This window comes from Notechis scutatus, chromosome 6 (assembly GCF_049901735.1).
Source record: "Notechis scutatus isolate UNSWTSFEM ecotype Mainland chromosome 6, rNotScu1.2, whole genome shotgun sequence".
In the NCBI taxonomy this organism is placed as follows: domain Eukaryota; kingdom Metazoa; phylum Chordata; class Lepidosauria; order Squamata; family Elapidae; genus Notechis; species Notechis scutatus.
Window position 1 is genome coordinate 39578127 of NC_142014.1, and position 1153433 is coordinate 40731559.

Consider the following 1153433-nt stretch of genomic DNA (forward strand, 5'->3'; position numbering starts at 1 on the left):
TCTCCCCCTCTCATCTTTTTCTCCCTGTCTTTCTCTCATCTCTCTCATCTCTCTCACCTTCTTTCTCTCTTTCTCCCTCTTTCTCTCTCTTCTCTTTTTTCTCATCTCTCATCTATCTCTCATATCTCTTTATCTCTTTCTCCTTTTGTCCCTCCCTCCTCGCTCTCCCCTCTCATCTCTCTCTTAACTTTCTCTCTCTCTCTCATCTCTTTCTCCATCTCTGTCTCTCAACTTTCTCTCTCTCTCTCATCTCTTTCTCCATCTCTGTCTCTCATCTTTCTCTCTTTCTCATCTCTCTCTCATTTTCTCTCTCACCTCTCTCTCTCTCTCTCTCTCTCGTGTGTGTTCCCTCTTGAACCGTTCCCAAAAACAGGTGAGGGTTGTGTTTTTGTTGTTTTTGCTGACATTGTTCTTGCTTCTTCTTTGGGTGCTTTTTACCATATGATTTAAATCAAGAGTCATTTCAGGTTCCCAGATAAATGAAGCTCTTTACATAATGAACTAGACTGGTTGTCGGCAACCTGCAGCTCCAGAGCCGCATGCAGCTCTTTGGGCCCCCTGCTGTGGCTTCCTGTTGGCTGAACCCACCACTGGCGGCCTGCCCCTCACCCTCCCCTCCCAGTCATTCCTCGCCTGGCCTGAGAAGATAAGGACGACGGCGGCTGATGGAGACTCACTCCATATTCCAGAATGAGAGCAAAGCACCCCTCAACTTGTCTCTTCTTCTGGTCCTTGTTGGTGCTGCTCACACCTTGGTCGCTCAGGAAGACATGAGACTTTCCCTCTGCCCCAAGACACTGGTCTGGCCTGGCTGTGGCTGACGCTGCTGCTCTCATCACCTCCATGGCCTGCTCGCTTCTCTTACAGTGCCTTGCGCAGTACACTTATATTTAGCACGCTTCACAATGGAGATGGCATCCACTACTCCTCCTGGAGCCCATTATGACATGGAGCATTGGCTGCAGCTGGTCCGTTCCAGTGTCTTGGGGTGGAGAGAAAGTCGCATGTCTCCCTGAGCCGCCGAGGTGTGTGCAGCACCAGCAAGGGCCAGAGAAGAGGCAAGTAGAAGGGGCTTTGCTCCCACTCTGGAATATGGAGAGAGTCTCCATCTATCGCCGTCACCCATACCTTCTTAGGTGAGGAGTGACTGGAAGGGGAGGGCGAGGGGTGGAACCAGCCAGTGATGCATTCATCCAACAGGGGGCCCAAAGAGCCGCATGCAGCTCTGGAGCTGCAGGTTGCTGATACCTGATCTAGTTCATTACGTAACGTCCATTAATGAGGTGCATCTGTAACATTAAGCAGCAAGCATTCCATGAAGGAAATTTAAATCAAAGCATTTTTGTTAAAAGAAAATTGATAAATAAAAATAAGACTCTCACCTTATCTATTTTAAAACTTTCTTAAATCTTCTCTTTCTTAAAAAGTTTCTTGAATCTTTAAATCAGAGTTTGTCTTTTTGTTTATTTGTTTTTTTTTTAATTCTCTGCAAGGAATACTATGTTTGCTGCAAAGGAAATCTCTCTATATCTGTAAATTACTTACTTTCCAAAGTGATTAAAATAGGAAAATGGGAGGCTTAATAAGTCTATATATAAGACCACTGGCAGCTCAACTCCTGAAATGACTGCAAAACTCCTGTTTTTGCAGTTTATTACAAGGCACCACTGTCTGGAGTGCAAGTAGTTTATCTTATCATTTCCCTTTGATCCAGGAAGTTATGTCTGCCTGAATCTGCCTTTCAGCCGTCTTCTCCTTTGGAAACAACACGCTGCTAGAATTCCCAATTGAAAGCTCATTTTGGGGGAGGTTTAGAAATATATTTTGCACAAAATTAATGTTTATTTTTCTAAGTATATTATTTAGGTTTATTGTTGAGAATATAATAATGGGCAGGGAAAACACAGAATTCAGTATTTCAATTCACTATATTGTATTGTATTATCTCTACCAGGCAGCATTTTTTCTTTCTGTGATTTAATGCAATAATGTTTAGCTAAATGCTGCCTCATACATTAATTAAGCAATATAAAATCAGATGAGGCTGGATGATTTTACAGAAGCATTCCCCTGGAATTTGTTTTACTGATCCAATTATTAACATTTCAAAGCTCCTGATTTGCTTTTCGCTCCATAGGAATTTTCTCTGTATATTAATTATCTTGGTCACTGTGCACCTGCCTGTTCATCAGCTGGCGACAGTGGTGATGCTTCCTAAACTAGGAATGGAAAACATGTTTGCTGTTTCAAAAGGGTTTGTGAATCTGGCCTGCAGCATGTGCATTTGTGATGGCTCACTGAATCTGAGATTAGTATGAATATCATTTTCCAATGCATTGTGGCCATGTGTTTTTTCATCTTATAACTGAAGTGCAAATGACTGCTTTCCTCCCAGCCATTTAGATTGAAGTTTTTACAGTAAGATGTAATGAAAAGGCACTACTAACTCAGTGTTACACATTTTTGTGGGGAGGGGCTGATGATTTTTACTCATACAATCCTAAATAATTCAATAGAAATATATTGTATTGCTGATGGGAACTTGCCCCGTTTTTCTATTTTAACATATAGCTGCAAATGACAGTAGATCACCCCCAACCCCAGTGCCCTTGTATATATTTGTACTGAAGCTCCCAGATTGTTACTCAGAATGTGGCATAGGAATTGTGTCTGATTATAAACATCTGGTTGGAGAAAGGTGAAATTCAATGTAGCCTCAAACTTGGGGCCCTGTTTTTAGAGGGGAGGGAGGGAAGGAAGGAAGGAAGGAAGGAAGGAAGGAAGGAAGGAAGGAAGGAAGGAAAGAAGGAAAGAAGGAAAGAAGGAAAGAAGGAAAGAAGAAGGAAGGAATAATCTCAAAGTGCAGAAAAAAGTTTGCCTGTGTTTTACATACACTAAACCATAATGTGAATTTAACAACCCCTTTAAGGCAGGAGTGGGCAAATAATTTTCCCAAGGGCTGCAGGAGAAACTGGGATTATTGTGGAGGGCTGCCATTGTCCTGCCACCCATTGCACAGAAAACTTAATAATATTAAGACATAAAATGCCAACTCTGTAATACCTTAATAGTGGCTTCTATTATCTTTGCTGATAATTATCTAAGCCCTTTGTTGCTTTACTGATTAATATTTATTTTCCCAAATTGTCCATAAATAATGATTTATATTATATGGTAATATGTTAAGAAGCTGGACCCTGACCTACACATCAGCAATGGGCAATTGGGATCCCCAGCCACAGTATCCCCAACCCCACTTTTTTCATCCCTTAGTCTGTTTTATACTGACAGTGTTATCTTGATCTTCATAAAATAATGAAACCATGAATCTAACTAGTCAAATTGCATTGATCTAGGGATTGTAATACTTCAATACAAAGGGATTTTATCCTTTTGATCTTGCTTTATTTTCACATTATTGTGCTGCATGCATTCAGCTCATAAAACTGTATTATTTAGTGTTTTTGTTTTGTAAACAAGGAATCTGGGGCTTTGTTTTCATTCATTTTATACCAGTGACAGTAGGTTCAAGGGCAATTCTTTGTATTTCCAAAGGAATCTGAATGAAATAAAAACTGATGGGAGTGTTCCTTCTAAGTGCCTGTTTGTGCCAAATATTGTCATCACCGCTTGTTCTGAACTGCCTAGATTTCAAGAGCCAGGTTAACTATTCTAGCAAAGGTAAAGAAACAAATAGGCTGCATGAAAGAGAGCTGTGCATATTAATGACTCTGATACATTCAGGCAAGGGAAGAAAGACATAACTGATAGTTGATAGCAGAAAAAAGGTTACTTGCTAAGAATATTTGAAAATCAATTGAAAGATAGTTAATGGAAAGAAATTGCCTTTTTGAATAATTAAAAACAGAATGTCTCCACTTTCCAAAGAAAGGAATATATGGCATGTGAAAATGCAAAATGCTATACCAGAATATTTCAAAACTTCTTTTCAGTTTGCTTCTAAGGCATTTTATTTTTGAAGTCTAGAATCTCTCATCTTGTTAATCAGAGGCATTCACAGTAGTCAGTGTCTTGATCTTAGTTTTGTGGTTAATATAATATTGTTTTTCTACTTTAAGCAACTGAACAAAGTGTGAATACAAGGTACTAGCAAGATTGTATTGTTCTGTATTCTTCTGTAAGAATTGCAGGATTCCCTTTTATCAACAACAAAGAATGAATATAGTAGAGAGCTTCCAGATTGAGGAATCCTGCCCTTCCATTCAAAAGGCAGGTTATTTATATTCCCTTCTAACAAGTCAATCTGATAAAGGAAAAAAGGTGGAAGGGTGGAAAAACATGAGAAAATTACAAATGCAATATACTATTACTGCTATCTCATTAGCTTTGGATATTTTTAATTGAAGAAATGGTAGTGTACAATAAGTCTTTCAAAGACACTTCCTTGATCACCTTTCATTTTAAATAGAGAATGATTTTGCAGCCTTTCTTCAGGTGAATGAATATAGTGGCTGGGAATTGTGGAAGTTCTAGCCTCATCACATTTGGAGCACCCCAGATGAAGGTGAATATTAAGAAACTTTATAAACAGCCACTTTTGAATCAGATGGAAAGGGACAATTAATTATAAAATGGAAGCTACGAGATTAAGGTCTATTCTTGTCCTGATCTTTAGATTATAACCCCTCTGAAATAATTTTAAGACTATGAAGCCATGTAATGGCATTTAGAAACTGCTTCTTCACCGTTTTCTCTGTTGTTGATTTCTGAGAACTGAATTTCTGAGTTTACTGCATGTTTTGTGTTACTTTTTGACAGAATTATGGCTCCGGTACATACTTTTGAGTCCATGAAAAAATCGATGACAACAGCATGCATATCCCAGTGTTTCAGATACAAAGAGCAGACAGAATTGCAGAAACATCAGGTAAAAAGAAGGGAGGCAGCTTATGTTTATATATCAACAAAAGCTGGTCTCAGGATATAACTATAATATATAAATTCTGTGATGAAAACTTAGAGTCTTTATTTATCAACTGCAAACAATTTTATTCTCCACAAGAGTTCTCCTCATTTCTCCTAATTGCTGTGTATGTTCTTCCACAAGCTTGTGTAAACAACATATTACGAACTCTAGCTGACCAGATACCCATTTCAAATTATTTTAGGATATTTTAATAAAGCAAACTTCAGGAAAGAGCTTCCAAAATATTTTCAGCATGTCAATTGTCCCATTCGAGGCAAGAATATTTTAGACCATTGCTACACAACACTAAAAAATGCTTATTGGTCTTTACCACAAGCAGCTGTGGGATACTCTGATAATTGCATGATTCACCTTGTGCCTGCTTACAGACACTTAAAACCACGAAACCAACAATTAAATCAGTGAGGACTTGGACTGAGGAGGCAAAGCTGAAACTCCAGGCCTGCCTTGATTGCACTGATTGGAATATTTTCAAAGATACCTCTGCAGACTTAGATGAACTCACAAATACTGTAACATCATATGTCAGCTTCTGTGAAGACCTATGTGTATCGACAAGGAACCTGCGAATATATAGTAACAATAAACCTTGGTTCACAGCTAAACTTAAGCAGCTACATTGTTCCAAAGAGGAAGCCGATAGAAAAGGTGATAGAATGCTGTACAATCAGGCCAGAAACGTATTAACAAGGGAGATCAGAGCAGCAAAAAGAAGCTATTCTGAAAAGTTAAGGAATCAGTTCTCAACAAATGAACCAGCAACCATGTGGAAAACTCTTAAAAACATCACTGGCTTCAGCAAACCTCCTTCCCAGGCAGAAGGAAATCAACAACTAGCAGATGACCTGAATGTGTTTTACTGCAGGTTTCAAAAGAAACTACAGCCACCTATTTCCACAACCCACATCTCAAACACACCAACAACAGCCAAGCCTCCTACAACTGGCCCCAATCCATTGGGCTCACAACCTCTTGTGATCACAGAAAAAGAAGTGCAAGATCTATTACACAGACAGAAGCCAGGAAAAGTACCAGGGCCAGACAAGATAACTACTTCTTGCTTAAAAGTCTGTGCTGACCAATTGGCCCCCATCTTCACCCGAATCTTCAATAAATCACTGGAGATGTGCTATGTTCCGTCTTGCTTCAAACATTCTACTATCATCCCAGTGCCGAAGAAGCCCTCCATCAAGGAACTGAATGACTACAGACTAATTGCTCTAACATCTGTAGTTATGAAAACCTTTGAAAGGCTAATGCTGTCTCACCTGAAAACCATCATGGATCCACTGCTAGACCTGCCGCAATTTGCATTCCGAGCAAATAGATTGACAGATGATGATGTTAATATGACTCTGCACTACATCCTACATCTTGAATCTCCAAATACCTACGCAAGGGTCCTCTTTGTAGACTTTAGTTCAGCATTCAATAACATTATTCCAGACATTCTTCTAACAAACCTAAACCAGCTAGCGGTACCTGAACACACTTGTAAGTAGATCATAAGCTTCCTAATAGACAGGAAGCGGCAGGTGAAGTTATGCAGAATCACATCAGATACCTGTACAATAAGCACACACACACACCCCAAGGCTGTGTGCTTTCTCCACTTCTCTTCTTCCTATATACCAATGACTGCATCTCAAACAATCCATCTGTTAAACTATTGAACTTTGCAGATGATACAACAGTGATTGGTCTCATTTGAGACAATGATGAATCCACATACAAATGAGAGGTTGAACAACTAGCCTCATGATGCGACTGGAACAATCTGGAATAACACACTCAAAACCGTAGAAATGGTGGTAGACTTTAGGAGAAACCCTCCCATACTACCACTTCTTACAATACTAGAAACACAGTATCAACAGTAGAGACCTTCAAATTTCTAGATTCTATCATATCTCAAGACTTAAAATGGACACCTAACATCAAAAAAGTCATCAAAAAAGCACAACAAAGAATGTTTTCTCTGCACCAACTCAGAAAGCTCAAACTGCCCAAGGAGCTGCTGATACAGTTCTACAGAGGAATTATTGAGTCTCATCTGCACCTCTATAACTGTCTGGTTTGGTTCTGCAGCCCAACAAGACAGACACAGACTTCAGAGGATAATTAGATATGCAGAAAAAACAATTACTACCCACCTGCCTTTCATTGAGGATTTGTATACTGCACAAGTCAAAAAGAGAGCTGTGAAAATATTTATAGGCACCTCACATCCTGGACATAAATTATTTCAACTCCTACCCTCAAAACAACGCTATAGAGCACTGCACACTAGAACTAGACACAAAAAGTTTTTTCTCAAACACCATCACTCTGCTGAACAAATAATTCCCTCAATACTGTCAAAATTTACTAAGTCTGCATTATTACTATTAATCTTCTCATCGTTCCTATCACCCTTATGACTGTAACTTTATTGCTTGTACCCTTACAATTTATGCTGATTGTTTCCTAGTATGATTTGATTGCTTACTTCTACCCTATGCCTATCATTAAGTATTGTACCTTATGATTCTTGATGAATGTATCTTTTCTTTTTATGTACACTGAGATAATATGCACCAAAGACAAATTTTCCATGTGTCCAATCACACTTAGCCAATAAAGAATTATATTCTATTATCATAAGATCTCCCCCCTTGTGTTTATATGTGCACACACGCATGTAAGTGTCAAAACAGAACTGCCAATTTTGCCTAAGAAACTATATTCTTCTGGAATAGAAACATTGTCCACTATATAAAAGGATATTTTGCTTGTAGATGAGAATTATTGCAAGAGAGAATATAAGAATTAATACAACCATATATATAATACATATTTAAACTCTATTAATTTTTTAAAAAATGTAAACATTCTCTTGAATTGATTCTTGGCAATATGATGGAATTAGTTTTTTGTTGCTTTCTTTCTGGGTGTTGTTGGTTTTTAACTTCAAAATCTATCTTATATAACCCTGGAGTTTTCTGGTGTTGTTCTCTCCAATATCAATTGAATCTTGACTTTAGCTTTTTCCAAAATCAAAACAATCTGACTAGGTGATAGAAGATAGGAATTAATGTCTGGAAGGGCTGAGCATATTCAGATAGTGTTCAATCTATTTATCTACCAAGAGTCTCCAAACAGATCGGAATAACATGGTGTTGTGTTTCTTAAATAAGTCTGTTTCAGTCTTTCCAAAATGACCTCCTTTTATCAAATTCAATGATTATGCTAAACAGAAGCAGACTGTTTTTTTATTTATTTATTTTCATTACATTCCCTCCAGCAGTACTGCATTATCAAGAAATTGTACTTAAAGTTTTACAAGTAAAATTCAAACACAATGTACTATTATTGATTACAGCTTTTTATTCTATAATTGTACAAAACCACTGACCAGTGGTAGAACTTTAAATTTACAAATCTACTTCTAAACAAATTTTTAAACTCAGCTATATAATTACGCATGGAACACACAAATCTAGTCTGTTCAAAGGAATTAATTTCCTTCATCACACTGCATGCAGCATGATTTGCAAATAGAACAGTGCAATAATAACAATGATAATAATAATAATGGTATTTTACATGATGGGCAAAAATAGGAAACTTACAGAAATAGGAGTTTCCTACACACACACACACACACACACACACACATATATGTATATGTACATATATATGGTATTCAGCTTTGTTCGGGTATTTTCCCACGTCATTATAGTTGTGCTTTTAAAGTTGTAGCAATGTTTTGGCAGAATCCCATCTGCCATAATCAGGCTTCATGAATACCCACCAAAACTTAAGAAAACACACACACACACACATATATATATGTAAATGTTTTCACATTTTTTTGTTACATGTATTATATGCATTGGACTAAACACTGGTCCTTAATATACAATAGCTTATTTTCAGTTTAAAAATGTGTAGCAGTATAAAAATCGGAACAGAGTGTTAAAATAAAAAGAAGAGAATTAAAAATGAGAACAAGTTTATTCCAGAAACACGAACAAAAAAATGAAGATTTCAAGAAAAGTGGAAGGCTACTCATTTAAATAGCCAAGATTTACATCCATTATATAAGTGGATATTTATTCTAAACAAGGAAATACTAGAACAGGTCTTTTCCATTGAAACATTGTACATATTTTTATTTTCATCTTCAGTCATTTTGCTCAGAATCCACACGTTAAAACAATAAAATGAAGCTGGTTGTTAGTGGTTCAAATTTTATTATGGCTATTTTTTAGTAACAACAAACAACATTGCAGTTTCATTGTACAAGAATATGTACTCCAATATTGGGTCCTTCATAGTTATCAAAAGAAAAAAAATGATGTATTTTTCTGTAATTATACATCTTTTTATACTTTACCCAAATTAATATTGAAAGTAACTGATACCACAACATTTTTGAATAGATATGGTGCAACCTTGAAAATATACTTATATATACATACCTCATTGCTGTGCGAACTCCATCAAGGCACTGTTACAATACTCAAGTATCTGATCACCCACTCTTAAAAGGTGCCAAAAAATTGAGAACATCCATCAAGACAAGAAACAACAAAATGTTGAATAAAACAATTTTAACTCTTGTCCCATTTATTTAATATTGAGTTGGCAAGAAGATCTTCCTGAAGGCACAGGAGGGTAGTGAGCTGTAAAATCATTTGATATATTTTACAGATTGGTTGTCAAAAGCAACTTTTTCATGAAAAATGAGTATGTTGTACTCTTAAGTGATAACTAAAAGTTAAAAAGCAGCCAAACGTAGGATACAATAATTATATATTGCAAGTAGTCTACTTACTATTTTACACAACACATTTCATTGTAGTTATATTGATGATTACATGGCATATTGAAGGCTTATAGTGCATTTTTTTTAAAACAAACACACAAACAAGTCAACACACAATTCTGATTATTTTCTACTTTTAAGTACTAAACATTATGGGGAAACTACTGCCCTTAGATTTCTACAAACTGTCAGGTCACAGCTTCCTTATTACTATACACAGGAAAAAAATCTAAATGAAAGAATGTAGAATCGTATTCATAAAACTAAATATCATATAAACAATGTATTGACTGGGCTCATAACCAGACATATCATACAAAAATTAGTTAGGCAACAGATTCTTCAGTTCACACAAGGAACTTACTTGAAGATGCAACAAAAATGTTAAGCTTTTGAGCTGTGCTTGACACAGGAGTGCTTTAGACTCCGGTAATACAAACAATGTAACTGAAAATGCAACTGGTTTGGGAGTTTAGAAGGAATAGAAATGTTTAAAAGAAAGCATCTGAACAATAGTTCAGCAACAACTGAAGAAATATCAGCTGACATAAATGTGGTATTTATATTAGGAGACATTGTCAAAACAGTGAAAACCAAATAAATCCAACAGTTACGATCACTGAACATTTATGTACAGATAGGTAGTTGCTCCAAATGCATATAAATAAATATGTCAGAACATATGTATTTGCACTTTATTTGTGCTATTCTTTCATAAAACCATACATATAAGTGACTGCATTTCAATCAATTTATAAAGCATCTGAATTATGGCTGCATTCAACCAGTTTACTTCAATGGTAATACATTTCTCATTCTAAACTGTAGCACTTTTAAAACATAATAATTTAAGGCAGGCAGGAAACTGTAACTGTTGGTTACAGCTACCTTTTTCATGCTGATATTATCAGAAGATGTTGGGAAAGTAATTCCCAGGTGTTATAAAACTCCATTTTGAAGTATTCCAACATCTTTAAAACAGTTAGGTTTGGGATGGGAGTACTATAATCCTGAATTGACCAAATGTAAAGTATGTATCTCTAAATGAAAACTTCATATTTGTTATAAAATATATAAATCATGTAAGATATATGCTTCTTGCTACCCTGTAAATTGACTATAAGTCTTCAATAAATACTATATAAATATAAAAAAAACCAGAAAAGCAGGAGTAACGGTAGCTGTAATTTAATACATCTTTTTAAATTTAATGCAGCCCAATCCAGATTTGGTGAATTTGCTTACAGAGACTCAGTAAAACAGCTCAATATTTTAGCATAAAGAAAGTAAGGGTAAATGTGCTATATTCTGAGGCATTTGAAACCAAATATTTCTTAAACAAAAACTGAGTAGCAGATGAACCTTCCAGAGTCACTTATTCTTGGAACAAGAATGTTGCTACCCATTTTTTTTTTACAGTATCAATATTCAGATGCAGTTATGTTCAAATTGTGTAACCTGAAAGGACAAAACCAATGTTAACATACTTTTAAAATACAGATAGGATCTCAGAGGTCAATCATTAAGAATTTTATAATTAACTTAAAATAGCTTCCTTTTTTATTGCCTAAATAGTACACTTTCTATTCCTCTGCATCTCATTATTAGTATCCCTAAAGTTAAATAAACAGTAGCAGTCAATAAGAGTTTCAATTTGGGAAGAAAGGAATCAAAATACTGCTTTGGCACAAAAGTGGTTTACTTCTCTGGACAGCTGAAATGTTTCTTTCTCTCAAACTGACTAATACTATTAGCAAAGATCGACTATTACAACCTAAGGGAAAACCCCTCATTAACTATCCCTGAAAATTGATGCAGTTAATACAATGTTAATGATTAATAGCTCACATGTTCTTAATGACCATGAACAGGTGAGCAGTTTCATTTTTCTGCAATTATTGAATTTTCTGAATTAATATCCCTTGGCATTATTTTCATATTGAAGTAAGATTGATTAATCTTAGGAAGAAAAGTCTTAGGTCAAAATTTACTTCTTTTGCTAGCATGTCCAATAGGGATTGATTATAACAAAATAGGGTCCTCAAATTCCAAACTGGTATATTCTATATTGGTATTTATAATAGTTTATGACACCTTAGAACATGCAAGGCGGTTATCCAGCATTTGGAAGATGTGAAGAAGTACTGGCACATAAGCATTGTCCATGTCATCTGGCTAGGATGGAATAATACACTATTCCATATGAGCCCAATCTTTTGAGTCTGAATCTTCTGGGCCCTTGGATAATATTGCCTCATTTGAAGCCAAACCAAGCTTTAAAGATGGTCCCATGAAGACCGTAATAATTCCATTTCATAGATATTCTTCTGTCCAGATATTCTATTTGAATAAGTAATTGATTATAAGTTGCAGGAGAACCATCAGCAAAATGAAGACATAGTGCTTGAATTGAAAGAAGTTATTATCTGGCGTTGGCAAACTTGAAGTCATTCGTGTTCTTAATGCTGTAATATCCCTATTTTTAAAAAAAACAAATTTAGTTAAATCCAGAGATTACCAATTAAGCATCATAGACTCATAAAACATTTGAAAGAAATATATGGATCCCAAGTTTATCAACTTCTGAATTAAAATAGTACAAATCGTACAAATTATTCTAGCAAGGTATAAGACACGCTATATAATTGATATGGATATGTGTAAAGTAGGAAGAGGATGACAGGATAGTGGAAAATTGAAAGGAAGTTGTTGAAGCATTGCTCCTATACATTTCAAAAGGGTTGTGTAAAAAACAACAACTCCACACTGGACTGATTGCTTCTTTAGAAAGCTAGGCAGACCATTCCATCTTTTAATTGTAGCATTTACTACATTTTAAAAATATATTCATGCAATTCTTCTCTTCATATATTCAGCAATTTTTAAAACCACCTCTGAATTAATTTTTAACCCATGACTTATTTTTCTTCCAATTATTTATGTTTTACTATTGTACACATACTGTACAGTCACATATTTATTAAATATCACATGAATAGGTGATAGTGCATATCTTGACCTCAATTCCAAGTGACTTCAAAGGATTTCACATATAGGGGATCAAATTTTAACTATGTAATTCTATAAATATTAAATATATTAAAGGTAACATAAAAATAAATGTAGCCAATAAATTGCTATGGGCTTGCATTTCCTAAAAATCCACAAATTCATTAAATCCTTACCTATCAGCATCACAAGTATGAGGGTGTGATGAATGGGGATTCAATTCACTTATCAGAAAATCCAAATAAGCATTCTGGAAGGCTGCCTAGTCTGGATTCCAGAAATAACCCCCTATACTTCATATCACTTCAAGTATAGTCCATTCTGACTTTAGATCAGAAGCAAATTCAATTTTTTTTTTAAAAAAAATCTTTTCTCCCATTAGTTAACATGATAAATTTAAATATCTACACTGCTATCATTGTTTTTTCATTAGAGCATGATAAACATTTCAAGTACATTAAACCATTTTGAAGGGATGAAATATTCCAAATGTCAGAGAAGATACTGAATACTGATTCACAGTGTATTGAATAAAGACTTGACAAGCAAACCAATGGATTCTCCTGGGAAATGTGTATGTCAAAACAGCCAAGATAGCTTAGCAGCAGTGTGACAAAATCCCTGCTCCTTTCTACACGTCATAACATACAAATGAAGAAGAGCTTGAATCAAGACCCCCCACCCCAATTTTGTCTATTTTCATCCCTGATGTGGGCATTACTGCATACAGTATTTGATTGTTTAACAATCTTGTTATCTATTAATAGGATTATAGTGAAATTTAGATCATAGTGTATGTAGGTCACAGTACTACAAGATTATGGATAGTTCTTACAGGCTTCACAAACTATCTTACTGCTGTAATTATGTTTTATGTCTATTGTAAGTGTATTTAAAGAACCAAATTCATGCTGTTATTTATTATGGCAGTACAAAGCATTTGGATCTACTTCTGAAGCTAACAAAGCACCATCTTTGGCAGAAAAAGTACTCATTACAAGTTCAGCTTCAGGATATCATGTTTCCCACAAAGCTTCCGAATGTTTTATTAATCTGAAAGTTCAAAAGTTCAACTCTTAAATTTATATGGATATTAACTCTTACTAAAAAAAGGTATATGCATTTAGGAAAAATATGGATCTTTTTCTGTAGGTAGGCAAATGGTCATCTCATGTTCTGGCACTCCCATTTACTTAATAAATGGGAATCCCAGAACATCTCATTGTCTCATGAGAACCTACCATACAGCCATGAAGGACAGAATATGGCAAACAGACTGGTTCTAGGTCAGCAAAAGATTAAAACAAGCTGGCTATTCTCACTTTATTTATTCAGCTATATGTTGACTATATATTGGGGGAAGCTGCTGTTTATGAAGAAGATGACTATGGTTTTAAAATGTGAGGAAGAAAAATCAATAACCTGTGCTATGCTGATAACACTTCTGACAGCTGAAAATGCAAAAGATCTGCAAGATTTAATGATGAAAGTCAAGGAACATGATGAAAAAATGGGTTTAATGTTAAATAAAATTATAACGACAACAGGTACAGCAACCAGTCTTGTAAGTGACAGTAAAGATATTGAAGAATAGCTTCACTAGCAGTCAAGAAATATGATGTAGACTAACACTTGTAGAGTGGCAGTGAAGGACTTAGAAAAAGCTGGGATGTATCTTTGCCTATAAAGATCAGAATAATATAGACAATGATATTCTGTGATGCTTTATGGAAGCAACATTTGAATTTTGAAGAAACAGATAGTGTATTTTGAAATTTAATGTTGAAAAATAATTCTGTGAATTCCATGGTTAGCCAAATACCACAAACAAATGGATCATTAAACAAATAATCTATAATTTCTGAGGAACAAATGAGAAGGCTCAAAATATCATACTTTGGACACCTTATACAAAGGCCTATCTATCTTAAGAAGTCTATAATGCTAAGAAAAGTGGAAGAAAAGGGAAGACAATTAGCAGTAACATCAATGGACTCATTTAAGGCACGATCAAGTAAAAGGCAAGCTATGTTCCTTTGTGCTCTCTGAGCTTGATTGTTTTCTTGCAGATGTTTTATTACCCAACCAGGTAACATCATCAGTGTTCTCATCAATTTGGAAGAAAAACAAATTGATCTCAAAATATGACAGTGAAATCTACATAAAGGGGCCTTATTAGATGGTGAAAATACATTTGCATGAAATTAAACAAGAAGTAACCTGAAGTATTTGTGACATTATAGAGAATTAAGGGTAATAGAATAAAAGTGCTACAGAGTAAGGATCTTTAAGAAAAATAAAGATATGAACATATATCAACTGCATTTGAAGGTAAGTGTACCTACTACCTTATCCACCTATCTAAATCTTCTGTCCCTTTCATTTTGTTTTGCATTATACTGAATAATAAAGGGAAAATCTTGGAAAAGTCTTTGCTTTCACACCAAGATACTAATATTTATGTCCCTATATATTCTTTTATTAAAATGTTACCTTATTTTCTATTGATCTCTGATTTTCAGTAGTTTTGCATTTTGGAACTGAAAGGCATGATAGAAATATTTTAAGCAGTAACTTAAAAAAATATTATATTATGTGTACTTTAGTCAGCTCTTATAGTGATTAGGAGAATATAACTGCAGCATTATCTCTCAAGAGTTTCTTTAGTTATTTAGACATTTAAAGGTCAAGGTTTGCTCTAAATCCCCAGGTCTCAAAATCGGCATCTTTAGGTTTTTATGTACTTAGTTACATTTCCCCTTAATGCCCACAAGATTTCCTGCCCATCTGATTTTACTTTACTTAAATAAAAAGGAGGCAGCCATGCAGCAAAGCAATAGTGTCAAGCACAATCTCTGTTTTCAATATCTCTGGAGCCGATGTAGAATCCAGAGATGTATGCTTTCACTATAACAGGGTAGATGAGTGTAGCTTAGTGCTTTTTTTTGGATATGTGCCCAAAAGCTCCAACAGAAGTTATGCTGAGGTAATGAGAGAGCATTCTGGGAATTTAGAGAGTGCGGCATGGAGAAACATCAACAATCCTGTTATGGAATGTGATTTTAAAAAAAATACTGCAAACATACCTCCGAATATCTTCCTGTGTTAACTTTATAGATTCAATGGCACTTTGCAGTTCAGCAAGATCTACTGTTTTCTTTCGGATTCTTGTGTTATGTTTGAGTTGTGCTTCAGAAGTAATTCAAAATTAGTCAAACAGGTAAAATATATAAATCACATAGAAACCAGTATTTTAGTTTATCAGATATGAATTAAAACTCATTTTTTTTCTCATTTTAAAAATGATTTTACAAGCCAGGACAGAAAATATTAAATAAATTTAACATGGAAACCCAGTTTGGCGTAGTGATTAAAGGCACTGGGTTAGAAAACTGAGATTGAGAGTCTATTTCTGTCTTGGACATGAAGCTAGCTGGGTGATTTCAGCCAATCCATCTCTCTGAGCCCTAGGAAGGACGCAACAGCAAACCACCCCGAAAAATCTTATCATGAAACCTGCAGGGACTAAACCAGGAAATTGCCAGGAATCGACAATAATTTGAAGGCACCAAAACAAAAATAGTATCTTTAGTTTACAGATAATCAAATTTAGGCATGCTTGTACTTTATTCAGCATAGTTTTAGAAAGAAGGGCAAAGTAAACCAATGTAGCATTTACCTTCACTTCCTGATGAGTCTGGATTATCAGGCTCTGGTGAAGAGAAGCCACATTCTTCTTTTTTAGACTTAGCAGACCGTTTTATTTTTGCAACAGTAACCTGTAATACACATTTTTATCAGCTTTACTGCTCAGAAACAAAAAGACAATTATGGTTAGCAGTCTTCTGCTGGTGTGCAAGAAACGAGTGGTAGAAATCTTTGTTTACACTATCTTCTTGCAACCCACTTCACTTGCCATACTGGAGGACAATAGGTGACACTGAGAGGAGATAATTGAGATAATAAACATTCAACTTAAAGAATTTGATTATCTTCTGGCTCCAGAAAAGCAAATATGGACCCCACCCTATACAGCAAGGATGGGCAGGGCTTGCAAATCAGTTTTTAAAATTATTCCTTTATAAATGATTAACCCATCTTTCATAGTTATAATAAATCCTAAAGTAGTATTTTTTGTGGCCCTGTTTAATTTTTTACAACTGAAAATCAGCAACAGAACTTTCTATTTTTAGTTGGGAAAAGGAAACTTTTGGTGTGGAATTATGGTGGGCTGAAAAAGCAGAGAGAGATAGCAGCTGAGAACTCTGGCTAGAAGGCGGATTCTGGATGTCAGAATCCCCTGGATTCTCCCTGGATCAAAGGGAAATCCTAAAATAACCCGTGTAGACTCCAAACGGCTACTCTTTCTGTGTAAAAATGTGCAGATACAGAAAGTTTTTGCAATTGGCTCAGGATTTGACCTGCTTTCCATCCACAGTGACAACTGCAATATAGCCTGCATAGACAATAAGTTTTGTCTTCCTCATTTTTTAGACACATTGGGAACTAATTATTCTATAAACAGATATTTCCTCTGCAGCAAAGATAAATTTCTAAAGCTCACACTACTACTCCAGTGTTGATGCAAATGACAGAAGCCTAATAAAGTTGCAGGATATTCTATTATCTGCTCCAAATAGAAGATACCAGTAGGTAAAAATCTGGTTATCCTCCCATTAAAGGAACATCAATATCATACTTGTACTCAACCACTAAATATTTAAATATGTGCATACTGAAAGATATAGCTCAATTAGTAACATTAGACATAAATTCAATAAATAAAGAGGTTTCTTTAAATATGGATAGATGAGTCATTAAACCTCAACCTTTGAGGAAAGGTGAGTAACTAAAAAGAATATTTTTCCCAAATTAATTTGTATTCTGGGAGGTATTTTTATTCAAATAACTGGAAAATATTTTCATAACAATAGCTATCCATATTAAAAAAAAGAAATCAATATAAAACTGAATTATGAAAAACAAAGAATTTGTAAATAAACAATAAATTGTTGGTTTGTAAATTGTGAAGAGAAAAAGAAAAATGATACTGAAATTATAAGTGGGAGATAGTATATGTGACTGTTTTATTTTTTATCAATATCATTTAATTTGCATAAAGGATATGAACATCCTTCTCCAAAACACAGGAATTTTTAGAGATAATTTCATAAACAGGTAAATTTATACTTCACAGGCAGCACAGATAATTCCTAATGGATATTTAGCCAAACTATGTGAAAAAAGAAAAAGACAAGGCTGCCTATTGTTTCCTTTCTTGTTTATTTTAGCTCTTGAAATATAAAATAGAGACATAAGACAAGATGAGAAGATTGTGGTGGTAAAGATTACAGGGTGACATACAAATTTGTCAACTCTGCAATTGGCCAAACTGTGGCCATTTTCTTTTTGTAGCTTTTCTCTAGGGAGGTTTCTCTTCTCATTGCTTCAGGGCTGACACAGCCTGGAGCAAAGGGGCCAGGGAGGGGGGGTGTAGAGATAGCTGGGATGTTATCTTTCCCCTGGGAATCAAGGACATTGATACAGGTGTTTGAAAGGTGGAGACTGAGGTCACCAAGCAACTGGACTACATGTTGATTGGACCATGTGACTGGAGACTCTCGGGTGAAGTGACAAAGTTTTACTTTTAATTGGGTGTAAAACTGGCAGGAATTTAGAGTTGGTTTTCCACCAAGAATGTGCCAATATGATATGTCCCAATAAAATGTTCTTTGAGGAAATTGCCTGCCTTGGAGTTCTTATTGAATGGGATGTATTAATTGGAACCTTGACATTAAGAGCTTTTGCAGATGGTTTAGTGTTGGCTTGGGAAGCCCCTTTAAAGCGAACTAAATTATTAATGAATAATTTAAAGAATATGCTGCATTAGCAGGTTTTAAGATTAATAAACTGAAGATAGAGAAGTTATCAAAAACATGGAAATACAAGATCAAACAATTGATGAATAAAATATGTTTTAAGATTGAGAAGGTCAAATATTTGGGTAGTACTATAAGAAATATGAACTGTATCTTATAAAACTATATGTTATAATTGTTATAAAACAATTATATCTAGAATAGATTGATGTTAAATTTTTTTGTTAAGGTTGGCAAAAATAGAATGGTCATTGCTGGGGAGAATTTCTATGATTCTGATGAATGTTTTGCCAAGAACTTTACTTTTGTTTCAGACAATAGTTGTTTTGACAACTGATGCTGTGTTTAAGAAGAATATATCTAAGGGGAAAAACCACTAGTTAAATATAAAATATTACAAAATGCAAACAAAAGGGAGGACTGAGTATATCTGATTTGAAATTATACTTGGGTGTTAGTTGTTTAGCTTGGATGAAGAAGTGGGTGTTGCTGAGAAACAGAAGGTTACTGGAGTTAGGACACAATTTGAGATTTGGGTGGCATATATGTTTGTGTACAACAAAGATAAGATTAATGTAGATTTTAAAAGTCATTATTTTAGACATGACACTCTGAGAATATTGAATAAATATGAATCTAGGTTGTGTCCGAAAACAGCTTTGTGGCTCTCAGAACAAGAAACATTTTATAGAAGAGAAATATAAGTAAACACAAATGGTTATCTTATCGTGTTATAATAGAATTTTCTCAAGAAAATGTAAAATAAAATCAGGAGAAAATATAATAGTGGAAGAGTATACTTGTCAATGATTTTCCTATCTATACTTATCATCAAGGTTTAAAGTGGATTTTATGGTTTTAAGAATATAAGACAAGGGTGTCAAACTCGATCGCATCACATGATGTTATTGCGACATTTTTTACTTTTGCGGAGCAGGGGTTGGTGTAGCCTGTGTGTGACGCATCTGGCTTACGGGGTGCCAGTTTGACACCTGATATAAGGCAATGTTTGAAATTGTGTACAAATGTTGAATATGCAATTGCTGATATAAACTTTCATTAAAAATTGAGACAGAAGAAGAAAAAGTGAAAGAATGTATGATAGGGCTAAAAACTAGAAAAATAGATCAGTGGGAAAATATGTGTTTGAAAGGACTGAAATTTGCTTAATATTGTAATCTTGAAGAGAATACTCATAAAAGGATGTGCTATTGGAATATGCCATCAGAGAAAATTTCTAGTATGTATAAAAGCACTTCAAATTTATGTTGGAAATATGAAGATGAAAGGACATTTTATCATATTTGGTGAATGTATAAAAAAGCCAAGAAAATGTTGGCTACGATACATTCACAATGGTAATTTAGAAGATTCTAAAGATAAATGTACTATTGAAACAAGAGGTTTTTATTTTGAGACCAATAGATCAACAGGTGGGAAAAAGTCATGGAACTTTGCTTTTAGACATGGTAACTGCAGTGAAATTATATGTTCAAAAGTAGAAAAATTCAGGACCATCCACAACCAAATAATGGTTGATAAAGATGATGGAACATGCAGATAAATTTTTTAGAGAAAAGACAATATCTATATTTATTGCTGGTTATAGACATTTTGATGAAACAGAAAAAAAAGAACTTTTGATTTTTAATAATTATAAAACAGATATTAGGAAAAAGCATTTGTATAACCACAGATGAAGAGATGTGTATATGTGTGATTTGTAATCATAGTTATGTTTGCTGCAAAGGAAATCAGATACTTCTATTTCTTTTGGTACTTTTTGCCTTTTTCCTTTTTTTCCTCCTTTACTTTGTATTAGTTTTATCTTTTTAAAAAAACTTTCAATAAAATATTTATATCATATTTTTAGTTGGACCATAAGAAAGGCTGAGTGCCAAAGAATTGAGGCCTTCAAACTATGGTGCTAGAGAAGACTCCTACAAGTCCCTTGGATTGCAATGCAAGGTGATCAAACCAGTCAGTCCTACAGGAGATCAACCCTGACTGCTCTTTAGAAGGCCAGATCCTAAAGATGAAACTCAAATACTTTGGCCACCTAATGAGAAGGAAGAACTCACTGGAGAAGAACCTAATGCTGGGAAAGATTGAGGGCAAAAGAAGAAGGGGACGACAGAGAATGAGGTGGCTGGATGGAGTCACTGAAGCAGTATGTGCGGACTCCGGGGGATGATAGAGGACAGGAAGGCCTGGAGGAATGTTGTCCCTGGGGTTGCAATGGGTTGGACATGACTTCGCAACTAACAACAACATATCATATTTTTAGTTGGAAGACACACTAATAGTCTTGTGCAAGCTATAGAATAAATAGGATTGACAGATTCCCTTCCTCTACAATCTTGCATCAAAATCAGAAAAAAAAGGGGGGGGGACCCTGGTTTTAACCCACTCATGTGATATGGCCATACCCATTTCATTGGCATTCTCCCATTTTCTTTATATTGTCATACACTGTTCAGTATATGCTTTGTGTCCTCTCTTAGGGGAAACTGCAGACCTAAATCACCAAAATTAACAGTATCATAAAAGATGTGCTATTTAACTTTCGGGTTTTAAAAGCTAAATATGAAATAATTAAGTCCTACAAGATTTGGATAAATCTACAATGCGTTAGAATACAACTGGTGTCATATAGTTTCCTTAATCTGTTATATTTAAGGGGGAGCTCAGAATCTTATTTAAAGAGAAAGAAGCCATATAGGAAAAAATGGGCACAGCTAAAAAAATGGTTATATTTAAATATCAGGTTAAATTCTAATTAACAAATTATTACTTTGTCATTCCCAGTGCAATTGTCTGAAGTGCGGATAGCATAATATACATTTTACAAATATAAAGTGCAGAGCTCAGAAGAAAACAGCTGCAAGCAGACCAGAGGTTGAACTCCTCATAACAGTATATTTTAGTTGTCAGGGAAGCAAAGGCAGAAAGTGGCTATTTCAAGGGAATTTCCTGTCCCTAGAGAAATCTCAACTGAATAATAAAGTAATAAAAAATAAGGCCAAGAACATACCATTGGTGTACGATGTCTTACTTTGGTCTGAATAATGCCATCTTTTTCAAACTGTATCATGTCATTCAGTGGATCCCATGGTCTTGTACTATATGCAAAAATGTGTACATACTTTAGATAAAGCGAGAGGATTAACACATCACACCCATTACTTTCAGCAAAGCAGTACTTATCGTATTTTAAAAATGTATACCATTAGCATCTTATATAGATATCCAGCTGTTGCTACATGTTGTTGGTCAGCCTGTAATAAACCTTCCCACATCCATGACTTGTGAATGAGACAGTTAACCTTGTGTGCATTACTGAAGCATAAGCATGTATACATCTTTACAGAGATGCACCAAACTGGCTTCTATGTGTAGCTCAAGCACAAACTCACAGCTGGGGCAAAGATGTAGCTATGTTATTTGAGAAGCTCTGATGTCTTCTGGGGGTGTTCTTCTGCAGATAACAAGTTTGCTTGTAAGTTGGGCTGTAGGGATCAGGAGATTGTTGCTGCAGCAAGATTGGCATTTACCAACCTCCCTGCTGCAAAGAAATCTCCCCACTTGAACTATTTCAACCTGTGGCACAGGTTATGGTACTTGAGGACATCAATCTACCTTTCATGCATGTGGAATGGAGAGCAGTTCAAGAATTCATGGTCACCAGGTAAACATGGACCTGATTTGATTTATCTCTGGCCCAACTCAGTTGAGGTCACACATTAGATCTGGGCAATGATGACACAATCTGGAATTGAGGAATGTCACCATCAGTTATGGACAGATTACTCTGTGTTGTCCTTAGAGTTCTTTGTGACTGCACACACCAACAACTGACTCACAAACAATTGACTGTTTTCCCCCAAGATATAGCTTGGAGTTGTTTAGTTGACAGCTTGGAGGGTGTGGTGCTTTTTGAGTTTGTTTGCTTAGAGGCATTTTACTACTAATGCACTGATGAAGCAACCAAGTTGGGTAATGAAACATCAGCAAGCAAATATCCAAGCAAATTGGATCAGAGAGCACCAAGGACTCCAGAATTCAAACCTGAACTGTTTGTATTCTTTTCAGCTAGAACTGTGGAAATGGAAAAGTGCTACACCTACACCGGTAAAAATTTTTTGAAGGGGTAACAGCTACTTCTCTCTAAACCACAGACAAATTATACACTTGGTTTATACTATATTATGAAGGAGCATTATCTGCAGAAAAGGGAAAAAAGCTCTCCTCCTCCAAGACTTACTCTGCATATCTGTAATTCCATTCTCCTGTAAGTGGATCTGGCTCAAATAGTCTGCAGACCCACACTTCATTTAGCGCCTTCCTTTCCTTGGCAGCTTTCCGTTGTGCTTCTTCCAGAATATATTTTTCTTGAGTTGCTTCTGTTTGGTCTTTATTATTTATAGCTCGAGTCACATGCTGCCAAAGTCTAACCGGTAAGAATAACAGCAGTAAAAAGGTCAGATACTGGGGAGAAGAGCTTTGCTGAAAATTTTCTTTTGTTATATCATTAGAATAAATATCTAATACAATTATAATATCTCCATTAGCATTTTACTTTCCTGAATTTTTTTTCCAGTTAATACTCATCAATACAATCCTAGGGCAGATATACAAAGATATCAACCAAATTGTGCATCTAAATAAACATAAAAAGCCCCAAACTAAAAATAACAAATGAAGAATGCAGTGGCGGATTAAGGCTCACTGGTGCCCTAAGCACTGACAAATCTTGGTACCCCCCTCCTTTGTACATACTGTACAAATGAAGCCAAGCTTAGGCGACATAAAAGTTTTTGTGGTGTCCCCTTTGGGCCTGGAGCCCTAAGCACGTGCTTAGTCTGCTTAATGGTTAATACACCACTGGAAGAATGCTATAAAAATTAATTAAACTTAAAATAAGGATTCTTTCTCCAATGGATAAGCTAGGCTATGGTTTCCAAACTTATCCTTTCTGCTTTACTCCTCAATCCGATAAACAACTTCTTAGGAGGCTAGAGGGAATAGAATGAAACAACACCTTTGTTCAAACACATCTGCCACATCAGCCAGTTTTATGAGGGCACCTATAAAGTGCTCTCAACTTTCTAAATATATCCAGGAAATGTTTAAGAACCTCTGCATAATCAATCAGAAAAAAAGTTTCAGAATGAACTTACTTCTCTGATTCAAAGTCATCTTGTTCCTCAAACTTCACTGTGTATCTTCTTAATCTGCGCTGCCTGATCTCAGGTGTTGGATTCCAGAATGTCTCTGAAGCATCTGTCTTCTTATCCCTAATAATAACTTCACTGTCCTATAATGTTAACATATTAGATTACTTTAGGCAAAGCATTTTTCGAAGTCAGGAAAAACAAAGAGTTCCTTCAGAAAGTCACTTTTCACAATTAAAAGATTTGTACTAGTCAACTGAAAATCATACTTGATATTCTATTTCTTTATTTTAGCTCCAATCATTTGAATTAAAGTAATGAATTTATTGATTCTCAGCTAACATTTTGTGCTTTAATTACTTTTTTCCAGTGGAATTTGGTTTTACTTGCACGTGAATCTTAACACATTTCTTCAAATTTATTGGTCTACAGTGAAACATATTAATAACTGTATATTAAACATGTAGTTTAAGCTTGTAAAAATTATATTTCAATTAACTATGTTCTATCAAATACAGCAATACTTTGCCAGTCTTGGCTGATCTTAGAAAGCTAAACAGAATGAGATCTGATTAGTAATTGGATCGGAGATCACTAAGGAATATCAGGGTTGTATAAATTTTTTAAAAGCTAATGAAAAAACATTTTTATCTTATTGCAAAGACAACTGTATGAATTCAGATTGGAATTCTGGAATAATAATTCTGAACTGAAGCATTGTCTAAATTGAAATATTAAGAAAACCTATTCCTTACACTGGTGTAGTGTAAATTATGTAACATAATGTAATATAAATAAAAACCTATCAGTCAGCTACTGCCTAGCAATTAATACTAATAATAATCAGAATGCTTTATTATTTCAAGATGAGAGATTAGTGCTTCACTCCATGCTCTTGTTCTGTTCCCATATTAAAATGAGTCCCCCTCCCCTGAATCTTCCATGTTCTTCAGAACATTGCATCTGCTCACCCTCACATAGCATATTTCTAGATTTTCACTCTATTTTCCCATCTATTTTCCTTTCCAACTGAAATTTGGTTTAGCAAGAATCCAGGTATACAAAAAAAATGATTAATGTCAATATTTATTTATTTTGCTTTAGTCTTACAATAACAATCACTTTAGCTGGTTTGAAGAATAATATTATGTAGTTCAATTATGAATTACCAATGGCAATTCATGTCGTATCTATTCTCTCCTGGGTTCATATTGTAATATTTAATGTAAAGTGCCCAGTGTGCTGTGATGTACTATGAGGTGGTCTAAGTGCTATTGCTATTTATTGTGCGTCCAATGTAAACCATTGTACTCTTATCAGTATTATGTTTCTTTACTTGATATTATATTAGCCTTATTGCAAGGCAAGGACAAGAAAGCTAGAAAGAATTTCCATTTATTTATCCATATGGCAGACCTACAGTAAATGTGCAAATTTGGCTTTGGAAGTTTAGTGCTAGTCTGATCAGATTTCTGAAAAAAGTATAGCAAAATAAAGAAAAGGCTGGTGCATATGTCATAATCAATAACAATGTATATCAAATAATTTTGACATAAAAATACCGTATATATCAAAATACAGTGGTATCTCAGTACTAGTCAGTAATTGGTTCTGGGAGGCATACGAACCACATGACAAACGTGTCACCCTTTGTTTTGGCTGGAAAGTGTACCGAGTCACAAGGGAGCTGACAATGACAAGTTCTAGCTTGTGCATCGAGTACCAAAAAAACAAGTACTGGGACAAAATTTTCACATCAAAATGCATTGATTACCAAATCTGATGAATTTTAAAGCAGTCAAGTACCAAGGTACCATTGTGTACCCAACCTTTAGAAAATGAAACAAAGCCAAACTTATTTTACTTACCCAATGGCCTTCTAGAGTGGCTAGAACTTCTTTTCCCAGTTTAATTTTCCCCATTATTTGATTAACATTTTCATTGTTCCCCAAAAATGGCTATGAAAAAAAAAGTGAGATTTTTTTTAAAAAAGCTATGTAATATTCAAGTAACTTAAAATTAATAATTTACCAATGACCCTTTCATAAAAAGAACAAGGAAGCCATTTTAATTACTAGAAGTTCATAAACTACTGCATTGAAGCTCCATAATATTAAAATGGAAAGAACAACATTTTATTGAATTACTCCTCCCCTCACAGGTACTCCACAAGTTTGTGGAACAATCCAAAGAGGCCACGAAAGGAGGAATTGGTGAAAACATTTTTTCTGAAAATGGTCTGGCAGTTTTCTAGAAATCAGATCAGTGTTATTAGAATGTCCAGGGAACAACAACATTGTAAAAAAAATGAGAACAAATAACTTATTTCATTTGCCACATGGAGTTAGTGCAGATCATAATGAGCTGCTTAGCTGCAAGTACTATATAAAAATAACATGATTATATTAACTACTAGGGATATTTTTATTCATTTATTTTATATTGTTTTAATCAGCAAAATCTTAGGTTATTACTAAATACTTCAAAACGTGATAGTATTCATATTATATATTTTTAAGACAAAGCACAAAGAATTGAAAGAACTAAACTTCTGAACAGTAAGCATTTTTTAATTTTAAAACCTCTAATGCATCTGAAAAGATTCTACTAACCTTTAGCTTGTATTCAAGGACTGCACTGTATCCAGTTTTCTCACATGTGATGCTAACAGTTCCCCCGAGCTCCAAAGTCATTGTGCCGTATAGAATCCCTATAAGATTAGTTGTTGTTTTTTACTTTGTTGAACAGTGTTTTTATATTAGGTATTTCTTTTCTACAAATAAATGACTATGATATACCAAAGTCCCAAACCACTAATTACTATGGAAAAAGACATAATTAACTGCAAGTAATATTATTATAGAAAAATTTCCAACATAGCACCAATTCATCCCTTCTCTTTGAAAATACCTGAAATGGTAGTAAAATCAGGACATTCTACTAAAGAAATAAGGATGAAATAAGACATTCACAAAAAGTGCTATGTTTTGATAATTTCAAATAATGAATTTTTTCAGGTAAAGTCCATTAGTAAAACCTTCAAATAATAGAAGCCATACTTGAAGCATGAAATTCCTTTTCAGCAATAAAATTAAATACTGACTAAAAGGATTGTTCAAAAAAAAAACAATTCAAAATTAACACTTCTGCATTTAAAGGTAAGACAACAGAAAGGTAAAAGTATTTTCCAAATCACATAGCTAAACATAACTCTAATCTGTCTGAGGGAATAACCTGAGACAATGCAAAAATAGTTCACCAACTTTTGGATGTCATTGAGAAGAGAATTTATCTAAGGAAAAGGAAGGAAGCTTTTAGAACTGTATAAAGAAGGATGTAAGAATGAAATATGTGTTCATTTAAGAAAGAAAAAATGGTTTTCAAAATAAGCGATAGCAAACAAGTTTATTTATTTATTATTTAGTACATTTATATAGGGATGCCTATCTCATACAGAGGTGATTCTTTGGAACCTTTCTGATAGGACAGATCTGGTGGAACCAAAGCAATGTTCCCAGTTCTTAAAAAGCCACATGATCTAGAATTGGATGGGGAGGAATCTTTTTCAGGGATAAAGGGCATAAATTTTCTTAAAAAAGATTTTGCAAGGTACATAAGGGTATTGTAATATTTGTATTAGAAATAGAAAATTAGAATGGCTTAAGAGTTAATAAGAAATTAAAATGTTGAAATGTTTAATAATGATTGATTTTTAAAATGTAATAAAATATTGAAGGGAAAGGCAATGAGAATGCTATAAGATTTATTATTTAGATTTATTATTTAACTACGTATTTAGGAGGATACTATGTATTTAAACATTTCCGATTTATTACTCTGTTTTTATTGTTATTAAAAGTAAAAATTAATAGATAGAATGTACCAAGCAGAATCAGATTGGATATTAGGTGTCATTTTAAATGTTAATCTAATATTTAGGGAGAGGATAGAAAGGCATCATACTCTGATTAGAGATTTCAGGAGAAATTTTTTTTTTTTTTCATTATAAGGAATGAGATAGAGGGATAATAAAGGATGGGCAAAAGATACAAATATAATGATTTAAATTAAGATGGATTGAATAAGATAGAATTATGAAGAGTGAAATGTGTGGAGAAGTATATATAGAAGATACAGAATGGTAAACAAAATAGGTAATGATCTCTAAGATGAGCATGAATATAATTAAAGCCCATATAAAGAGAGGTACCGGGGCCAAGTTACTTTACTAAAAGATTTTTATATGTTTGTTTGTGTCTGTTTATGTTTTTGAGAAGTATTGGTGAAACCTTTTAGAAACACAGAAAGAGAATGACGATAATCAAGTCAGAAAGAAATAGAGGACAAGAGATGTTTTTATGCTCATTTAGAAATGGTTTAAAATAGAATTGTATTGTATAAGATAAGGTTTTATCTGACTTGTAAAATTTACAATGGAAAAAGGTTCAAATATGTAATGGTTGGTGATGATTTGTTTGTTTTTGAAATTAATAAAACTTGTTTAAAAAAAAAAACATAACTCTAATCTGTCTGAGGGAATAACCTGAGACAATGCAAAAATAGTTCACTCAACTTGTTGGATGTCATTGAGAAGAGAAGTTACGGAAAATAAATTTAGCTTTTAGAACTGTATAAAGAACATGTAGAAATGAAATATGTGTTCATTTGCCACTAAAAAAAGGTTTTCTAAGCACCACAAGTTTATTTATTTATTATTTAGTACATTTATATAGCTACCTATCTCATATATGTGATTCTTTGGAACCTTTCTGATACACAGGAGTGGAACCACAGCAATGTTCCCAGTTCTTAAAAATGCCCTGATCTAGAAGAATGCCTTGGTGAATGGTAACAAAGACCATTTGACTTAATTAGTCTCAATCCTGTAGCTTCTCTAAAACTAGTTTGAAATGGCTTCAGTTAATAAAATTTATTATAGGCCTACATGAAACTGAAATGCCATAATCCTGTTAATTATTTTGTCCAACTATGATAGGATCTGTTTTATCAGAATGTCCAAAAACGTTTGTAGCTTTTTGTCATAACGATGAAAGCAGTGTTCTGGTATTGCAGTGCAAACTCCATTTCTTTTGGATATGCATGGAACATTGTGACACATGTAGAAAATAGCTGGAACTTATGTCTTGATGGTGACCATCATACTTATCATCTTCTTTGCCCCCTCTGTGGATGCTTCTGGGCTTCCAATTGTATATGGCTCAAGGAAGATCTCCTTAAGTAGTGGTCTTATAAATCCCTCATTAAAGAGAAAGAAATGTTGCATCTGTGAATTTACCAAGGTAGCTCCCTGAATCTCCCTTGGGGTCAAAGGGACATCTGGTAGATCATATTCACCAAAGCATCCTCAGGAATTATCAACTCAAATCTATCCTTTTTAATCACATATGAGGACACTCAATTTCTAACTGAATCTAGAGTATCCAAGTCACCTCAAACCTGACAGATTTTACCAGCAAAGAACTAGTTGAAAGAACCACAGGGGTTTAATACTGTTGCTCTAATTCTGACTGCTCTAATTCTCACAGCTCTAATTACTAATAACTGCAGATGCAGTGAGAAAAAAATGCTTTTTCTGTGTATGTATTGACTCAGCGTGGTTCTATTCTGTACCTTATCAGAGTGAAGACAAGTCTTCTGCAAGGACACTCTAGCAATTTTCCTGCCTCTATAGCCCATACAGCATTTAGGGATAAATTAAGGTTGTGACAATTATTTGTAGAATGAACACTAAACTCCTAAAATTCTCTTCAGAATTTCATAATATTTATTAATTTTTAGCTTACAAATCACTGCCCAAGTTCTTTTGAATGAACTGGTCCTTTATTTCTAAGGAGCTAAAGGGTGATTATAAATCTGATCTTAACCAGATAGTGGTCAGTCTATACAAAGGAATTGGAATTCTCCCATTAACTATTCTGGCCAAAGCAAAATATCAAATCAAATGTGCGACCAACAACATATGCTGACTCTGAAATCAATTTGGATAGCCCAGATTTGCCATTGTCAAAGATTCTGCAAGACACTGAAATACTCACTAGATAAGTAGAATCCATCCATTACTCTTAACCCAAGATTATATACCCTCAGTATTGGCCAGATCTGTATTCAGAATTCAGGCAAATGCAATGTAGTCATCTCTATCCTTTTATTCCACAACTGAATACATGGTTGGGAAAAGCTGGGCCCATTTTGAGCCTAGAGTCTAATCCATCCAATCCAGGTCAGCTATCACATGCATTTCATGTATGGTTTCAATTTTATTGTTTGCTAATCCGGCACTGAAAAGGAAAGTTATTTCTTCTGCTTATTATACTAAACCACTTTGCAAGAACAGTTTGTCCTTTTAAAGTTAAGTGATATTTAACAAGTAGGAAATTGGTCCCAAGTATCATCAGAGGCCTGATTGATAAGCCAAATAGGTATTTAAAAACTCTTGATAGAAGTAAATACCTTTACAGTGTGCGTATGGCATGGTCATCACATAGTCTTCTCCTCTGTTTAGAAACATTAGTCGTCCTTCACCATCCAGAATGGCAGATAATGAATTTCCTAAAACACAAAAATGAAAGACTCAAAAAAACCTACATCCTAGAAAATGAAAAGATGTGCCAGACTAAAGAATTGTCATCTCACAGTTTATATCATCTATTTTAGTAGTGAAAAAAAATATCAATTGCATTCATCACAAATCCTTCACAAAAAAGTTATTTTTGTATTTCCTGAATATAATGAAAGCTTTTAAATATGATACTTACCATAAAACTTGGATTTGGCCAAAATATTAGCACTAAGGCAAAATCCATCTTTTCGATTGCTTACATAGAAGGCAGATATTGGAGGATGATGAGACACCTGTTAAAAGCAATAGTGTAAGTGACCTGCTGTGAAAATCAGTAGAAATAAGCAAAAGACATAAATTCAATTGTAATTCAACAAATACTCATCAACAAAACACATGTCCCAAAATATTGATGAAAGATACTTTGTTTAAAATACTTTCCTTGACTGTAGGTAGGTTAGTTGTGATTCTCACATACCTAATTGTGCTCTGCATTCCAGGCATTACTTAACTGTTTGTTATGGCCTTCAATTAAAACACCAACTAACATCTGTATTTATTCATGCACTTCAAAAAACAAGCCCTTTTAATCAATTTAAACTGAATGTTCAACATACAAAATGAAGTACAAATACAGAATCAAGTAAATACAAATCCTTAAACACTATGATGTCTAAACAGAAATATCTACACTTTCTGAAGGCAAATAAACTGATGCCTAAAAGTAGTTTTCAAATGAGTCTTATATCACAGCACATGAAGGCAGAATCCCTCTTAAATATGCTGTATACATATTGACTGCACATTAGCCCTGTTATATACCTAAGATGATAATAGTTTCCTGCTCTTCCTCTGTGAACTAAAAGCTTTTATAGGCTTCTTATTTTGGGGTATCTGTTGTGGTCTGCCGACGGCCTGCAGAGCTGGCAGCAGAGTCGGACAGCGGGGAGGAACATGAGCCAGTCCTGGAGTCTGGGGAGGGCTTGGATGAGGGATCTGCGTCCGACAGAGAGATGGGGCCAGGGCCATCTGAGAGTAATGTGCTGACTCTGGAGCCTCCAGAATCTGATATCAATGAGGCAGAGGAACAGGGGGAGCATGTTCCCAGTGCGTGCTTCCAGAGCTGCCAGAAGGCAAGAACAGTTAAGACAAAAGGGGCAACTCAGGAATAAGGCTTGGAGATAATTGGCCCCTCCCATAAGGCATAAAGGAGGAGCAAAGGGACATGAGCCTTTGCAGGAATTAACTTTGTTCGTTCTGGTCGGTTTAAAATCTGAAGCTCCATGCTGACTTTGTGCTCCGTTTGGCCTTGTACAGCTAATTGGCAATGTAGTCATTGGCAGCATTTCAAGGGAGATAAAGGTGGGTGCTTATCAGCCTTATCCCGAAAGACTGCGGCAGACTTCTGTTGGACTATTCATAAACTGTTTGGGACTCATTACGGGCTGTGAATGCATATAATTCACAGCTGTTTAAATAAAAAAGGATTTTGGGAACAGCGTGTGATTGTTACTGTCTCAGGAAGCCTTCGTCAGAATAGTATCTTTTTTCTTGTACACATATTTACACTATTCCTACTTCTGATTGGTTCCTTTTGTTTTTTTAGAACTTGTACAAATCTGATCCTGCACTTGGAAAAGGTGCTATCTGTGATGACTCGGGGCGTGGCACAAAGGCAACACAGTCAAATAAGTACTAAAGTTCCTTTAGTGCCTCCAACTTTGCCCCCAATGTCCAGGTTACCTTCGGCTGGAGAAAAAACTCTCCTAAGAACAGTCTTTCAGTGGAGGAAATTCAGTCCGAAAACAAAGTACATACAAACTGTAAATAAAAATCCACACAAACCAAGCTGCAGTAATTAACTTGACAGGGCAGGAGAAGGAATTGCAGACTTGAAAGCCCAGCAAAACGCACACACTTGGAAAAATGCCAGGAACCCAGATAAGCCTCGATAATACCAGATAATTCACAATTTGCTCCCAACAACTTGCTGTTCGCAGCTTCTCTTTTTAAACACTGTGTTCCCAGCTGCTGCTAATGAAGGGAATCAGGGCCCTTTCCTATCCCGTAAACCTTGCAACTCACGTTGCTCCCTTCTCCATTCCTCCCTGAGTGCCCTAGGATGAAAAGGGGGTGGGCCTGGGTTTTCCTCCGAATTTCCTCTCCCTTGCTCTACCTCTCTCCTGCTCTGCCCAGCCAGCCTTTGCCCTTCCCAAGTTTCTTCCACAACCAACGGAGCCACACTACAGTCCCAGTCAGCTGCTCAGCCTCCCCCTCCGAATCAGATTCCAACAGGACATGACACTATCACATTCCTCTGATTTTTACCACCCAGATCTGCATGGCTCCACTCATATAATATCCAGAAACCTTATATCTGCTTAAGTGGATCTTGGATAACATTTCTATTATTTTAGTTTTGACTGTTTCCTTGTTGCTTTTTGGTATTCATCATGACCTTAATGTTGTTGTTTTTGTTGTTGTTAGGAAACCTTTGATAGCATTGTCATTATTTCCTGCAATGTTCTGAAACAGTGTTTGTTGCTATCCTTTGTTATTGTTGTTGACACTTTCTGTCTGGCCTTGAGATTATGTTGTATCTTATTTGTACTAAGCCTTGCTCTCATTCTTCCCTTCTGTGGTTTGAGGTGCTTTCACGTACACACTAAATTAGCTATGCAGAAATCCACACAATCTCCAGTCACATGTCCTAATGCCAGCTAAATGCAAAAAAATCACACCAGAAACTCATAAAATAATATTTTGTCAAAACCAAAAGGTATGTTCTTGTTCATGTAAGTATTAACTAACTGAACATATTGTTCAACAAATTTGAAATGTTACATGCAATACTTATGTTTCAGTGGTCCTCCTGATTCTTCATAACTTGCCCTTGCCTAAGTAATCAAGAGGCTAATTTGGGTGTGGGCAGAATGCATCAAAAACAATAGGATCAACTTTTCAGCTATATTTCCATGTCAGATCACTTTGTGTTTCAAATGGCACCGTCAGCAGATGATATGGGAAAACCCCCAAGTGCATTCAGAGAGTGTTAAATCTATTCTAGTAGCCATCCGTGCATTTACACTGATCTTATGCCAGATAACATTCCAAAATCTTTTCTAGATTAGCTGAGATGCTGTAGCTCATTTTCAACTATATAAACACCATTAGCACACCAAAATCTGCTCATCTTCATTACCGTTTGCCCCTATGTGATTATAGTAAAACAACCTGTTGAAACAAAGACAGGAGGGGATGTGAGGTCATACTGGTGACTGCTGAAATAATCACAGTGATTGGCAGGCAACTTTCTGTTATTCTGTGTGTAAAACACCATAGCAGAATAATGAGCTTATGTGGGTAACTAATCCCATGATAAAACAGTACTGGTTCAGAATATTCTGAACAGAAACAAGTAAAATCAGCTTTCAATATGAAAATAACTGAAAGGAGACAGGATGATCACAATGCTGTTCAAATTACTGAAATGATTGTATTCCAGATGCAAAAAGAGCTAGTTTATGCATAACATCAAAATCATGAAACGTAAATTTCAAAATAAAACCCCATTGGAGCTGCTGTAACGACTGAAGCTGGTAAGATGGGAGTTAACAGTTTAGAGAGATCAGTTAAAAAAGAAATTTATCAGCTACTTAAAGCTACCAAGTATTATTTTATTTGGAAAGACAGGCAGATGAAGCCGAGATTTCAAACTCTGGAGCACATGTATATGAAGTCTGAATTCTTTGCCCTGTACGTTTAAGGTATCATTCCTGTCAAGGAAGAGGTAGACTCAATCAATCTATCAAACCATACCTGACAACCTTCTGCTAAGTCAAGCCAAAGTCTTTATAACAGATTTAAGTGTTTGGAGAGCTATGATTTATTGCTAAGATCAACAGGTGGGAGAAAAAAAATGGTAGAACTGCATCCTGGGATTTGTGAAATGGAGAGATATCCTTAGATACATCCAGGTGGAAAATTGTTTTGTCTTTCAACCAGATCATCCCTGTGTACCAAGTTCACTAACATCTGTGGGCTTTGGTGGCTATCCCAGAAAAGCCATCTTTATGGTCAGAAAATACAGAGAAAAAATAACCATGTGTTGTTCACTTAACAGCCATGGCAAAAAAAGTCATAAAATTAAATCATTATGGTATAGTTTCTGAGTTAATGTAATCAAATGTAAATGTTAAAAAATGCTGCTATAGTTTTTCATACATATTTCACATATTTTGATTACATTTTCACAGTACCTGTTCAGCTATATAAAAAGTCTTGCTATTTGTTTTTGGATGAATCCACAAGCAACGAAAAGTCTCACCAAGTATAGGATTGTAAGGTTTTTTAAGTCCCTGAAAGATAGACAATATTTGTAAATACATTCTAATTCCAAAAAAGTTTAATAAGCAAAACAAGCTTTAATAAGCAAAAACATTTTGAAGACTCTGTAACGAAATGCTTATAATTATTGTATTTACTTAATAGGAAATTGCCTCCTGAACCCATTAATTTTAAATTGAATGGGAGCATTTTACTCTACAAACATGAATAGAAGAAAAGCTGCTAAAAACCAAGGACTAGATAAAAAGTACCAAAGTATTACTTTTGGTTTTTTGTAGAATCCTGACAAGTACCACTTCACAACTTTTTTCATTCGATTGTAAGCATTCTCTTCAAGGGCAGCTCTAAAAAAAAAATTACAGACTTATAATCAAAATATATTAAATTTTATCCACATCAATGTAACAAACCATATAAGAGTTTCATATTCAAACACAGTAATAAGAAATGTATACAATATAGAAAAATAGCATTGGAAGGTACCTTGGAGGTCTTCTAGTCAAACCTTTTGCTCAAGCAGTAGACTGTATACCATTTCAGATAAATGGTGTCCAGTCTTGTTTTGAAAGCCTTCAGAGATGGAGCACCCTAGCTTCTGAAGGCAAGCTGTTCCATTGGTTGATTACTCTCATCATTAGAACATTTCTCCTTAGTTCTAGGTTTGCATTCTCCTTGGTTACTTTCCATCCATTATTTCTTATCTTGTCTTTTGGTGCTTTGGAAAATCGTTGAGCCCTGATCTTTGTAGGAACCCCTCAAATATTGTGACACTGCTATCATGTCTCCCCTAGTCCTTATCTTCATTAGAGTTTAGACATACTTAATTCCTGTAACCATTCCTCATATGTTTTAGCCTCTAGGCCCCTAATTGTTCTTGTTTAACCCTAATCAATGTTTAGTTTAAAGCGGCTGATTTAGTCAATATTTTTTTTCCTAAGTCTTCATTGGCAACTGTGGCTGGCATCTTGAGAGGCAAGGTGATCTGCTAAGCAGACCACAAGCAACTGAGTGGACGTTTGTCTTTATAAAGCTCCTGTCTAGACCATGGTCGCCAAACCACCAAACCCAGATGTAAATTCAGCTGAACCAGTTTACATTTGTGAAAAATCCCAGGATCACAAAAGGTGATAAATCATTTAATAATTGTAAAGGCTAGGAAGGCTGCTCTACTTTTTCACACCTTGTGGATATGAACCAATAGCAATTATGAAATCTATGCAACTAGAAAAGTATTTGAGAAGTGAAGGAAATATATTCTTAATCTCTCTAAAAAACGTTGGGGGAGAAGTTTCAAGAATTACTACAATCTATCAAAGATAGTTTAAAGCAGGAGTGTCAAACTGGATTTCTTTTGAGGGCCGGATCAGCATTGTAGTTCTCCCCCGCAGGCCAGCTGGAGAGGGGCAGATGGGACGGATGCCTCCTGCAGCGCCCTGCCAGCCTCCCGTGTGCCTCGTGCCCCATTTTGGCCAGCAAAGTGCTGCAGAAGACCATCCAGGATGAAAACGCCTATCCCCACCCCATTTTGACTGCCAGAGACACCACGGGTCGGTCCTTTGCTATTTTCAGGCTGGCCCATGGGCCAGATTTAAGCTGGATCCGGCCTTGAGTTTGACACCCCTGGTTTAAAGTACTGTTAAATATTTGAAAATCCAAACAGTAAAAGTAGCCAAAGAAACAAAAAAAACTGACTAATAAAATGTATAAATCCGATGGATACTGAAATAACTGTAATAACCCGATGTAGCTATGAATACTTTATAGAAAACACTTGAATAAGGGTGTATTTTTTGTACACAAATTATTCTTTTATTTGATTTTTACAATTCAAATCTACACTATATATTTATTTTACTTGTTATAATAATAAGAGCTTTGCAAGCTCAATTATGCTTTCTCTCCCTTTCACCTCATCTCAGTTAATCGGGGATGAGCCTATCTGAGTCCCTTTCAAATACTTTTTTTCCACCAGGACTTAAGGGTGATTTCCCAAATTCTCTATAGCCAATGCTGCAATGTAATCAGCTTGATTCAGAATTTTATTTCTGCAGTCGTATTCTTTGTTTTATTTTGCAATTTGAGATAGCTTAAAAATAGAATCTCAAGGAAATGACATCAAGTGTTGATTGAACTACATCGGAATCCATTTTATAAAAATTGTGAAGGTTGTGTTCCTACAGACAAGCCCAAAGATGAGTAAGTAGTTCCTAAATAACTGCCTTATAGAAACATTTGACAATCAATAACAAGCAACTTTTTGACTGTCACTTTTTTTCAGATTCAGGAACTAATATGTCCATTGGGTAGGAACCACAACATCCACAATTAAAATATTTCTAAAAACAGAATGCTGTACTACAAACATACAGTAAAATTAAAAAAAAGCAACTGATAAAAATAAAACTGGGTAAGAGAACACCAACTAATTTAAAAGTTGTATAACATTATTAAAGTATTCTAAACTGCTAACATAGAAGCAAAAATCTGCATCTCATCCTGAAACGCGAATGGGAAATGTATTTTCCTCTATGAGAGGGGAAAAAATAAGAGTATTATTTGTGATATTACTTTTCACAGAGTTAACCTTATGTGTGTATTGCAGAAGAGAGATTGGTCTTCACTTAGAAAAACAAGTCAAAGTAGATGGGTTGCCAATCATTCTAATTAAATATTAGAAGCAACCTTTTCTTTGAAAAATCAGACATATCAGTGAGATAGAAAAATGGCTGCCTAGGAATGATTCCCTCCACCCTTAGTCTCCTATGGAAATAATCAAATTCTTGCAAAACCCTAAGGTTCTAAGGAACACAACTTTAAAAACCCTGCTATTCACTTTCCCTAACTGTGCTGTTACAACTCTAAATATTTCCATGTTTTTCTACTAATTGTTGTACAGTTCTTTATTTTTACCTGCATAGCTAAAAGTGTTCTATGTGTATAAGCTCTTACATGTTTCCCTTTTTCATTTTTAAGTTTATTTTTCCCAAGTAATAGGCTGCCAGGAAAGGGATATACAGTATACACCAGAGTATAGGAATTCATCATTTGCAGTCAAGTTTTGAAATTAGGCCAGGAAGCATGTGGCTCTAAGTCCCATTTATGGTGTGAGGCATTATTTTATCTAAGAAACCCAAACTAAAAGAAATTCAGATTTGCCACTATTATAGTACTGAATTACATGATGCATCAAGATAGTTCTTATTGCACATGAATAAAAACAACTCACTCAGATAAGAAGTCTGCATGATAGTAGTAATCAGAGAGTTTGTCCAAGAAAGAGCGTGTTTCCAATATAAATGTAGGTAGTACCACTTTGGAGAGATCCATTCCAGGGCGTACTTGTTTCAACAATGTCCAGATCAAACTCTTGTTCTCTTCTGAAACTATCTCTGTTTGAGAAGCTTCTCCTGCCTTTAGCAAAATGCAAATAGAATGAAGAGCATATATTAAAATATATTAATGCATTTAAACAACATTTTTAGTTTGGTATATAACAGCCCAAACATTTGCCCATGCTACTCTGATACGGGATTCAAAGATTCTTCATGGCTTCAAAGCCATATTTTCCTAATGGTTTGTCTTACCCATCCATTTTCTAAACATGGGACTTCAGATGAAAAAGAAGAGACAATATGCAAATTCATGTGACTTTAATGTTGAAGAAACAAATGAAGTATGCCACCATACATCACACTGGCCCTATAGTCGATGGTAGTTCAATATGTAGCATTTGAAACAATGCATACTAAGAAAAAAAATGGGATGTAGCAGCCATATCATAACATGTATTATTTATTTCCTCCCTTTATTATTTTTACAAATAACTCATGGTGGTGAACACATTCAACACACCTTCCTCTTCCTATTTTCCTCATAACAACCACTCTGTAAAGTGGGTTGGGGTGACAATGTGTATAATTGGCCCAAAGACACCCAGCTAGCTTTCATGGCTAAGGTGGGACTTGAACTCATGGTCTCCCACTTCTTAATCTGGTGCTTTAATTATTAGACCAGTGGTCCCCAATCTTTTCGGCTCTGCAGACTGGAAGTGGTAGCAGTGGGGAGGAGGAGGGGAACAGTGGTGGTGTTTACCAGGTTCTGACCAGTTCTGGAGAACTGGTAGCAGAAATTTTGAGTAGTTCGGAGAACCAGCAAATACCACCTCTGACTGGCCCAGCCACCATCTATTCTCTGCCTCCCGAGCCAGCTGATTGACTGGGTCTTCTTTTGTTGCCTTGCACAGGAAAACGGAACTGGAAAGCAGGTTAGTGGGATGGGGGAGGGAATGGGGATTTTGCAGTATCCATTCCCTGCCACGCCCACAAAGCCAACCATGCCCACAAAGCCACGCCCACAGAACCGGTAGTAAAAAAATTGAATCCCACCACTGAAGGGGATGGTTTTGCATGCATGTGCACTGTTTGTACAAATGCAGCTTTGCTTGCACATGACTCTGCCACCACTTGTGTAGCCTGGTTCCTATCAGTCTGTGGACCAGGGTTTGGAGACCCCTGCACTAGATCAAATATTACAACTTCTTGAATTTGAGAAGTAGAGGATTTATCATTTTGCTTTATTACTGCCTCAGGAAATATTTCTGGTTTTACTTCAGTTGCGGCCTTAGAAATATATATAGAATTGATGGAGACCAATCTAAGACCGCAACTAAAGTAAAACCAGAAATATTTCCTGAGGCACAAATAAAGCAAAATGATAAATCTTTTATTTCTCAAATTCAAGATTGTCCTAGAAGTTGCAATATTTGGTCTTCAACCCGTCCACGAATATGAACATGCATCTCTGTGTGTGTGTGTGAGAGAGGGGGGGAAGAGAGATTTTTAAATCTCTATTTTTGAAACAGCCCAGTGGCCAGGCAAGGCGTGTGGGGCAAGTTTCCCCCCTCTCCGCCCTGCCCCCCGTGTTGTCCGCACTGCAAGCAATGTGAGAAATTGACAGGGACTGGCCCCATATGCGCTTAAATAGAGCCAAATTTTGGGAGTAGGGCTTAATTTTAATGTATGCGCACAAAATAGTGCTGGGCCTTTTGGGATGGGTCATGTTTTAGGAGAAACACAGTATCTTATTAATTTAATTTAATTTAATTTAATTCTATCAGTTTTACAAGAAGTTCTAAAATGGACTTACCACATAACAATAGTGGATAAAAAAATGAAATGGAAACAAAGCCATTTTACAATTCAAATATTGTGAAGTAAAAATATAACTTATTACCTCCCCTAGTTCTTCACTGTCTTCTTCTACGTAAATTGTTTCCTTTACATGATCAGGTTCAGGATCAATATATGAATCATCCTGTCTCTCTGATGTATCTGTGTCACTTTCTACCAAACCATCATTATCCGACTCATCATGATCATGGTCATTTTCTCTATCTGATTTATCAGAGTACATATCTGAATCTTTAAAATGATGTCTTTCAATTTCACTGTCATTTAACCTATTAAAAAGAGAAGCGTTAATATTTTATTTAGTAAAGAATAGTACACTTAGTTAATTTGTTACTTCACTGAATTTTTGTTTATTGAAAAATCATTTACTGAACTATTTGTTCAGTAAATATTACCAAAATGTCAATGAAATTAAATGTAAGCACTTTTCATTCAAATTAATTTTATTGGGAAAATTTAAGCACAATTAAATCGCTGGGACTTGTAATTCAATTTAATGTATTCAATTTAATGATAAGAATCTCTGAACTTAATTCATATTATTTTCCATTCTCATTTGTATCTTTATCGCTATTTTAAACAGCATCTTACAGCATTCAATTTAGTTGAACATATAAATATACTAAAGAATGAAAGAACTACTGCTTAAATGCAATCACGTATGATTTTCTTTTTTAGATATTCACCATACCTTATTTCACAGAGTAAATCTTTCCAGGATTTAGGAAAACAAGCTATACGCCCAGTTTTAGATGTTAAAACACATTTACATTTTATATGCAGAGTATACAGGTAATTACCTAGGGTTGTCCCTAGTTTAACAATTGGTGAACAAAATAATTTCTTCTTAAATACATTAATATTAGTGAACATACAAGTATTTATATATAAATAACAGGGTATTTAAAGAAACCACTGTGATAATTTCTCTTTGAACTGAATGACACAAGCAGATAAAATGACTGAAAGTACTTGCATTGTGACACAAAAGTTAACTTAACCAATCATCACTGCTATTGTCCAGATTGAAATAAAGACCTGAGAGTGCATGAATATAGGCCAAGTTTGTTTCCCTTTGACAACTTATTTGCAAAACAATAGTGAATTTTTATATACCCTGAGTCACATTTATTCACCTTAATTTCTGAAGTGTTTATCATATGGTAGTTTTAAGCCACCTTTCATTTTCATTCCAAGTTTACCAAAATAAAAAAAATAATTAAAAAGAAAAGAAACAATTAAGAAAAATAACTTTCATCTAAAAATCAATCTGAATGAACTTGAAACCTGCTTACCATAAGTCAGTACAGGGACAAATTCCTATAATCATTTATTGGAATTTACTTTACAATGCCTCCAGTTTTAACCATCACATTACCATGGAAAGATACCATAACATCAAAAGCTGCAGTCTTAGTTTAGATTATAGCCGTGCAACATTTTGATGGCCAAGGCTGTATACGATTCATTCATTCATTCTTATGTCATCTATTTGCTAGATTCCATGCAGTTATTATTATAGAACTAGAATCAGAATCTTAACTAAAAACCTACCATTATTTTTCATTGAATTGGGCTCTCTACATCAAAGGGTCTATAGAACAGCACCATTTTAATAAGGAGCAAGCTGCTGCAGCTACTACTGAGAATGTCATCCTCCGGGCCCCTGTCCCTTGATTCGTCAATTTCAGGACCTGTAGTTGTCCCTTTAAGGTGACAGTTGCCAAACAAATTTCAACTAAAGAAGATGGTCCTGAAGGTAGCAAGGGCCCAAACTATACAGGCTTTATATACTTTGAGATGGAACTGAAAACTTAGTGGCCATCAACACAATCCCTTAGCATAAATATTACTTTTAGTAAAGTAGTATTTATGCTAAGGGATTGTGTTGTGTTTACTAAACTGCTTAGCATCAGTGAACATTTAGGGAGCCACATTACATTTCAGGTGTAGCTTCCAAATTATCTTCAAAGAAACCCCCTTGTAGAGTTAATTGCAGTAATCTGTTGAATTACTGTCTACAAAACTTTCTTACCCAAGAGATCACAATGGCAGACCACTTTTGATGCCCACATTAGTACCCGCTATTCTTGCAAGAGCCTAGAGCCCAGCAGGATTTTCTGATTTATCACTGGTCTTTCAGAAAATCTATCAAGATCACAGATGGAGCATTAATAGCAATATCACTTAAACTTAAATACCCTTCACAGTGCTTTACAGCACTAAGTGGTTTAGAGTCAGCATATTGCCCCAAACAATCTGGGTCCTCATTTTACCAACTTTGGAAGGATGGAAGGTTGAGTCAACCTTGAGCCTGTGAGATCCGAACTGACAAATTACAGGCAGTCAACGAGGTAGCCTTCAGTACTGCATTCTGTGCCACTGTGGCTCTTTACTAATGGTGCTATGTGCCATTTTACCAAAAGCAATTCTGATTTGTTGGGATTCAGTCTGTTTGTTCTACCCCATCCAAGACTCTAGAAAACACACAAAAACTGAAGAGAATAAGGAAGCAAGCTGAATTCTGGAGTACTCCACACTGAAATATAAAATGTTTCTTTCTATTTCTCCTTCCCCACCACAAACCTCATAGATTCTTCAAAAATTATCAGTCTACGCTACTAAATGCAAGTAACCATGCTTTTATTTCCTCTGTATTCCAGAATATGACTAAGTGCCTAATGTAGATACTCACCTGACTGCAGGGAAACTCCTTAATTTAATCTTATGGCATCTGCCATACAGAGGTTTATAGAAGCTGAGTGTGAGTGATCTGACTATGACACAAGAATGATACTGTCTTCCACTTCAGATCATATATTAATTGCTTGGAGCCCAAAAACAGATCTAAGACACTGTCCTTCGGAGGTTTCAAATACATGTTGGCTTGGGGTAAGAGCATGTTTGTCAATTCTCAATCTATTCAGACTACATGCCCAAGGAGTGGAGATCCTTCAGCAGAGAATCTGCATCAGGCTGGAAGTAATGGGTGAGCTACCTCAGTAGCACACTAATAGAACCCAACATAAAATACTGCACCTTACTTCTGGCTACCTAGTGGACAATTTATTTGGCTATCATCGAATTTTCATACAATATCATCGCCAGACCTTTTCCTTGATCTTGGAGTTAAAACTACTTCAAATCCCCCAAGAGCCACATGGGCAGATTTCAGGAAGAAACCCTTCCATTCTCATTCAATCAGCTTTTAGTGCCTATTCTGCTTTCTCTTCCATCATGGAAGAAAAGGATATTATTAAATATATACTTAGCACAATTCAAGTGACAGTGTTAGAACTTCTTGGGAAGGATAAAGAAATTAGTATAGCATAAAAAGATGTAACTATACTACAGTATAAGTATAAAATTGTAGGTTATCAGCATAGGATAGAGAATGAAATATTGCTTAGTTTTATAGGAAATAGCAGTGGTATAAGTTAAATATCTACTTATACTGAACACCAGGAGATGGTTCATTACTGCTTTTGTTCTTATTTGAGACTCATCAGATATTATATGGTTGAGTTCTAAATAAGGCAAAACTGGTCACATATTGCCTCTTGGTGGTCAATATAAGTAAAAACATTCCACAGGATTTAAACTCACTAAAAATAATACCTCACCTTAAACTCCGGGGTGGGGAGTAGAAAAGTCATATAAATCTCACATGATTTAATATAATATCAATATTTCTCTACTATGGCAACTTAAGAAAAGGTGCACTTACCATATCATTCTAAAATATGGATTCTATACATTAAGTATAATAGATAAGGAAAGCACAATAGAAAATATTAGGACACAGAAACAGTTGAAATTTTACCCTTGGTGTAGGACTAAAATACTTTCTTGTGTGATTTTTATAACAAAACTCTACTTTGGAAATTGAAGACAAAAAAATAACACATAACCTCTACCCTTAAAAGATGATTCCTATGAACCAAGAAGGGCAAGCTATGGTTTAATAAACAAGCAAACATTATGGACTTACGGGAAACTTTCAGTGCTGTGAACGTTGTTTGCACGTAGCAGGCCATAGAATGACACATGTGTACTATCTGCTAAATTCAGTTCATGTTCTTTACCTTCTCTAATCATTGTACGTTTGAGCAAACTTGAACACTTTAAAGCTAGCTCCAATGCATCCATCCAACATCTACCTAAAGATAAATATGTTTTAGGGTATAATATTCAAAACAGGAAAAGCACAACAGGGGAATTTGCATTTCAAGTATTTGTCAGTTTTATGTATAACATGGGTCCCCAACCTGTAGGCCATGGCCCACTACAGGACGGTGGCCTATTTGCAACCAGGCTGCATGGGTTGGCATGCGCGCAGGCAGCCCCACTCACGCAAGCAGTGAGCACCAGTGTTCGCAGGCCCACTTGTGCGAGTGGTGGGTGCACAAGCCTACCGTTCACACAACTAAAGTTGTGTGTACACATATGCGTGCATGCCTGCTCCTCACACAAAACTATCCCCTCCCCCCTCCGCACCAGGCCGTCAACCCAGAAAGTTTGGGGAATGCTGATATATAATATTGAGCAAAGCTTTTTAATACTAGAAAATATTTTTTGTTTGCTCGAATTACATACAAATTCGAGTTTGACTGAATCAGTAATATAACTCATTCTTAACCCTGCCTGTTTTACAGAAATTAGAGCATAATCACATTAGATTTCAGAAGAACCAATTTCAACAAGCTTTAAGTAATAATACAGTAGGTAGGATCCCATAGAGATAAATCCTCAAGTCAAAGTTAGCACTGAAAAGCTGGGAATGTTTAAAAAATCAGCACAATTGCACAATATTCTAGAGAGGGGGAAGGGGTGTGCATTAGGAAATCATTGTTGATACGTAGAAATTTTTCCACTGCTAAAAATTAAAAGGAACATATGCAAAAATTGGTGCTTTTTCATTTTTTTGTTTGTTCTTTCAAATATAATTAAAATAAATTAAAATTAAGATTTTAGTTGAAGCAGAAAACAGATTTAATGTGTCAACAAAATAATGAATCAGGAAGGAAAAAGATGGATATAACACCAAAGGAATTTACCACAAATAATCAGTACTGCAGTAAGGCTAAAGAAAAGAAACAGAGAAACAACTTGCAGGATAAGCTAAAAGCAACAAAAAGTGGTTTTTCTGACTATGTCAGTAGTAAAATGAAGGAAAATGTGAAGGTGGGCTTACTTCTTGGAGAACATAGGACATTAACATGTGACAAAGAGAGGACAGAATAATTCCTACTTTGTTTTAAGTATTCTCCCTAAAGCGATCCTAAGCAGAATGTGCATCTAATGTCAATGGCCTCTCATCAAGTTGAAGAAGTGTTAAGTAACTCTATTCTATACCCTAATTAAAAATATTTATCAATTGTTAAAATGGTTAGAAAGTAGAATTAACAAGTTTGCAGACAGCAGAAACAAAGGATGACTGCAATCACTTTGGAAACATCATCAACATTCATAAAGACCTAAAAAGCTGAACATAGGCAAAAACTAGGAAATTGAATTTCAACAGAGACAAATGCATTATCCTAGAAAATATCAAAGTCGTGAGTATATAATTCATTGTGGGGTGGGAAGAAAGAATATATGCAGGGGTGTGATTCTACCAATTCTGACCGGTTCTATAGAACCCCTTGTTAACTTTCTAAGCAGTTCGGAGAACTGGTAGTTAGAAGCAATCTCCTTTTGTTTTTTCCCACCCTTATTATGTTCTTGCTGGTATGCCTAGACTTCCTGTCTCCGGAGCTTCTGGGGTTTGACTTTCTTAAAGGGGAAGGGTCGTTTTAAGATTTTTACACTGCTGTTGGGAGGAAATACTTCCCTGGACAATCAGCACTTTGAAGAAATAACTGAATAATGAAGCAGAGCTGTCAGAAAGAAGCTTTTAATGACAGGGAACCAAGATGAGTGACTTTCAGCAAGGCTTCTTGGCTAGCTAAAAAGATTGACATTCAAACGTGAGTTTACATACCCTTTCTGAGTTTTGGTCTAAAACTGGTTTTTAGTGAAGGTTTAATCCTGTGTTTATTGATGGGATAATTTTCCCTATTCAGCTTCAACAAGCAACTGTTGTGATTTAATTATTTGTATCGTGTTTGAATTTTTTCCTGCCTCATGGTTTCTTTTTCTATCTGGGGAGGGGGGCTTCCTTCACTGCTTTAGTGCTATCTGGCACTGTCCTTTTGGGGTATACTTCCAAGAGGCAGGATGCAAGCTTGGCACTGATTTTTTTTATTGCCTTTCTGGGGGGCATGATGTGACCTTTCCTTAAATCTGGATGATTTTCTTAGGATATCTTGTGAAGTGAGTGAGACCAGCTGGTCTCTTTAAGGATTGCTTTTCCTGGGTGTGCTTTTCCTGGAGAGCTTAAATGACCTGAAAAGGGGGGGGGCGGGGGGGGGGGGGGGGGGGGGGGGGGGGGGGGGGGGGGGGGGGGGGGGGGGGGGAGGGAGGAGGGGGGGGGGGGGGGGGGGGGGGGGGGGGGGGGGGGGGGGGGGGGGGGGGGGGGGGGGGGGGGGGGGGCCTCTGCCTCTGCTAAAGGGTTTCACTTTATGAGCAAGAGTTGGGTGCTGATAGTTATCATTGCATTTTAACTATTTTCATTCCTCAAAGTGCTCTGGCACCTGCCTGATTTGTAACTCTGGCTTGCAGGTATTTTTAATCTAATGATTGGTATTTAGGGCAGCTTTTAGCAAGCAAAGAAGATTTTTGTATTTTTCTACAGGTAATCTTTGACTTACAACAGTTCATTTAGTGACCATTCAAAGTTACAATGACACTGAAAAAAGTGATTTATGACCATTTGTCACACTTATGACCGTTGCAGCATCCCCACTGTCATGAGAGGCCAGGCAAGAAGAGGCGCCCCTTCTACATGAGTGATGTCAAATTGGCCATGACCACCAAGCCACACCCACCAACTAAACCATGCCCACAGAACTGGTTGTTAAAAAAATTGAATCTCATCCCTGAATATATGCCAATATATCTGAGTGTCTTGATAGATCATGAGTTGCTTATGAACCAACTCTGTAATACAGCTTAAAACAACGAAAAAGCAATCCTGGACTGTATTAACCAAAGTATAATGTCAAGATGGACAGAAAATAATAATTCTTTTCTATTATGATTGGTCAGAATCAACTTTGTTTCTAATTCTAGTTCCACAGTAAATCTAGATGCTAATAGCCTTTGAAGTAAAAAAAGTGATGAGGAATTGTTGGAGGTGTTGGGGTATGCTTAACCTATAGAAGAAAAGACCAGAGTGAGACATGATATTAGTCTTCAAGTATCTGAAGGGCTGTCAGGCAGAACTGGGCTAAAAGATGGGAAAAGAAACAATGGGTTTAAATGAGAAGAAAGCAGATTTTGGCTAGATATTAGAAAAAAATCCTAATAATAAGAACAGTTCAATACAGAGGCATACCTCAAAGAGATTACCCCTGCTGTTCCAGACCACCACAAGAATGCCAATATTGCAATAAACTGACTCATACAATTTTTTCTGGTTTTCCAGTGCATATAAAAGTTAGACTTACACTATGCTGAAGTCCATTAAGTGTGCTATAATATTATGTCTAAAAACTATACATACCTTAATTAAAAAGCTGCTCTATTGCTAAAAAGTGCTAATCATAATTTGAGCCTTCAGTGGGTCATAATCTTTTTGCTGGTGGGGGATCTTTATATGTATGTCAGGGTCCTCTTGCCCTCTGTAGATAATATAGATTATCTACAAAGGGCAAGCGGACCTTGCCATAGTGCGTGAATAATGCTAGGAGGAAGTAGTACCTGCAAAGCGCAATAAAGTGAAGAGCAATAAAATAAGATATACCTGTAAGATTGCGTCAGGAAAATAAAGCCATATATATCCAATTGCCCTAACAATGTTCCTATGTTAGGAAGAGTTATTGAGTTGTGCTTATGTGCTATCTAATTAACTTATATTGCAAAACATGGATATAAATACTGATTTGATAAGCTACCTTTATCATCCCTCAATTTGTTGGAATTAAGAAAATGCTTTACTTGCTTCTCCATTTGAAATAAAAAATATCACTTACGAAATCTTAAAACAATGTTCATAATATGTACATATTATTCAAACTTTAAAATTCAATTCTCAATGGCACTTGGCTCAAGTATCCTCAATTAAAAAATTGTTCATGGAAGACAAAATAAATGCTTACCATCTGATTCCGAAGCTGCTCGAATGATTAAGTAACTACTGGGTAATGGCTGAGTTATAGAGCCAACAGCTTCACCTTTAGGGCCCTTAAAATACAAAACAATATTAATTCGATTGTATTTTAGATCAACTTGCATTCATTCTATCCATAAATTATCTGCTTTTTTTTAAAAAAATGATTTTATCAGCAAGCAATAGCTAATGAAGATAAAACCTTTTACTAGGTCTTATAAGTGCCCTTTTCCTAGTTCACCAGATGGCAGTACAAGCCAACCTTGCATGTTATTCAATGCTAAACAAATTATATTCAGATTAAAAACTGCATAAATGAACTATTTGTGACTGCTGGCTAAACAGGGAAATCACAAAGTATGATAAACTGCAGTATTTATTCTATCTTGCTTTAAAAAAAACCCAGATATAGTCATCAAGACTTGAGATCAATTTGAGAGCATTTTGTCTTTACTTTCCCATTCACTGAACCCACAAAAGCAAATGTAAATATTTCAAAAATAACTTCATCCTTAACATAGTAGCTTTAAGAAACTCTACATGGCCCATTCAGTTTTGGATGAAAAATAAGCAAAATATATTAGCAACAATACTTTTAAATAAACAAGTTGATGGAAAGAACTGCAAGGACAACTCCATCCGAATGCTTATTTCCCCATAGAAATAAAGAAGCAGCTCAACCGTAACAGAATTAGCAAAAGTGAATTTGCATTTAGATACTTGCACCCAAATAAATATGGATGCATAGAAAGGAAGCCATAGGTGCAAAAAGCAATTCTACTATTTATTGTCCCATAAGTAGAAAGAGGCGATTTTGTTTTTAAAAATCAAATACAATGTAATATAAGCAACTTGTCTGATGGAAATTTAATAAAGCAATACTAAACAGTTTTAACAGTGGAAGTCTTGCACTGTTAAAATCTATGACTGTGCCATAATTTGAATAATAGGTTAATAGAAATAAACGCTAACAATTGTCTGCCTGCCATCCATAGTAAAAGGTCAGATCTTCCTTTTCAATTTTCAACTATTCAAAGCAACTGAACAGCTGAACTGTAGAGTTTTAGGCTGATCAGACAACTTTATAAAACAAATATTCTTTTGGACCAATCTATGACAACTGAAAGGCATTTTGAATTCATTAATGATGCAGAGTTTTAATGTGACATAATAAAATTCTGTTGACACCAACTCCATTAAGAATACAAGCTCACTTACCTTAACAGCCCAGATAGACTGTTCCAAAGGATGGAAAAGTTTGAAACAGAATCCATCCTTTTTTGAAGGCCGCTCAATGAGTTCACAAGCATTCAGAAGTACTGTTCCCACCCACTGGCCATTTTTAGGTGTTTTATAAATTAGCAATACTCCTGGTTTCAACACACACCAAAGTTTGGTCCAACTTTTCAATGTACCACGAATCTTCCCAGAAAAGAAAAGAAAAGAGGACAATATATATTTTATATATATTTATATATTATATATATTATATATATTTCTATATTTATATTATATATATTTATATATTATTTCTAGTATTTTTCAGTCTCTTACTCCCAGGCAAAACATGATTTTTACAAAATATATAACAAGTTCAGAATTATAAAATTATTTTAAATTCTAGTGAAGTAGCAATGCTCATAAAGCTACTCTCAGATAGTACATTATATTAAATACATACAGTAAGTGTAAGTACTTAGCTAACTCCAATGTCTGAAAAGAGGGGAAATTGATACCAATTCAGGCCAGGCAATCAATGGAAGAGTAAATGTGAATTCTGGTTTAACTTCAGGATAACAAGATGTCAGGCAAAAGGAGAACATGTCCTACTTTTTGTCCTCAGTTCCTACATCTAGTCTGGCTTTTTAAATATCTAACTGAGCAGCTTTTCTTTATGGAGCTGTGGCTCCCTAGTAAGTGCTATCTGCAAGTTAACAAACTCTCCCTGAACACATTTGCCTCATTACTGATTGGTGACTCACAGCTGTGAGGACACTAGGTTAACAGCAGCTGCTAGCACATTCCTATCAATGTGTATTCATCATTGGGTGCCTTTTTACTTACTTGTACTCCCTTCCTCTTCAATGAATGTAAATACAAACATTAAACAGTGTGTGCCTTTCTTTTCCCTCCCATTTACTTTGCTTTGCAATTGTCCATGTCTTCCTTTCCTTGTTCAGATATCTGGTAACTCTTGAACGATTACCCTGAGTAAATCTCTCTTTTATTCTAATTCTGAGTACTGATGTAGAAATAAAATGGTGCCCTGAGTGACCTGAACAAAGAGTAGGGTAGAAATGTAAATGCTTTTTTATTTTATCTATATAGACAATTATATTTTGAATAGTAACATCCCAGGTTATATATGTCATTGACCAATGTTACTTAATAGTTCTATGATAGGAAAAAAACCATTAATACGAAATAGCTTGGATTATCTGATCCCCATATTCCATTCACAATCTTCTCTTAATTATTCACATCATCTGTCAGGTTTGTCCCAACTTGAGCATTTCGAAAATAAAGACCCTTGACTCCATTTTTGAATTGAAAAGTTTACTTTTACCAAAATCAAGTGGTTACAGCATAAGTAAAGCTGGATCTGAATATTCCCACACAAATCCTGCAATTTTTCCTCTTCTCTGGCCTTTCCACTTGGTCAGTCAGTCAGTGTCCAATGATATTTGAATTAGATATTTTGGGAAGGACCTTGAGGTTTGGCGCCTTTTTGGTGAAGTTTCACATTCCCGATCTCACAGCTCCACCCTTGATCGGCCAATCTGTTCTGGACTGACACTTGTGGTGCCTGTCACTCTGTCATTCCCACCCACTCCTAACTCCCCAATCTCTATCTCCCCTCCATATTTTATGGCAGGATGCCAGCAAAACAGAGTATGCTGAAGATGGCATATCTGACAGCATCATTGATTTTTAGACAGTGACAATCGTAATATTTTACACCATCTCATGTAAACAAGAAAAAAAAAAGAAAATGTGCAATACGGAAACTATTTTAAAATTTCACTACATCAGTGATATTTCAGGTGCTTGTTATTAAGGGGGATATTTTTCTATTAATATCATATTTAACATAGGGAGTTTACGAACGCAATCGCTGTAGATTTGCTGTAACTATGGCAACCATGTTAAAGCAAACTAAGTCTCTCCCTGGGTTTCTATGTATTTGGTTTCTATGTATTGAATATTAAACCTCTGGGATACAATTAATATATTCCCTATTAGTAGTAAACAATAGCAGTTTACAATTTTAATTTTTTTGTTTTCTTATAGATTAAACATTCAGCAATTACAGCTTTTTATTTATCTCAGTTTCTCACCTTCAGCCAATCAGCCATAACAATGACTGATGGGTCTGTGATAGTGCTAAGTAATTCTTTTGTAGCTCTTTTCTTTTCTTCCCTGTAATTTTTCTTTTGAACCTGTAAAGAATAAATGAGAAATAAGGAAAGAAAGTAAATAAATGGAAAGAAGTTAGTGAATCCAATCAATTTGAAAATAAAAATAAATATCCAGCTGAAAATGGTTAAAATACAGGAAAAGGTCTAACAAAAGAACTTATTAGAAGTTCTTTTTCAGGCAATTTCATATGAAAGAATACATGGTTTTAATTTTCAGCCATATTTACAACTTATCACAAAGGTCCATTTACATGGACTCTTAAAGTATGGTTAATCTAAGGTTAGAAATCTACATGCTTTCAAATTGTTTACAGGCTTAGCTACATTACACATTTATCAGGAACCTATAAGCACATACAATTTAAGTATATTTGAATTTATCAGAATTTGTCTGCAGTACTTTCTGTAAGTTTAAGAATCACCCCTTAAATAGCCTCTACCACTAGTTTACTGCTGGTCCCACTTAACTGTGAGCTTATCCCTCTTATTTCCTCTTTTTAATCAAGGGATATATCTCTCTCTGAATTATGAAATCTAACCTCAAAGATTATTCTAGCAATTCAATTACAAAAGCAAGCAAAAATATTTATAAAAATCCTTCCAAACTTAAAAGTCAAAATTCAAAGGAAAACGATAGTCTTCAACTGTACTTATGTGATTGTTCTATATAAAGCAAGACACTTATAACAATTGTTTCTACAACTGTAGATAGAGGATGAATTATTTTGTAATCTAACACATCATAGTCTATTCATCTGTGGTGTTAATATTACCTATGAGTGAAAATGGGATGTTTTTCATAAATTTCGTCCCTTTAAAACTATAGGTTTTTATGGCTAAATTAGCAGCTGACCATAGATATTTTTTCCTTCTTAAGAGAGAATGAATGAGATCAACTTTGTGGCCCTTCTGAGGTGAAAAATTCATATCTGGTGTTACTTCAGACTGCAGATTTGACAAGTTTAATCTAATGAATAAAATTGGCACATATTCTATCTGCAGGCTTATAAATCTAGTTCATATACTGCCAGGTTTCTATCCCTTATCCCCCAAAATAGGATATTGAAGCATCCTCTCCAGAACACCTGTACATCTTAAAAGAGCCTTATGAACCCTTGTCCAGTTTTGTAATAATGATGAATTGGTCATAAACTACCAAAAAACTAAGGTTATGGCCTTTACTAAATGAAAGATTGTTCCTGCTGCAATGAAGCTTTTCCAGGCCAATTCACTAGCACAGCTTCTTTACGGAACCCTGCTCAGACCCAAGCTTCTTGTTTTACACCTTTACAAAGAGTTTAATCCAAATTTATTAGAGCAATTCTCCAGATGCCTCATTGTTTGTGCTTTAGATGTACTCCTACACCTGGAGAACAGAATTTATAAAATTTGAATCTGTAAAGTTTCTTTAAATATTTGGCTAAAACTTAATTTCTTTTCTTAAGGCCTTGCATCATTAATCCTCCAAGATAAATTCTCCTCTTCATGTATTAAGGCTGTTGAGTTCAACCTTGCTAAACTAGATTTTCTCCATTCTCAATTGGACTATAACTAGGCAAAACAAACCCTGAGACAAAGGATAGAGGATATAGTGGGGCAAGCAGACTAGGAGAAAGCTCCACTGTTTTTGACTCCAGATTATATTAGATATACTGCCACCCCTACCAGTTATCTTAGCTTGTTAGAGATAGTAAATCACTGGAAAGCCTTTTTGCTTGCATGATGTCAAGTACTCCCCTCAACTGTCCCGGAGGGCAAATATAAAGAATTCTGTCCCAGTGATTCTGGAGAGATGGAAACCTCTGGACATGTCCTTCTTCACTGCTCTTTTTATAGAGACTTTTGAACAAAATGTATTTTCCCTTTAACTAATAGGTATCCCTGGCTGTTCTGATACCTTTTATCTTCAGGAGTTGCTTAAAGACGAATGGATTGGAGTCACAATGCAGGTAGCTAGATTCTGCACAGTGGCACTGAAGATTCATCGGAACTTGATGAATCTATCATAACCATTTTATATAATTAATAATGCACTAAATCTTTTGATATGATCACCTTATTGTATCTTAATATCGAATAACTATAGGCTTTCACAATTTAAGGATTGATATTGCATTATAGTTTAGGCCGCACTCCTGTTTATGTACAACTAAGAGACAGGCTGCCAAATTATGATTTTAACATAGATTTTATTTGTTATTATTTTATTCTAACACATTTAATTAAATACTCTAAGTATTTTTAATTCTATTGGTCCTTGACTATAATAAATATTTGATATGATACAGCTTTCTATAATGAAAAAAATGATTAAGAATATATTGCACAACTTTTATATGTCATAATTATGTGAGAACCAGTTTGGTTTAATGGTTAACGCACCGGTATGGAAAGCAGGAAATCCTGCCTTAGCCATAAAAGCTAGCTGGGACAAGTCATTTTTTTTCAGCTCACCTCACCTCACAGGGTGGTGGTTGTTGTAGGGAAAATAGGAGGAGGAACGTGTGTTGGATAGATTTGCTGACTTGAGTTATAAATAATAAAGATGGGATACAAACAAATAAATAAATAATATTTTCTGAAGCATCATAGTACAGTTTCCAAATCTACCACTAATTGTGTTCTGGGGCAGGTGTAATATGAAGATTTGGGTATTCTAATACTGAAAATAACTCACCTTAAGGGACTCCTTCTTTGTGAGTTTGGTAGTGGGAGAGGAAGCAGGAATGTCCTTTTCTGATCCATTATATATCTTAGATTCTGACTAAAAATACAAATTATACAAGAAAACTATGAAAATGTTTCTTTCACCAGTAACATAAAATCTTTTATATCAAGCTTTGTATTTTTTAAATAAAAGAAGAGATAATCGTGATTTCAAAATCTCAATTCCAAAACTGCCATTTTCTGCTTCATTAATTTTATGCAAAAATGAGACACATTTCATTTAAGAAATCCATCATTATTTACTTCAGAGAAGCTAATTACAATTTATTAAAGAAAAACTAGTACTTCTGAACAGTCCTTAGCAGTTTGTACCAAATAACTTCTACATTTGTCTTTAAATAATTATGTATGAACATACCAATAAACCTTCTCTAAAGGCTAAAACCTAAACACAGAGGTAATTCAACTTGCTATTTAACAAAACTACTTGTGATATGCAGGTTTACTCAAGTTACTATAGGTTAACAGAATTAAAAAAATTAATTTTAAACCAATAGCTTTTGAAAAAAAAGTTCAATTCAATTGAATGAAGTAATTAAATGTAACAATCTAAATCATGTTTAAGATTAAGCTACTACTGAAAACTTCCATTAGTTGCTGCCTTCCCATTACCTTTAATTGATAGACGCAGATCAGAGATGGTATTCAGCAGGTTCTGACCAATTCTGGAGAACCAGTAGGAGAAATTTTGAGTAATTTGGAGAACCGGCAAATACCATCTCTGACTGGAGATTTTACAGTATTCTTCCCCTGCCACGCCCACCAAACCATGCCCACAGAACCTATCGTAAAAAATTTTTATTCCCATCACTGACGCAGATATTACTAAAAATGAGGGGAATAAGCAGGAAGTCAAGACATGTAGGAGCAAGAAGAAAGAAAGAAAGAAAGAAAGAAAGAAAGAAAGAAAGAAAGAAAGAAAGAAAGAAAGAAAGAAAGAAAGAAAGAAAGAAAGAAGGGAGGGAGGGAGGGAGGGAGGGAGGGAGGGAGGGAGGGAGGGAGGGAGGGAAGGAAGAAAGAAAGAAAATAGAAGTCATTTATCCTGCCTCACTATGATTCTAGAAAAATGTGTAGGAGTACATGTATTTTTCTAGTCATTACTATAAGAATCAGAAATAATACAGTAGTACCTTGATACTCAATTGCTTCAAAATTTGTCAAATTTGATACTCGACACATTTTGATGTGAAAATGTTGTCCTGATACTCATCTTAATTTGGTATTCGACATGCTGCAAAAGGCAGTGGGGGACAGCCACAGAGGGCGGACAGGAAGTTGGCCATGCTGGGAAGGTTGCTAACATAGGAAAAGGGACAGATAGGACATTCTTCCCAGCCAAAACAAAGCGTTATGTGGCACATCACATGATTTGTGTGTTACTTGTCATTTTTAATACTCAATGTGACTCCCGGAACCAATTAAGCATGAGTATTAAGAAGTTCCACTGTAGTACAAAATCTCCCTCCTCCCTGTCTTACTGCAAATAGCCTCTACACATTAAAAGAAATTTTAAAAGTCTAATATTATTCTCTGAATAGGAATATGCTATTTCTGAATTTAATAATTCTATTGACTTTTTCCTCTTAATTTTTCCCTGGTTAGACACAACATCCCTTCCACATTTCTTCATCATATTTTCCTCCAACCCTTTCTTTCTCCCTTTATCCAGTACTGTTATTCCTTCAATTTGTTCCATAAACATCTTATTTACTTCTTCTTTGCTCTTTCTACTGTGGAGAAACCTATATAACGGCATACATACTTGGTATGCCTTTGTGTTTGACAGAGAACAGTTTCTCTGTGTAAATGTAGACAGATGAAGGTAAATGAAGACAAATGATTTTACAAATGGAAAACCTTTTTAATCAATAAATTACTATATGATTTCAGTACAAGGCTGTGTACAAATAATTGAAAATAAATATAAATATTAATTTCTTTTGTATCCTATATCTGCCTTTTTTGACCACTGAGTGAAGACCAAGATAGATAATGTATAGACAAGTAAATGTGTGACATGCTGTAACTAAGCCCACTTTTTATTTCAGAAGAAATAAATACATCTAAATCGGTAGGGTAAAGATACATATAATAATTGTACTTACTTTACTTTTTGACATTGATTGTGAGGAATCATCTTTATTCTGTGAAGCATCATCTTTCCCTCTATCAAAACCTTAAAAAGAAATGAATGAGGGTAAAGATACATATAATAATTGTACTTACTTTACTTTTTGACATTGATTGTAAGGAATCATCTTTATTCTGTGAAGCATCATCTTTCCCTCTATCAAAACCTTAAAAAGAAATGAATGAGTTTACAAGTCTCTATAGAATAAAATTATAATTATCAAGTATACTTTCTTTAAAGACAAAACCATTAAATTCTGAATAAGCATATTAGAAACAACATTCAAATATCCTTGTGGTATTGTAACAATTTTAAACCTGTAAAATATTGTTTAGCAATCAATAAACATGATGTGAGTTAACACCTACCCAAAATGTATTGTTTTTATTTGTTAATATTGCACCTAGCAATGCAACCTACTTTTGTGACAATATAAAAAAAAAGAAAACAAACCTTGAAAGACTGGTGAGAGTTCACTGCAGCCTCCAAATGAAGCATTCCGGACAAGCTTTCGGCTATCAGTTCGTGGAGGAAGTGAAACCCCAGCACCTAGAGAAAACCTACGCCTCATAGGACCTTCTTCCTTTTTGAGTTAGATGCTTTATATAATTATTCTTGTCATTCAAAAGGCTGGTGGTAATGAGAATGTTGCAGAGAAAGCAGTTGCCATCATTAGCAACCCGCAAATAAGAGAGTCATGTGTGTATTTGAAAAATGAAGATAGCATTTAAGGATGTTGATAATAATGTCAAGTTGTTGCCATTTCTCTATAGGTAATATTTCCTATTTTAGTTAGTATGTTCTAATACAAGCTGTTTCTCTATACTATTTGGAAGTTACAGAGAATTGGCATAATCAAGTATCTCAACCTACCAAAATAATTCTTCTACTCCCTAATCATTCAAATATTTTAAAGCACACACAGCAAGCTATCATGGTTATGCTTCCAACACTGAAAGAAAGCAGAAAATTTCAGTTTCTAAATAAAATAAATTTCTCAATAAAAGAAAGTCTTGCATTTCTAGCACTTCATCTTAATAAAGCAAAACAAATAGCACCTGCCAGCAAAAATGTCTAAGAATACCAGATCCACAAAAAAACTTGCTGGAAAAATGTCCATTGCTTCTTAAAACAATATTATGCAAATATTAATAATGCACATTGAAATTTTAGAAAACAAGTGCTTTATTATTAAAACAATTATCATTTAATAATAGAAGTCCTTGCTAAACTAATTTCAAATAAAAAGACATGGCCTTTATATGAAGATTTCAGATTTGAATAATTAGCCTGAAGAAAATACAAAATCTTTCAGCTTTAGGGTCCCCCCGCCATTAAAAAGTGTAATATATTTTCAACATGCAGGTAATCACTAAACGTAAACTACATTATTTGTTTAATAAATACAAATCAACTATATTTTAACAGAAATATAAAGACAGCACTACAGGTGGTCTTCGACTTACAACAGTTCATTTAGTGACTATTCAAAGTTACAAGTTTAAAAAGTGACTTATGACCATGTTTCAGTTATGAACTTTGTAGCATCCCCATTATCATGTGATCAAAATTCAGATGGTTGGCAATTGGTACATATTTATGACTGTTGCTCTGTCTCAGGGTCATGTGAACTTTTTGTGACCTCCTGACAAGCAAAGTCATTAATAACCAGTTTACCAATTTATTAATTGCATTCATTCACTTAACAACTCTGGCAAGAAAGATCGTAAAATGGGGCAAAACTCACTTAACAATGTCTCATTTAACAACAGAAATGTTGGGCTCCGTTATGGTCGTAAATCAAAAACTACCTGTATATAGGTATAATTTCTCAATGGAAGTTTAAATATCTAATAATTTAATTGATTTAGATCATCTAAATTACTTATTTAAATGGCAAGGATGTATAGTAGAACATCTGGTCATGACCATAATTAATCCCATAACTTTGTCGATTTCTTTGTCTTCTAATGTTTCGTCTTCAGGAATTTCTGGATCAGGGGTCATGTTTGATTGCTGCCCGAGTGAGTATGTGTTTGTGACCAGATTCAAACATTTTGTGAATTTTTTGGTTGGAGCCAGATTTGGTCGTGATCAGAAGTGTTCGTGACCAGAGGTTCTATTGTATACAGTACTGAAGAATTAAAAAAAAGTAAGAATGCAGGCTGACTACAAACAACTGAATCTTTGCAAAACATGACATTTACAATGGATCAGCTGAATACACATCATCTATATATTACTAAAACTCTCCTATCTGTGTGAAACCTTTAACTGGCAAAATAGTGTATCATAGGGCAACAATTTTTGAATCAAGGTACCTCAAATGTGCTAACTTACAGAATGTGTTCAAAATCTGGGACCCATGACTCCCATGGAATTGAAATTTCGTAAATTTTATAAAACATTTTCTGATATAAAAATAATCAGAAAGCATTTTATGACATAATGCAAAATGTCATAAAACATTTCTTGGAGTCCCTCCTGATGTTATGCTATACAGTTTAACATGGACTATTTTCAAGGTGGATACATCCCTGAATATCTCTCTAAATTTTTATGAACTTTTGCAATGAAGGCCCTAAATTAGAAGTTCTGTTATTGTTGAAGACATTGAGGAACCTGGTAAGGAAATATCTCAAAAAACGATGTAACAGGTTGTCTGGAATTTTTAAAAGCTCTATCTTTCATAACCACTGTTTTTTTTCTGCCAGAGATTTTGGACAAAGGGCAACTATTCTTAATATTCTGAGATTAGATGGTTTAAAAGAATACACACACACACACACAAACACACACACACAGTATCTGTAGGCTCGAAATAAAAGTCAGCAAAATATCTAAAAACTTGTCCAAGATAAAACTGAGCTGGCAGAGTTTTTTTTCGAATCAGTTATTTCATAATTCAATCAAAAATCTTGCTTTTAGTTTTTTAAACTTCATTAACAACCATAATATATAATATTACTTCAGTAGTGAAGTTCACAATTAGCATTAAGACTTAGATTTCAATATCACTGCTTCCCTTTTATGCTAATATATCCCATTCATTTCCTGGCATCATGAAAATGTATCATAATTTCAAATTACAAGGGAAGGCCAAATTCAGCCTTCCCCCTTCCTTCCATAACTGTAATATAAAAAGGATACAGGACAGTGCAAAGAATTCCCCATTAAAACTTGCTTTTATTCCTGTTTACACTTCATTTCTCAAATTATTTATATAAACTAAATTGTGGACACAGCTTACAACACTATAAACACTAACTGGAGCTATGGTAAATCTCATTTCTTTTGCATGTAACTTTCATACCATGTTCTCAGGGATGGTCTGTAATGGGAAAAAATACTATCTGAGAAAGTTCACAAATTGCAGCTTTGCCATTATTATGACAACACGCATTTATAACACAAAGAGAGAACCTGTTTTCTAGAATAGGAACCTAAGAGTTGTGCTAGATGTTACAATGGAAACAATGGTTTCCCTAGTAACACTGAAGCAGGGTGGGTAAATAACTTCAGAAAAGAATCTGAGTAGTACTGGAGCAGTAACACTTAATATAATAGCAGTAACACTTAAAATCTTTATTCACGTAAACTACAACTTTTCTCATCCTAGTAATTTTCATTAGTATTTCTCCAGGCAATTTGAGAAACTGTAAATTCATCTAAAAGAAAATGGAATCTACCAGAACGTATGTAATGAACATAAGGAGCAATGGTGGTAGTGCTGGTTAAGTGCCTTGATTTCTTCTCAACTGACTATCCCAATCAAATGCCCTCCCCTCCATTTCATTCTGGTTCTTCTGGCAAACATACTTAAACACACTTTGATAGTATAATCAACAATTCAAAAGAAGATGTCCAACAAATAACAAAATCAGCTATCTACAAAAGGCATTGGTTGAAGGCACAGCACTAGAATAAATTACATATTACCAACCAATAAGTATAGAACTGTTACTTTTGTAAGCAATACTAGTATTTTCTACAATTATCAAACCAAATCTTTACTATGGTCAGAATCTCCATTACTATAATATTTCTTTGGCATGTTATATAATAGGACTCCATTGTATAATCCTCCTCACTTTATAGTCAAAAATTGTACAGCTTAGATGACTTCAGTGATGTGAGGACAACCAATTTTTCTGCAGGGGCTTTATGGCCACTTTTGGTAATTAGATAAGAGAAGGGAAATTATCTGAATTGAGCAGTTATTCTTTTGAAATATTTAATAGTGTAATGGATTAGTTTTTGATATGTAAATAAGGAATTATTATTTCTGGTAATGTTTAATAGTTTTTAATTTCCTTTTTGCAATGTTTAACTATTAAGAGAGGGATAAAGACAATTTAGACTAAACAGAAAGAGGGATTGTATTATGTTATTAAGTATTCTTGTTAATTATTACTGGAGGTTTGTGGATTAATAAGGAGAACTGAAGATTTAGAGATGAGTTTATAGAAAATAGAAAGGAACATGGAATGAAGAGATATTTGGGTGTATTTTAAAAGACAGTGATAAACTGTTAGGGAAATGGTACACCCCACTTCTTAGGCGGCTTAGAGAGACAACAATTTATTTCTGCCTTAGATTTTGAAAGAATGTAAAAATTGTTAAGATAATATATTTACATTTGAGAATGTTAAAAATACAAGAATAAAGCTTTTTTACTAGAAAAATTAAACTGTAATGAAGGAAGCAATGTATGATAGCAATGCCATGTTAAGATGCCAAACAAATTTGTATGAAGAAATATTCACTGAAGGGCATATAAAGCTTCTTCACTGTCAAAATCTCACTGCAATTTGAAGAGAAATGCAGTTTTAAAGTTAACTTTTCTCTCTATTCTTGGTAGCTTTTTTTAACCAGCAACCATGGCAACTTATAAAATCTATATATAACATTCAGAAGTTTGGTGTCGCCCCAAAAAAAATCTGGTCTAGGGTTTCTCTTTTTTTTAAATACTGTCATTGGAAAAGCGTAGGGAATGCTTTTCCAAAACACATTCAATTTTTTACAGATATGCAAACATCTCTGTGGAACATTCTACTCCTGGAGATTAGAACTGCCTTTGGCTTTCCAGAAGGTATTAAAACTGGCTTTTCCTACTGGCCTGTAAGGCGGGGGGGAGCTCACTGCTGGAGGCAGCTGATGGGTTAAGAAAACCTCATCACTATCCGTCCATCTGAAAGTTCTTCTAATTTAGGTTTTAATACAGATTTAATAATACTTTAATCTAGTTTTAATATTTTAGTTATTATTTGTTTGTTTTGTAACTTAAAAGCCGCCCAAAGTCACCTTGCAAGGGATATGGATAACATAGAATAAAATTTTAAGTAATAAATAAAAATTAACAACATAAATTTGCAGAAGTGTTCCTAAGAGGATATGCACACACATGCAGAAGACCTCTGAAGGCACTTGAAGCAGCCAAGCCTTCAGGAGGCTGTCTGGACAATTAAATGATTGTCTTCAGATGGTTTATCACAGGGGTGTCAAACTGAAGGCCCGCAGGCCGAAAAAGGTCAAATGAGGTCAGATCCAGCCCACTCGGCCATCCTTGAAACTGCAAGGGGCCAGCCCACGTCGCTTCGGCCTGGGGCATACCATCCCAGTGGCTGCACGCATATACAGGCCCAATTCTCTGCTGCCACATGCAAGGCAACAAAAGTAGTCTGTGAAACTACAGTACAAAAAATAGTTCAGACCTTCCAACTTCACTAGATTTTCATGAGAAGTTTGAAGGTCTAAACTATTTTTTTAACCAGAACCCCACAGACTACTTTTGTGGCCCTGCATGCCACCGCGGCGCACCAAGCTGGAAAGCAGGTTAGTGAAGGGATGTAGTTGCCCTGGGGGTGGGGTGGGGGTTTGGCATGGATGGCCTGGCTGAAGGGCCCTCAGGTAAGACTGTGCATGGCAGGTAGGGCAGCTGTACACCCCCTGCCTTGCTTTATCCTCCATCCCCAACGCCTTGCTTCATTCTTTGCTACTTCTTCTCCTTGCTTGCCGCCATAATGGAGCAAGAAGCAGAGCAACGCACTAGTGCAGCGGCCATAAAGTGAGGAGGTGGGGGTGGAAGATGAAGCAAGGCAGGAGCTGCTCCCAACATCCCGCACTGGTTTACCTGAGTGCCCCACAGCCAGGCCATCAACATGCTGACAACTGTCTCATCTTGCGGTGGCTCCAGCAGGCGTCCAGGACCCCACATGCATCACTCAGCCTCTTGTTCCATTGCGGTGGAGAGCAAGAAGCGGGCTAGTAGCCACATTGGGTCCTGGACAGGGTTTCTGGAGCTGCTGCCACGAGCGCAGGTAGTTGGCATAACATTGATGGTCTGGCTGCAGGGCCTTCAGGTAATCTGGTGCATGGGGCAGCTCCTCACCCTCTGCCTCACTTTGTCTTCAACTCCCCCACCACCTTACTTTGTGGCCACTGCCCAGTCGGCTGCGAACACCATGGCCATGTCCCTCCTCCCCCTGAAGGACAACCACAATGGTGATCCAGCCCTCAATGAAATTGAGTTTGACACCCCTAGTTTATCAGTTACAACAAAACCATAAATAAAATGCTTCTCCAAATTATTTGCAGAAACCTGTTAATCTTCATTTATGCCAAAGAGTTCCAAATGAACTTGAATGAATTAGATATGGCAAAGTTAGGAGGCAAAATTTCCATTTAGGAAACAAAACATTCAGTATTTTGCATATATTGAAACCAAGTTTATGACTTAATGAGACTAACTTCCTTCAGTATATAATAGACTAATTTGCCCTATAGTAGGCTAAAAGAAGGTTTAACACATTTATATTTTTAAATCAGTAAGTTTTATATAATATAAGCTTTAGATTGTGACGTGTTAAAATATGCTAAATTTATAAATGATTACCAATGTAGATTCAGACAACATGACAAGTCATACTTAATCACACATAAAAGCGAAGGCTTCTGAGATCTTTCTTGTGTGCATACTGGAACAGATGAGACAAGGCTGAGTTCAGTAACGTATGGTTTTTAATGACATTTAAATTCAACTCTTACAAATAATATTTTCCTACTTTTTTCTCATTTATTGAATTTCCTACTAACTTAGGAGTTATGTATCTTGTATCTCCTTAGAAGTAACAAATGGAATGTAATTTTGTAATAAGTTTTAAAGGTGCAACATATCTATTTCCTAGTTCAACCACTACATTTCCACCTCCCAATGAAATACATATATGAAGTACACGGAAGCCTGCTGATAACTATCAAACACAGCTTAATGAACTGATATATGAAAAAGGACTTACCCACGCATTCAGAAATTTCCCATCTCCTTTATTACACAATTAAACCAAGGTACCTTTAAACCACTTTTTTTTTCAAATTACAGAAATATCTGTGCTGATTTCTGGACAAGACACAAAACTAAGTTATGGTTTATGTAACATAAAACCAATTCTCTTGAACCTGTCACATGTACAGTAAGTGTTGTAGAGCATTTTATTTGATACTATATTCAACAAAATGGCTCTTACCATGGCCTTGGCCTGGACTGAAAGAAAGTTGCTGTAATTCTTTGGTTGGTGTAAGATACCCTTCTTTGCCGTGATGCTGGCTCATTTTTCCTGGAGTAGAAGTATGAGATTCATCACTGCTTGCTACTGCAGCTGTAAAATAAACATCAAAAAATGATGAGTTACAACATTTCACTGAATATAGTAGAAACTGTCTCCACCCTAAGGAGTTTACATGATAAAATGCAACACAGAAAAAGGAAGGAAATGAAAGCTAAAGTAAAAAAGCAATAATATGTGATTCCCTCAGCTACATATTATAAAACTGGTTTGTAATGAGGCATATTGAGTAAAAAGTTTCACTGTAAAATATCAGTTTTAAAGATCATAGTTTAAGTGGGATTTGATAATGCATAATTTACTTAGAAAGGGTGAATAAAGAAGCAGTAGACTGTTAAAATGGTGTTGGAGCTCCATCAGGAAATATATAAATAGAAGGAAGGGAGAACGTAGTTTTAGAGTGTTTTGAAAATAAGACATTGATTTATGTTTGACAATGGCAAAAAAGTTACACAGAAATAATATCCATTAATATCCATTCAGAAAGTTTAGAAAGTCGAATGGTTTTGAATATTAAAGTAGAAAAATGAGATAATTTTAAATTATTTGACTGAAAAATGTTCAACATAAGGGCTACATGCTTTGTTTCTGAATTCAGCTCCTCTCCTTTCTTTTTAAATCATTGTTACAAAGACCTGATTAACTGGACATTATATCTTTTGTCTAATACTTCTGGAGAGCGTGAAAGAAGAGTAACATGGGATAACATGATATAATTGCAATGTGATTTCTTTTCATGTTATAGTGGTAACTTTTCCATTATTTTCAGGTCCAATTTAAATAATTATAAAAACATAGCATTTTAATCTTGCTTCATATCATTATTTTCTGGTATTTTTAAAACTGAATTTCCAAAAACTGAATTTCTGAAAATTATCAAGTGATATGTATACAATGTATAGTCAGCATGCACACTCAAAAATCAACTCCCTCCTTTCTGACTACAAACTCCAAACATAAGTTTCCTTAAACAATGTAATTGAGATTCTAAACAAAAAGCTACAGATTCTATAGATTTATTAATCCAAAATCTAATTCCCAAACACATATTTATTTTTGATTTTTTTAGATGTTAATCCTCTTTTTCTCTCAATGTAATTGCCTGATAATTTTTCCTTCTTCTGATATTTTACAGTCACAGTGCCCTCTAGAGATATTGTTAAAAAATGTAAGTTTTCTAATTATTAGATTGGGCTCCACAGATGGAAAATCTCACAGCTCTTGAAGCTGTCATGCCTAATATAATCCAGGAGCCCTATTTATAACAATGACTAGCAAATTAAATAGTAGAGGGGAAAATGTATTTGCAGAAAAAACAACACTCTATCGGTTTACTTTGCATAGCCTTTCCCCTTTCTTTTCAGTCTCATTCTCTCACTGCAAAGTAGTGAAAGCCGAGTATGTATACTAATTTTGGGAGTCTATGAAACAAATTACTCCAGGGAAGTAATGATTAAAGAAAAAGACTAACCATACCATTTTATTCTTTATTCTTAAATTCCCCTAAAATTATCTTGACAAGTTGCTCTTTGTATTTCACATACCAGAAAAATGATAAGTCTTGAAATGTCAGCATTTGCACAAACCTAAAAGTGTGTATGATTTATAATATTTCTCTTTACAAATGGATAAAATGATAGATAAAGCTAAGAATAATGCACAATATTATGGAAGGTGAAGCTCTGGTGTGAATTATTAAATTTGCTAATAATTTGCTAATAATATGAAATGAAAGTATGGCCCTATGGAAAAAAATAGCTTTCACTGTTCCTGCAGAAACTACTTACTTGAAGTTCCTTGCCATTCTTTGATCTCACCATGATGCTGGAGCTACAGTGCAATTGAATACGGAGAATGGCAAACAAAAGTATCCAGGCCAAAAGGAAAAGAGGAGGAGGAACACAGCAGAAAAAAAAGAAAGAAAAGAAAAGAACAAGGAAAATAGCAGGTTAATTTAAAACTAAAAATATAACATGCATATCAAATTTGATTGTTTTTTTAAAAATACTTAGCTTCATAATTAGAGGAACTAATTTTTTTTTTAAGAAAGCATAGGCAAATATATTTAGCAAAGCTATTGTAATTATTAACTTGCTATTGTAACAGTAAGACTAATACTATCTGGAAATTCATATTTTTTCTAAAATTCTTTTAATTTATTCATCAGATAATATTCCTGCTCCAAGTTTTACCTGCCACAGGAAATTAGGAATGAAGTATGGCTATACTTATTTTTAGAAACTTGAAAGAAAATACTTCATCAAGAGATGAAGTTAAAAGTACATCCAATATATATTAAAAATGAATGAATGAAAACAAACACTTTAACTTCAGTTTAATAACAACCAACTTGCTATTTGTATTTATTTTTCTGTTGCACCAAATTCAGCAAGTGAAGATGGAAATATTATAGATTGAATAATTAAATTACAAGCAAGACAGAGAAAATGGAAGCAAAACACAAGCCATTAAACAGAAATCTTCCAAACCCTACAATCTTATGTATGGAGAAAGAGACACTTTTCAGTTAACACCAACCACAAAATACAAACCCCAAAATCTGAAAAGGAATTTCCTTGTGAATTTCCAATATGCACTATATGTTGAGTGGGTTGTCAAAGAAAGAGAAACTGATAGCTGAAGGAAAAGATAAGCAACCTTGTTAACTTTCAAATAACTTATTTTAAGCATTCCATAAGGAGGAAATAGGATTTGGCAACATGCTCCATAAATCAAAAGAAAATAATCTTCCTTGCAAACAGGGCTAGCTGGAGATTGGGTAAAATGAGGCAGCTTACCTTACAGTTAATGCTGATAATATGAAAATGTACATGCCACATAGTTCAATCTGCACTCCAAGCTATCCTATCCTTCAGGCGCCTTGGAGAATATTGTCAGTAGTGAATTAAGATTCTACTGCTAACACAGATAGTCCTTGAGTTACAAATGTAATGGAGCCTTCCCATTCCATTTGTAACCAGAGGATTCGTGGGAGTGAATCTTGTACTTTGAACGTGATCACTCCCTCTTTTCGCCCACATATTCTCTAACTGAATGTGAGGCTCATTAAGTGCACATGAGGTATCTTGGAGTGGAGACGCCATGTGGGGGGGACTAGTGATCAAACAAGTTATCTACTTCAGACCATCCAAGGTTTCTTCCAACCCACAGATACATCTCCTTCTCCTGGGGTCCCCACAATTGCTTCCACCCCCCCATCTTGCTGCGCGGGGTGACTTACTTTATGAAGAGCTGTCTCCTTTCCAGCCTGTTTCTTCACCTGCTTCCCGCTCTCTCATCAGCAAAGGGCTTGACGAGGCATTTTTCATCACTGAAGGCCTTGTCAAGTAGATCGCCAGCGAGAAAGAAGGCCTCCTTTCAGGGAAAGTCTGAAGGACTGAAGCCTTCCCTTCGTTTGCAAATGGCCAGGCGTCAATTTGCAAAGAATAGAGTCCTAAAGTGCAAGATCACACGAGATCAGTAACACAAGATCTCATGGTACTTATCTCACATGATATTGCAGTATATTAGGCCTCTATTCTCTGTGGAGAGAAGCCTGAAGCAATGAAACAGGCAAAGAAAGTGAGACAGGGAGGAGATCTTTGCAAGGTAAATGAGTCTCCACAGGCAAAGTGCCTGTGAAGACACAGCTGGGGGGGGGGGGGAAATAGGTGGGGCGAATATTGCAGAACCTCTGCAGTTGTTTGTAAGGACAAACAACTGCCATGGTGGTGCAATATTCATAATTTCGGGAATTGTTCATAAACGCTAGGAGACGCTAATCGTGTAACTTTGAATATTCGATACGGGAACGCTTGTAACCCGGGGATTACCTGTATATTCAATTTTAAATGAAATTGGGAGATTGAAAAAGAGTAAGGAGGACACAGAATTTAGAACAAACATGGATAGCTGGATGGATAGATGAAGTAAAGCCAAGATGCAAAAAAGTTATTGGAATACAGTGAACCAAAAGGCTAACGTGGTGAACTAAAGTTAGATTATAGGTAGTCTTCACTTAATGACCAGTCATTTTATGAATGGCCTCACTTAACAACTGCCATATTCATTGAACAAAAAGACTGTTTTGGGTTTTTCTCACATAGGGAAAAAATTAACTGGAGAGGAGGCTATATAGAAAATAGAAATGGCTGCCAAAAAAAAAAAAAAAAAAGCCTGAGCAGTTCTCTCTCCCTGACAGTCCTCTGCTGAAACTGACAACTTGCACGGACTACTAGGGCTGGGATGTGGGCGGGCAGCAAGAGGGACAAGGAGCAGAAATAGGAAACACAGCGAACTGTACTGAATTAATTTTTAACAGCTTTTGTTTCAATAATGTTAAAAACATGAATAATGTAGAGTTACTACATAACCTGAATTTTCTGTACAGAATGTTCAACTTCTGACTATGTTAGCCTTTTTTTTATTCTGTTCAATGATTTTCATTACTTGCAGATCCTTTTCATTTTCAGGTTTAGAGTATAGCAGTTTGTTGAAGTTCTTTCCTCCAGTTTTAAAACAATGCTCACCTTCCAGCTTCCCTAAATATACAGTCATGTGAAAAAGAAAGAATACTCTCTTTGAATTCTATGGTTTGTGTATCAGGACATAGTAAAAATCATCTGGTCCTTAACAGTTCTTAAAAGTAGGTAAATACAACCTCAGATGAACAATATATAACATATTACACCATGTCATCATTTATTGTACAAAAATAAAGCCAAAATGGAGAAATAATTTTTTCACAGGACTGTATATTCAGCATAAATAACTAAGTAAATAATAAATAATTTACAAAACTGCCTTCAAATATTTATTTTAGCCTAATAGGTATCTTAGTTACAGCTAATTTTATCAACTCTAGTGATTATTTGAGGTTCCATATAAGAAATACTCTATTTTATTAGTAAAAACCATCTCCATAAGAATATGTTACCTCCCATGTTGGTGTCTTGAATAACTTTTCAGCCATGATAAGACGTGATATATCTGTAAACCTTCTCATTTGAGATATGACTGTCATCATTTAAGGAAAAGTAAACAAAACTTTTCACTAAATTTTCTCCAACTTTAACTTCGTGATCCGATACCAAGTACAATGGATACTTTCCTATCCTATTATAAATCTCCCATAAAAATTATGACTATTGAAGATTCCCTTCGTATTTAATAGTAGATGACATCATTATTTATAAATATTATTTAAAAACATTATTTATAAATATTGAAGCTATAAAAAGATTGTTTGATTTATTCAACCGGATTCCAATTAAAATATGCTCAAATTCTAGATAATTTAAGATTTTTAAAAAGAAATTTTGCAAGTTTGCAATATAAGTACATAGTTTGAGATTTCTTGAGTTAAATCTCAAGTGTCACTATTAGTTAGAGACTTTTATCCTCACTGACAAAGCTATGATTTATCAGTTGTCATCCCATCCAAAAAATAAACCCCTGGAACTTCCTACAGTTCATATTCAGATTTAATTCTAGTCTAAACTACTGAAAACACATTCTACGCAACACAGTACTGGAAGACAGATCAAGAAATGCTAAGCTTAAGAGAGATAGGTAATTAGAGCATATAATAGTGATCCGATACCAAGTACAATGGATATCTTCTGATCCTTACTCTACCTCTATTTTGATGGAAACAGTTCCAAAAGGGTATCCTGGTGGGCAGCATTTGACAGTGAAATGTTACAATAAAGAGTAACCTTTTATCCATTGAGCATCCCTGAAATTTTCCCATAGCTTCTACTTTGGAATCAGATCAAAAGTAAATTTGAAATCCACGAAGGAGGCAATGGGTACCTTTGGTGGGTAAAATGTATTTTTCAACTGAATAGTGCAGGTCTAAGGCTGAATAGTTCCCTCTAAATCTCATCTGTTCTTCAACAAGAATATTTTCACTTTAGACCCAATCCAATAATTCAAATTAAGATATGTCGCATGATGTGTAGCTTGATTATATTAAGCAAATTACTAGGACTAAAATTAACAGGGTTATTGTACTCATATTATACAAATCTTACCCAAAAGAGGAATGTTTGTCATCAGCCCAATTTCACTAACATACCTTCATGTAGCTACTTTTTTCTGCTCTTATGGATAAAATTAAAGCACTGTGCATTCAAGACACTGTTTAACAGTTTAACGCTGTTTAGCAGTTTCTACTAATAACTTATATGTTACACACACACACACACGCACACACACACACACATTTCATGTTTCTAAACTGCCAATCTCCCTCAAGACAGAGTTCTGGGTAGTGTAAGCAGTGGTGGGATTCAAATAATTTAACTGTGCCCTAATGAATGGATGGGCATGCCTGGGTAGATATGTGACAGGGTGGGCATGGCCAACTTGGTTGGTCTCACCCTTAGGAAATTTTTCTTTAGTCCAATTCACAATAAAATAGCACTGTTCCAATATTTAGAATAGAATAACAGAGTTTGAAGGGACCTTGCAGGTCTTCTAGTCCAACCCCCTGCTTAGGCAGGAAACTCAACATCACTTCAGACAAATGGTTATCCAATCTCTTCTTAAAAACTTCCAGTGTTGGAGCATTTACAACTTCTGGAGGCAAGTTGTTCCACTGATTGTTCTGACTGTCAGGAAATTTGAGGGGCTCCAAAAATAATGAGGAAGTCAATCTATTTTCCAAAGCACCAAAAGGCACAACAAGAAATGGATGGAAACTAACCAAAGAGAGAAGCAACCTAGGACTAAGGAAAAATTTCCTAAGGGTGAGACCAATCAACCAATGGAATAGCTTGTCTTCAGAAGTTGTGGGTGCTCCATCACTAGAGGTCTTTAAAAAGAGTGAGGAAAGTACACCCCAAAAAGACAGTGCCAGGAACCACTAAAACAATGCAGAAAACTTAAAAACAGCCATTCCTCAGCCATTAGCCACTCATGCTAACTGAAAGCCTGGGCATGCTGCGAAAAGCCATTAACCCTTCCAACTCTATTATCCTATGTTCTCTATGTTCTAAATTGGATGCTTCACAGCAGAAGCAATATAGCCGGCTGGATCACACATGCATTAAATTTACAGCCTGTATTATCAAGCTGCATCATTGTCCCCTCCTGTATCTTTTCCCCCAGGAAGAAACAAGAAGTAGACAACACTGGAGCAGCTATAAAAGGTCTTGGGGAAATCCAGGGAGTATCAGCTGATCACAGAAGTGTTACTTAATACTCTTTATAATGGAAATGTTAATCCCATCCCTAGATGGTGATTGATGTTTTCCGGCCCTGTACCAGCTGCATTCCAGCTGCAACTGTTAAGTGGTTCTTGGCTGTCTTCCCAGAGCTATTAAGTGAATGGAGACAGACAGACAGATAGACAGACAGGTTCTCCCAACTACATAAGAAATTAACTAACAGTTCAGGCGAACCAGTGAAAACTGGCTGAATCCCACCTGTGGTATACAGTGTAATCAACATATAAAGTAGCATATAAATATTAGAATACTAAAATTAATTTAAGATTTTTTAAATTATAAAATTATAACATCATAAAATTTCAAAGAAATAAATTCCATGATGGCCATTTAACATTAGTTAATAAAGACAGAGGGAATGCTTGAATGGTCCTTTGTGGACCTCCCCCCGCAAGCTCACAGAGCCACTTTTTGACCCTGTTACGAAAGGCCAGGAAAGTGGGAGCCAGCATCTTCCTAGACCACACCAGTCAAAAATTTTTACTGACAAGGTCTGCAGCATATACTATTCCTACCTGATTGAATGTGACAGGCTGATGTGACAGGGCGAAGCCGATTCCATAAGCAGCCTGGCTCCATGCCATGTAGGGCTTTATAAGTGATGACCAACACCTTGAATTGGTCCTGGAAGCAAACTGGCACTCAGTGCAGTTTGCAGGGCAAGGGTGTTGTTACATGTACCCTTCTATGAGCATCCAATGTAATTCTCACGGCCTCATTCTGTATGCTGAAGGTTCTGGATACTTTTCAAGGGCAGCCCCATGCAGAGCTTGTTGAAACAATCCAATATATTTTGATATTAAAAATAACTGATTTTTTTTGTAAATCTACATATGCTTTGATATGTTTTAGCCTGAATAAGATTAGAGGGTTCTTTACCCTACTAGACAGTCTTGACTTCTGGAGACCAAATGAACAAATCCCTGTAGTTTTCTTTAGCAATGTTGTTTTAAGAGCTTTGCCACCACTTCCTATGCCCCAAAGAGAGAGTTCAGCCCAAAGTTCCTAAGGATTAGAAATCACAGTCTTCAGGTTTCCACATCAATATCTGTAATCACCATATCAAACTAGCTTTCTTAATACTTTATTCATTTTAAGGTTTTAAATAAACTTACTGAAGGATGAACAGTACGTTTAAAAAGGGGCATGAGACTGCTTATCTAAAAGTAGGTTAAAATTAATCATGAAAAGGAATATAGTTTTGTACACATGCATATATTTTAGGAAATTCCTTCTCTATGGATGTATTATTTGACAACTATTTTGTATAAAATTACTCACCGAAGCTCTATCAGAGTCCCCTTCAAATGAAGCAATTTCCATCCTGTGGCCACAGCTTTTTTCCCCATCAAAGTACTTTCATTCTTCAGTCTATCAAAAAAAAAAAAAAAAAAAAAGAGGAGGGAGGAATAATTATGAAGTATTTGATAGAAAAAATGGAACTTCTTTGAAGGATAATGGTGTAAGAGATACCTCCTAAAAAAATGCAGGAATATAACAAGATTTCCTTTAAAAAGGCAATGATAGGACAATGCGAATAACATTTATTTTCTAATTGGGAAGACAATTAACATGCTTTTGTTTTGGAACGTGTATAATTTTTCAATGCTAGAGCTTGCTGCTTCTGTTGAAGGGCCCAATTAGATTAGTAAAATGAATTGCCTGCATATCACCAAAGTTTGGTGTCAAAACTGCAAGCCATCAATGCAGGAGGCAGATGGTTGCCTTTCACCACTTCATTTTTTTTTCTTTTCTCTCTTCCCACATGCACATATACAACATCCAATTTCCTGCCTGCCTCTGAATTATAACAAACATGTTCTAAGGCATTAAGTAGAAAATGCTATTTTAAAGGGCAGATGAGGAAGTTAAAAGGGACTATTGCTTTTGGATGGTGAGTTCTAATCCTACCCTCAGAGAGAGAGCTTAAAATCCAAAGAGATTCTGATTTATTTGGCAGCATAAAATCAATCAGGGTGAGTCCCTCTTCTTACATGAATCTTTTTCCTGATTTATTACACTTTATCCTAAAAGAAGTAAAAATAAATAGGATGTGTTGACGTATTCCCCATTAGAAGAATGAGCGCACTCAGGGAAACGTAGTGAGAGTGGTGAGGAATAACACACAACCAGCATACAGATACACTGAATAGTAAAATGTAGGTTTTACTTCCTGTAAATGGGTAAACAAAGTCCAACAAACAGTCCAAATCATACACGGTTAAAGCAGGTAGTATTCAATACAATCAGTCCAGGGATATCCAAAAACAAAGTCCAGTATCATAAACAAAGTTCAGTAAATGGAGTTTGCTAACAGTTTGCAAGACTCACAGCAATTTCAGCAGAACTACGATCAGGCAAAAGGCGATAGGAAAAATGCAAGAAGATACAAACTAGGTTTCTTATGGCCTTCGGAGGAACCTCAGCCAATCACAATTACAGCACTCTCTTAAAGATACAACAGTATTAAATAACTATCCTGGTTTATATATTGCCAACCCAACTGTTAGGTGACTTATTCCTAACAGGATGATTTTAACAAAAGGTTAAAAGCCCAAGAACTACACATTCCTGGAAGCAATGTATCTCTTTTTATGTTGCAGATCCATTTCTGGGTATTTATGGGTATGTCCCCAATTGGTCATCTTATTTATTAAGGCAATATCCTGTGCAAATTTACTTAGGATTAAATCCACTGAGTTATAAAGGAATTAATACTGAAACATAGGATTCAACTGCCCAGCTGCAGTGCATATGTGCTTCAAATCCTATAGTAGTAAAATTTCCTCCAGAATAAACATATATCAAAACTGTATTTGCAAAGGAAGGAAGATGATGGTGCTTAAATGGCTTCTGCTAGGCAGTAATAGTGAGGAAAAAAAATCAAATTTAATTTTGCTACATTAAGCCATTATTTCTGATTATACTGCAGGTCATGTTTATGCATGCCATGTTATTATCATTTCTAAGTAAAGGAAGCTTTCTAAGTCAGGGGTCCCCAACCACTGGTCCGCGGACCGGTACCGAAAAAGGTTGGGGATCACTGTTCTAAGTGACATCAGTGATTCTGCTGCATAATTTTCAACTTCATAATATTAAAGGGTCATCCTCATCATATGCATATTTTAGCTTGTCTTTTGATTAGACCTAATACATATTTATGTCATGATAACATTTTATAGATATGGATAATCATTTACAAGATGGTAATTGCAGACAGTACAGCACAGGTGAAAAAAGGGAAACAAATTCTAGTGCTATAATTGGGGCATCCATTTCTGTAAAATTTAAATAATCTTAATATATAAATTTGTATAAATAAAGCAAGCAGAAGTTTCATTTTATTACCATACTAGGATTCTATTGCAAGTGTTTTATCTCCTAATTAGGGGTTCTGGAATTTTTTTGTTGCTGGCCTGAAAAGGTTTAAAAACCCTTGTTCTAAATCCAAAACAATGCCCTCATCTTCAGCAATTTAAAATGTGTGGACTTCATGCTGGTTGGAAAACTCTGGGAGTTGAGGTCTTAAAGTTGTTGAGGTTGGAAAATATTGTTCTGAAATATTAACAGTAAATGTAACAATTAAACAGAAGAAGGGAAGCAAGGACACACAGAAATCAGAAAACCTCCTGCAGTAATCCATCTACTTACATATACTTCTTTTCACACAATATTACAATTAAACTTGGTAAAATGTTTAGAACTACCAGTTTTCCCCATATAATTAATTATAAAAAGGAAAAGGAATAAATGAAACAAGTTTGTTTTTCCATAACAATTATTTCTCTCATGCTCTTCCCAACTCTTCTTATATTAATACTAGGAATGATTTCTGTGATATAAAGGAATAAAATAAATGCCTTCATAGCACATAATGCAACAACAAAAACTTGAGCAAAAAGTCATTCAGTAACACTTCCTTTGTTAACTTGCTATTTCAATTTTGAGCATCCTGTTTACTGACTTCAAAAGTTGACTGTGCTATCTGCAGTCATAGGAAACTGAAACATATGGCATTCTCTGTATGAAACTATGTAATACCAAACAGCATTTAATATACTTCACTATAAACATATTTTGCATGACTCATGTTGATCATATTTAGTACTACAGCATATTTTCACCCCAAACTTTTTAAAGCAATATCCAAAAGGAAATTATGTTACATAAACTGTTTCATATGGCACTCATGGTGAAAAGACAAATCTCAGAAGGAAATCACTGCACGGCACATAAACAAAAACCTGCTTCTGCCCATCTGAGTAGATTAAATTGAGTATAGATTAAAAACAGACTACAGTAATACATTTCTTAGGAGCAGATCAATAAGTATGCAACTATGCATCTTTTTTCATAGGTAGTTCCCTTCCCAACTAAAAGTAGATAACTACTACAGTTGCAGTTGAGATATCAGCCTCTTAATCCAATACAGCAATAATAAAAACAAATATTTTCTCGTCTTTTGAAAATCTGGCCACATAAATTTGCCCATATAAAAAAGCTAGGTGCTGTCTTTTGTTCAAGTAATTTCTGTAAGTTCTCTAACTATGTCAACTAACTCAGAGTTCACTTGGTGCTTATACTTCCTACCTGCTAACAAAACTAAATTATATTGTAAAGCGGCAGATCATTCAAAATGCACACTGTATCCCATTGGTGGGGGGACACAAACTAACAAATGATCAGTCATTAAGCTTGTTGAATAGACCACAGCTGTAAACGTTTAGTGATTTTGTTTAGATAAAAAATTGCTAATACTGTATATTCTTTGATTAAATGGGAAATAATCATGTATATATTCTCCTTTGTGTAATTACAAGAGTCTAGGCAAGGATTAACTTAGTCTCCTCGCAGATTGGACTGAGTCTGTCAAAGCTGCTTTAGCTCCGCCTTTGTTGCCGACTTTCCCCAGCTTTCAATTCAGTCTCTCAGCCAGGACTGATGTGTCATTTAGCCTCTCATAGTTTCGATTTCACAGTGTGTGTGTTTTCACATAATTGGAAGGAATAGGTCAGTGCTGCAGATTTTTTTGTTCCACTGCTGGAACTACCTGAGGAGAAGCAGCACACAGGGCTGCAGCTGCCCCAGCCGCTCTTAGCACAGCGCTGGGACTTCGACGTGCAGGCCACAGCCTCATGGTTAGCAGTGAACGCAAATTGGCAGGAGACATTGGCCCGCTCAACAGCTGGTCAGCCTTCACTCAGGCCTCTAGTGCCAGCGCTGGGGGAAGTGACCCAGTGCTGAGGAACAGGATCAAACGGCGCAGCCTCAGTCGACCTCGGAGGGCCTGGGCCTCATCAATCAGGGCTTGAACAGCTTCCTGGTCTCTCTTCCGACATGAAGTGCTTAGCACGAGCCCGCTGAAGGCCAGAAGGACAGGATTCCAATAGGGCGTGGTCGGAGAGCTAGCTAAAGGCTTAGCAGGGCCACAAGCAGGCCAGAAGACCAGGTAAGGAGAATCATCAGGGCACAAGTGTGCCTGGGGCTTGTGGGGCTGCAACTTCCACCTCACTCTCCCGCCCCTCTCCTTCTTGGCACGGGTCTCCCTGCCCTTCAAGTCAAAATGTCAGAGGCTCATACTTCCAGCAAAACCCTGAGGGAGGGCAGCTACAGCCCCACAAATTCCAAAGGAGCTCCAGGAGCAGAGCAGCTAAAAAGGCTCCAGCCCCCAAGAAGGCCTCCAAAACTGAGGAAAAGGATGCTATGAGACATCAGAACGCCTTGGAGAAGCAGCTGGAAAAAAATCAGAGAGCTGCAGGTGGGCAGAGTAGAAGATCACCTCCATCGGGTGACTCAGCCTTTGCCCTCCAGGCCAGTGGCCTACACCAGCCACTCAAAATGGCCGCCCACCATGTGCGCCGGTCCTAAAGAGGCTTCTCTGCCTTCCTCACTCCTTAGGCTATCTACTGGCCCTGAGCAATCGGAAACTTACTGAACTGCAATCAGCTGAGAGGTGGTGAAGCAAGGCTCTGAAAATCAGCTGTAGAGCGTCAAACAGAAAAAAACGCTGTGGGAACCGTGTGGGAAGCTCATGGAGCATTCCCCGAGCTCGCAGCTTCCCAGGAGGCGCTGCCGAAGCCTTGACGCCGCAGGCGAGTGGATCCCCGCTCTCCTCGTGGCACAGCTCAACCGGAGCCCCAGGAGCTGTGTCGCAGTATTCTTCCTGCTGCTCGCTGCCTGATCTATATATATATTGTGCTTTTAAACTCCTAATTCCTATCCAGAGACATGAGCTCTTCTTGACAAGAAAGCTGAGTCAAAAGCTTTTTTTATACAGTGGCAGACTCGGCTCTGACATCAGAGAGAGGAGTCATACCCATCCTGGACTCTCGTCGCAGCGTGGATGAGAACGTTGGTTTTACCTGATATGTTCATTCTCTTTGATGGTGAGAGAGTCCCAGCCCTGCCCTGGGTATGTCTGGTCTGGGGCGAGGGTTGGGGGGGGGACGACAGATGAGTTTTTGTTCTTGTTCCACTTACAAAGGACGTCCTGTCATGTGACTTCACCAAAAGCTGGAGAAAGCCAGCAACAGAGGCGGAGCTAAAGCAGCTTTGACAGACTCAATCAGTGAGACTAAGTTGCCTGGACTCTCTCACCACCAAAGAGAATGAACGTATCAGATAAGTCCAATGTTCTTTTTCTTGAAAAAATTCACTGTGTGGGAGAAAGGATTTATTTTATCTCTGTAGCATATCTAAAACAAATAATCCTAATTATGAAAGTAGGCATTACAAATGTTCCATACAATATTGTGTATGGGCAACTCTGCTCCATGTGAATTGAATAGTAACAGTCTTCAGTATGGAGCCTACTCTGCTTATGTAAACTCATTTCTTTATCATGAAGACCACTAATCCATACACATTTATAAAATAAACAAACAATAATAAATTTAAAATGCAAATAATAACTTTGATAAATTACAAAATCTATTAAAATCGATCTGCATATGCATAATTCCCAATTCAAATAGTAATTCTAGAAGCTTGACTACCTAATCAATATCCAGGGAACAGTTGAATATTTTACTATGCAATTTTGTAGAATTCTGTTGTATTCTACAACATCACAATTTAAGAGAAGTATCTCTTAAATAAATTCTATTAGTGGTCACTACATCACAAGTTAAGAGAATTATCTTGATAATTCATATGGACATAGATGTTTTACAAGAGAAAAAATGTCTTGTTATAATAAGACTGATATGTTACTATTATCAAGAAGTTGAGAGGTCAGAAAATATCTATAACTACCACAAACTAGTTGCTGATCAAATCATTTATTGACTAACAATACCTAATCAAAAAATAACAGTTCCAAGTCTATTTTTATGACTGTCAGCAGCACAGCAAATTGCACCAACTCCCAAGTAAATAGTCATAGTTTATGCAATCTCATTACCACAGGTTGCCATATTGCTTACATTAAAAACAAACAGTTCTCTAAAATCTGATGTATGACACATACTGAATGCTTGGAACAAATAAGCTTAATTTTAAGATTAGTACTGTATATTACGTATTTTCTGAATATGCAGATTTCTCTTTCTTAGAAATCTTGAGATTCTCTGAGAACTGACTTTCTATTAATTATGGAAAAAAGATGAAAACAAATCTTTGACACTACATTCTTCTCTTTTCTCTTCATTATGGATAATTACAAAAACATTCTTCAGTGTTCCTTCAAACTGAGGCTGAAATAGTACACATTTTCATTGGGAACAGATAGCCTGTCAGATGAAGGTTTATTGTAGAACAAAACATGTAGAATTATGACGTTATTAATATTACATATTCACAGAATGAGAAACAGAGATCCACAGTATCTTGAATATGTTGCTACAATGATAGGGTTACTTAACCACCTACCTAGTAGGTTATTGACAACAGTACATTGACTTGCATGATAATCTTTAAATTAGAAAACAGAATGAGCGTGTTTTGAGTAAGACAGGGCTTGAGTAAGACCTTATGCAACATTAACCAGAATTTAAGAAAAGCGACTGTCACTGTGTTCTTACTGTTTAGCACAAAACATAGTAGGTGGTTTTGATATATCTAAGTCTGATAACTTAGTTGTTTCTTTTATTAAACACATTATATGAAAGTCTTGGTTCAACAAAGCTATGATATATGGTAAAGATAAAATGGCATTAATAGATCCATCTGCTGACAAATGAAAATGAAGATATGTAAGAATAAATGCTACTGAGAATGAATGAGCAAAAAAATGGAAAAGAAAAAATAGATATTAGAAATGGTAGAAAATATTTGTAGCTTGGGTGGTAAATGGGCGTTGGTAAATTTATCTGTGAACGTCCTTTCTATCTATGCTGCGAGAGAGCCCAGGATGGGTGGACTCCTTCTTATGATGTCATTAAGCTGGGTCTGTACTTGTATATATAAAAAGCCAGCCCCGGGAGAATCCCCAGCTTTGGCGAAGATACTTGACAGACTGAAAAAGTGTCTCTGAAAGCAAACAATCCAATACATTAACATGCCTTACCATCTCCGGACGAACCAAGGGAGGGGCTGAGCTCTCTCGCAGCATAGATAGAAAGGGGATTCACAGGCAAATTTACCAACGCCCATTCTCCTCCATGCTGCAGCGAGAGCCCAGGATGGGACATACCAAAGCTTGCATGTCCACCGGTGGGTCCTCGTCCGGCCAATCACTCCGACGTTGGAACCACTCGCTGAAGAACCTGTCTGCCGAAGGCCGCCGTCGCCGAAGCAAAGAATCCAGATGGTAGTGTCTGATGAAGGGAGACGGGGATGTCCACGTGGCCTCTCTGCAAATCTCTTCCAAGGATGCCTGGGTAGCCCAAGCGGCTGAAGTGGTCGTACTTCTGGTAGAGTGCACTGTTAGACCACGGGGTACCGGAAGAGCCACCGCTTTGTAGGCTTGTGCGATGCATGTCCTGACCCACCTGCTAATAGTAGGGGAAGAAGCCTTGCTCCCCAAGTGAGAAGGTGAAAAGGAGACAAACATGGCTCCTCTCTTTCTAAAAGGGAAAGTGCGCTTGATGTAAATTCTAAGAGCCCTTCTGACATCTAGAGTATGCCACTTGCGCTCTAAGTCATGGTGTGGAAGGGGACAGAAGTCAGGTAACACAATGTCTTGGGACCGGTGGAACCAAGTGTTAACCTTTGGGATAAAGGAGGGGTCCAGACAGAGAACAACCCTATCATTGTGAAAGACGCAAAGATCCTGCCTGATAGAAAGGGTGGCCAGTTCTGACACCCTTCTGGCTGAAGTGATAGAAACGAGAAAAACTACCTTCAGAGTTAGGAATTGGAGAGACACTGTTCTAAGGGGTTCAAAGGCGGGCTTCGTAAGGGCATTAAGAACCAAGTGAAGGTCCCATGAAGGATACCTGTGCACCACAGGAGGGTGTAGTTTGGAAGCCCCTTTCAAAAATCTCCTGACCGAGGGGTGATGGGACAAGGAAGGAAGCGAATCCCATGAAAGAACTGAGGAGACAGCTGATACCTGGCGACGTAAGGTATTGGGGGCTAAACCTTTCTCCAAGCCATCCTGGAGGAATCTAAGAACCTCTGCCAACTGGCCCAAGGAAAGAGAGATACCCTCCTTGAGGCACCATTGGGAGAAAACCCTCCAGGTGGCATCATAGAGGTGCCTCGTAGAGGTTTGCGAGACGCCTGGATGGTGAGGATAACCTTCTCTGGGAGATTAGCCTCCCTTAGCTGCTGCCGCTCAAGCGCCACACGGTCAGCTTCAGCCACTGGGGCTCCGGATGGATTGGGGCCCCTTGGTGCAGGGAGATGGGCCGGGATCCTCCGATGGGAAGCCACAGACAGGTTGACCAGGTCCGTAAACCAGGGCCTCCTTGGCCAATAGGGTGCCAGGAGAATTAGCTCTGCTCGTTCCAGCAAGAGCTTCCATATGACTGCCGGAATGATGGGAAGAGGGGTAAAGGCATAGAGGAGACCCGCAGGGCATTTGCAACGAAGAGCATTGGTCCCCTCCGCTCCCTGGCAATGAAACCTGGTGAAGAATCTGTTGACTTGGGCATTATGAGGAGTGGAGAAGAGATCCACCTCCGGAGTTCCGAATCTAAGGGAAAGATCCCTGAATAGGGACAGAGGAATGGACCATTCTGCCTGGTCGACTAAACTGCTCAGCCAGTCGGCTTGGGAATTGTTGACTCCGGAAATGTGATCCACTGAGATCGACAGCAGGTGTTTCTCTGCCCATAACCCCAAACATTCTGCCTCCCTCATAAGTGCCTTGGATCTCGTTTCCCCCCGTCTGTTGACATGTGGTTTTGCGGCCATATTGTCCATCAACACGAGAACATGGGAGCTGGTCACTGAGGCTCTGAAATGCTTGAGAGCCAGAGAGATAGCTCTGAGCTCTAACCAATTTATGGGATGGGTGCTGTCTGATCTGGACCAAACCCCTTGAGCTATCTGACCCTCCATATGGGAGCCCCAACCCAGAAGGCTGGCATCTGTGGTGATTACTAGCCTGTCTGGTTCCTTGAATTGGAGCCCCTTCCAGAGGGACGGGGAGAACCACCAATTGAGGGACCACCGAGCCTGTTGAGAGAGCAGGACCTTGATTGACGAATCGCTGGTTCCTGCTCGTTGAAAGGAGAGCAGGAACCATTGGAGTGATCGGGAGTGAAGCTGTGCCCACGGGACGATGCCAATACAGGAGACCATCTTCCCCAGTAGTTTGGACAGCAGCGACAGTGGAACAGTCTGTTGTTGTTGAATCTGGCTGATGATCTCTGCAAGGCTTTTTCCACAATCTGGAGACAGGAAAACCTGGCACAAAGTCGTGTCGATGACTGCTCCCAAGTGTAACAGTTTGGTCGTGGGTGAGAGATGGCTCTTCTTGGTGTTGATGGAAAACCCGTGGCTTTGGAGGCAAGACAGGGTAATTTGTAAGTCCCGACGGGCCGAGTGGATGGAGGAGGACAGTATCAACATGTTGTCCAAGTAGCATTGGATCCTCACTGGAACAGAATGGAGTGAAGCCACCAATGCTGCTAGAAACTTTGTGAAGACCCTTGGAGCCGATGAGACCGAAGGGAAGGGCTTGATACTGGAAGTGGGCATTCTGGTAACAGAAACGGAGAAACTGGCAATGATGAGGCCAGATAGGGATGTGGCGGTAAGCCTCCGTGAGATCAATGGAAGAGAGGAGGTCGTCCTCCCGAACACTCTCTAAGAGAGAATGCAGTGTCTGCATTTTAAATCGCCTGTATTTGACAAATTGATTGAGAAATTTTAGGTCAAGGATGGCTCGCCACCCCCCCAAGGCTTTGGGAACAACAAAAAGATGAGAGTAAAATCCATGTCCCCATTGTAAGGTAGGAACTGGTTGAATAGCCCTTATGTTGAGTAGGTGTTGAATGGCCGAATTCATAACGGCTCTCTTTGAAGTGTCCCGTGAAATGGGACAAATCAAAAAAAATTCTGGGGTGACGATAGAAATTCCAATTGTAGCCCTGACCTAACAGTGTTGAGCACCCAGGCATCCATTGTTGACTCCTCCCATTTGGAGGCACAGAAGGCTAAGTGACCTCCGATGGGTGCGGAGAACAAGGTATTACTTAGAGCGACAGAAGGCATGACCCCCTCCCCCCGAAAGGGCCGTTTACCAGCAGAAGGTTGTTGTCTGCCAGGGGGTTCTTGACGTTGGTCTTGGCGCTGAGAATATACCCTCTGTGGCCAAGGAAACCGGGAGGTGGACTCCACCCGAAAGGCAGGTGGCTGATAAGGAGCTGGGCGATAGTCAGCTTTTTTCCCTGAGGAAGAAAGAATTTTACGTTTATCTCTGGTCTCAATGAGATACGGCTCTAGAGCCTAGCTGAAAAGCTTGTCTCCTGTGCAGGGAGCAGAGGCCAGCTTCCATTTGCAGCGTGACTCCGCCTGCCAATTTCGGAGCCACAGAAGCCTTGCCACCGAAGATGCTATGGCCCTTGATGCAAATTTGGAGGAATTGAGGGTGGCATCCGCAGTGAATTCCGCTGCTGCTATAATTTTGTTAAGGTCCTGATGAGACCTGATGTCAGAGGCAGGCAATCGATCCTGCAGTTGGTGCAGCCATCGTAGAGATGCCCTCAGGAAAAACGATGTAGCAGTCGAAGCCCGAACAGCCCACGCAGCTGCTTGGTGGTTGCGCTTGAGGGTCTGTTCGGAATGCTTGTCCTCTGGCTTAAGGACATCCTCTGGCTCGGTGTGAGTGCCAGAAGAGGAGAATGATGCCACAACCAGAGTGTCTACTGAGGGCACTGCAAGGGCGTTGGCTAGGGATGTGCTAACATTGTAAAACCGATTGTCCAAAGATGATGGACGAGGACCTGCCGAAGGGGAAGCACACTGCTCCTTGACCTTATCGAGAAACAAAAGGGGAGAAGGCAAAACCTCTGTGTGTACTACTGGCTTGGAGAAGAGCGAGTCTCCTTGCCCGGAGGGTTCCCTTGTGGTTCCTCAGGTGACAGCTTGGCAGTGACCAGGGCCTTGCTAAGTAGGGGTTTAAAGAGGGCTGGTTTAAAGACTAATCCAGAGGAGGGCTGGTCTGGACGAGAGTCTTCTTCCTCTGAAAGACTGCGATCACAGATTTCACCCTCTTCATGCTCTGTGTTCGGATAGTCCTCTTCCCCTTCATACTCCTCCCATTCTGCCTGTGAAGAATGGACCCTGAGGTCCTGAGGAAATCTCGTTGCGGAGGTAAGGAATCCATAAACTGAGAAGGGAGAATGGCCTGAACCCTTTCCAGAGGCTGAAGAATGTTGAAAGCCTTCAGCCAATCCCTGCCTAATGGCTAAGGAAACAACATCTTGGATCTCCCTGGGCCTGTTATCAAAGGAAGTGGAGGGCCAAAGGCCAGCTGCTGTGGGCATGAAGGTGGGTTCCAGCCTGAACTGGGAGGTCTGAACTCTGGAGGGAAGAGAGGGAGTATAGGGCCCAGAAGTTTGCTGGAAATATGGCCCAGACCTGCTAAAATCCTGAGGTTGTTCCTCAAATGCCTCAGGGGACCAGACCGGGGGTGTGTTTCTCTGGAAACCCTGATGTTTGGCTGAGAAACTTGTTGCAGTTGCCCTCTCATTTGTTGAATAGTCTTGTTAAATTGTTTCTCTAGAGCTGCATGTCTGCGTTTCTCTGCCTTCACTCAGCCTGAGTTGTCTTCTTAGGGGCTAGAGCCTTAGCTCCGATTTTTGCAGCCACTTCCCTCTGAGCAGTACGTTGTCTGCGTCTTTTCCTTTTAGTGGGTTGGAGGGCCTGTTCCACTGGGGGGGGGGACTCTGCATGAGCACTGTCCTGATCCATTTTAAATAAGCAAGGCTCAAGCGTTGAGAGAATGGCTCTCAAAAGTGCTTAAGAATGGCAGAGGCTGGAATTGGGTCTTTGGAGCCCTGAAAATGGCCACCAGGCCACTTAAAATGGCCTCTCACCTCGTGTCAGAAGAGACTGCACTGAAAGATGGCCGTTGCTCATTGATGGCTCCAAGAAGTGAATTTCGCTTCTTAGGCTATTGCAAGCCCCGAGCGATCAGATCAGCCAGAGAAGGAAGAGATGCCTCCCACGCGATCAGCTGGCTGGCTCTGTTATCAGTTTTGCCGATCAGTTTTACGATCGGACAAACTGCGGCTATGGGGAAGGTCTCAGGCGCTTCCCTGCTTGCCTAGCAGCACTTGGGAAAATGTTTATCCCAATGTTGCAGAAGAACGGGGCCCCGCTCTCCTGAAGTTGCAGCTGCCCAGATCCCCAGGAGCTGATTGAAGCAAGGGCAGCTTCTGTAGAAAATCACTGAATAAAGCTAACGCTTTCAGAGACACAGCTTGTGACTTAAAGAAGCTGAGTCAAAACTGGGGATTCTCCCGGGGCTGGCTTTTTATATATACAAGTACAGACCCAGCTTAATGACATCATAGGAAGGAGTCTACCCATCCTGGGCTCTCGCTGCAGCATGGAGGAGCATGTTGGTGGTTTGTTCTCCAAGCTTCTTGTTCAGTTTCTGAACATTTCGTCACCAGGCTAGGTAATATCATCAGTGGAACTTTGGCTTAAGTGTCACTTCAGTCCTGTTCTCCTTTTATATGTCTTATAAAACTGAATAAACAGGGAATGAACCATGTCCCCTCTTTGAAACTCTGTCATATTCTGATACTGAGGAAGCACACATTCTCTCTCACAGCCCTGTGAAGTAACATGCCCACTATAGATATGAATCGCTCCCACCCTCCAAATGTTCTACAAGTCTCTTGAGACCAGGTTTTGTTTCTAGGAATGTGTTATGGTGTTTAGGGATATCCTGTTGAATCTTCTGTGAATCTTATTGGTGATATTTTTGTCATATTTTTAAAACTATGTATTTTAAATATTGCCAGCTGCCCAGTTTTTGGAATTGGGTGGCTTCAACATCCAATAAATTAAATTATAGCAAATTACATTACATCAAATTGTGCAGAATATATACCTGAAAAAGAAAGCATCTTTTAATTATAAGCAAAAAAAAAGTATAGTATATGAAACTATACCATCTAAACTGTAGTGGGTGTGTACGAAAAAAGGAATTTTTAAGTTAATGATAATTACATGTTATACTCTCATGAATAATGATAAAAGAGCAAAGATGGAAAGAAAATTGCTCAGTATTCTGAATGAATGCAGTCAGGGATGGGAATACTATTTTTTAGCTTGCATGTAGATTGCAAGGAAGAGTGGGACAGAGATGATATAGAAAAAATGGTTGTGTGATTCACAAAACTAAGAACAAATGAGAATATCAATAGATTCAGATCTGTTTAGTAAAAGGTTTCTTTGAATATCTAGTTTAAATATAAATCTACACATATATATTGCAAAAGAAATGAATACAACAGCATGACTGATTTGACTGTTTTATGAAAGCTAGATAATTAATGAAGGTTATGAAGGGAGTACAAAATTATGAATATGGGCAGACCATTATTTGATATGTCTAGAGAGGATGTAGGAAGGAATACACATTAAAAATATTTGTGAAGGAACGAATGTCAGAAAAGTAAGTATGAATGAAAAATGTAATATTTCCCAGAATAAAAAAACATTGTTTCCCTAGAAAAGGGTGTAAAATTTGCATCATTACATGATGTATCGTGACTTTTTCCCCCTCCGCTAAACTGGGGGTGGGCATAGCCAGCATGTGACGCATCCGGCCCATGGGCTGCGAGTTTGACCCCTCTGCCCTCGAATGAATGGGAAAGTTGATTTAAAGAAAGATATGGAAACTTCTTGGAATAAAGTTAAATATTACAAAGTACCACACAAAAGTGTGGAGTCATATTAAAAAAAGGTGTTTAATGGCTCTATGAAGTGAAAAGAAGAGGTGGATGAAAAAAAAAGTATTATTTCTGCAAAAATCAGTATTAAAAATTTATATATAGAGAAAAACCAAAATAATAGTCATTAAAATATAGAAAGTGTTGTTTGAAAAGAGATTAAAAGGGCTATATAAGGTGCAAAGAAAATTAGAAGTAAGAATGAAAGTAATGACATGATTTCGGATGAAACTGAAATGAGAGAATGGCAGATGGACTACTTGATAGAAATTTGTATGGGAATGATGGTGACATTTTGAAGAATAACCACATTCCTAGTTCAGTATTTTTTCATGTATCTTTTATACTTGTGGCCTCAATGTTTTCAACATTCTCATAGCACTGATTTCATTTTTGAAAACTACATCTTTGCCAGAAAATAGAAAACTGTTACCATTGTTTTCTTATACAGGTAACCCACAACTTATAATCACTCATTTAGTGATCATTCAAAGTAAGAATAGCACTGAAAAAAGTTACTTACAACTTACGACCATAACAGCATCCCCACAGGCATATGATCAAAATTTGGGCATTTGGCAAGCAGCATGTTTTTTCAATCTGGCTTCCGACAAGCAAAGTCAGTGGAGAAAGCTGGATTTGCTAAATGACCACATGATTCATTTAACTGCAGTTATTTGCTTAATAATCATAGCAAAAAAGTTGTAAAATTGGGCATGACTCATTTAATAGCCGACTTGCTTAGCAACAGAAATTCTGGTCCCAACTGTGATCTTAAGTTGAGAACTCAAACAAATGGAAAGCTAACAAGAGTGAGTATGAAACTTACAGGGGAAATAGTTTGTTCACTGTATTTAGGAAGTTCTTTAGTTGATTTCCCCTTTCATAATTTTTCATTAGCAAACTTTGAGAAGTACAGTGCAACTTCATATTCTGGTAAATAAATCATAGTACGCGCCTCCCTCTTAGAATTGTTCTATTGAAGAACAACACAATAAGGATACTATGCTAAAATCATTAAGAAAATTAAATACAAATATAATGTCTTGTGCAATCATTAACACTACAGAAATAGAAAATATTGCATAGGTGCCCAAATCTACAGAAAATTATTACATTCTTTTGCAATTCATTTTAGTGGTGTAACTAATTTTCTTTGGAATTTTGTCTTTTTATCTTTCATTTTTGAAGTTATATTTAATCATAAAAATAATAACAATAGACCGATTGTAAGGACGCACTAGAAAATCAAAGAATAACTAACCCTGTATGGGAAACCCTATAAATCTCAGTGCAAATCCTTAAATTGAAAGTTTTAAAAAATATGGTATCCTAAGCCTTTGTGGCCACTAGGCAAGATTAATGTAACAAAGCATATGGATTCAATAAGAAAATAAAGTAATTTTATCTAAATATTGTACAGGTAATGGCATTTCTAGCATTATTCTATAAATAAAACAGATAATTTAATTCCATTAAAATATCTGTAAAACCTCCAGAAATCTTTGAAAAGACTAACTTGTATTTTTTTTTAAAGTGTTACCAAATACAATGCTTTACCATCATCTCAACCTGATATTCTTGAGAAATCTAATAGGAAAAACTGTTAAACTGTTGAAATCTCTTTATTGAAAGACATTTTGACATATCTCAGGAATGCAATTCACCAAAGGATGATGGGTACTTTTTCATTCTTTATACAACAAAGGATGAAAAAGTATGTAAATCCAATCAAATAATGGAAGGTTAAACCATATCCATATTATGATAGATGTATGGGCCTTTCTGTATAATGTTTTACAATTGGATAGTAAACAAAACAATGTTTCGAAGAACTCTTCAAATATTGCATAGAACCATGCAGTTTAAAACTACACAGGTGGAAGATGCTAATTCTGAAACAGCTATATGGTCTTTGAAGTTACAAAACATAACACAATGGAAGTAATATCCTTTGCTAAATTTATTTGTATTGTTATTCAATTATTCCAGTCTAAACCAAATTTTGAAACAAAAATTGAAATATCTAACATTTGAAATATATAAAAATGAAGCAATTCCAAATATGAGATTTCTTTATGACTTCAGCATGATCTTGTTTATAATCAATTTAACTAAATTTTCTGTTAACTTAAATTTAAAAAATCACCAGATTGCACTTATTCTCAGGGTAAGTGAAAGAGAATTAACAATAAATTGGTGAAACCCAATGCTAACATGGCAACCTCTAAAGACTGTCACTCCTATTTTTACTTTTTCTCATTCCTGTAAGACTCAATTTCATTTATCCTTTCATCTATTCCATTTATCTTTACATTTTTAAATCTTACTATCATTACATGCACATCTGAGGACTTAAAATAAGTCTTTAGCATTACTCTATTACAATTTTCTCTGGGGGGGAACTTAGGTTAGAAATTGTACCATTTGTAGTAACAACACCTAGAGCAGGGGTATCAAACTGACGTTAAGTTGTTGTCACGTGATATATTGTGACTTTTTTCCCCTTTGGGAATGGGTGTAGCCAGCACGTGACGCACCTGGCCTGCGGGCCGCAAGATTGACACCCCTGATCTAGAGGAACCCACATACATAATATTCAATCATCTTGGTAAAAAACAATTAAGTGCACGTGTATATTGCTCTTCTAGTAGTCCAATTGCTAGATTCATAATAAAGGTATTTTCTGTTACATTTTCAGACAATAACAACACAACCTAATAGCTAAATATGGACCTCTTGGAGGCCTCCTTCAACCCACTCTAGCCAGAGCAGCCAGTGGGAGAGGCAAGATTTAGGGTTTCCTTGTATTCCATACTATTAGACAGAATGTGAGCAGATTGCTACTTCAGAAAATGGATACGAGGCAGCATCTTGGCCAAGTCTTCAAGAATTTGACTGGGAGGGGAAGTGTGATTCCTTTCATAAGGACGGCAGAATGCCACCCTCACCCAAATAGCGGGAATAAAGATACACTCCTGATACAGCTTCTGCAAGCCCTCCACTGCTGTTTGGAGCTTGCAAAATTATCATTTCAAAGCTCACGCAACTCAGGAGCTATGCTCAGATAAGAGTCCCTCAGCACAACACTGCCTTCTTTCTTTTCTAATATTAAATTACCACTTCACCCTATAAATTCTCAAGGGGCTGGTTCCAGTTAGTAGAATGATCAGTTCCCACAAATGACGAATCTCTGAGAGGCTTAGACTCAGATCTTAAACTTGATAGTTTCCCCTCACCCAAACCTGCACACATCCTTGTTAATTATTACCGAAAAACACCAAAGCCATTGCTATTTCCCCCTTTCCCCCTAATAATGTATTTTATTAGTAATCTTTTAGTCTGAATTTCATTTAAAGCAATCAAAAAATGATCTGGATTTCCCTCCTCTTATTAAAAGATGACAAGTAAAATTAAAGACAAAATATTATTTTCTTTGTAAATTCTCAGTATCATTTTTATTTTTTGATGGAACTAGATATAATATTCAGGCTGTGTTGTTTTTCCTGAGGGGATAAATGCTGCCATGTTTTACATGTTTACATTCAAGTTTTTTATGGTTTCCAACTATCATAAGGAACATTGATTTGTGGCTAATGGAAAAAACAGTTAGACAAGTGGTCAAAGTGAAACTATGAAACTGTATATCTGTTTAACAATCAGTGTTCTTTTAAAAGTGTATTTAACCTATTTATCTTTATTTAATGTAGGACATATATAATAATGACATATATAATAATTAATATATATTTGTATATTAGTCCCATTCAAGTCAAAAATTGATTTCCCCCACAACTGAAAAACCAGTAGGCCAGGGATGGGGAACCTTTTATGGCTCACTCAGGAATTCTGGGAGTTGAAGTCCATAAGTGATAAAAGAGCCAAGTTTCCCTACCCCTGGTATAGTGTGATGTTCTTCATCTTTGATTCAGTAGACATTCTTATGAAAAAGCTTCATTGTTGTTATCTTCAAGCTAATGAACAATTTGAGTTTCAGATCTTTGATTATACCTTCAAATTTTCCTGTTCTTACAAATGCTATTAAAATGTGCTTTAAATTATGGCAAACATGGAAACTAGCAGCACAAAAACAAAAGGATTTGCTTCTGTGTACATTATTAGGCAATCTTGTTACATGTATTCATAACTATTTACAAATAGTGCAATGTATCTTGGCAGAATAAGCTATTTGTAGTGATGCAGAAGTGGGCACGGATTAATAAAAAGTAGCAGTACTGTGAGTCAAATTGTATCTGGCATTGGCAATAATAGGAACAGTGTCCTGCTTTTGTGCAATTGAGTTAGCACAATATACCTACCTGCCTAGTTCACTTACTCAAGGCTCTTGTAGCAAATTAATGTACAGACATTTCTGAACTATACAGTTTCGTTAAACTGAAATGTCCCAGTATTATGGCCTTAGAAGGCAGAAAGCTGCTGTCGCACCTTTAATAGGGAAACAATTCAACACTACGGTATCTATAGTTATCAAAACACCGGGGCGACAACGGGGACACCTTTGTTTTCACAAGCAAAAATTATTAAAAAGAAACCAATCAAAACGAAGGGGCAGGAGAGCTGGGGCATTAAAACTCACATCCCAAGCCATCACAACTTGAATCATTACCACCATCATAAATATTTTTCACGTTGATAGCTATCAGAGCCGCCAGAACCAAGAGACGCGCCCAAGGTCATGCAACACGGCACACACCGCCAGGAAGACTACTGCAAAAGCTCCGCTCAGGGACGCTTCTGCCTCGCCGCCCACGCCCATGCCTTCCCCGACGCAGCTCGGTGGGGCAGCATTTCGCCTTCGGAGTAGCAACACGAGATTGGTGCTACGCTTCCCTCCGTCCCGCCCCCTTACCTCTCTTTCTAGGGGTCCAGAGTCAAGGGGGAGGAGTGATCCACCGGTTCCGGACCCTCCGGCTCCGGAAAGGGGCAGGGCCACAGCGCCCAGATGCTTGAAAAAAGGGCAAGCTTTTGTAAGTCGAGAGGATCTCGTTCGCGCGTCTTTGGGATGCTCGCTCTTTGTCCTTTGCGAGTGGGAAACCACGCACGCGTCCCGTCCCGTCCCCCCGTCTGTCTGGCGCTCACGCAGCTCTTCTCCCCCGCTCGCTGCCGTTACTGCTAAGGACGTCGCGGCTTGATTCTCTCATCAACGGCCGCCACAACTCTCCCTCGGCTCCCGCTCGCGGACACCGCGAGTCAGCGCTAGAAAAGGGTGGGCTTTCGTATCCAACCACGTCCTTCTGGAAAGTCACGTGATTGGGCATCCTCAGCACGGGGCTGAGGTAACAACTGGGAGGCGCCGCCCTCCGCTTCTGCGGAGACCTGAGCGGGAGGCCTTCCTCGCGTCGCTTAGCTGTTGTGAGCTTAGTCTGTCGGGCGGTTTTGCAATTCTTCCGAAATCATCGGTTATTTCGTGTTTAGATGAACTTAGTGTTTCGGGAGAGGTTGACTTACAACAATAGTGCAGTGCCACCGCAATAAATAAATAAATATCCGAAATAGCAAATGTTCGACGATCTGGATCGCACTTTTAGACTCAAACTGTTTCACGGTGCTTTATAGCCCTCTCTAAGCAGTTTACAGAATCAGCCTATTGCCTCCAACAAAACGTTGCTGAGGTCTTTTTATCATACGGTAATAACGAAACTTGTCTCGGCGGGGAAGCGTGGCCTCTGAAATATTGATTAGACAAAGCACATTCAATTCATTTTATGTTACTTGAATGTAGAATACACTAAAAAGCAGTCACGTTTTACTTTGCTGGTGCACGTAAGGATCTCCCCCAAGACTTTGAAACTCATTTGGAACCTTAAATTATTATTACAGAAATCTTAAAAAAAGCAGAACATTAGTTGAAATAAAATTACCTCAGATTAGCTAATTGCTGGCAGAGGGGAAAGAGTAACTTAATGTGTGTTCTATGTACTTCTTGGAAATATTTGGTATTTATTCCTTTGTTGCATTCACTATAAATCTATTTTTTAAATTATGTTTTATGTAGCTGAATAGTTAAAAAGAGTTTTTAAATGGGTGTCTGGGATTGAGTTACCTTACAAGTTGAAAAATTAATGATTTGATAGTTTAGTTCTTTCAGTTCTAATGCTGTTAATTATAATTTTTAAATGGATTGCTGTTATTGGAACAGCCTATAATACTGATTAGCAGAACAATCTAAAATTAAAATACCCAAACTCTTTGTTTTGAAAAATGTGTGCAGATGCTTTCTGTTTAGTTCTTTATTCATGGTTTTGAAAGAAAAGAATTTGATAAAAAGGATGTAACTTAGTTTTGTTAAAAAAAAAATTGGAATATAAAGAAGCATTATTAAAAGTCCCATGGGATTTGTTTTTTAGTTTTATAATAATGGCAGAAGGAACACATATTTCTAATGACATAATGGAATTTTTGGAGATGTGAAATTTTGCATTTTGTATGTTACCTTAATGCAGGAGTGTCAAACTCAAGGCCTGGGGGCCGGATCCGGTTTGCAAGGTGCTTAGATCTGACCTGCGGGGGTCACCGTGGAAATAACGAAGGATCAGCCTGTGGTACCTGGGTCTGCAAAAATGGAGCTCACAAGGGCTGTGCGCGGCCCTCCCAAGCTCTGTTTTCGCTGGCAGAGGGTTTCAGGAAGTCATCACAGCTGAAAACAAAGCTTGGGAACCCGTTTTCACTGGCAGAGCACTCGGGCCACAAGTGAGGTCATGCTGGCCACGTCCATCCCAGCCCCCAAGATCAAACACAACCCTAATGCAACCCTCAATAAAATCAAGTTTGACACCCCTACCTTAATGCTTCTCCGTTTACATCTTTTAAGATAGCCTCAAGAGGCTATTGTACATGAATAAAAAGAGCATTTTTGTTAGGCTTTAAAAGAAAAATGTGCTGCATCTGAGAAACCAAGTATCTTCCAATTACTTCTCATGTTAACATAAAAGGAAAAAAAAGTTTAGGTTTGTAATATAGTAGTCTTTCCAATTAGCATTTTTGTTGCTATAGTACCTATTACTGCTAGTAATATTTTCAAATTTTCAAGATCAACAATCATATATTCAGAAACTATATTCTAATAGTGGTATGTCAAGATACTATTATAATAATGTTTATTGACTTTGCCCAACAAACCACAGTTCATGTTTAAATCTATTATAAGCTATTACCCTATTAGCAACCTGTTAGAGCAGGGCTGTCAAACTCACGTCATGGTGACTTCATGTGATGTATTAGGACTTTTTCCCCCTTTGCTAAATCAGGCATGGGCGTGGCCAGTGTGTGACACATGGCTCCTGGGCTGGGAGTCTGACAGCCCTGTGTTAGAGGCTGTTATAAGTGAGACATGAATTAACCTTAGCCAGAACTGTTCCATCTTAATAATTTCATTTGTATTCTTGCCTGATACAGCCATTGTTAGAATCGGCAGTTAGCTAATGTCTGCTTTAACGTTTGCCAGTAGAAACTAAAGTTGATCACAAACATCTAAACACATGTGTCAATCTAGCTGAAGATTGTGGTAATCTTGCTAAGAATCTTTGTAAGTGGCCCGTTATTAGAAAAAAGGAAGGTAAGGTATCATTTAGCTGTGATCAACATTGCTGGACAGAAGTCCAAAGGTAAAGCAGAGTTTAGCATGTCACGGTTAACTAATTAAATGCATCCCTTTATGGACAGTACATTTTACTATGTATGCTTAGGCAGTGGTGGGCTGCAACTGATTTTACTGGTTCTGTGAGTGTGCTTTGTGCATGCAGCATTCAAAACACAGCAATTTCAAGCTCAACTGCTTACTTTCTAGGGCAGCCCCAGTAAGTAGAACAGATGAGATGTGGAAATCAGCTGTGCCGTGTGAGTCAGCTGAGCTGGAAAGAAGGAAATATAGGACAGGATAGGGCGGGAGTGAGTGGGTGGGGCCAGCTGATGGTCAGAACTACCGCTTCACTAGGACCGGTCCAAACCGGCAGCAGCCTACCACTGTGCTTAGGTAAAAATAGGAACTAATGATACACAGGTGGAACCTCTGGTCACGAATGCTTCCATTTACAACCAATTCAGGTGAGCAAAGGTTTTTATGTGAAAGGGTGCTCAGATGGCGACCAAACACAGGTGCGGCGATTTGCTGTTCCATGCCAATTTCCCCTAATGCGCCCCGCCATATTTTTGGGGGTGCATGCTCTTCCGGGGATGTCAAAATCAGGTGACGACTGAATTCTCGGAATGGATTACGGTTGTCACCTGAGATTCCACTGTAGTGGTTTTCTTATAAAAGATGCTGATTTTCCTCATTTGGGTCTGTTTGATTTTTAACTTGGTCCTGAGAACTTGGTCCTCTTTGCTTCTGCACAGAGATAAAGTGTTAAATTCCACTTTCCATTTGCCTTGACTTCTTACACTAGGTGAAACAAACCCATGGGAGTATGACATGAGTCAACATTCTGGTTAGTACAAACAGTACAGTATATGAACTAATTAGTAATCTGGCAAAATAATGTATGGCTTAATTTGATGTGAAAATTTTGTATATTATGCATATACATTTCTCCAACATGAAACTTCTGGCTTTATTTTGCATTTTTGCTGATGCTGTGCTAGTTTTCTAATTATAAATAATATTTACAACCTAAATATTTAAACCACCTAATAATAGAATTGTGCCAATAGCAATGCATTACAAGCATAGATGTGAACTCACTGAGACAGGTACATACCGAACATCACAAAACAAAATACAAGTTGATGCAAGAACAAATGGAATCCATCAGCCTCCATGGTGGAACCAACAACAATTTTGCTCTTGCCCATCTCCAGGCATCTTACCCAAGCAAAGCGTTAATCTTGCTTGCTTTGCAATCATGATTTTGAAATGGAACACACAAAAGAGAGAAAAAAAACCTTCATATAATACAACATCTGCATAACACCCACATATGAAACTATTATTAAAAAGTATCATTGCTAGGGTGTAGTCATCCATAGGATTAAAGGCTACATTAAAATGTGTATATACATTAAGGTGTGGATGCAAACCACATCAACTCTCTTCTGGTCCTCTGGTAGCTCTCCGGTGCTCCAAAACCTTTGAAAGATACAATTCAGTGATTCCAAGATCACATCTTCCAGCTCTTTCAGAATTCTGGGATGTAATCCATCTGATTCTGGTGTTTGAACTTTAGAATGGATTGGTGTTGTCTTACCATTGTCTTGCCTATTTTAACTTTTTTGACTTTTGACTTTATTTTGGCTATTCTGACCCTAATTTCATCAACATTCCCTTGGCTTTCTAATACTAATTAGTATGTGAAGTCCTTACTTTGGGGAAGGGTGTTTTTTCACTCCTACATAATTCATTTTAAAGTTTTCATAGTAATAATTATTATCACTTTGGTGAAGGATATGTTTATTAGGCCTTGTGACATGCAACGTATAACAGAAGGCCATCATCTACAGAAACCAAGTTCTCAGAAATTAAATGTATCTCTTGACATCTTCATAAATATTCACTTGGATTATTTTTTTTCCATTTCTGTTCCTTTTTACAGAGAAGATGGATGAGAACATCACCTGTGCCCATGGGAGTTGAGCTTTCTTCCTGGAGCTTAATATTTCATGGTGGTAACAATTCTTTGCTCACATGTTAGTCAGAATGATTCAGTCAACTGTGATAGGCAATACATTTCATGAGCTGATGAGTACAGTTGGCACATATTTATTTTGGTTCCTGATAAGAATCATCATTTATTACAAGTTTATCTTTCTTTTTTGCTATTAGGTTTTCAAACAGTGTCTCTTTTCCTACTCTGTTTTCCCAAAAATATGACCTACCCTGAAAGTAAGCTTGATTTTTATATGTGCAACCGATATAAGCCCTACCCTCAAAATAAGCCCTAATTAAGATCCTGCCCATCCAGAGTTCACGGGTAAAAATTAAGCTAAGGTGGGGATGGGGGGGTGGAGCTACCCTACTACTTACCTTTGGATAGTTGTAGCCAGGCCTCGCACACCCTGACACCTGGTTTGCTGGCCCATTTCTTCTGCAGCCCACAAGACTGGCAAGTCTTTCCTGAAGGCCTCTGTAGCTGATAACAAACTATCGATCCGGAGCTCAGTTATTGGCTGCAGGGGCCTTCAGGAAAGACTTGCCAGCTACATGAGAAATTCCTGAAAGCCTCTGATAGTGAAAAGGAGGCTGAGGGCGACACACGTAAGTGTGACTAGTCAGTGGATGATATCCCCTGAAAATAAGACCTGGTGCCTTTTTATGGCAAAAAATATATAATACAGGGTCTTATTTTCAGGGAATCACATTAGTTCCTATAAGCATATCCGATTATTATTCTTAGTTATATATTTTTTATTCTGTAGTGTTACATAAATAGAGCTTCTGAAAGCTGAAAATAAAATAATTGTATTTATTAAGAACTTGAAAATGCTGGCAAAGAGAGTGAGAAAATTACCTCTGTTGAGAGACCAGCTGATTTAAGTCATTTAGTTTGGTTGCCAAAGCAAACTCTTAGCAGTTTATGAAATATTTTGGTATTGATAGTATCAGACTATAAATTATTTTGGGAGACTTGCAGACTAAAGAACAGGGTAAAATGTTTTTTTAAAAGAAGGATGCACACATCATCCTTGCTTGTAGAGCCTTGTTTATGCTACATGTTCATGAAATTATATTTAGTTTTTATAGCTGGTTATTAATTGAGAACCTTGATGAAAAGAAATATTGGTAGCAAAGAAGCAGTACACCTTCTCTTGCTGTTCAGGTGCTTATTCCAGCGCCTACAAATTTAAAGGCGGTTTATGAGAATATTTATAATGTTTTATGAGAATGTTTGCTTTTTTCATATTATGTGTCATATAAGGCATTTTTACAAAAAAAAAAAACCAAGACAAGATGAACATAATGATGACTATGTAACAGAGTTAAAATCTCTAGTGTGTTATTGTAAATTGGGATAATAATATGGCAATCAAGACAATATAGTGTTGCAATAAGTTCTGAAAGAATAGAAACGACTATTAAGGATCTAGTATTTAAAACTGAAACACATTAATGTTTGTAAAGTTCCTAAACACCTAAATCACACCAGTCTGTTGCACTGTTGAAGAGACTCATGTTTGGGATTGATTTATAATAAAAAAGGATGCCCAACTGCTAGAACAGAATATAGAAAGCAGAATTATTTTGCAAAAATGTATTGAATTAATGACAAAAAGTTAGACTAAAACATCATGTGCACTGCATGAAGAAGATTATTTGTAACTTTTTATTGGAATGATTAAAGTATACCAAATAATATTTTAAAATATACAAAACAGAAGAACTTGGCAATTGGATGTGCGTATATTAGAACTTTAAATTTGAATTTATAGTGGTAAATTGCTATTCTACATTTCTATAACTTTTTTGTTTGGAAAATTTGTTCAGTCAAACTGATTTTACAGCACAAGAAAACTCTGAAAGTCATTGCAATCATTAGTTCAAAAGGTTGCAACTTAGTGCACACAACTTTATTATGCAGTGTAGAAAGGATTATATAGACTGCAAAGAGAATATTAGAAAAGTCAAAACTGGATGCCTTTGATTTTTATTTGGGGGTTTGGGCATTTGGAAATAGTCCTATTTTGGATATCACCAGTACAATTATTAATGAGTAAATATTTGCAATCATCTGATATTTTGTGAAAGTCATAAGATGATCCAGGAAGCATTTATAAAACACTGAAATAAAAACAAGAAAAGCGAAGTTGTTATAACTGAAGAGATAGAACCAATGTATTTCTTAGACATAGGAAAATATGGAGACGGACCCAAATTATATAAAAAAAGCAAACTGTCAGATTTTATTTTATAGCAATGGCTGAAAAGATTTAAGAAAGATGAAAGACTATATGCTGGCTCTAATCGCATGCAGAAGGAAGAAATAACAACTTAGTGATGCAATTGTGAAAAGACACAGATCTAGTTTCCTTAAAAATATAGCCAATGTGACATAAGGGATAAAATGTTTTGGGAAATCAGTATGATGTGGGAATTTATAAAAAAAAGAATCTTGAAAAAAATACGTTATCAGATATATTGGGCTCAGTTGTATTACTTGTGAATAGTGTAAGGAATAGATAAAAAATAATCTGTAAATTTTAACCTTGTTTTCTAACTCTATTTTTAGGCTTTTAGTTATGATTTGTATTATTTTATAAAATAAGGCACCTATGTGTGTTTAAATGTGTAGCTCATTACTTCTAAAATAACTTGCAATTATTAGTAGAATCTACTTGTATATTGGGTTTTTCTTTTTGTTTTATGGATTGTGATAATAACAAATGTAACAGAAGGCAACCATAACATCATATAATAGTTTATGTATGAATCGGAAACTGATTTTATTCTTTTTATTATTTATTTATTTTATTTTATTTGGTTTGTCAATTGCTTACAAGATAATAGGTATAAGTAAAAACATAGTTATGAATACATGGATACATATAAGAAAAATAAAAGAAACAATACAACAGGGACAGCAGGCACGTTGATGTGCTTATGCACGCCCCCTACAGACCTCTTAGGAAAGGGGTGAGGTCAATAGTAGAAAGTCTAAGGTTAAAGTTTTTGGAGTTTGGGGAAGAAACCACAGAGTCAGGTAGAGTATTCCAGACATTGACCACTCTGTTGCTGAAGTCATATTTCCTGCAATCAAGTTTGATATGATTAACCTTGAGTTTGTATCTATTGTTTGCTCTTGTGTTGTCATGGTTGAAGCTGAAGTATTCATTGACAGGTAGGACATTGCAATGTATGATTTTATATACTATACTTAGATCGGACCGAAGGCAGCGTAGTTCTAGGTTTTCTAGGTCTAGAATTTCAAGTCTGGTGGCATAAGGTATTCTGCAACGAGTAGAGGAGTGGAGAACTCTTCTTGTGAAATATTTCTGGACTTTCTCAACTGTGTTAATATCAGATACGTAATGGGGGTTCCAGACTGATGAGCTGTATTCGAGTATTGGTCTTGCAAATGTTTTGTATGCTCTAGTTAGTAGTGTGATATTACCAGAGAAAAGCTACGTAGGACTAGGTTAACAACTCTTAATGCCTTTTTGGCTATGTAGTTACAGTGGGCTCTAGCACTTAGATCATTAGAGCTGAGTACTCCAAGATCCTTGACAGAGTTTGGATCATCAACAAGGTCTTGACTATTCAGCCTGTATTTTATTTTCTGATATTTTTTTGCCAATATGTAAGACAGGGCATTTATTTGTTGAGATTTGAAGTTGCCATTTGTTTGACCATTCTGATATATAGTTGAGGTCTTTTTGAAGGGTAGCAGTATTGTCTGTGGTGTTGAATAGCTTTACATCATCAGTGAAAAGAATGCAGTTGCTCTTAATATGATCACAGAGGCCATTTATGTAGAGTATGAAGAGAGTTGGTCCTAGAACACTGCCTTGGGGGACACCACTGTTGACAGGTACAGAATTTGATAGGACGTTCCCAGTTTTGACCATTTGTTGTCTGTTTGACAGGAATGCTTCTATCAAGTTATGCAGGTGTCCAGACATACCATAAGATTTTAGTTTTAGTAGTAGTTTATTATGTACCACTGAATCAAAGGCTATACAGAAGTCTATGTAGATTGTGTCTATTGCTTTGCCCTGATCAAGTTGTATAGTCCATATGTTTTTCCAGTGTAAGAGTTGCAGATTGCAGAATAGTTTTTTTCTGAAACCAAATCGTTTATTAGAGAGTAGGTTGTTTGTCTCTAAGTGGAGGATAATGGATTGGTTAATAATTGATTCCATGACTTTACAGGTGACGCAGCATAAAGAGATTGGTCTGTAATTTTCAACTAGGCTGGGGTCTCCCTTTTTGAAGATGGAGATGACTGTGGCTTGTGACCATAGTTTTGGCAAGGAGCTGGTCCTGAAAGATTTTTTGAAGATTATGCTTAGAGGTTCGGCTATGGCAGTGGATAGCTTTTTTAAGAAGTAGGCACATATTCCGTCCAGTCCAATAGATAGAGATGGTTTTAGATTGCGTAGTGCTTTTTCAACATTGTCTACTGTAAAATCGATATGTATTAGATCATTGTAGTTCTCTGTGGTTCGACTAGGAAATACTGGCCATGATCCATTGCTGTTTACAAATACTGAGCCAAAGAATATGTTAGAGAGGTTGGCTTTAATAGTGTCATCGTTGCAGTCTTTACCATTAGGTCTTTTCAGGAGTGGGATGGACCTTTAATCCTTTAGTTTGTTGTTTACAAAATTGTAGAAAGCGCGGGTGGAATTGGTGCGTAGGTTTTCCTCTTGTTTAATGTGATAATTGGTGCATTCAGTCTTTATCTGGTGGCATAAATTTTTGTATCGGCTTTTGAAGTTGGCAACATGACCAGATTTGTCTTTCTGCCAAAGTGATCTCTTTTTGGATTGAAGCTTCCTTATTGTTATGGGTAATCTGTTTTTTTCTGGTTTATGGAGTTGTTATTGGTACATATAGTTTGATAACTGTTTTGACTTCAAGTAACAATATGTTGTAATGGTCTTCAACAGTATTGCATCCAGTGAATAGAAATTGCCAATCAAGGGATGAGAGATCGTTGTCTATAAGATCATAGCTGCCTTTTTTGAAGTTATAATTGGAGATCACATCGTTGTGTTGATTTTTGTGTGGACGTATGTTGAGACAAAAGTCAATCATGCTGTGGTCACTGTTGGAAAAGGGTTCTTTAATTTGTATTCCGTAAATTGAATTCAAACTATTGCAGAAGATGAGATCGAGGCAGTTGTTAAGTCTAGTATTGTTAGTTACTAGTTGTTCCAGTCCCAGATTTGTTACAGCATTGTAGAAGGTTGCATGTATTGGTTCAGTTTTACATTTGTTTAGGGTCCAGTTAATGTGAGGTAGATTGAAGTCACCAAGAAAGATAAAACTGTATGGGCAGGATGTTGCCCATGTTAGTAGTGAATTTAGCTTGTTTACATGTTCGATGTCATAATCAGGGGCTCTGTAACTTAGTAAGAATTGAAATGTGATATTTAAGGACAGTTCACAGACTATGGTCTCAGGAAGAGCAAGCTCTTGGGTAACTTGGATGTTTTTTAGATGTAAGGACTTTTTATAGAAGATAGCAACACCACTATGGATTTCACGATCTGATCGGTAAACATGATAGTCTCTTACTGTGGTAATGGAGTCAGGGAGAGATGCATTGAGCCATGTTTCACAGACAAATATGATGTCGAATTTAGCCATATTTAGTAAGAGGAGAAATTCAGGTTTTATTCACAAGGCTTCTTGCATTGAGTAGCTTGCATTTAAGGCCAGTTGTAGTTGGAATTGAAGTAGTTAGGGGCGTGCGTGCCTAGTTTTGAGTGATGGTGGGTTGGATGAGGTAGGGTTGGATGTGGAGTTGTGGGTTGTGTGACTTACTTTTGATACAATCAGAGTGGTAGTCAATTTAGAGATCCTTCTCTCCATTGTCTAGATGTCTTTTGAGTTCCTTGCAGAGTTCACAGGAGTGGATTCTTTGCAGTATGGATAAGTCTGGTCTTGAGCAAAGTTTTTTTGTGGTTGGGATTGGTTTTTGCAATGGCGTTTATTGTATGAATGAATATGCGTTTGCTGGATTCATTTTTGCAAACAACTCTACAAAATTTTGGGGCCACCGAGCCATCATTGTATTTGGATTCAGGGCCATCTCTGGTTACTTCAATGATATCTTCAGGAGAGATGTTTGTTGTATTTGAGTTGCTTATAATATTACGAACTTTGGTGATGTCATCTGATTCGTTGGTGTCTTCAAGACCAAATAAGAAGGCATTTGGACGTTTCTGACCACGTTCTATGGTGTCTCTGGTGAGTAAAGAGATATCATTTGTGGAATTATTTGATGGGATAGTAATAATTTGTGGTTGTGGTTTGGTAATTATTTTTGGTTGTAGTTGTGATTGTAGTTGAGGTAGTAGTTTTTGTTCTTTGGTAGTGGAGGATTTGGAGTTTCTGGAGTTTCTGGCTGGCATGGTCAATGACAATAGTACACTAAACAATTACAATAGCTAATTAATGTAATAGGTAGACAGTTACTTAATGAATGTTGGTAATTAATAAATGTTAATTGATAAGTTAGAGAACAAATCAAAAGTAAGGTTACTTATTACTAAAAATCAATCAATCAACTTATTACTAAGAATCAATCAATCAATAGACTAGATAATCAATGATACAGTATCAAATCTTTATCAATTCAATGAATCAGTAAATTAGTGGTCATTTAACAATTAATTATTATACTATTATATGATAAATCAATTATTATAGACAAAGCATTATCTATAAATATTTGGTCTTGAGGTACTGAAATAGTGGAGGTAGTGTAGTATTGGAGGTTTGTGGTGTAAAGTTCCTTTGTTTTTCCTTAAAGCCACATTTTTTGGTTTTGGTTTTGTTTTCTTGTCTAGAAAGGGACACATCATAATTTTATGCAAGACTGTGAACCTGTGAGCTGGGTCAAACATAAATAAATTAATAAAAATCTGTGTTCTCATCTACATTTTTAACTGCAGGAAGGTTTATTTTTCACTATGGTTGAAATGTGCCAAATGCAGAAGATAATAAAAGTAGTTCTCTACTGAATACACATGTGTGCGTGCTAAGACCACTTGTTGCTTTTAGGCAGGCAGGGTTAGACTTCCTTTCTGTTCTACATGGAACTGCACTTAAAGACTATTCAGTAACTGTAACTGCTCCAGAATGCTATGGCCCACATACTTGCTGTCTTCAAGGATTGTGAGAACACAACAGATTCTGCAGGTCCTGTACTAGTTGCCATTTCGTTTCTGGATAGAATTAAGATTCTGATATTGACTTATAAAGCCCTTTGTGGATTGATACCAGGTAACTGCAGCAACACTTGCTCCAGTCAGAATCATTTATCCCTTAGAACTTGTAAGGAAAAACTGCTGATAATAGCATACTAATTTAAATGGTACTGCCCTTTGTATTCTTCATTTTTAAGAACATGACTTTGTTCTTAAAGAACATTAAAGAACACTGTTCTTTTAAAAAATGTTGCTTAAAAACATTAAATTCTTAAGTTGTTCTTATTCGTTTTAATCATACTGTGGATCTTTTAATTTTTGTATATTGTATACCCTGTAAGCTGCTGAGGTTACAATGGGAATTGAAGTATATATGTAATTTATTTGTATAGTTATTAAATAAACTTATACCCCATTTCAGTCTAATCAAAATCAAATGTTAAGAGGTTTTGAAAGAAGCCATGTCCTTTGTCAAATAATTTCCAGAAGGCCTGGCATCTACAATTCTTTATATAGCTATTTTCCATGTTCCCTTCCAACCCAGATAGGCTACTATAAGTTTCTATGGATATATTTTCAAAGAGCACAATAATCCAATTTCCTCCTCACAGTGTTGTGGCCAGAATAAATAAGTTTTTGTGAACACTGATTATATCTTTCCATTCCTTTCGTTTATTCAGAATTTTTTTCTGTCAATGGTTTGATGGAATAGCTCCAGGACAGAAAAAACTCATACCCTTTTATGTAGACATGATCCTAGAGAAACAGAAATTGAAGTAGAGCTGACAAATTCAGTAAGAAAATCTTAGTTTTTCTGCAATATGCATTTTGTGTAGCTGGAATTAATAGCAAACCCTTCTCCCTGTGATAAAAACAAGTAATCTCATCCTACTTTTCCTAGTTTCTTCTGTATTTAGTCCAGTGAGTTATGATTCTGCATTTTAAAAATAATAATTACTATATTCAGAATTAGACAAATTGTAGCTTATTACCTCCAATGTCCTGACTTCTTCCGTGAAATTATTTCACATGCTGTTCCTTATATTTTCAAAATGGACTCGAAGGTCCTTTCATATGAGTTTAAAAAAAACTTTTATTTCATTGTATTTTGTGAATGTGCTTAGCATCCTATTATTAGCTTACTCAATACATGTCCAATTTATAAGTTAAAGCTTTTTTTCTTTCTGTTTCTAGTTTTGCCTAGCTTTCTTAGTTTCACTGTCATAACTAAATCTGAGAGGGAATTCCATGTTCTGATTCTGATGGAAGCTAAACGAAAGTAGATAAATTTCCAACAAGAGTTAGTTCCCGTGGTGGATTTCAAAAAGTTTTCCTACCAGTTCAGTGTGAGCACGCGCTTTGCACACATGGAGCATTTGCAATAAACCTCCTGCTGTAAGCCCTATATGTATAACAGCGAATGTGCAGCAATCTGCTGCGATGCGCGAAGCAGCTGAGGTTGAAAACCAGGAAATAAAGGTCAGTATAGAGCCGGGATGGGTGGGAGGGCCCAGCAGTTGATTGTTGGAACAAACCAGTTTGTTCACAGATGATCTTTGGAACTACCGGTTCAGTTGAACCGGGCTGAACCGGTAGAATACCACCAATGGTTCCTTAATAAAAGATCATCATTATAATAGTGATAAGTTGAATCTCCTGACACACTCCAGCTTGTCCAACTGGGTATTTGACAGCTTTTGTACGAAGAATTTCAACCTTGGTTTTAGAAAAATAGAAATAAAATCATCTGAGACATTTCTGCCAATGCCCAGATATAAAATGAAAAAAAGGATGTGAACACCCCAAGAACACAATGGATAGCTATGCAACTGTAAAATGTTATATCTGAGGTTTCACGAGAGCTTCTGTCTTTTTACCAATGAAACCAAATCTCTAAATCTAAATAGAAGTTAATTGAAAAAAATACAGAAAAAAACAAAAAATATAGTTTAAAATTTAAAATAATTTTCAGCAAGCAACATTATTTTCTAGATTAAGATCTCAGGTTAAGAATAAGTTCACATATCAAGAAGATGGTTAAGAGGAATGAGCTGGGCTTTATGCTTGGATGCTGTTAGGCAGGCTCTTGCTTCTGATGCCAATGAAGGTCTCCCTTTATTACGTAGTATCCTCAAGTTTAAGTTAGGATTATTTCCATGGCAGACCAGTTGAGGCTGTGCCTCATTAAACAAATTACTCCAGACAAATTACTTTGCCCAACACTTTTTTTAATGATCCTCTAATTCAGGCAGGGGTGGGCTGCTACTGGTTCGGCCCGGTTCTATAGAACTAGTAGCTGCAAAGAGCAGCTGACACCGAACAAGTTCGGTGTTTGGCCCACCCGCCTGCCCAGACTCTAGGCTGTCCTTTATTCCCTGCTTTTCCCTCCTCAGCTGCTTTGTGTGGCACAACTGAGGTTGAAAAAGTAGGAAACGAGGATTTTCAAGTGCTGCACACATCAGCTGTCCAAGCGACACAGCTGATTTCTTGCAAACGCTGCACACATGCGTGTTATGATTGTCCGCAGTTCGGAGAACTGGCAAATTGCTCCACTGGCTGGCCCCGCCGCTCTCCACCCACTCACTCCTTACCTGGCATGCGAGCCATCCAACTTTCCTGGTTGCTATTTTTCCTTTTTTGCCCCCTGACCATCAGCTGTTCTGCTCTGCCGGGAGATTTAGATTAGCTAGAAAGCAAGAAATCCTTGGATTTCTTGCTTTCTAGCTAATCTAAAAGCAGAGCCAAACCTTCCTTAGGACTGAAGCTTTTCAGTGCAGACTCGGGTAGCTGATTGCAGATAGATCTCTAAGTGAATCTGTGATTCTGTGAGCAACTCAATCTGCCTGCCTGCTTTTCTGCTTTTGGGTAAAAGTTGCTGTGATGACCCAGAGTGTAACACAAATGTAACAAAATCCAAAACGTAAATAAATGTCCTTTAATGCCTCCAACTTGGCCCCACTAATACTCAGTTGGAGATAAAACGTATTCAAAAATAGTCTTCAAAAGAAAGCAATACAGTCCGAATTTAATGAGCAGAGGTGAAATAAAAAAACAAACAAACTACAATGACGAAATTTCCACAACGGAACAGTAGAAGTATTTACCAAATTCAAGGAGATAACAAGGCACAGTCTATTGGAAGGATGCCAACCAAGATAACTTCAGACCAAAATAAAACATGCTTTGCTTCTGGCAACCTGTGTTTTAACCATCTCTCTTATATACTCATCCCCCCAGCTGCAACCAATGAGGAGGATCATTGCTGCTTCCTTTCTCGCAAGCCAAGTTGTTGCCTTCTCCGTTCCTCCCTGCATGTCTTAGGATGCAGAGGGGATGGGCCTGGTTCGTCCTCTGCCTTTCCCCAGCCTCCTCCACAACTTCCGGAGCCACACCTCCACTCCCTGTCGGCGGTTCCTCCTCCCTCAGAGTCCAACTCTACCAAGGGCATGACAGTTGTTCTTTTTTAATAAAAAGCAATATTTACTAAATATTTATAATATTTACATACAAGCCATGCCCACCCAGTCACATGACCACCAAGCCACACCCACAAATTAGGACACACCCACAGAACTGGTTAAGAAATTTGAATCCTATCCCTGAATTCAGGGGTGTCAAACTCGCATCGTCATCACATGATGTATCACAACTTTTTTCCCTTTGCTAAACCAGAACGAGCATGGCCAGTACATGATGCCACTGCTCTAATTCAAGATTTCCCAAACTGTGAGGTTCTTTGGGAGAGATGCAGACATAAATTAAGGTTGTAAAAAAGCCTTTCACTTGTACATTGTTAAATAAATCCTTTTCCAAGCTTTTCCTTGTATTGTTTTCGTTGTTCATTTGTGCTCATTTGGATTTTTAGGGGAGTTGAATACATTAAGATTACACTAATGAATGTAGTGCGTTATGTAGCAGAGGAAATAGAAATTAGTGATCTTTTTCACAGTGTCCTATTCCCACTTTCTAGGAGGCAGAAACAGGAGCAACCTAATCAGTGGTTCTGACTGTAGAACTGGGATAGGCCTCTACATTGTCAACATACGTTGATATTGAATTTAAGGTCAGAACAAAGATAACTCAAAACTTTTGATTAAACTATGTAAATGGCAGTTCAGGGCAAAACATATGTATCACATCTAGCTGCTATTTAGGACATTTCCTGAATTGTTTTTCTCATATATATTCTCTCTTAGCTAGCAATATACATCTATTTTTTCTCAGAATAACAATCTCACATGAAAGCAGATATTGGTTTTTAAGATGCGCAGGACTCCTGGTTGGCCACTCCCTTGGAAACAAGATCTTTATTATGGACTTTATCATTCTAAAGTTTCTCTCTCTCTGTCTCTCTCGAAAACAACTGTGTATATTGTGCTAATTTCTTGACTATTCCAGAGGTGATATTCAGCAGGTTCTGACCACTTCTGGACAACTGGTAGAGGAAATTTTGAGTAGTTCGGAGAACCGGCAAATACCACCTCTGACTGGAGATTTTACAGTATCCTTCCACTGCAACACCCACCAAGCTATGCCCACAGAACCGGTAGTAAAAAAAATTGAATCCCACCACTGGACTATTCTCAATATATCGGATAATAGATGCAAAGGTGTTCTTGCAAATATTGAAGCATTTGCTTTTGTGACGTTAAAAATAATGTGAATGTCGCTATATCCACACTACTCATTAGTTACTGATGATTTTAAAATCATTTGTATGATTATCTTCCATTTTCAGTTTTAAAATTACTGAAATTTACAACTGCTTTGTAAACAATTAGAACATATTATTTTTGAAAGTGTCCTTGATATTCTGCAGATAGCTTTGTTTCAGAGGTTAAATCTATCAATATCGCATCTCTTGTTTATACAATTGGCATAGTCACTAGAGAGAAGTGAGGCAATTAGGAATAGCACAGGTTTTCATGTGTCCTTGGAAGTTTTACAGTACATTGCACACCTATATTGATCCAATGATTTGTCCAAGTTGAAGGAATTATTTGAATTTCAAAGATTCTTTAACTAATATCACTTTGTTAGGGCTCAAGTTATTAAGATGGGAGATATACTTATTTTTAAAGAACAGAAATCTTAGCTGTTACATAAAAGGAAGATGAGATCAACAAAGCCTTCAGGGAGGTATTTCATAATTCCTACTATGTGGTTGTTGAAACAAGCCGCTTTTTAGATCTTAATCTCCTCAAATCTGAAAAAAAACAACCAAACAAAAATATTGTGGCATTTTATTTGCTAATATAATTTTCTTTTGTACGTACAGATTTTACTAAAACTGGTTTTGGGAAAAATAATATTTTGGGTCAGGGTAGAGAAAGTAATATAAAGAGAGATGAAAGGAAGAAATAGTGGGGATGCAAATAATGCTAACTTCCTAGAAATAATGGCCATTCACAAAACTGTCACTTGGTATGAGACACAGACTGGGTTTAAAGGTTATCTATTTTTTTCTTACAATCTGTGTGTTGTGAATCAGTAAATTGTGATTTGTAACCCTAACCCAATGAGCTCAAAGGAGTTTGATTCCTAATTAAAGGCATGTAAGATTGTTCCCAAATGTATGGAAGAAGTAAAAATAAATGAATCAGATTTTGAAGTATTTGTAAACAATTTTTTAAATAAGTAAGTAGTAAAAAAATTCAAAACATGACAAAGAAAGCTGAATTTTAGTTTACAGAAATTCCGTTTCATTACAACATTCTGTAGCTTTATTTTGCATTCATCCCATTCATATGTTTTTAGCTCTTTAAATTTCTTGTCTTTTATGTCTATAATCAACTGACTGCTTGAAAATATGATTAATACTTTTATTAATCCTATTAATAAAGAGAAGAGAGAACCAGTGGTGGGCTGCTGGATGGTCAGCGAGGTTCGGGCGAACTCTTGCTGTGATCTCTAGCTGGGCCCACCCACTCAACCTTGTGCTATGCTTTCCCTAAATAACTAACTTTTCCTCTGCTCAGGCTGCCCAGGTGAGTTCCACGCCACCCTGCTGTACTCACCGGAGCTGCCTGAGTCAATCAGCGGTCTGTTTGAAGTTGTATTGCAGCCCCAAAGCAGCGCATGCGCGCCCACGACCAGTGAACCACTTGTCAAGAAAGGGCAGCCCACCTCTGGAGAGAACAATACCAATTCCATGATGTATATAGATACCATTATATAGCTATTTTTAATAACTGTATTATGAGGATAGTTTATCTGAACCCCACCAGGGACTGGTTGCTGAGATGCTGCCCAACTGTCTCTCACACAGCTATGCACTGAGGGATTTCCCCCCACCCCCAGCCTGGTTTCAAACTTATCTTTCTTTTGCCCCTCAAATATTCCCATTCCTATTTTAGGAACTATCTTGCTGCAGACAGCCATACAGAGCCTGGTTCTCCGTTAAAAGTACTGCTCTCCTTTTATTAATAAATAAAATTGATTTCCCACATCCTGTTTGGTTAGAAAGAATAACAAGATAGGGAAAGCACACAAGTTCAGACTCCTAAATTCTTTCCAATCCTTAATAATAGCATTACCATTGGTCATATAACAAAGAAGGAAGCAAGAGGGAGCATACAACAGAACAATAACATTCTGTGCTGCTGTTCAGGTGCCTCTCTCACACTGATGCAGGGGATTTTTTTTCTTTTTTGCTGCAGACAGCCATACAGAGCCTGGTTCTCCGTTAAAAGTACTGCTCTCCTTTTATTAATAAATAAAATTGATTTCCCACATCCTGTTTGGTTAGAAAGAATAACAAGATAGGGAAAGCACACAAGTTCAGACTCCTAAATTCTTTCCAATCCTTAATAATAGCATTACCATTGGTCATATAACAAAGAAGGAAGCAAGAGGGAGCATACAACAGAACAATAACATTCTGTGCTGCTGTTCAGGTGCCTCTCTCACACTGATGCAGGGGATTTTTTTTCTTTTTTGTAGCACCTAGATAAATGGACTGAATTCTAAGCCTTTTACATTTCTAATAATTAATTGGAGTGAAAACACAATATGTCATTTTTCCCCAAACCACTTGACATTTGGACAATTAGACAATCTGAGATAGTATAAGGACTCCTGCCTTGGGAATGGGGTTAGAGTAGAAGGCCTCCAAGGTCCCTTCCAACCCTATGATTCTATCAATATTATCTCCCTTTCCCATCACAGAACCAGGGAGATGGAATTTAGAATGGATTAGAGCAGGGCTGTCTAACTCCTGGCCCATGTGTCATATGTGTCACATGCTGACCACGCCCATGCTCAGTTTAGTGAAGGGGGAAAAAGCCCCTATGTCACGTGACGCCACCGTGATGACGTGAGTTTGACACCCCTGTATTAGAGGCATTTCAAGCTATTTCCCAACAGACTCTCCTATAGGGAGATTTTGTTCTAAAATACTCTTCTCTGTTGTTCCCCATCTGGCTCACTTTTTAACTTAATCTTTCTTTTGTTGGCTTCACACACTACAGAACACCAAATATGATCCCCTTCTGTATCAGAAATCATGAAGAAACAATCAGGATATACTAAGTTCTCTTTACATAATTTGTATGCAATTTTATATTGGGTTGGAAAAAGTAAAATAAACTGCAACTATAGGATTATTTCTAACTTCTAAAACCAGGAACTTAACCTTCCTTCCTTCCTTCCTTCCTTCCTCAGCATATGTAGAGTCAGTTAATATAACAGTATACCTATAATCTGTCAATACTTTCCTTCCATAGTTCTAGACATATTTATAATTCTGTCTCTAACATCTTTTCCAAGTCTAGGACTTTCTGAGCTGCCTTCAGGCTTCTCAATTCTCCCATCCCTTTTGACTATAAACTGGGAGGAGACATCCTCCATGACCCTGCTTTGATTAGCAGTGCCATTATTGAATCATCAAAGTTTAATATCGGCATTGGGGTAATACTGATTTATTACATATTATTGACCAGATTTTAAGAAATCTTTTGAAAATTTGTCATATATAATGGCTGATGAAAATTGAAAATTAACAAACTTGGAGCAGTGCTTTCCCTAGCCCTACAAAGATGTAAATCCAGCTCGTCACCCCACCAGTGATGCACAGAGAGCAAAACAATGTAAAACAGAATTGAAATGTGGAGTCCTAATTCTACATGCAAGAGGCTTTTGCGCCACACATTAAGCTTGCTTGCTTGTTTCTAACAAGTTGTGTGCATCCAGAAACATAGTTTGGCTTCGTTTATAATGCAAATTCTATGAATTTTGGCTTTCACAATTCGTACTGGGTTATGTGAACACAGCCAGAATATGAGTTTGGGTCGCTTTTGCATCTGAAGCATCCTAACGCACTTTTCGGCAATGCCCTTTCCCCATTCGGGATTGTACTCATCTCGAATCCGCCAGTATCTTGTTCCCGTCCTGCACACTGAGAAGAGTTGGGAAAAACGGCCTGATCTGATAAGATAGGGAAAGATAACCCGAATTTGGCCCGGATGATGATCTGCCTCTTTCCTTCTCCCCGAACTTCCTAGCACTCGATCATTGGGATCAAGATAAAAGCATTTATGTGCACAAATACATCGATCTCCGCAAAAGTGGCCTGGGAATTTTGTGACGGCTGCAGGGGGCTCCGATTTCAGTCGCTCATCCAATCTACGGCTCGCCTTCCTCCCCCCCCCCCACCACTTCCAGCCGGGCTGGCGCTGCCCACCCCAACCCCTCCCCTCCTCTCGCGCACAGAGAGAGAGAGCGAGAGAGAGAAAGAGAGAGTGTGTGTGAGAGAGAGAGAGGTCGTGAGGGAGCGCGTTACCCGGCATGCAGCAGGCAGTGCGTTCGCACCAAGATGGCGGCGCCTCTAAATGAGTACGAAAAAGAAGCAGGCTGCGTTCCTATTTTGCACTCGGAGGTGAGGCCCTGTGGGTTTTCGGCTGTTTTGCAGCCTCAGTTGAAATCCTTTTGATCCGGTCGAGCGAAGGACGGGGGAGGAGCAGACACTGGTAGCTGCCGCCGCCTTTCTTGACACTCCCTTCTCGGGCGCGGGCGGAGGATGGCCCTGAGGCACAGGAGGAATTGTCAGGGAGAGAGAGAGAGAAGCGGGCGGGATCCTTGCTGGGTTATGAGATGTAGGGAAATGGGTGTAGAAACCGTTGTCCCATGTAGACAGGTTGAGGAGAGAGATTTTGTTTCCAGTTGTTTCTCTTTTTATTCCACGTAAAGTGAAAGGAAGTTGGTTGAGGTGGCTATTCTAAGCTGGAGTTCCCCCGGAGTTACCTTTTTCTTTGGTGTCCGAAAGAGTTAAAAGCACCTCTATTTTCCCAAAGGTGGATATGGGACACTATTGATAGGGTTGTACCGTATCTGTTGTGTTTTTGGAGGTGTTCAGATTCTGAAACACTCTCATCTTAACAAGTAGTACTACAGATATATGCTCTGCATATGTTTGTTTAGTTTATTGCCTAGAAAAACAACTTTTCTGATCGTTCTAGCATGGAGTTACACAATTTACCACATCCTGGGGGTTTTACAAGTTTAATTTCTGTGTCTGAAAAATGCAAAAGTTCTTCTTTAAAAAACATTCTGTTTTCATAGGATTATTGATCTACTTTCTTCTATTGTTACACATACAGATGAGGCCTAGTGGTGTTATTTCTTGATCTATGTTACTTATGAGTATGGTTTAAAGTATATAGCAATAAATATTATTTGACGGATCTTTATCTAGAAATTAGACAAACTTACTTGTTTCTCCAAAACCAGTTACTGGGAAACAGTGACCCTTTTATCCCATATATTTTTTGTTTGAAAGATGATTTTACAATGAACACCTAATGCATGATATTTTACATTACTTGTATTTGGTACACCAGTTGCCTGCAGATATGCTTAAAATAATAAAAAACATCAGCAAATTATTTTTATTTTTCCTCCAGAAGATCATGTCATATTTAGTTAAAACATCTGCTCTTCATTGCATCATAGAAGTTAGCCCTCTTCCTTCCAATATTGAAATCTATGGCTTGTGCTAACAAAACACTGTAATAGTTTTAGCATGAGTATTTAGAAGAATCTTCACTATTACGTTAATCTGAAACGTGATTTTAGCTCTGAGATTCTTTAGGATTCCCGCAGTTGCTATTACAATATGGTAAATTCAAACTCACAGAGGAGCAATTAAGTACAAATATCCCAGCAAATATGGTAAATGTTTGGAAGACTTTTGTTGTTCTTTTTAACTTTTCCCCTTACTATGAAGAAGAACATGCTTCTGCCATTAAAATGGCAGTCTGTCAATGTGCCATATATCAAGAAAGACGGTAATTTAAATTTGGAAATCTTATTTTGCAACTTGCAATTCTCTATCTTGAGTAAGTCTTATGGAATTCAGTCACTTACTTCTGAGAATGCTTATACAAAATTGTATTGTCTGTCAGTGAAAATAGTGCAGTCCAATGGATAGTAGACACACTTTAATCATACTGTAATGAAACTGTACACAATAATTCCAGAATCATAATATGTTTAGAAAACTATAAGTTATATTTTATATTGTTAGAATATAGCAATTCTGTTCACTAATACACAGGAATAGTGGAATAGAAGAGATTGTCTTGAATACTTAGTTCAAGTATTGTGAAAATGTAAATATTTGGAATATGTTAGGAATATTATTTTTTCCACAAATCAGAAATTTTTATAACTGTGTGCTAGTGTCACGCAGATCCAGAAGGAGACAACTGACTTTAACATTGGAACATATTGTCCAGCACACATCTCTACATCACAGTTTCATAGTATCCTGCATTCTGTAAGCTTTAGTGACATCACGTGTAATTGCTTGTTACAATGAACCTTCAGGAGTCAATTTCCATATGCTAGAGACAGCTACACTTGTGAGTCTTAATTTACAAAGGGAAGAAAAATATTGTAATTCAATGGGCAGAAGGATTATAAATAGGCCACAACAAATGTTTGTATGACAATTTATGCTTGATTTGGAGTTCATGAATGCTGTGCTAGATAACATAAGTGGATAAATTACCACTTATGAACAATATTTTTAAACATTTTTATTAATTGCTTGGAAGTAGATAATTATCTCAATAAGTATTAATGATAGATGCTACATATCACAAATATATATATATACACAGACACTCCCACACATGCAGTGAGTACCAAATAAATTTTCCCCCTAAGGGATAATGTAGTGAGTCACAGGGCAGCCAACACTGAGAAATTCTAGCTTGTGAGTTGAGTACCGAACAAATGATGAGTACCAGGACAAAAATACTGCAACAAAATGTGTTGACTACCAAATTTGATGAGTTTCAAAGCAGTTGTTCCAACCTGTCCATACCAACCATACCACTGTATAGTGGTCTGTTTTCATTTTTATATAATTTATATAATGAATATTGATGCTTTTAATATTTAAAATAAGTGAATTCTGCAATATGAATTGTATGGACAGGTTGATTCTCCAGGCCAAATACAGTGTTTGGATTAAAGACTGTGGTTGTATAGCTTCACTTTATTGCTGTATAAAAATTGTATAATCATAATGGCAAATAAGAAAGATTAATAAGTGAGTTAAAAGTTATACTGAATAAGTTAGTTATTATTTTGATTGGCTTTCAGTGTCTAAAAACATAAAATGTGTTAATGTTCTGTGCTTTCAAAAATGTTTGCAGCTAGGCTTTAATAAATAATTTCAACAGCTGTTTATCCCAGTTTCTGCAGTTGTTTTTTTACAGTTGTTTCTCTTTAAAGGAAATAATGATCTCAAGTACAGGATAGTTCGATTTACAAATTATACATTTACTCCACTTACATTGAGCCATTTTACTGGATAGATATTCCTTGACCTCAATTGAGCCTGGAATTTGTGTTGTAAGTCATTGTGGCTGTTAAGCAAAATGCCCCCAGGACTGCTTCATTCATGACCACAGTCCCATTTCACTCATTGCAGTCCTTCAGTTACCGCAGGAGGGCGAAACCCTGAGAGGCCCAGCATCCATGGTATATGGAAACATACTGCAGGTCAGTAGGCCTCAGCTGGTTAGGCCTACCAGTGCATGACACAGTACTCCATGCAGGTTCATTTATTTTTTCTTACCATCTGCAGAAGCATACCTTGCCGAACTAGGTACCTATAGTGTGGAAAGTTAGCTAACAAAATGTTTCTGAAGGTAGAAAGATATTCCAAATAACACCGTAAAACTGGCACTTGCTTCATGATGTTTTTGAGGCTCTTTCTACCTCTGGGCAGAAGGGAATTGCAGCCTGGGCTGGAGAAAAGAAGCTCAGATCTTTGTGATCCCAGCTTTTCTCCAGCTCAGCACTGAAGTTTCCCTCTCATCTGTGTGTAGAATGGCTGCACATAGCTGGATTTGGAAACAAAATCAACCTCAAAGGCAGCCATACCGCTCTCTAAGATGATGGCTGAAAAAATTCTTGGTGAAACCCAAATTGGATTTTAATGTGGGGCACTTGCAGTACTGATTCCGAATGCCCCATGCTGCAATCGTCCCATGCTAAAATCTCTCTTGGCTTTCTCCATGGACTTTTCAGCCAGCATTTTTGAGAGCAACTGGGCTGCTTAATGGAGAAATTTCATCCTGTATTGGGTAAAATGAATCTGAAAGCAGCCCTTCTCAAAGAGGCTGGCTTAAAAAGGTCCTTTTCAAAATGTTCCAATGGACCTTTTTCAGTCAGCCCCCAGGAACCAGGCAACAGTAACTTGTGACCTTCTCTGCCAGTTTCTTCATTGACTTTCTGGAGAAACATAATCATGAGGCACTTGGCAACCTGTTATAAATGTGAACACGTTTCCTAGAGTCCAGATTTCAGTCAAGTGACTATAGGGGAGGAGTGGAAGGTTGCAGCTGCCATAATGTTGGGCACCAGTTGTACAATCCTTCGTTCAGCGTTGTAATTATTTTGAGGAGTCACTGAATGAATAAGTCTACCTATAACGGCTTTTGGAGAGGCTTATTCCAAAACTGTTTTTTGGGAGAAATATTAGTAACATATTCATTTTGTCATTCTTCCTTCTCTGCTTTTAGATGCCTGGAAATTTATATCTAAGAAAATGTTAAACATCTACCGTCAGCTAGGATTCCTAATAATTAAGCTTCCTTTGCCTTCAGCACTTGCTGAAGTAGAAGACCATAATTATATATTTTTTATTCATGGGGAAATTATTTAGATTTTTGGCAATATCTTTCCAATCTTGGGTTGATCCCAAAAAGCTAAGGAGTATAAAACCTAGTTTATAATTTGGATCAAAGCCAAGAACTGTAGGCCACTTTGCACAGTTAAAAAAAAACTTTCAGAAGTCAAGGACAGTTTGCTTTTTTATTGTTACCAAAAAACCCTACATGGAGATGAACTTGAAGTCATCAGGAATAGAACTTGATTCAGTGGAGATTACCTGACAGAAATTAAAATAATTTTAATTGGCATCTAATCTTAAACAGTGCAAAAGGAATGGTTTTCACAATTCATATTTTCTTTGACAAACAAGAGCCAGAGTTTTCTGATTGAGATATGAATGTTTCATGGAATACGAGAAAGTAACTAGGCAGCTAGGTTGGAGATTTAATTGGTAATTTAGATTGGTTCATTGTGGGATTTTTTTATTTTTTGTCTTGTAAAAAAGCCTAAATTGAACAATGTCTGAAGGCTTCACTGTATTGCATTTGAACATAGTTTTAGCTTTAAAAAGCTTGATGTCGGCAGGTACAGGTGGTTAGTTCTTGGGTTACCACAGCAATTGGGACTGGAATTTCAATTGCTAAATGATACAATCATAAAGTGTGATGTCATGTGGCTACATCAGTTAGTAATGGCAGTCCCTTTCCCAAGTGAGGATCTCAAGTCATTAAGTGAGGAGATCACATAACCATGACTTGCAGATTTCCATAAGCAAAGTCTCTGGGGTTGCCAAAAGGGAATCACAAGTCCTGGTCAGCTCTTTGGCAGGTGGGCAGAGATATGTTGCAGCACCATGAGAGTGTACCCAGGCAGGAGAGGGGGTGTTGTAAAGCTGTGCAAGCGCAATTCAGTGATGGAGGAGTGCTGCACAAGTATGGTCAGACATATGCTATGGGTACAGATGGGGAGATGCTATGGGCAGGCGGGCACGATGGTCTACAATATTGCTGGGATCTTGTGGTTTGTAATGGCTCCTTGGGAAAAAAAGCAGCAGGAGCAATTTAGATGGGTGACTTGTGACTTTCTCTGCTGGCTTCCGCATTGATTTTGTTTGGTAGAAGCTGGCAGAGAAGTTTGCAAATGGTGATATCCTGACTGCAAGGTGCTGCAACTGTCATAAGAGTGAGCCAGTTGACAAATCCCTGAATTATGATCAGTGACTGTGTGGGTGTTGCGATGGTCAGAACTTTGGGGACTAGTCATAAGTATCACATGTTCAGCGTCATCAGTACTTCAAATGTTGCTGAAAGAATGGTCATTAACTGAGGACTCTACATGTATTTGCCACATTTAGTATAATCTATTTTTTATTATATCCAATGCTCTATTGATGTTCGTGATAACTAGATTTTCCTGAGAAAACTATAACTTTGGTCTTAGAGCAGTTGATTGTAAATCTGCCTTCTTACAGAATTCCATTCAGGCCTGCAGACTTTTTCTGAGGTCCACCTATGTAGGTGAAATAATTGCTGCATCATCAGCATAAGCAATATTGCCAAATACCTGTCACAAAGTTCGGGAGGATAGAATTCCTTTTTGGTTAGGGCAACTATCATTGAATTCAAATAGATATTAAACCCAGGGGAGCTAGAATTTTTTGCACCTTGATAGATTGGAATGTCTGCAAGTAGGTGACCAGCTCTTTCATATCTAACTTGTATGACTGTATTTTCATAAAGAGGAGGAAACCTTCCACCTGTGGCCCAAGTAGGGGTGCTATGCTGTGTCATCAGTGGAGTTTAGCAAAAACAGATAGTCCTCAACTTATGAGAAGTCACTTAGCAGCTCTTCAAAATTTCAGCAGACAGCCCCCCCAAGCCACTTATGACCTGGTCCCAAAATTGTCATTTACCACTACAGCTGACTATAGGGATGCTCCACCTATCTGCCCCCCATCCTCCCCTCCCCATCTCCATGGGTTTATTTCCCATCCCACCAAGCCCCACACTCCTCACTCACTTACAAAGATTTCTAGAGCTCGGATTACAGAAACATTGAATTGTGGATGCTTGGAAAATGGTGGCTATTGGAAAATAGTCATTTTATTGAAAATTATAATTAAAAAGATAAAAAATAAGAATATAGTAAAGAAAAAGAAAATAAATATGTAAGCATATAAAGATATGATTTCCTCTTCATCAGAATCTTGTAACTTACTACCTTCCCTTAAAATGTAACAAATGAACTCTTTTTTCCCATATCTCTTTTCTTATCTATAAACATATTTTATATCTTAAAGCCTTGTCATTCAATCCTAATCAGCAAAAGATCAGCAGAGATTACTTATCTATTTAAACCTTGATCAAATAAACCAACTTTATTTTCTTCCTTTTACATTTAGGAATCTTGATCCTAGTCCCTTCTAATGCCATAGAACTTAATTTCTTTTCTTTCTTTTTTTGTCGCTTCTTACAAAATTCTTCAACAAGTCTCCTTTGTAAATCCAATATGAAATTTTCCAGGTTACCTTTTTGGTTTGTTATTTGTATGTCAGTTTAGCATCTTTTTTTTTGTATCATTCTGTAGCCTGTCATTTAAAATTTTATTTTCAGGCAGTCCCAATCTTTTTTAATAAAAGTTGCTGATCTTCCATAACGTATGTATTTTAAACATAATCTATAGAGGGAAACACTCTTAAAATTAACTTCTGGATTAATTGTTCAAAAATATCCTTCAATATGTCCAGTGTTAAAATATTTTGCTACATCTGTACTATGAAGTCAAATTTAAGTGGTGTTCTCCTTTATTTGTAACCTTCAATTCCTTCTGGTTGCCTTCTGGCATCCAGTGTTCACAGTCTCATCCTGCCATTGTTTTTAAAGAGAATTCAAAACAAAAGCATTTTACTATGTAAAGAATTCTTATAATCAATTCCAAAATCTTATTTCAGATCCATTTGGAATCTTAGTCTGCTTGCAACTTTCCAAAATCAAAGTTCTGATAATCCTTTGGCTTTTTATTCCAAACAATTATTTAAGTCTTTAAAATTTGTTTAAAACTTTTATTGCTAAATATTGAAGAAACACACCAGTTGTTTTCAGACTTGTCAATCCAAAGATTCCTAATAGCTGAAAAGCAGTTCATAAGCAATTTCCGCAAATGATTAAAAAAGAAAATATATGAACCTAGTGTCCTTTTGAAAGTGCCAGCCTTGGTTTGAGCAAAAAGATGAGTATTCCCTTGTCTGCCATAACTCTAAATCTGTCAGATACCACTGTCTTACATTTTTTTTCCATTCTCTATTAGGAATACACCTAGGATTGATGTCTTATTTGTTAAAAAAAGTAGCTATTCTCCAGCATGCCTTTGGGATAATCCACACATATGGGTTGAATCTGTCTTTCTGCCCAGAGACTGAGTCATCAACCTTTGCCATACCTCTTCCTGTCAGGGCAGGAAGCCCCCTAGCCCCTGTCATGATTCAGTCTTGGCCCTATAGAGACGTGGAAAAGGTAGGCTCCAAGAATTTCAGCAGAAAGCAGCAGTTTAAAGTGTAGATTCTCCCAAAGGTTTGCAAAAACTCCCACAAAGTATCCAAATCATGATAAACAGGCAGCAATTGGAACTTCTGCCTGCTCTGTTTTTTTTGCCAGACCCTGAATTGAAGGCCTAACAGCCCAGGCAGTCAAGGGGGAGCCCCCAATGACCCCCCAACCCCAGGGGAGGGGATGCTGAAGCATGTCGTTTTGATCCCAGGCTTAATCGGGTAGCTCCAGAGCAGCCGCTTTCACTTTTGCGACCTCCAGCTGATTTTTGGGGCCGGCAGTGGCCGTTTTGGCCATGCGGTGAGTTGTGCAGGCTATTCAGGAGACTGGTAGTCCACCACTGTCACAGCCCAGGGAAGGCTTCCAGACCTTAATTCCCTTTGGAGCAGTAGGATTGGAGGATCGAGAGAGCTCTCCTCCCAGCAATCTGGGCAATTGCAGCATGGAGCCCACGAGTGCTAAACGATCCAAGCAGAGTCCCAGGAAGGCCAGATCTGTAAGTAAAGAGGCTGCTAACAAGATTAAAGGCAAAGGCTCTTTATTCCAGAAAGCCCATAAGAGCAGAGGAAAGAAGGCAAAGAGCATTGGAAAAGCAGTTCTCCAGAGCTCAGAAGCAAGCTGACCAGAAGAGGTATTCCCCCTCCCCCCAGCCCAAGGCCTGTTAGTCCCTCCCCTCAGCAGCCATTAGCACAGAAGTTGCCTGCAGTTTCAGGGACTTGGTCACCAGAGGGAGATAGGGAGCAGGAATTTATCCCTCCTGCTGAGGAAATTCAAACTCAGAGATTTCCTTTTGATTTCATGCTTCCTCGTCCTGCAGAATTGCAGACCAGAGACAGGACTGGATCACCTGAGGCCTCCTTTACTCCAACTGCAGCGGGAATGCGCTCAGCAGAAAGTGTGGCTCCAGAATTATCAGAGGATCTTAAGGCCCTTATTGCTCAGGCCATTTCTCATGGGGTAGCCTCCTCCTTGAGGGGGAGGAGCCAGTCTTCCCCAAGATCTGATCCTCAGACATTGCAGCCAGTGCAATACTAAGCCTCCATGGGTTTTTCCAGGCACCAGAGGGAGGCTTTTCCAGCCCATTCCATCAGAAGCAGAGCATCTGGGAGGAAGGAGGAAATTCAGGGGGAGCAGGGGTTCTCATCAGATGAGGACCTATCACCACAGATAGATTGGGATTTTGAGATAGAAACAAACTAAATGGCCATTTCGTGGCACAGGAGGTCTTCCCTACCGTCGATCCAAATGACTGCTGGAACCTTCCTCCCATTGGTGGAGGTCTAGCCCTATTTGCAGAACAATGGGAGACCATCACATCCGATTCCTGGGTCCTGAAAACAGCGCGATTGGATTTTCTGTCCTTTCCTCCGAGGACTTTTACCCATTGCCCAATCTCCAAGAACTACGTAAGGAGAAAGCTCATGGACACGGCGGTCCAGCATTTGCTGGACATCCAGGCCATCAAGGTGGTACCAGAGGACCATTCTATTTGTAGTTCCCAAGTCTTTGGGGCGTGGAGAGCGATCCTGGATCTCAAAAAGCTAAATGCTCATTTAGAATACAAGAGATTCAAGATGCAATCTCTGCAGTCCATCTTGGAGAGCAAGGGGGGGGGGGCAATCTAACGTCCATCGATCTGACGGAGGCCTACCTCCACATCCCCATCTACCCCTCCCATCAGAGGTTTCTCAGGTTCTATTATGCAGGGGGCCATTATCAATACAAGGCCCTATCATTCGGACTGTCATCGGTCCCCAGGACTTCACAAAAGTGCTGGCAGCACTGGTCATGCACCTCAGAACAATTCTGGTGCATGTCCAGTGCTATCTGGATGACATCCTAATCCAGTCCAGCTTCAGCCAACAAGCCAAATCAGACCTGACTTACACAATCCAGGTTCTATAGGACCACGGATTTTCAATCAATTTCCAGAAAAGCCAGCTAATACCTTCCACCCACCTCCTTCAACTGGACGCGGTGATAAACACAAATTTATGTGAAGTATATTTATCCCAGGAGCGTCAGGACAGCATCAAGTCCTTGATCGCACAGGTCACAGCGGAGCAAGCGGCTCCCTTGGTGGTGCTTTCCCAGCTTCTGGGAAAATTAATCTTGTGCATAGCCATAGTACTATGGGCTCGATTGCACGCCAGGCCTCTCCAATGGCCTCTCCTACCATTTCAGAGGGCAGGCATCAGCACCTCCAACGTCAGGGTCTGACTCCAGTCGGATGTCCTCAGATCCCTCAGGTGGTGGGTTTCCCCAGCAATCACCAAGGGGTCCCTATTCAAAGAACCCAATCGCATCACAGTTTCTTCAGATGCGAGTCTGTTGGGATGGGGAGGGCCTATCTACAGTCCCAGCTCGCACAGGGTCAATGGTCCACAGCAGACCTTCAACACAGCATAAACTGGTTAGAATTGAGAGCCATTCACTTAACTCTCAAACACTTCCAAAGCACAGTAACCGGCCAACACATACTGATCCTAACAGGCAACGTGGCGGCCAAAGCACACATCAATCGCCAGGGAGGGACCCACTCCAGATCCCTCATATCGGAAACACAGCAACTGGGAACCTGGGCAGAGGCTCACCTACTGTCAATCAAGGCAGAACACATATCGGGGATAGCAAATGTCCAGGCAGATTATCTAAGCAGGACTAGGGTGGACAACTCTGAGTGTCGTCTCCATCCAGATCTGTTCCAGGACATAGCTCAGAGATTCGGGAAGCCAGTACTCAACCTCTTTGCCACTCCAATGAACACCCAACTTCCCCGATTCTACTCCAGATTCCTGTCGCCAGGCACAGAAGGGGTAAATGCCCTTCACAGCCACTGGCCCAAGGGTCTCCTTTATGCCTTCCCTCGTCTTCCCCTCATACCGGGGGTGATAAGGAAAGTACTTCTAGAACAGGCAGAAATCATTCTCATCGCTCCCCACTGGCTCAGACTGCTGTGGGGAGCTTGTCAATTTTTCACCCTCAGAGCAGGATATCTCTTGGCCAGGGGGTCTTGGAACACCTGGAGCCTCAGTGGCTCCAATTGACCGCCTGGCACTTGAGAGAAGGATCCTGAGGAGGGATAACTTTTCCAGAAATGTCATCAAAACAATACAAGCCTCCAGGAGGCCTTCTACAAACAGAATATATGATGCTACCTGGAAAGTGTTCCATCAATGATGCACCAAGAAGGGCACAGACACAACTGCGACCCCAGTGCCACAGATCCTGGACTTTCTACAAATAGGACTCAAAAAAGGGTTCTCTCCTACTACGCTACGCAGGCAGATAGCAGCCCTATCCACCGTATTGCATTATGGGAAGAGGAATTCCTTAGCTCATCATCCGCTTCTTCCTCAAAGGAGCTATCAATCTTAATCCTCCAACAGTCCACATATATCCTTCTTCGAACCTGTCTACAGTATTACAAGCCCTTACTCAGGACCCGTTTGAACCTCTTCAATCTGTAAGCCTGTGGTTCTTAACACACAAAGTCGCCTTCTTAATGGCCATCAAATTGGCCTGCTGCATATCAGAATTGGCAGCTCTTTCCATCAGGGAAGACCTCTGTACATTCCATGACAACAGGGTTGTCCTGCGCCTCAACCTTTTCTTCATCCAATGGTAAACTCTCGTTTCCACAGGGTTCAGGAAGTCGTTCTTCCAGACTTTTGCCCTGCTCCTTCACACGACAAAGAGCACAGATGGCACAAATTGGATGTTCAGAGGGCTCTTCGCAGGTACATCAAATGTACATCAACGTATCGTAAAACCGAGGCCCTGTTCGTCTCGTTTTAGCCATCTTCAATGGGCACTAAAGTCTCTTCTTCAACTATAGGCCACTGGATCAGGGCTTGTATAGCCAAGGCCTCCAAGGCCCAGGCTTTTCCAACACCCAGACGGGTAACAGCTCACTCAACCAGAAGCGCAGCTACTACAGCTGCCTGGGCGACGCAGTATTGGCTCTTTAAGCTGGGATTTTCTTGTTAAATTTTTGAATTTGAAAGTATTCAGAGTGAGTAACTAAAAAGTATTCCCACTGTAAATGAGGTACATCTGGGAAGTTTATAAATAATGAAAAGTACAAAGCATAGTACAGGTAGACTGGTTTATGTGCCTCGATCTATTTTAATAGGTGCGTAAAATTGCCTTGATTTACTGAAGAGTTATGCAAAAAACTTGGCAATTTGAAAAACTTTGGCACAGTTTAAAGAATAATCAACATGATGTAATAATGGTTAAATTTTTGAACTAGAAGCAAAGGAATTGAGACTCTAATTTGTTCTCAACCATGAAAGTTTACCAGATGACTGAGGTCAATCATTCCATCTTATCCAATCTACCTTAGAAGGAATATTGCTTTGAGGAAAAAAAATAAGAAGAGAGGAACCACTCTGTATGCATCTTGAACTCTTGAATGAAATGTATATATGTCTAATAATAAGCAAAAGAATTGTGTATCTTTTCATTTTTTATGATCATGTTTAAAGTAATTATTTTAATTGTACATCTATTTGTATAGTAGGTAGTATTGTAACTAGAGTTATTAATACAGACAGTATATATATGGATATAAATAAATCAGTGGTTACATCAAAATAAGCTACACTGAAACTAATGTGCAATTTTTGCTGAAATTATTGATGTAAGTGCTTCCTGACTTTGAGGGAAATCGTACAATAGCCATACGTAAACCACGGATTTTGAGGCAGTGTGCCTGAATATCATTTGGGGATTACTAGTGAAAGAGGATTGTTACTCTCATCCAGATTGTAATCTGTCTGGAAGAAGTGGATAATCAGTGCCCCACAAGCTATATGTAGACTCCCAGTTCTTAGTTTATGGCATCTGTGGCATCATGAGATTATATAATTTCAGCAGTTTGCTTGTTTTTAAAATAGAAGTCAGGATGGGACCAAGATGCCCTCAGAAAGAAAATGACTTCTATCTCAACTATTTAAATTACCCTCAAATCAGTCCAAAATCATGCATATGAAACTCCAGACTAATATGGTCACATTTATGATGTATAATTTCAGGCTATTTTAGGGAGAGGAAGGTCTTGAGGATGACAGTGGAAACAATTTATTTATTCCCACTTTTATTACTGTTTTAAAAACAGAAAAGAAAAATGGGCTGTCTCTGAAACCTTCTTTAGTCCTCTAGAACTCTGGAAACTGGAATTGCAAAAATTGCCCATACTTGATCTAGGGATATGACATATAGTGGAAAAGAGTTTATAGTGCTAAATGGATCAGCAGTCTGATTTAGTAGAACTGATACTTTTCTGTTTTAGACATTTTAATATATTTCAAATAGTTTACTTAAACTGCTTCTTTTCAGGAAATCAAGTCTCAAGGTCACTATAACCATGGATACAATGAAACTCTTGGGCGCAAAAGCCACATTGATGATTACAGCACATGGGATATTGTCAAAGCCACACAGTAAGTGTATTTTTTAGTCAGCATATAGGTATTGGTTTCATTTGGAAACCAACACTTAAGGTATTAATTTTGTATTGTTATATAATTATGAATGGATGTGATAGAAGTAAAGATTGTTTAGGATCGAGTCAAAAGGTCTTTTGACCTTTTTGATCCTAAACAATATTGGCTACAATACAAAATTAATACCTTAAATGTTGATTTCCACATGAAACAAATATGGAAATATAGTGTATGACGTTGGTGATTTAGTTAATTACTTTTCATCTAATGCTTTTCTCTAATGCTTTTGCTTATTTGTTTCTGATTCCTTTTTTATGCTTTGAATAATGATGCTTACTCTGAAAGGGAATAGCATAATGGGGAAGTTTCAGCCTCCAGCTGTTACTGTAGGCTACACAATGTCATACTGGTCTGCTGCTGGTCAATTTCAGTAGGCTTCAATTACAGCACTGCTTAGCACTTTAGAGGACTTTTAGGCAGTCACCCACCAAGCCTCTTCTAGCCTTCCCTGCCAAATCTGGCAGCAAGCCATGCTTCTGGTGAACTGTCCTAAGTCTTTTTGTTCTTGCTTCCATCAGGCCTCTTCATAACTGAAGCTTTGGTTTTCTTTCTAGCTTACAGCTTCCTGGCTTGTAGCACAATTCTGCTTTTCCTCAAAGATTTTCAGCTCTCTCCATTCTCTTCAGCTAGCTTGAACTGCAGGGAATTTGGGGGGTGGGGGGTGGGAGCTGAGTCTCCATTCTCTTTGAGCTCTGAATTCCATTTCTTTTATCTGCTACTAGCATAGGCAGGAGGGCCATTTAAAAAGAGCAGACAGGTGTTTTTCTCCCTGTGTTACACAACTTGTTCTTTCACAGGTGGTATAAACTGACATGTTGAGAGTGCACTTTTTAAATCAGGATCGCCAAACTCTCTCTCTTTTCATTCTGAGTGTATTAGAAATTCAGAAGATCTTATAAATAATGCATTGATGAAGGGTGGAGAAGGAATAGATGAAAGTAATGGTGATGAATAGTTATTATCTCCATGATTTACAGATAGTCTTCAAGCTATGACCCTAATGGATCTTTCCCATTAGGGTCGTAAGTCAAAATTTTGTAAAATGAATTGGACTCGTTTTTATAACATTTTTGAATTATGCTCATTAAGCGAATCAACTGGGTCTCTAAATGATCGAAGATTGAGCTTACTGTTTGCTTTGATTCATTAAATGACTCTGCCATCCTTAAGTGAACTGAGAGGCTAGGGAATTTGTCAGGTTCCCCAGCTGGAGCCTCCAGAGGGAATGCTACTGCCCGCCCATCAGCTGTTCTGAATTGCAGCCTCTCCAGGCAAGTACTCAGACTTAAATTGCAATGGGGGTAAATTTGTAGGGTTCCAAATTGAGCTTCGGGAAAGAACTGCCACCCATTAGCTGATCTACAAGCAATCTATAGTAATTCACCCTAATCCTCAAAGCAAAAGCAAATAAACATACCATTGACTGCAAAGTATCTTTCTGCAAGCAATCTTAAACTATGTGCAAATGAACAGTACAGTTGTTAGGTAGCCGTTTGTACCTCAAGGACTACCTGTAATTATCTAGTTGCATCACTACAAAAGATTAAAACCTACACACATTTTACAAAAACTAGTTATTGCTTTCTTGTCCTCAAGTAAATATTGTAATAACAGTGAACGGGTATAAATGGCAGCTTCATAAAATAAAATGGTTTTTGTGATAACTTTGATAACTAGCCTAAAAACATTTTCATTGTTGTAAAAATGCAAATATGGTAGTACCAGCACTTAGACTTATATACTGCTTCACGGTGCTTTACACTCCTCTCTAAGTGGTTTTACATAGTCAGCATATTGCTCCCAACAATCTAGGTACTCATTTTACTGACCTCAGAAGGATTGAAGACTGAGTCAGCCTTGAGCCAATGAGGATTGAATCCCTGGCAGTTGGCAGAATTGCCCTGCAATACAGCATTCTAACCCTAGGCCACCATGGCTCTTAATTCTTAAATCTAATTTTGGTTTACATAATGGAGAGTATATAAAGTTTTTACTGATAGTATTGATTATGTAGGGCAGAAACAATAAGATTTCACCTTGGAAGAAAAGGAAAGTATGTGCATTGCATTTAAATGTAGAAGTCATTTGGAAATAGAAAATAAGAGATGTCTCCCTTTTTCTGTATTCTGTCCAGTGTTGTTCAAATTCAAATATTAAGTTTGATTAATACAGAATAACTGACTAATTAGACTTTTCTTCAAGGTATGGAATATATGATCGTTGTTGTGAGTTAGTAGAAGCAGGCTATGATGTACGGCAACCTGATAAAGAAAATGTTACGCTTCTCCATTGGGCTGCAATCAACAACAGATTGGATTTAGTGAAGTAAGTGCTATTTTTCTGCCACAATCAGTTTTTAATATTCTTAATAGAATTTTAACTCCATATTTTTGTCATAGTTGGTTACGCATAAATACATTGTGTAGTTATATACTTTAAATAGTAATTAATTGATTGGCCAAAGGTTGTAAGAAAAGTTCATTCATTCATTCATTCAAATAGTGACTATTCTTTTTTACAGTGTTTGAACTATTTCCTCAATAAATAAATGATCATAGCAGTAGATTAAAATATCAATTTAGGGTTGTCTATAGCTTTTGATAGCTATTTTTCAAATACTTTTTCTGTAATGGTCAAAACTATGGATCGCCAACAGTTACATTTCTATCATTTTAGATTAACTAAAAAATATTGTAGCTGTTTCATTTCTCACTATATAAATGCTATAATTTCCATTTTCACTTTAGTCATTACTGAAACAGCAATATTGTGCCTTGAAAAAGCTTGTTTAGTTTGAAATATAAGGAAAGCTGTATTTAAAGAACAAATGAAGTTAATTTATGTTCATTAAAATTAATGCTTAGTATGGAAAACGAAGCCAAACTGATTAGAGAATTGTGCCTATGTCAGGTTAATGGATGCATTATTTTTATGAGATATTTGAATTATTTGGTACTGTCATCTTCAGGATTACAGTCATAAAGTTTAAATAATAATATTGTAGAACAAAATACAAATATAATATTTAATATATTAATACACATGTAGACACTATATTATATATAAATACTAACAGTTTTGGAATTAATATGTAATTCATAAAACTTTTGCTTATAAAAGTAACCACATTTAATTGTTTAAATATATTTAAAACCTCTCTAGTCCGGTGTACTTGGCATAACTACAAAATTTTGATTTACTGCTTTTAAATACTATCATTGATGTTCTTTTGTTAGCTGACACCACTTGCATTCTGCAGGGGATGGAATGGTGCATAAGGGATTGGAGTGAAGCCTGTCAGCTACTATAAATGCTTATATAGCAATGATCAAGACTATTTTTCAGCTTTTTAATAGTCAAGGTGTTCATAAAGAAGTAGGACTGCTATGCACGTTGCTTGGAGGAAGCTTTTTTGTTTTATGAACACGTATAGTGCTTTTCATTCTAAGATTGCTGTGTAATTTATACTATTAAAATGTAGCATAAAACAACTAAAATGTCACTTGTTTAGAAAAGAAGAGAAACAAATATTTTAAAAGCTTAAAAGCCACTGGCACTGAAAAGCTGGCAAATTAGGCAAATGAAACTCTTTCCTGGTCATTATCTCCTTTGATAGTAGGATATAATGCAGAGAAGAACATTGGAGATAAAGTCAGTTTATGTTGATTATATGTACATTATCTTTGAAATGTTTAATGCTTCTTGAGCAGTGATTCTACAAATTACTATTTGGCCTCTCTACAGTGGATATGGAGTTTATTTAAACTTATTGGCCACCCAACTTCAGTGAAGGTCTGCAGCTGAGTTGCTTATCTTAGTCTTTGCTTTTTAAAAAAAATATGATAAAAACTAATGGTAACAGCATGAATGAACACACATTTAAAATATTTTTATCAGTAAATTTCTGTATATAGTTATGTAAGTAACAGTTTTACTTTAAAAGTCAGTTTTCTGATTAGTCGTCATTTTTTTAGAACTGTGTTCATCTTAAATGTACTTTGATTCCCTTAATCTTTTACTATTTAAAAGGAGTATATCATTTACTGATTAATCCAAAAATATAATGAATATAAATTGTTGTATATGTTTATAAAAGCTCTTTTTGTATCCTGCATTTCTTTATGAAAGTGTTGTCACTTTCTCTTTTCACATTATTAGATTTATATTTATTCTTTGTCTACAGGTACTACATCTCAAAAGGTGCTATTGTTGACCAGCTAGGAGGTGACCTGAACTCCACACCACTCCATTGGGCAACAAGGTGGGGAAAATGTGATGTTTTCACATAATTTCATTATTAATTAATGTTTATAAAACAACTTTGCAACAGTGTACTGCAAATTAAATCCAGCAAGAAAGAGTTGCTGATTGACATTGAGTCTCTATATGATCTCTGTCAGACACTGAGGAAACAGATCTGCAACTTGGACTCACAGCTACTGCTTGCTGGACAAGTACAGGCTATAGATAGGTCAGCATTTGCGCCTGGTTCTTTTTTTTTTTTTTTGGTAAATCAACTGTGCTCCTATCTGTAGCAGAAAGACATACCTAGAATAACTCATATCATCACCACTCATTTGTAGTGTAATGTTTAGTGCAAGGGCTGCTTTTGAAGAATCACTTGAAGTTATAAGAACACTAAAAAAGTGACTTAAGACCAGATTTCGCACGATCATGGCAGCATCCCTATAGTCACGTGATCAAAATTCAGGCTCTTTGCAACTGGCATGTATTTATGATAGTTGCACTGTTCCAGGGTCCTGTGAACATCATTTGTAATCTTCCCTGCTAGCTTCCAACAAAGTCAAAGGTGGAAGCCAGATTTGTTTAATGACTGCATGAATCACCTAGTTCTAGTGATTCATTTAACTGTGGCAAAAAGGTCATAAAATGGGGCAAAACTCACTTAACGGCTGCCTTGATTAGCAACAGAAATTTTGGACTCTCTTGTTGTCATAAGTGTAGGACTCCCTGTATTTATTTCAGACGACACTGAAAAGGGTAAGTTACCCAAAGGGTAAATTACCCAAAGGGTAAGTAGCTGCCAATTGGGTTCTTCTGTTACTGCTGTTTTGGTTTTAGTTTGAGACATTGACATTTATGTATTATTTTGTGCATATTTACCATGGATTTTTAAAATTATGTATTGTATATTTAATAATTATTAGGAGTCAGCAAATCACAGTGGATTATCAGTCAACTCAATGAATCAAGAATTCATTATTTGCTGATTAGTGATTTTGAGAGGCCTTATCTGTACATTCACTAATACACTAATTTCCAAGAACCAATTTTTAAGAAAACATAGCTAAATATCTAGTATGTTTACTAAATGAAAGAACAAACTGCATGACTGATGAATGTAAAACCGGAAAAGGTTTTATATGCTCATGGAATATTTCCATGTTTCAATTGTTGTATCAAAACTCAGTACATAAATCAGATTTCCCTCAAATTCCCACCTAAATGTATTACAGTGTAATTCTTATCATCTAAAAATGTAATGGTTCATATGAAAATGTGCAGGTGCTCTTGTTTTATCAGGCTTTCGGTCTTATCTGTAGATCTGGAGAAATCTAGATTGACAGGGCTGAAGAAATTATGGACTTTTTATTATCCCACATATTAAGGACTTGGAATAGCATAAAAATATTCAGTCAAGTTGTTTAGATGACTAAATAAAGATAAAATTATCACTTTCAAGAAATATGAAGTAAGCAACATTTTTGAAATTGTTACTTAGGATGATTTTGAGAACAAATGATCTTGTAAATAGATAGACTTAAATAGATTTATATTTCTCCTCTAGGTGAAATAATTTACAAATAAAGGAAAAGCTACATTACAAAATTTAATGCTGTTTTTTATTGTTTTAGACAGGGTCATTTATCAATGGTTGTACAGCTTATGAAATATGGTGCAGATCCATCATTAATTGATGGAGAAGGATGTAGTTGTATTCATTTAGCAGCCCAGTTTGGACATACATCTATTGTTGCTTACCTAATAGCCAAGGGACAGGTATGTACATTTGTTTCATAACTTGTGACAATCACATATTCATATGTATTTTATAATTGGATTTCTGAGATTAACATATGTAATACTATGGATAACTTCCTGGGTATAACTCTTTGAAGTCAACAGAATTTACCACTGAATAATTGAATATGATACTAGTAAATTGTTTTATATTATTTAAATCAGGGGTGTCCAATCTTGGCAACTTTAAGACTTGTGGACTTCAACTCCCAGAATTCCTCAGCCAGCAAAGCTACCAAGTTTGGACCCCCCTGATCTAAATGGACTTAATTGCAAATAGGGAATTCAATTGCTTTAACTGCAGATAATACTTTGTAGCCTACGGTTATTCACCCTTACAACCCACCACAGGGATGCTGCAGCACCCACCCTCCTCTCTCCCCCATGCCATCTCACTGGAATCCTGCAAACTTAGCCTCCATCCCACACAGTCATCACGTCCCACACTTACCTACTGAAGCTTTCAAGATCTTAGATTGTGGAAGGCGGCAGACCATGTATCATTGGGCTGTGCAGCAATGATCCAAATGCGGCCACCTTTTTGTCCTCACTCACAAATGGACATGTTTCACCTAATGATAGCCGCAACATGCAACCCTAATGGGCAGGCTTCATTACACTTGTATCTTGAAATTATAAATTAAATTAAATTAAATTAACTATAAATTAATACAGGTAGTCCTCAACTTACAACAGTTCATATAGTCTATATATAACGATCACTATATAGTGATTGTTCAAAGTTAAAATGGCACTGAAAAATGTGACTTATGGCTATTTTTCACAGAACCATTGCAGCATCCACAATGGTCACGTGATCAAAATTTAGATGCTTGCCAACTGACTCATATTTATGTCAGTTGCAGTATCCCAGGGTCATGTGATTAACTTTTGTGACCTTATGACAACCAAAGTCAATAGGGAAACCAGATTTATTTTATTTTTTATTTTATTTGGTTTGTCAATTGCTTACAAGATAACAGGTATAAGTAAAAACATAGTTATGAATACATGGATACATATATGAAAAATAAACAATAGGACAGGGACGGTAGGCACGTTGGTGCGCTTATGCACGCCCCCTACAGACCTCTTAGGAAAGGGGTGAGGTCAATAGTAGACAGTAGGTTAAAGTTCTTGGGATTTGGGGAAGAAACCACAGAGTCAGGTAGAGTATTCCAGACATTGACCACTCTGTTGCTGAAGTCGTATTTCCTGCAATCAAGTTTGGTGCGATTAACCTTGAGTTTGTATCTATTGTTTGCTCTTGTATTGTTATGGTTGAAGCTGAAGTATTCATTGACAGGTAGGACATTGCAATGTATGATTTTATATACTATACTTATTTCGGACCGAAGGTGGCGTAGTTCTAGGTTTTCTAGGTCTAGAATTTCCAGTCTGGTGGCATAAGGTAACGAGTAGAGGAGTGGAGAACTCTTCTTGTGAAATATTTCTGGACTTTCTTAACTGTGTTAATATCAGGTACATAATGTGGTTTCCAGACTGATGAGCTGTATTCAAGTATTGGTCTGGCAAATGTTTTGTATGCTCTAGTTAGCAGTGTAATATTACCAGAGAAAAAGCTACGTTAACAACTCTTAATGCCTTTTTGGCTATGTAAGTTACAGTGGGCTCTAGCACTTAGATCATTAGAGCTGAGTACTCCAAGATCCTTGACAGAGTTTGGATCATCAACAAGGTCTTGACTATTCAGCCTGTATTTTATTTTCTGATTTTTTTTGCCAATATGTAAGACAGAGCATTTGTTTGTTGAGATTTGAAGTTGCCATTTGTTTGACCATTCTGATACATAGTCGAGGTCTTTTTGAAGGGTAGCAGTATTGTCTGTGGTGTTGAATAGCTTTACACAGCGAAGAGAACGCAGTTGCTCTTAATATGATCACAGAGGTCATTTATGTGGAATATAAAGAGAGTTGGTCCTAGAACACTGCCTTGGGGGACACCACTGTTGACAGGTACAGAATTTGATAGGACGTTCCCAATTTTGACCATTTGTTGTCTGACAGGAATGCTTCTATCCAGTTATGCAGGTGTCCAGAGATACCATAAGATTTTAGTTTTAGGAGTAGTTTATCATGTACCACTGAATCAAAGGCTTTACAGAGGTCTATGTAGATTGTGTCTATTGCTTTGCCCTGATCGAGTTGTGTAGTCCATATGTTTTTGCAGTGTAAGAGTTGCAGATTGCAGGATAGTCTTTTTCTGAAACCAAATTGTTTATTAGAGAGTAGGTTGTTTGTCTCTAAATGGAGGATAATGGATTGGTTAATAATTGATTCCATGACTTTACAGGTGACGCAGCATAAAGAGATTGATCTGTAATTTTCAACTAGGCTGGGCTCTCCCTTTTTGAAGATGGGGATGACCGCGGCTTGTGACCATAGTTTTGGCAAGGAGCTGGTCCTGAAAGATTTTTCAAAGATTATGCTTAGAGGTTCAGCTATGGCAGTGGATACCTTTTTAAAGAAGTAGGCACATATTCCGTCTGGGTCCAATAGATAGAGATGATTTTAGATTGCGTAGTGCTTTGTGTTTTTACAACATTGTCTTCTGTAAAATCGATATGTCATTGTTTTTGTTTTAAAGAGGAAGCGTTGCTATTTGATAGATTTGAATGGAGAAGATTTGAATAAGCTCACCAATCATCTACTTTGGAGTTTGGAAAGGATAAGATTTGGGCGGGGGTTTAGTGGAGGTTGTCCAATCAGCTGAGTGGGAATTTAAATTCAGGCTGACTAATCAACTGGTTTGTTTAAATGGAGCTGGGTGATATATATGGAGACTATCAATTCTCTGTGAGTCTCCTTTGTTTGTTAAGATTCACTTAACAACCGTGTTACTAACTTAGCAGCTGCAATGATTCACTTAGCAACTGTGGTAAGAGAAGTTATAAAATGGACCAAAATTCACTTAACAAATGTTTTGCTTAGTAACACAAATTTTGGGGTCATAAGTATAGGATTACCTGTAATTGCATTTACAGAAGTGATGACCTACAACAGTAGATGGTGCTCTAACACCTACAACAAACTGATCAAATGTATGCACACAAAATTTTAATATAGTCTGCAAAAATATAAAACCTTCAGTCAACACCTAAAATACATCATAATAGCATAGTATTATACTGTCTTAGTTTCCTAAGATGAGGTATACAGATGCTTTCCCTTGGTATTCTCTTTTTATATTGATTATTTTTGTTTTTATCAGGATGTTGATATGATGGATCAAAATGGAATGACACCTTTAATGTGGGCAGCTTATAGAACACACAGGTAATTTGCTCATTTTAGCTTAAATCAGTGGGTTGTTATTTTTAACATTCCAGTAGCATACATAGCATAAAATATATTAGAATTTTGTATTCTTAAATATGATTTGAAAGAAATGGTTCATACCTCAGAGGTGCATTGCACTCTTCTACTGTCCATTAAGATAGTTCAACAAAGCTAGCAAACTCAGGAAAAAAGAGCCACTTCACTTTCTAGAAAAATATTGCCAATAAAAAATTTGAAAGCCTGTCAAAGCATTATGCTCAACTTAACATAATTAAGGTGAAGTTTCTGTGAAATTTTTTTCTTATACCTGCCCATGCTACCTCTAGTCTCCATGAGCTGATATGTCTATTTTACATAATTCTTGTTTTTTTCTTCTGCTGTCCCTTGGTCTCTTTGATATTCTATCACATTTTTAGAGCAACAGGATCTTTTTTCAAGTTTCCATAGAAACCTGAAAAAGTAATTCTGCTTTAATGAATAGCTGAGAAATATATAAAATTCAAAATTATTTTGAAAATTATTTGTACAGTTCTATTGTTTATAATATATCTACTGCATGTCATCTGCATTATTATATTGATAATACTTGGCCTTATTCAGTTCCAAGGAAATAGTGAATAGCTTGGACATCACTGAACTCTAATGACTAAACAAAGAAAAGAACATGAAATTAAATCCAGACAACATGGCAGCTCTATTGATAAATATCAAAATAGACTGTGGGACTGAGGAAATGAAGAATTAATGTTGCTGAACAGCCCAGATTTGGCAGTATAATCAGATCAATGAAAAACTGTATTTCCCCTCTGTAAATTGTATACTCAGAACAGCTAGGAAAACTGACTGCTTGCTCCGGAATCATGTTTGGAAGGTTCTTCACAGATAAAATTCCTGACATTTGATCCAGATTCAACAGCTTTTGGACAGTCTAATGCAGGGGTCGCCAACCTTTTGGATCCCAGGGCCCACCAAATTCATACTTTTAAATCCCAAGGACCACTAATATGAATTTTTTAAAGTTGTATGTATATATGTATGTGTATATGTGTGTGTGTGTATGTGTGTGTGTGTGTGTGTGTGTATATGTATGTGTGTGTGTGTGTGTGTGTGTGTGTATGTATGTATATATATATATATATGGTTTCAGATTCAGCCTATTGCTGTGCCAGAATGGTTTTTCTTCATCCTGATTGTGGGAGTTGTCTGTGTTTATTGTCTGAGTTGCTGTGTTCTGCTTGATTGGTGTCTCTAATATCTTCAGCAGTTTTGGCTCATCTTGATTGCTGGCAGCATCATCAGGCTTCTGTATAGAAGACAGATATACAGAAGCCTGATGATGGCAGATGAGATTCTGCTGAAACTGCTACAACTTTAAAAGCACAACTACAATGACGTGGAAAATACCTGAACAAAGCTGAAGCCATCTATATGCTACAACTTGAAAAGCACAACTACAATGACTGTGGGAAAATACCTGAACAAAGTTGAATGCCATACATGTAAGTACCGCGAAAAACTTGTACCAAAACTTGAGAAAACAAATATATATATATAATATAAAAATTATACACACACTTATTTAATTTATTTATTTTATTTGTCAATCGCTTACAAGAAATAGGTATAAGTATAAACATGAGTAAGAATACAGGAAATAGGTACAAATAAATGGGCACAATAGGACAGGGATGAGAGGCACGATGGTGCATTTATGCATTATAACAAAAATGTAAATGATTAATGATAACATAAAACGTTCCGGGCTGGAAGCCTCCCTCCACCTGCACCTTCCAAAGAGACAGAAGAGCTTTTCAGATGCCAGGTGGAGAATTGAGAGAGCTCAGATCTGCAGCCGAGGAAAAGCTGGGCGGGGGAGCGTCTCCTGGAGTCAGGCAAGGAAAGGTCTCCCTGGGGGCACTTCACTCGCTTTAGCACTTTGCTGCCAAACCCAGCCACAGCCAGTGATTATTTGGGGGCGGGGAAGGGGGGAGAGAGAGAGAGAGCATCTCTAGCATTACCAGGGGAGGAAAGGAGGTGAAACAAAACTCACTCTTTCACCAAGACCTACAAAACACCAATCTATCGCATTCCAGTTGATTTTAAAAACCACCAAACGCTCCCACTTGCAGTTCCCACGCCTCCCGGCTCAGGTCCCTGAGATGCACACTCCCACACACCGTGCGCGGCGGCAACAACAGTCCTTCCCCCAGCACCCGCTGTCAGCTCTCCCCATTAGTTCTCTAGCTTTGAATTGCTCCCAGCTCTCTCTCTTTCTTCCCTCCCCCCCCCCCCCGCCCATGTGCAGGCAGGAAAGGAAAGGGAGACAGAGCCATGCTCTTTGCTTTTCCAGCCCTCACTGCTTCTCCCAACATCAAAGCCTTGGAAACATAGGCAAAGCCGCCACAGTGGTAGTGCCCTGAGTTGCTTGCTTCTCCACTATTGCCTCCTCCTCCTCCTCCTTCAGCACCTCCTTCTCTGGGTAGGGCGATTCTTAACTAACAGAGCATGCTAAGGCAACTCAGGACACTACCGCTGTGGCAGCTTTGCCTGTGTCTCCGAGGCTTCGATGTTGGGAGAGGCAGCGACGGCTGGCAGAGCTGAGCGCTGTGCACGGCTCCACGTGGCCATGGGGGAGGGAAGGAAAGAGACGCGGGAGCAATTCAAAGCTACAGAAATAATGGGGAGAGCTAACAGTGGGCACTGGGGGTGGGGACTGTTGCCGCCGCCGCCGTGTGTGGGACCTGGTTGGTGCATGTATCTCAGGGACCTAACTCCGGGGTCCCTCAAAGAGCTGGGAGGCGAGAGAACTGCGCGGCCCAGATTTATTGCTTTTGGGGGCCATGTCTTCTGCAACCCATCAAATTTTTTCCGCAGCCTGCTGGTCTAGTGCCATGACTAGAACAATATTTTGTAAGATTATTTGAGACTCTTTTGAATTAGTGAAGTCTGAGAAAAAGGATAAAACTCTCAATGACATGAGGTTTGCTTTCACTGAAATGGATCCTTGCCCAGCTTGGGTCTTTCAAGAAATTAGATGGGATGTGTGTAGCTTGATTCAAGATCAATTCCCTGTTTTGTGAAGGATGCTATATAGTTATTCTCAAAGTATTCAGTGTGGACGTCTGTTTAAGAATCCATATCTGATATAGTCTTCTTTGACAATTTCCACCTAGAGAAGATGGTAGGACTTCAGTTACAACAGATTATCAGATGTCCATGATATTTTTCAGTTTCTGAGGGTTGGATTCTGCTTCTTCATGCACGGGTGGTTCCAGTGAGTGGAGGTTGTTGTGGTTGTCTTAATAATAAATCACTCATTTGTATTTTAATTCAGAAATCAAGCTGATCAGGTCTGAAAGAATATATACTCTTTGTCCAATGATTTTTTATCTAAATGAATATAATAAGTCTTAGTTTATATAATATTTTTGTTAATTTTCCAGTGTGGATCCTACTCGGTTGCTGCTTACTTTTAATGTTTCTGTGAATTTGGGAGACAAATATCACAAGAATACAGCACTACACTGGGCAGTTCTAGCAGGAAATACTACAGTGATTAGTCTACTGTTAGAGGCTGGAGCTAATGTTGATGCCCAAAATATCAAGGTAAGTCTGTCTTCATGTAGTAGAAATTTCACATTTTGTTGGTTATTTTTTAATAAAAACACGATTCAATTCCAACACATACATTAAGTAAAAACTCTTTTCTACATTACAGATACTTTTGGCTCTTTCCCCATATCCAATGCCTGGTGTTCATTTGCTTTTCAGTTGTTCAACTCTTCATGGATATTCCCTCCATCCCTTTGTTGTTGTACTTGGTTTTTTTCTCTTTGAGTTACCTTGTCTCTTGTATTATATAAACTTAGCCCCATATCTTCTAGGACTGCTTTCATCTTCTGTCACTGTCTGCCTTATATTTAATACCATTGCTTTATATGTGGCATGATTTCCAATCTTATGAAATCAGTGCTAAAGAGTATATAAATGCTTCATTAAAATCTCCTCTGACAACATTTTCTACTGCCCATTCCTCCACTGAGTTATTTTTTGAAATATTCAGAGATCTCCAATATTTGGAATTTTGAGAGCATGTCCTGATATTGTCACAGAATTGCTACCATGATGGATATGGCCAGTCACAAAACTCTTTTTCCACAAGGCAAACTACTGTGGCTGGTTTGCTTTGCCCAAAGATCTCAGCTTAACATCTCAGTTTAATTTAGTTTTTTTTTTCTGGATAGGTGGGTACTCTTTCAAACCAAGCACTGAGCTACAAACGGCAATCATTTTATTCTCTTAAGAATATTTTTGGAAATACTGTAACTACAAACACACTGTATAGATCCATGAAAATAAAATATTCATATATTTATTAAAGAAAAAGCAAAGTGTCCTGTAACATCTTGAAAACTTTTTAATGTTGTTATTAGTGTAAACTTTTATGGGACAATATTCACTTTGTTAGATTGTTTTTCATCAGATCTTGTAACATCATTTGGATTAATCTTTAAGGTCCTGTGAGACACTAGTTTTGTTGTTAATTTTGTTAATTGCAAAAGCCCAATAAAGCCATGAATAGATTTATCTAAAAATAGCTTCCATAATCTGGAACATCTTTGCTTTCTCTTCATTAAATGGCAAGCAGCAGTTGGCCATGAACTATTTACATGTTTTGTTTTTTGAAAACTGCAAAGTAATGAATAGATGAAAAATCCTATAAAGAATTTTGTGGAACCTTAAAAACAAATACAGATACTATAACTTATATTTTCATCAATTGTTTTCGGTGAAGTGAATATAAGGCACAGAAGCTTTGGATTTAAAAAATTAATCTTTACAAAGCACAGTTTTTCTTGTGCTTTTGCTGCAGCAGGCTGATAAATCCAGGTATATAGTTACTTGTTTTATAATTCATGGGAGAAGGAGAAGATAACTCAGAAAGCCTGCAATGTCTGGACAATGGCAGTCCCAGAGAAAAAACCAGTTGATTTTTCTTCAATATGTATCTATAAAAAGAAAAGGGAATTAAAATATTATTCAGATTTGAGCTGAATACTCTCAAATAAGATATTATTTTAAAAAATAAAAAGATCTTTTTCAGAGTTTTCAGAAATATCCCTTCAAAGGCATATTGGATACTTGTTTTCTTTATAGCTGAATGCTAAATATTGTCTCCTAGTCAGTAAAATAAATTACATTTCTGTGTCTTGTTCTGGCTCAGGGTGAAAACCCAGAAACTCTTTGTGCTTTCTGTGGTTGAAATACTCAAACATGTTCCAAGCTCATATGCATTCCTTTTTCTTCTTCTTCTGTTTTTCCCCTATTTTCTTTAATTAATCCAGGGAAAGAGTAATGGAAGATGATTTATTACATCTTCTACATTGTAGTCTGGCATGATGGATGGTTTACTTTCAATCACCTGTGTTTGTGTTTTAATATTAGGAATGTTTAAAATGCTGATTTTGAGTAATGTAAGTGTATCATATATAAGGGTGTTAGGTGAAGAACTTAGATTCAGATATGTCCTCAGTCATGGAAGCTTACTGGATTCTTTGGCTCAGTCCCTGTCAGCCCAGCTTACCCCATAAGATATTATACATTGTCTTAGTGGACCTCCAAAGAATGTGGAATAAAATAAATATTTTTTAATTATGTATCTTATTACCCTCAGATCTTCATGCCAGTGTCAAAGCCTTATGCTGTTAAAAGAACCTGTTAAGTCACCACTCCAAAGAATCAAGATATTGATGGCCAACTTTAAAGCCCTCCTGAGGTTCTGGTGTAGCAAGTAGGAATTCATTTGGCATCGCTGAGAGTGTTTATTAGTGTTAGGAGGAAGGTTGATAATTGAAAATGACCCAGTATTCAATAACAATGGGCAAAGCATATAATTTAGGAAACATAATATTCTAGATAACTCCTAAACATTGTGTTTCTTCATATCTATTTGCTTATTTGAGAGATTAGTCTGTTGGTCTTCTGGAAATAAATCTTCTAGAATTGGAGGTAGGTTGTATTGCATATGTTCTGTCTATAAATGGACAGGTAGACTTCATTTGAAAGAAAAACATGGCAGTAGGTTTAGATCTGCTGGTATTTGAAATATATGACATTTTTATATTAACTTTTTTTAAAGTGCCTTTTTTCTTATCCAGCTCAATGAGAAATGTGGGCTTAATGTTTTTATTTTTTTTTAAAGGAGGAAATGGTTTAGAACAGTTTATCTAATATTGAGAGGGAAATGGATATAAAGGGTAGCTTTGAGTCCTATAAAATTAGTATAATTGTACCTTTCCAGGTTTTTTTTTACAGAATTGAAATAGCCCTCTTTGAAGCTCTGATCAAAGATCAATTAGAAATCCTACATGAGGCAGTAAGTGGGAAAGTACTGCTATGCTCAGGAGTGCTGCAGTAGGTACACTGGGGTGTACTAGATGAGTAGTAGATTCATCATCTTGGTCAATTTATCTACACTTATCTGATTCTGATACACCACCATTTGGTTCAGGTACTAAAGCAAGTCACTGAACACTTGCTCCTTCAGTGGAGTTACAGGATGATTGATAGCCATGTTCTTTGTCTAAGAAGACAAAGTCTTTTTTGTAAATTGGAAATAGGAATAGACTTTTTCTGTCATACTTTTTAATCGATTAATTGTGTGCCATCAAGGCATTTTCAACTAGAAAATTATCTGTCTCATCTCCACCGAGTCCATCCACCTTGCTGCTGGTTGTCTGTTCTCTTTCCTTCCACTTTTCCCAGCATTGAAGCTTTCCCCAGGAAGCTAGGTCTTCACATAATTTATCTGAAGTAGGATAATTTGAGCCTGGTCATTTGTATCTTGAGTGAGGGCTCTAAATTGATTTGTTTGCTGATAACATTTTGTTTATTTTTTGGGCTGTCTCCAGTATTCTCAGGACTCTTCTTCAGCAGCAGAGTTAAAAAGCATCAATATTCTTCATATCCTGCTTCTTCAAAGTCCAACTTTTACTTCCATTAAGGAATTTCACGGCTTGCATGATTCTGATCTTTGTAGGCAGAGTAACATCAAGAATATATTTTTCAAGGCACAAATGGCTGCTCCATCTAATGCTAGTCTGCAGTGTATTTTTTAAGTACTTGTTCCTTTATTGTTGAAAGTAAATCCTAAAAGACAAAAGCCACCCACCACTGATATTGTCATTAACTAATTCTTAGATACTAATTCTAAGATTAGTTATTTTACCTGTTGTGATTCGTTTAGTCTTCTTTATATTTCCTTTTTTTTTTTTTTTTACTTTGATCCTTAACGTTTATTACTAGAGCTTTCGGATCCTTTGTATTTTTCATTGCCAGAATAGTGCCATCAGTGTAATGCAGGTTATTGATATTACTCCTTTACCAACTTGGAGCCAATCTGTTTCACTATGTTCGGTTCATGCTGTGGCTTTCTGACCCGTATATAAGTTTCTCATGAGGACAATGAGGTGTTCTGGGATGCATATTTTTGTAATCATGTCCCACAGCTTGATGTGATGGTCATAGACAAAAGCATTTCTATAACCAACAGTGACTTCTTTTGGATATTCCTTGCTTTTCTCAATTATTCTACAGTACATGCATCAACTATAATTTCTCATACTCCAACCTTTTCTAAAGTCAGCTTGAACATCTGGCATCCCTTTTTCCATGTAAGGCTCTAATCTCCATTGGATGTTCCTAAGTATTATTTTGCTTTATCCAAATGATACATTAAGTAGAAGGTTCACATATAAATCAAAGGGCACATTTCTTGGTAAGCTATTAATAACAAATAAAGTAAATCTTGCAAATAGATATGCATATAGCTAATCAGGGTTCACATCTTACATCTCTTTTTCATAATAAAGATCTGAAAGCCACTTGCAAATCAGATCAAATCTTTATTATGGTCATAGACCAGCATGGAATGCCATTCGTTTGTTTGCAAAAGAATTGATTGTGTTGTTCATGATTATTGTACTGGATTAGTCAAATTTCAAGCCTTTTGATTTGACCTTGCATATTCTCGTAATTGCTGTATATCTATCTCCTGTTAAACAAGTCAGGACCGTTAAAACTGACACTGGCTTTGGTGGATTAATCCTGCCTGTTGAGCTAACTGATTTGTCGTCTGGTTGATTATCATCTATTATTATCACTTGATTCTGTTAAAAAAAAACAGTCTTACAAGTTTTCAAAGTTACATCAATGCTAAAAAATGGACTAATGACTGACCCTTGAAGTTCTGGCCATCACAGTGTCCCTGTGGTCATTGATTGTGATCCAGTTCACAACTTCTCAATTATGACATTAGGTGAGCAGTGTCACATGATTGCTAGCAAGGAAGGCTGGAAGTAATTCTGATAAGTCACTCCTGCTACTTTTTCCCTCCAAGGAGCCTCCTGTGGCATATGGGCCTCTTGCTGCCCACCCATGTTCTGTAGTGCCTGCACGTGGCATTCCTCCTCTACTTCTTGCCTGGACATTGCTTCCCATTTAACAGCCATTTGGGTCCTGGGATTACAATGGCATCCAGGATTGCCATCACTAAGTGATGTGGTCATGTGACATCACACTTTATGATGACATAGCTTATTGATGGCAATCCCAGTCCCAATTGCCATCATAACCTGGGATCTACCAGTATTGAAAAAGGTGCTGGTAACTTGCCTGATAGTGGGTAACTGTAACCATCACATTAATCCTCAGCTCACAGGATTACAACTCTTTTTGCTCATAGTTCTGAGAACAATCAAACATCTGGACTCAACAGTATATTACAGTATATCAGCTCTAGACTAATGTCTCAGATGTTAGATACTTAGAGTTATATCTTCATTGTAGATATTGGTGAAGAATGAGGTCTCAGAAAAAGTAATTAATTATCTACTGCAGCATAGAGGGCTTACAGATAGATCTATATCTATCCTCCAAATTCTAAACTCTCCTCCTGTCATTTCAATTTAACAGATATTTACTTAGTCTCTTGGTAGCTTTAAGTAGTTGATACACATTATATATCTTTCTGGGAATGATTAGCTCCTGTCCTGCCAACCTCAATCATTATGAAAGTCTGATACCCATATTATTCCAGTTAATGGAAAAGGGACTCTTGATTGGTCAAAATATGGATGTCACTGCTAAATATTATTTCTTTTAAAGCTATATGTTTGCTTTGTGATACTGTGACTTATGCGCACGGAGGGGGGGGGGCTTGGTAAAGTTACAGGTTTCCATTTCTAGGGGAAAAGCCATAGGGCAAAAGTTATTTGTCTCATACTGTACAAAGTGAAAGGAAAACAAGGACTGAAATCATTATGACAGATGCCTGTCTCTATGTGAGCATAAGGAGGTTGAGCGATAATGTTTATGATTATCGCTCAGCTTTCTTTCACTTTCTCAGATTCCCAGTTCTGAATAATTGATAATTCTATTATAATTGATAATGTTTTACACAACCCAATATTCTCACTATTTATTTTCCTGAGATCTAAACATACTGGCATAAAAGTAAGACATGGAGTTATAACTTCGTATTACAAAATCTTGAATCCATTCTTTCTTTTTCTCTTAAAAGTCATATGTTTGCATATAGGTAGCCAATTCAAAGAGAGAATGCATTGGGAGTTCAGATTCAATCTCTAAATTACTATTTATTTTATTTAAAACTTAAATGAGCTCTTGCTCTTGCGTCTATGTCTTTGCATGGCAGAGTTTTTCCACCTGAAAAACATAGTACTGTATCTTAGTCAGCTTCTGGTCAGAATGCTCATAATATACAAAATCTTTGCTCTTTCCACATAAGTGATTTTAATTTACTCTAAGAGACAGCTTGGTCTAGTGTTTAAAGCACCAGACCAGAAAGCAGGAATTCAAGTCCTGCCTTACTCATGAAAGCCAGTTGAATGAACTTAGGCCAGTCACTCTCTCTCAGTCAGCCCACCACATAAGGTGGTTATTGTGGGGAAAATAGGAGAAAGGTGTGTTGAATATATTCAGCACCTTGAGTTATTTGTAAAAATAATAAAGGCAGGATACAAATAAATAGATAGTTACTTTTAACTGGATAGGTGAGAAAAGAACCAATTATTTTAATCCTTCCGTAATGCATTTGTGATTCAGATTAAGAGTTCTGCCTGGAAACTGGGACTTGTTCTGTTTATTCTTCCTTTTTCCTTCTTAACCTGGCTCTGTTCACATGCTTTCAAATGCATGGTTCTGATATTAAAAATGAGGTGGAAAAGAAAAATTGCAATTCAGACTGTTGTACTTCAGTATATAAAAAAGAATACTAGTATTTCCCGCTGCTCTGGAAGTTCATAGGCTTCTGCTTCTTTCTCTTAACAAAAATAAAGTAGCAAGACATTGAACTGTCCTTTCTGTATTCTGTCCTTTCTAGTAGGCTAGTTAGGAATCATCCTAACATTTGTATAAAACTCCAGTGAACAAACTTTGGGGCTAAGTTGTTGCAGTGTTCTAGTTTGTCTTCGGGGACCAAAGCAATTAAGCAGCCTTAAACTATTATTAAATTTGCATGGTCTGAAATTGTATTTAGGTAAAACCACAATGAAAAGGTGAACCAGAGAGAGCTTTGTCCAACCTGGCATATCCAGATTACATAGGCATTAATTTCCTTGAAGCATGTGATGTTTCAAGGGAGAGGTAATATCTTGGGAGTTGGCGAAGTACTTTTTAAATGAATAGTGGAAATGAAAAGAAACTCCTCCTAAGAACCATAAAATACTGTGAGCAATTTTTATTTCTGTTGCAGTTTCTGATGATGATTTGTTGGCTAAGATTTTAATACTACTACCCAGGGCTTTTGTGTTCAAATCCTACCAATAGAAATTAACTACCTACTTCTCCATATATCTAGCTTCTATTGATGCTGGAGTGCATATGTGTAATCCTTGCAATTTTTACTTTGTTTCAAAGGATTTATGCCTTTTCAGGGTAAATTTCAGTTTCTGGTACCTGTTTCATTTTTTTTTAGGCGGGGGCCAAACGATAGAGGATTCAACCATTTTTCAAGCCTCCATGAATATTTGTTTAGGAGGGGAGTTACCTTCAGTAGAAGAGAGGAGGAGTGCAAAACTGGAGCTGAAGGTACCTTCAGTTGGTTGTCCTTTGCCTCCTCTGTTCCATAAGAACTTTTCTTTCTTTAGGTGTAAATGAGGTCTACTGTTTTGTCCCAAGTCTCTGAAAGAAAACTGTATTGCAGGTTTATTTTAATTTTTTAGGCATTGGAAGGATTTCTATATTTCATGATGAATTATATAAAGAGATTGCCACAATCTCAAAATGTTTTGTTATGTTCTGCAAAATTTATGAGACTTGCAGATTAAAGTGATCAGGACCCATTATTAATGTAGTGTATCTCAGAGGAAGGATGAAAATTATTCATTATTAATTTTATTTCTTATTAATTTTATTTCTTCTTCTCTATTATAGCAATGATTTTGAAAATGAAAACATTTCTTATAGTTTAAATTTCATACTAATATTAGCAGGTAGTCTTTAACTTACAACTGGTCATTTAGCGACTTTTCGAAGCTACAACAGATTCCCACAAAGCTACTTACAACATGTTATGATGGCTGCAACCCCCATCCTCTGCAGTCATGTGATTGTATTTTGGGTTCTTGACAACCGGCTCACCTTTACAGCAGTTTGCTGTTTTATAGTCAAATGGCCAGAATGTATAAGTCGTTTTTTAGGTTTCCAGTATTTACATCTAGTTTCTGGCAAAAGGCTCCTTGAGTAAAATTGATTTGCTTACTGTTTGCAGCATTTATTTAACCATTGCATTTGCTTAATGACTGCTGCGAAAAATGTAAAAATAATAATAATTCAGGTCCAATCATGTGATGCTTTGATTTACAACTTCAACGAACTACAACTATAATTCCAAGCTCAATTAGATTATAATACAGTCAGGAACTATCTATAAATAATGAAAAACTCCCAATTGCTCAGTTGTTGGATTAATCTTTACAAAATGCCCATAGAGACAGAAATATATGATCTTTATGCAATAAAATGCATAGAACTTGCTGACAGAATCTAGCAAATCAATTTTACTCAAGGCAAATATAAGCACTAGCACATTTTTAGTTAAAAATGTGAACATTTGGTGGGAGCAAATTGATGGGTAGAATTCTATTACATCACGTATAATGATGCTTAAAACATACTTTAATCTCCAATTGATTTACGGTCAATCTAAAGTATAGAGTAAATATCTACATGACATATTGATAATACATATAAACATATCTGTTAGCTAAATCCTGTTAGTTGATGAAATTGACTTTTTCTTGGCCTCTGCTGCTTGTTAATATGTGAAGGAGAGCCTCGTGTTCCAGACTAGTGAACTACATAATGTAATGAACTGATTTAATATTTGTAAAAATGTTAAATAATATTTTAAATGAAATTGTTACATATTTTCCACTTTTAATCTAAAATTATTTTAAATCTTTTATATTTTAATAGGGAGAATCGCCACTTGATTTAGCAAAGCAAAGAAAAAATGTTTGGATGATAAATCATCTACAAGAGGCAAGGCAAGCAAAAGGTTATGACAATCCATCTTTTCTCAGGAAGCTGAGGGCTGATAAGGTGAGAACTATATTTAAAAACAGATAAACTTTGATTTTGTTGACATGTAATTTCTTGAGATGATGTCAAGAAGTACTTGAAAACTTATGCTTTTGTATCTTTTAAATTGACTTTCTAAAAAATAGCTTTTCCTATTGGGGAGAAGTGACTGACCATAACTAGGACTCATATATTTCACTGAACATAGTTCTTGTTTGATCCTTTTAAATTAAAGTTACTGTGAAATGTTTGCGTAAAAATATATTTTTGCAGTGCTTCATTTAAAAAATAGAATAATTAATATTTACTACTTTTGTAGGAATTTCGTCAGAAGGTGATGCTAGGAACACCATTCCTAGTTATTTGGCTGGTTGGATTTATAGCAGATCTTGATATTGATTCTTGGCTAATCAAAGGACTAATGTACGGTGGTGTTTGGGCTATGGTTCAGTTTCTTTCCAAGTAGGTAACCTCAAAAGTTGATTTGCTTATTATGTAATATACTATCATATATATTAAGGTGCTTCTATTGAAGGGGATTAGTTTTATTTAGTTTCATTCTTTCTTTATACATAAATATTAAGGATAGATAATGAAACATGGAAAATATTGGGTATCTTATGTAAGGAAATGTGCTGTTCTTACATCCTAACTTCTTCATATTTGCTCATGTTAGATGCTACAAGTGGCATTCATAATGTAGCTTTCAATGGGAGTTTTTCCAGATTGATATCAATATATCAATCATTATTTCATCTTGTAGTGTGACAGTGAAGAAATTAATCAAAAGTGGTTCCTCTTTCACAATTTTGGTTTGATTGTCTGTTAGCCATAAATGTTGACTTGTCTTTATTAATGAATTAACACACTTTCCTTGTAGCAGTGAAAATATTTTTTGTAATATCTGAAGAACTTTGTTTTCCTGTCTAGTTCTCTCTTCTCAGTATTCTTTTTTCTCTTATTTCTCATTGATCATTTTAGAAAGGGGGAATGCATGGAATTTGTGTGTGTGTGTGTGCAAATTGACATAACATTTGTAAGCTTTACTGGACAAATGTTTAAAAATTCATCCAGATGGTTGCTAGTGTTATATTTGCTGGACAAATTAATTATAACACTGTTAATTCCCAGCATCAGTCATGGTAGATTCCAGTTTTGAAATTGGCTTAATTGATACATCATGTGAGGATTGTAGGCTGAACAGATGCAATTTCTGAATCAGTTAGTTGTGAACCCGACAAGCATTTATCAAATGATATATTATATATATTTTTCCCAGTGAAATGATCTATTTTAGCCTACATGATCTTTTAAACAGATTCAACTATTTTCAGTAAGCAACGATATATAACATGTATACTAAACAATTATGTGATGTTGTTTCTCTGTCTTACAGATCATTCTTTGATCACTCCATGCACAGTGCTCTGCCTCTTGGAATCTACCTAGCAACAAAATTTTGGATGTATGTGACGTGGTTTTTCTGGTTTTGGAATGATATCCTTTCTCTTGATCTCAGCAATTGTGCCAGAAAGACTATTTTAAGTGTGTAGAAGGGAATAGTGCAGATTTTCCTTGATAATATACAACAGAAATAAGTTTGGTTAAAAAACCTATAAAATCATTGGTTTAAATTATTCCAGGCACAACATTAAGCGAAGTTTACCTGGCAAAATGAAATTTATTCAAAGTGGTTCATGAAATTCTTGGAGTTCTCCTTTTAGTATCTTCCTTTTCCTAGATTCTATAAGCTTTCTCCCTTTTTCACTGATTATCAAATTTGGTAGAGGTTTTTTAGTAAACTTGAGTAAGAGCTGAAAACAGTAACCCAATTTTACACTGGAATTTTACCGAGGCTGAAGCCCTGGTGGTTCAAGCAAGCTACAATGTGTGATTAAGAAGAAATGATTGCCTGCCTTGCCTGATGGAGAACATGGTTGTGGAAGTGGCCCAGGTGAAAGAAGATTAGGACAGAACCAGGAGGAAGGTGGTAGACAATTCATCAGATGGTCATCCACTAGTAAATCTTTTAAAAAAATATTTGTATCCCTTGATCCCACTTGTCTGGACAATTTCTGTCCAGTTTCCCATCTTCCCTTCTTAGGGAAAGTGATTGAAAAGGTGGTTGCTTGGCAGCTTCAGAGGGTCCAGATTATCTAGACTAGGAATCCCTGATGCCCGGGCCATGGACAGGTATGGGTCCACAACCCAGTTGGAAACTGGGCTGTGCAAGTGGCAAGTGTGTGAAGCTTCATTGCGCATGCATGGGAGCTAGGTTGTGCATGGAAACCATCTTCCCTGCTGCACCACTGCTGCTGCTGGTTCATGAAGCCAAAAAGGTTGAGGACCACTGATCTAGACCTCTTCCAGTCAGGATTCAGGCCTGGTTATGAGACAGTTTCCTGTATCAGGAACACTCTTTGGTATCTAAAGTAGAAATAAATTTAATTAATTAAAAAACTTTGCTTTAAAGGACACTGTGATGTTTTAAAAATAAAAGTTATATTAATTTGAATATATATTTACATTCCTTAATAATTGTACATCTCAGTTTTCTCTTTATCCACCTTCCATTTCTTGCTAATAGTGTTGCACTTTTCTATAATTTTGGGAAGTCCTGGAAATCAGATCCAGGAATAATTAAAGCCACAGAAGAACAAAAGAAAAAGGTAACAAGTTTTGTATTTGTTAATAAATAGTGAAATGTAGTTTCTTGATTGAATAGTTCCTTTATTGATTGAGGGTTCTTTCTTGATTGAATATGACTTCTTAGTTTCCTTCCATCCCTTGCCTTGGAGATTATGGGCTGAGTTCCTTAACCTTTATCTTTTTGTCTCTAGATGCATTCCTCAGAGAAGCTTTTGTACTTTCGTCTCTTACCACATTATAAAAGACATAGTTTCCTGTATTTGGACTCAATTTACAATCCTTTTATATTTGAAGATAAACAGTAGTAACATTTCTGTGCTTAATATTAGGAAGAATTATTAGCAAAGGTCACTGAATTAACTCACCATTATAATGTTGGCAGAATTATTATTTAGAGGTTATTTTTCTGCAGAAAGTATTAAATGTATTTTACTTGAATACCTGTTCACTTTCTTGAATATTTTTATAATGCATTGCCATGATTAGTAGCAGTGATTGTAGGGTCCCTGTAGGTGATATGTGTTTGTTTTTGCTCCTGTCCAGTTTGTCACCTTTTATTTCCTTGTTCTTGTATCTTGTTACATTATTCTATTCATTTTAATGTTGGTTATATGTGAAATATCCAGAATTGTTGGGTAGAACACAAAAGTATAATAATAATAATAATAATAATAATAATAATAATAATAATAATAATAATAATAATAATAATAATATCAAAGCTAGCAGTAACTAGTAAAAAAATTAAAATAATATGTTAAAATGAATGGTAAATAACCATTTTTTAGAGTTTAAAACAAGAGTAATGTTGCTTATAATTATGAGACCATCACTAAAAAAATTGTGAGCTTATGAACCTTAACAATATTGTGTTAACTGAGATCTAAATTTTTAACAGATTTATAGAAGTACAGGCAGTCTTTCTAGTGACGGATACAAAACATATAGAACTGAATGATAACAATCCTTTAATTGGGCCCAATCTAACAACAAACACAGCTGATTAGAATGAGTGTTTATATGCTTTAATTGCTTGGCATCCAAGCAGCAGAAGCAGTGAAATTGCACAATTTGATTTACTTGTCTGATACTCAGATGGTCTATATGCTAATATGTCTGTTTATAAAAATGTACATAGTATGTTCTTAAAAGTTCTTAAAAGTTTTAATATGTTTTTTGTTTTATTTTTATACAGACAATAATGGAACTTGCAGAAACAGGAAGCTTGGATCTCAGTATATTCTGCAGTACCTGCTTGGTAGTATACTTTTTCCCTAATACATACAGACACAGCTTACTTGAATTTAAACAAAACATTTTAATGTTGAATGTTTTTTTAAAATGTATACTTTAGGAATGCAAGATAATATATTCACATAGAATATAAGTCATCTTTTGTTCATTCAGAATTAAGACATGTGAAAACCATAAAGAGCAGTATCAGTATTCTTGTTGATATGAAACTTAAAGTAGGCTATCAAGGTTCCTCACTGGAGTCTTCATACTGATAAAGCTGCAACATCTGAAAAATAGTTCAGGTGACTCTTGTTGGAAATTTGAATTAAAATATATGTAACATTTTGTAATGAACCATATTAAATTAGATAAATTCTGACAGATGGCTGTACCAGAGGTTCAAGATAAAAAAAATTATACAGAGCAGCGGTCGCCAACCGGTGGACTGCGGCCCACTGGTGGGCCGTGAGAAAATGTTGGTGGGCCACAGAGAAATCTCACCCGCAGAGCACCCCCCCAAAGCACTTCATCCAGGCTGCACAGAAACACAAGGCTGTGCCGTCCACATGGCCCGCAGGAACGCTCCCCGCCCACTCACTCCTTACCCAGCAAACTTGCCTGCTAAAATTGGTATTTTTCCGACTATCATCTGTTCTGCTGTGCTGGAGATTTAGATTAGCTAGGAAGCAGGAAATGGTTGGATTTCTTGCTTTCTAGCTAGTCTTTAGATCTTCGACTCTGCTTTAAGTACAGCCGAACCTCCCTTAGGACTGAAGGTTTGCTTGCAAGCAAATTCCATGCAGACTCACGACAAGCAAATTTGAGACTGAGCTAGCTCATGGCAGATAGATAGATCACTGAATGATTCTGTGAGCAACTCAATCTGCCTGCTTTGCCTGATTTTGGATAAAAATTGTCCTTTTTTATAAAAAATTCAATATTTACATACATGTGTGTTGTGAGTTAATTTTGTGAGTTTGCTTGCAAGCAAATTTTATGTGACAGACTGAGCTAGCCAATGGTAGATGGATAGATTTCTGAATGAATCTGTGATTCTGTGAGCAGAATCTGCCTGCTTTGCCTGATTTTGGGTAAAAGTTGCTCTTTTTTTATGAAAAATTCAATATTTATATAAATATTTATAATATTTACATACAAGCCATGCCAGCCAGTCACATGACCACCAAGACACAACCACAAATTAGGCCATGCCCACAGAACCAGTTAGTGGTCCCTGGGATCTAAAATTATGAGTTTGGTGGTCCCTGAGGTCCAAAGGCTGGCGACCCCTGATATAGAGAAATCCATATAAAACTACAGGGTTAGGGTTAGATTTATTTATTTAGCTTTGAATACCTTTCCTAGTCAGCAGGATTAGAACTCATATAAGCAACATTTTAAAAAGGGGTTGATTTTTAACACATCTTTTCTAGATTGCCAAGCTAGAATGGGCAGAATCATGCTTGGTAAAGTGATCTCAGATATTTCTGTGCCATTCCATATAGGGTTTTATAAATATTAACTAGCACTTTGAATAAGTTCTGGAGGATTGTGTAGCCAGCGCAACAGTCTAAGGATACATGTAATTCTCACATAGCAAGTTTCCCCCAGCTGATAATCTGCTTTCTCAGCACCAGTCCAAAACTAGTCCCATTGAATGCATTGCAGTAATACATTAAAGCAATAATCTGGGACTGAGATACTGTTGCAAGAACATCCCATTCACGGTTGGTCCCTCAGGCCACAGCTTCAATTTCTTATTTCGCAGGAGCTGTAGGTCCAGAAGGCCTCTGATCACAAAACAGCTCTTTTATGGAAACTGTCCCATCAGGAGCAAACACGTGGCTATTATTGCTGGATGTTTGATAACACTCAGTCATGGTTCACACTTTAATAACAGATAGGGGCTGTGGCCATGAGGATCTTTGTATCATTTCATTTCATGCTCAGTTTTGGCTTTTCGTAGATCAGAAGGATTTCTCACAGTCACTCATGCCTTTGCCACCAATTTATGGCATGTGCAATGTGTTGTACATGGGGCTTTCCGCTATATGATGTAACATGCAACAGATGGATAGTTAGAGGTACACCAAGGTTTGCCCATGCAGTAATACTACAATTAGAGCTACACTGGCTGCCAGCTAACTTCTGGGCACACTTAAAGGTGCCCTTTGCAACTGCCTGGCACAGAACCTTAGTATCTCTGAAACTGCCTTCTTCAAGTTGAATTGAGCTGCCCAATAAGATTTAGGAGAAAAGACTTGTTGAGGATTCTACCATTGAGAGATGCCATTTTAGGAATTCCCCGATTCAAGTCTTGATAGCTCGTATAGTTTGAAATAGCTCATCCTCAAATATATGAACCATTTTTTATTGGTCAGCCAAAGCAAAAACAAAACATGGCTCTTATGAAATGTATTTGGGAGCTACTCCGAATGGTGGCATGTTGGACTCAATGGTTATAATTGTATTTTTGTTTTAAATCTTATAGTATTGATAAAACCACTCAGTGTCCCTTGAAATGGAATAGCATTTTTCGGAGTATAGGACGCTCTGAAGTATAAGATGCACCTAGCTTTTGGGGAGGAAAACAAGAAAAAAAAATTGGCCTCTGCTTCCCAGCAATTTGCCTCCTTGCAGCAAACAGCAAACAGCCTGATCAGCTTCAGCACAGCCTGATTAGCACAAGCAGCTGATTGTCATTGGATCGGCCTCCTGGCGATCAGCTGTTTCAGGCTGCAGGGATTGCCATCGCCTATTGCCACCTCCATGCGCCCCATTTTCAGCTTCCAAATACCATTCCGGACGGCGGGGATTGGAACGGGCGGAAAATGGGGCGCGGAGATGCAGCTTTGCTGAAGCTGATCAGGCTGCTTGCTGCAAGGAGGCAAATTGCCGGGAGGCAGAGGCCGAAGGGACGCACAGACATTTCCACCCACTTTTGGGGGTGGAAAAAGTGTGACTTATAATCTGAAAAATACGGTAAATTGTAATAAATATTCTATTCAATTCAGTTACTGTTACTAGACTTTCCTATGTTATTTTTGTGGTTACCGTATATGCCGGCGTATAAGACGACCCGGCGTATAAGACGACCCCCCAACATTTCCACTCAAAATATAGTTTGTTATATACTCGCCCCCTCTTCCGCACGCCTTCCACTTTTGCACTTTTTTTTTTTTTGAGGCACTTTTGTGCACCGTGGAAACGAATCCCGTGAAGCCGAAAGGAGCAGCCAGCCTTCTTCCAGCTCCCAAGGAAACGAGGCTCGCACCGCCCGGGCTCCGCTGAGGTATCCGGCTGGGGCTGTCAGGAGTTGTTACCGCTGGCGCGGCTCGCGGCTCCAGTCCGCGTTGCCTCGGGAAGGGAAAGGCAAAAAGGAAGAGCGCGGCGGCGCTTTGCAATGGCAGCAGCGGCTCCTGGTTTTGCCTTTCCTTCCCGAGGCAACGTGGGACTGGAGCCGCGCGAGCCGCGCCAGCGGTAACAACTCCTGACAGCCCTAGCCGGATACCTCAGCGGAGCCCGGGCGGTGCGAGCCTCGCTTCCTTGGGAGCTGGGAGAAGGCTGGCTGCTCCTTTCGCTTCACGGGATTCGCTTCCACGGTCCGCAAAGTGCCTCAGCCGCGGCAGCCGCAGTGCTTCCCAATTACTATTTGCCGGCGTATAAGACGACCCGGCATATAAGACGACCCCCCCAATTGGAGGCATGTTTTTCAGGGCAAAAAAGTCGTCTTATACGCCGGCAAATACGGTAATTTATCATTTTTAGTCTACCTATTAAATTACTGGCCTCATTCTACTACCATATTGTCAATCTAACTATAGTACTTTTATGATTATGTATAATATATTTCAGATAATGGTTTGACTACATCATACACATTTTCTGTTTGCTTCTTTCATTTTTCCTTTAGATCAAGGGAACTTTCAGACTATTACAGGGGTTCATTGACATATAGATGTTCCCTTTCTGCAGCTTGTTTTCTTTCCTAAATGTTCAGTATGCATAGTCTAAATGTGAACCATGAACTACGAATATATTTCTATCAGCAATTACAGATGAAGCTTACAGCTTTATTATAGTTCAGTAAATCATATGCACTATGCTTTTTATGTGGAGTTTAGTTATGCAGCATATGGAGTTTTAAGATTAATCTGAACTGTGAACTAAAGCAAAACAAGCACAATCGTGATGTATCAAATTTAGATACTTTTTGTGTGGTTAAGAATGTAGGACTATTGCAGAAACTTCTACAATTTCTGCAAAATATACTTTTATTTATGAACTAAAAATGATATGGCACTGCAGGTGGCAAAATGTTAATCTTGATAGTTTTGAGGCACTTTATATAATTTTTAGTTTAAGAAAATAAAGCTTTGTATTTCCTACACTAATATTTTATTTCATTTGTATGTATGATATAACATTTGTTTTGATGAAATATGTGAATGCATAATATTGAAACTATCTCTTGTTGAATTTTTTTCCCCTTGTGACTTAACATTTATTATTCATGGATAATTAGTTGATCTCTAGGTAACAAGAAATTTCTTAAGACTTCATTATTAATTAGTAAAAATAAATTCATTACTAAAGTCTTAGCTTTTTATCGCAAGCCTATCACAACATCAGGCTTCTGTTTACAGTAGCCTGATGTTTATGTTTGTCTATTTCTTATCCTGATATCAGTTTCAAATTATCTATATTCTTTTAAAGCACTGAATTTATATAAAAAGAAAGCTCTGATTTAAATTAATATTCTCATTCTGTTTATCTCTCTCTGTCTCACACATAGCTACATAGTGAAATAGGTTTAAAATCTAAAGATCAAATCTACAATTCTTGGTAACCCTGCATATTTAAAAGTTCATATATATTTGTAAAGCTTTTGTCACATAGTATGCATATTAAAATTTGTCAAACAGATACGGAAGCCAGTGAGGTCCAAACATTGTGGTGTATGCAATCAATGTATAGCCAAGTTTGATCATCACTGTCCATGGGTGGGTAACTGTGTAGGTAAGTATTGTTTAGATATACTGGCCAGTGTGTTTATTTTATCAAATAAGCCTTTTATTTAAAAAAGCAACAACAACATTGTACTTCAGTTTTTATATACCCAGCAATGCATTTTTATTCTGGAGAAATAAGTGAGCATAGCCAATCTTTTACCTATGCATTTGGTATATATAAAAGTCCAGAATGTTCCATTTCAACCAGGGGTGGGATTCAAATTTTTTAACAACCTGTTCTGTGGGCGTGGCTTAGTTGATGGGCATGGCTTGGTGGTCATGTGACTGGGTGGACGTGGTTTGGTGGTCATGTTATTGGCTGGGTGTGGCCAACTCAATATCACTCACATCGAGGCACGCATCTCCTCGCCTGGCCTCTCATGACTGTGGGGATGCCGCAACAGTCATAAGTGTGAAAAATGGTCATAAGTCACTTTTTTCAGTGCCATTATAACTTTGAATGGTCATTCCACACAAGCAAAGTACCAACAAAGGAGGGGGGGGAAATTCCAGAGAAGTTCCTGAGACAGGAAGTCTAGTCCTGCCAAGAATGTAATAAGGATTAACGGAGAGGCAGCTTCTGTAAGCAACACCAGAATGTTTCCTTCCTACCTTCCTTACAGGATTAGGCCAGTAATTTCTTCTAACAACCGGTTCTCTGAACTTCTTAGAATGTTAACAACCGGTTCTAGTGAATAGGTGCGAACTGGTAGAATCTCACCCCTGATTTCAACTCCAAGTCATGCTAATCTGCCTGTAACAGGTATGATCCAATAATTTTCAAGACTGCTTTCTTTCTGGAATATATGTTTGTTTATTTAACAATATTTTTAAGTTGTCCCAATGTATACTCGCTCTGGATGGCATGTAACAATTCATAATATAATGAAAACATAATTAAAATAATGATATTCAAAATGACTAACAAGCTAAAAGCTCAGTCTCATCACCAGTTTAACAAGCTTTCTCGAAATCAAATCTTCGTGGGCACCTGTACTTTTGGCATTTTAAAAAAATCCATAAACTGGGGGCCATCACCAAAATCAATTGCCTAATCTGCACCTTAGGAAATCTATTAGGAGGAGGAACTTTAAGCAGACCCATCCTTGGTGTCTGACCTGGACAGAAAAGATGTTGAGACCTTGAAAGATCAGCACTTTCAATTAGGCTCTGAAGCCTATTGGCAATCAATCCAGTGTTTCTTTATGCTAACTGATGATAGTGTGATCAGCAATTTTCTGGCTGTATTTTCTACCAATTGCAGCTTTCAGGTTATCTTCAAAGGAAGCATATAACATATTAAAGCAGTCTATTGGATTGGCAACTAGGGCATAAGTAACTATCAGCAAGGTATTTTGGTCAAGAGAAGATCATAAGTGGTCATCAGCCAAAACTGGATAAAGGTCCCCATCTTCTGTTTTAGCAGAAGCCAGGAGTCTAGGAGGACCACCAAGTCCCATCCTTTTTTGGGGGGGAGGAGGTAATACCTGCTGTTGTGAATGTTTTTTTGTCCATCTTAGAATATTCACCTCAAGAAGACTGCTGCACCTCCCTACAGTAGCCTGATCTATGTTCTCCAGAACATTTTATCCCTGAAATGGAGCATTTTGCATATATCTAACACGTGGACCTTTTCAGACTTAATGTGAACAAACAAGAAAACGGATGTATATACTATTTTGCAGCTATTTCCATTATTGGAATAATATAGAAAAATATATAACAGTTATGGGAATAATGTACCTCAGACATTTTATACACGATTCCAAGGATATAATTTTTAGCTGTTGTAGAAAATCATTTATGCATGTAAAACATTCCACTTTTTAAGTTATTTCCATTTATGGGAGTCTTGGAAAACAATGTTATCATCTTCAGATTACCCAATAAAGTTTGGCAAGCATTTTTGTTTATAGTACACTAATTTCTTCAAAAAAGTAGTCATGTAATACATGACAGTTGGACAAGACTATAGATAATCCTCAGTTTACAGCCATTTGTTTAGCAACCATTCAAAGTTACAATGCACTGAAAAAAAGGGGTGTATGACCATTTTTCACACTACTGGCCATTGCAATATCCCTTTGGTCACTATCAAAATTAAGATGTTTGACAACTGGTTCCATATTTATGATAGTTGCAGTGTCCTGAGGTCACATGATCAGTTTTTGCAATCTTCTGACAAGCAGAGTCTATGGGAAAGCCAGATTCACTTTACAACTGTGTTACTAATGTAACAGCTGCAGTGATTCACTTAACGGTGTCAAAAAGGTCATAAAATGAGGCAAATTTTACTTAATAACTGTCTTGCTTAGCAACAGAAGTGTTGGGCTTAATTGTGGTTGTAAATCAAGGACTACCTGTACTTCAGGAATACTTAGAGGCCACAATTCTTGCTGTTTTAAATTCAGGGATGTTATAAAAGTAATACATAACACTACACTAGATTTTTCCTTTTCTAGACAGTAGTTATGATGATTTGCTGGATTAATGTTGCAAAATATTAAGAGGGGTAAATTTGAGCCATTAATAAATACAGCCATATCATATCATGTATATTAATGTAAGTAAAAGCTGATTGTAAAATCTTAAAAGAGTCAATTTTTTAATCTCAGAAATAGTTAACTTCCAGTTTTCATCTGATATGAAATTGAAATATAAATTTGGTGGAAACTTAAAGTGAAACATTTGAGAAAAACAACAAAATCCACTAATTACCTGCTAAATAATTAGAGTTAGATTTGGGGCAAAAAATATATAATCTGTAAAGAGTATGTTTAATAAGATTGGTAACTTAAAATATAAACTTAGGAATCAGCATCTGTCTCTCACAGTTAGGAAGGATCCATTTGTTCAGTTTTCCAGGAGAAAACCCTGAGGCTATACAAGACTGAGAAATATATGCAGGGTTTGTACTCTTTTTCAGCAGCTGAAACATCTTGAGTGAAGTTCTTGTGATGGATTATTTTCATAGATAAGTCAAAATGTAGAATACACTCCACAATTTTAAAGTTTGCATTCAAATAATTTACAGTATTTGTTTTTGTATTATGTTGTCATCTCAGGAGATAATTAAAAGCCATTGAGCAAAACATCTGATTTTATATTTCATGTTTATGCTCATTACTACTTTTTATTAATTTTAATACATCCATCTTCATTGGCTCCTTGAGAGACCTGTGACTTATTTGCAAAGTGTACCTGATGAGGTGCACTGTCCACAATTATGAAGACTCAGATTGTTGGGAGGCAATATGCTGACTCTGTAAACCACTTAGAGAGGGCTGTAAAGCACTGTGAAGTGGTATATAAGTCTGCTATTGCTATTTTAAATATTATAGAAAAAAATTAGGCCTGCACATTATCTTTGTTGTACTGTTAATGTAGTGCAAAATTTGAATGTTTTATTGCAATACTTTATTTTTTCCCCAGGAGCAGGCAATCATCGTTATTTCATGGGATATTTATTCTTTTTACTCTTCATGATTTGCTGGATGATTTATGGCTGTATCTCTTGTAAGTTTAGTTTGTATCACATATTTCTAATTACCTAGCTTTTTCAATGTATCTGTGCTCTGCATCAATGTTGTAAATTTTTCTTCATATTGATCTGCTTTATCTGATTTTTATCACTAAATACTTTAATTTTGAAACTATTTTCATTTCAGACTGGGGAATCCACTGTCACACAAGTTATACAACAGATGGTTTTTGGACGTACGTTACACAAATTGCCACTTGTTCACCTTGGATGTTCTGGATGTTTTTGAACAGTGTGTTTCACTTCATGTGGGTTGCTGTACTACTAATGTGTCAAATGTATCAGGTAGGAAAAAACTACTTAATAGGTATATAGTGGAATCTTCTGTGGAATATATGGAATGTAGAATATCTTACCATAGAAAATAAGTGCATGCATGAGGAAATGAGAGACAGACAGGCATACAGACAGGCATTCTTTCCTATCTATTCTTCTGTTTACCAAATTACCAAATTTTAAATGAGTTGATTTCAGAAGTTTGGATGAGTTGATTTCAGAAATTTGACATTATTTCTGTATGATGTGGTCAGTGTGGTAGATCAAATGATAAGGGGCAAATTATGATTTTAAATCTGTTCTCATGGATCTTTTATTATAAATTATCCTAAGTGCAAGAGACAAGAGATAAGAAGACTTAAAGAAGTACATACTGGATGCAGTTCTATTTCTGAAAGATAATACAATAATATCAGTAAAATTTTGCTCCCAAAATTTCTGAAAATGTGAACTGAAACAAGGATCCTAAAACACAGGTCTGGCATATGCTCTTGGAAGTATCTCTTTTAGTGAAAGTCATTAATTTGGTTAAGCCCTGTCGGAGTAATATTTTAGTAGTTGATTTCTGTGTGTGTGTGTGTGCGTGTGTGTGTATTTGTTAATATTGCTGATCCTTGAAATCTCAGCCGAATGTTTTTTTTTAAATCCTCGGGTTTTTGTTTGTACAATTTAGTTTTAAGTACTATTTTAATTTATTCAGAAAATGTACATGCCTTCGTGTTAACTGCCACTTTCATTTAGTGAAAAGCAAAATACAGCTAGATGAAGAGAACTTTTTTAATAAAAAGAGAATAATTTAATGCTAAATAAATGTTATCACAATCCCACAGTTATTAGGACTGTGCGATGTTTTGAGTTCCATCAAGAGTTCAATGTTTTGGGAAATGTATAAGTGTAGTAACTGCCTGTAAAAGAGTGCCTGCTCCTAAAAGGAGACGTGGTGGTTTTCTGAGTCACTAGTACAGTGGATTGGATTCTACTTCAGGTTTTGAAACTTCTTTGCCCAATCAAATGCAAAGTATTGTACTGCCCTATTAGTTATCTCTTCTACAAAGAAAAGTATTGACTCAGATGTTGGCTTGGTGTTTAACTTGGTTCAGAATAGCTATTAGGGTACCTATAATATAGTGAAAATATATTCCGTGTGTGAAAACCATATTCTTTTAACATACAATTAGAAAAGATAGCGTATTTTCCGTTATCTTATGTAACTGTATCTTTAAATGAATATTGATTCTGGGTTTCGTTGCTTGATATTTCTATAATTTCAGGGCTTCTAAATTGGCTATTTTTATCTTTTTTCTAGATTTCTTGTTTAGGTATTACTACAAATGAAAGAATGAATGCCAGACGATATAAGCACTTTAAAGTAACAACAACATCTATTGAAAGTCCATTTAAGTAAGTATATAAGTAAAATGTGTTTAAATGCATGTTTATTTAAATGTTTATATGATACTCAAGATGAAACAGTTTAGATATGACTGACTGTTAACTGGTCAGTTTGTGTAGATTTTTAAACTATCTTTTTAACTTTTCAGTCAAATATAATAAAATCAGTACTTCAGCAGATTTATGTGGTGAGGGTATGGAATTTTACCATGGAAGAAAAAATAGCTGAGTAATCAAAAAATAGCTCATGGATTAAACATCCATTTTTACTCGCTATTCTTCCATTCAAATTGACAGACACCCTGTGGCTTAATTTCAGCTTTTTAAAAATAAATCTGCTCAAATCATAATCTTAATAATAATAAATTTTGGGTCCAACCAGGGTTGTAATAGAGCAGTCTTTACTGAAAAGCTTCATTCACTATCACAGCAGGAGTGTCTACTGGATATGCCCATTCTTGAAGCAGCCTTGTAGCATAGTGTACATACAGAGTGCTTCATTTGTGAATGAAAGAAAGCACCTCATGTATACTGGTCCAGCATATAACACGAAACTGCCTTAAATGGCACACAACAGTTTTAAATTATTTCTTTATGACTCATGACAGCCCTATTTTTTAATATTCCCTTGAATTCTTCAAACTTTGTCTAGTTTCAATTCTCTGTACCTTCTGTTATCTCATTTATCTCTCCCAAACTCTTTAAAATTCAAATATTACATACAATAACAGTAACCAGATTCCATAAAAAATTAATAGTCTGAGGGATGATTCCAAAAATACATTAATCATCACCTATGAATCTACTCAACTTTTGAAGTGTTTCTTTCCAATAAAATTCCAGAAAAGATTTCATTACATTTGATATTTTTCCTTAATTCTCTTTTCATTCTCACTCCATTTTTACTGCTAACATCTGTTCTGGGCTTCTTTCTCAGAGCTACTCTCCTTTTTGTAATTTGGGTTCCATCATTAATGCTAAATGACATGTATTACTCCCTGGATATAGTATCAGTCCTTTTTGAAACCCAGAATAATGGATTAGTAGCATGTCTCTATTACAAGGCTGAGAAAAGGCAGATGTATATAAGACTCCAAATATGGTATTTGAATCTGGTATTCAATTAATAGCTTATAACTGTAGCAGTTCAGTAATAGTAAACATTGTCAGTACCAACAAGCACAATAATTACTGTGGAAATCATCCATGTTATTATTAGGGGTAACTTTGTATTTGTTAGTTGCAATATTAAGTACTATTGACCTTTTTTTGGTTTTTGGTTTTTTTCTTCTCTTTTTAGCCATGGATGTATAAGAAATGTTATAGACTTCTTTGAATTCAGATGCTGCGGTTTATTTCGTCCTGTTATTGTGGACTGGACACGGCAATATACAATAGAATATGATCAAACCTCTGGAACTGGCTACCAGTTGGTTTAACACCCACTTTCAATCCGTGAGCATATCAGATCTGAGTGGTGCCTGGAAGTTTGTTTCTTTTGAATCCACGTCACTTGAACAGTAGCATGTTATGAATAGAGCTAACAGTGAATCTAATGGTACCTTCTTTGCATCTGTTGGATTAACAGAAGTTTTAAAAAGGACAGAATAAACTGCCAATCCAGACAATGAGGAAGAAGAAGGGAATTTTAACTGTTCTTACTACAGGAATAACTCAGAAAGACATATTCACGCAATTATATTTTAGTTTCACAATGAAGCATGAATTGTTAAAAATACAAACAGAATAAAGTCATGCTGTGCTGAAGATTCAATATTTATTTCATAATTTGAACAATTTCATTTGAAGTTAAATTTTATGAAGCTAACAGATCTTGAGATCATTGTATTATATTTACTGCAATGGAATTTTGTATAATTTGCTGTAGTATTATGTGCATTGAAAAATGTACATTAAATACTGTAATGAATTATGTAGTTTTGTTGGGGTCTACCATAAATTGTGAAGTTGAGGATGTTCGTCACAAAACTCTTACCTAAGTGTAACAGTAATTATTATCAGTTGTTAGGGCTGATTTATTTCTGATACAATAAATTACTTATAATAAATCGTATATGAAGTTGTATATCCTGGGCAGAAAAAACAACATAGAGGAAATCAACTTTTCTGCCTAATACAAAACACCACTTAAGTGCATGATGATACTTTATAAAATTAAACTACAAAATAAAATATGATCTGCAAAAATTGAAGAAAAATGTAATATATGCTGTTAGTACAACTTTGTTTCATAAGTAATGTGAGACATTGTGCATGCTATATTCTACTGTCATTAGAGAATTGGTAAACAAAATGTTATATGGGAGCCAAAAAAAATCAAAGGTTAAATTCTTAGAAATTAGGATATCATTGTTATTATACTGGATGCAGTTCCAAGAAATATAGCTAGATTAAAATAATGTTTAAAAAGATAAAATAAATTTAAAACTAAATTTATTTCTTTGTAGCACATGTAAGTTAACAATATTACAGGTGTCATGAATTATATGGTATGTTGGTAAGTGATAAAATACAATAAGCTTAGTTTCAGATTATGAAATTTGAAAAGGCAAGGAGTGGTGTAAAATCACATTCCAAAAGCAATTTTTTGTTGTTGAATGTGATGCACTGATTTTCAGTTACAGCATTTTTATATATTCCTTGTGAATTTTTCACTGCTTTCTTAAATATTGTTTACAGAGAGACTTGAAATATGTTTAGGTTCTCTTTAAGTGCTGTAGCAGTATAGTGGTTCAAGAATCCTGTGAGGAGGATCTAGGGAAGGGATCTTTAATACAGAAATAGAGACCAGTGTAAAGAATGTGTATCTGTATATAAATAATTTATCAACTAGTTTTTGTAAGTGTGTGTATATGTACATGTGTGTATGTTAGTATATTTAAAAGCTGCTCATTTCATTTTATTCAACAAAAAATGTAGGATATTATCTAATGGGCTTGTTAGTAATGATCAATATTGCTATTAATAGGCACTATACCCTGCAACTTCACTGCATGTTTGCTTGGCAAAACTAGCATTTCCTGTAATATTGAGGTTACAGGTATTAAAGCAATCCAGTGGTATTCCCACCCCTTGCCTTAGAAAGAGGAGCAGTGAAACTGTAAATAGTTGATGTTCAGTATTTGCAAGTATGCTTCCCCCCCTTCAAGGTGTTTCTTTGATTGCCAGGTGTCCATAGTTTGCAAGTACCAGATATCAAAATTTACAGAAATGTAACTTTAGTATAATTTGGATACTTTAATATTGGGAAACTTCAACTAATCTATAATACACTATGGTTGAGGTTATGAAAATGAAATTATGTGCAGGGAGGTAGGCCTATGCTAGCTTGAAAGATACATTTTAGAAAAATACTAAGAATATACTATTATTGCCTCCTTTTAATTTTTAATGTTAAAGCTGAAAAGATTAGCCAGCACTTCGTTTCATATTTTAATACTGCAAACTTTAGCAGGTTTGAGAAGCCCTATTTATTTTATCCTTTAATAGTCATGTTTTCTCCTTTAATAATCATGGTTACAATCTTAATACCCTTGATTCTGCTTTGGGAAAAATATATTTTCACATAAACAATTGCTTTTGAAAGGCCTCAGAAGATCAATATATTTGTAGCTCTTCTGCTGTATCTAAAATATATATACAATATAGAGTCCTTGTCCAAATAATTGTGTCCTTTATACAATAAAAAGTATATTGCTTAAGTGAGGAAAAAGTATAAATTTTGTTTTTGTACTCTGCCTAATTGTCAGAGAAAAGGTAGTGGAAGATAAAGGTTCAATATTTGAGGCACCTAGAATAATTTTGTTGCCAGAAATTTGGACATGCATAGTCTGGAACCCAAAAGGCGAAAATAGATTTTTTTTTTCTGCTTGTTGAATGTATTGCAGCATACTACAGCACCCCAAGGCCTCTGTGAACCCAATTAAAAAGATTAGAAGTTTGACATTCATTGATATACGAAGGATTAACATATTGTCTGTGACCTAGAAAAAAAGATTTTATATATATCAGATGCAGGTTTTAAGTTTTTATAATGCACAACTTTCCCCCTGATTTTCCTTTCAACAATTAACATGCATTAAAAGTGCATCACTGTTTTAAATTGACTTTTGTTTTTCTAATTTATTTATAACTGTGCCAAGTATTCTTTTATTGTTATGACTGATGTATTACATTGTGAACAAAATATGTAAAAGATTTAATAAAATAGTTCTCCTTCCATAAAGTTGTTATTTTTGTAAGTTATTAATCAAAATAGTATTTGTCTCCTAGATGTTACTGCTTGTCTTAGCTTTTGCCCTTGCTTTGCTTATTACTCTGATTATTTTGCTCCAGTGGCCCAGCTTTGGAGATCTCTTTTTAGTTCAAGATGGAGTCTGACTGAACCCAAATTAGGAGGCACTTGTTTCTCCTCAGTTGGGTTTTTGTCAGCTTGACAAATGGCCAGAGCTCTTTGAATCTCTTGATTAAGTAAAAATAATATATCTGTTTTGTTAATGTTTTTAGCAAATAGGCAAGAAGGAGAATGGAAAATAATTCAAGTGCTGATGGGCAAGAAAATTATTTGTACAGACTATCTTGCATTTCTACCTTTAACGTCTCATTACCTCTCTGGTCTTCTTGAGATTGAAGAAAAAGCAGGAAGCATGTAATTGCAATTAATGTTATCCTATGCAGATCTATCAAAAGAGAGAAAACTCTCCACATCCTTGCTTTGTTAAACCCTCCTCACGAGTCAACCCCAACTCATGACATTAGCCACAGAGCAGTGATAAAAAGGCATATGTCTGCCTTCACATGGAAAGCAACTTTCCATGCTATTATTATGAATGTACTAAGGAAACTGCTGTAATTTGTTTGTTTGTTTTAAATTTATTTATGTATTAAATTTATTTGCCACCTATCTCATTTCAAATAACTCTGGTTGACTTACAGCATAATAAAAATTAAACAACCATTAAAATCATCAGATATAAAATTATGTAAAATGTAATATTTGATTGAGAAAAGGAGATAAGATCCCTCAATTTTTGAACACTTGAATACAAATCTGCCTTAACTATGAAATGCACCTTGTTTTACAGTTAGTCTTGAATGTTAAAAGAAAATGTTTTGAGGTACAATAGAATAACTGCCTTCCCTTGTAAATAGAGAAAAGGACAAGGTCTTTATTCATCTTATTTATTTCACCAAATGGATTATGATGTTTGCTAGCAGGACTATTTTGTCTGCCCTTGGTCATGCATGTTGTGGTACTTCGCATTCAATTGGAATTTGTGGGAACAAACACATTCACATAAGGAGAAGAAACAGCTGTTGAAGCTTGCACAATGTCAGCTGTCTGCAAATGATCTGCAATTATGCAAAACTGAATTATACACAGATTGATTCCTGCAGCATGTATTTCTTTTGTAGACAATTGCACACAGGTCAAGAGCTATCTAAATAGGTTACTTAAGTTACTACCTTAATACAGTAGTAACTTAAAGCATGTTTGTGTGAAATTGCTTCAACTGTGTGCAAATGTTTAGTTGAGCAGTGTATTTGCTAGAATCAGATCAAATTATACATTTAAGCATATTAATATGTTGAGTGAAATCCTAAAATAATGTAAAATTCCAAGTCATTAGAACATAATGTATTCATCTTCTTTTATTTTTCCCTACTACTTTTAAGTCAGGGGTGTCAATCTCGTGTTGTCACGGCATCATCCCATGATGTATTGTGACTTTTTTCCACTTCACTAAACCGGGTGTGGGTGTGGCCAGCATGTGACACATCCAGCTTGTAGGCCGTGAGTTTGACACCCCTGTTTTAAGTGTTTGCATGTTTTACACAATCCAAACAGTATAAATATTCAGCAAGTATCACCTTCCATATATCGAGGAATATGGATCCTTAGGTATATCCCTTGGAACATGCAAGCACCCCCCCCATGATTTTGATTAAAATCATCTTTCTTTTAGGATATAAATAATTACCATCAGGAGTTCCACTAAATGCATCAGTCATAGGTAGAACTTCAACATTCAGGGGGGACAATGTTGACTCTATAAACTGCTTAGAAGGGACTGTGAAGTGGAATATAAGTCTTAAGTGTTAGTGATATTGCTAGCCAGCCATAGAACTGCCATCTTTGGCTTCTAGCAGCAAATTTCTATTTTGTAGAGAAAGTCACCCTTTTATTTCAACCATGAGTGTGACCTTAGTTGTGACCATACTCATGTGTTGAGTTGGAGTATAAATGTGCACCACAAATTCCTGCGCTTAAATTATCTAATGGGCTGATGGTAGACTTCAGTGGTGCTAAACCAGATTACAAGGGCTATGCATAGATCCCCTATTCAAAGGAGAACATTTTGGAGTGTTCGAGAATATATACATGACATTGCTTCTTTCCTGGTTTCACAGGTTGTCCACGAAAGCTGACAATCTCTGGGAAATACTTACTTGGTTTAAGGTAATTTCCAATAAGTAAATACCTAGTTACAGTGTGTTATCTTAGCAAAACTAGTTTTTATATAAAAGTATGTCATTGGCTAGTGTCACATTCTCTCTGAAGTTTAGGGCTCAGCATTTGTCTCATCTAACTAGAGTCCAGAGGGCAAACTGGAGCAGTTATTGCTTTTACATTTTTTTCCCAGAGTGCTGAGAAGAACTTTTGCTAAAGCAACCAATCATTTTGTTTTTCCTGAAATGCTTCTGAGCAATCTGGCATTCTCAGAAAAACATAGAAATAGTTGGAATTTTAGCCACTATATAATTCTTGTCCACCATTGTTTTTGCCTTTGATGTAAAAACATATGCAAGTAGTCCTCGACTTCACAACAGTTCATCTAGTGACTGTTTAAAGTTACATCACTGAAAAAAGTGACTTATCATTTTTCACTCAACCATTGCAGCATCCCCATGGTCACATGATCAAATTTCTGACATATGACCGTTGCAATGGTCTCAGGATCATGTGACCTGACAAGCAAAGTCAATGGGGAAACCAAATTCACTTAACAACTGTATTACTAACTTAACAATTGCAATGATTCACTTAGCAACATAAATTTTGGGCTCAATTGTGGCCATAAGTTGAGGGCTATCTGTAATAGGTTTGAAATCTGAAGCTAAGATGGCATGCTACTCAGTATTTTTCATTCTGTTGGCAAAGTTCTGCATTTTCTCCCCAAATAATATTCATACAATTACCCAGTTGCTGTGGCGATGCTGTAAACAATGGTTAAATTCAATGTCTAGTCTTTCTTCCATGTGGAAGGCATTGTCCTACAGTATTCTCTATGCTTTCAAAACTATACTTAATGTTGATGTTTGCAGTTTCCCAACAAGACTGAACAATAGCCTCTTCGCTGAAAGTAGGTTTTCTTATGCATCAAGTTTGCAACAGGAACGTTTTGAGGTTTCTTCATATCCAAATTTTCTACACGAGCATTTTGCTGTGAGTGCTAAATCTTAAATTTTATTTTTGCATTGTGAAGACTGTCATATGTCAAAGTGTCCCAGTGACATTCCTCTTACCAATTCACAGAATCCCCAAAAATGACAGCATTCAACCCTTGTCATGCTAGACATGTAGAATTGTCACACAATTCTGTACAAGGAGAGTACAGAATTTTACCATTACAGAATGGGAATAATGTTGCTTGGGTTTGTATTTTTGTATTGGGTTGTATTCTCATCAACCTAAAGTAGTAGTGGATAAAGTATGTTTGAGTGAACTAGGGACATGAATTCAAGTAAGAGAAACATTTTACCCATTGAAATATAGTTTTAGCCCCAAAGTGAAACTCGCATTAAGTCTGGATGAAAAGAGGCAACAGGCCAGGCAAAAGTCAAATGTCCCTCAGTGGACCAAATTGAGAGACAAAAGACACAAGATTTTGGAACATTTAAATTAAGGTACAAACACAAAGTGCAGTAGCTAGTTTTCAAAATAAATATGAGCCTTCTTGTTGCTTATTGTGACTAAATTTCAACTGGTCATTTAATCATTCCAAAACCATGTATTTGTGAGACAAACCAATGGTAATATAGCTTAAAAGTCAATCTCGACATACATATAATTGTAGGATATTTCCCTTTGCGTAATGTATATTGCCCAGTTCTAATTATGTGTTTATTAATGTGGTGTAATGAAGAGGTAGGCATCTCAATCCAATGTTCCTGTGCTTGCATGCTGGCAATTACTTTTAATACAATTTAGACATGTAGGTCATGAATATGAGTTCATTAACTGTTATTACCATCAGTTAAACATCTGAATATTTTGCTCCTGGCCAAATTTGTTGTTCTCCACACTTGTTGTTCTAAGCCATTACAAATTAAGATATTACATTAAGACATTGAAAAATAATAGTGATCCTCTCAAAAAATAATTGTGAAGATCAGCCAGGCCGGTTTTGAGTAGGATGACACTCCCAGTTAGGGGAGAGAACTTAATCCATCAAAAACTAATGTCTGGGCATTCCATCTCAAAAACAGGCAGGCTAGATGTAGCCTCTATATTATCTGGGATGGAATGAGTCTGGCACATTCAACATTACCTTGGCATTACACTGGATCAAAATTAACCTTTAAAAGACATTGTTGCAATTTAAAGCAAAAGATCTCCACCCATAATAATCTCAGAAAGCTGATACCCACCCCATTTGGGGCCGGTAAATGCACTCTACACAGTCAGGGCGTTTAGTGATACATGCCACATTATTACTGGATGTCTGCATCCCACCCGGCTTGACAAACTATGTATCTTGGTGGGAATAGCAATGTCAGGTGTTAGGAGTGTGGCCCAAGATATGAAGTAAGGAAGTCAAGAAGGAGCTATTTAGATTGCATCAAGGAGATTGCATCTGTTACCTCAAACAGAATGATTTAAAAGATGGAAACTTCAAGATAAACAACTTCATAATTGGATAGAACCACTTGAGGAGTTGCCTGGAAGTTTAGAGGAGGAGTGGATGGTTTGAAAATGTTTAAATAGTGCATGGTTTGGCTAGAACTAAAGACCACATGGGAAAAATGGGAGGTTCTTCCAGAGAACAGGGATATTTACTGCAAATGTGGCATTATTCAAACAACCATCCATCTTTCACATTGTCCCCTGGAGCCAACATGCACACAGAATGACTTACTGGTCAGAAATATCTCTGCTGTCAATGTGGCCTGGCATTGGGCTAGCTAGAACTATATAAATTTATGTTATTAAAGTTTTTAATATTTTTAAGTTTAAGTTAATACTTTCCCCCTTTCTAGTTCCTGCATTTCCGACACAAGATGAGAAACACTGCAGAGGCTGTGTTTGCCGCTTGTGCCAAACATTGCAAGGACTCTATTGACAGGGCTGAAAAATTAATGAGATAGGAAATGTACACTGCTCAAAAAAAATAAAGGGAACACTTAAACAACACAATGTAACTCCAAGTCAATCACACTTCTGTGAAATCAAACTGTCCACTTAGGTAGCAACACTGATTGACATGCTGTTGTGCAAATGGAATAGACAATAGGTGGAAAGCAGAGGCAGTTAGCAAGACATCCCCAATAAAGGAGCGGTTCTGCAGGTGGTGACCACAGACCACTTCTCAGTTCCTATGCTTTCTGGCTGATGGTTTGGTCACTTTTGAATGCTGGCGGTGCTTTCACTCTAGTGGTAGCATGAGACGGAGTCTACAACCCACACAAGTGGCTCAGGTAGCGCAGCTCATCCAGGATGGCACATCAATGCGAGCTGTGGCAAGAAGGTTTGCTGTGTCTGTCAGTGTAGTGTCCAGAGCATGGAGGCGCTACCAGGAGACAGTACATCAGGAGACATGGAGGAGGCCGTAGGAGGGCAACAACCCAGCATCAGGACCGCTACCTACGCCTTTCTGCAAGGAGGGACAGGAGGAGCACTGCCAGAGCCTTGCAAAATGACCTCCAGCGGGCCACAAATGTGCATGTGGCTGCTCAAACGGTCAGAAACAGACTCCATGAGGGTGGTATGAGGGCCCAACGTCCACAGGTGGGGGTTGTGTTTACAGCCCAAAACCGTGCAGGACGTTTGGCATTTGCCAGAGAACACCAAGATTGGAAAATTCGCCACTGGCGCCCTGTGCTCTTCACAGATGAAAGCAGGTTCACACTGAGCACGTGACAGACATGACAGGGTCTGGAGACGCCGTGGAGAACGTTCTGCTGCCTGCAACATCCTCCAGCATGACTGGTTTGGCAGTGGGTCGGTAATGGTGTGGTGTGGCATTTCTTTAGGGGGGCCGCACAGCCCTCCATGTGCTCGCCAGAGGTAGCCTGACTACCATGAGGTACCGAGATGAGATCCTCAGACCCCTTGTGAGACCATATGCTGGTGCGGTTGGCCCTGGGTTCCTCCTAATGCAAGACAATGCTGGACCTCATGTGGCTGGAGTGTGTCAGCAGTTCCTGCAAGGCGAAGGCATTGATGCTATGGACTGGCCCGCCTATTCCCCAGACCTGAATCCAATTGAGCACATCTGGGACATCATGTCTCACTCCGTCCACCAACACCACGTTGCACCACAGACTGTCCAGGAGTTGGGGGATGCTTTAGTCCAGGTGTGGGAGGAGATCCCTCAGGAGACCATCTGCCACCTCATCAGGAGCATGCCCAGGCATTGGAGGCACATGGAGGCCACACACACTACTGAGCCTCATTTTGACTTGTTTTAAGGACATTACATCAGTTGGATCAGCCTGTAGTGTTTTTTTCCACTTTAATTTTAAGTGTAACTCCAAATCCAGACCTCCATGGGTTGCTAAATTTGATTTCCATTGATAATTTTTGTGTGATTTTGTTGTCAGCACATTCAACTATGTAATGAACAAAGTATTTAATAAGAATATTTCATTCAGATCTAGGATGTCTTATTTTTATGTTCCCTTTATTTTTTTGAGCAGTGTATAATCTAGTAAATTCAATATCCACTCCAAAAATATTCCTAATTAAATGTGCAAGGTTTCCTTAGTGTCACATTACCATACCATTTCCACATTCAGATTCTATTTCTGTGTTGGTCACAGGTTATGCTATACTAAGTGTGTTCCATCTGGGCAATAAAAATACAGATTTCACTTGGTGGTAGCAAAAAAATATAGACAAACTTGTAGCTTGTTGCTGCAATTGAGTAATCATTTAGATTTAGACTTGAGTGACCTAGATATTACTTTAGCTGAATTCAGAAACACCCTGAAAATGACCTATTCCTTGCACACATACATCCAGATTGCAAAGGAATCTTGACTCTGCTTCAATGTTTCCTACTAGATAGGTAATAAAAGTCCAGTTCTTTCTACCTGGTTATTAAGCATCGGCACCAGACTTGATGGCGTCTAATCACTCAATCAGTTAATATGTTAAAGAGTAGAAGTCTAGCTGAGGTTTACTAACATCAAGGGCAATTTTCTTTGTTGTTTTATACCATCAAGTCAAGATTAACTTGAGTCTTAATTTTTAAAAAAATTTAAAAAAAAAAAACTGATGAGAGGGAAATGTCTGCAAGTCGTTGACTTCAGGCAACTACCTGGACAAGTCTCTACAGTTTTCTTGGCAACATTTTCACATTTGCTTTGCCCTTATCCTTCTTCCTATGTTGTCTCCCAGTTTTTAGCTTAGTGCCTTTAACCATTACACCAAACTGATTTTTAAGAGGTTTAATCCTGTTATTTGTTGCTAATGTGACAGTTTATCCAATGTAAAGTATTAATTAGAATGAATTATAATTCAAGGGCTCTTTTTCATATTAAAAGTCTTTAAAGCTACATGCTCAATGCTTACAAGTAATTTCTATTTTATTTTCTACAACAGAAATTTTGTAATTGGAGGATGCTAGGGACATCACACCTTTTTTTCCTGAACTTCTGGAAGTTACCTGATGCAGCCCAGACATAGTTGTATTAGATTACTGTACTTTTACACCAATTTTCTATGATGCTATAAAATATCTGCATGATGTTTCAAATTTATTTTAAAAAGAAACAGTTGCAGTTATTTAAGCAATAGAATGTGAATGATGTTTTCCATCAGACATTTCAATGGAAATGAATGTCTAAATACAAAGCTTTATTGAAATTGATTGACAGGTTATTTAAAAATCTGCTTCAAGACTGGAATACATGCGGTACTCTATGGAAAAGCAGTCGCATAAGCCAAGAGCTGTTTCACAGTAAATGGTAGCATTTTAAGTTGTGCCTTGGAAAAAGGGATGCCAAATAGCTAATGTGTCACTGAGCGTGAACAAGAGCACCAGCACCTTGGCCATAGCCAAATCCTTTGGGGCCAAAGTTCTTTGCATAACAACCTGAAAAGACAAAGAGTAAACTATTAGTTCCATTCAATACAAACATGCTGTTTTTTAAAATATAATCAGATTCAGAGAATATTAGTTTATAATGTGCTTTTACACTTGCTGATGTGAACCAATCTCCCTACACGTGTATCTTGTGCAGATGTTACATAGAATATACATTATATAGAGATCCCTCACCATTCAATAAAGCTGTCTCATATGACAGTAACTGAAGCATATGTCACTTACATTTTCATCCCCTTAAACTAAATCAGTGTGATAAATGACATTAAACTAGTGGCAATCCCATCTCCTTTTTAGATTTAAAATTACATCTCTTACACCAGAACAATTCTGATATTTTACCTTACCTTTGCAATAGATTTCGCCGTCCTTCTCTGTCAGGGTTGTTGATTCAAGGCTTTTACCACACTTGGCACAGCGAAAACAATTTTTGTGCCAAGGCTAAAAAAAACAATAAACTATTTCAGACATCTTGTGTTTTATAATTTTCAGTAGATCAACATAGTTTTTTTCATGGAGAAAATCTATGTGGTCACTAAGAGGACTTGATACCAATTTGATGGCACATAATCAATCAATCTAATCTTCTAGGGATAATTATGTTTTTCATGTTAGATTACTTCTTTTTGATAGAAAGCATTTACCATAGATACAAATTCATTTGGGAAAATGAATTAGCTCCCATTCCCAGGCGGTGTTTGTTTTTTACAAAATTCATTTTAAAGCAAACAAAACCAATCCAATTCTAACAGGTCAAGGTCATCAACCAAGGAAGTCCAGAATAGTTTGCCAAGGCATTTGTAAATTATTGCATGTCACCTTACCTTTCCAGCTCCTATTACTTTCTCAGCTGCATACACAGAGTCACCACATCTGGAACATTTTTCTGCCCCTCCAAATTTCTGAGCAAATTTTGAAGTATTTGGATTTGTTGTCGGTCGATGAGAAGGTATGCTAGAATGAAATGAACTGCTGAAATGAGTCTCTTTCTGAATCAGCAAAGAACAGGCAGGCTAGACTGAGCTCTTATTAATAGTGTGCAAAATCAGGGTCTTCTATTTCTTCGTCTAAGAGCAACTATTGCTCTACCATGGTATATTGTTGAAGTCTAACTGCCTTTATTGACCCAAGGAGGGCCATAAGTCAACTTCAATTGTGACAAAAGAAAAAAGGAATCTTTAGATCTTGAGCAAAAATAGATGGCAAAGGATATAACACATTGATCTCTTGACACAGAGTAAGTCTTTCCTCAATAATGCTTTGGTTATTATTGTTAGTAAAGTTGTCTGTTGCCTCTGTGACCAGAAGAGGCAAGCCAATAACATACTGGTTTGACACAAGATGAAATCACTGCAGCCAAAGTTGTAAGCTGAAGAGGAGGAACATACAACCATATTCTTCCAGTGGGAAGCCATGATTTGTGTTACATTGAACTGATTGCTCAATCTAACATTCATGTTTAAGATGTTAACACAATTCAACCAGGGATTAGATAAAAGTTTACTTCTTCCTCAGAGTATTTCATCTGATCATAAAACACTTTAATCAATAGCAGGAATTGATCTTGCCAAAAAGATAACCTCACTTTTTTGAACTTTGCTCTCACAGGATGTGACAAACCATTACATACAAATAAAAAATAACTGGCAATTTTCTACAAATGCTGGTCCCCTGAACAACCTCAGATCATGACTGCTCAAATACAGAACCAGAGTGATCTGTGATCTTTTTATTCCACTTTTATTTAAGGTGGTCTTGATAGTTTGTATTTAACAGGTAATACATCTGTATCAAGCTAGACCTAAGGTAAAGAGATGGCTATTTTCTTTACATCCAGTTATTTGCTACAGTTCAAATTGCAGCCAGCTAGAGGTAAATAACTGCTGTACCTACTTATCATGCTTTATGCCAAGCCTTTCTCCTCTGTCCATATTGAGGGTGCCTGCTCCTTGCCCATAGCCATATCCTTTGGGGCCATATTTTTTCCCATAACAAGACTTGCAGTATATTTCTTCATCATGCATGGCCACAGTTGTGCTATCCAGGTTTTTCCGGCATACCACTAAGGAAGAAATTAGATATGTTTATTAACTAAAAGAAAGTTTCAGTAGCTATGTATACTGAGGGGTCTGGTTCTTTGAATAACAATATTAAATTCTGTTCTATTAACATGTTCTGTCCTCTTTGGCTTCTATGATTTGCATTTGCAGAAGGGAAGCTTGACCAAGTTTAATTTGTGAGGCTATGAAGGAAACATTTTTCTTTGTTTCAAACCTCATAGAACTATTTACATCAGTGCCAATAAGTTTAATCATGCAAGAGTTCTCAAGGATACATTATCTTTACAAAACATCTACAACTTTATGCCAAAAAAGGACTGTTTTCCTAGCTCTTTCATTAATACTTTTGTGTGAAACAGCTAAAATATAGAGCCAATTTAAATCCATGTCCATATTAGCTTATTACTTATTCCTTCTTTAGATGTATGTTGCTTGTTGAGTTGGCTCGGAAACATCTCTGTATTAATAAGCGAATTAAAACAGTTTTTATATAATCACTTACAGTTCTGCATTATACACATTTTATAAAAATTAAGAATAAAGTAGTTCAATTTAGACTTGCTGAAAAAAGTAATGCTTTGAGGAATTCTATAATATAGTAGTAGAACATAATAGTTGCTCAGTAAGTTAAGATTCCTCTACAACCAAGATTATAAAAGCTGAAACAATATCATCACAGCCAAACCAGATGTTAATACAAATGAAGAGCCATTCTAAATTTTCAAGCTAAGGACAATGGAAATAAATGGTGCTGAAGAATTAACTCTTTATGGCAGGGGTCCCCAACCACCGCCATCTTTTTTTCATGAAAAAGTGCTTCCGGTGAGCTTTTCCGGTAGAAAGCTCACCGGAAGCACGCTTTTCATCAAAAAAGATAGGCGCTAGCGCTTCGGTGAGCTTTTCCGGGTAGAAAGCCATTTCTACCCGAAAAGCTCATCGAAGCGCAGGCCGCCATCTTTTTTGATGAAAACGCGCTTCCGTGAGGTCACCGGAAGCACTTTTTCATGAAAAAGATGGCGGCGCCCAGCTGATGCCGGTGCCGGGTCGCGGGCACCCAGCTGATGCCGGTACCGGGCCGCGGCGTCAAAAAGGTTGGGGATCACTGCTTTATGGAATTTGATCTGTCTCCTTTCCTCAACTAGGTTGTTGTTGGCAAAATTTAGTGAAGACACATTTTCACTGTGATATTCTCTCTGGAAATCACTTTTTTTCACATCAAAGCTTAGCTATATCACTGCAGTAACTTTTAGAAATGGTTTTGTTTTCGATTTTGGCATCAGTTTTTGTTCAGGTACTTAAATTGGATTCTATGCTTCAGTTTAATTATTGTAGTTAATTGTGTACAGTATATCAATATGTTTCACAGTTCCCTAAGACACTATGTTTCCAATTTTGAAACTCATTGGATTTACCAATTATAAGTTTAACAATTAAACTCTATTCCACACTTACAGAAGCTAAATTGTTTATTTATTTATTGAATTTATATTGCCGCCTATTCACCCATGGCGAATTATATACTCCTTCATCAGTGAGTATATTCTGTATATTTTACAAACTTATTTCTTCTTCATGTTCAGTTTTATACAAGGTGAAGAAGATATAAAACTTTAAAACTATTTGTTATTCTTCTCATTCCTTGCCATTCACTGGATGGTTTTTACTGTAAGCATTATCTTTCATGGTAGCAGAAACTTGTTGAAGCTTCTATTTAAATGTACCTCATAAAAATTCCAAATTTAACTTTCAGTTTAATCAGATTTTTTTTCCTTTTCTTTTATAAAAGTTACAATTAGCATTTATCAAATGCTGATGAGGTGCCATGAACAGTACTGTTCATGACACCTCATCAGCCAGTTGTTTGAAATAATTAGAAGATACTAAAATAGGAATCAAGTTTAGTACAAAAATTCAGCATCTTAACAATTGCTAAGCTGTTTTTGAACTCTGTTTTTGAAGACAATCTAAACCTCTGTGACAAAGCCCAAGACTTGTCTCCATTAAACAAAATCCATGAAATTAGAAAATTGACTGTAAATCACATCATTAATTTATTTGATATAAGCATTGAGGGTATCAAACTAGTGAATAATTTCTCAAAATGATATTTAAAATGTAGATTTCTAGAATAACAATATGAGAACTGCATCTTGATGAAATAATTCTGTACATTTTGTCAACAGAATAAAGCTGAGTTAAGCTTTATATTTAAAGTTGTCTACATGGATCAAAGTGTCAATCTTGTGTGTCATTAGCAAGTATGGTAATATATTATAAATTATATTACTTATTAACTGTTATTTTAAACCTGCTAATGTTAGTCAGAGCTAAATGACTATCTGAAAGCATTCTTTTAACTGTACATTTGTTCTGCAAAGTTAAGAGTCTGCATGAATCACACAGGAGATATGGAATACAAACTTGTAAAATACAACCTTATATAATTTTACATTCTGACCTTTGTTCTTTGGAGCCCAAGGTGGCAAATGTACAGCTCAATGCTAAATTTAGGTGATTGCTATTTATAATCTTATGATTCATACTGCTCAAATACTGGTAATTCATTCAAAAAGAGTTTATAGATACTTACTACAAAGAAAGCAACATCTGTGGAAGCTTCTTCCATCACACTGGACTTCTTCCGCATGGTATACTATTCTGCCGCAGGCTCCACATTTGTTTCCACCTCCCCAGTTTGGCATTGTGAGTCTGCAAAATAAATGTTAACAATTAACAATAGAATAGGATAGAATTAGAAACAGAAATATAGAACTTGATTGTCACTTTAAATGTATACTATCAGCATACATTAAAATGAAATTTTGTCGCATTCAGCTCTGAAAATATAACCATTTTATATATATATACACACACACACACACACCCATACCCATATATAACACAGAGAAACATCACAGTCTAGTTTGAATGTATCTATGGCAAAAAATAAATAAATCTGTGAATTTATAAGACAAATGTCATAGGGAACAAAGCTGTTACAGCATCGAATAGTCCTGCTATAAATAATTCGAAATTTTCTTCCAGAGGGAAGCAACAGAAACAGATTGTGAAGTAAGTTTGTGGAGTCTCTAACAAAGCTTTGAGCACATAGATTAAAATGTGCTAAGGCCTTTTTTGCATAAACCCCCAAGCATTATAATCCATGCTGTAAAGTGGCTTAAAGAAGTGCTAACCATACTTCCAATCCTTATTCAGTCTCAGTAATAGAAAAAGTGGGTTCAGTTTACAAAAGAAGTTGGAGGGGGAGAGAAAGTGATAATCCTCCTCTGGTGCCAATTAGTTACTGGCTGATGAAGACCCACTTGATAGATTGGCAAAGATTAGTCCATGGGAGACAGAGGTTTTAGTTGCATTTGCCTGCACTGGTAAGCTTGTCAGAGGAAGAGTGGTAAATTTATCTACTATTCATTGGGAAGACTGGTAATTTTTTGTCCAATAATGAGTGCAAACATTAGGATGAAGGAACAGTGCGGAAGGAAGCTTCCACTATCCTCCACTCAATTGTTCTTTCAGCACAGAGGCTCACCAGTATTACAGGCATCTGTTTACTGTTCTTTCTGTTGCTTAAGTGAAGAAGAATAGAATAGTCTGAAAGTGAGGCTCAGTTTATGATGTACATTTCCTATAGAACTTATATATAGGATCTGCTAAGCAATGGTTGCTTAGATGTAAACATAATTGGAATATGGCTAGGATTAATAATTCATCACAAATAAAACATATTCACCCATTTGTTGCATTGCAGCACATGTATAATTTAGTAGTAGCATGCCAATAGTGCTATATTTTTGAGAATCTTAGATAACAGCATAGATTTTTGCATCATGTAATGATCAAAAGGAAGTGAAAAATGACAACGTGCTATATACTTCAAGTACTTGTCCTGTAATTTTTCATAAACTTTACCCTAAAAATGATATATTTATCCTCTAGTTTTGTTCTACAGTATTACTCTTCAAAATCTATTCAAAGTATCAGCCCAAGGCAGGCAAATGTGTTTCAAAACCTTAACATTAGAAGACTCCCACATTTTGTGGTATCTCTTAGATTAGAAGAAGCTTGTCATTCCAGTTTGTTTTGACAACAAAGTAACTAAGAATTATAAGTTTTCCTTCTGTTTGCAAATCTAACAATTCATTGTTATTATTACAAATAATTAAAATTGGTGTTCTTGTACATTTGCTGTTTTTATTAGGAATATTTGTTACTTTTTTTTAGCAAGATATCACAATCTCTGCAATTCTTCAGAGTCTAAGAATCTATTGTAAATTTAAAGCTTTAGAGATCCCTTAATCTGCAGCCATGTTTCTCAATCTTGGCCACTTGAAGAGGTGTAGACTTCAACTCTCAGAACTGGGAGTTGAAGTCCACACCTCTTCATGTGGTCAAGATTGAGAAACTCTGATCTACAGTATTCCCTGAATAGTTTTACAAACAATTCACATTTTCATTTCTGTGACACAGGCAAAGACGTGTTAGGAATCAGTGCTCCAGTCTGTCTTGGTGTGTTTCAGAAAACTGTTCTTCATGAAGCAATTTAGAAGTACTATGACTGCTCCTTATGTTTCACTGAAGACCTATCTACCTTTTAAAATTAATATAGTATGACAACTTGAGAAGTTTGACTTTAAATGCAGTTGGCCCTCAAATTTCATGTAATACATCTCACTGCCTGATTTATATACAAGCTTCACACTTACAGTAATGTGTAGTCTGTTTCCATTTTAGACTTGCCTTTGATTTAGCATCATAAACGACTTAAGTTAGACTTTTCTGACTTAATCAGAAAACTGTTACCTCCAAGGACCAAGAGCTTTCTATAAATAAACAATGTCCAAGATGTAAAAGGCAATCAAGATGAAAACCTTGGAATGAAAACAGAGAAAGGCTATGTTCACACAACACTCAGTACCCATGGTTAATGGAATTAATCAGATTTTCTCACACCATACTGAACCATAAACTAATCACACTGAGCCACAAACTGGTCAACACATTTTAGCTTACAATATTTTGTGAATCCAGGCAAGAAAAACATATATTGTACTTATAAACCACAAAACAATGCTTGGGGATTTATTCTGTCATTCTATAAAGAGAAAGGTTGATTATTTATATCTGAAACAATTTATCATTGAATATTTGTTATTGTTCAGACTTCAATATTTGCTGTTTTAGATCTAAGGCCTCTATGAAAGTACAAATAGTTCTTGATATACAACTACAATTGAGCCCAGAATTTATGTTGCTAAGTGAGGTTTGCCCCATTTTACAACTTTTCTCATTACGTTTATTAAGTGAATCACTCCAATTGTTAAATTAGTAACATGTTAAGTGAATATGGCTTCCCCACTGACTTTGTCAGAAGTTTACAAAAGGGGATCGCGTGACCTGGGACACTGCAACCATCACAAATATGAACCGGTTGTCAAGCATCCAAATGTAAATCACATGACCACAGAGATGCTGCAACGGTCATTGTGAAAATTGGTCATAAGTCACTTTATTCAGTGTCACTATAACTTCAGTCACTAAATGAACCATTGTAAGTCGAGGACTATCTGTACTATATTAAATATGGTCTTTAAATTTTATGACAATCTTCATTTTTAGTTTTTATAATTATGTTAAGTTTTAAAGTACACAACCTAATAATAATGTAACATGTACTTTGGCCTCAAGTCTCAAAGGCTGTTTTAGAAAAGAAACTCAGTGCAAAGCATTGAGTTAATTGTAATGAGCTATAAAAGTATATATATAGCTAATGTATTATAATTTCTCTTAATATGGATTTTTATGTTATTCCATCCATTTAAAAAATGACGAGTTTACTAGTTCTATCTCACTACAAACGTGCTCAGGCCATGTTTTTCCAAAGCTTGATAAAGTATTTCTACAATAGAATGCTTTCATCATGATTGTAAAACAAGATAAAATATAATATTTCCATACTATACAATTTTACCTTGAATATACTCATCACAGTAAAGGCAAATAGGATAAGTTGTAATAAAATATCTAAAATTAGCTTCTATTTCACAATCATTTCTATCTAGCACATCCATCCTAGAAAATTTTCTATGGTCCAATTTGGAGGCTGTAGAACAAGTTCTATGAATCAGATAAGATGGCCACATATTTTTGGGATCTACCCTAGGAAAGCAACAGCATTAGATTTTCCATTTTTCCTTGTTTTACCTTTATGACAAAACCTGTTCTGTGTGTTAAAGAGTAAGAATTCAATCTAAAAATAAATATTTTGATGGAAGAAATTATAAAACAGAATATAAATTGCCCATTTGAGACTATTCAAGATTTCCTGAGAAGTTTCTAAATATTCAAATTCAAACAAAACTATTTTGAAATGTAGAAGACAGCATCAGATTTATAAACCCATCCAACAATGGACAGCCATTTTCACTAAATATTTAAATTTTTTGTTACATTTATAATCCATTCTCATTCATTTTCAAAAGACAAGAATTTCCATTATTGCAACCTTTGAGGACAGGATAGCCAACATCAGCAAACCAACCACACAGACTGTCAATGAATGTGATTCAGCTACATTACATGCATCAATCCGTTTTTCTATTAAGACACTTACCATTCATACTTTTACTAAGGAATCGTTTAATTTTAAAAAATCTCACAAAAGAGAAATATGAGAGCCTCCTGCAGATTAATAATTGGGCTGCATTTTATCCTGTAATTAATTCAATTTTAAATTAATATTCAACCCTAGTGGATATCCATCATAAACCAAGAAATCTCAAACATTTCCTTACTAGCGCACCCACATGCACTAGGACAGGGGTCCCCAACCACCGGTCCATGGACCGGTACCGAAAAAAGGTTGGGGATCACTGCACTAGGAGAAGGTGATTTATTGAGCTTTTAACATTCCCAGTGATATAATCCAAAAACTAGATTATGTGAGCAGTGCATCTTTTAACAGTCAGTATTTTGCTGGCAGACATAAAACTTGATGAGTAACAGTTCGTGAAAGTGGATGCCTTTTAATAACGTGTGAATCTGAAAAGGTGTTACTAAACTGTCAATTTTTAGCTAGGGGGTACAATTTCACATATAACCAGCTTTCTCATAAGCGAGACAGTATACAGAGATTTCATAAGTGGGATCAAGCTAAATTAGAACATAGAACAGCTTAGAGGACTTTTAGTCCAACTCAGTGATCAACCAGAAGACCTTATACCATTCCGGACAAACCGTTGTCCAATCTCTTCTTGAAATTGTGTTGTTTTTTTTTAAATTCCATTAAGCTATATACTCACAGCCTTTTCACAAAATACAACTATCTTCAGGTCAGGACTCAAATAGATTCCTTCAAGTAATTACCACTTCTCAACTAAAAAGGATGCAATCTTCCCAATATGGTCAGAAGAGGAACCAGCACGATCTACAAATCAACCAAAACAAAAGTTCAGCATCCTCTAGAGCAGGGGTCTCCAACCTTGGCCACTTTAAGCCTGGTGGACTTCAGCTGACAGAATGCCCCAGCCAGAATTCTGGGAGTTGAAGTCCTCCAGGCTTAAAGTGGCCAAGGTTGGAGACCCCTGCTCTAGAGCAAGCCAGGCGCCGAGATCCTGCAAGCCTTTCTAGAAGGAAAGCTTGCAGCTAAACAAAAAGCGAAGACATCTGGGTTGAATGAGTTCCTTATTAGTGCAATTAATGAAGGGCGAGAGGCGGAAAGGAGAATGCAGGAGAACAAAACAAAGACAATTACCTACTAAAGGGCGGAGGCAGGCTTTAGAAGATCCATTCTAGACAAATCACGAAACCGCCAGAGACACTGATGTACAGAGGTTCTGCACCCACCCCATACTTGTTTATGAGGGAGCCAGTCTTCCGAGCTAAAGAAGCAACTCATTCCAGCAGACGCTTTACAAGGAAAAAAAAAAAAAACTCGCAAAACCTTCCATTTTGGAATAAGCACCTTTGGAAACGCCTAACGGCCTTTGCAAAGGAGATTCCGTCATTGCCAGCGGTCTGAGCCCAGGGAAGCCTCCCCGCAGCAGAACCCCTCGGATTGGCCAGGCGGCAACTAACTTCTGGAGCCTCCAAGCAGAGCTAAGGCATAAAAGCGAAGATGGTCGAGGCGGGTGAGGAAAGCCAATCGCGAGAAGAAAAAAAAAATCCCGGCATTGTTCCTCTTGCTTCTCTATGTAGCGCGCTATGTAGCGCACCTCACTTCGCCACTTACCTGCCGATAACAGAGCTGCAGCGAGACACCCCACCCTCGCCTCAGCCGCGGCTCTCGAAGAAACGAACCTGGAGCCTCCTCGGTGGCTGCTTATAGGCTTTCTCGAGGAGGTGGAGCCATCGGACGGCTTCTCCAACCGAGGCCGCACCTCCTCCTGACGTTCGACAGCTGCAGTAAAATAATCCTCTCGTGCTGGCTTTCGTGGTCTTCGTGGCTTTTGGTCGTCCTTTTTTGTTTGGCCGCGCGCGAGCTTCTGATGTCCCCTCTGGAAGGCCACCCCACTTGCATTTCCTCAGAAGAGTAGGCAGTCTTGGAATTTAATAATCTTAGGATTCCGAATGAAGTATGAAATCCCTGGCTAGCTAAATAGAAACATTTCTAGATGTTCTCACGGCGTCCCAATTAAGAATATGTGTAATAAAGGGTAATTTGAATATAGGCTTATGTTTAGCTTTGAACAGTGATGGAATATGGAGATTGCACTAATTATTAGAAAACAATTACAGGGAGGGAGATAGAAACTTCTTAGTTGTACTTCCGCTATCTCCATTGTGACTATCAGGTCCTGAACACAGATTGATCTTTGACTTAACCATTACAGCCTTTCTTTCATTTATTTTTTGTTGTATGTGTAGCCTGCCTTGGAGGTGTATATGATATCAACCATTATTTCATTTCCATAGTCCTAATTCAGATTAAAGAAGTAAAGATTGGCCCACCTATTGAACTTTATTATCAAAACGGCATTACTTGAAGTGCTATTATGCCTTCCTCTATCAACGATATATTCCCATTTAAAAAGTTTCTCATATCCTGGCTTGCTCCATGTCAGGACATGCAAAGCCAGTGTGGCATATTAACCAAGTTGCTACCCCTCACCCACAATGGGCATATCTCGATGTACATGAGAACCTATAAACTGCCATTTGGATTTGCAGAACTGACACCTGAAAACAAAGCTGCTCGTTGACTGTTCAACTAGGAACCGTTATATAATCTTGTGGTACAGAACAACCTGCATTGGTTCACTTTATACAATTTGTTAAGTGTGGCTCTTGGGCTTCATGGTTATGAGGGCTGGGATGGCCTCCCTGTATTTCCTTTGCCCCAAGTCAACTTTTCTAGTTAAATGGGAGTTCAGGGGGGCTCCCCCTTCTCCAATTCTTGGCCTTAAGCATTATAAAAGTTTATTTTTAGTTATAATTAAAGCACAGAACTTTTATCATGAAAATTGGCAACTATTAACAAGATTATTTTCTCCCCTTGAAAGCAATGCTTTATTATTTTGCAAGCCTTTTGCTAATTATATTTTAATCTAGGTTTGTGAAACATACAAAGTCTCTTTCCATACTGGATTAAAGATTTGCAACAAACAGAGAATTGGTTTTATATCCTTTCTTGACCATATATTCAGAAAACTACTTTCCTATATCAACGCTGCCTTCTTAATTGGACTAAAAGGCATTAATTCAGTTTGCAAGGGGAGTGCCAGCTGAACTTTTGAGGATCAGTGTTTGTATCAGCTGGGTAGTACTTCTGAACACAAGGCCCTCTTTGTTTTGTTTGTCATCTAGGCATAACTTCTGAATAATACTGTAATAGAAAACCATTATTTTGATTTGAAGGTAGGCATATTTTCATGAATCATTCAATTGCTTTCTATTTTTCTACTGTAAGTTTGAATTGTAAAGCCCCAAATATGCATATTTATATACACAATTGCATATTTTATAGTTAGGCTGTATAAAATTAATATTCAAAGCATTTAATATTGTATAATTCAAAGGGCCAAAATGAAGCTATTCATTAGTAATAGTCAGCCATGGTCAATACGAGCCAGTGAAAGGACTAGAGTCTTAAAACAAGAAGTTTTTAAAAATTAAATGTTGGATGAGATAATTAGTGAGTAGGACTTATGAATAAAGCTTAAGAAAGAGCATTGCTGTTTAATATAAGTCAGCATTCTTAAACATGGTGTTCTTAAACTGAATTATATTTCTTCCTTTCAAAATTCCTATTTGCCATACATTCCACAGATTGTGAATATTGAAAATCTTGCATTTGTGCTGGATACCAATTAGGGGAAGATTGATATAGACTTAGTTCACATATCTTACTGAATTATAATACTGTTTGTTTGATTTGGGCTTGGTCGCACAGTTTTAATTAACTTACTGTATATCTAATTGCTTAAAAATTGTGCTAAATTTCTGCTGTGGAAATGTATAATAATAAATTTGCAGAATTTTAAATTGGCATTGGCTCCAGATTGTCTTACAGTTTTGCTTAGATTAATATGGAACTCCTTACATGTATTTAGTTTCCTCCATGAACTATTATGTATGATAACAGTGTCTAATGAGTTTAAAGGGACTCTTAATATAACCTTAAAAGTGAGTGATTACATAATGTCTAGTCAGCAAAGTCTACAGTCTTATGATGAAAGTGATTGTTCAGTAGATAGGTGAACAGGTTTTTAAAAAAACTTCTATGTTCACCTATTTACTGAACAACCACTTTAAGCAATTATAAAAACCACAATCAGAAACATAAGATCTTTTTTAAAAAACATGTTTCTTTTACTCATAGTTATGACTATATGGAGGAGTTAAGCAGATGTCTATAAAGCAAAAAGAACAAAATATAGTTTCAATGTAGTCCTAAATGTAATTAGTGAAAATGTGCAATGCAACCACTGATTGCTGATGCCTGTTTTCCTGGTCATGAGTATGTGATGCTATATTTTCCCAAGGAAAGCTGACCTTTATCCCATCCCATAGTTACAGCACTTGCTGAGCAGTTTACAATGTAAGCATTCAGACCCATCAGGACTAAATGCCAGGCTGTGGGCATACTGCATTTTAACTATTGCAGTTAAATGATAATTGGGACCGGGAAGTTCCACATATATGAAGTGAAATTTTAGACACACACAGAGTGAAAGTATAGAAATACATTGACAGAATACTGGCAGAACAAAGCTTTCTTTTTAAAAAAAATCCTTTCTTAACTGCTCTATTACTTTTTAATGTCTTTTAGAACCTTACCATGAATTCTGTAACTGTACAATGCAGTTATAGAGTACTTGTATAACTAGAAGATTGCTAATTTGAAACCTGTGTATTTTTATATCACTATTTTAAAGTACCAAAGGCGTAGTGTGGAAAAGTCCAGATAAAAGTGTGGTACGTGAAAAAGAGCAGACAGCAAACCAAACCGTGCATTTTTTTCTGGACAATTCTAATGAAATATATTCACTTTAATCAGAAATATATATGGACAGCTGAATAAATAGCAATAGCACTTAGACTTATATCACTTCACAGTGCTTTACAGCCCTCTCTAAACAGTTTACAGAGTCAGCATATTGCCCTCAACAATCTGAGTCCTCATTTTATCCAACTCTGAAGAATGGAAGGCTGAGTCAATCTTGAGCCTGGTGAGATTCAAACTGCTGAACTGCTGGCAGTTGGCAATCAGCAGAAGTAGTCTGAAATACATGCATTCTAACCACTGCGCCACCGCAGTTAAAAGGGTGATTTGTGTCATTTCTTGTTTTGTTTTTGTCCAATGCTCTTGTTCTTGCCCCAGTGTTTTGAGCTTCTTATCTGAAAACAGCCATAAGGTGGTCACTCAAGTCCCAGTTTTATTATTTTCTATACATGCTTGTTAAGTGAATCTTACTTCCCCATTGACTTTGCTTGCCAGAAGGTCACAAAAAGTGATCGCATGACTCTGGGACATTGCAAGCATCATAAATACGAAATGAGTTGCTAAATGTCTGAATTTTGATCATGTGACCTTAGGAATGCTGCAATGTGAAAAATTGTCATAAGTCACCCTTTTCACTGCTTTAAATGGTCACCAAAAGAACTGTTGTAAGTAGGGGACTACCTGTATACTACAGGAGGGTAACTTCAGTTTCTTTTTTTGCAAAGACAGTACTCAGAAGAGTTTTTATTTCTATTCAGAATTCTGCCTGCTGCCTCGAATCATTTGAGGTTCCCCTTGAAATCTGGAGGACTCCCAGCCTGCTGGCATTCTGAAGAGCCATAATGAGAAGAAGAGACCACAGAATTATCAAAGCAATTATCATATTAAACAGCCTGAGAAAGAGAAATCAAAAAGTTTCAAAGAGACCCATTATACTGAACTCATTAAGAAAGGAGGGCTGGAAGAATCCTGTATGAGGTCTCAAAAGTTCGTACTCTAACCCATATTTTTTATCATTAAATCTCCTTCAGGAAGATTGCTTTTTTGTTTGTGATCAGCACTTAATGGGCTTGAAACTAATCAAATAATTACAATACAATACATTGTATGATTGTAGCTGCAACCAGACTCTAGCAGTTATACATACATATTTTCTATATTTATTTCTCTACAAAGATATGTGTTTTGTTAATTCCATAAAGTTAGTTTTTATTGATTGAATCGATACATTCCAACTTGGATACATTTTTATTAAAATTACCTCATCCCATTGTTGCACTTTGATTTTATTAGCAAGCTGTGGCTCAATTTTACAGGAAGTGGCAGAATTGTTATTTGGTGCCTCAGTTATTCTTACTTCCCAAAGGAGGAAATAAAATGTGTCAATATGGATTTTGCAAAAAACAACAACCCTCCATCAGGTGATTTGCACCAGATACCTTCACAGTACAATATTAACACATCACTGATGTTTTGTGAATACTTGCTAGTTGTGAAAATGGGAATATTTGACTTATGCAAACACATATATACTAGCTTTAGTCTTTAACATTACCTAGCATTCTATTTTTTTTAATTCTTCTGCTCAGAACTTTACTTTTCTTTGGGCCAAAATTAAAAACTGTTTTTCATTACTCAATGGATTCAGATATTATATGAAACTATAATACGGCTGCTGGTTTGTTGTTTAATGAGGCATGTGAATCTAGTCAATTGTGATTTGTTCCATAAAGTATATTTAAACAAACCCTGGCTTAACAATGATTTTTGAACAAGAAACGCATTGATTAATGCAATTTGTAAACCAAGATCCTTGTTTCTTCTCTAGTAACTGTTATTCAGTAGCATGCAGCGATTCCTCTAATTTATTTTTAAATATCCTTCTGATAATTGTATGCTTTCAACAAGTGAGTTGTTTCATGTTTGTCATTATTAGAACATAGAGTTTTGATCGTGTTTGAAATCCTATCTATGCTTTCATGAATTGTTCACCCACTGAATCAATGACATTTCTAAATTAACATGCATAGAGTTCTGTCATAACTGGTGCCCTTTAGATAATTGAATTTCAGCTCCAGGAATTCCAGCTAGCACTGTCTTTGGTCATACTGGGAGTACTGACCTATTTGGAAGGCTTCTAGTTGAGAAGGGCGGCATGGTGGCTCAGTGGTTAAGACACTGGACTTGTCAGTTGGAAAGGTGGCAGCCCAGGTTTGAGACTCAAGCTCCACATGACTAGGTGAGCTCCCATCCTCGTCCCAGCTCCTGCCAGCTTTGTAGTTAAAAAAAAAGTAGATAAATGCAAGTAGAAAACAGGTACCTTGGTGGGAAAGTAACAGCACTCCATACATGCTGACCACATGACTGCAGAAATGTCTTCGGACAACGCTGGCTCAATGGCGTTGAAATGGAGATGAGCATCGCCCCCTACAGACAGCAATGACTAGCAGAGAAAAAAACAGCAGGAGACTCTTAGTTCAGAAAGGCAATGCTTAATATTTAGCAAGAAGTAAAACCAAGATGTTGATTTCAATAGGACTTGTTGTCATGTGTACATGAGATCAGAGTATGTATAGATGATAGTGTAGACTAAGCACCTCCCTGAGTAGTTAAGAAATATGTAATATAAATAAATAAAGCAGAAACAAGTTGAGCTCTTAAAGGAGAAAATGCATGTTCATAAAAAGCCTGCTTTTGGTTTCTGTTGCCTTTCTCTTTACAATTTACATTCTTTTTCTCAATGATTTTATTTCCTGCTCTATCTCAAGTGACCTTTGTTTTGTTTGAAAATGCTGCCATCATTTTTGTCCTCACTGCTTTAGCCAAATGTATTCTCAAATGCATTGGAAAAGTGTTCACATCTATGTTTTTTGCTGAGATATTATACCTAAAGAATTTTGAACATAGCTTTTGTTTGGATAAGGAATTTCCCCATCTTGCCGGATAGCAAGAAAAAAAACCTTTATTGTCATAGGGATTCAGTTACAACTTGAATATTCTTGTTGAAGAATGTTGGTAATGAATTTAATAAGGAAATCTTACACATATCTACTTTGAAATATATCTACATAGCACACAGAGCCAAAAATGAAATCCTTAAGACTTAAGAAGCAGCGTGGTTTATAAACTATAGGGTTTTTTGCAACAAATCATGGTTCAAATGAACATAGTTTAGTATGACATGATCAAAGGTTAATTGATATCTAGTAGAATGTATAAATATCATTATATAGTGGTACTTGACTGCTTCAAAATTTGTCATATTTGATTCTCAATGCATTTTGGTGTGAAAATGTTGTCCCAGTACCTATCCTTTCTTTAGCACTCGACACACTCCTATTAGGAAGAGGGGGACGGCTCTGGGGAATGGACAGGAAGTCAGCCATGCTGGGAAGGTCTCTGCAAAAGGAGTGGGACAGCCATAGAGGACAGATAGAAAGTCAGCCATGCTGGGAAGATCATTGACATAGGAAAAGATAGAAAGTTCTTCCTGGCCATAACAAATGGTTACATGTAAGTCACATGGTTTGTTTGGGACTCATCCTTTTTAGTACCCATCACACTTACCAGAATGAATTAACGCAGAGTATTGAGGTACCACTGTATTGTGAAGGAGATATATGAACATTGGCTCACTGCATAGATAACTTATGAAAGCCTACTGCAGCTTATATTCCAAAAACAAGTCTCTATTTCATTTATTTCTCACAAAGCCAGTTCTTGCCTTTTTTCTTGACACTGCCTTTTTCTGATACAGTAAAAGATTGTTAATCAATCAAAATCTCCGTGTTGCATACATTCACTTTAGCAGCACATTATTGATAAAAATGTATGGCTTTGTTTAGTTACAAGGATTCAATACTCTGGACAAGCAAATGTATTATGGAAAATATTATTATGTAAATATTATATGACATTGAATTGTTATATATCAATATGACTATTATGTAGTTAAACCTATACAACATTTTATCGCAAGTAGTAATAAAATTAATCTGGGAAGACATACTTGATTATTGTTGGCAAAAATTGTATGTCCTTTTCAATACTGCTCAAAATATAGAGCAGTTTGGAAAAATAGATAGTTTCCCATATTTTTTGGCATCAGTCACAGCTTTTAAAAATCTCCTTTTCTTTTTCTATTTTGTTTAACTTTCTATGATTTTAGCTTTATTATGATATGTAATGGTTCTGGTTATTTTAAAAATAGCCCCTTGCACAGTCAAAAGCATATATTAAAGTGAAATGAAATCTCTTTGTTCTGGTCTAGATATATATCTAATTCAAAAATGTCCACAATTTTATTGCTCAGTAAAGGTATTTGGCTACACAGACTGTGAGTGAGCATCCCTTAAAAATACCGAATATCACATTTATTTGTATGGCCTTAATATACAAGATATTTAATTGGGTTCTTGGGGACTTTAGGTACAAGGTGTTCACAGATCATATATAATAATGTACCTGCTTTGTTGAGTTGTCAGTATTTAATGCTTGTAAAGGAGGGACTGTCAGTCTTGTGATCACTTCTCAGAATCAGGTTTTCATTTAAAGTATTTTCAGATATTTTAGCTGTTATTGCTTTGGCATGAAACTTCATATGTGTTGTTTTCTATTTCACATGCAGTACTTTCATAACTTCCAAGGAGCATTAACCCTGAGAAGTAGAGTAGACAAGAAACACAGCCAAAAGTATTAGCCCCATCTTTATTGTAAGGGGTTGTGGGTTTTTTTTTGCCTTTTGTTACATTGAACTGGATTCTTGGAGACTCCCTGGAAAAGTCTCTGAAGTTTGTTTGGCAAGGTTTTTTAGAAGTGATTTGCCATTGCTTACTTCCTAAGGGCTAAGAGAAACTCTCAAAGTCAATCAGCTGGCTTTGTGCTCAAGATAGAATTGGAATTCACAGTCTCCCAGTTTCTAGCCTGCTGCCTTAACCATGACACCAAACTGGTTGTGAGTATGTAAGTTTACATTAACAAGAGTATTAATTATTATCAATTATCAATATTATTAAGTTGCAATTAATTAATCTTAATCAGTGATGTAATAAATAACATTAATTATTAATTTTAAGGTTACATTAACAGAATCTCACAAGACTGAAAGTATTTCTCCTCTTCTTTCCTTTTACTTTCCAGAAAAATAAGGAGGGTCCCTTCTGAAATGCATCCCATACCCACCCTCCTTCAGTGATCTGAGACAGGGTTGCCCAGTCTATGGCTTTCCCTACTATCTCCCAAGGTTATTCTCACATACTATTATATGGAGAACATCCAGATAAGGACCTAGTAGTATGAGGAATATACTTCGGCCTTCTTAGCTGATAATCATTATGGAAAATAATCCATAATGCTAACTAAAAGCTATTTGGGGGGTGTCTTTGAACTTTGTCTTGCAAATACCAGATGAGTACCTATTATTATTATTATTATTATTATTATTATTATTATTATTATTATTATTATTATTATTATTATTATTATTATTATTCCCAACTATTAATCGTGGATATCCAAGCAAAAAACTGCTTATATAAAATCAAAGCAATATATAAAAGTTATAGAAAACTACATATTCAATTAATCATAGGTATCAGCAGCAGCTTTCTGCTTTTGTCCCCTTCCTAGTGAGAGGATTAATTAATAGTACTTTTCCAACATAAATATTCTGCCAATGTCCAGAAATATGGAAGTTATGTAAATTTCTGAAATGTCAGCAGGAGCATGCCATTTGTCTCTCCCTCTCTCCCTCTCCATCGCCCTTTCCTTTCCTTTCCTTTCCTTTCCTTTCCTTTCCTTTCCTTTCCTTTCCTTTCCTTTCCTTTCCTTTCCTTTCCTTCTTTCCTTTCCTTTCCTTTCCTTTCTTTTCCTGTCTTGGTAGGATTATATACAAAATCCTTCAAGCTTTTTTTGTAAATCAAATACGAAAAAAATTGTGCAGGTCAGTCTCTTGGTCTATCATTTGTATTTCTTATTTAAATTTTAAAACATCAACCAATTTCTTTTGTAGATCCAATGAAACATCCTTTTCCAAGTTAGTTTCCTTGCTTGTCAATTGTAAAACTACTTTCAGTACCAATTCTATGGCAAATATCATAGATTTTATTAAAAAGCAAATTATTTAACAGTTTCATACTCTCGTCTCAGATTTTTCTTTCTTTGAGTACATGCCATCAAGTTGTCAATTCTTAGGGACAACCTAGATTTTCTGCTTGATAGTGTGCTGCTAAGGGTTCTTCAGCCATTCCAACAGTGCCCGCATCACCACTGTAAGTGAATCCATCCACCTTGTGGGTGGTCATATTCTCATCTTTTCTGTTTTTCTCAGCATTAGAGCCTTCTCCAGAGACCTATGTCTTCACAAAATGTGTCCAAAGTAGGCTAATCTGAATTTGGTTATTTGTGCCTCAAGTGATTTCATTATTCAATGATCCATCTGTTTGTTTTCTTGGCTGTTCATAATCTTCCTCAAAACTGAAGTTCAAAAATGTCAGTATTCTTCCTATCCTACTTCCTACTATGGCTTGCCTGATTCTGATCTTTGTAGATATAGACACATCATGGCTTTTTAATATATTTTCTCAAGTCTTTGTGGCTGCTTTACTAACTGTGAGTCTGCAGTGTACTTCTTAACTGCTTGTTCCTCTAGTGTTGATTAGAGCTAGATAATTCTTACTAAAACTGCAGCAAACATGTTTTAACAATATTAATTCAGAGTTTATAATTAATGAAGTCATCCTTCCTCTGTGACTCACCTTTTAAACGGTGAATATATTTTTGAAAAAGAAGATCCAATTGCATGAGATTACATTGTTATTGTTACCATGATTATAATAACTAATTATGTCCTTTTGGATTAACATTAGTTTTTTTATGATTTTTCTCAAACTTACTGTTGAACTCTTCATTTTAAAAAACATCATATAGTTTGCACTGCATTCTAATTTAAATATTAGTAATATGTAAATGCATACGTTTGCAAAGCATTTTACAATTATGTTTGAAAACTGTATTTTGTGAAATTTACAGGACTAAGCTTCACAGATTCATCCATCTCTAGTTTTGCTAAAGAAGATAGACATGACGGCAAGTTTAACCAAATATCTATAGTTTATATTCTGTTATCCTTTGCTTTTTTAATAGTTATAGGGATAAAACATTTTAGCAGGATTGATTAAATGAGAACTATAAAGATCAGTTTTTGATTTCTATACAGTGTGTGTATGTATTTTATGCATATATGTATGAATAGAAGCTAAGAAATGAGATGGCAAAATTGTATGTATGTATGTATGTAATTTTGCCATCTCATTTCTTAATTTCTATTCTTAATTTCTACAAGCATGAACTCTTGTTTGAAATTAGATAATAGGGTTATTCTCTTTGCCATGAAGCATGAAGCTAAAATATGGCCATGATCAGATGCTGTGGCATGCAAACCATGCTGTTTTTATCGATGTTCCATCAGTTTATTCCAAAGCACAAAATGAAATGTAAACAAGTTCACAAGTTCCAGGGTCAATTATTTTGTAAATTGTTATTCAGGGCTTTTGAGAGGGGATTCAATTTGCATCCATAAATGGACACATAACAAATCAATTATCTAATATGCCATCATACAATCATGTGTTACATAATTGTATCCAATTACTACCGAAACTCATTCTGATTAGCAGCAATTGTTTATAAGTTATTACCATTCATTAACTTTGAAGCTTCAATGACAGCTAATCAAGAGTACTTCAGTACCAGAGTACAACCCTATTCTGGATTACATTGATGTCTTTTCCCCCCCACATACATTTATATTTCATGTAACTCAGATCACTGTGTATAAAAGAAATGGGGTTCCCACCCTTTACTCCGAAATGCTGAAAGTAAATTCATTATTATTTTGATTTGATAAAGCAAATACCCCTTTCTATTTTGCAATGAAGGATTGAATTGCTGGCTTTGAAAGGTGTGGGTAAAGGGATGAGCATGGATAAATTATTTTAAAATAACACCTCATCAAATTGTACAGTTTTCTATTGATGGGTCTGTACATATGCTCCTCTTGAATAATAGAAGGCACAACTGATACACTGTAGTAACATATAATCATAAATTGTGAAAATATTATAATTCTTTCGCTGAGACATTTCATGGGCCTACACTAATTTAGTACTCTCCAAATGTGTTGAAAGTTAACCACCAGAGTTTTTATACAATGTAATCACTGGCTATGTTAGCTACAAATTATAGATAATATAATAAAATGTATCATAGTCCATGGAGCTGGCAAAAGCTGCTCCAACTCTACTCAAATATGGGTTCTGTAAGAGCAGCTTTGGAGACAGAACAGGAAATAGCCTATCAGTGCTATTACCTGACTCTCTTGTTACATCCTCAAACCCCCAAAACTTTAACCTTAAACTGTCTACCATGGACCTCACTCCATTTCTAAGACGTCTATAAGAGGGCGTGCATAAGCACACCAGCCTGCCTACTGTCCCATCCTATTGTTCCCATTTAATCATACTCATTTATTAGGTATATACTTATACCTGTTTATACTTATATGTTTATATGTTATGTTCATACTTATACTTGTTTTCTTATACATGCTTGACAAACTAAACTAAATAAATAAATAAATTGTGTACAATGGACATTATTAGTGACCTTCAACAATATGATGATTTATATTTATAATTATATTCATGCATTATACTAAAAATTATTTTGTTATTGCTGGGTTTATATAATTCACTAAACCAAACACTTTACATATGTGAAGCATGCAAATATTTTCTTAGGCCACCACTATGGAACTTCTGGAACTCTTGATAATGGCCTGAAATAAATCACTTTGCTTCCTGATCATCACATCCCAAATGCTAGTAGTTCTGCAACTCTACATTTATTAGTCCAAGAATAGTTGTGTACATTTACTATACACTACAGACGTTTCCCAAGCTCTGACTGCAGCCCTTGTTTTTACTGCTATAGCCACAATAACAATACTGGATAGCAATTTAATGGATTGAGCAGAAAATTATGGTTGAGCATCATGGTTAACAGATGAGCTATTGGAATTAATTTACTTAGAAAAATAAATTGTGTTAGGTTTGTTGATATACTTCACAGGGTACAAACAATTTAATTTGTTTCAATTTGTCAAATTCTAAGGTGATGGCCCTTTCATTACACAGGGCAATCTTTTGTTAGTACTGTGGCTTAAACAGTAAATGCTGGCCTTTTAGCATTCATTGTGAGAACAGATTTTTCCATACATGGCAGATTTTCCATGTCACAGTTATATTCACAATGTCCAACTTTATTAACAGTAGTCTTGTTACCATAAATTCTGAGGGAGTAAATGATAATTGGCCACAAACTGTAAAATGGCCCTGATCCAAATACATTGATTCTGAGAAACATATTTTCCATAGACTAGCTGGTAAATTTTAGTCAGAAAACAATATGACTATTAACAGTAATGTCAAATGCTATCTATAGTAACTCATTTCACAGCTTCATTTGTACCAATTTTTATAACTGGATGCTTCATTTCATTCAATGGTACTTTTAAAGGTAAACATGCTCATGACAGGAAGTGAAATCAAAGTACAGAGTCTTAAGTACCATAACTAAAATTATGCTCACTTCCTTTGATGTTTATCTCATTTCAAAGATTGTGTTTATCATTACATAGACCAAAGGTCTTCAAACTTGACAAGTTTAAGACTTGTGGACTTCAACTCCCAGAACTCCTGAGCTAACATGAATGGAGGAGGAATTCTGGGAGTTGAAGTCCACAAATATTGAAGCTGTCAAGTTTGAAGACCCCTAACATAGACATTCACATAAGAAAAGGAATAAAGTAAGACAACATGCGTTTTTTAAAAACTGACACTTAAACCATTAATTTTGTAATGCACTCATTGGGTCATCATATAAGAGATATTTCTTTACCAGATTCCTTAATTCCTTCAATGGTGGCAGAGCTTCTTATGTACTTGGCAAATTCTTGAAAATTCAGAAAGATATTCAGAGATACATCAGCTTTGAAAGTACTATAGCTCATGTTGAACTGCACAGCACAATCAAAGCTCAGCAGTTGACCACAGCAAATGTTTTATCATCATCTTCATTTAACAAACCCATAATCCCTTGAAGAATGGAGTCTGGGCAACTGGAGCTAGTAGAGTGTTTTAATGGCCAGATGCCCTTCCTATTGCCAATGCGGAATTTTATTCAGCAGATATATTCTCAGTGTGCCCAGAGAGAGAAATATCTGCCTCTACCTAGGATCGAACTCACAGCCTCCTGATTGTGAGCCGAGAGCTTCACCTCTAGTCCACCACACCACTCACAGCAAATGTTTTATGACTTTTTATATTATGTCATAAAATGCTTTATGACAATTTTTTGTTAAAAATGATAAATTATATTTTTTCAAATTTCAATTCTACACATAGGTTGTGGATTTCGAATGAATTGTATACTACATCAACCCATTTGAGGTACTTGGTTGAAAAGGTTTTCCCTATGATGCACCATTTTGCCAGTTATAAATCCAAGAGCTTAGTAATATATAGATAGAGCACAAATTCTTATACATATACAAATCTCCACACTTACATTCCATTGAGTTCAATGGGACTTATCCCCAAGTGTGTCTGATTGGATGCAGTCATCAGATAGAATTCAATGCCACTTGTGTAGATATACTAATGAAACTATATGTTTCTTTTCTCTCCCTGCATCCCTTAACTGTTATTGTGGAAGATGTTTCAGCTGTGAGTTGGCAGGAAAAAACAAAACCAGACCTTTGTTTAGTATATCATAGAAGCACCAAAGCTGCACCTATTTGTCTGTAAATGGATACTGTATATTCTATAAATCTATCAGCATCATCTATTTATTTAATGAAGATAAACATGTTTTTTAAATGATGTGTTTTGAGTAGCTTTCCATGTAGACAAACATTTTAGGAAGTAAAAATGATGGGCTCTGGCAGCTACCATTTCACCACAGAAAGATCCCATTATCGCTATCTGGTAGGAAGGAAGGTTTAGAAATGACTGTAGGTAAGAACTGAGATAAATCAAACATAGTGGTAGGAAGAAGAAGAGTTGATATGCGGGCAACAAAATAGGATAGGAGGAGACCGAGACCAGCTTGGGCATGGGAAGAAGTAGCTAAGGGTTAGAGAAAGCAGGAGAATGGACCTAAGAGGGGATCTATGAACAACTCAAAGTGGAAGAGAATATAAGTATCTTGCCTGTGTGTCTGTAAGATACCAGGAGACTGAGAGGGTGAATGGGAGATCTGTTTCCAGAAGAAGAAAAAAGAACAATTAATATGAGTGGGTTGAATGCATCAGAAATAAGATGCAGTAAGTTTGGGATTTGATTCTGAATGGGAGCTAGAATTTTATTCAAATATTGTATGAACATTATACCAATTCTAGTTCTGTTACTATATGAACTGAAGAAATACATAGGAAGCATTATCTTCCTAATGGAGAAGTGGTAATTGGACAAATTACTTGAATTCTTCACAAAAAATAAGTAAAAAAATTAAATTTTGAAATACAAACTTTATTGTACTCTGTACCATGAAAATCTAAAGGAATTAGCTGATGTTAACTAAAATTTATTTGTCATTTTGCAAAGATTCTGTTTACTGTAATAGAACAGTAATCATGTGATAACTATTACAAATATGAATTGTTGCTTTTGAAACTCTGAATTTGACAATTATCCAACCTTTCTTGCCTTTGGCCTTTTCCGACCTTTAGTGGATTCTTTTAAAACAGAGATAACTGAGAAAGCCATAGGACAGCAGCGGATGTCAAAGAAAAAGATCAGTGGAAAGTCCTTCAGGATCATAAATTGAAACTCTGTTTGGAGAAATATCAATGACAGAGAGCTAGGAAAAATTCTGAACCAGATTCATTATAAAATGCTAGAGGACTTATATGTCCATCTTGATTAGCAGAGGCTAAACTGAATGCCAGGAAATAATTATTAAGGACTTCAGGTGGGAAGCTCTCTTAAGTTCTGGAGATTATACAAACTAGACTAGAAACCTAATATTATGTCATCTACTATTAGCTTGCTTTTGCTATGACTCTTTTGAAATAAAATTTAATATATTCATCTGAACATTCATTGCATCCCACCAAAGAGACATCACTCATGAAATTACTAGTTTCTTTTTTTGAGTGTCTTTTGATGGTTTTTAATAGATATACATAAACTATAAGTAGCAGATGAAATTTACTGATTTTCTGCAGTCGAAGATGTAAGTTATTCCACAGAATAAGCAAATTCTTTATTGTGGTTTCCATAATTTGGCCTGCATAAATTCTCATGTGGAATATTCAGGAGTTATATATTTTTGGTGAGAGCTCACTCCTCCCTGTCTACCATATTTGCTTAGGTGTGGTTCATATTAATCTCCTTAGTTTGTGTTGAGTAGCCTGTTTGTTGACAGAGAATGCTGCTTTCATCCACAAGTTTTCTTGACAAAGTACAGATAAACAAAAAGAGGATGAAAGAGATGAAAAAAGAAATGGTATAATTTCTATGGCCTTGAAGGCTCTATTCCACAAGTGCTAAAGTTGCAATAAGATGTTTCCACCCTTTTGTGGCTTGGAAAAGAGAATATGGCATAGGCCTGTAAGTATTTCTCGGTCTTTACTAAAGACCATTTATCATGACTAAGAGTGAATTCTTGGGATCAGACTTTGAAATGGTCAAGCTACAGCAATTAAAAACCTCTGATATTTCTATTATTCTAGAATAGTGATTTTTAAATTAGGGATAATTATCCAGAAGAGATAGTTTGACAGTATCCTGGGAGTAATGGAACAATTTGTAATTGCTTGTTTGTGAATCAAGGATCCAGTATGGGACTGTGGCTGTTAGAGGCTCATGTAGAATAACAGAATCTGATTTTTTGGTGGAGATGACATCTGAGACCAAGAAAAAGAGTAATTGTATCAAACAGTTTAAGAACCACTGGTCTAGATTATCTACCATGTCTCAGAAAAGCATTGTTCATCAGATGGGTTTTTATGCATATTGAAATTAATGTCCTCCTGTAGGAGATTTACTTGCTTGTTTATTTACTCCAAAGTGTAAAACCAGGGAAATCGCTGAACAAGCAATCAAAATCACCAAAACAATCAGCCCATTCCAATCAAGGTAATTGCAAGATTGCATTTTATTACACTAAGTGTAATTTCTATCCCATCTTGTGAATAAGCACTATGTATCAGACTCTTTGTCTGAGCAGCCCCTCAGGCTATGACTTGTGCTTTTTCTCAAAATTGCCTGAGTAAAATCTTCCATTCTCCAATTGACAACTAAGTAAACCAAGGCAATATCTTGAAAGGAGAGATTCTGGATCAGTAAATGATTACACATCTTCAGGTATGCAATGCCTCTGTAAAGGACACTTATTTTCTGGTTCTGTGTTATTAATCTCTTAAAAATAGAGAATAATTCTTTAGCAAAATCTGTTTTTAAGTTTCACTTGGGACAAAATCTTATTTCAACCCCTTTTTCTTCTAGAAATCCTCAACACTAATGAATATATCCTTGGATACCCTAGACGTCTAACTGATGAAAGTCTTATTTATGAAGAACTGGATGATTTAGAAAGGACCACCTATTGTTCTTTGTCACACCTGGCCAAATAAAGTATTCAATTCAATTCAAAATCTTTTGCCTAAAGGTTTAGGGCTGTTACCTCCATGTTTCCCAGATGAATAGTGGCTACCATAAAATTCTAGTAAAAGCTCTGAAACCATTCTATAAGAGTAAATTTGGCTGGGGAGCTGCCTGGTCCAATTTTTTAATGTTTATTCATCATCATTGTCTAGACCTGCATTCTCAGAAGACATATCTTCAAATAATTGTCTTCCATCGGATAAGGCACTGACTACTCAGCAATATGCAATGATTACAATGAAGAAGAAATTGAAGTTTTTCAAATAGCCATCTGTGAATTCATGTAATGTGGCCTGTATTTCTTTTCTGGTTTTGGATACATTAGTTATTGTGGTTAGAGATATTCTTGATTTTTTTCTGCATTATTATACAAAAAAACACCACACAAATCTCCTATATGAAACCAGCCTTCTTATGAAGTCCAATTAACAATGCTCCTAATGCTGTAATCGTTTACCTCACAAACTGCTAAAATTTCCAAGATATGCTGCTGAAATGAAAAACTTGGATGTTAATTACACACTTGGAATATAATAAAATATTCAGTAATGCTAGAATTTTTATGTTATAGGCAAGATTACATTTTATATATATGGAAAGTGATTTGAAGCTTATACTAAATGTTAAGCAGTCAAGATTATTACCTTTATGAACCATACTTAACAGCAAGTTCTTCAGAATTGTTTGTAGGTTTGCGAAGTGTACCCTGTTTTAACATATACACATATAAACAACCCTTTTCTCTAAAGTAATTTCCTTTGCCTGATCCTTTCCACAATATTCTTAATTTTCTAATTAGATTCCCCCACTCCATGCGTAATTAAAGACAAGCCAGATTAAGCTGATTAGCATAAATTAAAGCCATTTTACTAATTTGTGAGGCCATATCCCTATAAAGGATAACAGATACATTAAAAGGCTAATTAGGCCAAAATTGTTTGCTAATGAATCTTAGCATTAAATCCTCTTATGAAGGGACATTTTTGTATAATAAATGTGAAGGCGTAATTCATTAAAAAAGTGAGCTAGCTATAAATTCTCAAAATGTAAAGGTTGTACAATAATTTTTTTTCCTTGCATTTTTTTTCTCTGGGTATAGAAACATAAAATAGATAACAGATAATCAGAGTTGGAAGGGACCTTGTAGGTCATCTAGCCCAACCCCCTGCCCTACACCATTTCAGACAAATGGTAGTCTAATCTCTTCTTGAAGAAGAGAACACTTTTAAGTTGAAAAGTAAATATGATAAAAGAAAATGGGGAAATAGGTGTTGTTTAAACACTGAGAAGACAAAACTAATGTCAACCTGCATGCTCAATTAATTCTCAGTTAATGACAAAGAAAAGTAGTAGATAGTTTATTTTCTTAGGCTTAAGAGCAATTAAAGTATGCTGGAAAAGTAAAAAGCAGATTAATTCTAAGGAGGACAGCAGTGTACAGAGGGTATTGAAGAACAAAGTTCTTCAGTTCTATAATGTGAAAGAGCATAACGGTTAAAGCTATGTTTTTTTTTTCTATATTAATGAATGGTTGTGGGTACTGGGCACTGAGAAAGAGCTACAGAAAGAAGATAATTACTTTTGAATTGTAGCAAATAATCTGGACAGGTACTAAAAGTACCATAGAGTGCAAGAAGAACCAATCAATTGCTTTTGGATGGAATAAGGGTTTATTGCTTCCTTGAGGTAATGATCAGCAAACAACAGAAATTCACATATGTTGACATATAATGCAAGCATAAGATAAACAAACATACAAATAAAAAACAAAACCAAGAAATGGTATGCTTGGTAAGGTCTAGGGAAGAAAAACACTAGACAAATGAATGTAATAGTCTGTATAAGTAGAAAACACTAGAATGTCTTTGGAAGAACTAAGGATTATTACCTGTAATGGGCCAAGATGGCAACATTTGTCTACATGTTGATTCAATGGCACCTAAATGAACTAAAGTGATTCAGAGTTTCACCTCTATTCATTATGCAGCATTAAAATAAAACTCAACAACCCTTGCTTTTATTTCTTTCCCTGTTATATACAATCTAGGCACTGCTCACATCTAGCATGTGAGACCATATAAACGTGCTTATGTACTCTTAGTTGATGCATCATAAACTTAAAATCTAAATGTTTGTTGTAATTACAGGAATTTGTGTACTACCCATTATCTAACCTACATAGGCAATCTTCCTTAAGAATGGCTCTACTCAGAGTTGTCTAAATACCATAATATCATATTTTAAAGCAGCAAATCAAACATTCTAGGTACCTACTAGGAACAGCCTGGGACCATTTTATGTATAAAAAGGATCTCCCATAGGATGAAATTTAGACTACGACATATTTGAATATTTGTTTTAAGAATAATTCCACATATATTTAAATAAAAATATGCAGTAATGTATGTTGACACCCCTGCTCTAAAGGAATTCATATGATTGTACAAACTATTATGTAAGACTAAATATATAGAAGTCCCTTACAACTTAAAGAAATATTAGCCAGCTCATTTGACATGTATTTGACACAATTTCTCACATTTTAATACAATTCCTAATAGTAATAGCACTTAGACTTATATACCACTTTACACGGCTTAGGCCTCTCTAAGTAGTTTACAGAGTCAGCATATTGCCCCCAACAATTTGGGTCCTCATTTTACCCACCTTGGAAGGATGGAAGGTTGAGTCAACCTTGAGCTTGGTGAAATTTGACCTGCCAAATTGCAGTCAGCCAGCAGTCAGCAGAAGTAACCTGTAGTACTGCACTCACTGAAAGAGGTTTGTTCTAGTTTTGTCCCATTCAAATGTTCATAAAGCAGTATTATACATTACAGCTCACACACTGTGCTAAATCAAAGTAAGCAATTCACAGTGCTGCCCATGTAGAAAATGGTAAGCAGCACTGGAAATTGTAGCCCAGTAACATCTGGAATATCTTGAATTCACACAATGGCAGGGTTCAGAAAACATGTGAAGTAAAACCATCAAATCACACAGTTGCAATGTGTGACCCTAATCATTTTCCGTTGTTGCTTGCAGTTATTTCAGTGCTAAATCCAAAGTTACAATCTGTTTTTGCTCAGAAGGCAAAGGTTGCCTTGGATGCAGTTTGAATCCTGGTGCCCGGCAGCAGAATGATGAGAACAAACCATATACCATATAATGAATAAAATAATTATAATATATGCTATATTATCTATCTCTATAATTACAGGGCAAAGTTATTTATAAAATTAATTTAGTCTGGCTTTAGCTTTTATTTTATATTTATCATGAATCTGAAAATGTTTTGCAAAATATTCTGGAAAAAATCCTTTATCTTAGGCCTTTTTCATAGTTTATGTGTATGTTCAGGTGCATGTGACTCAGAAAAAGTAATTCAGTCTACTCTAAACGGAAGGATTACTTTGTTCCCAATGCAATTTTGGAAAACCCTAGGAATATACTCAGTACATTCTGAAAACAAACAAAATGTGAATCTAAAGTGATTTTAATGATATGAATGTACATTTCAATGTTAAAAACAAATAGCCTGTGAATTGACTGAATTACATGTCAAAACATACCTGAGAAAGGGTTCTGCTAAATTTTCTAAGATAAGGATTTTCAAATTCATTCCATTTTTATTTAGATTATGCGATATGAGTTCTGACTCTGTAAACCAGGCAGAGTAGGGTAACAAATCAGTCATCAATTATAGATAATTGCAAATTAATAAAATTGTAAGGCCATATATCCAATCTGACATTATTATTTGCATATAATCTTCATAGGTTGATGATAAATTTTTGTGTGAATTTATATTTTAAACATAATTACATAACTTCATAAAATGATAGATGTAAGAAGCAAGTTTTTCAATCACCTGAGACCCTGAAAATGTAGACGCTATTAATCATGTGTCGGTTGGAATTTAGATATAGAAAACTAATATATCTAGAAAAAACAAGGTATGTCAATGTAATTCCAGTGCCATTTTGATGCATTTTATTTCCTGTGTTTGATCTGTGAATAGATCTTTTGTTTCTTGTGGGCTTACTTGCAAATTATTTTTAATTACAGTGGGAAAACAAAATAGAACCTGCCAACTGGTTATGTCAAAAACTTGTTTTGAAGAACAAGTGTACTATTTAAAAAAGCTTGAAAATCCAAAGAAATGAGTGTCTGGTGCCTGTGTGATTTCATAGATCTAAAGGAACTGAACGACAAGCAAACATGTCCTAAATCCAAAAATTTGAATATGTTGTTGAAGCTACAGGGATACAAGAAGAAATTGAACCAACAAAAGTAGCTTTGTTAAAAGGGTTTCGGACAAAAAAAGTAGGTTTTCCAGTTTTCAAGCTGTAATAAACCTCATACATGATGGTAACAGATTTTTCACTACTTACAGTGTTTCTGATTGTGTGAAGCACAGGCAAAAAGCCTTTTAGTATTATATTCACCCATTCTATGTATTTGCTATATATGTGTGTGTGTATGAGATAAGGGGAAGAGTGAAGAGAATTACTGCAGTAAAAATAATCTAAGTTCTTCTGATCTTACAATGTATGTAAGAAAACTATGTGATTGGCCTTTTCTCTTTTTAAATTTGCACTATAGTCATTAATGTGTCTTAAGAAAGTGAAATTTGCAAAATTAGTGTCCTTTAAAAGGTTTTGCTGCGATTGCAAGCAAGTTGCTAATTCCTTCATCTCCTGGCCTTCAAACCTGCAGAAAACTGAAAGGAACAGCCGTTGAGAGCACACTCCCAGCTTTTCCTAACCCAGAGAAGCTTCACTCAGTTCTTGATCTTTGTCACAGTCATGTGCTCCACTTTTACAGAGCCATCTTTAGTCTGCCATGCCTGCCCTGAAAATTTGAGATAGCATAAATTGTTAATCAGAAATCCTTCTCCTTTCCTTTCTGGTCTCTACATAGTTTGAAAACGAACAGTCTGAAAACAACATGCTTGTAAATTTCAGAAACTGCAATAAGAGCAGACCAAAGAACTGTGGTATTTAGACTATTTGTTTAAAAATATAGTTTTCAGGATATATGTATTTCTCTGTTCTTATGACAAATTAGATATTACTACTGAAGTTTACAGTGCATTCAAACCATATGTTTCCTTCTTTCCTTTGCCTAGCAAATATATATTTTTAATGTTTAAAATGGCCTCTGTTAATAGAATAAACTTCCTTTCTAAGTTTTTCATATGTTTGTGTGAAGTTGTGACAAACTATAAAGAACATGCTTGATTTTCTTTTAACCCTCTCCATTTGCTTCCAGTTCAGTTAAGTGTTTACCTTGTAACAAATCCATGACACAACTAAGGCAAAGAATAATATGCCCCCCTCCCTCATTCTATGGTTACAAGCTGACCAGACTGACAATTACATCATACTTCAATACAGATGATGGGAGGGCAGCTTCCATCATACTTGAATCTATCTGTCCTTGGTTTTGGGAATGCTGAATTGGTTGCCTGGAATACTCAGGTCTGTCCTTGAAAAGTGGGAATGTGTAACCACTTTGTCATGGGCCAGGTGTGACCTTTAACAGCACATTTCTGACTTCCAGAGCACAAGTCCACACATCTTAAAGTTGCCAAAGTTGAGAGACACTGAAATAGAGAAAACTGGAGGTCCATACATGAATGATAAGGGTACATTGACCTGCTTTAAAAGAAGGCTCTATTCTTCTGCTAGATTATTTTATAAGGCTGCTTCTTTTATGCACTTAATACACACATCTATGGAGACAAGTTTCCTGTCTCTTGGAGATGTTTTGACACTTCAGACAATGAAACAGGGAGAAAAGGGTCCTTGGGATGTATTTTCCTAAGATCACACTGATTAGTTTGTATCTCCAGCCACAGAAAGGTCGCTGTATTTAACACTGGTAATTATTATGAACATCAGTGATTTATGAATGGTTATAACAGAAAAAGCTGGCCTGCAAGAGTATGGAGTATGCTTTAAGTGGAGGAAATGTTTGTGGCTGTCCATGTCAAGAGCTCCTGCTGACATCAGAGACTTGTATTTCTGCAGTAACATTCCTTTCTGTCTTCTGTTTGTTTTGGCTGACAAAAGCAGGAGTAACACCTTAGCTAAAACAACACTATGAAGACAGCAAAGAAGGGAGGGAGTGGGAAGTGCATTCAGACTGGCAGGATTGATGTCAGCCCTTCAAGAAGGACCAGATGAGAAAACCAAAGCCATGCACGCTAAAACTACTTTTATGATAAGGTTATAGTAACATAATCTTGCAAAATTGCATCCTATTCAACCTGGAAATAAGTCCTATTAATATTTGCTGAAAATTCATCAGTACTCTGTAATTTCCAGACTGAACAAAACAATTATGGGTCAGTGACCAAAGACAAGACATAAAGGGCACATATTTCTTTTTTTAGGCTAAGGACCTGTCCACACATCCTCTAAACTACAACTCAAGCATGTCTCAGTGACTGTTCTCTCACCACCTTCAATCCATAACTTAACACATTTATCTACCTATCTGATGTCAAAATAGTGTTTTCTATCTTTTCCTGATACAAGCCTTGCCACATGCTTGACATCTAATGCTTTGGTGGAGACAGTGTGGTCAGGAATTGGAATCCATCCAGCTCCTATTGGCTGCTTTGGGCTGTTGTGGACACCTTTTTTTTCCAATTCAGAAGTGCACTTTCATGAAATGATTAATGCTGCAGGTTTTGATTGTCATTCTCACAGTGGGGGTAGCAGAGATGACAAGCTATAAGGCTAGGATTGTGTGTGTGTGTGTGTGTGTGTGTGTGTGATGAGGAGTAGGGAGTCCACCTGACAGCTTTTGTGCCAGCTGCTCTGGGGAATGAGAGATTGAGGGAGATAGTGTGCAAGAGACACAACCCTGAATGACTGGGTGAGAAATAGAGGGGCAATAAGAGTGAGAAAGGCTGTCTAAAAGAGCTTATGGCTGTGGGAGAGACAGCAATGACCATGGGGAATCTGGGTGTATTAGTAATGGAGTTTCACAGTAAAGCAGGACAGGCAGACCAGCACTCCAACTGTCCATGTTCTGATAGATGACTAAACATGCAGACCTAGTCATCTGCCAAATCTTTCCTCTTCCATCAGTCCTATCCTCCATTAAGGAGTGACTGCCTTTTCCACCCACAGAGAATCAATTTATTCTTTCCTTATTCTACTTTAAAACTGTCAAGACAGCACTGTTTTCTGTCTGTCCCCAAATTTTCATTTCCTTGGGAGTCATGGGTCCCAGATTTTGGACATGTTCTGCAAGTCAGCCCATTTGACATATCTTGGTTCAAAAATAGATGTTCTCTGATGCACCATTTTGCCCAGTTTAAGTTTAAGAGTTTTTGTCGCATGAAGATGGTAATGCAAATGCCTTGTTGTAGAATCGGCAGAAAACCTACAATGAAGCCAAGGTTGACATAATCAGGAACATCCAACAAGCAGACTTTATTGCTTTCCTTATTTCAGTTAACCTACTGTTTGAGACAGGCCTAGCAGTCTGTCAAGAAAGCTAGAGCAGGTTATCTCTCTTTGGAAGCCAAACCCAAAATGGCCATGGAAGGTAGTTCTCAGGATCTTGAATAGAGGACATGCACTGTGTTAGGAATATAAGTCACCTAACAGGTATTTGGGTTAGAAATATATAAACCAGGATAAACATTTTAGTACTATATCTTTAAGGGAATGCAAGAGCATGCAATTGGGTGTGGTTTCTCAAACAGCCATAAGATGGAGCCAGAAACCTGGGTTGTTTAGTCTTAGTCTCAGAAGAGAGTGTGTCTGAGTGAGTATCTCTGTTTCCTTCTGTTGGAAAGTATTGCTGTTGCTCCATTTCTTCTAATTGACTGATATTACTGGATTTAATGTAAGTCTGATACTGAACTGTTTTTTTGACACTGGACTTTGATATTTGGATTATCCCTGGATTGAAAAACTGACTGATTTTACCTGTGAATGACTTTTGGATTGCTTATTTTGGACTTTGCTAAAACCTTTCTGGAAGTAAAAACCTACATTTACTGTACAGTGTATCTGTGTACTGTGTGTGTATTATTCAAACACTTCTCTCAAATACGTCTCCCTGTATGCGCTCATTCTCCTAATGGGGAATTACCTCAACACTCTGCAGCAGGCTATAGTTCAGCTAGAGCTAAGGAGATCTCCTGAATAACCATGTCAATCATCTGATCTCCAATGAAGTGGATTTTATCTCATTCATGACAAAAACTATGTTGAGAAATGTACTGTATTTCTCCTTGTCTGTGGTATAGAGATGAAACAAAAGCAACATCATGGGAAGATGACATTTAAAAAAAACAATCACCAGGGCACATTTTATACTCTGGTTTTGTAGATGAGCTTACAGTGGTTTAATCTCAGATGATTCCACCTTTTAGAGGAATAATGGTAGAATGGTACATTAATCATACTGAACATATAAAAGGGAAGCTTATGCCAGTGTTGAATGAAAGCAGAGACATGATTTCACTACAGAAACTTCAGACATAAAACCAACAGGATTTTTTTAAATATAAAATTGAGACAAAGCTAAAACTAACAATGTGATTCACAAGGAACTGTATCAAGCAGCAACTACCGGTATTAGCTTCTCAGTGCAAGTGTGTGATTTTCAAAATAACCACATATTGAGCTATAGCATTTATTTATTTTAAAAATGTTTTAGCTCATAATCCAGTAGTTTTTTTAAAAAATCTGGTAGCCTCCTAGGATAGTAATTTGAACCTATTTGGTGAATAATAAAGTTTAGAAAAAGTGCAATAGAGTCTGCAACAGGAAGTCTTGCAGTGGTTTGGGGATAGTCTTAAGGTATCTCAGGTATATGTGTCAGGAAATGAGGTGATCACCCGGAAAGAAATCTCAAAATGCAGACAGCAATTTGTCATGTATTTTTTAAAAAAAGCATGCAATTATAAATGTGTGGTTTGTCACAAACACTACTGCCATCATGTGGTGAGTCCAAGTACATCCTTTGTATGGGAAAAGTACAACAGAATGGGGAACCACATTCTTCAAAAATTTGTATTTGAGAATAAGACAAAAGAAACATTTTATTTTTGTTTCCAGTTTCTATAGGCATAACAACAAAAATTTAGTCTTGATAAACACTAGGAGATTTTGGCCTCATACTGAAAAGCCTTACCTTACAAAAGTTAACCAATTTAATTAGGACTTTAGGTCAGTGAAAAAATTTAAAGGAGTGAAACATATTAAGAACATCTCTCTCTCTCTCTCTGCTTTTTGTCTAAGTTTTTAAGGTATTTAAAGACCAGCTATAGTCTTTACATTTACCAGATTTCTGTTTATAATGCCTCAAAGAAAGACCATGTATTTAGCTTGAAATACTTGTGTTCAAGTTGTGCAGAATTATAGCAAGGAATCTATGCAATTATGTGATATGTATTTCATCTAATTACCAAAAGACAGTTATTACAATGAACCAGAATCAATTGTGGCCAAGAGGAGATTTATTTGATATTTTTTTATTCATATATATATGAATAAAAATACCCGTGGGAAAATACTTGAACAAAGCTGAATACCATACATGTAAGTACCCGCGAAAACTCTCTCTATACACACACACACACACACACACACACGGAAAAGGAATTAATTAAAAAACTAAAATATTTTTTGCTGACTGAGAAAATCAGTACAGAATACTAAGAAAATGAGAGGCGTGAATGTGTAGCAGACAATCTTTTAGTTGTGTTTAAGTTAGGATCTTGGAAAGATAAGGATACAGAAGGAAAAGGAAACCAAAATGAAAGTAAAACACCTGTAGGAAGAGATAGTATAAATCTCATATGTCAAAGTAGTACAGGGGTAGATTATTCTCCCAACAGAATGAGTGGGAAGTATTCCTAAAGAGATTCTCAGTCATCCAGGTCATGGTTGTCCCAAAAGTAGTTTTTCAAAAGGCAACTGGACTTTGTTTTTCTTTGAAGATGTTTTGCTTCTCATTCAAGAAGCTTCTTCAGTTCTTGAAGAAGTTTCTTGGATAACAAACATCTTCAAGGAAAAACGTCTAGTTGCCTTTTGAAAAACCACCCTTGGAGGAGGTAACATATCTTCCTCTTCTTTTCTCCTCCTCCCCTTCCTCCTTGTATCACCAAAATGTCATAACTGCCAACAAAAGGAGAAAGGATGCAGAAACTGCATAGAATAAAATAAAAATAATTATATTCCAAATTACCACAGAAATCTGAGTTGTACTAATGGGAAATATGTACAAAGGATGTTTGATGGAATTATGAAGTGAATAACAGTCTGGTAGGTATGGGAGTCTCCAATATGAAAGCCATATTTGTTTTTCTCAGACATGGAAGTAGAATCTTTTAAAGTGCTTCTAAAATGCCTTTGGTACAACCTATGGTGACTGAGCTTAAAATTTCAAATTGTTAATAACTTCAATTTCTGTTGTAATCAAAGGCCATCACTCTTTTTGGATGAACATTCTCCAAAATCAGGTTGCAAAATGTTTATGAATAAGCTACAGCAATTAGAAGCCAGCTGATTTTTCATGCTATCAATTGTTAGCTATTAATTCTCATAAAAGACTTGGAATGGATGCTTTTTATTTACTGTATTGTTTCTTATATTTATTATATTGTTTGTCTTTTTATCCAGTTTGGTAAACAAATTGTACACTGAAATTGGTTGTGTGGATAAGGATCAAAATTTTAAAGAAATATAAATGGTTGACAAGAAAATACTGAGAAAGCTATCACAGGCAAAAATCAATGACCTTGGAAAAGAATGAGGTTTAATAGAAGGCAATATAGGATATATGAATGTGGAGGCAAAGATGGTTTGCAAGGATAGAAAGGTATGGAGAATATTTTGGTGGAAATTAAATTTAGATGTATTTTTTAAAAATTCCATGTTGCAGTAAAACTGCTTACCTTAAAAGTGGATAGCTCAATAGATTTGTCAAGTGGTCTCAGTTGAAAATGATATCCTTCAATCAGATCTGAGTGAAGCCATGCTGACTCCAGATCTGATAGCCCTTCAAACTATTGGGGGGGGGGATGGACACATTTTAAAGGCTTTGTAGTAGCCAAGTGGTAGTCTTCCTACCTTAAACATTTACAATTGATTTCATGAATCCAGATTAATTAGAAACTCAGTTATTGTGAATGTTTAAGGACAGACAAAAATGTAGAATGTTTATCTTTGGATATTTTTTAACAAGAAGGAGCTGATTTGGATTAGAATAACAGATTTATCTTGATTTGTATTGTTTTCTGGATTTTATATTGCATTTCATTATTTCTCTCAGGTGGTTCAGGAATATGGGAACTCTCGGGATTAAATGTGTGCACTAGCTCTTTCAAACCAGTGTTTTTTTAATCAATCCCAATTCCCAAAATATTAAAAACACAACTTCTTAAATGTTTGGCTTTATTTTTATTATATTATAAAGATTAGTTCTATAACTGAAAGTATAAAAATATGCTCCCCCCAACAACAGTGTGTGTTCTTAATAGTCTTATACGCAGAGTGTAGCAAGGAACCTAAGACAGAAGTAATTTTTGTTCAGTGAAGGAAATCCATAAGCAGTTGTAAAGTTAATATCAAGATAATAAACTAGCAGTGCAATGTTATAAACATAAAGCAGCTTTACATTGTAAAACACACACGGCTTTTAAATACAGGAATAGCACCTTTTACATAAATTGAGAAATGTAAACGTGGTATGTAGATTCAAGTATATAAGTTATACATACCCTCCCTCCCAAACTCTTGCGTACCAGAACATGGTTTTAGAAGCCCTGAAATCCTGCAATTTAGTGGTGTACACATGTCCTTGTATCAGTCTTAAGCTATCTTGAAGCAATTTTGCCATAGCTTTATGGGAATAGTTATTGCAATCATAATCATCTCAGCATCCTATTAAGCAAGGGGCTCTTGGTCACCAAGCTCCATTCCTGCATTTCCGCTTAAAAGAAAAATCTTGCCAACCCTGGATAAAAGGAAGCCTCAGTGTACATTTCACCTTGCACTATTAACCTGGCTCTAGATTTGATTTGGCTTTCCTTCTCAGGATATTTATAGCCCTTAGGATCCTGCTTTTTGCTCATAATATGTGAAAATCCTCAATCGAACAGTTAGAAACCGCAAGACCAGCAGAGATTGTGTTGCTGGTATACTTAGGAGAGAGTTAAATAGTTCAAATGCGGAGGAATTTCCCATCTCTTCCTAGGAAATGATGCTCTTTACTCGTTCAAATGTTCATGGTAGCATTTCACAGGTGTTTAGGCCCCCAGATCATTCTATTCGCATACAAGAGTTTTGAATAAAGAAGCTGTGCCAGTGAAATTATTTCACTTTCAGTTTCCTTATTTAATGAGTTCAACATAGCCAACTTGTCCAAGAAGCAGGAAACCTGAAAGGATAGTCAATTATGAAACAAAATAAAACAATTGACTTTATATCTGAGAGCTTTAACCCACCCTTAAGTCTTTCTCGGTACTATAGGGGTACTGCATTTTTTGTCTGCTAACAACAAGTCTATTTTGAGTTGTCTCCTGCTGCAGTAACTGGGGGAAAAATCATTCCATTGGGCCATACTTGAATGCACACATATGTACCAGGATAAAGGCATATAAACCTGCAAATTCTGTAATGTAAAGTATTTTTAAAATTAACAATAAATCTTCCAAAGTGATTTTACTGTTGAGATTTAAGAAATGTAAATCTTATCAAATACCTTCCATGTAAGGTTCTTACTGATTTAATGTAACAGGAAGTTATTATATTCTCAATTTCAGCTCCACTAAAACTGTTCATCTTTAACCTCCTTTTGGTAACATATCCCATTATTCAAAATTAAACACACTAAAGCCATAATTCCTTCTAAAACTTAATGAAATGGTAGATCAGAAAATGTGTCTGACCTTAAGAAACATACATTATGAATTCAAAGTCATTCTAGGTTAAAAAAGGCCATTTACTTGATTATAAACTCAAAAGTAACATGATAATTTTTAAAATCCAGTATCTGTGCCATTTAAGGTATTTTAATCCATTAATTTTTTGAACACTATAGTAATTATTTTGTGAATATGAATTGCCCTCAAGTGTCAATTTCATAAACTTGTGGATTACAAGTTTATCCTTCTGTTAATTAAAAAAATGGTGCATTGATTAATTTAACTCATATTTAGGCTGCAGGTCTTCCATCTCCTACATATGTTCCTTCTGACCTCAATGGTCACTCATGCCATAAATACTGTGCTTAAAGTGTTTCTTAATGAACATTTAGGAGTATTAATTGTGGAATTCATACAACTATACAATACAGTGACATCAGTCAAAGATAATTCTTTCAGTTCCTTTGGCAGAATTGCAGTTAAGATGAGCTCTGTGTAATGCTGTAAAAGAAGTCCTGGCTCAAGAATTGCAGCTTCCTCATATATTTAAACTAGGGAAGAGCTACATTTTATTGTAAACATTTTAGAGGCTGATGATTCTTGAAACAACCTTTTGCCTCTACAATTTTAGGAAAAAAAAAGTTTTTGTGACAATTACTAACAACCTGAACATTTTGTGCAGGAAAAAAGCACAAGAGAAAATACGAAGTTCATTAATACAAAAGTAAGTTCACAGTTATTTTGGCCTTAAAGTAATCTATGTGAATACATTCGTTCATTACTGTAAATTAGGCTTTTTCTTAACAAGTGCAGGAAAAAGTATACATCTGTCAGTCACATTCAAGCACTCTGCAAAAGTCTGCTTTGCAGTTACAAATGTAACTTGATTAAATCGATCTCAGAAGACTGCGCTGTTCTTGCTGCCCTTCCAGCCAACCCCCCTTCAACACAGGATAAATAGAACCCTTGTACAGAATGTCCCCACTATTTAAGTGCTAGCCAGCCCCCCCTCCCCCAAGTTTTGGACTTTGGGTCACAGTTAAACTTGCTCATCTCTTTGATACATTTTTTTTCAGCTCTGGAATTAAAATGTTTGTGTCTGCATAATTAGAATTTTAATCAAAATTGATATTTACACAACTAGGGTATTCATGAGGGAGAAAGATAAGTAATGGGCAAATGCACAGTGGACAAATGTACCTATTACCAATATTTTCTCTTTTTAATGGAATAATTGGGTTTCTTTTTCGGTAATAAGCAGAGACTTTCTTAGCTACCCATATTGCAGTAATGGGCTGGATTAATCAGAGCTTTTGCTGGAGATTTCTAATCTTCTTTGAACAGAACTTGATGTTCTGCTCTGGTTGCCTTCATTTTTCCGCCATATAATAGTATCTTCTAGACTGCCAGGTGTCTTGAACAATGTTTCTTGAGTTGTTGGACGCATATTCTTAGGAGTTAGTGGAGTTGTAGAAGGCTATGTATAAAATGAGACAGTACGACTTAATAGAGATTTTATATATCATCTCATTCCCACTCAACAAAACTTTGAATATTGTAAGAAAAAATAGCCTTGTAAGAAATGCTCAGTCCCATACTAATGAATGCAATGCTGATTTGTTAGACTTGAAGCAATGGAAAAAAATTCCTACTAGAGAAATTTATTTGAGACCATACTCTGGTGGTAGAACATCTTCAAAGGCAACTATTTGAAGCTCTTGTATTAATGATATTAATAAAAACATTTCCATTGGACAATTGCAAAAGGCTACAGTGCTTGGATCCACCAATATCAATATATATTACATTCTTGGGAAGAACTATGTCCATATGAAGCCCAACACTAGCCAAAGAACTGGAAGCTATGATTTCAGTGTTGTAAATAGATAATGATAGATGGATAAAAATGCTAAATCCAATCTAAACATATAGCTGATTGTGCAATCAACCATGATAATAATGTAAGACTGTCTTCAGCATTGTGGATATATATGCACTGCAGAATGCATGGATTTAAAAATGAAATATTTCAAATCTACACAACTAAGTTCAACTTTTGGTCTTCATATAGCAATACACTTAGACTTTAGAGCTTTACGGCCCTCTCTAAGCAGTTTACAGAGTCAGCATATTGCCCCCTACAATCTGGGTCCTCATTTTACCCACCTCGGAAGGATGGAAGGCTGAGTCAACCTTGAGCCTGGTGAGATTTGAACTGCCAAATTGCAGGCAGCCAGCAGATGTAGCCTGCAGTACTGCACTCTAACCACTGTGTCACCATGGCTCATATATGAGTAATCACCTGAATGGAGGCTTTGTAATAAAAAAACTTCTGTTTACAAGATAACAAAATACTTAGCAAAATACTTAGGTGGCAGATATGTACCACAATTTTGGAAATAATAGTATCTAGCTTAAGTAGAATCAATAGTATTCTATTATATCTTCTTATGAACGTTTCCTACTTGCTTTATAATAATGATTCCCCTTCTCACCTGTGGTAGATTCAAAAGGGCGACTGGATGTCCCATGCAAATTGATGAGTCTGTTTTAACAGAGTTGCAAGCAGATCCAAGGAGAGGATTCAGATGTACAGCTGAATGAAACTGCTGGTGTGGTTCCAGTGTAGGCAACTGTGATGAATTTGGAGTTAGCACAGTAGGGGTCCCAATGAAAACAGGAGTTGTAGAAGTCAAGCCAGGCATACTAAAATTCATGCAAGTGACATTTGGGAAAGAGGCAGAAGATGAAGAATGAAGTTGGCTTGTTCCTGCTGAGGAATAGATAACAGGGAATGGTGCCAATGCAGTAGATGGAACCATCATACAAGGAACATTAACTGAAGGCAAGCGGCTTGAAGGTAGGCTGACTGGAGCAGAGGCTTGGTTGGTGGGAAACAGGAAATTTAAACCATTTAATCCTAAAATAAAAGAAAGAAAAAGATACCAAATACAGTAAAATCCTGTCTTGTCAAGGATAAAGACAAAATAGCAATGACCTGTAAATTTTCGCGTTCAAAACGTCGAGCTCAAAATATCATTTGAACTTCACTGAATATCACTGGATGTGTTTGAGCCTTCTCAGAAATAACAGAGCTTCAGGCATGGTTGTGTCAGAATTAGAACACTGCTGGAAGTGTTACACTGAAGTGTATCAAGACATTCAGTTATATATCTGCCATATTAAGTATCTATCCGGACTTTTATCATTTTTTTAAAGGATTGATGGCATTTTATTGAAAATCTCTCTAGGAATTCACGGCTGTTGTGAAAATATATTTTATCTAAATGCCAAGTTAACATGCATGTTTTCAGCTTAGCCCTTACCAGCTGTAGGCTGTACGTAGAGATACTGTGGTAAAAAAGACGGTTTGCTATTTTCCTGAGAGCTTTGTTCCTTTTCTTTCAAGTTTTCTTTTACATCTTTATTCCTATGTGATTCTTCAGGGTGCTGGGTTTCTGTTATGACAGTTTCCAGGATTTCAGAAGTCCCTGATTCGAACTGAAAGCCTTTCTGTTGGTCAAGGGAGCTGTAGTTATTGTCTGAAGAAGCAGCAGCTGGATGGCTGGTTTTCTAAATAAAAAATACACAAACAACCTCATCTTGGGATATACATTATTGTGTGAGACTGCCACAAATACTCCGGAACTAGTTGTGAAAGGTTAAACTGCTCCTTTAAGAGTCTTTCTCCTTAACTTTAAGGAAACTTTCACAGAGTGCTGGACCAGCAGGAGTTAATTCATAGAACATGCAGAAAGGACTAAGAGCCAGTATTCCCTTTCTAAATAAAAAAACAGCAAAGGCAGTCACCATAAAAAGACTATGTGATATACGAGGGAGATGGAATATACTGTTTCATAAATACAACAGCCATCCTTTCAGATGACTCTATGAAATAGTTTTCTACAGGTTCTGAGTTTCTCTCACCTTGGATACAACTAATGAAAGGGGACCATCACTTTGCTCCAGGCTTTGTCTTTTGGCTATAGGTGCCTCTTCAGATGGAGCTGCAGTTGGAGGTACCCGCTTGCACAAGTTAACTGGAGATTTGGCAGTTTCTAACGAACAGGGGGAAACGTGGCCTTCTGTGTCTTCGCTTCTTTTTTCTGGAAAATTTGCCTGTGAATGACTTTCATGAAGTTTGCCACACAGCATATAAAGGGATGGAGATGGCAAGTAAACAAAAGGTTGGCTGGGGAGTGCATTGGTTTCCCCAGTCTCAGTTTTGGAAGCTGATACAGCAGATGATAGTACATTTTGATTGTTTATTCCATTTGGTAAAGACCAATGTGATGCAGCTGAGTTGGTCTTTTTAGGAAAGCAAGGGAAGACATTAGCACAGTAATCTGTATCTTCTGGAACAGGAAAAACTGAGAAGGAAGAAATGATGCCCAGATTTCTTGCTGCTTCAATACTTCTATTAGAAAGATGAAGGAAAATAATTAGACCATCAAACTATTTCCATTCTAACATCACCTTTGTCAAACAGCTTTGGATGCAATCCAAACATCTAGAGGTTTAGATAAATGAGACTATTTCATTTAGTTTATGATGGGAAGAAGTTATGATGAACTGAAAGAGATTCAGATAAGTAACAGTTAAGCAACAGAATTAGGCTTGAAAAGGGCTTCTGGTAAATTGCAGGCACAATGTGAATTAATATACCTACTAGTAGAACAAATCAATTCTTTCACACAATGGTTAATTACCCTAATTAAAAATATCTCATTCATACATTACATTTTTATGTAATTGACGTGGTTTCTATATATCATATAGTTAGAAGTAAAATATTCTAGGAGTTCATTTCACTCTAAAGTCACTTTATGTTATGATATATGGCTACAGTTCTCCATTCAATGCTTCATCAAACATAGACATCTGCCCTCCACCAGTAAATAGATGTAGATCCCTTTCCACAGTAGATTATAAACAAATTTAATACAGAATGTTATTTTTTTATAAGACATCAGAATTGAATTTCTATGTACCTTTTATTATCTTCCAAATTCTGGCAGCAAACGGATGCAAGGTTTATCATTTTGGAACAGTAATCATCTAAGGAAAATCAGAAAATCAAATCAATTATCAATGTGTGATCATAATAGATTTTTTACATCTACCATCTATTATCTCAATTAATCTAATCTATGCCTTTTTTAGATAAACATTGGGAACATATAGAATCTCACAATCTCTTTGGTGAGCTCCGTCATTAAGGATGAAGAATACAACATTTTATATATATTTTCTAGACTTGTGTTTCTAATGTGGCATTCAAGAATGCCAATACATTCATAAACATTTCCGCTTTTGATCCATCTGACTTTTTATAATTTAGGAAACATATTTTAATTAGAGAAATTTCAGATTCCTGCATCCATTTTATTTTCATGAACGTCTCTGGGCCGAGTAGTTATATAAATATGTTTAGAAAATAGAAATAGTAGTTGACCACTCCATGCTTTATTTGGAAATATGTCCAGTAACCTGAAAAAAGGAGAAAGGTAAACAAAGATAGGATATAGAATTGCAAAGGGAGAGAGCTGGACTAAGGTGATATACATCAAGTTATGTTACTCAGGTCAGACATTTTGGAATCAACCAAGTATTTGATGAGATGCCCATAAAATGCCCTCCCAGCAAATTTCCATTTGTCCATAAGGACTCCAAAATCTGCAAATCATCATTTTACAATTTATGTCATTCTTATTATCATTCACTATCCTTTTGAAATTTCAAAATTCAATTTCTAGTTAATTTCTCCCCTTTTCACAATTATCACTCCATTTCTAGATCAGTATTCATTATTCATTGTTCAAATTTGTATGCTGCTATAATCTGCAAATATAGATATGTTGTTCCTTTATCTGTTCCTTCTCTTACAATTTCATTCATTCAAAATCATATGCTAAGACAATTTGAAATGTTCAGTTTAGGTTTACTAAATACCCTGTTTCTCCAACAATATGGCCTCCCCCAATAGGAAGTCCCAGCATGTTTTATAGGCATGAAATGAAATTAAGCCCCTCCTCCCAAATTAAGGCCTATATTAAAACATGCGAAATGGGGGGAATGGTGGGGGGCTTGCCGTTAGGAAGTACTTTTGTTGCACACCCGGATATAGTGCTGCCTGTGTTGACCCCGATACGAAGTGCCCCACCAACGCCGAGGTCAACATCCAAGCTGTCGCCGCCTGCCCGAAGATGCAAGGGGGAGAATTAAGTCACCCCGAAAAGACGGCCTAGCCATTTTTTCAGGGCTCAAAAAAAAAAAAAAGACCCAGCCTTATTATATGAGAAACACGGTATCTAGAGAAAAGTATCCATACATTTTACCTCTATTATTTAACTAGTACATGTGGTTCCTAGGACACTCCAACAGGGTTTGAGACAATCCAAGCAGATTACAAATTACAGCATGAAATGGGAGTTTCAATGGCTTTGTTCATCTCAAAATTTGTGAAAAATTCCACATCTCTATGGTTGTTATACTCCTGAAAATTCATACAATACTACATAATATGCTGTTTCTTGATGTGGTTCCTTTATGAACCTAGGAAGGAAATATAGACTATTGCCCTTGAAGTTGCCCTGTGCTTCATTGATACTTAGGCAGCTTACATTAGGACTGCAGAAACAATATATACTTCTTTTCCACCTCCAAGTTCAGCAGTAGGAGAGGATTGCTGATATTTGCCATGTCATGCTCACTACCAAAGGAATGGTCAATACATGGATCTTTCTGAAGCTATTGCCTTAGCATTCAAAATAAATGTTCCATCTCTATTGCTCAGTCTCATTGTATCTAACTTGAGTGGAGATTTTGCATCTTAAGATATGTAAAATACGCAGTTCTCTCTAAGGTCTGCACCTTGTGTGAAGAGGCAGTCATTATCCAAAGTTCTAGTCCTGCCTTAGATATAAAGCCAGTTGTGGGACTTTGGGTCAATTACTCTATCTCAGTCCTAGGCTAATTTGAAGGTCCAAATAAATAACATTATAACTAAGAATTAAAATCAATCAATGGCGGGGTTGGTTGTGCTCTTTGAACTTGAATGTTTGCTTTTAGACATTTCATTGTCCAGCTAGAGAACATCAGATGATTATGTTGCCCAGTTGGGTAATGGGATGTCTGCAAACGAACAACCAAGCTCAGATAGCACCAAGAATTCCAAAGTTCAATCCTGAGCTGCAAATATTGTTTATTAATTGGTAGCTTAATTTTAGTTTATAGACAGAAACTGTGTTACACAAAAATAAACACACATTTAGCTATTAATCAAAAGCTATTAGAAGAGCTAAAATGCTTGTCCCAACATTTACCTTGCCTCTCTTTGTGTGGGCTGCTTGGTTCAGAACTAACTTTCCTCTTAACCGTTTCAGAAGGCTGAGGAATACTGAAAGAAGCATGGCGTGACAATCGATCTTTTCTGTTAGAGCAAGCTTGATGTGGAACACGGGTTGGCCTTTTCACTTCAGTCAGAGTAGCACAGGTTCGAACTTCCATTTTTATATCACCTAAACAAATACACTCATGTTAAATTGGTTACTCAAAGGAAAACCTACTTTATTATTTACTAAACCATGAATCCTGTAGCAAAATATGTAGTTGCTTTTTCTGCTACATTTTCTACAAGGGAAAAAAATGAACTTTCCCCCCCTCTTCTAGCAGTCTTCTTACCATAATTCATAGCTCTGCTTCCTATTTATTTGCTGATCATATATAATAGTAAAATTACTCCTTGATTTGCTTCCGAATGTCATTGACATGCTAGCAACTTTTTTAATAGAACTATATTTACTGAACAGTGTGTTTACATCATCTCTCCATATCTGTTCTGTCATGTTTCATTTAGAGCTTTCCATATTAAGTATTTATATGTTCACAAATTATTCCCCCCTGATATAACCTTGGAGTATCACATGGACACTAAACCAGTCAGATTAGTAAGTAGATACTTGGCAAAACAAAATCATAGGCAGAACTGTTTTTCTATCACCTTATAATGCCTGTTGAATTTTTTACAGGTTTCTCTGGATATCATCAGTTTTGTTCATAAATCTAACAACTGATTAAGGCTCTCTGAGAAATGACTTGTTGGTAATGCAAAAATAGAAAAGTACCATTATTTCCAGTGAATTCCACAGGTCCAATCCATTTGAAGGCTGGCTTACGACCTCTTTCTTCTGTTACATGCACTTTCTTGATGAGCCCAAGACTTGTCAAGACATTCGCAATATCATATAGTCTTCTTACCTTTGCTGAAAGGAAAACAGCTTTAGTTCAAATGTAGTGAACTATATGTCCTCATTCGTTACATATAAATCTAACAAATTAGAAAAAAAAACACTGTTGCCGAAAAGCTAAAATTATGGGGAATTGGCACAAAGTAAAATGTCCTTCAAAATGAATAAATAAGTGGATAGAACTTCAAAAAAAATATCAATAACGTATATATCAAGGGTGTCAAACTGGAGGCCCACGGGCTGGATGGGTCAAATGCAGGGCATACTCACCCCAGCTTCGTGAAAATGTCATGATGTCTCATGGCAACATGATGCCTTGAGTTTGACACCCATGGTCTGTATTAAAGTTCATCCAACTGTCATCCAACTGGATGCTTTTGGACTTAACCTCCGTAGGTTTTAGTTTAGTTTTATTGACAACAAATTAGAAGCACAGCATTTTGTGAGAACATAAAGCTACTATTTCAAGTAATACTACTTTTAATTTTTTTAACATTGATTTTAATCAATCGACTATACACTATTTGAAAAATGTTAGTATCTTAGTATCTGACAAGAAATGCCATACTTATTTTGTGAGATCTCATTTCAGTAAATATTACAATTATTGCTGCATAACAAAGTTTGAAAGAGGTTTTCTGGTATTTGTACATTATACTTATTTCCAAGTTGAAATTGCTCCAAAAATATTTTAAAAAATTATATATGTTCTCTAGTTCTGCCAGTATAACCTTTTTTTGCTGACTCAGAACATTCATTTCCAAGTAGTGATTCTTACTTTTAAACTTGCTGTGATCAGCAGTATCCTGGCTTTCTTCTATCAATATTTTTGCTGCTATGTCAAGAGTGACTATCTTGGTCTTGGAGACAAGGAACAGCATGACAAATTTCTGGCTCATAATCCTCAATGACTTGTCCTTTCTGCTGTTTGCAGACGCTGTATTACAAACAAAACCCAAGTCTCAACATGTTGCAATATTAACAGCCAAGAAAATATTATGAAGACTTATGGAAGAAATAGTGAAAGAAACAAAATCGTAGTTGAAAAGCATGTTTTTAATGAACAGACAATAATTGCCTATAACAGATGGATAGCTGCACTTTAACTATCTCCAGGACAGATGAAAAGATTATAAAATGATATCTTGAACAAGTGAAATTGGAATGATTATTCATTAGGATAATGAATTAGCACCTTGTCATTTTCTTGCTAATTCCTCAACTCAAACATATATTTCTCTGTGAAAAATCTTCATTTCTTGAAGGAGGATCTGAAGGTGCCCATACTTGTTTAAAAACATGAGTTCGTGCAGGCATGATATTCCCTTCTGAAAAAAAAATCGGGCCGGCCAAGAGACCCCCACCGCGTGCCAAGAAATCGCCCGCCCGCCCGCCTGCCGCTCGCCAAGAAATCGCCCGCCTGCCCGCGCCAAGAAATCGCCCGCCCGCCCGCCCGCCCGCCGCTCGCCAAGAAATCGCCCGCCCGCCTCGCCCACCCCGCCCGCCGCTGCCAAGAAATCGCTCGCCCGCCCGCCGCTCGCCAAGAAATCGCCCGCCCGCCCGCCGATTCCCCAAAAATCGGAATTCCGATTTTAATCGGAAAAATATCATGTCTGGTTCTGCTTCAGATCTGAATTGCTGCACTTCCCTATTTTCCATCAATTGTACCAGAAGATAGAAGCATGGTATCAAGTTATGAAGCAATAGCCATATACTATATGGCAGGAGTGTCAAACTCAAGATGCCTAGATCTGGCCTATAGGGCCGGCCTGGAAATAGCAAAGGATCAGCCCATGGTGCCTCTGCTAGCAAAAACGGGGCATGGTGCCTCTGCTAGCAAAAACAGTGTAGCCCCTGTGCCCTGTTTTCACCTTGAACGGCCTCCTGCAGCACTGCCAGCCAAAATGTGGTGGTGGGGACCCTCCAGAGGCCTCCCCTGGCCTGCTATAGGTCAAATGGAGCCTCTGTGGCCCTTTGAGTCTCCATTTGGCCCTCCGCAGGCCTCCCCCGGCCTGTTACAGGTCGAAATGGGGCCTCCGTGGGCTTTACTGTACTTACTTTTCGAAGAGCTCCAGAAGAGGCTGACTAATGTGGTAGAGAAGCCAAAGTCTTTTACTCAGAAGCCTGTGAAGCTATAAGAACATGAGATGTAAGGAAAACAGCTTTCCCCATCTGAATAAAAGACCAGCTTCTCTGCCATGAAGACCTGCAGGCTTAGTTTAATCCCAGTCTGATAATCAGCCTCCTGCTTGCTGTTGACTGGCTAGTTCGAATGAGCAGCTTCAGGGATTGGGCCTTGGCAGCCAAACAAGGGGCTTGCAGTTTAGCCCAATGAGACAAAGGAAGCAAGCTTCTCGTTGATTGGCTGCTACTGCTACCTCAATCCCTGAAGCTGTACTGAAGCAGGAGGCCTTTTCTACTACCAGAGGGCTGATGACCCCAGGGCCCCAAGCCAAAGCCTTTTACTCAGAAGCTGGCGAAAATGTTTTCCTTAGATTTCATGTTCTTACAGCTTCACCATCATCTGAATAAAACACTTCGGCTTTTCTGTCAGTGGATCAGCCTCTTCTGGAGCTCTGGAAATCTTCCAAAAATAAGTAATCAATGGGAAATGGAGCAAGTAAATGGAATCTGGAATGCTGGCAAAGCAGGCCCTGTCTGTGGGGACCCATCGGGGCAGCATGGAGGACAGCAATTGTGAGGACCTCAGGGGAACATGAGGTACCTCAGTGGATTGGTAGAGGCCTTGGATGGCCTGCTCCAGCACTAGGCCCTGCATGTTCTTCCCCACTCTGAGATACCTCATGTGCATTTAATGACCTGCATATTCGATTAACAAATGCATTGGGTAAAGCAGGGAGTGATCACATTCATTTAATGTGATTCAAACAAACGAATCCTAGGGTTACAAATGTAAATGGCAGGCTCTATTACATTCGTAACTCCAGGATTACCTCTGTAATGAGAGTGAGTGAGGGTCTCAGAGAAGTCCTGCCTTAGCACTTGGCCACCATGACCAAGCCTTCTCCCTCCGAATTCAAACACAACCCTGATGTGGCCCTCAATGAAATCGAGTTTGACAGCCCTGCTGTACGGGTGCAATTTGAGGGCAAAACACAATAGTTGTTTGACATGTGATTGACTACTTGAATCTAAAGAAAATGATTAATTTGGATCTAATGATTTATGTAAAATGTAAAATAGAAAATTCTGCACATTCTTCTTATATACATTTTTAAATCATTGCTAGTTCTCTTCCTTAACTTACCAGATGGACAGTCCGTCTCTGAGAAGTCAAGCAATTGTCGATCTTGGAAATCTACAAAGCTTTCTTTTTTGTGTTCTCCAAATCTGCACTCAAAGTCAAGTTCTTTCTGCTGGAAAGAAGTCATGAGCTCTTCATATTTTTGAAGCTCTCCTATTTCTTGGAGTTTTCTCAGAGTCTGGCTCAAACTGTGGCGACCATGCCAACAATACTGATTCTTAGCTACTCGGCTAACAAGATCAAGAGATTCCAGGACATTCACTATATCATAAATCCGCCTGCGTTCAACTCCTAGATGTAGAAAACCAAAGCATAAGACAGAGAATGTAATCAAGGAATTGTAGCAATAAAATTTTTGAGAGAAAAGACAAATGAAGGAGTTTTACTTCCAAATGCAGGATCCAAATTTTTTCTCCTTAGCATTCAACACCTCTGTACATAAGGACTAACAGAAATGTTAAAATTTTCACAGGCGCCATTCCTTGATACTCCGCCTTCTTGATCCAAATCCCCGGCGGATGGTGGCTGCATCCTCCTTGATTTTTCAAATTTTTTCTGGAGATCGCCTATCCCTGGGCGGTTTCCTAGTTGGGGCCGTCCCCTTTGGAAGGAAAAGAATCCTTAGCATTCAACACCTCTGTACATAAGGACTAACAGAAATGTTAAAATTTTCATGAGATTGTAATTACAATAATTTATATAAGATAAAAATATGGTAATGTGATAGGAACTTTAGGAACTATTTGTGGCAGTATAATTTTTAAAAAGTACTGTTAAGTATTCTGCACTACTCAACAGAATGCGCAGAAGATGCATCAGAACATTTGTATATCATAAATTGTCCTCATACCACTAATACCAGTTGCAAGAGAGAGCTACAGTCAATTCTAGATTATGCCTTCATATCAAAGTGGCATTTTGATTTCTCCTGGCCAAGAACTTGTAAATTCAGAAGATCTGGCAGTGATGCTATTTATGTCAATAAAGGTTTGTATCATTGATAAGAAATGATAGGGTATCAAAAACTACAGAAGTTAATGTATTTGTGCACATTGTGAGGTAGCTATAAATATGAAGGTGCAAATGCATTATTCTTCCTTAATAATAACCATGCACAGGACTGCATTATAATCAAATGATGAAGATCCATTTTCATTTAAAGATACTCATTTGCAATTCTCTATTGAACAATTCTCTATTGTATGTAATGTGAACAATTGGTGACACACTGGCTCCATTTAAAATGTTATATTCTAATATGCTTGTATGAACAAGGAATTATTGATCCATGAGCAATATCCTAGAGCTCTTTCAGATTCCGTACCAGCTTCAGCTTATTAAAGGGCTGCCAATCCTGCTTAATGTTTCCAAGGGTAGGCACTAACAATATCTTAGAAGCAACTCATAATTTCTAAGTTCAGATATACATATAAATGTAAACATTGAAAAGAGTTTAACAATTACTGCGCAGAAAGAATAACAATCCAAAATCTAAGAGAAAAATAACAACCAGATTGTGCTAGAGCTCATATTAGGACTGCTTTCAGGAATCTGAATTCATTCCAGTGAAAAGAAATTTTCAAACTCTATTTTTTCTTCCAACAGCAAAACTGTCTAATGTTCCTTAGTGAAAAGAGCGTGAGCTCTGAGATTTATTATTATAAGAGGATTTAAAATGTCTCAGTCTTGTAAATGCTCATATATTATCATGGAAAAACAAATATATAGATATTTGTAATGTTCAAAAAGAATTATGCAAAATTGAATAATACTGTTAGAGATAAGAAGACTAGCACTATTACCTAGCAGTAATGAAACTTTAAATACTATTATTACAAGTAGCAGCAATAGTCACTCCTTGTTTATGACTCGAGTCTTTGAAAAGTTTAAGATGATTCAGCTTGAAATATATATTGAGACAGGTATTATTCTTGAAGTTCATACTGTGTCAATGAAACTAAGTACTCAATTGGGAACCAGTAGCATATTCAGTTTCTGAGACACCTGATAACACTATTTAAATCTTGTCAAATCTTTAAAAAGAAAACTATCCTATTTAGATTATACAAAATACAATAGGTTAAAAAAAAACCATGATAGTTATATGGAGTTATTACCATTTACTGTTATTTTATTTCTTTTTCCTGTTGTATTTTTTACTTTTTAAAAAAAGTACTCACTATATGGGGATTTTTTTTGGCATTGATGTATTGTATTCTAATTATTCTTGGGTTCCTGTTTTTTCCCTTTTTGTCATTATTTTATAAGTAACGATAATAATAATAAAAAACAATTCAACTGGGAACACATGGCTTTGAAGCTGTGGTATATAAACTTACTATGTATTCTCCATGCAAAGATTTACATTTGGGATAAAAGCATTCTTTTCTGTTTCACTATCCGTGAGTTGAAGATGGTTGAATTAATGTGAGTTTGGGGAACTATAAAAAGTGTCAGTTGAGAGATCTGTAGTTACTTTGCCTTAATAGCAGATCTGGGGGATATAAGTCTTCACTGAAAATAATTTACTGCTCTTAACATATTTTTTGAGGCTTCATTCCTCATTATATTTTTCGTTAAACTTCCTACAGAAGAGAAATAACTTTGCTATGCAAAACAACTATTTTAAGGCAATATGCTATACAAAATGAAACAAAGCAATATAAATATATGAGGTCAAAGTTACATCAATGGTCTAGTACAGTGGTAGCTAACCTTTTTGGGCTCCTGTGCCAAAAACTGCGAGCGCGCCAGCATGCCCATACTCATGTGCCAGCACCCAGAATGCAATGCACGCCCCCTGCACATGCGCACGCAATCCCCACCCCCACTGCACCTGATTTTTCGGCTGGTTTGAGGCCTTTTCCGGCCTCACAGGGGCTTGGAAAAAGCCTCTGCAAGGCTTCTCAGGCTGAATTATAGGCCCGTTTCATCACTTCCGGTATTACAGGAAGTGACAAAAAGTGACTTTTCAGGAGGCCAAAAAAGGCCTCAAACTGAAAAAAAATCAGCTGAGACACAGGCATGGGCAGTGAGGTAAATTTGCATGCAGCTCGCGTGCTAGCACAATTGGCAATTTGTGGAACTGATCATTTGGTGACAATCAAAATATTCTGCAGCACTATTGCAATGACTCCTTCCCAATCTTAGAATTATACATAATGAAATAATTTATTTCATGATTTTATTGATAAAGTATTCTGAAGGCTAAAGTTTGCATCAAGAAATAACAAGATATGAACTGAATTGGCTTCAAACATGAACCATATGAAATCCCTCCAAATAAATTTGGAAGTTCTATAACGGTTTATAAACAAATTAGGTGATTCACATTTTAAAGCAAACCACTCATTTCATATTTTTAAGGTATTAGGTGGGTTGAAATAGTTCAGTTTACTGCTTGTCTAAATTAACAATGCACTTATTAATTTTAAAGCATACTAAAATTCACACTATATAATGCATATTATTATGTGTTTATGTGGAAGGAAGATGACGTGGACTTAAGAGTGAATACATGCCTGTGAAACTAACACCATGAAACAAACTGATCTGATACAGACTCTTTCAGCTAATTCAACTGATTTTTTTCTACTGGAATGCGTTTTTGGATCAATTCCTGTGAAGGAATCACTTGGCAGCATTACAAAAGCAATTCAGCAGCACCTTCTGTGAAAGCTAAATAGAACACATGCAAATTACACAGTAGTACAATACATTTAAATAGGGCATATTTACAGCACTATGTCTGATGGACACACATTAAGGTCAATATTAAATTTATTAGAAACATTCATTTTTTTCAACCAACCTCATTTTGCCCGTATACATACCAAGGCTAGAAGCCACTTCATCCAAAGAAATTGTTGTTTTCTCTGCTGATAAAGGGTAACTAGGATAGCGAGCTAAAAATTTTTGGCACAGCAGTCCTAAGCTTTTCTGTTTTCTGCTGGGTCTTTGCTTTTCATATTCATCTGCAGTAGCGTCATCTGCAGTATCACACTAGAAAACAGAGAGAATGTTTCTTTATGGCCATCTGTTACATTATGCAAAAGCACTAATTACATATAGTTGTTCACTAATACACAGACAAACTATTAAATGTTTGAGAAATTCATTTCTGAAAGCTAGATAACTTGCATTGCTTTCTTGTTACAAACTGTATTAGTATTCAGAAAAATATAATTTAGAATTATTATAATTTAGAAACATATTACCATTCTTCAGATATGTTCTACTTATAGTTTGAAACTAAACCTTGCTCTGGAAAACCCAGGGAGAATACTTCAGCTCTCTGAGAAAGAACTGTCAACTATTCTGGTATTCATATATGTTTTCTTTCCTCTGTGGAAGCTTCTATGTTACACGTTTTCAGAATTGTCCTCACTAGAATGAGTGAAGAATATTTTTAATTCAACTGGTTACTTCTTTTGGAGCAACTGCTCAAATATTTCCAAGTAGGTCTAAAGTTTAGGGATCCACCCATTTTAATTTAGACCACTGGTTGCCAACCGGCGGTCCACGGCCCACTGGTGGTCCGCAGAGAAATGTTACTCCTAGAGCACCCCCCAAAGCAATTAATCCAGGCTGCGTGGGAACACAAGGCTGTGCTACCCTCATGGCCTGTGGAATCCTCCCCGCCCACTCACTCCTTACCTGGCAAACTTGCCTGCTAAGTTGCTATTTTTCCTCCCCGCTGACCATCAGCTGTTCTGCTGTGCCGGGAGATTTATATTAGCTAAAAAGCAGGAAATTGTTGCATTTCTTGCTTTCTAGCTAATCTTTAGCTCTGCTTTTAAGCAGAGCCAAACCTTCCTTAGGACTGAAGCTGTTATTATTCAGTGCAGGTAGCCAATGACAGATAGATAGATCTCTGAATAAATCTGTGATTCTGTGAGCAACTCAATCTGCCTGCCTGCTTTGCAGTAAAAGTTGCTCTTTTTTATAAAAAAACCCCAATATTTACATACATAGTGTGTTGTGAGTTAATTTTACGAGTTTGCTTGCAAGCAAATTTTATGTGATAGACTCAGGTAGCCGATTGTAGAATCATAGATCTCTAAGCGAATCTGTGATTCTGTGAACAACTCAATCTGCCTGCCTGCTTTGCCTGATTTTGGGTAAAAGTTGCTCTTTTTAAATAAAATATTAACACAAATATTTATAATATTTACATAGAAGCCATGCCCAACCAGTCACATGACAACCAAATCGCACCATGCCCACAGAACCAGTTGTTAAGAAATTTGAATCCCACCCCTGCCTCTGTGTTTGTGTGTGTGTGTGTGTGAGAGAGGGAGAAAGACAGAGAGGTTAGATCAGATCTCTCTCTCTCTCTCTCTCTCTCTCTCCCTCTCCCTCTCCAATGTTAGCAAGCCACCATCAGTCAAAATTCATATTAGAAGTTCCCGGGATTTAAAATTATGAGTTTGGTGGTCCCTGAAGTCCAAAAGTTTGGCGACAACATATACAGCATATTAACTTGTTTTTATTGACTGTTCCTGCTCATCTGCCTAGTCTCATATCCATATCCATCCATCCATATGTATACTACATTACCAAAATTATTAGTTAATCTATTGGTAGATATCATGAGACACTGATACAACATAAACAGGGATGTTATGGCAAGCTGAGATTTTAAAATGAGGAAATGTTTCCCATAATGTCACAATGCAGGCTCTACCTTTTACACACTTGCATGCAATATTATTGAAGTGCAAGTACTAAAACAGGGAGACCATGCTGGTCAGACAGTTCCTCATGGGAAACATAGTTAATGCATCATAGGAAATGTAGTTATATCATGTGGTCACATCTGTAATCCTGATTGGTCACTGAATTGACCTCTACTTGGGTTGGGGGAAGCCTTTGTTCATTCCTTGCCTGGACCCAGCAGCATGCTGGATCCCTTGCTGTATCATTATGGGATGAAGATAACCATATTTTCACACTATGAAGATGACTATACAAAGATTGGATATTAGATGAATCTCAACATAACTGTGAGTTATACCTTGAGGATGCCTATTACAATCCAATAAAGAAACTTTGTATGGAAGCCTTTGTAGAATTTATCTGTCTTTATCTTCAGCCAGAAAGTTAAAGACAGAACAGTGAAAATATGCGTTAATCTGAATTCCTATCCATAAGTAAAAATATGGATTAATCTGATATCCTAGGACAGTAAAAAGATGAGTCCGATTTCCTCTTAAATTAGTGAAAAAGAAGCTTGATTCTGACTTCCTCCTAAGCAAGAATGAAGTTGAATGAAATCCTTTCAAATCAGACTGCGACAAAGGATTTAAACCCTGAATCTTCTTTCTCTCTCTGAGCAAGAAAGTTAAAAATCCTGTTTGAATTACTGGGAGGGGCCAGAAATCCCCCCATTTGCAAGAGACAAATAAGTAGCATCACCTCTGTCTCTCTCTGCATCCTTTGTGTGCAACCTTTGAGACTGTTTTGCAAACAAGAGGCTGATTTGAGTAAGCTGTGTTATCTCCTGGCTCTTGAGTCACTAAAACAAAGAGTTGATTCCCCTCTGTTCATCTGGAAGAAGGAACTCGTGCCATAAAGGGGACCTTCTTTACTCGAATTTATGATGGTAGTTTCCAAGCAACAGAGTCATAAATACTTTAGATTGGCTTTGCAAAGGACTGAGGGGAAGGTATTAGCAATTGAAAGATGGAGATGAGCCATTCCCATGGAAACCAGTCATAAATTCCTTTACTACTCTGTCTGGAAACCAAGCCCCCCCCCCCCCCCAAAGAGGAATTCTGTCTCTGAAAAAGCTAAAAGAAAGTTGCCCTTCTATGTCCTAACATCTTTGTTCTAAACTGGAGACAAATCCTTAGATGAATTTAGCAAGAAGTCAGCCTAAAGTCTACACCAAGAAAATGTTGCACCAGCGTCTTCCAGAGGTTGCAACACACACCCTAGTGGCCAACCAGTGTTGCACCAGCGTCTTCCAGAGCTTGCAACCCACACCCTAGCAGCCAACCAGTGTACTGTACCAGAGTCTTCCAGACCTCGTAACACACTCTAGCGGCCAACCTGTGTACTGCACCAGCATCTTCCAGACCTCGCAACGCACTCTAGTGGCCAACCGGTGAATTTCAACGGAGTCTCCTAAATTCAGCAACCCACTTGCACCGCAGACCAAGGGCCAAGCAGTGAACTTCATCGGAGTCTTCTAAATTCAGCTACCCACTTGCAGCGCACCCTAATGGAAAAAAGGGGAATTGCACGGAAAATGGCTAAATTTTCCAAAATTCACCTTTTGCCAATTTAAAGCATGGCAGCATCTTCAGCCCTGACAGATTTCTCTGATGTGCCAGAAGACTCAAAACCCTCCCCACCCGGGGGTTGGGGGGGGTGCTTGTTGCTGCTGAGGATCTGCAACACTCCCAAACGCAAGATGTCTCTCAAGAAAATCCACACATTGCAGAATGAGCTAGATGACCTTCTCGCACGGTGGAGATACAGTGAAGGTAACCTCAAATCCATCCAGTCGAGGCTGGGTGACTCAAAGCTCCAAGAGCACATACATTGCTTCAAGGAGTTAAACAAGGAACACGAGGACTACGTTCAGAGACACAAAGACTCCCTCCAGGCCGCACTCCATGACGCGCTACAGATGGAAGAAATGTCGAGAAAGAAGGCCACATCTGACATAGCCCCTCGATCACACGTTGCCTCCTTCTACTATTATAAGAAAGCCTCCTCCCTTCAAGCCAACTAGATCTCAAGTAGGTTCCAGTGTCTCATGGCAATTCTCAGCCGCTAGCTCTTCCAATCCTTCCAGAGCATCCTCCCGTCGCAGTAACACATCTAAGGCCTCAAAAGCAGCAAGTTATGAATGAGCTGTAGAAGCTCAAATCAAAGCTGCAGTAGCAGAGGCAGATCTACGTGCAATGACGGAGGTGACACGGCAGAAGGAGGCAGTAGCAGCTCAAGCAGCAGAAATGGCCAGCCAACAGGCAGAAATGGCCAAAGCTCAGGCCCAATTGGAGTTGCTTGAATGACAAAGGGAGACGGCAGCAAAAACAGCACGGGCCACAGCATTGCAGAAGGTGGCCAATGACGCCTCACTCATCTTCAACCTTGGAGAGTTGGAAAAAGAGAGCCCAGATAAATGGGTCAAGGCTGTGTGGATGAGCAGTACTCACTACGACACGAGTAGGCGGAACCAGCATGGTTAGTTAGCAGTCTCCAAAAACCAGGGGATCAAAGGGATGAATCTCAACCACAGGATCTAAACATTGGTCAAAAAATTGACGTCGTAAGACCTAAGACTCGAGATTCCATTCCCCAAAACAGCAAACCTACCCCAATGTCTCACGACCTGCTAGGCAAGCAAATTAGCCCACCAGTAACAACAAAGATTTCTCAACAGGTAGGTATGCAAGCAGCCACAATTGGCACACTCAATCCAAAGGCAAAAGAGTTCCTGCCAGACCCTCAAGGCAACTCTAACACAGATGTATGGCAAGACAAATGTGGTACCCATACCCGGCAGCAAGAGAGACTACCTGCGTATGTGTTAAAGGATCACAACCTCCTCATGAAGTACTCTGAGGAGAACCATGAACCGTCTATGACACATACCTTCGAGCCAGAATGCCATGCCTACGAGGATGCTGCACCAAGGGATGATCTGCCATCACAGAGGAAACAGAGAACAGTCACCACAATGGGGAAAGCTGGACTTAGCAGCTAACGGTGTGTATAAATTTAACGACAAGCCAGGCAGAGAATACCTACTGTGGAAGCGTGTTCTCACAGGTACCATTCAACAAGAAAGCTACGTCCTGGCGAAGAACTTAAATTTCTGTTGGCATGGCTAGGACCACGGTCTGTTGAAATAGTGTAAGACATTTACTCATCCTTACTAAACGATCCAGGCACCGCACTGAAACAAACGTGGGATGAGCTTGATCAGAAGTATGGCGATTCCACATTGATGGAATACTCGCTCTTAGAACGACTTGGTGGGTCACCATTCTTACACAGCTGCGAACAGCCAAAACATGTTCTGACATACCAGGACTTGCTTGCCTTGACCAGTTCATAATGCAAGAAGCAATCATTACCAAACTACCGAAAGAGATACTGGAACAATGGATTGTTTTGTCTGATGCCTTCTTGGCCACGAACCAAAACAGAGAACCACCCTTTGCCCTTCTTGAAGAATTTGTTGCCCGCCAAACAAAGTCCTGCAACAGCCATCGAAACCTCTGCCTCAGAAACAGCTATCTCCCAACTGACAAAGAACACAACTGAAACTCTACACCTTTCAAGAGAATAGCACAAATCGCAAGAGAAAAGAACCTTGTGGATGTACATAAAACGGAGATCACCACAGACTTTCACCAAGAAGCTCCACACCAGACCGATCATCGACCTAGTGTTGCTGCGGAGAAAGGCTATATTTGAAGATTGAACCTCAAGCTTTGCATGCTTTGTATCTACCTCATTGCATTGTTTGATGCAATATTATTATTTACTGTTTATCTTAGTTGTTTACTTTAGTTGATAGTTAGTAGATAGTTAGTGGAATTTATAATTCCAGGCGGGGAGTGTGCTGGTCAGACAGTATATAGTTAATTGGGAATTGGGAGCTGTCCCCTTAAGTGAATGCCTCATGGGAAACATAGTTAATGCATCATGGGAAATGTAGTACATGTCATGTGGTCACATCTGTAATCCTGATTGGTCACTGAATTGACCTCTAGTTGGGTTGGGGGAAGCCTTTGTTCATTCCTTGCCTGGATCCAGCATGCTGCTGTATTATTATGGGATGAAGATAACCATATTTTCACACTATGAAGATGACTATACAAAGATTGGACATTAGATGAATCTCAACATAACTGTGAGTTATACCTTGAGGATGCCTATTACAATCCAATAAAGAAACTTTGTATGGAAGCCTTTGTAGAGTTTATCTGTCTTTATCTTCAGCCAGAAAGTTAGACAGAACAGAGACCGATTTTTGACGCCAGCCCACTAACAGTGCATATCTATGACAGTAAGTGGTGATTGCTAAAATATCATTATACTAAAAGTGAAGCTTTGGCATGCTAAGTTGATTCATTATGTCAATTATTACTGGGAATGTTTCAACCTGGTTCTAAATTGATGGAACGTTTTATGACCTTTCTTATTCTTAAACTTTACCAGATAGAATTTTTATTGGCCAAGTGTGATTGGACACACAAGGAATTTGTCTTCTATACAGCATTATATAGCATTCTATGCAAATTAAATAAGAAACAGTAGGCCCTGGTCATTGGTTTGCACGGGGGGACCTGCAGTGATACAAGGGAGAGAAATTAGAAATACAGGAAGTCCTTGATTTACAACCATTATTGGGATTGGAATTTTGGCCATAGATTGTTGCAGTTGTAAGCCAAGGCATCATATCACCAGAATTGAAGTTTTGACAGGTTTTTTATGGCAATCGTTAAATAAAGTATGTGGTTAAAAGTCCACATCCACATTCCTGAATAGGATTTTTCTGCTGGAAATTGGCAAAAAAACAAACTCCAGACACAAGACGATGAGACGGTGATTGTAAATATGAGCTGTTGCCAAAAACCAAAATGAGATCATATGACTGTGGGAGAGGGGTCACTTTACAATGACTGGAAGTGCTTTGCAATCATTTTAACTTCAAATAGATATTAAATGACTAGTCATAACTTGAGGATTATCACTATTCTCAGAGACAAAATTCCATGTTTTAGTATCATAAGAAAGTTATCAAATCTTCACCCAGGGCTCCTGCAAAGCATTTAAAGGCTTAAACTCCTCCCCTTTCATTTTCTTGAACATTTATTAATACATTTCTCACTGGTGGTGTGGAAGTGACAATTCTCAATAGATTTAACTACTTATAAATCATTACATTTAATAAAGCCTATACAATACAGGTTGATTGGTTAATGTCATTCCATTTTAAATAAATTCTAGAATAAGGACAAACTTTTCACTTGCCATTCATGAATGTAATATACAGCACATAATTTATTATACAGTGCTAGTAGAGCATCCACTATATTTTAATTTTTTAAAAATGGACTGATTCAGAACAGTTGGGTTTGCCTTTTTTATCAGGTACTTTTGAGTTATAGTTTACATTAGAATCTATCGCCATGGTGCCTGTGATATCATTTGAAGAGTCCCCGGAGTATTCCACCCATTTTAAAGAACTTAAAAACATTGATTACTTTAAATATGGTAAAATATGTATGAGAAAACCAAGTCTCATTAAGTCTATGCATTCAGAACTTGAGATCTGTCATTTGAACCTGAAAAGATTCCTGCCCATTGTTCTAGAAGCGCTTTAGGTCTTTCCTAGGCCCATCTATTATATTGTCAGGATTTTATTTAATCTAGGCTCACAAGATAGTTATAGGCCCAGGCTTTGAATCTTTAAGTTCAAAAAGTATTCAGATGGCAACAGGTTGCCATTGTCCTGTGGTTTCCTTAACTCCATTGCAATATTTCTGACCCTGTAGTGCTCCCATGAGCCCACGAAAAGATAAGATTCCTTTAAGCAGCTGTCTAGAGATACATCAAAAACATGCTAGATACCCCTGAAACACATTTTACTTTTTTCATATCTGAATACTGCTTGCTAATAATGTAAAATAAACTATACATAACTAAAGAGAATAGAATGCAAATGGTTACTGAGATTGTGGATGTTAAACAACAGCTGTTTACATGCCTAAACAGAATACTGTATAATTTTCCCTATGACAGGTGAGTTACCTGAGAGGAATCAGGGAGAGCATCACTGAATTCATTGTTCTCAATTGGTCTGAAGAGTTCTTTTTTCTTTTCCCTGTCCCGCATGTCAGGACTAGCAGCACTAATAAGCATCTTTAGGTTAGCTGTTGGAGTCCATGGATCTGCAAGAGGCCTATCTGTCAGCTTCACAGGTGTAATTGGGCTTCTCTCAGGGGTACAGGTTTTTTGCTTAGACAAATCGATGGGCTCATTTTTCATGGGAGTCTTTGGGGTCATTCTGGGTCGATCAAATATATTTTCCTGTTAGAAAGAAGGCAGCCAATTAACATATAAATATATACAATTCCTGGGTTGTACAATACTTCAGCTTCATACCAAGAATTACCTGCTCAGGAGTCAAGACTATCAATGGCTTCTAGCCAAGATGAACAGACATTGCTTTAGTATCAAGGATAGTGTACCTCTCAGAAAGGATGATACTGTGCTCCTGTTCTTCTCATAGATGTGTCAATGTCATCTGGATGACTTTCATGGGAACAAATGTGAAATAAGATAGTTCTAACCACATAAGGCTCTTCAAATAGCTTGCCTTGACTTTTATAGGAAGAAAGAGATTACAACTTGGGAAGGTGATAAGAAACTGACTCAAGAACACTTAAGTCACAAAGTTTGGAAATCAAGTTTGGATCAACTATTCTCAGAACAGTGCTTTTCTTTCCTCATATTGGGAAGGAAGGAAGCTTCAAAGAACCGAATTGGAGCAAACCACCATTTAGAATCTTAGATTTTCTACCTTCTTTAAAAAAACACTTCCTAGAGGAGTTGCAATGTGTAAGGGCACATCACATAATTTTCAGTCACAAGATGACCCACGACTTACAACCAATTACTTAGTGACTGTTTGAAGTTATAAGGGAATTTATAACCCAGATTTGAAGTTCCAATGGTTGAGCCCCTTCCACAGACACATGACTGAACTTTGGATATTTGGCAACATGGCCACATTTATGACAATTTGCAGCATCCCATGGGCACATGACCACATTTTGCAATGGTTTGTAAACAACACTTCCAGGTTTCAGCAAAACTGCCCCCATAGGGAACAGCTGCAGCCATTGCTTTATGACTGTCACAAAAAAGATAGTAAAAAACATGTTATATTATGGTTGTATGAATTATGACCGTATATGTTAAGGACTACCTGTGTATGAAGGCCTATATTTAATAAGCACGGGACTTATTCAAGCTTGGTCATAAACCAATTTACTGTAATTGAAGTGGTGGGAACCAGAATATTGACAATCAGAGAGCAATGATTAGTCTTTCTAAAATTAATGCCTTCATATTTGAATAAACAGTAAAGATTCAATGACTGTTTTTTCATAAGCACTGTTACAGGTAACAATTACAAAATATGTGTAGATACCAGCAAATTGTTTTGATAAACTCACTGATGTAGTAGAGACTCATCCTTGCTGTATATGGCAATCGTATCAAATCTTGCATTATTTAATGTTATAAAATTGTATATTCAGTTTGATCTTAAGGAGAGATGAGTAGAATAATCATTTGATTTGCCATATCTTCTGTCCCTCTTTTAAGAACTTGCTTTTTCATTAAAGGGTGCAAATCTCTGGGGAGACATGAATTAGAGGTTCCATTTTTCCTATCCACCTTTTGTGATTCAACTGTTAGCAAGACATCTTAGTTTAGGCTGAGCCTAAGTACTAAATCTTATTTATTAAAAACTCACATTAGTACAATTGGCAATTGCAATACAACGGCCTGCACTTAAGTATTATGTAATTGCTTAGAATGGTGGAACTTTACAAAGGTAAAATGTTGCTGAATTATTCTAAGACATCTAGCTTTGTTGAAGGGAACATTGCACAGCAGTCAACAAGCATTTAGACTTGTTTTGCCTGCTTAGTTGGTTAGAGATCTAGAGATTTATTGTAGATAAGGGAGTGTGCCAAAGGAGTCAAATCTGCTTATCTAATCTGAGTGAGTTGAACAGAAGCAGTTTGATAAAAAAAAGCAGATTATGTCTGCATTTTTATATATTTATATTTTTTTGTTTTTCCCCTCAGCTTTACAAATAACTTTCTGAGGTAATAGTTCCATCAGATGTTACATATTTTTAAGTACAACTTAAAAGGAGAGGCTTATCCTTCTTCTTGAAATTTAAAACTATTTGTAATTGATATTTTATCACAAACACACACACGCAGAATTTGCCTGTGTTAAATTGCATATCAAAAAATGTAGTTGTAAAATTAAAATAATTACTTTCTTTGGTGAAAAGCAACTTCAAGCACCAAAACGGAAAAAAACAGCTATGCATTCAGGTTTCAAAACACTACTAAATCAATAAATGCAGATTCCCATGCACAACCTTTCATCCTCATGAAAACATTGGTATTTCTAATTTGATCTGATTCAAAAAAGCTACTAATTAAAATTCTTGTTTATCAGGAGAGCACCAGGAAGCCTTCATCTGTGGTTCGTTACGTTTTACATATAAATTGGGATTTCAACTTAATTTTTTTCAGACAAGCCAGAATCAATTTTCAAGTCTTTTGTTACACAGTGCTCTTCCACACACAGTTGGTTCCAATATTTTCAAACAAGCAGCACAGCAACAAAATAATTATAAAAACAAGGAGGAATGTTGAGTAAGTTTATTGAACTTAACAATTGTATAACTCATAACACTGAACATATTACTGGGCACAATTTAGAATCTATTAGTGAAACATAATTCAGAAACAACAAATTAAAGATTGTATGATTAATGGTTGCAAAATTAAAAAACAGTTATAGAGATGAGGCAGTAGAAATTTCAATAGACAAATAGTACATTCATCTTAAATATTATATTTAGAAAGAACTGGTATGCTTCATTGCAATATATTACTCCAGTTATGTTTGCTAAGATGACTAGCTCCTTTTCTCTAAAATACCAATAGCAAGTAGACTTATATACCTCTTTACAGTGCTTTACAGCCCTCTCTAAGCGGTTTACATAGTTAGCATATTGCCCCCAACAATTTTGGGTCCTCATTTTACCCACCTCAGAAGAATGGAAGGCTGAGTTAACCTTGAGCTTGGTGAGATTTGAACTACAAGACTGTAGGCAGAAGTAACCTGCAGTATTGCACTCTAGAAACTGCGCCAAGGCTCATAATGGTAAATGGTAAAAATGCAATGAACAAAGCAGATCTTCCATATGTTGTAGGAATGTTGTAACACTCAACAATTTTAGAAATTATTTTATAGTAGAATAAAATAAATGTTGATAATTGTAATATCCACCTTTTATAAATTTCACCAAACACTTTCCTTTGAAATATGCCATGCTGACTATATATAATATATAATAACAGCTGCAAGAATTTTTTATTTTATTTATTGAGTTTATATTGCCACCTATTCGCCCATGGCAACTTGAGGTGGCTTACAGAATGTAAAACCATATTTAAAATAAAAAACAATAAAAATTAACAAAAGAATCAAATAAATTAATAAAGTACAATAGAACAAAATCTGGAAATAAATAAATAAATCACCCCCAACTCCCACTCCCTGCCCCGATGACAGCAGATCACATGAGCCATTTGATGGGCTCCATCCCACTCTGGATTCCCCAGGCCCGCTGGTAGAACCAGATCTTCGATGCCTTCCAGAAGAGTTTTAGAGAGGAGTGCATTCTAATCTCTGGGGGAATGATGTTCCAGAGAGGGAGCCATCATGGAGAAGGCCCTTCTTCTTGGTCCCATCAGGTGTATCTCCCTCAGGGATGGGACCCGCAGCATTCCATCTCCCCATTCTAATGGGTCAGGTAGATGTAACCGGCAAGAGACGTTTCCTCAGATAATCCGGTCCCAAGCCATTGAGGGCTTTAAAGATGACAACCAGCACATTGAATTGCACCTGGAAGCAAATCGGCAACCAATGCAACTGCCGCAGGAGAAGTGAAACATATGCACACCGAGATCTGCACAAAACTATGCAGCCGCTGCATTTTGCACCAAATGGAGCTTCCAGATGTTCAACGGCAGCCCCATGTAGGCTGTGTTGCAATAATCAAGATGTGAAGTGACACGGGCATGAGTGACTGTGAGTAGGGATCGTTGGTCCAGGAAAGGGCATAACTTCGAGCAGGAGTCATGAATCAAGGAAAACCCCTAGATTACGCACAGGGTCTGTTTGGGGTAGTGCCGCCCCATCCAAGACCAAAGGTGGCAATTCTCCCTGAGCCAATGAACCCCAAACCCAGAACCACCGGTCTTGCAAGGGTTTAGTTTCAACCCGTTGTTCCCCATCCAGCCCCTAACAGTCTCCAGGTACTGTGAGAGGGAGGACACAGCAACACTTAACTCATCACAGGCCGAGAGATACAGCTGAGTATCATCAGCATATTGGTGATATCTCAGTCCATGGTGACAGATCTCACCCAGAGGCTTCATATAAATGTTGAACAGGAGTGGAAAGAATACCGAGTCCTGCGGAACCCCGTAAAGCAGTGGGTGAGGGCTGGATCTCTCCCCTCCTATCAACACTGAGAGCGGCCGCAGAGGAAGAAAGTGAACCAGGGACAGCACAAGGCCTCCCACTCCCATTGCCTGAAGCCACCACAGGAGAATCCCATGGTCAATGGTATCAAAAGCTGCTGAAGGATCAAGTAGAGCAAGGATGGATGCACTACCCCCATCCCACTCTCGCCAGAGATTATCCAAAAGTGTGACCAATTCCATTTCTGTCCCAAATCCAGGCCTGAATCCTGACTGGTAGGGGCCGAGACAATCTGTTTTATCCAGAAACCTCTGGAGCTGCTGTGCGACCACCTTAACAGCCTTCCCCAAAAAGGGAAGATTGGAGACAGGTCGGAAATTATCCAACCGGGTAGAGTCCAGCGATGGCTTTTTAAGAGGGCGGACCACAGCATCTTTAAAGTGCTGGGACACTGTCCCCCCGTGAAGGGAAGCATTAATCACTGCCAGAGTCCACCCACCGGTCACTTCCTGGGAAGCTTTCACAAGCCAGGAGGGACAAGGGTCTAAAACACAGATGCTTGTGCGCATACTCCCTAGGATCCTGTCCACTTCCTCAGGAGCAACAGGGTCAAACCGTTCCCAGATAACAGGGCAAGAACCTACCTCAGGAGCTTCCACCAGACCAGCAACCACCCTGGTATCTAACTGGGAATGAAGTTGAGTGATTTTGTCTTCCAGAAAATCTGCAAATTCCTCAGCGCACCCCTTCAATCTCCTCCTTCCCCAGGAGGAGATGGCCCACCTTAAAGAGGGTCGCTGGGTGATTATCTGCAGACGCAATTAGTGTGCAGAAGTATTTACACTTCAGCACACAAATTGCCATGAGGTAAGCCTTAGTAGCAGTTCTTACCCGTGTTTGAGTTCATCTCCTATCTTCCGCCAGCGGCGCTCTAGACATCTCATACGTTTCATCCTTCTCAGTTCCTCTGTATACCATGGGGCACAGAGAGGTCTACGGGTGAGGAGAGGTCACAAAGGTGCAATCCTATCCAGAGCCTCAGTCACATTCCTGTTCCAAACAGTGACTATGAGTTTGGCTGGACTGCACAGTAGATCTGCAGTTATAACCCCCAGCTCCTTCTGGAACCCATCTGGGTCAATTAGTCGATGCGGTGGACTAATCTAATCACCTGCGTGTGTGTGTGTGTGCAGCTTTTGAGAAATTCATTGCCACCAGACTGTGATCCAACCATGACAAGGGGACATGGACAAGTCCACCAATTCCAGGTCATAGACACTGCTCCGACAAGAACACCAAATCAGCTGTGTGACCACTATTACTAGTCAGGCTCTGGATGATCAGGGACAGGCCCATGGAAGTCATGGTTTCCATGAAATCTTGGGCTACCTCCTCCCCGCTCCCCAGAGAAGGCAGGTTGAAATCCCCCAGAACTATAAGCCTGGGGAATTCCACTGCCAGCCCTGTGGTGAGGTCCAGAAGCCCAGCTAGGGAAGCTGCCATGCAGCAGGGAGGATGGTACAGCAGCAGCAATCCCACCTGATCCCTTGAGCCCAACCTAAGAAAAAGGGTCTCACAGCTGGGCACTTGTAGAACAGTGCCTCTGGAGGCTACTAGAGATTCTCTGATAACAACATCCACACCACTTCTCTGGCCCTGAGGTCTAGACTAGTGCCATGCTTGATTACCCACTGGGCACATTTCTACAAGGGGAACACTTCCCTCTGGGCTCAGCCAAGTCTCAGTTATACAAGCCAGATCAGCCTTCTCTTCGAGGATCAAATCAGCAATAAGGCTAGCTTTATTGCAGGCTGATCTCATATTTAAAAGCAGCAGTCTAAGACCAGGACCACCACAGATCTGCTGACCAGGAAAATGACATGAGTGCAAGGGGGCAGAACACAAGACCGGTACTAAACACCGAGGTCACGTTCCCCGTGCCTGCCCTCTCCCTTATCTCCCGTTATTCAGCACCACTGAAATAGGACACCCTCTTCTGCCTTTCCTGAGAACCATCCCCAACACTCTTCCTTAAAAAAAAGAGGGGGGGGGGGAGAAATCCTACTCCCACTAACAGACTGTCAGGGGCAATATATGCTTTTTATTGGAAAAGATATTTGAACCCCTATATGGAAGAATGGTTAATTGAACTGTGAGAATATACTTTGATGTCCAGAATAATTTCAGTCTAAAAACTGATGTACAATTCAATCTTATTGGAAACAATTTCTAGATTACAATTCTATACATGGATTTGTGCCACACCCCAACTTAATCTGACATGTAATCTATACATGATTTATATTATTTTCCAATTTATTGTTTATTATTTATAGCTTTTCCTCCTTATTCATTAAAAATGTAATAAAGAGACAGGTCTTAATTAGAAATTGGGTATGAAATATTTATATTTTAAAATATACATTAGCCGTTTTATATTTTAATTTTCTGGCTATTTGAGATTTGTTGGTTATTCACCCATATTCTATTGCTTACAGATAGTTTTCAACTTATAACCGCAACTGTAAGAAAATAATAGATAGAATGGGTGGGGTAGAATTAAGCACGTCATTAGCATAGAGTCATTATGTTGCTAGAAGTGGTCCAAGAACAACCCCTTTTGAATTCCACTGATCGTTATCTGGTGCCACTTTAATACTGAAATTTAGTTGGTAGATTCTTGTGTATAGGCTTCAGCAATAAATCTTTTAAACTGTACCTTAACATACAGTTTGTGGCTGACATAATTAGGACCAGAATTTCCATTGCTAAGCAAGGCAGTTAAGTGAGTCATGCTTGATTTTACAAAAAAAAAAATTTGGCAGTTAAGCCAATCACTGTAGTTGTTAAGTGAATCATGCAGTCATCAAACAAATCCACCTTCCTCTACTGACATTGCTTGACAGAAGTTGGCTGGGAAGGTTGTTAAGGGCAATCACATGACCACAGGATACTGCAACTGTTTTAAATATATGCTGTTTGCCAAGTGCCCAAATTTTGATCCCATAACTATGGGAATGTTGTGATGGTTGTAAGTGTGAGGATTTATTGTAAGACACTTTTTTCTGTGCTGCTATAAATTGAGGATTACTTCATATTGTTTTCCCTCACTTCCTTACTATATTTTCGATGTTCTTTTAAACATGTAGTTGTATCAGTACTCCTTCCGTTTTCTTTAAATAAAAAATTAATAACTCAAAATTATCTGTTCTGCTTTGTTTTCTTTCCTTAACTTTCTTTAACAATAACTTTTCTTTATGTTTCCCAGAAGTACCTCTGTAGATTCATTTAGTTAAAATTGCCTCCAAATATTGATCCACAAAGGTTCATTTTGCTCTTCTCAAATAATGGCACATTAGTGACTGCATTTTAATAACAACAATAATAAAAAATTAAACTTGTATATTGCCTGATTCCCAACAACTCTGGGAAGCTCGTTTACAATGAAAGAAATTACAATAAAACAAATAAAACATTTAAAAAGCAAAGTTCAAAGATAACCATAGGTTTGGGTGAAGAACCAGATCTTTACAGAATTTCTGAACAATAGCAGAGTGGGGTCCATCTGGATTGGAGTGGTGGTGGCCTCATTCCAGAGGTCAGTCAATATCCTGCCCAGCCAGGATTATTGAATAACCCACAATGGCCCAATTCACATGTTCCATGTTGTCAGGTTAATTATGTGATCTGCTATCAACATCTCGTAGCAACAAATTGGGCACAACAAATTTACATTACTTAACCCTTTGACTTGCTCCCAAAGTACTTTACTCAACTACTGTATGACTTCCAGACTTCAAATGGCCTTTGGAACCTTCTGAAAAGTTTTTTAAAAACATCCTCCCTGGTTGCAAAAGTTGTATCATTCCTGCACTAAATCATTAGTTATGTTTAGTTAACTTTAGTAAGCCCAAGCCAAACAAAGAATCTTAGCCTGGAGTAAATTATTTCCTAGCTCCTTAAGAGAGCAGAGATGGCAAACTGGTTAAAAAAACAGAGAGCTAATGCCAAGCTGAGATGCATTGTAAGAGAAATGTACCCAGCAGAAAAAGAGTTGCATGATACATGAGGTGGATTAGGACTACTCTTCTTTATTATATTATATTATATTATATTAGTAGAGCTAGTTAATAATTTAATGTAAGGATAATTATCCACCTAATATTGCTGTAAATTCCCTCCTCTAGCTTTGTTGTTTGGCTTTTTCATTTCTGACTGTATCAATCCCATTACAATTTGAAACTTTGGAGTATAAAGAAAGCAATTTAAAAAAGCCTTATCACTGCCAGCAGATTTTAAAGTCAAGAACTCCAGGTTTTGGAATCCAGCTCTGCCTACTTACCTTTTGTGCACTGTCCCCATCTTCGTTTATGTAATCTATCTTTCCATGTCTCGGGCTAATCAGGTCTTTTAGTGTTAAACAATTCAACTCCATCTGTAAATGTAAAAGTTGTTCAACCTCTTCAGCATCTTACATCACTCCCCCTCCCAATAAATTTCAGGTCCCGTATCCCACCTCCTCCCGCGAAATTATCTGAGCAAAATTTAGGAGAAGGCGCGCTCCCAAAAACGCGCAGAATTTATCACAATCCAGCAGCAAAAAGTTTTAACTTCAACAAGAAGACGCCTGAGAATGAGCAGCCCTGGCGAATCTGTCATTGACGTTCAGAGTTACCCAGCCGGGATCGGTTACTTTTGGCGCAAAGAACCTGGACGAGGAATCCCAGCTTTGAAAGGAGCGGGATTCCCAAGGACTCACCTCCCAGATCAAGGCGGGGACAACCCAGCTCGGCCCCACGCCCTGAAGCGGGAGAAGGACCCCTCTCCCGGCTTAACCCCGACCCCTGGGGCAGGAAAGGCAATTCCCCGCTCTGCGAGGAGATGGGGAAGTTGGGGGTCAAGGTAAGAGCCCCCATAAAAACAACTGCAGAACTTCTTTCTGCAGACCCCCCCCCGTCTCCTTCCCCCGGATTGTAAAGGCTTACGTTTCTCGACACTCTTTCTCAAAGGGACCCCTGGGCTTCGGGCTCGACGTCTCCAGGCTCGCTAAGGTCACCCCTGAAGGGCATCGGAGGTATTCCAAAGGGAAGAGGGACCCCGAATCCCACCTGCAGCTTCCACCTCTGTCAGCAACTCGCCTGTACCGGCCGCTTCGCTCCTGCCCTGGAGACTCCACTAGGCGCTAAAGCTTCTATTCTGGCGCCTTGGAACATATTTTTACAATCCGACCAATCAGGAGTTTACAGTGGGGGCGTCCCTCTAACCTTCCCGCCAATCAGCTTAAAGCTCTGTTGGGAGAATTGGCGCTAGACTCGGCGCGCTCCGTCTCAAGGTCCCGCGCCTTAGTCCTGGCAGCTTGGGCTGTTTCCCCGCCGTCGCTGCCGCCCTCGCCTCCTCCTCCTCCTCCTCCTCCTCCTCCACTGGGGTACCTGGGAAGCTCGAGGCATAATTTAACAGCAAGGAGGGAGGAAAGGGCCGACCAACTGCTTTGTTCGCCAGGAGCTCAAGTGTAGCGCTGAAGAATAGGGAGGGAGGGGGAAATAAAGCGCACAGATGGAATTAAGAAACTTGAAACTCCGGGACGCTGTGGAAGCTGGCGGCGACCCCCTGGCTTCCCCCTCTGCTGCAGTCTGCTATTTTGTCTTAACTTTTGCGCTTCCTAAAAATCGCTTTGGAAAGTTTAGAAAGCACGCCCGAACAAATAGCGCTTTGCTTGAGGCGCGCGTGTTCCCTGAATAACCCTAAATAAATTACTAATTTCTTTTACTGACAAGAGATTACTAAAAGAAGGCAAATTCATGCATATATTAGTTTCACGGAATGGTGCAGGAGAGCAATAGCGTTTAGATTTATAAACTGCCTCATAGTATATAAAAAAGTTTACAGCACTTTTTGGGTGGCTTGCAATGTCAGCATATTGCCCCAAACAATCTGGGTTCTCATGCTGACAGGGAAAAAGGAAAAATAACCTTGAAAATACACCTATGATTTCATTTCTTACTTTCATACTTATGGCGTAATATTTCCTTCACATGCTACCAATTCACATAGATTGGAAGTAAAAGGCCATGAGTTATAGACTAGCGATCAGGCTACTGTGTGGACAAGTTTCATTGGAAAATACTAGTGCTTTCTTGGCACCTGCATATTGTGTGTACTCTCAAATGACAGAAATCAACTGAACTGCAGATTAGTTGCCAGTAGTTTTCCAAATAGCCATTCAATGATTACCTGACAGATCTGGTTTAGAAAGGATATGGTGTAGGGTGGGACTCTCCAGTGGCCCCACTGAAGAATACAGTAATATGTTTGCTAATCATTATATAAGGCAGAAAACAAAGTCTTCAAATAAGTGTGAAGTAATTCCAAAAATTAATTATATGCATATTTTAGAAAATGTATGCTGCATGCAGTATCCTGATATTACCAAATTGTCAGATAAGGGCCTACTTCTATAGGTTCTATAGGTCATCATCTAAAGATGTTTGCTTTCCAACTGTATTGGTAAACCCAACCAGAAACTGTAGTGACTTAATACATCACAATGACAAAAGGTTGAAGACAATTACTCTGTATAATAAAAAAAAATTGAGTCTTAAGTTCAGTAACTGAAAGACATTATAAACCTAGACAATGCCAAGCAGATTAACTTTTAATGGCACTTCTACTCACTTATTTAGGCAACATTTATTTTTCTGCCCATGGTACATAATGGATACAGCACCCTCTTCCCAACTTTCTGTTTCTTAACTAATTTTCAGTCTCTTTTTTTTTTTTTAAAAAAAAATGCTCTTCATTGGGAATCACTCTGTAAAGTAAATCTCAATTAGTTAATTGGTTGAACTTAAATTTGTAATGGTAAAAACAAAATTTAAAAGTAAAACCTCATTTATGATCTGATTGATTATGTGCCATCACATCATTGTTGACTTTTAGCAACCATATGTATATATATATTCTTCATATCAGACCTCTAGTCTGGCCCTAACCTGGTCTTTCAGGTCTTCTAAAAGTGCATCCATCGTCAATGTAAATTGAGTTCATCTAGTTGCTGGTAATCATTTTCTCTTTTTTTCCACATTTTATTTTTCCCTATTTGCTTTTGCCTGTGCAGGTCTTGCTAATGTAGTTTTCCTTCAGTTACCAGTTTACATTATTTGTACAATAAATATAGATTATTTGGGGAGGGAAGAGGATGTCTGTTAAAATCAATTGTCTGCTAAATCCAAATTTACATAACTGATATCATTTGCATCATTCCTATAATGACATAATAGATGTTTTTATGCCATTTGCACCAATTTGATCGTGTATGCAATAGCATAATTGACATTTTGATATTTAATTATGCAGAAGATATAAATTGATGCAAATGACAAAAATCAATTGAAATCAAATTTACATTCTATTTACATCATGATATAATTGGTACGTTTACATCATTTGCATCAATTTTGTCACTTGTATAATGATGTAATTGACATGCAAAAGACTCAAAATTGATGCAAATGACATTAAAGATGCCAATTATATCATTACACAAAAAACAAAAATACAAATGCACAAATGATATCAATTATATAATAACATAATGATACAAGTAATGTTGATTGTCCAGTCAGAACTTGGAAACAACTAACTTATCTATTATTTTGTAGATATAATTGAAACTTCAAATCCATTGATTAAATATGGGCATTGTAGGGAAAACAAAAATTTAAATTATTTTAAAAAGGAAACTGAAAAAAGAAAAAATAGTAAAAGCAATATTAGGAAAATTGCATAATTTTAAATTCTCTTGGATTGAACCTGAACAATAATTGCATCACAGTATTTATAGAGACTGAAACAGAGACAGTTTCTAATTATTATCTTTATGTCACTTATTTTTCCCTTTAAAAAACTAGTCTAAGATCTAAGTTTGGCGCTGTATGACATAGGATACTATATATAAGCTTACATTCGATCAAACTTCTGAATATTCTGGATTTACATTTAAATTTGCCATTGCTGCATATTTTCCAAGTTTGATTTTCCAATCTTATATTGTTTGCAAAGTGTTTCTTTTCCAATATTGAGCTGAATTTATCCTTCTGCAAGATACATTTTAACATTTTAATAAAGTGTTATTTATTTACTTTAGAAATATTCCTAGTAGAAAAAAAACCCTGAAGTTTCATTTTATATAATAAAATGTTTCCTTTGTATCATAGCATTTTGAGCACTTTTATGATTATTAATGGAGTTATGTACCATTGTACCATTTCTAAAATATTTTGCACTAGATTTCTCTTAAATTACAGCAAGGAGTAAATTTACTGAATTTTGTTGTTTGTTAATGTTTCTTAACAATTTTACATTCAGTTCATAATTTTGATTTGTTCTCTCTGCCATGATTTAACAGTTCTCTCTCTCTAATTGTGTTTGTGTGTACTAGTAGGTAACCTTGGCCTCCTTTTTAAATATTGATTTTTTTTCTTCCAGATGATTTTTAATTGGAGTTTTTACATAAGCCAATTTCAGTGATTCTTAATTAATGAATAATGAATGAAAATGTTCAAATATCAGATCTTTTAAAACTTTAAATAAAAAAAAATTATGCTATATTTTGATTTTCCAATCATATTCTTTGCAAAGTGTTTCTTTTCCAATGTTGAGCCGAATTTGTCCTTGTGATGCATTAAAATACAAGATACATTTTAACATTTTAATAAAGTGTTATTTATTTACTTTAGAAATATTATTCTGGTATATTCTGATGGTATATGGTATATTTTGATGTTAGCTTATTCAACGTTGCATATTTAAACATTGTCAGTATATTTAACATATTCTATTCTATTTTTATTTTTAATGTAGTTTTTAGTGGTATGAAAAGGTTTTAATGATGGGAAAATTCAAAATGATTACAAATAGAAAGCAGCCTATGCTTGAAGAATAATGATTGCATTTCATCATTTGGAAGATGATGAAAAGGATAAACTTAATTGTGGAATGAATTAATGAATTATTCAGTGATCAAAAAGTAAGTTTATGACCAATCCTCTCATTTATCACTTTTGCAGGAAACAGCATAGTCATTTAAAGAACTTATTTTCATGTCTTCTTTACCATCTTGCAAAGATGCTTTATTATTTTTGAGGTGCAATCATCTTTCATGCAATGAGGTAGAGGCAGCTTTAATTTGATGGCTTGGGCGGTGCTATTTTGCATCTTCTGACAGCAGACATCCCATGGGGATAATTTAGGATGCCTTAGTGCGAACCTTGCAATGAGTCAGGGGCACCTATCTTCTCACTTGTCCTTGATGGCTGGTTTCCTGCTCCAGGAACTGGGGACGAATTTAGGCCAAACTATCTCTGCATTTCTTTAAAAAGGTGAAATTTATGGATTGAGGGAAGAGAGAAGGAGATGATGGACACACCACAGGGAAGTGAAGGCTAAGCAAAGTGGTTGCTGCTCCAGGCTGGCATGGGTAGAACTGGTACGATTGCTATCTTTTATAAAGTTCTTCCAAGTGACCAAAATCATTAGGAGAGACAGCCATTTGTTCAAAAGAACAGGAATAGCTCTTTGGTTAGCTTTTAGTCACAATGCTTGCTTTTCAATGAGGCATTGATACAAAATAAATGGGGCAAGAAGAAAAGCAGGACTGAAACCATCCATCCCCTCCCCCCCAATTGGGGAAAAGTGCTACAGTGAGGAAATGTGTCTTCTGCCTTTGTTTCTCTGGGCTGATCATTTATTTTTCTTTTTTCCATGTTTTCCTTAAAAATAGATTGAAAGAAGAGTTGGGACTGTGCACTGTTGAAAGCAGAATATTCATCTCTTGATCTTCTGTATCTTTTAAGGAAACATGCATCAATATATAAAGACAACAATATTCCCACATCAAATGTAATAAAAAAAAAATCAAGCCTTATACTTCAAATAAATAATCACTCTGAAAGGCCCTAAGTAGGAAATTCTCAGTTTCCCCAGTCTATCCCACCACATGCTCAGGAGATCAAATGGTAATTGTTTTTGCTGGCAGAAAGTAGGAAAAAGAATGCCAATGAAGTCACCAATTGCTGCCCTGAATTATAGTGTATGAAAAGCACTCACAATGTAAGGACACTCACAGTGTCCTGCCACGTTGCTGAGGTGCAGTAAGGCCCAGCCATGGGTGTTGTGCAATTTATGCCAATGTATTTTTCTGCTAGGGATAGGAAGAAAGCATGTGAGAGTAGTGGTTATGACAGTTAGCCAGTAATAGTCTCTCTAAGCCTAATGCTGATCGGGCATTCCTTCAATTCAAGCAGCATCTGGCCAGCTTTGAATTGCTCTGCTTCAAAACCAGCATGCTCTGCTTTGGTGCCAGCCCCAGTTCACAACCCTAGGGCACTTTGACCAATGGCCCCATCTCTCACCAATACAAAGACTTTCCTTTTTAGAGTGATTTGGAAAGAGAGGTGGTGTTGGTGCCCCCTAAGCATTGGCAACCTAGATCGATTCCTATTTGTCCTTCCCCTAAAGCCAGCCCTGTTCTGCTTTCAACAGATCAGGGCAGCAGGTTGTGTTCCTCTCCTCCATTGTAATCTGTAATACTTCCATTTCTTGTGAAGCAGCTGAATTAATCAGGTATTACAAAATTACCAACCCTAGCCAATCCATTTTTCCATTCTTGACACAGCAGATGGATTGAATGTTCACCCCCGCGATCTGAGTATTTCTGGCTAGTAACTTTGAGTAAACAATTGATTTCGTTGAGCAGTAATTAAACAACTGCGATGTGATAATAATTAACACAGCTGTGCTACTAAATAAAATATTACACTTTAAAGTTTTTTTGAGCAGCATGTGATTACACTGAATATAAATCTAACACTGAAAAAAAGAAAATTGTTACCATGACTAATGAAAAGCATAGAACGTAAGTTTGGGTTGGCAAAAACAAGTGGAGATACTTGTCAGCAAAGCATGTCAGCATACGTGTAATTATATATGTGTGTGTGTGTATGTGTATATATATATATATATATATATATATATATATATATATATATATATATATATATATATATATATAAAACATTTTATTCATTTAGCTAATTTACATTTATTTATCTAATTTATATTGCCATCCATCTAACAAGAAAGTGACTCTGGGCAGTGTACATCAAAATTAAAGCAATAAATAGCTAGAATGTCCTTCAGCCACTTCTGGATTGCACCAAATATCCCCTTAAATTTGACATGTTATTAATTTATCTGTCTGTCATGGATTTTATTACATATATGTGTGAATTTTTAAGTTACAGCTAGAGTTGTAAACTTTGATTGTCTATTATAATGTATCCATTGTATCAGGATATCAGTCTGTTTTTTTATACACGTAAGTTAACATTTTGCATGGCTTTCTAAGAAATACTTAAGGTTTGCAAAATTGTTTCAAAATGTATCCTAACAGATGTCCAAAATAAATATATATTTCTCTCCCCTCCCCCTGCCTCCCCTCCCCCTACTTCCCCCTACCTGTCCTTCAGAAGCTTAAGTCAATGTCCATAATACTGGTCTAATTTTCCTAGAGGTAGCCTAACTGTGGCTGCCTCAAGTCTAACCATTTAAAAAAAAGAAAATAAATTAACTAAAGCACGATGAAAAAGCTTTAGTCTAATATGTGCATTCTAAAAATAGCTTAACTAATGAACACATATAAAGGGTATTAAGCATAGATGCCAGTTTAGGGTTATTTTATACCATTTGTCCTTCATGGAAAAAAAAGTCCAAGTGTTACAGTTTTCTACTTTATTGTGATTTCCTATCTTTTTCCCACTTGTCTCTTTATAAAATAAAATAAAATATTTTGTAGCATTATATTGTAGACCCCCTGGATGGGGGACAATAGGCTTCGACTGAACCCTGGCAAGACCGAGTGGCTTTGGGTATATGGGGCCCCGAGATCTGGGACTTTGTCATCTTTGACTCTGGATGAGGTGGCACTACCCCAGATAGATTTGGTCCATAACTTTGGGTTGGCAGTTCTGGCAGTTCTAGCCTTTCCACAACTTTGGGTTGTGTGCCAATTGTGGCCCTTCCTAAATCAGGAATTCCTCCACTCAGTCGTCCAGGGCCTAGTCTTCTCATGGTTGGACTATTGTAATGCCCTCTACGTGCGGCTTTCCTTGAAGATCATTCAGAAGCTACAGCTGGTGCAGAGTGCGGCAGCACAGGCAGTTCTTTGGGTCTGAAGAATGCCTCCTGTAACATCATTGTTCCGCAAGCTGCATTGGCTGCCAAGTGTGCTATCAGATGAAGTTCAAGGTGCGGGTAATCACCCTTAAAGCCTTTCAAAGCATGGGTCCAGGCCAGAGGTGGTATTCAGCAGGTCCTGACCAGTTCTGGAGAATCGGTAGTGGAAATTTTGAGTAGTTTGGAGAACCGGCAAATCCCACCTCTGACTGGAGATTTTACCGTATCCTTCCCCTGCCACGCCCACCAAGCCACGCCCACAGAGCCGGTAGTAAAAAAATTTGAATCCCACCACTGGTCTAGGCTACTTGAGGGACCATCTTATCACAGTGGAGATGAGTATCAACTGATTCCCACCTCCCCCCATCCTGCCCCCAACCTTCCCATCTGTAATTGGATTTATATATATAATTGCTGCCCAGAATTACTCTGTGGTAAGATGGGAGGCCAATACATTTTATTAAACAAAACATTCATTCATTCATTCATTCATTCATTCATTCATTCATTCAGACTGCAATGGGCAGATGGAATGAAGGACATAAATGGTTTAAAGCAGGGGTGTCCAACCTTGGCAACTTTAAGACTTGTGGACTTCAACTCCCAGAATTCCTCAGCCAGCAATGCTGGCTGAGGAATTCTGGGAGTTGAAGTCCACAAGTCTTAAAGTTGCCAAGGTTGGACACCCCTGCTTTAAAGAGAATAGAATATCATAAATTAATCCCATAGTTGTTACTCAATCTTCCCTTTCCTAACTAACATTTTCTAAAATGTATTCTTTATCACTCATGATTTTTGTATAAAGGTTAATATGTAGGAAACTGCCATTTTCCAGTATTGCACCTGAGTGCTTAAATGTACAGTATGGTTATAGACTCAATTTTGGAATTAATGAAAACCTCACATATCATTGATGAAAGACAATCTGGGAAAGAGCAAGAATTTTACCTTCAGATTTGGTTCCAAGAATTTCCAACAATGTTGTTACTATGTCAGTGGATATTACAGTTAGATGGGGGAGGGATTGACACAAAAATATATTTCATTTCAAGTTTGAAAGAAAAGGTTACATTTTGGAAAGTTCTGCTAAATCAGTGGAAACTGAGTGACGTTTAGTAGAAGAAAACATGAACTGTTTTAGGTGTTCTATGTTTTATCAAAGAAAAATTTAAAATGACTTTTATGATTTTGGTTATGGGAAATCTTGGGAAGTCAGACCCAGTTTATTGAGTTATGGTAATTCAGAAAACTATTACGTTGCAAAAAAGAAACAAAATCTCATTCTTTCCTGCCATCTTGTGGCCACCCTAATTTTTTGCAGCCCAGATATGGTAGCTTTAGCCCTAGCCTTCTTTAAATCAAAGCAATAGTATAGAAACATATTAATGGAAAGAAATAGGAAGCTAGAGATTACTACTTGGCTAAGACTGTTTTGAAATCTCAGATTAATTTCCCTTTGCAATGCAGGAGACATCCTGGGAGAAAATACAAAATACCAGTCAATCCTTGAATTTGTTACTTTAAACATACTTTTAAAAACAACCCTATGATTAATCCCAATTTTGCAGAAAACCAGGAACATGAACCGTCTCTTTCCAGACTAGTATATATATATATTCACCTTCCCTGAAGATTTGCCATACTTTTTTGGAGTGGTCAATAAGAGCCTTGGTGGCAAATTCAGTACTAGTTAAAATGATCTGATTCTAGCTTCTCAGGAGAAGTTGGTTGCTCTTTGTATGTTGGACCCACAAACTATGGTTCGTGATTGTAAAACCACAGTTGAGAGAGGCCAAGGCACTCACTTTCAAGCATGCTGTTAATAGTCATGCTTTTGTTGTGTGCATCATCTTCAGCATTGTGTACTATTCACCTGTTCCAGGATCCAGAATCCTAGGATGTGCTGGGTCTTCACTCAGTCTTCATGCAGTCTTCTCACTCTCAGGTCATCTCACTTATGCATAGTGAGGGAGAGACAAGAACATGTACCACTTTACAAACTATAGCTGGTAAGAGAATCCAGGGAAATTAGAGATCACACCATCTTTTAGCAATGGCTGCATGAAGCAGATTTGCTTCAGCAGTTGACAACCTACTGGACCTAATGTTGATTTGCATCTGTCAAAAAAGATGTCATACAACAGAACTATTTTTGATACTTTGGATGGTATATCACATGTTCTTTACTCACGTTATTATCTGAAGGAATGCCTGCACCAAATATCTTGGCTTCTTTAGGGATTTCTGGTTGATGTTTTCAGGGAGAATTGTCTTCTCTAAGAAAGGGTTTTTTTATATGTCTGTAAAATTAGAACTTTGCCTTTGCAATCTCACCCCAAACTTTTTCTTAAACTGTTTCTAGTTTTGCAAGAATGAGTTCATTGTTTTTCAACCTTAGCAACTTTAAAATGTGTAGACCTCCATTCACATCTGCACGATGCCTGGGTGGTTCTGGGAGTTGAAGTCCACATGCCTTAAAGTTGCCAAGGTTTGAAAAACTCTGATTAGAGGGCCAAAGACTTCCACTTCTACCCTACAGGGAAATCTTGTTTGTCTATCCCAGCTTTTAATGTAAGAAGATGACATATATCAGCATCAGCATTATTTTCCAGTTTTTGTGAAAAAAATAAAATTTAAATTCTAGGTGTCACAGGAAGATGTTGATGGATTGTGTGTGTGTATATGTAGGTGTGTAGGAATGATAAACTGAGGCTACTCCTTGTGTGGAATACAAGTCCTAAATAGCTAGAAGTCAGATAACTAAGAATGAAGACTGAAAAAGCAATAAGCAGGGAGAGTTGCAGGGAAGAAAGAAGGCAATAGTTTAACGAACCTGCAACTGAAGTCATACTCAATGAAGATAACTCGACAATGCTGTATATACATATTTCTATAAGTTACAGAAGAGGCCATTCATTTCCCCAAACTATAGCTATCAAGCTCAGTTGTAAACTGTTGGAATAGAGAGAATTATTGAGACACAAAATGTTACACTTAATGGGAAACTTTGGTCATCTATTTGTTTGTGTTAATGATCTTCAAAGTACATATTATCTCCATATCTTCTGTTCAATAAATTTCTGCTAAATTGTGTATGATGGCATCCTGATCCTATTCCAGTCAATTGATGCTGCAAATACAGCACATTTGAATTATGGGTTTGTCTAAAAAGAACAAATGTTTTTGTTTTAAGGATACAAAATTGCTAATATAGAGGTCATTCAGATTCCTTGATTTTGACACTGGATGTACAATTATTACTCTATTTTCATAATCTTCCTAAACTAACATGCATACTCCACAACTGTTTTCCTAGCCAAATGCTTTTAAACTTCATGGAAGATGGCAAAAGCATATGGAAAGTCTGTCTTTTATTAATGCTATTAGGAGTCATTGCACTAGTGAAATATTTAAAGTAACAATAAAGAAAAAAACAGGTTCACTTACATTCCAGATAATTTGGAATATATTTTGATATTAATTATCACAACCTACAATTCATGCATTGGCATAGATGTTCTCAGCAGCAGCATCTGCAGGTACTTATTTTTTTGGTCAAAAATAGAAAACAGTGTAGTAACCTTGTTCCAGAAGCTCCACCCCACAATTGCAATTCTTTTCATGTAGAAAAGATGGAGGATTGCATGGTGATGGTGCTTCTTTTACTGTGCTGCAGAAGCTGCTGCCTCTGAATTTATGCCTATGCTCACACTTTGCATTAAAATGCGATTTGTTGATTATTTCACAATGACTGGGTACACATCCACTGGTAAACCATAAATTTACTTACAAGCCACAATGGTTGGGTTTGCTCAGTCAAAACCAGCTCACACCTTAGGTCTTAGAGTGATGTGTGAATGCAGCTTAACTAATTTGGTTTTTGTAGGGCCAGATTGTATGGCTAGATCAAATCTTGATATGACCAAGTGAAAAGGATATCATTTTAAATGATAACCTTTTCATTCAAAGCTGTTCAAATAGAACTTTGTGTTTTATAATACATTGTGGTAAGGTTTTAATTTAATAGGATAAGTATAGAATGACTATGAAAAAGTTAATAGCTGCAAAGCATCGGTGGCCTGTGAGTTTAATTAAATTCTTTATATCACTGTAATATTAAGAAAAAGAAACATTTAGTGAGTCTCATTCAGGGGTGTGATTCTACCGGTTCGGACCAGTTTGGGCGAACCGGATGTTAAAGTTACATCGCCGAACTGGTATCTCAACTGATCAGCTGGCCCCACCTGCCCTGACTCCCCTCCCGGGAGTCTCCATGCAGCCCATTTTCGATGGAGGTAAGTGCAGGGTCCGCTCAGAGGCTCTGGGAGGGGGAAAACGGGCCTTCCAGAGGTCCGGAAATGGGCCTGTTTCTGGCTTCTGGAGAGCCTCCATAGCCCAAGGGAGGCTGTTTTTGCCCTCCCAGAGGCCCGGGGAAGGCCTCCGGACCCTTGGGAGGGCAAAAAACAGCCCTCCTGGAAGTACCAGAAGTTCAGAAATGGTCCAGTTTCCGGCTTCTGGTGGGCCTGCAGAGCCCAGAAAAGGTTGTTTTCACCCTCCCAGAGGCCTGGGGGAAGCGGCCTCCCCCAGGCTCTGGAGGCCTACCGGAAGCCGGAAACAGGAAGTTCTGGTAGGCCACACCCACCATGGCCACACCCACCCAGCAACCAGGCAGCGAATCTAGGTGCTGGGATTTTTGAATCCCACCCCTGGTCTCATTATAATATTAAAAGTGTGATTGCATGTATTTTCTGTGTATATAAAAGGAGTCGTCATGCCCCTGGTGGAGACTAACTGAGGGAGAGGAGGAACAGCCGACAGGGAGTGGAAGTGTGGCTTCGGAGGTTGTTGAGGAGGCTGGGGAAGGGCAGAGGAGGACCCAGGCCCATCCCCTATCCATCCTAGGGTATATAGGGAGGAGAGGATAAGGGAGAGACATGGTCTCCTCTGGAGGAGAGGGCCTTGATCTTCATGGGCTGCAGGTGTGACAACTGAACAAGAGTTTGGACCTGCGTACTGGCAAACACTGGAAACAAATCGTGTAAATATCTCTAGTTTATAGTTCCTCTCTGAGTTTGGCGTCCTTCCCAGTGTGTGTTATCTGTGGACATCCTCCAGCCCTTATCTTGCCTGGTTTATGTTGCTTTTTTCCTTCTTCGTGTAACTGTCAGAGTTTTTTTGTCTTCTGTCAAAGATATTCAGAACCTGGAAGCAAACTGAAGGAATAAAAGGGGCTTCACCTGTTTTCTGTGACTGTGTTTGTTTTGTATCCCACCCTGGGTCATCACAGGAGTTGATAATGGTGTCTTTTCATTTGTCACCCAAGACACAGGTCTAGCCATGTTATAATGTAATAGATGTCAGAACATCTAGGTATATTATGTTTAATTGGCTGTCTTCTCATCCTTAACAAAACCATAAGCATCTGCTTTGACCAGCTGTGAAGCATTTCTTTTTGTAAGGCTATGATTGTAAAACCATTTCACACTGAAGGTTATTTGTAGTTAGGTTGGAAAATTAAGGGTTCATGTCTGGAATTCTGATCTAGGATTTAGCCTCTAGGGTGCTAAGGCTACCATTGGAATTGCAGATATAAACTGCATAATTATGCTGCAGTCTTGTTTTTTCTAGCCTGAGTGGATGAGCTGTAGAATGTGCAATGCAATATCCTAAGTTCCTTGGGGATTAGTTTAGAGTTTAAAATTAATCTTTTACAGCTGCTTTGCTAAAGCAGGTGAAAAGTGAAAATAATTATGAAGCTCTGTGACCTCCAATAATTGTGTGAAATCTTCAGAATATAAGCTGACAGAGGTCACTAACATAAGTTGCAGTTTTTGGGGGTGGGGGGGGGGAATTGCTTCTTGGGAAGAAAGCACTGTCTTCTCCTTTTGAAAAAGGAGGTAATGAATTTTGTAAGCTCTTTTCAACCTATGCCTTGAATGAATGGGTCATGAAAGAAAATCAGAATGTTAAATTCAATCGGGTCTGTAGGGGCACATTTGGAGGCATATTTCAAATTGGTATGGAACAACCTGAACTTGGCAGCGAACTTCAATATGAACACAGGAATTAGGGAAAATGAATATTTTAAAAGTTAAGTGAAACTATATAAACACCTATAGAAAACTATATAAACACTTATAGAAAATTAAGCAAGTGAAAGAATTAATACAGTATATGCAAAATTATGAATCATCACTCAAAGAGTTTTACATATCACTCCAATATGCATGGATCTAATTCGAAAGCAAACTGTGTATAAAAAATTAAATTGGCCACATCGTATAAGGAAAACCTATATAAAATGTTTTAAGGGGGCATCTTCCTCCAGTAAAATTGCCCAAAATGTATCAAAATATATCACCCAACTGCTGGAAATGTACCCAAAAATATGGATCATATTACCACACATGGTGGAAATGGAGAAAAACCCAGGAGTTTTGGCATAGAATTCAGAGGTGGCTTGAGATGGTAGGGCATAAAGTGGAATATAAACCGGAATTTTTCTTACTCAGAATCATAACAGAAAAATATAATAAAGAGGTTATTTATTTAATAATACACGTGATCACGGCAGCAAGGTTAGCCTTTGCTCAAAAGTGGAAAGATAAATTCCCGATGAAAGTGAAGTAATAAAAAAGATATGGACCTGCGCTGAGATGGATAAATTAACTTTGGAAATGAAAGATAAGGATGAGACAGAATATTATAAAGTATGGGATAAATTCTATCAACAGTGTGAAAAAAGGAAGGATCTAAAATCAAAAGTAGGGTTGGCAGAACGGATGATTAGAAATAGAAAATATTGTATAAATGTATAATATGTATAAATGTATATAAAACATGTACTCTGCCATAATATGTATGACAAACAGGATTGTCAGGACAATCAACCACATCCAATGTTTTTAATAATTTACTCAATAAAACTTTTGAAAAGAAAAAAAAAAGAAAAAACCTGTATATGAATATTAATTTAAATTAAGCCGGTAAGAATTGCAAGTATACAGCAATCTCTGAAGCATCTTTCTGATTTTATTAGAAAGATAAAAGCAGCTATGCAAGTTCCACCCTTTTACTTACATTAATTTCAATCCACCAGTGAAAGATAATCATTAATGAATGCTAAAGAGATTATAGTCAAAAATGATATTCCATCTTTGGTGGCACTGTGATAACTTTTCAAATTTTTGGAGGGATGATTTTATCAAAATGAGAGGATTGGAGAGGAACCAAATGTCTGATCTGGTTTGTCCATTTTTTTCAGGATGAAGTTTTATACAAAATAGGATCTTTAAGTGTTGCAGAGGCACAGCATTTTACTTCAAGCTAAAACAAAACAAAATAAATTGGCTGTGTGGCTGTTAGAGTGTCAGGGGGAAGTTTAGAGACCACAAAATGGATTTTGAATATGGCTTTCAAGTTATCCAGTGTGTATTATAGGAAGTGATTTTTCAAGTGATCGGGTTAGCAATGGACTAATGTTTTTCTCTCTTCCAGCATTTAATGTGTGACAATCCTCCTCTTTCCCATGTCACGTTGGCAACCCAAAGGACTGCTTCCTCCAAGTCACACAGTCTCTTCTTCCACTTCACTAGGCAAGAATCCATCTGCAGTGTTAATGAAGGTTCTGGGTACCTGCAAAGGTAGTGGGGTGTACACCTGTTGTTGCACTGGGCACCCACATTCCTTAAACTGGCACTGTATGCCTTGAGACAATCACCTCTTGGGCCAAAGTATAAATGTTGTGGCTCTTTGAGGATTACCCTGTTAGGATTTGTAAACCATGAGTCCCACATATTATTACCAAAAGAAATAAAAGCCGTGCAGCACCTCTGTTGGCTGAATTGCATGCTTATGCTGTCCAATTTCATTACCCATCTTGTATTGAACCAAATAAAGGGAAAAATGAGAAATCAATTAGTCCTGTTCAGAAAATCTACAGAATTGCCAAATACACATTCAGTAGTATAATAGATGTCCTTAATATATAACTCTGTGAATAAAATATGAGTCAATAATAAGTAAAATAAATGTCATTGCCTCCAATCAGCTTTTTGATTCTGAGCATTTGGTCTCCCACCCATCTCACAGTAACCCAAAGAGAGAAATTTGACTAAAGAGTCATATTAACTTCTTATTTTCCTGAATATTTTAAAGGAAAGCAGTTATCGTTTATAACAGAAAGTAACCTCATATATTTCAATTACTGCTTTTGAATTGTTTGATTGCGAATATATGAGACTTACAGAACAGGAAACAACTTCAATTAATCTTGCTTTCAAGATTGCAGATCAATAATTTTAACAATAACGAAAAGTAAAATCACTTCTATATAAGATACAAAGATGATCTTGCTAGAATTTGAATGGTAGTTTTCCACCTGAGATTTTTTTTTCAGTTGTACGAAATTACACATTATAAAACCTATAGTTCTAGACTTAATATTGAAAAGGCTTAGAGTCACCTTCATTATTTCCACATCATCCTGCTAAATAGATGCCTTACTAAGACTCACTCTCCTCCCATTTAATCTCCCAATACATTCCTCACCATGGCAATCACTCTTTGATGACCCATGCACACTGTAGCCTTTAGGGAAATATTAATGAATTTCCAATTACAAGTCTGGATCTGAAATAACCTTCCTACTAATTAAAGGGGTAAAAGTAGGAATCCCACAGACCACTTGAAGAGAAAATTTCTTACTTATGGCTATACTTCATTGGGCCTCATTGATGGAAATGTATTTCATAATATACTCTCCCTCAAAGAATTTTGTGGCTTGATTGGCATTAGCTCTTAGCAATAGCCCTTAGACTTATATACCACTTTACAGTGCTTTACAGCCCTCTCTAAGTGGTTTACAGAGTCAGCCTATTTCCCCCAACAATTTGGGTCCTCATTTTACCCAACTCAGAAGGATGGAAGACTGAATCAACCTTGAAGCCTGGTGAGATTTGAACTGCCAAATTGCAGGCAGCAGTCAGTCAGCAGAAATAGCCTGCAGTACTATACTCTAACCAGGGGTGCAATTCAACTGGTATAACAATTGGCTCCGCATGTGTGTTCCACATTTAAAAAAGATAATACTTACCTTCAACTGCAGCTGAAGAAAACAGCTGAGGTGTGGCAAACTGCTCTGTCACGCGAATCAGCTGTGCTCTAACAAAAAGACATAAAGCATAAGCTGCTTTGTGATAAAGGGCACCAAGGAGAAGCAATTGCCGGTGTTTCATTGGACAAATCTTTGATTCCTGCTTTGCTATAACACTTTGCAAGTAGACCCAGGGTTGCTTGTTATAATGGTTCTCCTATCTATGCCACTTTTAGATTTTCCTTAACATTTATATTAGAATGATAACTGTGTTAACTAACCTATCCTAAGAATGATAACTGTGTTAACTAACCTATCCTAAGAATATTCAGCATAATTGCAACAATTTTGGAATATTCAGATCATTTCAGAGGCAAAAATAATGTGTTCCCTAAGGATAATCTTAAAAAATAAGGAACACAGTGGTTACACTTGTATTTCAGGCAGATGTAATAAGGCTCAGACATGAGACTGATTCCCACAACCGCACTGGGTATTTTTTAAAAATAATAATAATTTATTGGTTGAATTTTTAAAACATTGGACATGGTATGATTGTCTTGAGATTCCTTTTCGTCATACATAATATAATAGATAATAGATATCTTGTATACATTTATACATTTGTACAGTTAATTCATATCCATTGTGTTATCCTTCATATTCAGTTGTATTTAATTACATAGTCTCACTTACCTGTTCTACAAATCCTGATCATTTTTTATTCTGTATCCTTCCTTTCTTTTCCCACCATTGGTAAAATTTATTCCATATCTTGTAATATTCTGTCTCATCCTTATTTTTCAGTTTCAGCATCAGTCTATCCATTTCAGCACATGTCAATATCTTCTTTATCACCACACCTTCATCAGGAATTTCTCTATTTTTCCATTTTTGAGCAAAAGTCATTCTTGCCGCTGTAACTTGCCGATGACTTATATCAGCGATGGCTAACCTTTTCAGCACCAAGTGCCCAAAACGCGTGTGTGCGCTGCACATACGCTCTGTCCGCTTGTGCATATGCATGCCCCCTGTGCCCCCACACCTGCATGTGTGCCCCTACACCCCCGCACTTCCACATGCATCCCTGTGCCCCCGCACATGCATGCATGCCCCCATGCATTCCCTGTGCATGTGTTTGTGACCCCCATATGACCCCGTGTACCCCACACATGCAAGTATGACCCCCCTGTGAGCCCCACCCCTCTGCATGCATGACAGATGTGAAGACCAGGTGGCCGGGGGGAGCCCTCCACGCACATGCATGGCAGAGCTGGGGCGACAGCTCGTGTGCCCAAAGAGAGGGCTCCGCATGCCAGAGGTTCGACATCACAGACTTCTATGTACTCAGCTGCTATGATTTGTAAACCATACATTATAGGCTGTATGTATAGTTTATAAATCCTGGTTACGAATTAATTTGTTATGAAACCACATCCAATTGATGTACACAATAATCATTAACTAAACATATTTGTGAACATAGTCGTAGTGGCTGTATGCATAGATTCAGGCAAAATTTGGTTCAGGAACATCCTTCTTCATAGCTGTCTTCTCCTAAGTCATTTTAATATACTTTTTAGATTATCTGAAAAAGGAGTATTAATAAAGCTAATGTTCTCTGCTTTCAACAAATCATTATGCTTATATGTCTTCTATCAAACCATTGATTTTATAATCCTTCAAATGTTGCTGAATGGCAGCTTCCAGCTTTCTTCAACACTGGCCATACTAGCTTAGTATGCTGTCAATTTGACAACATCTGGCTACTGGTTCTTATCCTAGAATTTAGAGGTTGACATTTACTTCACCATATATGTAAAGAATTTAAAGATCTCTGTATTAACTTCAGTTTGTGTGTACTGTCCAAATCTGAATGAGACAACTCACTGCGGCCACTTTGCCATGACCAACTTGCTGTGGGAGAACTCACCATGGCCACTTTGCTAGCAGACAATCCACGTACTCAATGCTATCCTCAATGCTATCCACCACTTTTTCTTCTATATTATTTCCATTTTTGTCAATAGAAATAATGTAAAAGGTATCCCTCATGGATTGTCCTGTGACGAATTCTCCTGTGGTGAGTTGGCCATGGCAAGATGGCTGCAGTGATATGGGCCACACTAAGTTGGCCACAGCAAGATGGCTTCTGTGAGTTGGTTGCACCAAGTTGTTTAGACCCTATCCAGAGGTAATAGCTGAGATTCTACATTAATAGAGAAACACTAGAAGTGAGCATTGGATCTCTTTCATGGTTCTCAATCTTGTGGACACAGCAGAGAAGAAGGCAAGGCTGATTCCTGCAATTGGAAACCAAGTTTTTTGCATATAGTTTCTGAACTATAGAATTTGAGTAGAAGCACTACAGAGCTAATTCCCTTCAAAATATTCAGCCTTCATAGTGGAAAAGGACTGAAAATAGGCATATCAGTAGCAAATACTATACATTAGCATGTACTGAAATTGGTATTGTTTTTCTGGCATCATTCTATGATACAATAGCAAATAAACTGTTGCAGCTAGATTGACTTGATGGAAGTCATCACAGTTTGTAAGAATAAAAAAGTATGGAGAGGTATGGTGAATGGTCTTGGTATAAAGTAGATTATTTCTTTATTTTATAATAGTTATTACCCAAGTGAATCCCATAGATTTCTGGGCAGTGTCAAAGAAAAGAAAAATAATATTACTATAAATAGTAAAAGAAAAGCGCAGGTAAAACCCAAAATAAGCACAGTCAGCTTCTTATTATGAAGAAGGCTTGCCAGTTCAGCCCCACCCATTATTTTCTTACTATTTCTTCCATTGTTTCTTTTCTTTTTTTGTATATTTGATTTTGAGTCAGCCTTGACCCTTACCAACTACACAGCAGTTCCCTTGACAAGATTTTCTGCCTTCTTTCTGGTGTGGCCAACTGGTTTCACATATAAGGCAGGACTAGAACTCACAGTGTTCTGGTTTTTAACACAGTGCCTTTAACTACTACATCAGGGGTGTCAAACTCATGTCACTTGATGTATCAGGACTCTCCCGCCGTTGCTAAACCGAGGGCGGGCGTGTTTGACACCCCTACATCAAAAAGGCTCTCTTCACTTTCTGTGTTTTCCACAACATTGCTTTTTGCAAAGGCAAATAATATGATGGGTATGAATGTATGTTTTCTTTAATTCATCATCTAACAGTAGTTGATCAAAGGAAAAAATGAATGTACTTCTCCCCTTAAACATGCTAGTCATTAATGTTTTTTTACAGGTAGAAATTATTTCTTTCTTAGGTAATTTTAAACACAAACATTCTGTAATCTGTTATTATCTTGCATACAGTGTATTTCAGAATAAACTGATTGCATGGCAAGACAGAGCAGATAAAAATAGTTCATGTAAAACATAAAAATAACTTCAAGGAGATTCAATAGCTAATTTGTATATGGAGTTCAGACCAATACTTGGCAGATACAAAAGTATGTTATTTTAAATGTTAAAATGGAGAATTGGATTGAGGTCCATTTAAATTCAGTTTTGCAACAGACAAAATCCATGATAGATTTGTTGTCTGATTCATACATTGCACTAAGTTGATTAAGCCATGGTTTTATCACATTTGGTTAGGTTAGCAAAACATGCTAACTTTTTTTCCCCAATTTACAATAGTCAGCTTCCGACAGCACACTAAGACAAAACCACACAATCTACTTGTTTTAGACAATTTTATGACCTGAAATACAGTCCCTGATGCCAAATTAATAATAATGTCCATAAAGCCAATTCTTTAAAAAAAAAACTTTAAATGAAATTTAGTTTTGAGGAGGAAAAAGGTTTTTTTTACATTAAATATGTCTTCACCACATTTCAGGTATGATAGTAATTATACCATGTTATTACAGCAGTTCGCTTAATGACCATTGAAAGTTACAATGACACTGAAAAAAATGACATGACAGTTACAACCTTTCCACTATTCCCATGATCATGTGATCAAAATTCAGATGCTTGGCAATTGGTTCTTATTTATGAACATTGCTGTGTCCCAAGATTATGTGCTCATCTTTTGCAACCTTCTGACAAAGTCAATGAGGAAGCCAGATTCACTTAACAAATCGGGTTACTAACTTATCAACTGTAGTTATTCATTTAACAACTGAGGTAAAAAAGGGCCAAAATTCAGTTAACAAATGTCTCACTTAACAACAGAAAATTTGGGCTCAATTGTGGTCATAAGTCGAGGACTCCTGTATTCTATTTAACAATATTTTTTTTTAAAAAAAAACCTGAATAGCACTTTGTATTGCTGTTTATTTTATTTATTTATTTATTTATTTATTTGATTTGTCAATTGTTTACAAGTTAATAAGTATAAGTGTATACATAGTTGTGAATACATGAGATGGGTACATATAAGAAAAATAAAAGAATAGAGAAACAATAGGACAGGGACGGTAGGCACGTTGGTGCGCTTATGCACGCCCCCTACAGACCTCTTAGGAAAGGGGTGAGGTCAATGGTAGACAGTCTAAGGTTAAAGTTTTTGGGGTTTGGGGAAGAGACTACAGAGTCGGGTAGAGTATTCCAGACATTGACTACTCTATTGCTGAAGTCGTATTTCCTGCAATCAAGTTTGGTGCGGTTTACTTTGAGTTTGTATCTATTGTGTGCTCTTGTGTTGTTATGATTGAAGCTGAAGTATTCATTGACAGGTAGGACATTGCAATGTATGATTTTATATACCATGCTTAAGTCAGACCGAAGACGGCGTAATTCAAGGTTTTCTAGTTCTAGAATTTCAAGTCTGGTGGCATAAGGTATTCTACAACGAGTAGAAGAGTGGAGAACTCTTCTTGTGAAATATTTCTGGACTTTCTCAATTGTGCTAATATCAGATACGTAATGAGGGTTCCAGACTGATGAACTGTATTCGAGTATTGGTCTAGCAAATGTTTTGTATGCTCTGGTTAGTAGTGTGATATTACCAGAGAAAAAGCTACGTAGGATTAGGTTAACAACTCTTAATGCCTTTTTGGCTATGTAGTTGCAGTGGGCTCTAGCACTCAGATCATTAGAGGTGAGTATTCCAAGGTCCTTTACAGAGCTTGGGTCATCAACAAGGTCTTGACTATTCAGCTTGTATTTTATTTTCTGATTTTTTTTGCCAATATGTAAGACAGAGCATTTATTTGTTGAGATTTGAAGTTGCCATTTGTTTGACCATTCGGATACATAGTCAAGATCTTTTTGTAGGGTAGCAGTATTGTCTGTAGTATTGAACAGCTTTACATCATCAGCGAAGAGAACGCAATTGCTCTTAATATGATCATAGAGGTCGTTTATGTAGAGTATGAAGAGAGTTGGTCCTAGAACACTGCCCTGAGGGACACCACTATTGACAGGTACTGGATTTGATAGGACTCTCCCGATTTTGACCATTTGTTGTCTGTTTGATAGGAATGCTTCTATCCAGTTATTCAGTTGTCCAGATATACCATAGGATTTTATTTTTTAGGAGTAGTTTGTCGTGTACCACTGAATCAAAGGCTTTACAGAAGTCTATGTAGATTGCGTCTATTGCTTTGCCCTGGTCGAGTTGTGTCGTCCATATGTTTTTGCAGTGTAAGAGTTGCAGATTACAGGATAGTTTTTTTCTGAAACCAAATTGTTTATTGGAGAGTAGGTTGTTTGTCTCTAAGTGGAGGATGATGGATTGGTTAATAATTGATTCCATGACTTTGCAGGTGACGCAGCATAAGGAGATTGGTCTGTAATTTTCAACTAGGCTTGGGTCTCCCTTTTTGAAGATGGGGATGACTGTGGCTTGTGACCATAGGTTAGGCAAGGAGCTGGTCCTGAAAGATTTTTCAAAAATTATGCTTAGAGGTTTGGCTATGGCAGTGGATAGCTTTCTTAAGAAGTAGGCACATATTCCATCTGGTCCAATAGATAGGGATGGTTTTAGATTGCGTAGTGATTTTTCAACATTGTCTTCTGTGAAATCGATATGTATTAGGTCATTGTTGTTATCTGTGGTACGGTTAGGAAATACTGGGCAAGATCCATTGCTGTTTACAAATACTGAGCCGAAGAATGTGTTAAAAATGTTGGCTTTAATGGTGTCGTCGTTGCAGTCTTTACCATCAGGTCCTATCAAGGGAGGGATGGACCTTGAGTCTTTTAGTTTGTTGTTTACAAAATTGTAAAAAGCACGGGTGGAATTGGTGCTTAGAAGGTTTTCTTCTTGTTTAATGTGATAATTGGTGCATTCGGTCTTTATCTGGTGGCATAAGTTTTTGTATCGGTTTTTGAAATTGGCAACGTGACCAGATTTGTTTTTCCGCCAGAGTGATCTCTTTTTGGATTGAAATTTCCTTATTGATATGGGTAATCTTCTTTTTTGTTTTGTTTTGGGAGTTGTTGTTGGAACATATAGTATGATGACTCTTTTGATTTCAAGTAAGAATATGTTGTAATGGTCTTCAACGGTATTGCATCCAGAGAATAGAGATTGCCAATCAAGGGATGAGAGGTCGTTGTCTATAAGATCATAGTTGCCTTTTTTGAAGTTATAATTGGGGATTACATCATTGAGGTGATTTTTGTGTGGACGTATGTTGAGACAAAAGTCAATCATATTGTGGTCACTGCTGGAAAAGGGTTCTTTAGTTTGTATTCTGTAAATTAAATTCAAACTATTGCAGAAGATGAGATCGAGGCAGTTGTTTAGTCTAGTATTGTTGGTTACTAGTTGTTCCAGTCCCAGATTTGTAATAGCATTGTAGAAGGTTGTGTGTATGATTTCAGTTGTACAATTATTTAGGGTCCAGTCGATATGAGGTAGATTGAAATCTCCAAGAAAGATAAAAGGGTATGGGCAGGATGTAGCCCATGTTAGTAATGTATTTAGCTTGTTTATATGTTCGATGTCATAATCAGGTGCTCTGTAACATAGTAAGAATCGAATTGTGATTTTTAAGGATAGTTCACAGATGATGGTTTCAGGAAGGGCAAGCTCCTGGGTAACTTGGATATTTTTTAGATGTAAGGATTTTTTATAGAATATAGCAACACCACCTCCTCGACGATTTTCACGATCTGATCGGTAAACATGATAGTCTCTTACTGTGGTAATGGAGTCGGGGAGAGATGCATTGAGCCATGTTTCACAGACAAATATAATGTCAAAGTTAGCCGTATTAAGGAGGATGAGAAATTCAGGTATTTTATTCACGAGGCTTCTTGTATTGAGTAGTTTGCATTTAAGTCCGGCAGTAGTTAGAATTGAGGTAGTTGGGGGCGCGCGTGCCTAGTCTTGGGTGATGGTGGATGGGTTGAGGTAGGGTTGTGGTTGAGGGTAAAAGTTGAGAATTGGGTTGCGTGGCTTACTTTTGATACAGTCAGCATGGTAGTCAATGTACAGGTCCTTCTCTCCATTGTCTAGACGGTTTTTGAGTTCGATGCGGAGTACACGGGAGCGGGCACGTTGCTGTATGGTTAGGTCAGGGCGGCAATGGAGGTTCTTGTGGTTGGTGTTGGTTTTGGCGAGTGAGTTTATAGTATAAATGAATTTACGTTTGCTTGATTCGTTTTTGCAAATGACCCTGCACAAGCGTGGGGCCACAGAGCCGTCTCTATTTTTGAGCTCTCGGTCGATGCGGGAAATGTCAAGTATTTCATCAGCGGAGATGGTTGATGTTTGATAATCTCTGATGATGTTTCGGACAGTTGTGATGTCATCATTGACATTGATGTCTTCTAGTCCAAATAAGATGGCGTTTGGACGTTTCTGTTCACGCTCAACAGCTTCTCTGATGAGGATTGGGATATCAATATTTGTCTGGGTTGTGTTTATTTGTGGATTGGGTTTTGGATTGGATTGTGGTTGATGGGTGGAGATGTGGTTTGTAGCTATTTGATGTTCAGGTTTTTGCGTTGTGTCTTTTTTTTCAAGGTTGGTTATTCTTTCTTTTACGGCGTCCAGGGATGCTACTATGGTGTTGAGGGATGTTTTAATGGTTTCGATGATTGGGGATGTTTCAATGGTTTCGATGGTATCATCTCTTTCAGACAGATCCAGTTTGGGTATGCATGATTTGCAGAAATATGGATACTCATTGGATGATTCTAGGTATTTAATCATTTGCTCAGGTAATCCCAAGCAGTCATGATGAGTGTATTTTTTACACAGAGAACATATGATGGAGTATTTATTATCCTTTAGATTTTTGTAGCATTTAAGGCATGTGCAGGAGTCTTGTGGTTCATTGGTGGGGATTATCTTCTCTTTAGGTTGTGGTTTGACGTAGGATTTACTTTTGGCATGGTAGGATTGGTAAAATAGTACGTTGATTGAATTAATTAAAGGAACAATTTTGGGTAATCTATATAGCCAATATTACATCAAACAATATCAAACAATCAATTGTAGTAATCTCTCAAGTCAGATAATATTCCTGAGCAACAATCAGCCTGATCAATTAATTACTCTAATCACTAATCAATTAATTACACTAATTATTAATCACACTGTTCATTTAAATTCACTAAATCAATGATTTTGCTATTCAATTAAATTACATGAATTTTGATATTTTAATCTAGTCAGTAATCACACTGTTTGCACTAAACACTCTAATCACACTAATCAATTAAAAACAATAAATTAATAAAACCATTAATAAAATATTTTATAGAAATTGATTATCTAATCGTTGATATAGGTGATGAGGTAGAAAAGTTGTAAGTTTTGAGGTAATGAGGTAGTATTAGGAGTCTGCAAGGAACTGGTTGATTGTTTTACTAGCACCTGATGAGAGGAATTTATCGCTTTTTGAATAGCAGATCGCTATTACTCTGTAAACAGGAAGTTGTAACACAGTGTTCTCACTCAGCAGTTGAGTGGAAAACTCTCAAAGTTGGGGAAAAAGCCACGTTTGGAGCGTTCTCGCTCAGGGAGCGATTCACCCGGCCGGCGCTCCTTGGGCTTTCCTCCTTCTCTCTCCGGAGCGAAGCGGTAGCAGTGGTAGCGGCAGCGGTGTCTCCTCTGAATTTTTCCCTCCCTCACTGCCCGTCGTCTCCCCAACCAACTTCGGGACAGATATAAGGAGATAACAAAACCTCATTAAAGCTAACTTAAGATAAAGGAGTAAGTGGGCACAGAAACTTTTCCACTACTTCCTCCTATGATGCTGTAACATTTACATGTCCAGTTCCATGAAACTTTGCTTCCTCCATTTCAAGTCACTTAACCAGAACTAGCAGGGGAAAAAAAAAAAGAGTTTGGCCTTTCTTGTGCAGTAATGAAATTTTAGATATCACAGTAATAATAGAATGAAGCCTTGGAAAAGTAGTTCCTACCCCACAGCTGTGATGCATATATGGCTCCTCTTGTTTCCTGCACCTGGGACTGAACCACTTTCCTATATTAGTACATACTGCCACCATCTGACAAATATTATTAGCTCAAAAGGTTAGTGGAAGTTGTAGATTAAGATAAACAGACTTTGATGGCTAAACATATTCAAGAAGATATGACCCACAAAGGTTACATTCACTGACTGCAACTGATCCAACTTAAATTCTTTGAATCATGTTTAAAGATTTAAATGGAATGTTTATCATAATTATAGATCCACCTTTGCACTACTACTAGAACTCCAAATATAATGGTGCTATAGATTTAAACATTGGTCAAGATGATCTCAGCCTTCAAAGTTTTCTGTAAATAGAACTTTCCTTGAGAGAATCCTCAAGTGGTCCCTATTAAGTTTTGAAACGAAGAGGTGTCTAGTAGTATTCTGGTATCTTTTGGAAAGCTGGGTTTCTGAAGAAAGCATTAGAGACAAGCAGATACAATTTATTTTTTTATTTCACATGTTTTTTAATTTTTGATTGGGAACCGCCCAGAGTTAATTGAAAGATGGGCAACTATATAAATGTTTTGAAAGAATAAATAAATAAATAAAATATTTCTTCACTAGTTCAGGAGTGAGTGGGTGAAATATATATCAAAAATATTGGGACAGATGGAATGAAAATCTGTGCTGGAATTTTGCTGCTTGCAGGAAATCCTGTAACACTCTGGGTTCCCCAGAAACTTGATGGGAACAGGAACCTGTTAATGCTGTAAATACTTATCCATCAGGTTGTTTATGAGTAGAAAGAAAACCCCCTTTGGATTACAAGACTTTCTTCTAGGGAAATTAAACCTCATTAACAAGGCTTTTAATATTGAGTTTAAATTAGCGTTTAGTTGGCCTCTTTTATCTGAGGCCAACAAGAAGCTGAAAGCAGCCCTCAGATTTTTTTAGCAAATGTGTCTTGGTTTTATTGGGTCAGAGAAAATAACCTTTTTTGAGTCATTTAAAACACTGACAGTCATTGATGGGAGAATGAAACCTCTGAAATATCTGTGTCTTACATATTGGCAAAAAAATCAGAAAATAAAATACAAGCTGAATAGTCAAGACCTTGTTGATGATCCAAACTCTGTCAAGGACCTTGGAGTACTTATCTCTAATGATCTAAGTGCTAGAACCCACTGTAACTACATAGCCAAAAAGGCATTAAGAGTTGTTAACCTAATCCTGCGTAGCTTTTTCTCCGATAATATCACACTATTAACTGGAGCATACAAAACATTTGCTAGACCAATACTTGAATACAGCTCATCAGTCTGGAACCCACATTATGTATCTGATATTAACACAGTTGAGAAAGTCCAGAAATATTTCACAAGAAGAGTTCTCCACTCCTCTACTCATTGCAGAATACCTTATGCCACCAGACTTGAAACTCTAGAAAACCTAGAACTACGCCGCCTTCAGTCCAATCTAAGTATAGAATATAAAAACATACATTGCAATGTCCTACCTGTCAATGAATACTTCAGCTTCAACCATAACAATAAAAGAGCACACAACAGATACTCAAGGTGAACCACACCAAACTTGATTGCAGGAAATACGACTTCAGCAACAGAGTGGTCAATATCTGGAATACTCTACCTGACTCTGTGGTTTCTTCCCCCAACCCCAAAAACTTTAACCTTAGACTGTCTACTATTGACCTCACCCCTTTCCTAAGAGGTCTGTAGGGGGCGTGCATAAGCGCACCAACATGCCTACCATCCCTGTCCTATTGTTTCTTTTTATTTTTCTTATATGTATCCATTTCATATACTCATAACTATGTTTATACTTATACCTATTATCTTGTAAGCGATTGACAAATCAAATAAATAAAATAAATAAATAAGTATGCCACTCTGCCTTCTGTTACCTCTTCCCCCCCTTTGGTGCAAGTCTTAATTTTGTCTAGCATAAAAAGCTTGGGAGGATTCTGAACTTTTTGGGAAGAACTGCATTGGAAGAAGAAAATTGCAGGCAAAAGAGACAGCAATTTGAAAGCTAGTACAGGTAGTCCTCAATTTATGACCATAACTGAACCTGGAGTTCTGGTTGTAGGTTGTGTTAGTCATCACCACCTAATTGACCCAATTTCACTATATATTTTTGTAGTGATTATTAAGCCAATCACCATGTTTGTTAATGGAACCCATTGCCTGCAATGGACATTTTTGCCGGAAACTGAAAGTAAAAGCCAGTTTCCACTATAAATTATAGTCATATGATCACAGGATTCTGCAAACAACTCTAAATGCAAGCTGGTTACCAAGTGGAATGATAGTGATGGCCATCAAGACTAATTTTGTACATATGTTTGTTTTTTGGTCATTACACTGTGGTTCTGTGAATGTTTTTTTTTATAATTTTATGTGACCAGGTCATATTGCATTTAAATGTAGCCTAATTCTCACTTTACTGCATTAATTAAAAACCATTGTCCCTTCAATGGAGATGAAAAGTACCCTTTTGACTAACAATGTTTCTGTTAAAAGCTATAAACAGAATACAGAGTCTCTTTAAATAATATTTTGGAAAAACCACAAGCACATAAATTTCAAAATCCTGAAATCTTTTTCAGGCCCACCCACTTACAAAATGTAAATAAAATACCATAACACATGTTCTCAACCAAGCTGCAATCCTACTAGGAAATGAGATAAGCTCTACAGTAGTCTAACCAAAATATCTGTAGATGGAATGATGCTAGCTCAAGGCAGTAAATATCACTTCTATAATGGCAAGGATTTGCTGCTTTATGGCAGAAGGGGGTGGTTTGGCTGCCCCTAGAGGAAATTCTTGACTCAAACTACCTGTTGCTTCCTGGAAACACAACCCCACATTTGCTGGCCTGATTGGGAAAAAAAAATCCTTCAACTTCAGAATTAGATTTGGGCAAGAAGCAGAGGAGTGTGGGAAATTATCCAGGGATTTTAATGTATTTATTTTAAAAATAATCTAACCCTCCTTTGTATAAACTCTTGTCAAATTGCTATTGGGATTTTTTTTTGAAAAGCAGGACAAATACTTGCACAACAACAAATGAATTATAGGATAACGTAATGGTATGCAGGAACAACTTTGGGAGACATGGGAAGATATGTTGTGTAGGGAAGAGTCAGATAAGAGGAAGCAGAGCTCACAGCTAGATAATGGTTGGAGAAAGGCATTCAAGCAGAACCCTCCCTAAGTTATTGGATTGTAAAGATGATGGCAGGAGAAATGTACTTTCAGACTTGCAAGATATTCTTCATGTAGCTTTACAATAAAGTAGAGTTTACCTATCTGGCTTATTTCCTGTCTGTCTACCTGGTAAAGAAGAAAAACTGAGTGAAAGTGCACAATGTATGAAATTTTATCTTTTGGTTTGTGGAGGGGAGAAAGTGTTTTATTATTAATTGAATTATATAGCCACCTCTCAATATATGACACTGGATGGCTTCAAACAACTACAAACAATATAAAACCAGGCAAACAATGTAACAATTTAAAATAATAAAAATTATATAAAACAAAATATTACAAAATTCATAGCCTAGGTGAACACATCCATCCACAGTAGTCAAGACAGCCACTGTATGGGCTCTAGTATACTCTCAGATCCCCACCCTTATTGGCAAAGCCACATTTTCAGGGCCTTGTGATATGCCAGCAGAGTTGTCACCATTTTGATCTCCAGGAGGATGATATTCCACAGGGCAGGAACCATGACAGAAAAGTTTTCCTCCTGGCCATGGAGCAGACGACTCTCCGGAGGGACCTGGAGTTTATTTAATTGTGGAATGCATTTAGTGAAAATTAAGAAGGCAGGACAAGACACTCTGCTGCTGGCCACAAAAGTATATTAAATGAACACTGGCTGGAATATCTCCATGTTCAGCTTTTGATCAAAGCAAGCAAGCTATGATTAACAGTTCTGTGCTAACTCCCAAAGAAATAAGCAAGATAATGCTTGCAATATCACGCGGTCTACAGATTTGTAAACACTCAAAATTGAGTGCATTTTAAAATGAATTAAGAAGGAAGAAAGGAAATCCCTTAATATTTATCTTTAAATCTCTGTAACCTGAGAGAGGATTTACACTTTCCATTCATAATAAAGATATATTTTTCTTATAAGGATTATTTAGGTACTTCATTGCTAAACAGTTTGTGCCACCAGTTGACCTGATAAAAGGTCTTCCTTGAAATTCAGATAGCAGTACTATGTTTATGCCTATTTATTCCTATCTGTTCCTATGCTTAAAAAAATTGATCAATCTTGTTAAGGCACAGTATTTTTCTACTTCAATTTCAACTTTTTTTTAAAAGCGATGCCTAACCATTAAAATTGGTTTGCATCTGAAATTCAGAACAGAGTGTTTATTTTTCATAATATGTTTAATAGGGGTCTAGCCTATATAAATTGCAATAGAAAAGTTTCATGTTAAGAAATTTTCAATAAGTTTCTGGTGTGTCATTCTGCCAGATAAATCTCTAGTCAATTTTGTTTTTCACTCACCCAAATATTCTTATTTTTAAACGATCATTATGGCTTATGTCCTGAGGGTGAAAAAAAAGGAAGAAAAACTATTTGGAAGCTTATAATTCAACTGTTCAGTACATAATTTTGCACTGCAGATGCAGTCAACAAACTACGTTGATTCCCAGTGTTCAAGACCAAAAAATTTATAATTCCACTGTGTGCTAAAGGAATACAGATGCTATGATAAATCCATTAACTGGATTATAAATAATTTCATGATGGTGCATATTTAGTCTGTGTACTTTCCATATTTGCATGAAAATAGTGTTATAATAAAAACAATTTTCAGATTTTTTTAAGGGTACGCAAGCTAGATAAGAATGGTGGATTGTTTACTGAAGTATTTCCTGATTAATTCCCATGCAGAATCTTTTGAAACTAAAACAATTTGAAGAGATCAGTTCAAAATCAGGTAAGACATCTTACTCCCTAGCTGTTTATATCAAGACAAATGTTTCTCTGGTTGATGAATGTCAAATGATTAGAGAGAAATGTTGCACCTGCCAGTGATCTAGGATAACTGGCAAGAAAGCACTACCAAAATATCACTGAATTACATAGACAATGTTTATTATGCAATCTAAAGATACTAACTCCAGCTCTTCCTTGTGCGTGTCTGTGTCTGTCTGTGTGTATATAAATAAATAAATACATTTGAAAGGAACTAAATATAAATCTTACATATTGTCCAACATTTAAATATCTTCTCCCAAATAATCTAAATCATCTCATTCCTAGTGGAAGCTGTTTCTGAGGTAAGGGACAAAAGATAATAAATCATCTTGCCTTTAACAGGAAGTTCAAGTATCAGCATGATTCTGACTGCTTTGAAGAAAGCAGAGAATTAATCTTCTGGTAGCTCTGTATGCAAAGCACCAGCAGAGAAGGATATGCTGAAAAGCTTTGTCTTGACAGACTGTAAATGTAGGGGGTCGTATAAAGATTTGGCATCTTTGTCTCAAGGGAGCTATAAGATGGTTCGAGTCTTTCTGGCATTTAGAGATGGCAACAGGCAGAAAACAATACAGATATGTAAACAGGCATAGGAAGAGCCAGCACTGAGGATTAACAAACAAGGGGAAAACAAATGAAAATATACAAACCTCATTCTTGTACATGTTTGGTTTCCTTTTCTCAGAATGAATACAAGGTTGCAGCAGTTATACATGTGACTACATATTAGGTCATTAACAGCATTTTATATCACTCATGAACAATGTATGATTTAATGATGTATATTAAAAGAAGCATGAAATATAAAAAATAAAAATTGCAATTTTAGGATTAACGTGAATACATTTTATCAATGGAAAACAAGCATAACATTCAAAGTAAGTTAAAATAAAATGAAAGCAAATGAAAGTAATAGTAACATCCAAAATCTAGCAACTCATATAACGTGCTTTTAAATCTGAAAAGTCAGAGAAATTACAATAGAACATCTTCATCTGGGGCTGAAGAAATATTTATACAGGATCCAGATTTTTGTTTCTGTACTGTGGACACTCCAATTGGCATGAAGTGTTATACAGCAATAACAAATAAAAACTCTACCTGAGTTTTTGTTGTGTATTGCAGTATAACACCTCATGCTGCATACTGAGTTCCAATATACAATGAAAACTCTATCTAAATTTTCAAGTCTTTTATGGATTGCCATTTGTTTCCTTATTTTATGCCTTTTTAAACTGCACTTTTAATTTAGCAATGCTAATAGAAATACATTAGTAAAACGCTGATATGGTGGATTATTTTAGTAATTGTTCGAACCTAGGACCAAACTCTCTTTACTATTTAATATGGTAATTTATGAAGATAATTCTAAGAGCTATTTTTCAGAATACTGTTAATTGAACTGACCTTTACAATAAAAACAGCATTCTGTTGTTACAAATAGGAATATTCAGTGTATCTAATTCTGAAGTTTGTTGATGCAAACACAGTAAATTGCAACCAAAGTTAAAGAATTGCATAATGCTTCTATTAAATCAATAAATTACCATGAAATTTGCCCATTATTTTCTGTCTTCTTATTCAAAATATTGCAGCTTTTCCTGTGTAGGCCATTTCTATCTTACATCCAGTTTTCAGTTCTAGCTTCCTATTTCTCTTTCTTTGTATGGATCCCTTAAAGCTATTAATAAGATTTAGGCTATATGAGCAGATTTATACATAATAATATTTTGGATATTAGCCAGTATATCAATCATAATTATCCTCCTAGAGTGCCTATAGTGGCTTCCTATAGGAAGTTGTCAAAGGCTACTGCTCATCCATCCATCCATCCATCCATCCATCCATCCATCCATCATCTTAGAAATACAGTATTAGTTATCATAGCTGAATATCAATTTTATTAATCAAGATACAACTCCCATGCAAGCTATGGAATAATGATGCTTAAATCCTGAAGCATGTAAACTCTCTAGAAAATGGAAAGCAATCCAAAACATGAAATAAAATCTAAGTGAACCACAGTGGATTTGAACATAGTATATTGGGCCCACATAAGTGTACTATAGTAGAATACAGGAATAACTCCATGGTCTAACTAGATTCTCAATAGGTATCATGGGAAAGAAAAAAAATAAGAAATTGGTAAATGTACATTATAAAGTGCTGACATAGGAGGGGCAGATAATCACTCATTCCTGTGATCTACCAAACAAGCACTTAGACAGCACTGTGGGTTGTTCCAGGTGCAAAGATCTTCCCATACAAAAGACCCTTTTTAAAGAATAGAATAGAATTCTTTGTTGGCCAAGTGTGATTGGACAGACAAGGGATTTTAATCAGGACAGCAGTTCCATCTTGACTTTGGGACTTTTCACAAAGTAGGAAGCGGTTGTAGGACTTCACATATGAAAAGTATCAGACTCAATATGCTAGTATTAAAAGTCTATAAATTATTCCTGTCTTGAAAATGTAATTGAGAAAGAATATCTAACATTTTTGGAAATTCAAAATATGTATTATACATTTTATGAGAAAAATAGTCAGTGAGGCTTGTGAAGAATTAATTTGTGATTGAAGGGGAAGAGTAAGGGAATAAGAAAGAGATAAAACAAATAGTAATTTTAACTGCAAATCCAAATGAACTTGATCAGGATTTTTACTTTGCAAGATGAGAAAGGAATGCACCACAGCAGCTCTTTAAGAGAACATTCTGTATAAATCAAGTAAAAGAGTTATCGCTAGTTCCTTTTCCTTTATTTCTGGTTCTTCTTCACAATATCCATGTGTCTGGCTATTAAAATAAAATCTGGATGAGCACAGCATTAATACAATATATTGAATATAGTTCCAAAGTAAGTAGTTTGATTTGCTGCAGTCTGACCCAGTTGTACAGAAGAATTGTCCGTAGAATCATAGGACTGGAAATAGAATGAACTGCAAGCTCATTCAGTGCAAGACCTTGACATCTGTAGCTGAATACCTCCAAGAGAGAAGTCTTACCTTACTATCTCTCTAAGTGATAGGCTCTGTGATCAAATTACTTTTACTGTTAAGAAGTTTTCTCTGTCAGTCAATATCCATCTTCCTGTGTCTTAAATCCATTATTCTGTGCTCTGAACTTTGAGCAGATATCTTAGAGAACAGATCTTGATCTTCTTTTGTAAAATAGCCTTTCAGGCACTGGAAGATGGTATCATGCCCTCAAATTTCTCTTGTCAGGGCTAAGCATTCCCTTTTCCTTAAATTAGTTGCTAGCATTCTGATCGCCTGTGTTTCTTCAAAACTAATGCAGTTTGTCTAAATAGTTCTTAAACATATTACCCAGAATTGGCCGTAATATCTAGGGTAGAGTTTGACCAAAACAAAATAAACTTATAATATTACTTTTCCTGGACAAAAGCTGAACATTTTCTCTTGGGCAACAGCTTCACGCTGCTGACTTACAGCCAATTAGCAATCAATTGTTATCCTGATATCTTTTTCATGAATGCTTTTGCCAAACCAGCATCACTCATTCTTTAGTTGTATGCATGATTTCTATTTCCTGAATGAAGAACTTTGCATTCCATTCATTACCTGCCTTCTTTTTGATAAAGAAACATTAATGAGCGTTCTTGACTGTTATTCTGATGTTATTCTGAACCAACTATCTGTCTACTTAATTGGCCCATGCTTTACTAGCCTTAAAGTTAGAATGTCATGCAGTTCTTTGTAGATACTTCGCTAAAATAATTATGTCTGTAGCATTCACACAATTTATCATGGAAGTTATCTAATGAAAACATGAGATAAAGAAGGCCTGGAAAGAACTATCCTTCACAAAACCTTGCTTAGTTTTTGCAATAACTCTATATTGCAAGGTGAGTACAGATTGATTGCTTTATGATTTGCATGGAAATTTTCCCATGTACTTTTATCAGATTGACTGATGGCCCTGGATATTCCTTATATCCCATTAGATAATATTTGTCCTTCTCCAGTTGTCCTGCACTTAACCTATGCCCTAGGATCTTTCAAAATAATGGAAAGAAATTTGACTGGATCATCTGCTAGTTCTTTTGGTACCTTAAGATGCAATTCATCTAACCCTAGTTTTAACTTATTCAAAATAAAGAAATATTCTCTGACTGATCTATTCGTTTTAAGCATCAGTCCTGTATTTTCATTTTGTTCTTGCAATTACTTGGTAGAATGGAAGTATTCTTCTGGGAAAAGACTGAGGCAAAGTACAAGTTTATTAATTCTTCCTTTTCTTTCTTATGTATTAGAATATTACAGTCTTCAGTGAGAAGCTAGAACTACTTTCCTTCCTTTTATTTTGAAAATTTCTGAAGAACCCTTTATATTGTTTTTATTAATTAGCACCAGATAAAGGATATTCAATTATCTTGTTCCTTCTTCCACCTTCTGAAAAAGTTTTATTTATCTTATTTTATTTGGTTTGTCAATTGCTTACAAGATAATAGGTATAAGTAAAAACATAGTTATGAATACATGGATACATATAAGGAAAATAAAAGAAACAATAGGACAGGGATGGTAGGCACGTTGGTGCGCTTATGCACGCTCCCTACAGACCTCTTAGGAAAGGGGTGAGGTCAATAGTAGAAAGTCTAAGGTTAAAGTTTTTTTGGGCTTGGGGAAGAAACCACAGAGTCAGGTAGAGTATTCCAGACATTGACCACTCTGTTGCTGAAGTCGTATTTCCTGCAATCAAGTTTGGTGCGATTAACCTTGAGTTTGTATCTATTGTTTGCTCTTGTATTGTTATATATTGTTTGCTCTTGTATTGTTGCTCTTGTCTTCAGCAGTATTGCATCCAGTGAATAGAAATTGCCAATCAAGGGATGAGCGATCGTTGTCTATAAGATCATAGTTGCCTTTTTTGAAGTTATAATTGGGGATCACATCGTTGTGTTGATTTTTGTGTGGACGTATGTTGAGACAAAAGTCAATCATGCTGTGGTCACTGTTAGAAAAGGGTTCTTTAATTTGTATTCCGTAAATTGAATTCAAACTATTGCAGAAGATGAGACTGAGGCAGTTGTTAAGTCTAGTATTGTTGGTTACTAGTTGTTCCAGTCCCAGGTTTGTTACAGCATTGTAGAAGGTTGCATGTATGGGTTCAGTTTTACATTCGTTTAGGGTCCAGTTAATTTGAGGTAGATTGAAGTCACCAAGAAAGATAAAAGTGCATGGGCAAGATGTTGCCCATGTTAGTAGTGAATTTAGCTTGTTTACATGTTCAATGTCATAATCAGGGGCTCTGTAACATAGTAAGAATTGAAATGTGATATTTAAGGACAGTTCACAGATGATGGTCTCAGGAAGAGCAAGCTCTTGGGTAACTTGGATATTTTTTAGATGTAAGGACTTTTTATAGAAGATAGCAACACCACCTCCTCTACGTATTTCACGATCTGATCAGTAAACATGATAGTCTCTTACTGTGGTAATGGAGTCAGGGAGAGATGCATTGATCCATGTTTCACAGACAAATATGATGTCAAATTTAGCCATATTTAGCAAGAGGAGAAATTTGGGTATTTTATTCACAAGGCTTCTTGCATTGAGTAGCTTGCATTTAAGGCCAGTTGTAGTTGTAAGTTGTAAGCAAACCAAGTAAAGATTTTGTAGAATGACCATGATTAGAAAAATTATTTTCCCAAGAGATATCAGAACTGTTTTCTTTTATGCCTCTCTGAAAGACCTTTATAGGTTAAGGCCAATTATTTGATGCTGGGTTACATCTCTTTACTAAAGTTGGCCTGAATCACTTCAAGAGAAGCAGCTGGTTTTCTCCCATTTTCAAGATACCGCAGGGCCAAAGTCTGGAAGCATTGTTTTTCAGTGATGGGGCCATCCTCTGGAATGTCCTTCTGTTGGAGGTTCATTTGTGTCATTATCTGCTTTCTGAAAAAAAAAAAACACCCAATACAGCTTTTCTGGAAAGTTTCTGGGATTTCACATCATATAGTATTTTGAAAATTTTTAAACTTTTAAATATAAAATTGATGCATTCCATTTTCTTACTGTATATTTGTAAGTCACCCATAGTCTTTTGGCAGGATTTAAATTGGATAAATAATTAAATATAAGCAAAGCATATTCTATGCTAAACTCCTTTATGTATAACCACTAGGTAGCAACCACAAGTGAAAAAATGTCAGCAGAATGATGCTTCAGAAACATAAAAATGGTCACTTCTGGGGCAGCAATGGTGGACTGAGTTCGGCTCGTTGAGTTGTGAGCTGACAACAGTGGCAGAAATAGGAGCCAGTGAATGAATTCCTTTCTAGATCGAGACAAAGAGTTGCCTGTACGTTTGCTCCACACTTATGGTACAAAATCCACACAGGATATTCCTGCAAAGAAATCATAAAACACTATTATTCGGTGGGTTTGAGAGGTCTTACCTAAGACACAATTCAGCACCTTGTAAAAAGACAGTGGGTTCACCTACTTTCCTCTCTTAAGGACTCTTGGAAGCTGCTTAACTGCTTTGGAATGAAGAACCTTCCAAAGGGCAAGTTTTATTACATCATCAGGAAAACCTCTTACAGCCCCCAAGGTAATCAGGCAGGAGACATAACTACATGATCTAATTCTACTTTATTGTAAGGTTACATTAATAGAATTTTGCAAGTTGGAAAGTAGAAACCTCCTGCTATCACTTTTAACCAGATAAATGGGGTTTTGAAAAATAGCAAAAGGTGGACTAGAATGTGGATTCTGGAAAGTTAATGCATTAGACGGATTCAAAATAATATTTCCTGTGGAATGTTTAATTTTTTATATGAAGATTTTGAAATTAATTTTTAAAAAGATCCTCCTGTGAGAAAGATTAATTGATTTGAAAATAAACACGATAAAAGGGGATTTGAAGGTTGACTAGATGGAACAAATGATTACTCTGAAGGAGAACAAACCCAGTAGAGCAATAATATTTGACTATAGAAGAAATCAAGGTTGCTTGGGAACAAGGTACTCAAAAGCTACTTACAAGAATGTTTGATACCATCGTAAATGATATAGAGCTGTGATGGCGAACCTTTTCCACGTTGCATGCCAAAAATGCATGCATGCGTGCATGCACGTGCTCATGTGCCCTCACCCATGATGCAATGCATGTGCAACTCCCCCTGCCCCCTGCACACGCACCATATGCCTCTGTGCATGCGTGCATGACCCCCCTGCACACGCACCATATGCCTCTGTGCATGCGTGCATGACCCCCCTGCACAGCACGCTTCTGTGCATGCACACACAACCCCCTGCATGCTGCATGCCTCTGTGCATGTGCATGCATCTCCCATGCATGTGTTTCCCCCCCCAAACGCACGGCAGATACCCGACAATCAGTTGGCTGGCAGGGGGCGCATGCGCATGTGCAGTGGGGCTCTTCTGGGTGACCTCTCACGTGCTGGCAGAAGTGGCTCTGCGTGCCGCTTCCGGCATGTGTGCCATAGGTTCGCTATCATGGATATAGAGGGACAACATATTTTTCTGAATAAAACAGAGACTGTTGTGAATATGGTTTTGGAGTCAAAAATGCTGGATTAAAGAAGAGATATGGAAAAAGGTAATATGTATCTGAAAATAATTTTAAAATGTCAGAGGATAAGAGTGATATAGAAAAAGATGCCAACATGAAACCAGCTTCATAATTAAAGGGGACATACAAACAATAAACCAGAAGAGGGAAAGCCCTTTTTATCTCAGATTTACAAAAGGAAACCAAGGAAACTGTTTATACTTGTTTGTAGGGAGGGGGAATCATCAACTTGGGGAAATAGTGAAAATGGGACTTGCTTGTGGAAGGAGGTATATATAATTTTGGAAGAATCATTTTTGATAAAGACTTGGACATTAGCTACCCTGTCACTATGTAAAAAGGAGGGCTATGCAGTGTCTTTAACATAATATAATTAGTTTTTATGCACAGTTTAAACATGAAGGGGCTCATTTTTGTAATTCAAAATGCAATTTCTACCTTTTTCAGGTCTGTCAATTTGTTTCTGCATATAGATAGGATGGATGAATAATTTGCTGCCAGACAAATTTAATGATGGCTTGACTTCTAGAAATAAGCCTCTGCTGTTTCCACTAGCATGCATCCAATAGTCTATAGAAATATTATGATGTATGGATGTATGGAAGTCAGTTCAGGGGAGAAAATGTCTAAGGTCAAACACTCATTTCCAGGGAAGGCAGATTTCTGGTGAGATTCTTGTAGTATAGCTGGTCAACAATAGAATATCTACCTCAACCTATTCACAAATGGTTCTGGTTGCTTGCATCTGAAAGAAGTGAAAATGGAGGGCAAAATGTTTAAAATCTTTTAAGGCAGTGCCTCAATTACTTTATTAGTATGAATTCCATATTTCAGTTGTCTAGGAGGATTTTTTGTTGGGTATAAATATTGTGGAAATATTAATCTTTTTGTTATCCATTCCAGATGAATGTTATTAGCCACAGAATTCCTATATATCTACTCTGACAGATTATATCTATCCACATAGTACATATAAATAGATATTACTGGTAATATATTGCCAAGGATGTTATGTACACAAATGTATTGATCAATAAAGATATGGAATATAAATAAATAAATTATTTATCATTGTACAGTGATTACTTTCACTCAAGTATAAATAATTACACTCAAGTTTTTACATTAGGTCAATTATTAATGCACTAACTATGTCAATTATCAGCTAAGATAGATTATTCATGCTTTCTCTAATTTAAATATCAGTTATTTTAAAATATGTTTAAATTATACACCATTTACCTCTTTTGAAATAATGATTATTTATTTATTTATGACATTTATATAGCTGCCCAAATCACTCATGGTGATTCTGGGTGACTAGAGGAATAACACTCTAAATAGAAAAGCCTATACATCCCTACCTCCTGGTGACAATTTTCAAACAAACCACTTGATTGTGCTCTATATCTTCATAGGATCCATGGCAAGACCATGACTTCAGCATCCTTCTGAAGAGTATCAAAGTTGGGGCCAGTCTTATGTCCATAGGGAAGGTTCTACAGGGAGTAAGCTACTATGGAAAATACCCTTCTTTGTGTCCCACTAGATAGACTTCCTTGATGAAGGGAACTTGTAACATATTCTGCCTCCATGATCTGGTGGATGGGGTGATGAAACAGTCCTCTGAGTAACCTAAACTTTGGATAACCATGTCAGGTTTTAAAGGCACCTTGAATTTGACCTGGAAGTGAATTGGTAACCAATGCAGTTCCTGCAAGTGAAATGACATAAAGTGCATTACAGTAGGTCACTTGGGGCATGGGTGACTGTCATCAGGCCTGTCTGACCAGGAAAGGGTGTAACTGATGCAAACCCCCAGTTGAGACATCCCTGGTCACGACCACCACAGGCTATTTGAATGAACTCCAAGATTAAGCATCAGGTCTGTCTCAGGTAGTGCAACCCCATTCAAGACCAAAGATTCTTTATGGGTCAGAAAACCTCAAATCCAAAGCCTTGCCAGGGTCCACTTTCAGGCAACTCTACCTAGCCCTTAATAGGAAATTAAATTAAATTATGGGGAAAAATTAAGACATCATATTCTTCAAGAATATCCACAGATACAGTGAGAAGACTTTGTCAACTTTTGATGCTACTGAAATATAAATAATGATCATCAGACATTGATCATTATTTATATTTCAGCAGCATTTGATTTATAATATAATTAACCTGAAGTGAATAATTTTCATAAATGAATCTTTGGAAAAATAGATACTCTCCATAACTGAAAACTAAACTCTAACTTAATTCTAATATTATTTAAGCTATCCAAAAAACATCTTAAAATGTTGATATGGAAGAAGAAAATTATCTTCTAAACCAAATACTCTAATTTTAGATTACTTATCTAAACATGGAAAATGTTTGTTAAAATTTGGCAATATTTCACTGTAAAGTAGCATCCAGAGAAATAAAATATCTTAGAATTATACTTATTTAAGAATTGCTATCAGAAATAATAATCTAAGCATTGACAGCAACGTTCAGAGATTACCATCTTGAAATAAATTCAATTTTGGTTGCAGAAATGTCAGATAACTAAACTTCGTTTCCTTGTAGCAAAATTCATCATATTTATATTTTTTCTTTTTTTCTATATATAGCAACTGAAATTTACAGCAAGTAGATAAATTTGATTTTAAAGGTAGGTTGATATTTATCAGAAGCATAATTCGAATTACTCTGAGAACAAGCAAGGTATCACAGACTATATTGTTATCTCATTGTGAAATGGACTATCTCTTCAGATATTTAACTCAACACATTATGTTTAACTTTGGCTCCTGCAAAGTTTGTCACCTAGACTTCCGTTTGTCTAAGAATAGAGACAGTATCATTCAGAGAGCTATGATAGAAGATAATTTTTTTGATATATCAGCAAAAGAACTGAAGTTGTTGCATGTAAGTACACATTTGTATAGATCTTAAATATGCAACTAGCATTTGTTTAGCTTCATATAATATTACAATCCATAATATTTCATTTTGGCTGAAAAAAATCTGCATAATCTGAATTGGCTGCAAACAAAACAACTCTGTTTAATGTGCCAATAAAGCAGAATATTTGTAGCTCTGAGATGAGGGGTCTTCTCTGGTGCTCTCTGTGTTTGGCTGTTTTCTTGTAGACATTTCATTACCAAAACTAGGTAACATAATCAGTTTGGGTAATGAAACATCTGCAAGAAAACAACCAAGTTCAGAGAGCACCAATGATAAGCTCTATCTAACATTTTATAGCCCAAATATGATTCTATTGGAACAGATATGATATGGCTATTAAAGTGTGGTGTATGAAGGTAGAAAAATTCTATTAATTTTTGTATCTCATAGTGCATAGCCAATGACTGCTGGCTGCCAAGCAATTTTAGGGCATCAGCCTATTTTATATTCTATTATAGCACTAAATTCACTTAATTATATTAGCTTCGTTTTAAGTTGCTCCCAGAAGTTTCTGCAGATCTCTCTTCTTCCATCAGAAAGACAAAAGCAGCATCACACTTCAAGCCCTTTTGCATGTGAGTACAAAGATAAGGTATTTATACAAAAAGAATGTGTCTTCTGTGAATGCAGCAACACTGCAATGCTTCTGTCACATTGCCCCCTCTTGCCACCCACTACAGAAGCTTAGAGACATCCCATGTTATTTGATCCCCCCTTGGTCAATTAACATTGCACTAACAGGATTCAAGCTCTCCTTTAGTCCTATATATTTTGTGTTGTCACATACACGTATGAAAGGAGGAGGTTCTGTGGAAGAGCTGTTTTTCACTGTTTGACAAAACGACCAGTGAAAACTTTGTTTGCAGGAAGGTGTCAGTAAGCATTGGAAATGATGATCACATGGCCGCAGCTGATTGCAGCAGTGCTGAAGCAGTTAGCATCACAGTGGTGCTGAAGTGGCTATCATGTCCCTAAATTTCATTCCCATGGCAATAGTGGATCCTAGCATTCTGTAAGTTATTTGAGATATCTTGGTTGAAAAATATTTGCCCTATGTTTCACCCAGTTGAAGCTTACAAACAGGCAAAGAGACATAAGAGTTTTAGTAATATTTATATGGCTACCCATCTCATGGAAAGTGACTCTGGGTGGCATGGAACAATCAATAAATGAATAAAATAAATAAAACAATAATTACCTAAAACATATCTATTATTAAAAGAGCAAAACAGGAAAAGAGAATAATAGAAGAAGGGGTGTTAATAATAATGGAGGCACCTCATGAATTAACTCATCCCCTGTAGTCTCCAAGCCTGCTGATATAACCAAATCTTGAAGGACCTTCAAAAACTCAGGAATGATGATTGACCTCTTCTCCAAGGGGAGAAGATTCCACAATGTATATATGTTCACACACACACACACACACACACACACAGAGAGAGAGAGAGAGAGAGAGAGAGAGAGAGAGAGAGAGATAACATATGTCTATGTTACTTCCACATATATATGTATGTTTACTTAGAAGGTAGAGAAAAATCCACTGTTTTACCTGTAAGAGCAGGGGTGTCAAATTCAATTTCATTGAGAGCAACATCAGGGCTGTGTTTGACCTCAGGGGGCCAGGGTGGGCACGGCCAGGGTAGGTGTGGCCAGCTCAACATCACCCATGTCGGGGTGGCCTGTGGTGACCTGAGCACGCTGCCAGCTAAAATGACCCCCTGCAGCTCTCTGTCAGTGAAAACGAAGCCCAGGGGAGCCATGTGTGACCCCCTCTGAGCTTTGTTTTTGCTGGCAGAGGGCTGCAGGAGGCTGTCACGGCCAAAAATGGAGCCTGGGAGGACTGCACGTGGCCCTCACGAGCTCCATTTTTGCTGATAGAGGAACTGCAGGCTGGTCCTTTGCTGTTTTCAAAGCGGCCCCACAGGCCAGATCAAACACCCAATGTGCCGGATCTGGCCCACGGGTCTTGAGTTTGGCACCCCAGCTTATCCAGGGTAGCAGAGTAAAGGTATTGGGGGGGGGGATGTGAAAAATACAAAAGCATAGCCTTTCTACTGCCACTGGTACCTTGATACCCACCTGCTTCTGCCACATCTGTGCAATTTTTCCTTTTTGTAGAAAAATGTGTTCATAATTGCTGACCAAAGTCATAAAAGAAAACTAGGAATTGAAGATGAAAAAAAATGCATTCCAAATATAACTGGCAATTAGGTGATGGGCAAAGTGAATGACAGCAGCATTGCTTTTCTATTTCTTGCTTGCTTTTCACTCCTAAAAAATAATGTCATTGTGGTTCCTATTTGAGAAGACTATTCTGTCAGAATCAATTATATCTGTGTGGTGGACCATGTCCCCATCTGAATAAAGAGGAAGTTAATTAAGAAGGTGTGATTACCAAAAAGAGAAAATTATGTTTAGTCAAACAACAATAAAAAGGCAATATATTTTGTCAAAAAAGATGCTTTGCTTATTCTTTTTGCCATATGCCAACATTATAAGTGTGCATCTGCTGAATATCTCATGAACGTGTTTCTATTTCTTCTGGGCAGGAGATTTAAAAGCTTGTACAAATGATATAGTGATGGTTCTGGGGAAATGTTCCAATTTCTTTGACAGTCAAACTTCATTTCCAGACACAGAAATATAGATAATAATCAGTGGCTTGGTGAACCTCTCCTGGCCTGAGGTTAAGTGGACCTGTTTCGAGGAAGTTGGAGAAAGAGATGTGGCTAATTACCACAACTGGTATCTAAGCAATTGTTTGTTAAGTCTGTTTTATGAGTAAAAATTGCACATCACATCAGGGTCCAGTTTAAGGTGGTGAAACCCTTGAGGGTTGAAGGCAACTTATAAGTCATGCTGGATGCTGAAATCACCCACAATTTTATTCTGTTGCAGCCTGTCTTGATAAAACTTGTGCCTTAGGCAATGTCATCAATGGTTCAATTCTTACTACTCCTGCCTGAAGCCAGATGTCATTTTACCAGTCAAAAAAATTAGACTGCTGTATATTAATGCTGATTGAAGTTTCATTTAGAAAAGGAAAGGACACAAAAAAGCCTTTATCCAGAATTATTGGTGGCAGAAGCATCCTCATCTTTATCTCTCAGCATTTTATAGAATGTAGATAATATTTTTGAATTAACTGACTTTAGTAATCTCACTTTGATTTTTATATCTTACCAGCTATGTATCTGTCAAGAGACTGAAGATGCAAAATAAGATTGACACCTGCTGTATAAACACTAATTTGGAACAAGTCTCACTGAACTTCACAAGAACTAGTTCTGAAAAGCCTCACATAGGATAATTGGTCAAATTCTCTGCATTTTGATCAGGTGGAAATGCTACTTGTGATTCTGCCTGAAACACCACGGAATTTTTTATTTATTTATTTATTTTGTCAATCGCTTACAAGATAATAGGTATAAGTATAAATATGAGTAAGAATACAGGAAATAGGTACGTATAAATGGGGACAATAGGACAGGGATGGTAGGCATGATTGTGCACTTTTGCATGCCCCTTACAGACCTCTCAGGAATGGGGTGAGGTCAATAGTGGATAGTTTAAGGTTAAAGGAGTGGGGGTTAAAGGATGTAACAACAGAGTCAGGTAGTGCATTCCAGACATTGACCACTCTGTTGCTGAGGTCGTACTTACTGCAATTAAGTTTGGAGCGGTTGTATCTGTTGTTTACTCTTGTATTGTTGTGGTTGAAGCTAAAGTAGTCATTGACTGGTAGCACATGGTAGCAGATAACTTTTTTGTACTACGCTTAAGTCCAACTGTAGGCTGCATAGTTCAAAGTTGTCCAAGCCCAAAATTTCAAGCCTGGTGATATAGGATATTTTGTTGCGAGCAGAGGAGTGTCATACTCTTCTTATGAAATGCTTCTGGACTCGCTCAATTGTATTAATGTCTGATATACAGTGTGGATTCCAGAAAGATGAGCTGTATTTGAGTATTGGTCTAGCAAAGGTTTTGTATGCCATAGTTAGTAATTCAATATTATTGGAGGAGAAGCTTCATAAGATTAGATTTACAACTCTTAATGCCTTTTGGGCAGTGCTGTTACAGTAAGCTCTGGCGCTTAGATCGTTTGATATGAGTATTCCAAGGTCCTTGACAGAGTGAGGGTCATCAACGAGGTCATATCCACCTAGTTTGTATTTGGTGTACATATTTTTTTTACCAATGTGTAGGACAGAGCATTTGTTGGTTGAGATTTGGAGTTACCAATTGTTTGACCATTCAGACCCATAATCAAGGTTGTTTTAAAGGACAGTAGCATTGTTGATGGTGTTGAATAGTTTTACGTCATCCACGAAGAGCACGCAGTTGCTTATAAGGTGATCGCAAAGGTCATTTATATAGAGTACAAAGAGTGTGGGTCCTAGAATGCTGCCTTGGGAGACATCGCTGTTAACTGGAGCAGGGTTTGATATAGTGCTCCCTATTTTGACTATTTGTTGCCTGTTTGACAGGAACGCAGTAATCCACTTATGAAGGGATCTGGAAATGCCAAAAGAATTTAGTTTTAACAGCAGTTTGTTGTGAACCACTGAATCACCGGCTTTGCATAAGTCTATATAAATTGTGTCTATTGCTTTACCCTGGTAAATAAAGAAACACTAATTTGAAACAAGTCTCACTGAACTTCACAAGAACTATTTCTGAAAAGCCTCATATAGGATAATTGGTCAAAGTCTCTGCATTTTGACCAGGTGGAAATGCTATTTGTGATCCTGCCTGAAACACCATGGAACTTTTGACTTAGGATCTGTTTTAGCGGTAGGAATGTTATAAAAGAAAACCTTAATTTTTTAAAACTTAATCTATGTACCAATCCAAGCAGAATGATTAATTGGATAAAATAATTAAGTAGGCAGTTTTAGAACAGGATGACTTTACCATGAAGCTTATTTGACAAAAATAAACCAATTATAGTCTGGATCAGCCTGATCCTGTTCTTCAGGTTATCATAACAGTACAATAATAATAATAAAATATCTGAGTCCCTGAAACACAGACTGTAATAGTGATGTAAATGATATTTTTCCTGTCCATCTTTGAGGAATGTATTTTCAGAGAGGGAATATTTTCACTGTAAAAATAGGACATAGATTTTCAGCCAAAAATATATTTTATAATGTGATTATTCTTTAAGTATACTTCTGACATCAGTGGCATATTATAAAGAACACACTTTAGTTTTATTTTATTTTATTTTTATTTATTTATTTATTTGATTTGCCAATTGTTTACAAGATAATAAGTATAAGCGTATACATAGTTGTGAATACATGAAATGGATACATATAAGAAAAATAAAAGAATAAGAGAAACAATAGGACCGGGACGGTAGGCACGTTGGTGCGCTTATGCACGCCCCTACAGACCTCTTAGGAAGGGGTGAGGTCAATAGTAGACAGTCTAAGGTTAAAGTTTTTGGGGTTTGGGAAGAGACTACAGAGTCGGGTAGAGTATTCCAGACGTTGACCACTCTGTTGCTGAAGTCGTATTTCCTGCAATCAAGTTTGGTGCGGTTTACTTTGAGTTTGTATCTATTGTGTGCTCTTGTGTTGTTATGGTTGAAGCTGAAGTATTCATTGACAGGTAGGACATTGCAATGTATGATTTTATATACCATGCTTAAGTCAGACCATAGATGGCGTAATTCAAGGTTTTCTAGTTCTAGAATTTCAAGTCTGGTGGCATAAGGTATTCTACAACGAGTAGAAGAGTGGAGAACTCTCCTTGTGAAATATTTCTGGACTTTCTCAATTGTGCTAATATCAGATACGTAATGAGGGTTCCAGACTGATGAACTGTATTCGAGTATTGGTCTAGCAAATGTTTTGTATGCTCTGGTTTAGTTCCAGATGGAAATATAGCTAAATTCTACAAGAGAGGAAAGCTTCCTGTATTTAAATACTTGAGACATGTACAGAATGCCTTTTGTAATGGTGAACATCTGCAATGAATATGCCAAACACCATTGTTTGGAGCTCTGAAAAAAGACCCAGAGATCCAGAGGCCTGGATAGCACTTGTCTCCAGCATAGCCTCTTATTTAGTACAGGTCCAAAGTGATGTAGAAATCCCACCTTGTCATTACAGTATCTGTCCCATACCTACTTTCTTTTTTAACATGTATTTATTTAGAGATCTTCCTTCCAATCTCTTTTTTTTTTTTAAAAAAAGGGGGGGGAGGGCAGAGAAAGAGATTGTTTAAAGTTAAGACAACTACTAAGGATTAAATTTAACTGCACCATCTCTTTTCAGAGTAATAACTTTGTATTAAAATCCTTTTCAAAATTCTGGGGAAAAAACCTAAAAAGAAGCTGGAAAGCAGGGAATGGAAATTCAAAGGGAATAAAGCACTTGGAATTTTAATTGCACTTTTGGTGATGAAAAAAGGACAAATTTGAATTAATTGTAGATAGACATTCCACAGCCAAACTTTATACCAAGAATCTATTTTGATTCTTGGATTCCTACTTTTCTTCTATAAATTCTGTTGCTTGTTATAAGAAAATTCAGTCTGATAAAACTTGACTTTCAACAATGGGAGGTCCAAACATCTTCGCGGGTAAATAACATGCTAGAAAAGTTAGTGGGGCTTCACATATTGCCTGTGTGCTTAAACCATCTTATATCTACTTGGAAGTAGATTGCCAAAACTTGGCTAGATTTATGAGCTGCTGTGTAAGTAATGGCAAGAATGTTAAATGAGAGGTTGCTAAGTTACAAATCAGGTAAAATAAAGGCATGTTACCAGATGTGTATAAATATTCTGCCTTAATTTCAACGAAAGGATGTAATGCAGCCTTAACTGAAGATGCTACCCCATAGTTTAATTTATAATATGGATTTATCCTTTGCTCCCTGCTGGGCTTTACCTCCAGCTATATTTCAGGGAGGCATTACTGCATTCAAATCTTATTACAACGTATCATGTATGAGAGAAATAATGTCTAATACTCAGCATGGTGTTTTTTTTAATGGTAATACGCTTATCGTACAAGCTCCTCCCAAGACAAGCTGTGCTGGCCTAGTGTATGAGCTCTTGGCAAATACACACAAATCTTAATATCCTGACAAGGAAAACGGCTTCCTTTTTACAAGTCTGTAGGACAGAGATGCCTTCATAGGCTCAGATAATGTAGACATTAATCCACTGGCTGTGGGAATGGGATTTGAACTGTGCAAATTCTAGTTCAAAGGAGAAAGCTTTCTTAGTCATGATGTCTTTGTTATTGGTGTTTAACTAATACATGATTTAATAAAAACTACATGGCTCTGATTGGCTTAACAAATGGATTTGGATTCCTTGAAAAATGCAGCTGGTACCATGCAAGGCTGATTGGGGAAAAAGGCTCAGCATATTCAGGACTGAAAATCAACCTGACTTGTAATATAGGCACCAGTCATCTGCCTTCCATTAGAACATAATCTCAAAGGAAAGCTAGCAGCACTTGCTTATATGGAAGGCTATCAGTCTCTACCATAGTTACTGACTTCTTGGTGATGGTATAAATGCTGAGAATTTTAATTATTCTTAATTGCCAATTTCTGCATCAGTCTATGAAATATCTTGACAATACACAGATCTCAAGCTCTATGAAATCATGAATAATTCTAATGCATTAACGTAATCTTTATGGTTAGTCAAATTCATGTTAGTGCCCACACAACTTGGAAATCCTTTTTTTAAGGCTAGAAATACAGGCAAAAGGAGGACTTAGGTACAGGTAGTCCTCAACCTATCACAATTGATCCCAAAATTTCTGTTGCTAAGCGAGACAGTTAAGTGTGTTTTGCCCCAATTTACAGCCTTTCTTGCCACAGTTGTTAAATGAATCCCTGCAGTTGTTAACTTAGTAACATAGTTGTTAAGTGAATCTGGCTTCCTCATTGACTTGATTTGTCAGGAGGTCCCAAAAGGGGATCATGTGATCTAAGGATACAGCAACCATCATAAATATGAGTCAGTTGCCAAATGTCTAAATTTTGATCATGTGACCAGAGGAATATAGCAGTCATAAGTGCAAAAAACAGTCATGTCACTTTTTTTCAGCACTGTGGTAACTTCAAACAGCTCAAACAGCTGTTTAAATGAACTGCTGTAAGTCAAGAACTACCTATATTTTATTCCACAGTCTTTTGTTTATACAATGCTGCTATTTATTATTCTATTTCTGTTTTATTTTAAAGTTCATCTGGGAGAAGCCCTCATTTAGGATAGTTTGGATACATCTTTCCATTCTAAGGACATCTCAGTTCTAAATTACACAAGATATACTTTATGGAAAATGTAAGGCAATAATCCATCTTCCCTCAACAGTGGAAAAATCTTTGAAGATGGGATGGCTTGCAGATTGAACCAGTTGTGGTATGGCAGGCTTAGAAGCCCAAAAATCCTACCCTATAATTTTATCATAATAAATGCAACAAAACTATGGACCAGCCACACTCCTTATTATCCAGGAAAAGACATACAATTAGTTCCATCTCACCTGAGGCTTTGTCCCCTTCTCCCCACATTGCTTACACATGGAAGAAGTACATGTGCATGGCAAAGCCAGGATTATCTAGGTATTTCATATCAAGCATAAACAGCTCATGATTGCATTGTGGTCACAGCCCCAGCCAAAGAAACCTTGTAATACTTCCCATGTCTCCTAAAGCAGAACAAATGCAGTTTGCTTATCCAAATCCAACTTGATCCAATGATCCCAAGCTGTTGTAGAGAAATCGTTGCTACATATGATTTTAGGATTCTAGGCAAAAATTGGTTAGAGTAGGGCTGTCAAACTTGTGGCCCAAGGGCTGGATGTGTCACATACTGACTATGCCCACGCCCGGTTTAGCGAAGGAGAAAAAAAGTCACGATATGTCACGTGACGCCACTGTGACAACACTAGTTTGACACCCCTGTGTTAGAGTGTCCTTAGACCAGCTGCTTGACTCAGCTGCTCGACTCAAATTGTATCCTGAATGACTTTAAACCTTGTTTTCAATCAGATCAATCAAAATCTTCTCTGGCTTTCGGCCAGAGAACACTATAATAAAAATGCATAAATCTATAATTATTAATAAAACTAGAAAGACAGAGTACAATAAAACTTCATAAAAATTAATATAGTAATGATCACACAGATAACAGCACCAATCACCAAAATTTGTACTAATCTTTACTCATAAGATAGGATGGATAGAAGAAACTGTGGTCAAAATCTGGCAACTTAGATATTTAGAATTTCAAGGGGCACTTGAATATCATGTCTATAATACAGTACAGGGCATTAACCACCATTAATTATATGTTAAAACAAATAGCTAATAATATACTGTATATACTCAGTATAAGCCTAGTTTTTCAGCCCATTTTTGTGCTGAAAAAATCCCCCGGCTTATACTCGAGTCAGATCCCCTCTGAAAAATATGGTGTGGAGTCGGCCTCCGGCGGCAGCGACTCCCAACAGTCCAAGCCGGGAAGGGAAAGGCAAAAAGCGCTTTGCCTTCCCTTCCTGAGGCGGCGGGACTGGGGCCACTCCGGTGGCAGCGACTCCAACAGCCCCAGCCGGGAAGGGAAAGGCAAAAGCGCTTTGCCTTTCCCTTCAGCCGAGTGCGGGACTGGGGCTGGCGTCGGCGGCAGCGACTCCCAACAGCCCCAGCCGGAAAGGAAAGGCAAAAAGCGTTTTGCCTTTCCCTTCCCAGAGGCGGCGGGACTGGGGCGCGCCCGGCGGTAGTGACTCCTGACTCAGGGGCCTCCGAGGGAGGGGAAGAGAGTGACTCCTGCCTCCCGCTGTCATCATCATCTTCTTCTTTTGGGTTAGTGAATCAATTAAACCTTTCATGATAGTGAGATCGTTTCCCAAATTAATTATTTTTATTTTTGAAATTTACCAGTAGCTGCTGCATTTCCCACCCTCGGCTTATACTCGAGTCAATAAGTTTTCCCAGTTTTTTGTGTAAAATTAGGTGCCTCGGCTTATATTCGGGTCGACTTGTACTCGAGTATATACGGTAATCAATAGACATGGTCTCATTTAGACACCTAATTTCTTCTAGAAGTCAGAATTCTAAATCATTTTGCAGTTCATAAATCAGTTATTATTTTAGAAAACTTTTTTGTTATGAAGTGTATGTAACTTTAAAAACCTCTTCAGAGATTTCATTTCCAAGAATATCTTCCAGCAGCTTTCACATATCTCTAGTGCCTCCTTACTGAATTATTTGCTGGAAGGAAAGGAAAATCCTCTGTAATTTTAATCCTTTTGCTCATGGTTAATAGAGCTATGACGGGCAAAAAAAAGGTTTTGAATTCTATCCCATGTATATACACACCTATTACATTTCCCCTTCAAATCAATTCTGTATATATAGCCTGGATGTCTAGCTGTAGGCTTAACTGCAGTTTTAGCCTTTTAGTTTAGTTGTAGTTACAAAATGGTCAGTCAGTTGGTGTTTATATGATTAATGATGAACAATCATCCTCTTAGCTATTACACAGCCTATTACACATTTTCTCCTTATACTCCACTACTGGAAATCACAGTTCTGTCTATTTTTTTGCATCTGAAAACTTTCAGATGCAAAAACTTTCTGTAAGCATTATTTCACCTGAATTTTTCATTTTTATTATAATCAAAACTCAGTGGTGCAACTATTACTGTGCAACTCCAGGGCCTCAGCTCAGCAACTCTACAACCTAGTGGGCTCCTATATGACTGCCCAGGCAATAGCAGCTAATAGGACAATAACAAATATGCCTAGCATTAGTTCCTGGATTGACACAAGCTTATTAACCATTTTATGGCAACCAATGTACATGTGCTTGCTTTGCTTTGAAGCGATACTGTTTCAGAAAGAAATGTGAAAGTGCACATTAATGTGGTTGGATTTCAGGGCAGGCACTAAAGGATACGTGCTGAATTCCATGTTCCCTGAATTGTTAACCAAAGAGTTAAGTGTTGAGGAAAACATCATACCATACAGTTATGTTTAGTGGCTTACAGCAAGATAGGCTGAGCTAACTGCTTGACTTTCCCCCAAAGAATAAGTATATTCTTAGAGGTAAAGAAGATGATTCAATTGAAAAGACTGTCGAATCTCATCTCCTCTCTTAATTGCTGCCTTTCACATTTTGAAGCGGTGCAGTAAAATATGCCATTAAGAAAGTAGATCCCATAGTGTTGTAATAAGTTTTTCTTTAAGTCTTTCTTTCTTTACACTATACTGTTATGTTACAATAAACATAGTTTATTAATATTTATTGTGGTATAGTCTACTGACTAATACAATGTAGGGACTTTTTCCACCAGCCAAACAATATAATTTGGGTTCTATATTATGATGCTATACATAGAATTGTAAAGAAGTGCATTTACTGAAATTAATGGAACATTTTTTCCAATTGTGCAACAAACTTTTAAAATTCTCCTTGAAGAATTAGGCCCTCAAGGAAAGCAGTTGGTATTCAAACAGAAATATATGGAAATCAATTAACCTACATTTGAATAATCAGTGGGAAGATGGGTTTGATAAGCAAGTCCTAGTTCAAATAATTGGTAAAAGATGGAAGTGTTCACAAGTAAATTCTTCTTGGATTCCAGTTTTTATCAATGTGTGTTTAATGTGAAACTCTGTTCATTTAAGCATTGATCATACATTACATTCATCATGAGGAAAAGGTTATTCAACGAGTGTCTTACCGTAGCAACTTTAAGCTATGTGAACTTTAACTCCCAGAATTCCCATTTGGCTCGGGAATTCTGGGACTTGAAGTTCACATGTGATGAAATTGCCAAAGTTCAATATCTCTAGGTCAGAGGTTTAAAACTCATGATGATACGTTGTTGTCATGTGACATACCACAACTTTCCTCCCCTTTGCTAAACTGGGGTAGGCCGTGAGTTTGAAACCCCTGCTCTAGGTAGTGCTTTGCCTCTAGGCCTACATATGTTTGCCATGAAATAGATTATATTTATTTATTTATTTATTTATTTATTTATTTATTTATTTATTTATTTGATTTGTCAATCGCGTACAAGATAATAGGTATAAATATCAACATGAATAGGACTACAGGAAATAGGTACAAATAAATGGGGACAATAGGACAGGGATGGTAGGCATGATTGTGCACTGATGCACGCCCCTTACAGATCTCTTAGGAATGGGGTGAGGTCAATACTGGATAGCTTAAGGGTAAAGGAGTGAGGGTTAGAGGATGTAACTACAGAGTCAGGTAGTGCATTCCAGGCATTGACCACTCTGTTGCTGAAGTCGTACTTACTGCAATCAAGTTGGGAGTGGTTTACATTGAGTTTGTATCTGTTGTGTGCTCTTGTATTGTTGCAGTTGAAGCTGAAGTAGTCATTGACTGGTATGACATTGTAGCAGATAATTTTATGTATTACAGTAGTTAAGTCCAGAGGTGGTATTCAGCAGGTTCTGACCAGTTTGGGAGAACCGACAGCAGAAATTTTGAGTAGTTTGGAGAACTGACTGCCCCCATTTATTCTCTGCTTCCTGAGTCCCAGATGATCGGCTGGGTCTATTTTTGTTGCCCTGCACAGGAGAATGGTGCTGGAAATCAGGTTAGTGGGGTGGGGAGGGAATGCAATATCCTTCCCCTGAAGTGGGGTGGGAATGGAGATGTTACAGTATCCTTCCCCTGCCATGCCCACCAAACCATGCCCACCAAGCCACACTACACTCACCACGGAACCAGTAGTAAATTTTTTTGAATCCCACTACTGCTTAAGTCCAACCATAGGCGGTGTAGTTCAAGGTTGTCCAAGCCCAAAATTTTAAGACTGATGATATAGGGCATTCTGTTGCGAGCAGAGGGGTGTAGTAGTTTTCTCGTGAAATACTTCTGGACTTGCTCAATTGTATTAATGTCCGATATACACTGTGGGTTCCAGAAAGATGAGCTGTATTTGAGTATTGGTCTAGCAATAGATACTTAGGCATAGATGGTACCCAATCTAATACTGTTTCAGGTATCTCTCAAAATTTTATCCAGCATGCCTATGATTTTATCCAGCCTATGATTGATTCAGCAACATTTGAGATAACAATATTCACTTGTTTGTCATATTAGAAGTCTATGTTCTCAGATTCCAGCCTGCACTTATTCTGTAAAATGAACATCTGTTGAATTGCTTATTTTCTCATTCCTATACTCTTACTATTATCCCTCTTTCCCCACTGGATTGTACATTGAGTCTTGTGTTATTTCCCTGCTATGAATTTTGTTTGCCACTACCATGCATCATAACCTCAACTGTGGTTTTGCAGATAGGACGTGGGATGACTATCTTCTCCGCAGGACTATGATTGACTCAGAAGAAGTCTCTGTGCTATTGATATATTCAATGTAGTCACCTCCTGTTTGCCTTAAGAGCTGCTTTCATACAAAAAAAGATACCGTGACTATAAAACTGTCAGTAAATGTGTATTTGGTCAACAGATTTATGTGGAAGCTTGTTTTATATTACAAATTATCTAAAAGATGAACAGATGACTAAAGAGGAATGCTTTTCTTTAGTAAATATGTTCACTTACCTAGTGTACTGACTGTAATCTCTTAACATGTGATCCTTAAGAATAATTTTCTTTTAAGAACTTTCCTATTGCTAATGACCCCGTTCTACCAATACATGACCTCATCAGCATAGGTGAATGGAGTAGAAAGGAAACATCTGATCTTCTGTAAATGAATTTGGTTATTAATGAAAATTTCATATTGATTCCTCACTTTGTTCCCTAGCTGAAGCTGCTTCTTCAATTTTGCTGTGCGTTTCAGGTAATCAATTAAAGTCTCTTTAGAATTCAGTGTTTACATATAAGTTACAAAGCCCAACTTCGTTAGCTGTAATGTGTAAATCACTGTATAGATTTCAAAAATGAACTAGATTGTAAATATATGCTCAGCATTATATGGATCTCACAAAGCTGGATGGGAAAGGGAAGCCACAGTTAGATCAATGATCAGCTTTTTTCATTATAAAGAGTGTGTATGTATGGGAAGTGATTTTAAATCCCCATGGAATTTTTTCAACAGTTTAGTAAAAACTAAAAATCTGTGTTAGCAGTCTTGGTCAACCTAGCCAGCATAGGTCTCAGTTCTGGGAATTGCATTCCTAACACATCTGCAGTGTTCTTGTTAGGAAGGCTGATCTAAAGCAACAACAAGATAGCAATCTTGCTGTTAGCATGGCCCTAACCAAAGCATTGTAACTTTCAATAGATTCCTGGTTTCATACAAAACTCACTGCTCCAGGATGAAAGCTATCATTGCTATCCTGATTAGTCTGAACTTCTCTTTTGTCTGTACATTGTAATGCATCAACTATTCCAGACCCAAACAGGGTGATGTAGCTGTCTTCTGAAGTTCATTGTTAAAATTAAAATCCTGAATTTTTACTGCTCACTACTATGAGGTGGGTTTGCACTGAGAAATAGAGTCATAATTCAGCCTCTGATAATCTGACAACTGGGCCCCATTTTCTTTCCTCTATATAAGAAGGCCATTAATCAGGTAATTGATAAGTCATAGAGGGTTTCATACATGTTCAAACAGTTGTGGAGATACAGATCACCAGAAGGATTTGTGGCTGTACTCAGTAAAAAAAATCAATTTGATATATTTCTTCCACCTTTAGGTAAGGATGTTTAATTTCCAGTAGGCATTTAACATGCCAAGTTAAAAGCTTTTTTTCTCACCCTCGGTTTTTAAGCTTATTTTTAAAGTGTATCTTGCTTTGTAATCTGAATGTTTATGATATTGGTCTACCGATTGCTAGGTATAATGGATTTTAATTCACATAATTTCTAGCATACTGATTAAAAATAATGCCAGAGTAAGTATCCAGTTATGCATACCTTTTTACCTGATGATGTTATGTCAGCTGTCTATAGTGGCCTTTGATTCCACAGACTTTAACTTTTGTAAATAGGAGTGTTTGCTTCTCCATCAACATGGCAATACATCTTAAATCAACAAGGAAGTAATATAGTAATTGTGCTACAACTAATCATATTAATTTATTTTAGCATGAACATTGAATACCAGTGTTATGGATGCACCTATGATTACTATGTTAATTTAGTTACAATTTCTTCAATTTCAGAATATCGTTTGAGCTGGACTTTTTGGTTAAACACCAGTTTGGAACCAAATACATCTGTATGCGTTTATTCTTGGAAAGGAAAGTTTTGAGTTATGTTTTCCCTTCACTTGTTTTTAGAAATATTATTCAGTAACAATAACACTTGGAATTTGGAGATGTAGCTTGAGGAGAACAGAGTAATTTGTGTGCAATATTCTGAGAAAATAATGGAAAATGAACCTTTGCCCATTGTTGTGTGAAGAGAATTCAGGAAACTGATTTTAATAGCTCATTGCAGTTGTGCCCAGTCCACAAACAATATCGCATGCTTTATGAGAATTTCCAACAAAACTCAGAAATGCTTGCTGATGTTTACATTCAAGGTTCATCCAAATCAATCAATCAAATTTTGCTGACAACCAAGTTTTAAGGTGCTTAGTAATGAAAGGAGAAAATAACCACTCTAGTATGCATATCTGCAATTGGAGATTCTATAGTACTTTCACTGTGATACTTCCCAGAATTAAGGACTCATTCTTAGAAGTCATTTTTAAAACTGTCATGTTGCATGGTGAAAGCATATTTTGGAGTTGACATAAGGGGATTTAAATGTTTTTATGATCATGGAGTGACAGGGATGTAACATTTAGTTTGAAGAAGTATAAATGCTGATTTCTCATATTTCTAATTGCCAACCAGTATGTTTTAACTATATTGAAGATGAACCATTCAGTATAGAAGAGACAGAAAAATTGGCAGCACTAATGCTAGTTACTGGTATTTGTTAATAGTTAATTGCTATTTGTAGCATGCCTTCATATCTGTCACAATAGATACGTGCTATACAGTCTGCAGTCTCAACAGCCCCCAAAGAATGAAAGTAATGTTCTTATTGAAAATAAGTTCTTATTTATTCATAGGTACATAATACTGGAAACTTAACGGAATTGTATTTGCCATTGAAAACTGCTTTGGTTGTCATCCATATTTTCTTCCCCTCCCCACTCATAGTGCCAGATGTAAATATATAGGGAACATACTTTGTGCTGACATAGTTTTGAGAAAGCATAAATTTCTGAATGATGTTACATTCATCTCACTTCTTGTCTTGATGAGATATTCCTGAGAATGTCATGTTTTTTTTAACCATATCGCACTTTCAAAAGTATAGTTTTCTTAAAAACATATCAACTGAGCATAAGTAAAAGCATCAAGAACCATAGGGTTTGGCTTCACAACAGCTACTCCATATCATAGCAGCCCAATCCTGCCAGGATTTCAGAAGATCATCAAAACCTGGACTTTCTAAGGGTTGATGTAAATTTTCGTTACTGTTGATGTTGCATTGTTAATCTGTTATGATAAGTGTGTATGTGCATGAGTGTGTATATGTATGTTAATTTTGACTGATTATTGAATAGTTAAAATCTGGTTGTTACAATACATTATGATATGTAATATTCCAGTCAAAAACAACTCTGATAGCTTACATTTCACACACACACAAACACACACACACACACATGATCAGAGTTATTTTTGATTGGAATGGTTTTTAAGATGCAGCAAATAAATACATAACAGAATATAACATTCATTGATGTTCTGTCAGAAGTCTAGTAAGAATCAACCAACCTGCAAAATACAGAAACCAGATTTAGTTTTTTGAACCTGTGCCTGATTCATCATCTTCTATTATTTGCTATTAGCTATAGATAATTTGCACCCTTGCCAAAGAAAGACTCTCTAGATGCATCACATCTTCACATAGCCCATTTGGCTACCAGAGAGCTTCAAGCCCTGCAAGAGAGAGGGAGGAAAGCTCCAACTGTGGCTTTTTCCCTCGGACTGCTGAGTGAGAATCCGACTTTTCCCAGGAGCTACCCAGCCCAGAGAACGATCACCTTTGGAGCCGGTGAGAGCCCAGAGAATGATCATCTTTGGAGTTGGTGAGATTCATCCCATCCTTACAGGGCGGTAAGCACCGGGAGCTGTGAGTCTGTCTCCAGAAGTTTGCAGCCAGGGTGTGAAGCAGACTGCCTCCTCCCTGCCGCCCCATTTCCCTCTTCCCTCTCTTCTCCCGCCAAATTGCTAATCCGGACTCCAGGAGTGATAGAAACAGAGATATATTGAAGCCGTAAAAATATAAACTGTTTGAATTTACCAGTGCAAGACGTGCCTCTTTCTCTTAAAAGCAACAAACTTTGAAAGTGTATTCAGTTAACTAGGAGGGGCCCAGAAATCTCATTCATCAAGGGAAAACAAAAACAAATAGTTTCTGTGAGCTGTTCAATCTGTCTCTGCTGAATCAAAGTCTGCTTGCAAAAAAAAAAAAAAAAAAGGAAAGAAGAATAGCTGGTTTTCCTCTGTTCTTAGAAGCGAAGCCCTTTCCTTCACTCGGTCAAAAACCCTTGGAACATTGTATTACAACTTCCTGTTTACAGAGTAATAGCGATCTGCTATTCAAAGAGCGATAAATCCCTCTCATCCAGCTGCTAGTAAAACAATTAACCCGTCCTTGCAGACTCTTAATACTACCTCATTACCTCAAAACTTACAACTTTTCTACCTCATCACCTATATCAACGATTAGATAATCAATTTCTACAAAATATTTTATTAATGGTTTAATTGATTTATTGTTTTTAATTGATTAGTGTGATTAGAGTGTTTAGTGCAAATAGTGTGATTACTGACTAGTTTAAAAGATCAAAATTCATGTAATTTAATTGAATAGCAAAATCATTGATTTAGTGAATTTAAATCAACAGTGTGATTAATGATTAGTGTAATTAATTGATTAGTGATTAGAGTAATTAATTGATCAGGCTGATTGTTGCTCAGGAATATTATCTGACTTGAGAGATTACTGCAATTGATTGTTTGATGTAATATTGGCTATATAGATTACCCAAAATTGTTCCTTTAATTAATTCAATCAACGTACTATTTTTAACAACCCTACCATGCCAAAAGAAAATCGTACGCCTATCCACAACCTAAAGAGAAGATAATCCCCACCAATGAACCACAAGACTCCTGCACATGCCTTAAATGCTACAAAAATCTAGAGGACAATGAAAACTCCATCAAATGTTCTCTGTGTAAAAATACACTCATCATGACTGCTTGGGATTACCTGAGCAAATGATTCAATACCTAGAATCATCCAATGAGTTTCCATATTTCTGCAAATCATGCAGACCCAAACTGGATCTGTCTATAAGAGTTGATACCATCGAAACCATTGAAACATCCCCTACCATCGAAACCATTAAAACATCCTCAACACCATAGTAGCATCCCTGGACGCCGTAAAAGAAAGAATATCCAACCTTGAAAAAAAAGACACAACGCAAAAACCTGAACATCCAATAGATACAAACCACATCTCTACCCAACAACCACAATCCAATCCAAAACCCAATCCACAAATAAACACAACCCAGACAAATATTGACATCCCAATCCTCATCAGAGAAGCCGTTGAGCGTGAACGGAAACGTCCAAACGCCATCTTATTTGGTCTAGAAGACATCAATGTCAATGATGACATCACAACTGTCCGAAACATCATCAGAGATTATCAAGCATCAACCATCTCCGCTGATGAAATACTTGACATTTCCCGCATCGACCGAGAGCTCAAAAATAGAGACGGCTCTGTGGCCCCACGCTTGTGCAGGGTCATTTGCAAAAATGAATCAAGCAAACGTAAATTCATTTATACTATAAACTCACTCGCCAAAACCAACACCAACCATAAGAACCTCCGTTGCCGCCTGACCTAACCATACAGCAACGTGCCCGCTCCCGTGTACTCCGCATCGAACTCAAAAACCGTCTAGACAATGGAGAGAAGGACCTGTACATTGACTACCATGCTGACTGTATCAAAAGTAAGCCACGCAACCCAATACTCAGCTTTTACCCTCAACCACAACCCTACCTCAACCGATCCACCATCACACAAGACTAGGCACGCACGCCCCAACTACCTCAATTCCAACTACTGCCGGCCTCAAATGCAAACTACTCAATGCAAGAAGCCTTGTGAATAAAATACCTGAATTTCTCATCCTCCTAAATATGGCTAACTTCGACATTATATTTGTCTGTGAAACATGGCTCAATGCATCTCTCCCTGACTCCATTACCACAGTAAGAGACTATCATGTTTACCGATCAGATCGTGAAAATCGTCGAGGAGGTGGTGTTGCTATATTCTATAAAAATCCTTACATCTAAAAATATCCAAGTTACCCAGGAGCTTGCCCTTCCTGAAACCATCATCTGTGAACTATCCTTAAATATCACAATTCGATTCTTACTATGTTACAGAGAACCTGATTATGACATCGAACATGTAAACAAGCTAAATACATTACTAACATGGGCTGCATCCTGCCCATACCCTTTATCCTTCTTGGTGATTTCAATCTACCTCATATTGACTGGACCCTAAATGACTGTACAACTGAAATCATACACACAACCTTCTATAATGCTATTACAAATCTGGGACTGGAACAACTAGTAACCAACAACACTAGACTAAACAACTGCCTCGATCTCATCTTCTGCAATAGTTTGAATTTAATTTACGGAATACAAACTAAAGAACCCTTTTCCAGTAGTGACCACAATATGATTGACTTTTGTCTTAACATACGTCCACACAAAAATCACCACAATGATGTAATCCCCAATTGTAACTTCAAAAAGGCAACTATGATCTTATAGACAACGATCTCTCATCCCTTGATTGGCAATCTCTATTCACTGGATGCAATACTGTTGAAGACCATTACAACATATTTTTACTTGAAGTCAAAAGAGTCATCAAACTATATGTTCCAACAACAACTCCCAAAACAAAACAAAAAGCAGATTACCCATATCAATAAGGAAATCCAAAAAGAGATCACTCTGGCGGAAAAACAAATCTGGTCACGTTGCCAATTTCAAAACCGATACAAAAATTTATGCCACCAGATAAAGACCGAATGCACCAATTATCACATTAAACAAGAGGAAAACCTTCTAAGCACCAATTCCACCCGTGCTTTTTACAATTTTGTAAACAACAAACTAAAAGACTCAAGGTCCATCCCTCCCTTGATAGGACCTGATGGTAAAGACTGCAACGACGACACCATTAAATCCAACATCTTTAACACATTCTTCGGCTCAGTATTTGTAAACAGCAATGGATCATGCCCAGTATTTCTAGCCGTACCACAGATAACAACAATGATCTAATACATATCGATTTCACAGAAGACAATGTTGAAAATCACTACGCAATCTAAAACCATCTCTATCTATTGGACCGGATGGAATATGTGCCTACTTCTTAAGAAAGCTATCCACTGCCATAGCCAAACCTCTAAGCATAATCTTTGAAAAATCTTTCAGAACCAGCTCCTTGCCTAACCTATGGTCACAAGCCACAGTCATCCCCATCTTCAAAAAGGGAGACCCAAGCCTAGTTGAAAATTACAGGCCAATCTCCTTATGCTGCGTCACCTGTAAAGTCATGGAATCAATTATTAACCAATCCATTATTCTCCACTTAGAGACAAACAACCTACTCTCCAATAAACAATTTGGTTTCAGAAACAAACTATCCTGTAATCTGCAACTCTTACACTGCAAAAACATATGGACGACACAACTCGACCAGGGCAAAGCAATAGACGCAATCTACATAGACTTCTGTAAAGCCTTTGATTCAGTGGTACACGACAAACTACTCCTAAAAATAAAATCCTATGGTATCTCTGGACAACTGAATAACTGGATAGAAGCATTCCTGTCAAACAGACAACAAATGGTCAAAATCGGGAGCGTCCTATCAAATCCAGTACCTGTCAATAGTGGTGTCCCAGGGCAGTGTTCTAGGACCAACTCTCTTCATACTCTACATAAATGACCTCTGCGATCATATTAAGAGCAATTGCGTTCTTTTCGCTGATGATGTAAAGCTGTTCAATACCACAGACAATACTGCTACCCTACAAAAAGATCTCGACTATGTATCTGAATGGTCAAACAAATGGCAACTTCAAATCTCAACAAATAAATGCTCTGTCTTACATATTGGCAAAAAAATCAGAAAATAAAATACAAGCTGAATAGTCAAGAACTTGTTGATGACCCAAGCTCTGTAAAGGACCTTGGAATACTCACCTCTAATGATCTAAGTGCTAGAGTCCACTGCAACTACATAGCCAAAAAGGCATTAAGAGTTGTTAACCTAATCCTACGTAGCTTTTTCTCTGGTAATATCACACTACTAACCAGAGCATACAAAACATTTGCTAGACCAATACTCGAATACAGTTCATCAGTCTGGAACCCCATTACGTATCTGATATTAGCACAATTGAGAAAGTCCAGAAATATTTCACAAGGAGAGTTCTCCACTCTTCTACTCTTGTAGAATACCTTATGCCACCAGACTTGAAATTCTAGAACTAGAAAACCTTGAATTACGCCTCTTCGGTCTGACTTAAGCATGGTATATAAAATCATACATTGCAATGTCCTACCTGTCAATGAATACTTCAGCTTCAACCATAACAACACAAGAGCACACAATAGATACAAACTCAAAGTAAACCGCACCAAACTTGATTGCAGGAAATACGACTTCAGCAACAGAGTGGTCAACGTCTGGAATACTCTACCCGACTCTGTAGTCTCTTCCCCAAACCACAAAAACTTTAACCTTAGACTGTCTACTATTGACCTCACCCCTTCCTAAGAGGTCTGTAGGGGGCGTGCATAAGCGCACCAACGTGCCTACCGTCCCTGTCCTATTGTTTCTCTTATTCTTTATTTTTCTTATATGTACCCATTTCATGTATTCACAACTATGTATACGCTTATACTTATTATCTTGTAAACAATTGGCAAATCAAATCAAATAAATAAATAAATAAATATCACAAGCTATCAGCACTCTATTGTTAAATTCTAGTATTCCATATTTATAATAGAAAGGACAAAGACCAGGAAAGGATATGATGATTCAACTGTGTATTGTTTAACTAAATAAACATCCCAAGACATTTGACTGCTTCAGTAAAGGATGAGACAGTTCCCATCCCATTTACAAATGCTAACCAGACCAGCAATGAGTTTTATCTCAACAGAAGAGATAAGACAGCATTCTCAACCTCTTCTGTACGCAACAGGTTACAAGAGGGTGAAGAACTCTGTTCTGCAGCAAAGGAAGGCTTGTTGCTTCTTCTTTCACATTGCGTATCAGCCAGCCTTGTAATGAAATTATGCCATTGTAATGAACAGCATTTTGTAAATGACTCTTATCCATAAACATTGAGATGGGACTCCTAAGAACAGCACTGAAATTAATAACTTTTGACAACTTAGATGAGAAACCATCCTTGTTGACTGCATTGTTTGCCAAGGAAATTTCAAGCAATAGCAATCTGTTGTTGTTGCTGCATTGTGTTATTTAATATGTGAATGACATGGTGATGTCTGAAGGGAGTGGGGGGGGCTACAGTGTTCTGTGATTGCTGTGCATTTGGAATAATTGGCTTAGTTCCTCAGTGTGAAACACACATAGAGTGAGACATGCCATTGGCTGCTTTAAGTAGCCCATGAATAAAGAGGCCAGATGATCATAACTATTACTTTCCCCTCATTGATTTCATTCAGATAACATTTTATCAGGCCTTAACTAAGGGCCAATTTGGCGCTGTAGTTATGGTGCTGGCAGAGAAACCAAGAGATTGAGTTCTAGTCCCTGCTTTAGGCATGAAAGCCAGTTGGTTGATTTTGGACTGGTCACTCTCAGCCCAATCCTAAGGGTGGTTGTGGGGAAAATAGGAAGGAGTATTCTGTACATTGCTGCCTTGAGTTACTTAAATAATAATAAAGACAGGATAAAAATCTAATAAATAAATCCTGCTTGATGGTTTAAAAAAACACACTATATTTTTAATATGAACAAGCTGGTTGTGTTCTGAGGAATGAAAGTAAGGAGCACAGATGTGAATTAAAAGTCTGTTGCAAAAGACAAAAGTGCTGGCAGAGGAAGCCAATTCACCGAGAACTGTGATTTTTATCTGCAGTTGCTGTTGCTTTGACTGATATCCCATCTCTGGGGGTTCTGGGAATGAGTCAGTGAGTAAGAAAGGTCTAGTAAGGTCAAATCATAATTACTGCAGCTTTGCATAGCAATGATTAATCATTTAGATTTGCAGAAGCAGCAAAATTTCTTCATTTTTTGTGTCCAGTCTGAGACACACACATCATAGTAAGCATGCCCAAAGAAGATTGCAACATAAATAATTCATTTTCAAAATTGCAATAATTATACAAAGTATTAATAATAATATATCTATGATGCTTCATTTCTGGGTTGTGAGGCAGAGTGAATAGTATGGCTGGGCAAATTAGATTTAAAGTTAGCCACAGAGGGAATGAATGAATAATAGTGACAGAACAAGGAAACAAAAACTAAGAGAAATAAATGAAGGGACAAGAGTGAGGCTAAGGATATAGAGACAGATAGAAAAAAGGACAACAGACTATGGGAAGTAGAAGATGATTTGGGGCTTCAGCCAGAAAGAGAAACTGGGATGGTAGTGATATAAATTGATGGTGGTCATGGTAGCAGATTGGGTTGATATCCATGACAGAGAAACAGCGGCAGCAGAATTTGTTGACAATGGTGGTGGAGGAAACATGGAGGCAGATATCAGAGGGAGAAAAGGATTTCTGAAATAGGGACAGACTGAAGAAGAAGCTGGAGGAGGGGGAAGAGGAATTCAGAGCAGTGATGGGAACAGAAAGAAACTTGAGCCAGAGAGAAAAGAAAAGGTGCCCCCCCCCAAAAAAAAGAGGGGAGAAGGAGTTGCCAGGACCAAAGGGGGTTGAAAGAACAACAACAAAAAAAGAAAGGGTATGAAAGGATTAAAGGAATCTAAAGCTATTGGAGAATTATTATGGGTAACTTACAGCTTAATATGTGCCCAGCACAACTCCCGGTTAGTCCCTGTTTCTGGATTAGAGCAAGTATATGTACCACTCAGTTCACTTATTTATTTACTAGTGGCCTATGTACATAGGAGTACCAAAATAGAGATGGAAAGTAAAATACCAGATTATTCTACCTCAACTGAGGGGACAATTTGATGAATGGGTTTGTTACAACCAACAAAAGGCACTAACAAATAAAACAAACAGGCAATGTTTATCAGAATTCATGGATAACATAATTGATTAGAACATCACATATGATAATTGTTCTCATAACTGGAGCATTTTTTGGATTATTATAGTTTATATTTAGATAGCTTCAAACTCAGGTTCTTTACACAATTTTGTACATTAAGTGCACAAAGTGGTTAGTACTAGGTTGGTTACATAGTGTGAGACTAACTTGAATGGTTACTTATGGTTCCGAGTCTTGTGTAAGTCTGCAGAAGTGGGTTAATTTGGTAAACCATATTTCAGTTAATCACAGATTAATGTGTTTTAGTATTATAGTCTAAGTACTTTAAATCCATAATCACTCCTGTAATAAACTAATCCATTAATGATGAGTGAATGGGTACCTGAGCCAAATCATATTTAATTGATTACATTTTCCCTTTACAATTCTTTTCTTAAAGCAATATAGCAAAAGAAAGTTACAAAGAACAAGTGCATTTAGAAACAAGACAATTTCATTGAAATCTTGAACATCCACATATTATCCTTTTCATACATAGAAAAATAAACTAGCACTGGAAATCATTAATAATTAGCATTAATAATGAATAAAAATTAATAATTCATACTTAGGAATTATACAGAAAAGAACATCTTCAGTTTCATTAAGTATTTTGGCTCTGTATTAAGCTTAGAGATAATTTAGAAATCACATTTTTGTGACTTGTAAACCCTTGTTTTTTGTGTGTAACCTACTGTCTTTATTTTAACTGAGTTTGTATAAAGACAGGTTTGTAATGAGAAATAAAAAGATAAAGGTGGTTAAAGTTACATTTGCCATAATAACCAACTCCAGACAGAAGATAATATAAATTGATTATTAATGAGCTAGCTTATTTTCTTTCCTGTCTACAAAATTGCACAAAGGATGGAAATTTGCTAGAAAAGTTCAGATCGTTTCAATTTATTTTCTGCCATCATTTATCCTGTGATTGTATCAAAGTAATCAATTGTTTTAACTTGAACACATGAAAATAGTGGATAAAAAAATTAAATACCTCATCTTCCACCTTTTGACTGTTTACATTAAAGAAAGCCTAGATATATTATTCTGAAACAGAAAAATAAAATCTAGCAACGTTGTTAGGTTTTCTCTGATATTTGCTGTATTATTGTTTGAGAAAAGGGCAAAAAAAAATATTGGGAAGTGATTTCATTTAAAATGCAATAATTCTACCAAGAGATTTGTCATGCAAATTTACTGATTTAATTTTATGAAGTAAATAAATATAATCCAGTTGTTTCAATTTATTTGGCAAAGTTATTGGCAATGTTATTCCCAAATACTTCAAATTTTAACCCCTATCTGGATCTTATAGTGAGTAGATATAATTTTGACTATCAGAATTAACAATATACGTAATTTATTTATTCAAATTTATCCTAAATCCAACTGCTTCTCCAAAAAATAAGAATTTGATTATCACAGAAATGGTATTGATTGAATCAATTCCACTGACATAAAAATCATCTGTATACAATAAGCCATGAAACTATCTTATTTCTATTTCTTAATATATGAGGACTTTCCAAACAATTTTTATAAAGAAACTCTGGTAGCCAATTTTTACATTTGCAATTATTAGTCTACAAATGCACAGGGATAGATACAGTGATTTCTGAAGTAAGTTATTACAAATAATGGGCAATTTGCCGATATTTGGACAACACTTTATGAATAAGATGTGCTTTACTTCTACTATTACTATAAGTAAAATCTGGCAGCTAAATTAGCACTTCAATCCATATAATGTGTTTATTATCTTAATGACACAATATTAATAGACCCTACCATGTTATCAACAATTTCAATTTGCAATAATTTCTTAAATTGACTTTATTTAGATTGACCATATATCTACCCACCAATTCCTTCTTCCATGCACAGCCAAAGCAAGGAAAAGTTAAAAACTCATTGTAATGCTTTCTGGCATTGATCTGCAACAAAAGAATGTGAAAAAGCTGAAGAAGCCAATTCGATATAGTTCTTAAAGTGGTGGCCCAGAACCCAGAAGACTCTGAGTCTGGCCTCCCTTAGGCATGAGAAGAGGTTTGTCTCCCCAATGCCCAGGTGCAAATGGCAGTTTGCTAGCTTGGATGCAGATAAAAGCCACAAGCTTGGAATTGTGTGTGTGTATGCGTGTGTTTAAACAATGTTCAGCCTGTCTTTCAAGGGAAGGAGGACGCTTGAAAGCAAAGTGAGGAAGCCTTTAGAGAAAGAGTCCAGGCTAGTGGGAACTCACCTCTAATGATCTAAGTGCTAGAGCCCACTGCAACTACATAGCCAAAAAGGCATTAAGAGTTGTTAACCTAATCCTACGTAGCTTTTTCTCTGGTAATATCACACTACTAACCAGAGCATACAAAACATTTGCTAGACCAATACTCGAATACAGTTCATCAGTCTGGAACCCACATTACGTATCTGATATTAGCACAATTGAGAAAGTCCAGAAATATTTCACAAGAAGAGTTCTCCACTCCTCTACTCATTGCAGAATACCTTATGCCACCAGACTTGAAATTCTAGAACTAGAAAACCTTGAATTACGCCGTCTTCGGTCTGACTTAAGCATGGTATATAAAATCATACATTGCAATGACTTACCTGTCAGTGAATACTTCAGCTTCAACCATAACAACACAAGAGCACACAATAGATACAAACTCAAGGTTAACCGCATCAAACTTGATTGCAGGAAATACGACTTCAGCAACAGAGTGGTCAATGTCTGGAATACTTACCTGACTCTGTGGTTTCTTCCCAAACCCCAAAAACTTTAACCTTAGACTGTCTACTATTGACCTCACCCCTTTCCTAAGAGGTCTGTAGGGGGCGTGCATAAGCGCACCAACGTGCCTACCGTCCCTGTCCTATTGTTTCTCTTATTCTTTTATTTTTCTTATATGTACCCATTTCATGTATTCATAACTATGTATACACTTATACTTATTATCTTGTAAACAATTGGCAAATCAAATAAATAAATAAATAAATAAATAAATAGTGGGAACTTTTGCCTCCCTTAAGCTGGGCCAGCTTTGGAAACCAGAGTAGAAGGCCCAGACTCACGGTGAGTTGTCCCCATGATGGGTTGTCCATATGGCTCTAGGCTACCTACAAGACTGCCTAAGGTAGGGGTGTCAAACTCATGTGGTCACAGTGGCATCACGTGACGTACTGGGACTTTCCCCCTTTTTGCTGAACTGGGCATGGGCGTGGTCACCACGTGATGCAAGTGGCCCGCAGGCCAGGAGTTTGACAGCCCTGGCCTAAAGCAGTGGTTCCCAACCTTTTTGGCTTGGCAGCCCACCTGGGGGGGAGGGCAATTGGGCCTTTCACTAGCAGTGGGCTGACATGCATGTGTGCATGCACACCATGTGAACCTCCTGAAATTTTGGAGGCTTCACCCTTTTAGCTTTCTATAAGGCTTTAAAGACCTGTTTTCCCCCCATACATTGGGAGAAGATTAGATGATGGTAGATTAGCAGGTTCTTTTTGTTTTTGATGTTTTAATTGGTTGCATTTTAAAATTTTTAAAATGATTTTATATATCTTTTAATTTTGGTTTGGGAGCTACTTAGAGTTGGTTGAAAGATGGGCAGCTATATAAATATTTTAAATAATAAATAAAATATTTAAATTATGTGGAAACTGTCCACAAGAGAAAAAAACATGAATATATTTTCAAATATTACAGCACCATAATAAGTAGAATAGAATTTGCAATCTATTGTGGGTAAATTCCAAATTCAATAATTGCAGCTAGAAAAATTGCAACAATCTCATACAATTGCTCCATCTCTAGAACGTTAAGTGAAAACACATGAAATTTCAACATTCTCATATTAGATCTCAGAGGTCTAATCAGGCTCTCCTATTTAATGGAACTGTCTTATCAGCCAAAGTAGACAATATAGGTAGTTCTCAACTTACGACCACAATTGAGCCCAAAATTTCTGTGGTTAAGTGAGACATTTGTTAAGTGAGTCTTGTTCCATTTTACGATCTTTCTTGCTACAGTTGTTAAGTGATTCACCGTGGTTGATAAGTTGTTAAATGAATCAGGCTTCCCCATTCACTTTGCTTGTCAAAAAGTTGCAAAAGGGATCATGTGATCCCGTGATACAGCAATGGTCATAAATATAAACCAGTTGCCAAGCATCTGAATTTTGATCACCTGATAATGGGGATGCTACAAAGGTTCTAACTGTGAAAAATGGTCATAAGTCACTTTGTTCAGTGCTACTGTAACTTTGAACAGTCACAAAATGAACTGTTGTAACTCAAGGACTACCCTGCCTACCCTACCTTACTACCCTGCCACTGTCAACTAAAAAGATACTCCTTTGGTCTTTTTAGCTGCCAGAAAAAGGGAGTGGGGGAAAACAAGGCATTCTTGAAATGCCTAGATAATCACCTTGGTAGCCCAAAGTTGTCGAAGCATAAGAAGGTTGTTGGAGAGCATGATGGATGACTCTTGGAGATGGATGTGTCCCATTGGAGAAGTCACATCCAGGGGGTGGGGGGAAGACCAGGGTCAAGGGGGAAATGTATGATGTAATTTAGTATTGGCTATACCCAGCCATGCGTCAACATGGCAACCTCTAATAAATCAATTTTCTTTTCTCTGAGATGTGGCTAGAGACTTTTGATTTGAATGAGGGTGGATTTGTTGGAGCCCTGACAGCCACTTTGTTTTGAATCAATTTATTTGAATAAAAATAAGTGTGGATTTCTTGCTTTTTAATCAGAATCATTATACATTTCTAAGGAAAACAGTGAGGCAAACATATGCAAATTCATCTATCTTGAGAAGGAGGTGGGCCATTTTTAAGAAGGCAGCATTGATTAATTTATACTGTGAAGAACTATTCCAACTTTTAGGAACTTACTCGTTTTGTTTGTACCTGGTCCAGTTTAATTATCTTAATAGTCAGTAAGTGTGATGTAGATAAATAATTAATTGATTAGTCCTATGACCATATCAAATAAAATAAAGTACATGATCTACCTCCAGCGTAAAATAGTTAAAAAATACAACAATAAATATATATCTGCCTTAAAAAAAATCATTCAGATGAATACATCCCTTTTACATGATATTCTAATTTGTCCAGTGTAACAGGTTCTTAGTTCAACTGCCTTAACAATACTGCTTACAATGTGTCCATTAGAACCCAGGAGGAAATAGGACAATCTGCAATTGCTCTTTCAGGTAGGGATAGCAATAGCACTTAGATTTATATACCACTTCATAGTGCTTTACAGCCCTCTCTAAGCAGTTTACAAAGTCAACATATTGTCCCCAACAATCTGGGTCCTCATTTTACCGACCTCGGGAAGATGAAAGGCTGAGTCAACCTTGAGCCTGGTGAGATTTGAACTGCCAACCAGCACTCAGCGGAAGTAGCCTGAAATACTGCATTCTATCTACTGCGCCACCATGGCTCAGGGATGTTAAGTATCTAAGCCTGTAATGTCTGCCTCAGATTCTTCTTTGAGGTCAGCTCAAAGGAAGATGAGTTCATTCCTGGCACATCTAGAACTGGGTTAATTGATGACTCTGAATGGCCGGCTGAAAGAGATTTACGGGAGTTTATAGGTGGGGACAGTTTGCATTCTGATGGCTGCAATCATATATTTACCCAGTTTAGAGTATGTCCTAATGAGTTCAATGAGGCATGCATAGGAGTACACTATCCAGTTTCCAATATCATTCTGTATTACATAATATTGAAATTCTTCTGCAAAGTTTCCCTAAATTGACAACACACTAAACCAAAACCAAATCTATCAAATGTTGGCTTAGTGCAATAGTAACCTAGTTACTAAAAAAAAAAAAAAAAGCAAGGCAGCCTTTGAAATAAACAGGAAAATATATAAGCAGACATGTATTTCCCCATGAACAGCTATTGTTATTCAGGATTACAGAATTACTAGCTTTCTCAGATATTACAGGTCATCAGATTTGACTGTTAGAACATTTTCATAATTCAGCTAATGATAATTAAGAAAAGATTGTGTAGAATGTGGCACTTTATATGTCATGGACTAAACAGCAGAATTAATCAAAATGGTGCAACGAACACCAGAATGTTGCAATATTTGAGTGATCTTCATCAGTATGTTAAATCTTATTGATTTTTGAACTAGTAAAAAAAAAAAAAGTGAAGTGGCAAACCAAAAGTTCCTGCAATCTGCTATTTAGATAAACAGAAATGGCATTTTTAGAAAGCCTCAAGAAATCTAAAATCACAAAATGAGATTTATTGAAAATCAAGACAATGACAACTGCAGAATGCACACTGGAAAAGAAGAAGAACAAATGCTTTTTATATATCCATTAGCTCTGCTCTTACCATATATTACCATTGGAAAAAACATCCTTCTGGGTTCAGTTCCAAGTGGGGAAGAAAGACACTGGAAACATGGTGACTCTTGGAAAGATGGTGGACAGAATCGCATGCCTTGGGTGAAGAAAGAAGGAAGGGCCAAGATGCTGAAAGTGCCTGGGTTTTATACTCTGTTGGGATTTGAATTTGAGCTTGTATTGTGATTGGTTGTCACACTCCCACGGGGCCATGCAGGGGAAACTCTGTACTGTCCTGAGTCCCAGGCTTGGTTGAACCTTGCTGGATGATGATGTAATGAAAGGGCTTTGTACAGGGGTGGGATTCAAATTTTTAACAACCGGTTCTGTGGGTGTGGCTTAGTTGGTGGGCATGGCTTGGTGGTCATCTTTAAGTGGTGCAAATGGATCTAAGGATTGCTTTTCCTGGGTGTGCTTTTCCTGGAGAGCTTAAATGACCTCTCTGCTAAAGGGTTTCACTTTATGAGCAAAAGTTGGCTGCTTAATAGTTATCACTGCATTTTAACGATTTTCATTCCTCAAGGTGCTCTGGCACCCTGCCTGATTTGTAACTCTGGCTTGCAGATATTTTTAATCTAATGATTGGTATTTAGGGCAGCTTTTTGCAAGCAAAGAAGATTTTTGTATTTTTCTACAGGTAATCCTTGACTTACAACAGTTCATTTAGTGATCATTCAAAGTTACAATGGCACTGAAAAAAGTGACATGACCATTTTTCACACTTATGACCATTGCAGCATTTTTCACACTTATTACCATTGCACTGTAATGAGAGGCCAGATGAGGAGAAGCACCCCTTAACATGAGTGATGTTGAGCAAGCCATACCCCCAACTACTGGGTGACTGGGTGGACACGGCTTGGTGGTCATGTTATTGGTTGGGCGTGGCCAACTCAACATCACTCATATCAAGGCACGCATCTCCTTGCCTGGCCTCTGGTGACTGTGGGGATGCTGCAACAGTCATAAGTGTGAAAAACAGTCATAAGTCACTTTTTTCAGTGCCATTGTAACTTTGAATGGTCACCCCACACAAGCAAAGTATAAGCAAAGGAGGAAAAAAAAAACCTCCAAAGACGTTCTTGAGGCAGGAAGTCTAGTCCTGCCAAGAATGTAATAAGGGTTAACGGAGAGGCAGTTTCTGTAAGCAACACCAGAATGTTTCCTTCCTGCCTTCCTTACAGGATTAGGCCAGTAATTTCTTCTAACAACTGGTTCTCTAAACTGCTTAGAATGTTAACAACCAGTTCTAGTGAATAGGTGTGAACTGGTAGAATCCCACCCCTGGCTTTGGGCAATTCCTATAGCTCTAGCTGGAGATCTTTGTTATCTAAAATAGGCTGGCCCAGGCCAGACTAATGGTCCATTAGCAAAGGTGGAGAGGCTGAGTTTCTGCCTCTTTGGTGAGTTTCTCTTTTTAGTGGAAATATTCTGCCTTTTTAATATTTCCTAGGATATTTCATTTTTCTAGGAGAGAGGTGGGTGATAACTTCCTACATTACTAAAGCTAAAGACTGGAGCAATGAAAATAGAAAGTAATTCTATTCAAAACATCAGTATTGCAATTTCTGAGTTAATATGTATTTATGCGAAAGGTTAAAATGTTCAATATATACCATACAAGAAAACGTTAAATATCTCCTTAATTTGGATGGAAATGATAAAAATAGCAACCAGGTCCATCCTAAGATGTTTTACAATCAGAAAGTGAGATTTCCCTACATCAGCTTCATATGAACAGCTGTCTTGTTAATCGGACTCTAATTATATTTTCCCATCTGATCATATTTTGTATAGGTAGCAAGGTATTAGAGGACCAATGTGCTATGTGTGCCATTCAGTCTTCAATTTATATAGCTCAGTCCTCTTGCTATAGTGTTTTTGTGACCTTCTTGACACTACAGCAGGTGAGCCAAAGGAGATTACCCATTCTCCATGGCAAACAATTCTAGTTGTTTTGAGTGCCCTGTACTATCTGCTAGTCAGTGGTGGGATTCAAATTTTTTTTACTACCGGTTCTGTAGGCGTGGCTTGATGGGCATGACAGGGGAAGGATACTGTAAAATCTCCAGTCAGACGTGGTATTTGCCGGTTCTCTGAACTACTCAAAATTTCCATTACCGGTTCTCCAACCTGCTGAATACCACCTCTGCTGCTAGTGCCAAGTAACAAAAAAGAGCCAGTCCGGCCTAGAATCGGACAGGCTATGAGTTCTAGTCCTGCCTTGTCCATGAATATCAGCTGGATGACTTTGGTTCAGTTGGTCTCGCTTAGCACTACCCACCTCACAGGGTTGTTGTGGGGAAAATAGGAGGAGGAAGGAATATTTAGTATGTTTGCTATCTGGAGTTACTCCCAAGGTAATAAAGGCAGGATTAAAACACACACACACACACACACACACACACACACTAAAACCCAGAGCTGTATCATCTATTTGCAATTCTTCCCCAGCTACTACCTTCTCTACTTCACAGAGAAGGCCAGTAGTGGCTACTTGCTAACCATCTTCCCCCTGTCAGGGCCAACCCACTCTGCCTAAAAATAACCAGAGAGCTATTTTTTGGCTTTCTCTAGAACTATGTTATTACTACTCAGAGCACTTCCACAATGCCACTGCTTTTATTCTTCATCTGTGTCAAGAATTGTGAAGGTGACATGTGATTGTTTTATTTCTTCTAACTAAAATGCCAAGAATACAGACTGAACAATCATTCTCCAAACCAAAACTGTTAAGGTTCCTGAGGCTGTAAACTTCTCCGCATTACACTGGTGTACACAATAAGCAAACAAAAGCATTCAGATAATGTGTAACTTTACATGCCTGTTTTTGTGCAGAAGACAGGATGAAACTGACAAAATTCCTGTCAAACGAACTATGAGCTAGCATTTTCCTATAAATATGGAAAGACGCTCAAAGGATGGGAGCGCATATTCCCTCTAATGGGGAGAATTTGATTTTCAGTAATTTCCACTACACTGCAGCTGTGTTGGACATGCATCAGCTCAATTTTCAACCCAGATAACATCTTAGGAGCACTGAAGTCTGGAACCACTTTCAAATTGATACAGAATCCTTATCTGAAAGCTCCCTCACAGGAAACGGAGGCATTGATAGTGTATTCCTATTCATACCTCATTGAACTCAGTGGGGCATTCTCTAAACTGGGTGAATATATGATTATAGCCATCATAATCAGAGAAAACAAGGCACGTCCTATGATCATACTGACTTGATTTTTTTATAAGCCTCATATCTATTGCAAAATCTTTTTTGCAAGGGAATTAGCAGTTAAGCTAATATGCTCAGGAGAAATAAGACTAAAAGAAATATTTGAAATTGGGAATCCATTGCTGACATCCTGAGGGGCAGCTTATTTTCTAAGGTAGCTAATTTGTGTTTATCTATTCTTGTCTCTTTCTAGAAAATGGACACCTCAATTTTCTAATAATTTATGAAAAATGTCTGAAAAAGGGAAGCATGTATAGTAAGTAGAACTTCCAATTAACATTTGCCTTTCAGCGGATATATTTTTAATAGTTTGGCTTATGATACCAAGCCAGAAATCAGGCTTTCTTTTGCCTTATAGTCAATTTCCCCCCTTTTAATATTTTTTGTTTATTTGCTCCAGTGCAGATTTATTAATATCTTACAATAGGGCTATGGCTATACAGTTTTTAAATGTTCATGAAGACAAAAAATGATATATTTAAGCTTCACAAAGTTCTCCTATTGGCTGGTGTGGGTGAATAGTTATAGGAGATTTTATTAGTATATAATAAAAATTTACAATCCCTGCTATAACTACTGCCAATATACTGCAGAGTAAGAGCAAGATCTTGTATTAAGTTTCTGAGGTTTTTGCTTTTTTTCTACATTTTTTAGCTGAGCAGCAAATATTGAAGGAGAAAAATCGTAAGACTATTATCCTAATTAATTTCATAGTTATAGGCAAATGAGGACACATGGAAGTTGCCATCCTACAATATAACAGTTGTGTTACATGATGCAGGTTATTATGTAATAGTGATACAAGTAAATACATAATGGTGGTGTCTGAGTAATGTAAACTTGCATGAATTATCATTTTGCCATCACTGTGGATACGGCTGATGATAATGGATGAATGTCATGGACTATAGCAATGCAAACGAGAGGAAATTCCCACCATAAAAATGTTTTACTGTTCCATAAATAATAGCTCAAGGAGAAGTAAAGTTTTAGAAGTTCTAATCAAATATGTAGCTACAGACAAAAATGGACAAAAATGTGGAGAGGACTATTAAATTCCTTCTGAAGAATTATATTGGTTAGCATTTAGAAATTTGAGCAAAAAGGATAGGAATACCTACAATAAATACATAAACTAATTAACCCAGTGTCTGGCCAGTCAGTTAAAAAGTCCTGGGAAACTGAAAACTATTTCATTCCACTTCAAACTTTTACCTTGCTAATGTATAATACAGTATAAATATGGTAGAAACCATGGTAGATAAAGCTCCCTCCCTCCCACAGAATTCCAAATAAACAAGATAGATTGAAATACAGCTTCCTTATTTGTTACAAAAAGGAAAAGTTAACTTGGCATCTTTCAATTTGATGCTCAGATTGTGGAAAGAAGATTTAACTGCTAGGAAGAAGAAAAGCCAGTTTTTACCCTTCGTTTTTTCACCGGTATGGAAAGGATCATTTCATTAGGGATTGGCTGAAGAGCTAGTTTGAAGTTTATGGCTTTGTTGCTGTTAGTGAATTGCCTGGACTCCTTGATGATGACAGAGCTTTAGAGTTATTATGACTGAATCCACCAGAGAACCACACATTTTCCACTTATCATAGTCACAAGAGACTCTAAAGGTTTTCTTACCTATGAATTAATGGGAATAACCATTCACTATGGCTAATATGATAAGAGATATGGCTGCACTGCATGCCTTTGTATGTGTGTCTTACAGCAATGCAACTATTTTAGACTTAAATGTTAACTGGATCTCTCTTATCTTTTAAAGCAACATTTTTTACAACTGAATCAACCTTGCAGAATCAAATTATAGATAACTGCATTAATAGAAAATTTAAAATTAAATTAAAAATAATTTAATAAGCTTGTGAACAGGAACTCCAATTGGCTTGCAGAGGTCCTGAATAAAATCTATACAGAGCCTTACCAGTTCCTCCCTAAAGTGCTTACTCATCTCACTTCTCATTCAATGTGCCCTTTTTGTTTTTTTAATATGCAATTGTTTTCTTTTCTGAGGGGAGGAGGAAAAATCATGGGCACGGAACAAATGTATTTGGAAGTTTTCTTATCTTTATCCTCGATATAAAATTCAGTTAGCTTATATAAAAATGGATTAGTAGTTCTGACAATAGTTTTGTCTTAACCTGCAGTTAGAAATTTAAGTTAACAAAAGATAAAGGCACAAAGATAAGGAATGACATAAAGTTTGGTGAAAATAATCTCAGCAGGACAATCATAACTGGTGACATAGTGATTTTGAACATATGCAGTTACAGATGTTAGCGCATGGCTGCAATCTTTGATGTATTTTTTAAATTTAAGCTATACTTTAAAGCTGTATTTTGTATCAAAGATATACTCATAGGTAATCCTAGATTTAGAATAAAATAAGAAAAGAGTGAAAAGTTCAAAAATATTTTAAATTCTTCTAAGTAGCTTTTATTTCCTATTCTATTATTCTTCCTAGGAGAAAGGAACAGTCGTCTGAATCTTACATTTTGAAGTCAACACTGAACCACTCATCTCAATAACTTCCTTTGTTTCCTATTTGGTGGAAATGGATTTCCTGCGGTTAACCAATGAGAAGTTTTAGTCCTTTGTCAAATATAGTCATCTTATATTACATTTATGAAATTCTCATAAGGTAACAAAAGAAGTTACACAAATGAAATGGAATAAAGTTAATCTGATAAAATGAAGAGTTGAGTAGTTCTGCTTTTTACTTGTTAGCATTTTCTCTTCTTCACTAAACAGCTGGTATAATAGTGCTTTATTATGTATATCTATGGAAGCCCCTTTTGTTGTGCTTAGTATCAATTAACAATATAAGCCCATTGTGAGATTTTTCTATTCTAATGTCATCTACATAATTCCACACTATTTCTGGGTGCTCTGATTGTATGATCTCTGTTCTTTCTACCTCTTCCATATATGACATCACTTCCCCCTTCTTGCTTACCCTGTGGGGGGACTCAATTGTTGTTACCCACCAGGCTCTCTTCCTTATTTATCCTCAAGAGGAGGATTCCTCATCTAAAAACAGGAAGTGGAAGATTAAAGTTAAGAAAAATCTGCATAAAAATCACAAACACCAGACAGGAAGGAAATCAGATAAAGTGGTGCTATGGAGAATGCAATACTTGAGTCAGATGAACTAGTTGATTATGCATAAATAATGCATGAAGGACTTGAAAATTCAGATGTGATATGCACAGCCCACCAGACAAAGAGATTTTGTAGGCTCAGGAATTCCAGTTGTTAAATAACTAACACCGGTGTCAATGAGGAAAATGCATAAATTTCACAATTTGACATGAGTTTATAGTTTGAGGGTTTATCACTCTCAAATACTGGAAGTAATTAATATATTTGGTAGGAATACTAGATCTGGACTACAAAAATCTAGTTAAGTCTGATTTACTGTAGCTATCTAATAACTTTCTGAATTTTTGCAAAGTTCTTTATTGTTCAGTTTCTACTTTTTCTTATCACTTTCTCATTTTCAGACTCAAGATTTAACTTGAAGAATGACTGATGTCTTTGACTTTGTCTTGGCGCTTATATACCTGGGGCAGATTTAAAATGATACAAATATTTACTACTAGCTATGGGCCATAAACAGGATACAAACACGCAATGCAGTCCTTGGACCCACATAATATGGATAGTGGAGCCACTGACTGTGGTACAGATATATGTTTTGAACTTTAGATCTCTGTCTCTGTCTTGTGCTTTCGTTTTTGAGACAATTATTTTTATTTTATTTTCACCAGTTTCTCTCTTCATAAAGGAAAGTTTTGTGACTGGGCATACATATTTTGACTGTGAGTTTTTGAACTGGCAGTCCTGTTCATCAGACCAGACACCTTTTGTGTCTAACCAGGATAAAGATTTGAAATTCTAAACATACCTGTGACTCCCAAAAGTTGCTTTATTCATTGCCTTGATTTCATTTTCATCTCACCTTTTCTCTAGGAAAAAAGTACATTGCTACTTCCTCTGTATTTCCTCCACCCCTATAGCTATCAACTTTGGGGATAAATTGAGCTTAGATTGACTCAAATAGAGTGGCCATGTTTCTAGCTTGGGCTAGATTTGAGCCACAGTCTTAAAAAGAAGTAGATGCTATTTATGCTTATTAGTTTATGAAAGGGATAACCACTCTGAATGATGGGAACCCACCTGTCACTACAAGCATATGAATGCACAGGGAAGCAAAAGGGTAAAGGATAATACAAATACTATATTACATTTATATGTTGCTTGACTGTTAGCAAGTCTTGAAGATTTACAAATTGCAATATTTTATATATTATTTTACTGAAAATAAAAAAAATATTGTTTTTGGAAATGTCACTACATCAAGTGCTAATAATTCCTGTCCGAAGCAGATAAGCTTCTCCTATCCTTTCTTTCCATGATAAGGGATAAATGTCTCAGTTGCATTTTTTTTAAAAATAAAGTTTTATTGAGTTTTAACAAAACAAATAAAACATCTTATTTGAGTACAGCATCGTTCTGGGTTATCACATTTCCATACAGACACAATTTCATATGCATATTCATCTTATGTATTCAACTTCATATCTTATTACTCTTTTTCCAACTTCTCACTATTTCTCCCTTTACTTCTCTTAATTTTCTTTTATGGTTATCTCATTTTCTTCTTATTCAATTGTATTTCTTTTGCCTAAATTTCTATATCTTTTTATTCATTGTACTTATACTTTCATCTGTCTTGTTTACAATTTCATTCTTAAGAAGCAAAATTCCCCCTATGATTGTCAATCGAAGTGCAACACCTTTAAATCTTATTGTTATTATCATATGAAATCTCATTAAACATTGAATTGATGCATTCTAAAATTATAACATTCAAATTTCTAATATCTATTTTATATCATGTAGAACTCATCATTCAGACTGAATGATGAATATAGAGTATTCAGCTTTGTTCGGATATTTTCCCACGTCATTATAGTTGTGCTTTTAAAGTTGTAGCAACGTTTCGGCAGAATCTCATCTGCCATAATCAGGCTTCTGTATTGTGTTCGTCAGACAAGATTCTGCTGAAACATTGCTACAACTTTAAAAGAACAACTACAATGACGTGGGAAAATACCCGAACAAAGCCGAATGCCATACATGTAAGTACCCGCGAAAACTTAAGAATATATATATATATATATATATATATATATATATATATATATATATATATATATACATACACACCGTATATACTCGAGTATAAGTCAACCCGAATATAAGCCGAGGCACCTAATTTTACACAAAAAACTGGGAAAACTTATTGACTCGAGTATAAGCCAAGGGTGGGAAATGCAGCAGCTACTGGTAAATTTCAAAAATAAAAATAATTAATTTGGGAAACGATCTCACTATCATGAAAGGTTTAATTGATTCACTAACCCAAAAGAAGAAGATGATGATGACAGCGGGAGGCAGGAGTCACTCTCTTCCCCTCCCTCGGAGGCCCCCTGAGTCAGGAGTCACTACCGCCGGTGCGGCCCCAGTCCCGCCGCCTCGGGAAGGGAAAGGCAAAGCGCTTTTTGCCTTTCCCTTCCCGGCTGGGGCTGTTGGGAGTCGCTGCCGCCGGAGGCCGCGACTCCACACCATTTTTTTTTTCAGAGGGGAATCTGACTCGAGTATAAGCCGAGGGGATTTTTTCAGCACAAAAATGGGTTGAAAAACTAGGCTTATACTCGAGTATATACAGTGTGTGTGTATATATATATATATATATATATATATATATATATATATATATATATATATATATATATATATATATATATATATTAGTAAACAAAATAGTTATTCAAAATCATTCTACTGGTATGAACCTTGTAAATCTTTCATGTTTCTTTTCAATATCTATCAATCTTTGAGAACAATTGAAATGTTTCCCTCCCTTCTTCATTATTACTTAACTGTTAATAAGCATACCATTGGATAGTCATACAGTTTTATCTTATAAATTATTTACTATTAATAAGCAAAATAATTATTCAAATTCATTCTAATAACTGGTATAAATTTCCCTATAAATCTTTTACATTTCTTTTCAATATTTTATTAATCTTTAGAAACAATTGCAATGCTTCCCTGTCTTCTTTATTATTGCATTAATTATAAATAAACATATCATTACATAACAATACAGTTTTATCTCATAGATTATTTACTTATTTCATTTCAAGCTCATTACAGTATTCTACTGTCACAACACTATCTTTTGTACCTTTGCAGAATCCTCACTTTTAACTTAATTTAACCATTGCCTCTGTGTTTTCTAGCTGAAAGCAAATACCTTTAATCTTAGTACATTTCCTCTTTTTCTTTATTTCCTGCTTTTGTCCCTCATAAGTTCTTTCCCTTTCTATCTTTCCCCCCTTTTTCTCATCCCTTTTTTTAATACCCTTCTCTCTCTAATTTTCCCTTCTGTAGTTTTCTTTTCTGCTTCTCCTTGCTGTTATACTTCTTTTTCAGACTATTTTTCTTTTTGGCTGTTCCCTTTGATCTCAAACTTTTAACTCCTTTCCCCCCTTTTCCCCTTATTACCACACTTTGCATTGTTCAATCATTGAAAATGGCTTCTTCTTTGTGCCGCCCTTCTTCTTGCTCTTGAAGCTTTTCCTTTTGCTTTTCATAGTTCAGGATCTCCATTTCAAAATATTCAAATATGAAGCCAAAGGATCTTCCTCCCCTTTCTGCATCTTCTTTCTGTTTTTTAAGACTCATCTTCAATTCCTCCAGGAGTGATGGCATTTTAAACACTTTTGAACAACCACCTGATTGACTTTAAGTAAAAACAGAAAAAGAAAGAAAAAAACCAATGCCAAAAACTTTTTTTTAATCACCAAATGATCCCAGACTGTTCCTTCTTGTTTTTTTCCTTTACTTTTCCTTTCTGTGGGTTACTGTATCTTTTAATAAGATTTCAGTTACAATGTATTCTTGGGAGTCTTTTCAAAGTTTCACTGTTAATCCTCTTTATTTTTCCAGGTGGCACTCCATTTTTCCATTATTCTAAGTCCCACCCTTTTGCCTCCACTCTTCTTCTTTTTAGGGCTTTAAAATGACCAAGAAAAAATCTTTATTCTCCTTTTGACACTTAGATTTCAGCTTAAGGTTGCCTATTAGTGTCAAAATAGATTAATATCAATTTCTTTCCATACCATTTGTAATTGTCAATATAAAGGTAAAAAAGGGGTTTTAATCTCCTTTTCTCTCTCCTTCGCCACTTAAAATCTTCTTTCAGAAGTATCCCTCTAGGTACTTTTAGATTCAGGGTACCTTGCTTAGATATTCTCTGTTGTTTAGCCTGGTCTGTCCTGCTTTCTTCTTTGACTTTCTCCTGCACAATCTTATCCAGTCGGGTTCTTCTTTGAGGTGACCATTTCTGACCACCGCTGCAACCGCCTTTGGGGAAGGGAGTTTAGACCAGCCAAGGAGGAGAGATGCGGCTCCCCTCCACTCGGCTAGCAATCTCCCCCCTTTTCACCACCTCTACAGGGTAGCTTCAGCTCCGAATCCAAAGGATCGGGGCACTCCAGCGGCGGACACAGATCGAAACCGTGCACGATCGCGGATTTCGGTCTGTCACTGAAGAGACCCAAACCGGAAGTCTTCTCAGTTGCATTTCTATCAATCTATTTAAAAATATTATTGAGGAAGTCACTGTGAGACAAATGAAGGTAAAATATGGTGGACAGGTGTATAGGAAGGGATGTACCTGGAAATAACATATTTTTATTCAGTGGTACATGTGTGTGTGTGTAAGTGTGTGTATGTGCGTATGTATGTGTGTATGTATGCGTACAAACACACACACACACACACACACACACACACAAGGTATATATATACCTTTTTAATGATTCTTGCATCAAGATATCTGCATATGAACAAGAAGATACAAAAATGGCTACATTGTAGCATGGGCCTTGTTCACAGAACACAATTAATTATATCAAGGATAATGGCATAATGATGGACAAAAATACTAGGTCATGCTAACAACATTCTAATCAAGGAACTACCAAGGAGAAAAACAACATCCCACCAACAATGGTAAGTGAAGCTACAGTATATAAACAGAGAGCAAGCCCCTCTCTCTTTTAATACTGACGAGCTTATCTACTCAGATAATGAAATGTCTGCAAGCAAGCAACCAAGCTCAGATAGTGTGACAATGGTAACTCAGTCAATATTATGGTAGGAGGACATTTTTATGACAAAATTGTATTTGTCTACTAGTGCAATTCTGTCCCACCCCTTCAACCAATTACCATATGCAAAGCTGAAAATCTGGTCAATCAGGATATAGGATTTGAATGTTGCCCACTCAGAAAACAGAGGGAAAATTTGATAAAATCAGGTGTACCACAGCACTCTCTGCAAGTGTCTGCACAAACACTGCTTAGCTATAGTGACCAAGTTAAGCCTATTTCCATCTGCCTAAAGGTGAAGGGACCAATGATACCTTGCCAGGATTCTCCTGGTTACAAGAATTGAAAAAAATCAGGCAGAATCAGAATAATTTCAGAAGGACTTTTATCTTCCCAAATAGCAATCTTTGACCTCATTAGACTTCCTTACAATTATGATTTTTGATGATCTATCATTTTATTATATTGCACTGATTAGATTTTATTCTGATTCTGCTTTTGGTGTCTCTGCCCCTTCCCCTCCCTCAGAGTGACAGATGGGTATGTCGGAGAAATGAAAAGTAAGTTGAATGCGAGAAGAATGGATTATTTAACTATCTAAGGTAAAAACAAAAAGAGATAAGATCAAGAATGAATAGCTAATGAATGGAATCCATTGAATCAAAAAATGAATAACTAGTATAAATAATACACATTACTGTAAAATATAGGAAAGAAGAGCACATGTATTCAGTGGAAAGGGAAAACTGAGACAGTTGGACCTGTATGAAGTAGAAGAGATTCTGATAGATAACAAGAGGAGGATGAGAAGTTTAATGAATGAAATGTATTATCTGAATCCAGTGTATCGATGTAAAGGAAACAAGCTTGTTCCAAGGATAGAAAAATATAGAGAAGTAGTTTTGGTGTAGCCTAATTTACATTTATTTTCTTTTTCCTTTTTTCTTAAAACCATTTTTTCTTACCACTGCTTACCATTTTCTTGTACTTTGCATACTGATACTTAACCTGAAATGGAGTAGTGCAATGGTATGTGTGCTCAATTCACACTTTGTTTTAAGCCTTTGCTGGCAGGTAACATATGAGTAATGAAATATGCAAACTCACCTTTAGTTTATAATTGCCTGAATAAAAATGCAAGTATAAATAACTCCTTACATCAAATAGAACAGTATTTTCTCCTGTAAGATAAGATTTTTAAAAATAAATATCACAAATGCCTAACATTCCTGGATTTTTAGAAAAATCAAGGGACCAAATACCAAACTGGTCTGCTTGTAAAAATCATCCTGGCATTGTACAAGTCATAGTAAAAATGCATCAACAGTGTTTCAGAAAAGCCAACTGAAAAGGTTATCAATAAGATTTATTTGCCTTAAATGCATATATATTTTGTACAGAGGAAGGAAGGAAGGAAGGAAGGAAGGAAGGAAGGAAGGAAGGAAGGAAGGAAGGAAGGAAGGGACTTCACATATCTGGATAGAAAATCAAATATCTAATATGGCTTTGTCTCTTATTTAATCACACACTTTAATCATCATTATTGTCATTATCATCTAACTACATATCCCTATCCCAGGTCCTTAGGAAGGATTCAATAGGGGGATAAAAATGCCAAATCCAGGCTAAACATCTAGCTGACTATGTGACCAATTAGAATAATGATAATAATAATGTGGACAAGTCTCATCAAAGGAGCCAGATAAAGAGCATCTTTCCAACAAAATAATATGGTAAGATATAAGTTATAGAAACAATTTACAGAAACTCATGCCAAATCAGTTGTCACCTGGGTCAACAAGATCTGTGCTAGGTCTTGGAGATCCTGGGCATCTGATGACAAATGGACCACAAGACTCAAGACTGCTGGCTGAACCAGGATCAGGAAAAACTGGAAGTAAAGTTGTTCAGCTGTCATACATATATAAAGACTGAAAACCAAGAAATAATAATGTATTAAGCTTGTATGCTGTCTGACTCTCAGTACTCAGAGTGGCTTATTATAATTAAACAAAAAATTACAGTAACATTAATAAAACATAAAAAATAAAGAAAAATGATGACAAGACTGGTGGTATGAGAGGTTTTACTCTCTCTTGACAAAGCCCTGAGTAAAGAGCCAGGTGTTTACAACTCTTTCAAGCAGCCAAGTTAGAGGGGGTGGTGGTTCACCTGGATCTTGGGGGAAGGGGAAAATCTCATCCCAGAGGGCAGGAACTGCTATAGAGAAAGTGGGCTTAGTGGGTCACAATAGATAACATTTTTTAATTGAAGGAATCCAGAACTCACAAATCCCGCAGGATCAAATTGGCTGGCCAAGTACTATGGGAGACAGGTAGCTTTCAAGTAATCAGGCCCTTTGTCATATAATAAAGTAAAAATAATCTTCGCTTAGATTCATGTGAAAATTTAACATCTGAATGTGCTGTATTCATAATGGGCCTCTTAACCCAATGCCAGATGCACTGACATGACTTTATAAAGTATTGAAGGATTATAATTTTCAATGTTACTGATGCATTTCATAGGTGCTTGCTTTATTCTGAGGAAAAAAAATACCCTATTGCAGATATTGCATATTTGGAATTGAATGCAAGCATTGGAATAGTCAAGATAATTATATGCCAAGTGGAAATCTTTATAAAGATATCAGACTCAACTCATAATTATGATGGTTCTAATCACAGTATAGGGACTCCAAACCACTATGGTTGCTAACTCACTTCCCTTTTGCTACAGTCATGTATTAGTAAAATACATGATACACTATTCAGCTGACATTTTCATATTTTTCTGTGATGCTCTGCTAGAATATTACATAGTTTCAGATGGTTGATTTTTTTTCTCAACAAATAAGTGGCTTTTTTCCAGATTGCATGCTGCAGAAGCAGACTGCTCAACTCCAAAATTAATCATCCTTGTCAATTATCAGTTGCCAGTTCAAATTCCTTCCTCCTTTTTTACTTAATACAAAAGTAAAAGGATGCAAAGCAGGTGTGTTTTTTCCATTCTGGGTCTTAAACTGTAGTTCCCATCCTCCCTAGCAAGATAATTTTCTACTGGTAATTATGGGAGGCAGAGTAGAATGAAGGCAAAAGTTGTTGGTCAGAATTTACAATCAAGACAAGATGTATTAGGAGACAATTAGGCAAAGTGGCTGAGTTAAGATCAGGGGTGTCAAACTCGCGTCGTCACGGCATTGTCACATGATGTATCACGACTTTTTCCCCCTTTGCTAACCTGGGCGTGGGCATGGCCAGCATGTGATGCATCTGGCCCACGGGCCATGAGTTTGACACCCCTGGTTAAGATGAATTGCAACCTCCTCCAACTCTCCTTGTAGAAAATTAGCAGGAATAACAGACTTTTGGATAGCATTTTCTTTGGTGCAGCATTTCCTTTGTTATATATTTGTGTTTTCAAGCTACATTAAAAAGATAGCTTCTTATCACATACTATATGTTTTTTTTTTTGCTAATTTTTGTTTGCTAGTTCTTAAAAATCTAGCACATTACTTCATTGTTTACAATTGTTTACAAAAATATATTAACAAAATATTTTTTGATTGGGAATCTTGAATGTATTATACATTTTGCTAGAGATTATTTATCTGTCATTGTAATTCAACAAATAAGTTGAGGATAATGTCAGTCAACCATTTCAACAAGCATCTGAGCTATATGAAGCAAACTAGTGAAGAACCCCAGGCAAACTGAGCCTATAGCGTCTGAGAAACAGGCACACTGATTTAGATCATGGATTTAAGAGTTTTGTCTTTGTTACCTCTTATTCTGTAAACAAAGAAGAACCAGTCAAGTGATTAATGAACTATGGTTTATGCAAGGGAATACAAAATCCCTAATAATTACACAGTCAGGGTTCCTTGTAAAGTCAGAACATGCACACAATTGACCTGCAAACCAATCCCTTCTTTCTCTAGAGTAAAGCCATTGAGACCTGTTATTTAATGTTTTGAGCATGGACAATACTTATTCACTTGAGGTTAAATAGTGAATTTGCTGGAGGACTTTTGTTATTCTACATTGCTGAATAGAAGGAATATAAACCCTTCCCAGGTTATATGATTAAATTTTTGAGGACAGAAGAAAGAATCTAATCTATACACTGATAACTTGCCTCAGAAGATCTAGGCAGATTGATTGCCATATTGATTACCAGGTGCTGGGCTTAAGGTGCCCTTGGTTTCTCATTAGCAAAAAAAGGAAGGCATTTTTCTTCTTTTAGTTTTGTTTTGGGTTGCGAGAAAGAAAGACAGAGAGTAGCAGGAAACACCATCTAAAGGCAATAGCTGCTGTAGCACTGTGTTGAATGGGAAAAAGAAAGGAAGGGAAAGGGGGAAAAATCCCAACAACTAGGCAAATACACATCAGCAGGAAAAAACAACAAGTGGAATGGCACTGACAATGGCAACTAACATTAATAGAATTAGAATATCTTTCCTGTGAAGAAAGATTCATAGATTTATGTAAAAGTAAAAACCATTTAATTCAGTGGTAGTTGCTTTTGAGAAATTATGCAAATAATACTATATAAATCTATCTAAACAGGTGGCAACCAAGTTTTAGCACATTAAATAGTTGTGTTGTTGACAGAATTGTAAGATATATAACAATTCTTTCCATGCAGTTTTAAATGTGTAGGAGCTCTGTCCTCAATTGCACCATAAAATTACAGAGCATTTTAATATCATGAAAGAGAAAGAAATGAATCTGTTTCAAATTCAGAGTAGCTCAGAATTGAACTGATACTCTCTGGAATTCCTGAGGTTGGTTGTTTGCTGGCAGATATTTCATTACCCGACTAGGTAACATAATTGGTGCAAATGGGGTTTTCTTCTGTTTATATACAATATCTTGCCCTGTCAGTGTTGGTGGGAATGTTGTTTTCTCCTTGATAGTTCTTTTATGAAGATATTGTTTACTGCTTGATTATATAGTATGTCTGGTTAATCGCTGCTTATCTGGGTGTGGACTTTTGAAGAACATATGTTCTGGTCTTTTTGCTTTTTTCTTAGCTTTTTATTGTATATTTTGAAAGGTATATAAATATGATTTATCTCTATGTGTCCATTGATGGCTGATTTGAATGCCAAACTTTGAGGAGTTCCCTAGGGTTTTGAATTTAGTTTGATCCAGGATGCTCACAGTTTCCCTGTTGAAATTAGGTTGTGAGGTTAAGAAGTTTCCTGAGTGCTTGTTGGCATTCATGGATGTGCTTTGTTAGCCTTCTAGCAATTTGTTCCAAATAGTGGTTATTACTGTCCTTACATGCATGTTGTAGATGACCCGTGTTTCTTCTTCTTGGACCATTAGGTGTTTTGGTTTGCTTAAGATGTTTTGGAGCGTGTTAATTGGTTTGTGTACAACAGTGATGCTGTAATACTGGTAGTTTGTTGATTATTATGAAAATAAAATGGAATGAACAATCAGGATTAATGTTGCCAAAGAAGTGAAGGTGGTAAACAATTTTGTTTTCTTGGATTGAAGAATAGATAGAAATGGACAGAGTTCTGTGAATTAGAAAGGCATCAATAAAGTTAGAAGACTTCATCAAAGGCAAAGCTATTTCTATGAAACAACAATCAGAATAGTTAAAGCAATGCTGTATCCAGTACTAACATTTCAACTGTGAAACCTGGACTTTGAAAAGGTTGAGATAAATTGTGGATTTTGGAATGGTTAATAAGAGCATTATAGACTACAGGAAGAGTCAATCAGTCCCAATGAAATAAAGATTGAAAATTCCCTCAAAGGGAAGTAAATAGAAACTTGTATACCCTTGGTATATGATATAGAAAACAACACTTTTTTTCAAATTGGAAAGAATAAGAAAGGGAAGATGATAGAAAATGTGGATAAAATCAAAATGTTAAGTATAATGTTTTTGGAATAACTATGAATTATTGACAGATAAAAGTTAAAATATTAGTTATGTGTCTTTATAGTCATAAAGTTATCTCTTATATATCTATCTCTATTATCTATCATCTAACTATCAATCATCTATCTATATATTTATCTATCTATCTATCTTTAGATAAAGGAGGAAATATTAGAGGGTGTTTGGCATCAATATGTATCAATACTATCAGATTTCTGACTGTCCAGGAATTCAAAAGGCAAATGATATTATAGAAGGTGCCTTCTAGAGGTTGCCCACATTACTGACAGAGTGACAGTTCTCTCAAAAGCATGGGGTATATAGTAAAAATTATGATAAATAAAAATGTTTGTTATTATAAATAATAAATATTAATGTCAGCTATGGAAGTCATATTTTATTAGCCTTGGAGCATATTTATAAGACTTGGAGCATCATCATTCTCACCTGACATATGTTCAGATAAGCCACTGTTGGGTAGTATTCCTACCATTATGTAATACTGGATTGGAAATGAATTTTGACAGGGAATTCATGGACTGCTATCCTGAAATTGTATTGCAGTAAAAACTGAGAGCAATTACATTGTCCAACATAGTTACTCAGGTATGGTAAAGTTCAAGCACAAGGATAATGTAATTTAGGCCTATAGACTTTATTCCTTACTTAGGGGTGGGAAGAAAGTATGTTAAGAGCCTTTGAGCCTCTTTCTAGTTTTTTCTAGAGACTTAATGATGTGCCATCTTCCTTGCATGATTAAAAGCAGCAAATATCTGTAATTTGTTCAATGAGATGAAGGGTTAGTGAGGAAGAGAAAAAAAGGAAGAGAAAGATCTCTATTTTGACTCAAACCAGGAACTATTTTTAAAGAAATGCTGAACACTAAGATGGTTTGTTCAAATGTGGATATGTACGTATATATGATGTATATATATGATGTATATAATGCGTATATATGATGAGGACGAGGAGGATGGAGAAAGATCTTGTGTCCTTGGTTTCTACATATTTTTTACCCAGAAAGGTATCTGTCAAAGCTGAGTTTAATAATAAATACAACCTTTTCATTTTGTTTATGGCAACTCTGACATCTCCCCTATGTGTTATATTCTCCTAGTAGTTTGCAGTAGAATACACAAGTTCTTCATTACTGAAGTTTTGTAAAGAGAGGTGTTGCCAGTTTCGTAAGCTAGCAAGCAGAGCACACAAGATTAGATGGCTGTTAAGATAGATATTAGTTTGCATAACTTTTGTCATTTTAAGGGGAGTTGACTAAGGATTCTTGAGGATTATCAAAATCCAGGAGCCAGTATTGATTAAAAAAACCCTATAGGCCATGGCTGTCAAACTCCTCACGAACATGTATCATATGTTGGCCATGCCACGTCCAGTTTAGCGAAGGGGAAAATAGTCCCAATATCTCACGTGACACTACCATGATGACGTGAGTTTGACACCCCGGCTATAGACCTTTGGTTTGGAAAAGGTGAGGTGACCAGTGATGATAACAGTCTATTGCTCTGGGTCAGCAATTGTCAAACATTTTGGTTTCAGGACTAATTTACATTCTTTAAAATGATAAACCAAAGTGGTATATCTGTTACATCTATCAGTATTTTAAAAAAAGACTTCTAAACATATTAAATATATTTATTTGACTTTGGTGACCCTCTGACAGACTCTCAGGGACCCCCAGGCTATATCTTGAAAGTTATTATTGCAGGTAAAATCCTGAAATGAATTTTGAAACAATGATCAATGCATGTTCAGTTTTAGTTTCCAAAGCAGGTCTTGCTTATTTACTTGAACCAAAATATAGAATTATTGAATCATAATATTGGAAAGAACCTTGGAAATTTTCAAGTTCAAATCCTTGCCCTGTGCAAGAATCCTTGCACCATTCTGGACAAATATCTACCAGTCTTTTCTGGTACATTTAAAATTTTAACTCAGCTCCTTGGAAATGAACCTCACTGAACTGAAGTGGATTTACTTCTAAGTAAATATGTACAGAAACCAACTGTGTGTAATCTTCATGCTTCCTTAGTAGCAAATCTGTACTGAATCCCACGTGAGCTATGTAGAATCAGGTTATAGAAGGATTTGCAAGGATCTGACTGTAAAAAAGGATCAAAAGGACCATTTAATATACAAAACTTAAGTTGGTAAAGGTAATTCTCAATTGTCAACTGCAATTAGGACTGGCAACTTTGTTGCTAAGCAGTGTAGTCATTAAGCACGACATCATGTGACTTGACCAGAATTGTCTGCTTGTTTCCCCACTGACTTTGTTCATCAAAATCCAGCAGTGAAGCTTTCAGCTGCCCATTGCATGACCATGGGACACTGCAATGGCTGTAACTGTGTACCAGTTGCCAAGCACTGAATCACAATTGGATGACTACAGGGATGCTTCAGTGGCCCAACTTTGAGGACTGGTTGCAAGTCTTTTTTAGCATCCTCATAACTTCAAATAATTGGTAAATGAATGGTTGGTAAGCAAAGACTACCTGTATTTGCATATCGTATTTTTATGCCTGCCAAGTGAGCTTAGTGTAATCATATATTGCATAATTTTAGAGCTTTGGAACTGATGGAATTGCAAATGAAAAACATAATAAATCACTACTACCATATTCACAGTCCAAAAGACATCCACAGTGAGCCTTGTGCAGGTGGTTACTAGTCTATACAAAATCTCAGATTCAGTATATACCACACCGGAACCATCACAGAGAAGTGAGAGTAATACTAAGCTCTTCCATTAGAAGAAAATGTTTATAGACCTGACCCTTATGCCTTTAAACTATTGTATCAAAGAATCCCACTTTCCAGGTAAAACCCTTCCAAAGAGAGTGGCTTGAAGACTCCAGTTCATAAGTATTTGGCATAGCAGGAATGATAGGGTTGAAGAGGGTTGACTTAGTCTTTTTTCCTGTAAGGATTCCTGTTTTGCATTTCCATGCTCTAAAGGTGGCAGACAATGCAGAAAGAAATAATCCCTTTATTCATGTATGCTGTACTACAAATGCATTTATGTAGAGGTTAAACTGAAATCAGTATAATTTTGTAGTAAATATGTTTTAAGAATCAGACTGAAAGCAAGGTGTTTTTTTAGATAATACACATTAAAAAAATACTTCGGCGTCATCAGGAAATCCATAGCACAACAAAAATATTACTAATTGGTTATATTATTTATCCCATTTCTGCATTTCCTCTTCTGCACTCAGATTGATTGTAGTGGAGACTAAGAAAGTTTTCATTTTCCCATTTGCTGTTTTCATTTCAGGTTTTGTTCGAAATGATGTTTTTCATAATTTAGGAAGGGATGGATTAATATATATGGAAAGTAATGCTAATCTTGCTTTTATGCTTTGTGATATATTCCTCTAGGATTTGAGCAGAAGGTCACATGTTGAACCACAATGATGTCATTTCAACTGAGTTGACTGTATCTTCTCCACTGGGACAGATTTATTATTTTGTAATTGTAAGGTTTTCTGTGTTTTGCCATTCGACTTACACAAGTGTATATCACTGATGACGCTTCTGCTCTTTTAAATATCCCAGAAAAGTACTAAAATTTTAAATTAAAATATTCTTATGTTGTATGATGCTATATACATGTAAATAAATCCATATTTTGCATGAAATATTTGCAGTTTTTATCTCATGGGAAAGACACACATTTTAAAATCTGCCTAATATTTTCCTATTCAGAAGTTTGTACAGTTGATTTACAAATGTCTCAGGAGAACCTGAGAACCGGAATGTGCTTTGCCATGTTTTGTTAGATAATTTTTCTTGTTAGGAAGAATAAACTTTAAATCAAAATTGCCTGCTTGTGTAGCATCTTTTTATTTTAAAATGTTTTAAAAGTACATTATTCATCTAGTACATTATCCATATCATTCATTTAATATTTTATATATAAAAAGAAAAGAATTACTCACTGAAGTGTTAATTCCATTACAAATTTTGGCTGGATAAACATTTGAGAGAATGGTAGAAGAAACAATAGTATTGCAAAAATAATGTTGTAGACTTCATTAGTTATCATTCATTCACTGGGCAGAAATGAAATAGAAGCTTAAATAAGTGATTTTTTAAAAAATCTGATGATTACAAATATTCAGTGACAGCTCAATGACATCGTATTTACAATGTTATAGAAATATGTATATCTACATTATTAGTGGAAAAATATTATGTCCATAAGGAAGGAAGCTATTTATTTTTGAACAAGGCTGCTCAGGATCATTTACCATAGATTAGTTTCCCCTAATGATTTTTAACTATCCTGTTGTCACAATCAGGATAATTAAGGAAGAGCTTTTCCAGTGTTACTTAGCAGTGTATAATGACAGCTTCCTCACTTCTACTGGTGATTACATATTTGATTTAGACTAAATCAAAATATAATGTATATGTATATAACAAGAGACTTGTGAAAAATCTTTCCCCTTTAGGGCCAAACTAGAGAAAATATTGTGTTCTTGCATTACCCATACAACATATTTTTCCTCCAAAATACTTTGCATCAAATTGATCGGCATTCCCTAAGGCAAGAGTTGCTGCAAAGGATTTTAGATTATTACTTTGTTTGGCAAAATTAGCTGGAGATTATGAGAACTATAGCCAAATATATCTGGAAGGCACCATATTGGGAAAATCTGAGTAAAAGTGATTCATATCATTCTTCTCCCTGCTATTGTTCTGGAGAAAATCAATCTTTTGAAACTGTTATTTTCATTGTAGGATAACTCACAACCAATGTATTTTGCATATAAATGTGCAGATAAAACATAAATGCTTTTAAGATCCTATGAAATTCCTGCATATTATATTAATTTATTTTGCAATTTTTATAACTAAATGAGATCAAAGGTTCTGGGTAGGTTATAATACCTTAAACATAACAGCAACAATACCCATAAATCATGTTGTAGAGAAAGCAACAGAAGGAATCAATTAGCAAAACATCAACCCTCCTCCAAAATGTCATTAATAAACTAGCTAGGCTTGAAGATCTTTTTTAAAAAAACATAAGTGAGGGAACTTTCTGCACCTCTGGTGGGAAAGCAATCCAAAATGTGGTGCCAATGCAAAGAAAGATACGTCATGATAAAGAAGGAAGGGAGAAAGGGAGGAAGGAAGGTGTCAGCTGTCCCTCTTCATTTTCACTAGCAACTGCCATAACTGGGGGAATTTGGGAGAGGAAGAGTGCTGGAGCTATGAAAGAATGCTGTGGGAAATTGAGGAGTATGAACACTAACAGAAACCGGAGGTGCCAGACTCAGCCATCTTTCTGCTTTCCAGGACACCAACCCTGGGAAAGGAATTTACAGTGGCTCCTGAGGCTCCAGATTCTCAAAAGATCCAAACAGAACCTGATTGGAATACTCTCACAAGGTAAGTAAGAGTAAGATGTAATGGTAAAGGAATAAGTAAATACATATACTGAAAAATGTGAGGAGTTGCAAAAGATGTCTTGTTGTTGATAACAATGTATAAAGTTTTATTTTGTGTTATTTTGTGTTTTTGGAATTTGGAAACTTAATAAAATTTATTTTTTAAAAAGGGAATACTCTCACAGGGGGGAGGATTTTGGACATTGGGGATTGCTCTCAATATATGATTTTCACATGGTTTTTCTTCAGAGCTTGCTTCGCTAGGCTACACTCAGCATCTCTAGTAAAAGTACCCTTTCTCCAAACGTGGTATTCAGCAGGTTCTGACCAGTTCTGTAGAACTGGTAGTGGAAATTTTGAGTGATTTGGAGAACCGGTAAATAGCACCTCTGACTGGAGATTTTACAGTATCTTTCCCCTCCCATGTCCACCAAGCCATGGTCACAAAACTGGTAGTAAAAATATTTGAATCCTACCACTGCTTTTCTCTAACAGCTATGGAGTCAAGGGTTGTTCTTTCCTAGGGAACAAACTGTGGCCAGTCTGACAGAAGGAAAGATGGGATTCCAGTATGACTTTATTGAACTGGGAGATTCAATTCTGGGAAAGTGACACTTAGGGTATATTGTTTTAGTTGGAAATAAAGCTACCAGTATTAGCTTTATTTCCAACTAAAACAATATACATTGTGTCACTTTCCCAGAATTGAATCTCCCAGTTCAATAAAGTCATACTGGAATCCTCCCTCCCTCCCTGCCTCCCTCCCTCTCATTTTAAGAAATCATATTTATCATGAAATTAGTAGAATCAGTAGAACAACTAGACAGAAGGACAGTTTTTTTCCCCTGAACACCATCACTCTGCTAAACAAATTATTCACTCAACACTGTCCAACTATTTACAAAGTCTGCATTACTATTACTATTAATCTTCTCATCACTCCTTATCGCCCATCCCCTCCCATTTGTGACTGTATGATTGTAACTTTGTCGCTTGTATCCTTACGATTTATATTGACTGTTTCATAGTATGATTTGATTGCTTATTGTACCTTGACTATCATTAAGTGTTGTACCTTATGATTTTTGACTCTTGATGAATGTATCTTTTCTTTTATGTTCACTGAGAGTATTTACACCAAGACAAATTCCTTGTGTGTCCAATCACACTTGGCCAAGAAAGAATTCTATTCTATTCTATTCTATTCTATTCTATTCTATTCTATTCTATTCTTATTCTTATTCTTATTCTGTTCTATTCTATTCTATTCTATCAGAACTGCAAATATCATTCATAAGACCTCTCTCACACATGCCTAGTTTGTGTATATATTAATTTAACTACAACTTCTTCTGAAACTGTCTTCATGATTTAAACAGTTTTTGTCAGATTATTTCTCAATTAATAGTTCATAAGAACACTTAATCGATCTGTTGGCAGTCTTAATTTTGATCTGTTGGCAATCTTATTACAACTCTGTAATTATCACAGGAGCTTTGTTTTGCAAAAACATAGCTATTTTGGTCTTCAGATGTCTTTTTTTCCATTCTGATGTTTAGAAAAAATGAATTTCATGTGAGCTTGGCAAAACAATAATTTATAATCAAACTCAATAACCAAGCCCACAACCATAAACATGCATACTAATTAAAAAAATTAACCACATGAAAGAAGTAAAGAGTATCAAGAGTTCATCATTTCCAATTTCTTTGTCTTCTTCAGATATGCATTGGCAATGCTGTTTTTGTGATGGTTGAAGTTGTAACACATCTGTAAGTAATAGTTTTGGGGAAAAGTTCCTTCCTACCATGAATGAAGCACAAATAAAAAAGGAACAGAAAAAAATAGACCTCCAGTCTTTAAGTCACCTTTCTCTAATCTGGTCCCCTTCTGGATGATAAATCCCATGGCTTCTGGCACTATGATGGGAGTTATCCAATATATCTGGAGAATACCTAGTTGGATACCTCTTCTGCACCAAGATACCTCAGCTCTGTTTTTGATCATTTCATTTTTTTCAACCACTTCATCAACTTCAGCTAACTGCTTCCGAAATATTTCTTCTAGCTTTAACAACTGCACAACACACTAAGGCATAAACTTTATATAATGAAGCAAACATGGCACAAATGGAACCATTCAACTCAGTTTCACACTACTTTATAAGCACTCAAAAGAGTTTTCACCTTGCATTTCTTTAACCCAGTGCTATAAACAACAATGTACAGCATCCCAGTTTAAAGGGATTCAAAACATTAGGGTTCATATGGTAAGCATGAAAACTTGGCTCAAAAATGGTGTTATTTAATTTTTAACTTTTTTCTTCACTCTGTGTTTTTCCACACATGTGCTTTTTACTACTCTAAAGAATTGACCTAGTGATCCCCATGCTAGCAACAGCTTCATCTGCTACAGTTCTACAAACAAGTATTCTGCATTGCTAATCTCAAATATGCAAATTCTGCATAATGCTATTTTTTCTCATTAAAAAAAGGCTTTGTGTGATTTCCTTATATATTTCCTTTCTCCTGGGACTGTTTTGATGCCATACTTTTTGGCCTTCAAACCTTAGCATTGTGTTTAAGGGGAAAAAACCCCTCACAGAGATTAACAGAAATACTTCCTCTTCTTTTCCTGTTTTACTGTACAGAACATGCAAAAGGCCAACCCTTTCGAGTTTTGATTAAAACAGTGGTTCTGTTTACATAATGTGTCAAACTATAGTTTAATAATAGTTTTATGTCTCAGCAGGCTGCATTTCCATCCCCTGAATGTTACTGTGTAACAATTCATAACAATGCGTTAGGGTTAGCTCATAGTGCCTGAAATGGAATATTAATTGCTAAACATAATATATTCCCAATCTATAGCCTTTTTGAACTGTTTCTTTTCTGAACTTCCCCAGTTGCTGTTACTACTGATTTTTTTTTTTTAAAGGTAAGAGGGGGACCCTGGTAGGCGCTTCCCCTTTAAATTCCAGTTATGTGACTAGGAAACAGCTCCTTTTATTGCAAAGCATTGGGCTGGGGCTGCTGGTGTGAGATTGTCCTTTTACTTCCTGGCTCTGGCAGCAAGGAGAAGATCTGATCGCCTGCTGAGTCCTCTGGGGGAGGAAGGCAGGCAGGCAGGCAGGGTGACTCCATCACTCAGAGCACAACCATCCATCCATCTATCTGAGTCTGGGCTTGTACTGACTCCTGATCACTGGCTCCTTGGATGAGTATCCTTCGTGGCCGTGGGAGAAAGATAAAGGTGGCTTGTTTCTAATCTTCCTGAAGAGGATTTCCATAGTAACCTGATGAAGTCGTGCAGTTTAGCTGAGGATTTTTCTTAACACTTCTAGGATGATATCTGATAGGTAAGGCTCCTGGCTAACCCTTGGACCTTTTGCATCTGAGTGTTTATAAATATGAATCTCTCTCTTTCTTTCTCTCTCAATTGCCACTGATGACTCAAAGTTCTGTTGTTAAAAAATAGGCTCATTTTCCATTTGTTTTACCTATATTAAATAAATGATGTAATTTCCTGGAGTCAAACTAGCTCTTAACCCTTTATTATTATCAACATTTTAATTGATGGCAGCAGCCAGATTGCTCTCTCCCCCTCTCTTTCTGTGTATGTGCAGTAAGGTATATTCGCGTACCTCTTTTTAAAAGCTTCTGTTCTTTCGTTATTGTCTTCCAAGAGAATGATGTTGGCGAGCATCATTTCATTGCGGTGGCAGTGGATGCTAAGCCTTGTGTTCTGTGGTGGCAGGAGTAGATTGTGGACTAGCGACTTTGGAGACTCCAGAGGCTTTGGCCAAGAGGCAGCATTCTTGGCCCAGGGCAGCCTTTGCAGGTTTGGATGGATAAGAGGTGGCCAGGGGCTGTCTGGCAGATGAAAGCATAGCGCTTCCTTACCTTCTTTGTTTGTCCCTTTCTAGATATATCTTCCCTCCGCCCCATTTTCCAGTTTTTCTTCTCTCTTCTCCCGCCCCCTGGTTTGTTTGCCGGTTTCTTCTTTCCCCTCTTTCTCCTTCTTTTTTTTTGGGGGGGGGGGGGGGGGAAGGGAAGGGTGGAAGAGAGAAGCCCTGGGAATGGAAAATGCGTGGTGTAGTTCGCCTTAAAACCCTGCGATTCTGGCAACCCCCCCCCCTCAGCAAACGCGAACATGCATCCCCAAGTCTTTTCTCTCGCTTCCCCTTGCCCCTGTTATAGCTGGCGTGTGGCTGACAATCGGCACGCTTTCTTTTTTCGCCACTTTATTGATCTTTTCTCAGGGTTGTGTAGGTGCAAATGCGCGTTATGCCTCCTCTCCCCCCTCCCGCGCCTTGACAGATGAGACAATGTTCTAACGATCAGCGTTTTCTCGGCGAGGCGGATGGCATCTAAATCTCCCCAAAGCGATCGTTTAAAAGGAATTAACGTTTCTTCTTGTAAGACAAGAGACTGGCAGCGTTAGGGGCGTGTGAGCTGGAGAAACCGGCGGCTAAGGGTGGCAGCGGTGGAGGAGCGGCCAAGCAAGAAGCTGACAGTTTGTGGGTTTGTGTGCATGTTTTTGGGGTGGGGAAAATTTCGCCTGGGTAAAGTGGGGGGGGGGGACTGGAACTGGGAGGGGGCGAAAGTAGAAGAAAGCAGCCTGTTGTTAATTGCCTAGGTTACAGTTCCTGCATCCCTTGCGTGAGCTCCTCCGAGTCCTAGCGCCTGCCAAGTTTCTAGGTGGTTACATCAGGTGACAGTAGAGCCTTCGATCCTACTTTGAGCGAGCGGTCTGATGCTGAGAAGAGCCGGGGGCGTGGTCGTGGGAGAATTTAAAGACTCCAAAGTCGCGGGGCAGCTTAAAACAATAAGCAAGCTTATGCTGACTGTCAGAAACGGGGCGGGTGTTCACATTCACAACAGCTGGTGCCCTCAGAGTCAACACGCACAGCTGGGTAATCCCTTTATTTGGGCTAAGCCAAAATGACACCCGAGAGGGGACAAGCTTTTGAATTCTCCATACTCTTCATCGGGCAAGGTGCTACCCAGCGCCAGGGAACGGGAAGAAGCCAGAGAAAAACTGAGCTAGGCCAAATATCACTTAGAGCCATGAGATCTGCAGTTCAAATACAGCCTCAAGATGGAGACTGTGGACTGAATGCATTTGTGCAGGGTAGGTGTAACTAGTGTCACGTTTCACTTTTGCTTCAGGAACAAAGAAAATTGTTGACTCCCTCCAGTTCTGCAGATTTCTAAGCCATTAGTTCCCAATCTGGTTCCCCACCACTAGCCAAACATAAAGATTCCTGGCCTGACAGAGAATAGAAAAAAGAAGAAGAAGAAATTATTAGCCTTTGAGATGCTGTAAAGTTCTTATTTGTGAGAGAGGCTGCTAGCACTTCAAAGGGCTTTCTAATAAAGATAAAAAGTGTTCTAGAATTGATTCTTTTTTTCTCTCAAGGATCTTGTACTAGTTTTAACAAAAGGTCAAGTTCTTTGCATTATTTTGTTCTATAGAATATGTCTGTCTTTTCAAGATTTTCAGTCAATTTCTTCCTGCCAGGCAATTGTTTATGTACAGAGGTCCTGCCAAGTAAAAGCTGTTCTCTCAGTACCAAGTAAATGTGTTTGACTCTTCTGTTTATTTGTAAATTATATGAGCCTGATCTGATTCCATGGGAGCACCTTTCTAGTCAAGACTCAGGAGCATGCTATGTTTCCTCCTGAATTATTCTTTTGCTCCCTCTGTAAGCTCTTTAATTCATGAAATGACTTGTAAAAGAACAATGATTAGAATTAAAATTAGTTAACAGTAGATGAATTGCCTTTAAATGAAAATGACTTTCAGTAAATCAGAACTTTTCCCCCCCTAGGTAAGTGTTCTTAAGGTTTCAGGCTTCAATATTTAGCTCATGTGTAAAATAATCACTCATAGCATGTGTAATTTTAAAGGTCCATTTTATGTTGAGCAACAAGTTTGATTGTTCTGCAAATAATGACTCTTAGGGCATTCATAAGCAAAAATATTTCCAGAGTTGGAACATAAACATACAGACCCATTTTGTGTATTTCTTTTTGCAGCAAGTGCTGATGAGCTTGGCAGAAGGAGGAAATAGCCTTGTAAAAGAATGAGGGATGGGCATAAACTGATGGCAGAGCAGAAAAGTTGAAAATGCCCAATTGTGATCCTACAAAGACTGACAAAAAAAAGGAAGAAATGTTAATATAAACAGGCCAAGATATTGATTCTAATCTAAACATATGTTAGGAAGGGAGCAGTAAGGGTTCTTAGAATTAAATAAATTTATTTGGTGAGAAATGAGCTTTTGTTAACATTCCTGTCTAAGGCTTTTCAATACACTTATTTGATACTTCATCTTATATATCTACTGAAGTATTGTTATTAATTATTTGAATTAATAAGTGTGTCTTAAGAAAATAGAATTGTTGCATAAACAGAAATGTAATGCCTGAAAATGGAAATTTTACAGTATCCTTCTCCTGCCATGCCCACTAAGCCATACCACACCCACCAAGGCATGCCCACAGAACCGGTAGTAAAATTTTTTGAATTCCACCACTGCATGGAATGTATATCCTCCATATCAGAAGCTAACTATTGTAGCAATAGCAATAGCACTTAGATTTATACCTCACCCAATAGTACTTTACAGCACTCTGAGCTGTTTATAGAGTAAGCATATTGCCCCAAACAATCTGGATCCTCATTTTACCGACCTGGGAAGGATGAGACGCTGAGTCAATCTGGAGTCCCATCATGAACAAACTCCAGACTGTAGACAAAGTTTGTCTGCAATACTGCATTTTAACCACTGCAGTGTCAGGGCTCATAATTAAACATTCTGTCGCTGGTTATGTTCTTCATATTTGAATACTTTGCCAAGGAGACTTCTTGAAAATCATTAAAACCTCATTCCCACCTCACTCCAGGGGAAGGTTACTGCAAAATCCCATTTCCTTCCCACCCCTCTAACCTGCTTTCCAGCTCTGTTCTCCTGTACAGGGCAACAAAACAAGACTCAGTCAATCAACTGGGACTCGGGAGGCAGAGAATAGATGGGGGCGTGGCCAGTTGCTGGTTCTCTGAATTACTTAAAATTTCTGCTACCGGTTCTCCAGAACTCATCAGAACCTGCTGAATACCACCTCTGATTCCATGATCATTTGAGAACAAGGCAAACGAAGAAGCTGACTTTCATTCAGTTATTTCTTTCAGTTATTTCTTTTAAACTGAAAACCTAGTCCAAAAAGAGTATTGCTTTTGAATAACTTCCTATAGGTAAAACTTTTTGTGCATTGTCATTACTGTGCATGTCATCATTGTCAATGATCTTTGTGTATCTTTCTTATCAGCTACTGCATTGTTGCAACAAGACAGTAACATCAATGAATTTATGTTTTTCTACTGAACTGGTGGCTGTTATATTCTAAAGAAAGTTAAGTTACATGACATCAAAATGGTAACATGCATCATGATGTTATCAAATAAATGACTCATTTATGTACTTGCATCATGACTAATGAAAGTACATAAGTATCATTATACTCAGGTTGTATGCTTATTACAATGACCCCTTGTTATCAAGTCAAATTTTATCATGGAGCACTGACTCAGACTTTTAAAAAGTATGTAATATGGATTACAATGTAATATGAATGATAAAATGACCTCTTACAATGACCACCACAAAGTGATTCAAACTGAATTTGCTTAGTCAACTCTTTATTATATATTATAAAATATTATTCATTTATTAATATTATGTTATCTTTATGTTGCTCTATTCTGAGGGATGACATAAAAGGGGTGTTTTTACAATATTTAATAATCAAACCATATCATTTCCCCAATTATAAAAGAAATATGTTTTTCAACAACAAATTACACATTACAATATGACCTCATAGAACCATTCTGTTTAGTACTTCCATTTAATCTATTCTTCAATCTAGAAGTTTACATTTGTTTTTATAATTTCTTTACAGCTGCGCATTATTGTCTTCTTTGTTATATTATCAACCAAATATAGCTATTATTTCTCATAGATCAATAAATTCCAAATATTATGTACATAGTTTGATATTAACTTTGTCTTTAAATCATTATTGTCTTCCCATAAAAATACAGATATAAAACAACATGAGGTAGCCAAGAATCTAGTCCAAAGCATGTATGCTAAAGATTTTTGATATTTATTGTTTTTCTAGCATTAATAAATTGAGTGATGGTGAGATGTGTTGTGATGTATGTTAAACATGAATAAGAAATGTATTATTAATGTCATCTTAGATCATAAGACATATGCCTGACATTCTTTAAAACATGACACTGCTGATATATTAAAATAAGATATTCCAACCTTTCATTTCAAAATGCTTGTAAATTATCAATATTTATTGATTTTCCTCTGCTGTTTATATAATTTTACTAGAGATATAGACTCTGTTGAAACCTGTAATATGCCTGATGATTCTAAAGCAACAGAAATGGTGACAAGTTGCCAAATAATCAAGTCCCAGGTTGATGCAACTTAACATAAATTAGAAGTCTGAGCCTGTGCCTCTCTACTTGTTAAACTTGCTGGCTGAGATGGTGGAATTTTAGAATATAGTTTTACTGGGATTGCTAGGTTTAAAAATAGTTGAAAGGTGATTTTTCACTCTTAATGTTCATATACATCTTATTGTTTAGCCCAGATGTAATTGCATGGGATAATTTTATTTCAAAGTTTCATAAAAAATTGGGCAAGTAAATATTCACAATGGAAGTAATGCTGTGGCCTCCCGTTGTATGCATCTATGAACAAACAAAAAAAGGAAGCTTTGTTGACCCAAACATAAGGGATTTCAAGGGCAATAGAAAGAGAAGCATCTATAATGTCAACTTGATGGTATTTTACTAATAAAGGTAAGCAATTAGATGTGGCTGTCAAAAGACTCACATACTTGCCTGACTTTGGATATTTACAGAGAAGACTATTAGACTAGGGTAAAGCATATTTAATACAAGAGATTGTGCAGCTTAAGTTGTATCTGTATATAGTTTTATATGTTTTATTTATTTTATTTTGTCAAGCAATTATTAGATAACAGATATAAGTATAAACACGGTTATGAATACATGAAATGGATACAAATAAGAAAAAAACAAAACAATAGGACAGGGATGGTAGGCATGTTGGTGCGCTTTTGCACTCCCCCTACAGACCTCTTAGGAAAGGGGTGAGGTCAATAGTAGATAGTCTAAGGCTAAAGTTTTTGAGGTTTGTGGAAGAAACCACAGAGTCAGGTAGAGTATTCCAGACATTGACCACTCTGTTGCTGAAGTCGTATTTCCTGCAATCAAGTTTGGTGCAGTTTACCTTGAGTTTGTATCTATTGTGTGCTCTTGTATTGCTGTGGTTGAAGCTGAAGTATTCATTGACAGGTAGGACATTGTAATATATACAGAGGTGGTATTCAGCAGATTCTGACCAGTTCTGGAGAACCAGTAGTGGAAATTTTGAGTATTACAGAGAACCGGCAAATACCACCTCCGACTGGAGATTTTACAGTATCTTTCCCCTGCCGCGCCTTCTAAGCCACGCCCACAGAACCGGTAGTTAAAAAAAAATTGAATCCCACCACTGAATATATAATTTTAGGTACTATATTTAGATTGGACCGAAAGCGGCGTAGTTCTAGGTTGTCTAGGTTTAAAATTTCAAGTCTGATGGCATAAGGTATTCTGCTATGAGTAGAGGAGTGGAGAACTCTTCTTGTGAAATATTTCTGGACTTTCTCAACTGTATTAATATCAGATATGTAATGCGGGTTCCAGACTGATGAGCTGTATTTATATGTATACAATATGCAATGGTGTTAGATCCTGAGTTAGGCAATATGTTATTGGTTTAATTATTTTAAACCTACCCTTACTCCAAGGGCCCCAGGGCAGCCTATATGTTCCTCTCACTTTTGCTTAATAATAGTTGCTCTGGAAATTGATTTAGCTGTAAAATAATGGCTGGGTTTGCACTTTGTCCCTTCACAGTAATGTACTTTCTTTTGTTTTGATTTAGTCTACTCTATGGATCCAGCAACTGTGGTATATGGCTTAATGTGTTTGTAAATAAACTAATAAACTGCACTTAATGTCTGAGCATCATGTATGAACTCATCTAGAGACCATGATAAAAGTACTTAATACAGGTAAGAAGCTGGAAGTTATGGGACCTAGTCTGAGGTTCATACCGAGAAATCAGGTGAATACGGAAGAAGGGGCAATATTTTCAGAGTGAAATTTGTAGGTTTTTCTAAAGGTGAAAAATAACCTAACTTCTTAAGCAACTTTTCAGATTAAAGCAATTATAAGACAAATGAGACTTCCTTCATACTTTGTCCATGCTCTTAAGCAATAGTGCTTTAGTTGATGTCCATAGGGCTAACTTTACAGCTATATAATACTGAATGGATAAAAAGTTGAGGCTTCTAAGTCTTCAATAATAACACTAATATTTCTTGGAATGCAAAATCTGGATGACCTCTAGATCATAGCAACAATATATTAAAAAGTCTTTCTGATGCCATGTAGTGGTCTTTCAGCTTTTTGCAGCTTGATATGGTAGCTGTGTCACTGAGCCATTGGATGTACTACTGCACATGAAATGCATATCTGTGTTGGAACAGAAAGCCTATGTTCCTCAAAGTATCAGTGAAGGAGTGTAGTAAGATATCAGCATAGCAGTATTGCATGTAACTATATTTTTAACTGAATATCCGTGTTTTTGTTTGGCCTCATTTACTATTTATTTAACATCTAACCCGCAGGGTCTCAGCAAGCTAGCTTATAATAGTTAATATTATAGAAGAAGAACATGGGGAAAATCATTGACTAAGCATGAATATTATGAATATTATGAAGCAATGCATTTTAAACTAATCTAATTAGGTATAAATGGGATGTGTGTTTGGTTAGAAATCTGCTTAGGAATTTATATTCCCAAAGTGAATGATATGTATTCTAAAGTCATTCTTTTCTATTCCATTGACCTTTTCACATATATTTTATATCTTTAAAATAGTCTTGAAATAATTTACAATTGTCCAGATAAAATATGGGAAACTTATATTGAACCTAAATATGTGTAACTTCATGCTTACTGTTCATTTGCAATGAATCAACTGTTTATTTCCATTCTCTTCACTATTCCAGTAAATATTAGAAACGCTAATACTTGGTATACCCACATGTATCAAGACATATGAAACCAATAATTTAATGGCTTCTTTCAGGGTGTTTCTAGACAACCCATAGCCCATTGGGTCATTGTTTTAGTCGCATCATTGTTGCAAACCCTTCTCATGTACCTTTGTACTTGCTTGTGTACCCTCTACAATCCATGATATCCTCTCAGATATCATCCTGATCCTTGCTGCACTTCTTGGGAATCCCCTTTCCATGTGGGAAGCTGGCAGGGAGTGTCAGAAATCACAATCAAGTTTAGATTCCCTGCCAGCTTTCTCACTGACTTATGGAAAGCTGTAGGGACTATTGGAAATGACAGACACATGACCATAGTAGTATGATGGTGTGTCAATACTGAAGCACCTACAATTTTTCCAAATTTCAATGTCACATGTATAATGGCTTCCAGATTTTGGATGCATTCTGTAAATCCATTTGATTAACAGATTAACAAAGTTGGAAGGGACCTTATAGGCCTTCTAGTCCAACCCTCCCCCACCATCCAAGTAGGAGACCTTACTTGAGATACCTTGGTTCAAAAATGGTTACTCTATGATGCATTGTTTCACCCAATTGAAGCTTACAGACACAAACAGAACTATAACTTTTAGTAGAATATAGATTTGACATGGATGAATTAAGCTGGGGAATATCTTTTAGAATAACACAATTTTTAACTTTCCCCCCTGTATCTATATGAAAGTCTGAAACTCTGATACTAATTTTTTAGTAAGGAGGTCACTTTTTGATCAAAGGAACTCCTATGCAATAGGCCATTTAAATGCTGATATAGTTTTGGTAATGCAAGAATAGCTTATGGCTATAAACATGTTAATGTATAATAACCATCCCCACTTTGTATGTGGGGACATTAACTCCTAATTCTCAGCAGCATTTCAGGTAGAAAATTCTGAAAACTGAAGTCCACACATTTGGTAAGTTTCTAGATTGACAAGGGCTGGAATATATTATTTAATTTATTGGTTTTTTTTTTGTTAGTTCACCTATTATAATCATACGTGCCCACATTTTCCAAGGCAAGTGTGTTAATATATTTGATGTATTTTTTTAAAAAAGAAATCCACTAATCTTTTCACTATCTGCGGAGTTAGCATTAGAGTTGTACTGCAGTACCAGTCAAGTGAGATTTGGCCATATATTCCTGTCCATCTTTATGAATATATATTGAATCTCTTCTGTAATGTCAGTTTTGATAACTTAGTCCAGGAGACACAAGCTGCTGCCTTGATAACAAGATTGACCAGTATCTCTGTAAACAGATTATCCAAATATTTTCTGGATTAGATGACCAATCATTGTATTTGTTAGTAGAAATATATCGAGATAATTTTGAACCTTCTTAATGGAAATTGATATTATTTAGTTTCTGTGAAGCAGAGGTGGTATTCAGCAGGTTTTGACCAGTTCTGGAGAACCGGTAGCAGAAATTTGGAGTAGTTCAGAGAACCGGAAAATACCACCTCTGACTGGAGATTTTACAGTATCCTTCCCCTGCCACGCCCACCAAGCCACACCCACAGAACCGGTAGTAAAACAATGTAATTCCACCACTGCTGTGAAGGACCATGCATAGGTACCATCATTACATTAAAAGTTATTTCTTCTCAGATATCATCATGCTGCTGCTGCTGCTGAAAGCATGGAAAAGACTGATTAGTCATTGAACAAATAAGCGCAGTTCTGTTTAAAAGAGAGGAAAGGCATTTTTAATTTGTAAGTCTGCAGGAGATTAATTTTGCTTATAAGTGAATCATATGCGCAAACTGTACTAATCATGAGCAATATTGAGCTATTTCCAGAAGTCTTTAGTTACAAGAATACTTAGGTACTCCTATATAAACACACTGGAGGTTTTTTTTTAAAAAATCATATATACCAATAAAAATAGGAGGAGTTCAGACAGATGAAGAGGGAAAATGATTCTGAATGTGCAAAAGTTTGCACTGAAAGTCAGGGTAGATTTTTGTAGCGGGGATATAGTAATCAGAAAAAGCATGGTGAGAGCTATTGTTTTCAATGTTTCTCTTATTTTTCATTACATTATACAGTATATATTAGCAGATGTTTGCACCTAGTCATCAGTGAACATTAATGACATTATACTGGTGCCTTTTTGCTTTTTATTTTCCTTATGTTTGTGTCACCATTCTTGAATTCTTGAATTCACCATTGGTGAAGCTCACAAAAATCTATGCTATACTATACTATTAACACTGTATCTCTGTCTGAGAAAGATAAATAATATTAAATGTGAATATTCTGATGGCAAAAGTCCTCGTCTGATCAATATTTATACTACATTTTTTCTTCTTTTTTTATCTGACTATAATACTTCTTATAAATGATTCCAAAATATTTGGCACAGTATTAGGATATTGCACTATTAGATCTTTTATTATTGTTAATGTTCCATTTACCATAAAAGGGGAATAAAGTCACTGGACTGAATTTTTCTTTCTATGTGAAGTGAAGAAGCTATCTCAGATTGAAGAATAATTGTGAGTTCCTTTGATGCAAAATATCTGTGGATTACCATCCTCCCTGTAATTTGGTATATCATCACCATAATCCATGTGAATTCCAGTAGTTTACAAAGCTAGCCTGTTCCCCCAAAGACCAAGGAAAAAAGATGATGTTAAAACATCATTCAACAACCAGTCCACCAAAATTCTATCTAGCAACAAGAGAGAAGAGAATCCTATCCAGATTTAAGGAGATATATATATTAGGTTGGTGCTACCAAATTTGAACAAGAGTGTAAGGTAATGTTATCAACTGCATCTTTCAGCCATTTTTAATTATATGGATATTGTATTTGGGAACTATAGGCATTTTTCTTCAAGCAGGTAGTAGAGAACATTTACATTTATGTTGCCATATTTGTTCTTTTAAGTTGGCCTCTTAGGCAATGTTGTGGTTCCTCTATCATTACAATTTAAAGTTAATGATGCTGAGTTTCCTGTTGAAATGATGAAAATATTGTGACATAGTACAAGGAAAAGCTTTCTACCCTGAGGTTAAAACTCTAATCTAGAATTCAGCAGCTTCCCTCAGGTGTATCTTCAGTACAAAAATAATACTAAATATAGTCAGATGTGTTTAATGCAGTAATAGTAAAACATTGCATTTAAAATTACTGAGAGAAGGCATAGAATACCATAATTAAACATTCAGTTCCTTCTGATTTCACAGGGCTAAACACATTGGCCAGAATAGAAGTGCCAGCTTAAGGATACAACCTCTCCCCACTCATTGTGAAGATATTAAAACACAATATACAAATACAAAACAGAATATTTCTATGAGTGATTGTACTGTATGTAATCTTTACATATGTATCTTTTTCTGGGATGTTATGTCTGCTTGTCACAGCTGATCACAATTCTGGAAAAAGATCTGTTTTGTTTTAAACATTGTTAACAGGTATTATATAAACACCTGCTTGAAATACCTTGTTCCCTCTGAATTCAAAGTACTACACAGCCCTAATGTATGCATATATACATTCATTTTACACTTGAATAATGGGTAAACCAATGATAAACAAAGGCTTATGTACCAATGTTATTGTTTGCACAGAAATATTTGGTCCAGACACCAAACCGTGCAAATTATTCTCATCAGTATGTGCTTCCGGTAAATCTTCTCATATCTTACATGGTTTAAAAAATAGCTTATGTGTAGGAATGCATCTTTTTGTTGCTCATTTACAGGGCTGTCTCATTTGTCAGTGTTATTGAATTTTGCATAGCTAAAATGGATCAGAAAATCTTTTAGCTGTTTTTCTAATGTTCTGTTTTCCCTCTATCTTTGGAAGATGATAGAACAACATAACTTTATTGGAAGGTTTCTTTCATCCCAATCCTCTGCTACACCAAGAGTTTGGCTACTATTTGGAATATTGAGAATTGGGTCTGTAGCTAGAAAGAAGGGAAAGGATTGCCCAAATTCTTATAAGTAAATCTGATTTGTGATTAAAATGTGGTGATAAATTTGAAAATCCAATAATTCTAATTTATAATTGTAGATTATGCATATTAATTTTATTGAGAGTGGAGTAATGTATCTTTTTTAATGTGCTCACTTCTACTTTGGTCCCCCTCTAGTCCTGAGTATTTATTTGAAGAAACATAATTACATTCCTTTTCCTCAGGTGAAGGTTATAGACTTTGGATTTTTTTAAAAGTTCAGAAATAATATTTGTGGGGGTAACAGATGGAGTTTGTATAACCATAAGCAGCAAGAAACACTTTGCTTGTAGTACCAGAATTTTCTAATCAGAAACTAAAATTGGTTGGAGCTTTGCTACACTGTGTGTGTCCAGTCTTTGGAGCTCAAAGAACTCTCACAAATGCATGTCTCTGAAACTGCATATTTTATAAAACAATTTGAATGTCTTTGTGTTTTTTTCTTATGTAGCATTCCCTAGTCATATTTTCCTTGTGTATGAGGCAAGAACTAAAGCAAATGTTCATCTGAATATAAAAGTAGTATGCTTTAGTTTATAATGGCATGAATCCAAATTTTCTACATATATCATTTAAAGTTTAAACAATGTTCTACTGTAGATATTATTTTTGTTCAAAGTTTGTTGGAGCTGCATTTGTTAAACTTAAGTCAGTTTTGATTAAGGTGATTATAATTTGCTTTCAAAAGGTGTGCTGTGCTAGGGAAACAATATAAATTATTTTCCATTTATATGAATGAAATTCCCATTATTTCTCACTTTTTTCTATCTCCCTCAATTATTGCTCAGTTAAGAACAGGATTTTTTTTTAAAAAAATATTTGATCTAAGTATTTGATTTTGAGAAATAGCAAGAATCTTAGTTTTTAGCCACAAAACAACCCTGCGCCAATATATTTATTATATGTGCTGATTTTTTTCATAAATTAGCAATATTGGTAAATTTTGTTTTAATATAATTGGATTTCTGTACGTTTGTATCATCATTTTTTAAATTGATGGGCAAAGTTTTCTGAAAATAAATGCTATACATTTCACAATTAATAGAATTGTCATAGTTGTTGGTCTTCACTTTGGCTTTATCATTTGCATTCCTTCATCTTAGTAACTTTGTTCTGCTCTGCTCTCTTTCCCCTTATGGACTTAACCCCATGGTCAAGGCTTGTACTTTTTATCAAGGTTAGTAGCAGCAAATTCTGATTAATGAGAATGTCTGGAAAACTGGTCAATGGTTTCCTTCACAACAAGGCTTTTTGACCAAAACAAAGTATCTTCCTATAGACCTACTGTTTGTCTCTCCTAAGTTTACTTGGGCGTACATAAGTGCACCAACGTGCCAACCATCCCTGTCCTATTGTTTCTTTTATTTTTCTTATATGTATCCATTTCATGTTTTCATAACTATGTTTATTCTTATACCTATTATTTTTTAAGCGATTGACAAATCAAATCAAATAAAATAAAAATAAAAATACTTTGGCCATTCTGATAAGCAGCCTCATTGTGAAAAGCATGTATCCATGGCTGAAGATGAATGTGTATGGTCAAACTAGGTATTTTGGTTGCTTATCTTACTAATTATTCAATTTAAATAATCTTGCTATTTATTCTTCCAATTTAAATTGAGTTTATATGCCATGTGTTGGCAAAAATCAAAGCTGGAGGATATTTTCATTAACCTTGCAAACTGCGTAATGATTCTTCAGTGTTCTAGTATATAAAAATACAAAGTCAAAGGGAACCTTATTGATTTCAGTGAACTTTGGCACTCATAAAAACAATGTTTTTCTTCATGTATACTTACGGATGATGACATTTTGCTATGGACACATTTTTAATGAACCTGAAACAAACAATACACGGAAATAGGTTTTATGTGTTGTTTCAGGACAACTGCCTGTCCCATGACTTTACTTTCCCACTTCTAAATAAATGCTTGAATGTATTTAAAGTTAAGAAAAGAGTAAGTTTGGAAGACAGTGTTTACTTATTTTGTGTTTCTAGTTTGCAAACAAATATAACACTGAAATATATAGTACCTTCCTAATTCCATTGTTAAATAAATGCTTTTACTAAAAGCTTTTCTATTATATAGTAATTGAAAATTAATCATTTTCAATGATTAAAACTTTCAAAACCATTTTTGGAGAAATGGGAACATTTTTTTTCTCTAAAATGAAATAAGCATGATACTTAAGCTGATGCTTGAAAGCTATAAAGATACAAGCTATTGGGGTGTTGAATATTTTTATTAATTTCATTGTGGTCATTAATCAGCACAAGAGAATTAGTATTCAAATATGTAAAATATCCAAAACCTAATTTGCATTGCCATGATGGTTCTGGAAAATACCTACAGGGAAATTTTTTGGGCTACAAGACAATATTAATTCATAAGACAATAAGGGGCGTGCATAAGCACAATTGTGCCTACTGTCCCTGTCCTATTGTCTCCAACTATTTGTATCTATTTCCGGTATTTATACTTATGTTTATTCTTATCTCTATTATCTTGTAAGCGATTGACAAATAAAATAAATAAAAAATAAGTGAAATATTAAATCAAATATGCTAAAGGCTTGCTTAGTCTACACATACTATATATAACATGAAGAAATTAAATTTAGCAATCTGGGTAATATACACTTAGAATAGCAGTATAAAATAGAAAGATCACACACACACACACACACATACACACACACACACACATGCATATACAAATAAAGCAATAATGTTATCCAAAATAAATTGCTTATACTGTTGATTATTGTATCTCATTTTGTTGTCAGAAATGGGTAATTAGAGCATTTTGAGGTTCTGTATAAAACTGGAAATATAGAAGGACATGATTAATGGTTTCTACCTATCTTGAGCCACAAGGCTATACTTGTAATGTTCTTCTATGTTGGGCCGTGTGTTTATGAAGTGGTTGCTTTGTTTCCCCAATGTACAGACCTGCACATGGCTTGCTGCATTGTACTGCATATACCACATTGCTCAGTTTGTGTCTTGGTGTTTTCTCCTTGGGGTGGACAAGCTACTTCTGCCTTAATATATATTCTTGGGTTTGAAGTTTTAAAGTGTGGTGTGAGCTACCAGATCACTTGTATAATAATTGAATAAGAAGGGTGTGAAAATGTAGCCTTGTTTGATATGCTTAGTAGTTGAAATGGGTGCAGTGAGGTTAGTCCTTGAGAGGTACATCTTACTAAGTAATATTTCTTCGTGCAATGCACAAATAAGAAACAGCAATAAATACTGATATTATACATCTTGTTCCATAGTTTAGTCTAAGGCAAGGGTGTCAAATTTGATCATGTCACATAATGTATCATGTATTGTGACTTTTTTTGCCTTTGCAGAGCCAAGGTGGGCATGACCTGTGTGTGACCCATCTGGCCTGCAGGCTGCCAGTTCGACAGGTCTGGTCTAAGGTATGAAGTCAACTGCTGTCTTGAGAACAGCAAAGGCTGCATAAAATGAAGCAGTATTCAGAGAGATCTATTTCTTAATAAGATATTGAAGTATAAGACATTGATCTGTTGTTGAATGACCTTCCCTAAAACAAGCTTGTTCTTCCACCAATAGTCCTTATTGTTTCATTCAATATGTAACCTTCCAAGATATCCTACATAAAGTTTATTTATAATATTAAAGAGACATATAGGTTGATGATTGGCCGGATGAATCTTGCTCCCTTTCTTATGCATAGACACAATGATCAGTAGACCTGTTTTGTCAATTATATGAAAATTAATGCCAACATGGGCTCAACATGCTGCACTGTTTTTAATTAACTCAGGTGTGATAGAATCTGCACCTGCTGCCTTCCCTGACTTCAGTTGGGAAATCAGATCCATAAACTCCTTAGGCTTTACTGTTTGCCAAATAGACAGACATATCAATGTATGGCGACCTGATAGACGTTGAACTTTTGTTGTAAAGTTCTCGGTTGTGATTTCACCATATTTCTGGCCAGGTGTGGGATTCAACCGGTGTTACTACCGGTTCAGTGAGAATGTGCTTTGCATGCACACACACCAGACGCGTGCTATGTGCATGTGTAAAGCATTTGCAAAATGCCGCCTGGACAGCTGACAAACGCTGCACACGGGTATGCAGTGTTTGAAAATCCTCTTCTTTCCTGCTTTTTCAACCTCAGCTGTGCCGCGCAAAAGAGCTGAGGTTGAAAAAGCGGGAAATAAAGGAGGAAACCAAGAGCCCAGGCGGGTGAGTGGGCAAACAAATGAGCAAAAGGTCATTGCAGTGAACCAATTCTGTGTCTGCTGCTCTTCAGAGCTACCAGTTCTATAGGACCAGACCAAACTGGTAGCATCCCACCCCTGTTTCTGGCAATATAAAGTTGTTCAGCTGACATAGGCCAGCAACAGGAATCCTGTAGCGATGTGCCAGAAAAGGGATGAATTGTTTGTTTTGACTAAGACAAGTCTATAATACTTTGATGTCCCTCCATTTTCCTTTGCCAAATTAATTGCTTGTAGTGTCTCTTCTGGTGAAATGGATCTTGTGCTATAATTTTGCTATTATTTACTTTATATAGATGATAGTTAGCTACTAATCTTTTCCTGGCTGCTGTCCACTTTCTGTTAAAAAATAGTTTTGATGGATGCTGCTTGTAGGTCTTCATCTTATATTGAGGTAGATTTTACTAAGCTCCTACACAAGATTATTGTATAGAAAGGTATTGTAGCTGGTTGTAGTAAAGAGAGCATATGTGTGAAAAATATGTAGTAGCTAGTTGTTCTGTAATTAAGTTATTAAGTTGAATAGTCCATTTTACTCAGTAAGACAATGTAGTTGGGAAAACATTATACTTGTACATTAAATTGGAGAAGGTCCATTTGGGGTAATAAGAGTAGAATGAGTGGGAAATGATTGCTATCAACTTGGGAAACTTTAAAATAATTAAGATACAATTCCAGATACAATTACATGGTCTGTAAGGCTACTCTTAGATCCATTGCAATAAGTAAGCTCTGCAGGAGGTTGAATATGTTTATGTAAGCTACCTATACTGCCATGATTCCGACCCAGCATTTTTTTTAACACCTCTGAAATGCACTACAGGCAGTCCTGGCTTAAGAATCACAACTGGACCCAGCAATTCTATTGCTAAGTGATGTGGTTGTTAAGTGAGGCATGACATAACTGTGACAGACTTACGACCTTATTTACACTGCAATCATTAAGCACATCATCAACAGTTGTAAAACAAATGTCATGTAGACATGATTTGTGATTTTACTGCTGGCTTCTCCATTGACCCAGTTTGTTAGATGTCAGTTGTGAAGGGTACAAAAGGCAATTGTGTAACTGTATGATGCTGCAATGGTCATAAACTCTACTGGTTGTGAAGTGCCCAAAGTTTAATCATGTGATTATGTGGATGCTGCAACAGAAGTAAATGTGAGGACCAGTTATAAACTTACTTTTCAGCATCATTGTAATTTCAAATGGACTTTTTCCATTTTCCATTTCTTCCTTTCTTGTCAGCATCTCTTCCCTTTGCCCCTCATGGTCATTCCCACATATCCTTACACAAATGAGTAATATCTCAGAATGTAAATCCATAGGGATGGTTTATTTGCAGCTATGAAAGTATGAGTAAGTTATAAATCTGTGAAAGCTACACCATCAGAATGGCTGAAGGAATTAAAACAGATGCTTATGAATGCTGGGGATTATAACTGTTGAAAATACCTTGGACCATGAGAAAAATCACTATCAGAATGAGACCAGTTTGTTGTATGGAAGCAATAATAATGGGGCCATATCTTAAAATGTGGAAAAAATGGGAAAACAAGAGTAATTGAAGAAGACCATGATGCTTGGAGAATTGAAGGCAACCAAAAGAGGTTGATAGAAATTGCTAGATACCACCAGTAATACTACAGTAGTGTATTGTTGTGAATACTTAAAATCTGTTCAAAAATGCAATTTTCCTCTATTATTTTATAAAGGAACACATGTTCTTTAGAAATATAAATCAGCTCATTTGCATATAAATACAATGTTTAATTAGTGAATATCTGCATGTATATAGCACTTTGCTATTCATTTCAGCAGTTCCTGACATGAGGGCAAACTCACTACAGATTTGTAGGTACACAATTAGATTTGCAAGAAGGGATTAAGCCAATTACTATTTTAGAGGGATTTTCATGTTTTTTTAAAATAATAATAATAATTAATTTTCTTCAATCAGTTATCTAGATTGAAAAATAATTCCTTTTTATTTATCAGATAGGCAATGTGTGAATAAGTAGCCCAATTTTGGTCTATAAGATTTATTGCCAAGCAGTTGTGTGTGTATATACTGTATATATATGTATGTATGTATGTATGTGTGTATGTGTGTATGTGTGTATGTGTGTATGTGTGTGTGTGTGTGTGTGTGTGTGTGTGTGTGTGTATGTGTGTGTGTGTGTGTATGTATGTGTATATATATATATATATATATATATATATATATATATATATATCCTGAAATATCACAGCACAAGTCTTTTTTTAGATAAGAATATTCACCAGAAGAATTGTTAACTCTTGTTACACTCAAGTTGCTGCTGAAACTACAAGACCTATTTCTACCTCCTCTAGATTCTATGGACACTAAAATATGCATATACTACTAAAATTCTTGTTTGTAACCTTCAAGTGGGCAAAAATGATGTATCACAGAGCAACACTTTTTAAATAAACATATCTCAAATGGGCTAATTTATAGAAACAACCAAAATCTGGGATTGACCAGTTCTGTGGGATTGAAATTTGGCAAAGTTGTGCCCATTTCAGAACTTTCAACTACATTCCCAGAAATCCATATGCAGCAAGGAAAGAGGGAGGAGAATATCTCTATCTTCTTTCCCATCTTCCTCTGGCCCCTATGGCCAATGGGCTGGTGGCAAGGTCCAACAGGTGAGAGGACACTGGTTGATTTGGAACTGAGGCCAAAATCTGAAATCTCTTAATGGCAATGGCTGCTGAGGAAGCATGAGGGAGTGATTTGGCAAGTAGGGCCTGCTAGGGGGCATCAGCAGTTGACATATGAGCCTTCTTCCTCCTTGGAAGAAGACGACTTTTGGGGATACACAACCCCACCCACCCAACAAAATATAAGGCAATTCATGGATTAGCCAAAGAGGATGCTTCATGAGGGTCTTCTATGGGTTTTTTTTTGGTGGGGGGCGGGATGGAATGGTGCATGCTTATAGTAAATGTGAAAAGAAAAATGGCCTAATCACACAGGTGGTCTAGTCATTTTATATTTACTACAGTGCTTGGAATTTCCAATAAAATACTGAAAAAATTTAAATTAGCCAGACAATAGATAGTGATTTTCTGATTTCCATCATGCAAATGTTACCATGCAATGTGTCTGCTGGGTGAGCGGGCTCAGTATTACGTATTTTGCAAGCCTGATGTTGGTTACTATTTAAAATAAGTAAAGTTGTGTCTAGAAGAGAATAATTGGTTTCACAACTTACATAGCTTATATCTGCCTGCATTTACATTTCTCTTTATCTTTCCTTGGGCATTTTAACCAATATTTGGGTTAAACTATTATCCCTACAGTATTATTTGGATGCTTCTTATGTGGGTTGTTTGTTTACCAAAAAGGGGAAGATAAAAAGGCAGTGTTTAAACTGGCAATCCCTTGTTTGGCATTTGTAGCAGTGCTGCCTCTCTTGTTTAGAGGCTATACAATTTTCATTTACAGCATAACACATGCTGCATTCATCAAGAGGATTAGCTGGATTGTTTGAATTAGGAGGACAGCCTTTCAAAAAATAATACATGTGACTGTGTGAAATGCTTCCAGTCTGTTCTCTCCATTTAAAATCTATTTTCTTTAAGTTAACATGTTTGTCCGGATCCTCCTCATTTGTGTTCTTCAGAATGCATTTTCTTAAGAACATTGGATATAGTTCAAGTTAGCATGCAAGCACCCATATTCTTGACAGAGTTTTGGAATAGTGTAGGATTGAGGCTAGTGAGGCAATAAAAGAATTGCTTTGCTTCAATTGCTTGGACTGAATCTTTTTTTTCCTATAGTGGTGGTATTTTTTCCTCGTAATTTTCTGACTAGCAGATTACTTTCATATGTGTCTGGCTATGTTATTGTTCCAAGAAACAATAGTGAATTTATTTTATTTTTTATTGGATTACTTGTATTTTACAGTCAAATCTGAAAAACCAAAGTAAAAATATGAATGTGGAGATTTTAAAGATGTTGGGAGTACTTGGATGTTTTTTGCACTTACTGTCTGTCCAGATTTTGCTGCCAGTTTTAGAAGATGATGTTGGCAAAAAATGGTGAACATGTGTGTGTCTTGAGACTAAATTGTCATGTTTTCCCCCTAAACTGAAAAATATGTAACTGACAGTACAATCAACTCTTTTGCTCGTATCCTAATGATTTTTTTCCATGGTTTGTTTATCCGTTTGTTATCCATTAGAAATGGTTTGTTATCCATTAGAAATATTAATAGTTCTCAAATCCAAAACCCTTCTTAGGTGTTGGGTTAGGGCAGGGCTGAGGATAAATGGACCTTTTATGACTTGAGCCCTGAGCCAAAATTCTGGGAGTTCACAAGTCATAAAGGGATCATCATTCCCCAGCCCTGTGTTAGGACAAAAGCATAGTTATGGCTTATTATTAACAAAAAGACAGCATAGCCATGACACATTATCCAAATATATTGTAGACATCCTGGGCTGTCTTTCTTTTTAGGAGTTGGGCATTGTGATTTGATTCTGTCACTCACTATTATTGAAAAGGATCCAACTGGCTTTTAAGGGTGAATGTATAGGACAAAACTAGAAAGATCATATCTGAATACTGCTTTCTTTCACGGTATTTGCTGTAAGGTTTAATTGAATATGAAATAGTTGATGCACTAACTCAAAAAATATGTCAAGATTTGAAATATCAGTGTCTGTAAGGTGTGTCTTGTAGGTCTTTGTGCATGGGTCTTTGTTTTAATGAAACAAATTCTACAAAGTTAAAATGAACCTAGCTGGTTGAGGTAAAAATCAATTAATTCAGGATTTATATGATGTCTTATTTGGGTGAGAACAGCAACGTTGCAGGATATATGTAAGGTGGAAAAATGGAATAATGTTCTATAAGTTTATAAATAAGGCCCCATGACATTGAATGAGAACAATCCTTTAGATTATATCAAGTGCAAGCATTGCACACTCTATTGGTTCTGCTTGCTTGAAGCTATACTAGATTTCTTGAGCCATTCATGAACCTGCTTCATTTCCATTTGAGTTTTGCATCAATAAAAGTAGATAAAGTTGACTGCTAAGACTTTTTGCTCAATTTGTTTCAGTAGAGCTCAGCAGATAGTACTTTTATATTGAGGGTTAATATATTTATGCACTCCTAATGTTTTGAACTATGGATTCCATAATGTCTCATCAATGCCTTGGTGAATTGGGCTTTGGGAACTTACAGCCAGTTTGTAAACTTCTGGAGGAATCCAGGTTGGGTGGTTTCCTTTGAGGATTATGTTCAAGCAGCCTTCTTCAAAACCATTGAAGAAGCAACACTAAAGTTGCCATGGGTAGTAGCTTTGATACTTTTTTGTTGCTTTGTTTTCTATTGCAGTTATAATGTTGCAGTATAATTGTAATGTATAATTACAATTATCTTCTAAATTTCACAACTGTAATATAGAAAAAATAAGTTTAGGAATTCTGAGTTAGACATAATTCTTTAGTGCCATTATAAAGGAGTCCAGGAGATCTAATTCTTAACACTAAGAGAAATATATATTTGTGTATGTTTTTGACTTTTAGTAATAACTATGCTGATGATGTTACCCAGTTTGGTAATGAAACATCTGCAAAAAAAGGACTCCTCATTTCAACCCTGATCTACAAATATTCTCCTTTATTAATTTCTGCTAGCATATTACAATATACAAAGACTGATGACATCTGATATTAATATACTAGCAGGCTTCTTCTGAGTTTTAGCTTATCAAAACGTTCAGTATATAGCATAATTATTGTTTTAATATAATGTTTAAAAGAAACAAGTGTTAGTTCCAAAGAAACTAAGTAATAATTTCAATTATCAGCCTGATGCAAACATGGCTACCAAGGAAAGAGTCCAGAGGTGGTATTCAGCTGGTTCTGACCAGTTCTGGAGAACCAGTAGCAGAAATTTTGAATAGTTTGGAGAACTGACAAATACCACCTCTGACTGAAGATTTTACAGTATCCTTCCCCTGCCACGCCCACCAAACCATGCCCACAGAACCGGTAGTAAAATTTTTTGAATCCCACCACTGAAAGAGTCATATAGGAAATTCCATTCCTGTATTTTTGTGTTTATAAGCAAATTGATTGAGTTAAAGTTATCTGTTGGGAGTGGACATTTTGATTCTGTTTTTAGCTGCATTTCAAATACATTTACTGTTTGTTTTACAAAACACACCTTCCTCCTATTTTCCCCCACAATAGCAATCCTGTATGATGGGTTGCGTCAGGGGTGGGCTTCAAATTTTTTAGCAAAGGGTTCTCTGCCCAGTTGCTGGGTGGGCGTGGCCATGGTGGCATGGCCTAGTCAGCCTCCTGCACCACGGCGGGGGGGGGGATTTTTGGTCTTCCTGGGCTCTGGAGGCTCTCTGGAAGCTGGAAATGGGCCCATTTCTGGCCTTCCCAAACTTCTGGGAGGCCCGTTTTTCACCTCCCTGAGCCTCTGAGCGTGCCCTGCACTTACCTGCATCCAAAACGGGCTGTGTGGGGACTCCTGGGAGGGGCAGGGTGGGGCGGGGTGGGGTGGGGCCAGCCAGGAGTGGGATTTGGGGTTTCTTTGAACTGCACAGATTCTTAGCTAGGGGCTCTCCCGAACCCCAAGCAGCCCACCTCTGGGTTGCGTTGAGAGGGAATGAGTATTCCAAAGGCACCCATCTGACTTTTATGATTAAGGTGAAATTTGAACTCATTGAAGCTTGTACAAGAAGTACTTTAGTTAAACTAACTGGAAAAAATAAGGATTTTGGAAATTGGGGGGCTGGAGGCTAAAACATAAGAGAACTAGGGGAAACATGATAGCACTATTACAACGTTTGAGGGGCTCCTACAAAGATGAGGGGATCAAACTATTTTCCAAAGCACCAGAAGGCAAGACAAAAAACAATGGCTGGAAAATAACCAAGGAGAGTAGCAACCTAGATCCAAGGATAAATTTACTAACAGTGAGAGCAATTAACCAATGGAATAGCTTGCCTGCAGAAGTTGTGAGTTCTGTATCACTGAAAGCTTTCAAAGAGACTGGACAACCTTCCATCTGAAATGATATAGACAGGGTTGGGATTAAAATTTTTTAACAACCGGTTCTGTGGGCATGGCTTAGTTGGTGAGTGTGGCTTGGTGGTCATGTAACTGGGTGGGCGTGGCCAACTCGATGTAACTCACATCGAGGGGCGCTTCTCCTCATCTGGCTTCTAGTGACTGTGGGGATGCTGCAACGGTCGTAAGTGTGAAAAACAGTCATAAGTCACTTTTTTCATTTAACTTTGAATGTAACTTGGTAATCATTGTAACTTTGAATGGTCACTAAATGAACTGTTGTAAGTCAAGGATTATGTGATGACCCGGAGTGTGGCACAAAAAGTAGATAAATTCCCTTTAACGTCTCCAACCTGTCCAGTGGGCTGGAGATCAAACTCTTCCAAAAACAGTCTACGAAGGGATGAAATGCAGTCCAAACCCAAAGTAAAGATAATTAGAAATAAAAAAACCAACATAAACCATGCTGAAGTGACAGGCCAGGATGATAAATTGCAGACTTCCAAAAGATAATGTAGCACCCACAGTTGGGAGGACACCAAAATCCAGATAAGCCTCAACAAAGATAATGCACGCCTTGCTTCCAGCAACTTTGCCATGTGCAGTTTGCCCTTTTAAACAGTCTTCCCAGCTGCAACCCATGAAGGGGATCAAGGCCCTTTCCTCTCCCATAAGCCACATTGCTCCCTTCTCTGTTCCTCCTTGCATGCCCTAGGATGAAGAGGGGATGGCCCTGGGTCTTCCTCTGAATGCCCAGCCAGACTGTGCCCTTCCCCTGTTTCTTCCACACCCACTAGATGCACACTCCCACTCTCCGATAGCTGCTCAATCTCCCCCTCAGAATTGGACTCCAACAAGTGCATGACAAATTACCTGTACAAAAATACAAAAAGTTTCTTTGCTTGCAAAAAGCTGACCAAAATACCAATCATTAGATTAAAAATACGTGCAAGCCAGAATTACAAATCAGGCAGGCTGCCAGAGCACCTTGAGAAATTAAAATAGTTAAAATGCAATGATAACTATCTGCATCCACCTCTTGGTCATAAAGTGAAACCCAGAGGTTATTTAAGCTCTCCAGAAAGAACACACCCAGGAAAAACAATCCTAAGAACCATTTGTATCACTTAAAGATACCAGCTGGTCTCACTCACCTCACAAGATATCCTAAGGAAATCATCCAGATTTAAGAAAGGTCACATACCCCCCAGAAAGGCAGTAAAAAAATCAGTGCCAAGCTTGCATCCTGCCTCTTGGAAGTACACCCCAAAAGGACAGTGCCAGATACCACTAAAGCAGTGAAGGAAGACCCCCCTACCCAGGTAGAAAAAGAAACCATGAGACAGGAAAAAATTCAAACACGATACAGTTAATTAAATCACAACAGTAGCTATTGCTTGTTAAGCCAATTACCAGAATAAATAGACACAGGAAGTAGCCAGATTTCTCAACCCAGTTTATTTTCAGGAACAGAGATGAACCTTTTTCCTTCCAAACAAAGCTGAACAGGGAAAATTATTCCATCAATAAACACAGGATTAAACATCACCAAGGACAGAATTAAACTTCACCAAAAACCAGTTTTAGACCAAAACTCAGAAAGGGTTTGTAAACTCACTTTTGAATGTCAATCTTTCTAGCTAGCCAAGAAACCTTGCTGAATGTCACTCATCTTGGTTCCCTGTCATTAAAAGCTCCTTTCCGATTATTTAATTATTTCTTCAAAGTGCTGATTGTTGCATGTGGCTGGAAGTATATTCAGGGGAGTATCTCCTCCCAACAGCATTGTAAAAAGCTTAAAATAATCCTTGCTCTTTAAGAAAGTACAAAAAATCCCCTGCTTCTGAGACAGTAAATCTAGGCATACTGCCAAGAATGTCATAAGGGTGCAAAAAAACAAAAGGAGATTTCTTCTAACTACTGGTTCTCTGAACAGCTTAGAAAGTTAACAAGGGGTTCTATAGAACCGGTCAGAACCAGTAGAATCCCACCCCTGGATATAGAGAATCTCCTGCTCGAGCAGGGGGTTGGAGTAGAAGACCTCAAAGGTCCTTTCCAACTCAACTATTCTAGAACATATGTTGAATGTTCTAAAGTAGCATAAGAAGTATGTAATATAAATTGTTATATATTTTGATTATACAGCAATGGACTGATTATGTTAAAAACATTAAACCATTTAGGCAGAGTTTCTGTGGGTGCCTTAATTCATAAAATATATTGTTCAGACATAAGAGCAGAATAAAACTCTAACTAGAACATACTACATTCCTGTTTAGACAAGCACCAAGCAGTCAAGCTTAGATCTATGGGAAAGAACTAAGTGCTCCTGAATTCATACCAGTGGGTTGGTTTGTACAAATGTATTATTTCAGATAAAGAAATAATACATAAACACAATTAGAAAGCACTATACATGTTTATCTTTCATGAAGTTATTTATTTTTTAATGCTTTCCATGTTGGTCAATATAACTATGTTTTGTGATAATGCATTCAGTCATTTACAATGCTTTGTGAAGCAGTGCTTTCTTTGGTTCATGACTAATGTCCTGTTCTACAGTTAAATAGGATGAACTCAAATTCTACCATTATGAGGATGAAAAATGTCGTCTTTGCATTTTGTCATCTCTCCCTTTGCCTTTTCTAAGCTTAAATTCTAATCTTTTCTCATCAGAGAAGTTGCTTGAACTTTTTAGTTGCCATTTTTTCCATTTATTGATTCTGATAGATTGCAATCAAAACTGTAAACAGAATTCAAGCTATATTTGTTTGCAGTATATATTTGTTGAACAGTTTTATAATTGAACAGGATTATTTATTTGCTAAGTATTGTCAGCATAGAATTCCTTGTTTTCTCAACATCCATATACTGGGCCATTTTCATCAAATTATCTACTACAAGTTTACTTGCTCACTTATTGCCAATTTAGATTCCACCATTTTGGTTAAGTGTGCATTGTCTTTTCTTTGTTTTATAAAATCATTGCATTTCTCCAATAGGTGAAACCCCTTGGGAATGCCATTCTTTTTTGTTTTGGCTATCCTTAACAGTTTCAAAGCAGCAATAAACTTGGCTACCTCTCTTCTCATTCTTAGCTCCAGACATTTATGAACACATTAAAAGGGTTACCACTCTCTTTTTTCACTTCTTCAGTTTCTCATCATGAAATGGTCAGTTTGGGTATATCTCTTGTAGTAAAAACAAAGAGAAAGACTTTATTCAAGTTCTTCTTTTAGAATTTGTTGGTATCCAGTGGTTTAATCATTTTTCCTTAGCACTTTTGTTGTAGCATTATGGAACTCAACATTTATTTTTATAAGCTCCATTTTCTTCTTTCTTTTATGTGTATGTGTACAAATGGGGAAGAAAGAGATCTTCCTGACATCACTAATAATTTCCTTTATATTGCTTATTTACCATAATGGTGTGAATCTGAATTAGTGGTACCTCAATTAATTGCAGTTACCATATAGTGAACTTGTGTTGTTATAAATATAATCAATCCACTAATCTGGAAAAATGTAATTCTTTTAACTTTCCATCTCATTTTAATTTTAATTTTTCTCCTTAAGTTTGAGAACTTTTCCTTCTTCTAGAAGAGGGGTGTCAAACTTGATTTCATTGAGGGCTGCATCAGGATTGTGTTTAACCTTAGAGGTCCAGGTGTTGGGCATGCCCAGGGGGCATGGTCATGGTAGGTATGGTCATGGTAGGCATCAGTGGTGGGATTCAAATTTTTTTAATATCGGTTATGTGGGCATGGCTTGGTGTGCATGGCAGGGGAAGGATACTGTAAAATCTCCAGTCAGAGGTGGTATTTGCTGCTCTCCGAACTACTCAAAATTTCCACTACTGCTTCTCCAGAACTGGTCAGAACCTGCTGAATTCCACCTCTGGTAGGCATGACACGGGACCCGTGTCATGAGAGTACCTGTGATGGCTGAGTGCTAAGGCAGGACTTCCCTGAGACCCTCCCTCACTCTCATTATTCAGGTAATCCTCAAGTTAAGAATGTAATAGAGCCTGCCAATTACTTTCGTAACCCAAGGATTCATTCGATTGAATGAAGTTAAATGAACATGATCACTCCCTGCTTTCCCCAGTGCATTTGTTAATCAAATGTGCAGGTCATTAAATGCACATGAGGTATCTCAGAGTGGAGAAGAGCATGCAGGGACTAGTGCTGGAGCAGACCATCCAAGCCCCCCACAACCCACTGAGATATTTCATGTTCCCTTGGGGTCCCCACAATTGCTTCACCCCCAACCTGCCCTGTCAAGTCCCCACAGATCTCCAGAGCCCCAGAAGAGGCTGACCCACTTGCAGAGAAACCAAAGTATTTTATTCAGATGATGGCAAAGTTGTAAGAATGTGAAATTTAAGGAAAACATTTTTACCAGCTTCTGAGTAAAAGACTTAGGCTGGGGCCATGTGGCCTGGACTGGGCCACAGCAGCCTCTTGCTTCACGGATTGAGGTAGCAGCAGCAGCCAATCAATGAGGAGCTTGCTTCCTTTGTCTCATTGGGCTGAACTGCAAGCCCCTTATTGATTGACTGCCATGACCCAATCCCTGAAGCTGTTCATTTGAACTAGCCGTTCAGCAGCAAGCAGGAGCTTGTCGCTGGCAAGACTGGGCCCAAACTACAGAGGTGGTATTCAGCAGGTTCTGACCAGTTATGGAGAACCAGTAGCAGAAACTTTGAGTAGTTCGGAGAACTGGTAAATATCACTTCTGACTGGAGATTTTACAGTATCCTTCCCCTGCCACGCTCATCAAGCTATGCCCACATAACCGGTAGTAAAAAAATTTGAATCCTACCACTGCCAAACTAAGCCTGCAGGTTGTCATGGCAGAGAACCTGGTCTTTTATTCATATGGGGAAAGCTGTTTTCCTTACATCTCATATTCTTGGTAGGTTGGTAGGTTTGTGAATAAAAGACTTTGGGTTCTCTGGGTCAACCTCTTCTGGAGCTCTTCGAAAAGTAAGTACAGTAAAGCCATGGGAAATAGGGTGGGGAGAACCAAATCTGGCCCATGGAGGCTCCATTTTGGCCAGCAACAGCTGAGGGACATGTTAAGCCTGAATTCCCCAACGAGTGTTAAGGAAAACAAACTAAACAGAATGTGTAGCGTAGTCAGATAGGCAGACAGGTAAATGTGTGAGATAAGTTTGTATTTTAGTTAACACGCAGTAAAAAGCAGATACGCTTGTGCTATCAAAAATATAGTTTATTCCATTAGGAATTATAGCATAGTCAAAATAAACGGTCCATTAGTCATGTATCATTTCAGTCAGTCCAGCCAAGGATACTCAATTTGCAAAGTCCTTGTTGAATAGCCAATGTCAGTTCACTTACAATAAATCAGTCCGTATTATCTCTTCTCTCCGTTGAGAAATCAACACTCCTTTCTCTCCTCCGTTCCAGTAAGGAAAAATGCAGTCATCAATCCATCCAGTAATTAGGGATCATTAAGCCAGAGAGAGAGTGCTGCAATTGACTTGCTTCTTTTATGGTGCTTTTACAACCACACCCTTAATTACATTCTTGTAGTTAAAGTTACACACACTTTAACCAACAAACCATGATAACTTATTTATTATTTTTACCCAAACCAGTTAGGGTAAACAATGTTATCCCTAACAGGACACCTCTGGAGGCCCCTGCAACCTGTTTTGACTGGCAGAGTGCTGCAAGAGGCCATCCAGGACAAAAATGGACCATGGGAGCCGCTAGCAGAGGCACCGTGGGCTGATCCTTTGCTGTGTCCAGGCTGGACCCATGGGCCAGATCTAAGCACCCAGCAGGCTGAATCTGGCCTGCGGGCCTTGTGTTTGACAATCCTGTTCTAGAATAACATCTCTGTATTGGTCTTCCTTGGCAATTTATATTTATTTATTTATTAAATTTATATATCAGTGTGTTACTCTGAGAAGTGGCTCTAATACGTAATTTGTATATAAATTACATTTGAAAGTATGTTTCCAATAATCTCAGCATCACTTATAAGTTTTCAATAGGGCCTAAATGCCTTGTACAATTACATCTAGGACCAGATCTCTCTGGTTTTTCCCATTACTAATTCGTCTATGGAATAATTATCTAGAATTTTTATAAGTCTTGTTTACAATCATACTATTTATGATTGAGTGTTATAATACTTTAACTTTTATTTGCCTCCTAGATTGTTGATATACCAAGGAGAAGGTAATGTCCAATATTAAATTTTGGGTTGTTATCTCCTATGATTCTTAAAGAAATATGCCGATTTTGAGATTCCTAGTATGTTTAACTATGGCACAACAGCACTATATCTTTCCTTTATCTTTCTTACATAATTTTATTCATTAATTTGATTATATTCTATTTTATACTCACATTACTTTATGTAAGTTAACATAATTATAATATGGAAGACAAAATGAATAAATAAATATTAGTATTGAAATCAACAATAAAAGTCTAGTAAAAATGATATATCTTTGTACATCTGGACATAACTTTAGAAAAGCCATATAGAAGTCAATAGCAGGTGCATTAAGCCCAGGAAGGCAGGAAAACATTAGAGATTCATACCAATTTCCCCAAACTCTCTGGGGTATAAGAGAAAGAGAAGGAAAAATTCAGCAGATTCGCAAGGTTATTTATTACTATGTATTACTGTAGCCCAGGGATGTCAAACTCATATCGTCACATAATGTATCGGGACTTCCCCCCCCTTGCTAAATCAGGCATAGGCATGGCCAGTGCGTGATGCATGCATCCTGCGGGCTGGGAGTTTGACAGTGGGCTGCTGTAGACTATTTCAATAAAATGTAATTCTAATCTTCCTGTGGAGTCAGTTTCCTTCCTTACCGGATCTACCACACAGGACTGACATAAATCTTGCACATTTGTTTGTGTTTTTCTCGTCCTCCAGCTTGTATTTCAGAGAGTCACAGGGAGCCAATCTGAGTCTGTATTCTAATTGTTTTAGTTCTAATCTGGGCTTAACACATGCTTTTGTATCTGTTGATGTATGGTTTCTGCATGGCTTCTCTGAGGTCATCTGCATGGCTTCCGATAGCATCCATAGGGTACAGTATGCTTCTCCATTTCATCTAATTTCCATTACATCCAACAAATCATTGTTTTCCCTTACAGCCAACCACTTGCATTCTCAAATGTAGAAAAGAGTCGTCAAATATTAGTATAAGAGCTTATATGTTGTATCTCATATGTCTCTCATCAGTGCATTTTTCCTTAAGGCTCTTTGACTTTTTGACTGGGTCTTATGCTGTACTTTATTTGCCAGAATTATTTATATCCCTGCCCTATTAGAATGATTCAGATAAGAGGTACTCTGGTTTGATTCACATTAAAGAATTCCTCTGCAGTGTTATACAACTTTCTCGCACAGATGCAACTTGTATGTTTTGCAGTCTCCCCCCCCACCCCAATTTGTTTCTTTTTAGTACCAACTCTAAGAAGTAACTCAGGTACTAATTTTTAAAGGATTCTAGATTGATTTGGCTCTTTATATTCTCTGGCAAATCCAGAAATGCCATATACTAAAATTTATTTCCCATAAAGAATATCAATATCAACCAACTTAATATGACATTTTTCTTATTTCCAGTTCCCTTGGAGAACATTTTAGTTTATTTCTACTATTTAAAACTGTTTCAAATATCTACATATATGACTGGTTACTTCAGGTGGGTATGTTTAGGACTTTTTGGATTCTTTTCTTGGTTCTTTCCAAAAACATTTGTAGCCATACTTCCTGTCCAAGACTGGAAGAAAGTTAGCATTTTATGGTAAGGATTGCATGCATATAGTCTTTCCCAAGCATAACAGCTTTACATTAGGGCTTTTGCTAGTTTTTTTTTTTTTTTTTTGGGTAAACTTAGGGGAGAGGCCAGCCAGTGGTGGGGTCAGTTGGTTTGCCAAACTGCAGAAAAATTAACTACTGGTTCGGCAGGGAGCCTCAAAGAGGGGTCAAAGAGCCACATGCGACTCCAGAGCTGTGGGTGGCCGACCCCTGATCTAGATGCCCTTTCTACATTGCATTGATTTTAACATGTAAAACATTTTACATTTATTCTGTATACCATAAAATTAAAATAAAATATCACCATCCAAGTGTGGTTTTTTTTTCCCAGATGGTAGCTAGCCACTTCCCTCTCTTTCTCTATATCATCAGAGCACTTTCAGTTGGGTACCTGGATCTTGCAGATTTGTAGTGCTGACAGGCTTCCTGAATTCATAAACAAGAAGATACCCAGCAAGATTGGGTGGCTTACACTCCAGAGAGACAATGAGAAGGTTCAGAATATTAATCCTTGTTTCATGGAATATTGGTGCTTGCTTCCTTTCAACTTCAAATTCTTAGAATCAAGCACAAACATTTATATTAAAAGTGGATTATCCAGAAGGCATTCAGTCAATTCATAAGTATTTTCTATTAATCTAATTTACAACCACCTGCAAATTTCTCAGCTGAACAACATAAGCACAAGTATGAAAGCGATTGTTAAAAGTATTTCAGAACAGATCAATTTGTTTCTAAAGTAACTGTATAATCATCAGTTTATATAAATATAAGTTATGTAAAGCAGAACAATAATATATATTGTGAAATTAATTTTTAAATGTAATTTATTTTGCTCCCATTTAGTATTGTAATGCTCCAATTATCTGCATTACCAAAGATGACTTTTTTCCTTCCTTCCTTTTTGTGCATTTATTGTACATGGATTAAGTTGTGAAAATTGGTGGTGCAGTTCCCTAGACATACCATAGGGACAATGGTGTTCATCATAGCTATTAGAAAACACTTGCATGGGAAAGGAACCACCAAAGTTAACTGTATGCATTTTAATGCTTTGATTAAACTGGCCTCATCTCAATTATAGTCTATAGTTCTAGTAACTGTTTACCTAACTAAATAGATAAATAAAATGGTCTAAAATGCTTCAAAGAATAATTAAGGAATTTGTGAGATTGTATGTATCATAATATTAAATTATGGTTTGAAAATGGTTTAAGATCCTACTTTCTCATAATGAGTAACCTTATGAGTTTATTGATTCATAAGAAATGATAATTTATTTAAGTTTAAATGAGACTTCATTTACCTGTAGTTCTTGTAAAAATTTAGAAGCAAGCACAAATCTTGAAAATGGGCAGTAATAAAATTTATAGATTTTTTTTGTCTAAAATAATGATGGGTAATAATTTAACAGACAATTCTGTACATATTCAGAAGTAAGTCCTACTGGGCTGGGTGGTGTTAAAGACAGCCAAAATCATGGAAAGCAGCTTTCTCACTGACAATAAGCTATGTAGTCTAAATGAAGTGCCTGAGTTTGACAGGGGTGTCCCCGAAAGTATTGCACATAACTGAGAGTGATAAAATATATAGTATATAAAGTATATTATAATTGACAAATGCTGTTAGGCACCACCTTCAATTATGAAAAGTCAGTGGGGTATTTAGTCCGATGGCTTCCACTAAGCCCAGCCTGCCTCACAAGTTGTTTCTGTGAAGATAAAATTGGAGAAAATAATATTGGGTCTATTACTTTGAGCTCTTGGAAGAAACATGGTATATAAATCAAATAGAACTTCTATTATCCAATAGAATATATCTCATGTATTTTTCTTTAATAAAAGAAAATAGAATGGATGACAGACTACTCTTTTTTCTCTATTTCAATCATGTCAGTTGCTCTCAGATGATAGTACTGGGCATGATATACTTTATATCTATTTTAATCCAACCTTTTAGACAAAGAAATCTATTGTTTTGTTTTATTCGGAGAAAAAAAATGCCCTTTGTTATTCAAGGGACTGATAATTTTTCTCTGGGAATGGAAGACATTTGTACAGCAAAAATGCCTTTGTGTAATATATATAACAAATTTAATAGAAGTGAACGTTATTAAGGTACAATACTTTCTTTTCTGAATTCATTTCTTTGCAAATATGAGAAATGCTGAAAAATAAACAAACTTATAATTTTTATTTGTAATACCTATGATAGGCAGTTCTGATATACAGTATATAATAATAATGTAAGGTATTTTAATTAGTTAGCAGCATGATATCTTTTTTGTGCCTTCAAGACAATGTTGTCTCTTGGCAACTGGACAAGCTCCTGCAGTTTATCCTGTAACCTCATGTCTTAACCACTACACAAACTGGCTCTCTAGTGTGATAAGACGTTATTTCACATAATCTTGATGCATCCTCTCATACTGAGAGGTAACTGCAAAGTGAGTTTTAATTAACTGCAACACAGTGTATTGCACAGTGTTGTGTGGAGTCTCTAACATCCACAAAATCCTTATTAGTATGAGGGTATTGGAATTCATAATCATCTTTCTATACCTAACTTTTTGAAAAAAGTAAGCCAATTATAGATCCAGTTACCTTGGATTTGCAAATCCGTATCTTCATGTGAACTTTGAAAATGTGAAACCATCAACACTTTTCTCCTAATGGTATTTGCATAAATAAATATTTTAGAAATGAGTCTGCAAGACAGCTTTATTGACTCAAATCCCTCAGTGGGACCAGTGCTACTTATCAGTAGATAGGTCTATGGCAACATATATTTCTGCTGATTAGAGTTGCTATCTGCAATAAATTTGTCACACCAAACTGATAGAAGAATTTTAAAAGTCTGTTTATTCTTCACATTTTTACAAAGTCTCCAAGGAATTAATTGTATTTATAGGAAAAAGAAATAACTATAGTTTAGCTTCTAAGGTTAGTGCTATCATGCACTTTTCTGCATATTTTTAGACTTGAGACCAAAAAACTCCCATAACTCAAAATTCAAATATAGTTACATTTTACTATATTACTTTAGGAACTCTTTTGACTGAAGAGTAGGTTAAAAATACTTTAATTACCAATAAACAAATCAATAATTAAATCAATGAACCCTCAAACAAGCAAACAAAACCTTGATAACTTTTCAGAATATATTTTTTTCAATTAATAATAATTACATAGCTAGTATTGTTTGGGTTTCATACCATGCCCTGTTAAATAATTAGCATTCTTTATTAGCAAGAACAGCTCTGTTGCAAATAATGGCATCTAATGTCATGTGTAAACATTGTGGTTAATATAAATGTGAATTCTCCCCAAAAACAAGTATGACCTTTTTACAAGTAGTATGTAATCTTAAAAAGTACTTAGGAAGATTCAGTTGGTCAGTGTGAAACTAAGATGGAACGCTGCCATTGTATAATCAATCTTCCTCTGAACATTTTATGCAAAGATCTCATTGTCTGGAGAAGCTGGAATGGAAAGAGAAGAGGATGACCAGCAGCAAGATGGATAGGTGCAGTAACAATAATGATGGGGGCCTGATTGGAAAATCTGAAAGTTCTAGTTAGAGAACAGATAGTCATGGAGTCATATGTTGCTAAGAGTCAACAGTGATTTGATCTTGACTCTAAAGCCACTATACGGGCACTTTTTTTTTATTTTGTTCAATCATGCCTGATTCTTGAAGATGCCCAGGTTTTCTTGATAAGGCTTGTCATGGTTTCCTGGTTTCTAGCCTGCTTTAATCACTCACCAAACTGGTCTCTGATGGCACACATCAATAATCAAAATATTTCAATACAGCAATTTTTCTACACTATTATGGAATTTTAATGCATGCCATTATATGTACAGGTAAATGACAATAAAAGTTATCCAAATCCTATCCTATCTTAACCTATCCCATCTCTTGTCTCTCGTCTCTCGTCTCCTCTCCTCCAGACAATCACTCCTGCCTTAGTCAGTTCGCATATGGATTATTTCAAGGTATTTACATAAAGCTTCTCTTGGAAGCTTCAGTTTTTCTGAAATACAGTGGCATGGACAATTATGAGCATGCTGAAGTACAGTTAAATAACACTTTTGTTCCATGAGCAGCATTGGTTGCCATTTAGGTGCAATTCAAGGTGCTGATTACTATTCATAAATCCCTTCATGGCACATAATCTAGCTATCTGAGTGACTGCCCATCTGATAATTTCTGCCCATCCTGTTTGATCTGACAGACTTGCCAATCAGATGAAGTTGTCATCCAGCAGGATCTCAAAAGTGGGTCTTCTCTGTTTTTGTGTCTGCCCTCTGGATCAGCAATTTTCCAGAGGTTTATAAAGATCCTATCTTGCCTTTGTTTGAAAGGTCTTTAAAAACATAGCTGTTTTCCAGTGCTTGGCTTGGGAGTGGTAGTGAACTTCTCATAGGGTTTTCTCTGTTGAGTTGAATGATGGACTCTTCCAAGTGTCTTTTCTGCTTTGTTTATAGTTTTGTATAGTTTTTATTGTTGTAAGCTGCCCAGAGTTTGAATGGAGTTGTGTGAATTTATAATTGTTATCAACAGAAAAATAAATAAGGAGAAATGTGAACAAATGCCAATACTTGCTTGAATACTCACCTTCTTAATTAGCTGATTCTCTGAAGTGATTCTGTTCTCTCTTGTCAAATCATCCATGCAATTTTGAGGCTTGTTTTCATGTGCATCTGTTTTAAAGCCTATGAGCTTTTCCATTAGGCTTACCTCATGGGATATACCCATGCATACCCAGTAGAATTGAACATTCAATTAGGTAGGACAAAGTGCTCAGTTTTATTGCAACTGTCCACTGCAGTGAATTGTCTTCCTTTATTAATTTAGATAGAAGCATGATCCATATTCTTTCAAACTCTCTTTATTCTTAAATAACCTTTTAAGTATCCAGAGCTCTTCATTTCATACAGAGTCCAATTATAAAAATGATCTTGCTATAAAAGCCAGATTTGGAAGTATTGCCTTCTATAATGATACCTATAAGAGTTCTGCTTTAAATTACTGAACATTTGTAGAGATATATCCCCCCCTCCATGTAATGATAATAATATATTAACGAACTTGCAATTATAAAACCATTTAGTGTGACGGTGTTTACGAAGTAGTCTTATAATGATCAAGAAGTGCTATAAAAAATAGTCGACAAGAAGTTTATACGTGCCAAGAGTGTTCATTTCTGAATGAAAAGCTTTTCAAACATACTAGTAGATAACCTATTCTTTAACAGTAATGATTGAAGAGATCATTTTATTAAACCTATACACAATTTTCTTACTGTCAGACTGAATAATGTGGATAGCAAAATCAATAAATATGCTGACCACTTGGGACCTGCTAATACATAAATTAATGTATAGTGCTTATGTATATGAGTACAAGAATCCTGTTTTCTCATTTTTTCATTATATACACATAAAAAGAATTATGGACAAAAACAATTCAATAAAATTAATATTTTAATTTTAAATTAATATATTTTATTGTAATATTATATGTAATATTTCAATAACAAAAACATTCTCTTAAAATGGCCAGTACATGTATTGCGTGGAATTCAATTTAATCTTAATAGGATGTTATTGACAAAAAACTGTATCACTTGTTCCTGCCATTTAAAGATGTACTTGAATCTAACATTAACATCTTATAATAGTCTACACACAAGCGCAGTAAAATAAGACAATTATCTAAAGCGATCAATTAAATATAATACAGTAATGTGTTGTTTGGTTGTTTCAGATTTATTTAAAAAGTATAAAAGGCATAATCAAACCACTATTCTTGAGTCCTAGTCACAAGCATTCTCATGGTTTTGTAAATGTGAAGAAGAATTTATTGCATCTTTTTATATTTCTGGCAGAAAATTAAGAGTTCTGTAGCAAAGAATCATGGTGTCAGAGGTTGAAGCTCATCTCCTCCATGTGTTTTTAATGTTCTTGGAAGGGCAAAAAACCACACAATTTGCATTTATAGCACTGCTCTTGGCTGTGGCATTCCACTGAGTACAGCTTTCAGATGGCTGACATTCATCATGGCATTGCTTTCGAATTTCGAAAGGACACAGAAGGTAGCCTGAGATCCTTTACAATTGCGCAGTCAAGGTAATAAATCAGAAGCTGTCACATGATTACTATGGTAACCATCAAGCCTGCTGTGTTGCAAGCACTGCAGAAAGCAAAGTACAATTTTCAGCTCCTCAAGTGTTCAGAGTGATTTACTTGTTGACGCTGCACATTGGATGCAATGGGTGTTAATTTCCTCTTGAATCATTAGGTGATAATCCTAACCCACTCTCCCCATTTCATAAGAAAATATGGCACAATGACCTCAGGGAGTCATTTTGTATGGAAACATCTTTGTCAATGAAGCGGCATAAATTACTGGGTTTGAAACATTTGGCTTTAAGTTGTTGCAAATTTGAGTAGTATTAGGATATAATATGAAATTCCTTTATATATTGTTGTGATTCACCGGCAGCCATTGCAGACAGCAGTGGAATCAGACAGTGATTGAGGACTCATCAGGGAGTCTGGACAAGGGTGCAGAGATGGGGCCAGGACCATCTGGGAGTGGGGTGCTCCCCCCGGAGCCTTTGGAATCTGGCAGCAGCGAGGCAGAGGACCCAGGGGAGCCTATTTCCAGTGCGCGTGTGCATGGAGCTGCTAGAAGGTGAGAGCAGCTGAAACAAAAGGGGCGACTCAGAAGTAAGGCTGGGAGATGATTACCCCTTCCATAAGGTATAAAGGTCAGGCAAAGATGATGAAACTTTTGCAGGAAGCAAGGTAGTTTGTTCAGTTCAGATTCATTCTTGAAGCTCTTTGTACTTTGGTTGGGTTTTTTTATACTTCGGTTGGGTTTTTTTTCTAGTTCATTTGATACTTCTGTTATTGGCAGCACTTCACAGAAAAGAAAGGTGGGTGCTTAGCTCTAAGGACTGTTTGAGATTAATTCTGGCTGGGAATGAAAACAATTCCCAGCATTGCAATAAAATAAGTCTTGTTTTTAAAATAAGAGTCTAGGAAGCCTTGGTCAGAACATTTATAAGCTTTATATACTTTATATCTGTATTTATATCCCTCATGGACATTACATTCGCTTCTATTTATCATCCAGTTCGATTCCGCTTTACAGTTGATTATGGCATTAATAGATAGAATTCTAGTAGTGTTTCTATGATGAAATAGATGCTTAAAATTTCATTAGTTGTATGTGTGATTCAAAATAGTTAAAGCTATTCAGAATTGGATTCTAGAACTGGATAGCTAGAAGTATTAGAATCTTAAAATTAATATATGTTCTTGGAATTCTACCTACATCTCTTTAAATCACTTTTGCCCTTTATTTTATGTTTTATTGTGCTGTTTTCTCCCCACCTCCTTTAAAGAAGAAACCTAAATTAACTTTTGATGAATCAGTTGCTAATTATAACCAACATTGTATAAGTGATCAGTCTTAGTAGGGAAACAAAGTATATTTGAATTTAATAACTTTTGAGAGGCTCAAAGTCAGAGACTCATGAACTCCATGGTTTTCAGCCAGTCTTGGAGGATTCCTTAGCTATCTGTTTAAATGTTATATAAAAATATCACTCCTAGAATATGAAGTGATAATATGATAGCTTTTTTGTCATTTTTAATCCTGGTTCTTACAATGAATTCCTCTCCTGGTTTTAAGGAAGGGTAGGCTGAGGTTAGAGCAACACCTTGAGAGCACACATTAATTAAATCTGAGAGACTGAATGTTGGTTTGAGCTATTTCTTGACCTTTCTACATAGGAATTTTACTGTATTATTATAACTATATCTTTGCAATTTTGCACAGTTTTAACCTAGATCAAATTAAAGGAGTGTAAGCAGAAGAAAATAAAATTGAAGTACAAAATTAAACACACAACAAAAGTTACAGTATGTTACTAACACTGGCTATTCATCAAATGGTTGTTAGTGATCATACTGTAGTCATAATACTACTGGTAAATTTTTTAACATAGGGTATAGTATATATATTTAAAATACTGCTTTATTCTTATTTAAATCACAAATAATAGACCTTAACAGGTGCATCTGATTCCATATAATAATTTGTACTGCAATTGTTATTTCATAGTTTTAGTTTGTTTTGAAATATATTTTATTTGCAGTCCTACATTTGTGAAAAAGGTTTACTGAACTCAATAGGACTGGTTATATCACCCAGACTTATCTACCATATCAGGGTTTTTGATGTTTTATTATGTGTTAATTGTACAAAAGTTAACTTAATAGAAAGAGTATAGTATACTTCCCTGAAATGTGTTATGAAACAATCCTAGCATAGTCTGTTCAGCAAAGTAGAAATTATCTGAGATTAAATGCATATCATATCAATTTATTTGAGTTCTTGTAAAGTAATGCATGTGTCATCAATAAAAGTATTTAGCCGAGTCGTTCTACATTAATCTCTCTACCTATTGTCTTCAATTTTTCCAAGCACTAGGGTAGTCTCCAATGACTCTTGCCTTCACATTATGTATCTAAAATAATTAAGTTTTAGCTTCATTGTAAATGCTTCCAGTAAGCAGTCGGATTTTACTGTTCTTGTAATCCAAGCTTATTCTTAACAATTTTCTCTGGCATTCATCTTTTTTTCATCACCTTTCTCTGATGATCAATCTTTCATAGCCATATCCTACAACTGGGAAATCGATGGCATTGTTAATTTATATCATGGTTGCGAGTATGACTTTGTCCAGGTTGTAAATAGCCTTTCTTCCAGGTAGCAGTAGATTTATTTAACTGGTAACTACCATAATGATCCTTGTGAATTTTTCAGTATAGAAAGGTGTAGTCTATTACCATTTGAAACATGAAACAAGCCAGCCAGCCAGTCAGCCATTTGGTCCAGACCCCTAGATAAATTTTCTGAAGTTTACAAAATATAGACCAGATGATAGGAGACCAGTTTATAGGACTTGGTAGCCCTCACTCTTTGGAATCCCCTTCCCTAGAAATATGGATGGTTCCAGTTGTCATGATTTTTTTTCCAAGCATGTTCAAGTAATAGTGTTTGAATGTATTTTGAGTTTCTCATATGCCCTATATATGTAAATTCATTTATTGACTTTGCGCCTACAGTAGAGTCCAATAGGATTAGATCTATAAGTACTAGAAATAAATAAACAAACAAACAAATAAACAAGCAATTTCTTCTCTTGCACCAAGTTGGCATTATCAGCAAGAATTTTTGCTTCACTTCCAATCATCAGTAATAGCATCAACATCTTAGGAGGTTTTGATGTTTCCAAGGGCAGCTTTAATTCTAATTTCTATTTCTTCAAGCACTTTCCACAGTGTATTCTGCATATAAAATAAATATATAAGGTGATAGTGTACAAAGTGGCCTCATTTTCCAACGTTGAAATTTCTTCGTTTTCCATTCTATTTGTTGTTATCTATCCATGATAACATTTTTCAACAGCTACAGTAGATAAGGTGTCCTGATACTGCCATGTTTTAGGGTTTTCCACAACTTGTGTAAACAGTGAAAAATCTTAGTAGAAAGCAAAATAGAAGGCTTTCCCCTTATTTATTAGATGTTTGCAATGTGATCTTGGGTGGCTCAATCTCTTCTGAATTGAGCTTGTATGTCTGGGAGTTCTTGTTCTATGTAGTGTTGAGGACTTGATTGCAAATCTTGAGAATTATGTTACTAACGTGGATAAATGTAATGGAATGTTGACTGGATTCTCATTCCAAAGATAGCATAGTTTATATAGTTTGCATGGGAGAAAGAGAATTAAGACAGCCACTAGTATATAAAATGATAGCTAACCCATTCCTTCTAGCACTGATGATGTTACCTAGTTTGGTAATGAAATGTTGGCCAAAACAAAACAAAACAAAAAACACCAAACCCAAGCTCAGAAAGCATCAAGAACCTCACAATAAATAATTTGGTAATGTGAGCATTCCTTAGTGCTGTCTGTTTTTGACACTGATTCTTTCCAGTTTCTTTGTCACCACTGCATTTTTCTTAGCTCCTGGCAAATTCCATATGGTACTTTGACTATATAATATTGTAATATTTTAAACAATATTGCTGATAGCAATATTTTAGGGCTTCCTTCTTTTTCCAGGATGCCTGGCTCTAGTTCAGTGAGCAAACCTTAATACATTTAATCAATTTTGGAATTTTAAAAAATTATTTCCATATATTTGTGCCATTTCTTTAAAGCTTCTTATCTCAGTAAAATTTTGTTCTGTTTTATTGGGCCCATTATTGCATTAAAAATTTCCTTGTTTTTTGTAATTTTTGTTGGATTATTATCTTCAATTTCAATTTATTTGCTTTTTTCTGGAAATCATTTACACTTTCAATAAAATGAACTAATATTTAGTTAGACAAATGTCCTCTCTTGGTTTCTACCTTGAGAAAGCTCTTTTCAATGTATTAGCAGGCAGCAATTTTATTTACTTTTGCTTTTTTCATTTTGAGATACTTTCTTTGTTTCACTTTTAAAGATACAGACATTTCAGTCCACAGTTCTAATCCAATAAATAAATCTATTTATGTTTACCACTTAATTACACTGAATATTGCTGAGGTCATAGTTTTTTGGTCTGATGATTTGTTTTGTTTTGTTTAAGTTCTTAAGAAATTTTTAAAAGGGGACTTTGTGATCTGAGCCACAGTCAGCATTAGGTCTAATTTGACTGTTTCAGTTTTGATTATAGTGTGTATAGTCAATTTCACTTTGCATTTTCCTTCCTGCATACAATTGAGATCATGGGGGGGAGTTTTCAAACTTTTGGCTTGCCTGCATCACAGTGAATGAAGAGGAATCGTCTTGGGCCACATATAAAATATGTAATATAGTAGATGTATATAAATCAATGAATAATGTTAAAGGTTTATGATCTTGTGGGACCACCTTACGAACTGTCCAGGGCTGCATGTGGTCCATGAGCTGCAGGTTAGATACAAATGATTTAGATCAGTGGTCCCCAACCACTGGTGGTCCGTGAGAAAATATTGGTGGTCTGCAGAGAAATGTCCCCCGCAAAGCACTCTCCCCAAAGCAATTAATCCAGGCTGCGTGGGAACACAAGGCTGCGCTGCCCACATGGCCTGCCCACCCACTGGCCCGACCCTTCAGCCGAGTGCAAACCTTACCTCGAGTAGAGCCACGCAAGCTGGAACTGGAAGGTAAGACCAACGGCAGGGGAGGGAAATCCGCCCCGGGGTGGCTTTCTGACATTGATGGGAAAGTCGGTCTCATATTCCAGAGCTGCAGTGGTCACAAGAATGGCCCTTTGGTCATCCCGGAGAAGCTTCTCTAGTTCATGGCAGGCTGGTCCACCCAGGTGGAGGAGCAGCTGCTCCGGGATGACCAAAGAGCCAGTCCTGTGACAACTGTAGCTCGGGAATATTGGACCAACTTTCCCACCAACGTCAGCAAGCGACCGTCAGTCAAAAATTCATATTAGTGGTCTGCGGGATTTAAAATTATAAGTTTGATGGTCCCTGAGGTCCAAAAAGTTGGCGACCCCTGATTTAGATTGTTGAAATGAATTGTTAGTAAATATTGAATTTTCTTGGGAGAATTCTATTAGTCTAGTTTCTGCTTCATTTGAGTTTCAGGGCTGTTATTTCTTTTCGTAGGGATAATTTTTAGTCTGATCATCCCTTGTTTATGATTTGCCACAAGGAAGAGAGATTATTGCAATTTTTTTAGCTATCAGAACTCTTGATTTGCAGCAGTGGAATTTTCTGTCTAGAAAAGAAATTACTTTAAACTGAGAATGGAAAGTAAATGCAGTAATGGAGAAAGGGGAAGCTATTTGCACACCTGTAGAGAATGAGTTTTAGATGTTATTTGGCAGAAAGTTTTAAGCATCAGAGTGATTCAGTTTTAAGTCAGACACATGTATAATTTGTATTTCTCAAGGGATTTATGTGGAACTTTGTGAGCAAAGATCCCGGGAATGGAAGCTGATTTTGGCTAATGATATTATGTAGGAGTTAACTGTTCTGAGAACAGACAGATGGCTTGTGGGTGCATGTGTGTTAGAGTAGTGTTTGAAATGAACTTGTTATGTGAAGGAATTTGAATTCTTCATATGAGTCTTGGCACTCTCAAAACTTTCCAATGCTGCTTTGCTAATCTTGCATTTTAAAGCATCCTTTCCTAAAGGTTCTATGGATTTTGAATGGGTTATGGATTTATGCCATTGAACATCAATATATTTCTATTACCGTAGCTTTATTTAAAAGAATGCCTTACAGCTCAGGTAAGTTGAACATGTCAATAACTAGCTGCCATCTAGCATAGTGCATGGGAAACATACAGGAGGATTTTGATTAAGCTATAGAAAGAATAAGAAGAGTGAGCTTAAGTCCAAGTGGATATAAGATGGAGACAGCAGCCTTAACAGTCAGAAGACAACTGTCCAAAGTGTATTTAGTCCTGGTGTATTAAAAAAAAACCTTTTTATCAGCCATGCTATGTTGAGTATCTTGGAAACTTCAGTGAAGTTCAAGCCAGTTAAAAAAGAGATTTACACTTGGAGTTGAAAGTGCTTCTAACTCTCAGTAGAAATGCACCTTTCTACTTTTCCTAATTTTTTAAAAAATAAATTTTCATTTAATACTTTTATAGTTTTTAATTTCACTGAAATCAAATTGATTATGTGCTCTGCAGCCAAAGACGGAGAAGCTCTATACAGTCAGTAAAAACAAGACCAGGAGCTGACTATGGCTCAGATCATGAGCTTCTTGTTGCAAAATTTAGGCTTAAATTGAAGAAAGTAGGGAAAAACACTAGGCTACTCGGATATTAACTAAATCATATCCCTGATGAATATATAGTAGAGGTGACAAATAGATTTAAGGAATTAGATCTGATAGATAGAGTGCCTGAAGATCTATGGACGGAGGTTCTCAACATTGTACAAGAGGTAGCAACTAAAACCATCCCAAAGAAAAAGAAATGCAAGAAAGCAAAATGGCTGCCAGAGGAAGCTTTGCAAGTAGCTGAGGAAAGAAGGGAAGCGAAAGGGAAGGGAGAAAGAGAATATCCAATTGAATGCAGAATTTCAGAGAATAGCTAGAAGAGATAAGAATGCCTTCTTAAATGAACAGTGCAAAGAAATAGAAGAAAACAATAGAATAGGAAGGACCAGAGATCTCTTCAAGAAAATTGGAGATATGAAGGGAACATTTCAGGCAAAGATGGTCATGATAAAGGACCAAAATGGCAGGGACCTAACAGAGGCAGAAGATATTAAGAAGAGGTGGCAAAATTACACAGAAGAACTATACAGGAATGAGCTTAATGTCCCTAATAACCATGATTGAATGGTCACTGACCTCGAGCCAGACATCCTAGAATGTGAAGTGAAATGGGCCTTAGGAAATCTGAATAACAAAGCTAATGGAGGTGACAGTATTCCAGCTGAGCTATTCAAAATCTTAAAAGACAATGTAGTAAAAGTGCTATACTCAATTTGCCAGCAAATTTGGAAAACTCAACAGTGGCCATAGGATTGGAAAAGGTCAGTTTACATCCCAATTCCAAAGAAAGGCAATGCCAAAGAATGTTCAAACTATTGCACCATTGCACTCATTTCACATGCTAGTAAAGTTATGCTTAAAATCCTACAAGCTAGGTTCCACCAGTAAGTGGATCAAGAACTACCAGAAGTACAGGCAGGATTTTGAAAGAGGCAGATGAAGTAGAGATCAAATTGCCAACATACGCTGGATCATGGAGAAAGCTAGGGAGTTCCAGAAAAACATCTACTTCTGCTTCATTGACTATGCTAAAGCCTTTGATTGTGTGGATCACAACAAATTGTGGCAAGTTCTTAAACAGATTGAGAGTACCAGACTGTCTTATTTGTCTCTTGAGAAACCTATATGTGGGTCAAGAAGCAACATGAGAACTGGACACGGAATCACTGATTGATTCAAAATTGGGAAAGGAGTCTGACAAGGCTGTATACTGTCACCTTGCCTATTTAACTTATATGCAGAGCACATCATGAGAAAGGCAGGGATAGATGACTCAAAAGTTGGAATTAAGATTACTAAGAGAAATATCAATATCCTCAGATATGCAGATGATATCACTCTAATGACAGAAAGTGAAGAGGAACTAAAGAAACTCTTGATGCAGGTGAAGACGGAGAGTGCAAAAGTTGGCTTGAAACTCAACATTAAGAAAACTAAGATCATGGCATGTGGCCCTCTCAATTCCTGGCAAATAGATGTGAAAGAAATGGAGGTAGTGACAGATTTTATTTTCCTGATCTTCAAGATCACCGCAGATGGGGACTGCAGCCAAAAAAATTAAAAGACGCTTGCTCTTGGGGAGGAAAGCTATGGCAAGCAGAGATATCACCCTGCCAACAAAAGTGCTATGGTTTTCCCAGTTGCAATATATGGCTGTGAAAGTTGGACCATAAGAAATGCTGAGTGCCAAAGAATTGAGGCCTTTGAACGATGGTGCTGGAGAAGACTCCTTCAAGTCTCTTGGACTGCAAGGCGATCAAACTGGTCAGTCCTAGAGAAGATCAACCCTGGCTGCTCTTTAGGAGCCAGATGCTGAAGATGAAACTCAAATACTTTGGCCACCTAATGAGAAGGAAGGACTCACTGGAGAAGAGCCTAATACTGGGAAAGATTGAGAGAAATAGAAGTAGAGGATGACAAAGAACAAGATGGCTGGATGGAGTCACTGAAGCAGTCTGTGTGAGTTAAGTGGATTTCGGGGGTATAGTAAAGGACAGGAAGGCCTAGAGGAACGTTGTCCATAGGGTCAGATACGACTTCACAACCAACAACAACAACAGTTTTTAATTTTATAAAATGAAAAACAAACAACTCTATGTTATTTGTTGCACATCAGCAAACACCATTATTATGAAATTGTTGAGGTATTCCCCGTTAGGAGAATGAGTGCTCTCGGGGAAGCGTAGTGAGAGTGTTGTTGAATAACACAGAACCAGCATACAGATACTCTGAATAGTAAAATGTAGGTTTTACTTTCAGTAAACAGTTAATCAAAGTCCAACAAACAGTCCAAGTTATATATAGTTAAAGTAGTCAGTTTTCAGTCCAGGGATAATCCAAATAACAAAGTCCAGTATCATAAACAGTTTAGTAAACAGACTCACAGCAATCCAAGAAGAACGACGATCAGCAACAGTAAATAGGGAAAAAATGCAAACCAACCGACATCGAACATCAGAACATCTAGCAACTAGGAAACCAGGTTTCTGGTTCCATCTTATGGCCATTTGAGGAACCACACCCAATTACAATTACATCATTCCCTTAAAGAGACAGTATTAAATGTCTGTCCTGGTTTATATATTCCCAACCCAATTGTTAGGTGACTATCAATTCCTAACAATAAAAGACATCTTGCCTTGATAGAAAAATGAAGAGATGAAGATGTTGCAGAATTGAGCTTAACTGCTGATGACTGCATCCATGTAGTTTTCCTAACAGTATTATATAAGTGGTTGGCTGTCTAATCAACAGCATTGGAATTACCAGGTTTCTCTTCCAAACACCGTCCAAGGGTGATACTGCCTAACTTCCAAGAATTCTCCTGTTGCCACAGCATGCTTACTTAAATAGATTAAAATGGCATAAAATTGCAACATTAGTTGACTGTCAAATATACATGCTTCATATATTTAAATTTGATAGAATTATGTTTTTAACATAAATTATGCTTGTAACATATAAATTTAATCATTGAAGTCTTTAGTTCATATATACAAACCTAAGCTCTTGGGGAAAAAATTAAAACTGTAGGTAGTAGTTATCAAAATAATTCATGTGACCAGAATGTCACATTAAGCCTAAATGGTTGAGCTCAATAAAGACATGTACAACAACAAGAGAAAGACAGTGCTTTGTGTGATAAAGAGGACCATGTGTTGATTAATATGCTTTCTGAAAGGCAAGTAAAAAGACTTATGAAAAATTAAAAGAGAGCTGAAAGAGATATGATAAATAAAAAATTCAGTAGGATTGGGCACATAACTGTAGGGAGAAAAATAATCTGGTAAGGTCCTTGGTGTTCTCCGGGTTTACTTGTTTTCTTGCAGGTGTTCCATTACCAAAATTAAGAAACATCATAAGTGTTCATTGATGATGTTATCTAGTTTGGGTAATGAAACTAATATTCTCCTTTATTAATAATCTGGTAGATTGGTAATAGTCTAAAATTTGGCCTATTATAAGTGGCCTCTCATTCAGTGTACTCTTGTTGCAATGGCTTATTGCCTGAGGCATTCAACTTAATAGTTGTAAGGGAGGTGCTGATGATGTTACCTAGTCTGGTAATGAAACATTCAGAAACTAAATTGAAACAAGTTTGAAGAGCAAATCACTGCCAAATCTAAAATGTCACCCAGATCTCCAGCCTGGCTTTTCCCTTTGATGGTTGCTTGCTATCGGCTGCCATAGTAACAGGGAGGGGAGGCATGACATTGGGGTTTGAGAAGTGTGCTGGTATGAGAAATGCCCATGTGAACTAAAAGGGAAGGTTTGCTCTCAAGAATTACTGTGCTGCTGAATGGAGTTGTTTACACCTGGTCAAGGCCACCATTTTAGAATTCCAGATGGACAAAAACAGCTGAAGATGTGACCCACATGACACTATGTGGGATGTGGATTGGACATTCAGCCTGGGTCCCTGGGGGAGAGGGATTTGGAGAAACTTTCCATACGTAATTTTCACATCTTTTGGTTCAGATCCTGCTTTTCTTTTGCTGCTATTATTTCAAAATCAGTGAAAGTACCTTCTCTCTATCTCAATGGAGTTGGGGGTTTTCTTTCTTGGGTTTTGAAATCCGAGCTACAAATATTTTCTATTATTTCGGTGTAAACTACATATCTAATTTTGTATGGAATATTTGGATATTTAGTGCCAATAGTGCAAGTCAGATAATCAATGAGGTTGTGTAGTATGTGATTCCTGAAGATGTTGAGCAAGATCATATGTCCACTGAAAGCTGCATGTAATTTGTGTTGATTCTTTTCAGGAATTTTGGATTTACAGTGTTTTAATTATGTAACATTACTCTTAAATCAAATCTAAAAATGGAAAAGTGAATGGGGGTACAGTAAAGCAAGAAAAATAAAATAATAAATGTCTACACAGGCCCAAAATACAGTACTTATTAAAACTAATCTTGTAGCAAGTAAAGTAGTACACATGGAGAAACGGTATTCATAATTTACTTAAACAGAATGAAGAATGTTTGATAAATGCGCCTCAGCACTGATTCAGTTCAAACTGAAGATTCAAGCTTCAAAGTGAACATAAGCATATAGTTTGAGTTTTCATGACAACACACTTCAGTTCAAGACTTTATTTAGAGAAAAATATATTCCATAGGGTATAATGGGAGAAATTCAAAGCTTCTGAAACAGTTTCATTTGGAAAATGAGAATATAGTAGACTTTTTACTAAAGTGTAATCCTGCTGGCTTCAAACTGGATTCTTCAAAGATTTTAGCACAATAGATTTTTGAAATATAGCCCACATTACTTTTTTAGGAAACACAGTTAGGAAAAGGATAAACTGAGTCTTCACATTTTTAATAAATAGTAGAAAACTTAGAAAGAAGCTTTCTGAATCAACGTGATCTTCTGTTCTAGTTTGTACAATCCAAACTTTTCAAATCCACCTTTTCAAAGCATAAAAAAAAATCAATTGCAACCTTTTCACTTTCCCCAAACGCTTAGCTGCTTTCAGTAGTTGGGTTTTCTGAGGTGCCAGGAGGGCTGGCATACTTGCTGAACAACCTTGGTTTCTTGATGTAGCTTTTCTGCCTCTGTATTAGGAGGGCTGATATAGCTTCTTCACAATCTTGTCCCTTCCTGAAAAGGATTCCCTCAACCCTGTCAGAATTTGGTTATATCAAAGTTGGTAGCTTTTTGGCACTATCTATGCTACTTAATTAGTAGAGATAACAGAAATAGGTTTGTAAAAATAAACACATTGCCTTAGAAATAAGTGTGTCACAGAGAAAAAGGTAGCGTAGAACAAATGGAATTTGTTCTACTTTTCCTTTCTTCCTTTATTAAAGGCAGCACATTCTTAAGAAGATTTTTAGAAGACTGATGCTTGTCTTAAAACATAAGAATTCATATCCCATTTGATCCCAAGGTCTGGTCTCAGCATGACAATATAAGCTTTTTTTTTTTTTGCTCATTGTAATGTGGAAGGATGTCAATTTACCTGAGTCAAGCAGAATGTAATGCAAAAAGGCTTGATCCAAGAGTTTGACCAATTTTGTTGGACTGGTCAGTCTTGAGCTGAGTGTTGAGAGCTTACCTGAACTTCCAGTTATACTGACCGGACCAAAACAGAAAGGTAATATTCCAATAGTACCAAGGATCACAATTAAAGCTTGCAACATTATAGACACCAAGAGCTGAAAAAAAAAGATTGAATCCATTCACCTTGCTTCAAACTATGAGATGGACAGCAGATAAATGTAATAAGTAAGTTATAGCTTTTCCCTTTGAGGGTACAGAATTTAATGAACTGATCATTTTAATTGGACAATTTATCAGGTCAATTTATTTATTTATTTATTTAGATTTGTCAATCGCTTACAAGATAATAGGTATAAGTATATACACAGTTATGAATACATGAAATGGGTACATATAAGAAAAACAAAAGAAACAATAGGACAGAAATGGTAGGCACATTGGTACACTTATGCACGCCCCCTACAGACCTCTTAGGAAAGGGGCGAGGTCAATAGTAGACAGTCTAAGGTTAAAGTTTTTGGGGTTTGGGGAAGAAACCACAGAGTCAGGTAGAGTATTCCAGACATTGACGACTCTGTTGCTGAAGTCGTATTTCCTGCAATCAAGTTTGGTGCGATTGACCTTGAGTTTGTATCTATTGTTTGCTCTTGTGTTGTTATGGTTGAAGCTGAAGTATTCATTGACAGGTAGGACATTGCAATGTATGATTTTATATACCATACTTAGAACAGACTGAAGACGGCATAATTCAAGGTTTTCTAGGTCTAGAATTTCAAGTCTGGTGGCATAAGGTATTCTACAACGAGTAGAGGAGTGGAGAACTCTTCTTGTGAAATATTTCTGGACTTTCTCAACTGTTTTAATATCAGATACATAAATGTGGGTTCCAGACTGATAAGCTGTATTCGAGTATTGGTCTAGCAAATGTTTTGTATGCTCCAGTTATTAGTGTAATATTACCAGAGAAAAAGCTACATAAGATTAGGTTAACAACTCTTAATACCTTTTTGGCTATGTAGTTACAGTGGGCTCTAGCACTTAGATCATTAGAGATGAGTACTCCAAGATCCTTGACAGAGTTTGGATCATCAACAAGGTCTTGACTATTCAGCCTGTATTTTATTTTCTGATATATATATTTTGGCAATATGTAGGGCAGAGCATTTATTTGTTGAGATTTGAAGTTGCCATTTGTTTGACCATTCTGATACATAGTCAAGATCTTTTTGAAGGGTAGCAGTATTGTCTGTGGTATTGAACAGCTTTACATCATCAGCAAAGAGAATGCAGTTGCTCTTAATATGATCACAGAGGTCATTTATGTAGAGTATGAAGAGAGTTGGTCCTAGAACACTGCCTTGGGGGACACCACTATTGACAGGTACAGAATTTGAAAGGACACTCCCAATTTTGACCATTTGTTTTTTTTTTTTAATAAACTTTTATTGGTTTTTAAAACAAACATAAACAAACAAAACATAAAAATATCAAATCATCTCCCATATATGTACATACAGTGTGCTGGTTGGTTTACAAATTGTTTTGTGCTTCCACTTCATAGTGTTCAATTAGAATTACATTGTATATAATCTCGTATTTTCAATCAATATATTAAATACATTAATATCATTATTAATCAATCATTTGACTATACTTTTATTCATTCATGTTTTCCAAAATGATCATATTTTACTTAATTTGTTTTGTGACAATTCATATTATCATTCCAGATCTATCCTAGAATCATTTTGTAGATATAATAAGAAAAGAATACATCTTTATATATTTATTATTTTCTAAAAGTCTACATACTTCATTACTATATTTTTATTGTCTAACCATTGATAGAATAAATAAATTTTATAAAATTGTTTATCATTTTGTTCTCTAATTTCAAATGTCAATCTACTCATTTCAGCACATTCCAATATTTTCTTAATGATTTCCTCCTGTGATGGTATTTTCTCATTTTTCCAGTTTTTACAAATACAATCCTAGCCACTGTTAATACATTTACAATCAGGTATTTCAAGTCTTTACTATATATTTCAGGTAAAATTCCCAATAAAAATATCTCTGGTTTCAAATCTATATGCTTTTTTGTCATTTTTTCCAACCACATGTGGATTTTAGTCCAGTATTTTTTAGCATCCGCACAAGTCCACCACATATGGTAATATGAGCCAGGTATCTGATAACATTTCCAACATTTTTCGGATTTATTCTTGAACATTCTTGCTATTCTTGTCGGGGGAAAGTGCCACCTGTAAAACATCTTATACAAAGTTTCTTTATATGCTGTTGACATTGTCATTTTATAATTTTGAGACCACAATTTTTGCCATTTCTCTAGGTCAATCCCATATCCAAAATTCTTCCCCCAAGCAATCATAGTTTCTTTAACTTGTTCTTCTTCTAGTTTAATTTCTAATAAATATCCATACAATTTTTTAATCACCTTTTCATCAGTACCTGTCAAAATCTTATCTAAGTCAGTCAATTTATCATAGAAACCTTCTGTTTTAGAATCTTTATCATACCTTGAATGTATTTGCGCATATGACAACCAATGTATCTTTATACCTTTTTCCTCTAGTTTTTGCATAGATTTAAGTTCACTCTTTTCATTCAATATTTCACCATATCTAACTGTTTGTTCCTTTTTGTATATTATAGGATAAGAAAATGATTCAATAGTCTATAGCCAGACTGGAATTTTCAAGTAACATTGTCTTTTAATCTTCTCCCAATTTAACCACAGAGACTCCCGTATATAATGTCTTCTAAAGTACCCCTGTGTTTTACTTCCTTTATACCATAAAAAAGCATGCCTCCCCAACAACAGGTCATGTCCTTCTAATGACAACAATCTAGTATTTCTTAATGTTATCCATTCCTTAACCCACATCAAATTTGTAGCTTGGTAATACAATTCCCAATTAGGCAAACCAAATCCTCCTCTTATTCTAGCATCTTGCAAAAGTTTTAACTTTATTCTCGCTTTCTTACCTTGCCATATATATTTCAACACAATTTTATTTAAATCTTCAAAGTAGTCTTTTCCAAGCCTAATTGGAATTGTTTGAAACAAATATAAAATTCTGGGTAATATATTCATCTTGATTGTTGATATTCTCCCTATTAGTGACAGTTGTAAATTTTCTCATTTCGCCAGATCTAGCGCTATCTGCTGTTTAAGTTTGATATAATTATTCTCTTTTAGTGTACTGCATCTTGCTGTCAAGTATATCTCCAAGTACTTGATCTTATTCATGACCTGAATTTTCAATAGGTCTGCCAGTTCTTCCTTTTGTCTTGATAGCATATTCTTTGCAAAGATCTTTGTCTTATCTTTATTTATTTTCAAACCAGCCACCTTTCCATATGTCTCTATCTTTTCTATCAATTTTGATGCTGTTTCTAGTGGGTCTTCTAAGATAAAAACCAGATCATCTGCAAATGCTTGCAGCTTAAATTCTTCCTTTTTAATTTTCACCCCTTTTATATTCTTTTCATTTCTAATATTTCTGTTTAGCACTTCCAAAGTTAACACAAACAACAGAGGTGATAGTGGACACCCTTGTCTTGTTCCTTTTCTTATATCGATAGATTCTGTCAGCTCTCCCTCTATCATTACATTTGCCATCTGCTTATGATATATAGCTTCTATTGCTTGAATAAATTTTCTAGCAAAGCCCATCTGTTCCAGCAATAATAACATGAATCGCCAATTCACATTATCAAATGCCTTCTGTGTATCTAGAAATATCAAAGCCATTTGTTTTTCGGGATGTGCCTCATAGTATTCCAAAGTGTCCAAGATTACTCTCATATCGTCTTTGATTTGTCTCTTTGGCAGAAATCCATTTTGGTCAGGACGGATAAAATTATTTAAATATTTTTTAAGTCTTTCTGCCAATATTGAAGAAAAGATTTTTAATCTGCGTTTAGTAGGGAGATAGGTCTATAGTTCTTGATTTGTAATAGATCGGTATCCTCTTTTGGAACAAGTGTGACAAAAGCTTCTGACCATTATTTATTTATTTATTTATTTATTTGATTTGCCAATTGTTTACAAGATAATAAGTATAAATGTATACATAGTTGTGAATACATGAAATGGGTACATATAAGAAAAATAAAAGAATAAAAGAAACAATAGGACAGGGACGGTAGGTACATTGGTGCGCTTATGCACGCCCCTACAGGCCTCTTAGGAAAGGGGTGAGGTCAATAGTAGACAGTCTAAGGTTAAAGTTTTTGGGGTTTGGGGAAGAAACTACAGAGTCGGGTAGAGTATTCCAGACATTGACCACTCTATTGCTGAAGTCGTATTTCCTGCAATCAAGTTTGGTGCGGTTTACTTTGAGTTTGTATCTATTGTGTGCTCTTGTGTTGTTATGGTTGAAGCTGAAGTATTCATTGACAGGTAGGACATTGCAATGTATGATTTTATATACCATGCTTAAGTCAGACCGAAGACGGCGTAATTCAAGGTATTCTAGTTCTAGAATTTCAAGTCTGGTGGCATAAGGTATTCTACAACGAGTAGAGGAGTGGAGAACTCTTCTTGTGAAATATTTCTGGACTTTCTCAATTGTGCTAATATCAGATACGTAATGTGGGTTCCAGACTGATGAACTGTATTCGAGTATTGGTCTAGCAAATGTTTTGTATGCTCTGGTTAGTAGTGTGATATTACCAGAGAAAAAGCTACGTAGGATTAGGTTAACAACTCTTAATGCCTTTTGGCTATGTAGTTGCAGTGGGCTCTAGCACTTAGATCATTAGAGGTGAGTATTCCAAGGTCCTTTACAGAGCATGGGTCATCAACAAGATCTTGACTATTCAGCTTGTATTTTATTTTCTGATTTTTTTGCCAATATGTAAGACAGAGCATTTATTTGTTGAGATTTGAAGTTGCCATTTGTTTGACCATTCTGATACATAGTCAAGATCTTTTTGTAGGGTAGCAGTATTGTCTGTGGTATTGAACAGCTTTACATCATCAGCGAAGAGAACGCAATTGCTCTTAATATGATCACAGAGGTCGTTTATGTAGAGTATGAAGAGAGTTGGTCCTAGAACACTGCCTTGGGGAACACCACTATTGACAGGTACTGGATTTGATAGGATGCTCCGATTTTGACCATTTGTTGTCTGTTTGACAGGAATGCTTCTATCCAGTTATTCAGTTGTCCAGAGATACCATAGGATTTTATTTTTAGGAGTAGTTTGTCGTGTACCACTGAATCAAAGGCTTTACAGAAGTCTATGTAGATTGCATCTATTGCTTTGCCCTGGTCGAGTTGTGTCGTCCATATGTTTTTGCAGTGTAAGAGTTGCAGATTACAGGATAGTTTTTTCTGAAACCAAATTGTTTATTGGAGAGTAGGTTATTTGTCTCTAAGTGGAGGATGATGGATTGGTTAATAATTGATTCCATGACTTTACAGGTGACGCAGCATAAGGAGATTGGCCTGTAATTTTCAACTAGGCTTGGGTCTCCCTTTTTGAAGATGGGGATGACTGTGGATTGTGACCATAGGTTAGGCAAGGAGCTGGTTCTGAAAGATTTTTCAAAGATTATGCTTAGAGGTTTGGCTATGACAGTGGATAGCTTTCTTAAGAAGTAGGCACATATTCCATCCAGTCCAATAGATAGAGATGGTTTTAGATTGCGTAGTGCTTTTTCAACATTGTCTTCTGTGAAATCGATATGTATTAGATCATTGTTGTTATCTGTGGTACGGCTAGGAAATACTGGGCATGATCCATTGCTGTTTACAAATACTGAGTCAAAGAATGTGTTAAAGATGTTGGCTTTAATGGTGTCGTTGCAGTCTTTACCATCAAGTCCTATCAAGGGAGGGATGGACCTTGAGTCTTTTAGTTTGTTGTTTACAAAATTGTAAAAAGCACGGGTGGAATTGGTGCTTAGAAGGTTTTCCTCTTGTTTAATGTGATAATTGGTGCATTCGGTCTTTATCTGGTGGCATAAATTTTTGTATCGGTTTTGAAATTGGCAACGTGACCAGATTTGTTTTTCCGCCAGAGTGATCTCTTTTGGATTGAAGTTTCCTTATTGATATGGGTAATCTGCTTTTTTGTTTTGTTTTGGGAGTTGTTGTTGGTACATATAGTTTGATGACTCTTTTGACTTCAAGTAAAAATATGTTGTAATGGTCTTCAACAGTATTGCATCCAGTGAATAGAGATTGCCAATCAAGGGATGAGAGATCGTTGTCTATAAGATCATAGTTGCCTTTTTGAAGTTACAATTGGGGATTACATCATTGTGGTGATTTTTGTGGACGTATGTTGAGACAAAAGTCAATCATATTGTGGTCACTACTGGAAAAGGGTTCTTTAGTTTGTATTCCGTAAATTAAATTCAAACTATTGCAGAAGATGAGATCGAGGCAGTTGTTTAGTCTAGTGTTGTTGGTTACTAGTTGTTCCAGTCCCAGATTTGTAATAGCATTGTAGAAGGTTGTGTGTATGATTTCAGTTGTACAATCATTTAGGGTCTAGTCAATATGAGGTAGATTGAAATCACCAAGAAAGATAAAAAGGGTATGGGCAGGATGCAGCCCATGTTAGTAATGTATTTAGCTTGTTTACATGTTCGATGTCATAATCAGGTGCTCTGTAACATAGTAAGAATCGAATTGTGATATTTAAGGATAGTTCACAGATGATGGTCTCAGGAAGAGCAAGCTCCTGGGTAACTTGGATATTTTTTAGATGTAAGGATTTTTTATAGAAGATAGCAACACCACCTCCTCGACGATTTAGGTATCCTCTTCTTTAACATTACTTCATTCATAACTTCTAGCAGTGGAAAATTCAATAATTCTTGTAATGTTTTGTAAAATTCTGCCGGAAGTCCATCTGGGCCTGGTGCCTTTCCATTATTTTGTTTCTTAAGTGCTTCAGTTAACTCCATCATCCTTATATTGCTTTCTAACATTGTTTCAATCTTTTTAGGTATCTGGGGTAAATTAGCATTCTGTAGGTACCTGTTTGACTCTTTCCTCATCAATATTCTCTTGTGTGTATAGTTTCCCATAATAATCTCGAATAATTTCCTTCTTCTCTTTACTACCATAGCAAACTTGGCCTTGGTCATCTATTAATTGCGATATTTTCCTTGATTCTTTCTCCTTTCTCAATTTATATGCTAACCATCTACCTGGTTTATTTGCATCTTCAAAATAGTTCTGTTTGGCACCTCTAATTTTTTGTGCTAATTCTTCTTTTTCTATTAGACCCATTTTATGTTGGTTATATCCATTTTTAACTTAATGTCCTTTCTCTGTGGCATTTTCTGTAGCTCTTTTTTGAGTCCTTTATACTCATCCTCTAAGGCCTTAGAGGCTAGTCTTTTCATAGTATTCCTTTTCCTTGTATAGTCTATTATCAAGCCTCTGGCATATGCCTTCATTGTATCCCATACATTCTGGATTGATGTATCTTTTTTTTTGTTTTCTCCAAAGAAAAAGTCCAATTCTTTCTCCATCCACTGTGTGAAGTCTTTTCCCTTTAAAATAGTATTATTTAACGTCCATCTAGATCTTCTTCTTTGTCCTTTCCATTTAATTGTCATTGGATTGTGATCTGCCCAAGTACTTGTTTAAATATTTATTTCTTGAATACTAGTTAACAATTCTGTTGACATCCATATCATATCTATTCTGGACCATGATAAGTGTCTATTTGAGTAGAAGGTGTATTGTTTAGTTTTAGCATTTCTTTCTCTCCATGTAACTTTTAAGTTTATTTCATTTACCATTTTAAAAAAAGATTTAGGGAGAGTCTTTCTATTTTGTTTTATTGTTTTCTGTGCTGTGTAGTCCAGTTTATTGTCTACAATTCCATTAAAATCTCCCATCATAACTATATTAACATAGTCCAGTTCAACTATTTTCATATGTAATTTTTTATAGAATTCTTCTTGTTTGTTGTTCGGGGCATAAATTGCAATCAGGAATGTTTTCGTATTATTGTCCATTATTTCCACCATTAATATTCTTCCGTCGTCATCAGTATAAATCAATTTTACTGAGATGGTCTCTTTAATATATAAAACCACTCCTCTTTTCTTACACTGTGTCAAGGAAGTGAATATTTTCCATTTGTTGTCTGTTTGACAGGAATGCTTCTATCTAGTTATGCAGGTGTCCAGAGATACCATAGGTTTTAGGGGTAGTTTGTCGTGTACCACTGAATCAAAGGCTTTACAGAAGTCTATGTAGATTGCGTCTATTGTTTTGCCCTGATCGAGTTGTGTAGTCCATATGTTTTTGCAGTGTAAGAATTGCAGATTACAGGATAGTTTTTTTCTGAAACCAAATTGTTTATTAGAGAGTAGGTTGTTTGTCTCAAAGCAGAGGATAATGGATTGGTTAATAATTGATTCCATGACTTTACAGGTGACACAGCATAAGGAGATTGGTCTGTAATTTCCAATTAGGCTGGGGTCTCCCTTTTTGAAGATGGGGATGACCGTGGCTTGTGACCATAGGTTAGGCAAGGAGCTGGTCCTGAAAGATTTTTCAAAGATTATGCTTAGAGGTTCTGCTATGGCAGTGGATAGCTTTTTTAAGAAGTAGGCACATATTCCATCCAGTCCAATAGATAGAGATGGTTTTTAGATTGTGTAGTGCTTTTTCAACATTGTCTTCTGTAAAATCAATAGGTATTAGATCATTGTAGTTTTCTGTGGTTCGGCTAGGAAATACTGGGCATGATCCATTGCTGTTTACAAATACTGAGTCAAAGAATGTGTTAAAGATGTTGGCTTTCATGGTGTCGTCATTGCAGTTTTTACCATTAGGTCCTATCAGGGTTGGGATCAACCTTGAGTCTTTTAGTTTGTTGTTTACAAAATTGTAAAAATTGTAAAAAACCCGGGTGGAATTGGTGCATAGAAGGTTTTCCTCTGGTTTAATGTGATAATTGGTGCATTCAGTCTTTATCTGGTGGCATAAATTTTTGTATCAGCTTTTGAAGTTGGCAACATGACCAGATTTGTTTTTCTGCCAGAGTGATCTCTTTTTGGATTGAAGTTTCCTTATTGTTATGGGTAATCTGTTTTTTTTTTTGGGGAGTTGTTATTGGTACATATAGTTTGATGACTCTTTTGACTTCAAGTAAAAATATGTTGTAATGGTCTTCAACAGTATTGATCCAGTGAATAGAGATTGCCAATCAAGGGATGAGAGATCATATCTATAAGGTCATAGTTGCCTTTTTTGAAGTTATAATTGGGCATTACGTCATTGTGATTATTTTTCTGTGGGTGTATGTTGAGACAAAAGTCAATCATATTGTGGTCACTGTTGGAAAAGGGTTCTTTAGTTTCTATTCCGTAAATTACATTCAAACTATTGCAGAAGATGAGATCGAGGCAGTTGTTAAGTCTAGTATTGTTGGTTATTAGTTGTTCCAGTCCCAGATTTGTAACAGCATTGTAGAAGGTTGCATGTATGGGTTCAGTTGTACATTCATTTAGAGTCCAGTTAATATGAGGTAGATTGAAGTCACCAAGAAAGATAAAAGTGTGTGGGCAGGATGTTGCCCATGTTAGTAGTGAATTTAGCTTGTTTACATGTTCGATGTCATAATCAGCTGCTCTGTAACATAGTAAGAATCAAATTGTGATATTTAAGGATAGTTCACAGATGATGGTCTCAGGAAGAGCAAGATCCTGGGTAACTTGGATGTTTTTTAGAGGTAAGGACTTTTTATAGAAGATAGCAACACCACCTCCTCTACGAATTTCACGATCTGATCGGTAAACATGATAGTCTCTTACTGTGGTAATGGAGTCAGGGAGAGACGCGTTGAGCCATGTTTCACAGACAAATATGATGTCGAATTTAGCCATATTTAGTAAGAGGAGAAATTCAGGTATTTTATTCACAAGGCTTCTTGCATTGAGTAGCTTGCATTTAAGGCCAGCAGTAGTTGGAATTGAGGTAGTTAGGGGAGAGTCCATCACACCCCTCAGCCTCTCATCATGCTCCATATATGGAACTGAATGAAGGATCAGGTGTTCTATCAGATCTTAAATCTGAAGCCTCAATGTCTTTTTATGATAACAATTCAAACTTAAATAAAAATAATCTTAAATAGGTTTACTTAATCTCATTGAACTACTTTTTCCCAGTGAAATATGTCACGGATTGCAACTATATGTTGGGTTGCTGATTGAATCTCTATTTCCAGTCTTTTACTGCTCTTATTTTGAAGATATATAAAATTGAATATTCCAGGATATTATTAATTCATTGCTCGTAAATTCCAAGTACTCATCATTTTAGATGAAGATCTTGATAAATCTGAAGTAGTTTACAATTATAGCAAGCTCAGAAGCATTAGTGCTAAAACTTATAGGCAAAAATGATAGTTTGTTAATAACTTATGTGATCTGGATTGACACAAATGGACCAAAATATTGTGCTGTCATCTATCCCTGGGCTGACAAACAATTTTGTCCCATATGTCAAAATTGTCTTTCTTTTTTAATTTAAATAATTAAATTGTTATTCCATGTAAGTAAGTTCAAGAATGCAATTTAACTAATGATGATCCACTGCAATAAATACGGCCATTAAAGCGGATGACCAGTTAATGACACTTTTGCTAGATAAGAAATAAATCATGATTAATGTATGACTTAAATAGATATTCTCTTTTGTTCATGAATTCATGCTATTTTTTTGCTTTATAAAAACCTACATCCTATTCTATGATTGCTTTTACAATTTTCAGAACAGTTGCTAATAGAATTAAGATCAAAGTAAATTACCATTTAATGACTCAAAAGAAAAAAGCAATTTTTATAATAGGTAAAATGAAATATTACCCTAACATGGAATATCTATGGAGATTCACAGTCCTTCAAGCCATAGTTGCCCCAAAGGTGCTTTTTCCCAGAGCAACTGGACTTTCTTGTTTTACTTTGAAGATGTTTTGCTTCTTCTTCAGCTCAGACTGGATGGTGGGGAATGGAAAGATTTATACTCCTTGCAGACAGCTGGTCATTTACATTCTTTTAGAGGGTTGTTGAGGCCACCTGGAGGTTTACCTGTGTTATCAGGGTCACCTGAGTAGTGCAAATGGGTGTGGACTGGAGCCTTCTTGGAACTGTTGGACTGGAGACAGATGATGGTTGTATCCCTCTCCCTCTGTTGAGAGATGACTGTTCAATTTTGACATAATGGCCTCTTCGACCCCTCTTTCAAACCAGCAGACCTCTCTGTCCAACATGTGGACTTTGCTGTCTTCAACAGAGTGCTGTTCGTCTTTTAAATGCAGATGGACTACTGAATCCATCTGATGTGTTTGTTCTCCTATGTTCTGCCATGTGTTGTTTTGTTTCCCTAATGCACTGACTGGAACATGGGTCACTGCATTGTACTGCATATGCCACATTGCTCAGTTTGTCTCTGGGTGTTTTATCCTTGGGGTGGACAAGCTTCTGCCTTAGTGCATTCTTGGGTTTGAAGTGTGCATGTATGTTGTGTTGGCTGAAGATCCTCCTGCCCTTTTCTCATCTCGAAAAAGCACCTTTGGGACCTAATACATTTGGAATAAATGCCTTGCTAAATAAGTTCTACCTAGCTAATGGAACAACAGTTTTAAAGGTAACAGCGCATAACTGTTATACACATCTGCTCCCAGTTGTGATTTTTATATTTTTAATTGTTTCATTTATTCATTTAAGAACTGATAGCTATATTTATGGACTATCCAGTTCAAGTGCTGCTTTCGCCATTGGCTATATTTACAGAGCTTTCTGAATTGAATTAATCAGTTCATTAAATTAAATTTAAAGATTTAAATTTGCAAGCTCAGCAAACAAATTTAATAAATAATAATTAAAATAATTTACACCAAATTCTTGTGCAACTCATTCCACTTCTAACAATCTTTGTTCTGCCTGTTATCTATGTAACTTACCTACATCCGTGAAGTGTTTGAGAAGCACACTGTAACATGTGCTTCACTGTAATCTATTTTATAGGAAGACAATGGTATTTTTATCATTGCATAATAGAACTATAATAATGGAAACATTGCATACTTTTTCCTAGGCAGTTAGGCCACTGAGATCATATTTAGTGCAGGAATCCAAACTATAGCATCCTTATCAAACATCTTTCCAGGCCCTGCCTATGTGCATCCAATGAATGTAGCCCATTTTTTTACTATTGAACTGCTTTTAATTTTAATTCTTTCCTTTAACATTTGATTGGAATGTGAAATTTAAGTCTATTATTCTACAATGTACATAAATGATATGTGACAATTCATGTTCTTCTCTTCTTCTCAAAGCTAAATGTAACTTTATAAAATATCTTTCATACAGAATCTTCCCTGGTTTATCTAATTCTTTTGGTGCGATACTCAGACTAAATCATGTACTTAAAATAGGATTTGATCAATACAGAACAGAATAGCACTATTGTTTTAATGAGGTGGCCTATATTTATGTTGATAAAACCTGACATTACATTTTCATGCCTTTTTTCTAAAGCCAGACCACACCATTGACAAAGTGTAATGGTATATGGAAATAACTTTAGAAGACAGAAGGAAGAGCTGAAGCCTAGGAAATATCTGATAAAGGAAATTTGAGTCTGAAGAATGAGGGTTGGTAAAGGAGTCTCAGAAGCTACCCTCCCTAGTTCTTGGAAGAATAAAAGTAAGAGGTGGGTGGAATATTGAGAGTTTCTTTCAATATAAGCAATAAAGAGAGAGCTAGTCCTATTGAGAGTTCTTCTTATCTGAACTATCCTGCATATTCAGTTTACAGCAGGGGTGGGATTCTACCAGTTTGCATCTATTCGCTAGAACCGGTTGTTAACATTCTAAGCAGTTCGGAGAACCGGTTGTTAGAAGAAATTACTGGCCTAATCCTGTAAGAAAGGCAGGAAGGAAACATTCTGGTGTTGCTTACAGAAACTACCTCTCCGTTAACCCTTATTACATTCTTGGCAGGACTAGACTTCCTGCCTCAAGAACGTCTTTGGAGGTTTTTTTTTCTCCTTTGCTGGTACTTTGCTTGTGTGGAGTGACCATTCAAAGTTACAATGGCACTGAAAAAAGTGACTTATGACTGTTTTCACACTTACGACTGTTGCAGCATCCCCACAGTCACAAGAGGCCAGGCGAGAAGATGCGTGCCTTGATGTGAGTGATGTTGAGTTGGTCACGCCTAGCCAGTCACATGACCACAAAGCCATGCCCACCAATGAGGCCAGACCCACAGAACCGGTTGTTAAAAAAATTGAATCCCACCACTGGTTTATGGTCAATTATAATTCAAAGGAATGTTATACTTTCTGTATTTTCTTTTTTTCTTAAGTAAAGAATCTTGCATTTATTTCTATTACATTTCATTATGTTATTTTATGTCCCTGCTCTAATCTAATGAGATAATTATGAATTTTATTTCTGCCTTCTAGAGTATTAATAATTACTTCCAGTTCTGTTTTACTACCGATTAATAATTTTTTAAAACCTTTTTTCAAAATTCTGAAAAAATATTGTGGAGAGATGAATATTATGGTAGCCTCCCTTTACCTCACTCCAATTCAATAAGGAATTGTTTATGAAAGGCAGACCTGATTCAAATGTATATTTTCTGGAAATATGTTATTTTAATGTGTATTGTATTCAATCCCTAACTGAATAGTTATTATTAATTTCTGATAGGAGATTGGCAAAATTAATCAATAGAATGAAAAAAATAGTGATAGCACAAGTTGTAGATGACTGTGATAGTAACCCTCTCATTTAAAGCAGTTATTTTCATGTGTTCATGTTTATACAGGCCACATTCAAGTGGTAGGTTTTCCAATGACTCTATATTGCTGCCATTTCAGTAGTCCAACTGTATGCTTTCCATGTGAGAAATTAACTATTACTATGTCTCAAGATGCTTTTTTCAAGAGGCAACTAGACTTTCTGGTTTTTCTTTGAAGACGTTTCACTTCTCATCCATGAAGCTTCTTCAGCTCTGAAGAACAACCATGACCTGGATGACTGAGAAACTCCATAGACAATTATGACTATGGTTTTCAAAAATTCTTCATCTTCAGTATTCTTTCCATTCAAGACTGGCATGTTAGCATCAATTATTTAATATTTCTTTTATGAGCAATAAGGTTGTAATGGATAATGACATCCATTTGAGCTGCAGGTCTATAAGAAATGCTATCAACTTATTATGCAGTCTAATAAACAAAATGCAAAAAAACTTTTGTTGTGTGTTTGTATCATAAAGAAGATATTTGATCTTCCTGTTGTTCTTCTACCTAGGAAACCTAGGAGACAAAACTTGCTAGAATGCAATTGTAATGCTTTTCTTGAAAGGTTTTTGTTATATTAGGAAACTACTACTCAGTGGCAGTCTTAGTCAAGTTGCCAACAACTGGTGCCTTAAGTGAACTGTGCAATCTGGTTTATTTGTTTTTGTTTTTGTTTTCATCTTCATCTTTATTTGTTTTCCTTCAAAATTTAGTGTCCCACTTCACTTGGCAGTCTAGTTTGCCTGTAAGAGCAAAGTACTGTACTCTTCTTACAATTTTGCAAACAGAAGAAAATTTGGATGCTGCATAACAAAGATTGAAGAAATGTCATAAAACGGAGATCAAGATCTATTGGGAAAGCTAAGTTTGCACTTTTTAGTATTAGTGTAAAATTCTATTATAGGTCACTGTCATGAAGTAATGAAATACACTTTTTTTTAAAAAAAGATGACACTGAGTTGGGATGTGTAAAAGAGGGTGCTATTGATTAAATATGTTGTAGAAATTTGGAGGTATGGAAACTGGGATTATATAGCAATAGCACTTAGCACTTAGACTTATATACCACTTCACAGTGTTTTACAGCAGTGCTTTAAGCAGTTTACAGAGTCAGCATATTGTCTCCAACAATCTGGGTCCTCCTTTTAATGACCTCAGAAGGATGGAAGGCTGCATCAACCTTGAGCCAGTGAGAATTGAACTGCTGAACTGTCGGCAGCTGAACTGAAATAGCCTGCAGTACTGCATTTTAACCACTGTGTCACCATGGCTCTGGTGTGAAGTTCCCTGGAGTCTTTTCCCAACTGGAGTGAGATGGTTTTTCATCTGATCTGGCTGGCTTGCAATTCAGGCCAGGTTATTTGGAATGGGATCATGTATGGCATCTGAGCCCCATTCCTTTACATGGATTGTGGGCTTGACAACTGGCCATGGGATATTAGAAAAGGCAGTGGCAGTTGGATTGTGGGTCCACCAGCTGTGTGAATCAGCCATTTTGCGCAGAAAATACTCCATGTGTTTTTCAACATTCAGCAGCACAGTGGTAGGAAGGAGGCCAAGTCCGGTGCCAGAGGAAGCTCATATCAGCTTGCAAAACACTATAGAGCAAGAAGAACAAGGAGGATAATGCTGCTGGAACAGAGATGAGGGCTGCCTTTGGCCATATTGAGGTGAAGCATTTTTCTGTGATGGAGACAGGGCTGGAACAGGCTAATTGTGGTGACAGAGTGCCATGTTACTGGGTAGACATCTTGCCTTCTCTTGGGTAATGTCAATTCATAAAGCATTCCTATGCTTGTTTTCAAGTTGCCATAAGCAACTTGTTTTCAAGTTGCCATAACCCTGAAACTTGGCTTGAGGTTCATGATTTAATTAGGGTAATTTCCGGAAACCTAACAGGTAAGATGTAGTAGGCATTAGGAGCAGTCATCTGCATCAGCTATTTAATCTGCAGTCATTGCAGATTAAGAGAGTTTGACTGGATCGGTTTAAATTGGAACAGTATTGCTTATCACATTAGAAGATTCATGTTGGTACTGACTCTTCTTACCTTTCCTATGGGCAATAGATTATGTAATTGGGGACTTCTGGTTGACATTGTGGCGAGGATGGCTGGAAAATAGCAGACTCTGCTGGGCTCTGTGAAATGCAGCCAGCAACTGCTTGCTGGGAGCCCTATGAGGTTAAGCCACCCTGGAGGAATGGTGAAGAAAGGAGAGATCTTTGTTGATCATGAGGAAACCGCAATTTCCTTACTGATCCAAGTTGGAAGATAAAATTTTTGTATCTAATTGTATTATTACTGTTAGCACTGTATGAAAAATATGTTAACCCAGTCCACAAAAATGTTGGTTGTTAAAGGAAAACTGCAAATAAAACATATACAAAAGAAGATTATGTTATTGGGCCTACAGGAATCTGGTGATAGAGTATTGACTATTAGCATGATAAAGTTGGTAAATAGGCAAGGAAGTGAGATGATCCCTGATTAACTGGAGGTGCTGAGTGCAAGAATACTGCAGAAGTGCCTCAGGTATTAGGGAGCTCTTATTGGAAGTTTGCGGTTGTGTGTGTGTGATGTAGGGTATGTGAGTCGGGGCATTGCACCTTATGGACAGGGAAGGGAGAGAACTCTGAAGATATGAGGGCAGATTGTAATTTTCTGGTAATGATGGATAGGTGGAGATGTGATGGCATAGGCGAGGTGAGATGTTCATGGGAATAGGCCACAGGCATGTGGAAAAAAAGACCAATATGTACTCCAATATAATTCTATGCAAGGATTTGAATCACACTTTGAAAATGATTCAGAAGAATTGCTTTGAAACTTGCCAGAAAAAAAAAAATCTCTTATTAAAACAGCCATTTTTCAGGCTTGTGAACAAGCCTGGGGAAAAATATGATTGTCCAGACATTAACATCAACTTGTTGCATAAGAAGTGCCCCATATTCTATCCCCTGTATTTCTAAAATGGAGTACCTCCAAGTCCCTTTGTGACAGCTGCTGTTCATTCACACTTCTCTTTCCCTCTTTAATTGGAGTACAGACAGATTGCACAGACTACAAGCTAAATTTTGCTCAACAGCTATTTTACAGTTTTTGTTTGGTGTGTGTGTGTGTGCGCGCGCGTGTGTGTGTGTACATATAGAAATACAAGATTTAAAATTGTCAATATAGGTGTCACTGTTATGGGGAGTTGCTTGATATGGGGTTATATAAAGCTGGAGTTTTGTTGCTGTTGTTATGAGGATATGTTCATTATTTAGTACAGTGTTTTTTATACATGAAGCAACATTCAAAACTTTGCACTTCACTCAAACTCTTCTGTAGAAATGATGTAGCAAAGATTGTTAAATAAAAATTAAAAATGTTAATTTTAGTATATTCAAAATCAGTTTTTAAAATATTGCATGGATCATACAATTTAGTATGTCTGTCTATGTTTGTCTAACCATCAAATTTCATCAAATTTATCAAAACCAATCTCCTTTCTTCAGGAATGTCCTCCCCACATGCGCAGTCTTATTTAACCAACTAATCCATTACCTAGATAGAAAATTCTATTCAAAATATGTTATGATATTGAATTGTGAAATCTACTGAATCAATAGACTAAGTCAGCATGGAAAGCAAATGTCTCAGTTATGCTCATGTAATTATGAGTTCACTAATTCTTAATAAATGACTAGCCACATGCTCACCTTGTCTGCTTGCCCTCTAGCTCTGACCTGTGATATTCTCCGTCAGGGATTCATATTTCTCTCTCTGGATGCATACAAATGTATTCACAGCTTTCCCCTTTAACAGGCACCAAACAAAATGGCAATTTTAATAGCAGGTATAGCATTTGTAGGTGAAAATGTTCAGGCCTGCCTCTCCAAACTAATGATGAAGAAAGAAAAGAAACTAAAAGAAAAGGAATGACATGGGTTTTCACAGGGTTTTTAGTAATGCATAGGCTGACCTCACCCAAGGGGGAAACATGGGTCTCTGATGTTGTCTGCCTTCAGTCACAAATTTAAGATGGCCTTCTGCTGAAACAAGTAGAGGCCTTGTGTGGTAATGCTTTATTTTTATGCTATTATTACTGTTAGAGGCACCTGAACGTATCTATTTTGCTGAACTCACTGTTTTAGTGAGATGGGCTGTGTAGAAATTCAATAAAAATAATAAATATTATAATGTTGCCTTTTTCATTAATTTTTCCACTTGTTTTATTCTATTGTCACTATAGAGTTCATGATGTGCAGAAAAGTGGAACATATTTTAAAAGTATGAAAACCTTTGAGAAGATTCCTTTTATATTTGACTTCCTCCAAGTAATAATATATTGCCCGCTTATTTAAGATGTTATTGCAGTGATTGCAGATAATTTGAATGATTTGATTCAGAGAGATAAGACCTGAGAAATCCAATGCCATTTCTACTTTTAACCCTGCTGACTATGTGAGCTTTCAGCCAATGACCAAGGGTGGGATTCTACCAGTTCACACCTATTTGCTAGAACCGGTTGCTAACATTCTAAGCAGTTTGGAGAACTGGTTGTTAGAACAAATTACTGGCCTAATCCTGTAAGGAAGGCAGGAAGGAAACAGAACTTACATAAACTGCCTCTCCATTAACCCTTATTACATTCTTGGCAGGACTAGACTTCCTGTCTCAGGAACATCTCTGAAGTTTTTTCCCCCTCCTTTGCTGGTACTTTGCTTGTGTGGAGTGACCATTCAAAGTTACAATGGCGCTGGAAAAAGTGACTTATGACCATTTTTCACACTTACAACTGTTGCAGCATCCCCACAGTCATGAGAGGCCAGGTGAGGAGATGTGTGCCTCAATGTGAGTGATATTGAGTTGGCCATACCCAGACAATAACATGACCATCAAGCCATGTCCACCCAGTCACATGACCACCAAGCCTTGCCCACCACCTAAGCCATGCCCACAGAACTGGTTGTTAAATTTTTTGAATCCCACCCCTGCCAATGACCATCTTTCATTGCAGAATTATTGTAGATTAACATTGTAGAAGAAAATACTGCATGTGTTCTATCTTGAATTCATAGAGAAAAAGTGGAATATAAATCTTATCAATAACTGTAAATGATTGTCCAGCTCTGAGGCTGATTATTTACTCATTACAAGCTTATTTACAATGTATCAAATTTTTCAACTTTCAATTTCCAAATATTAGGGGTGCTCAAAAGATGTGACATGCCTTGGGTATTGTAAAGATATTTTTGTTACTTTAATATAATTTAGATGTGCTTGGTAAATAACTACATAAATGTTACAAATTTTAAACTGTTTCCTTATGATAATGGGTTTGCTACTAAAAGAAAGCTATCATTTATTTGGTGTAATACAGATCAGGCAATGGTAGAGTGATGTCTGAACCATCTTTATGAGGTACAATATCAAAATATTAATGAACAAAGCTGAGTTCCTTTATCTTTGTCTCTTTTCCTCTCTCCCTGCTGTCTAGTCCTTCTACCCCCCCCACCCCACTAAATGAGAACTGTGGTTGTAATGAGGCTCCAGATTTTGTTATAATTGAACTGTGTCAATAGCATCTATTAAATCACCAGCAGTGGTAGCAACAGCATGTGTATGTGTGTTGATTTATTAATCCACGCGGTTGTGTTTGTTTCTGCATTGAATTCCTCCACCCCGCCCTTGAAATCTTTTCTCAAATCTTTTCTCCTATTTAAATGCATACAAAGCATATATATTTATCTCTTTCTCTATGAACATGTAACTTCTTCAGAAATTCTAATTTCCTTAAAAAGACTCTGTTTCATTTTTATTATTCTAATTTTTTTGTCTATTTACACTTGGCCATTTATGCCTAAAAAAGGCTACTGTGCTGCTGCTGCTGTGATTGTGAGCTATCAAGTGTTGTTTGAGACATCAGAGAATAACAAACACATTGTGGCATATGTTTTTATGGGCTCTAGTCCCTTCATTACAGACATGGAATGTGCAGATGTGCGTATTGTGTTGTGAGCTGAAAAAGAAAAGGTAAAAATTATCAATAGTAGCAAATCCCCTCAACAGTCATACACAAAACAGCTCATAGGTATGATATTAATATTTTCATATTAACAAACTGAGAGTGATAGCAATGCTTTTCATAATTCTTTCAGCAGAAATTGGGGTTGAAATATGCTGACTTAACCCCCCCCTTAAATAGATTGATTAAGTCTAGCCAAACATGCCTTTTAGAGGTCTCAGTTGTATATTCGTTACTGTTTTAATCTAGTCCATCCAGATTGCTGCAGAATGGTCTCAGCTTCTCCTACCTCCTTTCTCAACAAAGTGAACTTCTCAAGAGAACTGGATCTTCATATAATATACTAAAAATACGACAGTTTAGCTTGGCATTTTGTGTCTTGGGTGACAATTCTGGATTGATTCATTCCATTTATTTGATTTCTTGGATATTCATTGTATTCTCAAGAGTCTTTTCCAACACCAAATTCAAAATTGTCAATATCATTTGGTACTGCTTCTGCAAAGTCCAACTTTCTCATCTAGTAATGTTATTGGGAAAATGATTGTCTACACAGTTCTAATATTTGTAGGTGTAGACACGTCGAACTGTTTACATTATTTTTCAAATAGTTTTCAGTGAGATTTAAAATTAGATTTTAATTTCATGTAGAATGCGTTGGTGACACTTTAAAGTTGGACTATTGTTTTATATTCTCTTTTGTCTGATCTTGTTTGCATATGGATGTTTTGGATGCATAGAGCATTTTTTGTCTTTCTCAGTTAAAAAGCTAGTTGAACTGATCTGTGAATCAGTTTCCTTTATATATACTGGCAAGACTTTGGGTGATATGCAGGGAAGAATTTCTTGTTACATACCATAGGTCAATTATCCTTGTAGGATAATAAGGTTTAGTTCCATAGAGTATAAACTTCAGATAAAAATTTAATGAAATATAACTTTAAAATATGAAGATATAATGCATAGTTGGATAAAGGTTTATTATTGTATTTGTTCAAAACATGACAACTATAAGTGTTGCAAATTTAATGGTATTTGATAAGTTGTTCATTCCAGCAGTTTTAGATAATAGGCAGTCTTTTATATAGTATTGTTCAGTACCTTATAGTTTTAAAGACATGATAGCACAGATTTGATTATTTATAATCTGTATTTTCTTCAGTTCAGAGATAATTATAGTTCTTTCATATCTAAAATAGCAGCTCTTTTTGTACTTAATAGAATCAGTGTAATAGTTATGATATGATCAGTGTAGTTACCATTCTTAGTTTTGTCAACATAGAGCCAAAGCAGTGCATGCAAGGTGAAATGAGGAAACAGCACTTCCAACTTTGCTCAATACAGATCACTTCATTCGTGCCTTCCATCATTCTAGAAAGGGCTGGTGGCCCAAACAAGCAACCTCTTGCAGGTTTTTCAGTTGCAGTTGTTTGCTATACCATATAGTTAGCCAGCACAAGGTTACCAAGTCACAGGCCTGCAGTTCCAAGTCTATCAGGAAATGCAAGTGTGACACTTATTTCCAGTTAGAATAGGGAGTGGGATAGGGCTTTAAAGAGAAGCCTTACTAGTGAAAAAGATAATCTGGAGGGCTGTGAAGACCTGGCTCTTCTCCAAGCATTGGACTAAGATGGGAGTTGAATTATGAAGATGTTCTGGTGCTGGAAGGAAAGGGTATCTTTCATTTTAACTTTGTTTGATGGATTGGTGTGATCTGCCTAGAGTCACTGTACAAGATAAATGGTCATATAAGTCATGTAAATACATACATACATACCTGTAAACCTGGTAGACAGAAATTGTTTATTTCTTATATAATAGAAAGCAAGAAGGGATAATCTTCTGGATGCAACCTCCCTGTCATGCCCCTGTTGGAATCTGATTCAGAGGGGCAGGCTGAGCAGCTGACAGGGAGTGGGAGTGTGGCTCTGTTGGCTGTGGAAGAAACTGGGGAAGGGCAAAGGCTGGCTGAGCAGAGCAGGGGAGAGGTAGAGCAAGGGAGAGGGAATTCGGAGGAAGACCCAGGCCCACCCCTTCTTCATCCTAGGGCACGCAGGGAGCAAAATGAGTTGCGTGGTTTACGGGGGGAAGAAAGGGCCCTAATTCCCTTCATTAGCTGCAGCTGGGAACACAGTGATTAAAAAGGGAAGCTGCACACAGCAAGTTGTTGGGAGCAAATCGTGAATTATCTGGTATTGTTAAGGCTTATCTGTGTCCCTGGCATCTTCTCAACTGTGTGTGTTTTGCTGTGCTTTCAAGTCTGCAATTCCTTCTCCTGCCCTGTCAAATTAATTATTGCAGCATAGTTCGTTTGGATTTTTAGTTAATGTTTTTATGTACTTTGTTTTCGGATTGAATTTCCTCCACTTAAAGACTGTTCCTGGGAGATTTTTCTCTAGCCGAAGGTAACTGGACATTGGGGGCAAAGTTGAAGATAATAAAGGGACTTTTCTTGTTTATTTGACTGTGTTGCTTTTGTGCCACGCCCTGGGTCATCACACTCCCTTACTAATCCAAGACCATCTAGTTTACAAATTCTTTGCAAGAATTAGTATTGATACATGTTAATTTAAATTCTTTGGAAGAAAAGCACATCCAAATGTAAACACTCATTTTTATTCTGATATCAACATACTTGTTTCCTTTGGTTAAAATGATAATAATCACAAAAGAAAATTAGAACCTCTAAAACCTGTTACAGAAACAAGACACCCTAAATCCTAATTTAATGCTAAATCCATGTGAACAAAAACATTTTTACAGTTTTACAAATGTCACCAATAGGAGAACTGAAGAAGCTTTTTGGATGAGAAGCAAAACATTTTCAAGGAAAAAAATAGAAAGTCCAATTGCCTTTTGAAGTCCAATTGCCTTTTGGTCTCACTGGGCACTGGTACAAATGAAAATTATCAGCAAAGCACTTTTAGTCTTGTTGAACTTATTGCAGCATGTTGGGAACATGTGATTAAATACACCAGCAATTAAAAGTTAGTTTCATGTTTCTCAAGATTTCTATGTGATACAATCATTCAGAAATCATATTTGTGTTTAGTTTGAAGGGGTCTATCCAATGGTGGTATTCTACTGGCAGCTGAACCGGTATTTCTGATTATCAGCTGAGTGATGATCATCTGTGCCATGCGATTTAGATTAGGTAGAAAGCGGGAAAGTGTTAGGGATATACACCCTAGCAGAACGTGCAACGGCAGTTAGTCAGGCAGGCAGATATGTGAGATAAACGTTGTTGTAGCTTACCCTCAGTAAAACAGATATACTGTGCCAGTTAAATAGTTTTTATTCCAGTCAGAGTTATAGCATAGTCAAACAGTCCATATATCATACACTAGTTCAGTCCATCCGGGTATTAATCAGTTGCAAAGTCCAGTGTCGAAAAAAGAGGTCAGTAAACTTACAAATAATCAGTCCAGTAATATATCTCTTTTGCAGTTAGAGATATGAAGAAAATCAAACCTCTTTTCTTCGTTCAGCAATAGCAGGGAAACACGTAGTTATCACCATCAATCCATCATTGTCAGCAATCCAGTAAAAGCCAGCAAACAGTGAGCCTCTCTTGCTCCCTCTTATGGTGATTTTACAACCGCACCCAAAATACATGTTTTACATTTAACACTTAAACTCACTAACATAGTTTATATATATTATTTTACCCAACTAAGTTAGGTAACCATGTTATTCCTAACATTCTCCCCTTTTGGGTAATATAATAACATATATATCTATTTACAATTTTAGCCCATAGTTTTCACAACTTTCCTTGTGCTTGACTGAACCTTGGGGCGAAGTAAGCGATGGACTACAGGGCGTTTTTGTAAACTGATCTGCAAAATTTTCTTCAGTCATGCAATATTCCAATCTTATTAAACCACCTCGCCTCGCTCAGAGACACCTGGTATCGACTCACCACGAAGACCTAGAATCCCCATCAGAAAGTGATGAGGAAGAGGTCAACCGACTCCAGCGGCACGAGACCAGTTCACACAACCCTCATCCACGACCGTGTGCAGGATGTGGGCGAATCACCCACGATCCGGCTGCAAATTCCTCGACGCACTCTGCCGCAATTGGAAACGAGGTCACATCGCAAAGGTTTGCAGAAGCAAACAAAACTCCAAACCCGACAGGCGAATGCCAGTCTTCCGAGATTCTTCGGCACACACCGAGAAAAACTGAACCACCAATGGGGAAACCACTCCTACAGAAACAAACCGTCCACCACTTCCACCAGGCATGAAGAAACCAGGAGGGGAAGAGACCCACCAAACAATCACCATAGCCACGCTACATCCCTTGATGCCGGAAAAATCCGTTAGTAAAGGTCACCACCGAAAACAAACCTTGTGTGATGGAGGTGGACTGGGATCTTCCTCTCGATGGTGTGGTGAACGCCCAACAGCTCATTCCACGATTCCGCCGCCAAGACCTTAACCCTCAAAGGGTTATACTCAAAGACTATCAGGGTAACCCGAATTCCCGTCGTCGGGTCCCAGAGATTCAGGTCTCTTTCAAGGACCGTGCACCGTCAAGATACCACTGACTGTCGTGGGACCGCGACAGGCCTAGTCCTTTAGGCCTTCAATGGTTCAGGCCGCTCGGAATCACTGTGGCCGGAGTCCACCGAGCCGAGAGCAGCGATTGGGAGGAGGCACTTGTGCAAGAATTCCAAGACGTTTCGTGAACGGACTAGGCAAGTACAAGGGGACCCCGATCTGCTTAACTTGAACCTGAGGTAGCACCCATCCGCCTAAGCCGCGTCTGGGTGCCATTCGCCTTGAAACCTAAAATCGACGAACAACTCGATAAGCTAATAGCGCAGGGCGTGCTGGAGCCCACCGACCACGCCCGCTTAGGAAACCCCTATAGTAGCGCCTATCAAGCCTGATGGGTCACTAAGAATTTGCGGAGACTACCGGGCCACCTTAAACCACGCACTGCAACAAAGTGCATATCCAGTGCCGGTAGTGCAACACTTGCTCCATTCCTGGGTGGCGGAAAGTTTTTTAGCTAAACTAGATCTAGCCCAGGCGTATCAACAATTGCCTGTAGATCCGACCACGGCAGAGGCGCAAACCTATCGTAGCATGGGGTGCATTTAAATGCAACCGGCTCCAGTTTGGGGTAAGCGTTGCCCCGGAATCTTTCAGAGCTTAATGGAAAGGTTGTTACAAGGGATAAGAGGGGTCGTGCCATATTTCGACGATGTACTCATCGCCGCCCCTAACAAAGACATTCTAGAAAAATGACTCAGAGAAGTTTCTACGAAGATTCCAAAAACTTGAGGCCTCAGAGTTAAAAAAAGATAAATGCCAGTTATGTACCGAAAAGTAGAATTTTTGGGATACCTCCTGGACAGCCAAGGAATCCATCCCACCGAAGACAAATTAAGGGCGATTAAAAAGGCCCCCACTCCAAGGAACAAGGCAGACCTACAGGCGATTTTTGGACTTATCAATTTCTATAATGTCTTTTTACCCCACAAAGCAACGGTAGCTGAACCATTGCATAGACTATTAGACAAAAAAGCAACGTGGGTTTGGGGACAATGGGAACAATATGCTTTCCAACAGGTAAAGAAATTGCTAACTTCTGATTCTGTACTTATGCAGTACAAGGAGACTCTTCTGCTCACTATCACGTGTGACGCATCACCTTTAGGATTGGGGCAATTCTGGCCCACGATACCAAATGGAGCGGAAGCCCCCATCGCTTTTTTGCGAACCTTAGCTAAAGCTGAAAGAAATTATAGTCAGCTGGACAAAGAAGCTTTAGCTATTGTGGCTGCAGTTAAAAGATTCCATGAATATGTTTATGGTCGATGCGTTTACGATAATCACTGATCATAAACCACTACTGGGGATCATTGCGGGTAATAAACCAACCCCTATATATTGTCCCCCAGAATGACCCGTTGGTCTGAATTCTTGGTGGCCTACAACTACACCTTGCAACATCGCCCGGGAAATCAATTCTCCACGCTGATGCATTGAGCAGAACGCGCGCTCCCAGACTCTGTTGTAGATCCAGCCCCATCTCAACACTACAGATCGAAGCTCTACATGTACCACCATTGACGGCTAGAGACATTGCCTTTGAAACGAAACGTGACCCAGTTGTGCAACACATCCTACGCTGGGTTGAACGGGGTGCCGACGGACCAAATAGCACCGGAATGGGTGCCTTTCAAAGCCCGCCAAACCGAACTGTTTTCCCAAAAAGGCTGTATTTTGTGGGGCGATCAGTCGTAATCCCTGGCAAATTGCAACAAACTGTTTTGGCGGTATTGCATGAAGGACATCCGGTATCGATGCGGATGAAAGCACTCGCCACGCAGCTACGCTTGGTGGCCGGAATCGACAAAGAATCGAGGCCTGGGTCGCTACTTGTCAACGTTGCCAGGACATCAGCAACGCCCGCCTAAAGCAAGCCCAACCGAATGGGAAACTCTGAGGGGACCTTGGTCCCGTATTCATATTGACTTTGCGGGACCTACCAAAGGACACACTTTCCTTATTACTGTCGACGCCTATTCAAATTGGCTCGAGATCCATCGAATGAACACAACTACAACGGACTCAGTTATCAATAAATTAAACAGACTATTTGCCACACACGGGTATCTGGACGTGTTGGTACTCGGACAACGCCCACAGTTTACTGCATTACCCTTTGAACAATATCTTGCTGATCGGGGCATCCGCCATGCGCTAACCTCGCCCGCGCGCACCCTGCGGCGAATGGACGTGCAGAACGCATGGTACAATTTGTAAAAAGACCCTTCACAAAATGGAATTTGGCAACATCGAGAAAATCAATCGAATTCTCTTGTTGCAGCACATCACGCCCACAGCGTAGCCAACAAAACGCCCGCTGAACTTCTTATGGGCGGAAACTACGATCGCACCTTGACCGGCTCCACCCGCATTCGCACCGGAAAAGCCCTTTGGCTCCAGCAGCAAATGCCGGGAATTTAAGGTAGGCGATTTAATCTTTGCCAAAAACTTTTCCGGCGACCCGTTATGGATACCCGCAACCGTTACCCACCTTACCGGACCTAGATCTTACCGCCTGCTAACGGACGATGGGAGGGTGTGGAAACGCCACATAGACGAACTCCGATCGAGATTACCACCCAGCGCCCATGACTCCCGGGTTCACCAACTCAAGGGAGGAAATATCGAGGAAATTGACTTTGATATGACAAATAGCGGGCCAGCGGAAACCCTACGGCCCAGCGAAACACCGGAACTTGAAACGGGAGGGAGTTGACTTTTTCAGGGAACTTTAATACGGGGGAAACCGAACTGCAAAACCCCGAAGAAACACGGAGTAGCGGAGACAACCAAAGTGAAAGCAGCACGGAATCACCGTGCAGCGAAATAGAATTTAATAAAGATTATCCAAACGCTCCACCGGAACCGGACCTTAGACCAAAACCGGTGGAGCCACGGAAATCATCCAGACAGACCAAGCGGCCTGTCTATCTTGAGGATTTTATTACAGCTCCCCTCAAACGGAACCCAAGGGGAGGGTGTTGTGAATCAATAAAAGTTACTAGCATAAATGCAAATCAGGGTTTGGAAACCTGCACACCTGATTGGTCCTTATACAACAACTAGGGATTGGTCCATAACTAGTCCCTGATTGGCCACTATTTTGACACTTCTCATTGGTTATAAGTTTGAACTTGTTGCACATATCATTGGTTAATAAGGTAGCAGATAACCCTATAAAAAGGTTGCTGTTGCCCATAGCCTTGCTCTGTTCTGTTCTATTTACTATTATTAAAGAGTTGAAGTCACTGGTCAGATGTCTGGTCTCCATTATTCCCCAAACTTAACACCTTCCATCATTCTAGAAAGGGCTGGTGGCCCAAACAAGCAACCTCTTGAAGGTTTTTCAGTTGCAGTTGTTTGCTATACCATATAGTTAGCCAGCACAAGGTTACCAAGTCACAGGCCTGCAGTTCCAAGTCTATCAGGAAATGCAAGTGTGACACTTACTTCCAGTTAGAATAGGGAGTGGGATAGGGCTTTAAAGAGAAGCCTTACTAGTGAAAAAGATAATCTGGAGGGCTGTGAAGACCTGGCTCTTCTCCAAGCATTGGACTAAGATGGGAGTTGAATTATGAAGATGTTCTGGTGCTGGAAGGAAAGGGTATCTTTGATTTTAACTTTGTTTGATGGATTGGTGTGATCTGCCTAGAGTCACTGTACAAGATAAATGGTCATATAAGTCATGTAAATACATACATACATACATGTAAACCTGGTAGACAGAAATTGTTTATTTCTTATATAATAGAAAGCAAGAAGGGATAATCTTCTGGATGCAACCTCCCTGTCATGCCCCTGTTGGAATCTGAATCAGAGGGGCAGGCTGAGCAGCTGACAGGGAGTGGGAGTGTGGCTCTGTTGGCTGTGGAAAAAACTGGGGAAGGGCAAAGGCTGGCTGAGCAGAGCAGGGGAGAGGTAGAGCAAGGGAGAGGGAATTCGGAGGAAGACCCAGGCCCACCCCTTCTTCATCCTAGGGCACGCAGGGAGCAAAATGAGTTGCGTGGTTTACAGGGGGAAGAAAGGGCCCTAATTCCCTTCATCAGCTGCAGCTGGGAACACAGTGATTAAAAAGGGAAGCTGCACACAGCAAGTTGTTGGGAGCAAATCGTGAATTATCTGGTATTGTTAAGGCTTATCTGTGTTCCTGGCATCTTCTCAACTGTGTGTGTTTTGCTGTGCTTTCAAGTCTGCAATTCCTTCTCCTGCCTTGTCAAATTAATTATTGCAGCATAGTTCGTTTGGATTTTTAGTTAATGTTTGTATGTACTTTGTTTTCGGATTGAATTTCCTGCACTTAAAGAATGTTCCTGGGAGATTTTTCTCCAGCCGAAGGTAACTGGACATTGGGGGCAAAGTTGAAGATAATAAAGGGACTTTTCTTGCTTATTTGACTGTGTTGCTTTTGTGCCACGCCCTGGGTCATCACACTCCCTTACTAATCCAAGACCATCTAGTTTACAAATTCTTTGCAAGAATTAGTATTGATACATGTTAAATTCTTTGGAAGAAAAGCACATCCAAATGTAAACACTCATTTTTATTCTGATATCAACATACTTGTTTCCTTTGGTTAAAATGATAATAATCACAAAAGAAAATTAGAACCTCTAAAACCTGTTACAGAAATAAGACACCCTAAATCCTAATTTAATCCTAAATCCATGTGAACAAAAACATTTTTACAGTTTTACAAATGTCACCAATAGGAGAACTGAAGAAGCTTTTTGGATGAGAAGCAAAACGTTTTCAAGGAAAAAAATTAGAAAGTCCAATTGCCTTTTGAAGTCCAATTGCCTTTTGGTCTCATTGGGCACTGGTACAAATGAAAATTATCAGCAAAGCACTTTTAGTCTTGTTGAACTTATTGCAGCATGTTGGGAACATGTGATTAAATACACCAGCAATTAAAAGTTAGTTTCATGTTTCTCAAGATTTCTATGTGATACAATCATTCAGAAATCATATTTGTGTTTAGTTTGAAGGGGTCTATCCAATGGTGGTATTCTACTGGCAGCTGAACCGGTATTTCTGATTATCAGCTGAGTGATGATCATCTGTGCCATGCGATTTAGATTAGGTAGAAAGCGGGAAATCATTGGATTTCTTGCTTTCTAGCTAATCTAAATCACATGGCACAGCTGATTTTTTCCCCCCTTGCTTCAAAATGCGCCTTTTTTTTTTCAGCTCCCAGGAGGCTTTCCTGAGGCCTACTAGGCAAAAAATGGGGTGCAGGAGGTGCTGCGTGCCCCCACACCCCGTTTTTGCTCCCAGGAGGCTTTCCTGAGGCCTACCAAGCCAAAAATAGGGTGTGGGGAGGTGCTCCAAAAGAAAAAAAGAAAGAGGAAGAAAGAGGGACGGATGGAAGAAAGAAAGGGAGGAAGGGGAAAAAGAAAGAGAAATAAAAAAAGAAAAAGAAAGAAAGGGAGGGAGGGAGGGGAAAAGAAAAGGAAGGAAGGACCACAAACCTTGGAATGCAGCTTCAGAGGATTCTTTGAAACAGTACAGCAATCCAGAGCTGGAAGGTACCTGGAGGCATCTAGTCCAACCCCTTGCTCCAGAAAGTGACTTTGTGTCTTTTGACCCCACATAGTCACATGACCACATAGCCACGCCCACCCAGTCACTTGACCACATAGCCATGCTCACAGAACCGGTAATAAAATTTTTTTTGGCATCCCATCACTGGGTCTATCATAATCACTAACACTTTCAGGGAACAAAACCAGGGTTGGGATTCTACCAGTTCGGCCCGGTTCTATAGAACTGGTAGCTCTGAAGAACAGCTGACACTGAACCAGTTCACTCCAAAGATCGGTTGGGCCCACCCGCCAGCTGGGGCTCTAGACTGTCTTTTATTCCTGCTAAAGCAACCTTAGTTGCTTTGCACAGTACAGCTGAGTGCCGCGCAACAGCAGGAGAAAGTTATTGCTTGCAGGAGAAGTTGATTTACAAGTACTGCACATGCAAAGTGCGTGCTCACCGAACCGGTTGTTTTGCCGGTAGGATCCCACCCCTGAGCAAAACTTTTGAAAAAAATTGTCCCTGCACTTTTCCTGGCAAGATTTTTGAATTGGTTTGACATTGCCTCTGCTTCTTAGGGTTAATAGAGAAAACTGGCCCAAGGTCACCCAGTTGGCTTTTGCCTAAATGAAAGTAGAACTTACACCCCAACTTTACACTTAACCACTATATCAAATGGGCTCAAATTAGTCCTTTCTGATGAGGAAGTTCTAAAGATTCATGTGTCTCATGAATCTTTGAAATAAACAGGATCATAGTTTCCCATGACAAACAAAGGGCACACAAGTTAAGTGCTCTTTAACAGCTTTACAAGTTATATTACCAGATAAATTATGTTCACAATTTGTATTTTAGATTCATTAATACTTCCAGCCCCATACATCCATTGTAAACAATGCAGTTGCCAGAAATAAGTGGAATCATCTCTATATAAAATAGTATCGTAAGAGTTGCTTCTACTCCTTCTTTCCCCCTATTTAACACAGCATGTTCCTGCAAATGGGAGGGGAGGGGATGGCTGTGCCTCTGTAATTATAGCAAATACTCCATAAGTAGGAAATCCCTGATTGGATCCCATTTATTTTCAGTTAAGCTGATCTGTAAAACGTCTTGCCTGAATTAAAGAGAGCTACTTTCAGTGTCTACAGTGCTAGTTGCAAGAAACAATGACTCAACTTGTAATGCGGTAGTTTTACATGTCCTTATGTTAGCTGTGTCAATCACTACCTGGAACATCACAGATAGTTCATTCCTGTAAATGTGCTCAAACCAACAATTGAGCCTGTTCCACAATGCCATTCCATAGTCATCTGCATTTATTTTACCATTATGAACAACTATAACACATCTTTGTGACAGCCAGATGTGAATTACTGTTGAATGAAGGACTGAATATGTGCTTTTGATTGCTGTTGGAAATTGCTTGATTTAGTGACTATAGAGATTTTGACATGCCATTAGTATACATGAATATAATCGGCTGCTGCATACTGTACATTGTAGTACCCTGTGTAGTACTGTACATTGGGATTTTTAAAAGATCTCTGTAAAGTTATTTTTATTACTTTTCCTTGTATTCTCTTCCTTTGTCCATGGTTTAAAATGCAAAATGCATTTCTTGATCTTTGTCAATAGTATATGATGCTGCATATGTCTGCATCCTGCATAAAAAGCATTGAGATGTGCACTTGAATAATTAGGTACAGCATCGTAAAGCTCTTGAAAAAGCTTAACAAATAATCTGGATATTTGCTGCTTAAAAGATTGCAATGAATTTTGCCAAAGTGTACCCAATTTCCTTTAATATCAGTAGAATTTGAATGCTTTAAAATAATTTGCATAAAGCTTGGGGTGCCTTTCAGAATATGTATTTCTTTTAAGCATATATTTTAAACAACATTAGTCAGACTTCTGAAATACTTCCCCTAATATGAATTTAAAAACAAACCTGGGCTTCTCCTTTACATTTAAACACCCTGCTTTTCTTAAGTCTCAAAGCAGAGATGAGAGTGATAACAGCATCCTGAGGGTGCAGCAGCAAATGTCTGAAATTGGTAGACTGGGCTTTGAACTAAATTTTACTAAATGAATCTGATCCCTGAAATATAATACTCAATTTCATATGAAAGATACAATTCCCCTTGTTTAGCAACACTAAGAAGATGCTTTTTTTTAGTTTCTCAGGTCAGGCAAAATTGTTTGGGGGAGGGGGACTTCTGGGAAAAAACGGTAGATGGAAGATGGTTCCACAAAAAGTAGATCAGCTCTTTGTAATTACTGTTTGGTCAAGGACAGAACTTGAGATAACCTACAAGTGCTCTTTTTACACAGACTGCAAGAAAGTGGTCTGTGTGGGTTTAAAGTTTTGGGAGATGTGGGAATAGCCATCTTGCTTAAACCTTGGTTGGTGGCTTTTAAAGGGACACTGAATTCACAAATTTTCTTTTCTAATCTATGGTGGATTGACATTTGAAATGAGACACAGGGAACTGTCTCTGAGAAAAATGCCAACCCTGAGAGAACTCAGGTAGCAGTATTTATTGAGAAAAAACACAAGCAAATATACAGTATGCATATTCAGAAAACAATGACCTCAACAGGAGATTACTTCACCAGCATGAGAACACACAATCTTGGAAAGTCCCAGATGTTACCTTGCTAGGATGAGATCATACAGCCACGGAAAGTCTCATGGGAAAGTTTGGAAAGTCCCATGAGAAAGCACAACTGTGTACCTTGAACTTTCACCCATTTTCCTGTTCCTTCTAAACTGGCAGAATCAAAACAGAATGAGGCACTCTGAGCAAAGATACTCCTACCCCCACCAAGAATGCCCACATCTCCCTAGACTTACTGCTAGTTATACAAAGGCCTTACAGAAAATGATAAAATGATCAATAGGTTATATTACCACATTCCCTCCTTTTTTATTTATTCAAAGATAGGGGGTGTTTTAGTGGCATAGTACACAGTTCCCTCATGACCTGATCCCACACGCCGGAAGACTGAGGTACACATTTGTAATAGATTAGGAATACATTGAATAAAACAACATAATAAGATACATATAGCAATAATAATAACAACCCCTTGCAATAAGGAGCGAAACCATGATCCATCAGGAAGCCAGGACCACAGACTGTCCCAGAATGATGCATTAAACCCATCAGCTCCAGATTGATGCTGAGCAATACGATCTTCCATGTCCTGAACAGTTTTTGTAATGTTTGGCTCATAATTATGTATAAAAACACAACAATGCGAATGAATTAAAGCACAAACTCCTCCTTGAGCAGCTAACATAATATCTAAAGCATATCGATTTTGCAAAGTAACTGTACGAATTTCAGACATTTCTACATTAATCATCTTAATATTCTTTATAGTATCATTAAACATAGCAACAGTAAAATTATTTAAAATATGAATATCCCTATAGTTCATAGCAATTCCCAAAGGCGGGATAAGACCTCGAGAAATTTGTGTCCATAGATTACCTCCCATGGTTAGACCTGATTCCAGCTCACGCTTGTTGCGGATTCTGCCTTCCGGCAACTGATCCAGTTTATAAATTACAGGTATTACATACCCCAATGTGCATATCCCAGACCAATTCCCAGGAACCTCCGATACCCATACTCCCCACATAGGAACCACACATCATTCCCCATAGCCCAAGGCTCCCCCCGGGCTACCTCAGAACCATTCTTCATCTTCTCAAGATATTGACACATATAGCACTGAGGGAGACAGGTATAATTCTGCACACTGCTATTATAACAGATGGTTGGCATTTGAAAAGTGACATTACACCTGGACCAATTCCCTAGGAAAGTTCCTCCAGAGTCATTTCGGATGAAGCATACATACGCCCTTCCCTTTAAAGACACCTTGACCTTAGCCGTCACATTCCGATTATAATGTGTGCATTTTTTCTTTTTGAACATCTGGAATTGCTCTGTTGTAGCACAAGACAACTGTTTTCTCCAGGTTGCATTCTTTATTAAATCTTTTTCCTCAAAAGGCACTCCATGCAATGTTAGTCCTTCTCCCACTCTCCCAGGAAGGTGCATACACAACCAACAATTGGTGATGTTCAAGTTTTTGGCAGTTGTGCGCAAATCTTTAATGTAATTATTATCTGTCCACAAATCATCGCCCAAATCTCCGCACGCTGAACATGCTGTCGCTGCTCTCTCCGCACCCGAGCAGCCCAGGACAGATTAGGCAGAATCAGCAGGATCAGGAACCACAGATGCGCCATCCTGCTCCTCCGAAACTTCCTTCACAGGTGCCTGCGAATGATCAGGCCGAACACACCGACCAGGAACCCAACGAATTTGACCAAGATGTTCAACTGCTGCATAACCACGTCCCCACGTTATCAGCTCAGCAGGAACCCATGCTGGATCCGGAAGGAACCGCACCAACACCCGAGGTCTCACCGCATCTGTAGAAGGAGAAGAAAAATGCCTGCTGGCCGCGCCGCAGGGGGTTACCAGACAAATTTAAAAATTTAAAGTATATAAAGCTAGATTTAATTGATCTTGAATCGCGGAAGCCCCAGGAGCTTCCCTCCTTTTTATTTAATTTAGTCAACATGGTCTTGAGCGTGGAATTATGACGTTCTACAATAGCTTGCCCAGTAGAATTGTATGGAATCCCAAATTTATGTTCCACGGACCATTGTTTGCAAAACTGATCAAAACCGGTGCTCCGATAAGCCGCACCATTATCAGTTTTTAAAGTTTTAGGTGTACCAGCAACTGAAAAAGTCTTAATGCAATGATTGATGACATGTTTAACCATCTCACCTCTTTGAGGGGTAGCCATTAAAAATCCTGAGTAAGTATCCACAGTCACATGTATATATTTCCAGGGCGCAAATGATGGATATTGAGTAACATCCATTTGCCAAATCATTGAAGGTTTCAACCCTCTGGGGTTAACTCCCATAGGGATATTCGTGCCCTGCTTTGAACAAGTTGGACATTGTTGAATTATGGCAGCAGCTTCTGCAGTAGTAAGTTTGAATTGCTGTGCCAATGCTTTAGCGTTTTGATGAAAATAACTATGACTGTCCCATGGCTGGACAGTGAGAACTGAAGTTACAGCACTGTCAGCTTTGGCATTACCTTGTGATAAAATTCCAGGCAAATTACTATGACTACGAATGTGAGCAACAAAACACACATTCACACGCTGCTCCAAACATCCTTGTAACAGCAAAAGCAATCTTAAAATATCAGGTGATATTCCAGGAGACAAATAAGAACCTGCTACAAAGGGTAACAAATTATACACATACAATGAATCCACTATTAAATTAAAATCCTGATTGTGAAAATTTTGAAAAGCCAAAACTACAGCAGCAAGTTCTGCCTGCTGGGCAGACTTCTGCTCTGAAGTCACTTTTGTATGCCAAATTCCAGATTTATCTTTCCAAACACAAGCACCAAAAACTTTCCCTCCATCAGTAAAAACTGTAGGAGCATCTGATATAGGCTGAGTTACAAAAAGACTTGCTAAATTAATTCTGACTGATTTATACAAAGATAGCCTAGGATCGGCTGGAGGATGACAAGAAAACTTCCCTGGCCAAGAATGTACCAAAACCTGCAAAAACTCACTATTGCAAATCATCTGTTCCCAGGTAGCTAAAGCAAAAGGAACATAACATGTTACTGGTTCCATACCAGCAATAGCCTTGCAGCGCTGACGAGCACGATTAAAAATATCAGCAAGCTGTTCTGTGATACAATTTATGGATTTCGATGGTGTATGAGACAAATGAATCCATTCCAAAATCCTTAAAGCAGTTTTTTCTTTTACCTGAACTATCAATGCAGTAGCCCTTCGTTCTGAAATTAAAATCACTGATAATGGACAATCTAGCAAACATCTATCTGTCCATCTTTGGCTTAAAACTTGTTCAATCAATGATAAAATCCCTTTTTGTTCTTCATTTAAGGTTATTATGTCAGATGCTTGTTTAGCACTAGCCAAAGCTTGAAACAAAGGACTTAATTGAAGAGTAGTTAAACCCAAATATGGCCTGATCCAATTTATATGACCCAAAAATTGTTGTAAACCCACTAAGGTTAAAGGATTAGGAAGAACAAATTCCAATTTCAGGGGTGTAATGTGACTCAGGAATAATTTATGACCTAAATAGGCAAAAGGATATTCTTTTTGCAATTTTTCAGGACTAACTATTAGGCCTTTCTCCTTTAGTATAGCAGTTAAAAGAATGACAGCAGAATTCATGGCATCATCAGAAATATTAGCAGCTATCAAAATATCATCCATATAATGATAAACCTTCCAATCCGGGAATTTACTCCGAAAAGGTTGTAAAGCCCAATCCACAAACATTTGACACATTGTAGGACTATTTAACATTCCCTGCGGAAGGACAGTCCATGCATATCGCTTAGCGGGCTGCCCCTGATTTATACTCAAAATAGTAAAAGCAAACAAATCTACATCTTCAGGGTGCAAAGGAATGGAGAAGAAAGCATCTTGCAAATCTAACACTCTTATATTCCATCCATCAGGTATTAAATTAGGATTAGGCGTTCCACACTGAAGTGGACCCATTGGCTTTAATATAGAATTTATGCTCCTCAGATCATGTAAAAATCTGTATTTTCCAGATTTCTTTTTGATAACAAAAACTGGAGAATTATAAGGACTAGTGGTAGGCACTATATGTCCTTTTTCTAATTGTTGTTGAACCAATTCATGTAAATGAACTAATTTCTCACTAGTCAAAGGCCATTGGTCTATCCACACTGGCTCCTGTTGGAGTAATTGTAATTTTAATAACTCCACAGGTGGGTGTTCAGTCATCATGAATGACAACCCTTGTATCAAACTGTTGCATCAAATCTCTGCCCCACAAGTTAACGTGAAGGCGCAGAACAATCGGTTGAACAAATGCAACAGCCCCTCCCTGCTGTGTTTTAACTCTAAGAATCTTCCTACTAACCCGTGCGTCTTGAAGTCCTCCGACTCCTCGAACAGACGGTGTAGGATCTGTCGGCCACTCCCTAGGCCACTCACTTTCACTGATCACAGAGACATCTGCTCCAGTGTCCAGCACTCCAGTAAACTTTCTGCCTTCAACCAAAAGAGTTAATTTTGGTTTGTCATTTTGCCTAATACCTTGCATAATAGAAAACACACTAGACTCCTTAAACCTATCCATAGATCCAAATCCACCCTGACGAATTCCATCTGACTCTCCCAAAGACATAGATGGCAAAACTATAAGCTGTGCAAAACAATCCCCTTTTTTCAAAGATTGAGGGACAGGTGAGTGAACCTGAATTTTGATCTGACCCTCATAATCCGAATCAATAACCCCAGGAACCACAAACAATTGACGCCTATGAGCCGATGATCTAGGAAGAAGAAGACCCACAGAAGCCGGAGGCAACGGTCCATAGAAATCCGTTGACCCCAAACAAACTACATGCGGAAACCCCAATTCCAAATCCTCGGCTAATGGAAGATCAATTCCTGCTGAACCTTTAGTAGCTATACCTCTCTCTGGTGGTTCCAACCCTTCGGACATTACTTCACTCTTTAGAGTAGGGAGAATGCCCTGATCCCTGCTTCCTAGTTTTTCCCCTCCGAATGAAGTCTGCACTGATTTGCCCAATGGTATCCTTTCTTACATTTTGGGCACACTGATTTAGGACGAACACCCTGTCCCATTGATCTCTTATTCTGCTGACTTTGACCTCCTCCAGGAGCCCGACATTGCGCTTTAAAATGTCCAGGCTTCCCACAATTGAAACAATTCCCCTTTTGAGCATGTCCTGTTTGTAAAGCCAGAGCTAAAGTTTCCATGTTAAAAGACTGACTCCCTACCTTTCTACATGCATTAATCAAATCGCAGATTTCTCTCTCTCCACTTGCTACCAGTGGATTTAAAATCTTTTTGCAATCTGTGTTAGCTTGTTCTACTGCTAACTTAAAAAGCAACTCTTTCTGGGCGAATTGATTATCAATTTGTCTTTCAATAGCCAATTTCAGTCTGCTAATGAAATTTTCATAGGGTTCATTGTTCCCTTGTTTGATGTTAGTAAAGGTCTTCTCACCACCTTCGCCGTCAGGGAGAGACCCTATGGCTTGAAAAATTATTTGTGGGAGAAGAATGAACCCTTCCTCAGGCATACCATCTCTCTGTTGTTCCACTGTTGTAAAATTACCAGCTCCGTAAAGCTGATCTGGGGTAACATTTGCTGTTCCCCTCTGGACTGCCAGCTGTCTCCATTTCTGATCTAACACCAAATATTGAGCTGGAGTTAAAATCATATTCAACAGAGCTTTCCAGTCAGCCGGAATCATTTTATTTCCATAACCAACTGCTTCTAACAATGCCTGAGTATATGGCGTTCTAACACCATATTCTTTTGCTGCTTGCTTAACTTCCCTCAAAATTCTGAGCTGTAAAGGCTTCCACTCCCGCTGCGGATTTAATGCAGCATCCATGACAATTTCCACTGGATTAAGTTGAACTTCTACTCCAAACTCCACCAAATCATCTCCTGATAATTCCCCTCTATTCTTTGCTTCTTGAATAGCTGCAGTAACTGCATCCACCTGAACCCTTAAAGGTAAACTCTTATCCTCTGACAAAGTATTTCTAGCGCCGGACAGTCCCCAGATTTATCTGGAGGTGCCGTCGGCGGCAACAAACGTACCGCATGGTAAAGCGGCAAACCTTCTTCGGGGGGTGCTAGGAGCGGTTGTTCATAAGTAGCTAACGCATCCATAATCACCCTCCAGGTTAACAAAATTGAAGAAGGGGCACGAGGTTCCTCGTGCAAAAATTTCCCTATCTTTTTCCAGGACTCTACTTTAATACTACCTCCCTCCGGATATGACTTAATATTTTTCCAAACATACTGTAGTAAGTCCTCAATTTCTTTCTTTCCTACAGCACAACCCCTACTGCCAATTCCAAACCCAAAACTATTCCCAATGATCCCTCTCAATTCCCTGATGTGCTCTTTCTGAGCCTTCGAGAGATCTCCCCCCATACTCACGAAAAGAATCTATCTTCGTCCAGCGAAGAAGATGAGGGCCCAGTCGACGTCCGCGACGATGAGTATAGGATGCGGGAAACGTATAGCCTTCCAAGCTATCACGTCGGGGTCACCATTTATGGTGGATTGACATTTGAAATGAGACATAGGGAACTGTCTCTGAGAAAAATGCCAACCCTGAGAGAACTCAGGTAGCAGTATTTATTGAGAAAAAACACAAGCAAATATACAGTATGCATATTCAGAAAACAATGACCTCAACAGGAGATTACTTCACCAGCATGAGAACACACAATCTTGGAAAGTCCCAGATGTTACCTTGCTAGGATGAGATCATACAGCCACGGAAAGTCTCATGGGAAAGTTTGGAAAGTCCCATGAGAAAGCACAACTGTGTACCTTGAACTTTCACCCATCTTCCTGTTCCTTCTAAACTGGCAGAATCAAAACAGAATGAGGCACTCTGAGCAAAGATACTCCTACCCCCACCAAGAATGCCCACATCTCCCTAGACTTACTGCTAGTTATACAAAGGCCTTACAGAAAATGATAAAATGATCAATAGGTTATATTACCACACTAATCATTTTAGGAAATTGCTAGTTAACTATTAGACACCTTTAAACTAATAATATGACAGTATCAAATGAATTTTCTTCAATCCATAACAAATGAAGTTTTAATTATGAGTTTAAAATATTAAAAATATTTGTTTAAAATAAATAGCAAAAGAGTGTTTAAAAGTTTTATCTTAGAAACATGGAAATGGGCTAACAATCTAGATAAATATGAAACAAGATTTTTGAATTAATTATAAAGAAGTTTTCCTATGGAAAATGCTTTTGTTTTGATTAAAAAAAACATAAATAAGATTTAAAAAGGACATTAAAGTGAACTCAACATTACAATGAAAGGAGAAGAAAATTTAAATATGACTTATGGATTTGAATTATGGAACAAAGCAAAATATTTTAACATTAAATACCATAAATTAATGGTATTTTTGAACAATTGACCCAGAAGTTAATTTTAATGGTGTCTTTCTCTACAGATGTGTCTTAAATATGTAATGGAAGAGGAGCAAGCTCTACCTGGCAATATTAGACTAAACTGAAAGTGGATTTCTACACTAATGATATGGAAAAAGACCTTAGATTGGACATGCAAAAGAAACTGGTTGATATATTAATAATTAAAAGTGATATCCAAACAAACTCATTGAGTGACCTGAATAATTTTTTAATATTGGTTTTTCTAAAGGGGCTTGTTAAGATTTTGAAGAATTTTGTGAGGTGACAAAAATGAAATCAGGTCCTGTGAAATTATTAGAAGACAGAAGTTAAAAGGAAGGAAGATAAAAGTTGGTTTATATGATGGAATAAAGGGAGGATGTGGTTTCTCAGGAGAGAGGGAAGTCCAGAGGAGTAAGAGGCAACTCAGCTTAGATATGATGTGTGAGAGTAAGAAGTTAAAGAGAAGCCCTCACTAATAGTTCACTGAGTGCATTGTAGATGCAGATAGTAGATTCCTGAGTCTGGCAACATTTTGTTTATAGGTGTGAAACAATAAAGAACAGCTTGGAAAAATTACCACCTGTCATTCAGATTGGTTTTGGATCTGACAGTTTATTTGATCAAGGTTAAAATAGATACAGGTGATCCTTGACTTATGACCACAATTGAGCCCAAAATTTCTGTTGCTAAGTGAGACATTTCTTAAGTGAATTTTGACCCATTTTACAATTTTTTTTGCTAGAGTTAAGTGAATCATGGCAGTTGTTAGTTAGTAACACAGTTGTTAAGTGAATCTGACTTCCCTGTTGACTTTGCTTTTCAGAAGATTGAAAAAGGTGATCACCTGGGATACTACAACTGTCATAAATATGAGTCAGTTGCCAAGCAAACAAATTTTGATCACATGACCTTGGGCTGCCACAACAGTCATAAGTGTGAAAAATAAAGTCACTTTTTTCAGTTGCAACTTCAAACAGTCACTAAAAGAATAGTTGTAAGTTGAGGACTACCTGTATATTTTCAATTTTTTCTTTCTTTTCTATCTGTCTTTCTCCTTTTTTCTGTACTTTTTATTCTGTTTGTTCTTCTAATTTCTTTAGTTTGTATTAGCTTTTTATTACTGTAACTATAATCTTTACAAAAATTACTACATATATATATAGAGGCAATACTGTAAAAAGGCAATGAAGAGAAAATAAGTTGCTGGATGCCCTGAGATTGTTTATCTGTTACTATGTTCAGTGTTTTCATGATGATTCAATATACTGGCAGATGCCACAATTGTTATTGTGTTTCCATTGGATTTCTGCAAGCCTTACTAATATCTCTATCCTTATTTATGTAGCCGGGCTTTGTTTATCAGACTATACTGGGCCTCAAAGGCCTCTTTTTACACTATAAAATGTTAACTCCTAGGCTACTGACATTGTACTTCATTTGATTTTTGGAGCTTTCATTTTTTTTAAAATATATCCTTGAAGGAATCTGCAGGGCTATGTTGTTGTTTAGCTTTTACTTTTACATAGTGTACAATCACTTAAATATGACACAGCAGTGTGCTACAGCTGCCAAAACAACAACAACAACATTGTCATATGCTGCATTAGTGCATTAACAAGAGAATCATACAAAGTGTTAATACCACTTTGGTAAGATCACACTTGGAATATTGCATCCAATTTTGATTTATATAAAAATATAAAATATAAAAAAGATGTTGAGACTCTAGAAAGAGTGCTGAGAAGAGCAACAAAGTTTATTAGGAGATTGGAGCCTAAAAAATATGAAGAATGGTTGCAGGAATTGAGTATGTCTAGTTTAATGGGAAAAAAGTGACATGATAGCAGTATTTCAATATCTAAGGGGCTGCCAGCAAAAAGAGGAGGTCAACCTAGATTCTTCAAAGCAACTGTAGTCAAGACAAGAAGCAATGGAGGGAAATCAATCAAGGATAGAATTAACCTTGAACCAAGGAGAAATTTCCTGATAGTTAGAACAATTGATCAGTGGAACAACTTGCCTCCAGAAGTTGCAAGTGCTCCAACACTGGAGGTTTTAAGAAGATATTGGACAATCATTCGTCTGACATGGTATAGGGTTTCCTACTTGAGCAGGGGGTTGGACTAGAAGACCTCCAAGGTCCCTTCCAACCTTGTTATTCTGTTAAACTTGCCATTCTGGTAGTCGGGAATAATCACTTAGTTGAGATTTGAGTATCTATTTTCACTAAAATGCACTGGAACCAATTTATTGGACATTAATATTAATCTTAAGCCTGATAGTTCTGTCAACCCACCTACATGCTAAGAAGTGTAATACAACTACAGCTGGAATGATGCTAGTCAAATGTTATAAAAATATAGCATCCTAATTGAAACAGCAGAATGATCTGGTTACCACCTGTGAGAAAATTTGTCAGTATCCTGTTGCATATCGCATGGATCTCCAGCTTGTGTAGTAATAGAAAGCTCCATTAAGCACACACAATTAGCTGGAAAGCTGTGGAAAATTTGCATATTGTAGTTATGCATAATTAATACAATTTGCATAACATTTATGAAGACCCTGAATTTGGGTCACAGCTGATAACATGTTGCACTTTTTCTGAGGTGACATTTGAGCTATTGAGAGACCGGTTGCAACAGATTTTTGGATATCTCCTTTTTGAGATTATTGTAAATGAATATATATTCTATAACATTTATTTTAATAGGATTAATAATTAATAATTTGTTTACAAATGTACCTCTAAGTGGATTTTAATCTTCTGCAGCATACTTGTTTAATGTTGGTTATTTGGACACATTCCAGTCTGGCTTTGATAAGGAAATAGCTTTGATTTCCTTGGGAGTGATTTTCTTATATTGGGAGCGAGGTAGTATCTGTTGGACTTCTAATTTAGTATCTAATTGGTAACCTGATGAGTAATGTGGATACATTATTTGATGATGATTCCAATCCTCTTTGGCAAAACATTGTTGGGAACTGTGGGCAGATAATTACTTCTCAATCTTATGACTATTAGTTTATAGATCACATATGGATGAGAGTTCTTCTACATGCACACCTATAAATAATATGGATCCTGACGTTCATATACATCACACATATCTGGCCATAGACAAGGCTTTTAACATTTCACAGAAATAAGATTTAAAGAGGAGCCCTAATTTTGTTTCCATTTCTTGTTTATGATCTAGCAATTGTAAAATTGTATTTTTAGCATGGAAAGAAAATATTATACCAAAGGAAATTTACTAACCAAATATCTAAGTATTTAGCCTCTTTACTATTGACAATAAGGATATATCAGTTATCTAGATTAAACTGCAAATTAAGCTCATTAGGAAATGTTTCATGATAAGGTAATAGTGTTTTCATGCTATTATACTAATGTCAGGGTTAGATTGTGGACAAAAGTGAGTTCTATTTTCTAGTCAGGCATTAAATACCAGAACAATGCCTTATAGTTAATGGATTTAGAACTTAAATAACATTTAAACAAAATAAAATCTTGCTAAACTGGAAGAGCCCTAAAACTATTTATACCACAGGCAATATTTAATAAACATTCATCAGTATTCTACAATTGCCAGGAACAGTGAAGCTTTAAGATGCATTATTGAATAATGTAAGGAAATCTTTGATTCTCATTGAAAAAAGAGAAGGCTTTTTATATGCTGACTTGTTTCGGCACAAGTTATAAATGAAGTGCCATCATATTAATAAATACTTTCTAATATCTGGTGGAGTATAAGAGTGCAGAGCATCTAAGCCTTAGGTTATTTAAATTAATGAGATTTAATTTCACTTAATTGTATTGGAGGTTTTTAATTTTGGATTGATTAAGTGCCATCAAGTTGTTGTTGACTCTTAATAACCAGATAGATTTTCTTTATGATAGCTGTATCAGATTTGAGCCTTCAGCATTTCTGACAGGGCCCACATCACCATTGTAACTGAGTTAATCCATATTGCTGTTGATTGTCTTCTTCTCTTTCCTTCCATTTTTCTAGAGTTTTTTTCTAGAGAGTTAGCTCTTTGCCTAATGTATCTAATTATGTCACATAAGATCAAAAATTATTGTGTACATTCATATCATCAGTGAACTCGGCTTTTATAACAAGAAATACTGAATTTTTAGAAACAACATAAAGTTTTATATTTATATGCTTTAGAATGTAATACTGTTCTACCTGATATATATATATTTCTATCTTTTAAATATGGTAAAGATTTACTATCACTAAATAAAGGAGTAAAATCTGAATACAATGCATTAAATATAGTGTGATTTTTCTGCAGATGCTGTTTAGAATGTAATCATGAAAAGAATATTAAAAAGCTGTCAAATCCACTATGATCCTTTGCAGAATATAAATTTGGAACCATTTTTTTTTTGTGTGTGTGTATGGTATTCAGCTTTGTTCGGGTATTTTCCCACATCATTATAGTTGTGCTTTTAAAGTTGTAGCGATGTTTCAGCAGAATCTCATCTGCCATCATCAGGCTTGTGTACTGAGTTTGTCTGTGCATCAGGCTTTCACAGCTGTTTCTGTTTTAAATTTGGGGCTAGCCTACTGCTGTGCCAGAATGTTTTTTTCTTCATTCTGATTGGTTGGGAGTCTTGGTCTGTCTTTATTGGACTTGGAGTTTGCTGTGTTCTGCTTGATTGGTGTTTCTAATATCTTCTGTCTGTTTTGTAGCATTTTTTTTGTCTTGATTAGCTGGCAACATTGTGTTTCGTATATTGGGGGTTTTCAGCATGGCTTGGCTTCGGGTGAATGGCCAGCTATCGTTTATTAGGAAGCTAGTTTTCATCTGGCTGGCTGGCTGGGGTGTGTTTGGGCTGGAGGTATCGGGGGTCTGTTTGTGCCCAGATGTTTGTTTGGCTTGTGGTGTGGAGATTTTTTTGTTTGTGAGTGCAGGCTTCCAGATAATTGACAGTGGAGTCATCTCTTCTATTCATGCTTTCAAGTCGTTTTTCAATCTCTATGGCTTCTCTGATAATTCTGTAGCTGGGGTTTTCTATAGTGGCTAGGGTTTTGGTGCCATTGAAGTCAATGCTATGACAGCTGCCCTACATAAGAGGTACAACAGACAAAATCAGTAAGATACTACACAGGCATCACATCAAGACTGCCTTCAAAACAGACAGAAAAATAGCAGCCATCCTAAGAAACCCCAAAGATAAAATTGACCTGGAAAACCAAGCCATATATGAAGTCCCCTGTGCATCATGCCCTGCCATATACATCGGACAGACCAATAGAAGAATAAGTACCCGCCTAGATGAACACAAAAATGCAGTAAAAAAGCTGGAACACACTTCTTCTCTAGTGCAACACATGAAAGCCACAGGTCATAGCATCGCCGCGGGCAAGTGGCTTTGTTTTTTTTCTTCAATTTATTTGTGTCCTCCTTTTCATTGTAAAAAAGTTGGTCATCTTAGCTATGCATAACATGTCATCATGAGTATATTAGCTGCTGCTTATTTCCAACTTTGATCAAGGAATCCACAGTACATTCAATAAATGTTTAAGGGCAGAGTGGTTTTTTGTTTGAAAGGTACACTTTTGACAGCTGCCATAATTCTTCCAGCAGAACCACTATTTTAAGTTCAAGTTGCTGGAACACCTGAAGTTCATGTTCTAGGATCAATGTAATTTTGGTCTCCCTAAGTTTGATTCTGCTATGAAAAATACCAGGTTTGATAATAGTTGAAGTTGCTGGGAGCTGCATTCCCTTCATTTCAGATTGAAGTCATTCATCTACGCTATGAAAGTATTTTATTTATTTATTCAATAAAATTTATTGAGTTCAGAGAAATAGGAAATTAATAAATAAGCAAGTCTGCCTGTAACAATATTTGGGATTGGAAGGAATTAAAATAATCAGGATTGATTTCAGAAGCAATCAATTACTATGTCAATGTGCTCAGGGATGGCAAAGTAGTCACTGAGTATAATTGTAGAAACTCATGGAACCTAAACTTCATTCTTCTTCTTCTTCTTCTTCTTCTTCTTCTTCTTCTTCTTCTTCTTCTTCTTCTTCTTCTTCTTCTTCTTCTTCTTCTTCTTCTTCTTCTTCTTCTTCTTCTTCTTCTTCTTCTTCTTCTTTCTTCTTCTCCCTCCTCCTCCTCCTCCTCCTCCTCCTCCTCCTCCTCCTCCTCCTCCTCCTCCTCCTCCTCCTCCTCCTCCTCCTCCTCCTCCTCCTCCTCCTCCTCTCTTCTTCTTCTTCTTCTTCTTCTTCTTCTTCTTCTTCTTCTTCTTCTTCTTCTTCTTCTTCTTCTTCTTCTTCTTCTTCTTCTTCTTCTTCTTCTTCTTCTTCTTCTTCTTCTTCTTCTTCTTCTTCTTCTTCTTCACACTTTCTTTAAAATAGTTATCCCTGATTCATTGGGAGAAAGACAAGATACAACAATAATAAAATATCTAGCTGATTGAAATACAGTTCAGGTTTCATGTCTTACAAAATTATACAGTATCCATCACTATTACATTATTTCTAAACTGCCTTCCATTTTTAAAGTAATGATGCTCAACCAATAACCATTAATTGTCTCATTTCCAGATCTCACAGTGACATGGCCTTTAACCACTGAAAATATTTATTTAGAGTAACATTAAGGTATTTTCAAATGAATATGCCAGAAATAAATATATTCCCTGTCCTGAAACTACTTAATTTGTATTTACTCTTCCCATGTATTCCTTTTTTCTTTGTAAATTGATAAATCCATAACTCAATAATTTAATAATCGTGGGGGTGGTGGTTTCTGTTTCTGTATCTTCTTATATTCAACATGAAAAATAGGAATAGATCTCTCTGACTGGTGGATGTGGTTTGGCAATGAAAAGTATCTACGGACCTTTTCTCTAAAGTAACAGTATCAAAATTATTATCAGCAGTGTAAAATACCAACATGTTTTACTTTAAGATACACAATTCTCTGTCTGTAGGAAAAGAACACATAATTCTCTAATTACATACTATTAATATGATGTCGACTCATAGCAACCATATAGTTTAGGGGTGTCAAACTCACATCGTCATGGCGGCATCATGTGACATATTGGGACCTTCCCCCCCTTTGCTAAACTGGGCGGGGGAGGGCCAGCATGTGATGCATCTGGCCCATGGGCCCTGATATTGTTTCAGAATGATTTGTCTCCAGCTTCACCTTCCATTTCTTCCAACGGTACATACATCACTTCTATAACTGAATCCATCCTTCTTGTTGCTGCTTATCCTTTGCTTCTCTTTCCTTTCTACTTACCTCAACATTGGACTTCTCAAGGGAGGTCTGTCTTCACATAATGTACCTAAAATATGATTATTTTCAGATATGACATAATGGCTCCATGTCTAGGTTTACTCACTGAGTTGGTTTATTGAATAAATCATAAAAGGACTAATTTGTAATGCAAACCCAAACAAACTACATATATTATGGTTTATTATGCTATTTGAATCAGACCACACTGATTCTGGTCTGCAAACTGGCACACTTCTTTTTTAAAATGGGGTGCATTCAAATGTGTGATCTTGAAGTACAAAGATATTCCATCAATCAACTTTCATCCATCAAGTGAATGTCTTCTTCCATGTAATTTGTTTTTAAACAATATGAATTTGATTTATGTATTTTTGTAGGCATTTAGATAATTTCCAAATCAATTATTTAGCTTTTTCCAAGAATTTTAAAATGTTTGTTTAATTACAATTACGATATAAACAGTATGTGCATTTGTGTATGTGTAATGTCAATCATTTTGTCAATTCATTTTGCTAATAATTTTGTCTTTTCAACTTTTACCAGCCATTCCTGGCCAAATTATTGCCAGTAAACATTTTTTTGGGAAAAAAGAACTGTTTACCAAGATTGAGTTGATTTTCATTGGTGCCACAATGGCAATCATTTAATGGTGTTCTAATGGCTGATTTTAATATTTATTTTTTCTGTAAGACAGTAAGAAATGTGACAGGTACTGTGACACACAGAATTTTTACTGTCTTTCAAACAATACTACTATTCAGGCCTGTTAATAGTTCTGTCATTAACAATATCTCCGAAATGAAATTAGTAATAACTTTTTCCAGTTACCAAGAACTTAAATAATAAAATTAGTAAACAATTGTTCTTGATAGTTCAAGTTTCCCTGTAATGTTAACACTCACTTCAGATGTACTGTGTGAGAGATAACAACAGTAAATTTTGGTCACACTGAAGCACACAATGTGTGTACAGATGTCAAGTGACAATATCATGTTCAGGCTTCCTGCCTGTTAAGTCAATTTGTCTGAAGCATAATAAGCATAATTCATTTCTATATGGATGTATAGTCTGAGACTCCAGGATTATACACGGTCCCTGAAAGTCTTGTGTATAGAGCCCTCCAAAGGTTGCCACTGAATGGGACAGAAAAATGAGAGAACTAGATGATTAAATATGCAGAAAGTGAGCAGCTGTATTGCTTTTAAATGTATTCGTAATACATTTAAATTAATTTATATCAGTACTGGATCTGACTATTTTGGGAAGTACATTTCTGAAAATGTACTTTGTGTTGATAAGGCTTAGGATCTTTTGTTCCTCAGTAGGAGTCACAGATATAAGCTCTTTTCATAAAATACATTAATGAAATTGGTGAGCTTCTTTATCACTCAACCAGAGAAGTGGATTTAGATAATTTCCTAATGTCCTGCCTAGGTCTTCTAATGTTGCAGATGAGCAAAACAAACATTCTCCTCTAGGAGGATTTCCCTTGATCTCTACTTTCTGTACAACTGTGAAATGGTTGTTTTGAAGAGGAACAGAAATAGAAGGACAAAAGGTATATCTAATAGCAACCATGCAAAGTAGTCTCATTCTGTATATATATTGAAACCCAGGATCCAATTCAAACATGTTATTACTGCATTTATTTGGAAAACTTTTTTATTTCATGTTTTTTTTCCTTTAAACTTGTTTTTATATCACATTTCATTTTAAAGGAAGTTTCTCGTAAAAGATTTCTTCCTCTTTTAGATGGCATGATTGCACCATTATCCTTTATGTTTTGAGGACCATTACAAAAGTACATTAGGAATTGTATTTCCTAGGTGGTGTTTCTATTATAGGCTGCAGGAAAAGTCTTGGAAAGAGGCTATGAGAATGACTCAGACTAGTAACAGCTGCCTATCATAATCATTCTTCCCCACCTTCCCCCTCTGGGGAAAGTAATAAAAATCTGTTCTTCTGATATCTATAATAATATCCAGCATCCTATTCAAGAAAAGAGACACTATACTGATAAAATCAAATCATCTGTCAAATGGAACCCCAGTAATTGGAAATCCCAACATTTTTTCCTCCGTAAACAAAAAAAATACTTGGCTCCCAGTTGAATTATTTCCCTGTTCAGTTTTATTTTTTTGCAAATAAATAGATTCCCTGAGGACATTAATCATTTTGGCAAAATATTTTCCAATTGCAGCATGGTATAATATACAATAGTATTCAAGAATCCAGACTCACTGGGCGTCGTGTGGCATACATGCTTAATAAATTACTATGGTTGGTTGCATAATCTGTCAGATATTTAGGCTGGATTAGCAGTTTTATCCATTTATCAAGTTCTTCCCAAAAACCTGGGATAGGCAAATGTTGTTTGATGGTGTTAAAGGCACTATTGCAGGATGTAAGCTGTTCCAAGTAAAAGCTGCCTTTTGCATCTGAGTGATGGTGATTTTGTCTATTTCTGGTTGCTTGTCTTTGAATTTTGTGAAATTTTCCACAACTTTTTCTTCTCTTTTGCTGTCTCAAAATATTGCATCATCCACTATTGCCACCTTTTGTCTTCACTAATGACAATTGCTAAGTGTGCTGTGTGATGTGGCAGGTGCTTGTTTATTTGAATTCTAAAGTTTTTAGAGCACTTTAGCTTCTTCATTTTCTAATACTTTAGTTATTTTATGATTTCACCAGTTTTTGCTTGCAAGCAAATGGTATTTCTGGCAGAACTTCCAATGAACATTGTTGCTACTTTGTCATGCCATTGTTTGTAGTTAGCCTATGTGATCTTGCAGGAGCTGACTAGACGATCCACTTGTGTTTTTTTTTTTTAAAGTTTCTTTGCAGAGATGGCATTTGCTGTCTGTTTCTGTCTTCTTAATTATGGCTCTGTATGCATTTATTGTTAAGGGAAGTGGCCATGTAATACTTTGCCTTTCCATGTCTCATTTTTATTCTTTATTTGGTCTTTCTTGTAGGCCAGTTTAGTCTTTTTGTAAGTCTTTGTTGCATACTAGCTTCAGTTACAACGTATGTGTAATATATAGGTATTTAATGTATACTTCAGTTCTTGGGGCAGCAAAGAAGTAAGACATAGAACAGAATGTAGCAATGAAATTCTAATCAATAGCTTTTCAATGCTTCTTCCCAATCAATATTCTGCTCTGTCATAAGGAGGGTTTTCTTAACTTACATAGATTTATATTATCATGTATTTTTCATTTGAATCGCAGCAAGAGAGTTACAATAGATACTTGAATTAAACTGTCATTATTATAAAGTAGGCAAAGTTAAGACAGTGTTAGTTGCTATGAAATGAATACATTTATAATAAAATACTGCATAATTTATTACAGCAAATGTAGTTTAAATATTCACAGGAGCTTCATTAAATAGATTTGTCTGAATGTTGGTGAAACTAAATTTCATTTGAATTTATAGAATATCCTTTTAACAGATAATTATTTTTCATTTCTCACTCCACATTTGTGAGGATTAGCTTTTACTATTAGTCAGTCATTATCTCCTCCTCCTTCTTGTCCAAGCTAAAACATATCGATCTTTTAATCAGTCCTTATAAAAATCCAGAAGTAAATGAGCAGCTCTAATTCTAAGTAACAAAGTACTTAATGACATAAAGTAACTGTTGTTGCTATTGCTATCTAACCATTCAGTCACGTCCAACTCTTGTGACTTTATAGGCAAGAGCTATCTATGCTACCCTGTCAGGCATGGACTCTTTCAACTGTTGAATACTCATCTTTGTATCAGGTTTGATGTTATCAAACCTGCATGTTCTTTGCTTGCCCTTTCTTGTTCCACTAACCTTTCCTAGCATCATTGACTTCTCCAATGAATTTGCACTCATGATATGGCCAAAATTAATCAGATGTAGTCTTGTGATTTAGCTTCTAATGATTCAGTGCCTCTCTGTTGATTGCTCTGGCTGTCCATAGTATGTATGGACAATAATTTACATCAGCATCACAGTTCAAAGGCATCAATTCTTTGATTAGCCATTCTTAGTATCCAACTCTCATACCCATACATCATTATATGGAAGACTAAAACTAACTAGCCTGCTTTCTGCATTTGTATCTCTGCTTTTCCAAATCCTATTCATGTTAACCATTGCAAAACAGCTTAAAGTTATCCTTTGTTTGATTTTAGGAGTAAAAGTGCCATTGTGAACAATTTTTAATCCAAGGAAGATATATTCTTGAAGTAACTCAATTTCATCGTTGATTTTAAACATTTTATGTCCATCTACAACTATTGTCATTGTTTTTCCTGATGTTAAGACTCAATCTTAATTTTTCCCTTTTGTCCTTGATTATCCAGATCATTTTTTCCCAGGTCTTCCTTATTTTCAGCCAATAGTGTTATATCATCTACGTACCTCAAATTATTTTTGTTCTTCCCCAATCTTCACTCCAACACCAGGCAGTTCCAGACCTAATTTCTGCATGATCACTTCAGCATACAGCTTGAACAAAAATGGTGATAAAATATAACCCTGTCTAGCTCCCTTACTGATCCTGAACCAATCTGTGTCTCCATAGAATGTTCTTACTGTTGCCTTCTAATTAGTGTACAGTGATCTGATAAGTCTGATCAAGTAGGTTGGGATACCAAGATTATGGAAAGCCGTCCATAGCTTATTGTGTTCTACACAGTCAAAAGCTTTTCTGTAATTGATAAAACCCATACTGTATATAGATCCTTTTGATAGTCATGTGCCTTTCCCATAATCCATCTAATATTGAAAATGGGATCTGAAGTGCTGTGCCCTTTTCTAAAGCCAGCTTGTACATCAGGTAACTCTTGACTGATGACATTCTACAACCTCTGTTTAATGATTGGTCAATCTATTCTCCAAAGCACCTGAAGGCAGGACAAGAAGCAATGGATGGAAACTAATCAAGGAGAGAAACAACCTTTAGAGAGTTTTCCTGACAGAACAAATATTTAACTGAATATTGCTTGCATGAGAAATCAATGCAATTGTGCGATAGTTGGAGCATTGCCTTTCTTTACTAGTGGGATAAAAACAGATCTTTTCCAGCCTTGAAAAAAACTAAAGTAACTATTTAATTTTAAAGTAAAGTAAATAACATAAATATTAAGTTATGTTATTTACTTTACTTTAAAATTAAATAGTTACTTTTTAAAGTTACAACTTGAAAAAAATAAAATTCTGAATTAGCAAAGGCACAAACAAGAAATAAGTCAAATGTGCTTATGAGTTGTATTTAGCTAAGTCATGAATCCTGTTTTCTCCACTGTACCTTACCACAAAATGTATTACGTTGGAGAAAACATTAAACTACTCCTGAGCCTTTGATTTTACAAATGATGTACTGAGACAATAAAAATCTAATGTGTCAGTAAGAGATCTCTGTAATTCAAGCTGTTGATGTTGAAAAAAAAATCTACATCAGCACAATCTGATGTTGTTCCTTGTGTGACAATTAGGCTGGTTCACTAACCTGGGTAATAGTACTCTTTTCCCTAGAGCTTTTCTGAATGGCAGTATCAAAAACAGGGAACTATGCCTCTAGAATTTGATTCCACAAACTAATGAAATAATCTTTAAAACTCAGAGCAGACCAGGTTGCAAATTAACTGTCTTAAATATATGAATACTGAAAATTAGCATATTTTGATGTTGATTAGGGGTAATTGATATGAATGGTTGAATGGAACTATAGAAGGGTGGAAAGATTAAGGATAAGACTAAAAAAGGAGTAAAACAATGTCTTGACTCCATCTGAAGCCCTACACACTGCTAAACAAAGGCTCATATGGTTGGTTACCAAGCTAAGGAGAATCAGAAGTCAAGAAGCATTTACTCTATTTTCCAAAGAATCATCCAAGGTATCCTCCCAGTTGAAATGCAACAACACCTTAATAACAGAGCCACCACCAGCAGAATAGTAGTAGATGAATATATGTGAGAAAGAAGAATACGATACACTTCATGTTAGTTTAGCCATAGATACGGTTTCTGTCCAGGGCAAGTGCTATCCATCTCTTCATGTTCTGACCTATTGTTATATGTCTGCTGTTGTGATGCAGACAAGGTAAGATGGGAAGTGGAACTGCCCCATGTGCCCTGGATCAGCTTAGCTCAGGATGCTCCACAGCCAGGATGCCCCACAACCAGGCTATCCATGCCCCAACCCTTGCCTCGTCTCGTGGCTATGGCACCAACACATCACTCAGCCTCCTGCTCCATTTTGGCTGTGAGCAAGCAGAAGAAGTGGGCCAGTGGCCACATGGGGTCTTGCTGGAAGGGGCTGTTGGAGCTGCTGACGTGAGGTGAGGCAGTTTTTAGGTTGTGAATGGGCTGGCTGTGGGGGCCCTGAGATAAGCCAGTGTGAGGCATGCTTCACCCCCTGATCTCACCCTGTGCCCATGGCACATTGCTTGATCTCCTGCACTAGTGCTGCACTGGTGCTGGAAGAAGTGGGCGGTGGCTACATGGGCTCCTGCTGCACATGGCTGGTAATTAGTTTGAAGTTGCTGATCTGCTAGTGCTAGTCAGAATCCCAGCATAATGTTTTTATGATGATTGGGCTTCTATTTTTCCCTACTATTGCTGCAGTCAATATACACTTGCTTTATTTATAATATTCACACCTGCAGTGAAAATCTTTTCCCTCAGTCAGAAATTGCTTACTTAAACATATTCCTATATGCCTTTCTAAAGGTGGATAAACAATTCCAGATTATATTTCATAATTTATTGAATTAGGAACCATGTATAGCATCTCCTTCAGCAAAACTGAATCCTTGCATATTTCATACTGAGAGTTATCCCACTATAATGTCTCCCTGTTTTATAGTTATTTACATCTGATTTTTTTAAACCTTGTTTTGACGCGAACTATTAAAAAAGTCTTGTCTCATAATATTTCAATGCTATTATTTAATTTGGAGAAGGGTGGAAGTCTTTGGGATCCAGTGACTGGCATTTTGAAAATTCTTGATTTGTTTAAATAATTCAAATTCTTTTTTTTTTTTTTAAGATCCGTTATATTGAGTAAATGCAAACAATCATTTCTTTCTGTTTAGTAAAATACTTGTACAGCAGTGTAAGGAAAAACTTTTGAATAGGTTTTCTATTTATATTTTCATTACTTTCATGTATTAATTTAGCACAAAATACATTAATTGCATATGGAAAGGACAAGGCTATGGCCCAGCTCTGGAGGTGGGGTTTTCCTTTATTAGAAGTCTATTTCTGCAATCATTACTGTGAGTTTGGATGCAGAGATAAGAACACTGACAGCAAGCCCTGGTGTTTAAAATTGGTAGCTAACATCTTGAGAATTGTCACAGCATAATGCTTGCCTGTGCTATATATGGCTCATGGCTAAAGGTTGTTAAAGCAGTTCTGAAATCTGTGCTGGTTTCCCCTCCCCCTCATCCCATGACTTCCTTTGATAGCTCTGACTGCAAGCTCAGCATTCATATTTGTTTTCTATTCAGCTACAGTATAGTGCTAGTAGAAGAAAAATGCTTCAAGTTCAGGTATGTGTGAACATGCTTAAATGGAAACCATTCTCAATATTAGAACATAATAGCTTAGAAATGATACCTTATTTAAATCCTACATACAGCACCATTGGATGATAAAGAAAAAAATGTACAGTGGAATTCTAGCATTAAAAACTTAAGATCTCTTTAAGCAATCTAAAATCCATATTTTCTGGTTTTTGCACAATATGATAAATTGCATGCCCAGGGGTGGGATTCAAATTTTTTAACCAGTTCTGTGGGCATGGCTTAGTTGGTAGGCATGGCTTGGTGGTGGTCATGTGACTGGCTGGGTGTAGTCAACTCAACATCACTCACATTGAGGCACGCATCTCCTTGCCTGGCCTCTCATGACTGTGGGGATGCTGCAAGAGTTGTAAGTGTCAAAAACGGTTGTAAGTCACTTTTTTTCAGTGCCATTGTAACTTTGAATGGTCACTCCACACAAGCAAAGTACTAGCAAAGGAGGGGGAAAAAACTCAGAGAAGTTACAGAGACAGGAAGTCTAGTCCTGTCAAGAATGTAATAAGGGTTAATGAAGAGGCAGTTTCTGAAAGCAACACTCCTGCCTTCCTTACAGGATTAGGCCAGTAATTTCTTCTTACAACTGGTTCTCCAAACTGCTTAGAATGTTAACAACTGGTTCTAGCAAATAGGTGCGAACCTGTAGAATCCCACCCCTGTGCGTGATTAAATTGTGATTAAATTTTAAAGCATTTGTATGGACTTCCTGAAACCAAAATAAAAAAAACAAAACAAAGCAACCCCCAAAGCATTTTCTTTTTATTAATAAAGATGATAATGCCAATTACTATTTTAAATAGTGATACAGTTGTAGTTTCCAGAATAACAACTTATGTGAATCATATATGCTGCATGAGTTGTCTGCTTATTTTATTTCTGTGATTGTTCATTTTTAGTATATCAGCAGAATAAGTAATTATAAAACAAAAATAATTCAATCAGCAATAAGAATACTTTTGCACTGTTTATTCATCTACTGTTCAACTATTTTTAGTTCCTTCTTTTTTGAAAGAAGCCATCACCTTTGGAGAGGCAGTAATGTTGGCAATTCCTAATAAAGCAAGTAGGATGATGAACATCACCATTATTTAAAGAAGACACATCATAACATTGTACTCCTGTCTCTAAATAATGAGTACTGTCATTCTCCAATACTGGAACAAGGGATGAAGTCTCCATTATGTGAATATTAGTTAGGATTAAATACCTTTTGGAAAATAAGTATAGCACATATTGAAGAATTTCTGGTATTTGGCTGTATATGTGCTATTTAAGTAATGCCTCTGCCACATTCAAAAAAAATATCATACTTCATAATAGCTGTGTCCTTGGTAAAATTTGGAATACTTTGGTTAAAATAAAGGGATGAGAATCAATTAAATTGTCCAAATCAATTAAACCAATCTGTCTGGAAATATTGGTTGGCTCTTCAAAAAATACCATGTAAGAATCTATAACTGCAGCTGAATTTCTACAAAAACCAGTAGGAAAATAATTATTTTTTTCTAATTCTTTACATATTTTAAGAATTTTAAATATATTTTTAGAAGAATGGTATTTTACTTTCACTTAATAAAAATGAAGGCATAAGAAGAATTACCAGGAAAGGGAGAGGTATTAGCAGATTTAACTTCCAAACAAGATGTAATTTAAAGCTTTTGAGGAAGCTGTTGAGGCTTCTTTAATCCTTTACTTCATTCTATTCTGCCTATAGGAGGCATCAGAAATGGACTGGAAAAAGAATCAAACCATGCAATGGTAGCAGAGTTAGAGTATCTCTTTGCTCCGATCTAGTGCCACTGATTTTAATAATATGCACTTTGTTAGTTCTATCCCATTTGAACAGAAGTATTTTGAAGTACTGTAATGGAGTCAAAAAGGAATTATTTGTGATGCACACATTCCTGATTCTCCTTCTAACTCTCATATTCTTTATCCAATGTTCTCTCCCCCCTCCCCAATTCCAGTTCAAGGAACAAAAGGATATATGTTCTTTCCCATTTATTACATATCCAGGCAACTAAATGTGATTGTGCAGGAAACAAATTATTTTGTTTTCTTCCTATATGAAACAAGCTTTTTAAAATAAGCAATATTGTATTCCTATATTTATCTGTATTTTTTAAGATGATCTTATATGTTTCCTTTTATTTGGGAAATTCAAATATTACTAGTGTCTCACATCTGTTGTCAAATATGAGGTCGATCTGTTTTATATAAAGGTTTTTTTTCTTACATGCTGAAATCGTAGTACAGAAAACATCTGTTTCTTGTAGCCTTAGATGTGTATAACAACTATAGTTTCTAAAACATTGTTCTAGCTGAAGAAGGCAAATGCCCAGATGTAGTAGTGAAAAGAAAACAAGGTTTGTGTATATTTAGGAATAACCTTCTCAGTTAAAAAGGAAAAATCTCTTCTAAACTCACTGATTTCATTCTGATATCAATAATCTTCCTCTTCTTAAGGAAAAAGTATTCATTCATAGTAATCAAAGATGTAGCTGACAGAAAAGGGCTAACTCTACCTTTCCTAGCTAGAAGGCAAGGCTTAAATAAGAATGAAACCCGCTCCTTGTGATTTTTCACCCTAGTGGAAGCAAGTGATGAACTGCCATGTCAGTTTCTGAAGAGCTTGGATTTCCTGTCTCAAAGCGCAATTCTATACCTGGACATAAACTGGCTGAACTAATCCTTTTTAACTAGCATTTGTTTGGATCTATCCTTTGGTTCGATATTCTATAAAGCTCTTAACTATTCTTGCGAAATTAACATATCTGTGGTAAAGAGTCACCATGGTGAGATGGATGGCAAAACAAATGTAATAAATAAAAATAAAGAGTAATATTAATATCTAAGGTGTTTTCTGTATTTTGATCAGAAACTTCATACATGGTTAATGGAATTGAAATAAGAAAACACAACTTCATCTTTGTGTGAATATGCAAGAAGGAAAGGAATTCTTTTTAAATCCGAACATCACCATAGCAACAGGGCTTTGGTAAATGCAATGAGATTTTTTTTTTTGTTAGAATAGTTTATTATCTGTGATCTTGCAAATTTCTGAGTGAAAATAAATATTCACACATCAGTATTTATTACATTGACTTATTAATAGAAGATTATATGTCAGTTCAAAGCTTGACCTATGTTATTCTGCATCCGCTTTTGAATCCATTTTTATTTAGGACTTTAAAAATATTTTTATAAGACTACAATATAATGGAACTAGTGCCTCTGTAGATATAGATGAATTTTATCTTGTTTTTATATTAACTTAAAATGATTAAGAAACATTGATGGTCAAATGCGTTCTAATACACCCATTAATCTGTTGGTAAAGATTTTACAATTTTAGATTAGAACCAGAAAAATTCTACAATTTTTAAATTAGATAATTTCTCATTTATTTCCAATGTTTAATTATCTCTCTTTAAAAAATATTATTGAATGCTATTCTGTTTTCATCTCATTGTGTCCCTTTATAAGTTTTAGAAAAACATTTGTAGATGATAGTTCCTTGATTAGGATATTTTAGACATCAGTGGACACTCAAGAGATAAACCACATTTACATACCATTCAAACGAAGCAATAAACTTTTTTAAAAGGAAACAAAAAGACCAGAATGGATCTTCTCCAACAGTAAGCCCAGATAAGCAGCAATTAATACAAGGTAAAAAAAATATGCTGCTCAAGGACCTACCAAGGAGAAATCACAACTCAATCAACATTGGTAGGGCAAAGCTGCTGGGATGGGAGCAAACTCCATCATCAGTAGTACTGATAATGTTTCCTAGTTGGGTAATGAAACATCTGCAAACAAATATCCAAGTTCAGAGAGTGCTGAAGGTTTCCATAGTTGGATCCTATATATTGGAATTTTTCAGAACTTTATATGGCACCAGGCAATACATGTTCCACTGGGTCATTGTTTCAGAGATATTTCCTTACCTAACCAGAGAAACAGAATCATTGTTGGGCAAAAAAGCAGTGGGAGCAGGAGTGACTTCCAACTTCCTGCTAATTTCTCCATTGACTTTCCTTCTGGGAAGCTGACAGACAGCATTGGAAATCTCCCTCCCTTCCTCCTTTTCTTCCCTCACTTCCATTTTCACTGTTTCTTCCAACAGACAGACAAGCAATCAGATAGCTGGCTGCTGCTGGCAGGGGTGGGGTGGGGGGTGGAGAGGGAGCTAGGAATTGGAAGACAGGCTGGGAAACTGACACAGAACATTGAAAATGATATAACTGCAGTAGCAGGCCAGCAGTTGCCGGTACCATTGAAGCTGCCACAATTTCCCCAAACTTCTTTTTCTTAGGATCTTGAACTTTGGACACATTCTGTAAGTTAGCCCAGTTGAGGGGCCTTGGTTCAAAATTTATTGCTACATGATGCACCCTTACACCCAAATAAAGATCATGATAACAGGAATTATAGTAATATATAGATTTAGGATTTGGAAATAGATCTAAGAACATGAATTGATGTATCAACAATAAAGTTGCAATATTGTTGAAGCTAGAGAATTATAGAGATGACTTTGAAAAAAATATGCAGTAATTATTGTGAAAACTTGAACTTAGCTTGGAAAATAGGAAGACATAAAAATAGACTCTGAATTGACTTAATTTGGTATAAGGAATGAATGAGAAATATTGTAACACTTTCAAGGCTCACTTATTATAGCCTATATTCTACATTCTAGTATTTCTTGTGGTATCTGTTTCCTAACCTGTGTTCAAAATTTGGGACACCAGTAGGAATGTCATCAGTGTATAATAGGCAATCTTTTGAGATTGCAGTCACTGGAGGTCATTGGTTCTCTTTGAGCTCTCTCTTGTAGACATTTAATTATCAAACTGGGTGATCAGTGATGTTACCTAATTTGGTAATGAAATGTCCGCACAAAAACAACCAAGCTGTCCTATACCATTCCACATGCACATTTACAACACAAATGCAATAAGTGTGTTTATTTCATACAACCGACTCCTAGTCACCCAAGTCCCAGCTCTGGACAGAGCCTGGGACAGAATAAAGGCAATGGGAGTAAAATGCACTACAGTCTTTTCTGAGCTGGCAGCCTAAGAACAATATTGGCAGGACAGTAGCCTCCGCAACACTTGAGTTCATGATGCAGCAATGGCAAACATAGTTTCAATGGGTTCAAGACCCAATGGAGGCAATCTAGGTTCCATTATTAACCTAACTTCACATTTATTAGGTGAGGCAACTTCCTGCTAGCTTCTCACAATCAAAATCAGTGGGGAAGCTAGCAAGAAGTCATAAGTCCAGTTGACAGTCGGGGAAGTGACTGCTGCCAAGTGGGGAGGGATGAAAGAGGTATGATGAGGAACAGGAGAATATATGTTGGGTGCAAGATGCACAGTATGAGTTGGGGAGGGTGCATGGAGCTGCAGCAAGGATTGGGAGAGGTGTAAGGCAGAGGTGGTATTCAGCAGGTTCTGACCAGTTCTGGAGAACCGGTAGCAGAAATTTTGAGTAGTTTGGAGAACTGGCAAATACCACCTCTGACTGGAGATTTTACAGTATCCTTCCCCTGCCACGCCCACAGAACTGGTAGTAAAAAAAAAGAATCCCACCACTGGCATAAGGCTGTGGTACATTCAGGGTGTGTAGAGATAGCATGACTGACTCATACAGTGTAATCAGGGAGGGTATATGGGAAGACACCCCAGTGATTTGCGGCCTTTTTGCTGGCTTCCCCAGAAAGTCAGTGGGAAAACTAGTAGACAAATTGCAAATGGCAACAATGTGATTGCAAGATGCTACAACCGGTCATAAATGCAAACTGGTTACCAAGCATCCAGATCTTCAGACCTCTTATGAACTCCAGATCTCATATGATCATGAGAATATTGGAGCAGCTGGAATTCTGAGGACAGGTCACAACTACCATTAATTTCATTCAATTCATTCACCTACCCTCATATAAATTAAAATAATAATCATTTTTTTCACTTTTGAAATATGCGTTTAAAATATATTTGTACATCTATCATAATTTAATAATTGCATTACATATAGTTTTATTTACTTTTGTGTAATTGGTGCAATGCAGTTTTTTGTTCTTAATAATTTGCTAATTTGAATGGGATTTATTTGCTGTGCTTACAACATATCAGTGATAAACTGATCGGAAAGGCACTGGCAACTAGCTACCGTAATACTAAAGCATGCATGCCACGTGCTCTGTATTTTTGTACTTACATCACAGGGTTACATGTAACTATGTTAAAAACAGGATTGTACTGATGGTCATGTTTTATCACTTCTTCCCCTTTGCCCACTCATGAATACCCAAAACTGATTATATATATAATATAATCATATTAAAATTATATATATAACGACACAACTCGACCAAGGCAAAGCAATAGACGCAATCTACATAGACTTCTGTAAAGCCTTTGATTCAGTGGTACACGACAAACTACTCCTAAAAATAAAATCCTATGGTATCTCTGGACAACTGAATAACTGGATAGAAGCATTCCTGTCAAACAGACAACAAATGGTCAAAATCGGGAGCGTCCTATCAAATCCAGTACCTGTCAATAGTAGTGTCCCCCAGGGCAGTGTTCTAGGACCAACTCTCTTCATACTCTACATAAACGACCTCTGTGATCATATTAAGAGCAATTGCGTTCTCTTCGCTGATGATGTAAAGCTGTTCAATACCACAGACAATACTGCTACCCTACAAAAAAGATCTTGACTATGTATCTGAATGGTCAAACAAATGGCAACTTCAAATCTCAACAAATAAATGCTCTGTCCTACATATTGGCAAAAAAAAAAATATCAGAAAATAAAATACAAGCTGAATAGCCAAGATCTTGTTGATGACCCAAGCTCTGTAAAGGACCTTGGAATACTCACCTCTAATGATCTAAGTGCTAGAGCCCACTGCAACTACATAGCCAAAAAGGCACTAAGAGTTGTTAACCTAATCCTACGTAGCTTTTTCTCTGGTAATATCACACTACTAACCAGAGCATACAAAACATTTGCTAGACCAATACTCAAATACAGTTCATCAGTCTGGAACCCTCATTACGTATCTGATATTAACACAATTGAGAAAGTCCAGAAATATTTCACAAGAACAGTTCTCCACTGTTCTACTCGTTGTAGAATACCTTATGCCACCAGACTTGAAATTCTAGAACTAGAAAACCTTGAATTACGCCGTCTTCGGTCTGACTTAAGCATGGTATATAAAATCATACATTGCAATGTCCTACCTGTCAATGAATACTTCAGCTTCAACCATAACAACACAAGAGCACACAATAGATACAAACTCAAAGTAAACTGCACCAAACTTGATTGCAGGAAATACGACTTCAGCAATAGAGTGGTCAATGTCTGGAATACTCTACCCGACTCTGTAGTCTCTTCCCCAAACCCCAAAAACTTTAACCTTAGACTGTCTACTATTGACCTCACCCCTTTCCTAAGAGGTCTGTAGGGGGCGTGCATAAGCGCACCAACGTGCCTACCGTCCCTGTCCTATTGTTTCTCTTATTCTTTTATTTTTCTTATATGTACCCATTTCATGTATTCACAACTATGTATACACTTATACTTATTATCCTGTAAACAATTGGCAAATCAAATAAATAATAAATAAATAAATAAATAAATAAATATTTGTATGTCTGTTTTCTTAAGTTTTCTCGGGTACATACATGTATGTTATTCAGCTTTGTTCGGGTATTTTCCCACGTCATTATATACACACATACAGACACACACACTCTTTTTCCTAGTGGAGCTAATTATTCACCAAGGACTTGTGAAATTCTGTGCTAATGAAAGAAACCATAAAAAGGACAAAATGTCTGAATAATAAAGAGCTGCTGTAAGCAAATGTGAATGAGATTTTAAATGGGAACAAACAATGGCTACTGTGTACAACTGAACTAATGAGTGTAATAGACAGCTGGAAGGAATAATTTGATAGGAAGTTAAGAGTCAAGCACTCAGAAAAACTTAAAATATTCAGGGATCCCAAATTATTGTTAGATCAAGATAGTGCAAATGCATAACAGGTACAATAAAGTATCTATTTTTCAGCTGAAAGGCTTGCATTCAGAAATAAATTCACATTAGCAAATGACTGTTGTAGGCAAGAATTGATGTAATAGTTCAGAAAACAATAATTACTAGGAAGCAAAGTAGGGATGAGAATTGTATCACAGTCCAATATGTGGTTTTTGCTAAGTTCCTACGCAGTACAGAATAGGATAAAAGTGTTTAAATATAAAAATGGGCAAAAGGATTCTTTCCTTTCTATCCTGAAAATATTTGCAATTTTTCATTAGTTGAATAAATTTTCTCTTTCAGCAGAGGAGAAGGTATGCTTGAGACAAAAGATATAGATGGGAGGTTCTGGCATCCTTTAATGTTCATTCAGTATAACTCATGAGATGGTGTTCCTGCCATTTCTTTCTTGTCCCTTTGCTCCCTTTTAAAATGATCTATCCTACTTCAAAGCAGCCATGTCTGACAGGAATGCAATTAAGTCAGCAGTCTGAATTCCCTATTAGCACTGACTGAACTAAATTGCAGATTGAATTCCAAGATAAGGTACCTTCAGCAAAGAAGACAATGTCAATATAACTAGGCTGCAGTTTTAAATCTGTTAAAAGGACAGCCAACTTCCTATGGTAATATATTTTAGAAATGTGTAAAGTTGTTTACTTTACATTAGATTGTTGTAAAAGTTTTCTTAGTGCAAGAATCAATTGCACATCGATGATAGCTTAGCGGTGTATGCTTGAACACTTCCAGGGAAGGAAACACCACACTGTTCTACATATTTAGTTCTAAATTCATAACCACACCATGAAAACAATGGTTCTGATAGTTAGAAACTTTTTCTAACATTCATCTGAAACATATCTTCCTAAAACTCAAAGGTTCTTGACCCTGAAAATAATCAATGAACTTGCATGAAGAAATCTAAAGTTGAAGTTATGCTTGAAGAAATAAATATGCCATTTACTTTTAATAGTATAATTATAGTATGTATATTGCTGAGTTCTCCAGAGTAGCTGTAATTCAACTGCATCCTCGAACCTGCCCAAAGTGTCTTCTCGAGATTAAGCATACCTTGAATTTTTCCTTATAGGATCTAGTTTCAAATCACTGATCATCCTTGTTACCTTCATGATATTTTGTTTCCATTCAACAATGTGGACCCAACGGAACATAAAACTCAAGGTGGAATCTTACTAATGCAAGGTGGAATCTTATTATGCAGTTATTATTTATCATGAAACGTCTGTTAAGGCAGTCTTAAATTGCAGTTCATTTTTGCATTCATCTCACACATTTCTGGTTCATTGTCAGTTTGTGATCTTGTTAAGTGTTATTGATATCTTGCCACAGCTGAGGGCTGGCCTTGGAGATTAAGGATGGGCTGCTTGCCTTAGTAATTGCATATGAAACCACTGAGGAATCTTTGGGCTATTGGCTAGAACTTCATAGAAGAGGCAAAAGTACTTTTGAGATAATGCCAACAAAACTCCATGAAAGTCATAAAGAGTCAAGGTTGGCTTGAGGATATCTTTAACTTTACCTTATTGCTAAACCATGTCATTCCATTCTGCATTTACATATTTAATTTCTCTTTCCTAACTGAAAAATCTTACATTTTGCAATTTCATACAATTATTTATAGCTTGATCTTCTATTCTCCAAAAATAATCTTGCTTTTAATTTTTATTTTTTTAGTGTGACAACTATTTCACACATTTTTGTATTTTGGTAAAGTGTTCCCTCCAAGTGAAAAATATAAAAATATAAAAAATACTGAGTCTTGTGGTACCTGACTTGATAAAGAATGAATGATGAATATTTTTAGATTACATTTTTGAACCAGTTATATATTTACTTAATTATTCATAATATCTAGCCAACAAATAGCTAGCTCGCTGATGATAAACTCATGAGTAATTTGTCAGATCCATTGCTGAAACCAATGTGTATTATTTTTATTGCATTCCTATAGCCCAACAATCAAGAGATATGTTTACTTTGGCAAGACTTGTTCTTGACAAGTTAATGCAGACATCCAGTAATCACTGCATTGTTTTGAAGCTGCTTACTGATATATTGATCTGGAATATTTCCAGGTATTGAAAGTCTGATTAACTTGTAGTTTGTCTGCTCTGTTATCTTTTTCTGAATTGTATTTTGTTATTCATAATTTAATTTAATTAATTTCTGTGCCAGCCATCTTCTCTGTAAGGTGACTCTGGGCAGCTTAACAATATTAACCTTTCTCACACAATTTATAGACTTCTAGGTTATTAATGAATGGCAGTTTCATGGTTAAGATATGGGAAACCATGAGTTCTAGTCCTTCGTTAGGCATGAAGATAGCTGAACCAATCATTCTTAGCCTAAGAAGCAGGCAATGGCAAATATCTTGTGGTAAATCTTGCCCAAAAATAATAATGGCAGGGAATAGTCATTAAAGGTCAAAGCTGATTTAGCGGCACAAAAAAATTATAAATATTTCCTTGACTTGTCCCTTTTCTAATGCCATTTTATTCATCTTCTTATTCTCAGATATTTACTACTAAGCAGTAACATTGGCTTCTTTTATCTTTTCCTTTGCCTCTCAATGAAATGGTTTGTTGTTGTGTTTTAAACATGTCCTAGTCATGTTGAATTCTTTATGTCATTAAATTTTCATACCAATGAATCCAACTTAATTCTACAGTGTCATGTCCCCTGCTCACTATATTCCAGTCTGGATTTTATCCTATCAGATGTATACATATATATGTACATAGATATACATATACATACACACATTTGGTGCCAATAATTTAATTACATCTTGCTTTATGTTCTCTTAACATTACAGAAACAACATTGGCCTGAATCTTGTTAGCCAATATTTATCTTAGCTTTTCACTGACTGGTTTAATATGTTTCTTATAGCGACTCTTGCTTTTACAATGCAAAAGGCTTTATCAGCCATTCGAATATTCATTTAAAGCTCTCTTTAAGAAGCTTAGAAAACTCTTCTTAAGCATACTCTTTCTAATCTTTATGAAGTACATGTCTTATAGTTTATCAACCAGAAGGTACAGATCATAGTTACAAAACCAAAATCTCTCACATACTGTGTGTATATTTTATTTATTTAATTAAATTTATTAGCTCAGTGGTTTGATGGCCTAGAGGTGGAGCTCTCACCTCACGATCCATTCAGTTTCCCCGACTCCACCCCGATGCAAGGGATTACAGGGTTGTTAAAAGAAAAAGAAGAAAATTTATTAGTTGCCTTGCAAATGCATACAAAATTAGAGAAAACATAAAAACAGATAAAATGCTATTTACTTTTAATAGTATAATTATAGTCTGTATATTGCTGAGTTATCCGTAGCAGTACTTCATATGGTATAATGATGTGGGAAAATACCTGAACAAAGCTGAATACCACACACACACACAATTTTATTTAGTTTTCAATTGCGTACAAGATAATAGGTATAAGTAAAAACATAGTTATGAATACATGGATACATATAAGAAAAATAAAAAAACAATAGGACAGGGATGGTAGGCACATTGGTGCGCTTATGTACGCCCCCTACAGACCTCTTAGGAAAGGGGTGAGGTCAATTGTAGAAAGTCTAAGGTTAAAGTTTTTGAGGTTTGGGGAAGAAACCACAGAGTCAGGTAGAGTATTCCAGACATTGACCACTCTGTTGCTGAAGTTGTATTTCCTGCAATCAAGTTTGGTGTGAGTAACCTTGAGTTTGTATCTATTGTTTGTTCTTGTGTTGTTATGGTTGAAGTTGAAGTATTCATTGACAGGTAGGACATTGCAATGTATGATTTTATATACTATACTTAGATCGGACCGAAGGTGGCGTAGTTCTAGGTTTTCTAGGTCTAGAATTTCAAGTCTGGTGGCATAAGGTATTCTGCAATGAGTAGAGGAGTGGAGAACTCTTCTTGTGAAATATTTCTGGACTTTCTCAACTGTGTTAATATCTGATACATAATGTGTGTTCCAGACTGATGAGCTGTATTCGAGTATTGGTCTTGCAAATGTTTTGTATGCTCTAGTTAGTAGTGTAATATTACCAGAGAAAAAGCTACGTAAGATTAGGTTAACAACTCTTAATGCCTTTTTGGCTATGTAGTTACAGTGGGCTCTAGCACTTAGATCATTAGAGATGAGTACTCCAGGATCCTTGATAGAGTTTGGATCATCAATAAGGTCTTGACTATTCATCCTGTATTTTATTTTCTGATTTTTTTTGTCAATATGTAAGACAGAGCATTTATTTGTTGAGATTTGAAGTTGCCATTTGTTTGACCATTCTGATACATAGTCAAGGTCTTTTTGAAGGGTAGCAGTATTGTCTGTGGTGTTGAATAGCTTTACATCATCAGCGAAGAGAACGCAGTTGCTCTTAATATGATCATAGAGGTCATTTATGTAGAGTATGAAGAGAGTTAGTCCTAGAACACTGCCTTGGGGGACACCACTGTTGACAGGTACAGAATTTGATAGGACGCTCCCAATTTTGATCATTTGTTGTCTTTTTTGGCAGGAATGCTTCTGTCCAGTTATGCAGGTGTCCAAAGATAACATAAGATTTTATTTTTAGGAGTAGTTTGTCGTGTACCACTGAATCAAAGACTTTACAGAAGTCTATGTAGATTGCGTCTATTGCTTTGCCCTGATCGAGTTGTGTAGTCCATATGTTTTTGCAGTGTAAGAATTGCAGATTACAGGATAGTTTTTTTCTGAAACCAAATTGTTTATTAGAGAGTAGGTTGTTTGTCTCTAAGTGGAGGATAATGGATTGGTTAATAATTGATTCCATGATTTTACAGGTGATGCAGCATAAAGAGATTGGTCTGTAATTTTCAACTAGGCTGGGGTCTCCCTTTTTGAAGATGGGGATGACCGTGGCTTGTGACCATAGTTTTGGCAAGGAGCTGGTCCTGAAAGATTTTTCAAAGATTATGCTTAGAGGTTTGGCTATGGCAGTGGATAGATTTTTTAAGAAGTTGGTACATATTCCATCCAGTACAATAGATAGAGATGGTTTTAGATTGCGTAGTGCTTTTTCAACATTGTCTTCTGTAAAATCGATATGTATTAGATCATTGTAGTTTTCTGTGGTCTGGCTAGGAAATACTGGGCATTATCCATTGCTGTTTACAAATACTGAGCCAAAGAATGTGTTAAAGATGTTTTAATTGTGTCGTCATTGCAGTCTTTACCATTAGGTCCTATCAGGGGTGGGATGGACCTTGAGTCTTTCAGTTTGTTGTTTACAAAATTGTAGAATGCGTGGGTGGAATTGGTGCGTAGAAGGTTTTCCTCTTGTTTAATGTGATAATTGGTGCATTCAGTCTTTATCTGGTGGCATAAATTTTTGTATCGGCTTTTGAAGTTGGCAAGGTGACCAGATTTGTTTTTCTGCCAGAGTGGTCTCTTTTTGGATTGAAGCTTCCTTATTGTTATGGGTAATCTGTTTTTTCTGGTTTTGGGAGTTGTTATTGGTACATATAGTTTGATGACTCTTTTGACTTCAAGTAAAAATATGTTTAATGGTCTTCAACAGTATTGCATCCAGTGAATAGAAATTGCCAATCAAGGGATGAGAGATCGTTGTCTATAAGATCATAGTTGCCTTTTTTGAAGTTATAATTGGGGATCACATCGTTGTGTTAATTTTTGTGTGGATGTATGTTGAGACAAAAGTCAATCATGCTGTGGTCACTGTTGGAAAAGGGTTCTTTAATTTGTATTCCGTAAATTGAATTCAAACTATTGCAGAAGATGAGATTGAGGCAATTGTTAAGTTACTAGTTGGTTACTAGTTGTTCCAGTCCCAGGTTTGTTACAGCATTGTAGAAGGTTGCATGTATGGGTTCAGTTGTACATTCATTTAGGGTCCAGTTAATATGAGGTAGATTGAATAGATGTAAGGACTTTTTATAGAAGATAGCAGCACCACCTCCTCTATGGATTTCATGATCTGATCGGTAAACATGATAGTCTCTTACTGTGGTAATGGAGTCAGGGAGAGATGGTTTGAGCCATGTTTCACAGACAAATATGATGTCGAATTTAGCCATATTTACTAAGAGGAAAAATTCAGGTATTTTATTCACAAGACTTCTTGCATTGAGTAGCTTGCATTTAAGGCCAGTTGTAATTGGAATTGAGGTAGTTAGGGGTGGGCGTGCCTAGATTTGAGTGATGGTGGGTTGGATGAGTATACAACACAGTGCAACTGTTTTGGCATTACATTTGCCATACATGCAAAAATATTACTAGACCATTAACATTCATATTATTGATACAGTATTTACTTTTTGATTCTATTCATCCTATCTATTTTTGTTCCGACCTTCTCTTTTTTTTTGCAACCACTGACAAAACTTATTCCATGTTTCTTAATAATTTGATTCCCCCTTGTTTTTCAATTCTAAGGTTAGCCTATCTGATTCTGCACAAGCCATTATTTTCCTTATTATCTCTCTCTCTGGTGGTATGATTTCATTCTTCCAATATTGTGCATATACCATTCTCGCCACTGTCAATACATTAAATATGTTATACGTTTCCTAACCTTTTGTCATTATTCCTAAGAGAAATAATTCTGGCTTAAATGGAATATGCTCTCCCACCATTTGCTCCACCCATGTCTGTATCAATCTCCAATATTTTCTTGCATAGTTACATGTCTACCACATGTGATAGAATGTGCCTGGTAGATCCTTGCACTTCCAGCATTTTGGTGATAAGTTTTTATACATTTTGGAAAGCCACCTCTAAAACATCCTGTATAAGTTTTCCTTATACACCGTAGCCATTAATGTCCTATTATTTGTCCAGAGATTCTGCCTTTTGACCAGTTTGATGTTATATCCAAAAAAATTTGTCCATGGCACCACTGTTTCTTTAACATGCTATTCTTCTAATTTATATTTTAATAGGTATCTATACAGCACTTTAATTAATTTGTCATCAGTCCCTATCAGAAGTTTGTGCAGCATTGTTTGATCATCTTTTCCTGTCCTGTGCATATCTTGTCTGTATTTGTAAGTAGGACCACCACTCCAAATTTACCCCTCGTGCTATCAGTTCTGATCTGGTTTTCAGTTCTCCTTGCTCATTCAACATGCACTTCAATTGCATCCTCAAAGCTGCCCAAAGTGTCTTCTCAAGGTTAAGCATACCTTGAAACTAGATCTTAGGTATAAGGTATAAGGGTTTACTGGTATCTAGCCAGTAAATGCTCAGTTCCATTCAGTTCCCCCAGCTCCACCCTGATGCAAGGGATTACAGGGCTGTTAAAAGAAAAAAAAAATTAGCTGCCTTGATTTAATGCATACAAAATTAGAGTAAAGATAAAACCAGGTAAAAGCATCAAAACAAATGGACAACTGTTGAGTCTGCTGTTTGCCTACGACATTTTTCTATTCTTTCTTAGTTGTCTGCTATGATGTGAAAAGATGAGTGAGAACACTGAATTTTCAGCTTCCTCCCCACAGATTCAGAATCTAAAGTAATATATAATGTGCCTCAGGATGAAGAAACAAGAAAATAAAACTATGAATGGACCTGATGATACTAAAATTTATTAATTTTAATCAGTGAACTTTAATGGTAATATATCTTTGATTGCCATAGTAATATGGTTGAGGAAATATTCTGTTTATTATTGCACAGGGTACATAATTATTGTTCTGGTTAGTCTGCTCAACTGTAAAATTATGTTTCTAACAGGTTTATAGTATATACATATACATATACATATACATATACATACATACATACATACATATATACTGTATATATATATTTCCAGATAAGAACTAAATAAGAAAATTTCATGTTTTGACACTTTTTGTTACATCATTCTAATTTTATTTTAATTTTTTGAACAAGAAAATCTATAATTATCTGTTCTTCGTTTACTTTGTAATGAACATCCCAGCTACCATGTTGGTGTGGAATTTCTTTTTAATTTTTATTTCATAATGAGTTTTATTTTGCTCTCTCATCTCTCTTTGTTCTGCATGTCTTTCAGGTCAGCTCTTTTGCTGTCCTCTCTCAGCCAGTCTATTGAATTTATACTAACTCACAAATTTACTCATGTGATACTCAAAACCTGTCACCCATGCACATTCTCTTTTGATCAATTTATAACAACAACAAAATCAGTTTTCCTTATTGATAGTAGTGATCTTTCAACACTTAAGCTCTCTTGCATTGTAATACAGAACTTGCCCTTGCAGCCCCTGACCTTATGGGGTGTATACATATATCCAAGGAACAGCTTTCTGAATAGTTAACAAACATTTAATAATTACTTAGATAGTATTAAAGTAATATGTCTTTTGCTTTTTAAAAATTTTGCTCTTAAAGTACATTTTAATAAAGAAAAGATTATTAAATATATTTATGTGTGGAACAGCTGAAAATCTGCATGTGTAAAAACAGCATCTAATTTACACCTGTATTTTGCAAGTTTTTTTCAAACTCCTACCTAAAATGAGATCTGTCTTAGCTGTTTTAGAAGAGTAGTTGGAGGGACTGAATTTGCCAGATGTTACTTCTTATTATATTCCATAATAAATACCTTGTTTAAGATGACAGCATTAAGTTTATTTCAGTTTCACTAATGCTTCAAAAAGTAGAAACTAGAAACAATCAAACAACATGAAGCTTGGTGAGCCTTGTTGCTATTATGGTTTAAGAGTTAATACTCCTTCTTTGCCTGTAGTAGTTATTTCAGGCAAAGTTTTGACTAGAAAGATGTGTACAGGCAGAATGAAATAATCACTTTTATCCCATAGAGATGTTCTGGGTGAAATTATTCTTAATATATGTGTGCACAGATAAATTCACAGACAAAAACCTCTCCAGGAACAAATGAGTATTTCTTACCAAATTGCCTAAGATCTTCTTTCTTTCTTTCTTTTTTTTTTAAAACAAGTTTTATTGATTTTCAAAACACACAAGTCATCATTATCCATTACATGTTTAAACCTTTTTCCATTATAAATTTAACAAGTCAGATAAACTATAATTCTGTTTTAAACCATTTCCATATAAACATACAAAAACCTCTTATCCAATTTCCCTTTATTTCTCTTCACTCTTATTCAATTTTATTATTATTATTTCATCTACTTCTTTCTGACTTAGTTACCATTATTCTCATTCTATATTTCTACAAGGTTTTATTAATTTCCCCCAAAAAAACAACATAATCACACAACACACAAAACATAAAAAGATCTTTTTGGAAAGTAACTTGGACCCAGGTATCTCTCTTTTCATGGACTTCAATTATATTCAGGCTCATCTTACATATCATTACTTATTTTATTTACCATTCTAAGTCTTCTATATTAACTTCTCCACATATTTCACTCTTCTTGATTCTATCTTAATTAATCATCATAATTTGAGTCATTATATTTATATCTTTTGTCCATTCTCTATTATACCTTTGTCTCATTCCTTTTAAAAAGAAAGAAATTTCTCCTGAAATCACTAATCAGAGTATGATGCCTTTCTATCTCCCCACTAAATTAATCAAATTAATCTTTAAACTACCCAATCCGATTTTGCTTGGTACATTCTAACTGAATAATACATCTAAAACAATTAAATACATAGTTAAGCAATAGATTTAAATATTAAAAACAAAATACTATAATGAAAGTTTTATAATAACATCAATACCATAATCTTAATAAACTCTTTAATTAAAGTTTAATATTCTAAATCTCCCCTCATATTATATTTTCAAACCAATCATTATTAACATTCCAACATTTTAATCTCTTATCAACTCTCAAGCCATTTAAATTTTCTATTTCTGATACAATACTACAATATCATCTTATGTACCTTGCAAAATCTCTTTGAAGAAATTATACTTATCCTTTATCCCTAAAAAAATTTCTTTTTCTCATTTAATTTCAAAACGTTGTAGCTTTTCTCCACCTTTTCCCTTTCTTTCTTCCCCCAACAAACCTTTCTAGCCCCCTTCTTCTAGCCTCTGCCTTACTGGCTTCCCTTCTCTGTCGTATTCCTCTTCCCTTTTGTTTACCATCCTTATATTGATTTTGCACCTTGTTTTTCCCTTTCTTAAATGTTTTTTTAAATCTTAAGTCCTTTATTTCTCTTCTTTTTCCTCTTCCTTCCCTCTTGGTCGAGTTCTGAGATTTATTAAAGATGGCTTCTCTCTTTGTTCTTCTTCTGCTGTCTTCATCTGTTGCAATGTTTGTTGATAATTAATAAGCGCCATTTCTAAAAAAAAGGAAGGCTTCTTTCAAACCAGCTTTACCATTGTGTTTTGCTTGCTCATAATCTTTTCTCAGTTCCTCGATAGAAGAAGCCATTATAAATCTTTTCTTTTCTTTTCTCTTACAACAGCCAGAATATTCCAAAGGAAAAATAAGACAATCCCAAAGTTCTCAGTCAGTCCAAACCAAGACAGAGTTCCCACTCTCTCCTCCTGGGGTAGTATCAATTAAAGAAAAAGAAAGTCCAAATCTGTTTCTTAAAATCTTATTGCAATATATTTTAGTCTTTCAATCCTTAAGGCATCTCCTTCAACAAGGTCTTAGCATACAAATATTTTTTTAGTCCTCTCTTTTCCCACTCACCACTTAGAGCCAGTTTTCATCTAAAAAAAAAATAGGTTTCTTAATGTTCACTTTTATTCCGTAAAAAAGAGGGTAAGCTATCCTTTCAGCACCATTAAACTGCCGCTTTTTTCCTCTTCTCGAAGGTATCATTCAGAAAGTCATACTTTTCAGGAATTTTGTTAAATATGTCTTAGAGTCCTAGGAACCAAGAAAGACTTTCTCCTCTCAAGCACTTTCTCCACTTCCTCCTGCGCATTCTTACCCGGCTGCCAGCTTCTTTGTGGCGGCATTACGGACCGCCGCTGCACCGTCCTGGGAAAAGGGGGTTCTGCTGGCCAGGAGGGTCTGCAACACCCCAAACCCTTCTCCGGATCCCCTACCTTCAGCTGCCCTGCAGGGCAGCCAGCTCCGCACCCGTCTGGGTCGGAGCCCCAAAACGGCTAGCGCGGGCAGGGATCGCGCAGCTTCGCAAATCCCTGCCGCCGCATGCCGACAAACCGGAAACTCAGATCTTCTTTCTTGTACTATGACATAAAAATAATGCTTATAAACAATTTTATTTAAAAGTATTAGGGTCTGCTTCTAGCCTTGTCTGGGATTGAAAGCAAGCAGGATCAGGCCTACTTAGTACTTGAATGAAGGACAAGCAGAGAAGACCAGGACTGAAGGCTAGATTGAGAAGAAGGCAATGGAAAAACTCTTTGATAATGTCGCTAAGAAAACTATATGACTGCCAGGATTCTTTTTATGTTTATTGCATATTGTCTAAAATGATGAGAATTGTTGGAGGATATCAGGTTTGTAAAAGAAGATTGAGACACTTCTATTATTTTACCTTGTTCTTATTCTGTCAGGCTTAACATATCATGAATGAAGGTGAATATATGTGTCCCAGGATAACGTTGAAGGATCCAATCTGGGTCAGTTACCAGGATCAGTGGTTTAGACTTCCAAGCTTTCAGACTAGTGGTGGGATTCAGCTGGTTCAGGTCAGTTTGGGTGAACTGGTGGTAAAAATTCTGGCTGAATTTTCATGACTATTTCCCTGAAACTTCCCAGTGGTTGAGTAATGAGCCAGCCTTGCTAAAGTCCTCTTACAGAGAGAAAGCTATTTGGCCATGAAAGTAGAAATCTAATATTTCTCTCAGTACACTTGGCTGTTTTCTCTATGTTTACATAAATATATTTACAACATCACTATATTAGTTTTGACTTATAGACTCAAATGTACACAAACATTCTTTCTGATTTTCATTAGAAGAATATTTTAATTAACAAGAGGAGTATCAGCTTGCTAGCCTGATTTCTATAACCATAGTTTTTAAAATTAAATATACTTGGCTAGGTTCATTATTAAATCTAAATCCTAATTTCAAAACCACAAAGTTTAGCTTTATATAGCAACTAAAATAAGATTTTGTTTTCCTACTAGTGTTACTACAAGGGAATATTACAGGGGAAAATTTGTTATGTACCGAATGGATTTGTCCCTACTAGTTTAACTGGCACTTGACTAACCCTAATCTATTCTTAATCAGATCATTAATGATCCCACTTATTAGTTAATGAAGTTTAAGGAGTGGGAAAGAGACTGAAGTAATTAGACTCAATCCAATTATTTCTGCATGAAAACCAGTATAATGGTATTTCATTCTAAGGATTAAGCATGATATGCAATATATGGAATAGCTGGAGGAAATATATGCAGTTCATACTAGAATTTGAATTAGGAAAAAAAGGAATCCAATAATAGATGAGAAAAGATATATTTAGCACCCACAGACAGATTTTCCTTTTTAGTAATGTACACAGTTAAAATTAATGTACACATTTTTGTACTTTAAAACCAAGTAAGAGTTGTTACTGTGGCAAGAAATACACTCAATCACATTAAACTTGTTGTGTGTGTTTTCATTCTTTCATCTGCTGATGTTAATGAGATATTAATAATCTAGTCAGTTTCTCTTGAAAGAGTAACTGAAAATGAATTAAAAACATGAATTGTACTCCTAAATCTGCTATAATCAAAGTATGCCATTTTCTCTGTTTTAAATGTTGTCAGCACTGAATAACTTTACTAGACTTTGTTGCTGATAAATTTAATTATAATATTCATGATTGAGAGATGTGACATATAAATTAGACATAAAATCTATAGATGAACTTTCAACAATGTAATTTTTGAACTCTGAATGAACTTCATAAAAGTAATTTGTTTTTCTAAAAGAGGACTGGAAAATTATTTTCAGAGTAGGAAAATACCATGATAGATGGTGGCTCAGTAGTACTACTGAACACTGAAATATTAGACAAGGCAAAGCCTGTTAACTTGAGTGATGGGAGAATTTATTTCCATTTCATTGCCCAATGCCTGTCTTCTATTTGTGGTGTAGCGAAACACATTTTTCACCATTTGATCTTCACCAAATATAATGCTTCTTTTTCAGTAAAAGGTATGGCCTTTGGTTAAGAATTAGAAGAACTGAAATCCAATTAATTTGATGGACACCATTTCTCATGTCAAATTTATTCTGTAATTCTTTCCTAGGTTGCTAGTACAGGTGTCCCCTGATGATGTTGATTTATACAACTGTGTTATTTTTAGTCTTTACATTGGCTTTTTGATAAAAGAATAACAGCATTTTATGTTTAAAACAATAGAAATGTTTTTTGACTGTTTTAAACCATGATCTCTTTCAGTAAACATAGCATAAAAATCTTATACACTTTTAAACTTGTATTCTCAATCTTGAGATATATTGAGATCCTTTTCTACCAAGGGTTTTGAAGCTGTTGCAGGCTATGATCTCTGGAATTACAGCAAAGTTAAGCTTTTCCATAGATTACTGGAAAGGGTTTAAAGCTAATGACTGGTAGTGAATAACAAAATCTTGAAAAAGATGAATGAATCTTTTTTAGCGGGCGTGAGTATGTGTGTGGGACAGGAAATAATTATTGATTGTGAACACAGTATTGTTGGAGCATCATCAGTTCAGTCAACCAAATTCAGCTCATTTGTTTCAGAAATTTTCAACACAGCTTCAGAAATACTTCAGAGGTAGCTTTCTAGGGGCTTCTTTTTTTCCTTGTGTGTTTGCATATACACCAATAATAATAATGTAGAACTCCTTTCATTGGTTGATTGATCACATTAATGCCAAGAAAAGGGCAATGGTTTGTTCTTTCCTAAATTTGTACTTTAGTAAAATTTCCATCAAGTTGAACAATTTTTTATATATTTTACACTGGACTGTAGAACGAGACAACAAATAATACCCACATCAACAACAATACCTGCAACATTAAACCATATGTAGTATACTCTGTGTTATGATGATCAAACACCATAACAGAATAGGCAAAAGGGGACTCCACTGAACTGGTCCCTAATGCTTGAGGGAAAATTATTTGTTTCTGTCCCTCAGAGAACTGCAAACCACAAGGTTTTCTTCAGGCCTGGTTATGATTTTTTTTCTGTTTGCTCCCTGCATTCCAATTCCTTATTCCTTTTGTGGAGTGGGAAGAATTATTTTTCAAATTGATAGGCTTTCCTAGTGAGCAGTTATGTATTAAGTGTTGTTAATGTAAAACTTTGATCAGCCTGGATATAGAAAGCTTGTTCTGGTAGGGAAAAAAACTTGCTAATTTAAAAACAAATTTATCCACCTAACCAACAGTAGAAAACAGCCAATTTTCAGTTGGTTCTAACTGTATGTTTAACAGGTGCAGAGGGACACAGCTTATTAGCTATGCTGGTATAATGCTATTCCACTATAGATATAGGATAATATGTTGCAATATGACAATATGTTGTAATAAATAAATTAATATAATGATAGATATGATTTAATTCTGTAATAATTTTCAGTACACAGTATTTTGGGCTAGTGATATTTACATCCTTTTATATTAGGGGTGTACTGTATTAAGTTCCATGAAATCTTTGGTTGTGCCCTCAAGAACTCTTCAACTTTTTAACAAGACAGGCCATGGTGCATCATCATATTAATTGTTCAGTTTTACCTTAACTCACTTTTAAATACAATCCTAATTTTTCTTTCTCTTTCTTTAATAAATCTAGGTACTCCTCCTAGGTATTTCCATTCTGTGTCTCTGAATCCTGAGCCCCACCTATTTTATAATATATGTCTTTCCCCGCTATGCTTCTTAAAGACAGAAGGTGCGATGACCCGTAGTCTCTCAAAATAACCCAAAACATATATTAAAGTCCGGTAAAACCTTCAACTTAACTTCTCTGTTTTATTAGGCACAGTTTAAAGTCACAAAGTAAATAATAAGGCAAACAGAAAACCAAAACAAACCGCATTGATGAGAGTTCTGAAGCAAGCCGAGATAACGTATTATAAACTCCAGGAAAATAGCCGAGAAAAGTCCATGGGAAGAACGCCAGCAAAGATAAGCCTCTTTCAAGATGAACACTAATTGACTTCAGCAATTCTAACTGCGCAGTTGCAAACTTATATACATAGCTCCCACCTGCAAGCCACGAGGAGGATCATGGTAATCTCCTCTTGAGTAGACCTCGCTTTTCCCTGATCCTCTCCTCCCTGCGTGACCTAGGATGGATAGGGGATGGGCCTGGATCCTCCTCTGACTGCTCAGCCGGCCTCTGCTGTTCCCCAACCTCCTCCACCACCTCTGGAGCCACAATCCCACTCCCTGTTGGCTGTTCCTCCTCTTCCTCAGATTCAGACTCCACCAGGGGCATGACAGAAGGGTACTTTTGGATGAAAAGGGATAGCATCCTGGATGCATAACGATTTAGTGGTGTTCAATCTGTGCACCTCAGTCTGACATCTCATTCAGTTTGTTGGATTGCTATAAATAAAGGCAAGCCAATATTCTGTAAAACTGAAAAACAAATCTTAAAATCCAACCATGGTGCTATCAATATTCTCCCTTTTTCTAGTTCTTGCATATCTTGTTAAGGTGGGATTTTTAGGTGACATTTTAGGTGACATTTAAGGTGGGATTTTTAGCTTTAGAGATACTTTTATTCCAACATCTATTCTTGCAAGTAAGCAAAATATTGCCAGATGGTTCATTGACCTAGCATGAAACACTATCTGAGCTGTAGCAAAGCAATTTGACAGTTATTGTTTCTAAGTCATATGCCTCTACTAACTAGTAACTTCCCCATGGTGATTATAATATGAAATAGATATTATTTGTGTATAGTGCAACTATATTGCATTACATGATTTAATTAAAAAGTTTTGGGCATCTTTACAAAGAGATTGTGTTTACTATTGTAATCTAAAAAAAATGTATTTTTCACATTCTGACATTGTATAATAGGTTTGCATCCAGACATACTGAATTTCATAGAAACATTGCATTATGCCTTCAATTGTGTTAACAATATTACAAACAATAATAACTGCAACTGCTAATAAAAATGAAAAACACCATTACTAACAGAAGCACATTCTGCTCTTGATTGCTTTTCAAGAGGCAATTGATTTAAAAAGCATTTGTCAATGTCACAAAAATATTTTTTACAATTAATCTTTTTCATTATATTGATCATAACATACCAACAAACTAAATGGTGAACAGTGACAGGGGAATGAAGCAGAAGAAAAGCATAAGAGTTTATTAGCAATGCTATAGATGGAATCGTGATGGCGGAAGTGGCATGGGAGCCACTTCTGCATGCGTGTCGGAAGTGAGCATGCAGAGCCACTTCTGTTGGGCATGTGCAGAGGTTGCTCGGAAGAGCCCATGTGCACTGAGCATGCATGCACACCGCCACCCACAAGTCAGCTGATTGTTGGGTATTTGGTGTGCATGCGCAGCTTTTGGATGAAAGCTCACCGAAGGTGTATGGGAGATGTACCGAAAAAGCTCACGGCACGCATGTGCAGAAATGCGTGGGGTGTTTAGTAGACTGATACAGTTTACTAGACTGATACAGATCAGCTTTTTGCAGTGATTCAGATGGATATAATTAAAAAATAAAGGGAACAATCTCTGTTTGAAGGTTTGACCTATAGCAATATTCGGAATGGCGTTAATCCCGTCTGTAGTTAAAAATATGTTATGTATTTGTTTTTGTTCCCTGAATATAACTAACTTATGTCATCTGTTATAGCATTGGGAATCATCAGTATTTTGACTAATAACTTCTATAATGTTATACTTGGCCTAAAAGTATTTTGACTTACCTAGCTAAGTTTTTAAATGGAAACAATAATAATATGCTAAAATGTATTCTTAGTTTCAAGATTCTGCAAAAAGAAATGAAACCAAATTAATAGGACTGGTATACATACAAGATTTTTCATCTTTGGATGTCTCTAGCTAGTGGCTAGTCTCATATTTTTATAAGACATGGTGCCAAATTATTCATTATTTCCCTGATTCATGAAACTTTATTTGATCAGTTCATCTCAGATTTTTTTTTTTTAACATTTGAGACTCTGAGGCACAACCCCTGGGATGTTCACATCTCTTGTGTTATTGTTTCAGTTAATTTATGTCTATTTTTAGAAAACAGGCAAGCTTCAAAGTTTCTTTTCTCTTTCTATATTGTCATTTGTAGATTTCAGTTAGGTTTCTTGGGAATTCTTTCAGGTTCATTATCAGTCATTAGTTATTCAACATGAGGTTTTGATGCAGTTTATTCAATTAGCTTTTTAAAAAGAAAATAATCATAAAATTGTCTCTGAGTTACAAATCAATATCTGGCTTAGGTTCATTGTTAATAGTATTTATTAAACTTATCCACAAAATAATTGTAACTGCTGCAAAATGGTAACATAACTTTCTAACAAACATCAAAAGGTAACTACAAAGACAGCAGTTTAGAGTATAGCTAATGTATTGGGGAAGGGTTGAATTTAAAATTTATGGTGAAAGGCATTTTTCTCTTCTGACAAAAAGACAACAGGGACAGAGTTAGCTTGACCTTTCTTAGCACAGTTCCAAAATTGTAGGAAGTTCTTTTCTATACTTTCTTTAGACATGTTTATGGTGATGGTAAGAATAAAAAGAAGGCTTAACAATTCTTTTTATTTATTTATTTTATTATTATTATTATTATTTTAATTTTTATTGGTTTTTAAAACAAACATAAACAAACAAAACATAAAAACATCAAGCCATCTTCCATATATATACATACAGTGTGCCAGTTGGTTTACAAATTGTTTTGTGCTTCCATTTCGTAGTCTTCAATTACAATTACATTGTATATATTCTCATATTTTCAATCAAATATTAACTACATTAATATCATTATTAATCAATCATTTGACTATACTTTTATTCATTCATGTTTTACAAAATAATCATATTTTACTTAATTTGTTTTATGACGGTTCATATTATCATCCCAAATCTATCCTAGAATCATTTTGTAGATATAATAAGAAAGAAGTACATCTTTATATATTTATTATTTTCTAAGAGTCTACATATTTCATTACTATATTTTATTGTCTAACCATTGATAGAATAGATCCCAAATTTTATAAAATTGTTTATCATCTTGTTCTCTAATTTCAAATGTCAATCTACTCATTTCAGCACATTCCAATATTTTCTTAATGATTTCCTCCTGTGATGGTGTTTTCTCATTTTTCCAGTTTTTAGCAAATACAATCCTAGCCGCTGTTAATACATTTACAATTCTTAACAATTCTTAAAGGGTAAATAGGCTGTCATGGAAGATTGTGATCTTTTAAATAGCCTAGTCACAATTCATGTAGGTTTAATTGAGAATAATTAGTGCTCCTTGAAACTATCTTTTAACCAGTTCTTTAACAAGGAGATTATGTTCCATATAATAACACTTAGACTTATATCCCACTTCACAGTGCTTTACAGCCCTCTCTAAGTGGTTTACAGAGTCAGCATATTGCCTCCAACAATCTGGGTCCTCGTTTTACTGACCTTGGAAGGATAGAAGGCTGAGTCAACCTTGAGCCACTGAAAATCAACTGCCAGACTGCAATAGAAGTAACCTGCAGTACTACATTCCTAACCCTAACCCTAACCCTTATGGAATGCTTCTACATTCTAACCACTGCACCACCATGCAATAATCACCTCATTGATAATCTGGTTGCAGAATTTTAGCCTAACTGAATGCTTCCAGCAAATATCAACCTCTGTTTTCCCAAGACTAGTAGTCTAAGAAGTAATATGTAATGGTGATATGGGTTCACTATTTTACTCCTTCAGTGACAGGACCTTTTGATATGTATGCAAAGATACTGCTGCCTATTGCCATTTTGATTCAATAGTCTAATAATACATGAAAGAAATTCAGCATAAACGAAATCCTACCTGTTATGTTGCCTTTTGATGACCAAGAATATATCTGATTCACTTGAATTATGTTTCAGTTTCTTTCCCCCCCCCCATCTATTTTTTTCCTTTCATTTTACCAACAATTAAGGCCAGATATAGATACATTAACTTAAAAGCTTACATTCCTGGGTCTAAATCTATAACTAAGGACAAAGTCATATTGTTGATTTAAAAAGTAGAAAACCGGTTATTATTTATTTCCATTGATGTGGTAAGTTTAAGATTTTCAGTGTTCTGCTTTTGAATAAGATATAACTTTTTAAAAAGTCATATTGATATGTTTGAATATGAATAATATGAATATGTTTGAATATGAAAGCTATGTTCACTGCTTTCAGTGGGGCAGTCAGAACACACTAGAAGAGATGTTCCAAGGGAAACATAATCTTTTTATGAGAGAGTTTCATCCCAAAGATAATCACAGATGAAGATCTTTATGATCATCAGTTTGATTATCTCTGACTTTTTCTCTCTCTGGGATAGAACATTTCCTTACCCCTCCCCCAAAGGATTATTTTTTCAGTTATTATTGACATTTTAAGAAAAAAATAATTATTATGCAAATAGTGATGAACTAAATCAAACAATAAAAACCAGAGATAAGGTTTGTGAAAAGAAATTATGTTAGAAGGGACATAGTATGCAGACAAAATGATATCAATAAGTAGTTTATTTAATGAAAAGGAAATCAGGGATTTTCATATTGGCATTTCTGAGGAGGGCAAGTGTATGGCGAACAGAATGATTATAAGGTCAAAAGGTTTGGACTGCATTCAGGAGTAGCAAATAGGGATTAGTGGTTAAAAGGATGAGTTCATGCATCACATTATAAAGAATATATTACTACAGAAAAGAAAAAAAGCTAGGTCTCTTGGGCAAGGATTAAAACTGAGAAGTAATAATTGAGGTCGAAGAGAATACAAAAAGGACCTTGTGTTGAAAAGGGATAATTTCTTTCAAGATGAAGCAAAAGCAGGATTTAAAATTATTTAATTTTTCTCATATAATTCATGAAAATATCATACAAATGAATAATCCCATTTCGATTTAAGAGTTCCACCCTCGTTATGGACAAGTGCCTCAAGGTAGGCTCAGAAAGACTGAAAAGGAAATAATGGTTTTATTTATGAAATAGATTTGGAGCTATGTGCATAATTACATGCATCTTGCCTGGAATAAAAATAATGAACATAATGAAACAGTACTGAGTACTTATCATAAAAAACAAAGAATTTGCTTGCATTGAAAAGATACCTATACATCTTGAGGAGAAACTTATTTGGGACCCAGAAAGCATTATTTATTTTAGAGGTATCAGCAAAAATTCAGAAAATTTGCAACATTCAATAATTTCAGTTCTTTTATCTTAATCTTCTAGAAGCTACTTTTCAGAATATAGATTTTATATCTTTATATTTTATTATCAAATTATTACAAAAGTTCCTGTCAAAGATAATCCTACAATTAAAATTCAATCTTTTTTGATTGTAGTATTGTGGTTCAATACTTTGACATTACTATCACCATCATAAGATTATAAATGGGTGGGCTTCAAAATTTTTAGCAGTGGGTTCTTTGCCCAGTTGCTGGGTGCGCATGGCCATGGTGGGTGTGGCCTAGGTGGCCTCCTGCATCATGGTGGGGGGGACATTTCCCCCTCCCTGGGGTCCAGACCCTTTTCTCGAGCCTCCCCTGGCTCGGAAGGCTCTATGGAAGCTGGAAACGGGCCCATTTCTGGCATTCCAGAACTTCTGGTTTTCACCCTCCCCAAGCCTACTTGTGTGCCCTGCAATTACCTGCATCCAAAACGGGCCATCTGGGGACTCCCAGGATGGGCAGGGTGGGGTGGGCGGGGCCAGCCAGGAATGGGATTTGGGGGTTCTCTGAGCTGTGCAGAATCTTAGCTAGATGATCTGCTGAACCACTGTGAACCCCCAGCAGCCCACCCCTGGTTATAAACCTATTCCTGATCCCAAATCATCTGAGAAGAGGTGAAGCCTTGGTAAAGAAGGTTCTCTTAGTTCTCCATAGTTCCTGGGAGAAAAGTGGAAAACAAATAATGTATTCATAATATGACTTTTTTCTCAGTTAGTTCTCTCCCTCTCCCTGTCTCTGTCTCTGTCTCTCTCATAATTACATGTGTTCATTTGAATCCTTGGTCCATAAACATGTGGTGTTAAAAATAACACAACTTTATAATCCCAGATATTTTCATTTAATCAGAAGCTGACCTTTCATTAATTGAGTGGTCCTTGGTGTTTCATTACCTAAACTACGTAACATCATCAGTGCTACTAAGGAATGAGATTTGTTGCAGTTTATTTTCTGGTTGGTGGAGATGATCTTAGAGATTCTGTTTACTGTTAGCTCTTTAGCTCTTCTTGATTAGGTCATTGTTTACTTGATTATTTGTCTGATGTTAACCTTGGAGTTAATCTATGCCGATCTGGGTGCTGATACTGATGGAGAGGTGCTTGGTTCTTTTTGTTCCCTTTTGGGCTGGCTCTTTTGCATAGTCTATAGATGTTTCCTTCATTACTTGTTATATATAGGAGCTTGTTATATGTATGATCTAAATCAAAACTACTAAATTAATTTTGATGCAATTCTGCTAGGCGTGAATTTGTGGCCTGTTGGAAAGACGGAATATATTTTGAATGAGGAAACACAATCTAAGTAGAGATTGGATAATTGGATTTGTGTGAAATGGTATAGGGTTTCCTGCCTAAGCAAGGGGTTGGACTAGAAGACCTCCAAGATCCCTTCCAACTCTGTTATTCTATTCTATTCTATTCTATTCTATTCTATTCTATTCTATTCTATTCTATTCTATTCTATTCTATTCTATTCTATTCTATTCTATTCTATTCTATTCTAGTATGCCAGCATAAACATTTTACACTGATATCTCTCCAGAGTGTTGTTAACGCTCTATTGGAAGAATATATTCTGTAATCCTACATGTGGGCTCTATAGGTCCTGATTTTGCTGAAATGAGAGTGAATTGCAGATTTTAAAAATAAATCCAAAAACAGTAGGATTGAAATGAAATATTAACCCCCAAAATACTGTGGTAGCACTTACCAGCTCACAATAAAGATATGGAGGGTTAATAAATTATATTGCAATATGTAAAATAGAGTAGAAATGATACAGTATTGGCAATATAAGGCAATATAAAACAGTTTCTTTTTAACCTAAATAATCAATTGTTGCAAGTATCACTTTCAATATGCATACTCTTGTATTCGCATTATCATTTATTAATTGTGAGAATATAATATTTTAAGGATAGGCATGCTTTAGTTGCATTTTAAATCACACAAATTGATGACCAATTTGCTCACATAAATGCCATAAGTATCAGTATCCTTATGTTGCAGACAAAGATGAGGCTGAAGTGAAACTGATATCCACAGAAGAAGTGGGGGAAGGGGTTGAGGGTTTGGAATAAAGCATGTGTATGTTACCACAATGCAAATATCATCATTATGTATCTGCATCTAAAATGTTAGGAGAAATCTATCATAACTCAATATACCTTCTCTTCTTTGCTGCTGTATGTAAACAAATTACAAAATAATCTTAGTGAAGTGGAAAAATGCCATTTTAAATTTGCAAATCTTAAATGCAGGAGGTGTAGTACCTAATATGTTGAATAAATTCTTTTTATTATTGTTGATGAATCCTTTTTCCCCCCCAGCATTGGTTCACAGAATAATCACAGTTAGTAGTAATGAGCGATCAATATTTCTAGCAACAGCACTAAAGAATAATCTTTCAACTATGGATTTTTGTCTCCTTGTGATTCTTAGCTGGAATCCTATTTTCATCTTCAGCAAATCAGACAGAGACATTGTTTAAACTTGACAGAAAACTGTGATCTTAAAAATATACGAGCCACAACCTAGATAAAGATGTTAGAGAGAACAATTACTGAACAGAAATCAAAGGACAATTTTCATACATAATATAATGTAGAACATAGAGTCCAGTGATGCTCTGTGCCCTGCTTTTGAAGTTCCCTATCAAAGCATTGTTGTAATGGATACATGTTAGAAACCAGCGGGCAAAACCCCTCCCTGGGCCATTAAGATTGCCAAATAACATGAAAAAATTAGGAAAATATCTATATAGGCATTTCATCATTCTGAAAATATGCATAGACTAATTAACTGTAAGCCTTAAGTAAACTAACATACTTTACTTATTAAGGCATGTATGTGTGTATGTATTTGTTCGTTCTTTCAGTAAAACTACAATAGGATATTTGGTTACTTCTAGTTATTATTTCTTCCTCAATATGAGTGATTAAGTGGTTTATATTTATTTGGTCTGATCAAATGATGCTACAATTCAATTATACATAAATTCCCCACCTAATAAGTAAGACAAAGTGCAATATTGGATGATACAGATAATAATGGAAAAATACCTTGAACAATCAGTTATTATAATAAATATAGCAAATACAATACAATAACTAGTTGATTATCCCAAGCTATCCATCATATCTGTTCCAGGAGGAGGAAATTCTTTTGGTTTCACTTCCCAAGTTGTGCATCTCAATAAGCTCTAAATTGAATGTAATTGTATAAAGGAAGTCTCTCAGAAGTGAGATAAGTTGTTAATGAATATCTGCTTTCTTGTGACTTCTTCAGTTAATAATTCTAAGTCTAGCAACATTTGGGGGACACCAGTTGAATTTTTTTAGAAGGAAGGGTTCTAGTGTGTACCAAATTGAGATCCTTCAATGAGCTCAAGATGATTAAAGATACTGGTGGTAATAGTCTCCCTATCCTCTTTGGGCAACCTTTTCCCAATGTTGACATGCAACTGCTTGATAAAAGTGGCTGATTTTCTGTCTGAATATATTTAAAGAATGTCTTATAGTTTCCTTTTTTTTCCAATAATAATTAACAATTCTCCTTTCTCTTTTTGCATTCCTTGTCATCATTAGGGTAGATTAGAGCGGAAGGAAAATGTTAATGGTTAAGGTTCATAGTCAATACTAGAGGGCCATGTTGATCTCTTAGTAGACTTGGATGCACTTTATGGGAAACATTCCAGTTGAGCACAAGTTACCATGGAAATAGTTCAGCATTTGAGTGTTCTTGAGCAGATACTCAAAAACTGGATCTCATGGGCTGGATAAACCAAATCTCTACTAGAGTCAGAACTATGGGTGCTGTTAGGAGATCCCATGGCAAACCTAGTGGAAATCAAATAACCCAAAGGAACAACTTTCTCTGCTCTTGGGTTAGATCAAAGCAACAACACATGAAATCAGACTAATTTTCAATCAAGAACCAATATATACTCTGTTCCAGCTATAATCTCATTTTCTTTCTCATGCAGTTTTGATGCAAGAAAGAAAGCTCTTTGGAGGGGGGATTTGTACCTTCAAATTTTTGACAAATAATCAGTAGCCCACTTATCATAATGTGACACAAATCTCAGTACATTGCATCTTGAGTTCCATTATTCATTTTTCTTGGATAAAGATCTACTAAAAAGTTATGACTTAATTAGTCAAGTACAAAAAATGATGGTGGGTGTAGACTGATGTATACATTCATAACATTATAACGAAACTTTTCCTTACAGTTAAATTAATTTGAAAGCTGTAATTAAGCATGTGACAATATATCAAGCAGACTTTTCATTCTAGCAGAGATAAGTGGGCCCCATTACCAAAGCAACAAGTGGAAAATGCCTCTCAAGTCCAAAAAAAGCAGAAAGTGGAAGTGGCTCGGATAGACACTAATTAGCATCATTTTAACAATGGGAACAAATGCAGCACAATCAGATTATCAAGAGTGTGTTTTTATAACTAGTCCCAACAAAAGTAGTCTTAGCTTTTCTATTCTGGGCTATCAGGTAGGGCTAGCAACTTAGGGTGAAGAAGTCAAGTCACAAGCAGAAAGATGCATTTCCCACAAATTTACATGGAGAAGTATTTTCCTGTGCAGGAATTTTATAAGATATTAAATGATCCCATATCTTAAACTAAAAATGGAGTTATGGCACAATAATATATTCATCCCTAAAGAGGGAATGAAATATATGCCTTTCCTCATCAAATAACTTTGAGAAAAACAACTCTTTTTCTTTAGGGGTTGAATGCCAATTAGTTTTATAAACGGTAGCTGTGCTTTCCTTCCCGCCACCTCCCCTAATTCTATTGCATTCATGGTTGCTTTATCTTATCACACTTTATCTTCATTTATCACACTTATTTATTTTATTTTTATTTACTTATACCCCACCGTTATCATTATTTTTATAAATAAGTCTAGGTGATGAACACACCTAGTACTCCTTCTTTCTCTTTTCCCCACAACAGCAACCCTATGAGGTGATTTGGGCTCAAAGAGAATAACGTGCTCAAAGTCACCCAGATGGCTTTTGTGCTAATGGAATATTGATTGTATTGTAAGTTGATTTCTATTTAACATTTAACGTATAATTATGTCATAACACGGAGTAAATTTAAAATATTATGGGGATAGATGGGTGAATTTAGATTCATAGAACCATAGGGGTGGAGCTCTTCTAGTCTAATCTCTGCTCAAGGCAGTAACCTTATGCCATCCCAGTGAAATGGTTGTCCAATGTATTTTTGAAAACAAGATATTAGAGTTCATACTTGTGGTATTCTGCCCTTTGATCTCACCCACCTGTACCTTTCAGTTTAATGGATAATAACAATATATAAGTTATTATGATAGAGCAAGTTCACAATTAGGATAAGAACTCTGGATCAATAACAATAATTTTTGATCAATAAAAACATTTTATCCGTGTGGAACAAGTAAGAATGATAATCCAGTGAGACACTCATAACTTAATTTTACAGCAATTAAATAAGTTCAAAATGACTAAATTCTGGGCTATACATGCTTTCAAATTTTAAGTAAACATTAAGTAAAATTAAGAAACAGAAAATGCTGCTTACTAAGGTAATATATAAAGTTTCATTCCTTTGTTTGAAGCATCAATTTTAAGAAGCAGATCTTTCTATAATTGAGTTGTGTGTTGTATGGAAGATGGGGCTATGCAACTGTGAAGTTGCCTCTGATTCTCTAATGATGAAAAGATTAGTATTTCTATATGTCATAATTTGGCAAATTTCTTTCTTTGAAAATATACCCTCCACTGAGTTATTGTTCTTAATGGTAGTAACAAGATGAAAAATTCTGTTTCACTGACATTTTATGAAACGTTGTCTCTGTGAAGTAATATAAACTAAATGTATCTCTATAAATAGAAATGCTCTGTCTAAAAAACATGTTTTAAAGATTTCCTTTTGGTGAGATAGATTCTTATATAAATACAAGATTCATTTATTTGTAATGCTAATACTATGCTAACCATGAAATAAAACTTGCTTTGGAATTATTGATGAATTCACTTTAGAAACCCTTTCTTCCTTCCTTCCTCCCTCCCTGCCTTCCTGCCTTCCTGCCTGCCTCCCTCCCTCCCTCCCTCCCTCCCTCCTTCTTTCTTTCTTTCTTTCTTTCTTTCTTTCTTTCTTTCTTTCTTTCTTTCTTTCTTTCTTTCTTTCTTTCTTTCTTTCTTTCTTTCTTTCTTTCTTTCTTTCTTCTTTTCATATAATTATAACCTGTTTCTGAGGTCTCACATCTTTTAATGTGAAAGATCATCATTGTTTTTATCCAATGCTTTATTTGGAGCTTGTGATCTATGATTCAAAGGTTGTGGATGTTTTAATTGGTCCGTCTCTCAACTCAGAATAAAATGTACCCTGCTGTAAAATATTTCCAAAATACTACTAGGGAATACCTGGCTATTTATTTAAATGGTTGATTTAGATCTTGCCCTCCCCCATCCCCCAGTAGATATAATGTTTCCTTCTATTTTTGCCCAGAAAAACCCTGTGAGAAAGAATAACTGCCATTTAACCATTGTATGGTTTAAAGTGGAATTGAATCTGGGTTTCCCATGCCAGGAAAATTTCCCATCCCGTTTTCCTACTGATCGATCATTCGTTATTTGGGATCGCAGGATACAGTCTCCAGCTCCATTTTCAGGCGTTTGGGGGAGAGAGAGACTTTTGGCTTCATGCAAGAAAAGCAGCAGAAGTCTTTCTTTCTCTCCCCCAAACTCCGCCAGAAATGAGTCTTTGTGAGACTTGTCATGCTGGTGCAGATTCTTGAAGCAGGATGCCTTGCAGGCCAAAGAATCATTTCTGGTGGAGTTTGGGGGAGAGAAAGAAAGACTTTTATTGTTTTCCTTACATGAAGCCAAAAGCAGAAGAAGAAAGAAGCAGAAAGAAGCAGAAAGAAGCAGCCTGGTGGCCAGGCAAGTTCCTCCCCTCTGCCCTTTCCCCCCTCCCCTCACTACCCCGTGTTGTTTGCAATGTAAGTGATGCAAGCCTTGTGTTCCCATGGGCCATGTGGGCAGCACAGCCTTGTGTTCCCGTGCAGCCTGGATTAATTGCTTTGGGGGGTGCTTTGGGGGTGACATTTCTCTGTGGAGCAACAAAATTTTCTCATGGACCACCAGTAGTCCTTGGCCCACTGGTTGGTGACCACTGTGCTAGAGTTGCGTCTCTGATTTTTGAAGATAAAACAAACATGTAGAGAAAACTAACTTTGTGACTTGAGAACCATTAATAAAATGATTGTGCACCATTTTATTTCTTCTTCTATTATGAAAACTTTTATTTATTGGGTTAAATAAGGAAAACAACATTTTAATAATTGATTTTAAAATATTGCAGAAAATAGCAATGACCAATCAATCCAGGAGAAAAACATGTTTGTATCCATATGATCACCTGGAACTGATCTTCACTCATTATAGAATTAATATTTATTTAGTGAAAACTACCCTTTCTTCAGTTCATTATAAATAATGCTGTGAAACTATTTTGATTTTTCTAGAGAGATGTAGAGTAGGATAGAATTTGCATTTTTAGTTCTATAACCATGTTTCTTTCTCTACCATTGTTCATTTAATATTCCTAACTACAAAATCTTTCTAACTATTCCCTTTCAGTCTTTGTATTGTTGACAAACACAATTCAGACTTTCCTTCCCCATTTTTACTTTACTGATAATAAATGAAGTTGACACATGTCATCATAATATCTGGAAGGCCTGTTCTCTCACATTTGTCTATTCATTCTGGCAAAATGAGACTTGGAGTTATGCATCAAGAGGGCTTTTGCCTTAATTTAAAGACATGTTTAGACATTGGTTAAATGCACTGCATCTATTTCTTTCAATTCAGGGTGACTTTAAAGTCATGTTTGAGGGAGAGTATTTAAGGACATGCTGAAAAAAACATGTACATAATTTTGGCAGGACACAATCTTGTCTAAGCCTACCATATCTGCAGTATAAAAGTCCAAGTGACCAGTAGATGCAAGAAAGAGATATAGAAAGTGTTATTGTTGCCTCTAGTGTTGGTCCAGTTTTTTGCAGTCATGATCAAGTACATAGAACATCGACAAACAGAGTTGGAAGGGACCTTGGAGGTCATCTAGTTAACCCCCTGCTTGAGCAGGAGACCCTATATCATTTCAGACAAATGACTGTCCAGTCTCTTCTTAAAAGCTTCTAGTGATTGGATACCCATAATTTCAGAAGGCATGCCATTTCACTGGTTTATTGTTCTCACTGTATATAACCTTGTTTGAGTCTATATATTCAGATATATTGAAACATTTAATAATTTTATCTTCAAATTAGTCATAGGCTAGCCTAAAAGTTTTAGAAAAATTAAATTTTATACAGTTGTCTATATTTTTTCATATTTTAATGTTTAAACAATATAGAGCAATCATAATTCCTTAATCTATTTTAGAAGATGGAATTGGCAATTCACAACTATTTGAATATTATGTATTCAAAGAGGGAATGGGAAATATATCTATCCAAAGTGGTTTTGCTATCTGCTGCTATTTAGTAGTTGTCCAGAAATGCTAATTTTACACATAACACTTCGATGTTTATCATATAAGTCAGCTGTAAAGTGTCAAAGGGGCTCCAAACTCTGCCTTTTCTGTCTCCACTGTCACTGAGTGATCATCTGGATTTGCAATCCAGATATGATAATCTTAAGCAGATGAATGCATATTTTGATATATCAATGATGGATTACTATGCTCTGTGAAATATATTGAGTGTTGTTATGTTCATTAAATATATTGCTTTTAATAATTTCATTTTAGGGATAATATATGAATGGCATTTATTAATCCTAACAGTTGGTTTATTCTGTAATAACAATCCCTCTAAATATGGTCAGCATGACATGACTGAATGCAATTGTATTGGTTAATTGAGATGTAAAGCAATATAAAGCTACTGTAAATCAGGCAAAGGTTAATAATGAGGGAAATAAAAGTCTACTTGCCTTGAAAGATAAGTAAATCACATTAGGTAATGAGTTTAGAGGCAATAGAAAAAGTCCTAGTCAGAGGTACATATAAGTAAAAGGATTTGGATTGATATAATCAGTCTTATCTTGTCTTACCTGCTTTTTTAGATATATTAATTTTCTGCTTTTTACATTGGATCTCTTTGTGCCATTCATATAAAATAGATTTGTGCCAAATTTATTTTATGTGAATGGGAACCTACATGTCCCAGAATTCGCCAAAATTTATCATGTTGCGTAAAGCTTTCTTGGAGGATAATATTTAAAGTGACTGTATATGAAATGGTTATATTTGAAGATCTTTTACAGCCAATGAATTGCTGATGATTGTATCAATGGTGTTTACAGATCTACTTTTATTTGTTCAGAGACTTGTGTCACTAGAAAGGGATGCAGGTTAATATCTATAGTTGCTCATTCTCAAAACCAAAAGATATATTCATTCATTTATTCACGTGCATATACATCTTCCCAACTCAAGCTGTTTCAGACTTTGAAATAGTTGAACAGTGTTGAGGGAATTATTTGTTTAGCAGAGTGATGGCTTTGGGGAAAAAACTGTTCTTGTGTCTAGTTGTTCTGGTATGTGGTGCTCTATAGCATCATTTTGAGGGAAGGAGTTGAAACAGTTTATGTCTGGGATGTGATTTGTATATCTTATAATTTTTACCACTGATTTGTATATCTTATAATTTTTGTGACATTCTGTAACATTATCATTTTTTCTCTGTTCCAAGAAGCTTCCAAATCTTTTATTAGTAGATTTATTTGTCTTCTAATATGTTTTCATATAAACTTTTCTCTTTCTGAAATCATTCTATTTCCACACTTACTTCTACTTCTTTTATCAGTACACTGTAGATTCTTCCTATTTAGTAACAGTATGCTGGCTTGCAAAGAAGCATCTAGCTTGCACATAATTACCTGAACAAGTTTGGTGTGATAAAAAAAAATGCCAAATGTGGCTACTATAGCCATTAACAAAAAAGAAAAAAAAACAGACCCAGGAAACTAGAGACCAATAAGCCTAACATCAATACCCAGGAAGATGCTGGAAAATATAATAAAAAAACAGATCTGCCAACAACTAGGAACAAGTAAAATACAACTAGCCAATCTTATTTCATTCTTCAACATAGTGACTAAATTAGTAGACCAGCGAAATACTGTGGACATACTGTGGACATAATATATTTAGATTTCAGCAAGGCATTTGACAAAGTAGACCACAACCTACTTCTTAGTAAGGCAGAAAAAAAGTGGAATAGACAGCACCACCACTAGATGGACTTGCAACTGGCTGACAGACCATACTCAACAAGTAGTCCTTAATGGGTCTAAGTCTACATGGAGAGAAGTAAGCAGTGGGGTGCCACAAGGCTCTGTCTTAGGCCCAGTACTCTTCAATATCTTTATTAAAACGACTTAGATGAGGGAATAGAAGGGGAACTTACCAAATTTGCAGATGATACTAAGCTGGCAGGAATAGCTAACACCCAAGAAGATCCAGATGTATCTTGACAGACTAGAACACTGGGCTGTATCTAACAAAATGAAATTCAATGTAAAGAAAAGTAAAGTCCTACACTTAGGCAAGAAAAACCAAAAGTACACATATAGACTGAGTGAAACCAGGCTCAATAGCAGTAACTGTGAGTAACAGTCTTAGTGGACAACCAGCTAACTATAAGCCAGCAGTGTGCGGCAGCAGCCAAAAAAGCTAATGCAATCCTAAGTTGCATTAACAGAGGGATACAATCAAGATCAAGGGAGGTACTAATACCACTCTATAAAGCCTTAGTAAGGCCACACCTACAGTACTGCATCCTGTTTTGTTCACCACATTATAAAAAAGATGTTGAGACTCTAGAAAAAGTACAGAGAAGAGCAATGTTATGTTTGGAGAATAAGGAGACCAGACATCTGACCAGTGACTTCAACTCTTTAATAATAACAGGAATCAGAATGGAACAGAGCAAAGCTATGGGCAGCAGTAACCCTTTTATAGGGTTAGCTGCTACCTTATTAACCAATGAACTTGCAACAGGTTCAAACTACTAACCAATAAGAAGTGTTCCCAAAGTGGCCAATCAGGGTCTAGTTCTGGCCCAATCCCAAGTTGTTGTACAAGGACCAATCAAGTCTGCAGGTTTTCAACCCCTGATTTGCATTTAGAATATCAACTTTTATTGATTCACAACACCCCTCCCCTTGGGTTCCGTTTGAGGGGAGCTGTAATAAAATCCTCAAGATAGGCAGGCCGTTTGGTCTGCCTGGATGATTTCCGAGGCTCCACCGGGTTTTGTCTAATGTCCGGTTCTGGTGGAGTGTTTGGATGATCTTTATTAAATTCTATTTCGCTGCACGGCGATTCCGTGCTGCATTCGCTGTGGTTGTCTCTGCTACTCCGTGTTTCTTCGGGGTTTAGCAGTTCAGTTTCCCCCGTATTAAAGTTCCCTGGAAAAGTCAACTCCCTTCCCGCTTCACGCTCCGGTGTTTCGCTGGGCTGTAGGGCCTCCGTTGGCCCGCTATTAATTGTATCAAAGTCACCCTCCTCGATGCTTCCTCCCCCTTGAGTTGGAGAAACTGGGGGGCCATGACCGCTGGGTGGTAATCTCAACCGGAGCTGGTCTATGTGGCGTTTCCACACCCTCCCATCGTCTGTAAGCAGGCGGTAAGATCTAGGCCCGGTGAGGTGGGTAACGGTTGCGGGTATCCATAGCGGGTCGCTGGAAAAGTTTTTGGCAAAGATTAAATCGCCTACCTTAAATTCCCGGCATTTGCTGCTGGAACCGAAAGGCTTTTCTGGTGCGAAAGCGGGGTGGAGCCGGTCAAGGTGCGATCGGAGTTTCCCCCATAAGAAGTTCAGCGGGCGTTTTGTTGGTCACGCTGTGAGGCGTGATGTGTTGCAACAAGAGAATTCGATTGATTTTCTCGTCGATGTTGCCAAATTCCATTTTGTGAAGGGTCTTTTTTACGAATTGTACCATGCGTTCTGCCCGTCCATTCGCCGCAGGGTGCGCGGGTGAGGTTAACGCATGGCGGATGCCCCGATCGGCAAGATATTGCTCAAAGGGCAATGCAGTGAACTGAGGGCCGTTGTCCGAGACCAACACGTCCGGAAACCCGTGTGTGGCAAATAGTCTGTTTAATTTATTAATAACTGAGTCTGTTGTAGTTGTGTGCATTCGATGAATCTCGAGCCAGTTAGAATAGGCGTCGACAGTAATCAGGAAAGTGTGCCCTTTGGTAGGCCCCGCAAAGTCAATATGAATACGGGACCATGGTCCCCTCGGCGTTTCCCATTCGGTTGGGCTTGCTTTAGGTGCGGCGTTGCTGACGTCCTGGCAACGCTGGCAAGTAGCGACCCAGGCCTTGATTCTTTTGTCGATTCCCGCCACCAAGCGTAGCTGCGTGCGAGTGATTTCATCCGCACAATACCCGGATGTCCCTCATGCAATACCGCCAAAACAGTCTGTTGCAATTTGTCAGGGATTACGACTGATCGCCCCACAAGATACAGCCTTTTTGGGAAAACAGCTCAGTTTGGCGGGCTTTGAAAGGCGCCCATTCAGGTGCTATTTGGTCCGTCGGCCACCCCCGTTCAACCCAGCGGAGTATGTGTCGCAGAACTGGGTCGCGTTTCGTTTCAAAAGCAATGTCTCTAGCCGTCAAGGGTGGTGCCTGTAGAGCTTTGATCTGGAGCGTTGAGATGGTTGGGGCTGGATCCACAACAGAGTCTGGAAGCGGTGTTCTGCTCAATGCATCAGCGTGAGAATCGATTTCCCGGGCGGTGTTGCAAGGTGTAGTTGTAGGCCGCCAAGAATTCGGACCATCGGGTCATTCTGGGGGACAATATATACGGGGTTGGTTTATTACCCGCAATGATCCCCAGTAGCGGTTTATGATCAGTGATTATTGTAAATGCACGGCCATAAACATATTCATGAAATCTTTTAACTGCAGCAACAATAGCTAAAGCTTCTTTGTCCAGCTGACTATAATTTCGTTCAGCTTTAGCTAAGGTTCGTGAAAAAAACGCGATGGGGGCTTCCGCTCCGTTTGGTAACACGTGGGCCAGGATTGCCCCAACCCCAAAAGGCGACGCGTCACACGTGATAGTGAGCGGCAGAGTCTCGTTGTACTGCATAAGTACTGAATCCGGGTTAGCAATTTCTTTACTTGTTGGAAAGCATGTTGTTCCCGTTGCCCCCAAACCCACGTTGCTTTTTTGTCTAATAGTCTATGCAATGGTTCAGCTACTGTTGCTTTGTGGGGTAAAAAAACATTATAGAAATTGATAAGTCCAAGGAACGCCTGTAGGTCTGCCTTGTTCCTTGGAGTGGGTGCCTTTTTAATTGCTCGTAATTTGTCTTCGTGGATGAATTCCTTGGCTGTCCAGGAGATATCCCAAAAATTCTACTCTTTCGGTACATAACTGGCATTTATCCTTTTTACTCTGAGGCCTGCATTCTGGAATCTTTGTAAAACCTCTCTGAGTCTTTTTTCTAGAATGTCTCTGTTAGGGGCGGCGATGAGTACATCGTCGAAATATGGGACAACGCCTTTTATCCCCTGTAACAACCTTTCCATTAAACTCTGGAAGATTCCAGGGGCGACGCTACCCCGACTGGAGCCGGTTGCATTTAAATGCGCCCTATGTGTTACGATCGTTTGTGCCTCAGCTGTGGTTGGGTCACCGGCAATTGTTGATACGCCTGGGCTAGATCTAGTTTGGCTAAAACTTTCCCGCCGCCCAGGAATGGAGCAAATGTTGTACTACCGGTACTGGATAAGCACTTTGCTGTAGTGCGTGGTTTAATGTAGCCCGGTAGTCTCCGCAAATTCTTAAGGACCCATCAGGCTTGATAGGCGTCACTATTGGGGTTTCCCAATGGGCGTGGTCGGTGGGTTCCAGTACGCCCTGCGCTATTAGCTTATCGAGTTGTTCGTTGATTTTAGGCTTCAAGGCGAACGGCACACGACGCGGTTTAAGGCGAATGGGTGCTATCTCAGGGTTCAAGTTAAACGAGATTGGGGTCCCCTTATACTTGCCTAGTTCGTCGCGAAAACGTCTTGGAATTCTTGCACGAGGTCTTCCTCCCAATCGACGCCGGCCTTGTGGACTCCGCTACAGTGATTCCGAGCGGCCCGAACCATTGAAGGCCTAGAAGACTAGGCCTGTCTCGATCCACGACAGTCAGTGGTAGTGCGACGGTGCGGTCCTTGAATGAGACCTGGAATCTGCGGGACCCGATAACGGGAATTCTGTTTCCCTGATAATCTTTGATTATAACCCTTTGAGGGTTAAGGTCTTGGTGGCGGATCGCGGGAATGAGCTGTTGGAGCGTTTTCCACGACACCATCGAGAGGGAAGATCCCGAGTCTACCTCCATCACGCAAGGTTTGTTTTCGATGGCGACCTTCACTCGGATTTTCCCGGCATCAAGGGATGTAGCGTGGCCTATGGTGATTGTTTGGTGGGTCTCTTCCCGCCGGTTTTCTTCGCGCCTGGTGGAAGTGGTGGACGGTTTGTTTCTGTAGGAGTGGTTCACTTTTTCTCGGTGTGTGCCGAAGAATCCTGAAGACTGGCATTCGGCCTGTCGGGGTTTGGAATTCTGTTTGCTTCTGCAAACGCTTGCGATGTGACCTCGCCTCCCGCAATGGCGGCAGAGTGCATCAAGGAATTTGCAGCTGGCTCGTGGGTGATTGGCTCCACAGCCGGCGCACGGTCGAAATGAGTGCTGTGTGGACTGGTCTCTCTCTGTTCGAAGTCGGTTGACCTCTTCCTCATCGCTGTCGGACGGGGACTCTAGGTCTTCGTGGTGAGTTGATACCGGGTGTCTCTCCGAGCGAGGCGAGGTATCCTTTGCGAGTTTACGTAGTGGAGCATTGGTGCGGTGCATTTGGGCTGCCGACTTCTTGGTTGCCTCCGCTGCCGAGGCTTCCTTAAGAGCGTCGGTGAGGCTGATGTCCCCCTTGGCCATAATTTTACTCTGGATCGTGCTGTCTTCTAGGCCCAGAACCAGGCGGTCCCGGAGGGCTTCTTCTAGGTCTGCAAATCCGCAGAGGCCTCCTAGGTTCCGGAGGTCCGCGATGTAATTGGCAAGGCTTTCGCCCTTCGTTGGTCCCTCTGGTAATATTCGTGTCTTCTTACTAGGGTTGGCACGGAAGGTGCGTAGTGAGCCCTTAGTAGCGGCTCGAGGACGTCCCAGTCCATTTCTTTTACCTCTGCTGGCTTGGCAAGTGATTTTGCCATCTTAAACATGGTTGGCCCGCAGTGAGTTAGAAAGATAACTCTTTTTTTGCCGGTTGTTGCATCTTTCAAATTGTTGGTCTCCAGAAACATCTGGAACCGATCCATGTAGGCCTCCCAGTCTTCGGTTTCTGGGTTGAATGGAGCGGGTGGTACGGCACCGCTGGCCATGTTGCCGTTGATGGTGCGTGTTCGACCATGTGCTCTGTAGGTTGCTCTGTAGGTTTAGTCAGCTCTTCGGTCTCCGGATCCCACCTTCGTTGCCAGTGTTATGTTTGGAGAATAAGGAGACCAGACATCTGACCAGTGACTTCAACTCTTTAATAATAACAGGAATCAGAATGGAACAGAGCAAAGCTATGGGCAGCAGTAACCCTTTTATAGGGTTAGCTGCTACCTTATTAACCAATGAACTTGCAACAGGTTCAAACTACTAACCAATAAGAAGTGTTCCCAAAGTGGCCAATCAGGGTCTAGTTCTGGCCCAATCCCAAGTTGTTGTACAAGGACCAATCAAGTCTGCAGGTTTTCAACCCCTGATTTGCATTTAGAATATCAACTTTTATTGATTCACAACAAGCAACCAGGATGATTAGGGGACTGGAGACTAAAACATATGAAGAACGGTTACAGGAACTGAGCTTGGCTAGTCTAGTGAAGAAAAGGACCAGGGGAGACATGATAGCAATCTTCTGATATTTGAGGGGCTGCCACAGAGAGGAAGGGATCTGTTATCTGTTAACAGTGAATACTGCATCTGGCATGGATATAATTAAAACTATTAACCTAATCTCTTACCAACAAGCTTTATGTGAATAAGTCAATTGATCACTACTAATAAGAAATAACGTTAGAGCAAAAGATTCTGGTCCAAGCAGTATGTGACATTTAGCTTCAGATCACAGCTATTTTTGGTGGCTGTTTGATTTAAAGAATGCTACTCCATTTTAAATCTTACTATATGTTTTCTGCTTCAGACACAATCTAACTTGTGTATTAAATCTATAGGAAAATTGTGATGAATAACAGGAATAAAGCACTGTTATTGACTAACTGTCAAGTGTACACCATAGATATATTTTCTTTCTTTTCTGCTCGGTGACCAATAAATTGAATGATAGAAGAGGTAAAAGGAAGGGCATACATGTCTGGCAGCCTTTCTCAGATTGAAATAGACTGATAAAAGAGCTGGCCTGGCCTTTCCTAGCATCTCAGTCTGTACAAGGAAGCTGCTATTAACTTAAAAATGAGGCAGGAGAAAGAAGATACACTGGGAGTTCATTAGGGTCAGAATCAGAATCCAAGATAATTTGAGCAAGGGATACAATTCAAATGATGCTCTCTGTGGAAATAACAAATTATAATATTAACAATAAATGGGCCTTGAGACAATCAAGGCCATTTCCAGAGTAATAGCCTCTCCTTGTAAAATGGCATCACTGCAGTGTCCTCTCTAAAATATTTTTGTTCTAAAAACAATGAAATGATCATTGGTGAAATGCTTAATTTTCTTTATTCTGTCGTTTTATTTGGGAGTGAATGAAATATTGCCTGGGTTGTTGTTGTTGTTGTTGTTGTTGTTGTTGTTGTTGTTGTTGTTGTTGTTTGTTTAAACAAAATACTGGAATTATAAGAATGTTTGCATTATTAAGAAAAATGAAAGCTGCAATTTGTCTTGTTACATCTCACTAATATTGTAGTAAGTTATACACAACCCTAATCATAAAGTATTGAATGAGAAAATAGTCCCAATTTACTGCAAAGCAATAGTCCAAAGAAAAATGAATAATGATCATGTTTAAACATTATTTTATTAATATATTTCTATAGAAGAAATATTTTGTTAATCTTTATTATCCAATTAAAATGTATGAAAATAGCATCAAAGCTAAGTTTTTAAATTGAATTGTTTTTCATTATTTTATGCAATTTAACAAATCAGACTTCTAATTCATATCTGAGAATAATTCCCACATGCATTGACTGTTGTTAGTTTTATTACCTATTTTATTATTTTTATTAAATTATTGATTTAATTGAAACTTTCTTTGTGCCAACTTTTTATGTCTGCCATTTACTTTGCTTCATGTTTTTTTTTTTTTGTTGCTTTAAATGACTTTAAACGAAAAGGGTCCTTTTTATATGAGACAGGTGGCAAATAAATCTAATCAATAAATAAAAATAACAAACAAACAAATAAATGTTTTTAATAGTTTGTAAATCACCCAGAGTTGATGGAATCAGGCAACATAATAATAACAAAATAATTAATTTGTTACGTTACTATGATAAAATACAAAGGATAAATACAGCCTTTGTATTTTCATCTGTTTGTTACTGTTTTGACTTTTAGACAAATTAAGCATGATAGTGATGACCTAACCTAACCCTAAACCACTATCTACACCTTAAGTACTCTTCTGATGAATGCATGTTGTTTTACTCTCTGTCCAATAGTCTTTCCTTCACTCTACTTTTCTGCCTATCAATTTCTGTTAGGTATCAGAATTTAACTGATGATAAAAGCACCATAAACTTTACAGACGGGCTAGCCTAATGTATGAGGGAATGCTTAATATGCAAATTTAACCTTCTCTACATTCTGTTGGCTTTAGATGTGACTGAGGCAGTACTAGATTTAAAAAGCAACACCTTGCCAACTGTATCTAATTTCAAAAAGATAAATGTGTCTGGATCATCCAATACTTGAATGAGGACCCATTGTTATCATATCTTATGATAATTGCATTTACCAAAGTGTTTTTCAAATTGAAATAAATAATATAATAAATATATTATACTATAATAAATATACTATACTATACTTAAGCTTAAACACATAAGATATACCATAATCCATTAATTATAATTTTGTTTTTTTCTCAATAGGTTCACCAACAAAATTGTAACTTTCAAAAATGGAATTATGTATAGGAAGAAACAGATAAATTGGAATTAAAGGTGTGAATATCCACTTCCCTTTGGAGATATCTGCTTTTAAAGACGATATGTTGATTCAGAATATCCAGAGAGAGAATCGTGAAATTTATTTCATCTGCTCAGTCTATGGAATTTTAAGTTACTTCTTCAAGGCAGCAAATTTCCACAAAGTTGTGTGATGGATATAGCAGTGTATCTCTGTGCCTGGAAACCTCACATTGTGGATTAGTCTGCTATCAATTCCATTTCAGGGACAGGATTGAATGTGATGGATTTATCTTCAGATATGAGTAGGCATGGAAGAAATCCATTCAGTCACAAGCTGGAAGATCAGAAGAAGGTAAGGCTATTTTTGATCATATGTTTTTTTGTTCTATTTCATTATTATTTTACAAAATGTACTATCGTTTACAAAATATTCTGCAAATATGTTATTACATACTATATGATTTTTACTCCACAGTATTTATTTGTGGAACAAATTTTATTACTACCTGATCACTGACTTCCAAAGAATCTTGAAATTATTGAGCAAATATGATTGGCAAAACATTCACTCTTCTGCCATTTCTGACTCTGTGCCAAGTATTTCTGTAATAATGACTATTATTAACTTTCAGGCTTAGCTCGTTTGAATGTTCAATAACTTTCTTGGAAAATAAATGCTTCCCCATGGCTTCTAATATTGATTTATGAAAAGAACATCATGTATTAATTTGTATTATGTATGGAATGAGCAAATATTGTTGAATATACATGCTTTAGAAATTATAATTTATTTGGGATGAATATTTAGAGTTATTTATTTAACAGAGATTCTTTTAATTTTTTCCTATGAATGCATAAGCTGAATAAGAAAGTATTTCCATTTCTTTTAAAGATTTCATTTGCAGATGAACAAGCTTGCCTATGCAAGGTTTAAAAGTTCATATCTCCGAATAGATGGCAATTCTTATAATTCTTCCTGCACTGAGATGTCTGATGACAGGCTTTAATTGGAATTGACTGAAATGCATGTTCAATCATATAAATTACATGAATTAATGAATAAATAAATCCTACAAAGTTCTTGATCAGGAATTCTATCTTATTAAAGTTTATAGTTGCCAGGAAAGTTTATAAATGCACTTTGATACATTCTGATGGATGTATTTCTATAGAACTTCACTTTCAATTAACATAAATAAAGAGTTCTGTACATAACAAAATTATATGTTACATTTAGATTATCACACCTAGTATAGTTTTAATTGTTAAATGTTCAGAATTTAATGTTTGCTAGGATATTTGCCCCAAAAGTGGCTGCTTATTACAATACTAGTGATTGGGGTTGAAATCCTGTGCTCAAACTCCTTATATCACATGGGGATCCGTGTATACTTAATCAGCTTACATGTGAAATAGGCAGATTGATTATGGTTCATTCTCAACTTCTGTCTATCACCTTCTCACTTAATTGCAAGGATAAACTGAATGGCCCAAACACAGATTTTAGGATTGCTTTGTCAATTCACTTTGGAACTCAGTGTGATTGCTTTGAATGGAAACAGCTTTCAGAGATCTTTGGCACATATCTTTCCAAGCTGTTGGCTGATATCCTAGTGGCAGAAACTGAATATAGTTAATTTTGCAATATAAAACATACAGTGTACATCTGAATTTTAAAATAATGATAAGTTCAGGATAATAAGTATGTATTTATATAAGCAGAACATCTTAAAAACAATTTTCCTTAATTAATGAATGAATTCTTTATTGGCCAAGTGTGATTAGACACACAAGGAATTTGTCTTGGTGCATGTGCTCTCAGTGTACATAAATTATATAAAGCAAAAGCTTCTGAGAAATTGTAGGTGATATTAAGCAAATACGTTGTCCAGTTTAGCCCATTTATTATTAAACAGGGACTATAGCTTGATCCTATCCTTTTCCCAAGCTCACTGTTATAGATTCCAGCAGGATTATGTAAATTGCAGAACTGTGGTTGCTTTTCAAAGTTTTTTTAAAAGGATTAGCTATAGTGTTTCACTATTTTGTTGACATTATTTTATTGCTTTACATGTGTTTCTAAACATTAGATATATTAAAAATTGTTTTATTGCTTTATTGGATTGCTGAAGGCTTTCCATGAGATGGGTGATCATATTCATTTGGTTAATAAAAATAAAGAAATAATGTTTAAGAATGGTATTGTTCTACTGTTGGAATGTAATAGATTACCACCCATTTGTCACTGTGTGTACATTCCTTCTTTGGAAAACATGTCCCAATTTCTTGCCATATGGATTTTATGGATTTCAGTATTACTATATAGTTTAAATAATCTATTTTGCATTTAAGTACAAGTTGGTAAAACTGGAGTTATTTCTTCTACTGAGTAAGGTACAATTGATTGTGTATCGTAGTTTCAGACAAGGTGTGTGCTGTGTGTGTTTTTTTCTCCAGTGATATCTATTTGATTTGCTAATATCGGTTTGTTTGAAGATAGTTCAATGTCCAAGGGGTTGTACAAAGCACTTGAAGAAACACTTTGCCAAGGGTATTCCTTGCCTGGAATAATGCAGGTTGCTACATCTAGTAAGCCCAGAAGCCTTCCCAGGTTGTTATTATTTATCTATTTATCTACTGCCTTTCTTATGTTAAAAAATAACTCAAGGCAGCAAATATGCATAATACTCCTTCCTCTCCCCACGACAACAATCCTGTGAGAGATTGGGCTGAGAGAGAATGACTTGCCCAAGGTCAATTAGCTGGTGTTCATAATTAAAGTGGGACTAGAACTCCAGGTTTCTTTGCATCCATATGCATAAGCACAGACACTTTGCTTTGTGAAGATAACCTGGGATATCTTTGAAGCAACTGTCTTAACCCCTGGTCTTAAGCTTTCTAGGGATGCAGTTGCCTCAGTGCTTCATGGATGATCACTTTGTACAGCCCTTTGAAATGTTTTGCAAAGCCTTACTATTAAGTAGTATTTCAGATTTCAGACAATATTGCATCCTATGAAAAAGACACCAGTAAGGAAAGCTTCCTAGAGTTGTTAAGAAACTATTACAATCTCTGACAAACTGAAATAGGTGGGCAAACTAATTTAGACTTTACCTGTATATGTATTTTCTGCAAGCCTGTCTGACCACTGGAAGAAAAATAGTGTTTACCCCACTCCTATTATGATAAAAAGAGAAGGCAGCTTTCAGAGGATATCTAAATAAATTAAAACTGTGAGATGCTTTAGAAATCACACATAAAAATTGCCTGTTACATATTTCAGGAAATGTCTTCCAATTTGAGATTCTATACTGATATAATAATTTTGACAAACACCTAGTCCATTTCACCATCAAGCACACATGAATCAATGTTTTTTATTGTGGCAAGAAATAACTGTCTGGTTCAGTTCCAAGCTGGGAGAAAGACACTGGAAACCTGGAGGCTGATTGGAAAGATTGTTTATTGATGAAGCAGAACCAAATGGGTTTGTGGTTCTGGAAAGCTGACAAAATGGAGTTGAGAGTGGGTGGCTTTTATACCTTCTCTTGGGCTTTGTATTTGAGCTTTCTGTTCCTGTGCAAGAATATGTCCTTTAATATTCTATTGGCTGTTGTCAGATTCCTATGGGATCATATAGAAGTTATGTAGGAATCATAGCTGGCTCTATAGGTAAAAGAGTAAATACAAATCCTAGGTGCTTTGTCTGTTGGTTGAAGTTTTGACTGCTCTGGGGGTGGTGCAATGTCTGAAATACCCTTAGGTGATTGTGCAATGCAGTGAGCTCTGTGTCTTCTGCTAAATAGTAGTGGGTTAATCCTGTTATATCCTGAAGGATCATGTCCTGTTCTTAATCCCACCCTGAAGCTGAAGGTCTTTTGTTTTGTAGCCCAGTCTTTCTTAACGGGCACAAAATATCTGCTGGGGGGGGGGGGGGTATTAAGAGAAAGTGAGTCTGCTTCCTGCCTCTAAAAAAAACATGTTTCTCCATTTCTCATTTAGGGAAATATTCCTCAAAATATTTCATTCTTCCAGGAGGGTGGTAGGTGCTAACTTTCTACAATTCAATCCTGAAATATTTTTATCATCAAGAGAAAAAATATATTTATCCTGTTTTTCTCTTCCTCCTCCCTCTTTTCTTTTTTCTAATAAGAACATAAATCAATTAGATGCACTATTCAAAATTTCACTTTCCACAATGCATCTTCATTGTTTGCTAAATAAATAGTTGCTTTGCCATAACAACAATATTTGCTGTCTCAAGTAAATGAAATGGCAAAACTGCTTATAAAGCATAGCTATAGCAATAGAATTAAATATCTATGCCACTACAAAGTGTTTTACAGCTGTCTCTGAGTGGTTTACAAAGTCAGCATATTGCCCACAACAATCTGGATCCTCATGATAAAGGTCTGGAGTTATTTGAGATTTTTAAGGATGAAAACCCAGATTCTGTTTGTGTATTAAATAATGGTGTTGATAGCTTCAGTCTTTTAATAGTCTGAGTCCCAGATCTATTAAAAAAAAAACTAATGCAGTCAGAGTTGAAATTATATAACACTCAGCATGTCTAAGTCCTGGTTGATGATTATTCTTTACCAGTATTGATAATGATGGTGAATACACAGTGGATGAAGTTCTCTTGTTTTAATAACAACAATAATACATTAAATATTAAAATAAAAATTAATTTAGTAATATCTCAATTATTACATGGTAATCTACTTGTATTCCTATTGAATGGTCAGCAAGTGTATAGATATATATTTCTAAGTTTGGAAATATCCAGTTAATGCAGGATGAATTTATGTGGTATGAGAACTTTGTAAAACTGTTGATACAATTTTCTAGGTAGCTTTGCATCTTTAAAAGTCCTGTTAATCTTGGAATGTCACAGCATGTCAAAGATTATTTCAACTGTACTCAAGTTAAGATTATCCAGAAAATATTCCAGTATGATAAATTTAGTTTTCCTGAAAAGCCCAGATTCTTTACTTGAAATCTGTTGAACTGTGGTATGTTTAGTGAATATTTCTACCCTTTATGTACCGCTTCCCAATAGTTCTGAACTTTCAGGACAGTTGCAGAAAGTTATGAAAAACTGGTAGCAGCTGCACATGCTACCCCATCACAGTCCATATTTGGGTAATCTTCAGGCTTGTCAAAAACTTAACCATTGTCATATTAGAAGGCATAATTTAGTTTGTTGGTCATCAATATATGTATACATAAATACATGCATATACTTATACATATAGAACTAGTTGTTACCGTTCCCGGTAGTTCGGAGAACCGGTAAATCGGGCCTCTGGCTGGCCCCACCCCTCTCCACCTGCTTCTCTGCTGTCTGCCCGTCAGTCCTTATCATGCATGCGCAACATTGCACACATGCGTGACACTGCTGCCTGCTCTTATGCACCTGCCAGGCTAGCCATTGCTGCCTGCCTTCCACTGTGTCCCTGCCTTTACTGATCTCCCTGGGTGAGTGAGGCTCTGCAAGCCCCAGTCGCCCCCCCCCACTTGCCTTTTGCTGCCTCCGCCGGTCGCCCTCCCCCTACCACTTTCCTTCCACCGAGGAACACGTGGAGAGGCTTGTAGAGGATCCGGTCAGGTCAGCGGCTGCTTCTCTCACCTGCTGCTGCACAGTGGAAAACTTCCAAGTTCCACTTCTCCCATTAGAAATGGCTGCCAGGCAAGCACAGAAGCAAGCCAGGTTGAATCCTGCTTTTCTCTGCTTGTCTGGAATCCTGCTTCTCTGCTTGCCTGGTAGCCATTTCTAATGGGAAGGTGGGGGGGGAGGCGCTCCCATTAGAAACGGCTGCTGAGCAAGCAGAGAGAAACAGTATTTAACCTGGCTTGCAGAGAAGTAAGCCAGGTTGAATCCTGCTTTTCTCTGCTTGCCTGGCAGCTGTTTCTAATGGGAAGGGAGGGGGTCCCATTAGAAACCCTGCCCAGCCCCTCCCAGGAGTCCCCATGAGGCCTGTCTGGCTACCAGGTAAGTATAGGGTAGCCTCCTGGGAGCAAAAATGGGGAATTTGGGGGGGTCTGGTGCCACCCCCACCCTGTTTTTGCTCCCGAGGCTCCAGGGAGGCTTGTTAGGCTAAAAATGGGGTGTGGGGGGATCTGGTGCTGCCCCCCCCCACTCCATTTTTGCTCCCAAGAGGCTCCAGGGAGGCTTGCTAGGCCAAAAACATCACCCCCACCCCGTTTTTGCTCCCAAGAGACTTGCTAGGCCCCGTTTTGAGCTAGGAGGCCTTTCTGCAGCCTCCTGGGAGCATCCAGCCATCCAGTATGCCTGGATTCAGGGTTTAGCAAAAAGAACATTTGGAAGTAATACAGTATTGATTACTGCTTTGGGAATGTTCTGGGTAAACAAAACTATGCAGTCTACTAAAACTGTTGGAGCCAATCTTCTTTCTTTTGTCCATATCCTAAAACTGTTGGAGCCAATCTTCTTTCTTTCGTCCATATCCTCCTCTTCAAAACTAGTAAGTTGCTAGGCTTTTTCATGCCAGGCTTAGCATGGTAAGTTCAGAGTGGGTTTTGTAGAGAACAGTTTACCTTTAGGTCTCATTCATTTGCTCAGTTTCAGAGCCTACATTACACAATTTCCAAAGCATAATTCAGACTATTCAGCAGTTTGCCTAGCTTCTGCTTCATTACTTTTATTGCTGTCACAACCTTTATGGAGTGTCCAATGGCCTTTTAAGTTTGACAAGCAAAAACACAGTAAATATTTCTCACAAATATTTTCCCTTTTCCACTTTGTGGTTCGATGTTTAACATACAAAATGATGTGCTGTGTTACTATTCAGGCAGTTTGCAAACTTGTGTTTTTTTGTTATTGGAAGGAAACTCTTTAATTTGAAGATGGTGGTAAATTCTTGGTAATAAAATGGCAAGTAGAAAGGCTCTACTTGCCATTTAGAAAGGGTTAGAAAGAATGAGAAGGTTAACCTTTGCTTTGTTTCCAATCTCCTTTTCTTGACTTGGTTTTCATAAAAAGTAGTTTTGGAATTGAAGCCATATGTTTTAAAATAAAATTCTTTCTGTTTAAGTACAAGTATGCGAAAAGTTTCAAGATTAATCCAAGATGTTTAATGGCTTTAAATATCAGGGTTTTGTACTAAGGTTTAAGTCAGAGGTCTTCAAACTTGGCAACTTTAAGACTTGTGGACTTCAACTCCCAGAATTCTCCAGCCAGCATAGCATAGTTGAAGTCCACAAATCTTAAAGTTGTCAAGTTTGGGGACCCCTGGTTTAAGTAGAAAGAGGTTCCAGATGAAAATATACCATGAATAGTATAGAAATGCTTTCTTTCTTTCTTTCTTTCTTTCTTTCTTTCTTTCTTTCTTTCTTTCTTTCTTTCTTTCTTTCTTTCTTTCTTTCTTTCTTTCTTTCTTTCTTTCTTTCTTTCTTTCTTTCTTTCCTCTCTCTCTCTCTCTCTCTCTCTCTTTCTTTCTCTTAAAAGGAAGAAAAAGAGAGGGAGGGATGGGAGAAAGAAAGAAAGGGAGGGAAGGGAGAAAGAGGGATGGACAGATGGATAGAGGGAGGGAGGGAGGGAAAGAAAAAGGAGAGGAAGGAAGGACCACAAACTCTGGCACTAGACGCAGCTTCAGAGGATGCTTTGAAACAGCACAGCAATCCAGGGCTGGAAGGGACCTCAGAGGTCATTTAGGCAAACCTCGCACCAAGAGCATTGTTAAAGTGAGTTTCTATCTTTTGACCCACCAAGCCATTCCCAGCCAGTCACATGACCAGTAAGACACACCCACAAATTAGGCCATACCCACAGAACCAATTGTTATGAAATTTGAATCCCACTCCTGATACATATGTTATGGCTTGTTTTGCAAACCCTGTTCACAGCCAGACAAGAAGCAATGGAGAAGGGAATGGATTGGAATGCAAACACATACATACATACATACGTACATAGATACATACATACATACATCTATCTTACATTATATATATGTGAAACAATAATATATTGTACTCCTTCTCTAGCCGTTATTTTGTCTCAGACTTGTGGTTTGATTTCCAACATTTCCAACATTTTTCCTGCTTTCTGAGCTGAAAAGGGACCTCTTCATTTCACTGATTGAATTCATGCTCAGCAAGAGCAGGACTCGTGAGTTTTAAATCAGGGCAAGAGAGTGATGGTGTTTGACTTTCCAGACACACAGAAGAAAAGAACAGAGAGTACAGAGAATGGAATTGATGTGAAAAGAAAGACAAAACTCAAGAGTTCTCCAGCAAAGATGTTATATCAATAACCAACAACTGCTTCATTTTAAGGCCAATGAACTATGGGGCAAAATGTCTATTGAAATGTTGGAGACACTAGCTATGGAATTAAACTACCATATACATAAAAGAAATTGCAGTATCATACTATCAGTAAGTAATTGCCTGAGATAGCTTCAGTCTAGATATAGTAACATTTTTTTTTAACCTAGCTGTTCATGTTGAGTATGTTTGAAAGACTTCTGATGAGTTGAAGGTCTGCAAAGAGAAAATTTATATATTTCCTAAAGAGAAGAAAATTTATATATTTCCTGAAATGTATAGTAGTGGATCAAACAGCATCCTGATAAGTTGGGGCCTCAGGGGGGGGGGGGGGGGGGGGGGGGGTTACAGAATATTTTTTTTTTTTTTTTTTTTTATTTTTATTTTTTTTTTTTTTATTTTGGATCCCTCATGGTTATCTTTTCCATTTTCAAGTTACAAATGATTGTAACTTTTTGATTTTTTTTCTGTAAAAAAACAAACAAAAATTGTTTGTTTTTTCATAGTAAAGAGCATATATGATCCAAAATGGTCCTGAAAGATACTGCTCTTTTCAGCAGAACTTTCACTAGAATTCAAAAGCTATAAGCTGTTTTCCAAGGATCATAAAGTACTGAAGTTCATTTCACAAAATCTGTAGCATCCCTCATGGTTATCTTTGCCCAACATCACAGATAATATTGCTTAACTCTTTGATAGTCAATTTGCTTTGAAGTTTGCAACCAAGGAATGTATTGGTTATATTTTATTTCATAAATACTGTCTATATGGCTTCAGATTTTTATGTGGTAAAAATATAGATGATTTTGATATAAGAATTATATTTTGTATCAGAAACATATGGTAAAATTGAAGATAGGTCACATCATTTGATTCTGGAAAAAAATTAATTTGACAGATTTTATTAAGCGCTTTTAAAATTTGTTAGGCATCAGACTAGAACTGGGGGACTGAGTTCTAGAACTTGCCTTAGATATGAACCTAGCTAGTCAGTATTTTCAGCCCTGGGAAGCAGGCCGTGGCAAATTACTTCTGAAAAACTTTGCCAAGAAAACTGCAGGGGCTAATTCAGGAAGTCATAGGGATGATTTGAAGGCACAAAAGCAAAAAACAACTCTCCTACATGTAGTTGTTTGGTTCACCATAGTAATAATTTCTTACCAAACAGGAGCTATTAGTAAACAAAACTAAAGACTGTATACTGATATTCCCTTGGATTTAATTACATCTGTGGCATAAGAACAATAACCAACCACTTCTAGACATCTATATATGAGGCTGCTTGAGAAAAGATAATATATACATAATAACAGAGAGGGAAAGCTCTTTATGTGTGCTAAGAAATTTCTTATTTTTGTTATAAGCCTATGAATCTGATATTGGCATATGATCCTTTGTTTTTTGGAAGTGAGTATCATCTACAGGTAGTTTTTGATTTGTAATCACAATTGAGCCCAACATTTATGGTGTTAAATATTTGTTAAAGGAGTTTTGCCCCATTACATGACTTTTCTCGCCTCAGTTGTTAAGTGAATCACTGCCATGGATAAGTTAGTAGGTTGTTAAGTGAATCAGGCTTCCCCATTGGCTTTGCTTGTCAGAAGGTCACAAAACGTGATCACATGACCTTGGGACAAAGGGACAGTCATAAATATGAATTGGTTGCCAAGCATCCAAATTTTGACCATGTGATCATGATTCTGCAAAGATTATTAATATGAAAAATGGTCTTAAGTCCATGTGATCATGATGCTGCAAAGATTTTAATATGAAAAATGGTCTTAAGTCACTTTTTTTTTAGTGCTGTTGTATCTTTGAATGGTCACAAAATGAACTGTTGTAAGTCATGGACTCCCTGTACAACTGTCTAAGTATAAAAATAATTATTGCAGTTTTATGAAACTAGATGTGTCTAGTAGGAGTTCTGATAACCTCAAAAGGGTGCAGATACGTAATTTGATTCATTTTCATGATAATTTTACAATGACTTGGCCCTCCTTTTGAGTATGCCCATATGTGAGACCATTGAACTTAGGAGATTTTTGTGATCTCACAAGTTCTAGTGACATAGCAAAAAACTCTGTGAAAACTCTTGCTAAATTTCAGTAATGTGGCATGAGAACCCTAGGAGAGCTTGGCAATCTTGTGAGATTTTGGCCATTTAAATTTTTTTGTTGATAGTGTTTTGAGGTAGTTCTTATTTTGTCAATTCTCGCACATAATTATATATCCCTTTCTCCTCATATGTAACACAAACAAAGGGATCTTATTCAGAATGCGGTGAATGAAGACAGAGGCTTACTTGCTAACTCCTTAACACAAATCGGATCCTTCTAATCAGGGGTGGGATTCAAATTTTTTAACAACCAGTTCCTGTGGGCGTGGCTTAGTTGGTGGGCATGGCTTGGTGATCATGTGACAGGGTGGACATGGCTTGGTGGTCATGTTATTGGCTGGGCGTGGCCAACTCAATATCACTCACATCGAGGTATGCATCTCCTCGCCTGGCCTTTCATGACTGTGGGGATGCTGCAACAGTTGTGTGAAAAATGGTCATAAGTTACTTTTTTATTTTTTTATTTTTTTTAAAAAAACCAAACTTTATTGATTACAAAACCAAAATATCAAACAAACACAACACACAGAAGAAGAAAGAAAAGAAATAGAAAAAAAGAAAATGATTAAAAAACTAACAATTCTACTATCGACAGTATATGGCTCCTTGTTTGTTATCAATATTGGTGATACATTTACAAATACATCTTATTGCAAATATATAATTAGGATTTACATTTTACGTTATTTACTAATATATTTTCTATTTTTGTTCTATCCAATCATACCAGCATTCCCAGCTTCTATAATATTCTGATGTTTCTTTTTCCTTAAGTGCTAAGGTTAATTTGTCCATCTCTGCATAGGCTGTTATCTTCTGTATAACCATCTCCTCTGTTGGAATATCTGCTTGTTTCCAACACTGTGCAAAGGTTATTGTGGCTGCAGTAAGAATATGCAGTATTATATATTTAACATTTTTAGGAATTTGTCTATTAAATATCCCCAATAGGAAGAATTCTGGTTTTAATTCAATTTGCTCCGCCGTTATTTCCTCTAACCATTTTTTAATTCTATGCCAGTATCTTTGGGCTTCAGTGCAGGACCACCACATATGAAAACATGTTCCCTGTTTCTTTTTACATTTCCAGCAATTCGGATTCATGTTAGGAGACATTTTCGCTATTCTCAAGGGTGAGAGATGCCATCTATAAAACATTTTATAAGCATTTTCTTTATATGCTGCTGATCTTGTAATTTTATTATTCCTTGTCCAAACCTTTTCCCATTCTAATAATGTATTGCTACGTCCTATGTTTCTGCTCCAGGCTATCATGTTGCCTTTGACTACTTCCTCTTCTAATTCCATCTCTAGTAAATAATTATAAAATTTAGTTATATTTTTTTTTATCTGGACCTAATAAAATTTTATCTATTTGTTGTGCCTTAGTATAAATTCCAAATTTTTTCTTGTCCTGGCTATATCTATTTTGAATTTGCAAGTAAGCCCCTGTTCTTGGAGATCTTGCCATGGTTTTAAAGTTCCCTGCGCATCAAGAAAGTCTTTGTATTTTATCATTTTATTAAGGTCTAGATTGTTTGGATGTATCATCGCCTCCATCGTTGAGATCCAAATTGGGATTTTTAAATAATGTTGTTTTTTTTTTTTGTTCCAATTAGCCAATAAGGAATCTCTAATTATATGTCTGTGGAAATACTTCTGCTTAATTTTCCCAATGTCCCATAAAAATGCATGCCATCCCCTCTGTAAATCATGGCCTTCTAAAAATAAGATCCTTTTATTCAACAGATTTACCCACTCTTTCAACCAGAGTAAGGAGGCTGGACTATAATATAATTCCCAATTTGGGAGTGCCATACCTCCCCTGGTCTTCACATCTTGCATTGCCTTTAGGTTTATCCTTGGTTTTTTCCCTTGCCAGATAAATTTGGTGATTATCTTGTTAAGTTCCACGAAGTAATTTTTATGTATTTTTATTGGTATTGTTTGGAATAAGTAAATAAATTTGGGCAGAATATTCATTTTTATAGTGGCAATCCTCCCTAATAAGGAGATTTGCAATTTAACCCATATCTCTAAATCTTTTTTAACTTGCTGTAACAATTTATTATAATTATTTTCCATTAGAGTTTTGCATTGAGCTGTCAACCAAATTCCTAGGTATTTAACTTTGTTTTACTATTTGTAATCCCATTATCCTTTGCAATTTTAGTTTTTGTTTTTCTGTTAAATTTTTAGTTATTAATTTCATTATTTCCCTATTAATTTTAAGTCCTGCAACTTTCCCAAATTGATCTAACTCTTTCAGTAATTTTTGACCTGTTTCAATTGGTTCCTCTATGAAAAATAGCATATCATCCGCAAATGACTGGAGTTTATATTCTTCTTTTTTAATTTTTAGTCCTTTTATTCCTGGGTTCTGTCTAATTCGTGTAAGCAATGTTTCCAAAGATAATATGAAGAGCAGGGGGGATAATGGACATCCCTGCCTGACTCCTTTCTCTATTTTTATTGAGTGCGTGTACTCTCCATTAATTATAATATTCACCTTTTGTGAATCATAAATTGTAGTCACGATGTTTTCAAACTTAGTGCCTAGATTCATATTGTAAATTTGTTGAATTAGGAATTGCCAATTTAAATTGTCAAAGGCCTTCTGTGCATCCAAGAATACAAGGGCTATCTGTTTTTCCGGGTGGGCTTCATAGTATTCCAAAACATTTAATACTATCCTTAAATTATTCCTGATTTGTCTATTAGGAAGAAATCCGTTTTGATCTTTATGTATATATTCATTCAATATTTTTTTCAATCTATTTGCTATAATTGTAGTAAATATTTTATAATCAGTATTTAACAGGGAAATTGGTCTATAGTTTTGTATATGTCGTGAATCTGAATCTTCTTTCAGAATCAACGATATCAATGTGTCCTTCCATGAATCCAGCATTCTTGCTGCTAGTAGGACCTCATTATATAGTTCCACCATGAGAGGTCTTATTTGTTCTCCTATTTTTTTATAAAGTTCCCTTGGTATCCCATCGGGTCCTGGGGTTTTATTGTTCTTTTGGTTTTCTATTGCTGCTTTTAACTCGGGCCACATAATATCTCTAATTAACATTTCCTTCATCTCCTCCTTAATTATTTTATCTTCAGTAATATCCAAATAGTTTCTTATCATATCCTCATTTACCTCCTTCTTTTTATAAATATCTTCAAAAAATTTACATGCAATTTCTTTTTTCTGTTCTATCCCTTGTTGGGCATCCCCGTTCTCATCTATTAATTGGTAGATCAATCTTTTTTGTTTTTCTTTTTTAAGTTTATAGGCCAACCACCTTCCTGGTTTATTGGCCTGTTCAAAAAATATCTGTCTGGCTGTATTTAACTTTGAGACTATTCCTTCTTGTTCGATTAAATTTAATTTATGTTTAGTTATTATCATCTGTTTTTTCAATTTGCAATCTTTTGGGGTGTTTTGCAGCTGAATTTCTCATTCTTTGATTCTTTGTTCTAATTTATTTTGTTGGGCATATTTTTCTTTATTTCTTTTAGCAGTGTATGATATTGTTATGCCTCTTATTACTGTCTTCATTGTATCCCAAATATTCTGTTTCGTAGTTGCCTCATTATTATTTTCTTTTAAAAAATAGTCTAATTCCTCGTCAAGTTTATTCATAAATTTTTTCTCTTTAATTAACTGTGTATTTAAGGTCCACCTTTTCCTTGGTTTCTTCCTGCCTTTCCACACTATCTGGATCGGGTTATGATCTGCCCATTCATTTGGTAAGATTTCAATCTCTTTTAATTCATTTACTAATTCACCATTCATCCACACCATATCAATTCATGTCCATGATTGGTGAGGGTTGGAGTAAAATGTAAATTGCTTTTTCTCAGGGTTTAATTTCCTCCACATGTCTATCAAATTTTGTTCAATCATCATTTCTTCACATGTTTTTGGTAGTTCTCTTTTTTTCTTCTTTTCCCCCCCACTACGATGATCTTTCTGGTGGTCCACAATAGCATTGAAATCTCCCAAGATACAAATATTCCTTTTATCTAATTCCACTAATTTCTCATGTAATTGTTTAAAAAATTCCTTTTGGTTATCATTAGGGGCATAGATTACCACTAGTAGAATTAGAATTGATTTAATCCAGATTTGTAACATCAGAATTCTTCCATTGGGGTCTATCCAAATTGGCTCTGCTTTCATATCGTCTTTCACATATACTGCTATCCCTTTCTTTTTCCTAAAATCTGCTGGCGACGTATACAAATTCCCTAGCTTGAGACATTCTAAATATTTTTCTTCTTCCTTCCTTATATGAGTTTTCTGTAAACATATTATATCTGCATTTTGTTTAATTAATTTGGTTAATATTCTTTTCCTTTTTATCCTAGAGTTTAGGCCATTTATGTTAATTGATAGTATTTTTTTCACCTAATTGACTCTTGCTCTTTGTCTTGTAGTTACTCCTGTCTCTCTTTGTGGCTGATTGTGTGTCCTCGGTTCTTCTCTCTCTTGATGTTGTTTATTTTTTGGATTCCTACAATTCCCATCTCTATTTTTTTGGTAGTCTTGGTCATCTTGCGATTTCATTTCTAACTCGTCTCTACTACTCGATTCTTCATGGCCTATCAATCGTTCGTAGAAATCTTGGGCTTTTTCCACGGAGTCTACTTTATTTTTTCTTTCTTCCCAAGTGATTAGCATTCCCTCTGGGATTAGCCATCTAAATATGATACCTTTTTGGTTTAATTGGTTCGCCAAGAATTTATAATCTCGTCTCTGCTCTCTCACTCTTCTTGTGATTTCTTTAAGCACCAAGATTTCCTTCCCTTTGTATGTAATTTTTTCTTCTCTAGAAATTCTCTAGAAATTTTATATATAATATCTCGAACTTTACTTCTGGCAAATCTCACATAGACCTCTTTTGAATGTTTATGTTGTCTTGCACAATTTGTGCTTCATCTAACTCTTTCAGAATATCGTCCTTATCTTTTTCCAATAGGTCTGCTAATATTCCTGCCATCACTTGTTCTAAGTCCTCTTCTTTAGATTCCATTATATTTTGGAAACTTAGATATGCTGCGGCCTTATCCATTTCCAAATATACCAAGGAGTCGTCCATTTCTTTACTCACATTTCTTAATTGCTGACAAACCGTTTCCAGCTTCTTTTCCATTTTTTCCATTCTTTTCTCAACCTCCTTTATTGTTGATTCATTCCTTTCTAGTGCTTGCTGTATTGTTTCAATTTTTTGATCCAGATTTAGAATGTCTAGTTTCATTTCTGCCTTTAAGTTTCCCATCTCTTCTTTTAGTTCATTTGTGTCAGCTCTTGATTCGATATGATTTTTACCACTATTTCCTGAAGCTTCAGCATGGACTCTTGTAAAGTAAGAAGGGTCGATTGAATATTGGCATTCGTGATGATAGGTTGTTTTTCTCCAGATAAAGTTTTTTTCCAGATAAAATTGTCTTTTGTGCCATCACTGAGGTTGATGGCATTGAAGTCGTCTGTATTGAAGAAGTCTTCTTTCCAGTTTTAAGTGTTGTATTAGTGACGGAAGTCATTTCTTGTAAAATTTGTTTTTGTTTTTGTATTATATTAAATATGTTGTCCCAAATTAACATTCACTATTAAGAAATATCAACTATAAATGGCCACTACGCTAAATAATATGGTATGTTACAGGATTAACCTCTCTTATCAATATATATATATATTTTCCAGAACACTTTTACAGCTAATTTCTAAATCAAATATCTGGATTTGTAATTCTTAATAATATATCAAATTCCTCTATTTAGATTTAAATAATATTAATCTGTATATCTATAAATACTATAGAATCCCAAATCTCAAAATAGTGTTATAAAATAATATTTCAAATATTTACAAATCTAAATATAGATATATCAACCTTACTATACAATAATTAATTAGTTAATCTATAATAATCACAATTAATCACAATTATTAAATTCAATCTACTCAACGCCTATAATCAAATACCTATACCTAAATAATTAATTATCACCTCCCTTTTTTATGTGTGTTATAACCAAATATAAACTACAATATTACTAATGTATCAATTAAATATATATAAATTACATTTACCACATTCAAAAATCAGTTAAGTTGGTGTCAAGAAATAATTGTTGCAATCCACAAATTTAAATGCTTAAAGTGTCTTAATATAATTGTTCAGTTCTTCAAGATTCCTTCACCGAGCGCACCGGAAGTACAGAGTTGCTGAGTAATGTCTCTGATTTCACTATCTCATCACACTTTCTGCTGTAGTTGTTTCTCCTTTCATTTGAAAGTTTAACAAGTCAATTTTTAGATTCAAATAGTCTCTTTCTTTAATAAATCTTCTCCACTTACTACAGCTCCAGTCCAATAATCGAAAAGGAGACTAGTAAATTATTCAATTTCGTTCGTGGAATATTTAAAGTTATAATTTAATTCCTTACTTCAAGTCTCCCCCCATCTCAAGTTTGTCCTTCCAATTTTCCCTAAAGTCCACAATTCAAATCCTTCAAAATTCCCTTAAATTAAATTATTGTTCTTTCTTTCTTCTTCTTTTTCTCTCCCCCAATTATTATCAGTCTCTTAGATCCCTCCGATTCTCTTATCTTCTCTGTCCGATCGCTCGCATCCTTACCCTCTTCCGTCTCATGAGCCCTTTCGCTTTCACTGCTGCTCGTATGTGCTTTGGCCGCTGTTTTTGGGCTTCGCTCCGACTAAGATATTCCAATATTCAACACTCAATCAGGATAGCAAATTCTTTCACTCCCACTCTTCATTTACTACAGTCTGTCACTCACTCGCTTCCTCTTGTATGCAACGATCAAGGCTTTAGGACCGCCATTGCTGACAGTCTCTTGTTGTTGGTCTCCACAGGGTTTCTCTACGTTGTGATGAGAATTGCGTTTTCCACACCACGACTTGAGTCTCCCCACACTGGCACACTTCTCTACAAGATGCGTGCACCCCTAAGGGTCACTCCAACAGCAAGAGGAGATAGCTTGAAACCCAGAGCAAGCTTCAGCACCTCCGTTCACCCATATCTCGTCACCCCAGTCAGCCTGCTTTTTCAGTGCCATTGTAACTTTGAATGGTCACTCCACACAAGCAAAGTACCAGCAAAGGAGGGGAAAAAAAACTCAAGAGAAGTTCCAGAGACAGGAAGTCTAGTCCTGCCAAGAATGTAAAAAGGGTTAACGGAGAGGCAGTTTCTGTAAGCAACACCAGAATGTTTCCTTCCTGCCTTCCTTACAGGATTAGGCCAGTAATTTCTTCTAACAACCGGTTCTGCGAACTGCTTAGAATGTTAACAACTGGTTCTACCGAATAGATGCAAACTGGTAGAATCCCACCCCTGCTTTTAATGCAGCTTGATTAGATTAACAAAAATCTCCATTTTGTCTAAGCATTGTAGCTATATGGGAAACTGAGGGATTTGGCCTGGGAAGGGCAGAGATAAATCTCTATTCATCCTGCTGTGTTTCAAAGGAAAACTAAGTATGTAACAGCATACTTGAAATTAAGAGAAGATCTAGTTTTGCCTTAACTTTGTTCCAAATAGTTTTATAGGGACATAAAGGCTAATTAAAGTGAGTCTTTGAAAATTACATCAGGCTTGCTGACCCTTTCTTAAAATATATTCAAAATACTTTCTCTAATTTTAATTTTGGAAATGTGTCCAGAGGAACACTTCAATGATTTGGAATTATTATGCCAGCACAGGGAGTAATGGAAAGAGTACTATAGTTTCTTTAATTTTTCAGGTAAGTATTAATTAATTTTCTGCTCCTGATGCTAAGTGAAGGCAGATTGGAATCACATGTAATATATCCCCCAGGCTGAATTGTACATTAGTATTTTTCTACAATAACTTGGGTTGCACATAATGAAATACTTGACTTTTCACTCACCTTTTCACATGGTCACCTCTAAATTTAATTTTCCATCTAGGTATGGAAGTTCTGATTAAGAAAGTAAAATGAGTTTTCTATTTCACATATGCTGCACTCCAAGGCAAGGTATGCAGTTCTGGCATCCACCATAGCAAATACAGCAAATACCCAATTGTTGACTAGCGTCCTGTGTTTAATATTGCCTTCTGGACTGTATCTTGTACATCCACTGAATGACAAACATCCTTGGAAAGCACAGAGAACTATACTGAGTGAAGGGAATCAATTTCAGGACATCCAAACTTATTCTTTCTACTTCAACAAAGCTTCCACTGGATACAGCTGCTGGCTTCTACATTGGATTCCATTTACATGCTGTCTTGCTGTCCAATAGGTAATGAAACACAGTTTTTGTGAATTCATGTATTTTATTGGATGATGGAATATATTGTACTTATCTCAATATTGATGGAAAGCAGCTGCTTTTGAGCTAGATTGCTAAAAGAAAGAGTGAAGCGTTATCATCTCCCCCAATCTAGTAATTTCTGCTTCAAATCAATCTTGTATTAATAGTAAGGTAGCAGTGATCTGTTTCCCATCACCCAGCTGATTAGACAAAACCATGAAACAGGTGACACTTCCAAGGGTTTCTGGCAGGAGAGACAAACATTTGTTACTATCAACTGTACCTGTATCTCCCTTTTTTCAAGAGACTTGAGGGAGTAACATGTCCAAATACTCTCAAAAGACCACTGAGGATCTGCACTCAGTTCAGTCTGGGTTCAGAACAGATTGAAGATAGATTCACCCTTGTTCACTTTCAGAGAGAATCTTTGTCAGAACAGAAAGTTGAAGAGCATGATCTTGCAATGGTTAGTCTCCCGAAATGCAATTATCTTAGAGAAAGGTATATTTCTTACACAGGAACAGTAAACACTAAGATGAGACACAACAGAGGGTATAAAACCAAGGGTCTCTCAGCATTTTGGCCTACTTTTTCTTCACCCAACATCTTGAAGCATGTGATTGTCCTTTTCACCTTGGAACTCCAAGCCATGTCCACCATTAAACTATCTTTCCAAACAGCCTCCACGTTTCCAGTGTCTTTTTCCCTACTTGGAACTGAACCCAGAAGGATATTTCTTCCAACACAATGAAGTTACAGTTATGTAAGCTAATCAAAATGAATGAAAGGAAAAATTAAGCCTTTTTAAAATTAAAAAATATGTGTAGAATTTGTTGTCATGGTTACAATGCTTTATAATAAACGACTCTCCTTTTAAAGCTGTTATATTACATATATTTCTCTCCACCCTTACTGTATAGCTTTTTTTATCTGTAAAAAGAAAATTCAGAAATACAGAAAATAAAGAAAAGGGTTATTTAAAAATACAGAAATATTTGAGAAATTCATTTGTCAGTCCTTCAAGCAGGATGAGAGGAAAGTATCAGAAGAATTTGAGGGAACAAAAAATTTGGAAATGTTTCAAGCTCCATATCAAAGAGATGCTGATTAAAGTGGTTAAAATTTCAGTAGTGAAACAAAACTACCCCAGGCTATACATTTAAGTGAGCTTTGAAGCTCAACAGTAGCAGTATAAACACACCAAAAGTCAACAAATCCTCCCAATGTAGTTCTAATAGTAGCACTTAAGTTTACAGTATAGAACTTCAGCAGCATTAACAGCATATTTCCATTCTATACATAATTACACTTACCTGAAATTCTGGACTTTGATGATGGTCTTTGATGCATGGTCTCCTGCTTTCTAACCTGATGCCTTAACTACTAGATCAAACTGGCTCTCTTTTCCCAGTACAATCATTCATAATTTTTGGAACACCCTGACAGGAAACACATTGTTTCCTGATCTTGCCACATGGTGGGATGGTAAGAGATTCAAAGTTTTCAAAGCATTTGTGGTTCTGTTGAGAATTAAAATCTGTTAGTGCTGTTGTTTGTAAAGAGGGGGATTGTGTACTGAAAAAGAGACTGCTATTACAATTTTCCTAAAACATTGGAGTTTCTACCATATTGCTTATTTTTAGTTATAATTATTTTTATTGTAATAATTGCCTTTTTGATAAGTTTTTTTTTCACATGGAGATTTACCTGAAAAAAGGAAATCCATTGAGAAAAATAATGGCATAAGGGAATGTATTAATATGCCAGCACAGGCTATATCAGTGATGGCAAACCTATGGCACATGTGCCAGAAGTGGCACGCAGAGCCATCTCTCTGGGCGCTCCAGCTACTACCTGTTGCTCTTCTGGGTTCTGCATGCGGCTCCACGCCTGCCAGCTGGTCTTTGCACATGCTGGAGTGCCAGAAACTAGAAAAGCAGTGCACCGGTGCGCATGCGCACTGGCCAGCTGGTCTTCATGTGTGCATGCATGCCAGAAATCAGAAGACCAGTTGGCCGGCACACCTGCATGCACTGGAAACTGGAAACTCAGCTTCCCGGTGCACGATTCTTCCAGTTTCTGGCACTCTCACGCAACAGGAGTTGCTCTTCTGGTTTCCAGTGCTTCTGCATACACACGTGCACACTTCTATTTTGGCGCTCTGTACCAAAAAGGTTTGCCAACACTGGTCTTAAGTGATAGATTATTCTTTGATTGCAAAAAATGTATTGAAAGAAATGGTATCAAGTATGTCTATTTTATTTTCTATAGTTCAATGAATAGATGTGTGCAAAATTGCAGCTGTAAGTGCCTGACTAGATATGAGTAAGGTGCACCTTGATATGTGTTTTCTTTCTATTCAAGCAGGATTTCCCCCCTACAAATATGCTATTATAAACCAGCAAGTGCTTTTAGATGTGTTGTAATTGGCAAGACAGTTGCATCGAGTAGAAGAATATTTTGAAGAGCATTATTTTTCCTAGAGGGGACAAAAAGGTTATGCAGATGCAGGTTACCTATGAGGCAGATTAAAAAGTGTCTTTATGACCAGAAATAGATTCTTAGGATCAATAGAAACCAAGGCTATGATGTTAACATGGGAACAGGATCCTGTAACAAACCTAGATGTCTACTTTGACCTACATTTATGCATAGAAGATCTTAATAAAAGATTACAAACATTGATGCCTTTATTAAAAACTTTGCTAGTCTGAATAGATTAATTCCGATTAATACATGAGGCTGCTTTGAAGAATAGTATGACCAAATGATTAAGTATGGACATCATATCAACTATGATAGCAATGGTAGCTCTCAAGTTGTTCTTTTTTTCATGCAACATGGGTGATTTAAATCTTTAAACTGTGTCTGCTTAGAAACCAGAGCAAATGCAGGGCTGCCATTTCCAGGCACACTGGTTTCAAAAAGTGGACATCTGGTTTTTTTTGTAATGGCATCTGGATTAAGGAGCAGCATCTACAATTATACATGTCTTGTGATTACCTTTTTGTGCAAGATTTTATTGGCAGTTAACTTTCAACACTAACTGCTCTTTGTTTAGAAAGTAAGATATTTTTAACATGTATATTCCCACTACCTATTACTGTAATTGAACTAGAACATAGCGGATCAAAAGACATCTTGCATTGATTCTAACAGGCAATATTTCTAACATATTTTCAGATTATTGACTAATAAATATTGTTTGCAATATTTATTAGTCAATAGGCCTGAGAAAGATTACAACAATTTTAAAGTTGTAAAGTAAGTTCTCTCATGAAGTGATACTTTAAAAGAAACTCTTATGCATTAAAGGATAGGGGTGTCAGACTCACGTTGTCATGGCAGTGTCACGTGACACATTGGAACTTTTTTTCCCCCTTCGCTGAACTGGGCATGGGCGTGGCCAATGCATGACACATCCGGCCTGTGGGCTGGGAGTTTGACAGCCCTGAGGTATGGAATCTGGAATTAAAGAAAGACTTGGCAAAAACGTATTATGGCTTAATATATTCCCCCAAAGTGCCACTAACTTATATAATTGGTAGCTACAACTAATTATTTAAAATATTTATATGTTGGTACATTTATTTAAAAAAATATTTTACTGTAAGAGTAATAATTGATCTTAAAAATATTTTAAAAATATTAAAAAAGAGTAATAGTTCTTTTACAGCAGAAATATATTGCAGGATTATTACTGGAAATGTTTCAGTAAGGGACCAAGAGCTGAAATAGCAAGACAAGGTTTATTGATTTATTTGAACATTTAAGAGATATGCCACATATAAAGAACGGCAATTCAGGAGTATAAATTTGAACTGCCATCCAGAAGCTACAATTGGTCCAGAATGCAGTGGCACAGGTAGTTATGGAGTATCTAAATTCACCAGTTAAGCACCAGAGTAGGCTTCTAGATGCAATTTGTAGGGGAGTTATTGCCTATGAAGCTCTGCAGAATGGCCCAGAATTTGGCTGTTTGATTTGTTTGGTCTAGCAAAGTTAATGCACCAGGTTGAAATTCAGGAGACTCTGAGTTTTAGTCCTGTCTTAGCCATGAAAGCTGGGTGACTTTGGGTCAGCTCTCTTCACTGGCTATTGTCAGAAAAATAGGATAATGTAGGAGTATTGGCTAAGTACATTTAAAAATAACAAAGGCAGGACAAAAATAAATAAGTTGAGTTAAAGTGATGTATTTAAAAATAACAAAGGCAGGACAAAAATGAATAACATTTGGACACTGCCTTTGTCAATGGTATTTACCCATCCTGAATGCTCTAATCGAGTGGACATACTTTTGATCCCTTTCTCAAAACATTGCCATCTGATAGGCTCTAGGTCAGGAGTATCAAATTTAAGGCCTGGGGGCCACAGGGTGCTTAGATCTGGCCATGGGGCTGCCCTAGAAACTGCGAAGGACTGGTCCATGGTGCTTCTGCCAGAGAATATGGAGCTTGCAAGGGCTGCGTGCGGCCCTCCTGAGCTCCGTTTTCACTGGCAAAGAATTGCAGGAAGCTGAAAATGGAGCTCGGGAGCCCGTTTTTCCTGGCAGAGCACTCTGTCCACCACAGGTGCTGCCGACATGAGTGATGTCATGCTGTCCACACCCACCATGGGCATTCTCCCCTGCCCCCCTGAGGTTACAACCCTGATGTGGCCCTCAATGAAATAGAGTTTGACACCCTGCTCTAGGATGTGTGCCTTTTTCATTTGGCCCTTTCCTCTGCAACATTCCCCCCCCCCCGGACACACAGTTGGCCCCAAACTTGTTGGCCTCTAGAAAGACTCTACAAACTTGACTACTTGTTCAGGACTTAGGGCCATAGTGATTTAATTTCTTGTCTGGAGGAGTGTAATTATTGTAATTACTGACTAATTCTCAATAGTTCTTTACTGGTTTTAACTGGAATTTTTAATTTGGTTTTGTATATATTTTGTGATGTATTGTATGTTAATGAGAGTCACAGTGTTCAAATTGGGCAACCATATAAATGTTAGATGAATAAATGAACACAAAATGTGCACTTTTTCTCCTCAGTAAAATATATATCAGGGGTGTCAAACTGGATTTCTTTGAGGGCCAGATCAGCATTATAGTTCTCTGAGGTGGGGGTATGGTGGAAAGTGGAGATATGGCGGAGAGTGGGCTGGATGCCTCCTGCAGCACTCTGCTGGCTGATAAAGGGCCGTGTGAGCCGTTTTGGACTGTTTTTCAGCCTGTTTTCTGTAAATACTTTCAGTATACATAAAGAAAAGGTACATTCATTAAGAATCAAGAATCATAACGTACAACACTTAATGATAGTCATAGGGTACAATCAACAATCAAATCATACTAGAAAACAAGTTTTGGCCAGCAGAGTGCTGCAGGAGGCCATGGAGGGTGAAAACAAGGCATGCCTCCCCCCCCCCGCGGCCTGTTTTAGCCACCAGAGGCACCACGGGCCAGTCCCTTGATCTTTCCAGGCTGGCTCCATGGCCAGATTTAAGCACCCCGCGGGCCATATCCGGCCTGTAGGCCTTGAGTTTGACACCCCTGATATATATATAGCAATAGCACTTAGACTTATGTACTGCTTCATAGTGCTTTACAGCCCTCTCTAAGCAGTTTACAGAATCAGCATATTGCCCCCAACAATTTTGGTTCCTCATTTTACCCACCTTGGAAGGATGGAAGGCTGAGTCAACCTTGAGCCTGGTGGGATTTGAACTGCCACATTGTAGGCAGCTGACAGTCAGCAGAAGTAGCCTACAGTACTGCACTCTAACCACTGCACCATTTGAAAGTGAATGAGAGAAAGAAAGGTACAAATTTTCCTTTTTTCTAGTTTCTAAATAAACAGAAAACAATTCACGGCATACTTCTATTTTTGTCTTTCCAAGTATTTTGACTTTCCATTTCTGTAAAACATCCTCCTAATCAAAATAGAAGGTTGGTGTGCATGGAATGTAATACTTAAACCTTCTGAGTAAATGGACCTAGCTTGATGACTGGGATAGCTATGCTATTTGTTTACACGAATATATAATTATAACAGATGATATAAAATGAAAATTTGCAAAAGAAATATTAGATGATTGTGATAGCTTTGAGAACAATGTGTGCTATTCTTATTCACTCTTAACATCCTTTCTTCAATTCATAACCATATAAAAAATAAAATTCAAGAGGGACAGTTTGAAGTTTAGAATGCTAATTATTATATTTATCTACAAAGAAGATTACTCTGAATGTAAGAAGTGGCATCCCCATGACAAAAACAGTGTCACATTGCATCACAAGCCCTGCTTCTTTTGTATGGATATATGTTGTTGTGTTGTACTGCAGCTTTTGTTATTCTGAACATTCTTTTATCTGACTTTCTCCAGGCACCCCTGAATAAGAATTGTCCCTGCAATTTCTTGTAAAAGAGTAGAAACACAGACAGACAGACAGACGGCATTGCTTCTTCCTATATCCTTAGTGAACCTATGATTTTTAACTGTTAAAAATATTTGTAGAAAAAAGTCTAATTTTTCTTCCAGGTGAACACAACATTTTGCAAGTTAGGAAAAATATTTATATTTTTAGACATATGATTTGAAGATAAACTTTAAATCTGGAACTGTGTTAGTAACAGATTAAAAAAACACAGTGTATATATTAAGCAACTAGATATTTTGCAGAATATTTTAAGCATTGTAATCACTTCTCTTTTCTCATATGACTAAAGGATTCAATTATATACAATTGACTGTTCACTAAGTGTTCAGTCTGGCATCCAATATTATGTCCAAGTAGAGCAGAGTTATCTCATTCTATTTTATTCCCAGTGGATGCAACTATATCTTTGGGAAGGCAATATGACATCACAGAACCCTGATCCAACATCACCACTTTTTGTTCAAATTAGCATCCACACCCCATACTCTCATTGTACAATTCTTATATTACTTATGTCATTTGGCAAGATAGGCCTATCCATTTTATTTTATTCCTTGGAAATGCTCTGCAATTCTGGTTTTAACTATTTTTTATTCCAAGTGTATCATTGGTTCATTGGGAAAATTATATTTTTTCCATACTGGACTATTTTAATAGTTCTGGAAGCATGCAAAACTTTGCTTAGCAATCTGGTAGTCTAGATTTTGGATTAATATTGTACTCTTTCCACTGAAATGAAGAGCTCCACATATTTCTCCCTTGGTGACTAAATTATTAATCTTCACAGTAACCATTTTTGAAACATACATATTTTTTGAAGTTTGATAGCATTACCTCAGTCCTATCAATAACCTTGACCATTATTTCTAACTATAATCTTCCAGAATTTGCTCTGTAACTGTTAATATGCCTTCGTCAGAGATAGCAACATATTCTTCTATCTTTTCAGCAGGTGCTCTGTAATTCTAGTGCTGTTAACTTATTTGCATTTGGACTGACCTTTCTTGTCCACCTTTTCAGCAGTGGGTTGTTGAATTCTGAGCCATTATTCTCCTGACTCAGAGAAGCACATTGAGGGACATCTAATTAATATGCTGAACCACTCCTGAAGAAAAGGAAAGGAAAGAAAAATATATATAGTACTGACCATTTTAAATCCTGCCATTGATTAAGCAAATTGAATTTATATGAAAGCTATCCTACATCTGAAATCAATTTGTGCAAATACTTTGTTGCATATTAATACTATTAATCGTCATTGCAAATGTCATTTCATTAACCACATATATCATTTCTGATGCTTTTGGAAACCTATCCAATAACATTTTTTAATGTTTAATTCTATGTGCCCATGTTAACAATTCATTTGGATTTATACAATTCTAATTCTGAATTTGTCACTTGCATTTTTATTTATATATGACTCATTAGGTAAAAGGTCAACATTTATATTTATTACCCACTTCTTTGTTAGATTTATATATTTATTTATTAAACTTCTAGGCCTAATTAACAGCATAGACAATCATAAAGCAGTGACTGCAGTGGAACAAAATCTTTGCTCCTTATTTTCTGAAGAAAATATATAGCATTTGAGATGCTATAAACATATTAGTTCAAAACTGCAGCTCATTTTAATTAAAATAAATGTGTATTCTCATTTTGTTTAGTAATAATTTTGATAACTTCTTTATAGTTTATCAAATTCTCATATTTTTAGAAGTTTCATTTTTGATCTTACTCATCAGACAAGGTTGATCTCAGCTTTGATTTTCTGCATCCAAAGAAATGAAAGTTCCTATGAGAAAAGCTACTTGCAACATACAATACCTACTTGAACTATAAGTAGGTATTGTAAAAAAAAAAAAAAAAAAAGAATAACTGACCTTGACAATTGAAATCTGAGACTATTTTATGGCCTATTTCTAAACAAGAGGCTCCTGTATTCTCAGCAAGCAAAATGAAGTTTATTAAAGACAAAAGATTGAATGTTTTTCTGTCCATGCAATATGGGTGATGTTGCACTGTCACTTGAAATTTTGGAAATCTTAGTAGCAGGCTTCTAGAACAAAAATTCTCACATTTAGTGCTGTTTTCTAAAATCTATTTAAAATGTGTGTATTTATTTTGTTTTCTGTTCAGTCATGTCCAATTCTTGGACACTGTAGTTTTCTTGGCGAGGTCTTTTAGAAGTGTGTTGTGGTCCGCTGGCAGCCTGTGGAGATGGCAGCAGAGTCGGACAGTGGGGAGGAACATGGACCAGTCCGGAGTCTGGGGAGAACGTGGATGAGGTTCCTACATCCAACACAGAGATGGCACCAGGGCCATTTGGGAGTTATGTGCTGACTCCAGAGCCTCCAGAATCTGACAGCAGCGAGGCAGAGGAACAAAGGGAGTCTGTTCCCAGTGTGCATGTGCCAGAAGGCAAGAGGGGTGACTCGGGGAGTAAGGCTTGGAGGTAATTGGCCCTCCTATAAGACATAAAGGCGGAGCAAAGGGACATGAATCTTTGCAGGAAGCAATTTTGTTCGTACTGGTCAGTTTGTGTTGAATTTGTGCTCTGTTTGGCCTTGTATAACTAATTGGAAATTTAGTAATTGGCAGCATTTCAAGGAAGATAAAGGTGTGTGCTTATCAAACTTATCCTGAAGGACTTTGGCAGACTTCTGTGGAACTATTTACAAACTGTTTGAGAGTCATTACAGGCTGTGAATGACCAAAATTCACAGCCACTGAAATAAAGACAAAAGGGTTTTGGGACTAACCTGTGTTTGTTAGTGTCTCAATAACCCTTGGTCAGAACAAAGTGGGTGCCATTGCCTCTTTTGTAGGGCTGGGAGAAAGTGACTAACCCAGCTGGTTTTGTGCCAAGGCAGGATTAGAATTCCCAGTCTCCCTGTTTCCAGTCTGATGTCTCAACTATTACAACAAACTGGCTCCCATGTATTTTATTAAATATAATGTATTTGAAAAGGTATTATGTCTGTTAAAATAAGCCATTTTTCAAGAGAAATACAACACATTAATTTTAAAAACAGAATGATTGGGGGGGGCAGAACAGTATGTGTTATGTGCTCTGCAACTCTGTCTTTGGACTATTAACTGCATCTCTTTTAATAATATTATAAATAAAATGGCAATGTATATGTGTACCATGGTTAATTACACAGTGTTGATTTGCTTGAATGGGACAAATTGTATCAGAAGGCGTTCACAAACAAAATGCAATCAGAATCCATTCTTCAGCTATTGCTTGGGATCTTTACAGTTCCCCATCCTGAACTCTTCCCTAGAACCAGAGGTGGGGTTCAATTTTTTAACAAGCAGTTCTGTGGGCGTGGCCTAGTTGGTGGGCGTGGCTTGGTGGTAATATGACTGGCTGGACGTGGCCAACTCAACATCACTCACATCAAGGCATGCATCTCCTCGCCTGGCCTCTTGTGACTGTGGGGATGCTGCAACAGTCGTAAGTGTGAAAAATGGTTATAAGTCACTTTTTTCAGTGCCATTGTAACTTTGAATGGTGACTCCACACAAGCAAAGTACCAGCAAAGGAGAGGGAAAGAACTCCAGAGATGTTTCTGAGACAGGAAATCTAGTCCTGCCAAGAATGTAAAAAGGGTTAACGGAGAGGCAGTTTCTGTAAGCAACACCAGAATGTTTCCTTCCTGCCTTCCTTACAGGATTAGGCCAGTAATTTCTTCTAACAACCAGTTCTCCGAACTGCTTAGAATGTTAACAACCGGTTTTACTGAATAGGTGCGAACCTGTAGAATCCCACCCCCACCTAGAACTAATTGGATTCTGGGATATGGCATTTTAATGAGCTACACATAAAGTTAGATCACTCTGAAATAGGATGACAGGCTAAAATTGCCCCTTATAATAGAAAAAAGAGAAGGGTGAGAAGAAATCCAAAATTTACTGTAGTGTTGATTTCTGCTGCTGCTCCCATTGCTCCCATTGACCTTAGTTCTATTTTCTATTTTCCAAAATTTCTGTTTTGAAACTGGGTTTGTAGTGGACTTCCAGTGGCAAGGCAAGGATGAACAGAGATGCAGAAGCCTGCCTGTGGTTTCAGTTCAGCTGTTTTTGCGGTTGGTGCGATCCTTTGAGGGTGCATGAGTCCCGGAGAGATTCGTGCTGGCGTGGGGGAGACTTGGGTTGCAGTGTGGGGAAGGCAACCTCCCTGCAGCAAAGAGGAGCCCTCCAGAGCCCAATGAGCAAGAAACAGCCTCCTATCAATGGCGGCTCTGAAGTCCGGACTGCCACCGATGTAAAGAAGCGAGTGAGTGACAGTTTGTGAGATCATTGGGGAAGAGTGTGGCAGAGAAAATTAGCGGCGGAGAGGAGGATTGGAATGCCATAGGCTTTTATAAGGCTGTTACAAGTGTCTGTCTGGAGCCCTAAAAGAAAGCGGCCAAAAAGCGGATGCGAGGCAAGTGAAAGTGAAAGGGCTTGGCAGATAGAAGAGAGAGAGGACAATAACAAGTAAAAAGGGAAGTTTACGAGTTTGGGAGACTAGCAGCTGGAAGGTGCCTGGAAATTGTGGAGGATTTGGACTATCTAATTTGATTTTTATTCTGAAAGACTTTATTAAAGCGGAGACGAGAAGAAGATCAGAGCTGATGGAACAGAGACAGTGTGGCACCACAGGCGATATTTAGAAACCCTGAAGCCATCGTAACAATATAACTGATATAAACCACTTAACAGCCCTTTAGGGAGCATACTGATCTAATTGAGGAGGTGGTTCCATCTGAAGAAAATCAGGAAAATTGAACTTAGGAACGCTGAGACAAAAAGTAAAAGTGGAAGCTTCCGAATGTGTGGAGATATCGTGTAATTGCAGTCACTACTCAGCATTTTTTACCTCCCCACTTCCAGTGCGTTTGGAGTGAGGCACCGCGGGCCAGTCCTTCACTGTTTTCAGGGTGGCCCCATGGGCCAGATCTAAGCACCCTGTGGGCTGGATCCATCCCATGGGCCTTGAGTTTGACACCCCTGATCTATGTCTTCAGGATCACCTGAGTAGTGCAAATGTTTGTGGAGCCTTCTTGGCTGCAGGATGTTTTCCATTATATTTTTATTCTTTTGTAGAGATAAGTACCAATTATGATTCTAATTACACCTTCACGTGAAACAAAGCAAGTAGTGTACTTATTGTAATGTATATTATCATCACCATTCTTTCTGATTTAGAACTAAATATAGCACAAGAAAAAGCAAGTTTGTTAAGAACATATTTAATAAATTACTTAAGCACTATACCCCTATTGTAATTCCTTTACTTTTTAAATATAATAATGTTAAATCTAATAACTAAAATAGTATGGAATGTTATAGAAATGCAGTATATTGTCACATTGAAAATACATTTGCAGTTTTTATATTCTAGCTCTCCATCATTATGTCATTTGGACTAGTGTAGTATATATTAACAAAAGGGCCAAGAGGATTAGAACAAGTCAGGATCATTTCTGTTGGTATCTTTCTGTGGCTGTAAATCCTGAAAAGATCTCATTTTCCTGTGAATTTGTCACCCTGCATTTTCTGCCAAAAGGTTTTATGTTGATAAGCCTTATAATAACTAATCTCTGGTGTTGGCTGTGATGTTGTTATGCCTGTGCAAATACTTTAATGAGATGAAGGCACCCACATGTTAAAATGTTTGTGGTTTATTGAAATTCTGGTACTGAAATTTTTGATACAATGAACTGCTGATGAGGGAAAATTGGACACTAAAAGGTCTTCATCTGCACCACACAATTTAGTTTGGCTTCGCAAAATGTCTGTTTAGGACTGTGTAGGCCAAGCTATAGGAAGCTAAATCATAACTATATAATAGATTTGTTGGATTTTGCATTAGAGAGCTGGACACATATTGGTTAGCTTTATCATGAAAAATATTAACTGCCTGGGAAGAATTATTGTTTATTGTTTTGCTAATATAACTCAATTAAATGAGAAAATTGAAATAAAGCAATAGCAATAGCACTTAGAGTTATATACTGCTTCACAGTGCTTTACAGTCCTTTCTAAGCAGTTTACAGAGTCAACATATTGCCCCCAACAATCTGGGTCCTCATTTTACCGACCTTGGAAAGGTGGAAAGCTGAGTCAGCCTTGAGCTGGTCAGGATCAAACTCCTGGTAGTTGGCAGAATTAGCCTGCAATAACTGAGATGCATCCAATTACAAATATTACAAAAGGTCATTCCTGTACAAATGAAAGCTACGTATAAACAAGGTGAATTGCCATAGCACAATTCTTGTGGTTTTTTCCCCCCGAACAATTTCCCCCTGCTTCAGCTTTGTAGATTCAGTGATACATATTCACAACAAAAGTATTTTTTTTTCAACATTGAAAACCAACGTGACTGCTCTGCACATTAATTGTAGAAACTTGTGTGAAAGACTGCACTGACTTCCTATTGACTGTGATATAATAAATCACCTGTTTTGCTGCAATATTTTAAGAAAAGATTCCATTGTTGTTACCAGATATCACAGTGTTTTTCTTTTCCTCTAGAGTTTAGACAGTAAGTAGTCAAATAAACCTACAAGTGGCACTTCTCAGCCACAGGAAGCACTGAAGGAATAGGACTTTCAATTAGCAATCATGTTGCTTATTGCTGCTTTCTTTTTTGGGGAGCAGGAGTTAAGAGTGGATTTTTAAAAATCCAGATGAAGTGCTTTGTTTAAGATATTCAAATGCAGGGAAGAAAAACCACATGAGATGGAATGAGAACTGTATTAAGACAAGGCAAGTTGAAAAAAACTGAAGATAATCTTCAGATGAGGCAGTACATAATTTTATTTATTATTACATGGTTCTATACTCTATATATATTTTAAAAAACCATTTATTCTATTCTGTTTGTATCAGTATAGGAATGACAAATAGCTGTGGATACTCTCTCACATCTTACCTAAATACGTAATATTTTGTGAAAATTTTCAACACTATACAATTTTCTGTATGTGTTGACAAATGTGTCAAGGCCAAGCAGAACTGTAGTCTGTAAGTCCCTTATGAAAGTGGCATTCACTGCTTGGTTAGATGCGGAGGTTTGGAAACAATAGCGGGAAATTTGTGAGATCTGGCAATGAGTATGAGTGCAGAGGTGGTATTCAGCACGTTCTGACCAGTTCTGGAGAACCGGTAGTGAAAAATTTTAGGAGTTCGGAGAACCGGCAAATACCACCTCTGATTGGAGATTTTACACAGTATCCTTCCCCTGCCATGCCCACCAAGCCACGCCCACAGAACTGATAGTAAAAAAAATTGAATCCCACCACTGTATGAGTGTCTACTTTGATAAAGTGTCTTGAGGCAGAATTGTGAAGCAACTGAATTTGCCCGAGGACAGAAACTTCTCTCTCATTTATATTTGCAAATGAAATAAAAATCAGTTCAAATAGAATTAGGAAAAAATGTAGGCATGTTGAGGAAGCATTTTGCATGAATGAGTGTTGTTAGAAGTTTAGAAATATCTGCCAAAATTGTTTATTTTTTGAAACATATGATAAATTGATATAGAATTAGTTTAAAATAGGGGGAAATAGTATGTGAAGGTAATTATAATGTACAGAATAAAAAAGATTGTTATCCACAATATGTGATTTTAAAAAACAAGAATGAAGCACTAATTACTGGACATTTCAATAAATCTATACCAAAAGGACAAGAACATGAATGAACTAGACACTTGCAGAGATAAAAAAAAGCAGCCATATATCTTTCTTAAACCCAAGAGCACTGGGAAAGAGGAAACATATTGGAACACCAGACCATCATGTTATATCACTATTAGTTTAACCTCTTTTTGCTCTTCCTGAGCATGATGATTGCTAAAATAAAAGGAAGGAAGGAAGGAAGGAAGGAAGGAAGGAAGGAAAAGGAAATGGTCCTTCTCATTTTCCATCATTTCTCTACCTCCTAGGGTGGCCTTTCCCTATTCAAATAAACAGATCTTCCTGGCATTCCAAGTTTATCTGTCCTTATTGTTCTTAATTTCGAATGTCCTGTCTTTGTGTAACTCTATTCCCTTTGTATTCAGACTGTCTATTCAAACTTTAATTAGCAGAAAAATTGTCTTAAAGTATTTGGAGGTAAAAGTTCATCTTCTAGAAAGGATTAAATGTAGTTAAGGGCTATATATTTCTTTCTAATGAGTCTGTTTTTGAAACTAATGGCTTTTTGTGCAGATTGCTCTAGAAAGTAAATATTGTTTCCTGTCAGTGTATAAGCAACAAAAAAGCACAATAAAAGCTTCTCCTTCTGCAAATAAATGCCCATCTTTTCTCCTTAAAAGAGTATTGCCATCAGTAATTTCTCTTCCAAAAAAGTGTATAGATAATTAATTTTATGAGGGAGCTGTGACTTTGATAGATGGCAGTTTTATTTTCTGGTTTTTCTTCTGTGGAGTGGGAATTCGCCTGGGTGATACAGTTAGGAATAATTAAGAGCGTTTTATTTATGCAGAAACATACACACACACACACACACACACACAGAGAGAGAGAGAGAGAGAGAGAGAGAGTAGTAAATCTGAAACAAAAAGCTGTATGTTTTGAAAAATAGAAGCTGTTAGTTACTTGATATATTTCATGATAGGGCCACATATTTCATTATTTTTGCTATTAGTGGAAGATGTGGAATAGCTCAGATGTTCTTGCTTCAAACCTAGAAGTATGAGACACACAGACACATAATTATTACTACTATCGTTGGTGACACAGTCTGCCAGAGGTTTAGACTGGATTTGGCATTTTTATCCATCTGTCAAGTCCTTCCCAAGAACCTGACATATGCAAATGCTTTTATTTGATGGTGTTACAGGTATCATTACAGGATGTAAGCTATTCCAAGTAAATTTGCATTCTGCAATTGACCGGTGGTGATTTTGGCAGTTCCAACGGTGTTCTAATGGTACTCCAATCATTTTGGTATTGTACCCAAGGCACCTATTATTATTGGTACTATTTTTGCTTTCTCTTTCAAGTCATTTAACCATCCAGACTTTTTTGTCTTTTTTTTTTATCAAAAATTGTTAAGTCTGGGTTGTTGTGGCAGATGCTTGTTGGTTTGAATTCTGAAGTCCCAAAGCACTTCTTCATTTTCTATTACTTTGTCTATTTTGTGGTTTCAAAAGTTCCTGTTTGCAGGCAAGATATTCCAATGTGTTATTGTTGCTATTGTCATAGTTTGTAGTCAGTCTGTTCTATCTACTTGTAGCAGCTAACTAAGTGGTCCACCATTTTTTCAGCTTCTTTACAAAAATGGTGTTTGCTGACTCTTGTCATTTTTTCAATTCTGGTTTTATACACATTTGTTCTTAAGGTTTGGTATTTATGCAGCCTTAGTTCTTCTGTTTTCATTCAACTTTCTTGCTCTTAGCCACTGCCCAGTCTGCTTTGCCTGCTTGTTTTTTTTATGCATTTCATGTAACAATTTGATTTGACTCTATTCTTTATATGGAAAGTAAGCTTTCATGGTGTACCAGCTTCAGTGCATTTTCTTCACTATCCTGCAGATGTTCTTCTAATGTTCTTTTTCCCCTTCAATTATCTGCTGGAGTTGCAACATTTTATGCCCATCTGGAATCTTGGTCATTAAGTGGTTGTTTAGGACAGCTTAAAAAACTTGTAAATCACATTATTTTATTTTGAAAGGAAAAAAAGATCTGCTGTAAGCCTCTAATAAGACATGAAGAAAAATGAACAACCAAGAACTATATAATTTGCTCAGATTTAATTTTTTCACGCTAGTAACAGCTTTGGAGAAAATACAGTCAGCTTATTCACTGGTCGGTTAACTTTGTAAAAGAGTAATGGGAAATTTTGCCATGAGTTTCTCAGACATAGAATCCTATACATGCATTTGTTGTGTATACAAAAAGCAGAACACTGGGCCTCAATAAATGGGATAGAGCAACATCTAAATGAAAAATGTCACAGCAGATGGCAGCATCTGCCCAACATTAGTTCATCTGAAATAAATAAATAAATAAATAAATTCTAGGGTTGTAACCTAGATTGGGGAATTTAAAAAGATCAGAACCAGGCAATGGAATCACTTCATACTACAAGGGGTCATTTAGGGCTGTGTTTGATTTGTCTGTTAAATTAAAAATAAATAATTCTCTCTCTAGTTCTCTCTTCTTCCTTTTTGCCTTCTCTCACAGAATGGAAATAGCTTGGTTAAAATTCCTGTTTTTCTATTATATTGATAGGAAAATTTGGGAAGGTATTGACTGACAAATAAAACAGGGAGATGCTATTAAAATAGTTGGTAGTGAGCTCTTGTACTTCAGGAGAAGGCACATGTAAAAATGAGACAAGGATAAATAGAATTTTTTGGAAAAGAAAAAGAAGTAGAGCATATAAGATTATTATTACCTGTTGTAAATTCACAAACTAATGAAGCTGGTATGAGAATTTGAGAAGGTGCTTATGTCTTCGCTGACAACGTTTTAAAAAAGGTAAATTAAATAAGAGCCTGCAGTATTTAATTATAAGAGGGTAGAACTGTAATAGCATAGGTTATGCAGTGTGAGAACCAAGGCAATAACATTCATTTGTGTGTCAACATGATTCTGGAGGAATAACATTGATATATTTCTCACATGAAAGTTCTCATAGCTAGCATAGTGTGGTTTATATCGTGCTGATACTCTCATCCCAATATGGGTGGCCATAGATAGGCTGCCAGTAACTAGTGCTCTCACCACAGCTAGTGCTCTCAATGAAGCATAGAATTTTTTCCCCAAATGCATTTGTATTTGATTCCCCCCACCTCAGAATTTGGCATCCAACTTAACTTAGCTCCATAGGCAATTGCCTAATTTGCCATCTGGATGGGCCACCCTTGTTTTAGTGCAACTAGTAATTGTTATTTAGTGTGCAACTAAGTGTAGTACTGTGCTTTCAAATATGTGAGATAAAGTCGTAAATTTTAACTGGAGAAGACCTATTGGGATTAGAAACTCATAAATCTTATCTACTCATATAAATTGGTAGTTTTGAAACTTTGTTCCCTACTCAACTTTGTTACTTATTTAAAAAAAATCCATGGGGATAGTGTAATAAAACAAATATAATACTAAGAGTGTGGAATGGCAAGCTATTTGTCAGCGGTCATACCCTATTCTGATGCTGACTGTGCATAACTGCCTAAGTTTTATTTTTCATAAATATATGTAGAGAGGAACAGAAAGGGAATTTTCTTCCATAATCGGATTACAAATAATTTTACATCAAGTTCCTCTCAGCGAATATAGCAATAGTTCTATAACATTGCATAAAAGTTGTGTAGAGATCCTGAAGCAAAATGTTGTGTGTTTGTGATAGAAAGACTGAATAATGTGAAACAAACAAACAAAAAAGATAGCAAAAACCCATACCATTTTAAAGCCATATAAAAATCCTTAATATGCCATTCTTAATATGGAAATGGGACAAAACAGTCTTGCTTACAAATGGAAATTTTGGGCTCAATTGTGGTCATAAATCAAAGTCTATCTGTAATTACAACTGATTGAATGCAAACCTGATCTGTATAGGCTAATGTTCCTATGGCATTCTTAATATCCCCAAATTATAGATAAAACTACAAGGGCAAAAAGGATACCTTTTAAAACATCTCATCAAACCTTTTTGTACAAATGAAGAATGGCAGTACACAACGGTATTATCTAAAAAGTTTATAAAATTTAACAAGCAGGGTAAGTGGAGGAACTAACTTGAGAAAGATATGAAGCACATTAACCTAAAGCAACATTTCTGATCTCCAATTCACTTCCACATCTTGGTGATGAGTCAATGCTGACAATGAGAGAGTGGTTTTTCTTTCAACTCAGACATGGAACTCTGGCTGATATTTGAATGGGAACCAGAAGTGTAATGTTTTTATTTATTGTTCTTTGTCTTGCCTTGAGCAGATGGGGATCATTATTATTATTTTTTAGTTTATTAGGCAGGGAGGTGATCAAAACTATTGGAACAATTATGGGGCAGGAGAAAGGGTAGCTTGGAACTGCAACGCTCATTCAGAAAAGGAAAATGAATTCTGAGTACAAGACTTCCAAATTACGGATGGGAGAGAAATCAAGCATCTTCTGCCTTTCATAATGGAGGAATCCTGTAATCTTACTCTTATCTTCCTGGGAGCACAGTCACAGGGCCCCTCACAGATTCCTTTTTTTGAGAAGCCTTCACAGCTTCATATTATTGTCCAGCTGCCGTGGTTAACAACAATAACTTCTGTTTCAATATATCCAACAGAAACATGCCCTGAGGGGGGAGCTGGCGTCGCGACGATACGGCATGCGATCTTGGAGGTCTGAGATCGCTGCCAATATCTTTGCTCCTGGACGGTCCTATCAGATCTAAACCGTCCTGAAGAGACGGTGAAAGTGAAGAGTGCATCCTGTCGATCCCAGGGATACCGCAAAGTCCCTGGTAGATCCAGGAGAAGCTCTTCTTGCCAGCAGCAAAGAGGCAGCCATTAAAGCTGCTGAAGTTGGGACAGCTCCGAAACGAAAGAGAACGGAAAGAGAAAGTGTGCCGGTTTGGTGAGAACTTTTTTTTATTCTAAGATCTGAAAGGACACCCTAAGGAAAAGAAAGAATCTGTAAAAGTTTTGACAGAAGTGATTAAGCGGCGATTTTAAACAGGAATGTCAAAGTAATGTTTTTTCCCCCTCAATGCTGGATTTTCTATGTATGATCTTGTATTTTGAAACTGGACTGGTTTTTTCGTTTATATCTATTTTTTTCTTCTCCTTTTTGATTTTGTAATATTTTAGGCTAGAGGCTCCCTTTAGTTATTTCATTTTTTAAAAAATATCTTTTTCTTTTTTTATTAATTCTTATTATATCCTGCTTGGAAAAGGAGGGGGAAAGTGAGAGCAAAGAAACTTTGTAACACTGCCACTAGAGGCTTGAAAATATTCTATTTCCCTGTGACCAGACAAAGCTGAGAAAGAAAGAACTGAGACTCTTTTCCAAGGACATTGCTATTTGATAAGATAGAGGGAAGAACATGGGAGAGGATTATTGCAGTGCTCTTCTGGGTTTCTATCAACAGCTGGAGTCTGGTGTTGAAACGTAGGGGGAAAAAAGGTGATAAGTTTTTGGAGAAGAGAGTTATAATAAGAGCCTTGGATAATCAAACAAAGTGCAGTGTGCCCTTTTTAACTTTTCCTAAGTTGTGCTATCCCACCCCACTAGCTTTATTGTATTTTTTTATCTTTTTTTTTTTTTTTTGTAATAACTATTTGGGTTTTTGGCTTTGTTGGAGCTTGTCTTTGCTTTTCTTTTTTTGGAAGTCCAATCTCTACGTTTGCTTTTTATTTTAAAGGGAAAGCCTTAAAAGCCTTTTTTTCCCCCCTTCCTGGTATTTTTGTTTTTTCATCTACCTCTCTGGTTTATTTTTATGCACTTTTTTTTTTCTATTTGAGACTTTTCAATTGAATTAAGGTGTTGAAGAACCTGAAGAATTTTTTCCTTTTCCTTTCTTTTTCTTTTTCTTTTTTCTTAAGTCTTTTTCTTTATTTAACTATTGATTGGATTAAGGTATACAAGAACCTGAAGAAATGTTGTCCTCCTTTTTTTTCTTTTTTCTTTTATTATTATTATTGGGCTTCTTTTTTCTACTATTTTTATTTTGAACTATAATTGGTTACTTCACAATTGGATTAAGGTTTAGAAGAACCTGAAGATTTTGAATTGCTTGAAATGAGTAGGAAATTTACAGCTCCTGGTTCTTCAACTTCTACGTCTTCTTCTCCACCATCTGGAGGACGTTCAATACAATGTTAAAGCAAGAAAAAAACAAGAAAAAGTGACTCTGCAGATGATTATGCAAGGAATTCAAAATATTCAAGCAAGATCAGAGAATATTGAAAAGAGAATAGAGAACATCGAACAAAGAACAGAGAACATTGAACAAAGAACAGAGAACATTGAACAAAGAACAGGGAAAACCAATGAAAAAGTGGAGAACATCCAACAAATGATGTTGAAGTATGATAAGAGATTCCAAAAAATTGAAGAAGAAGATAAACAAAGAGACAAGAAGATTGGAGATATTGATAATAGATTAATGGTGGTTGAACAAGATAAAAGTGGTATGTTGAGATGGGAGATGGATAGATCAGAATTCTATCTTAGATTCCAAAATGTAGAGGAAGAAAAAGGACAAAACTTAGCTGAGATAATGATAGAAATACTGGCTGAAGCTTTGGAAATAACTCAAGAGAAGATGATGGATGGAATAGATGAGGTTTATCGAGTTTTCACAAGATATGAGATGAGAAATAGCTTACCAAGAGAAGTTCACATTAGATTCACAAAGAAAGCCATTAAAATGCAAATATTGCAAGTGGCAAAAGAGAAAACATTGAAATACAAAGACAAGAAGATTGTAGTCTTGAAACAAATACCCAGAAGAGTGAGAGAGATGAGAAGAGAATACCGATTCCTGACTAAAATGCTACTTAAAAAAGAGGTGGATTATAGATGGCTGATTCCAGAAGGTTTAATGTTCACATGCAAGAACAGAGACATAGAATTGACTCAGTTGAGAAAGTGGAATTATTTTATACAGAATTTTTTGGAAGGAAAGAGGAAGAGGCAGAAAAAGAGATCTCACTAATTGAATTCCAAGAGGACTGCCAAATGGTGACTGAAAAAGAAGAAGGTGCAGTAGGTGGAAGGGTGGAAGCCAAAGAACAACGTGAACTAAGATCTACGAGAGCTGCTAAACTTAACTATAAAATATAACCATGGCAGAGAAAAAATTGATTACAATTAATATAAATGGACTTAACTCAGCTGTTAAAAGAAGGAAAACCTTTCATAAATTAGAGAAATTAAAATTTGATATAATTTGTCTACAAAAAGTACATATTAAAAAACAACATGAACAATTGTTGGTACAGCCAAAATTAGGGAAAATATTTACTTCCTTGACACAATGTAAGAAAAGAGGAGTGGTTTTATATATTAAAGAGACCACCCCAGCAAAATTGATCTATACCGATGATGATGGAAGAATACTAATGGTGGAAATAATGGACAATAATATGAAAACACTCCTGACTGCAATTTATGCTCTGAATGACAAACAAGAAGAATTCTACAAAAAATTACATATGAAAATAATCGAACTGGACTATGCTAATATAGTTATGATGGGAGATTTTAATGGAATTGTAGACAATAAATTGGACTATACAGCACAGAAAACAGTAAAGCAAAACAGAAAGACTCTCCCTAAATCTTTTTTTAAAATGGTAGATGAAATAAACTTAAAAGATACATGGAGAGAAAGAAATGCTAAAACTAAACAATACACATTCTATTCAAATAGACACTTATCATGGTCCAGAATAGATATGATATTTCAACAGAATTAATATCTAACATTCAAGAAATAAATATTGAAACAAGTACTTGGGCAGATCACAATCCAATGACTATTAAATGGAAAGGACAAAAAAGAAGATCTAGATGGATGTTAAATAATACTATTTTAAAGGAAAAAGACCTCACACAGTGGATGGAGAAAGAATTGGCTTTTTTCTTTAGAGAAAACAAAAAAGAAGATACATCAATTCAGAATGTATGGGATACAATGAAGGAATATGTCAGAGGCTTGATAATAGACTATACAAGGAAAAGGAATACTATGAAAAGGCTAGCCGCTAAGGCCCTAGAGGATGAGCATAAAAGACTTGAAAAAGAGCTACAGAAAATGCCACAGAAAAAGGACATCAAGCTAAAAATGGATATAATTAAACACAAAATGGGTCAAATAGAAAAAGAAGAATTAGCACAGAAAATTAGAGGTGCTAAACAGAACTACTTTGAAGACGCAAACAAACCAGGTAGATGGTTAGCCTACAAATTGAGAAAGGAGAAAGAATCAAGGAAAATATTGCAATTAATAGATGACCAAGGCCAAGTTTGCCATGGTAGCAAAGAGAAGAAGGAAATCATTCGAGACTTCTATGGGAAATTATATATGCAAGAGCATATTGATGAGGAAAGAGTTAAGCAGTACTTACAGAATGCTAATTTACCTCAGATACCTAAAGAGACTGAAAAAATGTTAGAAAGCAATATAACGATGATGGAGTTAACTGAAGCACTTAAGAAGCAAAATAATGGAAAGGCACCAGGCCCAGATGGACTTCTGGCAGAATTTTATAAAACATTACAAGAATCGTTGAATCTTCCATTGCTAGAAGTTATGAATGAAGTTATGTTAAAGAAGAAGATACCTAAATCACGGTCAGCCTATATTACACTTATTCCGAAAGAGGAGGCCGACCTATTACAAATTAAAAACTATAGACCTATTTCTCTACTAAATGCAGATTATAAAATCTTTGCTTCAATATTGGCAGAAAGACTTAAAAAATATTTAAATAATCTTATCCATCCTGATCAAAATGGATTTCTGCCAAAGAGACAAATTAAAGACAATATGAGAGTAATCTTGGATACTTTGGAATATTATGAGGCACATCCTGAAAAACAAATGGCTCTGATATTTCTAGATGCACAGAAGGCATTTGATAATGTGAATTGGCGATTCATGTTATTACTGTTGGAACAGATGGGTTTTGCTAGAAAATTTATTCAAGCGATAGAAGCTATATACTATAAGCAAATGGCAAATGTAATGATAGAGGGAGAACTGACAGACTCTATTAATATAAGATAAGGAACAAGACAAGGGTGCCCACTATCACCTCTGTTGTTTGTGTTAACTTTGGAAATGCTAAAGAGAAATATTAGAGAAGAAAAGAATATAAAAGGAATGAAAATAAAAAAAGAAGAATTTAAGCTGCAAGCATTTGCGGATGATCTGGTTTTCATCTTAGAAGACCCTTTAGAAACAGCATCAAAATTGATAGAAAAGATAGAGACATATGGAAAGGTGGCTGATTTGAAAATAAATAAAGATAAGACAAAGATTTTGACAAAGAATATGCTATTAAGACAAAAGGAAGAACTGGCAGATCTACTGAAAATTCAGGTCACGAATAAGATTAAGTACTTGGGATATATTTGACAGCAAGATGTAGTACATTAAAAGAGAATAATTATATTAAACTTAAACAGCAGATAGCGCTAGATTTGGCGAAATGGGAAAACTTGCAACTGTCACTAATAGGGAGAATTTCAACAATCAAGATGAATATATTACCCAGAATTTTATATTTGTTTCAAACAATTCCAATTAGTCTTGGAAAAGACTACTTTGAAGATTTAAAGAAAAATTGTGTTGAAATATATATGGCAAGGTAAGAAAGTGAGAACTAAGTTAAAACTTTTGCAAGATGCTAGAATTAGAGGAGGATTTGGTTTGCCTAATTGGGAGTTGTACTATCAAGCTACAAATCTGATGTGGGTTAAGGAATGGATAACACTAAGAAATACTAGATTGTTGACACTAGAAGGACATGATTTGTTGTTGGGGTGGCATGCTTTTTTATGGTACAAAGGAACTAAAACACAGGGGTATTTTAGAAGACATTATATACGGGAGTCTCTGTGGTTAAACTGGGAGAAGATTAAAAGACAATGTTACTTGAAAATTCCAGTCTGGTTATTGACTATGGAAGCATTTTCGTATCCTATAATATATAAAAAGGAACAAACAGTTAGATATGGTGAAATATTGAATGAAAAGGTGAACTTAAATCTATGCAAAAACTAGAGGAACAAGGTATAAAGATGAATTGGTTTTCATATGCGCAAATACATTCAAGGTATGATAAAGATTCTAAAACAGAAGGTTTCTATAATAAATTGACTGACTTAGATAAGATTTTGACAGGTACTGATGAAAAGGTGATTAAAAAATTGTATGGATATTTATTAGAAATTAAACTAGAAGAAGAACAAGTTAAAGAAACTATGATTGCTTGGGGGAAGAATTTTGGATATGGGATTGATTTAGACAAATGGCAAAAATTGTGGTCTCAAAATTTAAAATGACAATGTCAACAGCATATAAAGAAACTTTGTATAAGATGTTTTACAGGTGGCATTTCCCCCCAACAAGAATAGCAAGAATGTTCAAGAATAAATCCGAAAAATGTTGGAAATGTTATCAGACACCTGGCTCATATTACCATATGTGGTGGACTTGTGCGGATGCTAAAAAATACTGGACTAAAATCCACATGTGGTTGGAAAAAATGACAAAAAACATATAGACTTGAAACCAGAAATATTTTTATTGGGAATCTTACCTGAAATATATAGTAAAGACTTGAAATACCTGATTGTAAATGTATTAACAGCGGCTAGGATTGTATTTGCTAAAAACTGGAAAAATGAGAAAATACCATCACAGGAGGAAATCATTAAGAAAATATTGGAATGTGCTGAAATGAGTAGATTGACATTTGAAATTAGAGAACAAGAGGATAAACAATTTTATAAAATTTGGGATCTTTTCTATCAATGGTTAGACAATAAAGTACAGTAATGAAATATGTAGACTTTTAGAAAATAATAAATATATAAAGATGTACTTCTTTCTTATTATATCTACAAAATGATTTTAGGATAGATTTGGGATGATAATATGAACTGTTATAAAATAAACTAAGTAAATTATGGTTATCTTGTAAAACATGAATGAATAAAAGTATAGTCAAATGATTGATTAATAATGATACTAAGGTATTTAATTTTTGATTGACAATATGAGATTATATGTAATATAATTGTAATTGAAGACTATGAAATGGAAGCACAAAACAATTTGTAAACCAACCAGCACACTGTATGTACACCTATGGAAGATAGCTTGATGTTTTTATGTTTTGTTTGTTTATGTTTGTTTTTTAAAACCAATAAAATTAATAAAAAAAAGAAACATGCCCAGATTCTCCCAGAGCCCTCTGCTGAAGATCAGTGATTTATCTTAATATTTAAATATTAATTATTATTTATTTTAAATGAAACCTAAAGCCCTGCTTTCTGGAACGACTAATCTTCTGTATGGTAGTTTTTAAATATTTGAAGACTGTTATTTTATCTTCTGTTAAATTTTATTCTGTAAGGTAAATTATTTATTTCAACTGTTTCAGTTCCTTCTTTTCTGGATTTTCTTCTGGTGTGCCAATGTCCCATTATTTGAAAAAAATATTGTATTACATAAAAAGATGTCCCTGATGTGGAAATCAATTTGTCTCATAATCCAATCGACCAATGATACAACATCATGTAAAAAATCAGGAACTAATTCATGAGTCAAACATTTAATAAACTATGATGGTGATGTTATCCATTCAGTCCTGTTCAATTCTTGGTAATTCTATGGGTCAAGTCTATAGGCCACCTCTTCCAATCTTGCACTACTTAATAAAATAATAACAACAACAACGATGATGATGATGATGATGATGATGATGATGATGATGATGATGATGAAGGTACTTGGTTGATACCTAGTCCGCTGGCAGCAACTCATATCAACCATTAGCAACAGTCAATGGTATTTGTGATGTATTTTTGAATGTTCAGTTGACTGAGTTTCATGTTTAATGAATAAAGTATATAATAATAATAATAATAATAATAATAATAATAATAATAATAATAATAATAATAATAATAATAATAATAATAATAATAATAAACATTTGTGATACATTTTAAAATGTTCAGTTGACTGAGTTTCATGTTTAATGAATAAAGTATATAATTAGTAATAATAATAATAGACATTTGTGATACATTTTTAAATGTTCAGTTGACTGAGTTTCATGTTTAATGAATAAAAGAGAGAATTTAAAGAATCTCTGCCATACATACATAGCCATTTATTACTGTGCAACTTTTACTGTTGGCTTGGAGTTTCTTAATGATATAACTTTGAATTTGGTAATTTACTCTTAAACTTTCAATTATCTAAAAAAGGCTCAATGCCTTCTTAGATCTACTGAACTTATTTTTTTAAAAGCCACAATATTTATATATAAAAGCTTAGCTATAGTTTTAGCATCTAATTTATAAGAATGGGATTCTTTTCTAATTACGGTAGGTATTTTAGCTTAACTACATGTAGGCATGAAACAAAAAAGAAGTAAAATACAGGTGTTTGAACTTTGTGAGTTTGAATTCTTATCAGAAAATCAATGCATACTGTCAATCTAATCTGCATTGAAAAATTATCGCATAATATCTTGATCAACAGCAATGATTTCTGTTTATGGAATTTCTAACTTTTCAATAGCCAGTGTAGGTCCTTTGAAACTATATACAGAATCGCCAATAGAAGTATAAATTGCTCCAATAGAAGTTGTCTAGAAGTCATAGAGGGCACTGGTCCACTATCAACTTTACTGTACTAAAGCCAATTTATTTTTCCACTAAAATATTATCTTGCTGAACAAATCCAATCTCCCTCCACACACGTTAGCCTGAAATTTTCAATTAAATAAGTAAACAAAAATCAAGAAGATCAGATACTGTTTTTAAATGCAGACTGTGATAGAATTTCTTCAGTCTACAGGGTAAGTGAAATAATTGTTAGTACTGACATCTTCCAATTCAATTGTGCATTAAATAATTTATCTTAACCAATCTGATCAATAAATTCTACCATTCATCTAAGACTAACACTGGCAAAGTATTTTCAAAGCTGTATTAAATGTAAATGCCAGGTTCTGAGGCTGACTAGGTATAGTGTGCCAAAAATGATATTTTTTTTTAGATTTGTCTGAATTAAATGTGGTCAGAAGTTTTCTTATGTTTTTTAATTACTCCATTAATTAAGATGAATCAGGAAAGAAAACCAGATATGCTGTAGATATACTTAATAATATAATTTAATTAATTTAATTATATGTTCAGGATTCTTTCAGCAAAAACAGGAGTAAAATGTAATATTATACCTCGTTATTTAGAATAACACGTAGTATTTTTCGTATGCGAAGAATATGCAGAAGAATATGGGAAGAATATTAATATGCAATTTCAGAATGTACTGTTTAAAACTAAGAATTACTCAAGGAATAGAGATATCCAAATTAAGCACCTCAGATATACTCTAGAGCAGATACAAAGATCACTCTCTAATTTAATCAAGCAGGCTTTGGAGGAAGTTTCTGATTTTCCCCATGTGTACTCATTTCATCCATTATTAATTGTTTATTCAAGAGGATATAGTAACTAAAATGGACAATCCTGCTTAGCATCTCTAAAAAGAACACCGTGATATATAACATTTATATGTTATACATATGTACACACATACACACACACACACACACACACACACACTTCTCCTTCTAGGATTCTATCTACAGTATTCCCCATTGAAGGTTACTTGGTCCAAACTATCAATCATCATCTACACTTTTATTGGAAACTGAAGAGATTGTTGTTGCTGTTGTTGTTGTTGTTGTTGTTGTTGTTAGTCGTGAAGTTGTTTCTGACCCATCACCACCCCTGGACAATGTTCCTCCAGGCCTTCCTGTCCTCTACCATCCCCGAAGTCCATTTAAGCTCACGCGGACTGCTTCAGTGACTCCATCCAGCCACCTCATTCTCTGCTGTCCCCTTCTTCTTTTGCCCACAATTGTTCCCAGCATTAGGCCCAGTGAATCCTTCCTTCTCATGAAGAGATAGTACATCATTTAGAGTTCATTCAAGCGTTTAAGTCACTTGAAAAAACATGAGCCACCTTGAGAAATCAAATAATTATATTTTACAATGTATGATTTACTTTTATGCCAAGTCTCTCTTGTATGGTTTTATAGGAAAATATGTATTTATTAAATAATTATATAATTTTCAAGATTTCAGCCACATCAGTTTTGTCATTAGAAATAAGTTATATTAAATGCTTAGGGCTCCAAAATGAAAATGTTGAATTTACCTCCTTTATACTTGAGTTAATACATTATAAACTCATTCAATTCTAGATCACCTTGTAGATTTCTTGTAATATTATGGTGTCACATTTAGCAGAATCTATAAGGAAAGGATCTTCAGTTTTGTTACCCAATATGTAATGTTCCCAGACATTACCAAAATTCCTATTTTATTTCAAATCTATTTTTTTCCTATTCAAAACTCCATCCATATTGAAGTATACCATGGGTCCCCAATACCCAAGCCAAAAACCGAGCCATGGGAAAATGGGGAAGTGCATGTGCAAAGCTCCACTTACAGGAGCAGAGACCACTTGTGCTCGCATGCAAAGCTCCATTTGTGTGAGCATAGAGTGCTTGCACTCACGTAAGTGGAGCTTCACACACACGTGTCAGTGCCTGCCAGTAGACTTTTGTGTGTGAGCACAGGAACCCTATACATGCTCACAAAGCTCCATTTGTGTGAGTGGAAGGTACACACACACGGTTCACACAAATGCAGTGCACGTGCCCCTACCACTCACAAACCCCTTCCTGTGCTGTGCCACCAAAATGGAAAGATTGAGGACCATTGAACTACAGCAATAATATCTGATTCACCTCCTAGATGAAGGAGAAGGAATAATTTATCTCTTGTGAATCTCACTTATTAGATCCAAAGAATCAAGTGACCTAATTATATGCATTTCCCAATGCATTTCATTGGGATATATAATAAATTACTCTTGAGTCTCTTGTCTAGATTCAGTGAATGAATGAATTTAACTAAGATATTTTCTAAAAATGCTTTTCTATACTTATTCTAGCAAATTTCCAGTACCTCACAGAACAGACCTGAAAATCTAATGCTAAAAGTGCTAATGCAACAAATCAATTACAGCATGTAAGCCTGAATAAAATTCTTATAGTTCATATGGCATTCCATTTTTCTGGGTTTTAATGGAAATTTAAATTCATATTGTCACTTTATTTTCCTTTTAATAATACACTGAGACACACTTCATATATAACACATCAAAACATTAATTTCACTGCATCTCCAATGACATAACCATTTACTCAGATTTTTTATGCAAATGCAATAATGTCATTTCTGAAATACCCAACAATTAATCCTTTATTAATTCAGCTTTGAGATTCAATATTTTCAAAAGTTCATATTCATTTCAAGTTTATTGCTATCTCATGGGAATTGACATCTGGAGAAAGAACATGGAATTTCTATACTTTGGTTACATCTAAAAGACTTGTTTAGCATTTGAAAGGCAAATATGCTTCTCCAACTATATGGTGCTCTGTAGAATTAATGTTACCAGCAATTTATAATTGTATAACTTATCAATATAACTAGCTGTGGATAATGAATGTTTGCTTCAGTTCATTGAAATGTTTATTATATAATTTTACATATGTCTGTGTGTGCGTATGTATGCATATATAGGACTATATACGTACATTTCATGTTTTGTTACTTTTTGAAATTCTATTAATTTTCTTCATTTATCATTTTTTTCTTTTTATTTGTGTTTTGCATTTAGTTTATAAAAAAAATGAGGAAAATGTAAAACATCGGAAGAACTGTTTTAATCTTAACTACCGTATTAGCATAGGTAGTTCTTGCTTAGTAACTGTTAACAGTTAAAGCGACAGTGAAAAAGTAACTTTACAATCAATCCTTAAATTTACAATCTTTGCTGGTAAAGAAATTTTTCTGTAAAGAAAGCTGAAATAAGATCATAAGCACAATGATGGTTCCACTTAATGACTATTTTACTTAATGACAGTTGTCCCACTAAATGAGGACTACTTATACTGCTTTAGAAAGGCTTTATGCTTTATGAACCATCTTATCTCAAATATTTCCTTCAGAGAAACCAGCCAGCTTGAAACTTTTATCTTTTCATGGTAACATAATTACATTAATTAACTGATTGCTTTCCTAACAATCAGTTAACAGTTTATAATTAGAACTTGATAACACTGCCAAATATCTCGATACTTAAAAGTAATGCTACATAAAACTAAATATAGACAGTTGGAAATAAATTTTATTTATAGAACTCTATCAATAACCCATCTATTTTTTTGCCTTTTCAGTATTTAATAAATCATACTATGGATATTAAAATAAAGAAGAAAATAAATGAATATGGACAAATATTTATTTCTCATGTTCAGTGGTCTAAGGTAAAAGTAATTTTAAAAACTGAAAATAATTTATCCAGAAAAACTTTAGGACATCAACTACCATTAAAAATGATGATTTTAGACTCATTGTTTCATAAACAAGAATAAATTGTTTTTTTGACATGATTTTGTTTTTTATTCTTCTATTAGGATGGATACATATCCATGTAGTCTTTCATTTTAGAAAACCATCCTAATGGAATAAACTATGGAATACCATTATGTTGTCCAGAACCAAAACCAAAAATGTTTACATAGAGCAAAACTATGCAGAAAACCATGAAGCTGTAGGACTTTTCCCACTAAATAAAGAGATCATTAAAAAAAGAAAGTGGATATTACAGCAAATGTTACCAGTAACATATTCAAGATCAAACCAACCAGGACTAAAATTAACCAGGCTCTGGCAAAAGCTTTCTTACTTTGAACTTTCATCAGAAGTCAAGCTAACCACTCAGGAAACTCTTGGTAATTAAGATCTCTGTCAAGAAGATCTGCCTTTCAAATAAGTATCATAATGAGAATTCAAGCGAAGCAACTCCTTATCATCCTGCCAAACTCACTGCTAACGTTTCCAGCACACAAAAGGTATCTGCATATTCAGGGGATCTCATTTAATTACAAGTTTGAATTTCAGTAATTTGAATGGTTCACTGCTGTGGAGAACATTTTAATGTCTGCTTATGCAAAATGGGGTTCCGTATTAGTCAGGTTTTAGTCTGGATATACATGATTCTTCTTATAAATATCTGCAATAACTTGGACCTTCCATAGGAGATCCTTTTTTCAGGTTCAGCGGGATGTGGAGTAGGGCAATCATATTTTGGAGCTTCATCTTTTTTTAATACAGAAATATTTATTTTAACATCAAAATTTAGTTTTCCCATATAGAATAAATTAAGAATACATTATGAAGAATACATTAACATGAACCTTTTCTTTTGGTTCAGTTAGGATTGTGCAGCCTTCAGATTCAGTTCCAAAATGGTGCTTCAGAGCACATTAGGCAGAAACATAGCAACTATCTGGAATTCTTTAAAATAGCTACATCTTTTCCCAGAATCATTAAGCAGCTGTGAAGAGCAATCATATGATCCCAGCCTGTTAATTAACATTTAAAGATAAATTTTAACTGCCTTTGCCTCTTATCTCAATTCTAGGTACAGTTTTTATGTTTTAATATTTTACCTGTATACCGCTCAATTATAGGACGTCCTCAACTTATGACTACAATCAAGCCCAAAAATTCTGTTGTTAAATGAAACATTTGTTAGATGAATTTTGCCCCTTCTTACAATCTTTCTTATCACAGCTGTTAAGTGAATCACTGCAATCCAGTTGTTAAGTGAATCTGGTTTCCCCTTTGACTTTGCTTAGCAAAAGTTTGCAAAAAGTGATCATATAACCTTGGGACACAACAATGGTCATAAATACAAACCAGTGCCAAGCATCTGAATTTTGATCACATGATCATGGGGATGCTACAAAGGTGGTAACTATGAAAAATGGTCATAAGTCACTTTTTGTAGTGCTATGGTTACTTTGAACGGTCACTATTGGAACTGTTGTAACTTGAGGACTACTTGTAGCCTGGGGATAACTTCAAATGCTATTGTGCATACCATACCAAAACTCTTTAGATCATGTCATTCAGCAGTTTCTGGAAGTAAATTTTCCAAACTGGAAGCGGACTGGTTTGTTACATGTATCATTCATGTTTAAAGACTGATCACTCTCAGAGCATATCAAACTCTTTTACAGCATTTTCTTCTGGATACTACCCTGCATCATAAATGGCTGGTCCAGAGATAGGATAGCCAACATGATCGCCAATGTCCAATGACAGATATGGCACAAGAAGAAGAAGAAGAAGAGGAAGTTTGGAACAATACGGACTGAAATGAAACAGTACCGATATTTCAGAAAAATATATTCCAATTCAACCAATGCTGCATATTGTTACACATAGCACTGGCAACTATTTTTGCATATCCCAGCATATAGATATTTTTGGCTTGAGAACTCTATTATTACCCTTAAATTACTAATAAGAAAATTTAGGAAACTGTTGAGATTAGTAATTATAAAACTAGGTTGTGTACTATATTAGAGCTGGAGAAAATTATTTGGGCGGAAAGCATTCTGTATACAGCCTTCTTTTTGAAAAAAAATGCAGAAGGATATTGTTTTGCCAAGTATTAAGGTAATGATCTGGTGCCTAGGCAATTGATTTTTTTTTTTGATCCAGAGATGATGAGCTCTCCCAGTAAATAAAGGAATTTTAAGCTTTATTATTAGCTCAAACAAACAGAGCTAAAAGCACAACATAAGAAACATACATACCACACAAGATAACACCCAAATCTCTTCCAGGCTGCCAGGAGCACCTTAATGACAACAGCAAAAAATGCCCCAAAGGGTGCAAATTTTTTAACAGTACCCATCCCTAGTCCCATTGTAGAGCTGCCCTTAAGCAACATCCACTGAAGGTTTTTATGAAAGCCTGGCGCCATGACTTCATGGCCCTACTATGTTCAGGAGCCCTGACTTTGACTGGGTGGCATATCACTTTGGGATGTGAACTGAAGATCTGAGACTTTCATTAGTAACTGAGTTTAAATGTTTGGGATAAATATATGTCCATCATTCAACAAAAAATAAGTAAATTAAAAATAAGTAAAAAAATAATAAAAAAGAAATAAATTAAAAAGAAAACAACAAAAAGAAACCCCTCAGATTTGATGAATCACTAGGTCTTTTCCTATCAGCTTTCTATATTTCTATGTTTCTAACCATACTCAAAATACTTAAATGGTCACTGAGGTAGGCTAGAAGAAGCTGGGGTGGGAATTGCATGCAAAGGTTTTTGTTGTTGTTGTTGTTGCAGTCTCCATATTATGGAACAGGAACATATTCTGTCAAGGTATCCTCATTGTTGACCTTCTGGAAATTATTAAAAATAGGGCTATTAAGGAGGGCCTTAGATTAAAAGATTTAAATCAAGGCTGTTGCACTATACAAGATTTCTATGTTTATTGCTTTTTACATTGACAACTGAAAAAACTTTTTTTGGTATCATTTTTAAGCTTTGTTTTATGAAAGAAAATTACAACAGGAACAAGATGGAATTTCCCGTGATTAGTTCTTTATATGAAAGGGAAAATGCCATTTGGTTAGAGTAGATTACATGTTCAATTATTTTATTCTTCTGGAGTGATAGAGCACATCATTGTTGTCATAGCAACTGTTAGTTGGTTTTATTAGCTGCCTTATGTCAATTATGAATGCAAGTTTTGATGCATGAAAATAAAAACTGGAAGCAGTATATAATAATTTCTCATCTAAAATATATTATTGATCAATTAGACCTTTATTTTAAAATACATAAAACTGCATTCTTTTCATTAAAATGCCATGTGAATAAAATACTTGTGGGTATGTGTGAGTATCTGTATTCATGGTCTTATGGCCAAAGACTATCAATAAACCCTGGTTACCTTGGGGGTTCTAACTGGCACAGAGGTAACTTTAGCAAATACACCGTGAAAGAAAACTTCCTTTCTCTCTGTGACTTTCATGTCATATTAGATATTACAATTCTATGTTTTCTGTTAAGCTTTGTTTGCTAAGACAACTGTTTGTACTTTGCATACATGATCTACTCATTCCATCTCACATTGCTTTTCATGTATTATTTCCTGTATTTACTGATTTTGGCAAATCTTTCTCCTTATCATCTAAGCAGGAGTTCCAAAGTACAAAAGCTCATCTTTATTTTTCTTTCCTTTTTCCTCCCAACATTTCCCCTGAAAATAAGTCACTGTCTTATATTTTTTGCCACCAAAAAGGGCACCAGTCTTATTTTGGGGGGTAGATGTCGTCCACTGACTCACCTCACTTGTGTGCATCGCCCCCGGTCTCCTTCTCGTTGTCAGAGGCCTTTGGGAACTTCTTCTGTGGCCAGCAAGGGCTGCAAGGCTTTCCTGAAGGATTGATTCAGAGTTCTGTTATCAGCTACAGAGGCCTTCAGGAAAGCCTTGCTGGCTGCAGAAAAAATGGCCTGGCAAGGCAGGTGTTGGGATGTGTGAGGCCTGGCTGCAACTGTCCAAAGGTAAGTAGTAGGGCATTCCTTCCCACCCTAGCTTAATTTTTACCTGTGTACCCTAGAATAGGCAGGGTCTTGATTAGGGCTTATTTTTGGGGTAGGGCTTATATTGGGCACATGTAAAAATCAAGCTAGGACTTACTTTTGGAGTAGGTCATATTTCCGATGTGAGATAGCTTAATATTATGGTTTAGTATGTCATCCTTATAAAGTGGACATACACAAAATTTAATATCAGATAATGCTCATTTTATAATATATGAAGACATGAACTTTGTGGAGAGGACAAATATATATACAAAGTGTCATTTGTAAAATAATTTATTTTGATCATTTTCTGGCATGGAAAATCTTAAAAGAATAAGATTATGAGTTTACAATCATACCACAGGCGATAAAATGTATGCTGGAAAAATGGTCAACATAATGACTGTACAATTTTGGAAAAGCGGAATATAACTGTAAACTTTATGCAAAATTACAAAATTAATTAACATTTGAATTAAGATGATACCTATTTGTAATAGTAAGAATATATTGCCAGCTGGGCTTGCGCGCAGGATGCAGGTGGGTGCAGCTGCGGCTTGCCAAGGTGCATGGCTCAGTTCAGTTCAGCTCTACGCGGCCGTCCTGGACCTAGAACCTAACCTCCCTCTGCAGCCCAGTTCTCCTGACCGAACCCTGCGCTTGCTTGCTTGGTTTCCAAGCGATCATTCCCCCTGCCTCTGCTGGTCTGGGCTGCTTCCGCATGCCTTCCTCCTCCCGGGCAGAGTGTAAAGATGGGTGGAATGCTTCCCCAAAGTTGGGAGTCTCTGAGCATGTGCCGAATACCTCCCTTTGCTTGGCCCGATAGAAGTGGACCTTGGGTTGAAGCAAAGAGGGTGAAGTCGGCTGCATCCGGGGAGGTTGGCATTGCAAAATTGGATGCCAAAGAAAGAACTAGGGCAGGGGGCTGGAGAAGGGACAGAAGGGCAGCTGCATTAAGGAGTAGGAAGATCTTAGTCATGGTTTATTGACTAAACCGGAATGAAACAGAATGCTAAACTCTAAACCAGAATGGCTGGGTTGATATATACAGCTCGTGTTTCTCAACCATGGCAACTTGTGTGGTCTTCAATTCCCACTCTGACTTTGTTCTACTTTCCCAAAGTGCCACTGCTGTTGCATTCTTTCTTTCTTTCTTTCTTTCTTTCTTTCTTTCTTTCTTTCTTTCTTTCTTTCTTTCTTTCTTTCTGTCTGTCTGTCTGTCCGTCCTTCCGTCCATCTATCCATCCATCCATCCATCCATCCATCCATCCATCCATCCATCCATCCAAAAGGTCTGCCTGTCTGTCTGCCTGCCTTCCTGCCTACCTACCTGCCTGCCTTCCTGCCTGTCTTTCTGTCTACCTACCTACCTACCTATCTACCAATATAGCTCTATCTATCTATCTATCTATCTATCTATCTATCTATCTATCTATCTATCTATCTATCCATCCATCCATCCATCCATCCATCCATCCATCCATCCATCCATCCATCCATCCATCCATCCATCCATCCATCCAAATGTCTGTCTGTCTGCCTGCCTTCCAGCCTACCTACCTACCTGCCTGCCTACCTACCTACCTGCCTGCCTACCTACCTTCCTGCCTACCTGTCTTTCTGTCTACCTACCTACCTACCTACCTACCTACCAATATAAATCTACCTACCTACCAATCTACTTACTTACCTACCTACCTATCCATACATTCATCCAAAAGGTCTGCCTGCCAGCCTGTCTGTCTGTCTGTCTGTCTGTCTGCCTGCCTGCCTGCCTGCCTGCCTATCTATCATCTATCTATCTATCTATCTATCTATCTATCTATCTATCTATCTATCTATCTATCTATCTACCGTGTTTCTCCAACAATAACCCCCCCCCATAGGAAGACCCAGCATGTTTTCTAGGCATAAAATAAAATTAAGCCCCTCCCCCAAATTTAGGCCTATTTTAAAACATGCGAAATTGGGGAGGCAGGAGGAACTTGCCATTAGAGCGGCCTGTGGGCAGCTACGCCTCGCCATCAGCTGCTCTTAACAGCTGATCATGGCGGAGCACGGAAGGCTCCCTACTCCCACCAAGCGCCTTTGCTGCAGACCTGGGTCAGCGGGCAGGCGGCGTCGGCGTGGATGTCCGCTGGCAGCATTTCAGTCGCTTCTCAGGCCTCCATAGCTTCCATGGTTCCCACTGGTGCTGGCACCTCTCTCGCCAGTGCCGTCTCCAACAACAGCATCTGAGTCGCTTCCGCTTTTCCCCCATCCCCTTAACAACTCCAGCCTCCGTGGAACTGTGGAAGTTACAGAGGCGGCTCCCCCAACCGAGAAGTGGCTGAAACACTCCCACAGTTCCTGCTGCTGTTGCCGCTGTTGTTGGAGATCGTGCTGGCAAGAGAGGGACAGCTGCAGCTCAGCCTGGGCACGCTTGGAATGCGGGCTGTGCACCGGGACTTTTGGAAACTTGCAGAGCCCGAGGCTGGAGCACCAAGGGTAGCAGCAGCAGAGATGCTCACTCGGCTCTTCTCACGCCCATCCAGCCGCTTGGGATTAAACCAAAATGCAGTGCGCGGCACTCCCAGGTACCTCAAAATGTTTTTTTTCTGTTGTTACGGGGAAGGGGGAAAAGCGGGAGCAACTCAGATGCTGTTGTTGGAGACGGTGCTGGCGAGAGAGGCGCCAGCTCTGTTTTGAACCATGAAAGCTATGGAGGCCTGAGAAGCAATTGAAATGCTGCCGGCGGACATCCCCGCTGCCCGCCCGCTGACCCGTGTCTGCAGCAAAAGTGCTTGGTGGGGATAGGGAGCCCTCCATGCTCCGCCATGATTGGCCGTTAGGAGTGGCTGGTGGCGAGGCGTAGCTGCCTGTGGGGCGCCCTAGGCAAGGGTGTGCAGGGGGGGAAAAAAGAAATTAATTCACCCCCGAAAAGACGTCCTAGCCATCTTTTCAGGGCTCAAAAAAAAGAAAAAAGACCTGGCCTTATTATATGAGAAACACAGTCTCTCTGTCTCTCTCTCTCTCTCCCTCCCTCCCCCCCTCTCTCTCCCTACCTACCTACCTACCTACCTACCTCTGTCTCTCTATATATGCATCCATCCATCCATCCATGTTCGAAGCACCAGCCCCACAGGCACATTGGGAAAATAGACCAAAGCCAGTCTGGGAGGGAGGGAGGGAGAGAGAAAGAGAGAGAGAGAGAGAGAGAGAGAGCGCTGTTGCATCAGATTGAAATGAGGCCTAATTTAGACTGAAGCCCTTTTCCACATTGAAACATCTTTGCCAGCACACTGAAACATCTTTGGCTTCTATTAAAGGTTTTGTGGATGAAACATGGTCAAGACTATCAGGAAGCTCTCACATTTTGTTGAGGCTTTAAACAGGGTCCATTGGACCAGATCTCCACCCTAAAAATTACTTTTCCCCAATGTATTACAGTGCCAATTCTGAAGAAGGCAAAACCAAAATGTACTGGTAAATTACAAGGAGAACACACACACAAACACATTCCTTCTAACCCTGCTGGAGCAGGTGACTGGACTAGAATAGATATTTCATTATCTTTCTCCTCCCTCCCTCCCTCCTTCTTTATTTCTTTTTCTTTCTGTCCCTTCCTTCCATCCCCCCTCTTTCTTTGTCCCTTTTTCTTTCTTTCCCTTTTCTCTTTCTTTTCTTCCCTCTCTCTCTCTCTCTCTCTCTCTCTCTTCTCTCTCTCTCTTTCCCTCTCTCAGGCTCACCCCATTGACTTGACTTGACTTTCTTGGGCAGGTCCAGTGCAGTGGGCTCAATGGGGTGGACCTGTGGGGCTGGCACCTAGAACGCAGCAGGGGCAGCATGTTTAAAAAGTAGAACAAAGCCAGAGGTCAATAATTTTTGCTGCAAAGAATCACAAAAGCTTCTGGGTTGTGCACAAGAAAGGACACACATGTCAATGCAATTCAGCAACATAAAATAAAGAGATACAAATAAAACAAATCAACAGAATCGGCAAAGCATCTCTGATTAGATTTTATTCACTACTAGAATCTAATCAGAGATGCTTTGCCGATTTTAGTCCAATGACCTGCTCCAGCAGGGTTAGAAGGGAGTATGTGCATGGCTGTCAAAAGTTCAAAAACAGGTCAAGTATCTCTGGGGAGGCCAGTCATAAATTAGAACACTTGCTAAACAACTGTCCATTAAGTGAGGACCACTTGTTTGCCAGTCACCTGGCCATGCCCACCCAGTCACATGACCACCAAATCACACCTACCCGGTCATGTGACCAGCAAGCCATGCCCAGCCAGCAAGCCACGCCAGCCAGTCACATGACCAGCAAGCCATGCCCACCCAGTCACGTGACCAGCAAGCCACACCCTCAAATTAGGCCACACCCACAGAAATTTGAATCCCACCCCTGGGTGGGGGGCACTGAGGATGAGTTTGTAGCACCAAGTGGACTGAAAAAGTTTGGGAACCACTGTTTTAAAACATTAAAAAGTAAGGTTTATTGATAAAAACTGTAATGGTAAATAATTAAAGGTTAACAGTGCAGATGTAAACTATATGGGCTGATAAGTTCTGATCAGTTCAATGAATTTTGAGTGCTGCTGCATGAAACTTAGCAATGTAATAAGAGGTAATTATAGTCAAATAGCAATGCTATTTGAAAATCATGAAAAATAAAAGTATTACAAATGTTTCTATAAAATCAACAGTGTAATTATGGTTTCAACTCACATGGCAATAGAAAAGCAGAATTATACTGAAAAGGAAATTGTCCTCCATCCTCCATCTAACACAGTGATAGAGAAGATAGTTTAAAATGCAGTGAAAGGCCTGTCCATAATTGGGAACTTCTGACTGTAGAACATACATAATAGATCCTACTGTGTAGCTAAGGCTATCAGCAATGAGGTGATTTAGAAACCTGGTGGATAGATCTGTCTGGTGCTCTGCATCTGTCAAGAAATATTCTTGTTTTTATGCAGGGATGAGGGAAGGAAAAATGACATTACTTGTAGTGATTGCTTCCATAAATATCAATATTTCCAACCTATACTAATGGAGGAACTAGGCCCAATGGGAAGAGGATAATCTTGTCATCAAGCTAGAAATTGAACATGGAGATTCATACTCTGGCTTCTACTTTTCTCAGACCTGCCTCTAAATATAGGTTAGTAGTTTGAGGGCTACAGTTATACAGTGGTTTCCTTCTGATTAAAAGAATCTGCATCTAATTTACCAGGGAAGAAGACAACAAATCACTACCCTCCCTAGACATCCTGATCAGCAGATATTAGAATGGCAAACAGAAAAAGAAGTGTACCAAAAAAGCTACCCACACCAATCAAGTGGTCCACTACCAAAGCAATAACCCAACCTTCCACAAGAGAAGCTAAAAACTCTATTTAGATGAGCACAAACACATTGCAGCAATCCTGAACAGCAGAAAAGGAAACATGGTATCTATATATCTTCCAACAAAATGGATATCCACACAACTTCATTAAAAAGTGCCTGACTATTCAACCCAATATAGCCCAATCAATACAAGCCTTAAAAAGGATAACACTCTCATACATCAAAAACATATTGGAAACCACCAACAGACTATTATAACCACACAGAATCAGCTTAGCACACAAACCAATCAAGCCCTCCAAAACAATCTAAGTAAACGAAAAGACCCAGCAGCCCCAGAAGAAAAAAATAAAAGTCATCTACAACATACAGTGTAATGATTGCCAACAGCCACTACATAGGACAAACAGACAAGAAGGCTAGCAGAATGCATCAATGAACATCAACTATCAGTCAGAAGACATGATGAAAACTCCTTAATTTCAGAACACATGGCCAGATTTAACCATAGCTTCAAGCGGGAAACTATGAACATCTTAGACTAGGCCAAATCCAAAAATGCTAGAGAATTTCTGGAAGCCTGGCACTCTAACAAATTGGCCATCAGTGGACACATAGGCATAAACAACATCTATATAGTGTGCAAAATTTTGCAAGAGACAATCAACAAACCAAAAAGGAAACAAAAAGATCAAAATACCTCCCCGTAGCAGTCAATACCTAGATGAGCATAGTTTAACACCAAGATTAACATCACACCAATAATCAAGAAGTAAACAATACCCAGTCAAGGAACTGCCAAGCAAGCTAACAGTAAACAGCCAACCAAAAAAATTCCAGGACAACAATGAGAAACAATGGATTGAAACTAATCAAAGACATAACCAACCTAGAACTAAGGAGAAATTTCTTGACAGTTAGAACAATAAATCAGGGGAATGGCTTGCATCCAGATGCTGGTTGCTCCAACATTGGGAGTTTTAAGAAGAGATTGGACAACCATTTGTTTGAAATGCTATGTGGTCTCCTGCATGGGAATAGACTAGAAAACCTGCAAGGTCCTTTTCAACTCTGTTATTCTGCTATTTTGGTTTTATTCTGTTACTTCTTCAGCACAGACATAACTTAGGTTAGTGAACAAGTGGCTGGTAACAAGACAACTCCGACCAACACTGACAGGGCAAAGCACTAGAATATAAATTGGAAACAAATCCCACTCCTTAGTAACATTGATGGTGTTACCTAATTTAATAAAACATCTGTAAGAAAACAAGCTCAGAGAGCCCCAAAGACACCTGAGCTACAAATATTTTCTTTTATCAAAATCTGCATCTCTTTGAGCAGTTTGTGCAACCCTGTCTTCCTAATACCAAAGGCTTGAAAACCATTGCCAGGAAACTTGCTCAGTGGCTTATCCAACTTTATTCCATGGGGGTATCAGGTCTTCTGAGGAAAAAATGTTTGCAGATCATCCTTTTTACAACATCATACTAATCTCTCTCTATCCTCCCACTCCAGTGATGTTCATTTAACTCTTACAGAGACAAATCACTGTAACATCTGCATGAAGATGAATGGGAATAAATTACTGTACCCTCTTAAGGAGATGTAAGGAGATTTTATTTATGGAGAATAAAAATAAGAAATTATAAACTGTGATCAATGAAGAAAACTTCTAATGTTTCCTACAATCAAATGGAGACTTTTGTAGATGGATTCTATGGTTTCTCAATAACATGTTGCAATGCTAGACATTGATAAACAATAATTGTTCTTCTTTAAAAAAACAACTCTTCAATTACCAGGGTTGTATTTTTTGTTCAAGTTAGTCCCTCAGGTTTCTGGTGTAAAGTTTATTAACTTGTTAAACTGATAGAATTTATTTATTTCTAGAGTCATCCCTTCTCTCTTTTTTCTAAAAATGGGAACAGCAGATGTTATCCCCCAGTTGCTAGGATTATAACCATGCTTCCAGGTTTTAATTGAGCAATCAAATCTGTGTTTTCTGCAGTCAGTGCCTAGGCAAGTATGTTCTTTATATTATAATAAGAACATCTGTTAGTCCACCATACCCTATCCATGAATTTTTGTGAAATGCCTATGGTAGCACATAATTTGACACTTATAAATCTTTTAGACAACTGCCCAGCCCAGGGGGGAGGGGCAATCAATAATTCAATGCATTATTTACAGAATTAGAAATAAAAAGAAATAGCATATAAAGTGTTGTGTAAATTGGTATTCTCTATATGTTTAGAATAGAACAGAATGGAATAGAATGCTATTGTGATTAGATACTCGAGGAATTCTGAACATCATCAGAACATATGTTATATATGTTCTGATGATGTTCACCTGACTATGATGATCCTCAGGATGCCATGCAAGCTGAGGGGAAAGATGCATGCTGAGAGAGCACATTGGATTTAGAAGGTAAGTAAGTATTGCTGGAATATGCTGAATGAGTCTTCTAACAAAATTAGAATAATTTAAAAAATGTTAAGCAATTATTTTGAGGATAGAATTGTTACTGTTTTTTCCAAGATACATCTTATATTTTTTATCAAGACTAGGCTAGATTATACCCTGACTTCTCCCATAATCTGTTTATATTTTTGAAATAATTGCTGCATATATATGTCTGCTGGTGGTAGACTTAATATGTATACAAGAAGAGGATCTTTTATCTATTGAGGAAGCCTCAGAAAGAACTGATATTACACAAATCATCTTCAATTTACAATCAATCACTGAGTGACTATTTGAAGTGCAACTGTCCCCCCCAAAAGAGGCTTACGATCTGGATTCAAAGTTCCAATAATTGGGCCGCCTCTATAGTCACATGATTGAACTTCGGGCTTTCAGCAACACACAGTTGCCTTTATGGTTGGCTGCAGCATTCTATGTTCATGTGACCACATTTTATGACAGTTTTGCAGGAAAGTGGCAATTCTGGCTCAGCAAAACTGTCCACAGTCAACCATTGGTTCAGTTATTAACTGCAAGAATTCCTTAATAACTGCCACAAAAAAAGTTATAAAATCAGTTTGGTCACATGAGTGATCAGTTTTATGACTGTTACAAATAAGGCTGTAATCGGCAGGCTCCATTACAGTTATCTGCCGAGGACTATCTGTAATTTCACCTGCTGTTCAATAGTGGCCATTATTTATTGCTGCTATAAATTGACAGATGAGCTCTGATCTATTTTCGACCGAGGGACCCACAATTATAGCACTGTGTAGTTTGGCTAGATACAAATCATTCCTCCAGGACAAAGCATTTCTCTGCTGGAGTGGTAGCATGAGGTAGCATCATTCCTCCAACTCTTGAAGATATCTATGCAAAAAAGTTATGGGTTTTGGAAGAGTCGTGTTCTGCTGTCATGTTAGATGAGTGAATGCATCACTAAGAGTTAGGGTTGCTATTCACTCATTAATAAGTATCACACAGACTGTGCTTAAGATAATCTCATTGTTTATATGGAACTGTTGTTCTTGATCAGTCACCTGTCTTTCAGTTAACTTGCTTATCTTCCCTAGATGGTACAATATGACTAGTATATTGGTTTGGAGGAATTGAGAGTATTAAGCTTATGTGTACTACCAGTTGCCCCATTGCTAGAATTGGAAAATTGAGAGTATTAAGCTTATGTGTACTACCAGTTGCCCCATTGCTAGAATTGGAAAAGATGACTTTGGCTGACTTCAAAATGAATGAGAATTCATTTCTGTTTCACTTTTGAGGTATACTATTTCCTGTTACGTTACTTTGAGTTTTGTCTCTGAATTTTTAAAATTTTTAAAGTCAAGGTTTTACTATTTTTCCAATACTTGGAATAATTTGGCAGCTGGGATGAAACCTTATTGCTTCAGGTAACTAAAAAATAAAGCCTAGACTACATGTATACATGCACATATAGAGATAGGCACCTTGGAGTCAGTATTAATGCCTAACAAGTATATGGATAAGTCTGTGTAGCTTTTTTTGTAACCTTTTCAAAAATGTTTTGCAATTGTTTTCTTTCTAGGGCTGAGAAAGAGTAACTGGCCTCAAATCACCGGGTTGGCTTTTTTGCCTAAGGCAGAAACAGAATTCATGTCTCCTCACTCCAATTCCAATGCTTTAATGTCAGATCAAGCAGTTCAGAAAATTAGCCACAGGAAGACTAGAGGTATACTTTATTGAAATAGGCTACAATAATAGAATCTTACAAACCTGACTATGTTTTACCTCTCCTTCTTCTTATACCCAGGGAATCAGAAAAAACCCTGCTTGAATAATGTTTTATTTTTCAAGACTAAAAGAATGTTTCAGCCCTTTTTGCTTAGGTAATGGCTCTAATCAGGAGTGGCATTCAAATTTCTTAACAACCGGTTCTGTGGGTGTGGCCTAATTTGTGGGTGTGGCTTGGTGGTCATGTGACTGGCTGGGCATGGCTTGTATGTAAATATTGTAAATATATGTGTAAAGATTGATTTTTTTATTTTAAAAAAAGAGCAACTTTTACCCAAAATCAGGCAAAGCAAGCAGGCAGATTGAGCTGCTTGCAGAATCACAGCTTCACTTCCAGATCTATCTTTCTGCAATCTGCTGCCTGAGTCTGCACTGAAAAATAGAAGCTTCAATCCTAAGGAGGTTTCAGCTCTGCTCTCAGGCAACTTCTTCCTCCCCCAACTCCCTGAATACCACCCCTGACTGGGCCTCAGGGAAGCCTCCTGGGTGCAGTGGGTCGGGAGGGGAGGGGCCAGCCAGTGGTGTGATTTGCTGGTTCTCTGAACTGTGCAGAATCGTAACAACTGGTTCTATAGAACTGGTCCGAACTGGTAGAATCCCACCCCTGGCTCTGATATATCTTTGTCAAAGTTTGGTCTAGTAGTTAAAGAAAGAAACAAGAAAACTGTGAGTTCTAGTCACACCTTAGGCTGGCTGGATGACTTTGAGCCAGTCACTTTGTCTTAGCTCAACTTACTTCAAGGAGTTTCTTTTGCTTGGGAAAACAAGAGGAAGAAGGAGTGTTGGATAGCTTTGCCACCTTGAGGCTTTTATAAAAAATAAAAAAGCTGGCACAAAAAAAATCTTAACCCATCCCTGATAATTTCTCTTATGCCTTTACACCTAACCACTAAATCAAACTGGCTTTCATTCATTCATGAGCATACACATATGCTTGAACATACAAATACACACATAACAGAATAACAGAGATGGACTAGACCTTGGAGGTCTTCTAGTCCTACTCCCTACTCAAGTAGGAAACCTTATATCATTTTAGACAAATGGTTGTCCAATCTCTTCTTTAAAACCTCCAATATTGTAGGACTTACTACTGGAGGAAAGTCATTCCACTGATTAATTGTTCTCACTATCAAGACATTTGTCCTTAGTTTTAGGTTGCTTCTTTCCGTGATTAGTTTCCATCTATTGCTTCTTGCCCTGCCTTCAGGTGCTTTGGAGAATAAGTTGACCCACTCTTCTTTATATATTCATATTTATAAAGTATATGTACACCTGCCTGCATATACAGTTTATGCACGTTTGGAAAGAACCTTTTTACAGGAAGAAAAAAATTGGCAATTACTTTGCCAGAAGAGAAAAGTGTGAAGATATAGCAGAAGAGGGATTTTTCAATGGCAGAATATGCTGCAATCACAATGAGTAACTTGTGATCAAAGTGTTTTAGGCTTCAGGCCAATTGCTTTAAATTGTCTTAGAGTCAAGTTAGCATGATTACAGGACAGGAGTACTTTCAATACACTAAATATGATATGCCCTCAAAACTAGAGGCATGCAGCTGATTTTACTAGGGATCTAAGACCTGTTAATTTTCAAACATGGCTTTACACTGGAATAGAACCTATTAATTAAATTCATATTTGGTATTTCAAAGAGCCACAATAACTTCAGCTAGGAGAAATTAAGAAAAAGGACCAATTTGAAAAACAATTATTTAAAGGAGATTGCTCCTTATCAGATGGGGAACAAATAAAAGTGAATACAGCTCAATGTAGGAAAAAAAGGGATAATGTTTACAGCAATGAAGATATGTGAGGAAGAAATAATTCTGTGCAATAAGGTGACAAGAGAAAGATCAATAGAAATGAATTGGGGTAGTATTAGGATATTGGAATCTGTAGTGATACAAAGATGAGGTAAAGGTGCTATCTAAAATTATTCATTGAAGTTTCCTTGTTGAATCAAATGAAGCTTAATATAACAGACTGCATATTTAAAAGGAAGAAATAAAATATGAGGAGTAAAAAAGTTCTGATGTGTAGATAGGTATTTTAATTATATCTTTCAATATCAACTTAGTTATGGGGTGTTTTTTTATGATCATGTCCAGAATTGCAACATTGGTTAATGTACATTATTATAAAGCCTTATAATAAACTGATTCCTGGACACTGCCAAATTCCAGAAGAAAATTATTTAATAAAATGAAAACTCAGCAAAATGTATTTAATGTTTTGTTGTCAATGCAATTACATGTTTCTTCAACTCCTTTATCATTATTATTGTAATCATTTATAGAACAGCGAAAATATATGTTTATTATATGTTCATTTATTAAAGACATGTGAATGTATTCCATGTGTCTACAAAATTTCATGAAGAAAATGTCACACAAATGATATTTTCATAATTCAAAATTCATTGAAAGAAGGGCATTAGATATCTTTTTGATACCTGCCTTTGCTTTGGTTAAAAACAGTGACAGGACTTTAAATTATGGTAAATTTAATCAATAAAGTCTTTCATTCTGCAAATACTTACTTGCCCCATAGAAAATGAAGAAGGTTATTTATCTATTTATTTATCTGTATTCTGCCTTTATTATTTTTACAAATAACTCAATTCCATACTATTCGTCTCATAACTTAGAAACCCCATTATCTGATAGATGGTATACGAGATTAGTGGTGTACCTGATTTTTTTTTTAAAAAAAACAAGAATTCTTTAAAATACTGTTTTTTAAATATAGGGAGTCTGTCTGTCTGTCTGTCTCATCTCTCATCTATTATCGTTATATTTTGCAGGTCTCCTGTATCATAAAACCTATTTCTGTACTAACCATTCAGTTCTCTGTGACTTATGGTTTCCCTGGGAATCCCCCAGTCATCTGTGTGTACTTGTATAGCACTTCAGATTCAAGTATATGGGGTTGCATATGTAGCACCTGTCTATAACTTTTTAAAACAGCTTTATCTTTTCCTGTGATCATGCAAATGCTGTAAAAAATTGTTCACGTGCTTCAAAGCATATTTTTGGAAGCTGATCCATAGTGCTCTAGGGTCTTAATATCCTCATACATTAAGGAAATATTCCATGCATCTCATTAAATGAACTGTAGCTTACAAATGATTATGCCATAATAAATGTGTTTGTCCTTAAGGTGCCATAAAACTCTTGGTTATTATTTCTTTGTCTTAAATGTATAGTAGACGAGAAAGGCTTTCTTCTTGAAATACTAAATTCTTGCTTTCCAAATAATCAAAGGTATTAATTGTACTCTATTAGATCATAATGAAATAATGTAGTTTCATTATTCAAATAATTTTGAAAATTTCCACTGGGTAGGCCCTCTAGTCTTTTCAAGAAGTGCATTAAATTGGTGGCACTTTAAAGTTTAATACATTATTATGCACCTGCTGAATTGTAGTCAACAAAACCTATGTCATAATAACAAGTTGTTGAGATGCTACTAGACTTTTTGATGTTTAGAATTACAATGTTGAAAATTTGGAAAAAGTGACCAAACTATATCTGCCAAGTAGCTATGAAACTGGATAGTAGCATAAAGTAGGTAAATTGTCACTGTTTATTTCACTGTTCTTTTCCAGTGCAGTGATTCTGAAATATTGACATAAATCTAATTTTCTGGTTATTTTACTATTTGCTACTAGTGCTATGACACCATCCCATCACCATACTTAATAGTTTGGTGAGCCAAACCACAAATTTCTTTCTCCATTTGTTGTATATAAACTCACCTACGTATCATGTGGATCAATGATATTATGAATACCCAATGGTTGTAGACTTTCACAGAGCAATTGTAGAGATATTGACATCTGTGTGGTAGAAAGTTTTGACCAGGAGGCCAGGTAATAATACCTAGTTTATGTTTTCTCCTTACATTGCTCAAATATATATCAGCCTTCTGTCAAGCATCAAATGAAGATGTTCCTTCAAAAGCAATATACTGAATTCAAATATCATTTTATTGCTGTAGTTTTTAAATTATAATCTAAATAGCCAAACACATGATACATTTCAATCTAATTCTAATACATGATAATATGATCAAGTATGCAAACTGTTGAAGGAAGATGTTTTCAAATGTATTGGAAATGACTCATAATGAAGCAAAGTGAGTTGGCAATTTCAGTTTCTGGAATGAGTTTGTAGTAATAGTCTTGGATGGCTGTTTAGTGAAGGATATTATCCAATCATCCATGTGGAAGTATGAATCAACATTCAGTCATTCGATTTTGTACAGGGACATTAAGGTCCATATTGTTCTTCTCATGTCACAAAATGATTTGTCTGGCTCTGAGGTTTATTTAATCTATGATGGAATAAGAAAATATTTAATTGTCCCCAAATTTAGGACATGGAAGTCTTTCAATAAAACATTAAATCAGTTTATAATTAACGTGTTTGAGTTTTATTCAGCCAGTTTTTTATTTTTGCTTTTCACCTAAAATTGGGATATTTTCTCTTTTCTCTTAAATGAGAAATGTGTGGTAATAATTTTCTAATCAAATCACAGTCAACATAAAATAATACTTCATCTACAATCTTTCTTAAAATGAATTGGAAGCGTAGAGCTGTATACCAAGGGCCAGTGGGAAATAAAATTATCTTCTACTTGCTGTGTCAGCAGTAGGATATTTTATTATATTGTCAGATTCATACTGCAAGATGAAAGTGCCCATATAAAATCCTGATGTTGCTAGAATATTTGTATTTTGTTTTTTTATTGTATTTTAAAGCAATATTTGGTAATACTTAATAAGAACAAAAGTATGCTATCCTCTTTTCGATCCATGAATCAGTGAACTGAATGCAAAATATACTTTGTTTTTTTCCAGAGACAGTGAAATTTTTATCATTGGGTAGTGGTAGATTAATTACAACATAAATTTCTTAATGGCAGATCATCTACCTTTCTCTACCATCACCATGAGCTAGATTTTGTGGCTAAGACTAGAAATTTTGATTCATATTCCAAAATTGTTTAGTTTCTTGTTTCTTGTGCAATAATGATGAAAAATGTTTCTGATGAACAAGCATTAAAATAAGATGGACTTGTAAAGGAGCAACATGTTCTATTCACCTATTCCTGATCTGTCTGATCATTCAGCTCACTGGGCACACTATATTGCATTACCTTGGGTGAATTATGGAACTGTCTATTTGTATACCTGAGAAACATTGATGTTGACATTTTACATTATTCACAATAAAGAACAATAAAATCTAACCCTGTATGCAGAAAGAGTATGTTGTTGGTTCAGTGGTGGTTTTCAAAATTTTTTTATCACCGGTTCTGAGGGTGTGCTTTGGTGGGTGTGCTTTGTGCGTGCATGCACATTTTGCTCACGCACAGAGGGTTTGCTACTAATCCTGCATTCTCCCTAGGTCTTCAACAGCTGATACGTGGCAATCCACTGTGCCGCGTGAAGTAGCTGAGGTTGAAAAGCAGGAAATAAAGGTCAGTATAGAGTCAGGGCAGGTGGGAGGGCCCAGCAGCTGATTGTCGGAGTGAACCGGGTCGCTCACAGATGATCATTGGAGCTACGAGTTTGGCCAAACCAGGCCGAACCGGGAGAATACCACCACTGGGTTATTAACATTTATGGGTATTTGGGTAGCAACTACAGTTCAATCTCTTGATTTTGATCTTCTGGAGGGACATATAAATGTTTTGGAAGTATTTAAGGATAGAAATAGGAGTGGAAATCTTTGAAAAGGCATTCCCATCTTTAATTTTGAGTAGAAAAAAGTTATTGATATTTTCTGGTAAATTTCAGTTAACTTTTCTTAAAAGCTTTTGTTTTAATGTTAAATATCAACTTCACTATATAACTATAATAATTAGATTGTATATTATTGTATAAAAGATGACACACTGTAAAAATGAAGCATAATCTATTATGTTTAAAATCATGAGACCCTGAAGATAATTTTGTTGAACTTAACAAGTTCCTAGTCACTGATAGATGAGAATATTTGTAGTTCAGGGTTGAACTGTGAGATCCTTGGTGCTCTCTGAGCTTGGTTGTTTACTTGCAAATGTTTCATTACCAAAGTAGGTAACATCATCAGTGCTAGCAAGAACACCAAAATTAAAAAAAAGTATTAAACATTGCCTGCAAGAAATCAAAATAAAAAAAATGATCAAACAGCCCCTGCTTCTTCTTCCTAGCATTTTGAAAAAAATGCCAGGGAAACTTGGTGCTACTTATTGTAGTAGCTGCAAAGAACTCATGTCAGTGTTCACCTCTACTCCTTATAGTCTTTTTTGGGAGGACGGTACGCATTCAGTGATTTAGGAAGAAGAATAGAAAGAATTGTATGGATCTGTAAATGTGATAAATCTTTTAATAATAGGTATTAAATACCAGTAGAACATCAGATGCTGAAATGATGGAAATGTGATTCATGAGTCTCCACTTGGCTAAAGTTCTGATTATATTTACTACGGACCATGCTGATCTCTAAGAAATCATGTATAGCTTAGCTATTTATTTAGCCCGAAATGAATGAATCAGTTGTTGCAGATAATAACACTGTGTACTGATCTACACAATATAAGCATATTGAGCATAAACTTAGTTGGAATGAATAAATTCTATCAGCATTTTCCTGGAAAGTGAGAGATAGTACCTGTCTGTGTCAGGTCACATCATACATCTCTATATGGCAATAACCATTAAAGGCTGCATTTTAAAAATTGTTCTGATTGCCTTGCAGTTCTTCTGTCTGAGGAGCTACAGCCATTTCTACAGATAACACTGCCCTCTTGGGTTTGAGAGTATAAAAACTAGGTTAGGATTTCAGGACATTTTTCTGAGTTGTCCTTTCAGTAACACACACACACACACACACACACACACACACACACAAAATTTAAGTAGCTTTGCATAATAATTTTGACAAACTGTAGATAAAAATGTGTTTTTGTCAATTATCGTTGTTCCTGGGATTTTTCATTATGACCATAAAAATCAGTGCCGCAGTGGAAGTTTTATCTTCCAATTTTATTCATTCATTTCAATGAGTAGGCCATCCATCCTATCAGCATTGCTCTGATAAATTCCTCAGAAGGCTGCATTATTATAATGGCTATTTATGAAGGTTCCATCAATCCTTTCTGGACAATTGTACACTTTAAGCCCAGTGAACTCCTACATATGGGCAGCAGGTTAGAACAACCAATAGAGGTTTGACTCTAGTTCATTGGACACTTGAAACTTTGTACCTGTTGTGATTCATTGATTCCCAGCATAGATGGCAGTCGAGTCAGATGAGTCAGAGGAGATGGAGGGGGTGCCTGGGTTACCATCGGGGCTGGTGGAAGGCTCTTGAGGAGCAGGAGGTCTCAGAGCCAGATGCAGAGCAGTACCCATTTACTCACGCTCAGGCAGAGGGACAGTTGTTTTGGGGGCCTGAGCTGAGCAAGGGGGAGGACAGGTGGGCTCTGTCCCAGATGCAGGTATGCACAGAGAAGTGAGGAGAGGAGATTAAAGCAGGACTGAGGGGCAGCTATCCAGGAAAAGAAGGAGACATTAACAAACCCCTCCCTGGCTGGGATATAAGGAAGAGGAATGTGGGAGGCGTGATTGTCAGAGATATCCGTTCTTTCTCCAGAAGAGTTCCTTCTGGCAGATTCCTTGCCAAGATTTCCTTGCCACTAACCAGGTTGGTCAGGACTCTTCGTGTTGGGATTGAAGTGCTAATTGAAGTTCCCTCTGGGGAACTCAGAGACTACTATGGCTTGTGAATCACCTAAGGATGTGTGACTGGAGCTTTGTCAGTGAATATGTATTCCTGCCTTTCTAAATAAAAAGGGGTTTCTCCTCATGGGTAGCCTGTTGAGTGGGGCTTGTGAAGGCTGGGTCAGAACAGTACCTATCAACATTGTGTCTAGAACTATGGCCAGCTTTGGATGACACAAAATCTCTTCCCTTTGTATAGCTGATTTTTAATGTTTTTAATCATTGAATATTTATCAGTACACTTTTTTGAATTTATTTTATTATGACATAATGAAATGTTCATTACTTCCAGTTTATTGAAAAGAATTGAAATAGAGATGAAAAAGAGATGTATGTAATATTGCATTTAGTAGAATGATGTAATTTTCACCATTCTTTGGTGATTTGATTGGTTTGAAATGAATGCAGCTACACTAAATATGATCATGTGCCCAAAATGTATGTTTTAATTGCCTCTATTATGTGTTCAAAACAAGTTGCAAAATGTTGTAGACTTTTCCAGTTCTTAAGTTTAACAAATAACAGCACCAATCACACAATTTGTCTAATGTGCCAATTAAAAGCTTTGAATTCTTAGCATTTTTCTTTGATGGAATATATCTTAATTTTAAATGAGTTGTTGTAATGCATGTATATGTGGCCATTTGAGGCTAATGCATTATTTCTATTTCTATAGTGTAGATTAATGATAATTACTGTTAAAAGATTTCATAGAAATTTATTATGAATATTCTATAGCATTCTTCTGAGGAAACATTTAAAGGTTTTGAAGGTTTTCTGTTGGCAAAACCCCTACGTTTATATGAATCATTTTCTTTATATGCTATGCTTGGGAACTTCTAACTACAGTAGATATATATGATATAAATCCAATAAATATATATTAAAGGTTCTCCATCTAAAATTCCAAAGGAGTTATTTTTCATATAACTTTCATTTCATAGAAAGGTACCCTTTAGATTTACAACTTCAGCTAAGTGGAAGATATTTTTTCATGAGCAAAACTGGGAGCCAGGCATGCAGATGTTTCTGTTCAATAATTCTTTGCACAGAGCTTATAGTCTGCCAGAATAGAAGATAGTAGTTTCATAGGAATGGGTCAGGGCTAGAGGTGGTGCCTACAAGATTGAACTTTAAGGTGCAGTTCCTGCCTATGTGGATCCCTTCCCAACACATAAATAACATTCAGGGACTTATTTACAAGGCAATTAGGAATCAAGCCATTCTTTATTTATATTTATGTCTACAGCAATAGTATAGTTTCACATTTGGAAATGGAATTTCCTAAAGTAAAAATGACTTAAGAAATAGCTTTATGATAATTCTTGATTTTTTGTTATTTTACTCTCATTGTATATCCACATCCAAGTAAATGAAGTAAAATATTTATTATGTCCTAACATACTTGAATGTTAGAACTAGAGTTCCCCAAGAGCCATTAGTTAAATAAATATTTAAGTCCCACTGAAAACAATAGACCAATTACTCTGACCAATTTATACCCATTGATTTAATTGACTTTCATATATACTGGCTTTTCTTTGAATTTGGGTCAATATGTAATTTATAACTTAGATATGTTGGACAACATTAATGCACTGTTATTTATAATGTACATGAGGTATCTGGAATTGGAGCTCAGAAGAAAGTTTTTGCTCATCAGGTATTTTCAATTTGTTTTAAAGCTATACTCCATCTTTGTTGTATCTTCATTTTCTAATAAAGATGGTGGGAGATTTTGATCCATTTGCAGGATTCCACTAGAGGCTATAATGTATTTCAATGAACATATGATTGGATCGGTTCCTTTTAAATATTTTTTTCTTTAAATAAAGACAAGCAACTTAATTAATCTGTTGGCTGCTACTCTGATTCATGACCCATGTTTGAAAAATGTTTTTTATCTGGCAATTGCCATAGTCAGAAAAAAGGGTCTATGGATGGAGTTAGTTTTCCTTCCTCCCTCCCTCCCTCCGTATACAAAGATAAAAAGAAAACAATGGCTAAAACTGATATGGCCCATCCTGCCTAAAAACAATTATGATAATTATTCTGTTGAAGGAATGACAGGGGGAGGAGTTAAGCTATATAGAAATAAGAGTCTTCATCTTTTCTTTTCTTCTTAGCCTAAGTAGAAATTCACAACATATATTTACACCTTGAATCTCCAAATACCTACGCAAAGGTCCTCTTTGTTAAGGTGACCAACTTTTTTACAATGAAAAGGAGGACAAAAATAAATTGAAGAAAAAAAAGAAAGCCACTTGTGCGCGGTGCACTTTTGCATGTGGCGCACTCTTGTGTGCGGTGCACTCTTGCGTGTGGCGCACTCTTGTGCATGGCACACTCTCTCAAAACAATTCTCCTGTGTGGAGTGCATGCGTCTCATAATCATGTCTCGCCCCACTGTACTGAGCCTTGATGAATCATCATGTCAAATACAAATACATCACATCACTCACAACGGATCGGATTGGCATCGATCACATATGGAGATTTACAGATTAGTCTTCAAATATCAAAAGGGAGAACGTGTAGGAGGACACTTTTTGAGAGAGGACAGAACTTACAAAAGGAGGATTGTCCTCCCTAAAGGAGGACGGTTGGTCACCTTATCTTTGTAGACTTCAGTTCTGAATTCAATACCATCATTCCAGAAATTCTTCTAACTAAATTAAAACAGCTAGTGGTACCTGAACACACTTATAAGTGGATCATAAGCTTCCTAACAGACAGGAAGCAGCAGGTGAAGCTAGGCAGAATCACATCTGATGCCTGTATAATTAGCACAGCCCCCCCCGCACAAGGCTGTGTGCTTTCTCCACTTCTCTTCTCCCTATGTACCAATGACTGTATCTCAAACAATCCATCTGTTAAAATACTGAAGTTTGCAGATGACACAACAGTGATTGGTTTCATCTGAGACAATGATAAATCCTCATACAGATGGGAGGTTGAACTACTAGCCTCGTGGTGTGACCGGAACAATCTGGAACTGAACACACTCAAAACCATAGAAATGGTGGTAGACTTTAGGAGAAACCCTCCCATACTGGCACCTCTTACAATACTAGACAACACAGTATCAACAGTAGAGACCTTCAAATTTCTAGGTTCCATCATATCTCAAGACCTAAAATGAACATCTAACATCAAAAACATCATCAAAAAAGCACAACAAAGAATGTTCTTTCTGCGCCAACTCAGAAAGCTCAAACTGCCCAAGAAACTGCTGATACAGTTCTACACAGGAATTATTGAGTCTGTCATCTGCATCTCTATAATTGTCTGGTTTGGTTCTGCAACCCAACAAGACAGACACAGATTTCAGAGGATAATTAGGACTGCAGAAAAAACAATTACTACCAACCTGTCTTCCATTGAGGACCTGCATACTGCACGAGTCAAAAAGAGGACTGTGAAAATATTTACAGACCCCTCACATCCTGGATATAAACTGTTTCAACTCCTTCCCTCAAAATGAAGCTATAGAGCACTGCACATCAGAACAACTAGACACAAGAACAGTTTTTTCCCGAACGCCATCACTCTGCTAAACAAATAATTCCCTCAATACTGTCCAACTATTTACAGAATCTGCACTACTGTTAATATTAATCTTCTCATCACTCCTTATCACCCATCCCCCCTACTTGTGACTGTATGACTGTAACTTTGTCACTTGTATCCTTACAATTTATATTGACTGTTTCCTAGTATGATTTGATTGCTTATTGTACCCTATGACAATTATTAAATGTTGTACCTTATGATTCTTGACTCTTGATGAATGTATCTTTTCTTTTATGTATACCGAGAGCATTTGCACCAAGACAAATTCCTTGTGTGTCCATTCACACTTGGCCAATAAAAAGAATTCTAATTCTAATCATATATGATATTGACACATATTGAAGGAAGATTCTAGTAGGAAAAGACAATGTAGTTAATAACCAGCACTTTGAACCATACTCATAAACTATATGTGACCAAAGGAAATGCCACAAAGGATATATTGTTCTATTTCTGTTAGCAAACCAATGGCTTCATTTGTGTTAGTTATAATTTCTGAATAGTCTTCAAAGGTAATTCCAAGTAAAGCATGTTATAATAGCCCAAATGCAAAGTGATGAGGAAATAGCTATTGCTAGGACATGTTGCCCTAAGAAAGACAGTGTCTTTGTCATGAGCCATAGTTGTGAGAAAGGTCCATCTGCTCTTCCAAGAGGAGCCACCAATCTGGATGAATCTGATAACATGGACTTTCTCCTTCAAAAGAACTCAACCCTATCCAGAGCCAATATAACAACTTCTTAGGAACCTGATAGTTTGTGGACAAAATGCCATTCTATCTTACAAGGATTAAAGTCTTTTGGCCCATTTGATCCCTCATAACTTTAGGTGAACAGATCAAGTTGTCCATTGTTCTCCCCTGAGCTGTTCAGAGCATAGTGGGAGGTGCTTCAGTCTCCTCTTGGATAGGCTGGGCTTAATTACAAGGAAACTCCTCCTCCTCCACGGTACTCCTCCCTAGCATCCCCAGTTTTTGCTCAGCCTTTGCAGGATTAGGCTGCTTTTTCTGTTGGTTGGCTGGAATAGCAAAAAAGACTCTCCCAAACTCTCCCAAACTCTCAGGTTTGATTCTCTTTCTCTAATTACCGTCTTGAGATTCCTTACCAACTCCGTCAGTCTTATCTAAAAGAATTACCATTGACCGAGCTTCCGATACCTCGTTAGCACCTTCACCACTCCGAGGGGGAAGAGAGGCTTTTGCCTCGAACGTCTCTCGCCTTAACATCGCATTAGCTTAAACAGACCTCCGTATCAATCGTTCCATCCAGCTGATTATAGTGAATTTAAAGCAGCACCAGACCGAACAAGGAGCGTTACTCATGGTTGGTCTATTCTACAGCCCGAGGCATTTCCGCATGGATCACTGCAGGGGGTAGAAGCACTCGTGCTGATACCCTTCCCTGCTTGCCTTTTCTTGTGTGAGACGCTGATTTAAGCAGGGGTAGCTGCTGGAAGTTTGCGCACCAAAATAGTGGCTGCCATTTTGCCTAGCGCGCAAGGCAGGCAACGTATATTTACTGTGATAAAGTTTAATTTTACTTTCCCACTGGACTTAGCTCAATAAGACCAAAAGGTTTCAGCCCTGCTATTGCAATCAGAGAGTTTCGGTTGGCTGACTATCACAGTGTATTTCCAGCAGTTTTTCACAGCAAGCACCAAGGCCTAAGTCCGCCTGTGCACAGCAGCTGTAGCAGGCCTATTGTTAAGGTACAAAACCCTTGGCCTGATTAGGGCCCAAAGTTTCTCTCCTTGTATTTGGTCTAATTTGGCTCCCAATAATATCAAAATAATACTACTGATAATAATAAAAATAATAAATATATACATAATAATAAAATAAAATAATATATGTGTGTGTGTGTGTGTGTGTGTGTGTGTGTGTATATACATATATGTATGTATATATGTATGTGTATAGATATATGTATATGTATGTGTGTGTGTAAACAATACTAATACTAATATACTAATACTAATACTAATACTAATACTAATTTTGTTCAAATTACTGGGGATTCTTAATTTCAATAGGGTTCCCTGTCCAATCGTGGAACAGGCCCCTGGGCTTGCCAACCACCCCACACTGCTATTTTACTACTCGCAAAGATTATATCTTTAGAGGCAATGGCAGGAAACAAAAGTTCCAGAGCCACTTCCTCAAGAGATTCAACCAGGGCTCACGAAAAATCAAGGAACCCAAAAGGTCCTTCTAAAGCCTCCAAAAAGGATGCCCAAAGGCATCATCTGGCCATTGAATGGCATATGAGGAGAAATATGCAGTTGACTGAGAAGTCCACTACAGTCCCACCTACTCCACAACCAGCTGAAGCCCCAAACCCTCCTTCCCCACCCCTGTACCTGTCCCCACAGTCCAGGAGGGGATCCATCTCACAACCTCACCACAGCATGTCAAGCCCCCGAGGCCACATTCACCCCTACAGTGGCTGGGCTTTGTCAGGAGGACGTCTTACCAGATGAAGTCCCTGCCAAGATGAGGGCGTGGATGCAGTTAGCGATTCAGCAGGGCATCGCAGCAAGAGTCCAACAGTCTATAGCCGTCAGACAAAGATCCACAGTCTCAGATTGTGATTCACAATCTCTGTAATCGGTAAGCAGAATGGATCTACATTGCACACGGGTACATTCCCACTGGGAGTTTTCCATCTATTCCAGATGCCTCCTTCAGGAGCCATAGGAGGAGGGTGAGCAAGATGACCAGTTGCTCCAGGTTGAGTCAGGTTCAGCCCATGGGACTGATCCAGTGCTGTCAGAGGCGGACCCTCTAGAATGGGGCATGTCCAAGGACAAAGGCCTTATTCCCGACCAACCGATTTTCACGGGCCTGTTTCATCCCCAATTATTTAAATCGCTATTATTCAAGGCCAAGAATACTGCACATCTTAACAAACCAACCCCAGCTTTACAGCAAGAGATTTCACAGGATGAGTCAGAAGACCTAATTGTCTCTCAACCTGTTACCGAAGCAGATGTCATTCCAGTGCCTCATATGTTTTCAGACCTAGTTCAAAAACAGTGGCCCTTTACTGCATCTTATCCTGCTCCCACGGGATACAATAGGAAATTTTATAATCTGGCCCCTGAATTTGCTAATACTCTTAACACCCCTGAGGTAGATGACCCCATAGTAGCCTTGGCATCCTCCTCTACTATCCCAGGTGAAGCGGAGGAGGCACTCAAACCAGAAGAAAAAAGAGTGGAACTAGTGCTTCGCAGAGCTCACCAAGCTGATGCATGGGCCATAAGGGCAGCTACTGCCGCATCCTTTTTTACTCGATCTTCCTTAAGATGGGTTTGCCATCTGAGGGACACCATCCCCCACTCCAATATATGAGCGCATCAGGACATTGCCAAGCTCATAGTCGCAGCAGAATTTTCTGCAGATGCAACGTTTAATGCTGTTAAATTTTCCTCCAGAGCCATTGCCTCTCAAGTATCTGCTCGTAGATTGCTTTGGCTTAGGCATTGGCAAGCTGACACTAAACACAAGTGGAAGCTTGCCTCTGCACCCATTTCAGGCGACAAGCTGTTTGGCAATGTTCTTGATCCTCTCTTAATAGAATCTAGGAACAAGAAAAACTTCCTACCTTCTCTTTTTTGGAAATTGGACAGTAGAAGCCCGCAGTACTTTCAGAGGAGCTCCTTTTGTCCCTTCTACCAGGGTTCCTACTCTAACCAGTCCCAAAGGACCCCAGGATATAGACAAGGGCAACAACCCGAAAGGTCCGACTTTGGAGATAGGACTAGGATGGGAGACCAAAGCAAGAGACCTTTCTGGGGGACTGGTAACAGGTTTTTCTGGCATCCCAAGTAAGGAATCCCAGGAGATCCCTATTGGTGGTCGGCTACAATTCTTTGCCGATTAATGGGAGTCCTCTACCACCGACTCGTGGGTTAGGGACACAGTTAGATTTGGTTTGGCTCTGGAATTCCAATCCACTCCCCCGAACTTCTTTATGAAATCTCCTCTGTCTAGAGACCCAGCCAAAAGATCTCTTATGCAAGCAGCTATACAACATCATATAGTGAATATTTCCTTTCACTAAATTAACATTTCCATCAAACATTTATCTTATTTTCTCAGTTCTTGAGATGATGTCCTTCTTTTGACTGACATGAAGACTAAACATTTTTCCAGAAATGTTCAGAATAATTACAAAAGCTATACTATAACATATTTTATTGTTTAAGATTGAATACTGCTAGATAGGTTATTATTAATTATTTTGTCTATAGTATTTAAATTGTTTTATTACATTGTAGCTAATAAAGACTTATTCTGACTCTTGCTTTACTTCCAAAACAATGGGGTAGGGCATGTTATCAAAATGCTCTAATGTGGAAAATACTATGGACTAAAATGCTAGCATCAGAACTGTAGATCAGAGTACTGATTTGTTTGTAACTATACCCCTTTGTGCCTAAACTATAAAAAATACTTTGAGTAAAAAAATAAGAAATAATAGTTTCATATTCAAATTCATATTATATATGAGTACACATGTATTATATGAATATATAAATGGATATGAATATGTAAATATACATATTGTTCATATTATTAAAATAATATTTTCAGAAATATTTTCAGAAGCATATGAGGCCTTTCAGTACCTAGAGGCATACATAATAAGAGGGTTATTATGTATTAGGTATGTTACTGTTTTATCAAAATAATAAAGGCAATAATAAAGGCAGCAAATAAATAATAAACATATTTATCAGAAAATAAAGGTGATTGATTATTATTTTAACTGGATGAAATTCTCATTTGCACTTTCTAAATATATCCAAGAAATAAGTAGGACTGAAAAACTAAAACTAATGCAGAAAATAGCAGATGGCAATATGAACTAAACCAGTTTGTTAGCTAAATGAGCTTAACAATGAAAAGCAGAACTGGAAGTATATTAAAATATAAGTGCAAGAAATATCAAATAGTTTTTTTAGGTATAAATGAGAATGTAAGCAAAATTTCCTCAGGCAACATAACCCTGGCTGAATGTTACTTTTAACATGTTTGAGTTTCAGATACTCTAGCCATTTATTGGATTACATATTTTTTTTGTGTAAAATTACTGTGGCTAAAAACTTTTATCCAAGAGTATGGCCAATGACCCTTGTTAATCCTCTGTAGAAATAAATAGTCTTTGTTAAAGAAATGGTACTTAAGTATTCTTTCTCTGATTACAATAATTTTCTACAGTAGTATTCATAATAATCTAAATATGATTTAGTGCTACATGAACAAGCTAGTGTATGAACAGGAACAAAAGCTGCATTTCCCTCCATGATTTCTGGTTGTTGTTTTTTAAAAAAACCAGAAATATTCTTAAACAAACTCTAGATCATTTGTTAATTAGTTTATTATAGGCTGACAATTATTTGATATATCAAATCAAATTCCTTAATGAATCACTGTTACTTTACTGCATTTCTACATTCACAAGAAACTGCTGCCAAGTCCCACATGTGTATACTCTTAACACTTTCAAAATCCTGTCAGTTGTTATTATCTTATTAAAAAGTTAACATATTAGTAGAAACTAGCTTTAACCTCCTATAGTATGTCTATTTGCAGATTCACATCCACTTTTGCGTCTTGGTGAACTGATGATTGGCGGGTCCTCTTAACCCAAACTTGCAAGTGTGGAAGTTAATCTTGTTTGGTTGATGGGGCTAAAGGCATTCAGTTTGGAGAGAACAAGATTAGACTTCATGGGAGATAGGCAGTTCTTCTGTAGTTGGGCCCTATACCATGTAAGACTCTATATAATCTGTATTTTGAATTGCACCCAAAAGTTAACTTGCAATCAGAGGAATAGAAAGTAGGCCTTCTTTGTCATGCACTTGCCCTCAGGAACAGCATCTTGGAGATCCATATTGCCTTCACTCTGCCCAATGTCAAGAGGTCTCTAAAATTAGTTTCCCCCCTCTGGGCCTTGAGTTAAGATGTACCTGGGAGATGATGTAGAAATATTTTGTTCCCTTAGATTATTTCTGTGTTTAATATTGTGTGGTATGTGATAAATAAATTAAACCAATTATTATCCAGAATAGTTCTTGTTTAATATTTAGTTAACATGTATTGTGAAAAATGCCACAAAACCTCTCTCTATTGATTCAATGTTTACTGAGTCTCTCATTAGATGTGGTCAATATTCTCTTTCACTATTCAGTAAGGGCAATATATAATAGAAATATTTGTTGAATATCAATATTTAACAGCTTTATATGAGCAAAGCTAAAGTAAGAGAGGCAATAGCTCTCAGTTGCTGTTTTTAGTATATATAAGCTGATATTCTTTAGTAATACAAAAAAAGAAAAGATCTTTGAATGTTACAATGACTGAAGAAAAATATGTCAGAGACCAAAGATTGAAAAAGAACTAACCATAAATACCTGTTCTAAAAGAAAATAGCACTTCTTAAATTATAATGACCTTGATACAGTTCAGGGAATAAACTGGCTTCAGTGACCTGATCTTTCAGCAGGATAGACTGATTGGCCTGATTGGATGGAATATCCCTTATTCCTCTGCATAGCTGCTAGGTGTTCTACCAGATATAATGCGTTATTGTAGTGGAAAAAATAAATCATATATACCAATAAAAACTGCTTTATAAAGAGTATATGAATCAAACTCTCTTTATATGATAGGGACAGAATTTAAATTATAGATCTTTTTCTTCCATCCTTTGAAGTCAACAAGACATTTAGAGACATCTCTGTTTAAGTAATATTTTTGCATAGACTGAAATTGATAGATTGCATGGATTTATAAGACTACCAATTCAACAATGTGACTCTGACTGGCATATAACCAAAACAGAGAGAGAGAGAGAGAGAGAGAGAGAGAGAGAGAGAGAGAGGAGAGAGGAGGGAGGGAGGGAGGGAGGGAGGGAGGGAGGGAGAGAGAGAGAGAGAGAGAGAGAGAGAGAGAAAATGAATCATAAAATACAAAGATCTGCAAATAGAAGTAGAATGCCTATAGCAAAAAAGCAGATAGCACCAATGGTAATATTTGCCTTAGATGCAATCCTAAAATATCTGGAGCATCACTTGAACACTGTCAACATTGACAAATTCTCCATCAGTCATCTGCAAAACACAGCTTTATTGGGAACAGCTTATATTCTAGAATGATACCTTTAATATTATCCCACAACATTTGCCTATCTCAGGTCCTTGGAAATGACTTGATACAGTAGGTGAATAAAATTGCCAAATGCAATCTAAACATCTGGTGGACTGTATGATGAAACATGATAATGTAAAAAATATTTGATTATATTCACACACATATGCACGCCCCCCTCCCACAGAATGTACACCATGGTATAAATTGACACATATTGACTCTATTGTAGAAGGGTATGGCCTCTTGGAATAGCAAAATCATTGTATGCTTTGGATATTTTTTTTAAATGTGGGATTATTGTTTTATATCTGTGGAAAGCCACAGTCCTGTTGAATTATATGGCTTGGCGAAAGTTTGCTCCTATGGTTTTGTTTCATAAGACATTGTGCAGTTTCTGCCAGCTTCTACCGCAATGTGCTTATATTCCCCATGCATTTTCTGACAGTTCAGCACTTTGAAGAAGAAAAAGGCAGGAAAGTCCTGCTCTGTGAATGAGACCCACCCTCAGCTGGAAGGTTAAGATATAAGCCTATTACATTTTATATTAGTAACAGATACTGTTTTCTCAAAATATACTTTGTTGTACATTATATCAAAGTTTATGATATGGTGATACATCTGCCTTTTAAAATATTTCTTTTTAAAAAATAAATAAGTGGTTCTCATGTGAACAAGCCTCAGTGAATCTTAGAAATGTAGTGGTGTGCCACATTTGAATTTAGATTCAGTTTTTATGGAGCCAATCTTAAGATTTAGGTATGCTTCTCCCACAGAGACCATCATTGTGGCTCCCAAGACTGTTATGCGAGCACATCCTTAAACAGACTGAAAATTGTATTGTAATCAATTACCTTTTATCCTGGTGTTCTGATCATTCCTTTTTTTTAATTTATGGGAAACCCAAAACAAATACTGTATATAGATGATTCAATTTTTTGTTTAAAAAAAATTAATTTAAAACTATTTTCTCACTTTTACTGCTTTCCTGTGATAGAATTATTGCATGTGTGTGCACACTATGTCTGTGTATGTGGCAATTTCCCAATTCCTAGCTAAACTTTAATTAAACTGTCTGATTTACATCCCATCTGGATACATGTTGGTTCAAGCTGTAAAATGAAGGAAACAGCTGGAAGATGTAGGGACATTATATCCATTCTATTCTTTGAAGAATTTCATCTATCATATAACAACCTGGGTTCATGATTTTTATTTTATACATTGTTCTTTAGTTTCCATAAGTTTTAACTTGACTATGGTTTTATAGTTATTAGCATAAAACACATCTGGAAATAGTTTATAAATGCGATAGTAACCTTAAAAATTCATTATTCTAGTAAAAGTTAGATTATCCTAATTCATCATTTAATATTTTTGTAATGTTCTAGGAAAAGAACCCCCTTACTTCCTTAGTTTTCCTTGACTTTTTTCTCAAGGAAAAAAAATTAAGTATAATTGCTTGCTGCTACATTAAGTATATTTACATAGGTATACAAATTCAAACAGAAAATAAAATACAAATCCAAGATTTTTTTAAAAAAATCTATATTTTACTGTCATTGCTTAAAATGTTTCATACTTTTCTATCAAGAGAAACTTAAAGTAGCTATTATAAAAGCTACTACAATAAAAATCTTCACTAAAGCAGTGGTACAAGAATCAAAATAAGCAGTGAACTATTTTAAAGTGTTGTAGGTCAATTTCAGATGCTATATAATCCCACAGTCTTGAAAAAAGACATGGTGCCAAAAGTAAGTATGTAAATAACATAACATAACGAAACCTCTAAAATAATTGGGAAAAAAGTGATAACCTGTTGTCACCAACTTTGCTTCAGAAGTGTATGTTTAAGGAAGTCATTCTAGCAGTTTTTAATGGCTGAAATCATGTGGGAAAAGGCTTAAAACCTCCTTAGGGATTTTGATTTCATGTTTTAAAGATCACAGTTAGCTAATATAAGGACAGTATTCCTGTACACACAATAATGAAAGGAGGGAGGGAGGGAGGAAAGGAAGGAAGGAAGGAAGGAAGGGAGAACAGGAGAACATCCAAGAATCATTGAAAACTTTTTAATGGACATTTGTGGTTCCTCCCATTCTCTTTTGTTTAATTTAAGAGACAGAATGCTATTGCTGTACAATGCCAATACATTTTTATTTAAGTTTTATTTAATGAATATAATTACCATTCTATAAAAAATTGAACTATGTAACAATGAAGTAATTGCTATGTAAAAGCTCTTAAATTTATGGTTTAAACTAGTAGCTTGAATTTTAAAATCCCTTGTTATTCTATTGTAGGATATATGTTTCAAGTTACATCAGAACTTAATGTACTAGCACATAGATCAGAATTAAGACAGTTTTAAGATCAAATCCAACTTTTTAAAGACATTACTGTTTTTAAAAAGGAATAACTTATATAGGGCCTAAACAATTTACTTCGCTGTATTCTCCATTCTTAGAATAATGTTTATTTTTCAAACTTCACCTAATTGTATGCATTTCTTCTATATATATTCTTTATAAGGGTATTAAACTTGTAGTTCCTTTTGAAAAATTACCATATTGTTATATTTACGCTGCAAAATGTTAGTTGTTGGTATACTAATTTTAAAAGTAAGCTATTTTTTTGACTAAAATAAAATAAACAACTTTATTCTTAGTTCAAGATTATTTTAGATTCAGATTAAGATCTCTTTTATTTCCATACACCCTGATTTAAGTTTAGCAAAAAGTATCTAATTGTTAAACTACATCTTTTTAACCGATTGGATTTGATTCATCTTTCCCTGCCCCCTTCCTTAGTTCAATTTTCCTTTTTCAAAGGAAAAGGTTTCTCTCTTCTTCAGAAAGTTAAGCTTCAGTGAAACTGAGTAATTAGTTTTACAGCTCACATGCAGTTTGACTTTAAAATTTAATCTGTTCAAATCAGCTTGCATGACAAGTGATTGTGCTTAGCATGTTGCATGAATGATTCAGAGGATCATAATAGCTACCTCAATAACTTCTTATGAATGATTAAGACTGATTGCATTACTAAATAGAAGTAGCTAATGGGTTTTAAGAACCAGCATTCCATAGTAAAACTTTTTTTAGACCATCAGAGAAAAATTCATATTCTCTCTTTCTCTCTTGTAACCCCAGAGATGGAAAATCATTTACAGATTTACTAAGTAATAAGTAAATACTAAGTAGTACTAAGTAGTAAAGTAGTAACACTCTCAATAAAGAATCATAAATCACATTATGGACCAAAGTTCTGTAACTTTCTATATACTGTAGTTTTAGGAAAAATGAGAATAATTATTTGCATATACTTTACATACCTAAAATTGGCTCAGACTGATGAAGTCACAGTGCAGACTATGTGAATTTTCTTGATTTCTGGCAAATGTACCAGTAATGTTAAAGTTTCTTTGTTATACAAATTAGGTGGTAAAGACCACAATTCTTATTTTAGCACATTAGATGGAGTAAGTTTTATTTTCATATATGTACACATAACATCTTCATTAATGGATAGTTATCAGAGGTGGTATTCAGCAGGTCCTGACCAGTTCTGGAGAATCGGTAGTGGAAATTTTGAGTAGTTGGGAGAACCAGCAAATTCCACCTCTGACTGGAGATTTTACAGTATCTTTCCCCTGCCACGCCCACCAAACCACGCCCACAGAACTGATAGTAAAAAAAATGAATCCCACCACTGATGGAGAGTGTTGTAATAAAACAACAGTTGCTTGGAATGAGACAGTTATGTTTTATTGCAGTGATTCGAAACATTTCATAGTATGTATTTTTCATTTATTCTTTACATTTTATCTCTATAGCATTTTATACAATAGTGTAATAAAAACAAATGCTTTTAAACAATGAACATTTAGTCCATAATGGAACTCTATCATGGATTTTTTTAAGTCATAGATATATCACAAAGGATTATGATGGGAGGAAAGATAGATAAAATTTCTGATTATAGATTTAACTGCCCCTGTTGCACACACACACACACACACACACACACACACACACACTCTAATACACAGACAGACAGACAGACAGACACCCACACCCACACACGCCAATACATTTTCTAGGTCCTGCATCAGATCAGAGTCCATTTCTCAAAGTCCATTGCAGGAACAAAAAGACATGATACTTATAATAAATTAAGAGAATCTCTTGGGTAGGAAAATACTTTTTTCCCTGAAGCGTATTATGGTGCATATAGCTAATAAGCTATTCAGACTTTTAAATAGCTGATCAATATTCTTCAGCTCTTCTGAAACAGATGTTAAATCTCAACTACTTATAGTATCATCAAAAGCTTCCCATTGAGTAAGCATCCTGTAACACTAGTTAGCAGGTGCTTTTGCTGTAGTTTTATTTCTAAGTCATGCAAGATTGCATAAATGAACATCAGGCTGTACTTAAACATTTTGACAAGAATATTCACAGTTGTCAGTGAACTGATATTTGATGCCTGCAGGACTATGACACATTATATCTTCAAATTTTAATCCACTTTTGTTTCTAACATTAGGAGGAAGAAAAGTATTATTATACAGTCATGAATACACAAACATTCATGATATAGTCATGAATACACACACACACACATACACACACACACACACATTCACACTTTAGAATCTTTTAGGAGAAAGAAATATAATTTTAAAAAATAAATTAAAATCCATCATATTAATACTAGTGAGTTTTCCTTTTTTGCTTTACCTGGAAATCATTTTATATATTAATATTAACTTTCCACCCAATATTTTTCTAAACTGGGCTTCTTAAAAAAACCTTTTCATTCCTTCTTTCCCCCCACATTTCTCTGAAAAGCAGCAATATTGTTCTCACTTATCATTATAATGAGTGAACAAAACAAATGAATAATGGCCATGGCCTCAATATAAGCAAACTACAAATTGAATTTTGCAGGTCTTTTCTTTGCAAGTATTCTTTGTGAGTACTATGCAGTAATATATTTAAGACTACCATTTTATAGTCCTTGATTCAAATATAAATCAATCATGCCATGAAAAACTTTGCATACATAGATAATATACCTGCTTGATTGGGATAAATGTGGCTATCTGTTTACACCCCCCATTAATATTTTGTGTGTGGGGGATGTTTTCTCTAATAATATAGTGATTGTTCCTTCACTAGGTTTTCCATAGTGCAAATCATCTGCTTTATTACTAATATACAATGTCTTGAACAGAGGGAAATATGGATATTTAAAAATGATAAGCAGATAAGCATAAAGACCCAACCATTTTGCATGAATTTCAAGGAATATTTTAAGTAGGCCTGACAGGTATCCAAACAGCTGGTATATTATGATTCTAGGAAATTAACTTTATAGAATGTCACTCATTCAACATCACACCCTGATCACATGAAAGCATTTTTGCAGGAGTTATTATGCAGCCTATCAGTTGAACTTAACACTGCCCATAACTAGTATTTCTGTTGGATATGGTTTAATAGGGAGTGAGCTCTATCAGAAGAGCTGGTAAGTATGCCTGGCTGTGATAATAGTATCGACTATTATTGAATAGTATTAACTGGGACAGTAAGTTTGATTGCTCTCTCATTTTTCCACAATTCCTCACTGCAGTTCATCAGGAGAAACCAAAATGGTGATTAGACTGCTCAAACTGCTGAAAAGGAGAAGCAAAAGACAGTTTAACCATTAGCAGCAGATCCTAAATGTTATTTATGGATGTCAAGTGGTCTTAGTGTCTGTAATCAAAGGAGAATCCAAAAGAATTAAGATTTATGATAAACTGAGATAAAACTAATAGCTTTATATTGCATGTGTGTTGCTTATTCTTAGAAAATATATGCTGAGAAATTATTCCTACTGATATTGAAGGTTGGAAATAAAAAAAACAGGAAAGATATTGAAAATGTGATCTTGTTCTTGATCTTTGAAGACCAACATCTATGAACACTATCTACAAGTCAGACAACACAATGAAAACTCCTTAAGTTCACAACATGCATAGACTTAATTGTAATTTCAGCTGAGAAACTGTGAACAACCTAGACTATGCTGAACCCCAAAATAACAGGTCACCGAACCAGTAGTAACACCGGTTGAATCCCATCCCTGGTTTGTTGTGAAAGTGACTGCCTGCAAAGGCTCCTGAATTGGGGCTGACAGGCGAAAGCAGAAGCAGTATGCTACATCCCATATTTAGGTAGACCAGATTGCCCTGATAAAAAACAATCTCTCCCCTGATATAGCCAACAAAGCTAGGAGAGCCCATGATTTAGATGTTAATACATCTATCTAATCTGTAAGCCAGGGTTGGAATCCTGTCATACTCATCAGTTAATACAAGTTGTGGATTAGTTAAGGATTAATATAAAAAATCGGGTCTATTTTTCTTTTTAACATCTGCTGAAATTAGTTATAGATTAATATAAAAGCTACCAAAAGGTGGGAATTTGGGGGGGGGGGGGTTAATTTAATGGTTAATTTAGAGTTGGTTAATGTATGGAGACAAAGAATGGTAACTAAAGAGAATATGCTTATTTTTTACAAAAAGCATAATTCCTTTTAAAAAATAGATAGGATTTGGATTTCAAGAGACTTGGTTACTAAAATTTCTAATGTGGAGATTTTATTAAGGTCTTTTCATATAATAACTCTGTGAATATATTTTCTAAACTAGTTATTTCAGACAAATTTTAAATGAAAAGCATTATAGAAACATGAAACTGTCAAGGAACATGGCAAGAAATAAAAAAAATATTTTGCTGCTTATTTGGTTTGGAAGAAAGAGTTGGTGTTATTAAGAAATAGAATTGGATTTAGAAGTTTAAGGAATCATCATGTCAGGCAGGCTGTTCTTAGAGTATGGAATAAATATACATTTATATTCTCCTCAAAAACACCTTTTTGTGTTTAATCCCAAGAGACCTTTTATAGACAAGTAACTGTAAGTAAACATAAATGATTAACTTATTATGATGTATTAGAATTCTCTCAAGGAAATTATAAATGAAATCAAGACTTAATAACAGAAGGATACTCTTATCAATTGTTTTTGTATGTATAATTAATAGAAGGATTTTACATGGATAAAAGACTGTGGTTTTGAAAAGAGTAAGGCTGAGTTTGTACTAAAGATGAATATGTTATTGCTAAATGTATAAATATTTGTTGAGATATAGGATGGAGAAACAAGTGAAAGAATGTATGACCAAATGAATTAAAAATCCACTGTAGTGTACCTATGGACCAATGGGAAAATATGTCATTGAAAGGATTGAAATTTGCATTATGTTCTGGTCTTTAAGAGAATTTTTATAAAATGATCTATTATTGGTATTTGTCACCAGAGAAATTGTCAAGAATGTATAAAGATACTTGAAATCATTGCTGGAAATGTGAACAGCATAAAGGGACATTTTATCATAGCTGAGGGAAATGTTAAAAATCTATTTATACACACACACACACACACACACACACACACACACACACACACACACTTGTATTTTTTGGATACAAATTCAAAAGATTTCAAAGGTTAAGATACAACTGAAACCAGAGACCTGTCTTTGGAGACTAATTGATGAAAATATTACCTCAGAGAGACTTCTATATGCTAAAAGTGGAAAAGTTCAATAATACCCACAACTAGAAATGATTGAAGAAGATTGAACTTGCAGAGACAGCTAAATCTTTGCTTAGAGAAAAAACAATATCTGCATTTATGGCTGACTGGAACCCCCTTATAGACGTTTGGCATAAAATGGAAAAAATGTACTTCTGATTTGTGGTTTTGATCATTAGAAAAAAAAAAACCTGGATAAAAGAAAATAGCTTTCTTTTGCAATCATAGATACATGTTTTTTAAACAGTAGGTATATTTTCTGCAAAAGAAACTGGAAGCTGCTTCTTTGTAATTCTTTTTCTTCTTACTGATTATTGTTTTGTGATTCATAAAAGTAGAGTCATTATGTATCTCCACAAAATATTTTTTTCACACTTCTTGGATCACATTTCTATTATTTTAGCTTGTATGTGATACATGCCATCTACTGGTGGTTTTCAGAGTTGTCTGTAGATAAAAAAATGTTTTTAAAACACTGAGCTAATGGATTTGAGTACCTACTGATGCTATGGAGAAGGTGGTATAGAATAATAGTGGAACTGAATTTCTAAACTACTTATAGTATTTGAAATGTGTCCTGATTTTTTTTATTATGTTGGGTTTTTTAAATGATTGTTTCTGCTGTAAATAAAGGGTGTTGCTGATAGCATTTAGAAAAACATCATTAGTTACAAAATAAAGAATCTAAACAGTGATATTGAGCCTGTGACAAACATATTTATTACATAACTTTTTGGATAATGCTAATATTATATAAAAGTAGCAATGATCAGTGAGGACAAAGACTTGCAAATTTAAGTCTTTGTTTAATATAAGTAATTTGTTTTGTATGGTTATAGCAAGGGCTTTAAAGCAGGATGTTTTGTACAATTCTGAACTCCCTAGGGTTTCTTACTATAAAATTCAATATATTCCTTACTTTCAAACTAAATGAAATAAGCCTATGTATATATCTAATCTCTGCATAAAATCAGCAAAATATTCACTGATTAACAATGAAAAGCAGGATTTATTTCTGAAAGAAAGCAATATCCTTTGATACTTATAATATTTTATTAAATTAGATTTAAATTAACTTCTGCCCAGTGTTTGGTTCTTAAAACAATCCTTAGTTATATATAATGTAGTTTACTTTTTGTTCTTCTAGGACAGGAGTATCAAACTCGATTTTATTGAGGGCTGCATCAGGGTTGTGTTTGACCTCAGGGTGGGCCTGGCCAGCTTGATGTCACTTGTGTTGGGGATGCCTGCAATGGTCCGAGCACTCTGCCAGCAAAAACAGGATCCGTCTCCAACAGACTCCTGCAACCCTCTGCCAGCAAAAATGGAACTTGGGAGGCCCGCGTGGCAGAAGCACCACGAGCTAGTTCTTCACTGTGGGCCAGATCTAAGCATCCCAGGGGCCAGATCCTGCCTGCAGGTCTTGAATTTGACACCCCAGTTCTAGGACATTATGGACAGTAATTGAGTCTGACTCTTCGTAATAAAAAATATTAGAGAAAGGATATGTGTTTTATATCAATGCTGTTCTCTTAATAGGATTAGAAGATTTAACATAATGTAATTGAAATATATGCAAATCCTACAAAATCTTTTGGCAAAATCAGATTGAAATACTATTGTGAGAAAAGAACACGAGAGGCTGTGTATACTGTGCTGCACAAACTGTAATACTGTGTTAGATCTGGATCTAATGTCTCAGTGTCTTGTGTTTATGAAACTCTAGTGATATAATACTAAATTCTTAAACCAAAGGACTCTTTAAATTTTGATTAAGTAGACAAAGTTAAGCCATCACAATAAATTATTTTTATGTTTAAGTCCAATCTTTTTTTTTAAAGTGTGCTTTCTGCTTATTTTTGAATAACTACTATCCCTATTTCCCATGTTTTACTTCCTTTTAACTATCATTTTGGAAATATATATCTATAATATATATATTTTCTGAATTATTGTTTGACATATCACTGTTTTAACAGCTGTTTGGTGAAAAACTTTAGAAATAGCAGCTATTCCTATAATGCAGACAGCTGAACTTAAAGGTAACTAAAATTACAGGTAACTAAGTATTTTTTTTTTTAGTCACTATTCACCATAGAAAACAGTAACAGGAAAGTATCACAACTAAACACTGGGAAAAATTAAGAATATCAGGATTATTATTGATAAAATTAATATATCCTAAACCAGCATAACTCATTGGTAAATTTTGGTATTGCAGTCCATACATCTTGGAATTGTCAAGTGTGAAAAATACTATCCTAATCATTGATCAAGTGTTGTCATATGTTTTGCTTGCCAATTATGGACCAATTTTAGCTTTCTGCAACCAAAACTCTACAAAGTTAAATGGCCTTTAAGATTGCAATTCTGTAATCAAGTGTCAGTTTGTCAGTACAGTGAAATTATTGAGATCTATTTGTGAGCAGTTAAGCTAACACAATGCTGTAAAATAACATTGTGAGCTTTTTATACTGATACTTTACATTTGAATGGCATTTCATACAAGCAAAGAGAATTTTGACTTGCAAGATCTTTTTTTCTTTAAAATATTTAATTTTGAAAAATTAAATAGAGAAATTAAGTCTTAACATTTCCCAGGAGACAAGACTGATTTAATCAACCTCATCCTCGGGTACATAGCTGAGTGAAACAAATCTTCTGATTCCATCTGTTAGACATAAAGGCTGTCAGAGAGCCATGGCATTTCAAAGGAGTTTAAAGGAAGCAACTGTCTTCTCTTGCCCAGAAAACTCTTAATAATCTGTCTGCCCAGAAATATTCTTACTGTTAAGGTGGCTCCATAAAGACGGGCAAGAAATATAATCTGTGCAACGTAGACAGATGGGAGCAAAGGAAAATTTGATAGTCAATTTAAGGGCTAGATTTTGGGAGTATATGCATATTTAAATGAACATATATACAACTTCTTAATGCCAGAAGTGTGTACAAATAAGTTTTAATGAAACTATATAATGTGAAGCAAATCTGGGTAGCCCTCATTAACAACTCACTTGTTTAACAACTGACTTGTTTGAAAATTACACAGTGCTGAAAAAGTCACTTTATAACCGGTCTTTGTACTTACAACTATTGCAGCGTTCCTGTGGTCATGTGAACAACTTTCAGGCACTTTGCAGCAAGTAGCTGTTTATGATATTTGCAGCATCTGCAATCACATGATTGCCATTTGTGCACTTCATACCTGGCTTCTGGTAAGAAAACTCTTGCAGGGGACCACTTGATTAGCTGTTGCAAGAAGATCACACAGACTGATTACAAAGGATGGTATGACACAGTAGCAACAATGGTACATTGGAAGATCTGCAAAAAACACCTTTTGCCTACAACCAAGAACTGGTGGGACCATAAAATTGAGAAAAGAATAGAAAATGAATAAGCTAAAGTGCTCTGGGACTTTAAAGTTCAAATAGGTGGGCACCGGCCACATTACACCCCATATTGTCAATAAGAAAAACAAAAAAGTCTGGATTGTAGAGTTGGTAGCACCTGGAGACAGCAGAACAGAGGAGAAAGAAGTAGAGATAGTAACAAAATGCAAAGACCTGAAAATAGAAGTAGAACAACTGTGGCAAAAAAAAAAGCAAAGGTAGTACCAACAGTAATAGGTGCCTTGTTTTGTCCCAAAACAACTGAAATACCACTTGAATACAATCAGCATTGACAAAATCCCTATCAGTTAATTGCAAAAGGCAGCTTTATGTGGAACAGCTAACATCCTGTGACAATAATCTGAAGTCTATCAATCATCCATATCTGCCTATCCCAGGTCCTTGGGAAGGACCTCCTAGGTCTGTGATGGCTAATCTATGGCACGTGTACCACAGGTGGCACGCAGAGCCATTTGTGCAGGTACGCGAGCCCCTGCCAAACTTACCTGCACTGTGTATGCACATGCCTCCCAGCTGATTTTCGGCCCATTTGAGGCCATTTTTGCCCCCCTGAGGCTCAAGGAAAGCCTCCACAGCCTCCGGAGGCTGAAAAATGGGCCTTCCGGAAATACTGGAAGTGCCTGTTTTTAGCCTCCAGAGAGCCTCTGGAGTTCGGAGAGGCTGTTTTTGCCCTCCTGGAGGCTCGAGAGAAGCCTCTGCAGCCTTGGGAGGCCAAAAAAAACCAGGCCTTTCAGAATTACCGGAAGTGCCCAAGTGGGCCTGAGTTTGACACCTATGATATAGAAAAGGGAAAAAAAGGGCAACTATTAGATTTGTCTATTTGGTTAGTTTATGCTAAGCTTGCATCCTCCACATATGCTGAGTTTGCAATTTTTTAAATGCCAACCTAGCAAAAAATGTAATGATGTCATTAAAATTTCTTGGATTAACTGCTGTGAATAGAAATTTAATCACATTAAAATACAAAATGCAAATATGAATATAATTCATACAACATTACACTGATATATTGATAATATATTGAAACTTTCTTTAGAAGCAGCTAGTCGTGTTGGTATGACCTGACTTGTGCTCTGAAAATGTTTAACTTCTATGATTTCATTATGACATAGGCACACACTTTTCTCTTTGGTACACCCTATTACTGTGTTAACTCATTAACCATAACTTAAACAACCGTTCTGGGTTTGTAGAAAAGTCCTAATCAAGATCAACTTCAACCTTACTATACTGAATGAAGCCATGAAATCTTATCTGTCCAAATTCAAAATAGCATATGAACACAGATTATAAAAGATTCACATATCAATGCAAATGAAAAGAAATGCCTTAAATAATGGAGAAATAAATGTACAGTAATAATGCCACTTTCATATATAACTAACTTTTAATAAACATGTGACTGATGAATGCTGAGCTTAATATAAAATGTACTTTTTAATCTGACTTTTAATATATTATTATAATAATTTATTTCAATAGCATTTAAATTAGATGTAATTTTATTGAGGGTTAAAGAAAAGGAATATCTGAGGATTTTACTCTGCTAGTCAGTGTTGAGGTATTCCCCGTTAGGAGAAGGAGTGCACTCAGGGAAATATAGTGAGAGTGGTGATGAATAACACACAACCAGCACACAGATACACTGAATAGTAAAATGTAGGTTTTTACTTCCAGTAAATGGGTAAACAAAGTCCAACAAACAGTCCAAATCATACACAGTTAAAGCAGTTAGTATTCAAAACAATCAGTCCAGGGATAATCCAAAAACAAAGTCCTTTTCTTTACCAGTATCATAAACAAAGTTCAGTAAACAGAGTTTGCGAACAGTTGCAAGACTCACAGCAATTCAGAGCAGAATGACGTTCAGGCAAAAGGCAAAAGGAAATGCAAAGAGAACAAACCAGGTTTCTGGCTCCATCTTATGGCTATTGGAGGAACCTCAGCCAATCACAATTACAGCATTCTCTTAAAGATACAACAGTATTAAAAGACTATCCTGGTTTATATATTGCCAACCCAACTGTTAGGTGACTATCATTCCTAAAAGTCATTATCAACTATAGGAGGCAGTGCATATCTCCATTTCAAGACTATTGAGCCAATGCTGTCCGAAGAGATGTCTGACCAGTATGATGTCACAGTGTGTTGTTATCTTCCGACCAAAGTGTTACCTATTTATCAACTCAAATTTGTATGCTTTCAAACTGCTAGGTTGGCAGAAGCTGGGGCAAGGCCAGGACCCCACCCATTGCATGGTGCTTGGGTCTCAAACCTGGGCTTCCAGCTTTCCAGCCAACAAGCCCAGTGTCTTAATTGCTGAGCCACCCTGCTTCCCTACTGTGGGATAAACAATTCTAAAATTATCTTTTATTCTATGACATTAATTACTTTAAATTATTATCATGTTTGATTATTTGTTTAGTGTTTTAAGAGCAGAACTGAAATGATTACAAATTAAATCCTACTTGCCAACAGACATATGGGCTTATCTTGTCAAAAAATACAAAATCTATGACTCATTTTCTCTTTGCATTTCCACTCTAAAGAATGGGTGTCAGCTTCCTATGTAATTTGATTTGTTTTTCCAGCAGTTTTGTTTGTCCATGCAGTTTTCTGCATGCCAAGTGTGGTCAATATTTGGTTTCCATAAAAGGTATATACTTGCTTTGAGGCTATCTGTTTTCCCACTCTTGCCAAATCCACAACTGATGCATGATATAACTTTGGCTTTTGTTCTTAATTTAAACTTGGCAGAGTGTTTCCCTTTGGTGTAAAGCATAAAACAGCTTGTTGATGACACTGAAGCTAAGCAGCAATTCTGCTGCTTGTGAAGTGTGTGGTTTACATTTTATGGAAAGGACTTATGTGCTTTAGTCAGATTCCAGTGCAGTGGTGAAATGTGCTTCGCTCTACCTGTATCTCTATGTGAAAATCCATTGCTTCACAGACTAATGTACAATTAATGGAAAACAGTCTCCATTACTTTAGAGACAAATCTAAAGAGATTCACAAGAGATTGTTCTAGTTTATTTTTGAGGCTAAAGTTCATCAAAACATAACTTTTTGATGTCACCAAATCTTGATATAGACATCCAAAGCAGAAGCAAAAACTGCAGTATCAGAAAGAGAGGAAGAAACGGAGGAGAGAGGAAGAAAGAAAGAAAAAAGAAAGAAAGAAAGAGATGCAATTTCCTTTGCTAATGGTGGCTCCCAACTTACACCAAAGAGTCTTAGGAGATAGACCAGGCCTGTCCAACTCGCTGCCAGTGGGCCAGATGCATCACATGCTGGCCACGCCCCCACTCATTAGCGAAGGAGGGAAAAATCCTTTCAAAACAATAGTTATTATTACATTAAATGTATAAGATGAAACTTCAGCTACTAAATACAGCATCGTCTTCTTAATTGTGAGAGTATTTTAACATTGGAAAATAATGATGCAATTTAATTTTAATGAGTTTTTTTTTTCAATATGCTGTTTCTTAGTAAATTTAATTATTCTGTTGTTGAGATTTAGAATTGATAGAAAACAATGGTTCTCCCCACAACTATTACGAGCACTTCAGCGTAAAATTTGCTTGTACTAGAGCCCAAGGGATTTCCTGGATAGTATCTATGACACTGTTACAGACATTGCTATAATCACAGTTTTATAACCCCTTTAGTATTTGTAACTTAAAACTATCACTATATAATTGTACAGAAGTGCTCAGATATATCTTGAAAAGTCAGATATGATGGTATTAATAGCTAAATGTACTATTGAGGGGAAAGAAAGAATTATTCAGATATGCAGAACTGAACTGCCACTGGGGAACCATAAATCAGCAAGCTGGTTTTTGAGACCCAGAACAGGCTATGTGGTACCCCAGAGAATTCCATGAAGATCAGTGAGGCTATTCTCCATTGTCCCCTAACGCTGGCTGCAAAAAAAAAAAAAAAATGCCTCTTGCTTTTGCCTAATGCCTTTACAGTATAATCATAGAATTGTAGCATGGAAAAGGGCCATTTAACTCCACCCTTCATTGTGGAAAGCTATCTAGTTTCAATTTAAATATATCCAGGGAAGAGACTCCCTGCACTGTTCTAGATTAGTTGCATGGCTTTGATTGCCTGGAAGGGATTTTTAATCCTTCACACAGTTTTCTGAAACTTAAATCCATATATGATTAAGGAGTTACCAATAAAAATAAAATAAGATAAATCTATCTGATAAATCTATTCTGACTTCTGGTAATTACTTCATTGTTTGCTTGTAGATCAGACTTTGGGATAAGGGTGCATACAACAGGTCCATGATCTTCTGCATGACATCATTTAAGTTCCTTGAAAAGTGCTGTCATATCTTCCTTCCTCAAAGCTCAATGTATTTAGCTATTTGAATTTCTTCCTGCCCCTTAACCAATTTTATCTCATTATTTGAATCTGCTCTAATTTCTGTGAAACTTTCTTAAGGTGTAGTATCCAGAACTCAACATAGTTCTTGAAATATGATCTGACCAACCCATAATAAAGTAAATCAGTTATTTTGGCCTGTCTTTTTGCAACCACATCACACATTGCTGACACATTCAATTTCTAACTAGGACTCAAAGATTGTATTAAGATAGATATCATTACCAAACCAACTATCATTTAACCCATAGCTTTGCTTTTCATTTTAATTAACTGAAGAATTTTGCATTAAACTTCTTTATGTAACTTTCATCTCATTTCTCTAACTTATCAACTTCATTCTGATTTTTATGCTTAGTTGAAGTTAGATATATTTATATTACCAAATTAAAAGTGAAATAGGTTACCAAATTAAAAATGAAATAGCATTTATCTGGAAATGATAAATCCATGCTGAATTCTAGTAATTACTGCATTGTTTGGGCTTCATGGTCTGCTCTAGAATTGTTTACCTTTTGGTAATAAAATAAAATTGACAAGGCAATAATTCATTATATCTTCTCATTCCCTCTTTTAAAGAGAGAAATAATATATGTTCTCCTTTAGTTGTGTGGCACTTTGCTATTTATCCAAGATAATCCATAATTCAGATAGGCTATTAGCTACTTCCGTCTGTACAATAGGAAACAATATATCTCTTAAGTATATATAAGAGCTGTATATGCTTTCCCCATTTTTTACTTCTCATATAATTACAGTAATAGCATACCGGTAGGTACATGCCAAACATGCTGAAAAATGTTGCTAATCTTGATAAAACTTCATTTTCTTGTTCTTCTTGAATTTAGATTATTTTAAATCTCATTTAATTTAGTTTCTTAGTTTAAAAGTATTCCACCTTTTTTTCCAGCTTCTCTTTAATAACAATGTCAGGATCCTTCCATGTCTTACAAAAACTAGTTCTTCATCTTTTCTTACATGCAACAGATTCCCTGTACCTACAGCAGAACTTCCAAATAGAGGTGATTCCCTACTTGGAGGAGATTTGAGTACTATAACTAAAACTGAAGTTTCATTCAGTGACTGAAAAAGAGAGAAGCACTTGTATGAAAGAAACCTTTATTTTATTGACATTGGTTCCAGTTCATTCCAACAGATATTGAATTGCAATTTTAAAGCTATTAACATATTTCTAGCATGTTTGCATGCAATTGATCAATAAAAAGTTAATTTGGCTAATGTTTTCTAAGAGCTATAACAGCTTTGGGCATTCAACTTATATTAATCATTGAGTAAATGCTGAATGCTGCAGTTGATATTTGAGGGCATTATCAGAATCCTGTTTTAGATGTCTTTGTCATGTAAGTAAAGCAAGTTTATCTCATACAACTATAATTTTACATTACTGAAAGATTTCCTTAGTATTACTGCAGATCAAATTTACTGTGAAGGTTGGGAAGGAAAAACACTGCTTTTCATCTGGGAGTTCTACTTAAGAAAGTTTTAGAAATTCTTTCAGCTGGGAAAAAAAAAACCAACTGTCCATTGTAAACATATAAGTCTTACTGAATTATTCTAGTTTTTGTGAGAGATATTTTATTTCCATGTTTATTTTTTTTTAAATATTACCATCAATGAGTAATATGTAAATATTGTTAGTAAACATTATTGCTTCTTGTTATAGATGATTGAAACACATGCACAATACAATTTGGCTACATCTTACAGGAATCTTATTCCTGTTGAATATGAATGGGCAAGAGTATGTAATGTAATATAGTCTACATCAGGGGTGTCAAACTCGCGTCGTCCCGGCATCGTCACATGAGCTATCGGGATTGTTTCCCCCTTCGCTAAACTGGGTGGGGGCGGAGCCAGCCCATGATGCATCCAGCCCATGGGCCATGAGTTTGACACCTCTGGTCTACATGTAATCTAGAATGCTTAGTCTAAAATAAAAACAATGGATCCTTTTGCCAGTCCCCCCCCCCAAACAATTTTGAGACTTTTGTTCAACTGACTATTTCATTGTTGCTTATCTTTTCTAGGATGGGATTAACAACATTTACAGTATTTATTAAATTAATTAAAATATATGAAGTATTTATGAATATTTATTATCCTTTTTATTGCATTTTATTTCTGAAAGTGAAATATTTATTGGACATCTTAATGCAACAATAAAATTATTAAAAGGCTTGTAGTATAATTGTAGGTTTTATTTATTTTTATTAATTTAAAAACAAGCATATACATCAAGACTGCAACAACAATTTTGTATATATATATTAGGGTAAACAGATCATGTTTACAAAAAAGAATAAATCCCAAATTGAGCCAAAGATAATTTTTCTAGTATATGACAACACCTCCCATCTTTATACATCATTCCATAAAAAACAATTTTACATATTTTTCATACCAGAGAACTAAAAATGGAGACTTTCCAAGTACCCATATTGCACTATAAGCAAGTTTTCTGATATCTATGCTTTTATTCTCTTTAATCACTTCTGTCCAGAATCTTTGTAAAATTTCATAGGACCACTATATATGTATATAAGTACCCTTTGCTTCATCAACCCTTCAATATTTTTGTGACTAATTACTGTATGGGGATATGATATCATCTATTAATCACTGAAGTAATTTTCTCTGATCTTTGTTGATATAATAATGTGTCTTCTAAATTATAGCCATTGTGTGTCTGAAATATTGTTAAATCTATATTTCTTTGAGAGAAGTTGATCCCAGTCTAGCAATTACTAAGAGATTATTATATATTTTAAATCTTAGACCTTTGGAGGACTTTGAAAGTTCTAACAACAGGTTTTCAAAAGTTATTAACAATTGCAGTGCTAACTTCTCAATTTTTTTTTACAAAGGACTAATTTCATTAATTACTAGCTAATTAAGATTCATACCTGCCAATTTTGCCTTTAAAATACATTGTGGAATTATTTGATTATTTATAAAATAATCCTTTCATTTGACAGGTTATTGCTGCCTAAACACATTGCTATAATTATTCTCATTGCCCATAGAATCACATTGTCTCCAGATACTTTACAATAATACACAAACTAGGAATCAATTTCACAGTGTATTTATACATCAGCCATGTTTCCTTAATACCAATATTCCCAGGTCTGGTCTTCAAAAATTCATATGATCACACTAGAATGCAACAAAGAGACAGAGAAAGCAGTAATTTCTGTATCAAGATCTAGTAAACTATGTAATTCAACAAAAGGTTATATCCAGGAGTTGGCTGCTGGGGGTTTGCAGGGGTTCGAAAGATCCTCTAGCTAAGATTCTACACAATTCAGAGAACCCCCAATCCCACTCTTGTCTGGCCCCACCCACCCCACCCTGCTCTGCTCCTCTCAGGAGTCCCCACACGGCCTGTTTTGGATGCAGGTAGGTACAGGGCATGTGCGGAGGCACGTGGAGGGTGAAAAACGGGCCTCCCGGAAGTTTGGAAAGGCTGGAAACAAGCCTTGTTTCTGGCTTCCAGAAAGCCTCTGGAGCCCAGGAAGGCTATTTTCGTCCTACTGGAGGCTTGAGGAAAGCCTCCAGAGTCCAGAGAGGGCAAAAATGCCCCTCCAGCCATGGTGTAGGAGGCTGATTAGCCACACCCACCATGGCCACACCCAGTCAGCAACTGGGCAGAGAACCCATTGCTAAAATTTTTGAAGCCCACCCCTGGTTATATCTAATTAACTTCCTAGCACCTGTAATTTCAAATGTATTAAGCTTTGAATCACTTATTACTCACTTAGAGATAATTTAAGCCAAAGTACAATTACCTAAATTCTTAAAATATTGAGTTTGCATTTTCTAGTCTGTAAAGTGGGTAATTGCTCTTAATGCTAGAATGGGAGTAGTATAGCAACAATTTCTCAAAGTTTAGAGCCTGAGCAGCTAAAAGAAAGGTTAGGATTTCGTAATAGGCATTCACAGCTAGAAGCTCAACCATCTTGAGTTCAGGAGAGGCCATCCCTCTGTATGGTTTCATGGCTATAGTATGCTATTCTCAGGATGATGTATTTGAATTCAACTCTCCTAATATTTAGGAAAATAGCAAACATATTGGAGGTTAGAAGCATTGGATGAATGCTTCCATACATTTTCACCTTAATTTAGCTGTAATTATGTACAGGCAAACTGTTCTACATGTGATAGTTTTCTTTTATATTGGTTTAGGTGACATGTTCCTGTGTTAAATGGGTTGGAAAACTATTCTGATGCCATAAAAAATTTACAAAATATTTGAAGCTGTGAAAGCTGTCTTACCTAACACAGCCACACTGAAAAAGTTATGCTCACTTTTTATCTTTGATTCTATAATTTGGTCCGACCAAACCAATATTTTTTTAAACAAGGTACAACTATTGTAACCAATACATTAAAGTATAAAACATTCACCTTCTGACAATGAAGTCAATAGAATAGAATTTGTTAGAGTTTCTTCAAAGGAAGAAACACTTATACCAGCATTAATAGGCAACAAAAAATGTGATTAATTATTTTAATACTATTATCAAATAAGTGACAAAAATGTATACGCTTATATTTAAAACTTTTCTTTTCAAAAAGCCTTCTACAGTAAAGCTGCAAATTATAGACAATCTACTTCAGAAAATTTAATATCAATGCTGTCTAATCTAGATCTTTAGTTCTTTCCTTTTAATTGTAACTTTATTTTGAAAATACATTGAAATTACAACAGCACATAAATATGATTAAAGAGTGGTATAGAAATTGTTTTAAAAGGCATTTTTCTCTGAATTAGATGTTAAATTATACTTTTGTACTCTGTGCAATTTATTTTATACAAACCTGCAATGTTTGGATGGAACATTAATGGTAACCAAGAAGAAACTTTTGACAAAGCAGAATTGGAACAAGGAATGTGAAAGCTGAGTCTTCGTAAAGGTTGGACACAGCCCTTCCAATAGATTTATATTTTCCTAAGAAATGTCCACCCCAAAAAATAGATATTAGGTTTTCATTTTAATATATGGTTGCTTTGGACTACCATTATTATGAGCTTACCGTTTGATGGATATATGTAATTTGAGAAAGGTTACAGTTAAATTCCCTGACTCAGTTCAAACAATCAGTAAGAAAGGGGAGATTTTTACTGACTTTTAGGATTATAGTTGCTGTATAAAATACTATTTTGTAGCATCCAGTTTAAGCAGTATTAGATGATGGCAATCATTATTTGATCCTGTATACTGACTATAGTGCTGGTCTTTTCTGCCAGCTGTTTCTATTGAAAGTTTATATCCTTCAATTCATGCCTAAAAACCTTATCACAAATGAACCAAACTGGCATTTTGCTGCCTCCAAGAAATAGGAGGGTGCATTCATGAATGGCTTTTCTTCCAGAAAACTGCTTTCTTTTTTCTTTTTTTCTTTTATATATATATATTTTTGATGCTTTCTTTTTTCAAAGACATATCAAATTAGAACTTTGAGAACAGCTGACCTTCTCTCCCTTTGTGTTGAAAAATCTTGGCTGGAGAGATTTGATTCAGTCTTACTTTATAATGGAATGGCAATGCAACAATATGTATTACTAAAATGTGATTTATTAAAATATGAAATAAGTTCATTGATCCTAAAGTTTCTTGATACTTCAATTCTAAACATATATAGATTTTGACAGGAATTTTAGAGATTAAAAATTAAGTTAAGCCTTAATTTTTAAATCAATGCTTACTTGCTATACTGCTTTTTTTCCTTTTAATATGGAAGGTTATTTTCTTTTAATATGAAAGGTTTTTTTTTTCTTTTAATATGGAAGGTTTGAACTCAGAGGTTAGAGATCAGTTAAAGCAGTGGTGGGATTCAAAATTTTTTACTACTGGTTCTGTGGGCATGGCTTGGTGGGCATGGCAGGAGAAGGATACTGTAAAGTCTCCGGTCAGAGGTGGCATTTGCCAGTTCTCCGAACTACTCAAAATTTCCACCACTAGTTCTCCAGAACTGGTCAGAACCTACTGAATACCACCTCCGAATTAAAGTATACTTTGGCATTTTTAAAAAAGCTAAAAAAATACTCTCAAAGACAGACATGAAGAAGCTTCTTGGATGAGAAATGAAACATCTTAAAAGAAAAACCAGAAAGTCCAGTTGCCTCTTGAAAAAGCACCTTTTGGACAACCATGACCTGGATAACTGAGAATCTCCTTAGACATCTACTAAGTTACGATACTCAATGTGTTAATTTTTCTTCCAGACATACTTAACATTTTAGAATATCGGATGGCTTCCACATGAGCTAGGTGCATGCTTTATTATGGCAATTTCATGGAATATCCAAACATTTTTCTAATACATTGTTATCAGTTCAAGTTTTATCTCCTGTTCATTATTTGTTTTTCTTCAGCGGGATGATCTATATGAGCACATAGAACCCAAGCAGTTGTCATTGTTGTGTGATATATATTTTGCTATTCTCCTTACATAAGCCCTCAAGATATTTTGCAACAACTGAACAAAATACAGCTAAATAAAAATTATGATAAGAATCAATTAAATATCAATTAAATATTAAGAGTCTGTGTGGTATATGTGTGTGTGTATGTGTATATATATATATATATGGCATTCAGCTTTGTTCAGGTATTTTCCCACATCATAGTAGTTGTGCTTTTAAAGTTATAGCGACGTTTCAGCAGAATCTCATCTGCCATCATCAGGCTTCTGTATAGTGTTCATCTGTGAGTCAGGCTTTTACAGTGGTTTCAGATTTGAATTTGGGGCAGCCTATTGCTGTGCCAGAATGTTTTTTCTTCATCCTGATTGGTTGAGAGTCTTGGTCTGTGTTTATTGGTCTTGGAGTTTGCTGTGTTCTGCTTGATTGGTGTTTCTAATATCTTCTGTCTGTTTTTTGGCTCTTTTTGTAACTTGATTGGCTGGCAACATTGTGTTACTTTATTGGAGGCCTTTAGTGCAGCTTGGCTCTGGGTGAATGGACGGCTATCATTAGTTAGGAAGCTAGGTTTCATCTGGGTGCCTGGTTGGAGTGTGTTTGAGCTGGAGGTATCAGGGGGGATCTGTTTGTGCCCAGGTGTTTGCCTGGCTTGTGGTGTGGAGATTTTTTTGTTTGTGAGTGCAGGCTTCCAAATGATTGACAGTCTGGTGGAATCATCTCTTCTGTTCATGCTTTCTGGACTTTTTTCAATCTCTATGGCTTCTCTGATGATTCTGTGGCTGGGGTTTTCTATAGTGGCTAGGGTTTTGGTGCTATTGAAGTTGATGCTATGACCTGTGGCTTCCATGTGTTGGACTAGTGAGGAAGTATTGGAAGCACAACTACTATGACGTGGGTTTACCATCTAATATTTTTATCTTTTGTTTTTTTAAATTAATTTTATTGTGTTGATTGTTATGAGACACCCAAAGTTATTGATAATCAGGTGATACATAGATTTAATAATTTTATTTTCTTCCTAGCATTTTCCCACACATGCAAGGTTTGCTTTTCAGATCAACTGAGTGTGGATCCATTGGTTGTGACAAGAATTGGCCAATTGTCTCCTGAACCTGATATTGTTGGCTGACAGAAAGTAGCCATAGCAATAGCAATCACACTTAGACTTATATACCACTTCATAGCACTTTACTGCCCTCTCTAAGTGATTTAGAGTGAGCATGTTATCCCCAGTGATCTGGGTCCTCATTTTACCAACCTCAGAAGGATGGAAGGCCGAGTCAACCTTGAACTGGTCAGGATTGAACTCCTGGCAGTAGGCAGAATTAGCCTGCAATATTGCATTCTAATCACTGTGCCACCACAGATCTTTGATGTAAAGACACCCTGCTGACTTTCATTCCTAAAGTAGAGCTAGAAAAATCTCTCTCTGTAATTCTATCTCTTCCTTTTCTTAAATAATGTGAGAACAGGTGACAAAACCCTCATTGAAGAAAATGTTGTATAGCTTGAAAGCTTAGCTCCAAGTCCATTATTGAGATTTGGTAATGGTCAGTGCTACTAAAGGCTTCCATGGAGTGAGTTAGTAAAGAGCAGAAGAGCTAAGTGAGATCAGCATACTGATGGCATCTCACTAAAGATCTGAATAAAGACTCCCAAGCCCCAACAAAAAGGCTAGATTGGTATAAACTATAGTTTTATATAGAGTATAGTTTCTGTAGCACAACAATTGGAATACTCAATACTTTTCACTTGGAATACTGTAAACATTGCTGTCCCATTCACAATCTTGCTAAGTTTGTGCATTTTCTGATTTCAAATTCAGCATAAACACACATTATGTCTCCTTGTTTTCTACATTCTATGTGTGAACAAATTTTATTTATGCTTATTCATGTTTCACACATCTGTGATATTATTCTGAAATCCCATACTTTCAAAATACCAAAAATACAATTTTAAAACCTGTTCTGTACATAATTTTGTATGCTGAGAAAGGGAAATAGATGTATGAAGTAAATTCAAACTTTACAGAAAATCCTGCTAAATGATGGCTCTCCTGGGACAATTCCTTTACACATTAATCTTACCTCATCAACTCTGTAAGCAAAGGACATGTTGTAATTCACAACTACCGTTATTTTTTAGAAAACACAGAAATAAAGGCATTACAATTTATTGATTGAAGGACTATGAACACAAGAATACTGGTACAAGGATGATTCAGCCAAAAGACATACCAACCCTGGAATAATTTATACTTTTGTAATTCCATGTTTTTTATATGGATGAGACAGGTGCAACTGTATCAATGGTGTAACTGGAAATAAACAGAAAATCACAGATAAAGTGTGAAAAAGGCTTAATCTTAATACAGTCTGAATTTCTATCTTGGAAAGTTTTTTTATTAATACAATTTTTTTTCTGATAATGTATCACCTGGTATTTTTTCTAAGCTAGAATTAAATTGTATTTATTTATTTGGCATAAATGCCACTCCAGTCATTAACTCTGAACAATTTATAGATTTCTAGAGAGGATTAAAACTAAAATACAAGTTGCCCAAATGTCTACAAAAAATTATATTGCATAAAAATATTCACTCTCTGCAGGTGCAAATGAAAAATGATTGGAATATAGGCTGCTAAAAAATTAATGGAAAGGCCTCATACAATATCCGGAGAGATGCTATTACAGAGTAGTGGCACAGTGATAAATACTTCAAGATCCCGCAGATGACATTTCCCAACATTCAGGACCTGGTGGGAACTCACTTTTATAGATCTACAAGGAGAGACAGAGAATTGAGTGACTCATCCATTATCTGACTTCTTTGAGAGAAAAAAAAGCAAAACAATATCATTTGGTTTGGGTTTAAAAACTGATAGGAACTCATGACTGAATGTGAATCAAATATATGACATAGCTGTACCATCATTCCCAGAAGCCTAATAATGTTTTTGCTTTGTGAAAATTATAAACAAAATGATTGGTAATATGTAAGAGTGTTGCAGGTATCCTCAGACTTGTTTGTTTTCAGCTGGACAGTAAACCTCAAGATTCTATTGCATGAATGTAAACCTCAAGATCCTATTGTATGAAGACATTTCAATGGGCTATGAACATGACAGTGTCCCAAGCTGCTTCCCTGGATGTCACATAGTTGGAATATGTAATCAGAGCAATATCAGAGGGTTTATCCCATCTTGGTAGTTTAACAACTATCAACAATTTCCCCTGGATTCCATTGCAGGGATATAACAGTTTTGATTCATTTGATTCAGATAGTATTTAAATACTATTCGTTTAACTAGTTATTGGATTAATTTAAAAGTAATCAGAGGGTGGTCTTCTAAAATCCTGAGTTGTACTTAGTTCATTTATCCTTATTTTGCTAATGCAAAACTTCTGTAGTTTGGTATTTCAATGAACAATTTTTAACTTTAACCATTCTGATTTTATAAGAACATTGTATTAAACACAAATATTTATAATGTATCCATTTGTCATTCAACAAAAATATGAAATAGCATAGTAAAGTTGAATCATGACTATCTATGAGTACTCAATATAATATAAACGAATTTAAGTCCCAGTGAAATTCAAATGGAAAGTTAGGTCTGATGAGTAGAGGCTATTTTGATTAGAATATTATTTTATTTTATTTTAAAATAAATTACATTTATTTTAGATCTTATTTATTAACTGTGTTAGGTAAAGGAAAAGGTTCCCCTTGCACATATGTGCTAGTCATTTCTGGCTCTAGGGGGTGGTGCTCATCTCAGATACAAAGCCAAAGATCCAGTGCTGTGCAAAGATGTCTCCATGCTGAAGGCACACGGAACGCTGTTACCTTCTCACCAAAGTGGTCCCTATTTTTCTACTTGCATTTTTATATGCTTTTGAACTGCTAGGTTGGCAGAAGCTGTGACAAGTAATGGGATTTCACACCATCATATGGTGCCAGGGATTAAAACTGCTGAACTGCTGACCTTTCTGATCAACAAGCTCAGCATCTTAGCCACTGAACCAGGGATGGGATTCTACCAGTTCGCACCTATTTGCTAGAACCAGTTGTTAACATTCTAAGCAGTTCAGAGAACCAGTTGTTAGAAGAAATTACTGGCCTAATCCTGTAAGGAAGGCAGGAAGGAAACATTCTGGTGTTGTTTACAGAAACTGCCTCTCCGTTAACCCTTATTACATTCTTGGCAGGACTAGATTTCCTGTCTCAGGAACATCTCTAGAGGTTTTTTTTTTCTCCTTTGCTGGTACTTTGCTTGTGTGGAGTGACCATTCAAAGTTACAATGGCACTGGAAAAAGTGACATGACCATTTTTCACACTTACAACTGTTGCAGCATCCCCACAGTCATGAGAGGCCAGGCGAGGAGATGCGTGCCTCGATGTGAGTGATATTGAGTTGGCCACGCCCAGCCAATAACATGACCACCAAGCCATGTCCACCCAGTCACATGACCACCAAGCCACGCCCACCACCTAAGCCATGCTCACAGAACTGGTTGTTAAAAAATTTGAATCCCACCCCTGCACTGAACCACTGCATTCCTTTTGTTAACTGTGTTAATGAGTAACAATTAATGTATGAAAGGGAATTAGGCTAAACTCCACACTATTACAAATTGCTTGAGCTTTTTGTGCTTTTATGTCTTTCATTTTCTTTTAGAGAGATCTCCGATTACTATCTAGTACTGGAAAGTATTTCATCTTAATTTATATGGGCAAGGATGCCTCTTCATTTAAAGTTAAAACAAATCAAATTTGCATCTTTCTGTCATAACAGAAGTGATGGAAACAAAATATGTAATTTACCCATTTTATTTTTTAAAAAAAAATCATGCTTTTAATTGCTTTGAAAACAATAAAACATTCATATGTTCTACTGACTGCTAATGCTGCATGAATAAGAGAAAAATAGAGGCATTTATATTTGTCTTTTGGCAATTAATATTTGCCTGGGTGAGTTTTTGAGATGGGGAAAGCCAAAATATTATCCAGACTTTATTTTACCTGATAGATAACCCCTCCTGGATCTGTTAAAAGTAAAACTCCCAAACTCATTCTTAACATAGTCCATGTCAAGAATCTTTCTGATTCTTATTGTTTTAACACTGAATCACATTTTTAAAGTAGTGATAATTAACGTAAATCAGTATTATCAGCTGCTTGCATACATTATCTTTAAAAACAAAAATATTTGTCTGAAATGTCTGAAATAATATTAAACAATCTTGCTTCATAGTAGCTGTCCAAATGTATCCAATACATATTAAAATGCAAAGCATTTTTCTAGCTGAACAGAAAAAAATTGTAATTATATGCAAATTTTAAAAACACTCTTGCTCAGTATGGCTTAAGAAAAACAGATGTTATTCAATCTTGAAAATCAGTAAGAAAATTCTTATTGATCTTTAATAATATCAAAGTAGGGATAAATTTGTCTGAAAAGCTAGCTAAAAACTATTTAAGAGAGCATGCATCAGATGTTCATATCTTATCCATAACTGTATACTAGATGAATGTGGTTTTTCATCCCCCAAATGATAAAGCAGCTTATTTGCATTTAATTGTCAGATAACATAAGAAGCTACTTAACTGATCTTGCCATTTATGAACTATGTCAAGTTAATGTAGGTTAAACGTTAACATTTATATGCTGAAGTTGCTTATGAATCTGGAATTCCTTTGACAATTTTTGAAAGGAATCTGAGGAATGGTTAAAAGTTAAAATGAAATTGGTTAGATTACAATGTTATAAGAACTTATTTTTTGCTTCCTGAGCCAAAACCTCATAGCTGGGAAATCTTTGTAGTGTTGTGGTCCTAAATTTCCTCACTAACCAGCTCGAGGTAGTAGCTGGTATCATAGAAAGATAAAGAAGTCAAAAGGGAAGAAAAGGTTAATTTTGTGCATCCTTGTTTACACTTCAGGTAGATTAAGAAAGGGAAAGGCCAATGGACCACATATAGTACAGGTCAGGATCTTACAACCTTTTTCAGTTGAGTTTTACAAAGCAATAAATCTTCTCAAGGGCCTACTCAACAGCTAACCTATGCCTTTAACCTCTTGGAAAAAATAATATACCAAAGAAAATACTCCTTCTGCATTCTATAAGAACATAAATTCATACAAAATGTTAAATACTTTTTTTTGCTGTACATTCCATTATTATTCTTTGCTATGCTTTTCCCTTTGGCATACATCTTCTGAATTTGTACTAAAGTTTGTTTGTAAAAGTTATTTAATGGCCTGCATAACAATTTTATACTTAAAACTGACAGGATTTATGTAGGACTATTTAATGTACCTTCTTGATGTTAGCTCGTATGTGCCTCAGAAGCAATAACTGTGTTGCCAGATATTTCTATTGACTTTTCCTTTTAAATGCTGCAAAAACATTTGAAAACATTCAAATGTAAATCTATCGAAACCAGATTAAAGTATGGTCTGTGGAGTAGCCTGATAAAACTGCTAATAAAAACTGCTGTTTTTATTTTTAAGAAGTAAGCCTGACAAATAGCATTTCAAATTTTTATTCAGAAGCATGAACTATGTGCTTTGAAATTCAAAGCATATTTCTTATTACTTTGCAGAGAAACGCCCTTTAAGTTTAAAGGCAAAAACCAATGTTTCTTAGTATATAAGCAAAGAAAATCTTAGCCTTCCTTATCCTTGAAATTCTAGTGCAGGACAAGATCTAACAGTTTATGGACAGTATTGCAGCAGATGCTAGCTAACGTACATAGGCTAATATCCTATAAGTAAACAACAGATGGGTTTCTGACTCTATGAACAGGGAAATATATAAATAAGTTCCAATAGGAAGCCACACTCTACTAGGCAGCACATAAATATGACACACACAATAGTACAAAGCACACATTCCGGTAGAAAGAAATTCCCTGAGGATGGGGTCCAGCATGAATCCGAAAGCTCAAAAGGCTAAACCTCTGGTCCTGGTGAATGACCCAATTGGATTTTGCAAAAAGATATGTATTCTGCATCCATAGCAAATCTCTGTAGTCTTCACTTGGATCTGGTAAACAATAAAATTTGATACAGAGATGGTATGTAAAACTACATAACCACAGTAATGGTATCTTATTATTATGGATATCTACAAGAACAATTCTTCTAGTCCGTCTCAATATCTGAACACTGTACACCTTCCCCAGTTCTCCATCCAGAAGGTCAGCATCCAAAGGAAAACATGACTTCAGTATAGTTGCAATGGGTAATTGATTAATGCTGTTTTCAAGTAATATAGGGCATATTACTTTTCATGGTAAATTATAAAATAAAAAGATCATGGCAGAAAGATTAGAGAAAAGGGTGGCCAAGATTCATATACCCTCTGAGGGAAACTTCAATTGGTTATTACAAATTGGTAAGGATATTGAAACTACATTCTCAGAACTGAGAAAGATAACTATGTGACGGATGGCAATTACCATGGGGGGGGGGGGGGGGGGGGGGGGGTTTGTGTTGGTGGGGGGTTTGGGTTGGGGGGGGGGGTTTTTTTTGGGGTTGTTTGATTTTTTTTTTTTTTTTTTTTTTTTTTTTTTTTTTTTTTTTTTTTTTTTTTTTTTTTTTTTTTTTTTTTTTGTTGTTTTGGGGTTTTTTTTTTTTTTTTTGGTTTTGGTTTTTTTTTTTTTTTTTTTTTTGGTGTGGGGGTTTTTTTTTGGGGGGGGGGGGGGTTTTGGGGGTTGGTTTTTTTTTGGTTTGGGGGGGGTTTTTTTTTTTTTTTTTTTTTTTTTTTTTTTTTTTGTTTTTGTTTTTTTTTTTTTTTTTTTTTTTTTTGGTTTTTTTTTGGGGTTGGGTTGGGGTTGATTGGGGGGTGGGGGGGTTTTTTTTTTGGGGTTTTTGTTTTTGTTTTTTTTTGTTTGGGTGTGTTTGTGGGGGGGGGGGTGTGGGGGGGGGGGGGGGGGGGGGGGGGGGGGGGGGGGGGGGGGGGGGGGGGGGGGGGGGGGGGGGGGTTTTTTTTTTTTTTTTTTTTTTTTGGGTGTTTGTTTTTGTTTTTGGGTTTTTTGTTTGGGGGGGGGGGGGGGGGGTGGGGGGGGGGGGGGGGAGGGGGGGTGGGTTTTTTTTTTTTTTTTTTTTTTTTTTTTTTTTTTTTTTGGTTTTTTTTTGTTTTTTAATAATTATATTATTTTTTTTTTTTTTTTTTTTTTTTTTAAATTTTTTTTTTTTCATGTCTCCTGAGGAAAAATTATAAATTAAAGGGAGGAAATTAAAACTGATTATGCATCCATGAGCCAAAAAAATTCTGTAAGGTCCATAGTCAACAAGCTCCAGGGCAGACATGTGGTTAAGTCAGTCTGCACTGTTTCTCAAGAGGTCCTTTGCATACCAGAGTAATATAGTACTTGGGAACAAATGGCTAAATAAAGCAATGGATAAGAAAAACATATTTGAGCTGCTTTTACATTCTCATGTTACCTCTCTTAAATGGTTGAAAGCTTATCTCATACAAAAGATCAAAGTTCTACTTTGAAGGTAATGACATGCTGCTGCTTCTTTTAAATTTCATCTGGAACATTTTGAATTTTATCATTAGAACATTTTATACAAACATTTTACTATGAGTTATACTGAAGACAGCAGACCTCTAGTGTTATTTATTTGAAATAAATATTCTTTCAATTGTATTGAAGACAGCTGACCTTTATTTATTTTAAATCTTTGAAAAAAATGGAAATATAAATATTTCAGATATTTATTTATTTATTTAAATAATTTATATGGGTGCCCATTTTAAGCAACGTTAGGCAGCTCTCAAGAACCATTAAATCAATGGTGGCTTTTGTGCAGCCTGTTATTTTATCTGAGGAAGGAGTGTAGAATTATTATCATTACGTTTATTTATCTCAACATGGGTATACTCTAGGCAGCATTGGTTAGAATTACTTTTGTTTGGAAATGGTACATAGTTAAGCTTGTTTTGAGCCATATGGATTATTGAATTTAGAGACATTTTTTTTTAATTGCCTTTAGGAAAATTAGAATATTATTTGTGTTTTGATGTCCAAAATGTAAGTTAGTGGATAAGGATCTTGGTTCACGTGGACTTGGGATAACCCACAATGATGCATTACATTTTTTTTAAGTTAAACTTGACCATACCCTGCAGACAAACTTAAGTTAAACTTGACCATACCCTGCAGACAAACTTGACCATACCCTGCAGACATCCTTGTTTTGTGGATATGTCCTTCTCTCTCCCCCTTCAACCTCATTAGCTATGTTTATTGCTGGTAGCTGCTGTATTTTCATTAGGCTGCCTGGAGTGATTTCAATTAGATAATGAAAGTGATGGTACTCCAGGGCTGTAAGTTAGGGAGAAGGTGAAATTGTCAATGTGCAGTATTTTTTTAAGAACAATATAGAGCAACAAGTTAATGCTGAGCATTGTTCCAGCTTTTGGTAACAAGCAACATATCAAAGAAGATCAACCTTGTGGGGTGCCACAAAGTTCCGTCTTAGGCCCAATACTCTTCAATATCTTCATTAGATGAGGGAATAGAAGGGGAACTTACCAAATTTGCAGACGATACTAAGCTGGCAGGAATAGCTAACACCCAAGAAGATAGGCTCAAGATCCAGATGGATCTTGACAGACTAGAACACTGGGCCATATTTAACAAAATGAAATTCAATGTAGAGAAAAATAAAGTCCTACACTTAGGCAAGAAAAACCAGAGGTACACATATAGACTGGGTGAAACCAGGCTCAATAGCAGTAACTGTGAGTAACAGTCTTAGTGGACAACCAGCTAAATATGAGCCAGCAGTGTGCAGCAGCCTCCAAAAAAGCTAATGCAATCCTAAATTGTATTAACAGAGAGATACACTCAAGATCAAGGGAAGTACTAATACCACTCTATAAAGCCTTAGTAAGACCACACCTAGAATACTGAATCCAGTTTTGTTCACCACATTATAAAAAAGATGTTGAGACTCTAGAAAAAGTACGGAGAAGAGCAACCAGGATGATTAGGAGACTGGAGGCTAAAACATACAATGAACAGTTGCAGGAACTGGGCATGGCTAGTCTAGTGAAGAGAAGGACCAGGGGAGACATGATAGCAGTCTTCCAATATTTGAGGGGCTGCCACAGGGAGGAAGGGGTCAAGCTATTTTCCTTTTTTTAAAAAGTTTTATCTGGGTTTTCACACACACAAAATTTTCTAAAGCACCTGTAGGCCAGACAAGGAATAATGGATGGAAACTGAACAAGGAGAGATTTAACCTGGAAATAAGGAGAAACTTTCTGACAGTGAGAACAATCAACCAATGGAACAGCTTGCCCTTGGAAGTTGTGGGAGCGCCATCACTTGAGACTTTCAAGAAGAGATTTGTCAGAAATGGTGTAGGGTCTCCCGCTTGGGCGGAGGGGTTGGTCTAGATGACCTACAAGGTCCCTTCCAACTCTGATTATCTGTTAAAAGCTACATTCGATTCTGGGAATATCTGAAAATCTGATAGACAGCCTGGATGATTATATATATGTACCACCTGTCTAGCTCATTGTGATAAGATAATATTTAAAAATTGAAACAGAAAATTAAAATTGTTAAAAAAAATAACTTTTTTGGAAAAGTTGTTAAAACTCATCAGTAGAAGTAGTAAACTCATCCAGTTAGTTCATAGCCAGCCAACTTACCTAAATATAGCATGCCAAAAGCTTGCAATAATAATAATAATAATAATAATAATAATAATAATAATAATAATAATAATAATAATAATAATCATCATCATCATCATCATCAACATCAACATCATCATCATCATCAACATCAACATCAACACCAACATCATAGTTTAAGCTTCCCTAACAGGAGAAGGGAATTGAAGCCATCTGAAAATCCTGGAGATGATAACAAATTCAGAAGAAAGTGGGATATGAGCCAACAGTGCAAATGTGAATTTTTCAAAGACTCGGTATTAAATAGTGAATACAGAATAGATGAAAAAGACATACATATATATCAATGAAAATGCAAGCACATGTGGATGTTTCATAGCCAAATAATGCATCTTTAAGTTTAATCAATTTTTAAATTTAATAACTTTTGCATAGCTATATTCCTCAGAAAGTCTCCAGATAATTGACCTAAGCAACTGTTTCTTTGTGATCAACAATTGTAATGGTCAGCAGTTTTTCAGGTGTGGACTCTGATGCAAAGTCACATAATTGCCGCAATACCTTCCCAATTAAGAAAGTCCTGCAATAAATATCCTAAGCTTTAACATTTTGACTTCTGAGGTTATGTTATTATCCTGAGTAGCATGAGAATTTGGCCTTCTGTTTTGCAATTTCCTGAACATTCATGTTAGAGCAAAGACTTGACACTCCTGCCAGATGTTTATTTGATATTGGGAGTCCATTACCAAAGGGACCCTCTGGCGGCAGAGGTGGGCTTCAAAAATGTTAGCAAAGGGTTCTCTGCCCAGTTGTAGGTGGGTGTGGCCATGGTGGGTGTGGCCTAGTCTGCCTCCTGCACCACAGTGGGCGGGGGGGGGATTTTGCCCTCCCCAGGCTATGGAAGCTCTCTGGAAGCTGGAAACAGGCCCATTTCCAACCTTCCCAAACTTCTGGGAGGCCCATTTTTTAACTCTCCGAGCCTCCGCTTGCACTTACCTGCATCCAAGATGGGCCACATGGGGACTTCTGGGAGGTGTGAGTGGGGCCAGCCAGGAGTGGGATTTGGAGGTTCTCCAAACTGCATAGAATCTTAGCTAGGGGCTCTCCCGAACCCCTGCAAACCTCCAGCAACCCACCCCTGCATTGCGGTCATAGTAATATTTCAGATGCTTTGCTGTATATGAGTGCTATTTTGCTAATTTGTCTCTTGATAAACACAGAAGACCATTCAAGAGAAGCTCGACATTTGGGTGAACAATCAGTAGTGTTCCTGTGTGGCCAAATCAAGATGGGTGCATCAAAAATGACCTAAGGATATTTGTTACATGAACAAGAAAATTTTCACAAAGATATTTCCCTGTCCCTGGCAGCAACCCTAATAATAATAATGAAAATATTGAACCAGGATGACCTTGTCACTTTGCCAAGTAGTAGGACCAGCCCTGTCCATTAAACAACCTTCCCTTGCAAAAAACATAAAGTAAAATATAATATTAAGTATGCACTCATAGGAGCACACATGTTGCATCTGTTAGTACCTCCTTACATTAAACAGGTATTTTCATGGGATTCTACATTAACAGTTGTGTGATCTTAAGAAAAGATATAACTTCTTTCAGGAGAAGAGGTCAAGTGCACTCTAAGTTCCCTGAGCTCTAAATCACCTTCCCTTTCTAATCCAGTTTGTTGCCAATCTACATATTGCCAAGTTTTAAAATCCAGACAGCAATAGATGCCTTCGCTAATTGTCATGGGCTAACTGTCACCTTTAAGTTTTTGGTTTATTTGTTTGTTTTAAAGTTTGTTTTTTCTTCAGCAATTAGTGGACAATACAAATTCAGTTTTTTACGTTTGCATATAGGTAGCTACATGCTCTAGTCTGCCCGTTGGAAATTGTAAATGGATAAATTACAGTAGGTACTAGATGGATGAAAGATCAAAAGAGCTGAAAAGTTATCTGGACAAGTGCAATTTTATACTTTATGAAAAGCAAACAGATAGAAATTGAAGATCAAAATGTTATGTGGGAGGAATAAAGTTTTTGAAAGCATCATTATCATGCCTCATAGGTTTACAGTAAAATGAGAAACTCCTTGAAAGTTTTGACAACTTTCAGAATTTGCCAGCCAGTTATTTAAACTTTTGGAGACTGCTAGTATCTCACTCCATCTAAAGTTAAGAAAAAGAGTCAGTGGTTCAGTGAGTGAATGAAACATCTGAAACAATTTCCACTGAAATCAATGGAATGCCTAAGGTCAGGGCTTTTAAAACCCGAGAACATCTGGTCCATAGCTTGTGGCTCTTTCATGAGCACAGATGGAAGCCATGGGCAGTCTGGCATGTGATTTACCTGCAAATACTTTGAGGGCAGCAACCAAACAGTGAAATGTTGCAATGCTTTTGAAGAGGATTCCATAATTGCAAATAGTATAGAATCTGGTGATCAAGCTGCTAATGGGGGAAACCAGCTACTGCAGAATTTTACCCATCATAATGTTGCTGCACAGGTAAGCTCCTGAGACCAATTGGGTTTGGTTATCAATTATAGAGGCTAATAAAGTATGGTAGCAGTATTTATCAGGAGCTGACTTTTGCCATCTGATCCAATCATCTATAGACATTTTCTCTGAGATCTGGCAGAGCCTGACCCTGCTAGCTTTCCTAAAAGCCTTGAAGACCTGGCTCTTGCTACAAGCACTGGGGCAGTGAGTGGCTGGAGCTCAAGAAAATTGTTTGTACCTGTGAAAAGTGTGGAAAAAAGAGAAAATTTTTATGTTGTTTCTTCTGTTCCTAATATTTTTGGTAAGTGTCCAAGGTGAAACCGGTACTACATGTGTACTTATATAAATCTTAATTATAAGTAAAATAAAACAATTCAGTTATACCTAATTTTGTACTAGGTAATAGTGACCAGTTAGTTTGGTTAGTAGGCAGTATGTATGATATTCTCCTCTTAAGATTGAATCATCTTTTTATTAAGGAATGTTGAATTTTTTTGCACGGGAGAGCAAATTTTTCTTCAAAACAACAACTAAAACAAAAATCTTCAAGGCTTTGTACTCCTTTAGGCTATTTTCCAATTAAGTCCTGTACTGTCTGATTTCAGCTATAATTTTAAATCTTCTTGTTTTTCTCTTTATGTTTCAACTCCTTCCCTCAAAGTGATGGTATAGCACACTGGACACCAGGACAACTAGACCCAAGAACAGTTTTTCCCCATCACTCGGCTAAACAAATAATTCCCTCAACATTGTTCAACTATTTACAAAGTCTGCACTACTATTACTATTAATCTTCTCATCACTCCTTATCACCCATCCCCTCCCACTTGTGACTATGACTGTAACTTTGTCGCTTGTACCCTTATGATTTATATTGACTGTTTCCTAGTATGATTTGATTGCTTATTGTACCCTATGACTATCATCAAGTGTTGTACCTTATGATTCTTGACTCTTGATGAATGTATCTTTTCTGTTATGTATACTGAGAGCATTTGCACCAAGACAAGTTCCTTGTGTGTCCAATCACACTTGGCCAATAAAGAATTCTATTCTATTCTATTCTATTCTATTCTATTCTATTCTATTCTATTCTATTCTATTCTATTCTATTCTATTCTATTGTGTTTTAACTAATGGGGGGGGGGGGGGAAAAAAAAAAAAGGAGCATTCATTGGTTTTAACAATGGACCACTTAAAGGGGGACTTTGCAATGGGGTGTGGGGAGGTGGGGTTGGGTTTTTCTTTTCAATTAACAGTAAAGGAAACAATAATTAGGATTAGGGTCAGTAAACTGCAATTGATTGATTGGTCTGTGTTTATTGGTCTCGGAGTTGGCTGTGTTCTGCTTGATTGGTGTCTCTAATATCTTCTGTCTGTTTTTGGCTCTTTTTGTATCTTGATTGGCTGGCAGCATTGTGTTACTTTATTGGAGGCCTTTAGTGCAGCTTGGCTCCGGGTAAATGGACGGCTATGATTAGTTAGGAAGCTAGGTTTCATCTGGGTGCCTGGTTGGGGTGTGTTTGAGCTGGAGGTATCAGGGGGGATCTGTTTGTGCCCAGGTGTTTGCCTGGCTTCTGGTGTGGAGATTTGTTTGTTTGTGAGTGCAGGCTTCCAAATGATTGACAGTCTGGTGGAATCATCTCTTCTATTCATGCTTTCTGGTCTTTTTTCAATCTCTATGGCTTCTCTGATGATTCTGTGGCTAAGGTTTTCTATAGTGGCTAGGGTTTTGGTGCCAATGAAGTTGATGCTATGACCTGTGGCTTCCATGTGTTGGACTAGTGAGGAAGTGTGTTCCAGCTTTTTGACTGCATTTTTGTGTTCATCCAGGTGGGTACTTATTCTTCTATTGGATGAACACAAAAATGCAGTAAAAACTGGAACACACAATTTCCCAATCTTGGCAACATTAAGACACAGGGACTTCAACTCCCATAATTTCCCTGCCAGCTATGGGAAATTCTCCATGCTGGCAGGGGAATTCTGGGAGTCTAAGTCCACACATCTTAAAGTTGCTAAAATTGGTAACCTGTGATCTATTTTTCTTCCAAAATAGACTTGCTTTTTATCTCTACACTAGACATAGACACCAGATGATTCATATTACTATTTATTTTCCAGTTTGCACTTTAAGGTTAGCCAGCATAAGAAATTGCTTTAGCATTCGTTCATTGAATGGCACATTTGTCAGGTGATATCTCTGATCTGAAAAGCTCATTCAGCAAGAATGGAAATGGAAGAAACTAATGCGCAGGAGCTAAAGTTTTCTTCCCCAGTGTATGTTGTTCATTTCTTTCTCATTTATAAAGAATAAAACATACAAGGTGAATTACCAAGAAAACAGATGAATATTAAGCATACACATGGGAGCCAGACAGAGTAGTTCACAAGATGATTAAGCAGAAATAGTCAAGTTTCCTCAGCTTAGCTATAAAACTAAATGTGTTTTAAAACCAAACATTTTGACTAAATTTGCATATGAGTTTTAGGGAGAGAAGAGGAAAGGATAGCAAGTTTGTTTGGTTTTTTTAAAAAAATGATAGTTTGGTTTATTATAAGTTATTGTAAATAGAAATGGAGATTGCTTTTTAAAGTGTTGCTGAAGAATGAGCAAGGCAAACAATGCTTATGATTTGGGTGTATATTTCCTAACATAATTCAATATAATGCCAATGAATACATAGCCTCTTGAAAAACATTTTCTCCTATTGGAATATTTCCATTTTGCTTTTTGATCCTTTGTGAATCTAAACTTGCCAGAACTGGCCTGCAAAAATCCAAATGACTTTTAGATGGTAGCCGAAAAAACCATGTCTTGCACCATGCTCTCCCAAAACACAGATACTTTACTGCCACCCAATGGAAATCTGGATATTGACAAACTCATTCTTTTCCCCAGCTAGACACCCTTTGAATGTATTTATTCTCAAAATATATTAAGACAAAATTAAATATTATAACTTAACAGGATATGTGGACCCAGTAACTACACCAGGTGGAACTTTAGACTCTAATATGTTACTGTATCCAAAAACATTAGACTTATATTATTTATCATTATTTGGAGGTTGTCTGTAACAAGGAACCATAGTGGATGGTTAGTATAACTAGAGATAGTGCTTTGAAGCAGAAATGATCCCAACTTGGAAGAAACAAGTTAGCTGTCTTAGAATGTGTATTGCTGGAATGGCAAAATAATACCTATAAAAGTGATTTTTGTGCCAGTCCATTAATGTATGATTTTTCTCTTAAGTATTGATTCCAAAGTACTGTGGATAATCTTATCTGCATAGGGATGAATATAAAGGTAGATATAGATGAAACTTTTTACAAAAAACATTTTGGTGGAAACAAGGGTATTGGATATTGTCATCTATTTTGTTACCCACTTTGCCCAAATTTTGTATAAATGGAGCATCATAATAAACAGACAGCAGTTTGCAGAGCAAACTCCATTTTCATTTTTGAAGGTAATTTCCCCATGTTTGGAAGCCACTGATTCTTAGAAAATAATAGCAAACAACAATTCATCTGCCTTGACAGAATGCTGTAGACACTCATGTTGGGAGAACTATTACCTAGTTTACTCAACCATGCAGGTAAAACAATAAAATCACTGTATATGCTTTAGTAGGTATTCAGACAGGTCAAACTACAACTATGTGATTTTCCAACCTTCAATATTGCTGATATCATTGATGAGTCCTTCATGAATTTCAACAATTAAAATGAAACAGCAATAATTGCTTGGTTTAAAATAAATGAAGTGGTCAATCTGGACCACATCAAAAGAGATTGTCCTCATGCATAAAAATGTACAATGTAACAACATCATTGGTGCTATCACGCCATCATAATAAATTAAAAACATTAAATATGGGATAATGGTTGCATAAATATTTGCAACTGAGCCATTCAGGTTATTTTTCCTTGAGGGAAGGTCATAATGCTGCATTTGTGATTCTCTTGTGTTTGAAATTTTTATCTTATTAAGAAAAGCTTATTTAAAGAATTGTTAAGGACAAAATAGGACAGCTGTTTAATCTTTTCTTATTAGTTGCACTGATACTTATCTAGAACTACAGTTGATTTCTTTTCTTTGGTAATTTCACCAATGGTTATTTCTAGGAAGGACTCTGTTTTGTTTGGTTTCCCATATTGTACTACTAGAATTTAAGAACAAACAGTAATTGGCTGGGAGCAGCCCAGAATGTGATAGAAGAGAAGCGGCTATATAAATGTTTTAAATAAAGTTGCGCAAGGTTTGGTTGAATGGGAAGGATCATGATAGAAGCCACATTATTCTATTCTACTCTCATTAGTTCTTAGTTTTATTTTAATTGTGAATGTGTGCCTGTTTGTTGTTTTAAATATATATGATTGTGCTTTGCTATTTACTGATATTTGTTTACTGATTTGGAGGTTAAATATAAACTAATTTCCTTGAATGGCGTGTTACAATCTCTGTTCTAGTTAATCTTGGTAAAGATGCTAAAATCATCACCATCATGTTGGTGAAGAAAGCTGACTTGATTAGGTTTCCCAAGGGAAATATATTACATTTGAAATTTTGCCAGCCCTTCTTTAGTGCATTTATATACTACATTGTTCAACCACACATAGACCAAGATTCCCTCTTGTGATTAAATGTAGAAGGAAATGCCATAGGACTGTTAGAACAATATACTACTTAAATAATCACAGCTTTCCTACAGCTGCTTCAATTGTACTGGGCTAATATTATGGTGCGAAAACCAATGTTTTCACAGTATCAGTACCAATTGAATTGAGAATGATCCCCATCATGATTGGTAAGTAAATAAACATGTAAAGGATTTAATTATATTTCTATCAGAAATAGTGTAATTCCAATTTTTAATACATCTCTTCATATGAGCATTCATCTTTTCTATATGGGCATATGCTCATGGGAATGTTATATATCATCACATGGCAATATTTTAATGCAATTTATAATTCATGAGATTGTAAAAGGAAGTATGAGAGTGCATTTATATCTAGATAACATGTAACTGTCTCAATGATTGTGCATGCAGAACCAGGGTTTTTTATTTTTTGAGTTAGCCTATTTCTTCCCAATAAGATTCATTATTATATATTGCATATAGCTCAATTCACAATGCCAGTAATTATACTTGTAAATCTCTGACTATCAAACACTTAAAGTGAGTTGAACTATTCTACATCTGTACTAACTATTAAATTCAATTCTTTTTCTTTTTCAATAAGCTGAAATGATTCCCATCACCTGTTGTTTTGGAAGTAATTTTGTATGATTTGTCTTGCAAACTTTCTGCACTGGAATTTCCATTGACAGTTAGATTTAACTGCTGTTGATAGCAAAGCTGATTGTCTTCAAAATATTTAAGTGCTGTTGCCAAACTTGGCTAAGACTGCATTCATGACTGCAACAGATGTTTCTATCTTTCTTTCTTTCTTTCTTTCTTTTGAATATGAATGAAACCTTATGGAACAATTTTGTGAACTATAGTCCAGAAACAAATGTTAGCATAGTTATGATTCTGAACACCTTAAACTAACCCATAATAACAAAAATTGATCAGCATGAAATAAGTTTTCTCCAAGATAATTAAAGATGTATGTGTTAATTTGCAGCCTTCCAGATTTTTGGATAACAGCCAGCAGAACCCTTTTCAGACTCAGATCTTCTAAATGGGTATATAGCTTGTTTATGGAGGTGTTTAGATGATTTATAATTCATCAAACATTCTTACTTATGTATTTCTAAAAATCATGGACTCTTCAATATTAGTTACTTTGTCAAAGAAAGCTTTTTCTGTATTATGGATATAGGGAGGCTACAAAATGTCTCATATTCATGAAGCTTGATGTCTTGTTAAGATATTCTTGATATGTTAATCTCTGATTATGCATATCATGTTGTGACTGTTGCATATACTGAGGCTCTTAAAAGCATAATTTCATTAAATTGGGCATCATGTTTTTGTAATAAAATGATAACAATTACAAAAAGAATAAGTGTAAAAAAATTCAATCAAAGCTGAAAGAAATACAAACACAAACCAGCAATTTTCTAACTTCTACTACTAGGTGGCATTTTAATCCGTTCTAGTTTGCATGGAAGTGATGAAATTGTGAGATTTAATACAATGCTGAGACTGCATTAAATTATCTAATCTTACTTCATAAATTGATTGTGAATTTCCCAGTGACAAATTACTCTAAATGTAAATATGGTAAAGCAATTGTCATAGGAAAGTGTATAAGTGATGTGTTGAAGATAGACCTGATATTTGAGTTTAGCGCTTTGTATTGAAAATGTTTATTTTTTTGTACTGCTTTAGCTGCTACAGTTTTATTTTCATACCTATGACTAGTTCTATTTTTAGGTTGCTAAATCACAATAATAAAATATTGAAACATTTTTGTACAGAGCACACTACATATCAACATAATAGATGAATCCTACTGGTAATATTTGAAGGATTGGATAATAAACAATAAGATTAAAAGGGCAATTCAGTAAATGTTACAAAGTAATAATATTCCCTTTGGAAACACCTGTTCTCCATTCAAATAAAAGAGATATTTATTTTGAAAACAATAAAAAAAGTAATCTAACTTATTTTCAAAAGTAAATTAGACCTATTTCTGTGAAAACTTCAGAAGATGCAAAAGAACATGTTTGATGGAGATGAAAGAGAGAAATAAGGTGCTAACAGCAAAAAAAGTGAGGCAATAGGGAAAGAGGGATTTAAAACAAATGGGAAAGATGTTCCAAGAAATAACACCAATCTGATTCTCAGGAAATATTGCAGGGTCTAGAAATACTTCTGGATAAAGTTTCAGAAATCTAATCAAATATTGACCAGCTAATCAAGCATATAATATGACATCTCTTAGAAATATTACTTTCATTTTTTGGCAAGTAGAACATGCATTAACTAGTCTTTTATGAAAACTGCTGTCTTCATTATATTAAATCTATTTATTTTTAAACTATCCATCTCACTCAAGTCTTAGTGAGATTATTTTTTTTAAATTCAAACATTCATTTATCATTAATTACTGATCCTCCAACAAAAGAAAAAATGTCTTTTGTTTGCATTTGGAAAGTTCACTTCATCCATTCCCCTTACAAAAGCAAATTACTTAATTTAAACATTTTAAATAAAGTCCTGATGCAAATGATTGTGCAGTCCTACATAATTTGAAACATACCACCCAAATTAAAACAGGATTTAGAAAAAAGTCTCAAAGTAGAAATGTTACAACTCGGCTGTTTTAGCATTTGCTTTGTGTGCCTGTGAGTTCAGGGAAAGTACTGATTAAAGCTGTTAGAAGTTTATTGACCCATGTAATATGATTTTGATTAGATTTTTGATTCCCAGTTTTCTTAATTTCTGTTTCAAAGCTTTACCCAATCTTAGTTGAAAGTGTGCATGTTCAGCCTACTGCCTGCATTCTGATCATCTACTTATACTGATATATCTCAGCTGCTTTGTACTTCATATTCTAAGCAACCAGATGGCTAGCCAAGCTTCTCATTCTCATTTTTGTAGCTATTAGTTCTCACAATGAAAATCTGATTCATGCTCATTCCTTTGAGGTATATCAAGGTATAAAACACTCAATGTCCTGTTCTCGGCCAGTTTCAATACAGCTCCTTGAAATGGCACTTATACCTGAAAAAGTTGTGCCAACTGATTTCTCAATTTGATCTAATTCTCTGGTCAAAGTGGCCAACTTTCCTATCCCCTGAAACCTAAGGCGTGGAATAATGCTGTGGGTAATATTCCACAATAATTTATGGAAGAGCTATATTATGAATCTATAGAATCACAGCATCAAAGAGTTAGGTGGAACCATTTAGGCTAAACTAAAAGCAAACATTTTTTGTCTCTTCCTTTTGTTGAAATAGAATAAGCTCATTTTATTTGCATGCATCCTTTAAAAAAAATTCAGTGGTCAGATTCTTCTTAATGTATAGAAGATCTTCTCTACTTTCTTATCTATGTGTAGAATGATTATATGTACTGTTAGAGTTTATATGTAGTAATGGGAATATTCGCTTAGCCATTTTTGTAATTGATTCTGGCTGTGTACATAAATTAAAACTTTGCCTTTTTGAATTTGAACAATAGTTTTGTGGAATTATTCATATATTTTTTTTGTTAATCTACATGGCTATTTAATTTCATTACTCCTCAATTAAAATTAGGAATTTGCTATTCTCCAAATTACTGAAATCCCCAAAGCATACGACTGCTATGTGCATACTACATTTCTGGAAAAGATCCATAATTCTGACACTTGTTTGAGTTCACATATGCGTGAACAGAGAATATTTGGCAACGTTAGATCTTCTGAGACTTTGAGCCCAAATTTTCTTTAAGTCAGCCATATGTGTTATTTTAATTGTGCACTTGCATAATAATATCACTGCAAGAATATACAACTTCATTTATACATATATACATATATACATATATACATATATATACATATATACATATATACATATATACGGGTATTTGTATGTGGATCTTTGGTTATATACATATACATATGAACATTCATCATCTTCAGGCTTCTGTCTTCAGCTCTGTGCTTCTCAGATGATGTACATATACATATATATATATATATATATATATATATATATATATATATATATATATATATATATATATGTATATATATATATATATATATATATATATGTAGATTTATATTTCTAGAATCCTTATGTTGTATTTGTTGACCATATAGGGAATATAGTATTGCTTGGTAATGTGTAGATAGTTTTAATGTTATTATTATTGTAGGTAGTCCTCAACTTTTGACCACAACTAAGCCCAACATTTCTGTGGTTAAGCAAGGCAGTTGTTAAGTGAACTATGCCCATTTTATAACTTTCTTGTCATGCTTTTTAAGCAAATCTCTGTGGTTGTTATATAGTGAATTAAGTGAGTTATGTTCAGTGAGTCTGGATTCCTCCATTGACTTTGCTTGTTGGAAGCCAGCTGGAAATGTTAAAAAATGGCGATTGCATGACCTTGGGACAGTATACCATAAATATGTGCCAGTCACCAATTGCCTAAATTTTGATCACATGACTATGGGGATGCTGCAACAGTTGTAAGTGTGAGAAAAGATCGTGTCATTTTTTCAGTGGTGTTATAACTTTGAACAGTCACTAAACAAATGGCTGTAAGTTGAGGACTACCTATATTATTATTTGTAAATCTTTTTATAGCACATAAATATTTAATAGTTTTAATAGTAGACAATATCAAAATAAAACTAGTGCGGATTACAGTTGTTATAATGTTTATTAGTTTTGATCAAGGTATTCCTCCACATATTAAATACTAAACTATTGATAACTACATTTTTCATTATTTATAATGAAACCAGAATAAGTATAGTATTTTGAAATATAATTTGGACAGAATATAACAAGGAAGCATTCTTTACCTTAGTGTTATATTTAAATGGGTTCATAATAACAGAGGTAGACATTATCAATGCTGGAATTTATTTTCAATGCTGGCTTCAATGTATTTAATCTGATTTTATGGGAGAAAGAAGGAATGAATGTTGTAGTTTATGGATGTCACTAGTGAAATATTGCTGTGAACAGGACAAATAGCTTCATTACACTGATTATCTCCAGCTAAAAACACTTTTAACAGCTGTTTGCTTTGGCACTGCACTGGCTTTTTAAAAATCTTTCAAAATGATTTTTTTGAAATGTGGGTTGGTCATTTTTATAACCAGGAAGAGGTCTGCAATTCTAATGTAGATTCAGCAATGTTAGATAGTATCTAATAATACTTTTCTTACTCTCACTCTCACTGTTTCTTTTTCATTCTTTTGATTAGTGCATAGCCATGTAATAGTGTAAGTAGATGAAACAGAAAATTTATGAGTTCTTTAATCCCAGACAGGCGGCTTTGCAGCAGTTACATTCAAGAAAAGTTCACACTCCAAATGGTTAGTCAGACACAGCCACTGACTCAGTCAGCCTGATTTGTGTGGAAGAGCAAGAATAGAGATGAACAAAAAGATCTTTTACCTTATTTTTAAAAGTTTCAAAAGATGACTGCCATTTTTGCTTAAAGCATTTGTTCTGGAACGTATTGAAGCTAAAATCTACAAGACTGAGGTCAGAAGCAATTTTCTTCTTGGCAGAAAGCAGAGACATTTATAAAAGCCATGCCTGTGTTTGGTGTTGCTGCAAAGCTAAGGCATGGATCTATAGGGTCACAGCCTGCTGATACTGTCCATACAATCCCAAATTTTGGCACAAGCGGGTCACAGCAGTATTTATCAAAATCTCTGGAGCCTTCCAGGACTGAGAACTCAATGATTTCTTGTCAGATTATGTTAGAGTCAACCTCTGATTTTGGAGAAGTAAAAGCACTTCCGGGAAAAGGCAAGGATACACAAGACAGCAAGGTTAGTTCTAAACTTTACCTGCAGATTGGAACTCTGGAAAGAATGGCCTAAATATTTATCTTATTTTGGGATGAATATAAAATTGTATGCAATAATGCAAATATTGGAATCATTCAGAGGGTAAAGAATCTTTTATTTGATGTCATCTTGCATTCTCTTGCATTCTATGCAGAAAGTTAAATATGAAGAACTGTGAAAGGACAGTGGTTTAAGAAATAAGAACAGTTGTTGGCTGGTATTTACACTATATTTTTAAGAAATGGTTTGTTCCTATAACTCACCTCGAATACTACAGGGATGTTTTTCAAGACTGTCTTTTTTTGGGGTGCGGATGGGGGTTATTTTTGTATTCTTTTGTATCCTCTATACTGCTACTTATTTTGTAGAATTTAAAAACTAGGGAAACTAGGTATGTTCTATAAGATGTATACTAGTATGACATTGAATAATTCTAATAAGTATGGGCCATAAATGCAATGATTCTTGCTAGTATTGTAAAATACTTTCAATTTGTTAATTAAAGATATTAGCTGCTGCTTTGGTTTTTCTATCTTAGGTACCATCAGAATTCTTTTACCTTCTGCTACATGTTCTTAAAAATAGGGACTTAAGTAAAATTCAAAGATGACAAAGCTTAAAATCTGCTCATTCTCTCAGAACCTCTATGTTATGCCAGGATGCTAGGTACAGAACCAGAGAGATATTTGTATACACTTAATTTCTCTAGTTTAAGTAAAGGACTTTTCAGGGCTTGGTGTTATTTGGCAGGTATGTCAATATCCCATTATCCAAAGATATTTGCCCTTTATTGTTTATTGTAATTTATATGAGGATCTCTGAAAAGGCATCCTAGTCTTTCTTTTACTAAATGCACCTAGGAGAGCGAATAATCTTTACAGTTTTTACTCTCAGACTCAAACATGAAACTACCAACATAGTAATTAATTTATAACTTCTTTTGCAATATAGCATTTCTATATTTGTTTGTTTGTTTTATGTTCCCCGGAAACTGAGAATTCTCCAGAGATTTGCATTGTTTCTACCCTAGTACAATGTTAGATTCAAACAGGTCCTTAAAACGTGACTATTGTCCAAGGTCTTGGGTCAGATTAAGTGGTAGGTCCTTATGGAATGTGGAAAGTCTGAGAAGATCAGACTTTCGTGATATTTATTGTGGTATTTTTGTCCTATTGTTTTAATTTTTATCACTATGGCATCATATGCCATTTTACATATGAAAATAGATATATAGTATTTTTATAATGTTTTATAGACTTCTTATTGTTTCTGTTTTCTCCTGTAGGCAGTCTTTGATAGACAATAGCTGCTAACAGTGAACAGACTTAAGTTCAGACTTGGCTTTTCTCCTAATTACATAGTGTGGAAAAACTTTTTATCTCTTTCCCCCCCATCTTTAACCATTGCTGTCTTGAATATCTTGGTCATTGGAGTAGAAGCCAATTATGGGGTACAGTTAGAACTTCAGTGCCTCTGTCTGAAGCATACCTTAGTACCTCTGCTTCCTTTACTTTGGGATGGGAAGGAAGGCTGCTTTTATTGTTGTCTGATCACCATAGTATTGTAAGTGTTGCTGCTACTGGGCTCTCCTGTCACTCCACTTGCAATCAATATAAGATATTAATTATACTGTTCTCATATTTTGCAGTAGAAAATTTATATGACTGCCCATCTTAAATACATAACTCTGGGTAATTAGTAAAAGTCATATAGACACATACAAAAATCCCAATATGAAAATAACTCCATAACCAAAGTTAAAATAAGCCAATATGAATGAAATACAAGATGCTGTATAAGAAGTTCACAAACCTCAGATATATTAGATTCTCATAAAATCCTGGAAAACACATGGAAAAAAGTCAAGCATTACTGGTCTTCTTGTACTCAGTACCAGCTTAATTCTGAATATACCAACAAAGTAAAATGAGTGTTAGCAACAGCACTTGGAATTATATACTGCTTTACAGCCCACTCTAAGTGATTTACAGAGTCATCATATTGCCCCCAACAATCTGGGTCCTCATTTTACCAGCCTCGGAAGGATGGAAGGCTGTGTCAACAGCCTGAGCCTGGTGAGATTCGAACTGCCAAATTGCAGGCAGCCAGCTGTCAGCTGATGTAGCCTGCAATACTGCATTCTGCATTATATACTGCATTGTAACCACTAAGCCACCACGGCTCAGATGTATTGAACATATTCTTTCTTTATCTTTGATTTAAAAAGCATAATCAGCTAATTTCTTTGCATAGCATGGAAATATAAAACCATCAAACTGAACTTTACTGCATATTAACTATTATGTCCAATGGTCCAGGAGATGTGCAAATTCCAATCCTGTCTTTCTATTCATTAATATTACCTTAAAAGGACTGAAATGATTAGTTCTAAAACCCTATCTTACTATTGTGGATGCTAAAAACTTCTGGCAGATTATCTGGTAGTCACTTAATAGTCATTTGATGCCGATCAAATACAACCCCAACAATGTAACCCATATACATATGTTCAGAGGTGGGCTGCTGCCGGTTAACACTGGTTCTGGCAGACTGGTAGTTAAGATTCGGCAAATCCCACCAGTGGCTGGCCCTGCCCTCACCTGTTTTTCGACCTGTTTTGGGGGGCATTTTCAGGCTGTTTTTTGGGCCAAAACCAGCTTGAAAATGGCCCAAAACCAGCCTGAAAACAGCCCCAAAGTGGCCTGAAAATGGCCTCCAAAACAGCCTGAAAATGACCCCAAAATGGCCCATTTTGGGGGGCATTTTCAGGCCAATTTTTGTGTCATTTCAGTCCAGTTTTGGGATTTTTTTCCTGTTTTTCAGTCCATTTTCTGGGACAAAACAACATAAATATGGTCTGAAAACAGCTCAAAAACAGCCTGAAAACGCCCCCAAAATGCCCTGAAAATGGACAAAAAACAGTCTTATAAGTGGGTGGGGCCAGCCAATGGTGGGATTAGCCTAAATTGGCTGAATCTTACCTCTCCCTTTGAGGTCAGTGACCAGGAGGCAGGGCTGGGTGTAATGAGTGACATCACCCATCCAGTCACATGACCAACCGGCCATACCTACCTAGCCAGAGAACCGATCGTCAAAAAATTTGCAGGCCACCACTGCTTATGTTATTATAACAACAGCCATTGTTTGAATATTCTTTATGTTAGACCTAAAGGTGCTTTTTCAAAAGGCAACTGGACTTTCTTTGTTTTTCTTTGAAGATTTTTTGCGTCTCATCCAAAAAGCTTATCAGGACTAAAGAAGCTTCTTGAAAGAGAAGTGAAATGTCTTCAAAGAAAAACAAAGAAAATCCAGTTGCTTTTTAAAAAAAGCACCTCTGGGACAACCATGACCTGGATGACTAAGAATCTCCATAGACAACTTTGTGTAAGAATTAAACTTCCGCCAGTTATTTATTCATTTATGGCCACTCATGTCATATATATGACAAAATGTGGATTTTAGACTATTGCTGACCAGACCTTTATGTAACTTCTTATGACTTTCTTTTGATCAGCAATGATTCAACATATGGCATTCTTAGTTCATGGTGCTATATCTTAAGGAATGTTTCCACATATGCAGTTCAGACAAAAGAACTTGCATTCAAAATGTAATGAACACTTGTCAGAATTTCCAAACGCAGGGAAAATCTACTTGTTTTTGGACAATTATTGAATATAATTGGAAATGTGGGAACTCTCATTTTTTAGGAAAAATGATGACTATATTTGTTATAGATAATGGAAATATGAATTAATCATCTGGTTTACATTTATGCTTGGCTGCTGCTTTCAAATTCTACTGCAGCATTTTATATGAACTGGGAAAGCAGTTCTAGCACTTGCTATGCTTAATTTTCCTGTCCTATCAGAAAGGTGTTATGATTGTCATATGGGCAATGTACAATTTGAGATATTCTGATTTCCAACATAAATTAGCATTTTCCACAGTCAATACTGCAAGCCATTATGCCACCTAGCTTTATACTTTTTGTAATATGCTCCTGATTGTTAAAGATTTTTGGCTTCCAATTTATTTGTATTGCCAAATAATGTCTTAGAATACAGCTGCAAAAATCAATTCATAGCTCCCTAGATACTCATTTTTTTCTACCTTATAGATATAAGGTAGACTTGAGGATTTTCAGGGTTTTGAAACTGTTCTATCGCCAGGACAAAGCAGGCTGGAGACCGGAGTTGAAAACAGCTCTTTATTTACAGTCAGTAAAATTCAACTAAACCCAAGCCGCGGCAGCCTCTTTTATAGTGGCTGCTCGCGGCTCGCAACCAATGGCATCATTTTAAACCTCCCACCGTTTAGGCGGCCAATCAATGTACGTTGTTAACCACCAATCGCTAGGCGGTATTTGTTGTCCAATCGGAGTGTAGTATTTCGAGTATGTAAATGTCTATATACAACAGAAACTATAGAAAATTGTTGGTATCAGGCATAGCTCTCCATGCAGTCTCATCTGTAAATAGGGTCCTTTCCCTTATAGCCACCTCCCAGCTTCAGGAGGGATCTCTCAAGATAATCAAAATGCTTAGACAGGTTCCTGTAGAAGGAATCATTCCTTGATGATCACTAGTTTCTTCAGGGATTTAAAGCTTAGTATGAACTAGCGCAGGAAAAAGACAATACGGCTGATGAAGCACTAGCAGTTTCTGTTTCATTCAATTCCCAGTTAGCGTTTTTTTTATGTTATAGTGATTGGAAATATTTTCCAAATGTGTGATAGGAGACACCCTATAGTGAGGAAGGCAGTCTCATAATAGGCTGATAATGGACCAGAAGGTGAATGGGTTCAATGATATGTAATTACTCTAGTAGTGAAAACAGTAGCCAAAGAAGGAACTTCGTAAAAATAGTGATAAATAAGAAACTATGGTAAAACAACCTGATAGGAAAAGAAGCCAAAAGGGAGAGAAAATCCTTAAAAATGAAATGTTAAAAGTACAATCATAGACAATTCTATCAAAGAAAAAAATCAGAAATCAATGTGGCCGCATACCATACCAATTCGAAAATAAAAACTGGATGGAAGGAAAAAGGAATAAGTCACCAAGACAAGTACAAATTTAGACAGAGCTCAAATTTATCGAGTTGGTGTCAGCAAACAGATTGTAAAGGATGAAGTGCAACAACTTGAAAGTAAGAAAAAGGAAATATTTATTTATGGCTCATAAGAGTAACAGATAACAAAAATAAGATAGAATGACTTAACTCTTGCTTTGGCCTAGTCCAGCCATGGCTAACCTTTTTGGCACCAAGTGCCCAAAACACATATCGCATCCCCAAAATGCAACACCTGCACACCTGTACATGCATGATCCCACACATGCACTGAACCCCCATGTAAGTGTGTGTGATCCCCACACATGCACCCCACCTCCTGCAATCCCCCATGAATTTGCCTTGTGTACACATGTGTGACTCCTGCGTGTGTGGCCCATCCCCTGCACATGTTAATGCAATACCCATGTGTTCACCCACCCACACACATGTGCACATGACTCCCACTCAGGCCACTCCCCATGCATGCGCAGCAGAGATGCAAAGATCAGCTGGCTGGTGGGAGGTGCATGTGCAGCAGAGCTGAGCTGGGATGACAGCTTGTGTGCCCAGAGAGAGGGCTTTGCATGTCATCTCTGGCACGCATGCCATAGGTTTGCCATCACAGGCCTAGTCTGATAGAAGAGGACATCTATCACAAGATAGTGACTATTATGAAATATGGAACATTTGGTATGAGTGGTTAAAGAAAAGGTAATATTTGATATTTGGATAAGTTATGGAAATGACAGAAGACATGCATTTAATCATAAACTATATAGATAAATTAAAACATTAAAAGAACAAAGGAGTTATTGTAACAAGGCAAATCACGTCAATGATAAAGATAAAGAAAATGTTTTTAACCATTGCTCAATATATACTGTAAAATGTATATATGTATATGTATATGTATATATGTATATGTATATGTATGTATGTATATATGTATATGTATATGTATGTATGTATATATGTATATGTATGTATGTATATATGTATATGTATATATGTATGTATGAATATATGTATGTATGTGTATATATATATATATATATATATATATATATATATATATATATATATATATATATATATATATATATATATATTTGTTTTCTTAAGTTTTCGCGGTACTTACATGTATGGTGTTCGGCTTGGTTCGGGTATTTTCCCACGTCATTGTAGTTCTTTTAAAGTTGTAGCAACGTTTCAGCAGAATCTCATCTGCCATCATCAGGCTTCTGTATTGTGTCCGTCTGTGGGTCAGACTTTTACAGTGGTTTCAGATTTAAATTTGGGGCAGCCTATTGCTTTGCCAGAATGGTTTTTTCTTCATCCTGATTGGTTGGGAGTCTTGGTCTGTGTTTATTGGTCTCGGAGTTTGCTGTGTTCTGCTTGATGGGTGTCTCTGATATCTTCTGTCTGTTTTTGGCTCTTTTTGTATCTTGATTGGCTGGCAGCATTGTGTTACTTTAATGGAGGCCTTTAGTGCAGCTTGGCTTCGGGTAAATGGACGGCTATCATTAGTTAGGAAGCTGGGTTTCATCTGGGTGCCTGGTTGGGGTGTGTTTGAGCTGGAGGTATCAGGGGGATCTGTTTGTGCCCAGGTGTTTGCCTGGCTTGTGGTGTGGAGATTTTTTTGTTTGTGAGTGCAGGCTTCCAAATGATTGACAGCCTGGTGGAATCATCTCTTCTGTTCATGCTTTCTGGTCTTTTTCAATCTCTATGGCTTCTCTGATGACTCTGTGGCTAGGGTTTTCCATAGTGCCCAGGGTTTTGGTGCCATTGAAGTTGATGCTATGACCCTGTGCATCATGCCCGGCCACATACATTGGACAGACCAATAGAAGAATAAGTACCCGCCTGGATGAACACAAAAATGCAGTCAAAAAGCTGGAACACACTTTGGCCTTCAGCTTTGTTCGGGTATTTTCCCACGTCATTATAGTTGTGCTTTTAAAGTTGTAGCTTTAAAAGCACAACTTTAAAGTTGTAGCACAACTTTAAAAGCACAACTATAATGACGTGGGAAAATACCCGAACAAAGCTGAAGGCCATATATATATATATATATATATATATATATATATATATATATATATGAAGTCTCATTCATCATCTTCAGGCTTCTGTCTTCAGCTCTGTGCTTCTCAGAGTGATGTGAGCTTGCAGCTGCTTCTTCCTTTTAACTGCTAGTGGGGGTGTGACTTGATTGGTTGGGGCTTGGCTGTGTTCTGATTGGGTGGGGTGTGTTCTCATTGGTTGGGGGTTTGGCTGTGTTCTGATTGATAAGACCAACCTGAGCACAACCAAGGCCCCACCTGAACAGAACACACCTCCAGCCAATCAGAACATGGCCAACCCCCCAACCAATCAGAACACAGCCAAACCCCCAACCAATGAGAACACACCCCCACCCAATCAGAACACAGCCAAGCCCCCAACCAATCAAGTCTGCAAGAATGTAGATAGTCTCATGTGACCTTTGATTGTCTGATACTATACTACTACTGTGAGAGTTGCACTGGCTTCCAGTTCCTTTTCATGTACAATTCAAGGTGCTAATCGGGGGTGGGATTCTACTGGTTGGGCCTGGTTAGGGGGAATCGGTAGCTCCTAGGATCAGCTGAGAGTGAACCGATTCAGTTTGCTCTGACGATCAGCTGTTTGGCCCGGCCACCTGCCTGGGCTCTAGGCTGTGCTTTATGTCTTGTTTTTCAAGATCAGCTGCTTCACACGTCACAGTAGATTGCTGCGCATCAGCTGTTTAATGGATAGGGATTGCTGAAGAGCATTAGCAAACACTCTGTGCATGCACAAAGTGTGTGTTTGGTGTGTACACATGTAAAGTGTGCATTTACCAAACCAGTTGTTACACTGGTTGAATTGCACCCTGGGTGCTGATTGTCATATTTAAAATCCTGCATGGTATGGCACCAGGTTTTTTACAGGAGTGTTTCTCTCTGCCTGTTCTACTAAGTGAGATGAGGTGAGCATGCGGCAGGTTTCTTCCTTTACATATGGTCATACCTTCTCAATAATAGTCCCTGCCCTATGAAGTCCCTTTTCTACTGAGATCCAAAAGACACTTAAACTTCTAGCTTTCTTGAATGTCTTCAAAATCTCTGCTCTTTTTCCAAGCATTGAGATAGGGAGTTAAATTTACTGTAAGGAATTTACCAAAAGAAAGGGAGACTAGTATTTCTTTGTAGGTAAATATAAATTTAACACAAAAAATAGTTTGTCATAAAAGCGACTGCCTGTGAAGGTTCCTGGATTGGGGCTGAAATGTGAAAGTGGAAGCTGTATGCTCCATACCCATATTTACCTATGGGTAGACCAGGTTGCCCTGATAAATTGGTGTCACCTTAATTGGGATAAGGAATCTAGAATCCTGTGCTTATTTTGTGTGTGTATTGGAGAATGTTGTTTAGGTTTGCCAAAAACTGTTTTTGGGAATTGGTTTTTATTGTTTCTGATATACAGTATTTTACTATTGATTCTATGAGCTACCCAGAGTCATAATGCATAGATGGGCATCCCTACAAGTTTCATCAATCAATTAACTGAGTATAACCATTAATTGCTACCTGTTTTGGTGGCTGCCTCAATTTGATGCTAATGTTTGGGGATGACAGAATTTCTTTTCTGGATTCCTACTGCCAGTGTTCCTAATAAGTGCATTTATATCTTGAATGCATTTACATTTGCTTTTATGCTTGCATAGGATTTAGGAAAACCATATAGGAAAACACGAAAATTGTAAATGGTTGTACAACAAAAGTTCAGAGGAAAGTGCACAAAATAAATGGATTTTTATGCCAATTGTTCTTGATAAGAATTTGCAGGAAAGTATGGAATTTCCCACAACTGTTTCTGCTGGTATACCACTTCATTTACTACTATCTATTTGGCCTTTCACTGCAGCAGAATTTGTGTAGGTGTCCTCATGCAATACCATTTGGAACTGTGACAATGCAGATTCCTAAAATCTTCAAGGTAAACTTATTTTAACTTAAACTTAAACTATTCTAAAGATAGTTCTTTAGGATCTGCTTTTCCATGTTAGTTTTCTGACTGAATAGCTTGTTTTCTCATTTGAAAAGTCTACTTTTCATCTGTTGCTCAAAATCATTGTTTAGCTGAAAATATCCAATTAATAGCATCTGCAGTTGATATGGAAAATGAGTTCAAGGGAAGGCACTGGAGTCTCCTGAGCATTTTGTATCCCTTTCCCTCCAAATATTCTTATCCCAAGCTTTATTCCATATTTGTAGCACCTGGCCGAGATCTTAATGATGCTGTGATGTACTCTCAAGGTTTTGGCAGCTCCTTTTTTCCTGTTGTGCATTATGGTTTGATTATGGACATCTGTAAAACCACCAAATCTTAGTAATCCGGATGGTCATACATAAAAACCAAACTGCCTAAGAGTGTGGTTGAATTCTTTTGTCCAGTAATAAAGGTCTATGTGCTTCATATATAATTTAGGGTGAGTAAGGCATAAATCACCATGCTGAACTTTTATTCTAGCAACAGTGGGATTTCCTGGCAACCTATGCCAACATCTAAGCTGGATGTTCTTTTGTAAACACGTGCTAATTTAGAAGTTCTAAATACATTCTAGGGCCTGATATAGGTTTTTTATAACAGCTGTTGCAAAGGAATTAAAAAAAAAAGGAAATGTAACAAAATATTATTTTATTTCTGGTATTATGGACCTAATATCTATATGATCAGGATGGACTGTGCGTTGGACTTTTCCACTGTCAATAATGATAGTCAGTATGGGTGTTCATGTGTTCAAACATATATAAGATTGCTGAAAGGAAGAAAAAAGTGCTGCTTGCCAATGGTATTGGGTCTATGCTGCTGATTGACATAAATTCCTTCTATGCCAGAATTAGTCTTTTAGATATAGAATCTCATTTTAGTTATTTATTAGCAATTGATAAAGTAGTTTCTCTTCTTCTGTTTCCCGCACCAGACCATTACCAGCTTTTGTGAATACAGTTAACCACAAAATGTCCTGTAGGGCAGGGCTGTCAAGGTCATGGCCCACAGGCTGGATGTGTCACATGCTGGCCACGCCCACACCCAGTTTAGTAAAGGTAAAAAAGTCCTGATACATCACGTCACACCACCATGACAACACAAGTTTGACACCTCTGCTGTAGGGACTCCCAAACCTTCTTCCATGTGTGAAACAACAGATGAAAACTCCAAAAGAAGGATTTGCAATTAGTCTTATTTATTAGATTTATAGCTAAGAAGTTAAGGGGTTAATACATAGAATTTTGGAAATTGGGTGAGATAAAGCTAAGCTAGCACTTATTTACTGGAAATTTATTAAGATGGGTCTCCCAATATGCAAAACAAAAGAAGTAACCTTCCTTTCTCCAGGTAAGGCTGACCTTCAAACATTGATCTCTTCATCATTATTAATATTTTGAGATACACGTTTTTTTTCCTAACCCCAGAAATTTCTCTTACATGGTCTTAAGTGTTCCATTTCCCAAGTTCCTGTCTTGGGATTTGCCTTCTTTAACCTAGAAGTGTGTGTGTGTGTACTTTATGTGCTTTTTCTTTCTCCTTTTGTCTGTGCCAAGCAGCATCTCTAAGACTTGTCTTCTCTTTCTCCTTTTATCCAAACAGTTTCTTGATTGCAATGGTTGAACAGTTGAACAAATAAATAAAATAAATGCTCTTGTAAGAACAAATATTTAGGGTTTTTTTGTGTGTAAAAGTTGTCTCAAAGAGAAAGCTGGAGGTTGAGGTACACAGAATAGGGGTTTTTAAAAAGGTAATGAATTTTCAGGGTCTCTAACCTGTTGGATGCTGGACTATTAGGCATTGGTCCAGCATCCAACAGATTAGAGACCCTGAAAATTCATAACTTTTTAAAAAATCCTATTCTTCACTGGCTCCACAGGATATCTGCCTTTGTTTCTGTTCTTAAAACTGACCTGGATGCTCAGGGTAATCTTTGACAGAAGCATTTTATGAGACCCCTGAGAATTCTGTGCCTGAGAATTTAAAGGACTTGGCAGCCAGGATTCACCTTTACCTGCCCTTTGTTTTTCTAACATGCATACAGTTTCTCTCACAGGAAAAGGAAGCAGAGGAACCATATCAAGAGTTGAGGCAGTCTGCCTTCTTGCCTAAAGGCTCAAAGCGGGCTACAACACATCTGGGATCAGCAGGGATGTTACTCAGAAATCCTCCTCAGAATAATGTCTGTTATCCAAAGCCAAAAGCAAGACAGCACATAAAGAGTCAACTTCAAAGATGTGGCTTTGCTAATTTATTTCATTGGCATCAAGCATTCTAGAAGGTTATGACTTGATCCTATAGTAGACCAATAATACAGCTGGAGTTGCGAAAGTGGATGGTTCAAAGGAGAAACTCACGTCCCTAGTAGAATGTGGGCTATCTGGTGAGCAGTCAAAGGCTCCATTATTGAAGCTCCATTCCTGCAAGTCAGCTTGCTACAGAAACTGTAAGGCTCTGGGCAAAATTCCATGCCTCTTTTCTCATTCCAGAACAGTTTAGTTAAGCATTTATTTATTTATCATAAGGCATAACATACATGAACTAGCAATATATATTAAAATTTCATCTAGATGAGGAAAACACAATAAAATATAAATGTTAAAACTATCTATGTTCATATACCAATGTCTAGGCCATCTAACCATTGAAATATAGCATCGTTTATATTTAAAAAATTAGGCACTGGACTGATATATGGCCTCAGCTTACAGCCAGTCATGATATGATCTACAGTTTGATGTGAGACCCCACAGTCACACTGAGGGGAGGATACTATGCCTCATTTATACAGAGAGTCCTGGCAAACAGGGTGTGAGGTGCAAATCCTATTCATTGCGGACCTATTGCTAATGTAATTCAAAGCCTGGTACCTTTTCTGTGGGATCATTTATATGTCCTCATATGTCTGGGTGGTCAGTGATCCACTTGGCTTTCCATTGTAAATCATTGGGCAAATGTGCAAGTACCAGTGGGACTTCGTGGATCTTAGTCTTCCAGCTAATAAATGAGGAAGGTCAGCATGCACGTCGGAGTGAATTAAGCATGATTAAATCTTTCTGAGGTTAACAAAAAATGAAATAACCTTACAGCTAATGTTGAAATTAAAAGGGTGTATATTTAACTTTTGACTTAAATAACAAAACAAATTCTGTTTGAATGTTTAAAATATGTTGTAAGAATGTGGCCTTATCTAAGGGCTTATGGGTATTCACTCTTGGCTCCATTGACAAGAAGAAGCAAGCAACAATTTCTGGATGGCAGTAATGGACAATTTTTGTGTGTCTGTGTGTGCAGGTGCTCCGTTTTTTTTGACACATTTTTGGAAATGGTTTGCCAGGGCTGCCTTTGTGTAAGAGACTTTTTGCTGCCCCAGGCAAAAGAAGATTTAGTGCAACTCATCTTTATTCAGTTGAGCTTTGTGGAACTGCAGCAATATGCCCACTGGAAAATGTTAGGTATAACTGATCGTTTCAGAGGGTGCAATACGTATAGATTCTCTGGACTAATATACAGCACTTGTTTCTGAAGAAGTGAAATCTGACATTAGCAAGCTCATGCAGTTGGTATTTCGAATAGAGAACTTGATTTTAAAATTTGTGCCCCCTCCATGCCATGGCACTTTTGTGCACTATTGCACAGGTTTGTGGTAGACCTGTGGTTTGCACTTGCCTTCTTACTGGGCCTGAGAGCATGACTGGCTTCATGCCTCAGACCAGACTAGATTTCATGGCCTTCTGGTTGATAGACTGATGCCTTAACCTCTGCATCGAACAGATGTCTTAATCTCCTTTTCACCATCAAGGCAACTTATTTTTCTGCTCTACTACTAAAGGTCCTTTTCATGTTATGTCTATTTGAATGCTCCACTTTGTTTGGAATAGTGAATTTCAGCTTGTGACAGGCTAAGTGGAGTTGTTTATTGGTAGTTTATACAGAAGAAGGTACTAAATAAGGATTTGGCCACACACACACATAAAATTATATATGTCAACAGAAAAGGCCCTGGCAAACAGAACAGAAAGGAGGGAGGGCAGGGGTGTCTCATTATCCCAAGAAATAATATGGTAGCTTGCAATGCAGGCTGACTGCTTTGCAAGCTGTTGCTACTCTTATTTCATGCTCATGCTGGATTAAATCAACTTTTTAAAATAAAAATTGCACACATGCACACATTTGTTAAATGCATATTTGCAAACATTAAGAAGTAGAAAGCTTTCACTTTAACCCTCAAACAGTCCATAGGTGATTTGGGCTATTTCAAAGCTGAGGGCGAAAGCCTTCCATTTCAGTTGACTGGAAAATCAGTGAAATGATGGAAGTATGCTCATAGGGTGGAGGTGGGAGGTGAGGAGAAGCAGCAAATGGAAAATGAAGATGCTTGGAAAGAAAAACAATAATTTTTAAAAAATACAAAAATTTACTGATTATACAGTTGTAACAAAAAAAAGGGAGGTACTAGATCAGTAGATCGACTCTTCTGATAAATAGCAACAAAGTGCTGAGTTAAAGCTGCAGAAATGACAGCACTTGGTTCAGATAGGAGCTCTAGTTGAGCTGACACATGAAGGAAAAGGGTACTTTGGAAATGTAATATTGAGGTGCCCATGGAGGTTGCTTTCAGAGAGAGTCAAGGACAACATTGCTCATTTCAACCCTCCAGAAACAGTTGCCAGCTAATTCTGCCAGTTGGGTAAGAGATGACATTTGTTTATGGTTAGCTATGATTTAAGTCAGAGTATTATTGTTCATGCTGTGAATTTGATGAACAAGATGCCACCTATTCCTAAATCAAAGTTGTCTATGAATATATTAAATATATTATTATATTTTCTACTATATGAAATATAATGCATAAGTTTGTACAAGGAAATAATTTTGAGATTTTTTTTTCCAACCAAAGAAATAGTTTGTCAAAAATTGCATGGACTAGTTTGTTTATCATGTGGAATTTTTTTTAAAAAAGGAAACACAACAAAAAGTGTCGCTGTTAAAACAATGAATATTTAGATTGGTTCCCCCCTCCCCCTTTCAGCTTTGTGAGTATGTGTTTTTGTTCTGCAAATGCTATATTGTCTATTTTCCTTCAGCTGCTGGGGGTGCAGTAGACCTTAATTTCCTGACCACAATATGGTACAGTATGCAGTTCTGTTTCTGCACTATATATGTTAATATATTTATGAATATATAGCAAATGAAGAAACAATATTGCATCTAACTATGTGAACATTCAGAGGAAATGTTGATCACTAAAGCAGTATTCTATGTTAAAAATATCAAGTCAGTTTTTAAATTTCATTCGCAATGACTTCATATGAGCAAACATTAAATCTTTTTATTTTACATTTTTTAAAAACATAGTAGCAATTAAATCCCAATATTTATGAAATATTTTAAAATTGTTTTCTTTCTAAGAAACAATCATAGAGATTGAAAATGCTTTATCTATTTTTAATCTGGAATATTTACTTGTCCCATAGTCCATTAAAATGGAGATTAGTTAACCATCTAGCTAAAGATGTTATAAAGTAAGGGCATAGTTAGGTATAGTTCGTATCTATGTTATGATGATAATGATATTGTTGTCTAAGAATATTATGATGTACAGTGGGCAAAAATAAATAAGATAAAGTATCGCTGAACACTTTATTTTAGTAAGCAGAATCATGAAAATGAGGCCCCTGATTTAGCTTAGATCACTAGTTAATGGAATCCTTTGCAACTGGTCATGTCCATGACATGTTCATATAGTTTCACTGGCAACAGTGGTTTGTCATTATCTTCTTCTCAATCTTGCCAGGGCTATATTTCCTGGAAATCTACCATCAAAGTTCTGAGCCCAGAAAACTCTGCCAGGAGATTCTCCCTCCTGAGATAAATAATCTAGCAGCCTAAAAATATTTTTGGTCGGTCATTGAAAGCTTGAAAGAAAGTAGGCCAGAAGAACTATCCTGAGGAAGACAGGTTGCCTTATGGCAGGAGTATGCAATTAAATTTCTAAAGGAGCCACATGAGAAATGGGACTGTTGTGGAGGACTGCTGCTACCCTTCCATCCCCTTGATACCCAGCTGCCCCCCTGCAGATGCTGCCAAGGCCCCACCCCTGCCACTGCTCCTCCAATGCCACTGATGCCCCTTGCTGCCACCCAACCCTCTGCTGCACATGCTGCTCTTTCTGTGTGTGTCTGAGTGCCTGTGAGTCTATGCATGTGTTGTAATATACATCCAATTAATAATATGCTACAAGAATCTGTCTCATTTCTGTGTACCCTGATTAGTTTTTCTGGACTTTTGAACCTGGCCTACGTTATGACTATATTCTGCACTGAAAGTATTTTTAAAAATGTTTTAAGTTTTCTGGTTCTTTTCTCTTCCAAAAGAAGGATTTATCTACTTTTTCTGTAGCTCTTTTACTCTGGGCTGTTCTGACCATGGATTGTTAAATTTTCTAATCTAAGTTCACTTAGAACAGAAATGTTGGAATCAAGAGAAACATACGTACTCCCAGTGGTGGGATTCAAATAATTTAACAACTGGTTCTCTGCCCTAATGATTCCTTCCAACAACCAGTTCACCAAACTGCTCAGAAACTTAACAACCGGTTCTCCTGAAGTGGTGTGAACTGACTGAATCCCATCACTGCGTACTCCTATATCTGTAATGTTCAGTCTAGGCTTTAGTGATGTTTACAGTTTGAATCAGTTTTAAAGCATGACATTTAAAGTGATTAGTGACACATAAATAAACGTTCAAGCTTTAGCTGATTTAAATGGATTTTCTTTTATTACAATCTTTTTCTCATCTTTAGCTTCAGCACAGGTTAACATGTCATTAATTTAAGCTATTAATGGCATGAGGTCAAGTAAGAGAAGAACACTGCAAGAGAGCATTATCTAGTTATTGTCAGCTGCACATCATGCTTGTAAATTCAAGTTGAACTTGAAAATAATTATTCCAAAAGACTTAGCCATAGCTCACCCTGATGTTGGAACTTTGTTCCAACTGTATCATCTATATTGCAAAAGTGAGTTTTATTCCATTTGTGAGAATTATTTCCGGAAACAGAAAAATAATACTGTTGTTGCTTGGGTGTTTTTCCAAAGGAGCCATATTCTATAGCACTTCTCATATTGGAGCAGCCAAATTTTTGAAGAATTAGACTATTTGAAGTTGAAATATTTATAAAGTTATTATTAAACCACAGTTTAAAAATCATCTCCCTTTTCATTCAATATATGCATACTCATCAGAGGTGGTATTCAGCAGGTTCTGACTAGTTCTGGAGAACCGGTAGCGGAAATTTTGAGTAGTTTGAAATACCACTTCTGACTGGCCCTGCCCCATCTATTCTCTGCCTTCCGAGTCCCAGCTGATCGGATGGGTCTTCTTTTGTTGTCCTGCACAGGAGAATGGAACTGGAAAGCAGGTAAGTGGGGTGGGGAGGGAATGGGATTTTACAGTTTCCTTCTCCTGCCATGCCCACCAAGCCACACCATACCCACCAAGCCACGCCCACAGAACCGGTAGCAATTTTTTTGGAATTCCACCACTGATACTCATGCCCTGTGACCAGAAACTGCTTCTGTGCCAATTCTAGATACTGCTTACTTGGATAAATTGCAAGGGAATGATAATATGATTATAGAATTTCTAAAGCCAGCTTCATTTCCAAGTACTTTATGCATGAGATTCCATACAAAAATAGTACATATATTGATGGCGGCTAGAATATTATATGCACAATATTGGAAAAATGAAATCATACCTCCAGAAACAGAAATAATAAGAAAAATTATGGCATGTGCAGAATCAGATAGGTTAACTTTAGAAATAAAAGACAGTCTAAATATTATAAAACATGGAATAAATTTTATCAATGGTTATATAGCAGAAGACAAGGTCAAAATATTAGTAGTTATGATTAGATTAATTAGTAATTAATATATTAAATAAGGAGATTATAAATGATGAAGTAAAATGTATATATGTATAACAAGGATAAATTGGATGCATTGTGTTGTATTCTCATAATTAAAATTAAAAATAAATTTTAAAAAATATCCTTAAGGTAAATGAAATTCTGTTTGGTTCTGTGAAATATCAGCAGATATTTTATTACCAGTGTCTATTTAAGAGGCACTTATGATACCTCAGATAGACTAGAACTGGCTGCAATCACAAAATTCTAAGCCATGTGATTGGGCCAAACCAAACTATAGTACCAGTTATGTTTCATAGGCATTTTGTGAATGTGTTTCAACGTATTTTATCTGCTTGCATGCTTGCTAGTTCATTGAGCATCTATGCATGAGTTGAAGAGGAGGAAGGGCTTTGCAAAATATTGCTAGTAATCATTTGCCATCTCATTTTAAGACCCCCAACAAAATCAAAGCAGGACTGTATTTAAAGTGTATTGTGCATTTGTGCTGTCTGAAGGCTTTTTTTATCAGTTTAGAAACAGATTCCAAAGTAACACTAAACTATTGTTTTTCCTATTAACAAAAATGCCTGGCTGTAATAATGTTAACGTGCTATCATTTAAATGCACAGCTTGCAAAAGGATTTCAAATGTGGAAGAGGGATGGCTTTCTTAGCAATTCTTTCCCCAAATGACTGGATACAAGGACACAAAATAAATTGAATTTTGTGTTTGTGTTTCTGAACAGTAGAAATTCATGGTCTTCTGTGAAGAGGGAATTGTGGTGCATGAGGTCGAGGACACCAATTGCATGAGAACAATGTCTCTCTTCCTTTGGTCAGTTAATTGGCTCATAATGATATCTGCATGTTCTCAGCATTTCAAGATCTGCTAAAGTGATCCTATTGGCAGACCACTTTTGAACTGATTGATGAGAGATTCAGGAGCCAATGTGGTTTGGTGTCTTTCAGAAATTTTGGGCTGTGGTCCTGTACATATTTTGCTTAGCAGCAAGGAAGTTGGATAGCAATTTGGATGGCTTGACAGTAATATTCAATCCATATGAATTTTTCTGAAATTCCCTTCTCATTTGGAAAATATTTAAACAAACTTCTCTTTCATTACATTGAAATAGACAAATATGAGAAAAATGCAAGACTATTTCTCTGCCTAGTTCTAGTGCCAACAATATTGTTGTTAACAATAAATTTAATGTAATTTATTAAAACTTCATCTTAAGTTTTCTGAAGATGCTCTGCCTATAGCTGATGCTGATATGTATCTAAACTTTGATATGTGTTTTTTATTGGACCTGCTGAATGTATCTGATTTTAGTGAGAAAAAGGAACAGTGTTTAGTTCAAGATATACAGTTTTAGTATGGCCATATTTTCCAGCTGGGGTTTTTCCACACAGTTTGTGTTTTGATTACAGCCATTAGAATTTCTCAGCTATTATGGCTATTATTATTGTTTGCATAGTCAGCCAGAGGTTTAAACTGGATTTGGCATTTTTATTCTTCTGTCAAGTCCTTCCCAGCAACCTGGGATAGGCAGATATTGTTGTTTGATTGTACTAAAGGGATCATGGCAGGATGTAAGCTAGATAATCAGATTTCCACATCAGGGACTTTTAAAAAAAGCGTAATATATTATTTTTTTCAAATATAGAATGAAAAGTTTATTATTACTTGTAGACCTCATATTTTTGATATATTTGTCAGCATTTAGCCAGAGTGGACTTTTAATGTTCAATGTCAGTGTGAATGATGTATTTGTTACTTGGCGGTGGTGGTAATGGGGATTGCCTCTTTTTTGTGCACATGGTGTCAGCTGATTGTTAGTTTGTTTCCTCCTTTTTTCTTTATTTTGTATTTTAACTTTGGAAGTAATTGTTTTAAAATAACAGGTAAGAGTATATGTATTAGGATGGTGTGATTTAAGAAAAATGCAAAAATAAAAATGAGACAAGCTGCAAGAAAAAAAAAGCTGGCGCTTTCATTAGAAATGTAGGCAGTATTCTACAAAGGTCTTAGGTTCTAATAACTTGGATAAATTGGGACTCCTATATACAGTGCTGGCTGTTTGGATCCATCAGGTATTTTCAAATTAAAAAAATATGTATGGGAGATGGAAATCTTGTTTAGCTGCAGTTTTGGTGTGAATGTTTTGGGTTAGAGTAAATAGAAGTGAATAACATGACCATTGGTGTTTGTTGCTTAAAAAGTAGAAACTCACTCTACTTGATCTCAGCTCTTGATTATGACCTATCCATGTTGTTGAGTGGCAACAATATGGATGTGGCTTCTGACTGCCTTTTTCAGGATCTTTTTTCTTCTTTCCTGTCTAGAAATCCAAATACAGTAGTTTATGTAAACAGTGTGTGAGACGAAGAAAACTCATGATCTAAACTATCATAATGATAATCATGTGGCTGACTGAATTTTGTACAGCTACTAGTAAATGTGGCTCCATCTACTGAAATTAAAAAAAAAAGTAGATGATGATAAATAAAAAGACGCTATAGTATTGTATTTTCATTGCGGTTTTGTTTTTCTTTAATTATGGCTTTGCAATTTGATGTTTCAGTTGATTCAGGATTATATTTTATTCATTTATTTATTTAACAAATTTATATAGATGCCCATCTCACAAAGCATGATGCTAGGTGGTGAGATATATATATATAAAGAACAGTAAGCAACATAAAACACAAAGTAAAAACAGAAAAAAAAAACCACTCAAGAGAGACAACCATAATTTAACATCACACAATTATCTTGCAAAACTCCAAGGGATCAAGGTAGAAATAGGATGTCAGCATTTCAGAAAACCTCAACTCCAATCAATATCTCCAAGACAGATGTCTTCTCAAGGGTTCCTTTTATTAGAGTAGTAACCTGGCACATCTGTGAAATCCCGAATCTGAAAGTTTCAGGTTTCCCTCCAAAAAATTACAAATCTACCCCTGCAACCTCATTGCATCACGTGCCCCAATCACCATCCATCCCAACTTGAGATGTCCCCTCAACCACTCCTCAGCAAGGTGCAGAAGTAACGTGACCTTGACTTAAAAGAAAAATGCTATTATGTCTAATCACATACACTCCCAGTTTCCCAGGCTCAAGAATGTGGCAGTGTGGAAGCTTCTGGTGCTAATATGGCTTCCAAAGCTGACATAAGGGTGATCTCGTCTGGGGGCAATTATGTTTCATATGGTAGGGGCCACAGCAGAAAAGGTATGACACTGGGGTTCCACAGATGTAACCAATTAATAAATGGGACCTTCAGCGCACTCCTTCTGCTTAACCTGATGGATGGTAGATGTAACTGGGAAGAGACAGTCTCTCAATCTGATTCTTTATAGTTAAAAAACAGCATCTTAAATTGAACCTGGAAGCAAATTGGCAACCAATGCAGCTTGTGGAACAGAGATGTTACTATGACCATCTTAGGATCACACATAACTTCTGCACTATCTGATACTTCTGGATAACAAAGGCAGCCACCTGTATATCACATTACAGTAATCCATTTTAAAGGTGACCAGAGTATGAGTAGAGCCTCGTGGTCCAAGCATGAGTAGAGCCTCATGGTCCAAGTAAAGGGCACAACTGGTACACAATATGAACTTGCATCAAAGCTCTCCTAACCACAATTACCACCTGGTCCTCATCTTAAACAAGTCAACAAACATAGGTGACTATCTATAGATCCAATAAGGATGGAGAAATATTGATGCTTTGCCATCCTCACCACAACAAATATGCCTAAATAATGGCTCTCACTCATATCATGACAAGTTTATCCTGTGTTGACTGCCAGCAACCCGCTCACTGTGTCTTCTCCTATTTCATCTCCCTAAACTCTTCCTTGAACCATGAAGAGCAACAGGATCCATGAGAGGAGTGAGTTCATGTGAGCACAATCCTATAGCACAATCCTTTAGTCTTGATTACTCTTTTACTCCAGGCAACCAAGAACTCAATGATACTATGTAGCAGATCATCAAGAATAATCCCCAAATCTCACTGAAATCCATTTGGGTGCATTAGTCTATTAATTTAATCTTCTATTATATTTTATTTTTGTGCCATTTTAGGAATAAAAGATAATATGTTTAAAGTGTGTGTGTGTTGTGTGTGCACACAATTATACACACACACATTTAATATTTCTATCTATCTATCTATTATATATCCTTGCATTGGGAATCTGTTAGTAAATATGCACTTTTAACACCTTTTAAAAATGTAAAATGTGAAAATCATTTATTATTAATTGTTCCATAATTATAGTTGACATTCTGGGGAAAAATCATTCTTTTAAAAGATAATCAGGGTGGCTCGTCATGTATTCTGGCATTAGTTGGATTATTAGTTAATATTGCTGAATAGTTGATAGTTCAGTAGATAGTTAATCATTTCTGTGTTTTAGTAGATACTTGTTGAAGACTGATCTCACAGGTCCTTAAAAGTGAAAATATTTTAAGTGAAATAACAGCTGTTTTGTCCATTTCTTAAAGGCACCTGTTTTGTCCTCTCACTGTCAGTTCAAGGTGCTTGAGACAGAAAGTTTAGGAAAGCAATGCGATCGTTCCTGGAGAACGTATCAAATTCTCATAAAAATTAGTTACATTTTGTTTTATTGTCTTGAGAAAAAGAAAGATTTTGTGTTGTGAGAATAGTAAGGGCTTTTGTGCAGATGAAACTGAGCTTCTCCCCAAAGATATCTGAAATTGTTTCTGCCTGGTTGGATTACTTCAACTTGAAATCTTCCATTAGTGTAATATGTTGCTACTGGGGGAAAATGCTGGCAAGCGTTCACTTAATTTTATCATTACTCTGGTTGACAATATATTTCTGAATGTAATTTAAACTGCTGTTTATGGAATTGTGGCACCTAACAAGTTGAGACAAGGCTGCCTGAAGGACCAAATTTTACATTGAAAATCTGCCCTTTAAAATTGGTTATGTCCTTCCTTTTACGTGCCATTGTCTTCAGCAGGATAGTTTGAAGAAATTCATTTATGCTGTTTTAATTAGGGAAGTTCTCACCATCAAAGGAGGCCATTTGTATTTTTCAGGCAACTGAGCACCCATCTATTTAAATAAGCTGTTTTATTTCTTTAGTTTGTTGATTGACTGGGTTACCCCTAAGTATGTGGAATTATAAACATATTTAAAAAAAAATGGCTAACATTTTATTTTTTACTCATGTTTTGAAATACTATATACAAGAAGATAACATGGGATTGCTTATTTCTGTCTGTAGATCAGGTAGTTTAGGGAAATAACCATTCTGTAACATTGATAACAATGGTTCTAGAGTTGCCTTAATTATTTTGCCCGTAATAGTCCATAGAAATAGATTTTCATAGATTGTAGTAATATTAAAAGAAAATGAACAGTAGAAACTATTAGTTTCTCTGAAAATGCTGTGGTTTCATTTCAGAAGATGAGCTGGAATCTGAATTTGAGATGTAAATTCTGGAATTATAGTTAAGATGCACATTTCTGAGAAGGTATGAATAATACTGCATTATTGCCACTGGCATACACATCTTTCTCTGGTTTCTCTTTCTATTATACACATACGCACCATATGCCAACAGTAATGCCACATGAGTTAATTAAAATATGTTTCATTAATTATTTTTTTTCAAAAGCAATGTTACAGTATTTATGAATATTCACAGGCTGTTTATCAAATAAATAAGGAAGTGTTTCAAAAAAAATGACATAAATGCAAATGTTTAATGCAATTTATATAATAAATTGTCTGTGGGGACTGATTCCTGGCACACCTTGTATGTATGTATGCAGATTCACTTAAGTTAACAGTGAAGAATATTTGATGTATCCTTCTATCCCATATAGTGGTGGCATATATTGGTTAAAATGTATACGTGCTTACCGAAAAAAATTAATGATATGTGCCTCATGATGTCAAATACCATCTCTACTTATGTACTTGGATTAGGTTTTAGAACATAGGTACAGAATTTGATTCATAATATTAGCATGCTTGCAACATCCTTTTTTAAATTTTACATAATATTGGCTTGCTGTAGATCCCCTATGATAGATCTGGAAACCAATTTCATTAAGCCAACAATCTCTTCCCAGGTCTCTCTAACAATCTTTTCAATGAGCTTACTACCAGAAATTCTTGACAAATGTATCTTTTCTGTTATGTACACTGAGAGCATTTGCACCAAGACAAATTCCTTGGTATCCAATCACACTTGGCCAATAAAGAATTCTATTCTATTCTATTCTATTCTATTCTATTCTATTCTATTCTATTCTATTCTATTCTATTCTATTATAAATGTATAGCTGATATACCAATATTAAATAATTGTTTATATATGTATGTGTGTCAGTCTTCTCCCCCTTCCAGTCATCTGTCAATGGAGCAGTGCCATGGACCTAATATATCACAAGGACATAATAATAGTTAAAAAAATAATCCTCCCCAGTCCATTTGCAAAATGACCTGAAGTTAAATGTAGCATTTGCATCACTTTCCCCTGCTCTTGGGTTAGATTCATTCTATCCATTCCATCTCTGTCTTCCTGTTATTCATCATTCTTGCACATCTTGATCCTTCCCAATCAATGTACTGGGTGATTCTCTCTTTGGTGAAGGTCATTAGCTTGCTTTTTGTCTGTCAACCGAACACTGCAAATGAGATTCCTTTGCATGCACCATTTTCTCTGTGGCTACAGTAAGTGGAACCCTGACTAGACAGATTGCAACATGGAGAAAAGCTTCAGGAAGCCTTTTCCTTTTTGCTTCTTCCTGATTAGTCATTAATGCTCTCTTATTCCAGGGAGAGATAAAAGGCTACCCAACCATGTTTCTTATTTCATAATCTTTTCAGGATGCTTTGTCTTGTGAGACTAATCTTTCTTTTTCCTAGCTATGATTCTAGTCTAATCTTCTTCAGCTCCTTTTCTTTCTAACCTGGGTATCTCCATCTTGCACAGGTCACTTATTTCATATTTCCTTATTCTACTAAGTTTCTGAATATAATTTATTCCTTTTATACTTTGGAACAGCCATTTCTTCTCCAGTTTGTCTAATCTTTTCATCTGCAGCAGCAGTTTATATCCTCTTATTGTCAATCCAATACTTGGTTTCTCTGTAGGTTTGTATCCATTTCTCATTCTTATTTTTAGGGTACAAACCCAGTCCTTTTGTAATCACATGTTCTTTTTATTTCTTTTCCAGGCATATTCTACCATTTTGCCTGAAATTCTGATTTGATTTGTTATTTATCAACTCTGATATAATCTACTTGATTGAAGTTGTAAAATTCACTGCAGTAATATAACAGGACTATATTATGAATACTGACAGCTGATTTCATTATCTGTCCTAAAAACTGATAAAAGAAACATCACCTGTGCTTCAGGTAAAGATGGGTCCAAGAGCATTTTTATTCTGTTCTTGATTAAGAAAGAACAAGCCTTCCAGACCAGGATGAATATAACTCAGCTGGGGAGATGAACCAGTCAGGGGTGGAAAATATTGTACTTGTAGTCCCTCACTTACAACAATTAATTTAGTGACCATTTGAAGTTACAATGGCACTAGAAAAACTACTATCATCAAAATACATCCCGGTTGCCAAGCAGCCAAATTTTGATAACATGACTGTGAGGATACTATGATGGTTATAAGTAGGAAGAGCAGTCATAAGTCACTTTTTTCAGTATCATGTTTGAACAGTTGTTAAACAAATAGTTAAAAATTGAGGTTTATCCATGTAGATAGTCATCTAATTATGGTGTGACCATATCTGCTTTCTTACCAGAACCAATATAACCCTTATCTGATTTGTAAAAATAAGAATTGGTCCCTCACTATTTTAAAACACCTCATTCATGAAATAGTTTGATCTTGAGAGCATCAAAACATCTATGCAGAATGTATGTTGATTTTAAAAAAAAGAACATGATATACTGGAGTGCAGTTTAATGCATACATGCTTGTCTTTGCAGTGGCACATATGCTGGAAAGTTGCAAATGTCTTTATTTTAACTGTGCATGCATGTAAAGAAAGATAAAGTAGCAATATAATCCTGTGTCTATGAAGGATTATATAAATTTATAGAGGTGTAGTGTATGCATGAATTTATGCCACAACAGTTCATTATTTTACATTGGTCTCTAATTTATGTTATTATCATACATATTGAAAATATTTATATTTGTGTACATCCATTCCTATTTGCAGCTTTTAATTTTCAGTATAATTTTTTTCTTCCTTGAATACTTAGGGAGAAAAAACATAGATGTGAAAATGCAAGTTAGAAATTTATTTTCTACAGATAGAAATCTATGGAATATAAGTGTGCAATTCATTAAATTTAAGATTATCTTAATATACACAAAAATTGAAACCCTGGGAGATATATGGATGTTTCCACATGTGATTTATATGTTAATCTTGCAGAACAGAACTAATTGTTAGGTATAACATTGATATCAAATATGGTTTGGGTGAATAAATATATAAAACTTAGATATCATGGTTTAAGTGCTTATCACTTTAAGCACAATGCAGCAGGCAATTAGCCGATAAAGGGTGCGGTTAGAAGTTACAATATAAGGAAGCATTAGAAGCTGGAAAGCTTACTGTGAACTTGCTTGCTGACTGTCTGTCTGTAACTGGCTGTAACTGTAACTGTGTGCTGCTGCGACTAACTGTGATTACTGACTGTGAGTGCCTGAGACTGAACTGTTATTGTTTGCTACTGTTTGCTGAATATCCAGCGTTTGTTTCTCTGGAGAGTGAAACCGGAGGAGGAGAAGATATCTTTATCGGCTGATAAAGATATTGCAAGGACTCTTAACTTGGACGATACTAGTGAGTCTTAATGGATGGAAATACTGTGAATGACTTAATGGACTGAATGACAATGCTTAAACTCTAACTGGATTAAAACTATTTAAACTACAAACATTGTTTGTGTTCAGTGTGTGTATACTCTGGGGCCCTTCCGCTCTCCTTTGGCTGCCTGGCTTGACTACTGCTGCAATACTCTGCTAGGGGTTAATCCTCAAACCCTAACATTGGTTATGGGCCCAGCAGCATAGTCTAACTAACCAGGATATAGCAGAGAGAGTTGGTGTGAGTTGCACATTACTGTAAAAACAAACTGTTTTAATTAGTTTAAAATAGTCAAAATATCTGAAGAGCAATGGCACAAGTAAATTTGTCACAACTGTCCATGATATCCAGGCTGGATGGAACAAACTATGTTTCATGGTCAATGAAATGTAGCTTACTTCTACGCAGAGAAGGTTTGTGGGACATTATAGCAAACCCACCAGATGTGAGTAGCTGGGATCCTGCTAATGATGATGATAACGAAAAGTTACAAGACTTTAAACTGAAGAATGAGCAGGCTTTATGCATCATAGGACTGACTCTCTGTGATCAGCAGCTTGTCCATATTCGTGGAGAAGAAAATGCTGCAAACTGCTGGGAGAACCTCAGGAAGATTTATGTTCGGGACAGTGTAGGAGCACATATAAATCTTACACGGAAGCTTTTTCAACGCATCTTCAGAGGAATGGAGATATGTTAGTTCATTTAAACTGTATGAAGAGCATTTTTCAAGAATTGCAAGAAAAAGAGCTTATATTTAATGAACTGCAACAAGTCTACATAATATTATCTTCATTAGATCAAAGCTATGATGACTATGTGACTTCGTTGGAAGTATTGCCAAAAGAAAGCCTCTCATTAACCGACATTACAGGCAGGCTACTAGAAGAAGCCAGAAGAAGGCGTGAGCGTGATGAGCTGAGAGAAGATAAGAAAGAAGAGAAATTATCTTCAAAGCTTGAAAGAAACCAGCAAAGCAAAGTAAAGCACCTGGAAGAAGAGAATTTATCTTCAACGGCATACACAATTAAAAAGTGTTTTAATTGTGGAGGCAGAGGACATCTGGCAAGGTTCTGCAAAAAGAGAAAAAGCCAGAATGTAAAAAAGCCAAAGAAAGCATTTGAACTAGCCATGTTTAGCAACTCTGATGTGAAGAATAATTTATGGGTGGTTGACAGTGGCGCATCCCACTGCATCACAAGAGATAAGACAAAATTTATAAAAATGTCTACAAGTTCTCAACATATATCTCTTGCCAACGGCTGGAACCTGAAAGCGAAAGGTCAAGGTTTTGCACATTGTCCGTGCATAAACCAGGATATAAAAATGTTGTATGTACCGCAACTAAAGTTTAATTTGCTTTCAGTAAGGGTATTAGATAAATTAGGTTATGTAATTACTTTTAAGGATAATAATTGCATAATTGAAAAAGATAACAAAAGGGTAACTGCAGCTTTAAATGGAACATTATATGTCTTAGATAATAGTAAGAAAGGGAGGCTCAAACTGTATTTAATAATATAAAACCTCATGAAGAATGTATCCATTTATTGCATAGGCGTTTGGGGCATGTAAATTTTAAAATGCTAAAACGTACAGTTGAGTTATCTGAAGGAATAAGGTTAAAATCTTGTGATAAATATTTGCGTTGTAATGTTTGCTGTGAAGATAAGAGCAAGGTATTGCCTGCAAATAGGCTAAATGGTTTTAAAACAAAAGAACCTTTAGAAGTAGTATTTGCAGACATCATAGGTCCAAAGAAACCCAGTATGGGGGTGCTAGATATATACTGAGCATTATGGACCATTATTCTAGATATGGGTTTTGCTATTTAATGAAAAGCAAAACTGAAACATATCAACATTTTTCAATTGGCTTAGGTTTGCTGAAAGAAAGTCTAAACGACAACTGATAACCCTGGTGACAGATAATGGCACGGAATTTATTAATAACAAATTCCAGAACAGACTTAAGGTAGCTGGAATAGAGCATAAGAAGTCTGCTCCATACAGGCCAGAACATAACGCTTTTATTGAAAGAAGAGGCCAAACACTACAGGCAATGGTTAGAACAATGTTAAATGATTCTGGGTTACCTGATTCTTTGTGGGGGAGGCTACAATGTGTGCTAATAACATATTGAACAACGTTGTTAATACAACAACAGGTGAAATTCCATTTACCAGATGGCATGGCAGGAAACCTGATCTAAGTTACCTGCACACATTTGGTGCACCAGCATGGGTGCATATTCCTGCACAACTCAGGAAAAAAGGGCAACATAGAGCTAAAAGATTTTCTTCGTTGGTTATCAGGCAAACCATAGGGCATATAGATTTTGGGAAAAGGCACATCTAAAGTGTTATGTAGTGCTAGTGCCCAATTTCTAGAACATGTAGGATGGGAGAAATTAGAACAGGATGCCAATAAAGATGTAATTATTGAATCCTATAGAAATCCCATTAGTTATCCCTGTAACTTTAAAAATAAAGTAAAGAGACAAATACAGGATGAAATAGTGCCCATAGAGGAAGAAACAGATTCAATAGCTGAACAGGATGAGGAAGATGAACAGGTAGTAGTTCAACAAAGTCCTCCTGTAAGCCCTGTAATTCCCAGAAGAACTACACGTATATCTAGACCGCCTGATAGGTACCAGGCTAACACAGTGTGCCAGATTAATCAAGTTCCTAATTCTGTAGAAGAAATTAAAAAGTATCCTAATAAGGAAAAAGAAAAATGGTATGCAGCAATGAATAAGGAACTGAAATCATTAAGTGATATGAAGGTGTATGAAAATGCCAAATTACCTGTAGGAAAGAAATCCATTGGCTGCAAATGGATATTTAAGGTAAAAATAGATAAGGATGGTAATTTAATCCATAAGGCAAGGTTAGTAGCCCAAGGTTTTAGGCAGAATGCTAATGACTACGATGAGGTGTTTGCACCTAGTCTTAAGGCAGCAACCTTAAGGGCAGCTTTAGTGTGGGCAGCTAGTAAAAACTATATAGTTAACCATCTAGATGTGGAAACTGCTTACTTGCACGCCCCATTAAAACATATTATTTATATGAAAAAACCTGTTGGTATTAAAAGTGAAAGTAAGGATAATAATGATTGTTGGTTGTTAAAGAAAAGTCTCTATGGTCTTAAACAATCAGGCTATGAATGGAACCAGTATATTGTAAAGGAACTAGACAATATAGGACTTAAAGCTGGTTTAGCCGATCCATGTCTGTTTAAGAGGGAGACAAATGGGAAAGTATCATTATTATTACTATTCACAGATGACATTGCATTGATAACTGAAACTAATGATGAAGCAAATAAAATAATAGCATCATTAGGAAAGAGAATTAAGATCAAGCAATTAGGGAGATAAAGAAGTATCTCGGTTTGAATATAAAGAAAACACGGAAAGGTTATAAGATATCTCAGGAAGATAAGATAAGCAAATTACTAAAAGATTACAAGATGGAGCTTTGTAAGCCAGCTAAGACTCCAATGAGTCAGGAGTTTAGCAACACTGATGTACAAAGCCCTGAGTTTGATAAGGTGATTTATCAATCTTTAATTGGTAGTTTGAGTTATATTAGTAATTGGTCTAGACCAGATATATCGTACTGCGTGAATCAGTTGGCTAGATTCAATTCTGCACCATGTGAAAGACACTGGAATGCAGCTAAGAGGATATTAAGATATCTTAAAAAGACAATGAATTATTCATTGTATTTAGAACCAAAGGGTGATTTAATTATGTGTGCTTATGCAGATGCTAGTTATGCATCAGAAAGAGACACTAGAAAGTCGACTTCAGGAACAGCCATAATGCTGGGTAATACATTAATAGGCTGGAAGTCAATTAGACAACAGCATATAAGTTTGTCTACTATGGAGGCAGAATTCTCCTGTTTATCATTGTTATGTACAGAGTTAATAATGTATAAACAAATGTTAATTGATATAGGTATAACAGTAGATTATCCTATAATTATACATGAAGATAATCAGGCAGCAATTCAAATGGCCACAAATATTGGAGTAAAAACATGGAGCAAGCATACAGATCTAAGATACCTAAACGTGAGACAATCTGTAAGAAGTAAGATGATTCAGCTAGAGTACTGTATGTCGGAGGACAATTTAGCTGATAATTTTACTAAAGCCCAAGGTGCCAGTAAGCACCAGGAGAGTTGTGAAAAATATGGGATAAGATTGTAAGGTATTATATATTTATTTCACCCAAAAGGGGAGTATGTTAGGTATAACATTGATATCAAATATGGTTTGGGTGAATAAATATATAAAACTTAGATATCATGGTTTAAGTGCTTATCACTTTAAGCACAATGCAGCAGGCAATTAGCCGATAAAGGGTGCGGTTAGAAGTTACAATATAAGGAAGCATTAGAAGCTGGAAAGCTTACTGTGAACTTGCTTGCTGACTGTCTGTCTGTAACTGGCTGTAACTGTAACTGTGTGCTGCTGCGACTAACTGTGATTACTGACTGTGAGTGCCTGAGACTGAACTGTTATTGTTTGCTACTGTTTGCTGAATATCCAGCGTTTGTTTCTCTGGAGAGTGAAACCGGAGGAGGAGAAGATATCTTTATCGGCTGATAAAGGTATTGCAAGGACTCTTAACTTGGACGATACTAGTGAGTCTTAATGGATGGAAATACTGTGAATGACTTAATGGACTGAATGACAATGCTTAAACTCTAACTGGATTAAAAACTATTTAAACTACAAACATTGTTTGTGTTCAGTGTGTGTATACTCTGGGGCCCTTCCGCTCTCCTTTGGCTGCCTGGCTTGACTACTGCTGCAATACTCTGCTAGGGGTTAATCCTCAAACCCTAACACTAATAATCTTATTTTATGGTTGATTTTTGTCTTTTATAAACCTGTAATGTATTACACTGCATACACAAAAATTGAAATGAGTGGTTTTATAATTTAACAAAGTTCCTAACATAAAATATGCCTTGCAATTGGTTATGCTGTTTGCTACAGGCATCCATTTAAAATATACTGTTTGTGAATGAGAAGGGGCAGTTATTTTATGTGTGTAACTGACATGAATAGTTCTGCTTCATTAGTTCAGTTGCTTAGAAGTCTTGTAATGTTGTAGTATCAGATCTCCCAAATTAAGAAACAAAGCACTGTAAGCCATTCTGCGTGTAATTAAAAGCTGATTACACTGTTCATGTAGAAAACTAACTGTTCACAATGTGATATGGAACCTATACAAACAACAAAATTACTCCATTGTAAGTAGAAAGAAGTCTTCAGCTTGATTTAGCTATAATCCTCCAGCAGCTTTCCCATCCTGTTCAATTCATAGAATTCTGTTCAGTTGGCTCTCCTTTCTGGCAATGCGGTTGTAGCACATTGGGAGGTCACACAGAAGGGTAAGGCTATCTGACCCTATATTTTGGAACTGTATGTAGAAACCATATTTTTTTTAACTTGGTGTAATTCTTTCATCCTTTCTTGATCTGATGCAACCAAATTACTGCAATCTCGTGTGTAGACAGAAATCTCAAGTAGTATTTTGTCACATTTAACAAAATAGGAAACTACTAGTTAGCTTCAAATGACAAAAGCAAATAAGGAATTTTCCTTTGGTGCAAACAGAGATGGGACTGTGTACATGTTAGTTTTTACATACTGTAATTTAGCATTCTATCTATATTGTCCAATGGACTTTATCAGTAGTTGCATGCAATTTTACTTGTGTGAAAAAAGAAAGATATTTATGGTAGGACAAATAGCTTATTTGTATATAGTTGTGTTGTTGTCAAGTGATCTCTTCAAATTTATATATAGTGATATGCCCAATAAACAGCTAAGTATATCTTAGCTTGGACTTTGGTACCCATAGGATTATTTCTCTTGGTAATTTTTTATATTTCTTAACATATCTTTTGACAACCAGTGTTTCTTTTTGTAAAAATAGTGCCTAGTATGCAACCTATGTTTATCATGTTTAATAAAGCTCTGCAGAAGTCTACCTGTCATAAGAACAAGATAGCTTATATGTTGTCAGAATAAATATCATGTTGGCTTAGTTCTGTGAAGTCTGATTCTAATAATAGATGCTTTAAATAGGTCAATAAAATATTTAAAAATAAATAAGAGTTTGAACATCCTTGTCATTGCTTGAAAGTTCCATTTTGAACTGAAAAAGTATATAGTTTCAAATATTAATATAGTTTATCATAATATTATTAAAATAGCAATAATAATTACTTATGAGGATATCAACTCTTGGTGCTGAGCAGTCACTGTTTTTGAAAGGAAATTGAGGTTAAGAAAAGGATCAGCAATGTCTATACAAATGATTGTCTGTCAGTAGGACGCTGCTTTAGGATTGTTCCTTTGTTCTCAGAAAATACATTCACAGAATAGAAAATGATGCATATAAGATAAATAATGCAGATTTATTTGGGTTGGAATAATTTAGAAATCTTTTGCCGTTGTATAAAATAGCAATAGATATAAAGTATGGATTTTATCAAAGGATTCCAAAAGTTTCCTGCCAAAACTGAAAGTTATAAGAGTGAGCTATTTCCCATCCAAACAATACTCCAAACCTTCATGTTACAAGTTAACAACCACTTGAAAGATATTGCCACAAATGTTCCTGAGCCTGTCAAACTGGCAGCCTGCAGGCCGGATGCATCACAGACCACACCCATTTCTGCAAAGGCAAAACATCATAATACATCACAATATATCACATGACACGATGGAGTTTGATACCTGTGCTCCAGAACTTTACCATGATTCACATTTATCAAGCATTTGACTTCCATAGTAGACCATAGAATGACCTGTTATACAATACTTATCTCATTGTCTTATAGCAAACAATTGTTTGATTGAAATCTTATTCACTCTTGTATGCTGTATTATATTTCTCTTCAGAATAATTTTTTTCAGTAAAACAGCAGCCTCCAGCAGAATGTCACTACTTGTATAAACTGTATGAAAATGGCATTGAAGAAGGTGTTTAATAGTCATCTGATTAACACCAACTTAGCCCTGAAAGGGAGGAAGGAATGAAGAAGAAACTTAGGATTGCCCTGCCTTGATTCTCTTAGTATAACAGTCAGGAGAGAAAATCTCTGCAAGACTTTCAAGATTATATTATTATACTTTGAAGGAAGAAGTAGAATTACATTAGTTGAGTGTGGCGGCTGTTTTCTGATCTAGCCTATGTCAAAAGACCAATATAATTTCAATCAACATATTAACTTTACATTTGCATATATCTATGTAAATTGAGCAAATACAGTTTTATTACAAATATATTATTAAATTTGATAAATAAAATAATAAAGCTGGATGTTGTCTAGTCCAATCTCTTGCAATATTTAATGTAGGATCCGCTGTAGCATCTTTGACAGATGACCATTCAAACAGTTTTGAAGACTTCTAGTATTGGAAAATGCAGCACTACATATGGTAGTTGTTCCATTTTCTGACAGTTGTACACTCTAAAAATGCAAAACCAGTAAAGCCTTGGTGTTATGGATATACAAGTTAACAAACCTTGGATGCAGTAAGAACAATTTGAATTCTGTTGTTTAGCAAATCAATCCAAGCAGTGTTCAAATATTTCACTCAGTGTGTTTACATTATATACCATTTTCAAAAATGCACATAAATATTGTAAAACTACATAAATGTTATATACATGATTCTGACATTATCTGACGCCTGTTTCCCCAACTAGGCCTTAAAATGAGTTTCATTGTTCTGTTTGTCTGATAATAAGAATATATTCCAAAACATAAGTACTCTATTAAACTTTGAGATAAGCACAGGCTTTTTCATCTTTCAGTTGACTCAGTAGCTTGGTTTCATGATTATAACTTAATTGACTGTAGAATCTGGTGGTTCCTTTGCTTCAGGGCTGAATTCACAGCAAGCACTAGTTTTGAGGTGGGAAGGGAACATATCTTGTATATTTGTTTTTTATAGTAAATGGTGTAAGTACCACAATTTCATGGTGATATAACTACTTTTAAAAACAAAAAGCCATTTACTGAGCAGTTGCTTAAGGCAACAATAGACATAGTATTATTATTATTTTTTTAAAAAACTGTTTTATTAAAGAAGGCAGAATAGTGTGTAGTGAGAATGGGCAACTTTCTTTTACTATACATGGAAACTGTTTAGTAATTAAATATTCAACAGAGAGAAATTTGTGTACAGAAGCGTAGTAGTATGTAATATATGTCGAATCTGGACTTCTTTCCATACAAAACAATTGAATAAAAGAAGAGATATACTGTAACATGTCCAATTGTATGTTTTAATTCTGCAAAATGTAAAAGGAATGCAGTCAGAAACGAGGCTGAATTTTAAATTTTTCACTTGATGTATAGGATAGAAAATTGAAACTGACTTTCTGATGTTAGACACAAAAAATGATTAGTTTATTACTGCAATATAATAGTATATTAATCCCAAGACCAACTTTGTGTGTTAATCAGGAAAAAAATAGGAATGTTGTAGATATTTAATAGGAAAGTTTTTATTCTTTCAGATTGTTATCATCTTCTAGTGACTTCAGAAAACCTGGTGCCCTTGGATGATTTGGGCTTCAGTGGTCTTCAGTGCCAACCAACATGTTGAGGCAAGAGCATTTGTGCATTGTGGAAACTGAATCTGGGTTGCCCATCTGCATATTATAATGTATAATGGGAATATAAAATTACAGGAGGCTCCTATTGAAAACATGAAGATTCTTTACAGGTAGTCCTCACTTAATTATAATAATTAGGACAGCAACCCTATCACTAAGTGATAACAGTTGGGGCAGTTTGGGTTGCCATCATCAGGTGAATCCCACATGGTCATTAGATGCATCACCATGTGATTGCTATTTATGACTTCTTAAACAGTGGATTTTTTTGTGGAGCTTTATTTATCAACTTTGGTGAAGACAAAAATTTATATAGTTAAATCCGGTCTCTACAATCTCTTCAAAATAGTTGATCTTGGAGTTATAGAAGTCTATATGACACATTGCCAACAATATTTTTTTCTCAGTTTATTTAACAAATTAAAGATTGTCTGCACAGTCATTGTTTAACAAAAAGAAACATTCATCTTCTATCACAACGATCCCAAGTGTAAAATGCCTATGCTGTATGTCAATTGGAATGAGACTTTATCAGAATCTGGTTAGTTATTGTTCCAAGCATATGTTGGATCTTGACTAATGCCAATCTGTTTTATATATTTTTAAATGATCAGTTAATCACAGCATATCTCTGCTTAAAATCAGCTTGACAGCAAGTATTCTTTCTTTCCCCTTTTTTAGCTTTATACTTCTGACACGCAATATCACCGTTAAAGTTGTGTGATGTGTCATTGCCTGAAGAGTCATTATTTATATCCACACAAAGTTGGGAATTCTCAGCTATCAGCTTCTTGGGTTTTTCCATCTACAGCTAATGATCTAGCTCCTTCTTGTGGCACTTTGTTAGACCTGCAAAATAAAAAAGATTAATCTGAGTTTTCTAATGTGGTGGTGAGCAGAGTGCAAAGAAAATAATCCTTCTCTTCTCTGAATAATAGAATAAAACACTTATTGTCTATATCACTTTCCTCTAATTTCACTGGGTTATAATACTCAGGCACCACAATAGACTGTGTATTATGAGGATCATAGTTAAATTTATCTGTACATAGCCAATGGATAGTATTCAGCTTCACAATAGAGAGCTCCTATATTGCAGAGCATGCAGCAGAATAATATATTCTCTCTTTCTCTTTCTCTCTCCCATCCATCCATCCATCTTGTCAGGGCAGTTTGTAGGTTTTTTTTTAAAAGCCTAAATAAGTATGATACTATTTTATACTGTCCTGATTGCCTATTTTTGCCATTAATTTATAAAAAGAAAAGCAGAAAAATAGCCACATGCAGAATGAGACAAGAATATTTAAAGTGATGTAGAAGATGGGATTTTAGCAGTGCTTGTACACTATCAAGCATTGGAAAGGCCCTGGACATAAGGCCTGTTTAAGGCCCAAGTTACACTTCTAAAAACAATCAATATTTTCTCAATATTTTCATTTTCTTTATCTCCCAGTTTATATTTGCTCATTCTCTTTCATGAATGCATGTTTCCTCTTTCCTTCATGATAGTATGTCTTAGCTAGTCCTTGAGTATTGAAGATTTGTCCTGAAATGAATACAAACTCCAGCTCCTTTGTAGTGCAATGCTGGTTTATTCATTAGCTCAGTAAACAACAAATACTCTTCTCTGACTAAAAGCCAGACAAGGTTAGAGTTGGGTTTGAATTTGCTCCCTTTCGTTTTATTAGCATTATCATGAGACACACCCCACCACACCCAGGTCTATATGCAGTTCTAGTTCTGGCCACACTTAACCCATTATCCCTAAACACTATTAACCCTATAACGTGTCTACATCCCTACCCTGTTCCAACCCTCACTAATTGATCCCCACCTGGTGCCACCTTCACTATGTTTTAACCTGTCTTAATTACCACCTATATGTTCCCCAACCCCTTTAACAATATGCATCACATCAATATATGAAAAGAACAAGCCCTGCAGTTGCTTCAGAATCCATCCTCCACCCCTGCAGTTGTTGCAAAATCCATCCTCAGCTCTGCTGAGTCATTCCAAAGCCAGCAGCCAGCACAAATTGTTCTAAGAGCATCTGCAAGATTTTATATATATATATATATATATATATATATATATATATATATATATATATATATATATATATATATATATATATATATATATATGTTTTCTTAAGTTTTCGGGTACTTACATGTATGGTGTTCGGCTTGGTTCGGGTATTTTCCCACGTCATTGTAGTTCTTTTAAAGTTGTAGCAACGTTTCAGCAGAATCTCATCTGCCATCATCAGGCTTCTGTATTGTGTCCGTCTGTGAGTCAGACTTTTACAGTAGTTTCAGATTTGAATTTGGGGCAGCCTATTGCTGTGCCAGAATGGTTTTTCTTCATCCTGATTGGTTGGGAGTCTTGGTCTGTGTTTATTGGTCTCGGAGTTTGCTGTGTTCTGCTTGATTGGTGTCTCTAATATCTTCTGTCTGTTTTTTGGCTCTTTTTGTATCTTGATTGGCTGGCAGCATTGTGTTGCTTTAATGGAGGCCTTTAGTGCAGCTTGGCTTTGGGTAAATGGACGGCTATCATTAGTTAGGAAGCTGGGTTTCATCTGGGTGCCTGGTTGGGGTGTGTTTGAGCTGGAGGTATCAGGGGGATCTGTTTGTGCCCAGGTGTTTGCCTGGCTTGTGGTGTGGAGATTTTTTTGTTTGTGAGTGCAGGCTTCCAAATGATTGACAGCCTGGTGGAATCATCTCTTCTGTTCATGCTTTCTGGTCTTTTTCAATCTCTATGGCTTCTCTGATGATTCTGTGATTAGGGTTTTCTATAGTGGCCAGGGTTTTGGTGCCATTGAAGTTGATGCTATGACCTGTGGCTTCCATGTGTTGGACTAGTGAGGAAGTGTGTTCCAGCTTTTGACTGCATTTTTGTGTTCATCCAGGCGGGTGCTTATTCTTCTATTGGTCTGTCCAATGTATGTGGCCGGGCATGATGCACAGGGGACTTCGTATATGCCTTGGTTTTCCAGGTCAATTTTATCTTTGGGGTTGCTAAGGATGGCTGCTATTTTTCTGTCTGTTTTGAAGGCAGTCCTGATGTGATGTCTGTGTAGTACCTTACTAATTTTGTCTGTAGTACCTCTTATGTAGGGCAGGACAGCTGTTCCATAGGTCTGTTCATCTTCTGGGTCTCTATTATGTTTCAGTGTGTTTTTGTGGATCAAGCTGGTGATTTTGCTTTTGTGGAAGCCGTTGGCTGTCAGTACTTTAGTCAGGGTGCATAGTTCAGTCTTAATGTGTGTCTTGTCTGCCAGGCGTTTGGTTCTGGTAATTAGTGTTTTAGCCACGGAGTTTATCTGTGCTGGGTGGTGGTGGGATTGGGCATTGAGGTAGCGGTTGGTGTGGGTTTTCTTCTGGTATATGGTGTGTCCTAGTGTGCCATCTGTTTTTTTGTAGATTAGTACATCTAGGAATGGTAGTTGTTTGTTTGTTTCTGTTTCCATGGTGAACTTGATTTTGGGGTGTGCGCTGTTTGGGGTGTGCGCTGAGTCAGACTTTTACAGACTTTCACAGACTGACACAATACAGAAGCCTGATGATGGCAGATGAGATTCTGCTGAAACGTTGCTACAACTTTAAAAGCACAACTATAATGACGTGGGAAAATACCCGAACAAAGCTGAAGGCCATACATGTAAGTACCCGCGAAAACTTAAGAATATATATATATATATATATATATATATATATATATATATATATATATATATATATGATTTAACGTTATTGATAACAGAACTTGAACATCAAAAAGGAAACTGAGCTCAGATGTAAGTTTTGGAAAAATGATACAGGGCAACTTAAAGAAGGTCAAATGAATAAACAGTTTCATTTTGTACTTCCTAACTTAAGAAAGGGGCAACCATGTGTTAGTCTTCATGTTTTGAATTTGATTCTCAGTTTGCAGAAAAGTTAAAGCAGAAAGCAGGTATGGGATGGTCACATTTGGTACCTAATCCATAATTACCATATTTGCCGGCGTATAAGACGACTTTTTTGCCCTGAAAAACATGCCTCCAAGTGGGGGGGGTCGTCTTATATGCCGGCAAATATGGGTATATTCTTCGCCTTGTTGGTGAGGAGGCTCGCTTCTCCCTCTCCTTGAGGTCATAGCAGGCGCTGGCGAATTGCAAAGGGTTCCTCGTAAATTAGCTGCAGATCTCAGAGCGGGCACTTTGCATTCAGTTGTAGCCTTGAGCGTCGGGTTACCCGTAGCTCTGCCAGGGAGGGATTACGCCCCGCAATCCGGCCGGCTCCCTCTCGCTGAGGTGGGGCGGAGGTGGGATGTGGGTCCCTACTACCGCTAAGGCTCAGCTAGAGGTAGCGCAGCTCTTGACCCGGCTTGCTCGGTTTCTTCCTTCCATTTGTTTTGCTTCGCTGGCGATTTCACCTTTTGTGGAGCTGGGCGAAGGGACTGATTGGACCCCGCCTCTGGGGCTTAGACGTTACCCAGAATCAACCTGGTTTTCAGGCGCGTCCTTGGATGGACTCGGGAAAGGCAGGTGGAGAGGCTAGAAAGAAAAAGGATCTGGAACTCCTTCTTTCCTGCCAGATCCCTGGCAAGCAGCGTTGGGTAAGACCAGGTAGGGCCTGGCGTTTTCCGAAAGGACTTGCCTGTTGAGTGACATCAGCTTCTGAACTAAAGCCCACTATGTCAGATACAATAAAGCAGAATGGGTGTCTTTTTCTCTTTAAAGACGAAACAGAGGTTGGGGGTGGGAAGAGAAGAAGGGGAGCGATCATGTTAAAATGACAACTTTCTAGATCCAGTCCCAAGGAGGAAAGGAAAAAAAACACAAACGCCTAATTTCCTTAATTTCACTGCGATTTCTCCTCTTTCTCACATCCCACATTGTCTTCTCTTGCTGCGGGAGCAATGTCACCTTTTACTCTGGTATCGATGGAAAAGCAGGTTTGGCAGCGGTATCAAGTAAAAGACAAGTGAAAGGCTGAGGAGGATTGACATCAAGATCAACTTATCTTCATTATGGGCAGCTTTGCAGGGTAGTTCATATTTCAGTTCATATTTCAGTTCATATTTTAGCAAGCATAATTTAATGATAGTGGCTGGCAAGTCAAATCTTAGATGCATTGCTAAAATGGGATCTGCAAATGTGGGGTTTTCAGAAAGCTAAAGGAAGGGGAGTGTGGGTGTGAAAATTTGGATATAATTAATCATGGCTAGTTTAAAATGCAACATTGCCACAATTAATATCAGAGTGAAAATTATGCTTCTGCAGGCCCTATTTGTGTCTTTCCGGCTTAGCTGAAATAGAATTCTTTTAATAAAGTTGCCTGTCCATGACAAGTCATGGTAAATGGGTAATTTGAAATTTAGGCACACACACACATTTTATAAAACTATGAACTATAACCTGCTCTGAATCAGAAAATTACTTATGTTCTATTATTTGGCATACTTTCACAGCCTTGTGAGTTTTCCTGCATGTCATAAGCATTTGAATATAAATTAACATGTTGAAATCAAATCTGATGTTCTTTTACCTTTTATTTGGTATGTGGAAGGTGTGCGGAAGAGGGGGTAGTCTTATACGGCGAGTATATAACAAACTCTATATTTTGAGTGGAAATGTTGGGGGGTCGTCTTATACGCCCAGTCGTCTTATACGCCGGCAAATACGGTAGATTAAGAATTGGACACGTCAATACCTGTGGACCTAATGTGGACTCCTCTTAAATGTCTTACATGTGTTGTGACATTTGTTTAGTCTTCTCTGTCATTGTCACTTCCCTTTGTTCTTCCTTCAGTTCTTTCATTTTTTTCAAAAATATCTCTTGTTTTCTGAACAGAGTTAAACTTAAATATCTCTTGTTTAAAAGTAAAAATTATCTCTTTCAATCCCATCTAAATGGAATTTTCTTGTTTATATTTGTCAGAAAAATATTCTTTTCTCTTTGTAATATTCTGATTGATATTTCCTTAAATACAATTACATCATTATTATTAATCTTCAAACTAGCATTGAATGCTGCTGTAAATTTTGGGTCTCTTCTTTTTTCTTTCTCTGAGAAATAATATTAGACACATGTTGAATACATGTCTATTTTCCCCCCCAAAAAAGGGCTATTCTTTTTCTTGATACAGAAAAAGCCTTTGACAATCTGGAATGGACTTTTATAGTTGTGGTTTTGAAAAAGATGGGTTTCAATCTAAAATTTCTATGGAGTATTTGTAAAGAACAAAAACCAAAATGCTAGTAAATGGTCCTTCTTGGTATTAGAGTTATTAGCAAGCCAAAGAGATCAAGAAAATAAAATCTCAGGAATCAGGCTAATAATGCAAGAACATAAATTGAAATTATTTCCTTACAATATATTAATTACACAATATAAAAACAGTTTAATATCATATACAAAAATATTGTTTAAGGTCAGGCTATCACATTAATGAAGAAAAAAGCCAAATGCTGATGCAGAATTTGACAGAAGAAAAGCAATATTTGCATATGAAATAGCAGGCTTTAGCATGATTAATAAAAAAAAGTTAAATACATAAGAATTTTCTTGATAAAATAATGAAGGCTTGTTTAAAAAAACAACTAATTATCCAAGCCAAAAAATACTTATACTACCTTTATTGGAAGGTTACATCAACAGAATCTTAGTAATAGAATCCTGGCAGTCTCAAAGGACTTTCCTGCTCCTTGGCCTTTAAGATCTAGGACGCATCCCTTCCCTGAAGCTTTCTTAACTCACATTCCTCTTTTCATTCAGATTTCTCTCTTGAGATTGTTTTCTAGGCAGTGGCTCTTCTTTCTGTGTCTTAAGTTTTTCCTCACAGTCTGTTACAAAAACAGATAATGTTTTAGGTAATGTTGATTCAGAAATAAATAGCATTTCCTGGCTATATGGCCAACAGGCCAAATATTTTGCTCTTGTGCACCTTGAATTGGATGTTTTAATGGTTTGTTTTTTACTGGTTTTATTTTTTTTTTTTACTGTTTTATTGTTTTAAAATGCTTTAAAAATTTTAAATTATAATATATATTCTGAATTGTAAGCCTCCCAGAATCATTCACTGAGATGGACACAGAAGTGGTATTCAACAGGTTCTGACAATTCTGGAGAACCGGTAACGGAAATTTTGAGTAGTTCAGAGAACTGGCAAATACTACCTCTGACTGGAGATTTTACAGCAGTGGCCCCCAACTTTTTTTGTGCCACGGCCCGGTACCGGCATCACAAAATGATCCATGGCCCAGTACCGGCATCAGCACGCATGACAAGGCAAGGTGAGCTGAGCGACTGGCCAGCCAGCCATCCCCCGCTTCTCCCTGCCACCTTCAACTCCTCCTTTGTACCTTTATCGATGGGCTTCGGGATGGCTTCGGGACGGTCGCTTGGCTCGCCTTGCCTTGGGTGCTGAAAGAATCCTCATGCCTTAGTTTCGTTTGAAGCCGCCCCCCCCTTTGATGAAACTAAGGCGCAAGGATTCCTTCAGGACCCAAACGCCGCTTTCCAACCGGAAAAGCTCACCCGGAAGCACTTTATCATCAAAACAAGATGGCAGCTCCCAGCAAACCGGCGGCCTGGTAGAAAATGTTCCATGGACCGGTACCGGTCCGGGGCCCGGTGGTTGGGGACCCCTGTTTTACAGTATCCTTCCCTTGCCATGCCCACCAAGCCATGCCCATAGAACCAGTAGTAAAAAAAAAATTGAATCCCACCACTGGATGGATGGCTATAGAAACTAAACAATCAAACAAATAAGCATTGAAAATATAAAAGTTCACCAACATTTAAGTAGCACTTTATCTCCATATGGCTCTTAACCTTTGGAAGGGGCATGACTACCAGACAGCTTGCATTTGGGTTGATTCAAATAGAAATAAACAATTTCTATTTGAATAAACAATTAATAATGCAATAATGAGGATTATACTAAATATCTGGAAAAATATAGAAAAAATAACTTTTTTTTTCTTCTTAACAAGCTGACTTAATTATTACATGCATATTTCTGTTAAAAAGAAAGATGTTAAAGATGTTCAGTGGAAAAACAGCAACTGGTTCAGTTTGCAAGTCTTAATTATAAATAAGACAAGTATAAAATCTTTTGAGAGTCATATTTCACAGTGGTCTAGTTACCTAATTGCTTTCAGTATGTTCAAGTAAGTAGAACATCTCAAAAATAATTGCAGAAACAAGGGAGAATATTGAGATTTTACAGAATTTAAAAAAAACCTATGTATATCTATTATAATACTTGCCTTTAATTTATAAATTATTATTAAAATATAACTCAGAAACAGGTCAAGGATTAAATTCTGCAGAGATGCAGCAATAGAAATTTCAATAGAGGAATAATTTTAAATTTACTCTGAGTATTATATTCAGAGGAATTGGGATAGGTTGTTTTATTGTTGGTAGTTTATTCCAGTTTTGATCTCTAAAACAATTCATTTTCAAAGCAATAGCAAGAACAAAAAGAACTATTATTTCATTTTGTTGGGTATAAGTGGGAATACACAGGTACTCTTTCAAGATTCTGTTATTACATTTTACAACAGTAAAGTAGCATTCCTGAAATGCTTTTGTTGTTTTTTTCCTTGACCTGGCCCACCTCAAAAGACTGAATCACTGATGAAGCAGAGCCGTGCTAGATTGTTATAATTCTGATTATTGCACAATGATCTTTCTCAGACACGTTTGTGTTAGCTGAAAAGTCTTAATGGAATCCCTAGATATATGCAACCAAACAAAATTTAAGTGATGGGAGTTCCAATTCACATGGTTTGTTTATAAGTAAATACTGATACTTGCATAACTGGATAGAAGCATTCCTGTCAAACAGACAACAAATGGTCAAAATTGGGAGCGTCCTATCAAATCCTGTCAACAGTGGTGTACCCCAAGGCAGTGTTCTAGGACCAACTCTTTTCATACTCTACATAAATGTAGAGTATGACCTCTGTGATCATATAAAGAGCAACTGCGTTCTCTTCGCTGATGATGTAAAGCTGTTCAACACCACAGACAATAATGCTACTCTTCAAAAAGACCTCGACTATGTATCAGAATGGTCAAACAAATGGCAACTTCAAATCTCAACAAATAAATGCTCTGTCTTACATATTGGCAAAAAAAATCAGAAAATAAAATACAGGCTGAATAGTCAAGACCTTGTTGATGATCCAAACTCTGTCAAGGATCTTGGAGTACTTATCTCTAATGATTTAAGTGCTGGAGCCCACTGTAACTACACAGCCAAAAAGGCATTAAGAGTTGTTAACCTAATCTTACGTAGCTATTTCTCTGGTAATATCACACTGATAACTAGAGCATACAAAACATTTGCTAGACCAATACTTGAATACAGTTCATCAGTCTGGAACCCACATTACGTATCTGATATTAATACAGTTGAGAAAGTCCAGAAATATTTCACAAGAAGAGTTCTCCACTCTTCTACTCGTTGCAGAATATCTTATGCCACCAGATTCGAAATTCTAGACTTAGAAATCTAGAACTACGCCACCTTCGGTCTGATTTAAGTATAGTATATACAATCATACATTGCAATGTCCTACCTGTCAATGAATACTTCAGCTTCAACCATAACAACACAAGAGCAAACAATAGATACAAACTCAAGGTTAACTGCACCAAACTTGATTGCAGGAAATATGACTTCAGCAACAGAGTGGTCAATGTCTGGAATACTCTCCCTGACTCTGTGGTTTCTTCCCCAAACCCCAAAAACTATAACCTTAGACTGTCTACTATTGACCTCACCCCTTTCCTAAGAGGTCTGTAGGGGGCGTGCATAAGCGCACCAACTTGCCTACCATCCCTGTCTTATTGTTTCTTTTATTTCTTTTATTTTTCTTTTATGTATCCATATATTCATAATTATGTTTTTACTTATACCTATTATCTTGTAAGCAATTGACAAAAATAAATAAATAAATAAATAAAGAATTCTCCAATAATGATTGGTCTGCAGGAAAAACCATTGCAAATGGGTAAAATCAAAGTAGCTCTTCATCCAAAGAGCTGCTTCTGCCCTTCTCCAGCCTCTCCATCCTATCCTGCTCCACTCTCTACAGTCTTTAGGCTATTGCTCCTTGCACAGGACTGCCTCTTCCTAACCAGGCTCAACAAGCTCCCTTCAGCAGATGGTACTTTGCTATCCTGCAATACTCACTGTGCTGATCTTAGGACTGCTCCATTGCCTAGCACCTGGATCCCAGCTGGCACTAGGAGGAAAAAGACAAGAGGAAATCAGATGGAAATGGCAACGGCAGGAGGAAGTAGGGGTATTGGCAAAGTGAGGGGTGGCCAAAAGGGAAAAGATAAGGGAGAGTTTTATGAGTGGGCTGAGCTGAGGTAGAGACCATTTACTTAGGGCAAGAAATGTGAAATCCTTGCCCAACAACCACATGGTCCTGGCCTAATTACTGCATGTAGGTAAGAACTGCTACTAATAAGCAGTATGGTAATGATATTTTGCTTAATGACTGTTTCGCTTAGAGAAAAAAAAATACTCAAAAAGAGTCATGAGGTTCTGTATTGAAAAATGAGATTATCACAGATTCAGGAAAACTTACATTTTTTACATTCTCTCATATTCCAGATTTATGGTGCAAAATTTATATTAATCTTTGAGTTTCAAAGATAGTATGCTTTTGTTATTTTACAATAGAATTAAAAATAATTAAAAAATGACAGATGTCAAATATATTGAGAAATTACTTATTTGCACAAAATTTCAATTTATACTGTACTTAACAATGGAAGTCATTAAGTTTTGCATGTTGTATTTTGGGGGCTTCACAAATGCAGAACATACTCATGCTGTCATCTTGTTGAGATTATTTTAATAAATAAATTTGCCATAGACAATGTAAGCAATTTGTGGTCAAAGCTGTTATTTAATAGAGAACATAGATTAACAGAAAGAACTCTCCAAGGAAATGAGCAATGTGATAGTTGGTTACAGAGTTCAGTCAAGTGAGTACATTCACAAAGTTCAGTGATGAATCCGTCCTGACAGTTGTCAGTGACTAATATTCTGAATGTTTTTCTGTAGAAGTGACATTTAGTAGAGTCTTTCTCTTTGTATAAAATCTTTTAATAGCAAATGTTTATGGGAAAATGAAATGTTTATGGGAAACTGATCAAGGCACCATGCTTTGCTTCTCAGCAATTTCTGTTCAGGCCCAGTCTTACACAGCAGTTGGCATTCTAACAAATTCATAATGGTTTTATTAAATTCCTGTGTCTGCATCATTGTTCTTGTTATTTGCATGCTAGTTGTAGGAGTACACATGAGTTTATTTATGTATTGGCTTGCAAGGAATTTATTTCAAAATAGAATAGTAGAAGAGCTCGCTGGAATTCACAAAGCCATGTTCTCACTTTCCTTTGCCCTATTATTTCCTACACTATAACTGGAATCTGAAATATAAAACTGTAACTTAAAAGCATTAGGCAATTATCAGCTGTTGCTACTGATAGTTCTGTTTTAAAATAGAAACCAGAAATGGAAGATACCTATTAAACAACTACCACATCTGGAATGCAAATGACACCAGCAATGAAAGTCAACAGTGAAATATTTGAAGTATGTATAAGCAGCATAGATGACTTAAGCAAGTGCTTTTTTCAAACTGCATAAGCTATTATAAGTACCGTACTTTGTATGAATGAGTTAGTAAAGCATAGCAAGAAGAAACATATTTTATAATCTTGGACACAGTTTATATGTTAAATTATGAAAGTCACTAGGAATTCCAATTTACTTATTTATTTTTTATGTATTTAATTTGTATGGCCAGTCATCTCAAACAGGTGATTCTGGAAGGTAAACAATCATAAAATCAATTAACACCAATTAAAATCATGATACAGAATGAAAAATTGTTATGTTTGACTCAGGTGACATCAAAAATACAAACCCATACTTCAATTACTGAGAGACAGAGTTACTATTATCCAAATCTAAGGACAATCAAATTATAGCAAATCTTGAGAAATGCAGATGTTTGCAAGCTCAAACATAAAGCTGTACTCCTTAACAGCTGGTCTTCTCACAAGTTAATAGGGGATAGAATCTTACAAAAATAACTTTTACGTGTAAGAATTAGTAACTAATGGTCATTCATTAAAACATAGGTGATATTTCAGGGTACCTGGATCCAACAGCCCTCAGTTCTGATTAGTTAGTAATTGTGGTCTGCTAAGCCATGGTTTGCTTGACACACAGCTGGACTCTGGCACAGTGACTGGTCCCAAATGATTGTGAGCCATCCAGAATTACTTAACATGAGCAGCCATATAAAATTTTTAAATCAATTAACCAACCAACCAATTAATCACCCATAGCTTCCATAGCTCAGGATAAACATGGAGTTGGGTCTTTGTTCTGCCAGTCTAGAACCTTAAGCATTACTACATCATTATTTGGAGAATTTATTATTTAATTCAGGGAAGCTTGGAACAGCTTACTCCACCCGATTTAATTCTTGTTGTTAAGAAAATACGAAGTTAAATTCAAAGATATTGTCCAAGGGAAAGCTTAAAAGTTGCTATAAATATACACGTTGTGAGCCATTGTGTGAAATCTTGAGACAACATTATTGATGGTCTTTCTTTGACTTATGTTCTTTAGTCCCACCAATTGTTTACTATATTTCACTTTATTTGAGACCTTGTTGCTATAAGTAGTAAATAAAACAGAAGTCTGTTTTCTGAAAGTGGTAAATGTTAACCCACTGTAAGTGTTTATTTGGTTCTGTGTATCTTACATGGGACTAAGGGTTTAGTGAATGCAGTTCATTATGCAAAGTTTGCAAGATTGGTATATAATTTTTGTTGCTGTTTTTGTCCCTTTTCACTTAATTGAATTATACTTCATGTAAGTTTATGCTATAATACTTTATTTTTTTAGGATGACCAAAACCTTGTGTTTTTCTTAAAACAAGAAGGCACATAACCACTCTCATAATTCTTATCTGACAGCAATGTTTCTTTTTTCTAAAAGTCACCTCTGATTCACTTTATATCCTTTCCATACTGCCAGTGTGTTTCTCTTGTTCAAGCTCCCAATGTACTCATCGTTGCTCTGTCTATATAGTAAGAGTTCTATAATAGAAGTCATCATTTCAACAGTGTGACTTCTTTGTATGTGTAATTTTTACAGCCCTCCATAGACATTTCAAAATGTCTTTAATCGAGGACCTGTATACTGCATGAGTCAAAAAGAGGGCTGTGAAAATATTTACAGACCCCTCACATCCTGGACGTAAACTGTTTCAACTCCTTCCCTCAAAATTACACTATAGAGCACTGCACATCAGAACAACTAGACACAAGAACAGTTTCCCCTCAAAAGCCGTTACTCTGCTAAACAAATAATTCCCTCAACACTATTCAACTACTGTGTTTCTCACAAAATAAGGCCGGGCCTTATTTTTTTTTGACCCCCGAAAAAACAGCTAGGCCGTCTTTTCGGGGGTGACTTAATTCCCCTCCCTTACATCCTTGGTGATGGCTTGGATGTTGACCTCGGCATTGGTGGGGCGCTTCATATCGGGAGACCTTCCGCCACCGTTGCTTTCCCTTCTCCCCATGCTGCCGTGGCATTTAGAGCAATGCCGCGGCGTTTGGCACAGCCATGTGCAGCCAGCCAGGGCTTCTCCCTGCAACTGGAGCCCGGTGGAGACACTTGGCTTCAGGCGCTCCTGTCTCCGCCTTCCCTTCGCCTTCGAAGGCAAAGCCAATTCTTTTAAAAACAATGCCCTACTACCGGTACGACAAAGACTCCCCTGCCCAAGAGGGCAGCCCAACACCACGTGGGGAAGCGAATCTCCCAGGGCTGCAGAGCAGGATCGGCCCACCCCGGGAGAAGCGCCCAGCCTCCATCCCTGCCTGGCGCCGGACAGAGCGTGAAGAGCTTCACCTGGAGCGCCCAGAGAGGCTGACAGGCAGGCCCTCCTGCCCGGCGGCGGAGATCTCGCTAAGGCAGCGAGCGCCTCCCCGCCGGGCCCTCTGCTCATCCCGCCAGGGCCGCGCCAGAACCCTGCAGGCTGGGCAGAGCTGGGAAGCAAGCTGCGGGTGCGTGCCTGCCTGCCAAGCGAAAGAGCTGGGCCGCCCCGAGCTTGGCTTCCTTCCCAAGTCCCTCCAGCCTGAACCTGAAGGGGCCACTGGGAGAGGCTGCCCAAGACAGTGATAGCGCCCACCCATCCATGGACAAGGAGGCAAGGCAACGGCCTGCACTGCGTCCTCCTCAGAGCTGAGCCCCACCGAGTGAGCGCCTCTGCCCGATACTTGTGCCGCTGCAGCATTTGGAGCTGCCAGTGCATTTGGAGGTACGTGGGGAAGGGGCGGGTCGGGCAAGGGGTGAAAAGGATAGGTGGCTTTGGGCTCTGTCCACCGGACCTGCCAGCCAGGGAAGCAGCGCTGCCATCACCTCACCTTCCTATCTGTGGACAGGTGGGTGCTATCACTGCCTCGGGCATCCTCTCCTGGTGGCCCCTTCAGGTTTGGGCTGGAGGGACTTGGGAAGGAAGCCAAGCTCGGGTCGGCCCAGTTTGTTCGCTTGGCAGGCGGGCGCACACTCGCGGCTAGCTTTCCCAGCTCTGCCCAGCCTGCACAGCTCTGGCGCGGCCCTGGCAGGATGAGCGGAGGGCCCGGTGGGGAGGTGCTCACTGCCTTAGCGAGAGCTCCACCACCAGGCAGGAGGTCCCGCCTGTCAGCTGCGCTGGCGCCCCAGGTGAAGCTCTTCATGCTCTGACCGGTGCCAGGCAGGGATGGCGGCTGGGCACTTCTCCCAGGGTGGAACGATACTGCTCTGCAGCCCTGGGAGATTCGCCTCCCCACGTGGGGTTGGGCTGCCCTCTCGGGCAGGGGAGTCTTTGTTGTACTGGTAGTAGGGCGTCATTTTTAAAAGAATTGGCTTTGCCTTTGAAGGCAAAGGGAAGGGGGCGACAGGAGCGCCTGAAGCCGAGTGTCTCTGCCAGGCTCCGGTTGCAGGGAGGAGCCCTGGCTGGCCACGTGTGGCTATGCCAAATGCTGCGGCGTTGCTTTAAAAGTTGCGGCAGCACAGGGAGAAGGGAAAGCAACGGTGATGGAAGGTCTCCCGATACGAAGTGCCCCACCAACGCAGGCAGCACCATATCTGGGTATGCAACAAAAGTACTTCCTAATGGCAAGCCCCCCCACCATTCCCCCCATTTCGCATGTTTAATATAGGCCTTAATTTGGGGGGAGGGGCTTAATTTGATTTTATGCCTATAAAACATGCTGGGATTGGGGGAGTCCGTATTGTTGGAGAAACACGGTATTACAAAGTCTGCACTACTATTACTGTTAATCTTCTCATCACTCCTTATCACCCATCTCTTCCCACTTGTGACTGTAACTTTGTCGCTTGTACCCTTATGATTTATATTGATTGTTTCCTAGTATGATTTGATTGCTTATTGTACCCTATGACTATCATTAAGTGTTGTACCTTATGATTCTTGACTCTTGATGAATGTATCTTTTCTTTTATGTATACTGAGAGTATTTGCACCAAGACAAATTCCCTGTATGTCCAATCATACTTGGCCAATAAAGAATTCTATTCTATTCTAAAAAAAAAAAAAAAAAAACCATTGAAATATATGGCAAATGACAAAGCAAACAAAACTGTCTTACTGGAACAAACAGTTGTGTGACTTTTTTTCCAAATGCCCTACACAAACATGGCTAATCACTTTTTTAAACTGTTTCAGAATAGGACATTTTAGAGATTTCCTTATGAAATTTATATCTGTCACAATCCAAACATTCTCTTAGCATCCCACAGTAGTTATAAGGATGGGGACGAGCACCAAAAGTAAAACATCCATGGTAAAATCTAAAATAATATAATAAACAAAATCCTGACCTCAGTAATTCAAGATCATAAATCATACATACACATCCTATTATTCACCCTAGACTCTATGGAGCAACTTTATTTTCAAAACTTTCAAGACAGCCAAAGCTATAACGGCCAACTTGATTCCTCATGGGAAATTATTCCACAGCAGTGCCAATGAGCCTCCATTCCATATCCATTCAACTGCTTGTGACTGGGAATCACCATAAGTTTCTAAGTTTCAGTAGAACATGCAAGCTAGATGTGCTGCCTGTAAGTATCTGGTATAGCAACCAAACAGGACAGGTACAGACTTTAACGGATAGTTAGGACTGCATAAAAAAGAATTGCAACCAGCCTGCCTTCAATTGAGAATCTGTATACTGCATGGACCAGAAAGAGGGCAGAGAAAATATCTACAGACCCCTCACATCCTGGACATAATCTATGTTGATGTCTTCCATCAGGATGCTACTATAATAGAGCATTGCATGCCAAAACAACTAGACACAAAGATAGTTTTTCTTCCCGTGCCATCACTCTGCTAAACACATAATTCTATTCTGTTCTGTTCTATTCAAGTAGTTTGGCTAAAAAATCAAAATAAAGCAAGAAAATTATTTATTAATGTTGGCAATCCATTGATTTATTTTCATTGCTTCTTCTAGTAACCAAATGACATCTACATAAATGGATATAATCAGAAATAATATGTGTAGCTCAAATTGACTCTTCTGTAGTACTAATAATCAAAGTATAATCAAAGTCTTTCTTAGTGATATATTTGAAAAGTTCAGTTTTAATGGCAAAGACGAGGCCAAGGAAACAGTGGAAGAGATAGCAAACCACTCATGTGCAAGTTTCAAATCAAGCTAAAGCAGCAGAGAAAAAGGCCACTGTTTCATATCTCCAAAGATCTGGCATTTAGAGGCATTATCAACAGAGTTATAAGAATTAATACATGACAATTATGCTGATTGGCTTCTTTTCCATGAAAGAGAAAAGTCACCCAAATTATTGGAAGGTTGCAAAAATCATCCAAGCAGCCAACAATGAAAATTCAAACAACTGCATTAGATTCCCATTTCTAAAAAAAAGTCAGTTTAAGCTAATCATACATTTCTGAATGACTAGTTATATTATTGGGATGGGAAGGATAGACAGAGTTTATTATGGTGACAGACAAGAATTCAAAATAAAACACAGTAAAAATAAATTCAGCATAAATTCACAAAACAGAATGGGGATACTATAATTGTCAGTGGACTTACTGGTGGGCAGTGTCTAATTTTACATGCAGTATAAAAATTAGATATGTTCAAGGAAAGTAAATCCTTCTGATTTGATAATAAGTCTATCTTCTCTCTCTCTCTCTCTCTCTCTCTCTCTCTCTCTCTCTCTGTCTCTCTATCTATCTATCTATCTATCTATCTATCTATCTATCTATCTATCTATCTATCAGATCAGAATTTCCTGGGTATTTTCCTAGGTAAGGAGATATACGTTTATTTTTTTATTTATTAATTTGATTTGTCAATCGCTTAAAGATAATAGGTATAAGGATAAACATGGTTATGAATACAAGAAATGAGTACATATAAGAAAAATAGGACAGGGACGGTAGGCACGTTGGTGCGCTTATGCACGCCTCCTACAGACCTCTTAGGTCAATAGTAGAAAGTCTAAGGTTAAAGTTTTTGGGGTTTGGGGAAGAAACCACAGAGTCAGGTAGAGTATTACAGATATTGACCACTCTGTTGCTGAAATCGTATTTCCTGCAATCAAGTTGGTTAACCTTAAGTTTTTATCTATTGTTTGTTCTTGTGTTGTTATGGTTGAAGCTGAAGTATTCATTGACAGGTAGGACATTGCAATGTATGATTTTATATACTATACCTAGATCGGACCGAAGACGGCATAGTTCTAGGTTTTCTAGGTCTAGAATTTCGAGTCTGGTGGCATAAGGTATTCTGCAACGAGTAGAGGAGTGTAGAACTCTTCTTGTGAAATATTTCTGGACTTTCTCAACTGTGTTAATATCAGATACGTAATGTGGGTTCCAGACTGATGAGCTGTATTCAAGTATTGGTCTGGCAAATGTTTTGTATGCCCTAGTTAGTAGTGTGATATTACCAGAGAAAAAGCTACGTAGGATTAGGTTAACAACTCTTAATGCCTTTTTAGCTATGTAGTTACAGTGGGCTCTAGCACTTAGGTCATTAGAGATGAGTATTCCAAGATCCTTGACAGAGTTTGGATCATCAACAAGGTCTTCACTATTCAGCTTGTATTTTATTTTCTGAATTTTTTTGCCAATATGTAAGTCAGAGCATTTATTTGTTGAGATTTGAAGTTGCCATTTGTTTGACCATTCTGATACATAGTCAAGGTCTTTTTGAAGGGGAGCGGTATTGTCTGTGGCAGTCTCCCCCCTCTTCACCACCTCTACATGGTGGCTTAGCCCCAAAACCAGTTGGCTTGAGGCACTCCAGTGGCGAGCACAGATCTAAACTGCGCACAATCACAGATTTTGGTCTGTCGCCGAAGAAGCTTAAACCGGAAGCCGCTTGTTTACATGTTCTATGTCATAATCGGGGGCTCTGTAACATAGTAAGAATCAAAATGTGATATTTAAGGATAGTTTACAGACGATGGTCTCAGGAAGAGCTAGCTCCTGGGTGACTTGGATGTTTTTTAGATGTAAGGACTTTTTATAGAAGATTGCAACACCACCACCTCTACGGATTTTACAATCTGATCGGTAAACATGATAGTCTCTTACTGTGGTAATGGAGTCAGGGAGAGATGCATTGAGCCATGTTTCACAGACAAATATGACGTCAAATTTAGCAGTATTTAGTAAGAGGAGGAATTCAGGTATTTTATTCACAAGACTTCTTGCATTAAGAAGCTTGCATTTAAGGTCAGCTGTAGTTGTAATTGGGGTAGTTAGGGATGTGCGTGCCTAGTCTTGGGTGATGGCGGATTGGTTGGAATAGGGTTGGATGGAGTTGTGGGTTGTGTGACTTACTTTTGATACAGTCAGCACGGTAGTCAATGTACAGGTCCTTCTCTCTATTGTCTAGACGTTCTGTTGTGGTTTGGCATTGGATTTTTGTCTTGGCATGGTAGGTTAGTTGTGATAGAACATTGATTAGATTGTTTAATGAAACAATTTTGGGAATCAATATAGTCAATATTACACCAATTAATCAATTACAATAATCTCACTAGTCAAATAATTTTGCTAAGCAACAATCAATTAATTACACTGATCAATTAATTACACCAATCACTAATCACACTGTTCAATTAAATTCACTAAATCACTACTTTTACTAGTCAATTAAATTACATGAATCCTGATCTTTTAAAATCATTTTATGATTATCATGACAATCACCTTATAAGGCTGTTTAGATCTTTATAGAAGGTACAATAGGATATTAGGTATAATTAGAATAGTCCCTTCTCTACAGGGGAACAGTCTCATTTGGGACTTTTTATATCAGCCTTCCAAAATTGATGTGGAGAGAATATTGAACCTTCTAAAGTTAATATTCTTTGGAATTTGGAGACAGTTACATAATGTAAATAACTTGTAGGTTTGAAAGTGCGAGTGGTGGTGGTGCTGAATGTTCAGGAAAACATTAATGTTGGGATTTGACTTTGATATTTAGATTGAACATGATTTTATTTAAATAGGAAGTTGCTCATAGGTCTACAAATGGTATTTGTATATTTCTTATGAATGTTGGAATTTAGTTAAGCAGCATCCACTAGTCTGTATCCATGAACTCAGAGAATGATAAGCCATTCTCACATTTCTGTCCAGCTATCTTTTCAGTGATTATAACATGTGTGGGTATTGGTGTTTATTTGTGGCAATTAATTTAAAGACTTTCTCCTCTCTGAGGGCATCTCTCCAGATTGCCTTACTGCAAAATTCTGGCTGGTGTAATCCTATTACAGTTGGCACCAAGTTTAGTTAGCTTTTGGTGTTAGCAAAAGAGCTGCTTGCCACGACTTTTGGCTGAACTTATGCTACTGTGTCATTAAGCTTGTTTCTGTCTTTTGTTGTCATGCTGTTGCTATATGGTTTTCATGTTTGTAATTTAGTATAGCTTTAATTTTTAAAAGGTTTGATGGATTTATTTGATCTACTTTAATCCACTTTATTTCTGAGGAATGGTGAACCAAAAATGATTACTTATAGGTGTATAGATTGCTCATTTGCTTCCAGGAAGCAAAGGCATTTGCAGAGCCAAGTTATGTAAGGTACTGTACATCTCACATTTGTTTGCATACTCTGTATGGATAAAATATTTGTTTCCCTAGAAAACTCTGGTACAACTGTTTGCACATAGTTCTTATGAAAATAAACACAAAAAGCAAAACGAAACTAGTAAAAACATTACATGCAATGTTTCCAGTGTAAGTCTCAAATCAGACTGAAAGTGATTTATGACAAGAATTTTCTTGGCAGTCCTGAAGGGGCTTTTTTACTGATCACAATGATAGTGATGTTTCATTGTATAATAAAATGAATCATTCAAGGTTAAAATGCAGAAAAATGGCACAGAGGCTGATTTAAAAGAGTAAAAACCATTCAAGTTTTACTTTTTGGTGGTGACTCCTTAAATTGGAATGTGATTTATAGAGCTCTACTCACATGTAAGCCAACATAAATCTTTCTAAATTTTATTCTCTCTCTCTCTCTCTCTTCCTTTTTCCCTTCTCTCTATTCTGCAGATTTACACTGACTGGGCTAATCATTATCTAGCAAAATCTGGCCACAAACGGCTGATCAAAGATTTGCAACAGGACATTGCAGATGGAGTTCTACTAGCAGAAATCATCCAAATTATTGGTAAGTCCCATGCATTTACCCATAACCTGACATCTGACTTCTCGGATAGGATATAAAATACAATAGAACTAGAACAAAGTGTTCTGTGAGGTGAATATTAGATAGTTGTGATTTAGTCTGTTTATTTCTCTCTATATACTTATTTTCAGAAATAGAGGCAATGCTTTCTAATTTTTTAAAATGTTCAGAAATTTTGATAAGGGTTTGTCTGAATCTATTTGTATGTGATCCATCCCTTTTATAGCCCAAGGACTGTGTTTCACACACTTGGCAGACTAAAGTGAATGCTTCATTAAGCCATGTGTCTCCAATGTGTGCATTTTATTAACTGGAGCGGTTTATGCTTTCTGAGATTACTTGAAACTGTATCTTGATCCCACAAAAACAATTGTGGAAGATCTCATGTCAGCAGTCATTTGGCAGGATCTGGAGAATTAGCAGCAACGTTCTCTGCACTTCCCCTTTGCATGAGGGAAGAAACTGCCGCTAACAAGAAAGACTGTTATTGTATATTTCAAGCGTGCTGAGAGCAAAGTTCAGTATGTGCAAAATACTGAATACTTGTGTGCCTATTTGCTTTCTCTTATCTTGTCCTGTTGCCTATTCTTAGACATGATTTTTTTTAAAAAAAACTTCATTGCTTTCTTTTAGCAAATGAAAAAGTTGATGATATCAATGGTTGTCCTCGAAGCCAATCTCAAATGGTAAGAATAAATGTATGTATGTATGTATGTATGTATGTATGTATGTATGTATGTATGTATGTATGTATGTATGTATATATGTATGTATGTATGTATGTATGTATCTGTCTCTGTGCATGTACGCACACTCATTTTATATATATTTGTATTATAGTATATTGATAACTGTCACATTTACGTTATACTGAATGTGTACTCCAAGAAAATGCATACCAGAAATTTGTTTAGGGGTATCAGAAATTTGTTTAGGGGATATCAAGAATTTTAAGGAAGAAACATCATTGATACTTGCAAATACATTAATTGTCAGTGTGCTCTTTTCCTAAACTTCTGTGTCTTTCAGATTTACACAGATCATTTCATTCCAGAGCTGCCTTTAAAACAGTAAATGGCACAACCAATTTTAAGTGGAGTCTTTGTGTCTGGACTACTGGTTTGAAATATGGGGTTTGCCAACTTTTAATAAATATAAATAGTCTTTCTACTTGTCCACAATATAGTCAAGTGAAATAGCCTGACTGCAGAGCATTTTTTTGGAATCACATCCTACTCCTATTGGAAGAAATGAACCTAAGAATGTATTGAAATACAGTTCATCATTTGAGGAAAATTCATCTATCATCCAGAATGAGTTTTAATTTTTGAAGCATTTTAAAATTTCTAACTATTTATAAAATAAATAATAGAAATGATACTTGGATTTTTTTCTCACTCAGTTCCTTCAGTTAATCTATTTTATATTGTTGCTGGGGGGTTTTGTTTGATATTTTAAAGCATCTATTGATTAATTTTAATTGCTTAGATATTTCATCTGTTAACCACTAAGTGTTTAGGTAGATATTTGAGAAAGGAGCCTGTTACATTCATTCTGTCACAGGAAGGTTGCTAAAATTAACTCTTCACTGAAAGTAAGTGAAGAGTTATTTGCTTGCTAAAGCACATTTAATGGTAGATATTATATTCTTTAAAAATTATTTATTCAAGTACTTTCTGCACCTTGCTTTTTCTATCATTTGTATTGTTTTCAAAGAGTATTACAAATTTGGTTTTGCTCCCACCGTAACAATGTGTTACATCAGAGGTCAATAATATATTGCCAGTAGATGTCATTAGCAACCTTTATTATTATTATGCCATTTTAAAAATAAAAACAACTGAGTATTGACAAGACTCCAAATCTCATGAGGTGTGAAAAAGAGATCTCTCTTCACATAATAAGAATAAGAGAATTCAGAATACTTAGATATTATTGTGAGACTCTCAAAGGTGCTTTTCAAGGGGCAACTGAACTTTCTTGTTGTTGTTGTTTTGACATGATATTGTGAAAGATTTTGGATGGGAGGGAGAAGTAGAACTGCTGTAATTTCAAGGATAATGAAATTTTGAGTCCCTGTCCCATTGCACAAGCATTGTGCAACACTTCCTGGTATCTGGAGAAAATGCCAAACTCTTGCTTTTTTGAAAATGTAAGTTGATCTCTGCAAATAAAGAGCTGGTTTAATGGACTGATTAAAGTGTAGGGATAGGATTGGGGACACCTAGTTTCAAGTTACTCTTAGGAACAGACGCTTGTTGGATTACTGTTGGGTCATTGTCAGCCCATGCTACTGTACATGTTTTTGCTATGTATACCACCATGCAATCTTTTTAAGTAAAAAAAATATTAAATGCGATATAATAGTGTTGTTCCTGATGAGGAAAAAAGAGGATTTTTAAACCTTCTACATCAAAAAGGTCCATTTTCTTGCCCATCATGATCCTATTCCTTAAATTGTTTTTCTTTAGATGTGGATTACAGTTACTAATAAGCTATGATACCACTGGATAACTTTGATTAGATTATGTATTAAGATAGTAAAATTAAAAAGGAGAAGAGAGATTTAGAGAAAATTCCCAAAGGATCTGACCAAAGTAGATTAATAAACGTCAACATTTTAATGTAGCTAAGGAGAAGAAGCAGAAAGTATTCAGAAAATTTTGGAGTCATAGTACATAAGTCAAGGAAAATTGCCCAATGTCTAGCCACCATAAAATTCTATGTCTGGAAACATTGAAAGAGAACTAACACAAATGCAGCCAATATTATGATGTCCTTATAAATCTATGATGAGACCACATTTGGAAAGAATGTATTCAGTTTTAACCACTACACTTGAATATTGTATTCAATATTCTACAAATTGTACATCAGTCTACTTATTGAAGAATTAAAAAACCCTTCCCCCAAAAGGGCAATCAAAACAATTTGGATGATATAGCAGCTTATCCACTGGGAAAGACTATAGCATCAGTAATTCTTAATTACAAAAGGGGAATGAAGATATTCAATAGACAGCAGGGAAAGGAAAATACAGATTTTGTCCAGCAGTTCTACTGCGTTAGCATTCTCAATGATTTTTTTTGCTGCCTTCATAATCAGAAGTGGCATATGTTGAATACTAGCTGCCAAGGAATAACAGTGTCAAGAGATAATCATCTTTTTATTAAATCTTCTGAATACAGCTGATTGAGTATTAAGAGATGGATTGCTGGCTATTCCAACAGGGTTTTATGAACCTCTGGCTTTCCAAACATTCCCAGCATCCTTCACATTTTATTTGTTGCTAGCTGAGATACTAGCACAGAAATAAGGCTATTTTTATAAATACTTTTCATAGCAAATTATTTTTTATTTATTTTTATTTATTTATTTTTGTCAATTGCTTACAAGATAATAGGTATAAGTGAAAACATAGTTATGAATACATGGATAAATATAAGAAAAAAAAAAGAAACAATAGGACAGGGACGGTAGGCACGTTGGTGCGCTTATGCACGCCCCCTACAGACCTCTTAGGAAAGGGGTGAGGTCAATAGTAGACAGTCTAAGGTTAAAGTTTTTGGGGTTTGGGGAAGAAACCACAGAGTCAGGTAGAGTATTCCAGAAATTGACCACTCTGTTGCTGAAGTCGTACTTCCTGCAATCAAGTTTGGTGCAATTAACCTTGAGTTTGTATCTAGTTGGTTGGTATATTGCCCTAGTTAGTAGTGTGATATTACCAGTGAAAAAGCTACATAAGATTGGGTTAACAACTCTTAATGCCTTTTTGGCTATGTAGTTACAGTGGGCTCTAGCACTTAGGTCATTAGAGATGAGTACTCCAAGATCCTTTACAGAGTTTGGATGATCAACAAGGTCTTGGCTATTCAGCTTGTATTTTATTTTCTGGTGTTTTTTTGCCAATATGTAAGACAGAGCATTTATTTGTTGAGATTTGAAGTTGCCATTTGTTTGACCATTCTGATACATAGTCAAGGTCTTTTTGAAGGGGAGCGGTATTGTCTGTGGTGTTGAATAGCTTTACATCATCAGCGAAGAGAACGCAGTTGCTCTTGATATGATCACAGAGATCATTGTAGAGTATGAAAAGAGTTGGTCCTAGAACACTGCCTTGGGGGACACCACTGTTGACAGGTACAGAATTTGATAGGATGCTCCCAATTTTGACAATGTGTTGTCTGTTTGACAGGAATGCTTCTATCCAGTTATGCAGGTGTCCAGAGATACCGTAAGATTTTAGTTTTAGGAGTAGTTTGTCGTGTTTAAATTAGCTTTAGACACATTTTTTTAAACTCTTTTCATCTTTGGATGCTTTATATAATCCTTTGTTTTTTATTTTAGTATCTTCGTATACAGGTTGAACAGGTTGCTACATGGAACTATGATACCAAAATGGCACACAACAATAGGCATTTTGTCTTTTTGGCTTAAAATTGACCAATTAACATTTTTGGAAAAATATTTTGGGATCTGGAAAAACTTTAAAAAATAGTGTGACTTTTATGCAGCGAGTCTGCTTTTTATTAAAGGAATATTGTCAAAGTTAGTCATCCTTAAAACAGTTTGTTTTTTAAAGGAAACATTTAGATTCAGAAAACCACATCTTCAAAGTTCTGTAGATTAAAGCAGGAAATGGCCAGATTTCAAGTTAACCTTCTAATATTGATGATGCATTTCCCAAGAGGATTACTTTTTGTTCAACAACAGAATTACAAAAAGATATCCTATACCTATGTGCACACAGAGGTCTCCATATTGAAGTGGGTCTCTGCTGAATGAGAATGGCAAAGTCAACTAATGCTGTTTTTAAAACTGTATGCTTTCATTAATTAATTTGATCTTCTGAATTTCCAACCAAATTATAAATTAAAAAATTCAAATTGTAACATCTCTGAAACCTTATTAATAAAGTCCAAATCTTCTGTTTTTCCTTAGCTTTTTCTAGGCAACAGTACAATCCATCATACAAAGCATTTTCAGATGCAGTCTCTTTGACAGTCTTCTCCCATCTGGTATCCTTCAGATATGGTTGAACTAGAACTCCTTATATACCCAGCCAGCATTTTTGGTGTGATAATTGCAAGACATCTGAATTTCCCACAAGGCTACTCTTTCTGTATACATAGATATAAAAAGGCAGTGCAATCTCTCCTTTACTTTTTCTCTAGATCTCAACATGCCCTACACAGGATTTGGGTCATATAGAAATCCCTTTGTAGTATTGTATGTCAGTTCTTTCATGTTTCAGAGGAAATTGTAAACATCCTAAGTGTGACCAGAGAGTATACCTTCATTATAAACTTGGACTCACTTCTCTTTCCATCTGCTTATTGCATGTGTTTATCAATCTGAAAAAGATTACAATACTAAAAGGTGATATATTCAGATTCATTTCAGTGTATAGAATTTAATTCAGTGTTTGAATTAAAAATCTGTTTCCAGTCTGTACCACTTCTTATTTTCCCTCCCATTCGGTTCTGCTCTTTTTCTGCATTAAGTTATTACATCCATATATTGTACATCAAAATATGTACAACAATGTATTTTCACTTTGAAGACGTCATGGATGAGTACATTCTTGAGAAGTATTTCTAATAGAAAATTGGAATGCAAATTAATAAATTATTATATGTGTTATACCTCTCTCAATTACAGCTTGCAGTGTTGAATGAGGGATACATTAAATTGATTGTAGCATATGATATTTATTCCCCAATACTAGTTGTAGGAGTTTAGTATCAGTAGTTGGTATTGATATTTTATTGAAAGCATACATGGTGTTGGAAAAATAGATAAAATAAAATATCAATTTTTGTTGCTGTTATACATTGAACAGTATTCAAAGTTCACTGAAGTAGTAAATATAAAAAATATAAATATAAAAAAGATGCAAATACTCCAGCAACACCTGTTTGCTGAAGTAATAAATACATTTTTGTCAACCAGAAGGATTAGAAAAATATGTTAGCCTCAGAATGGTATATTTAGATTATCTTTTTAAGGGAAAAATGAGCGCATGCTAAAGATATAAGAATGCTGAGAATGCTTCCCACTATTAAAAATAGCATCAAGTAAAAGCTTCTTCTTCACTGTGTATGACTAAGAGAAAGATACAGAACCAACTGGAAACTATAACTGTGTGAAATTGTTCAATAAAGAAGATGCTGCTGAAACAAAAAATTAGCTGTTGTGTAAGTGCTAGTGGAAAATATTATTTAGTACAGCCTGCCTTTCCCAACCTATGTCTCTCTAAAGATTTTGAAAGTCAGTCCCAACATTTTCAGCCAGTGCATTTGTTTTCTTTGCTGGTTGGGAAAACTTTTTATCCAATTCAGCTAAGGGAAGAATGACTTATACATATTTGTTCCATTTGGAAAAATTAAGGTTCTGGAAAGTGGCAAATGGCAGCAGTCAACATACAGCAGCAAAACTTCTGTTCATGTGGAAATCTGAGTAGAGTTTCTGCCTCATAATTTGCACAAAATGTTACATTTTGTCATGTATCCCATAGTGTACATTTCATGCAAGGGCAAATCTGAGGTTAATGACACTCTTAGCAAAATAGCCTCTTCCATTCATGACTTCTGTCAGGTTTACTTGAAAGTAATTGGGTAGGGTCTTTCTGAAAACTACCAACTAATTGGGACTAGTCACATTTTAATTTCTGTATACCTGGAAAAAGTTCTATTCGAGATATTTGAGTCATGTCAACAGATGTCATGGTATGAAGGAATGTCCTTGGGAGACAAGGCAAAGAAATGCAACCAAGAGAACATTCAGATAAAAGGCAGCTGAGCCTGTAGCAGTAATTTGTGTGGGCAAGGGGCTCAGAAGAGACTCTCCCTAGTTTCTTGGGCTGTAAAATGGAGGGGAAGGAGATACTTTCAGACATGCAAGAGTCTATTAATGTAACTGTTAGGAATGTAAGTCACCTAACAGCTATTTGGGTTGGACAATATATAAACCAGGATAGAAATTTTCATACTGTCTCTTTAAGAGAATCCTAAAAGTGTAATTGGGTGTGGTTTCTCAAATGACCATAAGATGGAGCCAGAAACCTGGGTTGTTTAGTCTTAGTCTCAGAAGAAGTCTCAGTGAGTCTCTGTTTCCTTCTGTTGGAGAGTTTTGCCGTTCCTTCTAATTGACTGATATTCATGGATTTGATGTAAGTCTGATACTGAACTGTTTTTGATACTGGACTTTGTTATTGGATTATCCCTGGATTAAAAACTGACTGATCTTACCTCTGAATGACTTTGGACTGTGTTTGAACTTTGCTTAAAAGTTTATGGAAGTAAAAACCTACATTTACTGTACAGTGTATCTGTGTGCTGTGTGTGTATTATTCAAACACTTCTCTCACTACGTCTCCCTGTATGCGCTCATTCTCCTAACGGGGAATTACCTCAACAGTAACCTTACAATAAAATAGAATTAGCTCATCTGGTTGTGTTATCTGTCTGGTCTATCTCACAAGGCTGACATTAGGAGACCCTCCAAAATACTGATCTGTAATGCTTCTGAAGATTGGGCAAGGATCATGATGGGTCTGGCAACTGTCTGAGAATGTTCAATGTTGAGGCCATTTAAAGATATGTTACCCCACCCACTTTCTAGTGTGCAACAATCCAAAGATGTGCGCTACATTCCTTAGTAGAATATTTAGTTTAATATAATAATAAAATATTTATCTTTTTCCTAGACTTCAAAGCAAATAATGAAATGCTTTCCCCTCTCCCAGGGAAAATTAAAAGAACTTGAAATTCTGTTGATGTTCTACCATTTGTTATAGATTGTACTTAGCTAGATACAGCAATAGTGTGACTCACTATGAAGTAGCTTCTTATATTCAGTGGAATGTCAAGCCATCTCTTAACCTCAGAGAGCTATAAATCTCTCTAAAATGAAAGCCAGTTTATCTGTAGCCACAGCTATGTCAAAAACATAAAAGGGAACTTGCTACTTGAGGATTGTATTCACTGTTTTACATAGTTGGTTTAAAATATTAGTCAGAATTAAAGTTGGACAATACTATTTTATTTCTGCAAACACTTCCTGAAAAAGGAACCTCTGCAGTAAATTGATTTTCCACTGTTAAAGCATACTATTTAGAACTAATCAAATCCATTTGCCTGCCTTTAATAGAAGCTGGGAAAAAGAACATTTTTATATATAACAGTATGGAAGATAGGGCATAATAACTCCAAGTCCACATACATTCTGGTGGTTACAAACTTCCACAAATTTTACTGGTTACACCCACCAAGCTTTAGCCTGACTTATTGAAGAACCCATTGACTGACAGTTTGAATGCAGGCAACAGCATCCCAGGCTACTGATGGAAGCAGAAAGGAACTGATGCCTAGAATGGGAGACTCAAATAGCATGGCCCTATTGTTTCTCCCGTGGGTCAGGCAGCCAAGCTGGGTTTTTAAGGCAAACTCTGTATCCCCAAATTATCCTACTCAAGTGCTTGTATCATAAAATAGGCAGAAATAATTTATCATGCTGTAAAATGAATTAAATGATTATGAAACTAAAAGATCATGAGGTTAAGTTTTTTCCCTTGGTTCTGCTGTCAAACTTGGCTCCCAGGAACCAATGAATTTCTGCAGTGAGAGCTTCAAACAACACTAACCACCAAGATTGTATTGATACTTTCCACCTTCCTCAAATAACAGCTACAAATTGGTTCTGCCTTCTACCACCATAGTGAGGTGCCAATGCTTCAAATCACTGCAAAGCACACATGAAGTTCAAAGAAAGCAGTAGAAGAATGAGGGATATTTTAACTTGGAAGCCTAACTTCAAATTAAATCCAGATGAGTATAACAAGGAGTATCTTTCTTCCATCTTTAGCTGCCTCAGTCTGAAAAAGCTGCTCAAGATACTTGATACAGGATAGCTATTCAAGAATTGTTTCTGCATGGTAGGATAAAACCACATAAAACAGTTTGTTCTTGCCTATCAATGTGAGAGTAAAAAGCTCTTTCTTCTATCCACAGAATTTAAATCCAGTTCCACTGCTTTCTGCTTTTTCATGAATTAGCAGACATCTAATTTCATATTTTTCATCCTTGGATCCAGATGACAGTTAATAATTGAAATAATAATCCTGCCTCAGAAAAGCTGACAATTATAGGACTGATAATTTGGAAAGTGAGGTTTAGCAGCAACTACAATATAAAACGATCTTCATTCCATAGTATAAAAATATCTGGGTGACATTTACTCTAGTTTTAAATCCCTTATAAATGGCTTTTTAAAAATGAACATTGTTTTAAATCTTTCATTTTAAATAGTTTCTTTAATGATAGGTGGCTTTTTATTTGTTATTTAAGTGTTATTATTAGTACTTATACCACTCTAGATTTTTCTCCAAAAAAGTGGCATAAAATAATAGTATAAAGTTTACTATATAGTGATTACTAGGTAAGCCTTGACTTGATCGTGTTGGAGCCCAGAACCTCCATTAGTGGTCATAAGTCTAGGTACTCACATGACTGGACCCAATTTTATGACTTTTTTGCAGCAGTCACTGAGCAAATCAATGTATTCCTATGACTGTTATTTTGCTGGAGATTGGGCAAAAGGCTGAAAACCAGCAAAGAAAGACATAAAATGCAGTCACAGGCCATCTGTCTAAGCTGTTGCATAACTCAGTGAAACTGCTGCTAAGGACTAAGTTAGTAGCAGACATCTCTAGATTGCTTGAGTTGGTTTTGCTAAACAGAATAAAGGCAATTCTTTTCTACTCTATTTTAAGCACTTGTATGTTTTAGAAATATTAATATGTTTGATTTAATGAAAGCAAAAAGTGTCTATTCAAGCAAAAATAGCTGCATTTTTTAGAATAAACTAATATGATATGAACCTGTGCTCCATTTACCATGTTTTCCACAAAATATGATCCATTCCGAAAAGAAGATCTATATTTTTTTTATTGTATGCACTAAAATTAAGTCCTACCCCTAAAATTAGCCCCATTGACCCTGGCCATCCCAGGATGCAGAGAGTGGGGTAAGGCACACAGATATAAATTAAGCTAGGGTGGAGATGTGGGGTGGAGCTACCCTACTTACCAGGCCTCACATACCCTGACACCTGCCTCACCTTACAGGCTGACTTCTTCTGCAGCCACTTGCTGCTGCTCACACGCATTACCCCCAGTCTTCATTTCATTGTCAGATCCTTCTGGAAACCCTCTGCAGCCAGAAAACAAGGTCCAAATTGATGTGGGCATCGCCCCCCGGCCTCTGTTTCACCATCAGAGGCTTCATTGAAAGCCCTCTGCAGCTGAGAAATGGATTAATGTGTGCGGCACCTCCTGGCTTCCATTTTGCCTTCAGATGCCTTCTGGAAAGCCCTCCGTAGCCAATAAAACAACATGCAAGTGGCAGCAAGCAGCTGCAGAAGAAATGGGCTCCTGCTGGGTGGGGCTGTTAGTGCCACTGCTGCGAGGTGAGTCAGTACTTAGACCCCCCCCCAAAAAAAGAAGCCATAGCCATTTTTTGGGGGCGTAAAAAACAACAACACTGGGTCTTCTTTTCGGGGAAACATGGGTATATGTCCTTTGATATTTCAGAAGCTGTACATTGTTGTATGACAACATAATATACAGATCTTTGGGAGTCAGGCAGATTTGTAAATTTGACAAACAAATAAATGAATGAGAAGATTTAATTTTCATTTCATAAATGCTCTGCTGAGGATTCCTAGCTACATTTTTGTTAAGCAGAATTTTGACTGTTGTCATTCTGGTGCATTAGATTGCATGTTTATATTGATATGCTTGCACTTTTATGCATATGCATTAGAGACAAAATTCATATATCACACTACACTCAAATATTTAATATTTGTGAATCAATAACAACAACAATATGTGGTGTGACATATGAAGTTTGTCTCTAATGCACATGAATAAAAGTGCAAGCATATCAATATAAACATGCCAGCTAATGCACCAGAATCCCTCATTTTTTTGGTTTTAGTTGTCTTGTCAATTCCCAGTCAGAAAAGGATTGAACATTTTGTGGGAAAATCAGAGTCCATTGTCTCTGAAAGGTGGGAGTTGGGGAAGGATATAATATATGCTTTAAATGACATTTCCTTCTGAGTAACTCTTTTGCCCCTGGAAGTTGCTGTATTGATGCTAATATTATTGGCAGGGCATTTTTTTTTTTTTTGCTTTTTCTTATTTGTACTTTAGATCAGCAATATTGATCATCAGTGAAGTAGTCCATTATATGGAACCAAAAGGATTAAAATCATAGACCTTTCTAATCTCTGGAAGTTTAAGTTCATCATCATGATAAACTCATCTTGAGACACGCACACCTTCTGTCTTTATCACCTACAATGTATTTATTAATTATTTCCTTAGTTCTGCTTTTCTACAAGGTAGTATCTTTGGTTGGAGGAAGCTAGTCATTTTGATATTAGGAAGAAAAAATACGTATCAGTATCAGTATTGATTGAAAAAAAGGGACACAGTGGCTCAATGGCTAAGATGCTGAGTTTGTCGATCAGAAAGGTCGGCAGTTTGGTGGTTCTTATCCCTAGCACCACGTAACAGAGTGAGCTCCTGTTACTTGTCCTGGCTTCTGCCAACATAGCAGTTCGAAAGCATGTAAAAATGCAAGTAGAAAAATAGGGACCATTTTGGTGGGAAGGTAAACAGCGTTCTGTGCACTTTCGGAATTTAGTTATGCTGGCCACATGACCATGGAGATCGCTGTCTTCGGACAGCGATGGCTCTTTGGCTTTGTAACGGAGATGAGCACCACTCTCTAGAGCTGGAAACAACTAGCACATATATGCGAAGGGAACCTTTACCTTTACTATTGATGGAAATGATAGAAGATCATTTGTTCTTCCTTTGTTAATTATTAAGAACTTTAGCTACAAAATTGAAAAAGGACTTTACATTTTATGTTTTGGAATCCAATGTTAGCTTGGATTGGCAATGCTAATTTTTAGAATCACATGTGTGCTTTGTTTCTAGTATCCTTAGAGACTAGGAATTATCTACATAATTCATTCATCAGATTCATCAGAATCAATTATGCAGATAATTTTACTCAGTTTTTGTTATAAACTTCTCTTTAAAATTCAAGCATTAGCATCACAATATTTTCTTTATTCTTCCTCTTCCCCACCCATTGAACTCCTATATTCCAATGGAGGTGGTACCTCCTGGCATTCAAAATCCCCAAAAGTAATTTAAAAAGAAATAGTTAAAAAAATTCAAAACTTTCCAAATTATTTCAAAAAGATTGATTTCACTCCTAGAAATAATTGCAAAAGTGATTTTATAGTTCATTATGAATTATGCTCAGTATACCTTTATTAGTTGGTCTGTTAGACACCGCCCCACCCCATTTTTGCTCCTAAGAGGCTCCAGGGAGGCTTACTAGGCTGAAAACAGGATGTGGGGGGTCCAGTGCCCCCCTATCCCGTTTTTGCTGTCAAGAGGCTCCAAGGAGTCTTGCTAGGCCAAAAATACCCCCCCATATCCATTTTTTACTCCCAAGAGGCTCCAGGGAATATTTCTAGACTGAAAATAGGGTGTGGGGGGTCCTCTGGAGGCCAGAAATGGACTCTGGAGGCCCCCCTGTAGGTCCTCTGGAGGCCAGAAATGGGCCCATATCCAGCCTCCAGAGCCTCCGGGAAGCTCTGGTTTTCGCCCTTCCTGAGCCTCTGCGCAGGCCCTGTACTAATCTGGCATCCAAAATGGGCCTTGTGGAGACTCTGGGAGGGGAGGGGTGGGAGGGGCCAGCCAGGGGTGGGATTTAAATTAGCTACCAGTTAGCTAAGGTTTCACCCAAATGCAGCCCGAATGCAGCCCTATGTAAAGTGCATTGCAATAATCTAGCTGGGGGTGACAAAGGTGCAAGTGACCTGATCAAGGTCTTCTGATCCAGGTAAGGATGCAATTGGCACACAAGACAATCTGTACAAAGGCTGCCTAACTGCAGCAGGATCTGTGAGTCCAAGTATGTACCAGCTAAGTCCAGTAGACTGTAAACCCAGAGTCAAAGATGATAACTTTCCCAACCTTGTGGGGGGGGGGGGGATCCTGAGCCACTTTGTTTTTCCAGGGTTGAGCTGAAGTCAGTTGCTCTTATTTCAGATCCATACTGATGATACCACACCTCATGCCATTGGATGACTTCATACAGCAGTTTTTATGTAGACGTTAAAGAGAAGCCCCAAGGCATCTCATACTGCAATAGCTACCCCTTCTCACCTACCAATACCAAATTGAACTAGCCATGGGAAAAGGAGGAGAGACACTGCAAAATGGTGCCTGCCATTCCTAATACCTGAGTCAGTTCAGAAGAATACCGTGGTTGATGGTATCAAAAGATATTGAGAGACCTAGGAAAGCTCAAACAGTTGCATCATGCCCATCTGGGTCCTCCAAACATCATCAAGTGCAAGTCTTACTGCTACATCTTGTCCTGAACACAAACCTGAAAAGAGTCCAGGTAATCTGCTTCATCTAGGGCCTTCCGAAGATGCATGCCCAGCTACCTACTCAAACACTTTCCCCAAAAAAGGGAATAACTGTTTGAATAACTGTTTGAATAACAGTTATCTAACAGAATAGCCAGAATCCAAGGAATTAAAAAGTGGTTAATATTTCTTCCTGAAAACTGGTATTAAATACAGCTTGTACTCACTCACATGCAATCTGCCAGGAAGTCTTAGCCAACTAGGAGGGCCAGGGATCCAGGACACAGTTAATCAAGCTCATCATCTTGAGGACCCTGCCTTCTTTCTTGAGATTAAACGACTCATACTCCTTCCAGATAAAAGATGTGTCTTAGTCACCTCCAAAGGATCTAGCCAGAGTTCAACTCCAAGTAAAATTGAGTAATTTTATCTGCCAGATGCCTAGAGCATTCTTCACATTGGTACTCAGGACTCTTCCAGTTCTTCCTTACCTTGCTAGGTGGCCATCTGCCAACGCAATAAAGAGAAAGAACTAATTATGCTTCTCTGCTCTTTTTGCCTCAGGGTAAGTCCTAATAGAGGCTCATACTGTGTTTAGTTGCTTTCGATACTTTGTCTTCCTTCAGCAACATTCTAGGCATCTCTTGCATTGCTGCATCTCATAAACTACTCATTAAATTAAAATTTTCTATGAGATCCATGTGTATAGAGAGTCCACATAGGCATAATTCAGCCCAGAATTCCAGTTGCCTTCTCATTCCAAGCAGCAATGAGGCATCTGCTGAACTACATGCCAGAGCTTCAGGGAAAACTCTTAAGTTCCCTTTGAAACTTCATAGTGTTCATTGAGGACCTGGGGCAAGCCATTTCAAGAAGTTCCGAAAAATGATATCTACCTTCAACACAGTATTTTCTCAGAAATAAATATCTAATTTCTGAATTTAAAAGTTGAACATGTTAGTTTTGATTTAACAGAGTAATTTGAAAAAAAAATGAAATAGAAATTCAAAAGAACACAATATATTGATGCCAAGATGGCACCGACAATGGCTGCCTCGGTGAAATGCTCTCTAATGGTTTCTTTATTCCTTATTATTATCTGCAATTCACGACGGATTTCATACTCACGAGACCATCTGCTAAGAATTAGGCAATGTTTCCTTAAGGAGCAGCTTTCTGATTCCTCACCCCCACCTTCTTTGCAAACGTGGAGGAGATTCTAACCAATTTCCCGGTGCTATGGATTACAACAAAGAAAGCAAAGAAGCGACCACGCCTGAAGAGGAAACGAGGTAAACAAGCGGGAATTTTAAACAGACTAAAGAATAGGGAGAAAAAAACTCTTCTCCCTTCAATCTTTCTGACTAATTTACACTCACTGGCTAACAAGATGGATGAAATTTATCTCTTAAATAGATGGAATTCTGATTTTCATAATTCAGCTGTTCTTTGTTTTACTGAAACCTGGCTTAATCCACAAATTCATGGGGACAAAACCATATACATCCCAGGATTTCAGACATTTAGATCAGACAGAATTGAAGAGACATCAGGTAAAACAAAGAGTGGAGGATTATGTTTATATATCAACAACAGTTGGTCTCAGGATATATCTATAATATATAAGTTTTGTGGTGAAAACTTAGAGTCTTTACACATCAACTGCAAGCCATTTTACTCTCCACGTGAGTTCTCCTCATTTCTCCTAATAGCTGTGTATGTTCCTCCACAAGCCTGTGTAAACAAGGCTTTACGAACTCTTGCTGATCAAATTATGGAGGCTGAAGCCAAACACCCAGGTTCCCTTCCCATCATTTTAGGAGATTTCAATCAAGCAAATTTAAGGAAAGAGCTCCCAAAATATTTCCAGCATGTAAATTGTCCCACCAGAGGCAAAAATACTTTAGACCACTGCTACACAACAGTAAAAGATGCTTATAGGTCTTTACCATGAGCAGTTGTGGGACCACTGCATGATTCACCTTGTACCTGCCTACAGACAAAGACTTAAAACCATTAAACTAACAATTAAATCAGTGAAGACTTGGTGGGATGAGGCAAAGCTGAAACTCCAGGCCTGCCTTGATTGCACTGATTGGAATGTTTTTGAAGATGCCTCTGCAGACCTAGATGAGCCCACAGATACTGTAACATCATATGTTAGCTTCTGTGAAGACTTATGTGTACCAGCAAGGAATCTGCAAATATATAGTAACAATAAACCTTGGTTCACAGCTAAACTTAAGCAGCGACATCGTTCCAAAGAGGAAGCCTACAGAAAAGGTGACAGAATGCTATACAACCAGGCCAGAAACATATTAACAAGAGAGATCAGAGCAGCAAAAAGAAGCTATTCTGAAAAAGTTAAAGAATCAATTCTCAACAAATGAACCAGCAAACATGTGGAAAACTCTTAAAAACATCACTAGCTTCAGCAAACCTCCTTCCCAGGCAGAAGGAAATCAACAACTAGCAGATGACCTGAATATGTTTTACTGCAGGTTTGAAAAGAAACTACAGCCACCTATCTCCACAACCCATATCTCATACACACCAGCAACAGCCAAGCCTCCTACAACTGGCCCCAATCCATTGGGCCCACAACCTCTGGTGATCACAGAAAAAGAAGTGCAAGATCTATTACACAGACAGAAGCCAGGAAAAGCACCAGGGCCAGACAAGATAACTCCTTCTTGCTTAAAAGTCTGTGCTGACTAATTGGCGCTCATCTTCACCCAAATCTTCAATAGATCACTAGAGATTTGCTATGTTCCTTCCTGCTTCAAACATTCTAACATCATCCCAGTGCCAAAGAAGCCCTCCATCAAGGAACTGAATGACTACAGACCAGTTGCTCTAACATCTGTAGTTATGAAAATCTTTGAAAGGCTTGTGCTGTCCCACCTGAAAACCATCCCGGATCCACTGTTAGATCCCATGCAGTTTGCATACTGAGCAAATAGATCGACAGATGATGCTGTTAACATGGCTCTGCATGACATCCTACAACACCTTGAATCTCCAAATACCTACGCAGGGGTCCTCTTTGTAGACTTCAGTTCAGCATTCAATACCATCATTCCAGACACTCTTCTAAGTAAATTAAACCAACTAGCGGTACCTGAACACACTTGTAAGTGGATTATAAGCTTCCTAACAGACAGGAAGCAGCAGGTGAAGCTAGGCGGAATCACATCCTATACCTGTACAATCAGCACAGCCCCCCCCCCCAAGGCTGTGTGCTATCTCCACTTCTGTTCTCCCTATATACCAATGACTGCATCTCAAACGATCCATCTGTTAAAATACTGAAGTTTGCTGATGACACAACAGTGATTGGTCTCATTCGAGACAACGATGAATCTGCATACAGACAGGAGGTTATACAACTTGCCTCGTGGTGTAACTGGAACAATCTGGAACTGAACACACTCAAAACCATAGAAATGGTGGTAGACTTTAGAAGAAACCCTCCCATACTACCACCTCTTACAATACTAGACAACACAGTATCAACAGTAGAGACCTTCAAATTTCTAGGTTCTACTATATCACATGACTTAAAATGGACACCTAACATCAAAAACATCATAAAAAAGCACAACAAAGAATGTTCTTTCTGCGCCAACTCAGAAAGCTCAAACTGCCCAAGGAGCTGCTGATACAGTTCTACACAGGAATTATTGAGTCTATCATCTACACTTCTATAACTGTCTGGTTTGGTTCTGCAACCCAACAGGACAGACACAGACTTCAGAGGATAATTAGGACTACAGAAAAAACAATTACTACCCACCTGCCTTCAATCGAGGACCTATATACTGCACAAGTCAAAAAGAGGGCTGTGAAAATATTTATAGACCCCTCACATCCCGGACATAAACTGTTTCAACTCCTTCCCTCAAAACTATGCTATATAGAGCACTGCACACCAGAACAACTAGACATAAGAACAGTTTTTTCCCGAAAGCCATCACTCTGCTAAACAAATAATTCCCTCAACACTGTTCAACTATTTACAAAGTGTACACTACTATTATTGTTAATCTTCTCATCACTCCTTATCACTCATCCCCTCCCACTTGTGAATGTAGGACTGTAACTTTGTTGCTTGTATCCTTACGATTTATATTGACTGTTTCCTAGGATGATTTGATTGTTGATTGTACCCTATGACTGTCATTAAGTGTTGTACGTTATGATTCTTGATTCTTAACGAATGTACCTTTTCTTTATGTATACTGAGAGTATTTACACCGCGACAAATTCCTTGTGTGTCCAATCACACTTGGCCAATAAAGTATTCTATTCTATATTTTTATTCTGCTTATTCCAATTCCTAATATGAAAGGCAATATTACCAAGCAACATTGTAATTAATCAAACTTTACCCCATAATATATTAGCCTCATAATTTGTTAGATTGCTATTATTGATTTCAGAGAGCTGTTCCAATTTTGATTGAAACAGTATTGAGACTAGAAAACTGGCTAAAATATAACGGAACTTATGCATGCAACCAGAAATTTTAACTCATTTTCATTGGTTTTAAAGTTTGAATAAAAAGTGTTTGGCATTATAGAGATTTGAATTCAAAGAATAATTGTGAGTTGCCAAAGCAAAAAGAAAGTAATTAAAGCAAATTAAAATTTGTTTAAAATTGCAAATAATACATTAAGAGGTTTTTTAAAAAGTTGAATAGGGATGAAAGTTTTTTTAAAAAAGACAAATAGAATGTATTGAGCAATGATTTATTAAATCTTCTAATGAAATTCCCACTTCATGTGTCCAGACAATTCATCTGATGTACATTATTTCAGTGATGTTTCTTAAATGAAGCTGATGAAATACAATGCTATTGGAAATGATGGTGGAAACTAAGCAACAATAATTTACTTTAGATCAAAGATTAAGTTCATGTTTAAATTAAGAACTTGTAAGCCAGTACTTGTATTATTATGTGCTTCTCACAATAATTCTAAATGCAGTTTATTAGCAGAGAAGTCAAAGTTATGAATGCCTTTCACTTGGTATGGTTCTAATATCTATTACTGCCCATCTTCAACAAGATAATGGAAGAAAGGAATCCTCTAGAGAAAGATGAAGGTCGCTAAAGTGTCAATTCTATTCATCTCAAAAAGAAGACAGCACAAATTGAAACTGAAGCTCAGGTTAAAAAAAATAGGACTGAAGGCTTGCATTTCTTGGACTCTTTTGTCAGCTGCCTGAACTGAGTGATTATTTTCCGAGCCCAATTTCCACATACAAGTTTCAAAAGATTTATTGAGATGAAAAGAATAGATATAAAAGAATTTAAGCAAATCCACTATTTTCAAATGAGAACCAATTTATCACATTTGTGTACATTAAGGTTAAGTCATTAGACCAGAAACAGAAATAGAAGATTGTGAGTTCTAGTCCTTTCTTAGGTATGAAGCCAGCTTGGGATCTTCAGTCCCAGGAAGAACGGAATGGCAAACCGCTTCCAAAAAACCTTGCCAAGGTAACTGAGGGTAGACAAGTCTCAGGAGTCAGAAAATGACTTGAAGACACAATAAAATACATTAAGGTGCAATTCTTTTTTCATAGTCTATCTTTGGTGAATGACAGATGTATGTCAACAGAGAGGTGTTTAAAAGCCGCCGTTTACAAATCATTCTCTTAACTTCTTTAATATTTTAGTAGGCACTCCAGTTTGAATACTCTACTAATATCTTGGAGAAAATTTCTTTTGATATTTAACTAAGGTGTCAAAGAAATATCCAGTTTAGAAAATGTTGTTGCATCATGCCTTTAACCACATTGAGAGTTTTTAAAAACATTTCTTCAGGGAAATAAAAGTATACTTTTCACATTCATGGCATTGCAGCTTTTAACTTACTCTAAAATACTAGGTTTGTTCTTAATTATTTCAAGTAAATACCATTTAACATTAAAATGACATCCTTTGATCTTTCAGTCAGTAGGACTATTTTGAATTCAGTTTTTGTAGCTCAGGAAAACTAGTCTATTTTTTTAAAAAAATAAAAGCAACATTAAAATATAGACCAATGTGTTTATTTTAAAATGTTAGCTATCATATTATTTACATTTTGTAGGTCTTAAAAAAATAAACTGTGGAGAGGTGTTTCCACCCCCCCTATCTGATAGATGATAGTAGTCCTTTAGACACTGTGTTGATACTATATGAAGAACTACTTTGATAAATGTTTGTTTTTTACTGCATTAACTGAGTGTGTTTCTTTTCTGCATAAATATAGCTGTCTAGACTCTTGGCACATTCCCTTAACTCTTAAGAAAGAGCCCATGTATTAAAACCAGATTTGATGAAGGTTTGGAAATGTTTTCTTTTATGTGCTGTATTGGAGAAAATATTTCTAAGTTTTCATTTCACAAAGTTAATTTTCAGAAGCACCATATAGGAATTCTCAAGTATCTTTCCCTTCTTTGATTTCAATTTCTATATTCAATTTTTCTAGAAAATCCAGTTATGGAGTCATGTATAAATGCAGTTGTACTTTCAGTTCATTTTTATTGTTTTAATTTCCAATAAATATTAATAATTATTTTCAATAAAATTTAAGATATACCAAATAATAAACAGCAAGTAATAGGAAATATGAAATAAATCAGTTTATCTCTCCAAACTTCTAATATCTTAATAAAACAAAGATTCAGCTGCCAATTAAATTATATGTAGAAGACAAAGGCAGACTTGATGGCACACTGGGTCTTTTGATGTCATCAGTTTTCTATATTTGTATAGGCATAGGGTGGGAGAAAAGTGGAGAAAGGAACGAATTAAAGTAGAAATTAATTGCTGGCAAATTCTGCTTGCTGTAGTTGAAAATTTGTTTGCAGTGAATATATAAACTTTTAGCAGGCCCAAAGATGGTGTCATAAATTTTCAAATCATCCAGAAAAATGTAATAAAACAATTATTAGACTATTCTGCAAGTCTTTATAGAAAATACAGTGGTAAAATGTTAGGCAATGATTCAATTATTTCATTACCACAAAGTAGAATCTTAAATCTGCCCTCAATCAGGATAAAATATTAAAGGATTGTAATATTTAGGTACGGCAATTTCATTAAAAAATCATATTCCATTTATAGGTTTTACCAATGCATTGGCCTCAAAAATGCAGAAATTAAATAGTGTTAGGGAAAAAAATGCAATGTTTGCATTTTTGATTCTTGCTTCCAAGAAATGCCCTGCAATGTTCCATTTACTCCCAAACTAGTATTGTTGTTCAGTTTATATAAGAGGTTATGAGTTTAAGCAGACCATTTGAGACAATTTATATCAAAGGTTCTCCTGAAAGAGACTTGTCTGAAATCACAAATATTGTGGCAGGGCTGATGGATATTTTTGGATATAGTTCTCTCCTAAATTTCTTAATAACAAACTTTGATTTTATGTGGAACATTCAACTTTTAAAACCAGCTCAACAGAAAATTGAATGAGTTCAGTTTTTCAACTAGGGAGAAATTATTTTGCACAATCACCTTATGCAGGAAATTCTGATTTTTGCATCTAAGTTGACCAAATTGAAGTCTTCAGAAATGGGTCCTTGAAATTGGTTTCAGACTCGTGATCATAGACCACTTCTAGGTGGTCACTATTTCAGCAAATCTCAGTTGTGAGATTTACAAATTAGTTTAACAAACCAACATATATTTTATATGTATAAGGTAATAAATACAGCAATATAGTATCATATGCCCTTTCCAAAGGCAAAATTACAGATATGTCCATTGGCATATTCCAAGACAGATTATCTTCTATTTTAATATAATAAGATTCTTCTTGTTCATGTAAATAAATTTAAAAACTTCTATTGGGAGTAAACATAATTTGATATCTTGGTGGCTAGCTCTGAAGGCCTATGGATGATGAAAGCGTAGCAGAGTAAGAAGAATGTGTTCAAATTGTCCAGCAAGATTACACAGACCTATAACCCAACTATAGAAACTATAACCCAATTTACCAAAAACCTAACCATAAAAGACAAATTAAAATAAGCAAGAAAATGATTGGAGAACAGCTATCTGATCTTGATGAATATAAATCACAAGACTTGATGGATTACACCTGAGAGTTCTGAAGGAGCTGACAGATATTATCTCAGAATCATTGTACCATATCTTTCAAAAATCCTGCAACACTGGGGAATTACCTGAGGATTGGAAAAGAGCTGATGCGGTTCCTATCTTCCAGACTCTGGAAATTATAGACCAGTGGTGGCTAACCTTTTTGGGTTCCCATGCTGAAAAGTGCATGCGGACTGGCTCACACTTGTGTGCCAGCACCCAGAAGGCAATTTGCGCGTGGCCCCCCATGCCCCCTGCACATGCGTGCACGTCCCCCTGTGCATGCTGTGCACCTCTGTGCATGCACATGTGATCCTCACATGCCATGCATCTCTGCACATGTGCATGCATTTCCCCATGCACATTGCACATCTCTGTGCATGCACATGAGACCCCTGTGTGCCCTGCGCATCTCTGCACATGTGCTCGCATCTCCCACGCATCCCTGCCCACTGCACATGCATGCCAGATCACTGATAATCAGCTGGCAGGCGGGCAGCGGGCACGCATGTGCAGTGGGGCTCTTCCGGGTGACCTCTCGCATGTACGGCATGTATGCCATAGGTTCAGCATCATGGCTATAGACCAATCAGTGTAACATCAATACCTGAGAAGATACAGGAAAAGATAAAAGCAGATCTAGAAGAACACCTAGAAGCAAATAAAGTTATAACTAAAAGCCCGCATGGATTTGTTAAAAACAGATCATGCCAGCCAATCTTATTTCATTCTTTGACAAAGTGACTAAATTAGTAGACCAGTGAAATTCTGGGAACCTAGTATACTTATTTAGCAAGGCATTTGACAAAGTAGATCACAATCTATGCCTCATAGCTCAGTAAGCTAGAAAAATGTAAAATAGACCGCATCACCAACAGATAGATTTGTAACTGGCTGATAAAACTGTAGTCAACAAGTAATCCTTAAGATACCACATCTACATGGAGGGAAGTAAGCAGTGGATACCACAAGATTCCATCTTAGGCCCAGCATTCTTCATAAATGACTTAGGTGAGGGAATAGAAGGGGAACTCATCAAATTTGTAGACAACATTTATCTGGCAGGAATAGTCCATATTCCAGAAGACAAATTCAGAACCAGGGGTGGTTCTACTGGTTCTGTCCAGTTCTATAGAACCCCTTGTTAACTTTCTAAGCAGTTTGGAGAACCAGTAGTTAGAAGCAATCTCCTTTTGTTTTTTTTTCACCTTTATTACATTCTTGCCAGTACGTCTAGACTTCCTGTCTCCAAAACTTCTGAGGCTTCACTTTCTTAAAGGGGAAGGGTTGTTTTAAGATTTTTACACTGCTGTTGGGAGGAAATACTTCCCTGGACAATCAGCACGTTGAAGAAATAATTGAATAATGAAGCAAAGCTTTTAGTGACAGGAAACCAAGATGAGTGACATTTAGCAAGGCTTCTTGGCTAGCTAGAAAGATTGACATTCAAACGTCAGTTTACATACCTTTTCTGAGTTTTGGTCTAAAACTGGTTTTTGGTGAAGGTTAATTCTGTGCTTGGTGATGTTTAATCCTGTATTTATTGATGGGATAATATTCCCTATTCAGCTTCAACAAGCAACAGCTACTGTTGTAATTTAATTATTTGTATTGTGTTTGAATTTTTTCCTGCCTTATGGTTTCTTTTTCTATCTGGGGAGGGAGTCTTCCTCATTCCTTTAGTACTATCTGGCACTGTCTTTTTGGGGTATATTTCCAAGGGGCAGGATGCAAGCGTGGCACTGATTTTTTTTACTGCCTTTCTGGGCGGCATGTGACCTTTCCTTAAATATGGATGATTTCCTTAGGATATCTTGTGAGGTGAGTGAGACCAGCTGGTATTTTTAAGTGGTACAAATGGATCTAAGGATTGCTTGTCCTGGGTGTGTTTTTCCTGGAGAGCTTAAATGAACTCTCTGCTAAAGGGTTTCACTTTATGAGCAAGAGATGGCTGCTTGATAGTGATCACTGCCTTTTAACTATTTCCATTCCTCAAGATGCTCTGGCACCCTGCCTGATTTGTAACTCTGGCTTGCAGGTATTTTTAATCTAATGATTGGTATTTAGGTCAGCTTTTTGCAAGCAAAGAAGCTTTTTGTATTTTTGTACAGGTAATCCTTGACTTACAACAGTTCATTTAGTGACCATTCAAAGTTACAATGGCATTGAAAAAAGTGACATGACCATTTTTCACACTTTTTACTATTGCAGCATCCCCACTGTCATGAGAGGCCAGGCAAGGAAAAGCACCCCTTGACATGAGTGATGTCGAGTTGGCCTTGCCCAGCCAGTCACATGACCACCAACTAAGCATGCCCACAGAACCGGTTATTAAAAAAACTGAATCCCACCCCTGCTCAGAACCCCAAAAGCTCTTGACAGACTTGAATAATGGCCCCTATCCAACAACATGAAATTTAATATGGATAAAAGCATTATATTATATTTAGGCAGGAAAAACCAAAGATACACGTACAGATTATGTGAAACCTGGATCAAAAACAGTAACTAGGAGAGAGATCCTAGAGTCTTAGTGGATGATCACTTAAATATAAGCCAGCAGTATCCAAAAAAACTAATACAATCCTTGGTTGTATAAACAGAGACATAGAATCAAAATCATGTGAAGTATTAGTACTGCTTTATAAATTCTTAGTAAGGCCACACCTGGAATACTGTATCTAGTTTTGGTCAAAGTCTCAAAAAGATGTTGAGACTTTGAAAGAAGTGCAAAGAAGAGTAACTAAGATAATTAGACCTGGAGACTAAAACCTATGAAGAACAGTTGCAGGATTTGGGTTTGGCTAGCCTAGAGAAAAGAAGGATTAGGGATGACATGATAGCAGTATTCCAATATTTGAGAGGTTGCCACAAAGAGGAGGGATGGATAGAAACTAGTCAAGGAGAGAAGCAATCTGGAATTAAAGGGAAAATTCTCAACAGTGAGGACAATTAACCAGTGGAACTCAGAAGTTGTGGGTTCTTCATCACTGAAGGTTTATAAGAGGAGACTTCACTTGTCTGAAATGATATAGGATATCTTACTTGAGCAGGGGGTTGAACTACAAGACCTCCAAGGTCCTTTCCAGCTCTATTCTGATTGATTGATCAAGCTTTCTTCAATACCTTTAAAAGAACACTTTGCAGAAGCAGTTCTTACTTTCCACTTGCTTTTCTTAGAAGTCAGACAATAATGAATGGTCACCAATTCACTCTTATGGGAAATATTATAGTCAAGGCATGTGTAGTGGAGGACCAGGAGGTCTGGTATAGGTGACTTGCAATTTTGACCCTCTTGGAACCCCACAATAATCACTTTGCAGATGTGCAAGTTTAGGCACAGCACATTCTCAAAGCTTATCCTCTTCTGGGCTGGACTCAGAAGAATGACACTGATTTGCTCTTAAGTTGGGGTTTAATTTTTCAGCTTTTATTTTCTTTTGTTTCTTTTGATGGCTAAAGCCTATAATAAAATAACATAGAACTGAATTAAATTATATTACTGCCTCTGATCATTATGTGAAACCTGGCAAGTTGATCCACTTGGTCTCTCTTAGAAATAATTCTTTAATTAGTAGTAGAACTAAGATGTGTCAGGTTTGTTGTCTGCTAGTAAAACATTTTTGGTTAAATTGAAGCAAAAGAAGACCATGAAATATAATGTCAAAGAGAGGGATTGGCATAGACAAATACCATTTGGGCTCTGCCACACTTTATTGCTAAACATAGAGTTATGTGATAACTTGGCATATATCATTATTGGAAGACTTAAATGAACTTTTGATCCAAGATGTCTATGGAGAATCTCAGTCATCCAGGTCATGTTTTTCCCAAAGGTGCTTTTTCAAGAGGCAACTGGACTTTCTGGTTTTTCTTTGAAGACATTTCACTTCTCATCCAAGAAGATTTATACTCCTTGCAAACAGCTGGTCATTTGCAGTACTTTTGATGATTTGCTTTTCCTTTTGAGAATTCAAATGACCGATTGTCTGCAAGGAGTATAAATCTTTCCATTCCCCACCATCCATCCATAGCTGAAGAAGCTTCTTCAATGAGAAGCAAAATGTCTTCAAAGAAAAACTAGAAAGTCTAGTTGCCTCTTAAAAAACACCTTTGAATGTTGATCCACAAATGTATAGGGAACTAACCCTTAAGTCTGTATTTAGAGACTGACTTCTGAACTGAATCCCCTGTTGTCCTTCCATCAATACAAGAAAAAATAGAAATATTCTAATACAATAAGAATTTGAGAATGGATAAACTAAATGAAGTGCAAGCAAAGTTAGACCAGTCACTCAAAATATCTCTAATAAGGTACAGTAGTTAATTAGGCATTAATACACTGACTAGCTATTCAATATCCTTAGCATTCTCCATATGTGTGAAGTTGCAACTTTAAGTATTCTCAGTAGTATCAGAAGTGCCATCAAATCTGCAAAACATTTGAAACATTATTAAGTACTTTAATCTTTAATCTGATAAGTTCTGACACTTGTCCAATTTAATATTGTATTTAAGAATGAACTGAGCTTCAAAGCAGTTTAGACTGTTGACTTAAAATATATTTATTTTATGTCTTTAGAACTTTGAGACAGAGGAAAATTAATTTTTTTCCAAATTATCCAGCTAATAAATCAACAAATCAATAATCAATTGTAGCAGGTCATAAATCTAAAATAGCTATTCTGCATTCAGGGAAGGAGACAATTTGATTGACTGAGGATTTAGTTTTATACTTCAGCAGTTTTTCCATATGTCTCACCCCTTTGGTTCTATTTCATATTATCTGTCACTCTTCTTTTAGAAACATATCTTTCTAGATATATAGAAAATTTCCTCTGTAGTGATTGACAGTGTTTTTTAACATTACTCAGCTATCCCTGTTCTGAGACAACAGTAATGAGGAGAGATTTTTATATTAGTGCACCAATGTTTAAGTAACATTAGAAAATACTCCAAATCACTACAGTTGTGGAGAAATGGCTCTAGTTTCTTTCATGAGTATTACTGGTTCTTAAATAGTGGAAGGCCACTAGATTTTTTAAAATTGTATTTTTTACAAAATGAATAATGATATCCACAGAATGGATATATTTGAATATATTTTAAAATCATTATCAAGTAGGGTACTAAGTATAAGATAAACAGGCTTTGGGTTTCAGGTCAAGAAGCTAGAAGACACAGTTGGTACAAGACACACTTTTCCTAAAAGTATCCAACTTCCTGTCTTTTATCATCTCTCTGCCCAGCACTACCAAGATGCTACTGCCTACCCTATACCTTGTGAACTTAAGTCCATATTATTAACTCTTATACCCAATTGAAATAAACAAAGAATAATCAACTTCTTTGTGGTCCTGATGATTCCATATGAGGAAGACAAGATGGCTCCTATCCTAAGTATAGACTTTGCAGAAGATGCTTGGGGATGTTCCTAAGGATTTGATTGAACTTTAAGCATTAGTTGTCTCTTGGAATGAGAAAGTGGTTATAGGCTTAAATTGAATTATAGCACAGTGCCCTCTCTCTGCACAGGGAATCCAGAGAATCCCTTGGTTTTCAAAGAGACCAGCCATCCCGGCCTCCTTTGATCTTGGTCTTCAGTACTACCAGTCATGGTATTCTTCTGGACAGATCAGAGTGTTGGAAGTGCGAGGCATAGTGTAACAATGGTTTTCCTTCTTCTTCCAAGTCATTTCCAATTGTATTGATAAGTGAAGAAATCTAGGCTTAGGCCCTGCACTTTGGGGGGTATCTTGAGTCTCAGATCTCTCCCTGCCATTGTTTAAGATCTTAATGGAGCTGCTGGATGAGTTCATCTATTCTTCTGGAGCTCAATAGCAACTTTATGATGATATACAAGTTTACATCTCAGCTCTAGCAGGACTGAATAGATGTGCATTTGAAGGCCATCTGGATCCAGGGAATTTCCATATTTGGTTCACATTAGTATAGCATTACTCCATACAGTGTTCAGTTTGGAAGGTCTCTTGGATTAATGGCTCCCGCTTGAACAGCAAGTGGCAATCATCATTGACTATGCAAAGCTATCCTGTGTGCCAATTTTGTCCATTTCTGGATCAGGAAGTCTCACTTATAGTCTGCTACACATTTGTCAACTTTCATCTAGATTACTGCAATGCAATAAACATAAGAGTGTCCGGAAGACTACTTGGAAACTACAGCTGGTCCAAAATACAGCAATTCAAACAGGGGTGGGTTGCTGGGGGTTTTCAGGGGTTTGGGAGAGCCCCTAGCTAAGATTTTGTGCAGTTTGGAGAACCCCCAAATCCCACTCCTGGCTTTCCCTGCCTATCCCTCTCCATCCTTCCCAGGACTCCCCACACGGCCTGTTTTGAATGCAAATAAGTGCAGGGGGCACATGGAGGCTTGGGGAGGGTGAAAAACATGCCTCCCAGAAATTCAGGAAGGTCATTTCTGGCTTCCAGAGAGCCTCTGGAGCCCGGGGAGGTCATTTTCACCCTCCCAGAGGCTCGAGGAAATCCTCCAGAGCCCGGGGAGAGCAAAAATACACCCACTGCCATGGTGCAGGAGGCTGACTAGGCCATGCCCACCATGGCTATGCCTACCCAGCAACCAGGCAGAGAATCCATTGCTAAATTTTTTGAAGCTCATTCCTGAATTCAAATAATTCTAAGCATGCCTCAATAAGCTCATGTAATACCTTTACTACGTGAGCTATATTGGTTATCTGTAAGCTTCTGGGTCAATTCTAAAAATAAAATCCTATGGTATCTCTGGACAACTGAATAACTGGATAGAAGCATTCCTGTCAAACAGACAACAAATGGTCAAAATTGGGAGCGTCCTATCAAATTCAGTACCTGTCAATAAGTGGTGTCCCCCAAGGCAGTGTTCTAGGACCAACTCTCTTCATACTCTACATAAATGCCTCTGTGATCATATCAAGAGCAATTGCGTTCTCTTCGCTGATGATGTAAAGCTGTTCAATACCACAGACAATACTGCTACCCTACAAAAAGATCTTGACTATGTATCAGAATGGTCAAACAAATGGCAACTTCAAATCTCAACAAATAAATGCTCTGTCTTACATATTGGCAAAAAAAATATCAGAAAATAAAATACAAGCTGAATAGTCAAGATCTTGTTGATGACCCAAGCTCTGTAAAGGACCTTGGAATACTCACCTCTAATGATCTAAGTGCTAGAGCCACTGCAACTACATAGCCAAAAAGGCATTAAGAGTTGTTAACCTAATTCTACGTAGCTTTCTCTCTGGTAATATCACACTACTAACCAGAGCATACAAAACATTTGCTAGACCAATACTCGAATACAGTTCATCAGTCTGGAACTCACATTACGTATCTGATATTAGCACAATTGAGAAAGTCCAGAAATATTTCACAAGAAGAGTTCTCCACTCCTCTACTCGTTGTAGAATAACTTATGCCACCAGACTTGAAATTCTAGAACTAGAAAACCTTGAACTATGCCGTCTTCGGTCTGATTTAAGCATGGTATATAAAATCATACATTGCAATGTCCTACCTGTCAATGAATACTTCAGCTTCAACCATAACAACACAAGAGCACACAATAGATACAAACTCAATGTTAACCGCACCAAACTTGATTGCAGGAAATATGACTTCAGCAATAGAGTGGTCAATGTCTGGAATACTCTACCCGACTCTGTAGTTTCTTCCCCAAACCCCAAAAACTTTAACCTTAGACTGTCTACTATTGACCTCACCCCTTTCCTAAGAGGTCTGTAGGGGCGTGCATAAAGCGCACCAACGTGCCTACCGTCCCTGTCCTATTGTTTCTCTTATTCTTCTTTTATTTTTCTTATATGTACCCATTTCATGTATTCACAACTATGTATACACTTATACTTATCTTGTAAACAATTGGCAAATCAAATAAATAAAAATAAAAATAAAAATAAATAAATAAATGGCCTATAAAGCCATTCTTGTCCAAGGACAGGCAATTTGACTGCCCTTCCAATAAGTTAAGACAAAGAGAACATGGTCTAGGTTCTAACAATTAATAGATCCCAAAAGAAGCACCTTTTCTTTTGCTGCACCTACTCTATGGAACAGCATTATCTCTGAAATTTAGATGGTCTTGATCCTGCCCACCATTTGGATGACTCTAAAGATGTAAAATAATGGGTTTTGTAACAGTCTTTCCTGATGGTTGCTCCTGGATAGTTGGATGAAATTGCCTCAAAAGTAGTAAGTTTTATTATTTGTAATAGTTGTAGTTGTTTGTTATATGTCATTTTACTTATCTATATACTCTGATTTGCATGTAAATTGGTGGCTATGTAAATTGATCAAAATAAATAAATAACACTACAAATTTAAAACAAACCTCAAATGTTACCATAGTAGTAACTGAATTTGCTTATAGACTCTACAGAGAATTTGAAGAGTTCTCTTTCAGGAAAAGTTTAAAATTTATTTACAAAATCACATTTTATTACACAGAAACACACTTATTTGCTCTGTTGATGTGTTTTCACTGAAGCAGTCAGTCTCCCACAATTTAGGACATACCACAGTATTCAATCTTGTAGGGAAACTTTCATTGTTGTTTATGTGAGTGTTCAAAATCCAGTTTTCTGGTACGTAGGTGGCTTGGTGATTTGTCAGCATGCCATTCTGGATCAGCCCTTTATGAATTGTTTTTAAGCAACAAAATGGACAATGAAAGCTTTTATAGCAGCTGCCTAATTAGCAGTAATCATTCTTGTTAACTTTGCTAAAGAACTGGACTATGTGATGAATGTAAACTATTCATTTTGGGGGGTTTTCCCTATACCCATTTGCAGCAGGCAAGTTCATCTTGTAAAATAGCCTTTAACTGCTTTGCTATTTCATGTTCATTTTGCAGATTGAGAATGTTGATGTATGCCTTAGCTTTCTGGCAGCCAGAGGAGTAAATGTCCAAGGTCTTTCTGCTGAAGGTAAGAGAACCACATATAAACCAAGAAAGTAAAATATCTTTCTGAAAAGTTCATGAACTCTATTTTCAACTTGCCATCTTGAATTTTTTTTTATTATGAATTACCCATTTTATTTTTTGGAATCAGTTGTTTCTATTTAAGAAAATAAATATTTCATTTGGAAGTCAAATGAAATACTCAAATTATTGATTTATTCTTGGGTATATTTTGTCCATTTAATTTCTTACCTAAATTTCTAAACAGATATATAGTGTAATTTCCAAGTACATTGCTGAACATAGCATGAATATAATACAGTATTGCATTGTGTAAATCACTGAAATTTAGCATAGTCAATGAGCCTATAAATTCACAAGACATCTCATTTTAAGTAATACATCTAGATTTTATTGCCTTCATTGGTTCTGTTAACAATTATGTGCATTCATGTCACACTGTGATCAAATGCTTTAAAACTTTTGTCGGTTTGTTTAAATTTTTACTCTTTGCATCACATATTATATTATCTTGGGGCAAATTAGATTTAAAAAAATAAAATCCTGTTTTTTTAGCTTCACGATTAATATTTAGTTGAAGTAATGTCAGAAATTATTTTATTAGAATGTTCAATAACTATTTTTGAATTTTAGTTTCTGTTTTATATGAAATTAATTATGCTATTGCCAAAGATTTCAGATTCATTCAAATGTTATTGTTCATTTCTGGAGAAACTTGAAATAAATTATTTCTTGATAAAGAAAGAAATAATATAAAATATTCTATTTTTGTTTTTTAAGAATGATACAGTCTCAGTTTTTATTTTATTTTAGAATATTTATTTTATTAAATTTCTACACTGCCCATCTCACCTAGGTGATTATTGACAGAACATTCATTATAGCTTTCTGTGATTCTGAAAGAGGATGTATTCTCAAAAAGAGTTCTTAAAAGAGATTCTCACATTTATTTTTTCTTGTTATCATGTATATAAGTTTCAATTACCTTAAGTCCATTGATCAGGGAACCCTGAATGGCAAAAACAGGCCAGTAAGAAATCAGATGGAAATATTTTGATATATTACTCAAATTTAAAAATGGTTGATTATGTCTGTCTTTTAGATGAACAATGTCAATTGTACATTTCTTTTAAATGTACAGCATATTGATTGATATCAATACCAATAAACATTTCCTATTATCAAGAAAATAGCAACATAATTTTATATAATTAATGGTTTTTAATTTCAGTTAAAGATGCATAAGCTTGCATTATTTTATAACCACATCTGTCATAAGACTTTTTATCAGAGAATTAAAACAAAAATAAAAGCAAAAAACAAAAAACAAAACCTGTCCAGATTCAGGAAATGGAAAAAATGTCCTACAGATTTTTACTGTATCTTATTTTGATCATAAAAGAGGTGTGATTAAACATAAGAAACATTTTAACTTTTTTGTGGGGGGAGAAATTAGATGAAATTTTCAAATATATCAGCTGGTTTAATTTAAGACGAACCAACAATACTTTTTTGATGTAAAAAACAGAGCTGAATAAATAGAAGGGAAAATAATTATTATACCAATATAATAATGAATGAGAATTTAGTGAATTTTGGTCAGTGAGACACAGTGAGGCAGTTGGCTCCCATAGTTAATGCCAGAGAGCAGGAATTAACAGGGTGATATTGAGAACATACTTTATGATCTCAAAACAGTTCAGTCCTCTCAGAAGCAACTTAGATAAATATCAGCTAAAGATAAAGATTTAACTACTTCTCTAGTCATCCTCTGTACACATAAATGTGTAGGTATTAAGTATGAGATGGGATTTTTACTGGTTCCAATATGAAAACTCCTCTTGGTTGCAAAGTTAAAACTTTTTATCTTGCAATTCTTAAAGTGTGAAGAGATTAGTTCAGACAAAGGCAATCCTTAACTTGGTCTCTAGAAACTTAAAGCTTCAAAAATCACAAGCAGCACTTTGACTTGGGCTTGGAAACATATTTAACCAGTATAATCCAAGACATGAATGGACTGGATATGCTTCTGAATGGTTCTGGATTGTCTACACTAACAGCCCAATATAGAAATGTATGTAATGATCCAACAGAATTTAGCATTGTATATATTGCTGAAGGAAGGCACAATACCACTTTAGTTACAGTGTTATGAAATTATTGGCCAACATCAACAAATGTAATCATCACGTTGATTATTTACAAAACTATTACCTTTTAAGTAGTGATTATCAATGTGTTTGAATATACAGTATTTATGATAGATAAATTTGGTGTTATTAGCCAAAGTAAATAGTTAAAGTTATAAAGTGAAAGTAAATACTTTATAAGAGTTCAATATATGAAATAAAATTTATGTCTAATATCCAATATGAAACATGAGATTCCATCATAAAAATCTTTAAAAATCTTGTCATATTAAATTCAAATATAAGGCAGTTTGCAGAACTGAAACAATAGCTAATGTCCATTAGGTACATCTGTGAAGGCAAAACTAATTTCAATATTTTCATTTCCTTCTTTTTGTCTGTGCAGAAATAAGAAATGGAAATTTGAAAGCCATTTTAGGACTGTTTTTCAGTTTGTCTCGTTATAAACAGCAGCAGCACCAACAACAGCAGTACTATCAGTCCTTGGTAGAGCTACAGCAACACATCTCTCATTCTCCGAATCCTCCTGAGAGTGGCCAATCCAAAACTCAGCAAGATATGCAGTCCAGGTAGGTCAGATTATTTCTTTAATCAAATTGAACCTGAGATTGCTTTCTTTATGCAACAAATCTTTTCAAGCTTCTAAAAACAAAATTGAAACTGTGAAGTCAGTGAAGTCTTATGTGGAAGGAAACCTTTTAGAAATGTTCAGAGTACTGTAATTGCTTAAAACAGTTTATAAACAATTATTCAGATATTTTTAGGCATTTAACTTTTTCCCCCTTGTTGGTAATGAGATGAAACTGGTTGCTGGAAACTCACTACTTACACTGAAGCCCGATGATGCTTCATCTGGGAGAAGCTCATTTTAAGGAAATTAATTTCTGAAATTAGTAAAGAAGAGAAGATAATCTTGGGTTGTTTTTTTCTCGAAAGAGAGTAAATTCTTAATTCTATCATAATTTCTGTTTGCTGAACATAACAGAAAAAAGTCTTTTGTTTCTCTATTTTTAAATTGCTTTTATTTCCAACCTAAAATAAAGTGATCATGTTTTTCTCTTGATAGATTTTAATCAAAGGGGGTTGGGTGCTACCACTGTGGATGAATGGTATATGTTGTATGAGAGGTAGCTTACAAAGAAAAACATTTTTAAAAAAACCATGGAGCTCCCCATAGTGAATGCAAACCAGCTATTGCTTATTTAAATACAACAATCAAATGGCAGGAATGGAGCTGCTTATAAGTATCCTAGCACTTAGTGGATCAGATTTTTAGAAAGAGAAAGATAAACTATAAAATAGAGGAAATATCATTGGTATAACAAACAGTGTTTCCTCCATCAAAAACAAATATTTTGCTTTGTATAATGATACAATTAGAGGTTGAATAAATTGGTTAGCTAATTTCTTTTTCTATTAAGCAATAACATATGCTATAATTCTTTTTTAAAAAAATTATGATTTTTTTGTGTTCTGACATTCAAAATCTTAATGTTGACTGTGAATCTTTTTCTTCACATTGAAGTCATTCAGTTAAGAGCATGGATTGGAAATAGACACATACATAAATTTTACTTATAATTATTTATATAAAAGATTGTGATGTGATTTGAATAGTAGTGTGGCAAGCTTGCTGGACTATGGTGGGATTAAGAGTTTTAGGAACTTTAAGTTCATGGTTCAATGAAGAAAAGAGTGTTGCAAAACTTTTGCATACATCTCTTGCTGGTTTTAAATTCTTAGTGTATCAACCTTCCTTTCAAATGTGTAGAGCCAAAACATATAGGTCAGAATGATTTCATGAGAGGAATTACTCTGCTTTTTAACTAGCTGAACTGTATATTTGTTTCCATTTATCATACTATTTTCATGTATTTTCCCACCTGGAAATGAACTATTTCTTCAATATTCTTTAAAACAAAAGCCTTTTAAGCTAATTATTTTCTTTTCAAAGGAGAGTTACATATGATCACTAGCTTGCCAGAGGTTTCCTTTTAAAGTTCCAGGTAGATAAATGGGGAGATAAATGGAGAGCAGGAATGTTGGAAGAGATCGAAAGGACCCTTGAGTGATGCAAAAGAAAAGAGGGTGGAACTTTTAAGTACATTCACTATATGTTTAAAATGATTGACCTGTCAAGTTAAATTGTTTCCTAATTTACACACAATTTTTCTATTTCCCATAATGTTGATGTTTCTCAAACTTGGCAACCTTAAGCTTTATTACACCACCTGTGATCTAGTAGGTCACTGTTTCAGAAAGATTTCCCTACCTAAACAAAGAAACAAAATGACTATGGGATGGCAAAAAAGCAGTGCGAGTGGGAACAATTTCCACTGTTTCCTAATTGAATTTCCTTGTGGGAAGCTGGTAGAAAGCATTAGAAATCCTTCCTTCCTTCCTTCCCTCCCTCCCTCCCTCTTCCAGGTGGAGAGTGAGTGAAGAGGAGTGTGGGTCAGAAATGGTACCTGGGATGGTTTAGGTTGAGAGAGTCTGGCCCAAGGTGGCTTTCATGGCTTTCATAGCTTTCTTGGCTAGTAGTATACAGATGACCTGCTGCCCAGGGAATTCTGGAAATTGAAGTTCTCAAGGTTGTCAAACACTGGTTTATTTGAATATTTTATGTGGCTTTAAGCATGTTTCTAAATCAGGTAATTTAATTTAATAATTACAGCTAATAAAACAAATATTGTTCATATTCATTCTGACTTATTAAAAAGTGAGGAAGAATTATTGAATAAAAATAAAACTTATGCTTTTGCATGAGGAATTATAAATGCTAATTTTTAGTGATTGCTTCTAGTTGGGCCCTTGTCAGCATAGCTATGCTTATACTTTCACGATAGTATTTTAATGGAAATAGCCTAAGCTTTTCAAAGGACTATGCCTGTGGTCATTGGAAATATCTTTCTTTGATACACTATCATCCTGGATGTTAAAAAAAGAGAATGGCCAATTCATTGTTTCTGTAAAGTTAAAAGGATCTTTTCCCCCTCGGTATATCTTTTACTGATACATGTGATGAAGTTAAATTTTTCATTACACTAAGAAAGTTCAAGAATAATGAACAGCACACATTCTTAAAATGACAAATGAATCATTCAATTCAAACTTCATCACTTAAAACAAGAATCTACCAGATGTGCCAATACTGACCGAAATGTATTAAGAATTATAATTCACAAAAGTATGGACAACTAAAGCCTTCCTATCCTTGGACCTTGAATTTTATCAGCTGAGGACTTTGCATGAGAACAATAGTCTTCATTGTGCATGAGCAGACATTCTCAAAATACATTAAGGAGTCATACAGTATTTTTAAATGTACCCACTGCAATCATGACATGCCCAGCTGTCCATCTCATGATGAGAAAATGTTGCATAAAAAAAAAAACCCCACACACAACAATAGCAAACTTATTTGTAACTGTATTTCTTGACAGTTTGTCTTTCTATCTTATCTGGAGGTTTCTTGGACAATATCCCTAAGCTGCTACCATTACTTATGTGTGTATTGTCTCCCATGAATACCATTAATTCACAGCTATATAATTGTGAAGCTACTGTATATAATTGTAATAACTATATAATAAAGATACGTATACTGGCACATACATACAGTATATAAAATGCCTTCATTTAAACAGTTTAACACCTTAATTGCAGAAGATTCATAAAGTAAGACCTCCCAGAAATGATTGTTTATCCAAAGAAATGTAAAATACAAATTTGACTACAGCGGTATCATATTTGAAAATGGAAACCACAGTGGTTTGGAATCCTGGCAGTCATAATTCTAAGAGACCCCAAAGACATCAAAATAAGAATCTTAACTAGCCAGCTGCTTTGTTGGCAGGATCAATAATATTTAATCTATGCAACAGAAATAAAAACGGAGATAAATATATAGAGACTGATATATAAATAAAAGTTCTCTTGCTATGTGATGTCTTTCCAACTATCCACATACTGAAAGAAAAACACATTTATGGGTTAGACAGAAACTGATTATAAAGCTGTCAGCAAAATCCTAAAATATAGATAAACTAAGATTATGGCCTGTAGACATAGTGGTAACAACTTGAGATTCATATGGATCTGATTAATACATTAGTTTATTATTTATTACTTTAAATATGCAATGCTTTTAGTTTGTGAAACTAGAAGTCATTTTTTCAATGTAGTTGATACACTATTTTCCAAATAGGAGCTACATGAATGCTAAAATTCACAGGATCAGCAGCTTTGTGAAGTTCTCATGTTAACAGCTAGCAAATTTAATAAATGAAATAGTCATGAAATAGAAAAGATCTTGAAAATATTTTATATGTATTATGCTTTGAGTACAAAATATCATGTGTTCAGCTGGTGGGGCAAGATTAATGTCATAAATTAAGTCTACCATTTCATTACTGGGTGAGCAACAGTAGTGAGTGTTGTTATTATTTTTACAACATTCTTGCTTCTAAAAGAAGCAATTGTTTCACTCTTCCTACATCCCTAGTTTAAAAATGTGATGGTAGAATGAAAAGTAATACATCCAATGTACAAATTGCCAATATATGATAATACTGATGTGCTAGAAACTCTGTCATGCTATTCATCATTTTTTTACTCCAGTTGGCAAGGAAGTTGCTGCAAGAAAAAGTTGTCTTGTTATTGTTTACGAAATTGAAGCCTACATGACCACTTGTCAATTCACCTTAACCAGCATATTGTGATCGAATTCTTAAAAGCTGAAATAGTCTTTCCAATTCAAATCCAATATCAGATGCAGATTGCTTATGACACTATGTTGACATGAATACTGTGTGATACAGAGTAAAAAAAATATAAAGTTGATGAACAGGCCCTCTGCCTCTCTCCTCCCAATCCTGCCATGCCAGATCCCCGCAGGTCTTGGGGTTGCTCTCCACTCACATGTCACCCATTATACATTTACCTTTTCAAGACCTCTGGATGCCATGTTAGGGAAGGAGGGCAAGCTAATCATCACTGGGCTCTGTGGCTGCCTCCTGGAATGGCCACCATTTTCAGTGCACTCACAATTCCTTGCTAAAGTGGTGGCTACTTTCAGTAGGGATCAGAATGAACGGTTTCATGTTGCTTCCCAAATGCAAGCTACACAATGCTTCTTATTTCTACTTTAAAGTTACAATTTTCAATAACATTCTGGCAATGAATCTCTTTTCCATAGAATATTTCTCTTTAAGTTTCAAGGATTTTTAATTATAAGGATTTTTATACCAGTCTTTTAATCTTTTTCTTAGTTCTACAAATACATCAAACAATAACAAATATTAGTACTATTATAAATAAATAGGAATTATAGTACTGAGTTACAGGGTGAAATCCTTGTTAAATATTATTTTGTTTATTCTCCATTTTGTGTGGAACTTGTTGACCTCCAGTCAACACTGTCTTGGCTAATCAAAATAGATTAAAATCCTTTCCATTCTAGGTAATATTCTTATGTTTCCAGTATTTCTAGGGCTGAAATCCTAGACTTAGAAAAATTCACTGAATGTTGTAAAACATCCATATAGAGAAAAGTGCATGCTGAAGTGACTGTAATACCTCAAAATACTTTCTCTTTATGACCATTGTAGGTCTCTACACTGTCATTATTTTATGTGCAACTCTGATAGAACAAATTATTACTCCTGTTTATAATTCTGAGCAATATGGTTCTCATTGTTTTTTCTACATAGTAATATTAATAGCTAAACACAAACATTAATTACTTAAATTTACAGCAATAACTTTTTGTTATTCTACATCCCAGCAATTGGTAACATTATTAGATGATTCTAGTGTTTATCTGTCATATATTATATGAATGGGATTACAAGGTTGATACTTTTTGAATAAACAAAACCTGAATTCCATGAAATCAGGCCACTTAACATAAAATGAGTCTATTAGATGCTTTCAAAGAAACTATTGTCCCACACCCAAATTAGGGAATTATCATTTTCTGTATTTAATTTCTTCTGTAAGTAGTCATGAATGACATATCATTAACAATAAATAAAATATTCAAATACTTATACATCTAGAATTAATGAGGCAACAACTTAAGGAAATTAGGAACATTTTGCTAGCCTCAAGGATATTAAATAAAAAACATTTATTTAGAATTAATTTAACATTTTAAACAAGCTTTCTATGCTTTAATTATTTAGAAGAAATAATATTGGGTTAGGTATTATATTCAGATATTAAAGGCATTACATTGTCTTCTATGTTCTGAAAAATAAAATAGGCAGCAGTTTAAATAGTTAAAATTACACACTGAATACTTAATAATACTTAGTTGCAGTAGTATTAAGTGTTTAATGATGAGTTTATGTAGGAATCAAACAAGACCTTTGCTATGTTTCTCTATTGTTGCAAATCCTGTGTAGAAGAACAAAAGGAAAGTAGTTTTGGTCTCCATTCTTGTAACTTGGCTTTTGCCTTAATTCTCTAAATGCTGAATGAATAGGAGTTGGAGTTTTCTTCTTAAAGAAGAAAAGAGCAATTAGTTCCTATTTTACAACAATGTGTAATACCTTTCAAATTTGCAAAGCATCTCTGAAATATAAAAAGAAAAGGGTAGAAGCTTTTGGAAAATGCAGTTGCTGGCAAAATTGTTTCTGTGGGCAGGAAGGATGAATCTGATAGTAGATAGACTAAAGAGTAGTAGTGACAACTTGGATAACATAGGTTCATGTGCCTACAGTGTACAACTCTTAAGATAACCTAAAAGCTTGCAGGATCCTGGGAACTGAAATAACATTCATCTTTTAGGTTGTATATGGAAGGGAAGCCATTTTAGCCTTTAGCAGTAGAAGATGTTAAATATAAAAGTATGAAAAAAAAAAAAAAAGAAATGGCTTGGGGCAAAGCGAAAATATTCTTCCTTGTCATTTCTCAGGAAGTATGTCTCTTAAATTATAGAATCCCTTAAATTAAAATCCCAAACAGAGTAGGCTTCCTACCATACCTGATATTAAGGTTCTACAGATATGGAACAATTCAGAATGTTAAAAAAATCAGTCCTAGTGAGAGACAATTTTTAATGATGTTAAATATGCTTAGATTATTAAAATTAGTCTTGAGATAAAGTTAAAATATTAAGATGTACCTACTGGTATACCTTAATTCTTTCTATGTGTAGGTCTATCTTTATTACCTATGCATCTATAAATATGATTTCATTGAATATTTGGAAATGAAAGGAGAGATTACAGATAGATGGACAGATAGTAGATGATAGATGATAGATAACTACAAATGATAAAATAACATTTTTGTTTTCACATTGAGGAAGCTATTTTTTTAGCTTACCATTATATGGACTTTAGCACTGGATGCTGTTTCAATCTAATTAAGCAATTTATTTAATGCATTCATCTAGTCTAAAAATAATTTGAGTGTTTACAATCAACATTTTCTTCTTTTATGAGTTTTAGGTTGAAAATAGATTATTTTATTGCAAAATAAGCTGTATCTTTACTACTCTCAACACAGTTATTTTAGTCCCTTCTCCAATGCATAGAAATCTCAATGCTGCTTAGCTTTAATTCCACATGGAAGCATTTTCTGTTTCCAAAAGAATATAGAAAATCATACCTCTTAAACTGAAACTAAATGTGAGCTTTTGCTGATGTGAAATATGATCACATGAAAGTGACTGATTTATATAAATTGTCATGGAACAGGGTTTTGTGGTTTGTCTTGTTTTTGCTTGACTGTCAAGTAAATAAGCAAATTAATGCTGAATCAAGCTGTTTTGCCATTCTTTCTGCATTCTGTATTCTTTACTCTAGTTTCCTACTGTTACACTGTTACTTTGGAAAAAAATACCAAAGTTCGTTTTTTAGCCAAATCCTATGAATTTTTTCCTGATATTTTCCAAACTTTTGCCTATTTGCTTAATGCTAAATAGCTAGACTACAGCACTGCTTTGTTTGCTATTTCTAATAGATACATAATTTGCCTAGGCATTAAGTCAAAGCAATCTAGATAAAGCTCAGTTTGGCAGAATTTTTCTGCTTTCCACTTCAGTCCTTGCCTGCCTGCATATTCCCTTTGTATATCTCAGCCAAATTTCAATCAGCTCTCTAGTGTTTTTTTAAAACTTTTTAGAAGAGTTACATTTTCAGCTTGCCTTCTTTTTAAAACCAGCATTCTGACTTGATGCAATTCAAAAAGAAGTTGACCAAATAATGAATTGTCTATTCATATCACATCCTAGGTTATTTAATACATCAAACAAAGTCATGTCACTTGTCTTTTTCATCACTTTTCAGTTAGCTTTATTACATTCTTGTCAATCCTAGTCCAGCACCTATTTTCATCTTTAACTTTCTATCTCACTACTTGCCATGTTGCTAGCATGAGATGTGCTTACAACAAATAATCTTCTACTCTTTGGCTAAGAATATTTCCACAGCAGTGATTTCAGAAGTGTTTAAAGCAATTACAACATTTGAGAGGACGTTTCTCTATAAGTAATATGAAGAGCAACATAATTTGTATTTTAGAAACTCTGTCTATTAACATTACATTTGATTCTTTAATTTGCTTTCTACTCATGTTCTATCCATGTTCTGCATTAACTCATCAGTTGGTGGTAAGTTTGTGCTTTTTATGCATACTCAACAACATTCTTTAATTCAATTTCTCTGTTTCTTCTCATGCAGTCTGACAGCCAGATATACAACTCAGTCTAATCACAGTGGAATTGCAACCAGTCAAAAAAAGCTTTCTAGGTCAGTTAACATCTCTAATTTATTGCTTGCTAGTGATGCTTAGTAGAGTCACTGCCCACTGGCATTTTTATTCTCTGAGTCACAATAGATATTAAGGTATTTCATTATAATATTTCAGATGTAGGTTTTACAGCATGTTCTGTTGATTAGTAGAAAACTGGCCATGACTATAGTAAAGAATTTACAGTAGGATAGTTGTAGAGAAATCCTTATGATGCAGCTTAGCAATGTAACATCAATATTTCAAAAGAGTTGTTCAGTGTCTATTGGCAATTTATACTCAAAAGCTCTAATTCAATTTAAATTGAAGGTTAAATTTGTTTAACCTAAGAGGCCTTTATGTTCTTCAGAAGTGTTGAATCACTGCAGTAAGAGTATTAGCTGGGAGTAATAGACATTTAGACTAGAACCAATTTTCCACATAGAGAATAAGCTCCTCTCATTGAAAGATGTCTAATTGTCTGGGATGCAGTAATTTGATCTCATGTACCAAGCGAGGTTTAGATTTTGCATCCTAACTGGCTACATTCAAGTCAAGGTTTTAGAATTTTAAGTTGTACTCTAGCATCTTTGGAGGGAAAACAGCTGGTAAAAAGATTGAAATATAATTTTAGCTGTGCTTCAGAATCTTGTTTGCAACTGATGGTTGCTTGTTAGTCTCATTTCTAGGCTTGTGTATTCTGTTCACAGTGGTTGGGTTTTCACATTTTCACATTGCATTAATTCAGATAATTGTTTTTTTCCTTTTACCTTGGTTTGTTGAATAAACTATGTACGTTCAATTTTGCACCTACTACCAAGCCATTATATTCAGTAAAAAAAAAATTTGGTTAATTGACTAGTAGAGTTCTTATCCGACTAAAAACAACAATAACAACTAGTACTTATTCTGAAACACTACAACAAAGAAACCAGACCTGTATATAATATAGCAATCTGTGGGGTTGGGAATAGAAGTATACAACTGTCTTCTAATTTATTTTCCATTATCATTTTTCACATAAAGGAAGAGCTGTTAGAAAAGACTCTGGCTTTGCACTAAAGTACAATTCATACAAGTAAAGCAGATTGAGATCCTGAAGTGTCTAAACTGGAATAGGAAATACTCCTTGAGTCGAGAATCCCTGTCAATCTGTGTAGATATGGTATTTATGTTGAATATTAAAAGTACTGGAATATTAAAAGTACGAGAATAAAACAATTTGTGCTTTTCCAGTGCATATCAAAGACACTTAAAAAGGTTTAAATGAAATGAAGTATTTGGGGGCAAGCATAATTTCTGTGAAAGTGAATAGAAACAGAACATATTTTCAGTGTAAATGGTACAGCTCTTTATAGCCTGGATGTCAATGTATAACCCTGTCACTCTTCCCAGGTTTGTGGCTTTCTTATTTAGAATTACTGCTTGCAGTTCATTTACTTTCTAAAGGAAGACACCTGGTTCTTCCTTTTGTGTTCAGTCTGTGTTGATTATGTGTATTCCTTGAAAAACAGTTCATTACTGGCAATGAACTATCAGTTGGTAGTCCATGATTAAGTCATTCTGTCTGAGTTGCTAAGATGAAATGAGCTATACCAGAGTGCAGTTGTTGTGCACCTGTGGTCGTAGGTTTTCAGTCTCATTTCTTATGGACTCTCTTGTCTCCTTCACAATTTGTTCTGTCTGGGAATTAACAGTTTGTCCAGCAATATAAATGTATAAGGGAATTTTGTAAACTTCTAATCAAAAGTACATTTTTGTAAATTATTGTTGCTTTAAACTTTGCATTTCCTTGGTTGCTTAAAATGATTTTATGGTTGGAATAAAATAATAAATGGAGTTAATATATTTATTTATTCAATTTCTATTTTTTGAAAAATGCCCTTACATTTTATATTTCACGTGGATTTTAACATAGTTAAATATAATTGACTTGGTAGTTGGAGATTGTTTTCATAGGTTTAAAAAAAACTCTAGAAATGAAACAATCTGCTCTTCTTGTAGCATAGATAAAATAACTTCAGAGTGACTACCAGAACATATTCTCCTAAAAGCTGAACACTGAGACATATAAAACTGCAGTTTATATCATAGCAATCAAATATGAAATGGAAATATTAGATAAGCAGTTGCAATTCAAGACTATTTTTTATAATGTATAAGTTCTATGTAGAAAAAGGTCAGGATTTTCTGGAGAGGATATAGTTAAAAGGCAGACACAGTGAAATATTAAAAGTATGTTTTTTTTCTATTTATGCTGTGTTATCTTTGAGTTATTGATAATAGTGATAGGGGGTTTTTATTTTCATTTTTAACAAAAGTATCTGACTTCCATATTAGTAAAATTCTATTGATGCTGCAAAATCTCTACATTTATAACTAAACCAGGCCATGAAAAATATACATAGCATAATGTGAGTTTGTAGACAGTGGCATTTTTATTTACTTTACTAACCAGGAAGTTTCAGATGGTGGCAGCAAACACCAACAAATGCAATATTTGACTGAAACTGTGATGGATGGTTCATTTTAATACAGCGATTTTTATTTCCAGACAGAATCTTCTCAACCACACAAATCAGTAATCTCATTATCAAATACCTATCTATAAACAGGATAAAGAACAAAGAGTATTATGGTGCCTTAAAGCTTACATATTTATTATTTATCAATGCCACAATTATCTTTGTTGTTTTTGCCATCATAGCTACTCTGCTGTCATACCTGCATTTATATAAGAAGTGGTTTAGACAGAGTATTACTCAAATAAACTCTCCACTAAGATTGACTTTTATTATCTTAGACAAAATTGAAAAAAATTGAATTGCATATGAAGTATCCAGGGACTCATTTGTGCACTGTGAATAGAAAATGAAAAGGGTCCTTATGTGTTTGTGCTTCTATACAGCATCTATCCTCCATTTGTACCTTTTGAGATTGATAACTCCATGGCGGTAGCTAACTAACCTTGAACCAGATGCATGTTTGTTGTTGTTGTTAATCAGGTCTATGAATATATTTATGAAACCATGTTACCTTACACATGTTTACAACTGCAACACATTTATTTCTGACTGTACTGTTCTAGGCTTCCTGGGCCTTCACGGGTGCCAGCTGCAGGCAGTAGTACCAAAGTCCAGGGAGCTTCCAATTTAAATCGAAGAAGTCAGAGCTTTAATAGCATTGACAAAAACAAACCTCCGCAATATGCAAATGGAAATGAAAAAGGTGAGTGCTTAATAGATATTGTGTTATTGAACCAGAAGCCTAAGGAGATTCCTCCACAATTCCTGCCATAAATATATAAATAAATATAACATGCCTTCAGTTTATGGCAATGGAAAATCAGATTTAAAACTATTTTTTTGTCTATGATTGTCTGAATCTAAATAAATGCTTCTTGACTAGTCAATCAAGAAACCATTTTTTGTGAAAATATCCTATTTATCCTATATAGAATGATATTTTTTGTGAAAATATCCTATTTAAAAATAAGAACTATATAGATGTAGTAAATATATATGTATAATCATAAACAGTAAACAGTGTTAACTGATATGCAAATACTGATACATATTACCTTCTTATGGTAAATTCTATATCTTTCACTTTTTTTTTTTAAACAAGTTTTATTTTTCAAGACAAACAGTACATAAATACACATAAACACAAAACATAAAAGTATAAAAATCTCTTTTCTGAAAGTTGCTTAGTCCCGGGTTAAAACTCTTGGTACAGACACAAATTGAATTCCATATTCATTTTACATACCATTTCATATCTTCTTAACATTTTCAATTTTCTATATAACTTCTCCTCTCCTTTAAATTTTCTCAATTTTATTTCATTTTTATTTTTTATCTCCTCTCAATTCATATCGTAATATTTATTATTCTTTGTCTGTTCTATTCCAGCCAATCATTTATTTTTCTTCTTTAAAAAAAAGAAGAAGTACTTCTCCTATACACTATATGGAGTATGATGCCTTTGTCTTTTCCCCCTATATTTATAGTACTTAATATAAAATAGATAACCTACATTGGGATTCTGTCTGGTACATTCTAAAATTATACTATATTATCAAAAATAATACAAATCTATTCATTAATATTGATATTCATTCATATCTTAGATATTTAACTCATTACTTTTCAATTAAATCACATGCTTTTATGAGAGCCCTATTTTTCAAAATTATTCCCCCCCACATCACATATTATAGTTCAATATTTCATTGAAATGTTCCTCCTTCTTCTACTTCAAATCTCATTTCACAAAAGGTTTGCTAATATACCATCTTCTAATTATTAATATTGACAATCATTTATATCTTAAACATTTTATCCATTTCAATTGAATGTCATGCCTTTGTGGGAACACTTGTGCTTTCACGATTATTACCCCCCCCACATCACAATCTTGGATCATATTTCATTACAATACTCCCTTTTTCTTAACAAAAATTTCACTTGTTTATGTTAAATATTTTATCACATTTTAAACTACATATTATTTCTAATTTTCTATAATTACTTCTAAATACAGATATAAAAATGCAATCTTATGTACCTTCTAGAATCCCATTAACAATAAGACTTATCCATTATCTCTGAAAAACTTTTGCTTCTTAATATCTTGCTCCCCACCATCCTTTCTCCTTGCTTCTTCTTCTCCTTGTCCTCTTTAACCCCTTGTCTCCCCACCTCCCTTTATTCTGCTTTCCCCTTTCTGTTGTTTCTTAACATAATATCCCTTTTCCACCTTATTCTTCTCTTTTTGGCCTGTTTTTCCAGATCTTAAAGACCTCCGCTTTTTCCTTCTCCAATCAAAGTCCTTTTCTCATCAAAGATGGCTTCTCCTTCTTCTTTATCCCCATCATCCTCATTCTGCTTCACATAAATATAAACCTCCATTTCTAAGTATTGGAAAATAGTGCCAAGTCCATCTTCACCTCCTTGTTTTTCTCTTTCAAATTTTTGATATATAAGTTCCAATTCATCCATAGATGATGCCATTGTGTAGAGAAAAGTTTTTCCAAACAACCACCCAGATGATTTAATCAGAAATAATTTCCAAAGGTTCCAAAATCACCAAACAATCCAAACAGACTGTTTCTTTTAGATACCTTCTTCTTCTTGACTTTCTCTTTCTGGGGTTAAAGTAATCACAAATCCTTTTCAAGTATATTTTTGGAAGTTTTTAAACTCTTTGCAATTCTAGGCAATCTTCTTATTTTCAAATTTTGCTCAGATTTTTTTCACTCTCCCTTCCCACTCACAGCCAAAAAGATTTTTTTTCCGTGTCACTTTAGGAAGGAGAGTCGAACAAAGAAAAAAAAAATTTTCCCTTTAGGGTATTCGCAGCTTGTAACTCTCAAGGAACAATGGATACTTAACAGCTTTCAAGGTTCCAAATAACTTTCTCCTGTCTTGTCCCAGCCAGAAGCAACTTTCACTTCTCTTTCAGCTCTCTCCCTCCTGCTCTTGCTTACCCGGCTGCAGCTTTCTTCGTGGCGGCCATTGCTGACCGCCGTTCCTCCGCCTCAGGAAAAGGAGTTTAGCCAGCTGGGGAGGGGTTTGCGGCACCCCCAAACCCCTTGCCGGATCCCCTATCTTCCACTGCCTCTACAGGGCAGCTGTGTCCCCCAGATCCAAATGGATCGGGGGAACCTTGGCGGTGAACGCAGCAGGGATTGCACAGTGGCAAATCCCTGCCGCCACCGAAAGCTAGCAAACCGGAAGGGGCTATATCTTTCACTTTTAAACACAATTACTTATAGAATTATATTAATAAAAATATGCTAACTAATAATCTTAATTTTCAAGGTAAAGAAACATGAAATTTTAAGTATACAACATTTTTAAAACAACACATACTATGCTTACCACAAGGTGGGAGTAGATGTCTTCAAATAATAGTATTATCTTTGAGAATTCTTGGTGGGAGAATAACTATTACTGTTTCACAATTGTCATTTGCTTGGAAGGTATGCAGTTTTGCACACGCACACACACATACACATATACATACACATGCACACACACACTTATTCACTCTTATTCTGGATGTCTGTATCTTATGTATCACTGAGAATTTTGGTGGCCTTCAACAATATATAGATTGAATGAATGACTTAATAAGCAAGAAAAATATATCGACTACAGAATTATTATTTATATAATCATAGTTGTGACAACTTGTTTGTGAAATCTTCTTACCTGCTACTGATAAGAAATCTTATTAATATTTTAGATATTATATATTTGGATTTTAATTGCCAATTAATACTCCATTAATTTGAGTATTTTAAAAATATATTTGCCTTCATTTGTATTTTAAACAGTTAAACAGTTTATAGTTAAAAATGAATCAAGAACACAATGCTCAGAGGAAAATTAATTTGCACAATTGTCCATAATTGAGTCTTTATTTATTTTTGTGTCTTTAACAAAATCCTTAAAATAATTATATTATTTCAATATATTATGAATGTTGTTTTTTATATCATTTGTGATGAATGCAGCTTAACCTTATAGCAACAGATTTTTTTTAAAAATATTAGCATTAGGAAAAATCAGTCTCATAATAGCAAGTCTATCCTATATTGTAGATGTAGATTTGCAGTAGTTTCCCAAACCATTCACAGGAGGGAAGACTAGCTCTGCTGTGAAATTCAATTATAGCCACAAATTAGAGGGATTGGTGGTATGTTTCATCAGCAAATCTAATCTTGTTGGGCTTTGAAAATGTACACTCAGTACTGAAATCAACCAGAGACTTGAGTTGGAACTTTAAAGGATTTTGAAGCTTGACTAGGAGTGGAAATTAGTTCTTGGAGATAGAACTAATTGTCATAAAATACAAAAATAAAAATGGTTATGTGAATAATAGCACATAAATAAAAATCAAATATGCCATTATAAATGTGTTCACAATGAAAGTTTTTTTTTTAATCTAAAAAAAGTTTACCACTTTTTAATATCATGAATAGTTAAAATAATATAGAGTTAGTTTTCATTTAGTGGCCACAGTTGGGACCAGCAACTCAGTTATTACACAAAGCAGTCACTATGTAAAATTGTGGCTGTGCTTATTAACTTACTTCCTTTTCCATTGCTTTAGAGACCTGCAAAGGTCATAAATGCAAGAACTGTATGCAAAGTTATCTCTTCATCGTTATTGTATCTGCAAATGGTCACTATATAAGCCACTTACTAAATGATGACTCCATGTAGAAAACCAAACAATGTATTAAGTATAATGTGTAGTTCAGTCTCCATTCAGCATTACTTCTATATTGAATATGATATATTCGAGTCTCATTTGCCATTTTGTTTGGAAATTGCAGTAATTGAAATCTCACCTATCTGGAAAATGTCAAATTGGAAAAGGCTGCCGGATAGAACTTTCCAACATCTCAGCTTTGGTTCAGATAGTATAAATTGAAATTAACACTTTCTGAATGCAATCATGTACTTTTCTATTCTGATCTACATCATTGGCACAAATCCTTGTACTGAATATTTGTAACACTTTCCTGGCAAATAATGACCATGTACCATGTAAACTGAATGTGTGGAGATGTAGTACAAATCAGATTCCATGTAATACCATAACTTCCATTACTTCCTCTTCCAAATTAATGTTAATTTCATTTTTTTATTGTATATGTTGTAGATGTAAAATGAACATGTTATATATTAATGAGCATTATGTTATTCCTTCTATTACTGGGGATGAAATTGGGTTAGCAGTAGAGAACAATATATATTAAAAATACTAAAACATTAAAACTGTAAAATATATACACACCAAACCTCTCAAAAAACTTATTACGTTGACTAACAATGATTGGTTTTTAAGTAACAAACAAAACCATGTTCATATGGAAACATATTGCTCAATCTTTTTTATTGAGAAATAGTAGATTCAAAGCCTGAAATTGACCAAATTGTTTTTAAAATGCCTTTCTTGTGGACATTGTTTTTGCTGTTATTGTTAGTTCTGGCCATCTCTTGTCAGATTGCTTTAGTCATCTTTATATTAAACTGTTTCTGGCTTTGGCTGCTGATGCAGCTTGATGGAAGATTTCTACAGTAACCTTTACAACAGTTCCCCAAATTTGATGGTTCATTAAGAGTACTATAGCAAATCATTGTGTCTGATTTGGTAAACATAGAAGTGCAGGTAGATATGGCTGGCATCAGCAGAACCCACTTGCTTCTCACATCCTAAATAAGAGGGCAACTTATAATGTTAATTCTATAGATTGTATAGATTTGGCACTAACTTATGATTTTAGTCATTAGTAGGGTCTTTGGAATACTACTATTGTTTCAGTTATTCAGTTATTTACTTGCATGGGCAGGTTTTGTTACTAGCACACTGAGTATGCTTTGTACTTTCTCTCTCTTACCAACTAGAATCACCCAAAGGTCCTCACCCATCTGCAGGTATAAATGGAAATGTACAGCATCCCACCACCACTGGGCAGCAGCTGGTCTCTGCCATCCCCTCTCCAAGTGCCAGCAAGCCTTGGCGCAGCAAATCAATGAATGTGAAACACAGTGCCACCTCTACCATGCTGTCTGTGAAGCAGCAGAGCCCTGAAACCTCACCTACACCACCTGCAGACAGGCTAAAGCCACCTCTTTCTGAAGCTCCTAAAACACCTTCATCTGGGCAGAAATCTATGTTAGAGAAATTCAAACTGGTTAATGCTCGGACTGTTTTACGGCCCCCTCTGTCATCATCAAATTCAGGCCCTGCTAACAGTGGAAAGGATGATGAAGCTTTTTTAGAGTGTGTTGAAGTGGATGGCTTCAGTGGTGGGCTCAGTACTGCTGGATTTACTACCAACAGCACCAAAATATCCCCTAAATTAACTCCTCCGAAAGCTGGAAGCAAAAATATCAGCAATAAAAAGTCTTTGCTGCAGCCAAAAGATAAAGAAGAAAAGAACAAAGATAAAAATAAAGTTTGCACTGAAAAGGTGGTAAAGGATGAAAAGGAACAGATGCCTGAGACACCCACCAAAAAGACCTCAAAAATTGCAAGCCTGATTCCCAAGGGGAGCAAAGCAACTTCAGCCAAGAAAGAAAGTTTAATTCCTTCATCTAGTGGTATTCCAAAACCTGGTTCAAAAGTACCTACATCAAAGCAGAATAGTTCACTAGTATCTTCAGGAAGTAAAGAGACAGAAAAACTGAGGAATGCAAAAGGAAACCACTCCTCATCTATGGCAAAATCCCAAGGGAATGAGAAAATCTATGTTCCTTCCAGTCTCTCATCTTCTGAAGGAAAAGAGGCTAGTAGTACATTTTCTTCTCCTTCAATGGCTGCAGCCAGTGGGCATGTCCCAGGAAGTAGTATTGTCCATCTTCCTCAGCAGCAACAATACAGCCATCCCAATACAGCCACTGTAGCACCATTTATTTATAGGTAAGTTGGATTTACTCACACTTTATCATTCTTGTCTTTAATGATAGATAGATAGATAGATAGATAGATAGATAGATAGATAGATAGATAGATAGATAGATAGATGATAGATAGTAGAATATAGGTGTGTGTGTGTGTGTGTTTTCGTAGATTTTCATGGGTATAGGTATGCAGGTCTTGGCGTGTTCGGGTCTTTTCCCATGTAAGATTGAGAGTATCTTGGTGATGTTTCGATGAGGTCCCACTCACCATCTTCAGGCTGGTACTTTCGGCTTCGTGCTTGTGCAAGCAAAGCATGATCTGAGCTGCCGTTTCTCTATAAATACTGGTGGGGAGGTTGGCTGTGTTGTCATTTCTTGATTGGTTGATGGAGTTGATGTTTGCAGATTGGCTGGCTTTTTTGTAAGAACATATGTGGTTGAGGTATTGGCTGTGTGTCTATCAGCCTCCTGTGTTGTAATGATCTGGGTAATGGGGTGTGTGATGACCTTCTGAGTTCTATTGTTTTGACATCTTGGGTCTTGTACTGTAATCTCCTGGGTTGTAATGACCTGGGTCATGGGCTGTGTGATGACCTTCTGAGTTCTATTGTGACATCCCCATAGACGAAAGGCAACCACCGTCCAGAAACCAGACCACAGCTGCATCACCAGCTGCCACACACCCTGACTCCCAAACCAAGCAAACAGACACACACCATGAACACACAGCCAGGCCTCAACTCGGAACCAAACCAAAACCTGGGACGTCACATCATAGCCACCCGCTCAGGATATCGCATCACAGAACTCAGGAGGCTACACCACAAAACCTCAGGATGTTACAACACAGCCAATGACCCAGGAGATTACAGCACAAGACCCAGGATGTCACAACAATAGAACTCAGAAGGTCATCACACAGCCCATGACCCAGGTCATTACAACCCAGGAGATTACAGCACAAGACCCAGGATGTCAAAACAATAGAACTCAGAAGGTCATCACACAGCCCATTACCCAGGTCGTTACAACACAGGAGGTTGATAGACACACAGCCAATACCTCAGCCACACTTGTTCTTACGAAAAAGCCAGCCAATCTGCAAACATCAACTCCATCAACCAATCAAGAAATGACAACACAGCCAACTTCCCCATCAGTATTTATAGAGAGACGGCAGCTCAGATCACGCTTTGCTCACACAAGCACGAAGCCGAAAGCACCAGCCTGAAGATGGCGAGTGGGACCTCATCGAAATGTCGCCAAGATACTCTCAATCTTACACGGGAAAAGACCCGAACACGCCAAGACCTGCACACACACACACACACACACACACACACACACACACACGTATATGTATACGTATATGTATATGTATATGTATATGTATATGTATATATATATATATATATATATATATATATATATATATATATATATATATATATATATATATATATATATATATTCTTATGTTTTTGTGGATATTTATATGAATGGTATTTAGGTTTCTTCGGGTATTTTCCCACGTCTTAATATTTGTGCTTTTAAAAAGCACAAATATTAAAACATGGGAAAATACCTGAAGAAACCTAAATACCATACATACACACATACATACATATATACATACATACATACATACATAGATACATACATACATTCTATATGTACACCACACACACATATATATATACAAACAAACAAACATACATACATACATACATACACATAAATACTTGAAATAGTGGAAAAATATAAAATGGATCATGTGGAGACATCTTCCTAAGCAATTTAATTAGCACAATGGACTTGAAGCTTGTGTTGCTGGATTTGTTTTTCCTGCTGATATATTTATCAAATATGTTCATGAAAAGGCTGTCACATTTTCTTTTCCCATCTCAACAATGTTAATAATTATAATGTTGTATTACTTCCAATATTACCTATATTACTTGTATTGATTTCACCTTAATTATTATTTATAGCAATTGCACTGAGATTTATATACTGCTTTATAGTGGTTTCCAGTCCTCTCTAAGCAGTTTTACAGAGTCAACATATTGCCCCCCAAAATCTGGGTCTTCATTTTACCCACCTCGGAAGGATGGAAGACTGAGTCAACCTTGAGCCTGGTGGGATTTGAACTGCCAAATTGTAGGCAGCCGATAGTCAGCAGAAGTGGCCTGCAGTACAGCACTCTAACCACTGTGCCACCAAGGCTCATGATCTTACAATAATAAAATATTACTATTTGCTAAATTATTTTAGCATTTTGCCTACATGTGGACTCTATGCAACTAGTTAGTCTCCTTCTGTAGCATCAATAGTGGAATTTAAAATGACATAGCGGTTTCTGGATAAACTTGGAGAAAGTATCTTTTAGTGTGAACCTTCTGTATTATTGAAGGCCAGTGTTTGCTGGATTTAATCTGATTTTGATTAGGGACTTTCATCAATTTTGCAAGCAATAATTCAATAATTTACATTTCCCCCCTAAGATTTGTTTTTGCTGTCATGAGAGAAGGTAATAATAAACCTACGTGTAGAGCAAAAATATGGTCATTTCATAGAATAAACAACATATTAAATTTTTAAAAATCTAATAAATATGTATTTATGTTTCACATGCTTTCTAAAATTGCTTATTGTAAAACTCTATTTTAACTGACAATTTGCCTTAATATATAGATATAGAATATCCATTAAACAGGAAAATATCACTATAGCAATTTATGTCATTTGAACTAATGATAACAATTATGTCATCTGCATGTTATGTTAATGCTGCAAATTGGCACAAATATCAACCAACCATAAGGGACTGAAGTGCTTTATTTATTATGGAGTATATTTTAACATCTTCCTGAAAAGAGGAAAAAGCTATATATAATTAAAATCTATTTAGATCCCTGTTCTGTTCTTGGAATGGCCAGTTAGATGACTATAGGAAATCTGTCAATGGAGTTTCATTGGATTATATCCTCAGAATTGTGCTCCTCAATAAGTCAAAGACAATGAGTTTTATTCTGTAACTATCATGACCAGTAGACATTCAGCCTTAAGAAAACAAATCTTAAGAAAGATTTTAATGATATGTAAATGATCCAACATTTACATATCATTAAAACTGTATTTACATTTGGATTTATGCATCCCATGTAAGTATGGAGGAACAGGCGCTATGTCAGGATTTTTATAATTATCTCAGAATTTAAATAAATAACATATTTGTCACCAAGAATTAAAATCACAGGCTTTTTTCAAATAAAAGTTGGGTCACAGATTTTGACATAATTAGCAATGGTTTCATTAAGATAAAAAATAGCAGTGAAGACTCATGGCTTCTTTTAGGCTATGAAAAATGTGAGCACTTGCATTCTGCTGTCATTGCTATGAATTTTTTCCCCAAGGAAATGCTCCAGTACATGCTTCATTTTTTAAAAAGAAGAAACCGATGAAGTAGATAATTTTGAAAACAATTTCCAGGTTTTTTTTTTGTTTTTTTTTTTGCTAATGCTGGATTTTGAATTTTTCTCAGTTTATGTCTATTGAAATTACCTCAACATTTTACCAATTTTATGTCCTATATTTTTCCATTCTGTGCTAAAATAACATGATGCTATTATAGGTGTTCAGGCTGTGAAAATACTATTCCAGACCCCATGACATTTTTTTAAAGGTGTTTCTAGACTCTAACACTATTGTCACATATAAGGCTGAAAATTAGACTGTTAATTTATGAGAATGAGTGATCATTGATAATTCATATTTTTGTACTTCAAATAAGCAACCATGCTGATATAGTTTTACTGTCAGAAACTAAATTATCTGAAAATTCATTTAAGAAGCCACCCTTTATCAAAGTATATAAAATAGCTGCTTGTGTATGCAAATTAAAGAATTAGAGAGATTGATAGTAACCAGAATTCTTGATATAAATTATTACTGATTATGTTACTTTGTGTAAATGGCACAAAGTCATTTCATCCACAGGTGGAAGGCCTACAATTCTATAAATTTGCTGCTTTTTTATCTTGATTTGCTGCTTTTTCCAGTAAATTGGAAAAAAAGTTGGATTTTTCTCCTTTGATATTTTTCCTGTATTCTAGATTGAATTTGAAATGGAAAGAAATGTCTATTCATTAAAGGACACAGTTTGATTTTATAGATATTTATGTGCTCAGATGGTTCAGACTGACATAGCCCATAACCCTGAAAAAAACATGTGTGCTATTTAAGTGAAATGTTCCACACTGAACTCAGGAATTGGTTCATATTGCTCAATTGTCAATGCAAGTACTGAAAAGATGGAAGGTACCAGTGAGCTATGCCATTTTGATTGATGTTTAATTATCTATTTTTTTTCCTGCATAAATCTACTTTATCTCCTTTCAAGACTCACTATAACTTCTGTGACTTTTGATATATAGTTGACACACAAGTTCTGTAATTCTGAGCTTACTGCAAGCTGTTCTATCCCTAAAATGGCAAATTAGAGACATCAGCATGCTAGTAAATTTAACAGTTTGTGTCACTTGTAGTCATTGCTGCGAAATTAAAGTGGCAACATGCCAAACTCTGCCCTCAAAGCTAGGATTCTCAGCAAAACAGGATAAATTATTTCCCTATATATATATTTGGTTAAAATATTTATCTTAAATTGTATATGCTGTAAAGATATACAGATTTAGGATATAGTAAATGGAAACACAATTTTTTAAAAACCAAGAAAATAATCAAGGAATGCTTTTCTTTTTGAATTCCCCATCCTAACTTCTTAACTCATCTCTAAGTAAATGATTTCAGTTCCAATTTTCCTAATATTCTTTATTGTTATATTATATAAACTATGTTTTATAGTTATGTACATTTGTGAACACCAAAAAAACCCCTATCCAATCTTATTGAAGCTTTGAAATCCCAGAAAGCTGCAACACATGTTAACAACAAGACTTTTGGAATATGAGAGCAATGGGTAAGATATATTTGTGAGAAAGATTGTTCAATAATGGATTTTCAGAATAGAAATATAAAGCCAAGTTCTTGCTCAATCAGTGAGCATCATTTAGCAATAATAATCATTAACTTATGGAAGTAAATAGTGGACAGACTACATAACATGTCCCAGGAATATAATATGTCAAAGTAGTAACTAGATAAAAGGAGTAATGAGAATTTTGATTTGATGGTTAAAAAAGAAGTTAAAAGAAAATGTTAAAAAAGAAAATGAGAAAAGTTAAAAAAAAATAAGAAAAGCAAAATAGAACAGACACTCATAAAAAATCATGATAGATTTTTTTATCTACCAACACAAGAGAGTTTCTGGTTAGTTATTCATTGGGAAATACAGCTGAGTTTTATTGAGTGTTCAGATTTGTAATACTTAATTGGGATGCGACATTATAAAGAACTAGACAATAATAACATTTAAAACTTACATTAACCTAAAAATCTGTTAAATGAAGTCATCCTTGCACAATAATATTTCGTCATGCTTCACATTAGGAAAGCAGAAGGGGGAGGGGGGACTTTGAATATATTGTGCCCAAATTCGCCCAGTTGTGACATATCCCAATTACTTAAATTAATAAAGTACAAATGAACGTGTGTGTTTCTTTTTAAATCACTGGATTCCTGGTTCAAGACTTATCAGAAAATGACATTGATTCATTTATGACAGGATATGTAAAGGATGAGCAAAATGAATCGTTTGAGTCTGTTAGCCAAGCTCATGCTTAGAGCATGATGCCAACCTTAATGTTACATCTGAGCCACAATTTTTGCTTCACATACTGCCTGATACAATGCAAGCAGATGCTAAAACTAAACATGAGAGAAAATATCTGCTGCATATTTTCTTGGAGACTGCAGGATCGTGTATATGGCTCAGAACTATGTTTTCCCACCCTTTGCAGACTGTTTTTGAAAAAGAAAAACATTAGATAAGCAACCTGGAAGTCATAAATATAGCAGAATTGACAGGTTGTTATTTTGCAAAAGACATGTTTTCAACAAAGCTTTCCAAGGTGCCCTCTAGTTGGTTGAATGTTATTTTTAAAAAATTTAGAGACTGTAAATGATGAAATTTCTTTTTTTGAAAATAAACTGACCTCATGTGAACAGAGGTAAAATTTGTTTTGTGAAAAGATAAATTCAAATTATTTTGAATTAATATAAGTAATGCCCAAGGGGAATTGAAGGAAAGTACTTTCTTTCTTTTAATTTTAACCCATTCTGGGTTATTGGGTACTGTCTTCATGGGTCAGTTGATACAGTTTAGCACAGTTGTGAATCTGGGATCACAGTATTTATTGTTTAGATATTTAATTCATATTTTCAATTTTTCAGAGGAAAACTATGGTTAGAATTAGCTGTCTAATAAAATTTTTGTGACCTTGATAGCATTTTGTTAAAATACACATTTGTGTAATACTATCTAAAGGCACTCCTACTGGTTAGTGTAATCCCGTATAATAGTTGTAATGAAAATGTATTCAGTGGTTGCAAGCTTCAAAGGCATCTGTCAGAAGAAGTGACTTCTTTAGATATATGAAATTACACTTCCCATCAACTGCAACTCTTTATTTTTTTCTACCATTGATAACAGTCTACTAACCATCATATCTTAGTTCTTATTTGCAATATATGTCCCATTTCACTGTTAGTCTTAACTAGCAACATTGCTGTTTTTCTGTTTGATATTATTTTTAGTAATATAATTCCTAGAATAAATCATTTGGAATACATACATGCCTATTTGTGGTTAAGCAGTGGCTTGATTTACTTATCTTTCCCCTGTCTCATTTCCTGTCTTGAAATGAAAGATGTTAGAAATATTTTGTCTTTGACACCTTGACTGAATTAATCTAGTCAAATACACCTTGATGGTATATTTTCTTTATTTCCACCATATGAATACAATATTATACTCATGATTAACCGTTTAGCACTTTATCCTGTAGATCCCTACAAAGAAGTGCTAATGATATTTCTATTTTTGAACACATATGCTGAATTATAAGTCATCACTGTTATGAAGTAATAGACATTACCTCCCATCTCTTTAATTCCAGAGCTCATTCGGAAAACGATAGTTCTTCTATCCCATCTTCTGACTCTTGTATCAGTCCTACAAAATTGGATTTGGCATACAGTAAAACTGCCAAGCAATGTCTAGAGGAAATATCTGGTGAGTAATATATAATCATTGCTTAATAGTGATATATTTCTGAATTATTATGGCCATTCTTAAATAGAGTCCAAACATTTATGTTGTTAAATGAGACATTTGTTAAGTAAGTTTTGCCCCATTTTATGAACTTTATTGCCACAATTGTTAAGTGGATCATTGAAGGTATTAAATTAGTAACTTTATTATTAATTGAATCTCATTTTCCCATTGACTTTGCTTGTCAGAAGGTTGTAAAAGTTAATCACATGATTCCAGGACACTGCAACCATCATAAACATGGACCGGTTGCCAAGCATGCGAGTGTTGATCATGTGAACATAGGGATGCTGCAACAGACATAAATGTGAAAGACAGTCATAAAACACTTTTTTCAATGCCATTGTAACTTTGGTCAATAAATAAACTGTTGTAAGTTGAGAACTACCTGTAATTCCGTTCCTTTATAATTTTGGCTTCAACTGCATGGCTTAAAAATAATTCAAAATTATCATAACACTCTTGACTTTTTTCATTGTATTGTTTGTTTTTACCCTTTTAAAAAGATAAGAAATTGATTCCCATACAATTAATCAGATCATAATTAAAATTGTCAGGGACAAAAACCAATTTAAAACTAAAATTCTATTTCCTTCCATCTAACTGCTTAAGTGTTGCACAGTTTTATGGACAGAGGATTAAATGAAGGACAATGTAAGCAACAACTAATCATTAATTTCAATAATATCAATACACTTTGATATTATTTCTTGAAGAAAAATTCTTCAGAATAGATGTCTGAAACAATTACATTAATATAATTACTTCACAACTTTATAGTAATGTATAGGATTAAAAATTCTCATCATTTTCCAAACCATTGTTTTTTTGCGTCTTATAAATTATCTCTACTTCCTGGGACATTCATGTGATCTGTGGAATTCTTGATGCTCTCTGAGCTTTGTGGCTTGCTTGCAAATATTTAATCCGCTAACTCAGAGTTCCCCAACCTTGTTAGGTTGGAGGCCCAAAGCAGAGGGGAAAGGAAAAGAGGGGATGGAGGCAGGCGCATTTGTGAGCACCTGTTGCTTGCATGAGTGGGGCTGGGAGCATCCGCGATGCTGGTGCTAGTGGGGCTATGTGCACCCACACACATGCACTTGCACCAACCAGCCACACACACAGCCTGGTTGTGAATAGGCCATGGACCAGTAGTGTGCCATGGCCCGTAGGTTGAGAACTCAGTATGAGATGTTACTTCCATATGTTGCAACTGAAATTTGGAGAAGTAGTAGCATAGTGGCACAGGTGAAGACTTTCACCTAAATCAGGCAGATATGCTTTCTAGAACTGAGTCTCTGTATTTTTATTTGCACAATTATCAAAAGAATTCTGCAGAAAAAAATACAGAATTATCAAAAAATGAGAAACTGCTATACGAGCAGGGGCTAAATTACCTTTGACTCTTAGTTTTAAAAAGTCACTACACATGAACACAATAGATTTTAATAATTTGTACTGTGAAAAACTAGGATGTTATTCCTTTTATATTGTACAAGAATTAGAGGAAACTAAACAGTAGATTTCAAGACAGAAATTAGCAAGAGGAGCTATTACCTTCAAACTGTGTTTGTGAGTTTCCATGGAAATCTGCTTGGCCTTTTTATATGGATTTAATTTAAAAAAAATCATTAAAATATTTTGTGTCTCCAAGTAGGTAGTTTTATTAATATGTCTGCATATACTAGTATGCTGATACATTAGGATTTCAAGCCAATGTTATTTCCAGTGACATATATAAGAATGAAATTTGAAAAAAAGAGGAATTCAATATGTCTAGCACAATTATATTTTGGTGGATCTTATTGCTACCTTTATTGTCAAAGTACAACATGTGTACAATGAGATTGGCTGAACCTTCCTTCATGCACTCCCCCACCCAACACAACTCACAGTGAGGACAGAAGTCCCTAACCCAGTCACAATCTTATTACACTATGTGACCCTGTTGCACAATGCGCCGGCGCAAAACGTAGTTACCGAACCGGTAGTAACACCAGTTGAATCCCACCCCTGGTGCTATGACATTTACATGCTCCATTAGTAGATATTAATATTGGACGGAAGCTATCATTTTGTTTTTACTTTATATATTGAACAGTTTCATTGTTTTTCTCTCTGTATATTCCGCAGCTGAAACCCATTAAAACATAAAGAAAAGTACTGACTGTTTTGCCTGCTGCTTTGTACAAAATTCACCCATGGTTAATTGACCTTGATTTTTTTTCATGAGCCTGATATGTGTGTGTGTGTGTGTGTGTGTGTGAAAGAGAGTGAAAGAGAGAGAGAGAGAGAGAGAGAGAGAGAGAGAGAGAGAGAGACAGAAAGAGAGAAAGGCAGGCAGGCAAACAGATAGTAAAAATGTATATTTGTGTGGATGATGTTGTAATCCAACGTCAAAAATAATTTCTTCTATACCTTGGAAAGATGAGCTTTTTTTCTTTAAAGTTTTGCATTTGTATTCATTATTGCTTCAGTTCTTTAATTTATTACTGTGCCAGCACCATTGCTCAACTCCTATCTACTATAAATGAGTATCTATTGAAATATTATGCTATGCAGTTATATTCTCTTATTTGAGAAAATATGCTACAATGTTGTGGACTTAGCTATTATTTATTCAACCCAGATGTGTGTGTGTGTAGCACTATTTTTGATTAAAGGCAATATTCCAGTAATATATAAGTAAAGTCTAGGGTACCTTGAAATACACTTGCAAATTTTAGATATTTAGTGGTCAACTCAGTCATATATATTTTTCAAAACAATATATAATTTGTGTTATAAATTACCCCCCAAAAAACAAGTTTTGGTTAATTACACATTTCTATCTTTTATACTTGCCAGATGGAGCCCTAATTGTGCCTTTATAACTGCAGATGGATAGAATGCTTGATGAGGATCTATAAAATTAATTTTTTTAAAAAAATATTTGCAATAGTTCATATATCTTGACAGAAGCAACATGCTCCATTGAGTCATATATTTTATTTAAGACCTTATGTGGGTAACAGAACAAAAGTTATAGTCTAAATAGAGTAAGATTTGAAGCAGAATAGCTGCTTCAAATGTTCTAAAATTCTCTGCAAGAAGAAATCCCAAAACCACTGTCATTTTGGAAGATATATTGCATTTTATGAATTATGATTGAATGCAATTAATTCATAATCTAGTTGTTTCATCTAAAGTATTTAACGTGAATACAAAAACTATCCATGAATTATATGCATGATTTTCTGGATTATTGCAAATTAATATAGGTATGTTGTTTCTCCCATCATGTTTTTTGGAAAATACCAAGATCACACGTTATATCTAATATCTTTAAATTGGGAAATTTATTATTAGAGTCAGAACTAATCAAAATGCAAAGCATGGTTTAAGGAAGTCTAAATGGTATTTTAAGGCTGAAGCTAGCAAGTTAGAATGTTCAGTAGAATAGAGATTTATAATTGTACCTGGTCTGAGATTTGGCAGGAAATTGGTACACACTTCATATTATAGGCTAGGTATGTACATGCACCTTGGGATAAAGCCAACATTTTTTTTGGTGAAATTATGCAATTTTTCAAAAAGTTAATAAAAATTCATTATATCACATTTTTATTTGTAGGAACATTTTTATTAGTATTATTTTTGTTCTGGAAGCTTTGTATATCTATAAGTGAGGCTGAGTGTTACAAATGTATTTCAGCTTATTAGATAAGATTTATTTTTTAAATATGGGCTAAAGATTAATCAAAAGTAATCTTAAATCACATGTGCATCCTTTCATATCTCATATATATCTTTGCAGTTTTTAGCTGTAAGAGAACTATATTGTCTCTTCTTAAGGTACCTTTATGCATATATATTTTGCACAAATCTGTATGCTTTCCCCCCCTACCTACAATTTCTACTTTGGGACAGTTTCATCCGACATTGATTCCCCCCCACCCCCTGATTTTAAAAACTCATTTTTTCTTAACAGTTCTAATTATTTCATAATAAACTATTCTGTATCAGAAATTAAAAGCTCTACTATATAAAAGGAACAAAGTCTTTTTCTCTTTCTAGCATTTCCATATAAAGGGATATTGCTTTTTCTTTATTCTCTATTACACTATAGGAAGAGACTTGTTCAGTATATTGCAAGATTTAAGAGCCACTTCAACTTTAGGAAGGAAGGAAGGAAAGAAGGAAAGCATTACAGGGTGTTAAGTGTTCATCCCATTTAGCTTATGCTGTATCCTTACACTCAGGATTTGTAGAATTGCAGAGGGTTGGGTCCTTCTGTTTTAATTTGCCAGGCTGTTTGCTGCCATGGCAGCCAGCAGCATTCACTGCAGTTACAGAGAAAAGCCATAGATCTGGGAATGCACGTTGAATACTAAAATGCAGGGAAGCTTTCACAGAGCTTTGCTTCCTTGGTTAATTTGAGCCCTGACATGCTTAGCTGCAATTATCAGCCATCCAAAGTAAAGACCTGCATGCAGGAATCAGTCATGATCTGGTGAGGGAGCCTGGGAGAAGACAGTCATCGGCACTTGCAGTTTACTTTTGGATTTCAGAAAACAGCAGCCACAGAGAGTGATGCAGTCCTATCAATCTAAAGGAGAATGATGATTGGATGATAAGAGGGAAACATCACCGCCTTTTATGTTTATTTCTCTGCTGGAGTAGATTGTTTAAGCAACTATCTTCTGCTTGAAAGAAATTCCTCTAAAATTATTATAGCATTGCAGATTAACAGGACTGGAAAAGACTAGCTTAGGATGGAAAGAATCAAAATGACTGTGCCTGTCTAGTCTTAATAGCCTGCACTCTGGAATGCTTATGCTGTGTTTTTTTGACACCGGAGGAATGAGGGCATGTAAACTGGGTACTGCTGAAAGGTTAGTTCTATTGCTGAAAGATCCTGCCTTCTCTGCAGCTAGAAATGTGAAATCTAATTTGTGTTGAGCCTTTGGATAAAACTATGCAACGATCTGCTGAACTTTCAGTGTTCAGAGGCAAGGATGCAAGAAACAGAGGTGCTTGTCTCCAGAAACAAAAATCTCTGACTAATCTTACTCTCCTAAATGAAGGCGAAAAAAAGAGATCTTCATGCAGAGAAAACTGGTTTGGCAGTGCCTCCAAGTCTAGCCAGGTTCTTCATCAGTCAGAGCTTGGGAGTAGAGGCTTACTTTCTAAAACACTGTCAAAATCAGCACACTCCCTTTACCATGCCAGCAACAAGTCACCATGGGAAATGGAAGAACTACCACCTGTTGGACCCAGAGCCTCATGCAAAAGGATCAGAGGATACCTGGTTGATGAAGCTGTTCAAGGGGAGACAAGCAAGATGGGTGAAGAAGATGTGCCCTTTAAGTCAAAAATTACTGGCCAAAACTGGGTGGTGGAAGAGGAAGGTTGTTTACGTGAAGGGACTGCACAGCTTGATGAAGATGTTATAATAACAATGCTTGGAGACTTAGAACAAGCACTTTACAATGATTATTTGGGTAAGTTAACTTCTGTTTGACATGATAAAATAGTTACTAAGCAATAATGTATTGCATGGAAGAGACTTGGTTAATATTAATCTTACTATTCTTTTACAACATACTTACAGTACATTTGTGTCTATATAGTATTACGAAGCAGGGTGTATCACATTCTTTTTTTCTGTTAGATTCACTGACTTCATTAATTAAAAACCTTTTGGCATTTTGAAGGCATGCCAACGATGACACACAACTTTCTTCTTAAAATATAGCTATATTAAGCTAATCTTAAAACAGCAAAATAGGAAAACTTTAGCAATTTGATTTCTGTTTGAGCTTGACACATGGGAGTATTTGACAGTCATGCTTGCTTTCCTGTCTACCTAAATTTGGAAAGGATGGTATGAAGTTGCCTCTTTGTTTTTTTGCTCTAAATATTAATGTGAATTACATCTTGTCAGAATGACTGCCAATTCATTCACAACTATTTTTTATTCTGTATTAATAATTTTCCATGTCATTAATATAAAAATTTAATTATCAAACTTACTAAGGCTTTCTTAATTTAGGCAATATCATGATTTACCTTCTACTCTACTTTCAAAATATTTAATTCAAAAATATCATCCCTATATAATGTCATTAAAGCAGAATTTTGTATCTGAAGATGATCTATATTGATGCAAGCCGGTTGCTTTGACTTATCAAAAATATAGGGGTGGTAAAGCACTTATTTGCAAGCAGTTGTACTTCTGATCACCATTCAGATATATGTCTTTTCAAAATGATTCAAGAATTTTATAGAAGTACATTTTTGGAAATCTGTATTCCATTGCTAAGGCTTTTTCTTGCAAGTTTCCTAGTTTTACACAATGTTCAGATTAAAAGTCTGGAAGTAATTATGTTTTTGATTTTGTTACTGAGATATGAATCAGAGAAAAAAAACTTGTTTCTAACTTTGACTTTTGTTATACAGCATACTTCCATAATCCTGAGATAGTTGGATATATATCTAGATATGGATGTACACATGTACAATATATGTGCATCTCTTGGTTATATTTTTGCAGACAAATAAGGGTGTTGCAATTCAAATATATATATTTAGATAAATGCAAGTGATGCTGAATATAGGGATATTAAACTAATGGTTTGTTGAGGCATTTGTTTTTAATCACAGCATTCAGTCTTTTAGACTAGGAGCCTTTCAGTATGGCATATCTTGCTTCAGAATCTTTGCCTGCTCTTTCTTGCAAAAGTGCTATCAGATTGCCAGGGCATTTCCTGTGCATAGTCCTTTCCAGGTCACCCGTAGACTGTCAATTGGATTCTGGGTTCTGGCTGGGCCATTCTACAACTTTGATCTTCTTCTAGTTGAAGCCAGTCTTTCATTGATTTAGAGGTATGCTTTGGATCATTATTGTGTTGAAAGATGAAATTTGTCTTCATCTTCAACATTTTAGCAAAAGGCCTGAAGGTTTTGTGCCAAAATTTACTGACATTTGAAAACTTGATTATAGCAGTTCCAGCTGAAAAATAGCATCTTTAAAACATAATGCTGCCATACCATGCTTCGCTGTGGGTATAATGTACTTTTGGTGATGTGCAGAATTGTTTTTGTGCCAAACATACTTTTTGGAATTATGGCTCAAAAGTTCAACCTTGGTGTCAGCAGACCATAACACATTTTCCAATGTGTTTTTGTCAGACTTCATGTAGGTTTTTGCAAAATAATGTAGCCAGCCTTGGATATGTTTCTTTGTAACAAGAGGCTTCCATCTTGCTGCCTTATCTCACAAACATCTGAAGAATATGGGAGATTGTTGTCACAATCAGTACTTGCCAGTAATTCCCGCAGCTCTTTTAATGCTGCTATATGTCTCTTGGAACCCTCTCTGATTCTTGTTTTTATTTATCAATTTTTAAGGGACATTCATTTCTTGGTAATGTCATTGTGCCATATTTTCTCCACTTGTTGTTGACTGCCTTCACTGTGTTCCATAGTATATCCAATGTTTTGGGGAAATTTTTATATCCTTCACCTGATTGATACCTTCAAACAACGAGATCCTGTCAGATGTGCCATTGCATTGCTTTAGCCCTGCTTCACTTCAATAGCATCATGCCATAAAAGGAGAAAGGGAGGAGTAAGGGGATATAGAAGTGGGGTGACAGGATAACAGGAACCAGAGGTGCCAGACCAAAACAGAGTCTGGCAAATTCAAAAACACAAGTGTGAGAATGGAATGCAAACCCCCAACAAAGAGGCGCTAAACTTTAGGATTGTTATCAAAACATTTAGTTTGACTACCATTGTACATTTATAAAAGGACTAGGGGGGGAGGGTTTGGGAGAAGGGGAAAGCACTGGGCTTACTTAGGAATATTCAGATTGGCTTTGCTTACACCATATGGCTTTAGTAAAAGGATACCTTTTACTACAAATGGAATTGAGAATCTTTCTTTCCTAAATGCACAAACTGGGACAGCCCTAACAGAATTAGAGGAGGATTTGGTTTGGCTAATTGGGAGTTGTACTATCAAGCTACAAATCTGATGTGGGTTAAGGAATGGATAACACTAAGAAATGCTAGTTTGTTGTCATTAGAAGGACATGATTTGTTGTTGGGGTGGCATGCTTTTTTATGGTATAAAGGAACTAAAACAAAGGGGTATTTTAGAAGACATTATATACGGGAGTCTCTGTGGTTAAATTGGGAGAAGATTAAAAGACAATGTTATTTGAAAATTCCAGTCTGGTTATCGACTATTGAAGCATTTTCTTATCCTATAATATATAAAAAGGAACAAACAGTTAGATATGGTGAAATATTGAATGAAAAGAGTGAACTCAAATCTATACAAAAACTAGAGGAACAAGGTATAAAGATGAATTGGTTTTCATATGCGCAAATACATTCAAGGTATGATAAAGATTCTAAAATGGAAGGTTTCTATGATAAATTGACTGAATTCAATAAGATTTTGACAGGTACTGATGAAAAGATGATTAAAAAACTGTATGGATATTTATTAGAAATTAAACTAGAAGAAGAACAAGTTAAAGAAACTATGATTGCTTGGGGGAAGAATTTTGGATATGGGATCTATTTAGAGAAATGGCAGAAATTGTGGTCTCAAAATTATAAAATGATAATGTCAACTGCATATAAAGAAAATTTGTATAAGATGTTTTACAGGTGGCATTTTCCCCTGACAAGAATAGCAAGAATGTTCAAGAATAAATCCGAAAATGTTGGAAATGTCATCAGACACCTGGCTCATATTACCATATGTGGTGGACTTGTGCGGATGCTAAAAAATACTGGACTAAAATCCACATGTGGTTGGAAAAAATGACAAAAAGACATATAGACTTGAAACCAGAGATATTTTTATTGGGAATTTTACCTGAAATATATAGTAAAGACTTGAAATACCTGATTGTAAATGTATTAACAGAGGCTAGGATTGTATTTACTAAAAACTGGAAAAATGAGAAAACACCATCACAGGAGGAAATCATTAAGATAATATTGGAATGTGCTGAAATGAGTAGATTGACATTGAAATTAGAGAACAAGAGGATAAACAATTTTATAAAATTTGGGATCTATTCTATCAATGGTTAGACAATAAAATACAGTAATGAAATATGTAGACTTTTAGAAAATAATAAATATATAAAGATGTATTTCTTTCTTATTATATCTACAAAATGATTTTAGGATAGATTTGGGATGATAATATGAACTGTTATAAAATAAACTAAGTAAATTATGATTATCTTGTAAAACATGAATGAATAAAAGTATAGTCAAATGATTGATTAATAATAATACTAAGGTATTTAATTTTTGATTGAAAATATGAGATTATATGCAATGTAATTGTAATTGAAGACTACGAAATGGAAGCACAAAACAATTTGTAAACCAACCGGCACACTGTATGTACACATATGGAAGATAGCTTGATGTTTTTATGTTTTGTTTGTTTATATTTGATTTTAAAAACCAATAAAATTAAAAAAGCTACTTAATCACTTACAGATAGAATTCGTAGAAATCAGAAACTCCATTTACACATCAAGAATTTCGCTTTATATCCTTTTAGTTAGAAGACATGGTGAATCCTCACTAATAAATACAATTTTTCATGTTACTAAAACTTGAACAAACTATCTTTAATAAATATAGACCACATTACTGTTTCAATTCAATTAATTAAAAGTATTTTATGTGTTAGCAGCTGAGGGCACCCAATGACATTCTGATAAGCAAGTTAGTTAAATGTGGGCTGAAGATAGTAACAATTATGTGAATATATAATTGGCTCACAATTTATTGTCAAAGAGCGCCCATCAATTATATTTCATCAACCTGGAAAAGGACCAAATTATTATTCAAGTCCACAATTATCAATTCCCAAGACAGATTTCCAACATTTCAATATTTTTTATTAATGATCAGATAAAAAAGTAGAGGGAATGCTTCTCAGTTTTCAAAAGTTACAAAATTGAATAGAGTTAGCTCATACTGTGGAATAAAAAAATAAAATTCAAAGCAATCTTGATTGGTTGGAGAAATGGATTAAAAGTAATAGAATGAAATTTTAATAGAAGCAAAGGAAAGATTTTCACTTGGGACACAGTCAAGTGCATGGATTGTAAGTTTTATGTTATCTGTCTTGACAATAGTACTTGCAATGAAGATATTGTCATAGCAGTTGATTGCAAACTGAGTCAGCATTATAAAGAATGAATTTCCAAATATAAGAAATATTTTCTCAATTCTATTCTGATTTGGCCACATCTACCTTGAGTATTGTGTCCATTCTGGATATTACAATCTAAGAAGATTTGGAAAAGGACAATGAAATGATTAGGACTTTAAAAATTATGGCCTAAAGGTGATTGACCCAGCTAGATATGGTTAGCCTTGAGCAAAGACTATTAAAGGTGGATAGGATAGCCATCTTCAGATAACTGCAAAAAGGTCACATAGAAAACTATCAAAGCTTCATTCTCACCCCAAAGCAAAGGACATGGAATAATAGATTTTAAATTACTGAAAGATAGATTCCAATAAAAATATTAGGGGAAAATATTCCTAATATTAAGAGCAGTTTGATGGTGGCACTTTCTTTCATTGGAAGTATTCAGGTGGATGCTAGACAATCATATGTGTGGGATGTTTTAATCTGGATTCTTTCATATAAGTAGAGGCATATACTCAATATTCCTTTCCAAATCTGGGATCCTAAAATAGAAGAAACCAACCTAGTCAGACTTTGTGTGAACTGTTCAAGTTCTGATTTCATGCCCTCAAATTTCAGGTTATGTGATTATCCAGACATGACTGTACCTACTTTTACTACTTCTGATTCAGTTACCTTTTGCAAATAACTTTTGTCTGTGTTAAAATGATTGTAAAACTATCTCCTATGGAATTTTGTGTGGTTGTGATGCAGCACCCAAAATACAGCAATTAAGTGAAATGTTTTGTACCCAAAGCACTAATGTATAGGTTATTTAACCTACAGTATTTATTTATTACAGGCTTCATGTATATAGTACATAAATGCTTCAGGACTTTTTTTTTTTTGCATATATCCAGAGCTGAATGGGACAACTTGCCATGGCCAATTTGCTAGAGGCTAACTTGCTATGGCCAACTTGCCATGAGACAACTCACTGCTGAGCAATTCAATTTTATTTAATTATTTAAAATAGTTAAAAAATTATTTAAATTTTTGTCATTCACATTTCATTTTGTCTCTCCTTTTGTATCCTTTCAATGATTCTATTCCATCATTTCTTTGATATTCTTGTCCCACCATGAATTGTCCCATAGTGAGTTGACTGTGGTGAGCTGGCTGGAGCAAGTTGGCCATGGCGAATTGGCCACAGTGCGTTAGCTGCGACATGTTGTCCTAGACCCTATCTAGCACACTGAAATATGCCAAATCTCAATATGCATAAAGTGTCTAGACACATCCATGCAGTATTCTTTGCCAACATTTTTGGAAGGGATTTTCTCTTTTCTTTTTCTAAGACTGAAAGAAAGGAAGTGTTCAAAGTAACTCAGGGGGATTCCATACCTAAGGCAAGACAAGAAGTCACATTTTCTGCCTTCTAATAAAACACATCAACCCACCCTTAAACTGGTTCTCAAATAGCATATATACTCATACTATTTCTAGTAAAATGTTTTTCCCTTGATCTAAAGACCAAAACAATTCTTATTGTTGTATATAACTGTTTATTGCAATCTGTTACTTTATTAATCTATGTGTTAATTACAGGAAAATCTACAATTTTTATAGACATTTTATGCCAATTTCACTACTATAAAATTACAGTTGATTCTCTATTACATAATTAGAAATAAATTGGACACTTTGGACAAATTGCATTATATTGAGAAATGTTATGGAATAACATTTCACAATGTATAAACTTTTCTTTGCTACATTTCTATATGTTCTTAAACAATATACTGAAAGTCAACTGACTTTCTTCCCCCAGCTTTTTTTTATTGAACTAAATTTACTTACTTAAAAATGCAACATAATTTTCATACAGAAAGCTTGACTTTTAAATAGGTTAATAGTACTTAGAAATACTTCATTTCTCCAGCAATAGAGCAAAAAAGCAGAAAAGTATGAGAAGCAGAATAAATAAGTGAGGGTGTATTCAAGGTTATGGCTCTACCTACAAAACACTGAGGTCACCGTATGCACTACTTCATCAATACATTGCTAACTTAGAGTTTTAGTGAAGTTCTACTTTTTACTCAGGAAGCAACAGAGATTCATGAAATAAGACTTGCTTCTATTTGAAATGATGAGTAGATTAGAGCAGGATATATAAAACATATAATAAAGAAATATGTTGTTGTAATTTAGAAATAACTTATACATTTAGGCATTCACTGTAAAATCATAATCATTCTGGAAGGCTTAATGAAAACAAAAACAGAATGAAACCATAAAGCATAGGCATAACTTTGTTTATACTGTGATTAGATTGCTGGCTACTTAGAACACAGTAACAGTTTATTCTGATTTTCAAATAGAAAGGAAACAAGAAAAAAATAGGAACAAGCAGTACTCAAGAAGGAAAGTCTACTTTATTCCTTCCTTGTCCTCAAATGCCATTAGTTTCAATACTATATACAATTTGTTTATAGATGGGCTTTTAATTTGTATTATGTGGTCATTCAGACTCAAAATTACTCTCATTTTTACTCATTTTCATCATGGTTTTGATTGTAACATTGAAATGTTCTAGTTCATATTGTCTTACACACACTGTGTATGGTTTGCTTTATGTAATTTCATATTCATTGATTGGTTGGTTGGTTGCAGGGGAAGATCCTGAAACAAGAAGAATGAGAACTGTAAAGAATATAGCTGATCTGAGACAGAACTTGGAAGAAACTATGTCCAGTCTTAGAGGAACTCAAATAAGCCACAGGTACTGTTTACTAGTACAGTTGGATACATGGAACAATAAAGCAAAAACAGTGTATTGTGTATTGTCTAATCAGAATCTTCAAAGTTTCTAAGTCTGATCAGTTAATGTTCTTAACATTTCGGTAAATATTTTGTTTCTTCTTTTTGTCCTCTTCATTTTGAGGCTCTGGCCACAAAATTTTCAGAAAACAAAAGATAGTAGTAAATCAAGCCTCAAGAAGTAAATTGATCTCTAAGCAATTTAAAATATATCATATGGCTAAAGAAATAAATATCTATCAAAAAGTGAAAACTACAGTATTGCAGAAAACAAAATATAAATTGTCTTTAAAATCTGAATAAAAACTTGTATGGCTCATATTTAAACAATGCCAATCTATAATCATTGTGCTGTATGGATGAAGCTATTCTGAATGATAAAACATTTTGTGTTACTTTGTAATTTGAATCTTGCCACTTGGGTTAAAGTAAACAGTTTTAATTGAATTTAGTCTTGAGACTGTTTAAGGATGGAGAAAGCAGGTCAGTCAAAGGAATAGTATTTCTTAATGATAATGATACAGCTGAGTGACACTGTAGTTGCCAAATTCTTTTAAGAATCATGAGCTTATCTTTATTTAGAATGTATTTTCTGAAATGAATGGAAAACATTTCTAACTTAATCTCATTGTCATATTGAAATGAAAACATAACATATTAATTTTAGCTATGTGTGAGTGATTCATTACATATTATAAGGAAGATCCTGATTTTGAAAAACTCCATTTTATTTTACAGTACTTTATCTTTTCTACCAGCATCGTGTCACTGCATGTCATTTGGTGAACATTTAACAGGTTTTATTTTCCATAACAGGTTTTATTACAAGGTTCATTTTATTTTATTTGAATCTTATATATTAACATGGTTTTATCTCAAAGCCCACCATCGCTAAAAATATGGAAAATCTGAGAATGGAAATTGGCTTGTTGAGGAAAAATGTCAGCCTTAGAGTGACATCTTTAAAAACAGGTGCTATTTTTTCCTAAGTCATGTTTATTTAAAAGTAAAACTTTCCTTTGTCTACCTTTCATCCTATATGCAAAAAAATATGGAAACCATGGTTCAACAGTTTTTGTTTTGCTTGACAGCACACTGGAAACAACATTTGACAGTACTGTGACAACTGAAGTAAATGGACGAAGCATTCCTGGTTTACCAAGCCGATCTTCTCCAGTGACCTGGAGGCTTGGACAAGCTAGTCCTCGACTCCAGGCAGGTGATGCTCCTTCCCTGGGTGGAGGGTACCCTCGCAGTGGTGCTAGTCGCTTCATCCATACTGACCCTTCTCGATTCATGTACACCACACCTCTTCGTCGTGCAGCCATCTCTCGTCTTGGCAACATCCCCCAAATTGACATGGGTGAAAAAGGAAATAGTGACCTGGACATTTCCTCTGATGTTGATGTTGGAGGGTACATGAGTGATGGGGACATTCTTGGGAAAAGCCTTCGAGCTGATGACATCAACAGTGGGTAAGTTTTTCTTTTTTGTAAAAATGAGATTAGAAAGAATTGTGATTTTTTTTAAAAAATAATTCACAAATCTGTTCATAAACAGAAAGGAATAAGGCAAGCATCTGAAAAATATATTGATTTGTTCCTGACTGAATTAGAACTATAATAATTTACAATGAAAGTTATTAGTGAAAATAAATTAACTAATCACATATTTTCCTGTTTAAAGTCTCATTTGAATTCCAAACTGAATTAAATTAGTTAATTAAATTATAGTTATCTCTAGTCTCTTTTTTTCTTGTTAGACTCTTTTATGGAGACAAATATACAACATGATTTTCATGTTTAATTTTTCTGATGCAGATGAATATGCATGGCTCACTCTTCGTTAGTTTTTAGAAACGCCTTGTCTTTTTGAGGACTTATATTATAATGAATTTATAATCTTAAATGATAATGGCTTGAAGTTTTATAGCTTATATTTTCTAACATTGCTTATCACTTAGATTATACATAAAATTGGAATGATAAATATCCTGAAGAGAACACAAGAAACTTGTCTAATAAAGAATATGAAATACACCTAACAGAAAGGAGCCCACTGCTTCTGTGAAATAAGCCTCCTTGTTAAATTGTTTACTCTTAGAAAATGTCTCCTAATATTCATCCATAATCTGCCTTTCTGGTTATGAAATCCATGATTCCATGTCTGTTTTTGTTCACTTTCTCCACAGTGTTTTTCAGAGATTTGAAGATTCTGTCATATTCCCTCCCATGATTTGTTATTATCAAAGCTAAACTTGTATGCTACCCTCAATCTATCTTTATATAATTTAGATACCAATTTCCAATACTTTTATGATTGGTTTTTCTGAACCTATTTTGATTTGTCTAATTCAACTGGACATAATATGCAACATCAGTGAGATGTCTTCTTATTTTCTTAATATATTATTAGGCATTACATACATATTATATGATAATGTTAGAGATGTGTTGTTTGGGTAAAATATATGTACAGGTACTTTTTTATAAAGACCTGCAAAACACAAATGATTTGTGCTGAATGTTAATTTGATATATGAAGAATATTATTTTAAAAATTAAGATATCCAAAATCAGGACAGTTGTTTCGACTGAGAAATTGGAGTGACTCACTGCAAGCTAAAATTAGAGCAAGGAGATAAATTTGTGATATTTGATAAACTGTTTACCAAATATGGGAAAAAGATTCTAAGAGGTGTGAATATCTATAGCAAATTGGTAATATATGTTTCATTAAGAGGGATAAATATTGCTCTTACTATAAGAGCATGCTTCTACTTATTTTTTATATGAGAGTGAGAGTCGGGTGTGATAGGAGAAACATGAAAGTAAGTTTCTATGGAGATTATCAGTGATCCAGGTCATAGCTGAATCAAAGGTGCTTTTTCAAAAGCCAACTGGACTGTTTTATTTTCCTTGAGGAAAATAAAGAAGCTTCATCAATTCATGCAGAATGATGGGAGGGATTGAAGGATTGGTTCTGATAGAATGGCGGGGGATGATTTTGAAAGATCATATTTCTCTGGTCATTAGCATTCTCCCTGAGATCTCTTGATGCCACATAGGTGTTAATCTGTGCCCTGAGGGTAATCTATATCAAAGTGCAAATGGCAGTAGAATTTTCTTGGTACTGCTGAAAGGACTTTGTTGTAGACAAGAGATAGATGCTGTCTTATATTCCTCTCTGTTGACAGAGAGGAATATAAGACAGTGTTAATATAATGCTCAATGTTAACATAAATGACCTCTTTTACCGCTCTTTCAAACCAATGGTCCTCTCTATATTCTGTCCACATTGTGGATAGGGAGGACCATTAGTTTGAAAGAGGAATAAAAGAGAACATTTATGTTAATAGGATAAAAATACTGGTTGCTGGTTTAGTATTTTTTTCATGACCACTATGGTACGGAGGCTCAAATATTTCTATAAATCAGGATAGGGAGAGCAAAATGGATATAGCAAAACCGATCAGTGAGCCTTTAATTTGCACATGACCAGGAGATTAAATAACCATAATAAAATTAATTAAATTGGTCATGGACTATACAGCAACATTTATGATTTTTTAAAGGCTTTCAATAGTGAGATTGCTGTAAATTCATAGATTATTAACTTCTTGGAATATAATTTTGCCATCTCATAATGCTGTAATGTCCTTCCTTATCTTGGAATTCTAAGCAGGTACCATGTACTTTTTTGGTTTGTTCGAACCCAAACTATGTAATAGTTCAGATGGGGCAATCAGCTTCCAGAGAATTGCTTAAAGTCTTCAGAAATCTTTGAACAAGTCTAGGAATCTCCAGGATTTAGCAGAAAGGGTTTTGAGCAATCCCAAGAATTTCACATTAAAAATTCCCTATATAGTCAGGGTTGATTCAAAGCTGAAATCTAAACATTGTAAATCATACTTAGATCCAACTGAGTTATGCAAATTTTATTTCTAAGTAGACCAGCTGAGAACTGAGTTATATTTGTAATTGTTCATTGATTCCAAGCTCTGTTTTGGCATTTAGTATGTTCAACATTCATGAAAGGGTTAAATAGCTAGTGGAGGCAAGTACAGGGAAGTTCCACATCACTGGGCATGCACCTGGCTTCTGAAGATGTTGAGTGTTGACACAGGAGGAGATACAAATACATGCACTCAGATGTGAAAACTTTTGTATGAATTTTCATCTACATGTGCTTTGAATTCCTGGTGAATGTTAACTTTTATTGCACAAATATTTGTAAAAAATGCAACAATTTGACTGTTTGCAAAGTGTGGCTTATGTATGTGGATGCCTTCATTGCACTACTAAGGCTAATGTTCCCAAAAATGTTCAGCCCTTGTACAATCACAGCTTCTAGTAATTAATTTAAGTAAACCTTGTTGTCAAAGGTAAGCCTGAAAATAAGCCATACCTTATTTTAAGAATACTGTAGAAGTTTGAGAAAAAAGGGAGTTTATTAAGTTTATTGGTTTGTTGAAATCTAGACAAGTATTTAATTTTAGATTTATATTCCACCATTTATCAGGACATGTATCATAAAGTGGAGTAGTAGATACTGTCTGGTATTATCCCTGTATTCCTAAGGTTCAGGCTAAAAAGGGAGGAAAATCACTGATCTCACTAGCCTGAAGTCAGTATATTTTTTAAAAGCAAAAATATATTGAAATTTTTTAAAAAAAGTGACAGCTTGAATAAGAAGGTTGATTGCTGATTTTTGTTGAATATTTTACTGCTAGTATTCCTTGACTAAAAATGTAAAAAAGTATTAACTGGTTTATCAAAAGAGAAAATAAATTAGGTTGCCTTTTTTGAATGAAAATGATCGAAATGGTAGTGTTCTTAGCTAGAATACTTTTAAAGTACTGTTTCCATTTTATATTAAATAAGAAAAAAGTCTAATAAGCACTAAAATACATGCTTCACCCAAGCATGCCAAACCTTATCTCTTTCATTCCCACTTTAATTACTTTAAACCTTGAGGACAATCATCCAGGAATAATTAAGAATTAATATGAGAGAGTACTCTGTTTCCTATATGTAGCCTCTCAACTAAAAATTTTACCCACCTGAGACTAAAGTACCCTGAACTCTTAAATATAATTTTCACCTTCTTTTTCTAATTTTTAATTCTGTTAAAATGTAAGCTTCAATAGTTTTACCCACCCTCACCAAATGCCAAATATATTGCATCTTACAAAACAGCCTGGTATCTCAGAAACTGCAGATTCTTGCTAGAATTTGTATTAGGCATACAGTTGCTTCAAAATATGTTCCTAGCACATAGGAGTTCCTCTGAAATGTCTAAGAAATGCACTAAGCAAAATTGAGCTTTTTATTGATCTAGTGTAACAAAGTGAATGAACAGTAGTTTACTTTAGGCTGGTAAACCAATGTTTGAAACTGCCATTTATTCTTTGTTTACTGATTGCAAATGTATGGTACGTGAAATACACATGGTTTATATCTAATGTCCTGGTTTATTTCCAGTTTGCTTTTCAGTAATGTCTAGGTTTTGAACTGATCACAGATGAAACAGAAGCTAAAAAGATTGAAAAGTAAATAAGACATGGGCTAAAAAAACCATGACTATTTTCCCTGTGGTTACAATGTAAGAAGGTTATATTGGCATCCGATTGGAATCTTAGCTAATCCTACACATTGTACCATTGTGACCATACAGATAATATCAAGCTATGGGGAATTCACTAGGAATATACTGTATTATATGTCCTGACCACAGTAGGTAGAAAGAGATACATACTGGAGCCATAATTCTATCCTCTCCTACCCTTGCAGGATGTATGATAACATGTCCATGGATCAAGGGTGGGATTCAGTTTTTTTAACAACCAGTTCTGTAGACATGACTTAGTTGGTGGGCGTGGCTTGGTGGTCATGTGACTGGGTAGATGTGGCTTGGTGGTCATGTGACTGGCTGGGCATGGGCAACTCAACATCACTCACTTCGAGAGGCACTTCTCCTCATCTGGACTCTTGTGACTGTGGGGATACTGCAACAGTCATAAGTGTGGAAAACAGTCATCAGTCATTTTTTTTCAGTGCCATTGTAATTTTGAATGGTGACTAAATGAACTGTTGTAAGTCAAGGATTACCTGTACAAAAATACAAAATGCTTCTTTGCTTGCAAAAAGCTGACCTAAATACCAATCATTAGATTAAAAATACCTGCAAGCCAGAGTTACAAATCAGGCAGGGTGCCAGAGCACCTTGAGGAATTAAAATAGCTAAAATGCAATGATAACTATCAGCAGCCCTTTAAAGAAACCCTTTAGCAAAGAGGTCATTTAAGCTCTCCAGAAAGAGCACACCCAAGAAAAGCAATCCTTAGATCCATTTGCACCACTTAAAGTTACCAGCTGGTCTCACTCACCTCACAAGATATCCTAAGGAAATCATCCAGATTTAAGGAAAGGTCACATACCCCCCAGAAAGGCAGTAAAAAATTCAGTGCCAAGCTTGCATTCTGCCTCTTGGAAGTACACCCCCAAAATGACAGTGCCAGATATCACTAAAGCAGTGAAGGAAGACTGCTCCCAGATAGAAAAAGAAACCATGAGGTAGAAAAAAATTCAAACACAATAGAAATAATTAAATCACAACAGTAGCTGTTGCTTGTTAAACCAATTATCAGAACAAATAGAAAGAGGAACTAGTCAGATTTCTCAAGCCAGTTTCTTTTCAGGAACAGAGATTAACCCCTTTCCTTCCAAACAAAGCTGAATAGGGAAAATTATCCCATCAATAAACACAGGATTAAACATCACCAAGCACAGAATTAAACTTCACCAAAAACCAGTTTTAGACCAAAACTCAGAAAGGGTATGTAAATTCATGTTTGAATGTCAGTCTTTCTAACTAGCCAAGAAGCCGTGCTGAATGTCACTCATTTTGGTTCCTTGTCATTAAAAGCTTCTTTCCGGCAGCTCTGCTTTGTTTTTCAATTATTTCTTCAAAGTGCTAACTTCAACAGGAGAGTATTTCCTTCCAACAGCAGTGTAAAAAGCTTAAAAGAGCCCTTTCCCTTTAAGAAAGTCAAGATGTCAGGTTTCCAAGTGAAATGGCTACACATATGTCAATTTCAGGCTGGACATAAGCAAAGTACCAGCAAAGGAGAGGAAAAAAGCCTCCAGAGAAGCTCTGGAGAAAGTAGTCCTGCCAAGAATGTAATAAGGGTTATTGGAGAGGCAGTTTCTGTAAGCAACAACACCAGAATGTAAAGAATGCTTTCCTTACAGGGTTAGGCCTGTAAAGTAGGAAAAAACAAAAGAAGATTTCTTCTAACAACCAGTTGTCTGAACTGCATAGAAAGTTAACAACTAGTTCTAGTGAATAGGTACAAACCGGTAGAATCCCACCCCTGCCATGGATCCTCTGAAACACATATCAGTTTTGTGAATAAGGCCATTTTATTCAGGAAGACAATGCAGTATAAAATCATAAATATTTCTCCTTTTATGGTGTAGCTGGGAAATAAAGAAGAGGGAAGTAATGTAGCTTATAGTAAAAAAACATTATTCTTTTAGCTGATAATTTTTTACTTTGTCAGAAGCAGCTTTCCCAGGTATTTGGCAGAGATACTATTGGCAATCCAAGATGCCAAACATGGGAATTTCTGCATGCATACACATGATAAAATAACACACACACACACACACACACACACACACACACAAGCACACATGGGGGGGGAATGAATAGAAGGGGAACTCATAAAATTTGCAGATGACACTAAACTGGCAGGAATGGTCAACACCCCAAAAAACAAGCTTAGGATTCAAAAAGATCTTGACAGACTTCAACAATGGGCTTTATCCCACAACATGAAATTTAATGTGAAGAAAAGCAAGGTTTTACACCTAAATAGGAAAATCCAAATGTACAAGTATAGATTAGGTGAAACCTGGCTCAAAAACAGTGACTGTAAGAGAGACCCTGAAGCCCTAGTGGACGATCCCTTAAACACGACCCAGCAGTGTGTGACAGCAGCCATAAAAGCTAATAAAATCCTTGGTTGTATAAATAAAGGCGTAGAATCAAAATTATGTGAATTATTTGTACCACTTTATAAATCCTTAGTAAGACCACACCTGGAATGTGGCATCCAATTTTGGTCACCACAATTCAAGCAGAGCAACTAAGATGATTAAGGTACTGGAGATAAAAAAAATATGAACAATGGTTGCAGGAGTTGAATATGGCTAGTCTAGAGAAAAGAAGGACTAGGAGGAAATGATAACAGTATTCCAGTATGAGAAGCTGCCACAAGGAAGAGTGGGTCAACTGATTTTCCAAAGTACTAGAAGGCAAAAAAAAAAAAAAAACAATGAATGGAAACTACTCAAGAAGAGAAACAACTTGGAATTGAGGAGAAACTTTCTAACCGTGAGGACAATTAACCAGTAGAACAGCTTGCCATCAGAAATTGTAGGTGTTTCATCACTGGAGGGTTTTAAGAAAAGACTGGACAACCAACTATCTAAAATGGTATTAGGGCCTCCTGTTTGAGTAGGAGGTTTGGCTAGAAGATCTCCAAGGTCACTTCCAGCTTTATTCTGATTCAGACAGACAGACAGACAGACAGACAGACAGACAAACTGAAATAACATGCATATTGCTGTTAAGATATGACACAGGGAAAGTAACTGTGATTAGCATATTTAAATCAATATGATATATTAATTATACAGATATTATTTTATCATTTGATTTAACAAGGTTCACTCTGATCAAGATAACATATTCTTAGAGCAGAGGTCTCCAAACTTGGCAACTTTAAGACTTGTGGACTTAAACTTCCAGAATTCTCCAGCCATCATAGCATAGCTGGCTGGAGAATTCTGGAAGTTTAAGTCCACAAGTCTTAAAGTTGCTAAGTTTGGAGACCCCTGCCTTAGAGTATAAACTGCAAGCAACAAAAATATTACCTGTAATACATATCAATAATAATTGTGCTGTATAGCATAACAAACATGTCTATAAGTGGTAGCCTTTCCTACTAATTCATTTTTATATGTATTATTTTTAGTTACATGACTGATGGAGGGCTCAATCTATACACAAGAAGTTTGAATCGAATTCCTGACATAGCTGCCTCTCGAGATGTCATTCAAAGAGGAATTCATGATGTGACAGTGGATGCAGACAGGTAAAGCCTCCTTTTTCTACACAAAAGTCAAGAATGTCAAATTGCTACAGAAGTTTGGGAAAGTTATTCATGGCAATTCATTTTCAAATATGTAAATATTGGGATCAGTGGCTATAGGTTGAGGAGCATTAAAAATAATGGCAACAAAACCCAAGTTGCGGCTGGACAGTTATGTGAAGAGAATTGTGTATTCTTGAAAGACGATGACCACCCCCCGCCAAAATAAATCTCTTGTATCAACATCCACCAGAAAGTTACTATCAGAATGGCCAATAGTGTTGTGATTTATGGAATCCTGCAAATAAATTCGCCTGTAGAATACAAAGTCAGAGCAGCTGTCTAGCAATAATACCAGTATTTAATAATTTGTTCTTGTAAATCAGATGGTGATCAAAGTAACAAATTTCAGCCTAACAGAATTTGTGCTGTAATTTTTATTTTGAGTTTTAGATTATTTTCTGCTTTGTGCATATACTGTAGATTATGATGTCCTTGTGCTTGTGGAGTGCAGCCTGTGTAGCTTTCACATTTCAAATCGTTTCCCACCTCTTGACCAAGTTTCTGTGCCATCTGCTACAGCAGAGAGAATTTGACGGTACTGCCAGCTTCAGCTCAGACTAATCCAAAGAGTTTTTCAGCCAAGTCACAATCAAAGAAAAACATCATCAAAAATATGAAATGGATTCTGAGTCCATGTGTAACTTGTTAAGCAATGTCTGAACTCCATAAGCCCTGTTAGTGCAGCATTTACTTTAGCAAATAGATGGATCTATCTTAGCTACCTAGGGTAGAACAAGAATAGGTAGAAGGTTGACAGAGGGTGACTCCCATCTGAAATAAGGAGGAATTTCCTGACATAATTGCTATTAAGCAATGGAACATCATTCTCCATCATGGAGATTTTTAAGAAGAGGTTGATCAGCCATTTGTCTGAGATGATACGAGGATTACTGCCCTAAAGATCCCTTCCAGCCAAATTTATCATACACATTTTCTGTTCTTTTTTTGAATGGCTTCACCCACAAATTTTCACAACCGAGTTACCTAAATTGAATCAGTGTATATTTGGAATTATTTATCATGTTGTTAAATCTACTTTTTTTTCAACCATACATAAACAATTAAATAGTTCAGCATTTTAATCATAATCCACAAAAGTGTAGAAAAACATAATTAAAGGTATTGTTATGAAAGCAATCTACCTATACAATTTTTTGATTTTTTTAAAATCAATTTTAAGCTCTTACATGTTTCTTAACACATGGTGGTTTAAATTTCTATTAACAATTATTTGAATGGTTTGCCAGTAATATTGCCTTTGATGTAAAGGATAGTCTTAACTGCTTTTTATGTAGAAAACTCCAGTCATGTTCAAAATTTTATATTTGAGGTTCTTTTTGCAGCCAAATATCTGCGTAATGATGTTTCTTTACAATATTCTTCTTCCGTACTTATAATTTGGACTTGAGCCTAGTATGGAATAGTTTTTGGACATTGGAAAAGGAAGACTCAGGTATATCATAGACAAGAAAAGAACGAATGTGTGCTTTAACAATCAAATAAAGTGGCATTAAAATTGTAAGATATTTTTATAGCTAAAATCTTCTTTGTACTTAGGCTATTGACTTTCTGGATCGGTCCATCAGTTGTCTAAATATATTTGTAATGCAAAGAGATTGCACAGGGGTTGAGCAAACAGTCACAGAACTACAGGAGAATGCAAGCAAATCTGTTTACTTGTTTTATTCATGCATTTGCAGTATACATTTCATAGAAAGAGTATACTGAAAGAAAGAAGAGCCTTCATATTTCTAATTTTTATCTCCTTGTACCAACTGGAAAGACTAACAATTTGAGAATTTTCTGGTGTGTGTATTTTATTTATAGCTACTATAAAGAAAATTATTTTCTTTTCTCAAATCTAAAATATTGCATTTAGTTTGGGCCCACCACATTTTAGAAAGCAATTGAAAAATTGAACCTTGTCCATAGAAGAGCAATTAAGACAGGAAGGGACTTGGAAGGACCTCCAGCTACTGTTGGAAATACCAGGCAACAGTGGGTGATATTGGGTATGTTTAGCCAGAAGAAAAGAAGACTGCGGGAATATATTATAGTTGCCTGTCTTCAAGCAGTTAAGGCTTTTGTCTAATTAAAGTCTCTGTGTGTATGCATTAACTAAGAAAGAATTATTATGGGAATAATAAATGAGAATATTTATCTCTTTACATCTGGTGCTCTTTTGATCTCTTATATTTCTAATTTTGCAGATACCAACATTCTTGGTTTTTGCTTCATTCCCATGAAAATGGATGAAGTATGTGTTTGGGAACTAGAGCTTTTTTATGTTGATTATATCTGGGAAATATAAAAGTGAGAGTCATTTGTATCTCATTATTACAGAAGGAAAATGTCAATATGTGGAGTGTAGCAGACTGTCCTAAATAGGCACTGTGCTTTAAATACACCTTCAGAGCGTGCATTTTCTCTAATTTCACTGCAACTAATTCTAGGAAGAAACCAGATCTATATTTGACTACTTTTAATTAGACCTGTAATTTTGTATGAAAATTTAGACCACGTGCTATATTAATTTTCATTTTAATTCATATAAAGGTTTTCTGCAGTTTTATTATCTGTGAAGACATTTCATTTTGTTTATTTTAATCTAAGCTCCCAGGCTTTTAACAGTTCTAGTGCTATGCAACACAAAAAGATATTGTCATTTATTGTTAATATAAATGATATTTTGCTTAGCCCAGAAGTAGTAATATATTTAAATATATTTTTATTTTATTTTATTATTTTTATTTTATTCAGTTTATTCTATTCTGGGGAGTATTAAACATACCTAACAATATTTTTAAAATAATACAAGTTAAAAAACTATTTAAAATGAACAATAACATAGTGCCTAAATTACTTTATGAATTTAAAATATGACAAAAGTTGCATCTTTACAGATTTTCTAAACGCTTAAACATTAGAGGCCAGACACTACTCTTTTTGACAGAAATTTAATTTCTAAAGAGCCTTTCCTGGACATTTCAGTAGCCACTCAGTTAAATAGCAGAAATGTGATCCTTTTAATAATCTTATACAATTCAGGGTTTTAAAGGGAATTACAAACATTTTAAATTTTGCCTCATAGGCAAGTGGCAAACATAGATCTTTCAGAACAATATGACTATGAAAGCTTACACTGATTAACATCCAGACCACTGCTCTTGTACCAATTGCAGCTTCTAAACAGTTTTCAAGGATAGTCTATGCATAACATGTTGTAGTAATCTAGAAAGGTTGTAGATAAATATATAAAATCTGACTCATTTCATGTCACATGAGAAGTAATTATGCAAATTCACCCTTAATCGTATATACCATCTTAAAATCCAGTGACAGCCAAGGATCTTGGTCAGGAGTGTCAAACTGGCAGCCCATGGGCTGGATGTGTCAAACACAGGCCACGCCCACCCCAGCTCCATGAAGGAAAAAACATTTTATTTTTATTTATTTATTTATTTATTTATTTGATTTGCCAATTGTTTACAAGATAGTAAGTATAAGTGTATACATAGTTGTGAATACATGAAATGGGTACATATAAGAAAAATAAAAGAAGAATAAGAGAAACAATAGGACAGGGACGGTAGGCACGTTGGTGCGCTTATGCACGCCCCCTACAGACCTCTTAGGAAGGGGGTGAGGTCAATAGTAGACAGTCTAAGGTTAAAGTTTTTGGGGTTTGGGGAAGAAACTACAGAGTCGGGTAGAGTATTCCAGACATTGACCACTCTATTGCTGAAGTCGTATTTCCTGCAATCAAGTTTGGTGCGGTTAACTTTGAGTTTGTATCTATTGTGTGCTCTTGTGTTGTTATGGTTGAAGCTGAAGTATTCATTGACAGGTAGGACATTGCAATGTATGGTTTTATATACCATGCTTAAATCAGACCGAAGACGGCGTAATTCAAGATTTTCTAGTTCTAGAATTTCAAGTCTGGTGGCATAAGGTATTCTACAACGAGTAGAGGAGTGGAGAACTCTTCTTGTGAAATATTTCTGGACTTTCTCAATTGTGCTAATATCAGATACGTAATGTGGGTTCCAGACTGATGAACTGTATTCGAGTATTGGTCTAGCAAATGTTTTGTATGCTCTGGTTAGTAGTGTGATATTACCAGAGAAAAAGCTACCGTATATACTCGAGTATAAGTCGACCGAATATAAGCCGAGGCACCTAATTTTACACAAAAAACTGGGAAAACTTATTGACTCGAGTATAAGCCGAGGGTGGGAAATGCAGCAGCTACTGGTAAATTTCAAAAATAAAAATAATTAATTTGGGAAACGATCTCACTATCATGAAAGGTTTAATTGATTCACTAACCCAAAAGAAGAAGATGATTATGACAGCGGGAGGCAGAAGTCACTCTCTTCCCCTCCCTCGGAGGCCCCCTGAGTCAGGAGTCACTACCGCTGGCGCGGCCCCAGTCCCGCCGCCTTGGGAAGGGAAAGGCAAAGCGCTTTTGCCTTTCCCTTCCTGGCTGGGGCTGTTGGGAGTCGCTGCCGCCGGAGCGGCCCCAGTCCCACCGCCTCGGGAAGGGAAAGGCAAAGCTCTTTTGCCTTTCCCTTCCCGGCTGGGGCTGTTGGGAGTCGCTGCCGCCGGAGGACGCGACTCCACACCATTTTTTTCAGAGGGAATCTGACTGAGTATAAGCCGAGGGGATTTTTCAGCACAAAAATGGGCTGAAAAACTAGGCTTATACTCGAGTATATACAGTACGTAGGATTAGGTTAACAACTCTTAATGCCTTTTTGGCTATGTAGTTGCAGTGGGCTCTAGCACTTAGATCATTAGAGGTGAGTATTCCAAGGTCCTTTACAGAGCTTGGGTCATCAACAAGATCTTGACTATTCAGCTTGTATTTTATTTTCTGATTTTTTTTTGCCAATATGTAAGACAGCATTTATTTGTTGAGATTTGAAGTTGCCATTTGTTTGACCATTCTGATACATAGTCAAGATCTTTTTGTAGGGTAGCAGTATTGTCTGTGGTATTGAACAGCTTTACATCATCAGCGAAAAGAACGCAATTGCTCTTAATATGATCACAGAGGTCATTTATGTAGAGTATGAAGAGAGTTGGTCCTAGAACACTGCCTTGGGGGACACCACTATTGACAGGTACAGAATTTGATAGGACGCTCCCAATTTTGACCATTTGTTGTCTGTTTGCCAGGAATGCTTCTATCCAGTTATTCAGTTGTCCAGAGATACCATAGGATTTTATTTTTAGGAGTAGTTTGTCGTGTACCACTGAATCAAAGGCTTTACAGAAGTCTATGTAGATTGCGTCTATTGCTTTGCCCTGGTCGAGTTGTGTCGTCCATATGTTTTTGCAGTGTAAGAGTTGCAGATTACAGGATAGTTCTTTTCTGAAACCAAATTGTTTATTGGAGAGTAGGTTGTTTGTCTCTAAGTGGAGGATGATGGATTGGTTAATAATTGATTCCATGACTTTACAGGTGACGCAGCATAAGGAGATTGGTCTGTAATTTTCAACTAGGCTTGGGTCTCCCTTTTTGAAGATGGGGATGACTGTGGCTTGTGACCATAGGTTAGGCAAGGAGCTGGTCCTGAAAGATTTTTCAAAGATTATGTTTGGCTATGGCAGTGGATAGCTTTTTTAAGAAGTAGGCACATATTCCATCAGGTCCAATAGATAGAGATGGTTTTAGGTTGCGTAGTGCTTTTTCAACATTGTCTTCTGTAAAATCGATATGTATTAAATCATTGTTGTTATCTGTGGTACGGCTAGGAAATACTGGGCATGATCCATTGCTGTTTACAAATACTGAGCTGAAGAATGTGTTAAAGATGTTGGCTTTAGTGGTGTCGTCGTTGCAGTCTTTACCATCAGGTCCTATCAAGGGTGGGATAGACCTTGAGTCTTTTAGTTTGTTGTTTACAAAATTGTAAAAAGCACGGGTGGAATTGGTGCTTAGAAGGTTTTCCTCTTGTTTAATGTGATAATTGATGCATTCGGTCTTTATCTGGTGGCATAAATTTTTGTATCGGCTTTTGAAATTGGCAACGTGACCAGATTTGTTTTTCCGCCAGAGTGATCTCTTTTTGGATTGAAGTTTCCTTATTGTTATGGGTAATCTGCTTTTTTGTTTTGTTTTGGGAGTTGTTGTTGGTACGTATAGTTTGATGACTCTTTTGACTTCAAGTAAAAATATGTTGTAATGGTCTTCAACAGTATTGCATCCAGTGAATAGAGATTGCCAATCAAGGGATGAGAGATCGTTGTCTATAAGATCATAGTTGCCTTTTTGAAGTTACAATTGGGGATTACATCATTGTGGTGATTTTTGTGTGGGCGTATGTTGAGACAAAAGTCAATCATATTGTGGTCACTGCTGGAAAAGGGTTCTTTAGTTTGTATTCCGTAAATTAAATTCAAACTATTGCAGAAGATGAGATCGAGGCAGTTGTTTAGTCTAGTGTTGTTGGTTACTAGTTGTTCCAGTCCCAGATTTGTAATAGCATTGTAGAAGGTTGTGTGTATGATTTCAGTTGTACATTCATTTAGGGTCCAGTCAATATGAGGTAGATTGAAATCACCAAGAAAGATAAAAGGGTATGGGCAGGATGCAGCCCATGTTAGTAATGTATTTAGCTTGTTTACATGTTCAATGTCATAATCAGGTGCTCTGTAACATAGTAAGAATCGAATTGTGATATTTAAGGATAGTTCACAGATGATGGTCTCAGGAAGAGCAAGCTCCTGGGTAACTTGGATATTTTTAGATGTAAGGACTTTTATAGAAGATAGCAACACCACCTCCTCTACGAATTTCACGATCTGATCGGTAAACATGATAGTCCCTTATTGTGGTAATGGAGTCAGGGAGAGATGCATTGAGCCATGTTTCACAGACAAATATAATGTCGAATTTAGCCATATTTAGTAGGAGGAAAAATTCAGGTATTTTATTCACGAGGCTTCTTGCATTGAGTAGTTTGCATTTAAGGCCAGTAGTAGTTGGAATTGAGGTAGTTAGGGCGTGCATGCCTAGTCTTGGGTGATGGTGGATCGGTTGAGGTAGGGTTGTGGTTGAGGGTTAAAGCCTAGTTGCGGGTTGTGTGACTTACTTTTGATACAATCAGCATGGTAGTCAATGTACAGGTCCTTCTCTCCATTGTCTAGACGTTTTTGAGTTCAGTGCGGAGTACACGGGAGCGGGCACGTTGCTGTATGGTTAGGTCAGGGCGACAACGGAGGTTCTTATGGTTGGTGTTGGTTTTGGCGAGTGAATTTATAGTGTAAATGAATTTATGTTTGCTTGATTCATTTTTGCAAATGACCCTGCACAAGCGTGGGGCCACAGAGCCGTCTCTGTTTTTGAGCTCTCGGCCAATGCGGGAAATGTCAAGTATTTCATCAGCGGAGATGGTTGATGCTTGATAATCACTGATGATGTTTCGGACAGTTGTGATGTCATCATTGTCATTGATGTCCTCTAGACCAAATAAGATGGCGTTTGGATCGTTTCCGTTCACGCTCAACGGCTTCTCTGATGAGGATTGGGATATCAATATTTGTCTGGGTTGTGTTTATTTGTGGATTGGGTTTTGGATTGGGTTGTGGTTGTTGGGTAGAGATGTGGTTTGTAGCTATTGGATGTTCAGGTTGTGTCTTTTTTTTCAAGGTTGGATATTCTTTCTTTTACGGCGTCCAGGGATGCTACTCTGGTGTTAAGGGATGTTTCAATGGTTTCAATGGTATCAACTCTTTTAGACAGATCCAGTTTGGGTCTGCATGATTTGCAGAGATATGGAAACTCATTGGATGATTCTAGGTATTGAATCATTTGCTCAGGTAATCCCAAGCAGTCATGATGAGCGTATTTTTTACACAGAGAACATGATAGCAACGTGACAAGGCGAGTTTGACATCTGTGACCTAGGCAGACTCCCAATGTGTGAAATTTCTGTTCCATGGAATGTACAATCCCATTCAAAATAGATTGAATCTTCGACACCAGAGCCTTATCTCTTAATTTATCACAATATCTTTGTGTGAATTTAATTTCAACATGTTTTCTCTCAGTTCACTATGAAATTTTGGCAACATGTAAATGAAGATTCAATCTTCCAGTCCAAAAGTATCTAAAAAGGTTAAATCATGGCAAATAGATCAAAGTTCATTAATCTGAGATGTTTCATTACTGTTGTGGTTCGCCGGCAGCAGATGTGGATGGCTGAGGTCTCGGAGAGTGATGACTCAGATGAGGGGCCTGCGTGTGATGCAGGAATGGGGCCAGGACTATCAGAGAGTAGAGTTCTGCCTTCGGAGCTTGTGGAAGCTGGCAGCAGTGATGCAGAGGACCCCGAAGAGCCTGTGCCCAGTGTGCGGGCATGCAGGGCTGCTCGAAGGAAAGAGCAGCTGCAGCAGCACGGGCGACTTGGGAGTAAGGCTGCAAGGTGATGGCCCCTCCCTTAAGGGATAAAAGCCAGCCCTCAGAGGTGGGATTCTTTGCAGGAAGCAAAGAAGTTCTTGCACTTCAAGTCTTGTGGAAGTTCGGACTATCCTGATTTGTGTTTGGAGACTTTTTGATTATTTCCTTGCAATTTAATCTAGTGTTCTTGGCAGCCTGGCACTACCTTGGCAAGGCTTGTTCTTATATGGGACAATTAGTTTTTGACAGTGTTTTACTGTGAATGAATGAAATTCACAGAGAAGCATTAAAAAGGTTTTGCTTTTATCTCAGTTTGGTGTTTGTTTGCTTTGAACGAGGCTTGGGTCAGAACAGTTACTCATCCAAGTAACTTCATCAGTCAAAATAAAAAATTAGGCAGAGAGTCATAGAGTTGTTGGAAAGTACTAACTTTTGCCATACCAACTACAGGGGTTTCTCCCCAAAATGTATTGCAAAATGTATTATACATCTTATAATATATCACAGTAAAACAATGTTTTGTTATCAAGCATGATGTCTTGACACAATGGATAGGTGTCAGCAAAATTTTGAAAAGCAGTTCTTGTAATAAAACTACACATTGTAGAGAAAAGCACTGAAAGGGAGCTAAAGATTCTTAATGGATGAGAATAATTCTTTGTTCTTTTTATGATCTGGTTCCTGAATTGCTTGGGAGAAAAGGCTTTAGATGTAATATACATGAATTAAATCTTCTGAGAGAATGAGAACCTTTGAACTGGTGATAAATTCTAAGTGGTTTCCTCTCACTTATGAGTGAAAGCAGCTATTTCCTTCTTATATTGAAAAGAAGGAGGAGAATGCATGGCTGCTTGAATTTGAATAGCGAGGTGTTTAAATCAAAATTCCAATGAAATAAAACATCTGCTGAAAGAACTTTTCAGTGAATTAATTAAATGTTGCTTCCAAAAGGAAGGAAATTGGCAAAGTGTAGCTGACCTCAACAATTCATGTTATCTGGCATATTTTTTTGCTGTTAAATACTTCAGACATGGTAAGAGTTCATTCATGTGTTGTATATTGTTTGAACATGCTCAATATAGCCAGTATCATTCAACTAGGGAAAGACAAGATGCAAATTTACTTTAGATGTATCATGCCTGATCCTACACTGCTTAGAAAGAAAAATTCTGATATAAAGCAATGCTTTATTAAAAAAAATAACATCAGCAGAACTGTATAAATATTTGAATTAGACAAAGTGATTGACTTGTAGTTCTGTAACACAGATCTAAGCAAGACTGCTCACAAATAATTTTTCATCACTCTTAACAAGATGAAGCAAATGTCTCCATGGGAATTTTTATGCACAATGATACACTAACTTCAAAGTTCCTGTGAAGCAAGAAAAGTTCCTCACAGTAATTACATCCCAACTCATAGATTTTCCTATATCCATAATGTACTGAAATTCGAACAAACATATTATGGAATGATTAGCTATCAGCTTCAAAGTAACATACTAAAGGGTGGGGTTTTTTGTGGACTACAGTAACTACTTTGTTCTTTACTACAAACATAGACTTCGACCACTATCTCATTCCAAATGCTATCTTCCTTTTTAAATGAAGCACGACATTAACTAAGTTTGTACCAATTATGAGATCAGAAGAGGAGAAATTCAATTATGTCTTTTCCATATCATTCTTACTATGTGTCAATTTTAATTCCACATTCAAACCCACCACAATCTCATTCTTGTCCTCTTCTATCACCCTTTTTAAATTCATTTTTGTGATATTAAATAGATTCAAACATAACTTCTGAATGCAGCATTCCCAAATACATTGAAAGTAGAATATTTTGCTTCATTCTGTATTAGAGGGACTATTCTCCTTCATAATTAATTATAACTGGTTCTATAAATCTTTTTTGTTTCCTCTAGTAGTGTCTAACTTTCAAAGTTCCTTCTTATCATGCTTTCTCCCCATTCAATATTTTCCCACAGGAATGTTTTTTTGTTTCAAAACATACATGTAATTTATAGAAGTTTAAATAATCCACAGGAAGGAATCTTGTAATTAATTTCAAAATTCTATTTCAAATCCATGTGGTCTATTAATCTGTTTACAACTTTACAAAAACCAATGCTTTAATCACCCTTTTTCTATTTTCCAATTTCCAATTTTTCAAAGTTACAAGCGCTGTTGTAACTTTGAATGGTCACTAAAGCAATGGTTGTAAGCCAAGGACTAGCTGTATACCTTATGAATCATTTTGAGTTTATAATAGCAACTACTTAATTCAAAATAAGTCTAATAATTGTAATAGGTAATTACTTTACATTTTTTGCTTTTGAAACATTTTAATTTACATTTTTTCTAAATTTTAACTAGTGAATTATAATTATAAATTATAATTATGAATTATAACTAAAAGAGAAGACACATAGAAAATTTTATCACCTTATACAAGACTTACTTAAAGTATAACAAATGTGTGCGTACACACACACATTCTCCAGGACAGTTTTGTCAAACTGGCGGCCCACAGGCTGGATGCGTCATGTGTAGGCCATGAATACCCCAGCTCCGCAAAGGGGAAAATGTCACGAAATGTCAAATAACGGCAATGTGATGCTGCGAGTTTGACACACGTGCTTCAGGAGAATTTACTGGCCCCATGGAATATGTTCTGTTTAGAATACTTAGATCTAAACTAGTGAAATATTGAGCCAAATAATAACCTGAAAATTAATTGCAGATATTTTACAATGTTATGTTACATGAGGGTATCTTTCTTTTGTCAAGGAGTTAAGCTAAAATTAAAGGTAAGGGGTCATATATTCAGGTTCACGCTGTACTATCACAAACACTTATATAAACGATTCTTAAATTTATTGCATAATTGATAAATCAATGCTTGTTCTCTCTCTCTCCCCACATATACACAAACACACAGGAAAAGTGTTTAATAAGCGAATTCTGAAAGTGATTAGAAAATTAATTATGCAAACCTAGTGTCCTTTCAAAGGTACCAACTATGGTTTGAGCAAGGTAGCTCTTCCCTCATCTTTAAACCTAGTAGATATCACTATCTTCTTGTCTTCTCACAAGGAGCAGCTGTCTGGAGCATTTGTAAGCCATCTCAAGCCATCTCCTTGTCCTGAGAGGAAATATTAAGGAAGCCCACCAGTTTTTCATTTTCTGCCATGGTCAGTGGCTCTGCTTTTTGGAGAGTTTTAAATTTGCTCCAGAAGTCCCTTCAAATCTGTGTTTTTCAAATTTGGCAACTTAAGATATGTGGATTTCAATGCCCAGATTTCCCCAACCAAGTTTGAAAAAAACATTGTTGTAGATGTTAAGAGCCAGATAAAGTTGGCAATTATCTTGCAAACATTCTAATAAGTCAGCAAAGTAGATTTAGCAGCTTGCTCTCTGTATATACCACAGAGCTTTTACACTGACATAATTTAATATTCTTTCTTAGCAATATTGGAAAATAGATTCAGGAACATCTGCTGCAGTGATGAAAGCAGCCCTTGAGGCACAAGGGCCATTGAACTGCAGGTATATGCCTTGCTCTATATTGGATTATTGCAATACACTTTATGTGGCTTTAAAATGGTCTGGTAATTTCAGCTAGCACAAATGCATCAACAAGATTTTGGCAAGGTAACACATGCTAGGAATATAGTATTGCATCTCCCACTCCACCCTCCAGGAGTGAAATAAGAAATAGAGCTACTGCTCTTCTTAATTCTATTTTATTTATTTCGTCTTACTTTAAATCATTATCCTTATATCTTTTGTCCATTCTTTTCCAATTGTCCATTTATCTCATTCTCTTTAATATAAAAAAAAAGATTTCTCCTGGAATCACTGATCGAAGTATGATGCCTTTCTATCCCTTAGGTTAACATTTAAGATAATACCTAGTTCCCAATCTGATTCTGCTTAGTACAATCTACCTATTAAATTTTAAGGAAAAAAAAGAGAGAATAATAAATCTATAAAATAATTAAGTACATAATTACCATTCTACTTTTTTAGTACATTTTAAATAGTACATTTTAAACTGAAAAAATTTAAAAAAAGGAGAGAATAAAAAAAAGTTGTGATAACATTAAGGGAATAACAAATTAAGCTCTATCATTAAATCTTAAGCATTTTATACCTTCTCAATAATATCAAATGTTAAGATCTATCATTAAATCTTAAACATTGTAATATTTTGATTTATTAAATCTTGTAATATTCCAATTGTCTACTTCAAAAACAAATGCTACAATAATACATTTGTAGTAACATTAACACAATAGCCAATAAACTCTATATTTTAAACATTCCCTTTAATATTTTATTAAATCATAAAGTCTATCATTATTAAGCATTTTGATATTTTAATATTTTATTAGTTCTAATAAAATTCTAGTTTTCTATTTCTAATACAAATACTACAATACTATCTTATGTACTTTTGCAGATCCTTTTTTTTTTTATAAATTATACATTACCCTTTGTCCCTAAAAAAATATTTCTTTTTCCCATCTTGTTTTATATCTTTATGGCTTTCCCCCACAATTTCCCTTCCTTTCTTATCCCACCTAGTCTTTTCACCACCACCCCCCTCCTAACCTTCGCCTTTTTGGCTTCCCCTCTCTGTTGTATTTCTCTCTCTTTTGCTTTCTAGCATTGCATTGGTTTTGCATCTCATTTTTCTCTTTCTTGGGTGCTTTTTTAGGTCTTAAGTCCTTTATTTTCCTTCCTCTCTTCCTCTTCTTTTTCTTAGTCAGATTTTTTAATTCATTAAAGATGGCTTCTTCTTCTTCTTCTTCTTCTTCTTCTTCTTCTTCTTCTTCTTCTTCTTCTTCTTCTTCTTCTTCTTCTTCTTCTTCTTATTCTTCTTATTCTTCTTCTTCTTCTTCTTCTTCTGTTTCCTCCATTTGTTTTTGTATTTGCTGATAAATAGAGTGAAAAGTGGGGAGAAGTTATATAGAAGATATAGAATGGTTAATAAGATAAGTAATGGTATATAAGATGAGCATGAATTTAATTGAAGTCCATACAAAGAGAGGTATTCTGGGGCCAAGCCACTTTCTAAAAAGAAGTTTTATGTTTTTGTGTTTTGTGTGTTTATGTTTGATTAAGAATTAATAAAACCTTGGAGGAATGTTAGACAAGAATATTTGTAAACAAGTCAGATGAAAATATTAATATGATGGTTATAAAATAGATGAATATAGAAAAGAAATGTAATTGAATAAAAGTAAAGAGAAATAATGAGTAAAGAGACTAAAGAGAAATAATCTTTGCTAAAAGATATTTATGTGTTTATAAGGAAATGGGATAAATTAGAATTATGCTGTATAAAATAATCTTTTATCTGCCTTGTAAAAATTTACAATGGAAAGAGGTTTTCTGTTTGTAATGTTTAATGATGTTTTGTTTATCTTTAAAACTAATAAAATTTGTTTCAAAAAAAGAAAAGAAATAGAGCTACTGCTTATCTGTTTTTAGGTTTTATGTTCTCATGTTAATAAATAATATTGACTGAAGAGTAAGCAATAAGTTGACCACGTTATGTGTATGATATTCAGGGTAATCTATAAAAGGTTTCTTTAAACTAAGTAGTGATCTAAATAGCACCTAGAGTAAATACTGGGATCTCAGTATTTGGTAATTTCTTGTTTCAAGCATTATCTTCCTATCTAGGAAGATCTAATATGATAGTTTTGAAGGACTGCCATCTTTGGGTGCCACAAAGGTGTGCATTTGTCCACTACTGTCCTTTTTCTCTAAAGCCTGTTGAAATTTAGGTAGGCTGTTGAGACTTGGTTGGTTTGGGAAAGCTTTGAAGTCTAAAGGTATGGGCAACTAATGGTTTGTGAGATACCAGACACCTCTACATTTCTAACTCAGAAGAAAGAGATCCATGGATGAAAGAGAACCACTGTAGTACTTTTGAGGACAGGAAAGGAAAAATTGCTACGGTATTAGGATCACTGTAATACTTTCTAGAGTAGAAAAGGAAAATTGCTATGGTGTTATACTGTATGTCTGGCAGTACACCATTCAGGTAATATGTGAGATTTTTAGTGCTTCCCTATTTCCTGCAGTGTTCAAGGTCAGTCTTGGTTTTATGTCAGTCTGCAGCAAATATATAAAATACAATCACATTGCAATATATATATAGTGATGGGCTGTTAAATTATCTAAATAGCTACCCTGTCTGCAGCAGGCTGGCAGAAGAAACAATGTGGATTTCCCAACCATCACTCTCTATACGATGACTCTATAAGCATTTGATTAAAAGATTGCTGGAGAATATTTTGTTTTGTTTTGGATTTTTAGAGCTATAAAACGTACCCCAATAAAATTATGGAATGCACTGAAATGATGCAGACAGATAAAAATGTAGGTTATTTTAAATTACTTGTATACAGATTTCAAAATAATTTTGTCCCATAATAAAACTTCAATTTTGGGAGGATACAGTACCAAAGGTAAAATAATTATGAGTTTTTCCTTAATAATTGAAAACAAAAATGCATTTTCACAATGTACAAAGTTAATGAATGAAAAATTAGATCAGATAGTTAAGAGTTTTTGCATATTGGCCTAAATTTAAACGAAGTTAATTGTAAGCATTGTAAACTTTGTAAGTATTCTCTTGGATACAAGCAGCATGTTTGTAACTAACAAAAAGCATTTGACAAATAATTTTAGCAGAATTGCTGCCCTTTAGGTGATTATTGCATGATTTCTTAATGGAATTATTATTTTTATGTATGTAAAACATATATCTTGATCTACAACTAAAATGCAGTTAATTATTAGCCTGCTTACTCACTTGCATAAAAAGAAAATCAGTATCATTTCCTGATTTTTTAAAAAAAATAACAAGCAAATTATTTTTAGTCATGCTGCCTTTCCAAAAACACTTTCCTTTTTTAAAAATTAAAAAGCAAGTGTCTTGAAGTTAAAAATGACTGAAAATATTATATTTATATCTCTAGAGAGTTAGGAGTAGAATTCTAAACCAAATATATTTCAGTTCAGGATATTCTCTGACTACTATACGAAAAAATGGCTTATTCATTTCATTTACATCTTAAAAGTTATTTCCATTTTTATTAAACTTTTTGAAAAAGCTATGTAAAGCCCTATGTAATGCCATTTGTTAATATGTTGTTTATAGTCTTAGTAGAGAATATTTTTGCCATGAAAATGCTGATTAAATCTGTTCTGTGACCCACAAATAATACAGAGTTTCCACCACAGTGGTTGTCATGCTTGAAAATGACAGGTAATGCATTATACTTGAGGTAGAAAGAAAATAAAGTATTTGTCTAGTGGCGCTTGTGGGCATTTCCATGTGGAGACAGAATATATATAGAAAATTAATGGTTCTGGGGCAGTTTCAGAATATTCATTGTCTAGTTTGACTTGCACTGTCCATGGCTTCATTTTTATGTTATCTGTGGTATGTTGAATGTGGCTAAATAGGCTTAGTGCTGTTGTTTATGATTTATTAGCAGATATGTCAAGGACAGTCTGTTATAAAACAAGTGATGGATTCATTGCAGTGGGAGCTGGGCAGACTTTTGTCAATTTGTTTGTTATTTTGCACATTAAAAAACAACAACTATGCCATTTTTCTAAAACAAAGACAAAATCTCCCTTTTGGAAGACTCCAATTCAAAGGAAGTTTGTGAAGAAATTCAACACTCTTTTTGTGTTTCAATTTGCCTAAAAAGCACCATTTAATTTGATGTTTGATGAAGAAAGCTGCTAAAAAGTTTAAGAAACCTAATAAACTATAAAATAGCACATTCACCTCTGTCATGTTCTTGTGAACCACATCACACTAAACAGGAAAAACTTCCAGCATATTCTATTTCAAATGGATATGTTTCAGTGACTTTGTTATTTATGGAAGTTAACTGAGGATGGAAAGAAAAAGAATAAAACTAATGTCAAATGTACCTTCCATTGAAAAGTTCAATATTTAAAATGGAATCAATGGAATTAGCCCACAGTTCAAGCTGTCATGAATAAATGTATAAATATAGCTCTCTCTATATAGCTAGTATGATATCTTTATAAAACTATTTAGTAATGTGTAAGACTCTGTAAATATGAAATATAGGTAAATGGCACTAGTGTTAATAGGCAGTAAAATTAGGTATATTGATTACTAACATCTGTACTATATTAGAAAATACAGAGCAGTTTGTATTTCAGTTTGATCCAATTTGGATTTATCTTGATAAGTTTTGCTTATGAAGTTATTCTGCTATTTATCTCTACAATGATGAAAAAAGGAACATTTCCTAATTCCAAATATAGAAAAAAATCTTAATGATAGAACACTTTATTTATATCTAAAGATATGTTTATTTCAAATAAATTGAAAACGTATCTTGGTAAAGATAGAAATAAAGTCTCCTGTCCAGGTCACAAAATGAATGCATCCCAAGTGGTTTTTTTTTCAAATAAAATGAAACATGCTTTACCAGTATCTTCTTCCAAAATGTTATTTCAAGTTAATATTTTAGTCTATAATTCTGGGAACTCTTGATATTCTTCCATCCAAGTGTAACTTGGTATTTTTAAAACAGCCATCATTAGGTATACGAACACTGCCTGCTATAAGATGGCTTTAATTTAGAAACATCTTCCAAGTCTGTGGTGGGAGTCACTTTCTGCTGATAATAAACCCACCATCTGTTATTTATTCTGCTCAAGAGCTGTAAAAAGCAATAGCATATGCAACCATTAAGATCAGCAATTATCTTCCATTCAGTGATGGGCCGCTTTAAGGAATTTTCATGGTGGCAGTAAATGCTTCTCTGTCAATCTTATATAAGAGAGGCTAGGGTAATGTGAAGCATAAGTGCATAAGGACACCATAGTTGCTGCTTTCATCCTGAAAGTGAGAAAGGTTGCTTGCATCCTTCTGGTGAGAGAAAATCAATTGCAGGAATGTTAGCTATCCCAAAAAAATAAAAGCAGCAAGTAATGTCAACAATCTCTGTCTTTGCTTCTCTTGGATGCTCCTGTTTAGGCAGACACACACTACAATCTTTTAGAAGACTTTCAATTTCATTATGCTTAGTTATGTTCCTGTGGTCTTCCATGACCTCTTTTTAATTATGGATTGTTTTATTTGTAAACTGTCCAGAGTCATCAAGGAGTTTAGGGAGCCTTGAAATTGGATGGGAAGGAAATATGGTGGCTCCATCTGTATAACTCAAGTACTGTCTCCTTTTTCAGAGGAACTGCAATGCTGCTAACTGTGCTCAGGAATTTGGGGGATAGGGTATGAATGCCAATTTGCATACCATAAAGAATGCTAAAACTCATTGTTTCATTTTCAGGAAAAGCTGAAGAATGATTTTTAAGTTTGGAAATGACACTCTTCTTTCAGACAATTATTTTGTTTCGTAGCAAAGCTTTAGAGAAATTTTCATAATGCTTGTCATTTGACAAGTGGGTTATCAGGTGCAAAGTAACTAGAAATAAATAAGATTCTAAATATGAAAGTTTAAAGAATCATGAAGTTGATTTCCTTAAAACTACAGCTGTTCAACATTCCTAACATAATTGTGTTTTGCTCTGTCAGAGTATTTCTAATGACTTTCTTTAGTGGCATGCAGTTTCTTTTAATACACTGTGGAGAGTTCACTCTTCATGGAACAGCTGGGTAGAAGAGCAATAGCTGTTTGTTTTTTTCTTATACATCAAAATGGACAGACAAATACTTTATTATAATTATATACCAGCTCAAAAACAAAAGAAAAATGTATGACAAGTAAAAACCACAGTAAAAGCCAATAATGATAAAACTGGTGCAATTGATGTGACATTTTTTACAAATAGTAAAACAAACTTAGGCATGTTAAGAAAAATTGGTTCACAGCAAACAGTTATATTGTACAATTAAGTACAAGACACATTTGCATAGTATAGTATTTGTTGATATGTTGAATTGTGATTATACAAATCACCTGAAAAGATCACCAGTTCAACTCCATTTATCAAATGACAGCTGGGTACTATCCACAAGCATGCCTAATGTGCACTATTAAAAATAGTTTTAAAAAGGGGCCCAACCTATACTAAGCCTGAATTGTATGCATTCAACTTTTACTTCCTCTCAAAACTGTATAATAGACAATTAACTGTTCTAATCAATTGTCTGGAACCTAGTGTAGATGGTTGGTAATGAAGGGAGAGGGAACAACCAAAAGTCAATATCCAAAACACTGTTGTTATTTATTTGTAGGACAGTTAACAATAGTTAGGAAACTAATACAGTTCAGTAAAAGTAGATAGAAATCCATTACAAATCCACAGCAGTACTGGAAGTATTTTTCATATGCATATCACATGCATAGCAGGCTATTTAACTCTGAGTAAGGTTCCTCAAAGAGGCCCTCCATGAAAGATAGGAGAGAATGATGCTGGGAGCAATTAACAGTGGCTGTCAATTTTTTAGGCTAGGATTGCCTCTCCCCTTTCACTCAAGACCATGCTGACAATTTTCCAAAGTGTAGTTAAACATTATTCTGATACCTTTCTATCCTGCAGGGGCAGGGTGGATGTGGTTCTGTTCCATGCATCACTCTTTTAAAAAAAATGATGGTGAAGAGCTAAAAAATAAGTTTATTCTTTCTTGTGTTGTTAATTGTCACCAGAATATCATTTATTTTTTCATATACTGCCAACTTCAGTCAACTCCTGAGGGTTTACGCATCACCTAATCTAGTTGATACAGTGACACTCGTGTGATATAGGAAGCCTGGTCAAATCAATAGATCTAGTGTAATAGTCCAATTCAAACATAAGACTTCTTCACTTGGATACTACCTTATCCAAGGCCTATGTCTTAACTGTGTAAAAGTACTTCTGACTTAACTACATCTGGGTATTCAAGAGTAAACCTGATTTTTTAAAGAGAATTCAGTTATGTCCAATACAGGTTGATAATCTGAAAATATATATCTGCCAACATGTCTATGGAGTTTCTCAATCAACCAGGTCATGTTATGTTATCCCAAAATCGGTGCTTCTTCATCTGGGTAGTCAAGGTACCTTTTAAAAAAGTTCAGTTGCCTTACAGGTTGAAACGAAAAATATCGCCAACTGTTCCACCTGTTTTTTTGGTCTTTGCTTCTTTTTTCCCCCTTTGGATGTCTGCCAACAATTTCTTTTCTTATGGATGAGATTAAGGTACTGTGCTTCATTCACTTCATCACCTTTTCTTAATTTATTAGCTTTTGATTTATTTCTATATTTTGATCAATGTTTATCAGATTCTTGCTCTTTATTCTGATCCAGTTCACCTTCACCTTCAAAAATATCTCCTTGAGGTGTGTATTGTAGCATCAATTAAGAATTCCAAAGGCAAAAGTACAATGGCCATGTAGTTTTTCTTGAAAAATTCTAGATTATATTAAATCCTTAAGAATACATTTCCAATGGATCATTTGCCTTCTCCTGTTTGATGTTTTCCAGATGCACTGGGTTATAATTTCCATCAAAACAAACCACCATAGACAACGAACAACAATAATTCTGGTTATGAAAAAGTCTATCTTGATTATAGATTACTGAAAATTATTCCTTTCAGTTTTAGGGAAATGTCAAAAGACCATAGAAAAAAGAAACTTGAAACCCACATGGCAAGATACTGAATAGCACTGTGTTAATTTATATTAATTTATATCATGAAAACTGCCTGGAATGCAAAAAGGAGAACTATGGTGGAATGAAAATAATATCTTACTATTGATATTATTTTCACTTTCACTGTTCTTTTAGAGAAGACTCAAAGTGGGCCTTCCGGTTTGAGCTTCTTCGGTGACAGACCGAAACCTCGTCTCTCCGAGGCTTTGATCCATGCTCGCTGCTGGAGCGCCCCGAGCCGGCTGGTTTCGGGGCTAAGCCACCCTGTAGAGGTGGTGAAGAGGGGGGAGACTGCCTGCAGGGTTGAGGAGAGCCACATCTCTCCTCCCCAGCTGGCCATTACTCCCTTTCCCGAAGGCGGTTGTAGCAGTGGTCAGAAATGGCCACCACAAAGAAGAGCTCGACTGGAAAAGAATGTGCAAGAGGAAGATAAGAAGAGAAAGTTTTGGTTGACTGGGTCAAACAGCAAAAACAACAAATAAGGTTCCCTGGAATTAAACTTAACAACATTGTTCCCAAAGAAGATTTTGAAGCTGCGAAGGAGAAAGAGAAGGGAAAGGATTGGGTTTTTTTTTCTTCCCTTCCTTATACTGACAGCTAAGAGACTTAAGCAAGAAACTGGAAAAAAAAATCCACTTTGACATTAATAGGCATCTAAGCTGAAAATAAAAGTCAAGGGGATAATAAAGATTTCTGGACATTTAAAAGTTTTTAAAAGCTGGAAAGGAGAAAAAAAAAGAATAGAAGGGCAGGATCTGGAAAAATGGAGGAGACTGCCTGGAATTAAGGAATGGAACTGTAAGTAAAAGGAACTTACAGTGAAATTTTAACAAGATTCCTCAAAGATACATTTTAATGGAAACTTGGTAACAAAATAATAGAACCCCAGGAAGAGAAAGTGGAAAAAAGAAGCGGGTAGAAACAGCCTTGGATTATTTGGATTACTTGATGACTTTTGGTTTTTGCATCTAGATGACTAAATTTATCTGGGTGGTTGTTTAAAAGTTTTTAAAATGGTATCACTCTTAGAAGAACTGAAAACGGAACTTAAAAAAATGGAAAAAAGACGCACAAGAAGGGAGAAGTTCTTTTGGCTTTGTGTTTCAATTCTTAGAAATTGAGATCTGGAACTATGAGAAGCAACAAGAAACACTTGCAGAACAAGATTGGGACAAAGAAGAAGCCATCTTTAATGATGAAATAATTTTAAGTGGGGGGAAAAAAGAAAAGGGGGAAAGAGAGTGAAAGGTTTAAGACTAGAAAAAACAACCAAAAAGAAGAAGAAGAATTTGAAAGATAAGTATAATATTAGAAAGCAACAGAAGAGGGGATTACAGATGAGAGAGTTAGAAGTAGAGAGACAAGGGTGTAAAAAGGGGAGGGAGAAGAAGAGGGGGAAGAAGGCAAGGAAAAGAAGTTGTAAAAGACAGAAACAAGAAATGGAGAAACAGGGAAAAGATATAAGGATTGTAACCATAAGTTTGTTTAGAGATAATGGGTGAAAATTTAATTGTAAAAGGGATTCTGCAAAGGTACATAAGATAGCATTGTTATATTACAATATTTAGAAAAATATGATGATGGATAAAATATTTATTGTAATGCAGTGGGATGTTTGTTAATAAATAAATGAATTAAAATTATTGAGAGAATTAAAAGGGAACGTTTTTAATTATTAGTAATGATTTATAAAAATATAAGTGAGAAATATGGGAAAAAAAGAATTAACTATGGAAAGTTTATAAGTGTTCCCAAGGAAGTATGATATTTAATTGAAAAGAAATGTTAAAGATGTTAAGATTTTAATGCATGTTAATGATAGAATTGAATTGGAATGGAATGTGTTTTATTTATATATATATATATATATATATATATATATATATATATATATATATATATATACATATACATATATACATATATATACATATATATATATATACATATATATATATACATATATATATATATATATATATATATATATATATATATATATATATATATATATATATACATATATAGTTGTATATCATCTGCCATCATAGCTTCTGTATGTGTCCTCATATACATATTGTTGAGTCTTGGTCTGTGTTACGGAGTTTCAGCAGAACACAGCAAACTCGAGACCATAAACACAGACCAAGATACAATATGGCACAGCAATAGGCTGCCCAATATCTATACATGGCAGATGGACTCTGCTGAAGCTGCAACAGAACTACATGACGGAAATACAACCAGCCATATATATATATATATATATATATATATATATATATATATATATATATATATATATATATATATATATATATATATATATATATTTCTTTTAAGAATATAGTGTCTATTTTAAGAATGTACCAAGCAGAATTTGATTGGAAGTTATGTATTATATTGAATGCTATAATCTTAAAGCTATACATTGAAGCTTAAATAAGAGCTTGAATGGATAAAATTAAAGGATATAAAGGTGTCATATTCTAATTGGTAACTACAAGGAAAAATTTGCTTAATAAGAAAAGATAATGTGAAATTGTAACAGGACAGACAAAAGTATAAATATAATGATTTGAATTGAGATAATTAAAACAAAGTTGAGAAAATTAAAAGAGGGGAAAAACTATGTAGAAAATATAAAATGGTAATAAGATATGGAATAGAATATAAAAATGAGCATGAAATTGAGTTTTGTGTCTGTATGAAGAAGTGATAACCTGGGACCATGCTATTTTCAAAAAAGATGTTTTATTTGTATTTTGTTTTTGTGAAAACCCAAATAAAATTTTCAAAAAAAAAAAAAAGAGAAGACTTGAAATAGCACAGTTTTATATTCTTTGAGTCTTATTTGGTTTATGCTTATTTCTTTAAAGAATAACCAACCTAACCTGAACCCAGACCATTTTCTGGGGAAACCCTGAAATAATCTAAACTAATACTGTAATAAAATTTAAACCAGAATCCAAGGCTGATTTAATGTTACATTCATAATGTCTTACGGAATATGAGTCAAACAAACTAGGAATCAGCCTACTGTGGACATTTATACTAGGTAGAAACTGCATATTTCAGTAACTTATAAAAACTGCATATTTCAATAAATTATTTACAATCAAAGCATTTTTAACAGTACATAGATTGCTAACATTTATACTTAGCAATATTTTAATGAGTAAACAACCCATGAAACCAATGGCATCAACAAATTTCAGTTCTTAGGGAGAATTGATGAGATATCAATTTCTTTTTTTTCTCTGTTGTTTTTATCTTCAACAGTTGGGATGATAGCAGTTCTGTTAGCAGTGGTCTCAGTGATACTTTGGATAACATCAGCACAGATGACCTCAATACTACATCATCGGTCAGTTCTTATTCTAACAGTACTGCTTCTTCAAGAAAGAATATACCCACCCATGTAGGTCTCACCTTCTTAATTTTCTGGCTAGGATAAGATATTTATTCCAGACAGCCACTTGGATGCTTTGTCGCTTTTTCTTAACATACTTGTTCAACACATACATTCTTTACTAGAGTGGTTTGAGGGTTGGAGTGGTGAGGCATTTGTTTATTTCTTTTGTTTTCTTTGTGTTTTCTTTGTGTTTTCTTTGTTGGAATTATAATAGTCCCAAGTCTCTTATGACATGTTATAGTTGTAATTAAAGCTTCTGGTATAGCCATGTCATAAAACCATGATGAAATAATTAATTGAATCAAAGCCACAAAGAGCCACCTTCTGTGCATGATCTTTCTGTGTGAAAAAACAGGCAACCTATTTCCTGATCAAGGACCTGTGGAGAATCATAAACACTGCTGGAGTTTAATGACATGATTACATTTTCTATTGATCACAGCACGGTGTTGCCAACAACCCAAGGCAAAGTTCTGTGCTGCATATGGAGGCAAGATTGAGAGTTAAAGATATAGCAGAGTCCTTTCTTAGCATATCACACTCTTGATTATAAAGAGAGTGTGAAATAACAACGAATCTCTGAGTAAACACATTTATATCATATGGCCTGTCAGTTAAGAATCAAATTCCTGTCAAACTACTTATTACAGTATTGACAGTTTTGTAGGCAAATTGAAAATCCTTCACAATTTGAATCTGAAACTTGCCTGCTAATTAAATATATGATCCTCATATTCTTAGGTGTAATGAAGAAAAAAAACCTCAAGAATTAGCATTAATTTTTCTTATGTATTATTAGTTGCTCTCAATGCTAAGTTAATAGCACCAGTTATACAAATAGCAGTCAAAGTAGAGTGATCAGCATTTTGAGGGTAAGATATTAAGTAAATAATGTGTACTCTCACACTGCACTGATTGAAATAAAAAATCCTTAATTAATTTCATTTCATGATATTTATTTTGGGTAGCTGAAGACAGATTCTGAAAAACGTTCAGTAACTGATGGAGAACCTTGGGGGAGCAGTGAAGAACTGAAGAAGCCAGAGGAAGATCTTGAGGCCAATCTTGACAACAGTGGCAAGTGGAGGAGCCATCCTTCTGGATTGCTTGAGGAGGCTGAGAAAGGAGGGCAAAAAGCTCTTCTTCCCATTTCTCAGACAGGCTCTTGGAGAAGAGGCATGACTGCACAAGTGGGAGCAACATCATCTAGGCACAAAGCTGGAGGAAGTACTATCAAGACACCTGGTAGGAAAGGCATTGAGAGTGTTTCATGTAAGACTAGTAGTTACCTAAGTTGCCTTAATTGACCTCAATAGATGGGAAAACTCCATGTTTAGCATCTGGGTATAGAAAACCAGTAATAGTGTAATATTAGATTTATTACACAGATAATTTGTATAATTGAATTATATCATTGGGCAATAGTTCAGAAGTATTTGGTGGGAAATAATGATAGAGTGTAATGTTGCCATATTTCCTTTGAAGTTATGGGATGGGTAAATTGGTTTTCCATGAGAGTGGACTCTCATTTCACCCTTCCTCATCAATTATTGGGTCTCCCTCTCCATTCAGAAGTCAAGACTCCATTGTGTCTGGCTATTTCCCTATAAATATCTTCTGACAGAAAGTTAGTTCTGCCTTCAACTTTCCCCCTGATATGTTGTTTACTGCCTAGTTATACCCTTCACCTTGAGAAAGGTGAGGTGCTTTGCAAACCCTTCAAAAGAGTTGTTTTGCAGCATTTGAAAGGCCATAGTGGGGCTCCACTCTTTATATACAGTATTATGAAAAACTGAAATCTCCTAGACATGGATTTCTGCAGCAATTGTGTTCTTTTTTAGGAAAAACAGATGATGCCAAAGCTTCTGAAAAAGTAAAAACTCCCCTGAAAGGAGCTTCCATTCAGCGTTCCCCTTCAGATGCAGGAAAAAGCAGTGGAGATGAAGGGAAAAAACCTCCTTCTGGAATTGGCAGATCAACAGCTACAGGTTCCTTTGGTTTTAAGAAAACTGGGGTCAGCTCTTCAACAATAATCACTGCAAGTGGAGCAACAATAACAAGTGGTTCTGCAACTTTGGGGAAAATGCCTAAATCTGCAGCCATTGGTGGAAAATCAAATGCAGGGAGAAAGACCAGTCTAGATGGTTCTCAGAATCAAGAAGATGGTGTCTTACATATGAGTTCAAAGACCACTTTGCAGTATCGAAGTTTACCACGTCCTTCAAAATCAAGCACAAGTGGGATTCCTGGCCGAGGTGGACACAGATCTAGCACCAGCAGCATCGACTCTAATGTCAGCAGCAAGTCTGCCAGTGCTGCTGCCACTAACAAACTGAGGGAACCTACAAAGATTGGCTCAGGACGATGTAGTCCAGTAACAATCAACCAGACGGACAAAGAAAAGGAAAAAGTAGCAATATCTGATTCTGAGAGTGTATCCTTGTCTGGTTCTCCCAAATCAAGTCCAACTTCAGCTAGTGCCTGTGGAACACCAAGTCTCAGACAACCAGGTTCAAAATACCCAGATATTGCCTCTCCTACATTTAGAAGGTAAATATGTTTTATGTGAAAATTGTGATTCTTGCCCTCTCTGTCCCTCTCAGAAGAGATGATATTCCATAGGGAAATTATGAAGTTGGCTTCCTTTGGGATCCTTGGAGGATCATGGTACTTCATGCTCCAACAGAAAAATAGAATTACACTTCCAGAGAAAGGCAGAAGATTTCCAAATGGCTTCCATAGTGTAAACTGATACAATCTCTCTCTTTCTCTTTGCATTTCTTTCTTCACTTACAACAAGCCATTTCATCTAATATGCAACACTCATACCACAGAAAAGCAAAATCTCCAGTAAAAATTGAATATGGTATATATGTATATATATATATGGTATTCGGCTTGGTTCGGGTATTTTCCCACGTCATTGTAGTTGTTCTTTTAAAGTTGTAGCAACCTTTCAGCAGAATCTCATCTGCAGATGAGATTCTGCTGAAACGTTGCTACAACTTTAAAAGAACAACTACAATGACGTGGGAAAATACCCGAACCAAGCCGAATACCATACATGTAAGTACCGCGAAAACTTAAGAATATATATATATATATATATATATATATATATATATATATATGTGTGTGTGTGTGTGTGTGTGTGTGTGTGTGTGTGTGTACTTCAGAGCCATACAGAGAGCAATCCATTGGGCAATTAACCAACAACAGTCCTAACAAAAGCTATAATTAGCAGTTTTACTAATTTTACTATTAAACTATTGTTTAATAGTTGCCTTTGCATTTTTCCAATTGTTTGATAATAAAACTTTTTCCATTATCAAAAAATATGTCTTGCACACTGTAACCCACCATTTAGAAACATTTGGACTTCCATCATGGCCATTAGTCATGGTTGATGGGCATAGTAGTCCAATTCATATGGAGATGGTAAAAGCTTCACTGAGATTTTTATAATCTTTCTCAGTTTCCACCCCCAATAGTAGAATTTAGGATTCTCAGTTGGGGATGTAGCAGGACAGATACAAATAATTCTTCAAACATAGTCAGATTTTGCTATTTCTACCAGAGTATAGCAGTGACTATGAACCTGAGTGGAGGACATAATTGTCAATAGCTATTAGTCCATATGCTTACATGTTTTTTCAAGTACTCCTTATAGTATTTCTAAGGAATTTGGTTGAGTCTTTTTAAGTTTATAAGGCTTGTCAAAAAGTAGTTAGAAAGAAATTCACATACTTCTTTTCATGCTGAGTTTTAGTTACATCTGTTCACTCTGTTTCCTTCCAAAATAATTCTGAAGTTCAGAATTGACAGTGACAATGTATCTAGGAAAGGTATGGAATGTAAGAAAAGGTATGTAGAAATGTAAGGAAAGGTCAAGAAGAAGAAGAATGGAAATAATAGTACATTGAATTAAATCATTTTACCAGAATATATACATTACAAGTTGCTTTGTTTCTCTATGCAGGGCTCATGAGAAATTCCTGGAAAATAGCTATAAGTATTTTGCTAGCAGCTAATGCTTAGCTGTGAAATATGTTGAAAACTTAGTTAAACTAGTTTTATTTTACTTATTCATCAAATTTTGAAACCACTCATCTTCCTTACAAAGGGAGTGAAACTATGACTGTCTCCCAATTTATATCTCTGCAACATTTAAAATAAAATGTTAGCTAACAAAATAATTTTGGAACTTCCAATTAGGTTGAAAGTTGGTCTGACATCTACAAATAGTTGCAATCAAATTTCTCTTTTTGGAACCTATGAATGCGCATCAAATGTTCAATGGACAGAAAAAATTAAGAGTGTCTAAATCTAATTATAAACAACTATTGCCATTCAGAATGCCATAATGGGACAAGAGAAAATCTGTATCAACATAATTTATTTGGTGAGGTCTACTACTGAATAGTTATCTATTCAAGAAAATATAAGTAGAACCCTGATTTTATTTACCTCTGGATGGCTGATAACTGGCTAATATAATACTATGGTATTAAAGATCCCATATATAGTAGAGTTGCAATTTCGTAACCTAAATAGAAAACTAGTGGATGAAAGGTCATTTAAAAAATAAATATCTCTTTATATGTATGTATTATAAATTACCTTCTAAATATCTTATTAGATACACAATGAAAGACAAGTTATACATTTTTAGAATCTGCCATGGATGTAATCACAAAAATGCTTCATAAGAAACTTTATGTCTAATTACAGTTATTGTATTGTTTTACTGGTTGCCAATGTCGAAGATACTTGCTGTCATCCAAACTTTTCTTTTCCTTTCTTCCTTCCTTCCTTCCTTCCTTCCTTCCTTCCTTCCTTCCTTCCTTCCTTCCTTCCTTCCTTCCTTCCTTTCAACATATATGCCAACTTCCAAAGAAAAGGCTGAATTGCATTAAACCACAATTTTTATTTTCTGAGAAGCCCTATTAATCTAGATGGGGCACACAAAGAAACTGAAGGGTAGCATACTGCTTTCATCCTATTAACTTTTCTTTTAAGAAAATGAATGTTTTGTAAAAACCAAGACAGATGCCTGAGATATCTAAGTATGATGTTCCTTATCTTTAATCATCCTATGATTGTAAATTGTGCAAATTGTGCAAAAATATGCAGTCTATCTTGATTTGGACATTTTTGAAACTGCATTATTTTCATCAGAAACATTCTCCAAAAAATAAGAATGAAATTTTAAAATCATATTGGCAATCTCTGGATATTAAAGCCCGACTCAAATATCAGGACAAATTGTTCTATCAAAAACACTCAATAATCTTGAAAGAAAGATGGGACTACCCTCTTGTGGCCAGTCACCAATACAACATTTTACTTAGGAATTGTTTACCATTGTGGCTTTTATTAAAGTATAAATAAATATTATGTATATTGTGTTCATTGCCATTCAATAAACTATAAATTTAGAAAAGCCTTCCTGGTGAATTTATAGAAGGGTAGACTATTTTAGATCTTTTAGTAATGAAATTTTCTGCAGTTTACAGAAGAAATCTATTTTATTCTGCTGGGGACTGCTGGAGCGGGCTTGGAGAATAAATTTAATGAGACAAATAAAACTGAACTTTCATACATAGATACATTTGGAAAGAAACTGAAATTATCATTTTTTACCTAATTTCAGATTTGAGAAAAATATTGATTTCGTAGCTGTCTGTAATCATGTTATAATATTTTAATTATTAAAATATCTTCTGATTAAGCTTTTGAAATACTTGTTAAGCTTTGATGAACATTTAATCTTTTTAGGCATCTACATAAACTTGACTTTATTATCTCTGTGAGACGATCCATATTTCTTAAAGGACAGTTTGAATGAGTGCTCTTGAACTATTTTTTTTTTAAAATGACATCTAATAATGCATAATCAAAATGAATTTTCTTGTGAGAAATGTAAAAGTAACTTGTGCTGATATTCCAGATATTATGATGTGAAGTTTTGGTTTCTAACATTTAGGTTGTTGGTTTGCTTCCAGGTTGTTTGGTGCCAAAGCCAGTGGCAAAGCTGCCACTGCACCAAATACAGAAGGCGTGAAATCTACATCTGCCATGCCTAGCCCTAGTACCACATTAGCTCGGCAAGGCAGTCTGGAATCTCCATCTTCAGGTACAGGTAGCATGGGCAGTGCAGGTGGGCAGAGTGGAAGCAGTAGCCCCCTCTTCAATAAGCCCTCGGACTTAAATACAGATACTGTAGGCCTAAGTCACTCCTTGGCTTCAAGTCCAGCCTCAGCCCATTCTTTTACATCAGGTGGTCTTGTGTGGGCTGCAAACCTGAGTAGTTCTTCTGCTGGTAGTAAAGATACACCAAGTTACCAGTCAATGACTAGCCTTCACACCAGCTCTGAATCTATTGATCTCCCTCTTAGTCATCATGGCTCCCTCTCTGGATTGACCACAAGCACTCAAGAAGTTCAGAGCCTGCTCATGAGAACTGGAAGTGTCAGATCTACTCTTTCAGAAAGGTGAGTCAAACTGAGGTTGGGGTGGGGTGGGGTCTCTGAAAAACTAAGGATTGAAAAAAGCCTAAGAATTCATTCAATAGATTCCTTCTACAGAATCTATTAAATTATGACTGTTTGAAATTAAGATACTTGGGAAACGTTTAGAAAATAGTGGTGTTATAAATAAAATTAACAGTCGCCATGGCTTCAAAATAGTGATTCTTTCCTTCATTTGCTTAGATTATTCTCAAAATTGCAAAAAGAGGATAATCTCAAGTAGTTTAACCTGGCCAATGTATATTATATGTAACAGTGTAATTGTGCTTCATAAATTCTAGCTTACTTTATATTAGTGCTTGGAATTTGGGCAGAAGCTACAAAATGGTTGTTGTCTGGGGTAGCATTATATAAATAATCTCTTTCCTTCTCTCTGAAGATTTCTGTAGAAAGTCTCCTTTTAAAATAATTACACACTACCCAAAGCTCATAATTGTTTAACTGTAGCCATGAATAGTGTTAATCTTGTATGTGAAAGTTTTAACTGTAAAACATTATATTTATTTTTATGAAAAGAAGTATATAATACATTTAAAAATCAATACAGAAGCAATTCAGTTTCATAAAGTTCAACAACCTTCTCTCACTCATGACATTTAGAAATGTTGAATTGCAAACCTCTTGTCAGTTCTAACAAGCAGGGTGATTTAGCCTTTTGTGTTTAGTTGATTGGAGGAGACCAGCTGGGGAAAGGCTAAATGTAGCATTTAAATGGTGTTTGAAAATAAACATAGTTAAGAATTAATACAGAAGGAGACCTTTTAGACATCTTGTGGTTGTGCTAAGAAGCTAATAACTTTTGTCAAGTCTTTGTGAGACCAAAACAAATTGATGTGTTCTTGGCAAATATGAGATTCAAATATGAGAGTTCTCATGAAACTATGTATTATGTACTCAGTGCTTCACTTCACAGTATTTCTATGTATTATGTTGCATGAATTTGTGTGCATGTATACATGCATACACCAATGATTTGTTTCTTCTTGGAATACCTCCGCTTTCCAGACTATTGATTGTATGCTATATTTGTCTTCACAAATGTGAAAGAAAACGAAGCAAGCAGCATAAACTAATACAGATCCACAGCAACAGCTGCATAAGCTGTCCAACACAGGCTGCAATATTTCTCATAGACATATCTGAAGATATAGTAGGCAAAAAACCATTTTCTCTACTGCTCCAGACTGGAATACTAAAGTATTCAGCAAATAGATGACAATAATATTGAACTAAATAGCTTATGCTCATAGAAAACAATTATTTAATTGTATAGGAGTTTTTTCCCTGACCAGGCATATCAGGAATACCACTGAATATTTAAAATATTTACCATAGTGTAATACATTATTACTATTTATACTATAGTAAATATTTTAACATTCATTTGTATTGCTAACATATCTGGTGTAATATGGTATAATCATTCATCATTTACTGAATCTGTTTGATTTACCTTTTACTAAAAAATTGCAACCCAAAGTCATGTTTTGTGAGTTGCACAGCTATATAATTTTGTTAAATAAGTAACTAGTAAGATGTTGTAGTGAATATTTTTTAATAGTTGGTGATATTCCTATATGCAATCAATGAAAAAGGGATCTTGTTTTAGTTGTATCCCTTTTATGTCTATTTCAGCATCATGAACATAAGATACACCTTCAAAACTTGATGGACACAATTAACTGTTTGGTACCCATCCCTTTGACTTTGTAAACGATACTCCCAATGTAGCAAATTTATTTAATTAAAATTTTCTTTCAGTCAGCCAGGCCTAGTGATCAGAGTTGTGATTTATCTCCTTTAAGATCTTAAATAGGTTCTTTATTTAACTCCTAGGTTTTATTGCAGAGAATTGCCCCAGCATCTCTGCAAGTTTCCTCTTTCTACAGGGTTTTGTTTCATCTTAATGCTTTAGGAATTCTGGATGGCTTATTTCATGTATATCTTCCTGTGATACCTGCCCTTCTACCTTGCTGATTAATTGGAGCCCTGAGTTTGGTATGCTTTTTATTTTCCAAGATGAGCTCTGGGCAAGGTTTGCAGTAAATATGTTTTGGCTATCTTCTGATCCTCTTCTGTGTGAAGATCTGACATATGGGTTATGCTACATCTTCTCTTAATAAGTACATAGGGACAATCTTCCATCTTTACAAAGTTCTTCTCTTTTTCCAACCACATTCCACTGAAAAGTTTAAATAGGATATTGGCACTCATGCACAAATATTGGTCAATAACAAGCCAATATATGAATAGAATAGAATAAAATATGTACAGATTATGACTTCTACATCCATTCAGGCAATTACTTTTTCCAAACATCCTCTCACATTTTTATCTGGCTCCACCCCTTCTTGTGGGGTTTCTCTTCAAATGTTAAGTCCAGTCCTTGATCCCTTACTCTCATGCTATCAAGAAAAAGATGTAGCATTAGGCCATATGAGAAGTTTGTCTGTTGACAGACAAATATTCAGATTTAGTGGTCACTTGTTTTTTGCTGTTCAAGTAAAACACAAATATGATTGATTTAGTTATTGTTCATATACATTGTGAAGTAGTCCACAGCTCAGGACACATTTTATTACTTCTTTCATCAATTTGTCTTTGCATTGTCAAACCAAGTCTGGCACTAAGGATGCCACAGTAATCCAACAGATTCGTTTTTTGATATGGGGACTGTAATTTATTTTCAGCTGTTCAAATAGAAGGAAAGCTTTACTTGTGTTTACATGATGACAGATAGTTGTTGTTTTAGTAAAAAAAAAAAAGAGGTAGGTTTTGTATTTGCTATGTCAGGAGATCCAAGAAAGCAAATATAAAATTAAAAATCATATTTATCTACCACATTAGATACTAGGAATGAACTTCTATGTTTGTTTTGAAAAAAATACACTACACTATACATTATCTTTTAAATTGTTTTTATAAATTAAAGCTGTAAGCTGTTAGAAACAATGTAATATTAAAACATAAGAAAAATCTATAGCATTTTAAATAATAAAAATCTATATTGTTTTCAATAAATATTTGTTTTTGTTTTTCTATAGGAGGTTTAGCTTTTTTCAAAAAAATTGTTGATTTGTTCATTAGGTACAAAATTCATCACAACAAAAATTAAGACCTTTCCATATGATTAATTTTCAAACTTCAGCCTAATTTTTAGTGCTATCTTGGTTTTACAGTTGGCGTTATATGCTTCATAACTATTATATCAGTAGCCAACAAAATATAATGACATACAGAACATGACTGTAGTTTGAGCATCAAAACCTGAAAGAAGATAAAATTGCAAATTCTCAGGTGCTAAAAACAGATTGTCCTTTCTTAACTAATGGTCAAGGAAAAAAGTCTTGGGCAGATCTAGAGAGAAAAGAAATCTAGACTCAGAACAACTTAGCCATCCTGAGCTTACATTAAAATCATATCTGAATCCAGTTCATTTGTTTAGGCTCTCCTGTCAACATATAATTTGTAGGGTGGTATGCTAAACTTTCAGCTGTTTTCTATGTTCAAATTTCATGAGAATTGGAGATGGCAAGATATGTTTGGCATTTTATGCATTTACGTTTTATAAATGAACTTGCCTTTTGAAAAATTCTGACTTAGATATTAAACTATGCTTATGGAAAGAAATCACATTAGCACAATAAATTGAAATCAAACAATATGCCATCTGTATTATCCAGACATTCTTCCCAAACAATATAAGAATCTGAATTAGATAATAACTAAAGCTAGATATGATTTCAACATTGTAAAAATGTAAGAAAAAAGAAGAATCTTTGAACAGTATGAACACATCTCATTTACAGATTTTCCATTAAAAATAGTTTTTATAAAACACAATATCTGCAATTCAAACCTTTTTAGACCTTTTAATTTTGAAGTATTCTGTTTATTGTATGTCTTTAGGGTTTTTCTTTGTTTTAACAGCATGCAGCTTGACAGAAATACACTGCCCAAAAAGGGATTAAGGTATATAATATTTTATTCAGCATGACTGCTGTTTCTCTGTTGTTCTGTAACTTCTCTCTATTCTTGTTACTGTGTAACCTGTAGTGAACAACTAATAGTACTTCCATTTATGTTTAGAAATTAGATTGTTAAAAGGTTAAAATATTTTCTCTGACAATGAGAAGAATAAGAATAATTGGTAGGCTGCATCCAGCAATTGTAATAACATATTTTCATATCTGAAAATTGTTTTTTTTTCTCCCAGTTGCTCAACTGTTTCACAGGAACTTCCAGATAAGTTTCAAATTTTGCTTTGGGTGGTATCCTCTGACAGTCTAAGTCAGTAATTGTCAAAGTATGGTCCTTTGACCACCAATCATTTGCAAAAGCCCATCAAGTGTTTTTCCACAGCTTTACACATTCACTGGGCAGGTCCTATTTTTGATCTAGGGTCCACCTTCCTAATATGCAACACACTAAAAATGCATTTTGTTTGATCATAACAATTTCACTGATTCCTCAAATTCATCTGAAATAAGAACCCAGATTTTGCTTCAAATGTCACTTTAAAGATATAACTTGCCACTGCTCATAGTTTTCTGTTCTTTATAGATTGACTCCTTACAAATTTATTTCTTATTCAAATAAAAAAATATCCATTTACCACCGCAATCATGCCGATTATTATTGAATCCTACAGTTTTACTTTATTTCTGGCTTTAAACAGACTTTCAGAGAGCAAGAACTGCTGCTTAGTTTCCAAAAGTTTTCAATAATAATATTTTCAAGTAGAAAAGATACAGCATTCTTCTGCTGCAGTGAAGGTATATTTCAGTGAACTGAAGCTGCATTTGAGGTGGGTTTTCTAAGGAGACTGATGGAAAAAAATCCTAAAAAAGAACAAGTTACACTTTTACCTACATTTTTGCTTATTCAAAATAATTATGCTACAATTGGTAGAACCATATTAAGTCTTCTAGAATCCAGGGAGAGAGTTTTACCATCTTTTTTCCTCTTTATCTGAAGACATCATCTTCAATTCTGTTAAAGAAAAGTAAATAGTCAATTCCTGTGAAAATTATCAGTGCCAATACTGTACATATGATGTGTTCCTTGTTCTTGGGTGTCAGTCAATTAAAATCTGATCTCAAGACTAACATTAGTGATGCACTGTCAAGTTACTGAAATATTAGATTGCAATGAAATATTTTTTCTTGAGATGCATATTAAGTAATAATCAGTTGAGCTTAGTAAATCTCTAATATATTTCAGAGTAGAAAAATAGTATCTATCCTATTGGTTGTCTAAATATACCCACCTTAGCAAACCTTGTCCCCACCCATGGATCAAGTATTATCAAAGTCTAGCAGCCCAACAGTCTGTTTCCACATATATGAAGAAATGGGTCTGATTATTACAGCAAGAGCAAGTTTTATGTGCAGGCAAAAGACAGCAGATGCAAAGTCAGTTTTAAAAACAGACTTTGTGAAAATCACAGCACTAGTTTTTTTTAAATCTTCATTTTTTAACTTTGCAAAACATTTGATTATATATGAATAGTAAGCACTACATTGCAATCTGACTATCTAAAAGGACCTTATGTACTTATTACAGAACACTTTCTAAGCCTTTATCACAAATGTGGGCTGTTATACTGTTAGAAATACATGTTTGTCCTTGGCAGCAATCCCCCAAACTCTATGGAAATTAAGTTTACCAAGTGTTGGTTTCAGCAAACACAGTTCTTCACAAGAGAGTATTTCTTGTTCATTTCTTATATCTATCTATTTAGTGGTAAAGTGGTATCCCAGGATCACTCTGTGGACAAAATAATGCTTTTTCCCTCATAAGATGTCCCATCAAGTGTCACTTACAAATCCAAATTGTTTCTTTTTATAGTGTTGATTTATTCTCTTCTAGCTATCATTATATAGGAACTGAAAACTGTTCTCTTTTCACCACCAATTATTTTTTTAAAGTGTCATTATGCTTGAATTCAGATTCTGTTTCTTTGTCTTCTAAAGTTTTAAAATCTTTTCTGAACAATTTCCTCTGCATGATTTTCTGTTAGATGCCAATTGTCTCTCTGTTAATGATTTGTCTGTCTTTTTCTTGGGTGATATGAAAAAGGGCATACTGTTACCTCAAATATTCTATTAAAATCATCTGAACTGAGAGTGATGCTTGATAACAGTCTCTAATCTTTGGGTAAGTGTTCACTTTAGTTGCATACAGCATGTGAATGTTTTTAATCTGTCCATCATCTGTTTCAGGTATACTCCATCATCTCGCCAGGCTGGTCAAGAGGAAGGGAAAGAGTGGCTACGTTCACATTCTACTGGAGGTCTACAAGACACTGGACATCAGTCTCCCCTGGTTTCTCCTACAGCTATGTCTTCCTCTGCAACTGGCAAATATTTCTCTAATTTAGGTAAGAAGGAATAATTTGCATTGTTACTTTATTCTATTTTAGTGAAGTCATATCCTCCATTAATTTGGCAGAAGCAATTCATATGTTTTTCCAGATTAAGTTTTCTCATGTCAGTTACAGATTCTGCTGTTTTTTTGTTTTTGTTTTTTGTTTTGCAAAATTTCCTCTTTCACCTATCGGTGTCTCATTTCCCCATAAGTTGAGTCTTTCAGAAATGTTTTAGCTATTTCAAAGCAAATGCTGCGGATAGTGGCTTGGTTTAAAAAACTATATGACACTGTGTGAAAAAAGATAAATCTTGTTTTGTCTAAAGAAACATTAAAAGGATCAAATATCTTCCCCTTAAGACCTTCGGAAAGTGATTTTTCAAATGATAGTTCCCTGTGTGTGAAGGAGGAAAGAAAAGAAAGAAGTACATATTTCAAATCATGGCTAAAACAGCTCTGTATCTGGAATTATCAAATGCCATCTATTTAAGATTATAAATACATTTTGGTGTATTAGATAACAGTAGCTGCTACAACTAAGAAAAAATGGTCAGAGATATACAACTTTGCCTAGTCCAAGAGGTTTATTTGTAAATAGCCCATAGAAAGAAAATAAATTTTATTTTCCTTTACATGTAATTAATTACTTATAAATAATATAATTCCTCATTAAAAATTTACCATTCAATTATGGAGAAAAAAACATTTTGTTAAGAACCTCTGGAGCACATCTAAAAATGTGAAGCCACATTTGACCCTAAAGCCACAATCTATACTCTAATAACCAAGAGGTTCAATTTATGCTAGAAATGGTTTTAATTTTTTTTATAAAACATAGCCAATATATCACTTCATTCAATAGATTTTCCCTAGAATATACATAGCATTTTACTCCAACTTATTAAAATTTTTGTTTGATATTGCAGTAAGTCCAACAAATTTATCCCAGTTCAAACTTTCTGGACCTAGTATGATGAGATCAAACAGCAATCCTGCACAAGATTCTTCATTCGATCTCTATGATGATTCTCAGTTGTGTGGTAGTGCTACATCCTTAGAGGACAGACCTCGTGCAATTAGTCATTCTGGTTCATTCAGAGATAGTATGGAAGAAGGTAAGAGGATGTGAAGCAATGTAGAATGAACAATTGTTGTATTACTCAGAGTTTAACCCAAGCCATAATTAGAGTTTATAGATATATTAGAAGTAAATCATAGATTTTAACTGATTTTTGTTTTCTTTCTGCTTGGAATTCTCTCTTATTTTTATAGTTCAATAGAACTATGGAACTTTGGAAACATAACAATACTCAAGTTTATCAATAATTACAATCAATGCATCCTTAAAGACAATAGGCTTATTCTATCTTTTGTAAATATTTTCAGCATTTCATCACTTTCCTTTGTTAAGTTGCAGCAATTATACATTACCTTTTCTATGCTTCCTCGGACAGTTATTCATAATCACACCTGTTACCAAGTTGCTGAAGACTTTTAATCAAATCAAAATCATATAAAATAAAATCAATCTCTATTATCATCATATGACACTCATCAATTTGATTTTTTCATTATGAGTGCTGATTCCTTATACCCACATTGCATGATTATACAAAAACATTGTTTTTGTTTACATTAAGGTATTTCTTCTGTTTTTCTGCATAGATTTGGCAGCAGCCCATATTTAATGAGCACTTGATTCTGGCACCTGCAGCAATCCAAGCTCATTTTGTTCTGTGTTTTTAGCAAATGAATTGCCTATCATAGCATAGAGATAATAAAATTTAAAATAACATCACTTCAATGACCCAAGTGGCTTTGCTTAGTAAAGACCTAATAGTATGCAAACAATTAGCAATACTCTGGGTCAATTTGTGTTAAAAAAGCAGGGTACCTTGCAATAGGAGCAACCCTATGCTCCTATTATAGATATCATGGGCCTTAACACTTGCTACTTGCATTGCAAAAAATTCACACCAATGGATGCTTTATTCTCTGAAATAAATAACAGGCATGGGAATTCAGTATAAATCTGGAGTTTATATTCAATATAAACTAGTGAAGTATGAAGGTTTATAGCCCTCCCTGTTCTGCAATATAATAATTCCAATCTGGACCAAATTCTTAATCCAACAAAGTTCTTGTCTGAATTTTTGATTTTACTTTTTGATGTTACTTTTTAAAAATGCAAATTGCTAAGTGTGGTTGCTATGTCTCATTTTATTCTAAGCTTCACAAACAAGTTAAAATTGTTTTCATATGCTGTGTTATCAAAGCAATACTTTTAAAACAGAACCATCTCATTTACAGTGGAAGCTGCCTGCCTGGCAATAACAACTTTTATCTTCCATGAAATGTAGAGTCTATTCGGCAATTGATACTTTCTGTATTTGCTGTACCAAAAATTGCTTTGCCAAAGGGTAACATTCAGATGCTGTTTTCCTATCAGAACAAAATAAATGATGGTGTTGCTTACTGGCAAAACTGCAATGTATTACTAAAATCTCTGTGTACTGGTGCTTTTTTAAGCATAGAAAAATCATTGTGTGGAATAAAAATATATTTCTAAACAGGTAGCCTCTGTAATAGTTTTCTCCTTGGAGACAATTGCTTGAATTTAAAAAGAGATGTTCTGTTATCAAATTTGACAAGGAATCACTGCTGTTGCTTTATCAATGTACATTCTAATACCAACATTGGTGTTTTTGTTTTAGTACATGGATCTTCATTATCACTAGTTTCCAGCACTTCTTCTCTGTACTCCACAGTAAGTCTTTAACATATATTAAAAACTTGGATGTTGTAGATTCTGTGTATGGTTTTTAAAATTTGCTTGAAAACACATTAACATCTAGATTGATAACTGCTTTGATATTAATATATGCACAAAAGTAAAAAAAGGACGAGTGGCTGGTGAAGATGACAGAATTAGCAGAGATGGAAAACTTGACTTTTTTGATTGGAGGAAAGAAAATAATGTATTAGTGACTAGAAACCCTTTATGAAGTTTTTTTTCTGAAAAAAGAAAATAATCAATTTCTTATTTATGAGGTTGATGATTAAAAAGCATAGATTATAGAAAGAATGAGATTATTTTGTAGCCTTACAAAGAGAGAGAGAGAGGATAAATTCAAATGTCCTTGTAACTGCTGTTAAGAGCAGAAGCCATTTTTATCTTTCCTTTCATTTCCTTCTCTATTTCCGTATTTGCACCTTTTTACTTATTACTTTCCTTTTCTTCCTTTCCCCCCCAAAAATTGTATTGCTTTTTAATAATAATAATAATAATAAACTTTTATATAGAATCTGTAATGGGAAACATATTGACACTTCATAGGTTAAGAAACAACAAAAATGTCTTACTGCTGTTTGAATGTAATACCTTCTTTGTGGTTTCAGAAACAGTATGCCCTTGCTTTCTTGAACCTTTTGTGGCTTTTGTTGTTTTCCTTCCTTACCTTGATAGCAAATTGTTCAAAATGGTTTGCTGCTTATATCTGATGTGCTGTACTTTCTGGGTTGTTTTTGTGCACTTTAAAGATTAAGTGGCACAGTAATTGGTCACTCAGTGGATTGCTTTTCTTGTACTGAAAGAGCTTTCCCAATGCAGGAAATTGCAGCATTGACAGCCCAATTTTCAAACCTGGTATAAAATGATTTACGGTGAGTCAGGTTGTAGGGATTTTTAATTATTAGTCATACATTTTTTCTTATGGAGGAAGTTTGTTTTGAGTTTATATGTATCAAGCAATATAAACTTATGACAGCTCACTAAAATTTCATTATAAACTTCATTCTTTAAAATTTGAGTATTTCAAGATTAAAGTTTACTACCTACTGTAAATTAAATGCTTGGTTACAATCCAATGTGAATGTACATTTTAATGTAACTTGGGTTCCAGTCATTGGAGAAAAGATGCTTTTGTTCATGCAAGCCTTCCTTGCATATTAAAGTTACTTGCGTGATGCTTTGGATGCCCAATTTTTGAAAAATATGGTTATTGACTCCATAAGGTTACAAAATTGTTAGAAACATATACAGTGTAAGTCCATTTGTCTATGAATTTTGAGATAATATGGATAAAATTACTTTTTTCTAAATGCAAGTTATAGTTTTATTGTCTTTTACCCATGTATTCAGGCCATCAAACAAATTCTTCTAGGAGTTTCTCATGTAATAATGATTTTATAATAAGGCTTTCAGGGTAAGAATGTTTAATGTAGTTTAAGAATCGCATTCTAAAAGTTGAATGTCACAATATTTACAAAATAGTTAACATATTTTAGTTGTAGTTTTAAAAAAAAGTCCTTATGTTTATTTTGGAATATTTATTTTTTTTCTTTTGTTCAATTGTGTCCTATTCTAAGAATCCCTGCAGTTTTTTTTTTGGAAAGGTTTTTTGGAAAGGCTTTCTCTCAGGCTGAGAGAAAGTGACTGGACACCCAGTTGGCTTTGTGTCCAAGGCAGGACTAGAATGTATATTCTTCCAATTTCTATCCTGCTGCCTCAATTACCAAACTGGCTCTCATGTTTCAACACATAATAAACTGGAATTTTAACATTATTTAGTTGGAAAATGTCATTATTCAGCAGTATATGTCTGATAATTGATGGTTCTAAGTGCAAAATATTATGCTTGAAATATCTAGATATTAATAGGGTTTAATATCAAATACTAATTCCAATAAACTGTAGAGTCAGTTTCCAAAATTGTTATTGCACCAATGTCAACTCCTGGCACCCATAACTATAGATTGTCTCCATGATAATTTTTTTTATAATCTAACCTTCCAATGGCTTATTCATTTCTACTGTAACTAAATCCATCAACCTTCTGCTGGTCACCCTTTTATTATATTCCTGCATTACAGCATTCTCTGGCGCACTAGATCTTCAAATAATGTGTCTGAAGTAGGATAATTTGAGTCTGGTCATTTGTATTTAGAGTGAAAACTCTGGGTTAATTTGTTTTTTAGCTGTCCATGGTATTCTCAAGAATCTTCTCCAATAACAAAGTTTAAAATCATCAATATACTTCTTATCCTGTTTTTCCAGTCCAACTTTCACTTCTATAAAATGTTTCAGGCAATACCATGGCTTGCACTATTCTGATTTTTTAGGTATAGACATATTAAGACATCTGAATACCTTTTCAAGGCCTTCATAGATACTCCAAGTGCTAGTTAGAAGGATATTCCTTGTTTGATTCCTCCTCTATTATCAATAGTTGATCCTAAAAAGTAGATACTGTCTACCACCATCTACTAAGTAATGAATATATCATTAATTATCAATTTTAGGAAGATTATTATAATGTTATTAATTTAGTCTTAGCTATATTTAATTTTAGGTCTTTTTTTTACTGTGTCCTTGACTGTTATTAACTTGGAGATAGCAATAGCAATATACCACTTCATACAGCTCTCTGACTCTGTAAACTGAGTCAGCATATTGCCCCCAATAATCTGGATGTTCATTTTACCGACCTCAAAGGATGGAAGTCTGAGTCGACCTTGAGCTGGTGGGAATTGAATTGCTGGCAGTTGGCAGAATTAATCTACAATATTGCATTCTAACCACTGTGCTACTACAGTTCTGCACTTTCAGTTATTAGAATAATATCATCAGTATAATACAGATTATTGTTCTTCATGCAGCGTTAAAACCCAATTCATCTTCTTCCAATCCATCTTCCCTTAATATTTCATAATATATTGATTGAATATACAGCCTAGTCTCACTCCTTTCCCATCCTAGGTTGCAAAGTCTATTTCATCATATTCTTTCCATATTATGGCTTCCTGATTTATATATAGATTTCTTAATATTATGTTTTGAAATTGTTAAACCAATTATCATAGATCCTGGACTATTATAAATATTAAAAATAAATAAAAAGAAAATACAAACTTGAAGGAGAAAACAATTTCCCAATTTAATATACACTGAAATGATTACCAGGTGTTTTTTTTCTCAGAAGACCTGGTTGAAATTAATAAAGCAAGCTCACAAGAATTCAAGAACTTTTTAAAATTAATATGCAGAAAATGTAAGAAGAACATTACAAAAGAATTCAACAAAGTACATGATCTGTTCAGAATAATCAATATGTAAGTTTTGTTTTTGATAGTTTGTTTTGCACTTTTTTCTTGCCCCTTTTATATGGGGGTCTAGAAGGTAATCTCTTTTAGTTGAGAATATAGCTGTCATCTCTTCTTTGGTTTGGCAATATACAATATATTATTGGGCTGTTTACTTTGGACAATATGAAAAGCTCTTTCATAATAACTTGGATAAATTGAAAAGTTTAGAAGCTCACAATCTATACTTACATCATATAATTAATAATAGCATTAATTGACACCATTAAGAAAGTTATCAGCATTCAGCCAACATAGCCATGCAGTCTAATCAAATAATAAATAAATAAATGTAATAATAGACATATATCATCATATCAGATTAATCAGTCAAGAACAACTGTTCTGATATTTCAATAACTTGACTCTCTCCTCTCTCAATTTTCAGCTACTTGACAAGAATTCTTCATCATATTTGAGGAGCTAGCTGTGATAATGGAATTTGAAGTACTCTTTGTTAAGGGCATGGTATTCTCTTGGCTTTAAAATCTTCAGCAGGATTTGTTCTTGAAGGACATAATCATTGATCAGCAATACCCCCTGCTGCTCTGGATAAAGCTCATTCAATTGAGCAGTTCCTAATGAAGAAGTAGTGATCAAATGGAAATGTCATACAAAAGATTTAATTTTAAATTGTACAAAAATATTCTATGATACACAGAATACAGAATAACAGACTTGGACAGGACTTTAGGCATCTTCTAGTTTAATGACCTGATCAGGCAAGAAACCCTATATCATTTCAGACAAATTGTTGCCCAATCTCTTCTTAAAAATTTCCAGTTTTGGAGCATCCCCATTTCTGGAGGCAAGTCATTCCATGGATTAATTGTTCCAGGAAATTTCTCCTTAGTTGTAGGTTGCTTCTCTTGATTAGTTGCCACCCATTACGTCTTGCTTCTTGTCCTGCCTTCAGGTGCTTTGGAGAATGGGTTGACTTCCTCTTCTTTGTGACAACCCCTGAGATATTGGAACACTGCTATCATGTCACCATAATTCTTCTTTTCATCAAACTAGACATATCCAGTTCCAGCAACCATGCTTTATATGTTTTAACTTCCAGTCCCCTAACTATTTTTGTTGCTCTTCTCTCTGTACTCTTTTCTAGAGTCTCAACATCTTTTTTAAATTGTGGCAACCAAAGTCATATTATTTAGTAGCCTTCTATTCCTTTCAGATATGTTTTTAAAGTGCCCTAATTCTATGCTATTATAACCAAGGATATGTTTCATAGTACAGACTATCATCATAAGAGGTAAAGGATGATTTTTTTTCTTTCAATCTTTCAATAGTACATTAGGTAATAATCAGTCACCTTCCTTTATTCAATATCTCGTTGTCTTCTGGGTAATATAAATTTTGGCAAAAGCTTTCCCCCCCTTTATTCTTCATTTACTTTAAATATTATAATTTAAAGTTCATAAAATATCCTTGAGTCTTTCAATAGCATCATAACTTAAACAACATGTAAGAAGGAGTGCTTTTCTGCTTGTTCCAGAATTAACTGATCCAGTCTTAACTGATAACAGCAGGCATATGAATGGCTTAGATGGGAAAGACTTGGGGGGAAAAGCAACCCAGTTACAAGCGATAAAATATTAGTCCAACTGCAATATTCAAAATAGCTGGAATACCCAACACGGAAACATTTGAATCTGCCCAATTTTGTTTCGTGCTTCACACTGTTTTGTTTTCTACTAGATATAAAATTCTCAGAATGTAAGTGTTTTGTTTTATAGAAGCATACTCAAAATGGCTTTTGAGGTTAAATGATTTTGCACATCTCTACTGTTTGTGATTCTATGTAAATATTCACTAAAGCGGGGGACACAATTTCAACTGCCATAACTATAGCTTTAAGAATAATATTGTAATGTTTGTAATGGAGATTAGATTTCTATTTCTCTGAAACATTATTTTGGCAGGTTTCTTAAACCAACATTATTATCCAAAATAATATTCAAACATTTATGTTTATGGTAGCATGGAAGGCTTTAAAAGCATATTATACTGATATCTTCAAACCTTTATTCAGAATAAGTATATTACATTTATTTAGATTTGTTTACAAATGAATATTTATTGAATTGCAGCCAATAATCCAAAACTTTGATAATATTCCAAGTTATTAAAATACTCAGAAATATTTACAATTGATGTTCTCATTCTAATGCTTACCTACAATTATACCTGGAATTAATTTTTAGCTAAGCAAAAAGTCTATTGTTTTGATTTTTTTTCTTTTGTTGATAATCATATAGATTTCAGATGTGTGTGACTTGAAGAGTGAAAATAATAAAAGAGAATGTGTCAGAAAAAGGAACCATACAGTATTAAAGTTTTGCTAATGTAAACTTTGCCCAAATAATTTAGAAAAAAAAATTAAAATGTTGATAAACTTTATCGCCCCTCTAGGCTGAAGAAAAGGCACATTCAGAGGTAAATATGAATATACTTACTATATAATAATCAGTAAATTAAAATAGTTGTGGTTGTGTGGCATTTTATCTTATACTTAGGAACCTAGCTTTGAGATGTTCTCCTACCTAAGACATTTTTTCAAAGATTTGAATACCTGAGCCAGGTGTCTTTAGACAAGTCCATTTTAATAGTGGCATTCTGGTTGTACAGCAGTCTTCTCTATGATATTTTCTTATTATATGTTCATAAATATCTCAATATTTACCACAACATTTTCTTGGGTATCATAGCCTAATCACATCAGTTTCAAATACATACTGGAGTTTTATTTTGAATAATGTTTACAACATTGTACTATATTTTGATGGTACATTTATCTGTTTATTTACTGGATATGTACAGTAATAAATATATTACAACAGCATTATGTAGATTATCAATAAGGATATTAATTACAGCAATTTCTTAATTATCTTGTCATCTGCCCAGACCAATCACCATTGTATTGAATCTGTTTTAAAATGATATTTTAGTATATTTTAGAGTACATTTTTCTTAATCAAATATTGTAGGTTTGTTGAAGAATAACTATGATTTTTGAGGGAATTATTTTGGGGTATTTCACCAAGTATATAAATCATTAAATCTATTTTTCACAAGTTTAAAACTAACATTTTGTTTCAGGGTATAATTCAGCATTCACTAGCTTCTGAAAAAATACTTCTTAATTCTTAAAATATATGTTTATATATTTGTGTATTAAACCATGATATGCATATTGTTCATTTTATGAATATCAAAACAATGGAATTTATTTGCACAAATGTGGAATGGGCAACAGATTACATAGCTTTAAAAGAAGTTAAACAATTTTGCGACTGATAAGCTGTCACAAAGTACAATTTAGTCATGATAGCTATGGATAGAATGCAAGCATGATAGCATGGTAGAATGCAGGATAGTATTCTTCCACCATAATATCCAGTATAAGTATGAATATCAATTATTGGGGAAGAGTGGGAAAATATTACTGCTCACATTATTTCCAAGGTGGAAGGAAGATGGCTGTCTATTCCAGGAAGCAGTTGGTTATGTAATATAGTTGTCTATATTTTCTTTTCTATGATACTGGAGTAAAGAAGTCTTTTATCCAATGTATTCTTTGATGAAATATTTATATACAATTCAAACACACAACTGGGAGCAAAAAATACAGTTATATTTTATGTTCTAGATTATTAAATGGTGTTTAGTTAAAGCAAGTGACTAAAATGTCATATTTTAGAACTCTTTGTATTTTTCCTCATACCTAGCAAATTCATAAATTACGACGGGAACTGGTTGCATCTCAGGAAAAAGTGGCCACGCTAACATCACAACTGTCAGCAAATGTAAGTTATTTATTATCATAATAATTTTGATATAGTTTTATTCTGCATATATATCCACTGTAAATCTGTGAGAAAGATTGCTGCAACTGCCACTTTGAGGGGGGGAGTATTAGAGATGATATTCTGAGTTTTAAATGAGCTATGTGTTACATCACAAACAAATGTCAAGAGAGTTCTTCCAACATGAGTGCACTAATAAATTCTGCTTATAAATCATGAAAGTGTATTTAAGTACCAGCTGCACAAAAGCAGAAGCATCAACAAAACAAAATAAAAAAGAAGGTGGCATCATTAAAACACTAACATCCAAGAATGCATAAAAATAAGTTAAAACTTTTCTATTTTTTTTTCTAATGAACAGAACACCATGTAAAAAAAAATTACTTTATAGTTTTAGGTCAGTGAAAATCTCTGGGAGCAGAATGATTACTGGTTGCTTTTATTTAAAATATTTTATAATATTTAAGTTTATGAACAAATATTTGTTCACAAGTGGTGGGCCGGCATGCATGTGCATGTATGCAACTTGACTCATGCAAGTGGCAGGCTGGTGCACATATGCATGCAGCTTGATTGCAAGTTGAGTTGCACGCATATGCACATGCATGGCAGCCCGTTGCTTACACGAGTCGAACTGTGTGCCTGCCTGCCCGCCTCTCGCACAGCCCTGTTCCAAATAGGCCAGGGCCTGGTAGCCATAGCCCGGGGTTTGGGGACTCCTGCTCTAGGACACCTGAAGGAACAAGGAATTGAACCTTGCTGAAAGTATTCTGTATAAATGCAGGAAATCCCAATTTTTTTATTTTACATATAAGGAAGATGCTTTCCGAAACAAATGGGGGAAATTTCCCCTCGCCCCACTCACTGTGATTTCCATCGGTATTTTCACCATGTTTATTTTAGTCTCAAGGCAACATGGAAATACATGCAGCTTGTTTAGCAAACCATATCATTTACTGTAGATCTTCTTTAAATCTTTCGTTGAAAATTTTTGGTATTGTTAAAACAAACAAGCAAAAAACAGTAATCTAGTATGGAAATATTTCCATACATTTGATACATTCATACATGTAACATTAAATTTAAAATATATAGTTTTGAGCAGGTAAGGGTATGATTGAAGAAATTACTGTAAGTAGAAGCATTGTTGAAAATAATGAGATGGCAAAAATACATTCAAGCATCTTTTCTGGACTTTATCGAATGCTTTTTAAATCCTGATTACATTTGAATGTTTCCTCCTTTATCACAGGCCCATCTTGTAGCCGCATTTGAAAAAAGTTTAGGAAATATGACAGGCCGGTTACAAAGCCTAACAATGACAGCTGAACAAAAGGTATGTTTGAACCAACAGATGTGGAGAATCTAACTTAATCCAATGGCACTGACTTTATTAGAGTTTGCATTGACAGAGGAGCACAGGAATAAACAACTAGGTGTATCTTTCTTTCATGACCCATGCTATCAAATCTTTACAATAAGCTACTCTGTAAGAATCACACTATTCATAATTACAGTTAGCAAGCTGTATCAGAAAGAAGTGGGAAGATAAAATATTTCATTTTCAGGTTTTAATTAAAATATTTGTGACTCTGGATTTAATGTGTATTAAAAATTTAACAACAAAAACTGATTGTAAAGCAACAGGAGTAACTTGAGAACATTATCAGAATACTAACTATTAGTTGACAATGTTTCATGTTTTTAGCCTTTCAGTCAGTGTTGTCTTGAGGGGGATAGGACAAATAGATTTGCTTGACTTCCCTGTTAAGTATGTTTAACATAATAGTTGAGATGTAAATTTAGGACATAATTTTGGTTTATGTTGCATCACATTGGGTGGCTAGTTCTTGACATTGCAGTACTCTAAACTAAACTATTTTCCAAGGAACACATAAAAGATTTTGTCTGGTTTCCAATATGTTTTTCTACCCACATAGTATTTTTATAGATTTGCCTCTGTTCTGCCATTGAAAAAAGAAAGAAAAAAAGAAAGAAAAAATCAGTCCCATTTTAAGTATTTATAGCATGGGTGTCAAACTCGTGGTGTCACATTGCCGTCACATGACATTTTATGATGATTTTCCCATTTGCGGACCAGGGCGGGCGTGGCCTGTGCATGTAGGCTGCCAGTTTGACACCCCTGATTTATAGGAATACAAATTTGTTTTAAGGATGAATGAAAAATTAAGTGAATCAAAACATTTCCCTTTACATTTGTGTGTGTGTGTGTGTGTGTGTGTGTATAATTTAGAATGTTACATAAAATTTCCAAAGATTTACAGTGTGAGAAAAAGGGAGAGCAGTGAAACTGGAAAGAAAATAAGCTATATTTTATGTCAGTAGTTTAAAATTGCCCTAAATGAGAGGTTATTCAGTGCTAAAAAACAAAACAAAGGTGAGTCTTCCATTTAAAGTGATAGCAACTTTGTAAGAATGTATGCTTTATCCAAAAAGAAAAATTATACAACAGGAAAAAAACATTTTTTTTTGTGTTCATCACAATTTACTTGATAGATTTTACATTCAGAATTCTGGAAAAAATGAATGGATGCATACATGGAAAATAAAATGTTTGAAACCTTAAATATGAAAATGAATGAAAAATGAGGGATGAGGATATTCTGGGAGCTGACGTCCACATATATATTGCTGGGGCTGAGTAATAGTGATATCAGTGACAAATGACTCAACTATAGAATGGCACAAATGATGTAAACAAATCATGTAATTTTGGATTTAATTGAATGGCACTAGGAGACTCCCCAAAGGTGATTTGAATGAAGATTTTACTATACTGATATTGACCTTTAAAAAACCCTTTCTTGATTTGACTAGCAATAAATGTTTTAAAGGATTTAAGTTTCAGTATATAAAATGAGAGCTGGAAATTTTAATGGAAGAAGCAGATATAGTTTCAACTATAGATTACACGTACTAAATTATTTCATACTACATTTTCTCCCTGTATTACATGTGAAATATTGTGCATGTCTTCACAAATGTTTATATTTCTTCTCTAAAACTTGTTACTTGCAGCAGTTGTAGAGATGAATACCTTTCAATAAGGACTTTACATTTGATTAGCTAAGATGAGAAGCATACATGAACCCTAATTTTCTCCTTAGTTTCACTTGCATTTTTCACCTACACTTTATTTCCATTCCATTTTGTGTGTTTTTACCCCAGAGGATAAACCTAATTACTGTGACATATTTTGAGCCTTTCCCTCCTGTTTCCAAAGGAATCAGAACTCATAGAATTACGGGAAACCATTGAAATGCTGAAAGCTCAGAACTCAGCTGCACAGGCTGCTATTCAAGGAGCTCTGAATGGCCCTGACCACACTCAGAGAGGTATGGTATTCTCTCTCACTTATAAGGGCTGTAATAGTAGCCCATTACTGGCTTTCTGTTTTTCAAAAGAATGAGTTTTGTACCACATTTGTAGAACCTTCCATATGAAAATGTATGTTTTCAATGTTTCCGTATCTTAAAAAGTTCAACTTCAAAAGTTACTGATTTCCAAAGAGTTTCCTTCTTCTGAGGAACCACTAAGCACTTCTGGTTGACAAATAGCACATCCGTACTAGAATCTCTTGTAGCTCAAGCCAACAATGTAGAACGGAATGGCAATTCTGAATTTTTCAATTTTCTATCCACTTATATTAAATAGGATTGAAGATGGCATAAACGATGCCAACAACAGACTTGCATAAACATGATCAGGCTGCCTTTAAGAGGCAACCAAATAATTTTAGAACCATCAGATCTCTAGTTCTTTACTCACTTTTGTTCCATTTCTAGATGTCTATAGGTCCAATGAGGCCACTGTAAAATCCATGTCCCTCAAATTTTAACCACCTATAGCAGGTAATATAAGGGTTTTTAGAATGATTTTCTTAGTTATCAGATAAACCTATTGGCTTCCTTTAGGATGTGTCATATCTTCAAGCCCTTTTAAACCATGTTTATCTCAGGAAGAATGTGAAATATATGTCTGCTTCAATTTAAAACATTGGCTGAATTATGCACAGTGACTTGAACTTCATTGTTATTTGTACTGTAGAAGAACAATTTTCATTATTTTTTTTTCTGTAATCTGTAAGTCATTCCACATGATGTGTCAATAGACATGAGCAGAAGAAGAAAATGACATTTCAAAGGAGAACAGAACTTAAGAAAGCATAGTTCCATTAATTTAAACTCTGTTCTGGATTTAGAAAAAAACAAGCAAGAATAATAAAGAGATATATTAAATGCTTTATATCATTCCTTAAACAGTCACAATTATAGCCTGGATAAAGGATGTGGGAGAGTTTAAGATAATAATTGAAACACTAGAAAAAGGAGTTACGTTGGGGAAAAGGATATGTCCACACTATTTCCTTTCTCTTTATATTATAGATTTGCGAATAAGGCGACAACATTCATCTGAAAGTGTTGCCAGCATCAATAGTGGTACAAGCCATTCAAGCATGGGTAGCAGTAATGATGCTGATTCTAAAAAAAAGAAAAAGAAAAATTGGGTAAGTACTCTATTAAATAAAACTGCCTGCCTGTCTTTTTGTATAATTCTTTGTTTCATAAATAATATAATGAATGAACTATGTAAATCACTGTTTTAATACCCTTCATAAATATAGTTACTGATGCTGATATAATGCGGATATACTACATAGGTGTAATTTTTTTGCATCTTGCTGTATTGTTTATGTATCAAGATCACATAATATTGTTGATGTAAATAAATATACCTACGTAATAACAGACTTCACAAGTTACTATATTTCAGTTTACTATATACAACATATTAATTGTCCAAAGTAATTTATAGGACGATCCCTGAAATTTGGTAAAAAGTCAAGATAGCAGCCATAAAGGTACAATTGAAGTTTGTATTGATTTTTTTTTAATGTTTGTCATACATTAAAAGTAGGCATAACCTTTATCACATTTTTGCCAATGCTATCTATTTTTTTAACCACATTCTGTAGACATCTTTGATAGTTTATTGTTCCATGAAAGAAATGTAGTAAATATCTTGAAAACATAAATAAAGATAAAGGTCTTGAATTGAGACACATACATCAAGAACTCACATTTTACTGACATAAAAGCAGGAAAATACTTTTTATTGTTAAAATATGTTTATTACACAGGTAATATTTTAAAAATACTGATTCCAACGTCATTCCCTTGATTTGTAATTGCACACTCTTTCATGTTTCTGCAAGGTGAACTCTAGAGGAAGTGAGGTGAATATAAAATCCTGGAAAATTTAGCATGCATCTCAAAGAATTCTATCTTGGCATGATTGCTATTCATTTTGGCATTAGGCTTTTGTACCCTTCTGAAATATTATCCTTTATGTCTCCTTAATGTTTCTCTTCATTTTACCTCCAACTTTAAAATCTGGAAAGGGGAAGTGTTGCCAAAATCCATTTCTTTCTCATTAGAAAACATAAAATGGCGAAAAGAAATGCTGGATGATGGTTAATCAGCTCTTAGCCTCCCAGTTCTTGAACAGGGATGGAAGAGAAAGTTGATTCAAATTCATACCAACCAATCTGTGCTTTCCAAAGTAACATGCCAACTGGAATGCAGTATTTTCCCTCTATTTTGGCCCGTCTTCAAATAGTGTAATGCAGTTTCTTCAAAGAAAATATCTGCCAAAATACATACATTAGAGAAAACTGTATATGAAAAGGTGAATTACTAGCAGATATTACAAAAAATGCAGGTAATAGTGAAAATCATATACAGAGTGTACGTAAGAAAAAAATACAAAATGATGTTTTTACCAACAGAAACCAAAAATTCTGATGAGGGGAATCTATATATTCTTCAAATAAATTGAAGTTCTAGCAAATAAAACAGACGTGTATATTCAGTTCTACTTTTGAACTGATTCTTATGAAAGAAAATATTCCAAAATTTAGCTGAAGGTAATAACACAGCTACTTGGAAACCATATTTCCCCTTGGTTTAAGCAATCTGCTTGCTCATAAGAAGCCTTTGACAGCTCAGACATAAATATATATAGTGCTTATTAGCTATTAGCTATTATTAGGTCTTATTGGAGACCTAGCCATCTCAAATATTGAAATAAATGGCTGTTTGGCTATTCTGAACCTTTCAATAATGGATAAGTGCTTTAGATAATAAAGGCCATGCTTGCATACATGAACTTGCTTCTTTAAAAAAAACTTAAGCAAATGCTTTCTGTTTCCCACCCTTTCAGCTTCTTTGTCAGTGGAAAAGCAAATACTGCAGCTTCAATATGTTTATTTTTGATCAGTGTTACTGTGGAAGTTATAAGGTCTAATATTTCTGGGACAAAGTGTCTCTTCCCTCAAATAATGCACAATATCATATTGATTGGAATTCAGTGTATTTATAAGCCAGTAACTTTTTTTAAAAAAGTACTTATTTAAGACTGATCATCTTAAAGTGAATGCCAGAAAGAAGGTGTTTCACAATAGGTGTGGGGTTTTAAATGAGTATCTGTTTATCAATAAAGTTCAATTGTGCTTATTTCCTATAACACAGTCCTGAGTTAATTTTAAAAAGCACTCTGCCATGTTTCTAAAGATACTGTGTTGCACATGTTAATGTCCTGCTTTCTCTATACACTTACCTCAGGTAGTAGCTAGATTGGCCTCTGCAAACTAACTTCTCATACAAGAACTCTCTCAAATATGAGGAGAACTAAATTGTCAAAGATATTGATGTTCCTTTCTTTTCTCCTAGCTAAGGAGTTCATTCAAACAAGCTTTTGGGAAGAAGAAGTCATCAAAACCTCCTTCCTCTCATTCTGACATAGAAGAAGTCACAGATTCATCTGTTCCATCCTCACCCAAATTACTTCATGGCTCTGGTGATTGTGGATCTACTTCAATCAGGCCATCCCAATCAACTTCACTGTATGTTTATTCTTTGAGAAATGTTTATTTGTGAAAGTGTCATTTTTTTATGGGATAGTTTTGGAAAATGTCACTATTATTTCTGAAATATGGTTGTGAGTTACCAAGAAGCATTGTCTCTTTTTTAAGATTCAAGCCATTTTAATTCTTTACAAATAGTCCTTGCTTAATGACTATAATTGGAATCAGCAACTCTGTTGCTAAGTAACAAAAGATCATTTAACTGCACCTGACGTACATGCAGTTATAGTTGACTTATCCATTATTTTTAAGTGAGGCATCACATGACTCGAAATTTTACTGCTGGCTTATGCATTGCTTTTGCTTATGAGAAATCAGCTAAGAAAAGGTGACCACAGTCAGGTGACCACAGGAGGCTAAAATGGTTAAAGTATCCTTCAACCCTTCTGTTATTCTTACATTTCATATTAAATTGTTGCTTTTTAAAATTAGCTACCACTTTCTTTAAAAAAAAACATTCCTTTCTTATCCAAATTTTCAGCTATTGTTGTTTGTTATTTTTTCTTTTCTGCCTTAAATAATGTCTAACAGCTGGATTTACTCACATGGCTAAATGTGAAGCTAAAAATCTATAGGAAGAATAATCTGTATATATTAGATCTCTCCTCTACATTTTCTATAGACACCATTTTCCATTAATGAGCAAAATTTCTCTAAACAATAATTCTCCTTGGTTTTCTCAAACCCAAGCAAAGTAAGTCTGCTAAAACACATACTCATGAATGTACATGAATGCAAGAGAAATCCAGTCAGGGTAGGGGAGAAGGAGCCACTCCTGTTTAATAGTGAATTGCCAAATTAAAATGAATTGTGTAAAATAATTTCTCATAATATCCTGCCAGTTTCTTGAATCACAAGACACATGCCTCCTTTTGTTCAATCCCAGAAACTCTTTGACCATGAATACAATAACTTTGATGATTGCTGCTAATAATGAAACTGGTGTAGCATGGGCCAGCTGTTCCCAAGCTAATAAGGATCATTTCTCAACATATCTCAGCTGCCTTCTGTAACCAAGAAGCAAGTAGCTAAATATTCATTAACATAGACGAATCTGAGAAAGCAGCTTAAAATGTAAATCCTGAAGCATTGGCATTTACATAGCTCTGATTGGAATATTAAGGTAGGCTAAATCTGTTGTAATACCCTTCACTCTTAAATCATTTTGCAGAATCTTCTGCCAAATAAATCAATTCCTAAATAGATGGAAGTTTGTAGAGTTACAGTTACAATCATGCTGACATGAAACATGCCACTTGCCACTCTGCAAAACATTCTGCTGGTTGCAGATCAAGAAATGCTACCCATTTCAACATATATATTAAACTGCAGTGATGTGTTAAGAGGGACTTTCTTTCTTTCTGCTTCACAGTTATGCACCATAATAGTGCAATTGTGATTCCTCATGATACATCTATTTGTTGAGGTGCAGCATTTCAAATTACCAATTGGGCAGAGGCAGATACCAAATATCTGAATATTTTTACCTGCTGAAATAATCTTTTTGCACATTGCAAATCAGCCTATCAGAAAAGATAGGCTTTCAGCCTATCCTAGCAGTTTCTCTTAAAATGGTAGATTAAACCTGCCTTAAATGTGTGGCATAAAATAGCAATCTTGCATGTAATGACTGCACTCCAAAGCATGCTGATAAAAATCACACTGAATACTGTAAAACCTTAAAATTGTACCTTAAGTCTTGTACTTGTAGGTTTTGGTTTTGATCATTGTGGTTTATGTTATTCCCACATTCAACATGATAATGAAAGGCATAAACAAGAGTTGTTTAAATTGTGACATAATCTTCATAATTAGTTATCATTCCCTCTTAAAGCTTTTACTTTTTCATTCTACTGCATTTTTTATTCTGTTTCTTTCTTGGTTTCTTATCTTCTAAACCATTTCCTTTACTTTCTTTCACTTGCATCTGTCTGTCTAATGCGTGTATATGCAGGTCATCTCTATTCTGGGCTCCAAAGAAAAGGCAAAATGGTCCCGTGATCTACAAGCATAGATCCCGGTAAATTGGTACAAGGGGCTTGGAGTTATTTATCCAAGAACTAGATGGAGGTTATCTATTCTTTCCCTAAATGTCTTTGCAGGCATGCTTTGAAAATACAGTATATCGGTTATATGTTGAAGAAAAAACTAAAACTAAAAGAGTATTATGTGAACAATGGTGTGGTTACTATGGTACATCAGTTTAGTAATGAGAAGAAAGGACATGTTTTTTTTATGCTCCAAAGGAAAGAATTAAAAATTGCATTTTCAATTTTAATTCATTGTTAAAGTTTAAATGTTCTCAATTTCATCTTACCTGGTGTCAGAACAGAAGCATGTTGTCATGTAGATGTATTTTCTGCTGTCTGTTATGCCATGCACAAAGGTTTCTTGTTTTCCAAACAGAATATACTCGGTGCAACTCATGGAAAATATTGAATATTTAGAATTTTTGAAATAGTTACAGATTAAATTCTACAGTCATAGCACAGACATTTTAAACACCACAAAAAAAGAAATTAAGTCAGTTCACATATACTGATACTTAACATAAGTATTCATGTAATCTCATTATACATGAGTTGGACTGAAAGAGAAATCTTCTGAAAAAATCAAAAGAGAAAAGTAATAGTTTAATAGTAGCAATGAATTTTTAAATTGTACTATTTTGAAAATTGTTTACTTTTAATGAAAGTAGAGGTACTATTTAATATAGGAATGATTTGTAAAATTCAGTCCTATTGAATTTGGAGTATAAAACATCATTGTTCTTATAAAAGAAAATAAATAGAAAAGTTGTAGAAACAACATTACAACTTTACCTAGATACTGTTTCCCCCTTTCACTTTTTTTAATTAAATTGATTCATATTGCTTTGATGAAATTCTCCCTCCTCCTCCTAGGAATCAGCAGCAGAAACCTTTTCTGATTCTTGGATATACTATAATAATAAACTCCGTGAGAAGAGAACCTTCCTTTAATTTTCTGCCTCCCTACCTTCTCCTGTTTTTTTAGGATCTGTGAATGCACAGAAGCAGAGGCAGAAATAATTCTGCAGCTAAAAAATGAGCTCAGGGAGAAAGAGCTCAAACTTACAGATATTCGTCTTGAAGCTCTTAGTTCTGCCCATCACCTTGACCAAATTCGGGAAGCCATGAACCGCATGCAGGTCTGTTCTATGGAACAACTGATTATTTATTTATTTTTAATAATGGCCAATTGTAATCACCCTGAACTTAACAGAGCCATGAAATGGGATGAAAGCCAGCAGTCACTATTGGGATTGAAAAATAATTAGGTGAAACATAAATTAGATTGAACCGTTCCTTTATAAAAAAAAAAAACCCCATTATTTTACATGACATCCCTGTGGTAGTTATTGGCAAAAATTCTCTATAATTGTCAATTCTTTTGCAAAATGTTATAACTTATTCAAAAAGCAGAAGGACTTCTGGGTATTTAGAATATTCTGGTTGCTTCAATCAAAACTACATATTTTTTTAAAAAGAAAATCTTCATAGTTGCTTATTTCAATGGCTCAAATTCGAACTAATCAATATTATCTTTTTTTTCTACGATTGTCTTGTTCATCAGATAAGGATAGCCAAATCTGTATATTTCACATTTACTTTACTAATTTCAAGCATTTAATATGATTGCAATGCTGTGCTCAAAGTGCAAAATTGAAAGAGAGAGCACAATTCAGACCAACCTGAAATCAAATTCCAAGAGTCTGATAGAATGGTTCTTGAACTTGTGGAGATATGAGCCCTTTTGTATTGAAAAGCTGAATTGATGTGATTCAGTCTTCTAAACAAAGAAAATAAAATAATTCAGTGGGTCAAAAAGATAGAATGCAGTGCTTAATTTGTGAAATACCAGTATACATATAAAAATTCAGAAGTAAAAGTTAAAACAATATAGATAATATTTACCGAAAGACTAATTTATCTAAATTTCTGCACTTGCCATGTTCACGGGTTTCTTATTCTGAAATTGTAAACAACTGCACATAAAGTAGGTAAATATGCAGAAAGATTTTATTATGTATAGACTCACATGAAATACAATGTAGCAAAATTTTTGTATGCACCTTTCGTATTCACTCTACAGCTACGACTGCACTCCCTCTTGTCCCACTAACTCTATAATAGAATGACACCACATTGGCGTGACTCATATCAGGAGGAGATGAGACGGCCTATAGGTCAGAGGTTCTCAGACTGGTCTTGTGGTATAAGAGTCATAACCTCACCCTGAACATCAAAAAAACCAAAGAATTGATTATAGACTTCAGAAGATGCAAAGCAGAACCTTTCCCACTCTATATCAATGGAGACTGTGTGGAAAGAGTTCATAGTTTTAAATTTCTAGGAACTCATATTTCCGACAACCTTACTTGGTTGGTCCATACTATGATCACTGGAAAGAAGGCCCAACAGCGCCTGCACTTTCTGAGGTTGCTGAACAAGAGTGGTTTGGGTGAGAAGTTGCTGGTTACTTTCTACTGGTCTAGCATCGAGAGCATTTACTGTGTAACAGTGTGGTATGCTGGATGCTCTGCAGTGGATAAGAAGAGGAACACATAACTCTCTGCAGTGCTCCAGAGAGTTATAAACACAGCACAAAAAATCATAGGTTGCTTGCTCTCTTTCTTCTTTGGAAGAGATTGCGAAGACCAGACTCCTCTCTGGAACACTAAAAATCTCCACAGACTGTTCTCATCCTGGACATTCATATTTTGATCTGTTACCATCAGGGAGGTGTTATAGGTGTCTTAAAATGAAGATGTTATGTATGGAGAATAATGGAGACCAGACATCTGACCAGTGACTTCAACTCTTTAGTAACAGTAAATAGAACAGAACAGAGCAAGGCTATGGGCAGCAGTAACCTTTTTATAGGGTTAGCTGCTACCTTATTAACCAATGAGATGAGCAACAAGTTCAAACTAATAACCAATAAGAATAGTCCAAATAGTGGCCAATCAGGGACTAGTTCTGGCCCAATCCAAAGTTGTTGTATAAGGACCAATCAAGTGTGCAGGTTTTCAAACCCTGATTTGCATTTAAGTTATTAACTTTTATTGATTCACAACACCCCTCCCCTTGGGTTCCATTTGAGGGGAGCTGTAATAAAATCCTCAAGATAGACAGGCCGTTTGGTCTGCCTGGATGATTTCGAGGCTCCACCGGTTTTGGTCTAAGGTCCGGTTCGGTGGAGCGTTTGGATGATCTTTATTAAATTCTGTTTCGCTGCACGGTGATTCCTTGCTGCTTTCACTCTGGTTGTCTCCGCTACTCCGTGTTTCTTCGGGTTTTGCAGTTCGGTTTCCCCGTATTAAAGTTCCCTGAAAAAGTCAACTCCTCCCGTTTCACGTTCCGGTGTCTCGCTGGGCCGTAGGGTTTCCGTTGGCCTGCTATTTGTCATATCAAAGTCAATTCCTCGATATTTCCTCCCCTTGAGTTGGTGAACCCGGGAGTCATGGGCGCTGGGTGGTAATCTCGATCGGAGTTGGTCTATGTGGCGTTCCACACCCTCCCATCATCTGTTAGCAGGCGGTAAGATCTAGGCCTGGTGAGGTGGGTAACGGTTGCGGGTATCCACAACGGGTCGCCGGAAAAGTTTTTGGCAAAGATTAAATCGCCTACCTTAAATTCCCGGCATTTGCTGCTGGAGCCGAAGGGCTTTTCCGGTGCGAATGCGGGGTGGAGCCGGTCAAGGTGCGATCGTAGTTTCCGCCCATAAGAAGTTCAGCGGGTGTTTTGTTGGTCACGCTGTGGGCGTGATATGCTGTAACAAGAGAATTCGATTGATTTTCTCGATGTTGCCGAATTCCATTTTGTGAAGGGTCTTTTTACAAATTGTACCATACGTTCTGCACGTCCATTGGCCGCAGGGTGCGTGGGCGAGGTTAGCGCATGGCGGATGCCCGATCAGCAAGATATTGTTCAAAGGGTAACGCAGTAAACTGTGGGCCGTTGTCCGAGACCAACACGCCTGGGAACCCATGTGTGGCAAATAGTCTGTTTAATTTATTGATAACTGAGTCCGTTGTAGTTGTGTTCATTCGATGGATCTCGAGCCAATTCGAATAGGCGTCGACAGTAATAAGGAAAGTGTGTCCTTTGGTAGGCCCCGCAAAGTCAATATGAATACGGGACCATGGTCCCCTCGGAGTTTCCCATTCGGTTGGGATTGCTTTAGGCGGAGCGTTGCTGACGCCTTGGCAACGTTGACAAGTAGCGACCCAGGCCTCGATTCTTTTGTCGATTCCCGGCCACCAAGCGTAGCTGCGTGCAAGTGCTTTCATCCGCACGATACCCGGATGTCCTTCATGCAATACCGCCAAAACAGTTTGTTGCAATTTGCTAGGGATTACGACTCGATCGCCCCACAAGATACAGCCTTTCTGGGAAAACAGCTCGGTTTGGCAGCTTTTGAAAGGCGCCCATTCCGGTGCTATTTGGTCTGTCGGCCACCCCGTTCAACCCAGCGTAGGATGTGTTGCAGAACTGGGTCACATTTTGTTTCAAAGGCAATGTCTCTAGCCGTCAATGGTGGCACATGTAGAGCTTCGATCTGTAGTGTTGAGATGGTGGGGCTGGATCTACAGCAGAGTCTGGAAGCGGCGTTCTGCTCAATGCATCAGCGTGGAGAATTGATTTCCCAGGCGATGTTGCAAGGTGTAGTTGTAGGCCGCCAAGAATTCAGACCAACGGGTCATTCTGGGGGACAATATATACGGGTTGGTTTATTACCCGCAATGATTCCCAGTAGCGGTTTATGATCAGTGATTATTGTAAACGCACGGCCATAGACATATTCATGAAATCTTTTAACTGCAGCCACAATAGCTAAAGCTTCTTTGTCCAGCTGACTATAATTTCGTTCAGCTTTAGCTAAGGTTCGCGAAAAAACGCGATGGGGGCTTCCGCTCCATTTGGTAATCACGTGGGCCAGAATTGCCCCGACCCCAAAAGGTGATGTGTCACACGTGATAGTGAGCGGCAGAGTCTCGTTGTACTGCATAAGTACAGAATCAGAAGTTAGCAATTTCTTTACTTGTTGGAAAGCATGTTGTTCCCGTTGTCCCCACACCCACGTTGCTTTTTGTCTAATAGTCTATGCAATGGTTCAGCTACCGTTGCTTTGTGGGGTAAAAGACATTATAGAAATTGATAAGTCCAAGGAACGCCTGTAGGTCTGCCTTGTTCCTTGGAGTGGGGGCCTTTTAATTGCCCGTAATTTGTCTTCGGTGGGATGGATTCCTTGGCTGTCCAGGAGATATCCCAGAAATTCTACTTTTTCGTACATAACTGGCATTTATCTTTTTTTACTCTGAGGCCTGCATTTTGGAATCTTCGTAAAACCTCTCTGAGTCGTTTTTCTAGAATGTCTTTGTTAGGTGCGGCGATGAGTACTTCGTCGAAATATGGGACAACGCCTCTTATCCCTTGTAACAACCTTTCCATTAAACTCTGGAAGATTCCAGGGGCGACGCTACCCAATTGGAGCGGTTGCATTTAAATGCGCCCTCATGCGTTACGATCGTTTGCGCCTCAGCTGTGGTTGGATCTACAGGCAATTGTTGATACGCCTGGGCTAGATCTAGTTTGGCGAAAACTTTCCGCCACCCAGGGAATGGAGCAAGTGTTGCACTACCGGCACTGGATATGCACTTTGCTGCAGTGCGTGGTTTAAGGTGGCCCGGTAGTCTCCGCAAATTCTTAGGGACCCATCAGGTTTGATAGGCGTCACTATCGGGGTTTCCCAACGGCGTGGTCGGTGGGTTCCAGTACGCCCTGCGCTATTAGCTTATCGAAGTTGTTCGTCGATTTTAGGCTTCAAGGCGCGAACGGCACCGACGCGGCTTAAGGCGGATGGGTGCTATCTCAGGGTTCAAGTTAAATGAGATCGGGGTCCCCTTATACTAGCCTAGTCCGTTCGCGAAAACGTCTTGGAATTCTTGCACGAGTGCTTCCTCCCAATCGCTGCTCTCGGCCCTGTGGACTTCGGCTACAGTGATTCCGAGCGGTCTGAACCATTGAAGGCCTAAAAGGCTAGGCCTGTCGCGGTCCACGACAGTCAGTGGTAGTGCGACGGTGCGGTCCTTGAATGAGACCTGGAATCTGCGGGACCCGACAACGGGAATTCTGTTACCCTGATAGTCTTTGAGTATAACCCTTTGAGGGTTAAGGTCTTGGCGGCGAATCGTTGGAATGAGCTGTTGTAGCATTTTCCACGATACCATCGAGAGGAAGATCCCGAGTCCACTTCCATCACACAAGGTTTGTTTTTGATGGCGACCTTTACTCGGATTTTCCCGGCATCAAGGGATGTAGCATGGCCTATGGTGATTGTTTGGTGGGTCTCTTCCGCCGGGTTTCTTCGCGCCTGGTGGAAGTGGTGGACGGTTTGTTTCTGTAGGAGTGGTTTCTCCATTGGTGGTTCAATTTTCTCGGTGTGTGCGAAGAATCCTGAAGATTGGCATTCGGCCTGTCGGGGTTTGGAGTTCTGTTTGCTTCTGCAAACCTTTGCGATGTGACCTCATCTTCGCAATTGCGGCAGAGTGCGTCGAGGAATTTGCAGCCGGATCGTGGGTGATTGGCTCCACAGCCGGCACACGGTCGAAATGAGTGTTGTGTGGACTGGTCTCGCTCCGTTCGAAGTCAGTTGACCTCTTCCTCATCGCTGTCGGACGGGACTCTAGGTCTTCGTGGTGAGTTGATACCGGTGTCTCTCTGAGCGAGGCGAGGTATCAGTGGCGAGTTTACGTAGCGGTGCGTTGGTGCGGCGCATTCGGGCTGCCGACTTCTTGGTCGCCTCCGCTGCCGAGGCTTCTTTAAGGGCATCGGTGAGGCTGATGTCCCCTTAGCCATGATTTTGCTCTGGATCGTGCCGTCTTCTAGGCCCAGAACCAGGCGGTCCTGGAGGGCTTCTTCTAAGTCTGCGAATCCGCAGAGGCCTCCAAGGTTGCGGAGGTCCGCGATGTAATTGGCAAGGCTTTCGCCTTTCCGTTGAACCCTCTGGTAATATTCGTGTCTTCTGACTAAGGTTGGCACGGTGGGCGCGTAGTGAGCCCGTAGTAAAGGCTCGAGGACGTCCCAGTCCATCTCTTTTACCTCTGCTGGCTTGGCAAGTGACTTTGCCATTTTAAACACGGTAGGCCCGCAGTGAGTTAGAAAGATAGCTCTTTTTTGCCAGTTGTTGCATCTTTCAAATTGTTGGTCTCCAGAAACATCTGGAACCGATCCATGTATGCCTCCCAGTCTTCGGTTTCTGGGTTGAATGGAGCGGGTGGTGCGGCACCGCTGGCCATGTTGCCGTCGATGGTGCGTGTTCGACCACGTGCTCTGTTGGTTGCTCTGTAGGTTAGTCAGCTCTTCGGTCTCCGAATCCCATCCTCGTCGCCAGTGTTATGTATGGAGAATAATGGAGACCAGACATCTGACCAGTGACTTCAACTCTTTAGTAACAGTAAATAGAACAGAACAGAGCAAGGCTATGGGCAGCAGTAACCCTTTTATAGGGTTAGCTGCTAACTTATTAACCAATGAGATGAGCAACAAGTTCAAACTAATAACCAATAAGAATAGTCCAAATAGTGGCCAATCAGGGACTAGTTCTGGCCCAATCCAAAGTTGTTGTATAAGGACCAATCAAGTGTGCAGGTTTTCAAACCCTGATTTGCATTTAAGTTATTAACTTTTATTGATTCACAACAGAAGACTAATAGATTGAGAAACAGTTTCTTTTCCAAGGAAGTAATTGTCTTGAATCAAACAGTGCATTTGTGATTTAGTCCTATTATTATTATAATTATTTTAATTTTTAAAAATCTGTAGTGTGATTGTGATGTGGTGTTTGGGGCACTGTGCTGGAGTAGCTTGCAAATTTCATTGTATTCGGTCAGATCTTCTGCTTTCTGTGTTCTGTGATTACTTAGGGAGTGGGTAAATTTTTCTTATGCTGTTTCCATAATTTACTTATAACATTTGTCTAGTTGAGTAATAGTTATAATTGTCAAAATATCTGAATGACTGATTGCCAAATTAGAACATTTGTATTTAACTTAGTAGTTTGGTTTTTTTTAAAGCACTGGTATTAGTTTGATGAGTTAATTAATTTGTCATTGCAGGAGACTTAAAGAAAGCACTGAACCCTTTCTTTCCTTACCATAATATAGAGCAGCCATCTCAAACTCAAGGCCCACAGATCAGATCTGGCCCGCAGGATGCTTAGATCTGACCCACGGGGCTGGCCTGGAAAAAACAAAGGACCAGTCGACGGTACCTAGTGAAAATGGAGCTCGGGGGATCACGTGCAAACCCCAGGCTCCATTTTTGCTGGCAGAGGGGTGCAGGAGGCAATCCAGGTCAAAAATGGCGGATGGGGGGGACGTGCGATTCTCCCCCCCCCCCAGCTCTGTTTTTGCTGTCAGAGTGCTGCAGGAGGCTATCCATTTTCACTGGCAAAGGGCTATCAAAACAAACTAAAAACAAATGGACAAACGTTTCCCCTTTTGCATTTTAGCATGCAAGAAGGGACAGGAAAGGAGAAAGAGGAAAGTCAAAGAAAAAGAAGGAAAGATGGAAAGAGAGCAAGGAAGGAAAAATGAGGAAAGAGGGGAAGGAAGAAGAAAGGAGAATGAAGAGGGGAGGGAAAAGAAGAAAAGGAAGGAAGGAAGGAAGGAAGGAAGGAAGGAAGGAAGGAAGGAAGGAAGGAAGGAAGGAAGGAAGGAAGGAAGGAAAGGAAGGAAGGAAGGAAGGAAGGAAGGAGATTATAATGAGAGTGAGGGGGGTCTCAGGGAAATTCTGCCTTAGCACTTGGCCACCTTGGTGGCCCCAACAGGTGTCCCGTGTCACGCACACCATGGCCACACCTGCCCACACCCACCATGGCCATGCCCACCAGCCCTCTGAGGTCAAACACAACCCTGATGCTGCCCTCAATGAAATCAAGTTTGACACCCCTGATATAGAGAGACAGCCTTCATCTGCAATTGGTGTTTTCAATGGAAGGAAAGAGATCCTTAATCTGAATTTGATTTAGTTCTTTAAGTCTATTTTTAATTACATAAAATCTCCCACAAAAACTACTACTTGGATTTATCTTAATAATGCAATTAAATGTGAGGCTAATTATCATGATATTAGATAGATATTATTTTGCATCGCCATAATTATATGATATATCTCAAAAATATGATAGCCTCAAAGTTCTAGCTGCAATACCAATGAAAATTCTTTCCATATTTTTTCCACCTCTGTTAACTGTTTGATCTCAATGGTTAAATTATCATTATCCATTTTATGCCAGAAAGATTAGAAATCTCTGCTTCGATTATTTAATTGTTTCTTACTTGTATTTTAAATGTTAGAATGAAATTGAGATTTTGAAAGCTGAGAATGATCGTTTGAAGGCTGAGACTGGAAGCACTAGCAAACCTATCAGGCCATGTTCAGAATCCTCAAGCAGCACATCTTCCTCCTCTTCACGACAATCTCTAGGTCTCTCTCTGAATAACTTAAACATCACAGATTTAGTTACATCTGGTAAGTAAAAGCTTTATTCTCTTAACAAATATTCTTGCATCAAGGAACACTTCTCTTTCTCTCTCCTCACACATTACCCCACACTTACAGACTTCTTCCCAAATATAATTTTATTGTCAAAGTACAGGGAAATGTAATTACATTTGGAAAGGTGCTCATTATATAAATGAGGTTTACAACTTTGAAAATTAATATGACATGAAATAATCCTGTGTTGTATAAAGGAAAATTGAAATCCTACATTTTTGTTGTTTCTTTCTATTGTATTGCAACAGTAGTATTGGCTGAGTGTTTCCTGCTTTCACTTGAGGTAGTTTTCTATGAGGGAAGCTTCTTCCATCAACAGAATATAGCTCTGCATACAATCTATGTGTATGCAATATATATACAGCAAAATATTGTATATAGAAATTGAATAATTAAATGTGCATTTATAATTTTTTCTTACATATGTGTGTTATATCTGTGTGTCCATATGTATTTTAATTATCTAATATATTCATGTTTTTTTTTCATTGTACATATACTAATAATAAGAACTTACCAGCAGTTTTTAACTTATTTGTGAATATTTTCTTCTTTTGGGGGGGTCACATTTGGAGAGTACTTTCTCAGATATTGGGAAATCTTGGGCTTGGGCTTTAAGGATTCAGAATTTTCTAAGGGTACATTTGGATTCAAGTCCCAAACAATCCAAATATATATACCTTTAACCCCAAATCTTTAAGTAGGTTTGGGTCTACTGTTTTATTTTAGTTTTCTAAAATGATGGATGTTTCAAAAATACAAATGTTAAGGATTTAAATATTTGATATCATGCAAAAAAGGCAACTAAAATAAGGAAATTAGGCCAAAAACTTTTTTTCTCTAAAACAAATGGATAACTCTGATCCAGAGTAATTTTCTTTCAAGAAAATTGTAATCTTTTTGTCATACTTGAAAAACAAACTTTCTTTACTATGCTGCTTACCAAACTGAAACTCTATGGAGATTCTCAGTCATCCAGATCATGGTTGTCCTAAAGGTACTTTTTCAAAAGACAACTGGACTTTCTGATTTTTCTTTGAAGACATTTCAGTTCTCATCCAAGAAGTTTCTTCAGCTCTGAATATGACTATGTATTTTCAGTTTATTCATCCTTGTTAAATACTTGAAGATAATTGATGAATTTTATTTGTATTATTGATTTCATCTTGCATATGATTCTCATCTTTCCTCAGTGATGTAGTATCTGTTTAACATAATTTTTTCCTTTTCTTTTTCTTGTTTTCTACTCTCAACCATATAAGAGTACCATTGAAATGTTAATTATTTTTGTCTTGGCACTCAATGGAACTCTGCAAATGGATGCAACATGCTGATTAATATCTTAATACTGTAACCAGTTTGAACAATCAATCACACAGGGAGATGGCTTTCAATCTATTTATGATCCTCATTAAGTAGATAAGTATGCACATAGAATTGGAAATGTTTCTTTACACATATTACATTCCGACATCCTGAGTTGGAATCTGACTCCAAATCAAAGATTCCAAATATTCCAAATATGTATCTTTCTTTTGCTTTTGTCAGCAAAAAATAATAATCATAGACCATTATAATCACAGCCTTTTACAGAATATATTCCCAGGAATTAACTTTATTTTTAAAGATCATTTATTTATTGTTTGCTTGCTTAGATATTTTACTGGAAGATGTTGCAGATGGAACTCTCCATAAAGAAGGCCAGAATGTTAAGATTATTGTCACAATAAACAAGGGCTATGGTCGATCAAAGGTATTCTGGCTTCCAAGTTTTATTGCCATTTGATTATCCTAATTATTTTTCTGTAAATGCTACTGTTGCTATAGAGGGTGTTCTGTTCTAATCAGCAATTTATTCAGTTTAGAGTGCAACAAATAATATTGAAAGAATTCCTTTTTCTCGTGCTGTACTTACATTGGCATCATCGACATTTATTGGCATTTTGGTATAATTATGTATGATTTACAGAAATGTGGACATTTATAATTGTATCAGAAGTGGAGCAGTGGTTAGAATGTAGCATTGCAGGCTAATTCTATTGACTGCCAATTGCCAGCAATTTGGCAGTTCAAGTCTCACCAGGCTCAAGGTGAGACTCAGCCTTCCATCCTTCCGAGGTTGGTAAAATAAGGACCCAGATTGTTGGGGGCAATATGCTGACTCCGTAAACTGTTTAGAGAGAGCTGTAAAGCACTGTGACTTATATACTGTAAAACAGTAAAACAGTATATAAGTCTAAGATATTGCTGTCAAGAAATGTTTTAATATAAAATCTGCAACATATTTGGTCTCTATCTGTAACATAAAAATGCTATTTTTCTCTGCAGAAAAACACTCAGAGAAGCTTGACAAAAAATGTATCAGTATTGAAATGACTTCTTTTATGTATCATTTATCTCCTCTCTTTATAGGACCAAAGAATACAGGCATATTTGATAGGTTCTATCAGGGTCAGTGGTAAAACAAAATGGGATGTATTGGACGGTGTAATTAGACGACTCTTTAAGGTAAGTTTTTGCAAGTTTAATACAATGAGCATCAAGCAGATTTTGTGAGAGGTTTGAAGTTACCATATCCCACCTGCAAAAATCCAAATGATTACTAGATGTCAACCAAGAGACTCAGAGATCTCTACTTGTGGGCCAGGTTTTTAACAAACCAAATATGTTAGTTTTATATTTGCAACCAGTTAATAGGATAGTTTCTTATCTATTAAGCATAAAAAATAAATAACAGGTAAATAAAGAAAAACATATATGAGGAGCCAGGACATTCTCCACAGTCAGTTAAATAAATGGATTTCACATCTTAGGCTGATTAGGGTCCATGAGATTAGGGTTCATTAGTGTTTTGGGGGATCCTTGGTGTCTTTGAGTTTGGTTGTTTTCTTGCAGATATTTCATTATCAAACTAGGAAACATCATCAGTGCTAGAAGGAAATGGGCTTTGCTCTCATTTAATATGGAAGTTCCTTGCCCTATCAGTGTTGGTGGGAGTGGTCTTGGTACCTTTATTTGATTGTTTACTATTAATTTGTTTGTCTGAGTTGGTAGTTCTTTGATTGGGGTATTAGCATGGGGCCATGCCAAAAAAAAATCTCATTTAAATTACTATAACATACTATATGTGGGGCTGCCTTTGAAGATGATTTGAAAATTTGACTTCAGTGACCATAGAATACAGCCACATGACTGTGATGGGCAAGAGCCTTTTAAACAGGATTACACTATACTGCTGATGCTGCATTAGCTACCTCTTGTTTCCCATTCAAGCTGCTACTTATCACATATAAAACCCTATATGCCTTGTTTACAGATTATCTGTAAACTTCTGATCTAAATGAAATGTTTCTATCTTATATGGTCCAATCAGGAGTAGTTGCCATCTTCCAAAAGTTAGACAGAAAGGAATGACGAAGCAAATCTTTTTCATTGCTGTGCAGTTCCTTAGAAAAATCTGCCACGTGAGAGTTAAAGGGCCTTACATTCTAAGCTTTTAGAAGGCTGACTTGTAAGATAGCCTGTAGATCAGGGGTGTCAAACTCGCAGGCCAGATGCATCACATGCTGGCCATGCACATCCCTGTTTTAGAGAATGGGAAAAAAGTCACGATATGTCACGTAATGACAACATGACTCTGCAAGATTGACACCCCTGCTCTAGATTAAAACTTGTTACTTTCATAGAACTACCTAAATGCAGCTAGGGTAAATTGAACTTCATTTGCACATGTGATAAACTGGCCAAATGGCCAGAACTATTTTCTTCATAAGTTAAGAAGATTGAAGTTTCTGGTTTTCTCTAGTTTTTAGTTTTTATGATGATATTTTTTAAATACTTGTGTTTTATTATTACAAACTTCCCACAATTTAGGTAGTTTGAAAGATAGAAATCAAGACAATTATAATTATGTCTTATAAAATCCAACAAGAAATACTAGACATTTTTGAGTTATTTTTTTTGACCTTTCCATTTAAGCTTAATGTATATTCTTGATCTACAAGTTGTGGTAATGAGAATGGTAACTAGTAGGTTAATAATTCATTCATTAATACTGCAAACTATGAAAGTTTCCATTTGTTGTTTTTAATTATTATTTTAGGAATATGTTTTCCGAGTAGATCCAGCTACTAACCTTGGTTTGAGCTCAGATTGTATAGCTAATTATTGCGTAGGTGATATAATTAGAGCCCATAACCAAGAAGTGCCTGAACTGCTACCTTGTGGATATCTGGTTGGAGATAATAACATAATCACAGTGAATCTTAAAGGTAAAACACACCTTTAATTTATTCCCTTGTTCTTCTGCATATGCTGTAATGTTGTATTCATAATATACTGTTCAGAAGAGTAGGGAAAAAAATATAACTACTAAGTGATCAATTGCACTTTTAAGTAGTATAAAAAGTCATGTAAAAATAAAAGTAATACTTTAAAATAAAGTAATACAATTGTTGGATACCAGTTTGAAGGAGAACATTTCAGGAACAACAGACTATAAGTATTAACTGACCTGGTACAGGTTAGAATAATTTAAATATTAAGCAACCTGGTATATCTGTCCTGGTATACTATACTTGAGATGGCTGCTTTTTAAAACAGTCTGGAACTGATAATGCCCATTTTTCTTCTACACAAGATTTCCACAAATTAGTTTTCCAGAGGTAAATATGACAAATGTTACTTATGTGAGTTTCAGTGTTGGTTCATAAATGCATATCTTCATCAGTGACTACATACATACACAAACACAATGAATTTTAGTCTAAGATTCATTATTACTTAGCTATTCAAATAAAAATAGACATTTCATTTTTAATACTTTTTTGTGAGCTAAGAATCATATTGTAAAGAACAGAATCTAGGAATCTATATACTGATTCAGGAAATTCAAATAAAAATAACATTGACCAGTCCAAACATATATTTGGGACAACCACAGGCAAATATGTTTGTTGTTAATGGAGTGGACATAGCCACATAATATGAGACCGAGCTGATATATCCTTTACATTTCAAACATAGGCCTTATCGCCTCAACCACTTCTCCACTGATGCTTCCTATTTTAACACCATCTAAAATTACTTATTAATGTTAAATTCATTGTGAGAATCTCATACATGCATAGTAATATTTTTTATTTCTTTTAAATGAAGACAAACCTATAAACAGGTTAAATAAATATTGAAGAATGTGGAGTTAGGATTCTGAATCAAATATTTCAACCATGTGGACAGCGTGTGGGCGTTCAAACAAACTGTGATTTACAGATATATTTCTGATCTGCTAACTTATGCTGTAATCAGTTTGACCTTTTTAAGTGTCTAAGACATTTCAGATATGCCTTGCTGCCTAAACTAGTTTTCACTTCACATTTGCTTTGATTGCAAGTGCTTATCTAACCATGTTGCTACATTAATATTCAATGAATTTACTTTTTTAAAAAAATATGAAAAAATATTTCACTAAATGATTCCATACTTTCTCCAAAATGACATAATCAATAGGATTTTTTTTCTCCTGTTTTACTTCTTGTTTTTTGTTTTGTTTTTGTTGTCAGGAGTAGAAGAAAATAGTTTGGATAGCTTTGTGTTTGATACATTAATTCCTAAACCAATTAGTCAACGGTACTTTAATCTACTGATGGAACATCACAGGATTATCCTATCAGGACCTAGTGGCACTGGAAAGACCTATTTAGCCAACAAACTTGCTGAATACCTGATAACTAAATCTGGCCGGAAAAAAATGGAAGATGCCATTATTACTTTTACTGTTGATCACAAATCAAGCAAGGTAAGACCTCAGAAAAAAAGCTATCAACATTATACACATTAAAAAGTAGCATATTTCATTCTTTGTATTAGAATTAGGTAATAACTGAATTTTTTAATGTTTTTACTGGATAATAACTGACATTTTACTTGCTACTTTCATATATTCATATCTGTAATGATTTGCCACAGCATATTTGTATTCATTTTGCCATTTTGTGCTAATTTTGTCCTTCTTATCTGACATATTGTTTAATCTGATATGCCTAATATAAAATAGGGAAATGATACATCTTTGCTGCTCTTGCTTTCTTGAGTATCCACACTTACCCTTCACAATAAGATGTGATCCAGCTGGTTTATATTTGACTTTTTATACAGTTAGACACAATACTATCTGGGTCACATAAGGAATACATTGTCCTTGTAATCATCACATGTCCCAACTAATCTTGGAAAATACAGAATATAGAATAATAGAGTTGGAAGGGACCTTGGAGGACTTCTAGCCCAGTCCCCTGCTCAAGCAGGAGACCCTATACCATTTCAGACAAATGACTGTCCAGTCTCTTCTTAAAAACTACATGGAACACCCACAACACTCACTCACTCTCTCTCTCTCTTTATATACATACATACATACATACATACATACATACATATATATATATATATATATATATATATATATATATATATATGGTATTCAGCTTTGTTCGGGTATTTTCCCACATCATTATAGTTGTGCTTTTAAAGTTGTAGCAACGTTTTGGCAGAATCTCATCTGCCATCATCAGGCTTCTGTATTGTATATATATATATGAGGGTCTTGGCTACGGAGTACCCTCATCTCTAGAACCAAATGCCTAGCTGACAAAGACCACCTGAGAACAGAATTTCACACCCTCACTAATGTATTAATTTCCAACGAATTCCAAAGAAACACAATTACCAACCTAATCCTAAAGGAGACACCCCCCAGAAAACGAGACAGAACAGGACAACGGTATCGCCCTCCTCCCCTACATCAAAGGCACCACAGATAAAATCAGCAAAATTCTCCATAATTCTCCAGCCTTTGGCACTGACCAAAAAATAGCCAACATCCTAAGAAACCCCAAAGACAAGATCCAGCTAGAAAACCAAGGAGTTTATGAAATACCATGCAACAATTGCCCAGCCACATACATTGGACAAACCAGCAGGAGAATAAATGCACGCATCGTAGAACACAAGAACGCAGTCAGAAAAGAAGAAAATACTTCCTCCCTTTTCCAGCACCTTAAAGCCACAGGACATGAAATTAATTTTGAGAGAACCAAATTAATCTCCAATACTGAACACTTCAACAAGAGAATAATCAGGGAAGCCATCAAAATAGAGAAACACCCCCATAACATGAATAAACGGGATGATACCTCCCGCCTACCAGACATCTGGAAACTAGCCCTTATCAACAAACGAGTCCCAGCCATGAAAATGAACACCGGACCCAAAACAACACATGACGCCACTACCAATCTCCCTCACAGACTCAAACCCAAACCCATCCCATAGACGAAAGGCAACCACCACCCAGAAACCAGGCCACAGCTGCATCACTAGCTGCCAAACACCCCGACCCCCAAACCAAGCAAACTGACACATGTCATGAACACATAGCCAGGCCTCAAACTTGGAGCCAAACCAAAACCCAGAACGTCACATCACAGCCACCTGCTCAGGATATCACATCACGAAATTCAGGAGGTTACAACACAAAACCTCAGGATGTTACAACACAGCCAACAACCCAGGAGATTACAGCACAAGACCCAGGATGTCACAACAATAGAACTAGAAGGTTATCACACAGCCCATGACCCAGGTCATTACAACCCAGGAGATTACAGCACAAGACCCAGGATGTCAAAACAATAGAACTCACATAGCCCATTACCAGGTCGTTACAATACAGGAGGCTGATAGACACACAGCCAATACCTCAGCCACATATGTTCTTGTGAAAAAGCCAGCCAATCTGTAAACATCAACTCCATCAACCAATCAAGAAATGGCAACATAGCCAACCTCCCCACCAGTATTTATAGAGAGATGGCAGCTCCGATCAAGCATGAAGTCGAAAGCACCAGCCTGAAGATGGTGAGTGGGATCTCATCGAAACGTCGCCAAGATACTCTCAATCTTACACAGGAAAAGACCCAAACATGCCAAGACCTGCATACCTATACTCGTGAAAATCTACGAAAATATATATGTGTGTGTGTGTGTGTGTGTGTGTGTGTGTATGTGTGTGTTCTTTACATAGAATATGTGCTTAAAGAACACCCACAACTTCTGAAGGCAAGCCATTCCACTGTTTAATTGTTTTCACTGTTAGAAAGTTTCTCCTTAGTTCTAGATAGCTTCTCTCCTTGATTCGTTTCCATTATTTCTTGTCTTGCCTTCTGATGCTTTGGAAAATAAGTTCACCCCTCTTCTTTGTGGCAGCCCCTTAAATATTGAAACACTGCTATACTGTGTTATCCCTAATCCTTCTTTTCTCTAGACTAGTCATACCTTTATATGTTTTAGTCTCCAGGCCCTTAATCAACTTAGTTGCTCTTCTCTGCACTGCAAAGTCTCAAAGTCTTTTAACAGGTAACAGATAATCCAAGTTGGAAGGGACCTTATAGGTCATCTAATCCAACCCCCCACCCAAGCAGGAGATCCTACACAATTTCTGACAAATAGCAGTCCAATCTCTTCTTCAAGGTCTCAAGTGGTGGCATTCCCACAACTTCAGAGGGCAAACTGTTCCATTGGTTGATTGTTCTCACTGTCAGAAAGTTTCTCCTTATTTCCAGGTTAAATCTCTCCTTGTTCAGTTTCCATCCATTATTCCTTGTCTGGCCTACAGGTGCTTTAGAAAATAGATTGACCCCTTCCTCTCAGTGGCAGCCCCTCAAATATTGGAAGACCGCTATCATGTCTCCCCTGGTCCTTCTCTTTACTAGACTAGCCAGGCCCAGTTCCTGTAACCGTTCTCCATATGCCTTAATCTCCAGTCTCCTAATCATCCTGGTTGCTCTTCTCTGTACTTTTTCTAGAGTCTCAACATCTTTTTTATAATATGGTGACCAAAACTGGATGCAGCACTCTAGGTGTGGTCTTACTAAGGCTTTATAGAGTTTTTAAAATGACTTAACCAAAGCAAGATATGGTATTCTAGATGTGGTCTTACTAAGGTTTTATAAAGTGATACTAATATTTCACATGATCTGAAGTGGTTATTTATGCAGCCAAGGATTGCATTAGCTTTTTTAGCTGTTGCTGCACACTGCTGGCTTATATTTAAGTGACTGCCCTCTAGGACTCCAAGATCACTTTCAGTTACTGCTTTTGAGGCAGGTTTTACCTATCCTGTACTTGTATATTTTGTTTTTCTTGCTTAAGTGTAAAACCTTAATTTTCTCTATATTAAATCTCATTTTGTTGGATATGGATATGTGTTCAAGTCTATCAAAATCCATTTGGATCCTGAGCCTATAATCTGAATTATTGATTATTACTGCCAGATTAGTGAAGTCTGGAGTTTATTAATCAACTATTTAACTGTTATATATGGAGTTTTACAAGGTTCTGTTTTCTTTTACATACTAAAAATTATTTAAAATGACTGAGATAAATTTTGTAGGGATTTGGAGTAAGGTATTTGAATCAATTTTATATCTTTTTCATATTGGATTAAGATGCAGCAGTTATCTCCCTGAGAGGCTGTGGTGGAATGGAAGAGGGTGAATAAACTAAAATCCACTTGTATGATTTACTTATGATGACAGAATGAAGAACTCAAGAAGTTGAGGATTTGCTTTTAAAAGAGTCACACTTTCCTACAACTTAATTTTCCTCACTTGGTAATTTAGGATCCAACTGTACAGATATAGTAGTTGCCTTGATTTAGATTGTAGGAGTTTAAAAAGTTTAAATAACCAGAGCTACACTTCTTCCATATGTTGTTGAATGTCTTTATATAACATGGTATTGTTCTTCAGAAATAGATTTAGCAAATTATATTCATTTGTATGTGTGGTCCTTGAAAAGTATCGAGAAATTGCAGTTGTTGAAAAATTTAGCAACTAGGTTGCTAATTATTACAAGTACTGTGCAGTACTTGAGAGTATTATTTGAGAGTTTCGTTCTCCCTCATAGCAGCTTGCCTGATTATTGAAATTAGAAGAAAAAGCTTGTTCCATAAACTCACCTACCTAGTATGCCCAAAGCTAGAGAATGTTCTTTCCAACAGACTGACATTTTATTTTAATGATTCTGACTTTAATTTTTACTTTAAGTAATACTGATTTTCTGTTTTGTATATTTAAATACTGTGATGTGTATAAACAAAAAAGTGTGGAAAGAAAGAGGAAGGAGGGAAGACAGAAAGAGAAAGAGAGAGAGAAGGAAGGAAGGAAGACAGAAAGAAAGAGAGAGAGAGAGAGAGAAGGAAAGAAAGAAAGAAAGAAAGAAAGAAAGAAAGAAAGAAAGAAAGAAAGAAAGAAAGAAAGAAAGAAAGAAAGAAAGAAAGAAAGATAGATAGATAGAGATAGATAGATAGATAGATAGATAGATAGATAGATAGATAGATAGATAGATAGATAGATAGATAGATAAGGTCTATTAGCTATTAGAATTCCTAAAAGAATGGTATAAATATGCAGCTTAGGTACATAGGTTCTTCTATCCATTAAGAAAACTTCATGATCAGGATTTGCTGATTATATGAAATAGCCTTCCTGCATTTGAATAAAATCAAATAAAAACTCCTAAATATTTTACTGGATTTGTGAAAGTGGGGGAATCAGATTAGTACAACCTATTGTATGCATTTAACAATGTATTGTAAATATAAGTTTTGGATAAAGAAGATGCTTAGGCAAAACTGTTTTCATGTCACATAGTTTTAACAATGATACATAAATGTGAAGTTGGCAATAGAAAATACACCTGTCTTATTATATTCTTCTCTCTTTTTTTGAAGGATGTTCAACAATATCTTGTTAATTTGGCTGAACAGTGCAATGCTGATAATAGTAGTTCTGATCTTCCTGTGGTAATAATTCTTGACAACCTGCACCATGTTGGTTCTTTGAGTGATATCTTCAATGGTTTCCTTAACTGTAAATATAACAAATGGTAGGTTGAGTCTTTGATACTATGCAACCTTTCCAATTCTGGCAATTTTCAAAGACATTGAATTGAAGCTCTCAGAATTCCAGGATTTTATGTTCCATTTATAAATGCAGGAAGTTGTAATTTATATGTAGGGTGCTGTGTTGAAGAAGGCTAGTACAATGAATGGCAGAATATGAGATGAGTTTATGAATAGACCCAGTGAAGTTTGAGAAATGTTTTGATTTCATATTTTAATGCAGGTGAATACTCTGTTATTATACATCCTTCCACTCCTCAAAACTGGTAATGTTACAAAACCAACTTAAATCTAAAACATAAAGCAGAAATAAACATTTTATCATATCAGTTTCAAACTGAGTTATACACAATAGTCTGCAGTTGCTCTAGATCAGTCTTGCATGTTTTAGTAATAAGTCTAGTCTTTATAATGCACATATCTCTTTGTGATTTTAAGAAAAAAGGAAACTGCATGAATCTGTGCATTGAGTTTTCATAAATAGGTTCCTATGATCAGATACAAAGTATGTAATTTTTTGTTATTCTGTTAATTGTGTGCTATTATATAATTTTAGCCAAGAATTGCACTCATAAATAAATAATGTATTGTATTATGTATGGAAAGTGGAAAGTGTATTAATAAGCAGACTATGTATTTATACATTTTACCATATAGCCTCATGGTTAAGTAAGAATATTTTATTACAGAAATAGCTAAATTGCTTTTAGTAAACATTTGATAAAGTAATTACTTCATATCATACCTACAGAATAATTGAAATAAACTTAAAAAAACCAGCCAGATGAAGAATTTATAGAAAGTTATTTTAAACTTGAAAGAGATAAAAATTAATAAGTGTCAAACTTGAACTGAGAGCCAGTTTGGTCTAGTAGTTAAGGCACTGGGCTAGAAATTAGTCTAAACTAACGTGGAATTCTAGTCCACCCTAGCCAGAAAGCTAACTGGGTGACACTGGGCCAGTCAGTCTCTCTCAGCCCCAAGAGCTTTTTAAAAAACTTTTCCAAAAAAGGGACTATGCCAGGCAATTGCCAGGACTCCAAATCTGACCTGAAGGGGCAGGCAGGCAGGCAGGCAGGCAGGCAGGCACGCACGCACGCACACACACACACACACACACACACACACACAAAAAAAAAACAAAAACAAATATAGCTTCAGTTTAATATCAGACACTTCCTCTAATGGTGTCGGTAGCATAGTTCAAGAATACATTTAAGCAAACATTTGAGACCTAGCATAAGTGCTCTCAAAAGGGCTTTTCTGAAATATAAATATACATTATTTTATATTAAAACAATGTTAAAATGAGTTTTCTTAAATGCCAGTTTACTTTGGCATTATGATTACTTCATAAGCTTTCCCTTTGATATATTCAGAGATTAAGGGAGTAATGTTTTCTCTTTTTTTCCTTTTTTTTTGGTGATCACCCTTGCTGATTTTAATGCTGATTTTATGTTTTTTTGTTAATATTTTGTTCTTATTCAATTTTCCTAGATAGTTTTTTAAATCCATATTTGTTTGTTTTAAGTCCCTATATTATTGGAACAATGAACCAGGGAGTTTCATCATCACCTAATCTAGAACTGCATCAAAATTTCAGGTAAAAATTATTTCTGTTTAAAATGTATATATGACTCAAATTCAGAACTTTTAGGCTAAGTTTTAGTAAATTCATAATTGTTGCACATTTGGTTATATAAAATCAGAAAGCATATAAAAGTCTTTCAATTATTTTAATGAGTCAAATGGAATGAAAATATAACATCGCTGTTTTTAGGATTGTTTCTGTCACCATTACAAATTGAATGTGCCATTTTGCTTTTGTCACAAAATAGCAGAAAAGACTAAATATATTAAGTTCTAATAGCAATTTTCTTCATCATTGACCTCAAGACATACAGTTGAAAAGAAACAATATATTATTAGCTAGAGATATAAATGTAATCCAGTGACAGAACAATAATCTAGCTCAAAATCTATTTACTGATAACAGCTAGCCAAATGCCAAAGGCAAGTTCACAAACAGGACATACAGTCATTATCCATCTTCAGTGTTGGATAATTGCTAACTTCAGGCACTGAGAGAGATGGTCTGTGAACAAAGAAGATTCTCTTTGGCCTTAAAAAAGATTAAAAGCTATATCTTAAATACGGTGATCAAATCTTTCATTTTTAGCAATTTATGATGGTGGCTATCACATCAACTCATGGAAACAGTTGCTGTAGGTTAACAATAGGTTTTTAAAAGCACATTTTGGTTTGGGTCAATAAGATTTCATTGGATGACCTCAATCTTTACATTTAGATTCCATTATTTTATTGTTTTGTGTATAGATGGGTGCTGTGTGCTAATCACACAGAGCCTGTTAAAGGGCTGTTATCCAGATATTTGAGAAGGAAACTGATTGAAACAGAGCTGGAGAAGAATATCCGCAATAATGATCTTATCAAAATTATTGACTGGATTCCCAAGATATGGCATCATCTCAACAGCTTCTTAGAAACACACAGTTCTTCTGATATAACGATTGGTAAGATCTTTTACAGTTAAGAATGAAAATTAAGAGTTAAAACTAACCTTTGAAACTATCATACCAGAGGTGCTATTCAGCAGGTTCTGATCAGTTCTGGAGAACTGGTAGAGGAAATTTTGAGTAGTTCAGAGAACTGCCAAATACTACCTCTGACTGGAGATTTTACAGTATCCTTCCCCTGCCACGCCCACCAAGCCACAACCACAGGACCGGTAGTAAAAAAAAAATGAATTCCACCACTGTATCATACTGTGTAACTATACTATGAGTGTGTTCGGCAAAATAACTAGTAGGTTATCTTTTATGCCCAAAGTAAAAAAAATAGAGTTGTGCTTGCAAACATGGTATTATTGGATATGAATTGGGTTTCTGGAATGAAATTTGTACTTAATGAAGAACCCAAAGCCGTTTATTGTTATTAATCTTAGTCTACCTTAGCCTTGAACTTACACTTTCTTATCCCATTCCACTGTCAAAAGACTTAATTCTAACTAATGTGAAGAGAAAATTCAGAACAAAACAAGAATATTTAAAAATTAAAAAAATAAAATAAAATGCATGTTCTTGAAGAACATATTCCATCACAGTTTTTATTTTAATTCTGGATTTTCATACTTCTTGATGCCATTAATAATGTACATTTTAATGTGGCATCGGATTGGATCAGCAAGCAGCAGTAATAAGAAGCAGAGAAGGCAGAAAGGCCTAAAATGCTTTCAAATCTCTCAAGAAATCCAAGATCAGGTATTACTCAAAAGCCCTCTTCTGTCATGACAAATCTGTTAAGTAATCATGTGATAAATAGTGCCCTAAGTGCAGTGGAAACTCCATTTGCATGTTTACACACACAAACATACACACACACACACACACACACACACACACACAAAAAAAAAATCTGTTCCTCCCTGAAAAACAGATTAAAGAATCTTTCAGATAATTTTATGTTTCAAAAATATTTCTTTTAATTGATTTTTTTCTATAAATTTCCCTAAGTGGCACAACCTGTTTTGACAGTTGCCACATAACAGCTGGCAGTTGCTATAACGTTGACAAGTAAGGCAGAGAGCTGGGGTTTAGTGTATCTAAGAAACAGTCACCTTGTTTACAGATGAAATGTCTTCGGAATTATTTCTGCCATTTAAACAAAGGGCATCTGGAACCAATGAAATAATTGGTCTTTAGAAATACATTACCAATATTTCTGTGTCTCAGCATTCATAAAATGCCAGATGTTATAAATGTATTTTTTTAATCATGTGGCTGAAAAGGCTAATGCAAAAAAATGTCATTGTACTTTGTGAAAAAAATGGCTGCCATCACTAATATGCAGTGAATAGCATACAAACCAGAGATGGTATTCAGCAGGTTCTGGCCAATTCTGGAGAACCGGTAGCGGAAATTTTGAGTAGTTTGGAGAAACAGCAAATACCACCTCTGACTGGAGATTTTACAGTATCCTTCCCCTGCCACACCCACCAAGCCATGCCCACAGAACCGGTAGTAAAAATATGTATCCCACCACTGATACAAACAGTATATCTGTCGTATCTATCTGACAATAAAACAACTTGAATTAGATGTGCCCTTATCTTTTATGACACCCAATTTTTTCATACGAAGGAGACATAATGTACAGAGATAGCATTATGTCTCTCTACATTTATGTCTCTCTCATATAAAGGGAGCAAAAAACTACTTACATCACTAAATGTAATCTCATTTTTTTTAAAAAAAAAACTTCTTATTTTAGGTCCTCGCCTCTTTCTACCTTGTCCTATTGATATTGATGGTTCTAGAGTGTGGTTTACTGATCTCTGGAATTATTCTTTGGTGCCATATATAATGGAAGCGGTGAGAGAAGGACTTCAGGTAGGACTCCTAACCAACCAGCAATCTGAGTCCTTGGGGCAGTGAATTTCATTATTGTTTCTAAGAGTTGATTTACAGAAACAATCATTTGCCATGAATGGGAAGCTTAATCTAATTTTTAAATCTTCCTACAATCTGTGCCCTAATCATTTCAACCATGAACATCACTATGCCTATAAATAATTTCCTTGGATCAAAAAAAAAAATCTCCAAAGGAATGCAAATATATTCTGATGATATATTTAAAATTCTCATTTGTAGAATTTTGCAATTCATTAATAGAAATATCTCACTTGAATGTTGCTATTCATTGAGGTAGTAAACCAATTTTAGTATAACCTTGTTATATATTGTCAAATGGAATATATAAACTGGAGGAGGGGGGGTAAACAAGTTATAATGGCTAAGAATCTATGAAACAGACACCAAAAACATAACTATATATATTTAAAATTCTCATTTGTAGAATTTTGCAATTCATTAATAGAAATATCTCACTTGAATGTTGCTATTCATTGAGGTAGTAAACCAATTTTAGTATAACCTTGTTATATATTGTCAAATGGAATATATAAACTGGAGGAGGGGGTAAACAAGTTATAATGGCTAAGAATCTATGAAACAGACACCAAAAACATAACTATGAAGCAGACACCAAAAACATATGTGTCATAATTATTTCTTGGTATCACTATAAGTTATATAAATCCAATTATTTGACCAGATGTTCTTATAAACTGAACAGATTATTTGTTAATCATAGCTTATTTTGTAGCATGGTGGGGCATTCATACTTTCTAATAACTTGGTCGTCATGGCCATTCTAAAATGTCTTTTAATAAAATAAGTGTAGACATTTTTACTTTTCTTTTGGGATATATATTTAGATGTATGGTAAACGTGCACCTTGGGAAGACCCCTCAAAGTGGATAGTAGAGACTTGTCCATGGAGTTCATTGCAACATGATTGGTCATCATTACTTCAGTTAAGACCTGAAGATGTTGGTTATGAAGGTTATGCATCTGCCAAAGAAGGAACCACTTCAAAGCACATTCCACAGATGGAATCAGAAGGAGATCCGTTGGTAAAATAAAATAATGCTTTTTGTTTTTTTAAATATGCTTTATCCAATGATGCTTTTTAATTCTGATGCAACAGCTGAATATCTGGTTGGTTACATTTATTTTACTTGCTGCTTTGGCTGCTCAGATAAATTGGTACTAGTTTGCATGTATTCTTATACTACTGTGAAAAAAATATTTAACATATAATCCCCATAGTATTAAATTTAAGACCCTCCTTAGCTTTGCATTAATTCACTGAATATATACAATAAATCAATGTATGAATTAGATTAAGAATTTATCATCTCAGAATATTTGAGTATTTATATGCCAGTCCTAAATTCTGACCCGCTCTTAACTGTCAATCACACTTCATACTGAGCAAGAAAGATAATATTTTGTTGGGATCATAAATGTCTCAGCATTCATTTACCTTAATGGTATCCCTGATAACTCATTACTTTCACTGACAAAGGTGAATAGCTATGAATGAGAGAGAGGGCTCACATATTAGGAGTGTTAGGAGACACAAGCAAAAAACAGAAGAATATTGAATGCATTGAATGACAGATATAAAGAAGATTTATCTAGGAAAATATTCAGAAAACAGCAAACCTACAGAGTAAAGAGATAGGTTTTCAGGTTGAAGCCCTTCCTCCAACAGATACTAAAAAGGTCCATGCTGCATCAAGCCATAAAACAATTTTGTGGCCAACAGGATATATATGGGGTGCCCAGAAGTCTCGATTGGAGGATGAGCTGCTTTCCATGACCAAGACGAATATCTAAATCTATCTATGGTTCAACATCTTGTAGACAGCTACCTAGCATGACTAGCAGCTACTAGTTTGACCTTTCATAAATCTCAACAGTATCTTTTAAAAGCTGTTGTAATGTTATTGCTAATGTCACCAACTTTAACTATGTGCTATAAAAAATCTGAATATTCCTGCATTTACTTTCAGTTGGTAAACTAAACTTCTAATACTGTCAAGAAGACATAGAAAATATTTTACTATGTTGTCTATGCCATTCATGATCTAATATCCCTCCACCATGTCTGTCCATACCTCCTTCCTTTCAGTCTAAGCTCCAATTGCTATAGTCTTTCCCCATAGGAAATTGCTTAATTTTGACTGAATTTTTCTTCTCTCTGTCCCTACTAAGATGCAATGAGCAAATCTGTGTACAAGCTTCTCCATACATTTTTGCTGCTATCGTAAGCAAGGCTGCTTCAAGCAACTATTTTCAACCTAATGAAATGAGGCTAAATGCCTATATGACACTAATAAAACTACCTTTATTTTTAAAGGGTTAGTTAAATATGAAAAAAGTGTAATAACATGATTTATTCTGATTTTCCTTTTTTATTTTTTATTTTACGTATTTTGGATCAGAGAAACTAGATTTCCATTGTAAAATTTGGTTATTTTAAAATGCCACCAACAAAACCCATTTCCTGAACACCAATAAGAGAAAAGCTTTATAAATACCACATTTAATTATGATAATTTCAGTATCTAAACATCTTAGAGATTTTCAGGGCTCTTGAAGTTAAATAAGAGGAGCTTAAGGTTCGTCTGGAATCCAGCCTCACAGCAGTAATACAATAATATTGTTTTGTGAAGGTCAGCTCCTGGACAGCAGATGGTGCTATTGCATTCAGCCATTGAACTTTCACCCATTCCATTCAATATGCATGCAAAACACATCAGGCTTCTTTTTCTCCTCCTATCATGCAAAAGAAAAAAGAAAAAAAAAGCCTGTTTGTTTGTTTTCTTAACCTTGACTAGAAAAATGAATCCTGGTTTAAATAATCCATTCTCCTTTATACTTTGAAGGTCTTACCTTTTGTTTCTCCCCTCTATTTAATTGTTTCTGTGCTTTTTTAAGACTTAAACATAATTCAACAGGTACTTTGGTATTATGTCTCCTCATCCTTATGATGTGGAAGTAATGTATTTCTTAAAACACCCACAAAGGCTAACATAGCATGGAGGCCAATACTGGGTGGAACCTAGTAGCATCTCTTTGCCTCCATGCAAAATAGCACCAAAAGATTTGTGAAACATGTATTCAAGAATGTGCACGATGAGCTGTAAAAGAGTTTAAGGCAGGAATTTCTCATAACAGTGGATAATTAGAACCAAATATTCAAAGGGTTGAGAAAGCTCATATATAAAGCTATGTAACATTTTCCATAAATGTTTTCTAAAACTGGCTCTAACTAAGGACTGACTAAGAACAGTAAAATGGACTGGATTGTTATTATTCTAAATCATCTTAACTCTTGTACCAATAACACAGTTGTACTATATTTCTTTCTCAGATGAACATGCTATTGAGGCTCAAAGAAGCTGCCACTTACTCAAGTGCCCAGAGCTGTGACAGTGATACTGCCAGCCACCATGATGATATGCTGGATCCTTCACTTGAATCAACGCTCTAAAGGGGGCATGACTTTGGTTAGAAGATGCTGATAAACCTATACCCATGTTAAGGGCTACTGAGGTGGTGTGTATTTGGGCTGAAATATTATGTGTGTGCTGTGTCATATATAGAGGCACCTGATTTAAGCACTAAAGCAAATCAGAAATGAAAGTTGGATTTGTTCAGTTTCAAGAGGAAAGAGCCTTTAACAGGGATGCTATGAAGCAGATTGCACACATAGTAATCAAACTGGAATCCACTTAGAGTCTTTTATTTTCTATCCCTGTCTTGAAAGTTTACAGTGGAAGCATTTTATGTGATACTTCAATATACTTGGAGGTGCTGCATTCATAGTTCTCTTGCTCCTCCTCCTCCTCCTCCTCCTCCTCCTCCTCCTCCTCCCCCCTCCTCCTCCTCTCTCCTCCTCCTCCTCCTCCTCCTCCTCCTCCTCTAACCTTTGTGGTGCCTCACAGCACATATTCCAGATTATATTCTGCTGTCCTTTCCAAAATGAGATGGACACAAAATAAAATAAAAAGAATGAGAGGGCGTATAGACTCAATAAGCACAAAACAGTATTGTGCAATTATCTTATACAAACAATACTGTGATATGCTGGATAAGTGCCAATTTGATACTAAACTGCCATATTTGCAGTGATGTGGTTCACTAAGTTTTCTGTTTGTGCATGTGTGCTTGTGTGTGTGTGTGTGTGTGTGTGTATTGAAAAAAAGTCACCCGTTTTGATATCCAAATTGTTTTTAACCACAGTGGTATTTTTTAAACACCTGCCCACCTCTTAAGGTTGTTGCTGTTGTTGTTAGGCAATTCTGATGCTGACTAAAGGTTTTGGTTAGGACTTTGTTTTGAGTCTTTTGGGTGGGGAAAAAAGAGATCATTTCCTATGGTGCTGTCTCACTGCCTTAAAACCAATTTCTAGACAATGTTACACTTGGTTTAATTTGTTTAAACCATTGGTTATTTATACTGTTTCCTTTCTTCATTTTACTAATGAGAGAGCATCAGTGAACACAGTAGCCTTGTGTTTATATATCAAGATTTTTTTTAATTAGGTGGCTAGAAGGATGAATTATTAATATAGATATAGATATATTATTTTTAATCTTCCGTGAATCAATGACCTACCATCCTAAACCATTCAGATGACCCAGAAACTACTCCTAGTTAACTATGAATGAAAACAAAACAAAAAAGTCCAACATAGTTATTTCTATCCCATTGGGAAAAAAACTTAATTATGACAGAAACAGGGATGTGTGACACTTTATCCAGCAGAGCTGGGTGTGCACCTGAGTTAGCATGAGCACAAATCGTTCTTGGTTTTTGTCCCTTCTCTTCTTTCCCCCATTTGGAGCATGCTATTTTAATTGCAATTGTTGTAAATGAAGAAAGTCAGCATTAAAAAAACACCGACACAGTGCTATTCACTGTGCAAGACAAAATGTTTTTACTGTAAGAGGGAAAAGTGGGGGGTGATTTTGCACAGTTTATTGGGAGGGTATTGTAAATACTGAAAATAAAAAAGTGTTGCACAAATGAAAGCAAACAAAACAGTAACAGCAGCAAAAATACAAAATTATACTTTATTCTATTAATGTGAAGAAATATTTCATTTACAGAGAATACCCATACGTTGTAAACAAAGCAAGAGGGCAATTAGTACTATCTGTTTTTTAAAAAGACAGATAAAACCAGATATGTTTGTCTTGTATTTAGAACTGCCATCACAAGTCCTGAGCTATCCTTGCTACAATGAACATCTGTATTCTTTAAACCAATCTAACTTTGTAGGCAAAAAAAATAGATGGCGGAATATACCGAAAACCCAATCAGAGTAATTGGAGATATTGGTTAAAATTAACATAAAATATCTAAGGGCTATAGCATTTCTATAGGCACATACTTCAACCCTTATCTTGAAGGGGTTCATGTGGAGCACGTCTACTAATAAGCATAGGACATGTACCAATGAAATACTTTCAGGATACACATAGCTAATGGATAACTTCAGGACGCGTAAGTGGTGCTACTAATTCCTGCAACAATATATTTTGCAAAACAAATATCAAAAAAATCAATGCAATTTTCCTTGTTGCATCAGCCGCAGGTTTCCTGCATGGTGCTATTGTCCTAATAAGAAAGTCTGCTTTTATGCACAAAAAATATACTCAGATTGATTTCCAGAAGCAAATATTAGCTGACTGTCTCATACTGTTAAGCAGCATGCCACTCTGGAAAATGACTAAAACAAAAGCTGCTCCTTAAGATTGATGTAGTCTTAAACAACATCTAAGCCCAGGAACTCCTGCCATTTTCAATACACATACACACATCCTGTATGTATATACTACATAATACAATTTTCCCTGCAATACATTTCAGTGAATCCACCTAGTTTACAACTTTAACAAATTTGTTTGTGAAGCATTTGTCTGTAAACATTTTATATTTTGTACATTTTTAATGTAACATATTGTGTAAATAGACAGAAACAGTGAGATAAATCATCTGAAAAGTTTTGTAGTCTTTGTAAAGCCCTAATAATAAGTATTTGGTGTCATCAGACTTAACTGGATGATGTATTTTATATTGATTTATTGTTCTTCTAGCTTGTAAACCAGCTTGCATATATTTTTTGCAGGTGTGCACACTGTATCTGTCTAAATTATTACTTTGCCATTAAAGTGGAATTATTTATTGACAACTGAGTCTGCTGTTTTTAAACTCCAGAGGAAATCAGACTTAGGTGTAAACTATGGGAATAGCTTGAGAAAATAAACATTACAAATATTAGACACATCAGGGTATTGATTGAATTGCTTTCTTACCATACTACGAGGATATGAGTTAGCCAACTGGGGATCCTTATCTAACCCTATTTTAATAAATGGATCAGTCAAACGGGTCTATATATTTGCTCCCATCACATTTAATTTGCATATCAGTTATAATGTTTTAGCCATGGAATGAAAATCACTTTGTCTCCTTGCTTAATAGGTACAGAGCACTCAATTTAATATAGGTTGATAATATATGTGTTTATATCATGATATATGTTGAGATTAGACTTAGAAAATTGTGGGCTAGACTGGCTGATTATTATGAGAGGAAAAAGCTGAGGATTAACTACAAGCAAGCCACAGTTATGGTTTTTAATCACAGCAGAACCAAACATACATTGTCAGTTAATTAATATCCAGCATTGCCTGTTCCTTAAATACAGTATTTGTGTGTCCCTTTCTAGAAGTCATTAATTTGGAAGGTAAACTTGAATCCAGTTTTAAGTCATTGGGTATATTCTAAAGTTTTTTCTATTTTAGTGGAGATCAGGAGTTAAATTGCTCCTGCAATCAAAATATTCCAGGGAAATAAAATTCCACAGCTTCTGTATTGGAAGGAGTTTTTGGAATGGAATTAGAATGTATTTGTGCAACTGGAAATTGTCCAGAATATGTCAAGAGAAATTCCATGGGGCTCTCTTGCCACACATCTAAAACTCAAATCTGTCAATCTCTATTAGAGCACAGTTTATGATACATTTTTTTTTAAAGAACTGTCAGGTTCCAGATAATTATTTTGTTAAATTTTGTTACTGGCAAATAAATGGTAAATATGTTGCCTCATATTGTCTATCTATCTAATTCTATCTAGAGGAATTAAATTAAATCCTTGAATAAAGAATTTCTCAATGACTTTTGGAATGGAATACTATCAAAGACATAATGTTGTTCCAATGCTCAAGGTTCTACCTTTGGTATCCTCAGTTTAAGAAGATATTCTTTTGCAGGTCTTAGACTCACTAGCAGACCATTACATTTCCAAACTATGTCCTTAAATTTAAATTCCACAAAAGTCTGGGAAGAGATTTATACGTAGCAAGCACACACACACAAATAGAATATGGACTATTCTTTCTGTGGCTGAATTGGATAAGAAATTGCTACAAATAACATATAATCTGTCACTTTAATAGCACTTTTTAAAAAGCTGGTTTTAGGCAACTGTCTCATCACTGTCAAGACAAAAGAGACATTCTTATCTCTGTCTTTTTCCTGACATCATCACTGCCAAGACAAAAGAGACAGACATTATCTCTGCCCTTTTCCTGACATTGCTTTTTCCTGTCTTTTTCATATTATTGCAATAATTGTACAATAAGGAATAGGGAGTTAATCAATTTAGAATCCCCATCCCATTCAAATTGGAATCAACCATTTTCTGTATCTTGTCTTTTCTTTCAAAAATTAAACTACTACCAATATCAATTATTAAAAATATTTCAAATTTCAAATGCATATCCACATTTTTATTTACTTTTATTAGAAGTTTTTCAAAAAATAAAGATCAAGTCAAAATTTTAAAAGTGATAGAAGGAAAGACATACAAGAAACAAAGAGAAGGAAAAAACATTTAATAGAAGAAATGTTCTGATTTGCTACCTTATTTTCAACAGATAATTATAATTGAGTATTCCTTCCTTCCTGTCAGATATTATCTAAATTCCTTCTGCCCTTCATTTAATCTACATCTTTATTAACCTTCAAACCTGTAAATCTTCATCTCATTTTTTCTTCTTTCAGAAAAATGTTGCTTTTTCCCTATGACCAGACTAGTTTGTTTGCCATTTCTGCAAATTATATATACAATTTTTAAAATTTGTATTGTCTTCTATACTCAAGTTTTGTATTAGTTTTAGGATATATTGTTTCAGTTCTGTTGTATTTTATTCGGCTCTCATTTTATTTTGTTTTGAGCTCATATTTCTGCTCTAAATTATGCAATTCCATTCTTCAAAAATTCAATTTTGGAGTCTGAAAAGGTTGTACTCTTCAAAAACAACAAGAACTGCATTGTTGTCTAAAGTGGACATATTTCTGATAGGTGTCAAGAAAAGCTGAGATGCCAGAGTTACTAGTTGAGATGCAAGTATATAGAACACAAGAAAGTACAAAAACTATGGTTTACCTCTTGGCTTCAGAGGGGTCTTATAAGTGATAATAAGTCATTCTTTTTCCTGCTATATAAACCTTAACATATTAAGTAAATAAACCTTAACAAATTAAAATAATATTTAGTACCAAATCATATTGCAGCTCTTAGGTAGCATGTATGTCTAGTGAAAGATACTTACAAACTAGCTGAACACATTCATAGTATTTTGATTTCAATACTTTATACCTGAAAGCAGATCACAAGCAATTTATGTTACTTTTCAAATTAAATAGTAATGGCAAAATTATAACAAAATGCCCTCAGTTATTTTAGACTTCAACTGCCAAATATGCCAACCAATTTATGAGAGGTGAAATTTTGTTATTTGCTAGAACCGCCCCCCCCCCCAAATCTTATTAACATTAATATTAGCAACAGTGAAACTTGGACTTCTACGCGCAAACCATTGGAAAGGCTATGAAATGCATTAATCACAAATCAGGAGAGAAAGATGCAAATTTTTATATCTGGAATTCAGGCCAATGAAAAATAGTTGCTTAACAAGACAGCTCATAGTTTTATTATTGCTATTCTCAGAAAAGTTAAGGAGGTGCTCCTATAACTGAACAGCAAATGATCGCTTTTCTGGGAAATAGCAAAATAAAGAGATTTATCAAAAAAGAAAGGGGGAAAAAAACATAAATTGACTGACAATTACAAGAAATCAAAGAGCAACTGCAATCTATAAAACTGGGGAAAACCCTTGAACTAGATGTTGACATTATGTATTTTTTATGCTGGTGTTATAAAAAATGTGATTCTTTTAATCTATATGTTATGATGTTGATAAGCTCATTATACTACAATTTCAGTACAAGTTGGGAAAGAAATATTACAATTAAGGATTTTCATGTGATGTTGAAATGTTTCCAAAAGTTGAAAATTGTCACCTCATAAAGAGATTTGCGAGCCTATGGCACAGGAAAAAGGCTAAGTCTATATAATTAGGAACAAAGTTACCCTCTTGATTTTGAGGAATGGCTCCAGGATGTGAATCTGTTATTTATTTTTGAAAAGTTTGTGTGTCCTAAAAACAAAAGATAATGCAATATGTTGCTAATGATACGCTTTAAAAGATTTAAAGATTGAATAGACTTTTCATTATTTGTATTTATATTGTTATTTATATAAATGATTTGGATCATTTTTTCGATTAATTTTCTTTAACACACATGAACACACATATAAGCATACATACATACATACATGCATACACAGACAGACACCCTATATATATACATATATATTTCACTGTACAATATCTACAAATATATATTTTTCACTGTTGATATTTTTATTGGTAAGTTTTAAAAATGTAATATAAATAACTAAACAAAAGTACATGTTGCTAATGACTCTTTACAGCTTCTCTAAAATATTACAGACAATGACCAATTGCCCAATTGCATTGTATAGCTGCATATCTACCTTGTTACTTATTTTCCTGTCTCTGTGTATTTGTCTAATTGCACATATATTGCACAAATAAAAGTATTTTTCTACAAAATAAATATGTCGGGGTTTTTTCTCATATTTGCATATTCTGCCAGAGTTAAACATAGTTCCTTAGATGATGGGATAGTCTTCCTAATAACTGAATGTTTTCAGTGTTAAATATTGTTTGAGCATACTATAGCTAATGAATATATTCTGCTCATGTAAATGTATTTTTGCAAAAAAAAAAAAAAGGCATCAGAAAATGGAATTTATCACAGAAAATAAAGTAAGTGAGGAGTAGGCCATGCAAACTGTTTATTACTTTGAATTGCTTTTTATATATTCCTCATTTAATTGTATTTTAAAATGAACACTGATAACTGTTTCTAAAGCATATGTTTCTAATACCATATCTGGACTGGAAAAAAAACCCTATTAGATGGTAGCAAAAATATTAAGAGAACTAGCTTTTTCTGTCATTTATTGATCATCTATATATATAAAACTGCAGACTAGATAATGGTTGTCCTAAACAAGAACATCCTTCTTCCAGGTCTCTGATTGTTCAAGCAATATAGCAGTCAGATATAGCAATAGCACTTAGATTTACATACTACTTTATAGTGCTTTACAGCCCTCTCTAAGCAGTTTACAGAATCAGCATTTGCCCCCAACAATCTGGGTCCTCATTTTACTCACCTCAGAAAGATGGAAGGCTGAGTCAACCTTGAGCTTGGTGGAATTCAATCTGCCAAATTGCAGGCAGCTGGCTTTCAGCAGAAGTAGTTTGCAGTACTGCACTCTAACCACTGCACCACCAAGGCTCTATGATATGCGACACACAAGCAGAAAATACATTAGCGTTTTCAGTTTTAAAATTTGGCCAATTAGTTCTAATTTATCAACATTACTAGAATAATTCAGTGAAAGAGACATAAAGATATAAAAGACATAAAGAGCTCAATGTTGGCAATTTTCTGGTCTACAGATCAAACCTAGCTGCTCAAATTTTGATCAATCAGTATCCTAAATTACTTGGCATATAAATATTGTAGCCCTCAATCATCTTTATATTGATTCCAGACTCAATATAGTATAAGTATCTTCTAAATCGAAGTTCCACTCTCTGATCTTAGACAACAAATTTGTAGCTATCAAAATGTATAAATTTTGTTTCCATCAACTATGGAATGCACTTCTTTTGGTTGAGATGAGACTACTACTACTGCGGAGGTCTGCATGTAAATTTGTCACTTGAAATAGGATCTAAAGCTACATTTCTGGGGTGGGCTTTTGTTTCTGTCGATTCTTTCTTACAAATACACTTCCGCCTAGGAAAAAAATATAACCTCAAACTGATCTCACAGCAGACTCTTAGTACAATCTCTTTTATACAGGGAAGAAGCCCAGAAGTTATCCACATGGTGCTCAGAAAACAACATGCATCTAAACACCGGCAAGACAAAGGAGATGGTGTTAGATTTCCAGAAACAGAGAGAGGAACCTGCCCAGGGGTGGGATCTGACCAGCGTAACTACCCAGTTCGGTCATTTTACAATTCACACACTGCACGCACATGTGAATCATTATTTATTTTATTTATTTTATTTATTTATTTGATTTGCCAATTGTTTACAAGATAATAAGTATAAGTGTATACATAGTTGTGAATACATGAAAAGGGTACATATAAGAAAAATAAAAGAATAAGAGAAACAATAGGACAGGGACGGTAGGCACGATGGTGCGCTTATGCACGCCATAATTATGCAAGCTTGCAAGCTTGCTGCTTAAACATCTGAGCAGCGCTGCGCGCAGGTGTGCAGCGGTTGAAAAAGTACTTTTTTCCTGCTTTTTCAACTGCAGCTGTGCCGCTCAAAGCAGCTGAGGTTGAAAAAGCAGGAAATAAAAGTCATGTAAGAGCCCTGGCGGGCGGTTGGACCAAAACAGCAGCAGACATAGAACCGGTTCTATGTCTACTGCTCTTCAGAGCTACTGGTTCTGCCCAGCTCCGTAGAACCCCTGAACCTGCCCCACTCTACATCAAGGGTGGCTGTGTGGAGAGGGTTTTCTCTTTCAAATTTCTGGGAGTCCACCTTAGCCAAGATCTCACCTGGAAAAATAACACAATCCAGGTGGTCAGGAAGGCTCAACAGAGACTCCATTTCCTCAGGGTCTTGTGGAAATATCAGGTGGAACAATGACTAATGACTTCCTTTTACCAGTCTACGATAGAAAGCATCTTTACGTATTGTATTACGGTGTGGTATGCTGGCGCGGACAGAAAGGCATTACAGAGGGTGATGAGCACAGCACAAAAAATTATGGGCTGTCCCCTGACACCACTGGATGAAATCACCAGGACCTGCTGCCTCAGCAGAGTGTGGAAAATTCTCAGGGATGATTCACACCCTGGTGAGCACTTCTTTACTCTCCTACCATCAGGCAGGAGATATAGAAGCAGATCCAGCCAAATGAATAGGCTGAAAAATAGCTTTTATCCATGGGCTGTCAGACTTCTGAACACAACATAACACCACAATTAGGTTTAATATGATAGACTTGCAGGGCCAGCACAATGTGAAACATGTTCATACCGGTGTAATATAATACAATGTTACATATATGTATATGGGAATGTGTGTTAGTTATTACTTATTTGGGTTTAGAGATTTCTATTTCTTTCATTTATTGAGTTATTGAGATGTATTTTGTGGTTTTTTTTTGGGGGGGGGGGGTGCTGCACCAAGAGAGACTCATTCAATTTCATGGTACTCATGTTGTGCATTGACAATAAAGGTTTGATTTAATGTCTGGACCAGAAAAAGTCATAATAAAAGTCAAACAGTGAGTCCTTGAGCTGGACGTGCAGAATAATGGGCTCAAATCTCAACTTTGTACATAGAAGCCAATGTAGCAGAGTTTTTGCTTTATCTAATTATCTTTACACCATTCTTTCTGTTCCATACATAGGAGCATTTAGGTTGAAAATGCTTAAATATTTTCAAGCATATTGGACAGAAAGTTGGATATATTTCTATGTTCAAATGAGACCAATGAGAAAATTCAACATTATTAGTTATGCTTTTCTTTATACTATACTTGGTATTCTGGATTAATCCATCTTTTCCTTACAAAATGCATGGGTTGGTCTGAAATTGAGTTTGTGTGCTTTTTCATTAGCAGATTGATCTAGAGACATTGCTATGAAAGGCCCAGTTCTGAAGTCTATCATGAAAGCTTATCAATGGTAGCCATAAAAGAAGGAGAGCCATTGCCAAAGCAACTATAAGGAATCTTATATGTTCCCTCATTCTGTGTCTTCAAAAGAGCATTATTGCTATTTAGTATAAGCATTTGGATTATTATATGTACACTATTCTTTTTTTAAGGTTCAAAATCTCATCTCTGAATTTTATCTATACATATCTATAAAATATATAAACTCATCACCACAAAGCTCCAAAGCACTCTACTGTGTCATTTCAATAAATCTAAATTCACCCAATCAATTTAGATTCATGTTCCCATGAATTATTTCTTGATCATAAACTTAATCCAAAGATGCTTCCAAAATTAAGATAAAATGCATGGTTCATTAAATCTAGAAAGTGCACCTTACTTTCATAGGTAGATGGTAAACAGATACAAGAAATTAAAGAGACCCATAAACACAATTTCATAAGATTGTTCAAATGAAGGCTGGACAGCCATTTATCCGAAGTGTTTTAATTTTTAATTTATTCAGTGAACAATGATTGGAAACAATTATCTAAATGACCCTTTCCACTCTATGATTTCATGTTTTATTATTTAAAATTGGAACCAGTTGTAGCAGTGATTTATTTGTTATGGAAATGCTTGCCAGAACAGAAAAGTGGAATATGATTTATTAAACATTCTGTCTCTTTTTTTCTCTAGGCAGTCAAGGCAGGATACAGAACATTCCCTCATCCCATTTCATATTCACAACAATGTGTTGCATGGGTAAGATTGATAGCTGCTAGCTCAGATGATGCAGAAAGCTTATAAGGCTAAGAAAAGACTTGAGTCTGGGTCTCCCAATAAAATGCCTAATTGGAAACAGGTGTAACTTTATGCATGAAGTCTTTTGTACCACTGAAACAAAATTGATACTTTTTACTTTTTTCTTTACAAAGGGGGAGGAAATGAATCCAGGAAACTATAGACATATCAGCCTGACATCAATACCTGGACATCAATACTTTTCCATTGCTTGATTATCTTTTCCAGATTATCTTCTCAAGAAATGAATCTGCAAACACCTAAAGGCAAACAAAGTCAGAAGTCAACATGGGCTTGTCAAAAACAGCTCATGGCAGGCAAATTTTATTATGTTCTTTGACAAAGTGGAAAAATTGGTGGACCAGTGAAATACTATGGATATAATTTACCTGGATTTCAGTAAGACACTTGATAAAGTAGACCACAACCTATGACTTCATATGATAGAAAAATGTTGGAAGGACAGCATCACCAATAGATGGATTTGTAACTGGGTGATCAACCACATTCAATGTGTGGTTCTTAATAGAACTGCATCTATATGGAGTGAAGTATACAATGGCTCTACCTTAACCCAATACTCTTCAATATCTTCATCAATGCTTTAGATAATAAAAGGAGAACTCATCAAATTTACAGGTGACACCAAGCTGGCAGGAATAGCCAACACTTCAGAAGATAGGCTTAATATATAGAAGAATCTTGACAGACTAGAACACTGGGCCCTATCTAAAAAAATGAAATTCATTGGTGAGAAAAGTGAAGTTCTATATTTAGGCAAGAAAAACCAAATGCACAACTATAGAATAGGTAGTACCTGGCTTGATAGTAGTAACTATGAGAGGGATCTTGGAGTCCTGTGGACAATCACTTAAATATGAGCCAGCAGTGTGCTGAAGCTGCCAAAAAAGCCAACACGGTCCTAGACTGTACTAATACAGTACAGTCTAGGATAGAATCAAGATCATGTGAAGTGTTAATACCACTTTATAATACCTTCGTAATACTGCACTTGGAATATTGCATTCAATTTTGGTTTGTCATAATGTAAAAAGGTTGTTGAGACTCTAGAGTCTAGAAAGAGTCCAGAGAAGAGCAACAAAAATGATTAGGAGACTGGAAGTTAAAACATATGTTTTCAGGAATTGGGTATGACTAGTTCAGTAACAAAAGGATTCGCATCACATGATAGTAGTATTCCAATATCTAAGAGACTGCCACAAGGAAGAGGGATCAACCTCTTCTCCAAAGGCAGAACAAAAAGCAATAGATGGAAACTAATCAAGCAGAGAAGTTAGAACTTTTCTGACAGAGCAATTGATAAGGGGAATGACTTTCTTTCAGAAATTGTGAGTGTTTCAACATTGGGAGCTCTTAAGAAAAGATTGGACAACCATTTATCTGAAATGGTATAGGGTTTCCTTCCTGAGTGGTGGTGGGGGGGTTGGACTAGAAGACCTCCAAGGTCCCTTCCAACTCTGTTATTCTGGTATTCTGATAAATGCATTTTTTCAATTTCTTCTCCTTGCATTCCATAGAACTGGGACACAACAAGATCAAAGAAAGAGAGAAATGAATCCTGATTTCATTCAGACATTTACAAAAAATCAAAATCTTGATACATAAGATAATGTGTCCATATTTTGTTGTTATGGCAAACTGTTTAGACAAAGATAAAACCTCAATCATTTAGGTGTAATTCCACACAAAGAATAATTGTGTTTTTCTCTCCTTTTCCTGCTGGAGAAGTATAACTAACAGGATAGATGAGCCAAGGTATGTGCCTTTCTGTTTGCAAAATGTAGTTTGCTTTGGAGGCAAACTGCCTTGAAATAAGCAGATATGACATATTCTCCTTGCCGTGAGGGGCTATGGAAGATCAGTCATGCATATATGCTACTGTGAAAAGAGATGGGAGCAAATGTTTCCAGGGAGGGCATCCCCAGTCTATTTTAGGTAACAAAAAGAAGACAACTGCAAAAACAGCAAGCTGCCTATTAATTCAGTGGGCTACAGCAATTCTCTGGAACAAAACAGCTTTCTTCCAGGAGGCAGGAAGAAAACTATATAGACAGAGATTATGCTGAGTTTTCAGCTATTATTTAGGCACATACATATTGTTATAAACATGAGCAAATGCAAATCAATATTTGCCTTTCTTGTGATTCATCTCAGCACTTGTGTCATTTCTTTTTTTTTTCAGAAAGAAGAAAAATTGTTAAGGAGTAAAAAAAAAACCAAATCTACATAATGCTTGCTGTCAAAAGCATCCCTGCAGTCAGGCAAACTGGACAAAACATTTAGTAAATATGTACAAGACTGTACTTTGAGGTGCCAGCTTAACACAGTGGAATTTCCTTCTGAGTGAATATAGTTAAAATTGCACTATAGCAAGGATGGTTAAAGCAATAAATTTTCTCATTTGGAATACAGTTTTCTTCATTTCATAATGCTTGAATACATTATAAATCAAATGTAATGCTATAGGATTATCTCCTCCTGTTTCCAAAATTAAGCAAAAGTCCCTGTGTAAAGTGGCAGCAGTCAAAAGTCCTCCAGTGTTAATTGTTCTAAGCAATTGCTATGAGATTAGATGTTAAAACCATCTTTGGCACAGTATTTTCTCTAGAAGAGCTTCTTCTGGTGTCTTCTCTGAACTCTCATTGCATAACTTGGAATTATGTGATTTTGTTCTTTCAATATAATAGAAAATCTGATCGTTTTTCTTCTTAATTATGTATGTGATTTTTTTTGAAGTTTTCAGTTAAATTTGGGGATTCACAAAATCTATACACCCCTAGAAACTATTCAAATGCCATACTAATATCACATTCAGAAAACATTTAAAAACATCAATTGTGTATAGGTAGTCCTCGATTTACAACCACAACTGAGCCCAAAATTTATGTTGCTAAGTGAGAAATCTGTTAAGTTAGTTTTGTCCAGTGGTGGGATTCAAATTTTTTTACTACTGGTTCTCTGGGCGTGGCTTGGTGGGCGTGGCAGGGGAAAGATACTGTAAAATCTCTAGTTAGTCGGTTCTCTGAATTACTCAAAATTTCCGCTAACAGTTCTCCAGAACTGGTCAGAACCTGCTGAATACCACCTCTAGTTTTGTCCCATTTTGTAACTTTCCTTACCACATTTGTTAAGTGAATCACTGCAGTTGTTAAATTAGTAACAAGGTTGTTAAGTGAATCTGTCTTCCCCATTGACTTTGCTTGTCAGAAAGTCGCAAAAGATGTTCATCCTAGACCCTAGAACACTGCAGCTGTCAGATATATGAACCAGTTATTAAGAAACCTAATGTAAATCATGTGACAAACCTGTATACTCATTGTTTCCATACACAATTTTAACAAAATTAATTACATGCTTATTCAAGTCTGCTTATAAATGGTTTATATTGGTGAAGCAAGAACAAGCATATAATTAACATCCTATAATGGCATCTATCCTTACATATTCAAACCAAAATATAACATATATTATATTTGAAATAAAGAATTTTTTTAAAAAGGGTTTGTAGTTGAGCTTGTTACCCAGAACAAAATTCTATATTAGAAAATTTGTTTACAAACATGGTTATTTTAGGAAAAGTTCTTTTTGATTATACTCACAAACATGAAATCCTACCCTGACTAAATGGATTAAAATAGAATGTCTATTAATGCTGGTCAGTGGTGGGATTCAATTTTTTTTATTACCAGTTCTGTGGGTGTGGCTTGGTGGGCATGGCAGGGGAAGGATACAGTCAGAGATACTATTTGCTGGTTCTCCGAACTACTCAAAATTTCTGCTACCGGTTTTCCAGAACTGGTCAGAACCTGCTGAATACCACCTCTGATACTGGTACTTTTAAATAATTTTAGGTTTAAATCCCTTTTCAAGGATTGAGAAAGCAGATTACAGAGGCCACATATATTATTTCATTTGTAAAGCACATAATTTTAAAGTTCTACTTTTTTCCCTACTGCAATTTTAGACTTCAAAGTTATTTCCTATTTTGTAATTTCAGACTTCATAACTTTGTATTAGGGGAAAAATAATTGCAAACCCTTAGTTTTAAAACAGACAATACATGTGCATTTTTAGAATTGTTATAAACCATAGCACTATTCTGATTAAGGAAATAAACTTGAGATTATTTCTGAATGATTTTATGGTTGCTCATACAGCCAGCCAGATGTTTAGACTGGATATCTATCAAGTATTTCCCAGGAGCTAGGACAGGCAGATTTGTTGCCTGATGATGTTAAAGATATCACTGCAGGATATGAGGTGTTCCAAGCAAAGCTGCCTTTTGCAATTGACTAGTGATTATTTTGTCAGTGCTGATTGTGTTCAAGTGGCGCTTCAGATGTTTTGAGATTACATTCAACAGGCCTTTTATTATTGTTACTATGGTTCATCACAAAGTCAGCCAGATGTTCAGACTGGATCTGGCATTTTTATCCATCTATTAAGTCATTCCAATAATTTGCGATAGGAAGATGCAGATATTTGATGGTCTTTAAAGGTATTGTTGCAGGATGTAATCTGTTCCGAACAAAGCTGCCTTTTGCAATTGACTGATGGTGATTTTTTCAATGCCAGTAGTGTTCAAATGGCTCTCAGGCTGTTTTGGAATTGTACCCAAAGTACCTATTATTATTGGTACTCCCTTTGCTTTCCCCCCCACAATCGTTCTATTTCATTTGCAGATATTTTTTTAAATCTTTTGTTTACTTGCAAATAAAAATTGGTTTGACAATTATTTCTCTTCTATTGTGCTGTCTCCATGTACTGCCATATCCACTATCCAGACTTTTTTGTCTTTCTTATCCAGAATTGTTAAGTCTAGGTTGTTATGTAGCAAGTGCTTGTGTGTCTGAACTCTAAAGTTCCACAATACTTTAATTCCTTCATTTTTTTTTATTTGTCAATGTCGGTTTTCATATGCATTGAGTTTTTCCCAGGGAGTTAGTATGTCATGCATTGGTGCACATACTATGTGTGGATCCAAGCTGAGTGGTCTTTTGTAATTCACAGATGAAAATGTTGGCAATGTGAAGATTTTCTAAGTGACATCAAAAAATTTTTTTAATACTGATAACCACTGGAACTATTACTGCTGGTTTAGGCATAATTTTTCAATTTTCAGATCTTAATATTTTGGATCAAGAACTGGATCTTCTCCAATTCTTTGTCTTCTACTCTACTTTCTCTTGGTATTGCAATATTAATTGTCCACACATTTCTCATTCCAATCATAGTTAAATCTGTTATGCTTTGAGCTAAGACTTTGATAAATTTGCATTCAGAAATATTTTAATCTGGTCATTTTAAATTATTTTTTCAACTTTAGGTTCCCAGCAATTTTTCATCATCTGAGCATTATAATTTTTGCTGATATTCCAGTGAATCATTTTGGCAATTGTATATAGTTATAATCAGTTTGTGTAATCTTTTTGCACGACCTTACATGATGTACTATTTGTTCTGCTTTATTACATGTTTAAAGGAAAAAATAATATGAACATATAAATTGCCTTGTATAATGTGGGCTTCTTGCTCCTACCGATAACCTATCTCTGGGGTAAGCTAAATAACATTAGAAAATTTAAATAGGACATCATTTAAGGAAACTAAATATAGAAGAATATTAAGTAAGTTCTTGGAAAATGTAAAAGTACATTCAAGAAAGTTAGGGAGAGCCTTGTCGGTTAAAAGTTCAGTAGTGAAAACTATGACTTCTTGAGCTTATCTGATATCATGATGGAAACCATGAAATAATTTGCATATTTTTGACATAACATTTTAGGTTACAATGTAATTTTAGGTTACAATGACCATATTTGATCAAATGTTTATTTGCATTTGCTGAATAGACATAGTAGTGATTGTCTTCCTACTGTACTCTGCTTAGCTGAAACAGCTGCTGAGGAAGAAACAAATATCTGGAAATTATTATTTTTGTGACAATATCACTCTTAAAAACTGACTTGGTCTCACTTTAGATGAAGCCATATCTTCCTATTCCTGTACTATTGATGATTATTCTGACACTAAGTAGGTTCAGGTTTTTTTTAAAATAACAGTTTTCTTCTTTAATATCCATTTTCCTTCTGTGATATTAAAAGCTATGCTACAGAAAGAGAGAGAGAGAGAAAGAGAGAGAGAGAGAGTAAGTGTTAATGCAGTGGGTTATTTTCAGGATATGCTCCCACTAAATTTTTGGATGCTGCTTCTTTATTTATTTATTTATTTATTTATTTGATTTGTCAATTGTTTACAAGATAATAAGTACAAGTGTATACATAGTTGTGAATATATGAAATGGGTAAAGGTTATCAAACATCTGGAGTGGGATAATCAATTTATTCATATAGGATCACTAAGCATGCCTTTCTTAATTATATTCAGTTACCAGGAAGATTACAATAAACATATATATATAGAAAGAATAAAAGGATGTCTCAGCTGGGGCATCAAATATTTTCAAATACACAATTTGCCACAAAGAGAGCAGATTTTAGGATGAAATATTCAAATAGGCATTATTCAGAAAAAGGAACGTTATTGAAAGTTTGTCTCAAATAGAGGATCGAAAATTGATCTTTACATGAATAATAATTTCTGATGCTCTTTTCTTCCTTTCATTTTCCTAGTGATTATGAGTTTTTTTTATTTTTTTTTTATTTAGGTATTGTTTTTTTTTTTATAAAATTTTTGATGGAGAGAAGAGTATAAATTTTGTGTATTTATTATTTTTTATAATATTAAAAAATTTTTAAAATAAAAAAAAAAAAAAAAATAAATTTTTTTTTTTTTTTTTAATTTATTATTTTAAAATATTACATTTAGCTATGTGACTTAGACATAATAAATGTAGGTAATTTATTTTTAACATCTAAAAGTGGAATCTTTAACTTTGCAAGGCTACTGGTTTCATTAAAATAGCATTATTCTAGTAACTTATATTTGACTATGATTAAAAATTAAAAATCTATCTGACCATAAAAGCCAGGAACCCAAGTGGACTCTTTAATTTCCTGAGCGATTCATGTTGAACGTTGAGCAGAGTTATCAGGAAAAATGCTACTGAAATCAGTTTGGCTGTTCAATCTGAGCATAAATGTATAGACTTGCATCCATTAAAAAAAACTTAGATTAAAGGAAAGAGTATTACAGATTTTTATTCTTAAAAGGAATATTAAGTCCCACCTTTGCTCTTGGAACTAAAATGCTATCATGATATTCTTGAAAATTGACCACACAACTTTACAATTTTTAAATAATAAAGTTCCAAGTCAATCAACTTCTCTATCAAGCAATTCATACATATTCTCCCTAATGTTCAATCAAAACTATCTTTTTTGTAAAAAGAATGTGTTATTCAAACCCTATCTGCATTAAAATAAAAAAGACAGATTCCCCTCGTATTTATTTCCTTGAGTTTATAGTAAGCTGTTTCCAAAGGTAAATCCTTAGCTGGATGACTCACCTTTTGCTTAAAAACTCTGAAGTTTTGTTTGGTGTTGTTGTAGATAATGGACTTGTGAAACTGATGTATGTTCTCACCCATGATGGAAGGAAAGAGATCATGCAAAAAAAAAAAAAATGTAGCCAGGGTAATGAATTATGCAATTATACCTGGAATTCCATACTTTTGCAACTCTTAAAAGTACAGAGAGTTCTAAAAGCAAAATCTGGAAACCAAGTTCCCTTGGCCCAGTTTCAGAGTTTGCTTGGCCATTCGCTTCTTTCTTACAAAATTCTCAGAGCACTTTTTTTCTTTAGCAACACAATACAGTTTTTCCAAGTTTTATTTATTTTTATTAATTGCCATGAAGTAGCATGGTGGCTAGTGTTGGAGATGGTCTCTGCTCCGGTGGTTTGAGCCCTAGTTCTGCGTGGCAAGGTGAGCTCCTGCCACTTGCTTCAGCTTCTGTCAACCTAAGAGTTTGAAAACACGTTCTATGAAAGTAGATAGATATATAGCACTTTGGTGAGGAGATGAGCTGGTGCTCTGTGCAGGCAGTCAGATTTCTGATGTATCTTTTTTTTAAAAAAAAATTTAAGCATGATATATTTTAAAGATTCATATACCTAAAGGACCAATAGTCCAATCTATTAAGACTATGTGAGTCCTTTATTTGGAATTGTTTCTGTTACTTCCAAAGTCTGGTGAACCACAACTGAATTCACTGACAGAAACTTAGTGTTCAGAGTTCCTGTCTAGACCCATATCACTTTAAAACCCATATTTAACCCCCCCCCACCTTTCCCTTGCCTACAAGCAGTGATGCATTCAAACAAGTTGCTTCTTTTGGTCTCCTTTGCTAAATGATTCTGTAGCACCGTCTGCCAGACCATCTGCTCAAACTACGTTAACAAATCTGAGATCATCTTTGCTTTTTAATTGATCTGTACTTTTCAAAAAATCCACAAAAAGGTCAATATCTTAGTCAAGTGGTTGCCATGCAATTTCAAATAATGGAATAAAACATTTCAGAAAGCGGCTAACATTCTATTCCTACTGTTAAGAAAAATTAGATTGTCAATAAATGATTTCCAGGGATATTTTTATTATGTCTATAAGAGAAACATAATAATTTGTTTTATACTGTCACAAACTTCCTATACTGAATCAAACTTTTTTTATATGACACTTATCCCAACCCCTTTAACTTTGTTTTTAAATGAAAATGGCATTTAAATGAATGGGTGGTGTAATAATAAACAGTTTGGACTGAAATGGGAAGACTTGTATTCAAATTCTACTCAGTTGTTGCACTGGAAGAGTTGTTGACATGATAACATTAGGAAGGATATTCTGCCTTAAGCTCCTAAATCATGGGTGAACAAGGCTTGATCTCCCAGATGTTCTAGAACTTCAGCTTCTACTTTCAGCAAATCTAATATATTCATACAATACAATACTCATACTCATATATTCACTACTATCAGTGATGAGAAATGTGTCTGGAAGACCATAGATTGTCCATGCTTCACTCAGAGGAAAAAGGGGATAAAAGTATAGCAAATATTTCTTTGAGTAAAGAAAAAAGGCAATGGTGAATAGGTGATGCAGTTAATAATTAGTCAAAAAGGCTTCCTAAAACCCTTCAATAGTCTGTAAGATATTTTGCTGAACCTAAATTCTGTTTGAATTAGAATTTTCTTCTCAGCATTTTGCCCACTCTAATCTGTACATTGTAATTTATTGAATTTTTTTCAATATAATTTAAGAGTCATTATTCCCTACTTTTCATGTCTTTTGAAATCCACTATTCAGCTTCATACATGGATAATTATAATTCATGAAACATCATAAAATAAATGAAAATACTGATTGCTGTAAAAAAATTCATAACTGAGAAACATGAAAGCATTTTCTTTTTAAATAATATATATTAAGGAAGAAAGAAAGTGACATTTGGAGCATATGACAAAAACACATGATGATGAGTGTGATTATGAGGTCACAGCCCCATGCTTAGTTTTATATGTATTACAATTCATTAAATGTCCATGAGAAGAAGATATACAATCAACCTTGTTTTAACACCTGTTGAAGGAGCTAATAGGTATAAAACAGAACTTTTTGATAAATTAATCACCTATGAAATATTTAAGCATTTTTAAAAACACGAGATCATTGATGTTTCTAAAAAGAAAAGTCAGTTCTCTATTCCAAATTTCTTTTAAATTACTGATACTCCTTTAGTTCTCAGTAAAACTGAATTGTTAACCTTTTCTAAAAAATATCTTTTTTAAAATATTGACAAAAAAGAAAAGAAAAAAAGAAAAAAACATTGTTAAAGAAAATGAAAACACATAGAAAGTGTTTTTTAAAAAAATGAAAAATACAAGAAGAGAAAAGGAAAAAAAGCATATCACTTCAGTTGTAAATTACAATTCTATTTGTAGTTATTTAAAACAATGATTAAAGTACACATATATAATGTATTTATATATCTTTTTATGTTTTTATTTTATTCAAAACAAAGTTAAATACAGAACCCAAAAGAAATTCCAAAAGAACAAAAATAAAAAACCTACAAATATTATTTTAACTTGTCTCATTTTGCATAAATGAAATCCATATTTCATTATATTTGTACACAAAATCTATAGCAAACCTTCATAAGTGGCAAATGTAATCAGATCATCAATCCATTGAGTGATCCATTGATTCATACAGTATATAGTTAATGGATTCAGTAGAAATATGTAATAGATATTCCTTAAATGGATGGGTAACCAAATTTTCACCTATAGGCATCAGTTCCAATTTGGATCAGTTAACAGAATATCCTGCTATTTTAGTAAAATCATCAACACTGTGATAGTAGTATGGGCTTCAGAAATGAAGGAAAAAAAAGACATCTGAAATTTGTGTTCAACTGAGCTATGTACTGTTGTCTAATGGAACAAGCCATGCAGATAATAAAAAACAAGGATGAAAATAGACATCATTGCCTAGTTCTTACAAATAGTAGAAAAGTAGTAGAAACCATGAGATGAGCTTTTACTGTGGGCTATTGTTTCAGCAAAATTATTTAATGCTTCGAAAAATGTGTATTTTATGCTTTTTATTATGTGTTTTGGAAGCAAACTCTGGCAATCTGTAAATTCATTTTATGAATTAATTCATTTTATGAATTGATGAGGCCAAGAAGAGAAATCACCCAGCTGCTATTCATATCAAACCCTGCCATGGGTGCACCCCTGCCCTCTATGGCTATTCTGGATTGTCTGTGAGAAAGACTGGACAGCTGGTTTGTACAATCTCTTCCCTTTGATCTCTTTCCTGATTCCACAAGGGCTCTAAATTCTCCAAATGTGGATAGGCACCTTGTGAATGTTGCTACCAAATATTAGATGCAGGAAATTATGTATATCCAGGCAGTTCTGGAATATTTTTGCACATTTATTCTAGTCCATTTCAATTATCCGTATAACACACACACACATACACATATATATATTCCACACAGCTTCTTAAAAAAATAGAAGACAGTAAGGCCATTGCAAGGGTATGAAGCATTTATTGTCACAAGAGCCACAAAACTTCAAAAACTATAATGCATCAATGTTATTCTGCTTCATGCTAAAGGAAAGAATGCTACAAATTGGTGGAAATATCAATGCTACTTTTAATGAAGCAGAGTTGTTGGTCAATATTAGAATTTGGTTTCTACTGGTCTTAGATCACTATAGTTTCCAAGCAGATAATACTAAATGTCATGTCTAGACATAGTGAGCTGTTTTGATTTGTTTCTCCAAATCAATAGGAAACATTGCTCTGCTAAGTGCGACAGAAATGAGAGATATAAATTCCCCCTTCCTAGGAATCTCTCTGAAAAATCAGAGCCAAAAGTGAAGGTTGATTATTGTTGCCAGTAGTGCAAATCATGGCAATCAAATTTACAGATTGCCAGAGTTTGCTTCCAAAACACATAATAAAAAGCATAAAATACCCATTTTTCGAAGCATTAAGTAATTTTGCTGAAACAAATGATGCCAAAAAACTTGAAATTTAGTTGTTTTGAAAACTTAAAAATCAAGAGTATAAGTATTAAAATAAAATAAAACTATATTTTAGAGGGCAGTTTTTTGTTTTCTCCTATAGTTCATATAAAGACTAAATATAAATATTTTAAGGAAAACCCTGATTTATTTTAAGGAATAGAGCTTTTTGTTTAAAAAAAAGTTTTATTTGGGTTTTCACACACACAAAATACAAGTAAAACATCTTTTTTGAAAATAGCATGGTCCCGGGTTACACTTCTTTATACAGACACAAACTCAATTTCATGCTCATTTTTGTGTTCTATTCCATATCTTATTACTATTTTGCATTTTCTATATAGTTTTTCCCCTCTTTTAATTTTCTCAACTTTATTTTGATTATCTCATCTCAATTCAAGCCATTATGTTTATACTTTTGTCTGTCCTGTTTCAATTTCATATTATCTTTTCTCATTAAACAAATTTTCTCCTGTAGTTACTAATTGGAGTATGACACCTTTATATCTTTTAATTTTATCCATTCAACTCTTATTTAAACTTCAATGTATACCTTAAGGTTATAACATTCAATATAATACATAATACATAACTTCCAATCGAATTCTGCTTGGTACATTCTTAATATACACACTATATTCTTAAAAAAAGGATTATAAAAATAATCCCTCATTCCATTCTAATTCAGTTCTATCATTAATATTCATTAAAATCTTAACATCTTTAACATTTCTTTTCAATTAAATATCATACTTCCTTGGGAACACATATTATCTTTCCATAATTCATTTTTTCCCTATTTCTCTTCATTATGTTTTATAAATAATTAAATATTCATTTTATTATGTTTATTTATTAACAAACATTCCACTAAACTACGATAACTATTTTATCCATCATTTTGATCATACATTGTTTCATATTTTCTGAAATTATTTCTATTTCTAATATAACAATACTATCTTATGTATCTTTTCAGAATCCTTTTTTCAATTAGATTTTCACCCATTGTCTCTAAATAGGCCTTGTTTCTCTATATCTTGTTTCTGTCCTTTATAACTTCTTTTCCTTTCTTTCTTCCCTCTCTTCTTCTCCCTCCCCTTTTTACCCCCTTGTCTCTCTACTTCTAATTCTCTCTTCTGCATTTCCCTCTTCTGTTGTTTCTAATGTTATACTTATTTTTCAAACTATTGTTTTTTGGGGTTGTTTTTCCAAATCTTAAACTTTTCATTCTCTTTCCCCCCTTTCCTTTTTTTCCCCCACATAAAATTACTTGTTCATTAAAGATGGCTTCTTCTTTGTTGCAATCTTCTTGTTCTGCAGGCGTTTCTTGTTGTTTCTCATAGTTCCAAATCTCCATTTCTAAGAATTGAAATATAAAGCCAAAAGAACCTCTCCCTTCTTGTGCATCTTCTTTGTACTTTTTAAGTTCCATTTTCAGTTCTTCTAAAAGAGGTGCCACCACCCGATTGATTTTAGTCATTCAAATACAGTAACCAAAAATCCAGAAGTCACCAAGTAATCCAAATACTCTCGAGCTGTTTTCTTCTTACTTCTTTTTTCACTTTCTCTTCCTGGGGTTTTACTATTTTGTTGCCATGTTTCAGTTAAAATGTATCTTTTAGAAGGCTTGTTGAGATTTTACTGTAAGTTCTTTTTAATTCCAGGCAGTCTCCTCCCTTCCAGATCCTGCCCTTTTATTCTTTTTCTCTCCTTTCCTGCTTTCAAAAGCTTTTAAGTATCCAGAAATCTTTATTATCCCTTTGACATTTTATTTTTATAGCTTAAATGCCTATTGATGTCAAAGTGGATTTTTTTTTCAATTTCTTGCTTAAGTCTCTTAGCTGTCAGTATAGGGAAAGGAAGAGGAGAGAAAGAAACCAAATCCTTTCCCTTTTCTCTCTCCTTCGCTGCTTGAAAGTCTTCTTTGGGAACAGTGTTATTTTTTTTTATAGTTTAAATTCCAGGGTACCTTATTTGTTGCTTTTACTGCTTGACCCAGTCAACCAAAACTTTCTCTTCTTATCTTCCTCCTGCACATTCTTTTCTGGTTGAGTTCTTCTTTGGGGTGGCCATTTCTGACCTCCGCTGCAACCGCCTTCAGGAAAGGGAGTAATGGCCAGCTGAGGAGGAAAGATGCAGCTCTCCTCAATCCTGCAGGCAGTCTCCCCCCTCTTCACCACCTCTACGGGGTGGCTTAGTCCTGAAACCAGCGGGCTCGGGGCGCTCCAGCAGTGAGCATGGATCAAAACCGCGCAGAGTCGCGGTTTCAGTCTGTCGCCAAAGAAGCTCAATCCGGAAGTCACTCAGGAATAGAGCTTTTTTTTTTAAGGTTCTAAAACAAGGTAAAATGTATTAAGTCAGCTACTTATTTACAATATTAGATCTGACATAAAATGAACTACAATACTAGCCAGATTTAAAGGTATGAATTGCTATTGCATTCTGTTAAAATATTGTATAACCTAGGTTGATAGGCTTTCTTTACAAAATGTATGCTAGACTTGTTCACTGTCTAATATTATTTAAAGGGGGGGTTAGAGAATGCAAAAATTAACTTATATAGTGGGTGAGCATTTTTTTTCCTTTACACCTCTACAATTCTTTTAATAAATTATAAAAAATATACAGGAAAGATGTTAGGGCATTTTAAATTTGTGTTATAATGATTGAATTGTTACCTTGAATCATAGCCAATGTTAAAAAGCAACAGTAAAAACCAAGACCCACATAATTCTTTCTGTTTGTGGCCTCTGCTGTATCTCAGAAATATAAGGGGGCATTTGCTTGTCCATTTTTGTGTGGTCCAATAAGAAAAAAAAAAGGGATCCCACCATTAGTTTTGAACTTTTTTATAGCATTACATATATCATTCAGGAACAGCATACAAGAACAGTAAAACATAGCTGTGAACTAAATGAACTAAAAACACTAAACTATTGAATTCAGCAGAAACGATGCTTTTGTGCCCTGCAGGGATGTGCGTTCACAGTTAGTAATTGGCCTCTCATACAATATCGCACAGACTCCATAAAGGTGCAATTCATTTCTAAAGTACTACACATACTAAACCAAGGGTGGGCAACTATGACAACTTTATGACCTGTGGACTTCAACTCCCAGAATTCCTGAGTCAGAATGTTGTGCCACTCTTGTCCATCCTTGTACTGCTCCAAATATGTTTCTCAGCTAACTTCTTTCTTAAAACTATCTTTTCTCCCCTCAATCTGTGCTCCTTCCATCACCTGACTTTTAAATAAAAGAGCTGGTTAAACTATAACCTGGGTATTAAGAGATCTCCCATCTCCTCCCACAATCTCTACCTCATTTACCTGCTATCTTCAAGAACTCTGTTTTCTACATTCTTCAGTTTTTAGTAACTAGCCATGAAATCATTATTTTTTCTGCCTTTTACTCACTGCCCTACAACCACTGGCTTATTTCTTTACAGATTGTGTAATGTCTCAACTGATACTTATTTCTACATTATTAAAGATGTATATCTGTTTTATATTTCGTCAAACAATCTGGTCTTTCTCTACCTTGCTTTAGATTCTTACATATTAAATGTCTGCCTCAGTAGTATCTATATTGCAAAATTATGGGTGTTATTCAGATGATTCTGGCAGCACTGACCATTATCTCCACCTTTGTAAATATAGAGACTGCCTAGTTTTCTTTTGTTTCATTTCCTATAAGTACATGATCTTATCTCATATAGGATGGAAGCGAGTGGATTTTTGCTACTGTAATTTGAGCCTTATTGTATTAAATAATATATGTTTTCCCCCAGCAATTTCCCAGCAGATTTTTACTATGATTTAATATCTCTTTGCTTTAATATAGTACCTAATTTATGTAGGCTTTCCCCCCTTTTCATTCACTTATGCCTGATTTTCAGAGATTGCTTGGACATGGCCCTGCAATTTTCTTGGAAGATTTTTCAGAAATTGTTTCCCATTGTCTCCTTTCTAGGGCTGAGAGACAGTGACTGGCCTAAGGTCACCAGATGGCTTTAAGTAGGACAAGAACCTTTGTTTCTAGATGGATACTTTAACCACAACACCAATCTGGTTCCCAGGCTTCCTTTGCAGAGGCAACCAGTATTTCAATGAAATATAACATCAACCAACAGTTTTAGCTAATCATAATATCATTTTTCCAATTTTTGAAAAACGACCTCGCTGGATGGAAAGATATACTGTATATTCAGAAGTAACTATTAAAAAGAACTACTGATACCCTGTTAAAGGTATTGGCTCTGTGAATGTTCGTCTTCAAATTTCTACCATCATATCTTTTTAGTTGAAGCTAATATCTTAACATTAGGATCTTTCCTCTTGGAGCTATATTTTGCTTTAATTTGTTTTTGCCATAGCAGCTGGTATAATTTTCTTAAATCTTTTCAGTATCTTTTTCTTTGCTGTATTCTTCCAGCTACCATTTGCTCACTCACTGATTGTCACTGAGGAAAGAAATGTGACAATGAAATCCATATATAAGAGCAGCCAAAGTGAAATACGTTGCTGCAGTAGAGAAAGTAGTTTTTGATAGCCAAATGTTGCATGTATGCCTTTTATCCCATTAAGCAATTGATAAAATAAGAAACCATAAAATGCTGTTGGAAACAGAGGAGCTATACTCTAAACTGGTTTTCCAGTTGGCTGGCTGGGAATGTTACAATCTTTAGTCCCAATACATCCTGTGGACACTAGGTTGAAGAAAGCTAGTCTACAAATATGGGAAACTTTTAAAAATATTTTTCTTTGTTTATACCTTCTTAGAAATCTTTCCATAAAAAGACTGCAAAAAGAAAAACAATTTATATTGATGATGTTTCCTTTGGGGAAAAAGAAGAAACATGAAAAAAATATGCAGTGGTCAAAATTGTTACAGCTTATGGCTTTTATATAAGACAAATAATAAAAATCACATCCAATTCTGTTCCAATCTGTATCAATCTAATTCAGTTTCCAGTTTCAATAATGTCTGAAAAGATAATCCCATGATAGTCAATATCTTTTTCTGGTGCTTCCATTACATGGTAAGTTTAATTTAAAAAGGGAAATTGTATTGGATAAATAAAATGTTAACTTAAGTAGAACAACTAATGTTATTGCAAAATGTGGGCCAGTAGAACTTATTACAAAAATACATGTCATCGTTATTTATTTGAGCCCAGATCTCTTAACCTTAGTAATAGACTTCCTTTTACAATCACAAACATTAGCTTAAGAAAAATGTATAATAAGCTCTACATGGATTTCATATCACATCATAGTCTTATTATGTGCTCATTACTCAGAATACATGAAGACCTGAGGATATACATTATGGTATATTATCATGGAGAGCACGGTTCTTTTGGTTGGTAAAAGTCAACACTAACTCGATGGCATATAATCACTCAGAAAATGTAGGCCAAATTAATGGATTTTTAAAAAGATTTATCTCCCATTGTTCAATTGAGGACTCAAAGTTAGTTAGTTTACTTTATTGTCATTGCACCTCATACAACAAAATAAAATAATTAAAGTAGTATATATGTAGTGTTCCTTTCCCTTATCCTGCCCTTAACCTCCCCCCTTAACCTTCCCCCCTTAACCTCCCAAGAAGAGGGACTGGACTGTGTGGCCAAAAGTCATCCAGTGAATTCTGTAGATGTTTCAAGTAAAATACTTCTCACTGAGAATACATAAGACATCGACTCTGGTTAAAACAGTCATTTAAATCTGAGTTAGCTTTTACATCAGAAATAGTTCTTTCAGCTTATAAATAAAAGATAATGTTTTTAATGAAAACTACACATGATTTGCATTGGTATGTAATGACCAAGTCTTTTTTAAAAAAGAAAATTCATCTTTATCTGTCTTCTGAGATCGCATATTTAATAAAAAGGAAATTATATGCAGTAGATTATATGTAGGTAGATTATCACTCAAGTATTGGACTTAAAGTATTGAAGAAAAAACCAATTCTAAATCACCTGGTAAAAGAAATGTTAATGTTCAACAGAATGGTGAACAATGCGGACAATAATTTTTGTTGTTCTATTTATAAGATAATTTTCCAGGCCTTTAACTTTTATCTCCCCCACTTTTATTATTGTCATAATTAATTTTAAATTTTGTTAATGACAGAGCAATTACTCTTTTTTTTAATTCTTGCCTATTTCCTTCAACCCTCTGAATCTCTTTTGGGGGGGAAAACATATTGCAATAGGAATCTTTGTTCTAGACTCATTGGCTCAGCTAGTTGTGCTTTCAACACTGTACCCATGTGCATTTTCACATTTTGAGACTTGGAATTGGTTTAAATACAGGCTACATTTAGAATGCATGTAAGTATATGGGGAAAGTGACTTTTTAGTATGGATGCTTGTCTTATTTTTCTGCCTGTGTTTAAGATGGCATTCTTGGGAAAACAACAGATCACATTGCCTACTTAAGAAAAGATCATTTGTTTCTGATTTTTTTTTTTTCAGGCCATCAATTTAGCTGTCTGTTGAAGAAAATCCAGTTCTACAGATTTTGCTAAATTTTCCTTTGAAGATAGCTCCTATTACATTACAGGTCAGAAATAGCAAAGACTCCAGGCAGCACAGATTTAGCTGACCTATTTCTCAAAGCTCAGAACTAGCAGCAATGCTATTACTCAGATTCAAAAGAACAATTTTTAATTTTTCTTTTTTCATAAATGAAGGATTGCATTAAAAATGATGGCCTTGATATGTGTGTATGTGTACATTATGGTTTTCATCAGCCTTGGCTTTATTTTTCCAGAATTAGTACACTCATTTAAAATAGCACAAGCTTATGGCTGTTATTATTTTTCCTTCTTGCAGTGAAAATTGTCGTGGAGTATATAATAGCTAGTACAGTGACTAAGTGACTGCTTGTCAATCAGATAATCCCTGCTGGCATTTCTTTTTGCACAGAATAAGTTGGAATAACAATGCAGAAAGTATACTAAAATAGATGTCATAAGGATCCAAGTCTGAATTATTTTACTAGCACAAAATAGGGTTCACAGTGTATTTATGGTCAGCCAAAAGCAATGTTTAGATAATTATTGAAGGCTGACATTTGGAAAACATACTTCTCAAAATAAATACATATATAGTACACTTAGCAACAAATATATTAAAATGCCTCTTTGAAGTTCTGGAAAGAGACTGAATGTTTAAAAGAGAGTAAAGGTACATTTTGTGAGTGTTTCACTTATCAATCCAAAACTTGTTCCAGATGGGATTTCATGTTTTTTATAGTGGACAAATGTAGTCATAAACATTCACTGGGGAGATTAGGGGGAAAATAAAGACAAGGATACAAAGTGACATATATAGTTTCATCAGGCATTGCGACACAAATAGATATTTGTATAAGTATGATATGCAGACATTATTGTAGCTATGCATCTTTTGAAAACATTGGGTGCAACTCCAAAGACCATTCAAAGTATTATAATTATAATCTTTAATGTGGTGGGAAAAAAATCAAATACAAGGTAAATTATCTTGTTCAGCTGAATTAATACTCATGTGAATACTCTGAGTATATAAACAGTAAAGTTTCCAATTTTTATGACATTATGATGTGATAACAATCTTTTCTGATCTAAGTCAGGACTGAGTGGTTTGAATTTGTATCTGATTCCATGGAGGTTTGAATGTACTTCCCTGAGCCCTACAAATATTGCTGTTAAATACATATTAAGTGGCATCAGTTTAAATTAAATTACATTTAGTTTTGATCCATGACTCCAGATCCACCTACTTTGAGAGACGAAATTAATATTATTGACAGTCCACTGGATATAAATCCACTGGAATTCAGAAAAGATTTTTTTAAAGAAAATATGCTCACAGCAAGGTTGCATTCTACAATGATTGGCTGAAGGGAATTTGATGAAGCAGAACATATCAACCAGCCATGTATTAACAGAATACATGTTACCAAAATTAACACTTTAAGAGAAAGAAATGCAAATAAAAGGAATATGTGATCAGTTGCAGACTGGAACTGTGAGTGTTATGTTGGAAGCTATTGCTTCCAGGGCAATAGGGCTTAGTAAATTTGTAAATTTACTAAATTTGCATGTTTAAATCACACCAAATATGAGAACTGAAAAGCGAGATTAAACCTCAAGAAAGGCAAGAGAAAATATATTTGTATTTAAACTGTACTGAAGAGTAATAAGATAGTTTTCCATGCCCTTGTCATATTGATAAAGGGCAATGAATTGTTTTAAGTGGTGTCAGAGTAGCGTGTGATTGTTAGATTGTTAACTACTCATGCCATGTCATATGACTGTGTCTGTTTTACCATAACAAGCCAGTCAAAAGAGGGAATCTGATTTTTAAATGGTGTGTTCCTAATCTTGTAAAATGTGGTCCTTTTGTCTTCTGAAACTTGTGCTTGTGTTGTATGTAGATTTAATTTTAGTGTGTTATTGGTCTGGAATTTGAGGTAGGACACTATTGTTTTTATGTGATACTGATTTCATAGTCCTAGCAATGCTCAAACTTTCTAATTTTGTTTCTAACTTGTGTCCCGTGTTAGCACTTAATGTTCCAACACAAAATATGTATGTGTTTAAAAAATAAAACATATTTTAATCACTTTATATATAGAATACCTTATTTTATTATATGCTGGAAAGATCTATCAAATGAATAGCAATAGCACTTAGATGTATATACCGTTTCATAGTTCTTTACAGTTTGCTCCATATTCCAGAAAAGCTATTCCTCATGAGGTAAAAGGAGTCCCTGTGTATTTTATGTGGCTGTTACTAACTATAGGGGACAGTGTTCATCTCCATTTCAAGGCCATTGAGCCAGTGCTGCCTGAAGACATTTTCATGGTGATGTGGCACAGCATGATGTCAGGGAGCAGTGCTACCTTCCCACCAGAGTGGTATCTATTTATCTACTCAAATTTGCATGCTTTTGAACTGCTAGGGCAGGAATTGGGACAAGTTATGGGAGCTCAACCTGTTGTGTGGTGCTCGGGTCTGAAACCTGGGCTTCCAGCTTTCCCAGGCAACAATCCAGTATCTTAACCACTGAGCCACTGTGCTGCCTTCCCTGCTCTTGAGGAGATTATGATAAAAGTTTTAGGCAGATTTAAAGCTCTTGGGGATAAAGGGCTAGCCATGTTGCTTAAAGTATAACCAGCGCCTTTGAAAGGATACTATGTTTGTATATTTCATTTCTAATTATCTTCAGAAATTGCTTGTTAAGTGATTCTCAGCTATTAGGAACATTTAGATCAACAGTTTTTTATTGGTAGTGGATGAGTTTCCTTCAATCCTTAGCAACTTTAAAAGCTTTAACTTTTTTAATAAACAGCAAAAGATTATTAAACTTGAAATAAGATTTTAGAATTATTTATTAAAAATCTTTCCAGTAAGAACATGTTTTGTTTTGATTTTTTTAAAAAGCATAATAAGATTCAATTTAAAGTAAGACACTAGAGGAAATTAGAGGGCATTTACAAATACAATTAAAAGAGAAGAATACTAAAATTCAATTTAAAATTAGCCACTTAAATAAAATGATGGCATAGAAATTTAATAAATAAATATAAATAAAATTACAGAATGAAACAAAATATTTTAACATTGGACATGATGAAGGGTATTTTTAAATAATGGATTCAGAAATTAATTTTACAAGTGTCTACTCCAATAAACACAATTGCAGCTAAAAGACATCATAAAAGATAACAAATTCTACCTATCAAGATTGAGATTGAATTGCAAGTGATTTAAAAATGACAGGCTACAAGAATGACATGGAAAAATATGTTTCACTGGTCATACAAGAGAAATTGGCTGATGTCTTAATAATTAGAAAAAGATACAGAAAGAACAAAACAAAAGAGTCACATTCATAATTTTCCTATATTGGATTTACAAAAGAGGCTTTAAAGCTTTGAAGAATTTCATAGAAGGAACAAAGAAAAAAAAGAAATGAAGTTTTACAACATTATTTGAACAGCCTAAAGATTAAATGTGTAAAAGTTGCATAGACAACTCAGTATCAGAGATCATAAACATTTTTATGAAGTAAAAGGAAGAAATGCAAAGCTGGCTTATTTGACCATGGTTAAAAATAGTATGGTACCTCTAGTAACCTTCAATGGACTAAAATGACAATGCTTTATCAATTTGTTTATAGATAAGAGATGAGATATTGAAAGAGATCATTGTTTATTTAAAATAAGATAATAAATTACTATAATTGTATATACTTGTAATGAAGATAGGAAGTCACTTCTTTAAATATTACTTTTCTTTTACTATATTCTTATTTTTTATTTTCTCTTTCTCTTTTCCCTTTTTTATTTTCTTCACTTCTACTCTCTTTTATTCTTCTATTTTTCAATTTGTACTAGTTTTTACTGTTGTAATTAGAAATCTTTACTAAAATTTACTAAAATTACTATAAAAAGTGATGTCATAATCTAAATCAAGTAAGGGCTTCTGTTTACTAACCTTTATTAGTCATCTTAGCTGCTGATGTAGTCCTCACAAAAACTAAATAATTAAAGTAGAATAACATATCACATGCTGGATCCAAGGGCTCTTAGTCTGGAATAAATTCCATTGGTTTACAAACTCCATCTATAATCAGTTGTAATATTCTTAAGCATTCTAATGAACAATGTTGCATATAAAGTTAATTATTTGTGTAAAACTGTCCAGGATGAATATTCAATTTGTCTCTTAAAACATAAATTGCTAGCATATAAAAAGTAAGTACTCATTTGGATTTTATTGAAAATTGTGAAGGGTTTTCAATTTTGTTGTCTGTCATACAGCTAGATTATTACTGTCCCTCTCTCTTCCATATAAATGAGCAACAAATTTATTCTTGTGGAAGGTATCAAAACTGTATTCTATAAATGAATACAGTGATAAACGTAACAAGATTTTAAAGCCTATGATCGAGTCTGGGAAAATACACTTGCTGGTTTAACTTAATCTTACATTGACAGGTATTTCCTCTCTTTGGAACCAGATTCTAGTTCATGTCATGAAAAATTTAGCATCTATTCTTGTTTGCATATTATTCTGAATTCCTCTTAAGCTGTCACTTTCTGCCAGTAAGCCTACCTCTTATGCTCAAATGGTTAGCTTCACTTTGTTTGCCCCTGTACTGTAATTCAGATATTAAATTACAATTCCCAATAAACCCTGTATTTCTCCAAGGGCCTCATGGATATTAATGCCATAGTACTAGATTCTTGCCTGGCCAATCTTAATACAGCTGTTTAACACAATTAAATAAGACAGATATACCTTATTGATAAATATTCCTGCACAATATTTAAAAACAAGAAACTCCTTTAGGCTTGTTTTGGCTTTTCTTTTCTTTTTTTCCTCAGAAAAACAAACAAGAGCCTAAAGGAATTCATGCCATAAAGTTATTTGAAGATACTATACTATGTTCCCTGTCTAATTGGTAGCTTAACTCTTGAATAAATATGATGTAAAAGAGATGCATTGTACATTGACTTTTTGAAAAGTCAATAGCTTTTGACTTTTCATGAAGTGACTTGAATAGACCTATTTGAAAGCAGTTTCTAGCAAAATTATCTTCTAATTGAATGATAAATTGCATAGATTGAAGAATTCTGATGCATTATAATGAAGATGGCAGCTATTTCTCTAGCTTGAGGTTTCCTACATTATATTTATGTATTTTTCTGGTTTGGAAAATAATTAACTCCTCCATTGTGGGCTAAAATCATGGACATATCTCCTCAGAATGCAGAAGTCTCATTCTCTTTCCATTCATTCTGAAATGGAAGATGTTCTAATATGCTAAAAAACATAAGATTTGGTTGGTGTGAATTTTTTTGTCAAGCAAAGGCATGTCTTTTCAAGTGGCAAAACCAGCATTCTTTGGTAATAAAAGAGTACTGACAAATAAGGAGTTCCTTGTAAGAATGGACTTTCCAATACCCTGAAGAATATCACATGCATGATTACTTTATTAATATATGATCATAGACCAAATGTAGCACATGCATCATGTCATGCATATGCTACAATTATACAATTATATATTTGCATAATGATACTTGATGCAAATATGTGATTATAGCATGATTGTGTCATTGCACATCCAACAAAGGAAATCCCTGCCATGTGCTCAAGTCTGATAGAGCCCCACTGTCTATATATCCCCTGAATCCAGTACAGATCCCAGATTTTATGCCCAAACAGCAGGCACTCACGCGCCCACACAACTTAAATCCAGTTTTTCTTCCAGCTGCATGCTAAATGGTTTCTTTTTTGTTTCCTAAGTCAAAGTTAAGTATTTACAGTAGCATGGATTGAACTCTATCTCAACTGTTCCCCCATTCTGCTTTATCACCATTCTTTCCTTTTGTGGAAAAGCAAATTCTAACATTCTCATACATTATACCTGACAACTGAGGTTGTTGCCAAGTCAGTGGCATTGACATACTGCCACATTGTTGCAATACAAAGCCTTCACATTGTAGTACTCACCTATCCCATCTGAATGTTTGCTTTATGGCTCAGGGATCCATCTTGTTGCCGCAGGCATGTGAAAATGGATGAAATGAGCTGTGTTCAAAGTAATCAAATGTATAGAAGATCAATTTCCTCTGAGTGCTTCATCAGCTCTCTCTTTAGCAAAAAATTCCCTTGTAAACAGCAGGAGAAATGCAACTCAGTCATGATAGCTGCTTTTCCATTAGTGAAATATCTCTGGCAGCTAGAATAGTAAAGTGTTGCCCTGTCAAATGTACTTCTCTTTAATCAACTGGAAGAGTTGAGAAGAAACAGAAGAATACCAAATGTCCATGTTTCTATTATAGAAGCATTGTTCTGCAGCTTGTACAGATTAACACCTTATTCTTCCAATACGATAGCTAGAAGGAAAACATCCCTTACAACATGGAGGATTCAACTAAACTAATGTCATTGATTGACTGTCTTCGGAGGTAGCAGCGATTCAGCAATATCTGTAGATGTCTGTAGAAGAGGTAAAGTGAAAAAAATTAGGCCTTTAAGAAGGTTGTCAACATATTTTTAGAGGTTAATTTCATTTTTAACAATTACACTGATTGTTAAAATATTCAAGAACTCTGTGCAGAGGCAAAAAATAGAAATGGGCTACATTTGATTTGATTAGAGTTATTATAACCATCCCAGTCCAAAAGTCTCAGAAACTCTTCATGGACATTAGTCAAGATTTTAACAAACAAACAAAAAAAAAACCAGCCTTAAAATTCTTTTCTTGCTTTATTTCCTAGAAATTCCACGTACACTAATCTGTTTGACAGAACAAAAATGAGCTTGTTTAAATAAATTTGGCTTCTATTGTAAGGCTTTTAATTTTATAAATACTTAAAAATACTTAAAAATAACTAATATATTTTAATTCAGTTATATACTTTAACATTTAGCTATTACCTACAAGTTTTCCATATCCTTTTATTTTTTGCCAATATGGTAATATATTTCTCAAGATATGAAATATAGATGCTGTTTTTTTCCTGTTCAGGTTTTGTAAATGTTTGGAGACAGCGTGATATAATTCTTGTTTTCTTGGTAGTTTTCTCTCAGTACTTTTAATATGAACTTGTTCAATTCTATTTTGACATGAATAAGATATTTTCACAGTTTAACTGATCAATATTAAAAGAAAACATTGGGCAATTTGTCTTTTTAAAATGCCATCCTGACAAATGCAGCTTTCTAGGAATTTTTAGCCCTGCTAAGATTTTCCTACTAGTCTTATTTGCAACATTCAATCTTAGAAGAGCAATTGCCTACAACCACTTTTAAACAGCTTATCAACCTGAAAATTTTCCATGTTTCATCAATTGGTTTGGGGGGAAAAATTAAAATGATATTACAGCAACAGATTAGAAGTAGGCAAAATGTAACTGATTTTATATATTTATTTGTATATCAGATTTGGAGAAAGCCCATCTCACTCACAGAGCAACTCTGGGGAGTGTACAATTAAAACATAAAATTTATATTGTATTCAAGTAGAAGTGTTAGGCGTAAACAACCAGATCTACATGTGAAGAGTTTGATTATTTTGTTGCTCCTATCTATTTTACAGAAATCTGTGGCTAGCAGTCTGCATCTGGGCCAAACTAGATAGTCTTGTGCCCACATAATGATTTCAGACTAATTCTTACTTGATTTCTCATCCTGGGTCAGCAGTCTCTCTCCAACAAGGAGGAAGTTAAAACAAGGATAAAAATTAATAATGTTAAAAAGGCAGGGGGTGGGACCTTGAACTTAACTTTCACTTAACTATGGTAGTATGCTCCTCTTTGAATACCAAGCAAATCAGCAGAGCCAGGTTGTTCCATATTGACAGACTTGAAACCCAACGTTCCCATTGGTCTATTTTAACCGCTACCTGATTGGACAACCAGGGCCGCTGCGATTGGCTCGCTAAGAGCCTGCCGCGATTGGTCAAAACCAAGCACGGGAGTCTCAAAGTGATGTCATTGGCCGCTAAAGCCCCGGCGAGCTCTATAAAAGAGCCACCGCGGCTGCTATTCTTTTGAGCTGAACTTAGCCGATAAGTAAAGAGCTGTTGTTACTGAACCGGAGTCTCTCGTCTTTATGAGCCCAACCCTTCGAATATAACACAGGTCTTCAGAAATTTCCAAATATCTTCAGAGATTTCCAAAAAGCCAAAAGAATGATAGCTTGCCTTACCTCTGGGAATAGAATGTTCCAAAGGGCAGAAAGTTCTGTTCTTGGACCCCACCAGTTGAAATTCTTTAATTGACATGGTCTGTAACATACCCTTCTGGTCCTGGACTAATCTGGTGGTATAGATCAAACTAATGAGGTGAAGATAGTTCTACAGTTAATCTGACACCATGCCAACTGATGGTGATCTTTTAAAAAAATTATCTTTCTCTTCATTTATCATTTTCTTCCGAAACAAAAGATTATTCTCAGGTACCATATTCTTACCCACTCCCATCTCATACTTTCCTATGTATATGTATTATAATATGGGCTACACGCGGTTTGAAGTTTCTTCAGCGACAGACAGAAATCCGCAATCGTGCATGTTTTCGGTCTGGGCTCGCCGCTGGAGCACCCTGAGCTGGCTGGTTGCGGGGCTAAGCCACACCGTAGAGGTGGTGAAGAGGGGGGAGACTGCCAGCAGGGTTGAGGAGAGCTACATCTCTCCTATTCAGCTGGTCATTACTCCCTTTCCCAAAGGCAGTTGCAGCGGTGGTCAGAAATGGCCACCACAAAGAAGAACTCGACCGGAAAAGAATGTGCAGGAGGAAGATAAGAAGTGAAAGTTTTGGCTGACCGGGTTAAATTGTAAAAGCAACAACTATGGCACCCTGGAATTTAAACTTACAAAAAAATAACATCGCTCCCAAAGAAGAGTCGGAAGCAGCGAAGGAAAGGGAAAAGGGAAAGGTTTGTTTTTTTTCTTCTTCTCTCTCCTTCCCTATACTGATAACTAAGAGACTTAAATAAGAAATTGGAAAAATCCGCTTTGACATCAAAAGGCAATTAAGCTGAAAATAAAACAAAATGTCAAAGGGATAATAAAGATTTCTGGACACTAATTTTTTTTTCATAAGCAGGAAGGGAGAGAAAAAGAATAAGGGCAGGATCTGGAAGAGGGAGGAGACTGCCTGGAATTAAAAAGAATCTACAGTAAAACTTCAACAAGACTTCTAAAAGATACATTTTAACTGAAACTTTGTAACTAAACAGTAACCCCAGGAAGAGAAAGTGAAAAAAAGAGCAAAAAGCAACAGCTTGCGTGTATTTGGATTATTTGGTGATATTTGGATTCTTGGTTATTACATTTGAATGACTAAAATTAATCGGGTGGTTGTTTAAAAATTTATACAATGGCACCACTTCTGGATGAATTGAAAATGGAACTTAAAAAGTACAAAGAAGATGCACAAGAAGGGAAGGGTTCTTTTGGCTTTGTTTTTCAATTCTTAGAAATGGAGATTTGGAACTATGAGAAACAACGAGAAACATCTGCAAAACAAGAAGACAGGGACAAAGAAGAAGCCATCTTTAATGAACAAGTAATTCTATGTGGGGAAGAAAAAGGAAAGGAGGGGGAAGAGAATGGAGAATTTAAGATTTAAAAAAACAACCAAAGAAAAGAAAAATAATTCGAAAAATAAGTATAATACTGGAAAGCAACAGAAAATGGGAATACAGAAGAGAGAAATAGAGGTAGAGAGACAAGGGGGTAAAAATAGGAGATAGAAGAAGAGAGGGAAGAAGGAAAGGAAAAGAAGTTACAAAGGACCGGAGCAAGATATAGAGAAACAGGATCTATTTAGAGATAATGAGTGAAAATCTAACTGAAAAAGTGATTCTGTAAAGGTACATAAGATTGTATTGTTATATTAGTAATAGAAATAACTTTAGAAAATTGAAAACTATGTATGATTAAAATGAGGGATAAAATAGTTAGTGTAATTTAGTGAAATGTTTGTTAATAAAATAAGTGAAATAAAATAAATGAGAAAATTGAATTAGGAAGGAACGGGAACATTTTAATTAGTTAATGTTTTATAAAATATAAGTGAAGAGGGGGGGAATTAATTATGGAAAGCTTATAATTGTTCCCATAGAAGTATGATATTTAATTGAAAAGTAATGTTAAGGAAGTTAAGACTTTAATGAATATTAATATTAATGATAGAATTGAAGTGGAATGGAATGTGTTGTTTTAATTACATACATTTATAATTTTTTCTTTTTTTAAGAATATAGTGTGTATTTTAAGAATGTACCAAGCAGAATCCAAATGGAAGTTATGTATTATATTGAATGTTATAACTTTAGGGTATATATTGAAGCCTAAATAAGAGTTAAATGGATAAACTTAAGAGATATAAAGGTGTCATACTCCAATCAGTAACTACGGGAGAAATTTTGTTTAATGAGAAAAGATAATAGATAATTGAAACAGGACAGACAAAAAATATAAATGCAATGATTTGAATTGAGATGAGATAATTAAGATAAAATTGAGAAAATTAAAAGAGGGGAGAAGCTATGCAGAAATTCTTTCTTCTTGCTTTCCTTTTGCAATTAAGTAGTTGATAAGCCATAAAGAATGAGTAGTGAGCTATAATTTAAGGTGTAAAGTACTTAATCCAAATCTAATCCAAAGCATTTATTATGAAATGAGGTAACTGTAATGACAGAAGTGATTTTGTAGATAAAGTTTTTTTATTTTTAAACATAGACACATGCAAAAACATAAAAACATAAAATCCTCTTCCATTTTATAGACATACAGTGTGTCAGTTGGTTACGTATCTTTTGTGCTATACTTTTGTAGTCATTTACTCACAATTTATATCAATCTTCACATTGTCAAACTAACATATGTTTATATATTTATCAGTTATTAATCATCCATGACTAAACTATTTATTCCATCGTTTTATATGAGATGTTCCACATTTTATTTTAAAATCTGTTATACTTTCAACCATATATCAATCTATTTATATCAATCTATTTATATCAATCTATTAGATTTCTATCACAAAATTATCTAGTTTATTATATTACCATGCCTTTTTATCCAACCATTGATAAAACAAATCCCATATCATATAAAATTGCTTATCTTCTTGTTCTCTAATTGCAAATGTGAATTTACTCATTTTAGCATAGTCCATAATTTTTTTTGATAACTTCCTCCTGCATAGGTATTTTGTCATTTTTCCAGTTCTTCGCAAATACAATTCTAGCTGCTGTTAAGACATTTACAATCAAATATTTCAGTTCTTTACTGTATATGTCTGGTATGACTCCCAATAAAAAGATCTCTGGTTTAAAGTCTATATGCTGTTTTATCATTTTTTCCAACCATGTGTAGATTTTAGTCCAATATTTCTTTGCGTCTGAACATGTCCACCACATATAGTAATATAAACCAGGTATCTAATGACATTTTCAGCATTTATCCGATTTATTCCGAAACATTCTCATCGGGGGTAGAGGCCACCTGTAAAACATCTTATACAAATTTTCTTTATATGCAGTTGACATTGTCATTTTATAATTTTGAGACCACAATTTTTGCCATTTTTCCAAGTCAATCCCATATCCAAAATTTTCCCCCCAAGCAATCATTGTTTCATTAACTTGCTCCTCCTCCAGTTTAAATTCTAATAGATATCCATAAAGTTTTTTAATTACCTTTTCATCAGTACCCATCAAAATTTTATCTAAGTCAGTCAATAAATACCTTCTGCCTTGGAGCCTTTATCAAACCTAGATTGTATTTGCAAATAAGAAAACCAATTCATTTTTACACCTTGTTCTTGCAACGTTTGCATAGATTTAAGTTCACCCTTTTCATTCAATATCTCCCCATATCTAACTGTTTGTTCCTTTTTATATATTATTGGATAAGAAAAAGCTTCAATAGTTGATATCCATGTTGGAATTTTTAAGTATTATTGTCTTTTAATCTTCTCCCAGCTCAAAAACAATGCCTCACGAATATAATGTCTTCTAAAAAACCCCTGTGTTTTAGTTCCCTTATACCAGAGAAAGGCATGCGTAATGACAGAAGTGATTGATACTTTTAATTCAAGATAGTTTAATCAAGTATTTAGTTTAACTAATCCCAAGAGCTGTTTCAATATTTTGGGGTTTCCTGAAGACATTCTCATTTACTAAATCATTGACGGCAATGGCAAAAGAAAAAAGAGTCTGAAATAAGGCATAGCTGGAAGAAAGGTGGTTTACATGAATATTGTCTCTCCAAAAAATGTATTGGTTATCTTGTTCTTTGTCATCCCTATTTGTAATTAAAGAGAAAAGTACCTGAAAAGGTACATTAACTTTAACAAGTGGATTCCTAGCCCAAAACATTTATCTTATATTAGTTCAAACCATGCCTGACATTATAAAGAAATTAAAACAAAGCACCGTAGTTATTTTTCAGGTTTCAGCTGCCATTGTGCAATTTCACTCATTGGACAATGTCATGGATGTACCAGAACAATTTTCATTTGGACTTCAAAGGCATTTCTTTAATACTGCCAGGGTCTGAATCTCAAGGCAAAGTCAAGATGGATCATCATATTCCTACAATAGCACTAGCAATAGTACTTAAACTTATATATCACTTCACAGTGCTTTACAGGACTCTCTAAGTGGTTTACAGAGTCAGCATATTGCCCCCAACCATGTGGGTCCTCATTTTACCCATCTTGGAAGGATGGAAGGCTGAGTCAACCTTGAGTTGATGAGTCCCAAACTGCCAAACTGCTGGCAGCCAGTGACAAGCAGAAGTAGTCTGCCGTACTACATTCTAACCACTGCGCCACGCAGCAAAGAGTTTTTAATGCCTACTTTAACTAGTGACTGTCAGCTATATTCTTGCAGTCACTGATTACTAAGGTGCTTGGAAATCAAATATTAGTAGGTTGCAAAATCATAATTTCAGGTAAACCTTTTGGTAACTGCAATATGTTTTTAATTAAATGTTTATGATCTCTAATACTGAGTTGTCCATGCAAATTATGTAATTAATATAACTCGGCCAGCAAGGTGACTCACAGTGAAAGCAAGATTTACTTTCTGCCTTGATCATTGGTAAAATGCATCATACTTGAAGTAATGGAAAAAATATTGGGAAAATAAAAAAAGTGTGCATTACAAAGGCAGAGTTAAAACTAGTATTATCTCTATCTTGGATTCTTTCCAGGGTAAGCAATGCAGAACACTTTCCCTGCAGCTAATAGTGCAGTGGTAGGTTAAGATTAAGGAACACCTAAACTAAAGGTTTTTTAGTTTATATTTTAAATTAAAATATTTTAATAGAGACTTAATCACAAAACTATATTATAAATACATATTTCATTGCAATTGGAATGGTAAAATAAAATGCTGAAGACTTCTTGAATTACAGTTTTGATGTCATTTATTTACAAATACATTGGGTTTATCTGAATTATAAACATGATGATGATGATTATTTTAAGATTATCAATGCAATTAATATTCATGGGTTACTAAATGACATTATTTACCCAATGGAGGAAATCTTTTTCCGGGGAAATTACAAGCATATTCATTATATCATTTAAAATCAATGCAACTACCATTTGATTTGTAAATGTTCCATTTTCATTAGAATAAAATTGAAGAGAAAAAAACCATCCCAAGTCTGCAAATTATATATATAAATTTGGCCTTCTTCCTACAACACATTAATTGATCAATCATGGGGTTGGTTTGTTCTGCAAATAGAGTTACCTATCAGAAAGATGAGCAACGTATAAATGTAATAAATAAATGTAATACAGCCAGTTACCCCTCAAAGAGTTACAATTAATTCAAAATAGACATACAATTAAATACAAACTTAAATTAACTAGACTCAAATGGTTGTATCATGGCAATTGATCAATCAGTTAATTGGTTTTGTTTATCTAATCCTCCAAAAAAATGTTGCCAGAAAAAAAAGACATCTGAAAAAACAAGCATAGTTGTAGCAGCACAAAAATCATTTCTGGATTGTGATTGCCACAACCAAGCTGCACATATTCCTCACAATGGCCCAGTTATAGTGGTGTGTTGCCAGGACTATTGATACGATAGTTTTATTTGGATAGAGGTTGAGTTAAATAGGTTTTGGAAACAGGGTCATCCTGTTGAGACAGTGTATTTTCCAGCTTCAAGAGAATCACCCAAGACTAGGCACGCACGCCCCCAACTACCTCAATTCCAACTACTGCCGGCCTTAAATGCAAACTACTCAATGCAAGAAGCCTCGTGAATAAAATACCTGAATTTCTCTTCCTCCTAAATATGGCTAACTTCGACATTATATTTGTCTGTGAAACATGGCTCAATGCATCTCTCCCCGACTCCATTACCACAGTAAGAGACTATCATGTTTACAGATCAGATCGTGAAAATCGTCGAGGAGGTGGAGTTGCTATATTCTATAAAAAATCCTTACATCTAAAAATATCCAAGTTACCCAGGAGTTTGCCCTTCCTGAAACCATCATCTGTGAACTATCCTCAAATATCACAATTCGATTCTTACTATGTTACAGAGCACCTGATTATGACATCGAACATGTAAACAAGCTAAATACATTACTAACATGGGCTGCATCCTGCCCATACCCTTTTATCCTTCTTGGTGATTTCAATCTACCTCATATTAACTGGACCCTAAATGATTGTACAACTGAAATCATACACACAACCTTCTACAATGCTATTACAAATCTGGGACTGGAACAACTAGTAACCAACAACACTAGACTAAACAACTGCCTCGATCTCATCTTCTGCAACAGTTTGAACCTAATCTACGGAATACAATCTAAAGAACCCTTTTCCAGTAGTGACCACAATATGATCGACTTTTGTCTCAACATACATCCACACAAAAATCACCACAATGATGTAATCCCTATTGTAACTTCAAAAAAGGCAACTATGATCTTATAGACAACGATCTCTCATCCCTTGATTGGCAATCTCTATTCACTGGATGCAATACTGTTGAAGACCATTATAACATATTTTTACTTGAAGTCAAAAGAGTCATCAAACTATATGTACCAACAACAACTCCCAAAACAAAACAAAAAGCAGATTACCCATATCAATAAGGAAACTTCAATCCAAAAAGAGATCACTCTGGCGGAAAAACAAATCTGGTCACGTTGCCAATTTCAAAAACCGATACAAAATCTATGCCACCAGATAAAGACCGAATGCACCAATTATCACATTAAACAAGAGGAAAACCTTCTAAGCACCAATTCCACCCGCGCTTTTTACAATTTTGTAAACAACAAACTAAAAGACTCAAGGTCCATCCCTCCCTTGATAGGACCTGATGGTAAAGACTGCAACGACGACACCATTAAAGCCAACATCTTTAACACATTCTTCGGCTCAGTATTTGTAAACAGCAATGGATCATGCCCAATATTTCCTAGCCGTACCACAGATAACAACAATGATCTAATACATATCGATTTCACAGAAGACAATGTTGAAAAAGCAATACGCAACCTAAAACCATCTCTATCTATTGGACCGGACGGAATATGTGCCTACTTCTTAAGAAAGCTATCCTCTGCCATAGCCAAACCTCTAAGCATAATCTTTGAAAAATCTTTCAGAACCAGCTCCTTGCCTAACCTATGGTCACAAGCCACAGTCATCCCCATCTTCAAAAAGGGAGACCCAAGCCTAGTTGAAAACTACAGGCCAATCTCCTTATGCTGCGTCACCTGTAAAGTCATGGAATCAATTATTAACCAATCCATCATCCTTCACTTAGAGACAAATAACCTACTCTCCAATAAACAATTTGGTTTCAGGAAAAAACTATCCTGTAATCTGCAACTCTTACACTGCAAAAACATATGGACGACACAACTCGACCAGGGCAAAACAATAGACGCAATCTACATAGACTTCTGTAAAGCCTTTGATTCAGTGGTACACGACAAACTACTCCTAAAAATAAAATCCTATGGTATCTCTGGACAACTGAATAACTGGATAGAAGCATTCCTGTCAAACAGACAACAAATGGTCAAAATCGGGAGCGTCCTATCAAATCCAGTACCTGTCAATAGTGGTGTTCCCCAAGGCAGTGTTCTAGGACCAACTCTCTTCATACTCTACATAAACGACCTCTGTGATCATATTAAGAGCAATTGCGTTCTCTTCGCTGATGACGTAAAGCTGTTCAATACCACAGACAATACTGCTACCCTTCAAAAAGATCTTGACTATGTATCCGAATGGTCAAACAAATGGCAACTTCAAATCTCAACAAATAAATGCTCTGTCTTACATATTGGCAAAAAAATCAGAAAATAAAATACAAGCTGAATAGTCAAGATCTTGTTGATGACCCAAGCTCTGTAAAGGACCTTGGAATACTCACCTCTAATGATCTAAGTGCTAGAGCACACTGCAACTACATAGCCAAAAAGGCATTAAGAGTTGTTAACCTAATCCTACGTAGCTTTTTCTCTGGTAATATCACACTACTAACCAGAGCATACAAAACATTTGCTAGACCAATACTCGAATACAGTTCATCAGTCTGGAATCCACACTACGTATCTGATATTAGCACAATTGAGAAAGTCCAGAAATATTTCACAAGAAGAGTTCTCCACTCCTCTACTCGCTGTAGAATACCTTATGCCACCAGACTTGAAATTCTAGAACTAGAAAACCTTGAATTACGCCGTCTTCGGTCTGACTTAAGCATGGTATACAAAATCATACATTGCAATGTCCTACCTGTCAATGAATACTTCAGCTTCAACCATAACAACACAAGAGCACACAATAGATACAAACTCAAAGTAAACCGCACCAAACTTGATTGCAGGAAATACGACTTCAGCAATAGAGTGGTCAATGTCTGGAATACTCTACCCGACTCTGTAGTTTCTTCCCAAACCCCAAAAACTTTAACCTTAGACTGTCTACTATTGACCTCACCCTTTTCCTAAGAGGTCTGTAGGGGGCGTGCATAAGCGCACCAACCTGCCTACCGTCCCTGTCCTATTGTTTCTCCTATTCTTTTATTCTTCTTATATGTAACCATTTCATGTATTCACAACTATGTATACATTTATACTTATTATCTTGTAAACAATTGACAAATCAAATAAATAAATAAAATAAATAAATTATGAAATAAATAGCATTTATCTTATTCCAAATGGCTTGGGTGTTTGGCTGGGGAAGCAATGCATATCATATTTGGAGGAGGGAATGAAGGATGTTGAAGCAATGTTCTTTCCTTTGGGACTGTAGCCTACACAGATTGTCTCAGGGCCAATGCGAATATTAGGCAGTCTTGGAGAAGCTGGTGTGCCTGTCTGCAGCTTAGCTAGGTGGGTGGGCTCATTGCACTTCACAATTTTGTTTGGATAATTGCAGGATATAATGGCAAAATACCCTCAAAGAAAGAAATACATTAAAACGAGAACATCATAAAACTTGATTATATTACTGCAGATAGGCATTCAGCTCAAATTGCCAGATGACAGAACCCCTGACTTCATGGAGTGTTTAAAACAAAGAAGCAAAATAGGAAATATTAACGTTGTATATATGACTAATTCTTCCACTGAACAAATTTTGGATACTGGCATCTTTTGACATTGTTGATTCTAGTTTTTCTAATGCAAACTTTGGACAATGTATTCTTCAAATACTGGAAGTGTGGTGCCTGGCTGTGATATGCCTACAGTAAAGCTGAAGAACAGTTGGAATCTATTGAACTTTTAAATGGGGATTTCTTTCAAGATAGGTTTGGGTTGCCTTAGATCATGAAGTGTATTGTCAAAATTATTGAGTGTTACAGTTTTTTAGCGTTAGTAAACTATAGTTCTTTCTGTCAGATGAAGCACATAATAGAGAACTAAAGAACTTCATTCAAAATCAAGGATTTCGCTGATTCCGAAGGAAGATTCAGATTCCCGACTCATACAAACTATAAATCAATTTCTTTGTTAAATACCTATTATAAAATATTTGCTACTATTATAGCAAATAGACTAAAAAGAATCTTGAATGAATATATACATAAAGACCAAAATGGATTTCTCCCAACAGACAAATTAGGAACAATTTAAGAATAGTGTTAAATGTTTTGGAATACTATGAAGCCCACATGGAAAAATAAATAGCCCTTGTATTCTTGGATACGCAGAAGGCATTCAACAATTTAAATTGGCAATTTTTAATTCAACAAATTTATAATATGAAGTTAGGCACTAAATTTGAAAACATTGTAACCACAATTTACGCCTCACAAAAGTCGAATATCTTAATTAATGGAGAATACACACACTCAATAAAAATAGAGAAAGGAGTTAGGCAGGGATATCCACTATCTCCCCTGCTCTTCATACTATCTTTGGAAACACTACTTACGTGAATTAGGCAGAACCCAGGAATAAAGGGGCTAAAGATTAAGAAAGAAGAATATAAATTGCAGTCATTTGAGGATGATATGGTCTTTTCATAGAAGATCCAATTGAACTAGGTCAGGAACTGTTGAAAGAGTTAGATCAATTTGGGAAAGTCACAGGACTCAAAATTAACAGGAAAAACACGAAATTAATAACCAAAACTTAACAGAAAAACAGAATTCAGAATTGGAAAAGGCTTTACAGGTGGTAAAGAAAATTAAATACTTAGGAATATGGTTGACGGCTCATTGTAAGACACTAATGGAAAATAACTATAACAAACTACTGCAACAGATAAAAAGACCTAGAGCTATGGGTTAAATTGCAACTCTCCCTATTAGGGAGGATTGCCACTATTAAAATGACTATTCTTCCTAAATTTATTGATTTGTTCCAGACAATACCAATAAAAATACATAAAAAATACTTTGTGGAACTCAATAGGATAATAGCAAAATTTATTTGGCAAGGGAAAAAACGAGAATAAATTTAAAAGCAATGCAAGATATGAAGAGCAGGGGGTATGGCACTCCCAAATTGGGAACTATATCACAGCACAGCTTCCTTACTATGGCTGGAAGAATGGGTAAATTTATTGAATAAAAGAATATTATTTCTAGAAGGCCATGATTTACAGAGGGGTGGCATGTGTTCTTATGGGACATGGGGAAAACCAAACAGAATTACTTCCACAGACATGAATTAGAGACTCTTTATTGGCTAATTGGAATAAAATAAAGAAAAAACACTATCTAAAGATTCCGATTTGGATCTCAACGATGGAGGCGAAGATACATCCGAACAATCTGGATATTAATAAGATGATAAAATATAAAGACCGACTGGATACACAAGGAACTTTAAAATCATGGCAAGATCTCCAAAAACAAGGGTTACGAATTGATCGGTGGGCTTACCTCCAAATACAAAATAGATATAGATAGGATAAGAAAGTTTTTGGAATCTACAGTAAGCCACAACAATTAGATAAAATCTTACTAGGTTCAGACAAAAATATAACCAAATTTTACAACTACCTATTAGAGATAGAATTAGAGGAGGAAGTAGTCAAAGGCAATATGATAACTTGGAGTAGAAATATAGGATGTAGCATCACTTTAATAGAATGGGAAAAGGTCTGGACCAGGAATAATAAAATCACAAAATCAGCAACATATAAAGAAAATGCCTATAAAATGTTTTACAGATGGCAACTCTCTCCTTTGAGATTAGCAAAGATGTCTCCTAACATGAATCGAATTGCTGGAAATGTAAAAAGAATCATGGAACATTCTATCATATGTGGTGGTCCTGTACAGAAGCCCAAAGATACTGGCGGAGAATCAAAAAATGGTTGGAGGAAATTACGGCTGAGCAGACTGAATTAAAACCAGAATTCTTCCTATTAGGGATATTCAATAGACAACTTCCAAAAAAAGCCACATATATAATATTACACATACTTACTGCAGCTAGATTAGCTTTTGCACAATGTTGGAAACAAGCCTATATTCCAACAGAGGAAATGACTATTCAGAAAATAGTAAACTGTGCAGAAATGGATAAATTGACCCTTGCACTTAAGGATAAAGAATCATCAGAATATTACAAGAGTTGGTAAGGTTGGTACGATTGGATAGAACAAAGATAGATAATATAATAGTAAACATTATTAAACTGTAAAGGAGATTAAGCTACATCAGTAGTAACTATATACTCGCATTAAGATTTAATTGTAAATATGACACCAATAATGATAACAAATAAGGAACCACAAACTGTTAATAATGGAATTGCCCTTGATTCATTTTTTTTGTTTTCTTTGTTTTTCTATGTTGTGTATGTGTTTGTTCATTTATTTTAATTGTATATTCAATAAAGTTTGCTTAAAAAAACAAAATCAAGGATTCTGGCCTATGGAATTTCATCTTATTAAATAACATACATCTACTTAAAGATTTACATAAACATACAGCTCATAAATTTACATAAAGCAATGCTATGGGTGATTTAGAGCTCTGGAATGAGCTGCTTCCCATACGCTGATTACAACCAGCTTTATTGTTCTTTATCACTTGCTCTTGAACATTTTTGAATCTGATAATTGGGGTGAAAAGCTCAACTGAATTCAGACAAGATAGAAATGTTGTCAGTCTATAGACAATCTTCTGAGTGGGATAGTAACTTCTGAATGCAATGTTATGTTTTAAATGCACCTAGTACTTATTTTTAGATAGTTTGGAAATGAAATTAAACACATTGGTCCTTAATTTTCCATTAGCAGTTTATTCAAGTTTTTACTTTAAAACAACTGCCAAAACCTTTCTAGAAAAACTCTCAAAGTTTTCTTTGTCCAAGTTTGTTTGTTTTTTAGTTTACTTATTTTATGGCATTTCTAAGCTCCATGCTGTTGTGCATTGAGAAAGTGCCTAAAAGTTTTTAGTGACCAGGATCAGATGCTTGAATATACATCAGTAATGAATGAAATTATATAACACCTTTATAAAAATAACAGCCTGGCTGGCCAATTGTTTCCAGACTCACTTCAATGTTTTTAACAATATAAAACAGAGTAAGTCGATGAATGCAGGCTCCTCCCAGTGTAATTTCTAAATTCTGGTAGAATCTTCCTCTTTTTCCACAAACTATATTAGCAAATATGGAAATATCAAAACACAGTGACATAGTAGAGCAAGTCCATATCAGATGTGCAAGAGTCCTTAAAACAAGAACATCATAAAACTTGATTATATTACTGCAGATAGGCATTCAGCTCAAATTGCCAGATGACAGAACCCCTGACTTCATGGAGTGTTTAAAACAAAGAAGCAAAATAGGAAATATTAACGTTGTATATATGACTAATTCTTCCACTGAACAAATTTTGGATACTGGCATCTTTTGACATTGATGATTCTAGTTTTTCTAATGCAAACTTTGGACAATGTATTCTTCAAATACTGGAAGTGTGGTGCCTGGCTGTGATATGCCTACAGTAAAGCTGAAGAACAGTTGGAATCTATTGAACTTTTAAATGGGGATTTCTTTCAAGATAGGTTTGGGTTGCCTTAGATCATGAAGTGTATTGTCAAAATTATTGAGTGTTACAGTTTTTTAGCGTTAGTAAACTATAGTTCTTTCTGTCAGATGAAGCACATAATAGAGAACTAAAGAACTTCATTCAAAATCAAGGATTTCGCTGATTCCGAAGGAAGATTCAGATCCCCGACTCATACAAACTATAAATCAATTTCTTTGTTAAATACCTATTATAAAATATTTGCTACTATTATAGCAAATAGACTAAAAAGAATCTTGAATGAATATATACATAAAGACCAAAATGGATTTCTCCCCAACAGACAAATTAGGAACAATTTAAGAATAGTGTTAAATGTTTTGGAATACTATGAAGCCCACATGGAAAAACAAATAGCCCTTGTATTCTTGGATACGCAGAAGGCATTCAACAATTTAAATTGGCAATTTTTAATTCAACAAATTTATAATATGAAGTTAGGCACTAAATTTGAAAACATTGTAACCACAATTTACGCCTCACAAAAGTCGAATATCTTAATTAATGGAGAATACACACACTCAATAAAAATAGAGAAAGGAGTTAGGCAGGGATGTCCACTATCTCCCCTGCTCTTCATACTATCTTTGGAAACACTACTTACGTGAATTAGGCAGAACCCAGGAATAAAGGGGCTAAAGATTAAGAAAGAAGAATATAAATTGCAGTCATTTGAGGATTATATGGTCTTTTTCATAGAAGATCCAATTGAACTAGGTCAGGAACTGTTGAAAGAGTTAGATCAATTTGGGAAAGTCACAGGACTCAAAATTAACAGGAAAAACACGAAATTAATAACCAAAAACTTAACAGAAAAACAGAATTCAGAATTGGAAAAGGCTTTACAGGTGGTAAAGAAAATTAAATACTTAGGAATATGGTTGACGGCTCATTGTAAGACACTAATGGAAAATAACTATAACAAACTACTGCAACAGATAAAAAAGACCTAGAGCTATGGGTTAAATTGCAACTCTCCCTATTAGGGAGGATTGCCACTATTAAAATGACTATTCTTCCTAAATTTATTGATTTGTTCCAGACAATACCAATAAAAATACATAAAAAATACTTTGTGGAACTCAATAGGATAATAGCAAAATTTATTTGGCAAGGGGAAAAAACGAGAATAAATTTAAAAGCAATGCAAGATATGAAGAGCAGGGGGGTATGGCACTCCCAAATTGGGAACTATATCACAGCACAGCTTCCTTACTATGGCTGGAAGAATGGGTAAATTTATTGAATAAAAGAATATTATTTCTAGAAGGCCATGATTTACAGAGGGGGTGGCATGTGTTCTTATGGGACATGGGGAAAACCAAACAGAATTACTTCCACAGACATGAATTAGAGACTCTTTATTGGCTAATTGGAATAAAATAAAGAAAAAACACTATCTAAAGATTCCGATTTGGATCTCAACGATGGAGGCGAAGATACATCCGAACAATCTGGATATTAATAAGATGATAAAATATAAAGACCGACTGGATACACAAGGAACTTTAAAATCATGGCAAGATCTCCAAAAACAAGGGTTACGAATTGATCGGTGGGCTTACCTCCAAATACAAAATAGATATAGATAGGATAAGAAAGTTTTTGGAATCTACAGTAAGCCACAACAATTAGATAAAATCTTACTAGGTTCAGACAAAAAATATAACCAAATTTTACAACTACCTATTAGAGATAGAATTAGAGGAGGAAGTAGTCAAAGGCAATATGATAACTTGGAGTAGAAATATAGGATGTAGCATCACTTTAATAGAATGGGAAAAGGTCTGGACCAGGAATAATAAAATCACAAAATCAGCAACATATAAAGAAAATGCCTATAAAATGTTTTACAGATGGCAACTCTCTCCTTTGAGATTAGCAAAGATGTCTCCTAACATGAATCCGAATTGCTGGAAATGTAAAAAGAAACATGGAACATTCTATCATATGTGGTGGTCCTGTACAGAAGCCCAAAGATACTGGCGGAGAATCAAAAAATGGTTGGAGGAAATTACGGCTGAGCAGACTGAATTAAAACCAGAATTCTTCCTATTAGGGATATTCAATAGACAACTTCCAAAAAAAGCCACATATATAATATTACACATACTTACTGCAGCTAGATTAGCTTTTGCACAATGTTGGAAACAAGCCTATATTCCAACAGAGGAAATGACTATTCAGAAAATAGTAAACTGTGCAGAAATGGATAAATTGACCCTTGCACTTAAGGATAAAGAATCATCAGAATATTACAAGAGTTGGGAAGGTTGGTACGATTGGATAGAACAAAGATAGATAATATAATAGTAAACATTATTAAACTGTAAAGGAGATTAAGCTACATCAGTAGTAACTATATACTCGCATTAAGATTTAATTGTAAATATGACACCAATAATGATAACAAATAAGGAACCACAAACTGTTAATAATGGAATTGCCCTTGATTCATTTTTTTTGTTTTCTTTGTTTTTCTATGTTGTGTATGTGTTTGTTCATTTATTTTAATTGTATATTCAATAAAGTTTGCTTAAAAAAACAAAATCAAGGATTCTGGCCTATGGAATTTCATCTTATTAAATAACATACATCTACTTAAAGATTTACATAAACATACAGCTCATAAATTTACATAAAGCAATGCTATGGGTGATTTAGAGCTCTGGAATGAGCTGCTTCCCATACGCTGATTACAACCAGCTTTATTGTTCTTTATCACTTGCTCTTGAACATTTTTGAATCTGATAATTGGGGTGAAAAGCTCAACTGAATTCAGACAAGATAGAAATGTTGTCAGTCTATAGACAATCTTCTGAGTGGGATAGTAACTTCTGAATGCAATGTTATGTTTTAAATGCACCTAGTACTTATTTTTAGATAGTTTGGAAATGAAATTAAACACATTGGTCCTTAATTTTCCATTAGCAGTTTATTCAAGTTTTTACCTTAAAACAACTGCCAAAACCTTTCTAGAAAAACTCTCAAAGTTTTCTTTGTCCGAGTTTGTTTGTTTTTTAGTTTACTTATTTTATGGCATTTCTAAGCTCCATGCTGTTGTGCATTGAGAAAGTGCCTAAAAGTTTTTAGTGACCAGGATCCAGATGCTTGAATATACATCAGTAATGAATGAAATTATATAACACCTTTATAAAAATAACAGCCTGGCTGGCCAATTGTTTCCAGACTCACTTCAATGTTTTTAACAATATAAAACAGAGTAAGTCGATGAATGCAGGCTCCTCCCAGTGTAATTTCTAAATTCTGGTAGAATCTTCCTCTTTTTTCCACAAACTATATTAGCAAATATGGAAATATCAAAACACAGTGACATAGTAGAGCAAGTCCATATCAGATGTGCAAGAGTCCTCTCCAACATTTTACAGTTCCATTGAGAGCTAACTAGGGGTGGGATTCAATTTTTTTAACAACTGGTTCTGTGGGCATGGCTTAAGTGGTGGGCGTGGCTTGGTGGTCATGTGACTGGGTGGACATGGCTTGGTGGTCATGTTATTGGCTGGGTGTGGCCAACTCAATATCACTCACATCGAGGCACCATCTCCTCGCCTGGCCTCTCATGACTGTGGGGATGCTGCAACAATCGTAAGTGTGAAAAATGGTTATAAGTCACTTTTTTCAGTGCCATTGTAACTTTGAATGGTCACTCCACATAAGCAAAGTACCAGCAAAGGAGGGGAAAAACACTCCAGAGAAGTTCCAGAGACAGGAAGTCTAGTCCTGCCAAGAATGTAATAAGGGTTAATGGAGAGGCAGTTTCTGTAAGCAACACCAGAATGTTTCCTTCCTGCCTTCCTTACAGGATTAGGCCAATAATTTCTTCTAACAACCGGTTCTGCGAACTTCTTAGAATGTTAACAACCGGTTCTAGTGAATAGGTGAGAACTGGTAGAATCCCACCCCTGGAGCTAACTCTTTTAATTATTTTTCTTGGGTGTCAACCATATATTGAAAAATACTGACTCAATCACAAGATCATAAAGAATATGTATAATATCATCTTCTAAGTCCTTTAGGTATTAGTTTGCTGGTTGGGATTTTTCAATTCTTTAATCCAAAGATCCTGCAAATGAATATAGTTTTTTTATTTTTAATTGCCTATAAACAATTTGTAGGCTAGCATAATTCAAAACTCATTTTAGCATTAATAAATCAGATGTTCTAAATGTGTATGCATGGTATGTTGCAATGGTATCTCCTTGTTGTTTTTCTTGTGTATTATATCAATAAAAAATGTGGTGTTTCTAATTTTACTCTATCTATATAGGTGTAAAGAATATTCAGCTCCCAACAACTCTGAAAGTTTTATGAATTATAAAAAAATAGCTACAACAATAAAATAATGGATGTTAGTTAAGGCATCTGAACCAAATTGTGAAATTAAAAGCAGTAACTACACTATCATCTGTGTTTTAAAATAATTCAAATTCCCCTGGCGGTAACTCAAGTGGTTTAAAAAATTATTGCTAATTAACTGATTTGCCCAGGAAAAGGGAAAGAAAATTCCTGTGAGGTTCAAAATGGGATTATTCCAAATTATAAGTTTAGGATGTGATTAACAGTCTACATTATGTATATGCTTCATCATTTCTCAAAGATAACATATAATAATTATTTCTGCAATAAAGGATAGTATTTATTTTGTAAGATTTTATTTTATGAGAGAAACTATAGAATTTAAAAGAGGAGCAGAGTTCCTAAAATGTTGCTTGTGTGTCTAAATAAAAACATTCTAATTGTTCCTACAACACTGAACATCTGAAAGCCATTGAGAATTTAAATTAAAATAGATGTCTAATGATGAAAATAAAAATTAGAAAAGTTAAAACTGCCACCCTCATATTATATCCATAATTTAGATAAATTTATTCTTATAGATTTTTTTCTTAATAAATTATTAATTTGCTTAAAATACTGTGAAACTATTAACATAGGAATTCATCTACATCAACATATATCAATATCACAATAATATTCATTCTTATGTCTTTTATATTTTCCTATACACTCAAGCAGTCTTTTTTTAACCATTAATATATATCAATATTAATCTGAAATAAACGATTTAAAATATTTACAACTATCAATGATTCTTGGGATTTTTCCTTGGGATATGTTTTACAAAACATTTAAAACAATTCAAACACATAGTAAAATAAATAGACAGGATATGTTTTGGTGAATAATTTTCATAATTATCAAACACTACAAATGTTTATTCCTTTGTTTATTGGATTCTTAATTCCAAAAATCATGTAGTATCTGTGTTTAATTGTTTTTAAGTCCATAATACACTTGAATTGTCTGATAAGACAGGCAATTGTTGCAATATAAAAAATAAATACAAAGATTAAAACTTCCTTGAGGATTGGACAAAGCATCCCTATAAATGAATAAATTATTCCATTTACAGCAATTTTGTAGAAAGAACTAGAAAGCCACATTTCAATTTCATTTTATTAATTTATTAGTTTAAATACCAATCTGTTTGACCAAGTTTTGCTCTGTAAAGGCTACCCATCAAACCACTTTTCTTGTTATTAAAACAAAAATTTAAAGATTCTTTTCAATTTATTGTTTAAATAATTTGAAATATTTTTTATTGTTGGGTTTCACATCTAATGTTTACATTCAACCTTATTTGAGGTTTTTCAGGGATAATATAGGACTTTTGGCTTTAGCTATGTACAAGTTTAAGGAAACAGAAGAGCCATTCTGAATAATATGCACTTATCTAACATTCCAGTGATATTAACTAAGTTTCCTTTTATATGCTTGTCAAGCCATAAAGAATAAATGATCTATATAGGCATTTGCAATTTGCCTAATTGGCCTCTTGGAGTTCATAATGAAGATGTTGGTTGACCAGATATATGTGTTTTGATTGCTTCTCTCCATATCGTGGCAGCATTTTAATGCCATATCCATCTATAGGGTGTACAAAAGGACTGTGACCATCCTGTTGTAAAGTTAGAAAATCATAGCATCACATATACAAACATGCTATGATTTAGAACATTTAGAACATTAAGTGGCCTCCTGTCTCCAAGAGATTGTGGGAAAATTTCTTCTGCTAAAAAACGTCAATAAAACACCCAGGCAATTTATTTGTCTATAATTTAGCTGATGCCAGTTTCTGGATGAAATTCCACAGAAGGCTCCAATTGAGGAGTAAGAAAATATATTCTCCACTCTCTGCTATCCGAGTATTCCTCCCCCTCACCCCACCATTCTGAAAGGTTGGTCCCTAGATGATTGAGATCACTTGCTTTTTTTTCTGTCTTCCAGGAACAAAAGGAATTCTTCCATTCATGGGAAACCAATCCTAGGTCCATTCATATTACAATCAGTCTCAACATTTGCTTAACAACCACAAATTCACCTAACAACCACCAAAAAAAATGACAAAAGATCAAGTCTGCAATGACCTGTTTAATGACCGGCACAACTTACAATGGTAACTGCAGGTTCAATTATAGTCATAAGTTGTGAACAACCTGCATGAACAGAACAGCAAGGATAATTTTATTTTATTTTTTCTGCACAAGAAGGACAATGTGTCCTGAGAAAAATTATTTACTTTCCTTCCTCTTCTACTGACTTTTAATAGGAATTATTGACTTGCCGCCACTGTATTCACTGTGGATTTTCTGATGGAGGGGAAAAAAGTGAGGTTGCCTCTTGTCAGTGTGATCTGACAGGAGCAGTGTAATGGAACAATGAACAACAAGTTACAGAACTCCAAGGGAACTAGCAGAAATCTGTTCAGCTTCCACCACTGGTCAGAGGTTCAGGGTAAAAGAATCAATTTACCTCACACAACTGGCATTGCTGGACTTTTATATATTTCCTGCAAGTTTTCAGCTGATTGTAGTGGATGGAAAGCAATGATGTGTCACTAATCCTATTACTACTTTAAGGGGGAGGAGAGTCCTAGATAGAATTACTATTACTACTACTTCTACAACTACTATTGGAGTTCTTAAAGGAAAAACAATTTTTATATCCATCCCCCTCAAAATAACTATTTGGAAGAAAGAGAGAGAAAGGTTATAGGATGGCCGTGGAAAGAAAATGTCCTCTTGAGACAGTAATTGATATATCTTTTTGACTACATGTAAGAAGTATACTCATAAGAGGAAAAGTAGAATTATGATTGCAATATTTCACATGAAGGCTTATGTCCTACACTGACAGTTAATGCTAAATGGATGCATCAATGGATGGTTTTGCTCTGGAATGTGTTTTGAGATTTTAAAAGTATTGCAATCCTGTCTAAGCTTCATATCATACAATAGGATTTTTATTTATTTTATTATTATTTTCAATTTCTATAGCCCCCCCCCCCCAAACTTAACCAAATGACTCTGGGTGGCTTACTATTCTAAAATTATAAAACATTTAAAAAACATTAAACAATAAAAACAGCTGCAAAATAAATAAGTACAAAAATGAGCTCTGATAATTGATCAACTTATTGTAAAACCAAGGAACAGGGCTGTAAATACATTTGAAGCCCCAAGCCTGGGTACACAGCCACTTTTTCATCTAAATATATCAGGAAGCTATGCCATTGATTTTCAAGCGGAAACATGAATTTTGAATAGTGAACTCTGGGACTCATAGAAACAAAGGGTGACAAAGGTAACAAATGGATCCTGTGGAATGCAGGATGACTAACAATAATTAGCATTAGAACTGGATAAAAATCCAGCAGAATTCACACATTTGTATTTTAATTGTTTATTTCGTAATGTCAATTCACACAAATGAAACTTTAGAAACTTCACAGAGTGTGAATCTAATCTATGTTTTACATATGATCTATAAAATATTTTGTACTTCTTATATAAGAAATATAAATTTCTATCTCTTTATACATCAAAAGATATATACATACATACATACATACATACATACATACATACATACATACATACATACATACATATGATTTACATTTCTTTATAATACATATTCTGGGGGAAAAAGCTATGATATTTTAACATTTATCTCAGGCAACATAAGCCAGATGGCTTTATATGCTGTTAAGTGAAGCTTAGCCTCTCTTCTGTTCAAAATTGACCCAACTGTGAACTTGTTGAAATATGTTCTTCTGCTCTGAGCAAAGGTTCTGCCTTCCAGCTTTCCTAACCTTTAAAGAAAGGAATAAGAAAAGCTCCCAGCATTTTAGATTTCTTTCAAAAGATCAGGATTATATTTGAATGTGATCATTAAAAGAGAAAAAAGAATAGTAGCGTGAGAAAGAGCACTATAACCAAAGAATCTGCAGAAAATTCTTCACAGTAAAAGCCATGCACAGGCGGACACGGGCCTGGGTGCTCGCTGTTGTGCCACTGGGTGGGTAAGGCTGTAAGGGTTAAGCCAACAATAATGCACGGATGGCCTTGAATCTAATAAGAAAACGAGGTGTAATAATTCCTTAGGTTATCTGAAGAGAAACCTCTGATTGGGAAGGAAAACTACCTCACACAGCTCTAGTTACAAATAGTGTGGCCACACGGTCTTTAAAACAAAGGCAAAACAATGGCCGTTACTTTTGGAGCGTTCGCGCTTCCCATCAACAAACTCCCACCGCGTGGAGAAAATGCCTCCTATGGCTTCTCTTGTGGCTAAAAAACAGCCAGGAAAGGGGTGGAAAGAATTAAGCTTTCATGCTTTCCATACCAAGATGATGTTCTGAGGGGAAAAAAAAATCAAACGATATGACTCGGATGAGGGCGAAAACGCCCACGCCGCTATTGTCTATGTAGAAAAAGGCAATGTGGAATCACAATGGCAGGGGGTAGAACAAGCAGTTGAGGGGGGGCTCGGAGCAATGCTGAAGGTGCCCACCACTTCGGGCACGAAACGGCACTGCTCGAAAATGCAAACGATCTCCGACAGCCAGATGGAGAGAGCTAACATCGAGAGATCGTAATGTGATTTGGAGGCTAAAAGCCTGAAAAAAAGAAAAACTGGACTATTTCCAAACCTGCTGAATAATTCTTCTGTTTTGGCCAAGGATGAACAAAAAGCACTGCCTATCCTCAATGAAGCTGAGCCAAAACTGGGGAACGCTGGGGAGGAGTTCTGTGGAGGAGGAGGAGCATTCCACAAATTAAGCCCAGCCTAGACATGCAGAGACTGAAGCACCTCCCACTACTGGATGCTCTGAACAGCTCATGGGAGAACTGTGTGATGTGTGATCACCTTTTAGAAATTCTTCTTTGCAGTCACTTAGCAAGACTTTTAGAGCTGGTCTTTGAAAAATCTGAGATCGACTAAGCCTATTTCAAAGAGATGCTGCAGCAAAGTTCTTCTCCCAATCCAATAACTTTGCTTCCCAATGGGCTGTTGCTCAAAAAAGACCATTTTACAAAAGGATAAAGCAGCCTTTCTATCTATTAGCCCATACAGTGGCCAAACAAATGCCTAGCCAAGGTTTTCTTAATCTTGGCCAGTTAAGATGTGTAGACTTCAACTCCTACTATTCCCCAGCCAGTGGAAAACCTCCAACAGAACTGCACAATAGAAAGCTCTAATTACGCAACATAGCCATTTGCATTGAAAAGTATTGTGTTCTGACACTAAAACAACATATAATTATCATGTTCAAAAACTATAGATCACTTATTCACCTGCCATTTAAGACTTTCCAAGTTCATCATCTTGGAAGCTAGGCATTCCATGGTTTAACACTGTCCTGTGAGACAAAGCACTTCTTTTTTTTTAACAAGTTTTATTCAATTTTTCACATTGCAGATACTAAAAGGCTCTTTTCAGTGGACAACATATTTCCAGGTCATCACTTTTACATGCAAATATGACAATAGTTATATATTCATTTTTTACATTCAACTTCCGATCTTATCCAATTTTTACTTAATTCTATTATTACCTTTTCCATTCGAACTTTTACAGAAAAGAAGAACAAACAAATTAATCCTGATCTCTAAGAGACAAAGCACTTCTGAATGTTATTTTCTGCCAATCGGTTTCATTAAATAATCTGAAATTTTATGAAAGAAAAGCAACGTCCTATCTATATTTTATGATTATAAAATCATTGAATATACTTTCATTTTTCTCCAGGTTATATCAAACATTATAACCTTTTATCAGAAAAGCATCTTGAATGCCATTTTATGCACCATTTACAGTTCTTGTAATTTTTGGAAATTGAATGGCAAATAGTATACTTAGCATTAAAGGTTGGATTCTATTATGGGTTTGTATGAATTATAGCAATGGAAATCTTACGTACAATTTTTCCTATAATGATCTAGAGAATGGAATTTCTTTTTTCATAAAGTTGATTGCTATGATCATTTGGATGGATGAATTTTTGGCTACTGCATTGCTTACTCTGACAAAAAAATGAATAATTTTAAAAGATATGTAAGAGACTCTTGCTATTTACATCCCTCCATTTTGAGATGTATTTATTCTTATTCTCTGCATCTGATTTCTAACCAATTATTAGTACCTCTCTTACTCTCTAAAATGATATCTATATTTTCTTATGAGGCTTTTTAAACTCTCACTAAGCCAGATTCAGTAGTTCCCACCACATATTTCTAAGTTAATTATGAGTCATTTTGAATTGAGAAAATGAAGAATGCCTGACTCAGCACAACAAAACTCTCTGTCTCATTTCCTCTTGCTCTTCAAAGGTATTATTATTTCAACTGGTAGGTCCTCTTGAAGGGTTGTGAATTTGCTTCTCCTTTTCCTGGTTCCCTATTATTGGAAGCAGTCTTTCATTGGACTGTTCAGCTTCACATGCCATGATGAAATGCTTCACTTCTTGATTTAATACTACCAAGATATTCATATCTATTTTTAAACACACTTCCTGTGATGACCCATTTGTCTTTATATGGCTTAGAAAGCTAAAGCAATTACATCATCACAATCTACATCAGTGTCTCAATCTTGGCAAGTAAAGTAATACAGCAATATTACCTCCCTCTAATTCCAGATTATTATCCATAAACCCATTAAAAAGTATTCCTTTTACTCCCACCTAAAGAATAATTAGCAGCTATGTAAGGGCAAAGAAGCTTAGGTTGCTGCAACTTTTCCGAAAAGAACAATATCCCAAACTTTTTCTGCTCAACAGCAGCTATGACAAGGGTTTTTCAGTTCTTCCTTTGAATAGCAATAGCACTTTATATAGAGCAATATACTGTCCTCTCTAAGCTGTTTACAGAGTCAGCATATTGCCCCCAACAATTTTGGGTCCTTATTTTACCCACCTCAGAAGGATGGAAGGCTGAGCCAAACTTGAGCCTGGTGAGATTTGAACTGCCAAATCTCTGCAACGGAATTGCAGTCAGTCAGCAGAAGTAGCCTACAGTACTGCACTCTAACCACTGTGCCACCATGGCTCAGTGTTGCTGAATCTAAATGCAAATCTGAACCTTTCCAAAGCTTAAATCCTGAGTGGCTGGGAAATTAAATGAACCTACGGAAGAGATCATGAGGAAGCTTCATCCTCACGCTTTCTGCCTGGACAGCATAGAATGGCAGCAATTGTGATAAACTGGGCGTTACCAGATTCTGAGTTATGGTCAGAGCCTTGCTAGCAATACATACATGAGAATAATACAGAACACAGTAGTCAAGATGAAGAATGCAATGCATATGTTACATCAATGTTGTAACAGGAACTTCAGCAGCCATTTATTCATTACTAAGCAAATTTATATCCATTCCAACTCTATGATTTATTTCACAGTAAGTCCTTTTTATATCATTTTAGAAGCCACTATGAACTGATGATACAAAAGATGTAACGTAATGTTAACAGATTATTGCATGACTCCATATTATCATAATCTTTTATGCCACAATAAGATTGGAATCATTTATAAATGGTAAAATATAAACAGCAAAATTGTAGCTTTCCTTTTATTCAGGCAATTGACTTAGACAACAAAACGTTGCTTTTATGAAAAGAAATACAGGAGTACTCCTTGGACCACCAGAGCAAAGAATGGAAGCAATTTATTTTAAACATAAATGCTGCTTACACACTAAATCCCATTTTTCAAATACCTTACTTCTAGCAAGGGCGGGTGAACCTAGTGCCCTTATTATTATTCTTTATGGGGGAGAAGCATAGGCCATTTCTTGCCATCCATCCCCTGAGGTAGTCAAGGAAGAAAGCTATTATTTACAAAGCTAAGGCTGTGAAGGAAATGCTATATGTAAAGACTGAGTGCCTGTGTACAGTAGAGTGTCAAGAGAGAAGGTTATGATAATTTCTGTATTATTATTTGGTATGAGTTTCAGAAGACCGGAGCCACGGCTATTTTTAACTAGAATCAGCAAATCACCTTTGCTCTTGTTTACTGTAATCGTGCAAGGAGGCATAATAGAGTATTTCAAGCAAGGAAGTTAAAAAGGGAGTGGAGGGGAGAGAAAGAGAGATGTCAGAAACATGAAAAAGGTAATGCTGCTTTATGCCTTTAGAAGCACAGCTCTGGAGGAATTCTGTATCAAAGTGGAATATAATATTGCCTTTCCAAAGAAGTACTAACCCAAGGGAAAAGTGTTGTTTCGTGCACAGTTTAGGATAAGCACATCATCAGTCTGTGTGCATGTGTCTGCATGAGCAAGAATGTTTGCTTGTTAGCCAGGAGTTTAGCTGCTGGCTTTCTAATTCGTCCCCCAGATGGCAGTGCTGCATTCCAAGATCATCCTTCTCTGCAGGTCTCAAAATGAACGCCTGATAGCTTCTGGCAAGCATATATGCTGTGTTTTTTTCATTTCAGAAAAAATATGGAACAATTCTCATGTTACAAGTCTTGTGTAATCAGAAATAAGAGCTCATACCAAGGTAGCATGGCACTTACCTCCATTTGTGAGTATGTACCCGATCACATTAATAATAGACATGCTTTCTTTTTAGTGTGAAGTTTTATTTTGCTTAGAGTATTCAAATTTCCTATTTGTAAAACCCAATTTATCCTACTCCACTACTCTATCCAGGAGTGGTGATATAGGGTATTCTGTTGCGAGCAGAGGTGTATAGTACTCTTCTCGTGAAATATTTCTGGACTCGCTCAATTGTATTAATGTCTGATATACAGTGTGGATTGCAGACAGATGAGCTGTATTCAGGTATTAGTCTAACAAAGGTTTTGTATGCTCTAATTAGCAATTCAATATTTTTGGAGGAGAAGCTTCGTAAGATTAGATTTACAACTCTTAATGACTTTTTGGCAATACTGTTACAGTGACCTCTGGTGCTTAGGTCATTTGATATGAGTACTCCAAGGTCCTTGACAGAGTGAGGGTCATCAATGAGGTCATATCTGCCTATCCTGTATTTGGTGTACTGAATTTTTTTACCAATGTGTAGGACAGAGCATTTGTTGGTCAAGATTTGAAGTTGCCAATTGTTTGACCATTCAGATACATAATCACGGTCACTTTGAAGGACAGTAGTATTGTCAATGGTGTTGAATAGTTTTACATCATCTGTGAAGAGGATGCAGTTGCTTATAAGGTGATCACAAGGGTCATTTATATAGAGTATTAAGAGTGTGGGTCCTAGAACGCTGCCTTGGGGACATTGCTGTTTACTGGAGCAGGGTTTGATATAGCGCTCCCTATTTTTACTATTTGTTGCCTGTTTGACAGGAATGCAGTAATCTACTTATGAGGGGATCTGGAAGTGCCATAAGAGTTCTGAATGATATCTCATATATAATGCTTAGGGGTTCTGCTATGGCAGAGGAGAGCTTTTTAAATAAGTATGCATATAATCCATCAGGAACAATAGATAGGGATGGTTTTAGGTTACATAGTATATTTTCTACATTATCTTCTATAACGTCAATATGTAGTAGATCATTACAGTTAGTTGTGGTACAACTAGGAAATGTGGGGCATGAGCCATTGCTGTTTACAAAGACTGAACTGAAGAATGTGTTGAAGAGGTTGGCCTTAACGGCTTCATCGCTGCAGTCTTTCCCATTTGGTCCTTTTAGGGGTTGGGGTGGGATGGTTCTTGAGTCTTATTTTATTTATTTATTTATTTGTTTGCTTGTTTGCTTGTTTTTTTTATGTAGAGATTCATCCAATGTCCAATATTTGCCTCAATAGTGTGAAAAGAAGGTGATCTCTATCCCATGATGTAAGAACAAAAAGAAATTTCCTGCCCAATGATGGGATCCATACAAGAATGCTAAAAACACTCCCCCAGCCCAACCAGAGATTAACCTAGTGGCCAATCAGGATTACGGAAGTGACCACATGACATGAACTACATTTCCCATGAAGCATTAACTACATTTCCCATGAAATGTATGAAAAGCATTCCCTTAAGGGGGCAGCTCTCCTTCCTAAACTAAATATCCACTCCAGCCAGCACACTCTCTGCCTGGAATTATAATTCCACTACCGGCTAACTATTAACTAAAATAAACTAATAGTTACACAGCATCAAACAATGCAACAATGAAGTAGATATGAAGCATGCAAAGCTTGAAGTTCAACTTTCGAGTTCAGTCTTTCTCAGCAGCAAAAGTCTTAGCAAAAGACTTGGTGCACAAGTCCCATGGGCCATGAGTTCAGATGCACATCCTTGTCCTTCAACAAGACAAGGTCCCCTTCTTCGAGGTTCAGTTCTTTAGTTTTCCATTTACAGCAGTCTTGTAGGGTAGATAGGTATATTCTTGCTTCCATTGCTTCCAGAAGATGTTGGAAAACCGTTGGACTTGTTTCCATTGTTGTTTGTACAAGCCCTTAGAATCGAAGTTCTGTGTATCCTTAGAATCTGTATTCTATGTATACTGTTCATTGTCTTCTACATCATCTGCTCAATTAATGAAAATCAGTTACTTGCATTTGGTGAAAATTACCAATTGAATCTAGCAGCAATGAAAAAAAGCGTATGGATCAACTGTTAAAACAAACAATCTTACATCTCTCCTTTTAAGATTACAGAGGATATGGAAATTCATTTTTGTTTCTCTACTTTTCCAGGATAGAAAAGCATCCAGCAGACTTGGGCTGCTTTTCAAGAAGCTAGTTAGTGCTTGAATGGGAGATTCTCACTGGGAAATTTAAAAAGAAATCTTAAAATAAATAATGGCAAATCAGCAAATCACTTCTACAGTATTAGCAAGAAACACCCCTAATTTAATTTTAAAAAGCAAAAGAGGAATTGAATTTCACAGTATGGACAGGGAATGAAGAGAGACTGCTATCTGGATATAATTAATTGTCTTCTTAACCAAATTTGTTATCATCCCTCTAGGCATATTAATAAAGACAAAGAAAATCTTGGGTGTAAATAATATACAAAAGAAGTATTTAAATCTGAATGGTTGAATTGCCTTCTTCTTTTACAAATCTCACCTGGAGGAGGAGGAGGTGGAAGAGGAAAAAGGAGGAGGAATTTGGTCATCTACAAGACACAGCTGGTCCCTCCTGGTATCTGATTCCCAGCTGTCAGCAGCTTACCTGAAATGATTATATAGGAAGCCAAGCTTATCAACTCCAGCTTCCTATTTCTGGCAATTATAGCAACACAGATATCTAATCTTCTTTGCTTACAGAATACAGCAGGAAGAAAAAGAAACCACCATTAGTATTTAATGCTACCCATTCAATTCCATAGCAAATAAAAAGGACAAAGTAATATTATTTTCATGGGTTCTTTGATGTTTCTGTAGCAAATTGTTGCAACCTGTAAAGTGAGTTAAATATTATCTAAAATAATACCAAAATAAAATATATATTTTTCCTTTAGAAATCATGCCTGTATTCCATTGAGTTGAGAATAGCCTAATAACTATATATTTCAATCTGCATATGGTCCCTCTTAGCCAGCAAACCCATTATCTCACACATGGCTATGTTCAACTTGAATTGTATACATTGTGCCTATTCTCTCTTTTGCATATTTTGAATAACTGTTTACTACAGACTGAAAATTGGAACTTGTGAGTATCATAACAGTCTTCTACTGTTAAGATACTCAGAAGATATGGTTCCTAGAAGATTCTCTTGAAGAATCCATTTTAAAAAGGATCATTGGTAGAATTTAATTAAAACACAGTTCTGTTATTTGTGTGTTGAAGGATTTTCATCCCATATATGGGTCTATTGATTAATTTCAATTCTGTTTTGTTTGGCCACTGAATGTTATGATATCTTAGATTTATAAAATGTATGAGTTGGAAAACTCTTATTGGTCATCCAACTGAACCCTCAGTTCAACACATGAATCCACAAAATCATTTCAGACAAATGGCCAACAGCCCTTGTTTGAAACCCCCCAGTGAAGAGTAGACCAATATTATTCTAAGATGAGACTATCTTTTAGACAGATACAGAAGACCACCAGGGCAGGTGAACTGATCAAGACAGAAAAGAAGACTGGTTTGAGAAAACCAGTGGCCTATATATTCCACAGATCTGCTCATAGAGTGATCATCCAGCTATCTATTGGAAGCCCACAAACAACATGCACATCCTTTATATATATATTAAAAATTCCTAACTTGCCTCTAAAACTTCTATTTATTTAGGTTAATTTTAGAAAGCCACCCAATTTCTAATGAAGCTTACAAGCTAAACATGTGCTATTGCTATAAAACAGATAAAAGAAGTCAATAGATAGGAAACAGCTATATCTTAATAAATGGCACAATTACACTCAGGGGATACAATACATTCCCTAACCTAAGTCTGTGGAAGAGAAAGAACATTTCCTAGTCCCATATACAGTAATACTTTAAAAAGTATACATTGAGATCCCATGATCTAAGGGATAGTTCCTTGGATTTGTGGCAACAATCTGCATCTTGAACTGCATTTGAAAGCTTACTATTAATGTATAGCAGAGGTGTTACATGTGTCTACTGAGCCACTCCTAATTGCTTTTATCAGGGTTCTTCCCCCTTCTATGGCTTCCTGTCTGCTGAATCCACCACTGACTGGCCCCACCCCTTACCCTGCCCTCTCACTCACTCCTCACCTGGCCTGAAAAGGGAAGGATGGGGGATAGAGATTCGCTCCATATTTCAAAGTGCTGGATCTCATGGGTGTTTCTTCTGGCCCTTGTTGATCTCTTGCTGGATCTCATGGGTGTTTCTTCTCTTGCTGGATCTCATGGGTGTTTCTTCTGGCCCTTGTTGGTGCTGCATGACTGGAGACACGCAACTTCCTCTCTGCCCCAAAACACCTGCTGGCCCGGCTGAGAGAGATGAGAGAAAGGGGGAGAGAGAGAAAGAGAGGGGGAGGGAGAGAGGGAAAGAGAGAGAGAGAGAGAGAAAGAAAGAGATGAGAGAGAGAGAGAGGCAAAGAGATGAGAGAGAGAGATGAGATAGGGAGAGATGAGAAAAAGATACTGAGAGAAAGAGAGAGATGAGAGATCCCGGTGTTTTGTTTTCTGTGGAAAACGGGTCCAAATGGCTCTTTGAGTGTTTAAGGTTTCAGAAACAGGAAGCCAAGCTAAGTGCCATACCATCACTGGGAGTCCAGGCGCTTCAGCGAGCAGCGTGCTGGATTCATATTAGTGGTCCACAGGATTTAAAATTATGAATTTAGTGGTCCAAAAGGTTGGAAACTCTTGATCTAGAAGTGATGAATTATCAGGTATATAACCCAACTGAATCATTGCACTATTCATTTTACAGTGAAAAATAAGTAGGTAAAACTAAAATAAATACTTGTTTGTTTTATAGGCATCATGTATAAATATACTGTAAGTAGGCAGCTGAACGTAAAGTTGACTTTAACTCACAAAAAATGTAAAATTTTATAGAGAAGCTTAAAGCAAATTATTCATTTCATTCATTAATACTCTAGGAATGCCTATTTTGTCCTTTAATTCTATAGCCATAACTTCTTGTACTTTCAAAAATTATATGTACTTTTCCCTGAGCCTAATCAATGAGATATAATTTTTTCTTGCAGGAATAGGCTCATACATGTTTATGCTTTATATTTTTCTTCACTCCTTGATTTTTATATTGTTGCTGTGGCTGTAGTTATTGTTGTTGTTAATATTTTAGGTACATTGACAGTGAGAAAGAGAATTTCCTTTCTTTTCCCAGTCCAAGAAATCCTTTCACTGCACAATATTTTCTATACATTTAATTTAACTCTATCACAAATTCACACTCAGAAGGCTATTCAATTATCTTCACTGCTTTTAGTCCTCAGAATGTATTTATTTCACGTATAGCTAAGTGAATACTTACCTTTCTGAATATATAAATATTCAAGGTGGCTTATAATGTTTATAGCGATCTCTCATACAGCAAAGGAAAACTTAGAAAGATTGACATTTTTCACTTGAAAAAAGGTGAAAATTATCTCCCTTTCTCTTACTGCTTTGCATTTTATTGTACTAATCTATTCATGAAAAACTTCACAACTCGCTATGCAATAACTCTGCCAAAATGGAACAATCACAAAGATGTTAGATTTTTGCATTAGAATGATAAGAATTCCACCATTTTTCAACATTTTAACAATGTCATCTGCTTTGGGGGAAATTATCAGAATTCTGATAAGCTGTAGCATTGTTTCTTTTAATCAAGTAATTGATTAATGTTCTGAACAAAATTTTTAGAAGCCTTTTATTATCAATGTTTCATATGTACAAGGCATATCCTATTTGCAATGCTTTTAATATCCCCCACTAATAATGTAGCAGCTTCTTGATAAAAGGCCTACAAAATTCATTCAGCCTCCCCTAATTAATGTGGACATCCATCAAATAAAAATTAATAAGCATCTTTTCACCATCCATGATACTATTATTATTCCTTTAATTGAATAAAAAGACATTTTGTGTTCAAATTAGTGTTATATATGTAGAGATATATTTCATATCTATCAAAAATTGTACATACATATCTAGTTATATTATGTAGTGATCATGGTTGAAAAGGAAAAAAGGATTCAGAATATGCATGGATGTCCATCTCACCTTGGGGTGGGGGGGGGGGGGAGGGATTTTCATTACCTACCACAAAATCTCAAGAAAATAGAATGTGATTTACAGAAGTGCTGAATAAGCGTGACATGAAAATATATGCATTTTCTCGAACACTAACTAGTCTCATTAATTAATTATCCAAGAGACTTTTACTTTCACAAACCAGAGGCACTGAATGGTACTAAAGTGTATCATTCTGAATCAATAATAATGCAGTACAGAATATTCCTATTAGAAAATATTGACAAGTTGGTCAATAATGCTCATTGGCTGCTTATAGCTATTCCCAGATAGAAAGAATAATTTTCTTTGCATGGAGGCTAATACATCCAAGCCCAGACATCTCTTTGTAATTATAAAAAGCAATGAGGCATGCTGTGAAACAGTGCAAATTTTGCACCAGGAGAAAAGCAGAATCATAGAATCATAAAATCTCAGAATCATATAATTAGAAAGAGCCATTTAGGTCATCTAGTCCAACGGCCCACTCAGAGCATGAATACAAATTAAATTCCAAATGGATAGCTCTCTATATGCATATTGTTCAAGCCACCACCTTTCTGGATAATTAAGTAATTTCAAGGCCTTTTCTATTCTAATAGATCAAAAATATCCCAATTTTTAGCCCAATTTTAGATGTAGAGAAAATATTCACCTAAAAGAATAGATATGGAACAATGAACAAGAGGTGGTGGATGGAAATCTGAAACGGCAAAAGTGTCAACAACATAATTCATAAAAAGGATTAAATTGAACAAGCATACATTCTTGCTTGGCCCCTTTGTAGTGTTTTATCTTCAGATTGCATAAACTGTTTGCTTTGTTTCTACTGTTGTAGAAAAATAATAATCAGTTTTTCATTTACAAAGGGTTGTCTGTCAGTCTTACTGTTATGGAAGTGCAAAATATGGACACTTATTCATGAGATATAGTAGTTACACGTCATTTTGATTTAATATCTTTAAGTCTGTTAATATGATTTAGGGAATTGCCCTTTGGGAAGGGTAATTAAAGATAACAATGTGAAGAAAAACTAAGTATTTATTGAACATGAGGCATAGAAAAAAACATTTTATGATGGACTGCCACTTTAAATTTATGGTGTGTATTGATTAGAATTTTCTTGCTTTCTACTTTTGAACCAATTTTTAATGATGCACAGAAATGACTTATCAATAATATTTAGTGTCATCAGGGTTCAGTGATATGTTTAGCAATTAACAGTTCCTTTTCCTCCTTATTTAAGGTATGGGCAACATTTGTTGCTCTTCATCATCTGGCATTTCACCAGCTTTCCTGTAGTTCTTAAAGACAATATGAAACAGTTTAGCCAATCGATCAGTTATTTCTTTCAGTATTCTAGAATGCAATTCATTTCACACTATAGATTTCAACTCATTCAAATAAAGAACAATTCCCTGCTCACGTTGCTATCAAGTTTTAATCTTATCCCTTAATCCTGTTCCTTATAATTTGATAGTGGAACTTTTGGGTTTTGTTGAGAAGAATGAATTCAAAATAAGGGTCTCCTTTCTTTGTTAACTTTTAGAATTTAGCTTTTTTCATTAACAGATAGAATTCTTTTGTGTGGATTTTATTTTGAACATATTTTAAAAAACATTTTTATTGTTCTTCTCTATTCTGAGCTTTTCCTTTCCTGACCACACCTCTATAATTCTGGGCTTTCTCCCTGTAACTCTTTTGTTGTTGTTAGTTAGACCTCTTTTTATTTCCTCTATGTTTATATACAGGGTGTATCAAAATTCAGGCCTGTAGACAAAATCAGGCCCCATAAGCAATTCAAATAGATTTTCTTCTAAAAACTTCTTTATTTGACCCCATAGCATTTTAAAATCTTTATGTAGGTAACAATATATCTGAAAAATATTAATTAATAAAATATATTGTGATTGGCATTTGAGACTTGACTTTTGGTACACTATGTAGGAAAGGAGAAAGGAGTTTATCATTTGATAATCCATCAAATTTTTGATGATGCAAGATTAATATATCAATAAAAATAGTAATTCAAGAAGAAGCTGAAGAAACAGTGTGCCACTACATATTACTGCAAGATCTCACAAACTGACTATAAACAATGGCATTACAAATAGCAACAATGATACATTGGAATATCTGCAAGAAATACCATGGTTGGCATGGTGGGATCACAGACACAGACAAAGTAATAGAAAATTAAGAAGCTAAAGTACTCTGGGATTTTAGAACTCAAACAGACAAGCACTTGCCACATAATACTGCTGATTTAACAATTGTTGATAAGAAAGACAAAAAATTCTAGATATTAGACATGGCATTAGAGTAGTCTCAGATTATTGCACTTGCATGGATGCTAGAAGCTGCCTGATAAACTGAGTACCGCATTAATTTCTGCCTGTATGTTACCTATGAGAGTTCTGAAGCTTTGTGCTCAGGCTTGATTGGAGATCACTGAGATCTGTGTCAGGCTCTGCATATGTGAGAAGAAAAAATACAAATGATGAAGGGTTGTCAGATATAATAGAATCATTGTTGAACAATAGTTCCTATGATTACAGTGTTTCTGAGAGTTGCTAAGGCAGACTGAAATGTGTGTGTGTGTGTGTGTGTGTGTGTGTGTGTGTGCCTTTAAGTAAATGGACAAGTTTCTGCAGTTTTCTTCACACAATTTCAGAAGTGGATTGCATTTAACTCCTTCCCAGAGTGTCTGAACCAAGGCAGGACTAGAACTCCCAGTCTCCCAGTTTCTATTCTTGTCAAAAAGCCTTAGCTACTACACCAAACTGGCTCTCTATAGTCTAAAAGATAATCAATTCTATTTTATCCAGAATTTCAGCAACATCTTCACACTCATCTGAGATCTATCATACTACTATATTTTAAAGCAGTTTTGCTATTCCCACTGACTGAGGGGTTTCTTTGAGGTAATTGAAAATAGCAGGCTAGAATGAAAAGCAACCAAATCCCATGCTCTGAATCATCAAGACACTAGATAGGTGTCTGAGACTGTAATGCAAAGTAGATGACTCCAAATAGGTTACATGGTGTTGTGGCCATGATTTGTCTCTAGCTGGCAGAATGAAACATTTCTCTTAATTATTAGTCATGTCTGTGGATCATGTTTCTGTCGTGCTAGACATTCTCAGAATTTTTCAATACAGTCAGTTCCTTTTATAGCTACTCCAATCCAATATTGAAATCTGAATAAAATGTATCAATTTTTCCATAATAGGCATTATTCTGGATATCTTTATAATTTGGCTATCTGAATGCAATTCTTTTCTTTAAAAATAATTATCTTGTGCACAGCATTCTAAAGCTATGCTGGATATGAGATATATTTTCAACTTCTTCCTAAATGAGAGGAACCATTTAAACGGTTGCAGCAAAGAAAAAAAATGCTGTTGCAAATGATAATATTGGATGTAACTGGAAAAACAGATATGAGAAAGCTTGATAAACTATATTGATGGATCCATGCTGTAAAAATAATGAAACATGCCTTGTGAGATTATAATATAACCACCACCTTGTATGTGCAGAAAAAGGACAGAATTTCTTTCACAATATGTTTCATCAATTAGCCTCTATACTCTTCCATAGGATCCAAGGGACTCCACCATTATAAATATCTTTTACACATGAACTGAAATAAATAGTTTTTGTATTTTGTCTGTTTGGTACACCTTCGTAAACATATCTGCACAATTTTTATCCCATCATTAATAGTTGTTATTGTTAACCAAAAAACCTAAGCTTATATTACATAAAAAGGACATGCCAATGTAATGGAAAAATATACAGGCTTAAAAGACATTTATTTATTTATTTATTTATTTATTTATTTATTTATTTATTTATTTGTTTATTTATTTATTTATTTATTTATTTATTTATTTATTTATTTGATTTGCCAATTGTTTACAAGATAATAAGTATAAGTGTATACATAGTTGTGAATACATGAGATGGGTACATATAAGAAAAATAAAAGAATAGAGAAACAATAGGACAGGGACGGTAGGCACGTTGGTGCGCTTATGCACGCCCCCTACAGACCTCTTAGGAAAGGGGTGAGGTCAATGGTAGACAGTCTAAGGTTAAAGTTTTTGGGGTTTGGGGAAGAGACTACAGAGTTGGGTAGAGTATTCCAGACATTGACTACTCTATTGCTGAAGTCGTATTTCCTGCAATCAAGTTTGGTGCGGTTTACTTTGAGTTTGTATCTATTGTGTGCTCTTGTGTTGTTATGGTTGAAGCTGAAGTATTCATTGACAGGTAGGACATTGCAATGTATGATTTTATATACCATGCTTAAGTCAGACCGAAGACGGCGTAATTCAAGGTTTTCTAGTTCTAGAATTTCAAGTCTGGTGGCATAAGGTATTCTACAACGAGTAGAAGAGTGGAGAACTCTTCTTGTGAAATATTTCTGGACTTTCTCAATTGTGCTAATATCAGATACGTAATGAGGGTTCCAGACTGATGAACTGTATTCGAGTATTGGTCTAGCAAATGTTTTGTATGCTCTGGTTAGTAGTGTGATATTGCCAGAGAAAAAGCTACGTGGGATTAGGTTAACAACTCTTAATGCCTTTTTGGCTATGTAGTTGCAGTGGGCTCTAGCACTCAGATCATTAGAGGTGAGTATTCCAAGGTCCTTTACAGAGCTTGGGTCATCAACAAGGTCTTGACTATTCAGCTTGTATTTTATTTTCTGATTTTTTTGCCAATATGTAAGACAGAGCATTTATTTGTTGAGATTTGAAGTTGCCATTTGTTTGACCATTCGGATACATAGTCAAGATCTTTTTGTAGGGTAGCAGTATTGTCTGTAGTATTGAACAGCTTTACATCATCAGCGAAGAGAACGCAATTGCTCTTAATATGATCACAGAGGTCGTTTATGTAGAGTATGAAGAGAGTTGGTCCTAGAACACTGCCCTGAGGGACACCACTATTGACAGGTACTGGATTTGATAGGACTCTCCCGATTTTGACCATTTGTTGTCTGTTTGATAGGAATGCTTCTATCCAGTTATTCAGTTGTCCAGATATACCATAGGATTTTATTTTTAGGAGTAGTTTGTCGTGTATACTCTCAATTATACTCTCAATCTTCTAACATATTATAAGACAGTTTGTTTCATCTGACAAATAGATTTCATTATTTTTTTAATTCACTATATATATGTTTTACTGACAGTATGAATAGGGCTATAGTTTTGTTCTCTGAAACCCTCTATCTGAGAAAAACACAAACAAACCTATTGATGCTTTTTAATGCAGGACATACTTTGGAAAAAGTTACATATAAGAGTGAGATATTACAAATAAATAATGGTTTGTGTCATATTTTTTTTGTTGTGCAAGTGGGTTACATAATTTATCCCATCCTCATGTTTACCATGTATTGCTAACAGGAACTGTAAACCAAAATCATCTGCATACAGACGGGAGATTGTACAACTTGCCTCGTGATGCGACTGGAACAATCTGGAACTGAATACACTCAAAAACATAGAAATGGTGGTAGACTTTAGGAGAACCCCTCCTATACTACCACCTCTTACAATACTAGACAACATAGTGTCAACAGTAGAGACCTTCAAATTTCTGGGTTCTATCATATCTCAAGACCTAAAATGGATATCTAACATCAAAAACATTATCAAAAAAGCACAACAAAGAATGTTCTTTCTGCACCAACTCAGAAAGCTCAAACTGCCCAAGGAGCTGCTGATACAGTACTACAGAGGAATTATTGAGTCTGTCATCTGCACCTCTATAACTGTCTGGTATGGTTCTGCAACCCAACAGTACAGACACAGACCTCAGAGAGTAATTACGACTGCAAAAAAAACAATTATTACCAACCTGCCTTCAATCCAGGACCTGTATACTGCATGAGTCAAAAAGAGGGCTGTGAAAATATTTACAGACCCCTCACATCCTGGACATAAACTGTTTCAACTCCTACCCTCAAAATGATACTACAGAGCACTGCACACCAGAACAATAGACACAAGGACAGTTTTTCCCCGAACACCATCATTCTGCTAAACAAATAATTCCCTCAACACAGTCCAACTATTTACAAAGTCTGTATTACTATTACTATTAATCTTCTCATCACTCCTTATCACCCATCCCCTCCCACTTGTGACTGTATAACTGCAACTTGTCGCTTGTATCCTTACAATTTATATTGACTGTTTCCTTGTATGATTTGATTGCTTGTTGTACCCTATGACTATTATGATTATTATGATTCTTGACTCTTGCTGAATATATTTTTTTCTTTTATGTAAATTGAAAGCATATGCACCAGGACAAATTCCTTGTGTGTCCAATCACACTTGGCCAACAAAGAATTCAATCTATCTATTCAATTCTAACACAAAGATGAATTGACATGTCACATTAAGCCACCTTATAGTTTGATGTAGGTATACATTGGTTCAGCCAAATGTGACTTATTCACCATGACTGAGCAAACCATTCTTATAATCTGACACATGAACCCTTCCAACGTCCTGGGCTAATGCCGGCTAGATTTTCAAAGCATCACGAAGAAAATCTCAAATACCTTAACCAGCAAGATTAGTATGTGTTTCTTGATTACCAGATATTCTATGCTAAAATTTATTTCAAAACAGTATTTATGATTTCCCAGTTCAGCTATGATTCCTAGAAATAATTTTAAAACTAAAATGAAGCAATGGAACATATTTTAAGCATATGTCTTTAGCACAGAACATTACTAAGATTTGCTTTATTCTTGGAGAACAATCAGTATTTTAGAAATACTCTTTGCAAGGTATTTATTAGACCTGAGCCTTATTCTTGTCAGATACCAACCATTAAAAGTAACTAGCTATTTTAGCAGGGTGCCTGCCTATTAAGAAGTATCTAGATTTTAGAAAGTTCTGGACAAGAAGCTCTGTTTATGGATATGTTTCCCAGATCCTCATGCAGAGGTAGAGAATCTATACACTCTCCAGGTATAACTAAACTATAATTCCCAGCCAGCAATATCAATTGTGAGGGATACTGGAATTACAGTTAGCAACCTTAAGAAACAATGGAAGTAATAAAGGAAGAACATTGCTATCTGTGTTAGTATTTAGGATACTTTTGCATATTTATTTTATTTTTCCCACTATGCCACTTCTTTCCTTTCCTTTCCTTTTTTTGGGGGGAGGGGTCTTCTTTTTCATTATAAGGTGGTCCTGTTTGGTATAGGCAGGGGGATTTTCTTGCTGCTGCTTACCTGCTCTTCTTTCTGATTTCACTGTCATTCATAAACAATGCTGGTATTGGTTGCTTTGCCTGCCACCTGCAATATTCTAGATGAGGATTGGTAATGTGAAACTTATTGATAAACCATAAAGCTCCTGTTTTAACTAGAAACTCTTCTCAGATCATAGAACTGACTTTTTCAGAACCTCCCAAGTAGAAAATTTCCAGATTTTATACAATCTGCTTTAAAGAATTCTACTTCCAGAGTCTAAGGATCAGACACCCACCTGACTACTGGAACATCCAATTAAAAACACCCCTCTTAGACAGCTGAGAACAACTTTACTATTTTCATTAGAAGAGCAACAATCAGAAAGACAGTGTCACACAGGGATAAGAATAATCTTTAACAACAATTAGCTATTGAATTCAGTGGGATTAATCTCTTTGTGTCTTGCAGAGAGGCTTCTTCAGAGCTATCAGTTTGTACTCAACAGATGCAGTACATTTTAAAATACAGTCAATATTTATACCAACCTTTTGTGCTTCCTTGTACAATGCCCACAGAAGTAGCTCTCAAAATGTAATTTAGCAGTTTTTCTCATTCTCTTCTTGCTGCTTGATCTCTCCTCCTGGATTGGGCTTATGTTATCTGAGTCCTATATGTTTCACTGTTTCAGGTCTCAATTTTCCCCTTTCAGTTGCCTCAGTGAGACTGCTAGCCTCTCTCCCCAATGGCTGAGTTTCCCATCAATGTTTCTGACTCCAATGTGTCCCTCAAGCTGCCCTTCTCCTTGTTAGCTGCAGAAAGGGGCGTCCCAGTTGGACAAAGGGCTGCAGTGAGAAAATCCTCATGTTTACTTTTCATTTACTCATAAGTAGGTTTGCCCTCTCCCTGAATTGAATGTTTTGGCTCTTGTTTCATTTGAGTCCTCAGGTTTTTTCCCTTTTCCTTCTCCAAACCATAGGCTAAATTTCCTGCAGACTCTCTTTTCTCCTCCTTTGTGCATGTGTCTGTTGAATCACATATTTTTACATATCCACGGTTTGGTTCCATTTCAGCTTCCCTACTCTTCCCTTCTCTTGCCAGAATTTCCCAAAGTTAGATCTCCTTATTTCCTAGCTGTCTATGTACAGTCACTTTATTCCTTTCCTTAATCTTTACTTTTTGTTACTTTAGCACCTCTGATGATTTGCCTTCTTCCAGTTAAAGGGAAAGGTTTCCCTGTCCAGTCATGTCCAACTCTAGGGGATGGTGTTCATCTTCTGATTTTTAGTTGAGGGAGCCAGTGTTATCCAAATTTTCTGCAGTCATGTAGCCAGGATGATTATATGCTAAGGTGCATGGAACACTGTTACTTTCCCATCAAAGTGGTACCCATTTATCTACTTGCTTTTTCATGCTTTCAAATTGCTGGGTGGGCAGGAGCTGGAGCAAGTCAAAGGAGCAAACCCCATCATGCAATCCAAAGACTTGATTCTTGCAGCTGACAAGTTCAGTGTCTTTAGTTACTGGGCCATTGTGCCCCTTGTTCCAGTTAAGGTCTATAACATTCTAGTACCCAATATCTTATTTTTCCTGACTGTCTTCACTAACTTGCACAATAATATTCTCTACTATGTTATAACTTCAGGCTTTTAGTAGGAATTTGCACTGACATAGAGAAGCACCTCCAATATCTAAGATGATGCTATTATGAAGGGTGTAATATGTGGTAAAACGAAAAAAGAGGGAAAGAATACACCTTCCATATGCTGTTTCTTCAGTTAGTGCTGAGGGATTCCTGAGGGGTTGTATTTTATTGCAATATTAGTGTGCATCTCTCTGTGTGTGTTTTATATATATATATATATTATATATATATTACTTTTATTTTTTAATTTTTAAAAGAAAGTTTATTTAAGAATCATACATTTAGAACATTAAAAAAACAAGCATATAAACAGATATATATATATATATACACTTTGCAGCGAAAGTTGAGCAATAGTTACACATTTTTTAACATTTTTTACCAATGATGTGATCTGCCTTGTTACAATACCTTCTTCATTCTTTCAATGTTTTAGTTTCACAAAATATTTTATGATTAAACGCACATCTTCAATAACTTTATAACTTATCCAGTTGTCAAATAATGCCTTTTCTTTAACCATTCATACCAGGAATTCCATGTTTTATAGTAATCACTATCTTGGTTATTTTTTAATAGTTTAGTTAGGCTATCCATGTCTGCATACTTGTGGATTTTTTTCATGACCATCTCCTCTGAAGGGACGGTAGACAATTTCCAATTTTGTGAATAGCTTATTCTAGCTGCCGTTATAATGTGTAAAAATAAATATTGGTATTTTTTTTCCATTTTTGAATCTATCATACCCAGCAAGAAAGTTTTGGGTTCAAGTTTTACTTCTTGCTTAGTTATATTTAAAATCCAATTTTTGATATTTTTCCAGAACTTTTGCGCAAATGGACAGGTCCACCACATATGGACATATGTTCCCTGGACTCAGTTACATTTCCAGCAGTTTGGGGGGAGGTTTGGGAACATCTTAGCCAGTCTCGCAGGTGGCAGGTGCCAATGATACATCATTTTATAGAGGTTCTCTTTATACGAGGCTGACATAGTTAATTTGTAGTTTGTTTTCTAAATATGTTCCCACTTGTCTAATTCAATACATTTTTTGCCCAAATTATCATATACTCCTTGACTGTTTCTTCTTTTAGTTTATAATCCAATAGATATTTATATATTTTACTAATCATCTTCCTTTCTTCTCCTTGCCAAATTTTATCTAATTCTTTATCTAATTCTTGATAGGTCATGTTAAAACCAAATTGTTCTTTATCTTTTTTGTAATGCGATTGTATCTGCGCATGATATCTCTTTTCCTAAAATTTGTATTTGATTCCTAGCCTTTAGCTCTCCATTTTGATGTAATAAATCTTTATATCTTACAATATTATCAAAATCTAAAAGATTTGGATGTGTAACTGCCTTCATTATAGATAACCTTGCAGTAATGTACTTTTTAAAATCTTTTCCCAAATATTTAGTAGCACATTCCTTGTATAATGCCTTTGAAAATGGTGTTTACTCTTTCCATCCCATATAAATGTGTGCCATCCGAGTTGGAGATCAAAGCCTTCTAGTGTTAAAATCCTTTTGTTTTTCAGATTGACCCAGTCTTTAAGCCAAGTTGCTATCGCAGCCTGGTAATATATTTCGAAGTCCGGAAGACCAAAGCCTCCTTTCTTTCTATCGTCTTGTAATAGTTTATATTTTATTCTGGGTTTTTTCCCTTGCCATATAAATTTGGATATATGTTTATTTAATTCTTCAAAAAAGCTTTTTTCCAACTTGATTGGCACAGTCTGAAATAGGAACAACAATTTTGGCAGAATATTCATTTTTACTATTGCAATACAGCCTAATAGAGATATTTTTAGTTTAGCCCAATTATCTAAATCTTTAAATATTTGGATTGTTAATTTATTGTAATTATCTTTTTTGATTGGTGAGCACCTAGCTGTCAGCCATATCCCCAAATATTTTACTTTATTTACCACCTGTATACCTAATTTTTATTAGTTTTTTCTTTTGTTTATTTGTACAGTTTTTTGTTATCATTTTTGTTTTTTCTTTATTAATTTTTACCCCTGCCACCTTTCCATATTGTTCTATTTCTTTCATCAGAATAGGTGTCGTTTCCAGGGGATCTTCCACTATAAAGGCCATATCGTCTGCGAATGCTTGAAGTTTGTACTCTTCTTTTTTAACTTCTAATCCCCTGATCTCTTGGTTTTGTCGAATTTGTACCAACAGTGTCTCTTCTGCTAGTATATAAAGTAGGGGAGCCAAGGAACATCCTTGTCTTACACCTTTGTTTATCCTTATATTATCTGTATTTTCCCCATTTATTAATATTTTTGCGGTTTGGGTGTTATATATTGTTTTAATGAATCCTAAAAAAAAATTCACCAAATTTCATGCCTGTCAATTGTTTAATTAGAAAATTCCAATTTAAATTGTCAAACGCCTTCTGAGCGTCTAAAAACATCAGCGCCATTGTTTTAGTTGAGTGTATTTCATAGAATTCTAAAACATCCATAATTATTCTTGTATTTGTCTTCATTTGTCTATATGGCAGAAACCCATTCTGGTCAGTATGGATAATCCTACTTATTATTTTCTTTAATCTTTCCGCCAATATTGTGGCCAAAATCTTATAATCTACGTTTAAAAGTGATATTGGCCTATAATTTTGGATTTTTTTGTGGATCTGACTGCTCTTTGTGAATTAGGGTTATATATGCTTCGGTCCATGATTTTGGTATATTAGCATTATCCAAGGCTTCATTATATAGATCTATCATTAACTCCTCCAATGACTCTTGGAACTCTTTATAGAATTCAGACGGAATTCCATCTGGGCCCAGGGTTTTATTTGATTTTTGGGCTCCAATTGCCTTTCTAATTTCTTCTGTGGATATTTTATTATTTAAAATACATTTCTCTTCATCCGTAATTTCCTGTAAATTTTTTTCCTTCAAATATTGGTTAATAAGTTGTTCTGGTACTTCTTCTTGATTGTATAGACTTGTAAAAAGGTCCTTGGCAATTTCTTTTTTTTCCTTAGCCTTTCCCTTTTTGGGGAAATACTTTCCCTTTTTGGTCTTGGAGACCTACAATCGTTCTTTTTCCTTCTTTTTTTATTTTATGGGCTAACCATCTCCCTGGCTTGTTTGCATTTTCAAACTAGTTTTGTTTTGTTAGTTTAACTTTTCAAGCCAGGTCTTCCTGCATACTTAAATTTATCTTATGTTTTACCAAATCTATTTCTTTACTAATATTTTGATTATCCGGATCAGCTTGTCTACTTAATTTTAAATCTTTAAGTTTCTCTCTCCACACATTTTGTTGTTGTTGTTTTTCTTTATTTTTTTTAATACTATAGCCAATAGTTAGACCTCTCACATAGGCTTTTGTTGTATCCGAAAGATTTTGAAGAGACGTATGCTCTCTCTTGTTTATTTCAAAAATATTTTCAATTCTTTTCTCAATATTTCAATATATTTGTTATCTTTTAATATACTATTATTAAATGTCCCTCTTCCAATCGTTCTCTTTCCTTTCCACTTAATTTGAATAGGGTTATGATCAGTCCATATATTTGGCAAAATCTCTATATTTTCAATGTTTCCCATTAAGCCTGGGTTCATCCAAATCTGATCTATTCTAGACCAAGAATGATGGAGATTGGAAAAGAAAGTATATTGTTTTTTGGTTGGATATAGTTCTCTCCACACATCCTTCAAGTTTAGTGTGTATTAGTGTGTATCTGTGTGTGTGTGTTTTATATATATATATTATATATATATGTATGTAGATTTTCACGGGTACAGGTATGTAGGTCTAGGTGTGTTCAGGTCTTTTCCCGTGTAAGATTAACAGTATCTTGGCGATGTTTCGGCGAGGTGCCACTTACCATCCTCAGGCTGGTGCTTTCGGCTTCGTGCCAGTGCAAGCAGGGAAAAGATCCGAACACACCTAGACCTACACACACGCACACACACACATACACACACACACACATCACACACACACACACACACACACACACACACATCACGCACATCTATTTCTGTTACTTATTTTCCTTTACCATTGTTGTCTCAGTTTCTTCAGATCTTTGTGTCCAGTTTTCAGAATTTGCAAAATCTATGTTAAAATAGGACCTTCACTTAATGAATTCTTTATTCTCTATATCTTATTTCTCTACCTCTACAACCAATACATCATCCAACACTGGTGTTAGTACAGAGGAGAAAAGGGACTTTTTTTCCTGCTAGTAGCAGTCCCAAAGGTGAATAGGAAAAATACAAAAGGGTGGGATATTGTTGCATCAAGGATTAAAAATTCATACCTGCTATTTTACACCAAAATCTCTCTCTTTGTAGTTTAATCGCCTTAGTTACAGTTAACCATTGTAGTACAATGTAAGGTCTGAAAGTGGTTTATCCAGGCATCCAGAACATTACATTTTGTCCCAAGAAAAAACAGTGACTTTCTGGTGCTGCCTATATTTACAAAGGATATTATAAATATTGTATCTATTTATATGAATGAAACTATTCATCTTTCCCACTTTCCATCTTCAAAATAATAAATTATCATAATACTATAGAACAGCGGTCGGCAACTGGTGGTCCACAAGAAAATTTTGGTGGTCCGCAGAGAAATGTCACCCCCAGAGCACCCCCAAAGCAATTAATGCAAGCTGTGCAGCCCACATGGTTCTCCCTCCCTGCTCACTCACTCCTTACCTGGCAAACTTGCCTGTTAAGTTGCTATTTTTCCTTTTTCCAACCATCAGCTGTTCTGCTGTGCCAGGAGATTTAGATTAGCTAGAAAGCAGGAAATCATTGGATTTCTTGCTTTCTAGCTAATCTTTATATCATCAGCTCTGCTTTTAAGCAGTGCAGATTCAGCTAGCCGATGGCAGAAACACAGATCTCTAAGTGAATCTGTGATTCTGTGAGCAACTCAATCTGCCTGCCTGCTTTCCCTGATTTTGGGTAAAAGTTGCTCTTTTTTATAAAAAAAAATCAATATTTACATACATGGTGTGTTGTGGGTTAATTTTGTGAGTTTGCTTGCAAGCAAATTTTATGTGACAGACTCAGCTAGCCGATGGCAGAAAGATAAATCTCTGAATGAATCTGTAATTTTGTGAGCAACTCAATCTGCCTGCCTGTTCTGCCTGATTTTGGGTAAAAGTTGCTCTTTTTTAATAAAAAATTTACATACATGGTGTGTTGTGAGTTAATTTTGTGAGGTTTTTTGCTAGCAAATTTTATGGGTTTGCTTGCAAGCAAATTTTATGTGACAGTTTCAGGTAACCGATCTCACAGAACTCTGAATGAATCTGTGATTCTGTGAGCAAATCAATCTGCCTGCCTGCTTTGCTTGATTTTGTATAGAAGTTTCTCTTTTTTTATAAAAATATCAATATTTATATAAATATTTACAATATTTACATACAAGTCATGCCCAGCCAGTCACATGACCACCAAGCCACACCCACATATTAGGCCATGCCCACAGAACCAGTTGCTAAGAAATTTGAATCCCACCCCTGCTTCTGTGTTTGTGTGTGTGTGTGTGTGAGAGAGAGAGAAGGGGGTGGGTTAGATCAGATCTCTCTCTCCCACCAATGTCAGCAAGCCACTGTCAGTCAAAATTCATCTTAGTGGTCCCTGGGATTTAAAATTATGAGTTTGGTGGTCCCTGAGGTCCAAAAGGTTGACGACCCCTGCTATAGAACAGAATAACAAGATTGTGTTCCAAGGAAGGGTTTTTAGTTCCAAAGACTGCTTATTAGATTGCAACTTTATTTATCAAACTTTCAGTTTTTGAGAGAAACATTTAAAAAATATTATTAAAGCATCCCACCATCATCACTCTTTCCATCTGACAAAATTAAAACCCTTTCAACAAATTAAATATGTGCACCTGACAAAGAACAGTTTTACAAAATATAATGTGTAATACATGACTCATTCCTTTTCTAAAAGACCCATTTCTTTTAAATATCCTGGCAGACCTTGTTAAAATATAGCTGCTTCACAGATTCATTTTCAGAAAGCTATGTATAGTTATTGTTTATAGAACTTGATAAGTAAAATATATGTACTATATTTAATATTATGTTATAGATGTCAAATTATTATGAATCTGCATATTAGTGACATCTACTTACCTTGCTTTTGGAAAACATAATGTTTAACTTAATAGCATGTTGGAATTATACAATTCCTGGTATTGCCATTTTGATTCCAAGGAGAATTTATGAATTATGTATATTTGATTCCAAGTAACATACAGCTATTGCTATCTCAGAATTCATATAAGAAGTAGACCACCTCCAACTATTACCATAAAAAATAAACCTTGCTGAAATGAAAATGTGGAACACTAACTACTTGATAAACAATTTCTTACTTGATATCAACTCAATTTTTACCAGCTCATCTAATACCAAAAACCCAAACACCAAGGATGAAAATAAGAGCAAAAGGAGCTGCACACAACTCCACTTGTGTGAGTAGTGGGTGCATCCTTCTCTGGCTGAAATGGAGCTTCATGCATGTGCTTGCACTCATGTAAAAAGCTCTATACGTGTGGGTGGTAGGCACTTGCCCTTGAGCATGAAGCTCCACTTGTATGAGTGAAGGTGCATGAGCAGAAGGCATTTGTGCTCACGTGTGAAGCTCCATTTGCATGAATGGAGTTTTGCATACAAATGCAAATGCCTCCACTCACACAAGTGGAATTTTGCTTGCAAGCACCTTTTACTCGCGTAAGTGGAGTTTCACCCCTGTGTGTTGCTCTATGCTCACACAAGTGGAGTTTCATGCATATATATCATGCAGCTCATCACTTCCTGCAGCCCAGTTTCGAACAGGCCATGGCCCAGTAGTGGGTCGGGAGTTTGACAGCTCTGCCTACATCATTCCAGATAAGTGGCTATCTGGTCTCTCCTTAAAAGCTTCCAGTGAGGGAGCCCCCACAACTTTTGAAGGCAACCATTCCACTATTTAATTGTTCTCACTGTTAAGAAATTTCTTAATTCTAGATTGCTTAATAATTTAACTAAGTTAAATAATCTACAAGATTTTAAAAATATGTAGGGAAATTTGCAGAAGCATAATCAACAATGTTTGATTTAACTCACTACTACTAAAAATGTCACTAGGAAGTCGGTTCTTCCTAGAGAATGCTTACTAGCTGAAATTGAATAGGATTTGTAAACGTACAGAAAGAGGATAATTGTCTTCTTCTCCTTTATTCCACCTTTCCTAGAATGAAAGCCTAAATTAAAAATAAACAAAACTAAAATCCAAACATTTAAATTATATTTAATTCTAACTACATATAGAAAAAATAAACACATAGGAATACTTTCATACACTAATATATGTAAAGAAAAAATAAACTGCAGATTTAATTAATATATTTCTAAAGAGATTTTCCAAATATCTTTTGGGTCTTTTGTGAATTTTTTGCCCTGCTTTTTGCTTTATGTGTATTTTTTTCATGTGGAATAATTTAGTTACAAAACCTCTATTAAGTCATCTCACTTGGAAAAGCTTTTAAAGTCAATATTCTCAAACTTGTTTGTCTCCAGGCCTTTATCATTTACTGTTTTCCATAAGTTCTTAAAACTTCAGTCAGACACTGAACTTACCTTGGAGCAAGGATCTTGAACACAGTAGAATTCTGAATACAAATATGTATGATTGATTGATTGTGTCTAGAAGCAGAGAAAATCCAACAATAGTATTATAATCAATCAAAGTAGTGGAAAATCTAAACTTCTTACCCCAGTTTACAACTCTTCCTGCATTTTTTAAAATTCTAGTAAGACATATCTACTTCTTCACAACAGGTATCTCCATTTCCTTTTAGTTTCAGCTTCGCTGATAGTATGATGTGCAACAGCTTATCTTTGAGGGAACACTTCTTATTTTAAACTTGCAAACATATTCATCTGGGTCAAGTATGTGAATATATGTAGATTCACTTACAATATAGCACATGGAAGCCGAATTCTTCAAAGCAATGAACAACCAACTTGATGACATCCATTTGTAAAGTTCATTAAAATATATATATCCTCTAAGAAAATATCATACAGGCATATATTTACCTACATCAAACACAATGTAAATATTAATCTCGGAGCTGTAATCAACAAATGGTATCAACAAAGCATGATCTTAAAGACTTAAAGGCCGGCTTATTGAATTGTACTAGCATCCTCGAGCATGTGTTCTTCATCCATCAGGGGTGGGTTTCTACTGGTTCTGTCCACCTCTGTAGAACCGGTAGCTCTGAAGAGCAGCAGACATAGAACCAGTTCTATGTCTGCTGATGTTTTTGCCCACCTGCCCATCCAGGCTCTTACCTGATCTTTATTTCCTGATTTTTCAACTTCAGGTGCCGAACGAGGTACAGCTGCAGTTAAAAAAGCAGGAAAAGAGGGCTGTTTCAAAGGCTGCGTCTCTGCACATAGCATGCTGATGACGATTTACAGGCGTGCGCCTCACAGCGTGCAGGGAAGCTCGTAAATCTCGAACCAGTAGTTAACCCTGTCGTATCCCACCCCTGTCATCCATGTATGATGGAATGTCTTTGACACATTTACCAGCATCTGGGAAGATATATTCTCAAAATAAGGAATGTGGTTAAAAGTTTGCATTCTCTAAATCACTCTCTAGAAGACTGCCTTAGTATAGATCTACTCAGGAAAGGTGTTATCCACTAGCCTGAATAAATTAGGGAAAATCCATAGCTGCCTTCAGTGGGGCTTTTGCCTACTGAATGGATGTAAGATGCTGCATTTTTACACTCTTCACCTTAATATGCTATGTCTTGTTTTATTGCTTTGTTTAGATATTTCTTATCTATATTATGCTTTGCAGCTAAATCTTTTCTTTTGCTATGCTTTGGTTAAATAAAAACTTTTTGGTTTTTATCTCATTTGTGTGCTTATTATTTTGGAATCCACGGACCTCTGGCCTACATTTTGGTTTGGCAAAGCATAATATATACAGTTGAAAAGTGGAAGATAATTACCCAGAGAAATTATGGGTTACACTTCTGGCTTTATGCATTATATCCTGCATTGAACAGAGGGGTTGACTTAATGTCATCAATTCCTCTTCCAATTCTTTATTTTTATTATTCCACGATCCAAGTCATGATAATCTTTTTGTTATGGAACATGTACTTCTTTTATTGTATAAAGGAGTCCTGCATAGATGTTGATTAATAGAGAATCCTCTACGTCTTCCTCATTTCTTTGCTTCTTTTTACTGCATAGTAGAAGTTCTGCATAGATGTTGATTATATAGAGAATAGAGACCATCATATTAAATACTGTTCTGTGCGTATTGGGACTGTATGTAGTTAGGTTTGACTGCTACCTACTTTAACATGACTGGACAAATTAGGCAGAGATATTCTATGGAATTCAAAATATCCTTAGCACTTTAGCAGAGGATGGTTACTTGGGAATGTGTTCTGCCAAAATGACTTTCTTTCTGATTAGCTTGGACTATGGAGGAACACCAAATGATTGACACAAGGTAAAATATTTTTTTCAGGCCAACCTGTGGGCTGGTATAATTCCTGTGGGTACATGTGGCAGTATGCTGTGATGTGCATTCACTATTTTTGCTGCTCCCCACCCCCCACTGGTTCCTCCACATATACTCATGTTTAACTGTGTTGACTGTAATATGTAACAAGCTATTTTGTTAACATTTACTTTGAATTAAAAATTAAAAGAACATAAGCAATGCCTTATTTTCTCAGACCACATCATTTTGTGTCAGAAATAGGCTAGTTAGACATATCTAGACATATCTGGTTACAAGCATATAGAAAATCTATTGCTTATATATACTGCATAGTATATAAAAAGTATACTATATTTCTTATATACTTATTATATTTCTGTAATATAATATATTATATACTCACCTAAAAATAGATTTAAATATTTGCAGATATACTTTCTGTGGATACAGGAAATAGGGAGAAATAACTTAAATGTTCTCACCTGATAACAACCTCATTCCTGGCTTATAGGCTCCAGTCCTTACCTCTCTGAGTCACTTATTATTGTTAACTATCAACAAAAAACAGCAAAGGATGTGTCAAAGGCAGTTTAATAAAAGCTCTGTCTTGATTCTCTTTGACAGAATCTTAGAAATGAGATCCAGAACAGAGCGCTGGGGAAATCTTTCAGACTACCTGAGGTCCCGTATAACACCTCTTTTCTTTGACCCTTTGACTTTGTAACAATATGTGAAAATTTTGCCGACCACCTAATGATCAACATGATGGACAAACTGAAGAGAGAGAACTAAGAACTTGTCATTAATCATTATGTGACACTTGAAATTATAACGGCCAAACTGATGCCTGACAGAAATGTAAAAAATTAAGAATATTTTTCTCTTTATATTGTTGGAAGAGCATTTTCTTTATATTGTTTGTCCATTACCTTGGATGATAAATTACCTAGATGATGATAATTTCAGATGATGCAACTGAAAAGTGAAATGAAATTAGTCAAAAAGGGTGACTGAAATTGACACCACTCGGCTTTATTCTTGCATTATGATTACCCGAGGTACAAAAGAATCTCTTTTACAGTAAAGATATTGCGAGGAAGATGTTAATTGGGGGCACTGTTATTATTAAAGAATAGTAATAATAAATTGCTGACTGTGTCACCTGTTAGCAGCTGTTGGTTCACTTGCTAAGTGAGAATGGAAAGGTGTGCTTTATGGATAACTATTCACAGTTCTCTCTCTGTTGCTTGAGGGCTGTGAATGGATGTGAAGAAAGACTATGGGAAGAATGCAGAAGATGCCAGCACATCCAGTGGGTATCTTGTATAATAAGTGACATGCTAATTTCCTTCCTGCATAATACATGCTGTGTCCCTGCTAAAATGTATTATCAGCTGAATTAAACTGTAACTTACAGCCTGAATTATATTAGTGAACCTAAGTAAAAATAAGTTTCGTTGTTTGTTTTAAAAGAAATTGATTTTATTTCTAGATTAATACTCTTCTGAAGTAAGACATGCTGCCTAGATTGTACATTAGGTGTTCTCTCCCAGAGGTGCTTTTTCAAGAGGCAAGTGAACTTGTTTTTCTTTGAAGATATTTCACAACTTATCCAAGAAGCTTCTTCATCTCTGCTTGGATGGTGGAGAATGGAAGGATTTATATTCCTTGCAGTCAGGTGGCCATTCACATTCTTTTAGAGAGCCATTGAGGCCACTTGAAAGTTCATCTGTGTCCTCAGGGTCACTTGAGTAGTGCCAATGGATGTCGACTACTCCCAGTATTGTGAAAGTATTGTATTGAAAGTATTGTGTTGTAGATTGGAGATAGATGATGTCATATCGCTTCCCCTCTGTTGAGGGAGGGCTTTTCAATTTTGACAAAAGTAGATGGCCCCTTGGACCTCTCTTTCGAACTAGCGGTCCTCTCTGTCCAAAATGTAGGCTTTGCTGTCTTCAAAAGAGTGGCCTTGTCTTTTAAATGCAGATGGGCTGCTGAATCTTGTCCTGATGGGTCTGTACTCCTATGTTGTGTTTTGCATTTATGAAGTAGTTGTTTTGTTTTACCAATATACAGATCTGTACATGTTTCACTGCACTGTACTGCATATACCACATTGCTCAGTTTGTGTCTGGGTGTTTCATTCCTGGGGTGGACAAGCTTCTGCCTTAGTATATTCTTGGGTTTAAAGTATGCGTGTATGTTGCATGTTGGCTGTAGATCCTCCTGAGCTGTTGAGCCCTCATTCAATAGAGGGGAGGGATATAACATCATCTATCTCCAGTCTACAACACAGTCTTTTCAGCAGTTCCAGGAAGGCCCCACAACCATTTGCACTACACAAGTGACCCTGAAGACATAGCTAAACTTCCAGGTGGCCTCAATGACTCTCTAAAAGAATACAAATGACCAGCTGTCTGCAAGGAGTATAAATCCTTCCATTCTCCTCTATCCGGTCAGAGCTGAAGAAGCTTCTTGGATGAGAAGCAAAACATATTTAAAGTAAAACCAGAAAGTCCAGTTGCCTCTTGAAAAAGTACCTTGGGACAACCATGATGTGGATGACTGAAAATCTCCATAGACATTAGATGTTCTATCACATGATTTTTCAAGGAGCAATACAGTTTCTTAAAAGCCAAGACAAATTAGCTAAATAATTTAAAAAGTCCCCAAGTTAATTCTTTCTGTAACAGCTCTTTAAATAAGATAAACTGATTGAAGCAGAATGAATAGTTCTCATTTGACCTTTCCTCAGTTCCAAGTATTAGGCTTCAAAACTTATTGTGATTTTAAGAGAAGTCTTTAAACAGGAAAAGCAAGCTTTCTCTCATCTTTAGTTTCTTGGCTTTATCACAGATAGACATCATAACAATTTCTTTCATTTTGAAAGGAAAACATTGGTTCATTGTTAATTGAAGATGTGATAAATACTGATTATGCTAGTGGGTATCCTATAAGGGAAAAAACCCAGAATTTTAAGGTATATTATAACTTTTAAGTGGATTTTTGAGTATTGAAATCTCCAAGTCAATGCATTATCTGTAAAATCTGTTATTTAATATGAATTTATAAATAAACCAGGCAGGGAAATGGCTGGCATATAAACTGAGCAAAGAAAAAGAGAGAAAAAATAAACAATTAAAAGATGCAAAACAATTTCATCAGTATTATTCTAAATTATATAAATAAGAAAACTGCCTAATGTAAAGAACAAAATTTACTGAAGATTACAGAATACTAGGAACAATTAGTGAATGGACCTATAACACGAAAGGAAGGAAAGTCATAAAAATGCAAAAAAATAAGGAACGCGCATGAACAAGATGGTGTATCTATCTCTTGTTATAAATATTTTGAAGATGTATTATTACACCAATTAAGAAAATGAATTCTATTTTACAGACTGGAAAGATACCAAACACGTCCTAATCCATATAAAGTAGGTATACTTTAATCAAGGAACTTTGGAAAAGGGAATGGAGGAACCTGGGGGAAGAGTGAAAAGGGGGAATCAGCCTAGAATGCCTGTGCAGCCACAAATTCAACCCCTCTTCAATGTCACTGACTCCTCTCTAACTCTAAATAGGTACGAAGTATTAGTTGAGAATTGTAGTAGGATTTTAGTAATAAATCAGTTTAATTGAACCTTTAGTGTGGATCTGGTTTTTCACATCTGACAATGATGCCACCATTAACACTAGCAGAGCAAGCTACTGTGTATAAATAGGGAGCAAATGAGCAAACCACACATTCATTAGCAATGGTGATACTACCTACTTGGGTGAGGAAACATCTGCAAGCAAAAAACCAGTCTTAGAGAACACCTAGGATTCCACAGTTGAACCCTGAACCAAATATGCCAGACACCCAAATTGCAATCCCATGACTGTAGGTCATATGCTTCCCGACTGAATGGTCATAGGTCAGGTAGTGTTTGTATGTTATAACTTAAAAGAAATATTTTATAAAATGATGTATCATTGTTATGTGATTGTAGAAAAATTTGTCACAATGTATAAAAGTACTTCAAATTTATGTTTGAAATGTGGGCAATATAAAGGATTTTATCATGCCTAAATACAGTGTAAAAAAAGGCAGCCATGTTCAAATACATATCTAATACAAAGAATTTTAAGGGCAAAGATTCAACTAAAACTAGAACTTTTCTTGTTTGGGATTAATGAATATATTAGAAAAGAGACATGGGGAAGAGAGACAATTTTAATGTATGATTAGCAGGGTACCAGTGCTTTGCTGCGAAACTATGTGATTGAGCAAGTTTTTGGGGAGGAAAATAAGAGGGGAGGAATTGTGCCTCTACCTACTAGCATCCATTGGTATTCATCTGGCTAGCGTCCTGTCAGTGTGTGAGAGAGTCCAGGGCTATTTGGAAACTGAAACAGTATTTGCTGTGTGAGCAAGAAGGAGCCTGGATGTGGCTTAGCTGAACTGCAGTTGGAAGATATTTCTTTTCAGGTCAGGAGGGGGAGTAGAACTCCTTAGCATCAGAGTGTGTTAATAATAATATAGGAAATGCTAATGCTCTGATGGTCATTTCAAAAAATCCTTTTTTTAGTGAGCACCTAGAAGCCAAGAGGAACATATGTGCCAAATTTCAAGTTTGTAGGCTTTACGGTTCTGGAGATTTTGTGATGATGCATGAGTGCATAAAAATAGAAAAGCTCTGCTATACCTACATTAGATAAAGGATTGGTAAAGATAATGGAACTAGCAGAGTGGCAAAATATATTTGCTTAGAGAAAGATCAACTGTTGTATTTATTAGTGACTTGAAACTCCTTACAGACTTTTGCTGAAAAAAAAATATTTTGTGATTTATGGGTTTCACAATTAGAAAGAGTAGCTTATGGAAGAAGGAAAACATGATATAATCTTACAGAATAGAAATGCATTTATAACTGCTATAAAAATATGGGAAACTACTTCTTTATAATCTTTTCTTCTTTCCCTTTAGAAAAGGAAAATAAAAATAAAAAAAGAAAAGAAGAAAATACTATTAAAGAAGTAGCTTCTAATCTTTTTTATGGAGGTTATAAATGCATGTATAATGTTTCTATTATTTCTATGATCTTTCTTACTTAGTTACTATTAATTATTATTTTTTGTTTCTTTTATAAATTTGTATTGTTTTTATCTTGTTAATCAATAAAAATATATTGTAAAAGAGAAGCAGGGTTATTTTTGCTTTGGCTGCCCTAGTTTTATGAAACAGCATCCCTGAAAATTTGTCTTCCTCCTTCCCTCTTTGGTTTCAAGCAATCCTTGGGCATATTGCAGCATTTTCTATTTTTAAATGTTTTTAAGTAATGATATTGCTGCTTTTTTTATTTGATACAATATTATTATATGTTGTTTTATTGGATTCATAAATGCTCACCAATGTGATCTTCCTAGTACCTTTGCTTGGGCAAGTTAGAGATGAAATAAATAATTATTTTGTCTTTCTGTGCATGTGTTGTCCTCCTGATATGTAATGGTTAAGTAAGTATGGAATTAGCATGTGTTCAGGGTAGGTAAAAGAATTAAATTTCTTAGAAGTCCATATTAGTAGAAACTGCACCCCAAAAGACCCCCCAAAGAATCATTTAAATTGAAGAAGAAAAACTTAATTGCATTATATAGGATTGTCTATTTCCATAAGGATGCAAAATTACAATAGCTGAGGAGCATAAGAGTATTATTTTAGCTGATATGTCAGAGCTGTAAAGTAGTTAGTCAGACATGAATAGAGGATATCACTACCCAGTTCTCAAAAATCCCAATCATATTTTCACTAGGAATGACTACAGTAGACTATTGCAGTGACAAACACATATGTTAAATAAATGTTATGACTGCAGAAATGTTTATGAGCTGTAGTCTATTGGATCCACATGGAAAAAAGGACAGTAATCCATATGCATTTATGCCATTATGCTTGCTTTTGCTTTCAGCGACGCAAACATTTTTACTATTTTTATCATCTGCACTTTTCTTTCTAAGCTCTCAGCTGCTTCCTTAAACTCTGTGACATATTTTCTTATTGTAATTGTATTGATTCTCTGGTTCATTTCCCCCTTTCCCTTGGAATATAATGAACTCCTGCTAAATTTACATAGGTCCTTTGATGGCTGCATTATCAGTGGTTCTTCAGCAACAGCATTTCAATGCATTTTTCATTAACTTAGATGCCTAGGTAATAATCCTAAAAAGTATTAGCTTGTATGGTTAATGTGACACGCAACCATTTTTTCCACTGCCAATGTGGTGTTCATTCCTTTTTTCACAAAAATGAAATGTCAAGTTGCTTTGATTAAGAGACTCAGCATATATAGAATATTGCAGTGTGGTTCAGGTATTAACTTCAAATGCATTTTCTTTGGAAATATTATTAGGAAGATACCAATATGATAGTTATTAAGCTTTGTTTAAAACACATAAAGTTCATGAAAGGGAGATCACTGTCCTGCTACTAAGCTATGCATCACTTTTCCAATTGAAATGGTGGGTCATTAGAAATTGGCTTGCTACTCCCATTCCTGCTATTACCTGTTCTGGATTTTGTTCTATATAGAAGTGAGCAGAGGTGGGGAACTTGATACTTCTGACTTCCATTCCAGCAGCTAGCATGCCCAGTGGTTGGTGAGAATTGTAATCCTACCCCCAGATTTGTAATCCTATTCTAGATGTTAGCAATCTGATCAATAAACCCATTAAACAAACAACTTGTACAGACATCTTATTATGTTTTAAAATATATTTTATACCAAGCATTATAAATAACTAGGGGCTAAACATTTTACTCATTTATGCTTTGTATAACAGGCATCATCATCATCTCCTTTTAATAACCCAGTAGTCCCTAGTGGAGCAGAGTCTGGGCAACTGAAAGGAGCAATGTGTTTACTGGCCAGATGCCCTTCCTGTCGCCAATGCAGAGTTTTATTCAGCAGATAAATTCTCATTATGCCCAGAGAGAAATAGGATTGAACTCACAGCCTCCTGATTGTGAGGTGAGAGCTCCACCTCTAGACCACCACACCACTCACTTTGTATAAGAAGCATGATGTTGGCAAATTATTAGCCGGGATGAAATGTTTCGCCTTGCTATTCTACCTGAAGAAACCAAAGTGTTTTACCAAAGGGAGATCTGCCTTGCTCCCCTGAATCATCTTTACTATATTCAGTATATATATGCCAAAGCTACTTTTGGACACCAATTGATAATACAGCACTGTGGAGCTTCAAATGCTTTGAATGGGTACTTCATACACTTGTTCACTGAAATAAAGTTTACTTGTAAAGATCTGCTCAGTTGTCATATAGATAATATCATGAAGTACAATCTATCTCTTTGTATTAAGTTTGCCTGTCTGCATTTATATTTTCTTTTAAGCCAGCTCAATCACTAGGTGGTTTACAGAGAACATATCAGTGGGTTGGTGTAACATTTTCATGGGTGAAATTAGAAGGAATTCACTTGTATAATTAAGGAGAAAGACCAGTGAGAAAACTGATTCAATACGGGGTACTAAAATATGGATAATCATGCACAATTATGGAAAGAACAAGAAATGTGGCATTGGAAAACATAAGAAAGGGCTCTATAAACAAGGAAATAATTCAGAAGAGGAAAAGAACTTGTAGGTGGGTAACCTAGACCATTTTTATCAACACTGCTAATTTTGTATATTGTTTCAGGAATAGGCAGTATTATTCTTGTGGATCCCAGTATCCTCCTTGAGACTGCATTCAAGTATTTTATTTTAAAAGACAGGGAAGTTAACAAACTATAAAGAGTTGGCCACTAGTGTTTTCCTTACAAAACAAGAGTGACAAGTGTGCCTCTGTGCCTATAGCCATTCTTAGCAAATAATGTATTTATGTGGAACTTTGTCTGATTATCTAGCAAAGACTAAGATGGTAGAGCACATCCTGAAGATATAAGTTTTGGTCACCAGAGCCATGTTCTGTTTAACAGAGGTTTGTAGCTATTCTTGTCCATCATGATAATCATTTTATAAATAAGCAAGCCTCAGGACAGCTTTTTATGTGAAAATTTCCAGCATATATTCTCAAAATTCCAAAAATAATTACCAACCCAAGAAATATGTTCACTTTTTTTCAAAATAGTTACACATTTTGTTTTATTTTTACAAATTGTTTAAGTCGCATGTGTACTTTTAGATACATATTTCCAATACTATGGCTTTAGTTAAATTCATATCAACATTTTAACTTCATTGTGCATTGTTTTCCTGTTTTTAAAAAATCAGTCTCTAGCTTTTTAAAGTACATTTGTATTGTTAGTGAATTCAAACTATTGTTGATTTGTTAATAGCTGTTCTATTAATAATTGCTATTTTAGAGCGAATCTGAAAATATGATGGATCATTCTTAATTATGGAAAATGAGAGTTTTACAAAAAATCTTTACCTCCATAGTGTTGAAGTGCCTAAGGACATATAGTTAATAAGTATGTATATTCATCTGAGATAAAGCATGCTAGAAAGATTGAGGCATTGTTACGCCTACATCTCTGAAAATAATTTCTAGTCTGTCAGTATTTGATGGATTAAAAGGATTTCTAAGAGAGTAGTTATTTTCTCTATTAAGCATGAAACAGAAGTATATAAGAGTGCCACCCTTTTCAAGTCACTGTGTAAACAGTAACCTTTGACTTTGTTGACTACGATCTGAAAATGTTTTTGCACTTCCAAAATGAAGGATCTTCTCTATAGTTTAGCAGATTAATATTCTAAAATGTTGCTTTCATAGGGATGGGTGGGTCTGCATACAGCCATCTGTGTTGATGCCATATCCACTAAGATGTATAGATTTTGGGCTACTGCTTCATATTCTTCTGTAGAAAATGTACATACTTTTTCAGCCTTGAGTAACTGCTATGGAAGCTGCTTCTGTTTACCTTTTCACCATTTCATTTCACTGGGTACAAAAGAAGACATGATATGTCTGTATATGGAAACAAATATGGAATCAGCTAGATATTGTTTCTAGAAAAGATGAGGTTGCTTTAAGTATTTGAAAAGAGATATTTCATAGGTTGTGAAACATTGAAGAACACTTTTTAAATCAGTATTGTTAAAATGTTGATGGGGGTCATGAAAGGAGCCTCCTTGAAGATTGCATTATTGAGGCATCTCCTGGGCAATGGTGTTGTCATGTTCAAATCCTTTCAACCCTTTGGTTAGCTTTGTAGGTGCTTCTGACACAAATACAGACAGAGTATTGTTGATAAATTAAAAAATGTATTAAATGTTCTGCCCAAAAGACCACATTCTTCATTTACATACCAATCCCATATCTTTCTTGCCATTCATTAATCCCTTTTAAAAGATGGAGGAAAAGAATAGAAGGAGAAGGAGATTCCTCATATAGTTTCCAAGAAAGCATTAAAGAAACCTTTCTGAAATTTGTGTGGTTCTTGCTTTCTTCACCTTGCAGTGCCGCAGGAGCTTGACCTCAATTTTGGGAACTATAAGTGGAATCTCCAGTCTCATTTATTGTGAGTTAATTAAAGTGGAGTTTCTCTGAATAATTTGAAGTGCTTTTTTCCTGGTTTCTTGCTACCTGGGCTAAGTTGTCATTTACAATAAGCTGCCAGTTGGTCTGCCTTCCATCTCTTGACAGTTTACACCTACTCCCTTTCCATTAGTTTTCCAGGCTCCCTACAGTCTCTCACAACAAGTCTCGGACTAAAGCTTCCACCATATCCATAATTCATAATAGACATTCTCCTACCTGTTGGATGGAGACTTTTTTTTTTAAAAAAAAGTTCATTTTAAATAGCCAAATATTAAGCCCTGGTAATGCAGGAATGCTTCCATCATCCACCTTAAGGATTTTAATCAATGTCCCAGCTTTAATAGAATGAAAAGTGAACATGATTTAACATAACAGATAATGATGGATGTAATTTAGAAAGCAGATTAACTTTAAAAAATTCACTGGAAAGGAGATGGTATGTCCATTACTGAATAGTGACATCCATCTGATTATATGTTAATAATTGGTCTTTCCCTTTTGATAAATGTAATAAACAGTTTATGAAATAATGCTACTATATTCTTTGGTTTATAAATAGGAATTTATAATGGAAAAGCTGTCACACCCTGAAATATAGCTGTCTCCAACATTTGGCCTTAATCAACAATGCATTAATTAGCAGTATAGAGACAAAACACCTCAGGGAGACAAATTATTCCTATTCTCCCCTCTTCTACTAGATTCATCCCTTTAAGTCTTTCAGGGTGAATTCTGAATTGTTTTCCTATAAAGTAAATAATCACTGGGAAGCCAATTGCATATGATATCTGAAATGCATTCTAATAATGAGTACTTAAGATATTGTAGAAAAGGATATACTGTAGTAAGAATTCAATGGTGAAAAAACCAGCTGGTCTGAGAAAAAAATCATCTTGCAAAAACAGCTTTTCTATATTGTTGCTTTTCATTTCAGTTTTTAATTGAACGTTGACTATTGTTTGCTTTAGATCTTTTAGACCACTCAAACATGTTGGTTTTTCTATAACTCTGAATAGTTATCTGAAACCTGATGACATAGATGTCTTTTGTTTCAGTTTAAAGATATACACCCTGTTTACAGTTTTTAAAAGCATTCATTTTCTGACACACGAATGTTGCTCTAAGATCACTGTCATTTGCAATAAAATGGATTCTATAACCCATATGGGTGAGGGAATATTTTAGAGCTTTGTATCTTGACGAATCTAAGTTAGAAGTCAAGATTTGTTCTCTGTGGCCAACAAAAGATTATCAAGCCCGACATAAGCTACAGCCGTGATGGCAAACCTATGGCACGCGTGCCACAGGTGGCATGCAGATCCACCGGTGGCACACAAGCTGCAGGCAAACTTACCTCACTGCGCATGTGTGCACCTCACAGCTGATTTTTGGCAGGTTTGAGGCCTTTTTCAGCCTCCCAAAGGCTTGAGGAAGGCTTTTGCAGGCTTCTGGAAGCTTTGCAGGCTGAAAACTAACCCCTTTTCATCATTTCCTGTTTTTCTGAAAATACTGGAAGTGATGAAACAGGGCTAGTTTTCAGCCTGCAAAGCCTCCAGAAGCCTCCCTCAAGCCTTTGGGAGGCCAAAAAAGGCCTCAAACCTGCCAAAAATCAACTGTGAGGTGCAGTGCAGGTAAGGGGGCGGCGGGGTATTGGGCGGGAATTGCACACACATGCATAGGGGGCATGGGGCGTGCACATTGCCTTCTGGGTGTTGGCACGTGAGCATGCAAGCACATGCACAATTTTTGGCACAGGAGCCCAAAAAGGTTAGCCACCACTGAGCTAGAGTTTGTGATTTTCATGTCAAGCAGCACAGAAAAGCAAGTTTGTAGTTCATTTAGTTACTGTTCTGTCAATATGAGACAAGGAGTAGTGATCAGAGAACAGCAGAAAAAGCACTTCTTGTTCATATTAAGGCAGCATTTCAAAGGAAATCATTGTCTTTAGAAAAGAAGAATTTTCAGTGTTGCTTAGGTATCGGCTATATCCTGAGTAATACAGCAATTTCTACTCTAATATTCTCACAATTCTCACAAACTACTACTACTATTATTATTTTGCTATAACACACACACAAGATAACCTAGTACTACTGTAATTAAAAAAGTGTTACTGAGTAATCAACTATACCTTTCTTTCACTGGGTGAAAGATAATAAATTTATGAACAGGCTGGCCTTTCTATAAAGATTCCTAAACTTCAAAAGATTAAGAACTAGGGGCTCACTTGCTCAACTGGACATTAACCTGTAAATTGGCTAACCATTCTAATTTTTAAACTTGCTTATCTGTATTTAAGTAAGAGTGTTGAGGTAATTCCCCATTAGGAGAATAAGCGCACACAGGGAGACATAGTGAGAGTGGTGAAGAATAACACACACACAGCACACAGCCACACTGTATAGTAAAATGTAGGTTTTTACTTCCAGTAAAACAAATAAGCAAAGTTCAACAAACAGTCCAAGTCATTCACAGTTAAAGCAGTCAGTTTTCAGTCCAGGGATAATCCAATAACAAAGTCCAGTATCAAAAACAGTTCAGTAACAGACTTACATCAAATCAAGACTAACGATGATCAGCAACAGTCAATGCAGGAACGGCAACACTCTCCAGAAAAGGACAACAACAGAACAGGAACTAAAACAACCCAGGTTTCTGGCTCCATCTTATGGCTGTTTGAGGAACCACACCCAATTACCATTTTAGCATTCCCTTAAAGAGATAGTATTAAAATGTCTAACTTGGTTTATATATTTTCCAACCCAACGGTTAGGTGACTTACATTCCTAACAAAGATCACACAACTATAAGAGCCTGGACATCTTCAAAAAAGGGGAAGAAACAGTTCCAGGAAACTACAGATCTTATCAGCCTGACCTCAATACGAAGGGAGATGCTAGAAAAGATAATCAAGCAGTGAATCAGCAAACACCCAGAAGCAAATAAAGTGACAACCAAAAGCCAACATGAGTTTGTCAAAAACAGATCAAGCCAGACAAATCTAATTGCATTCTGTGACAAACTGACAAAATTAGTGGACCAGAGGAATGCTGTCAATATAATTTACATGGGCTTCATCAAGTCATTTGATAAAGTAAACCATAACCTACTACTTGATAAGATAGAAAAATGTGGGTTAGACAGCATCACCACCAGATGGTTTCATAACTGGCTGACCAAGCACACTCAATATGTAGTCCTCAATGGAACTGCATCTCCATGGGGGGAAGTATGCAGTGCGGTATCCTAAGGTTCTCTTTTAGGCCCAGTACTCTTCAACATCTTCATCAATGATTTGGATGAGGGGGTAGACGGGGAATTCATCAAATTTGCAAATGACATCAAGTTAGCAGGAATAGCAAAGATTCCAGAAGATAGGCTTAAGATACAGAAGAATCTTGACAAATATGAACATTGGGTGCTATCTAACAAAATGAAATTCAATGGTGAAAAAAGTAAGACTTGACACTTAGGCAAGAAAAACAAAATGCACAGGTACAGTATATGTGGTACCTTGCTCAATAGCAGTAACTGTGACAGGAATCTTGGAGTCCTAGTGGACAATCATTTAAATATGAGCCAGCAGTGTGCTACAGCTGCCAAAAAAGCCAACACAGTTCTGCATAAACAGAGGGGTAGAATCAAGATCACATAAAGTGTTAATACCACTTTATAATGCCTAGTGTAAGGTCACACTTGGAATATTGCATCCAGTTTTGGTTGCCATGATGTAAAATAGATGTTGAGACTCTAGAAAAAGTGCAGAGAAGAGAAAAGATGATTAGGGGAGGCTAAATCATATAAAGAATGGTTGCTGGAATTGGTTATGTCTAGTTTGATGAAAAGAAGAACCAGGGTGACATGATAGCAATGTTCCAATATCTCAGTGGCTTCCACAAAGAAGAGGGTGTCAAGCTATTCTCCCAAGCACCTGGAGAGAGAAGCAATGGGTGGAAACTAATCAAGAAGAGAAGCAAGCAACCTAGAAACAAGGAGAAATTTCCTGATAACTTGCCTCCATGTTGCCTCCAAGTTGTAAATGCTCCAACACTGGAAGTTTTGAAGATGAGATTGGAAAACTATTTGTCTGAAATTGTATAGAGTTTCCTGCCTAAGCAGGGGGTTGGACTAGAAGACCTCCAAGGTCCCTTCCAACTCTGTTATTCTATTCTATTCTATTTCCTGACATGTAACCACATACATAATATTTGATATGTTTGTATTATCAGCTATTCTTCATGAAGGGGCATCTTTATGGCACCACTCTGGACTGTGGCTGTGCTAGTAATGCCATCCAGGATGTTCATAAATTATGACCATAAATTTTCAAACTGTTGACAGAAACCCTTGAACAGTTTGAGTGGGAGCAGCATCTGGGGGGAATAGAAATTAACTACTGACTATGAAAATGGAGAAACAATACATTAAGGTTTTGCATGAAAACAATATCCATTCATTGAAAAAGCATAACCAACAACGGAATTTGTATTACTCTCTTTTCTCCTTTCTTTTTTTTAAATTTATATTTGTTAGTTCCTTCGGCATGGGGTAATTTTTTGCAGCATTATCTTAAAATAGGGAGATGGAGTCAAAATAGTTCTGCTAAACGCCAGCTTCTTCACTGGTAAACAAAAAAAATCAGAACTGATGTAATTTTACAGTGTTGCTTTTTTCTTGCCTTTTTTTCTCCTAAGAAACTGTCACTAAATTATAATCTTCTTCCAGCAGCTGCTTTGCCTTTTATAAAATTGCAAAGATGGAAATGAAATTTTCAAACTGAGTGCCATTGCAGCTGTAGAGAGAACAAAGGACTACAGATCTCATAAGTGGGTGACTTCCCTAAAATTGATTGAAGAAAGAGAGGGATCATAAGAACATAAATGCAAAGCAAGCAGAATAGCTTCTGACTCATATGTTGAGCCATCAAACATTCAAATATATTGTTTGGAAAGGAGAAAATCAGAAATTCCTCATCTGGTGGGGTAGGGGGTAGGCATGAGGAATTCCTTGCTTTCGTGCTTTTGAAATATTTAATGTATCCTTCCCATGTTGCTTCAATTGAGAGAATTCAGTTCTTCCAATCCTGAGTAGGTTAAAATCTTAGTTGCTATATTCATTACATGAAAATAAATATTGCAGTGATAATAGGCTACGTAGGAATATAAGAAATTATTTTGTCAAGATTATTTGTCCACTAAGCCCAGTAATGATTACAGGTATTACAGTTTATATTATTTCCAATAGGTATACCAAAGTATAGATAAAGAATATCACATGGTGTGGTGGGGAATCCCTCTACTCTGATTGTTCTGGCAAATGCATTGCATATCATCTGGAGCAGCCTTGTGTTGTAACTTCAGTTTCATGCCAAGAAAGATCTGTAGGGTCTACTCCATGTAAAACCCATTTCAGGTTCATTCTAAATTTGTGCAGTCTCCAACCAGTTACAAAAAGTGGAAATATCTTCAGACTTTGCTGATGCAGTTGACAATGTCTGAAATTGAAGAAACACATATTGCAGCTCTAGGTTCTAAGAAACAGGGCAAGTTTAGAAAATCATTTTGCCCTTACACTTGAGATCTCATGAGTTCACCAAAAAATATCTTCTGTTATTAAAAGTATTGGATGCAAACAATGACACTTGGCATTTGAAAAAGGTTCATCAAGTACAATAATCATGAAATCAAATGAAATAAATAGGAAAGGTTAATGAGACTTATTTATCTATCATTTTTCTAGCAGTTTTCCTTTTCCAACATAAAAATAAATTGGATTCACATTAATGTTTCTAAATAATACTGGAACTATTAGTAACAAAGAGTTGTTGAGAGTTGGACAGCATACAAGTCTCATAAATTATTAATTAATTTAGTCCAATCTAGCACAGTATAATAGGCTGAAAAAGTAACCTTGAAGAACAGGAAAGAGCTGAAAACAAAGACAATGGTCAACAAAAGAAATCTGAATCTGAGAAACAACTGTAATTTGAGAAAATACCTCCAGCTTGATCCTTCCTGGTTCGTTTATAGATAAAGGCATATTCAGACTTGCAAGGCTGATGTCATCCCTTGGAGGTAGACGAGACTAGCAAACCAAAGTTATAAATGCCAATACTACATTTATTAGATGGTTACAAGAAGACAATCTTGGATGTGCTCCTCCCTTCCCTCACTTTATCTAATGAAGACCAGGTGTCAGCCTTCAAGATTTTCTCCCTTTGCTTTGCATCTTTCAGCTGTCATAAGTAATGGGGGAGGGGGGATGGTTATGGGAAGTGAGCTGGAGGTGTTACAAACCAGAACTGTATAAACTGGGGGGGGGTACATTCTTGCTTAGGTTTCTATCCTATGCTATGCGCAGCTGCAACCCTTTATCAAACTATGTCAAGGTCAACGGACAGAAGCCTCATCACCACCTGGAGATGCCCACATGATGATATACACAACTTTTAATTGGATGAGCCAATTGAACTATTGGGGGTGGGAACATTGCCATTACTTTGTATATGTGATTTACGCGCCCATTTTCTCAGATTCAGAATTCTTTTGTTGCTACCACTTGATTTCCAGTAAAAGATATATTTTCTCTGATTAAAGGAGTCTAAGTATTTCTTTCTTGGATTTTGAATAGAGCACCAGCTGACACCAGGCAAATCAAGCCTGAAATGTTTTCTCAAATTATATTTCTGCTACGACTCAAACTTCTTTTGTCAGACTGTTGTCCTAATTGTGGCTCTTCCTCCTGTCCTTCCAGATTACTCTCACAATCTATCATATCAAGCTTGATCACTCTTCTTTTATTTTGGCCTTGTGATCACTAATCACTAACGCAATTATAACTATAATTCAACCATCTTATAAAATATCTCAAAAACATGTTATATTTGCTTTCTATGTCAAAACTTGCCCAAAGCATTTTTATAGATTTCATATTATCCAAGAATTACTAGAAGAAGATCATGTCACCCAAGTCAGTATTATAATACTTCATTGTAACTGCAAACAAATGTTCTACTGGACACAATTCATGATTTAGTTTATTTATAAACCAAAAGATTTTTGTTTCAGTTCTTAAATGCCTGCATTCTTTTAGTGCCCTTGGACAAGTAAGTAAGACTTCTTCTTCCACAGTGAACAGAGTTAGATGATGTTGAAAAATGATCTGTCAATAGCATGAGCAAGAAGGATTTGGGAAAGCTTTGTCGTGGTAGGCAGAATAAAGATTTATGGTAGGCTCAACATCAATCAATCAGTTTCAAAACTAGCCAAAATAACTGATACTAACTAAACATAATTACTTAACAGAATCTATACTAATAAATAAGGATGAATATTGATGCTGAACTGCAAGTACTGGTGGTAAAAGTCTGGTTAATTTCAATTTTTCTTTTCTGACACCATGAAAGCAAAAGTCCTGCGATTTTTCCAATATTCAATATTTAGAGGTGACTTGCTTCCAAACATGGAATATCTCCTTAATTAACATAATTAATAACTTATGATCAAGATATTGTTTGGAAATTGTGCTGTTTAATCCAAAATGTGAAGTACACTTTTATTTGTTGCAACGGTTGTACACTTGATACCTCCTGTCAAGTGCGAATTTAAAGGTCATGGATTGCTAGAAAGACTTTCTTCTTATTTCATGTATGAAGTCATAGGAAAATAATATAAATTTATTATAATATATGCACACACACACACACACGCACACATATATTGTGTGTGTGTATAATATTATGTTACTTTATATCTGCAGTCGCCAACCGGTGGGCCGCAACCCACTGGTGGTCTGTGAAAAAATTTTGGTGGTCCACAGAGAAATGTCACCCACAGAGCACCCCCCAAAGCAATTAATCCAGGCTGTGCAGGAACACAAGGCTGTGCAGCCCACATGGCTCTCCCTCCCTGTCCACTCATTCCTTACCTGGCAAACTTGCCTGTTAAGTTGCTATTTTTGCTTTTTCTGACCATCAGCTGTTCTGCTTTGCCGGGAGATTTATATTAGCTAGAAAGCAGGAAATCGTTGGATTTCTTGCTTTCTAGCTAATCTTTAGATTTTCGGCTCTGCTTTTAAGCAGAGCCGAAACTTCCTTAGGACTGAAGCAGTGCAGATTCAGCTAGCTGATGGCAGAAACACAGATCTCTAAGTGAATCTGTGATTCTGTGAGCAACTCAATCTGCCTGTCTGCTTTGCTTGATTTTGGGTAAAAGTTGCTCTTCTTTTATAAAAAAAAATTCAATATTTACATATATGGTGTGTTGTGGGTTAATTTTGTGAGTTTTCTTACTAGCAAATTTTATGGATTTGCTTGCAAGCAAATCTTATTGTGACAGGCTCAGGTAGCCAATCTCACAGATCTCTGAATGAATCTGTGATTCTGTGAGCAACTCTATCTGCCTGCCTGCTTTGCTTGATTTTGGATAAAAGTTTCTCTTTTTTTTATAAACAATTCAATATTTATATAAATATATATAATATTTACATACAAGCCATGCCCAGCCAGTCATATGACCACCAAGTCACACCCACTAATTAGGCCATGCCCACAGAACCAGTTGTTAAGAAATTTTAATCCCACCCTTGCCTCTGTGTATTTGTGTGTGTGCATGTGTGTGTGAGAGAGAGAGGGGGGGTTAGATCAGATCTCTCTTTCTCTCTCCCACCAACATCAGTAAGCCACCATCAGTCAAAATTCATATTAGTGGTCCCTGGGATTTAAAATTATGAGTTTGGTGGTCCCTGAGGTCCAAAAGGTTGGCGACCCCGCTCTAGGTTTTATGTGTGGAACCAGCCATGATTGTAAGGCAGGGGTGGAGGTGTAGCTGTTGTCAGCCAGGAATCTTCAGTGGCTTTTTGAATACTATACTACACATAGCTAGAAGTGAGACTATTTTGTTTCCTGCTGCATGGGGGTTTCCCTGCCCAAATTCCAATGGTTGGGTTATGAAGTTCCCTAGAGGGATGGTTCTGAAGGACTTCAAGCTGCGTCAGCAAGCCACCGTTAGTCAAAAATTCATATTGGTGATCCCAGGATTTAAAATTATGTTTGTTGGTCCCTGAGGTCCAAAAGGTTGGCAACCCGTGTATTATATTATTATAACCAAATATGATACATTAATCTGAACACTGCAATGGTATTCATGGTGTTCGAATCTGTGATAAAAATAAGTTAGAATATCTCGTTTTTATTCCCCTTCTGTAACTCTTTTTTTATTCCATAATGACATATATAAATCCCTAAATAAGGGAAGCTAGACATTCATAATTCTTGAGGCCAAAGCAAATAATAATTATGCTGAATGACACTCCCTCCTCTCACAGGTAAATCATTTCATTCTGTTTATAAAACATATCCATATACTTATAAGGTAAAACTAGAAGAACTGAAATATCTTTCCAATGAATATAGTTAATATTCTATCATTTTGTAGAGGTTAAGTGATTTCATATTATTGCTCTACAGGTTGATTATAAAATTCAGAGTTTTAAAGCTGTGTCTAAATTAGCTTTATTTATTAACCATTTTACTATTATACATAGACAATACAGTTAGTTTTTTCCTCTAAGGGGAAGCATCAAAGAACTAATAATAAGAACAATATCTATAATATTAACAACCAATATTCTAAAGCAGAGTAATATAACAAAAATAACAGAACTAAAGTAATGTCCAAAGGATACCAAATATATAATAAAATCCTCACATTTATTTTAAGAACGAAATCAGAAATTTCAAACAAAAATACTATTGATTTCAGTAACCTTAAAATATCAAAACTACCATCCTCCAAACAATAACAATATATGAAACTTAGGAAAATTCAGTTGCATGTATTTTCCTCCTTCTCATTACAAGTACTTCAATCAGCTGAAACTAAGTTATAAAAATATATATACTATATACTGTATAACAACTAATTTTTCAGTCTCCCCCAACAAAAATCCAGGTCTTAACTAGTCTATAATCTTAAAAACTATCTTAAAATAATTATATTTTAATTATATATATAATTATATATATAATTATAATTAAAATAATTATAATCTTAAAAACTATCCTGTAATCTACAACTCTTACACTGCAAAAACATATGGACTACACAACTCGACCAGGGCAAAGCAATATATATAATAGAAGTCTACATAGACTTCTGTAAAGCCTTTGATTCAGTGGTACATGACAAACTACCCCTAAAACTAAAATCTTATGGTATCTCTGGACAACTGCATAACTGGATAGAAGCATTCCTGTCAAACAGACAACAAATGGTCAAAATTGGGAGCGTCCTATCAAAATCTGTACCTATCAATAGTGGTGTCCCCCAAGGCAGTGTTCTAGGACCAACTCTCTTCATACTCTACATAAATGACCTCTGTGATCATATTAAGAGCAACTGCGTTCTTTTCGCTGATGATGTAAAGCTGTTCAATACCACTGACAATACTGCTACTCTTCAAAAAAATCTTGACTATGTATCAGAATGGTCAAACAAATGGCAACTTCAAATCTCAACAAATAAATGCTCTGTCTTACATATTGGCAAAAAAAATCAGAAAATAAAATACAAGCTGAATAGTCAAGACCTTGTTGATGATCCAAACTCTGTCAAGGACCTTGGAATACTCATCTCTAATGATCTAAGTGCTAGAGCCCACTGTAACTACATAGCCAAAAAGGCATTAAGAGTTGTTAACCTAATCCTATGTAGCTTTTTCTCTGGTAATATCACACTACTAACTAGGGCATACAAAACATTTGCCAGACCAATACTCGAATACAGCTCATCAGTCTGGAACCCACATTATGTATCTGATATTAACACAGTTGAGAAAGTCCAGAAATATTTCACAAGAAGAGTTCTCCACTCCTCTACTCGTTGTAGAATACCTTAGGCCACCAGACTTGAAATTCTAGACCTAGAAAACCTTGAATTATGCCATCTTCAGTCTGATCTAAGTATGGTATATAAAATCATACATTGCAATGACTTACCTGTCAGTGAATACTTCAGCTTCAACCATAACAACACAAGAGCACACAATAGATACAAACTCAAGGTTAACCGCATCAAACTTGATTGCAGGAAATACGACTTCAGCAACAGAGTGGTCAATGTCTGGAATACTCTACCTGACTCTGTGGTTTCATCCCCAAATCCCAAAAACTTTAACCTTAGACTGTCTACTATTGACCTCACTCCTTTCCTAAGAGGTCTGTAGGGGGCGTGCATAAGCGCACCAACGTGCCTACCATCCCTGTCCTATTGTTTCTTTTATTTTTCTTATATGTGCCCATTTCATGTATTCATAACTATGTATATACTTATACCTATTATCTTGTAAGCGATTGACAAATCAAATAAATAAATAAAATAAATAAATAATCTTCTACATAGCAAATGGGAGGTTCTATAATTTTATTTCTGTGAGTAAGTGAAATCATCAACACCATCAACCTTAACTGATCAACCACCAAACTCAAGGGAAGGATGCAGTGTATAAGAATAGGATAACAGACTTATCCCTTTCCCCCAGCTGCAGTGTTTCAACTGAAATAGTTATACAAGTAAATAAAACCTTCCCTTCTTTCCAAAACAATTGAAATTAGGTTAGTGATAATACTTGGCTGCCTTATTCTCATGAACACTAAATTGGCAAATTTTAATCAAGGTTTGCAAAACAAGCCAATATAACAGATTCATATAATGCATGGACTGTGCCATAATACTTGGATTCACAATTAATGCCAAGCCAAACACAACAAACCAGAATAGGTTTGGCATAATGTATGATCCAGCCCACACCTATTCAGTTAATATTGCTTAATTCTATTTATCCATGAAGTTGCCTTTCCTTTTATATGCAATTTCTTCATAGACCTTAATACTGTACTTTGCAAATGCTATGTGTTTTTAAAATTATCTCAATATGCATGTTGACTGAGTAAAAATGTATGACATAACTGAACAAGTGGCCGAGACTTCAGGTGATATTTTCTGACAGTCCTTATGGTGTTACACTTTTCTATGGAGCAACTACCCACACTTAATATGAGTCACAAGATATTTCATGTGCATGTATGAATCAACCATTTATTTGTAATATTAATAGAGCTGCAGATACATTATAGCAGTAGGGGGAAAAACAGATACCTGAAAGAAAGGCTGAAAAGCAAAAGAATGAGTGGATGAGTCTATGAGTGGATCAAGGCTGATTGTTTATAATCAGATTGAGCAGAGGAGCTATATTGGTTATGAAGGTATTTGAGGTGTTTACATGCAGTACTTCAGTAATGTTGCCATTTGGAGATTATTTAGAAGACAGTGCATAAAATAAACTGTACTAACCAAGAAAGATCAAATCACAAAAAAGAACAGTGGCTAGTAAATTTGTTTAATAAAAACATAAATACCAGTGGTATTTATGTTTTTATCTCATTCTTCTATAGATCCCCATAAATATACAAGCTTGGCATGCTTTATTTATTTATTTATTTACTTTCTTATTTATTTACTTACTTACTTATTTATTTATTCGTTTGTATCCCACCTTTCTTACTCTTTATAAACAACAAAGGCAGTGAACATACTTAATACTCCTTCCTCCTCCTATTTTCCCCACAACAACAACCCTATGAAGTAGACTGAAATGAGAGAGAGAGAGTGATTGGCCCAGTCACCCAGATAGCTTTCGTGTCTAAGCCAGGAACAGAACTTGCTGTCTTCTGGTTTCTAGTGAATTTATACAATTATATCATTACCAGGGAACATAACATACAGTACAGCCAAAGAAGTTATAAAAAAGTTTGAACATCTCACAAAAGAGAGCAAATATTCCATCAGCTCCCCACACTACAATGCCTCCAGAAAATCAAATATCTAAAAACAGAAGATGAAATTATTGTTTTGTTTGATGTCACAACACTCTTTACATTTATAGACTCAAAACTAATGGAAGAATTCATGGCAGTACATCCAGTGGTGGGATTCATATATATATATATATTTTACTACCGGTTCTGTGGGCTGGCAGGGGAAGGATACTGTAAAATCTCCAGTCAGAGGTCTCCATTTGCTGGTTCTCTGAACTACTCAAAATTTCCGCTACCGGTTCTCCAGAACTGGTCAGAACCTGTTAAATACCACCTCTGAGTACAACTGATCTAACCAAATACACTAAGATTGAAATATCCAGAATCACAGACCTCAACAACTCCTGCTTTGCTACCTACTTTCAAGTTAATGGACAAACATATCAACAAATCAGAGGAACTTTGTGGGATCACCACTCTCAAGACTCATGGCAAAAACTATAATGCAGCATTTAGAAACTATGGCACTCTCACAAAAACGACTACTATGCAGGTTCAACAGGCAGAAGTCTATTACAGCGCCTCCATAAATACCAGCTAGCAGTTAGAAGACATAAAGACATTTTTTTAATATCACATGAACAGACGCAACCATAGTTTCAACTTGGAAATTGTGAGAATCTTAGACAAGCTAAATGCAAAAATGCTAGGGAATTCTTAGAAGCTTGGGACTCAGACAAATCGGACATCAATATACATATAGAGATAAATCAAATTTACCCACCATTCAAAAGATAATAAAAAAGCTAAGAAGGAAACAAAAAAAACTAGTACATATACTCTCCAGCAGGAAGCTTCCAGGAATTCCCTAGCATTTTTGCATTTAGCTTGTCTAGGATTCTCACAATTTCCAAGTTGAAACTATGGTTGCGTCTGTTCATGTGATATTAACATACTGATAAGCAGAAATTAACACCAGACAAACAAAGAAAAAACAATAGCCTAATCAAGGAACTACCAAGGAGAAAAACACATGCCCCCCAACATGGGCAGGGCAAATTCCAGTAGTCCTTTACTTACAACTGTTCATTTAACAACAGTTCTAAGTTAGAGACACTAAATACTGCCAAAAACATAGCAAGTCATAAAATGACATTTAAAATAAAACATACAGAAGAGGTATAACACGAGAAAGAATTAATCTGAGACAGTATAGAATTTTTTTACCTTCTCTTTCAGGAACCATAGTCACTGATTAAAAGTCTGCTCATTCAAGCCTCTAGAAAGTTTTTAAAAGTAGGTAAACCCTTTTAAGTTTGTAAATGCTGCAGAGATTAGCATATCATGAATGCCCAGCTTTAGGAATGGCTTTAAACAGAATATTTATGAGCCTCATTGCATAGGATCAAGATTGTGCTGGAATTTGTCACCAATGACAGAAGATATGTGTGAGCAGGATTGAAGAAAGCAGCACCAGACAGCTTAAATTCATCATTCCATATCTCAGTTTCCAGAAGTTAAGAGGCAGTATGATCTCTGTGAAGCGTGATCATGCCCCAAAGTGCCTAATACAAACCTGAGAATAAGCAACAGAAAGAACAGCATGGATTTGTGGAACAGGGCCCTTATTTTTCCTGTAATGGTTGCTAACTTTAATGCATTGCTAAGTTCAGTTCATTTGCATCTTTTCTCTCCAGGAGAACATTTTCATGGCTGATCTTTTCCCTGTAAAGACTGAGCAGTCACCATTAATATCCATAAAGGCTATTTTAAAAAATCTCACTTAAGTAAAGGGTTAGTTGTGAGAAGCAGGGGGAAAGGGAATTCTGATAGGAAGAATGCCTAATTCTCTTCTCTCTATCTCCATAACTTGCCCTGGAAAAAATATCATATTTTTCATGGCAGCAGAGGCGTATCAGCTGTGTCCTACTTGCCAGAACTGGTATACTTCCTACAGTATACTTGTACAAATTCCTTTTCTTCCAGCAATTTTGGCAAAATTATTCAGAGTCCAATTTGGAGAAGCTTCTATAATGTCAGGCATTTTTAGCTGAGACAGGGACTGGCTTTTTTCCTTCAAATCCAGAGGGTAGTTTTATATCTCCTTCAGTCTCTCTCTCCTGTCCACTGCCCAATCCTGTGTGAAATTGCCAAATCTCATTATTATTATTTACTTCTTTTTGGTTAATTGAAACTGAGATAAAAATGAAAAATAACCAGAGCTTTTGTGTCTTTTATGGAAAGACATAGTGTAATTAAACTCATACATTACATTATAAAAATAGAAAATCATTTCAACCTATAAAAGTGTGTAGACCAAACAAAATAGATGCATTCAGTTGGAAGATGGCTATCTCTGATTTAAAATTATGAGTTTGATGAGTTATATTTGAAATCAGTATCTGCCTATTCTCCCTGCCTATTCTCAGTCACTCTACAGTGTAGTACACTCTACACTCAGTCAGTGTTTCTGAACCTTGCCATCTTTAAGATGCATGGACTTCAATTCCCAGAATTCCACAGCCAGCATAGGTGGCTGGAAAATTCTGAGAGTTGAAGTCCAAACATCTTAAAGTTGCTAAGATTAATAATACCCTTTTGTAATGCCCACACTAATTTGGATATCTTCAAATGTTTTTGTACATAAAACTTACACATGTAAGCTTTTTCTTTATAGGAGTAAAAATGCATTCCAAGCAGTTACAGAAAGGTATAGTCCAATTTCTGTATTGAGTGAATGGGCCTTATAAATGGCCCTGAGTTCCAGACTCCAGAGTTGCGTAACAAAGCAGAAAATACAGCTGTTGCTCTTGTCTTTTTCTCACCCTTTTTCAATTATAGCACTCATAAAAGAAAACACACATTTATACATTTCTTCTCTGTAATGTTCAAAGAATGCTGTGAAATATAATAACATCTTTGTTCCAACACTTTTTCTTTTGCAAATGCTAAAACTACGCAACACCCTGTCATTAGAACTCTAGAACCATGGGAAGCTTTAAAAAGAGTGAAAAGGTAAGGTTGAAAAGTTTTATTTAACTTTTTAAATAAAATAAAAACAAAAACCACAATGGGTCTTGAGTTATTGTATTTCTGATTCTGGAATAAACATATCTTTTTTTCTCTTTTGTCAGAAAGAAATGTTTGTTTTTAATCAAACTGGGGAAATAAAAGAAGCTTTGACTGTAAGGACTTAGTAGTTTTTTTCCTTCAGCCAAAAAACTAGAAGCTTGTTACTTACATTATATAGACCAAGGGTTTTTATTATTTGAAAAATTAATTCTTAGAAGATAACTACCGTATATACTCGAGTATAAGTCGACCTGAATATAAGCCGAGGCACCTAATTTTACCACAAAAAACTGGGGAAACTTATTGACTCGAGTATAAGCCGAGGATGGGAAATGCAGCAGCTACTGGTAAATTTCAAAAATAAAAATAATTAATTTGGGAAACGATCTCACTATCATGAAAGGTTTAATTGATTCACTAACCCAAAAGAAGAAGATGATGATGACAGTGGGAGGCAGGAGTCACTCTCTCCCTTGCAAGAAAAAAGCAAGAGCCGTTCTTATGATCTCTCTCTCTCTCTCCCCGGAATAGTCAAGCCCTTTCCAGCAGGCGCGATCCGCCGCCGCCCCTTTGCACCTTGCAAATGCAAAACCCCGGGATTTTGCATTTGCAAGGTGCAAAGGGGCGGCGGCGGATTGCGCCTGCTGGAAAGGGCTTGACTATTCCGGAGAGAGAGAGATCATAAGTGAATCAATTAATTTGAAAACGATCTCACTATGAAAGTCAGTGTTCTCTGCCAGTGGGGCGTTTGGAAGAAAATGCCCCGTGGCATATCCACGCGTGTGTAAGGGGAATCAGAAATCCCTGCGTTAAGCCACAAAGTCCCCAATCGCACAGCCCAGAATTGCCCCCCTCAGGGGGCAGCAACGATGCCCGGCGTTTCCCGAAAAGCTCCACCGTGCAATGAAGCGCCCTGGCTCTAGGCTCGCGGGCTCAGAAAACAACACGAGCTGAAGTGGCTTCGGCTCCGCTGCTTTGTTTCCTCAGCCCCAACTGCTTTCAGTCCACTCGGGAGAAGGAGGAGGAGGAGGAGGTGGTGGCGACGGCGGCGGCGGCGGCTCGCGTTGTTTTCTGAGCCTGCGAGCCTAGAGCCTAGAGCTCAGAAAACAATGCGAGCCACCACCACACCACCACCTCCTCCTCCTCCCGAGTGGACTGAAAGCAGCTGGGGCTGAGGAAACAAAGCCAAGCGGAGCTGAAGCCACCTCGGCTCGCGTTGTTTTCTGAGCCCACGAGCCTAGAGCCAGGGCGCTTTCATTGCACGGTGGAGCTTTTTGTCTCGGGAAACACCGGGCGTCATTGCTGCCCCCTGAGGGGAGGGCGAATCTGGGCTGCACAATTGGGGGACTTCGTGGCTTTGGGTGGGAGCGAGGACGGATGGAGTCCGTGAAGTGGGGCTTGCCTGCCCTTGCTGGCTGCCTCTGCTTCCTTAGGGGCGGGGAAGGGGGCTCATCTGGACCAAGGGTGAGTCTCCCCCTCAGTTTCCCCAGAAGGATCTTCCGTTGCTTTTGCCTTCTCCCTACGTCTTCCCTCTGTTAAAATCCCCCCCCACACACACACACACTTATTTTCGGGAGGATAGATTTCGTGTCTGAGCATTCTCACATGATGGTGGGTCTTCCCCCCAAAAAAAAACAGTTAAAAAAAAACAAAACAATATATCCTCATGCAAGAACTTTTCTGCTTCCGATTACCCCCATGCTTACAAGTTGCAAAGGAAACACGGAAGCAGGGAAGCGGCTGCCCAGCTCCAGAGCTCCACACCATTTTTTTCAGAGGGAATCTGACTCGAGTATAAGCCGAGGGGTTTTTTTCAGCACAAAAATGGGCTGAAAAACTCGGCTTATACTCGAGTATATACGGTATATAAATTCTATAAATCCATCCAGCCAAGCTGGTAACCATTGTTTGATAGGAAAAATAACCATAAACATTTTCCAACATGTCATGAACTTTTAATGTAGGGAATTAAAGAAGGCTAATCAAGAAGTGAACAAAATCTTTTTGTATTATTTTAAACTGTTAATTACTTTGTTAAAAAGTAATGAAAAATGTGAGCCAGTTCTATGGTATGGTTAACTTTCACTATACTGTTCATAAAAAAGATGTGTTTTGATTCCATTCAAGATCTAGTTATAAACTATCCTGTCTTATTCTGTTTCATTTGCACTTGACTTGCTGAATTCTAGTCAGTGACCATAATAAAATACTGAAATGAACATGTAGTTCTAGCTTATACCATACAATAAAATATTACATGCTGTTTGTGAAACCAGAACTGTTATGTTAGAACTAGAATATGTAAAATGGTTAAAGAATGTATCCTCTGGTTCAGGTTGCCCAGCAAGACTGTTTGTTTTGGACAACTCCAGGGACCACAATGTTATGAGCCAGATTAGGAGACAGCTGCTCTAGCTTTATACAGAAAAATTGGCAGTGAAGAGGTGGAAGAGAAGGGACAGAAGCTGGTGAAATTATAGAAAGTCTCAACTTCAGAAGCTGAGTTGACAGCAGCAACCGCAAGAGTTGGGTGCAAAGTGAAATATGAAAACTGAGTTGGATATTGATGACAGTTCAAGGTAAACTGTCAAGAGCCAAACAGAAAGCAAAAAAGAAAAAGAAAGATGTCATTCCAGCAAGCTGTCCCAGGGGCAAAGTACCCAGAAAAGGCAAGACAGGCTTTGGTAATATGCCAACTGTTTTAAAATCCAGTAGAGATGGTGCTACCATTATTGCGGCTGTGAAGAATATGGAGTTAGCAATATTGGTATCTAGCCAGGTACCTACAACTGAAGATATCAAGGAATCTGCCCAGGAAGACAGATTGTTAGCTTCTACAGGCTCCATGGGGGAAGATAAGTGATTCCAGCAAGCTACAAAGAAACCAAATTCCTACAAGACCTACAGTACAGGTTCAACAGGAAGAATTAAGTGAATGGCTTTGATTTATTATAAATAATATTTCTCTAAGTGAGAACTGGAAAAAATTAAGGAATGTTTGCTTGCAAACAACATAGCTAGGATTTCAAATAATTTTGTTGAGGGCAGTGATGTGGCCTTTTCACATCTCTGTTCTTCTGGGTCTCAGATTCCTCATCAATCTTGACTCAAAATTGAGGATGGTGGCATTGGTTCTAGAAAAAATGCTGCCTAGGGCTAGGGTCTTCACTGTAGAAGTGAGGTGACCTATATGTTTAGTTCAGCAATAGGGGGGCAAGAGAAGAGAGAAAGCGATAAAGAAGAAACTCTAACTACTCCAATAATAATTCTAGATGTAGCACTCTACCTGAAAAACAGATCTGTGACTGAGGTGTCATCCTAAACTCATAACTTTTGCTAAATAGGTGGTGTAGGCTAAACTTAGAAGAGCTTTGTGTGGTGGAAGTAACTATATCAATTGTGATCTCTTTGAAGCAGAAGGCTCTGGGAATAGTGACTCCCACACTTGTCATCACCCGGGACAATTGCTGAACTATACTCTATTTCAGTACATTTGTATTGTGTCCTGTACTTGAAGAATACTTGGAAATGCCCATTGGTCAAAAACACAGTGACTTCTACATTGGCAAACCAGAGTTGCTGTACTCATATAATACTTATGCTATGGTTGATGTAAAAGGTTTCTGGGTGCAGGCCAACTCCTGATTTTAACTTGAACTCCTGATGAAGTTCAGATGGCAACCTCATTGCCAGCCTTCTGAAAGTTATTGTTCCAGACTGGATTTGGACTTAGGCTACTTATTTACTTATTTAGAGTATACTACAGTAGTCCTCGACTTACAATAACTGTTTAGTTACAATGGCACAGAAATGTGACTTATGACCATTTTTCACACTTAGGACCACTGCAGCATCCCCATGGTCATGTTATCAAAATTTGGATGTTTGGCAATTGACTCCTATTCAGTGTTCCAGGATCATGTGGTTTTCTTTTGCAACCTTCTGATAAGCAAAGTCAACGAGGAAGCCAGATTCGCTTAACAACTGTGTTATTAATTTAACAACTGAAGAAATTGGAAGAGGAAAAAGTAAAAGAAACAATGTTGGCCTGGATGAAAGATTTTGGATATGGCATAAATTTGGATGATTGGCAAATCTTATGGGATAGAAATAAAAAAAATAACTTTGGCAGCATCATATAAAGAAAATTTATATAAAATGTTTTACCAATGGCACACCTCACCATCAAAATTGGCAAGAATGTATCTGAAACTATCCCCTAAATGCTGAAAATGTAATAAAGAAATTGGAACATATTATCACTTATGGTGGAATTTCAAAAAAGCCCAAACACATTGGTTGAAAATTAGAAACTGGATAAAAAAGATGTGTAAAATTAAAATAGAATTTACACCTGAAATCTTTTTACTGGGAATCAATGTGGGAGAATATAATAAAGATGTAACATACTTAATAGTCCATGCCACTACTGCTGCGAGGTTAGCCTTTGTCCAAAGATGGAAAGGTAATGAAATGCCAGACGAGATGAAAATAATTAGGAAAATTTGGACAGGCGCCAAAATGGACAAAGTAACTCAAGAATTAAAAAATAAGACTGAATCTGATTACTACAAAATTTGGCAGAAGTTTTACCACTGGCTGAAAAAAAGAAAGGAATAAGTGTATTGAAGATGACTAAAGTTTATACATATATGTAAATTTGTATTATTCGTTATATGTGTCATTTGGTGATGTAAGAGAAGCAGGTGTGTCGGGATGTATGCACCACATTGATTGTTTTAAATGTTTTTCCTTTTGTTTCACTAATAAAATTTATTTTAAAAAAATTAACAACTGCAGAGATTTGTTTAACAAATCTGCCAAGAAAAATCATAAAATGGGGCAAAACTCATTTAACAAATTTCTCACTTAGCAACATAAATTTTGGTCTCAATTGTGGTTATAAGTTGAGGGCTACTTATACTTACATCTCACTTCATTATTTTATGTTGATATTATTTGTCTTTATTTTATAGTTTTGTACATCACAGGGAAGTCATTTGAAATCCCATGATATAAAAAACACAATATAATAAAATATCCATTTTAAAAATGTATGCTAATGTATACACTTAAACTTGATAACCAAAGCAGTTTTTTGCTCCCACCACCAATTCAATTTCTATATTGTTGCAAAATAGCCAAATGCCTACAAAACATATTGAAAACACAGGATTAAGACAATCAATTTACTCTTTCCTTTCCCCTTATTGTATGAATTAGAGGTAAAGGTTTTTTTTTATTAAACTGAAAGAGCTGCTGTAGCTCCAGTACATTGATAATCTTCTATTGGTCCATTGAAGGAAACACTTATTGGCCATGGCCTTTGATGATTGGTCTTTGCCTACCTTCAGTTTTCTAGATTTGGCAGGAGTTAAGAAGATTGCATAGCCAACCTATATGGACTGGAGAATGGAAACAAGGTGGAATGTCCATGGACCTCATACTGAATAAAATCCCTTTGTGTAATGATATATGTTTTTTATTGATCAATCAAACATTTATTGTCAATGCACATGTGTACAATGAAATTGAAATGAGCCTCCTTTGTGCTGGCCCTGCAAGTCTATCATATTAAACCTAATTGTGGTGTTTATATTACATTCAGAAGTCTGACAGCCCATGGATAAAAGCTATTTTTCAGCCTATTCGTTTGGCTGGCTATGCTTCTATATCTCCTGCCTGATGGTAGGAGAGTAAAGAAGTGCTGACCAGGGTGTGAATCATCCCTAAGGATTTTCCACACTCTGCTGAGGCAGCAGGTCCTGGTGATTTCATCCAGTGGTGTCAGGAGACAGCCCATAATTTTTTGTGCTGTGCTCATCACCCTCTGTAATGCCTTTCTGTCCACGCCTGTCAAGCCAGCATACCACACCGTAATACAATACGTAAGGATGCCTTCTATCGTAGACCAGTAAAAGGAAATCATCAGTTGTTGTTCCACCTGATATTTTCGCAAGACCCTAAGGAAATGGAGTCTCTGTTGAGCCTTCCTGACCACCTGGATTGTGTTATTTTTCCAGGTGAGATCTTGGCTAAGGTGGACTCCCAGAAATTTGAAAGAGGAGACCCTCTCCACACATCCCCCTTGATGTAGAGTGGGGCAGGTTCCTCTCTCTGCTTCTGGAAGTCTAACACCATCTCCTTTGTCTTGCTGGTGTTTAGATGCAAGTTATTTTCTGAGCACTATGTGGATAATTTCTGGACTTCTTCCCTGCATGCTAATTTGTGTCCTCATGTAATAAGACCCAGTATGGTGGTATCATCTGCAAACTTTATTATCACGTTAGATGGATTAGAAATTATGCAGTCGTATGTGTACAACGAGTACAGGTAGGGACTGAGCACACAGCCCTGAGGAGAGCCAGTGCTGAACTCGAGGAAGGAGGATGTGAAAGACCCAGCTTGCACTGTTTGTGGCCAGTCTGTCAGAAAGTCTTTAATCCAATCACAGGTGAGAGAAGGGAAATTCAAGTCAGTCAACTTTTCGATGAAGATGTCCAGCAAAATGGTGTTAAAAGCCCAGCTTTAATCTATGAAAAGCATTCTGACATAGTTCCCAAGTTTCTCTAGATGACTCACTACAGAATGTAGGGCAATAGCAATGGCATTGCCTGTTCACCTATTTTCTCTTAGGTGAACTGATATTGGTCGAACTTTGATGGAAGGCATGACCTGAGGTATTGAAGAACCAATCTCTCGAAGCACTTCATCACTACAGACGTTAGTGCAATGGGTCTATAGCAGTAGTGGCTAACCTTTTTGGGCTCTTGTGCCAAAAATTATGCGTGTGCTTGCATCCTCATGCTCATGTGCCAGCACCCAGAAGGCAATGCGTGCTCCCCACGCCCCCTACGCATGCGTGTGCAATTCCCACCCACCCACCCCACCGCCCCCTTACCTGCACTGAGCCTCACAGCTTATTTTCTGTGGGTTTGAGGCCTTTTTTGGCCTTCCAAAGGCTTGAGGAAGGCTTCTGCAGGTTTCTGGAGACTTTGCAGGCCAAAAACTAGCCCCGTTTCATCACTTCTGGTATTTTCAGAAAAACAGGAAGTGATGAAACGGGGCTAGTTTTTGGCCTGCAAAGCCTCCAAAAGCCTGCAGAAGCCATCCTCAAGCCTTTAGAAGGCCAAAAAAGGCCTCAAACCTACCAAAAATCAGCTGTGATGTGGACACATGCGCAGTGAGGTAAGTTTGCCTGCAGCTTGCATGCTGGCACAAATGCTTTTGTGTGCCACCTGTAGCACATGTGCCATAGGTTTGCCATCACGGGTCTATAGTTATTCAGGCTGTTTACTGCTGTTTCCTTTGGGACTGGAATGATAGTGGCTGCTTTCAGACATGATGGAACACTGGCCATTTGCAAGGAGATGTTAAAAATCCTTGTTAGGAACTCTGATAGTTGGTCAGCACAGGTTTTAACCACTATCCCCAGCACCCCATCTGGACCTGCAGCTTTATTGGAATTCACGGCCTTCAATACAGCTCTCACTTGGTGTTCATGCAAGGTGAGTGGCTGGGAGTTGGAGGCCCAGTGGGCTGGGGCTACAGGGTCAGGTCTCTTTACCTCATAGTGGGCAAAGAAGGTGTTCAACTCCTCTGCCAATGAGGCATCGGAGTTGACTGTCTTCATCATATTACCTTTATAGTTGGTTAGATGCTGCAGTCCCTGCCACACCTGCCTTGGGTTGTTGTCTGCTAGATGGTTCACCACCTTTTGTTTATATTTTTATTTAGCTACCTTGATGCCTCTCCATAGATTTGCCCTGGCCTCATTGTATTTATCTCTGTCACCTGTCTTAACGGCGGAATTCCTGGCTGAGTGTCCGTACCTCTGCTGACATCCAGGGTTTCCAATTCCCATAGACTCTGATGCACTTGTCCACTGTTACATTATCCGTGCCTGTTTTGATATATGATAGTATGGTGTCAGTGAATTCTTGCAGTTCCAAATGTTCAAATATACTCCAATCAGTAGTCTCAAAGCAGTCTTGCAAATGGCAGAGTGCTCCCTCCAGCCAGATTTTAACAGGTTCCCTGAATGGCCATATCCTTTTCCTAAGTGGGATATACTTTGGGCACAATAGCAGAGAGTTGTGGTCAGACGTACCCAGATGGTACCCAGATTGCTCTATATGCCTGTCTTAAGTTTGAATACATATGGCCTAAAGTTTTCTTATCTCTGGTGATACACTGCACATACTACACAAACTTAGGAAGAACAGACTGTAGACAAGCTTGATTAAAATCCCCAGCCACAACAAAAGCACCCTCAGGGTAAGTTTGCTGCTGCCTCTCGATGGCATCATATAACTTAGAGAGTACTGTGTTAACATTTGCATCAGATGGAATATAGATAGCAATGATAACTATAATGGAAATCTCTTTAAAATGGCCGACAAATGACAGCTAATGGGGAAAATACCTGTTTATTGTATAAAATATAAAATAATGATTTTTAAAATTATAACAAATATAATGAATATTTGTTACTTAAAATATTTGCAATTATATTAAGAAAATATGCAGCAAGGTACAGATCTACCTGCATCACTGATTCTAGGATTTTGAGAAGACAATCCTGGTGTTTGTGTCTCTCAAACAATGGGAAGAAAAAGATTTTGCCTCATCTGGCTTAACATAATTCCTTCAAATTGGTTTCAATGGGATGTGATTCATTAAAAAAGAAAAAAGATTAGGGAGAATTTTAAAAAATCAAACACTGACTTTTCCCTCTTTAGGTTTCCCACAAACTCCAACACTCTGTCCTTGCAGATATGATTGGTCTCTTAATTTCACATCCAATTTGTTTTAAAAAGCAGGAATGTATTCCCATTAGCTACATTATTTAGTTCTCTTTCATACAAGACCACTTCACACATATGTAACAGGTTTCTTTAGTCTCCACCAGGAAAAAAAACCATAAGCATTCAGAATAATTGTTCAGTAAAGTAGTTGCTATAATGATTAAGAGATAAATCATCCTTTTAAAAAAACGATCAATGTTCTAAGCCTTAAATGAGCAATTGCTCAAGGATCATCTGGCTCAAATCCTGTTCTCTGGAAATAAACTGCATATCCCAAATCTTCCAGGGAAGAAGTGTTTTTCAGGCCATTTAAATGTGTGCATGTCTCAAAGAATTAACATTCAGCCCAGTAATTTGCTGTTCACTTGCAGTGAATAGCAATTTCCCCAGCAAAGCCAAATGTCAGACTGTATTAACACCCACGTGTAGCGTTCTCTCACTCCTACTTTTTCCCTGAAATAGGAGAAGAGAAAGAAAGAAAACAAGGCTATGATTATTATTGCAATGTGAGTGGTAGGGATGAGAAATGAGCACGCGCTGGGTGCTTAGCCTCTAAAAACTGGTTTGCAAAGAAGGATTAAGCAGTAGTTCATAATTTGTATGGTACTCAGTTGATATACTGTATTTCTGTTGTATGCTCAGTTCAAAAAAGACAGCATCAAATATACTGGAAAAGCACAGATTTAGGTTGTTAGGTTATCCAAAATTAGTTAAATCTTCTGTCTTTAGAAAGACTGCAGAAAAATGCTTATCTTGATGCTTTGGAGAAGCTTGAAACAGTTTTGTTTTTAATTGTGCCTGTTCTGCAAACTAAAAAAACAACAACCCCTCAACATTTCCATAATGAACTGAGGTAATTAAACTGATCAACGGTGTTTACAGCCTCAATGAAATATTTAAATTCTTCTAGGGTTAATCATTAGGTACTAATGCACTCAAAAAGGTACAATGAATGACGTTTATTTGTAATTAAAAGCTGCAGAAGGCTCCAAATTGTTATATCTCCATGGATCAGGGAAGAAAATTCCTGCAGAGATTCAAAGCTTTTTGAAATGCTGTGTAGAAATCAATAACAACTTTGAAAATACATTTAGTAGGAAGAAGAATCACCTTAAGTATCTGCTTGATTTGGATATCACCTTGATAATAAAGAGCAATCGAAGTTATGCACAAATTGACTACAAATTTTAATTTCAAATTTCTACCATCTTTACCAGCATCTGGATTTTTAAAAATTCTGATTATTACTGTAATTCCATGTTTTCTATTTCTGAACATGGATTAGACTTTAAGTAAAATATGTGTGGACACAACTAGCAATTATCCTGCAGAAGCAGCATTTGGAAGTCATATTCACTGTACTCTGATTAATCAGCTGGCCACAGATACTAAATATCTTATGTTCTTCTATAATTCTATAATAATGAAAAAAGGGATGTTTCCTAACATTTTTAATTAATCCATTCTAACATTAAATGTTGTTTACTTTCAACCATGACTTTTTTTTAGAAGGCAAGTTTTTAACTGAAAGGGATTTAGAAGTAGTTTATTCATTCCAGCAGTACATTTAACCTTGGTTGTTTGATTCAGAAGAAATAATAAACTGCTATTAATAATACTATTTTTAAAAAAATGAAATGGAAGATTCTAATTTCTTCTATGCAAAAGAACTTCCTCCTGATGAGTTGCATGATTCCAGTGGTGGGATTCACATTTTTTTACAATTGGTTCTGTGGGCATGGCTTGGTGGGTTTGGCAGGGGAAGCATACTGTGAAATCTCCAGTCAGAGGTGGTATTTGCTGGTTCTCCGAACTACTTAAAATTTCCGCTACCAGTTCTCCAGAACTGGTGAGAACCTGCTGAATACCACCTCTGCATGGTTCTGAAGAAACATAAATTTCCTGGTGCAATTGCCTGACTCCTGCAGGACCATGGTAGAAAGAGCAGCATCTCAAGTCATTTTTAACATTTAGATGCCTATTTCCCCCATCCACCCATTCAGAGGTGTCCTCCATTTGTCAATCCTTGGTATTTTCCTAAAAGATTAGAAAATTACTTTGGTGCCTCTTCGTGAATCAAAATGACAGTTCCAATTATCTTAGGAGCAGTACATAATGTCTGATCTCTTCCTCAGTCGCCCCTTCTCAGCCTCCTTCTCAATGTTCTCTTTACTTAGCAATGGCTGTTGTATTTCCAAAGACAAAACAGAGATTCCCTTTCTGCCATTTGCCATATTGTGCTTATACTTCCAAGGACAGCTAGTACTTGAACTGCTGCCATAATAGTACTTTATACCCCAAAGTGGGAAAGAAAAAGAAAGATATCTCATTTATTGTCATAACAACAAAGTCACCACCAATAGAAACAACAGAATGGATAGAAAGTCTAAAGGTTGTATAGAGAAGGACAAAGTTTTGCATTCCTAATATACTTGTTTGAATTGTAATACATTGGAAGAAATCACAAGATAAAATATACATGAAGATTCTTTCAGAAAGTAGCTTTATCAAGTATCCTAAGATAATATCATATGGTCTTGCAAGAATTTGGAATTGAATGACTGATCTGAAATTTGCACTGCACTGACAATTGACAGTCTTTACTGGAAGTATCTCTATAGATACTCTATAGCTTATATTTATAGATATATAATAGTCTATTTATAGGCATTATATATTCTTTTTCATCTGAAAAAGATCTTCAATCTAGCTTCAGTTATGAAGATGTCTGTCTCATCCGTCTATGGGTATGTGTTATATATATATGTGTGAATATGAATATATATATATATATATATATATATATATATATATATATATATATATATATATATATATATATATATATATATATATATATATATATATATATTCTGAGGTTTTCGTGGGTATTTGTATGTGGATCTTTGGTTATTCGGGTTTTCTCCCACGTAAAATTGGAGGTATCTGGCGACGTTTGATGAAGTCTCATTCATCATCTTCAGGCTTGTGTCTTCGGCTTTGTTCCAAGAAGCACAGACGAACACAATACAGAAGCCTGATGATGGCAGATGAGATTCTGCCGAAACGTTTCTACAACTTTAAAAGCACAACTACAATGACGTGGGAAAATACCCGAACAAAGCTGAATACCATATATATATATACACACACACACACACACATATGCGAAAACTTAAGAATATATATGTGTGTGTGTGTGTGTGTGTATTCATATCATTGCACAAATGACATAGATGCATTTTACATGATGCAATGGATGCAAATTACTTTATTTCTTTCATTTGTATGTAGTTGTTATGACATCATTATGACTTTTACTGGAAGCCCCTCCGAATGGAATGGAATGCTGTCTATCACTCTGCACATCTTAGTACTTCTTATGGGTGCATCCATAAGGTTGTTTCTTTTACAAAGTATTCTTTAAAAGTTTTTAGTAGCTGAACTTTATATTTTCTTCTACAGCCATAACATGTCTCATTTTAAGTATTATCAGAACTCTATGTCTGATTTCAGCTATGCAAAACTTTCCAGTGATATAATACCCTCAACCCTGCTGCTGTTATTGAAACAGATAAAGGACAAGGGTGCTTGCTGTCTGGCCAGAACAAAGTGTGGTGATAATAGTGATAACAAAAACCACAGAGTGGATCTTGGATTTAATGGCTGGTTTATTAAAACTGGGTGGTTCCTAAGAGTCAAGGAAGTAGAGTGCATCACAACAAGTAAGCCTGATATCCTATTAAAGGATAGCACAATCTTCTATATAAATGTTGGTAATGATGAGTACTATAGAAGCTGAAAAATGCTCATACATTTCTGAGGAAATGGGGTGTTGATTAGCTAGTATTCTGATGGCTTGATAATGACTTTAGGATTGGATCCCCTTTTTCATGGCAAATTGCAGCATCATAATGTATGAATCTCGAAAACTGGCTCTAATAATGCTGTTTTTGTTGCACTAGGAGGGTAAATGCATGGTTTAATTTAAGCAGATCTTGGGTTTCCAGTTTAAAAAAATTCAGAAATCCTTTCTGCATAAATGACTCATCCTGTAAACATAATCTTTACCAATTATGCTTAGCATTCCTGCCTACCCAAGCACCAACCATAGACAGAAATTGAAGAAATGGATAAGGGGATAAAAATGGCTAAACTGCAGGGTGTTGCATGAAGGAAGCATTGAAGCAAGGACACCTCTCCTCAGACAGGGCTGTGGGATGTTTTTTGTTTTGTTTTTTGTTTTGCTCCCTGCTCATTGACTGCACACATCTGCAAGCTAAAAATGCACATGTAACCAAGCTGACTGACATTTCCCTGCGTTGTTGCAGAGGGAGAGGTTATCATCACTGAACTATAATACATTCTCTACCCATACTGGCAAATTTATTGGTTAATAATCATAGAGAAAGCAGGAAGAATTCATTATCTGATTTCAAAGTGAGCTTCAGCTGAAAAGACAGGATTTTTTCCTTCTGACCTATTTTAGAGTTCAGATTCTAGGATGAGATTTTTCAAAGCAATAAAACATTTTAATAAACAAAACACTACATCTAATCTGCTAATTTTCTGACTTAAATGGGGATGATTGAAATTATTTGATGTTTTAACAAAATCATGGTATGCTATTCCTGGAGATGATTCGTGCAATATTTTTTTCTGCATAAATGTAACCTTCCCCTAGAGGGTGGGAGGGAGGGAAGGAAAAGAAGGAAGGAAGAATTCGGGTTCATTGATACAATTGTGCTCTGGTTTTAATAAAAAATGAAGTATCCTTAGCAGTTGGTTTCACAGGAGAATCTTTGTGAACTACAATATTTTTTATTTCAATGAAAAATAATTTGCAATGCAGTAAAAATTTCTTGCATAGTCCAAATGTCATATGAGATTCTTCCCTCATAAGAAGAGGCTAGAGCACCAATATTTTTCTTACAAAAATAAAAAAGGAAAGTGAACTAGGTAACAAGAGCAGAAATCTTCATTGTGCAAGGAATTATTAAACTGCAAACAAAGATGAATAAAAAGAGTTAGTGCTTTTTCTGGCTGTTGCTGATTGTGGAGTGGAATATATCTAGTCAGCAATGGGAATGTAAACAATGGAGGTGGCTGTTGTGAACAGTGCTCGGGAACAGAATAAGAAGCCAAGTCTCCGATTAAAATTGTGGCTCCTAGATGCAAATGCAGAATTCCAGAGACTCCATTAGAAGGGAGTGCAAATCAGTCCTGATCCTATTTAAATTACTGATTCAGTATAGGATATTAACCAGAGCCATTCTGATCATTTGAACTGGAGAAAGGATCTACCCAGTTCAGTTGATCTAATCAAATCGGCCTGATTCAATTTGTAGATCTGTTTCAATGTATGCCCAAAAATATCTAATTTTTTCAAATCAGCATAAAGATGGCCTATATCTGGGATGGCGAACCTATGGCATGCATGCCAGTTGCTCTTCTGGGTTCTGGTGTGCCAGCTAGTCTTCCCATGCATGGGAGAGCCAGAAACTGGAAGAGCAGGTGGCCGGCGCACATGCACATGCTAGGGGAGCTGCTCTTCCAGTTTCTGATGTTTCCCCATGCACACATTCCCATTTTGGCACTCGGTGCCGAAAAGGTTTGCCAACACTGGCCTATATGATTCCGTGAATCAAATCAACTTTGATTCAATTGATTTGATTTCTAATCAAATCTTCCAACTGAAGCTTCAGATAGTGTTTCTGTTAGCCTTGCAAGGTAGTCTAGACAAAAAGCACAACCAGGAATCTATCTACTATTATGATAAGATTATGATAAGATTATATTAACAAAATAAAAATACCCTCTTACTTTTATTCTTCAAGATGAGGAGCATGGTGGCTCTTGTGGATAGGATCTGGGTTGGAGGTTAGCAAGCTCATGTTAGAGTGCTATGATAGTGTGGAGTAAGCTCTCGATCTTTGCTCCAGCTCCTGACAGGGACATGAAAGCAGCCCCCCTGGGCAATAGTGATGTTACCAGCTAATCCTAGAAGCACTCAGTGCTTCTGACATGAATGTTAAAAAAAAATCTCCCACAGACTAATGAGGGGAGTCTCTTCTGAAGTGCTGTTATCAGTCCTTCTCTTCCAGACTCAAATTTTGTTTATCACCCCATTGTCTAGGCTTTAGCTCTTCCTCCTGTCTCCCAAGATGATTCTCACATACCACTATTGTTTCATTGAAACAATGTTGTCCTAATTCATTTTTCTGACTGAGGCAAAGATATTAGGTATGTTTTTAGTCAATTTTCATATATGTTTACATCGGTAAAAGCTGAGGGCACTTGCTCTTAATATATACAGTGGTTTCAATACTAGCAATGGATTTTACTCTTATTCTCAAAACTCATGACTCTGGACAAGAATAACAAAATCTCACAAGACTTCAGGCAAGAGAACCAAGTTCTCATGAAACTTTAGGATGACAATTCTGGAATCTCATCATATTTGGCAATCTTGCCCAATTGTGGATATATTTTAAAATTATTTATTTTACATCTGTGGAAATAAAATGAAAACCAGTTTTAATGTATAAGTTAAAAGCAGCAGGCTAGAAACTGGGAAACTGAATTCTAGTTTTGCTTCATGCATAAAGCCCTTTGGAAGCAGGCAATGTCAAATCACTTCTGAAAATGTTGCCAGGAAAACTGCAGAGACTTGTCTAGTAAGAGAAGAGGAGGAAGAGGAGGAGGAGGAGGAGGAGGAGGAGGAGGAGGAGGAGAAAGAAAGAAATTGATGTATGAAATAGTGTATATCTTTGCATATACTTCTCCAGTATAGCAAAAAAGTGAGAATATGCAGTACAATATATTAAGAAACCTTAGATAGGACTAAAGCTTTTGGCAAGCATCTGAAAATACTTGTTATTGGAATTTAAACAGAGGTCATTCATGCCCTGGAAGAATCCTCTCAGAGCCAAAGGATTTTAATAGTAAGTAAGGATCCAGATACATCCTTGGCACTAAAGATCCCAGAGAAACAGGATGCTTATTATGTACCTTGGTTTCTAGACTACACTGCCTAAATATTTTGGATATTGTCATCCCAAAATATCTGTATGGTGCCAAGTTGATTGAAGCTGTGTGGTTGATTGCTCCATTGCATTAAAAGAAATACAAGGTGAGCTAGAAGTGGTTTTCACAAGTGCTTGCTTCAATTAAAAGACAAATAGATATAGGAAAGAAATTTGTTATCTGTAAAATATTTTGCAGTCCTCTGCTATTCAGTTGCCTTTTGTGCTATGTTGTGTTTATAATTTCAATGAATGTATTTTCTTTCCTTTTCCTGAAAATATTGTACTTCTTGCTTTTAACTTAAGGGACAAAAATTCTTCAGGCCACCCATCAGTAAACCCATGCAGGATAACACCACCACAGCATATGAAATGATTCTTCCAGAATCCAAAATATAAATAACTATGACATCTTGTTATCATGGATGGGCCATTGAGTATATATAATTTTGTGAAGAGAATTTATCTGTAGCACTTCTGCCAAGGTAAAGCCCTCAAGCATCAACTCGTAATTAAAAATCAGAGTATGGATATGGTTTTTTTAATCCTGATTAGGAGATGCTTTAAATAATTAGAAAAGTAATTCAGCCAATTTTAATGATTCACACATTGCTAGGGAGCAGCTAATCCTGATTTGCAACATATCCACACACACATTATCTCTGCTAATGAAAAGTTTGGAAACTTTGCAGTGCGAGCGAAAAACCAAAAATACCTCCTGATATAGATGTATTAGATATTTTCATTTAATGTACAATATGCTACTCCAAATCTGTTGCATTTTAAGGATATTAATCAGTGTCCATCAGAATCTTTTAGACCTGGGTAGTTTATAAACATTATTAAATAGCAACCAGTTTCTTTCAAAATAAAGCTACTTTAATTGTTAATGTGGCTGACTTAAGGCTTTAACTAGTTGCTGTGTTCAGCATTATTTAGTATGGTAAAGTGCAACATTATATTCACAAAAACTTTTAAACCGAGACTTTTATTATTGTTTGAAAATAGAAAATAATCATAGTCAGAAGGATAGGACATCTTTCCTAGGGATTAGATTGAATCAATAGTCATTATTTTGCTTTGGCTTTTAACATCATCAAACATTACCATGCTGGAATGCTTGATAGATAAGACATTGCAGACACAATAAGGAAAACAAATTAAATCTAATCCTTTCACTGGTCTGTGGAATGGTTTATGTAGGGGAAAAAGTCATTATTCCTATCTTAATTTCAAGCAACATTTAAATGTTCAAAAATAGTTGGTGGTTCCAATTCATCAATTCGAGTCAAGGTGATGTGGTGATTAAAATGCAGTATTGCAGGCTAACTCTGCCTACTGCCAGGAGTTTGATGCTGATGGGCTCAAGGTGGACTTAGCTTTCCATCCTTCTGACATCATTAAAATGAGGACCCAGATTGTTGGGGGCAATATGCTGACTCTGTAAACTGCTTAGAGAGGGCTGTAAAGCACTATGAAGCAGTATATAAGTGCTATTGCTATTATATTGCAGTTATCTTTTCTTGAGGAGAATTTCATGCTACCTTGGTAAAGATACTGATGCAAAGATAAATAATGACTATTTGTCTGTGACAGTGATATAAAGATAGATTTTGCAAAGGTTAGTAAAGCAGTTATTAAAATGATATCCATATTGACTAGACATGAAAATGAAATCCATATTGTTACACAAGTATTTATAATTTATAGTCATTATTCTATGTATAAAGCATAGAATTTTATAGGATAAATACATATGGAATTAGGATAACCTCTTTCCTAAGAAAATTTCATCAGTTGTGATTGTTTTCCTCACATGCCCATTCTGAAAGTTCTTTGAAATCTCCAGCTAATTCATGATTTTGTCTGCTCTTTCTTAGGAATCTTTAGACACATACACAATCACCATATTCTTCTTTAAGAAATTCTTTAATTACTAAGTAAATGGATTTCTAATCCAATATTACCTGTCTTCCATTTGTTGCAGAAGTGAGCTTTGAACCATTAAGTCAAAAAAAGATAAACATAGAACTCATTCATCTGTTAGGTAAAATATATATTTTAACAGTTTGAAATTTCAGTGTCAAAACACATTTTATTCAATGATTAAAGATGATATTTTTTTTAAACATTCATACTACCAATCAAGGCTACTCTATAGAAAATAAAAGACTACAATTATTCAGTTAAAGCATTCTACATGCTCTTCATGGAGGTTTTTGCCCAATAAATTGTCTCTCTCTATGTGTATTTAAATACTGATTTATCAAATCTTACCCATTAAAATATTATTTACCTTCATTACACAGTCACATGAAACATTGCTGTGCCATTGTCCTGATTATTCTTTTGTTTGTTTTATCTTAAACTGTAAATTTGCAAGGAGTTCATGATATGAACCATGATTTGCACCAAGTTTTGTTTCTGTTGACTACCGGTAGGTAGAGTTTTTCATCTTTTCTTTCTTAATTAGAGACCAGTTTGATTTCACTTTTGTCCATTTGGTAAAGCAGCTTTTAGATTTTTGGAAGAAGATATTGGCTACAAACATTTATTTTTTTGCTAGAATTCTGTTAGTCTGTATCTGTGATGGCAAACGTATGGCATGCATGCCACAGGTGGCATGCAGAGCCATTTGTGCTGGTATGTAAGCCACAGGCAAACTTACCTCACTGCGCATGCGCTTGCCTCACAGCTGATTTTCAGCCTCCCAGAAGCTTGAGGAAAGCCTTGCAGGCCGAAAAATAGGCCCGTTTTGTCACTTCCTGTATTTCCGGAAATACCGGAAATGACAAAATGGGCCCATTTTTCACCCTGCAAAGCTTGCAAAAACTTTCCTCAAGCCTCTGGAAAGCCAAAAAAGGCCTCAAATGGGCTGAAAATCAGCTGGGAGGTGCAGTGTAGGTAAGGGGGGTTGCGTGCACATCCACAGGGGGTCATTGCCCTCTGGGTCATGCTCATTGCCTTCTGGGTGTTGGCACATGAGCGTGCAAGTGTATAATTTTTGGCACAGGAGCCCAAAAAGGTTAGCCACCACTGGTCTATATCTTGCTTTGTTTTATTTATGTTACCTCACATACTATTTTATTTCTGACTTTATTATTCGGATCTTCCATAATTAATTTCCTTTCCTTTTCTTCTCTTCCCTTCCTTTTCCCTTTCCTTTCCTAGTTGCCATAAAATTGTTCAGCTTCTGCATATTTGGCATGTGTAGTTGGATCATGGAGTTGTCATATTGCTTGCTTGCCTGTGTTTCAAATTGAGATCATTCTATTATTTGAGGACAATTGTATTTGGACATTAACTTTAATACCAACTTTGCTGGTATTATCAACTTTGTTAATAATCATGGTTTCATATCTTTTTTGTCCACCACAGGAAATATGTCACTCTTCTGATGTGAAGTGACCCATTCCAATCCATTTCAATTTTCTGATTTCCAGAATGTCAGTATTCTTTCTTGACATTTTTTCTTTAACAATATGAAGCTTGCCATGGTCCATGGCTCAGAAATTCCACACACCAGTGGGGTAATATCTTTGCAGCATCAAACTTTCATTTTATTTCTGGACACATCAATAGATGGTCATCTTTTCAGCTTTAATTAATGACTATTCATACTTGTCCACTACTCTTTCCCAGGAGGTTGTCAACTACTTTCTGTCATGGTTGGGAAGGAATGGAGCTCAATATTTGGTTTGTTGTTGACATTTTCCAGGTTTTGTATAAAAAGCAGAGAGTTAAAAAGCAGACAATCAAGAAATAATTGTCCCATGCCAGCAATTACAATAGAAGTTTAAATCAAAATTCTTATAACAACTATACATTTCATCCAAGTATAGGAATATGATAGTTCGGGAAAAAGAAACAAGATTGTTTTAGAAGTCAGAGTTCAAAGTTTTATGTAGACAAATCCTATACACAGGAATCTGAAATGACTAAAGCCTTGCCCCATATTATGGAAGTCAATTTAAATTTGGAAAGCTGTATGCACCTTAAAGCTCTAATATGTTGTTTTTGAGAAGTAATTCAGTATTCATGGCCCTTAAAACATCTTCCAAGCAACTATGCTATTATTTTGTATCCAAAAAGAATTACCATATCAGGTGCAACTTTACATTTAAAGAGATAACTTGCATTATAAGTATATATCCCAAATCTATCTACGTAAAGCCATCTCTTTTTTTAAAAAAGAATTGTTTTATACTTAAGGCAAAATATAAGATGAACATGTGATATGAATAGGAACATAATACTTCATAATTAAAATGTTTTATTGCTGCAGTCTCTTATGAAATTATATGTTCTGTTAGAGCAAAAGAACATGTCTTTAAAAAGCAGCATTAATGAAAAATATAAAGTTACACACCAGTCTCTGAAAATTAATGAAATGTTAATTTCATAACTTGGAAGGGAGGAGAACCACATTTTTGGGTTGTTTTAACCTCAACAGGACTCATACACTCACTTTGCAAAAATAATCATAGAAACAAAAGGGATTTGTTTGTCTACTGGATACCAATTCAAAGTGTATCTGAACTTTATGCAAAAGAAGATGCAGGAATAAATATTCCTGCCTATTTAAACAAGGACAATTGTGGTAGTTGTACTAGTTACTGTGATGAGGAATCAAAACAAATAAATATCAATCCAACTCCAGTTTATGAAATTTCTTTGTTGAGAGCAAGAATCATGTACCAAAATGACCTCTAAAAACTTATCATGAATACTGACTGTTATACTATTATACTATGGCTACATATAAAACTATAAACAACAGCTACAGCCTAAAGAACCATGGACTTTGAAGATCTAGGAAGGACCTTGTGAACCTGATATCTCAGATCCATTTCTCACATTTTTCCTATATATGGAAAGGCATTGGAATGGATAAGACCACTGCAAGTGAGTAACTGGCTACAATAGTAATGTCAAAAAGAGAGACTTTTTGACTGGGATCCTTTTTTTGAATTATTTGCTGCCATGACATGGGTGAAACTTACAAGAAATTGTAAAGCATGCTTTGCTGAATAATAAAAAATGCTAAGGAGATTTTAAACAGATTCTTGTGGGATATGCAAATAACAGTTGTAACCCTAAGATTGTCTATTCTAAATTGGATTATATTCCTCAAAAGAGGTGTATGCAGTTTGGCTATGTTCTTGTCATTAGAGGCCCAAGTAGTCTCTAGTTTGAGTATGTATTGCAAGCATCAAGTGGTCCCAGAGCAGTGTTGTTGTCAATCCTGAAGCTGACCTGGGGGAAGCCATCTTGGAGCTTCAGTGTTGCCACACTGGAGTGAAGGATAGGGAGTGGGGATTAGAGATAGCTGGGCTTGTGTAGTCAAAATAAAATACTTTCTCTAGAATTTCTGCTGGGAACCAAGGCCATTCTTACACCTGACCAAGGGAAGGAGGAGTGATGTCACCAGACCAGCAGATGCTGCACTGATTGGGCCATGTGACTGATTGTTTAGAGTTGAGGAAAAAACTTTTAATTAGGTGAAAAACAAGGAGCTTTTCATAGTTGGTTTTCACCAGATTTGTGTCAATTTGATATTTCCAATAAAGCTATTCTTTAAGGAATCTACCTGCCTCGGAATTCTTGTTCGCAATGGATTTATTATTTGGAACCCCGACAGTTGTTTGTCCATGAACATGAATACAATCAGGGACAGCTTTTCAAGCAGCTGCACTAAGGTTTTATGGACAACACAACTACCTTAACACTTGAAGGAATATATAGTGTGAAGCACCCCTTTCAAATACTTTGCACAGTTCTCACCATAAATTACCATCTACATACTGTTTACTGATTTTTTTTTCATATTAGATAGCTATTCTTAAAGTTACAGAACCCAATAACTATTTATAGCTATTTATATGTATAAAACTTTAAATATGTAATGGGAATTTCACATTTTAATACCTAAATAGGCATCACCATTTTATTTGGAATTGTAAATATTATATTTGGCGAACATGGTTGAACATGATTTTTTAAAATTCTCTTATGATGCATCACAATCTTAACAATTACCACAACCACCATACCTAAGGCCTAAAAAGCTTATTTTCTCATCTAAGAAAATGTTAATTTGGGGGTATGTGTGACAGGAAATCATTCCTACATCTGGATTTATGATAGGAAGATCATGACTAATTTCATATGTATCAATTCAACACTACGAAAATACAGGTGCAAGCCTTCCACCATTCATGAAGTATATATAACTAACATACAAATACATATTCACACAATTTATCACAACAGTGCTTTGCTGGCACAGATGATTCTGTTTGGAAGCACAGAACAAACTGTGAAAAAGTCATTCTGTGTATTGTTTGATCAGCAACATTAAGATGTGTGAAGATGATGTGGAGTTTGCTGGCTGAAGAATTCTGGGAGTTGAAGTTCACACCTCATAATGTTGCCAAGGCTGAGAAACACTGGGTTTGATGAAAACCAATCAAAAGAAGTTCCAAGAAGAAGTTATCTTCTTGTAAATGCCCACATCCAAAGTCTTTGTCTTAGAAGAAAGAATGAACACAGGTATGAGGAAGAGAACTGGGTGCCTCTGCGTATTCAGTAGTGATGGTATCTGAATACAATACATCATAGAACAATAGCTTTTCAGGCAACAGAAAAATGGCAATTAAAATCACAGAGCTTGATGAAAATTATAGCTCCTCCCCCCCCCAAGGATATTACAATAATTTGGATGAATTTTTCTTCAAGATATCACAATAATCTTGCCTCCTTCCTGAGTCTTTCATTTTTATTGTTGTGTAAAGATATTGCCAATATTTCAGAAATGATTTTGGGGGGCTTCCGGTTTGTCGGCTTCGCGAGCGGCAGGGATTTCTGGCTGCCGATCCCCCTGCCGCTAGCCGTTTTGGGGCTCCGACCCAGCCGGTGCGAGCTAGGCTGCCCTGCAGGGGGCAGCTGAAGGTAGGGGGTCCGGAGAAGGGACTGGGGTGTTGCAGACCCCCTCCTGGCCAGCAGAACCCCCTTTTCCCAGGACGGTGCAGCGGCGGTCCGTAATGGCCGCCACAAAGAAGCTGGCAGCCGGGTAAGAATGCGCAGGAGGAAGTGGAGAAAGTGATTGAGAGGAGAAAGTTTTTCTTGGCTCCTAGGACTCTAAGACATATTTAATAAAATTCCTGAAAAGTATGACTTTCTGAATAATACCTGCCAGAAGAGGAAAAAAGCGGCTGCTTGAAGGTGCTGAAAGGATAGCTTTCCCTCTTTTCCTACGGAATAAATAACTGGATATTAAGAAACCTATTTTTTAGGTGGAAATTGGTTTTAAGCGATGAGTGGGAAGAGAGGATTAAAAGAAAATATTTGTATGCTAAGATTTGTTGGAGCAGATGCCTTAAGGATTTGAAGACTAGAATATATTGTAACAAGACTTTAAACAGATTATGGACTTTCTTTCTCTTTGATTGATATCACCCCAGAAGGAGAAAGTGAGAACTCTGCCTTGGTTTGGACTGATTGATAACTTTGGGACTGTTCTATCTTTTTATTTTCTTTTGAATATTCTGGTTGTTGTAAGAAGAAAGAAGGAAAAGAAAAAAAGAAGATTTATAATGGCTCTTTCTGTTGAGGAACTAAGAAATGGTGTGGAAGAAGCTTTCCTTTTCTTAGAAATGGCGCTTACTAATTATCAACAAAAATTACAACAGATGAAGACAACAGAGGAACAAGAAAGAAAGGAAGGAGCCATCTTTAATGAATCTCAGAATTTGATCCAGAAAAAAGGAAGAGAGAGAAAGAAAAGAAAAGAAGAGAAAAGAAGAAAACTAAAGGATTTAAGGGACTTAAGATCTAAAAAACATTTAAGAAAGGGAAAAATAAAGTGCAAAACCAATATGATGATTGTAAACAAAGGGAAAAGAAATACGACAGAGAAGGGAAGCCGGTAAGGCAGAGGCTAGAAGAAGGGGGTAGAAAGGTTTGTTGGGAAAAGAAAGAAAGGGAAAAGGTGGAGAAAAGCTACAACGTTTTGAAATTAAATGGAAAAAAGGAATTTTTATGGATAATGGATAAAGTATAATTTTTTTTTTAAAAAAAAAGATTTTGCAAGGTACATAAGATGAGATGGTAGTATTGCAATGGTTTAAGAGTTGATAAGAGATTAAAATGTTAAAATGTTTAAAAATGATTGGTTTTAAAACTTAATAATAGGAGAGGTTTAGAATATTGTTTTAATTAAAGAGTTTAATAAAATTATGGTATTGATGTTATTATAAAATTTTTATTATAGTATTTCTTTTAATATTTGGATTTATTCTCTAATTATGCACTTAATTGTGTTGGATGTATTAGTTAGATAGAATGTACCAAGCAAAATCTGATTGGGTATTAGATATTATTTTAAAGATTAATTTGATTAACTTAGGGGGAGATAGAAAGGCATCATACTCTGATTAATGATTTCAGGAGAAACTGATTTTCTTTTTTTCATAAGGGATGAGACAAAGGGATGATAAAAATGGACAAAAGATACAAATATAATGACTTAAACTAAGATGATTAATTAAGGTAGAATTAAGAAGTGTGAAATATGTGGAGAAGTTAATATAGAAGGCTTAGAATGGTAAATAAAATAAGTAATGATATGTAAGATGAGCATGAATATAATTGAAGTCCATGAAGAGAGAGACACCTGGGTCCAAGTTACTTTCCAAAAGATATTTTTTTATGTTTTTGTGTGTTGTGTGTATATGTCTTTTTGGGGAGAGAATTGGTAAAAACTTGTAGAAATATAGAATGAGAATAATGGTAACTAAGTCAGAAAGAAACAGATGAAATAATAATAATGATATTGAATAAGAGTAAAGAGAAGTAAAGAGAAATTGAATAAGAGGTTTTGGTATATTATATGGAAATGGTTTAAAACAGAATCATAATTTATCTGACTTGTTAAATTTACAAGGGAAAAAGGTTTAAACATGTAATGAATAATGATAATTTGTGTGTTTTAAAAATTAATAAAACTTGTTTTAAAAAAAAAAAAGAAATGATTTTGGCTTACTATTTTAACTTACCACTGAGCTGCCTTCATGACAGATGGTGTTCAGTTATGCAGAAGACACAGGAGAAAGTAACTGAAGACATGTGATGCCATTGTCTGTCATGTTGCAGTCCAGCATTAATACTTAGGCTTCCATTAAATGGTCTGTGCCTCAATATCAACTCAGATATCAAACTGAATGTGTCATCCAAAAGCATAAATTAGTGTAAACTGTATATTTAATGTGCTGTGAATCTAAGTTTGTTGCATCATTATAAGCTCAGTATATACAACACCAGCAAGTCAAATGCAGTAAATGTCACAAATGACATAACATCAACTACCATGTATCTTAGGATTCTTATGTATTAAAAAACAGTATTTATAACAAATGAAAGCCCTAAAACAGTTTAAGACAAGAAAGAAATATTGAGTATATAATTTATATTGAGTATATAATTTAACCCCAAAACATAGATTAAGATAAATATTTATTTCTAACAAAAATGACTGGATGAAGATACTATCCATACCCAAGCTGTGCCTCAAAAAGCAATAATATAGCAAGCAATCTCAGGCCTGGGCCATCCAACTTTCAAATGTCATCTCTCGATAGGGATTCGCCATCCAGTTCCCAGTCCAATGAGATCTAAATGCCAAGGGCACTTTCAAATAAAAAGTTATTGATGTGGCTAGCCAAGAAGATTGTCATGGCTACCATTCTGCTAAGCTATGCATCACAAGTTAACAGCCTGAGTGACATCAGTAATGGGGGGAGGGAGCAGTGCGGATAGGGATGCAGGGAGGAATCGAAACCAAGCCGTCCCATCCCATGGGAAGCACCAGCCATCTCAAGGTCATATTAAAAGTCAACGAGCATGCAAAGACAGGAACTGTTTCCCAAACAATTTGTCAACACATAATTGGACATTGCCTGATAACCAGGGAGTTGGCCAGGAACAAGTGAAAGTTAACTGAATCTTTTGTGCATGGAAATCTCAAATGCAGCTTTGCCTCTTCTGTAATCCCATTAGCTTTAGTAAAGTATACTTTTGGCTAATCATGGACCAGGAGTCTTTCTTTTCTAATCGATCAAGCTGGGACAGTTGACAAAGTCTCTAAAATGGCTGGTTCAGCACAAATCAGTTTCCCTGTTAGAAAAGTATTTAATAACTTACATGCTGCAACATCTCAGAGGGACTTTTCCAGAGCTCGTTTCAAACAACTGGGCTCCATGGTAAGACATTGGAGGTTTCATGAAGTCCCAACTGAAGAAAAAATGTGCATTTGTGGAACACCAGCAATTCAAGATACTGGACAGATTTTTATTGACTGCAAATTGTACTCTTAAGAAAGTACTCTGCTTATTCACACCTTATAATTATAATATTATAATATTGGGACACCTAGGAGAATTATTGCAGGGAACTAAATTGCATATCATCAATAAGGCTGTGTTCTTCATTTCAAAGGCTATTTCAAAGAGAATGGGAATACATTGATCAAATTGGAGTTAACTTTATAATAGATGTTTGGTTTTCTTTTTATCTATTTCTATTTTATCAGTTTTACTGCATATATTTGATACAGTTAATCAACTTAATTTATAAAGTTTTCTTCTTCTTCTTCTATTTTTCCTTATATTATTTTATCTTACTTTTTATCTTAATCATATCTACTATATTTTATTCTATTTTATTTCACCATAGCTATTTTATCTCAGTTCAGAGTATCTTACCTTATCCCATTTTACTGTGGCTGATGCTGATGTTTGATATAGTCAATTGACTGATCAATAAAGTATATCATATCATATTGTATCAATAGATGGATACATTGCTATGCAATATTTAATGGCCTTTTCCTATAGTTGGGGTAGAGTTTTACTGAAAGTACATAAATTAAATTATAGCTCTTTGCTTTTGGCCTTTATGATAATGCCACATATAGTCTATAACCAGGAATAATAGACCTCATTCAAAATGTACTAAATGAGTTAATGCTAAAAGATCCAGTTTTATAACCTACTGTGCAATTTTGAAAGGAATATTGAGCAAGAATATGTGCTTACTGAAACTAGAAATCCCATTCTAATACAAATACATCGACTTCAATCACCTAACCAGTTTGCAATAAATAGTTAAAGACTTCACTAAGGTGCTGACGCTAAGGAGAATAAGTGGCTGCCCTCAGTTTAGCTGTGCTTTGATGGCAATATTAGTTCTGTTACCATCACTTTTGAAAATATAGATAACTGCTACTTCATGAAAAGGGGAAGTGTTCACATTTCACAAAGACTTATTCCCCTAAATTGCATCCAATTGTTTTATTTGTATGTGGTTTTTTTTAGTTCTTTACAATTTAGTCCAAAATCTACATAAGGAAAGAAAGTCTGAAGAAAACATATCACTATTTCTAAATATTGAAAAAAGAAACAAAAGGCAATACACAAAATATCTGCAACCATTCTGAAAAATATGATTTTAGCAACCTCCCAATTACATTTTGATATATTTGCATTTTAGACCTCATATGACCTTAAATGTTGTTCTCTAAAAACAGTCTGATATTTAATGCTGTAGTTATGAAGTGTTTTATGAGAAACCCTGATACACTCTCTTTAAAAAATTACAAAAGGCCATTCAATAGATTGGTACAAATTCTGCTTTCATAATAGCAGGTTTCTGCAATGTCAGTAAAGGACAAAAATGAGTAAGATGTCACATAAATAGGAAAATTCTATAAAATTAAAATGTATGAATCCAGGGTTTTGTCAGAACAGCCTGTTAATATAAAACTATTTGGGGCTTGCACATAGGCAATGGTTAAGATTAAAAAGAAAATTGTGCACAATTTCTAAGAAACAGATGTTTACAGTTCCCTGGCGCCTAGCAAAATATTATTGTGTGGCCAATAATATTTGCCTTTCTTTTTCCTAAGGATATGGGGCTGGATATACATCCTTCCTAGAATGCCATCATTTTTACTGTGTACAAGATACAACAGCAGTAAGATATTGTGATGTGAGTATGCTGCCTCTTCCACATTAAGAGAGCCCACAGAACCAGATATCATCCTCTTAAAACATAATTGTGTTTTCAACTTAGGCCACTTCCAAAGTACTTAAATCTATTAAATGTGTACAACTCTGAATCTGTGCCTGCCTTATCTGTTTAGGATATTTGAAAATAATTATATTGGTAGAATTCAGCCACCGACCTCTTCACAGGGCTAATAACTCTGTTCAAGGTGCTCTGAAAATGCCGCTCAGAATATTTTCCTGTTTTTAATCACTTGCTTAGAAATTAAAATATTTTCCAATAAAGCACCAGAGGAAGAAAATGTTAACTTGTTAGATTTGTTTTAAAATTCTAAATATATACATTTTTTGAGCATACAGCTGTCTCCTGCAGTTTTAGAAAACTTGCTTTTGTAAATAAAAACTGTGCCAATCCTCCTAGATTTTACAGGGGGAAAGTATGATCTATTTTTTATTTCAGGGAAACAAAACCAAATATACAATTCTGAACTCAAGTGGACTTGTTCTCCTCTATTTTCTGTTGAGTACAATTGAATATTAGCTCACCTGGCCTTAAAAGCAACTACCTATTTTCATCAATATGACCGTCTGTCATCAGCATGACAATGAAAACAGAATAGCAGGGTCTGTTTAGTTAAGCTCTCAAAGCTGAAGTTTCCTTGGATATATTGCCATCAGCAAAACAACCCATTGATCTGTGTCTTTTCTTGTTGTCTTTCCTCAGCTGAGAATACTAGGGGCTCTTTCAATTAAAGTGACAGTCACTAGTCTTTGAGCCTGGCATAAACTGGGCTGTCCCCAGGACAAATTCTTATTTTCACACTGTAATGACAATCTGTCTGCTCCTTGCTTGTTAAGGGAATGAATTGGTATATTTTGCTGGTTTTGTTTCTGTCCCACCAAGTGTTACCATCAATCACTCTATTTAATATGGGATGGAATCAGAAGTGGTATTCAGCAGGTTCTGACCACTTCTGGAAAACCGGTAGTGGAATTTTTGAGTAGTTTGGAGAACCGGCAAATACCACTTCTGACTGGTCCCGCCCCCATCTATTCTCTGCCTCCCAAGTCCCAGCTGATCGGCTTTTGTTGCCCTGCACAGGAGAAGAAAGAAGCAGATTAATGGGGTAGGGAAGGAATGGGATTTTGCAGTAACCTTTCCCAGGAGTGGGGAGGGAATGGGGATTTTGCAGTATCCTTCCCCTGGAGTGGGGTGGGAATGGAGATTTTACTTTTTACCCTGCTACACCCACCAAGAGGGTTTACTTTTTACCCTGCCACACCCACCAAGCCATGCCCACCAAGCCATGCCCACAGAACCGGTAATAATTTTTGTTAATCCCACCACTGGGTGGAATGAGTTTAGATTAGCCACCCTGTTAGTTATCCAAAGAGCAGGTGTCAGGTTCTAAGAGGAGGTGAAATGCTTAGTGAAGTAGGAGAGATGTGCTCTTGCCTGACATAGTTTCTTCCCTGTACCTGTAACCTATCAATCACACTATTTCTGAAAGAGTGCAAAATTAACATTCAAATAATGCTCAGCCAACGGTACAAAAGGCACAAGCTGAAGTGAGAGAATGCAACTGGTAACAAGAAAGTTCCTTTGGATTTTAAGGGAAAGACAACTTTGGCAATGATTGAACAAGGAATCCACTTCAAACATCATGGTCAATAATATCCTATCTTGTGTGCTGGCTATATTCCACCCCCATCTATGCTCCCATCTATGTAATAAAGCCTGTCAACATTACTGCATGGATGAAGAGCATGATTCATTGCCATTATTTTTATGCAAAGAGCTGTGGTGGTGGAGTGGTTAGAATGTAGTACTGCAGGCTACTTCTGCTTATCACCGACTGCCAGCTGTTTGGCAGTTGGAATCTCACCAGGCTCAAGGTTGACTCACCCTTCCAACCTTCCGAGTTGGGTAAAATGAGGACCCAGATTGTTGGGGGCAATATGCTGACTCTGAAAACCATTTAGAAAGGGCTGAAAAGCACTGTGAAGTGGTACATAAATCTAAGTACTATTGCTATGGGTTTCCTAGCTGGGGCTTTTAGTTCAGCTTGAGTAGAGATTATTCTAGTTACATATCTAATGACTTAAATTGTCCAGGTATTAATTGCCTTGATAGTATTTCTGCCACTGAGTTTAGAGTTCAATATCTTTTTTTCACTTTTCATTCATTTTCGCTGCTAACCTACTTCTTGACTTCAGTGTGCTTGATGTTGTCAGCCTGAAAGATGCTACCATCAAAATGGATGACCAAGTTGAAATATTGAACAACACAAGCATAAGAGCAAATTCTAAATTGAATATTGTTAACTTGTATTAAAAAGAGTAATGGTTTCAAAAGTTTAATATATACATATGTCAATTAATCTCATACCCAGGAGACTTCCCATTAAAATATGGTGGATTTCTTCAAACATCAGGGCTTTGGAAGTGCATACATGACCTCAAGGCTGTCTTTTGGGGTTTGTCCATCTGCTAGTTACATCTAAGATTTTTTGTGGTTTTCAGCAAATTTTTCAATTTACAGACATCAAGACTTTTCCTTACAGATCTCTGTATTCTTGTTATCTCTTTTCTGGCTGCCTAGAGCCATTCTTTGCTAACATCTCTGATTTTCAGCTCTCCAACTGACCTCATTTTTGCACAGTTCTTTCTTTACAATATTATGATTTTTCAGTCCTATAAATGTTCCCATTCATTTTCCATTCAGTCTAAATGCTTACAATGCTTGTAATGATTTAATGCAATTTACTGTATTTCTGTAAATTGTAAATCTCAAGGGTATAACTTTTGGTTCATTGAGGCCACCCTAAGCTTATGCAGAATATCAAGAGCTAAATTCCTGAAGCCAGCAAGAACAAGATTCAGTCAAGCTGTGCCTTTTTTTCCTTTTTTTCACTTAACCATAAATTCCAGTAACTATTAAAAAGGGCTGATGAGGGGGGAAGACACACATTCAGTTTGGGGCAATTAAAATACCAACAAAAGGGGGAAAGAAAAACAATAACAAAAGGGAGATCAAACTATTGTGATGCAAAGTCCACTCCATGTATTTATTTATTTATTTATTTATTTGATTTGCCAATTGTTTACAAGATAATAAGTATAAATGTATACATAGTTGTGAATACATGAAATGGTTACATATAAGAAAAATAAAAGAATAGGAGAAACAATAGGACAGGGACGGTAGGCACGTTGGTGCGCTTATGCACGCCCCCTACAGACCTCTTAGGAAAGGAGTGAGGTCAATAGTAGACAGTCTAAGGTTAAAGTTTTTGGGATTTGGGGAAGAAACTACAGAGTCGGGTAGAGTATTCCAGACATTGACCACTCTATTGCTGAAGTCGTATTTCTTGCAATCAAGTTTGGTGCGGTTTACTTTGAGTTTGTATCTATTGTGTGCTCTTGTGTTGTTATGGTTGAAGCTGAAGTATTCATTGACAGGTAGGACATTGCAATGTATGATTTTGTATACCATGCTTAAGTCAGACCGAAGACGGCGTAATTCAAGGTTTTCTAGTTCTAGAATTTCAAGTCTGGTGGCATAAGGTATTATACAGCAGTAGAGGAGTGGAGAACTCTTCTTGTGAAATATTTCTGGACTTTCTCAATTGTGCTAATATCAGATACGTAGTGTGGATTCCAGACTGATGAACTGTATTCGAGTATTGGTCTAGCAAATGTTTTGTATGCTCTGGTTAGTAGTGTGATATTACCAGAGAAAAAGCTACGTAGGATTAGGTTAACAACTCTTAATGCCTTTTTGGCTATGTAGTTGCAGTGTGCTCTAGCACTTAGATCATTAGAGGTGAGTATTCCAAGGTCCTTTACAGAGCTTGGGTCATCAACAAGATCTTGACTATTCAGCTTGTATTTTATTTTCTGATTTTTTTGCCAATATGTAAGACAGAGCATTTATTTGTTGAGATTTGAAGTTGCCATTTGTTTGACCATTCGGATACATAGTCAAGATCTTTTTGTAGGGTAGCAGTATTGTCTGTGGTATTGAACAGCTTTACATCATCAGCGAAGAGAACGCAATTGCTCTTAATATGATCACAGAGGTCGTTTATGTAGAGTATGAAGAGAGTTGGTCCTAGAACACTGCCTTGGGGAACACCACTATTGACAGGTACTGGATTTGATAGGACGCTCCCGATTTTGACCATTTGTTGTCTGTTTGACAGGAATGCTTCTATCCAGTTATTCAGTTGTCCAGAGATACCATAGGATTTTATTTTTAGGAGTAGTTTGTCGTGTACCACTGAATCAAAGGCTTTACAGAAGTCTATGTAGATTGCGTCTATTGTTTTGCCCTGGTCGAGTTGTGTCGTCCATATGTTTTTGCAGTGTAAGAGTTGCAGATTACAGGATAGTTTTTTCCTGAAACCAAATTGTTTATTGGAGAGTAGGTTATTTGTCTCTAAGTGAAGGATGATGGATTGGTTAATAATTGATTCCATGACTTTACAGGTGACGCAGCATAAGGAGATTGGCCTGTGGTTTTCAACTAGGCTTGGGTCTCCCTTTTTGAAGATGGGGATGACTGTGGCTTGTGACCATAGGTTAGGCAAGGAGCTGGTTCTGAAAGATTTTTCAAAGATTATGCTTAGAGGTTTGGCTATGGCAGAGGATAGCTTTCTTAAGAAGTAGGCACATATTCCGTCCGGTCCAATAGATAGAGATGGTTTTAGGTTGCGTATTGCTTTTTCAACATTGTCTTCTGTGAAATCGATATGATGAAATCGATATGTATAGCTGTATACGAAGTCAAAATGTAAATCTGAAAGAGAAGAACATCCAGTGTGATGTCACAAAGACAAATTTCATCATTTTGGTGTCACTGAGATTAAGTGCAAAATCCAATGGCTAACAGGTCTTATAAAGCCCCCCCCCCGCCCCATGATAGATGCACATGTTAAAATAATTTGATTTTTTGCATATTTCTTTAAAGATATAGTAAAGTATGTACTAGGTGTTTAACAATGTTGTATTGCTTCATTACTGTCACACTAGTAGTGACATGGTTGGTTTTTAAATTTAATAAATAGATACAAATTAATAAATGTCTGTTTTATTTTATTTTTGGTGTTTAATGACATGTTGGAAGACTAATTTAGCACTGTTTAGATATAGTAACCAAATAAAATTAACTGAGCACCATGCATTGAGATTTATATTGCTGTACAAAACTAATTTTTACCTCTAATAATGTCTGAAGAATGAGTACTAGATTGTTTGTGAAAATGTATAGCATATCAAAGAAAAAGGAATATTTAATATTATTTTCCTCATAAATATTCCCTCATAAATCAGTTGAAACATAGGATTTGATGTGATCTTTTGGGAGAGAATGGGGAGAAAATGTAGTGAAATGGTTATAACTGTTCTTTGCAGTATTAATTATTCCTATGTGGATCAGCAAGAAAGAAAATTGCCATCAGACTTGGTAAGTCTTGAAACCTGTTTTGCTTCCTCCATGATTCTTGCTTTTGCAGTTCACAATTGGATGTGCTTTGTTGTCATGCATTTTCCAAGTTCCTCACAGAAGTGACTGACCAACTAGCATGGATGTTCATTTTATCTCCTTATTAGTTGTATCCTCTTTTATTTTTTAGGGATATTCGTTCTCCCATTCTGCTGTGTCTCTTTTTTGTTTGAGGTCCAATGGTGCAGAATATTTTATGTATCTCTTGCTTCTGTTTATCTCTGTCTATCCACTATGTTTCTTCTTCTGGCTGACTGTCTTCTATCTGCACAGTCACTACCTCTGTCCATTCTTATTGTAATGTTTTCTTTATGGAATTGATAAATCCTTATCTTTTGCAACAACTGAAGTTTGACTATTTGCCACTCTAGGTTCTGCTCTAATCTTGTGTTTTCAAGCCAGGTTGTTTTCAGGTAGAAAGACCAATGCCTCACAAGTTTTAGTCATCATTGATGACTAAATTGTACTCCTGTTCATCTTATTTGCTTTATAGAGCACCAGAAGTAGAAAGGCTTTTATTTCTTATTATTCTCTGGGCAGGTTCCTACATTAGCTCAGTGTAGGCTAACAAAACAAATATTAGGTTCTTCCCTTAAAATTCCCTGCTGAATTTCCCAAATAAATTCCTGTGAGCTTCTCCCAGTTCACTCACAGAGTCCTACATTATTTATTTGTCATAATTAGAAACTGTTCATCTCCCTTACAGAGGGATTCTCTGTTATGAAGTAGTAACAGATTTTGATGATTCTCCATGTGACATTCTTTCAGGTACTTAAAAAAAAAACGCTGTCCTGTTCTCACTCACTCTTCTTTTCTCAAATGTAAACATAATCAATTCCCTCATAAGATTTGGTTTATTTATTTATTTATTTATTTTATTTATTTTGATTTGTCAATCGCTTACAAGATAATAGGTATAAGTATATACATAGTTATGAATACATGAAATGGGTAAATATAAGAAAAATAAAAGAAACAATAGGACAGGGACGGTGGGCACGTTGGTGCGCTTATGCATGCCCCCTACAGACCTCTTAGGAAAGGGGTGAGGTCAATAGTAGACAGTCTAAGGTTAAAGTTTTTGGGGTTTGGGGAAGAAACCACAGAGTCAGGTAGAATATTCCAGACATTGACCACTCTATTGCTGAAGTCGTATTTCCTGCAATCAAGTTTGATGCGGTTAACCTTGAGTTTGTATCTATTGTGTGCTCTTGTGTTGTTATGGTTGAAGCTGAAGTATTCACTGACAGGTAAGTCATTGCAATGTATGATTTTATATACCATACTTAGATCAGACCAAAGATGGCGTAATTCAAGGTTTTCTAGGTCTAGAATTTCAAGTCTGGTGGCATAAGGTATTCTACAACAAGCAGAGGAGTGGAGAACTCTTCTTGTGAAATATTTCTGGACTTTCTCAACTGTGTTAATATCAGATACGTAATGTGGGTTCCAGACTGATGAGCTGTATTCGAGTATTGGTCTGGCAAATGTTTTGTATGCCCTAGTTAGTAGTGTGATATTACCAGAGAAAAAGCTACGTAAGATTAGGTTAACAACTCTTAATGCCTTTTTGGCTATGTAGTTACAGTGGGCTCTAGCACTTAGATCATTAGATATGAGTACTCCAAGATCCTTGACAGAGTTTGGATCATCAACAAGGTCTTGACTATTCAGCCTGTATTTTATTTTCTGATTATTTTTTTTTGCCAATGTGTAAGACAGAGCATTTATTTGTTGAGATTTGAAGTTGCCATTTGTTTGACCATTCTGATACATAGTCGAGGTCTTTTTGAAAGGTAACAATATTTTCTGTGGTGTTGAATAGCTTTACATCATCAGGGAAGGGAACACAGTTGTTCTTAATATGATCACAGAGGTCATTTATGTGGAGTATGAAGAGAGTTGGTCCTAGAACACTGCCTTGGGGTTACACCACTGTTGACAGGTACAGAATTTGATAGGACATTCCCAATTTTGACCATTTGTTGTCTCTTTGACAGGAATGCTTCTATCCAGTTATGCAGTTGTCCAGAGATACCATAAGATTTTAGTTTTAGGAGTAGTTTGTCGTGTACCACTGAATCAAAGGCTTTACAGAAGTCTATGTAGATTGCGTCTATTGTTTTGCCCTGATCGAGTTGTGTAGTCCATATGTTTTTGCAGTGTAAGAGTTGCAGATTACAGGATAGTTTTTTTCTGAAACCAAATTGTTTATTAGAGAGTAGGTTGTTTGTCTCTAAGTGGAGGATAATGGATTGGTTAATAATTGATTCCATGACTTTACAAGTGACGTAGCATAAGGAGATTGGTCTGTAATTTTCAACTAGGCTGGGCTCTCCCTTTTTGAAGATGGGGATGACCGTGGCTTGTGACCATAGGTTAGGCAAGGAGCTGGTCCTAAAAGATTTTTCAAAGATTATGCTTAGAGGTTCTGCTATGGCAGTGGATAGCTTTTTAAAGAAGTAGGCACATATTCCGTCTGGTCCAATAGATAGAGATGGTTTTAGATTGCATAGTGCTTTTTCAACATTGTCTTCTGTAAAATTGATATGTATTAGATCATTGCAGTTGTCTGTGGTTTGACTAGGAAATACTGGGCATGATCCATTGCTGTTTACAAATACTGAGCCAAAGAATGTGTTAAAGATGTTGGCTTTAATGGTGTCGTCGTTGCAGTCTTTACCATTAGGTCCTATCAGGGGTGGGATGGACCTTGAGTCTTTTAGTTTGTTGTTTATAAAATTGTAGAAAGCACGGGTGGAATTGGTGCATAGAAGGTTTTCCTCTTGTTTAATGTGATAATTGGTGCATTCAGTTTTTATCTGGTGGCATACATTTTTGTATCGGCTTTTGAAGTTGGCAATGTGACCAGATTTGTTTTTCTGCCAGAGTGATCTCTTTTTGGATTGAAGTTTCCTTATTGTTATGGGTAATCTGTTTTTTTGTTGTTGTTGTTGTTTTGGGAGTTGTTATTGGTACATATAGTTTGATGACTCTTTTGACTTCAAGTAAAAATACGTTGTAATGGTCTTCAACAGTATTGCATCCAGTGAATAGAGATTGCCAATCAAGGGATGAGAGATCATTGTCTATAAGATCATAGTTGCCTTTTTTGAAGTTAAAATTAGGGATTACATCATTGTGATGATTTTTGTGTGGGCGTATGTTGAGACAAAAGTGAATCATATTGTGGTCACTGTTGAAAAAGGATTCTTTAGTTTGTATTCCATAAATTAAATTCAAACTATTGCAGAAGATGAGATCGAGGCAGTTGTTAAGTCTAGTATTGTTGATTACTAGTTGTTCCAGTCCCAGATTTGTAACAGCATTGTAGAAGGTTGCATGTATGGGTTCAGTTGTACATTAGTTTAGGGTCCAGTTAATATGAGGTAGATTGAAGTCACCAAGAAAGATAAAAGTGCATGGGCAGGATGTGAATTTAGCTTATTTATATGTTCGATGTCATAATCAGGTGCTCTGTAACATAGTAAGAATCAAAATGTGATATTTAAGGACAGTTCACAGACGATGGTCTCAGGAAGAGCAAGCTCTTGGGTAACTTGGATATTTTTTAGATGTAAGGACTTTTTACAGAATATAGCAATACCACCTCCTCTATGAATTTCACGATCTGATCGGTAAACATGATAGTCTGTTACTGTGGTAATGGAGTCAGGGAGAGATGTGTTGAGCCATGTTTCACAGACAAATATGATGTCGAATTTAGCCATATTTAGTAAGAGGAGAAATGCAGGTATTTTATTCACAAGGCTTCTTGCATTGAGTAGCTTGCATTTTAGGCCAGCTGTAGTTATCTTTCTCTGATCATTCCTGTTACCCTTCTCCACAGTACACTATTCCACTTTTTCTGAATTCTTATCAAAGAACTGCCCAAAACTGGATACAGAACTCAAAGTGGGAAATGGCCACTGTAGAAAACAGCAGTATTATACCTTCCCATGATTTGGAAATTATGCATTTGTTATGCCATCTAAAACTATATTTGGCTTTTTAGTAGCCATGTCATACCACAGACTTGTGTTAGCTTGTTTGCCTTTGATTCCTTTATTTATGGTATTTATTTATGGTATTATATATGCCATTGTTAAGCTATTGTTTGTTTGCTTTTATTTTTACTTTATGCATGTTACTTTTTTACTTATTCTATTATAAATTGGGGAAATGATTGCACATGATTGTGCAAATCATGCCTAGACAGAAAAAACTTTTGTCCCAGTTTTGTAGCCAGGAGTCATCCAGTGACACAGTTTGGAAGAAGATTTAAAACAGGAAACAAGAGCATATCTTCTCATAGTCCATAATTAATTTGTGGAATCCATCATCACAAAGCATAATGAGGACACTAAGTTGGTTAGTCTTAAAAGGGAACTAGATAAAATCTTGGAGGACAGGCCTAACAAAAGCTGTTGGTCCTGAAATTTCATTGTGTAGCATGTGTCCCCATATTGGAAGAGTAATTGTCCATCTCACACATGTGAGGCAATTGGCCTCACAAAAACAAAATGCTTGAATAATATGATCCTAAACCAGTAGGACTTATTAAATAATGCAGACATTGCCTATTCTGATATCATTGAACAATCTTGTATTTAGTTTTTGTTAAAACAAGAGCATCAGCATTATATTACTTTTGTCCCACAAATTCTCACTGTTTTCACTTGGCTTTTAAATGTTTTCTGTTCCTTTAAGTCAAGTATAGCTGATCCTCTTGTGCCTTTTATTACCATTTGAAAGCCATAATTTTCATCAAGACAGATCAGTAATTTCCTGGAAGGTCCATGCTTCAAAGAGTTTGCCTCCTAACAGATGTCAGGAAAGTTTAAGTTCCCATCACTGTTACATTATGCCTTTTGAAAGATCTGCAGTTTGTGTTTGGAAAACATAATCCTTTTTTTTTCTCCTTGGCTGTAGCTGCTAGCGGATAATAACAATGATACAATTTTTATTCATCCTTTCACTTGTTTGAATTCAAATGCTTTTAACAATAGTACCAAGTTCATGCTTTTACAATTTTGTGCAGATGCACATATTTTAAACATATAATGCAACTAGTCTTCCCTTTCTATTGTTTCTGTCGCTTTGCAACACATTGTGTCATTTGGTTTCTATATTCCAATTCTGCAAATCACCTGTCTCCGATGAAGTCATTTTTGCCTTTCTGAAATAAGAGTTCAAACTCATATTTTGAGCATTAATATATAAACAACAAAGGCCATGACTTTTATGAATCATTCCTCCTGATTTTTATTGAGTGTTTAATAATATAGTCTCAAATTCTTACAATATGTCAGTCTTGCCTCAATATGGATTTTAAACTCACCATTACATATTTTTTTCTGCACAAAAGAAGCAGAATAGATCTTTAACTGTTCCTGTATAAAAATCATGCTATCAAATGGTATTATATAATGACTAGGATTAAGCAGAATATTGATATATGTACTCATATGCCACTTAGAAAATGTTAGCCTGAAATAATGAAATGCTTAGGGACGTTTTGCTTTTAAAGTATTTCCTCATAGATTTTAATCACTCCCTTGGAAATTGTAGTGTGAAAAATATTCATTTAGTAAGATGAAGAATTTCTTTTAAGATATATACAAGCATACATATAACATAACAGAGTTACTTAGATGAGATGAGCAGTATAGAACTTTGATAAAATATTAAATCAATCAATCAATCAGGTAAATAATTCAGGAACATTTTTTGTCCATCACTAAAAATAGGCTTTATGAAATCCACCACTTTAATGTATGTTGTTATGATTACAACAGACATGGGATATATTCAAAGCCATGAGCCAAGATTTAATAACTGAAGCAGTTTGTAACATATTTGAAACATATAAAGGAAAATATAATAACTGAAAATTTAAAAGGGTTTTTAAAGTCTTTATTACTGAAGAATGACAATACCAGTTCTGGTTCTTTATAAGACTATAAAGTATGATACTTAGACATTTCTCCTTGATGTTTACCATGATTTTTTTTTGTAGAATTTCCCCATAGCAGGGGTAGCAATTCCCAGAAAGGTACAGTGCTAAATTGTGAGATTTGTTCTCTTTGCCTTTCCCTTCCTAATATCTTCTAGACATTGTTAAATTGTAACAATTCTGGAAATTTAAATATGAAAGATTTGCTGATAATGTACAATGATTCACTGTTTTAAATGATGATAATTGAATAAGGTTTTACACTGTGAAAGTCTCCTTTTTTGTATATTTTTTTATTTTAAGACAAACATATACAGACAATACATAAAAAAACATAAATCCATCTTCCATTTTGTACATACAGTGTCAGTTGGTTTAGAATCTTTTGTGAGATCCTTTGATAATCATTGTTTACAATTTATATCAATCTCACATTGTCAAACTAACATATGCTTATCTATTTATCAATTATTAATTATCCTGCTATTTATTCCATCAATATTGTATTATGCTGTCATCCAATGTGTTCTGTACGATCCATTAGCATACTTGTAAACCCTGATTGGCCAGAGCGCACGGCAACCTGATTGGCCGAGCAAGCCGCACTGATTGGCCCGCCGTGAATCCCCGCGATTGGTGGAAACTAATCGCGGGAGATTCAAAACGGTGCCATTGGCCGTGGCCGCAGCGGCCAGGCAATATAAGCCGCCGCAAATCTCCTGAACCCCGAGTCGATCTCGGGACTAATAAAGAGCTGAAACCTGGTCACTGACTCCCGACCCTTCTTCCAAACGGCAAACTTAACACTGGCGACGAGGATGGGATCGCGGAACTGATACCCACCAAGCACGTGGCACCGAGGCAAACGAGATCGACGAGATGGCCAGCATCGCACCGCCCGCACCCTTTAACCAAGCTACTGAGGACTGGGAATCGTATATTGATCAGTTCCTGATGTTCCTAGAGAGTAGCAATCTCAAGGATGCAAACGGGCAGAAAAAAAGGGCTGTTTTCCTGACACACTGCGGGCCTGCAGTGTTTAAAATGGCGAAAGCCCTCGTGAAACCCGAGGATGTGAAGGCGATGGACTGGACCGACCTCGAACCGCTGCTACGGAGCCACTATGCTCCCGCCGTGCCCACCCTCATCAGACGGCACGACTTCTACCGGCGTGACCAGAAACCGGGTGAGAGCATTAGCGATTTCGTGGCAGACCTGTGAAATCTGGGAGGCATGTGCAGCTTCACGGACATGGACGAGGCATTACGAGATCGCCTCGTCCTCGGGCTCAGGGATCCGGTCCTACAAAGCCAGCTGATGGCAAAAGGCGACATGTCCCTCACTGATGCCCTTGCCGAGGCCACCGCAGCCGAGGCGACCCGAAAGTCAGCAGCCTGAATGCGGAGACCAGACACCGGGGACCGAGCCACAACCTCCGAGGCAACCCCGACGGCCGAGATGCATCCAGAAGCAAGCCGCCGAGCAACCACCACCACCCACCATGGCGACCTCGACTCCGCCTCCGACACCACAGATGAAGAGGAGGACATCCATCGACTCCAAACAGAACGAGACCGGCACGAACGGCGGAGTTGTAAGTCGGGACTCCAATGTGCCGGGTGCGGGGGCGACCATCCTCGATCGGAGTGCCGGTTTTTCGACGCGATCTGCCGGCAATGCGACAAGAGAGGCCACATCGCCCGAGTCTGCCGACTCAAGAGAGCTTACAGCCCCGATGATGAGACAACAGCGGCCGGAGACGGGACGGCACCCCCAGGACAAGGGACCGCCAAACCGAGAGTCGTTGGAACCGGGACGGATGGGGCCGACGGAATGGCGAGAACCGACAGAGAGAAGAGACCCACCAGACGGTCGCCATCGCCATTCATCGAGCGCTGATGCCCGAAAGGTATACGTGGAAGTGGGCATCGAGGGCAAGCCATGCAAGATGGAGGTGGACTCCGGGTCCTACCTCTCCATGGTTGCATGGCAGGAAATCAAGCACCTGGTGCCCGCCATCCACAAGAGGGGGCTGGAAAGCCAGAAGTTAATCCTAAAAGACTACCAAGGGAACCGCATTCCCGTAGTCGGAACAGGACACTTTGAAGTTACATTCAAGGGGCGCACAGCAAGGCTTCCCCTGACAGTCATGGACAGAGACCGACCCAGTCTTTTGGGACTACAGTGGTTCGCGCTGCTCGGGATCGAAGTAACGGGCATTGACCACGTCGCAGAGGCAGACTGGGAGGAACAACTCGCAAGGGACTTCCAGGAAGTGTTTGACGGCACCCTAGGCAAGTACCGAGGGCCCCCTATTTCCTTCAGCTTAGACCCCAGCGTCCCCCGATACGCCTAAAACCGCGGCGGGTACCTTTGCACTCCGGCCCAAGATCGATGAGCAGATAGACAAGCTCATCAAACAGGGGGTCCTAGAGCCAACCGATCACACCGGTGGAAACCCCCATAGTCACCCCAGTCAAGCCCGATGGGTCGGTGAGAATCTGCGGGGACTATAAGGCCACCCTAAACTGTGCCTTACAACAAAGCGCCTACCCCGTCCCAGTAGTGCAGCACCTTCTACATTCACTGGGGGAAGGCAAGGTTTTCGCGAAACTCGACCTGGCGCAAGCCTACCAACAATTACCGGTCGATGCGGAAACCGCGGAAACCGCTGAGGCGCAGACCATAGTAACCCACCAGGGGGCTTTTCGCTGCAAGAGACTCCAGTTTGGAGTCAGCGTAGCACCAGGAATTTTCCAGAGCCTCATGGAGAGACTCCTGCAAGGAATCAAGGGGGTGTTCCCCTACTTCGACGAGGTACTGGTGTCAGCGGCCAACCAAAAAGAACTGGAGGGTCACCTGAGGGAGGTACTACAAAAATTCAAAGACGCGGGGCTGAAAGTCAAAAAGAAAAATGCCAGCTACATACCGAGAGGGTCGAGTTCCTAGGATATCTCCTAGACCGGCACGGAATTCACCCAACCGAAAAAAAAATCAGAGCCATCAAAGAAGCCCCCAGGCCAAGGAATAAAACAGAACTGCAGGCGTTTCTCGGGCTGATTAACTTCTATAATGTTTTCCTACCCCAGAAGGCGACCGCGGTGGAGCCGCTGCATAGGCTGCTGGATAAAACAGCCACCTGGACCTGGGGGAAACGAGAGGAAGCTGTTTTCAACCAAACCAAGGACCTGCTCACATCGGATGCCGTCCTCATCCAATACAACGAGACCCTCCCGTTGACAGTCACGTGCGACGCATCACTGTTCGGGATCAGGGCGATCCTCAGCCACACACTCCCGAATGGAAATGAAGCACCCATCGCATTTTACTCGAGAACCCTATCAAAGCTGGAAAGGAACTATAGCCAACTCGACAAGGAAGCCCTGGCAATCATCGCCGCCATCAAAAGTTTCCACGAGTACCTCTACGGCAGGACATTCACCATCATCACAGACTACAAACCGCTGTTGGGCATCCTGGCAGGAAACAAGGCCACCCCGAACATTCTATCTCCAAGAATGACAAGGTGGTCTGAATTCCTCGCCGCCTACAGCTACCGGCTGACCCATCGACCCGGCAAAACAATCACACACGCAGACGCCTTGAGCCGCACCCCGCTACCCAACCTGGATGCCGACCCAGCACCCACAGCATCCACCCTGAGCATCGAGGCCATACCCAACCTCCCCCTAACCGCGTCAGACATTGCCCACAAAACAAATAAAGGCAAACGTCTGGCGCGGGTGTTGCAATGGGCAGAGAAAGGGTGGCTGGAAAAAGATGACAACGAGACATTCAGGACTTTCAGGAACAAACAAACGGAACTTTCCACACAAAAGGGTTGTATACTATGGGGGGACAGGGTTGTCATCCCGGAAAAATTACAAAAAAGGTTCTTGGACTTGTTACACGAGGGGCACCCGGGCATCGTCAGGTCAAAAGCCCTGGCCAGAAGCTACGCATGGTGGCCAGGGATGGACAAACAAATCGAAGCCTGGGTGGCAAACTGTAAGCAATGCCAAGAATCCAGGCCAAGCCCACCCACCGCCCCAATCCTGGAATGGGAAACCTCCAGGGGACCATGGTCCAGGATACACATAGATTTCACCGGACCCACAAAAGGACCCACATTCCTCATAACGGTAGACGCTTACTCCAATTGGCTGGAAGTAAGCGACATGAGAACTACCACCACCGAGGCCGTCATCAAAGAACTCAACAGACTATTCTCAACCCACGGCTTCCCAGATGTAATTGTGTCAGATAATGGGTCTACGTCACGTAGGACCATACCAAGAGGGGAGGGGTGTTCTGTATGATCCATTAGCATACTTGTAAACACCGCGCCCTGATTGGCCAGGGCGCACGGCAACCTGATTGGCCGAGCGAGCCGCACTGATTGGCCCGCCGCGAATCCCCGCGATTGGTGGAAACTAATCGCGGGAGATTCAAAGCGGTGCCATTGGCCTTGACGCCGCGCGCCATTGGCAATATAAGCCGCCGTTAGTCTCCTGAACCCGAGTCGATCTCGGGACTAATAAAGAGCTGAAACCTAGTGACTGACTCCCGAGCCTTCTTCCAAACGGTGAACTTAACACAATGGTTATATATGTCTACATTATATTTTGTATCAATCGATTAAGCTTCAATAACAAAATTATCTATTCTGTTACCTTACCATGTCTTTTTATCCAACCATTGATAAAACAAATCCCATATCATATAAAATTGCTTGTCTTCTTGTTCTCTAATTTCAAATGTCAGTTTACTCATTTCAGCACAGTCCATAATTTTTTTAATAACTTCCTCCTGCATAGGTATTTTGTCATTTTTCCAGTTCTTTGCAAATACAATTCTAGCTGCTGTTAAAACATTTACAATCAAATATTTCAATTCTTTATTGTATATGTCCGGTATGACTCCCAATTAAAAGATCTCTGGTTTAAAGTCTATATGTTGTTTTATCATTTTTTCCAACCATGTGTGGAATTTATTCCAATATTTCTTTGTGTCCGAACATGTCCACCACATATGATAATATGAACCAGGTATCTGATAACATTTCCAGCATTTATCCAATTTATTCTTAAACATTCTCGCAAGTCTCGTCAGGGGAAGGTGCCACCTGTAAAACATCTGATACAAATTTTCTTTATATGCAGTTGACATTGTCATTTTATAATTTTGAGACCACAATTTTTGCCATGTTTCTAAATCAATCCCATATCCAAAAATTTTTCCCCAAGCAATCATCGTTTCTTTGACTTGTTCCTCCTCCAATTTAAATTCTAATAAATGTCCATAAAGTTTTTTAATTACCTTTTCATCAGCACCCATCAAAAATTTATCTAATTCAGTCAACTTGTCGTAAATACCTTCTGTCTTAGAGTCTTTATCAAACCTAGGTTGTATTTGCAAATATGAAAACCAATTCATTTTTACACCTTGTTCTTCCAACGCTTGCATAGATTTAAGTTCACCCTTTTCATTCAATTTCTCCCCATATCTAACAGTTTGTTCCTTTTTATATATTATTTGATAAGAAAAAGCTTCAATAGTTGATATCCAAGTAATATTGTCTTTTAATCTTCTCCCAGTTCAAAAGCAATGCCTCACAAATATAATGTCTTCTAAAATACCCCTGTGTTTTAGTTCCCTTATACCAGAGAAAGGCATGCCATCCCAGCAGCAAGTCATGGCCTTCTAAAGTCAATAATCTACTGTTCCTTAGTGTTATCCATTCCTTTTACCCACATCAAACTTGTCGCCTGGTAATATTGCTCCCAATTGGGGAAGGCAAACCCTCCTTATTCTTGCATCTTGTAACAGTTTTAATTTTATTCTTGCTTTTTTACCCGGCCAAATATATTTCAACACAATTCTATTTAAATCTTTAAAAAACTCTTTCCCTAGTCGAATAGGAATTGTCTGGAATAAATATAAAACTCTAGGCAATATTAATTAAATATCAATCTTAATTGTAGATATTCTCCCAATCAATGATAGTTGCACTTTTTCCCATTTTATCAAATCTGTTGCAATCTGCCGTTTGAGTTTAACATAGTTATCTTCCTTCAGTGTACTACATCTTGGTGTAATATGTATCCCTAAATATTTAACCTTGTTCATGACCTGTATTTTTAAAATTTCTTCCAACTCTTTCTTTTGTCTTGCTAACATATTCTTTGTAAATATCTTTGTTTTGTCTTTATTTATTCTAAAACCTGCTATTTTTCCATATTCTTCTATTTTTTCTATTAATTTGGGTGTTGTTTCCAATGGGTCTTCTAATATAAATACCAAGTCATCTGCAAAAGCTTGCAATTTATACTCTTCCTTTTTAATTTTCATTCCTTTTATTTCTTTTTCTTCTCTGATATTCCTGTTCAACACTTCCAATGTTAACACAAACAGCAGAGGTGACAATGGACAGCCTTGCCTTGTCCCTTTTCTTATATATTTTATATTTTATTTTCTTCCCCAAACCCCAAAAACTTTAACCTTAGACTGTCTACTATTGACCTCACCCCTTTCCTAAGAGGTCTGTAGGGGGCGTGCATAAGCGCACCAACGTGCCTACCGTCCCTGTCCTATTGTTTCTTTTATTTCTTTTATTTTTCTTATATGTATCCATGTATTCATAACTATGTTTTTACTTATACCTATTATCTTGTAAGCAATTGACAAAAATAAATAAATAAAATAAAAATAAATCTATGGATTCTGTTAATTCTCCATTAACTTTGCAGTTTGTTCATGGTATATTGTTTCAATGGCTTGGATAAATTTTTTACCAAAGCCCATTTGTATCAATTGCAATAAAATAAATCGCCAACTCACATTGTCAAAGGCTTTTTGTGCACCTAGAACCATCAAGGCCATTGCTTCTCAGGGTGTGCTTCATAATATTCCAGAGTATTCAAAATAATTCTCACATTGTCTTTGATTTGTCTCTTTGGCAGAAATCCATTTTGATCAGTATGGATAAAATTATTTAAGTATCATTTTAGTCTTTCTGCCAAAATTGAAGCAAAGATTTTATAGTATGAGTTCAACAGAAATATAGGTCTATAATTTTTAACTTGCTGCAGGTCTGTACCTTCCTTCAGTATAAGTGTAATGTATGCTTCTGACCATGTTTTTGGTATTCTGTTCTTTAACATAACTTCATTCATTACTTCTAAAAGGTGAAAATTCAATATTTCCTGAAAAGTCTTGTAAAATTCCATTGGCAAATCATCTGGACCTGGTGCTTTCCCAACATTCTGTTTTTTTAAGGCTTCTGTTAATTCCATGATGGAATGATGAAATAGTCTCCTTTAAGTGGTATCTCAGTTCAGAGTTTTTATCAGCCATCTTCAGTCTCTCTCTGAATAGTGAGATGGGCAGTATATAAATTTAATAAATAAATAAATAAAACTTACTGTATTGATTGTATTTCAATTAATGTTTTGATATATGGTGATGTATAGAGTGCTTTCTGTTTATCCTACTTAATGGCTATACCTATTAATTGTTCGGGGACAGGGTCGAGGTTCTTAGCTACTATTGTCATTCCTAACCTTTTCTTCATTAAAAAGAAAAGGAAGAGAGAAGACTCTACCTTTTTGGCAACATATATGGCAACCATAAACAAAATAAAAACATCATAGAGAAGAAGAAGAATATTTTAAAATGAGGACTTCAGGGGAGATCTATCTCAGGAAAGGTATATATTCTTATTCATAGTGGGCAAAGAGATGTCATACAAGAAATTGGTACCTATGAGTCATCCAATCAAACTCAAAATTTAGAACTGTTGACTTATATAGTTCCATTTAAAGCAAAATATAGGCACAATTTTGACTGATGGTTACCATGGTAAATCAAAGAACACAGTGCAATCCAATCAGGGAATTGTTATATGAAATACATTCATATATCCATTCTTTCTCACTGTCTCAGATATTTCTCTTGAATATTAAGGAACATAGAACAATAAATTTCATAGGTTTCAAATGCATGATTCAGCAACAGATGATGCTAGGCTATAGTGCTATTGTAGCAACTGATATTATTGATATTATGAATTGCATAAAACCAACAATTTTATATCTATATTCTAATCTATTATTTAGCCCATCCTTTGAAAGCAATGGTCTAGAAGCAAATATATATAAGATTTGAGGAAAATAGGTCTCACATCTCTTATCCATGCAGCTACCTGCTTCATAATATTTTATCAGGACCAGTCATGCTGTTAGATAATGATGGGTGTCATGAAATGATAGCACATACCATGAGGGTAGTTATTTCATGCAATGTTGTATTTATTTATTTAGTTTGCCAGAGAGTGGTACTTGTGGATTTTCTGTCTTAGGAATCAAAATAACTCGGTTATGGTTATTATGTATAATGACTCTGGGAAGAGAGAGGCTATTTTCTGTTCCACCTCAAACAACAGCATGTCTCTGCCTTGTGTCCTGAACTGCTAATTACTGGCAATTGAATAGAAAATAATTCCCTGTAGGTAATGTCTTGCATGTTTTTCATGGGTACATGTTATTTATTTGTATTAATCTAATTTTCTTTCAAAAAATCCCAGGGTGGGATCTTCAGAATTACTTTCCAGATAGTATTTGCATAGCAAGATTCTTGAATGTATGGAAGTAAATACTGTTTTAATATTATAAGTTATTTATAGATTGGATTTTATCAAAATCTGATCTGATAAAATGGGAATCAGTGGTTTAATATATACAAGACCTATATCTTTTTTTGTGTTCAGTAAGATACTGTGAAGAGAAGAAAGGGCAGAATCTGGAGATGGAGTGAAAAGGAGGATCAGCCTAGAATAGCCACAAGTGAATCAAGTCCAACTCCCCTTTTCGCTATTGTTTGTCCTCTTCTGCCATATCTAGGCACTCTTCATTCACTTCATTTCTGAAGCTTCTCAGAAAACTAAGAGCTCTTTGTGACTACAGGTATAATTTATTTACACTAAAACAGGAAGGAAACAAAGCTTCTAAATCAGGATTTTGCTAAAATGTAACATAGGCTGTAGTTCATAGCAAATCCTAATAATAGATGAATTACAGGGTAGTGGCAGAGGTGGTATTCAGCAGGTTCTGATGAGTTCTGGAGAACGGTAGTGGAAATTTTAAATAATTCAGAGAACCGGCAAATACCACATCTGACTGGCCCCACCCCCATCTATTCTCTGCCTCCCAAGTCCCAGCTGATTGGCTGGGTCTTCTTTTGTTGCCCTGCACAGGAGAACAGAGCTGGAAAGCAGGTTAGTGGGGTGGGGAAAGAATGGGATTTTGCAATAACCTTCCCCCAGGAGTAGAGACCAAATGTAGATTGTACAGTATCCTTCTCCTGCCATGCCCACCAAGCCATACCCACAGAACCAGTAGTAAAAAAAGTTGAATCCCACCACTGGGTAGTGTGTAGTAAAGTATATAAGTGGCCATCTTCATGCTGTGGATATATAGCAAGAGAAGTTTGGCTGAATACAGATTTCCTTATCCCTTGGGTGGACACACAAATGGTCTGATTCACTATGTAAGCAGTAAGATGAAGTAATTTAAAATGCAGCTGCTCTTAATGTCTGTGACAGATGGATATAAACAGAAAACTATGGATCTATCCACTGTCATTTCAGTGCTATTATATGTACCAATATACATAAACTGAAAGATAAATGATGAGACAAGTCCCTTGTCTTTGTAAAGTTCAGCCAAGTACATTGTGGAGACCTTTTCTTAGCTTCTGAACATGATCACAAGGGCCATCTTTCAGCACAGACAAAGATAGATTTTATATTCATTGGCACATTTGTACCTCTCACTTGGAAACTATGGGACTGTCTAGAATAAGAAATGTAGTACTTTTAAATGTTTAAAATGAAACTGGCATCCTTTATGGTTTTCACTATGGATTTGTTCCAGTAATAAAATCAGTTTAACCATACAGCCAGAATTATTCTTGATACTAAGCTGGCAGATTTAAAAAAAAATCTGCATTCACTTTACACTTACTATTTTCAAATGGATATACTTATTCATGAGAAAATGACAAAAACATATTATTATTTTTAAACATACTATGCTGTATATCATGAAAAGTATCTGAAGTTTAGGCTGATACAATCCCAGGAAAGAATTTGTCATCGTATTTTTAAAAGATGTGTTCCATTGTCAATATACATAAATGCTTAATTTATAGTGATGGAACTTTTGTGTCAGTCTACTGTGACATTGTCAAACTCTGATCAAAGTCATTAGTATTCCCACAAGAGTGCATGCTTTGCAGCATGCAGAGAAGCACCTTTGTGAAATGGAGACATGAAAAATATTAAACAGGAATTCTTAGGAACTAGCGGGGAATGAGAGCTCTTGGCTAGAGAGAGGCTGATGTTTAACAGAGTAATAAAGTCTTGAGTTGAAGATGAAGAAAGAATAAAGAAAAAGAAAAATAAGAAAATAATAAGAAAAAGGAAGAAAAAAAACCAGAGCTCATGGAAAATAAGTATTTCAAGAAGACATTTCAATGAAAAAGAGGATGTAGCTGTTAGCTGTGGGAGGGATAGTCCACTGACGAGATACGGTAAGTTTAGAGAAGTGATTGATACAGAAAAACTGCAGTCAACAATCCAGCAGACTAAACATCTGAGAAATTTGAGGCAAAGGTAATCTGGGAAATAAGTTTGCAAGGGATGGTAGTCATTTTCCCTAATAATTAAAGTGGTGGCAACTGCCAGAACCAGAGAAGGAGAACTTGAAAGCAGCTTTAAGGAATGCATGGAGGGGTCAAAATGAGAAAATGTATGTCAAAAGAGAGATTCTCACCTTCGTTCAAAGAAAATTTCCACAGAGAATAGGGGGGGGGGGGGGGGGGGGGGGGGGGGGGGGGGGGGGGGGGGGGGGGGGGGGGGGGGGGGGGGGGGGGGGGGGGGGGGGGGGGGGGGGGGGGGGGGGGGGGGGGGGGGGGGGGGGGGGGGGGGGGGGGCGGGGGGGGGGGGGGGGGGGGGGGGGGGGGGGGGGGGGGGGGGGGGGGGGGGGCGCCCGGGGGGGGGGGGGGGGGGGGGGGGGGGGGGGGGGGGGGGGGGGGGGGGGGGGGGGGGGGGGGGGGGGGGGGGGGGGGGGGGGGGGGGGGGCCCCGGGGCGGGGGGCCTGGGGGTTTTTTTGGGGTATCACTTGCTCATGATGTCATCTTTGGACCCCTCCCTGACAGAGAATTATAGGCCAGTTTTCAATCTCCCCTTTCTGGGGAAGGTTGTCAAAAAGATAATTTGATGACAACGTCAGACAGACTTGGACAATGTGGATCATATGGAACTGTTTTATTCTGTCTTCAAAGTAGGATACAGTATAAAGAAATATTTTCTGTTATGGTCAGACTTGCAGACCTTTGGCAAAAGGTGTAGGGTGGTGCATCCCTCCTAGTTCTTTTTTTTCTCCCAGTGGCTTTTGATATTGTTGACCACCTGGGCCAATTGCAGAGATAAGAATAGGAAGCACTGTGCTCTAATCCTCCTTTCTCAGCAGTCAGATCCAGTCAGAGTTTATGCGGGAGGGAGATTGCATCTGAGCCTCTCATAAATGGGAGTGTCTTAGGGCTTAATGCTGCCTCATCTCCCATTCGATATCTACTGGGTGAGGTTTGGGATGCAATATCATCAGTATACCAATGATGCCCATTCTATATCTCTGTATCATTCCAGTTTTAGCATATGTGGTATTCAACCCCAAATAGCACAGATGAAACTATTCAAAGTATTGTTTGGAAGCTGTTGAGGGCTGGATGAGAAGGGACAAACTTAAGCTTGATCCTCATAACACTGAGTGGCTGTGGCTTTGAATCCTCTAGGTCAGGGATGTCACCTTCCTTGGTCTTGGCTGGGGCTGCATTTCCCCAGTCCAGACTAGTGCACAATTTAGGGGTATTTCTGGGTTCACAGATGCTGCTGGAAACGCAGTGACAATATCACCCAGAAGGCCTTTGCACAGGTACATCTTGTGTGCCAGTTGCACTTGTAATTCAGTTGGGAGGCACTTAAGAAAGTCACTCATGCTCAAGGTATCTCATGTTCGGATAATTGTAATGCACTTACAGAGACTGCTTTTGAAGATCACTCAAAGTTACAGTTGGTTCAAAATGCAAGGGTGTGAACACTAACTGGCACTTCTCTATGTGCCATGTGATCATGCTCTGCAAACTGCATTGGCTGCTAGTTGACTTTCAAGTGCAACTCAAGGAGCTAGTTATAACCTACACAACCCTGTATAGCACAGGGCCATGGTGGCGAACCTATGGCACGCGTGCTGGAGGTGGCATGCAGAACTATTACTGCTGGCACGCAAGCCCTTGCCCAGAAAAGGTCTATTGTGCATGTGCACAGGCCGCCCGCCCACCAACTGATTGTCGGGTATCTGGCATTAATGTGCAGGGGCAGGGATCATGCGCACATGCACAGAAGTGTGCATGGTGGGTCACACAGGTCATGCGCGCATGTGCAGGGGGCATGGGGAGCACACTCATTGCCTTCTGGGTGATGGCACGCGAGCGCACAAGCACAAACACAATTATCGGCAGAGGACCCCAAAAAGGTTAGCTACCACTGGCATAGGGCCTGGATAACTGACAGACTGCTTATCAGCAATCGTTTCTGCCTATCTAGTGCATTCCAGCAGAGTGGGTATGTCTCAGGTCTTCTCTGTTAAATATTGCCATCTTGTGAGACTTAGGAAGTGTGCTTTCTCTGATGTAGCCCTCACTTCTAGGACAGCTTTCTTCCACAGATAAAGGTGGTATCTTCTACCCTAGGGTTGTGGAAAGCCTTGAAAACCTGGCTTTTGTCCCAGGCCTAGGGATAATGTTTGTGATTGTTTAATTATCCCAGGTTTGTTTTGTGGGCTTCATTAGCATAGTATTTTAGTTTTGTCTGCCTGTTTATTTAATATTTCTCCCTGTTTTTATGTTACTTTAGTTTTGTGTGCCTCCAGGTCCATTGAAATTGGATAGTCAATAAATTTAAGTAAATAAATTCAGAAGAACAGTGAAGGTTGAGAGTAAGGTCATCACACCAAAGAAGATGGACAACTGCTGCAGGCATTCAGAGCGACCAACTTCAAACATAAATGCTTAAAGGAAGAAACAAAATAAGTCTGAGGAAAGAAGGAGGAGGGAAGAGAAAGTGGGAGGACAAAGAATACTAAGAATAAACACTAAATTGTAAAACAATAAAAGGTGGAAAGAAGTATTCATAGAAATAAATAATCATGAAGGAGTAAGAAGAGGAAGTGAAATGAATTTGATATTTAGGCGAAGAAAGCTATTGTTGAATATAGAGAAAGATTCAAACTTAAATCCTGATATCTAACAAAAAATAACTAAGTTAAAATAAGGCAGAAAATAACAAAGCCTTAGAAAAATGTAGGAACAAGGTTTATAGCACACAGGTAGGAAATCATGTGAACATTAAAATATTATGTATAGTTTGCAGGGGTGGGATTCAATTTTTTAAACAACTGGTTCTGTGGGTGTGGCTTAGTTGGTGGGTGTGGCTTGATGGTAATGTGACTGGCTAGGTGTGGCCAACTCAACATCACTCACATCGAGGCACGCATCTCCTCGCCTGGCCTCTCATGACTGTGGGGATGCCGCAATAGTCGTAAGCGTGAAAAATAGTTATGTCACTTTTTTCAGTGCCATTGTAACTTTGAATGGTCACTCCACACAAGCAAAGTACCAGCAAAGGAGGGGGAAAAAACTCCAGAGAAGTTCCAGAGACAGGAAGTCTAGTCCTGCCTAGAATGTAAAAAGGGTTAATGGAGAGGCAGTTTCTGTAGGCAACACCAGAATGTTTCCTTCCTGCCTTCCTTACAGGATTAGGTCAGTAATTTCTTCTAACAACCGGTTCTCCAAACTGCTTAGAATGTTAACAACCAGTTCTAGAGAATAGGTGCGAACCTGTAGAATCCCACCCCTGATAGTTTGGTATAAGAAGTACTTTTTAAAACAAAGGTTGATATCTGTTTGCAATGGATTTTTTGTTATGCTCCATTTTTGCCCACAACTTGTCTATTATAATTTTTGAAAGTTGATATTATGCATGAAGTGCTTTCCCTGCTCATAGGTACATAATTTTTTTAAAAAATCATGCAAGATAGAATAAAGAATTGTTAGATATGGTGAGGATAAAATATTTTGGCTCCGGTTTAAAGTGAGAAAGAAAGAAAAAAAGAAGTTTAACTCTTCCTCTCCCTCCCTCCCTCCCCCACCCACCCCCCCGAGTACATGTGTGATTCTATCGGTGTGTGCATGTCTTTCTTCCCCTCTGGGCATTGCCAGATGGTCAGCCTTTCCACCACTCAACATTTCTTCCACAATTAAATGCAATGGGGATAACTTGCTTAATTCAAATATATTCGAATTTCAGTATCTATGTGAATAGGCATATGTAATCATTTGTGTTTCTGTAGTACTCATAGAAAACCTACAGCTTTATTTGAGAACTATAACACTACCAGTGCTTGGATGCTAGCTGTAACACATACCTCCTCCCACCTACTTAGTTTTGTACCAAAAGAAATATCCTTTCTCTTTCATTAAATATAATATTATTTCATAATATTAAATTGCTGGTGTTTGTGTGGTTCCTACAGTGGCATGATTCCTCTTTATGCTTGTGCAAGACTAATTCTATCTTTGTGACTCCTTTTTAGCCTTGCCTTTGCCCTACAGCTGGGAGAAAGATGGTCTGACATAGAATGACATCAACTAGCAAAATATTTTTACCTCTGGAGTAGAATTCATTGCAATGAAATGATATTTTTCTATTTAGTATTAAGCCAAGTACTGTATGTGCCAGAGAAATACAGAATAGTAAGCACCAGGTCATAGTATCACATGATAGGGAAGAGCATTCTTTAATAACTATTGGAATTACAAACCAGATAAGAGACACTCTTTAGCTTGTTATTTATGCTGGTCCTTGCCTTTTTCTATATTTTGCTGTGTCTCTCTAGTCTTGCATTACTGTTATTGGCTTCTGGTTTAAAATTTTTCAGTTATAGGCAAACATTTTGATCTGAAGAGTAGGTTTTTTTTGAAACTGTAATCAATAATTTTAGAAATATTAAATAGAGAATGATTCCAAAGATTAGCCAAAACAATAATACAAGCCAGAAAAAAGTAGCATGTATGCATGTGATATAGATCGATGTAACTGTTTGAAATAGATAGATTTTGAGAGCCAAATATTATTTGCTGTATATTTCATTTGAAGATCGTACTTCCATAAATAACCAGATGAGCTGAGCCTCACCTGTCTTGAGACCACAAAATGAGCAAAAGATTAAAACTCTTTCACAACATGGTATTAAGTCACCATGGAAGGCTATGTGTGTCGGTTAGTTATTTGTTTAAGAGAAATCTATATGAAATGTTCTGTGTAGGCTAGCCCTATTCATCAGGTAAAGCAATAAACATTACAAGTACAAACAGAATTTAGCAGATCAAGCGATACTATGCTCATAGAATAGCCTTTAGTTTCATTTTGTTTTTACTATTTAACTATTTGACAGCAGTCAAGAAATAGTCTGGTAGTCTATGGAAAAAGTGGTAGTCTATGGAGATTCCCAGTCATCCAGGTCATGGTTGTCCCAAAGGTGCTTTTTTTCAAGAGTCAATTGGATTTTCTGGTTTTTCTTTGAAGACATTTCACATCTCATCCAAGAAGCTTTTTCAGCTCTGACTGGATGGTCAGAACCCTTCCATTCCCCACTAATCAGTCAGAGCTGAAGAAGCTTATTGGATGAGAAGCAAAATGTCTTCAAAGAAAAACCAGAAACTCCAGTTGCCTCTTGAAAAAAAAGCATCAGGGTTGGAATTATACTGGTTCAGACTGGTTCATGCAAACCCCTTCCAATGTTCAGCTTGCTCTGAACCAGTGGTGGATTCAAATTTTTTTACTACCAGTTCTGTGAGTGTAGCTTGGTGGGCGTTGCAGGGGAAGGATACTGTAAAATCTACAGTCAGAGGTGGTATTTGCCAGTTCTCTGAACTACTCAACATTTCTGCTACCAGTTCTCCAGAACTAGTCAGAACCTGCTGAATACCACCTCTGCTCTGAACCGGTTCACTGTGATGAGAAAGTGGGCTGGCCTGCCTGCCTTCCCCTGCTCTTTACTGTGCTTTATGCCCTTGTTTAGAGCACAGCTGGTTCGCATGGCAGAGCGGTTTGCCATGCCTCAGCTGTTTTCTTCACAGGCTGCAGTTGAAGGTAGTTGATTGCAGTTGATTGACTTGCCTTTTTTTAAATGCAGAGTACGTGCACAATCACCGAACCAGTTGTTATACCAGTGGAATCCCACCCCTGAAAAGCACCTTTGGGACAGACTGGTAGAGTAGACATGAAGGCCTTGGAAAAAGATCAATAAGGTGTGTCTATCTGTATAAATCAGAATAATACTTAATAATAATAATAATTGTATTCTCTGTGACACACTATGGAAGTAAAAGTTGGACTGAAGAAACAGGCTAGAAAAATATTGATGCTTTTTAATTTGAGCATTGGAGAATATCCTGTATAATCATGAAAGCAAACAAATTATCAAAGAGATCAACCCAGAGTTCTCACTTGAGGAATGAATAACCAATCTCAAATTTTAATACTTTGGACAGATTATGCAAAAACTTATCTCTCTGGAAAGGCTCTAATGCTAGAAAGATAAGCAGCAGCAAACTGGATGGATTCAGTTGCATTGGTGATAGTGCCTGAAATACCTGATTGTTATGGAGAATGCTATATGGTTGTTAAAAGTTGATACAAATATGATAGCATGTAGTCAATCATTCAATCAAATTAGCTCATTGTGTAAATAACATTATGCAGCTGAAAAAATATGATTAGCAGTCAGAGTGTATAGGACGGAATAAATATGCCAAATTGCATAGTTGGGTTCTTAAGAAAGAAAGAACCATTATTTATTTCAGACCTTCAATTCATCTCATGTATTCCTAGTTATTGGATCTGAATTGCAGAAATCAAATGACCACTAGATAGCAACAACAGATTAATACAACTGTATCACCCTTTAGCTAGATTTTCTCAGACTATACTCTTATTTACTGCTTCTTTTGTCAGTCTAGTACAGTGTACCTCAATGGTGGCAACTTTAAGATGTCTGGACTTCAACTCCTAGAATTCCCCAGCCAGTAATCATAAAGATGCCAAGGTTGAAAAACACAGGTCAAGTGTCTCCCAAGGAGTTTGGATTTCAGCTCTCATGCTTAGTTAGGAATATCTAACTCTATCACATTGAAGGCATCTTTTAGAGAGAGGCCAGTCTCCTCTCTGGCAGGGATTTTTCATTTCTGAAGATTTTCCCCCAGAGCTTCGAAGGTTTTTTTTAATGGAGGCTTTAGGAACATAAACTGGAATTTCCTTCCTGCAAAACATGTTATATATCCTCCATTTGTGAGGCTTTATGGTGTAAAAAGAGGAGTGAAAATGGGGAACTAGAAACAATTTATAGAAAGGACAGTGATACGGATAAACAGAGAATATCAGTGTGTCCTTGTCAGATGTAATTTGTCACAATTTCCTTGGGAATACACAATTATATGTTTATTCCAAAATACTAACAACTACGAAGTAAAACAAAGATACAAGGTTAATAAAATTAATCCTTATGAAGCTGTTTGGTGTTTTCAAAAAGTAGGAAAGCCTATTTATCATAAATAATAAAACTCACTTTGTTTCTAGGAAGGGCAGATCTGAAACCTGGCATGTGCAACAATCTCATATGTACTAGAAGGATCCCAAATTTCATCTCATCCAGTTTATATTACTGCCAATGTACTTTTAATTATGATTTCCTCAGAGTCAATTAGCAAGGTTGAGATCACATGAGGCATATATTTGATATGCAAAACAAAATGATCTGCATAATTGAGGCTTTCTTGCAGCTGATTCTGTATGAGCTGATAGTCTGGGTAAAACTAACTATACCAGCTGTCCCTTGTGATAGTCGGGAGTGCAGATACCTTATATTAAGCTACACAAGCTATCTCTTGCTACCTTACTGGCTTCCTGCTATTTGATAACTATGATGTGACTTCAGTAATTAGTAGCAGTGGCTCTGGTAGCTTTTCTTGCTAGAAAACTAGCAGACAAATAAATGTCTTAAATTGGCAGCTTGTTGGTTTAGTAAACTATGAAGTAATTTCACAGTTTTTTAATTTCATACCATAATAACTAAGAGACACAATGAAGAAATAAAGAATCAAATACCTAATAGGACTATATTTTTATTTCTTCCAGAATTTTATATTTCTTTAAATAAAATAAGCTATCCAGGAGTTCTATTTCTCAGGACCATTTGACATATTTATAGAAGACATGACTGCTGCAAGCACATTAATTATGCAGTTAGCCATGGTTGTTTGCAACTCATTGTGCAGGCAAAGCTAGGATTGTTTCCATTTAAGCTTAATTAAAATATAATGGTCATTTCATTTCATTTTCATTTTATTATAACTACAAGATCAGCATTAAATACCATGGTCTTGGTCTGTTCAGCTATGGCTTATCAGACCGTTTCCCATCTTCATACCCCCTTTTCTCTTCTGTCCTGCTTTTCTATAATACATTTGGAGGAACTATTTCAAGGATTTAATAGAACTAGTTTTCATTTATATATGAACTGGAAAATTTCCAACTGCAGACTAGAAATAACTATATTTTCCTTTACTTTTAAAGGCCAGGATTAGAAGAATGATTAAAGTCTTTCCCAACTAGAGTTCCATGAGATATTCCTCAGGGTTCTGCTTCCATGTCTTCCATGTCTTCATCTTTGAAGCAAATCAGTTATGTTCAAACATATTGTATGCAGTCCATAAATAAATATATACATATGCATTACTGATGTCTGTACTAATGGCTTAAAAAACTCCAGAAATATTTAAGGAAGGCCCACAAGACAATGGAGGAGGGAAGATATAGACATATTTGTACTAAAGCCTGAGAAACCATGATCATTCCAAGATTATACTTTTTAAACCAAGTTATGATGTCTGAAATGTTCTTACATGAAATCACATCAATTTTATAAAATATTTTGCAAATATTTTGACTACAAATAATTGTATAACTTTCTGTTTATGTCTATATTATATCAAATATAAGTTAAAAGATAAGGTTTTATTTATTAAGAATTGTTTTAATCAAAAAATTTAATCTACATCAATAATACATGTGTATATATTTATTGGACTTCATACACTAATGTTTTAACACAACTGATTTGTTTCTAAATAAAGACAGGTGATAATTCTATTTTATAAGCATTCAGCTATAATGATATTCTGAGATATATTTTTTAAATCACTCATAGATAAATATTAATGTTCTTGATAGTTATGTATTTTTACCAGGACTGTGGGAATTACATTACACACACACACACACACACACACACAGAGAGAGAGAGAGAGAGAGAGAGAGAGAGAGAGAGAAGGAAAGATCTGTTATATCGTAACAGATTTGATTGAAATTGAAATTCCTGCATTTGAAATTCTATTACACCAACCAATTTTCCCACGTACAGCTGATACCAAAACTATGATATTGAAAAAGCTTCAGATAGGTGTATGGTGTAGGATGAGAGCTGCTAAGAATCTGAAGAACCCTTAGTGTACCACATATATCCATCATTTCAAGAGCTAGTCTGGAGAGATTTCATCCTATTGTAAAAATGTGGGTTAAAAGGGGGGAATGAGCAAGGAAATATACTTTTTCCTATATCTGATTTGCCATTTGGAGCTAGGAGAACATTTGGAGATGTTATATTTCTTCATTACCTAAATGCTCAAACCAACAGATCTGATTAATGTGTAAATCATACATTTCAGACAGTGGGGGAGAATACCTATATATTTAACTTTCCTCTTGATTTTAAATGTTTTAACTTCAGAGATTTTTCTCTTCAGTTTTTGAACATATGCTAAAAGATGTGTAAATGATAGAGAAAACTTCTACATGTAAATATAAAAGTAATCCGTAGAGTGAAATTTTATTGATATTGAGCAGCTCAGAATATAACTATAATGCTTTTGTACATATCTCTTCCACATTTATCTAAATACTGTCAGGTTTCAAAACAGGTTATATTAACTCTGCATTTGTGTTGAACATTCAGAATGGAGCTGAAGCTTGCTCAGCCATATCATTCTTTATGAGTTTGGCAGCTGGAAAGGATTTAGTTGCTGATATGTCTGCTTTGTTTTCTCAAATGGGTATAATAAATAGCAAAAGAAAACTGTCTCAAATGTAGTAACGTCAGTAAGAGGCAGGGATTGAATTCAAATAAATGAGAATGACTAAAGGAAAATGGAAGGATTAAAAAGATAAATGCCTTATGTTGCATCAAAGGAATTAAACCTGACAATTTAGAATTCATTGACATTACTGTAAAAGTACCCCACTTTAAAGAATATTTTCAAGAAAGTGGGTTTTTTTTAAAAAAAGTTAAAACAAAATAATTTCAAACTAGGACACTTTAAAATTTATATTGCAAAGGTATCAATGAAAGTATGAGTCAGGTTAATGATCTAGCAAAAAGCAAACTTAAGAAATTCAGACTGGGAAGCTTCTAGTATGAAAAAAAAATATTTGGTGCTCCTCAACCTTATGTTTTGAATTTTTATATTTATTCAATGCTCATCATTACTGAGCATCTGTCACTTTTTATACTGGTCAGATTATGATTTTATTTTTATGTTTGAGGTATTTAGGATACCAATGATCTGCAAATCAGTAAATATAGTGAGCATTACTTTTAAATACGATTGTATTTTTAATCTAAAAAATTTATCAAAAATTATTAGGAAGTAATAATGGAGGGAGGGAAGGAGGGAAGGAGGGAGGAAACTATACAGGAAGTAAAAGAAAGGAGATTCATATTGAAATAATACATTTGTTTAGCTTAGGGCTTAGCTGTACTGAAGGAAGGGAAGAAATGGATATAGTTTGTACTTCAATATGAATTTATGTAATCTCACATTTTTTTAACCAAATCATGTGCTAAAATTTTGTTGAATGAAGATGGTAATGGTGAAGATGTTATTGTTACTATTATTATTATTATTCCCTTCTCTATGCCCATAGGGCAGGGGTGGGCAAACTACGGCCCGCTGGCCACATCCGGCCCGTTGGTCTGTCCAATCCGGCCCGCCCTGAAAAAAATCGCAGGGCGTGGCGTATTGCCCTGTGCCGCGTGGCCCCCAAAGCTGCAAAACAGTGCGGAGCGCTCTCGGGTAGGAAAGAAAAGAACTTTGCAAAGGCCTCGGCTGGGAGTTCGAAATCACCTTCGAGTGCGACCTCTCCGAAGGTGAGTCCCCGCCGATCCCCCTTTTTCCGGGCTTCAGGCTTAAACTTTGCAAAGGCAAAGTTTGCAAGCTGGAGCATCTTCCCGCCGAGGAGTGGGAAGGTTCCGCCCGGTGGGCGGGCGGGCTGCTTAAACTTTGCTCAGGCGTCACTTTAAAAGCCTGCTCCCAGCACCCGAGCAACTTCCCAGCAACTTTCGGCTTCCTTTAACTACATGGGTGCTCGCGCCTGGCCCCGAGCCGCCGGGCGGAGGGGAAGCCCGGTGGGCGGGCAGGCTGCTTGAGGAGGTGACCCGGCGGTGCTCCGGCAGCAGCAACAGGCAGTTCCGCCCGGGCTCCGCTCAGGTGTCGGCTGGGGCTGTCAGGAGTTGCTACCGCCGCGCAGCTCGCGCGGCTCCAGTCCCGTTCTTGGGAAGGAAAAGGCAAAACCAGGAGCCGCTGAGCCTGAGCCTCCGGTGCCGCTGCTCCCGTTGCAAAGCACCGCCGCAGCTCTTCCTTTTGCCTTCCCTTCCCAAGGCAACGCGGACTGGAGCGCTGGAGCCGCGCCGCGGTAGCAACTCCTGACTTGGGGCCTCCGAGGGGAGGGGAAGGAGGAGAAGGGTGGGGGAAGGGTGGGGGCGATTCCCAAAAAATCTTGTGCTGACCCGGCCCGTCTGTCAAATTTTAAAAGTCAATGCGGCCCCCGAGCCAAAAAGTTTGCCCACCCCTGCCATAGGGCATTTATGATGGCTACTTGGGAATACCCTGTACTAAATTGCTTATATTCATAAAAGTCATATATCAAAATGTTATATTATAAAAATTGTTTGCAAAATCTGGAGAATGTAGATTATGAACAAAAATGCTTGACTGTGGATAAATGTGCAACAGTATGCATTATTTTAGAACAAACTTCAACAGCTCAGAATTGACAAATTCATAAAAATGAGAAACTGAGAAAAAACTAAGTTGCAGATTCACAAATAGGAAACTAAAACTGACACATTCATCCATCCTAGTTGTACGGTCTCGTGGTATAACAAAATGAACTGACAGGTTTGAAAGCTGAGTTTGAGCAGTTAAGATGGAAGTGACTCTTCTCAGATAAAATCAGAGAAGGCAACACAGCCTCTATAAGGCTTGGTGAAAGATACATAAGCTTATAGAGAAAAACCTAACCTTGTTCTATGTGTATCTAATTATGTAGTCTTTAACTGATCAAAGTTATGTTAGTGTAGCAAGGTTGTTTTTTTGTGTGCGTGGCAGTAGTGGGATTCAAAATTTTTTACTACTGGTTCTGTGGGCGTGGCTTGGTGGGTGTGGCTTGGTGGGCATGGCAGGGGAAGGAAACTTTAAAATCCCCATTACCTCCCCACTCCTGTGGAAAGGTTACTGCAAAATCCCATTCCCTCCCCATCCCACTAACCTACTTTCCAGCTCCATTCTCCTGTGCAGGGCAATGAAAGAAGACCCAGCCGATCAGCTGGGACTCGGGAGGCAGAGAATAGATGGGGCCGGGGCCAGTCAGAGGTGATATTTTCCGGTTCTCTGAACTACTCAAAATTTCCACTACAGGTTCCCCAGAACTGGTCAGAACCTACTGAATACCACCTCTGGTGTTTGGTATATGTATATGTACTTTGTAACTGTGCGATGGCTCAGAAGTTAAAGACACTGAGCTTGTTAGGACAGCCCAGGTTTGAGACTCGGCTGGTGAGTAATGGGTTGAGTTCCCATTCTTTGCCTCAGCTCCTGCCCATCCAGTAGTTTGAAAGCATGCAAATGCAAATAGATAAATAGGTACAGTTTGATGGGAAGGTAACAGCATTCTGTGCACCTCAGCGTATAGACATGCTGGCCACTTTAACCATGGATAGGTAAAGCCTTTATCTTTACCGTATATGTACTTTATGTAAAGTCTTGTTTTTCATCTCTATTTTTTTCCTTATACCTGCTAACAACCCCAGATTTATATTTTATGGAGCTATGCAAAGCATTCAAAGGATCATTTGGGGATTTGCATGACAAAAGCAATCCTTCGCAAGTACTGCTACTTATTATAGCTGTTGCTTCTAGAAGTTTTTAGACTGTCTGCAAATAAATGTGCATCCAAAGACAGTACTTCTACCAGGACTGCCAGCAAACCAGTTCTGCATCAGTAGTCAATGGGAAATCTCTCAAATCAATCTATGTCAATTCATTTGGAGGAGGTTTCCAGTGTGAACCATGACTGACTGGATGTCTCCATGAACAAACAGATGTCTCCACAGAATAAACTGTGAAGAATGAAAAATTGGCAAGTAGACTGGTCCTTCAAATCTGTCTGGAGCCTAGAGTGCTGTCCTGCAGAATTGAGTGCCAATATTTTTACTCTTAACAGTGATAAAGCCTTTCCTAAGATTTAATCACTTTATGAATATTAGAGACTTTCAAAATAGTGAATTTAATTTGACACCTGGTGAGACCTGAAAAATTTAAAATAATACTGTACACAATTGGTAAAGAACACAAGATTAAAAAAACATTTTGATTTAAGAAAATTTTAAATGGATTGAGAGATAAGAGAGATTGGGAATATCTGCAATCCATATTAAAAATTGAGGCTTGATGAAAAGTTCAAACAGATTCTTATAGGAAATTTAAAAAAAAAAACAGGCAGAAAAGAGTTAAAATACCTAAGCCAGCTATAAAATTTTATCTTACTTTTTTTTTTAAAGAAAACATGGACTGAGATATTAATAACAATACAGTAACTATCTCAGAAATGATAAAAATTTCAGTGGATAAAGTTTTAAAAGCTAGTGAGAAAGAAATTTAAAAAAACTTTTGCCTGACATATATATTATAGAATTTGAAGGGGTGGAAGATATAACAAATTGAGATTACCAAAATGGGAATACAAAAGGCATATGAACAAAAGATCTGGACATGGAACAACAGTGACAAGAAATCCTGGATGATGCCTCTTTATGGGACCTATAAAGTAAGTTAGTCAAAGATTTAAAGGTTCTTTTTAGATGCCAATAATGTGGTGAAAGATAAAATCCTGTGATGCTATTGGAATGGTTTAAGAATCAAGATTATGTAGAACAAAAAGAAAGAATATGAAGATGATTTTTTAGCAAAAAAAGGACCTGGCTACTTCAGCATTTTTCATGTCCTTGAGTGCCCTCATGAAGTACCTTTTTAGATATGTTGCATAACCTTAATATTTAGTGAAACCAATGGCGTGGTTTCTAATTCTAGACCAGGGGTGTCCAATTGGAGGCCCATGGGCCGGATGCATCATACTCAGACCACGCCCACCCCATCTCCACAAATGGGGAAAACATCATGAAACATCACGTGATAGCAACGTGACATGGCAAGTTTGAGACCCATGTTCTAGACCAGGGGTCGCCAACCTTTTGGACCTCAGGGACTACCAAACTCATATTTTTAGATTCCAGGGACCACTAACTGGTTCTGTGGGCATGTGTATTTCTGCATCTTTTCAACCTATGCATGACAATGTTTCTATATTTTAATGAAGTGATAATTTGTGGGTGTGGCTTGGTGGTCATGTGACTGGCTTGTATGTAAATATTATAAATATTTATACAAATATTGATTTTTTTATAAAAAAGGAACAACTTTTACCCAAAATCAGGCAAAGCAGGCAGATTGAGTTGCTCACAGAATCATTCAGTGATCTATCTATCTGCCATCAGCTATCTATCTGCCATCAGTCTCTCAAATTTGCTTGCCATGAGTCTGCACAGAATTTGCTTGCAAGCAAAACTTCAGTCCTAAGAGAGGTTTGGCTGTGCTGAGCCGAAGATCTAAAGACTAGCTAGAAAGCAAGAAATCCAACCATTTCCTGCTTCCTAGGTAATCTAAATCTCCTGGCACAGCAGAACAGATGATGGTTGGACAAAGGAAAAATAGCAATTTAGCAGGCAAGTTTACCAGGTAAGGAGTGAGTGGGCGGGGAGGGTTCCCGCGGGCCATGTGGGCAGCACGGCACAGCCTGGATTAATTGTTTTGTGGGGGTGCTCTGGGGGTGAGATTTCTCTGTGGCCCACCAAAATTTTGTCATGGCCCACCAGTTGGCGACCACTGTTCTAGACCATCACCTTCTTGTATGCATCTCAGCACTATACTGTCTATCCCTCCTTATTATGTCCAGAATTTAAAAGTTCACTGGTCTTTCTAGCACTCATGCTGAATAAAGTGGCAACAGACCACTAATCTTAGCTCTTGAGAACAATTAATTATCAATTCAATATGGAGATATCAGTCATCATTTGTGGTATGGTACAACAAAAGATCAAAGACAAATTTTTGGCCACAAAATCAAAATAAAAAATAAAAGAAATGAAGAATAGTTGGTTAAGTGAAGAAATAAGCATTCTAGATAAGAATGTGAGAAATAAGCAACACAGACAAGGACATATCAAGTTACCAAGTCCCAGATATGGAATACTATATAGATTTCAGAAAGCATTTGGCTATTCATTAGAGTTGACAGAAAACTAGGACAGAGATTTAATTAGGGTATCGTATGATCAGAGTGACAGGAGCGATGAATTATTTTGGCAGCAGAATGCTGAACAAAAGTAATCATATTAGTGAGCTTAATAACATGAGATAAAAATCAAATGTGAGGGATCTAAAATATTATATAACCAATAGAAAACAGAAAGAATTCAGTGGAGATATGGCAAAACACAAGTATATGTGATTGTGCAAATTGGTTAAAGGTGAACATAGGGCAGTGATGGCGAATGTTTTTGTTGTGGTGAGCCGAAAGTGCACGTGTGCCGGCACCTACAATGCAATGTGCCCTGCTCCCCCTGCATATGCACACACAACACCCCCACCCTGCCTCCTTACCTGCACTGCTCATGCACGCACCTCCCAGATGATTTTCAGCCCATTTGAGGCCATTTTCACCCTCCTGGAGGCTCGAAGGAAGCCTCTGCAGCCTTGGGAGGCTGAAAAATAGGCCCATTTTGGTATTTCTGGAAGGCCTGTTTTTCGGCTTCCCAAGGCTGCAGAGGCTTTCCTCGAGCCTCCTAGAGGGTGAAAAAGGCCTCAAACGGTCCAAAAATCAGCTGGGAGGCACACACATGTGCAGTGCAGGAAAGTTTGGCTGGGGCTCACATGCCCGCGCAAATGGCTCTGCATGCCACCATCACAGACATAGGGGATACAGCTCTTATTTAATTCTATAGACCATAGAATTTGTCTTTACGAAGCTCAATATTAGCAAACACTTCACTTGGTATTCTTAACAATAGTCATGTGAGTAAGAATAAGATTAAAGAAAGTAGAAAGCTCAAAATAACTCATTGAATTATGCCATCAAATAGGGATTTTAACTTGGTCTTTGTAGTTCCAAGTCTAACAGTAAAGTGAACACTGATGTTTGAGGAACAGAAGATATGGGTACTTAAAAATGCACATGGTGTTGCAAGAAAGTTAAGAATCTTAAAAGAGAATTGAGAATTGATATCCGAATTCATAGATTGAGAAGGGGCTACAGAACATTTATACTATTCCTTTATTGGGACACCAAAGCATGTCCCTGTCTTTTTCTGAAAAAACAGCTATGCAAATATCTGTCTGTTACTTCATGATCTGAAAAAAAAAATAGAAGAGACAATGCTTAGTCACAAGATTATGATGATGATTGCCATTCCACTTAGAAAAATCTTCATATACAGTATTTTGAGTAGGATGATGCTATTAAATAAAATATTTATTCTATTATTATTATTCTATTTTTCAATTTGGTAATGGATAAGAGAGCAGATCCCGTGTGTATCGCCAATACCAAGACTTAGATGGGTGAAGATGAGGATTTCCCCTTCTTGGAGAAAAGACCATTAAATTATCAGGTGTTGCATTAGTCACAGAGTAGAGCAGATGGAGCAGAAACTTTCATCTGGAAGATTCTGCAGGTGACCAAAGATACTGTTCTACAGGTAACTGAATGTAAGATTGGGCTTAAGGAACAAATAAGGAGTACTGCTATTATATCAGACTCCCTAAGTCCTTCATGAGCTATTGCCCACCATGACAATCAAAGGTTTGCACCAGGTGATCACAAGTCAGACTCAGGTTATATTTGTTTTTTTTTTTAATCTTAGACTACCTGAGGCATGATCTGAGGTAGGCAGAAATTCTATCAGTTCCTTGTTGTAGTTATGCACTGAGGTTGATCCATGAAACACTGCTCCTATGAGAGCTGCACTAGCTGGCAATTAACTACTTGGTTCACTTTAAGTTAGTGATTGTCACTTTTAAAGCCTTGCATGACTTAGAGTCTGGTTATCACCATTACCCGATTGTTTAATTTGAATTTTATGTTCAGGAAGATCTGGAATAGATATTATTTTAATCACTGAAAGAATGCCAACTTCAAGGATGCAGATTCAAATAATGCTCTCCTTCCTTTGGAAAAAATGATATTTATTTTACTTCTTGCTTACTACATTTCCAACAGTCCTAAAAACATTACTTTTCAGAAAGGCTTTTAAGGAGCCTACACCTAAATAGTGGCACATTCCATTCATTGATCATAATAAAGGCATTTGAGGAGAGGTGCATCATGCTACATCTGAATAGCCGCACATTTTATTTATTGGTCATAACAATATTAATTGATTTTTGTTTTGAATTTTTCTCATGATAATATTATAAGCTGTTCAGAGTCTTCCCTTATGCTACATCATGTTGATGTCATTTTCCTTTGCCTGCTCACCTCCCATACCTACAATTAGCAATGAATAAGGAAATATGTAACATTCAGACATTCTTTCTTCCAATCATCCATTTTGGTTTTAAATAAAAAATGGTCATTAAACAAGATCTCTGGATGCTTTAATAAGATTGCTAGAATTCTCCCTGATGCCCCCTCAAAGACAGATCCAGTGATTAATTAATTTCTAATTAGATGATATTATTTCTTTGATGTAGTTGAGATTAAAAAAATTCTTTATCAAATGAGTAAACTATTACATGATCATTCTCATGCAGAATTTATTTCTTATATTCAGTGTACAAGCAAAGCTTAGGAAAGAAAATTGGCATTACAAATCATAGAAAGAATTACTTTCTCTGCCTGAGCTGTTACTGATGCAGCTCTCTTTATACAGCTGATATTTCAATGTAAGATATTTTCTCCATTACTATTTATTTATTCATTCCTTCATTTTGCTGGAAATTGTTACAGGTTTTCATAAACTTATGAAAATATTATTAGCTCAGACAGAGGAGTCTTTATAGTGCACACAAATCAAAATCTATAGAGTCAAAGGCTTGCAAGGACATAATATTGTATCAAATCAAAGTTTTATTACGGTCACAGACAAGCATACACAATATTGTATAAAGTCAGAAAGACCTCAGGTACAACTTCTTTTACACTTTCATACTTCTTAGATATCGAGTTCTATTCTGTTCCAGAAACCTTTTCCCCAACTCATATATCATCATCAAAACACCTTTCAAACTCACTTTGATCTTGGATTTTTTATCTGAGGATACAGTTGTAGATTTACTTATTTAAGAGATTTTCAATAGAAAGTTCTGAAGGAATGGCTATCTCTCATCATTTGGAATCTACATGAAGGCTTAGGACATAGCAAATAATACTGTTGTCATGGTAACTATCTATCACCCTGACATTCTACCTCAATATTTGAAATATGTTTAAACGCGCCCCCCCACAACCTTCCTTGTAGAATCCACCAGTCATCTCTAACATTCACTGCACGTGAATTTCTGACTTATGACCTGATTCCTCAAATCCTATTTGACATTTTTTACTGAGTAGGCTGCAGTAGCTGACAACTATCCACAAGCTAACCATATTGACAGACATAAAGATAATTTTATAATTGGCAAACTGTCTGCCAGGAGGGTTTGCCAAATTGCCAGATGCCTATTGGAATATGTGTACTGATGCTTTGCTTTTGAGTCCTTTAATTGCCTTGTTAGAAAAGGATTACATGACAACACACTTTACTACAGTTGTTATCTATGGTGTTCTATGTTCTAGAAACATAAAAAGAAAATGTTATCTACCTCACATCCATCATAATCTAACTTACATGTTAGTCAATTGCTTTGTTCTAATGATACCTGTCAATCTCCTGTATGCTTTTGGAGATGCTCATGGCAGTGGCTAGTGGCTGATATATATTTATATGGATGAATTCATCTATAATGACTTGACATTTGTTGAGTAGCCATTGCAAATCACATAACTGAAAAACGACTACCTTGTTTTATTGCAAAGGGAGAGCTATACAAGATCACTTAGTATGTTAGATGAAATATTGCATAGAGCAAGAAAGTATCACTACTATGGTCCTACAAAAATGGGAGGTCCTATAAATTTCTTTGAAAATGTGATTTTCAAAACTTCTTATTGTCCTCATGGGAACCTATACAGAGGATAGGAAACCATAGTCAAAATGGGACATGACAAAACAGACTGACTTCTGTGGGCAAAGTAGATTGAATATGCTCTTCTTATTTATTCAATCTACATGCTGAATATACAGTACATTGAGGGAAACTGAAGTGGAAGAAGCTGAACATGATTTTAAAATTGAAGGAAGATATATTAATAGTGTCTGCTATGCTGAAGACACTGCTCTGTTAACTGCAGGTGCCAATATTCTACAAGTCCTATTAATGAAAGTTGAAGAGTACAATAAAAAATGGTACTAAGATTAAGCATAAAGAAGATCAGATTCATGACAACAGATAGAACAATCATACTTAGGAATCACAATGAAGATACAGAAGTAAAGTATAGCTTCTGCATTTCAGGTTCAACTATCAACAGCAAAGAAACCAACGATCATCAAATATGCCATTGATTATCACAATAACAGCTAAAATTATTCATATTTCTAATCTATACTTACAAAGATCCTAATTGTGCAGGCAATGGTTTTCCCTCTGGCATTCATTGAAAGTAAAAAGAGAAAAGTATTAATACTGTGGGATAAAACCCAAAAATCTTTCTCAAAGATTTGAGAAAATCTGGCTATCTTGGGTATCCAAGAAAACAAAACATTAGATAATCGAACAAATAAATGCATGATTATCCCTTGAGACACAGTGACCAGAGTCATTGGTTTGGGCACACTATAGAGAATGGGTTTAGCTGAAAAAGCTATAGTCCTTGGAAAGATGAAAAGAAAAAGAAAGAAAAGGACAACCAGAGTAAAATGGACTGACTTGCTTAAAGCAGCAATGAGTGCACTGGTGGAAGACATGGAAGAATAGACATGACGCAAGTATATCTATGTGATTACTAAGAGTCAATACTGATTTGATCTCATAATCAATAAATCAAGACCTATAGGTGAAAATTAATTGAAGTAATGGAAATGCATTCATTTGCATTATTCTAACAAGTGCTATTCTGTTTAGTGTTAAGCAACCTTCTGCAAAGCTCAAAAAGGGTAAAAAGCAATAAGCAAAAATAATTAAAAAAAGAAAATAAGAGACATGGAAAATAAATATAAATTTATTTACATCAACACTACTCACTATACATATTTTCCTGATCTCATATGCTGCCTTCTTTACTTTAAAGTTTACTTTAAAGTTATTAATTTTGTTTTTGTGGATTCACTTCTTTGAACTGTGACTCTCAGTTACTTTTCCTTTCAAATGGTTAATTCTTTCTTCATATATTTGTTTTGCCATTCAGTCCTTACTCATTATCTCTTAATCTTCACCCGCACATACTTCCCAATTTATTTTCCTTTTTCACTTTTGTGTTATTATCATTATTATTTTTTTCATCCCCTGTTGTTAGCAACATTTAATAAGTTGCTTGCTATTCATTAAAGCATATCACAGCGTTTTGAGGCTTCCAAAGGAATCTGGCATTCTAAGAGTTGCTTTAATTTTATTCAGGCAGCTTCTTAAAATAGTGGCATTGCTCACGAGCTCATATTGGACTCTAAGCTGGACATTAAAATAATATTGTTGGTTTGACTTAAATCCTTAAAGTTCTTTTTCTTCTGTTTGACCTAACTAAAAATTGTTTTTGTTGTTGCTAACCGTATTAGTAAAGGTAATACTGTAGAGGATATCATTATGTTTTGGTGTCTCACATATTTCATATTTTCAAGTTTAAGCATAGTGCACAATGCATCCATCCTGGCTCTTCTTGACCTCTCAGCAGCATTCAATACCATCGATCATGGTATCCTTCTGGGCTGGCTCTGGGTGTTTGCAATGAGTGGCACTGTGTTATGCTAGTTATCCTCCTTCCTCCATGTCAGTGTTAGTATGTGGGAAGGGATCCAGGCTATGGCCTCTATTTTGTGTGGAGGGGGCTCAGGACTTCATTCTCTGTTATTTCCTATTTAACATCCACATGAGACTACTGGGTAAGGTGATTTATCAATTTGAAGTGAGTTATTATTGATATGTGGATGACACTCAGCTTTATATCTCTAGGCCCTTTGAGATATGCTGTGGATGACCTATCCCAATGTCTGGTGGCTGTTCGGGTGAAACAGGCTCAACTCAGCTCTAGCAAGATTGAGCGGTTGAGGGTATTTGGACATCCAGACAAAAGACTTTTTCCATCTCTAGTTCTAAATGGGAGACAATACACCAACAAGTCCCAATGCACAATCTGAGGGTCTTTCTAGATTCACAGCTTATCCTTGAAGAACAGATGGCAGCTATAGTTAAGAGACCCTTTGCACATCTTTCGGTAGTGCACCAGTTGCTCTCATTGCTTGCTCAGAAGGCCTTTTCACTGCCACCCATGACCTTATAACCTCCTACTAAGATTACTGTAACACTGTATATGAGGCTGACTTTGAAGAGCATTCAGAAACTTCAACTCGTGCAAAATGCAGCTTCACGGGTAATAAATGGTGCTGGCTATATGGCACATATAATACCACTACTTCGTGAGCTGCACTGGTTGCCAGTATGTTTTCAGGTGCAATTCAAGGTGGTGGTTGTCAACATTAAAGCTCTACATGGCTTGGAATCAGGTTACCTGAGTGATCTTCTTTTTCAAAGTGTTTCTATCCCTCCAACTCATTCCAATAGATTGGACCTGCTACAAATTCTGTCAGCCAAAGAGTGTCAAATGGCAGGAACTAAAATACAGCCTTTTTCTGCCGTAGTCCCTGCTTTACAGAATATTATCCCCTTGGAGATTAAAATGGCCCCAATTCTGCTGGCCTTTTGCAACTTTAGAAACTTGGCTATAGACCAGAACTTGGAGATTAGAATGTGTGAAGGGTCCCATTACTTGGCTTTACTATTAGTTGATTTATCATCATGGCTGCTGTTTGTACTTATTTATTTTGAGGATGTTTTCATTGTTTTAATGTTTTGAATGTTTTATAATTTTAGAACTGTAAGCTGCCCAGAATCATTTGCTTGAGTTGGGTAGCTATAGAAATTGAACAAATATTAATAACAGTTCTGGTGCTTTGTTCTAAAATTTCTAAATGATTCCTGATTGAAACAAGCTACTTATTTTGTTAAAGTTCCTTCGTGGATTTGTTTGATGGCAAGTACAGGCACATTTAATATGCCCTTTCTGAAAGACATGGATATTGAAATATTGAACTTGGTGGGTGTGAAAATTGTATGAAACTTTCACAGCATGTATAATTTTGGAAGACCCATAATTCCAAATCTTCCAATTAATGATTTTACATGGGACAACTACTAATGATGTAGTGTAAGTTGTATTATACAGCGTGATGTTTATTAGAATATTAATACTTGCCAAATTAGAGGGTTATTTTTGTATTTCTGATAAAAAGGGAAAAATTGGAGGATCCTCTGCAATTGAAACTGGCGGGTTTAAGCTTAAGTGGTCTTGGTATTCAACAATTTTTTTTTAAATAACATTTTATTCAGTTTTCCACATATTTATATTCAATAAATTGTTAAAGGACAAGAAGCTGCTTATAGTTGCAGAACAGGCTTCTGTTAGTATCATTACAACATCTGTTTCCTATCTTTTGGGATGTTGTGACTATCAGGGGTTGAAACAACCCATGTGTGATTCTCTTTATTGCTCTACTTCTTTTTAAATTACAGGAAATATCTTTTCAGGGTTGCTTTGCTATCTATTTCTTTGAAAAATTTCTATTCTTTATACAATAGCTACCTTTTCCATAATAATGCTCTCCCAGGTAAAACCATTTCTGAATCCAGTTCAGAATAGTTCTATCTTACAGGATTTTTTTTAAATGCTTCTCTTTCTCTCAGCTTTTCTGTAAGCAATACACTAGAATTGCTTTTCTGTGGGATGCATAATTATTGTTGAGATAAATGATTTAATTACTATGTATTATTTCTATTGAAGGTCAGAGTGATAATGTCTCACAGGAGAAAATTATGCAAATGGTATTTACTTTAGTATAAAATGCTGTTGAATTACATTTTTGCTGTCATATCAGGTTAGAGACTGATAGTCTACCATTCTCTGGCAAAACTTTAATTCTTATAGAGAAGCTGAATAATGACTTGTATGTGCATAGGATTTTATTTTTAATTATTTTAGTTTCATTCTAACAACTCGCCTAATATATCTAATATGTTGTTCTGTTCTAAGAAACAGGAGAGAAGGAAGGAGAAGAAACATGGTAGTTTGAAAGGAAGTTGTAGTTATAGAAGTATAATTTTGTTTCATGGGTTTAATCAAATTTAATTTTGTCTTCCAAGATTAAACTGATCTTTACATTTTTAGTTAACTGTCCATGTTTATTTATTACTGAACTCATGTAACAAACAATATTTTACCTTCACTTCATAATCATTCATGTAAACATTACCATTGTCATCTTAATGTTTAATATTAACTTGGATTTTTCTCTTTCTATATTTATTTTTGATTATCTTTTCTAAATCTTACTTGTATTTTCTGTATATGTCAAACTTACTTGTCGTTTCAAGCAATAGTGAGCAATCTTTGACCCAAATCCATATATGGCCCCATAAAATGTTTTTTATTGCCTGGAACAAATACCAGCAATTTAATTGCTAAAAATCAATTTTCCATCATTTTGAAACAGAAGCACATCAAAATTGTGATGTATGCTCTCAAATGGACTTAATATGATGTTTTAAACCCTTGTTTAAAAGACAGTTCCTAAAATCCTTCTGAAAAGAGAAAAATTACAACAATCCGCATGTATAAGCTTCCAAGTTATCATGATAAATCCTATTGTTGAATTGCTCTACCTCTCCAGCCCCACAAGTTAGAGAGCAAATATTTGTTTTGCGCTTTTCCAAAGGTTTTTGATGATGTAATATATAGCAACAACATTTTGTGTAAGGAAGTAGTAATTTGAATCTATATTTTTAAATCTTCAAAAAATACAGTACAGTCTTATGAATGTTAAATTTAATGTGTATTTATATTATTTTTGTGAAAGGAAATACTAGGACAATTTGGAAATTTAATCTTGAGGAGTGTTTTGATTTTTCATTCCTCTTCTCTTCCTCTCTTCCTCTTCCTTGTAAGTCAGTATTCCCATAAAGAAAATGGGATGGTTTTGTTGTTTAAGTTGTCATCCTTGGCAAAGTTAGCATCCATAGGAAGTACTTTGACCAGCGAAATCAAGCCTAGTCAGGAAATCAACACAAAAAAGGATTCAATCATATTTGCAGTGCTGCCTAATCAAGTGCTAATGTAGCACCAATAAAGTATATTTATGTCAAAATAAAATTGTCATGGAAACTAGGAGGGCATGATTAAAAGTAATTATTCCAATGAGCATGTAGCCTTTATGGATCATTAAAAGACCATTCATTTTCATACTATAGTAAGCAAGAAATCTCAAAAGCCAGATATAATCTCAAGTGCCAGATTGGTTGTATTAGGATCAATATGGAACTGAATATCATTGAACCACGTCCATGCTTTCATTGATTGGAAGAATTAAGTCTAATATTACTGGAAAGTTCTGTACATTAAGTCCATCACATACATGGACATACTGACTGAGCACATAGATTTTGTAATCTGCTATTTAGGTAGATCATTCCCTGAGTGGCATGGTGGCCTAGGGGTGAAAATACTCAACTCCCACTTGGACGTTTGAGAGTTCAATTCTAGGCAGCAGCAGAAGTTTCTCTATCAAAGCACAAAGAAAAAATATCTGCTGCAAACTCTGCATAGTCGTCAGGAAGGGTATCCAGCTGGTAAACGCTCAGCTCCATTTAGTTGCCCCAACTCCACCCCAAATAAAGGGATTAAAGGGTCATAAAAAGAAAAAAACTATTGATTTTTAAAAAGGAAAAAAGCTAAATAGATGATTCTCTGCGCTTGAGTAATTCTGTGTCCCTGGTTTGGTACAAAATCCCAATAAAGGATAATATTTGTAGTACAGAGTTGAATTAAGGGGTCCTTGATGCTTTCTGAGTTTGGCTGTTTTCTTGCAGAAGTTTCATTACCCAAACTAGGTAAATACTATCAGTGCATCTAGCACTTATTCATCACTCTAGTTTGGGTAATATAACATCTGCAAGAAAAGTGCCAAACTCAAAGAGCACCAAGGACCCCTTATCATGCAAAGTAGTATTACCTCTAGCTATTGCAGGCTTTTTGAAGGGGCAGTTATCGTAAAAAATCCACTTAGCCCCTAGATGGTAGCAAAATGATACTGATAATTCTTGCTATTTATTGGTTTTTTGCAGAAACCAAGGAGACCAGTGCAGGGCCCAAAGAGACAGTGAGAGAGAGGAAAGTTGTGTTGTACCATCTGGCAGCCTTATGGTCTACTTGCTTGTTACATGAGAAAAATAGTTTCCATGCAGGATTGGGTTTTATCTCTGCCTTTAACAGAAATCATCTACTTACCAACCTTAAGATTTGTCACCAACAATGGCCTCATCCTCCTGCTTTAGTGAGGTTGAGAAGAAAGAAGAAATAAGGCTCAGAAATATCATGAAAGAAAGGGAAAATATGTTGTACTATCTGGCTGGCTGACTGACTGACTGACTTTCTTGCCTTCAGTGGAAAACATCTCCTTCCCAGGAAGCAGCCTTATAGATAACTTCCAAACAGGCCTTGTGCCTGAGCTGGCATTTATTTTTTAAGGTCTATATAAATATCAGGCAGAAAAGGAAGGGATCTGTTCTATGAGTTGTCTCTGGTTTTGTGTTAGAAGGTGTATCAGAAAAAACACTGAAGTCAGGAGAAATATAGAGGGAATCTAGAAGGTACAGTGAAAAGAAGAACAATGGATCACTGGGTTCCATTCCTTTCAGATTTCAGCCTACCACAGAAGTCAAAGTGACAGTGATGTAAAATTCCAACTCTTTAATACCTTGCTAGAAACACTTTATTATTCAGAATTTCATCTTGTATAAAAAGCTTTGCAGGCATCAAAGACCCCTAGCTAGTGGGAAAGTATGTTTGTAGGCATTTTGAAGAAAATATATCCAGTTCTATCTGCTGGGCTACTCCAAGCAATAAAGGGTGGGCATCTGGAGTGGCCATGGTCTGCAGGAATTGCAACTTGCTGATCAGATGCTACAGTGACAGACAATCTGCTGAATGCTGCTGCCTTTGGGGCAGGAACTATGTCTAACAGTGTGTCTTTTAAAACTTCTGGGAAAATTTTGGCATGTGCTCAATTCATTTCTCATCCTGGCAGAATTCAATGTTCCTATTCAAATTGCCCATCAGCAATAGCATAGGAGATAATGTTTCAACAGCCATGTATCAGTCACAATTAATATCTATTCCTATGCATCCAGCATAACAGATCTAGTATTCTTTTGAGATAGATATGACATTCTGAAATTTGAAAAGCCCTGTGTAACTCCATTGTCAAGGACAGAATATTCCATGATCAATTTTAAACTGTCAATACAAATGTTTGCAGTGATGGATGATAGATTAAAATAGTCCAATTGTAAGAAATCCTCAGAAGCTAGGAAAGAAATAATATTTCAAAATAAGATAAACGAAGAGCAGGTGCACATTTCTATTTTATCTAATGAAAGAGCCATTAGCCCATCAATTAAGCACCTGGAAGAAAGAAGTTCAAACAGAGTTCACCTGAGTCAATTCATTCATAAACAAAAGTTTGAGTTTTGCTTATTTGGTTTCTAATATTCCATATTTTAATATCACCATCAGCTTTTTTTTTTGCCTAGCATTAAATCTGTTAATAAACTTCATATGAGTCATTGCTTTTAAAGGATTGACACCAATCTAGGTTGGATGTTGATTTCTGAATGTGTTTGGGCAATTTCTCTCATCAACTGTCAGTGATGCTGTCAATGTCTTGGCTGATCTGTTGAATATGAGTACAGCTGAGGCAATGTTCATTATTGTTCCTAAGCACCATCTTCTCTCTTGCAGAATCATATTAGTTCCTTGGCTTTAAAAGAGATAAGAGTGATAAATTAGATTGAACATGGATTAGATTCCAAATGGAGCTAATGCCAGGATGCAATAGACTGACATCAGACAGGCCCATATCAAAATCTTTTTGAATTTTTATTTTGCTCTTAAAGCCAAGTAAGGAACATTATTTCTGTCACGAATAACCAGCTGTTGATTTACAAGAGAGATGCTTTGGAGCATATTTCTGTTATGTGAGCCTTTTCTTTCTGTCAAATTGGATATTGGAAATCTTTTTTCATATAGTTCCCTGATTATGCAATGCATTTTTTCAGAGTTATGTATAACCGCTACTCTATCAGATTTTATAAAATATACTAAAGGCTTTGCCAGACTTTAATTATTAAATTGTTTTAATAGCTACTTTAGTATCAATGTAATTTAAATTTTTAACTATTTATACATTTTTTGTACTTTTCTATTCTGTGAACCCACTAGAATCAAAAGACAAAGTATTAAATAGTCATGCTTCTAATAGCACAGCACATGTGTATCTGATAAATATACAGTATGTATCTGATATAGTATAGATAAAAACAGAAGGGGTTCATTAAATAAAATGAACTGTTATGTTACAATTGCTCTTTATGTTATGGTCACAACTCAATGGAATTAAATATTAAAACTTAATTTGTTACATTATAGAATTGTCATTTGTTGCCTCTTGAGAAACTGATTCTTTACTTACTACAGAGTTTCAGTACTCTTGGAATATATGTTTTGTGTCGTTTCATAACATCTGATCAAATTGATTTTCTAACTTTTGAGATTCTTCAGGATGGATTCTAGGAAAGACCATGTGATATTTGTATTCTTTCTGCTGTGATTGTAGTATTTTAAAACAGTTCCAATATAATAATGCAATGCTGATATTTTTAACAACTTTAATACAATCTCAGCTGGTTTGCAAGCTACATACTTGGTGGCACTATATACTCTGTAAGACCAGACTAAACTCATTAAGTCACTTATTATCTTAATTATTGGGACAATTCTTTACACAAGTCCCTATCTGAAATAAGAAGATACATACCTGTTTCTTCATCCTACAGTTCATCCCTACAGAATGTTAGAATAATCTGAATTTTGTTCTGACCAAGGCTTCCTGAGACAGTAACAATGTCATGCTGTTCCCCAAAACCTTGTTTTTATTTCAATGGCTGTGAATTATATGCATTCACAGCCCATAATGAATCCCAAACAGTTTATGAATAGTCCAACAGAAGTCTGCCACAGTCTTTCGGGATAAGGCTGATAAGCACCCACCTTTATCTCCCTTGAAATGCTGCCAACTACTAAATTGCCAATTAGCTGTACAAGGCCAAAAGGAGCACAAAGTCAACACTGAGCTTCAGATTTTAAACCGACCAGAACAAACAAAGTTGCTTCCTGCAAAGGCTCGTGTCCCTTTGCTCCTCCTTCATGTCTTATGGGAGGGGCCAATTATCTCCAAGCCTTAATCCCAAGTTGCCCCTTTTGTCTTAACTGTTCTTGCCTTCTGGCAGCTCTGTGTAAGCGTGCACTGGGAATAGGCTCCCCCTGTTCCTTTGCCTCATTGATATCAGATTCTGGAGGCTCCAGAGTCAGCACATAAATCTCAGATGGTCCTGGCCCAGGGGTGGGATTCTACCGGTTCCCTGTTATGATTCTACTCAGTTTGGAGAACTGGCAAATCATGCCCCTGGCTGACCCCAACCCTTCCCCTCCCGGCCACTTGCCTCTGATGAGGCTGAAGATATGTTGCTGGAGCTGCGGGGCTTTAAACCTGGACCAAGAATCCCTTTCTCTCCTCCCCCCCATCCCATCCCATTTGGACGATACTGAGTTTTGCTGTTGCTGACATTCTCCTCCGTGTTTCCTAAATGAGGTAGATCGAATGGGAAGTGGCTGGTGTGTGCGCGTGTGAATTTAAGCCTCCTTCCTATAAAATCCATTCAGAAAGCAAAGGAGCAGATATTATTTCATTCTGCTTCAGCCCAGATTGCTGGGAGATAAAGTAGTTTAAAAGTATTATTTAATTGACTAATTCATTGGCTTCCCAGCACTTGTAGCACTGAATATCTGCTTGCCTTTTGCTGAAGCCCAAGAATGTTGGATTTCAAAATAAAAGCCAAGGTGCTCAATGCTACAAGGAGAAGTTCCAGGAAGCGTTGTTGGAACTGAACTGGGCTTTAAAGCATTTTAAAGTAGCCTGGAGTAAGTATCCCTTGGGGGGGGATGGACTTTAATATCTTTAAAGCTATGTCCTTGTGATAAAGGGGCAGTTTATATTACATTTTATAGATTAATCCACTAGTAGAAAATAGATAACATCCATTTGAGGTCAATCCATGCATTTAGTGAGGAGGGAGGAGGCGGCGGCAATATTGAATCAGAGCCTTGGTACAAGGGGCAATCCAATAGAAGTGCCTTGATGGTTCTATCCAAGCAGAGATGGGAGTGTGGTAAGTATGGGATCTTATTAAATCAATTCATACAGAGATACAGTGCTCAGTATCTTTAAAGTTGGTAATTCTTTCATGTTACTGATTTGGGAGTAATCAAATGATCAGGTCTCATGCTGCCTGGGAAATTCTGGGAATTGAAGTCCACGTGTCTAAAAGTTGCTAAGCTTGAAAAACATCAGAAGTACAACTTCTTGCAAGCCTGGGTTATTTTCCTGCATTTTGGGAATATGGAAATTATCCTATGTGCCTGGTGCAGAGATGCAGCTGAAATTTAGTTATAAAACCATTTGTTTAGTCTCCATTTAAAGTTACAACAGCACTGAAAAATATTTCCCCCCACGGACAGAGAGAGAGAGAGAGAGACAGACGGAGGGAGGGAGGGAAAGAGAGGGGGAGGGAGGGAAAGAGAGAGACAAGAGACAGAGAGAAAGGGGGGAAAAGAGAGACAAGACACACACACACTCACAGAGAGAGAGAGAGAAAGAGAGAGAAGGGGAAAGAGACAAGAGACACAGAGAGAGAGGGAGGGAAAGAGAGAGAGAGAAGACAGAGAAAGGGGGGAGGGAAAGAAAGAGAGAGACAAGACACAGAAATGAGAGAGAAAGAAAAAGAAAAAGAAAAAAGAGGGGGGAAGGGAAAGAAAGAGAGAGACAAGAGTCAGAGATGAGGGAGAGAAAAAAAGAAAAAAGGAGAAAGAAAAAGATGAGAAAGAGAGAGAAAGAAAGAGAGAGCTAGAGAGAGAGATACCTGTTTAAAAGAAAAATGGCCCTTTGAGTGTTTAAGGTTGCAGACCTCAGGTTAGGCAAACACCATGGTCATTAAATGAACCTTGTGATCATTAAGCAAACACTGTGGTTGTTAAACAAGTCCATTTTCCCCAAGTCAATTTTGGACATTTTTAACTGGAAACCAGAAGGAATTGTTGGAAACTGGCAAAAAACATAGAAAACCTCAGTTTGGGATGTTGTAACTGATGGGATGTCATAAGTGTGTATGTGCGTGTGTGTGCACGCACGTGCTCATGGCTGTCAAAACACTAAAAACAGGTCAAATAGCTCTAGGGAGGTCAGTCGTACACTTGCTAAGCAACTAGCCATTAAGGGAGGACCACTTACATTTGGTTTGCCAGTCACATGGCTACCTGCCCGGGCCCCACCCTACCCTCTCCAGGGCTCCCCAGGCCTTGGAAACTGGCAAAAAACACTTGCTAAGCAACTGGTCATTAAGCGAGGACCTGGGCATTAAGCAAGGACCACTTACATTTGGTTTGCCAGTCACATGGCCACCTGGCCATGCCCAGTCAGCAAGCCACTCCCGCCCCAGTCACATGACCACCAAGCCACACCCACAAATTAGGCCACGTCCACAGAACCGGTTGTTAAGAAATTTGAATCCCACCCCTGTACTGGCCCCATCTCTGTGTCAGATGCAGATCCCTCATCCAAGCCCTCCTCAGACTCCAGGACTGGCTCATGTTCCTCTTTACTGTCTGCTGCCAGCTCCACAGGCCGCCAGCGGACCACAACAAATTTAAATAGAAAGACATAAATATTATAAACTAGCTTTGCACATCTTTTTACTTCTGAACAATAAATTCTTTCTTTAATTAATAAGAACAGTTGAAGCAGGAAAAAAAATTAAATAACAATTTCTTTTTGCTATGTATAAATTATATACCTGACCAATTATACTAAAGTGATTACAATATGTGTGTATTTATACTGTATACTGTATTCCATTAGTGATTACAGTCTATGCATACACACACACACACACACACACGTATGTATATTGTATATTAATAATTACAAAAAATTCAGTCATATTAAACAAATTGAAAATTATTAATTGTTCTCCTCCCATCCACCTGCCCACCACACCCCTACAGATGAAGGCTTCAAGTCTCTTCCTGAACACTGTCAAAGAGGTTACAATCCAGATTGTTAGGGCAAGTAAATTTTATAGTACCAGACCAATAAAACACAAAAATTTAAAATACAGTATATTAAACACAATTCAATACAAATATGAATTTAAGATGCAGGAGAAAAAGAGTTCATTTATTCTAAATGGATGACATAAACATACATAACAAGGTTATCTATTTATTTGTGATTTTTTTGTAGTTTTGTAGTTTCTATTTAAACATTAATTTTGTTTTTCTCTGGCTTTCTTCCTTTTTTACTTTCATGTGTGTATCTTTATTTACTTTTTAGTTTTTTAAATTATTTCTAAAAAATTTAAATTATTTCTAAATTTTTAATTTAGAATTTAATGGTATCTATAATTAATGGATTAATGGTATCTATTATTACAGATGAAGGTTCAACCACTGAAAAAAAAACGTTGATTGTAAACATACCTAAATCATACAAACATCTATATCTATATCTCTATATATCTATATCTATCTATGAGAATGAAAATTCTATTCAACTGAAATAAAAAATTGGAATAGCAAATATACTGTATGGTATGTGTAATATTATAATATCTATGTTTATAAATGTCAGCCATCTATTCAAAAATGCATATTTTCTTAAGTTAATCTTTATGCTGAGAAAAAGTTATACTTCTACCTACCACAAAGAAACTTCTGCCTTTTATACAATAGTTATAGTCAAATAACCATTCTTGGTCTGTACATCATCTAGTACATTACTGGTGTCAGCAAAATGTTTAATAGAAATGGTAGGAGAAACCCAGATGGCCTGGATAATAAGGATTTGAAAATGTAGGCTCTGTAGCGTTGTTCAAAAAATTAAATAAAAATCACATTATGTTCTCTCTTGTGATTGTGTTGAAAATACCTAGCCTGCTTTTAAATGTCATCCATATTTATCAGACTGCATGGTTCTTGACATTTAGGAATATTTTTCTCAGACTGTAACTGAAGCTTTGACAAAGGGAGCTAATTATCAAGGGAGTAGATTTAAAAAGAAAGAGAAAGGAGCAGCAGGCTATGGCGATATGTGCATTATCAATCACTCCAAATGCTCCCACAACAAAGGCCTGATTGGTCTATATGTAGAATTTAGTTCCACTAACTGATCAAAACTCTTACTGAAGCTGTACACTGGCAAAGCAAAGATAAAGTCACAGAAGATACTTGCTAACCCCAAAATAATTGGTGTTCTCTGTCATATAATCCTATATATACATGCTCGGAAATAATAAAGGGGATTAGTAGTAGTTCTGCCATGTTCCAGATATAGCTGGTTCACATTAATCAAAGCACATGGCATATGTGGTTGATTCAATCCAGACTTAATACTTATGAGTCAGTGTTGACTCTTGACAACTGCCTGCAAAAGTTCCTGAAATTAGATTTCAGAAGCGGGTTGCCATTTTATTCTATTTAGGGCTGAGAGAAAGTGACTGGTCCAAGGGCCACCAATTATGCCTAAAGTAGGGCTGGGATTGCCTGTATTCCACATTCTAGCCTAGTGCCTTTTTATTTTATTTTGTCAAGCGATTATTAGATTACAGGTATAAGTATAAACATGGTTATGAATACATGAAATGGATATGAATAAGAAAAATATGGCCTTAACCATTAAACCAAACTGATTTTCAATGTAGGCCTTCCTGGGATTAAAAAAAAAAAAATTATACCCGATCCATATCTTCATTGGCTAACAAAAAATAGCATTATAATATAAAAAACAAAAAACAATGTTATATTTAACATTAACAAAAAGTTATAGGCCTACTGAAAGAGAAAACTTCATCCCCCTCATTTCTTATCCTTTTTTCTCCTTCTTTTCTTTCTTTTTCTCAGATACAAACCATTTCTCTGATTTCTCCTGTTGGATAGTCCTATCAGGTTCTTTAACATCATCCATTCTTTCCTTAATTTTCCTAAGGAAATCATTCCCTCTTTTTTATATTTCAGTGGTCAGAAACAGTTCCAGAGACTCTCAGCTGTGTCTCTTTTCCAGATAGTTGCAGTAGAACTCTGAGACCAAGCAAGATCAGAACAAGCCCCCAAGAACAGATTAGTTCATGACAGTAGAGATTCAACTGATGTCCACCCCCAAACTCAGTCTAATACACATGGATGGAAAAATGAGGCACAATATTTTCAATCATGTTCCTAGTATAAATATAGATTGCATTTTATATTTGGCTCTTGCTAAGTTGTTAAGGTGCTGAACTAAAAACTGGGAGACTGGGTTCTATACTTCCTTAGGTATGAAAACCAGCTGGGTGACTTTCAACAGTCACTTTCCCTCTAGACAAATTCATCTCGCAGTGTTCGTTGTTGCAGGGAAAATAAAAAGACAAGTATTATATATGTTACCTAGAATTGTGCATATAAAGACAAGAAATAAATCTAGTAATAATAGAAAATAACCGCATATTTCTATTGCTTAAAAATAACTGGATCCAGAGAAATATGACAATAAAGAGATCAGGCAAAAAGAATCCAGCACTGAATCGCTTCTGATTACTCTAAGACTCAAATTTGTGAGATCAGTAGAGCCCCCTATAGAAAAAAGGAGGCATTTGTAGACACCTTGTTACTTTGTTCAATCTGGAACACATTTACAATGTATGACCCTTCACAACTTCATTGCTGGCATGTTTGTTAAGATATCAGCTTTATTTCCAACATGTGAAGACCTTATCTAAACTCTTTAATTAGCTGAACTTAAAAACAAACAAACACCAGTTTCAGAGTGATGACAGAGGAATTTCTGTCTGTACATTGAAACAGAAGGATCAGTTCTTCCTAGATAGGGGATGTCACAACTGTTTTCCTAGCAATGCTTTTTAAATGTGGAAAAATAGATACATACAGCAATCCATGCCCTTAATCTAATAGGGAGTATGGCCCTTAGATACCTAGCCTAAAAATGATTAATATTGAATATAGTTAATACAGAATACAGTTAAATATCTCATTCATAAGGCATGTTTTTTTTTTTAAAAAAAAAACACCTTTCCAGTTAAAGCAATGGGACAGAATAGCTTAATTCTGCTGTACTATGCCTTCAAATCTCAAAATGGAATTTCCATTCTGTCCAGAGTAGACTCCAAATTCTGATACCCTGTACCTATACCTAAGGAATGCTCCGTTGGGCTATACTATTATTACAATTTGTGCTGCAATGCTACTACTACAATTTTGCTTTATAAGCTTATGTGGCCAAATTATTCAATAGCTTACACAGTAGATCCAGAAGGAAGACATTTGTATTTCCATGCTCAAATAAGATGTTTGTCATTTCAATTGTGAATTATAGGGACAAATGAATAGATTCCTCTTGCTTCATTCTTAACATGAATAGAATCAATGAATATCATGGATATTTCAATGTTCTTACAAAGGAAATGCTAACATAACAGCCTGGCTATACATTTAGATTTCATGATTAATGGCCTCTCTGTTGCCTAGCAATAGCTCAGCTGCATTAACAAGAATTACATGTGCTGATATCCAATATTTTATTGATAATTAGATTTCCATATTACCCACATACACATTCAATTTGACATTCTCTAAGATACTTAGGTCAAAATTTTAACCAAGTCATGGAGAATTATAATTTGGTTCCTATCACAAAAGTTACAATAGATTAATTCCTTTTAACAATGTTCTCTTTGGTTTAATCTGAGTTATTCAACTGATATGTTATAAATAAAAAGTCTGTATATGTGTGTGTGTATTCTTAAAATATATGCAGTCTAAATTTTATTATTAATAAATAGATTAAAAATGAAAAATTTCAACCCATACTACTTTTTAGTTTTTTGTTTTAGTAAAATACATGATTGTCAGTGCTCTGCACTACTTTAATTCTAGCAGTTTTCAAGTTAGTGCTGCATGTAATTTGGTTATCTGTTTTTCTATTGTTCTGTCTCAAGTTTACGATTCTATAAAATTGCAAATATCTCTAGCACTCTTATTCCTTAGAATGAGACTCACTAAATGTGCCGATTTATTGTTAAATTATAGATTTGTTCATGTTACTTTTTATGACAATTTTTAAACTTTACTACCATTTATAATGAATATAATGAGCCTTTCTTAATAAGAAGGCCACAGCCTGAGGTTTGAAGGGCATGGCTTTCTATTGTATAATAAAGTTGATGTTAATGTAGCTTTAAAAATCATCAATTAGAAGCACTATATTGAGATTATGGTTATATAAACCCAGATTGTGCTCCAAATGCATTTATGTAGCCTTTTGTAGGGGAAAAAACCACAGATAATGAGAGCTAGTTAACTTTTTGACAGCTCTTACAACAAGAGCATGGAGAATATAAGATGAAATCAAGAGATGAATTCATTGCAGATTTAGTTTTTAATGATTTCTGTATGCACAGTTAAATAAAAGATTTAAGATAGATCACGGTACAATGGATAGCAGAAGACAGAATTTGAAACTGAATTATGTGTGAATTCTGAACATGTAATTACCAAAAAGCATAAACTTTTGCTGAAACTTGAAACAGAAGAAGAGCAAATGAATGTGTTAAGGCTAAGAACATTGCACATAATACACTGATGGAATAATGGGAAAATATGAGGCTAAAAGGACTGAAACTTATACTATATTATAATTAAAAGATACCTTTTATACAATAATATATATCTCAGAAATATTATCTATAATGTATAAAGATATTCCAAATGTTTATTGTTTGTTTGAAATTGATTCATTTTAAATGCTTTACAGTATACTGTTATAAAACTATACTGGTATAAAATCAGGGGTGGGATTCTACTGGTTCGCACCTATTCGCTAGAACCTGTTGTTAACTTTCTAAGCAGTTCGGAGAACCGGTTGTTAGAAGAAATCTCCTTTTGTTTTTTCCCACTTTACAGGCCTAATCCTGTAAGGAAGGCATTCCTTACATTATGGTGTTGTTGCTTACAGAAACTGCCTCTCTGTTAATCCTTATTACATTCTCGGCAGGACTAGACTTCCTGTCTCAAGAGCTTTTTTTTCTCCTTTGCTGATACTTTGCTTGTGTCCAGCCCAAAATTGACATATGTGTAGCTATTTTACTTGGAAACCTGACAACTTGACTTTCTTAAAGGGGAAGGGTTGTTTTAAGGTTTTTACACTGCTGTGGGGATGAAATACTCCCCTGTTGGAGTTAGCACTTTGAAGAAATAATTGAATAACGAAACAGAGCTCCCACAAAGAAGCTTTTAATGACAAGGAACCAAGATGAGTGACATTCATTGTGGCTTCTTGGCTAGCTAGAAAGATTGACATTCAAATGTGAGTTTTCATACCCTTTCTGAATTTTGGTCTAAAATTTGTTTTTGGTGAAGTTTAATTCTGTGCTTGGTGATGTTTAATCCTGTGTTTATTGATGGGATAATTTTCCCTATTCAGCTTTGTTTAGAAGGAAATTCTCTGTTCCCGAAAAGAAACTGGGTTGAGAAATCTGGCTAGTTCCTGTGTCTATTTGTTCTGATAATTGATTTAACAAGCAACAACTACTGTTGTGATTTAATTATTATTAATTGTATTGTGTTTGAATTTTTCCTGCCTCATGGTTTCTTTTTCTATCTGGGGAGGGAGGTCTTCCTTCACTGTTTTAGTGGTATCTGGCACTGTCCTTTTGGGATGTACTTCCATGCTTGGCACTGATTTTTTTACTGCCTTTCTGGGAACCATGTGATCTTTCTTTAAATCTGAATGATTTTCTTAGGGTATCTTGTGAGGTGAGTGAGACCAGCTGGTGTCTTTAAGTGGTACAAATGGATCTAAGGGTTGCTTTTCCTGGATGTGTTCTTTCTGGAGAGCTTAAATGGCCTCTCTGCTAAAGGGTTTCACTTTATGAGCAAGAGTTGGCTGCTGATAGTTATCATTGCATTTTAACTATTTTAATTCCTCAAGGTGCTCTGGCACCCTGCCTGATTTTTAACTCTGGCTTGCAGGTACTTTTAATCTAATGATTGGTATTTATGGCAGCTTTTTGCAATCAAAAAAACTTTTTGTATTTTTACACAGGTAATCCTTGACTTACAACAGTACATTTAGTGACCATTCAAAGTTACAAAGGAACTGAAAAAAGTATCTTACGACCGTTTTTCACACTTACAACCATTTTTCACACTTATGACCCATTGCAGCATCACCACAGTCATGAGAGGCTAGGCAAGGAGAAGTACCCCTCGATGTGAGTGATGTTGAGTTGGCCACACCCACCCAGTCACATGACCACCAAGCCACATCCACCAACTAAGCCACGCCCACAGAACTGGTTGTTAAAAAATTTGAATCCCACCCCTCTATACAATGGTTATTCAAAATGTACATAGAAAATATAATTAGAATTAACCTGGCTGTTTTTATAAGCCCTCAGTGTTAATCACAAAAAAGCAGGGGGTTAATAGCAAAAATGTAAATTGCATTATCTAGGCAGAGTCTTCAAGAATTTCATGTTTAATTGAAAGTATAAAATGAAATAATTTCAGATTTTATTCAGATTTTTAATTCATGTTCAGAGTTTTACTCCAGATGTTTTTTTAATATATAGATGGGAAAACATCAACACTTTATGTCTCATTCTACCTATGAGACAAATATGAGTGAATCTGAATGTTATTTCCTTCCTTTCTTCTTTCCTTCTTTATTCATTTACATCTCAATATTCCATATCTACTGGAACTCACAAGTTATTGTTACTGTATTTCGTTTCATTTTGAATGTATTTTTCTTCTAATTCACAAGTTACCTGGAGAGTCTCTTAGGCATGTAGACACTTAGATCTTCCAGACAAATGATTTACAGCATCAGCCAGCCATCACCATGGTAATAAATCACAGATGCGAACAGGCTTTATATTGCCACAGCAATGACTGGGTGACAGGATAAATTGTTAGTCTGGAAGACCTCACTACCATTGATTCTGATGGTCCTGATTTGCTTCCAAACATACAGCTATTCAGCCACTTGAGTTCATTTTTGGAGAAAATAATTCTAGCTTACAGCAATAATGTTGTGTCAGAATTGAAATCTCATGTGATGTATTGGGGAGAAGACAAAATAATATTAGTGAAGAAAGAGTGGAATAGCACTGATTCTAGAAGAAGGATGAAATATAGAACTGGATACATTTTATGAAATGTTCCAGTCAAAACTATGTGAAAGCTTTTATTTTGTGACATAACACACCAGAGTTAATGATGTAATTATATACAAGTTGTACTAAAAGTCAGATCCCATAGACAAAGACAGGCCACATGAAGAAAATTTTATATAAATGTCCAAATTGGCTGCCATTTTCTTCTAAACATTTCCTCACTCATTTGACATATTATATTTAAACTAAGTACAGTATAATTTTCTTTGGGGGGGGGGGGGAATAGTGAAAGCTATTGCTCTGTGTGTGTGCCTGTGTGTGTGCGTATGTGTGCATCTTTATTTGTAAAGATTATTTGTTACATTTGTAACAAGCATTTGTGTAAAACCAATGAACGTTGATTGAACCTGCATGATACCCATTCATGGTAAGGCATAGTAGCATAAAATTCATTTAGGAATGATTCTTAAAATATGAAGTAGTTCTAAAAACAATGGATTGTTTATTTACTTATTTATTTGTTTATCAATCAAAAGAAGAGGGAGAACTGCCCTTCTCCCTCACAGACAGATTCTCTATGATGTACAAATAAAATGTTAAAACATGAATATAATATAGCAATTTAAGCAAATTTAAGCATTTAAAATAGAAACAAAAATAGTAAAATTCAACTTTAAAAGGTAATTAAAAGGCAGGAGTAGGGCCTTTAGGACTGTAACCAGCCCCATGACTGCAAGCTCTTCTGTGATTCTCAAGCAAGATAGCAGAGCCAGATCTTTGTATATTTTTAAAAATTGAGGGCTTGTCTTCCTTCTGGGGAAAGAATGTTTCCAATGTGGGAATAATGGCAGAGAAGCTTCTGTTCCTGGACCACACCAGCTGAATTTCTTTTATTCATGGGTCCACAATATACCTTCCCTGTCTGACCAGGTGGGACAGGCTGATATAATGGGATGAAGACACACATTTGATGAGGTGATGACCATGAAGTGTAAAAGCCCAGAGTATATGAGAAAAATGCTAAACAGGAATAGACCAAATCTTATGCAAAATTATTAAAATGTAGTTCTTTCTATAGTTCTTTACACTCTTCATATAGAATGAATATGGGGCAATTCCAGTTCAAGTTTTCTGGAACTCAAATTCAGCCTTTTAGACTTTGAATTGAGTAAAGATAAAGTGAAAGGTGAGCAGAAAATTATAAATATATATTTCTTTCTATGTATCATAAGTCTCTACATAAACAAGAAAAAAATGGTACTAAAGATATAAACACACTATTTGTGAAAATGTATACTGAGCTTGGTCTTTTACCCCCCGAAGACGACTGCAGTGGTGGTTTAAAATGGCCATCCCGAAGAGGAGGACTCAGCTGAATTAAGATTTGTGCAGGAGGGAAGAAAGAGGTGGATAACATCTGAACCGGGACAACTGGGCAATACAACTAAACAAAAGTACCCCGGGATTAAGGTAACATGGAATTTTTAAGAAAAGAAAAGTGAGCGGCGAAATTACAAAGGGACAGGGGGGAAAAAAGAAAATATTTTTGACAGCTAAGTGGGGCTTTGAACCGGGAAAGGAAGAAGCCGGAACTAAAGATTTAACTAAATGGGACTAAAATATTTTGGGAATAAACAGGCATAAAATAAAGCTGGACTTAAGATTGTCAAAAAATAATAATAATAAAGTTTACAAATTGGAGACTGGACTGTGCTGGAATATTGAGGTTCGAAAAACCCTAAATAAAAAAATAGGGGGGAAAGGTGAAGATTTTGTATAATGGAGAGTGCCAGCTTTTGACAAAAACTTGAGCTCAAACAAAAGGGAAAGCGTCCTGTTTCTGAATGAACTTGTGTGGATATAACATCAAAGAAATATTGAAACAAAGTAATAATCTTAGAAAGTGAAAGCAGATCCAGAATAAAGAAAAAAACAAGGAAAGACTGACTGTGGGATTGATTGATGTTCTATACCAAGACCCTCGGCTGGAATAACTGAGAACTTTAGAAAATTGAAAGAAGAAAGAAGGAAAGTAAAAGTGGTTGTTGTTTTTTTTGTGGAATTTAACGATCATAAAATATAAGAGTATGTAATGATGATATCTCTTCGGGAGTTAATATCTTTTAAAGGCCTACCATCCTTGCTGTTTAATTCTATTCAGACAAAAAAGGAAATAATAATAGGAAAATTAATTTCCCCTCATTATAGTCTATGAATATTTTATTGAGTAGAACTCAAATCCTTACTAATAATTTCAAATTAAAGCATGTCTCAGATTAAAAAAAAAAATCTTACCACCTTTAGGTTTCAAATCTGAAGTAGGTCTTAATTTGTATACAGCTAATACTAAGAAATATACATAAAATGTTCAGGGTCTTACCTATTTTTTAACTGTTATTGCTTACTCTAGGCTTTAGAATAATTTGAACTATTTAGTATTCAATTTAGTATTTTAATAACTTGAGCTAATGTCAATGATGTTATATTTTTTGTTAAGCTTATATGACGTTAATGCTGGTGATTATTTTATCATTTTACAAAGGAACATACTTCCTTGCCATGAGGATATTTTGTGAGTCAATTTTTGGAAAAGATTAGATAAATATATAAAGGTGTTTTCCTTAGTTTGGATAAGTGTACGGTTTTGCTTAGTAAGTCATAAGAAACATCCATATGGAAGCTTAATCGTTTAAGCTTTATATGCTGTTGATGTTTAATACCTGGCAACAGACTGTTCCTTTAAACCAGCTGCCAAGAACATGGAGGGAAAACCTGTTTTGTTTCTTTTGTACAGCATTGGTAAGACAATTTAAAAAGAAGTACAAAGAAAAGTATATGTCATCATCAATTTAGATCCTGGACAATTTATCTTAATAACTTGATTAATTTTTCAATCTCCATTGTCACGTCTTCATTACTAATTAATGATAAAGTAAGGTACTAATATGATAAAACTTATAAGATTAAAAGTTTTCACATGTTCTAGATTTTTTTTGAAAATTAATTTTATGGTAGATTGCTATTGACTAAGCTGCTCGTGCATTTGTCATAGTAAAATCTAACTCAAATTGCCAGCAATTATTGCATTGAATTTTCTTTGCACAATTTACTTGCTGGTTGGCTAAAAACCATGGATATATAGTTTATGCAATTTGCTTCTATTCTTTGGGTGTGGAGACATTGGCTCATCTGAAGCAAAAGGCTGTTATCTAGAGAAGCTGAAAGAACCAGACAAATACATAGACAAGAATCTGGCAGACATGATTCTAGTATCTCACTCCCAGGGTAACTATTGCCATGGAGAATGAGAGTCCTGCCATCCATTTCAAGGAAGAAAGAAGTTATCCTTCAGGAGTAGCCCATTTGATGAAGATAAACAAAAGGTTTCACACAATGGATACACCCTTATGGACCAGGGAGGCTTATGATTGAATGATAAGGATATTAAAGGGCAAAATAACATTAGAGACAAGCAAAATTAATTATGATACATGCAGATATCTGTACTGATACTGACATATTAAATATTGAAATCTCAGAAATTGTGAAAGATACTTGAAACAGAAGATTTATATTTTTCTGAGAAGAGAAATTAATTCTTGGGTCTCAAAAATAATAAATGTTATATCTACAGTATCTCTCTCTCTGTTTATTTCTATCTCTATATCTATCTGTAAAACATTTATTAAAAGACAAGAACAATGCATTTATGAATAATAACTTTCTGCATCAAATAAACTTTTGCATATTTCAGAATCACTGGATCAATAGGCAAGACAAAAAGAAATTTAGGGTCAGATCATACACATCATAAAATGGACAGATGCAAGCAAGAATTCCATTGTTCTGACACAGATTTCTTTTTTAATGTGATCACTTCTTACATATTTTAAACTTAGTCTGGATTGAAGGATGAACATTGAAGTTGCCAAGTTTGTTGTTAACAGCAGAGGAGAGGAGAGGACTATATAACTAAGTATAAGGTGTAATGTGATGTGAGGCAGCATCTTGGCAGTCATGAACTTTGGGAGAGAGGGGCTTCAAACAATGATAAAGTGATAAACAGATCACTTTATCATTGTGGATATATATTGTTAGACTGAGTAATCCTTTGGTATAAGCCAGCAGATTTACTTCTCTGTTCTTCCATTATAGATTACCATTTGCAAAAAAACAAAAACATGGTTTTTTCTACATTCATTAACCGGAATATTACATCTTAATTTTCTGAGTATATATTTAGCTTGCTTCAAGCAGGTATTGTTGTTTGCTAGGCATTGTCATATAGCATCTGATAGCTAGCTATAAGAAGTCTGAATTCAAGATACTGGCTGTCAACTAACACAGCAAATGTGAACTTGTCAGCATAATATCAATATATTTATTTATGGCAGAAGTGTTTTAAACAAGAAAATAGAATACAGAGTAGAATAGAATAAAATGTCAGCATATATAGAACATATGTTAATACATGCAGACAGTTATTTTTATGTTAATACTAAAACTCTTCATTGGTGTAATTTGATTTTCAATATATTCTGTGTATGTTATTGTTTCACAGATATGAGTTTTCTTTTCCTCAGCACGTGCCTCTAAAAAATGTCTTCTCAGTAACAATAATAACATCCTTTTTCAATCCAGACATGCAATAAACCCTGAATAAGGATTAACTCTATGTAAAAATCAGGAAGTCATTAGAGAAGAAATGGTTTGTATTGATAGATCAACACATTTAAAACTTTCTGAGCAAAGGACAATAATAAAACCATGGGTAGTTTCACAAAAATGTAATTAAAATATCTAAAATTTACAGGGAAGACATTCCAGTTGATTTACTAAGCATTTATTTGTAGTTCTCTTGCAATACCTCAATACCCTTAATACCCTAACTAACCCATCAAACTTAAACATTGGCAAAAGGATGCCCTTTTGTTGCAAACACAGTGAGCATTTACTATTTTGTCACTGGAGAGCCTTTATAGCTGAATCTTTTAAACAAATCTTAACTATTTGTAATCTAATCAGTATAGTGTCTGCTCCAATCTCCTTTTATTTTATCCTAAAAAAGCAATTGGCTAAGCTTGGTAAACAACATAAGCCTTGCCATGCAACATCAATTTTTATTTTGGTTCTCTACTTGAAAGCTATAAGACCAAGCTGTGTAAGAAATGCTTCATCAACATTTCTAATTCTAAAAATTAAAATCCATACACACCCTTCAAAGGAAGCAAAAATTCAGTCAGAAAGCTGCAGTTCTGTTAAGACGCATTAACGGCTGGTAATATTCCATTGTACCATTTGGCCAGTAGCAAGAGCAATCCAATCTTTCAAGATGGCAGTACTCTCAGAATAGTCAATTGGCTCTCCCAAAGAAATATAAGCCTTAGGGCTTATCAGTCTATCCTTCTTAATAACTGTGAAGAGGTGGTATATATAGCCATCCAGTTGCCTTTCAGAGTGTGATAGGTGGTATATAAATTTAATGAAAAAATAGATGAAAGTAAATAAACATTCAATAAAACTTTAGCATATAATGACATCACTATATAATAAGCTAATTTAGAATGAGGAAAATTCTAAATTTGTTGGCAGGCATGTCTCTCCCTGCCAAATTTCAAAAAGAAAATATTGATTGGGAAACAAAATTGGTACAAAGACAGCTGCCAACAGGGCCCATAAAGATCAATAAATAGATATCAAAGAGTGATAAGCTTTTAGGGAGTTTCAAAGAACATTTATATCTACTCTGAACTTGCTCATAATACATTCAGTCCAGCTTTAATTATGTGTACATAAATATTTTCAAATATTGCTGAGACTATTTAGTGCAATAAAATATATCCTTTCACTTGACCTCTTAATTACATTTTGTGGGGCCCAAATAAGCTTTGATTATATTTCATAAACTAAAACCTGACCAAGAAGGACATTATTGGAAACAAATATTAATTCACAAGAATCTTGAAACTTGGTTTGGATCCACTTTATTTATAGATGTTTCCAAACCTGTAGGGAGCATAAAGTTGACAAGTTGGTAAACAACTCAGAATATAATGGAATTTCCTATAGTCTATCTTGTCATAAAATTAAGCTGTGCACTGAACTCAAAACGAAGTGTGAGTTTCAAACAGATTGCAGTAAATTGAGATAAGTACCAGAAAGCATGGCTCTCACCTGGCTCCTTTTCAACTATTTTAATAGAAATTATTATAATCTTATAAGTGTTTATTATATCCTTCTATATGAGAGTAGAACAAATATTACTCTTCTAGGACATATTCTTCCTACTCAATCAAGAACACTGATTACTTTCATTCCTGAAATTAGTATAACATACTTGAATTCTTTTGTTTATGCCATGGCTAGTTAAAGTTAATTGCATCAGTTTTAGCTTGGTCATTGTATCATTGTGAGCCAATACAGATATTGTTTTCACCATCCACCTATGGCAAATTAACACTTTCAGAAAGAACCAAATTACACCTTAGTGGCATTTTAGACATTTTATAGGCATACTCCCAAAAGAATTAAAAATGTTACATATTTTTAATTATGCTATGTTGATACAATATTCAGGAAAGGTTTAAACAAGAAACAAGAAAGGTTTACAAATGCCAGAGTTTTCACAAAATTATTTCTTTCAAACTAGAAGTTCTATGGAAAATATACAATAATTTAAATGAAAATACTAAAAAGAAAATAGGAAAATCTCTTACCTTTTCTCCCCAGTTTATTAAACAATTACTTAATCCTGGTTCATTTTAGCTTTTCCATAATTTATGATACAAACTATTAAATATTTAAAAAATGATAGCAAAGCATAATAATACCAATTAGAGGATATTTTTATAGTTAGAAAAAAGGAATGTAAAAAAATTACAAAAAAAAAATATGAGATGGGAAGAGGGAAGGTCATCATGGAAGAATGCAAATAGGCATGGAATGCAGAAATGGTGTCAGGATACCTAATATTTGATGGAGAATGATAAGACAAAAAAAAACCTTCTTCTTTACATATATTCAGATCAGGCTTGGGATTCTACCTGTTCGGACCAGTTCTATAGAACTGGTTGTTATGATTCTGCCCAGTTTGGAGAACCAGCAAATTGTGCCACTGGCTAACCCCAACTCTTCCCGGCCGGCCCATTCATTCCTTACCTGGTATGTGCACCATCAAACTTGCCTGCTAAATTGCTATTTTTTTCCTTTCTTGTCCCCCAACCATCAGCTGTTCTGCTGTGCCGGGAGATTTAGATTAGCTAGAAAGTAGGAAATCATTGGATTTCTTGCTTTCTAGCTAAACTAAAAGCAGAGCTGAAGCTTCCTTAGGACTGAAGCTTCTATTTTTCAGTGCAGACACAGGTAGTAGGTTGCAGATACATAGATCTCTAAGTGAACCTATGATTCTGTGAACAACTCAATCTGCCTGCCTGCTTTGCCTGATTTTGGGTAAAAGTTGCTCTTTTTTATAAAAAAAATCAATATTTACATACATGGTATGTTGTGAGTTAATTTTATGAGTTTGCTTGCAAGCAAATTTTATGTGACAGACTCAGGTAGCAGATTGCAGATACATAGATCTCTAAGTGAATCTGTGATTCTGTGAGCAACATAATTTGCCTGCCTGCTTTGCCTGATTTGGGGTAAAAGTTGTTCTTTTTTTAATAAAAAATTAAATATTTACATAAATATTTACAATATTTACATACAAGCCATGCCCACCCAATCATATGACCACCAAGCCACACCCACAAATTAGGCCATGCCCACAGAACCAGTTGTTAAGAAATTTGAATCCCACCCCTGATTCAAATTAAAAAAGAGAAAATGAATCAATATTCCATTTTAAAAAGATAGCCAGATGCAATAAATAACAATGAAAATACAGGCCTTCTATTTTGAATCTCCCCCAACAAAAGGGTGCATATTCCTTCAGGCAATTGGAAAGGTAAGAATAAAACAGTAGTTTAAAGTTTGTTGATAGACACATGATTAAAAATTAATTTACTTACAAAGGATTAGGAGCAGGGGTGGGATTCTACCAGTTTGCACCTATTTGCTAGAACCAGTTGTTCACATTTTAAGCAGTTCAGAGAACCGGGTGTTAGAAGAAATTACTGGCCTAATCCAGGAAACATTCTGGTGTTGCTTATAGAAACTGCCTCTCCATTAACCCTTATTACATTCTTTGCAGGACTAGACTTCCTGTCTCTGGAACTTATCTAGAGTTTTTTTCTCCCCCTTTGCTGGTACTTTGCTTGTGTGGAGTGACCATTCAAAGTTACAATGGCACTGGAAAAAGTGACATGACCATTTTTCACACTTACAACTGTTGCAGCATCTCCACTGTCATGAGAGGAGATGCATGCCTCAATGTGAATGATATTGAGTTGGCCACGCCCAGCCAATAACATGACCACCAAGCCATGCCCACCACCTAAGCCACACCCACAGAACTGGTTGTTAAAAAATTTGAATCCCACCCCTGATTAGGAGTCAGATAAATTGTTTCTTGAAACACTGAAGGAATTTACTAATCATTGGGGTGAAGTTTTCTTGTTATCTTTGAAAAATCTTGGAGAAGTGGCAAGGAATCAGAAGACTGAATTTTATCATGTTTTAGTATCAGAAAGCAAAAGGAAGAATACAGGAAGCATAGATCAATCAATGTATGATATGAATGCCTGAGAAAATTCTAGGTAAATTGATGAAGTAATTAATCTTTTCACTTTCTGCTAATGCCGTTTAACACCCCAATTCTCTGGACACAGGGATTTGAATTATTATACAAAGCAGTGAGCTGGGCTTTAGCATTTAGTTAATGCCAAGAAATCCTTAGCTACCTTATTTTTTTAAAAAAAAGAAATAACAACATTTTACAGGATTGTCTGCACAAGAAAGCAAATCTTCAGCCAAGAATTGAGTTTATTTAGCAAGGTTTAATCCTGCTAAATACTACTACTATATGAATTAGGCTAAACCTAGTATGTAAAATGCAAGTGCAATTATGATGAAATTGTAGGGAAAAAATAATCTGAAGAATGAGGTCAAGCCTACTGTTCATAATATTTTACAATATTTAAGCTATGCTCTGCAATTTAAAGAACTGCATGCTGCATGAATAATACAGATGGATCTTCCATCGTTCTTATCCAAAAGATAAAATCATGATTGCAATGGCAATTCTATGTTCATTTTATTGAAATATAGGATAACTCTGTTCACTGTCAATACTCCAAATTGTGGAGCAGGAAATGACCATTTCTACAAATGTTCACTCATTTTTCCAGTACATCAAAGATAACCAATATAAACAATCTCTAACTAAGTTAAATCTAATTTTCGTGTAAGATGCCCAGTCTTATTGTGCACAATAATGATGAATATAATATGAATATTTTTCCTTTTGTAAATATCTTTGTTCAGAATTGCTGGAAAGTTACTTTATGATAAATTTGTCTCCCAATAAAGGTGGTTTCCTTCCCTTCCACAGGCAGAACTTTCATTTGAAAGCATAATAATGAGCCAATTTCTATGGAAATAGTGCTGTTATTATTTAATCAGTCCTCTACCTAAGTGATTCATGAACTTCTTGTTGAAATTCAATATCCAGTTCATGAATTTCTGAGGAACTCTGAAGAAGAAAAAGAAAACTGCCAAGTCACCAAGTTCTAGTAAATTATTTTGTCTCAATGATTAATGCTAGACAATTTACTTCAAGAAAGGTAGAAACTTTTCAGTAAGGTAAGACAACACTTACTTATCAGTGCTGTTATCAATTCTAGAGATTTGCCCTCAGATATTATATCAAGTTGTAGATTGCACAATGCATTGTAAGACCACATTTGGTTATACCAGAAAGAGGAAGATATCAAGCCAGTTTTAAATACATTTCAATTCTACTAAGTTCAACTTCAGGGAGCTAAGCATGTTCTTAATATGTTCTAGACTGTACTGTACATGTATAAAACTCTGTATAAGTTAATAACTCAGTTTTGCTTAGAAAGCATTGGATGTTATCAGGGTGATGTTAAGTGGATTTTAGAATAGCCTTACAAATGACCTGGGACAAATTCAGTAATTGCAGAATGGGAAGTACTGAAGTAACTACATGTCTGTCTTCTGGTCAAATAAGCAAAGTAGAAAACACAAATAATGAAATTTCAAGACAATTGGTCCCAAAGGCTTTTTTTCTCTTTCTTTTCCACATGTTAGATTTCTATGGATTAAAAAAGCACTATACTTAATATATTTCTGAAATCCAGAAATGTTGTTGAAAATATTGCCCACAACTCTAATTATTAGGAGCATTGCAGTAAACATTTCCAACTATTTTCCAAACCATGCTTGCTTGTTTGTTGTTGTTAAGAGTGGGAAGAGCACATTATATATTAGAACTAAACTATTTATGGAAACTGAGGAGTTTCCTCTGAAAGCTCTCTAGTTTAGGTAAGCCTTCATTGATAAGTACTAGGTTTCACTGATAAGTACTAGGCTGATTCATGTTCCCCATCAGAGGGCAAGCATCTTAAACTCCCTACTTATCCATGTCTGAAGCTCCCCAAGAACGTAAAGAAAGATTGTGCAAATCATTTATTGCAGTTTCCCTAATATGCGTTACACTGGGGAGTAGGGAGTAATAAAGTCAGTGACAGGTACAACTGTTTTGGTTGGCAGTTTTCAGACCAGAAAATTATGGTTAAAAATTAACTGTTGTTCCTTTAAAAGGTGTTAACCCCGTTATGGATAGCCATTTGCTGAATTGGAACTTGCACTACCTACAAGACTGAAATGTGTAGACCAGTGATTTTCATGCTTGGCAATTTTAAGATATGTGGACTTCAACTCCCAGAATTCCCCAGTCTTGAGGATGGGTATTGAAGAATGTGTGTTGAAGTCCACAGATCCTAAAATTGTCCTGTTTGAAAAACACTCTGCTAAACAACGCTTTTGTGTTGGTTTCCACAGGAGAAGAGATCTGGATGTCTCTATGCATTTTCATCTTTAGAAGCCATCATTTCTTCAGTCAAAGAAAAGAAGGAAACATTAAACTGATTTGTAACCAACAGAAAGGGTAATAAAAATATTTTTTATACATTGAAACCTTCTGATTTTAGTTTCTCGTTTTTCTTGTTCTTCCATTTGTTACTTTAAATCTAGAACAGAACACAGTTAATATTATAACAGGCCTAAAGGGAATCTTACTGTTGCTATACTATGACAAAGCAGCCCATTTATATTGCTTATAAAATGTTATAAATGCTTACAACATTTGGCTAATGTCAAGTTATTATAACTGTATGATCATAGATTTGTTTTTTCTCTGCAAATTTCCCCTTAGCATTCAACTGATTTTTGAGCATTGTATCATTTTGCTAATATTTATTTATAACATATTCAAAGGTACTTCCTCTCTTGCAGGATATATATTTTAAGCCCCATATCAAGCCTATACCTCTCTTTCTGTGTGTATAAGCATTTTTATTGTTCGTTTTGTAGATTTTACTGAATTACTTTCAATCAAATACACAAGACTTTCTAGCCTGCTATAATGGTTCACCTGTTTTACTGTGCACCTTTTGTTCAGATCTGTATAGTTATGTTCAAATGATATGTATTTATACTTCACTTAACAAGGCAGAACACTGGTGCTGGGTACATTTCCCAGTAAAAGTGCCACTTCCAGTAAAAATGCCATCTTTTTATCCCATAATAATTTAGGGTCTTTCAAAAATCACAAAAGACAGGAGAAGATATATTTTGCAGGGAGCAAAATTTTTCAAAATATTATATGCTTCCCTTCCTTCTCATTTGGTGCAATAACAATGTTATTGTAAAAAAGAACAAAACAAAACAAAAACCACAATGATTGGAAAAAGTGTATTCAATTCATAGAATATATATTTGGGTGCGGTCTGTAGTCCTGTTTCAGATACAGCTGCATGTCAGCATATTCTCATCTTTACTTGAAAGGATGGTTCCATTCCAAATGTTTAAAATGTAATATACTCCAATAAATATCCAATTTTATGATGCAGAATCTGCATAAATTCAGAATGTAAAGTTTATAACTCTTATCATTATTACAAAATACCAACAGTACTGCAGATTTCCTTTGGATAACACAGCAAGAGATTGAAAAGATACAGTCTTAACTCTGTCCCTTCAGTAAATACTTCAGTTAGCCTAAATATTATTCACATAAAGTTTAAATGGGAAGATATCTCATCTTAGGATATTCTACTCACCCATTCAGTCCTATTTTCTGTATTATAAGTAGAAGGCTTTACCAATATCTAACTCAGAATACTTCATCTGAAAACTCTGGACTTTCTTCATGGTCTTCCGTGGAACTCAGAACAATTAGGATTAATAAATGCATAGAATTTTGTGCTATAACCCTCATCAGTTCGCCCAAGAGTTTTATGGTTTTTTGGGGGGAATTGAAAAGACTACCAGGACTTTCTGCCTTTATTCCATTCAATAAAGACAGTTTTTAAATAGCCAAAAAGATTACATTTTGTAGCAGTAGTTCAGTGATTTTAGTGAGGTGGAAGTTGTTTTAAGACCTTCTGTTTCAGTTGTCGATTCTTTATCAGCCCTATTCTCCTGTGATGAATATCTGAACCAATTCTGTACAGATGTTGAATGAGACATGACTGAAAGAGACTCATTATTACAAGGGTGTTGTTTCATCTTGATTATTCTTATCAGTGGTGGCATTCACCCTTTTTTTAACCTGTGGTGCTATGAGAGTGCAGCATCCATAAACCACCAATTTTAAACTTCAAAACTGACCTTGTATTCAGCACTGGTGAATAAAACAGCTAAGGTGTGGCAATCCACTCTGCCGCACACATCCGCTCTGCCATGCAAATCAGCTGAGCTCACAAACAATAAAGCAGGGATGGAATTCAAATTTCTTAACAACCGGTTCTATGACCTTGGCCTAATTTGTGGGTGTGGCTTGGCAGTCATGTGATTGGCTGGGCATGGCTAGGTGGTCATGTGACTGGCAAACCAAATATAAGTGGTCCTCGTTTAATAGCCAGTTGCTTAGCAAGTATTCTAATTTATGACTGACCTCCCCAAAGCTACTTGACCTGTTTTTGGTGTTTTGACAGCCACGCACACACACACACACACACATACACACACACACACACAACCAGTTACAACATCCTACATAGTCTCGTGACTGTGGTTTTCTATGTTTTTTGCCAGTTTACAACAATTCCTTCTGGTTTCTGGTTAAAAATGCCCATTGAAGAAAATTGACTTGTTTAAGAACCACAGTGTTCACTTAATGACCACAGGGTTTACTTAATGACCATGGTGTTTGCCTAACCCAGGGGTCTGTAACCTTAAACACTCAAAGAGCCATTTTTCTATTTTCTTTTAAACAGGTATCTCTCTCTGTGTGTCTCTTTCTTTCTCCCTCTCTCTTTCTCATTTCTCCTTCTCTCTCGTCTTTCCCTCTATCTCATCTCTCTCTTTTTTCTTTCTCTCTCTCTTTCTAATCTTTCTTTCCCCCTCTCTCTGTTTCTCATCTCTCATCTCTCTTTCTCTCTCTCATCTATAACTGCTAAGATTGGAAGCTGCTTTCTGCAGGCTTGCAGGCTAAATTTTGCTGTGCCGAGAAAGACTCTCTCATCTCCCAGCTTAAGCAGCTGGGGAGAGAAGCAGCCGCTGACCCAGCCTGAGCCGAAATGAGCCTCTCCACATGTTCTCCTGCTGCTCTTCCTGGCAGAGCGTCTTTCCTGGCAAGCAAGCTTTCTGACCCGGCCTGAGCCAACACGTGCCTCGCCACATGTTCTCCTGCTGCTCTTGCTGGGAGAGCGAGAGCGATCGGCAGTGGCAAATAGGCAGCCAGGGCTTGCAGAGCCTTACTCATCCAGGTCAGATCAGGCAGTGGAGGGCAGGCAGAAATGGCTGGCCTGGCAGGTGAGCAAAAGCATACTGCAGGCAACGATGTTGCACATGCGTGATAAGGACTGACTGGGTGGGGAGGGGCGGGCGGAGAGGGGTGGGGGCAGCCAGTGGTGCTATTTGCCGGTTCTCCAAACTGCACATAATTGTAACAATTGGTTCTATAGAACCAGTCCAAACCGGTAGAATCCCACCCCCTGAAACACAGGATGGCAACTCTAAAACAGGGCAGGAGTGAGTGGACAGGGCCACTGCTCACTAGCACTACTGGTTTGCTAGAACCTGGCTTTTATTTTGCTGATTCCCATTTCTTAAAGCAGAACTACAAAAAGAGTGATCCAGAAGCTGTGTCAAAATCAGAGGTGGTATTCAGCAGGTTCGGACCAGTTCTTGAGAACCGATAGCAGAAATTTTGACTAATTCGGAGAACCGGCAAATATCACTTCTGACTGGAGATTTTACAGGATCCTTCCCCTGCCATGCCCACCAAGCCACACCCATAGAACCAGTAGTAAAAAGAATTTGAATCCCATCACTGGTCAAAATCTTTTTTGCAACTGTTCAAAATCAGAGTAGGGGATTCAAAACTATTGGTCCCTTTCTGTGCTTTTCAATGGGTTAAACAGAAAACAAGATGTCTTAAGACTTGCAAAGAAACAGCATTTCCTTCACTCTTATGTTCCTTAATGTGAGTGAGGGGGGGGGGGGGAGGCAGAAATAATTGTGAGGACTGGACCTATTTTTAAGTCTAAATGAAAAGTCTGGCACAAGCCTGGATTTTCTAACCTTATACCAAATTGGAGCCAGAATAAATGCTTTGTCTCTTGTGGGACGAAATCACGACCACTTGTCAAAAGAGTGATCTCTTCCCTTTCAATGATAGCTGCAACTGAAAGTGTAAAACAATTTGTATAAAGTGATGTTTGTGGTACAGAGACAGGTCCATTTGAGGTTCTTTGGTGTCTTAAAATGTTTATGGAAAGGGAGATGACTAGTGGCTTTTCCACCATCTGGTTGACATTCCAAAGCTTATTAATGCAGCAGATTTGTACTTCTAGCCATCTGTTACCCCCACGCCTATTTCTGCTTCTCAAGTATCATCAGAACTTCAAGAGACAGTCTTGTCCTCATCCATCTACCTCCACTCCAGTGATTTTGTGATGAGATAGAGGTGAATTGGACCCTCTTTTCCTTCAATATGTATTTCATGACAATAAATGAGCTTGCAAAAGCATTATGAAAATTTATGTGAATTGTTTTAAAAGGCACTAGTTAAATGTTTTAAAGAAAAATACTATGATAAATGTTTTAAAAGTTCTTCCCCACTTTTTAAAGACCAATTTTTTTTTAGGGTATAACATTTTCTTTCTTTCTTCAGTTTTTTTTTCCTGTGTTCACAAAAGCAGTAGATGTTCCATTTTATAATAAATAACTAGGTGCTGGTTTTAAAATGGTCTTAAGATGTTTACTGGTAAATGAATATAAAAACTAAAGAATTCAACTGCCTAAAATTCATATGCAGTCAGCTACAACAATATCATGGCATGCCACCTGAGACTAGTTAAATCATTATGCATCACTTAGCAATTGTCTCCTACTAGTTTCTGCCCCATTAATACCACATTAAAGATCCACAGCTTAGTTCACTTACTTATTCCTCCATATTAGATGAATTTTACAGTTCATTGCTTTTTAAATGCTGTCAATAATAGTTTCTTTTACTGACCAATTGCTTTGATTCCATTCATCTTCGTGCTGGAGTCTCTGTTTCTGATCTTGTGTTGTCTTTTGCTTCATTTTTGTGGAGGTTCCATTTGAGCCTCATTCTGTGCAGCTGCACAAAGTACAGACCTTTACAACTGATGAGAATTGCACTGAATGTCAGAGCCATGCATCAGTAATATATATGGAAAGATATAAAAGCAATATTAAATTGATGTCACTGGAATATTGAAAGGGATAGCACACTTTTTGCAATTTGTGATAAAATTATAAAAAATGATTTTAAAAAATGACATGGATTAGAGAAAGTACACATATCATCAAGAGAGTAAAAGAATTGAAATGGAAATGGGCTGATCACATAGCAAGAAGACCTGATGGCAGGTGGACCAAGGCAATCATAGAATGGATCCCACTTGATAAAAGGCATCCATGAAAGAGACTCAGAACATGATGAATTGATGTGATCAGCAAGTATTGTGGGCCCAATTGGCAAAAGAAAGCTCATTAGTTAGAAACATCCACAAGAGGCCTTCATCCTGCAGTGTAGAGATGACAATGGTGATAAAATGATTGATAGGTATGTAGGTATGTAGGTATGTAGGTAGGTAGGTAGGTAGGTAGGAAGGAAGGAAGGAAGGAAGGAAGGAAGGAAGGAAGGAAGGAAGGAAGGAAGGAAGGAAGGAAGGAAGGAAGGAAGGATAGAGAAATGATAGTGATGTTGATATATAGAGATGTGGGATTATCTATTAATACATACATATACACTATAGTACATATTCATCATGCTATTCCTTTTAGGTATCAGCCACATTATGCATTACACAAAAATAGGTTAAGATATGGTAAGTCAAAAAAATCCAAAATATGGGATAAAAGAAAAATACTAAATCTCCTTCATATTTACAGTATTCACTATACTTCTGCATCCCTTTCTGTCCTCAAAAACTATCATGATATACTCATATATTATCTATTACACTAATGCATAATGCTAAAAAGAATATTTTTGGGAGCTAGGCCAAAGGAACATGAAACAACTTGACATGTTGTACAAGAACAGTCCAAATCCACACAAACAAAGTAGGATCTTTTTTGTAGAGAGTGAGAGATACAGGATTTCAAGAGGTGGGAAGATTTGGCTGAACATTATGCACTAAGAGGATGTGTAAGGAAAGCAAAAATATAAGTGGGACTGTAGTGTTTAATGCTCAGGAAGAGAACAGAAAGCTTTGCCAAAAACAATTATTTATCAATAATTCTATATATTATCTATCTATCTATCTATCTATCTATCTATCTATCTATCTATCTATCTATCTATCTATCTATCTCCCTCCGCCCTCCCTTCCTCTCTCTCTCTCCCCCCCCCCTTTCCCTATATCCACCCACTCATCCAAATTATGATTTGAAGAGCCCATCTATGTTCTGGAAATCTAGATTGTCTCCATAATGGTAAGCAACCAATCCAAGATTTTATTTACTATAAGCTTGTAAATCAAATGGCTGATATTATTGTATGTTGTCATGAGAAGGGGAGTTATTGTATTTTTTATTTTTATTTTTTATATTGTGTTTGTATTCTTTGTAAGCCACATCACTGTGAGTGGGTAGGTGGCCGTATCAATTTTCTAAATAAATAAATAAAATATAAAATTTAAATATGAATATAAATTTTTTAAATAAATAAAGAGTTATGTTGTGTATTAGTCCTTGGTACCTGCATCTATGACTTTCTTTGCTTCCCAGCTTGTAAGAAAATGGCTGGCTAATATTAGAATATGTGTCACATGTGCATATTGTTAGTTTAGCAGTTGGTTCCATTTCAGAGTTTGCTGCTGCAGACACAGTTGTGCATTGACTGGAACATACCAAAAGCTCCAGGGGATTGCCAGATGAGAGAACCTGTTATATTTAGAAATATGCAACCTCCAAACCAATCATCAAGCTCAAATCATCCTGTACTTCTTTTATAAACACTAGTGCAGCCCTTTGATCACAACACAAGAGGACACATATAAAGAAACATGATCTTATAAAGCAATTTAAGCCCTGTTTTTAGTAAAGAATCAACAATGTGCATTAATTTCTTCCATATATTTCCTCTGCAGATTATTCTGACTCTAAAGTAAAAGTGAGCAGCAATTTTTAAATTAAGAGTGAGATTCTCACTTATTCAGCAAGACAATTCTGCCTTACACATTATTTTAAAATAAAACATTTTAATAAATAATTGAAATTGGTTCACATCTTTTCTAAATCTTGAAATGGTGAGGATGGGGGAAACCAGCAATGACAGAAGCAAGGTTGATTGGGGAACACCTGATAGATAGATAGATAGATAGATAGATAGATAGATAGATAGATAGATAGATAGATAGACAGACAGACAGATATATGTTATTGTGTGTGTGTATGTGTGTGTGTGTGTGTGTTGAGAGATAGAGGTGTGTGATTTGTACATGATTTTTTGTTTGGGAGAAATAAGTTTGATAAGTGCTGTATTAATTTTAAATTGATTTGTATAAGTGCAGATAGATCACTACATACAGGCAGCACAAACATTTTAAAATATGACATGATCTGATTTATTTTCTCTAACAAAAAGAGTTTTTAGAAGATACTCAAAACTACCATAGATAAGAGAAATGCCCTGACATTGGCTGCTACTAAATAGTTCTGTGCTTTACATAATTGTAATCTCTACTCATCAATGAAATCTTGTTCTTAAATTAAAAATGCATTACTCTTCTTAATAACAACATCTATTTAAGAGATTAGTTAGTTGTCACCTAACAATATAATGGAAGCATTCCATTGGCATTCTACTCAATTTTCTTTTGAAATAGCACAACTGACTTTTAATGGATATTTTAATGGACATTATTAACTAGAATATTGTAAAATTAAAAATTGAGTCAATACATTTACTTAATTGGCAGTTGTTATATGAAGTCATTGATCCTAAAACCTCCAAGGAATAACTAAATGGAGAGTTAATCATCCCAACCAATGGAAGAAATATTTAAATAGCAATATCTTCAAACGAAAAAAAAAATCACAAGTGATATATTTAAACTGTTGATAGTTTTAAAAAGTAATAAGCTAATACCTCAGTTCTGGTACAGTTGATAACAGTGGCTATATTTGTTTATGCTGTTCTTTTCCAGGCTTTCAGATTTCTGCCTACTCTGGGTGACATAAAGATTTTGTGCAGCTGATGTGTTTGATAACTTATATTACTTGCTGAAGTCAGCCTTGAAGGGATTTATTTTAAAGAAATACTGGTGTTCCTTTGGAACAGAAGGTCTCTGACTTTGTATGTTGCTAAAACTGCAAAAAAACAAATACTGTATTTGATACCAGACATTCACAAGTTTTTTTATAAAATGTAGGACTATCAGACCTGGCTACATAACTTCGAATACCACAGAAAATTGTGATTCTTTGCTGCTATCTAGTGGACATCTGGGCTTTTGCAACTTCAACCTGACAGCCTTAAAGGAACTTCAAAATTGGAGCAAATAAGAAAGGATATCTAGACCTCTCTTGAAGATGGAAATTTGCACTAAATATAAATTAACCTAATCCTATTTCTGAATATAGAACTAGTTTCTTTACTTTTAAACATCCTAAAGCATTTAGTTAGTTCTCAAAGCTAAACAAAAAGACTATCTCTCAATTTGAGCTTGACTCTTGATATTCTACAGTCACATAAGTGCCCATAGTGACAACAAGTGACAAGGATTTGTTATGATGCAAGTCTTCCTATGATATATTTGTGTCCAACAGTGTAACACAAGTGCAAAGGGAAAGAAGTATCACATTGTGGTATCACATGTTTCATTGTCTTGGTGTCATTGTGGATATTTATTGAAATTTCTTATCGAAAACAAAAACATATATGTATGTATGTATGTATGTATGTATGTATGTATGTATGTTATTCAGCTTTGTTCGGGTATTTTCCCACGTCATTGTACTTGTGCTTTTAAAGTTGTAGCAACGTTTCGGCAGAATCTCATCTGCCATCATCAGGCTTCTGTACTGTGTTTGTCTGTGAGTCAGGCTTTTACAGCCGTTTCAGTTTTAAATTTGGGGCTAGCCTACTGCTGTGCCAGAATGGGTTTTTTCTTCATCCTGATTGGTTGTGAGTCTTGGTCTGTGTTTATTGGTCTTGGAGTTTGCTGTGTTCTGCTTGATTGGTGTTTCTAATATCTTCTGTCTGTTTTGTAGCTTTTTTTTTGTCTTGATTGGCTGGCAACATTGTGTTTCCTGTATTGGAGGCTTTTAGTGTGGCTTGGCTCCAAGTAAATAGACGTCTATCATTTATTAGGAAGCTAGGTTTCATCTGGGTGCCTGGTTGGGGTGTGTTTGAGCTGGAGGTATCAGGGGGATCTGTTTGTGCCCAGGTGTTTGGTTGGCTTGTGGTGTGGAGATTTTTTTGTTTGTAAGTGCAGGCTTCCAGATAATTGACAGTCTGGTGGAGTCATCTCTTCTATTCATGCTTTCAGGTCTTTTTTCAATCTCTATGGCTTCTCTGATAATTCTGTAGCTGGGGTTTTCTATAGTGCTAGGGTTTTGGTGCCATTGAAGTCGATGATATGACCTGTGGCTTTCATGTGTTGGACTAGTGAGGAAGTGTGTTCCAACTTTTTTACTGCATTTTTTTGTTCATCTAGGCGGGTACTTATTCTTCTATTGGTCTGTCCAATGTATGTGGCAGGGCATGATGCACAGGGGATTTCATATATGCCTTAGTTTTCCAGGTCAATTTTATCTTTGGGGTTTCTGAGGATGGCTGCTATTTTTCTGTCTGTTTTGAAGGCAGTCTTGATGTGATGCCTGTGTAGTATCTTACTGATTTTGTCTGTAGCACCTCTTATGTAGGGCAGGACAGCTGTTCCATAGGTCTGTTCATCTTCTAGGTCCCCAATATGTCTCAGTGTGTTTTTGTGGATCAGGCCAGTGATTTTGCTTTTGTGGAAGCCGTTAGCTGTCAGTACTTTAGTCAGGGTACATAGTTCAGTCTTTATGTGGGTCTTGTCTGCCAGGTGTTTGGTTCTGGCAATTAGTGTTTTGGCCACAGAGTTTATCTGTGCTGGGTGGTGGTGGGATTGGGCATTGAGGTAGCGGTTGGTGTGTGTTTTCCTCTGGTATATGGTGTGTCCTCGTGTGCCATCTGTTTTTTTGTAGATTAGTACATCTAGGAATGGTAGTTGTTTGTTTGTTTCAGTTTCCATGGTGAATTTGATTTTGGGGTGTGTGCTGTCTAGGTGTGTTAGGAAATTGTTTAGGTTTTTTTTTCTATGGGGCCAAATCACAAATGTGTTATCAATGTATCTTAACCATAGTTTGGGTTTGTGGGTGGCATTGGCTAGGGCTCTGGATTCAAATTCTTCCATGAACAGGTTTGCAATGATGGGTGACAGTGGTGATCCCATAGGGGCTGCTTCAATTTGCTTGTATCTTTGTCCTTTGTATATGAAATATGTGTTGGTTAAGCAGTGTTCTGCTAGTTCCATGAGGTGTTTGGGTGGTTGGTATTTATTTTTGATGATTTCGAGAGTTTCTTTTATCGGGACTTGAGTGAATAGTGAAACCACGTCGAAACTTACAAGCAGATCTTTTTGTTCCACGTGTAGATCTTTGATCATTTCCAAGAGGTAGTATGAGTTTTGTACATGTGAAGCTGCTGCTTTGGCATGGGGATGTAGCTGCTTTGCTAGGTATTTGGCTAGGTTTTGTAGTGGTGCTCCTCTGAAACTGACTATGGGTCTGAGGGGTATGCCTTCTTTGTGTATTTTGGGGAGTCCGTATAGTTTGGGGCATCTGGAAAATTTTTCTCTTGGGATGATCGTCTGTTGGATCTCTTTGCTCATGTTGCTGGTTATGATTTTCTTCTTGGTTATTTTTTCCAGATATGTGGTTGGGTCTGTGTTTATGGGTTTGTATGTGGAATCTTGGAGTAGGTCTGTCAATTTTGTTTCGTAGTCTTTTCTATCCATTACTACTGTGGCATTACCTTTATCTGCTGGAAGTATGATTATGCTGCTGTTGTTCCTTAGGGCTTCAGGGCTTTTAGTTCCTCTTTGTGCAAGTTGCTTTTGGCTGATTTGCTTGTGCATAGGATGTTAATGACTTGGTGTCATATTCTATCAGCTTCATCTGTATTTAATTTAGTTAGGCTGGATTCCACTCCACATATGATGGATTCTGTGGGGATTTTTTTGGGTGCTATAGCATAATTGAATCCTTTGGTTAGGACATCTGTTTCTGTTTTGGTGAGTTCTCTGTTGGAAACATTGTATATTAATTGTTTCAGGTGTTGTTGGGAGTTGTTGGGGGCTTTCTTGTCATGTTCTAATTTCGTTAGTTTCTTCAGGAGTTTGTCATTTTTGTAAGTGGTTTCAGTTTCAGCTCTCCATGTTGTAAATTGTTTTATCTTGTCCCAAAGTAGAGGGTGGATTTTGCTGCTCAATTCCAGGTGTAGGGTTAGGAGATCTTTGTTTAACTGATCGAGTTGGAATCTCTTTCTGTGGAGCTCGTTCACAACACCTGAAATTGCCAGAACCACTCTCCTAGAAGAATGAAATAGTCTAGGAAATATTAAAAAGGCAGAATGTTATATTTCCCTGGATGAGAAAAGGAGAAACATGTTTTAAAGACAAGCAGCTCCCTGCAGCTTCCTGCCCCCTGCCCCCACTTCAGCTCAAGGATGATGGGATTAAGACATGGCCCTCAGGACATGATAGGATTAGCCCTTTACCCATCTCATCACATGGCACCTAGGAAGATTACATCACCCAGCAAGATTCAACCAAGCTTTGGATTCAAGACAACCTACAAAGTTGCCCCTGCATGGCTCCATGGGAGTATGACAACTAATCAGGATACATTTCTTGCCACAGGAACAGGAAGCAAGTTCAAAGCCCAACAGTGGGTATAAATCTCTCCCCCTCTCTCACCCATGTGCACTTTTTTGCCCAGGACCTCCATGTGGTCCTATCCACCATTAAAACCATCCCTCCAACCAGTTTCCATGTTTCCAGTGTCTTTCTCCCCACTTGGAACTCAACCCAGATGGACATTTCTTCCAAAAGTGAACATACCCTCCTCAGCAAAAATATAAAAATGATTTGAAAATTGTGTTCTGATATTTTGGGGCAAGGCAGTTACTTCTCAGCCAGAAATGTCCTAATGATTTCTCTTTCCTATATTATTCGCATGTAATCTCCTTTTGCTTTTTTTTTTCAACATTATCTCTTGGTGTATCTTGAACATACAGGCATCCACATTCTCCTTACAAGATTATCTGCATTCATATTCAAATTCTCATTCACTAATATTGGACCAAAGCTGATATGAATTTTCCTTCACTCATTTTCATGAGACCTTTTGTAGGAGTGCCAATGTCTCCTGTATGAATGGACTATTGTTGTAAAATCATACAGGACACATTATAAAGACTCACCTCTTTAAAGAGAGATATGCAGCATTAAATAAACAAACAACAAACAAATAAGCAAACAAACTTCATCCACAAAGACATCACAGAGGATTGAAGGTAACAGCTTAAACTATATGTAGTCTTCTCTTACTCTTATTTGTGCATAACTCTGACAGAATTTAGCTCTTTTGTGATTTAAATTATTGTTGTTATTATTATTAGTAATACACTTTAATATACTTTATTTTTATTGATTATTGCTTGAGTATATGTTCAGCTTGTATAATGGCTATGTCAACTGCATATCTAATATTCCAGCTACATTAACCACCAGGAGGCACTGCATGACTTCTCTCTTTGTTGTGATTGGCATTTTCTAATTTTTAATGATTTTTTAAAAATTACTAATAATTGTCTATATTTTTAAATGATTATTTTTATAATGATTTCTTTTAATATTGTGGTTTTATCTGATTGTTGTATGTCTCTTAGAGTCATTTTTGGTGGGGTGGGCAGCTGTATAAATTTGAAAAATAAATTGCCTGTTTTGTCCTTTAATAGCACTTTTCATGTATGAATAAACAGCTGCAGTTCTATAGGATTCAAGCACTCAACCAGGAAGTGAACTTAGACTTAACTTAACTTTAGTTAAGCATTAGTTTTGGGAGACACAAAGGTCCTGTAACTTAACAGTCTCAAGAAAGGATATCTAGAAGCTCTCACAATGGTGTATACAGCCCATCTTCCTTATGTTTTCAGTGCAGAGAAATACCAATATTGCATTATGTTATGTGTCTATGTAAGGAGCTTGTGTGACTTCCACCCTATAATTTCTCAACTGATAGGTCTTCAATGTAGGACTGTGTTATAAATGCTGGTGATATTTGGCAATCTTAGATTAAGTTTATGAAGGTTCAGAATTTAAGACATAAATGTATGTTGTTAAATCAAATCAAATATTTATTATGGTTATTGTCCAGCATAACGATAGCGTAGAGTCATTTTAAAAAGCATAACACTCAAGAGTGAAAATGAAAATCTAAAAATGATAAAAGCTATACAAATATAAAAACTAAAATTATATATCAAAAGCAAAAATCTAAAAGAAACAGTAGGCAAATTAAATATATATAAATATGCTAGATGTCCAGAGTCATTGGATACAAAATGAGTGACAATAAATTTCACAATTAATAAATATAATAAAATAAATTGGTATAGGGGAACAAAAAAAAGTTAGCATATGGAAGATTTAATCAAATTACAAAAACTGTAAAATGGCAGGTTAGGATCTGATTAGATCTAGTTTAAAAAACTCATAAAAGTCTTTTATAAAACTTTATAAAAGTCATCACCTAACTGATTTTGGATGCTGCTATGACCTACCATGTTTCTCATATCATAAGGCCAGGTCTTATTTTTTTTTTGAGCCCCGAAAAAACGGCTAGGACGTCTTTTTGGCGGTTTCTTCCCCCTGCACACCCTTTCCTAGGGTGCCCCACGGGCAGCTATACTTCATCACCAGTCACTTCTAATGGCCAATCATGGCGGAGCATGGAGGGCTCCCTACCCTGCCAAGCGCCTTTGCTGCAGACCCAGATCAGTGGGCGGGCAGCGGGGATGTCCGCTGGCAGCATTTCAGCCACTTCTCAGGCCTCCGTAGCTTCCATGGTTCCCACTGGTGCTGGCGCCTCTCTCCTCAGCACCGTCTCCAACAACAGCATCTGAGTCACTCTCACTTTTTCCCTATCCCTGTAACAATAGGAAAAAAAAATTTTTGAGGTACCTGGGAGCACCGCGCGCTACGTTTTGGTTTAATCCCAAGTGGCTGGGTGCTACCCTTGGTGCTCCAGCCTCGGGCTCTGCAAGTTTCCAAAAGTCCCAGTGCGCAGCCCATTCCTGCATTCCAAGCGTGCCCAGGCCAAGCTGCAGCTGTCCCTCTCTAACCAGCGCCATCTCCAGCAAGTGGCAGGAAACATGGAAGTGTTTCAGCCACTTCTCGGGTGGTGGAGCCACCTCCGTAACTTCCACGGTTCCTGCCGCTGCTGCCACTTGGTGGGGGTAGGGAGCCCTCCGTGCTCTGCCATGCTCGGCTGTTAGGAGCAGCTGATGGTGAGGCGTAGCTGCCCGCGGGGCACTCCTAATGGCAAGTTCCCCTGCCTTTCTCCCCCAATCTCGCATGTTTTAAAATAGGCCTAAATTTGGGGGGAGGGGCTTAATTTCATTTTATGCCTAGAAAACATGCTGGGTCTTCCTACTGGGGGGGGGGGGTGTATTGTTGGAGAAACACGGTAGTTACGTTACATATTGTAGCAGGATGATATCTGAAATCAACAGAGTTTTGTAAAATTGTCTTTTGAGCCTTAGGTTTTATGTAGTAATGCTAAGATGAGACAAGTCTGAATATGTCTATAATACAGGCCCTGAAGAAACACATGTACATGTTGTTTTTGTGTTTCCAGTCATGGAGGCATTATTTCTCAAAGTAAGGTATGTATATACTTTAGCCTCCACTTTCATAAAGTTGCAGGATGCCATTAAAAATAGATTAGAGACTTGAATGGGTTGCTTAACCATTTGGAGGGTATAAATTGTGGTACAAATTGGAGAAGGGGTCCAATTTGTGTTAATGAATTGGCTTTAGAGAGTTTGAGAGTTGCAGGTATGTGGTTCACACCTCTTATCCTAAGTATTTCACAGGGTAACAGATAAACGCCTCTGTGGGTTTTCATCAACATAGTCCCATAGCCTTTCCTACTCCAGCAGAATCAGGGACTATCCCCAGGTATTTGGAACAAGAGAACAAATAAATTTTGTGGCCATCTCTCCTCCAAGAATGACTCTTGGGCCTTTTGGAAATGCCGTGACTTTATTTGCCTGATATTTGAGTTCTATGTCATCTTCCTCCCAGTGCTATAGTAATGGCTCTTTTAAGGCCAGCTGTTGGCATTCTTGAAAATATTGCTGCATCATCTGCATAGAGTAGAAATACATTCCAGCAAGTTTTGGAGTGTGAAAGTCCAAGGTCCTTCCAGCCCTGCAATTTTATGATTGTGGAAATTGTATGTTGGCATTTACACATGTTTAGCCTTTATAGCATGCAACTTTTAGATAGCTATCAAAGCTGACTTTAAGAAAAATTAGAACCACAGACTTTGCTGTTATACCCTACTGCCAGCTCCCACCCCCAAACCCACAAGCCCTTTTCATATATTCGTTTATGATGTTTGAAGAATCTGAATGTCGGCGATTGCATCCTCTTTTTGTACCTGTTTTGACCATTAGAGTAAATGTCAAAACCTATTTATATTGTATTTATTAAATTTATATGCCACCTCTCTATCACCAATATGCTGTTCCTGTGTCTGTTTCTCACTGTCCTATTATTAGTTACATGAGTTTACTATGTTTGAGACACAAAAAGGAACTTCCACCTCCCTTCCTTTCTTGTTTCTCTCTCCTTCCGAAATAGTTTTGATAAAAGTAAACTTTTTCTGTCTTTCATATTTTTCAAGATATCTTTTTTTTCTTCAGATAAAATGAATGTCTGTTAACATTCATTGACAGCTGGTTTAGTTAATATTCTACAGCCAAGATAACTATACTATGAGGCTTTTACTTTTAAATGAGATACTATGCTACTGTATTATTTAATATTCTTTCAGCACTTGGTTTATGTTTATGCTTATTTTTAGAGCACTTCCTCTAACATTAGCTCCTGCTGAATTCAAATCACATTTGCTGAATGAATGCATAGCACTAGGTCCATTTCTTTGATATGGCAACTTTCCTGAGCACAAACAAGGTTGGCTGACTCTGAAAAATCATCTTTCTCCCTAAGAAGACAATGCTTAGAGATGACTTTTATTTTTCTCATACAAAGCCCCACAACAGAAAGCTTCAAATGGCATACTTAAAAAAATATTATGCTGCTGGAATTGCAATTTCTTTTTGCCAGTTCACTTCTTTCAAACTATTAATGATGATTATTCCCAATGGGAATGATCATAACAAAACAGTTAGAGCATTATAAAATTGGCAATAGTATACTGGATTATAAAATTTAATAACTGCAGTTAGAAAAATAACCAGCAGATATATTCATATAACATGTAACTAGGTATCTAAAATATCAGTATGCATTCTTCTAGTCTAGTCAGTACTGGAATATGAGAGGTCACTTTTAGTCCCAAAATGTACCAGAGCAATGTTCAGTCTAAGTAACTTCATGTTGTAAGCATCCAAAAACCCAGTCCTCTGTTAAAATCAGGCAGACAGAAGTGTAGAGAAGTGGAAAACATAAGATGCACACTGCTTATATTTTCCAAAATGATAGTTCTTGACCGGGTTAATAAGATTGTGTGCTAACAGAATTATCACTGGATTAGTAGCCAACTAGGTTAGCATATAGTAAGAACTTAAGCAGCGTATATTAAAGCAGTGAATGACATTTGGCTTATTGTTAAAGACAGAGTACTTACTATTTTGAAATGCTTGTACCAGTTATATTTAAGTTCAGATATGAAAAATAGATCATTTCTTTTTAAAACAATGAGTCACTTTGGATAAGAAAAATAACATAAATATAATATCAGGTTCAATATGGTTTCTTTTTCTCTCTTTTGAGACTCAGTAGCTTTAGGTTTCAATATTGTATTAACTCCACAGACTTTTATACAATGTGGATATATTTTATTCCCAAATATGAAAAATGTAATTGAAGGCTTTGAATAAAAGGCAAGCAAATGCATGCATACCCATGCTCACAGATTCAAAATATGACATTTTGTAAGCTGTCCAGAATCTTTTTGGAATTGGGAGATCTTAACAAATAAAATAAATAAAATAAGTAAGTAAGTTTGGAAAAGGTGATCTTTGCAAATGCATTTATTCGTCAGAAATGACCAATTTATGCTGTTAAAGTTGAGGTCTTAAAACTTATTTTCAGGTGTGTTTTTAACATCTTAATTGTGAGATATTTCTTGTATTCTCAAATAATTTACCATATAACTTTAGCTGCTTGCAAATATTTTTGCAATTCTCTGGATTCTCCTCAATCAATGTCTGATAGATGTGGAAGTTAAGGGTAGAACATTATGTGGCAATTCTGAAGTTCAGAATGTATAGGTAAAATAATATATGAAATAGGTGAGCGTATTAAACTATAATGTTGAATTCCAAAACTAAATTGATACATGACAACTGAATTGATTCATGTTATATTCCTATACATACAAGGCAGCAGTGGGATTCATCCAGTTCATACCTCTTCGGGATAACTGGTTGTTAACTTTCTGAGCAGTTTGGTAAACTGGTTGTTGGAAGAAATCATTAGAGCAGAGAACCGGTTGTTAAATTATTTGAATCCCACCACTGATACAAGGTATACACATCTTCCTGGTAGAAAATATAGGTAAGAGCTAGCAGTTCTGCTCTAGGCTATTACTCATACTATAGTCCCACTGAAATCAATTATTATTTATTTAGTGTAAGGCATACAATGGAAACCTACAAATGCTAGAAGATAAATTATTCCAAAATAGTTTTAAGTCTGAGATGAATAAGACACACGAAAGCAAGTTTAAATTGCAACATAAAATAAAAATGTAAATCCCTCTTATTTGATAGCAATAGCTTAGCAAAAGCAATTGCACTTAGACTTTACAGTGCTTTTCAGTCCTGTCTAAGCAGTTTAAAGAGTCACCATACTGCCCCCAACAATCTGGGTCTTCATTTTACCAACCTCGGAAGGATGGAAGGCCCAGTCAACCTTGAGCCATATTAGTTCTGAAAAGTTGTTGTTCAAGTTCATTTGAAATGTATTTACACATAGTCCAACTGCACAGATTTTTAAGATTTGTTGAACAAACTAATATCAGTTCTGTTGCATTTTTTCTCCCTTTTTTATGCTAGTATTTTAATGGTGTCCAATGTGCGAGCAGCAATAACAGACTGATGTACAGTCGTAGTACACATGTACTGTATAGTTTAGAGTTGGCACATTGCATGATTACAGATTCTAATTTGATTTTGGGCATATTAAATAAATTGTTTACAAAAAACTTGAGCAATAATTTTCAAAATTATATCTTAACTACAGGACCATTCCAAGCAAGCACATGCAAAGTAAGCAAGAAATAAGTATATATAATCCTGCCAACTGAACAACCCTATTTCTCCAAATCTCCTTTATTGATATAACCAGTAACGATATATCTGCAATCTAAAAACAGCTATTTCACATCCACAAAGTCAGATTTGCCCATGTGACTGATACTTGTGAGGAAAACTATGGGCTTTTTATTTGTCATGGTTTTGGTGGTAGATAAGTGAGAGCTAGCATGGTATAGTGATTAAGGCAGCAGGCTAGAAACTGGGAGACCATGAATTCTAGTCCCATGTTAGGCACAAAATCAGTTAGGTGACTTTAGGCAACTCACTTTCTCTCAGCCCTAGGAAGGAGACAATGGCAAACCAGTTCTGGAAAACCTTGCCAAGAAAACTGCAGGGAATTAATCAGGTTTAATCCTAGAATAAGACATAAGTGAATGGAAGAAAAAAAAAGTGGGAGTATTTCTGGATTATTTTTAAAAAGATATTGTATGTTTTGTTCACTGATTTCCTTTTCAATGAGCCTACATTTCATGGTAATTTTTAAAAAAGAAATCTATGTAATATTTTGGTGAGTTGTACATTTTTTTCTTTGCATTTGTGATTATAGTTGGTTTCTTTTGTCAATTTGTATTGGGATTATATTTTGTGTGGTATGTGTATCATTTGCTTTTCATGGACAAGTTTGGTGTTTGAAGATCAAATTCCCATTTCTACCTTTGTGCAGAGGGGGAAAAAACCATAGCCAAGAAAAACAAGGAGAGATTAAGAGGCTGGAGATAAAAGCAAGAGAATTTAATACATGAACATGAACATTTTCCTTTTATAGCATCGTCCTTTTATAATTTGCTTTCCTTCCTCTGACTGGTGAAAGACTTGAATGAAACACACAAATAAATTAGATATAAGCCTGAATTCCAGGTTCAAATAAAGATGACCTGGTTACAGGTTTTTAAAAAGTTAATATATTTAAAGCAACTTTAAGCTGTGACTTCTAACGAGGATTCACCACAAAATATATATCAAGGTTCATTGCCTGGTGTTGGTTCCAGAGGTCAAATAACACACAATTAGACTAAATAAATCTTTGATTACTGTTATGCATGAATCAGATCACAGCATGATTCCCTACAGTTCAAAGATGTACTGTGAAAATGACCAAATGTAAAATGTTCCCAGATTTTTTGAAGTGGCAGAAGCAAAATTAATGAGTGCTAGAATGCCATTCCTTTTAAAAAACTGTTTTGCTGTCAAAGAAATGGATACGTCACTTACACAGGACATTTTTTAAATGATTCCTTGAACTGTGACCAATCTTTTTATGATATAAGGAACTCTCAAGGTTATAAAGGATAGCACAGTTATATTTGTTTCTGCTAAGGAGTTTTTACTATCAGTGTTACTCATATGTATTAGCAGGATTGATTCCTGGGTTAAAGGTTAAAGTGGAATGCCACATGATTTTTTTTTTTAATTTGTAAAATTTATTAGCCACTCATGTTATCCCACAGTAACTCTGGACAGCTTACAATGTTAAAAAAAATAAAATTGCATAAAATGTAACAATATAAATAAATACTATTTAAAAAATTAGCCTAGCTAAAGAGTATGATGGGAAGGAGTGGGATCTGTTGTTAATCTACTAATCATCTGCAATGTGAAACCCCTCCTTCCTTTGGAGCCCCAGGCCAAATGGCAGAGCCAGGTCTTTAAGCCAACTCAGTAATTGGAGAGCCAGGTCTTTAAACCAACTCAATAATTGGAGATAGGCAAAACATTATAAAAAACATAAACATATCATGTATTATTTTCTCAAATTCAAATCTTGAATAAAAATCATATATTTCATAACCTATCTTTTTACTTGTAAAGGGTAGTTACACACCTATAAATGCACTTTTATAGCTAACAGATTTTAAACATTAAAAGCAACTAAATATTCCAGGCTTTTATTTTCTACTGTTACATTCATCCCATCATATCTTCAGACCAAATCAAATCAAGCTATCTAAATGGTGAATGCAACAATGAAAGTAAGCTTTGGAGGGAGCATGCTCAGATTCATTCCAGCTAACAGAGTAATGCTTATCACTTTAAAATGTGGTGGGGGCTTTGTTGCTTCTTTTCCTGTAGTTTTACTGTATGAACAGTTGGCAAATAATTTCTTTGGAGATAGTCCTAAAGAAAACAAAATGGCTTTACACTTTCATTAATGGAATGGGAAGGGGGTAGTTGTGGGAAGCTATGCTGCATTTTAATTCTATGAGAAAATATCAATTTGTCTAAACTCCAGAAAGAAAAGAGCACTATCTCTGCTGCAATTTTTCTTCTTCACCTGAAAGCTAATCACACTGCTCTTATGTGATAAGCAAGCATCTCAGCTTTCAGGCATCCAAGCTGTGAAATAAAACTAAATATAAGCATCAGAAGGTCTAAGAACTATGTAGAAAACAAAGCATTAGAATTTGTTCACCTTGGGGCAAGCAACAGTTCTGGAGTAGAATCAGATCATTTTTCCTAAAATGGTCACACCAAGTAAAAGAATTATACATTTTCCCACACAAGTATTTCAAGCCTATTTAATCTTACCCCCAACAATTATAGATAGTTACTTCAGGAAAATAAGTAAGCATGTACGTGTATGGGGAAGTGTTGTTTTGTTTTGAGGGATAATTTATTTCTCTGAGTTGCTCTGAGAATCCATATTTAGATTGGAAACTGGGATTCAAAATATTCAATTCAATTAAAAAGCCTAATTTTCAGAGGTATGCTCCCAGTGTATCTTAAGAAATGCCTTGAAAACTGCCCCTCAATCTAATATATTTCAATCCCAATCTATCCAGAGCTTTAAATATTAAAATAACCATTCAAAATTGAACCTGAAAACAAGCTAACATTGCAGTTCTTTAAATACAGGCAATATATGATGCTTATTACTTAAGCTAATTATTAAACTACATGTGATTCTCCACTTATAACTATTTGTTTAGTGACTGTTCAAAGTTGTAATGGCACTGAAAACAGTGACTTATGATCGTTTGTCACATTTACGATGGTTGTAGCAACCCCATGTTGGTCATGTGATCAACATTCAGATATTTGGCAACTAGCATGTATTTATGCTAGTTGCAGTGTCCTGGATCATGTGATCACCTTTTGTAATTATCTGACTAGCAAAGTCAATGGGGAAATCAGATTCACTTAACAACCATGTTGGTAACAACAACTGGTGTGATTCACTTAGCAACTGTGGCAAGAAAGGTCATAAAGCGGGGCAAATTCACTTAACAGCTGTCTTGCTTAGCAATGGAAATTCCAGGCTCAATTGTAGTCACAAGTCGAGCATTACCTGTAATAGCTATATTTTGCACTGGCTGTTATTTCTGCATAGTCTTCAAAGGTAGCCCTGCATAGAACATTTGGTGGTAATCATGTCATGGCCACATTTTTCAGCATAAAAAAATCTGCATAAGGCAATAAACAAATTAACATTCTGCTTGTTTATCTGCAGGCCAATTAAAGAAAAGTTAGGATTCAAGAATTCCAATGCTTGGAATCTTAACCCCAAAACTGAACAATCTCTGAGAATTTGGACTCAGGAACTTTAGACCATTGTGATTTTTATGGTTAAATCTCTGGGCTGATTCACAGAATCAGTCTGCTGCATTGCAAATATGACTATTAACTGTTTCTCAGGGGGAGCAGTGTATAACATCACTCTCTATTAATTTCAAGCTCATAAGGAAGCCCACCTTTTCCTGCTAAGCTTCGAATGTTGTTTTTATGACTGCTGCTGGCTCAATCAGTACGATAAAGTTTCTTCTTCATTTTCATTCCATTTCCTTTACCCCTTCAATTTGCCATTTTGCACAATAATGGGAATATCCCCAGGCTGCTGAACCAATAAAATCCTGGAACATTCACCATGGGATTGCTGAAAAATTAGACATCTTTAAAAAAAAAAAAAAAAAACCAAGTCACTTATAGAACCAAAAGGATGGACATTTTTTTTTTCTTTTAACTGGAAAAATGACTAGAGGTCCTTCAGTTTCCCATTATAGCCCAAAGGATGGTAAAATAAATTCCTCCTGCCCTCCTTCTGTTCCTTCCTTCTATACGTTCATTAGTAGATATGAAAGTTATGCACTTTTCTCTGAGTAGGTGAAATTCTGGCAAACAACAATTCTGCCAGCGTCTCCTTCAAGTTTAGAAGACAATAATAGTATAAAACTATACTGTGTTTTTATTTTTCTCCTTTTAAGGTTCTCTTGGTCTAAGACAGGGGTGTCAAACTTGTGACCACACAGCAACCTTTTCCCCCTTTGCTAAACCAAGGGTGGGTGTGGCCAGCATGTGATGTGGGCCACGAGTTTGACACCCCTAGTCTAAGATATTAGGTATGAAAAGAAATCAACAGAGAGTCTTATTTAAAGTATCAGTAGAAACCACATATCCTGAGAGATCCTGAGAGATGTAGTAACTGTGAGAGAGATCTTGGAGTCCTAGTGGACAATCACTTAAATATGAGCTAGCAGTGTGCTACAGCTGCCAAAACAACCAAAAAAGTTCTAGGCTGTATTAACAGAGGGCTAGAATCAAAATCATGTGAAGTGGTAATACCACTTTATAATGCCTTGGTAAGGCCACACTTGGAATACTGCATCCAGTTTTGGTCACCACAATGTAAAAATGATGTTGAAGCTTTAGAAAGAGTGCAGACAACAGCAACATTAGGGGACTAGAGGCTAAAACATATAAAGAATGGTTGCTGGAATTGGATAAGTCTAGTTTAAAGAAAAGAAGGACTAGGCATGACATGATAACAGTGTTCCAATCAGGGATGGGATTCTACCAGATTGGACTGGTTCTATAGAACCAGTTGTTATGATTCTGTGCAGTTCAGAGAACTGGCAAATCATGTCCCTGGCTGGCCCTGCCACTGTCCGCCTGCCCTTCCTCTCCCCACGTCAGTCCTTATCATGCATGCGCAACATTGCATGCATGCCCGACATTGCTGACTCCGTTCTTCCCCACCCAGTCACTCATTGAGGTATTTCTTTTGGATTCTGTACAGTTTCATGTATCTATGTACAGGGAAATTGATTTGCTATAAGTAAACTTAGATTTTAGCTGTCAACAACACTAATGAGATATTTTACATATGCTTTTATCTTTACCAGTATGGACAGGAAATGTATTGCCCAATAAACGAAGACAGACAACACTGTCTACTATTGAAACCTTAGACTGTCTACTATTGACCTCACCCCTTTCCTAAGAGGTCTGTAGGGGGCGTGCATAAGCGCACCAACGTGCCTACCGTCCCTGTCCTATTGTTTCTCTTATTCTTTTATTTTTCTTATATGTAACCATTTCATGTATTCACAACTATGTATACATTTATACTTATTATCTTGTAAACAATTGGCAAATCAAAATAAATAAAATAAAAAAAATAAATAGAATTCATAGGGTCAATCTTACCCAGAGATAAACTTTCTGCTTTGGACTTCAGGGAAATTGTCAGTTTGCAAAAAAGGCAAAACCTATGCCCTAGAAAGGCATATTGGTGGTGGTACTTTCTTTCAATTCCAACACAACACTGCTGTTTATTGTTACAGGCCTATCCATTCTGCTTCAAAGGAGCTTGTTTCCCTCAATTCAGGAAAGGGTTAGAAGCCCCAAAACAGTGCTTCTGTATTGCTTTTGACCACTTTCCGGAATTTGTTCCCCTCCAAGATGTGGCCAATCTTGACTTCAGTCACCTTTCAGACAACAGTGAAAACACAGCTTTTCCACACAAGCTTTCAGAGACTAACATCTATGCAGTGAGAGACCGTGGGAAGCTGGGAAAGAAATTGGGGGCTGGGAAACAGAGAGTAGATATAAACAATCAGGGCAGTGGATGAGTCAGTTCACAGCTTATTTATAAACAGAAACTTAACCCAGTGGGGGGAAAAAAACATTGGAAGAAGCATTTCAAATCACCCAAATTATCCATCTTAATTAACTCATTACATGAAAATAAGGTATTCCTCTTACAGTTTCCAAGATTTTGTATTTATCATGGACTAGCTTTCTTGATCTTACCTAGGACATAAGATGTGTTTTATTTCTTAACCAATAGTCAGAGGGCTATTGATTTTTCAGCACTATTAGTATGTTTATGGTTGCTATCCCTTTTATAATTTGATTTATAAAGTACCTAGAAATATATAACTATGAAATATAGACATACTGAAATAAAAAAAACATTTTTATCAGAAGAGAATGTAAGTTTTGGATGTCTGTGCAAAGTATATTCATGTATGATTACATATACATATAAATACATGTACGTATTTTGTAGAATTGTGTAGCAGAATAAATCTAGCAGCACTTCAAACCTTTCTGATCATCAAGGTATATTCATTATAGGTTCACCTCGAATTTTTTTTCTAAGAAATTATACTAATCTAGTCTCCACTTTTAAAACTAGGTTGAAATATTGAATACCTGAAACATCCGCCCCCTGATTTTGACATGTGTAAAGTAAACACTTCTGAAAACTAGGCCATAGTGCTGGTTTTCTCTGTGGCACAACAGAGATTCTATATTTATACTGCTTGTTAGGAAGCTCAGGAAGACATTTATATGTCATCATACTACTACTGAATCAAACAGGGTACAAATACATTCGAAAGCATCATTAGGTTAACAAACACTACATTTTTGTTTATATCTATAATTCTCCATAATTGCATACATTTATAATTCATTTATTATGTTCTATCTTAGTGATATTGGTTTTTTTTTTTTTTTGTCTTTTGAAGAGAAATTATTTATTTATTTATTTATTTATTTATTTATTTGATTTGTCAATTGTTTACAAGATAATAAGTACAAGTGTATACATAGTTGTGAATATATGAAATGGGTACATATAAGAAAAATAAAAGAATAAGAGAAACAATAGGACAGGGACGGTAGGCACGTTGGTGCGCTTATGCACGCCCCTACAGACCTCTTAGGAAAGGGGTGAGGTCAATAGTAGACAGTCTAAGGTTAAAGTTTTTGGGGTTTGGGGAAGAGACTACAGAGTCGGGTAGAGTATTCCAGACATTGACCACTCTATTGCTGAAGTCGTATTTCCTGCAATCAAGTAGTTCCTTTATTCTGTGGTTTGCCACTCAACACCGCAGTTCCAATAAAAAATTATCAATACATGATAAAAAAAAAAGTGACTGCAATGTTTCCTATTTAGAAATTAGAACATAACAATGGTTTAATTGTATGACATAAGGCATACATCATTTTGCAGCGGTTTTGCCTTACTTTCACTGGAAATATCTTGCAAATGTTTAAATGTAGTCATTAAGTTACATATACCCAAGAAGATAGGAAACATTGGTATGTCTCCAATTCCCTTAATTAACAATTAACATATTCCCCCTTTGATTCAACCATTTCTGATTCTTGGAGATTGCCCGGACATGTCTCTGCAGTTTTCTTGGAAATGTTTTTCAGAAGTAGCTTGCCATTGCCTATTCCCTAGGAGAGAGAAAAAAATGACTGGCTCAAGGTTACCCAGCTGGCTTTGTGCCTAAGGTGGGATTACTGTAGAACTCACTGTTTCCAGAATTGGGCAACCTTCCCAATGTGATGTCATCTAGCTGTTTGGGTTCTCCTACAGCAATGTTGACTGGGAATTTTGGGAACTGAGGATATAAGAACTGGAGCAAGTCAATATTTATTTGCAAGGCAGTCCCAGAAAACAATGTGCAAATTGCTTCATACTTTTGCTTATTTTCTTCTAGTATTTTTCTAAAGCAGGGATTTGTATATCTTGACTCATGGGATGTAAATCATATTCACAAATCACTATTTTACATATTATGTTTAATGGTTAATTCATGCACTTTTTATCGAGGCAAGGTTATCTACAAAGCATTCAAATTTCCAGTATTACAGATGGATTATTTCCTATTATGCTTTATTCATCATTATTTATCATCATTTACCTAAAGGGGCCGCTATCTGAACTAATCAGATAGGATCAATTCCTCCAAGGTCACATCTATGAGATCAAGAGATCATTTCAGGACCTCAGTAATGGACATTTTCAATATTTATTCCTGTACTTTGGAATTTTTTCCCTACAGAGGTTCAACCCACTTTTTCCCTTTTGAATTTCAGGAGAATACTTAAAATCTGGCTATTCCATCAAACACAGGAAGAGGGCATGCTGTGACTGAAGTCTTGAATCTGGTGAATGTATATAGTTTTGTGTATTTTCTTTTTTTACATAGGTTTGATATTAAATCTGGTGATAATAAGAATAGGCTTTTCTTATGTTATTGAAGGATCTCATTCTCCTCGTGGTTAGCCACTCATAGTTTGTATGAATGGCTACATATAAAGTGAATAAATACATAAATATGGGATGTATTATCGTAATTGTGAAAGAACAACACACATTTACCGTCATGCAACTGGATTTCCAAGTACTGTATGGATTAAATACAACTTATACAGCAACATACAGAACACGACATCCTATTGGGTTTGGGTGATATTGATGTCACATTTGTTTTAGTTATTCTGCTAATGCCAGATATTTATGTATGGGATTATAAAAATATTTGAAAACTCTTAAATATATGGAAGCAAGCTGTGACCACAAACATATGGTCTTCCATTATGTATAAACAGATCATCTTAGACAAAACTGGTAGATAAACTTTGTTCCAATTTTTTTCCAATCTTATTTTGACAATTGTAAATTGATTCTGGTCAGTGATCATACTTAAACCCAATTTTATGAGAAATAGCTCAATAAAAAGATGCTTAAAGATTTACAAGCAGATTGCACAGAGTGGGAAAAGAATTAAAAGACTGTAAGAATGAAAATAAAATCTTGCAGAAGGTCTAAGATACTTAAAAGAGAAGATTATTTAAACGCTACTTACAACATTATTTAACTGTTTAAATACATACTGAAATATTAAAACGCTAATCTAAAAGCTGATATAGTGTTAAAACAGTTGAATCCTTGATATATGATAAAAATAATCTTATACATAAAAGTGGTTAGCATTCTAACATACAATGTCAAGTAAGGGAGCTGTACTATACAGTGATTATACAATCCTTTGAACTAACTGCAACAGCAAATGCACAAAATTTTGTAACACTTCTAAACTTGATCATTAATTTGTCAGTTATGGTGGAGAAAAGATTACTCTGAGGTTTGCTCCTTCCATGCCATCTTCTCTCTTGGTCTTTTAATTAAAATCAAAATGTAGTACCGGTATCTATTTTTATCAATTTTAATATCAGTACTGGGTGATGCAACTGAAATAGATATACAGTATCTTTCTTCTGATGGACTCTGGCATTCTTTAAAAAATGGGTTACCTAATGATTTCAGCAGATAAACATTTCTTCTTGCAAAACTTTCTATTTCAGGAAATTAGACTACAAAGTATTCTATACTCAGCTTTTAAAAGATATTTTGTACTCCTTTTTTGGATGTTTCTGAATGATGCAATTCAACTACCACACAATGTAGCAAGGAATTCCACAGCCCCAAATCTCAAGATTTTTGTTTTAAAGGAATCATAAATGGATTAGTCATATTGGAATGAAGAATGGTTGTATTAAAAGAAATAACATTGCTTTTAAGCTTTAAACTCAGTATTTGCAGCAAACCCTAAGAAAAATATCCACCAGAAGTCTATAGAGGATCACAGATTACAGAATTGACTGGATGGTCAATTACTACTAGTGTTAGGACAGCATCTTATCCATTTTTATGGGCGGGGGGAGTTTGCAGAATAGTTATCAGATAGACATGATGCCAATCGTCTCAGAGAAGTGTTGTACCTTAAACTGAACAGTATACATACTATTCTATTGGGCTATGGGATATATTTTTATTGTGAAATTCAACATTTGATTGGCAGTTTTAGAAAGAAAACATTAATTATTCTTTATTTTTAATAAGCTGTGACAGAACATACAAACCCTCCCCCCCTTGTTTTCTGAGGTTGACAGATAGGGGTATCTGTATAGATAAGAACTAGGTGTAGAAGGAAATGAGGCTGCAGCTTGAATTCAGATCTTCAAGATGCCACGTGGATGTTATATAGCATAACATAATCTTTATCACATGCTTCAGTCTTTTTTGAAATATGGATTTTACTTTTATGTATGTTGGAGCTTTTGGTAACGTCGTTTGAATTGGACATTTGTAACAAAAAACTGAAAAAAGTGTGCTTAACTGAATATGCTGTGAATTACCTTTCATGAAGCGATTACAACATCAGTTCATAATGACCCACAGCTGTTAAAAAAAACCCTCTGCAAATTGATGTTTCTATTTTGTTTTAACAGTGAACACCATATAGTCCATGAAATTCACACTGAGATTAATCTCAGTTGTCTCTGCAGAGAGCGGATCGGTGTGGGATATAAAACCCCACGTCCGGCCCGGGAGGGAGCAGCTCATTGTGTGAAGGAAACCGAGGCTCCCCTCCATCCCTTACCTGCCATATTTTACCCGTCCACACAGAAACACACACCCGAGGCTGAGAAAGGTTATCGGATTCAAGTGCACTTAAAGAGACGAGGCATGTTTTGTTTTCCCTTTTATACTTCCACACGTACACGCCGCCCAAAGAGCTGCTGACCCCCTCCTTCTGTTTCTTCTTTTGTTGCTTTGTAAATGCCAGACTGTAAATTGCCTGAGATTTCGACGAGGGAAAAGGAGGGGGCGTGGAGAGAATCAGGTCACCCGGGCGACTGGCTTTGCTTTGCATTGCACAGCTTCGGGTGGAGAAAGGGAGGGGGGCGGAAACACAGCCACTTTGTCAGTTGCAAAGACGGATTTGATGTCCTTGATTGTCATTCGAGGGAACTCCCTCCCCAGCCCCCTCTTCCCGGAACAGTCCGGCGTGGCAGAGAAGGGCTTAGGTGGGTGGGTAAGTGGATGGTTCAGCGAAGCGAGATTACGGGAGCCAACGCAGCCGGGAGCTCGGCGATGGTACCTCAGCAACGCCCACCTGTAATCCCAGGCGGCTGATTGGCTGCTGGAGACACCGACCCCGCCTGTCAGCCAATCGGACCGTCAGGGAAAGGCGAGGATGCTCTGCCTCTCTGTGGAGGGATTCCTGGAGAAGCTGCAGAGCGGTGATGCTCTGACTCCACTCTGCCACCCCCACCCCCAAAATTGGCTCTCTCTCTCTCTCTCTCTCTCTCCCTCCTCTTAGCCATCCAGCCAGCAGCAGCTGAAACTTCACCCCCAACATACAAAGCCAGCTCGTAGAGAGCAGGGGTGGGAGGGGGGTGCAAAGACTTTTCGGGGCGCGGAGAAGAGCTTACTCGCATCCCTACACTTTCCGCGTCTCCCCCTCCCGCTGCTCTCTTTTTGGAGGAGAGTGTGGTATTCTCTCATCCCAGGAGAGCCGCGCAGTACAAGACAAATCCTACTCGTCGCCCAGACGGGAACGCTGAAGGACAGGTGCCTCCTTGCTTCCCTGGTTGCCAGGTAAGGAAGCGCTAGGATGCGCTGGGTTGCAATTCCTTCGCCTGGTGCTTCGCGGGGCTTTGGATCCCGTTTGTGTCTCGGTGTGTGCGGGCGTGTGAAAGAGAGAAAGCCAGAGAGCGAGCGAGCGCAGTATATGTGCATGCGTGCGCGCGGGCGCGTACAGACACACGGACCCACATAAAATAATATGGAGCGAATTTGAGAAATACTGTGTAGACCGAGAAGAACCAGGGGCGAAGACCGAAGTAGCCTCCCGAAAGGGCAGTGAAGGGAGCACATGTTTCTTTCTCGAAAAGCGGTTTCCCTACTGCCTGCTGACTTGAAATCGCTGGGCTGGGTGGATAGCTGACAATCTCCACCCACTCTCTTTCGACAAGCCCTCCACCCACCTAGGTTTTCTGTCCTGGAGGATAAGTCAGCTGGTGGGTGTCGTGGGGTGAAATGGAAAGCGGGGCAGAAAAGGGGCGTCGGGGGGAGAGGGAAGAGGAAACCTGCCCACTATTCAACGGTAAGGGCCAAAACAGAGTCCGAAGCAAGGAAACTACCAATAAAGCAGTATGCAAAATCTTAGCTTCAGCTGACAGATAGAATTAGCTCCCGAAAGAATCGGCTTCGGATTTGTTTTTGTTCTTTTCTCCCGAGAGCCACAAAGGGGAGAGGGTGGAAATAGGGCGTGCGCAATAAAGAAGTTAATTGCAATTCGTTCTCAAGCATCAGTCTTCTGACTTTACTTTTCTTCTCCTACAAACGACCATTTGGCTAAGAAGGACTTGCACATTCAACAATTTCCAAAATCAGGTATTCCCTCCCTTTCCCCAATGGCTTGTAGCTCTGGATTTATCTGCATCTTTCTGGATTACTAAGGTTGTTGGCTAGATGCAGATATAGATGTTATTCTTCAGCAGTATTCCCAGGGGGGGGGGGAGGTGCAAGGCTTTTGTTGCAGTGATGATGGTACATGACTGAAGTGGCAGCTTTGAGATTTAAAAAAAAAAATGTTTTGGACAGATCTTCCATTAAATATTTTCAGGAATTATGACAAGATTTGTAATGTTTAGATTCTTGAAAACCTATTTTTTCTTCAGAGTTCCTCTTGCATTTTTTTCATCAGGATTATTTATGATTTGCTGACATTGTATATTCACCGTACTTTATTATGGTGTGATTTGAAATAAAATGTATACAGTACTTAGGTTTATTCATCTTGTTGGAACAAAGTTGAAGGAAACAAGTCAAAACTTTTGAGAATATGGTTTCTGTTTTCCTGGAGAATAACATGCCTCTTGCTTTATTAAAAAGGTGTAAAACCATATATGATACATATATTAAAGACACACAAAAATGAACCTTTCAACAATCTTTAGTCCATCATCATTTTTATGAACTCCTACTGCTATTTATTAAATCTAGCTGAGTGATTTCTATCAGATGGGAAGTGATAAAAAGAAATCCCTGTATAAATTTAGGTGAAAAGCTTTCCAGTGGAATCACAAATGAACAGGAAAAAAAGTCTGACCATAAACTATAGACCAATATTATCCATTGGAAACCTGCTTAGCATGGGAATTGTTAATTTTTCTTCTTTTAATATTTATTTAGATCTGAATTACTGATATATTTTAGCAGCAGTTTCCCCATTTTTCCTCCACTGTGTTTTTGTTTGAAAGCCAATCAGCACAATCATTTTATATACTTTGGTGCTATAACCTATAACTTACCGAAATTCGGGTATTGTGTTTTGAAACTAAGTCATTCTGATTTTGTGCACGCTTACTTTGTCTTGAGTACTTTTAATTAAAAAAGTTGTTTTTATGGCTAAACTATATTACTACCAAATTACATAGAGGAATTTGATTGATTCAACAAAAACCTCTATAGAGTTAAGAAGTATGCAATATCACATTACCAATACAAATATCCAAAACATTCATTAATGTAGCATTTCCCCCATATGTATGTGTGCTTTCTATGCATTCATAATGTTGTAATCGGTGTAGAAAACAAAACATTTGGGAAATATGAAATAGCTAAAAAAAAACCATGTCCCTTATAAATAAATAAAATGGATCTCTTCCAGAACAATAGATGTTTTAATCTGTTGCATGAAAAACAATAGAGTTTTACAAAGCATATTTATTTGAAGTCTTTAAGTTTTTAAGAAGTCTGTATTGTTTAAACCTTGCTTAATTTTATGTTTCGGCATTTATACTTGCTCAATTCTTCTTTTTTAGTTGTAGATAACATGCTAAAACTTATATGCCAGTTTTATAAATATTACTGTATTCTCTTATATTGGAATATTTAAAATATATGTGCCTTGAAAATAAAACAAAATCCTTTGAATCAATTACCATATACAATTCATTTAAGCATTTCCGCTAAAATCAGTCAAAGGCTGATTTTAGTGTAAGTTTTCTGAGAATATTTGCACACAAAAAAGCAAATACAGAAAATGTGGAGAAAAAAGTGTCATAGGGCAGAGGATAATGGCTTTTTGTTCAAAATTATCTTGTAATGTACTTGCAAAAACAATGAAATGATTCTGTAATCATATTTTAAGTCGAAACAAAATAATATTGTACCTTTAAAAAAAGGGTTTTTTTAAAAAAAGATTTATTTTTATTTATTTATTAATAATTGAAGCCAACATGCGGATTCTAATTTTAAAGGCTTATTCTGAAACTGGACATTTTATGTCATGTATCAGAATCTGGACCATCCTTCCCATTTAACAAATAAAAATATGCCATTTAATGCATCTGGCATATGGAATATGAACATTAAAAGTAAATGAAAAATCATTGGGATGGAATAACTTTGATACTAGTATAATTTCTAAAGACTTGCACAATTAGAGATCTGATGGGTAATGTAAAAGTAGAAAGGGTTGCTTTACTAGAATTAGAATATCCATATAAGTCTAGTTAGCATAGCAGGACTGTAAATATAACATGGAGGTTAATGGTAGTTGTTTGATTATATAATCAGAAAATAAGGATTTAAAGAAATCTCTTAAATTTTCTTTATGTTATTGGGAGAATGCTAGGTTTATAGCTTGAAAAATGAAGTTAAAGCACAAATTGAGTTACATGGAACATGTTGAAAAAAACAATGTATTAAAAAGAATTAGTAATCACATGAAAACATTCAAAATATTATCTCTAACTTTTGCTATAAAAGTAAATATTTTTTTTTATTTTTGACATCATAAAATAATTTTTCAGCACCAGTTTAAATATTGTAAGTCAATGATATATTTGTCTGATATATTGTAAAAGATATTATTTTCAAAGATCTATGTATTCATTTATCTTAATGCATAATTATGCATGAAACAAAATTATCTTGTTGGTGTTCCCAGCAATTTGTTTGGTTTGAGTATTAGTCTGTATCCAGAAGAGCATAATTAGAAATGCACATAGAAAGCTTTTCAGATAATGCTTGGACTTACATGTACTTTTGGCATTTATAAAGACTACTTCACCTTAAACAAGCTTAAGTGAGTAAATATAGTACAGTACCATATTATCTAAACAAATATTTGAGGGTTTTTGTGTATAAAGTAATCTGCATAACTGTAGATGTGGTTTTTTTTTAATCTAATGTGCTAGTCAATTTAAAAGCTTCTGGAAATTTTTCCTCTTCTACAAAAAAAACAACATGCAAAGAAATATAGCATTTACCTAAATATTAAAAAGTATAGTTTCGTTAATACTTTGGATGCAACACTAATAGAGATATTATTATTTTTGCTATCTTGATGTTCATCCAATATTTAGTTGTAAATGAAAAAAGGATAACTGTTACATTAATTAAGCAATATGCAAAAAATTGTCTAAAGATGTTGCAATTTCTAATGGATTTATTTAAAAAAATGGAACATTTCAGATGCAAGTTTTTCTGATGAAGTATTGAATTATGATACAATGATCCTTTTGACGCTTGGCTTTCATAGTTTGAAATTGTACTTTAGTTTTGCTTAATTACACAATTCTAAAGGTAACTCAGTAGTAATTCCATTGATCTTACAAATACTAGAATATGATATTTGATGTATAGGGAAGAAATGTAGTTTTATATTTATTCAGAATTCCAGGGCTTTCTTGAGTTTACCTTCATTTCTCTTCTAAAGGGAGCTTACTGCTTTCTTTTGAATGTATAAATATTAGAGAGCCTCATTCCTGGAGAAAAATCTTTCTGTGTGGTCCTTAGGCAATAATTAGTCAATCATAGTTTTGTTTTATATGCAGTGCTATTGACTGAAGAGCGAGAAAGAGAAATTAAAAATATTCAATGTGATTTATTTGGTGTATTATCAGTTATTTACTACTTGATGGTTCTTTGACTATCATTGGGCTTCAGAAATGTAACATATGGCAATAACTTGGGAAAACGTAACATATTAGATTACTGACAGGGTTATGACACATAACAAAGCAATTACAAAATAGAGCACTACACTATGGTTCATTTAACAGGTCATTTAACAAGGTTTGCATATTGATACAGGTAGTTCTTGACTTATTTCCATCATTGGGTTAGGGTTAGGAGTGGCACTTGATTTTATTATCTTTTTTGCCATGGTCACGACAGTCATTAAGTGAATCACATGCTTGTTAAGTGAATATGGCTTTACCATTGACTTTGTTTGTCAAAAGCTGCATGGAAAAGTGGCCAATGGGGCTCATGTGACCTTAGGATGCTGCAGTTGTCACAAATACATGCCAGTTGCCAAGCCCCTGAATTTTGATCACATGACCACAGAGATGCTAAAAAACTCCAAAGTGTGAGGATTAGTCACAAGTCACTTTTTCCAGCTCTCTTATAACTTTGAATGATTACTAAAGGAATGGACATAAAGATTACCTATAGGGTAAAATGTTTCAAACCATAGATTTTATTACTATGTGTGATAGTATCTTATAATTTCTTACATAAAAAATGACCATAATCATACTACATTTATTGGTGGTTGAAATTTGGTTGCAGGATTTCTAAAGACCATAAAAAGGAAGGGTGTTCAGGAACCCTGAAAGTTTTACTCCAATATCATGCACAGCCAACCCTAAGCATAATCATTTGAAAAGTTCTGCTGAATAAGTGTAAGTTGATGATAATTTATGATGAGACATTTTTCAAAGTGTAGACTTGTTTAATGGTCAATATTTAAGTGGAATAGATGAATGGATAATCACTCCTAAATTTTGTTTTCCCAGATTAGTGTATTTGTCTATAAACAATAATGATAAATATATTTGAATACATTTGAACTTTAAAATTATCCAATGGAGAAAAAAAAAAGCATGAGAATGGAAATGTTCAAAGACCTCAGTTGAAGTCAAATCTTTCAGGTAATTTGCTTCAGATTTTCAACAATTATATGATTCATTTTTATAATGTTGTTTTTTTGTTTATTAACACTTGTTAAAAAGTCTTTGATGATTTTCCCGATTAAATGCTAAAAGAAAAGTGCTGAGAAAATAGCTTGGACAAGAATAAACGCTTCAGGGGATCTAATATGTTTGCCTTGATTACTACTTTCCAGACTTCTGCTTTTTTTTTTTAACTAAATAGAAAAATATTGACCTTGTTCCTTGTTTAAGCTAACAAATAAAACTGTGAATAGTTACAATGTGCATGTTTACATATGTTTCATATTGCTTATAAATATTGACATATTCTTGGAACCAATATTTCAGTCTTGATTTTATTTTTATATACATATAAAGTAGTAGCAGAATGACAGGTAGTAGAAGGACATATAATCCTTCTCACAGCAAACACTTTTCAATTTTGTTTCACAGAAGTATCCAATGAAATAATGCTTCTATTAAAAGAGGAAGGGAACCACTCATTGGTGGATTACTTGTTTTCCAGTTTTAATCCTTCTTAATCTTGTGTTGCCTGGAATATCTAACTAGATAACTCTCTGCTGGGTGGGCTATCTGTTATTTAGAAGGACAGTTGGTTTGATCTACTAAATAACAATTTCATAAGTCATATTTGTCCTTCACCCAGACTACTATTAATGTATCTTATGATTTGTTATCTACAGTATGTTTTATATAAATTATATACATATACATATACATATACATATACATATACATATACATACACACACACACACACACACACACACACACACACACACACAAATGTGTTTACAATCAATTGAATCATACTTTCTCACATTTGTTTGTGAAACTCAAGAAACTATGCACACTATTGCACCAGCACCTTGTCTGACAATCATTTATTTGTTTCCATTGTGTTTGGTTATGAAAACAATATATTTTTACCTCTATAGATCTTTCCCTCATCTTGTTTTCTTGCAGGATTAATTCCACATGTTGAATAAATATTTACACTCATTCCTCATATTTAAGAAGGTGTGGAACAATTTTTGTGTAAACTCTGGCTCAGCAGCATATTTACATGTGGTCATCCTTTCCCAGACCAATGTCCCAAACATGAGTTGGGACTATAATACTTTGGAATTTGTCTTGTTAGCTTAAAATTTTGGCTTCTTTAGCCCCCCCCCCCAAATGGTGAGCCCCTGGTTGGGGAAAAAGCTATCAATACATTACTCCTAACATCTATTGTTTGAAGAAGAAAAACAGACCTCTGAAAATGAGCCCTTACATCAATTTTATTTACATATATTGTATATGATTTGTAAAAGTTTTTTTATTTAAAAACAAGTTGAACTGTTTAAGTAATGCAGAAAAATGCACAAATCATGTTCATGTTGTCAAATAATTCATAGTGCAGGCTTTTTTTTTCTTTTAAAAATTCTAGTATGACTTAGGTTAGTTGGACAATCTAATTAAAATGCCTGGCATAATTGTAAATCTGCATTTCAACATATTTCACATATTCTTTCAAAGACACAAACATTTTTAAAAGGAAGTTATTTTAATTGTCATTTGTTTTCTTGAAAGCAAATAAATATAAATAATAAGCTATTATTGATATTAATAAGCTTTGCAGATAAATTTTCTATCTGGAAAATGACCCAAGAGATATTTTGAGCACTAGTTGTAATATTAATACATGGAGGATGCTTTTGTTAGTTACATTATTCAGATCTGACAGTTTATTTTCTGTTTTGCCTTATTATAAGACAATGATATTACTCTTCAAAACTCCCAGCAGTCTTGTTGGAATTAAACAACTTAAATCCTTGAATTGGGTTTCAAATGATAATTAAAACTTACTGTTAGCTCATTAGAATTTTGGGAAGTTGGAGTTTATCCCATTTAAAATTATTAAGTATGTTCTGTCACCCAGAGATACACATGGGATAAGCATGTATAACATAGCCTAAAAAATATCTTCCCAATGTTTATGGGAATGATACAAGAACTTCTGAAGCAGCTTTTTAAACAGTTCCCCATTGACAAATAAGAGAATTAAATAACTGTAAGCACAGAATTAACTTTGGACATCTCTAAGAATCTTCTATTAATCCTAAATGTCTAAATCCCTCTGAGTTCAGTGGGTCTTGCTTCCATGTTTTAGTAGCTGTACAATCCCAACCTTAATAAGAGCCCCTATCTCTGGTGGTAGCATATTCAGTAGACTTTAGGCTGTGGATTCTGGAGGTCAGGTATAATTTATCTTCTCTATATCTTAGTAGAATTACCGGTTTCAGAAGGGAACTGCAGGCAATTCAAATCAGGATAAAGGCCCCAGCAGAGAGCAACTAGAGACAAAGCAGTCATGATTTTGTTAGCATATGACCTTGTTGTACTTTTGGCACTTCTGTTCTTTAAATGCTACTGGCTGTGATTCTAAAGCCTGAGGGTGTGAAAAGTATATTTAAATGTAGCGGAGAGAAGGGGATTGCAAGAAAACCAACTATAAATATAATGAAGGAACCTAGTTACACAGAGAAAAAGATACATAGGACTGTGTAGATTATGGCCAATTCATTTTGGTGACGTCAAAAGTACATTGTTTTGCTTCAATATGGCAAACTGTCTTGTAAAGGTGAGAAACTCTGTTTTAAGTATCCAGGTGATTCTCAGTCAATCCTCTCCTCTGATATTCCTTTTTACTTTTTAGGAAGAAGTATTGGAGTATGTTATAAAGATAATTTTGAAGAATATATTTCACAAATATGTATTATATAGAAGAAACCTGCAAATATAAGCACTTTAGACATTCTATAATCAGACATAAAAGAGTTATCAGAAATCCTAGACTGGCCCCCAAATATCTGCGTGAGACTTGCAAAGTCATCTATCACTGTGTCTGAGTGAGCCTGAAGGAGTTTTGCAACCTCCTTTTATGACTAGGTCTAGAAACTTGGTTGATTAATTTACATTTGTGATTTGATAAAGTTGGCTCCTCATTTTTAAAAACCTTGTATATTCTGATTATATGTATTCATGTGATGTGATATTTTCAGAGAGAGAAAACGCTATTGAGAGTCTTCTAGATGGAGTTTTGGGGCTAATATACTTAAGACCTATGCAAAATGCTTATGGGGCATGTTCAGATCAAGATACATGAATAGCCAGGAAATCTGCAGGATGATTGAAAGAAATATAACAACAACAGCATTCCCACTTTTTTGCACCAATAAATTATTAAAAAAGACATTTCAGTACAATATGAAAATAAAGCAGATGTCTCTTTCTAAAAATTATGGCACTAGATTAGTTTGTGTCATTATAATGTCTCTTTTTTGGTCTTATATCTTAAAGTTACAATAAACTGCCTTCAAATTCAAAGATACTCAAAACTCATTTTTTTTACAATGACAAATATAGTTCATTTTTATGTATTTATACTTTTTCTGATCTTTCCTTGTTATTAGATAAGCCAAGATCACTTTCATTTTTCCACCAATGTATTTCCCAGATCTATATATTTAAAAATGGCTTTGCTGGAGATTTATCTTTGGGAAGCATTTCTTGATGTAAGAGCACATTTCTTGATGTAAGAGCACATTTCTTGATGTAAGAGCACATTTTGAATCAGCCCTAAAGTGCCCAAAATACTCTTATAGAATTACAAAGGCAATATAGTAATAAAAATTATCTAATTCAGGATAGCATAAATAAAATAAGAAAACATCATTGTTGGTGTCCTCTTCTGTGACTATCAAAAAGAAGATGTGGGTTTCTAAAATCAAATTGCAGGTTTTTAAAAAATTCATGTAGTAGCATTAATGGAATGATTTAATTATTCTGACATCCGTTGAAAAACAAATTCTGCCAAGCATGATCCTTATGGGAAATTCATGACTTGTGTGCTGACAACTTTCTCACTTGAAAATGTGGAGGAAGGCACAAGAGGATCAGCCATCACTGATTTGATCCTAAAAATAGGAAAGACTTAAGAGACAAAGTGGAAATAGAGAGAACTAGAGAGAAATAAGAGACCAATTCTGGAACTTATTATTTCAATAAATTATTTCAATAAAGTCAGTGTAAAATTAAATATGATTCCATTATAACAGAGGCAAATAGTAAGGACCTGAGGGGTGAGGTAATTCCCAAAAAAGGAGATAAAAACCATTCTGAATAATTCCAGAGTCAGCAGTAGAAGCAGCTAATTTGCATAAAAAACTGGTCAAATTTGAAAAAAAGTATATAGAAATTGGGGAAAATATCACACTAATGAAGAATATGGAAGTACTGGTAAATACTTGGTGCAATATTGATAGGTACTTTGTGGCATAAAATTGAAGGTTGTTTGTAGGAAAAATTAAAGCAAAGGAAGACTTGCACACATTCAGCTTATGTGCCAGTTGTATTCATTCCTGGAATGGGAAGTTCTTCAGACAGTTGGACACCTACTAGTTCTTCAGACAGTTGGACACCTACTAGTTACTTCATAACTAGATTATTGAATTGCATTATATATTATTTAACTACATGGAAGCTACAGCTTGAAGATACCTGGAAGCTGCAGCTGGTCCAAAAGCCAAATAATATGAGCAGTAATGGGTACACCGTCAGACACGTTTGTGTCTTCACTGCTTCCTTGGCTGTCAATTGGCTTTTAGGGGCGATTCAAGGTGCTGGTTGCCACCTATGGAATCTGCTGTCCCTTATAAGGTAAACAAAGCAAGAACCAAACAACATGTAGACCTAAAGCTACTTTTATTAGAATAGATTACTAATATAACTTTTGTTAGCTTTGAGTGAATTCTTGGGGGGAGAGGGGAATCTCATATTTCTAAACAATATCCTTCTGTCTTTTCCTCTATTTTAATTATATGAGTCACCTGGAATCATTCTGGAATTGTGCAGCCTTTTAAAACCAATAAATAACCACAGAATAAGTTGAGGATGGAGACCAGGGGTGGGATTCTACCAGTTCGCATCTATTTGCTAGAACCGGTTGTTAACATTCTCCTCCATGCTGCACTGAGAGCCCAGGATGGGTTGACTCCTTCCTATAACATCATTTAGCTGAGTCTGTACTAAGATAAAAAAGCCAGCACCCGGGAGAGACCCCAGTTTTTGACTCAACTCCTTTCAGTCAGTAGCTGTGTCTCTGAAAGTGTTCTGTTAGATAGCAATCACCAGCGATCTTCAGTACTTTTTTCCTTGCTTCCAGCAGCTCCCAGGGATCTGGGCAGCTGCTCTTCCAGGAGAGCAGGGCTCTCTCTCCTGCAACGTTAGGAGCAGCGTTGCCAGAGCGCTGTGCAGGCAAGTTGGGCAGCGTCTGCAGACCTCCCCCACACCTGCAGTTTGAGCGATCATAAAAAATGATCGGCAAACTGATAGCAGCGTCAGCCAGCTGATTGTTTGGTCGGCGGCTGCCTTTTCCTTTGCTGACTTTACTCGTGGCTCTTTATAGCCTAAGGAGCGATTCTTCGATCTCGGAGCTTGTTTCCCCTAGTCAGTGGCCATCTTGGATTGTAGCCTTCCACCACGAGGTGAGTGGCCATTTTATACCCTAAAGGACTTAATAAAAAAAATTTCTAAACAGTTTCTTTCCAATGCAAGAGCCTTTATTCTACAAGTGGAGCAAGATAAGGCTCAGGCAGAGCTTTCCCCACCAGTGGAACAGTCTCTTAAGCCCAATAAGAGAAAAAGACGTAGGCAATGCACTCAATCAGTCCAGAGGGAGGTGGCTGCTAAAGTCAGAGCTAAGGCTGTAGCCCCTAAGAAGGCAACTCAGGCTGAATTGAGGGCAGAGAAGTGCAGACATGCGGCCCTGGAGAGGCAGTTCAACAGAACTATTCAACAGAAGGGAGTGCATGTTTCAGGTGATACCCGTGGGCCCCAGCCAAGCCCTCCCAGGGGAGGAGAAGTTATCTATGAGCATTTCCACCCTCCATCTTGGTCTCCTGAGGCTTTTGCAGAACAATCAGATCCTCAAGATCTCAGCAGATCTGGGCCCTATTTCCAACAGGCTCCTGGGCCCTATGCTCCTCCCCCTCCCTCCAGGCCTCGAACCTCTTCTCAATCTAGGCCTGAAGCCACCTTCACTCCCACAGCAGCGGGCCTTCGGCCTTCTGCCTCTACCTTTGAACATAGACCAGGGGAGATCCAAGATGTTGTCTCATTGGCCATTAGGCAGGGATTGGCTGAAGGCTTCAAGCAAATTCTTCGACCCTTGGAAAGGGTTCAGGCCCTTCTCCCTTCTCAATCTATAAGTTCCTTGCCTCATCACCCTGATTTACACAGGCCCCGGGACCTCAGGGTCCATTCTTCTCTACCAGAATGGGTACTCCTCTTGTTCAGAGCGTTACTCCTCTTGTTCAGAGCGTGAAGAGGGTGAGATTTTTGACCAAAATCTTTCAGAGGAAGAGGATTCTCGCCCAGAGCAGACATCCTCTGCATTGGTCTTCAAACCTACTCTCTTCAGGCCATTACTCAGCAAGGCCTTGGTCACTGCCAAACTGTCACTGGAGGAAGTGGCTCCTGAGCCACAAGGAAATCCCTCTAGCCAAGCCTTCTCCAAGCCTGTAGTGCATGCAGAGGTTTTGCCTTCTCCCACTTTGCTCCTGGACATGGTCAAGGAACAGTACGCTTCCCCTTTGGCAGGATCTCGCCAATCTTCTCTGGATAAGTGTTTCTACAACGGCAGCGCAGCCCTGAACAATGCCCTGGCAGTGCCTTCTGTTGACATTCTGGTTCTGGCCTCGTTCTCATCTTCTGGCACTCCCATGGAGGCAGAAGATATCCTGAAACTCGATGATAAACGTTCCAAACAGACCCTCAAGTGCAATCACCAGGCCACTGCATGGGCTGTTTGGGCTTCAACAGCAGCATCCTTCTTCACCAGGGCATCCATACGGTGGCTGCGCCAACCCCAGAATAGATTGTCTGCTTCTGACCTTCGGTCTCACCAAGACCTTAATAAGATTATCACAGCGGCAGAATTCACTGCGGATGCCATTCTCAATTCCGCCAAATTTGCATCTTGGGCCATGGCATCTTCAGTAGCAGCAAGAAGACTGTTATGGCTCAAAAATTGGCAGGCAGAGTCACGCTGAAAATGGAAGCTGGCTTCAGTTCCATTCGCAGGCAATAAGCTTTTTGATGATTCTCTGGAAACTTATCTCATCGAAACCAGAGATAAATGTAATATTCTCTCTTCCTCTGGGAAGAAAGCCGACTATCGCCCAGCTCCTTATCGCTCTCCTGCCTTTCGAGCGGAGACCTCATCCTGCTTCCCCCGCTCTCAGAGGCCGTACTCCCAACGCCAAGACCAACATGTGGAAGCATCTGGCAGGCAACAACCTTCTACTGGTAAACGGCCCTTTGGGGGGCAGGGGGTTGTTCCCTCTGTCGCTCTAAGTAATCCCTCGTTCTCCCCACCCATCGGAGGTCGCCTAGCCTTCTTTGCCTCCAAATGGGAGGAGTCAACGATGAACACCTGGGTGCTCAGCACTATTAGGTCAGGGTTACAATTGGACTTCCTAACGCCACCCCCAGAACATTTTTTGATCTGCCCTGTCTCTCGGGACATTTCAAGGCAAGCCCTCATGAATCAGGCCATTCAACACCTTGAAATCAGAGCTATTCAACCTGTTCCCCCCTCTCAATGGGGATGTGGGCTTTACTCTCGCCTTTTCATTGTTCCCAAAGCCTCGGGGTGGGTGGGGGGTGGCGAGCCATCCTTGATCTAAAATTTCTCAACCAATTTGTAAAATACAGGCAATTTAAAATGCAGACTCTGCATTCTATTTTAGGGAGCGTTCGGGAGGGCAATCTCCTCTCTTCCATTGATCTCACGGAGGCTTACCTTCACATCCCCATTTGGCCTCATCATTGCCAGTTTCTCTGTTTCTGTTATCAGAATACCCATTACCAGTATTGAGCACTTCCCTTCGGCCTCTCATCGTCTCCAAGGGTCTTCACAAAGGTTCTGGCAGCATTGGTGGCATCTCTGTGTTCTATTCCAGTGAGGATCCAATGCTACTTGGACGACATTTTGATTCTGTCCTCCTCCATCCATGCGGCCCATTGGGATCTGCAAATTACCCTGTCAAATCTCCAGAGCCACAGATTTTCCATCAACACCAAAAAGAGCCAGCTCTCTCCCACAACCAAATTGCAACACTTGGGAGCAGTCATTGATACCATGTCGTGCCAGGTTTTCCTGTCCCCAGCTCATGGAAAGAGCCTTGCAGAGATCATCAGCCAGATCCAGCAACATCAAGCTGTCCCCCTGTCGCTACTGTCCAAACTTCTGGGGAAGATGGTCTCCTGTATTGGCATCGTCCCATGGGCTCGGTTCCACTCCATTGGTTCCTGCTTCTCTACCAATGAGCAGGAACCAGCCACTCATCCATCAAGGTCCTGCTCCTACCACAAATCCGCAGATCTCTCAATTGGTGGCGTTTCCCGTCAATCTGGAAGGGACTCCTGTTCAGGGTCCCAGACAGGCTAGTGATAACCACCGATGCCAGCCTCCTGGGTTGGGGTTCCCATATGCAGGGCCAGATAGCTCAGGGTGTTTGATCCAGGTCAGAGCAGACCCTTCCCATAAATTGGCTAGAGCTCAGAGCCATTTTTCTGGCTCTCAAGCATTTCAGGCACTCGGTGAACGGCTCTCATGTTCTAGTCCTTACGGACAACATGGCTGCAAAGGCTCATGTCAACCGGCAAGGGGGGATGAATCCAAAGCCCTCATGAGAGAGGCTGTACGGTTGGGGTTATGGGAAGAGAAACACCTGTTGACGATTTCGGTGGACCACATCTTCGGGGTCGACAACTCCCAGGCCGACTGGCTCAGCAGGAGCCTAGTCGACCAGGCAGAATGGTCTATTCCTCCATCTCTATTCAGGGCCCTTTCCCTCAGATTCGGAATACCGGGGGTGGATCTCTTCTCCACTCCTCAAAATGCCCAAGTCACTAGATTCTTCACCAGGTTTCCTTGCCAGGGAGGGAGGGGACCAATGCTCTTCGGTGCAGATGGCCCAAAGGTTTTCTCTACGCCTTTCCCCCGCTTCCCATCATTCTGGTAGTAATTCGGAAGATGTTGGAGGAACAAGTGGAGCTCCTTCTCCTGGCACCCTATTGGCCAAGGAGGCCCTGGTTTGCGGACCTGTTCAACCTATCAGTGGCTTCTCCTTGGAGGATTCCAGCCCATCTAATCTCCCTTCATCAGGGGCTCTGCTTCATCCAGAGCCCCAGTGGCTCAAGTTGACCGTATGGCACTTGAGTGGCAGCAACTAGAGGAGGCTGATCTTCCAGAAAGGGTCATCCTTACTATCCTGGCATCTCGCAAACCTTCTACAAGGCGCATCTATGATGCCACCTGGAAGGCCTTTTCCCGATGGTGCCTTAGGGAGGGTCTCTCTCCTGCTTCAGCCCAGTTGGCAGAAGTTCTAAGATTCCTTCAGCATGGTCTGGAGAAAGGTTTGGCCCCCAACACCTTACGCAGGCAGGTTGCGGCCCTCTCCTCGGTTCTTTCATGGGGTTCGCTTCCTTCCTCATCCCATCACCCTTCAGTCAGGAGGTTTTTGAAAGGGGCTTCCAACCTGCACCCACCGGTGGTTCACAGGTATCCTTCCTGGGACCTTCATGTGGTCCTTAATGCCCTTACGAAGCCCCCTTTGAACCCCTTAGTACAGTGTCTCTCCATTTCCTGACTCTGAAGGTAGTGTTCCTCGTTTCCATCACTTCAGCCAGGCGAGTTTCTGAGCTCGCTGCTCTTTCCATCAGACAGGACCTTTGTTCCTTTCACAATGATAGGGTTGTTCTCCGTCTGGATCCCGCATTTATTCCAAAGGTTAACACCTGGTTTCACAGGTCCCAGGACATTGTGTTGCCTGACTTCTGCCCCCTCCTGACTTAGAGCAGCAGTGGCACACACTAGACATAAGAAGGGCTCTTAGAATATACATTAAGCACACTTCCTCCTTCAGGAAGTCAGAAGCCATGTTTGTTTCCTTTTTCCCTTCTCACTTGGGGCACAAGGCCTCTTCTACTATTAGCAGCTGTGACCCTTACAGTTTCCCGAGGTCTGACGGCGCACTCTACCAGAAGCGCAGCCACTTCTGCTGCCTGGGCGACCCAAGCATCCTTGGAGGAGATCTGTCGTGTGGCCACGTGGACATCCCAGTCTCCTTTCATCAGACACTACTGTCTGGATGCCTTTGCCTCAGTGACGGCAGCCTTCGGCAGACGGGTGCTTCAACAAGTGATTCAACAGTCGGTGTGATGAGCTGGACGAGGACCCGCCCGTGGACATGCAAGCTTTGGTATGTCCCATCCTGGGCTCTCGATGCAGCATGGAGGAGAATGGGCGTTGGTAGAGGTTACTGTGAATGCCCTTTCTATCTATGCTGCAAGAGAGCCCAGCCCCTCCCTTGATTTGAGGGTAAGACATATTTCTGTATTCATTTGTGCTTTCAGAGACACCTTTCAGACTGTCAAGTATCTTCGCCAAAGCTGGGGTCTCTCCCGGGGGCTGGCTTTTATATCTTAGTACAGACTCATCTAAATGATGTCATAGGAAGGAGTCAACCCATCCTGGGCTCTCTTGAAGCATAGATAGAAAGGGAGTTCATGGTAACCTCTACCAATGCCCATTCTAAGTAGTTCAGAGAACCAGTTGTTAGAAGAAATTACTGGCCTAATCCTGTAAGGAAGGCAGGAAGGAAACATTCTGGTGTTGCTTATAGAAACTGCCTCTCCGTTAACCCTTTTTACATTCTAGGCAGGACTAAGCTTCCTGTCTCAGGAACTTCTCTGGAGTTTTTTCCCCCTCTTTTGCTGGTACTTTGCTTGTGTGGAGTGACCATTCAAAGTTACAATGGCACTGAAAAAAGTGACTTATGACCATTTTTCACACTTACGACTATTGCAGCATCCCCACAGTCATGAGAGGCCAGGTGAGGAGATGCGTGCCTCAATGTGAGTGATATTGAGTTGGCCACGCCCAGCCAATAACATGACCACCAAGCCATGCCCACCAACTAAGCCATGCCCACAGAACCGATTGTTAAAAAAATTGAATCCCACCCCGATGGAGACGGATGATAAGAACAAATGTGCTTCTTCAGGTATATTCAAAAGAAAAAGAAAAAGTTGCAGCATTGTTTAAGTATTATTTGATTCAGTCTTTTCCAACTAGAGAATATATTTATGGATATGGAAGAACTGGTTAAAAGAACCAAATTCCAGCTTGAGGTTAAAAGAAAACCAGAGAACATTTATTTACATTGATCAGGCTTAAATCTACATGGTAATATAAATTACATCTTAAATCAGTGAATTAAATTAGCTATAATTTTGCTAAATCATTATGTAGTATCTTTGAGAAATTTAAGAGAATTGACAAAGTTCCAGAGTGATTGTAAGTACCTTGCAAAGAATGCAGTTGCCAGGATCCTGAACAAATTTCTAAAAACATGGTTTGGCTAGCTTCTTTAATAAATTGCGTGACTAAATTATACTGTAGAAATAATATGTCTTAATTTAGCAAAAACATATGACAAACTATTCTGTTTCCCTGGGGCCAAGCTAATCAAGTGTGGACTAGATAACAAGTATAGTGAATATATAGGTGGCTCAAACATAATATGCTCTTCATTGATTTCTCAGTAAATTGGGGGTAAGATACTAAATGAGATATCACAGAATTGGATCCTAGACTCAGCTTCAACATCATTAATGACACAAATGAAGAGGTTGGGTGCATGCTTATTAAATAATAGTTAATTGCAAATTGCATGCGAGTCAGCATGGTAGTTCAATAATATAATTCATTGCTGAGAGAGATTATTGTTTCCTTGCATTTACTTTAACCTAGGGGATAGGCACCCTTTTCAGGATGTTTAATTATATGAGGGTTGGATGTAATGGTGTGATCTAGGTTAATAAATTAACATTTACTGATCTTGAGTAACTAAATATTTACTGACTTCAAATTTCAAATTTACATGCCAGATAGATTGTATCCAAGAATATTGAGAATGTTATGAAAGCACTTTTCAAGTATCTAAAAGCTACTACGCAGATTCATATAGTTCAGTATTAATCTGGCTTGCAGGACACAGAACGATGGATTTACATAGTAGAAATCCAGATTCCAATTGAAGGCTAAATAACACTTTCTAACAGCAAGGAGAGATCAACAGTTACCATGGGAAATGGTGGGCTATCCTTTCTTGGTTTTTTCATAACTATAATAGATATTAATCTTTCAGTGGCACAATTCACAATTCTATGAATTGTATAAAGCATAAAGTTGAGCATAAAGTTGAATTTAATGTCTCACATGATTCTTTTGACTTACATGATTCCACAGCTAGTGAGGACTTTGGCCCAGCAAAACTATTCTGGTGGACCTGGGTATTCTATGTAGTAATAATAGATACTGTGCATTCAAAATTAGGAATAAGACTAGATTAGATTAGATTTAGATTCCTTTGTTTCCAAAATATCATTGTTGCATTGTTGTAAATGTGATTATTTTATCATTCCTTGGAAAATTATATCCTTTCCGTTGTCTTGTTGTGGCTTATACTATGTAGTCACAATGTTGATGAGAAATCAATTTCATTTGAAAATTGATGCTGCTTAAGCAAATAGCTAGATTTTTTTTTTTAAAGCATTTACAGTAGAGGAATCTGCTAAATATAGTTAAAGGAATAAAAATAAAAAATGTTCCTTCCATTTCATACTTTATCAGTGAGCTTCCATAGCTATTTTTTCTTTTAATCATTTGCTTTAGAAGAACATTAAACTTTTAAAAAATGACTTTTGTGTATGCAAGGATGGGAATATACAATTCTATCTGTTCAGCTGCAGACTTCCTCTAAAAGGCAGCTTTCTCTGCTGCCTTTTTTCAATAGCAGACCCCTGAGTAAATCTGCTAATTATGGTTTTTTTTATTTTCAGATAAGGCAACTTTGGAGTAATTCTGTTCAAAATTGGCAATAATTGTTTTCCAAGGATTAGTCAATAAGGGACCCTGACCACTTAGAGAATTGCCACTTGTAAACAGTCATGCCAATGCAGTATTGGGCTTCACATTTTTCTTGAAATTATTAATTCACTAGTCAGTTGAATACCTACGCTTTGCTACAGAACTATGTGATCGGGCTTGATAAATTGACAGTTAAAGCTTGAACATTAATGAGTAGTTACGATTCGCCTCTCCCCTCCCCTTCTCTCCCTCAGGCTTGCCCCACAGAGGCCTCTCCTATCTTATCCCCTTCTTACCCTCAGGCTCGTCCCATAGAAGCCTCTCCTATGTTTCCCCTCTCTCCCTTTCAGGTGGGGAGAGGGAGTAGAATGTCTAAACTCCCAGCCCACAGGCCAGATGAGTCATGTGCTGGCCACACCCATGCTCAAGTGGCAGTTGGAACAGAGTTCTTTTCAGGTGGGAAGGGGGAGTAGACTCCTTAGCATCTTAACTCCTTAGCATCAGAGCACGTTAATAATCATAATATAAGATATATTAATGATCTGATGGTCATTTTGAAAAATCCTTCCTTTGCGAGCACCTAGAAGCCAAAAGGAACATACATGCCAAATTTCAAGTTTGTAGCCTTTACAGTTCTGGAGATTTCGTGATGATGCGTGAGTGGTATTTTGCTTTTATATATATAGATACTGTGTTGCAGCTGGAAAGACTTTTTTAAACACCCTAAGATATAGAAAATACAAGTTTAAATGATAAATTCAAATATATCATATTTGGATGCATTATACAAAAATCTAGCCTCTTGAGAAATTTATAATGTGGAGAAAAACAGGAAAGTAGAACTGAGTGGACAGTAGCAACATGGATAGACTCAATTGCAGTACCGATGGCTGTTATCACTGGAAAACCTGAAAAGCACCCGGAAAAGGTCTGCTGTATCATGACTAAGATTTAATACCAACTTCTTATTTACAATGATTGTAAGATTCCTAGCATACAAAATAAATTCTTAGGGCTAATTTTGGCAGTCTTCAAATTCAGTAGTAGGAATAAACACATATTTACTGATGATGAGACAGCATCAGAAACACTCCAAAGAGAATGTCTACCTGACATGGACGGCCAACTTTTTTCCTGGTATGCTTTAAAAGAAATAATGCCAGTAGATCCAGGGAGGCACATTTCTGGATTTTTTTAGTGTTTCTTTTTAATCATGCCTTAATTGTATCATAGGCTTACCTTACCAATGTTTACTTAATTTCCCACCAAAAATGGCCTTCAGTTGAACTACAGTATTACCCATTAAATCTCTTGCACTGCATTAGCAATGATACAAAGCTTTTTATTCATTGCCTATAGAAAAGGAAATAGTAAAAAAAAATCCCGAAAGATCCAGAAAGGATCTTTTTACCTTGGTGGTCATAGGTTTTTCTCTGAAGATACCTAATCAAAGACAAATCATAATGCTGCTTTAGAATAGTATGTACAGGCTTTGATAGTTCACCCTTCTCCCCAATTCTGTCATGTAGTTCCAGTTGTCTACAGTAATCTCTGGAATAATTATAGTGACATTCACATTGGACAAAATTTGTGCAAATTAGGAAGTGAAACTGATAACTGAATTGTACAAGAGAAGCAGGAAGAGACAAGGGAAAGGGTGAAAGCAGAGATAATAAGGAGGTATGAGGGACCACATGCAGTGAAATCTCATTTAGTTGTTACATTTGAATAAAGACTATTCTTTAGTGGGAAATAGCTCATACATTTCAGTGCCTTTGTCAGTTGCATTCATGAGCAATAGCTTTCAAGGTCAAGGTTAATTAATTCTCAATTTAAATAACATCTTTAGAAAATGAGTAAATATTTTTACACTGAGTTGACTTATTTAAAATTGGAAATACTATAGTCTTTTTAAAAATGCTTACATGCTTTCTAATCTATTTTTTCACTGTAGAATACTTTATGATATATAATTAAATATGTAGTATCCTTGACATATCATGGGTCTAATGAAAATAAGAGGAAAAGATAATGAATCAGATCATATCACATCTGATATCAGCAGAAGTAACAGATGTGTGGAAAATCTGAGAAAAATCTTGGCACAGCAAAAAGGACGAGACCTGTCATTTTTCTAGTGTTTGGCATTACAGGACTACAGAAATCAACTTTTCTGTTTTCTTTATGGGTTATGTTTACAAGAAAAAAATACAATTGAATTAGAAAGGACAATAAACAAACATGCAAATTAACTGCTGGATTCAATCGAAATGAAATTAATCCATTTGTTTGTGTTGGAATGGTGGTCTGTGTATACTTGTATTATCTCATAACACAGGCAACTCCATTCCATTAGCATTCTGTTGGGCAATTGATCAGTTTTCTTCTATTTTTGACTGATTAAGTCCCATTAAAATCATAGGCTTGATATGACCACCTAGATTTTTTCTAAAATGATCTGTCTTTAACATATATTTTTTTAAATTTCTCAGTGGGGCATTCATTGCTATTATAAATGTACTTTGTTGCTGGTTGTTCTTTTTTTCCACTTCCTTTCATTTTTTCTAGCATTATCGACTTCTCAAAGCAATTGGGTCTTTGAACAGAGCATCCAAAATATGATAATTTGGGTCCAATCATTAGTGCTTCAAATGAAAAAAAATGGGTTGATTTGTTTTCCTGAGCCTTTTGCTTGTTTGTTTTCTGGATTACCCATAGCACTTTGAATAATTTTCTCCAATTCCACATTCACTTCTGTTTTTATTTTGCTTTTTCAAAGTTCAATTTTCATATCCCTAGAGTGTCAGAGAGGAACCTATAGTCTTTCTGTAGTCAATTAAGCACATACTGACTTTCTGGTATTCTCTGGCTGAACATCTGGCATTTCCCTTTCTATGTATTGGTCTAATCTGCATTGCATGATCTTTAGGATTATTAGCTAAGACCTTATCATTCCCTGTAGTTTTTGATCTGCCATGTATGGAATAAAAATGGTTTTTATTTTGTCTTTTTCCAAACTAAGTACATTTTTACCACAATATGAGTATATGAATAAATTGCGAATAAATGTAATAGCAACATGTAAAAACTGTCAACAGCAAAGTGGTCATTCAAAAACTTTTTAAAAATGAATTGAATTAGAAGTCAATTAAAAAAGTGCAAGAAAATAGAAAGATCTTCACCTGCTTTTAAATAAATTCCATAAAAGAGTTGCCAGAGGGTCTCCCTCTTGTGGATGAGCATAAAAATAGGCATAAAGTCTTTGCTGCCTTCCTTTCATCTAGAATATTTTGTGGAAAATATTAAGTATAAATGTTTTTATGATAAACATTTGAGAAGTTTTGTGTGGCCATTGGTAAAAGTGGTCGGCCGGGATTCTGATTATTAGGGACAGAGACATGGCTGTGGTGATTTTGGGAGTACTACCTTTATCAGGCCAAACTGCAGGAATACTTATAGTTAAAAAATAATCATATCTTTTTCTGAGTTTAATGTGAGTATAATTATTTGTTTGGTAATATGTATGTAACATTTTATACTTGAATGTATTTGGAGACAATGTATTTTTAGAGGCAGTTGACAAATCTGAAAAAATAGGATTCTGTTTATTTAGCAGTCAAACTATTCTTGCTTTTTCAAACATGTTGTAAACATGAACATCATATTGTTATGCCTAAAGAGGTTGGTGATTCTGGATAAATTTCTAATTGGCAAAAGCAAATTGAAGGGCACTTTCTTAATTAGTTCTCCAGTCCCCAAAGTTATGGTGCTGTGGACCCATTTGTTCCTTACTTGTTTCTGACTAAGAATGTGTGCAATTATACTGTAAATGCTATATCTTACAATACGATGTATTGATTGTGGAGTAATTTGCTGGCAAATATCCTGGCTCACTCAGGAAGCTTTGCTGTGAAAAGAACAGCTTGACAACTAGGAAAGTGGCGAACCTTGTTTCTTATACACAAGAGAACAGCTCCTTGATTGTCACAGATTAACAGACACAGTGATGGTACAATAGTTGTACAGTGAAAGGAGTAGACAAGCCTGCAGCACACATTTTGTTGCATTTATTTATTCCAACTAAACAGCTCTTGCCTCTAGTTATGTTGACCTATGTGAAATGCTGGCAGCAAGCTCTGCTTTATGCACTATTTAATTTTTAGATTACTAATATTAATTGTAAAGAAATGCTCAGGCATTGCTTCCAGAATAGTTGACATTTGGTGCTTTGCCTACAAGTCTTATTAATGCTTATATTTTAACCTCACAGTACAACTCCTAGGCATATGTGAATGAAAATCTTCCATTCTGGAATCTTTCCCACCCCATCTTCAGTTTTGCCATATATACAGTATTCTGCCTGACAGTAAAAATAACACAGTCTTTTCAAATCTACATTATATACATCATAAATGGATACATGATTAAAATGTTATATTTATCACTAGTAAAATAAATAAACCTGTGAGAGTGAATAAAATTTGTTTTTATTCAAAGTGAAGACAGAATTTGCAAGTGATGAAGTTCATTTTACATTTAAAATGATGCTATAAAGAATATTTAAAGCATGTTTTATATAATACAGGTATTAAAGTATATTTATATTTATGGATTATCTGCATATCTTTTTATTCTGAATCCCATGCTGATAGTATTCAGTGTCATTTGCTTGGTTAAAAACACAGCCTAATAGAAAATATTAGGCAAAACTATATTTTAAAATGCCCACATACTGACAGTGTTAACTCTGTCTACCGTATATACGATCATATATAGATATGATATCTAAAACCAAATAACTATATTTCTTCCAGACAAATGTTCAGATTGAAACTGTGGCCAACAGGCTGGTAGTATTCCACAGTTTTGTAAGAAAGCCTATTGAAGACCAAAAATTATAGACATAGCACATTGATTTTTTCAGTGAAAAGAATTCTTGAAGTAAAAGAGCAATAATATTTATAGCCAAAAGAACCAAATAAAATAAAATAGTAAGATAGTGTTAGGCATACACAACTCAATGCCCTCCATCATCTTAATAAAAGCTGCTTGCATATCTTTCATTCCACAAGAAATACAGACAAATAGACTGAAATTACTAAGTCTATTTTGAAGAAACCTATTACTTATTTTGGTTGCTACTGATACAACACATTTTATTAGCAAATCTTTTTTAAAAAAGTAAAAGAAATGTTTTAAAAACAAATGGAATTTTATAAATATCATTGAAATAAAAATTAAATCACTATTGAGCATAATCCAGAGCTAATTATACATTTAAAAGGTATTGCTACTACTTATTGAATTTAAGGACTAAATTCACATTTGTAATTAGCAGCAAAGTAAAGTAATTGTTTTTTACTTAAAATATATTTACACATGCACAGTGATGTTTTAGTAATCAAGGTTTTAGATTTAGAATTGGTTTTTGTATTTTGACTGATTGTTTGCATTTTTGAATGCAAACTTTACCTGCTAAGTAAAATGGATCCATTTGTTTCCAACAGTTAAATAGATTGTTATTTTATATCACACATTAGTTAGCAAATTCAAAATAAATCAGTGCAGTAGTATCTATTTCTGAAAGTAAAACTTGATCCTGAATGGAAAAGCTTCTATTCTTTTATTCAACAGAGACCTCATAAAGTAGAAAAAGGAAGTGCTTTTTCCAAGCCCTGGGATCCGAGATACCATAGTCCTACTATGAAGAAGAAAAGAAGATGGCACAAAGAGGAGGGAGAATGTGCAAACAATGAGGCTCATTCTGGCAGCAGAAATATCTTCTCAGGAAGTGTTAGAGCTCAAATCATAGATGATATCAGACAGGTGTCAATGAAATAAAAAGATAATGCTTTTATCTTTTTAAATTGCAAGTGTTCTCTGGGATTTAAAACAAAATGTAAGATTTCATTTTATTTCATATGAGAAGAAAGTAGCTTAAAAGAGGAAATAAATCAATTAAAATAGATCAATTACTCAAAGGTTGGACTTGGACATTAGGTTGGAAGTGATATTTCAACATTTTAAGATCCATTGGAATGGCTTCTTTGCTAACTAAACAAAAACCGTTTCAGTTTGTCAGGCTAACATTTTCATTAAGAAAAATTCAGAGGCAAGAGATAATATAAGAAAAGTAATTCTGAGAGTCAATTTTGCAAAAGTAGCCCAAATATAGAACATAGCTGTAAATACAAACCATAGTTTATATTTTCTCAGGATGCAAGAAATACAAAACTAGACCTGCTTTAGGACTCTAAATACTGTTTGCAATCATTACTCAAGGACATAACACATTTTTCTTGCTTTCTTCAAGAGAATTTTGCATTTTATATCTAGGTCATTAGTTCTACAAGCAAGATGCTACCATTAATTTGTTATGACTGGATTTATTTAACAGCTTTATTTTGAGGTAGTGGACAAATTTATGAATGCCTCATAGTAGATAAAACAAAACTACAACATTACATTTTTCCCTTGGGCATTTTGGTTTGTCATTAGTTTGATGTGTCATTATGTTACATGTATTTAGCCAAATAGCATGTGCCTGCAGTCAATCTTTCTCTTTCTAAGAATAGGTAGCTTACAAGTGTAAACTTAAGCTGCAAATAGGCAATGGCATACGTAGACTGATCTGATTAGGAATTATGGCGAAAGAATGGTGTGCAGAGTAGTGAATGAGGCAACAGTTGCCATTGTAACTGTAACTATGATCTTTGCTGTCCTCATGAGTCAGCATGAACTAGAAGTCAAGCCTGGTTACTCCTGGAGAATTGCCACTGGATAGTGGCCTTTTCTGGTGAGTTTTTTCTTCCTTGTAAGTAAAGGAGTGAAATAGTGTAAATATACATACCATTTCTGTACTGCAAAATCTGGACAACAATGCATAGATTTTTGCTGATATCTGGAAGCCATTCGGACTTTTATGGCCTACATAGGCCATGCCAAAAACAGAAGGAGGGAGATAGTGCATCCATGTGTGCAAGAGAGCGGGAGAGAAAACAGTGCAGAGACACTTCTATGATAACTGAGTCAGAATAAATGCTATTTAACATGATGAACTTTCTTCTGTGTGGGCAGAAACACAATGCATTGGGTTAATTTAACAAGCATGTATATGGAAGGGAAAATATCACATGATCTATTTGCTAGTGTCAACATTGACTTTTCAATATTATCCAGTCATATGAAAAAAGGTATGTACGGGCAATTTGAATTTTATCTGACAGATATAGTGTTATCTTTGTGAGGATAGGTTTTCTCACATCCTAAACTAATCCTTAGAACATTATCTCAGAAAAACGTCTCAGGAGGTGCTCTTTTAGATAACTGTACACACAAAGGCACTCAAAAGCCTGGTATTTTCATATCATAGAAATAAAACTTACTTTTATCATAGTGTAAATGATTCTTGAAATTAAATTTAGTTAGTTTACTTTATTGTCATTGCACCTCGTACAACAAAATCAAACACCATCTTCAGTACACATCATGACCATGACCATGAAAATAAACACAAACACACATCCTTCATTCTCCACACATTGAACCGAAAACCCCTGACACCGCACCAACACTGCACTATACAGCAGAATTCAAAAGAGCTACTGCCCTTTTAGATAGAAGCTGTTTTTCAGCCTATTTGTCCTTGTTTTTATTATTCTGTACCATCTACCAGATGGTAATAGTTAAAAAAAAAAAAGGGTTCCCAGGATGAGATGGATCTTTGAGAATGTTTTGAACTTCCTTAAGGCAGTGAGAGCTATAAAGCTCTTCCAAAGAGGGAAGAGGGCAATCTCTGGGCAATGATGTTAATCCTCTGGAGTGCTTTCCTATCTGCTACTGTGCAATTGGCAAACCATACAGAGGTGCAGTAAGTTAAAATACTCTCTATGGTGCAGCGGTAGAAGGTCACCAGCAGTTTTTCATTCAGTTGTTTTTTTTTAGAAGTCTCAGGTAGTATAATCTCTGCTGGGTCCTTTTTGACCAGTGCTGCAATGTGAGCACCCCAGGTCAGGTCCTCTTTTATGGTAACACCCACATACTTAAAACTGGCCACTTGCTTCACTTGGTCTCCATTTGCGAATTAGAATATGAAATTTAGGCCAGTTGAATGGTGCCACTTTAAATAATAGCAGTTTGTAGTAATTGATCCTAAATGTAGGATTTAAAAAATAATAATGGTTCCCTTTCTTGTAAAACATTTTTTTAACTTGAGTTAATGAAATTACTGCCATTATAACTCCTGCTTTGAACAGATACAGAGTCTTCAGTAGCTGTATACCTTAAAAACTGGGGGGGTTCTTCTGCCCATATGGAATGTGGTTGCAACATACGCTAGCAAGAGTGAGATGATAAAGGATCCTTGTTTTCATACTGTAAAGTGTTCTTTTTGGCAAAATCAGAATCTGAAATTCTTCAGAATTCTATATTGCTACCAAACAAGGAAGCTAGCTAGAGTACAGGTTAGTACATTGTAACAAGTTACAATTGTTGGATGTAGTTTGAAAAGTCGTAAGTGGCTAAGAAGTCAAGTCTAAGAGACAACTTCCTCATTATGTCCAAATAGAGACATTAAGATTTACAGAAAAGTGCTTTAACGATCCCTGTCCCCTAAATAAATTAAAAAAATCTATTTTGAGAGCACACAGAAGAGAGCCTTTCCCCATATCTCCTTGTATTTAGTCTCTCTTTCTTTCTGAAAATGAATTAAGTTTTATCTTTCCAAACATTATTCAACTTGCTATTCTGCTTTGGTTGGAAAAATGTGTGGAGATAGCATTGAACCATCCTTCAAGCTGCATAGCAGTGCCTCATTCCAACTATTTATTCTGATGTTGGAGAAGGTATAGATTCACTCAAACTGGTAGAATTTGGGAATTGCCATCCCCACTAAGTAGATCTCAGATCTCACTTTATTCTGTAATGATCAGGCAGCAAAGCAAACCTAATTCTTCACCCACTTGGTATCTGCAGAATGTCAGGAAGATGCACTGTTTAAGGTGACATGTTCCCCTTTGGGGATAGAGACTGGAAAATTAAATCCAAGCAAATTGTCATTCTCGGTTAATCATTTCATAAATAATATACTTGTATCTACTCTGACTTATAAACTTGGTGGGAAAAATCCAATAAGATGAGGGAGGTAGCTTCTTGTGATATTACCTGAGAAGTTTTTGAGCCTTTAGAATCTCCAGAAATGAATAGCTTCTTCTGTAATATTAGATCTGCTGCTTGTGTACTTGCCCTCTACACTTCCTGGTTAGTCAAAATAGCTAGCAGGGAAACAGGGAGGCTAGCAGGGGAACAGGGGATCCAAGCAATCTTTGGAAGAAGTGCTGATTTTTCTCCTTTATTCTCAAGGTCCAGGGGTTTGTAAGTACTTCAACCATAATGAACTCCCCCATTGTGTAGATCTTTAATCTGCTTCTGGTATATGGATATGCAGTTACACTTTTCTTCTTGTAATTAATTATCCCTGAAATTAATCATAGAACAGGGTTGTCAAGCTCAATTTCATTGAGGGCCACATCAGGGTTGTGTTTGACCTTGAGGGCCAGGTTGGTATGATCAGGGTGGGCATGGCCAGCTAAACATCACTCGTGTCGGGGTCACCTGTGGGGGTCTGAGTGCTCTGCCAGCGAAAATGAAGCTCGGGAGGTCCACAAGCTCCAGTTTCACTGGCAGAGGGTTGCAGGAGGCCGTCACAACCCCCAGAGCTCCATTTTCACTGGTAGAGGCACCACAGGCCAGTCCTTTGCTGTTTCCAGGGCAGCCCTGTGGACAGATCTAAGCACCCCATGGACCGGCCCGCAGGCCTTGAGTTTGACCCCCCCATCATAGAATGTGAAGGTGAGGTCTGAAGGTAATACTAGTGGTGAAATTGCTGGACTCCTCATTAGTTTTAAAAATTTCCATTTTTTTTTTGTCAAACTGTGTCTCATAATATGTCCTTTTAGATTTTTATCTTCTTTTCCTTTGTTATAGTATGATTGCTTGTCAAATCCATGAACTGGACCAGCTCCTTCTCCTATTGACATTCTACTATTTGAGAATTTTATTCATTCCATTATCCATGATAAGTAACTTGCACAGCAACAATATGTAAAATTCAGAAAAGTAAGACCATTTATTTCTTTTGAGACTTGTAAGATTTAAAATTTTACTTTCGGTTTTCCTCACTCCATATAAATCTGTTGACTATACTTTCCCAATCTTGCAGTGTTTTATCTGAAATTGAAATTGGCATCATTTGAAATGGAAAGTTTACATTAGGCAATATAGTCATTTTAATGATTACTAGTAATCCTAACCAGGACAGTTTTAGATTTTCCACCTTTCAAGTTACTTTTTTTTAAAAAAAGAAATCTGTCCATAATTTATTATTTTTGTCTTAGAATATAGATTTATTACTATCTGTCAGATGCAGTCCTAATATTTCACTGGATGTTTTTGTTACCTGGCAACCTGATTCTTTCTTCAAAAAGTCTCCTTATTGAGTTATGTATGTTGTTATTGTCTTTGTGTTTTTGCATTGTTTTTGTATCCTGAAATTCACCAAAACCTTTGTTTTCATTAAATCAGCCTTCTTTTCAATTACCTTTGATTTTTCATCAGGGTCTTCTTCAATGATTCTTGTATTAAATGTTCATTCAGCTCTAGCTTCATTATTAGTGTTTCCACTAATAATTAGTTTCATTCTGTTTAATATTGAATGATTTGTTCTATACATACCTTTTATGTGTAGATATGTGATAACTGATACAAAGGTACTTATTTAATATTTTTGGTAGATCTGGGACAGTTTGCCCCTAGAAAAATAGAGATATGTCTATTTATTTCATGGCTACAGTCATCAACTTTGTGAATTTTGAAGCTATCAGAAATGTGTTTCTACTTCTCTACCCTACTCTACCTTAATTGGAGTGGCATTGTCTGTTGACATAGTCTTCGTTTTTTGTTTTTTTTAAGATTGAGCAGCTGACCAATTTTTGTATTCTTTTCTCTCATCTTTATACAAATGTTCCTTAAGTCCTGCTGTGATATAAGCATCAATATTTGTGGATGCTGCTTGTGGATGTTCTTGAAGCAAGTCTAATTCCAATTCCTGTTTTTTTTTCTAGTCCAACATTTCTGATGCTGTATTTATTATATCAATTGAATAATTAGGGCATACAGTATATAATCTAGAACCATTTTGTAACCCCATATTCTATTCTAACCTTTGTTTCCTGGTTATCATACAGATTTACATACCTAAATTTTTATGAGTCATCCACAAGTTATTGTGATATACAATGTACATAGTTAAAAGCCTTTGTATAACCAGAAAAACAAAATTAGATATATTTTGGGAATTCTTTTTCCTTTTCCATCATCCATTAGATGCTGACAATGTTATATTGAATGCTGCTGCTGCTTCTTCTGGATTTCTTCTTCTGTGCATTGTGCAATCTTTGTTTCATGTATTGTTGAATTCTGAACTGGAAAATCTTGAGCATTATCTTACTAGCAAGTGAGATAAACACTATTGTTCAGTATTCAGTATATAATTCCTTATTGGCCTATTTGGTATTGGAATATGAACTGATATTTTTAGTCCCTTGGCCATTGCAATATTTTGCATTCCTACTTATAAATTACAGGTTGTAAAAATTTTAAATTGATTGGCTGATATAAAATCAACTCCTGAAACTCTGTAGTTAGCAGTGTTTTCTAGGACCAATTTAACTTTCTATAAAGTCTGTATATAGTCATGACTTTTATAAGGGAACTAGGACTCATTGAATAATGAGTATTCCCTAAGAAGGGAAGTCTACTGTTGTTACTGTTAGATTTGTGTTTTTTTTCCTAACATCCAGTAGCAATCTGTCTTCCTAATATTTAGATCTGTTGTTCTAGATAAAATCTTGATCTCTTTCTGAGTGACATTCTTTCATCTATTTGAAGAATGCTATATTCCTATCAATAATTTTTTGTCAAGGCTAAAAATACATAACTCCTTTATTTCTCTTAATGTTTCTCATTGTACTTTTCTGAACACATTTCAGTTTCTCTGTATTCTTCTTCAAATATGGTATCCAGAACTGCAGACAGTATTATAGATGAAATCTGACTGAAACAGAATATAATAGATATATCCAAAAATCGCATTTACCATTTTTATATACACATCTCAGTGCTGATTCATATTCAGTTTGCAATTCACTACTATTCCAATTTCCTCACAAGTACCATTATCAAACCAGGCATTTGTTTCCTACATAAAGAACTTTACAATTATCTTTCACATATTTTATTTTTACTTTCAGCCCATTTTTAACCAATCACAATCATTTTAATTTTATTTCTGTATTCCAGGGTATTGACTGTTCTAATTTGTGACCTCTGAACACTTGACAAGCATTCCTTCCACTTCTCCATTCAACTCAGTAATAAAAATGCTGAAGAATAGAGCAGCCAGTGCTGACCTTTATGGTAATAACACTTGATAGATCTCTCCAATTTTTTTTTAAGAACTCTTGTTAAGCACACTTTGACTATTGCACAGTTTTAAGCCAGCTGGCATTTATTCAGCTGCTATTTATTTATCTAATTTAGATAGCTGAATATCTTACAAATAAGTGACTCTGGGTAGCATACTACAAAATGAAATATCTAAATGAATATCTAAAACCACTATCCTTAAAATACAAAAAACATTTTAAAAATAGAAAAACAGATCTGAAACAAAGAATAATATATAAAGGAATAATAAGAACAACAAAGCTACCTCACTGGTTCACCCATTTCCTGGGGTCCCCAGTCCTGCTGGCATAACCAGGTCTTGAGGGATCTTCAGAAGCTTAGAAGGGATGAGCCTATCCTCCTATATTGCCTAGCTTGCTTATTAGCATGTTAAGGGATACTTTGTCAAAAGCTTTGCTGAACAAAATATATTTATGTTTACACAATTCCAAAACCTATTTAGAATGTTATCCAATAAAAAATGACATACAATTAGCTTTATAAACATATTTACAGGTTTATATTACTTTTTGTACTTTTTAAACATAATTTGTTGATGAATATAGCAATTCAATGAAAAAAGAACATTTAATAATAATCGTTTATTAAATTTGTATGCTTTTGACACTCCATGATTCTACACAGCTATCATATTCCCATCATTTATATGTTTATTTGAACTGTAACATTTAAAATGTCTAGAAAGTGCTTGTAAGATTTCTATTTTAGATAAAGATTGCTGGACAAAAATACTTAATGTTTCTCAGTAGAAAGCAGTTACCTCAGATAATTTGACTGTCAGGAAGAAGCATTTATTACTGTTGTAATGGAGAGATCCTTTTGAAACAGAAAGTCTTAATTGCTAAGACTAGATTGCATACCATGTATCTTGAAATTTGGGAGGGGGTTCTGTGATAACAATTTTAACAACCTAGCCTGGAATGGTTTAATAAAGATACACTTTGTTATTTGTTGTTCTTGGAATGTTTTGTTTTGTTCTTTGAAACCTTGGATAATATGAAGAATTACTAAAAAAAAAACAATTACAAAAAGAAAGAAAAAGAACCAAACAGAATGATTAATAAAGAGAATTCTTGTTGCTGATGCTTAAGTTTTAAAAAAGATTGCTGAAGTGGCTTTTATACTCTTAAACTAAAGTTGCTTAATTATTTCATGTCTCATGTTTAGTACTTATTATGAGCACGTATGTTGAGATAAATGTAATTTATCTGAAATTTCCAAGGCTTTTCTATACTTTAATTTTAATTTTTCTGCAAAATCATAAAATATTTATTTTACATCTTTATGTATATTCTTATGATAGCTTAATATAAGTAAAATGATGTCTCTAACATCTAGTATATCTATGTAGTCTTCAGTAACTTTCCAGTGGTTGATTTATCTAATTAAAACAATCAAGAAACTAATATGGCTTTAACTCACCTATTTTATAGCTCTTACTGGCTCTGATTTCAAGGTAGATATTTATCTTTAAAAATGATTTTAAAAAATCCAGCACCATCTAAAATAGAAGTTCCAACAAAAATAAATCCAAAGAAAAATAAATTAGGTGTTCATATTTATATGTCAATAGCCATTTTAAACAATTCTGCTTCTAATAATTCTTAGGAAACGCTTTTTCAAAGCATCAGTGCTGTGATGGGAAAACACCTCCTGAAAGTACAGAATAACTAACAGATTCTCCCAAGCACTGTACAAAAAATACTTCCAATCTTCAAAGAACTGTAAAGGAAGATAAAATGCCAAATGCTTTTTATGTAATTTGCTTCTCAACCTTTTTGAGGCTTTTCTGTATTCAATTGTTTTGCATGATCAAATCTTTTTACTTGAAATATTTCATGTATTTAAATCACTAATATTTTCTACATCACAATGAACATGTAGTTGTACTTTATACTTGGTATAATCAATAAGACTGTTGATGGGATGATGATTGGTTGGCATATTTTCAGAAGTCTTGATCCTAATATCAGTTGTTAGAATCATTAGTGGAAAAATTATATTAGGTACATATTATTCTTCTGAGTTTCTCATAGATCTCAATATAGTCATTTGCAGGTACAAAATCCTAGGCTGATCTTTGGTATAATCCACTGTGTTTTCTTAATGTGTAGAGAATGCCTGCTTGGTGTTTAGTTTTGAACTTCTAAGCACATTAACATTAGTTGGCAATTTATTTCTTAGTTAAATCTGTTGTCCTTTACACTTTGATATTCTATGTCTGTGTATTTGACTAAATGCTCTACAAGCAAGACACAAGTTAGTAAAGGTTGATCTTTGAGACTGCTTTGAGCATCATCTTCCAATTAAAACTGTTAAAATTTAATGTTTACTTTTTGGGGAAATCTGTTTATTCTGCATTTATCATGTGCTTTAGGGGAAAAGTATAGGTTTCTACAATGAAATTAATTTTAAAAAATAGCTGTGCAGAAAAATATAGCTTTAATTTAGTAAGGCTTTAATTTTTTGTGTGTGCATTTTGATTCTTTTGAATATGAACGATCAATTTTTATGTTAAAAAATAAGTGCTACAAAAATAAAATTAGATAAATTCAGAGTAACTTAATTCCTGAAAAAAGTAATTCAGTTCTGTAAAGTTGCTAAAGCAGTAGGAGGCAAAATTGTGAGATAAATGATATGAAATCTCAGATTTACAAATAACAATATGACATTAATATTTTTGGATACTTAGCTATTAGCTTGGAACTTTAATGAAGCTAATTCAGTAGAAATAACACTTTTGACACACTTCCTACTGTGAAACACCAACATAGATACATTTTTTTCTAATCTCCCTGCTGAAGGCTGATTTTCTCCTTGAAAGCATAATAAAATACCAGAATAATTAAAATCTACAGTAGAAAAGATTAAGTCACACAGGATTTAAGATTAATTCCACCTTTTCCAATTTCAGTATCATTGACCCCAAATGTTATAAAAATATATTGATCTACCTGAAAATCATGACATAATTATCCAATTTTAGTTTTTTGGGTTCAGAATGCTAGTATAGGTTTAAATTTTAATATAGATTTAGTATAAATTAAAGGATAATGAAGACATGTGTGGTAAAGATAATAAATGCTTGTGAAACATGCAATTCTATCCCACTTTTTGTAGCCTTCATACATCATGGTTTTCCATTAACTTGAGGTAGAAACAAGTAGAAAATGTTGCTTAGGCTTTAAAAATAAAGTTAATATTATGTTTTACCACCATCAAACACTCACCTTTCTTCAACTTTCTAGATTCTTATCTGAACTGAATCTATCTTTCCATCCATCCATGTTATTTATTAATATCCCACCTGTCTATCTATGTTTATAAATGTGTCAGTATATGTACACACTAAATTATGTTGATTCTTGTCTCATTAAAGTCATAAAGCATATTTGATACATATTCTGAATATTGGAACAATAGTTCATAAGTTATGTAATGTCTGCTCACTGTAGGTAACTATTTTTCAGAACACCAATTATAAAGATCGTTAAAATAATTTTGAACTGTTCAGCTAATGATACATAATACTATGATTGCAAAGAACTGATCCTAGGAACTGGTACTTTCAGTACTGTTCTGATTTGGTAAGTTGGCAAATGGGATAGTTCTTGCTAAGCATCAAGCCCTTCAAACATGAGGCATTTAAAAATTGAGCATATTGTTATTTATCAAGCAGTATGAATCATGTAGGAGTAGTGAAGCTTGATAAATAGAATATTAAAATATGTTAAAATACATTAAAGAACAGAATTGATATTTCTTTACTTCAGGATGATATGAAAGCAAAAACTTGAGTAAAAATAAGAGAGGTAAGAAAATAGAAAGAACACAGGGAGGGAGGGAGAAAGGGAAGGAAGGAAGGAAAGAAGGAAGGAAGGAAGGAAGGAAGGAAGGAAGGAAGGAAAAAAGAAAGAATTACATTTGATACTAGTAAAAACTTGCTTATAATATCTATATTGTACATGACTATGAGATTTATATATTGTACTGAGCAGTTTGGGAGCAGAGACAATGCTGCATGTATCCGTACTGTATAAAGATATCCTAAGACTACTATTGTATTTACCTTATCTGAACTAAGATAAGATGGCCATTATTCTTCTATAGGTTTTCTTTCCAAATAAGGCAAGGCAGATAGCACTAAAAGAAAGGAACTTCAGTAGTTGATACCTAATTTGTGGAGTTCTCTTCCCAAAATGAGTCAACTGGCTCTATTTATACTCCTGGGCATTTAAAAAAAAATGTAGTGTTTTAAAACTGTATTGCTAGTTTCGCTATTCTGATTGTAAGGTAATAATGGTCCCTTTTATAGTATCTTCATTATTATGGTGGGGTTTTTTAATATATCAGTTTGCCTAGGTTTATAGACTGTGTGTTCTTTAACCTCTCACATAATATAGAAGCACAAAAAGTTAAAAATCTTACATAGGCACTTTAGAGTGAATCTTTTCAAAATCAGTGAACCATCCTTCTGAGAAAGCATAGGAATAATATGCAAGGCTATATTTAAGTAGACATTGATAGGTGACCAAATTTTACTGAATATTTGGTAGTAATTCCAAATAATGTTGCATAATAGTTCACTGTGGATTATATATCATTTCTAAACCTTCTGAATCCTGTTTCATTCCTAAACTCAATTGTAGGCTAAATGAGCTTACAGTAGGAAGAGATCCTCCTTTTAAGAATATATGTTTAAAAAACATTAGTAGGCAAAATATTTTTGAAGTAAAATAGAGAGCAACAGGCAAAGAGAGGAAACAATAACATTAGAGATTAAGATCAGGAAATTGAACCCAGCATTGAAGTACAGACTACAAATATCCTAGGTGCCTATAGATTTCATACACAAAAGGAAAGATGTAGAAAAATAAATATAAAGAAAATGCTTTATATTCTCATGGATAATTGCAGATTGCAAGCTATTAAATATAAATCCACTTATATTAAAAATCTGGTTAACTTTTTTAATTGTGAAAAATAAATTGGTACGTAATTTTTTTAAAGGAAACTGCATTTGAGATCTGAGTAATTTCTTTCAAGTGTGTGAAGGGCTAATTCAGTCAATTTGTTCTTATGAAGTAAAACACTTAAACTATAATTCTTTGCAAAGTTTACCAAAATAAATGTTCTTATTGTGAAGATTCAGCTATTATTGGAATTTCTTAGTATTGGATGTGTACCCTCACTATCATAGGTGTGAATTTATAAAAGCAGAAATGATGCCATACTACTTCACTGTTGAATGTGAGAACTCTGGACTGCATGTGTGGACCCTACAGGATTCAGGACCCCACAACAACAGTCTCTTGTTTTCTTTAAGTGAACACCAGAAGAACCACATAAAAGTTAGTGAAAGACCGGCTAGTAGGAAATTGTATAATAAGCAAAAATGAAGTATTATTAATAGTTTCCTTTTCAGACATTTTTCATTTCCAAATGATTTCCTCAAGGTGCTTATGTTATGTTTTCTTTTATGAGTAAAAATTTGGGAAGAGAAAAATATTGAATAAAGCAAGAAATGAGGAATTAAAAAAAACTAACTTTCCTTTGTTTATGCCTCATTCTCAGCTAAGATTTGCAGAATAATTCGTGTAGGAATAATAATTCAGGGAGCATTTTTGTCCTTTTACCACGTTAAGGCTTAGTTTGGTTTAGAAATACATGCATGCATATATACATACATATACATATTTGTGTTAGTATGTAAGTATTGATGTATATATTTCCGTAATGAATTCTTATGAGCTTTTAAGAACCCTGATGTCTTGACATATTCTAAACCTTTGGGTAAAGTGAAGGTAGTTCATCTAACATTGCTGTTTTCATGGAGCCACGTGAATAAGGAAAGATTACTTTATAAAAGGAGAAAAAGCTTTGTTATTTAGCTAATTTAAAGAAATGGGGGCAGCATATAGCTGTGATTATTAAATAGCACTAGATTGTCTTTTTTTCCTATTCCATCAATTGCCATAGAAACAAAGTAATATATAAAACCTTCAATTGCATAAATGATTTCTCTTTGTATAGTTTTTACTTCTATTCATAACTACAGATTCAGAATAAGCCAAATCACAGGGGGCAAGTAATATTTAGTTTACTATGGCTTTGTAGTCTATTATTCATAGTCTAATTGGAGGAAATTTATAACATTTGAATTGAAAACTAATGTTACATGCAATATACCCCATTGTACATCCAGTACAAATCCAGTACAAACCTACACAGAATAAAATATCTTTGACTAAATAGCTGCAGTAAGGGTACAATGCAAAATGGGTAAAGTAAAAGTAAATAGGACCAGCATTAAATACCGGCATGGAGTATAAAGTAACATAATAATTTAAAAGAAAGAAGTATTTCCATATCTAATAAAAGAAAATATTTGTTGCTCAGGGTTGACATAAGGAGTCCTTGATGCTCTCTGAGCTTGGCTGTTTTCCTGCAGACATTTCATTACCCAAACTAGGTAACAATATCAGTGCTAGTAAGGAGTGTTATTTTCTGTCAATTTATATTCTAGTAACATGCCTGTCAGTGTTGGTTGGGGTGGTCTTAGAGATTTGATAGGGCTGTTTACTGTTGGCTCTTTGGCATCTACAGATGTCTGTGTGTTTATTGATGGCAGATTTGTCAGAGTGCCAGGCTACAAGCTTGCCAAATGAGAAGTTATCATTGATGGTATGATTAAACATAACTTTGAGTTACCGGGTTTTAGGAAGATTTTTATTCAAAGCATCATTAGTTGTAGGCAAGGAGTTGGTGTTCTAACTATATTGGGTTCAAAAATTTAAGGAAGAATTGTTTTATTTTACTTTATGATATTGGAAATAATATGAACAAGGTATCTAGGTAACTCTTAAAATAGTAGTAAAGTTGACCTACATACAGTAAGTTTTTCTAGGGATTCAGTAGTAGCTATAAACTTCAGCAATAATAGTTTGATTGAATCAGATTCAATAACTTTGTAAGTTACAGCTAAAAGTTAACATACTGTTAGGAATTTTATGTACATGTTTAATGTATATTTATGTACATGTTTAATGTATATTTATGTACATGTTTAATGTATATTTAATGAGTACAACATTTTGATTAATGTTGCTAGAATACATCCCACAACCTGTTTCTATCAATTTAGCATTAGTCATTTATTTGATGACAAATCATTGCTTTATTTTAGAACAGACCTATCACTATAGATTGTGTGTGATTCTAGCAATTCTAAGAAGACTAAAAAAATAATTCATCTTCTAGAGCAGTGATCCCCAACCTTTTTGACGCCGCGGCCCGGTACCGGCATCAGCTGGGCGCCGCGGCCCGGTACCGGCATCAACTGGGCGCCGCCATCTTTTTTTGACGAAAAAGTGCTTCCGGTGAGCTTTCTACCCGGAAAAGCTCATCGGAAGCACTTTTTTACCAAAAAAAGATGGCGGCACCGAGCAACCAGCGGCCCGGTAAGACTTGTTCCGCGGACCGGTACCGGTCCGCGGACCGGCGGTTGGGGACCCCTGTTCTAGAGCATAGAGAAGTCATTGGGAAAAATATAATATTGTTCTATTTAGTGGCAAATAAAAGTACAGAATTTGGACTTCTGCATTATGTCTTTAAAAGGTGACATAAGATATAGGTGCCAACAATGAAAGACCATTCTAATTAAGTATTTCCCTCATTTGGTAGAGGAGAGAATAGTATTTAAATATATGAATGTATATTGTATTGCTTGCTTCTATGAACTGCTTCTGAAATGATAAGATATTCATAGTCTCTCAAAGGACATTTTGTGGGAAAGCAGCCTGTCATTATTATTCAAATGTGTGTATATAAGTATTAGCAACCACAGTCAATACTAATAAAGTACCATGCTTATAGTTATGTGTGTGTGTGTGTGGGGGGGGGGAGATTGCCTACAGTTTCATGTGTTGCACCATACTGTATCAGAAAATAGGGATTCTGTTGATTTAGCACAATTTACAGCCCTTCTGTTTCATTTCATATATAAAAATCACTGCAACCTATTTTGCATAACTAGCTTTCAAGATGGATATGGTACCTATTTGATTCTGTTTTCAAAAAAGATCTACCACATTTCTGTTCAGAAAACTGATTATCTTGAAACATTCCTACTGGTTATGTGTCATTAATAAAATGTGGTGTTTTAAAGTATCTACTTCAAAAATTAAAGTGTTGATCAACAATGAGAGGAGTAGCTAATTCTTTCAGAGTCTGTGTTTAGCTATAAACAATATGTGGTAAAAGATTTCATCTGTATCGGCATAGATACAAATATAGATACAAATATATATATGTTGTCTGTGTCATTACCTTCTTGGATGGTTTTTAGGTGATAAATTTGAAAAAGCCATTAAAAAAACCAATTTATCAAGCTGCTGGTTATTTTTTTATAATAAAACTACCCTGAACACTGCATATTTCAGTGTTAGTGCCAGTTCTCTGTATTGTTTTTTTCTTTCATTTTTCTCCAGGGAATACTTCTCTGTGGAACAATCTTTTCTCTTCTTTATAAATGCTGTTTATAAACACTGTTATCTTCAATATCTGGGTAGAAACAACAGTAGCCACACAAAAGTCCTGCAGTTTGCTTTATGGCAAAAACCAAGACATTCGTTACCTTAGGAACAATACAAAATAATCCCATCAGGAACCACAAAACAGAATTTAATTCCTATGGTTCTCTCCACATTTGATTTTTTAAAAACTTATAACAGCAACAAAACAAATGTTTATTTGACTGTCTAAGTGCACAGCTGGTGGCTTCCACGTGTGTTGGATTACAACTTTCAGAATTTCTAGGCAGCATTGCCAGTTTCTGCTGGTGACTATGATTTCAACACATCCATATAGGGCTAGAAGGCTGGTTTGAGATGGAATTGGAATCATTAAATTAGATTTGTATATTGTAGTAAAACATGCATTGCTGAATAAATTTGCTGCTTCACACAACAACTGTAACTAAATTCCTGTTTGCAAATACAAAGACTGGATTAACACAACACACTAAATCAAAACCCAACAAACCACTTTAATGTTTATGTGAATATAGCCTATCAGTTAATAAATATACTCCATAGACTTCATGAGAAAGTTTGATTTTGAATGCTTACAAATCTAAATTTTCATGTTGACATTTACAAATGTTACTGAACAAAGATTGTTACTTCTTTCATGTAGATCAGTGGTCCCCAACCTTTTTTGTACCAGGGACCAGTTTCAAGCACAAACACTTTTTCAAGGACCGGGGGAGGGGGAAGAATCGAGTTTGGTGGTTTGCTTGCAGACGTTTCATTACCTGACTAGGTAACATCTGATGTTGTTACCTAGTCGGGTAATAAAACGTCTGCCAGCAAACCACCAAGTTCAGGAGCGCCTCGGCCCTGCCTCCCTCAGCCCGATCCCTCAGGTGTCTCCCTCCCTCCCTCAGGTGTCTGCCTCGTTCCTCTCTCAGTCGCTCTCTCGCTGCTCCACCAGCCCAGGAAGAAACTGCTTCAAAGAAGCCGGGGTGGCTTTTCCCTTCGCCGCAGCTCCTCCGAGCGCCCGTTTACCCCCACCCGCCCGCCCGCGCGGTTCAACCCAGTGCTCCATTCTGCCTGCCTGTTTGCCTGCCTTCGTTTTGGAGCAGCTTCGGCTGATAAAAAGAGGCGAATAGTTATTATTCTCAGCCGAAGCTGCTCCGAATCAACCAGAAACGAAGGCAGGCAGGCAGGCAGAACGGAGCACTGAATTGAAGCACGCGCGGGCGGGTGGGGTGGGGGTAAACGGGCGCTTCGGAGGAGCTGCGGCGACAGGAAAAGCCACCCCCCGGCTTCTTTGAAGCAGTTTCTTCCTGGGCTGGTGGAGCAGCGAGAGAGCGACTGAGAGAGGAACGAGGCGGGAGGAAACTGAAGCTGCTGAGCCAGAGAGCAGGACAGGCTTCGGTTGCTTCCTCCCTCCCCTTCTTTCATTTGTGTCCTTGATCCCCGATCCCAGCAGCATTCACCGAAGGCGAAGAAAGCTGCCATTTTTTTTTTATTTTTTTTTCTTTGCGGCCCGGTACAGAGTGCTCCACGGACCGGTACCGGTCCGCGGCCCGGTGGTTGAGGACCCCTGATGTAGATATTGCAACAAGATGCTTAATTTTTCTTCCAAAAACTGAACCATATCAAAGAAAAATAAGCAGAGAAGACTCAAGTATTTGAAAAGTGAGTTCTCTTAAGATATTCTCTTAATCAGCTTTCTTTACACAAGCATTTATATATACATATACATATACACACATATAAACACACACACACACATACACACACAGAAGACTGGGGAGTGAAAGAACATTGGGAACAGTGTATAATAAAGTGGCAAATATATTCTTAAGGTTTGATCTATATTTTCACATTGTATTATTTATTTACTCCATCAAAGTAATGACACTATAAATACTTAACCACAAATTAGTTATATGCAACCAATTATACAGGATACTGCCAATTTTCATAACCGGTCAATATGTATAAGATAACCGATATGCCTAAAGGAAATATATGTCTAAATAATCTTAAAGGTGAAAAGTACATGTATTTTGAATCTAGCACAGTGTTTCAAAGAACAAGAAAATAAAAATGCAACATTTTACATTGTATATAACATCCTATAATGATATTTTACTAATTAAAAATATTTCATCTTTTTGTTCTTCAGAGATACAGTTTTTCTGTTTTTAAAATATATGAATTTATACAAGAAATTTAGAACTAAAAAAGTCTATAAGCATACCATATATTAGAATTCATGTATTTTAATATTTTAAGTTTAAAAATAGTACAGATACTCCTCCAGTTGCAACCACAATTGAGCCCAAAATTTATGTTGCTAAGTGAGAAATTGGTTAAATGAGTTTTGACCCATTTTATGACTTTTCTTGACTTTCCTTGCAGTTGTTAAGTGAATCACTGAGGTTGTTAAATTAGCAACAGTTTTAAGTGAATCTGGTTTCCCCAATGACTTTGCTTGTCAGAAGTTTGCAAAATGTGATCACATGATCCCTGGAACACTGCAACCATCATAAATGTGAATCAGTTGTCATGCATTCAAGTGTAAATCATGTGACCATGGGGATGCTGCAACAGTGTGAAAAATGGTCATAAATCATGTTTTTCAGTGATGTAACTTTGAATGGTCATAAAATGAACTGTTCTAAATCAAGGACTGCCAATACAGAATTAATCCAATTGTTTAATGCTAGCAACCAAAATATTTCTTGCTGCTTTTAAAGCATTTATGAATTTTGTTTCAGCTTTTCATTGGTATAATACTGAACACTAAGCATAACTTTGATTTATGTGTATTCCTTAGTGCTTTCTGAGCCTGGTTGTTTCCTTGCAGATATTTCATTACCCAACTAGGTAACATCATTAGTTCTAGAAGGGTGAATTTTTTCTCATTTAATATAATAGTGGCTTGCTGTCAGTGTTGGTGAGAGTGTTTTTATGGCTCTTTCACTGTTGTCCATCATTGTATTAATCTTGGTGATAATCTCTTATCTGAATTGATTGCTGGCAAGGAGGTGTTTTGGGTTTTTGTTTCCATTTTAGCTACTTGATCCTCTCTTTTGAATGTATGTAGATATTGTTTATCTCTATGTGCTTGTTGATAGCTGATTTGCCTCAATGCCAGGCTTCCAGGAATTCTCTAGCATTTTTGGATTTAACTTGGCTTAGGATGCTCACAATTTCCTGGTTCAAACTATTATTAAGTACAGTCTATCCACATGTTGTGAGATTAAGAAATTTTCATCATGTCTCCTGACTGCTAGTAGGTGTTTAGGGATGCAATCAAGTAGTCTCCTGCCTGTTTTTTACAGACCTTACACTGTAATCCTGGTGTTAATCGCTGCTTATCCGGGTGTTGATAGCTGATGAAGAAGTTTTCTGGTCTTTTTATTTCCTTTTTAGCTTATTATCTTTTTTGAATGGTATGTAAGTGTTGTTTATCTTTATATGCCTGTGGATGTCGAATTTATCTGAGTGTCAAGATTCAAGGAATTCTTAAGATTTTTGGATTTAGCTTGGTCTAGGATGCTCACAATTTTCCTGTTCAAACTATGATTAAGTCTATCCATGTGTTGTGCGATTAAGGAGCTTTCATCATGAAGGCTAGTTGGTGTTTAGGGATCTGATCAGCTAGTCTCTTGTCCATTTGCCCTACTTAGTGACTGTTATACTCCTTACGCTGTATGTTGCAATTAAATCCTGTTCTTTTATTCCGGATCCCTTAAAAGATCTGCTGGATCCTTTAATTTACTTAACATGCTTTGGAGATTTCTTCTTGTTAGCATTTTAATATATTGGGAAACTTTGTATTATTTTTTGAACAAATCATCAGTATAATTAATATACATACAATATAGGTATGTGTTGTGTGCGTGTGTATGTATGTGTTAATTCTGATTCTGTGAACAGTTTTGCCTGATTGAAATTAGTGGGGTGGTGATTCTGTTCTTTGAAGTGTATCTTATAGATTGTTTGTTTTAGTAAGAGATTATATATAATATATTATAAACTTGGATTAATTTCAACTTTAATTTATTGAAGTGTTTTATAGTTTCAGACTAAAGTGATTACTAAATCGTTACTTTCAGAAAAACTAGATTAACATATGAGGTCAGACTTGATTCATTTCTTCAGGCAATGCTTTTCTCACCTCAATCCAACTATTTGTGATTGTTATTCTTTGCTTTTAAAACTCTTATTTGTATACATTGAAGTCTGACAACATTTAGCAACTATACAATGTTTTCAGAGATTATTTATTTTCAAGTTAAATCTTGGAAAATAGAAAAAGATGTGAAGGAAACAAATCAAGTTATCAGATACATATCATTTAAATTCTGATCAGGTTAAAAATGAGAAGATTATTTAGAGGAGAATTTAAGGTTTTCAGGATCAGATCAGATCAGAACACAGTGTGTCATTTAAAATCCTATAATTAGGCAGTCCACAAAGTAATTTTAGAATGTAAAAATAACATATATTTTCACGGCAAGCATGTTATTGGAGATCTTTTAGATAACGGGCACTAGTTCTTCGATTACTCTCCCCCCTCTCCACTTCTCTCTCACATCCCTATAGGAGCTACTAGCCTTCTATACAACTGTTCTACACTGATAGAGCAATTCATTTCATGTGAACATCAGGGACTAAGTACTAATCAAGGCAGTGTTCAGTAAACCATATCTGAAAGAGTGCTTGTTCCTCTGGGCTTAATGTGGATAAAATGTTGAAAACCGAAATTGGGAAATGAGTCTTTTCTGATAAGAAAACCTGCCATGAAGTATGAATTAATGGCAGTGTACCAGATTTATTTTCCTGAATGCCTGATTATATTATTGAGATTGTTATGGTTTAATTTTTTGTGGAACCTTCTTCCTATTTGAATGGTGAAGGAAGGGAATGAACAAGTTTTTTTTCTCATCAAGCCTTTGTTGCTTAAATTAAAAAACCAAATTATTGGATGCGGTGAGTGTGTGGAGAGTTTGTGACGGTGTTTTATTCACCCAGAGAGCATTCTCTTTTTGTAAAGATTTACAAAATTCCTGAGCAAACAGATCTTCAAACCAAGAGGACAGATTGCTTTGTAAGCATAGATCTTTTCTCTCCAGGAAGTGTAGCCATGTACAATCACATTAGTGAAACAGCTGCTCTCTTTGTGTGGCTCACCCAATGGATTGGTGTGAAAGTTCCTAATGAGAATAAAACCAATTAGCTGATTAGAAAGAGTGCATGAGAAGCACACTCACACAAGATGTCTTCCTGCAGCAGAAGTCCAAAATATGTGACGAGGCAAAGGTTTGTATACCACTGGTTAGCTTGTCCAACAGTAAATGCTACGACATAGCTCTTTTTTCTCCCTGTTGAATACACATTTAAACAGCAAAAAGCAGAACATAGATCAAAGTTAATATTCAGATGGTTAACAGAGCATGTGATACTCAGATCTGAACATTTAAAAAGTTTTAGAGAAGGATGGGGTGTTTTTTTTTTCAAAAATATCTAAAGGGGTGAGGTCTACTATTGACCTCACCCCTTTCCTAAGAGGTCTGTAGGGGGCGTGCATAAGCGCACCAACGTGCCTACCGTCCCTGTCCTATTGTTTCTCCTATTCTTTTATTTTTCTTATATGTAACCATTTCATGTATTCACAACTATGTATACATTTATACTTATTATCTTGTAAACAATTGGCAAATCAAATAAATAAATAAATAAAATAAATATAAATTTATTGTTGGTTTATCAAAGCAAATTTAGTAAAAAATAACTTAGTATTTTCCAGGATCAAAGCTGAATTTAATACTTGTAAATCAAGTGTTCAAACTGATTAGTGATCTCAATTAGATACAAAAATTCAAAATTTAATACAAAATAAACTTCCTGAACAGCATTTTAGGTCCTGTTTGCCCAATATGCTTAGCAGAATTGTATAGGAATATTGTGTTATGCAAATGGAAAACTAACTCAGTTAATCATTAGGGATCATTTTTAGCCTCCAGTTTCTCTGGAATTAAATTCAGAAAATGGCTGACCAGCATATTAACAGAATCCCCTGCCTTATATTAGAGAAGTAATGTCCTAGAGACCAGTTGTTACTCTTCATGGCCACATTGATCCCATTTATAATACTGCAAATTTATTTTATGGAGGAAGAGGCAGGGGGAGGGATTATGAAGGAAAACCCATGATATGTCTGTCTTTATGGAGATTGGGAAGATTAAATAATGGTCAGTAAAACAAACACCTGATTCATATACTGTTCAAGGTCAATTGTTCTGCAGTTCATTCAGCCAACAAGTTATATAAACAAAAGTGGTTTTAAAGTGAATATGTTCAGAGAACTGGGTATCAATTGGTCTATGATCAATGTTTCTAGTGAATAAAAAACAAATTTAAAATATGCTGCATTATCTCATGTAAAATTGGCATGTTGACTAAATTCTGGCTTATTTTGTATTTTTTTCTGAAAAGAAGCAACTAAAATCCTGCATCTAACATAATCATCAGTCTGAATCGCAACACTAAAATTAGAGTACTGTAGTATTATTTTGCAGATGGATGGATTAAAGCCAACAATTAGTTTGCCCAAAGCTACTAAGTGTATGTAATATTTCAAATATTCAATGGGATGTTGTGGATGGTTTCAAACAAAAGTTGACTAGGATTTCCTGTTGACATAAACCTTGCCTTGTAAAATTAAATTGGTTGTACTGATGCCAACTTCCTGTATTTTCCAGGAATATTTTTCACAGATAGCAATTGTTTTTCCTTTTTGTCTGGGAAAATAATTCACTTTTAGATTCATTTCTAAATGAAATATGAGGCTGCAATATCTGCCATGTTTATTTTCTGACCTCTGTAGTATTTGTTACCGTATGTTATTCTAGCTCATTTCCTTTTGGCCAGTTTGAGCTTTTGTCTACAGAACTGGCTACAGAACTTTTTCCCATTCAATTAGCAAGAATGAACTTCTGGGAACCAAATATATCAAAAGGAATCCTTTATTGAGATAAAGCTATATTGTGAAAAATAAATATATTCAAAATATTCTGTAAATATTGCTTAATAAATATCTACAATAATTGAAATCCACCAATATTTTAATCAATATATTCAATTCATTGGCTGAATGTTTTTATTCTAATTTAATAATAATAAATATGAGAAGCTAACCAGCTGAAAAGCAAGGTAAACAACTATAACAAATTAGCTTGTGACAAAAACCTAATCTAACTGTAGTAAGTAGTCTTGCATTTAAATAAACTAAAACTAAACTAAGCTAAAACATACATTGATGCCATATTTTAGAGATTACACAAGAGTCAAGATGAAGTACCCCCCCCAAAATTAAACAGAATTTAACTGTTGGATAATTTTATTTCAATCTACTTTGTTGCTTATTTTCAGTCACATAAAATCATTTTAGACACACACACACACATATCTTTTGTCATGTTCTCATCATATACTAAATAAATTATAATTTAATATTACATATATGTAAATAATATACATAATACAGTATTTTGACAATAAACTGATTGTCATCATTGATCAAGTACATTGTCAGTTAATTATAGATGTATCACATAGATTAGATGTTCTTGTGTGATGTGTCACATTAGTTTTTGCAACACACACACACACACACACACACACATACACAATATATATTTGAAATTCTACTCTTTTATTCCTTCAGATGCTTCAACTATTATAACATTTTTCCAGTATATTTTTTTTAATTGATTTTTTTTTAACCATCTGGTGTTTTCTGTCCCAGTACTGGCTTCCCAGTACTCATGTACCAGTATAAACATTGGTTGCTTTTTTAAATCAAATACGATATGTATTACCTTTGAAACAATAAGTATAAAATAAATTACATTATTTTTTGATCATTTAATTTGGTGGAAAGAGAACAAGAGAAGAAGGCAAATTTTATTAAAATATATTCTGTCAAGACCTTGAAAATAAATTAGCCATTTCTTCACATTGCTTTAACTCTTAATTCCCACTTTGTGTGTTTTTTGCCTCTAATCGTTAGGCAGTTTTCTTCAAATTAACAGCCTTTTTCTAAAAATATTTTTGTCATTTTCAATATTTATTAATGGCATAATGATGTTATTTTGTTTTAATTTTAGCTTGTCACTGTCAGCAAATGATAATCACGGTTCCAAATCATGTCTATGGAATGATATAATGTATATATTATGAATAGATATTATGGATAAGCACAATATCTCTCTGCCATTCATTAAAGTAGTATCTCTTTTTTTAAGATGTATCACACCCGGTCTTCACAAGCTAGGCTTTTAGTGGATGGGCCAAAGATATCACATAGCTAGAATAATTAGATTTTTCTATATAGGTCTTCTGCCCCACTTCTATGTGAGCCCAAAATTGTGGTGTGGCTGCTTTAAGGAGTCAATTTATTAAACTTACTAAAACTCTTAAGCAGTGGATCTTGAATGGTATGCAGAGAGTGTTCCAAGGAATTGTTTTTGTCGTATGTATTGTACAGGTATACTAGCAGTTCTCCTGTTATCTCTGCATTGCTCTTGTTATAAAACAGAAGGATAGCTATTTAGGAACTTTGCTAGTTTCATTTAATTTGCATTTTGAATTCAAACACTTGTTTAATTAAATAATAATTTAACTAGAGTTATCAACTCAAATAATGATTTATAAAGTCTCCTTGTTCATATTATTTCAGTGAGCTGCTTTCATGCTTATTTATACACAGAAAAGTGTAATATTGCCTGCCCCCAACCCCCCATTGCAATCTTTGTTCATTCAATTTGGATTACATGTATAACTTCTCTGGTCTTGCTTTCCTTTTTCTCATTTCTCTCATTCAGAGTGTGGAAAGTTTATTACTATAGAACTCAGGATCTTACTTGGCTGCAGTTTTCATCATTCCTGACTAGTAGCCAGGGTGCTGGTTGGGAATTGAGCCCAATAATGTTAGGAGAGCCATTGATTCCCCATTCCTGATCTACACTGACTGATTCTGGCTCTAAAATTAATATAGCAACCTTTGCTAGCAATTCTTGGTAATATCTGAGACATTGGGACTATTTGAATGTCTTCATCACTAAATTCTATTTCTTCAACATTTGAATTAAAGCTGAAGCCATCTGATAGCTAAAGAGGAAATATCCAAGACTTTTATAGTGCTTACCTATTGAATAGTCAAGATAAATCATAACAGAAACAGATAGCTCTTTTATCTGATTACACTTTTATCTCAAGTGTTTCCACAGTATCTTGAATTAGATCAAAGATAACTATCCAGATGCTCTTGCTGCATTGTATAGGAAAAATGGTCATTTCAACTTACTCTGCATTAGGTTTCTTTAATGCAACATTTTCCCTCCTAAACTACTTTATTAGTATTGAATATCAGCTATACTGTGGGGAATATATTTGAATGAAAATACAATGATCTGACACAGTTATGTTTATATTGGTTATATTGCCCTGAAAAATACTTTGCCTGAACATCTCTTATGGCATGGATTATGTTGCAAGACTTTTTTGAATCAACTCTGTTTCCCCCCAATTTTAAATAAGAACTTTTAAAATTGGGTGTAGAATGTGAGTCAGGTTATATGTCATTTGGGCAAGTGAACGATATTGACCTCGGGGATCAAAGGCTTTCTTTCAAATAGTGCTTTCAGAAGGCTGGAATTAGTGGGTACACTTAATTTTCCTTAGATATATGTCCTTGCCATGCAGTCTGTTCTAACATCTCAAAAAAGAATAAAAATGATAGAAAGATACAAGGTTAACACTTCTTAAAGTTTATAAGCACTGAATTGTGAGTTGTTGGAATCCAGTGGAGATAAAAGAAAAAAAGAAAACTGAGATAAGCTCTAGCTATCACAGCAAGGAGGAACTAGAGGCTATAGCAACCATGTTGCTTGCCCTGAAAATAAGGCGAGAGTAACAGCACCATTCTCGTCCATGCTACTGCGAGAGCCCAGGATGGTTATGACTCCTCCTGATGACATCATCAAGCTGGGTCCATCTAGTATAAAAGTAGAAGCCTGTGGGAGAAACCCCCCAGCTTTGACTCAGCTTCTTTCGATGACCATAAGCTGGTGTCTCTGAAAGCAGTTTAGTTAGCAGCAAAAGCGAAAGCTATCTTCATCATTGGCATAGCTCCCAAGGAACTGGTGCAGCTGTGCCTTCAGGAGAGTGGTGCTCCACTCTCCTGCAATGCCGAGAACTCAACCGAGGGAGGCTGTAAGTGAGGAGTAACCCTTGATCCTCCCCCACAGTCTTCCCTCAGCGATTTCAGCCACCACGATCATAAAGATCGCATCGGCGATAACAGCGCCTCTCAGCTGATCGTAAATTTTCACTTTATTGCCGATTTCACCGTTCGGGGCTGTCTACAGCCTAAGGAGTGATTTAACCCCTGCGTAGCCTGTAGCTCTTGCGAGCGGCCAGTTTGAAAGCTGCTTCTTCTAAAGAAAGCAGCGAGTGGCCATTTTAGGTGGCATCATCCCCCAAAGGTCACCTTCTATTATTCATAAGCTCCTATTCAGGCTACTGCATAGACAACACATAGTGAGGATCACTTCCAGCACCTTTGTGTCTGTTTATGCATACTATGGGTCAAGACAAGGCCCACACAGAGCCTTCAGGCCTGATCTCTCAGGCCCCCAAGCTGGAAAAAGAAAGAGAAGGAGACAACGCTCCCATTCTGTTCAAAGGGAGGTGGCGGCCAAGATTAGGGCCAAAGCTTTGGGCCCTAAGAAAACATCCCAGGCCGAATTAAAGGCAGAGAAATGAAGGCATGCAGCCTTAGAAAGGCAGTTCAACAAAACTATTGAGCAAATGAGGGGTCAACTACAACAGGCTTCCCAACCAGCCAATCCTCCAGTTGTTCAGCTAGCTACTTCTAGGGAGAGGGAAGATACCTCAGCTCCTCTTAGCCACCTCCAATCCTGGTCCCCAAAGTGACCTGAAATCCAACCAGGACCTCAAGACTTGAGCAGATCAGGTCCCAACTTCACCCAGACTCCTTGGGATCTTTCTTCTTCATCTATCCCATCCGTGGCCCAAAGCAGCTCTCGATCAAGACCAGAGGCCACTTTTACTCCAACAGCAGCAGGTCTTTGGCCCCCCTGACCCTCCATCGAGTGGCAGATCGTCTGACATCAATGAAGTAGTCTCCTTAGCCATCAGACAGGGTCTGGCAGAAGGTCTTCAACACATCTTCAGCCTTCAGACAGACCTCAGCCTTCCTTCCCGGCTTTTCCCCTAGTGCAGATTCCCCAAAGGGGACTACCTCGCCATGTAGTACAAAGGGCCCATCTTTCCTATGCGGAAGGAGTGGACTTCACTCAGGGAGAGTATGAGGAATCATCTGAGCACATCCCCTCTCCTGATTCTGATCTGGAAGAGGGAGAAATCTGGGACCCCAACCTCTCGGAGGAAGAGGAAAATCTGAGGCCTGATCAGCCTCCTTCAGCTTCTGTATTCAAATCCGCTTTATTCAAACCTCTCCTACATAAGGCACTGGTAACAGCCCAGTTGTCAGCGGAGGAAATTGCCCCCGAGCCTCAAGTGGTACAATCGGGGAATAGGGATTCCCTCTTCTCCAAACCCATTGTTCATTCGGAGGCCCTTCCTTCCCCTATCATCTTTCTTGACTTAGTCAAGGAACAATTTGCCTTCCCCACCCATCGTCCCAAGGACGTACTAAAGGCAGAGGACAAGCACTCCAAACAAACACTGAAGTGTAACCATCAAACCTCGTCTTGGGCCATCTGGACCTCGACTGCAGCATCATTTTTTACAAGGTCTTCCATCCGCTGGCTATGCCAACTTCAAGGCTGCATACCTCCATCTGACTGTAGGTTGCATCAAGACCTCAATAAGGTCATAGCAGCAGCAGAGTTCTCGGCGGACGCCACCCTCAACGCCGCCAAGTTCTCTTCCAGGGCCATGGCATCATCAGTGGCAGCTAGGAGACTGCTATGGCTACGAAATTGGCAAGTGGAGCCCCGACAAAAGTGGAAACTAGCTTCTGCCCCATGTACCAGTGAGAAGCTGTTTGGAGATGCCCTTGACCCATTTGTTGTTGAAACAAAAGACAAAAGGAAAGTTCTTTCATCAACAGGAAAGAGGGCAGGCTTCTGTCCTACCCCATATCGGCCTCCCTCATTCAGGCCTGAAAATGCTTCTCACTTCTCCAGACCTCAGAGAGCGTATTCTCAGCATCAAGATAAATGCCATGAGGCTACCAGCAGACAACAAACTGCGGGTAAACAGCCCTTTCATGGGGGAGGGGGTCGCTCCTTCTGTCACTCTAAATAATTTCTCATTCTCCCTTCCCATCGGAGGTCATTTGGCCTTCTTTGCTTCCAGATGGGAGGAGTCAACGACGGACGCCTGGGTACTCAATACAGTAAGGTCGGGGTTACAATTAGAATTTCTATCACCATCCCCAGAAAAATTTCTACTCTGCCCCATTTCTCGGGACAGTACATGAAGGGCACTTATGAAATCATTAGTCACCTGGTCGATATAAGGACCATTCAACCAGTCCCTGAATTACAACGTGGACGTGGGCTTTATTCTTGGTTTTTCATGGTCCCTAAGGCCTCGAGGTGATGGCGAGCCATTCTCGACCTAAAATTTCTGAATGAGTTTATCCCATATAGACGCTTCAAAATGCAGATTCTGCATTCTATTCTGGAGAGCATTCGGGAGGGCGATCTCCTCTCTTCCATTGATCTCATAGAGGCTTACCTCCACATTCCCATCTGTCCTTATCATTGCCAGTTTCTCTGTTTCTGTTACCAGAATTCCCACTTCCAGTATTGGGCCTGCTCTTTTGGCTCTCGTCTGCCTCAAGAGTCTTCACAAAGTTACTGGTGGCATTGGTGGCTTCGTTCCGGTCTGTTCCAATGAGGATCCAATGCTACTTCCCATCTTGATCCTGTCATCCTCCACCCACTCTGCCCATCAAGATCTTCAAACCACTCTCCATTACTTCCATCAACTCCAAGAAAAGCCACCTCTTCCCAACAACCAGATTGCTCCATCTGGGAGCCATCATCGTCACAACTCTGTGCTAAGTTTTTCTGTCTCCAGCCCAAAGGTAGAGCCTTATCGAGATCATTCAACAGGTCCAACGTCAACACACTGTCTCCTTGTCACTGTTGTCCAAACTTTTGGGCAAAATGATCTCATGCATAGGCATCATTCCATGGGCACAGCTACACTCATGGGCTCTACAATGGTTCCTGCTCCCATTTCAATGAGCAGGAACCAGCCACGCATCTGCCAAGGTCCTACTCTCTCCAGAGGTCTGCCTTTCCTTCAAGTGGTGGCTTTCCCCAGCCCTTTCGAAGGGTCTCCCGTTCAAGGAACTGGACAGACTGATCATCACCACCGATGCAAGTCTCCTGGGTTGGGGAGCCCACATGGAGGGTCTCATGGCTCAAGGGATCTGGTCCCGATTAGACAGGACTGGGCCCATAAACTGGCTAGAACTCAGAGCCATTTACCTAGCCCTGAAACATTTCAGGGACAGGATTGTGGGGTCCCATGTGCTAGTGTTGACAGACAACATGGCTGCAAAGGCGCACGTCAGCCGGCAGGGGGGCACAAGGTCCAGGGCCCTCATGAGGGAAGTTGAAAGGTTGGGGAGGTGGGCAGAGAGACATCTGCTGTCTATCACAGCAGACCACATATCAGGAGTTGACAACTCCCAGGCTGATTGGCTGAGCAGGAGCCCAGTCGACCACACAGAATGGTCCCTTCCCCAGTCCATTTTCAGGGATCTCTCCCTCAGGTTTGGGACCCCGGAGGTAGACCTCTTTGCCTCTCCACAAAATGCTCAAGTAAACAGATTTTTTCACCAGGTTTCCTTGTCAGGGAGCGGAGGGGACCAATGCACTTCGGAGCAGATGGCCCACTGGTCTCCTCTACGCCTTTCCTCCTCTTCCCATCATTCCGGCGTCATTCAGAAGATGTTGGAGGAATGGGCAGAGCTGATTCTCCTAGCCCCCCATTGGCCCATGAGACCCTGGTTTGCAGATCTGGTGAACCTGTCTGTAGCTACTCCCTGGAGGATTCCAGACCACATGATCTCACTACATCGGGGGCACTGCTCCACCCAGATCCCCAGTGGTTCAAATTGACCATGTGGCGCTTGAGCGGCAACTGTTAAGAGAAGCCAATCTCCCAGACCAGGTCATCCTTACTATCCAGGCGTCTCGTAAATCTTCTACAATGCATATGTACAATGCCACCTAGAGGGCTTTTTGTCATTGGTGTCACAGGGAAGGTCTCTCTCCTACAGTAGTGGGGGTCCCACGGGTCCTCTGTTTCCTCCAGGATGGCCTTGAGAAAGGTCTGGCTGCTAACACTTTACACTGCCAAGTAGCGGCTCTTGCTTCAGTCATCTCCTGGGATTCCTTTCCTTCCTTGTCCCATCATCCTTCAGTTCAGAGATTTTTAAAAGGGGCTTCCAACCTCCGCCCTCCTGTGGTTTACAGGTTCCCATCCTGGGACCTTCACAAGGTCCTCCAGGCCTTAACAGAACCTCCCTTTGAACCCCTCAGAAAGGTGTCCCTTCAATTCTTGACCTTCAAGTTGGTTTTCTTAATCGCCATCACTTCAGCTAGAAGAGTGTCAGAATTGGCTGCTCTATCTATACAGCAGGACCTCTGCACTTTTCATGCAGAGTTGTTCTTCGTTTAGACCCTACCTTTGTACCCAAAATAAATTCTGTATTCCACAGATCCCAAGACATAGTAGTTCCTGATTTTTGTTCCCGTCCACACCCCGCCTTAGAGCGCAAGTGGCACACCTTAGATGTTAGAAGGGCTCTTAGAATTTATATCAAACACACTTCAACGTTTAGAAAGACAGAGGCTATGTTTGTATCCTTTTCCCCTTCCCACTGAGGGAACAAGGCCTCTCCTGCCACCTTAAGCAGGTGGATCAGGGCTCACATCGCACAGGTCTACAAAGCCAAAGCTCTGCCAGTACCACACGGCTTGATAGCACACTCCACTAGAAGTGCTGCAACTTTGGCTGCCTGGGCCAGCCAGGCACCCCTAGAGGAGATTTGCAGAGTGGCTACATGGACATCCCCGTCTCCGTTCATCAGACACTACCTCTTGGATTCCTATGCCTCTACAAGCGCGGCTTTTGGCAGACGGGTTCTTCAGCGAGTGGTGCCTACTTTGGAGTGAGAGACTGGACGAGGACCCTCCTGAGGACATGAAGGCTTTGGTATGTCCCATCCTGGGCTCTCGCAGCAGCATGGAGGAGAATAGGCGTTGGTAAATTTACCTGAGAATGCCCTTTCTATCACTGCTGCTAGAGAGCCCAGCCCCTCCCTTGTTGTGTCTGGATTGTGGTGAGGTAGGTTATGGTTCACGATTCTGTTTTGGCTTTCAGAGACACTCACTAAAGTCTTACAAGTATCTTCGCTAAAGCTGGGGGGTTTCTCCCATAGGCTGCTACTTTTATATTTTATACCAGACGTCATCAGGAGGCGTCATACCCATCCTGGGCTCTCTAGCAGCAGAGATAGAAAGGGCGTTCTCAGGTAAATTTACCAACGCCCATTATAAATACAGGGCATGTTCCAGAATGAAATCTACCATGTCTGCTTGCTAAACAGTATGGAAGATATGAAGCAATTCTTCTGGAGAGATAAATTTTCAGATTTTGCTCTGAAAAATAGCATGGGGGGTGGGAATTGCTTGTTCATGAATGTAGAAATTTACAAAAGATGCTGTTAACACAAGGCTTGCCCTGATTTTTTTCTAAAATCTTCCTGGATGCTTTGAATTGTCCATTTTTTTTGGCTGTTTTTTTAAGGCAGGTTTGTTAGGGATAACATTGGTTACCTAACTTAGTTTGGCTAAATATAATATATGTTTGTTAGTTTAAATGTGTGTGTCACTTTAAACTGTAAGCCAAGTATTTGGGTGCGGTTGTAAATCTCCATAAGAGGGAGCAAGAGAGCTCACTGTTCGCCGGCTTTTACTGGAATGCTGACAGAGAAGGATTGATGGTGATTACTGCGTGCGTTTGCTGAGAGAAGAAAAGAAGGTTTGATTTTGCTTCATATCTCTGACTGCAAAAGAGATACATCACTGGACTGATTGTTTGTGAGTTGAATGACCTATTTTCTACACTAGGATACAAATTAAACATAAATCAATAAAGATAGAAAGTTACAGGATAAATATATCATCACCACAGTATAAAACACTGGAAAGATATAAAGCATTAAAATGATAATAAAATAAATGGTGTTCACTCAAAAGACAGCGAGCCTTAAGTGAGAGGTAAATTCCTCCAGGCATCTTACAAATCTTGGCATTGCAGTTAAAAGCTGGGAAGGCAAAAGAGAGTTAAAAGTTAACAGAGGAGTTAAAAGCCAAGAGGAAGATTTAATTCTAGCTTCATATAACACAATAATAGTTTGTGGTTTGGGGAGAGCTGGTAAGGCAATCAGAAAATCTCGGTAATAAGGGAATGTTCAAAAAAGGAGTGAAAGAAGAAGAACATCATTCATCCTTCTCCTATTAATACTGTAACACCCAGTACAATATATGATTAATACAATTATCCATTTAGTGTATGACATATGGACTGCTTTGATTATGCTATAACTCTTGCTGGAATAAAAACTATTTAATTGCACAGTGTATCTGTCTTACTGAGTGTAAAGCTACAACAACACTTTATCTCACACACACTCTCTGTCTGCTAGACTGCCGTTGCACGTTCTGCTAGGGTGTTGTATCCCTAACACTGGTTATGGGCCCAGGTGCACAGTCAGTCTAACCAGTATAACAGGCTTGTGAGTGAGAGTTTGTGTAGCAACACAATATTGTAAACAGAAAGCTGTGTTTTTTAATTAATATAGTTTTATATCCAGATAAATGATGGCAGGAGTCAATCTACAAAGTTTGTCTCACATATCCAAGCTGGATGGAACAAACTATGTTTCATGGTCCATGAAATGTAGCCTACGTCTACGAAGAGAAGGTTTGTGGGATTTAATACAAAAACCCACCAGAAGTAGATGCATGGGATCCGGAGGATGAGAATGATGCCCAGAAGATAAAGGAATATCAATTGAAGAATGAGCAAGCTCTCTGCATAATAGGACTGACTCTCTCTGACCAACAGCTTGTCCATATACGTGGGGAAGAGACAGCTGCGAAATGTTGGGAGAACCTAAGGAAGATTTATGTTCGGGACAGTGTAGGAGCACATATAAATCTTACACGGAAACTGTTCAGAACACATCTTCAGAAGAATGGAGACATGCTAAATCATATAAACTCAATGAAGAGAATTTTTCAAGAACTGCATGAAAAGGAACTTATCTTCACTGAACTGCACCAAGTTTATATCATTTTGTCTTCATTAGACCAGAGCTACGATGATTACGTAACTTCGCTTGAAGTGTTGCCAAAAGATAGTTTATCTTTAACTGACATTACTGGCAGATTAATTGAAGAAGCCAGGAGACGGCATGAAAGGGATCAACTCAGAAGTGAACCATCACAATGTGAAGAAGAAAAAATATCTCCGTCAGCGTATACAATTAGAAAATGTTTTAATTGTGGAGCAAAAGGACATTTGGCTAGATTCTGCAAGAAAGCAAAAAGCCAAAGAGCCAGCCAGAATGCTAAAAAGCATCGAAAGAATAAAGAAAGCATAGAGTTAGCCATGTATAGCAACGAAACTGTGAATAGTAATTTATGGGTGATAGATAGTGGAGCATCTCACTGCATAACAAAGGATAAGAAAAAATTTGTTAAGATGTCCACAAGTTCACAGCAAATATCGTTAGCTAATGGATGGAAACTTAAGGCTAAAGGTGAAGGTATAGCATATTGCAATAGCATAATAGAAAATGTAAAAATGTTATATGTACCACAACTTAAGTTTAATTTGCTTTCGGTGAGAGTTTTAGTTAAACTAGGTTATGTAATTACCTTTAGGGGAGACAATTGCATAATTGAAAAAGATAATAAGAAAGTGACTGCAACTTTAAGAGGTGAATTGTATGTGTTAAATGATAGTTTAGAGGTGGCTAACACAGTTTATGATAATGTTAAACCTCACAATGAATGCATACATCTGTTACACAGACGTTTGGGGCATATAAATTTTAAGATGCTTAAACAAACAGTAGAACAATCTAATGGTATAAAACTGAAACCTTGCAGTAAGTATTTGCAATGCAATGTATGTAGTGAAGAGAAAAGCAAGGTGATATCAGCAAATAGAGTAAATGGATTCAAAACAAAGGAACCTTTAGAGGTAGTATTTGCTGATATTATAGGTCCTAAAAAACCAAGTGTGGGAGGTGCTCGATATATTCTTAGTATAATGGACCATTATTCTAGATATGGTTTCTGTTATCTAATGAAAAGTAAAACTGAAACTTATCTAAATTTCTTTAATTGGCTTAAATTCGCTGAAAGAAAAACTAAAAGGAAATTAGTTACACTTATTACTGATAATGGTACGGAATTTACAAACAATAAATTCCAAGATAAGCTGAAGTTGGCAGGTGTAGAACATAAGAAGTCTGCACCATATAGGCCACAGCATAATGCCTTTATTGAGAGACGAGGCCAAACGTTACAGGCAATGGCTCGTACAATGATCTCAGATTCAGGATTACCTGATAATTTGTGGGGAGAAGCAATAATGTGTGGGAATCATATACTGAATAATGTGGTTAATTCTACAACTGGTGAATTACCATTCACACGGTGGCATGGCAGAAAACCTGACCTAAGCTACTTGCACACATTTGGAGCACCAGCATGGGTGCATATCCCTACACAACTGAGAAAGAAAGGGCAACATAGGGCAAAAAGATTGATTTTTGTAGGATATGAATCTAACCATAGATCATACAGATTCTGGGAACAAGGTACATCTAGAGTTTACTGTAGCGCTAGTGCACAATTCCTAGAACATGTAGGATGGGATAAACTGGAACAAGATTCAAGTAAGGAAGTAATTATAGAATCCTACAAAAGGCCAGAGAAAACCAGTAATAAGAAGAGAGCAATTAAAGAGGAAGTAAGGGAAGAGCATATAGGACCAGAGCAGGAAGAAATACCAGAACAGGAAGAAGTAGATAATCAGGAGCAGGTAGAACATGTAAGTCCACCTGTAAGCCCTGTAATACCTAGACGTTCTACACGTGTAACTAGACCACCTGATAGGTATCAAGCCAGTATAGTTTGCCAAGTGAGTAAAGTTCCTACTAGTATAGATGAACTTAGGATGTATCCTATAAAGGATCAGGAGAATTGGCAAAAGGCAATGGAAAAGGGAGTTAAATTCATGAAAGGAAATGAAGGTTTATGAAGAAACCAAAATTACCTCCAGGTGAAAAGTTCATTGGTTGCAAATGGATATTTAAATTAAAAACTGGTAAAAATGGGACTGTTACCCATAAGGCTAGGTTGGTAGCTCAAGGATATAATCAAACGGCATGTGATTATGATGAGGTATTTGCACCAAATTTAAAGGCTACAACTTTAAGAGCAGCGTTAGTATGGGCAGCTAAGAAGAATTATATAGTTAACCATTTAGATGTGGAAACTGCCTATCTGCATGCACCATTGCAGCACACTATATATTTAAGAAAACCAGTAGGTATTAAAGATGGTAAAAATAATAATGACTATTGGAAACTGAATAAAAGTCTCTATGGATTGAAACAATCTGGTTATGAATACAACCAATATATTGTAAAAGAGCTAAACAATATTGGATTTAAGGCAGGTTTAGCTGATCCATGTTTATTTAAGAAAGAGACAAATGGAAAGGTATCATTATTATTGTTGTTTACAGATGATATTGCTTTAATAACTAAGACTAATAATGAAGCTAGTGAGATAATATCATTATTAAGTAAGAGAATAAAATTAAAGCATTTAGGAGAAATCAGACAGTATTTAGGATTGACAATAGACAAAACCAATAGTGGATTTAAGATATCACAAGTAGATAAAATATACCAATTGCTCAAAATGTATAAAATGGAACTGTGTAAACCGGCAAAGACTCCAATGAGTCAGGAATTTTGTCGTACTGATGCTCAGAGTTAAAAATTTGATAAGACTATTAGTCATTAATAGGAAGCTTATCATATATAAGTAATTGGTCAAGGCCAGATATTGCATATGGAGTTAATCAACTGGCAAGATTTAGTGCTGAACCAAATGAACGTCATTGGCAAGCGCTAAAGCGTATATTATGGTATCTTAAAAAGACAATGAATTATGCATTGTATTTAGAGCCAAAAGATGATTTGATTTTGAGTGCATATGCTGATGCAAGTTTTGCAACAGATATAAAAACAAGAAAATCAACTTCTGGTATGGCTATACTATTAGGTAAAACACTGATTGGTTGGAGGTCTATTAGACAGCAACATATTAATATGTCCACAATGGAGGCAGAATTTTCATGTTTATCATTACTATGTACTGATATAATTCTGTATAAACAGTTATTATTAGATATGGGAGTAACTGTTAAGAATGCCATTGTTGTGTATGAGGACAACCAAGCAGCCATACGGTTGGCTACAGATATCGCTGTAAAGACTAGATCTAAGCACACTGACCTTAGATATTTGAATGTTAGACAATCTGTGAAAAATAGTCTGATAAGATTGGAATACTGCATAACTGAAGAAAATATTGCAGATGGATTTACAAAAGCCCAAGGTGCAGTAAGGCACAAGGAGAATTGTGAAAAATATGGGTTGAAATTGTAAATAAAGATATATATTATGATGTTACCCAAAAGGGGAGAATGTTAGGGATAACATTGGTTACCTAACTTAGTTTGGCTAAATATAATATATGTTTGTTAGTTTAAATGTGTGTGTCACTTTAAACTGTAATCCAAGTATTTGGGTGCGGTTGTAAATCACCATAAGAGGGAGCAAGAGAGCTCACTGTTCGCCGGCTTTTACTGGAATGCTGACAGAGAAGGATTGATGGTGATTACTGCGTGCGTTTGCTGAGAGAAGAAAAGAAGGTTTGATTTTGCTTCATATCTCTGACTGCAAAAGAGATACATCACTGGACTGATTGTTTGTGAGTTGAATGACCTATTTTCTACACTGGACTTTGCAAACTGAATAACCCTCGGACTATCTGAACTTAGTGTATGACATATGGACTGCTTTGACTATGCTATAACTCTTGCTGGAATAAAAACTATTTAATTGCACAGTGTATCTGTCTTACTGAGTGTAAAGCTACAACAACGCTTTATCTCACACACACTCTCTGTCTGCTAGACTGCCATTGCACGTTCTGCTAGGGTGTTGTATCCCTAACAAGGTTGCTACAACCATTTTATTTTAAAAAATTATGAGATGGGAACTAGCTTGAGATCAGAAGCATTGCTGAATTAAAGTTTATGCTGGAGGCTGATGCTAAGCTTTTCAGCATGCTAGTTTCTCATTTTTTTTCTTTTTAAAGATTAACCCCCAATGAGCTTGGAGGTACCAAGGAAAGTGCCTGCAGACATACATGCTGTCCCTGGGTGCCAGTGCCTTGTTTGTAGTAGAGAGAAAAGGGGAAGTGTTTTCCTGAGACAGGAACACAAAAATAACATTGCACATGTGAGACATGAAGCATTTAGAAGTTTGATGAACTTGAATTGGGTACATCTTTATCAGTACCTGGATTAAAACTGTAGCAATAACGTAGGAGAGAAAATTAGAATTGTGTATATGCGATAGGATAGATAGATAGATAGATAGATAGATAGATAGATAGATAGATAGATAGATAGATAGATAGATAGATAGATAGATAGATAGATTTCATTCTTTTTTGGCCAAGTGTGATTGAACACACAAGGAATTTGTCTTGGTGCAAATGCTCTCAGTGTACCTAAAAGAAGAGATACATTCATCAAGAGTCAAGAATCATAAGGTACAACACTAAATAATAGTCATAGGGTATGATAAGCAATCAAATCATACTAGGAAACAGTCAATATACATTGTAAGGATACAAGCGACAAAGTTACACTCATACAGTCACAACTGGGAGGGGATGGGTGATAAAGAGTGATGAGATGTATACATACATACACACACACACACACACACACACACACACACAAACACATTTATGATTTTGTAAATAGTTCAACAGTGTTGAGGGAATTATTTGTTTAGCAGAGTGATGGCATTCAGGAAAAAAACTGTTCTGGTGTCTAGTTCTGGTGTGCAGTGCTCTATAGTAGTGATGGCAAACCTTTTTGTTGCTGAAAGGGCGCACGTGTCATAGTTCACCATCATAGCTCTATAGCATCATTTTGAGGGTAGGAGTTGAAACAGTTTATGTCCGGGATATGAGGGGTCTGTAAATATTTTCACAGCCCTCTTTTTGACTCGTGGGGTATACTGGTCCTCGATTGAAGGCAGATTGGTAGTAATTGTTTTTTCTGCAATCCTAATTACTCTCTGAAGTCTGTGTCTGTGCTGTTGGGTTCCAGAACCAAACCAGATATAGAGGTGCATATGACAGACTCAATAATTCCTCTGTAGAACTGTATCAGCAGCTTCTTGGGCAGTTTGAGCTTTCTGAGTTGGCGCAGAAAGAACATTCTTTGTTGTGCTTTTTTGATGATGTTTTTGATGTTAGGTGTCCATTTTAGGTCTTGTGATGTGATAGAACCTAGAAATTTGAAGGTCTCTACTATTGATACTGTGTTGTCTAGTATTGTAAGAGGTGATAGTATGGAAGGGTTTCTCCTAAAGTCTACCACCATTTCTATGGTTTTGAGTGTGTTCAGTTCCAGATTGTTCTGGTCACACCACGAGGCAAGTTGTACAACCTCCTGTCTGTATGCAGATTCGTCGTCTCAAATGAGACCAATCACTGTTGTATCATCTACAAACTTCAGTATTTTAACAGATGGATTGTTTGAGATGCAGTCATTGGTATATAGGGAGAAGAGAAGTGGAGAAAGCACACAGTCTTGTGGGGGGGGCTGTGTTAATTGTACAGGTATCAGATGTGATTCTGCCTAGCTTTACCTGCTGCTTCCTCTCTGTTAGGAAGCTTACGATCCACTTACAAGTGTGTTCAGGTACTGCTAGCTGGTTTAGTTTAGTTAGAAGAATGTCTGGAATGATGGTATTAAATACTGAACTGAAGTCTACAAAGAGGACCCTTGCGTAGGTACTTTAGTTCTTTAGTTCAGCATCAATTTGATAATAAAACTTCTTATTTTAAAGATATGTCTAATGTTTTAAAAGGCTGCGAACAATTTCTTCTCTCCCTAGTACATCAGGCACTGATAGGCAAGTGGCTTAAAAACAAAAGCATTTAATCAGAAAAAAAACATTAAAGTACCTGATGATTCATCATAAAGCCCTTATTCCATGTCAAGTCTGCTTTCCTGTGTTATGGAATATTTAAAGAGTCTGGTCTCTGGATACCACTGCTGTGAATGCTATTGTAGTGTAAATTACTATTTCCCATTTGTTTCTGATTCAATGTTTATTTGCAGTGATACTTTCTTCAATTTTGATTCATTTAAGCACTTTAGACAGGTGCTTAAAGTCAAATTTTGTTAACAGTAATGTTTTCATATTATTTGACCACCATAATTTAGTTTGCGAAAGATACAGCAGAGCCATTCTGGTTAATGATTAAGGCACCTGGCTAGAAACCATGAGACTGAGTTCTAGTCTTTTCTTCAGCAAGCCCAACCCACCTCACAGGATTGTTGTTGTGTGGAAAATAGGAGGAGGAAGGTGTATTGGATATGTTCACTGCCTTGAGTTATTTGTAAAAATAGTAAAGGTGTGACATATAAATAAATAAACAAAACAAACCTGAAGAACCTATATAGTTAAATATTAATTTTAAAAGATTTTTCTTTTCCCACACTTAATGTTTTAAGTACATTTTTTACAAAGTACCGATGACAAGTTCCTTTGAAATTATATTTCTGTAACTATGTATTAGATTAATTTCACATATGATCCATAATTTTGCAATGTAATTTAATCTAGATAGTTCACGCCTTTATTTTTTATATTTTGAAAAATGTTTTCTATATTTGCAATAACTCCGGTTTGTTCAGGTTTACCAAGAAAGTCTCTTTCCTGCGAAGAAATTTGAAGTTAAGTAAAAATAAATAAACAAAAAGAGGACAAATGACAGGATGTTCTTATGGGGCAAGTTAATTAAAGGAATAATGGTGATGAACTTACTTGGGAACAGTTATAAGAAAAGCCTTGATGGATAAGATCAATGCTGTTTGTCTCAATAATCAAGCTCATACTAGCCTAAAGAAGTACAGATGCTTTCTTCATCACCATTGTCTTCTAATGGCTTTCTGAGAGTATTGATTGCAACTTCTAAGCCCAGCTCCACATAGGTACAGGCTGTAGATTTCCAGATTTGGTCTGGTTCAGTAACCATCATTGTGGACATATAATGAATATGTCAGAAAGAAATCAGAGAAGAAAATCGAAAGAGATGAAGAGCTGCAGGTAGCAGAGAAAAGCTTTTTACATGAAGAACTTACCAATAACTTTGCAGTTTTCACTGGGAGTGTATGAAAGTGAAATACATACTACATTCTTCCTTTTCTTATTGTATATACAAAATTCTAGATATGCTTTTTGCTTGAGCATAAGGACTCACCTTTGCTGCCCATAAAAGACTGCTAAGACTGTATCTACTTATTTCCTAAACTTTTCATCTAGAGGTCTTGACAGTATAAAAATACTAATCTGCAATTAGACTGTGTCATTTTTCAAAGTGTCTAGTTAAGGTGAAGTGTATAATTAGAAATGTGCAAGTGCATCTCACCTCCACCCACACTGCAATGGCATTTGTAAGAGAGAATGGGAAATTGCTGAAGAACTTTGGCAAATGGGATTTTGCAGCAAAAATAAAGCTGATTATATATGATTTCTGTAAGCCTTTTAAATATGCAAAATGCTCTGGAATATTCCTATTTCAATTGCATATCACAAAGGTCCAGCTGAAATTGGTGTATTCATTCCCCCTCCAAGGCAGTCCAGTTGTTTATGGCAGATTTCTTTTTTCTTCTGTTCAGTCATGTCTGATTTTCAGACATGTCTGGACAAGTCCCTGCAGTTTTCTTGACAAGGTTTTTCATATTTTTTTTAGAAGTGTGCCATTGCTGCTTTCCTAGGGCTAGTACAAAGTTACTAGCTCAAGGTCACTCAGCTGGTTTTGTGTCTAAGGCAAGACTAAATCTTATGGTGATCTGGCTTCTAGCCCGAAGTCTGAATTGTCTGGCAGATCAGAATCCAACTCTTTAAAACAGTTTTATGGAAATTGTAGCTGGCAACTCAGGGGTAGTGCAAACTTCTAGACCAGGGCTGTCAAACTCAAGGCTGAAATCTGCTGAAATCTGGCCCACAGGGCTGGCCTGAAAATAGCAAAAGGTCAGCCCACGTTGCCTCTAGCAGCCAAAATCAGGTGAGGGGGAGCGTGTGTGGCACCTCAGTGCCCCATTTTAGCTGGCAGGGTACTGTAGGAGGCATCTATCCCATCTCCCCCTCCAAGCCGACCGGCCCGCAGAGGAGAAGTACAATGCTGATCCAGCCCTTGAAAAAAACCAGTTTGACACCCCTGTTCTAGACACTCTGTTACTCAGATGTAACCAAAAACAAACTGGCAGACAGTAACATGGATGTTGAAAGTTTATAGCACAAGTTTGTAATGTATGTATTCCTTAAAAGGAACTCCCATTTATATGTTGGAAGTTATGATTCTCCTTTCTTCTAGGAAAACAGCCCCCACCCTTTGTCAAGTAGGGCTATTAAAATAGCTGGAGCCAGCTTACTTTTCACAACAAAGGAAGGAGAAAATTACAGGCATGAGATACAGAGAAAAAAAACCCTATAAACTAGCTAAGATCCTTTCCCATAGAAATCTAATAGATTGCCAAGCTATAAAAAAAAACTTGTGAAAAGCAAACCAAAAGGCATGGCAGGAAGGAACCATGATAGCAAACAAGCAACTACAAAGGATCAGGACCATAAAACCAAGAAAACCAGGAAAAGAGACAGGAATTCAACACACTCAAATCAAAGACTTCACTTCCAAATCAAAGGACCTGAAAAAGTATAAGAAAGGGGTTTTCTTACCCATTTATTAGATTAATCCTAGGAACGCTGTGAGACTTCTTCCTATCTGCCTTCCTATTAATAAACTGATTCTGACTTTCAACGCAGCTGACCAAATCATTTTGCATTTCTCCCAGCCAGGAAATTTGAATCCACAAAAGAAAAGAACTTTGTCTATTCCTTAAAGGGAAGGCTTCTTTTTTCCTTTCCTCATATATTTGTTGGAATTTTTTTCCAGGTAAATTCATAGGCAATCACAGATAACCATGTTGATGTCAAAATGATTAAATGTGTTGCGACATCATAATGCAAGTCAGTTATTTTGTAATTGTGTCATGATATCGCATGCAAGTATAGAAACTGCAGGGGTTACAATAAAATTTGTACTTGTGTCCACCATGGATAAACTTGTGTTGAACTTTAGCCATAATAATGTGTAAGTTTTTATGACTTGAACTTCTGTTTATCACAAATTGACATCATTCTCCCACGCAGATTTTTTTTCATTAGTGCATGCTCTATAGACAATATCAACTATTCATTCCCAAAATTTACTGACTTGCCTAAAAACCATCCTCAGTAATAAAAGCAAGAATTATTTTGTAACCCTATTGATTGATATCTGTTCAAAACATGGCCTGAAAAATGACATGGAAATGGAAAAGAAATTCTCAGCTGTTTCGCCGAATTCCAGATAGGAAGGGAAACAAAGGTTTCAAGGTAATGATCAAATGAGTCTTTATTTGTCCATACAATGCTCCGGATTCAGGTAACAACGAGTAACCAAAAGGAATTAAAGTCAGCTCTGGCGCACCTCGCAGCCAGAGCTGTATTTATACATCAATTAACAACTTAATGAGTTTATCCACCATCCGGTGAACGTTACTGCATCACATCCGATCACCATATAACACCTTATACACTGTGCTTTTAGCCATTAATTGTTTACACCTATTTACTATATTTGTACAAACTATCCTATTCCATCATTATATTTACGCCTATGAAGTAACCCTCCACCCCTCTCGAGATCGTTAGTTCAACAGGCAGCATCCTAATCACTTTGTCTACAACCGTCCGTAGGCTGTAACAGCTCAGCGTGTGATGTCAGCAAGGCTCATTATCTCCATCGAACAGTCGAAGCCCCAGGTTGGGTAGTTTAACAGCACTTCCCCCCTCGGTAGCATAGTCTGACATGGCACAATGCGTGGTGTCACGGCTCCAGCATGCCTTGGAGACATGACAGAAATATTTTGTAAAAGCATACAAAATATACTTACAAAAACTTACAAAAAAGTCCTTTTGTAAGTTTAAGGAAAGGAGTTTTTTTTTAATATTTTTTTTCCTGATTCCACTAACCCAGATGTAGTTTCTTTGAAATGTTAGAACTAAACTTGTAATGATTTAAAAGTCAGGTGAAAAAACAGGCATTGAAGGATGCTGAGATTGTTGAATTGGGTATGAACAACTGTGTGCACATTTCAGAAAATGCACATTGTAGAAAGGGCTGTTGTACTGAGAACTGCAGCAGAGGGATAGGTGAGACTGGGATGCAATTTGTAGGAAAACACAGCATGAGGGAACAGTTGAATGCCATCTTCTCATCGGCAGAAGAAGCTTTTAAATTTAAGCCAAGCTCCTGATACAATCTAACTTAAAACATTTCCCCCAAATAAAATGGTAGTTTTATTGGAAGCAACATGTGCAACTAAATTAAATATAATAAAAGAAAAAAGTCCATTAACTTGTTTGTATGGATATAACGTTCACTTAATTTCCTAATAAGTTATCAACATTTCCTAGACTTTTTTGTTAGTGTGAATAATTTCCAGAAAAATTAATTATATTTCCTTATTTGATCTTGAGCAGTAAGAGTTGCCTTGCAAGTTCATTGACTGCATGATTTATTTGATGGTATGATTTCAAGTTTTCTATTATTATAAGATTTTAAATATTTGTCAGAAATATCAGCCTCTTGAAATAGAGGTTGGCAAATTATGCTTTTAAGGATATGTGTATAAGAGAAAAAAATATTTATTTCAATACAGGTTTAGTTGATGGTTGGTAGAAATATTTCCTGTGTCTTAGAACTAATTAGCTGTTGATTTAAAACACCTTCTGGCATTAAACATTGTGTTTTGTTCAATTTAGAATTTCAGGCAAAATCAATCCAGGAGAAAAACCCTATTTTATCTGCTAAAAATACATTATTCTAGTATTCTAGTTTGTTGGTTAGTCACATACGGTATGTGGATTTTCATATTTTAATTGAGGTTCATTACCAGTGGGAAACAAGAAGTATCAAAATGTGCCATTTAAAATTGCAGCTTGTTTGTCTTTATTTTATTGCAGTGTCATAAGAGTGTAAGGTTTTGCTTTTAGCAATGTCTGGAGTTTACACGAGCAGATTTTTCTGGTTTTCCTTCCTTTTTAGATGTTTCTCAGAAAATGAAGATTGCAGATCCAGTTTAAGCATGACATTTATTTTAGAAAACAGGCTTCACAGCTGGATGTCAGCAGCAGGCAAGCAAGTGAAACTGAAACCACCACCACTCCTCTGGTCCATGGAAAAATTGTCTTGCACATAGCCAGTCCCTGGTGCCAAAAAGATTGGGGCTGCTGTTTTAGGGACTATAAATGAGAGATGATTTGACTGAAATTTTTGCTAGAAAATTTTTGACTGATATCCTGGATTGTGCTAGGATATCAGAAGTAACCTTAAATTGTTTATTGTCTACCATATATTCTCCACTCCTCTACTCGTTGCAGAATACCTTATGCCACCAGACTTGAGATTCTAGACCTGGAAAACCTAGAACTACGCCACCTTCGGTCCGATCTAAGTATAGTATATAAAATTATACATTGCAATGTCCTACCTGTCAATGAATACTTCAGCTTCAACCATAACAATACAAGAGCACACAATAGATACAAACTCAAGGTAAACCGCACCAAACTTGATTGCAGGAAATATGACTTCAGCAACAGAGTGGTCAATGTCTGGAATACTCTACCTGATTATGTGGTTTCTTCCCCAAACCCCAAAAACTTTAACCTTAGACAGTCTACTATTGACCTCACCCCTTTCCTAAGAGCTCTGTAGGGGGCCTGCATAAGTGCACCAATGTGCCAACCGTCCCTGTCCTATTGTTTCTTTTTTATTTTTCTTATATGTATCCATTTTGTGTATCCATAACTATGCTTATACTTATACCTGTTATCTTATATTGCTTGACAAAATCAATCAATCAATCAATCAATCAATATTGATAACATTACAGATAACCATTAGCAAAGTATACTAGGTAACAAGAAAGGCTCTTGGCTTAGCATTCTTTGGTGCCACCTAACAGTCATCTAGATTTTTGCAGACCAGCAAAATTGACCTGTGAATGAATTGAACTGAATTGAACTGAACTGAACTGAACATTTCATTTCATTTCATTTCACTATTTC

General features: G+C 36.2%; 5 protein-coding genes and 2 long non-coding RNA genes across 18 annotated transcripts; 3 read left to right on the top strand and 4 right to left on the bottom strand.

Moving 5' to 3' along the window:
• Window positions 1-8299: 8299 nt before the first annotated feature.
• Window positions 8300-91846, bottom strand: OSBPL8 (oxysterol binding protein like 8). Of its 4 annotated transcripts, XM_087968017.1 has the most exons (24): window positions 91452-91824; window positions 72564-72653; window positions 65838-65880; window positions 63952-64083; window positions 56400-56470; window positions 54245-54331; window positions 51487-51588; window positions 49367-49570; window positions 48138-48222; window positions 43928-44096; window positions 39980-40205; window positions 37974-38158; window positions 35010-35091; window positions 34660-34758; window positions 30597-30693; window positions 30292-30390; window positions 26433-26530; window positions 25689-25778; window positions 23827-23963; window positions 22911-23096; window positions 21681-21768; window positions 16447-16546; window positions 15854-15956; window positions 8300-12234 (listed from the first exon to the last, which is right to left on the bottom strand). In XM_087968017.1, exons 2-24 carry the CDS (start codon window positions 72603-72605, stop codon window positions 12099-12101), a joined length of 2661 nt encoding a protein of 886 aa, XP_087824143.1. In that variant the 5' UTR covers window positions 72606-72653; window positions 91452-91824; the 3' UTR covers window positions 8300-12098. The 4 variants fall into 4 exon arrangements, with proteins under 4 accessions (XP_087824143.1, XP_087824144.1, XP_087824145.1 ...); XM_087968018.1 differs by lacking the exon at window positions 65838-65880 and having other exon boundaries at window positions 91452-91846; XM_087968019.1 differs by lacking the exon at window positions 15854-15956 and having other exon boundaries at window positions 9075-12234.
• Window positions 91847-112118: 20272 nt separating this feature from the next.
• ZDHHC17 (zDHHC palmitoyltransferase 17) lies at window positions 112119-165884 on the top strand. The gene is made up of 17 exons (XM_026667699.2): window positions 112119-112283; window positions 125422-125525; window positions 127791-127913; window positions 129772-129849; window positions 131465-131609; window positions 134862-134926; window positions 138373-138535; window positions 147428-147553; window positions 147852-147994; window positions 148929-149029; window positions 150077-150201; window positions 151377-151439; window positions 156343-156436; window positions 159862-159945; window positions 160098-160255; window positions 161553-161647; window positions 162939-165884. Exons 1-17 carry the CDS (start codon window positions 112221-112223, stop codon window positions 163075-163077), a joined length of 1869 nt encoding a protein of 622 aa, XP_026523484.1. The 5' UTR covers window positions 112119-112220; the 3' UTR covers window positions 163078-165884.
• Window positions 165885-173720: 7836 nt separating this feature from the next.
• CSRP2 (cysteine and glycine rich protein 2) lies at window positions 173721-184439 on the bottom strand. Of its 3 annotated transcripts, none has more exons than XM_026667662.2 (6): window positions 184297-184439; window positions 178642-178760; window positions 175885-176053; window positions 174816-174945; window positions 174339-174432; window positions 173721-173979 (listed from the first exon to the last, which is right to left on the bottom strand). In XM_026667662.2, exons 2-6 carry the CDS (start codon window positions 178751-178753, stop codon window positions 173903-173905), a joined length of 582 nt encoding a protein of 193 aa, XP_026523447.1. In that variant the 5' UTR covers window positions 178754-178760; window positions 184297-184439; the 3' UTR covers window positions 173721-173902. The 3 variants fall into 3 exon arrangements, with proteins under 3 accessions (XP_026523447.1, XP_026523443.1, XP_087824147.1); XM_026667658.2 differs by having other exon boundaries at window positions 174816-174960; XM_087968021.1 differs by lacking the exon at window positions 184297-184439 and adding an exon at window positions 184030-184054 and having other exon boundaries at window positions 174816-174960.
• A 28239-nt stretch (window positions 184440-212678) lies between these two features.
• E2F7 (E2F transcription factor 7) lies at window positions 212679-247530 on the bottom strand. Its single transcript, XM_087968022.1, has 13 exons — window positions 246906-247530; window positions 246263-246355; window positions 237427-237705; window positions 229482-229650; window positions 225652-225939; window positions 223162-223320; window positions 222261-222398; window positions 221460-221654; window positions 219126-219192; window positions 218062-218551; window positions 217461-217707; window positions 216630-217054; window positions 212679-215611 (listed from the first exon to the last, which is right to left on the bottom strand). The coding sequence occupies exons 2-13, from the start codon at window positions 246353-246355 to the stop codon at window positions 215435-215437; spliced, it is 2727 nt and encodes a 908-aa protein (XP_087824148.1). The 5' UTR covers window positions 246906-247530; the 3' UTR covers window positions 212679-215434.
• Window positions 247531-250755: 3225 nt separating this feature from the next.
• On the top strand, window positions 250756-261982 carry LOC148130182 (uncharacterized). The gene is made up of 2 exons (XR_015750064.1): window positions 250756-250945; window positions 261649-261982. It is a non-coding gene; the product is annotated as an uncharacterized LOC148130182 (long non-coding RNA).
• An 82707-nt stretch (window positions 261983-344689) lies between these two features.
• Window positions 344690-848599, top strand: NAV3 (neuron navigator 3). 7 transcript variants are annotated; one of them, XM_087968027.1, is made up of 41 exons: window positions 344739-344978; window positions 495694-496084; window positions 677960-678077; window positions 678729-678781; window positions 708547-708619; window positions 711151-711334; window positions 719456-719524; window positions 722593-722732; window positions 727928-728945; window positions 736006-736121; window positions 748996-749104; window positions 750234-750617; window positions 758186-758305; window positions 781727-781811; window positions 782828-783104; window positions 783701-784409; window positions 787865-788353; window positions 792320-792361; window positions 794614-794771; window positions 795685-795873; window positions 797473-797525; window positions 803315-803338; window positions 804634-804711; window positions 805964-806047; window positions 807956-808067; window positions 809118-809239; window positions 809948-809968; window positions 811464-811636; window positions 813612-813677; window positions 814673-814826; window positions 823041-823215; window positions 824898-824995; window positions 825655-825750; window positions 827345-827513; window positions 828804-829039; window positions 834035-834189; window positions 835737-835808; window positions 836543-836739; window positions 838496-838614; window positions 839502-839699; window positions 842009-848599. In XM_087968027.1, the coding sequence occupies exons 2-41, from the start codon at window positions 496013-496015 to the stop codon at window positions 842126-842128; spliced, it is 6927 nt and encodes a 2308-aa protein (XP_087824153.1). In that variant the 5' UTR covers window positions 344739-344978; window positions 495694-496012; the 3' UTR covers window positions 842129-848599. The 7 variants fall into 7 exon arrangements, with proteins under 7 accessions (XP_087824155.1, XP_087824151.1, XP_087824153.1 ...); XM_087968023.1 differs by lacking the exons at window positions 809948-809968; window positions 813612-813677 and having other exon boundaries at window positions 781727-781865; XM_087968024.1 differs by lacking the exons at window positions 792320-792361; window positions 813612-813677 and having other exon boundaries at window positions 344740-344978.
• Window positions 848600-869732: 21133 nt separating this feature from the next.
• On the bottom strand, window positions 869733-927755 carry LOC148130183 (uncharacterized). Its single transcript, XR_015750215.1, has 4 exons — window positions 927688-927755; window positions 913600-913663; window positions 907599-907703; window positions 869733-869787 (listed from the first exon to the last, which is right to left on the bottom strand). It is a non-coding gene; the product is annotated as an uncharacterized LOC148130183 (long non-coding RNA).
• Window positions 927756-1153433: the final 225678 nt, after the last annotated feature.

What these genes read in the sequence shown, in the direction of transcription:
- NAV3 (XM_087968027.1), top strand. Translation starts at nt 496,013, where the DNA reads ATGGATTTATCTTCAGATATGAGTAGGCATGGAAGAAATCCATTCAGT. An exon ending in AAGTACTATCAAGACACCTG is followed by an intron (nt 783,105 to 783,700) that starts GTAGGAAAGGCA and finishes GTTCTTTTTTAG; the next exon opens with GAAAAACAGATGATGCCAAA. An exon ending in TTCTTCTGATATAACGATTG is followed by an intron (nt 836,740 to 838,495) that starts GTAAGATCTTTT and finishes TTCTTATTTTAG; the next exon opens with GTCCTCGCCTCTTTCTACCT.
- OSBPL8 (XM_087968017.1), bottom strand. Translation starts at nt 72,605, where the DNA reads ATGGAAATTGCTTCATTTGAAGGGGACTCTGATAGAGCTTCG. An exon ending in GATTCTACAAAAAACCAAAA is followed by an intron (nt 34,759 to 35,009) that starts GTAATACTTTGG and finishes TCTATCTTTCAG; the next exon opens with GGACTTAAAAAACCTTACAA. An exon ending in TGGAATTACAGATATGCAGA is followed by an intron (nt 21,769 to 22,910) that starts GTAAGTCTTGGA and finishes TTTTGCATATAG; the next exon opens with TACAAGACCATGGGATCCAC.
- ZDHHC17 (XM_026667699.2), top strand. Translation starts at nt 112,221, where the DNA reads ATGGCGGCGCCTCTAAATGAGTACGAAAAAGAAGCAGGCTGCGTTCCT. An exon ending in GCAGCTTATAGAACACACAG is followed by an intron (nt 134,927 to 138,372) that starts GTAATTTGCTCA and finishes TTAATTTTCCAG; the next exon opens with TGTGGATCCTACTCGGTTGC. An exon ending in TATTCTGCAGTACCTGCTTG is followed by an intron (nt 151,440 to 156,342) that starts GTAGTATACTTT and finishes TTTGTCAAACAG; the next exon opens with ATACGGAAGCCAGTGAGGTC.
- E2F7 (XM_087968022.1), bottom strand. Translation starts at nt 246,355, where the DNA reads ATGGAGTTGAATTGTTTAACACTAAAAGACCTGATTAGCCCGAGACAT. An exon ending in CTCTCCCTGATTCCTCTCAG is followed by an intron (nt 229,651 to 237,426) that starts GTAACTCACCTG and finishes TCTGTTTTCTAG; the next exon opens with TGTGATACTGCAGATGACGC. An exon ending in CTACGTACAGCCTACAGCTG is followed by an intron (nt 217,055 to 217,460) that starts GTAAGGGCTAAG and finishes CTTTTATTTTAG; the next exon opens with GATTAAATGGTTTAAATTTC.
- CSRP2 (XM_026667658.2), bottom strand. Translation starts at nt 178,753, where the DNA reads ATGCCAAACTGGGGAGGTGGAAACAAATGTGGAGCCTGCGGCAGAATA. An exon ending in CTTGGCATAAAGCATGATAA is followed by an intron (nt 174,961 to 175,884) that starts GTAGGTACAGCA and finishes TCATTTCAGCAG; the next exon opens with TTCATTTCATTCTAGCATAC. An exon ending in CGGCGAAATCTATTGCAAAG is followed by an intron (nt 173,980 to 174,338) that starts GTAAGGTAAAAT and finishes TTGTCTTTTCAG; the next exon opens with GTTGTTATGCAAAGAACTTT.